General features: G+C 39.2%; 2 protein-coding genes and 1 non-coding gene across 8 annotated transcripts in view; all 3 read right to left on the bottom strand.

Moving 5' to 3' along the window:
* Nucleotides 1-294500, bottom strand: part of USH2A (usherin) — a 635462-nt gene extending 340962 nt beyond the window's left edge. Inside the window, 32 exon segments of the mRNA XM_037497740.2 lie at nt 2686-2847; nt 5397-5510; nt 24933-25127; nt 27685-27771; nt 27888-28085; nt 32574-32847; nt 34538-34668; nt 35658-35837; nt 38201-38332; nt 40631-40757; nt 50445-50575; nt 107915-108145; nt 121666-121810; nt 130341-130510; nt 132054-132323; nt 133327-133830; nt 138937-139095; nt 150228-150391; nt 160919-161106; nt 173876-174516; nt 184317-184512; nt 202116-202243; nt 204967-205162; nt 224668-224761; nt 226271-226313; nt 226316-226486; nt 226968-227153; nt 228688-228980; nt 230882-230945; nt 251368-251500; nt 290450-290615; nt 293956-294500. Of these exon segments, the coding sequence (XP_037353637.1) occupies nt 2686-2847; nt 5397-5510; nt 24933-25127; nt 27685-27771; nt 27888-28085; nt 32574-32847; nt 34538-34668; nt 35658-35837; nt 38201-38332; nt 40631-40757; nt 50445-50575; nt 107915-108145; nt 121666-121810; nt 130341-130510; nt 132054-132323; nt 133327-133830; nt 138937-139095; nt 150228-150391; nt 160919-161106; nt 173876-174516; nt 184317-184512; nt 202116-202243; nt 204967-205162; nt 224668-224761; nt 226271-226313; nt 226316-226486; nt 226968-227153; nt 228688-228980; nt 230882-230945; nt 251368-251500; nt 290450-290615; nt 293956-294452 (6370 nt within the window). The 5' untranslated portion in view covers nt 294453-294500.
* Nucleotides 294501-348097: 53597 nt separating this feature from the next.
* Nucleotides 348098-898855, bottom strand: ESRRG (estrogen related receptor gamma). Of its 6 annotated transcripts, none has more exons than XM_054690589.1 (8): nt 898764-898855; nt 765257-765348; nt 523642-524057; nt 499946-500062; nt 416826-416936; nt 413024-413206; nt 364550-364819; nt 348098-351996 (listed from the first exon to the last, which is right to left on the bottom strand). In XM_054690589.1, the coding sequence occupies exons 3-8, from the start codon at nt 524042-524044 to the stop codon at nt 351752-351754; spliced, it is 1329 nt and encodes a 442-aa protein (XP_054546564.1). In that variant the 5' UTR covers nt 524045-524057; nt 765257-765348; nt 898764-898855; the 3' UTR covers nt 348098-351751. The 6 variants fall into 6 exon arrangements, with proteins under 6 accessions (XP_054546564.1, XP_054546565.1, XP_054546566.1 ...); XM_054690590.1 differs by lacking the exon at nt 898764-898855 and adding an exon at nt 888281-888523; XM_054690591.1 differs by lacking the exon at nt 898764-898855 and adding an exon at nt 635219-635296 and having other exon boundaries at nt 765257-765278.
* Nucleotides 761056-761217, bottom strand: LOC119235013 (U1 spliceosomal RNA). Its single transcript, XR_005122769.1, has one exon. It is a non-coding gene; the product is annotated as a U1 spliceosomal RNA (small nuclear RNA).
* Nucleotides 898856-1153433: the final 254578 nt, after the last annotated feature.

Genomic DNA, 1153433 nt, shown 5'->3' with positions numbered 1-1153433 from the left:
TGTAAAAACATCTCACTTTCTGTGCATTGTATTGGGGGTACCTACTGCACTAATGAGTGCTAATAGTGCTGTTAGTATTCACAGTACTTTTAATTAGTATCAGTACTAAGAATATTAATCCACTGTGGTAACATCAGCCACGTTCACTGTTGATATGACAGTCACATGATCAGACAGAGAACTGGCATCCTCTGTCTGTGGTGTTAGCGATCACGTGAACTGTGCCTCCTCTCCTCTCCACATTGCACTTTTTCTAGCTCTGCACCTTGTCACCTCATCTGGCCTTGTGCACATCTTGGAACTGTTCCAGCCCCACAGCCTGAGAACTGCCATCTGCCACACCCCCACCCTGTGGACCACTCAGCATCGCTGTGTACACAGAAGGAACCTGACTGACTTTCTCTCTGATGGCTCCCTTTCCCTTCTCTTCTCGTGCTTTTCATTCCCAGCCTGCTCCTGCCATCCACCGGCCCCCTCTGCTCTCTCCTTTCCTTGCTCCCAGGAGAGGTCTGCTTCTTTCCTCCGTTTATTACTCATACGCCCGGCCTGTCCCATGTCCTGGAGATGCAGTAATGAACGAGGCAGATACTGTTCTGTCCAGTTTAGCAGAGAAAACCAAGAAGCAAACAGTCAGCCTGATTCAAGACAAGGCAGACAGAAAACGGGGCCAAAGTCTTCATAAGCAGGGCCTCCCTGATGGCACAGGGGTTAAAGACAGTGCTATCAAGCTATTGCCAGCCACTGCAGCAGGAGTTCAATCCTGGCCAGCCAGGGAGCAACCCACATGGCACAGCAGACCTCTCCTGACTCATCCGCTGCTCCCCTCAGCAGTGTATTTCAGTAGATCTGCCTGTTCTGCTCCCCACTCTCTCTGGTGAATCCTCTCACCCCATGCACTCCAGCTTCCCTAGTTCTTATATTCATAAATAAATAAATCTCTAAAAAAAAGCATCCACGAGCATACAAGGCATACCTCACACATGTGAGGACTCAGGACGGCTTCTCCCAGGAAATGACCACACTGGATCTAAACAGTGTGATTTCTCATGAAGCATATGGTACACTCTGGGTTTCCCAAAGTGATTTTTGTATTTTTATTATCATTATAATAAACTTATTATCATTATAATAAACTTTACTAGTGTAAAGTTCATACCATGATGTGTTTTCATTTTTCTTTCACAAAGAATATCTGTGGTGTCTAATTTGTAAAAATAATGCCTTATTTTTAAGATGAATTAATTTTTTAAAAATACAGTCTCTATCCTGCCTTCTACATAAAAGAATGATTATTATTCTCTTTATTAAGTGCTGTGAACATGCTAGGTGTTTATAGAGAGCTCTATTTCTCTTTAAAACCTTGAAAACTGTAGGCATTTCCAACTTACAGATTCAGAAGCTAAATCTCAGGGAATTTAATTATTTGTTTTAAAAACTGCATTCTTAACATCATAGCCAGAATGCTGGAGTTGGGACATCTACCACTCACAGGCTGGTTGGTCTGGAGGAGGCTACTTAACCTTTCTATGCCTCAGTTTCCCTTTTTGTACAATGGGGATCATAATAACATCTACTTCATAGAATAAATTTTATAGAATCCTGCTCAACTGTGATTAGTAAAATGTAAAAGTAGTCATTCTCATCCTTGGAAATTTCCCGGACTAGCTAGGACACAGAATGAGGAGAATGCAATGGGTTGAATCCTGTCTCCTGAGCCCAGGCCCCACACCCCTGTTTCTCTGTGTCCCATAAATTCACAAAGCCAGGAGAGGAAGGGCGGCCGGGCTGAGTCCCTGTTACACCCTCAGTACCTGGCATTAATGGGAAGGAGTGAATGCATAAATAATTAATCCAGCCTCTGACTCTGACTTGGTGACCTTTCAGAAGAATTTAATATTTCCAGGCCTCAGTTTTCTCATCAATCAATATTTGATTAATGTCTTACCTGATAGTCAAATCTAGTATATAACATACAATAGCATAACCACTATAACCGCTATACAAATGCAAACGTGATTCAGACACCAGACCTCATAAATAAGGCAGACCTCTATTTCCATAAGGCTTGCATTAATTCATCTTATCTAAGGGTCATTATGCTTTCTAATAGGACCTGGACATATAGACATTTTCTTCTCAAATAGTCTAAAATTCAGACCACACTCATTTACACGGCTGAGCCTCAAGATTATTCCACATTCATAAGGATTTTCATGGTTATCCCATATGACCATGGAATTTGTTAGAAATTACCAGGAAGTGAACCAAGTACTGTGAGCTCAGCTGGGGATCCCATGTGGCCAGCTTCAGCCCTGTGACCAGTTGGAGGGAGAGGAGTCACAAGCCAGGCTCTTTGTGTTGACAAATTTCCAAACATCCCACTGCATCTGAGCAAGGTGTATTAGCTGAAGGGTTTGGGAAAGAATTGGGGAGGTCTACAGTAGGAACCACATGGTAGGACAGCTGTGGGGGATGGGACAGAGGGGGCAACATGAGCTCTTTCCCTTTGTTTTCAACTTTGGCTTCAAAATAATTGTTGGGATTTAACAGGAGACAATAAGGAAGCCAACTTAACCAAAAACACATTTTCTGATAATCCTATAGTTATCTGATATACACACACATACACATATATATAATCTAATACAGATTACAACTCTTTGCTGATACATATAGAGCACTTACCTGTGACTGTCTGGTTCATTCCACTGCCTGAATAGATTAGCCTCCCATCCATATATAAAGAGTACCAAGTTATAATACCATTTGCTTTATTGGGTGGATTCCAGGTGAGTAACAACAAATTGGGCAGGGATTTGGCTACTGGTGGCAGAAGCTCTTGTGGAGCTGTAGAAAAGAACAAGATTTATAGAGTCTAATTTTAGTTTACTTTTCTAATTCAAACTTTTCAAACCCAAACCCATAAATCATGGAATCAACCTGAAATCCCATGCATGGAAGTGTTCTTGATTCGTGGGCAGCTTGTCAGTAATTGCTTTCGGAACAGTACTAAATAACTGTCCTGAATTTATGAGAATTTGCATGAATGATGGATGGGAAGTACTTATACCTGGTTCAGTTGACTGATGCTTGTGTTACTTCATCAAAAGTATTATTAATCCATAATCTCTATTTGGGGATGTATCTTGAAAAGGAAATAAAATAGAGAATCCCTGTCCTCGAGGAGCATCTTATCGAAGATGGGCAATGCAGGTGAGGGTGGTTCATTATTTATGTACATACACACACATATATACACATATGCATATATCTATGTATTCATGTATATATACATATATGTACATATATACACATATATATTATTTAAAATAATATACACACATAAATATGCACACATGTGTATATATACACATATATGTACATATATAACCCCCTATGACATGATAGTATATACAAATATATAAAAATGCAACAAATCAACATTGGGTACACCTTAAGCATACATAATATTACACATCAATTTTATCTGTTTAAAAAAATTACTAGACTCAGGTGAGCATAAAATATTATTTTTAAAGAATAAAATAGCAAACATATCTGCAACCATAGAAATTCCCAGAAAATGTGTAATCAATTAAATTAGTTATATATGAAAATCACATTATGTTCAAGCTATCTTAAGGCTGTTCATTTTCTGTAGTGGTCACTGAATTAGAATCATAGAAACTAAAAGTTTTAAAAAATTGACTCTAAACACATCTATTGTTCAGTAAGTTGGCAACAGCTTTCAGGAAAACCTAGAAGTTGAGGATTCCTCAAATAATGAGGAGGAAATGGTGACTTGGAAGAGTGAAAATTCCTTAGAATTTTCTAGAGGTACAGCTGTGAAATAGGGTTGAAGGCTATCAGGAAAAATCCAAACAGAGGATACAGGAAGGTAGAGAAAATAAGGAGACATAATGACAACTGCTCAAATCAAGGCTGGTGGAAGACTCCGTAAAAGGGCATGATGGTCTCATGTCTCTAGTCATGATGCTAAAGAGAAAGTGTCACCTTCATGGGACAGGATGGAGAGAACACTGAGAAAACCTGGCCATGGGCCTTCAGGGCTTTAGCCCAGGTGAAGGGGGTCTGGAGGGGTCAGGTGCAAAACACAAAGAGTAAAGGGTCACCATAAAGATTTCACAAAATCCATTTTCCTGTTGTGGCTATATCACATGGGCCTCTGTCTTGTTCTCCCATATCCTCTGCTAACGATTTCTTTTGTTTTGTTTTGTTTTTTTTAAAGATTTATTTATTTTTATATAAGAACCAGGGTACAGGCCAGATGTGCTGGAGGGTGAAAGGATTCACCAGGACAGAGCGGGGAACAGAACAGGCAGACTGACGAAATACACTGCTGAGGGGAGCACTGGCGAGACAGGAGAGGTCTGCTGAGCCATGTGGGATTCTCATTGTACAGCCAGGATCGAACCTGCACTGCAGAGGCTGCAGACAGCTTCACAGTGCGGCACTCAACTGCCTGTGCCACCAGGGAGGCCCTGCTAACGATTTAAAAGAGGGAGGGAAAGAGGTAGGATCAAGAAAGGCCAACAGATGGACAGAGAGAGAAAGGGAGAGACTGGCTGTCTCTTTTCCCCTAAAGATCAAGCTTTTACATTTCCTAAGCAACTTGACCACCCGACAGTGCAATAAACCTGTAACTCTTTCACACAGGTGAGAGAAATAGGAAGCAACAAAGCTTCAGATGTTTTGAAAGCTGTGATGTCCTGAAGCTGTGTAGTCTGATGCTGACCAGACCTTACACTGAGGAGTGCTGAACAGCTTCTCCTCCTCACTGGCTTCCTCTCGAATGCTTTCTGAGACAGTCATTTATGCCGATAGTTTGTAAGTTCCAGCTTCAACAAAAGTGAGTCTAAGACAGAAGGCATGGAGCAGGGATGAATAAGGCCTATATTGGCATTTGGAGGGGCCATCATACTGGAATAATTGTTGCCTGTGCTGGTGTTTAGCAGTTAAAAGAGACCATGGAAATCAACCGTTTGATTCTCAATTTCATACTGTGCCATACAATCAATTCTTTTTAGTCAGACTGTCTCTAGATTTACTTCTGAGCCATAGTAAAATGAGGAAGCTTTCATTAATCTTTCAGATGCTTCATATTAATGACAAGGCTCTTGCATGAACAATGTAACAGCAATTAAAAAGCCCATTAATCTGCATTACAGCTATTAAAGATGCATGTCATTAAAGGGTATGGAGTTTGATTCATTTTCGCACCCCCCCAAAAAATGGAGCAATTATGGCCTGGCAATGCACTTTGTCATCAAATTAGGCCGGGTTTTCCAGCAAATGGCCTTGCAGCATTTAGCTCTTCTCCTATTTTATTATTCATGACTGAAATGTGGAAGTCAAGACCTTTGAAATTACTTTACCTTCTTGTGGAGTAGAGATGCTCAGTGCCTGTGTGCTCCCAGTGCAGCCAGCCAGAGTGCAAGCAGTTAGGGTTATGGCATAGCTTCTGAAGGGCAGCCAGCCTGTCAATATTCCTGAGATAAAAGGGGGAAAAGAGGTTTGCATGTTTACCATAAGCAACTACAAAGAGTAGTGTGGGGAGTGAGAGAGAGACAGAGACACACACAGAGAAGATGCCTCCTTAATTCGTTTTCTTGCCTCTTTGCTGACTGCAGATTGGAGTGACCAGTGAGGAGACATTGTGAGGCCAACTTATAAACACCTCTGAACTGCATTTCCCTAAATATGTCCTCAGCACACTTGTGCCCAGAGCTGTATCCCTGTAAAAATGCTCCTCTGCATGTAGCTACTGAAGCTCAGCATAATGGACATGAGAGCCGGGATGAAGGGTCCTGGAACAACGGCAGAAACAAAACTCAATTGTCTTCAGGGGTCATCTTTCAACCTTACTTAACCAGAGTCCTTTCCATGGAGCACCTATGAACACCCTTCAGGAAATGCTACACCCAAGAGTGGCTTCGTTATTTTAACAGTAGGATGCACACATACAAACTATTTGTTCATGTTGCTGCTGACAAACATGCAAATCAACAGAGTGGAACAATTAGCAAATTAGATCATTATGCTTTTGTACTTCTACTTGCAAAATTATTCGTTTATTTAATTAAGACACCTGTCTTAAACAAAAGTGTTGCTCATAGAATGGTTGGATTAACCTGGCTTGGTGGTGGAGATATATGAAGAGTTCCGCGATTCAAAGTACCTGTAGAAATGAAAATACGCTTTGTTCACTGGCATTCATAATCAAGGAAAAAGCTCTTATTTAGCTAATCCTGTGAATTAAAGAAGGATCAATAATGGAACTTATGAATTTGCTTGCCACTGTTTTTCAGTGCACAAGTTTTTCAGAGCTGCCTTTAATCCTAACCACATAGCCTCTCATCATTCTCATGGAAAGACAGCCCCACTCATGGCATCCCCTATGTTGAATAAACACCACCCCTAATCTAGGAGGATATCATTGTGCCTATATTGGTGATGACTTGCATAATTCAGACACAAATTTTAATAAACATGTTTCCCTATTCCCCCCATCCCAATAGAAATTTTTTAATTGCCTTTTTTTTATTGAGGTAATAATGGTTTACAACACTATAGGATTTGGGGGTACAGGTTCACACCTCTTCAGATGTATGTCACCACACTACACCCACCACCAAGGCACCCAGAGTCCTCAACACAGTCCAATGGGCTATCACCCCCTTTGCTCCTTACTCTCTACCACCTAATCTGGTAAACTCAATTCTATAGTCATATTTCTAGGGTTTGTTTTGGTTTAGTTTTGCCTGTTCCTTTTGTTTTGCTTTTTTATATTCCACAAGAGTGAAATCATCCAGTATTTGTCTTTCCTCTTCTGAATTATTTGCTTAACATAATCCCCTTCAATTCTATTCAAAATGTTGCATATGGCAAACTTTTAAGCCTTTTTATAGCTGAGTAGTATTCCCTTGTGATAAATTCCACAATTTCTTAATCCAGTCCTTGGTCATTGGGTGCTTAGGTTGTTTTATAACTTGGCTTGTGTAAACCCTAACTACTTTTTGTGTTGGCACCTCCTGATCCCTAGTACTACCTCAAGTCTTCTTTCCAGCAGGTCCCAAAACATCGTTCTCTGTTGTACTTGGCATCATCATCTTGGCTCATGGCCAAAGAGGGCGGAAAGCCAATGAGCTAATATGCATACCCATGTGACCACCTCATTGCAAATTCTGCTCTAACTTCAAGTCCCCCTCACATCTCAACCTTCTGCTTTTCCTCAATCCTGGCACTTATCACCATTTCCTCTACAGTCTCCCAGCCGTTAGCCACATTGAGTTCACTTTCTTTTAGGAAGTGACTCCTTCATCCACTAGATGTCATAAAAGTAAGTGTCCACCTTCACATATGCCATCATATGGCACTGCAGTGGTGAAGAGCACAGATGCTGGGGCCAAATGCCACTTTTGCTGCTGATATGGTGCTGGGATTGGGCAATTGGTTAACTACCTGTGTTGAAGGTACCTCATAGACCTCACCTGTGAGATGGAGATAAGATGGTATTTACATCCAGTGTTACTATCAAGATTATATGAGTTTAGGAACATAAAGTGTTCCACACAGAGCCATCTGGATGGAAACTTCTTGTGCAGAGCTCAACCGAACTTATGCTGCTACTACAACCCATTGTCTTCCCACACAACCTTGCTATGCACTGATTTTGATCTTCTGAAAATCACTAGGCATCCCTGAAATACCACTGTGAGTAACTCTCCATCCTTATTCTCTGTATTTATTAGACTTTCTCCACCCTTGCTTCCTTCAGTGCCAATGAATTTTCTGATATGTTCTGAACTACTGAGAGCGCTTTTCTTAACCCCTCTAACTCACAGTCCTTTCACCATTCCTTACTTAGCTCTTGTTGCACAAACCTGGGCCCTCAGGCTTCCTTTATTTTCCTTAACATTTGCCTTTGTTAGCTCGTCAACCTCATCTCTCAGTGATAATGATGGTATCTACAGACGACTTCTCTTCCCTAAGTACTGGCACTATGTCTACAGGCAGATCATGTAGCCACCTGAGGCTCCACTAGCATTTCACTTTCAACATGCCCCAACCAAACTCAATACCCTGAACTATGTCGTAAGCTTCATTTTCCTATTTCTTCAGGCTTCTCGCATAATCTCACAATTGCAGGCCCAATGTACAATATATTCTAACCATCCCATCCTTTGAAAATCTTTGGCACTTGTCACATCTTTCCTACTGACAAGTTTGAGTTGACTGCAAGAGTCTAAATAAGACAACTTGCTTGTCTGCATTAGTACAGGGCCATATCAGCAAGAAATGAATCAGGCCCAGAGAATGAAATTTTTAATCCTATAACAAGACAGAAAAACATGTTGGGTTAGGGGATTAGTTTCCATTGTTTATCACGTGTGTGGCACATATGAAAAGTATTACTGGTCACAGGTGGGCATGACTTAGCTGGGGCCCAGAAACATCAGGTTCAAAAAAGGAGGTCAGAGTTATAAAATCTGTCATGGGTCACCCATTCAGATAATATGTTAACTCTGTAAACAATTATAAAAGCAACTACATTACTCTGCAACTTTGATGACTGACCTGTCTTTTTCCAAATCAGAGCTGAAGTGCAATGCTAGAATTGTGATGATTGTATCAACTCAGCCAGAAAAGTATTAATGCACACTTAAAGAAACATCATGTCAACTCAGAGACTGAGTTCATGTTCCCTAAAAGTATCCTTTCTTGCCTTCCCTAAAGGGGGAGCTCTCTGTGTGTATAAGTGCATCATGAAAAATTCCCTTGCTAATTTTCAAGACTTAAGGAACTTAAGCCTTAAGGGCTTTAAAAACCAGGAAATATTGTTCTCAATTTTGCACCTTCTACTTTGAGCTTTGGTTGAGAAGTTTACTGAATTGCATTATATAGAAAAATCCTGAGGTTCTTAAAGGAAGATGCTGGAGAGAAACTAGATCATCCTTCAGGCCATTATTTATCAAAGGGTTCACACTTCCCATTTCAAGGCAGGTGAAACAATAATAACCACTGAGAAAGGAGAGCTGCAAAATAGAAAACAGAAAAAAAGAAGATGAAAGCTGATGTTTTGGTTCTTGCCAACTTTAAATCCCAGGAGGAATGTTTTGGATGGTTTGTAAATCACACCTTCAAAAATGTGCTATATAGTTTGAAGCTGAGGTGGCATTTCATTCCCATTCTAATGGGGATTTTGCTCATAATGTTGTGTCTTGGAGACAGTTTGTCAAATCATTGAAATAACTTCCCCTAAATGTGGTGAGTACCATCTACTTCAGCAAGAAGATTAGTGTCATGATTTAGCATTTTCTCCCCAATTGTCAGTGGCTAACTGTTGGGGTTGGGGAAGTTACTGGTCCACTAAGTGGCTGTCAGTAAATCAGTATCATGAAGTCATTGCATCCATGGCCTGGGACAGGGGGTTTGCCTCTCTTGACCCTCCATCTAGACGGTTTACCAGAATGGATGAAAGTTGATGCTTACTGCAAGTTTTGCTGCTACTGCTGAAGAAAGAGAAGACAGATACCCTCTCCAAGGCCAAGGAAAGTAAAACATCTTGACTATATTCCTAGAGACCACTAAGTGATGGGTCTTGCTTTAAGTGTCAAGGTCATAGATTATATAGTCTCCAGGGCAGCACTACTGAGATACTACACCATCATCACAACACATCCAATTTTCTCCTTTGCGACTCTGGGACGGGCACAAAAGAACACCATTTATCTTTACCTATTTTCTAATTTGAGTAAATACTAGGCTATAACAACCCCAAGGGAGAAGTAACACACAGAGTAATACAGTGAGTAGAAAATCTGCATAAGGCCCAGTGGACAAGGGCATTTAGAAAATCAGGCCTTCCCGGTCCCAGATGATAGGAGATCGACATTTAATTAAAGACAAAGAAAAACAGATCATTGTTAAACATGTATTTCAGTATCATATTAAAAAGAACACTCAAAAATATACACGCATTTTAAAATAATCTAAAACAGAGAAATATGGCCTCTATTCTGAGTCTACAGAAATCTTGATAAGGGGAAATTGGGGTAACTCCTATGATGACCCTTGGGGTTTTCAAAATAGCCACTGACAATTGGGGAGAAAATGCTAAATCATGACACTAATCTTCTTGCTGAAGTAGATGGTACTCACCACATTTAGGGGAAGTTATTTCAATGATTTGACAAACTGTCTCCAAAATAAAGGCTATACCCTGACATGAGGACCCTAAAACTGGCTCGGACATGAATCTCTTTCTTTGGGAGATATCACAGAGAAGTGCTTTTCCCTCTGAATTTGAGAAAGCACTGGCCCCCAGGCCAAATGACCCTCAAATTCCCTTTCAGCCACGAAACTCCGAAATCAAAAATGGTCCCAACCATGTCAGGAAATGTGCCAGTCCTCTTTGATAATGGAAAAGGGTGAGCTGAAAAAACTCCATAAACATAAAGTGAGCATTATCGATGTTTTAAAAGTGTTAGTAGCCAGGAAGCCCAGGCCCGCTGGTGTCCGGATTAAAATCATTGTCACCAGCAGGACCAGAAGTCTCACTGCTAAGCGATAATGCACTTGGCATGAATGCTTAACATTGAGAAATCCTGACGTGCCACACGAGGGAGTTTGAAGTAAAGGAAGTTTATTCCCTTTGAACAGCCCTGGGGCCCTCTGTGGGTACAGGAAGCCCCAGCTGAGAGAGGAAGGCAGGGTTTTCAGTAAGGGTGGGTGACAGCTCAGAGGAGGAAGCTGAGAGCCCCATGGATATGGCTCCAACCTGGTGCTCTGAGGACCCCTCACATGGCAGAGGAGAGAGCCTGGCCTTGGAAAAGCCCCTCGAGATGACTCGGGAAACCCCTTGAACGTAGAAGCGGTGTCCTTTCACTTCACTCTGCCTGCTTTCCAGCAGTTGTGGGGATAGTTTCCTAAAAGTGGGCACTTTATGTCTCGCCAGCAAACAAGCATCTGTCTCTCCACCCCAGCCCAGCCCTTCCAGGGCACTAACCCAGGAACAGATATGGCTGTTTTTCCTGACAGATAATTTCCAACTTTCTCTTTCCTCTTCTCTCACCTGGAGTTTAAAAAGTGAAATTTTAATAATTGGAGGGTATCTGACTATCTATAGGAAAATGCTATAAAGCAGACACCATCTGTGCCAGCTTTTGTGTGCCTGAGGGAAGTCTGTGTGCCTAGGAACCAGCAGCAGAGGGGTTGGCTTTGACATTGAAATCTTAAGATGAATCCCTCTTTGGAAACCCAGCGAAGTATACATGTTCTGTCCGCGCACCCAGCCTGGGACGCAAAGCAAAATGGCATCCTTTTACAAGCCAGACCATTTAGGAGAAGGGAAAAAGGATTCTTTTTCTATTTACATCCTTGAGCAGATTCCTCCTCCCTCCCCCACCCACCCCCAGCTGCCAACCTAGGTGTTTGGCCGGCATCCACTGTAATCTGTTCTCCTTCATTATGTTAATCTGTGGGCGGAAAGATTTCTGTCATCTTCGAATGCCTCGTACAGCAATGGTAAACACCTTGGCCCGTCTATAATTGGACAGGTGTCTGCATTGATGTCACCCAGCTTTTAATTCAATTAAAGAACTGGCTGCTCTACTCTCATTACGCACTCATTTCAGTTGCACTTTTGTCTGGTGGTGAAATCTATACACGGTCATCGGCTACCCCTGGTGCAAAGTCTACAAGTGCCCTCACAGAGATCAAGCACAATATTTCACAAGGACGCTGACAATCCAGGACTAATTTTATGTTAGCAGAGGCATCTGGAATAATATGGAGGAATCTGAGCAAAGGTTTTAGGAATGATGCAGAGAATTTGCTTCTTTTTCTCTTTCCCTGTGTGTGTGTGTGTGTGTGTGTGTGTGTTCCTTTAAATTCTATATTATCTAAACAGGCTATCTCTCTTCTTTTAAAATCTATATTATCTAAACAGTATTTCTCTTCCTTTAAATTCTGTATCACCTAAACAGTGTCTCTTCTTTTAAATTCTATATTATTTAAACACTGTCTTCCACGGACTGGCCAGTAATTAGGAGCAGTCACAGCAAAGAGAAAAGCTGTTTCTTGCTTCTCTCCCCAGGGTTTTCCTCCATCTCCAGAGGACTCATCAGAGTACAATGCTCTTATTTATTTGCTGGCATTTCACATTTGGATCAAGAAAGTGAGGGTGGGCAAGAGCAAGGCATTTATTAAGAGAGCCATCTGGTAAGGGATACCACACAGGCAGAGCTGCCACTGCTACCTGGAGACATAATGGAAGAAGCCACCTTTTCAAAGAAAACCAACCAGGGAAGGAAAGCAGACAAGAAGACTTCTCTGGCTCAGGGCTTTGCTGCTGATATATTCTAACTTTGAAGTATCTATCCTACAACCACTTTTGAGCTGCAGACACAGCATATGTACTAAAGAGAGCAACTCAAGCTAACATTTTATATGCCTTCTGCCCACTTAAAGGAATCTCTGAAAAGAAATTAAAGTTCTAACACAGACAATTTGACACAGTGACTCCATGAAACTGAACAATGACATTTGTTAAATATGGACGCACATTTAACGGTCTAGCAGAGATCTGGAAACACATCCAGGATGCCTCCCCTCAGCTGCTCAGTTGCCCTGGAAGGAGGAATATGTTTTTGCTGTGTTTTGGGTAATACTTTAAATGTAAATAAGGAACTCTTGTATTTATAAAATGAAAGTCAGTCTTCATTTTAAGCAAAAGGTAGTACAGCAAACAAGCTTATACCAAACCTAAGGCAATTCTTTGGAAACTCTGTGTACACTGAATTTCCTTTACATGGACTTTATGACCTTGCTGAAAACTTCCAGCTTTAAGCTTCTAGAAAATCATAGACCTGGAATCAAAGATTAAACAGATTTTGATGCTTAAATGTAGGAAAAAATCACTTTTATTCTATAAAATATAGGGTCTGATCCCAGTCTTATAGAGAATGGAATGGTTTAAACAGTGATTTTAATTGACCTCAAAACATTACCCAGTTAAGATACTCCCAGCAGGCTTACATGTAAACTCAAATTTTTAATCCATGCCTTCCTGGTAAGGACTACAGAGTCTATGTCATTTTCTTTCTTTCTTTTTAATCATTCTACTTTGGTTTTACTGTGAATTTTCTTTTTTTAATTTATATATATATATTCAATCATTGTTGATTTTTGTACAATGCATGCTTTGTCTTTTCAGGCGTATTCCCCCTAAAATTTCTACCACCAAGTCACCTGTGAACATCACTATGGTCTCTTGTGCTCTTTCCTGCCCTGTTTTGATTCCTCTGCCACCCTCTCCCTTATAAAATGTCTCTGATTTACAGTTGCCTGCTGATTTTTTTATTTATTATTATTGTTATTTTTTTCCTGATCCCTTACTTCATTTCCCTATATTGGTTTCATTCTAATTCTGCAACTGGTTTGTAGTTACCCAACTGTGTTAACTTTTTACCTAATATAAAGGACTGTAAGCAAAACCATTAAGAATTATCCAAGACCTAAACTGGGAGCCAGGCAAGGAGACAGAAAGAAAAAAAAGAGAAATAAGTCACTCCCTTATTGAAATGAAAATTAAAACCACAATGAGATACAATCTCACACTTCTGAGAATGGTCCATATTAAAACAAAACAAAACAACAAAGTTGTTGTTGGCCTCTCTGGTGGCGCAAGGGGTTAAGAACCACACCATGAAGCAATCTGCAGCCTCTGCAGCATGAGTTCAATCCCTGGCCGACCAGGGAGCAACCCACATGGTACGGCAGACCTCTCCTGTCTCGCCCACTGCTCCCCTCAGCAGTGTACTTCAGTCAATCTGCCTATTCTGCTCCCCTCACTGTCTTTGGTGAGTCCTCTCACCGCCCACATCTCTGACCTGTACCCCAGCTCTTGTATGCATAAATAAATAAATCTTTTAAAAAAAACAACAAAAACAAGAAGTGCTGGTGAAGATGTGGAGAAAAAAGAACACTATTACACTGTGGTGGGAATGTAGACTGGTCTAGGCCCTATGAAAAAAAGTATGAAGTTTCCTCAAAAGGCTAAAAATTGAATTACCACATTACCCACCAATTTCACTCCTATGTATCTATCCAACGAATACAAAAGCACAAATTCAAAAGGAAATCTGCACTTCTATCTTCATAGTAGCACTATGTACAATAGCCAAGATATGGAAACAACCTAAATGCCCTGAAACTGATAAATGGATCCAGAAGGCATGGTACATATGCACAGTGGACTACTACTCACTGATCAAAAACCACAAACTCATGCCATTTGCACCAACGTGGATGGAACTGGAAGGGATTATTCTAAGCGAAGTGAGTCAGAGGAGAAAGATAAATACCAGATGGTTTCACTTATCTGTAGAATCTAGAGAAACCAAACAATGGATCAAAAACTGTCAGACTGATCCTTGAAAGTTGACAGTAGATCTAAGACTTTCAGGAGGGAAGGGGAGCAGGAGGTGGGGGGGACATCAGAGAAGGTGGGGAGAAGAGATGCAGTGAACGGTGGTCGAGGACTACGTGCACTTTGGTGGTGGGCAAACTACATGACCACATCTCACATAGAAAAACTGTGGAAAAATAAATAATAACTTTTAAAATATATAATTTATTAAAAAAAAAAACCAGCCCCTTAATGAATGGCATCCAAAATTCCTGCTAATGTCTCCAAGGTAGCATCACCCCAGAGGACAGAGGGCTGCTGCTGGGCAGAGGGTGTGTGTTAGACTCAAGTCCAGCAGGTAACCCTAGATTAGAATCTGTCTCCTGGCTCCAAGATCCTGCTCTTTCCCTTCCCCCTAAGCCTCTGTTCTACCACACAAAAAAACATGCTATTAAATGTCACTAAACACTATGGAACGCTTTATATAGCAAAAACCCTTTGCTTAACATGCACCTGCAAATGTGTCAAAAGGTTCAAATTTATTACTAAAACCCTGTTGTGTGCAAACAGAAAGCAGCATGCTGGGCTTCTGAAATGAGCAAGTATGTATGCCTATAAAACAACTGATTCAAAGGAACTCCTATCAGTATCTATGTATGTCTGTATGTGTTTTGAGTAGATCACTGAACTTTATATATTTTATACCATCTATGTTAAGCCCAATACTGGACTATATATTTTTTATAATATGTGTGTGAGTGTTTTGATGAGCTCCAAATGCAATCAAATAGAAACTGGTCATAAAAGTTAGAAACGGAAAATTTAGGTGAATGTTTCTTTTTTAAAAATCAAATCTAATTGGTAACCTTGAAGAATATGTACTGAATCTTACATTGAATACTGTTGCAATGTAGATATGCCTAGTAGATTACAAAAGCAAAATTTATATATTATAATTTTTAACCAAAAAAAATCCAAATCCTGTGCTGCAAATTCCTATTGCCTAAAATAAAAAGGAATGATTTTTTTTAAGGTCTACGTAAAGATTTGACAATGTACAAGTAGTTCAGGCACATTATGTATTCAGGAGAGTTAGACAAAGCTATTAACTCATCAACACTGCATTACCTAATGAAATTCTTCTATATTAGCTAAGCAGGAAAATTACATCATTTCTATTTTTACTATTTATGTCATAGGCCATATTTTTGCCCTGTGAATTTTTGAGATCAATTTCTTTCAAGATTTACATTTAAAGAAATAGTTTGCAATAAACTACAAACATGGAATATCAATTTGTGAAATACTATAAAAATAGCAAAGACTTCCTCAAAATTCATCTTTTATTAATAGCATCAAAATGAATTTTTTAAATTTACTTCTGATGTTTGCTTATTGTGGCAGAGACCACTAAGTGTACTCTGATTATATATTCTCCTCTCTTCCCACAGTAAAATAAAAAGAATTTTTAGCTAAGAAAATAGCCAATTCGAATAAGGACATTTCCCAGGATTCCCTGCAGCTTGTGACTTAGTTCTGCCCATAGAATGTAACTAGTGGTGGAATAAGAGATTCTGAAATATGTCTTTAAAGTGAATGTGAATATCCTTTTTCATTCATTCTTCCTTCCTCCAATGGAAGCCTGACTTGATGCCTGATGCTCGAGCAGCCTTTTTGAACTATGAGGAAGAGGACTTGTCCTTAAGTATAGTATAGCAATAATGGTTCCCTGACCTTGTGAACATCCAGCCCCTATAGTGAATAACTGTGACTAGCCATTATCAGAGACAGAAAAATTTAAGGTTGTTTAAATTGCTATTATTTTGGGTTCTCTCTCAAGTGAAATTAATTAGAAACAAATAACATCTCTATTGTTTCCATCCATAAAACTTTCATTCTAAAAATATATTACACTTCATTGAGAGTACTTGGATCATATTTTGGTAGGAAAAAAAGCAGATTTCTTCGTATGTTTATTTTGTCACAAAATAAATTAGAAATACAACAAAAACCAAAAACACAATGCAAAGGTAGGATCTAGCTTAGGAGATAATGTTTTTGGTTGTGTTTATAACAACTGGTTATTTTTCTGTTCTCTGAAACTCCCAGTTTACAAAATTAATGGCCATTATTTTAAATTGCAAATATATAGCACTTGTGTTTTACTGTGAGGTATAAACTTTGATATCAATCTCTAGTCTATTCACTCAACCAACATTTTTTTCATTTGGAATATATCTATATCTATCTATCTATCTATCTATCTATCTATCTATCTATCTATCTATCTATCTATCTATAAAGTTTCAAATATAAGTTTAAAGTGTGCTAGTATTACATATTATGTCATAAAATTGAAAACTATATAGCACCGCTGAGATTCTAGTGAGAACCAGTATCCTAATCTTCAACTCAGCAGGATAAAACCATATGAACATCTCATTAACTACAGGGCTTGTAGTAGAAAGTTGTATTCATTCATTTACCTATTTCTTCAGTCCTTGAAGAAAATGCATTGATCACCTGCCTTGAGCAAGGATGTAAAGAAGACTCAAGTAACTACAATCAGGATACACCTCTTCCAGTAGCTCACTGACCAGTAAAGAAACAGAATAGTATACACATAGTCCCCATAGACATTTTTAACAATGGGGAATAAGGAATCTCAGTTGAACAACAACTAAAAAGTAAAACTGTATGCACTAAAGATTTTATTTCAGTTATTCTTAAATAAGCATGATAGGAGCACATATTATATAGAACACACATGACATGTATAGGTACATGTGCTCATATACATCCGCATTAAGAGCAGCACCTCACTATGGATGGACTGATGACTGGGGTTAAGTTTTAAGTTCCAAAGTCAGATATAAGACAAAATCATTTATGATTTAAAGTCCCCTTGACAACTCCTTATATGCCCCATAAAGTACAGTACATTTAGTTTGGTGTATGCCTTTCACTCTTCATTAATCAGTGATTCTCTAGGGCTCTTGGTTCTTCATTCTTTCAGTAGGCACCCCAATTGATTTTCATTTTGTTCTCAATAGCTGGGACACCCTAATATTCTTTTTTTAACAATTTACTTATTTATGCATACAAGAACTGGGGTACAGGCCAGAGGTGCAGGCGGGGGATGAGAGGATTCTCCAGAGACAGAGAGGGGAACAGAAGCAGACTGACCGAAATACACTGCTGAGGGGAGCAGTGGGCAAGACAGGAGAGGTCTGCTGCACCATGTGGGTTGCTCCCTGGCTGGCCGGGGATCGAACTTGTGCTACGAGGCTGTGATAGCTTCTTAGTGCTGTGCTTTACCCTTTGCGCCACCAGGGAGGCCCTACCCTAATATTCTTCACACATTTTTTTCCAATTAACAATTATTGACAGTTTCAAAATTGGATAAATTCCTTTGTCTGTGACATTATTTTGAAAGTGTCTTTGCTCTCCACACCTTCCCTACTTCTCTGGTATGTGGTTATTTGTACCCCAATAAGACAATTCTATGTCATACCAGTCGCATTGGTCGCTTTCCTTCTTTGAATCTAGTGGGCATTTTGCATTTCCTGTAAAATGATAAGTTCCCTGCCCTAGGGGATGGAAGGATTGACCTTGTTAGAAATTGTTAGAAATGTGACTCTCACACTACATCTTCAGACCCACTGAATCAGAATCTGCATTTTATTAAGATCCCAAGTAATTCTCCCATGCAAGTACTAACCATGCCTGACCTTGCTTAGCCTCTGGAATCAGACAAAATTGGGGGTGGTCAGAGTGGTATGGCCATACATGCGATTCTAAGTAATCCTTCCTTCTTGCTGGCGACTTTCAGAAGCATAGCTCTGAAGAGTCACAGTCCCTATTTAAAATGCCTCTAGATTTTTCCCTGCTCTAGAATTGTGTTGCCCCTAGTTTTAAGGCAGTTGGAAGAAAGAGCAGGAACAACAAAAAAGGGATAAATTCAATCCCTGCAGGTGAAAAGGATCCTTCTCACCTAGCCATATCCTTCCTCCCAGTGTTTCTTCACATGTGGTCCAAGGATCTTGTGCAAAAGAACCAACCGGAAGACTTGGTAACAGGCAGATTCCTAAGTCTTAGCCTAAATATACAGAATCTTGTGCATAGAGCCTAATAATTTGCATTTTATGAGCAATCACCTTATCACCAATAGAGTTGAAAATCACTAATTACTACTACTAGTAACAGAAGAGAGAGAGAAAAAGGGATAGATTTCAGTCTGTAAGCCACTTTCCCCAGGTAGAACATAAACACTACTGCATATGAGGAGTGAAACAGTATTTGTTGCAAATGCTATATTATCAATTGCATTATAAACTTAAACTGTTTTTCATTTCTTTATCTACATAAGCTTATATTTATTTGGGCCACCTGAAATATCATTATGATTATTGCTTCACTTCTAAACTATAGTGAATAATAAATATTTTTAATTATTATTTATTATTCCGAGGAAGGAACATAACTCCTAGACTTTAGCTCAATGCAATGCAACAATAAAATTGAGAAAATATCTTCCCTACACAAATTACATCCCTAGCACTCTGCCAGGTGCTATACTTATGCTGATAGTTACATTTACGTGTTTAAACATCATAAGGAAAAAAGAAAAAAAAGAACTGTCTATGTGTAAATTCTTGAATCCACTCATTCTTGACATCATTTTCAATCAGAAAGCGAAGTCACTTTCTGAGGAGCCCTTGGTTTGAAGGGAAATGCCAGGCTGTCTCTCTGGGCAGCAGCCTTGCATGTTAACATGGCTGGAGGGAAAATCAGCAAAAGCTTCGCAGAGTTAATTGGCGCCCTTTGCAAGAAGTGTACAGATACACTGAAGAGCTAACTGCAGGCTTTCTACCCTGAGGCTCCAGCTGAGGAAATGAACTTTCAAGAACTCCCTGCTCTGAACCTTGGCCGTGCTGGGGCAATGAATCCAGACCCTTCAGTCCAGTGGGGTCCATTTGATCCTGAGTGGGGCTGTTAACCCTTGGACTCTCCTCTGCTACTGGGATTTATCTCATTTAGTCCTCTGGTAGCCAAACTCATGAATGGCAAATATTCTGTCTCACTGTCCCATTCTTCTAGTTCTCTTGCTTCATATTCCTATTTTTCCAATTGCCTTCTGCATTTTATAAGTCTGACCATCAGTTCCCACTTGGTCCTAATCATTAAATCACTTAATTTTTGTCACCCTATCATTTCCTTTGCTAATTTTATCTACTTTCTTTTAGTATTTTATAATTTTTATATGGACATACTTTTTTTTTTGACATGTACAGCTTTAAGTTTCAGCTGGGAGTGAAAATTGTCTTAAGAATTTCTGGGTAGGGCCTCCCCGGTGGCACAGGTGGTTGAGTGCCGCACTGTGAAGCTGTCCACAGCCTCTGCAGCGCGAGTTCGATCCTGGCCGGCTGGGGAGAATCCCACATGGCACGGCAGACCTCTCCTGTCTAGCCTGCTGCTCCCCTCAGCAGTGTATTTCTTCAGTCTGCTGTTCTATTCCCCACTCTGTCTCCAGTGAATCCTGTCATCCTCCCGCACATCTGGCCTGTACCCCATTCTTGTATTAATAAATAAATCTTAAAAAAAAAAAATTTCTGTGTAAAACCGAAACTTGATCACTGGTGTCAAACTGGTGCCTCTAACAGTGTTTTCTGAGGTTGGTTGAACAGAATTACCTGAAGACACTTTAAAAACATCAATACTACTTTCTAAACCAAAAAGTCAGACTCTTGGCAGTTGGCATAAGTTTTTTTAGAGCTCTTCAGTGGCTCAGTGTGCAAATGGGGTTGAGAGCTATTACCTTGTGAGAATACCAACGAACTGACCAAAGGTTTGGAAAGGACTGGAAGGACACCAGACAAAGACAAATGGACTCCTTGAAGGGGAGCCCAGAACAAATCTAATCCTGAGCTGAGTAAAGTAGGTCACAAATCTCAACACTCCTCCAATACTGGGGAGGATGGGGTGGAGGCTACAGATTGCTGTGAGGCTGATGCAAATTCACCTCAATTGACTCCCTATAATCCCAGTGAAGGTTTGCATTAGCAGCAACTAAGTGCCCAGTAAAATGATTAGAAGATGACTTAATTTTCCTGAAGAAACACCATTCTGGAGATGAAATTACGAACAGGGCAAGTGAACCCTGGAAGTGAGTATGGGAGTGCATCTAACCAGTGGGAAAGCATCTGTAATTTAAAAGAAAGAAGAGAACTCAGCCCTCAAATGAGATCAAACAATAATGTCCTGGGAAGGAATTAATTCAGGAAATCTGGAAAATTTTAAAATCATCAGTTTTATGCTATTAATAAGATCTAAAAGAACTTGGAATCGCTGAAACAAGAGACAGAATACAAGTGGTAAACAACAGCGATGAAAACTGAATATTGAAAGGTAGGCAAAAATCAAAGTGAGCTGTATGAGATGAGGAACAAATCCAAATCATCTAAAAGAAAACTGAAAAAAAAGAAAAATCATCACAGAATGTTCAAAGAGCAGATCCAACAGTGCAAACATCAGAAAGAGAAACAATTTTGAAGCAATAACCCAGAATTCAGCCTCTAAATAGCATACAGATAACAATTAATTGACATTGACTGTGCCTATTTATTCTGTGTAGGTAATTGATTTATTTTTATCTTCACAATGATTCCATAACATACAGATGGTTTTACCACTCATTTATATATGAGGAAACTCCAATATGGAATTTTATTTTTAAATTTTCCTGAGATCATACAACCAGCAAGTGGCATAACTGGTTTTTGAACCTCGGTTGATTTGACTTTACAAGCTGTGTCCTGGAACTTTAAAATGGACAACTTTTTTGGCAAGTGTTGTAATACTTTGTTGAAGAAATAATCATATATTAAATATTGTGTTACAAATGTTGATACTCTATAGCTAACATTGTACAATGCATTCCACGTCCTTCTCTTGTGCACGGATTCACTTAACCCCCACAGTTATCATAGGAGGTAGGTGTTTATATCATTCGCATTTTACCTAGAGGGTTCAGAAGACCACAAATATCAATTGCTTTGTCTAAGCTTACCAGCTAAGAGGTGTTAGAGTATCTATCACATAATATTTTTCTAAGGTAAATACTATTCTCCCATTTCACAGGCTAAGACATTAAAGAACAATCCAGTAAGATAACTATCTTCCCCCAAACACTCAAGAGTGGGTCACAGAGATTTGTATCAATAGCTTTTTTTTTTTTAAGATTTATTATTTATTCATACAAGCACTGGGTACAGTCAGAAGCGCGGGAGGGTGAGAGAATTCACCAGAGCCAGAGCGGGGAGCAGAGCAGGCAGAAGGACCGAAGCACACTGCTGAGGGGAGAAGCGGGCTGCAGGAGAGGTCTGCGTGCCATGTGGGACCCTCCTCCAGTGGCCGAGGAGCAGCCGGGGATCGAACCGGTGCTACAGAGGCCGCGGGCAGCTTCTCAACCCAGCGCTCAACCGCTGCGCCACCGGGGAGGCCCTGTATCAAAAGCTCTTGACTTCAAAGCCCAAAACTGAAAAGGTCTTAAGAGCCTTTGATCAAATTGTTGCATTTTGAGGAATTTTTTCTTACTCTCTTTCAGAAATCCTCCAAAAATGCCCTCACAGACTTTTTAAAAATCAGGAATTTTAACAGCAAAAGTTGGAAACTGAGAAAACAAGGGAGACTGAAGGAAAACAAGGCTGGAAGAGAGTCAGTGGAAAGCAATTGAAGGATTCTGAGGAGAGGAAGGTGGTGCCTGGTTTTTTTGTGGGGTAGACTCATGGAAAAGAACAGTGAGAACAAAAGTATCCCGGTTACCCAGCAAAGACATTGCAGTGGCTTGGCTAGGACAGAAGACTAATGGATTTAACACAATGTGGAAAATAGATCAACAAACAGGGATGTGAGGTATGAAGAGACTGAAGAGCAGAAATTATTTCCCAGACTGATTAACTGGGTAGCTGGGCTGTTCCTACTTAGTATAATTTTGTAGGTTATTTTTTGGCCTGGGAAAGTTCAAAAAATATTTCATAAAAATGACTAGTTACAGACTTCTTAGAACCAAAAAATAACTTACCAAATAGGAATGTTCTATTCTGGATATAAGGAGAAACCTACATTGATCCTGGGACTTCAGGGCGAACAGGAGTTCAGATTTGGATCGGCTTAGAAAATCTACTGGAAATGTCAAATTTTCAAGTCCTATTGCTTACACACATGTGGAAGTCTGGGAGTGGGAAGTTACCTGATGCTCTGGGAATCAATGAAGTTCCCTGGAGTGGGATGGTGGCAGAGGGCAGGGTTGGGGAGAGGACCCCATGCCTGAACCCTGAGTTTCTTGGAAATGCAGAATGAAGTTTCAGAAGAAGTGACAAGAACACTAAGAAAAAGGGGACTGAGAACTAGGAGGCCAACAGTCACAAAAGTGGAGAAATGTTTTAAAAATGGTGAAAAATCTATGGAGTAAATGAAGAGGAGTAAGAAGAGGAGTAGAAAGTACTCCTTAGTGGTGTAGACATGGAAATTGTTGGTCTCTTTAGCAAAGCAGGCGAGCAGAAGTCAGATAAAGCAGAGAAATGGCACCGCATCCATAGATGTGTTCTAGTAGAAACAAGTATGGAAAGGACACTTGGAAGGGAATTTAAAGAAGGAAGATTTGGGGGACTGACTTGGGTCGGTTGGTTTGGGGATCCACAGAGTTTGAACAATCTTGGGAAGAATCTGGCTAGGCAGTGGTTCTCAAACCTTGGTACACACCAGAATCAGGGAAGGAAGGCTTGTTTAAACAGGAGGGCTGAGGCTGCCCCCAGAGGGTCTGATTCAGCAGGGGAAGGCGAGTTCAAGGATTCACCTTAGTAACAAGTTCCCAGGAGATGCTGTTGAGGCTGCTGCTGGAGCCACATTTTGTGAAGCACTGCAGGGGAGAGAGCTTAAAAATTTAAGTGTGAGGGTGAATTGGTGATGGAAATTTATGGGAGTTACACCTAAGAGAAAACATACACTGTACAAAAATAAAGATGATGTAAAATATATATATATATATATATATAAATTACAAAATGAAGAAGTAAAGAAATAATTTAAAAACTGTGAGAGGAAAAAGGCAAGGAGAGCTGGGGTCCAGAGGATATTTGAAGATTTTACTTGTGACAGGATAAGGGGAAGGAAAAAAAGAGACAAAACAGAAAAAATAATGATGGCCAACATCTGTATAAGCCAAAAGCAATTTCCAATTTCTAGTGTTTTAACATATATTAACTCATTTAACCCCAAATCACTGTCAGAAAAATACAATTAATGTATATATTGGCAAGTAAGAAAGTGACAAAAACCCTGTATGATAGACTCTGTTTCTTCTCTACTATCAAAGATGATCTAATCTATGAATTATCATTAATCTATAATCTATAAACTGAAGTAGATGGGGAGGGAGGTTAGCTTTTTGATAAGTTGGGTAAAAGAAAAAATTTAGTGAGGAGAATGGGAGATACTTATTACAGAAATTCTGTGTGGTTGGCATCACCATGGAGTGCCCCTCTGAACATGGGGACTGGGAATTTTTAGATAAGTTGTTCTTTCCCAGTATGCTCTGCAACATTACACAGCCTAGAACATCAGGTTGCATCTTTACCCAGCAGGTAAAATAGGGAAGAAGGAAGTGGCAGATGTGAGGTTTTTTTAATTGGTCATGTATTTGGGCAAGAGATGGTAAGTAACCTATAAAGAAAAGAAGAATTTAGGTTGATCAATAAGAATGTTGGAAAGATCACAAGAGCAGCTCTACAATCTGTACATTTCACGTTTTACAATTCTCTGATAGAGGAAAAAATGTTATTTTTTATCAAGTCGGTTGATGCATTTTACTTTGGAGGGGCAAAGGCTGCAATGTGACTTTCCATTAAATGTGCTTTAACATTTCATGAAGCTGAAAATGGCTATCTCACCACATGTGCGTGAACTTGAGTCTGGGCGCGTGTGGCATGAAGGAAACAAACTCCTAGCCAGTGTCTGCACGGCAGGCCGCATTGTGGAAAATTGGTTCACGGATGTGCCAGCAAACTGCTGGTGTCTCTATCCCCTCTAACTTGACATAATTGGGCTTAATCAACAATTTTACAATAAATAATGGTGCTGTGAACTTGGGCTAGTTCCTAAGAGTACATTTTTGCTTAGTGTAGTAGGTAAGCTGGTCTTGGATATATCCACAAGATCCCTGAAGGATGCCTGTGGAATGTTCTAGGGACTAGCCATGTGGACCCTACACTTTTTGGAGAGAATATCAACCTTGTGGGAAGCAATCCACAAGAGCCCATGAACATACTAGAATCACCCTGCTCATCACAGGGAGAAACAGGCTTTCATCTCAGGATATGGTTACTGGGGTTTTTAGTGAGGCAAACTATAGGGTTGTTTACTATAATTGGGAAAAAATTAATTTAAAGTTAAAACAAAAGGAAAATTAATAAGGTCAACTGTCTTAAGGCCTCGCCTTTACCTGTATGGGTGCTGGCGTCGACAAATTCAGAGGTGGTGACTGGCACATGGGGCAGCCAGGGGTGGTCTTGAATGTAAGCTCTCAGGATGTGCTTCTTAACCACACCTCTGACCATGGCAGATTCATCCCAGGTCACCTCCATGCTATATCCATTCAAGCTGTGGACTTCTGAGGGAGTTGGTACACTTTGAGCAGCTGCAAAAAGAATGAAAGAGAAAATAGAGAAAGTGGCAGTTCTGAGAGGACTATTGCCTCTATTCTTCACTTTTAATGGCCGCAGTAAATCAGACTCGACCATTAGCATAAATACAATTTATTAGAGTTGTAACTTTTCAGCATTGATTTAATATGACTGCACATCTTGAGCCGTTCAGTTTAAGCGATATTTCAAAACCATCAAAACTCCATTGACCTAACGGGCTTTCAAGTCTAGTCCAGGTTTTCCAAAAACATTTAATGTATCAGACATGTTTTAAACATCACTCATAAAGGAGGAGGTGGATGGTAGTCAGATAACAAGTTCAAACAATATAATGACAGACCCCCTTGCAGCAAGATAATTAGGCTGTTATTATACGTAGTGCTTTGACACTTTTACATCTTCACCGTATTAGCCAAAAAATATCACAAATGGGATTGTATTGTAATTGAATGTCTGAGCTCATTTTTCCAAATTCAATTGTTTTTCAGGTTAATTTTAAGAACACACTCTTCGACCCCATAGGATGTACTAGATACATTCTCAATGCATATTGCAGGGTAGAGGATTGGTGCTCTTGAGATTATACAAAATAATTTCCAGAGACATCTTCTTCAGAGGATCATAGATCAGTAACACACAGTGAAGGAGCTCAAAGGAGCCACACAATCTTCCCTATAAACTGAGTGTCTTCATTAAAAAACCCAGAACCTTTAACTCTTTATTAGATACGTCCACGGTGGTTCTGATCAGCAACAACTTCATTACAGCTGCCTGTGCTGGTGACATGGAGAAAAAGGCCAAGAAACTTCATGGCAGGCAATGGGTGGGGGCCTGTTTTAACTCCTCCTAGATGCCCAGGCCCTGTAGGTGGAGGCTCACTCTTAGTTTTCCCACATCAATATCCCTCTTCTTGGACTTGACAATTCAAACCAATAAGAAAGGACAGCTTCCAGGAAGGAAAAGAGGACGTAAAGGCTGAGGGGAAGCACACAGGTGGAGAAGTGGCATCTGGGTGGTGGAGAGACCATGGGCCCCTCTGGCAAACACACAGCCCACACAATCAAGTTTCTGGTATAGGGACAATGGCAACAAGGTTGATTTTATTAGTCCTGAAATGTGGTACAGGGCAAAGTAGAGTACTGTCTAACAGATGGTCTTTTCATAAGGGACAGAACAAAACTGACTGAAAAATAATTAAATAGTGCAATTATTCTCCAACCCTTGGGAGCTTGTAGCTGCTCAGTGTTGTGGTCAGATTGTAAATATGAATTTATGGCATAAGACTTTGTGGTCAGATCATTGCTATCAATTCAGAGCTTTATTTGCATCCTTTCTTGGGTGCACTCAGAAAGGGCACTATTCAGCTAGGCAAGCCAGCACCTTCTAGAAGCCTATTGACATTACTGAATCAGACAGAAAAGCAGGCTTCACAGTGTATATTTGTTAATAAAGCACAGGGGTGTGAAATGGGGGTAGAGGGCATGGCAGTCACAAATTATATTTTCTATCAGCTTTCTCTAAGCTCTGAAGTTGAAATGGATTTGCAGAGATCATTCAGCTCACTGGCTTGCCTACAAACAGATGATAATTTAAATTATCCAGGAAAAGTGTCAAGTTGTCCTCTTCTGGAAAATCTGTATGCAGAGAGCTTTGAAGATTCCTCTTGCAGCCCATCTCAGTATTTAATTATTTTTTAGATTAAGAAGATTCTGCAAAGGATGCCTTGGGTGAGTGCCCCATTTTTGATAGAAGAGAATATTTTGATGAAAACTCAACTTTAGACCAATGGCAACTTGCTAGGGATAAATATTCTTTAAGAGACATATGTGGCCATCATATAGAAATGCATTTGCTTTTCTGACAAATATTTGATTCAAAATGGTAGGAACCAACTGATTCATAAACTTGTCTTGATGAACACCTTCCCACCATGCAAAAAGGCTTTTTCACATACTCTGTTAAGTACAAACCTACTTATAAATCAGTTGTCTGAGATGAGATCTAATGCTTCTACTTGTTTCTCCTCCAATGCAACAAAAATTAGACCATTCAGCAATTACTATCCTGGGAGAGTCATTCCAAGATCCTAAGAGTCAACACCGTGGCAAACATCCGCCACAATGTGATGAAAGACACATCTGCTTCTAACTAGGTGCAGGTTTCAAATGCACTTTCTGTCAGAGAAAGGGGATGAGGGTGTCCTGACTGTAGCTTCTTGGGGTCTGGGCACTCTGTAAAGGCTTCCTATACTAAATTCTGTAGACACAGGCCTATTAAATCCCTCAGACAACCTGAACTTCCTTCCTTTCATATCTGAAGAGGAAAGAATCAAGCCAGAACAAATACTTCTCAAATACTTGAAAAATCAAAAGCCCTGCTCAGCGAAGCCACTGACGGATGTGCTTAACAACCAAGACAAGCTCTGGCAGAAGACCGCAAACACACTGGCTGCAGGGCAGTCACCTTTCCCTTTCTTTACAAACATAAACATGTATGTACAAATACCCATGCATGTGTGTGCACATTGATGTTAAGGTGAACAATATTTACAGGTTCCTGGTGTGCACACTTGGTTCCAATCACTGTGGGCTGACCCTCCTTGGTGGGAGGCTATCACTCAATGCAGGGATTCTTAAATGGAAAGAAGTTGAAAGGTGAAAACATCAGTCATGTAGACAAGTGGAGGGCTGCTGGGGAGATGGGTTGATGAGTAGGAGACACCGAGTATTCAATTTAGAGCCCCTCCTTCTGGTAGGGATGGAGCCTACTCTCATAAGCATGCTCTTCTGTCCCCAGGTAAACCAGGATGGAGTCATTTCCTCTGCAGTTAACCATGCTGTCAGTTGACAGGCATCCATCCAGATTGACTCTGACAGCACTGCTGGACACAGATGCCAAGTGGATGGCAGCACCCTGTGCAAATTTCACATCCTTTATGCAATCGCTGAAACCTACCAAATAGTCCAGGATTAGTACCACATGAAAGATTGGAGTCATTGATGACCAGTCACTCTTGTCTTCTACTGTATGATATTTTGATAAGGTGTGGGGGGTACTTTAAATCCAAGTTTTAAACTTTCCAATCTTATTTGAGAAATCCTTCATGCCCCATCCTGCTTCTTATTAGGCAAGTTGCCACTAGGAAGTATTTATATTTGTTGTGACAAAAATAGATAAGGCCATCATTATAATTCAACTGATAATGGTTATAGTCAACTGAGAGTATTTTATCTCTTCAGGCCTACACTACAACATTCGGTTTATCCCATGAAGTATATTACAGGCAATCATGCATTATGGTGGTGGGGTACCCACCTGCCCCCCAGTTCTGAATATTAAGGAGCTCTTGCAAGTCAGTGTAAAAGTACCAAAGAGTAATACTGCATTGACATGGCTAGTCATCAGCTCAGTGGAAAAATCCCTCTTGGAGGACATGATGCTGGAGAGCAGGAACGAGAAGACAGCTTCTATGTGCACGAGCATCACCAGGAACACACAAAAATCACACAGCATGCAGGGAATATACTCGCGCAACACCCATTTCAGGGAGAGCCATCATGTTGAATATGCAAAATGGTTTTATGTTCCTGAGAGAATAAGGACCAAATTCAGCTTGGGTCACAGGGACCCAAAGGTGTCTCAGAACGTGTGCTCTACCTAGCTGGCTTTAGAATAACCCCAGGCAGCAAAGTTCAGCAAAATTAGGCAGAGAAGGTGGAAGGACATGCATTTGGGGAATGCAATGCTGTTTTTGCTGGAAATCCCCAGGGCATCTAGCCATCTAGGAGAGAGCAGTGGCTTCGAATCCAGCTCTTCTGTGCAGAGTCCTGTTCAGGTGGCTTGGTGGCACTCTGTCCCCCAAACTGTGCAAAATTGTAAATGAAGGGACAAACGGACTGTTTGAGATTGCTGCAGCACACACACTAGACTAAACGAGTTTGAATGGTCCAGACACATGCTTAGTTCTTTGCAAGACTACAGCACCTCAGCAGGAAAGGAAATAAAACATAATGCAATGTTTACCAGTAACATAAGTTAATAGTAACAATGACCATACAGTTCTCTTCAGCATTTATATGATGTCTTATGATATCTTCAAACACATTAAGTTGCAACCTATTTCCTTTTAAATGTCTTTGCTATTATTCACATTCCTTTAGGCCTGACTGATCAATACTGCCAGTGTATCTGGAACACACAGTAGACAATAAGTCGGGTGAATTGAATTGAAAGCAATGAAGCTCAATATAAAAGCATCTGCCTGAACATTCAGAAACTAAGAATTCTAATTTCTTTACCAGCAGTAATTTTCTTTTGGCACATGGCCGAGTTCCCTAACTTCTCTATGCCCTAGAGTCCCTACCAAGGGAAGAATTCTGGAGATGAATAGAGGCGAATGGTGGCACCAGAATGTGAATGTACTGAATGCCACTGATCCCCATGCTTAAAAATGGTTAAGATGATAAATTTATGTCCACTTCACAGTTTAAAAAATAATTTTTTTAAAGATTTATTTATTTATTTATACAAGCACTGGGTACAGTCAGAAGCGTGGGAGGGTGAGAGAATTCAGCAGAGCCAGAGCGGAGAGAAGAACAGGCAGACTGATGAAATACACTGCTGAGGGGAGCAGCGGGCAGCAGGAGAGGTCTGTGCACCATGTGGGTGGGACCCTCCGCTGGTGGCCGGGGACAGCTGGGGATCGAACCGGCGCTGCAGAGGCTGCGGGCAGGCTCATGACCCAGCGCTCAACCGTTGCGCCACCAGGGAGGCCCTAAAAAATAATTGTTAAAAATAAATATCTTTAAAATTAATTCACATGATGAACTTTTAAACTGGAGAAAGCCCACAGAGATAGTCTTCCTTCATCCACTAGATAAAGAGAAAGGTGCAGAGTTACAGGGTTCATAGATACTAATGCTTCTTAGGAAGTACTATCCTGACCCCAAGTCTCAACTCTTGAGGTCCTGGAGAGTAGGGTCCTCACTGGGTTTTCCTTGAGCATGATCAGAGAGTTCCTTCCAGTAAAGTTTGTATCATTCCTCAAGCACTGGCCCACCAGAAGTACTCTTACTGGGAACCCTCTCAACTACCTCCAAAATGTGAATGGGGGATGAGAAGAGGGGACAGGGTATGTTCGTGGACACTCCTCCTTTTCTTAGCTCCTCACATTCTATGAGAATCAAAAAACATTCCTCATTCACCTTTACCCCAGGTCTCCAAACAACTGGAAGATGTTGCAGAGTTCTGCGCTGACAAATAAGAAAAGCAATAGCCCTCCTTGGGGAGGGATTTTGACACTGGCAGGTGTGCTGGTAGGAAGGCTGGCTTTCATGCTCCTGTCCACTTGGGGCCTCAGGCAGAGCACCACCTGTGCAACCACACAGCCACACCCCACTGAGGGCAGTGGATGTCCCCAGGGGTAGTTCCAAGATAAATGCCTATGATCTGCATTGGTTCATCTTCAGTAAATCATGTTGCCCAAGGTTTCCAAAACAAAGAGGAAAACTCATTTGCATTTGATTTCAAGGAAGATTACATTCATGGATAAGGGGGGAAAAAAAGCACTAACCTGATCACAAAATAGAGCCTCTGAAAAAAAGTTGCTAATTGAGAATCACAGAAAAGAAAGGACAAAGATTTTTAAGACTGTTGATAGTAGATTGAAAAACACAGTGAGGGAATAGGCTTCATTCTCATTCCTTGTAATTTAGTACACGCACACAGCCCCTCTGTGTGCTGGGTGTTCTCCCTGGTTGCTGTCTAACACATGCAGTTACTTAGAGCAGCATCTCTCAAAGTGTCCTAGTCAGAATCTTAGAAGAAAGGGTCATAAATCTGCATTTTCAATAACCTTCCCAGGTGACTCTGATGTATGCTGAGCAACAATAAAAAGAACGAATTTTATCAAATACTAAGTTGCAGCTACTACACTTCAGTGTTTTAGCAATGGTTTGAGAACTACTGATATGGATATTACTGCAATGATAAAAACTTAGCATTACCTAATAAAAAAATATCTTTCAGTATCACTGCCTTAGTCACAGAGTAGATTAAATTATCCCTTTGGGTCTATGTTGATATTTTAAACTTCAATCCTTATCATCTCAAAATTCCAAAGTTGGCCCAGTCTCAGCACCTTCATAGGAATGGGTTTCAGTGTACTTGAAATGCAGAGCATTTTCCTAGATGTAAACAGGATCAAGTAATCTTGCTCAGATAACAGGTTTTCAAACTCCTTCTAACTCAGAAACTTGAAAACCAGGAGAAGCCCTTATATGAATGTAATATTTTTAGCTGCTGTTACATCTTAAGTGCCTTGAAAATGTCATTACTGTCTTACACCCCAGATATTCATTAACTCCTTACTAGTACCCTTCTAAAAGTCTCCTTAGAGCTTGCTATATATTTTCTATTCAAAGGCATTTAAATCTTTATGTACTTACCAAATAGGCAAAGACTGCTTCATGGAAATGTTAACCATTCACAGTGCAAGCTTTTGAAATACACAGAGAATGTTCTTTACATGCAAGCAGCGGGAAGTTACTGGGTTTTCCTCATGTTATAGAGAAGAATCATTGATTAAAGTCCATAAAAGAGAGCACTGGTTGTAATAAGGAGAGTGGACTTTGACAGGCAGGCTTGCTATCTGCCCAAGCCCTGTGACCTTGGGGGTCACTCTCCCCTGTGCTCTTCAGTTTCCTCATCTGGAAAACAGGTATATGAATAATGATCCCTAACTCATTGGTTTGTAATAAAAAACTGACTGTTCTCATGTTGAACTCTCAGAAGGATGCTCTCAGTTAACTGGGCCCTTTTTAAAATTACTAATTTCTCTGATTATGTTTGAACTTAGATGAGTTAACGCGTGGTTTCTTTACTTTCCCTTTCCTTGATGGCTATTAATAATCAATAATAGATTTTTCATAAGTATGTTTGAAATTCAACTAAGCCTACCCTTTCATGTACTTTGCCAAATGAAAGCTCTACTGAAATGCAGGAAGACAATCTGTATTTACATCAGAAAAACAGTGAATTCAATGCCATTTTTCCTAGCTTGCACACCTATTTTATCTTTAAATCCATAAATACAGATTTTGAGCAGTGTTCAAAAGAACTGAACCACATGTGTTTTTTTCAAGGCAAACATGAGAAAACTTATATTTTATTATCTGTTACATATAATTTTTTTGCTGAAGATATTTTTCAATAAACATACTGATTATAGAGAGATATGACAGCACACTTTTTACAGCACCACACAAAATTATTGGCAGAAATGTTCTGTGAATTTTTTTAGAATCTAGAATTCTCCCATAAGGGGGTAGGTGGTGTTGCTTTCACCCTGATTCTACTGTTATATCTTGAAACACAGACTCACCCAAGCCCTCAACCATGAGAGCTGTATCAACCTGGGGATTCTTTCCTGTGGAGTTTACCTTGTTCCAAATGTAGGAGTCTACAGGTATCCTGCAGGTGCGTTGGGGCCTCACCCAGGTAGACAAGGGTGCTCATGTTCAGTGGTTGTGCCCGGAATTGGGATGCACCTTCTATCAGGTCATTCATGCACACAGACAGGACGGAGACTTCCTTTTGAATGATGACTGTGTTCCCCTCTCCAGCACAATAGCATGGCCTCAGGCATAGAGCTGCTTGTATGAAGGTAAGACTGTCGCTTAACCAGAAGCTCAGTCTTTCACTCTTCAGTTCTATCTGTATTTCACATTAGAAAATAAAACAGGTAGATAAAAAGAGAGTAGAGTGGCAATTGAGGAGAAAACAGAGGTCAATTTCTTGCAGAAAGGCAAGACATTTCCATGAAAACACTAAAAATCTTCCTTTATTCCAAGCAGAATTGGAATTAACCTGTTATGAGGTTCTTTGAAAGCTTATAATTGACATAAAGACTATTGTTTCTAGTCAAATTCATACCCAGTAATGATTACACAATGTCATACAATATTAGGTGAGTGAACCTTTTGTTTGGGGTGCAACATGGTGAAAAGATTAAATCCCAGCCTATGGATGGAAGAACTGCCAAGAACAGAGCTGTTTGAACTACAACTATATTTTTATTTGGGTTTTTAGAAAATGAGAAAATACTACTTCATACATCAATTTAATTTGGGGGAAAAATATGACAAGACAATAAGAAAATGAAATGTCAAGCCTGATTAAGCTTATCTTAACTGGTTGGTGAACTCAATTTCAAATTTGTAAGATTTATTTTGATTCAATACTTCAGCTTTATTATTCTAAATCTCTAACTAACATAATTTCTTCCATGTGTATTCTTTTCAATTAAGGTACCATTTTCTCACGCAAGTGTATTTTACCCAAATTTTCATGGTAAAGGAAATGCCTCCATATATTTTCCTTCAAAATGTTACATGACAATTATTTTACCTACTATGCTTTTATTGTGTTAGAAATCAAGTCAGCAACCATAGGACACTTGAAAATCTGAGATGAATCACATCAGACGGAACAAATTAAGCAACGCCACATAAAATAGGTTTACTTTTTCTAGGTAAATGTCATCTTTGTGAAGTGCATCAGGTGAGCAGTCATTCAGTTCTCTGTGCATTTATTCTTTAGATACTGTGTCCCCTATCATGGTCCACAAACTTGCTGCTCTATGATAAGCTTCTTCCCAAGGAGCACAATGTCTAATAGAATTGGCAAACATGGGGTGACATAGAACCTGGGTGGATCTGGGTACAATGTGAGCATAGAAAGGATGTGCATTTTGGATATATGTAGATTTGTGCAAGGTCCTGCAAGCAGGGTGATTAACATGTTCAATGTCATGAGACTAAGAAACCAGTTCATTAAGTTCAGTATAAGATACCAAGTCAGAGAAGACAGAAAGCACATAGGAGGGAAGGGGTGAGTTAGAAAGAGTCCAGCCAGTTATGTGCACACAAAATTTGGGGGGATTTGAATGATATGGAAAAAAGTTAATCTATTTCTTCCTGATACAAAGCCGATAAGCTTTCCATGATTATCTCCTGCTATTCTCCCTCACCAACCTAAGAAGTGCGTACAGGAAATAAAAGCTGGACTGGATTGGAGAAATCTATTAGGAAATCAGTACAATTTTGGTGAGGGCCATCACAACAAGGAGAACAACTCCAATGACAGTGAAAATTTTATCTAAGAGGTGTTTTTAAAAGTAACTCAGCAAGACATGGCAAACATTGAATGTGTTAGATGGATGAAAAGGAAATTGAGGACATCCCCTCTCTTTCTTGTTTGGGGGTGTTTCCCCACTATCACCATGTAGTAACATTTGTAAGAAAAGCTGGGTATATGAACTTGGGGGAAAAAATGAAAATTTGGAAAGAAACCCTGATTCAGCATTAACAGCTGTTTTACTTATAAGTAATTTTAATTAACATACGGCAAGAAAGCCTGGTCCATCTTTATTGTAGACAAAAAGCAGCAATCCATTCAATTGGTCAGTTCTGAAATTAAAGGAAATCTCAAAGTTCATTCCTCCATGAAACAAGTTTGGAGGAAGTTCCAGGATCCCTGGAAACAAAAATATTGTGCAAATTAGCATGTGCAAAGCAGTATTTTCAGCAGTGCTGTAAATTTCTAGGACATACTGCTGCAGAGTAAACCACTCACAAAACAAGATGCAAAGCAATGTTAGGGAGAACCCACCCCCTTATAATTGCATCAAGTGCTAGAATGAATTTCATATAATTTTTAAAGAGGAAGTAATTTACTCTGTAAATAAGAGCATATGACTAAGACTAGTATTGTTTTACTTAAGAGTTGATAATAAAGAGTTGCATTGACTAAGATAAGTTCAAATAATGACAAAGATGAGATAAGCAAAGAAAAAATTGTATAGATTATAATATTATTTAGCTTTTTGTTCTGAAGGTAATTTAAGCAAGTTAATAACTAAGCAACCTAACTGTAAATATAGGAGGAGCCATATCCAGCAATGCACCATATTTCCTTCCCCTCTTAGGCTGCCACAGAGAGCTATGGGTGGAGGGACCAGGGAACTGTGTCCACTCCTCATTTTTGCTGCAGTGATGGTGGTTCATGATTTCCCAGCATAAAGGAAGACCTTTATGACCTACTTACTCCATGCCACAGCTGCACTATTACTCTTAAGAATATAGTTCACCCACATCATGGGACAAGCAGTTATTTGCATGTTATCCTAGTAAACAAAACTCCTTTGGAATCTCTTTTGAGTAAAACTGTATACTGATTTCCAAACAATGGACTTACAAATGAACGTGTGTGACACTAAGCTATGTGAGTTGAGAACTACCTTGGGACACTAGCAAGGTCCATTATGCACAAAGAGATTTATGAGTCTTACCACTCATATTACATATTCAGACTCCGAGAGCATATTATGTGCATCATGGCATAACTATGTATTTCTTTAATACTAGGTTCATAGGAGGTCAAAATAATCAGACAGGGAGATAAAATTATGCCATAGCTAGGACACAGATGCTAAACAATCATTGATGTCTAGTTTAGATCCTTACCTGTTCCAAGGAACTGGACTCCCTCATATAATGAGGAGGGATATCCCTCCCTGTTGTTATATATGTTGGTTTGCTTTTCAGAATTCTGCCAAACCAGAGGCTCCCACAAAGCAGAGGGATTGTAATTCTTCAGAAAAGACACATCCTTGAGACAGTCCACAAAAGCCTTTTGGATGATTTCTGCAGTAGTTGATAGATATCAAGAAAAATGTGTTTTGAAAAACTTCTTTTCCAGCAATTAATTTTATGTGGCATTAAAATCAAAGGCACAGGCAATAGCTCTCACCATCTATTTACTGCCAACCTCGCAACAATTCATGTAAACATCACACCATCAGCCATGGTAAGTGCTTCACCCTGGTTCAGACCTACCAGATCTGAAGAAACAATTATGCAAAATCCTGGGTTTTATAGGTCTAGTAAAAACATTGCCTTTTGAACCAACAATAAAATTCATGCTATGTGTCCAAAAGAAGAATGCTATAACAACTTTTAAAGTAAGATTTGAAGGAAGTTTATAATTTACAGTTTAGTTACCTTGACATTATGAATCAATAATTGATTTCATTTTTAGGAATTAATGTCACATTAAGGTTAAATTTGGAACCACAAATCAGGTTGACACGGGGTTTATGGGTATAGCAAATAGTGATAACAGAGGGGTGGGGGGAAAGAAAGTGAGCAAATGAGAGAATTGGAGAGAGATCAAGGAAGTGAGGAGGGAGAGGGGGCATATGAATTGCATTTCATATGGCAATGTGCTTACTCATCAGTGCAAAGCTTTGTTCTCAGCTTCTAGGGAAGGCATTCACCGGCAGTCAAAATTTTACATGACCAAAGTATTTATCACTGGACATGTGTTTTTCATAGGATGGGTGCTTAGCATAGGGTATTCTTTCCTCCTGTTGCCTGATACCCTAGTCGCTTAGCCTAGAAGTGTGCTTGAGGGTCAAAACCTGTAACAGGGCCTCCCGGATGGCCTAGGGGTTAAGCCTCAATGCTATCATTGCTATGGCCAGAGTCCTATGCCCAGCCAGGGAGCTGGCACACATGGCACAGCTGATCTCTCCTGTTTCACCCACTGCCTTCTCAGCAGTGTATTTCAATCAGTCTGGCTGTTCTGTTCCCCAACCACTCTCTGGTGAATCCTCTCACCCCCCACACCTCTGGCCTATAACCCATTTCTTCTACACACACACACACACACACACACACACACACACACACACACACAAAGATATCCAGTGAAAATGTTCTTTAAGAATAAACATAAAATATACACTAAAAAAAAACCAAACCTGTAACAAAGGTGTTCTCTCTTTCACTCTTTTCACCCCCACAAAGCCCCCTTTACTTTCACTCTCTCCTATTTCAATTAAATTCTCTACCAGTTTAAAAAGCAAAAAGTAGTTAAATAAAACCTCCTCTACTTAGCATATTTTTGAGGAAGTATAATTAGTCTTGGGGATTCAAATCCCTCTCCACAATTCACTGGAAACTATTTATTAGATTTTTTAAAATTGTTTTTTTTTAATAATTTTTATCGTACAAACTTTGGTTCAATACTTGTTGTTTTTTCCCCAAAATAAAGGGTTTTCCAACTCAGGTCTGGTCACCACAGTTCCTCCATCACCAAATCACCTACAGTCCCCACCATAGTCTGTCATGCTTGTCACCATTTTTTTCCTCCCCACTCCCACTTCCTCCCTCCTAGATTAATTCATATTTAGATCAGATTTATTTATTTTGATCTTCACGATTTCCTGAGGCCACCACCCATGAACTGGACACTTATCCGGGTTCTTGCTTATCTGTAATACTCACATGGTGGCATCTTAACTTCTGGGATGGACTTGGAAGACACCCTGAGCTCTTCAAGAAAGCCTAGGGAGCCAACTCTCGAAGCAGGGGCTACGTGTTGGAAGGGTGATTTCTTTTCTGTCTAAGGTTAATTTCACTCATGCTAGTTTTTATTGATCTCATTTTAAAATGAGATTTTGTTTGATTGTACTAAAAATTTGGGGATGTGTGTGTATATCTCAATTTTAGCACTAATGGCATGAGAGTGGAAATAACCGTTAATATAGCTGCATCCTCTGTTTAGCACAGTCCACATGCTATTTATCTGTGGATATATTCGGGGACTGGTTCAGTGACTATGATGTAGTCCAGTGCTCAGAATGTTCTTTATCCTATTTAGAGAGAATCAAGCTTTTCATCTTCTATTTCTGCATTGTACTATATCCAACTTAAAATCTAGAAGCACTGACACCTTACCCTAAAATAGAGAATTTTGGCTGAAATTAGGATAATTCACTTCAGCAAAAGCTTAATGAACTCTTTCCATATATCAAGAACCAGCACTAAGAAATAAAATGAAAGAAATCCATGGTTCCTTGAGCAAAGAAGAGAATGTTGACATAGGAAATGCAGCCTGAGATTAAAAAAAAAAAATACTACTGTTCATACTTTAAAAAAGTATAAATTATTTCTATCTTAAATTTTGGTGATAGCACATCAATCATATGCATTCACAAACTCACTGGGCTCCTTCCTTCCTGAGGACAGCATAGCCCTGGGAAGCCTTCCCACAAACACCTCTGAGTTCTCTCCAATCATCATGCTGCCATTCAGGGCGACCAAGGAACCCACAGAGAAAGAGGTGAGAATTTTCACTCCAGCAGGATAAATAATTTCTACCAATTTGAACAATGAGCAAACCTTTCAGTGGGCTTTTGGGATATCACCCTCTCTTGGTTCTCTTATTTCTATACCTATTTCTAATTACTTCACCCCCACAGTATGATGTCAGATGACCCAGACATCCTTCCTTCTATCATCTTTTCCTATTTTCACCAGCACAGATGCCTTGAATCCTCCAGAGGCATGAATGGAGGACAGAGGACAAACTACCAGCATCAAAAACTCTCATCTTGAAGCTCTTGTAGGCCTCCTGAGAGGAGGGGGCATATTTTGTTTCAGAATCCAAATCACTGTCATCAGTCCTCTTTGTATCTGGTCTCTTGGCTTTAAATATCGTCCTTAGCTGACAATTCCCAATTCGTATCCTAGTCATCTTAGTCTGTGACTTTTCTCTGAGCTCAGACCAGTAAGAGTATCTAGCACTTAACACGTTCCAACTGAACTCTGAACCTCTCTCTCCAAATCTGCTTCTCATACTCACTTGTCCCCCTTAGTTACAGCAGCTACTTTCTTCCAGTTGCCAAGGACCCAGAGCTAGCCGTCATGTTCTATGGCCGGGGATAGCAAACTCTTTCTGCAGAGGGCCAGCTGGTATGTATTTTAGGCTTCCTAGACCATCCATGCAGTCTCAAGCAGCCATGACAAGATAGAATAAGTGGGTACCTTTGTGTTCTAATAAAAGTTCATAAAAACAGGCAAGAGTCGGTTTCAACCTGCCTATCCCTGTTCTAGCTCAATCATCTGTTTACCTTCACCTTCACAATATATCCAGATTTTTCATGATATCCACAACTCCTTCCCTGGCTTAAACAATCTTCATTTCCTGCCAGAATTAGTGTACATTTATATAGAGGTTTATAAACTGCCCTCCATCTTTCTACCTTTGTTCCCTTAAAATATATTCTCAAAAGAGCAGCCAGAGTATTTCTTAAAGAAGGAAATTATATCATGCCTCTTTCAAAACTCTGCCATTGATTCCCTCTTTCCAAGTAAATGCCCCCATATTCCTATAGAATACACCCAGTAGTCTCTCGGATGCCATTGCCTGCACAGACCCCTCCACCCTTCTTTCCCACACTGCCCTCTTAGTTGGTTCTGAACATGGTACATGCAGTATTCTCCCTTCTCAGGGCCCTGGAATCTGCTGCTCCCTTGGCTTGAAACCCTCTCCTGATATTTGCAGGGTTTACTCTGGCACTCCCTTTCGGTCTCTGCTCAAATATTTCCTATTAGAGGCCTTCCTAAACAGTCTTTTATAAAATCAAGTAGCCTCTTCCCAATAAACACACACACACACACACACACAACACCCTTTTCCTCTTATCATGGTTTATTCTCAGAAATCATTACTATTTGATACTCATTCAGCATTGTCTCCTGCTCCACCCCCACTTACAATGTAAACTTTGCTCTTTGTCCCTAGCATTCCAAGAGCAATACTGGGCATATAGTAGGTGCTCACTAAACATCCACATTTTCTGAATGCATTAACAAAAGTGTGCATCACCATACAAGTACTACAGCTGTACTAAAATTAAATGGGGGTGGTAGATAGGGTAGGATGGAAAAAATGCTGAACTTAGAAGTGCACATATAGGATTAATAACTCAAGAATTCTGCCTACCAACTGTGTAATTTGGGAGGAATTATTTTCCTTTTTTGATCCTGTTTCCTCATCTTTATTTTTTTTAAAGATTATTTATTTATTTTACACAAGAACAGGGGTACAGGCCAGATGCATGGGAAGGTGACAGGATTCACCAGAGACAGTGGGGAACAGAACAGGCAGACTGATGAAATACACTGCTGAGAGAAGCAGCGGGTGAGATAGGAGAGGTCTGCTGCGCCATGTGGGACCCTCGCCGGCCGGCAGGGATCGAACTGGCACTGCAGAAGCTGCGGACAGCTTCACAGCACAGTGCTCACCCACCTGCACTGCCAGGGAAGGCCCATGTTTCCTCATCTTTAAGATGCATCTATTAACACCTTATTTGTGTACTGGAAGTCAAAAGAAACTTGAGAACACTTGCAAATTATAGAGAACCGACAAGATACAAAAACGCTTCTGATGACTTTGTTCTTATTTTAGCTCTATCCCTGAAACCTGGCACAAAGAGAAAATGATTGCCAGACTTTGTCATTTTACAAGCACCCCAAATGCAAATATAACAGCAGTTTAGATGAAATTGAGTGAAGATAAAGAAATATAAACCACAGAAAAGCAATGCAATATCCGCTCATCAACAGAGCCATTGCTAGAAAGTTCTTACCTGTATGCATCCCATCAAGGGTGATTTGGCCAAAAGCTTGATGCCTAATAGCAATTATTTCATGCCTTTTGCCATCATCAAATTTTTCACCATCATCATTGGTTGTGGTAACTTCTACTGACGACACCTTAAGGGAATGAAGCAATGATTGAATGAATGAATGTGTTTAAACACACGAACAAACCAATTAACAAATTTCAATGTGATCCTATTGCAAGCATGCATACACTTCAGGTGGAACTCAACATTAATGTTGAACATCAGTCTGGCTTTCCTGTGATGTATTTTTGTGAACACCACAATGCTCAAATCTAAAAAGAACTCCTCTGTGAAATAAGACTATAAGCAAGGACAGTTGCATTTTGAGTACTTATATTCATCAAAAAGGTAATGAGTTTTCTATTCTAAAATTTCTGAATTATAGAACTAATAAATTATCATTCAAAATGGTAGGCAAGTTAATTTCTGTTATATTTCTTACAAGAAATGAGCTTTACATTAAAAATAGCCAGTTATTAATACATTGGACATAAATGCTTGGGTTAACCTTGGTATTCAATGTTTTGTAGTCCATTTATAGGTTTCCCTAAGGTAGTGTTGGTCATGATGGTCAATTGCTATCTCCATATACAAGAATAACTGGTGGGCTTGCAACCAGGGGGCAAAATTATCTCTACTCATTTTAAAGGGGAAAAAACCAGCAATCTTTCATAAGCAGAAAAGTTGTGTTTCAGAGTGCAAAACCAGAAGAGTGTTCTCTGCCTTCAAGATGGCATATCATTGCCTCAACCAAAAATAGCCTAGGGAGATGGAACTGAGAGGCCTGACTCATGGTTCAATGGACAACATTCAGAAGCAAGGGGTGCTCAGTCTGTTACAGTTCTGGATCCAAATTCAATTTACACCCACCATAATTTAGCAACCAACCCAACTTGCATTTTCTATATTTGTTCTTCAACTCCATAAACACAATCAAAATCCCATCCTCAGGAAGACTGATCTGAGAACTTTGCCTCTAGTCTCCTGACAGGTGACCTCAAATTAAACTGGTTCTTTTCTCAAAAGCTGGTGGCGTAGTTTTGGGTTTTTGTGCCATGGGGCAGTGGGCCCACTCTGGGCAACAATCACAGTAATATTGTTAAAAATGAGTTTCCAAGTGGCTAAGACTAGGAAATGTCACATATCAAGAAGAGAGACCAGCAAAAAGGAGTGAAGGTAAGGGCACAGGAAAAGAAGTAGAAGAGAAACCATCTAAGTTAACATTTTACAGCCAAGTGAACACCAGTACATAAGGTTAATACTATGACAACTCTCTTAGTGTTGGTAGGCAAATAAGAATAAGTAGAAAATATTTCAACTTTGTAGCTATCATCGACTACAACTACTATTAAGTCAAGCAGGGACACTCAAACGCTTTATGTTTTCATGCACTGCTGTATATACAGAAACCAAATAATCAAATGAACTAAATAAAAATAAAATAAACATTTAAAATTTAAGACAAAATTCTTGGGTGGTGGTGAATAAATTAGGTAAAGGATATAGCTGAATTTTTAGTGGTGAACTTAATACAATATATACAGATGTTAATTTAAAATAATGTGTTCACAAAACTTATATAATGTTAGAAATGCAATATTACTGCCAGGAAAAATGTATTTTAAAATGTTTTGCATGGGCCTCCCCAGTGGCACAGCGGTTGAGCGCTGGGTTGCGAAGCTGCCCGCAGCCTCTGCAGCGTAGGTTCGATCCCCAGCTGCTCCCGGGCCACCGGAGGAGTGTCCCACATGGCACGCAGACCTCTCCTGCTGCCCGCTGCTCCCCTCAGCAGTGTACTTCAGTCCTTCTGCCTGCTCTGCTCCCTGCTCTGGCTCTGGTGAATTCTCTCACCCTCCCGCGCTTCTGACTGTACCCAGTGCTTGTATAAATAAATAAATAAATAAATAAATAAATAAATAAATAAATAAATAAATAAATATTTTAAAAAAATGAAATTAAAAAAATAAAAAAATAAAATGTTTTCCTTCATACAAAAAAAAAGATGACTCTAAATTTTCTCAGTGAAAATAAATTCATTTCCTAATAAAGTCGATCTCCTTAACAATAATCAACTTAAATAATCAACTTAAAGCCAACATTATGTTGGGTAGAATATTTGTTAAAATTAGTTGGAAGTTTCATCAAATTCAGATTAATTTTTATATAATGATATTTTTAAAAATAGAAAACTGATAATTACCTGGAGTAATGTGGTTGAAAATTTATATCAAAAGAAGTACAATGTTAATCATACCATCTAGAGTAAAGCAATTCTGTTTATAGTTCCTTAAAGTAGCAGTAATGTAACATGTCCATTGTACACATTTAATTGACTCTTGTCAGCCCTCATATAGAGCATGACAGCAAGTATGACATACACAATTCTATGTTACAAAAAAACAGCATTAATTTCCCATGAGTATGAGTGGGTTCTTCCCGTGTGGACAATATCCCAACTTTTACAGACAACTCCATTAGCTAGAAAGAGGACCATTTGGTAAATCCACTTGCTAGTTCTTTCATTTTGTAGGCTGACTTTCCTTATATCTTCTTCTACATACTCTTTTATTTTCTTCAACCCTATTTCAACATTTTAATATTTTACAAACACACATTTCATTATCATAGTTTAATAATTAAAACCAGAACTGGTGTCGTGCCCAATTAATGTGCCCTGGTAGCATGCCCATTAGTTTTTCCATTAGTGAATTCAACAATACTAATGGGATTACTAGCATGGGATGCTAATTGGGCGTGACATAAGAAACTGGCTTACTTCTTAGCATACCCTTGCTAATGATGAAATTAATGAGCATTTTATTAAATGCTGTCTCATCAAAGTGTACTTAGTTAGCGTTAAAATTGTTACAAACGATGCTGCATTCTAAAGATCAGGTGTCTGAGTGAGTGGTTCTTCATATTATGTTTGGCAACAATCTGAAGCATTAATAGTTCTCTACATCAAAAACTGCACTCATTAGAGACAAATTCAGGTAAAACATAGTATGCCAAACTTGCTCTGTACTTAGAGAAACTCAAAATATTCTTTGAGGATAATTTTAAGACTATTTTACATCACTGGTATTAAGAAAATAATTCTGTGGCCAATCCAGGTATCATACAATGCAATTTGTACTTTCCATTTGGAAAATACTAGATACATTAAGCAGGTGCTATTCAGGATTGTTTGAAAGCTTTTCCTTTCATAGCTTCATTTTTCATCAAATTAAAATGTTACATAAATTTCCTGTTTATGTCACTGAATTTAAAACATTGAAATGATAAGCACAAGTCATTTTTGATGAACAAATTATCATATGATCAAGTATAGTCTAATTAAAATTAACCAAACAACAGTGGAAATATTATAGCTAATTGTTAGAGATTGAGCAAAAAAATATAGCAATTAAAATTAAAGTAACTTTTTTTACTGTATCTCTTCACAAACATTCCATGTATCTAGTCCAATATAAGAAAACACATTTCTAATACTCAATATTATAAATAACTTTTCCCTTCCTTTAAATATTTATTCACAAAATGCACTGTATAGTTGGAAGCTGTATAAGTTTTTATACTTCATAGAATATGTAGGATTACATTCTTTTGTCAGGAGTTCATGACTTTAATTATTTAAGATATTTTTTTAAAAAGTTCACAATAACTTCAAGTTTAAAATAACTTCGAGTTATTTTAAAACCATGTGCAACACAGTAGCTTTAAATTTTCACAAAATACTCTTGTCACAATTCAAAATTAAAGTATTTTAAATGGACTAAAAATAATAATTTCATAATAATCACTGATAAATGCCAAAACATCTAAAAAACAGAAAAAACACAAACTGACTTGTTAAGTATCATTAAAGAGCTGGAAATTTTATTCCAGAAAATAGGTCATTTTCTTCTATCACAGTTTGAGTAGTATCTTACCAATAGTAACCGAGGAAGTCAGCCAGTCAATCTGTCAACAAACATGTATTTATTGAGCATGTACTATCTTTCAAGGATTGTGTAAAGCTTGAGGATATATTTGTGGACAAAACAGGCTGACTTTGCTCTCAGTGGACCAACACAGTTTGATAAGAAGGTGTAGTGAACAAAGAAAGGTGACCACTTAAATAATCTCATCTCATTTAAAGACTAAAGAAGGGTGACAGGGCTAAAGGGGGTGCCTACTCATTTGAATGTCTGTGAGAGGCATATATACAAACTTCCAAATGTCTTTCAATCTGGGGTAGCTCTAACTTCCTGCGAGAACTGATATTCATATTCCTACCTAACAGGAGAGTAAACAATAGGAGAATATTTCCCATATGTTTGGGATAGGTGTGTATGCAGACACTTACTAAATATGAAAAATTTGTTAGGGTCAATATATGAGTAGTATTCTATTACACATGCATCTCTAGGATTGGGAAGGTCATCTAGATTCATGTTCTTATACCATGGGATGCACATTGACAATGGCATGACTGAAGCCAGAGCCCAAAGCTGAAACTCACCCTGAAACTGCATTCTTTCCACCTGCATTCTTTCTATCTTTAGCTTAGCTATAATCATGTCTAGTTGCTTTTTGTTTTCCAGCCTGCAGAGTTAAGTTAGATAACATGTGACCCCTTTGTTAAAATAATAGGGCTAACTTACTTATCCCAATTCTATTTTTCCAAATAAACCCAGCAACTCATGGCCAGCCCTTAGCCACAAGGCATCCACACTTCAGATGGACCTGACTCACAGTCTATATATTGACAAGAGCCCCCTGTATCAGAGCTCTTCAGCCAACCCTGCATTCCTCTGACTTCTGCCATCTTTGCTCTCCTACCAAACTTGTATTCCTGAGCCTCCAGTCAATCCCCAAGTCAATGAAATTCAATCCTTACGTTCTACCAAATGTGATATAAATTTCCCAAAGTGTGATATAAGCCCATGGCCCTGGTCATTCAAGAAGGCAAATATGAGCCTGGGAACACCTGCCTCCTGTTGAGCCAGGTTTGCATGAAAGTACAAATACTGGTGACATAAATTTTGGCACTTATGTGCATTGAATAGACATGCCCTTGTTTTCTCAACATGACCGACTGTACATATGAGGCTGTGTGAAGCTACCATGCCACACTGCTCTGGGCCCTGTAGCTTCCTTGTCCAACAAAGACAGGGATCTCTACTCCTACTGTGGAATGCAGAGGTCCAGATGAGTGGATGGCATCAGAAGTACTTTGTTCATTTCTCATTTCTGTGTCTTCCTTGTAAAATGCATAGCACAGGATGGTACATACATACTTTAAACAAAGTTCCACTGAACAAAAAAAATAAACTCAGTACCATTTCTTTCTAAATCCTGCACCATCCTAGCCACTTCATTTGAAAATAGGCATGGCAACAGTACCCATTTCAAGTGGCTGCTTCAAGAATGAACTTGAATTAATTAATGTGAAACTACCATTTATACTGTAAAGGCTCCATGAATAAATGTTTATAAGATTCTAGTTTTTCTCTATCTGACTTCTTAAACATCCCAAGATATTAATGGATTGAGGGGGCAAAAGTAAAGCCAGATTTTTCTTTCTCACTGATATTTTTCCTTTTCACTTTTTCTTTTCTTTTTTAAAGGTTTTTTTTTTTTTAAAGATTTATTCATTTATTTATACAAGCACTGGGTACAGTCAGAAGCGCGGGAGGGTGAGAGAATTTACCAGAGCCAGAGGGGAGAGCAGAGCAGGAGACTGATGAAGTACACTGCTGAGGGGAGCAGCGGGTGGCAGGAGAGGTCTGTGCGCCATGTGGGACCCTCACCAGGCGGCTGGGGATTGAACCAGCACTGAAGAGGCTGCTGGCAGCTTCGCAACCCAGCGCTCAACAGCTGCGCCAACAGGGGAGGCCCTTTTTTTTTAAAGGTGTTTTATAGAGAGAGACATTGTAATGACCCTAACTGTTGGAGAGGTGGGGGCAACTGAGATAGAGAAACTTAAGTTTCCAATTCAAAAGCAACCACTTGTTTATGAAGACACTGATAAATAGATATGTGAAAGGGAAGGACAGATAAAACCTGGTTGTTGAAAGACAAAATCAAAATAAACAGGGAGTCCTGGTCCTATGTCTCTGAAAATCATATCAATATAGGTACCAAATGTGAAGTAATCTGAGATGTTTGTGGATATCATACACATAGTCCTGAAGCCTCCTCCAACATTTGGTGAGAGCCCAGGGGCACATGGCGGCCACCAGGTGCTCTCTGGCCCAGTTCCCTCCCCCTCTGTATTGCCAGCCTCCTGAACTCTGCCAAGAGATTTGTTACCTTCCCCCCTTTCTGCTGCCAACTGAATTATATGCTTATATTAATGTGAGGTGGATTCCCCCCAAAAAACCCATAGCCTGGTTCTATGCATTTGGCTTGAACTTTAAGTGAAACCTTCCTTCTCTGTGAAAGTTAGCACCTAGAATTCCAAAACCCAATAAAATAATAATTTTGGTTCATTTTTATACAATTTAGCATTTACTCTCTTTTTGACCTTGTTAATTTGGATATTGTTTGAAACATTTTTTGTCCCATTAGTAATTAATCACTTATTTCACAACATTTAAAGTAAAATATTTTTGCCTTTTTATTCACGAAATGTAGACACTGATATGTTCTATTTCCTCACTGTCCCCTACACTATCTTTACAAAAATTTACTTCATTCATCTTTCTCTCTTTCAAGTCTTAGAATTTTTAGCACCAACAGAAGCTCGTTGCCTTAGCTATATGACTGTTTCAAAGATTCTTATTTAATATTGTAAAACAAATTTTGAGTCACTCTGAAATGTAGGTTGAACTTAATGTAGGTTGAACTTAATATTGCTAGGTCTGTTATTCACCACTACTTCTATTTCCCTCCTTTTGTCTAGCAGTCTTGCTAAAATATTTCCTTAAAACTAGTGCATTGATGATATTTTATCTAAGTCTCTAGATAATGACAAACATTTTTAGATCTTGAATTGGTCACATATTAGCAGTAAGACTCTGGGAGAATCAATTTAATGATGTCTTTGAGTTTTCACCTGTTAAATGGGAATCATAATACATAGAAATTATGTAGGGCATAAATGAATATGTGTGTGTGTGTGTTGGGGGGGTGGTTTATGTGTGTATATACGTATTTATGTATAGAAAGACCACTGAGAATAATGACTGGTACAAAGAGTCCTGTAAAAGCATTAGTTTTGTTTCATCTTGACCAAAAATTGATGAAACTTTTCAATAAATGTACAATCAATTATTTTAAATCAGGTATCCTCTCCTATTTTATTTCATTCTTTTGTCTCATTCTTCTTTTTCTCATATATTTTTTGCCCTCCTTTGAGGGTTTTCTTAAAAATATTAGTAATATGGGCCTCCCTGGTGGCCTAGGGGTTAAGTTTCACCATGAAGGCTGACCACCAGGACTTGAGATCAATCCCTGGCCAGGGAACTAAGTCACATGGAGCAACAGACCACTCCTGTCTCCCCTGCTGCTCCCCTCAGCAGTGTATTTCTGTAAAGCTGCCTGTTCTGCTCCCCACTCTGTCTCTGGTGAATCCTCTCACCCCCCACACCTCTTGCCCGTACCCCAATTCTATGCAAAAATAAAATCTTAAAAAAATATTGGTAATATCCTTCCTTTTTTTACCATTTCACATTTTTATTATATATTTAGACTACCTTTTGACCTACTAATCTGAGGTTCAACAGTGTTGAACTTCTAATTAATCTACTTAAAGTTTTCAGATGAAAACTATTTTCAGTTCTGTCACTGAATCAACATCAGAGTACTGATTTTTATTTTCCAAGTGCCATCTGCCTTGCCTTCTGAGACAGATGCTTTTTCTTCCTTTCTCTCTGGCTGCTGGATCTGCTTAGGAGTGACACTCTTTCTTTTTTGCTTACTCACTGCCTATCTGTCGGCATCCCTGCAATTTCAGGGGACACCCAGAAGTCCTTGTACCAGCAACTAGTTTCCAGACCTCCATTAAAGCACCTTTCCTCCCCTGGTCTTTCCAGTTGTTAACACATGGCTTCCTCAGCTTTCTGACACAGGAAGGACTCAGGGGGCCTGGTGTGATGCTCAGACATGCCTGTCCCAGCAGGCTCCTTCCTCTCCAAGGGGAGGGGGCCTGTTGCATGTATGAAGCTGGGCTCTTCACCCAGAGCTCTTGACTCATGATCCCTTACAGTCCTTAGAAAAGTTGTACCAGCCGTACCAACCAAACATAAGACATTTATCTGACAAGCATAATTTATGACTTGGAGTAGCAGTTTTAAGTTGAATCTTAAGAATTTGGAAAGCACAAGATCTTTCACTTATTTTTATCTATTTCTCAATTATGCACAGACCCAACATAGCGCCCAAGGTCAAATGTTCACTCATACTTATTTGACTAAAATGAAGACAAGTGTTCAATGGCTCCCCATTATCATTTGGACAAATTTAAGTCTTTGCATTGTTGCGTGTATTGTGTTATAATGACCAACTGGCCAGGAAATGGGTATAACTGAAATAGAGTGACTTATGTTAACAATTGAACATGAAAGCAACTGCTTGTTTACCAGGACACTGGTAAATGGCAGTGGGAGGCAAGGACAGATGGAAGACCAAGTCCAAGAAACTAAGGTAGTCCTGACACTCTACCTCTGAAACAGGAGAAATAGGTGAAGTAAGCAATCTGACATGCCTTGGAATCCATGCCCAGGGGGTCTTGAAAGCCTTCTCCAGATTGGCCAACTGCCTCTGGAGGTTGAGAAAAGCAGCCCTTCTTGCCACCCCCAAGAACTGATGCTTCAAGGAAGTTCCAGACCCCAAATGTTACAGCTTTTTCACACACCTCGGAATCTTATCTTTGTGCTTTGTACCACCCCCCTTTTACTGCCAGTTGAATTATGTGCTTATATTATTGTAATGTGGAATTCCCCCAATAAAATCAGACCATAATTTATGTGATTGCCTCAGTGGTCAGTGAAATCTGTCCACCCAGGTGGAAGTTAGCACATTGAGAGCCTAACTGCTTGATACACAATGCACTTCCAAGGCCCTAACTGATGACATAGTCTCTACCCAGTTTTTCAACCTACAACTTTTCTCTTTGTTGTCTAGTCTCCACCATAATTAAACATCTCATGTTCCTGTCTACCTCAGGCACTTACCGGTACTAACTGTTCTGCATGGACACTGGATGCCCAGTGCATTTCCTCCTCTCTGATCAGCATGCCTTCTATCCTGCCCCACCTCAAGCAGAGGACCTCATAGGCGGACTCATGCTCTTGTCCTGACCCACTTGTTATTATTTTACGTCCAGTAAAATAGTACATTTTTAAGAAAACTGACATCTAGGAAGAGAGAAGGCAGGAAGGCAAGCAGACAGGAAGGTAGGAAGGGAACTAAAGAAAACATAGAAAGAAAGAACAAAGGAGAGACACAAGGAAGGAAGTGGGGAGGGTGATAGAGACATAATTTCACTCTCAAAAAAAAAAGATGCGTTCAAATTTATGTAAAACTTTTAATTTTCATTATAAAGTAGCATATTGGTTGATAAGTACATAGACACTCAAACTGCATGGTTTGAGAGTTAGTTCTATCATTTCAGCTGTGGCCAAGTTATGTACCTTTTGTAAGTTTCAATTTGTTCATTGGTAAAGTGAGGATAAGAAACTCAGGTAAGTTCTTGGTGAGAATTCAGTGTGAAAACATAAGCACTTATAGCAGTACCTGGGACCATAATAAACTCTTGAAATACCATCTCTTATGATTACTTACTTACCTGAGGATCAAAGAGAAAATAAGGATGTTCATTCTTCAACTGAAGTTCAAAATCATCTTTCTGATGGTCAGGTGATGCCACAAAGATAAGCAAACCTTCAGGCAGCTTTGCCCGAAAGTTGGCCTTGATGCCTGGGAGACAAGTGCAAATAGCAAATCAGTGCCAGGGCTTTGTTGATTCGGATAAACAAACATTTACTTGCATTATTATATGTGATGCTGTGAGTACAGTCAGGAAATGACAGAGAGCAACGTACTGGGACAGTCCCAACAATGATTTTAAGTAGATCCCACGATGAGTGTCAACCTGTACTGGCAAACTCAAGCCTGCATTCCCACTAATCAATACATAATGAAATATGAAATCCATGCAAAATTCATCAACATAACAAGATATGCAATTAATCCAAAATTGGGTACTCAGAGTATCAATGCGAAAGTGTCATCAGTCATAAAAATAAATGGATTCTTGATATTGGAGCAAGAAACTTAGAGGATCTGGTTTAAAATACATTTGAAGAATCATTAGAGTGACAGAAATTAAATTATTTCTATAGAATTTAAAAACTGGAAGCAGCCCAAAGAACAAATTCTGGAAAACATCATCCTATAACCAAATGACCCACAATCTTCAAAATGTTAGGGTCTCCTCTCCCCTTTAAAACATCTACCAGTACTGCCCTAGACACACCATGCTCTCATCTTGCAGAAATTTCAGGAAGCAGGACAGCTTGAAATGGTCTATAGACCTTCCCACTTCTGTTATGTGGGTCACCTCACCTGTCCTGCATCCCAATCACTCAATGCCCATGGAGCTCTTCCTATGTGTAAAGCCTTTCATTCAGTGTGTTGAAACTGACAAACAAATTTAAGTTTGTTTCTGTTTCCAAGAAGTGCCAGTTGAGTTGGAAATACAAGATGAATATGTCTTAATAGAACATGTGGTGAGAATCAAATAAGAGCGCAAGAGCACAATACTGAATTATTAAGGAACACTGACTGTAGTGTAAGTTAGCCAAGCAGAATTACGAAAATTTGAAGGAGAGCGAATTCCCTTCAAGCTGGGGTTATAGCCAAAGATCCTATATGACTGGGGAAAGGGACCCTCTCTTCAGCAACTCTATTCCATGACCTTAGAAGCCATGTCTGATTTCTCTTTCCACCCCTCATGATACCATGGTGTTTAACTGTACTTTCTAAATAACTTTTGAGTCTGGATGAGAAGAAAGGAGGTAAGAGGTATGTTAGATGTAGGGGAAAATTTTAGCATAATTTTGGAGGCAGGGAAGCACAGGTCATTTTGTGAGCTTTGGGCCAATGATTTTTCCATAAGCATCTCCAAAATATTCACAAGTGTGTAGTCTCCTCTACAATAAAGAGCACTAATGCAGGATATAACATCAAGTTCCAGTTGAGGAAAAAGACAAAGAAAACTGTAATGATGTGTGAGAAGTGATAGAGAGGTATTTCCCAAATATTATTTGATTCAAGGGATCAAGAAAAGTTTTCACAGAGAATATGGGCCATGGACTTGTTTTCACAGACTTGAAGGACTTGGAGGGAAACGACAAAGTCACAGCAGTTTGGAGAAGCAGGAGGAAAAGGAGGGGGTTCAGAGATGCATCTGGAGAAACAAGCATGACTACATCTTAGCCTGCACACCCTAGGCTATAGGGCTTGAGAAGTCTGTGTAGAGGACAACAATGGAGAGGATGGTTGTGTTCTACTAAGTATCATTAGAGTCAATTTTTTTAATAGCAGTAAAAGCTAGCCCGGGACACAGGCTGCAGATGTTCCACGGAGCAACTCCAATTTCCCCTCTCCTTCTTATTCTTAGCTTCTGGATCTTCACACTCTAGGCTTTATGTTTTTGGCTCTATTTAAGGTACCTATTCTTATTTGGATAGGTCTTTGATACTCAGGATCTGCCTCAGTATCTTTGATACTCAGGATCCTGCCTGCTAATATATTACTGTTTGACTCATCTCCTCGTCACCCTGTCACCTTTCTCCTCCACAGAAGATGGCTGCTGGTCCCAACAAATTTCTTGTCAGTATTCACACTTACTTGAACCCCTGCTACTAGCTTTATTGCTTTCTATGAAGTGGACTGAGAAGGTTAAGCTGCCAGATGCGAATTTAACCTACAGGTAAAAGGAAGGCATTAAAAGAGGATGCTTGCAGTGAAGATGAGGGCAACCAAACTTATGGTGAAATGTTTGGAGGATACAGATAATTTAGCCAAAGAAACAGCCAGAATATTATTGTGTTTTTTAGGAATAAGATGATAAATATTTTAGTTAAACACGCAAATAACTAGATGCAGGGAAATAATAGATTCTATATATTTCAGCAGAGAATTGTTAAGAGATGTTGATAGGAGATGAAGCTGTGAGGCAAGAGGATCAATTCTTTATACCAATTACTGAGGGAACAGAGGCATTAACAGAAATAGAAATATCAGGAAAGGAAGAAAATATGGGGGTGGGGATATAAGTTCATTTGGGGCACACTGAAATTATGTTAATCATGTAAAAATATCCATCATTTGGAAACAAGAGATTAAATGCCAGAAGAGAAGAGAGGACCCCAAATATCAATTAGCCATCACCTGCCAAGAATTCATGCCTTTGCAGACAGAGTGTAGAGAGAGAAAAATAAACTATGGAGGAAATGTCTCATATTTAAGAAGAGGAAAGAAGGGACAATATCAAAGTTAAACAATTAAGATAATACTGTACATTGGAAGCCTGAATAGCAGAGATTTTTAAGAAGGCAAAGTTAGTTCATGGTGTAAACACTTCTGATAAGCCCAGATTTAGAACTGAAGAAAAACTCATGGTATTGGTCATTACTAGTCATAAGATATAATATTTTTCAATTGAGTAGAATGGCCAAAGTCCAAAGTGCTGGAATAAGGATTGAGGGGATGGATGAGTAGAAAGGAGGTATAGATTGATTGCTCACTAAAAAAATATTAAAGGAGATAGAAATGGAAAACAGATAAATTATTTGCATGGATAAGTCAAGTGAAAACAGGAGGTATCTTCCAGCAAACCGTGGACATAGCCCAAGTCGGATCTACATTCTGTCCAGAGAACAATCACATTTCTTCCAACTCTTCTCTTAGATTCCCTCCTTTTGGTTCATGGTATCTCTCTCCTGCAGATGTCTTACTTTACTGTCACCATTTAAAATTTTTCTATGTGGTATCAAATGCTATAATTAAGACTATTGCTTTAAATTAAAGAGTTAAAGGTTATTTCATAACAAAAGCTACAGTTCAGCATATAAGAAAATTCTAGCAGTGTGGTGGAGGCATCTATGTGGTAACAAGCAGAGCAAAACATGGATTTGAATGAAAGAAGAAGTTAAAAATTGTTCAATCTGGGAATATAAGTACTTTCCCTATTTATTTATTATTTTTTACATCATTGTTCATTTTTTAAACAATATTTGCTTTCCCCCCAACACCCTCAGGTGCAGTCCCCATAGAATTTCCTTCCCCAATGCACCAGTGCACCATCACCACACTCCCCCGTGCTGCTCCCTCCCACCCTCTGATCCTTCTCCCTCTTCCTCCCCTGCAGGATGTCTATATTTTGTTTTGTTTTGTATTGTTATTACTATTTACACTGATGTCTTATTTGGTTTCCCTATATTCCTGCTATAATGAAACCTTCTGATATTTTTCTTTTTCCTTCTGAATTATTTCACTGAGCATAATTCCTTCTAGCTCCATCCACATTGCTGCAAATGGCATGCATTTATCTTTTTGATTGCTGAATAATATTCCATTGTGTGTGTGTGTGTGTGTGTGTGTGTGTGTATACACACCACATCTTCTTGATCCCCATTTAAAGGAAAATTTGGTAAGCAAAATTGATTCAGATTAAGAAATACAGGAATATTTAGACAAGTTATATTTGGGGATGAATCAACTAATATATGCTTTTCAAGGAATATGCCAGCACATGTATTTTACAGACACAGTATTTAATTTCCAAGTTTTGCACTTAAATATCAAAGAAACACACTCTTAGCCAAACTAAAACAGAATACACAGATCAATGAAAATTTCAGTGAGAAGGGAGGATTTCATAAAGGGCAATTTATTTTGATGTCAAATTTTCCCAAGTTTTTTTTTCAAATAATTCAATCTTGTCATTTTCCTCTTTACATTACCAAGATAAATGATTTTATTTTGCATGTACTCTATGAAGAAATCAAAAATGCATACTCATTGAAACATCATGTTCAAGATAATTAGTTAATTATTGCTATAGACAGAGAAATCCTGTCTTTTGAGCCAAATGCATTGAATTATGTAATCAATTATTTAAATGAACAAAATTCACAAATAAATGTATTTACATATAAACATGGCAATTTTTTTGATGAAGATATATTTTAGAGAAAATATTATTGAAGCTTACAGTTATTCACACCCCTATAAGATTATATTTTCCTAAAAAAAATTATATATTTATAAATACCTATCCATTTATTATAGGCTCAGCCATGACTTGTGTTGGGAAAAGGAACAGAAGCAGACCTGTGGAAGCATTTGAGAGTAGAAGCTTCTATGCTATGTGTGATGGTGTTTCCTGCTTGTCTTGTTCTGTGTCTGATGAATTTGATTTCATTTTAGGCTTAAGATGAACTATGACACATGCAACAATATGAAAGTTAGCATAATTTGGGACAAAAGGAGCCAGATACAAGAGTATTTGGGGCCTGCCTGGTGGGAGAAAGGGTTAAGTCTCAGCACTATGAAGCTATCAGCAGCTTTTGCAGCATGAGTTCAATCCCCTGCCAGGGAGCTAACCCACATGGCACAGCAGACCTCTCCTGTCTCGCCTGCTGCTCCCTTAAACAGTGTATTTCAGTAGATCTGCCTGTTCTGTTCCCCACTCTGTCTCTGGTGAATCATCTCACACACCCCCCCCCCGCCATGCTTCTGACTTACACCCCAGTTCTTATATGCATAAACAAATCTTTTTTTTTTAAAGTTAAAAAAAAAAGAATAAGACATGTGGACAGAGCTTAGCAGTAGTAAAACAATGCTTACTTTAGAAATTGATGTGAAGGAGAAATGTTGGCCAAAACAGGCAGAAAAATAAAACATATTTTTTCACTCATTAAAATTTAGAATTTATTCTAAATTTTAAATTTAGAATAAATTCTAAATTTATTTCTAATTTTTTTTTTATTCATTTATTCATTTATACAAGCAGTGGGTACAGTCAGAAGCGCAGGAGGGTGAGAGAATTCACCAGAGCCAGAGCGGGGAGTAGAGCAGGCAGAAGGACCGAAGTACACTGCTGAGGGGAGCAGCGGGCGGCAGGAGAGGTCTGCACGTCATGTGGGACCCTCCTCCAGTGGCCGGGGAGCAGCCGGGGATCAAACCGGCGCTGCAGAGGCTGCGGGAAGCTTCGTAACCCAGCGCTCAACCGCTGCGCCACCGGGGAGGCCCTATTTCTAAATTTTATTCTAAAATTTAGAAAATATTTGATAGTCCAATTTTCATTGCAAGTATTTGGAGAAATAATAGAGCACTCTCTATCACAATATATATTCATTCAAGAAATATTTAGCGAATACACATTTTGCAGAGAATCACTCTTCAAGGCTCTTGGTATACATAGATGTATAAAATGAACATACATCCATGGGCTGAAAATATTTAACCTGGATAGAAATAATCAATATTTATGTAAATATGTTCAGTAAATTAAAATTTTCAAACATTAGAATAATACAATTATAAGGTCATGGGAATGGCATAGTTATTTAACAATACAGGTAAACCTATAATAGAAAAGGAAAAGGTTATTAACTAAACTGTATTAGAATTAAGAACTTGTCTAACAAAAGGCACACATAAGAGAATGAAAAGGTAAATTACCTAGAAGACATTTGCAATAAATATTTCTAGTAACAGATATATATCCAGAGAGAGAGAGAGACAGAGACAGAGAAACAGAGAATATGGTGCAGGGGCCGGGGGCGAAGCGGGTTGAGTGCAGCATTGTGAAGCTGTCCACAGCCTCTGCAGTGTGGGTTCGATCCTGGCCAGCCAGGGAGATTCCCACATGGTGGGGCAGACCTCTCCTATCTTGCCCGCTACTCCCCTCAGCAGTATATTTCGGTCAGTCTGCCTCTTCTTCTCCCTGCTCTGTCTCTGGTGAATTCTCTCACCCTCCCGTGCATCTGGACTGTACCCCAGTGCTTTTATGAATAAATAATCTTTAAAAAAAAGAATATGGGCGCAAGTAGCCATTCAAAAAAGATGATGTTCAACTGCCAATAAATATATAACAAAGATGCTCAATATTATTGATCATCAAAAAAATGCAAAATAAAATGCAACGCCATTAAACATCCACTGGAATGGCTGAAATGAGCAAGCGAAAACAAAGTGCAGTCAACCCAGTAGGGCAACTGGTAGGCTCACAAACTACTGGTGGAAGTATTAAGTGGTATAATCACTTGCAAAACTATCTAGCAGTACAGTTTTCCCTCCTATACGAAAATAGAGGATTCCTAGGAAATCTTTCTTAAGCTGAAATGACATAAAAAAAAGAAGCAAGTACCATTAATTTATGTATGTTGGGGAAAACTGAGCATTCCCAGACCTCCCACATAAACGCTAAAAGCAGGAATATTATCACACACACACAATCTGCCTGAAGTAGTTTCCAGAGAAGGACCTTGACCATGGGAAGAACTTGACCAGGTCACTCTTGCAGTCCAGGGTGCCTTGCCTCAAGATGGCTGCTGCAAGACCAAGTCTGTCTAGACTTTTCACTTTGTTAATTTTTAAGTGCATTGTTTTGTATGCTCTCGGATGTTGAAATGCTATTTTTACATTTTTTTCAATTGTTCATTAGTCATATATTTTAACTTTATTTATTTTGCTTTTGTATATTGTGACCTTTCTGAATTCATCTTACTGGTTCTAGCACTTTTTTAATTATTGAAATAATTATACAATCATGGCAACTATAAAGACGCCTTTCCTTTCCATTGCTTTTTCTTTTCATATTGTCTTATCGTTTTATTGCAATTAGTAGGATCAATAGTAAAATTTGAATGTTGACATGGTCTCTTCCTTAGAAGCAAAGCATACAATATTTCACTATTAAGTTTATGGTGGAGGATATTTGTAGGGGTACTTTATGTAATCAAGGAAGTTCCCCCACCACTATTCCTAGTTTGCTAAAAGTTTTCATTATCGGTAGGTGGTAAATCTTGTTAGATGCATTCCAAATCTATGGAGAGAATGATATTTTGCTTTAACCCCTCCATTAATGTGGCAAGTCCTATTGATTGGTTTACAAAAGTAATTCAAAATCTCATTCTGCCTCAATCTGCCTCAATCTGCCTCAAATCTCATTCTGCCTCTTTTGCCTCAATCCTGTATCAAACTTGCAAGCCAACTTTGGACTTTAAGCTCTGTCTCTATTTTATTGATATCTGATCTTATTTTAAATATTTTCTTAATTTCTAGTACTTTGGATATAATGTAACCTTTTCTTAGCTCTTTTAATACACAAAAGAAAATCTTGGGTCTTTTTCTTCCAAAATAATCATTTAACATTTTCTTCTCTGAAAGACTATTCTAACTACATACCCCAAACCTCATATGTTGGATTTTCATTGGTTAACATTTTAAGTTTCAAGTACTGAAGTTTCCCTTGCAATTTCTTCTTTTGATTCAAGGATTAGGGATGAGTTGCTCAATTTTAAGTATTTAGAAATTTTCTAGATATTATTCTCATATTGATTTCATCTCCCTTTCCACTTCTGACTTCATTGAAAGAGACTTCTCAAGTTGCTTAAATTCCTTCCGTATGTTACAAGGACTCTTGCATGCAATGCCAGACAAAATATTTTTAGTACTAGATAATTTGGCCTAGCCTATCTGGGAGATACCCCCTCATATTACAAAGATTAGAAATGGAATCTTATTTGAGTTTTAAGTTGTATTTCAAGGAAGAGTACTGAAATTGAACTTTTACCGTAGTCCTTGAGAATTTTCAGATTTCTTTGCCATTTTTTAAAGTTGCTACTTATAAATCAATAATTTCCATACTAAGGGAATCTCTCAAAAGTTACATTTATTTTTTTAACAGACTATCCTTTAAATGCAATTGTAATATAAAATGGTATAAATTGTTATGTTTTAAAATTTAATTTTTTAATTTCAATAATTGTATCTCTCTCCTCAAGCTTTTTATAATTTTATAATCCCAATTAAGAACTTGATATGTATTTATATTTTCCTTGTTCATTTCTTATATTTGTACATTTAAAAATATATTCTATTTGTAATTTATTTTGACAGAGTATGAGACAGAAATATATCCTAGATTTTCAAAAGTGTAATAATGGATTATAAAAATAACTTTGTTGTTTACTTCTGCATTTCCAACACCTCTAACAATGACTGGCACACAATAGATGCTCAAAAATATTTGCAGAATGAATATTTAATCATTGCATATAAAGCACAATCCCTTGAGTCAGTCTATTCTCCATTTTGTAGCTCTAAAACATTTTTTTGTAGAATGCCATATTATTTTATTTCACATTATATCTAATATCTTTAGTTCAACACTTTCTTTTGTGTTTTAATTGCCCCTCACATCATTCACTTTTTGCGTTACATTAAAACCATTGTAAGTTTCTGATTTCTCTTTTCGTTAAAAAGAACATGCACATTTTTTTTAAAGTTTATACAAAATGTATATAATTTTTTACCTTTGTGAATAAGACTATTTTGAAAGTTTTTATTGCTGAGTCATGGAAAAGATTTTATGTTGTGCATTTATTTGTAATTAAATGTTTTATTTTAATTAAACAGACTTTGATATTCTTTCTTTTTTTAGGTTTACTTATATTTTCTGTAAAAGAAACAATAGTTTTGATTCTCCTTTCCAGTAATCACATGTCTTATTTCAGTCTTGGCACATAGAAAATATTTTCCAGAATTTTAAGTAAGAGTACAGATGATTAACATTATTAATTGCTATTTTATGGAACCCAGATACAGCTAAACATCACTACTGTGTATTTCAAATATCTACAACAGAGCAGTCAAAGAATGTTTTTCCAAAAGAATCACCATTTTAGGTAAGTAGCAAACTATTACAAAATGGAACTCCCAGTGGAGGGTACTAGCATTGCAAACACTATTAACAAAAGCAATTGACAAGTCAAATGCTGTAAAATGAAACCAGTAGGTGGTTTCCTGTTATGGATTGCTTTAAATTTAATTAAAATATTAGCTAGAGGCCTACAATGCATGAAGGTCTAGGTAAAAATGTAGCTGCATATAAATATCTAATTATAAATCTGTCTATCCATCCATCCCCAATTTACATCCATCCATCCCCAATTTACTCCACCAATTGCTCTTGCACACCAAAATACATATATAATCATCAACACAAAATCAACATTTCATGAGCATGTCAAGAATTTTATCAAAAGGTATTGTTTTTAATAAAAATACTTCCAACAGTCAGTAATTGTCATCCTCCTAAATACACACACACACACACCTGTATAATAGATAGACAAGTCCCATATAATATATACAAATTAAAATAATTTTAGAAAACTTATTGTGTGTTGGATTCAAGTTGTGAGAGTCTAAAATATGAAATAATGCCACTAATGGCAACTGAATTAAGAGTTATAATCTACACAAAATAATTATAGAATGATAGAAAACTCGGCACATATTTGATTTCCTGAAATAAATATTTAACCTTGATAGCCTGTAAAACAGAATTTTTTTTTCTTTTTTTTTTTTATGGTACTTGATTGGTTTTTATCCCATACAACCCCAGAAAAAAAGTATGTATTATAGAAATATGTAAATTTGGGAAAGTTCAATAACAAAATGTTGGCTACTACATAAATACAGAACACACAGGTAGATGATCTTCCCATATTGCTTCTTGCTATTCCTACATCTTAATCAAATTAATATGGAAATTGCAATAACATTTATATATCATATATCTTTCAGAAATTGTGAAGTTACAAAAGATCACCAAACATTATTTTAAATGTATACATTTTCTTTTTTTTTGACTATTATAATTTTATTTTTATATTCCCCATACAATTGCAACCCCCTTATTTTGACCCCAATCCCTCCCCTCCCCACCCCCACCCCCCTAAAACAGAATTTTAACACATGGCTCTAGCAAAGAATTGTTTAAGCTTATGCTAAAGAAAAACGTTAGCTACAAAATACCAAATAAAATGAATTTATATCACTATTTTCTTTTTCTTCATATAAAATAGAAAAAAATAAACTTTTTGGACATATAGTCATAAAGCATAGCAATTCTATTTTCACCTACTTTACAGAAGATCTATACATATATATGTATATGCATACACACCTCAGAGAAATGTTTGCCTGTGTGTTCATAAATATTTCTGTGTTCATAAATAAGAATATGTCTTTTTAATATATATATATATATACACACACACACATATTTAACTGAAATGTATGTCACTCACATACACATAGTTCATGGGACCTTAATTTTTATTGATTTGTGTTGAATACCAGGCATTTCACAACTTTACTTTAAAATATGCTAATTACATTAAATGCACTAAAATATGCTGTGTTTTATTTTGCGAAATAAGCAGTATGGAAAAACAATCAAATTCCACTCACTTATAGCATTAGTACAATTGGTGAGTGACCTTGACATTGAAATGATTTCAGTGTCTTTCATGTCAGTCCAGTGGTTTAAAGTGTTCGGCGACCCCAAGAAGCATTAAAGGAATCATTTTTTTGGGTTCTATACCAAAGAATGGAGCAAAATTAACATTTACTTCTGACCCCTTTCATACAAACTTGGAAACCAGAAATGGAATAAAATAAAAGCAATTCTTTCTTCTTGTACTTTCATTAATATATTGTTAGTTCAAATGAACTCAAAAAGTCTACTTCTAATTAGATAATGTTATAATCATGCCACATTCCCATACAAAGAATTCTGCCTTTAAAGAAAAAGGACATCTAAGACGAAGGAGTTAAAAGTAAGTTCCAACATTGGGACAAATGTATATGCAAAAGCAAAGAAGCAAACAAAAGACATCCCAAGAGCTTAAAAGGTCCTTCTGCAGTTCTGACCACTTGATCACACCTCAAATTTTGAGTGTGTGCAGGATTAATTAGATCTGCTTGCCTCTCACACAAATAAAAAATGGAGAACATGGTCATGTTTCTGAAGGTTCATAGAAGCTAATTTAGCATAGCCATGAAAATGACTAAACCAGCTCCCAGTCCATCTCTACCTTTTCCACTTCATCTTGCTTTTCAGAAGTTGGGTAAGGGCTGCCTAGAATCCCATGTCATGTTTAGTCATCTTCTAATGATTGGGCAACCAAACTTACTTAAAGATCAAGTGTTCCACTACCATGACATTTGGGGGGAAACTGCAGGGAAAAAGCACATTTTACTACAAGGGACCAGTCTCCTTTCAGTCTAAGGATTATCTGAGCTATAAATGTGATCAGAAGCAATATTTATTATTTCCAAAAAAGTGTTCTGAAAATATGAGGATTCCAATGAATGCATGTTGAATGACTGAAATAAGTAAAATCCCATTATCCTTCCAGCAGCTTATGCCACTGTATATCACTCTTGCCGTCACCAAGTGAATCCTTATACGTAGTAGTGCAACTCAGTTCCATTTTCTTTATTTCAAAGTCTTAATGGGAATAGAGAAAAATAGATCTGCATGGTAACAATGCACTTATTTGGCTTTGGTTATAAATTCATTCCTAAGACTTTACCATCATATTAAAACATTACATAAATTTAATTCAGTAAAAACTAGTCAAATGTTTAAAAAAATCAATCAGAAAATGTTTGCCTGTGTGCAAACTTCTTATTTATGAACTAACTTTTTAATCAGTTATTATAATTGCTTCTCTCAATCAAGCCACTTTAAATATACTAACGACTTTCAGAGAAAGAATCAAGAAGGAAAAAGATTAGAATGCAAAAAATAATTGATAGCATCTACATGTGCTTCACTTCAAGCTCAGGAAATACATCTATCCCTGTAGGTGGCTGAACAGGAGTCAGCTTTGGGGCCCTCATCTCCATGCTACAGCATTGAGAGAGTTGGGACAATCTTTTTTTGTTTTGTTTTGTTTTTCCCAAAAGCTAAGACATTTTTCTGATGAAATTCCCCAGGAGAGGGAATTTTGTGTTGGGTTTAGTGGCTAAAAAATAGATACCAGAATCAGGCTACCTGAATTCAAATACCAGCTCTAGGATTTATGTATGACCTTAGACAAATCATTTAACTTTTCTGTACCAAATTTCCTAATGTACTAGTGAAAACTATGATAGTTTGTTTGCTCACATGATTTTTGGGAGGATAAAATGAGTTAATGTGTGAAAAGTATTTAGAACCATTTGGCCCTAAATAATTATAGTATCAGGATCAGTAGCAGCAATAGCAGTAAAGTTCATTGATTTTGCTTGCTTTCGGAGATATAACAACAGAGCTTTATTTTTACTATCTGCAAAACACAAAGCTTGAAAGTAGATACACCTTGAATAGTTGCACAACTCCTGGAACAGAGGGTACCTGCAACCTGAACAAACTTCTTGAAAACATCCACCTCAGCACCCTCACCCGCAGAACCTTTTAACAGTTCCAGCTCTCACAATCACACAGTCTTTCCTCTACAGAATTGGGACTTTGTGTAAACTGACAATAAGTTCTTATTCTATTTAAGAAATATAGAGTGAATATCTCTTAAGGACAGTCATATTGTTGGGGTTAGTAACATGGAAAAGATGTGATAACTGACTTCCAAGGGCTGAGAATCTAAAGATGCTTCTGTGTTTTCCTTGCTTACCTATCATCCAGACCAGAAACCATTTCCGAACCCCCAAATTCTGCTGGGATATCCCTTTTTGCTTAGCAGAACACCATCCTTTTGGAATGTTGTCGCATGATCCTCTTAGCCACCCTTCATAGACCTCAACAGGCTGCCTGGGTTATATTCACAGACAGAAAGGCAAGTTTATTAAAGTGTATTAAATACACTTTATTTAATGTATTTAAGTGTAATAAAGTCTTGACTAAGTGTATTAAAGTCTTGTCTTACTGTTCAATTCCAGACAAAACAAAAATGTCTCATTTCTTCAGTTTTCTGGACCAGTGGTTAGAAGCACTGCTAATGGTGGCATGAGGACTGGAGGTACAAGTCAGCATAGATTTTTAGAAAAAGGACTTGTTATATTCTAGAAAGACTGGTCGTTTCATTACTACAAGAAATAAAGAAAAGACTGAGATTTTGTGCAGCAAATAGATTCTGTTCCATTTCATTTATTAGTACGGTCTTACATGAACTATTCAAAGAAAGCTTATTTATAAAAAGAAGCTCTCCAAAACTCCATCACTAAATAGTCCAGCAATCACTAAGTAGCCATTTATTCAATTTGGTAATGGTCTGATTAAATAGTTCTCTAGTACACTAAAAACCATAGAGGTGAAATAAAACATTAGAGCCAAATGATTTTACCCAGTGGTGCATTTTCTCTCTGTTTCTATGTTCTTCCTTTTAAAAATAAGTCAAAAGCTGTTCTATTTTAGCAGGATTCAGTTGCTTCACTTTTGTAAGAATCAGTTGTGTTGTCTGATGTAATACTATATAGATGATATATATAGACCAGTTTTCTTCTAAATATGTTCCTTTAAATTTCTACATCTTAATTTCACATATGTGAATTTAAAAGAAAATAGTATAACTTAAGTGAAATTGTATATATAGAGAGACTTTTAAAGAAATTTTACAGAAATGATACAAGACTTCTAGTTAAAGGAAATCGAACCTGGGTGCCTCTTTATTGCATATGCAGTAATTATTTTCCTTACAGACTATCTTCTGAAAGTGTTAGCAAATCCACTTGTCCCAGTTATGTTCACGCTCCTAATAGCGCCATCTGTTGGTGGCAGGTAATGCTAATTTGCTCTGGTTTCTAATGGTGCAGTGTGTTCCTATACGTAGCAATCCATAAGTTTTAAGGAGCTTCTCCCCTATAAAATAGTTATTTCCAAGTGCAGATTTCAGATGAATGATTAACTTTGCATTGTCAATGGCAAGTAAAAAGCAAGTGACTGATAATAGAGCTGCTTGATTTTTTAACTGAAAAAAAATCAAAAACATTTTCCTAAAATAGATTTGTTGCACAAAAGCTGATACATACATTTTTCTTTACTCTTTCCAGGATTGCTTGACCTAAAAATGTAAGTTTTGTTTGAGATGTTAAAATGACTCAACATTTGACTCCAAGATTGAGAAATAATTAAGTTATTTAAAGTTTGAGACAGCAAATAAGGCAGATATATTAAGTAGGAAAAATGGACTTCAAAAAGACTGTCTGAGAGGAAAAGAATATGAAAAACATTCAAAGTGTTAACTCCCTAAACATTACTGAATATTTCATTATATAACAGGTAATATATGATAAGCTTTTGTTGAGATATGTGGATTTAAAATAGCAGTCTGATAAAGCATACTGAACATTTACTTAAGATGACAATACATTATAAAGGGGCACAGTATACAGATTTTCTATAATTAGGGTTAGATCCTTAAACTATTTGTCATAGCCAAAAATGTGTAGCAGTTTCAAGCAAATGTATAATGTACTGGTCAAAGATTGGTACAGCAAATATTTTTTCAATGTGAGACTAATAATATTATGTTAAAGCTGCTGAAAAGATTGACTAGGTTAAACTGTAAGGTTGAATGAACTTACTTTTCATAATGATACATTTATGAATAAATGAGTTAATAGAAAGGTAAAGGATACAATATTTTATGCCTTAAACTTTCAAGCTAAGTGAAAAAAGAAATCACCTTGATTTAATTTTTTTGGAATGTCCCCCCTATTTTAAAACAACTAATTTGATACCTGTTTTTATTTTATTTTTTTGCCACCCTATTATACTCACCACTGGTAAAACAAACAGGACATTTTAGCTTTAATCTTCTTACTACATAACCCAAATAACTTCAGTCATGTTTGCATTAATGCTGCATTAATCATGTTGTTGCGTATTAATGAGTTTTCAGGCTATGCTAATTACTGTCATAGATTCTGCAGCAGCCCATTAAATATACAAATTACAGAATTAAAGAGCCAGAGCTCTTCATGATTAATCTCTAAATGGAGAAAAACTAATGATGTCTGTACAAAGTTTCTTTCTACTTTTGGCTGAGTGAGTCCAATGAACAATCAATTAGATTACTTGAGGAATAGGAAACTCACATATTATAGAAGTTTATGTAGGTGCTGCATGATAACAGTGCGGATGCTGTTCTATGTTTCATAAAAATTCTGCAACCACTACCTACCTACTGTCCTACATATTGGTGATAATGCTGTTCAAATATTGAGCATACTTTTGAAAAGGGGCAACTAATATTGAATTGATGTCCAATGAGGATCTAATATGCCAAAAGAACTTCATGAAAAGGTATTTTTATCTAAATGAAATTGTCAAAAGAAAATGTTATAGGACCCTGGGATGTATCCTTGCTTGTGTAACCTTTTTGTTACACAGAAAGTTTAGGAATTCAGTCAATCACCAGTGAGAAAAGACCCTCCACCTGCAGGAAATCCCTGCCACTAGGCAATGCTTCCAGAACCAGCTGAAACCTGATGGACTCACAGATGCAGATGGCAGAAGTCCTAAAAATGACCTACGTATCATCAGCCTGCTAAAACTCATGCTCCTGGGGTGGAGACTCAAGATGCTAATGAGCCATGTGACTTATGAAGAGGGGCCTTTGGAAGATGCACTTGGCTCTTCTGCACATGCCCAGCATAATGTGGCCTAAAACATGCTCCCAGCCACTCTACCCAGATAATCAGCCCCATAAGCCAGCAATCCATTACTCTCAAGTCCAGAGCATGGTTCAGGATACTCCCCGCTCCCTCCATTGTGTAATCCACAATGAACATTCCTTGCTTGAAACCTCAAAATGTGGAGGATTAGTTAATGAGAGAAAAAAAAAAAAAACAACAACAACCTCAAGATCTATAACAATTGGACTACAAATACAAAAGTCCTTTAAAAAACAATGTAGGGTTATCATAAGAATAAAACCATATGCTTTGTAAACCAACACAAAGTCTATGTGATACAATGAGGTACAGTTGTCTGGCAGAGCGGATCAGATCAGGACTGAAAGGCCAAACTTGACGCGGCCATTTTCACACAATGGGCAGTACAGAGCTGGGTCTGAGTATTCAGCTGCTGCAAGTTCAGGGAAGATGGATGCAATAGGCTGATACTCAAAAGAAGCCAAGAGAGGGAACTGGCTGAAGAAAGAGGGGGGAATGATAGGGCTCAAAAAAGAGGGATATGGACATACAAGCCCAACCTCGGCCATATGGAGGGCGAAGGTCAGAGAAGCAAGCACTGTCTGCCATGGGGAATGGGTGAGAGTAGGAATCTGGAGTGTAAGATGAGTGTGGAGGGAGACAGTACCAGGTGCAGCCTGGAGGCAGCCACGCAACTCTGTAGGTTCAAGGGTTCTGCACAGATTTCCAAGAACATACAGGAAGTCCGTTGCCGGCACCCAGAAAGACTGAAAATGGTGAGTGTGGATTTTGGGAAGAAGCATGGACATCATCAAGGTCAAATTCTTTAGCAGAATTGACTTCCTCAGAGCCACAAGGCACATGAGTCTGAATCTTCCAGGTGAATTCAGCACTGGCCCCAGAGAATCGGTCTGATTAACCTCAAGGTAAAGGTTAAGTGACTGGTCCTGGGACGAGGGAGACGTGAGTTACAGGAATCAGAATTCGTCAGCCTTTGTTCCACATGTAAACTATGAAAAATTGCTTTCTATCAAGGTCAAATGTGCTGGTGGTGTAAGTCTTAATCTTGGATGTGTAAAGGCTAGAAATTTAATTTTATTTGATAGACTGAAATGACTGACACTGACATGAGGAAGGCAAAAGGAGCTTCTCAGAGATGCACACTGAACTGAGTGCCTTACAAATGCCATTTTATTTCCTTCTCATGTTTCATTTATCCCCAACATACAGGCAAGACAACTGAGACCCAGAGAAATCACCCAGCACTAGAGAAGGAACACCTAACAAAGAAGAACTACTTAAAAAAATCTTTCTTCTCCTTGGTCAACACCATATTTTTGTTGAGCACAGTGGCTCAGCTGTTTGTTGAAAGGCCTACTGAGTGACAGAAACAGAACACGTAAACAGAAGGTCTCGTTTATAAGCTTTAAGTCCTGTAAAGCGGAACAAAACAATTGAGGGGGTGATGCATTTGCTGATCAGGTTCATTACCAATAGATGTTCTGAGACTGTTCCTTAGCATTTTCCAGAACTATTGCAATTGTTATGCCTGAGGAGGTGAGGAGGTGTGCAGTTTAAACACAAGAAATAAACAGTTGTGTGTTTACTGAGGTTTCTTAATGTTTTTGTTTTCAAAGATGCTTTTCTTCTATTCTTCCTGCCCCCTCCTCTTTTATGGGAAGTCTGATATGGAAAGAGTTACCAGGCTTTCCCAATCATTCATGTTGGACTTGTTGCTACAGTTCCAAGCACATTATACATGACAAGTCAACCAGTACTGTCGAGTCACAAATCTAAATGCAAATTCATTGGAGAGAAGACCAAAATTCAAATCCAGGATCTTTTCTATTATACACACACAGAAAGATAAGACTGGAGCTTGGGTAGTCAAGCTAAATATAAGTTAAACACCCAAGAAATATATTTGTCCTGCTCTGAGGACATGACTGGTACAAAATCGAAATTGGACATATATTCTTCTGTTACAGAAAGCACTACAGTGACCCCCTAGCTCTAGACTCATCTCCTATATTAATGACTCTAGGTCTATAAACCAGGCTTGACTATTAAGAAGACCTTCTCAGAAGTCTAGATTTCCTTACCTACGCAGAGGGAAGGCATTGATCAGCGCTCTGCATCTCTTTGAGAGTGAATTGCTGATGTTCTGGGTGGTAATTTAAATAGAAACCTTTTGTCCCTTTAGCAGCAATTGTATGAACACAATGTTATCCAGGCAGAAAGTAATTAAATTGATAGAGGAAAGAAACATGACTTGAACTGGATAAAATACAAATATATCAAAATTAAAGTCAGCGTAATGAGCTGAAACACTGCAAATTTAGACAACAGCACATTAGCCAAAGCATAGAAACCCCTCTCAGGCAGTAGAAAGCTGACAGGAAACAAAATAACTTGGAAATTCCGTAGCCAGAGTATTGATTGGGTACTGCATATACTGAACTGGAGAATAACTTCCAAAAAAAAAAAAAAAAGAAAGAAACCTAATGAACAGACCAGAGAAATACAATAGGTGGAATCAGAAATACAGCAAGAAGAAGAAGGGGGGAAACACCTCTAGATAGAAATACAACAAGATAAAGCAAAAGCTCAGCAAAAAAAAAAAAAAAAAGCAATTCAAGTGAGAAACTCAGCAAGAAATGCAAGTCACGGCAGAAATATAAGATCAAGATAAGAACATATTCAACCTAACTCCAAGTTTGAAGTCAGAACAACAAACTCAGCAACAAATCTGCCAAATGCTAATGATTCAAACAAGGAGGCAATAATTGAAAGTAAGAAATATACCACATCGCACCAGTAATGTGTGCTGTGCCATCTCCCCTCATTATTGTTGACATGGTGACCTTCTCTTGAAGAGCACACCAAAACCTTGGTTTAATTAAGGGTTACCGGTGTAGAAAGGGTTTTTCTTGTCCCCACTGAGGGACTATAACTAGCAACACTTCATTTAACTGGCATCATCCGGGAATAAGCATTCTGTATGCTGAGGTTTCTGTATGCTGAGGTCTACTGTCAGCAGAAATTCAGTCTTTGAAAAATAAGTTTAACACATGAAACAAATTTCATAAAACATCACATTTCTTTGTTTTCTAGGGTATGACAAATATGCTTTAATCTGCAGTTTGATGTGATCACCGATGGTAACTATTTTTATATTGTTTTGGACAAGAATGGTACATTTCAGAGGTCTTGAGCTTTAATATCAAAACAATTCTAGACATGTAAGAATTAAATAGGATATTTATGTTTGGGGGTGTAAACATATTTATGTTTGGTGTTCACCCCCAAACATAATTCCTCTGATTATCATAATTCCTCTGATTATCATTGAATCATTTTTTTTATGTAAACCAGACCAACCAAATCAAACCAACAACAAAAAATCAAACTGCAGAGATTCTGTTAACCAAGCAGATCATTACATAATCTAGCTCTCAAACAATTTGGGGGCTCCTATTCCTATTAGCAAAGTTGATCTGTTTCTGACTTAAAATTTCACTTTTTTGTTTTGTTTTGTTTTGGTTGTATCCCCATCTGGAGGTCACCTCCCCACTTCTTCCTGCTCTTGGCTCTCTTCTCCCTATCCTATCCTTGGTGCTATAAACTTTCAATATGCCTTGTTCTGGAAACAAAATGTTAGCATTTTCTCTAAAGTAAGGGGGAACAGGGTATGCACATACAGAGAAAGTCAGGGAAACTGAAGAGCAAAATGAATGAGGAGCATGACTCTGAAGGTATAGGTTGCAGTGGTTGTGACTTATTATCTATTTCAATTATGCAATGGCCTTTTTTGCCCAATACCACATTTTTCTTTCTTTTTATTTTGCAGATAATTTATTTTCTTTCATTGTTGTTCATTTTTGTACAATACTTGATTTCTCCCCTCAGGTGTCATCCTAATAGTTCTCCCACTACCACAGCAGCCATGATCCATCACCATAGTTCCTTGTGCTCTTCTGTCCCGTTTTGACTCCTACATCCATCTCTCCCCTGCTGTGCCTCAGATCTATGGGCAGTTTGCAAGTTTTGTCTTTTTATGACCTTCTGTCCGGTTTCTCTATGTCCCAGGTATAAGTGAAACCATCTGATAGTGCTTGATTTTCCTTCTGGCTTATTTCACTTAGCACAATCCCTTCCAGCTCCATCCATGCTGCCACAAATAGCATGAGTTTATCTTTTTTGCCGCAGATTTTTTAACCATACTCTAAATGGTTTAAGTTGCAGTAAAAGTAGTCTCTGGACAAATGTATTGTTAACCAATTGGTTACTTTGAGTAAGGGTTTCACCTCTTCAATCCTGTAGCCACTGAGAAATCAAATCTCAAGACACAACAATGTGATGGAAAAATCACTGAGTTGAAGTTCTATCACCAGAGACCCCACCTCTGATGTAAAGAAATCACCCCACACTTCTTGGCCCCCCTCTCCCTCTTCTGGGGAATGAGAGGTGGGGCTGCTGGATCTCTGCCAGAGGGCTGGATTCAATCAGCTGTTTGGCATCAGGCAGGTGTCATTGGAGAATGGTATAGGTTTCTCAGCCCTCTAGGACAATTAAACTGATGCAAAAAGCAAATGAATTATATAAAATATTAAATAAAAAAAAGCAAATGATATTTTGGGTGGATTTCTGGCAACTTTGGAAATTTACCTTTAAAATCTATTTTGATGTCCTCTCCCATTATCAATTGAGAAGTGCAATGTAAAGGTGAACAACATAGATCTAAATTTTAGAAAAGCTTCCATCACACTCTTTCTGATGACGTGCAGACCCAGCTAGAGTGTCTGCATATGGGTGAAACAGTTGTACTAGGTCTACTTCCCCCCATGAATGGTGGTGGAGCCCATGCTATGTGTCAAATTATTCTATGCATGTGCATTCAATCATTAATCCCCATAATAACTATTTCTTCCCCATTTAACATAGAGGGAAATCAAGGTCAAGAGAGATTATGTCTAACTGAAATAGAAGTTATTGCTTTTAATAAGGCCCTACACAAAAACAGGGCTCTCTATTTTTGTAAAGAAAATGATGCCAGCGAACTTTAATATGTTTCCTCCATAATTATCTTTACCAAATTTGTTTAGCAATTTTACTGAGAGTCAAGAAACTCACTCCAGGTTGCATTTCATTTGTCTAATCTGTGGAGATAGTTAATATTTGAGGAATATCATTTCTATTGTAATGTTCCAAATGCATATAGGGAATTTAATTGATGTTAATTTTCTCACAGAAGTAAGTTCTGATTGTGTAACGAATGTTTGAGGAAGACAACTCTGTAAGTTTACAGCCCTTACGAGGTCAATGCTTGCAGACTGGCTGCAGAGAAGTGTTATGCACTATTACCATCTCAGCCATGGGGATGTTTCACCAGAGAGGCAGCTGCATTAAGAAATGTTGAAATGCTTGGGTCTCTTAAAATCCAAATGCTTACAACCAACTTCCTTTGGACAAACTCTGGAGCTCATAGCATTGTACAAACAATATACATCAAAGCAATGGATGAATGGGAGCAGAAGGAGAGAGAGAGATAGACTCTGGTTGAGTTATTCTTAATACATTAAAATTAAAATTCTCCTTTCCTAACATTGGCCAGATGATTTTCACACTCTATTTATTGGATGGCCTAGATGCAGAAAACAGTATTTCCTTTCAAGGAGGACAGCAAGGAAGAGAGAATAGTCTCCTTGCACTGGTTAGAATGCATTTTCTGTGAGTGAGTTTGAAAGGAAAGGTCATACAATATTGAATCATCTACACGTATCCATTGAGATGTCTGTTATTGGATCCACTTCATCTGTCGTGGCCAGCCTTGGCAATGCTTTCTCTTCTTTATCTGATTTGTTTCATGAGAAAGTGCTCAGGACGATGTAAACCACCTCTATTGTTGGCATTTATACAGAGACCTTGCTAATATCCATCTGTGCTGCATGCCACTGATGAAATAATAGAGGTGATTCTGGAAAATTACCCAAATGATATATTATTTCACAATCAAAAACTAACAAATATTCAAACCAAGAATCAGTGAACCTAAAAATCAACGAGTGAAGAGAAAGTATCAAAGAATTGAAATGAAATGCCATTGTAGCAATACTGTCAATTACCCTCTGTTCTCTTTATTTATTTTTGCTTTTATTTATAGGATGGGCCTGTTCCTTTCCTTGGAACCAATATAGAGGATCAGCGTGGCAGAAGAACAATTGGAAAATAACAGCCAACCAGATTTGCTATCTATATTCCAAGAAAAGATGCTGATTCAGAATTCAGTGTATTTTTAAACTTCCTGAAGTTGTCAACCCAGAAGATGCAACTCAGGATGAATAACCTCAGGGACTCTGGAAACTTTTGAGAAACTCACTGTAACCTAAAAATGAGATTGAATGTATAATGTTGACATCTTTGGGGGCAAGAATTTGAATAGCACTCTGAACAGAGACTGATGAATTGACTAGCATGTGAAGAAGGTTGACAGATTTTATTAGGATGGAGACCCTGTATTAAAAGATTATTTTTCCAATTTTATTCTTCACTTGTTTTGATGAGACAATATTATATAGTTAAAGAATTGATTGAATAGCTAGCTATGTCCAGTACTGCATTAGGTCTTTTTTCATCTGATTTATTGAATCCTAAAAAATAACTGTGATTTAGATGTTGCTTTCCCTACTTTAAAGGCAAAGGTGTTGAAGTTTAATTCTAAAACTGTAAATGATACATTTAAATATATCTTCTCTTGACTCAAGTTAAAGGACTTCTTTTTTTGTACTGTAAAATGACTGTCTTAAAAAATTAATGCATAGGGCTATTTTGAAATTATATTTTAAAAAGGACATTGCCTTTTTAAAAAATCATCCTGCTAAGCAAACATTAACTAGGTCCCATTTGAAACTAAGTGGATGAAAACCCCTCCATGCATCTTTCAAAACTAACTTTCCCAGGATCATTTCCTACTGTTTTTCCACAAAATGGTCACAATTGCTAGTAAAGGACATGTACTTTATCTGAAACTAATCTGTTTGCTATTTTTCAAAAGTGCCCTTTGATTTCTCATCTTGATGCTTAGATGCCCTCTCCCTATTACACCTTGTTTAGCCAATTTGCATCTTAAATAATACCTGCTCTTTAGTGATCATCTTGTTCTTTTTAAACCCCTTTGATCATCTTAATTGGCTATCATTTGTTGTTAATAATAAACTCATATTTGTTTTTCTGTGCCAGATATTCTTGCAGATACATTATTTTTTTATCATCATAGCTCTATCAAACAGGCAAGCTGATGGCCATCATCACCATGATTGGAACTGAAATGGAGAGGTTTCAGAGGGTTACAAGAGCTGAGATCTAGTAAGTAGTTGGAGAAGGGATTTGAACCTGGGACCCCAAGGCAGGAATTTGGAGCAGGCTCTCAAAATCTAGGTCTGTGACTACTCTCCATGCTTCCTCCCATTTCTTTGACAATGATATAACTTATTCTGCATTCACATATTACTTTCATTCTTTCTCATAAACTTTGAGAGAAGGCGGTGTGTCTTACTTTTCTTTCCAGACTCTTGACCTGGGAAGATGGCCTTTGAAGAAAACAAAGAAATTATTCTTTTCACTCTCAAAATATCAATACTGAGGATATATTGCTTTTCTCACAAAAATTTATCCTTTTTTTTTTTTTACATAATGCAAACTCCTTTTTTGGAGTCAGAGAAAAAGGACAGAAATGTTATATATTTTGTATCTGCATTACAAATAAGTGGTCTTTATAGCACTGGATGTATAAAGAATTCTCCAAAACTTTTTTTGCAAAATTGGGTTGCTTTGGGAGTTGAGGGTCATGATATTCAGCAAAGTCAGCTTTAAGTATCACTGATGCAACACTCATTTCCAACCTTGCTTTGTTTGGCCTTCACTTTCTTATTCTATCAGTGTCCCCCACTGTTTTTTAAGCTAACTGTATTCACTGAATTGTTAGAGCTAAAAAGTTAAGATAGCCACTATCGAGTAAACTTCCGTTTTGGCTGAAGAAAGAACAGCTAACATAATTTCCTATATGCAAGTAGTGTAAGCAGTCTTGCTACAACCTACACTATTCTGTGCATTGCTCTGCTAGCTCTGGAACATTCTTGATGCCATTCCTCTTGGAAATGCCCTCGGGACACATGGCATTTCAAACCAAGCCTTCCTCGCCCTTCAGTGAAAACCTGCTCTCAACTGCTTATAATCTGGAAAGAGTAGAAAGTCTAATCCATGTTAAAATGTTAAAGACTGATAAAAGCTTAATGTGTTTTCCCTCCCAGTGGGCTAAGAATTCAATTTTAATAGAAAAACCTATCTTTATCTTCAAATTCCCAAAATATTGATACGTAGAACCCTGCTAAGTGCAATGTCAAAATAAGTGCAATAATGGGATGGGAGTGGGCAGAGAAAAAGAATTCCAAGGTTAACAAAGTTTAGGAAATACCCATTCTTTGAAATTCACAATGTATATGTGCTTTCATATAAAATAACCTAAGGGATCATACAATATCTACGAAAGTAATAACAAAATCAGACTAACTCAATTTGACATCATGTTTTCTAAATTTACTTGAACACAGTAAATATATTTTTAATTCACACCACTGTTCTGTGGAAGGGCAGTTTGGGACAGACCAAATACTTAATATATTCATTTGTGTCAAGAGAATCAGCCTGCAAATTATACCCGAGCCGAATTCTCAAAGTCTGTATCAAGCCTGAACTCAGTGAATTTACTAGTGATGGGGTCTGTGGCAAGACTCAAAAACAGACAATCTGTATTGAACATAAGTGTTTCAAGGCTTGGAGTATAAGGTCACGTCTCCTTCATTATCATAGTTGACTGCTGATGACTTGTAAGGAGTAAGAAGGAATAAGAGGCCAAGGGAGGAGAAAGCAATGGGCTGAGGCATGGAGATATATGGAAATACTAAACATGAGTCATTTTCCTCTGTCTCAGACATGGACCTCTCAGGTACTATTTATTCCTATTTAATGCTTCAGAAACCCATCATGTCATTAACTTCCAAGGGAATTAAATTAGCACATAGACCTATTTATTTCACATTTTAGAGAAAATAAAATCTGCTCCTTGTAGGGCTTTATGTTGATTTTCATATTATTGCTTAAAATATGAATGATTACCATGTATATGTCTGACTAATTCTGAATGATGATAATCAGGAAATCTCTTTTCTTTTTTTAGTAAACTCACTGATAGCTTAATTTCTTTTTTCTTATCCCTTTCACAGAATTGTGGATTTATGGAACACTGAATATTATGATTGATTACAATATTTGTATTATAATAAATCAGATGATTGGCTCTATCATGTTGCTTATAGGCTGTCTGCTCTGAACTGTGTTCTTCTCTCTTATCGGTGAACACATGTTCTGAGCTATTTTGATGCAGATATTTTGAAAGCTGGAAATAATTAAAAACAAAAACTGTTTTCTTGTACTTCTGAAAACAACTCTTTTGGGTCTCGGATTAGAATACTTAAAATCTAGAGTGATTAATTCCCAAGCCAAAATAAGGAATGTAGAACATAAGTTTTAAATATGTCTCCCTAATTCTTTTCTCCTTCATAAGAAATGAAGGGAAATTGTACACATAGTTTTATGCAAGTGATTTCAAAAACATAAACATTTAAACACTATTCCAGTAGACAAAGCCAAAAGAAATGAGTTGAGGATGAATTTAGGAAATGATACGTTTAATTTGAAGAGTTTAGCAAAGTCTTAGGTAGAAGAATAGGACGAGGATTATTCATTTAAAAATATTATACAGAAAACCCTGCAATTCCAATTAAGTCAATGTATTAGCCAGTTTGACAGAGTGAGCTCTTGACAACTAATATTGAAATAATACATAGTGTATTTGACCTCATATGAGGCCAATTTTGCCAAATCAACAAAGTCTATCTTTGAAGGAAAAAGCTGTTCACTTGGTAGACAGCTTCTCTTACTTCTTTTGTCATAGAAGGGAATTCAGAGTCAATATTTGTAGTCAAACAAAGATACATTGGGTGTCAACTACATTCCATTACTTTCACAAGTAGCCAAGCAGGCCACCAATGACCACTTCACATTATTATAACTAAATGGGCACATTTCTATAGGAATTCAAGAATGGGATGGCAAGAAAAATGGCAAGTGCTATGCCAAGATGAACATCAGATGGAGAACACAGCTCAGTGGCACACAGGCACACGATGCTACGTGACTTAGTGTAAGTGTGTCTCTGACCAGCCACGGTAGTATTCTTAACCTGGTGGCCCACCTCCAGTCATTAGGATAGCTGCAGCTGATTCAAAAGCAGAGCTAAAGGGCCTCCCCGGTGGCACAGCGGTTGAGCGCTGGGTTGCAAAGCTGCCCGCAGCCTCTGCAGCACTGGTTCAATCCCCGGCTGCTCCCTGGCCACTGGAGGAGGGTCCCACATGGTGCGCAGACCTCTCCTGCCGCCCACTGCTCCCCTCAGCAGTATGCTTCGGTCCTGCTGCCTGCTCTGCTCCCTGCTCTGGCTCTGGTGATTTCTTTCACCCTCCCGCGCTTCTGACTGTACCCCGTGCTTGTATAAATAAAGAAATTAATTAAATAAAATAAAATAAATCTTAAAAAGAAAAAAAGCAGAGCTAAAGTACAAGAAGATGAAAATTGTGCCTGTACATCACTGTAGTGTCTCTGTAACAAAGGCAGTTTATCAAGAGTATGTGACGTGGAATCTCAGGTCTATAGATTTAAATATCACCTCTAAAATATATTCCCCCCCATGACTTCAGGCAAATGACTTGTCTTCTGTTACTCTATCTCAGATGTTTGAAGAGAGAATTAAATTAAAAAGTGTGCATGGACAACTTAGCACATTGTCAAGAGGGAGAATAAACTATTACACGCAGCATAAGATTGCAATGATCAAGAAACCATGGCTTGGGTCTGGTGACCAGCTGCCATATTACAACACCACTCTTTTCCCTGCACATCATTCAATTTCACTCTTATTGGGATTTCCAATCTCAATTACAATCAACTCCTACTAACTTGTCACCTATTATTATCATCATTGACATAAACTCATAGATGGTAGAGATAAAGGGGGGTTCTTAATGGTTATTTTCTATAACTCATTATGCAGTTAGGAAAATGCAGCAGGTTGGAAAATAATTATTGACAGTGAGTTATTCTTCTGGTGGATTTGCATACATACAAAACAATTGCACATAATCGGCACGCAATCAATGAGATGTTCCATGACCTTCTAGGAAGATTAAACCATAAAACAGGTATCTCAATATGTGAAGCCTTACCAATACAAGCACAATGAAAGCAGAAAACTAAAATAAATGATAAGAATTTTGCTAGTTGGGATTCTGCATTTATAGTCCAAAATTGTTCTTCTTGGGTATTGAACAATGAGTTTCTATTGAAGTTAGCTTTAATGGTTAGCTTTAATATATTCAAGAAAGAAACAGACACAAAGTCATCAGCCTAGGTATTTTATGGTATTATCACATTATATATGAAGACAATTGTTTATGTCTGATTAGTATCAAACAATACTCTTATATATTATCACAATCATAAAGCCACAAAAAAGGCTACAATATAGCTTAAGCTGGAGAATTTTGCTTGTTGCTATAAATGTACTAAAATCAGCAGGAGATGATAAAGAAACCATTATCTCATGCCATTAATGTTTGAACCTAAGCGTTCTGAGGGGAAATTAAAAGAGAGATTGCTATGCTATCTTTACAAATACAAAAAAAAAAGCTTATGCTAAAATAAATTGTCTAATTAAGTATATTGCATTTTATAGAATGAATTTCAAATAAAAACACATATCATCTCTGATTAAATACTAATTATCAGAACTTTTGACATGCCATCCAATTGCTTTAGTTACCATACTATGCCATGCTGTGTTTGCAAATTCATAATTTTTTATTAAATAAATTAAATGTAAGGAATTACTTGGGGTTGTTTTATTCCTCTTCTTGATTGCGTTATCTCTTTCAGCACTAAATCAATTCATTTTCTCATCACTTCTGTGGGGTGATTGCTAAGGGTTGAATTACATGTCCTCCAAATTCCTATGTTGAAGTTACAACAACTCAGGACCTCAGAATATACCTTGTTTTGGAAATAGGGTTTTTAGCGATAGAAGAAACTGAAATAAATATATTGGAGTAGGGTAGGCCACTACTTCCATATGACTGGTGCTTTTGTAAAAAGAAATGCCTGGTGAAGAGACAAGCAAACACACAGGGAGAACATTGTATAGGGATAAGGACAGAGATTAGCATAGCACACAGAAGCCAAGGAACAGCAAACTGCCAGCAGGAAAATCCTGGAGCAGATTCTCCCCTATATCTGAGGAGAAACCAAACTCAAAAATCTTAATCATGGACATCAAGCCTCCAGAACTATGAGAGGATACATTTCTTTTGTTCAATGGTGCTTTGTTATGGCTGTCCTAGCAACTAATACATTAAAAATGAAAAGAATAGATACTAAACTGTATCAAGTATTCCGAAGTGTCATAAAAGAGCAATATACTTTGTACAATAAATTATCTTTAAATTTAGAATGCTAAAACATATATAATATATATTTACATATAACATATACAGTTTGAACAAAAATTTATTAATCAGTGTGTAGAGTCATGCCAGAGAGAAATTGTCCTATTTTATTTTGACGGGAACTCAAACACCTATAGATGGAATCATCCCATTGGGAAGCAAAATGAAAATAGATTTGAAAATTCTAATATGTAAAGACCTCAGAACCCACAACCTTGACTTCTTAAAAGTACTGACCCAATTCTTTCAAAACCCTCTGTTGCCATGTAAACTGTTTCTTTCACCTGGGAGAGAAATGACCATTTTGAGATATGAGAGGGTCAGACTACTAATCCAAATTTAGAGACTATGTGGCTCTTTTACTCTATTTCTATTCCTTACAGCACTTTGTTCAAGATAAGAAATTACATGTTGATAGATGCAAATAGCAATTAACTCAGAGCAATCTTTATTGATCTTTTTGGGGAGATACTGCATTCCCTCCCCCTACCCGCACTCAGCCACCTTGGACTAGCTACTGGGGGCTATGGGAGCTGAGTGGCCGATGAAGCTCAATAACAGGGAAGGCAGTTGGTCAAAAGGAGGGAGTTCATGTTCCTGTGGCCTGATTTGCCCCCCGGGAGTGCTGGGAAGAGGACACGGAGGAGACATATGGAGAGACATGTAAAAACACTTGGAAGAGAAACATGGTTGAGACACACATGGGGAGGCTGACAAGGGTAGCCATTATCTTGATGTGGTAGCCCTTTGTCCCAGTTTTTTGGTACACCTTTCCTATAGCTCCCCACCAGGAGGTGCTTTAGACTTGTGACAAACTTCTGGGGCTCAGCTGCCCCACTTGCGCTGACCCTGTTTGGCTGCTCATCTACCCAGGAGGGGATGAGTACCTTTGAGTTTTTTATTGGGAAATAGATCTTCCTTTCTCTACCCTCTCCTGGTGCACTAATTCTGTTAAAGTTTGTTGACACTAAGAGTCTGTTTTGCCTTTATGCGGCTGATGGCAAGACCCCATTTTAGAGAGTACACCCTGCAAGTCTGGCGTCCCTGGGTGTCTCTTGGGGATGTGCTAACAGATCAAGCGAGGTTTCACATGTTGACAAATTTTGCTAATGTGGGTGGTTTATATCAATCAATGATAACATATTTTGGATTTAAAAAGGGAAAAATTGAATAATAAAATGGGAACCTGAAATCCACTGATAACATGTACTTGAAATCTTTACAGGTTTATTGTCGTTTTTTGTTTGTTTGTTTGTTTATTTGCAATGTTTACTTTCTTTTCTCAGGTGTAGTCCCGTAGAATTCCCACCACCAATCTACCCATGCACCATCACCATACTCCCTTGTGCTCTTCCCGCTCTCGTAATTTAAGAAACTTCCAAAGAACTTCCTGTGAGATACAGAGAAAATTTGATTGTATCAAAATCAGATTGTTATCTCCAAATCTTATGTAAATATGAGTCTTAGGTTGTGACCAGATTGTGTTTTGAAAGCAGATAGGAAACATTACTACTCTTTGTATCCTAGCATGTAGGTGGTAGTACATCTAGACCTCATAACAACAGATAGTGGTTTGAGTGAGCCATCAACACTCTGTGTTGCTCAGAAATTCAGTTTGATTGAATAAAGGCAAACAATGAGTTTCTTTGGGAAAGTAAGCCATAATCTGTTATCTTTGCCTGAACCTGAAGAATCACTAATATGCAGTCAGTGCAGCTACTGCCCCAACTGGAGTCTTTTTTCATGGGTGATGAGCTTCAATTAATTTTATCATGCTCTTCCCTGAGGCCACAGAGCGAGATCTCACCACGGTGTTTTTTTCTGCTTTTATTTTTCTTGACATTTTCCAGCATAACAAATTCTGTCTTTTGGGTTCATCTTTGCCTTTAATTGACCTTTTTATTGACTTCTACCTCATCACTTGATAGGTTTTTAATTTTTATTCGACTGTTCTACCAATAATATGTAGATATTATATAACCGACTTGCCCCCCTGCTTCTGACTTAGAGCAAAATACCCTTCTCTGATGAAAGGTTGGGCATGTCAGCATAATCATCAGCACAGAAAGATTTAAAAAAGACAACATGCAGCTGGAACAGGAAAAAGATAAAACAGAGAGGACACCAAAATAGCTGAGGTTTCTTCTAGCAAGAAGAAACTATACACACACACACATTCTATATCATTTTATACATAATCTATACATAATCTATATTTATATATAATCTATATCACCTATATATGATCATATATAAATTATATATACCACACATATACGACACACACACACACATATACACATATATAATATATACATGGTTTCTTCTTGCTAAACCAAACCTACAGTTTCCATGTCCCACCCCCACCTTATCCAAAGTGCAGGTGCCGGGTCAAAGCATCAATGACATTTGCCCCACCTTATTATCTATCTGAATTCTTTCAGTTCTCATGATCTCACCTCCTGTATTCCTTCTTCACCCTCTCAACTGCAGTATTTCCTTTACCAGCCGCTAAGGAAGATCAGCCAAGGTCAGGAAGCCAGACTGGGAAACGCATTGTCTGTGTCCCAACCATTTTGGCTCAAAAGACTCTCAATTTGCCTGAAATTGCTCCCAGGGGCTTACATATGCCCATGTCACCACTTTGGAACAAAATTCATATCCCATACCATAAGCATAAGCTGCTAAAAAATCTTGAAGTTATAATGGACCCTTGAGTCACAGCTAATGCAATGTGTTGAAAGTTTTTCCCCTCTAAAGAGGAAAAAAAAGATAAAAATTCATTTTCTTTCTTTCTCATCCTAGTACTGCATGCCTCTGTATTGCTATTAACTTCCAGATTGACTGTTCAATAAGTTTGATGATAACACTAATAACAGTCAGTGTTTTATCACCTGGAAAATAGACAAAGCAAGATCCTGACTTAGAATAGACCATCGTGTTGATGTTTATTTAGTCTTCCTAAAATGTACTTCTAAATAGATTCAGTTGAGTGAGTTCAAAACCTATCAGCCAGATTTTTGATGATATGATCCTGCTGTTCAGTGCTTTTCTGGAGTTCTAATTTACATGAGCATTGATCTTTTGATCTCATGCTTGCCTAAAAGAGTTCTACAGAGTCATGCCCTCTCTCTTTACTTGTCCCAACTTTGGGGAACACAAACAATTAATTAGAAGGTTATTAACTCATTTTATGAGAAATTCAAAATAAGCTTCCTTCAGATAAGGGGTGTGCTAAATAGATTTAAATTAAAACAGCAAAGCTATTTTAATCCCTATCAAATAGGATCAAAGACAATTTGACTTTCTTACTATGAAGTTGAAGAATAATAACTTTATGATAAGCTGTAGGAAAATAAAATGTATATGATGTTGAGTAAACGATAAGCACAGGTTCCTGCTCACATGCTAAACCACATTAAAATGCATTCTCCATGAAGGCAGGGGTTCGGTCTACTTTTCTCCTCAGTGCCATGCACAGAGGCTGGCAAACAGTAGGTGTTCATTAAATATTCTGATAGTGGGGGACTTATACCAAGCGTTTATATAGAGAACTGTACCTCCTTGAATTTTTACGGTCATAGAACCTGTTTATTTAGGTACCTTCCTTTTTGTTTTATCACATTTCTTGGGTGCTTTGCTGTTGTTGAAAAATTATTTAAAAAAAGGAACTTTTGATGTGTGAAGGGCCTATGAATAGAGATGTGACAGGGTCCACTAGTGTGGGATGAGCTTTGGAGGTCTTTCTCAGAGCGCTAATTTGAACTTATGCTGTGAATTCTGAAATGATCTCTAGAAGGCCATGGAATCAGTCAACATGCAGCCCTGGCTCAGGAACCCGTTGCTACCACTGACATGCAATCAAAGTGACATCTGTCAAATTAGCCTACTGTCCAGATGGGGACTTGAAGGGACAGGGCCCAAGACAGGTACCTGTGAGGATGACAGAGGCAGGCAGCTGCCCTAGGTGAGCAGACAGCAGAGCAGACCTTCGAAAAAGCCTCCAGAGGAGTCCCGGAAGCCTTGGGTGGACGGCAAGGCTCCAGGCCCTCGGGACAGAGGCACAGAGTGGGGATCTAGGGCAGCCAGGGCCTGGTGCCAGCTTTTCCTGGGGTGTGCTGTGCTTCCACAGCAGAGGTTTCATCAGTAACAACATATGTCTTTCCTCCACAGATGAAACAGAATTGCTCCCCTAGGAGATATGCTCTTTACACTGTATACTGGGTGACTTTTTTTTTTTTTAATGGTAGCAGGGCAAAGATCCCACTTACTCAAATCACACCTTTCATTGTCCATCAAACCTTCATAATTTGGCAAATAGATTCTGTTATCTGGTGTACTGGGAAAAAAGGAAGACATGGAGTATATTATGCAACTTCCTGCCACTCTAATTAAGATTCTTCCCATTTTGAACCTGCAATATACACGTTAATCTGAGAAGAAAACAAAAATTAGAGCCACTTTCAACATTAGGCGCAGGGGGTACTTAAGCTTTTCTGCCTTCTCCTGGTAAGCATCCTGCTGCAGCAGCCTTCAGGAAAGCTGCTGGGGGGTCCTCTGGGCTCTGTGGGGGAGGAGGTACCCTACTGTGCACTGTAGAGTCTATAGAGGCTAAAAATTTCCCAAAACTCCTCCACTCATTTCTTCAAAAGTTCAGCATACATACTAGGAGTGTTCCTATACATCTGTCTCCTGGATTTCTTCTCTGTGCAATCTGTGTCCATGGTTCAGAGAACCCAAAAAGTCTTCTCAGATATCAAGAGGTTCTGGCAGCCTATCAAGGCACCTCCCCCTTGATAATGTGTTGGAATCAGCTAATTCTACATGCCTTTCTTAGGAAAACAAGTCCCCTGTTACAAAGTATTATAACAGCCAGCATGTCTGTCTTCTCCTTTGGATTTTAATTTCCTTGTATTCTAAAGTTTGGGGACTCTCACAATGTTATAAACGTGTAAGTATATACATACATGCCTATTATATATGAATGATAACTACATTAAGGAGCACATCTAGATATATTTATTAATTTTAATCTGTTTTTCACATCTAGACACAATATCCAATTGAAAATATTAATTTATCTATTCACTCAACGAACAATTACTGAATACCTACTTTAGATTAGAATTTAAATGCTAGACCAATGACTTTGACCTTAAATTTAGGGATTGAAATTTCAAGAAAAAATTTAAAGGATCAAAAGGGAAAGTGGGGTTGGAAGTGAATTATCAAATTAAAATTGTGTAATTATCAAATTAAAATTACCACAACACACTAATACCACCACCCGCATTTTGCCACTCAAAGCTATAGCTAAGTTACAGTTTATAATTTATTTCTTTGAAAGAGTTAAGATATTTTGCAGCCCTATTTATAATAGCCAAGTTATAGAAGCAAGCTTAGCACCCAAGAAAGATGAGTAGATCAGGAAGATGTGATATTTATATAACGGAATACTACTCAACTGTGGAAAAGATGAACTCTTGCTATTTGCAACAACATGGATGGAACTAGAGGGAATTATTACACTAATTGAAATAATCCAGAGGGAGACAGAAAAATATTGGGTGGTTTCATTAAGATGAGGAAAATAGAGAAGCAAGATAGTCAGACAATGCCAAATTAAAAACAAATCCTTGACATCTGACTTTAAAACTGAGATTATAGAGAGGATATGGAGGGAGCAGAAGAAAGGGTGGGGGACTATGGATGCCTTGGGGGGGGTGGTCAGCAACACCTGAACAGGTAGGATCCTATATTTCTGAATATATACAGTGTTCTAAACCAATGATAACTTAAAAACTTATGTAAAAAAAGATATTTGGCACCTATATCTTCATTTGATCCTCACTATAAATCTGGAAATAAAGCAAACTACAGTTTTTATTCTACAGATGAGGAGTGTGAAATTCATAAAGGGTGAAATGGAAATGCCTGCACTACTAGGTAATGGTAGAAGCCATCCCACCACATCACCTTACCTCCAGAGACTACATCTGCTTTGACAATGATTTGTCAAATCAAAATACCAAAGTGTTGAATTGATCCCATAATTGCAGAAGACAAATAATAGAGATAAATAAAATACATGTAAGTTCAATCATGTTTCTTGTTCCTTTATGAAAACAAAATTGCTATTTGGTTTATAGTTTATGCATTACCAATTCTTATCTTAGGTAATTCATATGAAAAAGAAAATATCTGGAACATATTTGGTATCTTAAAAGTCAAAACAAAACTCCAAAAACATAAATCCTGCAACTGATTCAACAATAATTCCCCACAACAAAAAAAATCTTCTCACAAATGCAAAGGTAGTAAAATCCAGTGAAAACATATTGACAGGGCCTCCCTGGTGGTGCTGGGAGTTGAGCACAGCGCTGTGAAGCTGTCTGCAGCCTCTGCAGCACGGGTTCGATTCCCGGCCAGCAAGGGAGATACCCACATGGTGCAGCAGACCTCTCCTGTCTCGCCTGCTGCTCCCCTCAACAGTGTTTTCTGTCTATCTGCCTGTTCTGCTCCCCACTCTGTCTCTGGTGAATCCTCGCACCCTCCCACACCTCTGGCCTGTACCCCAGTTCTTGTTTAAATATTTTAAAAAATATTGACAAAGAATATGAAGACCCTGTTTTCAGTCTTTCTCATCTGGTTCTAGAACTTTCTATAGCTAATGTGGGGGGCAAGGATAGGGAGCAACAACATATAAATTCTCTGAAATTCCATTTCTTCAGATATGAAACTATTAATGATACTCCCTCAGACTATTTCCTAAGATTGTCAACAGATCTGTGAAATAATACATGTAAAAAAAAGTACCTTTGAAAAATGCTAAAAACATTTTATGCAAATGTAAGCTCTTTTAATTATTAACCCCCTGCTTTCAGACCTGATTCGTTTGCACTCTTACAATCTGATGCCAATTCTAACTTGATTTAGTCTCCACAGCTTAATTACACTTGGAATCATAAAATTTTAAATATTTCAATTTTGCCTAATTTAATCTAATATTTAACCTGAATTTTCCCCCATGTGTTTTAAAACCATTACTTCTTGGAATGTCTTTGTTGACTAACAAGAAAAATAGGTCCCTCTTGTTCCCATAACACCTCTTTATGCATCTGTAAACAGTTATCCTGTGCCCACTCTGTCTTCGGTCCTTAAGATTGAACATTCTCAGGTCTCTCAGCCTTTTCTTAGAGGTCCCATTTTCAAGGCTCTTCATCATTTTTTGTTGCTCTCATTTGAAACCTCTGGCAAATGTGTCTTGGTTTTAAAAAGTGTGTCCTCTCAAATGAAACATGCTCCTCCCATCAAGGGTAAGGATTGCCACATGGAGTCCCATCATAGCCTTATTTATTGGTGCCTTGAAAGTTCTGCTAGTACAACACAAGGCACAGTTGCCCTTTATCTCTCTCTCTCTCTCTCTCTCTCTCTCTCTCTCAATAGCATCACACTATGATTTTTTTCCTAAGATGCTCAGCAGCCAACATTAGAGCTGCTGAGGACAAGAATTAATAAAATTAACTTATTCTTGGGGCCTCCTTGGTGGCACAAGGGGTTAAACACCACACAATGAAGCAATCCACAGCCTCTGCAGCACTAGTCAATCCCCAGCCGGCCAGGGAGCTACCCACATGGGGAGGCAGACCTCTCCTCTCTCACCGCTGCTTCCCTCAGCAGTGTATTTCAGTCAGTCTGCCTGTTCTGTTCCCCACTCTGGTGGATCCTCTTACCCCCTGCATCTCTGGTCTGTACCCCTGCTCTTGTATGCATAAATAAATCTTTTAAAAAATTAACTTATTCTCTCTTTTAGTCACATTTCCTAGGGAGGCATTTAATAAATATCTGGAGCTTAATAAATATGAAATAGGTCAAAAACATTTCTTCTATCTACACTCAGTAGTGTTTAAATATTTTTTTATTGGATGAAAAATCTGATCCTGGGCCTCCCCGGTGGCGCAGCGGTTGAGCGCTGGGTTGCGAAGCTGCCCGCGGCCTCTGCGGCGCCGGTTCGATCCCCGGCTGCTCCCTGGCCACCGGAGGAGGGTCCCACATGGCGCGCAGACCTCTCCTGCCGCCCGCTGCTCCCCTCAGCAGTGTACTTCGGTCCTTCTGCCTGCTCTGCTCTCCGCTCTGGCTCTGGTGAATTCTCTCACCCTCCCGCGCTTCTGACTGTACCCAGTGCTTGTATAAAACAAAACAAAACAAAACAAAACAAAAAAAAAAAAAAAAGAAAAATCTGATCCTTCCATTTATGACTGAACTATATTGGAGTAGAAAAATCCATGGCTGATTCTTAGGGGATTACTTAAAAAACATAGTAACATTAGCTTTTTCAAAAGCAACTCATTAGGATGAGATGGATAAATGAAGGTTTTATTGAACTTTATTTACATAATATAGCTCTTCATTTACATGAAAGTTTCTGGAAACTCTATCAGAAAACTAGAAACACAAACCATGAAACTAATTACCAATTAACTTAAATCAATTACCGTATGTAATGTGATAGATGAGCTTACAGAATTTAGCTGGACTGTCAAACTTGCTTAATGTTTGATTTTCCAGGACCAAATCTAGAGAAAATATGCAATGATTTTGCAAGGTCAGTGATTACATGGCAGGAAGTCTTGATCTTTTATTGTATCTGCTGAGCAGAAAAAAAAAAAAAATCCAACTGCTGTTTTGACTGTCAAAATATAATCCAGGAACCCCTAACTATGTAGGGACACTCTTTGGGGGAACATAATAAATGAGAGCAAAAAAATGCGATCTCATGTAGATTAGGAGATTTGATTTAAAGACATTTGTGGTAGTGATGATACCCTTTTATCCTCTAAGTATTATACGCATTTTATCTTATCTGACTGGCTAAGAATCTGTTACCACAGTGTTACACAGTGAGAAATATCAAGTTCATCAGTAACAATGTAGCTAATCTTCTAGCTATTCAGATGAGAAATGACCCATAGTTTAAATATAGTACTTTTGGAGAAGAACAAACAAAGTGCAAGGAAAGAGCAAGGGAGTCTCTTAGAATTTTAACCATCCCAGAAAGAGTGATGTATTCTAGACTGCAGATTTGTTATAGTACTTGAGAAATATATCGTTCTTATGAATTTTCATTGAAAAATATACAAAATCAAACTAACCAAAATTACCTTTCATCAGTTTTAAGAATGTCATTGAATAAAATAAATACATCTCTTGAAAATAAGTCCTAAGAAATTGTTCAGTTACCAAACATATATTGGAAATTTGTATTGTTTTAGAAATTTCAAGAAGGGAAAATATGCAATACTTTATAAAAAAAATACCTTATTTAGGTTACAGAATACAGAGCTATCTAACCATCAATTTTGCTTGTAGCCAGCCTACCTGACCACCAGGTAGGCTACATTTTATAGTGGCCACTGTAACGGATGTCATGTAATCTACACTTGGCTCTAAGTAAGTTCTTTGTCCCCCAAACTGTTTATTCCCTCTTGTTTTATTTTACCATCTCTCTCTGAATGCCTTCTGTTCCCCAAGGTTTATTCTGGAACATGAGTCTTTTCCTCATTCCCACAACTCTGACTTGCATTCATATGCTGGTGGCTTCTTAAGTCAACAATCTCTGCTTGTATATTCAACTGAAGTACCTTGAGCAAAAGATGGTACTATTCAGAGAAAATTGTATGTTGTAGAATTCAGGTCCAGAAACATATCCACCTCAATCTAGGGAAGGTCCTTACCTAGGGAGAAGGGGTGTGGGAAAGTTTTCAGGAATATTCTCCTTCAGCTTTTCAACTCTCTATTGCTCTGCAGCACCTTTTAGTCTCTCTCTCTCTCTGTCTCTCTCACTATCGCTCTCTCTTTCCACAGCATTAATTTCTTTTGCTTCTCATTTCCATTAATTTTTATATTTTATTCAGGAGTATTCAAAAGATAGAGAGACTTACTAGTGTGAAGTGGGTCAGGCATTCACACTTGCCCTAACTATGATTAGCAGATCAAGAATCCATGGCAAAAAGGAGGTGGCCATGTTCCCCTCTTGGGGAAGTCAGGAGCAATGTGTAAGATGGCATGTCTGGAACAACATTCAAATATATGTTTTCTTAAATGTTAAGTCCTAACATTATTTGTTTTGGGGATATTTATTTGGGATGTTTATTGTTGTTGATTGCTCGGTTTGGATTACAGCACACCACAGGGTAGAAAAACAGCAGTGTATTACAATAGTTAAGAGCAGTCAAATTTCCATGGGTTCTATTCTCATAAGAATGTTATTGCAGGAAACAACTCTACTGTATTCCAGCTCATAGTCAATCAAATACATTGTATAGTGCATAAAAGAAACACAAGAACAAGTTAATCATTTTGGAAAGCAACTGACAAACACAACTAGTATCTTCTCCTGAGATAAAAGGTTTAAAATGCTTTTATTTCATGTAAGCAGTTTAGATTACTATCCCTAAATGTGCTGCCTTACACGTGCCCACAAAATAGAGGTAATATTGCACATTAGATGTAAGGGGTGGGGGGGGGGACTCATCACAGGATACTTGCTGAAAGTTTTTAATGAGGCATTAACAGCTCTGTAAATTAAAGTTCTAATTTGCACAGTTTTATGAAGTAAACAAGGAGAGAACAGCATCAGATGTAGGCTTCTGCTTCTGCTTCCACTCAACACATTTTAAGTGAGTGTCAAATTGATTTTGCAATCCTTAATTATATTTCTCTGATTTTTTCTGACTACTGAATTTATAAGTATGCAGAAGAAATCAGTTTTCAGCAAACTATTTTTCTCAGTTAAACTTAATAACATAGCATATTAACACCAATTACATGAGCTATGATAAAACATCAGTGAAGTGCAGTGGCATCAAAGCAAAAACTGGCCAACTGCATATCAAATGACTGTTTCATATTTTTTCCTGATTAAATTCTTTTCTATGTAAAAATAGCTGAAAATAGTCAAACAGCAGTTTTTTCAGTTCATAAAAATTTCCATCTGAATGTGAACAAGATCAAAAAGAACACAATTCTGTAGAGAAAAAAAAAACAACTCTGACATTGCACAGACTTTTGCTGTCAGCATAGTTTCATAGAACTTATTTTTCCTATGTTTTATAACATATACTGAATACTAATTTGGATTGGTTGATATTTGGAGTGTTGAACCTTAAGTATATGTATTGCTTGAGTCTCTATCTGAAGGAGTTCAGGATCAGCAAATAAAATGCAAAAACTCATTTTTTTTCCCAAAACAAAGTTCATTTGTCCATGACAATGTTGTTCAATGGTTCTCAAATGTGAATGCTGCAGCAGTCAGCTAGCAAACCTTTAATTTCTCCATCTTATTGGAGTATAATTTATATGCAATACACTGCATCCATTTAAAGGATCCAGTTCACTAAGTTTTGAGAGATGTTCACCTACAGAACCACCACTAAGGTAGTTAGAGAACATTTCCATCACTTCATCACCACCTCTGCCTCTTCCTAGTCCAGGGCAATCACTGATCTCCTCTTTCATACAGATTAGTTTACCTTTCAAAAGAATTTTATATAATGAGATTATCAGAACATGCTCTTCTGCTTTTCTTAGTCAGCATACACATACTGTGTGTATCAGTAGTTCATTCCTCTGTGTTATTCAGTAACATCCTGGTGTCTTGCTAGACCACATTTTGATTTTCCAGTCACCTGTTGATGGACATTTGGGTCGCTGGCAGTTGGGGGCTCTGGTCAATATGGGTAAATATACGCATGCCTACTTTGAAGACAGATAATTTTATTCTTTGACAAATACCTCTGTAAACAATAGTGAGTCCTATAGTAGGTAATGTTCAACGGAATAGCTATAGAAAGCTCATCGAGATGCAAATTTCTGGGCCTCCCCGGTGGCGCAGCGGTTGAGCGCTGGGTTGCGAAACTGCCCGCGCCCGAGGCGCCGGTTCGATCCCCGGCTGCTCCCCGGCCACCAGAGGAGGGTCCCACATGGCGCGCAGACCTCTCCTGCCGCCCGCTGCTCCCCTCAGCAGTGTACTTCAGTCCTTCTGCCTGCTCTGCTCCCTGCTCTGGCTCTGGTGAATTCTCTCACCCTCCCGCGCTTCTGACTATACCCAGTGCATGTATAAACATAACAAACAAACAAAACAAATAAATAAATAAAAAAAAGCATGCCTCTATACAAAAAAAAAAAAAAATGCAAATTTCTAGCTATTCACCCCTATGCAAAGAATAGGATGCAACTGATTTCAGAGACTTAGGATTTGCCTTTCCCCCTGCATTATATTATTATTGGTTTACAACATTGCATATGATTCAGACCAGCTGAGATTCATGTTACTACCCCAACCCACCCCCAAGGCACCTAGCATCTCCAGCGCAGTGCATAGGACCCTTCCACCCTTTGCCCCTCACTCCTATTTCTCCCCTATTGGCACCCTGGAGGATTTGTTCTTTTTTAAAAAAAAAGCACTTATCCAGGCTAATTCTTCTTTAAAATTTCTCCTAACATTTTGTGAAACATCAGAAACAAAGCTAATAGGTGATTGTATGGAATTGTCAATGAGCCCATCTCAGCAAAAGTCATGCCTCCTTGCTCACACAAAGAACATTCTGACACTCTCAGGAAAGACCTGAAACTGCAAGTCCTAGAGGGAGCATTTTTCTATACACACATCTATGGTAAAGTTGAATTAATGCATTAGGTGCAGTAAGAGATTAAACAAAATGACTAATAATTAAATAGAGCAATTACAGCCATATACTATGAAGAAGTTATGTGTATTAGGGTTTCTTGCTCTCTCTTTCACAAAATATGGTATTGTACAGAATGCCTTTGGACTATAATTGACTGTCAGTACCAAAACTGCAGATGAGCTGGGGCTACTCTAAAATAGAAAATGCTCTGAAGACATACTTGGCATCACACCCCAACATGCACTGTGGGATTATGAAGATGATAAAATTAAGTTTGAAGTCCTTAATGGGAGGATGAACGTCCTTAGTTATCTGGCCACTTCTGAACATCACCCAGCACAGTTCTCTGTGCTGTCTGGGCTCAGGCTGTAATACTGGATTCTCCCCACTGCTCACTCATTCGTTTATATAAACAACACGTCATCTTACTCATCAGAGTTCTGGCACATCTTACTTTCTCTACCTGTATCGTGCTGCCTCCCCTTCTTGTTGAGCTAAATCAAACTACATTTATAAAACTCTCCCTCTGGGAAAGGTCATCCTGAGTCCTAGAAACTGGGTTGAATGTTCCTGTACCTGTTGCAACAGTTTTCTAAATCTTACTTTTAGACTTTGCAAATTTGAAACTTTGGGGGCATAGCTTTTTGAAACAAAGTGTAATGCAAAAATAAAGTATACCCATCGTCAGTATCTATTTTAATGGATAAAAACAAAGTAAACTCACCCTTTTAAACATCTCTGGGCTAATTAATATACAGAGAAATTCCAGAATCTCAGAGGGCACGTTCCTGCTTCCTTTCTGTCATTACCGTGTTTTCTGACTTTTACCACTACTGATACATTTTCTATTTTTCAAAATAATAGAAATGGAATACTAGACCCTTTTGCTATTTGTATGGCTATTATAATGATCCCAACTCAGTAAAAACAAGTGTTAACTGAAACACAGCAATTCATGCTATCATTAATGCAGTCACTTATGTACAAGGACATTCATTAATAAACAGAACCACGAGAAGAAAGAATTGATAAAAGCCTAGCTGTGTGGAGAGGAAAACCAAACACAGCTATATATTAACCCTGATATTACACCTCTGAAGGCAATTTTAATACAGTGGTGAATTAAGTCAATCTGTCAGCTGATGTGCTGGATGTCCAGTCCCAGAAATGTCACCTGGCCTCATACCTATCTCCCCAACCTCACCTTAGTGGTGTGTATCCTCCCCTCTTTATCTGGCAATTAGCATTATACTTATACCATTTTGATGTGGCACTTCTGCCAATAAAATCATATTTTAATCACATGTGATTGATTTGAGTCATAAGTGAAACCTCTCACCCCAGGTGAAAGTTAGTACATGGAGATCTGAACTGCTTATTACACTTGTTTCCAGTTTTTTTCTTTTGTGAATCTATCATGAGAATTACCCATTACTGTGTAAAGCAACAGTTGGTTCATTTTTATTGCTCAACACAACCCACTGAATTAATACATTATAATCTATTGTCCCTTCTGTTATGGATGGAAATTTGGGTTAACTAATTTACTAGGATAAATTTTCCATGAACAATACTGCACCTGCTTTTTGGTGCACAACTGTGTACATTTACTTTGGATGCATACACGGCAATGCCTCACTGGTCTGTCTATCCTTATGCTGACACTACACTCCCTTCCCTCCTGCGGCCATAAGTATAGGTAGCTCTGGTACATGCAGGGCAAACCCTCCAGCTTTATCCTTCTTCAGGAAATCCTTGGCTCTTCTGAGCCCTCACTTCTTCCATGTAAATGTTAGTTTATTGGTTTCTGAAAGAATCCTGGGATTCTGACTGAGACATGAATTCTGCAGATAAAATTAGAAATGCTTGTTTTTAAGAATATTGTCTTCAGGTCCATGAACATGGCCTACATCTCCATTTGTTTCGGCTTTATTTCTCCAGTAAAATTTTACAGTTTTCTGTGTACAGGTATTTTATTGTGTTTTACTAGACTTGTTTTTAAGCTTTATGTATTTTGGTGCTAAAATAGGCAGTGCATTAAAAAATTACATTTTCTACTTATTTTGCTGTTCAATAGAAATATTTGATTTCAGTAATATCAATCTTTATCCAATTTTTTTACTAAATTTACTTATTAAAATGGAGTTTATATTATTTAGATTGTTCTAAATAATAATATCTGCAAATGTAGTACATCCTTGATGTTCTTTATATATTTTTTCTATATTGCTCTAGTCTATATTTCCAGAACTATGTTGAATGGAAGTGGTGTTAGCAAACATTCTTGTTCCATTCCTGAACTCTACATTTCACTAATAGCTGTCTTTTATATAAATACATTTATTAGGATATTTCATTATTTGTTGAGAATTTTATCATGACTAGCTTTTATCAAGTGGATGTATAAATGTGTATGTGGGGAGTCACAGATTTTTTTTGTCATTATTTTCTTCATTATATATATTTTTGGTTTATATCCCATTTGCCCTTATATTTGCCCTTATATTTACTACTTATCCCATTTGCCCTTATATTTGCCCTTATATTTACTACTTCCTCCCTTTATTGGGGGGTATTTCTGTTTTTCTCTAGTGTTGGAAACTCAAATGATTGATTTTCAGCTATTTAATTTATTATGGGATAAGTCTAATCCTATTCACACCTTCAGGGATGAAACTGAAATTCTATCTACTGAGATCATAGTTCAGTCATTACTTCAGTTGTAGAACTCCTATTCTATTGCATTCTAGTTCTCTGTTTAAATTCCGTTTGATTATTTTCTTGACAGTGTAATTCATTTTTAAAGATTTATTTATTTATACAAGAACCAGGTTACAGGCCAGATTCGCGTGAGGATGAGAAGATTCACCAGAGACAGAGTGGGGAACAGAACAGGCAGACTGACTGAAATACACTGCTGAGAGGAGCAGTGGGTGCAACAGGAGAGGTCTGCTGCACCATATGAGACCCTCGCCTGCCAGCCAGAATCGAACAGGCACTGCAGAGGCTGCGGACAGCTTCACAGAGCTGCACTCAACCGTCTGCGCCACCAGAGAAGGCCCTCTTTCTGGTTTTATTTGATTCTGTCTTATCATTCTTGGTAACTTATTATATACCAGCGACTCTTTTGTTGATGTGATATTCTTTCAACAAATATTAAAACTTTTTGGCAAAAAGATAACTATCAAGTTGAAGTGGGTTGATGCCTTACTTGAAGTTTTGGGAAGACTGGTTTATTTCTGGTCTTCTCTTACTGCTAATATCTCTACTAAAGGCCTGGATTACTTACAAAGATCCTTCCTTTTTTGGTAGGCCCTGAACTTTTTGCATCTTAAGCCATTCCTTTTCCCTCTAACACCCCTGTTTTCAATATAGGAAGCAGCAAACAAAACAGAAGGGAAAAGCACAGATAAATAAAAGTTTCCTCTAAATGTTTTTTTTTTTTTTTTTTATTTCTGGGATCTCAATCCTACAAACCCTGGCAGTGATAGCTATTCACTAATGTCCTCAAACAATGATATCATAAGGAATTTTTACCCTGATTCCTTTTCATTTTTCAGCAGGAAGATTTTTTTGATATGCCTCCTAGCTCTAGACAGAAGTCACTTACAATAATTTAATTAGGTCTATAATGCATGATTTCACTGTAAGACTTTAAGCTCCCTAAGGTTAGGGGCTCTGTTTTTGCTTAATATACTTTCTAAAATACCAGAGTATTTTGGTATTTGGTATGCCAAGTAGGGTGAAATTGAGAAAGATCTAGCACCTGACTTAATGACTGAGTTCTTTTTTTGAAAGCAGATGTAGAAAGCAGAGTCAAAATCCCTAAACAGTTTGCAGAAAACACAAGGAGGAAGCTGGTGGGAAATGTTTACTTTCTTCATGTTATTTAAATGGTTAAGGGTTCGGGTCTTTCTAGTGGCTTAGGGGTTAAGTTTCACCACTACCACTGGTATGGCCTGAGTTCAATCCCCAGCCAGGAAACTAACCCACATGACACAGCAGACCTCTCCTGTCTCACCCACTCCTCGCCTTAGCAGTGTATTTCAGTCAACCCACCTGTTCTGCTCCCCACTCTATCTCTGGTGAATCCTCTCACCACCTGCACCTCTGGCCTATACCCCAGTTCTTCTACAGAAAGATAAATAAAGTGTTAAGGACTGCATTATATTTTAGGAGAACCAGGATAGAGCTTAACAAAAGCCTCTTGTTTTGAAAATTACTGGTAATCTTGAAGAAAGCACTTACAATAAAGAAATGGGAGGGCAAACCTGGGCAACAGGTTGCTGAGTGATTGATAGGTGAGAAAATGGACATACCGTAAGTCTTAGTTTTTAAGACTGATGAAGAAAAAAGAAAAAGATTTACAAGTGAAGTTAAAATTTAAAGATAACCATTAGAGATGCAGAAATGAGATGTAGACCATCTAAGTCTCCAGAGAAAGAAGAAAGGCAACGAAAAAAACAAAGGTCAGGAGTTCACAGATTGAATGACATGAATAAGGTTAGGGAGATAAGTAGTAGAGAGAAGTTATAAAAGAGTATCATCAAGATTTATGTAGTTTAGATACATAAAATACATGTATGAATGGAAAGGCACATAATTCAAAATCATGTATTTAAATATGTCAGCCATAAATGTGTATCTAATAAAGACCACAAAGAATGAAAGTGCTAATGTTTTATGGTGAGTCCTATGTTGAAATCTCACAGTAATCCACTTTACAGATGCAGGCACTGAGCTCCAGAGAAGTGGCCCAAACCAAGTTTTACAAAGCATCTTGGGGGAACCAGATTTTAAAGTTGGGAAATCTGACTCCAACACCTACACTCTTTTCTCCCACTATCTCAGGCTTCCTTCTGAACAAGGATGTTGACATCAATACCTCCATTGCTCTTGAAATAGAATTCAATCAGTTTGATGCTGTTAATCCATCCATAGCATTGATCATGGTTGTTTATAAAGCACTTTCAAGATTAAAAGTGCTTTTTATTGTACTCTATATGTTTATTATGACTGTCACCTTAAACCTATTGCAATAAGCCATAATGATATGTATAGGGAAAAGTGTCAAAATACTCATTAACCTCAAAATTTAATAAGCCTAAAGAGATCCTGTATCTATGAGATGCACACCACCTAGTTCCCAGTACTGCTAGAGCACATGTCAGAAAAAAACTGAGCTAGCATGGTGAGTGTAACGACCGATGGAAAAGGGACTTCATGAGCCATTCAGGGCCATTAATAAGAATTTCTTTTTGTCTCTAGCACAATATATCTTAAAATATACTTTAAAAAATAAATTCTAAGGCAACAGAGAGACTAAACAAATTGGGCTCTCTCTCTTTCACTTACCCATACTTCCAAAGTGGTAGCTCTCAAAATTATGTAGTATACTTGCATGCATAGAAAATCTCACTATAAGTAATTCTAAGCTATCCTCCTATGGTTTTCCCTTTTGCTATCCAATTCATTTAGTAAATTATTTGACAAACATTTATGGGATAGCTGATATGTGTATTATGCTGTGCAACACATAAGTATTATAGATGAAGATGACAGTCATAATTTCAGTCTACTGGGGACACAGATAAGTGAATAAGCAATTTCAGTAGAGTTTGGTGAGAATTAATGTACAGAACTTCTGGGTTTCTGGTGTAGAGAAGAGGGAGGTCCCTAACATAGATTTGGTGGGGCAGGCTGTTGGTAAAACAGTTTAACAAACATTGTAAGGCTGTGTTGGGAGCAGACAGGTGAAAGGAAAGGGAAGTGCTTGCAATGGAGGGAGAACATCCCAGACAAAAGCACCGCATGTTGATTTGGGCATCTGAGACAAGATGGGACATTAAAGTAGATGTGACTTAAAGATGGTCAAAGGCCTAAAGAACAAACCAGAAAGTAGATGAGTAGAAAGATAAGGTTGAAAGAGAAGCAGGTAAGCTGAAATGTTCAAGCAGCACTTCTCAAGGGAAAACTACTGAAAAGTTTAAGAAAGCGAATGGTAAGATTATTGGTTTGAAACAGCCTGGGAGGGAATGAAACTGATAGTAGAGAAACCCACAACACAGACCTGCACTAGGGAGTAGACCCAGGACCAGTTCCAAGGGCTGGATCATAGGAGGAATGGTCAGAGTGAAAACAGGTGATAGAATGTGAGGAAGAGAGCAAGAAGTCATAGTCAAGGAGATGTGCCAGCTTTCTGTCTCAGGAGATCAGTAATAGTCTCTTTGGTAATCACATTGTTAGACAGAGGAGGAGGAACAGATCTCAGAGGCATAAACTAAAGAGGAGGAAAGCTGAGAAGGATACAACTACATTCTGTTTCAATTTTCTGCCTGTCGGGGAGGGAGGATCATTAAACCATCTATGATAGTAAGTTCCTCATATGTCCTTATCCTTCCTTCATGAACTTCTACTGTATGTGGGAATTATCAGAGATGACTCACATGAGCTCCAAGTCTTAACAGGTGTTTTCTCAAGTCTTTTTTATTAAATCTTGTCAGTCACTTGCATGTCTATATAACTTTGGGGATATATTTTCACTCCTCTATATGTGCATATATTTCACTCACCCTTCACCAGACCTACCCTTTTCCTTCCCTTATCCCCTCCCACCCTCCTGATCCTTCGGGCAGTCAGTATATTTTTCACTGAGACTAAGATTTGTTTTTGTTGTGCTTTGCAGAACATATTTTTTGTTATTTATATTCTCCAGGTAAGTGAAATCATTCAGATTCTGTCTTTCACTTCTTGACGTACCTCAGTTTTTAACATAATGGCATCAAAGTCCATCCATTTTATACCAAGAGGCACCATCTTATCTTTTTAATAGCTGTGTAGTCCATCGTGTATGTATATATATATATATATATATATATACACACACACACACCATGATTTCTTTATCCATTTGTCTGTCAATGTGTACTTAAAATGGTTCCATGAGTTGGCAATTGTGGACACTGCTACTATTACAAAGGAGTGCATAAGACTTTTCATATTAGGGTTTTTGTGTTCATTGGATATATATATCTAGCACAGGTATTTGGGAAGAGGGGTTTCTGTTTTTTTGTTTTTTTTTTAAAGCAATCCCCACACTGTTTTTCATACAGGTTGCACCAAGGGCCTTTCTTTTCGAAGTTGCACTTAAGGTCAAAAACTTAACTGAGCTGGTTCCTGAGACAATCCCCTATTTAAGCAAATTAAAACAACTGAATTTCCCTTTGAGAATCTGCAAAGAAAATATCTAATTACTATATTCTTGAGCCCCTTTCAGTGTATACACCTTGCAGGTGGTCTGCATCATATTATGTGACATTTCCCCATTTGAACAGAATATTTAATACATGCATTTATAAAACATTTCTTCAGATCTCTTAGAAGGCAGTTTTGAATATGGAATTTGATGACATATTATTAGAACCTTTCCATCACAATAGAAATAAAATTAATCTTTATGTTTTTCTATGGTCATTGTTATTCTAACTAGTAGAAAATATAATAGATCTTTAAATATTTTAATTTTTTTGAAGAAAAAAATAGACATAAAGTTAACTCTCTTTAGTAGATCAAAGACCAAGTCTCATTGTAGGTGCTAGCTTCACTATCACTGCTGACCATTATGAGTCCTTCTCTACTCAAAGTTCTTTTTACCCACTTAAGTTGAATGAAAATGAAACTAAATGTGTTGATATTTCATTAAGACATTTTTTAAAAAATAAGCAATTTAATCAGTGAAGTCTATAGAAGATTCTAAAATAGCCAACATATTGTCAAAAGGAGACACTGGACAGTTTCAGTAGGTAAGTCAGAAACCACATAGAAACCTAGGAAGATGGCAGGAAGTCTGTGATTATGGCTCTGATTGCATGAAAACACATGTACAGAATGAGTACAAGGCAACAATGCATCTTGATTTTTATGAGAGAGATGGGAAAAGTAGATAAAAGCTGATGAAGAGTTAGCAGTTAACAAAAACAATTTGTGCCAGTGAAGGTATCATTCTGTCATGTTTGTGTTGTCAATGCCAACTGCATTGTATTAGCCACCTAGATCCCCGCTGGACAAACAGACAGCTTCTTCAAGATATTTTCATTCATGAAGCATTATTATCTACCATGTTATGTTTGTTTTTCTCCTACTCCTAATTCTGAAGTGGAACTGCATTTACTCAATATCAACCCTATTGTTAATGTTTCACACATAAGGCAATATGATAGAAATGGGATTAAAAATTATTCACTTTTTAAAAAGCAAGGGTTAAAACAAGTGCACCCATCATAAATTGGTCTTTATGATGAATTTGGTGACTGCGGGAAATACATGGCCCAGTCCCCACCCACTAATGTCATGGGAAAGCTTTTCCTAAGAATTTACTTGTAACTTTTTACTAAAGGAAGTAAAAACTAAACAATCTGGATGTTTACTCTTTAATATCCTTAGTTATTATGGGTTAGCCTGACTTCTTTTATTCTAAGAAGATACAGACTTGGGTCCTTGTCCATCTCAAATCCACACATATGAGCTCAAATAAATATCCTTCCCTCTCCTGATTTGGTCACATCAGAAATAACAGCAGCTTCATCATTGTCCAGAGGCACGCCCAAGTTCCCTGTGGGTGCTCATCTCCATTTTTTTACATCATTATGTCTGTCTGCTAAACTACTAGGCCACAAAGTAGATCCTTCTATTTGTTTTTCAATAACTATACTCAAAATTGAACCTCAGAGGTTGAATAAAAATTATGGCTTAAATCTGCCGTGAAAGCACGGGAGTTGTATTTATTTAGGTTTTTCTAAAGCACTTTCTGGCAAAATTGCTTGCTCCCAGTCAGAGAAAAACAAATACTGGGACACCAAGGGTGGTGAAGGTCAGAATTAATATGATTTTACTAATTAGTCTATCTTTACAAGCTTGCCCTGCTTGCACCTTCACTCTCACTGCTTATAATCAGCTTTCCTTTAATGAAGTGCTTAGATGTCCCAGCTCACTAAAATACCAAATAATAATAAAGTATACATATCATACTATAAAAATATAAAATATGTGCTTTAAAGAATATTGATTTGGGGACTGCTCTTCTCTCTCTATAGGTCAGTAATTAATCATATTTCTTAATCATAAAGTATTTTTGTTCAGCCATTCTGGGGAAGACAAATACTTAGAGACAATAATGTATGACAATCATTTAGTGTCCTTGAACAGCATTATTATGAAGAAAGTGTAGAGAGTTCTCATCTGCAAGATATTCAACATCAGTAATCACATTTCTCGTGAAGACAAATAAAAGGGAATTGCATCCAGGTGTACATGTATGCTCAGCTCCCCAGTGGTTTGCTACAAAGATCTCCCCAAAGGCTGTTCCTGATTTCCGGGCAGGGTCAGCAGCAAGGCAGTTTAAAAGGCTGGTGTGATTGGCATCCGATTCTACAATAGTCAAACCTTCCCCCAAATGATCATGGACCTGTTTTCGCTAATAGGAAAAGGAAGTGACAAGGAGAGAGAGGGTCACCTTTGGAATGCCAATCTGAGCTGTGTTTCAGTTTGCTGTTTTCACCAGGTTCTGTTTGGATTACTAGCTTTACAGGGAAGGACCAAATTCTTTGTGTAAGTCAAGTGATTTACTCTGCATTCCTAAAAAAAAACCATGAGCATGTTTTTTTTTTTTTTCTCTCTGAAGACATATCTCTTTCCAGAAGCAAAGAGGAGGGAATGCTCTCATTGTTATCCCTATTTGGGGAGGAGAAAGTCCTGTTAACCCCCTGTGACCTGGAAATTTTCCACCATGAGTAGTTTCATCTTTTTCTGGTAACAAGATCATGAGGTTATATTGAATTGGCCATGCATTGACACCTTCTGATATAACCCAGGATTGAATATTCATTTTATATTGAGTAATTCTCCCCTCTATCACTAAGTTCTTCAAATTAGTAGAGAAAAAGTAAATTTATGCTCATTTTAAATTGTGAACATATTATAATTGAACATATTATAATTGAACTAATGATTTGAAAGTCTAGGTATTCTTTAAATTCACAGATGACGTGGTAATAAACTTTATTTTGTATTTCTGTGATTCTATTTTCACTAACATGAAATTTTAGAAGTCAGAGGCCTTGAACAGCCACTACAAACCCCCTGTTTAATAGATAATCATGATTAGACCCACAGAAAAGTAGTTTGTTCACTCTCTCCACATTAGGTAGATTAACTGAACTATTTTCAATAGAAAAATGAGTATCACATTTTAATATAGAAGATTGCATGCTACTCAATATAACATCTAGGTAAACAAATTTTGTATGGGTAGCAGCAAATGAATGCATGTATTTGATTTCATAAATTATGGAAGACTCTTATAGGAGCTCATAGTAGGCACTTAACAATATCTGTTCAGTTCATCATCGCTAATCCTGAACATCAATGACTGCTATCTGTGTGCCAGACACAAGGCAAAGTCCATTAGGTGGACTATCTCCTTTAATCCCCCCCTACCTGTTGGGTATCAATACTGTAAGTAGCAAATTGTCAATTTCAAAGAAAAGCAAACAGGCACCAGAATGATTAAGTGGTCTAATAACATTTAGCTAGTAAACAATAGGGTCTCATTTAGAAATATATAATCAGTTAGCTTGTTCCACATACTTTCACTCTCAAACATATAAAAGTAGGGAGTTAGCACATGATCCTAAATTTAGACTAGTTTGTAAAGGACTTATAACCTAAGCTCCTTCCTGGAGCTTAGAATTTTTGAAAGTATACTTGTATCAGAAAGGAAAGGGATCCCAAAACAGATCCTAAAAAAGATTCACTTGGTTAATTTTTCTGTCCCAAGGCAGATTTTGACAGAGTTCATTTACAATACTAAGCCTGATAATTTACAATATAGGTATATTAGAACATATGTTTCAGTGATTTCCATGGTATCATAAGAGGTAAAGATATGAAAAGCAAGTGTGGAGGAGCATATAGAATACACTCAGTCTTCACCTGCAACAGTTATTTCTGCTGAGGCTTTCAACTTGTGGCTGGTGACCAGAGGACATGTGGTGTGTATCTTTACAAATCCTGTCACTGATGGGTGGAATATGACAATCTTCCCTGTATAAAATATCTGTAATAATATATTATTCCCATATATTTGCTTCTGAATGTCATTTGATACATCCACTTATATTTCAGAAATCATTTTAGAGCTTGAGCTTTTGAATTGGATAATTCAAAATAATAGACATCTTAATTCTGATAATTATTTATTTTTAAAATATAGTCAGCATTTCAGAGATTTCTACAATTTTCTCATTAAATTTGCCTCAGAATATAAAAACAGCATGAGATATAAAGGAAGTTATTTGAAATCTCTATCTGACATGTACTTCTTCAGTCCATTTAAAATAATTTCATTCAGATATTAGATGTCTAACTTCTAGTAACACTCTGGAATTAATTGCTATGGGGAAAAAAAAACTGCTCCCCATATGTCTTTGGGGATACAGGAAATAAATAATGACAACACTGCTTACTTCTTGTTACCTAAGAGCTAACACCTGGAAGCAACTCCAAAAAACTTAGCAGTGTTGGGTAAGAAATATCTGGGTGATAATCACTTCCCCTGCCCATTGATTAATGTCAGACATTTTTATTCCACACCTTCCAAATAACTGCTCCCAGGGACGCCTTCCCCCTCCATGGCAAAGTGCCAGCTTTGAATGGGAGTCTCCAATTCACATTTCAACCCTGAACTCCTTAGAAGCCAGGGTTTCAGTTTCATTTCCTCATGTTCAATGAGGGTAACAATTCCCATTCTCCAGGGCTGCAGAGGGAGTGAATGGGAGAACAGCTAAAACAAATGGGAGCTGCCAAATCATACACTTTTATCTTCACTTAGGAAAGATCAAGTTTAAGGGGAGCAACTGGGTTGGTTTTAGAACCATTCCCTAGTTCATCAAATGGGTAAATTTACTTAATTCACTCCCCACACAATACACAAATTCAACTAAATCTGCCAGGTTAGCCAAAGGCTGAAACCAATGGCTTGACATGGACCTGTTACTTTAAACATTAAAGGGAGTCTGAAAAGGCAGGCAGAGCCAGGGACAGAAAAGAGCCATTGAGTCCCTACAACGTGCCTGGAGGCAGAAGATCTTCTTATTCTCCAGGAATCACCAAAGCTCCAGGGAGTCATTCCAGCCAAATCTGTAACCTCCCTGCCTTGTCCTTCGAAGGAACATGTTTTCTGTGCAGCTGGAGGCTGAGCTAGAGACAGAAGGGTCCTGCTCCGTGGGGCCGGTGTTTACAGCCTAACTTTTTTAAAGAGGAATTTGGAAAGCTTCCCAGACACTACATCTGCCCCAAGCTCCAGCACCTCAGAGCCTGAGGCCGGCTGGAGGGACAGCACAGAGGACTAAATTTATTAAGGGCGGATGGGCCACTCTATCTTTCACTGCTGCGACAGGAGGTGAGCCCCTCAAAAGTCTGTCTGCACGCGAGCCAGCAAATCCAGGCTGACACACTCGCCCAGGCGACACCCAGCTGCTTCCTCCAAGAAGCAACTCATCGCCAGCCCATGGGAGGGCCAGCAAAGAGCGTCTTCTCCTTCTGTTTGAGAAAAAGTCTTTTAACTTTTCATTCTCGGGTTCTTTCTCACATACACTTTATTCTTCTTTTGTCTTTCCTTTCTTTTGACATTTATGAATATGAAGCAGAACTCGGGCCTTGGAGGGGAGCTCAGTGGTTGACTTTCTAATTCTCTGAGATGAATTTGAGCTACCAGTCCAGTAGTTAAGCATGCATTAATCTCAATCTGTGTCGCTAGAACATAATCGTGGTTCATTACAAACGTACATCAGCACCAGCCACACTTAAAAGCAAACTATTTACTGTTTTAGGTAAAAATAAACCAATGATATTTGAATTACATTATATGCTTTAATTCCATTCTATTTCATCTACACATTATTTTAAAGACTTGCAATTTGGCTTTTAAAAGAGGAGATTAATATCATTATGAGCTTGTAGAATAATATATATCTTACACTTTTTTTTTTCAAAGATTTATTTATTTATACAAGCACTGGGTACAGTCAGAAGCACAGGAGGGTGAGAAAATTCACCAGAGCCAGAGCAGGGAACAGAACAGGCAGAATGACGAAATACACTGCTGAGGGGAGCAGCGAGCGGGGCAGGAGAGGTCTGTGCACCATGTGGGACCCTCGCCAGCAGCCAGGGATTGAACCGGCACTGCAGAGGCTGCGGGCAGCTTTGCAGCCCAGCACTCAACCACTGTGCCACCAGGGGAGGCCCCCTATATCTTACACTTTATATATATATATATATATATATATATTTTTTTTTTTTTTAAATTGGGACAAGTGAAGCATGTACCGGAAATAGTTTTCCATATACGAAAAAAGTATTTTTCTTTTTTTTTTTTTTTTTTTTTTTTTTTTTTTTTAAATATTAAATTTTATTTTTATATTCCCCCATACAATTGCAAACGCCCCATTCTGACCCCAATCCTTCCCCTCCCGCCCCCCACCCCCCAAAAAGTGTCTCTGGTTTGTAGTTTTTTGTTGATTTTGATTTTCACTTTCTTATATTCATTTTCCTGGTCCCTTATTTAAGTTTTCTAGATTCCTGCTATGAGTGAGACCATCCGGTATTTTTCTTTTTCTTTTTGGCTTATTTCGCTGAGCATGATCCCTTCCAGTGCCATCCATGTTGCTGCAAATTGCATGTGTTTATCTTTTTTGAATGCTGAGTAATATTCCATGGTATATATGTACCACATCTTCTTGATCCAGTCATCTATTTTTGGGCATTTGGGTTGTTTCCAAAGCTTAGCTATTGTAAACAGTGCTGCTATAAACATAGGAGTGCAGGTGCTCTTTGGAATTGATGTTTCTGTGTCCTTTGGGTAAATACCTAGGAGTGGAATTGCTGGATCATATGGAAGCTCTATGTTTAGTAGGTCCAGAAATCTCCACACAGCTCTCCATAGTGGTTGGACCAGTTTGCACTCCCACCAACAGTGCAAGAGAGTTCCTTTTTCTCCACATCCTCGCCAACATTTGTTGTTGCTAGTTTTTTTAATATGTGCCAATCTCACTGGTGTGAGATGGTATCTCATGGTAGTTTTGATTTGCATTTCCCTGATTACAAGTGATGTTGAACATTTTTTCATATGTCTGTTGGCCATTTGCATTTCCTCTTCAGAGAAGTTTCTTTTTAGCTCTTCTGCCCATTTTTTGACTGGATTATTTTCTTTGTTGTTGCTGAGTCTCATCAGCTCTTTGCAGATTTTTGTGATCAGTCCTTTATCATTAGTGTTGGGTGCAAAAATGTTCTCCCAGTTGGTGGGGTTTCTCTTTGTTTTTGTTATTGTCTCTTTTGCTGTGCAGAAGCTCTTTAATTTGATGTAGTCCCAGCTGTTTATCTTTCTCTTCACTATCACTGCTTTGGGTGATGTGTCTGTAAAGATGTCTTTGATGTGCAAATCCCGTAGTGTTTCGCCTATATTTCCTTCTATGTATTTTATGGTTTCAGGTCTTATGTCTAGTTCTTTAATCCATTTTGAGTTGATTTTTGTGTATGGTGTGAGGTAGTGGTCAAGCTTCATTCTTTTGCATGTAGCGACCCAGTTTTCCCAGCACCATTTATTGAACAAACTTTCTTTGCTCCAATGCATAGTCTTCGCTCCTTTGTCAAAGATTAATTGACCATAAATCTGTGGGTTTATTTCTGGATTTTCTATTCGATTCCATTGGTCTGTATGTCTGTTCTTGTTCCAATACCATGCAGTTTTGATGATTATGGCTTTGTAGTATAGTTTGAAGTCTGGGAGTGTGATGCCTCCATTTCCTTCTTTTTTTTTCAGTAGAGCTTTGGCTATTCGGGGTTTTTGGTGATTCCATATGAATTTCATCAATAATTGTTCTATTTCTTTGAAGAATGCCATTGAGATTTTGATTGGAATAGCATTGAATCTGTATATTGCTTTTGGTAGGATGGCCATTTTAATAATGTTTATTCTTCCAATCCATGAGCAGGGGATGTCTTTCCATTTCTTTGTGTCTTCTTCTATTTCTTTTAACAGTGTTTTATAGTTTTCTTTGTATAGGTCCTTTACCTCTTGAAAAAAGTATTTTTAAACTTACAATTCATCGTGGTGACAAGATTTCCAGAAGGTAATAGTACCAATAATACCAGGAGTTGAATGAGGCCAATGTGACAGGGTCACACAGCAATGATCCAATCCTGTCTTTATTTAAATTTTTGATATTTCTTGGGGATATTTGACACTTACTTTCATTTTTTAATATTTCATTAAATATTATTTATGTTGATTCTGAATTTTTATGCTGCCTTTAGAGCTTGTACAGGAAGCCACTTACCTAATTCCAATCCAAGCCCATAAAAGGTATGTTTCTCTTGACATTAATATTTCCCATAATGTTCCCCATAGAACATGGGGTATTGATAGTTGTTACATTCTCTCTCTCTCTCTTTCTCTCTCTTTCACACACACACACACCCCTCTATATCAAATACATGATGTTAGGAAAACTAAGCTAAGTGAGGTTAAGTAATTTCTTTGCAATTCTAGAGCTTTTTTTTTTTTAAGTATTTATTTATGCATGCAGGAGCTGGGATATAGGCCAGAGGTGCAAGGGTGAGAGGATTCACCAGAGACAGATTGAGGAGCAGAACAGGCAGATCTACTGAAATACACTGCTGAAGAGAGCAGCGGGGAGACAGGAGAGGTCTGCTGTACCATGTGGGTTTGCTCCCTGGCCGGGAATTGAACTCAGGCCACAGTGGCTGGTGATAGCTTCATAGTGCTGAGACTTAACCCCCTTGCGCTACCAGGAAGGCCCCAATTCTAAAGCTTTTGATAGCCTGATATGTATTGAAAGTCTTCAAGAGCACATGGTCCATTTCTCAGACTCACTTGCCCACATGGCACTTGTTCACAGAGCACATGAGACACTCTGAGGAATATGTGGTCTGCTCAATATGTGTGTCTGAGCACTGTTTCCAGCACCTACTTTGAACTGAAAGGCTGCCTTTCCACATCATTTTCTCTTTTCTTTCCTCCACTTACCCACTTTTTTTCTCCCATGAACACGTTGGCACGATGAAGCTAAAGTTATCAAAGGGATGAATTAGTCTTTCTGTAACAGGCACAGTACATTCTTTGTAAAGGGATATCAAAACAATAGAGAACACCTACAAGCTCAATGCCTCTTAAATAAAATGATGTCAAGCACACTTACCAGTAAAGAGTGTGTTGATGGGGTGGGTAGTGCTGGGAAATTCATAATATCCTTTTCCTACGAAACAGGCTTGTTTCATCATGGTGGCCCTGGGAGCTGTTAGAGATCTCTCTCTCCTTTCCAGCAGACACAGAGGAGAGGGTCTATTCAATTCTTTGGGGGCAAGCCATCTGATCTTGATGGTCATGCTGCTGAAGCCATCAACCAGAGTGGGCCTCAGGTGGGCATGTGCTAAATAGTAGAAAACACTTGTTATATTCAGGAATTTGATTTCCACCTCAAGACACAGACATTCACACACATGCACACGTGTGTGCATCACACTCAAAATCCATTCAGTCATGGTCCTCAAGTATTTATATGGTCATAGGAAATGAAAACAGGATAGAGTTTATCTTCAATGGGACTTAACACAACTTAAATGACTAATCAGTACTTAAAAAAAGTTGATGATTAAGTAACAATTCTCTTTGCAAATAATTTCTCTGTTCTTTCTTGCTAAATAACAGGCATTATTTTAGTCTGCTGATTACCAATCCAGACTCCCTGTACAAAGCATGCTGCAGTTTCTGTGCCTGTTAGCCTTAATAACCCACGGCTGCCCCATATGCTAGAGAATTCCCTTGCCTGGGTGGAGGCTGTCTCACCCAAGAGTTATAGATAACCCCACCCACAGATGACATCTGCCAACAATGAATGACCAGCACTGATCATAAGGGTTTACCTCTTGTCTCAACATGGTTTCAAGTCATGTTTTAATTCACCAGATCAAGAAGAGGACTGAAAAGAACAAAAGGACATTGGAGTCTGACAAGAACTTGTTCTGGTCAATGTGACTAATCTGTGTCAGCCAGTGGGTGATGCAGGAATAGTAACCTACATTTGCCAAACCTTTTATTGTTCAAAATCTACCCAAAAAAGTCATATATTTTTTTTCATTTTTAAAGGCAACAACTGGTTTAAATGACAACAAATAAACAAAGACCATTCTGGAGATCTAAGAAATTATTCACATGAAGGAGTCTGTGAGTTCCAGGGATTATACACTCTGGTCCAGACACAGGGAAGTTCCTGGGCCCTGAGGCGATCCCCCACCACCAGATACTTCTGAGCGTAAGGTACCTGGTGCCCACATGTACTCTGGGGCTGTGGAAAGTCTTTGGAGGCTTCTAGGAAATCCCAGGAGGGACAGAGATCAAGAATTTCCTTACAACCTACTGGAAAGGGAATCAGTATAGTAACTGAGTTACTGAAGAGGGGTATAGTTTTGCCTTTTCCTCTTTAGCAGGTGAGACTGTAGGATGAGACTCAAATTCATTCCACATGTGTCAGCTGAATTTGAGAGTAAAAGTGAAGAAACAAATGCCATAATCACTAAATTTATTAGGACCCAAGCTAAGCACTTTTAATTTACACCTGTGTTAACACAGCAGTATGTCAATGGTCTTTCAATGGATGCAGATTAATATGATGCAAGTATAAGAACTGATATCATTAAACATGAAAGGAAATTCACCTTAAAATAGCTTAGAAAAATTATACTTTGGTACTTTCTAGAAAGGCCTGCCAACTTTCCAAAGAGAAACAGTAAGTTGTGTTTCTATTTTAACTTTTAGTAAGGAAGAGAGGGCACTGAGCAAAAAGTTCAACAACTTAGAAAGATAATTAACAATTCTGTTAGTCTTCTACCAGTACAAACCATGTGACTTTTAAAATTTTTATGTATATATGAATCTGTTAACTTTATGCATGACTTCTCTTAGTATTCCTTGCCAAAAATTAGCTAAATGTTGGGTTATCAAAGATTTTATCCTGAAACCTACAATGCCTCTTCAAAATAACCTAAAACAAAATAAAAAGTTAAGTCATCCAGAAATTTCTTCTCTGACTAAGTTTCTCTTCAGAGTTTGGAGTTCCATCTTTGTAGTCACATATACATTACTGATGATGAATTTTACTGGGGAAGAAGCATTGTCAAAGATTTTGAAGTCCTGGAAGCAAATGAGGAACAAATATATAATTTTTAATTGTCCAAAAATTTTAGTTCTTTGATTATATTGTCTGTGTTAAACTGAAGGCTTCCTAGTTTTTTTTTTTTAAACAGATGGGAATGAAATTTTTAGTAAAAATGCCACCTATTCCAGCAATATCCAATGGAAATTTCTCTAATTATGGATATGTTCTAATTCCACACTTACATGGTAGCCACTACAACCATTGAACAATTAATATGTGGTGACACTGAGGAATGAAATTCCAAATTTAATTTGAATTTAATTTTTTTTCATTAGTCATATTTGGTTACCATAGCTACTATATTGGATAACTAAGACCTAGAAAAATCACTATATATATATTATTATTATATATATTAGATACGTTGACAATAAATTTCCATTTTAGCTAAATATTTGGATAAATTAAGAATAAGTCTCCTATACTTAATAACTGAAGAGTTTCATTCTCATAGCTTATTTCCCAAGGCTCCATTCGGCATTTGGTACTCCTTTATTCCAACCAATCAGCAGGATGGGGATAATGATGAAGCTTTGTATCCAGAATCCTTTCCCCACTGATATAAGTCAAAATCACTTCTTAGTTGGAAATATAAATTCAGAGGAATGGAATTTTAACAATTTGGTAGGTTTTTGTTGTTCATTGTTTGTTTTTGCTTTTAAATATCTCCTCAAAGTGAGAGCACACTTTTTTTTTTTTAAATTTGGCAATGTGATTATAATCAATAAGGGCACTCTTGCATTGAGGACCCACTAAAATTAATGTTGAGGATTTAAATTCTAACAGTGGAGTACTTCTAGATATGCAAGGAAATTATTCCACAAAACAATTAGACCATTCTTATGAAGTCAATTTCAGAGAATGAGTTGTACTAGACTATAGAATTTTCTGTTCTTTTGCTTAAAAAAGCCAAACAACCTCCCAGCTGGTATGGTGTCATTTTCTTGGAGGAGTTAAACTGGAGTCTTTGAAAGGGTGAGCACCCTACTGAGTCATTATCTTTACAGTTCCCCTAAGAACAGAGGGGGAATTTTCTATCAAATGAAATTGGTCACACACACATAAACAGTATGATGAACAGAAAAACAGATACTCCTGAACTATTAAACATATGGACACAAATAGAATCAGCAAGAGATAGGGGAATAAAAGATTGTCATATTATCAAAATTAAAGGCTTAAAGGTACAAATTTGTTAACAACAGAGCAAATTGAGAAACATAGACTAATGGAAAAATCTCCACAGATTTCTAGAGATTGTATTTCATTTTAAATTCCCAATTCTACACAAGTTTCGAAAAACACTTAAGACATATATCTGCCTCAGTTTTCCCATTTACAAAGTAGGATATATTTTCAGTGAAATATAACTACTTTTAAAAATTAATACACATAATTGCTTTAGGCTTTAAAAAGCAAATTTTTATGCAAATGCAAGACACTATTATTATTAGCCAATAACTCATCTTTCAAATAACATTATAAAAGGATGTAATTTATCAACATTGAAAACTTATTTGTATTTACTTAGAATATCCTCTTATAAATGTAAAATATAAGCTGGATGTCCATCACTCAATAAAATACTTACAAGTCTACCTCCACTTGGAATGAAATTACAATGTTCTTTAGTTTTTGCAATAGCTCTGTAATCCAATGTCTAATCTAGCCCTTCTAGTTGTAATATTCTTTATAAATTGCTCTGATAATATACATTTTTCTTTATGCAGCATTTATTACTTTATAATCTGATTAATAGCATATCATAATGCAAAAATTTACACTTGCAAAATTTATGTAGTGTGGAGTTTGAGCATTATAGGAAAAGAACTGAAGCTTCAATGAACAGGCGCTTCTGCTGATGACAGGTCTGTAAAATCTAATCTGTTTTCAAGGAAGAGATTGTGACTATGAAGATGGCTACGTAAATACCTTAAAACATCATCAGTATTCAATTTTGAAGACAGGAATCCAGAAATAAACAGGTTTTATACATTTCACAGGTGTGTGGGTAGAAGACTAACAGAAGACATCATCAGATACCTTATTGATATAAAATGATCCTGACTTTTTGTCAGAGATGCAAAAATGACCCAGGACACACAATTAGCCAAACACTGCTAAACCCTTAAGAAAGGGCTCTGGAACCAGAACATGAAAAGAATTCTAGATCATGAATCCATTGTTTTGCAGTTAGGAATTATCCTACAGCAACTATACTTCCTTTAGTATCCAGAAAAGGAAAGGGTTCCCTAGGATTCTGAGTCTTGGAGCTAACTCAATGTTGTCTTCTAACTATCTTGACTTGGGGAAATAAGAACAAAATCTACTTTACCATGTCTCTCTTTGTTTACTAGTCTCCTTCAAGAGAGAATAAGTATAGTGGAACTTAACTGCAAAGGAGAAAACCTAAGTTCTAGACTGACTCTTAGTTATACATTACTGTAACCATGGTGATCATGATACCTGTACTTTCCTGTTTTCCCATGTCTTATAGGATTTGTGAAAGTGAAACAACAGGGACAGAAATACATAAACACAGCTTAAAAGAGGAATAAACCAATTTTTTTTTTAGAAGTTCAAAGCTGTGTTTCAAAAAACAGACCCAGAAGAGCACTTGCTGTCCTTAAGATGATTTCTCAGCTACCTGGTATGCAAATACCATGGGAAGTGGAATTAAAGTGCCTCCTTATAGTTAAGTGGATATTTCAAACTTTGTAGTGCTCGGACTTGCTGCAATTCTGGACCTGAATTCAAGTTCTACCATAATTCAGCAGAAAGAAGCCATGAGACACTACCAACTTGCATTTTTAATAGTTTCTTTATTTCCCAACCCCTAAGTGTTGCTCAAAGCCCCATCCAAAGAGAGGTACACCTGAGGTTTTCTCTTTTCTCCTTGGCAGTCAATTTGCAATAAAGTTTTTTGTTTTCTCAAGACATGACATCATAGTAATTGACTTTTACTCACATTGGGCAGCAAGTCTGCCCACACTTGGTAACATAATTTGCTGCCGTGGTTCTTCAGTGCCTCTTTTTTAAAAGAACATGATACATTCACGTATGTCTGTGATCTCTTTCCATTTCAAAAGTCTATGATCGGGCATTTTCCAGCAGTGCTTCTCAATTAGTACACCATGAAGAGATGCTGGGTCCCTCGGGAATCCAGCTAATTCATCACCTTCAGATCAGATCCACCTTTTACTTTACAGTAGTCTGGCACATCAATACTATGATTTTTCCTTGTTCTGTAATGTAAGACCACAGCACTGCATTGGGAGAATTGCAGGAGAATCACCTCCTTGGTGAAAAAACATAATATGGTCCTACCTGTGGTCATCAATAACTTGTAGATAACTAGCATTCTACATGTGAACAAAGAAGAAGACCCATTATTTCTGGGCTGTGGGTACAGCAGCACTGATGACAGCAACGACTAACTCTTAAGGTCTGCCATTAATAAAAGGTACTTGCTTGGACTGTAATTATGGCATTCTTGCTACCCAAACTTGAAGCTTTTATGGGGCCTATGCAATTAACTACTTAAATGCATCGTAACACTTGCTTCTCTGACAGTAAAGTATTGATTTTTTAATCATTTTCAAGTCTCCTTCAGCACAAATAAATGTACTACAGTTACAGTTAATGCACTGTGTACATGCATTAAACATTGGTGTGGCGCAATTTATTATTTTGTGATATGTAAAACTGAATTTTGGCTTCTCAGAAAGTAGCAGTATTACTGACCCAACATCAGTATGGAAACTACCATTGTTCTCAATACTCCAAATTCTCTAACCTCAAAAAGACAGTGGTTTCTAAGTTGTAAAAAAGAAAAGTAGGGGCATATAAATCTTTCATAGATCAGTGTAGGAGAAAATTGACAACAGTCCAAACACAAAAAGTAGAGTTTATATTTTCCTAAAGGTGTCACTGTGGGACTTATGGCAACTTATGTTCAAATGAATTTTTATCGAATTCCTTTCCTTGAACTTACTTAGGACAACATCTATCAAAATATTGTGCAAGCAACAGTCTCCTTGATTCAGTTTTTGTGTATTTTCATTGTGTTGTTTTTATTCCTGAGAACAGTTAGCACACTATAAAGCTAGCATAATGCATCAAAATTTGTGATCCAAGCCAAAAAGTCCAAGAACACCCCGCTAAAGTCACACACCTAACAACAGAGGTCATTACATTTTTCATCGACAAGCTTTTTTCTTGGGCACATCCGAACATTCAAGTTGGTTAGTAAAAAGCAGTTAATTTTGTTTTGTTAGAAATAATATCATTTTAGTTTTAGCAGCTAAGACAGATGCCAGCATTTCATCTGAACAGATGGCATTTCCATCTAATAGTGCATCTCTGTATTAGTAAGGTCTGTTGTGTATACAAACAGTAATAAACAGTAGGTAAGGATCAAAATAAATTTTAATTGTTGACATTAAATTCTGGCAGTCACAGTTCTAAGGCAGCAAAATTCCTTTTTCAAGTCTGTCGGATATACTAATGCTGCAAAAGCTCTTCCAAAAGCTGCCAGATCCCAGTTTCAATAAAAAGATGTTTTCATGCTACCAGTTACTGGTGTTCATCAAGATACCTGTTTTCATACACTGAAAAGTATCTTCAAGAGTGAGTGACATGGAACTGGTGCAGCCATCTCTGTGACTGCCTGCCATGATGTTCTCTAGAATGTTCCTATAGGACAGCACATTTAATTAAGAGGTTACATACAACCTTATACCTAATTGTTGCATTAGGGGTTATCACAGTCACTTTCTATCCTGCTAAGGGTCCCACAAATTAATTCATTTTGTTCTATTTGCAAACCTGGGATTTCCTAAACTTCTCTGCAAGTTACATCATTCTTTTTCTTTTTTCTTTTTTTGCTGTTGCCTGAGTCTGAAGGATTTCCCTAACAATCACAGCTAATCATCAGCTGCTCTCTTCTTTCCTTTTAGTGTGGATCAAGTGTGCCAACAAGCACCAATCTGGTTCTCATAAAGCCTCCAGCGATCTGGTATTACAAAGTAGTAGCCTCTATTTATTTTGGGAAGTTGCCATGCTAACAAAAAAAATCATAAAAAACACACACACAATTTGGCTTTTGGGTAACTGTTCAATAACAAACATGCATGGCAATCATATTTCTTTAAAAAAATGGATGTATTTTTTCTAATCATGAAAAATATATTGCTTCCACCATATGGGACAACCAAGGACTCACCAACCGATTTAAGATGCAGCATATTGAGTTGACCATATGTTACAGTGCTGTTGAATAGCTGAGTGATTCATGCCCGTCACATTCTAGTATATCAATTAAAGCTCCTTGAAGTCTGCATGATTTGTGTCTCTGTTATTAAACCCTGCTAATTCATCCCACTTACACATCTGTTATAAATCTCTAGGAGTGCTGCATGATTCATGGCAATCTGTGAGCATACTACAGCAAATTCTTCTCCTTGTAATTAACAGGAAATTGTTTTACTGCCATGCAACGAATTTTTCAGTTATATTGCAAATGAACTCCTAAATGTGCGGTTCTTTCCTAAGAACTGACTTCTATCATTAGGCAATTAAAAAGTATTGCTTTGAACCAAAAGCTTTTAATCAAGAGAAATACAACTTAAACATTGCTTCAGAGCCAGGGAAATTTGACATGTTGGTTAAAAGTGTAAAATCATCTCTGTTGTGGAGAGAGCAAAATAAACAAATAAACAAAAACTCTCCATGTGCTCAGGATTTCACTGCTGCTGAGACACAAGAATTGCTGCCTGGAAATACTTGCTGAGACAAGTTTGCAGAGATACTGTTTATCTTAGAAGTTACTTAAGTCATCTGTCATTACCAAATTTCTCAGATTGCTTTACACTTCTCTAATTGTGAAACCATGCCTTTATTCATGAAATAAATAATTGGATAATTAGCCCAGTTGAATCATCAGAGGATCCCAGGGCTGTTCAAGTGTTCTTGTCAAAGGTGAAGCAAATTCATCTCAGCTCGCCTCTGCAGCTCTTCCAAGAGGCTTTGATTCTGCCCCCACTTCCTTGGCAGCAGCCTCGGATTCATGAGTCCATACATCAAGTCGGGAGTTTAACAACAAATGGAATTAAATTCAAAGAAGGGAAACTAATTGAAGGACAGCCACAAAAGTGTTTGGTAATGTGCTTTTTAATATGGCATGCCACATTTGCATGATAATTTTTCCTTTTTAGCATGGAGCAGAAAGTGACTAGCTTAATGAGGGATTATTCAACACAGGAAGGAACAAAATGCATTCATAACTAAGAACAAAGATTGTATTATGAAACAAAAACAGGCAACCTCAGAGAAGTAACGGGATGATTGGTTTATGCATTATGAATAAAAAGATAGAAAAATATTTATATTAGTATTCACTAATGACTATATATACAAGATTGTTGTAATTAAAATTATAAATTAACATATTAAGAGTGCTTGTTTAATCACTCTGGGTCCTATTCACAAAGAAGACTTATGTACCTGCATGCAAAACAATGTGTTTTCAACCTAGCAGCAAACAGCCTATACATCGTACTTTGGATTCTGGAAGAAAAGTAATGCATCACTAATTGCTCTCTTAATGGGAGGTAGGCACTTTCTAGCTCGTAGGGCAGAGGTCAATGTACGAGAGGCAAAGGAAATATCACATTGTTTCTCCAAGAACTCCAAAAGGAATCTCTCTCAAGAAAAGGTTGAAATGGCACTTGGTTCTCAAAGAGTAGAAAGACAAAATTTTATTAAATTAAAAGGATAATCAAAAAGAGCAATAGAACAAGACTCTAAAAGAACCCAGTCTATCAGCTCTTGACCCTCATACATGCAGAAGCAACTCTAAAGCCATCCATGGCCCTGCTGGAAGACTTTGCAATAGAAAATGATATAGTCACTTGTGGAGAAAAGTCACCACGTCAGTTCTCAGGCTTTGTCACAGGCACCAGAATGAAAGGAGTAGCAATGAAAGACTCCAGGAGAAACACACTGATGCTCATTATGTATCTAATTGAGAAAATATATTTAAGACAAAAGAGAGCAAATTATAATTCTCAAGATTTTTAAATCTTGACAAGTATATTTTGATTTCTGCAACTGAGACTTAAGGAACAAACATGTATTCATGATTCAATGCTTTGAAAAGACTGTGCACTACTAATTTCTGCTGCTCTTTTTTCTGTTTTTGAATGGTCGCTGGCATCTTTTAGTATCTGATAATGAACATATATAAAATACATCTAGATTTAAGAGTTACATTTCCTACAAATGCATCAGAATTTGTTAGAGTTGTATATACCCTCCAAATTCCACTTTTGTCACTTAGAAGAAATAAAACTAGAAGAGCCATAAAGTTGCAAGTTCACCTCTTGCCCCTTAAAAATGCCAAACCTGTGGACCATGCAAAGGTATTGCCTTCTCATTCTTTGTAGCTGTGACTTAACATCTATGAGGTACATATAGATGTTTGATTTTCGAAAAATTTTAGAAAAAAACCTCCTGAAAATAAAGGAGACAAGAGGGATATTGGATTTGTACTTTCTGGCTTGTTCCTTCTATTCCAAATAGAATAAAGAAGTTCACTCTCACTGATCTGAAAATCCTTGAAAGTGCTTCTTTTATAATAAATCAAATGGCAATCAAAACAATGTTTTCCATTTGTATTTGCCATGTGACTTTGTTCTCTAACACATGAAGAACAGAGTTCTGACAAAATAAACTCAGGAATTAAGAATGAACCATTTTCACAGAAAAACTCTAAATTGGTTTTTCCTTCAGAAAAAAAAAACAAGATTTAACAAGGGAAAAAGTTAATGTAATTTTTAAAATTAAAATTGAATTGAAGGGAAATTCTGGCAAAGAACCAAACCTATTGAATTTTTACCATTAGGAAATTCCCACTTCCGCTCCAAACATGCTAATTGCAGTGCTGCCTGGAGTGTCTCCAGTGACCCCACATTGCTTATAGGTCACCTTTCTCTTGCCATCCTGATAGCATAGGAATGTACAGACAATGTCCTTTTAGAATTCTCTCCCCTTGAGTTTTCTGATCCTACTGCTTTGGGTTCTTCTGCTAACTCTGACCATTTCTCAGCTTCTTCCCAAAATGTAAACATTCACTGAGATGTAAACTTTTATTTGGAACTTTTTCTGCTTTCACTAAATCATTATCATCCATGGTTTTAGTTCCCATCCATATGCAGATGATTAAAAAGTCTGCATCATTCTTAAGATTTGCATATTCTGTTGCTGGCTGGATATAAATGCCATGAATGTATTTCTATCAAGTGGTCGGACTTAAACTCTTAGACTTTTTCGCCCATGAGTTCATTTTTCTTTCCATTATGTTTAATGGCATCACCATGGTCTACAATATTCACCACCATCAAGTCTTCCATCTCCTTAACTTTGATTTATTTTCCTTGATCCTACTCCATTCCCTTCTTTAAATCTTGACTTCTGTTTATCTTATTTACTCTTTGACGACCTTTTAGAAAAGTCTACCAGACTCTATTTACACACTCTCTCCTAATCTTGTCTGTATCTCCCTGCCAAGAAATCTTCATAAACCCCAGATTTTAACATGCCAGTGCCTGCAACAGTGCCACTCTCTCAAAGAGGGACAAGCACATGATTTATGTTCAGTATATACTTGCAAAAATATTCGCTAATTCTTTGTATTCCACCTCCACTGCCACTTATTATTCTGAGATAACTTCCCAATCTCTGAAATCAAAGTTATCGATCCCATGTTCTGTTCCCATAGCTTTCTTGTACCCTTTCTCACATATTCCCATGTGGTAGTCCCATCTGTCAAATGCCAACACCTTCACACAGACACTATTAAAGTGTCTTGAATAGATAACCATTGAAACTCCCACAGGACTTTAAATAATAATCCCTTAATAGATGTTTAGTGAATGAAGCATTCACAATAAAATACAGTAATGATAAATAATTCTATTTTTAAAAAATGTGTAGTTTTCAAGCAAAGTTTTGAAATGACTATCAAAATTTTGAATGTCATGTTGCTCCCAGAATGAAAAATAATGTTTTTGCATTTCAGTTTTCATACAGTTTTGCTATTCAATATTTTCTTTTAGGACATGCCACCATTAGATTTATGCTCCAATAGCATTAGACTTTCTCATAACTTTGACAATATTAGAAACTCTATAATATTTATACTTGATAAAAGTATTACTTATTATGCCAATAATGATAAAAATAAAATTTATTGAGGATTTACTCTCTGCTAAGCACTGTTTTAAATACTTATTACACAATAACTCTTTTTCTCCTCAGAAGTACCCTACAAAAATAGGTTATCCTTATTTATAAACTGGAAAACTAAGGCACAAAGGTTACATGATTTACTCAAGCTCACACAGTTAGGAAATGGCAGAGACCAAGTTCAAGTCATGGCATTATGGTCTACTATTTTTCCCCTAAATATGCAAATTTGTATAGCAAAAAGTCAATTAATTTGCACATGTCACAGCTTGCAGAGAATATGAGATGTTTCCAAGTTCTATTTTTCAAGGATGAAGTGGCAGAGAGCAGATTCAGAGGGCTTAGGTTGGCTTAAACTTCGTTTATCTTCCAGTGGACAGGAGTGGACTTAAGGTTCCTCTCCAGTAACTAAATGATGCTGCCTGGAGCCCAGGTACCTCCTTGTCCTCCAAGACACAGGACCTTTGTTGCCACTAGTGAGCTGATATTAGCACAGATGTCATCACTGGGATACTGAGCAGTGAGGATTCTGTCTTGCAGACATTTTTTCTCCTTTTCTCTTTCCATCTCTAGGATCATTCAGTTTCCAGGGACCGGCATATGTGTCTTCCATAGCTGATGTTTGTTGGTGTCTGTAAAAAGGCCGACTAGCTTCCATATAGGGGAGGGGACCTAGCTAACAGTGCTTGAAGTAATGGCACATGAGGTACTCAGGGAATGCACGACATGAGATGCAGCCTGGAGGAAGACTCAGGAGGAGATACTGGGGTTGAAAATGTCACTGGAAGGGTTGTTAGGGGAAGATGAAAGGACGGCTCCTATGCCATTAGGATATGAATGTAAGTCAAAGCTACAAGGATATTTGGAAACCATATACTACAGAGGTGTCTAGCCATGGGATAGATCTGCAGAGAGGCCCTTCTGCTCAGCTCAATTGCATGTGAAGGTCCTCTAACCTCCAACACCCTCAAGCCAACTTCATCTTGTGCTCCTGTTTCCTATTTCTCCAGCCCACAAGACTGATGTCTCAACTTTTACTCTCTAGACCAAACTTGTATCATTTTTTTTTTCCCTGTAGGAGACAGGGGGTGTTCTTTCTTTTTCTCCATTTTAGTAACTCTCTGGTGGTACAGTATACAGAAATACATAATAAGCATACAGTCTGACAGGAGATTGTTGTTCTTTATACTAGGGACACCTGAAATGCACACACACATCTAAAACATCTAAAGTACATGTATATTAAGTACATATAAATACAAGCAGATCAGTTATAGAAATCGTAAAACATAACTTCTTGGTATTTGGGACTCATTCTCACTGATGGAAAATTCGAACAAACAAAATTCCATGGATGGGCCTCCCTGGCACAAGGGGTTAAGATGCAACCTAGAAGCTATCCGCAGCCACTGCAGCACATGTTCGATCCCCAGCCAGGGAGCTATTCACATGGAATAGCAGACCTCTCCTGACTTGCCCTCTGCTCCCCTCAGTACTGCACTTCAGTCAGTCTGCCTGTTCTGTTCCCCGCTCTATCTCTGGTGAATCCTCTCACCCCCACACCTCTGGTCTGTATCCCAGCTCTTGTACACATAAATAAATCTTTAAAAAAAATACAGAAGAAATAATTTGAAACAAATATATTTTTCCAGAACTGAAACAAAAGAAAAAAAAAAAAAGCTAGAATTGGACCCAAAGATAACTAGGAAGAAGGACTAGGAAATGTTTTATTTATACAGCATTTGCAGTTCATCTAGAAGTCCCTTATCTTTCTCTTTTCTGGATATTTCCTTAAAAAGCACCAGGTTATTAAGCCTGGTTGGACTGATGACAGAAAAATCAATTTGAAAATATACTAAATGCTAATTGGGTTATACAGGTGCTAGTAATATCTGTAATCAGTTTTGTATGATCCTGCTTTATTCTAAGTGAAACAAACAAAATTTTATATAAACCATTTCCTACTAAGTTATAACAGGTCTTTCTTCAAATTTCATAAACTTAGAAGCATCTTATTAATAAAAAAATGGATAAGGATGCTACTGCCTTTCGGATAAACACAAAATGGGACATCAGGGCAGCTTCAGAATTCTTGGATATCTGTCATTAGCTCCTGAGATACAAGTGGAGGACGCCCCCTCCCCCACAAAAAAAAAGACGAACCTGAGAGGGATATAATGAATCATCCAAAGAAGGCATGTAAACACTGATAGCAATTGTCAGGATGCTGTGGGGACTTAGACTGGGGGGCAGAGGACTCTATGTCTAATCACTTTTCTTATTATGATCGAGCTGACATAGGAAACTCTTGATCTTGACTTTTTTTTTCTTGTTTGTTTAATAATGTCAAGCTAGATAACAATCAGGGTTCATGAGATATCAGGAAAAAGTAGGAAAGACAAGTCCCAAGTCCCAACGTAGGGAATGAGTTTTTAGGTGTTTGTTTATAAATACACAATGTATATTCATGTCCATTAAAACTCACTTACCTGCTTCCAATGTCTTTCCTGCTCCAGAAGAACTGGTTATACATCCAACTGAGTTACAGAGAGAAACGGTGAAGCTGTAGGCCCTATAAGGTTTCAGTCCTTCCACAATATAAGATCGTTCTTGGGATTTAGCCTGGTACGGTATCTTCAATACAAAAATAATAATACTAATTATAAGTGTGAGAAATGTACTCTTTCTTGGCAGTCAAAGTTCCATGGATATAGAGGGGATTTTTGCCAACCACTATTAAGAAAAGCGATTTTTTTGAAGAGTCTCCACAAGCTAGGACTTAATTGATAATTGTATAATCACACTGTTTTATGAGGTAATAATCAGGTTCCTGAGTGGATAAATGAGGAAACCAAGTTATTGCCTCATAAAGCAGCATGGTGGTATGGTTATTGTCACCAATGGTAGAAATAAAGGCTGGTGACAATTTCATTGTTATCCTTGAAAAGTCCAAATGAAACTGTGGGGCTGGCCCGAAGTAGCCAGGGCAGCGATTGCTCACATGCTATTTGATGGAGCCGGTACAGAAAAATGACACCACGTTAAATAAATGCCATCATTTTGTTTAAAAGGAAAAGACAGGAAAGTAGACATATTATTGAGCATCCACATGAGGTCAATTCTCACTTACCTTTCTTATAAAAATAAACATGTAGATTAGATAAGTCACATTTTTGAAATATCATCTTTAGTACTTAATTTCAAATGAAAGTAAAAAGTTTGAGCAGAGGATGCTGAGAGGCACTCCATAGTCTAAACAAATAATTAAACAGTCAAGACTGAGAGGGAGTCCCATCATTGTAACCAGAGCTGATCAAAAGCAATCATATAAATTTTCTCAGTCTATAATACAAACACCATTGAAAATTATTTTCAGAAAAAGAAGTTACTGAATAAATTATATGAACTAAGCATGAGTACCAAATTATTTTTCTAAGGCATATTGATATATATGTCGTATAAAACAATTTTCCATAGCTATAAGTGCTGATAACTGTAAAGGTTAGTGATATTCCATTTTAGGAATACAATAAAACTCATTTGGATCATTTGCCTGGGCACTGACTTCAAAACTGCATAACTCAAGTGAGAAGTTCTAGAAAGCAATGTGATTAGAAGATGAATTATATTGTTTATATGACATTTTTGAAAAACAAAGGTGATTACAAAAGAACCTAAAAATCTAGGACTAATTTAAATCTTTGATACCATTTTCTTGCGATTACATTTAGAAATCAGAAAAACATCAGGCTGAATTTTTAATCTTTTAAGTCTAAATTGGCTACTAAGGTATTAAGAATATGAAAACTCTCAACTGCAAAGTGATATAAAATTTTCTAGGACAAATAAAACTTTGAAATGAATATATTTTACTAAATAGTGCTATAAAATTCATCTCATTTAACAACCCTGTGGTATTTAATGTGGATTTTTTAGAAAAGGAAGAATTTTTAAGGACAAAATACATTAAGGTATTGCCAATACAGGAAGGTGAATCAGTTTTTAATCCAATTATTCTTTTAAAAATACATAATGAATTAGAATAAGAAACAGAAAATGTGTATAAATACAATTTCTGATAGACTTTTACTTTTCTCCAGATCATTGTTATAAATGACATGACTTTTAAAAGACCTTAGAGACAACACAAAAAAAGAAAAATACAGGCCAGTCTCCCTAATGAACACGGATGCAAAAGTCCTCAATAAAATTTTAGCTATCAGAATCCAACAATGTATCCATAAGATAATTCACCACGACCAAGTAGGATTCATTCCAGGGACACAAGGATGGTTCAACATCCGAAAATCAATCAATATTATCCAACACATCAACAAAAAGAAATATAAAAACCATATAATAATATCAATAGATGCTGAGAAAGCTTTTGACAAAGTGCAACACCCATTCATGATAAAAGCCCTTGAAATTCTTGGGATACAAGGAACATACCTCAACATCATAAAGGCCATATAGGACAAGCCAATAGCCAGTATCATTCTCAATGGTGAAAAGCTGAAAGCATTTCCATTAAGATCTGGAACAAGACAAGGATGTCCACTCTCACCACTGCTTTTCAATATAATACTGGAAGTACTAGCCAGAGCAATAAGACAAGAGAAAGACATACAAGGAATCCAAATAGGAAAAGAAGAAGTCAAACTATCACTATTTGCAGATGATATGAAAATATACACAGAGAACCACAAAAACTCCACAGAAAAACTAATTCAACTCATCAATCAGTTCAGTAAAGTGGCAGGATACAAAATCAACATGCAAAAGTCAATAGCCTTCCTATACACAAACAATAAATCTGAAGAAGAAGAAATCAAAAAAACCATCTGTTTTATTATTGAAACAAAAAAAATCAAATATTTGGGAATAAATCTAACAAAAGAGGTAAAGGACCTATACAAAGAAAACTATAAAACACTGTTAAAAGAAATAGAAGAAGACACAAAGAAATGGAAAGACATCCCCTGCTCATGGATTGGAAGAATAACCATTATTAAAATGGCCATCTTACCAAAAGCAATATACAGATTCAATGCTATTCCAATTAAAATTTCAATGTCATTCTTCAAAGAAATAGAACAATTATTGATGAAATTCATATGGAATCACCAAAAACCTCAAATAGCCAAAGCTCTTCCGGAAAAAAAAAAGAAGGGAATGGAGGCATCACACTCCCAGACTTCAAACTATACTACAAATCCATAATCATCAAAACTGCATGGTATTGGAACAAGAACAGACACACAGACCAATGGAATTTAATAGAAAATCCAGAAATAAACCCACAGATTTATGGTCAACTAATCTTCGACAAAGGAGCAAAGAATATGCATTGGAGCAAAGAAAGTTTGTTCAATAAATGGTGCTGGGAAAACTGGGTCGCTACATGCAAAAGAATGAAGCCTGACTACTACCTCACACCATACACAAAAACCAACTCAAAATGGATTAAAAAACTAGACATTGGACCTAGTCCAATGTCATAGAAGGAAATATAGGCAAAGGAAATACATAGAAGGAAATATAGGTGAAACACTATGTGATTTGCACATCAAAGACATCTTTACAGACACATCACCCAAAGCAGTGATAGTGAAGGCAAAGATAAACAGCTGGGACTACATCAAATTAAAGAGCTTCTGCACAGCAAAAGAGACAATAACCAAAACAAAGAGAAACCCCACCAACTGGGACAACATTTTTGCACACAACACTAATGATAAAGGACTGATCACAAAAATCTGCAAAGAGCTGATGAGACTCAACAACAACAAAGAAAATAATCCAGTCAAAAAATGGGCAGAAGAGCTAAAAAGAAACTTCTCTGAAGAGGAAATGCAAATGGCCAACAGGCATATAAAAAAATGTTCAACATCACTTGTAATCAGGGAAATGCAAATCAAAACTACAATGAGATACCATTTTACAGCAGTGAGAATGGCACATATTAAAAAAACTAGCAACAACAAATGTTGGCGAGGATGTGGAGAAAAAGGAACTCTCCTGCACTGCTGGTGGGAGTGCAAACTGGCCCAACCACTATGGAGAGCTGTGTGGAGATTTCTTGACCTACTAAACACAGAGCTTCCATATGATCCAGCAATTCCACTCCTAGGTATTTACCCAAGGGACACAGAAACATCAATTCCAAAGAGCACCTGTACCCCTATGTTTATAGCAGCACTATTTACAATAGCTAAGCTTTGGAAACAACCCAAATGCCCAAAAATAGATGACTGGATCAAGAAGATGTGGTCCATATACACCATGGAATATTACTCAGCATTCAAAAACGATAAACACATGCAATTTGCAGCAACATGGATGGCGCTGGAAGGGATCATGCTCAACGAAATAAGCCAGAAAGAAAAAGAAAAAAAAAAAACCGGATGGTCTCACTCATAGCAGGAATCTAGAAAACTTAAATAAGAGACCAGGAAAAAGAATAACTATAAGAAAGTAAAAATCAAAATCAACAAAGAACTATGAATCAGAGACACTCTATGGGGGGTGGGGGGTGGGGAAAGGAGGGAGTGGGGTCAAAATAAGGGGGTTGTAATTGTATGGGGAATATAAAAATAAAATTTAAATTAAAAAAAAAAGGCCTTAGAGCTTCTGGCACATAAAACTACCACTCTGATAAACTTTGTCTTTCTAATTTCATATAGTCATTTTACATGTCTTGAAGGAATTACCTATTTGGAAGTTATCTGTGGGAGAAATCTTTAGAGAAGTGGGAAGAACTCTGCATAAATTGTAATCCTACACTGATAATTTCACCACTGCTGTCTGTATTTCCTCTCCTACATTCTTAGGCAAAGATTCGTTAACAGTTATTTATACAATGGACTCACCCCATAAATCTTGGCTACTTATTTACCAAAATTTAATTTAATTACAAATTTAACTATTGAGCTGAAATTGTGATTTTGCTGCTGTTGATTAGACTTTCCTAAATACATGAATAAGTAGATAGATGTTCATGAAATATAATAAATTGTTCCAGTTCTATTATAAGGAGAAGCCTTTTAAACAACAGATTTCCATATGCCTTTTTTTTTGATACATAAATATTCTTTCATGGGAAAGGATTCCCTTGAAATGATAGTCACTTTACAAAGCATATGGAATACAAAGCTATTCTGTTTGCAATAACAACAATATCTAATGTTTATCAAGCTCTTTAAGTTCCACAATACCATTCAGGTAAGCAGATACTGTTTTTCCAGTTTATGGGTGAATAAAACCCGAAACACATTCGTATAATATGTTGGCAGTGGGTAGATGTGGGATACAAACGACTGAAAAAGTTGACCTCTAAGGCTGTATTTTTATAAACAGATTGTTTTCCTATTTTTGTTTCTTAGAATGGAATACTATAGAGCAAATAACAGTTGATTACATAACTGTGTTTTATAAGGAAAGTTTACCAAATGAAAGAATAGCAAAAGCTATACACACAGTATAAGATCAAACATCAAAAAACTCTGAGACACGGTAAATCCCATAATACACTAGACCATAATACAATGGACTTGTATACAAGATTACAGATGCATATTCTAAGAGCTGTGTTTTTATTTCATGAGGTAGTTACCAGCTGGTCGGCACTTAGAGCCAAATGGAAAGTAACACAGAAAGTCTACATTGTCCACTGGCTCTTCTGGCTTCACCTTGTACGTGTGCTTTGAGCACGATCAGAGGGTGGCAAACCACTCAGCTGTGGGCGGGACAGTGTGTATCCCACAACCTCTTGTCCACCCAGAACATCAGAAAGTGACTTTATTTAGAAATATGCTCTTTGTAGACATAATTACTTAATTCATCCTGGACAGTTCAACATCTGGCATCTTTACAGAAAAAATGAGAGGATTCCATGGACATGAGGAGACAGAAACAGAAAAAGTCACGTGGAGGCAGACTGAATTTCTGCTGTCACAAACCAAGGGAGAGCTCAGCAAGGCATCTCCCCTGGAAACTTGGCTGTCTTTGGACTTTTTTGTTATTATTAATGAATAACATTGTTTACACCACTATACATGTCTCTGAGATTTAGATCACACCTCTTCAGATGTATATCACCACACCAGACCCAGCACTGAGAGAGTCATAGTCCTCCACCACAGTCCACTGGGCACTGTGCCCTCTTTGCTCTCCATCCTCCCTCTCCCCCCTCAGGTGGCCTCAATAATGCAGTCAGAATTCTAGGGTTTATTATTGGTTGGGTTTTCTCTGACCTGTAGCTCTTTTTTCTATATTCCACATTTAAGTGAAATCATCTAGTAGTAGTCTTTTTTCTTCTGACTCCTTTTGCTTAGTATTCTATCTTCCAAGTCTATCCACATTATCACAAATGACAAGGTTCATCTTTTTTATAGCTGAGTAATACTCCATTGTGTATATGCAACACATCATCTTAATCTACTCATCAGCCTTTGGGCACATAGGTGGTTTTCATAACCTGGCTACTGTAAACAGTGCTCCAGTGAATATAGGAACATATACATCCCTTCAAAATAGTGTTTGGGCCTGCCAGCACTTTGATTTCTAACTTCTGGCTTCCCCCCAGAACTATAAGAGAATAAATTTCTGTGGTTTTACATCACTCATATGTTGGTGATTCATTACAACAGTCCCAGGAAACTAATACAATGGGGTACAATGATCTGACTGCTAACGAATTGGGACAGTCTTAAAGGACCACTTCAGCTCAAAATGCCACAGAGGATGTGCTTCGGTCCTGTCATTTTGCATCATAGTTTAACTTCATTTGCATCATAGTTTAACTTCATATTATGTTCAATCCTGCATATTTTACATGTTTTTTTTTTCTGAAAGTGTTCCCCAATAAAGCTCTGGTCTTCAATCTACTGCAGCATCTTTTCCTGGGGAAGCTGATCTAAGATAGTGGTAGCCCCAGATAGTGGGTGTAGTTGTGAGAGCTGCTCGCATGCTCCAGTGGTGCAATTCTTAAATTTTCATTAGTGGTGAACTGGGGTGAATTACCAGTGGAAGGAAGTTCACTGGTTTGGTGGAACTTGTAATTATACAGACTATTTTGGGGGAAGTAGTAATTATAAGGACTGTGGAATCAGATGACTCTTGCTGGGTTCTATCAATGCATGTAAGAAATACAGAGAAGATCTGAAAGTTATAAATCAATTTAAGGCAAACTGAAAAAGCCTCCTGGGAAGTATTAATACTCAGTGTCAATAAAAATCTATTAAATGGACTAGGCAAACAAGAAATGGCACAGATGTAGAGGTGTTGGTAAGATTTGGAGTTCCAGAGAATAGGTGGTAGACTTACTGAATACTAGTGGGGCTGCTCCAATAGTGTAAAATGTAGGGGGTCCCTGAACTTGAGACATGCTAGGATACCACCTCCAAAACCAAGGTCAAATTATTGCATCTTGCATCTACCACCACTAGGTGAGAAGAAGAATGAGTGCCAGATCTCAGGGCCTGACTACAGCATATTCCATACTTTGGGAATACTGTTCTGACCAAGTTACTGTGAAGTACAGACGTTACCAGCTTCGCATGCACCCCGGAGGAGAGGGCTCTACAGCATATCAAGCCTGTGTTGCAAGCAGACACAGTTGCTTGCAAGTTGGGACAGACAGCTGAGCAGACCCTATGGTGTAAGAGGTGAGTGGAGTGTAGGAGGAAAAGAAGAGGGCAAGCATCCTCCAAGAGGACCATGGGGTTGACCTGTAAGGACTGGTACAGGGGAATATCACACAATGGAAATGAAATACCATTTCCTGGCATGTTAGTGGTCCTTGGTAAAGTGACAGCATCTGACTAAGGAACATGGAGTGGCAATATAGCCAGAGTCATGAGCTGGGTTCTTTCAGTTGTGTCAAGTTTTAATGTCATATGGGCTTAACAGAAATTCATCATAAAATGGAAACAGGTATCTGGGAAAGCACACAAGCTTAGTTAGGAGACAGTAAGTTATACAAGTTTGGAACCCCACATCAACCACTGTTCTTAGACTAGTGGTTCAAACTCAGCTATACTTACAGCTTCCAGGAGGCCCTTCAAGAGGTGAGAGTGTAGGTTTGTCCATAAATGCATTGTCTTTATGGTTATGAGTCAAATAGCTGCTCTGTAGTCCTATTCGGGGTGTTCCTAAAAACCCTCCAATGGGCAGAACTTCACCCATTTGTTCAGATCAGGGTGAGTCCCCAGGTAAAACACCACAGAGCAGTGGCTTGGTTATAATGATCATAGATATAAAAGCAAAAAGACTTGATGATCAAGAACCAGGAAGTCCAGGGAAGGAAAATGTAGAAAAAGCCATGGGCATGGAAACTGCAGATCTTTTTAAATCACTCAAATGTCCACCAAACAGCATCTCCCTCAGAAAAGGTACTAGACAGTCACATACACAGAATGACACAACCTACTGACATAAGCCAGTCTCTGTCACTCTCCACCCTCATTCTGATCAAGTAGGATAACTGAATACACTGGCCACAAATAGAGGCTGAAAGGTAGCAAAAACATTCATCCTCCAAGACCATTATCTTTGTCAAATAATTTAGTCTATGAATACAGCAAAGCATTATAACTTTAAGCCCTGATTATTATCTCAATACTGCTTGCTGGAATACAAGTTACAGGAAGGCAGTATGTCACCATATAGCCACAACTTGACTCTATTATAATCTTTGTCGTAGGCTGTGATAAATTCTATGGCTCAAAATTTTTTCTAAGCAAATACAATACGCAAATGGACATACATGGTCTTTGTATCAATTTATATCTCCAACTCAATTAATACAACATAAATAACACTAATTACAGATTCATTAAATATAATATTTTAAATCCAAATAATATGATAGTACACAGCGAATGAGTCAACTTCTTGCAAGGTATCTAAGAATATAAGTGGGAAAAGCAGATTTTTAGAAATTAAACTATGCCAACTTTGTTTTAATAGATGCTTACATTAGAAAAAAAATGTTATAAACTATGTAGGGCCTGGTACACCTGCTATTATATGAAGGAATAAAATGCCCCATATAAGGATCACATAAGGGAGAAATTCTATCGCGGAATTCTGCAAACTCAGAAAATAAATGAGGATAAGCCATAATTTCATTTTGAAAGACAGTTATTGAAAAAAATAGTACCTGTGAAGACAACACCAGGCTTGACTTTTGCAGTGACTCTTCAGACATCATGCTGATGTCATACCCCATGGCTTTTCCTCTTGTGACATTATCCTCTGGCTTCTCCCAGGATATGTTGAGGGAGTGTGCGGAGAGAGGGAAGACTGAAGAAGGGGTCATGAGCACAGGTGCTACCAAAGTAACCCCAACAGCAAAGTGATGAATGCCTACTTAGAGATTTTCAAATGGAACTGCACTCATTCTAGTGCATATTTTGTAAATTATAATGCAATATGCTTTCCATTCCTTACCTATTTTTAAAAATAAAACATATGCTGGTGTATAGAAAAACAATTCACTTTTTATGTCATTTGCAGGGATGTTCTCAATGGTTACAGTATGAGCAAATACATTTTCCATTAACAAAATAAAAATAGAAATATTCTTGTGTTCATAAAGATAACTAGCAAATAATTGGGTAGGAAACTATAGCTCTTATGAATTATTTAAAGGGAGAAGTTGCAAAAACCAAATATGTCTCAGTCCACAAAGTTCATAACATATTGGATTTCTTATGTAGAGAGGTATTTCACTGAGCCAAACCAATAGAGCTGGGAGAATATGACTCTTCAGAAAGATGTAAATCTACAATGTTCTAAATAACCCCAAAGAAATGTTAAAAGTTTTCAATAAATCTTGATTGAAGTGTTCAGGGGACATACACAGACACATTCTCCCCCTGCCATCCTTGAGATCTTAATATGGATTTTAAATGTGCTAACCAAAGGTGTATTATCAAAGGACCTCATCCCACTTTCATTAGCCAGTGACCCATAAGATTATGAGGGTCCAGTATTGCAGCTTCACCCATCACTTTTCATTTCTGACCTTGATTTTCCCCTTCCAGAATGCCATGGCTCATCACTTGTGCTATCACGGCACCATTATTTGTCCAAGATGGCTGGGAGTCATTAAGAGATGCTCCAGCACAATGCACATTTTATTCATGAAATGATTCCCTTGGACATCAACCTACAGTTTCGCTTACCCTCCATAGCCCTAACAGAGCCAATTAAAGCAGGACTTGATTTCTTTGGATATCCAGATTTCAAAGCATAACAAAAGTGTAGTATTTTGGTCAAAGGCTCATGAAATTTGAAGTGGCTTTAAATGTAAAGCATAAGATGGAAGCCTGAAAAATGTCTCATTTGACTTAATGAAACTATCTTAAGAATTTAAAAATTTCACCCTCTGTCCTTAACATATTGCCAATTGATTATAGGCACACTCCCAGGTGGGAGTCTGTCATTAGGTACAATTGAGCACCTAAACTATTTTGCAAAGGGAAATGAAAACAAAATCAGACTTGCGAAACTGCTAAGAGTTTTCTCTTTCATTGAACATAAACTGTGTTGAATTTGGAGTAAGAAAGGACATATGGCCAACCCTCTTCCGGACTGGAAACCAATTGCTATTTTTGGCAAATATTCCCCAAAGATGATAACTACAGTTAAGTCATCTTTTCCCCTTTCAGCAGTTTTTCCCCTAAAACTTAATGCAAATACTTTATGACCTTGAGTTATTTATGTAACCAACTGCTAGGTTAAACTTAATTTGGTCTATGTGCATTTATAATTCTTGCTTTTCAAAATGTTTTTTATTGCTGTTGATGTTATTTGAGGTAGTATTTTCATTCACAAGTTTTCCAAAAGGGTTCAAAACACTGATTCTCACCTGATTCTCCTGTTCTTTCTGCAGTCCAGGTAGAAGCCACACTGCCAGCAATGTTGATAGCCAGTACTCTAAGCTGGTAGTGGGTGTAGGGTGTCACTCCAGGGATGGTCGTGGAGGTCAGCAGAAACTTTAATGCATTTTCACTGGCTGATTCTGCAGCTGGATGAGCACTGACCCAGCTGCTGCTCTGAAAAAGTCGACATTCTGCTGAGGTGTCTTCTCCATTTGCTCTCAATCTTTTCATGTTTACTTCGTATCTAAGAATTTCTCCTAGAAGAATGAAACCATACCATCAGACAAACACTGTTTTGGCCTGGATGAGTTCAATTAAAGCGTGCAGGCTTTTCGTTATTCTTCTGACCAGATTTCCAGTTCAATTCCTTAGTAATCCAGAAGACAGGTGTGTATGAAAAACAACAAACAGGTAGACTGAATATCGTAGCAACCATTACTAAATAGTGTATTCATGTGAAAAATGTAAAGGGAAAGACTATAAACACAAAGTAACTATAACTCATGATAGATATACTTAATCTTTTTCAGGATAAGTGGTTATAAATTTACTAAGGGTTATTTCCTCTTGGGGGATGAAGTCACTGTATTTCTAATTTGTTTATTTTCAAAAACTGAGTTCTTAGTTTGGTTTTGTGTTTAACATAAACTGTTTATATAAACATTAGAATATCATTGCTAATTTCTATCCAGTTTTATCCAGTAATTTAAAAAGTCAAAGAAGAAAGGCTTTGCCATAATACGTACGTGATATTAAATTACTAAAAATCTATGAATGTGTGTCTGGCCTATATAACCAAGAGTTCAATTGTATGAACACAAAAATTAACTTAATGGAGTCAGCTAGCCTATATACATATTTTTTGTATTATTTAATATCCTTTTCTTGCTCAAAAGAGAAAATTTACTGCTTATGGGTGCCCTAACTTGTGACACAGTCAAATATAATGCATTTCATAAGTGAGTTTCAAATTAGAAACGTCATTTGTATTGTGGCAGATGTCATTAGGAGCAAAAATAATATTAGCCTTTTAAGGGGCAATTTAAATGAATGGAATTTATTATTAGATTAAAGAAATGCACTTGTTCTACTAACCAGGACAAATAGTATCTTCTTTTTTTCAGTATCATTTCTCAATTATTTTATCTCATGCTATAAAAATGAATACAATTGCCAAACTCACATCATTATCATCCCAAAGGCCTAGATTCTCATTCATATTTTGCCCAGGAAGGGGATATCAAGTGCTTGAATACCTACCATTTTGTTCCCTTGGTGGAGACCATTCCAAGTCAAGCTCCTTGGAACTGATCTTGTGCACCTCGTGGGGATTCAGTCCTTGGGGAGATGCCTGAGTGGTGGCTACAGTGAGGAGCAAACTGAGTAGACAGTCCCCACTTGGACAGGTCGGGAGAGAAAAATGGTACTTTGTGAATGGAACCAGATTCCAGATGGTGGCCAAAGTTTCATGAGCTTCATGGGGAGCACATGGGTGGGCACTAACTACAGGAGCACAGGACAAAACATCTCTCTCCATAGATCCAGAAAGATTGGAGGGTGAGGTCCCGATAAGCGTGACAGAGTCTGAACCAACAGGAATAAGAGAACTGAGGTTTGAGCATTCCTCTGGAATTCTCGGACTTATCATGTAGGAGACAATTGCACTCCTTGTTGAACCATGCACACTGGTGGTCTCGATGTCATTGGAGTAGGATGTATATGGCCGTATTTGAGACAGGGCCGTATTTGAGAAGCGCTGAACATCTGAAAAGAAAAAAATGGAGAGAACAGTCATGCCTCTTAAATTAGTGAAGGAGCATTTCCACTTGTTTCCCTGCTCTGTTATTAATGACATAAACCAATCCACTCTGTTGAATAAGAGGTTTTTTTTAATTAAAATAAAACAAGTACTGTTTACATCTCTAATAAGTGGTATATAAAAAGTCTTTTATAATGAAGAATATTTTGAAGCTTGTTGAAGCTCTTGATTTGTTCTTTATATAGGATGATGTCCTTTTCATAGGAGGTATAGAGAAAGTTCTCTGAAACAGAAATAACTGTGTGTCATTAATGGAACTGGGTGCCTGGTTAAACACTAACAATCTAGAGTAAGGGCTGGGATAATGGCTGCTGCTACACTATCACCTGGCCGACCAGGGACCCATTTCTGACCCATGGAAAGTGTGAAATTATGAATGTTTGTTGTTGTTTAAGCTGAAAGATTTTGGACATTTGTCATCATCAATGGAGAGTTTATACAAGACAAGTTCTGGCAACTAGCACTTCTTAATGGAAAGGATAGTGAGAGAGAGAGAGGAAAAGGTAGGAAAAAGAGGTTAAAAAGATTAATGGCAGTGAGTGTACCTGATCAGCCTGCATCTGGATTTTTCCATTCTCTGTGGGACAGTAATCACACCACATCATAGTGAAACAGAAAAATGGTGAGGGGCAGCTGCCACCCATTTAAGTACTTGCAGAAGGAACCATAGGCATCTGGGGTCTGCTTTTCATCTATAGGGCTTCTTGGTTTCCTGACTGAAGAAGATGCTATGCTGCTCAGGGACCTTCAGCTTTGGGTGGTCCAAGGATTTGTCCAAAGATTACCTTCTCTTTCCCTGTGCAAATACTTGCCGAGATTCACATTTTTGTGGACTCTGTCTACACTCTTAAAATTGCAAGTGAGGCATGATGGAGCTGATAGTGATTTGCAGGGGGAGGGGCAAAGCATGCCCAGATGTGCCCACTGATAGCTTCTCCTTCCAATCTGTCTTTGGAAGACAGGGTACATTCTCCAGTCTGCTTTTTTTAAACATTTATTTATACATACAAGAACTGGGGTACAGGCCAGAGGTGCGGGGGGTGAGAAGATTCACCAGAGAGTGGGAAACAGAACAGGCAGACTGACTGAAATACTCTGCTGAGGGGAGCAGCGGGTGCGACAGGAGAGGTCTGCTGCCCCATGTGGGAAGCTCCCTGGGATCAAACTCCTGTTGCAGTGGCTACGGATAGCTTCATAGGTTGCATCTTAACCCTTTGCGCCACCAGGGAGGCTCTCGAGTCTGATTTTTAATCAACAGTAAAGTTGACTTTCATTTTTAATTTCCATCTGTTTGACTCCATTGTCTAGTTCTCCTTTAGTTCCAAACTCAGGTAGGAAAGATAACATGATTTTCTAACTAGTACATTAAAATTCACTGCTATGGAAAGAGTGCTGTTTCCTTAACTAGTTGCTCTCTTAACCACCTATGATGCAAAAAATACCTATCTGCCACATGTCTAGGGTTCAAAGGGAGGTAACATTAGGGATTGGGGCCAAAATAAGGGGGTTGCAATTGTATGGGGAATATAAAAATAAATAAAACAAAAATAACTGATTATGGACAATCCCAATGTGCTTACTTGACTTCCATACCTTTCTCTAGAACTTCTGACAGCTAAGGAGGATGTAAATTATCAAAAATTTATTTACAGAAACCATTAGATGTAACTTTTTTTGTGTGTGTGGGAACCTCACTGGTGGCTGGGGATTGAACTGGTGCTGCAGAGGCTGCGGGCAGCCTCGCAACCCAGCACTCAATTACTGCGCCACCAGTAACTTATTTTTTTTTAAAGACAGGATTAGGCTTGTAGTGGTGAATATAATGTACCATACACAGATGTCAATTTACAATAACACATACCTGAAACCTATGTAATGATATAATCCAATGTTACTGCAATAAAAATATTTAAAAATATGAAATTACCCCTTCTTAGGGAAAAAGTATATGATTCAGAAACTTTAAAATTATCCTACCATTATTAGCAAGCTCTCACTAATAACTTGCATGCATCAAAGATAATTCACAATTGTATCATGATCATAGGTTGGAAACTACTGTGCAAGAGAGTCCCACAGTGCATCAGGCCAGCCAGGAAAAGGTATTATTTTAACAAGGAATTCTATAATGTTCTCAACCAAATGCTCAAACTTGCTTGGAAGACAACACTATTAATTTTCTTTGAAAAGTTCAATGATTCTCCACCTATAATTCCAAATGCCTTTATTTAACCCAAAGATTTGTGTTCATCCAACTGAATATAAGTACTGTTTCCTTTTCATATTACACATGCTATCCACACACTGGAAATAAAGTAATAAACATGAGGGTATTATTAGAATGATACAAAGTTCTGACAGCACTAGCCAATTGTACTTACTGTTCAAATGCCATCATGCAGATAATTTTCACATCATTAATTATAGTGATTGTCAAGAAATGCCAGAAGTGGCATTTTTTAATGAAAAGTAAGGTTTTAGGAACTAATACTTTGTTTAATAGGATTATATAAATGTCTTATTAGTGAATGAATACACATTTATTATGTAAGAAGCTGTTTTTTGGATTCTGTATTAGTGCAATCATGAAAAAGAGCCAGAGATTGTATTCACATGTAATGTTCTATAAAAAAGAGCACAATATGTTACCAGGAAAAACATGGACTGAATGATTAAAAATTAAGTGATGGCTAATTTTATCATTGAACTAAGCTGTAGGCTGTTTGTAGAGTGACCCGAATTCACAACCTCAGAAATAATTCAACCCGTGGAACTGTCATCTCTGAAATCACTTTTAATATTTTTTAGAACTCTCTTCCCCAATCACAAAAGTTTAAGTTTCAGGACACCTGGATCATGCTGCTATTTGGATGAAAATAAACATTCTAGTAGCAGGTTTTTAGGATGCTGTGCCAACATGGCAGATGTAGACAGATGTTCATTTTCCTTTGCAATCTGCATCATGAAGTTCAGAGTTTCCATTAACTTCCAAGAAGACTTGCAGAACTGAAGAGACATTCAGGGTTAACAGAAAGTGGTGGACATAAGGAAGGTATAAGTCGTGGAGAAGTAGGGGCAAAATGCAAACCACCACCATATGGACAAAATGAAACTGTGCACTATATATGAGTTTCACAGCCATTCAGTATGTTCAAACAAAGCAGTGCCTGAGTCATTTTAAGAAAGGTTATGGAATTCACTGTTTCTACATAGTTCTTCACACACTCTGCTAACTGATCAAGTATGCTCCAGAAAGTGGAAAGGTGGGTGTTAAAGAGATAACAAAATGGAAACTTGAAATCATTGTTGCAAATTTTCTTAAACGAGTTTCTAAAACCAGCTTCCAAATATAACGGAGGTAGAAGAATACAAAATTATCTACTTCTTCACTGTCTTGAATAAATATTTTTTAAAACAATGGGTCTCAATAGTTTGAGTTCTACAAGTTCCTTTGAAATCTTGTGGAAGTTACACATGCAAAGCTAGACTTCATGGATGGTTCACATCCTTCCTCTTCCAACTGAACTTTATGCTTTTGGGTTTAATTTTGGTGGCAATGGCAAAATATCCATACTTACGTTAATTGCTTGAATGTTAGTATTCTGGCTCCACTGTTTTAAAAAGTCCACATTTAAATGAAAATTTGAAAAGCTGAACCCATAATAGAAATATCTGATAAATTTTCTGTTATCTTTAAAACCCAGAGATATTAATTAAAAAAAAAAAAAAGAAAAGAATAAGGACCAACTAGTAATCCAAAACCAAGGGAGGGAAACAAAGTTATGGATCACAGCACAAAATAATATAAAATTTGTACTATGATTTATAATTTTGGTTTTGTATCACAAGCATAAACACTTACAAATACTATGTAATAGTTTAAAAGATTTTATCAAATTGAGTATGCTTTTTGCTGCCTACTTTATATTTAGAATGGTAGACTCTCCATGAAAGGATTTCAAGAGCTAATGAGGAAGAAATCTCGCGTATGTCAGTATATGTGATGTAGCTCATTAAACCAGACTAGCAGCATAAAAAAAAATAAATAAATAAAACCCAGAGAAAGCCAAAGATGTTTCTGATAAGTCCTCTAACTATATTTTTACCTATTTTTTAATTAAAATATTGTTAATAGGTTATTTTAACACCTTTGATTACACTGGACAATATGTCATGAACAATTAATCACTCTCTACTCATTGACATGCAAACTAAGATATTATTTCACACATTAGCATATCCTACCTTACTAAAATACCAAAATTGTGCTATGGCCATAAGTTATTGAAAGATTTTTGAGCGTCTAAACTTTCCTTAAATTTTACTATTACAAAGAATGTAGGTTTAAATTTTTTCACAATTTTGTGTCCATTTCTGATTATTCATTTGAGATAAGCTTCCTAAATTAGGCTCGGTATGCAAAAGGGTAATGTTCATCTCTACATTTTAACAATTTATCTCACACAAACCCACACAGAGGGACTCCTTGGTGGCTCAGGGGGTTAAAGACATAGTACAATGAAGCTATTCCCAGCCACTGCAGCGCAAGTTCAATCCCCAGCCAGGGAGATACCCACGTGGCGTAGCAGACCTCTCCTGACTCGCCCGCTGCTCCCCTCAGCAGTGTATTTCAGTTGATCTGCCTGTTCTGTTCCCCACTCTGTCTCTGGTGAATCCTCTCACACCTCTGGCCTATACCCCAGTTCTTGTATGCATAAATAAAAATAAATCTTTAAAAGACAAAAAACCCACACAGATATCCCAGCAGCTTATGTAAGTTCTAGCCTCTCTACACCCTCATCAGTGCTGGATAGAATTGACCCTTTATAATCTTGAGGATCTGATAAGCATTAAGCACCTACCAAAAAATAAACTCATTTTTATTGCATTTCTTTGATTACTAGTGAGATTGGTGATTCTTTCTCTGCTTGAAATACTTCATGCTAGAGAGAGGAAACCACAACAACATTTATCCTCAGTGTCAAAAAACTTAACTAATGTGTCAATTCTCAGAATATTACATCTTTCCATCACCAAACCTCTAAACTCACCGTATGGGTATTGATCCCCAGTTGTGTAGCTTTCAAAACCATCCCTGAATAAGCTGTATGTAAGCCAGTGGGCATTTGGAGAACCAGGTGGGCTCCAAGAGAGATTGATAGCCGAAGAACTTTGAAATTGTCCTCTGGGTGGAGGTTGCTGGGATGGAGCTAAATTACAATGGAAAGAGCATTTATTAGCAAAGGCAATCAATAAGCACACAAGTAAACTGAAGTAAGAGATCCAGCAAAGAGGACTTTCTGATTCAAGATTACTTTAACAAGAAGACATGTGGTTTACCAAGACATTAATAAACCAGAGGTATACATCATAAGTTCTCTAAAACAAAAGCTTTTTATCTATAAGCATAAAACAAATTTGTAGGTCAACACAGCTGACATAAATATATTGGGGAAATAAACCACAATAGTTTATATGAAGAAATTCTTTGTGTGTGTGTGTGTATTTTTTTTTTTTGAGAAACAATCCCATGTTGCGTAACAATATTTTCCATTTAATTAATGTAAAGTTGACATACCTAAGTTCTGCTGAATCTTGAAATTTAAGAAGTACAATATTTTTGGTTTTAAAAAGAGGTTTTCCAATCCATTAAACACAATACCTCATTTTGTTTCGCAGAACACAGAGTAAAAGAAAAAATAACAGTTGGTGATACACATAGCTCTAGATGTTTTAGGAGCTAAATAGTCTAAATATTAGCAAGAAATAATCTGAGTGTACTATGTAAATTCATTAGCAACTGTAAAAGGTGCAAAAATTGTTACAGTTGGTTGTTTCCATCAGGATGATAGAGCACACACCTTGCTATATCAGTGGAACTTTGTATAATATAAACACAAGCCATGTAAACACTGTCTCTTATCACTGGGTATTTTTCTTAGGCTCCCTATTTTTGAGGGTAGGCCTTCATATCCTTCCCTCTCTCCAGAAGATTTAAAGGTAAAGGAAAAAAACAGCATTTTAACTATTCTTAAAGGTCAATCAACCACCAGTTTATTTGCCTTTTCTGGTTAAACAAGATGCAAAAATCATCCCTTTAGAGAAGCATGATCTACTCAGATGTTCTCATTAAATAAGATGTCAAAGGTACTGTTTGCTGTGTTAACTGACTTTAAAAATTATTCATCTATTTGTTAAAAATTTTTCTTAAATCATGACTCAATCAAATAATTATCAATATTTTATATGAATTGTCTGCAGTCACTGAGGACAGACAGGGTTTCAGGAAAAAAGTGGGAGCACACTTATATTAAGTAAATAAATAAAGAGCTTAAAAGCAGACTATTTTCAAAGGGATGGGCAAAGTGCAAGTAAACCAGACAGATGAAGCAGCACTCTGGAGCCTGGTCACAGCATTCCTTTACCATCATGACAGAGGTCCTGAAGCCCAGCCCTAGTTTTAGGTGGGCTAGTTCTAATGTGGACAAGATTAATTACAGCAAAGGATACAGCATATGATCAACAATGGTAGGAAAAGACAGTGTAGTCCCAGAGACCAGGCACAACCTTCCCATCACATAGCACATACTTTAATATCCCCACCAGTGGCTGTGAAAACCTGTGACATGTTTGTCAACCAGGAAAGTCCATCAGATGTTTGGACTTTTTTGTTTGTATTAGGGGGCCTTCTTGTAAACAGATACTAAAATTTCAGAAGAAGGTGGTAAGCATAAACTACATCATTTGTGTAAAATGAAAGGGATGGTGAGGCACTCTTTACAGTTCTGGGATGTTAGGCACCTTCACAATCCAAATTCCCACACAGTCTCTAGCCCTAGGATGAAGGGCCACAGCATGCGGAGTCAGAAAGGACTGTATGAAGAGCATCACTTGGTAGAAGCTGTAACCATTCATAGAGGGATGTAGCCAGCTCCAGAGCAACCCTCCACTGAGACACAGAACTGGGGAGTAAGTATTCCAACTTCCCTTTCCACCAGCCCTCCAGATGACTGGCAGCTTCCTTGTCAGAGGGCAAGGCGGTCTGCTGATGCAGACCGTGCTCTCTAGGGGAAGAAAATGGAGGTGAGTAGTAAAGTTACCTGCACAAAAGGCAAAGACCTTCAACTAAGAGCTGTTGCTAATTCATCAATGTTCATGAGTGGTAGACTCAATTTTAATGACATGATAGAATCTAATAATATTTTCTGAACATATATTTTCTTTCAATCTATGACCATGGAATATCTTTCTGTTTCCTCTTGTCTTCTACTTCTTTTAACAATGTCTTGTAGTTTGCACTGTGGAAGCCCTTTTTTGACCTCTTTTGTTAGGCTTAACCTAGATTTTTTTTTTCTATTTATTTTCTTCTTTTTTTCTTTTTTTCTTTTTAATTCTTTTTAATTCTTTTCTTTTAATTCTTTTTTCTTTTTAATTCTTTTTTTCTTTTTATTTTCTTTTTCTTTTTTTCTTTAAGAGGCATGTTTTATTTATTTATTTGTTTGTTTGTTTGTTTGTTTGTTTTGTTTATACAAGCACTGGGTACAGTCAGAAGCACGGGAGGGTGAGAGAATTCACCAGAGCCAGAGCGGGGAGCAGAGCAGGCAGAAGGACCGAAGTACACTGCTGAGGAGAGCAGCGGGTGGCAGGAGAGGTCTGCGCGCCATGTGGGACCCTCCTCTGGTGGCTGGGTAGCAGCTGGGGATCGAACCGGTGCTGCAGAGGCTGGAGGCAGCTTCACAAGCCAGAGCTAAACCGCTGAGCCACCGGGGAGGCCCTTAACCTAGATATTGAAATCTCTTTGATGTGATTGCAAATGGGATTGTTTTCTTCTTTTTTCTGTTTGTTGATTGCATATAGGCATGTAACCATTATATCTTGATTTTGTAGTCTCACTATACTGTACTTATTTATTATTTCTAGTCCATTTTTAGTGGAGTCTTTAGGATTTTTTAATGTATATTACCATGTTATCTACAAATAGTGATAGTTTTGCATCTTCTTTTCCACTTTGAATTCTTTTTATAGCTTTCTCTTGCCTCATTGCTCCAGCAAGGACACTAATACTGTGCTCAATGGTAGTGGTGAAAGTGGACATCACTGTCTCACATTGAGTATGATGCTGATTATGGGTTTGGCATAAATGAATTTCACTATGTTGATTATGCTTCTTTTTTAAATTTTATTATATATATATATTTCATCATTTTCTAACCCAATTGTTGAAAGATTTTATAACAAATGAAAGTTTTTAAAAATAGGTCTGCCATATGGTACAGTAAATTCTCTCCTAGCAAATTCATTCTACTCAAAGAATGCAGAGTGCACTAATTTTAAGAACTATATGCACAACTATGTTAATTCCAGCACTATTTACAGTAGCCAAATTATGGAAACAACCTAAGTGCCCAACAACAGATGAATGGATCAAGATGCCATACTTTAATTATACTGTGGAATGCTACTTAGTTATAAAAAAGATGAAATATTGCCATTTGTGTCAACATGGGTGAAACTAGAGGGAATTATGCTAAGACAAATAAAAAAGATATAGTCAAAGGGCCTCCCTGGTGGCACAATGGGTTAAGATGCAACCTATGAAGCTACCACAGCCACTGCAGCACAGGTTCAATCCCTGGCCAGGGAACAACCCATATGACACAGCAGACCTCTCCTATCTCGCCCGCTGCTCCCCTCAGCAGTGTATTTCAGTCAATCTGCTGTTCTGCTTCCCACTCGGTCTCTGGTGAATCCTCTCACCTCACCCCTCCCCCACAACTCTGGTCTGTATCCCAGCTCTTGTATGCATAAATAAATAAATCTTTAAAAAAAAATACAGTCAAATACCAGATGAGTTTACTCATGTGGAATATAAAGAAACAAAATAATGGAATAGAAAAAAATTAAATAAAAACAAACCTTAAAGAAATGTGACTATAGAACTGAGGCTACCAGGAGGAAGATGGGGGTAAGTAGGTAAGGGGGAGGGGGTATCCAATGGACTATGTTTAAGGGTTATTTATGCCTTGGTGGTGGGTGAGGTGTGGTAATATACATCTGAAGAGTTGTGAATCTATAACTCTAAATCATATATAGTGTTGTAAACCAATGTTAGTTCAACTAAAAAAAAATGCAATTAAAAAAAAATAAAAGTGCTGATCTGAGTGGGGAAACCTCCAGCATTGAGTATGATGGAGTAAAAGGATTCTTTGTATAGTTCTTTGGGAAATTTAATAGGGAAAAAATAGTCATTTCAACAAATGTTACAGGAATACTTGGATATCTTTGTGCCAAAATATAAAAATAAAAGAATTTAGATGTTTACCTCACACAATTAAAAAATTAATTTAAAGTATTTCTAGTTTTCATGCCTTCCTGGTGGCCTAGAGGTTAAGTCTCAGAGCTACCACCATGATGCCTGGAAGCTAACCAGGCTAACCATCTCCAGCCAGGAAGCTAACCCACATATGGCATGGCGGACCTCTCCTGTCTTGCCACTGCTTCCCTCAGCAGTATATTTCAGTCAATCTGTCTGTTTTGCTCCCCACTCTGTCTCTGGTAAATCCTCTCATCCCTTGTACTTCTGGCTTGAACCCCAGTTAGTCTATGCAAAAATAAACAAAACCTTAAAAAATACTTCTAGATATAAAAGTAAAAGTAAATACAAAATCTGACAAAAACATGGGATAAGATCTTTGTTACATTCAGTGAAGCAAAGATTTCTTAGAATGGGCACAGAAATGTGATCTTAAGAGAAAACCTTGGTAAGTTAAATTTCATCAAAATTTAAAGTTTTCACCTTTTAAATATCTTATTAAGAAAATGGAAAAAAACAACACATGGATTGGAAGAACATATTTGCAAATTGCAACTCAAATATATAAAGACTTCTTTAGCTCAATAAGAAGGTTAAGTATCTCAACAAAAACAAGGGCAAAGACTTGAAGGACAATTTGCCAAGGAAAATCCAGAAACGGTAAATAACCACATAGAAAGATGCTCAATAGCATTAATCATTACAGAAATGCAAATTGAAACCACAATGACATCCCACCACACAATCATTAAAGAGCTATCATGAAAGAGAATCAATGCCAAAGGTTGCTGATGCCACAGAAAAACTAAATCACTTTTCAAAAATTACTGGAGGAAATATAAAATGGCATAGCCATGATAGAAAATAATTTGTCAGTTTCTGAAAAATAATTCAAAGTGTATTCACCATGCAGATATGCTTTTTTACTGCTAGCTATTTCTAAGAGAGATAATACTAGCATTTTTCCCTTATAAATAATAATAGCATATTTATAGCAAATATATACAACACACAAAAATAATTATAAAAAATACAAAATTAGAATGAAATTTAAACATTTTACTACAAAAACTCAACTGAACACAAAAGGTTTCAGTAATAGAGGAAATGAGGAACATACAAAAATATCAGGTATACATATGTGTACACACTACATATGTGTACACACATATGTATACACACATTTATGTGTATATATAACATGATTGAAGTCAGTCCCTTCTTACTTGTAATTAGCTTAAATGTAAAGGATTGATCCCTTCAATCAAATTAACAGAACATAGAACTCAGAACTAAACCTTTTACATGATCAAATGACTTTTAGTAAGCGTGCCAAGTCTAATTAACAGGGAAGTACTATCTTTCCAAGAAACAGTGATGGGAAAACTAGGTATTAAATGCATAAACAAACAAACAAACAAACAAACAAACAAATAAATAAATAAATGCAGTTGGATCCTTACCTCACACCATGTAAAAAATTAACTCAAAATGAATCAAAGACTTCAATGTAAGTTCTACAACCAAACTAAAAAATTCTTAGAGGAAAACATAGGGCTAAAACTTCTGATACTGGAGTTGGTAATGATTTATTGGATCTAACATCAAAAGTGCAGAGAGAAAAAATAGACAAACTGGTTTGCGTTAACTTTTTTAAAACAGCTCTTTGTAGATTTTTGTGGTCAGTCCTTTATCATTAGTGTTGTGTGCAAAAATGTTCTCCCAGTCGGTGGGGTTTCTCTTTGTTTTTGTTATTGTCTCTTTTGCTGTGCAGAAGCTCTTTAATTTGATGTAGTCCCAGCTTTTTATCCTTGCCTGCACTATCACTGCTTTGGGTGATGTGTCTGTAAATATGTCTTTGATGTGCATATCATGTAGTGTTTTGCCTATATTTCCTTCTATGTATTTTATGGTTTCAGGTCTAATGTCTAGTTCTTTAATCCATTTTGAGTTGGTTATTGTGCATGGTGTTAGGTAGTAGTCAAGCTTCATTCTTTTGCATGTAGTGACCCAGTTTTCCCAGCACCATTTATTGAACAAACTTTCTTTGTTCCAATGCATATTCTTAGCTCCTTTGTCAAAGATTAGTTGACCATAAATCTGTGGGTTAATTTCTGGATTTTCTATTTGATTCTATTGGTCTGTGTGTCTGTTCTTGTTCCAATACCATGCAGTTTTGATGATTATGGCTTTGTAGTATAGTTTGAAGTCTGGGAGTGTGATGCCTCCATTCCCTTCTATTTTTTTTTTTTTCAGGAGAGCTTTGGCTATTTGTGGTTTTTGGTGATTCCATATGAATTTCATCAATAATTGCTCTATTTCTTTGAAGAATGACATTGAAATTTTTCCAGTCAAAAAATGGGCAGAAGAGCTAAAAAGAAACTTCTCTAAAGAGAAAATGCAAATGGCCAACAGGCATATGAAAAAATGTTCAACATCTCTTGTAATCAGGGAAATGCAAATCAAAACTACAATGAGATACCATCTTACACCAGTGAGAATAGCACATATTAAAAAACTAGCAACAACAAATGTTGGTGAGGTTGTGGAGAAAAAGGAACTCTCCTGCACTGCTGGTGGGAGTGCAAACTAGCCTAACCATTATGGATAGCTGTGTGGAGATTTCTTGACCTACTAAACATAGAGCTTCCCATATGATCCACCAGGACACAGAAACATCAATTCCAAAGAGCACCTGCACCCCTATGTTTATAGCAGCACTATTTACAATAGCTAAGCTTTGGAAACAACCCAAATGCCCAAAAATAGATAACTGAATCAAGAAGATGTGGTACATATACACCATGGAATATTACTCAGCATTCAAAAAAGATAAACACATGCAATTTGCAGCAACATGGATGGTGCTGGAAGGGATCATGCTCAGTGAATTAAGCCAGAAAGAAGAAAAATACCAGATGGTCTCACTCATAGCAGGAATCTAGAAAACTTAAATAAGGGACCAGGAAAAAGAATAACTATAAGAAAGTAAAAATCAAAATCAACAAACAACTATGAACCAGAGACACTCTATGGGGGTGGGGGGCGGGGAAAGGAGTGGTTGGAGTCAAAATAAGGGGGTTGTAATTGTATGGGGAATATAAAAATAAAATTTAAATAAAAAAAAACTTTTTAAAAACATGTTTACTAAAAGACATTGGCAACAAGGCAGAAAGATAACCCATGGAACAGGGGTAAATATTCGTATATTTTACCTCTGACAAGAAACTATAACTCAGAATGTATGGACAAGTCCTAAAATTTAACCACCAAAATAAATAAATAAATAAATAAAAGTGGACAAAGGACTTGAAGAGACATTTTTCCAAAGATGATAAATGAATGACCAATAAGCACATGATTCCATACTTGATAACACTAATCATTAGGGAAACACAGATCAAAATTATAGTAAATCATTCTCATATATATTTAGAATGGTTACTATCCAAAAACTAGAAACTAAAAAATGTAGAATTACCATTATAGTATTTTTATGTTTTTGAGAAATTGTACAGTTTCCACAGTAGCTTTACCATCTTACCTTTTCTTTTTTTTTTTTAAAGATTTATTTATTTATTTATACAAGCACTGGGTACAGTCAGAGAAGCGCGGGAGGGTGTGAGAATTCACCAGAGCCAGGGCAGGGAGCAGAGCAGGCAGAAGGACCCAAGTACACTGCTGAGGGGAGCAGTGGACGGCAGGAGAGATCTGCCCGCCATGTGGGACCCTCCTCTGGTGGCCGGGGAGCAGCCGGGGATCGAACTGGCACTGCAGAGGCTGCGGGCAGCTTCGCAACCCAGTGCTCAACTGCTGAGCCACTGGGGAGGCCCTCATCTTACATTTTCAATGACAGAGGACAGAAGCTGCAATTTCTCCCTGTCCTGCCAAAACTGTAAGAGTCTTGAAGAAACACTGGTACACTGTGTGGAGTGCGGCACTGCTCACATAAGCTAAAACATGGAAGCAACACAAGCATCTACTGGCAGAGAGATAAGCAAAATGTGGATAATTCTGAGCAGAATTATCCAACTTGAAAAGGAAAATCTGACACAGGCTACAACAGAGATGAGCCTTAAGGACATTATGCTAAATGAAACAAGTCAGTCGCAAACAGACAAGTACTTTATGATTCTACATGTATGAGAGATTTAGATTATTCAAAACCAGAAACAAAAAATAAAATTGTGGTGGCCAGGGCCTGGGGTATTCTGGAGGTTAGTGTTGAATGGACAGACTTTCAGTTGCACAGGATCAAAAGACTTCTAAACAATGGTAATGGTGGTGCAGCATGTGAACTACTTGATGTTCAATATACCACTGACTCAGCTTTTAAAAATAGTTCAGATGGTAAATTTTATATGTATTCTGCCACAATAAAAAAAAAACATTAAAAAAATGTGAAAGCTGTATGGTCTCTGATAAGTAAAGGCAAAGAAAAGAATATAGAAATGATTACTAAGATGAATAAATAAGCATTAACACAAAAATGAAGTGTCAAGAAGACAAACATAAATGAGCTATAAAAGTTAAAAGTATAGTGCCTGTTTTTATATATGTGTGTGTGTGCGTGTGTCTGTATGCATGTGTGTATGTCGGTTAAATTCAGAGCTAGCAGTTTAGGGCAAATTGGAAAGTCATTCACTAGGAGAGCATACAGAAAAGGGACTTATTTAATACCTGCTTTGCTTCTGTCTCCCTTATCAAAGGGAATGACTATCATTTTGAAAGCATGAAACAAATATTAATAGGAAAGAGCTACATCACATAAAAAAGCATATTAGGAGAGAGTCTAATTACTTTATTTGAATTCAATCCTCCTGCACTCTGGAAATTATATCCAAGGATTAAAACACCAACTCCCAGTCTTAAAAAAAAGAATCCCGGTAACATCGCTTAACAGCTACACTAGCCTGTGGGGCAGTGAAAAAGCCAGAGTTATAATCCCATGGTTCCCAAACTATGTAAAAGGACACTATGAAAAATTCTGATTTTTAAGGAAAAGGCATTCTTGACATCTGTTGGACACAATGAAAAATACTAGCCTGAGGTAGTATACAGTTTCAACAATAGATAGCACTCCATTCCTTTCAACAGCATCATATCTGGGGGAAGCTGGCTACTCTGGCCATTGTTAGCAGAAAAGGCAAGGGCCATGTGAACAGCACGTGGAGTGGAGAAGCAAGCTGGCTCATTCCAGTCAGCACTTCCTGGAACGCCTGCACGCCCTCCAGTAGTCAGAGTACCCATCACTCATGTGGACTATGCTTAAGCTCCCCTGAAGGCAGGCATCTTGTCTAATTTCTTTTCATGAATTAACTGCTGATTCTAACTTTTCACTGTTCTATAAATGTGATTAGCAAAAACCTAAAAGTAGCAGCAGCAGCAACAACCACAAACAATATTTGAGGGAAGGTGTTCGGTAGTAAGGCCTACAATTGCAGGAGGCAGCGAATGAGAAGGAATATACTCAGGGATGATCATTAGGAATATGAAAGGTTTATTTTTTTAATTATTGAGAATCAAAAACATTTGGAAAGACCAAGACTGTGAGCCCAGAGGAGGAAAGACAACATAGAAGTGTCTATCATGATGAAGAAATGAACACAAGGCTTCTCAGTGACCAGACTGCCTCACTTTGCCTGAGGTCTAATTCCTAGACTGTACCTCACGTGCAAGGAAAGGTAGCAAAAATAGTAGAACAGATGCCAATATTTTCACACAAAATCAGTGTTAGTTCCTAAAAAAAAAAAATCACTCAGATTCAGTATGCTGTATATGAGCCTATGACAATTCTATCATAAATAATGAACTGTAACTGACAGGTAAAGGAAGATGCTGGAATTCACAAGATAGAGAATCAATTCTGTAGTTAACCAATGATAATAGCTATAAGTTAAATTCTCAAAGATTTGTGCTTAAGCTGTATTTATACAGGAGGCAATTATGATAGTCCTTTCCCAAAAGAAGCATAAATACTTATAGCTTTACTTACACTAAAAATCCAGAGGGACTGATGGAAACACCATACTGAAAGTGAATTACACAGGCAAAGAATCTGAATTTATCTTGTTACTCAGTAGCCACACCTCCAAGTCTTGGACAGTTGCTATGAAAGCCAATAGTCCACTCTCTCTCTCCTTTTACTCTAAACAGCACAATTGTAGGTATGCTGGTGTAGGTTGATTTATTCTGATTCATGACATTTCCTATCACTGTCTCTCTCGATAGTCTTAGAACACACTAAGGAGGTCATGAACCTCACAATGTGTTGTAGAGAACTCCTTACCATGTTTTCAGCTGGTATTTCTTAGGATTTCTACAGTCATTGATGCTATATGATATTGGAGTAAATATAAAGAAATCACCAATGGAATCTGAAATTTCAAGGACTACAGGTGACTTAAAGAAGTCAATTTAAGGCACTAAAGAGAATGGTGAAAAGATGCCAAAAGATACTCTCTCGTTTCCAGGAAAGAAACAGAGATGTAAGAAGATGTTTGAATAACTAATTCAACTTAAAGAAAAAAAAAAGGAATTATCAAATATAGGAGTAAGTAATATGCTTTGTTAAAATAATAATAATATCAATATACAATGAATAGTAGCATGGTAACCCATAAAACTGGGGTTGAAAGGACATAAAGCTCATTGTAAGTAAGAATCTGTCATTTATTACAGAGAGTTGTCAGGGAATGTTCTTATGTGGCAGGGCAACCAATCATTTATGCTGAAATTTCAAGGAAAGCCCCCTGTCCTGAGGAAAACTGCACCATGCTCACCTTTCTAGTTGTTCTATTCCACCCAGCTTTTGCAAATTTCCTACTACCAGCATTATCACAATATTTTCCTTTATCTAATCAAGGGAAAAGAACACAAGCTTTATTTAGCATACATATTTTTCATCTTACACCTGTATTTTCCACACTGTACCTAAGTCTGATGGGTCCTTAATGGAGCTGGGAGATAAGGAAACCCCTCTCCATGCTGATGTCACTCATACCCCAGCATAGGGACAGGGTCACTTACTTTTGCTGCAGCCCCTTAGATGGTTGGCATCCAAATGGCTTGCACTGGAAACACAAGTATTGCATTTTGTGCCAGTGACAAATCGTTTACAGAAACACTGGTCCATGACCACGTGACAGGTTTCATTCAAGGCTCCTGAGAGATGACATGTACAAGACTGACATCTGAAAACAAGACAAATAAACCATCAGAGAGAATAGTGTATTGATTAATAATTCATAGTATATTTACCTCTACCATCAGCATTGTGGAATGAGAGGGTCTGCTTTAGCCAATATATTGATAATGATTTTTGAGCTAAATAAACACCTGGGGGAAAAAAAACTATAATCATCGGTCACTAAAAAAGACAAATTTTAAAAAACACACATGAAATAGAACAAAACATAAAAAAAAAATCCTTCTCAAAGCCTCTTTTCTGCTCAGCATTTTGGCAGACAGAATACTGAATTTGCATCTGTCTGAGTGATAACTTCCAAAAGTCAGAGGAAGTAAATGTGAACTGGATATCAAGTGATGAAAGAGATAATTTGGAGCAAAAGGGGTAAACATTGAATAACAATGAGGAGAGAAAGCTCACAAAACCCATCCTAAGTAAACTGAACTCAAAGCAAGTTTTGCAAATTTCTCACCAAAAAAAAAAAAATAATAAACAAATCTAAAAAAAAAAGAAAAAATCCTTCTCAAAATGCTGCTCACAATTATACCTACATGAAATATTCTCTTTGTAAACTAAAGAATGGCCAAAACAGGGTTACATTTTTTTTTAAATAGAATACAACACATTTTATGGATTATTTTGAATACCAGGGGTTCACTTAAGAGTACTACAAACTTTGCATCCTCACAGAAACCAGTTCTCCTGACAGCAAGAAATTTATAGTAGGTACCCATAAAAATATCTTTTCAAATATCTATGAAGTTGAGAAAGAGAAGTCTGGATGAGATAATCATTGCTCTCCAAAATCCTAGATTTAGTTTCATAAAGGCTAAATTTCACAAAGAAAACAGTTTGAAAAAGACATGTTCAAATACTGCCAATGTTTTAACATTCTATTTTATGTACTAACCTAATTCATACAGAGTGTTTCCAAAATAGAACATTATTCTGACTTCAATTAGAGATACTAATAATTTAAATTTAAAAAGATAACTTCACTACAACTCAAATTTTGTATACCCAACATTGTTTTTAAAGTCAGTCTTGGCATTTTACTAATAGAAACCCTTGCCTATTTTCTCAGAGTGAATTATTCAAACACTTAGCTCATGCCAGTGTCAGAGCTTAAGATAAATTATTTTAGCACTAAAAAGAATCAAGGAAGTAAAAACCAGCACCTGTAGGAAGACCGCTCACCTTTCAACAGGCCCTTTCCATGTGGCACATTTCAAACAACATTCAATGTGTCCACCCATATTTTCTAATACAGATGCTGATGGAGAGAGTGACTCCACGACTCCTGCTACTTCTGCAGTGCGATCTCTGGGGTAATCACTCCACACCCTTAAAAGGCTTGATAAAAGCAAAAACTGCTAAATAAGCTGCAAATTTGTTTTATGGGCTAATATCACCTCGGGAATAAAATACAGTTTTTCTGGAAAACCACTATACTGTAGTTTGCCCTTTTTATGTCAGGATAAAAGGACATTTTCTCCCTACAGGCAACTATATCAGGTTCTTTATGGACAGACATTGCATCAGAACGCCATTCCACATAGATGTTTTGTTTAGTCAACTTAAGTATGAGAACTGAAGACAATTCTGCACTGAAATTAAAAGAGAATTACAGAAGCAAGAAAATATTTGATTTGCTCTTAATTTCATTATATGCTACTAGAGTATATTGTTTGTAGGCTGTTAATGTCATATTAGTAAACATAAACAATAAGAGACAAATTTCTCCCACTGTGTATCTATATCTCACCACATCACTCAAGAAAAAGCATCTCTTGAGTATTTTAGTTTTCATTACCACTCACTCATGAGACTATCGCACTTATTTTACATGCAGTACATTTAGAATAATCGTTTCCAGTGTATGACATAATTTCTTCCCTTAATGTAGCTCTATTTTCTTCCAGCTAACTGCTACATGCTTAACTCCAAGTCAGTTCTGTCAATATCCACGGGATATTAAGTTACGAATCTAAATGGAATAAATAAATTGCTTCTTAGGAAAGCATACAACGTTTTGAGTAATTAAATGTGACTACTTATGATCTTATTGTCTCTATCCCAGCCTCTGTTACATCCAACTTATCTGACTTGTTATAATTGCTGGGATTCAGTGAGAGAGAATTTTACCCGAATGAAGTATATATAGGAGACTTTTTGAATATTCCAGTTTGTTTATAACTCAAGGGACTCTGGGGATAATTTTGCAATTAAGGTTTAAGTAAAATGATTCCTGTAAATTTCTCAGCCACTCAAATATAATTTTAAACATTTCCAAGACTCTTTAGCAAATAAGCTACAAGTCTGATGTCGTTTTATAAGTGATCCCTGCTCAAGAGCACCTCCCAAATGAAATATATCTCACGTTTATTAAAACAAAATTATACATAATAAAGAAAAAGACATTTTAAGTTTTGAAAGAGAAACACCAAACTAAGATGAATTGTGATATTGATTTTGTCAGGATAAATGGTTTTTGTAATATTAATATAAAGAAACCTTTATTACACTGACTCTCCTGGTACAGCCAGAGCTGCTCCCGCAATCTGTTTAAAATCTTCATTTTTCATCCTTATGGGAAAACCTCACTTTCTAAATGGATTTCATAAAGAGTAATCTGTCAAGATTTATACAGATAAACAATTTGTGATGTTTATTGACCAGTTCATTATAGTAAACAAAACAGGAGGAAGGCGCCGCTCCTCTCTGCCACTATAGTTCCGTTTGGATGTTTCTGTAACTTAGTGTTTACTGGATACAATGAGAAAGGAGTTAATTGGCCTCTGTCTCTTAAATCACAAATCTCATACATTTTCCTTCCTAGGGAGTTTCTTCTGCTCGTGCAAACAGTAAGAGAAAGCATTTTCCTACTTATTAGTATTGCAGAAATATCGCTATTAATGAAAAGCACGTATTTCAAGAATCCATTTCATTGTCAGAAACTTCACCATGTGTGGGTGAACTATGATAGGTGGGCTGGGGTGAGCCCCAGGATACAGGCAACCACAGAGGCATTTCTATTTGGTCATCTCTTTTTTGTCTTCGACTTCAATTCATGGGTGCTATCAAACTTATTTAATTAACTGACATATATTACACTCCTTGAAGGCAAATTATATTCTAATTCTGGAATAAACAATGAACATAAAGGTGAATAAGGTAGAGTTGCCCCTGTCCTCAAGCTACTCACAGTCTGGTGCAAAATAAGAAATGGAAAGAACATTAATAGAGACAGATGCAGACCCTTTGCGGAAACAGATTAGGAGGACATTAGAGAGAAAAGTCACAACAGGATAGGGTGTGAAATTATAAGCAATTTAGATTTTTAGATATAATTGGAAATGGGTGATAAAGCTAGAAAGACAAACAGATGGGAAAATTGGAAAGTCACATGCAGAAAAAATGAATCTAGACCACTCTTTCAGGCCATACACAAACATTAACTCAAAATGGATGCAAGACTTACATGTAAAACCAGAGACCATAAAATACATAGAAAAAAAAAAAACACAGGCAAAGCGCTCCATGACATTGGTTTCAGGGATGTCTTGAGGGATACCTTTTATAAATAAAATAAATAGGAGGGGTAGACAAATTAAAGGCAAGAAGGACATGAGTCACTTCCAGTTTTCAAATTTGCTGACAGATGGGTAATGAAGACACCATTCAAGTTTAAAGTCAAAGGAGGAAGGGACCTTAAATTGATTTTAGACAAAGAATATTTATGACTATTAATGAACAGAAGGAAAAGAGATTTCAAATCAAATTAGAGAAATTGAAAAACAAGTTCTCTTACATGGGTTGCTAAAGAAAAAAAACAGCACACAGAAAACATTCAAAAAATTGTTGAATAAATGAATGCATGACTTAGAACACCACAGATAAATATCACCTTTATCTCCTATGACCATTGTGCTCTTTTGAGAACTTTGTATTTGGCCAAGCCATCTCCCTGGCTACACTCCTTCCCCCATGGACAGTATCCTGTTCTTCATGGCTGGTCATCTATTCTGACTCCCTCCAGACTGAAGAGTTCTCAGTTGATCCATTGGTGCAAGTTTCCAGGAGCCCTTGAGTCCCTTTCAGAGGAGCTGTTCTTTCCTGGCGAAGATCACACTTCATCTCTGCAGTGGAAGTGTGGTCTCCTCGAGGGTCTTAGTTTTCTTCACAGCCTACTAACAGCACTGATTTCCATGCAAGTGGAATTAGAATGATAGGAGAGAGATTTGGGCCTTGGAGATACTCTTTGCATGAGCTGAAGGCCAGTCTCACAGGGCTTCTTAGAGAGGAAGGGAGGGTGGCGTTGTCTCATCTTGAAGGGAGGGATTAACGATGTCCAGGGCATATTCTCTGGTGAAGCTTCCCAGCATGAATCAAGGATTTATAAGAACTGGACCGGGCAGTCACTCCAGAACATTTAGGCTATGGTAGCCTCCAAGTTCAGGCAAGTGACATCCCTATCATCTAGAAGAGAGTTTGCTTTGCAAGCTTCCGAGACACTTACCACTCTTACCTAATGACAGAGAGCACAGACTATACCCTACATGTCGTCACTGAGACCAAATATTTAAATAAGTAAGAATCTAGGATATTCCCTATGCAAACGATACCACCCACGTTCAGATCCAGAGGAAGAAGCCCTGTATCACTTTCCTAATTTCCTCTTTAGAGTAATACAATAAATTTGATGTATGAGAACAGATTCATATTCTTAAAGACATTCAGGTAGAAGAGAAATGACATTCAGTCTCTCTGGCTCCAGAAGGTAGAAATGAAACAAGGCAAGAACATCACAGGAACGACAGTTCTGCTCAATGTGAAGAACAGGTCTCAGTTTTTCTCAGAGTTAATGTGTAAAACAAGCACAAGTTACATCTCGAGACAGTAAGTCCTTTTTTAGTTGATGTTTTAAAGCAGGGACTGAATCGCCGATTATTTTGAAAAAGGTGATTTCTACAGAGAAATGTATAGCATTTATCCAAAGTTGTAAGGTGCTTTCCAAGTCTAAAAACCTATAATTTTTAGTGGGTTTATGTAACCTGCCCAGAGTAACAGTGAATCTATTTACAGGATGAAAACTCTGTATCTATAAAGGACCAGAAAATAAATATTTTAGGCTCGTGGGCATCACAGGGCTCAGCTGTAATTCCACTCTATTGTAGCAGCATGAAAGCAACAATTGATAGCACATGAGGAATACCACCATGCTCCAATAAAACTGACCATAAACAGAGGGCAGGTCAGATGTGGCCTGTGGGCCATTGTTTCCTGGTCCCCCAACATTGTCAAAGTTCTAATCCCAACTTGTGAATATGTCACCTTACTTAGTAAAAGGAACTTTGCAGGTGTGATTCAGTTAAAGATGTTGAGATGGAGAGATGATTCTAGATAATACAAGTGTCTGATGTAATCAAAACATTATAGGAAGAAGGCAGGAAGAGAATAAGAGATACAAGATATAAGGAAAAAAGCAGAGTTCAGAGAAGAGACAAAACACTACAACTAGTATGAAAACAGGCAAATGATTTTCCAGGTTGTTACTGTTGTTTGGGCTGCACTTTTGTTGTTGCTACTATAATAGGGTCTATTATAGTTCATTTTGCCCTTGCAAGGAGAAAAAAAAAGTGTAGGAAATTGTTCAAGAGAAAAATATAGCAAATGTATCTGTGAACAGTAAAGAGATTGTGGATGAAGTTAAGACATGTGGACTTCATGAGGGATTAAGTAAGTTTCATGAATATATAAACGAAAAGCAGATGGGATTAGTTTATTTTTCAGTTTGGTGAAGATATACAATGCTATTTGTAGCTTCTCCTTAACTAGTTAAAAATACTTAAAATCTGTTGTATCATTTTAAAAAGAATGGAATAAATTTTTACTTGTAAGCAGCAGCTAAAGTATCTGACACAAAAATACATTCTATTGGTTATAGCTGATTTTTTTTTCTTTTAAGAAATTTTAAGTAACAACAGGGCACAAATAGTCATTTTCCCATGCTCCTTATCTATATATGTATTTGCTATGAATGACTTTTTTCCTCCAAGAAACAAAATTTCCTGATATGGGAATAGAATCCCATATATTTTGGCCATCTCTGGACACATTTTCAAAATAGTCAATGTTAGTATCTACCCAGCAATACCAGAAGTCAACTAAAAGATTTTAATATCATTTAGGAAAGAAATGGAAAACATAAAAAGGATAGAACCCACTTTTATCTCTTCTCAATGATGAGCAGAGAAGTATAAACTCAAGCAATTCTCATCATCACATTTTGAAATATCTTTCTCTATGACCTTCTGTGCTGGAGGATTTCTTCTCTAATGATTGTCAATGTTAACGTGAAAAGCGACAGCAGAATTCATCAGTGGAATAGAAGGGTCAACACAAAGCACAGGACTCCACATGACTGATTTCAGAAGGGAAAATTCCCTCTCACTTCCTTGAGCCTCATGTGGTCATGGGAAGCTTTATTTTTTCTGTTTGTTTCAGACACTGCATTTTATATGTTGGCTCTTACTTTCAATTGCTCTTTCCAGTGGCAATTCTCAATATAGTCAATTTTGCCCAATCTAAGAAGGTCCTGAGTTCCAATCACGCATGGGTGGTGTGGACTTGAATGGTTATTTTCATGATCCCTTTCATCAACAGATTGATGGCATGACATGACATAAAACTTTTACTTTTTATTTTGGGAGAAGGAAAGAATAGTAATATTTAGGAGAATTAATTGTGTGGGCTATGAATGAGACATCTGAGGGACATTCAGATCATAACTCACAGAGACAGCTAGGAATCAGCCTAGAGCCCATGAAGGGAACTGAGTAGGTAATTATAAATTTGAGATTGGTTAAATTGGTTAACCTGTATGTAGTGGCTGAAATCATATTCATAGATACATGGATTGAAGAGGCTGATTAAAGAGGAATAACAACCGAAAAAAAAGAGAAAACAAATCAGGGAGGTAGGACCTTGTGCCAAAGGAAGATTTTTTTTTTTTCAAAAAATAAGGAGCACAGCAAGATAATTGGCACACTGAAAAGTCATGAGTCATAAGAAGCTGTCACAAATTAACTTTACTTTCATCTTTCACTGAACCTTTAAACATTTTGATGGTACCGATTCCAAATCACCCTAGAGCAGGAGAGAAGATAATATGGAGATAATTTTGTCTTGTTTTATCTATTTGTCTATGAGGCAGAGGGTTAGATTAATGGGGCAAGAGTGGAGAAATGAAGAGACTTACAATAGTTAAAGGGGAAGAGAAAGAAAAGGGCTGGGCAGTAAATGAGCACAAGTATATGGTCTTCAATCCTCAAAGGCCACAGGCAGAAGCAGGAAGTCATCCCTAGAATTGAACAAGGTATGGCAGAAGGGAGAAATCTTGACAGCAAGAGGTTACTCAAGAGTCAGAATTAGGTAGTTTTGCCCCAAACTAGAACTGAAATGCAGGGAATTTAGTGATGGGGCTCATCAAAAGATGCCTGGGTAGTGGAAACAGATAGATTTTTTTTTTAAGGTTTGTTATTTATTGATGCATAGACTAACTGGGGTTTAGGCTAGAGGTATGGGGGGGGCAGGTGAGTGGATTCACCAGAGAAAGAGTGGGGAGCATAACAGACAGATGGACTGAAATACACTGCTATAGGAGCAGCAGAAGAGACAGGTAATATCTGTTGTGTCATAAGGGGGTTAGCTCCCTGGCTGGGGCTCAAACTCATGCTGTAGTGGTGATACTGTTATAGCACCAAGACTTAATCCCTTAGTCACCAGACAGGGCTCCACAGCTATAGATTTGATGGAAGTTACGAGCACAATATGTGACGGTTGGACATAAAACGATAAAAGGTATGAGGTATTCCTAAGAGTGGCATTTCTGGGATTAGGCAGATTTCAGAAGTAGGAAAGTTTCCAAGTGACCCCATAATCCAAGCTGTGGTCACTGGAAATGAGGTGTTGGAACAGGAATTAAATCAATGAGGAAAAGGCATAAAAGTGCCATCCCTCTGATAAGGGTCGCAGTGGAAGCTGAAGTGGAAAATGAAAATAAGAAGAATGAAGATAGAGGGGAAAAGCTATCATTTTCAAAGGCAAATATGTAATTATTAAAAGGCTGCTCCTTACCTGACTTAATAGAAATATGGGTCAATTAATAGCTATAGATGATTGTATTTATATAAAACATTAACATTTTTACTTTTAACTCACACTTATTCTGGATCTCTCACTCTTCAGAATCTACCCAGTTTCTCATGTTTTGGCTTTATCTCCTACACTCCAACTTCACTGATCCCAGTCACTTGACTAAATTTTGTTTCTTGAGTTTAACCTCCGCACCTTCTAATGATATAGTTTCTACCTATTTCTTTGGCTCTTTCTATTCTTCATCAATTTACACTAATACTTCAAACCAGCTGAGAATCCAGGGAATGTACTTCCAGTGCTAACCAGCCCTCCTGAAGAATGATAGGTGATATAAAACGTTTTATAAACACTCCTTGGTGCTGGGTTACACTGAGGTAGGGAGTGGGTTGAGCAGATAAATGAAAGCGCAACTGAACTTAAAGTATTTAAGAAAAAGATCAGCCTGAACTTAAGAAAACTGCAGTGAGAGGAAGTAGTTCCTCAATGAAATCAGGTCCATTTGGAGATAGTTAAGTGAAACAGCGAGTCACTGAGACAGATCTTGGTCATTAAACAGAGAGTTTGGGGATTACAGTGTGAAAAATAACACAGGAGAGGAGGTAAATGGGTAGGAGATTGGTGCAAATGTCATAGATGGGCATAAGCATTTCTAGATGGGATGTGGATTGGGGAAGGTGGTTTCACTTGTTATTTATTGTCAGAACTGTGGAAAGGACAGGGCATCTATAGACAAAGTGGCCAAGAATGGAAAAACCCAACAACTCCAGAGCTCTGAGGAATCTGTGGGATGGTCTTTCCATAATGAGTATGTAGAGAAGGTAGCATGTGCAAAAACTGGCTCTGATTTTACTATCAATGTCCTGATAGTATTTTTACTTAGCATGTACTGTACCATGTTCTTTCTGTACTTATACTGTGGAATACTCTCAGAATATCAGGACAATAAAATGCTAACAGAAGTGGAATAGAATAGATAAAATATGTAATAAAAACAAAAAATATTTTATAAATATCTTAGATGTCACTTTAAAGTTTTGAAAATCAGCTTGAATTTTATAGGAAAGTCAAATGAACTAATTGGCATTATGTTTTGATAGCTACACTGTCACAATGTGGACACTATAGTCAATGTCTGGTGTAATGGACAAAAGTTATGCAGCAGAGAAGCAATGAGTTGAAAAGAGCCCAAAAAATCTCAAGCCCTTTAAAAAATCAGTAGTTATAGGGCCTCCCCTGGTGGCTCAGTGGTTGAGGGCTGGGCTGGGAAGCTGCCCGCAGCCTCTGCAGTACCAGCTCGATCCCCGGCCACTGGCCACCGGGTGAGGGTCCCACATGGCGTGCAGACCTCTCCTGCCGTGCCCTCTGCTCCCCTCATCAGTGTACTTCATCTGTCTGCCTGCTCTGTTCCCCACTATGGCTCTAGTGAATTCTCTCACCCTCCCATGCTTCTGACTGTACCCAGTGCTTGTATAAATAAATAGATAAATCTTTAAAAAAATCAGTAGTTATATTTATAATGCACACGCATTTTCAGAAGCCAATTTTATTGTTGTGTACAATACACAAAACTAGTTGCTTGAGGTTAGGAAAGAATTCATAGATTTAGTCCTAAAGGTAGACAGACTTCATAATCTCACCAGACTAAAGACACACTTAGAATTGGCATTCCTTCACACCTTCAAAAAATACAGCAATGAACAGAAATGCATGAAGGCAAATACCTACAAATGCACAGAAAATCAGAAGCACAACAGTAAATATAGTGTACCACTTAAAAGTGGTTGATTTACTTTTAGAGTGTACTATACCTGCTGGAGAAAAACCACGTCACTGAACATATAGGTATATTTCTCATCTGTTAGTCTTTAACACTAAGTTAGAAATATAAGGTAAACAAACAGATCTAGTACATTAATATCTGAGCAATAAATTCAAAGGCCATGTAGAAACAGGTATATGTAAACATTCACTAGCTAGCCTAGTCCTTATTGTGTGTGTGTATGTGTGTGTGTGTGTTTTATTCTATAGAGTCTCTTGACCTCACTCCTCCATATTAATATTGTTAAGCTCTTATAGGGAAAGGAATTTTAATCTAGTTCTATATTCCCAGGACCTGATACTGGGTATGCATGTACAGAAACATATACTTCACAATTCTAGGAAATAGTCAAAGTGCCGTCATAGCCATATTTAACAAATGGACAATCAAAGAGTCAAAAATACACCAACAAAATAAGGAGAGAAGACATTTTTACAGACAATACTACACTGCCCCCCCCCAAAAAAAATAACAATCACTGATAGAAACAATAAACAATTGCAAATATAATTAAATAAAAATATCTAATGATTAATTCTTATAAGCATTTACCTTCCAGTCTGAGGATCACATCCAAAGTAAAGGGCTTTACAATGGTCCCAACTCTGCTCTGCGACAGAAGCATCTTGGTAAAGGCGCTGGCTGGTCAGACTATTGCAGATGGGACGCGCTGTCCCAGTGCTCTGGCATGAACATGTCAGGCAGCCGGTGGCATTGCCGGGAGAAATATAAAAACCTGGAAGACAAGAAATGAAACATTTTCATCCAACTTTCTATGCAGTCTTTTCTGAGAGAGATAATGTTCTGATTACAATGGAAACCAGAAATCTATCACACCATCCCACTCCCAGTACAAATAGGTCAGGACTGTTCTAACTGTGTCAATTGTGACCAAAGAAAGGCTGAGTAAATAATTTACAGTGCACCTGGGTATTTACCCAGTGCCTAAAATTCTGCTTATTTAAGGCCCACATTATGACCTTTTCATGGGTTATTTCCATTTAGCAAATAGCATCATAATCTCTTCAGCTGCCCACAGCCCAGAATGCAGAGACCTCTTTGGCTGGGGATCCAGGAAAAACACACAGGCCACCCAGTTAAATTTGAATTTCTGATCATGACTTTTTTTGGGGGGGAAAGCATGCGTCCACATGATATCTGCTTATATTATGAAAGTGGTGTTACAGAACCCTATATTTTGCCAAAACTGACACCCCTTTATCCCTTCATCCAGCTGCTTACTAAATCCTATGGAAATTCATTTCCAGGACTCTGAAACCTACTCTCCCTCCACATCACCTTCTTTCTAGAGTTAAAGTGTCTTTACCACATTTTTCATAAGCTCACACAATGTACCATTTATTGTCTCATTTCCTTCTTACAGTAATGCTAAAAATGCAGTCATATTATTGTGCTCCCTATTGAGATGAGCAAAGTGAAGATTAAGAAAGTTAATGAACGTTGTGAAAATGTAGAGTTAACATACCACAGAGCTCAGATTCAAACCGAGGCAACTGAACTCCAGAGCTGAGCACATCAGTGGTATCCTCTCACCTCTCCAATCTATTCTTGAATTTGCAGGTGTGACCAAGAGGCTTACAAACAAATTTGCATCATCAGGGAAGACCCTGGGTGCTATTTTAGAGCTGTTGGGTAAGATTCAGACCTGACTCCAGTCAAACTCATTAAAAGCAACATGTGCAGAGAGGACCCGATGAGCTAGCATCACCTTAGGTTCAAAAACATTGGCTTACATAATAAAATTCCTGGCAAGAGGGTACTGGGCACCTGTTTTCTGAACATATGACCCATGAAGAGGCATGATCTAGTCATGAAATGATTCTTTCCAGAGGGAAATTTGAACAACTCATTCTTCTACTTAATATTATTTGATCACTTTTCATTCCCTTTGTGAAAGAATTCTGAGTCCCTAAGGTGGCCTCCAATTCTCCACTCAGGTGGCACTGCTGTCTCTAGCTTCATTCCACTGCTTGCCTCAACTCAGTTCATTCCAGTCACACTTCCTTCTGTTCTGGAGGTCTGTCCATGGGTAGTCAGTCTGCTTGAATGGTTTGACCCAATTCCCAGCTTAATTCACCTACACATATTAGGATTTGTAACTTCCTAGACTAACCTGCCCTGAGCCAGTTTAGACACAACTGTTATAAAACCAACTGCCCTATTTCCTTGGGAGTCCTCGTGAAATTATAATTAATTTCATTCCCAGCAGATTACAAGCTCCATGCAGACAGGAAATTCATTTGATTAAATCAATTGTCTCCCCAGCATCCAGTATAGCGCAGAGCACACAATAGGTAGTCCAGAAGCATTTGACGAATTAAGAAAAATGTGCCAACTTATTAAAAAGGCATTGATCTCCACAAGCACTATATTTTTTAAAAAACTGAGTTTCAATTAATTATAAGCACATTTTCCCAGCAAAATAAAAAGCATAACTGATTGAAAACATTTTCAAATTACTTAAAATATCTTGACCCCATTAGGTAAAAGTCAACAGGCATGAAATTAGAAAGGCACTGGGCACTTGAATGATGAAGGAGGCAAGTTGGGAGAGGTGGTTCTTGGTGTAGTGTGCCATGCGTGTTCCTGCCCATATAAGCACTTACACACAGACACATGTACTGCATCACAAGGCTCTCATGGAAGCAACGGGGAAGGGGGGGTTACTAAAAGATTCTAATGCATCAAGTTCCACAAACAAAAATGAATTGCACTAATTTCAGGTTACAAAATATCAGTGACAAGGAATGAGAGAGAGCATGAGTACAAAGTGCAGCTATGCTATATTATCTAGTCTATTGGGGCTCTTGTTGAACACAAGTAATTCTTTCTTAGCCATCTAACAATTCATTTGTTTTCCTTGTCCTTGGCCTTTGTATTCTCTCTTAGAAATCCTCAAAAGAAGCAAAACATGAAGATTATGCTCCATGAGTAGAGAAAGCAGCAGCTCAAAAACTGTGCCATTCAGTTCAAAGGAACTAACAGTTATATTTCACTGTAGCTTACAACTAGATGTTGTCCTTTGCTGCTTTGCACTCACTTCCAGCAATTTACCTGATAGGTGTTTCTAGAAATAGGATATGGGCATGCCTATTTGTATTTATTCTCATATCTAATCCATCATGCAATCAGTCACAAATTTAAGCTTCCTTTTTGCATCCAAGACCACTGCAGCTGTGATTCCATGTCTTTTTGTTCCTCCGAGGTCCTCACATTCATGATGATGGCATCATGAAGTTACTAACAGCTCACCAATTGGGATAAATTGCCCATTAGCACAATTACTTAGAAGCAGAATTAATTTGGACTTAGTGTAGTAGCTTTGAGCCGCAGAGAATTCTGGAACAATTAGGGATGATTTTTACAAGAAATGATTTATTAAATAGGGGGACCTTTTCTGGAAGAAGAATGGGTGGTCCCAGTTTTGGAGAATAAGGAATGCTATAGAAAAATCAACCACATAGACAGAGAGGAACAAAATGTTGTTGATGCTTGTAAGGGGGCCATGACCTGCACGAGGGCTTCAAAGAAGATCCTGCACTGAAATTCATCTTGGGGTTAATTCCCCTCCTCCTCTCAGGAGCGTGATTATAAAGGTTAATCCCGCCAGTATTTTAGTTGTCCTATTTTTAAGCAGTTCTAATTAGGATGACTCAGGTGCCTTCCTGCTCAACAATTACCTCTTGCCTTACCTGAATGTGTCTAATTCTAGACCATTACCTCTCCTTTTATGGCTTCCAACTATAGAAAACACCATTTCCCCTTCCCTCCTACTTAAACTTCAACTCTTGAGTGTAGCTTAAAGATAACTGACCTTAATTTCTTGTCTTTAACTCAACACATTTCTGATCTCTCACCATTAGCTCCACTTCATGTTCCACATGTTTGTACCTGTATCATTTGAACAGATCTTTTTGAGATTTCATTCCATGAACGACTTTGTACCACACTCTTAACATCGTCGTTAGGACAATGCCATTACCTGAGATGAGGTACTTTTGAGAGTTTACACGTATCTAGCACAGATCAGCACACTAAAGTTTATTATTTTCCTCCCGTTTTATTTCAGCTAATCCCTGGTCCCCAACAAGACAAGTCTCTTGTGGAAAACAATGTATTATGCAACTAAAGCAAAAAGTTATGCATATCATAAAATAGCATCACTTTATCCAGGAGAAGCCTTACAGAGTCCTTAGAATTCAACGTCATTAACAAGGTAGCTGGTGCAATCTCCTGTCGTGGCTATTTATTTGCACAGCACAGTTCCTGTCCCGAGCATAAAGGAAGAGCCCATTCACTAGCAATGTCCCTCCTGAGGACCATGAACAACTAGGCTTTGCCAAGGTCTTAAAATGGGAGAAAGAAAACAAGTTTAACCTCTAGGCCTTATTCAGAAAAGGAGGGCAGAACTGAGGCTAAGCTCTAATTAGAGGCCATTTAGAAGAAATGACTCTCACCTTAAACCAGAGAATGGACATGATATTAAGAGTCTAAGGTAGAATCTGTAGCTCATTTACATTGAGAGCCAAGACTATATTACCAATGATTTACAAATCAATATTTTCAGAAGGAAATATTATGGACAGAGCGAAATCTCAAATAGTAACAATGTTTCTTCTGTTGATGGTTTTTTTTTTATAAAAACCATGCTCAAATTATTATTCATAGAGCTCAGTTCCTATCTACTTTTAAGACCCAGCTCAGGAATTACTTTCTCAATTAAGTTCTCCATTTTCCCCATTCTTCAAGAATCAATCCTTCACTTTACTGCTGTTCTATTTTGTACATTTCTAATACTGCACTTATCACACTGTACTATATTTATGTCTGAGTCAGTTTCCCTTACTGAACCATAATGCCGTCATATATATATATATATATGACTGTATATCTCATACTCCATAGTCTCCGCTGCCTGACAATGTACGCTAATAAGCCAAAAAGAAAAAGAAAAATACCGGATGGTCTCACTCATAACAGGAATCTAGAAAACTTAAATAAGGGACCAGGAAAATGAATAACTTTAAGAAAGTGAAAATCAAAATCAACAAAAAACTATGAACCAGAGACACTTTCAGGGGGGCGGGGGTGGGAGGGGAGGGATTGGGGTCAGAATGGGGGGGATGCAATTGTATGGGGAATATAACAATAAAAAAATAAATTAAAAAAAAAATTAAGGGCTTAAAAAAAAAGAAAAGAAATGGATATATAAATGAGTGTGGGGCTGAATGGGTGGATGGGAAGAGTGATGGATGCATATCTATTTCCCTTAAAATAGGAGAGGATCTCAACTCTGAAAAGGAAAATGGTAAACAGAAATTGAGAGTCAGGAGAGACTGGTCAGACTGAGCAGCAAGTCATATCTAGGACTCAGGTGCCATCAGTGTAAAATGTGAACCTTGCCATATAAACAGGTGGAAAACTTCCAGAAAGATAATGTTACCCCAAAACCAGGGCTCCTGTGTTGTGATAACAAAGGCTATCACCACAGGCTTGCTTAAAAGAGATATTTTACAGTACTTCTCTGCTTTAAAGAAAATCTAATTTTCCAAGTTTGGTGAATATCCTGAAAGATCTCCACAAAAATGTTCTCCAAGAATAAACTCCAGTAACCACATCAGCAGATATAACCATATCAACAGCTCTGATCATATCTTGAGAATTAAAATGCATAAAGACATGCATTTGTAAGATCCAGCAAAACATTTCTTAATCATCTGTTCTCATTTTTCTGTTTCAATAATTATGAGATGTATACTCTAAACTCTCTCTTCCGTGCATTTGTGATCATCTCAAAAATATCTCCTACTTGGAGGAGATAACCCCATTTCTAAATCATTCTAACTCTTTTTTGGTCACACTTAATTTTCATTAACATGGGATTTCATGAGTTGAGATGACTTTCTGGATGGTGGGAAAGTTGTAGCACTTGTATGAGTACCTATGTTCACCCACCTTCACTTGTTGAGTGACTGTTCATGACAAATAGTGAGTTATTAATTATTTATTAAAAGTTTTACTCTGTCAAGTTGCAGTTTCTAGAAAGAGAAAAATCTTAATTTGTAATGGCTCTTCATTAATCAGATTACATTTCCCCTACTATGAGATGTCAATAACATCTGTCCTCCTATCATAGGAGTATTATTCTTACTAATTGGAATTTTTCAGATAAGACCCTATTATAAGTACTAGCAAAGAGTAGACATTCAGAAATGCTATAATCAGCATTTATTGTTAGGCAGTTGACTATGAAAGTGTGATTCTCCTAATGTCTAAACAATGGCTGGTCAATATCCTTTCCCTTCAGAAGTGCTTAGGATTACTGTCCATATTTCCCATAATGATTTCCTAGTGGTTTATTAGGGAAAAAGCTCTTATTCTGGGATTCAGTTCTCTCAAACACACATCGATGTGAAGAGCAGTTTGACTTCACACTAGTACATGTGGCAGAATCAGGCCTCAACTTTAAGGCACTGATTTTTAATGGGGACTATCGGCCGTCTCATTCCAATTCCATTGGCAAGGTCTTGCATGCAATTCTGGTTTATGAGCTCATTACTTAACAAATATGATATGCTTCTTAATGAAACAAGATAGTTTGTTTTACTTTCTAATAGTCTGGATGAATTATAAAACAAAATCCAAAGTAAATACCAGAGGGAAGCATGAGGAATGGACCTATTAGCACAAAACATGTCACATGAAGCTGTTTTCATTATAAATTAGCCGTTATTTTATTCTGAAGCTGCAGAGTCCTCGATAAACCCTCTCTGCCTCTAGTTCTCAAGGACAAGGGTGGGTCACTGGCTGGGGACGCCTTGACATCCTTCCTGCCTTTCTCGGCCTGGCCTCTGATTAAGTGCCTGCTGCTGAGCGTTACGAGGTCATCCAGCACTGGAAACACAGACTGGGGAAACATATTTAGTGCTATATTTATTAGTGTGGGTATGTGTACATTCATATATGTACACACACTCCAAATAATTTTAAATTAAAGCATTTTTAAAATACTTAATGGAGGTTAAGCAGCATTTTTAACCTCTGTTCAAGTTATTGAATGGCATATTAAAACCAATGTGGCTCTAATGTACCTTCTAATGGGCACTGCTGCTTTAACAAATTGCCTATAAATTTTAGTTGAATTAAGCCTATTCCTTGTACATTCATAGGAAGGTTAGGTTAATAATACATGAGGTTTCATTATATGCACCTTCTTAATAATGTTTTTTAAGAAAGTGGGACAAGAATGTATGAGAGTTGTCTCCTATAGACCAGTGATATTTACAGTCGCAGATGGAAAGGGAGCAAAGTGCTCAGGGCAGTAGGTGCACCCCTCCTACCCCAAGCTTCTCTGACCATGCCCTGCTGCTCAAACACAGAGGTGTGGGGCTTCCCCCTGTACAGCAGGCTGCAGGTCTCCCAGCTGTATTAAAGGAAGGAGAATGAGAGCTGTAGGTGCAGAACACATTTTTTGTGAGTTCATGCCCAGCTGGCTACTGGGAGACATCTGCCGATGATAAAGATGCTTCGAGACAAGGGTTGCTTTTCTTAAATAAATTTCATGGTAACAGACAATAAAACCAGAAAATAAAATTCAAGATTGCTTTTGAAATTTGAAGAAGGCAGGAGCTCCCTGACCCATGCCCGTAGCAAAAGAGGTTCACAAATGCACTGACTTCTCCATATGCTACACATAAGTGAACAGATACTTGCTTTGGCAAATAAGTACATTGGGGACTTAGGCTACTATTTCCTTTCTTCCCTTATAGGACAAAATTCCACAACTTCTACACGTATGGTGAAAAGAGCTGCTCTGCCCTCGCATCATGCCTGTGTCTTAAAATAGGAGAAAGCCAGTGTAGTATTTTTAAATTGTAACCCTTCATTAATTACAGAAATACATGGAACATCCACTTCAGAGACACAGGTCTCCCTGGCTCTCTAAAGGGAAAGCATTCCTATGGAACCTTTCTTAAGCTGAAACAGCATTAATACAAAGGACCAATTATCATTCATTTATACAGAAACATTTTTAAGGGATTCCAAATCCAAAAAATTACCTCCCAAATATAGTAAAAATTATACACAAACCTAAAATATTTCAGTCATCTAACCAAAGTCAGGATACTATGATGCACAGCCTGTAGTTCTGAGGAAGAAGCTTGGCGGGACTGGTCTCGCTGCTGGGGGCAACTCTGTTTCTAGAATGGCTGCTGTAAAACCAACACAGATGCTCTTTTTCTTGTCACCTTTTGCTGTGAATGCAAAAATCCTCCTTGGTGTCAGAGGCAGAGTTAGGTGCCAGTGCAGGTCTTTCACAAAAGCAAAGCTGAATGAATAATGGGGACTTTTGAAAAGTGAGGGATGCCTGCACTGCTCTACATGCCTGGGATAGGGCCCAGGGCAATCTGAGCAACAGTGATGAGACTTGATAGCTGGAGAGGAACAGGTGATCTGAAACTCATGGAAATGATATCCGAGAGCTCCTGGACTTGCCATGGGTCACTGCAGTCCTGTCCTTACTATGTCCTGTGCTAACTGTGATGAAACGCAGTTGGGGAGCAGAGTGGATGATCCCAATGATGTTTGAACAGCAGAATTTTAACTGTGTGCTGAAAGTGACCAGAGAAGGATAAAGGAGTGAGCAGAAATGGATGTCAAGATGCCAGTCACATGGTCCAGGAAAAGGTAAAAGTGGCTTGGGACAGGAAGCTAAGGTGTCGAGAAGTGGTCAAATTTTAGACAACTTAAAGGAAAAACAGAGAAGATCGATTTTGATAGAAGAGATCAGAGTTGTGTAAAAAGGAGTCAAGCACAACTGGAAGGGCCTGGCCTGAAGAAGATTATAACGCAGGGTGATCAGGATAACATTTTCAATTAAGCATGGTCGATTGAACAATTGTTCCTTCCTGAAATCCCCAAAATGAAATAAAAAGAAAAAAAAATAGATGAGATGGTATCCAAAAACAGAGGACAACAAGCAAGGCATTTGCCATGGAGAGGCCCACAGCAAGCTCATTGATTGTTTACCTAACTCTGGAAAGAAAGGTTTAGAACTGAAGGTTCCAGAAGTTTCTGAAGTCTGGTTGTTGGCGAAGCAGCCTACAAGATGATGTCCTCGCCCTGGCTGTCCTACTCTGGGACTTCTGGTCCCTTCACAGCTGCCAAGCCCTTGCATTGCATGGGGCTGACTTCAGTCTGCTGCCCGTCACCTGCATGGGCATCTGTGAGGCAGACAAGACTGACCTGGGTGTGCCATTGCTACACCCCCCCCTGAGCATGCATGGCTTTCTGTGGGTGCTCTACATCCTATTTATCAGCCATCAGTTGCATGGACAAGCTGAGGGGGAAAATAGCCAACAACAGCTGCTGGCTCCCTCTTCAGAGCAGTGTTTTGAGCCATCCTGGCTGGTGTGGCAGCCAAACTCTATGAGACTTGGCATGCTGAGCTCATGGCCATGTTATCAAGTCCAGCAGCTCCTGTGCCCTCATGCCACATGTGGTGAGTTTATGAATGGTAGATGCAGTGGGTAGGCCCACTGCCTTCCTGAATATCCTGGCCCTGTCCTGCAATCAGGAATGTGGCTGGGACTAACAGCTAGAAGATAGACAGTGGAGCTTTCTGGACTCAAAAGCCCACAGCTACAAGAACAGGGGCTATCGGGAGCAATGGGAGGAGCAGAATGGCCAGAAGATTTTAAAGGGCCAGAACACAGGGGGGTGGTCTCTTGGTGGCCATCATCAGCTTGTCCTGTGGTGCTGGCCCTCCACTTCTGATCTCTGGAATGGTCCCTTCTTCCATGTAGTTGGTCCCAGCTTGCCATGCTGAACAAGCCAGCTGCCATTGGGCACAACAGCCTCCTGTTTGTATTCTGGATTTTGTACCACAGTCACTACCTAGGATAGGACAGACAGCATTCAAACGTGTTGGCCCACAAATTCATTCATTCATTCATTCATTCATTCATTCATTCATTCTCCCCTCTCTCCTCCCTTTCCTCACTCCCTGTACAAATCCTATTACTGTTATTTCTCCCCATGTGCCTACTTTTGAATCATGTTTTCCACTAATCAGCACATGGTGAGGACACAACAGACAGGTCATCTGCTTATTCCCATTTATTCTGTTTCAAAGGGAGACATGTGGTTAGTCCTTTCCCAACCAGAAGTTTCTCCCATTTGCATTTTGAGGGAAGACTGTGTTTCTCTTTAGGGGTTAAATCAGAGAGAGCTTGGGCTGGACATAAAGGGATGACGTGTTGCAGTGTCCACAGGGCTCACAGCACCTGTGATGGTTGGGTATATGTGGCAACCCAACAAGGCCCAGTGCCCAGGTGTTTGGTCAAACCCTAGTCAAGACCATGAAGGTGTTTATGGGTCGAAGCCTCTAGATGTAAAAGACAACAAAAAATCAGATTGGCAATGCTGGAAGGTAACAGTGAAATAACTTAAAATGCTTGAAAGTGATTCTAAATAGTGATAAAATTCCACACAGCTATCAGAGTGTAATAGAGATCATTTTAGACATATAGCATTCTAAAAAGAAAATCAACTTATCACCACTGTAACTCCTTTTAAGATGTTATTGGAGGATGTGTTCTCCCCATTACAAAACTAAAAATATACAAGAAGGAAAAAACAACACAAAGATTGTGAAAATAGAATATAGGGTATCCAACACAGAGACATGTGTAGGAATGCCTCGGCACACATGCGAAAGTAAGACTAAGGCTCAAACTGTGCAATGTACTAGAAGATCAAGGAATTTGGAGACTCCTTGTAGACTGATATATTCAGTGGAAAAAATCCCAAATATGAGAACACACACACACACACACACACCCTCCTATTGGTTCTGTCTCTTTGAAAAACCCTATTTAGTACAGATGCCCTTCTTAAAACTGATTATTTCTCACCATCTTCAATTAAACACATTGCTGACTGAGTGTGTATAGAGTACAAGGATTTATATTAGAATCATGGATATGCAACTTAAATAAAATAATCCTTACTCTAAAGATACTGAGACTAACAAGGGCAATTAAACAAGTGCTCCTGTAAACAAATGCAAGTATACTTTAAATATGATCATTATTTTCATGAATGATGATTTCCATTCTGTAGCATCCTTAAAAGAGAGGACAATTTGCCACAAGCGTTTTCAGAGGAGTTTTGTGACAGATGTGCCTAGGCAAACAGCCTAAGAAGGAGGCTAAGTTGCTGAAATCAAGAAAGAGGACAAAATAAGAGAGAGGAAAACATGAAGTGGAGGAACACTGAGAATGATTTCCAATATTTTAATTTCAAACTTAACTTGTACTTTCCTCAAAATTTACAGGCAGGCACTTTCAAGATTCAAAAAGAATTTAAAGGCCCAATGATCTAAAATATCAATAGCAGTCCAAGGAGCCATTCTTCTTCCAGGAATCTCCCTGCCCAGAGAAACCACCTTCAATTCCTATAGATATTTTATCTGGCTTTTATTTCTATTGTTCTACTTCAACTTGTAAAACATAGACGATTAAAATATGAGTGTTTAGCTCCTGAAGTCCTTTTCTCAACAAACCCTCCACTTAGCTAAGCCAATATGCAAAGCTTATCTTATTATGACTACATAAACCTATTTCACAGCTCTGCCATAGAATATGCCCTGGTTGTATTTCCTTTCTTGAAAATGTGCTTCTGCTTAGTTTTCTAGGAATCTCTTATCTATTTCTAGGCACAAAAACTTTCGAAAAGAAAGCTACCGGCTCATTTTATCCCCCACTGAATAAATCATCCCACAGAAGAATCCAGGGGCTCTCTAGCTCTGTTGTGTGACTGTTTCCTAGGTCAGACACAAACCACACAATGAAATTTAGCAATAGACCATCAGTCAATGTCTATAACATTTGGTCAATCAGCTTGTGCTGGTTTACTTAGAAGGGGGTTAAATAAATCCCGGTTATTTTTGAAGGAGACCAAGTACATTATTTACAAAATTGAAGATATTAACAAATAGGAAAAAAGCATCATCTGAGAATATAAAAGAATTGATTGCAAATTTGGAAGGATGAATCCAAAGCTAAAAGATGTGTTGTGGCTGCCATGCTGGCCATGGGCCCAGTTCTGGGTTACCTTCCTGTTTTCTGGGCTACTTACTACCTGGTTCTGCCCCAAGGAGTCGGCTCTGGAGACTAAATTCATGTGACCTGACACCCCTGACCACTGTGAACAAGCTCAGAAGTAGACATCCCGACAAAACCAAGTCACTCAGAACTTCCCTGTTGGAAATTTAACCAACAGACTGTTAATAAGATTTTGTAGAATTGGAAATACAACTATAAGCAAACTCTCTCCTCACCCAGAGGAGAAAGAAGCAGGGAGTCTCTCTGCACAGAGGGAGTGAGGGTAATGAATTAATGAATAGATGAATGAATGAATGAATGTATACCAGTGGGAGCTCCCTAACTTCTGAGTCCTCAATGCATCACTCCCAGTCAGTGTTTGTGGGGGAGCTCAGTGATAATGTAGACTCCATTTAGGTTTAAGCTACTTCAAATTATTTTCTGATACTGTACCTTAAAAAAGAATGAACAGTACATCGATTTCTCTCTGTTTCTCTGGGTCTACTTGTCACACTGACCAATGTCAAAAGAAAGGGACTTGTTTATTCTCCTCAGCTGGATTCCTTATCATGTAAGACATGACGTTGGTTCCACCCTTCCCTGACAGGTCCCTCACTTCTGAATTTGCATTACCCGCCACTTCACAGGTTCAGGTGACTCAAGCTGACCTTGGTGAACAGGATAACAATTAGTGCAGTGGCTGAACAGTGATAAATGCCTATATTTATGATGATATTGTGATGAATTTATAAGGAAAATCATTGCTTTAGTTAAAATCCTATATTGGAGGGGAAAAGCCATAGATGGACTCCATCTCTCCTCCAGTTGGGAAACAGACAGAATGGTGGCTACAGCAGAACTAAACAGGTGTTTACTTTATTAGTTTGATGCCATGGTCATTTTTGCTCAGTATTATTAGTTCATTGACTAAATATTTGCAATTGTATAGATAATCTATTCAAGTTTTTTGTCCTCTAGAAAAATGAAATTTATTCTTGCATGGCTTGGCTTTTTTTTAGTTGCTTAAAGATTTATTTCAAGTTGAGAAATTAAATATGTGTCAATTATGAACTGTCTGATTGATTGACATTAACCTAAAGGGTCACCTCCCAAATTGAAACACAAACATGTATCATGATTTTGAGCACATTAAACATTTCTATCTGTGTTGGACAAGGATGAAAGCCTAGCACCAATGTTGGAGATCAAATTTCTAGAAGTTCCAACCCAGGAACAAAGAGCAGTTACCTGATATCACCTGATACAGGAGAGTGACAAGAAAGCCTCCGCAACCATCATCATTAAAACTTCGGAGAAATTTAAATCCAAAATTGCAGAGCTCATATCTAAGTCCTAAAGCTCGCATTCCTCACTTATCTGGTTGACACTGATCATCACACCTTCTTCCTTGACAATTAGGCAGACATGGACACTGGCCACTGACTGGGTCACAGATGGCCCCAGGATATGTCCCCAAGGAGTCACACTCACACACCTGGAAGTCTTGGAAAATGCCAGTGGTCAAACTGTACCTGTGAGGCTCAAACTGATCACAGAGAGGACCTGGGACTCCTAATTTGCAAGAACACTGTCTCATTGATGTGTCATACAGCAAAGAGTTGCTGATGGTCCCAGCCTTAGCACAGTTACAAAGCAAAGAGAAGAAAGACTTGCTTTGTTGCAGGTAAAAGTATTCTTCCAAATATGCATTGCACTATCTTCCTCCTACATCGGGCTGGCAGGTGAACTGCCCAGTCCTGCCATCACAGATACTCCCAGGGAGGGATCCTGCTGCATCACTGTCATAGGCCTTACACCTGGTGACATCTGGGCCATACAAGTGTTCTCTGTAAGTGTCACAGTGAAGTCCTCTGGCTTCCTTTTTGCACTTGCACTGGCTAGAAAGAACATTGCAGAGTTTGTCCACCGAGCCATGGAGGTTACAATGGCAGGGTCCACGATGTTCATCATTAAAACTTTGGAGAAATTTAAATCCAAAATTGCAAAGATCACATCTAAGTCCTAATGACAAAATGTGTTTAAAAAGGTAAGGAAAGGAAAATTATTCCATTCAAACTTTCAGGTTAGCTGAATCACAAACAATACTACTGCCCACATTTAATGCATAAACAAAATGTTGAGTGTTTTTTTTAAAAATGCCAAAAATGCAAAAACAAAAAAATCAATGACAAGATCTAATGCATTTATGTACAAGCCCATTTTTGCAATGTGCTTTATAACATTTTATATATTTGTTGCTTACTCCAAAAAATTCTTACTGCAAATGCTGCCTCTTCCTCCCTCTTTAAAAAATATTAAAAGAAGGGGGCGGAGCAACATGGCGGCGAGGAGACGCTGCGAGTAAGATCTCCCATTAAAAAAAAGTGAATAGGGAGGAAAAGCGGCAGGTCCCAGTGAGAACTGGGACACGGAAGATAAACGGGTGACGCCAGCGAACTGCCCGAAGAAGAAAGTGGCCATAAAAGAGGACCAGAAGGGAGGGAAGCGCAGAACCCTGCTCCCCCCCCCCCGCCCACAGAGGCAGCACTCTCCGACCAGCAGAGAGGAGGAAACAACAAACCAAAACGACCCACAAGAACAAACGACGCAGCAAGCGGGACCCTGAGTGGAAAGGAACTATTGCAGCCACCACACCCCGTGAACGGGAGCTGAGGCGAACCCTGCAGGATCCGCCGCGGTGGTGAGCGAACGGCTCCGGGCGCCATTAGAGAAGAACAAAGACCCCGGGAGACGCACACACAGCCCGGGCTGCCGGTAAGCTTGCGCGGAAACGCGGCACGCTCAGGGAGCTTGAAAAGCAAGTGCAGACCTGGATCGCGGCTGCCCAGGTCCCCGCGCCTGCGACCTAGGCTTGCGGGGAGACGCGCGGAGGTCCTCACTGAGGTGAAGGTCCCTCCCTGAGTGAGCAGGAACCAGGCGCCCAGGCACGGGAGCGGTGCAAAAGGCGCCATTCCCGCGCCACTGAACTGGGCTACAGCCCGCATCCTGGAACTGAGGGCTTTGAACTGAGACCCGGGGCACGAAAATTCGGGGCGTGGTTTCTCCACGACGGTGGGGCACAAGGCAGACACAGCACCCCAAAGCTGTTGAGGTGTACCCTACCATTCCCGCTCTGTTCTCTGTCCCACGGGGTGGGGGGAGGCGAAAAACAGCCCCCCAAGGACAATAGGAGAGATCTCTGGCGCCACCTAGCGACCAGGAAAAAAAAAAGTCACTAACACCCTATAAAACAGGACATTTCTTAAGACTGCTTGAAAAGGGCAGAAGGTTTCTGGAGGACCCAGTGGCCAGCCGGGAAGTTATTCCACGCCAGGCCCCTTCCGACCAGCAGTCTGAGCCCACAGAGGGAGCAGGCACCCACGTCCGGGGCAGACCGGGTGCGCAGAAGAGTGTGCCTGAAACCGGAGGCGCAGGGACTGCATCCCGCTTCGCCATTTGAGAACAGGGACATTTCTTCAGTAAAAACTGCCTAAAACCAGCAGAAAGCTCCCCCAGAAGACAGAGATGGCTCCTGGAAGAGCCAGAGGGGAGCGGAGAAGTTCACCCAAGATGTCAGTCAGTCCGAGCAACACAGTGTCCCAACGCATACGACAAATTAGAAAACAGACAGTAGGGAGTAGAAGAACCACATGCAACCTAAAAACTCCTCAGGAAAGAAGCACACCACAAAAAGAAAACCACTCCCCAGATTGCAACGACAGCAACTTGGAAGAACTTCTGAGCCTTCCAGAAAGAGAATTTAAAATTGCCATGATTAAAAAAGTGATAGATCAGAAGAAGGAAATTGAGTCCCTAAAGAGGGAAGTAAGAGAAATGCAGGAGATCAAAGAATTAATGGAGGAACTAAAGAACTCTGGGAAAAGCAATGAAAGCAGAATAGATGAAATGGAAGAACGAATAAGTAATCTTGAAGACATAGAAATAAAAAGAACCAAAACAGAAAAGGAAAGAGAAGTACGAAGGAAAAAGAATGAAGAAAGACTTCGGGAACTATCTGACTCCATGAGGAAAGGAAATATAAGAGTTATAGGAATTCCAGAAGGAGAGGAGAGAGATGTAGGAACAGAGAAAATATTCATGGATATAATTGAAGAGAACTTCCCAAATGAGAAGAAGGAGCTGAAAATTGATATACAAGAAGCAAGAAGAACACCAAACTTCCACGACGAAAGGAAAAACACAGCAAGACACATAATAGTAAAGCTCCCAAGAATCCAGGACAAGGAAAAATAATGAAGCTGACAAGAGGGAAGAAACAGATAACATTCAAAGGAAAACCAATCAGGCTGACATCAGACTTCTCTGAAGAAACACTACGGGCAAGGAGAGAGTGGAGGGACATAGTCAACAGACTCCAAGAAAACAGATGCCAACCAAGAATACTCTATCCCGCAAAGCTCTCTTTCCTCCATGAAGAAAGAATATGGACCTTCCCAGACAAAGAGAAACTCCGGAATTTCATTGCGACTAAACCCCCACTCCAAAAAATACTACAAGGAATCCTAAAGCCAGAACCTCAGAGGGACGAATAACAACGAAAGAAGACCAAAAAAAAAAAAAAAGTTATTAAAAGAATAAATAAATAAAATCAAAGGAAAGACAAACATAATGGCAAATACAGATGCTAACATATCAATATTAACTCTAAATGTAAATGGACTAAACTCTTCAATAAAAAGACACAGAGTTGCAGCCTGGATTAAGAAACAAAACCCAACCTTTTGCTGTCTCCAGGAAACACATTTAGCTACAAAAGATAAAAATAGGCTCAAAGTCAAAGGATGGAAAACAATCCTACAAGCAAATGGGCCAAAAAAGAAAGCAGGAACAGCTATACTTATATCAGATAAAACAGACTTCAAACTCAAAAAAATAAAAAGAGACCCCAATGGTCACTACATTATGATTAAGGGGACAATACTTCAAGAAGAAATAACACTCATTAACATATACTCACCAAACGAAAGAGCACCAAAATATATCAGACAACTGTTGTCCTCTCTGAAAACAGACATCAGAGAAAACACATATGTAGTGGGAGACTTCAACACACCACTATCAACAATGGATAGATCAACAAGACAAAAAATAAGTAAAGAAACTAAAGCTCTAAATAGGGACCTAGAGCATTTGGGCTTAACAGACATCTATAGAACACTAAACCCAAAAAAAACGGAGTACACATTTTTCTCAAGCGCACACGGATCATTCTCCAGGATCGATCACATACTGGGGCACAAGACAAACATCAACAGATACACCAAGATTGAAATCATACCAACCATCTTTTCTGACCACGAAGGCATCAAACTAGAAATAAATCATAAAAAGAAGACAAGGAACTATCCTACCTCATGGAGATTAAAAGCCACATTACTGGAAGACCACTGGACTAACGAGGAGATCAAAGAAGAAATTAAAAAATTCTTTGAATTGAATGACAAGGAGGACACCAATATCCTAAATGTATGGGATGCAGCAAAAGCAGTAATAAGAGGAAAATATATAGCAATAGAAGCTCACATCAAAAAACAAGAAAGAACTCAAAGAAACAACCTAATCTCGAAGCTCAAAGATCTAGAAAAAGAACAACAAAAAAACCCCAGAACCAGTAGAAGAAAAGAAATAATAAAAACCAAAGCAGAAATAAATGAAATTGAAACTAAAAAAACAATCCAAAAGATCAATGAAACCAAGAGCTGGTTCTTTGAAAAAATAAATAAAATAGACAAACCCCTAGCCAGGCTCACAAAGGAAAAAAGGGAGAAAGCACAAATACACAGAATCATAAATGAAAGAGGAGAAATCACAACGGACACAGCAGAAATAAAAAGAATAATCAGCAACTACTATGAACAGTTATATGGAAACAAGTTCAACAATCTAGAGGAGATGGACAAATTCCTACAACTCTACAATCACCCAAAGCTAGATAAAGAAGAAATAGAACACCTAAACAGACCAATTACAAGCAGCGAAATTGAAATGGTAATTAAAAACCTCCCCAAAAACAAAAGCCCAGGACCTGATGGATTTACAAATGAATTCTACCAAACATTCAGAGACGAATTAGTGCCTATTCTTCACAAACTCTTCCAAAAAATTGAGAAGGAAGGGACAATACCAAACACGTTCTATGAAGCCAATATTACACTAATACCAAAACCGAATAAGGACAACACAAAAAAGGAAAACTATAGGCCAATCTCCCTAATGAACACTGATGCAAAAATCCTCAATAAAATTTTAGCTATCAGAATCCAACAATGTATCCATAAGATAATTCACCACGACCAAGTTGGATTCATTCCAGGGGCACAAGGATGGTTTAACATCCGAAAATCAATCAACGTTATCCAACACATCAACAAAAAGAAATATAAAAACCATATGATAATATCAATAGATGCTGAGAAAGCTTTCGACAAAGTGCAACACCCATTCATGATAAAAGCCCTTGAAATTCTTGGGATACAAGGAACATACCTCAACATCATAAAGGCCATCTATGACAAGCCAACAGCCAGTATCATTCTCAATGGTGAAAAGCTGAAAGCAATTCCATTAAGATCTGGAACAAGACAAGGATGTCCACTCTCACCACTGCTTTTCAATATAATACTGGAAGTCCTAGCCAGAGCAATAAGACAAGAGAAAGACATCCAAGGAATCCAAATAGGAAAAGAAGAAGTCAAACTATCACTATTTGCAGATGATATGATAATATACATAGAGAACCCCAAAATCTCCACAGAAAAACTAATTCAACTCATCAATCAATTCAGTAAAGTGGCAGGATACAAAATCAACACGCAAAAGTCAGTAGCCTTCCTATACACAAACAATAAATCTGAAGAAGAAGAAATCAAAAAAACCACCCCTTTTATTATCGAAACAAAAAAAATCAAATATTTGGGAATAAATCTAACAAAAGAGGTAAAGGACCTATACAAAGAAAACTATAAAACACTGTTAAAAGAAATAGAAGAAGACACAAAGAAATGGAAAGACATCCCCTGCTCATGGATTGGAAGAATAAACATTATTAAAATGGCCATCCTACCAAAAGCAATATACAGATTCAATGCTATTCCAATCAAAATCTCAATGGCATTCTTCAAAGAAATAGAACAATTATTGATGAAATTCATATGGAATCACCAAAAACCCCGAATAGCCAAAGCTCTACTGAAAAAAAAAGAAGGAAATGGAGGCATCACACTCCCAGACTTCAAACTCTACTACAAAGCCATAATCATCAAAACTGCATGGTATTGGAACAAGAACAGACATACAGACCAATGGAATCGAATAGAAAATCCAGAAATAAACCCACAGATTTATGGTCAACTAATCTTTGACAAAGGAGCAAAGACTATGCATTGGAGCAAAGAAAGTTTGTTCAATAAATGGTGCTGGGAAAACTGGGTCGCTACATGCAAAAGAATGAAGCTTGACCACTACCTCACACCATACACAAAAATCAACTCAAAATGGATTAAAGAACTAGACATAAGACCTGAAACCATAAAATACATAGAAGGAAATATAGGCGAAACACTACGGGATTTGCACATCAAAGACATCTTTACAGACACATCACCCAAAGCAGTGATAGTGAAGAGAAAGATAAACAGCTGGGACTACATCAAATTAAAGAGCTTCTGCACAGCAAAAGAGACAATAACAAAAACAAAGAGAAACCCCACCAACTGGGAGAACATTTTTGCACCCAACACTAATGATAAAGGACTGATCACAAAAATCTGCAAAGAGCTGATGAGACTCAGCAAAAACAAAGAAAATAATCCAGTCAAAAAATGGGCAGAAGAGCTAAAAAGAAACTTCTCTGAAGAGGAAATGCAAATGGCCAACAGACATATGAAAAAATGTTCAACATCACTCGTAATCAGGGAAATGCAAATCAAAACTACCATGAGATACCATCTCACACCAGTGAGAATGGCACATATTAAAAAAACTAGCAACAACAAATGTTGGCGAGGATGTGGAGAAAAAGGAACTCTCCTGCACTGTTGGTGGGAGTGCAAACTGGTCCAACCACTATGGAGAGCTGTGTGGAGATTTCTGGACCTACTAAACATAGAGCTTCCATATGATCCAGCAATTCCACTCCTAGGTATTTACCCAAAGGACACAGAAACATCAATTCCAAAGAGCACCTGCACTCCTATGTTTATAGCAGCACTGTTTACAATAGCTAAGCTTTGGAAACAGCCCAAATGCCCAAAAATAGATGACTGGATCAAGAAGATGTGGTACATATATACCATGGAATATTACTCAGCATTCAAAAAAGATAAACACATGCAATTTGCAGCAACATGGATGGCACTGGAAGGGATCATGCTCAGCGAAATAAGCCAAAAAGAAAAAGAAAAATACCGGATGGTCTCACTCATAGCAGGAATCTAGAAAACTTAAATAAGGGACCAGGAAAATGAATATAAGAAAGTGAAAATCAAAATCAACAAAAAACTATGAACCAGAGACACTTTTTGGGGGGTGGGGGGCGGGAGGGGAAGGATTGGGGTCAGAATGGGGCGTTTGCAATTGTATGGGGGAATATAAAAATAAAATTTAATATTTAAAAAAAAAAAATATTAAAAGATGGATGTGGTGGGATGTGGATGTGGGTAATTACTGGGGCTCTGATGGTGGGTGTGTATGAAATAACACACAATTTAAATGTGTACACCTATAACCCTCATACATATACTGTGATGTAGATCAGCATTACCTTAATAAATCTAACTTTATAAAATGTTAAAAGTGTTATTTTAAAACTAATATTTAATTGTATTAAAACTATTATCTTATATTAAGAGAATGCCCATTTTAAAGCCATACAGAAGAATCGCAAATTCCCACATTATTTTCCTTGAAATTAGAATGCCCTAAAAATGTTTAATAAAATGTTACACAGGTAACCGTTTTTGTGATAAGAGTATATATACTTACTTTTGAATGTCACATATTTAAATAGTTAATGTAAATAAAACTCATGCAGAACAACTATTATTTGAATGCTTATACGTGCTCCTATGTTTTGTCATTTTCAATTAATATAAATTATACTCTCCTTGGCTCATAAAGCAATCACATTACTTGTCATATTGCGTGATTCAGAACATGCTTCTTTAAACACTAAGTAAATTCTGCTGTATGTATTATTACTATTTAAAGGAGAACAGATACACATTTCATATAGAAAAGTGTTTTATCACCTAAACTTAAAGCTCTGACAACTTAGGTTAATTTCAAAAAGCGTATAGCAAGGCAAAGGACTAAAGAAATTCTTTAGAACAATAACACTGAGATGCAAAATACTTCTGGTAGATATGCTTCCCTTATCCCTGAATTTAAATAACTGGTGATGTGGGATTGAATCCATTGAAACATTTATTTCAAGCTATAATAGCAATAAAAAAACATTAGTCCTAAAACGTCAAAAATACACCCAGGAACTCACAATTAGAAAAGCATTTCCTAAACTGGAAGAAAATGCATACTCTATATGTACATATGGGTAAAGATTCAAGAACTCCAGAGGAAGGCAAGTCTTTAACAGTGATGAATGGCTCACCCAAGGCATATCATTTAATTTCAATAAGGAAAATAAAAAAGGACTACTATTGCTGCAAATTTTAAAAATAACTGTATTGTTAACAAGAATTATGACTCATTTTGAACTATTAAAATTGGTCTACATGGATTCATATCATATCAGTTTTAAAAATATGCGCAGTGCTTATTTGAATATGCCATACATATTCCTGACAGGTAATCTATTCCTGACGATACTCGGGAAAGCCTACAGGGCATCACATTCGGTGTTAACAAGTACAGGCGAGTTAGCACACTTGGCATTTAATTCACATTCTTCCCCCTTTTTATTCTAGATGAATGACCTACTTTAATAAAATTATTGGTGCTAATGTATTTTACTGGTGATAGAATCATTAGTAAGATTTAGCAGTTTTGTTAACTCTACCAGTCTGCTTTCTGAAGCATATACAACATACACTTATATTTTCTGGTTTTTCTTTTAATCATATTAAAGCAAAATTGAATAAGGTTACTTGCTAATCCCATTAAGAAAAGAAATATATATAAAATACCTATTTTTATTAAAAACATTGGATGTATGGAAATAACTATAGAAATAATATCATAATGATGATTTCATCATCAAATGTAAAGATCTTTGTATTTTCCAGCAGAATGCTAGCTGGCTCAACCAATAAAAGAAATATATGGCAAAGAGGTCATAACAAATTCTAAGTAAAGAGTAAATTTGGATTTTTTTTTCCTTCCCTAAGCTCCGGATAGAGAAGATTCCCTTGATATAGATAAGTAGCATTTCATTTTCCATGAAGTTCTTTCTTTAAACATGTTTGCACATTTTGAATTTAAAATATATCTCACATGAAAGAACAATGGATGCCATATGGATGGAATGCAAAGGTCTTAGGATTCTTTCAGCATCTCAGGTAATGCTTGGCCATATTTTGTCTGAGAAGTTACTTTTTACATGCTTGAATTGTGTAAGGGCTAGAGATGTTCAAGATTTTGATGTGCTCTTTTTCTAACCAGAGAAATCATATGTAATACCATCAAACACATTGACATAATTTTTATTAAATTAAAATGAATCTCTTGTCTGGCAGAAATGTATAAAATGATGTAGGTGGATCTACACAGACAAAAGATAAAAATTAACTTTGGCATTGTATCGCAGAAATAAAGGGTGATGCGGACTGAGGTAGCAGTAGCACACCATCCCTGCCGGCATGTTTTTATTACAAGGTTGAGGTCAGTGTTAGAAAAACCTTGGAAGTCTAGGAGGCTCGAATGACAATAGAAAGGCAAAGGTCTTTTTTAAACTTCCTACACAAACCAAGACACGCTCAGCTACAATATGAGACTCACTTCATCAGCAAACTTTCCTCTCATAATATTCTCATATATCAAAATTTCAAGTGCATTATGTACATAGTGCATTTGGGCACTTGATAAATTTTGTCCTTATGTGGCTGTGGTTCCCCTCAAAAATGTTGGATGTAATAAATTGCTATAATCAAATCTAATTTCTGAAAAATACCTGTGGGAGTAACAAACAAAAAAGCACGTCTTATATAAAAAAATGATAAATAACACCGAAGGTAGCTGTTTATTATAATCAGCTTGGTATTGAATTACAAAATTAAAATTATGTGGCCTTTTATAACTAACCTAGCAATATACATGATCTGTGGAATTATGTTGACTTATTTTGCATTTCATAGGAACAGTTCAAAGAAATATAATAGAAAAAAAATTGGAAAGATTTATCACAAAGGACCCTGTAGCACAGAATATTTTGAAAAAATCCATTTATTTTGGTCTATTAAGAAAACTAGCATGGAAATGATTTGCTTAGAACTCATTAAGTATAAGCCATTTTGAAAAAGTGCTAATTTTCTAAAAGAAACATCTATGTAGTAAGCAAATTATATTTTTCTATGACTTATTAGTAAGGGACCAAGTAAACTAAGGCATCTACAGAATATAAAAAAAAAAAAACTTCTAAAGGGTTGATTAAACTAAGCTTCAAGCTGCAGTTTGATAGAATTATTAATCTAATCATTTTTAGACAGTTAATTTCATCCAAATTTTTTCTTTTGGCTGTCTGCCTTGAGAAAGGAATTTTGCTTTATTCTTCAGTTAAGAAATCAAACAGAGAATTTTATTCTAGATGGTAATAGAGATATGACTGTAAACTTTTGCATTACACATACCAATGACGTTGGCTTTGCACTTGTGCTGGCCTGAATTTGGGTGACAGGTAATAGCTCCATCCACCATCCCAGAGGTATTACAATCGCAGGACCGCCAGCCATCAGGATCCAGCCCTTGCAGATTGTAGAATCCATCCTGGCACTGATTGCACTGTCTGCCAGACACATGTCTCTTACAATTACACTGGCCTCCAATCTAGAGAAGATACAACATTTTGTAGAATGATGAACATATCTATTTTTAGATAATTTGCTCATTAGATACATGACAGGGAGGGAGAGAGAAAAAAGTTTAAATGTTAAACAGACAAGAAGCTAGTGGGGTATTTTCCCTTTTGACACAAAAACACAGGAGGTTACAGCAGGATGAATATACAGAACTGAATGAAAATAAGCCCTGTAGAAGTCAGGAGTGGATGCCTGAAAGGGAAAAGTGGAATTAGGCATTAAGCACCATATAAAGAAATCAAAATATAGTGATGGGGAGACTGAAAATAGAAAAGTAAGTAGTTAAGTTAGTCTTCACAACTTCACTGTTCTGCTTCATCCCTCTCATGGACTGTCTCATTGATCCAAACTTATTTTATAGATGCTAGATGCTTATATTAAAAATCTTTCACTAATATCATCATCCTATCATGGTTTTAACAATATTTACAATAAAGTTTTTTGCCTAAAGCACTTTTCTTTCCATACTATTCTCCTCGAGGACTATTTCAGCATATCAATGATTCATTGATTGCATTATTTCACTACATCCAGCATATTTAGCTGATTTGTACTGTATAGGAAAAATGCCCCCCCTAAAAAAAGTTACTTGTTTTAAGTCTTAGCAAGCAAAAGAGTTGAAAAGTCTGTATTTTTCCTCTTCATGCTATTTGAGAATGAAAATACATAAAATATAGAATATTCATTAACTCTGTAAGTAGAAAACACTATATTGGTTAAATAAAGCTAATTAAGAGTTAACGCCGTTCATAATATAACATACGCACATAAAATATGAAATGTGCATATGAGAAATTTAATAAAGGAGTAGATTCAGACATCAAATCTCTTATGAGGTCACTGACATTTCTCCTCGAAATCCTTTCACTGGGGGCTGAAGTCAGCTCTCCACCCAATGAAGCAGGGTTTTCACACAGGCAAGGGACCTACACATGAAAGATATAGTTGACTTACCTTTGACCTTAGGGATATTCAAAATATCACATAAGTTTGAGATTCAGTGACAAAGATGGAGAGAAGCATTTTTAAAGAACTTTTTAAAATCTAACACAGCCTCATTTTTCCTCATCTGAGAAAGGGACTCACTGGAATCACTGTGTAAGGATAAAACAATTGATATGAAAATTTCCAATACTGGGAAAAGTAAAGGTGTATATAGGCACCAGATGTTGCTGTAGTTACTAAGGAATGCAAGTATCAAAGACACAGGTGCAGAAAGACATTGAAGGACCATGAATTGCCCGTGGCCCCTGGCTGTTTCCCACCACACTCACATCAGACCTGGAAACCATTCCTGAAAATAGGGACTTGGTCTGACCTGCAAAAATAAAAGGCATCCACTGACGCACGTGTGCTATGCATACTCATGAAAATCTAACAGGTCCCTGCACTTATGACACTTCAAGTCTGTTACTCTATAATGATCCTCTTTTCTTTACTGTTGCTTCACATGTATTTGTCTTGTTCTCCAAAGCACTCCAAGGCACTCTCCAGATAGCGAGTGCCTTGAGGGACTGGACATACATTTCTGTCAAACAGTAACCTTGCACACTGCCTACAGGTAAGAACACTCCTTCAAAGATCAAGAAGAATGAAGAGTAAAAATGGTAAAGAGAAATGAAAGTATATTCTGTGCCAAAAGTTTATCTCCAATACAGTTTGTTATATTCTTATTTAAATCTGATGCATCAGTTGGAGCTTCCCTGACTCCTGAAGACTGCAAAAGCCTGCCTGTTAGCCAAATTCTCTTTCCTTGAAAGATCAAGTACTTTTAAATTCCCTACAAGTCTATGGATATTGGTATTCTCACAGTCACCCTGACCCTAAATTTCTGCTTCTTTCATTCTGGACTCTTCTTGCCACCTGAGAACTCTGCCCTCTGATTCTTGAGGTGAAACTCAGCCACAACTCAATTTTAAGAAAAGGAGACCTTTTTTGAAAACAATAAAATGTATTACGCTTTCTAAAGACAGGGTGAAAGAAGCATGAGCTTTGCAGTTTCTAACTCCTTAGTTTCCTAGAGATTTGCAAAGGCTTCTTCTTCCCAATTAGCACCCGTGGGCCTTGATTTATGACCCAGAACTTAATCTATTTTGGTGTTTTGTGTAGACAAGGAAAACATGTACATCCTGCTGTTTTTTGACTATAAATGTCAATCAGGTCAAGTCAGTTGATAGTGTTGTTCTAATTTTAATATTTAGTGGTTTTCTGTCAGGTTTCTATTGATTATTGAGAGAGGTATTGGGATTTTTGCCTATCATTGTGGATTTGTGTATTTCTCCTGTCAGTTCTCTCAGTTACTGACTTGTGTATTTTAAACCTCTGTTGTTTGGTATATAAATGTTAAAAATTGTTATATTCTGTTGACAATTACACTCTTTTGCAATACAACCTTCTTTATTCTGGGTAATATTTTCGCTCTAAGATATACAGTATTATTTAATATGAATAAATAATTCACACAGCCTTCTCCTAAGAAGCAGTGCCTGCATGGATTATCTATGTGGCCTCTTCTCCTCCTGGAACATGATAGAGGGGCTCCCACCTCAGGGTATTGCCCAGGTCTCCTCTCTCTGCCTTGGTCCCTTTCTATAAATTTCCACACAACTCCTAATAAATTAGGTGAGCACAGTTAATATTTATCAGAGGCTTTCCATGTAACAGACACTATATTTTTAAAGCAATTTAAAGCAATGCCTTTTAAACAGCAGAAATATGTCTTCCTAAGCACTCCTTTGGCTGAAAGTAGAGTAAACCTAATGTTCTATAGATTACATCTTCTCACAGAACTCACTAAAAGCCAGTGAGGTAATGTTGATGATGCCAAACAAAGAATTTAAAAAGCAAATTCAAAAGTTTAAGAACAGGAAGTCTGCCCTGAAAATTAAATTGGATTTAGAGTGTTTCATTTGATCAGAAAAGAAATACAAGTGAGGACAAAAAGAAATCTTTAAATCAATGAATACATTCTTTAGAATAGGCTTTCTTTTTATAGACTAAAGGTTTTTCATTTTTTCATTTATAGAAATTCTTTATTTCCATTCTTCCCTGTTGAGGAACATATTCATTCACAATGTCACTCAACCAATGTTTGATCACCTACAAGATGCCCTGTGGGTTGTAGAAGGTCATATTACATGACCAATGCCTTTCAGCATTGCTATCATTACTGAGCAATTGTACCTGGAATAATATCTATGAGTCTCTTCTCTTCCCTAATCCATTCAATAAACTATCAAATTAACATTCATCCTCTCTAGTTCTGACAATGATTCTCTTAGGACATTTTGAAGGGGAGGTGAAGAGACTGGACCTCTGTGTATGCAGAAAATACGAGCATGTACTTTAGTTAAAAAAAAAAAAACTCTATTTTTGAAGATTTATTTATTTGTTTGTTTTTTTTTTTACTATTAAAATCAAGTTTTTGGTCTTTATATTATGCTACAGTTTTTTAAGGATGTTACTAGGGGAATAAATAGGCAAACTATACAAAGTAATTATTTATTTATACAAGCACTGGGTACAGTCAGAAGCGCAGGAGGGTGAGAGAATTCACCAGAGCCAGAGCAGGGAGCAAAGCAGGCAGAAGGACAGAAGTACACTGCTGAGGGGAGCAGTGGGTGGCAGGAGAGGTCTGCGCAGCATGTGGGACCCTCCTCCTGTGGCCAGAGAGCAGCCGGGGATCGAACCAGCGCTGCAGAAGCTGCGGGCAGCTTCGCAACCCAGCGCTCAACTGCTGCGCCACCAAGGAGGCCTTATTTTTTGTTTTTTCTTGTCAACCAAGTACAAGCAATTGCTAGCCAAAAAAGAGCAACTCCTTGGAAGTGGCTTCAACATACCTCTTTATTGCTACCCAATCTCATTGATCACTCCAGAGTTTGAAGGGTTAAATTACAATAACCTGACTGCAGATATTCCTCAGGGATTTTTTTTAATAGAGGCATGCTTTTTATTTATTTATTTATTTATTTATTTATTTATTTATTTATTTATTTATTTATTTATTTGTTTCATTTATACATGCACTGGGTACAGTCAGAAGCGCGGGAGGGTGAGAGAATTCACCAGAGCCAGAGCGGGGAGCAGAGCAGGCAGAAGGACCGAGGTACACTGCTGAGGGGAGCAGCGGGCGGCAGGAGAGGTCTGCGCGCCATGTGGGACCCTCCTCCGGTGGCCGGGGAGCAGCCGGGGATCGAACCGGCGCTGCAGAGGCTGCAGGCAGCTTCGCAACCCAGCGCTCAACCGCTGCGCCACTGGGGAGGCCCAGGGATTTCTTTTGTAGGCATGTCTGCACAGGAAGCACACAATGCACATAATTATATTTAGTTTATAAATCACCTCAGAATGACTTTGTGGAGGACAACGATGGGAAGAAGATAGTGACCAGATGGGGATGAGGGACTTGATTTGAGGAACAGTTTAGTTTCCACTGCTCATTTGGCATCTACCATATTTTCTGTAAATAACAAATTTGCTTTTTTTCTTATTACTTATGTTGTTTTTCCTATTTTACACTATATTTAACCTGCAAATTTCTGTGAAGTTATAAGAGCAAACTTGTTTTGTTCAGGTTATAAGGACGAAATATTTAGTATGTACTGTTATTACATTAGTTGAAGGTTCTCTGCAGATGTTATTTTCTGGTTGAAGAAATTCTCTTCTATTTTTAGTTAAAAAGACTATATACTATGAAATAATTTTGATTGTTTTCAGAAGTTTTCAATGTCTATTCAGATTATTTTATGGGAGCTATGAAGCTTGTTGCATTAGCATAAAGGATAACATAAACCAACCTTGCATTCTTGGAAAAACTGCTGGTCATGATGCAATACTTTAATAAACACTAAGAATTCAATGTGCTGGTATGTTAAGATAGTTTATACCCAAATTTATATGGAACATTCAAAGAAACTTGTTTTAAAATGTTTTGTCAAATGAGGGTTCAGCAGGCCTCAGAAAACAACCTGAGAAACACATATTTCTCTTTGCTTTCCTAAATGAGTTCATGCAGAATTGATAGGTTTTATTCCTTTATGTTATTGGGGAATCACCAGTGCACTCATCTCAGCCTGAAGTTTTCCTTGTTGAAAAGAAATCTGAATGGTGGAAAATATGAATTTGATTTCAATGGGAGAATAGATGGTTAAAATAGGATGTACTGAAAAACAGAAATTCTGAAGTTGGGTTTCTTATTGTCATTGATAAAACTTAGATCTAAAAAAGTTTAAATAAAAATCAAAATAATAATAATACATTTCAAGAAGGTTAAGTTTAATTTACCAGAAATTTTAGTGTCTATACTATTTTAGTATTTACATTATTAAGCATCTGAATGCAAATTCTGGAAATAGACTTATTTTATCTATTTTTAAAATAGTATTTATGAAATATCTAATCATTTCCAGTACTACTGATGCTTCTAAGGAAAAATTCATCTATCTACCTAATACCTATCCATCCATATATCTATCCATCCATCCATCTATTCATCATCTCTCTCTCTCTCATCTATCTATAATCTACCTATTTTTAAAGTATGTTCTTCCTGTTAGGAGTCTGCCTAGTCCTAAGACAAAGACCCTGAGAATTACTACATTTTTTCCTAGTATAGAAACAATGACTTCTCTCCTTAAACTTCTGCCTCTCTAGAGAAGCAATGTCCACATTAAAGTAACAGGATACCTTTGCAAGGAACTCATTCCACTTCTAAAATAAATGAATCTGCTGTGGTTTCTGCCACATATAAATGTCATGAATTGGAGAATGCCAGGTGAATAATGTACATCATAATGCTTGTTTCGATTTAAGTGTTTTGTGATACTTCTGTTTATCATCTTGCTCAGCTGTCGAAAATATTCATTTGAGAAGAAAGGCTTCCACATTGGTGTAAAACCAAGATGTCTTTTCTTTTCCATTCTATAATGCCTGTCATTTGTCAAGCTGGTATGTTTTTATAGCTCCCATGCTCTCCAAAAGGCATTTCCCAGAAGCTGCCTTCCAAATTTCCCCACCATAATCTCTAAGGAGTATGTAAAATGGTAAAATTCTGAAGCATGCTCAAACAAAGCAAGAGCAGGAATGGAATACATTTTTCTCAGTCTTTTGAGTGTTCAAGTCAGAAAGAGTGTAAAGAGGTTCCCCACACACTGCTGTTCCCAGCAACGGTTACATTCTTGAATGGTTTTAAGAGGAAGCACTATAATTACAGTTCTTCTGGTTCTCAAAGGAGTATAATTTCATTTTGCATCATGCTTTTTTTTCCTTGTGGCTTAGGTCTATTTCGCTCAAAGATCATAAGCTATAACTTATGAAATTCCGATGCATGTAATATATGTCACCATGTTAATTTAGAACATTTCATAAATGTCATCTGAATGGCACAACTACACAGTGTGGTCTTATTGTAATTTGCTGCAAAATTAGTATTGAGGTTATTAACAAGGTAGTGTCTGACTTCATCAAAATAAAAGATTGCACAGTAGCATTTAAGAAATATTTCCTACATGAATGTGTGTTCCATGTTTATTTTTGCCATTGTCTAGAAATATACTTTATGACAGTTTATTTGGTTTAGCAACCATTTTTGTGGTTTTTTTTTTTTTAAATGCTATCAAAGTACTAAGAACCCCCACAGGGGGGTATCTGCCAACTTACTGAACAAGCAAAAATGTAAATTCCAACTATATCAAGAGAGGAAGCGGCCTATCTGACATGACAAACTAAATGCTTTGGGATTTTAAAAAGTGCCTTTACAAGCATCCTTAACAAATAGTACCAGGAAATTGGACAGCCGCATGCCAAAAAAAAAAAAAGAAACTAGATTGTTACTTAACTTCACATACAAAAATTCACTCAAAATGTATTAAAGTCTTGGGTTTAAGACGTGAAACCATTAAACACTTAAAAGAAAACATAGGTGATAAAATCCTGGACATCAATAGCATGGGTATATTTGGAGACACAATTCAAAGGCCAGAGAAGCAAAAGCAAAAGTAAACAAATGGAACTACATCAAACTAAACTACTGTTGTACAGTGGGATAAAACCACCACAAAAACAAAAAGGTAGCCTATGAAACAGGAGAAGATATCTGTGTATCACACAAGGGGTCATTTCCAAAAATATATAAAGAACTCATACAACACTACAAAAATAAAAACCCAATCAAAAAATGGGCAAAAGATCTCCAGTCTTCTTTAAAGAAGACATCTACATGGCCTACATGCAGATGAAAAAAAATGTTCAGCTTCACATATTATAAGGGAAATGTAAATCAAAACCACAATGAGATACCATGTCACCCCTGAGAGAATGCCCCATGTCAAAAAGGATGAAAACAAATAGTACAGAGATACTTAGACAAAATGGAAACACCAGATGATCAAGCAATACCACTGCTAGATATTTACCCAAAAAATATGAAAACTCTAATGTGAAAAGTTGTATGTAGCACTTTCCACACTTGCCAATGGCCAACCTAAGGCTTCAACAATAGATAACTGGATAAAGAGATGATGAAACACACACTCAATGTTATACTGTCAGCTACTAAAAAAAAGGTGAAATAGTACCTTCTGAATCCAAATGGATGGATCTTGAGGTGATGCTCAGGGAAATAAGTCAGAAAGTGAATGACAGACATCAGATGGCTTTATTTATTTGTTGACTGTAAATTACCCAAGAAAACAAACTGGCAATGAACAGCAAAAATGATTGTAAGATTCTGTGAAAAATAAACTGGTTAGCAGGGGGAAAGGAGGTGGAGAGAAGAGGGGATAATGGAAGGGAGGGGGTAGACATGAGTCTTGGAGGAGAGTGAACACATAAGATGGTGTGAAAATGTATCCCAAAACAATAGACTTATGGAAATGTCTGACAGATTAATACAATTTGAGGAGAAAATCACTAATAAAATAAAAAATTACAAGTGCCTTGACAAGATATTCAAGTCATTGTATGTGTATCCACATAGCCTTTGTATCCATAAGCATTAAGGGAGCTACATCAACGCCTTAAATTACCCAAATCTCCATTTGGGGATTGGAATTGTGTTGGTTCCAAGAACTAATAATATGCCACTGAATTCTATGCATTTTTTTTTTTATATCCTAAATACCTAGGCATTTTTAATAGGATTAATGGGAGTTGTAATAATCCTCAGATAAATGGACATGTTTCCTTCCCATTTTGGGATAGTGTTCATAAATTTCCAGCTTAGCAACCTGCTGTGGAACACATGTTTAAGAAAAACCTGAGGTCTCTAACCTCAAGCCTGGGCTTGCGAAACCCGTTTTGAATTTCTGCTTTACTCTATTTTTATTTGTGTGATCTTGCAGGAGCTACTTAATTTTTCTGAGACTCCAAATTCTTAACTAATCAATGGACAAAGTAATACCTTGACTAACTTGGTAAGAACTGAATTGACTGAAAGCAGCTAGCAAAGTAAATTGTACATGGCAAGCACAAAAGAATGGAATCTGTGAGAATATTACAGACAAATTTGATACATTTCTATGAATATTGTCCACCTGTAGATTTGTCAGATGCAATGTGTGCTACTACAACAGACAGTACCAAAATGGCAGCATGGGTAGATCAATGTGGAATTCAATCCTTTAGTCCAACAGGAGCCAAAACATTCCCCATCCTGAAGAATACTGGGGAACAGAGCACCACAGCTAACAGCCTTTGCCTTGGGAGAGACTATTCATTGGTCTGGTAGGTCAGGGGAAGGTGGAGACTAGTTGTATTCTATTTCTGAATAAATCAGTATCATCCACAAGCATGCACCAAGGGTCATTAAGTTGTAGTCTTAATCTTCGAAGAAAACTTGCTAAATTTATATACTTAAGTTAATGAAAAAATGATTTCATCCTGTAATCACAGCCCCAAGAAGCAAGCTATACCTATAAATCCATCTATCCATCCATTCATCCATCTATTCATCCATCCATTCATCCACCCTTCTCCCTCACTGTATATCCTTGCTAAAAAATCTTAAAATACTCATATTTGGAAATTACCTTCAAAATCTAAGATCTCTATGAATACTTAATGCACTTTTGCTCTTTTAATTTGATCTTCACCTGGGAGCACTTAGAGGCAGTGACTACTTTCTCACTTGCTTGTCCTTGGGGCCTCTCTCTCACTAGTGCTCATGAACACACTTTGTCACATCTCTCTAGTTTATCCTAACTAGTATTGGTAGAAGTGCAATAGACCCTATTATCATATTACCTTGCTCTAAGTTGAACCAATTCTTCCAATATCCACTTACTGCCTCACACTCTGCCAGTGCTATTATCACTCCAGAATCTAGCCTTGAATGCTGAGGTATTATTTGATCAAGTTTGTACACCCTGACCCTGGGGAGCAGCGTCTTCCCAAGGAGATGCCAGATGTGTTCATATATGTTAAAATCAATCCAGGCTGAAGCTAGAACCTCACCTCAGTGACAGATCCATCCATCTGACCTCCATGCACCCTGAAACAGCCTTGATTGTGGATGACTCCTTCAGGCCAGACTTTCTATCAAGCTGGGACCCATTTGCCTTTCTTTTCCCATTTCACCCCAGTAATTTGTTCCTATCTTTGTGCATCTGGCCTACTACTTTATCAGGTTAATCAGTTATAATTCAGCTTATCAGTTACAAGAAAAATGCTACTACTCATCTCTCCTTAAGTCTCTGAAAGACCACATAGCTTATGCCAAAAGCTTCATGCCTCTCAGAGCTCTAAGAAAACCCCCTGATTGTGTATCCTTCATCATCTCAGTGCTTACAGATACTATCCGTATGCCATACTATTCAGAGTCAAGTTTCTCACAGGCTGAAGAAATTCTTGAATTACTTCCCTTTGTATGCTTTAATATTTAGGTAATATAAAAAACAAGGCAATAGGTATCTGGAAATCTACATCCTGACTTTTGGGCATGTTGTGGTAATTAATGACAAATACAAAGTTCTGGGTGGAGGTGAAAGCATCTATGTACTGCAGGAAATAGTACATTATGCAGGGAAAATATATTCTGCTCCATTTTTTAAAGTATTTCCTTGAAAATTATCACTCTGGCAGAACAATCAATTTTCATGAGTAGGATCCTTATTCCTTATGATTCCATCTTCCATGGGTCAGACCTAGAAATACTTCCTTCATTGATGCCTTTCTATTTCATCTAATTCATTTCAACCCCTAGTCACCTGCCTTATTAATCTATTTTTAATGTCTCTTACTTATTTCTCTCTGTTCTGGCTCTACCACAGCTGTATATTGATGCCTTATTGAGCATTACAATCAGCCATTCTTCTCTCTTTTTATATAATTACAACTATATTTTCAGCTAACTTTCAGATTCCCTTATTATTTTTTATTCCCATTTTTTAATGGTTTAAAATTTTGAGGACACAGCTCAGGGTCCAATTCAACCATAATTTAACAGAGACTCAGTGATGTAGAAATCTTAGGAAACAGTTTAATTTTCAGATGGGATTCAGAGGGAGCTAATCTTAGAAGTTTGCAGAGCCCTGCCCTGATCGATCTCCTCCATCTCCATGGTGGTGGCTAACCTGACATGGTTTCTTCAGCCAGATCCCAAAACACAGCAAATTAAAAAGAGAGAGAAGGTAGGAATGATGGAGAAAATCCCAAGAAGAAAAACACTCCGACATTTATTGAATGGCTTTTATAGAAGTCTTGCTATACACTAGGGACTTTCTCTTAAGTTCCCCTCACATCATCAGCATCACCTGTGCAGGTGGGGACAGAAGGTATCCCAGGGAGATCAGCAGACATATGAAGGAAGCATAATGGAGGCTCAAGTTGGAAGTAGACAGTTCTCAGTCACCTTGGGTTAAGAGCTAGCTCCTGGGATCTCTACCTATAAATATGGGCTCATGCACCTTTCTCCATATACCTTAGAATAACTCTTTTAAAGCATCATCCAGGTCTACAATTCTATCTGGTTCTTCTGAACTTAAAGTGACTTGAGAGAGAGAAAAAAAAGTCAACAACCAATTTAGGACAGATGTTGAACAAGTCATGCACAGTTCAAAAGAAATAAGAAGAAAGTGAAGTGACATCCTGGGGAATCCACATTATGTTTCTGTATTAACAGCCAAGTCTGCTCTCAAACAAATGTACTATTGCACAAAGCAGTGACATTCTCATCTTTGGGACTCATAGATACCTTTCATATGGCAACAAAATGTCCCCTCAAAAATACATCAATAAAACTATGCAGAAAGCTAATTTAAAGTTGCATATGGATGCCCTGAAATTTATCCATGGTAGCCCTTGGGATTCAGTATATTGAATATTAAGGATCCCTTGATAATGATAATGATTTTTCCATTTTCATCACTCTTGCTAATATTAATATTATTAAGCTTTACATGTTCTATGTGCCTTGACTTTGGCATTGGGACTTTTAGAGTTGAGTGACTCAGAACATTACTTCATGCCATTCTCGTGATTTTGGCATTCACATGACAAAGAATTACAACATTTCTTATGGAAGAATACAGCACACATGCTATATCTTATGAGATTGGATGGAGTTTCAAATGACAACTGCCAAAGGGAAACTTCCCTTCCAGAACACAGAGCGCTCAACGCAGCCACTCAGTCCATTTGGGGCTGGCTTGATTCCTAAGTTATTATAACAAAATGAGACTTGAACTACTGCCTAATTTCCTTGTATGCTCCCTAATATTATTAAGGATTGCAATTGCATGAATTTAAAAAATGTCCTTGAATTTCATTTTACAGTTTATAATTCTGACACTGTTGACAACTTTTTTAGCATGTATTTGGTTATCCTATTGAAAATGCCAGTAAACATTTTTAGGCAAAGTACACCTGCTGATATAATCCACAGATAGTAACAATTCCTGTACTTTGGGTCTATACTTGGAGCATAGAAAAAAACAAGAAGAAATTTAAGGCAATATATGAATGTGATTTAGACATAGACTATAGGGAGTTTTAAACTCACAAAAAAGTCCTATCATTGTACCGACATACATAGCTCTCACTGGCTACACACCATATTTAACGAAGACTATCTTTTTCTGATTATAAAAATGATCAACAAAGCAAATTGGGGAAGCGTTTTGAAAGCACAGAAAAAATGTTGCTTCTTATTTAAACTAGATTTTTACCTGTGGAAAATACTGATATACAGAAGCATCTAAAACAGTTCTCTCTCTCTCTTCCTGTCCCTCTCCTTCCCTTTCCCCTAGTACTGAGATGAAAATACAGTTTGTAATATGTGTCAGTACTTTCTTCCTTGCTTAATAATATTCCACCAAGCAGATAAACCACATTTTATTTATCCATTCATCAGAAAAGAAATCCTATACTGTCAAAATATTAACAAGGATGTAAAACAATGGTACTTCATTAAAATGTTAACTTTGAAGAAAAAAATTAAAAAGAAACTAGGTAGCAAATAGTTACTTAAGGAAAATATCTTTCAATACCATAAAGAAAAAAGATCCCTTTAAAATATATGATTTATATTTACTTTTTTAGATCATAATTTTCTGTCATTTCTTATGTTTATTGTTGTCCTCTGTCTTGTATTTTCTTTAATTTTCTATTAATTATTTTATGGGTTTGACAAGTGGTAACATTCTATCATCCATCAATACTAAAAGAAGTTGTAAAATCATACAGCTTAGAAATGGGTATGGAAATTTTGTTGAAAAGGTCTTCTTTTGAAATTTTAAGGGAATGCTTCATTTACTGGTATTCTGTAGTTTTAGCATAGAAATCTGTACATTATGAACAACACTGCATTTTTATTTCTATGTCTAGACCTTCATTTCTAACACATTACTACTACTATTTTTTTGTATGTTAAGCTTACATATCACTACTTTTTTGTATTCACAATAGTTCTAGTAGTGGCATTTTGGGGGATTTTACTTTTTGGTAAATCATCATACTATTGTAAAAAGAACAGCTCTGGGTTTTCCTTTCTGGTCAGTATGCCCTTGTTTTCCTTTTCTTGCTTTATTACACTGGCTAGACCTTACAGTTCTATGGAGAATACACATAATGGCATCCTTATCTTGTCTGGCTCCTGACCTTAGGGAAAAGCATTCAGTAGTTAGATGTCATCTGTAATAGGTATTGTTTTGTTGATGTTTGTTTTCAAGTTGAGAAACTCTGCTCTAGTACTGGTTTTCTGAATGCTTACCATAAATGGGAGTGAGATTGGTCTTTGCATCCATGACATCTTGTTGTGATTTTTTTTTCTTTAGCTTATTAGTAAGATGGATTACATTGTTTGATTTCAAATACTGAACCAGCATTATATTCCCGGAATATAAGCACCTTGGTCTTTGTGTTTGTCTTTTTGCATATTGCTGCAAAAAGAATTCTATTTGTCCAAATATTATCAAGAATACTGGCATCCAGGGCCTCACCGATGGTGCAGTGGTTGAGCGCTGGGTTGCGAAGCTGCCTGCAGGCTCTGCAGCGCCGGTTCGATCCCTGGCCACCGGGCAAGGGTCCCACATGGCGCGCAGACCTTTCCTGCTGCCCACTGCTCCCCTCAGCAGTGTACTTTTGTCAGTCTGCCTACTCTGCTCTGCTCTCCGCTCTGGCTCTGGCGAATTCTCTCATCCTCCAGCGCTTCTGACTGTATCCAGTGCTTGTATAAGTAAATAAATAAATCCTTAAAAAAAAACAATATTGGCTTCCACAGTCACGAGGGCCATTGGTCTGCCCTTGTCTTCTTATGTACTGAGTTATTATTTGGTTTTGATAGTAGGATATACTGTCATAAAATGAGTTAGGATATCTTTTTTCCTCTTTTATTTTCTGTAAGAGATGCAGAACTGGTGCTAATTACTCTTTAAATGTCTGGCAGAATTCTGTAATGAAACCATCTGGCCTTAGAGATTTCTTTTTCAGTATGCTTTAAATTATGAATTAAAAATTCTTAATAATTGTAGGACTATTCACATTATGCTTCATATCGGGTGAGTTGTGACAATTTGCACTCTTTGAGGAAGCACTCCATTTCCTCCCTGTTGTAAATCCCTTGTGTGTAGAGGTATTGATGGTTTTCTCTTGTTAGTCTTTTGATGTCTGCAAGATATGTACTGATACTTCTTATTTCATTCCTATTATTAGTGATTTGTTTATTAATTTAATTTGTTAATCTTGGTAAATGTCAATTTTATTGCTCTTTCCAAAGATCCTTTTTTCATTGATTTTCTCTATTGTTCTTCTGTTTTTAATTTTCTGTGCATATATATATATATATATATATATGCATACATACACACACACAACACACACACACATCAGTGTCAGCTAGCTTTTGCTTTTCCAAATCTACGTAAGTGGAGAACAACTATCTCCCTTTACCTCCTTATTTTTTAAAAAAAGTTCACTTAAATACCTCCTCTAATATACTGAGAACTACATTAGCTAGTGAAGGAGTTTTTGCTTTAACAATCAAAAGTCATTTAGAAGTAGAAGTAGGAATTCATATTTACCCCATTTTTGTTCTTTTAGTTCTATTTTGTTCTGATGCTTTTTACTCCTTCCTGGTGTTTGAAGATTCCTTCAGTTATCATTTTTCTTTGTGTTAGAAGTTTCTATAGCCAATCTGTTGGGTAGCTGTGCCAGGAACAAATTCTAAGTTTTCCATTTGAGAATATTGTGATTTCCTCCTCATCACTGAAGGATATTTTCACTGAATATAAACTGTGTTAGATTCTTTTCTTTCAGCATTTGACAGATATTGGGCGATTTCCTTCTGTGTTAAATATGGTGAGAAATCTGCAGTCATTACAATAGCTTCTCCCCTATAGGTGATGTGTCACTTGTCTCTAGTTGATGTCAAGATGTTTTCCTTTTCCTTTAGGTCCAGAAGTTCAGGCATACTGTGCTTGGATTTCTCTAGATTTATACCTTAAAGATGCATAAAGCTTCTTTAATGCATGGGTTTAGGGTTTTTGCTAAAAGCCATCTCCTTACTTTTCTCTTTTTAGAATTCTAATGACATCAAAATTAGGTCTTTTGTTATGATCCCACAATCTTACCTATTCATTTTTTTCTAGTGTATTTATTTTTCTGTTGCTCAGATTGGGGTAATTTCTATTGTTCTACCTTCAAGCTCACTGATCCTTTCCTTTTTCGCATCCAATCTGTCCATCAATGAAACACATCTATTGAGGTATTTTTTTTTAAGCAATTGCTTTTTTTCATTCTAAAATTACCACCTAGGTTTCCCTTTTATCTTCTATTTCTTTGCTGATACTTTGTATTTTTTTGTTTCAAGTGTGTTCTGCGTTTCTTTACAGAATAATTATGACAGATGCTTTTAAACCCTAATGTCTGTATCATCTTGATACTAACCTAATACTCTCATCTTTTTTTTTATTCCATTAGAGGTCATACTAATTCTTGTCATAAATGATTTTATCAGAATCTGGGCATTTTGTTGTTGTAACAGTCTGAAAGTAACTTTGCTATACTATTTTTGACGGATTCAGATGAGTGTTGTTTTAACAGTCTGAATATTGAAATAATTGTTTTAATAGGCCTCCTCTGGATATCTGCTGAGAAGTGAAGGAGGGATACTGCCAGGTGGGGACAGAATCCATGTTGTTTACTCTACCACCAACACCCTGGGGGTCTTCTTGTTACTACTGGGAGGTCATGGGCTCCCCATTCCTCACTAGGCCTCTGAGAATACCACCTTAGCTGGAGGAAAGAGCCTCTGCTTCCAGATCTCTTCAACAATGCCTAGATACACTGATTACATCACAGGCCAAAGAGGTCTCAAAGAGGTTCAAGCATCTATCACTCTACTCCCAATTAGGTTCACCCTATGAGAAGTAGGGGAGAGACCCAGAGAGCTGTATGTTGGTGCAGTCTACATTGATTCATAAGACCAGAGGATGTCCATTTCTTGCCAAATCTCATTGGTAACTTGAAATTGACAGAATGGGATTTTGGTTTTATATCAGATAACCCAAGTTAAGAGACAAATCTGCTATATTTTAATTCCTGTGGATTATATGAATTAAATGTAAATATGACTGGGGAGGTAGAACTCAAGATCATTTTATACAAATATTACTTGACCTTAGATCTTCAAGAAGGAAAATTATTTAAGAACAAATTTTCATATTATAATAATAACCAATCTGAATGACCATCTGGCTAACATTAATGCTCAAAAAAATCTCTCTTGGTGCACTTAACTTTTTTTTGAATAACTATTTACTGGGCATTAATTACATGACTGAAATGTTTATGTGAAGAAAGAGAAGACAAAGAAACAAATTAATTGCATGAAGGCTTTAAAGAAAATAACATGGACTCATATATGACTAAGTGGTCAGTGACAGTTATCTCAAAAGGTATCTCAGTCTTTAAATTGAGTTTAATATCAAGCAAAAGAAAACCATGCTGGAAATTCAGGGGGAATACGTAATGATGAGATATGTAAAGACACAATCAGATTTTACTAATCAAAACACATACAATTGCAGTGTGACTTTTCAAGAAAATAGCTCCTTAATAGTATAAAATAAAAACAGCGGGAATTGTCCTTGTTAATTATTTTTGTAGACTTCAGCTTTCCAATGAAGGATATAATGTTCTTTTCTTTACATACTATGGTAGCTATGAAGTACAGCAAATCCATATTTTGTGTATTTGACCATGTTTACCTATATTTGACTTTTCTTTGTTAAAGTGGTTTTTAAAACACACTGGAAGTTTTGTAAGTATATTCTACTTTGAACTTAGTATCTTCACATTGTAACTTAAAAATTATTTTTGCTTTAACCACATTGCGACTTTCCTAACAGCTGTTTACAACTGTTTACAAGAGAATATCTAACTACTAAAAATTAATCATTGAATTGATTCTGCAAAGTATATTTGCCCTTTATCTATTTTCAAATATTACTATTATCAGGACAGGTATAAAGCTCCCATCAAAGACACTGCATTTAATATGAACCTGCTTTCTCTGATATAGAACAGGAGCGACCAAGGTTAGGAGACCAAGGTTAGCTAGTCTAACTAATCATGGAGGTCAGACATTGAATTTGTGATGTTGGTAATAAAAATGCATAGAATTATGAAAATCCATTGTACTGTTAAGATGAAGTTGAAATAAAAAAATTAGAAATAGGGATAACACAATTTCCATTTGGATCTAAGTGCAAGTAAACTTTGCTATACTATCTTTGATGCATTTTTTTTTTTTTGGAAAGTCCTTGTTTGCTATCACTTCTTAATATTAATCTACCCATAACTCCATGGCATATACTCAATGTAGTTATCAGTTTACTTGGAAGCCTGCCCCTCCCCATTTTTTTTGACAATTGTAAAATTAAAAGGAGCCTCTCTTATATGCAAACAGCCACCTAAGTTGACTTAAATTTCATGTTCTTATTAAATCTTGCACAGGAACACGCTTAAAGTGTCCATCTCTTTGAAATGCAAACACACAGATCTTCCTATTCAATACAGCCTTTAATTTCACATTGTTTTCTGAAAGGAAAACAATTCTTTATCTTCAATATGAGAACTCACCTGATCACAAAAGAAACTGTTTCTAGTGCCAACTTTATCACAATCACAGGATTTGCAAACATCCATGGCTGAAGGATCTGCACCAACTTGTTGGAAAAAGTATTTCTCACACAGCTCAAATTTCCATCCTGCATGAGGAAAAGGTTATGCATTATGACTCCCAATTCATTAAAATCAGCTGCATAATTCAAAATTAAAGACTGTATTCCTTTGAGGGAATTCTATAATTTTCGGGACGTCCATTTTAATGCACCTTTCATCTCTACCTGCCAATTTAGTGATCCAGAGCATATGAAACAATGAACCTGCTACAAACTGTGCTTTACTTCATTAAACTCCCATCTGTTACATAACACTGCACTTCTAAAAAGCTGCACTTTGCAGAGACCCATACATTTTGAAAGAGTGTATTTCTATACTTAAAAGTTGCCATTATTTCTAAGGACCAGGTACTTAACAAAAATCAAATGTGAGAAATTCCAGATGTGTGGTAGAAACAGTTATACAGTTAGAAGCAAGAAGGTATGTAATCTTAAGAATATTTTCCTAGAACCGCATGTTATAAAATAGGAGACTGCTCTTAGTAACTGCTATCATTCTATAGTAAACAAGATTAAAAGTAAATGCTTCTGTGAGTGTTTATGGCCATTATTTTTCATTTCAAATATCAAATAGAAATTCATTATAGTAGATATACCAAATGAATTTCATGTTAAATATTAGCTTGACATAATAAAAGTCATAGGTAATTTTATAGGTTATAATGTTTTTTTATTCCACAATATTGCCTTTTCATATTATATATATAAGAAAAAATTCTAAACTGAACGAAGTTTCTAAAGTTAATGTGAGTAGCAAATAAGATCTCTGCAATGAAAATTAAAGCTATCAATCTGCCCTTTGGATATTATGTACTCCGCTCAAATATTGTTGACATTGGCCCAGTATTGGAAGACTATGGAAATAACTTAATCAAGTAAAAACTCACATTCTGATGGATATTGGCTATGGGCTAATTAAAAATTAAATAGATTATAATATTTCTAGAATATTTTCATTTACATATGCTGATGACTCCCAAATTTATATCTCCAATCTAGAAATCTCTCCTTATTTATAATTCAATGAATATTTATTGCATGATTACCATGTTGCCAATGCTGCGCTGAGCGCTAAGGAATACAGTAGTGAGAAAAGCCCACATCCTTCCTCTCACAAACCTTTCTAATGTCTAGAAGGTTGGGTGAATCATCATTAAATAACTACAAGTAACTGATAAACTAAGGTGCCACTAAGTAGACACATAATGCTGGTCTTTTCTGAGGCATGAAAGACTTCCTAAGAAAGGTATTTTAGAATTGTATTTCCAACTGCCTACAAGAGAATTTCCGGTAAGTCTCTTGGAAACACAGAGTGATCACATCCAAAACAGAATTTGTCATCTTCCCCCATCTCCATAACTGGCACTGAAGTTGAGCCTGTTGCTTACATTGGAATATAAGTGTGAATTTTTACTCTTCTTCCTCCCGTTACTTATGACGCATGCCTTGCTCAGAGAACCTGGGCACTTTCCATCCCCAACATGTCCTGGATCCACTTTTCTTTATCCACATTTTCTTAAAAGCACAGCTGCATTAGTTCTCATCTGGACTATTGTAGTGCCCTTCTACCAAGTTATTTCACATTGTTTCAACCCTCTCCAGTGCATTCTCTACCTTATAGCAGATGGCTCTTTTGGAAACACAAAGCTTAGTATGTCACATTCCTGTATTAAACCCTTAAGCGTCATCTCATTAACACTAGGATAAAAATCAGACTTTTAATCATGATTTAAAGTCTTCCAATTTGGCCTCTGCTTTCCGTCTCAACACCTTTTCTTATGATCTGTCATTGCTCCCAGATTTGTTCTCAACAAGGCCCAGTTTCTCTTCCCAGTAGACAACTATACAACTGTTTCTCTTACTGCAAACCTTTATTTACCTCCATCACTCTTAATTCCTCACCTAGTTAATTCCTACTGTACTTGTCCTATATTAACACTATTCAGACAACTCTGCAATTGTTCCTTTAACAATATGCTATTCCCACTATATAATTATCCATACAAAGACAGGGAAAATCATCATCTTGTTCATCTTTATGTTCCCAGCATCTAGCCAAGTTCTTGTGACATTTTAGGTCATCAATAATTATCTAATAAATTCATTTCTGCTTCAAAGTAGCACAATTTCACAGTCAGGACATGGGCCATCGTATTTCATAAACTCAGATATTACCTACTTCTGTTTTTAACATACCAGCCCTTGAAAATTTAAATTTTCAATGACTATTCAAAATTCTGGATAGACCCAGAATAAGACTTTGATAATCATCTTCTGCATTGAAATGGCAGTTAGAAAAAAATATTCTCAGCACATGAGTCCATTCTGAATCTGAATGAATGCAAACATCTCCATGTGAGAACTGACATACTGAAAGGTCAAGGTCACACACACACAGGAAAACTGATTTTAAGAACATATAAACTCAAGCTAGATTCCTGGCTATCTATCTACCTGTGTTCACAGTTCAATCAAAGGCTCTAAACTTCAATAAAAAACCCTTTCCTAAAAAGATATAGTTTGAGATCAGAGCATGGCCCTGATGAAGGAGATTTGGTTTACAAACCTAAGAGGATAGAGCACTTCCTTTAACTTATTGATTGACTGATGTCATACCACATTTGGACATTATATAAGCTTCAGGTGTTCATCAGAATCTCAGCCACATAATTTAAAGTAATATGCATTGGAGAGAGAAGCACATGGGCCTGGAAGGCCTTTGTTATTCATTTGCGCGACTTGCTAGTGACCTGTCATACTGTGCTCACAGTCGTCACAGACACTGCTGCCCGCTCCGTGGTGCTCAGCGGAAAAAGGGTCCAGGTAGATATCATCATGGCAGCGTCTGGTGTGGCTATGGCATTGACAAGGTTTACAGCTGAAAGTGTGGACTTGATCACCCGGGCCAAAAGTTTTGTCTCGACAAAGAGGCAAACAGCGATCACACTAGGGAAATAAAGTAAAACAGTAAAATGAAATCATTATCAGCACAACACAGTGCTATAAAACTGATTTTTTCCTTTTAATTTACATATGAGGTACATTCATCAGAGGCAAAGTAATATCAAAGAGATAAAAATAGCAACCATTGTATTTTGAAAAATATTTTATAAATCAGAAATCAACATTTACACATGCTATAGCACTGTGGAATTGCAAAGATGACCCTGTGTGCTGAAATCATGCAAAGTAATCTTAATAACCCATATGAAAAGTTATTATGTAGTGACTTTTAAAATTTTTTTGCCCAAATGTGAACAACTTGATTTTCAATTTCTAGGAAAGAGCTTGCAAGCTGCCACCCCATCCTAACATAAAGGAAAAGCTGAGCAAGTTAAAAAATCAACAGGTCTTCTAGGATCCCTGAGTAGGGCACAGCTCAATGAACTGTCCCCAAATTGTTAAAGAGATAGACAAGAGCAGAGTCTCAATTCTAGGGGCAGAATCACCAGTAGGAGCCTCTATAGGATGAGGGCTGAGGCAGAAAAGCCTCAACTGCAGTTGATGAATCTCTGCAGCTAGCGGCCCAGCTACAGGTTTCCACCACAACCTGAAAAAGTAGAATTTTCCTTTTTGGCATGACTTGATAGCTTACTATTTTGGGGTCTGGAAATGCTTTTTTTCTTTTCACATAAACTTATAATCCTCCCCCCCACACACACATCCAAACAAACAAACAAAAAAAGACATACCAAATAGGAACATTTCACTTTGGGATAGTGGGAAAACTTATAGGGGAGACTCCTAACTTCTTTTTGGGAGATTTACTTCTAGGACCTTGATTCTCAGGGAAAAAGACCCCACTGCTTCCAGAAGGAGAATTGAACCATTCTGAAATTCATCAGAGCAATGTTCTTCTTAGCAACATCTGCCCTCTGGAGAAATTAGGTAACCAGAACCTGATCTACTGAGCATTACCTGAGCCCAGCTAAACTGAGGAAGGAAAATCTCCAACTTGAGCCCATTTTAACCACCCTGCCCCACTTAGGGGAGACTGAGAAACACTTGAGCCAGAAGTTATTGGTCCAGAGGTAAAGGCAAAAATTGAGATCTGATCACAAACTATAAAAGGCTTCTCCTTACCCCACATTGCATTAATTAAGGTCTATCTATAGTAGCTTACTAGTACATAATATCTGGCTATTTATATATCTGGAAAAATGATAAGACACCAAAGGGAAAACATACACACACACATACATACACATACACAAATTAACAAGGGCGAACAAGCTTCAGAATATCCAGAATGAAAGGGAGGCTGGAATTATCAGACAAGCAAGTTTACTACAACCATTACTAACATTCTAAGGGCTGTAATGGATAAAGCAGACATCACACAAGAACAGATGGGCAACATGAGCAGAGAGAGATGAAAATCCTAAGAATGAACAAAAAAGAGGCAATAGAGATTAAAAACACTGTAACAGAAATGAAGTATGCTCCTGATGAGATAATTAGAAGGTTGGACATGGCTGAGCAAAAAAAAAATTGAGCTAGATTATCTATCAATACAACCCTCTAAAACTGAAAACTGAAAGTCATTTCATAAAAGAAAAATACATAGTAATCATTAGAAAATATTGCCATTTATAGGTCTTTCACACACAACAAAAGTGTTTGAGGAAAATTGATATCTTTATGTTATCCTGTACCAGCAATAACCATTTGTAAATCACTTTTATAGAATTAAAAGTTAAAGATGAGGCATAGGTTTGAAGTCAGATTTCTTAGTTCAATTATTGATACTACCACTGATTGTGAAAAGACAGCTGGAATATAAATGAAATACATTCTATGTGCTGAGCACTGTATTTAGGATTAAAATGGATTAATTCATGGAAACTGCTATGATTTCTGTTCCTTGATTTGCTAGCCTGTGCTTTTGCATAATGAGTTTTACCTTATTAAGTCATATTTTTCTTTTCTATACTATGGAGGTAATAATACCTGCCCTCTAGGGTTGTTGTAAAGAGTAAGTACTTAGGGTGCCCACCACACAGTAAACCTGCATAAACATTTTTTTCTACTTTATTATTAGATTAGCAACTGAGGATTAACAAGGCTAAGTAATAAGAACAGTATCATTGGGCAGTAAATCCTTGAGGTCACCTTGTCTCTCTGAGTCTCAGTTTCTGCATCTAGAAAAGGAAGATAACTTAACTCAATATCTTTATTATTCTGAATAATCTGAGGATAAATGGTAATATTTAAGTTCTATCCAGCATAAGTTCTGGCATATATTAAGCATTCAAAATCTGGAAGTTACAAGATGGAGAAGAAAAAGGAAGAGAGGGTCAAAAATCAAACAGGAACATTGATGTTAAGTTCAAGTGAGGACCGGCAATATGTATGACTGCAATATAGATACTCTGACCATTAGTGGGCAATTCTGTGATCACCAATGTATTGGTCAATGACCCAAATTAGAGCAATCTATGGCCAAAATTTGCTTCTAATGTTATAATCTGTAACTCCAACTACAGATGATGCCTTATCTACTTCTTATTTTTCAGGGTCCTTCAATACAATTAGGTTGTAGCTATAACTCCTTCTGGTAGCCCTAAGTGTGAAGAGATACAATCTAATAGGGTAAATACAAGAATAGATGGAAGACTCACTTTCCTCCCAACTTTAGAGGAGAGAAATAAGCTCATTAAATTATCATTCCTAGGTCTATTAGTCCTGCAATTAATTTCATTGCAATTAAACAAAAACCCATCCATTGGAAAACTTTGGGCAAATGCAAAATGCTACAAAACAATGCCTAAAACCTACTTTGAACTTTATTTCAAAGTATTCTTACTGATGATCTTGCTGACCTGATGATGCTGTTTTTATTACTCAAGTGGTTTTCTTGAATCAAAGCTGGTGGAAGTGATGATATGGAAGTGTGGTCCTGTCACACAAATTACAGATGCAGTTTGTCTTCTACAAAGCAACGGCTGTTTGAGTTTGGGATGCTGCCTACATTAGTTAATGGAGTAAATCCAGCAAGAGCATCCCTTTGCTGTTTCTATGAAGACAACATTTTGCTTTGGACTCTGATCTTAAAAATCCTGTTGTTAACCTAAAAGCCATTATCATAGATATTACTGTAAATAACACTGGATTAAATAATGTGTTGATGATGCAAAGACACAATCCTAGCTTCTTTCATGTTTAAAATCAAAGAGAAATTTGCCTTTGACCCAGTGGAGTAGTTTGGGTCCTACCAAGAAGTTATTAAAACTGTCTAACCTTCCTTATGTGAACAATAAAAAATCTATGTAAATATTGGTGACATTTTGTCTCACCTGAAACAATCAGTTACTATTTTTCAACCTAAATGGATTTTTTTAAATTATAATACTAGAGTTTATAGGAATACTCAGAGGAGACACTGGTTCTAGGGGGACAGTTAATGTGAACCTGTCAGGATACAGTGTATATTTCAATGGATGCAACAATCCACTGGGAATTCAGGAAAATACATTCTTAAAACTACTTGAAAAAGATCTGTTATAATTTGATTTTTACAACAGTGAAAATAAGGATATAAGTTTAATGACCAAAACTAAAGAAACAGTTTGGAAATGTCATATCTTCAAATTGTATAAATATATACATAGAAAAAGATCCATGATATATTTAGAATTTAAAAAGCAACTTAAAATAGGTAGAGTAAAATCCTAGTTCTAGTTAAAGGTAGATTCATCCACATACATGGACATAGAAATATAATTTTAAGTAGACAGAAATGGATAATGGATTTACAACAATAAAAGATCTGAAAGGACATAAACAGAGTATTTGTTGAGGTTATCTATGGGTGGCTGGGTTTCAGATGACTTTTACTTTTTATAACTTTATCTTTTTCCACCATGTGCATTTATTACTAATGTATTAAAAAATTGAGGGCAAACAAATGTAACCGCATGAGCAGTTACAAGAAAATTATACATCATTTGCATGTAACGTTTCACTAAGAAAAGCTAAGAAAATTAAAATGTTCCAGTTTTAAATTACACACAGATCAGTAGATACTATAGAGAAAATGATTTTCTTTTGAGTACAATATAGAGTTTATGAATTCTCAGTAACTAGGATATGATTTTTAAGAAATATAAAATTTCCAAAACAATGAGATTAATACACTGAAGTAAGGATTTGAGAGATCTGACGGTCTAAATATCTGTTTAAAATCGGATTTAAAACATGTAAGCGAGTGACAAACTAGCAGGCACTTGTCCTTTGATCTTAGGGATGGTTCTGTGTTATCATTTTGTGTTGTTTACAAAGACAGATAAAAGAGATGGAATACCATGGCAGTACTCTTTGATTATAAAATTCCAGGAAACTTGTTTTGGGTCTCATGACTGTGTTTCTTTAAAACTTCTTTCAGATGAAACAAGGAAAATCATGTCAAAATGGAAAAAATATTTGAAGTACATTATGAGTGAATTTTGGAATTCTCATATTTTTTCTATCTTTCTTATCAAGGACTTTGAAAGTTTCATTAAAATCTAGAAATATTTGTGTATCTGTATCTTCTGCAGCTCCTGAACCAGAGGGTTTTCTACCTAATGCTTTTCCAATCTCCAGTTGATCATTTGTCACTTTCAATTATGTTTCAATATCTTCTATAACAACTGGATTCTCCCTGATAAGTCCCCGGATGCCCAAATTCTAAGATTAGACAATGGCTATTTCAGGGATAAGGACTTTCATCACTGATTCACTTTAACTGTTTTCATTTTGATAGCTTCTTAAAGGTTAGGTTGCGGCCAAATGCTTTGACATATTCAGGTAGAAAAATCATAGAATAATTGTTGAATCTAGAAGACAATGATGAAATTTACTTTTTTATATTATAATAATACAAACAACATTTCTCTCTTCTGGATCATTAAACTGGAATACAGTGTTCTTCTGTTACTATTACAGGTGAGCAAAAACAATATTTCACAGATAAGGCACAAGTCCAGAAGGTTTTTTTTTTTTTTTTCAACTCTGCTCCTACCAGTCTCAATTTTGATCCATTATTTCGTCCATAGTGCATTTAGTTTTAGAGAGAATACCTTTCAAATGTATAAATACCTTACTATCTTCAAATTTATATAGTGCAAACTTACATGTGTGAGAAACAGCAGAAATTTAACTATAACAGCAACACATTATCCAGTCATTTATCCAATCACCTTAAATGTTCACTGAGAATCTCTGATGGAAGGAAGAACATGTCCTCTTACCCAAAGATAAATGAAGTCCATGGGATGGCTGAAGTTGGGGTAGAATTTTCCTGCAAGTTATGAAAGAGCTCAGCCAGACTCAGCAGATCAACTGACTCAATGCCTTTTGAAAGTTCAAGTTCATAAAGTGCCAGCCATGAGTCATTCAAAATTAACTTGCTTTCAACATTCCCAGGTTAAGGAAACAGAAAACTGAGCAAACTTATTCACAATGATGAATAAGCCAATGAATGGACAGTATGGCAAGGATTCATTTCTGCCTGTGAATTCATTCCCTTCCCGACACTCCTAGCTGAAGCAGCAGAACAAAGTGAGAGAACATATTTTTCCTTTCTACCCTCTATAGTAAAATACCCACATCTTTGTCTAGGCAATGTGTTCCATGTATCAGAATAGCTAAGAGTTAGGGCACCAGGTCTAAGCACTTTGCACATATCAGCTGATTAAATCTTTCCAACAACCTCTGAAGTTTGAGTTGCTATTACCTACAGTTTGCATATCAAAAAGCTGAAGAACAGGAAATAAATTTAACAATATTCTAAAGTCACTCATTAGAATGTCAACTAGTATAAACTGGAATGTAAACATGTCACATCTTTATTCATTAATGAATTCCCAGTATCTTGAGGAAGTCAGACCAGTACGTTGGGAAATTTGAGAGACTAAGTCTCAAATAATTATCTTCAGGCTCTACTCATAGCCTCCTCTTTCTTTGGATGTAGCAGTTCAATTGTAACTCAAGTAATGCAGTCTGTCATTTCTTCTGTCCACTAGAGAAAGGATTTACTTTAAAAGAAAAAAAAATCATTGTATGCATGAAACTATTTTTCCTGAAAGAAGCTTCTATATGTATTTCTGTTCACCAACACATTGTTAAAACTCTTAATTACAAAAAATAGATTGGGGAGGAGGTGGACATACAAATAAAACTTCCAGTTGCAAAGACAACATAGACAGCAAATGACTCAGTGCTTTGCACATGCACACGGTAGGTGATAAATATATGTCTGTTGACTGCTTAGTGAATGAATTAATGACTGAGTGGACTGTTTACATCATGACATGTTAAATACTGTACCTTAATTTGTCTATTATTTAATAATAAATATAAAGGTAAATGCAATATGTTTCCTGTAGTGCCACCTGACTTACTATATATCTCAATTAGTGAATCCAAAATAATTGCCAGGCTTCTCCATTGAGAAGACAGAAATGCTCATGTAATTACCCTTCAGTGAAATACTCCTTTCTCAGTAATTACTGTTTCCCTTTTAGAAATTCTCATATGAATGTCCACAAGGTAGAAAATTTGCTTACCTGCTAAGTGCTGAAATGGCATAAATTAAATAACTACTAATACTCTTGGACAATACTAATCAGACATTGGCGGCAATATATTATTCAAGAACACTTAACATATAGAGCATGTCTCACACTTCAACTGTAAATACCAGGTGTTACTTCTAGAAGTTTTCATGCAATGCTTGTCTGTACCGCTATAGACAAAAGTCAACAGCAGATTGGAACATCAGCCAGTAAAACAGATTTTAATAGTATGTGAAACAAAATCTACATTTGCAAAAATAGAGACTGCAGTCTGCACTGCTTCATTGGAGCAAGTGGCCTCTATATAACTGACGGTCTTGCCACTTTTAAGCACCGGGAGTTCTGAGACTTACTACAGCTACTGGATACAGACTTTCTAATTGCTGAATGAGACAAAAGCACCACCATGAAGGATCCTGGAGTCACCCAGTGATTGTAAATAACCTATGTTATTTGATATTGGATTTCTCCTTTGTGCTGCCTGCCTTTCTTTACTCCCTCTTTCTCTTTAGGTGTAGGACTTTTATAGAGCACTAAATAAAAAAAAAGAAAAATGCATGTGAGATATGCCAGATTCCCACAAGACTGCAAAAGGGAAAAAATGAGGTATGTTCACACTTATGGGAAATGGCTACACCAGAACAATGTAACCCTACTGACAGGCCAGAAAATGCAGCCTGGGATAGAACACATTTGTAGACCATAAGCTGAACTGTTTGATAATGGAAACCAAAGAAGAAAAAATGGCTCATTTATTAAAATATGCAAGTCTTCAAAATAATGTTTAATATTAATATGGATTCATACATTAAGGAACATAATCCATTATCTGTTTCTTTAGTTTTAGAGTTCCTTTAAACTTAATGGGTAGATGTGAAAATGCATTTGCGTTGCTGCGTAGATAGAAAGTCATTTTCATTCTCGAAATTTTATCTTGTGTTAGACTTGAGCACTAGATAAATTTAATAAACACTTTCATTAGTATAGCTGCATTTAATTTTTTCTTTTAAGATTTAAAATGTCACTGATACTTACATTATTCACTAATTACAAATTGTCAGTCTGGATAATTTGTTTGCACTAAAGTCATCTCCATTTATTACAGTAATTATTGTTTACCAGGGAATCTTTCTGAATTTCACAAATGAAAGTCCTTCAATATTTTCAAACACTTGCATCTGTAATCAAGATGTTATGGTTGTGCTGGAGACATTGAAGGCGTTTCATATTTGTTGAAATAAGGTAGCAAATGATCAGTCTTCACAATGAACTAGAGCTCAGGGACCATGAATGAAGCAATGGTAATTTCATGTTAAAAACTGTCACCTGTACACTATCCTCAGTAGCAGCATCCACACTTAACATAGATGATAGGTTCCTGTTATTTCAAAAATCATATTTTAGGTAAATTATAATGAAACATATAATAAAAGGTACAAAATTTTAACTACGAAAGCAAACAACTGTGCTTTTTCATTCACCATTTCACTTAAATAAAACACTGCCAATTTATATTTAACACCACCCATGACACCTGACTATGGTAATATTCATGCCCAATTTATCCTTTATGGGTATGTATTACTTGGTAACACTTTTTGATTTTTACTTTTTATGAGCACATATTACTTAGTAACAAAGTATTTTGCATGCCTTAAAATTCTGTATAAATGGTATACTGTATGTATCATTCCACGGCAAGACTTTACACTCAAGTGTCTGAATATCGATGGATTATTTCATCCATTTATGTATGTGCGTGTATATAAAATAGAGGATGGGTCATTTATATTCATTTAAATTATATATAAATATTCCATTTAAATATTGAAAATTGCTGATTTGCAGTACAGGCCCCTTTCCATAAATGCTGTATGAGTCCTCAGTAACCTGTATCTTCATCAGCAACTAGAATTCTAGCCATCTCGGCTGTATCTAGCTACTTTGCTGATCTCTATTTAATAACTTAACTTTTTTGCATTTTCTGACTCAATCATCTTGTCCTCAGATATTGATAGTAAAGTTCTTTGTTTTTATTTCTTTTTTATCATACTGAACAAGCCTGTTATTTCCTGATTTTAAAGAGAATACTTTAATGGATTCACCATCTTGTATATGCTCTTTCCAGGAACACAGATATTCATCTTAATATTTATCTGGATGGGTGTTATCAACTGTGTTTATTCCAAATCTATTGAAATAATCTTAACAATTTCCCTTTCCTCATGAATTACATGAATTACATTAACACATTTATTAATATTAAATTTCCACTTGCATTCCTGGGAAAACTCCAATTTGACTATCACAGTTATAATATATTACTGTTTATATAAATAGGTAGATTTGGTTTCTTATATAAAGATATTTTAGGATTGTGTTTACAAGTAAGACTGAGCAATACATTTTATTTCTGGCGGTATCCTGATTTGATTTTCTTTTTGTGGCTTCCACATGTTAACTGACAAATTAAAGGACTGTTCCCTAAAACAAACCATTAACATACTATTACATATGTGCATTATATCTTCAGCTCATTTACTTAATCTTACCACCCCCCCCCCACTGCCTTCATCATCACTCCTAAGAAAGTGTAAACTCTTCAAGCACAGGAATAGTTGTGTTTTGATTACAGATGTAAACCTACTACTTGGCAAATGAATACTCAGTAACATTTTGGTGGATTAATAAAAGGGTCATGATTTTAGTTGTTTTTTTCTCTTTATTCATTTTTTATTAGTTTTCATAGTGTTTAAGTTTGATTGCATTCATTCACTTAGAACAGTTTACTTAATGTGTGTACTGTGTTGTGATTACAACTTTTATATAATTTGTTAAAACTACCTTTATCTTTTAGTGCATGATCAATGTTCATTAATTTTTCCATGTGATCTTGACAATAATGTGTATTTTCTCATTGTTGGATGCAGGAATCTATCAATTCAAGCTTCAAATTAGTTCAATCTTTAGTAATGATTTTCTTTTGTTTTTTGACTGCCTGTTTGATCAATGACTAAATGAGATGTATTAAAGTCTTCAACACTGACAGTAGATTTGTTAATTTCTCCTTCCTGTTCTATCAGATTTTGCCCTCTACTTCTGATTTACACAGTGAGGTTCTTAAAAGTTTAGACTTATATCTTTCATCCTTGTGTAATTAATCCCTATATTATATCCTCAATTAAACTTTTCACAAAAGTTTCATTTACCTAATATTAATGTACCTTAAAGGAGCTTTTTTAAATTTAGAACTTTGCATGCTTGCGTTTTAGGTACATCTCTCCCGGTCTCAGCACTATTGCCAAGCTAAGACATGCTAAAGACTGGGATGAAAGGAGAACAATGTACCTTTTTGTCCCATCTGTTTCCAAACCATAGTCAACCCTCACATGAGATGAAGAAAAGAAAGCCTTACAAAACCACTAGGCAAAGAACCATTACTGATACGAACCTAATTTCCTTTTGCGAAAATAACATAGGGTCATAAGACAAGGACTTGTCTTAAATTTTTAATGTTTTTTCATCATAGATTTTTGTACCAATTTGAACTCTTTAAAGTGCTACATTGAAATATTTCTTATCTTGATTACTAAGTCTTTTGATGCCTCCTAAAGTTCGTGCTGGGGCTCTCGCCTCTCAACACTTGAAATATTTCACTCATCTCATGCATGGTTTCTGAGAAGCCAGATGCAATTTTTATATTATGCTTCTATCTCTCAGTGCTTTTTCTTCTTTCTGTTTTTTTTTAAAGATCTATTTATTTATGCATATAAGAGCTGGGGTACAGGCCAGAGTGCAGGGGGTGAGAGGATTCACCAGAGACAGAGTGGGGAACAGAACAGGCAGACTGACTGAAATACACTGCTGAGGGGAGCAGCAGGCGAGACTGGAGAGGTCTGCTTTGCTATGTGGGTTGCTCCCTGGCCAACTGGGGATCAAACTCATGCTGCAGAGGCTGCAGATTGCTTCATAGTGCGGTGCTTAGCCCCTTGTGCCACCAGGGAGGACATCTTTCTGGTTTAAGAAGTTTTTCTTGATCTTTGATTTTTCTTGTTTGAGTAAGTTTATGTCTGGGTGTAGATTTTTGGATTGTTGTAGCTTGATCTGTGGTACCTGAGTTTCCTGGATTAGTGGCTTGGTGTCTGATGTGAATCTGAAAAATTCTCAGTAATTATTGCTTCAATTTTTTTTTTCTCTTTCTGGTATTCTCACTACATGTATGGTACATATTCTGCTATTGTCCTACTGTTGACTGTCCTGCTCCTTCTGCTCATTCAAGTGCTTTTCTCTCTGCTTTTCAGGTTGGGAAGTTGGTTTTGGTTCAGCACATCCTCAAGCTCTGAGAGTCTATCCTTAGTTATAGTTAGTACACCGACCAATCTATCAAAGGCTTTCTTCATTTCTGTTACAATGTCTTTGATATCCAGCATTTTTTATTTCTCTAGCAATTTTGTCTCCTGTCTACATCGGCCATCTGTTCTTCCATGCCATCTACTCTTCCCATTAGAAACCTTAACATATTAATCATTGTGGCTTTAAGTTCCCAATGTGGTGATTCAAAAACCCTTGCCATATCTCAGTTTAGCTCTGTCTATTCAAACTACATTTGTCTTTAAGCATGCAATTTAATGTTTTTTGAAAGTTGGACATGATGTACTGGGTAAAACTCCTCCAAATAGGCCTTTAGTGATGTGGTGGTGGAGTGTGGGTGGAGGGGAGGAGTAGTATATTTCTATGATTAGGTCCTGGTCTTAAGAAGTTGTGCACCTGTCACCTGAGCTCCTTCACCTGTAGGTGTGACAGGACAGTGAGAAGAGGCTAGAGTTTGGTATTTCCCTTGCCCTTAATTCTATTTCTAATGTCTATTTTAGTGTCATTTGCTATTTTTACATTCTGCCATATATAACACTATTAATGCAGTTTATAATATTAAATGTATTACCTTTTAAAGTATTATTTAACACAGATTACATATATATATGTACATACATACATACATATGCTAGTTTATTTACTCCCAACTCCACATATCAGGCCTTTTATCAGTGATAATTATATTTCTTCATGAAATACATTTCTTCATAAAATACATCCTTAAAAATCATTTTAGCAAGTCTCTACTGGTGGTAAAATTAATAAATTTTTGTTACAGATAATGCATTTTTCCCCCCCTTAAGTCTAGGTTTGTTGGTAGCTTTCTTTCCACTTCAAGGAAACTATTCCTTTTTTCCAGGCTGCCACTGTGACTTGATAAAGTCAATGTTATCACTTGTAATATTTCTTACAGATGTATATGAATTTGCAATTATATTCCCTGTCTGTAGTCTTTTCCACTTTGTCTACTTTCAGTTTCAACTCTTGGCCTTTGGTGATCATCAGATTTATTATAGTTTATCTACAGATGACTATTTTCTTAACCTGCTTAGAATTCAATAGAATGTCATCCCTCAACTTTGGAAAATTATTTATTCTTTTCTTTTAAAATATCACATTTTGTCATTTCGATATTTTTATTATATCTATCTGTTTCCCTATAAAGTTGACACTTCTAATCCCCAGTCTCTTAACCACTTTTTCATGGTTTTAACTTAAATTTTAAATGCAATTATGCACATATGTCGACCAAGGGAATAATTTGTGCAAGTGTTTGTCAAAGATTAATGATGTCAGATAGGAAATAGCATTCTTGACCTGTTTGACTCAATGAACATACATTTATTGTAGATGGAATAATATGAACTACCTAAATGATAGTTACATGAAAATAAATCAATTCATTAGTATTGCAAATATTAGATACTTAAGAAATCCATTCAGAGTAAAATCTCTCTGTGAGCAAACAAAGTATAAGTAGTGGCAAAGCTTGATGTGTAATAAAAATATGACATAAGTCAGTCATGATGACTCATACTTTGGACCTTAGTGCTCAAAGGAACACACTTTAAAATAACTGGAAATATTCATTTACAGCACAAGCATTATAGAGTGTGATGTTGGTACAATTCAAGCTATTGAATGCTAGGAAGACTTATAAAATGTTTTATATTGGCTCAGCTATTTAGAATACTAACAAAAATGCCTACTGATAGTTTGATTGTAGTTAATTCATAAAAAACATGATTAATGTTATAAAAAGCTCACAAATCAGAGACAAGGAATAAGAGAAGTATTCACAGTTACTAATAAATTGCTCTGTGAATGCTTGGCCACCCTTGCAGGTAATGATGTCACAAAATGATGAAAGAATAGTTAAGTAGCCAACAAAGTGCCAGTGCTTGGCAGAGGAAACAATCATTGCATCACTCTTGGCCGAGAGCCCCCCAAAAGTGAGTGTAGCTATTAAAAGAAAATGAAAACGCACAAGGATTCAACTCTAAACTGTGAGTTCCCCAAATTTTAACTCTCAGAACAACTAAGAAAAGTGCAAGATATAAAAGAGGAAAAGAATAGTAGTATTTATACTGTATCTATGTTGTCATGTTAGTTGACATACAGAAAATACACCCAATCTCCCAATTTCAAGGTTGTATTCTGAACTTATAGACAGAACACATTCTTCTTTTTTTTTTAACTTTTTATCTTTTTTATTTTATTTTATATATTTTTACATTATTTTTCATTTTTGCACAATGTATGCATTTTCATCATGGTTATAGTCCCCATACAATTCCCATCCCCCACCCCCCTTGTTTTGATCCTACTCCCTTCTTCCCTCCCTCCCATAGTGTGTCTCTGGTTTATAGCTGCTTGTTGATTTTGATTTTTACATGGAATATTACTCAGCAATCAAGAAAGATAAACTCACGCAATTTGCAGCAACATGGATGGAGCTGGAAGGGATCGTGCTCAGTGAAATAAGCCAGAAAAAAAAGAGAAAAATACTGGATGGTCCCACTCATAGCAGGAATTTAGAAAACCTAAATAAGGGACCAGGAAAAAGACTAATTTTAAACACATTCTTCTTGATAGTTATAATGGACTTCCTGAGCAGGTCAGCCAGAGGTATTTTACTTGCAATAAAGTTAATAGCATAGGAGTTAGTAAACGGTCTAAAAGAAAGCACTGGTGTATGTGTGTGTTGGGGGTAGGGGGGTGTTGAGATTCAGAAACCTATGTACCAAAAGAATTCATAATGAATAATTCTATGATATGAAATTTTAGAACAGGCAAAACTAATCTATATTGACACCAGTTACCTGGGCTTGAGATTTGAATGGAGGGATTGAGTGCAAAGGAACACAAGAAAATGTTTGGGGAGTGGGAGACATTCTATCTCTTAATTAGGCTGGTGACTACACAGGACATACACTTGCTAAAACTCATCAAACTATACATTTTTAAATGGATGTATTTTATTATATGCAAATAGTACTCCTGGAAGGATGCTAACATGTCAAATTGGGTGAAAGGTATGAGAAATAATATATAAGAAATACAGTCAGAGTAATATCTCTGTGAGCAATGCAAAAAAAAAAAATAGTTTTGTAATACAAAACACTAAATTGATGGGAAATTTGCACACCCATGTTCATTGCAGTTCTATTTACAATAGCCAGAAGTGGGAACATACTAAATGCCCCGAAACCGATGAGTGGATCAAGAAGACGTGTTGCCCACTACTCAACTATATTAAAAAAATATATATAGGGCCTCCCCTGGTGGTGCAGGCGGTAGAGCACCACGCTGTGAAGCTGTCTGCAGCCTCTGCAGTGCAGATTCAATCCTGGCCGGCCAGAGAGGGTCCCACATGGTGCGGCAGACCTCTCCTGCCTCGCCCACTGCTCCCCTTGGCAGTGTTATTTCATCAGTCTGCCTGTTCTGTTCCTTGCTCTGTCTCTGGTGAATCCTTTCATCCTCCCACGCATCTGGCTTATACCCTGGTTCTTGTATAAATAAATAAATCTTTAAAAAAATAAAAATAAAAAGTATATATAAGCTCTTGACTTTTGGAGCAACAGGGATAGAGATGGAGGGATTTATGCTAAGGAAAATAAGTCAGAAGGAGAAAGATAAACACCAGATGCTTTCTCTTAAAGTGGAATATAAAGAAATAAAAAAAAAGTCAGATAAAGCCAAATTTTAAAAGTAACCCTTGAAAACTTTAGAAAATAGTCAACCAGAAAGGGGGGAGATCAATGGACTATGGAGGCAGAATATGGGTGTTTTGGTGGTGGGTGCACTATGGCAATACTTCTGAAACAATCAGGGATGTAAACTAGCATTGCTCCAATAAATTTTTTTGAAAAGATAATTGTGTTATTTCTTACAGCTGTATATGAATTTACAATTATCACCAGATAAATTCATTTCAAAAAATCAAAAATACATGTCTAAGTGACCGATTATATATTATCCAAATAAAACTGAATTTATCAAATGACTCCTCCAACCTTTTGCTATGAAAGACTACCTGAAAGTTACTGAACAGTATGTACTCTTTGAGGATTTGTTTTGCCCTAGATGAATATGAAAATGAACCCACTGCTTCATTCATTAATGATTCACTGCTTCATTCAGTTCTGGGATAGAAATGTAACACATTTTCTGTAATCATTCTGTTAATGACATAAGGCCATTAGGATTGAGGCTACACATCATACATTAAAATCAAAGCTTTAACTTCACCAATATAATACCTAAATGAGCAGAGTTCTTCATGCAATAACACTGAAGAGAATCAGGAACCTCCCCGGGGTGATGTTTTAGATCTTTCAAGATGTAAGGGAATATTTAAGAAACCTAACTGTGGGTTTAAGTTCATCTCAGTGTCAGTTCAGTCTTTGGCAATAGACTTTCTTAAATTGTTTTGATTTATTGATTTTAAAATATAAATGAAGCTATGAAATAGACCATTGCAACTGCTATGCCTAGTCATGGATTAGTGCTCCTAGTGCAAGTTTCAAAATACTATATTTCTTGCTTTTTAGGGTTCATAGACTCTGAGTCTCTGAAAACCAGGTAGTTGCCCAGGTGAGGTCACCCAATATAAGGCAGGTTCATGATGATAATGGTGCTGTTAGGTGCTGCTCTGGAGGACCTGCTTCCCCAGTCAGCAGTTACTGTCATGGAAGACACCGTGTCGGGCTACTTTCTAACTCAGAGAAGTCAAATTTTTATTTTTTTAAGAGAAAAACCTTGTTGGAAATTAAATAAAAACTGTTCAAGCACCGTTCGCACCTGTGGACCACCTGTTTGTAACATCCAGTGTTTCCTCCAGAAATTCCCTAGAATGGCTACACATAGGAGAAGGCTTCTGACTTCACCACTCTACTTTGTTCCAATTTCATTCATTTTTCATTTCTGTTAAAAACACTTCCTCATAGGATTGACAATTGCCAAGAACTGGCATATTCTCAAGGATTACGTTTTCATCTGTTTGCCAAATGGCTGTAATATAATTCACAAAAGTCCTGTTTATTGAGCAATGTTATTAATGGTTAGCATAATACTGTGAAATTGAAGACATTCTTTTTGGATCATGTCCAGATCTTTAAAAAGATCGTTGGTTCCAACAGAAAATGAAAGGCTTATTTTAAAACGTATTATTTTAAAAAGTGGAACAACATTAAAAATATTTGGCTAAGTATACTTTCAAATTACTGAAAGACAACTTTTTCAGTTATTTTATATCTTAAAATGCATTCAATGATAACAAGAAGACAATGTCACGTTTACTTATGCATTCAGAGCATTTTTGGTATACTGTTAAAAATATCACAGGACTGAGAAATCATATACTTAAATATCTATTGACTTTTCTTCCTTTAGCAGCATTTGCCAAACTTTGCTAAGGGAATGTTATTTGATGATTTATTTGTGGCTAAATGCATTATTTGTTATTATTATTATTATGGCTAAATTATTACTTATGGCTAAATGAATTATCAAAATACATCAAGGAAGAAAATAATGAAAAAGTCAACTTCTAAAATTTTGTTTTCAAGAGGCACTTAATGTCTGAATTAGCAGCATTAAAATATATTCTCAATCTAAATTATAGTTAATTATTTCACTAGTTCATAATGCAACAGTCACCATCTGAGACCAAATCTGAAAATCCCAATTTGATTTCTGAAACCAATCATGAGACTTGATTCATTTAATGGCGCTATTTTTAAAGAGAAGCATGAAATCATCCCAGAATCAAAAAATATCAATCACTACATTGTGAGCAATTAGGGGAAGAGGAAGTAAAATGGGATGGGGCATCAGAGCAAGAGGGAGGTGGGGTGGGGGTGGAATGAGGGTAGAGGTGGGAACCCACTAGTGAAAATGAAGCAAGAGATGCCCAGGTGACAACACATCACACAGTAGTCTTAGCCACCCCTCATTTGCACACACCATACTGGCTACATCAAGGAGGCCTACTAAATTCATACCAAAGCAGTATTTCAATTGGGTGATTAGTGAGCTTGGGGAGAAGGGATGAGTTTAATGAAAGATATCACCAATTACCGGAAAAAAGTATTCATCTTAAAGGATCAAAAGGAGAGAACACTAAAATAATAGAATAAATGTCACTTTAACTTTCAAATCAAGAATATATCAAATTGCTAAAATTTTAAGCACACAGTTATGGTTGAATAAAGAGTGAATCAAGCAAGTTACTCCAATTAATTTCCTTTCTGTGACAACATGATAAGCCATACAATCAAACGTGTTAAAATCAATGCTTTTTAAAAAGATTTTCCTCATGATGTACTAATCAAATCAAATTCAAAGCCTCCAGATGTTAGAAATCAAAAATATATACATATAAAAGAGTCCTTCTTTCAAAGCAATTACCAACTAGTGATGAAGACTAAACTTATAAATACAAAGACCAGCAATTTAAAGCAATGACTTGGAGAACAAGTTCAAAGGCACATCTGAATTAGAACATGAAAGTTTCAGTTTGAGAAAGAAGGAAAGGAAAGGGGGCTGAAATCCAATCAAAGACTCAGTTGAAACTGAGGAGCAGAACTACATCTTAAATGTGCTACAGGAAACTGCCTTTCAGATAATGTTCTTGCCATTGAACTATATACACACTCATGCTGTAGTCAAAAATAAACTAAATCAGATTAAGAGCCTCAGAAGACAGAAAAGGGGTTGGCCAAAACCTTGACAGATGGTTTTTAAAAACAAGATATCCTATGAAACAAACCACAGACAGGCATGAAATGACTGATTAAATATGAGTACTGGGCAAAGTCTAGGAGGCAGAGGCGTTCACAAGTCACACAAGGGTGTATGAAAGGGGGCTGCTATTTCAAATATGGAGAAATATTAACATGTGATCCCATATTTATGTAAAAAGATGCAAAGGTAACCTTTCTGTTCACTGATACTGGATAATTGCTTTTTTTAGGATGATGACAATTATATAAGGTAATTCAATATACTTGCAACTCCAATTTTAGCAAATATGGTCAAAGTATTCTCTAAAACTATTATACAAATTGGCAGTCCCATCAATGATGTATAAAAGTTCATATTTTCACAAATCATGTTATCAGACTTTATAAAATTTTTACTAATTTGATAGATTAAAAACATTTTTACACTTTTCACTTTCCTGATTAAAACTGAGGCCAGGTAATCTTTCATGAGTTTATTGAATATTATCAAATCTTCCTTTGTAAATGACATGCTCATATAATCACTCCTTTTTATTAGCTTGCACTTTTCCTATTATGAGTATTTGTGTATTAAGCATTGTGACATAATAAGTAATACATACTTGGTTGCTGGTACACAGCTCCTAAAAACTGGCCATGTCCATGATCAGAGCTACAGTGGGCATCTTTTCTTATAATATTTGGTTCCTACCCCTGGCTCCTGAAATAGCTCCAGAGCAATAAAGGTAAATGGAACATCTTCTATCATTCAAAATAAATCAATTTTAACTATACACACATTTATGTTAATGGGGTGGTTTTTGGACAGACCCTAGGGATGGTGGGCTGCTTGCTGGGCCACCAACCACGTGATCAAAGGTTAGAACTTTCAGCCTCTCTCCTGGACCCCTTGGGAGGGGAAGAAGTGCCAGAACTGGCCAATGATTTAACCAGTTGTGCCTGTGTAATGAAGCTTCCACAAAATCTCTAGCCAAAGGGGATCAAGAGGGCTTCCATAAAGAAAGTGGAGATGCCAGGAGAGTGGCATGCCCAAGGAGGACACTGTAGCTTGATGATCCTTGCTCCTACCTTGCCCATTGCATCCCTTTCATCTGACTATTCTCGAGTTTACCTCTTTATAATGCATAGTAATCAAGTAAGCAAACCACTTCTTAAGTTCTGGAAGTCATTCTAGCAAATTATCAAATAGTATGGAGAGATCTTGAAAATGTTTGACTTGTAGTCAAACCTTACAAAAGTTGGGGATCACCTCGGGATCTACCGCTTGCAATTGGTATCTGATGTAGGTGCATTCTTGGGGGACTGAACCCTCAATCTGTGGGTTTTGCTAACTCTGGTTGGTGTCAATGTTGAATTGAATTGTAGGACCTCAAGTTTGTGTCCACAGAGAATTAGAGAAGTACTTGGTATGGAAAAACCTACATCTAGTCTACTCTCAGAAATGAGAGTCAGAGTAGCAGAGAAACTGTTTGCTTTCCAGAGAAATGTTAATTCGTCCTTGGTTGATAGGACACAAATACCTTTCAACAGCCCATCACAGATCATCACATGTTGGTTGTTCTTTCCTTCAGAGTTAATTTCTTCATTAAATTCCCAATGCAATTGATCATTTTTCTTTCTCTACAATTTTTTTTTCTGAACTAATGTATAAGGTTCATATTAATTTATTCCTATTTATAATCTGATGTTAGACCAAAATTAAGTTTACGGAATTTAGTCACCAACACTCGTCCTGTTTTTCTCAAGTTTTCCATACACAAAATAGAGAACTCACATGCAGGGCTCCTGTGAAGGCCTGCTGAGCACAGAGGCATCGATACAGCTGGCTGGTGGTGTCACAGATCTCGGCATGACTGTGGCACTGACATCTGTGAACATAAGCATCAGAAAACTGTTAAGGAACATCAACGCACCTGTGGATACACTTACAGCCTCTTGAGAAATTCACCGTGTAAACCCTTCAAGGATGATGAGTATGTTAATCAACACAAAAATCAGTTTCTCTTTAATTGTGTCGACACTCATGACAATTTTTAATTCATCCTTGAATACTGGAATGAGTGTCATCAACGTCTCAGTCAAATGGGATTGTGAAGGTGAGGTCATTTTCAAGCTGCCCTGAAGAGGGATAGGGGACTGCTTTCACCTCTATCTACCACGTGGCATATATGCCTGGGGAGGCATTTACTGAAACTAATCAAAAGACAGTGAAGATTACAAAGTTTGGGTTCAAATGCACAGTGAAGTTAACAAACTTCCATTTTGTTTCTTTTTATTATTAATAGAGGGTGAAGACCTTTTAAATTCTGTTATTTGTTAGTGTGGTAATGCTGGCTTAGGATATAGTTTCATACCTCTTCAGATGTGTTTGCACACCATGCCCATATATGTGAGTATTTAATAGAACTAGTCCTTCTTTATTATCTTATTTAACATATGGCACTAAGACAGTGGTATTCTGCTCTTTTTTAAAGGTGTACATTACTTACAAGGCAGATAATTCCAGCATGACCTGATTCTTAATAAGAGTCTAGATATGGGGGCCTCCTTGATGGCACAAGGGTTAAGATGCAACCTGTGAAGATATCCGCAACCACTGCAACACGAGTTCAATTCCCAGCCAGCCAGGGAACAACTCATATGGCACAGCAGACCTCTCCTGACTCACCCACTGCTCCCCTCAGCAGTATACTTTGGTCAATCTGCCTGTTCTGTTCCCCACTCTGTCTCTGGTGGATCCTCTCACCTCCCTTGCCTCTGGCCTGTACCCCACCTCTCATATGCATAAATAAATAACTCTTAAAAAAAAAGAGGCTAGATATGTACCATTCCCATAGTAGTGATCATGCTTACTTATAGTTCTCCAGCTACTCACATCTTAAAATATTGTGAACTGTGTTCTCGATTATGGTCAGATATTTATGAATTGTGTAGGGCAGATGAGATTTTCACTATAAAGGAAAGCAAGCATTCCCCATAAATTGTTGAATGTGAAGTCAGGAAGATCAATTCCTTTTTAGGCTACAGTTGTTAACTCCTAATCTTGCTCCTTCTCTTTATTTTGAGTATACTCAGTTATATTCCAGAGCAAACCAAACAAAACACTTAGTGAATTAATTATAAGTCAAATGCAGGGTATGATAATGCCTTGACCCCACAGCTTCTAGAAATTGATTCTCTAACAATGTGATATGACAGACAGGAAAAATTACAAATCTCTCCCTAAATACTCAGCATAGGAAACCATTTCCCTATTTGCAGTTTGGAATCTGTCATGCTCTATGTATTTTTAAATAAGTAACAATAACCTAAACCTTCTTAAAAATGAAATTTATAGTGAAAAGCACACAGAATCAAAACCTTGTAATGACCACTACCTCTCTGTGAAGGTGATTTTATCGAACGCATAGTACCTGTGCGACTGACAGGACTGTCAGTGGTACAGTATTGACCATGGAAATAAAGTCTTATTTGTGTGGCTTTCACAAACTTTTGAGGAGACAGGGTATTACAGAAGTCACTGTACCCAGGATGATGGCTCGGTCTGGGTGTTAGGATGCTGAATGTGATGTTACCATGGGAATAGGTAGTAACATTGTTGATGAAAGAAATTTCAAATCATGAAAAGTTTTTGATGGCTTTGATGAAATAGACATTACAAAGTCTGAGACATTGCTCCATGGTATTAATAATAGCTTGAATTCTTCATTCTAGGAAAACAAATGTATCCCATATATTTCATAGACAAAGAAGACAGGAGCATTACGGGGGGAAACGCACAAACATTTTCCTGAGGACATAAAAATTTAATTAATATCAGTAAAGTTTACAGCAATCTGAAAATCAGATCATAAAGCACGTATGAGAAAGTCAACGAGATATTCTTTATCTCCTCTGAGAATTTTAAACATAGTTCAAAACTCAGTTGAGAGAGGAGTCCTTAAAGGATCTACCTCAAGAAACGTGCTGGTGGAGGGGAGTTTCTACCAGCCAAGTGAGTGAGGTTATTACTAACTCATTAGTTTATTAAAATTAGCTCCTAAATTCCTTCCTCCAAAATGTGAAAATGTTCCTACTTGGAAAGCTGAAGACAGTTGACAGAATCAGGATTTTCCGAGTCTCCACTGTTTTTCATTCCCAAAGCACTGCAGTTCCTAGCAAAATACTGCCAAAGCTCCCAATCCAGGTTGTTCTCCTTCTTCCTCTGAATCCTTATTGCTGTTGGTTGTGGAGTAAAAAGCTGAATGATAATATAAAACATGTGAAAATGTATAAGTTAATTACTGTTATCAAAGTTTTAACTTTGATTCACCTGTAAAAGTCAAACCATGGATTCAAATGGAATGGTGTGGTTCCTCAAAATGATAATTATTATTTATTTTGGATGAGATTATTTACTAAACATCCAAAAATTGTATAAACATCCAAAAATTGTAAAGCAACACATTTGATAATTATTAATCTGTCCTTCTCACGGATTTTATAAATTTAACTGCAACTGATTGTTTGATGTTAACACATAAAAATGGACATTACTTCTATGAAATAACTGGGGATTTTTGATTTTTTCTAATAAAGGCAACATTGGTTTACAATGCTGTGTATGACGCAGAGGTATAGGATCACACTTCCACAGTATGTCACCACACCACCCTCAACCCCAAGGCAAACCATAATCCATTGGGCCCACTCCTTCCCTCTCTGGTCCTCTCAACTCTACAGTCAGACTTCTAGGGTTTGTTAGCAGTTTGGTTTTTGTCTGATCCTTTGTTTTGTTTCTCTATATTCTGTAAGTGAAACCATTAGATGTCTGTCTTTCTCCTTCTAACTTGTTTTGCTCACTATTACCCCCTCCATTGCATCCATTTTGACACAAATGGCAAAAACAAAGCCTATGTTTTAAGAGGTGAGCAGCACTCCCTTGTGCATATATATCACATCTTCCTAATTCATCCTCTGCCCTTGGCTTTTATGTTGTTTCCATAACTTTACTATTGTGCTGCAGTAACATAGGAGTGCACAGATCCCTTCATAGTGTTTTTGCCTTCTTACCAAGAAGTGGAACTGCTGGATCTTATGGTAGATCTCTTTTTAATATTTTCAGAAATCTCCTTGTTTCATAGGTTCTTAATATTTAATTAGAATAAGCACCTCAGTTTTCACTATTTTGGGTTATTTAATATATTTATATATATATTATATATCAGATTTTTATATATCATCATTTTGATACAAATATCTAAAAAATTAAGGCCTGAATATTTCCAATTATTTTTTTTTCAATATCGTACATCATATTGCACTATTTTAGTGAGGTAATATTCAATCACCTAGCTCAGTTTTCACCTTGTAAAAAGGTTGAATTGTTTCCCAAATAGATACATATATATGCAAGTATTAACTCTGGAATGTGTGAATGTGACCTTATTTGGACATAGTGTCTTTGCAGATGCAATAAAGTGAAGGATCACAGGATGGAGGTCATCCTGGATATAGAGGAGAATTGACACACACAGAAACAAAGAGGGCAGCCATGTAGAAACAGAGGGAGAGACTGGAGTGACGCTGCCCTCAACCAAGCAACACTAGAAGCCACCAGAACTTGGATGGAGGCAAAGAAGGATTCTCTCCCAGAGTCTTTGGAGGGAGAAGAGCCCTGGCAGTCTCTAAATTTCATAGATGTCATACTTCTGACATTCAGAACTCTAAGAGAATAAATTTCTGTTGCTTAAGCCATTAAATTTGTGTTGATTTGTTGCAGCAACCATAGAACACACCCCAATGTCTCAACTTACCTGATATTGTCCACTTTCCATATCTATTGAAATGGTCACTCCTGGATTAAGCTGGGTATTATTTCTGAACACACGTGAAACCCACGAAGTAGCAACATCGTTATTTACAAAAGAAAGAAGATAGGCTTCAAGATTCAGCCATGACACCCTGTCCCAAGCCATGTCTTCGGCATCATTAGGGCTGCAGAGCCACTGAGCCTGGGGATGGATCTGAGGGTGGCTGCCTGGGCTGCAGCAGTGTAGTTGGACATACAGCCTAGTCAGATCTCCAGAGAGCACTTCCAGAATCTCCCTGTGGGCATAAAGGGGAACACTGTCAGGCAAGGAGCTCAACAGTGACAGAATTTATAAGAGCTGTTACCAATGAACATCACTATTGTGCTCTTTTGACTTGTATCCATTTAGATTCGTGGATTAAGCACCGCTTAAGATCAAACTCTTTCCAGGCCAAATATACTCATGTCATGAAATGGCTATCAAAACCAGTTAATTCTCAAGTGCTTACTCTTTACATTAAAAGCACTCACAAGCCCTGGTCTGATAATTAAGCCATTTGTTCAAATATCAAAATTATCACAATAGTTTATGTGTGATTTGTAATTAGAGGAAAGGTAGCAATCTTGTAGGAGTCTAGGCTGATGGACCATTGAGAGGGAACAGGAATATATTGAAAAGAGTGAGCATTACATGTAGGCTCTCCAGTTCATCCATGGGAAAGAAATAAGAAAACAAGTATCATTTTATCTGCTGCTATTTTAGGCAAAGGGACCATAGCCAAGATCATGTGCCCATGATTCCCTGTGAGTCATCAGTATGGAGTCTGGCACCCTAAAATGTTTCAATGGCTTCAGAGCAGATGGCAGCTGCCAACAATCAAAGAAGATGCCAGTTCCAGACAGATATATTTAATTTCTTCTATTAAGGGCTAAATAACTGTTCTAGATCAGAACTGGGCATTCCTTTGTAGACATCCTTCCTCATAACACATTTCCAGACATTTCAGGATCCTAAACCTATAACCCAAGTCAAACGAGACAGACAAGACATCTCCTCTCCTACCCCAAAAGCAGCGGCTTCCCATTCTCTAAGGCAAGAGAACTCATGCCTTCTTAAATCTTGTCAACTTGCAGCTGATAGCAGGTTTTGATTGGGATGAGCCAATGACTTCAAAGTGACTGTCCAGTAAAGTTTTACTCCCCCCAATTTATGCAACATTCCTTTTTAGAATTTTTTTTTAAATGTGATTTAAAAGATAGTGAAAATAGTGGCGAAAAAGAACCCCTTCAAGGTTCCTTTCTTTAGGCATTGCTTGAGAATACAGACAATAGAAAATATGTTGCTATTGCCAATAGACACACCATGACAGCACCTCAAGGCCAGTGCTTCTCAAACATACAAGAGTTACTCTTGTTATATGGAAATGCACCACGGTCACCTACATCTCTCTTGAAGAAATAGGAATTTATTTTTCTTCTTTAATAGGAAAAAGTAAGATCAACTCATCCATTTGACAGTACACTATTATATCACATCAAAGTTTGGTAAAGCAACTTCAGAAGACATGTAAGGCAGAAATTTTCAGCATCTCTGAACAGAATGGAGGTCAACATGCTTTTAAGTACCCCTAGAAAGGATTTATCACCTATTCCTAAAATGACGACACAATTCATTAAAACTAATCCAAGTCTATGTGATTATTTGTTGATTAGAAACATCAAGACATAGAACAATACTTTAAATTACTCATTTCTCTTATCTTCCATTCTTCTTTGACATCCAAATAATCAATCATTTTAACTGTTCTACATTCACTAGTACTGGCCAGTTTTGGCAAATTCAACAAAGCAATTTTAAAAGGTAGGATTAACATTCTTCATATAGAATGTTAAACAAATCTATCTCAATTTTTATAGCACAGATTGAAAAACTTAACTTTCTTAACAAAAATCTTTTGTCAGAAAACTAATCAATTCCATATTATGTGGGGCTGCCTGGCAGAGTAAGTAGCACCAGCAAATACCAACCAGAGACTAAGCCAAAACAAATACTGTAAACATTAATTAGGTGACATTTGCCAAATCCTGAAAATTATTGTAATTTTCATGCTACTCTTATTTAAATGAATTCCTCATTTATGGTTAAGTGAATTCCTCATTTATACTTTGCGAGCTTTACAATACCACACCTGCTTACCTGTTTGTAAGTGCTACTTGGTAAAATCGAAAGTCTTGCATCCTTCCAACAAACTGCTCTAACCCTGCAAAATAACACAGATGTATACAAAATGAGAAATCTCAGCTTACAACACCAGGACTGAGAAATGGTCAAGTGAAATTCCTTTAATAGGAATTTGGCAATACCAATCAGAATTATCTCCATAGACACAGTAGAACTTAAACTGAATACTTTGACTACTTACTGATCTGATCTGATCTATATTTTGGTAATTCTACCTGAGTAACAATCATAATACTTATCTCCATAGACAGAGCAGCACTTAAAGTAAATACTTTGACTATTTACTGACTCAACTTGGTTGCTGGCTCCAGACATTCCCTCCCCAGCCCAATTTCTCCCCTGTATAACTATCATCCCATTGGCTCTGAACGTGAGTGTAATCTGCAATTGCATTTGCTGAGCATTCATGTGGCCAACAGGAGGATTTCCCACCCTCTCACCTACCGGTCTCCAAGCTTCGGAGTGTCAGTTTGGGTCCTCTCTAAACTCAGGTTAACAGTCCAGAAAACCTCCAATAAATGAAGATGAATTGAAAACTCCCTGCTTGTGAATTCTGAGTTATTCACAGTGTTAATGGCATCCTGGCTCAGTCTCAAAATGCCATCATTTTGTGAGATTCTTCTCAGACAAGCGAGGTGCAGAGCCCCACAGAGTGAGCTGACCTTCCAAGGAGTAGTACATGTCAACTGTAAACCAACCACACATTTAGTTGCTATGTTTAGCACATTTTTACCAGGGTTTACTAATGGATAAGCCCAAGAGAGTGGAGACAAAAAAAAAAAAAGCAAGAAAACATCCATTTCTCCATTTTTGTTATGTTCCCAATAATGAGAAAAACTTGATAAGATGGCAAAATTCTAGCTAGAATTTTTATGGTGGAGACACAAGAGGGGATGTGATCTAACATAGATCAACCCAATAATTCATCTTTAAAAAAATAAATTTAGAGCAATGTCCAATTCACCAAATGACCATTTCCCCAAATGTATTTTTCAACCATTCCATTTTAATTTCATCTTGATAATCGAGTTTTAAAGAATGTTTGATCTATCTTTGCTACAGTTCCTTGGTGGCACCTTGGAGGATATTAGGGCAGAGTGAGGATATGTCTGATGAATAAAAGATGCAGGGTAGAGTCAACACACCAAAAGCTTGACATGTTGATCTTAGAATCCAGAGGTGACTACTGAGCAAAGAAGGGTAAGATTTAGGGGCATAAAAAGAGTGCCTAGGTGTGTACACATGGGTATATGTATACTTATATTATCCTTATTTTTAAATTGACATTAAATATTATATTTAACTGGATAATGAAGAATATTTTACATGAGACTTGTTTTCAGATGATGTATGCAGGGTGCTCCTTCTCTGCACCCGAATCTCAGTCTCTCATGTGAAGACACCCTGACATCCCGAGTCCATGGGCGGCAGCCTCTGTGCCCCACCTGTTTTGATGTTCCAGGAGGAACATGGGTCTCTGCACTGCACTGCAAAGAGCTGGGCCTCCAGGCAGGCGCAAGCCAACTGACTTGATGTGGTGCTAGGAAGAAAATTCACATGCTAAAAAGCACTCTCTGATAACATTGTGGAAAGGTTTAGAAATTTTCAACCTCTTTTACACTTAAACTTTATAATTTGAAAATTATTGAAAGATGTATGAGATTGTGCTGCTTTGTTTGGTGAATTGGCCATCAAGGCGATTTGGTAAATCGACTCAGATCCATAATCTAGAGCTCAGCAAGGCAGGGAAGGGATAGAGAAGCCCATGCCTTCCTTGGAGGTTGGAGGCAAGGTGGGAAGAAGATGTGAATAGTTAAGTTGGTGTGAGCTGTGTGCTTTTGTTTGGGGAGTGGAGAACACAAACTAGCAAAATCACTCTCCATGATATGACTTTTCTTTCTGAAGTAAGAGGTCATGCTATTTGGCAGGGATGAAGGAAGCTGATCCACTTGCTGTTTATTTCTTCACCTTCATCCAGCCCATCCTCAGCCTTGCCCTTCTCCCTCATGCCCCTGCTCTATAGACTAAGTAACTATGGCCCCTCAATGCCAAGTTCTCTGAGCCCTGAGACTTTAAACGTGATTTGGGTCTACCTTGAATGCCCCTTCCCTATTCCAGTCCTTCATGTCTCAGCTTTGGTGTTTTTTTTTTTTTTTTATTTATAAAAATTCTTTAATATCTCTAAATATCCAGTGAGTATTCACAATTTCAACTGTTTCAGACATTTAATAGTTCTTTTTTTAAAATAATTTACATATATTTTACATCATTGTTCATTTTTAAACAATGTTTGTTTTCAAGGCCCATAGAATTTCCACCTTTGAAATACTTTCTGTGGGAAACTTTCTAGGGTCCAACAGGAGCCTATGAGCTCTGGCTGCACATGCACTTCTCATTCTGCACTAAAAATAAAATTTATTTTTGTATTTTTCTTATTAAACATAGGTGTCTAAAAATTAGACATCCCTGGTAAGACATAAAAATAGTATTAATTGGCTTTACTTATTGTTCTACACTTAACTTGTAGCTGGGTTCCTAGTATATGGTAAATTGTTTGAAAATATTTAATAATGAAGGAGGGAATGGAGGGGAGCAGGGAGGGAAAGAGATATTTTATCTTTAGTGAAGAGTTTTATATATTGATTTCATAGTTTGCCACTTTACTGTACTGATTTATTGCTTCTAATAGATGAAAAATGTTCCCTATAAGAAATGGAAAACATCACGTGAAGGTATTCATACAGCACACAAGTCATGTGACAACTGGGGCACAGACTGTAATGATACAGCTGCAAATTAACCAAGGGTTGACAACAACCCCTGGAAATGAATTAGAGGGAAGGAGAGGTTTTCCACTACCGTTTTCAAAGAGAACATTGCCCTGCTGACACTTTGATTTTGCAATTCTCACCTCCAAAAATGTGAGTCATTACATTCCTGTTATTATAAGCCACCATTTTTTGAGTACTTTTATCATGAAGACCCAGGAAACAAACGTGGTCATCTTGTCATATTTTTGTTAAGATGAGTTATCAAAGAGAAAAAAATATTTTACAATCTGTAATTCATGCTATCAAATTTGTGGTCTCAGTATAAAAAGCTGTCTAAAATAGCTTAGCTAGAAACTCAAGGGACATGTTTTATCTCAAAGAACCCACAAAATACAGATCACAGCAAACATGGGGAATAAGTTCCCCCATTACTGAAAAGTAAGACAATCCTATTTGGTACAATTAGGGAGATTAGTTTATTTTATTTAGTCTGGAAATTCTATTAGTGCTACTAATTTATATAGAAAAAAGGACTTTGCTCATTCCTAGTTTCAAAAAGTAATTACCAAATAATCCAAAGAGGAACATTCTATTTTCAAATAGTGAGGGAAACCTGTTACCACTTATAATTTTGAAAGACCTATCATAGCTGATAGTAAAAATGATTAGCACTGTGATTTTACATAAAGAATGATCCATGACCTTGAACTGTCAGGGGATCTTCATTCTTTTCTATATTCACTTATCCAACAAATATTTATGAGTAGTCTGTTACATGCTAGGCACCTTTATGGTTTCCAGGGATCTATCAGTTAACAAAAGAGGCACAAAAAAGAACACCAACAAACAACAATAACAGCACAAGTTGCTTCTGTGGATCTTGCAATTAAGTCATTAGAGGACCATAATAAATGAGTAGTCTATATAGTATATTAGAACATGATGGATGCTGTGAAAAATGGAAAATTATAGCAGGGTGGAGTGTGGACCTGGACTTTAATTTGTATGGCATGCTCAAGAGAGGTCTCACTGAGAATATGGCATTGGCAGAGGAAAGAATGAATCATGCATCTGTCTAGGGACAAAATATCCCAGACAGGAGTCAATGAATGCACAGAACCCTGGGAAGCATGCTCGGCATATTAGAGAAAATGCGAGAAGAGAACATCCAGAAGCACAATAAGAGGGAGAGGTGTTTTGCGAAGATTAGGTCAAATAAGATCTCACTGGAGTAGAGGGTTAAAATATTAAGTCTTGGTAGCCTGTTGTAAAGACCTTAGTTTTTATTCTGAGTGATATAGGAAGTCATTGGAGGGTTTTGTATAGAGGAGAGACATGACCTCAGGTTTATTCACAAGTACTGAGAATAGAATTGGCAGACAAGGGCAGAAGGAGTGAGGCCAGCTAAGAGGCTACTATGGTCATCCAGGTAAAAGGTGGTGGTGGTGGTGGTGGTCAGGCCGGGATGAAGATGCAGTGGTGTGCATTTCTTTGCTGATAAATTTGAATTCACTTCTATATTTTAATAATAAAGGGAAGCTCTCCTTCAGAGAGATAATGAAATCTATCTTATCACCTATAAAATAAAGGGGATGGGTTTTATAACCTTTAAAAACCATTTTAGCTTTAAATTGTAGAGTCTGAACATGGAACGATCACATCCTCTACTACAGAATTCACACTTGAAAGAATTTTTCTTAAGTTAGCAAAAGTTCTCCAAAGACCTAGAGTTAATGTCCATTCTAAATAATAGAACTGTAATTTTGATTTGGGGGGAGAATATCATAAAAAAATTTAAAGGACACAGTCATCAGGATGCATTTTGCTCAAGTCTTTGCTAGTTTCTAATATTTAACAACAGATATTCATTAGAATATACACTTCATAAAGAGATTCTGCTCTGAAAAAATATTCATATGGCAAAGATAAATCTAAATTATATAGGCTGATCAAGGACATAGACATGACTCATATTAAAGAGACCTCATGGTTGTCTACTCAGAAAACAGGCAATGACTGGAAGGAAGCAATATAGCCACATTACAACTGGTAGCACAAAAGATTTAATTAAGTGAACAAACTGTGAGTAAATAATATATGTCAGAATAAAACACATTTTCCCCTATTAATGGATTAAAAAGTTTGTCTACTTGGAAAATCTACACAAAAACTATTCAAAGTAATAAGTGAATTTAGCAACTTTATATGACACATATTCAACACATAAAAATCAATTCAATATCCATATACTAGCAATGAAAAATTGGAAATGAAATTTTTTAAAGTACCATTTGATGAAAACCATTAATCTACACACCCAAGATCAATAAACTACAAGAAGAAGAAATCAGCAATCAATACCCAAGCATATGATAATCTAACTATTGAAAAACAAAGAGAAAATCATAAAAACAGCAACAGAGAAATGACCCGTCTCATATGTGGAATCTTCAATAAGTTCAACAACAGATTTCTTATCAGAAACCATGGAGGACAGAAGACAGTGGGATGACATATCTAAAGTATAGAAAGAAAAACAGACTGTCAACAAAAACTCTCCCCAGCAAAATTATCATTCAAATATGAAAGACAAATTAAGGCAATCCAAGATAAACAAAAACTGAGATAATTTATGTGAACTGGACCAGCTTTATAAGAAATATGAAAGCAAGCAGTTAGGCTGAAATAAAAAGACACTAGACAAAAATTCTAATCCATATGAAGAACAGTTTTAAAAGCAGCTACATATGTAAAAATAAAAGATAATACAAAAATGTTATTTTCAATTCTTTTTTTCTCTTGATTTTAAAAACAACTTCATAAAGCAAGAAATTATATATCCAGGTTGATGGGCATCTGATATATAACACCATATTCTGTATGGCAATAAAAGGGGGAGGGAAATAGTTATATGAAGACACAAAGTTTTTATGATTTTGATTTTCACAATGAAATTAGAGATTGAGTGTCAGGATAAGGAGTAAAGAAAGTGTAGTGTGTGTTCTAATTCAGGGACACTGAACGGGTAAGAGAAACATGGAATGATTATAGTCATCCTAGGGGCACATGTGAGGTTTGTGGTTATAAGTGCAAGGTAAGACCAGTCATCCTAATGGGGCTTATTTAACCAGCACTGTGGCTTAGTCAAGATGATACTAGCAAGTGAGAAAAAATGCATGGAGTCAAGACACATTCACAAAATGTAATTTTAATATTTGCCCATGAAATTTAACACGAATAAGAACAGAGGAGCCAAAAGACATCAAGGGAATAAGGAAGAATGAAAAGTAGTTTAGATCAATTAACTGAAGATCCCAGAGGGACTGAAAGATTAGTGGATTCGGGGTATCAGCTGATACAAGCTGATGATACAAGCACATATCTGACAGAAAAAAGGAATACAAGAAATTTATATACTATGCAAAGCAATGCAAAAACTGGTTCTGGACAGACAGAACTATTAGGAGACTGAGATAAAGAGTTAAGGTGTGGCTCAGCATAATTCACGTAATTACTACTGAGGCAGAATCTGACCACTAGATTTGTAACCAGAAGAGTGAAGAATCCTTAGCATGTTTCAGTTTTAAACATTGTCAGTGAATAGATTCTAGACAAACCGAACAAAAAGGGTAAAAGTTAAAAAGAGGTAAAGGTAGGGCTCACAATAGTCAAAATTCTCTAGGAGAAAATTACAAGAGGTTAACTTATAGTTATAAATAAGTATAAATAAGATGTGAGATCACATTCAGTGTACTAACATCAATGCCATTAAAGTCCTAGATGAAAAGAAGAAAACGGAACAGAAAAAGAAGATAATCACTAAGAGATATATATCAAGAACTTCTAAATACTCAATACTCAAATTCTGCCAAATAGTCCTTTAGACCAAGTAATAGTTACCTTCTTTGCCCAGAGAACAAGAGACCAGCCACAGCTGAAAAACCCTAGAGGCTGCAGAATTCAAATACATGACAGGTCAAAGAAAGAAAGGGGCACATACCAGACATTACATAATAATTGAATTCTCACTTCTGAACAAGATGCAGAAAGTTTCAAGAGACCATCAGTTTGCTATTGACTCAACCAAAATAAGACAAATAAAATCAAAAATCATTTTAACCACTAGAAAATAGAGAATACAGGAATCTAAATGAGTTTAGTTCTGGAAAGTGACAAGCCTTTCATAGAAGAGATGAGACCTAGGGCTGCTCTCCTCCCTGACAGAGGTGAGAGGTGGAAGAAACAGTATAAGGGGTGTGAAGAGGAAGCAGGCACATGAGGGCTGCAAGGACAGATTAGAATTCTAGACAGTCCCAACGACATGGTGAATCTGCACCCATTTGGATTCTGTCCATAAACATCTGAAACTAGTAGTGTAATATATGATATTAACTGTAATATAGCCTACATCCTGGTCAAATTCAATGTGATATTGTTCTTCACCAACTATTCTCCCTCCCCCTTCATGCCTCCCTCTCACTGCCTGATAGAACCAATAGAGCATTTTTTCTCTAGAGGTAAATATGACTATTGTCTCTTCCATTCATATAAAAATCTCACAATGGAAACATTTAAGACACAGAAAGCATAAAAATGAAGCTCATCAGAAAGAGAGGAAACAATACACAGCATTACAGACATGGCCCAGATGTCAGAATTGCCCAATAGGGATTTGAAAACATTATGGAAAATATCTTAAAAGATCTTAGAAGTTCTAGTATAAATGGTGACAATATGGGAAAGAATTTGAGCAGAACAATAGAATTTACAATAGAATCTACAAAAAAGTAGCCAAGTGGAAATGCTGGAAATGACCAGTACCATACATAAAACGTGGAAATTTCAACACTCAATTTACGGCAGCCTAGATACAAAAAATAAAATGGTCATGAGTTTCAAGACAAGTCAACAGAAAATATCCAAAGAAAAACACAAAGGAAAAAAGTGTAAGGAATACAAAAACAAACACAAAATAATAAGTATAGGGCCTCCCCGGTGGCGCAGCGGTTGAGCGCTGGGTTGCAAAGCTGCCTGCAGCCTCTGCAGCACCGGTTCGATCCCCGGCTGCTCCCCGGCCACCGGAGGAGGGTCCCACATGGCGCGCAGACCTCTCCTGCCGCCCGCTGCTCCCCTCAGCAGTGTACTTCGGTCCTTCTGCCTGTTCTGCTCCCCGCTCTGGCTCTGGTGAATTCTCTCGCCCTCCCGTGCTTCTGACTGTACCCAGTGCTTGTATAAATAAATAAACAAATCTTAAAAAAAAAAAAAAAAATTAAAAAAAAAATAATAAGTATAAATAAGATGTGAGATCACATTCAGTGTACTAACATCAATGCCATTAAAGTCCTAGATGAAAAGAAGAAAACGGAACAGAAAAAGAAGATAATCAATAAGAGATATATATCAAGAACTTCTAAAGATGGAGCTTCCATATGATCCAGCAAGTCCACTCCTAGGTATTTACCCAAAGACACAAAAATATTAATTCAAAAGGGCACCTGCACCCCTATGTTTATAGCAGCACTATCTACAATAGCTAAGCTATGGAAACAACCCAAATGCCCAAAAACAGATGACTGTATCCAGAAGATGTGATATAGGGCCTACCATGGTGGCGCAGTGGTTGAGCGGTGGGTTGCGAGGCTGCCCACAGCCTCTGCAGCGCCAGTTCGATCCCCCGGCACTGGCGAAGGTCCCACAAAAAAAAAGATGTGGTATACATACACAATGGAATATTACTCAGCATCAGCATTCAAAAAATATAAACACATGCAATTTGAAGCAACATGGAGCTGGAAGGGATCATGCTCAGCGAAATAAGCCAAAAAGAAAAGAAAAATACCAGAAAGTCTCGCTCACAGCAGGAATTTAGAAAACCTAACTAAGGGCCCAGGAAAAAGACTAATTACAATAAAGTAAAAATAAAAATTAAAAAAAAATAAAGTTAAACCAGAGCAGCCTTTAAAATTTCAGAAAAAATCAAAGTCAACAAACAATTATAAACCAGAGACACACTGGGAGGGGAATGGGGAAGGGATTAGTGTCAAAATAAGGGGGTTGGGGATTGTATGGGGAATATAACCAAGATAAAAATGCATACATTGGGCCTTCTGGATGGCGCAGTGGTTGAGCGCTGCGTTGCGAAGCTGCGCACAGCCTCTGCAGCGCCGGTTCGATCCCCGGCTGCTCCCCGGCCACCGGAGGAGTGTCCCACATGGCACGCAGACCTCTCCTGCCGCCCGCTGCTCCCCTCAGCAGTGTACTTCGGTCCTTCTGCCTGCTCTGCTCCCTGCTCTGGCTCTGGTGAATTCTCTCACCCTCCCGCGCTTCTGACTGTACCCAGTGCTCGTATAAATAAATAAATAAATAAATAAATCTTAAAAAAGAAAAAAAGAAAATGCATACATTGTGCAAAAATGAAAAATGATATAAAATATATAAAATAAAATAAATTTTAAAAAAAGTAATGGCAACAGCAGCTTACATATCCAGGGTTTTGAGCAAACCTCAGCCAAGACAAACAATGAAAATTGCCTAAAAATAATAACAATACAAAACACAACAAAACAAAACAAAAACAAATGGGCATTTATAAACCAGAGACATACTGGAGGGGAGGAGAAGGGAGAGGGATCAGAGGGAGGGAGGGAGAAGCACAGGGGACTGAGGTGATGGTGCACGAGTGCACTGGTGAAGGAAACTCTATGGAGACTACAAAAAAGCAAACATTGTTTAAAAATGAACAATCATGTAAAATAAATATAAATTTAAAAAAAGAAAATTAAGAAACCTGCCTAATCCAGGTAGCCAAATACTTCACATCAAAATTTATGGTTGACTTCTCACCAGAGACAATGAAGCCAAGTAGATGACAAAACAAAAATCTTTAAAACGCTGGGGTGGGTGAGGGAGGGGATTATCAATGTAGAGTGTACATCCAGTGGAATTTATCCTTCAAATGCAAAGATGCAGATATTTTTACAAATACTGAGATTTTTGTTTCCCCCCAACTGAACTATGAGCAACGAAAAAGGAATTTCTTCAGACTGAGAAACATCAGCAGGTAGGATGCACAATTTGTGGGAAACAGTGAAGAGTTAATCTATAAATAGAGTGAGAAATCATTTCCTGCAATGTAACTACACAAAATGTGGCATTTTAAAACATCTAGTATGTTACTGTTCCAAACTGAAATTTTTCTCCTTGCCATAGGAAACATTTGATTTTCACCCAAAATTTAAATAGTCCATGACCACTATTTCAAAATACTTAAGTTTCACAAATTTAATAAACTTAATATCTAAATTAATAAGACAGCAACACTATGAACATGAATTAAATATGCATCATTTATAAATTTTACAATTGCCTTGAAAAATATTTATTCTAAAACAAATTAGGACATTAGATTGAAAACTTGCATTATTTATTAAATTCTCTTGGCCCTTAAAAAGGACAGTTGGGATTCAACCCAAATCTCTCTGATCAGTGCCTTGCTTCTATGCCCTAATGATTACATAGTAACAATTGGTATGTAAAATGAGCTAAATGTTCAGTGCAGATTTGCATTTTCTCAATATAGATTAAGCTTATATTACATTGTCAGGAAAGTCATGATATATTTTTTCTTTGAATAACATAGAAAAAAAGTCATGACTTTTCCAAGAACCCAATAGAATATACTATAATCTTGCTTCTTTCATTTAATAACATATTATAAACCTGTTGCATGTCTATACAAATAGACACCCCCCCACACCTCTGGCCTGTGCCCCAGTTCTTGCATGCATAAATGAATAAATCTTTTAAAAAAAACAAATAGACACATTTCATTTCTTTTAATGGCATAACTATTCCATTACAGGTATGGATTATAATTTACTTAATCAGTTCCCTTTTGGAGTTTTTACTGGTTCTAATTATTTGCTACTTTAAGTAATTCCACAATGAGCAGTTTCGAGTACATATTTAAGGTCTTGACTAATTATATTCTTCAGATAATGTCCTATAAATAGAATTCTTAGATTAAATAGCTTTCACATTTTTACTTTTCATAGTTTTCCAGGTTATCCCAAGCTCCTTACAATGTTACTGTCTCTTTTATAATTCTTGACAAACAAAGCACAAAATGATAAGCAGTGTATGAATTTTAAATTTTTCAGTTTATTAGTCAGATGTTTGTTTTCTTTTAGTATTTCTGGTTGTGCTGTCATCCTAAAAAATCTTCAGTGTGCCAGATTGGAGAAACATTTGCCTTCATTTCCCTCCATAACCTCATGATTACATGTTTTATAATTAAATTTGAATTTATCTGAAGTTTTTCTTTAGTATGCTTGTAAGGTATACATGTATCTTATATTTTTTATAACATAGTTGGACAGTTGTGTTGATAGAATTGCTAGATATCCCTTGTGCAATAATCTAAAATACCAACTTTATCTTTAATTAAATTCTATATCTATCTAAGTCCTATACTCTTCATTCCACTTACCTGTCTTAATTCATAATTTCTTTTTTCAATTCCATATTTATGCTGTTGATTCCCAAACTTACATCTCCAGCCCAGATTTCACTCTAGACAGATTTGCAACTGCCTAATTAACACCTTTCTTGCACATATAATAGATAGTTCACAATTAGCATGCCCCATATAAATGGGATTCCTGGACTTTCCCCACTCTATCAGAGTCAATTCCCAAAATCTTTGACTCTTCTTGCTCACTCATGGGCCACATTTAATCACCTTTCTAACAGCTTGTGAGTCAGAACACTTCTTCATTGCTCTAAATCTCATTCATACCATCAACTCTCATCTAGATTATTGCAAAAGTATGACCTCTTCATTATCATTTCAACAGGGACACTTTGAAGAGCAAGGTTTGGAGGGGGCATGCAATCATGGCTATATTGAGAAACAGTGCCCAAAATTATTCTGGGAAAACAGGAGGAGTGGACACTATTTTTTCTTTCTCCCACCATCCCTTGTACCTCTTTGACCCTTCCTCCCTCCCTCTCCCACTTAACCTCAGAAATCTTACATCTTACTACTAAGTAGTACTAGTACTAACTACTTAGTACTATCTACTTCTACTTAGTAGTACTACTTAGTACTACTAGTGTTTTATAAGTATTTTGCTTTGTAAAATCCTCCACTCTATGTCTAGTATTTGTCTATGTTGTTCTCACTTGCTTTACTACACATAATTCCCTCGAGCTCCTTCTCTTTTGCTATAAATAGCATCGTTTTGTCCTTCTTTATGGCTGACTAATACTCCATTGTGGGTATAGAACTCATTCTCCTGATCCAGTCTTCCATCAGTGGACACTTAGGTCATTTCCATGCCCTAAGTATTGTAAACATTATAATGACCACTGTAGAGCATATCAATTTTTGAGTTGATGGCTTCATATTCCTTGGGTAGATGCCCAAGGGTAGGTTTGCTGAGCCAAATAGTATTTCAATTTGTGGTTTTTTAAGGTAAATCCACATTGTTTTCCAAAATGTTTGTATCAGTATGTACTCCCACCACCAACATAATAGGATTCATTTTTCTCTGCATCCTCTCCAGTACTTGTTCTTGGGCATTTTTTAATATCTGCCATTCTCATGGGTGTGAGATAATATCTTACTGTGGTTTTAACTTCCATCTCTTATTAAAAGTGATGAACATTTTTCCATGGATCTATTGACCTTCTGTATATACTTTGGTGAATTTTCTGTTCAGCTCTACTGGACCACCCATTAATTCAGTTTTTTTTAATTGTTAAATTATATGTCATTTTTATATATCTTGGAAATCAATCACCTGTCAGTTGTGTAATGTATAAAAATTTTCTCCTATTCAATGGAATGTCTTTCTGTGTTTTAACTTATTATCTGTACTCACTTGTTTTCTTTCACTGATTAACATATTTTTAATCTGAGATAATTCCAATTGTTTATTAATTCAATTTCTATACTTTTCTATTTCTTTGTACCTAATTTCCCAAAAAATTATCTCAGAAAAATGTTAGGATAATCTCATTTGAACTAAAAGGAAAATGAGCTTTCTTTATCTAAGAGCAGAAATGTTAGCCCACGGGGCAGAAATAAAAATTAAGATTAGCATTTCACCTCCAGAATAAGCACTTGAATTTAAAAAGGAAAATTGAATATTTACATGATTATTACTTTCTTCCCATGAACTCATCTTTATGAACACAAAACAAATGTTTATTGACCCTTAATTACCATTCACCTCTTAAATTACTAGGCATTTTTTTTTGCATAAACTATAAATTCCCACCTTTAAAGGGAAAGTAGAACCCTACTGATGAAAGACTTGAGAAGCAGCTCTGGTAAGTTTGATTCACATGATTCCGGCTTTGCAGTTTTAGATTTGGAGGACTGTCCTTTTTATTACCCCATGACATGAGATGCTCTTCTTACCTACCTGTCTCGATCACATCCCCTCTACCTTTTATGCCAGCTGGAAGCATTAAACAAACTGACACCTAGGAGAAGATGCTCTAAAAATAGCTGATACACATTGGTTGGGATGGATGGTCTAGGTGTTTCTATTTGTACTTTTAAAGATCTATTTATTTATACAAGAACTGGGGTATAGGTCAGAGGCGCATGGGAGGGTGAGAGAATTCACCAGAGACAGAGCAGGGAGCAGAACAGGCAGAACGACCCAAAACACCACTAAGGGGAGCAGCAGGTGAGACAGGAGAGGTCTCACCTGCCATGTGGGTTTCTCCCTGGCCAGTCGGGAATCGGACCCACACTGCAGAGGCTGAGGCTACAGCTTCACAGCACAGCACTCAACCCACTGCGCCACCAGGGAGGCCCTATTTGTACATTTTAAAATCAGTCTAATTGAATCAGATCACCTCAGTAATGTATATGGTTTACATGCATACATGTCCCCTTAATATGTAGACAGGGCTCAGTGAAATGCATTGATTTGGCCCATTAATTTCCTAGGGGAGGCAACAATAGGGCCTACACAAAACAAAGTGCCAGGGGCAATATATTTTTTCTGGAAACTTCTGCCAGTTAGAGGAGAAGACTCAAAGAAAAAACTCTATAACAGCCAACACTCATGTGAAAAGTTGTTGCTTCCTGATAGAGAAACAAGGAGCCAACTTAAGCCTAACCAAAGAAAGAAAAGATGTCTCGCTCTCCTGTAGGCCTTCCACTGGTCGCTCATGTTTGAGGCAGTGTCTGTTCCAAAGCAGAGACAGCCGGCAGGGCACTGCATGAGGGCACCTTTAATTCCCCCACAGTAATCTCTGCACAATTACCTCTCCTGAATGAAACCATCTTGGATGTGGACAAAAGTATGGAGGACAGTGACTTAATTTTTTGATTAAAAAAGGAGCAATCGAGAGAAAGAAAATGATTTATAATAAGTCCATGGGAACATTCTGTACCTATCTCTTTTCTGATTAGAGAGGTGGCATGGATCCTGGCTCATTAGGCAGAAGTAATGAGCCAGTCTATATGCCATCTCTAATTAGAGAAAAGATACAGTAGGTACAACTGTACCTATAAATTAATAATATAAAGATAAAAAAGTATTTAAAAAATATGCTTTTTCTTCCGAGCTCAATGTCCAGAATATAAGAAAAAAAATTTACTAATAACTAAGTAACATTTGAAATACTCTTTTCCAATGATATGTTTTTTAATCAGTAGTTAATTATATTTTTTAGTTTTAAAATGAGTATCATCTTCAGTCCATGTTGTCTTTTTGAAGCATTAATTCAACATTGACTGTGCTGAAGTAGTGTAGAAGCAAGTCATTCAATCCCACAGTGCATTGTGGACAAATTTATGGCACTATTGAATACTTTGAGCAACATTTGGGGCAATAAAACACTTCTAGAAGTACTAATGGGTATTAAATATTGAAATAAGTCTTGCAAGATTTAATGTGTTATTAAAAAATTCTGCATGCATAGTGCTTTATAAAATTCTTCAATATACTAATTACTTAAACCAAGTTTCTAAGTATATAAGATCCTTAAAAATATTACTTCTTCAGAAAAGCTAGTTTGATCTAAGAGCATTTACAATTTAAAGCAATAGTCTTTATAGACATTTTATCTTTTGATATTTGAACAATTTCATTGAAAGATAGTTATCCCTGCTTCTCAATAAAAAAGTAAATACTCAGTATCTGTCACTTATTAAGCAATTACCATAGGACAAGCAATATATTCTACATACATATTATTTCAATAGCTCTTATAATATTCCTGTGAATTATTTACTAATACAACATTTGATGGAATAGAAACCTGAAACATAAAGAGGACATTTATTTTGAGCAAAGATGAACAACTGGATTGTAATCAATCTTAACATTCATTTTTAACATTCATTTGACACCAGAATTTGAAAACTTGACTATAGTGTTCTAGAATTTTTTTAATCAAGGTAATGTTAGTTAATAACCTGCATGTTTTAGAAGTACAGATTTATACTTTTTCAGGTACATATTACCACAACATGCCCACCATCCCAGTACCAATAACCTTCCACCACAGTGTACTGCCACCTCCTCCCACCTTTGCTGCCACACGTTTTGATAATATCAGTTACACAGTCAGAACCTGAATGTTTCTTTTGACGTGGTTTTGAATGTTCTATACTTTTTCCTTTACATGAGTGAAATCTTCATGAGTGAAATCCAGTATTTGTCTTTCTCCTTCTTATTCTGATTATCATAATCCCCTCCAGTTCCATCTATGTTCTCGCAAATGGCAAAATATTATCTTTGCTATGACTGAATAGTATTCCATTACATACAATCAACTTTCCTTGGGCACATAGTTTCCAAACCTTGGCTATTATAAAGAGTGCAGGATTGAACATAGGAGTGCATGTGATCTTTCCAAATTATCATTTTTATTTTCTTCAGAGAGATACCTGGGGTGGAATTACTGAATTATATGATAGATCTATTTTTAATTTTTTTGAGGAACATCCATGCTGTTTTTCCATAGAGGCAGCACCAGTTTATTCCCACCAACAGTGTATGAGGGTCCCCTTTTTTCCACATCCTATACTCATTTCTGGTCTTCTTGATATAGGCCATTCTCAAGGTGAGAGGTGATACCTCCTTTTGATTTGTGTTTTCCGAGTAAGGCAAGATGAACATTTTTTCATGTTCCTGTTGGTCATTTGAATGCCTTTTATGGAGAAGTGTTTATTTGGATCTTCTGCCCATTTGATAATGGGCTATTGGTTTTGTTGTTGTTGAGTTGTATGAGCTTTTTTCTAATTTTTAATTTTTTTAAGACTTTTTTTTTAAAGATTTATCTATCCATCTATACAAGCACTGGGAACAGTCAGAAGCGCAGGAGGGTGAGAGAATTCACCAGAGCCAGAGCGGGGAACAGAACAGGCAGACTGATGAAATACACCGCTGAGGGGAGCAGCGGGCAGCATGGGAGATCTGCGCGCCATCTGGGATCGTCGCCCTGGTGGCCAGGGACCGAACTGGAGCTGTGGAGGCTGCAGGCAGCTTCACAACCCAGCGCTCAACCACTACGCCACCAGGGAGACCCTAATTTTTAATTTTTTAGATATATTTTACAACATTGTTCATTTTTAAACAATGTTTGCTTCTTCCCCACCTCAGGTGTAGTCCACACAGGATTTCCTTCACCAATGCACCCGTGCACCATCACCACAGTACCCTGTGCTCCTCCCTCCCTCCCTCTGAGCTCTTCATAAATCTTGGATACTAACTCTTGTCAGATGCATGATGTGTCAATTGTTTTCTCCCATTCAGAAGGACATGTTTTCATTTTCACAGTGGTTTCTTCTGCTGTGCAGATGCTTCTTAGTTTGATAGAGTCCTGTTTGTTTACTTGCCTTTTGCCATTTTTTTTTCCTTTTGTTTCCTTTGCCATTAGAATTGAGTGCCCAAAGACAGCACTGAGGTCAATGACATGGAGTATGTTGTTTATGTTTTTGTCTATGTACTTTATGGTTTTAAGTCTTATATCCAAGTCTTTAATCCACTTTGAATTAATTTTTGCCTCCAGTCTGAGACTATGGTCTAATTTCATTCTTTTGAAAGTTTTCCCAACACCATTTGTTGAAGAGACATTCCTTTCTCTAGTGTATGCTCTTGGGTCTTTGTTTTTCTTTTTTTAAATATTTATTATTTATTATTTATTTATTCATACAAGCACTGGGTATAGTCAGAAGCAGAGGGTGAGAGAATTCACCAGAGCCAGAGCAGGGAGCAGAACAGGCAGAAGGACCGAAGTACGCTGCTGAGGGGAGCAGCGGGTGGCAGGAGAGGTCTGTGCACCATGTGGGACCCTCAACCTGGTGGCCAGGGATCAAACTGGCGCTGCAGAGGCTGCGGGCAGCTTCGCAACCCAGCACTCAACCGCTGCGCCACCAGGGAGGCCCCGGGTCCTTGTTTTAATTACCAGTCCGTATATGTGTGTTTTTATTTGTGGGCTTTCAGTTCTCGTCCACTGGTCAGTGTGTCTATTTTAATTTTTATACCATAATGTTTGGTCAAAGTTTAGGATAATATCCTCATGATATCAGAATTTGCAGGTGTCCTTAAAAGGACATAAAAATTACCAAAGCACAAAAGAAAACTAGTAAGTTCAACTTAATTAAGAACATCTGTTGATCAAAACATACCATTAAGAGGATGAAAATATAAGCCACAGACTAGAAGGTGATATATGAAATTTGCCTGTCAAAAAAGTCATTCAATATTTTGAAGAGTTCCATAAATAAGAAAAAGACAGGGCCTCCCTGGTGGCGCAAGGAGTTAAGCACCGCACTATGAAGCAATCCGCAGCCTCTGCAGCATGAGTTCAATCCCCAGCCAGCCAGGGAGCAACCCACATGGTGCAGCAGACCTCTTCTGTCTCGCCTGCTGCTCCCCTCAGCAGTGTATTTCAGTCAGTCTGCCTGTTTTATTCTCCACTCTGTCTTTGGTAAATCCTCTTACTGCCCCCCCCCTTCATCTCTGGCCTGTACCCCAGCTCTTGTATGCATAAATAAATCTTTAAAAAAAAAAGACAAACTATTCAATTTATAAATTGGCAAAAAATCTTACATAGGCACTTCACAAAGGCACATATCCACATGACCAATAAGTACATTAAAAGATTCTCAGTAATACCAATCTCAAGGAAATGCAACACATATTCACTAAAATGACAAAATAACACACGGCAATACTGAATGTTAGTACTTCACAAATATCACTGGTTGAAAGACCCACTTTGAAAAACCATTGAAAAGTATTTTCTAAAGTTAAAGATATAGCCACATACACTATATCTAAATCTCACAGGCAGAGATTAGCAAAAGGATCAGATCCAAGAGCACCTCCTGCATGTTTTAATTTTCAAGTGAAAGTTCAAAGGCAACATTAATCTATAGTTTCAGAAGTACTTATTGACACCCTCTGTGTTTCCCATTAGAGTTGGTATCCACTAGTGACGTATGAGATATTGGAAATATTCTATAGCTTTTCCTGGATGATAGTTACCTAGGTATATACATAGATTAAAAACTCATCAGCTGTACTCAATACTTATGCATTATGTTGCGTGCATGTTTTGTCTTCAATAAAAATTTTAAATCAAAATTTTAAGTTCATATAGAGCAAAGTCATCAAGCCATCTTAAATCTGTACAATATAACAGTAACATTAATCCTTTTTACAAATAAATAAGATTCTAGAGCATAAATACAGATGCAACATGAGCAAGGCATTCACAAATGAAATGCAAGTGATCGAGACATATGGAAAGCTACTCTAACTCACTAACAGCCAAATAATTCTAAGGCAGCAGCAACCATATTTTTAAATAAGAGGAATGGCAAAAATAAAAATAATTAGATAATTTGTAAGGTCAGTATTTAAGGAAGCAAGGACTTGCCTATGTTTTTAAATAAGGTTGTAAATTTTCAGAACCCTTCTGTAGATAGTCTATTATTATGCATTTGGATAATCTTTCTAATATATATTAATATACAAAATGATCATATACTTCAACTGAGCTATTCAACTTCTGTGGATTTATGGTAAGGAAATTATTATAACAATATATAGTATTACATATCAGTATGGTTTATTATTATAAGACATAATTATTCATTCTCTCAGCAAATATTGAGCAACTACTATGGGCCAGAGGCTAGAACAGCAGTGATGCTTCTCATGACATTACTTCATTTGATCATCACTATGGAACTTTGATATAATCATCATCTTAAATTTAGGCTAATTACAATGTAGAAGAAAAAGTTGTTGTAGGTTACATAGCAAGTGAGGAAACAGGATTTGAATTCAGGCAGGTTGACACCAAAGTATAAATTCTTGAGGAACTGTGCAACCAGTTGTATATTTCATATATGTGTGTATGTATATATGTGTGTGTGTGTGTATACATACACACACATATATATGTATATATATGCATACCAGATAGGGAAATAGATAATACATACAGGAATATAGACATTAGTAAATGACTGCTAACAATATTGAAACATTTCTAATGTTTCAATCCATTGCAAAGACCTTGATTAAAAGTTCATGTTACAACTACACAATTGCTCACAAGGCAGCTATTTTAAATGAGAGGGTATGTTAACATGAAATGCTGTCTATAACATTTGGAGGAGAAGTATTCATTTTTAGAGGACTCAGAGGAAGGATAAGTATTACTTCACTTTTTGAATATAACTATATAACCATTTCTTTAGCTATATATACTAAAATTCTAGAATGGTATAAAAATATTAACTGTGTCTCTGAAGGTAAAAAACAGAAATTCTATTTAGAGAGTTTTGTATTGTTTAGCTCTTATGATGAACATTCACTGATATTTGAAAATAAATATCTATTTTACAATGTGGGAAATTGTGCTAGTTATTTCAGGATGAACTTACATTATCTTCTTAAACTATACGGGCCATTTTCATTGTTAGAGTTACAACATAGGATCACCATAAAATCAGTTCATCCCAAGTTGAATATTATTTCTCAGCTTCTGCCTGATACTTTATCCTCCTTTAACAATAGCCTTGACATTAACCTCCAAACCAGACAAAGAGAAAGAAAACATAGCTTGCCACATATTGTTCTGACTTGACAAATCAACCATAACACAGACGTTCTAGTTTTCAAGTTTCCCTGGTACAATGGGCTGAGTAGTGGCTAACAAAGGGTTACTTCTAATTGGAACCTGTGAGCTCTAATCTTATTTGATAAAAGGGACTTCGCTCATGTCAAAATCACAGCAGGACAGTTTGCTGGATTAGTGTGGGTTCCCCACCTAACCACAGTATTCTATAAGGGAAAAGGGGAGAAGACACAGAGGATAAGGCAACATGGGGAGGGAGGCAAAGTGTGGAGTTTAAGCAGTTAGAAGCCCCCAGAGAGGAATGGTACTGAGTCTTAGAGCCTCCTGAAGAAACCAAAAATGAGAGCCTATGAGGTAGACTTCTGGCACCAGAACACAGGAGGATAAACTTCCAATGGTATTAAGCTACCATCCCAGTTAATGCCAATTTTTTTCCAGCAAAACTAGTAAACAAATGCACCTAAATGTTTTAACATGTTAATTTTTTATGCACTTCTAGGAACAATGAAATTGGACAATAAACAATTCTATGAATTCGAATCTTACCATTTAAATTCTGTCCTATTTGCAAAGGACCAGAGGTCAAATCTGTAATTGGACCACTTAGAATTCTGGTATAAAAATCTGTGTTATCCTCTTCCAAACCATTGATGAAGAAACTGGTTTTTGTCTGATGCACCTGTAAGAAATTACCACCATTATTATTTTAACTGCATAGCCTTTTGTTTTATAACTACATTTGTTTTATAACTAACTACTCAGGTAGTCTCTACCTGAGTCTCCTCTTTCTCCAGTTGGCAAGGCTGAACACACTTTAATGGTTCGATGATATATCTATGTGTTTATATATCTAGATATATAACTAACCACTGTCATTTTATGCTGTGATAATATCTACCAGGGTATTCACAGGTATACATAACTCTGTGCCATACATTTATCATCTCTAACTGCCATGTCTTCAAATAAATTTTTTTAAGGATAGGTTGTTTCTTTAAATACTAGTGAAATTTGCTTAACCATATCTGCAAATAGATAGAAATTAATACAAAAATGAGAAATAGAAATTCTGAAATACTTCTTGCAAACTTTCACTTTCTTAGGTGTTAGTATTCAGTATTCAGTTGGCAATTGGCATCTGTATTTCCCCCAAACAGAATTACATAAAAATTTGCCAGTCACATTTCAGATGCATTAATTAGGCCACCTAGCAACTATATGCTGGAGGTTAGTAAACTTGCTGTAAACAGCCAGAGAATTTTTTTGTTTGAATTTACAAGCCCAATGATTTGATTTTGTAGTCCAAAAGAGGACATGTCACAGCTACTCAACATTGCTGCTGTTAACAGAACAGAACAGCAGCCAAAGCACCCACAGAAGATACTTATGTGAATGAGAATAGATGTGATCCAATAAAACTATTTATAAAAACAGGTGGCTAGATTAATTCCAAGGCTTGTAGTCAGAATGCTGGGTTGAACCCTAGAAAGTTACAGACTTTTTGTTTGTATGACATCATCTCTGAAGAGCTAATTCAAACTTTTATGTTGACTATTTCATCGGTGGAATTCAATCTTCACTGATTGTATTTCTGAATAAACTCATCAGCTGTTTTGATATCAACTTTGGTTTCTACAAATAGTTTCATTCAAGGGCTATTTAACTTAAGCATAAAAAGAATCATTTGTATCCTAATTAATAAAGGGGTTAAAATGGCAAACAAATGGCTCGGGTGAGGACAGGAGAAAGAGAATGAGAGAAAAAGTAAGTGTCGGGCCTCCCCGGTGGTGCAGCGGTTGAGCGCTGGGTTGCGAAGCTGCCCACGGCCGGTTCGATCCCTGGCTGCTCCCCGGCCACCGGAGGAGGGTCCCACATGGCGTGCAGACCTCTCCTGCCGCCCGCTGCTCCCCTCAGCAGTGTACTTCGGTCCTTCTGCCTGCTCTGCTCCCCGCTCTGGCTCTGGTGAATTCTCTCACCCTCCCGCACTTCTGACTGTACCCAGTGCATGTATAAACAAAACAAACAAACAAACCAGCAAACAAATAAATAAAGCATGCCTCTATAAAAAAAAAAAAAAAAAAGAAAAAGAAAAAGTAAGTGTCTTGCAGCTGAACAGATATTAACATTTGAGTATAATTATACATCAAACCATAGCACTCAACATGCTATTCTATCAAGAGGCCTCAAAAATTGATGAAAGTAACTATTTGTGAGTAACTGCCTTAAAAATCCCTTTCAGAAATCCCCTACTATCAAAAACAAAAAATTAAGTAAACCCTGGGATTTAACATAAAGACTAGGGAATAACAATTCTGCAAAAAAGTGACACATATGGCTTTTCTCCCTTCTAACCAAACTGCTTTCATTTAAACCTTGTTCTTTCTTGAATCCACTGAACTAGTGTTATAATTTATTTATTTATAAAACAAAGCTTTAACATAAAGACCTAAAAATCACCCCAATTCCTTATGGGTCAGGCGATACCTCTCTGCTGGGTAGTGGGCCTGCATGGTTGGGTTGGTTTTTTTTTTTTTTTTGCATTCCATTTTTTACAGCCTGTTACTGTCATTTGGTGTTTGACTGTTATCATTATAAAAGATACAGGCTTTTCTACTTTGTTATTTGTAGCATTATCTCATGTTTTACAACATCTTTGCGCAACATGCAGGCACATGAAATATAACTCGTGAAAAGTTCTCGATGGTATTAATGCATAAAAAAGAATGTGGTTCCATCTCTACTGTCTTTACCCAGCCAAAAGCTGATGAACAGCCAATTTTCCTTTATCACATTAGCACAGCCATGAGGGAAACACATTTGTTCTAGTCAGCTACACTAAAGATACTATTACCAATCTAACATATACATGTTTTATATCAGCAGTATTCTCAGAGCATGAGAGAGCCAACAATATATTAACACTAGCATGACAGTTTATTTAAGAAAAGAAAATTGTCTCTGTAGAGGGACAGAAGTTAGAAATGTATGGCGAAAGCTCAGTGTCACTGTTCTAATAAAGGTAATAATTCTTAGGCTTTCTTTATAGCAGGTAACACTCCTGTGACAGTTCTGTCATATCATTCAAATAAAAATGTTGTCTTTTACAAGTTTAAGTGCACCTTTATTTTGAGTCAGATAGAAAGCATGCTTTTGATTTTCTGTATTCACTGTATTATATCTGTAGTCAAGAGTTCAGGACCTTTTTTTCTTTTTTTATCAACTCATCACATATTTGCTTAGTAGGAGGATTTGGTGTCCCTGTAGTGAATTCCAGAAGGATGGTCTCACTTTGGTGGTACTTACAAAATGAATAATGATGACCCCCAGCCACTCTTTCCCTGGCCCCCTCCCCTATCAACCACCTTTCTATAAATAAGATGAAATCTTCTTCCATGTTCTGTGTCATGCTTTATATTCCAAGATTCTCTAAAACTACTTTGCAATTCTGGTCTGGGGCTCTATCACAATGAAACTGTGAAGATGAAGGGGGCTTTTTGCAATAGCTCATTCTGACGATCCCCTTGCCAGTTGTTTGGGGGAATAGGAATATATAGGATGGAATTTCTGATTTGTGAAAAGAAAGCCTTCTGCTAAAGTCAAGTGCCCACATAGCTCATCCTGCATCCCTGTGAGGGTTAGAAGCATTTGTACATGTTTATTGGTGTGTCTTAAAGGAAGGAATTGACAAAGACCAGAAGTTGTAGAAAAATTTAAATCCCCTCATTAGAGATCCAAAAACACTCAGGCAAGGGCAGAAAGGGAGCACATCACTTTCAAGCCTTCATTCTCTTGGGGTTTCATATTTTATTGTCACCATTTTTCAGGTCAAAGTTGTGTCCCCATAAGTCCAAGAGCAGAATGGATTTAAGAGGTATGGTAACATATAGGAAGAGGTATGAATCTGTGCCATTGTAGCACCTGATTAGAGTGGCATATGATTCAAAATTCCAGAAAGTTGCACAATAGTTGAGGCGCATACAAGGGGAAAACATAATGAAATCCACCTGCATTATACTATTTGGCCACAATCACCTGTTCCACCCCGATGCCAATCTTTCTTGCTATCCCTCTCCTGTTGGTCACCAACAACCAAGAGAAACTTCTGACTCAAACTGGAAAATAAACAGAGTAGCCTGCTGCTTTCCTCGAAGGAGAAATAGCTTTGCTATTACCTACAGTCTTCTAATTTAAATATACGTCAATAAAACATTAACCCTGTCCCCACCATGGCACATGTGAATGACAAAAATACAGCTAGGGTCCTTTGTCTCAAGGAAGTTGTGTGTGTGAAACAACAGAATAATTGCAATATACTAGAAAGTATTTGAATCACTGTAACTGATGCTGGTGGTTTTTGACTGCAGTCCTGACTTCTTATGCCATTAGTGAAGGATACTCTCTCTCAATGAATTGCTCTCAGAGGTTATGCCTTGGTTCCTTAATGGGGGTGTGAATATGTTTTTATAGATTTATTTTTGTTTATTTATGCATACAAGAGCTGGGATGTAGGCCAGAGGTGTGAGGGGCGAGAGGATCTACCAGAGACAGAGTGGGGAGCAAAACAGGTCTGTCTATGAAATACACTACTGAGGGCAGCAGTGGGCAAGACAGGAGAGGTCTGCTGTGCCATGAGGGTTAGCTCCCTGACCAGGGATCAAACTCATGCCACAGTGGCTGGCAATAGCTTGATAGCACTATGACTCTAACCCCTGCGCCATCAGCGAGGCTCTGAATGTGTTTTTAGACCAGCTCGGTAGCACTTGCCTTCCCAGAACCAACCTACAATTCCTCCGAAGAATATCAGTTACATTATCTTGATGGACCTCATCTTCAGGCAAAATATTTTATGCATTTTGAATACCACCTTCTTCATAGATTTAATACAAAGTGATTTGGCAACCTATGTTGAGTTCAAAATCACTCTCAAAAGATGCTAATGGGTGATACAAGTATAAAGAACATCATTTTGAAAGCTAAGAGATTAAGTAAGAAAATCTCTTCACATGAAACCAAAGGGAAAATTTTATGGAGGAAAAAAAAAAAGGAGTCTTGGACTTTCTGAAAGAGATATTGTCCTGAAATACAATTTCTATTTCTAGGTTACAGAAGGATTTGCATAAAAAATTCCACTATTCCAATTTGTGGTTTTTAAGCATAAGGAAGGAAATTTCTTCTGAAAATTCCATAAGGTTATTTACAATATCACAAATATTTGTAGACACGCACCTCAGGGCAGGCAGTGTGGCCCCCTGAGGCCACACTGGCCTAAACCTATGGTTCTGAGGGCTTTTCTCACTCATTCTATCCATCCTTATTTCTAACCAGTTACTAACAGCCACCTGGGGTCAACTGGTGGTGTCTCCTCACCATCTGATGATCACTCAATGCTGACTTTCATCTCCATATATTATTCAAGCTGTTTCACTGCTTTTAGTTTGCCTAAATTTGGGGGTATTTTCAAAGCCCACAGCAGAATTGTTATTATCACCCTTTAAAAACAATGAGACAGAATCAAGAAGAATCAAAAATGAAAACATTGCATCAGTCAAGGTCATGTAGAAGAAAGTTGACTGGTCCCAGAGCCTGTTTTAAGCAATTTTAATTGGCCAGTGACATACAGTTTCCATTGGGAAGTGACAACCATCTAGTTTATCAAACCCACTGAGTGTCCCTGCTGTGACTCTACCCAGGGATGATGAGTCACGTTGTGTGTGACTATCTCCCACAATAAGAAGGGTAAGAACTTTGCTAGCTGCCCGGCTCTAGGCTTGCCGACTTCTCAGACTGACCCTTTGCAGCATTATTATCCCAAAGTGAGGATCATGAGGCCTACTCCCTTATTCTGCTTCTGTAGACTCTGGAAACACTTTCCTCAAATGATTTTTACTATGATAAAGGACTGAACTGAAAACATCTCCTTATACCTTCATTTCCTAAATTCCTGCTCTAATCCCATTTCCACATGGGAGCTGACACAGAGGTAAAGAGATGCCATCCTTCTCCTGCGCCTTCTTCAGGACAAAGGCACTTCATTTCTGCAGTGTTCTGAATACGACATGGTTTAGGGTCCCTCTTCTTAAAATGTGACTCCAAAAATACTACAATCTCTACATGTGGGCTGACTTGCCAAACTGAAAAAAGGTTATCACTTTAAACATAATCCAAAAGTCCAGGCTTGATATCTGACAATGATGTCATGCAGGTAAAACTGATATATTAAGTGGAGCTGAGTAGTCACTAAAACACTAAGTTTTCTGCTATCACAGTGAAAGCACATCCCCCATCCTCTACTTTGGCAGTTTTGTGGGCCCAGGGACAGAGATTTATATTTATCCACGTTATATTTCATCTTGTTAGATTCAGTCCATTGCTCCAGGCTGTCAAAATCTTTTTGGACGCCGTGTCTGTCACCCAATGTATTTACCATCCTCCAAGATTTGTGTCATTTGCAAATTGGATGAGCATGCCCTACATGCTGGGCAGAAGCTCAATAAATACTAACTGATTGATTGACTAATTGATACTCCAAAAATAAAACCACCAGCAGTATCTACACTACGTTAAATCCTAATCAAGAAAGAAAAGGCACCATTTCCTAACAGACAAAATGTGTCATGCAGGGATTCTTCACCGCTGCAGAGTGACCTTGTCTACAAAGATGACTTTTTGTATTGTTATGTAACTATAGATACTCCAGTCTATTAAATGAGGCTATATTTATATAAACAACATGAAAAAAGACTGTAGGCAATTATTTAGGAAAAGTTACTTCGGCAGAGAATCACACGGCTGCCCACAGATATCTGGAATGTACCTGTGTTCTCGTGACCGGCTGGGTTTACAGAGTACCAGCCATGGCTTCAGTCTCTGTGACCACTCAAGGGATGGTCTGGGGAAATGATTTCATACACAGCTACGTCCCTCCAACATTTTCTCGCTTCTATTTTTCACTTCCCACAAGTTCAGATGTATTATTTCAATCCCTATTCCTCTCTCTGGCCCCTATTCCCAGAGGCCAGACACTCCACTCCACACACACTCACTTTTGTTTTCTCTGAATAACTCAGGCAAGCCTGGCTCTTGAGCCATCTGTGCCTACATGCATGACATTCCCACCCTGGGCAGGGTGCTCTGGATTCACTTGGGTTCCCTTGGTATCTATTAAAGCTGTCCCTATAGAGCAACCTACAAATAAGCCATCAATTTAATCAATCTAAAAATTTAACACAGGACTGTAAGCTGGTCCATTCTTGATTGGAAGTGAAACTCTCATGACCCCTTCTTCCCAAACTATTAAATTACTCTTTGCTTCAAAAAGCTATTAATTTACACATTTATAAGATGGAAAAATCTGCCAATGGTCTGATTTGTTTCTGATTTCCTGGAGAATGGGGACAGAGTCAGCCTAGTTTCTAGAGATGCTGTCCACAAACATATCAGGTGCAATTCCAGATTTAAGAACATTTTTCAGTGCACAGATAATATTCTACACTCTTGATTATCTCAAATATCATTGGTGTATTTTTCCATTTTATCAATACAGAACATGTGATTTCCAAGCACTTTTTAGAATCAAAAATAAAACTCCTTAGTGACCATTTCACTACTTTATACTGAAGTTGTTCATTTGTCACAACTACAATTTCTTCTCCTTAAAAGCCAACTTCTTAGTTTGTCTATGTATAAAGTCATTCATCATACGCTTCATTAATGTGCAAAGTATACTATGCTGAGCACCATGCTACACATCAGATACATAAGCACAGCTTTTTCTCATGATAGCAGCCCTAAGATTCATGCTGAATCTAAAGAAGCTCAAGTCCCTCCTCTGCAAAGAGACCTCCAATGAGTCCTTCCTGTGAGTCAAAGCTAAATCCCACAAAGCCCTTCTCTACCACATCTGGCTCTTGTCACCTTTGGCTCAGTACCTACCATATGCCTCCCTGCTCTTTCTGTGGAATATCACCGCCCCCAAACACTTTAGCACTTATCTTCCTTGGGTCTTGGTATTTTCTATTCCCTCTCCTTGACATTCTTCCTCCAGACACCTGCTGATCTCATTCCTGTTAGATATTTCCTCAAATGCCCAATTAGCTACCCTATTTAATAGGGTCACTCAATGCTTGCTAACCTTCCTTTGATTCTTCTTTTTATCCACATGTAACATATTGCCTATTTTATTGATTTGGCAGTACCAGGCATCCACTCTATTTTGAGATCTCTTTTATTTTTTTTAACTTTATAAAATGTCCACGGAGGGAACAATGGTTCATCATAAATAAACTCCCTGAGACAGGTTTCCCTTTGCTTCCTTTCTCTGTCATCTTCATTGCTGGCCCTTCATTCCCCTGCATAGGAACTCACAACTACTTGGAACTTTCTGGGTCATCACTGCATGGGTAAAGACTAACTCTTGAAGTATTAGTAGGAACTGGTCAAGTGTAGAAGTGGCAGAAGACAGGGAATAAGAGGACTGTAGGAGAAGAGAAAAACAAGAAATTGAGGAAAGGCTTGAAAGATACCCCAGGACCCCCTTAATATTGCTCTATCCCCATTTTTTAAATTTATCTTCCTTTGAATGTGTTGACTTAAATTTACCTTTCTCACTTTCCACCATATTTGTCAGTGTTTTTTTTTTTTTTTTAATTAATTTATTTATTTATACAAGCACTGGGTACAGTCAGAAGGGCGGAGGGTGAGAGAATTCACCAGAGCCAGAGCGGGGAGCAGAGCAGGCAGAAGGACCGAAGTACACTGCTGAGGGGAGCAGCGGGCAGCAGGAGAGGTCTGCGCGCCATGTGGGACCCTCCTCTGGTGGCCGGGGAGCAGCCGGGGATCGAACTGGAGCTGCAGAGGCTGCGGGCAGCTTCGCAACCCAGCGCTCAACCGCTGCGCCACCGGGGAGGCCCATTGTTTTAATCTCTTTAAATTGTAGTGACAAAGACGCATATCACAAGGCCAAATTGTCTGAAGGACGATCCTAAAAATGTGACCACTGGTTTTCTGTTTACACTCCAGGGAGTGGCCCACAGCCCTGCTGAGGAGAGATGTGAACTCACTCCTGACCCAAAGTTAGAAGGGCCATCAATCAAACCTGCCTGTGTAGACAGATATATAGGAAATCATTTCTGTGTGCCTCCAAAAACCAGAACTGGTGCCAGTACTCAATTGACATCTTAAAGATCCTGGGCAGTAATTTCTAAGTTGAAAGGGAGCCCTGCCATGTAAACAGAACAGGGACAAAAATGCCCACCTAGGCACTGCTTGAGTTACTTCTACTAAAATTGTCAACCAGGGTGGAAAATTCCATTGTTATTAATAAATGACTGAACTCATTTTACAGTTTTAAGAGAAATACGTGCTTTTCCAGAATCACCTGTCTTCTAGTCATTCTGCGTCCTCTTAGCTCTTTTCAGCTCCAAGACTGCTGAGCAAAATTTACTAAAAACGTGTCTCATAAACTGAATGAACAAGAGTCAAAGGAAAAATGTGATTCTTTCACCTCCTTTAGAAAACTGTATCATGGAATCAGATGTGAATTGCTTTATCTTTAAGACATTCTAAAATTGAGAATAAGGTTTTCATGATGACCTTGTTTAAAGGTGATGCTCTCTGCCCGAGAGCTGGGAGATAGTAATTGTCTAAGCAGTTTTTTTCCTCAATCAGTAATGGAGAAGCACACACATTTAATTTGGTTTAGACAACAGGAATGACAGTATCAAGTATATATTCTTTATGGTACGGATCATTTCAGCCCTAAAAACAAAAATATCTATTTATAGGTCAAACACGAAATATTTAGGAAAAATTTCCTTTTTCTTACCCTTCTACAACAACATAAAACTAAGTTGATGCTGTCAATTTGGCCAAAATGAATGAATGATTTTGTTGTCATCTGAAAAACTTCATACTACCAATAGGATTGCCATATTTAAGTGGCTATTTTGAAAATATTAATTTTATCATTTTTATAATCCATTTTTATTTAGAAATTAGTAAGTTCCTGTTTCTTCCTATGCCATTTACCCCAGTATAAACAGCAGCTGTTAAAAATCTCTGAATGGGTGGGTCTGTGTATTTGGAATAGTTTGTTTCTTTTTGCAAAGCCTGGACCAACCTTCTCCAACAGTTGACAGGCCTCAGAAATGTGAGATGAGGAAAAAATTTTGGGTGAGAGAAACATTTGCATGTTCATTTTACTTATAAAATAGAAAGGTAATGAGTTTATAACTGCTTTCAGCATATTTTAGAAAAAGCAGATAAAGAACAAAAGTGGATATTAAGAGGTGAAACAATTTTAAAATGGTGGGAATTACTAGGATTATCACAGCTAATATAAAAGCAACATTCTCGCCTCTGTGTCTCACATAATATTTAATGACCTGGGCATCTCACCAGTATCTGCTCTCTCCTAATAGGTATAGCCATGGACATTTGTAAATTACATCAACTTCCCATCTGTGTTAATGTCATTTGGTAGCCGCTCACTTCCATCTTCTACAAAGTCACCTTTGAGTCATATAAAATTCCTCCATTTAAGTTGAGATTTTAGGATTTAGAGTTTTTCCTAGCATGGATCTTAGGGGTAAAAAGTAGTAGGATTAGCCTGAATCTTTGTTACTCAGATCTTAGCTTGTTTAGTGATACCTTGGAGATGCCCACATAGTCACAAATAATCAGCTGCTAACTTTCTAGCGTGTCATCCTATTCCAACTCTTTCACTACTATTACGTTTCTCTTGGTATATTTCTATTTAGTTTTTGCTCTCCTGCCATCCATTCCTGCACATGTGTGCATACACTCACACAATAGCCTCAACTCTGAGCGGTTTACTGCCTCAGTCCCAGCATCAAGTACTTATGATTCAAAGGCTTATCTTCCATGCCAGTATAGCTTCTTCCACGACCTCTGATGTTCCCCACTGCCCGCCCATTAACTTTGTTTTCATTCTCTGACACACCTATCATCGGGGATGTTGGATCTGCTGGACATTTCTCTATTCACTCCAGACTGAATCCAATAATAGTGGGCCAGGGGCAAGTCTGAAGTACAGCTCTCATTTTGTGGGGGCACCGACCCCTTTTTTCCCTAGTTGTATCGGCTTATTTTCTTCCAGTCCTGAGCCTACCCACACCAGTGTCCCCAACTAGGTCAAATGTCTCTGCTGCCTGCTGTCTAACGATGGGGATGAGTAGGAGAAGCTAACCTAGGCCACAACTCCCAGTGCAGCTTACCGAGTCAGGACCCTGGCAGTGGCCTCCTACTCTGGGAAGCTGTCAGCTCTGTGCTTCTAGTTGCGACTCAGCTCTCATTCTGTCTCAGCTTTTCTCTCCTGTGTGTGCCCTGAGCTGTGGTTTCCTTTGCCACTTCATCTGGTTTCTACTTTCCTAGATTCCTAAAATCATGTCACCATATTCTATTTTTTCTATACTTCACAGTAGTAGCATTTTTGGTCAGTGGCTAGTGGTCTGAGCAGGTTGAAACTGCAAATCCCTTTGCTTAGCACAAAATGTCACAGGCCTGATAAACTAACTGTAGGGTATGACTGTGGGTGTTGCCTAAGTACCTCAATCCTAGTGCACTCAAGTTCTCCCCAAACCTTCACGTTACCATCAGGCTTTCACACTCCTCAGAGTCAGTGTCTAAGTCTTTTACGCCATCAGACCAGCCAGATGACAGCTTTCTCAAGGATTTCTCTGAGGAACTAGAGACTTACAAGGGGAGAAAAGTGTCATTCCAGCTGAATCCAACCATTACACCAATTGACCTGAAAGCTAGAAAGGCTCTATTTCTCTAAGGAAAATAAAACAATTGAAAAGCTTGAGTATCCAATCAAACAAATTACATTTACCTCCCTAGAGGACTAACCACTTGTACTCTAGCCCGAGTCTAGAAGGAATATATATTTTAATGGACAAGCCTAGCTGAGGATGCTGCAATGAAACAGAAACCCAAACAAATAGAACTAAGATATAATTGAACTGAGGAGCCACCTACAGGTAAAAACTCAGTCTTATTTGAAATAACATTTTATATGAACTTGAATTCAGGCACTGTCTTTTAAACTAGGTATTTATGGAATTCAGAGGAAAATGGGTAAGGAATTCTAGTCTGCTTTATTTCACGTTTGCATTAATAATATGAGAGGAAACAGATCATTAGTCTATTAAGGAAAGCTGTGGATGGCACTAAATTGATAGACATTGCAAAAGTCTGCAAGAAACAAGATAAAAGAAAATATAAGAGGTTAGACTGGAAAGGAACTGAGTTTGAGATTCACTCTATTTAAATAGAAGGTCATTCTGAGCACACATTTTAAATAACATCATCTCTTTCCAAGTAGCCCAAAATATTTATGAGTATTACCATCACTACCTTGTATTTACTGGGGAGTAACACTGTCCCAGAAACCAGATAGAAGACACAGCCAGATTCATGAAGAACAACAAAGATCAAAAATGTCAAATGCAGAAGAAAAAAACACTTCCAGAGAATGTGCAAAAAGACCTGTATTTGTGTGTTTTCATTAGATATCAAAAGTTTAAAAAGATGACTATTTTGAAGGAAATTTCAGTTATCCTCTGAGCTATAGGAGAATTCAGGAAAGGCTGCATTTGAGTACATCTATGGGGAGAAAAGAGTAACAAGTGAATTCAGCATGAGACAAAATGAAGAAAAAATTAGAATTGCTGGGTTAGTCCCAGTTTTTAAAAAATGATTGTAGGAGAGTGTGCTAAGTAATACATCCATCACCACTAGAAGAGATGGTAAATGGATCAGAAGCCAGGGGAAGAATTGTGCTCAGGGTAAAGAAAAAGGATTTATGTAGAATTTAACAAAGTTGTAAATGTTCGCTCATCATTAAAAAAAATGTCATTTTCATTCCATCACATTTTATATTCCAGAAACATCACTTTTTGGTGACAATGTAGAAGAAAAGGAACCCTCTTACACTGTTGGTTGGGATGAAAGTTGATCCAGCTCCTAAGGAAAACAGTGTGGAGGATTCCCAAAATATTTAAAGTAGATCTACTATGTGATCCAATAGTTTCATTCCTAGAGATCTACCCAAAGAACGAAAAACACTAATTAAAAGGGATGTATGCATTCCTGTGCTCACTGCAGCACCACTCAAAATAGCCAAATTAACCTAACTTAGGAAATAACCTAAGTGCCCAAAGACAGAGGAGTAGATTAAGAATATGTGATATATATACACACTGGAATACTACTCCGCTATACTAAGAAACAAAAAAAAAAAAAGGACAAAGTCGTGCCCTTTGTAACAACATGGATGGAACTGGCAGGGATTATGCTAAGTGAATTAAGTCAGAAGTAGAGAGACAAATACCACATATGGTATCACTTATATGTGGAATACAAAGAAAAGAAACAAAGGGTCAAACAAAACAAAACCAAAAACAAATCTTAAGAGATCTGACTGTAGAACTAAGGCTGCCAGAGAGGGTGAGCAGAGCTGGGAGAGCACATAATGGACTGCGGTAGGAAGATTTTCAGTGCATTGCTGGTGGGTGTGCTGTGGTAACAAACACCTGGAAGTTGTGAGCCTCTACCTCTGAACCACACATAATGTTGTAAATCAATAATTGTTTATCCAACTCAATTTTATTTGCTTATCTACCAATATTTGTAGGAAACATCTACCCTGTAACAGATATTTTCTGTATTCTTGGCACACATAAATGAATAAAGTATCTGTCAATAAATTCAAAATTGACTTAACGCAAAATCCATCAATAAATATCATTTAAATCTACCTATATAACCCATGTGAAAAAATTGCTCTAGGTACAGAAAAGAGAAAAAGGGAGAGGCGGACAGTGTGTGTTTTACAAAGGAAGTTGAAATGTGTATACAAAATGAAGGAGGGTTGAGAGAGAGACACAAGCAGAAGACATGAGGGAGAACAAGCAGGAAGAGCTTGGATGAAGAGACAGAAAAAACAGAGCGGTTAAAGACCAAGATGTACAGAAGGACAACAAATTCCAAGACAGAGTCTAACACATTTTGAGAGGAAGGAAAATTCACTCTCTGCAGCGTGAGCCATGATGAACAAAGAATTAAACAGAGGAGGTATGCGACCACATATTTATTTTAGGACAAAAACCGTTTTCGTTGTGGCAACTGTTTTGGAGACTGAAGTAACTGAACACAGAGGGCTGAGGAAGTGGAAGGGGGACAACTGGAGACAGACTGGAACACACAAAGCTAAAGTTAACGAAGGTTCCTCTTTTTACCTCCTACTGGCAAAGCATGTTGTAAAGAACTTTGTTCTTTACTGAGCCTCTCATCTTCAAATCAGTAATAAAATTTCCTATTTCCCATTATTTTTCCTTATAAATGTGTTTTTTCCTTTATTTCCTCCTTCTAGACATGCACTCCATTGATATCTCTCAAGTGTACTCTCACAGAAGCTTTCAAGCTGATTGTCTTATTTCTGGCACTTGTTATCCACACATAGGATGATGCCATCATTCAATCACTTGTTCATCTATTTGAAAGGCATTTTTTGAGAACCACATCCAGGCATGATTTCAGCCCTGAATGGCGAGCAGTAAATATGGTATAAAGTTCTATAGACCAGTGAGTAAATCGTGATGTGGAACTGAGCATGTCACATTCAGATTTGGATAAGAGAAGCCTTTCTGAAGAATTTGATACCAAATGAGTTGACGGAGAAGTAGGAATAAGTTGAATAAATAGATGTGGTTGGTCAACAAATCTCAGTAAAACAAGACAGGCAGAATTCGGGTCAAATATAGAAAGTAATACAAGAATGCACTAATAATATTTTGCCCATCAGACTGTGGGGGGGTGGGGGGAGAGATAATTTCCTGCTTTGAAAAGAATTTGAGGAAGAGGCAGTAAGATTCACTTTTAGTTAAGAGCCTACCTCAGTCCAGCATTTTCTAGTGACACCTTGTCAGTATGTACCCAAACTGAAATTCTCCATACCCTTTGAAAGACTCCTGCTGTTCTTCAGTATCATGCCACAGTATCATCATGCCGTCTATATGTGGGAATCAACATACAGCAAGGTGAATGACTTGAGAATGGGTGTTTGGAGGTAAGGACAAGGGGAAATGAAATAAAGGAAATGGTAAGAATATTGGAGCATGTTTTTGTGACGAGGCTCAAAACAATGAAAGCAAACCTCAAGAGAGCCATGAGATTCAAAGACAAACACACATTGTTTTTCACATGAACAGGGAGGGCACGAGAAGAGAGAGACACAAGCAGAAGACATGAGGGAGGACAAGCAGGAAGAGCTTGGATGAAGAGACGAAAAAACAGAGCGGTTAAAGACCAAGGTGTACAGAAGGACAACAAACTTCCAAGGCAGAGTCTAACACATTTTGAGAGGAAGGAAAATTCACTCTCTGCAGCGTGAGCCATGATGAACAAAGAATTAAACAGAATCCTTCACCCTTCCCTAACCGAAGAAGAAATACATAGACGAATGTCATTTTAGGACCTTCTGCTAGTGAAGGTTTATTAGTCTAGGAACATGTCTATCTAACAATTTCAACTTTACCATCAGAGTAACCGTAAGCCCCCGCCCCTCCTCTGTCATGTAAGGCAGGAAATTCAAAAGGTGCCTCCAATTTCAGAAGTCAACAGAACCCACACTTGGCAAGGAGTCCTACTTTGTCTATAGATGGGATTGTCTTAATGTGCTCCTTTCTTGGCACTCACTTGAGAGGAAGACTGCGAGATCGCCACAAGGAGTTCCTCTTCTGCTGGAGCTTTTGCTTTTTTGGGTTGTGTTGCTCTTTGGTTGTTGCTGCCAATGAGTCACCAACGCATTTTATAGTTTGTGTAGTTTACCAGTTTGTAAAAATTGTTTCCACTCCTTGCATTTTCATATTTTGTCTTAAAATAGAAACTGCAAACACACAAAGGAATTCCAAATGATTTAAGACTCAAAAAATGAATCTTTATTGTGAACACAGGGAACAAGAAAACAGATCACTTTTAACATAAAAGCAGCTCTCTCCACATGTCACGAGGCATTTGCACAGGGCCTTGTTCTCAGTCAGACCGAAATGCAAATGCCATGTTAACAGAGAGAGAAATCAAAGAACGACATTGGAGGACAAGCCAGAGCTACAATTTATCTGCATAACACCCGACAGGCCAATGGCAACTTTTAAGCTGTTGACACCACTTGTTATAGCCCCTGCCAAGGAAACTCCTGCTGCTTTTTCTGTGAGGAAATTCCTGCCTTTTGTGACTTATTATGCAGGTCTTTCCTTGCCTCCAAAAGGTACTCTTCAAACCATCAAAAGGATATTGAAACAACTCTATGTAACGGCAAATCAATTTTAATCTTATATGACAAATTTTTGCAAAGCTATATATAACTGCAGTAAAAGGATAATAGCATAAAAAGAAGTGACAGGGGTAGAGTAAGACAATGGAAAGAAATGAAAGGCCTATTTCTTGAGTATTCAGTGTAAATGAAAGGAAAAATAAGCTCTGGAGTGAAAATGCCTAGTTGATAATTGCATGCTTTAATATAAAAATCTATAAATCCCAAGTCTTCCCACTCAACCAAGTTCTCACATACATAAGAATAATGTTGAGACCAAAATAAAAAGGATGAAACAAAACCTCACCTAAGTAATAAATAAGTGTGCAAAGCATTCATTTATTTCATTGTGTTCTGAAGCTCAGCTGTTATTTACAATATAAAGAAATGGTAAAGCACTTTTTAAAGGAAGGGATAAGTCCTTCTATGATGGAGGTATTGGCCCAATTTGTCCCAACATACCTCTACCAGATAGTTGTAATTCTTCACATCCAAACACATATGGCATTTTTTCAATGGATAAATTCACTCAGCATGAATTTTTCTAATTATAACACAATTTTTAATCTTGAATCTTATATTTAAGCAGGGGCAAATTCTTAACTTGATATTTATTAACTTCTTAACCTGTTTTCTCTTTTCCACTTACATATTCTCCACTAATTTCTAAAACATATTTATATGCTGAAAAGATATTTATGACTCATGGACCAGAAAGTAAGTGCAAATCTTAAATAAAATCTCTATTTTCCTCAATAGAAAGTCCAGTCACATCTTTAATGAAGAAAGTAAGATATTGCTAAATGCACTACAATCTTGCCTCAAACACATTTTTATTTATAGAATACAGTTTTCTATACATCTTCCCTTCAAAACCATTGGAAATGATTTAGTTTTTATTTTAAAATATAGCCAAACATTTCCACTAATGCTCGGGTATCAGGTGGACAAAATAACAGTGACTTACATTTACATCTTGCTTCTAACTGTCAGTACATTTACTAGCTGTCAGTAAAAGAGAAATATAAAAAATTGACTGTCAGTGTTTAAAAAAAAAGAGTAAAGAGAAGGTATGCCAGTAAGTGTAGAGAAAATAATTCTGAAAAAAACATTTTACCTATTTCAGCATGATTTTTTCTCCTGTGTGAAATGTACAACTACATAATTTGAATTGTTTGATGTCTTAAAAATCTCAGATTCTAGAAGAGATGGAAATGCATGAGTAAAACACATTTGCTTTGAAATTGCTATTTCTAAGCTAGGTTGAAGCTGATGCAAACACACCTGCCATTCACCTAGTCAAATAAAGGGATTCCAGAGCTTTGCAGTATTATTTGTATAGAACAGGAGACTTAGGATCCGATTATTAGATCTATATGTCTCTTAAATTTCTCAACCAGAATGTTAATGAGCTTAACATAACTGAAAACCAGAGAACATACCATAATGAAGAATAAAAGTTCTACCATAATTGCACCTCTTTCCAAACACAAAAAACCCATGTCCATGATTTTCCTAGTCTAAATATTCAAAAATGTAAGTTTTAAATTACATAATGGATTGAGTTATATGTATGCTACTATTCAATGACAGCAGTTTCAAATATGTTAATCATATTTTGGAATTTTATAATTCTATATCTAAGCTTGGACGAAAACTGCTAGGCCTACGCAGCTAACAGAAAATAAAGGAATAATGATAAAGCAAATAAGTGTGGATATATTTTCTTAGTATTCACAATCATACACCAAAAGTTTGAAGCTTTTAAGTTTACCATTCTCCATCACTTGGGCATTTTCCTGTGATCATGTTCCGATTGCTCATCAAGGAGACCCTTTAAAATTAATGATTACTCCCCTGCTTTAATGAAATTAAAACTGGATAAGTGCAAGTTATCATTATTAAAATAATGAAATGGAATCATTGCAACATTCTGTCCAGAGATAACAAGTGGACTGATGAGAACATCAGCTGTGAGTGAATATATTTAAATACAGACTTACACATGCAGTTTTAGGGAAGGTAAAAGCAGGATATGAAATAAACATCAGGCATCAACTGTAAGCTCACTGTCAAGAGTACGCCCAAGCTTCTAACCACAGAGTTCAGCTGAAGGTAACTATCTGTCAAATGTAATCTGTGCAAGTGAATATGCTTAAGCTGGTGCTATGAATCAACCAAAATTGCTTTGGTCTTATTGACATTCAATTGCAAGAAGTTGCAGCTCATCCAGTCCAATAGACAGTCTGACAACACCAAGAGTACTTACAGTGACAGAAAGCTTTAAATATAGATGCAACTATCATCAAAATACACATGGAACTAAACTTTATGATCCTTCATAGCACCTTTTGAAATTGGTTGGTCAGTCATGGACTGGTCATAGATGCCCCAAGATCTCAGCTCATGGTTCTAACATCTGCCAGCTTGCTCAGTTAATAAACTATTATTAATCTTTACAAACATATAATGAGCATTGACTTGATTGACAAGTTGAGTCCCCCTGGATTAATATAAGCGTTTCTGTGACATTGTGCCTACCCCCAATTCTTCCCTTCGTATATCAGCCTTTTATCTTCTCTACTATTTGAGACTTGCCCCCAATACATCTTAATAAGTAATAACCAGGCATGCATGACGAAATCCAGAGGGTCAATTTTAGACATTGCCTTGCAGACATTTTTCAACAAGTATGAAGCTTGCATAAGCATCGCATTATACCAACAAGAGAACTAAGGTGAGGGAGGTTAAATGTTTTGCTTCGAGCTGTTTCCCTTGGGCATTGTGACCTCTCCAGGAGATTCTGCCGGTGCCCATATGTTTTTTCCCAGGTTTTAATTCTTTATCAAACAAACTTTCTACCCATTCCTTTTCTGTCTGTGTCTATTTTCAACCAAAGAAAAGACATGCTGAGTTTCAGTGTGTTTGTGAAACTCTGCTCAACTGCACTAAGTATCCGCAATGCCCCCCTTGACTCAGTAGTGTCAGCTATACTTTCTTCTTCTGGGCCAGGTCATGAAATGATGCATGTGAAAACCCTGACTCAGCAAAGCCAATAGCTGTAGACAGACTGATATTTTAAAGTCTTCATTTTTTTTTTTTTTTTTTTTAAGGCATGTTTTATTTATTTATTTATTGGTTTGTTTGTTTGTTTTCTTTATACATGCACTGGGTATAGTCAGAATCACGGGAGGGTGAGAGAATTCACCAGAGCCAGAGCAGGGAGCAGAGCAGGCAGAAGGACCAAAGTACACTGCTGAGGGGAGCAGTGGGCGGCAGGAGAGGTCTGCACGCCATGTGGGACCCTCCTCCGGTGGCCGGGGAGCAGCCGGGGATCGAACCGGCGCCGCAGAGGCCGCGGGCAGCTTCGCAAGCCAGCGCTCAACCGCTGTGCCACTGGGGAGGCCCTGATATTTTAAAGTCTTAAATGTTGGACCTCCCCTGGTGGCGCAGCGGTTGAGCACTGGGCTGCGAAGCTGCCCACAGTCTCTGCAGCACTGGTTCGATCACCAGCCACCGGCAAGGGTCTCACATGGTGCATAGACCTCTCCTGCCATGCCCGCTGCTCCCCTCAGCAGTGTATTTCATCAATGTATTTCTGCGTGTACTGCTCCCCGCTCTGGCTCTGACTATATCCAGTGCTTGTATAAATAAAAAATAAATCTTTTAAAAAAATGTCTTAAATGTTATGTAAATATTATTGTCCTTGTAGTCTGAAGGAAATTACACCATTAAGGACAAACCTTTACAGGACATAGGGGTATAACTTTCTACATTTAAAACAAAATTAATCTAGAGTATAACAGTTTCCTAAATCCTGATGTTGGCCCCTTCAGCAAAATCCTTTATGTTCTCTTCATCTTCCCTCAAGACCTAACTTGAACTATGAAGCCAACTGGAAATAAATCAGGATATAATGTTTAAAGAAAAAGAGGCAGTAGGCAAAAATATATATGCACTAATGATGTGCTATGATTAGAACAATATGAAATACACCTTTTAAGAGGGCAGAGGAATTTTTTTTTTTTTACATTCTGAGTTTTATTTTATTTTTCTTTTAAATAATAAATTTTATTTTTGTATTCCCCCATACAATTACAAATCCCCCATTCTGACCCCAATCCCTCCCCTCCCACCCCCCAAAAAGTGTCTCTGGTTCATAGTTTTTTGTTGATTTTGATTTTCACTTTCTTATAGTTATTCATTTTCCTGGTCCCTTATTTAAGTTTTCTAGATTCCTGCTATGAGTGAGACCATCCGGTATTTTTCTTTTTCTTTTTGGCTTATTTCGCTGAGCATGATCCCTTCCAGCGCCATCCATGTTGCTGCAAATTGCATGTGTTTATCTTTTTTGAATGCTGAGTAATATTCCATGGTATATATGTACCACATCTTCTTGATCCAGTCATCTATTTTTGGGCATTTGGGCTGTTTCCAAAGCTTAGCTATTGTAAATAGTGCTGCTATAAACAGAGGAATTGTTTTAAAACTAGCAGAAGATGGGATTGAGGGTTTGTTTTTTTTATTATTTCCTAAGTATTCTAAAATATTTATTTTACAACTTTTGTGATTTAAGTCTCATTTTACTCCAAAATTTTTTTCCAAAATTCTCCCTCGCAATTTTGTTTCTTTTCTCCTGTGTACAACATCTTAAAGATAGTGGCCATGGATTTGCTCCTCCATAACCTCCAGGCCTCAAAAGTATCATGTGCATAATGGACATCTATGGTCTTTTACATTTATTAAGATAAAATTCTTTAAGCAAGAGGATTTAATTGGCTTCCAGGGACCTGGAGGTTCTATCCACCATATCACATATGATACAAAAGACACATTTGTCAATCCTGGCCCAACACGTGATTGGTCATTATACATACTGTGAACTGGCTCAAGTCTGCTACAATGTCACCATAGGATATTGGACAAAAAGATCCTCCTGCACATGATAAAAAAAGTTCCTTGACAGCCTTATTTACATAGTCTTAAAAATCTGTTCTCTCTTGGCAAATATTTAATTGAAGAAGTTCCAAAAATACTAAAAATACACAGGAAAAAAGCCAGAATTCAATAAGGTGCTAAGTAAAACAAGTTGCCTTCCAGGGTCTTGTAATCAGAATACAGTAAGTAGGATTTACCATCAACCTTTCCACCAAGTTTTAGTTGCTCCAGATATTTTAGACCACTGGTTGTTTCCCATGTGATGTGTTTTATTTTTTTCCCTAAAGTTAAAAATTCTGTCTTTTGATGCTTTCATTTTTCCATCTGAAAATGGCAATCATAAATATTATTTATGAATTCAAAATATTTAATATTGAAAATTAAAAAGCATCCTCTAAATACTCTGATAGTGACCAAGATAGATTAAGTCAACTTCAACCTCTCTCTCCCTACCAATTCACAACAAGAAATTCTAGACAAAACCCAAAAATCTACTATCTGATGATTCTGCAAAATGATCCAAAGCAAACATTGTCAAGGGCAGTCAAAACCTGAAGAACTGAAAACGCATGATGTGTAAAAGGCAGCATAGAAAGTAGACAAGAAGTCACTAACTGGGAGATATTTGGAAACAAGGGAGACATGGGCCTGTAGGAAAAACACAGAAAAAGCCATTGAAACTCCCTAAGAAAGCAAATAACACAACTTTATATTTCAAATGGGAAGAAATATAGTTCACCAAAGAAAATACACAGAGGACAAATAAATGCAGGAGAAGAATGTCCTCAGTGTCATTAGTCACCAAGAAATGCAAATCAAAACCACATTATGACAACTATAAAGATCTATCAGAATGATGGTGGAAGGAGAGGGGAGTAAGAGAGGCAGAGAGACAGAGACCAAACATAGCAAATAAATAAGTACTGGCAAAGATACAAAGCAACTATATTCTCACGAATGCAAAAAAAAAAAAAAAAAATAACCTTGGAGGAAAATATGTCTCTGGTACAGAAATGTTAATTCCGACCTGAACACTGTCACACCAACACACTTTGAGACATCTACAAAATAGCCCTCCTTTCCAATCAACTATTTACTGAAATCCAGTCCTTTCCTTATAACTCAGACTCTGAAGTACAATATTTCTGATGTTAACAATGCTATACACTTCAATCAACTTTATTTTCTTTAAATTGTATAACTTTCAGTCAAACTCTGACATGTCACCAGTTCAGAATTCTTATTAGTCAACCTTAGAAATTGCAAATCGCGGGGCTCCCCTGGGGGCGCAGCGGTTGAGTGCCATACTGTGAAGCTGTCCACAGCCTCTGCAGCGCCAGTTTGATCCCAGCTGGCCGGGAGGGGCCCACATGGCGAAGCAGACCTCTCCTGTCTCACCTGCTGCTCCCCTCAGCAGTGTATTTCATCAGTCTGCCTGTTCTGTTCCCCACTCTGTCTCTGGTGAATCCTCTCACCCTCCCACGAACCTGGCCTATACCCCAGTTCTTGTATAAATAAATAATTAATTAAATCTTAAAAAAATTGCAAATAGCTTTTCAGAATTTTTTGTCCTGATGTTCACACTTGAACTTTGATAACATTTTGATTAAAAATGATTAACTTTAACATCAAGCCTTTTCTATATAGGTGTGCTTACAACTCATGCCTATCAAAAAAAAAAGTGCACTATATAGGGAAATAAAATAGCTAAAGTTGAAACTCTGAAGCAGTTGTTCTCAATGAAGGGTGGTTTTGCCCTTCTTGCATCATTTGGCAACATCTGAAGGCATTTTTGCTAGTCACTAGGATAGAGGAGGAGATGTGAGGTTTGCTACTGTTATCTAGTGGGTAGAGCCAGACATGCAGCTAAACATTCTGCAATGCACAGGCCAGCCCCCAGAACAAAGAATTATCCTGTACAAAAAGTCAATAGTGCAGAGGTCAAGAAATCTGGCCTAAAAGCAATTAACCTATTTAAGAAGGTGACAAAATGGGGGGGTTGAAATTGTATGGGGAATATAAAAATAAAATTTATTATTAAAAAAAAAGAAGGTGACATCTACTAATAAAAACATGAAAGAAACAAAATTATAATTTAGGGAAATTTCTTAATATTTCACTTATGCCACTTCAGCTACCCCACAGCTACAAACATCTATACTAATGCATCTTCACAGTAACAGCACACTCCCGATCAGTTAGCATACAAGTCTGTAGGGTAAGGTAAAAAGTATCAGGCTTTTCTGCCCTCCTGCCATGAGGATTGATGATGGATCCTTGCGGTCCTGAATGCATGCCTGATGACAGATACCTGGAATAGAGTGTGGGCCTATGTAGATGGGATTCACCTGGGCTAAGAGACTGGGCTTATACGGGCGGTGCCATGGGGACGCTGTCAGGACGAATAGAAAGAAGGGCAGAGAGCAGAAACATCGGAAGAACCACGAGAGAAGGAGAGCAGAGAAGCAGAACCGCGAGAGAAGCAGAGAGAAGGAGAGAGAATGCTGGAGAGCACAGACAGAGTGAAGACTTGCTGGTGGCTGGGAGACCGCCAGGCCTCCCAGCATCCCTGCTTGGTGTGTAGCAGGTAAATCCCAATAAAAGCCTGCAAAAAAGCCACTGAGGGCTCCAGGACTCCTCCTTCACCCCATCTGCTCAGGTCATAGAGAACATGCACTGTGCCCAATTCTGCCCCCTACAAAGTCATAAGACAGGACCAATTTAAGAATGATATCAAAGGTTATAATCAAAAGGAAATACAATATGACTTAAGGAAACAGAAAGCCATACAAAAAATGAATCTGCATGCAAGGGAATCTTGCATCAAAGACTACATGCACATGGACACATTTCCTATTCTTAATGCCTGACTCAGTAAACAATAGTTTTGATTATGCTAAATCTAAAATTTCACATGAACTTTTTATGGTAGATTGTTTGAAATGCTATCTAAAATGTATAGTTACTAGTATGTTTTCCATGGAAACTTCTGCTATACATTTTAAAAGTAAGTCACCTACTCTCAATGCTCAATTACACAAGTGTTAATGATTTAGGACAGGATATCTAATAGGTTGCAACAAAAATTAACAACAGCTCATAATTATAGATGCTAATTTGGATACACTCTCACTAATTAATAGAAGAATTTATCCTCGGTATTTATTTTAACCATGATCAAGCATTGCTTATTATTTTAATCACTACATGAACCAGTTACACATGGTACAAATGAACATCAAACTACATATATTAACACAAGAAATTCCTAGTCATGAGATCTGTAAATAATGATGACAATTGCTTTTGCATCATCGACCTCATCCACAGATGAGGTGTAAACCAAGGTGATGGGAACTGAATATGCAAAGAGACAAGTCTTAGGGTTCACAAGTAACTTTCCAACCTCTAAAGTGGTTTCCAAAAGACATGCCTGCCAACATTGACACAAAATATTGTAAAGTATAAATTACACTACCTACCCTTGTTTCATTCCTGTTTGATATGAAACATTAGCAATTTATCTTTTCCCTGAAGTATTCCTGGTCACATTAATTAGTTAAAATGTTGACAAGTTGATACCAAGTTAAATGTTGCCCAAGTATCAAGCCTACATTTTTAATTAAGGCTAACTCTTCAATTGGTCCACAGGAAAGGGATGTACGTCCGGGAGCAGCAGTAGTTGCAATAACCACAGACAGTAAAGAACATACTTTGTTTCCTGTATAGTGATTATATTTATAGCCAGTGATATTTGTTTCAGAAACTATTTTGACTTTTCTTTGAACTTCACTCTTGACAAAATGTTTGCTGAAAAAATGTTAAAGAGAACCTGCAAATGTTTACACATTGCTTCCTCATAAGCATGTTACAATTAGCTAGTATACCTGAACACTGTCAAAATAGACACCAGTTTTTACTTGTCAGAGCAGGTCCAGTCTGTCAAGACTCACTTTGCAGCATTTGAACACATATCCATGTCCTCTTTTTCTATCAAACTTCTTCTACAAAGGATTCTTATACCCTACCATTGTAGCCAATGCATTCAGATATCACAGTTTATAATAAAAGTGCATGAAAATATGGTAGCTTGGATCCTTTTAAAAACACTATGAACATCTACAAAAAACTGTATAACTAAACATAAAACTTCATTGTGAAAGACTGAAATATTTCTCCCTAAGATTTAGAACAAGGGAAGGATATTTGCTCTCATCAACCATATTCAACATATCATTAAAAAGTCTAGCTGCTGCGCCTCCCTGGTGGCGCAAGGGGTTAAGCACAGCACTATGAAGCAATCCACAGCCTCTGCAGCATGAGTTCGATCCCCAGCCAGCCAGGGAGCAACCCACATGGCGAGGCAGACCTCAGTCTCACCCACTGCTCCCCTCAGCAGTGGATTTCAGTCAGTCTGCCTGTTCTGTTCCCCACTCTGTCTCTGGTGAATCTTCTCACCCCTCATATATCTGGCCTGTGCCCCAGCTCTTGTATGCATAAATAAATAAATCTATTAAAAAAAAGAAAATCTAGCTGCTATGAGAGAAAGAAAAAGATACAAAAATTATACAGATTGGAAGGGAAATTGCTTCTATTTGTAGATGTCCACAGAAAAAATCCTAACAACTTAAAAAAGAATATTCAGAACTAATAAATTCAACAGCGCTTCAAAATATAGGCTCAATCCCACAAAAATCAACATTTCTATATCCTAACAAAAAACATGGAAACTCAACTTTAAACCACAGATCAATTTCAATCACTCCAAAAATTAAACATGTATGAATAAATTTAGCAAAACATGTACAGGAATTGTATGCTGAAAACTACCAGATGCCAGTAAAGAAATTAAAGACTACTAAATAAATGGAAATACTATGTTCATGGGTTGGAATTCAACATAGTATAAGATATTAATTCTCCCTAAGCTGGCATACATATTTAATGCAATTCCTATCAAAATTCCAATAAGATATTGTGTAGACACAGGCAAAGCTATTTTAAACTTATAGAAGACACAAGCCCTAAAATACATTATTTAAAAGCAGCAGCAGATGAAGAAATGAAAACAGGAGGGTCACTGTACCAGGTAGTTAAGACTCACAGTAGTCGGGAGTTGACTGGATCACTGAAACAGAACACAAATTCCAGAAATAAACTCATACAAATATGTTCAATCAATACTTGACAAATAAGCAAAAGCAATTCACTAGAGCAAAGGGACCCTTCCCAACTAATGTTTCTAGGCATTTATCACAGAGAAAGGAAAACTTATGTTAACAAAAACCTACACACAAGAGTTTCCATTAGCATTGTTTGTAATAGAAAAAACTGGAAACAATGAGATGTATTTCCATTGCTGAATGGTTAAAGAAACTGTGGTACTTCAATAGCATGGACTACAATGCAACAATAAAAAAGAACTACTGATACACTCAAAACCTTAGATAAATTGCCATGGAATGAGCAGAGTGAAAAACCCTATCTTAGAAAAGTTACATATTGTGTGATGTCATTTATGTAATATTTTAAAAAGACAGAATTTTACAGATTAGTGGCTGCCAGAAGTTAGGCACCTGGAGCTGACATAAAGGAAAGAACAAGATGATGTGGTTAAAAAAGGATCCCTGAAACAAGAAAGAACTCAAAGAAACAACCTAATCTCGAAGCTCAAAGATCTAGAAAAAGAACAAAAAAAAACCCCAAAACCAGTAGAAGAAAAGAAATAATAAAAACCAAAGCAGAAATAAATGAAATTGAAACTAAAAAAACAATCCAAAAGATTAATGAAACCAAGAGCTGGTTCTTCGAAAAATTCAATAAAATAGACAAACCCCTAGCCAGGCTCACAAAGGAAAAAAGGGAGAAAGCACAAATAAACAGGATCAGAAATGAAAGAGGAGAAATCACAACGGACACAGCAGAAATAAAAAGAATAATCAGTAACTACTATGAAGAGTTGTATGGAAACAAGTTCAACAATCTAGAGGAGATGGACAAATTCCTACAACTCTACAATCACCCAAAGCTAGATAAAGAAGAAATAGAACACCTAAACAGACCAATTACAAGCAGCGAAATTGAAATGGTAATCAAAAACCTCCCCAAAAACAAAAGCCCAGGACCTGATGGATTTACAAACAAATTCTACCAAACATTCAGAGATGAATTGGTGCCTATCCTTCACAAACTCTTCCAAAAAATTGAGAAGGAAGAGACAATACCAAACACGTTCTATGAAGCCAACATTACACTAATATCAAAACCTAATAAGGACAACACAAAAAAGGAAAACTACAGGCCAATCTCCCTAATGAACACTGATGCAAAAATCCTCAACAAAATTTTAGCTATCAGAATCCAACAATGTATCCATAAGATAATTCACCATGACCAAGTAGGATTCATTCCAGGGACACAAGGATGGTTTAACATCCGAAAATCAATCAATGTTATCCAACACATCAACAAAAAGAAATATAAAAACCATATGATAATATCAATAGATGCTGAGAAAGCTTTCGACAAAGTGCAACACCCATTCATGATAAAAGCCCTTGAAATTCTTGGGATACAAGGAACATACCTCAACATCATAAAGGCCATCTATGAGAAGCCAACAGCCAGTATCATTCTCAATGGTGAAAAGCTGAAAGCAATTCCATTAAGATCTGGAACAAGACAAGGATGCCCACTCCCACCACTGCTTTTCAATATAATACTGGAAGTCCTAGCCAGAGCAATAAGACAAGAGAAAGACATCCAAGGAATCCAAATAGGAAAAGAAGAAGTCAAACTATCACTATTTGCAGATGATATGATAATATACATAGAGAACCCCAAAAAGTCCACAGAAAAACTAATTCAACTCATCAATCAGTTCAGTAAAGTGGCAGGATACAAAATCAACACGCAAAAGTCAGTAGCCTTCCTATACACAAACAATAAATCTGAAGAAGAAGAAATCAAAAAAACCATCCCTTTTATTATTGAAACAAAAAAAATCAAATATTTGGGAATAAATCTAACAAAAGAGGTAAAGGACCTATACAAAGAAAACTATAAAACACTGTTAAAAGAAATAGAAGAAGACACAAAGAAATGAAAAGACATCCCCTGCTCATGGATTGGAAGAATAACCATTATTAAAATGGCCATCCTTCCAAAAGCAATATACAGATTCAATGCTATTCCAATCAAAATTTCAATGTCATTCTTCAAAGAAATAGAACAATTATTGATGAAATTCATATGGAATCACAAAAAACCCCGAACTGCCAAAGCTCTCCTGAAAAAGAAAGAAGGGAATGGAGGCATCACACTCCCAGACTTCAAACTATACTACAAAGCCATAATCATCAAAACTGCATGGTATTGGAACAAGAACAGACATACAGACCAATGGAATCAAATAGAAAATCCAGAAATAAACCCACAGATTTATGGTCAACTAATCTTTGACAAAGGAGCAAAGACTATGCATTGGAGCAAAGAAAGTTTGTTCAATAAATGGTGCTGGGAAAACTGGGTTGCTACATGCAAAAGAATGAAGCTTGACCACTACCTCACACCATACACAAAAATCAACTCAAAATGGATTAAAGAACTAGACATAAGACTTGAAACCATAAAATATATAGAAGGAAATATAGGCAAAACACTACGTGATTTGCACATCAAAGACATCTTTACAGACACATCACCCAAAGCAGTGATAGTGAAGGCACAGATAAACAGCTGGGACTACATCAAATTAAAGAGCTTCTGCACAGCAAAGAGACGATAACAAAAACAAAGAGAAACACCACGGACTGGGAGAACATTTTTGCACCCAACACTAATGATAAAGGACTGATCACAAAAATCTGCAAAGAGCTGATGAGACTCAACAACAACAAAGAAAATAACCCAGTCAAAAAATGGGCAGAAGAGCTAAAAAGAAACTTCTCTGAAGAGGAAATGCAAATGGCCAACAGGCATATGAAAAAATGTTCAACATCACTTGTAATCAGGGAAATGCAAATCAAAACTACCATGAGATACCATCTTACACCAGTGAGAATGGCACATATTAAAAAAACTAGCAACAACAAATGTTGGCGAGGGTGTGGAGAAAAAGGAACTCTCCTGCACTGTTGGTGGGAGTGCAAACTGGTCCAACCACTATGGAGAGCTGTGTGGAGATTTCTGGACCTACTAAACATAGCTTTCATATGATCCAGCAATTCCACTCCTAGGTATTTACCCAAAGGACACAGAAACATCAATTCCAAAGAGCACCTGCACACCTATGTTTATAGCAGCACTGTTTACAATAGCTAAGCTTTGGAAACAGCCCAAATGCCCAAAAATAGATGACTGGATCAAGAAGATGTGGTACATATATACCATGGAATATTACTCAGCATTCAAAAAGATAAACACATGCAATTTGCAGCAACATGGATGGCGCTGGAAGGGATCATGCTCAGCGAAATAAGCCAAAAAGAAAAAGAAAAATACCGGATGGTCTCACTCATAGCAGGAATCTAGAAAACTTAAATAAGGGACCAGGAAAATGAATAACTATAAGAAAGTGAAAATCAAAATCAACAAAAACTATGAACCAGAGACACTTTTTGGGGGTGGGGGGTGGGAGGGGAGGGATTGGGGTCAGAATGGGGGGGTTGCAATTGTATGGGGAATATAAAAATAAAATTTATTATTAAAAAAATAAAATAAAAAAGGATCCCTGGGGTTGGCCTTACAGAGGGAGAACTGTGTTGTATCTAGACTATCCTGGAAATACAAGTCTATCCTTGTATAAAATTGTATAAAAACAGACACACACAAACAAGAAAAATGGGAAATATAACTAAAATGGGTAGATTGTATCAACAAGAGTATCTTAGCTCAGTACCCCACTATAGTTTTCAAAGCTGTTATCACTGGGGAGAATGGGTGAAGAGTGATCTCAGAGGATTATTTTCCACAAGTGTCTCTGAATCTATAATTATGATTTTTAAAAAAAGAATGTTTAAAGATAAACAAGGAAATAGATCCTATCCATACTGGACCTCTCCAAGATTGGGTTCCCCAGTTTTCAATATTTCTGGGTTTTTACTTCACTTTTGTATTTACAAAGTACTTCGCTTGTACTTTGCGATGCTTGACCTGAGATTGCTGCAGGTATTTTAGGGGCTTAAATTATAAAGGCCACCATTTGTCCCAGTGTTCCCACAGAATTCACCTCATTGGCATCTCACTATTTAGGCTTTTTTTCTCTCTCCATCATTTTCAACCCAAACTGGATCCACCTCCTCTCTACAAATTCCCTGAAGTGCCAACACCCCCAATATGTAACATGTAAATTCTGGGTAAAATAATTTGAACAGGTACAGGAATCTGCATTCTAGAAAACAAATCACATTGCACTGTATGTTCTAATCTGCACTTTCTTAGCCAACCGCCCACCCCTCCACTGAAACTGGCACAAAGGGACTGATTCTCTCAGCTCCCTGAGCTTTGCCTCTTCCTCCCCTCCCAAAACTCACATGCACGTATTCTGCACACTCATCACCCCACACACATACCCCACCTCTGCCCTGGAATTCCCACTTTCAGTCCTCCCTCTTCAAATTGAAAATCATGAACTTAAGTATAAACAAAAATGATTCTATTTTTTCTACTTTTAGAATATACAATTCAATTTGAGAATGGATGGTTTCATGGCATTTTCCTCCCTCATTTTTATTAATTTCTCAGTCATTTACATAACCATATACTTTTGGGAGTGTAGCTTCACACATCATTACATGCAAATACTTCACTCATCCTCCAATAAGCCCCCAGTTCAAATGCCCTAGATGAAATCCCTTTGGGACAAAATGGATGGATCTTGAGGTGATGCTCAGTGAAATAAGTCAAAACGTGAAAGACAGATACTGGCTGATCTCACTCACTTGTGAACTTTAAATAATCAAAGACAACAAACTGTCAAAGAGCAGCAAAATTCATTCATAAAGTCTGTGAAAAATATTTCATGCAATCTATAGCAAGCAGAATATTACTTTTCCTGACATGTATTTTACATATATATGTGCACATAGTTATATCAAGTATATAAAATATTATAGTTTTAACTTTAAATATAAATTTTTTCACTGCTATAATTACAAGATTAGCAAACCTATAAAAGCCTGTAATTTTTGAAAAACTTAATATTTTTATTTTAACTAATCTTTCTTTGGTTTACAGATGTGTTCTGAACATCTGGTATCTTGAACATATGCTCTTATTATGTATCCAAAACAATAGAGCTGCTTAGTGTACTTTTGAATGTTGCATTATAGAGAGAGAAATATCAAGGGATACAGTATGGGAAAATAAAACTATTCAAGCCCATGTTCAAATAAAGTCATATTCTCTATTCCATTACCGAGTGAAACATACCATAGGCCAAATTCCGCCCCAGGTTATGTGCATGCAGTTCTCTCTGTCTTAAGTGGGAATTGTTCATGTATAACTGGAAGTATCAGTTAGCCCTTTGGGCACAAAACTGCCTCCCCTCAAAAACAGCAAAAATTATTTGTCTCATATTTGGCTTTTAGATGAAAGTGATTGAATATGAATGACAATCCCATTAGATAATACTGGTTTATAAAGCACTACCATCAAATTTTAACCATGGCAAATTTGACAGAATTACCATGTTGGCATTTCCAAGACTAGAGATTGTTAAAACAAATAAGTAGACACTGGAAAATACTCTTTACAGCACTTTTCAGTTTTAGTAGCATATGTAATAAATTTCACTATAGCATTTGTATATAGCTTTTTTTATATGTTGTACCTTTTATAGCTATTGGCCGAGAGTCTATTTCCTAAAAAGAAAAATTGCTAAATCTTCACATATCAGTTTCCAAGTTTAAATGTTAATTTATTCACAACTTGCTTTAGATCATGATAGGAGGTTTTTCTATAGGAACATTCTTATTGACCTTAAATTTTTGCTATGAAATAAGAGACTAACATTCTAATCTAAAAATAAAAAACATAGTAATGTGAAATAAGAAAGCACCTATCAGATAAGCGAAACTTTTTGTAGTATATACACTAATGGCTTAAATCAGTTGCAGAAAGATTGGATTAGGAGTGGGTGAAAAATCATGGGAAAAAAGGAAAACTTCACAGCTCTCTGTAATACTCTTTTCCAGCCTTTTTTTATTTATGCATGATACATTTCTAAGAAATTCAGACCCCCCACTCTTACAGGTGTCATTTACACGTTCATCTGTTCCTGCTGTATAGAATTTCTTCTTTTCCACCTATTAAAAATCCTTTTGTCTTTCAGAATTAACTCACATCTTGCCTTCTTCATACAGCTTTCCTGAAATGCCTGAATTGGCATTTCCCATCTTGAATTCTGATTATTTTATTACACACTTTTTAATCCACCACGGAAGGCTTATAGAGAGGGAAGTATTTTAAGGGTAGTAGAAATTTCCCAACAATGCTGAGTTCTATCGTTGAACATTATTGTCCTGAGACAGTCCAGCTCATATGTACTGAGTATCAAATATCCAATTCACTTTCAGAGTTTCCACTGGGGCAAAGGAAACCGTTCTCTGTACAAATAGCCAAGCCAGGAATCTGGATTCATCAACAACTCCCTTGCCTTACCCTCCACATTCCTTCCATCACAAAGCCCTTTGTTTTAAATTCCTAAATGCTCTCAGTGCTGACCAGGCCTCTACATATTTACTGGTGCCATGTTAGTTGAAGGGATATGGAACAACTCACTTGGGCAATGAAAATCACCTGATAAGTTTTTCTTTTTTGATCTCACACAAAACTGCTTTTTTGTGCAAATAGAATAATCTCAGGAAAAGAAAATCAGCTCATGTCATCTACTTTCCTAACTTCCCCTCTCTCCCCATCCCCTACCCCCCACATAAAATATTTCAACAGAGTCCACTGGAAAATGTGAAAGCTCTCCAGCAGTGCTCTTTAATGTCTCACATTTCCTGGCCTCATTGTAGGTGATAGTCCCCTTCACCTGCAGCACCTCCCCACACCGGTCTCTTATCTTCTCATAGGCAACATATAACCTTTTAGAAAAGGGCATTTGCACTTGGTTGCTATGTTGTACAGAAATTTCTTCCTGACTTTTTTTGTCTAGTTGAATTTTAGTCACATGTTGTTAAACAGCTAACTTGGGACACCCCCACGGTACCCCTAAGAAGAGATTGAAGTTTTAGCCCCCAGTGCCTATATATGTGAACTTATTTGGAAAGTATCTTTGCTTCTGAAAATGCAATAATGTTAAGATAAACTTACTGAATTAACGCATACACAAAGGGAGAAGGGGGCTACTTAATAATAGACACAGAGATCAGCATGTTATGGCTAAAAGCGAAGAATTGCTGGCAGACAGAAGAGGCTAGAAGCAGCAGAGAAGGAAACTTGCCTGCAGGATTCAGAGAGAGCAAGCCTTGTGGTGACTGTGACTTCAGCTTCCTACCCTCCAGAATTGAGACAATAATCTTCTGTTTTTATGCCACCCAGCTTATAATTTTATTCCAGGCAGGCCTAGAAAACTAAAACACACATTATTTCTTCAAGTAAGACTTCCTTGGGTTCAGATATTTGCTCAAGACACAGCACACATCAGTTATAATTTTGCTTTCACTGGTGTGATTATCCGATTGTCTTTTCCTCCCAGTCGACTCGAAGCTCCATCAGAGCTGGGGCTTACAGAATTTAAAGTGTTATCAGACATCATTTCCTTCACATGTCACATTCATAGTATAAACTAAAAAGGTCAGATTTATCTTTGTCCCCAAGTTACAACAGGCATCTAACATTTCGAGACATAACATAATTTTCCCAGGGTTACACAATTCTTAGTGAAATGTCAAGAATTAAAGTCCTGCTGTCTGACTAAATGTTTTCTTTTCTACTGTATGGTGAGGGAAAGAATTGGACTTTTGATGGTGAACTTAATGTGGTATGTACAAAAGTTGATTAATAATGATGCAATGCTGAAACATAATAAGGCAATGCTATTTCAACAATAAAATGCAAAATACAGAGACTAATGTTTACTCAGATGGTTTTACCTCTTCCCACAGTCAATGAAGATGATTCTCCCCTTCTTGCTTCTATTGCATCCTAACAAAGTTTAGTTCTGTAGGGTATAGATCAGATGCTCAAGATGTGTTAAGTGGAATATTCCCTTTTTAAAACACTGTAGTCTCTCCTGACTGATATCAGTCATATTGATCCAAAGTAGAATTTTCTATAAAACTGCATTCTATTTTGCATTTACACCACTGTATCAATGAGGGTTAGGGTTGTGAAATCAACTGATTTAAGTTATGTATAGAAATCATGTAAATATGTGAAGCATTATAAATATTTATAACATAAATATGTCCAAACATGTCTAAAAATTAATTTGTATTTACATTACAAATATGTATTTTCAGCTCTTACATTTTTGACAAGGGTCTTCACAGTGACCTAGGTTTATGGTAATTTATTATCATTTAATTAAAGGTCAGACAAACTTGAGATTATAAATTTAGAGTAATTTAACCTTCCTGGAGCTCATTTTTCTCATCTCTATAATGGAGATAATACAAGCCAATGTCAGAGAGCTATTATTAACATTTGAAAATTAAGCATGTACAAAGTTAATACAGTGCACATAATCAGGGCTCAATAATGGCAGCTATTATTATCATCATTTTTAACTGATTATTCTGAAAAGCTTCATTAAATTCTATTGATCCCTACTTAGTTTTGAAAAATCTTAAACTATTGAACCAACTTGGGGGATACTCAGCTGGCTGCAAACTGGCTTTGCACAAATAAATACACACATACACATATAAATAGAGTTACAAGAAACGAACTTGATAAAGGAAAGAAATGTATAGCTTCAGATCCACTGAATGGGGATTGAGGCAGTTTTCTCCTGAGAACCCAGGTATAAGTTTACTGACCAGAACGAGGAATCTCCCATAAGGCTTCAAGGGAAGTTTATGTTCCTTCAAATCAATGGGGATATGAAAATGCCTTTATAAAGTGTGCACATGGGCATACACTACAGAGATTAATTGAGAGACGTGGTGTAACTATTCTAACAAATGTTGGCTAAATCGCATTTTCCTTTTCTCCAGACTATCAATAGTTTTCCTTTTCCAGATTGAATACATACATCAAAGGAACATATTTCATGAACAAACGATGATCATGAAAATCCTATTCTTCATCTATCGATTCCTGAAACTTTATTTACCCATGTGATTTTCCCTCCAGTGTGTCAGATTACAACTGCTCTTTCCACACAATTGTACTTCAAACTATCTTTGGCTCTTGAATTGTCAGTGTATTAAGGAGACTTAAGAATACTGAAAAAACCTGAATGACCCCATTGCTAAGCCATTTCTTGGCTCCATAGTTGCTGTAATTCATCAGCTTCAATTATAGTAATTGTTTTACTGCATTTCAGTATAATTCCTGAATAATAACTACATAATGCTTTTTTGATACTACTTGTCCTATAAAATATGTGGAATTGCTGAAGGGAAAAAGTATTTCCATTGGAAGCTCTGAGATTTTCCTTTTAAATTATACGCAACTAAATGCAAATACATGGGGCCTCCCTGGTGGCCCAGGGGTGAAATCTCAGGGCTACAACTGTGAAGGCCCACTGCAATGGCCTGAGCTGGATTCCTGGCCAGAGAGCTAAAGCACATGGTACAGCAGACCTGTCCTGTCTCACCCTCTGCTGCCCTCAGCAGTGTAATTCAGCAAATTTGCCTATTCTGCTCCCCATTCTGTCTCTGGTGAATCCTCTCACTCCTCTCAGCCCCCCACCTCTAGCCTGTATCCCAGTTCTTCTATGCAAAAATAAATAAAACCTTCAAGCCCAATTTAAAAAAAAAGTGAATACACTTCCAAGCTGTTTTACCTACCAATCCATAGCAAACTGACATAAAATCCCCTCATGTATTTCAAAACTTCTTTAAAAGGAAACTTCTTTAAAAGAAAATCAAGTGATTTCTTATATCAACCACAGTGTGTGCTGATTCAGTATGAAAACTGAGCTTAAAAAAAATGCTAATGTTATCAGTGTTCCCCATTTGATAATAAAAAGTCAGAATTGATTTTTTCCAGTTTTAGTACAAAAATATGACATAACGAATTTCAGCTTGATATAATTTGAAATAGCCAATATAATAAACCCCAAAGTGAAATTTAAATTGCCAATCGTGTCAGATTCCAGTCCCTGAATGAATATTAATTTAAAAACTAATCATTTTCCAACAGGTTGAAGCTTCAAAATGCTAGTTCTTGAATAAAAACTATTAGATCCATCACTATAATATTGGGCTTTTTTTTTGTTTAAGAAATTAGACTTCCAATATTCAGAATGTCTGCTTCTTCACAGCATCTTTTTTGCCCAGGGATTTAATTATTTAAAACTCATTTCTTTTTTTCTGAATTTAGAATTTTGAAATTAGAATTCTGATTTTACCGATGGGAAGCTGATACTGAGTCAGCTGTCTGAGGTAAGTTGAACCAATTCCATGAGTAAAGTCATGTGTTTTACATATGTACATATACACACATATAGTATGTACACACACACCCATACAAATTCACTGACTTGTGACCACGTTGAACTGAATAAACACACACATTAATTACAAACTTGCAATTTGAAAACTGACTAAGCAGATTATTAATTATATGTTCCATCTTATGCAGAGCATAGTAGAAATTCCTAATCCTAAAATCCAACAGAATCCAGGATGCACTACCTAATAATACAACAGTATGTAAATTACATTTCATAATTAAATATTTTCTTTGCAGTTATACAGTAAAAGAGATGCAAGTTGCACTGGTGCAAAGCTTGCCCATAAAATCTACCCAAATAAAATGTGCCTGTTTAATACCAGGCAAGTGGAGGAAGCAGGAAAAAAGTAGAAGCCTCATCTTGAGCTACAGGAGCTCTGTCACTACCTACACATCCCAATACAGCTTGACAGGGCACCATACTTTAGTGGTGCCTCACTCTATACTCATGTTTTTATGCAGAAGTCAAGGACACATGATTTTGTCCCTCAGCTAAATTGTAAAATTATATACACTATAATAAGGAAAGCAAGGAAGTGAATTTGTTGGCTTACAGAGTAGAATTCCCTGAAACAGATTTCCCTTCGTGGAATCTCTTGTCCTCACTACTTTGTAACAACTTTCAGGAATGAACACATTCCCTATTGAACCTCTATAACAGGAAGCATTATCAATTTCAGAATAAATCTTAGATATAGTCAAGCTGGTGTCCAATGTAAAGGAACCCTTAGCAGATTTTTAAATTGAAAGCCAAAAATAGCTTGAGAATTTTCATTTGCATAAACCCAGCATCTCCTAATGCCAGCTACCTGAAACCATTCAGACAAATGCTATGTGAAGAAAAGACCAATCTGAAAGATTTTCTGAAAGTTGTGTCACTGTTCAGTCCTGCGGTTTTAATGGAAAATGTGGACTACGCCCCCCCCAAAAAAAACTTATGTAAAAATAAAGTAGATAAATTGGAAAGGACAAGTTTTCTCTTTATAGTCAACAGATATGAAATAAAGCAGTCTCATTAAATCATAACTACAGTAACCTTTTCTTGAAAGAAGGGTAAGATTTAAAGATGTATAAAGAATTTTTGCCTAAACCCGGAAATGACTCATATTTGACAAGTATTGAAATGATAATGTTGATTCAATAGGCACACTAAGAGCATTTTATCCCCAGGAGAGTAATTCAGTCATGGTTAAGTTCTTCACATTTAGATTTTAAACTTTCTTTGTAAAAGCATTTAACTTACTACTGTCTGCTAAAACATGGCACAGTTTCACAGATGAGGCAAAAGAAAGGCCAGTGAAAAGAATATTTTTATCACTGTTGATACAAAAAATATACAACACACACATCTGGTTAGCACTTTCTGCAGACTCCCTGTCTTTAGCAGTTGCTGTTTCTCCATTTGTCACATTATAACCCAATTCTCCTGTACTCATCAGTGGTAGTGTGTAGAATGGGCTGCTTGAAGACCACTTGTTTGCTAACCACCAAACAAAGGACAAGTGAGCACTGGTGCACTGAAGCCATCAGCACCAAACAAGACCACCCTCTTGGAGGATTTTCTATCCCAGCAGCATGGACATGCTGCTCCCTGCCAACCACATTTTCTGTACTCACATCCCAACAAAATCTGAGTAGACAAGGCACAGCACGCTGATTCAGTATTACTAAGTATACTGAATATATCCTCCTATAGAAATCAGTCATTGCTACCTCTCTGTGTTTATAATTGTCTTCCTGTGACTTTTAAGACACTGCTATGCAAATTACATGGCAAAATTTTAGTTATAATCTGGGAAAATGAAGGTATGTACAAAGTGTATTGATAGCCTCAAGAACAATATCTATGCTAAAACAAACTTTAAAGCCAAATAGCAATTCCCAAGACCTTCTAAGGAAGTCACCTCGCTCCCTGCTTCAGGGTGGAAACATGTGGGAACTCAAAAATGACTGTCAATACGAATGAGGATGCAGTGGAAACAGGGTCCATGTCAACCCCTGTCTAGACGACCTTGTGGGAACATATACTGGAACTGAGCACTCTGGAGGCCTGCTATGAATGGCAAGGGAGCTCTTGGCTGCAGTGGGCTATTCTAGATCCCTGCGGAAACAAAAGAGTAAGCTGCATCTCTATTCTAAGGAGAGTAAAGTAGCAGACATCTCACAGTTATCTCAGCCTTTAGCAGCTTCTAAGGTTAATACAAACTGCAGTGGACAACTCAAGTAATAATATAACACCTTCTGAGTGTCTCAAGTGTCAAGTTCAGTAGCTCTAAGGTCAACATCTTAATGCAACCGCCAAATTTTATTCTCATCTTCAGATGCTATTTGAGAAAGACAGCTGTAAAAACCAGGCAGGAGTTTTAATGCTGCTGTGATGAGTAAAATTACTACTAGATACCAGAAGAGCCCCAACATATTTTTGAACAAAATAAAATACACTAATCAAATAAAACAAAACTTTCCTGAGGATTTTAGTCCAAAAAAGCATTGTCCTAAGCTTTCGTGAGTGCTTTTAAAAACAACTTTGGGGAAGGGAGGAGAATGCTGCTTTACCAGGATATACATCATGAGATAATTATTTTTTTTTTAATTGTCATCATTTACACGTCCTAGAAATCTCGACGATACTGCTTTCGGTTTTCTTGGGAGACACCATGTGAAGGAAAGAAAGGGAGAGAGATCCCTGTGTTTAACCAAATGTTAAATACTTTTTATTTTACTCACCTGCACACTGAGATGAATCCATCTCTTCACAAGAATTCTCCCCAGTGTCATTATTTTTATTGGAGGCTGCAAACCATCTACCGTGCGATAATGAAACATGGTCTCTTTCTCGGATAATGTGAGTTTGAACACCGTCTGCCCATCCACTGTCTTTTCTATGACATACCTTAAGAAGCAACCAGAAAAGAGAAAGGTCAGCATCCAACCAAAAAACCAGCTAAGGCACTGTGCAGTGACAGTGGTGTGAAAACGACCCCAAACTCCACTCAAAAGAGGGCACTATGAAAAAGCACACAAATGTCATTCCACTGAGAGCCAGCTTTTGTCCAATTAAGAAGCCCATTGATTTCAATAAAACAGAGTTATTTACAAAATACTCCCCAGCACCTCCACATCTTTATTAGAGATTCATGATAGGAACTAAAGTAGTTGAGTCGTCCTACAAAGCTAACACTTAGTCCACTCTCTAAGTGATTTTTTTTTTTTTTCTAGGACATGGCATGAAGCACTAGATCCTGCTTGGGTGGAGAGTCACTGGCCAAACCTTCATCACTGTCTTTTTGTTTTGTTTTTTTTTTTTTTAATGTAAAGAGAATTTAGTGTACTTAGAAGGCTCCAAACTGTCAGCCCTGGAGTCAGAATCACTCTATCTAATTCCCCTGATGAAATGGAATGTCGGTACTGCACACTAAGTGGCCAAAAACCAGTCGGTGTCTGTGTGATGAGTAGAGACTCCCCATGGCCACACAACCCAGCTGAAGCTCTGAGACAGCACTGATGCTCTGGCATGAGAGGTAATCCTGCCTTCTAAGAATGCAGTGCAATAACAGTCACAGTGTCAAGGAATTTTCAGAAAATATCTAGGTCTTGTGTCAGGCCAGTGCTGCCTCAGTCATGACACCAATGACTTCCCATAGGATTGTGAAGACAGAAAGGAGTTTGGTCAACAGCAAACCCTCAAAAAGTCATGAGTCAGGGATCAAATTGAGTAGGAAGCATCAGAGAGCAAAGGATAGCCTGGGACAATCAAGAAATCACTGCTCATTATATTTTAAAACTTCCCTTAAAGGCACATTTTCCACAAATTACTCCCACTCATTTGCATTTACTCTTTCCCAGAGTTAAGAGATATAAATAAGATTGCAGAACAACCCTTAACAATCACTATTTTACTGTCACTGCCTTACTGTATTTTGTATGTATTTTTGGTTATAAACTTCTGAGGGCAAGGATAATTTTAATTTAGACAAATAGGTATAATTGATATAAAGGTTCTGTGAGTAGTAGAAATAAAGGTTGACCGAATTTCTACAGTGATTTATTTAACCCTTTAGTAGGTGAGCATTTCCAAGCCACTGGAAGGAGAGATTGTCTTTATCCCTTGCCCCTGGGTCTCAAACAATCTAAGAATAGTTTGCCACTATTAGTTTCTCTTGAGTTTAAATCTACAAGTTAGAATTTGACCATTACTCAAGAATGTATTTACTAAATGCAAGCTTATTTCCCCAAGCTTACTGAAAATGCATTTCTTAATATGTTATTGATTATCTTCCTTGCTATTTTGTTTGCTTGTAAACATACTAGCTTTGGTAGATAATGAATGTGAGAGGCAGGCAGGTAGCAAAATATTTAGGAACTGGATTTATTCTGCTCCTGGATAAACAATAATTGGATAATCCATGTTTTGTTTGTTTTACTTATCTAGTGCAAACACCCGAAATTCCCCCCAATTCCCATAGGCATCTTAGTTTTTGAGAATGGAAATGACCTTGATGCATGGAACACTCAAGACCACACACCATGTGCTACTGTCTCTATTAATAATACTTCTCTAACTTATTTATACCAAATGATATCAACAGAAAACAAATCTGGTAGAGACATATTCCTTGGGAAAAGTTTAGGAAAAAATATTTTATCTGAGCTATTTATCAACAGAATTTTTTATGACTTTTGGGACACTAGTTACATAAATTGAGTAGACTGAATTTACTAACATTTCCAACAGTAAGAAAAGAGGGTTTTCTTTTATAGGAGATACAGAAATAGGGACAATGGTTTGTGATTTCTTTCAAAAAAAAAAAAGTATGCCAACTTTCATTTGGAAAATTAAAGCTAAACAGCAAAAATGTTTAAGTCATATTTGCTTACCAGAAAAGACTTTTCTGGTTTGTTTCACACATTTTTAGGTATTTGATTAACACTCTAACACAGAAAATATCACAAGAGGCAAGAGCTACAAAGAAGAAAATAAGTAAAATGCATCAAAATTGTCCTATAGTTTCCAGATTGAGTCTCAACACTGAGAGGAAACACATAGGTTACCAGCTGAAGAAACTATTACAGAATGAGAAACAGGTGACTATGTTAACTAAATAAAGGATGTTCAGGAAGCTCCACTCCATACTGGCCAAAGAAGTGCCACAGGGGTCAAGTGACAGAAAAATTCCTGAGAACGTCATACTTACTGTACATTTCCTAACCAGCTGGAAAAGGAAAACATCACAAGATTAAAAAAACTAAAAGTTTCCTTTTCCAATAAGGAGTTTCATTCAACTATTTGACTCACATTATTGAACATCTTCCATATATCAAGTAAACACGTCTTCCCTGGAAGATAAGGATACATAAGGCACAGTCCTAAGCCCTCAGAAAGCAGTCTGCCTAGTGAAATTTTTACACTTTTGCAAGGGCTGCTTGTTTACAATGAACCTAGACCAAGAACAAAAGTATCAGTGATTTGTATTCTAGGCTTCCCCCAGATGCAAAAGTAGAATGTTCCTCTGAAATGTTTCCCGGTCAAAATGGCATAAAGTTACATGCAAAAATTTTGAGTGAGTGTGCTTAGAAATCCCCTAAAATAACCTACCAAATCATATCAAATAACCCATAAAACCTAAACCAACACTACCATCTAGTTAAAAGCAGGAACGCTGTGACAAAGACACAGCCTGTATAAAGTAGTTCTGGGAAAAAAGCTTGGCGGGGCCAGTCTCGCTGCTGGGGGCACTGCTGTCCCTACAACAGCTGCTGCAAAACTCACACTGATGCTCTTGTCACTTTCACCTGCTATAAAAGTAAAACACCCCGGCCCAATCTTTTTGAATTTCTTTGGTTAGCAAAAACCAGTTCTAATGCAGGTCTTTTGTAAAAGCTATGTGGTGGGATGTACAGGGGAAACCTGTATTCATCTCCCTGCCTCAAAACTCTGAAGGACCAGACCAGAGATTCAGCTACACTATTAGGAAATAAATGTATCCACATAAACGTACATTTTTTTTGAATACTTACTGCCTCTGTGGAAAAGAGAAAAAATTTTAACTTAGGAAAAAAAATGTTTGGAACATAAACTTGAGTAGGGAAGAGCAACATAGGGGTCAGCTCTCTGTGGTGAGACTTCCACAGGGTTAGCCTTTACAATTGGTCTGGAATTCAAGTTGCCATCAGCTTCAGTACTACTGATTTCTCAGGACCCTAGGAAAACTTATACTGGCACCACTACTTACGTTACACCTCCTTGCTCAGGTTTCAGCCGCACGGCCATAGTAAATGATGCCGCCAGCCTTGCAGAAGGAGAAGAAAAGCAATTCTTGTGATTTCCAAAAATAAAACTGCTAGAACGGCTATGACAGCTGGGAGGCAGATCATTCTCATGTACGGAGAGGCAGCTCCCAAGGTCCAGGAAGAAGAGGACAGTGTAGGCTGGGGGTGAGGACCTGACTGGACAATGCTGAACACAAATGCTCTGGGTGCAGAACCGGTTACTTCCCACAGCAGCAGAGCCATGACAGAACATGCTTCTATTCAGGATCCCATAGGTTGCCTGGCTTGGTACAATGGACACATTCTTGAAGGCTCCCACATTCTCTAGCCTTGGAAAAAGGCCCTGCGAGTCAGCTGACCATATGGAAGCAAAATAGGCGAAGAGCAATGCTTCAGTTAGGCGAAACCAGAAGCCCAAGCCAGTGCAAGAGGCAGGTGATTCATGTTTACAGAAAAGCATTCTCCTCCTGATCAAGTGGCCCTAAATAAGTAATAAGGCCCACGCCACTCGCCAGCAACACTTGAAAGCAGGCTGCTTTAAGGGACACGGAGATGCTCCATTTTCGGGAAACTGCAGGCACGTTTTCACAACTAGGTGAGACCAAAGGTGTTCGCAGTGGTGACAAAGACATGAGCAGCCCTGGTGTCTAGGAAGCAAAAACAGTGTCAAGGAAAAGCTTGAGTTCACCCTAAACAAAGAGGCCTCTGAACCCTGGAGCCGAAACAACTCAAAAACATTTTGAAGGGGCCCCCCTGGTGGTGCAAGGGGTTAAGAACCACACTATGAAGCAATCTGCAGCCTCTGCAACATGAGTTTAATCCCAGGCCAGCCAGGGAGTAACCCACATGGCACAGCAGACCTCTCCTGTCTCGCCCGCTGCTCCCCTCAGCAGTTATTTCAGTCATTCTGCCTGTTCAGTTACCCACTCTGTCTCTGGTGAATCCTCTCACACACAACCTCCCTACCCCCGCACATCTCTGGCCTGTAGCCCACCTCTTGTATGCATAAATAAATAAACCCTTAAAAAATTTTTTCAAGTACATGTCCAGAAGGAATGACTCATCCTCTTGGTAAATACTCATCCTTCATTTTAGTGGTCTAATCAAGCTCTTTAAGAGTCCATGGGGCACCAGGGTGGATACATGCATCTCCTACACATTTTTATTGCTGTCTTTCTCTGATGGGTCCCCCACCCCAGGGAAGAAGCTCCCCAGCTCTGCTTCACAAGGTGGAGAAGGGAATGGGGTTCCTCGCCATGTGCACTGCATGTGGCAGCTCGGAGCTAACCTGCAGATGTCTCAGGAAAGCTGGCAGAGCACTTGGGGCCTCCCCCACCACTGGGTGGGCAGCAACTTTAAGCTAATAGAAAAGCTGATTAGCAACCCAACACCATCTGTCCTGCCTGCGCCTTAGCATTACAGTATTGAGCAAATGTTTGTGTCAGTGCACCTCTTAAGGCCAAGTCTTTGGAGGGTCAATATGGGCCCCTAATACTGTGTAAGTAATTGTATTGCGAAATAAGGGGAGTTACCATTTCTTTATTGCATTGCAGCCAGTCCCCTCAGTGTGACAAATGGCTCTTCCTGGACTGCTGTCCCTTGTTGCCTGGCAACACTGTAGTAACCCCCGTGACTCTCAGCAAACAGGCCACAGCAGCAAGAAGGTGGCAAGGGAGACTTGGCTACCAAGGTAAGGGATTCTGCACAGCAAACTCTTGGTTACCTGAAACTCACAGCGCAGTCAGCTTGGGGGCCAGCCTGGAACTGAGCTCCTGAGCTCCCAGCAGGTGCTCCCAGCAGCAAGAGAACGGGGGCGGGGCCAGGCCTAAGGAATTTTAAAGTAGCAGCACACCTGCTCCAATAACCCTGGCTGGCTCCTCCCCTAACCGTCCCCCTCATTCATGCACCTCAGTCCACTAAATCTTATCATCAGAACAATTGCCATCATGCAGCAGAAACATAGTGATTTCCAAGGCTCTCTCTTTTTTCTGAGGTACAAATAGACTGATACCATGGATGGAAGTTTCATTGACTACCCAATTTTTAGTGCATTCTTTATTACAGGATACCCTCTGCTAAATGCACATGCCTCTCTAGATGATGAGCAGGATCTGATGGGATTTTAGAGTAGCCTTGGGAAGACCAGGGATTATTACAGAAGCAATGGGACTGCTGATTTTTCAGCTGCCCAGCTGGAAAAATGTGTTTTATGGAGGCCTGTTTGGTATCAATTCTATGTAGTTTTATGACATTCTAAATTCCCTTTTTTCTACCATCCGGGATGTCTAATCCTAGATGAGAAAGAGTCTAAAATGGCTACTACCTCTATCCTCCCATTTTTATCTTAAAAATGAAAAACTTGTTTGGGGAACAACCAGGCCAGTGTGATTTTTTTTTCTATATGTTATCAGATTTCGAGAAAGGTTTAGAAATGAAAGCCATGTTTGTATAGTTTTTCTTGGTAGCAAGACAGCCAGACAAACCCAAAATGTCTTCTCTCGCATTTCATTTCTCTCACAAGAGAGACCTGGAACCCAAAACCCTTTCATGTGTCAACTTTATCAACTCGGACTGGGTGCTGCCAGGGGAGAGTTTCTTTACCTTTTGTCAAAGAAATGCACTTCTCTACTTCTTGATTATTTCAATCTTACCAGGAAAATTTTGTATTAAAAACACATTTGGGGCCTCCCTGGTGGCATAAGGAGTTAAGATGCAACCTATGAAGCTATTCACAGCCACTGCAGCATGAGTTCGATCCCCAGCCAGGGAGCAACCCACATGGCACAGCAGACCGCTCCTGACTCACCCACTGCTCCCCTCAGCAGTGTATTTTGGTCAATCTGCCTGTTCTGTTCCCCACTCTGTCTGTGGTGAATCCTCTCAACCCCCATACCTCTGGCCTGTACCCCGACTCTTGTATGCTTAAAGAAATAAATCTTTAAAAAATAATAGAAATAAAAAATAAAAATACACTTTAATGTAATAGCTAATATTTGGGAACGTATACTTAGGAAGACAGATCCAGTTCACTGTTAGTTAGGCAACTGGGTTATTTTGCCTTGTTAGCAAACATGCAAGGGAATCTGTTCTTCAACAGCTGGCTTCTCCTCACTCCTTGTGGATACAAGGACTAACTTTAATTTTGAATTGTGGTGTTTCCATACATCTTTTGGGCCAGCCACAATTTTGGAAAAAAGAATTCTTCCCCCATGAGTACTCCTGTTTGATAGTTGGGAGACATGACTCAGAATAGACAATCTAATATTAATGACTCTGTTCCACATTCGGAAACTCTGTGATTTGCAAAAGCAGGCATTGGGTTGACAGAGGCCCACCACTACCCATCCTCCTACACATCTGGTAAATGAATCAGGCGCCACCCCTTTTACCACCCCTACATGGTGGAGAAGTAAATATGGGGAAAGAAGTCAAGGCGCTCAGGAGGAAAGTTTGAGTATACAACTGTGCAGTCAGGTGCTCCAATATTTTCATATATTACATCTATTTCTGGTTGGGACCAGCTTAGCTGGGGTGAGAAGGTCAAAATGAACCTCACTCTGATCTCGCAGCTGGCTTGACAGTCACACGTATTCACTAAGAACCTGGCTACTAGCAGCAGAACTGAGGGAGGCCCTACTGCATGCTGATGTTAAGAGTTTTCTTTTTTTTTTAATAAATTTTATTTTTATATTCCCCATACAATTGTAATCCCCTTATTTTGACCCCAATCCCTCCCCTCCCTGGAACCATAGAGTGTCTCTGGTTCATAGTTTTTGTTGATTTTGATTTTCACTTTCTTATAGTTATTCATTTTCCTGGTCCCTTATTTAAGTTTTCTAGATTCCTGCTATGAGTGAGACCATCCGGTATTTTTCTTTTTCTTTCTGGCTTATTTCGCTGAGCATGATCCCTTCCAGCGCCATCCATGTTGCTGCAAATTGCATGTGTTTATCTTTTTTGAATGCTGAGTAATATTCCATGGTATATATGTACCACATCTTCTTGATCCAGTCATCTATTTTTGGGCATTTGGGCTGTTTCCAAAGCTTAGCTATTGTAAATAGTGCTGCTATAAACATAGGGGTGTAGGTGCTCTTTGGAATTAATATTTCTGTGTCCTTTGGGTAAATACCTAGGAGTGGAATTGCTGGATCATATGGAAGCTCTATGTTTAGTAGGTCCAGAAATCTCCACACAGCTCTCCATAGTGGTTGGACCAATTTGCACTCCCACCAACAGTGCAGGAGAGTTCCTTTTTCTCCACACCCTCGCCAACATTTGTTGTTGCTAGTTTTTTTAATATGTGCCATTCTCACTGGTGTGAGATGGTATCTCATGGTAGTTTTGATTTGCATTTCCCTGATTACAAGTGATGTTGAACATTTTTTCATATGCCTGTTGGCCATTTGCATTTCCTCTTCAGAGAAGTTTCTTTTTAGCTCTTCTGCCCATTTTTTGACTGGATTACATTTGTTTTCTTGATTGGTTATGCTGGAGGTCACTCAAACTGAATGGTAATTTCATGGATGCTAAAGCCCCAAGATTAAGGGACATTCTTTGATTTTGTCCATCAACAGGAGCTAAGCTTCAAGTACTTGAAAAACTAAGCTTATTATAGTAAATGTTTCCAGAATGAGTAGGGATGGGCTTACATCCCTGTAATTATCTAACTAAAACACAATTTCTTTGACTTTTTCAAGCCAAGAAAATTCTGATTCAATGGGACATGATATTTCTATAGCAAGAACAATAAATTGCCAATCTGGCAGCTGGCTCAGTGGCAAGCCCTTCTTTGTGGGTGTGGCCCTTTGCATGCCTTCATTCAACGGGGAATTCTGTTTCACAGACCTTGAAGCAGGGCTTGGTCACTTGACATTCTCTGGCCAGTGGCAGTTGAGCAAACATGACTCAAGCAGAAAACTCTTAACATGGACCAACTAAACATAGAGCTTCCATATGATCCAGCAATTCCACTCCTATGTATTTACCCAAAGGACACAGAAACATCAATTCCAAAGAGCACCTACACCCCTATGTTTATAGCAGCACTGTTTACAATAGCTAAGCTTTGGAAACAGCCCAAATGCCCAAAAATAGATGACTGGATCAAGAAGATGTGGTACATATATACCATGGAATATTACTCAGCATTCAAAAAAGATAAACACATGCAATTTGCAGCAACATGGATGGCGCTGGAAGGGATCATGCTCAGCAAAATAAGCCAAAAAGAAAAAGAAAAATACCGGATGGTCTCACTCATAGCAGGAATCTAGAAAACTTAAATAAGGGACCAGGAAAATGAATAACTATAAGAAAGTGAAAATCAAAATCAACAAAAATCTATGAACCAGAGACACTTTTTGGGGGGGGTGGAGGGAGGGGAGGGATTGGGGTCAAAATGGGGGGGTTGAAATTGTATGGGGAATATAAAAATAAAATTTATTATAAATAAATAAATAAAAATTAAAAAAAAAACAAAATGATAATAAACTCTTGGAAATTTAAAAAAAAGAAAACAAATGGTCATATAATATTAGATTGAAAAGACAAACTCTAGATATAGTGTGATTACACATATATGAAAATATCAGATAGTTTTTATATGAGAACTAAACTGGTATTTGTAGGCCAATGGGAAAAATTCCTAAAATTATTTCCAACCCAAACTGATGCTGGAACAAGAGTTGGAAACAACCCAATGTCAATCAACTGGAGACTATAAAAAAAAATTGTAGTATACTCATACAATGGAATGAGATGACACTGTGAAAGAAAAATGAACCACTTTTATAAGCAACAACACAGATAAATCTCTGGAAGTGAGTGAAAGAAGCCAGACAACAATAACAAACTGCACAGTTACATTTTTATCAAGTTCAAACACAGGCAAACCTAATGTATGGTAATAGAGTCAGAACAGCGCTCCTTGTACAACAGATCAGCTGGGGATGGGTACTCAGCAGTGAGAAGGAGTCCTGGAAATATCTGTATCTTGCTATCAGTGCTGGCTACACAGGGGGATACCCTGGGAAAAAGAAACAGGAAGCAGTACTCTGAAGATCTGTGTTATCTATGCAAAGGATGTCCCAATAAAAATAAGCTTTTTATAAAACTTAAGAGAAATATTAAAACATGAATTATTTTATTTATTAAGTTGTCAGCACTTAAATTTGCCCATGGAAACAGTGTGCCCACCAAGGTGTGTAAATTAGTTACACCAGATATCTGAGAAAACTGTGATCCCAATTTTTGCAAACACTCTCAAAAATGGAAGAGAATATTAATATTCCCCAACTTATTTTATGGAGCTAACAGAACACAGATGGGTGGACAGACAGATATAAATATAGACATATACTCACATAAAGGCAGGAGGATATGAAAGAGAAATATTATAGAGCCGCTACACAAATGCAAAAAATCTAAATAGAACATAAGTGAATCCAGAAATAACTACATATATAAAAATTCTCCTGACCAAGCTGGGTTTATTCCGAAATGCAAAATTGATTTGAATTTAAAAAATAATGCAATAACTCCTAAAATAGACTTAAAGGAATCTTTAAGTGATTTATTTATAAGCAAGATTCTAATAATGGATTATATATTTAGGTCCAAGCTTCTTAATAAATTAAAAACAGAAAGAAACTTCTAAAACTTGGCAGAGGTCTTTTTCAAAAAATACCAACATCTTGAATAATAATAAAATAATAAAAATCTTCATGCTAATTTAGCACTTGTGTTAAATCAGGAATATAACAACGACACCTACTATCACTCTTCTATTCAACATTTTACTAACCCGTGCATTAAAATGAGGAAAATATCAAGGAATATGTACTAAAAATGCTCATCACATGAGATATCTGTCTGGCTAAAAAAATATAAAGACAAACAATAGCCCTATATTCTGGAGAGGAGGTGTATGATGAATTCTATTCCTCAGTTTGGGGAGTCACTTGTCAAGGCACATACTTCTTGACCCATTATTAAGTTAGAGGTGGCCACGTAACTTGCTTTAGCTAATGCAACATGAGCAGAGCCATGTGCCACTACAAGGGTGAAGCCACAAGTGCCAGCGTGAGATTCACTACAGCGACTCTCCCTCACTCTGTCATGTCCAGATGGTGCCGCTCTGTCGGCCTCCGACCCTGGCTGGGAAGACATAGATCAGAGTCCTCCCTGCCGACCCTGTTGGACATGTAGCATGTGTGAGAAATAAACTTTTATTATTTAAAAGAACTCTTGAAACTTTGGAAGTCTTTATTACTGCAGAATAATTTAGCCTATTCTGAGTGATACAAAGATCAATAGACAAAAATCAATTGTCCTTTGCTATGCCAGTAAGAAATTAACAAATTAGAATATTTAAGGAACTGCAATACTATTTATGAGCTAAATGCATGACCACTATGAAAAAGTTAAGCTTTATTTAATAACATTTAAGTTTTAAAACCAGTGGAGAGAGATATCATATTCTTATATTAAATGCCAAGCTTAAGACTTGTTTTCCTATAGTAGTCTATTAATCAAATGCAACTCCCATAAAAATCACAACAGAGTTATTTATGGAACTTGACCAACTTACTCTAAAGCAATAAGGAAGAACAGGAAACAGAAGAATATCTAAAGCACTGCAGAAACAGAAGAACAAGGCAAGGACTTTGCTAAGATATAAAGACATCTAGTAAAGTCATATAAATTAAGAGACTGTGATATTACTATTGGGTAAAAAAAAATCCAGGGTACCTTTTTAAAACTCATTCAAGATTTGTTTCTTGTATATCATTAGCAAAAGGATGGACTAGTCAGTGAATGTTGCAAGGAAAACTACTCTTATTGGAAAGTAAGTCCAATCTCTATCTCCATGTATAAAAATTATAGATAGAATGAGCCTTAAATGTAAGAGGCAAAACTTTTAAATCTTTTGAAATTAAAGAAGATATTTTAATAACCATGAGAAACGGATATTATTTTGCAAACTAGGTGAAAAGATTACATTGATAGAAATGATAAACCAATGCCACTACATTCAAATTAAGATCTTCTGTTCATCAAATGTCGCCATTCAGTGAAAATATAAGCCACATGAGGACCACGTCACACACGTAATGGAGAAAGAATCAATACAAAGAGTGCTTTAAGAATTCATATAAGTTGGAAGGCAAATTTCCCTATTTTTTAAAAAACATGATATAAACAAGCATTTCACAGAAGAGTTAACACAAAGGGCCAATAAACTTATGAAAGAGTTCAACCTTACAGTAATCAGGGAAAGGCAAATTAAAACCACAATGGGATTTATTTTACAAATGCTAGATAGCACAAATTTTAAATTAGGTCAATACCAGCTGTTATGATGAGTATGTAGCAACAGGAACTGTAAATATTTTTGGTGCAGGGGAAAAGTGATGTGCATGCTTGCAAGGACAATTTGGCATATTCAGAAAAGCTGAAGCTATAGCTATATTCTAAGGCACTGACAGTATATGCAGGTGCCCAGGTGACCGCTGCTGCAGGGCATATGAAGACTTAGCATGCAACAGTGAGCACACCTGAAAGGAGGAATCCTATATTGCTTAAAAACAACAAGGATGTAAAACAATGGTACTTCACTGGAAAATAATGCAGAAAAAGAAAAGTAAGCCTTAACAAGTTCACAGCAGCTGTTTTTGCAAATGCCGAAACACTGGAAATTGTTCCCTGTCTGTGACAAATATCTATAAAAAAATCATTGACAATTTGTGCTATTTGTGGGTCTTTTTTTTTTTTTCATATTGTTTTTCTGCTGGTCATTTCTCCTTGGTGGTCTGCAATACAAGTGGCTGTTGAAATAATGACAGGTTAAAATGGGCAACGATGACATGTTGGCATAATATTCTGGTTTGGACTTTTTCTTTTTTAATCTTTTCAACAATTCCTAGAAGCATAATTCGACTATGAGTCCTTGTTATTTCCAACCACATCCTAACTCACTCTTTCACATACCTGAAAATTCTGCTGAGTGGTTGTTGGATAACTAAAGATTGACAGTCTCATAATAGTTATTACACCGGACACCGCTATTGACATGTGATAGGCAGCAGCACTGTGTGCATCTCGTGTATGTGTGTGTGTGTGTGTGTGTGTGTGTAGCCAGTGTTTCTTCACTGTAACTTTGAGATCTGGAATGGCTTCATTCTATTCATCTTTGCAACCTATGAGTTTAGTACAGCTAACACTGGGAGGTGAGAAAACACCCATTGCACCCCTATGTCCAATGTCAGGTATAAATTTAACACCCATGCCCCAGAGCCTAGGAGACAGTTGTCAAGCTCACAGGGTAATTCTATTAACCTGAACACCTGAACCAGGATTATAAATAAAATAGGGGTGGTGGGTCAACCTATGGCATGGTGGGTAAATTTAAAATTCAGAAAATGACTATCTGGCAAGGAAGGTGTTGGGGAGAAGACAGATGGAGAGACAGAGAAACAGATTAAAGGCAAAGGACTGGGCTGGTCCAGGAAAAGGCCAGGAAGGATGATGGCTGTTGGCATTAGCAGACAGTTCCGAAAGCAGAGGAGTAACAAGGCAGTGCTCAGGCAGGAACAGGAGATAACCAGGCCAAGGAGAACCAGTTAGGCTGAAGTGCCAGACATACTTAAAGCACATTGAGTGAAGTAAGGAAAGAAAAAAAAAAACAGCTTCTTCCCTCCTCCACCTCATCCATTCTTTTTCTTTTTTAAAATCACCCAGCAACACTGACCACTTGGTAGAAAGTTCTCCTAAGCAATATGGGGAAATAAAATAGAAGACATCAGCCACATCCACCATCCTATACTCATTATGCCTCTGCCACTAGAATTTTGATCTTTTTGATAAACATGAAATACATATTTTCTACACAAAACAGATTCAACATTCAGGAAAATTTTAGCAAAATTTTTCCTGTTTTGTAAAGTTCTCTCCCATTTTCCTGTGCTGTTTTCTGAACTAATGTAAACCTTGGCAAAGTTTAAGATTCAGAGAGTAAATTAAATCCTTTTTTTCTTGGTGAATAGCAATAATTCACACAGTTCAGTTTCCAATTCTTGCTAAAGCCGCTAATACTACATGCTACCTAAGAATTTAAGAAAATGTGTGTTAGTAAAAGTGACATGTATGACATGCAAGTCACAGTTTAAATGGCCAGTACTGGAGTAACCCTCTCCCTGACTACTGGTCATATTGGTCTCCAAATGACTTCAATCCTCAGAAGCCCCAGATGCCTGGCCAGGAGCACAGAGCACAAGGGATAGAATACCTGTGCAAGAATTAAACCTAGGTGAACAGAGAGGGAGCAATCAACTCTCAACCCATCTCTGTGATGCTGAGAAAAACCAATCTACCATATTCACTAGACAGTCAAAATTCTTCTCTAAGATGACACTCTGCACATGAGATGCTGTGGGTCCACGGGTGGGTAGCCTGGGACACTCTCCAGATGGATCCACTACTACTTGCCAAGAAGATATCCGCCCCCCCCACCGTGGGTCAGTCTGTACTAGGCCTGCTGAAGCTCTAGCCCCCAGCCTGAAATTGGCAGTCAATGCCAAGGACAGGAATTCTTCTACCCTCCAGGGATGAAGGTCCAGCAATGTGAGTTAGGACCCACCCATGCTTGGAGAAGGGGGAAGGGAGTCTCTTAAATCACCCTGTTTCTCCAAAATAGGGATAGTGGAGGACTGCATAAGAAGAGAAGAGGAAAAGAGGGAGGGACAGGAGAGAGAGAGAAAGGACCCCATGTGATTTTAAACTGCACCATGTGGAGTTAGGCCACTAAGATTTGGAGCTTGCTTGCTACCCTAGAGGATTCCAGGACCTGCTGCATATCTTTATATGCTAACACCCACAGTGGGGAATTGCTGGCAATTCTTTCACGCTGACTGGGGTCTAAGTCCGGTGCAGTCAGTGGGCTGAGGATGGTAAGACTGGTGTCCATGAAGAAATGTTACCTGTAGGCAGCAGCAGGGCCACCCCAGCTGAGTGGAAGCAGCCACACGCCATGCCCGAGAGATGAAAGTGTCTGCAACTTTCCATGTCTATCTGAAGCAGCAGCAGCCACTTGGCCACATCGGGCTGATCTCCATTTAGTACATCTGGATGTAGTTGGTTGGCAAATGGATATGCAAACAAAATAATAATGACCAACTGGCCACAATCTCCTCAGAGGGGTCTTGGAAAAGAAGAGAAGTCATTCTTGCAAGCAAATTTCCAAGAGAGGAAGCTCCACACAGATGGCTGTGGGAAGAAGATGACAGGGAAGGGCAAGGCTGGAACAAAAGAATCAAAGTCCTGCAGGGCAGCACCAAATACAAAGGAACTGCCAGAAACACCGGCAGAGGAATTGCTGTGAGGCTGACTCACTGCTGTTCATGTGCCCAGTCTAGCAGGGCAACTTGGAAAGTTTGCCAGTTATATCTCAGGAGGAAGCTATTTTTAATTCTAGGAAACCTCCAGTAGAAAGGAGGCCTCTTAAACTTGTACTCCCATGTTTATTGCAGTTGTATTTACTATAGCCAAACTATGGAAATCACCTAAATACCCCAGAATAGATGAGTGGACTGAGAAGATGTGGTATATAGAGTAGAATACTACTCTATGATCAAAAAAGATAAATTCACTCCATTTGTGGCAACCTGGATGGAGCTTGAAAAGACAGTACTAGGGTCATCCTGGTGCCCTAGGGGTAAATTCTCAGCACTATCACCCCTATAGTCTTAATTCAATTCCCGGCCAGGGAGCTGACCCACATGGCACATCAGACCTCTTCTGTCTCACTCACTGCTCCCCTTAGCAGTTCTGCCTACCTGATCTGCCTGTTCTACTCCCCACTGTCTCTGGTGAATCTTCTTACTGCCCGCCCCCACAGAAAAAAAAGGAAAAAAAAAAAGAAAGGAAGCCTCTTCTGGGAGTGGGTTAGAGAGTCACTCAGGGCCTCAACAGCTGACTTCTCAGAATTGTTTGATCCTGAAGGTCAGCTTCATTTTCACTTCAGATCCTCTCACATTCAAGAAGAAAACAAACCATGGAGAAAGAAGCCACAGAACAGCAACAACCTGCCCTCAGGAATGGGACCCCAGAAGCCATAAGAGGGTGATGGTAGGGCCCCAGCAAAGGGGTATTTGACAATGTGAAGAAGCAGTCACTGAAAAGAAAAGCAAGCATTGCCTCTGGGTGTCAATTTGAAGCCTCATCCCCTGTAAGACTAAGAGAACCTGGTGAGAGAGGTGCTATGTTTAGGGAGCCTAAATTTTTTTCATTTCGCCAAAGCTTTATGAGAAGTAGGGTCACGTAGTTGTTAAGAATATAAGCTCCATGGAGGGATGATGCTACATGAAATAAGAGAAAAACAAATTTAGGATGTGGTCACTTATATGTGGAATATAGAGAAATCAGACAAAGGGGCAGATAAAGCCTAACTAAGAATGAACCCCAGAAAACTGACTACAAAACTGAGGAACCCAGAGGGGAAGGGATCATAGTGGACCATAGGGGTGGACGATGGTGATTTTGGTGGTGGGTGCAGCTGGTTATAACACCTGAGGGGGGGGATCCTATATTTCTAAATACGAAACAATGATGTAAGCCAATGTAATTGCAATAATAACAGAAAAAAAAAGCAGCTTCAGAGGTGCCTGGCCCCACCATCTATCAGCTGTGTGTCCTTGGACAGTTTCCTTAACCTCCTTTTGATTTGGCGCTCTCATCTTTAAAATGGGTATATTATCTGCATGTCTATATACCTCCTTGAGTGTTGGGGAATTAAATGCAGAGGTCTGGGTTTTGATAGTTAACTCTCATGATTTTTTTTTTCCAATTTATCCTCTGGGCTTTCCAGTAACTACACATGATCCATGAGTCAGAGAGAATATATATCTGGAGAAAAGCATGTCATACATGTCTTGTCCATTACCGTTCATCAAACACTCAGAGACGGCCACATTTGATCTTTGTAAACACCCTTAAAGTTGGACAGAAAACATCATTCCCAAGATCCACAGGAAGAAAAGGACAAGCAGAGCTTCAGTGGCTCATTCAAGACATCTGCCGGGTAAGTGGTAAAATCTGGACAAAAGCCACATTTTCTCTACTGAACCAGTTCTCCTGCTCCATTCAGGCTTAACTCTCAGAGGTCCCATGGGAGAGATGGGTGTTGAATTGTACCTTGGGAGTTGACGGGTTTTAGAGACAGAGGAGAGAACCAGGAGCATCTCAAGCAACAAAAACAATGGAAGTGAAGACACAGAGTCTGGAATAAGATTTTCCTCTATTTATGGGACACACATTTCTTTTTTTTTTTTTTAAAGATTTATTTATTTATTTATACAAGCACTGGTAACAGTCTAAGGCATAGGAGGGTGAGAGAATTCACCAGAGCCAGAGGGGAGAGCAGAGCAGGCAAACTGACGAAATACACTGCTGAGGGGAGCAGCGGGCGCAGCAGGAGAGGTCTGCGCCATGTGGGACCCTCGCTGGCGGCCGGGGATTGAACCAGCACTGCAGAGGCTGTGGGCAGCTTTGCAGCCCAGAGCTCAACCACTGCGCCACCAGGGGAGGCCCATAGGACACACATTTCTTGTAGAAATGGTAAGGAATGCATTTAGCACTCTGGTGTCAAGTTTTGCAGATTTCTTTGCAAGTCTTCCAAAAATTGACAAAGGTATTATAGCAACATTGGTGAGTCTCCAGTATTTAACTACCTTGGTCCCAACAATTCTTCTATTGCTTTGGCCAAAATTGTGGCACACAGGTTCTTACACTTCTTAAATTGTGCCATCTTTCAGATGAACCAAGAATCATATGTGTTGGAGACATAAAAGCTTTATGTTGGTATTTCAGGTTACACAGGAAACCTGACACCCTTGACAGCATGTGGCAGCCCATGCACCTCCTGTCCCTTCCTCTCCTCCACCTGGACTGGGGCCCAGACCGAGCCTGACAGGTGAATCCAAGAGCAACTTTCTAGATGGGAGCCTGGCAGGGAAATAACAGCTGTGAAGCTGTATGTATGGACAGATATCACCAGGCATGTTAATGGATGGGGAACAGGACAAATAGGTGAGTATGGGTCTGAAAATGAAGATGGCACAAGGTGGCGAAGGACAGCAGGCAAGCAGAGGGCAGAACTGGGCTCGAGCCAAGAAGGCAATCGGTGATAATTAAGGGTCAAGTTTCTACAAAAAGCCCTGTTCCTCAGAATGACACCACTCCTGCCCCAAACAAAGAGGGAAAGCCCTAGACAGCCTTAAACCCAGGGAGGTGTGGTTTCAAAATACTTTTGAGAAAGTGCTATTAGAAGGAGAGGCAACATTCGCCATGAGAGGCAAGTTAGACTTGGAAACTCAATCCAGTTGAATAACACCTAAAATAATCCCACACAGTCAAAAACTTGAATAGTACTACGATTATAGGAACATGGAAATATCGAAGTCACAATGGGAAGAACAAAGTTGTTTTGCTAAGGAGAGAAAGCAGACATGTGTTAAAGGCCTTTTGTTTGTTTTAATTGAGGAACAATCCTATGTAGCCTGCTCAGTAAGTTCTTTTAAGATGTCTCTAATTCTCCAAATAATTTACTTCTCATGTGCTATATTAGTATGATTCCTGGATTCAGAAGTCAATGGTCAAGAGAATATAAGAGCAAGAATGAGAAAAATTACTAGGATAATATAAAATTGAGCAAAGTATATCCACAGGACAGTTTTCAAAATATATACAAATCCCACCATTATCTGTAGAACTAAAACACACAGTTTGGAAGATGTTTTACCAAAAGCACACTGCATAAAAATGATTCAAACTTGATGGGACTAATTATTGTAATACTTGAACCAAAACCTGGATCTCCTGATGACCAGACCCTTGGTATTTTGCCTCTTTCCACACCCATGAGCATTTTTGCTAACTGAAAACTCTAATGTTCATGGAAACAGTAAATAAAGGACTATGCAAGCAAGCCCTCTGAACTAGTAATGATGCTAATAATGTTGAGTACACAGTCCTTTCAACCTGAGCCTGATAAATACCATCTCCTCCAATCTATGCAAAAAATCCAAGCACTATCTTAGGTATCAAGATGCTGAGACCTGGCTATCGAATCATTTACTGAAATCTGACAACATTTAGAAAGAAAAATAAGATTCAAATTAAACACCAAGTCTCCAACATGAATGCCAAGTTGCCCTTCAAAGCCACCATCTCAGAATATTCTAGCAGTAAGCATTTTCCTGTGCTGCAAGTGTATCCCTTCAGGTAACTTAGGTGACAGCGAGCACCTGCAGTCTACCACTCACTGTCACGCTAACTGATGAGGGAGCACCAATGAAGAGAAAACTCTTAAATTTAAAGATTGGTGGGCCTCCCCTGGTGGTGCAGGTGGTTGAGCACAGCGCCCTGAAGTTGTCTATAGCCTCTGCAGCACCAGTTCAATCCTGGCCAGCTGGCGAGGGTCCCACATGACGTGGCAGACCTCTCCTGTCTCGCCTGCTGCTCCCATTAGCAGTGTATTTTGTCAGTCTGCCTGTTCTGTTCCCTGCTCTGTCTCTGGTGAATCCTCTCACCCTCCCGCACATCTGGCCTATACCCTGGTTCTTGTATAAATAAAAATTATTTTAAAAAAAAGATTGGTCTTTTATGTAAAAAAAAGATTGAGGAATTTATTGTAGGTAGGATAGAAAGCCCTTAGTTTATTTGTGATTCACATAAGCAACCCCTTTTGGCTGCAGGATGTTCAAATGCCTCCATTTGGTTGTTCTAGAACATTACTAGAACAATGTGGAGAAGGAACATCTGAGAAAAAAAGCCATGAAGATGGAAATAACGAGTAAAGCAGAGTTTTGAATGAGTGCTTGATAAGAATGAAGTTATGGGCAATAAGGGAATCACTTTATGTAGGGGCAAATGAATCGACTATAATTTCAACCTAAAGTGCCACTATAGGGGCTGTAAAATTCTTTCTACTTGGATAAATACTTTCTATGTGAATTGCAGCTTGCAGTGAGAATGTAATAAAGAATAACGTAATTTGACAAGACTCTGTGACCACAAAAAAGGAGTTCTTGGTTAGACAGTTTTAGGACAGTCCATCAGAATTGAAAAAGACTAGAATACAATCTGCAAAGGATCCATCCAAAGCAGGGTGGAGTTCAAAGGAAATGAGGGGTATGGACAAAAACCAAGTAAGATTTATAATAGGGAGGAGAGTGGTAAGCAGGGAAGAATCACATCCAGATTGACTGTGCAGCTTATATTCCCTCTGTAGCTGATGTGAATGTTTGTGTCATGTCCAGTTGAATGTAGCTGGTACCCAACAATACAGTAAATGGAAGACAAGAAAAATTACCAAATCTCTAACGCAACCCATAGTTGAGGGTCAACCTACAGGCTGGACAGCCCATATGCTCTGTCCCAGTTTTGGCTTCAGGGTGACATACAAAACCCAAAACTAGAATTATAACCCAGAATTTCTAAAAACACAAACACAAGGAAATGAAAGATGCAAAGACATGGGGGGGGGCAGAGAAAAACTAAAGAAGACAGAAGGGAAAGATGAAATAAAGAAACTAACAGATCTGGAGTTCAATACGGACTTTCTCAAAAGTCAAATTCTTCTCCACCTTTGTGAAAATGTAAGGCCAGTTTGTTCTTGTCAGGACCAAATCTTGAAAAATGCAGGGTATTAGGTTTGCCTCTGAGAGTAGAGAGAATACCCAGGTAGCAAATGCTCTGCAACTGATCCCCCCCTCACTTCAGCAGGTGGGTAACACTCCTGTCTTATGAAACTCAATTTCTTCATTCTCCTATCTATCCACTTTAATGATAAACACAGTAGTATCGCAATACTACTATCTACCAGAAGATAGAGGACCTAAAATAAAGGAATATATTATGTATTTAAACTAATAGTCAGTCTACAGCATTTCTAATATTAGAAATGGCAAGAAAAATTACCCATAGTCCTACCACCAAGATTACGACAAATAAAACCCTGCTACATTTTATTCCAGTGATTTTGTCTCTATATTTTTAATAAAATTGAGATAAATGAAAATTACATAAAATTCCTTTACACTGTTTATATTTATTATGATAATGTCATTAAGGAAAATTTTGTCTCAATTTCTGCTAATTGTCCTAGGTTAAATTCCTGCAGATGAATGACTTGATCAAAAAAGACCGAACATAAAATGATCAACTGCTTTCCAGAAAAGCTAAGCAAAAAGTGGGCAAAGGAGACCCTTCTCCAAAGAAGGCATCTGGATGATGAACAGGGACATGAAAAAAAGCTCATCATCTCTTATCAGAGAAATGCAAATCAAAAACCACAATGAGATAGCACGTCTCAGCTAATAAGTATATCACCTACATTTTTATCCTAGAAATTAGTATACACTGGATGATAATTACTGTGATCTTTATTTTGTTTAAATAAGTTAAACTGACCAACATTACCCAGAAGGTAAGTGGTAAAGCTAGGATTTCAACCAAAGACAGTTGTCTGCTGAGGTTACAAGCTTGGGCTACCCATAGACCTCGTCAATAACATCACTCTTGAGCTACAATCCCCAAAAAACTACCCAAGGTCATGAAGAAGCCAGCCATCTGGGTTCTCTTTATCACACTCCTTCTTATGCCATTTTACCATTATTCTGCTGCAGTCAGTAACTCACTCAGCGACAGGGAGGGCAGAACAGCACCCCCCCCCTTCAGCCTTTGAAAGTCTTAAATTCCCCATTTTATTCAAAATCTTCATACCTCCCTCCCTTTTCTCAGTCCTGCACTTCTATTAAGCCTACACCTGCCCCCAGTTCTTGTATGCATAAATAAGTAAATCTTTAAAAAAAAAAAAAGCCTACACCTGGAGCTCATGACGACTATTACTAATTCTCGCATCAGCCTACTTTATTATTCCAAGCTCGATTCTCCAACACACACCCCTGCCCACACCAGAAACACACTGCAGCCACTTTAAACTTATTGTTACCAAAGCACCATTACTTTACATTCTTGCTAGTGAAGTATTTAACAGCAGAGGATTTCCCTGCAAGGTGCATCACCCTAGCCCTCCCCTCCAGCAAAGTACCCTCAGTCTCCACTGCAGTCCATTGTGCTCTCCCTCCCCCACCCTATTTTCTTCCTTCCCTCCCGCAAAGCCAAAGATGCATAGTCGGTTTTCAAGGGTAGGTTTAAAGTTTCTCTTTTACCCTTGTTTGGTTTCTCTGTGTTCCACCTATAAGTGACACCACCCAGTATTTCTCTTTCTCCTCCTGACTTATTTGACTTGATCATCCCGTCCAGCTAATGCTTATAGTCACAGACCTTTAGCAATTCCTCACTCTATAATACCTCCGTTCTTTCACCCACACACCCCAAGGCAGCCTCTGCCCACTATGTGTGAAACGCTAAGAGCCGCCAGAGGAAACCTGGCTGCAGGTGGCTGGGACCCCACCTCAGGCCCTCACACCTCAGTTGGACTAGGAGGGCTGCTGAGCCGCGTTCACCCTGACATCAGTTGTTCTTCTTGCAGTCCCTGCACAAACAACTCACCACCCCCTCTTTCACAACAGAAGATAACCGCCAATCTGCTCCGTGCTCTCAGGTCACCCTTCCTTCGTCCTTACCTTAGCCTCTGGGAGAGAACCATGTCCTTCCTCTTTGCAGCTAATGCTCTGGGTTTCTTCTCCTTTCCCAGACTTTGCTCCTTAAAATGTTTTCAAAACTTACATCTTCAACATCTTCTCCTTGCGTAGTTTGTCACCTACAGTCCTGTTTTTCTGTACTTTCGTATAAATGTGCATCCCCGCCGTCTTGCTCTTGCTGTAAGCCATGTTTCAGCTTTTCAAACTCTGTGAACCAGATTCTTTTGCTGTTTGCTCACAAAACCAAAGACTCAACTATCAGAAATGTCTGCAAAAGAAATTTTAGGTGCATGGTGTGACCACGGAGTGCGGAGAGCCAGGCGCTCTTCCTTAGCTGTCTCTCCAGCCATCACTTGAGAGGGAATGTGGACCAGCAGGCACAGAGGCTCCTCCTCCCGCAGGCTGGAGGGTCCTGGGTCTGGCCCAGGTGAGGCTCCTCCTGTGAGCTGGGAGGGTCCTCGTGCAGTCACGAGCTGGTCTACTTAACTGACAGCAGTCGATGTGGTCACTCTGGAAACTTCTTTGTTCTTGAACTGGGGCAGAACTGCTGCTAGATGGGTTCTAGGAGGCTCAGGTGTTGCTGATGATGACATGTTGCCAAGGCCGATGCTGGAGTAGGAATGGAGGGACCATCAGCCCAGACCAGTCTATTAAAAAGTTCATCAAAAACATTCTTTGTTTCATTTACAATGCTTTATCTCTAGTATTTCTTTCTGATAGCTTCTTAGGATTTCCATTTCTGCATGCATAGCCCATCTACACTTTCTCCACTAGAGCGCTTGCATATTAGTCACAGTTGTTTCAAAGGACAGGTCTGAGGTCTAGTAATTCCCAGATTTCTCTCATATCTATTTTTGATGCTTGTTCTGTCTTGTTTTTTTTTTTTGTTGTTTTTTTTTTTTGGTTTTTTTGTCTTCTGGAATATTTATAATTTTTTTAAATACATACGGATGTTACATCTCAACCATGCAATGAGACACCACTATGAATCTATAATAATGACTAAACTTTAAAAGATAGCGTAGGGTAAATGGAAGCGATCACTCTCCTGCCACTAGCATCAATGATCGACACCTGTGTTCTAACATGCGTGCCTGATGGTGGTACCTGGGGTATGGTGTGGGCCTGCATAACTGGCCACACCTGAGCCTGGAGGCTTAGCACATCACAGAGGCGCAGAGAGCACGGCAGCAGAGGACATGTGGGCAGAGGACTATGCATCAGAGTGCTGTGGAGACCAGAGAAGACACCAGGAGAGATTGCGAATACCGGAGAGCCCACAAAGAGTGGAAATTCGCTGGGGGCTAGGAGGCCAGCCAGCCTCTCAGGCCCTAGGCCTCCCTGCCTGCCCGGTGCCTGATTGCCACACTACAAATGTTATAGAAAGATCATTAAAGCCTGAAAAATCCATGGAGGGCTCCAGGACTCCTCCTTTTCCTGTCTGCCCAAATCACAGAAAACCTGTTCTGTGCCTTGCTGGCGCTACAGATAGACAAGACCAAATACTGGTAATGATGTGAAGCAGCTGGAACTCTTATACAAAACAGTACATTTGCTTTTCAAAAAATAGTTTGGCAGCTTCTAAGAAAGTTAATTCCACACCACACAAGTTATCAATCTTTCTCCTAGGCAATTATGTAAAGTGGATGAAACATGCATAAGAAGACCTGTTCACACATGTTAACAGCAGTTTTTTCCATAGAAACCCAAAACTTGGATCTATCCAAATATCCATCAAGTGCTGAATGGATTAATTAATTGTGGCACCTCCATATAATGGAATATGACTCACCAATGGAAAGGTACAAGCTCTAAATCAACATGGTCAGTCTAAAAATCATTATCCACGTGAAGAATCCAGAAACAAAAGACAAAACCATGTTATTCCATGCTATTATGGAATGGTATTATGGGAAAGGCAAAATTATTGAAGCAGGGGCCTCCCAGGTGGCGCAGCGGTTGGGCGCTGGGTTGCGAAGCTGCCCGCGGCCTCTGCGGCGCCGGTTCGATCCCCGGCTGCTCGCCGGCCACGGGAGGAGGGTCCCACATGGCGCGCAGACCTCTCCTGCCGCCCGCTGCTCCCCTCAGCAGTGTACTTCGGTCCTTCTGCCTGCTCTGCTCCCCACTCTGGCTCTGGTGAATTCTCTCACCCTCCCGCACTTCTGACTGTACCCAGTGCATGTATAAACAAAACAAACTAACTAACTAACTAATAAATAAATAAAGCATGCCTCTATAAAAAAAAAAGATTATAAAAAAAAATTATTGAAGCAGAAATCAATTTGATGAACATTCTATGTGTGGGATTGAAGGGGGTTGATGTCAAGGAGCTTGAGATTATAGAAATTTGAGATTATAGAATTTGAGATTATAGAAACTTGAGATTATAGAATTTGAGATTATAGAATTTGAGATTATAGACATATTCTGATCTTCCTCTTGACTGAAGTGAAGTTTGCATGCTTGTGTGCAAACAAACACAGGCAACTATAAAGTTTACAAGGGGGAATTTTACTATATGTAAGTTGTAACTCAATACACCTGATTCAAAACAATAAACATGTAAACAAGCTATCTCAATGGCTGAGCACTGGAGTCAATTTTTACTATAAAACCACTTGTAGTCAGTGCCTGTTGTCACTTGAGAAAAGTCACTAAGCCTTGTTTCTTCACATATAAAACTGCAATAATAATAATAGCAATATCTAGCTGACTGAGTTGCTGAGATCAAATGAGATATTGCATGCAAAAGTATGTACTACTCTGCCTGGCACTACAAATGTTCATTAAAATTAGCTATTTTTGCTACTTAGAGCCAAGGATAATAAATGGAGTATAAAATCATGGGAAAATTGATGGAAATGAGGAAGATTCAAAAGAAAAAGCTAGAACTTTGAGCCTGAGCTACACTGATGCTCAGTGGTCTAGCACAGTAGGTCCTACTTCTCTTCACTCTTTCTCATTCCATGATAAAGCAAAACTCTTCTCAGCAACTCACTAACTAACTGTAAGAAATTGATCTTCCACAATTCTGTGACATAAACATTGCTTGCTCTGGGCTTTTTCTTGACCTTGTAGCCATCTTGACTGGCCATCTCATCTCTTCTAGCGGACACTCCTGCTGTTATTCAATTAAGTCTGGACACCAGACCAGCACCTCCCGGATGGGGAGTCCCCAGCCCAGATCTCCTGTGGGCACAGCACACAGCTCACACAGGCAGAGCAGAGTGACAAACAGTTGGATTTAGAGCTTTCTGGTTCACCCTGCACCGCAGGCAAAAGACAGTGTTCCTTTGGGTTTGCACAGTGTCTGGATGGAGTGAGTCATTTAGTCCCATAGGTAAATATACCATCACATTTTAAATGGGTCCCATTAAATGCATTCATAAAAGCAATTAAGATATTTCAGTAACTCCAGCAGGTATTTATGCTATACATTAAAAAAAATACCATTTTACTGATTACCAGTCTTCAAACAAACTCCGAAATAGCACATTTATCAGTGGCCTCTTTACTCAGGAAACAGGACAGGTTACAACCAAGTTTTGGCATATTTCTAAGTATTTTGTAAGCAGCTTAGATTATTTTTTAATAAATGATCTGTGTTTCAATCTCAATAAACAATATTAAATCTTCTAGAATTGTTGAAAGATTTAGAGAGAGGGAAAAAACGATACACATGATGGTGTAGTTGCATGTCTAGAAGAAAACCACCAGCAAGGAATCTAAGTGAAACTGTTTTCTAATAACACACAAATCGGTTAAACATCCGTATATGCCAGTGTTCCCATAAATCCATTGTCCCTTCTCACATACACAGGTAGAAATACCTTTCTTGATGTTTCTGTGCCACTTTGGAAACTCCTCTAAGATATCACCTCCAGTGATTCCAAGGCCCTGGTTCCGCCATGGATTATAAAACAATAGCCAACAGGGCCAAGGGCTGCTCCATAGGTGACGTGGGACCAGGCTGATGCCAATACTGTCTGCTCTCAGTTCTGTAATTCATTAGATGTGGGTCCGAAAGCAAGCTACCAACATTCCTGCCCTTCTATTTATTAAGAGTTGTTGGGAGAATCAAGGCAGAAATATAAATGTCTAACAGATGGTGACTACTAGGGATGTCACTGAGGCAGTGATTTTATCTTTGGGGCATTCAATCTTGTAAATGACTCTGTTTTCCCTTTTGCTTTGGCCTCTAGGAAGTTTTTAAAACAATTTTTTCTCACCACATCTAGCAACCTCATGGACCTGTGTTTATCCCTGGTTTTATGTTATTAGTTTACTGCCTTCATTTTTTATTTATTTTCAATTATCTCAGTTATTTACTTCCATATTTGTAAAAGTGCGTGTTTCATTGTGCGTCTGTGAGTGTGTGTGTATTACATGAAAATTTCTCTGGTATAAATAAGTATGGAAATGAGTAAATATACAAATTTTTAAAAATTCTACCTGAGATAAAAAAATTATGGCTATCTAATAATAGGCTAATAATATTTAATAATAACAATACCTGATAATATGGATAGCTAAGAATATCCTAGTCCCAAACTCCCCTGGAGAGAGGTATTCTCCATTGTTGATTTCCTTATACCTGTCACAATTCCAAAAACACAGAAAGGCAGCCTCCCCTGGTGGCGCAGCAGTTGAGTGCTGGGCTGCAAAGCTGCCCACAGCCTCTGCAGCACCAATTCCATCCCTGGCCATGGGGCGAGAGTCCCAAATGGCACGCAGACCTCTCCTACCGCGCCTGCTGCTCCCCTCAGCAGTGTATTTCTTCAATCTGCCCGTTCTGTTCCCCGCTCTGGCTCTAGTGAATTCACTCACCCTCCCATGCTTCTGACTGTACCCAGGGCTTGTATAAATAAATAAATAAATCTTAAAAAAAATACAGAAAGGACTCAATGATTTTTAAATTAAAAGTAAAATTCACATTATTATCATGTATCCCTTTGCCTTAATCAGTAAGGAACCTGCTCAAATTTTAGAAAAAGAGAAGAAAAATCTCATGAGATTTGCCTAAAACAATAAATGTATGTAGTCTTCATATTAAGGTTAATTCAAGTTTAAGTTGCATTTTTTCAGAATCTCCTCATAAAGGAAGCTGGGGTTATGACTCTCTATCCTGACCATTCAACATTCTCTCCCTTCATATGTCAGTATGTTAGCTCCAAAGCTTAAGAAGGAGAGAGTAAATTTTCATTTTAAAGACAGCACTAATATCTTCTTGATCAGTCTCAGAAAGTAAACAATGAATAAAAATAAACAGGGGGCAGTTATCCTAGAGGGACTTGGACATTTAGTCCTCATTTCATAAACAAGCTCAAAATTCAACTAATGCTTTTAATAGAATCTAAATAGCTATCATTTGTCTCGGGAAGGGATAATAAATTCATGGTGTTAGCAGCAACCAGATTTATATATACATTAATGTCCTAATTTATAAAAACCAATTTGTGCAGTAAGGGGAAAAATTGTGCAGTGCATTTCTTAATTCGTTCCTATGATCTCATTTACCTTATTAGTATTTGCTATTATTTGTAAAATTAATTGATTTCCCTTTTGCTCCACACTTTCCCTGATTTCCTAGACAGAACAGCAGCTGCCTCTGGGTACTAGATGACTGGATGGACTGGTATGGAATGAAATGCTAACTAATGGCTCAGCACTAAGGATTGTGATTTACCCTCAAATCTCTGATCAGCAAAGCCAGAGTTGCAGCAAAACAGGGCCTGTTCTCCTCAGCACAGAGTGACCATTTGGATACAGTGTGGAGATCTGGACAAATGGTCCCAGAGGACCAAGTTTGACTCACCTGGCTTCTCTGAGTTGCAGATAAATCCCAAGAAAGAAAACAGCTTTCCAAAACACAAAACTTGAAATTTTTGAATATCTCAGAATTTGGGGGGCACGTCTATTCTTCCTCCTTCTTTTGGAAAAACAATTTTCTGCTCTAACATAAGTTTGCTCATCACTTTTTCTAGGTTTTAGCAGAATTCCTGTCATAAAGATGATTTTGAAAGTTTAGAATTTGGAGCCAAGTACTGACCTGCTATTACTTAGTAAAAATAAAGATAATCTTAACATAAGAGACTACTGAAGCAGTTTTGGGAAATGTATCACAAAGCCCCATCGTATCCTAGATATTCATTAAGCCCAGTGAAAAGGCACAATCACATTAAATGAGCTGACAATGGGGAGGGCTTAGGCATAGGAATAAGTAAAATTCCAAACTGACTGAAATAAAAAAATACATTCAAATCACTCCAAATACTGTCCCAACGAGCAAACAGCCAGCATGCTTCCTCTTGGTCCTCGCTTATTAAATGGTTAGTATCGTCATCGCCCTCCCAACGTAAGAGATAGCCCCTCTTCAAACCTTGCTGTGTATTTGATGAACGGCAAAATTCCACACTCACCTTTTTCTTCCCAAACATCCCCTCGAGCCTACACACTGCTGGGACTCCTACACCCCCGTTTCTAACTGGGCCTGGTTGACTCACCAGCAATGCTCCACTGCAAGGATTTCTGATGCCAAACTCATTGACAATAGGGCAATTTTGCCCTAAAAGTTAAAACATCTGTTAACAGTTTGGTTTCAAATGACATATTTCTTCATATTATTTGGTTTCAGATGATACCATATCAGCTTGCACATGCTTCAGTGAGTACTGTCATCCCTCCTCCCTATAAAAATCCAAAGTTTACAAAGTTATGGCAAATAGATAAGAGGTGACTACAACAGTAATTCACAGAGGTCTTCAAGAGCATGAATCATTGATTCTTTGGCTAATTTAAATGCAACAGCTTGTCCTCTGATGCCACCTTTACCAAAGTCATCACCCAGTATTAAGAGTTAGTATCAAGCTCCTTCTATTTCCCCAAAACAAATGGCTACATGGTTTCTGGCAAGTGTAAGTTTCTTGAAATAGTGAAAATGTTTTCCTACTTGATAGCAGAGAATATGAGGTAGACAGAATTTTGGCATACAGCACAGCCTCTGGCATAGACAATTTGGTGACATATCAGGGCTGGGTGTGAGGTAGAAGATGTAAATGTAATCCACATATATATGTAACCGGTCATATACAATAGATATAGAAAAAAAGAAATAGTAAAATCCCTTGTCTCTTATCTATTTGCCATAACTTTGTAAACTTTGGATTTTTATAGGGAGGAGGGATGACAATACTCACTGAAGCATGTGCAAGCTGATATGGTATCATCTGAAACCAAATAATATGAAGAAATAGGTCACTTGTCTGTCTATTTTTATACTCAGGGAATACTGAAAAGACAGCAGGTTTTTTTTTTTAAAAGATTTATTTTTTATTTATACAAGAACCAGGGTACAGGCCAGATGTGTGGGAGGGTGAGAGGATTCAACGGAGACAGAGCGGGGAACAGAACAGGCAGACTGATGAAATACACTGCTGAGGGGAGTAGCGGGCAAGACAGGAGAGGTCTGCTTGCCATGTGGGTTGCTCCGAAGCTGGCGGGGATCAAACTGGCACTGCAGAGGCTGCAGACAACTTCATAGCACTGCGCTTAACCGCCTGCACCACCAGGGAGGCCCAGATTTTTTTTTTTTTAAGATTTATTTATTTATGCCTAAAAGAGCTGGGGTACAGGCCAGAGATGCGGGGTGGGGGGCAGGAGAGGATTCACCAGAGACAGAGTGGGGAGCAGAACAGACAGACTGACTGAAATACACTGCTGAGGGGAGCAGGAGGCGAGACAGAAGAGGTCTGCTGCGCCATGTGGGTTTCTTTCTAGCTGGCCAGGGATCGAACTCGTGCTGCAGAGGCTGCGGACTGCTTCATGGTGCAGTGCTTAACCACTTGCGCCACCAGATACACCCAGATTTTTTAATATCATAAAAAATGTGCATCAGACTTAAATCCTGAAATCTTAATGATGAACTTTTTCACTTCTCATGATTTGATAATTTATAGTAAAAGTTCCTTAAGGCCAATTAGTTAACTAATTAAAATGAGTGCAGCTAAAATGCTTGTAGAAGAAAACTTACAACAAATTACCTACAACTTGTCTATCAACCTTGAGGACCTCACTAATGAACACCTATGCCACTTCTTCCAGACCCACTAGTCTGACTGAATGGCTCAACAGGTCACTCCACATTCCACCAACAGCCAATGGGTCAACAACATCTACTAATTCTGTCTTACATTAGCTCTTTCATTTTTCTCTCAGTTTTACCTTAGACAAAATTCCCTAAGAAATTATCAACAGACAATTTCTTTGCTTCTTCAGTGACCTCCTTGACCATCATCTTGCCATCATCAAATCCCTAAATTCTTCCATGAGAGGTGAGTCTGAGGTCATTATCCAATGGTCTCCCCTTGGCTATGAGAGAGGACTGATGGCCTCACATAATATTCATTCCATTGATCTGTCTAATTCATCCATCCATCCATCCATCCATCCATCCATTCATTTATTCAATAAATAGGCATTTGATCCCTACTAAACCCCGGGCACTGTTTGCACTGAACATGCAATATAGTGGAAAATGCAAGTCCTGCCTTCTCAGAGGCCAGACCCCCAGTCACCTTCCAGCTTCATCTCTTCCTCTCTCCCTACTTTGCTTGTATCCTACACCCCATTCACACCATTTTTTTTTTTAGTTTCCTAAATATGCTCTGCATTTTGTAATTTCATGTCCTTTTACATATCCTAGGCTCTTTATTTTATAATGACCTCTTTTTTTAAAATCTCTGAATTGTGGGCCTCCCTGGTGGTGCAGCGGTTGAGCGCTGTGTTGCGAAGCTGCCCGCAGCCTCTGCAGCGCCAGTTTGATCCCCGGCCTCTCCCCGGCCACTGGAGGCGGGTCCCACATGGCGTGCAGACCTCTCCTGCCGCCTGCTGCTCCCCTCAGCAGTGTACTTCGGTCCTTCTGCCTGCTCTGCTCCCCGCTCTGGCTCTGGTGAATTCTCTCACCCTCCCATGTTTCTGACTGTCCCCAGTGCATGTATAAACAAATAAACAAACAAACAAATAAATAAATAAAAACAGGGCCTCCCAGGTGGCGCAGCGGTTGAGCGCTGGGTTGCGAAGCTGCCCGCGGCGCCGGTTCGATCCCCGGCTGCTCCCCGGCCACCGAAGGAGGGTCCCACATGGCGCGCAGACCTCTCCTGCCGCCCGCTGCTCCCCTCAGCAGTGTACTTCGGTCCTTCTGCCTGCTCTGCTCCCCGCTCTGGCTCTGGTGAATTCTCTCGCCCTCCCGGCTTCTGACTGTACCCAGTGCATGTATAAACCAAAACAAAACAAACAAATAGATAAATAAGACATGCCTCTAGAAAATTTAAAAAAAAAAAAAATAAAATAAATAAATAAATAAATAAATAAAAACAAAATAATAAATAAATAAATAAATCTTTGAAAAAAAAGAAATCTCTGAATTGTGAATTTCTCATCATGCTTAAAGACCAAATTCAATGTCACCTCCACTGAGAAACATTCCTGAGCTGTATGGGAGAAGAGGGGCTGTATGGACTTAGAGCTACTGATAGGGTCATATTCCTATGTTGACATCCTTCAATTAATAAACTTTTATTCAACATCTACAACTTACCCAGGAGCAAAGTGTTAGATGACTAACTATCATTTTCATTATATGTACTTTTTTTAATTCCCAGCATCTCCATAATGTCCACCAAACACTACATGTATCTCATCTCACTTCATAAACATAAAACCTCCCATGATGGCGGCCAGACAAATGAATTAAAAATAAATACAAAATCCATCTTTGCTAGACCAAGAAAAAGGAAATTTTCCATTTTGGGCCATTTCAATTCAAAAATAATACTTCTATTATTGTTATGAGACCAATTAGAAGGTAAATAAATGACTTACATGGAAAACTTGATGTAGACAAATGGGTTGACTGATGTCATAACTTTAGAAGGTCGGAGGGGAGGGGGTGTTGTCACTGCTACAGCTCTGACATCCTAGGAAAAGAAGAATCCACCTAATTCAATCCAGAAGTTTCAGATTTTGTGAGCATCTCCCTAATGATGCTTTAAGATGTAAATATGGAAAAATGACATCTTCTGACCATATCAGCAGTATCTGTCTTATTCTCAACCTGTCACTTCTTGAAAGAATGCTAAATTTTACCAATGGCTGCTATTCACTAAGTTCAGAGTGATGGTGTCCATGGTTCCTCTGCATAATCAAAAAACCTACATGCCTCAGCATCTTCTCCCAACCAGTTTCTCCTTTGCTCCCCACCCCCTACCCCCAATACCTTTCCAACACACCAATGTAAAAGCAGACTGATAACATTCTGTGTTCTTCAGCAGCTGCTGGTCTATTATGATCTGAAACTGGGCTTCTTCTCACTGCAGTGTGGAAATCCCATGAGGTCTTATAGCTACATCCCTCAAACACCAGCAGCCAGGGATTCAGGAACAGAGGAGTGGGGGCAGGAGGAGGCTCTCAGGGGGCATTTGCTTCTTGCAGAGCCATGAAGCCAAAGTCTTCCTGGCTGCTTTTCACACTCAGGTTCATTCTTTGTTGAAAAGATATGGCATAAGGCTTAGGAGGTAAACAAGAACTCCAGCTGTTGGACTGTATAGAAAGGGGGAAGGTATTTTGTTAGCTTTTGAGATTTCATTATAAAATGTGACCAAACATTCATATACTCACACAGACTTTCGTTTGCATCAGCAACATGCAAATTGCACATTCATCTGGTTAGACGCAGGGCAGGTGCTGTTCACAGAGATAGGAGCCGCACGCTGCACACACAGTCCCAGTGAAAGGAAATATTTGTTTAAGAAACAAGTACTGGAGGCGGAAAGAAACAAGTGTTATAAAAGCAAAGACAATATGGGACAAAGATTCCTGAGATGTGGAACTTATTTCTGGCTGCTTAGTATAAAGCAAACTAATTTTCTCAATGTTTTAAAAAATATCAGTACCATTTCCTCTTTAACATGCTCTCGAACTCCAATTCCTAAATGCTTCTGCTTACTGCCATTGAGATTGTTATGAGTGAGTCAGATTTCATAGTGGTTTATTTTTAACAATGAATTCAAATGTACTCAGGGCTATTTTTATGGATTGAGTATGTTGAATGTCATCCCCAAATCTTTATGCCAAACTCATTATTATCAAGCTATATACTCACAATGTTTAATGTTGAAACAATACAGTATATTCATAGGTATAAATTTTATTTTTTTATATACTGAAAGATACATATTTTCCTTATTTGCCTATCTTTCGTCAGTGATTATCTCTTTTAACAGACTAGTAACAATAGAACTTATATTTACTCCATTGTAATTCTTTATAAGTAAAGAATGTTCCCACCTCCACACCTAACTCTGAGCCACAGAGAATAGGCATGGACTACTTCAACTTCAGTTTAATCCCAAGGGCAGTTCATGTAAATAGGACAGGAGACAATATTCCCCAACTCTCCCCCTCCACTCCCACAAATTTCTAAAAGCCCACAGGGTATAATAAATCATCCCCAAATTTCCCATAGCCCCCAAAGCATCATGTAGAGATCAAGATTGGTCAATGTAAAGAAAGGGGACCTTTAGTTCTGTATGAGGAAGTTGAAGAATAAAGACCACAGACCAGAGACCAGGTTGAACGTGGCCATCTCAGCCAATGGCATCATGGTAAGACAGTTCAGGAGACAACGATGCTCTCTAAGCTACTTGTAGGGGTAAATAAAGATGGGGAACCTTTGCTTTAGCTGCATTTAAATCTAGAATAACTGAGAAAACACAGAACTGACTAAAATCCATTCAGCCAAGTCATCAGGATTAATGGAGACTCAACACCAAGATCTGAGGTGCTGTGGGCAAAGTTTGACCATCCAGCCAGAAAGCAGTACTGTTTATTAGTATGGACTGTACCTCCACTTGGCAAGCTGTGAGGTGAGGATGACAAGCATAATGTAATTAAACAATTTTTAAAGTATCATGAATATTGAGAAAAGATAAGACAAGTTCAACGTCTTTTATCAGCTAAAATAAAGGAAATGGCAGGATGCATTGTCTGCAGAGGTGTAACCACTAATTTCCTAGAAACTATAGTTTAAAATCATGATGAATATTTTATATCAAATGAAAGTATTATATTATTTATTTTATTTTATTTTTATATTCCCCATACAATTGCAACCCCCTTATTATATTATTATTTAAATTCAGCTGTTCCTAACAAATATCTCTAAGAGGGAAAATGAGATGCTGACCCACTGTAGTAAGATATGTATTTTAAATGCCAGTAGCCTTAGTTATCCCTTTACGAAAAATATTTATTCTGGAGCTGGATCAATGACTAAGAAATGCAAGAGGATCAGGAAAAAAAGTCAAACTCATTGATCAATAAAGAAAAATGATACATTATTTTGAAGTAATTCCTATTGATTGCCAGTATCTTCATCACTATTGTTACTCACCTAGCAGCATGTGATAGTGATTATATAACCTAGATTTTGGGGTCAAGTTCCAGCTCATTTATTTATTACCCACGTGCCTCTGCAGCAAGTACTTAGCCTCTGTTTACTCATCTGTAAAAAATGAGATACTGGACCACCTACCTCGTTGGGATGTCAGAGGATACATGAGGTGCCACTTAAAGGACCTGAAACAGAGTGTGTCAAACACTAACTGCTCTTAAAGTGTTTTTTATTGTGACTGGTGGTAAGCTTGGTGATATCTAAATGTAGATGGTCTTTCATAGTTTAAAAAAAACGTATCTATGTACAAGTACCTATTTTAATCTCCCTGAGAATCTGGAGAAGTAGGTGACATAGATCTACATTTTTTAAGAAAGAATACAAGTCTGGAGAGATTAAGAAATCACTCTAATAAACAGGGATTTGAATTCCCAGCTCCTAGATCCAAGTTCAGAGCTGATGCCATCACATGCACATTCTCACTGACATGAATCATTCACCTTTTAGGGAAAGAGAAAGATAAGGGGAACTCATACTACTTTTTGCAGAGACATGTACAGAGTCTGTATCACTGGTGACATCAGCGTGAGAACTGGGGAAGGGTAGGGTGCACAGGAAAATAGTTGGAGGCCCCAGGTCAATGATAGAAGAGACCACTTGGGCAACTTAGATCCAGCCAACGCAGAAGAGCCACCTACAGAGGGCACTCCTGGGGTTCATGACTGGTATACAAGGCCATCCCACTTCTGCAGCTTGACAGGCTGAAGAGATGCTATGATAATCTTGGCTTTGAAAGTTTTCTCCAATAACAGTAGTGATATTGGATAAAATTTATAATAATCTCTTATTTTAGCTAGTAATAGGGCCTTAATATATATCTCACCAAAGAAGACATACAGATGGCAAATAAGCACATGAAAAAGTGTTCCCCATCATAGATCTATAGGAAAATACAAACAATGGTGAAATTCCACTGTTCATCTGTAAGATGACCAAGATCCAGGACAATGGAATCACCAAGTGCTGACAAGGCTGCACAACAGACTCCCGAGCATTGCTGGTGAGAATGCAAGGTGGTACAGACTTTGGAAACAATTTGGCTGTCTCTTTTAAAACTAAACATAGTCTCACCATATGATTCTGTAATTGCTCTCTTTGGTATTTACCCAAAGGAATTAAAAACTTATGTCCACACAAAAACCTGCTCACAGATGTTTATTGCAGTTTTGAATAAAACTGCAAAACTTGGAGGAAACCGAGATGTCTTTCAGTAGGAGAATGGATAAAAAAACTATGGTACATTTAGATAATAGACTATTTCAGTGTTAAAAAATGAGCTACCAAGTTATGAAAAGTCTTCAAGGAACCTTAAAAGCACATTACTAAGTGAAGGAAGCCAACCCAAAAGGACTACAGACTGTCATTCCAACTATACATTAAATTAAGGAAACAATGCAAAGATGAGTGGTTGCCCCGGTTGGCGGGTGGGTGGGCAAAGCATGAATAAGCAGGGCTGAGGGGATTTTAGGCAGTGAAAATACTGCTTACTCTATGATAATGTTAGCCACATGCCCTTATAGATTCGCCTATACCCAGAGGTTGCACACCTCCAAGAATGAACAATAATGGGGCCTCCCCTGGTGGCGCAGGTGGTTGAGCGCAGCACTGTGAAGCTGTCCGCAGCCTCTACAGCGCCAGTTTGATCCTTGCCAGCTGGCAAGGGTCCCACATGGCATGGCAGACCTCTCCTGTCTCTCCCACTGCTCCCCTCAGCAGTGTATTTCGTCAGTATGCCTGTTCTGTTCCCTGTACTGGCTCTGGTGAATCCTCTCACCCTCCCACCTATCTGGTCTGTACCCCGGTTCTTGTATAAATAAATAAATAAATCTTAAAAACAAAGAATGAACAATATCATCAACTTACGGACTTTGGGTGATTACGATGTGTTAATGGGGGTTTATCCTTCATTTAAAAAAAAAGTTCCTGTCTGATGAATGACATTGATAATGAGGGAGTCTGTGCACCTATTGGGCACAGGGCACATAGGGATCTTCGTAACTCCCCCTCAAATTTGTTGTAAACTTAGAATGAGTCTAAATATTTTTAACTAGTCAAATAAGGATTAATAACAATGACATCCTGAGAAAAAATCCCAAGGTTAAACATCTGTCCATTCAAAGAAATATAGACGCCACAATTTGCAGAGATTATGCTGAAAGGTAATGGAAATAATCCTCACAATTAGATAATAGAGCCTTTCCATATTAACATAAATGATATTTAAAAATTGAAACATTAAGCCATAGTAAGCATAAGCTCCAATATTAATGGGGCATATAAACAGGAAAAAAAAATGGTTTTGTGCTATTTAATCTCAAAAATGGTTTAATGACCCTTATCTGATTATGAAAACAGCACAAGCAACTGTATTAGATAAATAGGACATTAAAAATACTGTTAACTGGTAAGCAGCTTGAAAATATCTAAATGAATGTATTTTTAAATCAAATTTAATAGTCACTGAAGGAATATTAAAGATATGTCCTGGACATTGTTGTGACATTGGCAAACATGAACACATATAAAGAAAGTTAAGGGAACACACAGAGGGACGGCCTGGAAAACAAATCACCAAGTAAAAGTTAAGAATTTGGTTAATTTCATTAAGTCTTGGATTCTGCTGCTCCAGAGGCATCAATCCTCAGACCAATAAAGCTGCTGAATAATACAGTATGTTATTAATGCATAATCACACCATCCTAATGTTACAAACATGGCCAGATGCTTGTCTCTGGAATTCGGTTAGTTTTAAGTTGGAGTCAGCTTTTCCCCTGGTCTGAGAAAGCTAAGAAACCTTCTGTACCACATCATGCTTGAAGCTACCACCCCTTCCCCCACCAATCACCTTGCCAGTAAATGCCATGATCGTTAATCATTGGCCATCTTTGGTTGTTCAATATCTGAGTGTGGGTGGGCATGTTTCCACTGTCTTTCTCCATCAGAGTCATCCTGCCCTGATGAGCTCTTGCTGGACCTCAATCCCCAAGTTTATAAAACTGAGCCAATAGCATTAGCCGGGTGCTGCATGGTAGGAGAGATAATGATGCTCCAACCAGGCCACAGCTCGATATGTGGCACTGGCTCCATGCCTTTCACACTCCACATTGAGGTCCTCAGCTTTGATATCTGCTCCCAACCCCAAGGTTCAAGCCCCTACTCTTAGCTTCTGGGAACCATCTCATTTCAGCTATGGCTCATCCAGTTGCTCTCCTGCTAGTGCATCTGAAAAATGTATGTTAGATGAATTGTGGTTGGCAACACAAAAGAGGAAGATGTCAGAGAGAGTCCCAAAGAGCCAAGTAAGTATCCTAAACGATCGGTCTTCATTACAAAGCAAAAAAATAAAATTGCCAGTCATATGGCAATGACAGGGAAGTGCCCTAACACTGATACCCTTGAACCAGAAGGAGGTCTGATTGAGGTGGGTTGAAAGTGCACTGCCCTGGCCCTTAGTGTTTGGTTTATCCCACTTGATCAGGTCTGAAGGCAGACCTCACTGACCAACATCTGTTGTGGCTGCAAAGGGATCTGGAGTGAGAAAGGGTCAAGAATCTCCTTTCATTCCATGGCACAAACACAACGTGTGTCCACCAAGACACACATCTCTTCTCTCCCCATTTGTCACAGTCTAACCTTTGCACTGTGGTTCAAAAAGAGACCAACAATAATATCTGTTCAAACAGCCACGTTGTTTTGTTTTGTTTTCTTCTGTACTCAAAAGTTTTCTTATATTGGGCCTCCCCAGTGGCACAGCAGGCTGAGTGCAGCGCTGTGAAGCTGTCCGCAGTCTCTGCAGTGCCGGTTCAATTCCTGGCCGGCCAGGGAGCTACGCACATGGCGCAGCAGACCTCTCCTGTCACGCCTGCTGCTCCCCTCAGCAGTGTTTTCTGTCAGTCTGCCTGTTTTGTTCCCCACTCTATCTCTGGTAAATCCTCTTACCCTCCCACACATCTGGCCTATACCCCAGTTCTTGTATAAATAAATAAAACTTTTTTTTAAAAGATTTATTTATTTATTTATTTATTTATTTATTTATTTATACATGCACTGGGTACAGTCAGAAGCGCAGGAGGGTGAGAGAATTCACCAGAGCCCGAGCAGGGAGCAGAGCAGGCAGAAGGACCTAAATACGCTGCTGAGGGGAGCAGCGGGTGGCAGGAGAGGTCTGCACGCCATGTGGGACCCTCCTCTGGTGGCCGGGGAGCAGCCGGGGATCGAACCAGTGCTGCAGAGGCTGTGGGCAGCTTCGCAACCCAGCGGTCAACCGCTGCGCCACCGGGGAGGCCCAGTAAATAAATCTTTTAAAAAAAGTTTTCTTATATGATCTCCCACGAGATCTGAATCTATTTGCCAACTAGGAGGAGGAGAAGAGCGAGATGCAGCCATAACCGCTGCCACTTTGCCATCGCTCCCCGGTGACAAGCACATTGTCTTTCCAGTAAGAACCCCAGCGGCACCGACAGCCCCATGGCAGAAGCGACCTGGAACATTAATCAGAGACAGCATTGCTTTCTGGCTCTAATTACTCTTCCTTTTCCTTAGGAACCCCTTAACATCCTCCAAGTGTGTGTCAGCAGATACAGTGTCACTGAACTCCTATTGTCCTGAAGGACCAAACAAAGCATCCAGGGAGGCCAGTCAGGAAGTTCTATCATCGACTGTCCCTGGCACTACATGGGATCCAGGTACCATAAAAGCAGCAATGTATGATTTCCAGCTGATTTCCAGTCACTTTAGTGAACTCAGTTTTAATTTTTAAATCTGTCTCTTAGAACTCCTGTACACTGTGAACATCTTTTCTTCACTCTTGTTCCAATCCTTTTCATAACAGAGAAGTTTATGAAAAAAAAATTATTTTTCAGATCCACACAAATCCCTACACCACCCTTGGTGAAAGAGGGAAGGCATCAGATCATTCAGCAGACAATGATTGACTAAGACATTCCAAAATACAGGAATGGCTGTTCTTATACAGAGACGGGGTAGTTGGAAGCTTCCTTTCTTAATTGACAATTATAGATACAGTGCATCAGGAGGATGTGAGATAAATTATCAGGGCTCATTTGTCCTACAAAATATATTTGTTTGGAAAAATATAAATGACAAATTGACCTTCAGATTAATAGCTGCCTTATTGGTAAAGTACAAATCACTTTTAACAGCCCTATTCCTTCAGCAGAGAGAAGCTTGCTAACTGCTCTTTAATTAAGTACACTTAATGACCTTAAGGGGATTAGTAGTCTTGTCTGATAATCAATAAGCATGGCAAGATTGCTGCCTCATAAACTGGGGTGGGAGAACCAAAGTAATCTGCAAAGATTAGTTCCCCATAGTTTTCTCCTTGTAGTGTGATTCCAGCCAGCGCTCGTCCAAACTCATAATCCCAGGCTGGAAGAAACTACCAGTAATCCGTTTGTTCTGATGATGTATATTTATTTTAGCAAACATGGCTTAACAAATAGTGCCAAGAACCTAAGTGATAAATAGTACTTGTTTTCCTGCAGATCATTGCTTGAATAATATTCAAATATAATTCTCTGCTGCCTGATTTGATGAGTGATTGGCTAATGGATTAAAACTAGCTGGGCCACTGCAAGGTTGCTTCCTTCATTTGTAAAATGCAGGAGACCCTTCCAGTAGCCATATATTTTGAATAGATAAGAACTATAGATGCACTTTGTCAGTTGTCCATTCTTTAGGAGCAGGTCACCACAAGCAGTCAGACATCACACTTTCGTACTACACTCATCTTCATTGCTCTTACATACATGGCAAAAGGTAGTCTAGTGAGCCCAGAAAGAATATCTACAATACACTGTCAAGGCAAAACAAATAAAACTAAAGCAAAGTGTGAGCTGCGCCTGATGCCGTGTGGCATGATGGAGCCAGGAGAGGGTCAGGAGGAGGGATTTGGGAATGATAGCTTTGGAGCTACAAATGTTTTGTTGGATACGTGATTCTTCTATTAACAAGACACATGATCTAGAGAAATTTTTCTTCTCTTTCTCACCCACACACACGTACAGTGGATACTGGATTGTAGATCATCTGAATTATGGAGCAGCTGGCTTACCTGGGTGTGACAATGCTTTCCCGATGGCCTGCTGCTTCCATCCCATCTGCTGATTTTGTTCCTGGGTGACTGGTAGACAGATCTCACACTCACACATATATGTAACATTGTGTGCCGTCTATCTGCAATGTAACCATGTAACAAATAAATTCTGACTAGTATCTGAATACCCATCAAATCCTCTGAAAGTAGGACTGTGTCTTTTTGTCCTGGGTTTTCAGCTCTGAGCATAGTATATCCGTATTGATCACACTAAGTCAGTACACTTTATAGTCATTTATTAAACATACTCAATTTTAAACTTTCAATATCTAGTTCCTCAATGTCGGCAAGTACCATATGTCTGAAGTCATTCCAGAACCCACTCTAGAAAAACTGCTGCAAAAGCCACAAGGCTGATGCTTTCAGTTTTCTCCTGTTGTCATGAAAGCAGAAAACCTCTTCCATTTCTTTCTTTCATGTAGTATTTTTTCCATCATTCTGCTCTGGAGCATGGACAAGGATATTGACTCAAAGAACAATTAAAGAGCGAGCAACTTTGCAACTGTCAAGTTCTCTGTCTTCCTAGAAGGAAACACTGTCCTCAGCATTTTCTCAAATTGGCCAGTTTCTTTTTTAACCTTGTAATGATGTCAGAGGTTCTGGTGCTGGAAGAATCACCCCAGGGCATGAGGGGAGAGCTGGTGGTGCTGGTCTCTGGGTTTCTGCTGGATCTATTGATAAGCTGTCCCCTGGAATCTGCCCCCAATTATGAGCTGGGGGCCAGGCTTGTGAAACTCTCTGCACAGAACATTCTTTTTATGTTTTTATTGCCTACAAAATGCCAGGAGAGTTTCCAAGTTAAGAGCAATCACTGTTAAAGAAAATAGGACATAAAATAAACTGTTATTACCTGCAAAACAGCTGTATTTCCTTTTCTTCCCAGAGCAGCACGTAAACCCTCTGTAGACTCTGGCACGAGGAAATGGAACACAACTTTTATTTCTGAAAACACTAGATTAAATATTTCTGCTTTGATAGGTAACATCTGAAAAAATCAGAGTTATACTCAAAATTTTATGAGCTGTTCCATGGTCACAAAATCAGAGCAAGGACCTTCCAGGGGTCCCACCCATTCCTGGTGTAAGACTGGAAGTGATAAGGTTGAGAGCAAAGTCCAAGCCCAGACCAGCCTCTTGGTTCCTATTATGTTGTCTGGGGAGAGTTATGAATCTCTGCAAGCTTCAGTGTTTTCATTGTCAAAGTGGGGAAAATAATAACAAGTAGCTCATCGCTCTTGAGTACAAATGAAACAAAATATGTAAAGGGTTGAATATAGCACTGGCCCCATCAGAAACACCAAATATATGGTAGCTATTAAGCCAAAACTGTCCCTAGTAAATGGTTGTATGTCATAATTTTATATTAGCCAAGGAGGTCTATGAGTAATCTAAGGAAATGAGAATATTTTTAATTTCATGCTTCTTTTTCCCATCACGCAAATCCACTGCTCTTCTGGATGTTTTCTCTCAATATGAGGAATGGTTTCTCAGCCTGTCCTTCTTGTACCTAAAATCAGGACATTGTGGTGGGGGAGAGACTTCCCCTATAACTAACTCTGTTTGCTGAATGATGGGACGATGTGCTGAGAGAATGGCAGCTCTTGTGAAAAGTTGTAGGTACAATCTGCAGCCAGAGTCCATACGTCCTGGACTCTGTCCATTGTTCCTTCCAGGTAAAATTCACTGAACTTGAGTAAAACTCTTATCCTCTCCATCCCTTGCTCACTTCCTACGCTTCCTTAGGAGTTGAGTTCTTCCAGCTTCCCCTTGCCACTTTTTCCTTTTCCTGATGCTTGGTTGTGCTTTCCAGGTTGTCCAACCTTTCTTGCAATTTTTTTTTTTTTTTTTAGAGGCATGTTTTATTTTTATTTTATTTATTTATTTGTTTGTTTTTGTTTATACATGCACTGGGTACAGTCAGAAGCGCGGGAGGGTGAGAGAATTCACCAGAGCCAGAGCGGGGAGCAGAGCAGGCAGAAGGACCGAAGTACACTGCTGAGGGGAGCAGCGGGCGGCAGGAGAGGTCTGCGCGCCATGTGGGACCCTCCTCCGGTGGCCGGGGAGCAGCCGGGGATCGAACCGGCGGCGCAGAGGTCGCCGGCAGCTTCGCAACCCAGCGCTCAACCACTGCGCCACCGGGGAAGCCCCCTTTCTTGCAATTTGAAGGACTAGATGTGACCCCATTTAGAGTCTACTTTCAGATAAAGGTTACCAAGGGATTCTTCCCTGATCCCCAATTTTCTCTGCTGCCATGACATCTTAAAGGACCATCTCTGGCATCTTCCCCGAGTGTTCTGGCAAAGGTTTGTTCTCATTTGACCTCCCATTTCTGCAAATGCTTGTGTGTATTTGATCCTCCTTCCTAGATTCTGAGTCCCTGGACAGGCAGATTCTAGTTCCTGCACAGAGTTAGGTAACCACTCCTCCCCCAGAAGATATCTTCTTTGTAGAAGAGTAACTCTATAGCCAAGTCAAGACCCCCACTCCCGACTTTGCCCAACTTTTGGGAAGTGAAGACAATGTCCATGGCATTTATGTTTTAGTTCTTGCTCCCATCTACCCATCTAACCTCTCACTAATGAGATGGACCTCTGGGTTTTCTTATTTATCTGTCTCATCCTGTAAAGATTAATTGAAATTGCTGTTACTACATTTACCCCTTTTTTGAATTTTTATTTTACAGGTCCTAGCCTCCTCTTTTGTGATTAAACTTTACTTTACCTTCTTTTGAGGAAACTCAAAGAAGTACAGATTTGGCGTGAAAAATAGTGGCATTAGTTACGTTGATTTGAAAACAAAGATTTTTAAATTCTGAAAACTGCTTCCTACATAACATTATTAAAGCCAACGTAAAGTAATAACTTGTTCCCTCTCCCAGGTGGGTTTGTAGGGTGGACGCAAGTTAGATAATGACAGAATTACTTTCAGGAGAAACTCTTCTACTTTTAAACCTGAATTAGAGGAATATAAACCTTCCACTGGTGTGAGGGGGGTAGGAGAAGCGCTGTGAGTGAGTCTCCCTCCATCGGAGCATCTGGCACAAGGAAACAGATGGTGCCCAGCTCTGATGCAGGTGGACAATGCTCACTGGATACAAGTGCCACAGAGATTTTATGTACAGAAGTACAATCTAGAATCTTAAAATATTAAAAATCAGATTATTTTGTGGCTGGGTAGAGGGCGCAAACTAGAATTTAGCCAGTAGTCTAATAATGAGGACTGCTTTGTAAGACTTTTCACTTATGACTTTACATCTATAGGCCTCTTTGAAAAAACATGGTAGGGCCTCCCCAATGGTGTAGCGGTTGAGCGCTGGGTTGCGAAACTGCCCACAGCCTCTGAAGAGCCAGTTTGATCCCCAGCCGCCAGGCGAGGGTCCCACATGGTGCTCAGACCTCTCCTGCCACCCGCTGCTCCCCTCAGCAGTGTACTTCGTCAGTCTGCCTGTTCTGCTCTCCGCCTTGGCTCTGGTGAATTCTCTCACCCTCCTGTGCTTCTGACTGTACCCAGTGCTTGTATGAATGAATGAATGAATGAATGCATGAATGCATGAATGAATAAATAAATATTTTTTAAAAAAGAAAGAAAAGAAAGAAAGAAAAAAACATGGTAAGGCAATGGGCATCAGACAGTTTTAGGCTGGGAGAGGTATGGAGGCTGAGTCCATATTGCTGGGTGTTGGAAGAGCCGATCAGAAAGGCAAGCACCCATGGCACCCAACCAGATTTGCATTTGACCAAATGTTGCAGCAGCTACAACTGGGAGCCCACAACTGGCCTCTGCTGGCTCATGCAGAGGCACTGAGTGAGGGCCCTCCCTCCCAGTCTCTGCTCAGGGAAGCTACCGACCAGCTATTCTCAGCTCAAATATTTCCTGTTAGAGACCTTCCTCGGCCTAGAGGTTGGATTGGGCTCCTGCAAGCAGCTCTGGCTTCCTGTTTGTGAGGACTCACCAGGTTCTTAGCATTTCCTTCAAGCCTGTTCTCTTGCCTGGAGCTCTAAGAATGTAGGGACAGCACCTGTTTCTTGCATCCTCCTCAGGGGCTCCAGGCCCAGGCCAGGAGGGTTCTCAGCACACCCATTCAGTCTGTGTGGCAGTGACTCTCCTGGGCACCTGCCACAGAGGGATGACTTCACGGAGCTCGCCTTCCATGGGGAGAGAGGGGCAACCCCTCATCCAGGGGCTTCACTAGAAGACACCTCACACATACGGCATTTTTTACGAATCGAATGTTAGTGGCCACCCTGTGCATTTAACAAAGGTAGGACTATGCTTCTGTGGGCTCGATACTACTGCACACTTACTAGGCTGCAGTGCAGCACAAACACAACTTTTAGAAGCATTGGGAACCCAAAACATTGCAGGAGGGAGGGGAGTAACATTCCACTGACGCCTTGATATGGACTAGTGAAACATATGTCAGACTTCTGTCCTGAAATAAATGTTTGCCTTTAAGTCAGCAGGTTTGTGGTCATTTGTCCCAGAAATGAGTACAATGTTCTACAATAGAATTCACTAAAAATGAAAGAGAAAAACTATGAATAATGTTATGCCAGCAAATCTGAAAACACAGATAAAATATAAAATTTCCCATGAAAATTCAACTACAGAACAAAATGCAAAGAGATTTAAAAGTATGAACAGTGTAGGGTCTCCCCGGTAGCGCAGCAGTTGAACACTGGGTTGTGAAGCTGCCCGCAGCCTCTGCAGTGCCGGTTTGATCCCCGGCCGCCTGGCGAGAGTCCCAAATGGCGCACAGACCTCTTCTGCCACCCATTGCTCCCCTCAGCAGTGTACTTCGTCAGTCTGCCTGTTCTGCTCTCCGCCCTGGCTCTGATGAATTCTCTCACCCTCCTGGGCTTCTGACTGTACCCAGTGCTTGTATAAATAAATAAATCTTTTTTTAAAAAAGTATGAACAGTGTTATAATTGTTACAAAATCTAATCCTAAGTAAATAACTTTTCCTTAGAGAAAATATCAAACCCACATGTTTCCTACCACACACTTATCAAGGAGATAACACAAACATGTAAGTTCTCCCAGAGAACAAAAGACAAAGTATCATCTTCCAACTTGCTTTATAACCTTTATATTATAACATGACAATTATGACAAAAACAAAATTATAGTGCTTTCATGTTTGTAAAGAGAGATGGAAATATCTCACAGAAAATATAAACAAACCGAACTCAGAAGTATATGAAGAGATTTCTATGCCACCACCAACCTAATTTCATTTCAGGATGCAAAATTAGTTTTACATTAAAATAGTCATCAACTTAATGTGCCTTCTGAACAAGAAAAAGGGGAGAAAATCACAGAATATCTTAATAGATGCAAGAAAAGGCATTTAATGAATTCACTCATAAAAATTCTTAGCAATTAATGGAAAAATAGGAGACTAACTTAAGCTACTATAGGGTATCTGCAAGGAACCTACATCTAAATTAATGGTAAAAGACAAAAATCTTTTTCCTTGAGGAAGGAAATGAAGCAAGGGTTGTTGCTCTTAGTATTGCCCAACATGGAAGGGAGTTCTTTGCCAGGGCCATAAAGCAAAGGCAAGGAGTAAAAGATAGGAGGGTTGAGAGGGAAGAAACAAAGTAGTACTTTTGTATATAATATATATTTGTATATACAAAATTCAAAAGAATCCACAGATAAATTATTAGAATTAAGTTTATCCAAGTTTGTGGATACAAAGTATACTTGATCTTACCCAAAGGCTGAGAAGCAATGGTGGATACATAGTGAATAGACAAACTTTAACTCTACTTATTGGGTGAAAAAAAAAGCACAAGAAATTAAGAAAAACTAAGAGATATTGTAAGATATATATTTTAATAGCGGCAAAATAGTCCAAATATTTATGTTATGGCATAAGAATGCAAGGTTTTTGTGAAGATACTATTTTATAAGAGCACCCCAAAATGAAAGGAGAGAAATTTGAGGGTTATAACATGCTCATGAATCAGAAGCTACAACATAACATATAAATGTGCTATACACTGATCTATACAATTAATGACATAGCAAGTACAACAATAACAAGTGTGAATGTGTGTTTGTATAAATTAATAAGATGATTCCATACCATATATAGAAATGCTAAAAGTCAAGATATTTGGGGAAAAGAGAACAGCACAGGAGAATTGCTGCCTTGGCCATCAAGTTTTATTACAAGTATTTTAGGAGGTAATTTATAGTATGGCAGATTGGTGCAAAGATTGACAACTGAATGAATAGATCAAAGGAGGGGACCCAGAAATAGCCTTTATATATGAGAAAGGACACTGTGCAGCTGTGGGAGGGGGACACCTTTACAATACAGGCTACTTAACCACTTGTAAGTCCATACAGAATAAAAAGACAGAAAAGTCATACACAAAGTTCAATTTCAGGAAATTTGAAGAAATAAAAGGAAAAAATAAAGCGATACATTTATGGAAGATAACAGTTCAAAGTAATTCATAAACTTAAAGGTAGAGGACTTTTAAATAGGACACCGAAAGCAAAACTATAGGAAAAGATGGATAATTTGAATTATATAAACATTAAGAACTTGTTTATCCTAAGGTAGCATTAAAGAGTAAAAATGCAAGCCAAAGTTAGAGAAGTCACTCACTCCATTTAGAACCCACACAGGGTTTGTATCCTAACCATGTTAAAACACATATGGATCAGTAAGTTCAGACCATCAGAAATGTGGATGGGGCAACTGACTTGAACAGAAACTTCACTAAACAGATATCCAGACAGCTAATGTGAAAACATGCTCAACATCATCATTCATCTGGGAAGTGAAATGAAAACCATTATTAAAAAAAACATTGTCATGATCAGAGTGACTGCAATTTAAAAGTATGCAATAACACTCAGACTTTTAGAACTTCCTCCCACATTGTTAATGGGAAATTATACTGGCACAACTACTTTGGAAAATAGTTTGGGTTTTCTGTTAAGGTCAAAATTCTGCAGGTTCTGTAACTTAGGGAGCGACACTGCCCTTGAGAACGGAGGGACAGATGAATGTCCCCAAGGACCACGGTGTGATTAACACTGCACGCCATCCAGCCCAATGTTCCTCATTTGGAAAAATAACCAGTAGTACATGACAAACTGCTGTTAATTACACATGGACACATTTTTCAAAAGGAATGCAAACTGAAAGAAGCCACTCACAAAATATGATGAACTGTGTGATTCAATTAATATAATTGACATAGACAAAGGGGGTGGTGATTACCTCTGTTTTGGGCTGTTACAATTTTCTAATTTTGAATTATTTGATACTTTGATAAGTGTTCACTTATGACAATTTATTAAGGAATATCTATGCTTTACTTTTCTATGGTTCAAATTTTTTTAAAGGGTCATTGTTGATCATCAAGATTCATCAAGATGTCAAGAAGATAACAACATATGTGTAATTGTACTTAAATATCTAAGGCATTTCCTGACAAACAGATAAATTGTGACTGCAGAGATCTAAACACATTCCTTTAAAAATATCTAATATTAAGCAGGCAAAAATAAGCAGTGATGAGATCATTATATAACATTAGTATAATATGGAAAATAGAAATTAAACAGTGTGTTCATGTTCTATCTGAACAGTTGTGAAGCTTTCTCTACAACTGGACCCAAACTTAACCACAATGAGAATTTTATTATATTCTACAAGTCTACCTCATTTACACCTTGTTCTCTGACAGTAGCAAAGTACAGTTAGAAACCCGTAATACCATTAAAGTAAATAAGTAAAACTTATACCCGCAGATATATACATAAACACACCATGTTGCTTAGGAAAAAAGTTTTTGATTATAAGAAAAATTGTGGACTACTTAGAACTCACAACCAACCTAAGCACTATAAGTCAAATTTTGTAGAATACTGCCAGAGCAATATTTAGGGGGAAATTTGTGGCTTGGAATTCAGTCGTTAAAAAATTAAAAATTTGCTAGAACTCACTAAAGTGTTATGGGGCAACCCCGATATAAAACGGGTTGCCTGGCTGTGGGTCCTCACGTGCGTGCTTAAAAGGGACTTATGAATAGTCCACTACAGGCACACACAAAAGGTTAATAAAAGGTTTATTTACAAGGGAAAAGGAAAGAAGGAAAATGTACAACTCAGGGAGAAAATAGGGAAATAAAGTCTTTAATGCTTCCTACCCGATCCGCCGACCTGGAAATCCAAAGGCACTCTCAGAGCTGGCGGGATGCTGTGAGCTGGTGGAGAGCCAAAATGGGGGATCCCTCCAAAGCCCACAAGTCTGGCTTTATACCAACCTGGCTGCTTAACCCCACCCTCAGGGCCCAGCCACCTTCCCTTTGGTGGTGATGGGAGTGGGAGATCCCAGTGTCTTTTGGCTTTGGTCTGGAGTGGGGGTGGAGTCCACAAAGCCTGTATGGAATTAGCTTTAGGACATCCTTTTCCCCCTAACAAAAGCATTCATGGTATACTTATGATCTCTGTTTCTTTATTCCTTGCTGTATGGATCTCACCTACCAAATTTGAAGATCGATCTCACCTACCAAATTTGAAGTTTCTCTCACAAAACTGCAGAATATATTGCAAACACTGAGTGAAAGAAAACTCAGTATGTAGAGAACAAATTGTAGTCATTATAATAACCAAAAGCAGATGGAAGTGGCTTTTGGAAACTTTTATAGAAAATTGAAAAAATGCTACTGTTGACAGGGAAAAAGTGTCAGTTCATCTATATACTGGCAACCCATTTGTAAAAGTTTTGCCTTCAGTAACTTGGAGGATGGTTTGTAGTCAGAATGCTGAAAGCATGAGACGATTGTCTTAATTGCCTGGGGTAAGTATGACAACATAAAGATGGACTCAGAAGTAGACTGGCCAGTTTGCAATAGAAATTTAGAGAGGATGCAGAGCATATGCAGAGAAAGTCCATATATATGAAGAGGTGTGAGCCCATATCCCTAACACATACTCAGTATTGTAAACCACATTACCACAATAAAAATAATGTTAAGGGCCTCCCTGGTGGCACAGGGGATAAACAACACACTATGAAGCAATCTGGAGCCTCTGCAGCATGAGTTCAATACCTGGCCAGCCAGACAGCAACCCACATGGCGAGGCAGACCTTTCCTGACTTGCCCGCTGCGCCCCTCAGCAGTGTACTTCAGTCAATCTGACTGTTCTATTCCCCACTCTGTCTCTGGTGAATCTTCTCACCCCCTGCTTCTCTGGCCTGTACCCAAGCTCTTGTATGCATAAATAAATAAATAAATCTTTAAATAATAATAATAATAATAATAATAATTTTAAAACAAATAAAAGAAAAATAAAAAATCTTTTTAAGCAACAACAAAAAAGAAAAGCATGAGTTTATTATATGCAATTAAATAAGACTGCCTGGGGCCTCCCCTGGTGGTGCAGTGGTTGAGCGCTGGGTTGCGAGGCTGCCTGCAGCCTCTGCAGCACCAGCTTGATCCCTGGTCACCAGGTGAGGGTCCCACATGGCGTGCAGACCTCTCCTGCCACCCGCTGCTCCCCTCAGCAGTGTACTTCTTCGTCAGTCTGTCTGTTCTGCTCCCTGCTCTGGCTCTGGTGAATTCTCTCACCCTCCTGCGCTTCTGACTGTACCCAATTACTGTCTGATAAACTTAAAAAAAGAAAGAGAGAATCCAGGACTGTAAACAAATGATGACACTCACATAAGAGGGAGGTTAGCCAATTCCTAAGTATAAGATTGATATGCAAATGAAATCATACCCCTTTATGCAAAAGCAAAATAAAAAAAATCACAAATGTAATAGAATAAAAGTTGTAATTTGCAACAGATACAAATTTATTACTAGGTAGGAATTGACCAAAGAAAACATGAAAGTTTAGAGAGGTAACTTTAAGAATTAAAGTCAATTAAAGAAAGAAAAGAAGCTATGAATAAATGGGGAGACATAACATGTTCATTTAATTTGATTTGAAAATGTATTCATTTCCCCAAACTGATTTGCACATCAAATATTCTAATAAAATTTACAGACGTATCACTTTGAGAACTTGAAAAAACATTTTGAAATTTATGAGAAAGAATAAAATGTCCCTAAAACTATAAATTTGAAAAATCAGACAAAATGCAGGAGTGTCCCTGGTGGTGCAAGGGGTTAAGTGTCAGTAAAGTGAAGCAATCCATAGCTACTATAGCACAAGTTCGATCCCTGGCCATGGAGGAGACCCGCATGTTACAGCAGACCTCTCCTGTCTCACCTACTGCTCCCCTCGGTGGTGCATTTCAGTCAATCCACCTGTTTTACTCCCCACTCTGTCTCTGGTGAATTCTCTCACTCCCACCCCCGCACTTCTGCCTTGTACCCCAGTTCTTGTATACATAAATCTTTTTAAAAAATGAAAAATAAGACAAAATGCATGGAGTTAGTGGAAGATACATTCTATCAGCTACTAAGACAAATCACAAAACTGAAGTAATAATGTGATATTATGCCAGTAGCATAAACAGTCCAAATAGTAGATTAAAAGAAATTAAGAAAAGGAATTCTTTATATATGGTTATTTGTTATTACATATATGTGACATCATACATTGAAACTAAGAAGTTGAGAAATAAAATTAAAACTCATACCAAATTGGCCCCGAGGGAGTATACCTTAAACATATACAGCACTGCATGTCAGAGACAGTAAAATGGGACAATATCCACGTGACAGTAAAATGGGACAATATCTGAACTTGACTTTTAAAAGATGCAAATGTGAAATTGAAAATATAAAATAATTTCAAAAATATACATTTTAATTCTGAAAGCCTAAGAGTGAAATTGGTAAATTTGACTTTATCAAAATCAATAATTTCTAGCGCACAAATTCATAGTTCCTAGATGCATAACAGACCAGGAAACAACATTTCCAAAAACAGAATATGGATCATTGTCTAGAATATACAAAGTAAATGAAGACAATGCTAGAAAACCCCATAGAAAAAAGAAGAGCAAAGTTTATGGCAATTCTCAGAAATGACAGCCTGAGCAGGTATAAGAATAAGAAAAGCTGTGCAATGACATGGATTGAAAAACAATAATTTAGGATTTTAGATAGTCACCTTAATAAAAGCAATAAAAATGTATATGCTGCCATGATAAAATACCCAAACATGCAACTAATGGGCATTTAAATGATCTAATTCTGTAGAATCATATCCATAATGAAAATAAACACACAAATGGTCGAAAATCCAGTAACCCATCCCTGGCATATAACTCAGAAAATGATCATCTGGTCCATAGGAAAAGTACCCGAAGAGGTCCATTGCTTTACTGCCTGTATCAAGGAATTGAAAGCAGCATTATCATCCCTCACAGGAGGGGTAGGTAAGATGTGATTTGTATTCCAATGGTTTGCTGCACATATTTCCTCCCCAAACATACAAAAGTCTTAAAAATCTACTGTAGAGAAAAATAAGAAACAGAATAAGGTAGAGGCCACAGCCTCAATACTGTGTGTTAAAATCCGTAAACACACAAACCAGCATTTTATATTTGCCAAGGATTCACCAGGGAGCCTTCTATAAAGGAAAGGGTCGGGGCATCAGGAATGAAGATGGTGTTCCTTGAGCTATGCACCCATGAAACCATGTGCCAAATACGCAAATAGTAACAAAGCTACTCCTACTCAGTGCTGAGAAACTGCTAGGGGTAAAGCTTTTTTTTTTTTTTTTTAAGATTTATTTATTTATAAGGGGTGCAGCGGGCGAGACAGGAGAGGTCTGCTGCACCATGTGGGTTTCTCCCTGGCTGGCCGGGAATTGAACCCGTGCTGCAGAGGCTGCGGACAGCTTCAAAGCGCAGCATGAAACCCGCTGCGCCACAGGGGAGGCACAACTACGGGGAAAGCTTTAAGATGGTCTCCGAAACCTCTCCTGAGTCCAGAGGACACAAAGCAAAGGCGCCAAGACCATTTGTTCCTATGGGAAACGTTTTGCTTGCCCCAGACCTAAAAAGTAACTTAACAAATCATACCAGATAACACATCAGATCGTGGAAACGGAGGACGCCATCAAAGCAAGAGGAGGGCACTGGCACAACCTGCAGAAAGCAGTCCTGGGCTGGGCAGGAGCTCCGAGGCAGCCACTTGCAGTCCTGGGTTTGGGTGGCAGATGCTTCTAGAACACCGATGTGCAACCCCCAGCGAGGCTGCTGTGCTTTCCACCTTTTGGAGTTTCTTCCTGTTAGTGAAAAAACAGCACTAAGGTGGGGCTTTGTTACAAGCCTATTGGGTTCATTTGAAATTTCAAAAAGCAGAGATACCCTCAGGAGCCAAATCTGCATTGTGGTGGGATGGCCCCAGGGAGTTCCTTAAGTTCTTGGGAGCCTCCTTTTATGCACCTATTAATGGAGATAGTATTAGCCAAAAGCCCCTGGGGCTTGTGAACTTTATGATGCCTGCCAAGGTCTAGCAAGTGCCCAACACTCAGCTAGGGCATGACTGGCTTCTGGTCAAAGCTGCAGTCAAATCAAGCTGACTCTGATTGTCCACTCACCTTCCCCAGAGCAGCTTCTCCTCCTGGACGCCCCAAACTTTGGCATTTGCTCGATGCCCTAAGGGCATTGACACCCAGTTTCGGTTCAATTGTTTACTACTCTTCTCTAGTTTCAACTGGGAAAGTTAAAAAAAAAAAAAAATAGCTTCACCACTTGGTCTTCTTTATTAGGTGCAAGGTGTTTCCTTTGATGATATAATTTAATTCTAATGACAACTCTGATAGTATGTGTGTCCCCATTTATTTACTTAGCGATGCTGGATAGACTTCAGTAGCAGCCTTACTGGAATGCCTAGTGGCAGAGCTGGGATCTGTCCCTCCCAGGAACTGACTGGGCACCTGATCTGTCACTCCTGTGGCGTGCTCTGTCTTTATGATCTTCTCCCCCAGCCTGTTTTGACACCACCAGCTGTCATTCAACCAAAAAAAGGCCATAATGTGCCACAGAAATTTCCAATTGTAAAAACATCCTCAAACCCATAACCATCCTTTTACTTAACATCCATCCCAAAAATGTGTTTCAACCTCACATTTAAAGTATAGGTTATATGTCTGCTTTGATTGATAAGTCCAAATAGAGTTGATACTTTAGGACAGGTCAATTGATTATATTCACAAAAGGAAGACCAAGGCAAAATAAAAGGCTGGAGAAGAATCTCAGAGAGATTAACATGAAAGTATCTTCAGGATATCATTTTTAACATGGACATTTAGTATTTTTCATTTGTCATCATATGAAAGCTCATATGTAAAGGGAAAATTAGCCATCACTTGTCCAGCTCTGGAATTCCTTTTAGTAATCGCTCTTATGACTTTAGTTTTCTGTGCTTGAAAAAAAAAATACAAAACAGCAGTTCTTCACTTCCCAAAGAAACTGTGAAATTCACCTGAGCATAGCAGATTGAATTGGAGTATGAATAGTGCATTCAATGCTCTTGATAGTCTGGTATGTTTTCCTGTTAGGGCCTCTTTGTGATCCCTCCCTAGCTTGCACTTCCTGAAACCAGCTATCCTCCAAAGTTCAGTAGGCTGTGAAAAGCACAAGCACTGTGGTGTTCACAAATGTCCCAGCACTTCAAGTAGAATAAGGTCCAGTTCTAATTTAACTGTATGTAACAAAATTGGTATTGACTAGGGCTTTGCTGTTTCAGAATCCCTTGTCAAAGCTGCATTAGAAGGCCTCTGGCAAAATGATCCAACTAATTCCATCTAGTCCAGAACATTCTTTTCAATCCTTTCAAAGAATAATTCTAAGAAAAGTATATGAGGTCTGGACTTTGGTGCTGTCTATATGATGCTGCTGTTTAAAAAATATTTTTATGCACCCAGACGTGGTTCATGACCCTGAGTTTCAAAGCACTTCTTACTTGTAGCAAATTGTCTCATGGCTGGATTCTGTGGCACATTGTGGCAATGCATTAGCTACTGAGACTTTTTTTTTAAGGTTGCACCATTGATAAAAGAGTTAATTATTAATCTGGCTGGCATCTGTAATGAAAAAAAGAGTTTTCCTGCTCTTAGCCATGGACTCAGTACGTAAATCTCCTGTGTGGCTGCAATAATAATATTCCTGCAGCTACGGTGTCACCTATTGTAATTTTTCTGCTAATAAACAAATTCGAACTAGCCAGGAATCCTAAATTTTGAGACCAGTTGTTTATCTCAAATATACTCCAGAGAAATAGTAATGCAGTTCTGCTTTGAATTTAATTTAAACAGGAACAGGCAAAACAAATCTCTATGGAGGACATTTGACAATAATAAAATATTTCTCCCAGCGGGGGAGCTGGTAGCAATTGTATTGTTGCAAGCCAAGCTCTCCTTTCAGGAGGTCATTACCATCATAACAAGCCCTTGGACCAACTGGCATGGACATGCAACATTGAGCCCCTGATGGGCACATTATTTCAGACCTTTAACTTCATGGAGAACAAGACAAATACTCCTGGGAAAGGGGGATTATATTTTGAAATTCCTTTCTTTTCTATTTTGTTTCATAATAAGATGCAGTAGGCCATCCATCTACCATCACTTGTTTAATTTGTTTTCTCCACACTTCCAAGAGGCAGGAAGAAGCTAGACTTGGATTTGAAAGGACCAGAAACACTGAGTTAAACACTTATTTCTGTATCTGTTAAACTATGGAAATATCCATTCAGGGTATAAACCACCATGGAGGACACAAAAGCCTTAAGCATCTCTCCTTTTTTCTCTTGCCATTTAATCACAAATTCAATTTCATAGTCAGCAAAGTGTACCTCAAGTTTTTGCATACGCCCAAAATGAATTATTCTATCTGTTCTAATTCATTTCTACCTTTTCTCTAAATTACATTTTGGAAAATAGAGGTAAGAGAAGTCACTCCACAAAATCAGTTTTGTTGCCCTTTGGTCTTTGGGTAGGCAAAAAAACAGGCATTTCGACTCATATCTATATTAATTCTGTGGTACATGAATAAGCAGAATAAGCAAGCTTAAAGGGAACAAAAAATATGGTGAGATTTTCTGCAGGCCTTCTTGAGCAGGTCTCTCCTTATGCAGAATACAGCTGGAGGATCTGGAGGGAAGGGCAGAAGTGGCATGGAAAGTGGAGGCCAAGACAAGGGAAGTATATTTCATTAACTTTGTGAATTAAAAACACAGGTTACCTTCTTTTGTCTTGATAGTAAAATACAAAAAAGCAACAACAAAAACAAATTTAACACCCCCACCACCACATGCACACACGAAATTCAGAGCCAGTGATTTTTTTTTTTTTTTAAGGACACAACCTGGTTTAAAGTATAAAATTGCAAAGCAGCGGTTTTCTCATCTTGTCTTCATAGTAGAGTCACCTGGAGATTTAAAAAACAAACAAACGAATAAAAATCTATTCCAAAGCCCAGGTCAAAACTCAGACCAATCAAACCCCAATAATTTGGGGTGAGATATGAGCATCAGGAACTTTAAAATCACTTCAGGAGATAATAATGCACAGACAAATTTGGGAATGACTAGTTTAAGGGGAGGGAATCATTTTTAAGCAACAGGTGAAAATAAAAGTGGTTCCTGGACACAAGTACACAAACCATTTGAGCTTGTTTGTATTATTGATAAAATGCCAAATGCTAAAATGTCAACCTCCTCCTTGGTTATCTTCTTATACACCTAAGGCGTCCATGATAAATATGTCAGAAACAGAGCTCTGAAACAACTCTAGATCATAAAAACCAGCAAGAGTGGATTTTGACGTTAAGGGCTTAAAAGCACCCATGTGTGTAACAAATATTTTTAAACAAAAACGCCATTGCAAGATTATAGACATATCTTTTTGAGACATGTATCTGTCATTATCTTCATGCAAGTACTTTGAAAATACTCAAATTGAAACAACAGATTGTCTGTAGAACTGCCTGGCAAAGGCCACTAAAGCAGGAGACAACTCTGAGTTCACTGTGCATTTTAGTGACTTGGATAATCTCCTGCCCCTGAGTCGGTTTCAGTTTCATGGCCTTTGAGTCATCTGCTTGCTTCTCTAGAGAACCAGCCATCTCTGAAAGGTGAGAAATACGGTGGACAAACACAGTGACAGAACACTCTCAAGATAGGCAGAGAAGCCAAGCAGGCGCATATTAGCACTTCTGTGATGGCTCCAGAAGGGTCCAGTGGAAGTTCAACTTGACCCTGAACAGCAACGGCCATAACCTCTTCCAGTGAAAAAGGCAAGGGGAGGCCATTGCTGTCAGCAGGGCGATGGAACCCACATGAATTCAACGACAGTTCCCCCTCCTCATGCACACCCACCCATAAGCTCTGCTGGTCAGTGCCCCTTCAGGAAATGTGGACAGCAACTCCCCTGCTGCTCCCCAAAGCCTGCAGCTCTCAGAGGAGCTCTGTGCAAGCACAGGATTTAATTGTGGATGGAGGGAAATAATAGGTATCTCTACCAGGTTTTAATATGATCTTAAAATAGGGGGAAAGTTTTCTGTTATGACATTGACACAGAGGCGATGATTTTGAGTAATGCAGGATGATGTGGAGATGCTTTAAGATTAAATAAGAGCTATATAAAGGCTTGTCAGAATGAATTCTAATGTGCCATCAGACACTTTGCATACTCTTAAATATGCAAAATGTCTCTTGGCACCCTAGAATTCATCCTGACAAGCCTTTATATAGCTCTTATTTAAACTCCGACTTTATTTTTAGGGAACAGGTTCTCAGAGATACTCTTTGAATGGAAGCAACAAAGGACAGTGTTTATTGATTGGGTTCTTTGGTGGGAGAAGAAAAAAAGAAACGCAATACAAAAGAGCAATCAAAAGTGGAAGCTTGTTTAATATTGCTCTACCGTCATCCTGAAAGGCATAATAATTTGAGTTACACATCTGAACTGATTGGAGTTACAGAATCATATCTCCTTTTTGCATTTAACAATATATACAATATAAAATAAATACATTTACACAAATGGACATTTGCTGGAGCACACAGTATGGTACACATCACAAAAATATACAATTGATTGCTTTACAGATGTGAAGCCCATCTACAGCTATAGACATGGTTTTTTTTATTATTATTATTATTCTTTTTACTACTGGCTATAATGCAACTCCTGGATTATTATAAGCAGTTTAAATTTTTTGTCCTTTTATGATCTTTGCACATAAGACTGCCATAAAATGTTTTCCTAGGCAGGTAAACAGAGACGCTTAAATAATTAAAATACAATCACCGACACCCATTTTCTCTTCTATAAGAAAAATAGCAGTTTTAAATTTTTTATATCTTTTATGTTATCATTTAAATGCAAAATAGTGGAATAAATACAACAATCTGATCTGATTGAAACACAAGTGTAACTATAGGTAGTCACACAATCATATTGCTTTAAATAAGAACAAACCTAAAAGAAGCAAAATAAGAAAATTCAAATCATATGGCTAAAACATACACCTTTATAACTTTCCAAAACTTCACATTAAGTAAATGGTCTTGCTTGAAACTTGAAAAAACTTACCTCCAGTGAGGTTTAAGTTGAGCATTTACCCTAAAGCCCGTGCAGTTCTTTTATCTACGTTTTTAGTTGTGTCCTAGTTGTGAGATACTTGATTTTTTTTTTTTTTTTTGTAATGCCAAGAGCACTTAAACTGAAAACTAAAAATCGCACTTGGTTCTTTTTCCACATCTCCACCTCCTGTTTTCAGTTGATTGGCTCTTATTTCTGAAGCCCAGGTACTTTAATGCGATACAGTGAAAGCAATGCCTACATTGTATTATTATATTTTTATATAGAGAGTGTGGTTGAATGGTAGCAACTTAAACCCTGCACAAACTTTCTGGAAAATAATCTTTTTTAAACACTTACATATATAAAGAATCTTATAGAATCAGCACCTTTTTTTTCCCAGGAGTTGTATTTTTTCTGTTGTTATTTTTAAAGGGATGTGCCAATTTCTGAACCCCTATCACAGCTATAAATTTCAAGTTATTGACCATCTGAATGAATTGCTAATGATGATTTATCTAGAATCACACTACAGTCACTTCTCTACTGAGAAACCACAATCTACGATATAGCCCCATATAGCTAATGATAGATACACAGTATTCCTAGCACTAGGCTGATAACATCAACCCAAGGTATTCTGTTTAAAGCACACAAAGTAGCAAGTTTTGGAAACGTGTCCGCACCAAAAAGTTTTGCAACAACACAGAGCGAGTAAATAACAACATCTGAGAAATGATTGAGTGAAAGCCATATATACAGCATTTAAAAATTAGACTTATCTATATTCTTGAAATATTCAAAGTTTTATTTCTAAGCTATACATTGGTATTCTATAATAAACCATTAGAGAAATTATTCCTTGTTTTGAAAATATTATTATGATTTCGATGTGTATCTGTTCATGATGAATACTTGTTGGGAGCTTCGATCTCTTAATTAGTATTAGAAGAACCTTATTACTGGTAAGGAAGAGAATATACTACTGGAGTCTCCTGAGGAATTGTACATCCAATATGGTCTCTAATTCTACCCTGTGTCTAAAAGCACACACCACAAGAATCCAAACACCACAAGAACAAGAACAACAGTCTTTGAATGCAACAGAAAATCCGAAAAGCACAGCAAACATGAAACGTTGAAAAGCTGAACTACATTTTCTTTCGTTTGTTAGGATTACAATTTTAATTACATCTGTGTACATAGAATAAGACTGTTCACATAGTACAGGGAGCAGCTACTAACACTGGTCCATTGGTATAGCATTTGATGGAGGTTACTGTTTATTGGTTATTCAGTGACTGCAGATTTCGGGGGCATCTAATCAATTTCTTCATTAGATTACACCTCTTAACAGTCTGGAACCTGACTGACTTTCTCACTGTGACAATACTGGTTGAAAAGCACATATATTGGCTTAGCTCTTGGTAAAAAACTGCAGATTAATTTAAACAAACATTCCTAAATGCATAAACTCATAGAGATTAGGATTTAGAATTTGGTCAGGCGTCTGCGGTCTTTGATGATATATATATATATTTTTTTTCCCAAATTCTGGCATTTGCCTTATTGCCTCTTAAATGAATACTGGCTCACAGCTCCTTCTGGGACAAGGTCAGTAACTTTGCAAGCAGGCAGGCAGTATCTCCTTCCTAACCACCTTGGCAGCTAGAAATCACATGGCAACTGTACCTCCACGCAGAGAGGGGCACTCCTGATAATTCTACAGATCTGCATTCCAAGGGCGGTGCTTACACAGGTGACTTCTCAGAGCCCCTGCAGGTGCAATCTAACCCTTCGTGTCAGTGCACGTTTAGGTAAACTGGAGCTCAAGTTAAGAAACTGATGTTTGGGACCAGACCAGCACACAACATAAATTGCATCCGTGATAATATGCACCTTCCCTTCAACTATTGCTTGAGTAAGTTAAATTCCCATATTAATAAATGGCTGAAAAGTGGTAAAGCTGGTACAAAAAAATCTCCATTTGTAAGAAGAAACAAAACATTTTTTTTAAAAATCTTCCTTCAGGATTCATTTGTCCTTCATTATTGTTCATAATTGTTCAAAGCCAGCACAAAATTGCAGTATTCTTATTTCTCTTTAGTATTGCATGAATGAATAAAGCTTAAACTATTCCCTGAAAAAGTTACATAGTAGCTAAACTAACAAATACCTGGAAGACTTGAAAAAACAATTAAGGAATCAAATGGCTGTAACTGATCTACACGGAAAAGCAATGATAAGAAGCAGCCGATGCCACGTTGCTCAAGTTGTCGAATTAGAGGCTGCTCCCGTGAAATCTAATACTGCACTCAGTCAATTCCTTTATGTCACACTGTACTTTTAGGTACGGTGGTTCTCTCTCTTTGATTCCTTAGTCATTGGGATCGTATGGTTCACAATAAGTTCACTGGTATCCATATTATGGATCTCCATCCTTTGGCAGGGCTGGCTTCCAATTCTCTTCAATTAGAGACTTCTTTTAAAAGTTCAGCAGCAGAAGGAAGGAGGGAGAGAAGGAAAGGCAAAAAAAAAAACCTTACAACTGAGCTATTTAAAATTCAGAAGGGGGATAAGAGAGGAAGCGAGGAAGGGAGGGAAGGAAGAAGGAAGCAAGGCAGGAAGAAGGGAAATAAATGGGAAGAGAAGGAGCCAGTAATGAAGGAAGCTAACAAATGAGGGAGAAGAGGAATAAGGGAGAGAGAAGCAAATAAGAAGGAAGAAAAATGAGCAAAGAATGGGGAGAAAAGCAGATGAGGTAAGATAGAAACTCAGCAGGAAGATACAGAGGAATCTAAAAGCTGCTTCATAGTCTTGCTGCTAAATTTTCAGTGCAGTCTTTGTGAATTTTTGATGTTGTTGACTAAACTCTAAGTTTCTTCGACATCTGGGGTTTATTTTCCCTTTTTCTGCGTGCAGGAGAGGAGGGCCCAGGAAGCTCTTAGTCAGACCTTGGCCTCCAGCATTTCCAAAAAAAGTTTGTGCATGGGGACTTTGCCTTCCAGTTTGATGTTGTAGAAGTGCTGCACCGCCTTGGTGGAGGTCTGCCTCAGAAGGGGCAGTGTCATCAGCATCTTGCCAGCCCTGCGAGGGTCTTCCATATGCTGGCCAGCCTCGTAATCCTGCAGGGCCTCATGTAAGACATCCTGAAGCTTCTGGACTGCCTCCACGTCTTCTATGTGCATGGAATCTGCACAGCAAAGCAAAACATTGAAAAACCGTATTAATTAGAGTAAACACGTGTAGGGCTAAGGCATAAAAGCCAACTAGGATTCTTGAACTTCTCTAAGCTGTGATTTGTTTAGAGATGCTCACATTTCCAAAATCTTTTTTCCTAAGTTTCAGCTTAGTAGATCATTTCCAGTACTGATTTAGAACACAGAGTTACCACACATGATCCATTACTTAAAACGTGTGGACTCAGTAAGACTTTATTTGTTAAAAGTTTACAATCTTGGCTATTTTATTCATTGTCTTATTCATGTATTTATCCATTTATTCAACAATTATAGAAGGTCATCTATTCAAAGTATTCATCTAAGTGTTGTGGAGGAACAGTTGTCTAAAATCTGATCTTGACCATAAGAAAACTCATATATCCTAAAACGAAAACACTAATGACCAAGATAATTTTTGGCCAGTAAAACATTTTTATTGAGATTTGAATTTCATATGATATGATATTCACTTTTCATGAAATATTACTCTGTTGATTTCTCCATCATGCCACACAAAAATGGATGAGGTTCATGGGCCGGAGTTTGCAGACCCCTGCCTTAACCATAACAAGGAGACTGATGATCAGCAGACTGACTGTGGAGGTCATTTTGCAATATATAAAAATATTGAATCATTGTGATGTACCCTGCAACTAACACAACGTCAATTAAAGATGACCAATATTGTCAGAACTCCATGTACATACTAGTGACTCTAATACTATATTCAGTTTAGGACTATACAGAAGTCACAATAAATTGCTTATTATTTTAGGGATTTCAGTGTGCTATTACCAGTTCATGAAAGCATATTTACATAATCTGCTTCTCTACTGAAAAAACAAATGAAGTCTTTATATTAATGAGTTCTGAAATATTTTTCACATTGGTGAAGGTGAACTTTTGCCCCTAAGTGACTCATTTAAAAATCAAATTCAATCAAGCAAGGAAAGGGTTAACAGGGTTGCCACAATTATTCTTGCGAGAAATGTGAGATGTGGAGGAAAAAAAATAAAAGTTACAGCTCTAGCTCTAAAACAGACACTTAATTATATACAAGTTTGAATCATTTAGCACGTTTTATTGATTCTGATGACAGTTTATCTGTTAATTACACATAATGGAGTCTTTGGGGGATTCTTCATGTTTAATAATTCTAGTTCTCTGAGAATGCAGAGCTCTAAGATATATGTAGTTAGCCTAATCTTTCATATAATTCAAATATCAGATCACATGCACAAAAGGAGGAAATACTATTTAAAACCAAGCAGCTAAATATGATAAAAAATACAACAAATTATTTAAACATCTATAGTAATCATTAACATTTTCCAAAAACTGCTTTGTATTTTGTTTGTTTTTTTCTTTGACATTGTCATTTTGAATCATTTTACCCCATGAGGGGTGAGTTAACCACTATTTACATTAGGTGGTTAATGACACATTTCTTCAAAGGGTTTTGAGTGATACGGAGTATGGTTGCTTAGAGTGTTTAATGCTCTCTATTCCTTGAAGGAGGAATTCTTTCAGGATGGAATATTGACAGTGATATCCTGAAGCAGAGTCCAGGCTGCTCCCCAACACAGAGCCTGCCCCTGCCCTATTACTTGTTTCTCCTGAAGCTTTTCTCTAATCCCATTCCTTCTGGTGAGGTGATCTTGTCAACTTCGTAAGCATCTTCTCTTAGAAACCAACACACTTAACAAACTTAACTTCTAAAGATTGCTGATGTAAGTGATAGAGAAATAGCCGTAGAGATGTCAACATTTCTTTCTAGTTTTACACTTACATGCTGTCTGAAGCGGGTGAGGCAGGTGTGGACACATGCTGCTGGGAGTGTCCAAGTGGATAGGAGATTCACCTCCTACATCACAGGCCAGGAAGGCTCCCCTGACCTAACCTGGGTCTAATGTTTAGCACACTAAGTAAAAAAGAGGGCAACAAATAGGTGGGGAAAATAGGAATGGCATTTTAAAGACAAAGGTAAAACAACTATTTTCTAACCAGACCAAAAATTAAAGAGTAGAATAAATATGCTAAATGTACCATTTATCAAGTACCAGTTTGGGGGGAGTCCTCTGATAAGCTCTTTAAGAACATGGCCTCAGTTCATCTCCCTGCAGCCTTGCAAATCAGGGGCTCCTAAGTGTCAGAGCAGGCTTCAACTTAAAGTGTTTTCTTTAATCAAATTACAGAATTTATAACACTGGACATAAGCAGCAATTTTCTTTTTAAAAATGCTGAAATTCGGGCCTCCCCTGGTGGCGCAGCGGTTGAGTGCTGGGCTGCAAAGCTGCCCATAGCCTCTGAAGGGCCGGTTCGATCCCCAGCCACTGGCGAGGGTCCCACATGGTGTGACAGACCTCTCCTGCCTCCTGCTGTACCAGCTGCTCCCCTCAGCAGTGTATTTTGTCGGTCTGCCTGTTCTGTTCCCTGCTCTGGCTCTAGTGAATTCTCTTACCCTCCTGCGCTTCTGACTTTACCCAGTACTTGTACAGATAAATAAATAGATAGATAAATAAATAAATAAATAAATAAATAAATAAATAAATCTTTATAAAAAAATGCTGAAATTCTCCTCTGAGCTCATCTCCTCCAACCTTCCTTGTTCATCAGGAATCTTCTCTCTGGCACTTTTATGAAGACATGTCCAGAGGTGTACAGGGCACCCTGCTTTACCTGGGACAGTACTAATGATTAGAAACATCTTCTTCATATTTTCCCAAATCTATCTCCAACTTCCATCCTGTGTCTTGGTTCTAACTACTGGAATAATACAGGATAAATGTCCTTCTTCTATGTGGCAGATCTTTAAACATTTGAAGTCAGCTGTGTGGTCACCTCAGTCCCCATTTCTTCCCTTCCCAAGTCTTGCCTTCCCCATTACTCTGGCCTGGCAGGAGATATATTATAGGGTGTCACAGGAAATGAGGCGAGAACAAATAGCAGAGAGATATGCTCACAAACAGCAATTAAGACTTCAAACTATTCTTTAAAGACTGTGATTTAGCTTGAGAGATTTAAAAATGATTTAATCAAATTACTATGATAATTTAACTTCCCATTTACAGAAAAGATTCTAACTCATTTTAGCTTTACCCATTCTCCGATCTGCTAATACTTTAAATGCAAACTCACTAAATCTGAACTATTTAATTAGACCATGATTCAGCTGGCAGACTGCTGAAGAAAATATTAATCTCCATTAGGAGCCTAGTTCAAGTTCTGGCTCTGTGGCTTTAATCTCTGGTTTTTTTTTTTTTTTTTTTGGCTAAATTTATACATTTGTGTCAAGTTTGATAAAACTGGCATTAATTTATGTAATTATTTAGCTTTGATTATTGGTGTGTTTTTTTTTAACTTTATGCTTTAAAGGAAGTAGTCCCAGTATTTGTGCTGAGATGGAGAGGCTGTACATTAAAAACACTGGTGGAAGAAAAAAAAAAAAAAACTAAATGCCTGAGCTCACATACAGATTGATTAAATCAGAAAATTAGAGCTAGATCCTAGGACACCAGTATTTTTATAAAATCTAGGTAATTTTACAGTCACAACATTTATGAGAACTGAACTTGTCGATAAGACAAATATTATTATAAAAAGTGATGATTTCAAGAGATAACCAGAGTTCAAATAATGTGTGCGTATACATGCATATAGTCACTCATCTATTAAGTTACAGTACCTAATAATACAATAGAACCCTTTTGTTAAATTACAGTAGTTTACTCTGTGATGTGGGATTCCAAATGAGTGAACAAGTCTCATTCAGATCATTCACATTTATTCTTATACCTGCAGCTACACAGAATCAAAGATTAGATGAATTTTGTTTCTTACCTGGAGTAAAACACTGCCCTTTTCTATGGTGAAAACACTAATCACCATGGGCTAGGCCACTGCTACTCCAGATGTTCAAGTTCTACTTAGGGACTGTCTTTAGGGTTTGTAGCTCATTCTTGACAATATTTTCCCAACAGTGCCAAATCTCACTTTGAGGGTGAAATTGGATATTAGAAACATACAAAGTATATTCAAAGTCATGTCCAGAACATCATATGAACCAACACTCAAAGCAACCTTCCCTTACCACAGAGGGTAGTAAAGGCAGAGCAATTTGACTTTCTGTATTCACCAAAGATATGAAACTCAACATGTTGGAAAAGACAGAGAGGATAAGCAAAAGTCCATTTCCTTAAAGAGAATTTGTCTCAACATTTCATATGCAAAATATAAGGAGTCTAAGAGTGACCTTGGACTTGCATTCAGCTGAGGTATGGGAAACACTGGCTGACCTCCATGGCAAATTGACCCTTGATTAACATATACTGTTGGCCATAATTTTTTTCCAAGGTGCCAATCACATTTTTTTATAGATTTATTTATTTATTTATACAAACACTGGGTACAGTCAGAAGCGTGGAAGGGTAATCACCAGAGCCAGAGCAGGGAATAGAACAGGCAGACCGACGAAATACACTGCTGAGGGGAGCAGCAGGCAGCAGGAGAGGTCTGCGCGACATGTGGGACCCTTGCCAGTGGCTGGGGATGGAACTATTGCTGCAGAGGCTGTGGGCAGTTTCACAACCCTGCACTCAACCGCTGCACCACCAGGGGAGGCCCCCAATCATAAATTTTTGACTGAAGACTGGAAGACTGATTTCTGAGAAGAGGGTGTTGATGGCAGCAAAAAAAAATTTAATCTTTCCAAATCTGTACATAAAAGAACAGAGACTAGATGATGGCAAAGCTAAAGCCCATGGACAATACCACAAAAATAGATGATAGGTATTCTCAAGAAACACACACACAGACACACACACACACATACCCACACAGTATCACAGTTGTTGTGTGGGGTTTGTGGCTCTACTTCTCTCCACTAAAGGGAAGAACAGCCAATCTCAGAGGCAGTAATGAGTACCTCTACCTCCTGGTTGTAATTGGCTCCCAGGTCTGAGACAGATAATACTTAAGAGGAGTATTGAACATCTCATCATGCTAAACCAGAAGGACAACATCTACAAATACAAAGTCATCCCATCTCTAGCTTCTTCAATAGCTGCATTGTAAGAAAAAGAAAATGTAAGAGAATCTTTTAAAGGAGATTTAAAATCTATCCCAAAAGACACCAGAAGCGAACCTGAAAAGGTTCCCACTGACCTAAAATGAGACAATGTGAATTTCAAAAAGATTATAATTGATTGAAATCTATTGAATATGCTCAAATATATACATTTATGATTTTTTTTTTTCTTGGTGGGACCCTCGCTGGCGTCCAGGGAATGAACCGGCGCTGAAGAGCAGCCTCGCAGCCCAGCGCTCAACGGCTGCGCCACCAGGGGAGGCCCTCATTTATTACATTTTAAAAAGATAAGGCAACCTATTCTTTACTTGAAAACTGGTACATAAAGAGGAAGACTTAGCTTGCCTTTCCCGTAGAAATGGTGTTACAGGTAACCAAATGAAAGAGAAGAGAAAGCATCCCTTCATATAAGTATCCAAATTACTGAATGAAAAAATAAGTGATAAATGTACAAATCACCATTGTGCAACCTCCACTGATGAATGGATTTAGGCAACAAGTGTAAATGATGGCTAGCATCACAGAAAGACAAGCAGAGATTATGTATCTCCTCAAAAAAGACAAACTACCCACAAATGCCATAGGGATTGAGCCTGAGTCTGATTAAGTCTCGGGCTTCAGTTGCCAATTTGCGCAAAATGCAAAGGATTGAGAGACCTGATGAAATGCAGTGAGAGGATGCTCTCTGCAAAGTCCAGATTTGGGATCCTCTGCACGTGAAATGCCCTAGCTTCTTCAATAGCTACATTGAAAGAAAAAGAAAACGAAAGAGAATCTTTTAAAGGAGAATTTAAAATCCATGAGAAGAAAAAAACAAAATAAAACATCTAATGGGCAAGATGAGACTATCATGTCTTGGGACAGACATTTCATAATAAGACCACAATGAAACACAAGGAAATGAGAACTAAAAGTCAGGAAGGAGAAGTGGTTACTTTTGTGGGAGAGCATACGAAGTGTTATTTCTTGACCTTGCTTAAATATTCATTGTAAAAGGCTGCAAAACAGACTCAAAGAAGTCTGGAAATTCCATCCCTGAGACCTGAATATTACCTTATATAGAAAAACAAGCTTTGTAGATATGATTAAAGGTCTTGATTGGGGAGATTATTCTAGTTTATCCAGGTAGGCCTTGGATGGAATCAAAAGTATATTTACTAAAGGGAAGCAATGGAAAAAGGCAGGAATGTCACCAATGAAGCAAAAACAAAACAAAACAAAACAAAACCAACAACAACCAAAAACCACCCTGCTGGTTTAAAAGGTGTAGGAGGGGCCAAGGGATGCCAAAGACCCAATAAGCTGGCCCTGTACACAGCTTATCTTCAACCATTGAAACTGCTCTTGGAAATCTGACCTCCAGAAAAGTAAGGGAATAAAAGTATTGTTTAGAGTCACAAAGTCCAGCCCCATGGAAAACAGTATGAAAGTTTCTCAAAAGATAAAAATGGATCTGCCATTCAATCCAGCAGTTCCACTCCTAATCTACCCCAAGAATATCAAAACAGTAATTTGAAGGGAAACTTACACTCCTATGTTCATTGCAGCACTATTTACAATAGCCAAGATGTGGAAACATCCTAACTGCCTAAAAATGGATAAGTGGACCAAGAAGATGTGAAATATATACACAATGGATCTACTCAGTGATCAAAAGAGATGGTGGAGCTAGAAGGGATTATGCTAAGCGAATTAAGTCAAAAGACAAATACTGGGTGGTATTACTTATAAATGGAATATAGAAAACTTAGAAACTAACTCTTGAAAACTGACTGGGAAGAGGAATCCAGAGGAGGAGAGGGGAGCATAAAGTGGAGAGGGAGCACAATGGACTAAGATGGTGGACTGTGGGTGCCTGGGCAGTGGGTGCTCTATGCTAATAACACCCAAAGAGGGAGACCTTATACTTCCAAACTATAAAAAAAGTATGTAAACCAACATTTCCTTAATTTAAAAAAAAAAAAAAACAAAGCCACCAAGTTGTGGTAATTTGTTAAAGTAGTCATAGAAAACTAACACAAATTTTTATACATTTTTGAATTTTTTTAAATGTGTTTTATTTACTTTACATTAAAATAGTTAAGATGGAGAGAGGGAAACTTTTAAGGTAATAGTACTTCTAGAAAGTAGTGGAGCAGAATTCCTATAAAGAGGGTAGAAAAATTTGGCAGAAATACTAAGGAAGCTTTTTACGTATCAGGTAGGGAGGGTTTTGGATCAAAGAACCCAGGGAAGTTTTTATGCTCATGTTGGAAATAGTAACAACAATTCTGACTGCTCCACAGAGAGAATAGCTTCCCATGGGGACACATTTTTTTCTGGAGAGCTGTTTTCTGGAGAGCTCATTTCTTGCTCTAGAGTTTGCTCCTTCATCTATACTTGCCACATGAATCACTCATATATATTTACATGAAATGTAAAGCACAGAATCCCCCTCCTCCAGGCTTCCCTCATGAATCCCAAGTTATTACTACTCCTTGTGCATGGGATCTCCCTGCTAATCTTTTCTATTTCCCATCAATGTGTTCAAGGCTGTCTCTCTCACTCAGGCATCTTACACTTTTCCAGGAACTTTCTTTCTTCTTTTACTAGAAGTGCTAAAGATCAGCATACTCTGTAAGTGAACACTGACTTGAGTGGTAACTATTTCAAATTTCCACGGCATCACAAGTGATCTGTACCATGTTAACAAGCTTTTGTAACAGATTGCTCATTATCTTAAGACCTGAAGTAATGAAAATGAAGCCTTCCTTTAAAATAAAGCAACTGTGAAGTATTTTATGTGCTTATTATCCAGATCCACTTGCAGCAAATAATCACTATACCATGTCAAGGCTGAGTGATGATTCAGTATGATGAGAAATGTTTACCCTTTTCTTTTTTATTTAAAGCATTTGAGATACCCATACTATGTAAGAAATTTAAGCTTTGCATTAAATGAACAACAACAACAAAATACTTCTGAAATAGATCATTTCAGATAAAATTAAAATAATCCATAGTGAAGGTAGATTGAAGCAAAAGCCAAAGTAGACTAAGAAATGGAAAGACATACTTTTGAGTTCTGATTTACCTAATATAAGTTATAGTTTGGTTTGGGTAAGATAAGAAAAAACATCTACCTACCATACAACACCTACCCATGAGTCTGGTAAACATTTTGTCTCTTTTTGTCACTTTCCTGGGTAGTTTCATACTACCCAAACTACAAGCAGGCAGTAAGACTGCGGATACCAAATTCCAAACAAGATTTAAAATATCAATTTAGGTTGGCAGATGTGAAATTGCAATGATGAAAGTCTTCCTCATTGACCATTTTTAAAGACAGAGTACATATTTATTTGTGAATAGAAATAAAACCCTCTTCCCACAGTAGTCACATATCTGTATGAACCTACTTCAGATACACACATCATATGCAAAATATATGACCGAACACACCACCCACAATCAAAATTAATTGACAATAGCTTCAGGCCACTTAGGGATTCCAGCCATTACTTAATTCACCTGCCTCATTTTGCAAAGAAAACAGTCAAGCAGTTAAGCCATGCAGTCTCAAAGGAGTTGAAATTTAGAATTGGAAAGTAGGAAAAAAGTTCTTCAGTGAAATATATATATATATATATATATATATATATATATATAGAGAGAGAGAGAGAGAGAGAGAGAGAGAGATAGATAGATAGATAGATATGTGCAGCACAAAATTATATAGAGAGTATTTGTGGTGTTAATATTTCCTTGGGGACTTATTAGGAAAAACATATTTAAAAGTCTACCATAAAGGAATGATAATGATAGTAAGATTAAAAGCACTAAACCAAACTCATATGGTATCCAATTATGTCCTCCATTCCAGTATCCTACCACAAACCTAAACTTTCTATTCCTTGAAATTACACCCCAATTTTATATACATAACATTTGGCCTCAAGAACAACCAGGAATATTATCATACAGCGGTTATTATTATGTTTTAAAGTTTGATGACCAAAATGTGGCTTGCAGCTTTATATCAAGAGGTGCTATGATTCCAGAAATATTGTGAAGAAGTAAAATGAAAACTCAATTTTAAGTGTGTGGATTCTGTTTATTCTTGAATGGGCTCAAGTGCCTAAAGTTATATCCCACTGGGTGACAGTAGTCAGGGTGTAAGCAGTAGCTATGGAACTTGAGAGTCTAGTGAGTTGAGCAAAAAACAATGATCAGACTAAGGAAAACTTTTAGTCATAAACTGCTTTTAATCTTCTACTATATATAGATGTGTATATTATTGTGAGGCCAATGATAATAGTTTCAAACAAATCCCTTGACATAAGAATCAATAGAACCAATCCAGAAAATAGAATAGCATGAAATAATCTTATTCAAAAGTGCTTGTAGTAATATTTCATGATATTTTCCAGTAAAGGCTTAAAATTAATTAGAGAATCATAGAATTCCCCAAACGGAAAGAATTCTAAAGAGCAGACTAATCTCTTGATCATGTGTGAGTGAACTGCTTAAAATTATGACCTAAGTTTTCCTTTTGGAATTTGACTCCACAGAGTTACATCAGGGATGGCACCATATAAGAAACCTGTGAGCTTCTTACCTTCAAAAATAAAATTGGAACAAGTATTTAGGATTTTCAAACATCTGAATATGAGAACGCCAGCACTGGTTCATGATATATTGGCTTTTTGGTCCTAGATCTACAGAGAGGGAATATACTTCCAATGATGTTCTGTTAAATCTATTCCTAAATTCACATATAACAGAATCATAGCTACAAAAATTATAACATCATGATCAGGAAGCCAATTCCCCTTTTCTAGGCACAACATTTATAATTATTGAATAAAGACACATGTTTAAAATAAGGGAAGATTTAGATGAATGAGACAATGGTTGTTAACCCCTATAGCCAGACAGAGATAGTAAGATGCCTATGTAAATAACACTAAACTAGATTTTTTTTTCACATAAAAATTCACTTACGTTAATCGGAAATTTCTAAAGCTTAAAACAAAATTTGTGAGGATTTTTGGGTGTCTATGAAAAATATTAGCAGATTGCCACATTCTTTCCATATACTAAACCATTATTATGTTTATTAGTTTATAAGCAAATTTAAGATAGCTACACTAGATCAAAGTAAGAATGAATCTATAAATTTATTGTTGTCCTCCAAATAATGGTCAAAAAAAGAATAAAATAACATCATATTGATAATATCAAAGGAAATAACTTTTTAATAGGCTATTTTAAGCTAAAATTATAGGGCTTCTAAGATGATAGGTAAAAGGACAAATTTATACAATAAAAGATAGGTACCACGATTTAGATGTTAAAATAGTCCTTACATATAGTATGTAGTTTTTTTTTTTTAAATTATGACTCTGATTCAATTAATTTTTCTTGGTACTGAGAAGTTTAAAAATGTTAGACTCATTTGCAGGAAAATTTTGTGACACCAAGACAGTTTTTTTGAGAGAAAGTAATACTACCCAATACTTTGGTAAGAAAAGAGAGGGATTAACTATTTCTTGCCATACAGAAGAAAGAGTGAACTAGTTCTTTAAAGACTTTCTAATCACCAGTCACTGCCCTAGAGTAGGTCACCTCCTCTAACAGCAAAGAATGTGGGATTCAAATATTCATATATCAAAATATTAATGAGTATACATCTAAACAACAGACAGAAATGTTACTATGAATTCATTCAGGTAGACTAAACTATAATCCATAGCCGCCAAGTATACATCTAACATACACAATTTTAAATTTCAGTTTTAGTAATCCTCAGCAATCCTGATTAGTTAATAACCTTAGAAAGCCATTTGAAGCAACATAAAACATGCTGACTATATTTTAGAAATAATTAACCAAGTAAATGTTTTAAATAGAATTGCTTTATGATTACCAAATAAAAATTCTTCCCTAGACCATTGCTGCAAAATCCTTTATTTAATTAGGAGAGATGCTATAATGTAAAGTCCATGCCAAGTAATCCTTCTCAGAAAATGTCTCTCCTATCTCTCACTTCCGTCTTTGAAGAGCAGGCAAGGGGCTGTTGAGGGTTTGTAACAATGATGCCATTTGTGATAAAGAGTCATAATTTATTGTTTCACAGGGGAGAAGGAGCAGACCTGGGAATGCTGTGGTGAGGAAGACGACTATATTCACATTTATAAGTGTGAAATGCTAAACTCCATTATGAAGACAAATAGCAAAATACAACTTCATTGTTGAAAACAATCTCCCTCCTATCTGTCCGCGGATTCATGCATCAATATTGCAGATGAACTGTTAATTACAAAATCAATTAAAAATTATTTCTAAAAACAGTCACGCGTCCCTAGCTCTCATGGGGGCAATTTGGGCAGAAGGTCTCATCTCCCTAGGACCGCGCCAAATCACAAAGTCGTCATCCACAAGTAAGCAAAAGCAATCTGGTTTTTCATTTTTCAGCGCGGCTGAGCCCAGCCTGAGATTGATCGTCACATATGGCCCCAGAAAACAAACTGTCAATACCTTGAATGCTGCAGAATTTGAACAAATAGCCGTCCGCCCATTCAAGCCACTCATTGCATCCCATTTAACAGATTTTATTGACAGTTTCCTTCTTGTAATTAAAGGGAAAACTACTGGCCAGCAACCAAGATAAAGTTCAAAGATAGGGTCAAAACAAAAGCAGATGGAGGGGCACGGTGTGACTGTCAATGGTACATAGCGGCAGAGCATGTTATTGACGTGCAGGTATCTAATGGATCGGCATGTCATTAAGAAGGGATCTAGCCTGAACTTTATGCAAATTCTAAGAGAGACTTAAGACCACGATAAAGCATTAGGAGAGGCACACAGGGAAAACAACAAAGCACCAACGATTTTTACTTATCAGAGGTTGCTTCCTATTTTAGTATATTTCCGTTCAAATGCAAAGACCATTTATTCCCATAATTCTTCACCCTTCCTGCATAACTAGTACCTTTGAGGGAAATACTCCCTCAGCTGAATTTGACTTCTAGACAAAGTAAGAAAAATACTAATTATATTTTTCCAGAGGACAATTATGCAACTTTTGTGGGGAAAAAAACAGATTGTATGTATCCATAGGTCACTTATTTTCACTGGTTCACACAAGACAATGGATTCAACTTGGTACCGAGAGTGTCCACTTAGTTTACTTCTGCATGAGTGTTGCTTTGTCATGGTCCAAATTAGTAAATGCATTAGGTGGTATAAGTTTTCAATAGGTAAATAAAAGAAAAACAATTCCCTTTAAGCAGATTTTTCATATTTCTAACTTTTCACTAGAAAGCTGTAATGATTATAATTTTGCTGACACCCATCAGAACTTACAACTGGGTCTCGAAAATCTCTGACAAAGTTAAGGGAAGAGGTAAAACGGACATTAAAGAGTGTGATAAACACACCCATGTCAATATGCCAACCTGAATTAGCAAGAGCTATTGCTTTGAGGGTGACAAATTCTTCTTTCTCCAGCTTCATGCTCTTGTACTTCTTTACCAGCTGCAGGATAGCATTATTTAGGTCAAGAAGACCTGCTAATTTGGACTGGTCTTCATCCATTATATAATCATCTGCATAGACAAGTTCATCTTCAAATGAAAGAGATCGGTATACGACACCGAGGATCAAAATTTCCATCCAAGCACTTTGCAGGAGGCTCATCTGGTCGGCCAGGGACAGCGTGGAGAAGCCTGCGAGGGAAGATGGGCAGATCAAGTTACTTTGCAGCCATAATTTCATAATGCAACATTAGTTTCATATGGTCCTCCGCTTCTGCATCAGTGCTCAAAATTATGCTGAGCTTTCATTAGATGCTCTTAAACAATTCCCTGACCATTTTGCAAATGGCAAAGGAAAAGTCACCCATCAGCTTCAACTTGTTGGTATTTTCTCTGGGTTTTATAGACACACTTATGGGAATATGGTAGAGAAGTAGTTTTGTTTCTTTCACCTGGAATAAAGAACCATGTCGTTTTTAAATCGACTTGATTTCTGGCTGAAGCCTTTAATGTATTATAGGAAGGCCAGTGTTCAACTACCTCACCTCTAAAATCTACCATTGATAAACAACCTAAAGGTGTAAAAGAGAAAGTTAAAAAATAAAGGGACGCAATCAATTTAGGCCACAGAGTTGAGTGTAGTTTGGGCTTATTTCTCTATGATAATCACAAGCACTGTGTGATGGGCATGCTTACCCCCAAAGAACCTTTCTAATTGGACATTCTGTCCCCATTGATATTTGACATGAACACATTTTTTAAATGATGATTGTTGTTATAAAAGAGAAAAGACAGCAGAATGATCTCTTTAGCCAACAGAAAAACCACCGTATATGTTTGATATTATGATACAGTTATTTGAAAAGTTAAATACAGAGGCTGTGGGGTTTGGTGGATATATAAAGAGTCAGATTCTGGATTTAAATACTGGCTCCACTAAGCTACTGACCATTTCACCTTGAACAAGACAATGTATTTGTAGCCTAATTTTTTTTTTTTAAGTGAGATGGTGTGTAGCCTAATTTTTGTTTGGGGGAATATAACACCCAACAAGAAACAAATTGATAATAGGCATTCAGTAAGTGCAGCTATTTTCTGAATTATTTTTATCTGAAATATCTGAATGACTGCTTCAATTCATTACTAAAAATCTTGTCTGGTTTTACACTTGCATTTTTTAAAAAGATTTATTTATTTATACAAGAACTGGGGTACGTCAGAGGCATGAGAGGGTGAGAGAATTCACGAGAGAGAGTGGGTTGCAGAACAGGAAGACAGACTGAAGACACTGCTGAGGGGAGCAGCGGCTGAGGCAGGAGAGGTCTGCCACGCCATGTGGGTTTCTCCTGGGCTGGCTGGGGATCGAACTAGTGCTGCAGAGGATGCGGACAGCTTCACAGTGCAGCACTCCACCCGCTGTGCCACCAAGGAGGCCCCTAAACACATGCATTTTTAAACTCCCTTCTGAACTTAAGAAATCTTATGCAAAATGAAATAAAAAAGAGAATGGTATAATAGAAAAAATAGTTAAAAATTAAAAATACAGTACAAGTAAAACCTAGTTAGAAATGAAGATATAGAGAGAGACTAGATCGAGAGAGACTAGATCCAGATTTTGAAAGAAAAGTTTAGTTATGATATCTGATGCTGAGTCATATGTTTCCTGAGGTTCCTAATAAAAGTAATGTTTCTTAAATGTTCACTTTCATTTCCAAGTTTATACCCAGGGATTCCAAAGGTGACCAAACACCCCTTGAGTTTTTGTGGACAATGGTACCATGATGGAAGTTTCTGCCACCAGGATCTTAAAAGAGGGGACAACATTTTCATAATGCAACTTACAAAATCTATTTTCACTCCCCATCCAGACCCCATTTTCCAAATCATAAATATCTCTGATGCCCAACCTTCCTAGGCTCCCAATCAGGCTCATTCTTGTTGTCATTTTTATTCATATCAAATTGGTCATATCCCATGTGATATTAGAAATAACAGCACAAAAAGGGAAAAAAAGAAATGATTTCCTGGCCTGTTGGTGAAGCAGGGTTTTGCCATAGGGCATCATCAAGTCTAAGTGTTTAATAAAATCATCAAGAGGGATTAGTCATGCTTTTCTTAAGGGGGTCTGAAGATAAATGTAAAACATATTTCTCTCATTGTTTATCAAGCTGCTTACATATTACCTAATGGATAGTCTTTTAAACTGGCTGTGTAGGTCTATTTCTCTTTTTATCATTCTATTATTATTATTTTTTTTTTGACATTGCTGTGTGGGGTTGAATGCACCAGATATCCTCTTAGAATTAGAACTACAACAACATTTTTAAACAGGGATTCCAAAGAGAAAAAAAACAAAACAAACAATGGTCAATCTGAGGAGGCATGGGTCCATTGCTTTTGCTTCTAAGAATAACAAACTCACACCACACCACACACACACACACACACACACACACACACACACACACATACACACACACAGAAGAAAAAGAGCAGCCAAGCAAACTAAATAATGTAACACAAGAAAGGGGGCTAAGTAGGCATTTCTTTTGTAAATGAAGCCACTCAAAAATAAATGACTGTCTGGAAAGTTCTGAGCAGAAAGGGTATTTTCAATTTGCCTTAGTTTTCTTGTGCCTTTGCAGGCTCCCAGGAAGCAGCCTCCGCTGCAGCAGATGGACAGAGCTGGTCGCTGCAGCACACTCTGTGACAGCACCATTCTCCCTCCCAGACACTGCCGTTAGTAAATAGATTTACACATTCTCCAATCTCCAAACATCTTTCTGCCGAATAATTAAAAGCAGGATGATTAGTTTATTGAGTGGAAGGAGGAACTTTTTTATTGAGGTCCATCCACGATTTTATCAGGGCCAGCACTTTTACGGTTGTCAGGAGGGTGCAGGCATCCAATTTTTCTTATCTGCCTGATTAATACAAACGCTGTTTCAGGACGCATTAATTAACAGATACAAATCTACGTTCTCATGGAAGGATCAATACGGAGAAGAAAAGAGGCATCAATGTGAATTTAGTGCTGATGATGGAGAAGGCATGCTATCGACATTTACGTGCACGGAAACTTTAAAGTTGCAGCGGGCCCCCTTTGTCCCTGTGATTTACAAATTAACAATTTTTCAGCCACAACAATGTTTCACCCATTTCTTTGAGGTTTAATTAAGCCAAAGCAATAAAATTTCATTTTTTGAGGTTGACCCTGCCATTTGTTTCTTCGATGTCAACCATTCTGTGAGTGTGTGGGGATGTTTATCTTTCCTAGAAACCTAACTTTTTCCTTTTAGTTCTTAAGGAAATGAAAAGAAGGCAAAAGGTAAAGAAAGAATCTCCTATGGGGGTGGGGGAGGAGGGAGAGTCTGGGCAGCTGGGGAGTTGGCTATAGCACAAAAGGTTTGACAAATTTGTTTGCTTGATATGTTAGAGTCTATTTCAACTGATTAAAGGTGGTATCGTTTTTGTAAAACCTTTGAAAAGGGGGTAATTTCTGCATTGGAAAATGTAAATCAAAGTCTGGGTTCTATTTCTTCTTGGCCTAGAAAGAGCTAAATCTCAACATGTTAACCCTTTCCTCCTACACCTTTGCAATCTGGAAGCTCCACAAAGACTCCTCCTGCCTGAAGGCCTGGGGAGACAGCCTTGTTCAGGAGCTGGGGGTCCTCACCTGGTCACTCAGGAGCCTGAATACATAATGGAGATTATATTTTCACTTCACAGAATTCTTCTATCTGCCCTTCAGGAGGACCGGCCTTAGTTTATATACATCAAGACACAGGGGAAAAAAATACTTTTATCGATAGACCTGAGCAAAGTACAAAAACCTGTGTGATAAGAAATAAATGAAAAGGCATGTCTAGGTCTACAGAATTTTCTAGGACTATTGCTGTGTTGGTGCATCCATATTAGCGCCCAAATGATAAGTGCTTGTCTGTGCATTCATCTAGCCTTGAGTGATGTTTTATAGTGCTAGGCTGTAAGTTCGAGGTCCTCACCATCTGTAACATTTAGTTATCTTTGGAGAGAAACTTCTTTCCCAAGTAAAATAAAATATGCTTGGCAGTTGTGCTGTTGTGGACTGTATGTTTTGTACATCCTGGGATCTTAATCTCTGGTGTGTGACTGGTTATAGTTTTCAATGTTCTGCCGTATTACTGCTTTTTTCTTCCCCAGCTATGGCCCATGCCGTGCACATGGCTGATGACTCTGATCTCTCTACATCTCTGTCCTGAAGTCAGTACCATTTAATGTATCTCAGGCACTTTGCTAGCAGAACGGCTCTCTACCTTGACCCACAGTCTAACAGCATGTTTATCTGCGAGACAGCATGCTCCAAATAAACCAGCTGGGAATAGCATGACTGGGAAGGACTAGAGAGGGAGGTGCCCCTGAAGTAACAGGCTTGAAGATAGTCTGCTTCATGCTACCCTCTTGCCTCTTCCTGGAAACTTTGGAGGCTGACAGTGGGGCTATGGGTTCTTGTCAAGCTTTTTTTTTAAGCCTGGGAAACTGATGCACTTTGCAGTCAACCTACAAAAAAGGCTAAGCATTTGAAAGTGTGAAGGGCAAAAAATATCTGATGGCTAGTCTTCAAAAATACACATTCATTTCAGAAAGCATAAATGTTTATTTCCTGAATCAAGTGTTGACAGAAATAGGCTGCCAAGCAGCCATTTGGATTTAACCCCTGCCAGGCATTTTCTTCTCTGCTGCTTCCCTGAACCAGAGAGTACACAGTTTAAATCTTCAGGGTGTCTGCTAATATCAGTTCATCATGGCATCGATTTGCCACTCACAGGTTTGGAACTGGAGTTTCTCTGTTCCACAAAAAACTGACACTTTACAACAACTAGCATCACATGCTAGGTTTGTAATTATACTGTAACGACTCACTGAGATCGCAAAAGAAGTTCGTGGAGAGACACTGATGGAGCAGCATAGTATAAGCTAGATTCTTCTCCTCTGACACAAATAAACCTAATGTTCACAATCGAGGGCAAAAAAAGAATCACACTGGCACTAAGATGTGGTCTTAATGATCAACAGCTGTCCAGATGCGTAAACCTTGTTAGAGACAAAATACATTCTGTATTTTTAAGGCGGTTGCTCTTTTCACATGTGAGTAATAAATCACTTACTCTGAATCACAAAGTACAGCTTTGGGGCTTGCCACACACACATATTATTTATTAATATATATTTCAGGTAATATATACTAACATGTTTATTAATATATAGTTATCCATATTTCAGTTTATATACACACACACACACACACATATTTCAGACATTCCATTAATATGTATAATGACCTTTTTTCTGTCTCTTTTTCCACAGTTTCATGGGCTGAAACTCAATAGGGTCTGAGGTAACTCAGGTGGTTAAAGTCCCAAAATGGACGTGGTGATATCTACCTGGTGTTACCTGATTCAGCCAATCAGCTGACATAGACTTGAAGAAAAACATTTTCTTTGCATGGCCTGATGATTATTATCTCTGAACTATGTTAGTATTTAAGCCTTAGCTATAATGCCTCCAATGCTACCCTTTGACTCTTGATTCGTTTAGACTGATCATAGTCCAGAGCTCAGTCATTTAGATTCAAACATAGTCAGTTTGGGTAAAATGGAGAATGACTGGCAACAAATGGGATAATTCCATTTCTTGCTAATTTGATCATTTCTGTAAGAAATCTGTTTCTTTAGTTCTGTTTTTAGGCTTCAAGTGGGATGTATAGATATTTTATAGAACCATTGTCTTAACAGGACAAGTGCATATTTGTCTGGAAGACAGACTCAGGTTCAAAAATTGTTTTAAAAAAACTAGCAACAACAAATGTTGGTGAGGTTGTGGAGAAAAAGGAACTCTCCTGCACTGTTGGTGGGAATGCAAACTGGTCCAACCACTATGGAGAGCTGTGTGGAGATTTCTGGACCTACTAAACATAGAGCTTCCATATGATCCAGCAATTCCACTCCTAGGTATTTACCCAAAGGACACAGAAACATCAATTCCAAAGAACACCTGCACCCCTATGTTTATAGCAGCACTATTTACAATAGCTAAGCTTTGGAAACAGCCCAAATGCCCAAAAATAGATGACTGGATCAAGAAGATGTGGTACATATATACCATGGAATATTACTCAGCATTCAAAAAAGATAAACACATGCAATTTGCAGCAACATGGATGGCGCTGGAAGGGATCATGCTCAGCGAAATAAGCCAAAAAGAAAAAGAAAAATACCGGATGGTCTCACTCATAGCAGGAATCTAGAAAACTTAAATAAGGGATCAGGAAAATGAATAACTATAAGAAAGTGAAAATCAAAATCAACAAAAAACTATGAACCAGAGACACTTTTTGGGGGGCGGGGGCCAGGAGGGGAGGGATTGGGGTCAGAATGGGGCATGTGCAGTTGTATGGGGGAATATAAAAATAAAATTTATTATTAAAAAAAAAATTGTTTTATATCGATGTGGCAGAATTGACCACCATCTATAAAATTAAGCAAATGATCTGGATGGTTGTGATAAATCAAAGGAAGGGAGAAAGAATTGTAAAGGAAATAGTCACCAGTTCAAGACAGAATCATCACTGTTAACTGAGTTGGCAGGTGCCACTACTCAGGCTGCTTATGATGAGCTCACTCATGGGCAGAGACATGGACAATCTGCCCCCCATCCCTGGCACTGGGGATATACTTTCTTTAGCAATGAGACCTTGTTTCCCAGGCCAGTTTGCTAGAAAGATTAAACATGTAACAGCAGTTAAGGAAGAATATTCCCATGTGGCAACATAGGAAAACCTCAAAATGATGATGAGTGAGCTTGTGTGTGTGAGTGGGTGGTTTTTAACCATTCCTGACTTATTCTGAGAAAAATAACTAGATAGAAGGCAGATAGATGTAAATCAGAATACAGAATCATTCTACCTGGAGAGGCAAATCCCACTTCCCTACCATGTCTGAATTTCCTACTGTGTCAATCCTACCACAGAAGGTTGAAATAATTCCCTTAGCTTATTTCAACCTCCCTCTTACTTGACCTCAACTCTCCTTCTTCCATTTTAGCTATGGAATTAGAGATGGTTAGAGAAGAACATGGGAGCAAATATGGGCTGAACTGCTTTACAGGAGGGAAAGCTAAGAACTTTCTTTTCCTAAAACCTTTATGCTGTACTAGTTGAAACCTAGAAACTTGTCTGTAACGCTCCCCTTTTTGATGGGACTAGATTTGGTGGGCCAGGAAAAAAAAAATAAAGAAAACGGAAAGCAGCACTAGATAATAAAGGACTCCAAAGACAATCCTATAGAAGGACATTTATGTCTTATTTTGGGACTAGGTGGACACTGAGTAGGGGAAAGGCATTGCTTTGAAGTCATAACCTGCACTTGAATGGATTGGCTCTCCCAATCATGGGGTGGACTGAAGTATCATAGGGTTTTCCGAGGACCTGAGTCATAGCCTAAGGAAAACCAACCAGCCTGGGTATGACACAGGAGGGTACTAGCCTTTTTAGGGCATTCTCAGGGAGGCTACATCAAATTTGGCCTAATATTTATTTTAAAAGTAAGGCTTTTAAATAAGCTTTTATTTATTTTTCATTTTTTTAAATTTTTATAAATTTTATTTTTATATTCCCCAAAACAATTGTAACCCCCTTATTTTGACCCCAGTCCCTCCCCTCCCTAAATAAGCTTTTAAATAAGCCTCCTGTCCTCCCAATTATCGCTGGGACTTTGAGGATCTGAAAGGCTGGCACACATTTCCCAAGATGATTTCAGTTTGTGGAAAACATTTAGTGCCAGATACCCAACATGAAGGGCTTATGGCCAATGAGGGATGTATGAGGGAAGACTCTGGTATGGGGCGCAGTCACCTTGATGTCTGGGTTCTAGTTCCACCTGCATGGGGTTAAGTTGGCCCATGTTTTTTATTCAAGTGTGTCCCTCTGAGAGATGTTGGTGTCCTCACTCCAAATACTTGTCAGTGTGACTTTATTTGGAAATAGAGTCCTATGGAAGATCTAGTTCAAATGATATAATTTGGGCTGGCCCTAATCTAATATGATTGCATCTTTATAATGAGAGGGAAATTTGGGAGACACAGAGATATGTACACACAGAAAGAAAACAAAGAGAAGATGACACAGAGAGTGTCATCTATAAACAAAGGATACTTGAGGTGACCAGAAGCTAGGAGTACATCATGGAACAGGTTCTTTCTGATGGCCCCAGAAGGAACCAACCCTATTGACACAACTTGATCTCAGACTCCCAGCCTCCAGCACTGTGAAACAATACATTTCAGTTTTTTAAACCATCCACTTTTGTGGAACTCTGTTACAGAAGCTATGAGGTGTCAACTATTGGATACAATGTTATCTCTCTCAGTGAGCTGCCATGTTTTCTGGGCTCTTAGTGGTGAGAACGCCTCTGTCTTGGTCCTTGCTGTGTCCCCAGCATTTCTAACAGTGCTTGTCACTTAGCATGTGCTCAATAAAAACCTACCAAATGAATGAATGGTTGGACAATTCTGTTAACAAGTGCTTGGCTAGCTTTCAAAAATTGGAATTTAGGAAGGAGGACAGCATTCCAGATATCAGCTCCTCTCAAATGAAAAAAATGTCTGAAATACATAACAAAAACATTGCCTGATATTTTTTCACAATTCGACAAATGTTTACTAAGTTCCTGATTATGTGTAAAGCTCTTTGCTTGCAGGGCATGTGTGACCCATAGGATTTTCTTTGGAACTACTATAAGTCCTGCCTAAACTTGTCAGACTCATCTAGATCCTTTTTAATTTGTAATTAAACTTAACATTTTAATCATATGGCCTAACTGCTTCCTCTTATATTTACAAATAACTGTTCACAACAGATTCAGTGATAATGTCACAGTGCCTTTTTATTATTTACAAGTATCTGTAATTAATGTCTCTATTTTGTTCTAGTTGTATAATTATTTTGACAATGTATAAATTTATTTTTTGTAGCTAGGATATTAAATTTCTGAAATCCTAACCTAGCAAAGTCAGGAATAAAAAAATAAAATGTTTATTTCTTCCTTCCTTGCAGGAACACACATTTGTAAGTCTTCTACTTTTAAAAAATAAATTCTTAGGTTATTCCAGATCTACTTTTTGTAAGGCTCAAGTAAAAACTGCTGATGAAGTTACAGTCCACACTTAAAAAAAAAAAGAAAGAAAGAAAAGGCAAGCATATTGAGAAATCCCAGGTTTTTATCAGTAAAGGTTTTCTCTCCCTGAATCCAAACCAGCACAGAGAAGGCAAGATAATACAAATGCATTGGTAAGGCCTCTCCCTCTCAGTCCATTTTAGGACAGTGCATTCTCACTAAGTAAACACTCACATGTCAAAATTATTCACAACACACAGCAGCGGAGCAGCACTGAGGGACTGAGGGCCTTCACATTTTAAGGCAGCAAATTAGACACTCACAGACAAGTCCTTGTACAGTATGACCTTTCACTACATATGTACAAGAGGTACTGTCATTTCAATGGCACTTAGACAGGTCTCAGGTTTATAAAACGGGTTTGTAAATCCATCTTATATAATAATTTTGAAGAGTTACCAATGCCATTTACTGTAGAACAAGCATGATGAGGTGAGCCTTCTGCTAACATTCTGGGTGAGCTAAGGAGGCTCTACGTAAAATTAAAGTCAGGTAGGAGTAAGGGGTCACCAAACCAGAGAGCAAAGTAGTACTAGTTCACATTATTTTAGAATGAACTCTATCTTCCATTTATTGCACATACTTAGCTGATAGTTTGGACATAAGGACAGATTATATCTGTTGGACAGCATAATTTTTCACCTAAAATAGAACTACAGAGACACACAAGAAGATAGATCTTGCCAACATGCAAAGTTTTAATAAACTAACCAGTAAGCTACCAATAAAGCAAGTTATTTGTCAGAGTTTAGCAAGAGCTAGATGGATTGCTAATTCTGTTTAGGACTATGGAAGAAACAGCTCCAACTGTAATTCTGGGTAACTTTAAAAAAAAAAAACAAACGACCAATTATTGGCATTTTTTATTTTCCTTTAAAACTTGCAATATTTAATGCTCTGTGTTTCTCATCCAAAAATATATTTTTAATTAAAAATGAATTTTTGTAAAAAAATAAAATATGAAGATTGTTTTCTCTTTTCCTGAAAAAAAAAAAAAGAATTTTTGTATATTTTCTTTTGCACACACAAGAAGCTTTATATCTTTTGTTTTCTTTTCAAATGAAATGCTTCTCTTGGGAACAGTCTGGCCTTAAAGGAAATCTATCAATAGTCAAGCCATATCTGCTTTGGTTCTTTTATATGTCACCCAACATACTATTTTGATACTGAAGAGTCTAAAAGCACATTTGATGCAGTGGATAAATTAAGCATGAACTATAGTGGGGGTAATAAATAAAAAAATTAAAGAAAAAAGAAGGTAAAGAGAAATGCTTGATTTTCCCCAATTCGGTTTGGGATCACACAGCATAATCAAGAACAGAGGAATGCAAAGTTTCTCCACACGCATCTGCTTGCATCAGAGGCAGCTGACTTGCTACAGGATGGCATCAACATCCTGAAAACCTGGGTCATCTCATCTGAGCTCATTTACAATTTTGAAAATTTTCTTTCAGCTAGCTACCAATGGCAAAAGACTTGTGACCATCCTGTCATTTCACCGAGATGAGCGAGAATTGGTTCTACCTGGGATCTCTAAGAAAAAAGCACTTATCATTTCTATGCCCATTTTAAATAACAAGTCTTCAAATCTTTTCAAATTTATCTAATTGGTGCCTTGATAGAAAAATACAAACTCCAACAGAAGCACTAATTATCAGAGAGGTGGTGCAGTTGGAGTTAACATTCCTATCTCCCTTCCTCTCATTTTCACTGGGTATAAGTAAAGCAAAAGCAAATGAAAATCTCTCAGGAGCATCTTCCTCTAGTTCCCTAAAAGAGAAAGACACTATTACTCAGTGTCTCCAACATATGCCCTCGAAGGAGGAGAGGTGGAGAGAAAAACCAGGAGGTCTTCTACATAAACGCAAGTTAAAGAAAGGATTTACAGCCCAGGCCATTAAAAAAAGTGTCATATGTATTCATGAAAGAACTCAGAAGAAATATGTTATCCATGAGACAGATGCCTCAGATATGAAATTATAGCATGCTGACCCTGAAACTATACCGTCCAACAATATTACAAACCCTCACTGTTTATGCTTAAAGACCCGGGCATAATTTCTGCTCTGGCCAGCACAGAAAAACAGCTTCTTTGAATTTTTCACTCAGAGAGTTCAGTTTCAAGTCAGGCCACCGCACTATTTTTCTCTATGGCTAATGAAGATCTGTTGACGAATATTTACTCCCAAGTTCACGGCTGGGGTTTGCTGGCTCAAGCAGAGCTAAGCCATTACAGCTTGGCTTCCGTTCCACTGGGGAGGCTACCAGCTATCTTCTCCTTGACAATAGAGGCAACCCCGCCGATTCCACTGCACCTCCCCTTCTTCTTCCCTAGACTGCCCCAATTTGGAGAACTGGCCAAGTTAAAATGAAACAACAAAGACAACGCAAGCTTTGGAATCACTCAACCTTATGAATGCAGAATTGTTTTTGGGAGCAAAAGTCTTCCTGTCTATTCTCCACAGATACAGAGCATATAAACCAAACCCCTGCCACCCACAATGACTCTGAGCTACTGTTCCATTCAAGAGTAGAATGGGGGCATGGGGTGGGGGTGGAGGGTGTAGCTGCCATGAGAAGCTCTCATGCTGTAATTCCCCTCCCCCCCAAATGAACGGGGCGCCCACAGCATAGCTGTGCAGTCTCCTGCTTTGATCTATTGGAAAGTGTATCTTTGCAGCTCACCCCTCCCTCTATGCTGTGATGTGTTCCTTTCATGTCACTGAGATCCTCAAATAGATCCAGGAAAGCCTAGAAATCCCCATATTGGGTCGATTCAGGAAATGAGCAAAGAGAAATCCCAGGGTTACTGTTCATGGATGAATCTATTTGAAAGTTGTGCTGTTTCCTAACTGGGTTGGATTTGGAAACTATCTCTGCAGGCAGAGACTCTTAGTCTGCAATAGTCCAAAATGAAAGGAGGGGAGAAAAAGGGAAAAAAAAAAAAGCTGCCTGATTCTAATACACCTAATTAGCCATCGGCAGACTCTTAATTGCATACATTAGGATGATTCCATAGTGGAGATTAATTCTAAATATACCCAAGCAGCTGGTTAAGATGCCATGGATTACAGTGTGGACTGTACTTTTCCACTTAATTAGATATCAAAATTAAGCAGCAACAAGCATTTTGACATAACGGGGATCAAGCCGCTGCTTGGTATCCCAGAGCTGCACTAAAGTGACCGCTAAACAGAGCCGCACAGATGGAGAGATATTAAATGCCGCACTGGAAAGTAATTTCAAATAATAAAATATCAATATTTACATTTTAATTACCCCTACTGAGAGCCGCTCTGTCATTTTCACTATTGCCGACGCAGCAAGGGGTAGAGCAATGACATTGCGGCTCCGGCTGCAATGTCTATTTTGTTTCCATTAAAGAATGACAAGTGTTTTAGAGGCAGTGACACTCGGTGTGTGAACAAGAATGACAGCAGATCAGAAAATTCCTATTAAGGGACTAAATGCCTCAACAAGAGAATTTACTCCAAGCAGCAGCTCCTCCTTGAAGCACATAATCCTTTCCAAATTTTCAGTGGAAAGTTTATTATTGGGGATGCCCAAGGGAAGTTCAAGTCTCCCATGAAATATTTAGATCCGTAAAACGTTATATGGTGATTGTCAATTTAAAAACAATAATACTGCACGCGAACAAATATCCAGGAGTTAGGCACAAATCCCAGTGATGTCAGGGGTTTCTCTTTTTAGTTTCTTTCATTGAAATGGACAAAGTAATTGATAATGCTCCTTTGAAATATTTCCTATTCTTATTTCCTATTGAACACACGGGTGAAAAGCTTGGAATGTGACTAAGGCTCTTCATAATAGAAACACTGGACTTGTTTTTCACTCTCTTTTCATTCGTATTTTTAGTGTATGTAACCATTTCAATCATTTTCTTGACACAGACAGTCCTAACGCTATGTAAAATCCTATGCATGCGTATGTGTGTATATATTCACATGTATATTCACATATATAGTGCTATGTATGTGTGCTTTTTGAGCTTCTGTTATTATTAAAAAATAACAAATTCCTGGTGGCTCTCATGGGCCCTCACCAAATTTAATTACTCTTTATGGGGTGTGAAGATGAGATTATGGGGGGGGGGAATAAAAGGTAGATATTCGATGTGACATGCTGCATTTACAGGATAATAAATGAAAACAGTCAAGTTTTCCTTTGGGGATGACTGTCAAAACTATAGACATCTGGAGAGAATTTTAATGCCTCAAGATATGAGAGTGTGCATAAGAGAAACTCCTTGGTCAGTCTACTAAGGCAGGCAGGTAACTGACCCCCTATCTCTGAACCTGCATTTATTTAATGTGCAGAGATGAGAGCCATAAATGTGATAAATGGCTCCAGCAAAAGGCTGAATAGAACATTTCAAAGAAGACAGAAGGGAAGTTGGGGAGTTACACCAAGCCTCAGCCCTCTTTTACTGCCACTGCTTTTGAAATAGCAGTTTGGGAGTTGGCACAAAAACTTGATCAGAGGCTGGGTAGACTACTACTTGTTTTTTAACTAGGCGACGTCCCTCTTGACAAAAAAAAAAAAAAAAAAAAGCAAAAAGCAAGTGCCTGGGAAAGGATTACTTCAGCATCCCTAATGCTTTTAGGACAAGACAGATCCCCATTTCTCAGCTACTAGCACCTTTTAATTTCTGAAAGAGCCACGGTTGAAAATCTTAATTAATTGTTCCATACTGCTTCAGGATCATTATGCAATGTAATAAAGGCCGTGTAATTATGAAATTTTACAGCCATTACCAAGGCTGATGGCTCGTATTTCATCCTCAGCTGGACCCGATGGCTTTTAGGCACTCGGCTCCCCTTTGATGAACTACAGGCAGATCTATCAGGCCCAAACAATATCCAGGCGAGGCAGCTATAATAGCTACCTACAGATGAAGCCATAGATAAAGATAAACTATAAATCTACACACACAAATGCAGGCACATGCCTAGAGATGACAGAGAGAGGATGAGGCACTTGGGAAAGGCAGGGGCGCCCATGGAGGCGGCATCCCTTGTCACCCCCTCATTCACTCCAGAAGGGGTTGGATTTCATAAAAGACAGTGAAACCCAAGTGAACATCTCATTTATTCTTTGTATCTTGAAATCAAATGAGAGAAGGAAGGGGTGTGAGTGTGTCCATGAGCATTGTATTTAGTGCATTATTTAAAGGGCAGAAACCACTCGGATATCCTAACATCTGTTTCAGTGGTGAGAAGAAAGGGCTCACGAGTGGGGGCTTTATCCCCTGCGCATAGCATCAATCCAGCAATCCAAGAGAAGCACCCGAAAATAGAACAGATTATGGCTCAGAAGTATCTTTCTTTTAGATATAAGCATTAAAAAAAAAATAATTGCAGAAACACAGAAACTCAGGTTGAAACATAGCCCTGAAAGATAAATTCACATTGATATGGAACTGAAAGATTTGGAGCTCAAAAGCACCTGGGTTTTGGAAGATTAAGAATTTGAGGAACCTAAGAACTGAGAGAAGCACGTTTCTCCCTTCTTTCCCACACATCTCCTGTTGTGAATTAAGCATGTATGCAGCTCCTTGTAGATATCAAGTTAAATGCAAGGGGCCATCTGGGAGGTTCGCTGGGTGATCTCAGGGTACCCCTCCTCTGGGATATGGCAGCAGCTCCCCCCAGCTAATGGCTTTGGTCCTTAGGGATGGCCTCGCGCTGGCTGGTGTCAGGAATAGTACCTGATCTCCAGGCTGCCGTGTAGCTTATCTGGGAACAAAAGCCTATTTCAGGATCAGTACAATTCAGGCAGCAGCTGGAATGGTGACCCAAGCAGACAGGGAAAAGTAGAGGATTGCCCTGAAGACGGGTAGGGTAGGGGACCTGAGAGTGAGCAAGGGGCTGGTGCTTTTCAAAAGGGACAGTCAGGTGAGTTTAAGTAGTACCTGGTCTCAGGGAAGCATAGTGGGTGACAGCCCACTGGAAGTGTACACCAAGAGTGAGAAAGTCTAGTTTCGGGACTATCTTAACTAGCAGTGAGATGTGGAGTTGTTTGATTTCCTAATCCACCTACCCAGGCACTGCCCACCTGGACATTTCATCACAGCTCCCGTTCTTTGTTACCCACAGGACAAAGCCAGGATCTGGAACCTACCTCCCCTCAAGGAATGGGTGAATACCTTTCAGGGTTTGACTGCATTTTATTATTTTTATGTGTTCTCACCTGCCAGTCTTTAGAGAAACAGAGAACACTGGGTATAAACACTCCTGGCCTACTTCCCCTGCCCATCTGTCCCAGGGCTAATTCCTAGCACCTGTTTGCTTGTTTCTAGGAAAAGGGATCTCTCCTGCTTCCTAGGAAGGTTTCTTTACTTTGTTCTCAACCCCACCTGGCCTGGCCACCCAGATTTGGTTCCATTAATTTTCTGCTCAGCTATGTCCTATTTTTGTGTCTAGTGAGCTCTCCTTTTTTTTTAATTTAAGATTTATTTATTTATGCATACAAGAACTGGGGTATAGGCCAGAGGTGAAGGAGTAAGAGGATTCACCAGAGACTGAGTGGAGAATAGAACTGGTGGATTGGCTGAAATACACTGCTGAGGGGAACAGCAGGTGAGAAAGGAGAGGTCTGCTGCACCACGTGGGTCACCTTCCTGGCCAGGGATCGAACTCATGCTGCAGTAGCTGCAGATAGCTTCATAAGTGCTGACACTTAACCCCTTGCACCACCAGGGAGGCCTCTAGTGATCTCTCCTTCTCCTGGGGTTCTATGCCTTCATCCTTCTATGCTCATAAATTCTTCCTTCCACACTGGCTTCTGCTCAATAACTAGCTTTGTCTGACTGTCTTTCTGTCTGTGTCTCCCTCTCCACTGCCCCCTACTTGCTCACCATCCAAATTTCTGACAGGGTGGTGTCTCACTCTTCTCTGCCACCATTCAGCAGCAATGCACTGAAGGCTGGATCCTACCTCCACACCTCCTCTTCCGTCATACTGTGGTCGGCACCAACTCCCAAATTGCCAGTCCCTTCACTTGTCCTGTTCAGATCCCATTTGATCTTCCTGAGATATTTAGCCCATTCTGCTCCACTTTTCCCTGCCAGAAACACCTGCTTTCCCATTGGCACTCATAACACATCTTTCTCCTGGTTCTTCTGTGCCAATTATTTCCATGTGATGCTTTCTGCTTCTACATGCTCTCCATTTCCGGGCCCACCACAAACCTGTATTACCAACACATGCTTCTCCCCAAACGGCTAGACTTTATATTTTATCTTCCTGCAGGTCATTCTCATTGAAATGTCCCACAGGCAACTCAACTCAAAATGTCTATCATCAAACTCATTTCCTCCACCCCAAAATGCATTCTGATGTCTTCCCTACAGTGTCACCAAATGCTCAACAAGACAGAAATGAACTTTTGGCATTGACTTTCACTTTTCTTCATGTCCACTTTCTCCTAAAAAAACCAGCCCCCAGTTCCACCTCTTATTTCCTCTTCCACTTCCCAAGGCAGGTCCTTCCTGTCTTGTGCCTTAACCTAACTCACACTACCCTCAAATCTCACCCTTCCAGAACTATCTTAAGCAAGGATCATCTCTCCCCTGCACTTAAAGTTTCTCCCTGTGAGAGAAATGAATCCTTTATGATCAGGACTCACATTACCTGTCTTTCTCTCTATTTTTTTTAAAGATTTATTTATTTGTTTGTTTATTTATACAAGCACTGGGTACAGTCAGAAACGCGGGAGGGTGAGAGAATTCACCAGAGTTAGAGCGGTGAGCAGAGCAGGCAGAAGGACCGAAGTACACTGCTGAGGGGAGCAGGGGGCTGCAGGAGAGGTCTGCACGCCATGAAGGATCCTTACCCAGTGGCCAGGGATGGAACTGGCGCTGCAGAGGCTGCGGGCAGCTTTGCAACCCAGCGCTCAACCACTGCGCCACTGGGGAGGCCCTGTATTTATTTTTTAAAAGGATGGCAATGATAAACATCTATAAAACCCATCGAGGGTTCCATGTGCCCGGCTTCATGCTAAGCACGGCTGGATATTAATCCAGTACTATCATGAGCCAGGCATTTGAGATATAACAGAAAACAAAGTACCAGCTCCCTTGAGGTGTACACTGGGTAGGGGAGACAGAAGAGGCCAAGTCAGTGGGGAGAAAATAAACAAATGCAACACAACATATAACAGGTAGTTGTTTAGTCGTACCCAAAATATCCACAAAACTAAGGGAGAAAATGGGCACTGGGCAGGGGCTTGGACAAGGAGGAGTTGTTTTAAGCAGGGCTATAAAGGAAAGAGCCCTCCATCCAGGAACTTTGAGGGGAGATCTGAAGGAGGTGGGCACACCCCCTGTATCTATCCAGGGAAGTACACTCCAGGCAGGGGGAATGGCAAAGACACGTATGCCAAAGAGGAACCTTCTCATGAATAGTAATGAGTGGGGCTCTCCAGTGGGGCTGGAGAGGGAGAAGGTGTCATGCCTGTGGGGTTGGGGACATACAGAGAGGCTTTGTGACTTTCTGCAAACTTGTGCAGCTTTTACTCTGAGTGAAATGGGAAGCCACTAGGGCCTTTGCACAAAGAGGAGATGGTCTCTGACTTGCATCTTAAAAAGATGCAGGGAGTCAGGGAGAGGAGTGAGGCGCTACAAGCACTTAACGCTCAGTCAGAACTTACGGAGCATGAACTATTTCTTCTTGCTTTGCACAGGAGGAAAGTGAGGGGCAAGCCCCTTGAGATCACCTGAAAAGAGCATTTGAGTCATGATTTGCACCCATGCCATTTGGGTGCAGACGCTTTAACCGACCTGCCAAGCACAGTTGTGCAGCTGTTGCCCTGTGCTCCCTCCATCCTTTGCCTTCCTCCAAATAAGCCATCCTGTCTTGTAATTCTGTGCTTGCCACACTCCCTTTCCCTTTCATGGAAAGCCTTTCCCCTTCTTCTCTGTCGAGCAAATGCCTATAAGGCATCCGCGCATGTCTGAGCTATCTTTCAGTAAGCATTTCCTTCCTGGCCTCCAGCGATGCTTCCTTCTCTACTGCTTTGTCCAGTTTCCAAGATCACGTAGCCATGATCTCTTCTAGGACATCAAGCCAGTTATTCATCTTGGTACCCACAGTGCCAGGTAAATATCAACTTGTTATTTCTCTTCTATTGAAATAATCTGTGTGTGTATCCAGAGCTTGCATAGTGTCAAGGACTTAAATGGTGCCATTCCATGTTTTCTTTTATTGGGGGTATGTGTGAGGAGAGTGGTCACAGCTGGGGTGAGGACAAGAGCAGTGAGCCTGTGAGAAGGGCTGAGAGCGAAGCAGCCAGCGAGCTTCTGAGCATCAATCCCCACCTCACTCTCAGTCCCGCTTTCTGCTCCAAAGGCTGGAAATCAGAACAAGGGAAGAGTTTCTGTGGCTGCTGCCCAGCTAGAGGTGACTCAGGCAGCTGACATTCCTCCAGGGAAATGCAGGATAACCTGAGAAGCTGAAAGAGTTTGAGAGAGGAAAAAAAGCAGCAAATGTATCTCATAATGCAAAACCAACATGCTGAAAACTCTTACAAGGGTCCTACCATCAATATCTTGCCCAGCTCAGCATGCAGCTGTTGCTCCACATTCCTGGGGTTAGGGCTCCAATATGCCAGGCACCCAATTAACAGCAAAAACGGTTTCAATTAGCTCTGAGAAGCTAAATGTTGCCATATGATGAAGTTACCATGTGTTTTTTAAGTGAAGTCCCTAAGAGTAGAGGATGTAAGTCTAGGAAATGGTTTTAAAAGTTATCTCATTCAAAATGCTGATTAAAAAGATGAGGAAGCTGACAGCCTTTAGGAAAAGAAATTCCACTCTTATACGTGATACTTCGTGTCAATTAACAATTATTCTACTTAACAACAGTTGGCCTTGTGACAGGAAAGGTGATTTGGTTGTTGTGCAAATGTTACAGAGTATACTACAACTGGATGGACGAGCCTGTGACACATCTGGGCTGGATGGGATAGCACTGGCGTGGGTCCACTGTTGACTGGAAGGTCATTGAGCTATGAATGACTGTACTTTTATCCCAAAAGACAAGCCTCATGATCTAAATACAGTGTAGGAGATGAGGTAACCACTGTAACTGCACACATGATACCAAGTCTGACTTCAAATCCTTGTTGCGATTGCTCCTCAGACATAAGGAAAGAAAGTCAACAAGGATACATTTTTGAAACTGATAGATGTTAAATAGACAAAACGTATTTGCTGATGATATCTTTACCTAATGAATTTGAGAAATTTCTAAATATGGGATAAGTCATTCATAAGGAGGGCACATCTTTAGCATCACTTGAAAGTGTAAGATTTATATTTAATTGATTATGGAGGCTATTGACTGACTCTGGTGATTAAAGAAGATAGTGGACTTGAAAGGCCTTGAGAATCATCTTTCCTCCATGCTCCCACCTCATTTCCTACCATCCTCCCCAATCCCCAGCTCACTCTGCTCAAAATGACTTATTTCTGGAATACTCAAACACATTCCTGCCTCAGGACCTTTGCACATACAGGCCTTCCTGTCCATTTTCTGTCTCCTTTACTGGAGTTTAAACTCCACAAGGTGGTGATATTTTGTTACTTTTTGTACGCTGCTACATCACCAGTACTCAGCAGAGTCTCACACAGAATATGTGCCTTATAAAATGTTTGAATAAATGAATAAAGAGATAAAAAACAATAGGTAGCTCTGGCGCAGCATTGTCCATTGATTTAATGGATAGCACTAAAAATAAGTCAGTCTTATTTCACCTTCAATACAAAGGTCAATGAGCTTAATATGAGATTTAAGAAATACATACAACAACTTCTGCTTTCAAAATACTTCATCAATCCATCCTCTAAAGGGCAGTTTAAAAAATGTTAATTTTTCATTTTAACTAAATTAAAAGAATATATAAAGTTAGAAACAGGAAAAAATACTATACTTTAACAAAGAAATTTGAAACTCATCCCTATCCCCTTTGCTATTCTTTCTAGGAGATACTATCTGACCACATTACATATAAAATTTATGCACTTTAATGTGCCCATTATCACGTTCCTAAGATCAAAGTAGTTTGTGGGACTTCTCCCTTATTACCATTTCCCATAAAATCCAGATTTTCATATTCAGAAGAATCTCAGCAAAGTCAATGGACTCAATTCATTTTCAATGAAATGGGTACAAACTTGCATATTCTAAACACACAAAAAATATATAGACGATTTGTTATGCATCCTCTTCATTTAGTTCCTTTATATTTTGAATTGGAACAATAATCTCAGACTCAGAATTTAAACCTCTAATGAAAGATTGTACAGGTCATGGACAAAAGACCTTACTTAATTTGTTGACTGGTCCACCTTTTACACCAAAAGCAGGTGTTACATATTCATAAGATGTGTAAACTCACAGAAGCAAGTAGTCTGTGTAAGTCAATATCTTGCTTTAGATAATGATATATTTTCAAAGTTTTCATTTCTAAATTACATTTTAATATAAGCAACAATAATTACAAGTAACTTGACATTTAAAAATCAACAGAGAAGGTAGAGATGTAATGGTGCTACAGGCTAAACTGTCAGCTTCTCTAGGATCAAAGTACTTGAGTAACTGAATTCTCGGAGAAATGATAGCTAAGAAAAAAGGCTCATTCAAAGCCAATGATAATCCAATATGAATGTTTCTTTATTCTGGTGCTTTTACTAAGGTTTGTTCTTTAGACAGAATCATTCCTATTGTACTTGATTAGGATTTTTTGCTCCTTAAAATTCAATGGTTGAGTTATTTCTTAAAAAAAAAAAAGCCAGCATCAAAGATTTTGCTTTTTTATTCTTATTGAAAACCAGCAGTTTTACAAGAGGCTTCTTTACAGCCCAGGAAGATGACATTCCCTAATGTGGTGAGGAGACAGGGATTCTCTTTTGAGGCAGGCAGCATTAATAGGAAAGCTATGGTTCAATGTCCTAGCTATTCCTCCAAGTTTTATTAATTAGTTGGAAAGCCTCTCCCACTGGAATAGTGCAAGGTATTTATTAACACTTCAGCCCACAAATAGAACAAATGTACGGCAAAGGAGGTAATTATTAAATACACCGATCCCTTTATCAACTTGGCAGGGACAACCCAAAAGACGTTGGGTGATTATGATCTTTTTCATGATATTTTAATTGTGCTTCTTAACCTGCTAAATTAAAAACTACAGGGCAATCTCGCTTAGATCACAGACAAAGGAGATCATATCAATTTGCAACAAAATGTATGAATGCTCCTATCTGCTTTAATTAAACCAAGAATTTAACAGGCAAATTCAATAGGATCACAGAAGGATTGAGAGCTAAATGTTATCTCTTAGCCAATGGCATTATCATCCGCCTTCTGTTGTTTCACATTATGGAGTGTGAACCTCTGTTTAATAATAAGTTGGAAATAATGATATTTAAGTAAGGGAGGCTTATTCAGATATTTCTGGTCTCTTGGCTGCTTTTTTCACCAGCTATGCTCTATACCCGGGCCATGAGTACAGGATGAGGGGCTTGAAGAGAAGGACAAAGTCTTCCTGGCTCTTACACAAAGTCAGGAGATGGATTCCAAATAGATTTTAACTTTTATTTTATTCTATGCCCGTAATTATTTTCAGATAAATATTCTGCTGGAATTCCTTTCATCCAAGTCTTTAGTTTTTTCTCAACTAGTCCATTTACCTTTATCCTAAAACCATCACACCAAACCTTCTTGTGATCCCCGAGTATCAAGGTAGGTCACTGGGGGCTTCAACAACCAAGGCATTAGGAATTTTTTTCCTTCCTGTTCACATTTTGGAATCTAACTCAGGCCAACTCCAAGATAATAAATTAGCCTAAAATGCCCTTTTTAGGATATCACTGCTACTACAGGAGATGCAGGTTAAAACTACAATGAGAGGGCCTTCCCAGTGGGGCAGCGGTTGAGCGCTGGGTTGCGAAGCTGCCCGCAGCCTCTGCAGTGCCGGCTCGATCCCCGGCTGCTCCCCGGCCACCGGAGGAGGGTCCCACATGGCGTGCAGACCTCTCCTGCCGCCCCTGCTCCCCTCAGCAGTGTACTTCAGTCCTTCAGCCTGTTCTGCTCCCCGCTCTGGCTCTGGTGAATTCTCGCACCTTCCTGCGCTGCTGACTGCACTCAGTGAGTGTATAAATAAATAAATAAATAAATCTTAAAAAAAAACAAACAAACAAAAAACTACAATGAGATACTGTCTCACACCCAGGAGAATGGTACATATTAAAAAGACCACCAACAACAAGTGCTAGAGACTTGCAGAGAATATAAACTGGTGCAGTCATTATGGAAAGAAATCTGAACTTACCTAAAAAAATTGAAAATGAAAATATCATGTGACCCAGAAATCCCATTCTTGGGTCTATCCAAATCACATGACAATGACAAATACTGGATATTTACCTAGCAGACAATTTGATAAAATGAAAATCTTACAAAAACTAGTAGCTATTAGGGCCTCCCTGGTGGTGCAAGGGGTTAAGACACAATCTATGAAGCAATCTGCAGCCACGGCATCACGAGTTCAATCCCTGGCCAGGGAGCTGCCCACATGGCACAGCAGACTTCTCCTGTCTCGCCCCCTGCTCCCCTCAGCAGTGTATTTCAGTCAGTCTGCCTGTTCTGCTTCCCACTCTGTCTCTGGTGAATCCTTTCACCTCCCACACCTCTGGCCTGTACCCCAGCTCTTGCATGCACAAATAAATAAATCTTAAAAAAAAAAAAAAAACAACACCTAGTAGCCATTAATAAATACTATGAGGGCCTCCCAGGTGGCTCAAGGGGTTAAGATGCAACCTATGAAGCTATCCTCAGCCACTGAGGCAGTGAGTTCAATCCTCTGCTGGGGAGCTGCCCATGTGGTGCAGCTGACTTCTCCTGACTTGCCCACTGCTCCCCTCAGCAGTGTATTTCAATACATCTGCCTGTTCTGTTTCCCACTCTGTCTCTGGTGAATCCTCTCACCCCCCATACCTCTGACCGGTACCCCAGTTCTTGTATGCATAAATAATAAATCTTTAAAAAAAAATAAATACCACGAGGGTTTTGGAGGGGTTGGAGAGAGGGAGAAAGGGACATAGGGTTAGTGATGGGGCAAATAATAAAGTATCCTCTTTCTTGAATCTTTAGAAACTAATTGTACTACATCTGTGGGTATTATGTACATGGCTTTTTTGGGTGGGGGTAAAAAGAGTTGATTCTACCACCAATCCTGCTGATCAATTACTTTTCTTACTATGATGCTTGCAAGTAAATTCCCTTATAATACTAGCATCCTGCTGAACTTCCACACTTTCCTCTCTCTTGAATAATTTTTCAATCTCCTTCAGAGGTAGGACATCTTATTTAATCACATCAGTGAGATTTAAACGTTTTGCTTTCCAGAGAGAGTGTGTGTGTGTGTGTGAGAGAGATAGAGAGAGAGAGATCTCTTTTTGATTCTGTATGTAGAAATCCTTAAAAATTAGCAAAAGCAAAAAATAAATAAATAAATAAATAAATTAGCTAAAGCTCTTAATTACACACATGGATGAGACAAGAACAGAGAGCCACACCAGGCAAAGATGGCTAATTCATCATCTATATCCCTAGAGTTCTCTATCAGCAACCACTTAACAGGAGACAAGAGAGGGAATGCCACTTGGAAGCTCACAATTTACAATATTAAGAAAGCTACTGTTTCCCATCTTGAGCTAAGTTACATTGTAAATTTATTCCACATATACCTTTTGTTTGTTTCATCATGTTTTACTGCATTATCTAGATCCTTCAATGTTCTGGGGATTTGGAAGGATAATAGCAGTTATTTTATTTCTGATTTAATTAAGTTGAATTAATATTTTATTGAAGTAACATCACATCATAAGTTTCAGGAGTGCATCACTGAAAATCAAGATGCCCACTTGTATCTAAAATTGCCCTGGAAATCTTTGCCTTTTTCAAAATTACAATTTTTATACTGTTTTTTCATCTAGATTTAAATGTCTGGCACCGTGTTTTAAAAACAGTATATCCATCCCCAAATTCTTAATAATGTAAAATTGAAATTTTTTAGCTACTTGCTAACTGATTGGTTTATTTACTAATGTGGCTTGTGGTCCATGCTTTTGTATGGGTCACACTGTTAGCATGTGCCATGTGTGAAATAGGTTATTTTTATTTGTACTGTCTGAATTTAGTGTTTATTCTGTTCAAGTTACTCCCTGCCACACATAGTTCTAATTCTGTTCTCCTCCTTATTCCCACCTTGCAAACATTTGGAAATAAATGCAGGTATTTTTTTTTTTAAACTGAGACTTCTAGTGGGTGAACTGAAGGATGTTAAAAATCCTGTAACACAATTTCCCACTGAAAATGGTAGTAGCACCCCACTGAACACTGTTGTGAGTTATGTGCACTGGGCAAATAAAACTGGGAATTTATTACACAGTGCCATGTACAACCACCTCACAGGACCACCTTGAAGTTATTGACAAATCACTGTGCTTTCTGAGGTTTCTCCTGGCATGGTGACAGTCACCCCAAATCCATATAAACATACCCAGTGTTACTTGCAGCAATGCTTACCAATCTGCTTTCAAGAATATCATTATTGTTTTATGTGGAATTTTTGAAAGTTCTCTATCACCATTAAAAAAAACATTAGGTTTTATATAGAATCAGTTGGGATGATGCTAAGAGAAATAGGCCCAAAGGAGAAAGCCAAATACAGGATGCTTTCACTTGTGTGTGGAATACAGAGAAGCAAAACAGAGGAACAGACAACACCAAAGCAAAATGAACCCTAAAAATCTGACAGCAGAAATGAGGCTACCAGAGGGATAGAGGAAAGTGGAAAGCAGGGACAATGGCCTAAAAAGCACTATGGATGCCTGTGGTGGGTGTGGTGTGCCGACATACATCTAAAGCGGTATGAACATGTACCCCTAAATCATATAGTGTTATAAACCAAATTTACCTGAATTAATAAAAGAAGATAAAGAAATTCTGGATTTGCAAGGACCTCATTATATAGTGCTGTATGGGAAAAGGAAGAAGAAAAGAAACAAAGCAAATGAATAGAAAACAAAACTAAACCAGAACAAACTCTAGGAATCTGTTTGTAGAATTGACTCTGACTGTAGAAGTGAGGCTAATGGAGGGCAGGATGCAAAGAGGGGAGCAGGCCCAGTGGTAGGGTGGAGGATTATGGGTGCCTTGGTGGTGGGTGAGCTAGGCTGATACACATCAGAAGAGATGTCATCCTATACCTTTGAATCATATACTGTGTTGTAAATTAATGTTAACTCAATGAAAAAAGTTACCAAAAAAGTTTAACTTTGTAAACTTAATTAAATTAACTATGTATATGTGTGTATACGTATATACATACATGTATACACACACACACACACACACACACACATACATAGTTTTTTCTTTATTTCTTTCACACAAAGATCCAGGAAATGTCCTCTCTGTTTCCACTAATCCCTGGTGGCACCCAAAGAGTAAAGAACTAACTTGAACTTATAGGTTGGAAAAGCATCTGGACAGCCCAGGTTTGTATGAAACCAGGATTTCAGTAAGCTCCTACTTTTGTTTTATTATCTCATATGAATGTCTAATTGTCTCTCAGAGGCTTACAACTAGAATTTGGCTTAGTAATGCATTTATTTCAACACGTATTATTACCATCACTTCACTGATTTTCACTGATTCACTATCAAAACTAGGATGATATTTGCAGTGCATTTTCTTAATCTATTGAACAGAAATAGTGTGTGTGTCCTCAGTTGAACAATGCTTTCAACACTGTTCTAAACTCTGCAGGGTTCTATCTCAGTGCACTCTTGAACAACCCAGGGGTTAGGGTCACCTACCACTGTGTGGTCAAAAATCCTCATGTAACTTTTGACTCCCCCAAACTTAATTCCCTTGGAATCTGAGATTAAGGATTTGTCTCAGGAGCCCCTGGGGATAGCATAATCCTCAGACGCTCTAGTCCCTTATCTCTAGCCTTCCCATTTGTGGGTTTGTGGATTCAAAGACATTTGTGTTGGTTGAATCTATGAACACAGAAGTGCAGATAGAAAAATATTCCCATGTAAGTGAACCCTTGCAGTTCTAACCTGTGTTGGTCAGGGTTTAGCTAGGTATTTTACCATGACAGGGTCAAATAAAGTTACTTACACACCATGTTAAGAGTTTACACCCATTTTTATAAAAACAGGAAGATTATAAATCTCATTGCTTTTGTGTTTATCCTCAATTCATGTTAAAATGAAAAATAAACTTAGAACATCATTTCAAATGTCAGAATAGCTGAAATTTTTTATAACCCGGATTCATATATCCTATGAAATGCAAATAGCAATTATCTGAATGATATTATTCAGGAGATAGATTTGCATACAAAGTCAACTATGTCAATTTGGAGAAAATATCTTCTTGGGTCTTAGATTATTTATTTGAACAGGTAACAGAGTGAACATAACAATCTCACAGCCATATCGTAGGTATCATATTCAAGTAAACATCAGATTTACTTGGAATTATCTTGTAACCTGAACATCACAGTACATAGGCTCATCACTGCTATTATTGTTTCATTAATAATTATAATAACAATTCAGAATTGCAAAGGAGGGAGGCATCTCACCGCATTTTAAAAAGATGTTAGCTATGTTGGGAAGATTCCTTTAAAATGGTGACATTTTTTTAGTCTTCTCACACTGTCTATTAAAAACATATTTCATTTTGTTGATGACTCAGAATCAGCATGCCAGGTACACTGGGAGACCTGACCTGCTCCCAGCTGTGCTGAGGGGTAACTAGGAATGTGGGGCTGCCCAAATCCACATCACAGAGCCTGCAGAGCCAGGTTGCTTAGTGCTTGATCTGGGTCTTGGGTTTTTGCACACAGATCCTTCTTCTCACAGCTGTCCCTGGGATTCCCTTTGGGGTCTATGTCTCCTCAAATGTGCGGTGTAGGGCCTTCCTGGTGGCACAAGGGGTTAAACACTGCACTATGAAGCAATCCGCAGCTTCTGCAGCACAAGATCGATCCCCGTCCGGCCAGGGAGCAACCCACACGGTGAAGCAGAGCTCTCCTGTCTCGCCTGCTGCCCCCCTCAGCAGTGTATTTCAGTCAGTCTGCCTGTTCTGTTTCCTACTCTGTCTCTGGTGGGTCCTCACCCCTCCGTATCTCTGGCCTATACCCCAACTCTTGTATGCATAAATAAATATTTTTAAAAATGTGCTGTTAGGTAAGCTAGTTCATAGAAAGAGTCCAGTGAGTCACAAGGTGGGGCTGAGGGGCCCGTCACAGTAAGGGTACTTTTGGAGATTACCCGGACTTTTTTTTTATTCTGTTCTTTGCCATCCATGCCATACGGAATTGAGTTTTCAAAATGTGGTATGTTATGCCCAGGTGGAGAAAAACTGAGTTGAATAATGACATCAAATCTACTTGAGTGGAAATTTCTGTATAAAAATATGACTATTACAGTTTATTATTTTCCTCTTAAATGATTAGAAAAATAATTTAAGAATGAGCAAATTCTACTAAGTATGGAATTATATCGTCTCATACATGTTTACAACTAATTGGCAAGTATTTATGCAATGAAGCAATATATTTACCTATAATGGTCTTATATAAACCTTATGCATTTCATTGACAAGTTGGTGACAAATTCATCACAACTCACAAATTCTAACAATGTCCAGATTAATATTAACACCTTTAGAGTTACTTGGCTGTTGTTTGTATAAAAGATTTCTCTGCCAAAAATTTAAATGTATTTAAATAGACACAGCATTTATCTGAGTGCTTAGAACATTTATCACTTCATGTTTATAAATTTTTATAAACATTATTTACATCCAAATAAAATGAAAATGTTTCTGTTTGATGAATAAATACATATTTATATATTTGCTAAAATGCATATTGCTTACTTGATGTGCTACAAGGCTTCACTCTCACCACTTTACATGGATATGCAATTAGCCACACAATAAATATTGCTTGTGAATTCTCCAAGAAAGTTCTTAATTTCAGTGGGCCCCATGGTCACTTTTCAGAGTTCACTAACCTTCCTGTTCTCCTTCTAAATATTGAAGATAAAACTTACAACTTGGTTACCACATGTGGGTGCAAGTAGTCAGGAGCTGTCCTATAAATATTGCCTACTCTTGTTGATATAGATGATTTCTTGTGAAGTGAGACCTCTTTTGCAATAATGCCTCCATATTTATTTATCTGTTAAATTATAAGATTTGTAAAACTGAATTAAACTCAAAAACCTCATGAGTATGATGTTTTATGACAGATTTCTCAACTTCAACCTTGCTAACATTTTAAGCCAAATTAATCTTTGTTGGGGAGCCAACAAAGTCTGAGGGCATTGAGGGGCTGTCCTGCGAACTATAGAATATTTGGCAGCATTTCCCTGGCTTCTACTCACTAGAGGCTCTTCCTTCCCTGATGCCTCCTGACTGTGACAATAAAAATGTCTCTAGATATTGCCCCTAGGTAGGAATTTACTGGTTAGGGATATTGAAAAAAAACATCATTTTCTTCTGAAACCAATTATACTGGTTGTTAAGAATGGAGGTATTGTTGGTCTGTGTAGCATTTGCCTAGATCTAACAATACACAGACTTGAACAAGAGGGACCCCTCTTTTTGCTAAACTTGTCCCAAAGCAAAATTTCTATTTCTCCTAGGCAGGGCTTAATGCTCTGTCATCACCATTTTGAAATTCTTAATTTTTTAAAATGGGTTCAGAATTTTCATCTTGCACTGAGCCCCACTAATTATGTGGCCATTCTGCTATAGCTACAAAATCAATGTTATTGCAATGCACCAATGACAATGGCAGTTTTGTCAGCAGAAAATTTTGAGATCCCAATGTGCTTTAAAAAATAAAAAGCAGGTTGGAACTTAAAAATTGAACCAATGAGTTGGGTTAGCACAATAGATAAAAGTTAAGGTATAGAATCCAATAGACCTGAATTTAAATCAAATCTCTAACACCATACAGGCTTTGGGATCTCAGACTAGTCCTATCACTTACTGAAGCTTCAATTTTCTCAACTATGAAGGGGTTTCAGAGGCAATCCTCAACAATAGTGTTGGCTTGAAGGATAATTGGGAGAATGTACATAAAATAATCAGGTCCTGATTACTGGACCTGACTCCTAGTGAGTACTCAGTGAATATAACTGCAAGATGGTGACATCATTGCAAAAATCCATTCTAGATTGGGCTAAGAAAATCCAACCTCAAAGCCTTGTCATACAAATTTTTGGAGGCAGATTTCCAGAGTTCAAAGTGTTAGTCCATAAGTGGGGTCATATGTGCCAAACATATTTCAATCACTACTAACACAAAAAAGTTTCAAACCTATATATTTTGAATATTATCAAGTGCTTCGAATCTGGGCCTGAGTTTACATACCAGGTCCAGATGTCCAGAGGAACACATGCAGATGGGGCTGCGTGTGTTCAATGGCTGACATCACCCTAGTCGATGGTGCAAGCGTGGGTGTTAATACATTTCATACATTAAAGATGTAAATTTTATTCTTCAAGCTGAAAGCCAGGTGATTAATTCTCATAGCATAGTGATCAATTGGTGCAGATGCTCCACCTGTATTAATGTTTGTTTTTGTACACATTACTCGCAGGAGCACCAATAACACAGGTGTCTGACACGGAGCTGTGCGACATTGCCTTTAGCCGGCAAACATTGAGATCAGTAGTTAGGTTGCACGTAGCACTGCCAATTTTTTCAATTAGACCCATTATTGATTTGATGAAAAAGCAAATTAAACATACCATGGTGGTATGTAAATCGGTTAGAGAGAGCAGAAGGTTCTGGTACAAAGCTTCAAAGGCATGAGCTGCATGGCTTTTCATCAGCTGTAACTTATAGGGGTTCCTGGCAATGGCTGCTGTGTATAGGGTACCTTGAGCTATGTGGGCTGGCAAAACAATTACCTGAAAAGATGAGAACTGTATTTTAAAAGTTCAGAATAGTTTTTCAGAGAGGAAAATAATTCTGGAAGTCAACTAACTTAGTATGGAAAGGAAAGATAGGCAGATGCAGCATAAAAGTTTCCATAAAGGGATAGTGCATTTTGCCTACCCAGATGTAAGGCATAGATGCAAGATATTTAAGAAGCTGATTACCCTAATTGAACAAGTTGTCTCGTTCACTACCTAGAGCTACTACACATTTTCACTGTTTAAATTGAAAACTTCTTAGTCTGTGTATAACCAGAGTCTAATCCAGGTTCTATAATGATTTCTTAAAACACATGTTCTTCATTCTTCAGTGAATGATGGCTTTTGGTCCTGCCAACACATAGGACACTGAAAATGGGCCTACTGAGCCTAAGCTCTCGGTTTTATTAGCAGAGGAGGCTAACACTTGACTAAAACATCTTGATACTCCCTATAAATTTATCTTCAATGGATGCCTACAGAAAAAACTTTCAAAGTTTCAAGAAGTCTTTGCTGATCCCCAAAGTTGGAATCCCTACCTGGTACACAGTTTAACCTGTATACCCCTGCATGTGACCCTTCTGTGTCAACACACTTGGAACACCATGTGACATTTCCTCTCTGCTCAATTTTACTTCCCAAAGACTGAAAGCTCTATGATGGTGTCACTCCATCCACCCTCCTTACTCTTGTGTCCCACTGCCTACCAGAGAGATTAGGATCAAGACACTAATTCACTTAAAATAAGCTATTCAGTCAAAAAGGTAATTTTCTTAACTGTACGTGAGAGATATTATTAAATAATAGTCCAGGGGGTTGCTTTTCTCACAGCAGGTAATGAATACAGGAACCCCAAGAACTGGCATTGACAATTGTTAAACTCTAAGTTTCAACTACAAAGATGACGATATATCTGTCAAGACAAACTGGAATCAGTCAATGTCAACGGGCAGTGCCTCCAGAGCAGGTGCACCAAGGTCATATAAATATGTCTTTCACATCCTAGGTAGTGGGAGAAGGTCACGTCCACAGCAGAAGGCAAATAACTTTTGCAGAGAGGAAAATGAAAGAACCAAAATCATGGCAGTAACTAAATGAGGCAAAGATGAAAAAAAATTTAAGAAATTAATGTTCAAATTTTAAGTATTGGCAGATCAATGGTTTATAAGAGCCTTGCATTTGGGAACCAGAAAAGAGAAACAGACAAGAGAAAAATATTGGAAAGGATGGGTAAGCATGAATACTGATTGCATTGAGGTCATCAAATAGAGTCAAGAGGTCTGGAGAGGATCCTCCATTTGTGAGAAGACAAGTTCTGCAAATGAATGAATGGATGGAGGGATGAAAGAATGGGCAAAGTCACAGTTCATCAGAAGATACTGAGTTCCCAAAGAAGCACAGTAAGAGAAAAGACATGCATGTCATATATTCCATTCAAAGAGTTTAATTTCTAATCCTTTGAATAACAACATCTAAATATAAATATATGGGTATATGTATACACACACTAAGATATAATACTAAATACACACACACATTCCACTACGCCCAAAATCAACATCTTCCCTCCCAGGTGGTACCAAGGCACCACATCCATGCCCGTCTTCAGAGAACAGCTTCAGTGAAAAGAATATATGCCCAGAGATACCCAAAAACTGTGAAACTTAGACAAATCAAGTTTTTGTTCACTTTTTGCTCCTGCGGGAAAGTATTCTGTCAAAATAGAGGAAGGTGGTATAAATCATCTGCAGAGTTGTGGACTGTTTTTGTTGCTCTTTATTTTTACATTTGTAGGTTCATTGTCTTGTTAATAGAGAATGTGGAAGGCAGGAGCTGGCACTGGCAGCAGCCTCTGACGGGAGACAGCATACGATTCCCGTCATGTTGGCATCTGACAGCCACAGCTGAGGGGAAGTCAGTTCAAGTCCTTACATCAAAGTTGGTTTGCCATGGCAGGGACGTGGTTAGAAGTTGGAAAAAAGCAATGTCCATTTGAAGCTCGTCTGTGAACTTTGCATGAACCGCTAGGAATAATGTACTGTGATGACAGGCCAGTTATACCTTCCACTAAATTTGCTGTCTGGAATGAACTGAAATAGTGTTTGGTTTGTGTAATTACGTCCATCTATCTTTATATTCCAGCGGCATATCGCAAATTGAAAATACTAAAAATTGACTGTTGGTTCTGATATTTAATGATTGCCAAAGACAAGACGATGATTTATTGGTTACTTACCGATGTGACACATTTGCATCTTATTAGACGGAGATTACTATTCCTTAAAATGCGGACGAGGCCTGATCATGTCTGATGGATTGATTTGATTTGCAAATGTAATCAAACTAATAAGAGGGAAAAAATGAGCAATAATGCCTTGTTTTTCAACTGGCAATCACTCCCCTGCCAACAAGGCTGATATCCCTGACTAAGCAGCCTTTACACAGTCTTCCTGTCGGCTCAAATAAACAAAGGGATGCTAAGAGCTTGATAAGAGGATAACAAGCCAAGTAGGGATGCAACATGGAGTCTACACCTCTGAGTCGTGTGGGGCCGGAGAGAAGAAAGTTAACACAGGAAGTGTTACATGACCTTAACAATCTCCAGGAGAGCTGTGGCTGTCATCAACTCCATATTCCCATATTAAGGCAAAGAATGTGAGGACCCTTAGGAAAAAAAAAAAATACTGCCACTTCCCTGATGCAGTAAGCAGGCCTCTTCACACAGAGACTCCTCTTCTGGGAGTCAAATCATTTAATAACCAAATGGGTTCGGAATAACCACATCTATGTGGTTTAAAAACAGCAGGAAGATTCTGTCTGGGCGTTGCTGGTCCTAAAGTTTGTCCACAGAATCTCACTGAGATACAGAACACAGGGATGGAGAGCTGTAGGTTGTAAATGCTGAAATACTGGGCCAGGAGGCACAGCTGACATCCTACCCAGATCACGCTTAGAACGACTCAAGATATTTGAGTATATGCAACAGAAAAATGGAAGCCATGAGCCTAGATGAACTGCAAAGCAACATGCTTAAAATAAAAATGCAAAACTTACTCTGATAATAGACTCACTCTGCCTCATAGTCACATAGTATTGACAAAAACGGGCTCCCCCCAATCAGCCACCTCTGTATCAGGTCCCTCATAGAATATGTTTGCAACTTATTTTTTTTTTTTTCAGTGAATAAATGAATAGGTATTAATTTGTTGCAAAAATATATTCCAGGGCCTCCCTGGTGGCACAAGTGGTTAAACACAGTTCTGTGAAGCTGTCCATAGCCTCTGCAGTGCGAGTTCGATCCTCCACCCAGGGAGATACCCACGTGGGCACAGCAGACCTCTCCTGACTTGCCCACTGCTCCCCTCAGCAGTGTACTTCAGTCAATCTGCCTGTTCTGTTCCTTGCTCTGTATCTGGTGAATCCTCTCACCTCCCACACCCCTGGCCTATACCCCAGTTCTTGTATGCATAAATTAATATATATATATATAAACACATGGTAGTTTTATTGGGGAACTAAATATTACAAAGTGTTTAGGAAAATGTCAAGCTGAATTTATAGAACTTATTACCATATTCAGATTTCTCAAATATTATCATAGTTGATGTTTGGAAGATAACCACATTATTCATACTATATGGTATGTATTCAACCATACCATATAGTATGGTCAAATGCAAATTAAATAATAAATAATTATATTCTAACCATATAAAATGCCATGGAAGTTTGAATTATAACATTGACGTTTCATGCAAACGGAGAGAGTTAAAATCTAACACCCTCACTGAGTATAATGGGTTGGAGAACTGATTGGGTTAATTAAAATCCATGGATTATTCACAAGCTTATTTTACCTAAATGTCCTACACTGATCTGTCAGAGACTGGTTTTCAAAGATGGCATTAATGTTTACAGAACAGGACATTTAGAGATGCTTTATAAATCAAGCACATCTCATCCATTTATGCTCTTCTATTCTTATGTTACTGGACATTTAGTTCTGCATGAAGACCCTCCACAGAGGAAAGTCTTGGAACTTTGGGCTGCTGGCCCTGTGTCCCAACCTCAAACCTCAGCCAGGAGTTTCTCTCTTGTCTATCCATCTCCCTGCACAAAACAGAATTTGGAGCCACCTTTCTAGATTATTAATCCTTCAAAAAGGGGCTGTGTCCTATATATTCAGATATTGTATTCAAGTTACATCAAAGAATAACAAAAAACAGGTTTGTGGCTTACAGTTCGTGTTATACATTAAAGAAAAAACATCACAATAACTTTTCTATAACTTCTTTACCACTAGTTGATCTTCAAGAATATACTGTCCATATAAATATATGTAAATTCTTACATACAATGTAATGTAAGCTGGCACAGTATAAAGTTAATATGATAACTTGTTAATATTTAATAATTATGCCTGTGGATGCATAGTCTTCTGAAAAATCATGAATAACAATGATAAATATAAATAGTACATAACAGGATTCAAAGACCTGAGTGTTAGTCTCAACTCTGTCACTGCCTAGTTTGTGACACTGGTTAATTCATTCAACTACTTTGGTCTTGAGCATCTTTATCAATAGCAATTGTATAAGTAAAGGCATTTAACTTTTTTTTTTAAAGATTTATTTTTTATTTATACAATAGCTGGGGTACAGGCCAGAGGCATGGGAGGGTGAAAGGATTCACCAGAGACAGAGTGGGGGGGGGTAGAACAGGTAGATGGACTGAAAGCACTGCTGAGGGGAGCAGTGGGCACAACAGGAAATGTCTGCCGCTCCATGTGGGAATCTCCCTGGCTGGCCAGGAATCCAACCCACCCACTCTGCAGAGGCTGCAGACAGCTTCACAGCGCTGTGCTCACCCACTGCGCCACCGAGGAGGCCCAAGGCATTTAACTTTTATGAACACTTGCAATTATACAGAAAGGATTGGAATCAGACACTTCACATACATGTGTTAGCTCATTGAACTGATCTAGCGACCTAGAAAATTGGTATTATTGTCCTATCTTACAAATAAGCAAGTTGAGTTCATGGCAATATCAGAACTAGAACCAGGGTCACTTCCTCCAAAGGTAGTCCACTGTCCTCCACTGTACAGTTCCTCCCTTTATTTTTTAAAGATTTATTTATTTATTTATACAAGAACTGGGGTACTGGCCAGATGCGCGGAAGGGTGAGAGGATTAACCAGAGACAGAGCGGAGAACAGAACAGAACAAGCAGATGACGAAATACACCCTGAGGGGAGCAGCGGGTGCAACAGGAGAGGTCTGCAGTGCCATGTGGGACCCTTGCCGGCCGGCCGGCAGGGATCGAACCGGTGCTGCAGAGGCTGCGGACAGCTTCACAGCATGGCGCTCAACTGCTTGTGCCACCAGGGGAGGCCCAGTTCCTCCTTTTATTTATTTATTATTATTATTATTTTTTTTATAGAGGCATGATTTATTTATTTGTTTGCTGGTTTGTTTGTTTGTTTTGTTTATACAAGCACTGGGTACAGTCAGAAGTGCAGGAGGGTGAGAGAATTCACCAGAGCCAGAGTGGGGAGCAGAGCAGGCAGAAGGACCGAAGTACACTGCTGAGGGGAGCAGCGGGCGGCAGGAGAGGTCTGCGCGCCATGTGGGACCCTCCTCCGGTGGCCGGGGAGCAGCCGGGGATCGAACCGGCGCCGCAGAGGCCGCGGGCAGCTTCGCAACCCAGCGCTCAACCGCTGCGCCACCGGGGAGGCCCCAGTTCCTCCTTTTAAAAGGCAAAGTTTGAACAAATCATCTCTAAGGTCCAATTTGGCTCTGTCTTCCCAGAATTGATATTTTGGGGAAAGAGATCATACGTCAATATTATTCCATTTAATTAAAAAGAGTGTCAAAAGTGTCCTCTAAGCATGTTTCTGAATAAACAAGCCTATTTTCAAAAGTCTGGGGAAAATCTATCAAAAAACACTTTAATGCAGAAAAACAGCATTCCCCAGAATAAATCTGGGATGCCTTAAATAATGATTCCATGTTTATCTGCGAGACACAAAGAGTTGAAACAACAGTTAGGTGTGCTTTCTTCTTCTGGGTGTACAAATCTGTTTAGGACACTGATTTGGGCTCTGCCATGACACCGAGAATCACCAGAGTAAGGGCAGCTGGACCTTTTTCCCTAAACTGCTGACTACATCAGGAGAAGTTAGTCTTTCCATGAACCCCCAGCTGTTCCTTCTCCCTCTCTCCCTCTGCAGTCTAGGCCACCATGTGCCTGGCCACAAACGTGCTGACTGGCTGAGGGGCCAGCACTTCAGGTAATTAATCCTTTCCTAATGTAGGTTAAGCAGGTGTGAAGCATCCTTTTCTCGGAAGGGAGGGAGCTGCTCTTCAGAGACACCCCTGGAGTTACTGTATTTAATTGGGTTCTGATGACTCCCTGAAACCCATCCGCTGTGCTGCTGACCTGGACACCTAGTGAGCCACTGGCTGAACCTGGGCCCAGCGGAAGAAATGGGTCCTTTCCCCTCTTGATTTTATAATATAAGCTATTGGCAGTTAGGACTTAACACCCATTCTAGCAATGAAAATTTCCTTACAAGAAGCCAAGTTGTGTAATTGATGCAGGTTGGCAGAATTTCTGGATTAGTTAAGTTGAATTGACTAAAGCTCTCAGAATGACCAAGGGGTGATATTTAATCATTCCATTTTTTTCTCTAAAATTATAAAGCAGGGCCTCCCCGGTGGCGCAGCGGTTGAGCACTGGGTTGCGAAGCTGCCCGCAGCCTCTGTGGCGCCGGTTCGATCCCCGGCTGCTCCCCGGCCACCGGAGGAGGGTCCCACATGGCGCGCAGACCTCTCCTGCCGCCCGCTGCTCCCCTCAGCAGTGTACTTCGGCCCTTCTGCCTGCTCTGCTCCCCGCTCTGGCTCTGGTGAATTCTCTCACCCTCCCGCGCTTCTGACTGTACCCAGTGCATGTATAAACAAAACAAACAAACAAATAAATAAATAAATAAAGCATGCCTCTATTAAAAAAAAAATTAAAAAAAAAAAAAAAAAAAAAAAATAAAATTATAAAGCACTAATGCTTTTTAGTTCACCTAGGAATCATACAGAAGTGTACCATAAGAGACCCAAGTACAGAAGGAAAGTTGAGTATCTCTTTTAAATGCAGTTTATATACTTTTTATATCATCTCTTGTAGGAAAAAAGTATGTAACATGGCAAAAAAAAAAAATTAAAGATGCTGACTGCTTTAAAAAAATCAGTTTTTTTTCTTCCCAGGGGGAAAAAAAGTGAAAAAAAAATTCTTTTTAAAAGCAATATTATGAAAAAAAAAAAAGAGCAATATTATGATATTTATAAACCTTAGAGGTTTAGTGAGAGGTGTGTTTATCTATCATGTAGAATAAAGTGATCTGGGCAGGTTAAATGAATTCTTCTAATTAAGAGTCATGTATGTTTGTTAAAAATCAACCTGCATTGGGAAGGAAGCAGCATGATTTTAGGGAAATTGGATGCCTATGGACGGACATATATAGAATAGGGCTAAGATATTATCTGATTTGTAAAATACACTGAAGGAGGTCATGTTGGATGTCAGTTAGTACAGCCTCTCTCTATATTTCTTGAAAATAAAAGGAAACTGAATAATAAAAATATATGGTGAAAGGCAGGGCATGCTTTGAGTCTGTGGATCCCAGCTTTGATTCATAGGGAAAATTTATTCAGAAGAGGAAAGAGATAAATGAACAATGATTCCAGCTACATCTTTCCCTTTCTCTTCTCCTTTCACTGCTTCAATCACTCAGCACCAGTCTGTGAGATCTCAAAAACATTCCCTGATACTCATCACACCTTAAATTCCCTCCCAAAAGCCAGAATGATTCTTTTCTGCTTCTGCCACATCAACATCATTTCTTTAACACATCAAAGCTACACTTTGTGTTTGAACCTGATGGCTACTTATTCACTGAAGTAGTTAATTAGGCTAACTTAGGAAGAAGGTTGACACCCACAGAGAAGAACCTGGTCCAGGAGGACATTCTTGGGGAAAAGGCAACACAGCAGAGTACAGTTGCAGGCTTTTCTATACTGATGTTTGTGATCCAAAAATCATTTCAAATGCCTACTTTTGGTGATGAAAAAGCTCCATCCGTTGCAACACACACACACTTGAATGCACCCACACATGACTACAAAGCCTACTAGGGTGGCTCACGTTAACCATTCCATTATGTTCAGATGAACTGGAATATCTTTTTTCCAAAGTTAATTGGGTTACCGAATAGTTCTCATAAGCTAATGTTGATATGTAGAATCCCAAATTATGCAGCTATTTTTTATCTAGAAAATGTAATGCACTGTTACCAGAAATTCTGAGTTCAGCTGAGTCATATTTACACCCTCTTTTAAAAAGAAAGCTCAGCAGTTAATTTTTTTTAAAGAAATCATTTCACTGTATATTTAAAAAGTGCTGTTAAATTACTCTGTATTCTATAGAAAACGGTTTCTCTGATGCTTGAAGTCTCCAGCTGCCACACAATTTATATCTCTTTCCTCTGCTCTTTGTTTTTCAGCCATTTTCCCTGAATGTCAAAGTCAATTTAGTGCATTTCACTTTGCTGAATAAATCAGAGGCGAAATCCTTGCTAAAAGTGAAAATTTGATTTGCTAAAAGGAGCTTAGGGCAACTATTAATCAATATATCCAGAGTGTCAAAGCCAAGGCCAGGATAGACATACATTCATTTGGAGATTGGCTGAGGCAGATAAAGGGGAGCTGGGGGGAGGGGAGGGGAAAGTGAAGTGACCCAACCCACAGAAGGGAGGTGGGCTTGGGCTGGAGAGAGTCAAAATGGAGTGAAAGGAGAAATAAAACATGCTGGTATCATACTCTGCTCTTTTCCTTCAAATTCCTCTTTAAGTTGGGAAAATCATTTTCATCAAGCATTTATAACAAATATGGATTGTACTAATAACAGTGTCATATAACAATTTTCTAACAAGATAGCAAAGCCTTCTTTCTCTTTAAACTCATTATAAAAAAATTTTAAAAATGGGCAAAAGAGTTAAATAGGCACTTCTCCAAAGAAGACAAAGAGATGACCAAAAGAAACATAAAAAAAAATGTTCATCATCATTTATAGTCAGGGAAAAGCAAATCAAGATCACAATGAAATATCATCTCACAACTGTGAGAATGGCCCCTATCAAAAAGACCACAAACAACTAGTACTGGTGAGTATGTGGAGAAAAAGGAAACCTTTTACTGGTGGTGGGCCTCATAGACTGATCCTGCCCCTATGGAAACAATATAGAGGTTTAATTTTAATATTCTCAAAATATTAAAATTGGATCTGCCACATGACCCAGCAATTCCACTCCTAGGTATCCACCAGAGCAACACAAACTAATCCAAACGGAAATATGTACTCCCATGGTCATTGCAGCACTATTTAAAATAGTCAAGTTATGGAAACAACCAAAAACAAATGAATGGATTGAGAAGATGTGGCACATCAACACAATGGACTACTCCTCAGATATTAAAAAAAGATTAAGTCCTGCCACTATCAATAAAGTGGATGGAGCTGGAGGGGACTATAAGAGCAAAGTAAGTCAGAAGGAGAAAGACAAATACCTGATGGTGTCACTTAAATGTGGTACATAGACAAATAAAACAAAGGGCTAGATAAAGCCAAACTAATAACAAACTCTAGAAATCTGACTCTTGAAATGAGGCTACTGGAAGGAGCAGAGTGCGAGAGATGAGAATGAAGTGGGGAGGGAGCACATGGGACTGTGGGAATGGACTATGAGTGCCTTGGTGGTGGGCGTGGTACAGTAAAAATATCTTAAAAGGAGATTCTATACCTCTGACACACAAAAATCATTCTAAACCAAAGTTACCTCAGTTGAAAAAAATAAACCAGCCAGCTTGTGACGATGCAGGTATTTCTTTTCACAAAACTTTTCCCTTTGAAAAGCAGCAGCAGTTGCTCTCAGCCCACCTGTGACTATGCAGGCGCCTCTCTTTTTTCCTTTCTACTTTTCCTAATAAATATGTTCTTTTAAAGTATAAAAAATAAAAAAAAAGTAAATGATGCAGTAAACAATAATAATAAAACTCATCAAGTAGCCTTGAGAAGAATTTAGAAGTCAGAGGTTCCAGCTCCTTTTTCAGATTTCCAACAGGAAGATCTGTGTTGGACCATGTCTATAGCATGCCAATGTTCTGACAATCCTCAGGTAGATTTTGTACTATTTCAGGCTTATGAAAGATCTTGATATGAAGTAAACTGTGTAACTGGACTCATCCTCTACTTTATCATTCAACTGGGCTTATTAATTACCAAGAACTTGCCTGGAAATGATATATTTAAGAAATATTAATCTTATATAATTCTATGATGCAATGTTAATTCAATTAAAAAAATGATGTAAAATAAAAGATTTGTTTATAATTAAAAAAAAAATACCTAGTACTTTACTCTAACTTTGGTCAACACTCAGGAATATAAAGTTACTCATTTCTAAAGTATTGGGCTTTCTTTTTTCTATGTAAGTTGACTGGAAAGCTCTGATTTTAATCTTTTCAAGGTGCAGTCCAACCATGTCACTCAGTCAAACATTCCAATGGATTCTTATTGCCTTGAGTATAAAAAGGTATTTACATGGTATAAAATTAGGGATTTTTCATGGTGGGACCATGTCTATGCTTCCAGCCCCAGCCATTCCTTCTCCCCATGCTGTTTCCTCCTGGCTTCTCTGTGGCTCTGAGAACACTATCATGCTCCTCACCACCCACTTAGAGTAGTTGATGGTGCTTTCACAATCACCTGCTACACTGTGCAAGGCTCAAAAGCTGAACCGGAGCTGGATCCATACATGTACCTTTCTGCACAATACCTGACACAGAGCTAACTAAATTTCATGCAAGGAAGAAAAGGAGGGAGGAAAGAGAATAGACAAGTAGGGGGGAGGAAACTGATTCTATGCTCCATGAGAGAGCTAACATTTGTGAGTGATAGTGGTATGGCTGGAAGTTACTTGACTCCTGGCTGTTCAGTTTACCTATAACTCTTAATCCAATTCAAATGTCCAGAGAATTTCAACACAATCCAGGAGAGGGAACATCTAATTTTAGCATCAATCATTTAAGTTTTTTCTAACTATTCAGATTAGCTCCACAGTGATTGCCTTGTTTCATTATAATTTGTATTCAGAAACAGGGGACACTATTCACTATTTCTCAAATACCTTGATGTTCTTTGATTTAAAGAGGTACCATATACCTCTTTAAGTGGTACCTCTTTAATGAGGTACCATATACCATACACATTTCCTCATTTATTTATTCTCCTTTAACTCTTTATTTTGCAATGTATAGGCAAAACTTAAGACAGAGCCAATGTGTTATATTTGCCTAAACTTGTTATGAAAGACAGGTAGGTAATCTGAGGAAAGACTGACAAAAGAGTATGGGGGAAGAAAGACATAATGAAGTTACCAGTTAAAAGAATTAAGTGAAAAATTGTATGGGTCCAAGTACCATTAATAGTGTGAGTTAAACTACCTACCATTCCTATACTCATCTATTAAGTCTTGATTATCTCTTGGATTATCTCTGTCTAGGAAAACCTGCAACTTCTTTGTCAGCTGACTTTTTCATTTGTAGCAAGGGTAGCTGCAGAAAATGAAGAACTCATAACTGACCTTCCTATTTTTTTTTTCACAACGTATTTCTTAACTTATTGGTTTTTATCTATACCACAATTGTGACTTCAGGAACTGAAAGCTATTCAGTTATTTTAGGTTTGGTGGAGGAGCACAGAGGAGATTACTCAGATGCTAATGATCTTGTACGAACTGATGACAATATTCATACAACGATCATTAAGTAAGCTTTCCCCCTCTTTTCTATTACAACTGATATTTGCTCTGAATGTTTTTGGAAATGATTTTTATGACTATTAACTTTTTGGATCACTTGGTTTTAATTGTAATAAAATAACAATCTCTGGGCAGTATCTTAGAAACTAAGATGAACACTGAATATTTTACATTTAGATAATGCTTCATAATTTGCAAATTTATTATACATGTGGGTATAAATTGCATGTGTATTTTTTTTTGCTCATTTGATACTCACAATACAATGAATGGCTAGAGTAAACTATGTAACTCATAAAAAAATTACTCAACTACAACTCAGGTTTTTTGATTTTATGTTCAGGATCATTCCACCCTTATCATTCCACCACTACAGGTAAACACAGGTATACAACTATCAGGTTTATTAAATACAACATACAGATATTTGGTAATTGAGCAAACTCATAATTTATATATAGTATTATTAGGTGCCAGGGCTTTGGATCCTACATTTACATTTTCCCCATTTAACTAAAAGACTCAACTGCTTCATAGATCTGAAATCATTAAATTATATGCACAAAAGAAAAATGAAGCCAGAGAGGCTGCAATCACTTTAATTCACTCATAGCAAAGTAGAAATTACAAGTACATGTAAACTCCTTTATGGGTTGGGTAAAGGGAGGAGCTTCGGAGCCAATGAACAGTTCTCATTATGCATATTTTAATAAACTAATCAATACATCATTTACCAAGTGCCAATGATTCAGTTCCAGAATGGAATATTAGGAACTATTTATATCTGACACAACTAGCCCTGAGCCAACCATGATGTTTCCTGCACATCAGACCATAACCACATATACACATACATGGGAACATGCTTTGTGTGACAAATCCACACAGTCTTACAATAATTAGTCCCAGCATTTTGTGTGTGTGTGTGCTTTTGTACAGATAATTATCACTTAATGGTGCCACCAGCTAAAAATACATCATGGGCATCAGAAATTGAAATCTCTACCTCTTTGGTTGAGAAATAATATAATCTTCAAAACTGGTCTCTATATAAAATGCATTAAAACAGTAAATGTGTCTCTCAACAGTATCATTAGCAATTCTTGTTCAAAATATTCTTGGGTATTTTCTCACAAAATTTATTCCCTAATACAAAAAGGTTTCCCACGTTGCTTACAGACTTCCGTCATTTCTAAAAAAACTCTAAGTACATTTGTAGTGAATACTACAAAAAGCCAACTAAATGAGCAATTTTTGTATACTCTCCTGACTCAAGTTTTTACAAAAACAGTTTTAGTGCTAAGTAGAAAATATTAGCTCCTCTACTTTAGATTTCTGTTTCTTACATAAAAGCTACACATAAAGACTGTTTTGTCACAGTATCTGTTCAGTGTGCTTTTCTTTTAGAGTTTAATATTTCCTGCCTTCACTTAAATGAAGAAAAAATGTAGAATTTTTTCTGTTTGATGCACTATAATAGATATTTTTTTTAATAGATATCATTTTAAAATGTGACTAAGAAGCTCCAAACTTAAGCAGAGTCTTCCTTATTTAGCAGGAAATATTTAATTCGTCTTGTTAAAAATAAACTCAAAAAAAAAAAAGAAAGAAAGAAAGAAAGTAAGAAAAGGAAAGGAAAAAAGCCCACCTGGAAATTTTCCTTATTTCACTGAGGAAAAAAAAAAAAAATTCTAAACTATAGTCATTCTTCTAACTGTTCAAATACCTTTGTATTTTTTCAAAATAAATTGCCTGGCAAAATCCATAAATATATTTAAGCAGTTTATATAGGTCAGCTAATATGGGTTATGCTTTTTTAAGTACCCTCTGACTAAGCACTCTCTGCATTTTGCTAACAAAGTAACAGTACATAATAATATTTTAATCAACCACAAAGGACAATAATAGATCTGACTGCTGGACTGATAATCGTCTTATCACACCTTGTGAAACCAAGCTCTAATATTTGACGGCGCCTCCATTACTTGGCAGCCCATTCTAAAAAAGGCCAACAATGGAGAGAGAATGAAGTGGAGTGTGCAGTACCTCCGTATCTACATAAAAGAGATTAGAGGCGACAGCGTTCCATTTTACAGCTCAATCATATTGTGTTAGCATGCGCTTATCCGAGCGCGGACGAAATTGAAAGAGAAATAAAAAAGAGGCAGGCAGATAGGAACCAGAAAAGCGAGGCATGAGCAATTTCCAAGGATATAAAAGGATGCTAATGGTGGGGCCCTGTCATTCTTAAAAAGGGCTATTAGGGCACCATCATCTGTTCTGGTGCCCTTATGGTCCCCCAACTAAAGTCAAGCACTTTCTAAAGCCCTTGCGATCTTTTCTCTTGAACAGATAAAGTATGGTCACATTTCATCACAACACACTTTTCCATTTATATGATTTGTTCAAATAAGTCAGCTAATTCTATTCATTGGGGGAAAATCCCACTCCATATGTATTTTTCTTCCCAATTGTCCTTGGTGGAATTTTTTACTATTTTAGGTAATATAAGCAAATATTTATTTAAAAGTACCTTCTCAGCAGGACAGAAAGACTGCTATTATCTTAGATAATAAATTAATTTTCAAAAAGTACCACCTATGTATATGTATTTGCATTATTACACAGACTGAGAGCAGCATAAAGAGAGCGAAGTCTTGAATTTTAGTATATACGTGATGTATACATGTATGTATGTATATGTATACATATATGCATATATATAAACTATTTCACTTTTTAATTTTTCCATAGCATTACAAAAAGTGAGTTTTGAAGTTAAGACTCAGCCAAGTGAAATCTCAAGTTTGATTTGGCTTTAATTCTGGTTCTGCCCCCAGCTATCAGGACTGGGCCATGTTATCAAGAACACCATTTTACTTTTATCAAGGCAGAAATGTGACTTTTATCTTTCTATTGTCTTTGTGCTTGCCCAACATTCATCCTCCCAACTGCTCCTGTGTTCGGCCCTATGAGCCCTACCAGCATCTCCTATCAGAGAATCTCTCCTACCTCAAGACACTGTAAGGCATCCATTGCTAAAAAAATTAAAAGAATTTCAGTCAATTCTTGTTTTGCTAATCCCTCTCTGAAAAGCCAAGATACCACTTGCAATTATTTAAAGCACCCTCGGGGTACAGGAAAACCTGCACTGTGAATCATCACTCCACGATGACCTCCTGTGGCATTTGCTATGGAGAGAGAATAACGTCAGTTCCCACCAATTCTAAGCCTCAGCTTAAGACTGAACACATAATCGTAGAGTAATTGTTTCCACCACTGGAAATGCTGTTACTCATAGTTATTTAAAGTTACTGTCTACACAAAAGTCACTAGAGCCCCTTTACTGTGACAAGTTCCTTGGTAAGCTGACATTTCTACTTAGGCACAATTGGACCCACAAATTCATCACTGACTTTTCTTACAAGAGAATGTGGGAAGGAGTTGTTGACTTTTATTGATCTTTATTATGGAAGGTCTGTACAATATCAAAATGTTGGCTTAACAGGTCCTTTAATTCAGAGGGAGCACGGGCAGAATCCTCTGAACTAATGGGTGGCTCATAGTTGTGATGACATAGTCTTTCATGCTACTGTTATTAATAATAACATGGTCATCATTAGCTCTTGAAATATAGTTCTACCAAACACAGTCAACTGGGAGACTAAACTATCCTCATTCTACTCTAATGAGGAAGTTAGAAGCAAGGCTGGAATTTTTTTTTTAAGATTTTATTTATTTATACAAGAGCTGGGGTACAGGCCAGAGGTGTGGGAGGATGAGAGGATTCACCAGAGACAGAGTGGGGAGCAGAACAGGCAGACAGACCAAAAGGACTGCTGAGGGGAGCAGTAGGCGAGAAAGGAGAGGTCTGGTGCGTCATGTGGGTATCTCCCTGGCCATGCCGTGCCAGGAGTTGAACCGGCTCTACAAAGGCTGCAGACAGCTTCACTGTGCTGCACTCAACCCACTGTGCCACAGGGGAGGCCCTGGAATATATTCTTTGATGGCGCCAAATGAGATGGTGAACTTATGTGTTTTCACCTTTCTCTGCCTCAAATCTCCCTTTTTTTTTTTAAGATTTATTTATTTATTTATACAAGCACTGGGTACAGTCAGAAGCGCAGGAGGGTGAGAGAATTCAGCAGAGCCAGAGCGGGGAACGGAACAGGCAGACTGACAAAGTACACTGCTGAGGGGAGCAGCGGGCGGCAGGAGAGGTCTGCGCGCCATGTGGGACCCTCACCAGGCAGCCGGGGATCAAACCAGCGCTGCAGAGGCTGCGGGCAGCCTCGCAACCCAGCGCTCAACTGCTGCGCAACCGGGGAGGCCCAAATCTCCCCCTCTTTTAATGAAGGATAATGAGATTTTATTTCCAAGTTAAAACAATGGTTATCAACTGGGGAAAGTTAAGGGTTTGCCCCTGACTCCACCCCCCTCTCCCAAGAACATGTGCCAAGATCTAAAAACATTTTTGTGCATTACAATTCAAAGCTGCTAGTGGATGGAAGTCAAGGATGCTGCTAAGCAGGAAAAGTTCCCACAACAAAGGATTATCTGCTTCCAATTATCAACAACGTCAAGGCTTAGAGACCCTGGGCTGGAATAAGGATGTTTTGAATATGTGAATGTATTTGTGCATGTATGTGTATATATGTAACACATAGTGATAGAAAATATATGATGTGTAAATACAAATGATATACATTGATTGTCTAAAAAAAGTGTGTATGGACACTTGAGCCAATGTAGGTTTTTTTTTCTTTCTGCACTATAGCCCCTTTATATCATTTTCTTTCCAAACAAGTTTTCAAATATCCTTTAAAGCAATTATTGCCATAATTCTCAAATGTCTTTCCATCTTTTAACATAACCTCTTTTTGGTATTCTTGCTTTCCCTAAAAGTCATAAAGATGTGATCATATTTCAAACACAATGTCAACTATCCACATGATCGAATTCTCAACCTTCCTTTAGAAGTAGTGACTTCAGCAAAGGTATCTTCTAAAGAACACACTCAAGTTCACCTATTTAACTAGTTTTGACTTAATTTAGAGTGCTTTATTAGCAAACAGTGTAAGACAAAGTAGCTGGTATAATACAGAGTGATGTTTAAATTAGTTTACAATTTGCTTGGCCTCATCGAGAACTGCACTGAACAAAGCCATTCAGAAATGTCAGCTGTGTTCCTAACCACTGTAACAAATTGTCGCCCAAACGCTGCACACCTAATGACTTCAAATTAGCTTCACTGCGATAGCGCCTGACAGTTCGTTACGACTGTTAGCAACATAGCTGGCGTATCATGACCAATAAATTGGTTTCAGTGTGGGCTGGGAAAGGGACTTCCATCAATTTGATTAAAGAAATTACTGTAGCATTCAAAGCATAAAGACAAACTAGTTTAAGGAGACAGGAGTAAGTTAACTGTACCAGAAAAACACTGCTCATCATTCAAAAACTTGTTTAGAAACTATTTGAAGATCAAAGTTCAAACAAACAATCCAAAAATAATTCAAGGAGAGTACTAAAATTTGCAAAACTTAGGATGGGGTATATGTTTATGGATATTATAAGATGAGTTAAGAAAAACATAGGACCTTTAAAAATATAACTTTCAAGGTACTACATGAATAAATTTACAATTTCATCAATTTAACACTACATCATTTATGTATAAATTTCTAGTAAATATTTAATTGTAAACCAGAGCTAAGCTTGTGAATATGAACAGCAATTCAGTATAAATAGTTGCCATGACCAAAAAATTAAATAATAAAATGATTCTATAAAAAAAAGGTACATTAAACTATTGCTAAAAAGAAAAAAGCAGAAGCATCTCCTTAGGAGAAAGCTCAAAATCGAAACAGCAATAAAGAAACATTTGAAAAGCTATATCCTCTTTACCTTATGTTGGCAACAGTACCTTCATACATGAAAAGATAATTAGCAAGAGTTCAAGGTGAATATATATACAAAAATTTATGGTTCTTTTAGGATCAAGAAAGCTTCACATTAAGTATGATGGAAACAAAAGGAAAGGTTGAGGGCCTCCCCTGGTGGTGCAGTGGCCGAGTGCTGGGTTGTGAGTCTGCCCACAGCCTCTGCAGAGCCAGTTCAATCCCCGGCCACCAGTGAGGGTCCCCCACAAAAAAAAAAAAAAAAAAGGAAAGGTTGAATAATATCCTAAGAGGGACATTTGAATCTTCCTAAATCTACATGTATGACCTAGAGAATTTTCATTGCAACCTTTTCATTTTTTTATCCTGTTGAGAAAATGTACCTGGAATATGCTTTGCCCATCCGATGATGACCACCAACTCTCGGTCGGCCAAGTCGCACAGAGTAGTGAGGGCTTTGATGTCGCTGTCAGGGACGGTGGGGTCAGGCATGGCATAGATCTTCTCCGGTTCAGCCACCAACAAATGTGAGACAATCTTGTTATCTGCAGGGTCAGACCAGAGCACTACAAGATCACTAGTAGTATTATCTCTCTTTCACAAATCCTAAAGTATGTTGTGTTTTCAAAAGTAATTTGAATCGCTTACAATAAGCACCAAATACTCCATATGTGGTTCAATATGTATATATTAAACAGTGTTCAGGAAAACTCATAGTGAAAACTTAGCCACACCAGTCATAATAGAAAGTATTCCTTTCTTCCTCTTTGCTCTACCTGCCTTGACCTGAATAAAGCATCGGTCCTGCAATGAAATTTTTTTATAGCAAACAGATAGGACAAGTTAGTTGCTTTCTGGGTGTGCGCTTTGATTTTTAAGTGGGACGTGGGGAGGCAGATTAAATAGTATACCACAACTTGAAAATAAAATCCACAATGAAGCATTGAAATATAGACTATAACATGGGAGGCAAAGAACTACTAATGCCCATAGTCATAATAATGGGCAAGAAAGTCATTAATTATCTTAATTCCTTTAAGGAAGACCAAAGGGCAGAACCCTTCTGCCTGGGTGAATTACTGACTATATAACTCTATCTCTGTGGGATGCATTAAATAGGAATTTCTTTCCTTTCTCTCCCTCCCCACACACCCAACCAATCTTCCAAATATAACCAATAGTAGTTTCCAGAAAAATACTCCTACTTAATGGCTATAGCATTTTCTCTCTGGAGTGTCTAATTCTTTTATTCTCTATTCTCATCTGTTGTCTTTAGTTCATTCTCTGGTTCAGATTTATCTGTCTGAAATTTGTGATATATGTTTTGAAAATCCTTCATAAAATAAGCACTAGAGACAAATGGAAAGCATCACATCAAATGTGTTTTATTGCTTAGGGGCATGTGAGAGTTTATGGAAGGGGTTTTAAAGTCTTGTGAACGGAATGATGTGTTTTGTTGGCCCTATTTCCAATTTCCACATGTAGCTCTGCATTTTATGCTTTCTTCTAAGTGAGGAGCTACAAATGGATAAGAACAAACCCAAAATATTTCCAGGTTCTATGTAATATTACTTTAGAAAATTAGCATATTAAAGTGGGTTCTTTAAGAGCAAAGTCCAAGATTTCTCTGTTTTCTAGACACATTCTTTTCATAGTAAGTTTGTAACTTTTTAATTCAAAATAAAAAGACTGCATATACCTCAGAATTAAATAAAATAGCATTAATTTTATCCCCTTTAATTAAAAAAACAAAACAAAACATGGGGACTTACCCAAGCTATAATCAGCAATTTTTCTGACATCTTTTAGAAATGTATCACTATGGCTGCCAAATGAAGTATATATATTACAAATAATAGATTTATTGGCAGAAATAATAAATTCTCATCAAACTGAAAATATAGACTTTGGAAGAAATATTCACTAATTTTGTAATTTCTTAACAAAAAAGTTCAAATAAAACAGATTTTTTTTTTAATCTGCAAAGATCTGCAAGGAATGGCATTGGTTTCTTAGAAGCGCAATAAGAAACAGCACCCTGTGTTTTCAGTTACGCTTGGGGAAGTTTTAACTTTCATTGCTCTGACAATGCAACAAAACCTGTCAGCAACACCTAGATTCTCAGGATTAGAAAAAAAAAAAAAAAAAAAAGCAATCATAAAAGGCACAAAAAATATAACCCAAGGAAATCTTAATTCTAGTTCTTTTAGTACTGGAAAATGGTATCTGTTTCAGCCAAGTCCATGGAGACTTGTCTGGAGGGCTCAGAGAAATTCAGTTGAAGCTTAGAAATCTTTCCCATCATTCAGAAAATGGAAGGCCGGCAGCACTGTTTCTAGGTAAGTCTTATTTAATGTTTTACTAATTAGAATCAATAGGACCCAATTTTCATTCTTGGGCTTTTGTAACACGCCATCAGTCAGGGCCCAGAAATCTCCCCCAGCCAGTTCCTCAGCAAAGCCCATGCATGGTCTCTTGACACTTATCTGACAGGATCTGAAAATTAAGTTTTATAAATGTTTGTTACGAAAACACACTAATTGGATGGACTAAGGAAAATTAACACAGAGGCCTTGAGATAATGAGTAATGATTTATTAGGAGTCCTCTTTATCTCAGACAAATGGAGCTCACTGAAATTGCAGTAATCTTCTTAAAGGTACTTGACAAGCCACTTCCCAATTTCCCAGGTTTACGCAAAAAACCCTAGATATTTCTCTAGCATGTGAACTTACAAATTGGCTCGTGTTCATTTTTCTCTCAGAGGGAATTATCAATGGTTTCAGTCCATGTTTGTATGAAGTGAGTGAGGAATGGGCAGTCTGTATATTATTGAATGCAGGAAAATGAAACCTCTAATGAAATTAAGCATTAGTGTTTATTGCATTTTATTCTATTATCAGAAAGTTTTTTATTATAATGTGCAAAATCTGCTTAATGCTGTCCTAGAGTATATTTGCAGAATCCCAAACAGCTTATGCAGCAGAGGAGAAGATGCCAGATTGGACAATTGAAGGTATAATCAACATAATGTTATTTGGAAAGGCAAAAGGAAACTATGCCATATGTTCACTTAAGCTTTAATTTTATGTAAAACTGGTTGTTTTTCCTTTGACATAGCTAAAATGTCCTTTCGTTTACAGTTCAGAGTCTGTTTTATTTATTTAACGGATCCCCATATGCTCACACGTATGATGCACGGCAGTGACCCCTCCTGGAGAATGGAAATTAGAAGAGGACACTTTTTCTCTTCCCTTGAAAGCAGATCAGAAATCACCCATGTCTTTTCTAGAACTGCTATAGATGCAGTGTCTTCTGGGGAGTGCAGCTGTGTCTTTGAGACCAAGACAGCTGCATATGAGAAGTTTTCAGCAAAGCACTTCTCAGGGCCTGGCCTGCACCCTATGCAAAAAACATCCTACCAAGCTAACTCTGGCATTATTATAGCTCTGAACTGATTTTCTCAATAAATGCACTATGTCCATGGTTGCCTCAGTCTACACTCTAGCTCCTTTTAGCTAATGACAAAGAGAATGGGGCTTGCACAGCATCAATATTCCCGTGATTCTTTCAAATTGTGCCTTGGCATTATAGAACCCAGGGCTCCTTTGAAACAATTCATCATGCCCATCAGGGCATCTGAGATGGAACCACCAACCTATGCTTGTTATTAGTAGGCCTATTCTCATTTTAATCTATTGCTAGCTAGTGTGTTAACCTTCTATAGTTCCAAATTAATGAGGCTCCTAATGTATTTTCATTGGGAGGTTGAGCAGTCATTTAGTTAGTGAAAACCACAAAAATCACTTTCTTGTGAAATCTGAAATGAACAGCTTCAATGAACTAATGATCACAGTATGATCCATTTTATGTACCTCTGAAAAGAAAGATAATCGGTAAATGTAAAATTCACACTATGTAAGCTATGTCTCAATATGCTTACGCTTTCACGAAAATAGGTGAAAAGAGGTAAAGGCAGGGGGAGGAAAGCCACAGGGGGTAAAAAAGATAATTAGCTGAGGCTGCTGTAGCTTCTCACAGGCAATCTTGGGAGCAGAGCCACAGCCCCCCAACAAAGAGAAGTTTCCTTGGAGTCAACAGGGATGGCCATGCCAAAGAGGATGTACCTGGAGCCAACTGGGAGGAGTTCATGTGCTGGAGAGCCAGACCCATCTGCTGTACTTACATGGCTTTTTGGCTGGCTGAACCAGCTGAGGGTTCAGGTATGGGCTGTTCTCTGCATCTATTCTGCGCTTGTACTTCTGCCGACCGCCACGTACTCTGTCCAGACGCACCCCTGTGGGGAAAGAAACACACCGGCTTACTGCCGAGGTAGTTAACACTGAGACCATCCATTACAAAGTCAGCATCGCCAAGGATCATGATGGAGACAGACAGCAGATTACAGAATGGTCTGGGGGTCCTAGAGCAGTATAAATAAGTGTCCTGGTTAAACCAAGATTGCCAGTAGTTGGCTACCAAATCTGGCAGAGCATACCAAACCTGAAAGATCATGAAAAATCACATTTACCCATCAAAGAAAAGACACAAAAGTCACATTTCCAGGTGCTTTAATGCAAAAACAACAAAAACAAAAACAAAACCCCTGTTATTTGGTGCTAGGAAAGTTATATATATATATATATATATATATATATATATATATAAAGATTTATATATATATAAAGATTTATTTATTTATTTATTTGTTTGTTTGTTTGTTTATTTATACAAGAACCAGAGTACAGGCCAGATATGCAGGAGGGTGAGAGGATTCACCAGAGACAGAGCAGGGAACAGAACAGGCAGAAAGACTGAAATACACTGCTGAGGGGGAGCAGCGGGCGAGACAGGAGAGGTCTGCCACACCATGTGGGATTCTCGCCGGCTGGCTGGGATCGAACCAGCCCTGCACAGGCTGTGGACACAGCACTGCGCTCAACAGCCTGCACCACCAGGGGAGGCCTCAACTGGAGAGTTTCTGATTAAAGACATTGATTTATGTCCATTTATCAATCACCCCTGAAAGTTCAAAGCCATAGGTCTGTGTATCCCAGTAGTCTAAGCTAACCAATCCTCCCTGTCTACCAGAGGACTGTGTGCTGTGGAATGAACCAGGGCAGAGCTGATTTACACCACACAAGATGAGAAGCCACTGTTGTGCCCTATGATAGTGCCAACATAAGGAAAAAGTTTTTGGCCCATATTCTTTCACATGAAAGGAATGGAGAGCAGATTTGAACTGAACGCAGGATAGAAAGAGGATCTTCCTAAAGGAATTCAGAATGCTAGGATGCTGAGGTAGGGACATGCTGGGGCATGAATTGGAGGGTGTAGGTAGGAATCTGGGACAAGTAGACTGGTACTTAGCAATATTTTATTCTGAAGAATGATGCTTGGGTCATGATCCAGGGAGTTTTTGCTAGCAGTGGATTTCAGAAATTAAGGGGAGGGGGGGAAAGGCCAAAGGGAAAGAAAGGGATTAAAAATAAAGAAGCAGTTCACTTTTATAGGGGAATAGTGGGGGATAGCTTGTTAATAAATTGGTTTTCAACTTGTAATTATTAAGTTTTGGAAAGAGCATAAACTTCTTTATCAAGTAAAGGTGAGGTTACTTGGGAATAAGCAAGCAGAGAGAACCTTCATAGAGTGCGAAGTTGTATCTTAACTGATAAAACAGTGGAATGTTATTCATTGGCATTCATTATCCATTTTAACCAAATCATTTATTGTGCAAATTTTTGCAATTCACAAACTGTTTAGCAAATAGATTTAGTGTAACAGCATCATTGGAATGATCATTGTCCTAAAGAGGCTGGGCTCTCAGAGTCTGTAATAATATGCACACAGATTCTCTTAAACTCTAAGAGGGAGATACAGCCCATAGAATGTGTGCAAACCAGTTTAAGATTTATTTTATTTATTCCTACAAGTACTGGGTACAGTCAGAAGCACAGGAGGGTGAGAGAATTCACCAGAGCCAGTGAGGGGAACAGAACAGGCAGACAGCAAAGAACACTGCTGAGGGGAGCAGCGGGAGGCAGAAGAGGTCTGTGGGACACTTGCCCGGCAGCCAGGGATTGAACCGGCGCTACAGAGGCTGCGGGCAGCTTCACAACCCAGCACTCAACCGCTGCACCACAGGGGAGGCCCATACCAGTTTAACCAAGAATCCTGCTTAGGGGAATACTTATTAATATCACATGGGAAGTATGAGCTGTGGGCCATCTGAGATATCTGAAACAGTTTAGGGAAGGATGACGTATTTCCAAGTGAATCCTAGGAGAACACACACAAAGATTACTAATGATCTACCAGATAAAGAAAAACATATTATTTTATATTTTCTTAATTATACTATTTTAAAAATGTATTATATTTTAATGAAACACACAAATACAAACTTAGCTCAAGATAAAGCCTGAAACATCTACTGAAACAGCAGAGAGCAGTTTAAATGAAATGAGACGATTTCAGAGAGCTAGAAATATCAGGACCCAAAAAAGTTAGGTACAGTGTTTCAGTATTTATGAAAACAGCAGTATGTGTGAGTCACAAAGAAGCTACATTTCTTTCCCGCTGTTTTTAAAACATATTGTGTCCACAGAGAGCCTTACTCCTTTGTTCATCTAATTTCTAACGACTTGTGTTCCTTGTATCTATATTCACTTTACTAAAGCTTCACACTTTCCCCATGTTCCTATGTATTATGCTTTATCTTTGTCATTTCTCCTTTTTGCAGAATTTCCTCCAAGATATATTTCCAGATTTTATAAGGTGGTCACATTCTATCTGGTCAGCTAAGACACACTCAAATTTGTTTCATTATTAAGAGCTGAAAAAAGCAAAAATCACATTAGAAAGTTAGAAGCATAAACCACTCATTGAATCCTTACTCTATCGAACTCCAGTCTAGTGGGAACACTGATCTGTACATGATGAGAGGCGTGGGGAGAAGGCAGGCAGAAAGAAAGATGATAGAAGATGATAAATGGGAAAAAAAGCGGGGGGAAACACATTTTGGACATTTCTGAAATTGTTAGAATCAGGAGAACTTAGAGAATAAATCCTGATTATGTTTGTGGACTCCTAAATTTACTTTTGCTGTTTCCAGGGAATGCATTAGCCAGTGGCAACATATCCTCCAAGCCCCAAACATGGAGCCATCCAGTATAAACCGTCCAACACAGAAGTCAGAGCTAGTGGGGTTCAGATGATGGGTTTTGTTCATCATGAAGGCCTCAGGACCAAAATCAGGGCTGGAAGAGTTGATTTCAGGTCCTTCATAGAAATAAATCTGACCCCCCAGACCTGGCACACTATAGACACCAATCAGCTTACCCACACAGCAGGAAGGGCACGTCTAGGGAAGCGACAACTAAATACTCACAGCATGAAGAAAATAGACACACTCTTCAAACAGCAAAACTTATGTATGATGATGAGTTATTGCTTTGTATTTGTAGGGAGAGAGAATCTTTAAGTATTATCAAATAACTTTAGTCCTGTGCATTTCTTTTCTGTTTTGAACACTAACTTACAGAAACATTCATACTTTCTCCATGCATCCCCCAAATCTCAGGGACTGTTCTGATGCTTATGCTCATTCTCCTCCCACCCCCGCTATCTTCTTCCCTGTGTGTGGTTATATTAGAATAGCAAAAGAAATCCAAATTTGATCACAAAGAAGTCTGCTTTCCCTGAGTCCAGCCATAAGCACATAATTTAAAGGTAAGTAGAGAATTCACAATTACCCAATTAACCAAATACATTTAAACGTCTCAAACTATTTTAGAAAGGAATGAAAAACAATATTTATCATCAGGACCTGGGAAATCGAGATTTGCCATAAACCAACATTAATCTAATCCAAATATTTTCACTGTAGGTGACAAAGCCTGCCCCTTAACATCTCTGCAATCTTCAATACAAATAGTTTTTGTTTTGACTTTACCTGTAAAGCAGTTTTGAAAAAGTTAAAAAAAAGATTTCTCTTAGGAAATAAGATATCCACAATGTTCAGCGTTTGACAGGATTTTAAGTTAATTAAGGCAACTGGATTTTCTATTCATGTGGAGACTGCCATTATCTTTTTTTTAAACACAGAATTTTAATAGTTGGCACTACCTACCAAGTAGAATGCTTCATATTGCTGCTTCTTTCAAGTGCTGTCTTTGCCTACACTGTCACAAGGGAATTACAAATCTTATACATTGTCAGAATTTACAAAATTGAGAAAGCAAGAATAGGGAAGGAGGAGGGGGAAATGCTGTGAAGCAAATAAACACCAAAAGAAGTAAAAAGAGTTCAGCGGAAGGTCTTCCTAGGTCAGCTAATTTTAAGTCTACATTTTATACCCAAATGCAAATTTTATAATATTATAGAGACCAAAGTCAAAGTATTTTTCACTTTTGTAACAGCACAAAGTCAGAGGCATTCACTGGATAATAAAAGCCCCCCTTCCAATGCTCATCACTACTTTTTCTAAACTAAAGATCAGCCCTATATAATGTTATTTCCAAACAAAGGTTCGTTAAAAAAAACATTAATTTCATAGACCTCCCCCCCGTAGACTTAGGAAAGATACAAACTATCACATTAAAATAATGATGATTTGCAAAAAGATAGTGAATTAAGACAAACACCATATTATTTCACTCATAAGTAATATGCAGAGAAAAAAAACAGATGGAGAAAATATCAAAAATAAACTTTTGGACTTTAAGCCCAATTAGTGGTTCCCAGGAAGGAAGGGATAGGGGGCAGGTGAGTGGGGAGAAGTGGACATAATGAAGGGTGGAACTGGAATTTTGAGGAGGTCCTTGATAGAGTATGTGCATATGGTGATTCTCACGGAGGCACATCTGGAATTTCCATAATATTCTAACGCAAGGTGACCTCAATAAAAAGGAAAGGAGCACTTTTGGCCTCAAACTGGCCCACAGTCCCCAGAGTATGACTTTTTAGCTCTCAGGGGTCATTATCACTCTATTTTAAGGGTTTCTAAAAATGAAAATGACAAAAAAATTAGTGAATTTAATGAGTACCAAACGAACAGTTGTATTAAAATAATGTTATCAGACCTGGCTTGTAATTGAGCATTGGGAGCAGAGGGCGGGGACTCTGCAGCTGTGCTTTCTTGATATTGCAGATTCCTCTGCTTCAGGAAACCTGATTCCTTCTCTTTAGGAAAAGAAGTACCTGGCAGTGCCCTGAACTTTCTCCTGAGATTTCTGAGGCCACTGTCATGAAAAGAAGGTGGAGAAATCCCTTTGAGGAACCAGGGGACAAAAAAGCAGAGGCAGACCAGCAGGATCAGACACTGCTGGGGAAATTTTAGTGGCAGCCTCTGATGGGGTTCTCCAGGGGTCAGTGTCCTGACAGAGTGTACCAAGGTACCCTAAAGTAGTTGTGCATATTTATAGGCTACTCAGTAAGGAAGTGAGTGGAAGTGATCTTTACACTCACTTCTATACTCCAGGGAGATTCTCACTGTATTAAACTCTGGAAGATCACATGAGACAATAAAACACAGCAGTACTTAGGTATCTCTTTAGACTACAACTGCCTTTTCTCAATGTCAACAGTGATTTTTGTTAAAGACTAAGTCCCTTTCTTCCCCTTTCTGCAGGCTTGAACTCTTCATAGCTATATTTGTCCATCAAATAGTGTCTTCACTGCTAACTGCATTGATCAATCTTTCCATTAACTATTTTGGAATAAACCAACTCTCAGCTAGTTACTAACAGTCATGGATTATCAAGTGCTTATAATTTTCTAGGCCACGAGTTAATCGTTGTACATATATAAATGCATTTAATCCTTAGAGCAACTCTGGGAGGTAGGTGCTCTTACTATACCATTTTACAAATGAGAAAATGGAAGACAGGAAGCTGCAGGGCCAGGACTGGGAGCTGGAGAGAATCCTGGATGTAGAATTTGCATTTTTAAGCACTATGTTTATATGGCTTCTGTGTCATTTGACTCTATTTTTGGAAAAGAGCATTTGGTATATTTTACAAAAACAGAAGTCATGGCAGATAAAACCTGATTATTGTAAACAATGCTGGCGTCACCACATGGGGGATGTAAAGAGGTAGCAGAATGATGAACTAGCAGGCACAGTGAACACTTTGACTCCAGCATTGCATGTATCACCCCATGATGCATCTTCACTTAGAGACACCTATAAGTACGAGACTGGGCAAACCAAGAGTGATAATAAGATTTCGCTACTCTGCTTTTCCACTGGCGCACAGACCCAGAGACATTCATTTTCTTGCTCCTGTTTCTCCTTAAAATGTTATTGCATGTGAGACCAGGCCTGTTTGGTCAGAGCCATTGAGGCAGAGACAGGCTGCCTGAATTTTATGGTTCAGAAGGGAGACCCCTGGGTGGCTTTCCCATGAGACACTGCTTGCCAATGGTTCCACTGGCTTCAGCTGGAATAATCAGACAGTTGGGAATCTTTGGAAATTACCATTGTGCATGTAGAATTGCTTGAAGTTCTGCTGAAGTAAAGAGGAAAAATCACACAGGGAGAGAAAATGCATATCCATTAGGTGGGCTATTTTTTTTTTTTTTAACTGAGTCCTCAGTCACTAAAAGAGATAAAAGCCGTGACTCACATTGAAGCTTCCTTGCTCGACAGATGAATTAACAATTAGCAAGGGGCAGGCTTTAGTTTTGGTCTCCTGATAGCTATCTGGACTATTAAACATGTGAGGCTTGCATAAGGAAATTGCAAAGGCTTCCCTGTGTTTCCCATTCCACTTGCATCCAAATATGTTTATAGACTTCTGTGCATAAGACATAACCTCTCCCAAGAAGTTCCTCCTTCATTTCTTCAAGTTGTGATTCATTCTTTGCTCCTAGCAGGTTCAGAGGCCTGGATGCTAAATTTATCCTCTGGAAATGAATCAACATCAAAATGATAGAAATTTAAAAAAAATCACAGACAACATGCTTGGCAGAGGCCATGCTTTTCCACCAGGGGAAAAGTTGCTTCATCTGAAGCATGGAGCCCTCATCTATGACACATCCAAGTACAAATTAGGTCATCTGCAACAGGTGACAAGTTTTAATTGAATGTCTTCTGTCTGCAAATTCTGACAAAAGGTGAATGGAAATAAATGAGTCTAGCAAGACGGCCCTGAGCCTTACAATACCCAATATCTCATTATTTTTAAACAGCTATCTATAAACTGATGCTGACAAGCCTTGAACCTTTTATTTCTGCTCAAGACGAGGTGGCTGTAGAAAGGGGGAAAAAAAAGAAAAAGAAAAGGGGCATCCAGAACATTGCATTAAACATGCAATACCTACCATTATCACTTCCCCAATGTAATTAAAGGAAATCTCCTAGTCAAAGGCACTATTTCTTTGCTTGATGTCAGCGAGAAAGAGAAAGAGAGAGAGAGAGAGAACATGCTTGGCCTGCATTTGTTAAACATAGAGGCTGCTTTTAAAGAAAAAGATACTCCTCCTTTTCCTTCCTTTTGCCTTGTTAAAGATTTCATAAATGAATGAAAGAGATATTGCTATGATGCCTGCCTGTCTACACTGCATTCTATCCTGTAACTGCTTGCTATTGATGACTCTGCCTGTATCCTTTTGGAAAATACCTTCTCTTGGGAAAAGTTATGAATTGGTGGGAGGAGACACGAAAGGTGGTCACACAGTTACACAGAGACCCCACTAATTCACGATGACATGGGACAGAGGCAGCAAGACCTGGAACGTCATGACAGTGTAGAGCACCCTGTGAGGATGTCCTCTGTAAACAGAAGCAAAAATATCATTTATGCAGTGTTCGATGTGCTGTAAAAATCAATTAAAATGCTATCAACAGAGTTGGTTCCCAGTTACTGGGTTGAGTATCACCAGCCCTTTGTCTCACCATGGAAAGGACTGTGGAGGGTACTGGTCAAAAAAGCCTGGATCTAAAGAGGATAAAAATTTGAAAATAGGGCCTCCCCGGTGGTGCAGCGGCTGAGTGCTCGGTTGCAAAGCTGCCCACAGCCTCTGGAGTGCCAGTTTGATCCCCGGCTGTCCCCCGGCCACCAGAGGAGGGTCCCACATGGCGCGCAGACCTCTCCTGTTGCCCACTGCTCCCATCAGTAGTGTACTTCGGTCCTTCTGCCTGCTCTGCTCCCCACTCTGGCTCGGTGAATTCTCTCACCCTCCGCGCTTCTGACTGTACCCTTGTATAAATAAATAAATAAATCTTTTTTTAAAAAATTGAAAATAGAAGAAGGAATAGGGGCAGAGAAAGATGGTGTTGAGTCTGGAGTAATTTGTTTCCAGTGTGTGGGACTCCAGGTCACATTGGCAAACGATGACAAGCTTATGAAGCTCAAAAGGGAAGCCTGTGGGCTTCCCTGGTGGCACAAGGGGTTAGGATGCAACCTATGGGGTGATCCACAGCCACTGCAACATGAGTTCGATCCCTGGCCAGTCAGGGAGATACCCACATGGTGCAGCAGACCTCTCCTGTCTTGCCTGCTGCTCCCCTCAGCAGTGTATTTCAGTCAGTCTGCCTGTTCTGCTCCCCACTCTGTCTCTGGTGAATCCTGTCATCCTCCTACACCTCTGGCCTGTACCCCAGTTCTTGTATGTATATATAAATAAATCTTTTTTAAAAAAGAAAGAAGCCTATGGGATGCTAGTAGGGAGAACTTTAAGTGCTGGCCCATTTGTTAGCAATTTACCAAAGAAAATAAAAATGTGTTACCAGACTCAAGCAGAAATTTTTAAAGCAAATTATATGATACCAAAGAGACACATGCTGCTTATTATTATATCTCTGGTGATTATGATTTGGTAAAGAGGAGATTCCAAATAAAATAATTCTAGTACAAAGAACATACTACACATCTGTGTATCATGTAAAGAGCAAATCTAACACAAAATATGTAGGGAAAAAATCAGTTCAACAGAGGTTAAATGTAATATAATATTAATGTATAGATACACCCAAATCTCATCCCAGTGTGAAGTTTTTTGCAACACTGCTTATTTCTTGTGACACGGTCTTGGACTAGCAGACTCAGGAACCATGAGAAAATACATCTGTTGTTTATAGGCCACCTAGTTTGATATCCTGTTAACAGAAGCCCAAGTAGTGTAAAGCAAGAAGTAAAGAAGGAACACAAAGAAGGAATCAGAGCTCTCACATGGGCTGATTCAGAGTGTAATAATAGGAAGTACAGAAAACACAATGGATTCCCTTTCTCAACCCACTCTATATACCTTCATTAATCCCCATGCTCTATCAACTGTGCTGATAAATATTTGTGAGGATACTTAATGGAGAAAAAGAAAAGTAAAATAGAAAGCATATGAGAAGTTATATATGGACCTCGTAGAAGCCCAGAAATGAAGAAAACAAGCACAGGTACATCAGACACACTCCCAGTGAGCTCAGCCGAGAGGTCCACATGAGTACACGGTCATAGGACACAGTGTCAAGTTATTTAAAATGCAGCTTTTCTTCCCCAAAGTGACAAATTAGACTGTTAAGAAATTTAAGACCTCATCAGAAAAACTGGGGTAGGAGAATCATGAGTGGCAGTGATAACAAGCAAGCACTTACCATAAATGATATAGTCGCTAAAATTAAATAAAGATAAATATTAAAAGACTCTCAGTAACAGGCACACTAAATAATGTTTCCTGTAGAATTAATTTCCATTCATCATCATTTGATATCTTGAGTATGTTCAGTACGTTCCTTCTATCAGGCTTTAGCAAAGTGACTATAGACTTAAGTTTGATTTGTTGTAGACAACAGACATATGAAAAAACATATATTTGTACATCTGGTTTCCAAGCCAGATAGTCGTTGTCATTTTATTTGACTACTCTTAGCATCATGTAGTTTTTAACAGTGAGATACTCCATATTTATATTTAATTGACATATAACATTAACAATTTTGGGTAGAGCTTTATATAAGTTAAAGGGAGAACTCATAACTTTCTGTCAAGGAAATAACAAGTGGAGATGTGCATTTACTTAGGACCAAAAAGAGGACTGGACATTTAAAGTTTATTCTGTAACCTGTACTTTTACATTAGGATGTCTGTGGTGTGTGAAAGAGTATAAAAAACACAATGTGTCCAGATGTGAAATATACTTTTTTGCTAAGAAAAATCCTGCTCCACTTACAATGGGATCATGTCAAAAGTATTCCAAATTGAAAATACATTTGATATACCTAAAAGACTGAACATCATAGCTTAGCTTGGCCCACCTTCCATGTGCTGAGAACACTTCCATCTGCCTGCAGTTGGGCAAAAATCTTCCAACTCAAGTCTATTTTATAATAAAGTGCTGTTATTGAAAACTGTGCTGAAAGTGAAAAACAGATTTGATGAGATTCAAAAACGTAAAATTCAAAAACACAGTTCACTGCAGCAAATGGGCTGTTTTCCTATCTTGGTTGTGAGGCTGACTGGGAGCTGTGCCCCAGCATCATGGGGAGCACTGTACCCCACATTTCTAGCCCAGGCAAAGATAAAAATCCAAAGTTCAAAGCACAGTTTTTACTGAATATGGATTGATTCTACACCATCATAAAGCAAAAAACTGTAAGTGGGGGACCATCTGTACTTATTATCCTAGGTTGTAAATTTCCCAGAAGCCATTCCTGGATGTGGTTGTTCCATGCAAGGTTAGTTACTCCAGTGATTCACATTACCAGGGAAATCTCCCCAAAGTGTGCCAAGAGAAGACAAGCACATTTTCTAGGCACCAGGAATGCTCAAGTCTAGATTCTGGGGGGAGAGTCTCAAACTATCATTATCACCTGCAGGAGGCAGAACTTTCTATGGAAATCCTTGCAGATTTCCATACCACATTTCCTTAGTCTTTTTTTTTTTCCCCCTTTATCAACAGTCTCTCTCTCTATATTTTGAAACACTGCCTTAGCTAAATTCAAACTTCAAGATATTTTATTTATTATGTATATCCAATTTAAGTCCACAAGAAGTTGAGGGTTGAGGGCAAGGTGAGAATTGGTGCTCTAATTGACACAGCTTCAAAGGATCAAAATATCACCAAATGATTAGGGTGTATGTTTAATTACATATTACTCATCACTGTACATGCAGTATATATCACATGTCTACCAATCAAAATAGGCAATCAAAAACACTGAGTAAGTGAATAAATAAATAAATTTACAGCAAAGCCATGTGTTAATCAGAGTTTCTCATTTGTTTTTCTTTTGATATTTCTGAATCTGGAGTGTATACAGAAAGACAGGAGTCTCTTCTCCATTCTCTCATTAATTCTGGTTTGTCAAGTTTTTCTTTAATGTTCAGTATAATTTTAGAAAGGTATGGAACAAAATGAAATTGCCAAAGGTTGGATATCAGATCTTCATCCTGGACAATTTTGAGAGGAAGCAGCACATGACTTGCTGGGAAAACCTCAGACAGATACTAAGAAAAACTTACACAGAAGAATTATATGTAGATAGTTAATATTGCATGAGAAAGACCATAGGTCCCTATATTTGGGGATTTGATAAATGAAGAAGAGCAGTCTCTTTCCCAGACATTTTTATTGCGCTCCTGCCTGGAAGCTGATGAATGAGACAGATCACGTGTTTAGCTCTCTTCCAGTTCTAAGATTCTATGAATGAAACAGTGTACTTAAAAAGATGGAATTGACCCACAGACTCAGAGTCGACAACTGAAACTGCTTTGGCAGTAGGAAACATCAACATACTTCATATCTTAAATCAGGGAAGCCCAGCGCCAAGCAGAAAGCATTAATGAACCAGAGGACCAGAAGGCTTTCTGGCACAGGGCTAAGCGGGCCCCTCACAGTGACCTTGGCCAAATGCATTTCCTTTTGTTCTTGATAATAAAGCAAATAAAGTGCCCATGTTTGAAAAAATGCTTCCAGCTTATTACTGCATTAGGGAAAGATCAATGCCTGTTGCTCGTCGCGGTGGAGACGATGTCCAGAAACCATAAATAGCTTCAGATTTGTGAGCATTTTACAACATATAGACTAGCTTAGGCCAAAAGGAGAATATGACCCTCATAACGGATATTTTGAAAGCAACCATTGAATAGCTAAAGGCTACTCTATTATTTAACTGAATTTCATATAGTTTAAAAAATAAAAAGTATTTGGCTAAATATGATCAGATTTCAGTAACCATAACAAAACATAATGTTTCATTGGAACATCAATTGTCACCCTTTGTTCACAAAATAGTGTGTGTGCACATACTATGTAGAAACATAGATATAGAGAAACACACATACACATACATACATACACAATTCTAAAGCCATACTATATTACTCATCTTCTTTATTTTCCTCATAATGATGTAGTTGGCCAAATGATTTTGTGAAAATTCTTGGTTTGCAAATTTTTTACCTCCAAGGAGAACCTGCTTTTACATAATTATTTATATCCGAAGGTGCAAATCCAAATAACTACAGGGACTACCTACATAAGGTGATTAAGTGAGACAGAGTATGTGTTAAAAACACAAGGGAGGTTGCAGTGCAGTGAACCAGAGGGAATTTGGCAAAATCTTGCCTTGTGGGAGTGAGTGGGGGCAGACACACCTGAATCTGAAGCCAGTGAGAGCACAGTTCCTATGTCCAAAAGAAGCCAGTGATCTGGATCTTTATAGAAAAATCACTCAATGTTTCAGGGTTCATGCAGTATTTTAGCTAATTAGTGGCCTTCACACTGCCAGCTTATAACCTTTGGTCTACATTCTCTTACACAGAAGTGACAGACATTCCTTGATAGAAGCCAAGTCTGACAAGTAGCTGGTTAAACTGATCACATTACGAGTTGGTACCTATTTAGAAATTACCCCTTGATTTTATTTAGACCCTTGTTATCTGAGCAGTAATTAAATTATCTAACTGCTTAAGTTGTTCTATAAGCTATATCACTAAATTATGAAGTATAAAATGATAGAGTATAAAATATGAGTGTTTTATTATAAGCCATTGCAAAGAAGAATCAAATGTAACCATCCACATCCACACACAGCACCTGTCAGTTAGGAATGCTGACGTGTTGTGGTCCACATAAGCCCTCCCAAAGAATCGCTTGCTAAGCACAGCTCACCAATGCTATTTATAGTCAATGGCAGCAAAGGCTTTCTTTAAATCTTTCCATTATGTTCATTATTTTTTTTTTTTTCACTTTTTCAAGGAACATCTCTCTGCCCAGTGAAATCCATTGGAACCTGCAAGTCACTGCTCACCATACAGTCAGTGTGTCTCTGGAGCCACTAACATTACACCAAACTACTCATCATCAGGAATTACTGATCACTCTTCTGGACCCCGTCTCCCCTAACTCTGTATAATATATGGAAGAGAAGGTCTCTGAAATGACAAAGAATAAGTGATGCTGAATGCTTTTTGGAAAAATCTTTAGGAGGAATTAACTTTTCACAGAGCTTCCTTGGTTAGTAGATCATAGAGTACAAAGAACTAAAGATGCTGCTAGAATTGAAAACTGGGTAGGGGTGGGGGGAGAAGGTAAGACAAACTATTGATACTATGAAAAAAGGAAGTGACATTGAAAAGATGCTTGAATTATTTTAAAAAATAAAACCTGTAAATTTGGTCAGCAAGTGATCCTGGGCCAGCACACCACTGCAGCTGGGATCAACAAAACACTAAACTTATTAGTAGCAAATGAGAGCCAAATGGACACACTCGCTGAACTGCATGGTTATCCCCTAATTCCAACTAACAGCAGACCACCCCCACAACCCGGGTGTCTGACAGAGAGGTGCTGGCTTCTCCCCTCACTCTGCACTTGCAAAACTCTCTCATCCATGCTGCCATCAAGAGAACAAGCTTAGAACCCCCTGGAACTTGTCATCACACAGCCTTAATCAGTCAAGAAGGCTGCTGTTGAGCAGCATGAGGCATCCCCTCCTTCTCTGGGGGCTCCTGGGGGCCTCTGAGCACTCAGTGTCCCTGCTGGCTAAGGAAATGAAAGACCGTGAAATTGAACCCACGTTACCACCTGGCCGCCAGGCCACCCAAGCAGCCCAGGAACACATTTGAATGTCAAAAAAACATTCCCATCACCAACTTGAGACTGGATAACAGTACAATACTTACTTAGGTTTTTTTTTAAAAAGTCTTGGATAGTCACATATCTTGGTTTCCTCATGTATTTAACCAGGTCAGAGGGAGCTGGCCAATGCAACCAGGAATTTACTTTTTGTTATGTTGGGGGGGGGGGGTATAGGAAACGCACCCCTCCACTCTTTGCCCTTTCCTCCTTCCATCTGGCCAACCAATTTAATTTTATATATTTATATAAAATATATATGTATATATACATATATATGGCAATGGGAAATACAGAACATGTGTATATATACATATATATACACATACATACATATACCCAGATATAGGTATTATGCATATATGTGTAGAACTGATCAAATTTTTTCTAAAATATAAATTTTGTAAATCCAGATATTCTGTTTTTCAAAATTTACAAGTTATAATGGGAAAAACCTAAATACATTAGTAAATATCTCAGTATCCCTTGTATGGCTACTAGTCAAATTATTTCACAGATTTCAAATAAGTTCCCAGCAAGACAGAAACTGTGCATGTCTTTTTAAAATTCTCACATTTCTTCTACATGTATTTTTCTTGCTAACTACAGGACCAAGGGAAATAAGAAAGGTACTGTTAACCCAGTTTTAAGATGGAGAAAATAGAGCTCAGTTCTACAATTCTCTATATACCCCTCCACAGTCTGATATTTTTATAATTTGAGATTTGATTCACGAATATCAACATGTAATGGAGTACTTTTAAGACCATCTTATGCTGAACACTGGAAAATATGAAAATGTTTCATATCTCAGGGTACCAAAACTATTCAGTGAAAGTTTATGTTAATAGGTGTGAAAATAAAAATAACTGGGTTTAATTACTGATTGTAATCAAGTAAGAGTTCATTCATTTATCAACATGTGCTCAGCCCAAAATTGAGATAAATTTTTTAAAATTAAATGAGATATGGCAGGGGCTTAGTATGTGTGTGTTTTGATGGTGGGTATGATGTGGTAACATATATCTGAAGAGCTGTGTACCTGTACCCCTAAATCATATACAGTGTTGTAAACCGAAGTTATCTCAATAAAAAATGATACATAAAATAAAAATAGTAACCTACTCCATAAAATCATCTACAGAAAATACTGCTCTGTATTTTTTAATATTTCCCTGGTGCTTATTGTGGATTTTCTTTATTAAGATCGAGGCACACTTAAAGGCAATGGGGAAAATCAGAACATAACCCAGTCTCTAAATCTCTAGTCACATTTAGTAAACTGATACTGTGCTCTAAATGTTTATGCAAAGTCTGCAGCAAGGGATTACAGCAAACATTGTACAATCTCTAAATCTGAATCACATATCTCTTTAAGAGAACGAGGTAACAGAATTTTACATAGCTGCAAAATTTCTCTCAAAATCAAGATGCTAAGTACAGAATAAGGGAATAAACAAAATCCAATAACATTCACTGAATAAATAAATGGGTAAGAAAAGCTGATCTAATATCTTTGAGAAAAACATACTTGAAAAAGCAGGGTTTTAGTTATTTTGAACAATGTTGAAATAGATGATTGTGAACAGTTTGCATTAAGTTTAAAATGTCACTGTAAGGCATTGTTATTGAATTACACATTGCTAGTGAATATAGACACATAGACAACATGAATGGAAATACAGGCTCCATTACATAAATTTTATCAATCCCAATCACTGAGTCCAATGAAAAATACATTAAAATAAACCTAACTTTTACATTGAGAGTGCTTTAATTTTTAAAAGAAACCCCAGTACTATGATTCCATTTTTCACATAATGAAATGTGAATATATAAAAATGCTAATTCACCACCAGAATAATGATTCCTTCCATTGAGAAATGAAATCTTTGTAACTTTCCCACATTCTTTTATGAAATACACCTTGTTTCTGAAGCCACATGCACTTTAGTTTCCTTACCAAAACACTGTTGCAAAATTTTTTCAGGACTCTGAAAAAAAATTACTTTAAATTTTTTTTTAAATTAGCACTTCTAGAGATTATTTTTACAACAGATGAAAGAACTGCATTTTGAAAACCAATAGTTAACGTTTTAAAGTAAATTAATGGCAAAGTGAAAAGTGCATTGACTTTGGTCATTAGAAGGATACATTAATTATCTTAAAAATACAATATATAATAATGATGTAACTGTTAGGTGAAATCAGAGTCTCTATGTCAACTTCTATTTGGTAAAGGTTATTGATGGTAACTTTTGTATTTCTAAAAATCATCCTCTATTTGCGCTGTTCTAATACTTGAGACATGACCTGTTTACATCTTCTACATCTGCTGTCTAACCAAATACACATATAACTGTAAGTTTAATAAACAGTATCATATTACTTATACTTCAGTGTAAGTCTGGCATTATAAATCTATTACATATGATAAACTGTCCATGGAAGTAAATTAACAGTATGTTTAATGTGAAAAATTCAGACATATGTTCCATGAAATTCTGAGCAAGAAAGTCATGTTTGAAAAATTGGAAGTTATTTCACAATTCATAATTTTGTTTCAAATCGATGCTGCGGGCCAAAATGAATTATATTCAGAAAATCTGATACATTTAGCAATCGTTAGATAATCTACACCTCAATTACAAAATGTGCCCACTCTGAAATTTAAAAGGAAAGCAGTAGCAATTTTACTGTAATCTGATAAAGAAGTACTTGGACCTTTGGGGAAGGAGTTAATGAATTATAGATCTGAAACCAAGTTTCCTGGATTTGCTGTGAACTTTCATTCTAAGAGTTAAAGTACATGTCTATCAAATTGCTTATGAAGACAAATTTATGGAAAATAACCAAGAGTAAAGCTTTGTTCTTATTAAGAGACATGAATATGTATGTAATTTTAGCCAGACTAAATTAACCCAAAAATGAATAAATAAAAAAATAAGGACAATAATTGTCACGAGAGGTTTGCCTGCCTTCCCACTCCTATCAAAGCACTTATGTTTAGCGTTTCCAAAAAGAATTTGTATTTTTGAGTACAACTATTGGGAAAGAAACAAAAGAAAGGAATCTGCAAGGAAACCATTATGGAGCAAGACACATGGATAGTGATCCCCTCCTAGTAATAAACATTTTAAAGCAGGAATAGCCTGGGGGCTCGGTAGGACCATAATACACGATAATTAGAGTTCACGCAAGCAGTGTGTTATTGCTGAGGTGTGTCCATTTTCTAAGCCTGACTCTATTAAGAAAGGTTACATTGAGCCATTAATCCTAATTTTATATTAAACATCTTTTGAAACTGCATGAACTCTGCAGTAAGATGTCATGACAGTGGCAACAGTATAAATACGAAATGGATAGGACGTGTATCACACAGAGAGTTGTGCAAATTCCTCTGTGTCTTTGTGGGGAGGATACATTGCTCTGCTCCACTGGCTAATGTTCAATCATCAATTAACAGGCCAACAGCAAGAGATAAGTGGGTTGTGCCCGTGATTTCACCTACATTTTCCACCTACTGGTTCAGTTTGGTTGGTGTCCATTGATCATGAGGGATTTTAACATATGAAGTCAATGCTATGTGAGTTTAGCAAATCTGTGAATCATACAGTGGCCAGTACACCTGTTTGTTCCCTTAGCCAGCTATTTCATCTATAACCTTCTGGTGTGTGAAGATCGGGGAGTGTGGAGCTACTACATTTGACAACAACAACGAGGCCAGGTGATCGGAGCCATTTCTATTAATAAATCTGTTATTAAGAATTAGCTCTAATACTTCTTCATTTAAAGTAAGAATAATTAACTATAATTCTAATGGTTTTTACTCCTAGACATTTCAAATCTATTAATCATTCTAGTTCAAAGACTGGAATATAGTAAGTAAAAAAATAAAATTGCATTATTACTGCTTACAACACAGTTTGTATGAGTAGAAGTAGAACATCTCATTTAACCCTTAAAAGTGCTGGAGATGCAGATACTATCTCACCCCACCTCAGGGACACAGAGGAGTTAAGCTGTGATTAAAGAAAGCCTGTGGACTTGTTTTTCTAAGCCTAAATAAATGTGCTTTATATATATATATATATGATATTTATTATATATAATTTTTATAAATGTATATATAATATATATGTGTATATCCATTTTTCAAATTCTAATTTTTCCACATAAAGAAATAGAAAAAGAATTTTAAAAAGGCAATAGAGTTCACTTACTGATCTCCACATCCCCTTGCACCCCAAATGCACTTTGAGTTTCTACTGGACCCTTCCTTGAGGACTAGCATTCAAAGTGAAAGGCAGGAATCTATAAGACACAGGATGTGTATTTTACCAACCCAATTCTCCAGCACACACTGAATTAAATAGGAGAGAAAAAAGAAGGCAGAGTCAAATGAAATGATGAAATTTAGAAACTAAAGGAAAATAAAACAACATTCTAGGCCAAAATGTGGAAACTAGAAGAAGGACTTGAGTGAAGTATGATTTTATGCTCATCAGGTTTGAGATGATTTTGGAAAATGCAACAAACTTCAGTCACAGAACTCGAAACTGAAGTTCAGGTCAGAACACAGGACTGGTATTAAAAATCTAATCATAATACAGGTATTTGAAAAATTAAGTACAGTTTTGCTTTTCAGAAAGTACATATACTAGCACCAACCTTGAAAACTACTTATAAACCCAGAGAACAATAAGGAAAACCAGAGAAGGGAACAGAACAGGAAATGAGAAAAGCAGGAGCAAGGAAATAGTAACTATTGCATGGTGCAAACTAATGGAGAAACCACCAAAATGTGGGATTCATAGAAATTCAGCCAAAAAATAGTAAAATGGAAGAAATAATATATCAACTTAAGAAACATATAATATTACTGGAAGCTATGAAAAACAAGTTTCTTTCTTTTTTTTTTTTTTAAGATTTATTTATTTATACAAGCACTGGGTATAATCAGCAGCGCGGGAGGGTGAGAGAATTCACAGAGCCAGAGCAGGGAACAGAACAGGCAGACTGACAAACTACACTGCTGAGAGGAGCAGCGGGTGCAGCAAGAGAGGTCTGTCACGCCATTTGGGACCCTCGCCGGTGGCTGGGGATCCAACCGGTGCTGCGGAGGCTGCAGGCAGCTTCCAAACCCAGCGTAGAACCGCTGCGCCACCAGGGGAGGCCCAAAGTTTAGTTTCTTAAAATGAGTGTGGATATATATTCTTACAAATATTTTTTCTAGTCAACCCTAATGATAATATATTCAATATCACAGATCCATCTAAACCAAAACCCTTCTAAAAGCAGTCATCGTTAACAACTTGACTATCATATGATATTATAAGATATAATATCAAAAAAGGAAAACTATTATGCCCTGTCTCACTTGCTCTATTTGTGTGCACATGTTTGTGTTTAAAGGTAATCATTTGTGGTCAGGTTGCACATTACCTTTGTGTTTTCTTTAGCACACTACCAAAAAAGAGTAGGTCAAAATCAAAGGTGTAGATGCAACAAAAACCATGGAACATTCAATAACCTTAGATCCTCTAGAAAAACCACAAAGCTTCATGCAACCAACAGTTCTAAGACCCATGCCATGGGACTAGATTTATTTTAGTATTTGTTATTTATTATTAAATTCCAAAAAGAACCAATGCCATCTATCACTCTAGAGTACTCTAGAGTACTCCGAATGCTATGAACTTCAAGAAATGTAAAATCAATATTAACTTAGTAAAGATGTTATATACACTATAGTTGGGCAAAGATTTATATACAGATTTTGGAAAAAAATGAAAACAGAGAGCAGAACTGGTTCTTGTGATGAAAACCCGAAGAATGAATATTATTTTGTGATTTCAAGTTTTACATATATATAGTATTGTTTGACACCTCATGAGAGTATGGAAGAGGAAACTGAGAACTACAAATCCAACCTCAATTAACACAAGTGAGTGTAAGGCACACGGCAGTCTCGACTGAACTCATATTCAGTAATTAAAGGAGGGGAGGAACATATATGTTCCTCCTATTGTCTCCCCAAATTAATGTCTTATTGAAACATGACCTTCTAAAGTGTAAGCTTTACTGAATTATGACACATTACTAATAAGGTGATGTCATTCTAGCAAAATACTGAACCTAAGGAGGGGGCAGGGCAACCAGTTGGTCAAAAGTATGGGTGAACTGGGATCTGCAATAAACATCTTAAGTGAGGGCATGATCCTTGAACTTGCAGGGGCGGATGCTAATCTGATGTAGAGTCAGAATTAAATTGAATTGTATCTGGAGAATGAGAGAATTGGTTGCTGGTGTTTGAAAACACCTCAAAACAACACAAATCCAAAAGCATTCTTTGCCACTATGCATCATTAAGAACTAAAGCTCCTTGGAGACTTGGTGGTTTCAAAGATTGTGGTGAGAAAGTCCAAAATGAACCTGGATTAACTTTTTATGCTACAAAAGCAAGACATTGAGCAAAAAATGGCAAAGGACATATCAGTAAGTCACCAGAATCCAGCTTGAAGAAGCTTCCACTGAGTAAATTGGGGACAATTTGAGGATCAAAATAAATAATGATAGCAATGGATTGTAACTCACTGAATAAAATAAGGATCTAAGAGTGCATATTGACATAAACAAGTGAATAAACTGAAGATTAGAGGGAATGGCTACATAGTCTCAAATTATCACTCCATGACACTCTTACAGCTCTCAAAGAGAAAAAGAACAACTTTACAGTGGGAAAGGCTGGCAGACACCCCCAATCAATTTCATCAGTAATGAGACAAAAGGAAGTCCTGAGCCACAGGATAAGGCTCAATGAGATCCCATGTTACTTTTGTGTATTCCTACCAAAGATATATCATCTGAACATGATCATGTAGAAACATCATCATAACACAAATTGAAGAACATTCTACAAAATAATGGACCTGCAATCTTCAAAATTACCAGTCAGAAACATCAAGGAAAGATTTAAATTTAAATACAAATTTATATTTTATGTAAATAGGAACCTATTGGTCTTAATGTTTTCAGTAATCCTTGATATGCTTTTATTTTTACTTTCTTCCTTCAGTATGACTCTTCTTTCTCTGCCTTTTACTCTCTCCTTTTCCCTGCTTCTCTCCTTTTCCCTTAGCTTCTTGAAGGTTAGAGATCTGGAAGCAGTAACACCAAAATGTTCCCTTATCCTCCAATGAATTTTGACTTTCTTTTACTACATCCTGAACCTGTATTTTCACTTGATTTCTTTTTTAAAAGATTTATTTATTTTTTTATACAAGCACCGGGTACAGTGAGAAGTGTGGGAGGGTGAGAGAATTCACCAGAGCCAGAGCGGGGAGCAGAACAGGCAGACTGATGAAATACACTGCTGAGGGGAGCAGCGGGCAGAAGAGGACTCCGCGCAATGTGGAACCCTCGCCAGCGGCCAGGGATCGAATTGGTGCTGCAGAGGCCGCGAGCAGCTTCGCAGCCCAGTGCTCAGCTGCTGAGCCACGAGGGGATGCCCAATTTTCCCTTGATTTTTAATGACACTTGAGTGAGAGCAAATTCTGGATGGTACTACCAATTTGGTGAAATCTGTTAGACGTGAAGAACATACTTGTACTGCTTTTTGGCTTATGAAGTGCTTCATTGAGCTTGCTTCATCTGATTCTCACAACCACTCTTAGAGTGAGGTATTGCTTTTTCCCATTGTGCTATGAGGAAACGGAGACAAATTCCATCTTTAACAAGGTGCATGGATTTCAGGGGACACTCTAGCGTCAGAACCACATGACTGCCTTCCTCATGTATAGGGACTGTCTACATTTCAGCATTATAAAGAGAAGAAATCAATTAGACAAAGAACTGCCACTGAAATCAGAGGGTATTGTTCAGGTGGTAAGTGAATGAGAAGCAGTCACTATGTCATCTCAATGAATGTGTGGAAGCTGCAGTCAGCTGTCTTCTTTTCCGTTGTTACTTTGCTTTTTAACTAAAATGGACAGTCCTTTATTGTTAATTGTGATCTTTTTTAAAGACATCAAGAAAAAAAAAAGAAATTGAATAAAATCAATTAAAGTTGTTGGTGAATTCCATATATTTGAAGCACAATTTTACTGTTCTAATTAAATGGAAATATAGACCTATTGTCTTCAAGACATTAAAAAGACAATTCCACCCTTGATGCCAGCCCTCCCCCACATCCTAATCTCATTTGTCTAATCTGGAGCATCTATTGCAACCAAGCCAATCACCAGCTAGAAAACTTGACTCTGAGAATAGTCAATCATATATAACTGAACTCTCATGATTCCCCTAAAATTCCAACCAATTACAAATCTACCAACCAATTGTAAATCTTCGTATATACATTTGTAAAGTTTGAATAGCTCTTTATTTTAGCTTAATTTGATAGGGTTCATAGATTTGAAATCAAAAGGAAGTGAATATGTTTGAACACATTTCCAGTGAGTAATTCCAGGATGTATTCCACTTGCACTGACTGAATTCTACTAGCAGTAGGAACCCAGAGTCACAAAGGGAAAAAACTATTATAAGTGGGGTGAAGAAGCACTCAATGGGGCATTATGACTGTAACTATGAGACAGGTCAGATCCCATCACCACAGATATGTGACCTTTGTCTCTTCTGCCCTAAACTTGCTCCTCTGTAAAATAATGGAGATAATACAATGTGGATCTCCAAGACTAAATGAGATGATGTATCTTGGTGCAAAATGTTAGTTATCATCAGTACTTCCATTTGCCTTACAAATACATTTCACTATCCTTCAGGCTTTGTTTTGGTTTTTCCGATTCCTTTCTAGAAATTATGCATTGGAGGGACATTAATAAATCTCACTTACTATTATCATTCTGAATGCTATTCCAAGTTGGAATACTGGAGGGTAGCTAAATGTCTGTGAATGTCTACTTGCTCAGTGGGTCTACAGTGTGGCCTACTTGCTACAGAATGTCTACTTGCTCAGTGGGTCCTACAGTGTGGCCAACCATCCTGTCTGGACAGAAGCTTCTCAGCACATGGGCCTCCCCCTCCACCCTCCCAGTGCTGAGCAGAGTGCTTGACTCCTGAAATCAGCTACCGAACTCTGATCACTCCATTCAAGCAAAGTGGGGAAAATGAGTAGTATGAGTTGGGATCACAATTCTGTCACCTTGGGTGGGGGGAGCATTGCACAATTTGCTGACCCCTTTGAGTATCATTTTCCTCCTCTCCTGTAAAGCCAGAGTGGGGAATTAGAAAAATCACATTTCTAAAAGTCCTGGCACCTAGTGGAATATTCACTAAATATCTATTTCCTATAGCCTTTCTCCTTCCTAGGAAGGATAAGTATGAAAAGGCAGCAAGCGCAGTGCAAAGAAACTAGTCCCTGTTTGGGGGATTTCAGGACTCAGTACTGTCTTGGTAGAGATGATATTTTGAGACTTGGGACATTTTTAGCATCTGTCACATCACGATAGGCAACCACTTAATCTAGTCAGCAGAGAGTAGCCTATATGGTAGAGGTAAAGCTGTCATCAACTCCTCTAGAAAAATCCTGCAAGTACTTGGGTGAGGGTGGACATCTACCCCCCCCACCCTTCTAAGAAAGATGGGAGGATGCTATTTTCTAGGAAAATATTTTAAATACATGTTTGAAAAGGGAAGGTAGCATGAATAAATGAAAAATTTTGTATAACATTAAAAATATTTAATGATAGAAAATCTGCTCTTTTTTACACAATTGCTATTAATAATTGGGAGGGCTGACTTGATGTCCAAAATTCTCTACTCACAGCACTAAACTCTCATTACTCTAGGAACACAGGTTAGCTCAAAAACAGCAAGGCCATGATCCACATAAAAATAAACAACTCTGACTTGGCACAAATGCCATACGGCCTAACATAATCAATGATCATTGAATCTCTTTATTTTTCCACATTATAAAATATTTTCTGGAAATTCATTGAGAAGCTTATATAATAAGAACCTGTTTCAATTATTTCAGAGAATTAAATTTAAACAATATTAAAAATAAACACTGGTATCAAATGTCAAATGTCAAATGCATAAAATGTCAATTTCTTGGGAAGGGTACAGCACAAAATTCATTTCTTTCAGCACTTTTCCTCTATTTCTAGAGACAAATAAATTTTGAGGGAGTCTAATTAGCTGTCTATTCAAGCACAAGTTAGAAAAAAAGCTAAGGGTATTTCTGCCTGTTTTTCCCCCAACTGCTGATTTTTTTTTTGGATGTTGAATTTCTGCTTAAAGTGGCTCAAAGCCCTTGGGATCAAGTGACAATTTTATTCTCTGCAATGCTAAATTATGAAAACACATAAAGCATCAATGATATTGCTTCTTCCACAATTTTGGTAGAAAAAATGGCAGAACATCAAAAATCAAAACCTGCAACAAGTGGGGTGTTTCTGTAGTGTAAGGAAAAAGAGCAGGGTGTGCATTAGTTTGAAGCCTACTGCCCCAAAGCCAATTGAAAGACCAGTCAGGGATTACCCGCTTGCTCCCTTTTCTCTGGAGAACATGCATTTCTATGTCGCTTCCAACCTGTACAAACCCCATCCCTGAGGTCAACTGGCTCACTGAGAAAGTCAGATGAGGAACAACATAAAACATGATCACTGCTGTAGTTTTCCCTAAATGCTCTAGGTAGCTGTCGCTTTAGCCTGTGTACAGCGCGTTCCATTACTGCCCAAAGTAATAAAGACTTCTGTCACTGCGAGAGCTTTTCATCTCCAGAGTCCCTTTCTCCTCTCCTGATAAGACTGCCAACTCCACGCTCAGTAAATGAGCTCATGTGAACACTTTATTTTCAGCGTGTGAAAACAAAAAGGGCCACTGCCCAGCTTCAGAGATGGAGGGGGCGGGCTGGGTCTTCAAAGTCAGAGGAGAGTGTTTGAAAGGGATTGAAACTGACCTAGGGAGCCTCCCTGGTAATAAGAAAGTGAAAGCTGAGCCCTTTTACTCCTCCACTAGCCTCACTTTTATTTTTCAGACCCCGAAGAGTTAGGAGGGGAAGGAGCCAACAGGTTAGGAGGGAAACAGATCTGCTATATAGCTAAACTGATTTCTGTTTGTGAACACTAAACATTTGCATTCGCTCTGGCCAACACCCCTGCCCAATATCCACACCACTAGTTTACGTGAGCTGCACGTTCCATGTGGGACAGATGGCTGAGCCATCACAATGCAGTCAATTCCGAAATAAGTGAATCGCAGCTTACGCTTTCTGGTCCAAACAGTAACTAAATTTGATTTTTTTGCAATCAGTGGCATATGTTTGCATCTGTCTACAATATGACTTGGGCCAAATATGATCTGGCTATGGCATCCTGATACTAGGCTATACAATTCCTAGTGTTAAATGTATTGCAAATACCAGAGGGGGACAGAATAACTAAGTTAAGTATATACATTGTTTTTTGGGCTCCTTGGATATCTGCCATGTCTGTGACAAATGTAAGTGCTGCTAAAGGGCAAAAGGATTTTCTTTACTATATTCCTAAAATCTCTACACCTGCTCCATATAACGATGATGACAGTGATGATAATAATAGTAGTGGCAATAAGTGACACACACTTAATTTTTTATTACATCTAAAAGAGATTGGTTTTATCAATTGGCCTCACATTTATCTAATTCAAATTTGTATGAAGGCCTTATTATGTGCCAAGCTCTGGTTGAGAGGTATAAAGAACAATAATTACAGCCACATGATGCTTGTTTTCTAATGAAAACATGGGTCAGGCCCTAGAAGGGTCATAAGGAGGAAAATTTGACTTTTCTGGAGGTCAGGGAAGGTACGGGGCACCACTGAGTTGAGACATGAAGGTGCACACGTAGGTGTGATAGATGGAAGGACATTTTAATCATGGGGGAACAGCAGTGGCAGTGAAGAGAGTGAAACAGGACCTGGACGGTGCTATCCACACAAGACTAGGAAAATTACATGAATTAAAATACAATGTAAAATTTGGCTTCTCAGTTATATCAGGTCTTTGTCAAATGTTCTACATGGTCAGCTGTGGTTAGTGGCTACCATATTGACCAGTACAGTTACAGAACATGTCCATCATTGCAGAGTTCTATGAGATAGTACTGATTCAAGAATGAAGAGTTTTGAGGAGCTTTGAAATGTAGGGATGGACCTGGCCCTGTGGTCACTAAGAAACTACTCAAAGAAATGGAGGCTTGAGCCACCATATCTGAAAGCTATAGATGACTTTAAGTGGTAAAATCATGGGTATAAGAGGGAGAGAGATGGTGGATGACCCAATCATATTTGTGTTTTAGCAAGAACTCCATTCAAGCTACAGGGCAAAAAGTGACACACTCACATTTGCACTCAGATTCCACCCATATGCAGACCAACTCTGGGTATTTTCCCCTTGTATTTTTCAGTGAGTGATAACAATAATAATGATAGCTGACATTTATTGCCTACTTATTATGAACAGGCATGGTCTGAAATATTTCACATGTATTACTTTATTAACATCAAAGGTAAAAGGTCACCTTAGAATAATACATTGGCTTCTAGACCAATATGTCTATTTAATCTTTCAGATTATTGTTTTATAGGCTAGAAATAAGGAATCATATTGGAAATAACTACAGAAAACCATATGGACAGGTTGAATTGATAATATATTTCGTCCCACCAAACAAACTAGCACACTGTCATGGCACTTGGGGGGTTGCATGGACTGTTTACTATATGCCTCTGCAAATAGGGAATATGGACTTGGTGGAAGTGCCAATAAAAATGCCTTAAGGAGCATTAATGGGTATTTCAGTATATACAGCATTCCATTAAAAGCCCTGGAGGAAACTATTCCCAGGGAAAACCCATAGTGTAAAACCTTAAGAAATGAAGACAATAATTATAAACAATTGAAGATCAGTTAACTCTCCAGGAATGCATACCACTCAGCAGGTGAATTGAGGGAGCTGATGTCTTGCCAAGTCTCAAATCTTTCTCCATTTTCTTGGGCTGGGTATTTAGCTCACTATCCTCATCACTTAAAGCCATGCAATGGCTCACATGAGACGGTGGAATATGCTTACTTCTTTAATGGTCAAATATAATCCAGGTTTCCATGGGAAAAGAAGCTCCTTCCAAGCTATACCCTGTAGCTTTCCTATAATCTACAAAGTTGATCAGTCAACAAAGAACTCATTGAACACCTACTGTGTGCAGGAAAGAGTTCATGGCATAGTGAGAATGTCCTAATTCTGTCACTCAGGGTTTTTAAAGCCTCGTAAAAGAGACATGAATATAGAAAATAATAAGGCAGCAATTAAAAAGCAGCAATCATCAACTTATAGGGGCCCCACTGAATTCTTTCTGAATATTTTATAAGACCACAATCAAAGTTTTAAAATCTGAAAACAGACAAGTAAGTATATAAAAGCTAGGGCTAGCTCATACATCATTTCTAAAGAGAGTAAAACGCATATTAGAAATCAAATGTCTTCACATCTCTTAACAAGAAAGAACTTCACGAGGCGTCCTTTCCTGACAATTTCTTAAAACTTTGCTATTTACAATTTCTAATATAATTAATGGGGTGTTTAGAATGCTTATTGTTGAAAATCCTCGGATCTAACTCATTTTTAAAATGAATTATTCCACTTAACAAGGAAAAAAATCTTTTCGATTTTTTACACACATGCTCCAGTTCTCCAAGCATTCCCTGTTCCCAGCTACTATCCCTTTCTTACAAAGAGCCCACTTAATAACGTTCACTCTAACAACCTCATTTATTTTCCAGAAAATTAACTCAGTTTCAACCCTGATTAATGATTTCATCTAAATGAATCAAATTAAAAATTGAAAATTATATTTCAAAAGCCAAAGGAAAAAAAAATTGACCATTTCCAGTTAACAAATGATCCTTTCAAATATTAAAAGATGACCATGAAGAGTGTGTGATAGTAATGAAATCTGGCTCAGGCCTGCTGCTTATCTGAAGTTCACGGAAGAGGAGAATTAAAGTGCCAAAAAAAAAAAAAAAAAAAGAAAGAAAGGAAGGAAGAAAGAAAAAGGAAAATAAAGAAAAGGAAAAAGGAAGATGAGGTATCCTATGCATTTTTTGACACTGAAATCCCTTGGGGGACCAAACTGACATCTTCTTAGGTTTCATCTATAATCAGTGTCTAAAAATAACATGGACATTTTTCTGTTAATTAAACTGGTCTGGCTGGAGGTGCCCCTCAGCACAAGGGAGACTGGGAAGTCACACAAACAGGAATAGCCCATTAGCCAAAGCCAAACCAAAGCCTTCTTAGGCTTTTCTACAATAATATTCTCTCCGTGAGCCAACAGTCATCCACAAGGGAAACAAGCAGCTCATTAGACATAAACTTCTGGTGAGATGTATTATTTTTGAAAGTCCACTTTTGGTCAGGGGTCAGGAGGAAGCGAGAGGACTGACTAGGAGGGCTAACTAGGTGGAACATGGAGGATTTCGGGACAGAGAAGTTATTCTGTGGGATACTGTAATGACGGAGACACGCCATCATACCTTGGTTCAAACCCACAGAATGTACCACACCAAGGGTGAACCCCAATATTAACTATGGACTCTGGGATATAATGGTGTGTCCACATAGGTTCATCCATTGTAATAACAACAAATGCACACATCTGGAGTAGGACGTTGAAAGTGTGTCTGGTGGGGGAGTGGAAAGGGGTGCATGTGGGAAGTGTATGGGAAATCTCTGAACTTTCACTCAGTTTTGCTGTGAACATAAAACTGCTTTTAAAAGTAATGTGTATTTGAGGAAAAAAAAAAAAGGAAAAAAAAAGGAATCCTCCTGCAAAAACCCACGGGGGCAGAGGAGACCTATAGGATTATTATATGGCTCCCAAGTGTTGTGAAAACCTTTAAAGGATTATGGCCTTTTTGGCTAGGTGTCCTTATTTAATTCAGTTTTTAAATGTATGGACAGGAGAGTAACCTATGTAGGCCTCCGAGAGCATAATGGAAACCATCTGCTTGTACAAGTCTGGACAGATATATTCAGCCCAAGTCATCCCATTGAATACAGATTGTTAAAATAAAATAGTATCTCAAATTATGAGCTAGAAAAAAGCCACTTCTTCATTCTTCCCAAATTTTCTACTGGGATTTGGCTCACAGAGGCTGTTAAGGCCTGGCAGGAGCCTCCCAACCCCCAGCAGAGGCAGCAGCAGCAGCTGCAGGGTAGGGTGTATGTGTAGGAGGGGAGTGCTCTGTGCTCAAACTGCCAGCTCCAGCCCCCCTGCCACCCCATGGGCACCCGGCCAGGGGTGCTGCCCACAAGATGGGCAGCTGGGTAGAGAAGCTGCCTGCTCAGGAGATCTGGCAAGCAGCCAGAGTGCACCCAGTGCCTCCTGGGGGCTCCCCTCCCGCCCCCTGTGCAGACCTGCAGGAATCTCTGGGAGCGTCCCGCTGTATGCATCCTCCACCAAAGTCAGAGACCAATAGAAAACCACATAAGGTTTGCAAACAGTGAAGGTGGACTCCCCCTGGAAACTAGAAAGAGGCAGAAATTATAAGGAGCACATCCTGAGTGTTATGGGGAAACAAGTGGGCCTATTACTGAAAACAGTGCCCAAACAGTGCTCCTTCTCATGAGTTGTCTGGGTGCTGAGCGGAAAAGCACAAGTTGAAAGAAGGAAGAATGGACCTTTATTTAGGGCAGCAATGCAGTGGGGTGCAACGTGTGTGTGTGTCCTGCCAGTTAGTATCTTCAAGTGCTTCTCTTGCATGGCTTGTTCCCCCTCATCCCTTGTCACAGCTCTTGTGCCCACACACCCCTTGACCACAGGGCAGATGCCTATTTCATTAATTACCGCAACAGGAGGCAGGTAGTATTACCTACAACTTATAAGAGAAAATAAAGACACAGGAAGAAGTGACTTGCATCAGACGAACAAAAAGAGAATCATGTTATGTGCTCTCTAACTATAACCAAGCTGACAGGCTTTGTGTGGTATAAAAATCCATCAAGTTCTAGAATTTTTTTAAAACTATGTAACATATCTTTGAAAACTGGAATCTGTTCAAAGTCCTTGGCAGTTCAATGGTCCTCTGGCAGAATTATGAAAATGCTTGCATTTAACAAATGCATCAATAAAAGCTCAAAATGGTAAAATGACTTGGCTAAGGCCAGTAAATAAGTGTAGGATAAATACAAAAAGTGCATGAAAATGTCTGAATAAATCCTTGTCTTTCTGTTCTTAAATTCTTATCTTCCCAATCTTCATTGTTTAGTACACAATTAAGGCAATTACCCACATTAGCATAGAAAGGGCGGGCCTGGCAGAGCCACCGGACATCTGCAGGGATGTTGTAAATGATTAGTGGAGTGACAGAGGGGGACCAGACTGTGTCTGTGCATAGGATTCCTTTTCCATCACACTTGCCCAAGCAGTGAAGCACACATACCCGAGCCTGGCATGAGCCGGACTTTGTGACTACGGCAGGTCTGCACAAGCTTCTGAGATGAAACATAACACAAAAACTTAAATTTGGCTTATGAAAGCAAATGTTTCCAAATGTAATCTGTTTCTTTGTACCTTTTTTTTTTTTAAAGATTTATTTCATTTATACAAGAGCCCGGGTACAGGACAGATGCGTGGGAGGGTGAGAGAGTTCACCAGAGACAGAACGGGGAACAGAACAGGCAGACTGACTGAAATACACTGCTGAGGGGAGCAGTGGGTGAGACAGGACAGGTCTGCTTGCCATGTGGGTTGCTCTGAGGCTGGCGGGGATCAAACCAGCCCTGCACAGGCTGTGGACAGCTTCACAGCACTGTCCTCAGCCTTCTGCACAACCAGGGAGGCCCTCTTTGCACTTTTCAAACAATGACCCTAAAATAAGAAAGTCAGAATGAGGGCCAGCAATAGCAGATACTAATAAAAGTTTTTTTCAAGATCCTGGTATTGGTATAAACCATACTCTGACCCAGAATCCTTTGGCTGTTTTAATGCCAGGCCTCCCTGAATCATCCATTATTCTAGGTTAAATGTTCCCAAGTGGACAGGTGCTTCAGTGCAATGGAGGAAGGGATGGCCTTCAGGAATTATTCTAAAACTGCACAAAAACTTTTCTGACACACAGTCTAGATGAAGAGAGTTTTCACAAGGATATTTCACTGACTTGCCTAAGCAAGCAGCATCTTTCCAGCATGAAAGAACACTGAAATGCTTTTGCTCCTGGAAACAGTTAGGAAAATAAATGTAAACTCACTGTCAATTAAATGAGTCTTGAAATTAATACCTGATCAATAATCTGACATTGTTTTCTTTGCCTACCTGAAGAAAATTAAGAGGAAGCAGTTTTTCAGCTGCACCATAACTTAGTGTTAAACTACATCTATTCAGCAAGAAGGAAAATCATCGGTGGAGATTTTAATTTGATTGCTATAGATAACAAAATCTGATAGCAGAAACTTTAAAGCATTAACTTTTTACTTGAATTATTGAATTTTTTTATCTATAGAGATCAGAATAACCACATTCATTTTCTTACTTTAATATTTGATATTACTTAAAATCCCATTTTAATCATGAAATGTACTGAATGCCATTTTTAAAGGAAATTAATCAATGTCATCCTTCTATCATGCAATTTTTGTTAAGAAGTTTTTTAAACTCTTGGTCATTTTTAACACTAGACTCCTTTGCTTATTGCAAACTGTAATTCAAAACCCACTTTCTAGGCAAAGTTTTCAAAATGTGTTTTATTCATTCTTTCCCTAAGACTGACACAAGCCATGAATCAGTTTTAATTTTCACTGAAGTAGTATGCAAATATTTGCTGTGACCTTATTTACCTATCTGCTTTATCTGCTTTGACTATGAACTGTATAAAAATAGATTTCTCTTTAATCCTCACCATAAAAAGACAATATTGAGTACTCAGAAGCTTGTGAATATTCCATAAAAGATAATTCTGCAAATCAGGTTAAGTTATAAACATACAAGAAATGAGAAACACAATGATTCTTTGACTTCACCAATGTTCTCACTATTCTAGAAAACTGAGATTTCTGGCAAAGGATAGAGGAAAAATGTCTCTGCGTTAACATCGGAGTAACACATTCTAGCACGCAATGAGCACAATGAGGAAATGAGGATGTGACATCATAAAAGCATTGTGCACACAATTAGGTGGTGTTTCTACTTTTGTCAGAGTCCAGAAAGGAAGACAGAAACCATGCTAGGCATTTCAACAGATAGAATTTAATAGGGAAATTAGTGTTGGAAATACAAACCAAAAAAGGGAACAGGGATAATAATTCCAGGAAGCAACTAGGGTTCCTAGGAATTGTGGGACTAAGAGAAAGTTGGGTCCTGTCAGAATATTGAAGCCCAGGAAGAGGAAGCAGGTGCTTGATGGGACTTGATGGAGAGTGCCAGAAAGAGCTAGAAACTGCACCAACTGTCAATGTCAGGGCAAAGTGTCTTTGCAGGGGTGGCATGGTGAGGAACAAGTCAACAGGAAGCAAACACAAAGATCAAATTTCTTATTCCTCCTCCTGCATGGACACCAGCCCCCATATCATTCACAAAAGGTAGGTTTAGAGTTGAGAAACAATAGCTGGTTAAAGGGCACTTAGGCTTAAGAAGGCTTTCATAACAGGATCATCGGCCTCCTCTCTAAGAAACAGTAGCCATTCTATAAAAGAGCACCCCATGGCCTTAGAGAAGGATTGGGTCATTTTCAGGAACCAACAATCTGTTGCAAACACTTAGTGTTCACCCGCCCCCATCTCTTATATGTACATTCTCCTCCTAAGTCCTAGATCCCCTAAAATATTGATCTGTTGCTCCTTGATCTAAATGCTTATTCTTGACCTTTTAACCTTGGAAAGACCAGTTATGTCATGGTTTGTCACCAAATACTCAGTGGCGGTCTGTGCAGGATGAATAATCTTTGGAATAGAGTGAAACTCTAGCCCTGTGGCCTTAGGGCTGCTTTGGCGAGCTACCAGGTAGACAGGTGGGGAAGGAGGTGGGTTGCCAGTGTGCAGGCGAAGGCGTATGTGTGTATGTGTGTACAATGAAGCTGCGATTGTAAAGAGAAGCACAGCACATAAGTAGGCCAAAATATGTTACCAAGATATAGCTCAAACCAGAACTTGATAAAGGAGTTATGCAGGTTTTTTTTTTTTTTTCGCTTTTCACATTCATGTTTTTGGTCAGACCCTTAATGTTATATGAAAACAGAGCTATGGCCTGTGAACCAATTTACTAAACAAATAGCAGCTGTAGTAAAACATCTGTTTGGGAAAGAGGAAATATAAACTCATAAAATCAAATGAAAGCAAAGCGATCTGTACTTTCACAAATATGTGAATGCCAGACATATGGAGCAGTTTGCTAAAGATTATCAATCATTCGATTAAAAAACAAAGTGTGAAATAGGTAACAGTGTGATCACCACACATCATAGCCAATATCTGAAACAGATTCTAGAAAAGCATATGCAAATATTGTTATTAACATCACCCTTTCAAAAAGATACTTTAAAATATAAAATAGCATTATAGCTAAAAATAACTTCACCAGCTTTTCTGTTCTCAGGTAGTAGAATGACTGGTGTATTGTAATTATGCAAGAAGAACAAAGTAAAGGAAGGAAAGGAAGGGAAAAGCGCAGGTAGAATTTAGGAAAGACATTTGCTCTGTTATGCACTGACGTGTCCTATAGTTCATTAGAGCTGAACCACAGTGATTTTCTTTCTGAAATCAATGATTAAAGGGGACTTTGGATACAAATTTCAGTGAAGCTATGAAAGAAAAAAGTAAAGGAAAAACTGGGTTTCATCCTGATACATCCAGTCTGGAAGAAAAGCAACAATCAATCAAGAGAGTATAAATGACAAAAACAAAGCAAACAAAAAGAACACCTTCTGAAGGAGCTGTTGCTAGTTTCATAATAACAGGAAAGCTTGTCTGAGGGTTTTGTTTGCAATACTTTTGCTGCCCTGCTCTCCTTCTTTCTCTTTGATTCAGAGAGTTTAAGTTAAAACCAAAGAAAGACATAATACATCCCAAACCAAAATAACATCCCGAGTATAAAGTAAATCTGAACGTGGTAATAAATGTTGAGCTATAAAAGCAAAGGCAGCAGCAATGCTCCTTTTTCCTGCTTCTTCTTTCCATACTTAAAAGTAAAATACCTAGCTGTTATCTCGGAGCCTGCAGAGCCTCCCCATTGTAGATTCAATAATACCAGAGGCTTCTTATCAGCAGCTGGGGTGACTGATTGGAGCTGTGATATGTTTAGACAATGCACTGTATTTAACTGAATTTACAGATGCCCCAACTCAGACGTGGTAGTAAACGCCAAAGACTAATAGGAAATTAAACATGTACAATGGACTAACTCCATTTACTCCCACACAGTGTAATGTGTTTAGTTAACTTACTCATAGTCACACTTTATCTTTTTCTCTACGGATTCCCTCGGATATGTTTCAAATTGGCCAGAGATTAAATCTTCTTTTCAATTTTTGGCTACCATTTTATTGCCGCTTTCCCTTATTATTGGCCACTCTTTCTCTTGCCGAGATAAGCTAAACAAGATGACCCCCGTCTGCACCCGCCCCACACACACACATCCAATTACCCGACAGTCAGCAAGGAAGGCAAGGGTACAGGATTCTATAATATTAATATTAATGTAACATGAGAGGAACAAAAATCAGTCACTTATTTGAAAGCAATGGTGTATTTAACTCATTTGAAATTTAAATGTGAATTTTAATGTACCTGGTATGTAACACATACATACAGAAAGAGACAGTATGGGAGCAGCATCCATAGGTCAGTTGGAGGATTATATTAACTCTTCATCGTGTCATATACTTGCTTGCAAAAACAGCTGCATGTAGACATGTCTACATAAATGTGTGACACAACTGTTAAGGTGTGGGGAAGAAAAGGTGCCACAGCATTCTGGGCTTTCTCATGTGGTTAACAGACAAAGGTAAAGTATCATTAAGATAAACCCACAGACTGATCTGCAGAGCTTCTCTGAAACAGGCTGTTCACAGAGAACTACCTCATTTTACAACAGCAACAGAATCCTATAACTGTTTGTTAGGAAACCATAAAGAATTTCTTTACCCATGAAGCCATGTTACCTAGGAAGTAGAAAGGAAAGCCCTGGTTTCCTCAGATCCCATGCAGACTCCTGGGCTAACCACACCCCCATGACCCTGGCCTTGAGAAAAGTGGATGGAGTGAGATATGGGGGGAAAAGGCAACTGAGGCTACATTAGGACTGACTGGACCATGGTGACCCCTGATTCACTTGTTTACACTGGCTGTGGAGGCAAGCCAAAACACCTCTGCAGCAAGTATTACTAAGAAAATCCAGAGCAAGCACAGTGGTCTGGAAAGGTGGACAGAGAGGGCAAGTAGGATGGCAATTTACACACCTCTGAAATGACTGAATGAAACTGGACAGGAAGATCTTGCAATGTAAACCCTCTATGTACACAGTCACTACTTCTTCTGAAATATCAGCCCCTGGCCTCAACCACAGACCAGCCCTAGCCTGCCACTCCAGGGATGCAGGTCAGTGACAGTGGTCAAGTTGAGAATGGTCTTCTCCAATCTCTATTTTTTTCCATTGTGATTTTTACTGAGTATCAAAATATTTGATCAAAATTGTGCATTGAATGACACATTAAAATATGAAAAAAGGAAAAAGAAACATGGTCCTATGTTGATCACATGTCAAGTGCCTGAATATGTAGAGCTTTCAAATTAATTTTTAGTTTTTTTACAAAGCAAGGAGTGCACCAACTAAAGACATGGACAACAGAACCATATAAACCACTAATAAACACAGTTTATATAATTAACAATCCCAAAGCATAATGGAAATCTTACACTGGAAAGAACAGAGTGGTCTCATATCAAAGCATGCCAGTGTTGTTTGAATATCAAGTTATAATCAAATAACCATTACTCAGTCAAATGGACTTCACAGTCATCATTTCTTTCTATAACTGAGCAGTCCCATAAATGTTACTTCTCTTAATCAGTTCTGATTGGTATTTGCTATATGAGACACAGACAAATCTTTGACCAATCTTTAATTAGTATCGCTGATGAAATATTTATTCTTTTAATTTGAATTTAGAAACCCAATAAAGCTGTGTTTGCATCTTTTATCAACTTAAATATTACCCTCCTTTATTGCTTTTGTCATGACTGCAGATTCTAAAATGTTCTCCTGAATCAAGGCGTTATTTCATATCTGCTTAGTTGCCCTGGACTCATTGCTCTTAGGGCAAATATTTAATATAATCATTCAGATCAAAATTCATTTCAGCCTGCTTTCTGTGAGGATCACAAAGTATATTTCCTCTAAGTGTCAAGAGTGAAAAGAAAGATATTTTTAGACATCTTAAGACCTTCTTAGGGAATCATAGATTCACCAAATCACAAATAATCCTCCCTGGAGCTCCCAGGCCCAATTCACAAAAATGAGGGGGTTGGACAACATTACGAGGCCCTGGCACATGCAACTGTGGGACAGACTAGTGCCCAGACACTAAACTCAGAAGCCAGTGTTCTATTTTTGGCTCTACAACTGATGAGCTTCAGCCTTCAGCTTAACCCGTCTCCCCACCCAGAGGCAGAGTGATACAGTCCCCAGGTCTGATGGTTCTCGGGTACTGGATATCATTTAAAATAGGCAGAAATCACCCAGCATGTTATTAAAAAATCTAATGAAACAATTAGATTTCATCTTGTTTTAAAAACACCGTTACCAGTTTCTTCTACTCCACAAAACACCTTTAAAATTAGTAATTAGTAACTCTGAAAGATACACAAATTATGGACATAGATCTCTCCTGGGTCATTTGGAATGTCCGGTACACCAACATTCACCCATCTTTCCTAATTACTGCATTTGAATTCACTTTCTCCTTTGTATCCTACAGTATGCAGTGAAAGCTACCTCTTTATGACAAATCTGTCCCTAATGGGTATGTCTCCAATGGGCAGCACATCAGAACCTCTTTTATGTACTTCATGGACCCTGCCACATCCCATGTTCATCCTCACATTAAGTTGATAACTATGCATGCCATTACTGTTTTCTAGAACATGAATCCTATTGACTTTTCTTTACTATTGTCATCTTAAAGGCTAGCACACAAACATCAAATGAAGGGAACACAGACCTTTTCTCAAAGAAGCAAACACTAACCTCATACTTGTCTGGAGAGACTTTTTGATGGGGTCTCGCCTTTACCTACCCTGAGAGCTCACTTCCTCCCTGCCACAGCTCCGGTCAGGGAGTCCCAGACTCCAGGGAAGCCCAGTCTCCACACGGCGCCATGCCTCCTTTCATCCAGAAATAATAAAAGCAATAACCAAGGTTTCCTGTTTTGGCAATACTGCTTTATGAAAATCCATAAAGTAGGATCACTAACTATTCTAGTAATTTTCTATAAAGTGGGATATGCTGGGATGGATTAAGTCATTTTAAAAACAAAACATAATTTAAAAGTAACAAGTCCAACTCCTCCTTAAAATAATCTGCCATGAGAAAGAAGGTGTAGATAGAAAAATACACTACCTAACAAGTATGTGTGTATTCTGGCATTTCCTGTCCAAATCTTCATTAGGGGTTAATTCTATTAAACAGGATCTGGCCTAAGCTCTATCTGGTGGCAACAGTCAGCTTATAGTTTACATGTTTCAGTATTGCTTAAAGGACTTTTCCATATTTAATATATAATGGCCTACTGGACATTTCCACCAGCATTTATCACCTCAGGAGTGATAGGTGTCTATAAAAATGAAGTTCACTCTCACAGAAGATCAGAGCCCATATTTCTGTACCTATAGAGTATATGGAATGGAGCAGAGTGTGTAATCAGAAATCTAATTTATTTGAAATAGCTTTGCAATCTTGAAAAACACAACCTATGAGCCTCCCTGGTGGTGCACGGGTTAAGTCTCAGCACTATCACTGTTATGGCCTGACTGATTCCCAACCAGGGAGCTAACCCACATATGGCACGCAAACCTCTCCTGTCTTGCTTGCTGCTCCCCTTAACAGTGTATTTCAGTAAATCAGCCTGTTCTGCTCCCCACTCTGTGTTTAGTGAATCCTCTCACCTCTGTACCTCTGGCCTACACCCCAGTTCTTCTACACACACACACACAAAAAAAAATTAAAAAACAGAAAATCACAACCTGCCTTAGAGCAAAGCCTAGCTAATGGTATAAAATTCAATGTTTATATTTGCTTTGGGTTCAGGTTCCAAAAAGATCCTAAAGGTGCTGCCATTTCCTAAACCAAAACTCCTATTGTTGCCAGGACCTAACATCAAGTTCAGCAAAGTCTAGGCTTACAATATGCCCATCAACTAGTGTCATCCTTACTTAATCAACACAGCTTATTCGGCTTGAAGGCATCTAAAGAATATTTAGAAGAGCATTTTTCCTCCACATGACTTAGCTACAGTGTGATAAGACCATCTTAATTTTTTCCTTGTACATCTTCTACCAATGATTAGGACAGGCTCTGGCAGGAATGCCGGAGAGAGAGGCACTCTGCAGTGAAGAGGAAACATAAAACCAGCAGCACTGAATTGGATCTTCCCCCAAGCTCCAGCTCTACCATATATTAGCTATATGACTTTGGGCCAGAAACCTGAATGTTCTCTAAGCCTCAATTTCCTTATCTATAAGGACAGCGGACAGTAAGTGCTACTGAAACTTTATATGTGCTCTCTCCCTCTCTCATACACACACACACACACACACACACACATATTTATACATACACACATATATAAATATGTATATATTGATACACTTACGATTGGTTGATAATACTGAGTACTTATCATGCAAAGCACTGTTCTAAGTGCTTTACATGTATTAGCACATTTATCCCTCCCAACAACCCTATGAGGAAAGATGCAAAGGAACCAGAAGCACATAGTCACCAAGTCATGGCCCACATTTCTTCCACCACAAATGGCAAAACTTGAACTGAGCTAATGTACTACCTCTAAAAAGTATAATGAAGATTATGCAAAGCATCTATTTGGCATCCAGTGGGTCTTCAATACATATAATATAAATGGTAAGTTCTGCATTCTCTGTCTCTCTGTCTCTTTGTTCCCCTTGTTTCCTTTTCACATAAATCAACAGCCAGATTCTCTTAGAGTAGCCTGGAAATCCAATTTGATTGGTAATATAGGAAGTCACTCAATACAAAATGTATAAAATGGCATAAAAATTAAGCCCACTAACAAATACAATGCATACTTTAATACTTTAACTCACACACATAAGTTATACACTTTCAAAAAAAAGTCCCTGCAATATTCACCTCCAATGGTTTCTAATCAATATTGATGGAACAAAGTCTCAAGTCACAGCCGCTTTCCTGGGTTTAGGCGCAGGAGGGTGGAGGTCAGACAAGAAAGAAACTTACTGTTTGCCCCCAAGGGCCTAGAATCCATGGAAGGACTCTTTAATAAACCCCTGTATGCTGTGCTATGCTAAATATATGTTAAAAAAAAAATCCTATGGGAATGTAGAGCTAGAAACAATGCTGACTGAGGATTCATAAAGTCTTCATAAAGTATAATGGATTTCTTTTGGGCATGTTGAACATCTCTAGGCAAAGATGGGTTGAGAAAGACATTCCAAGTGGAGAAAATGAATACACAGAGGCACAGGTCCAGGGAAAACGTGCCACAAGCAGACGATCATGAGAAGGACATGTGGCTAAAACACACGGTGCCTGAGGAGGATCAGGGAGATAAAATGAGACTTTTCCATCAATGAGACTTTGTTCCATCAGTGTGAATGGCTAGTGAGCACTGCTGGTACAGTGGTGAGCACAGCTGCCTCTACCTGTGAATGGCTGCCTGTCAGACTAACTCAAAGGACTTTGGACTTTATCCTCTGCAGTGCAAAAAATGGTGGGGACAGAAGGCAGTGAAGACATATAGATCAGTGGGGTCATTTCTGTTCACTGGGGTTATTGCATTAGATCAGATAATAAAGGACTATAGTATAGGCTAAAGCACTGGCAAAAGGGATGATAGGAAAGAGATTGATTCAAAGACTCCTCTTTATGTAGAATCCACTAGGCTTACTAACGGAAGAGATGCAGGGGGTTAGGAAAAGAATGAATTCTAGGATGAGTCTGTTAGTACAAAGGAGAGAAGCGAGGGAGGGAGGGAGCAAGGATGGCTTCATCTTTGAAGAAAAGGCAGGGGAAGAACTGTTTCAAACTCAGGTACAATAAAATTGAGCAAGAAAAGAAATACTGGGTTACACTGCAGGATATCTAAAGGAGCTTGATGGGGATCATTCACCATTTCCCAAAATATGTACATAATGTAGCTCTCTTTATACCTCCTTTTGCCACTCCTCCATCTTCTACCTGCCTCTCCTTTCTTGTTCCCTTCCCTCTTCTGTGAGTTATGTTCTAGTCAGAGGCACATCAGTAGATTCTAGCCCTCCAGGACAGAAGGAATCCATCTCATCTGCTGTCCCATTTCACTCACACAAACATAAGGATGACCACAATTGACTTTATGCTCCTTGGAATCCCAATGTAAAAATTCAGGTTCTTCCAAAACTGCTTTGTGGGACCTATTTAAACCTAAAAGGGCGGCCATGTTTAACTCTGAGCCTGCAGTTTCGCGGTTAATACATGGACGCAGCCAAGACACCTTTATGTTTCTTATGCAAACACTGCTTAGAAAAGCCATTAGTGAGAATTATGGAAGGAAAAGCCAAAGAAACACATGGGCCAGAATAAGCAGGTCGGTTCAACTGGTCTTCGGGGGCCTACCCCTCGGCTGGTGATTTTATTAGCACCATTACCAGGGAAGACATTTTTAGTTTTTCAAATGGAATTATAAATTGTTTCTGCTTTCCATGGAATCCTAAAGGAATTTCAGGGGGAATTTCAGTTTGATTTGTGGAGCAATCCCAGTGGATTGGGGGAAGTCTTTTGGAAATTTCTGGGTTACTCTTGGGGAATTTTTCCCAAACTTGGAATCTTATTCAGGAATATTTTGGTTATTCATGAAATGTATACATAGTGGAAGCTTTATGTGTGAAAAATTGTAGCATGACTCTAAATTTCCATTTATAAGATTCATAAAAATACTCTCTTACTGGCAGTACCTTATAGTGGAGGCATCGTTAGGGAAGCCCTGCACTACTGCTTTACTCGTGGCGGTAAGAAGTTCATTAAGACCCTACGAAAACACAGAATGTGCTTTTGACAATTCTTCATTCCCCAACTTGTTTTTGGCAGAAGTGTCTGTCATTTAAATATTTCTTTTTTATTTATAAAAAGACAATGTTTGTGATTCTGGGAAAAGGACTATGACAAGATGTGGAAAGCACCTTAAAATATTTATCAATGAGATCACTTAAAGCTTATAATAGCTATTTTGATGTAACATTATGTTTAAGCATCAAGTCATTTGTTTTATTTCAAAGCATGTGCCGCTCTACACATCCCAAATTTAACTACATCATCTTTCACTGTTGCCATCCTTCTAAAAAACTTGAACAGCACTGGTGGTTCACAGTGGGGACATCAACACACCTTTAATATCTTCCTCTCATGTTCCTCTCGCAGCCCCAGTTCAAAGGCTAACAACCAAAAATGCACTGGAAAGATGATGGACATGAATGAAACAACTATTTCTAGTTCTCTGAGAACAGTATCTTATTAAGCATGTGAGCTTTTATTTCATTGTTAACCTTTTAAGACAAATAGCTCTCCTTCCCCTCTTGTTCCTGCTTTGTCTAAAGTCTCCTGAGAGTCTTTTTGGGATGCGTAACCCCTGTAGAGTCAAACATCACTTCTCGTGTCCCCAGAGGGCCACACTGTCCAGACTATAGAAATTGTGTAGTCCCTTCACCCTGATTCCACACCCTGCTTTACAAAAACACGCCATTTGCAGATCAAAGAGCGACGATTTATGCTTTCATCCAGCTGACGGACGATTAAATTAAAACAGATCAGCAGTGCGGTGCCTGGGCAGGTGGCTCCCACACCACGGTGGGCCTCAGAGCGATTAAATTGTGGTTGAGATGGAGGGCCTTCCGCTCCTATTCCCGCACTCACAGATCAAACGGTGACAAATGAGATGTTACTTCTCTTGTAAAGCAAGGCTACAATCTGTCAAAATCCAACATAATTTGTGACCCTCTGTGACATCCTCTCTCTCTCTCTTTTTTCCCCCTGACATTTGAATACAGTGATTGTACTAGAGTCAAGTCCATTTAAGTGAATATAGTCAATTCTATCTAAAGGAATACAGCCTGTTAGCTCCAACATGGTAGCTGAATGTATGTCTGCTGAGTACTCCAGCGACCCTTTGTGTTAAGTGCATACCATTAACAATGAATTCTGATTTTTCCAAGTTATATAATTTGATATCTTGACAGCCCAGACACTTAAAGCACTACTATTTGTTTTAAATGGCTTTATTTTATTGTTTAAATGTCAGTATCAAAATAAAGTAATGCATACAGTCTTGTCAGTTCTAGTGCAGGGGGAAGTGTTCCTGTTGAGAAGAGTCTTGAAAGAGTTTGTTCTAAAAATGGACTCAAAAGTCAATTGTAATGTCTCTTGGCTGAATCCTTAAATGACTCATGAAACATATTTATACCACATTTTCTGTTTAGCTGGTGCATTTAATAAGGCACTGAGGCATAAACAGCAAAGGGAGCATAGCATCTTAACTTACTGAAGTTGACATTGTTGCCAGGTTAAAAAAACATACCAAGTGTGGGAAATAATGGAGGCATGCTCAACGGCAGAACCCACTGCCCAGATCAATGGAGAGACCTGCTTTCATTGTAAAATCTGCTGGATTATTATAGGCGGCTTTGTCTTGCAGGAAGAAAATAAAAGATGCAAGAGACTGATGAGGATAGTTTCAACTATTTGTAAGGACTGGAATGGCAGGAGGAATTGATTCTCTCACGCCTGCTCTCCATTCAGACCTGGTTGGGGTTTACGAGCCTGTCACATTTCAGAACTGGCATTGACTTTCTACTTCAAAGTGGCTAAAGATCTTTCCCAAAAGACTTTTGTTGACCACAAACCTTCAGGCAGGGCAACGCCAACCTTTAGGGAAATCGCTCTGAAATAACTTTGTTTACGAAGAATGAAAGTATGCCTAGACTCTTTGAGCACTTCTTTTCTTTTTCTTTTTTAAAGAAATAGGGTTATGCTTTAAGGTTCTTGGGCATAAAGCACTTTTTGACTGTGTGCCTCTTTCTGTGATCTATGAAGGGGGTCTGGGGGCCATTCTGCTTGACTTGGTTTATTTCCTTAACTTGAGGAGGGTTTGTCCATACTTGAAAGTAACTATTCCACTTGATATATGATCTCTGTTAATGACTTTGCCTCAGAAACCCACTGGTCACAAAACAGACCCCAGTTTATGGCATCTCAGAGTAATCAGCTGAGACAGTCACCTCCCTTTCTGGTACGTGGATCGTGATGTACACTAATCCACCCTCACAGTGAGGGCCCTTCTGTCCTCTCCAGGCTCAGGATCTGTCATCACTCTATTGTTGCCATGTGTGGGGAGAGAGAAGATGACCCTTAAAAAACACCATCCTGGCCTATTAAAGGCAGGTCTCATGAACTCACAAGTTCCTTCACTTTCATTTTCTTCCCAGCTTCCTGAATAAGCTGAATTTGAGGTCTTTTCATTAAGAAAAATTAATTTAAAAATTAACAAAATAAAGGCAGGGTCTAAACCTCAGCCTGAACACTTCAAAGGGGTCATGCATTCACTTCCCCTGGCTCTGGGGCCTGGGGCCAGCAGCTGTTCTGCAGGACCTACTGAGAGAGAGGGAGGGCTGCAGTGGGTGGTCACAGGTCTACTGGGCTTTGGCTTCATTCCTCTGTGTCCACAGTGCTCTAGATGGTACCTACCATGGAGTTGCCCTAAGCTCAGCAGTGAATGGGTTTGGTATCGCTGAGAGCCTTCCAGGAGGCTGGGTGTGAATTCATAGTATATACTCTGCTCTCAGTCAGTTGGGGAATGGACATACAAACCCAGAAAACTCAGACTGATAAATCTCCCCAGGTGAAGGTGCCACATGAAAAATTTTAGCAAAGGTATTTTTTTTTCTTTTCATCTTGCTATTTCCCCCCACATTGTTTTCAAATGCAAAGGCATTACCATTGCTTGCTGCTGGGTATAGCATCCACTGTGGTAACAAACAGTGGCCATTCAGGGTCACCAGCCCACCCCTCCTATCCCCACGTCCGCCATTGCTAATGGAGATTCCTCCATGGAGTAAGCTCTGCCAGCTATGCCTGTAAAGGACTTGGTGGTTTTTATAGGCTGCCACAAACCACTGCGCTGATCTCTCTTCCTCGTTTTCCTCCTTTTGCTGACTTTCCTGCTTTTGATGTGGCTTCTCTATTAGACACAGAGGGCAGAGGGCAGGATTTCACCTTTGCCTGTAAGCACAAGAGGAGGAAGGAGCGAGGTGGCAGACATATGATTAACTTTAAAATCTTCCTTCTATCTCCAAGATGATCCTCCAAAGATTCCCTGAACTACGCGCACACAGCTTTCCCCATGCCAGGAATCTCCTGTCACCTCAGGTTTCTTTCTTCTTTAAATGGAACCTAAGAGTTTCAATGTATATAGAAATTTTTTTCAAATAAAACTACTGCTATGCATCTGGCAAGTGACATTTTCATAATATAAATCTCATCTTTTCTGTTTCTTTGCCATCTTTTCCGTGCTTGTTATGTGATGTCAATTATATCTCAACTTCCCTACCTGGGACAATTTCCCAGACTTTCATTAGATTGGCTAACTGAAACATACACATTTAACTTTTCAGGCAACAGAAGTGCCTATGAGTGGCTGATGTTAACCAAACCAAAGGCCACTTGAGAATGCCACTGAAAGAATAGTGGCTGAAGGTTATTAATAGGTGACACTATTTATAAAGCATAAACAAAATGCTCCATGATGTGTAACATAAAGCCCAAGCAGTCATACTGTCAAAAACCTGTCCCTGTGTCTACTGTCTACATAAATAGCAGCAAGAACACAGTATCCCTGGTGGCTTTATTTGGCCTCAAGCTAATCACAGACGTGGGAGATGAAGACTTTCCTACTAATTGCTGCTTTGCCTTAGGAAAAAAAAAAAAAGGTTGGTGGAGGTGAGGGTTTACAATGTGAAGAAACACAAGTCTCACATAGCAGGGTTCAAAAGAATCCAAATTATTTGCACATTCAGCAATGATCATATATGGTGGTACTTAAGTCCAACAATAGCATTTTGATAACAGGAATTCTAAATTGTTGGCCTTAACCTCACCCAGCACTTGTTGCTACTGAAAGATTAGTGTTATCTCTCTATTTAAGTAACCCACATATATTTCCAAATTTAGATTGTAAAGCAAGACCTTTCTTGGCTAGAATCAAATGTTTTTTTTTTAACATCAATTCATAAATACTCTGAAAATGCAAGTCACTTTCTCTCAGCTGAATGACGAATGCATTAGTAAATTTTGTGATGCCGAAACCATTGAATGTCAGAAAGATTTAAGTTTAAATCAACATGCATTTATTCTAGGATATACTAATATGGAAGGGTGATGGCATGAATATTTTACGGTAATGTGTACATATTAAAATCCCCCAGATTGAGATTCTGGAGTAATGTACAAAATTATATTTAACCATCAAAAAAAATCATTGAAGTACTTGAGTATCAGTAATAATAATCATTAAAATTTTATGATCACTTAAACAAACACTAAATAAAGACAGTTTAGCAAATGCCCTATTTACATATTTTACCAAGACTTACATGATACCATCAGAATCACATTGAATTTGAGAGTAAAATTAAACTGGCCCTTAAAAGAACAGATACACTACGGATCTACCCTGACAGACTGACTGGTTTTCCTAATAGTGATTTGACCACCCTGAATATTTGCTTTGTCATATTTGAACCAGCTGTAATATTATCCCAACATGACCAAGTGTTAGGAGTTCAACATGCAGCCTAAGATCACAGTTAGCTAAACAGGCTGTAGAAGAACTACAACTTCAGCCTCACTTACTACCATGTCCTACCTTGCTCAACTCAACATCTAAACATGTAAACTACCAAATTTTATACACACAAATCTATAAATACGTATAAGTCTTCAACATATTTATCTATATACATGGGGCTTACTTTCCTTCCAAAATTTTAAAAATACCCATGCAAGTATAAGTCCTTAAGCATCTTGACTCTGCAGACTATTTGGTTGATTTTGACAGCATTTTATTTAGGAAATAATTTTCTAAATTTTGGGCCCCATGGTGTGCACACAAATCCACTGTAGAATATAAACCTAAAAAGACTGGTGGTTCTTTTTCCTTTACCTAATATGTTTAAGAGTGACCCCTGCAAATTCAATGGACCTGAGTGAACAGCAGACCACTAGAAATATTCAAAGAGAGATATATGTAGGCACTCAGGGAAGATGGGTGGCCTGGGGGCAACAACTAAGCCTCCCAGAACTGCCAGGCCATTGACACAGGTCGCTTTGGTTTCCTTGGCACATGATACAGTGACAAACATATCAAGTAGAACCTTGCCAGAATTTGAGGTTCATGGATGGCAAATCCATCTGACCAGGTATGAGTCCTTTGCTATTTTTCTGTTTAGCACACTTACAAACATTTAACACCATAAAATCAAAAACATGAAAGACCTTCTAAAATCATATAATCTTGATTTTTTTTCCCTAACTCTGTGTGTGTATGTGTTTCTGTGTGTGTGTGTACACAGGCTCATGAGTATGAGGAAGGAAGACGGTTATAGAAATTATAGAGAATCCTGTAATCAGGAATTTATAGAAAATATTAACTATGTCAAAGATGTCCTCAAAAATATCTAAATAAACAAAGAGACACCATCATAACTACTTGGAGCCATCTGCCATCTATTCTGAATAACAAACTCAGCAAAAAGTCTATGATTATCACCTTCTTGCTTCCCTTCTTCAAAAAATGGAAATCAAGTTCTTTCACTTTCAGTGGCTGCCAAATAAGTAGGTTTAAGTAACAATTTACGTGGCAGTTATTAGAGCTTCACAATTAGGTGTCAACTTTTCTTCTGCAAAACTAGCTTATCCTAAGATAGACATTGTGCCATATTATGAGAGAAGACGAAACACCACAAACAACTTACAATTGTGGGCCTTCTCCTAAAGCAGGTCTACCTTCCTAAATATATTTCTTGAGGTCAACATCAAAATTCAATATCAGGGCCTCCCCTGGTGGCACAGGCGGTTGAGCGCAGCACTGTGAAGCTGTCCGCAGCCTCTATAGCGCCAGTTCGATCCAGGCCAGCCCGCAAGGGTCCCACATGGCACGGCAGACCTCTCCTGTCTCGCCCACTGCTCCCCTCAGCAGTGTATTTCGTCACTCTCCCTGTTCTGTTCCCCACTCTGTCTCTGGTGAACCCTCCCATGAATCTGGCCTATACCCCAGTTCTTGTGTAAATAAATAAAAAATCTTTAAAAAAAATTCAATATCATTTTCCACAATATAGAAGTGGTTTGTTTAGTGAGTTAGCTGATACTTAGAAAAATGATTTGATAACTCAAACACATCAACAAGTGGAACTTGTTGGAACACATCCAACAAGTGTGACTTGCAGGCACTTCTGTTGTATGAAAAGTTAATACACATTAAAAATAACCAATCTGCAAAATATCTTAAAATGTTTTCACACTGATTCTCAAAATACTATATGATCTTAAAAACTTACATGATCCAGCAATCCTACTCCTAGGAATCTACCTGAAAACTGCAAAAACACTAATTTGAAGGGATATCTGCACTTCTATGTTCACTGCAGCACTATATATAATAGCTAAGTTACGGAAACAACCTAAGTGTCCAGTGATCTGTAGATGAGTGTGTGTATACATACACAATGGAATACTACTTAGCTATGGAACAGGAGGGGATCATGCTAAGAAAAATCAATCAGCAGGAGAAAGAAAAATGCCAGATGATGTCACTCATGTAGAATACAGAGAAACAAAGGAACAGACAAAACAAAAGTAAAACAAAACCTAAAAATATAACTGTAGATTCGAAGCTACCAGAAGGGGGTGGAAGTGAAGCGTGGAGGGGGCTCAATGGACTGTGATGGGTGCTTTTGGTGTTGGGTGCGGTGTGGTGACATACATTTGAAGAGGTGTGAACCTGTACTTCTAAATCATATACAGTGTTCTTATATGCCAACATTACCTCAATAAAAAGTAACATACTACAAATTTTAAGGTTTTCATACTGAAATGCTCATTCCAGGTGAAATAACTTTCAATACATGTAGCAAAGACATTTTCATATATTTTAGATGCCTTTCAATCTATAACAGACAGAAGTATAGTCTAGCTTTTCAGAAGTCAATTTTTGGGTTTTCATTTGAGCAAATTTATTATTATGCAAGTTATGTAATTTATTAGCTATGTGATTCTGAGCACATCATTTAATACCTATGTCTCCCAATTTTCTCATTTACAATGTGTGTTGCAATAGGACCTAATCCATAGTATTGTTTTGAGGATAAAAATGACTTAATACACAGAAAAGCATTCAGAACACATGGTAAGTTCTAATTGTAAACCATCATTATTATCTAATATGTTTTAGATCAGCCCATCATGAAGCCAATTTGCTGGTTCGTATGCTAGGCTGCCCCCACAGAATCCTATTTACCTATGAAGTTTCTTATTCATGGATTCCTTTGACTGTTCATATTGTTCCAAAGGTTTTGGAGAAGCACATGCCACAAGAGAATGGTAAAACAATAAAAAGCATTAATAAGACCTACTCTTGACAATAGGCATGCATTTTGGTGAGTTGAGGTGATTATTCGAATAGTATAAGCCAATCCTTTACTAATTCAAATTAATCACATTACACTGAGCACAAATGAATAAGGGATTTAATCACTTACATGTGATCCAGAAAAATGCTTCAGATGTATTTTATTTGACTTAGAGAAAAGGTATATATATAAATATTTACAGTAATGTACATTTCCATAAGGTGGTAATCAACTTTACTCATGGTCCTTTGATTTCTGTCCACAGTTACCAGGTTTTTATTAGCAGCATCCACCTACTTAAATAGTCACCATTTTCAGAAAATAGTTCAAGGCAGAGCAGTATCTTGAATGATGTACAAAAGGACTTGATCACTATGTATGTTTGGCTGACCAATCTGAAATCTGCTTTCCCTTGAGATAATATCAATATCGACATCAAGTTTGGACACTGAATGTCAAGATGCAGGGTGTTTTCCAATGAACACTCCCATCCCATTTTGCTTTTACATCAGTCAATGAATATGGATAAGATTCTGAAAGCAGTCCTCGATATGTATCCACAGCAGAAACTTAATGTAAGTGGCATATAAGTGATATTTATGTATAAATTTTTGCTTACTTATTCTTGACTAAAGCACTCAAAGCACTAACCTTGACCTACCCTTTCAAGATGGGCAAAAATCCAATTTGTTATCCAATATAAAGAATTTTCTTCTTTATGTTTTATTGGAAAATTATGCCTCTCTATCTCAAGATGCTATTGAAAGAAACATCCTATGAGGTGCACTTAAAAGACATCACCAAAGAGGTACAATATGGAGGATACAGGTGGTGATTACTTTTGTCTAGTCTGTATATCTCACCAAATACCAAATAATAACCATTGGCTACAGCCTTGAGTTTTGTTGCTAGTTAGGAGAGAGAGATCTCACCCCACATCTTCAGGACATGTGATGATAAGGCCACAATATGTAGAAGAAAGGATACTACATGTTCTTAGATTCCCTAAGATAGTTCTCATCTCTTAGTCAACATTTGAAATTCTCCACAATGTCAGTCCCACCGTTATCTTGAGGAAGCAGTATATCCCATAATTAAGTCATTTGGGAATAGGTCTTCAATGACACGAGACAAAATTCTACTTTCCAAAGTCATCTTAGCTTTGCTATTCAGAACTTCAGGTTAATGGCATGCAAGAATTAAATTACTGCATCACATGGCTCCAATGATGCAAGTGATTGGATGAACTGCTTATTGCTTCTTTCAACAATATTCCCAAATCCAGTCAGGCACTTGGTCAGATTAGTTCTGCTTCAAAATATTTCTCAAATGCATCTCTTTCGAACCCCACGGCCATCATTCTCATGTGGATCCTCATTTTTTGACACTTGAAATAAACAGTGAGATGCTCCATGCCCCAGATGCCCAAATCTCACCTTTGACAAAAATGTGACTCTAGCCAAAATAATTTGTGTTATACCATGGAAACAGCATTTAAATTATAGCTGTGACTTAAGTTCTACTTCTGCGACACTGCTGAACATCATTACCCCATGAGGAAAATCCTCCCTCTTCACCTCTGCAGAACTAACATTTTTTTTAAAAGATTTATTTATTTATTTATACAAGCACTGGGTACAGTCAGAAGCGCCGGAGGGTGAGAGAAGTCACCACAGCTAGAGCGGGGAACAGAACAGGCAGACAGATGAAATACACTGCTGAGGGGAGCAGCAGGTGCGGCAGGAGAGGTCTGTGCGCCATGTGGGACCCTCGCCGGTGGCCGGGGATTGAACCAGCACTGCAGAAGCTGCAGGCAGCTTTGCAGCCCAGTGCTCAACCGCTGCGCCACCAGGGGAGGCCCAGAACTAACATTTTTTAAAGAACAGTAGAAAGGTCACTTTTAAAGGACTCACTAAAACATTCTGGTCACCTTTAGTCAATTCAGAAACTGCTCTAGGACAACCAGAGTCCACCATATTTATATAGGACCTTGACTAAGCTGTCATGAATGGTTAATTTTTCTGTCAGGTATTCTTTGATCTTTTTCAACTAGGTCATCAGTCCTTTAGGAGCACAAACTCTATACCTGAAATTCCCTATATATAGAACAGTAACCTATATAAAACAGACTGTCTACTCACTTGATTAAGAGAAATGTGTTTCTCTCATTTATTATATGACTAATGAAAAACCATGAAAAATTATACATATAATTTTATAATATTTGATATGTAATTATATATATATAAACACACACACATATCTCCATAAGAGAGTGGAAATAATCATTTCATTAGGAGGCCATGCTTTTAATCAGTGTTTTATAAATTTATAAAATCAAAAATTTCATGAAAGAAATTCAGATGCAAATGATTCATTCATGTTACAGGTTTGTTCCCCCCCAAATGTTTTACACTGAATTTAACTTTCTAATGTATCAAAATAAATTAATTACTAGTTATTTGAAAGGAATTTTCCTATCATTGTTTTAACAATATTCTTTTATTCCAGAAGTTCGAAATATTGACTTCTCTAGTTATAATTCAGTGCAACTTGCAGCTAAACTTGCCCACAGTCAAAATGATTCAATTCTAACTTCCAAGAATAAATGTGATACAAGGAATAGAAAAGATCTCCTTGGCAGCACTGTTTAAATTTGAATAACCTACACAGGTAATATCATTATTATTCACTGTATCCTCAAAACAATACACCCAGAGGTGGAGACCAGAAAGTACTAATGTGGAATATTCCCACCCCTGCTCTGGGAAAGCAACAAATGCACTAAGGGGAAGGGTCTACTGCTGGGTGGCAAGGGCAACTAGAAGAGTTTAATCAACTTTTGAGGGTGCAGAGAAGTACAAAAGATTTTTTAGACTTAGTCAGGTGCTCACAAATAGTGACATTAAAAAATGACCCTTTCTGGGAGATAGTACCCTCTGAATAATATTAATTTTAATGGTAACTAAAGATGAAAATCATACTGTGTCTTTGCTAGTGTTGTGTACAGGCTGGAATGAGCATAAACAGCTTGTGTGTGCATGTACAGCAAAATGTCCAGACACACAAATACATAACACAGATCTACACAGAGAGCTATTTATTATGCTCAAGGGTGGCTGTCCACATGGCTCAAAAGTAGCACCATTAGGATCATCATTTATAACTTGAACCCTACTAGCAATGACCCTGTTCTCAGACCAATATTAATTGAAAAAGATCAGAAGCATTCTCCTTTTCACCATAATAGTCTAGGCCAATATCATTTCCACTAAGACCTGGAAAAAAAGCCTTAGGGAGGCACAAAAAATCCCATGTATGATTGCCAAATGCTAAATTTGATCTCTTTCTCCCATAAATCATAGGGGGTATGGTTGAACGCTAAAAACCTGAAGAGAAAAAAATTCCTAGATCCATGAGTAGAAACTTGCCTTTGCTTATTTCTAGCAATACTGTGAGTTTCCATTACTGTGTTCACTTATCAGTGCAAAGATGAAAAAGCGTTCAGATACTTAACAGTGTCTAATAATAGGAGACAGTTTAGAACAGAAACAATTCCAGACCTCTGAGAAACCTGTCAAAATTTCTCAGAGGTAAGAAACAATGACCTACAGTAGACGGTGCTCATGACCCTGAGGTCCAAGTGCTAAGACTAAAAAAGTGCCATGAGATATTTGATGACAGGTGATCAAGACATCATCTTTATGCCCTATCTGGAACAGATAATATCCTCTGAAATGAATATTCAGCATACTTGCCTTCAATACCACATGGAAATTCACACAAAGATACAAGAAAAAAAAAGACATTCTTTTTGGCTAAGGCAATCTTTGAATGGCTTCACAAACCAACTCTCTCTGTGTTGCTGCTCTCAAATTATCATCTCCAGCCTTGAAATTTTACCCAGATTCCATCCTCAGGGTTGTAACTGTCATGAGTCATTTTGACTTGGAAACTCCAATATGACCTGAAGTCCAGCATCCCTGATGAACTCAAGATGAGTCAATACTGGGTACTTATCGGAGATCTCGGCTCCAAGGACAGAGAAAGCTCTGGGTGTATGTGTGTTCAGTAAACTGCATTTCCCATTCCAGACTCCACCCTCTCATTCCCCAATTCTGTGTCCTGGCCACTGGTTTCCTACTTTGCTTCTTTGAGAAAATTAAGTCTTGCTGTTGCCCCTGGATTCTCATTCAAATATTCACCAAATCTCTCAATTCCATGTACACAAAATCTGTTGGTGTTACCTCTGTGACGGCTTCCACCCTCAATCTGGTGCTGACTGCCTGCTACCTGGACCAATAAAAATCTCTGAGCTTAGCAAAATTACCATCTCCTTCCCCCTTCATCTAAACTGACTACTCCATCAGATTAGGATTCATAAAATAATAGCTTTGCCACTTCCGTAGGAACTCAGTGTTTCCCAACCATTTGTTACATTAACTCGAAACTACCCCAGGTGTTTCTAAGGCCTCTCTAATTTGAGTCCACCAAACCTATCAGTCCTTATCACATAGGAAGAGTCCCCACAACACCTTCTGATCACTTGCTACCTGACTACACTCAAGCACACTCTTTTTTTTTTTTGAAGATTTATTTATTTATGCATACAAGAACTGGGGTACAGGCCAGAGGTGTGGGGGGTGAGAGGAAACACCAGAGAGAGTGCGGAGCAGAACAGGCAGATCTACAGAGATACACTGCTGAGAGGAGCAGGGGGAGAGGTAGGAGAGGTCTGCTGTGCTATGTGGGTTGCTCCCTGGCTAACCTGTGATCAAGCTGGTGCTGCAGTGGCTGGTGATAGTTTGATCACACTGTCTTTAACCCCTGCGCCACCAGGGAGGCCCTAGGCATACTCTTTACTGCTGTTATCAGAGGAGATAATCTATATTCACATTTGTTTTCTATATGTGGTTGATCCTATCTTGCTTTTAATTTTTTTTCATCTGAGAACATCCTACTTCCCTAAACAAAGACTAAAGTCCAGGTGACTAGAGATGGTAATTTAAGAGGTATTATACTAGGGCGTAAATAGTGCAGGTTCAAATCCCCACTTCCGCACTTTAAAGTTCTATGACCTCAGGCAAGTCTTTCAACTTCTGCCTTTCAGTACTGTGTGTAAAAGGAGAAGAGCAATACTTCATAAGGTTGTAAGAATCAAATGAGCACAGATGTACATAATAAAGTGCCTAAAGAGTACGTGGCAGGGTTAATAACTCAATCCCTATTACTCTGTATTTTTTCTAGCCACTGTTTCCATTCATTCTCATTCTCTCTGTCTCTCTCTCCTTCTCTCCCTCCTTCCCATTTCCCTCTCTTCCTCCTCCTCTCCTTCTTTCTTCCTTTTCCTTTTCTTGCCCCTTCTCCTTCCCTTCCTCTCTCCTCTCCACTCCCCCTTGCTCCGCCCCTCTCTCTCCTACTCTGTCTCCACCCATCTGTCTCTCATTCTCCCTGCTCTGAATATAGAGACTGAATATAGAGACTGGGGAACATCAGTCGTGCTTATGAACTCTACTCCATCTATCTCGTGTAACCTTCTACTCCACCTGTCTCTACTCCATCTATCTCGAGTAACCTTCTACTCCACCTGTCTCTATCTCGCCCGCTGCTCCTTTCAAGGCACTTGATTACTGGCAGCATCATTCTAATGGGACACTTCTTGCCAAAGTCAACTTTGACCAGCTGAAGGTACTTTTCAGTTCTTAAATTATATATACATTAGTTTAGGTTAATACCAATGCAGAAAATTCACATATTTTCCTTTGTGAAATATAATATTTATTATTTGTTTATGCAGATTGAGAAAATAGTAGTGAACTTAAGTGAATGTAAAATCAGTCCAGACATTCATCAGGCAGTAATGATAGACACACAAAGTCAACGGCAATCTTTATAGGAAATACTTCTCCCAGGGAGTCTATACTTGGAGATTTTGTATCATCTGTACTTTTTCTCTCTTCCCATTTTTGTCTTTGAGTAAATATTACTTTATAATTTACTACAAAATTCTGTTCTCTAAAATCATAGAATATCATAAAATATTGATTTTTTGAATTCAAAACATATGAATGAGACATCCCACTCTTGAACAGAGGACCAAACAAAGTCACTTTGAAAATAAGTTGTGCTCGGGGTATCCCCTGGTGGCGCAGGCGGTTGAGCGCAGCGCTGTGAAACTGTCCACAGCCTCTGCAGCGCCGGTTCAATCCCCGCCGGCCATGGAGATACACATGGCAGGCAGACCTCTCCTGTCTCGCCCGCTGCTCCCCTCAGTAGTGTATTTCTTCAGTCTGCCTGTTCCGTACCCCACTCTGTCTTTGGTGAATCCTCTCACCCTCCCACGCATCTGGACTATACCCCGGTTCTTGTATAAATAAATAAATCTTTAAAAAAAAATTGTCTACTCTATGGCTTCTCACACTTCTCATTCATCCTTCCCTTTTCCCTGGCCTCGGTGTCACCGCATTGTCTTGGCTTTTTCCTCAAACTACTTTCTGATCATCTAAAACTCCTGTAGATTCTGCTTCCCCTACTCATTACTTAATAGTAGCCGCCCCAGGATTTGGCCCTGAACTTGGCTCTTTTCTTATGCTTTAAATCAGTTTCTTCTTTTTTTTTTTTTTAATTTTTGAATAGAAGAACTGGGATGTAGGCCAAAGGTGTATGGGGTGAGAGCACTGACCACAGCGGGGAGCAGAACAGGCTGATTTACTGAAATACACTGCTGAGGGAGCAGTGGGCAAGACAGTCAAGGTCTGCTGAGCCATATGTGAACAGGGTCAGGAGTAATGAGGACCATGGCATGGACAAAAGGTGGTCAGTAGGATGTGGCACAGGGACACACATCAGCATGTCTAACTTAGGCCACTGAGTCAGTGTTGTTATATTTCCTGTCCTGGAGAATCGAAGATGAGGTGCATCATTTGTGGGTGAAGAGGCAGTAGGGAGACATAAGGCATTTGACTTGCTAATTTCAGAAGGCCTGGAAGCTGTATCCAGTGGGATACAGGCCAGGGATCAAACTTAAGTTGCAGTGGTGATAGCGCTGATAATTAATCCCTAGGCCACAAGGGAGGCTCTCTTCTAACTCTTCATTTTGCCCACTGGATACAGCTTCCATCCTTCTGAAATTAGCAGGTCAAATGCCTTATGTCTCCCTACTCCCTCTTCACGCGCAAATGATGTGCCTCATCTTCGATTCTCCAGGACTGGAAATATAACACCACTGACTCAGTGGCCTAAGTTAGACATGCTGGTGTGTGTCCCTGTGCCACATCCTACTGACCACCTTCTGTCATGCCATGGACCTCACTACTCCTGACCCTGTTCACATCTCTCAGGGCAAGACTGACAGCTGACTTCAGTCTGCCACTGTTTCTCCTGGGATTCATGCCACAAGTTCCTTCCTAACTGGAAACTTGGTAACAGGCTTTGCAGAATACCCTGTCCCCAGGTATGCCACAGTGTCTCTTTCTAGAAACAGGGATCTTATCATATCAGCCCCCAGCTTGAACCCTTCAGTCTGTCTTCCACTATCATCTGGATAAAATATATCCAGTGCCCAGTGGGAGCAGCTTTTCTGGATTGTCCTCTGGAGGGTGTTCTTGGGAATGAGCCAGCTTAGGTGGTCCAGCCACTCAACTTCATGCCCACTTTCTGAGCCTGTTTCTGGTTGCCCCATTGATTATTGAACTACCAATATCCCTGCCATTGTATACTCTTTAATCTTTAAGTTAACTCAGTCAACTTCTGTTGATTTGTACTAAGAAGAACAGAAGACTGGAGAGATGGGAAACTATTTTGCTGCTGTATTTTTCCTTCCTGTTTCCTCCACCAAACTAGAGAAGGATATAATTGAATAAGTCACAAAATAAAATAATAAGAGAGCCTCTACATAGTTTATTAAAAGTCATATATCTTGATATCTTGGCCCAAGAAGATCACACCTGGATGACTAGGATAATGTTCTTATGGAATTAAAAAGCACTTCTTCAGTCTTTAAAAACAATGGCAAAAAAATAACTCCACCTACACATGTAGACATGTCTAGAGTCTCCAGAAAAGGGAGAATGAGACTTGTAAACTACAGATCATGATTGGTAGCCCTCACCAAATTTAAGACTTAATTAGTCCCAACACCCTCACTTAAGCACATGATATAAATAGTAGTCACCTTTTGATGAATTTTTTGTCCTTCTTCTACTCTGCATTTCCACATTCATTTTCTACCATGAATAGTTAATCCTTTTAGAGTAGAAGCAAGCAAATGTAAAGGTTTAGACCTTATCATAACATAAAAACCTCATATCCTTTTTTGATGGGGTTATTTTTCTAGTAGATGAGTGGAATACCACAGATATCTTGATAGCGCTTTCAACAAAGTACTTAACAAAATCTCTATTAAAATCCTGTGGACAAGACTGAAACATGTGGAGTGGGTGACAGTGAATGTAGAAGAATCTGAGATTGAATGACATCAGCACCAGGAGAACTCACAGCTGGAGAGGTTATCATACTCAAATTGTGTGTTTTAATGAAGCCATGTCAATTTGCAGGAAGGAGAACTGCAGAGACAGATTAGAAATATTTATACTCAGTCCTGTTCAACATTACCTGCCATGACATGAAGACAAAGATTGTGAATTTATCATAATATTTACAGGTGGCCTAAAGAAAAAGTGTATAGCTTATATCAGATAACCAAGTGTTCCTGTGGAACTAATTCAAGATTAATTTTTAAAAAAAACCAAACTAATAAGGTTCAATGTAGAATTCAAGATTAGGCTGAAAAATCAGTAAGTAAAAGAATCAAAACCAGGACCTGCCTGGGACAAACGGTGTAACATCAAGAGATCTGGTGGGTGAGGCTTAGTCATAAAACTGTAACACTATTTGTACAGGTCTGAGAACTATATGTCATGAGGGATATTAATTAAGTTAAACATAGGGAAGGAAGACAACCAGAATGACAAGAAACCTGAAAGTCTCTTTGGAGAAGAATTAAAGATACTTACCCTGGAAAAGCATGGAGGAAAGAAAAGCAATTTCTGAATTTTAGAGTGTTTTCATATGCACAGAAGTATAAATTTCCAAGTGACCCCACAAGGTGAAAGAAGGGACAGTCAGCTAATGCTCAATAGGGGCAATAATAGAGCTGTTTATTTTGAGAGAGTCAGGAAAGAACGGACCTGTAGGCTGGAGGCAGAGGTACGAAGCTGTTTCATGGGTTTACTCCAGAGAGCTGAGATTTCTTTCTCTGTGGCTTTGTACTCAATGGTTCTGCCAGAGCCTAAAAGACTTAAAGCAGGAGGAAGATAGTAGTTCTGGGTTTGGAAGACACTAGTGTATACTGAAGGGCAAGGAAAATCTCAAAAACTGATTTTCAAACAGATTTCAAGGCAATGGTCTCCAGAACTGGAGAAATATTACCTATAGTGATATAGAGATGGTGGTAAAATTTGCAATAGAAAGCCTCACTCCTTTAGATGCAAATACTAACTAAAATGTCTCTAGTCTGTTAAAAAAAATCTAGTTTGTGACTATTAATTTAAAATGTCATCTGCAAAGGTGGACATGCCTGCAAGGCAATTCTTTATTCACAAGTGTCCTGGTAGGTCTGGTCTCAATCTCTCCTTTACCATCACTTCCCTTTAGCTGTGGCTCCCAGAGCAGGAGGGGGCAGCCCGCCTGAGATTTCCATTCTTTTTCTTTTTGGTGACATCGTATCTGGCTCTTACTCTCTCAAATGCCAACTCAGCATGTCAACACTTGCCACTCCTGTTCAGCTGACCTTCCACTCTGCTCCATCTAGTGGAACACCTTTTTCACAGGACAGTGCTAGCTTTTTTAGAAAAGGAAAACTCTGCTTTGCGGTGTTAAGAAAAAAAAGTAGAAAATGACATCTCTATAAATTGTATGTGTGAATACAAATAACTCTGTGAGGCCTGACATGATCCAATCAAAATGATTCCAGTTAAAACTTGGGAAACTTTTACTTTGGTTAGATAAATTATGTTCCATTTCCCTGAAACTAGAAAACTCATGCTTATTTGAAGAAAGTGGAAGTGTGTTTGATACAGTAACAGAATAAGCATTATGCTCAACAAGGACTATTCTGTCAAGAAATAAATGATAGGCAAATGACAATTTTCTCTCTTAAAGGAAGCTTCATTAACTTGGTCCTGCAAAATATACATTATTACTTGGTAACTGTGAAATAAGTTCTAGAAATCATTATGAAGTGTTTTTTTTTTCTTTCTTTTTCTTATATTGGGTGATAAAGTTAAGAAAAATAGGAAAATGAAAATATCACTATGCTTTGTGCTTTATACTTATAGAATCGAGGTGTTTGGAAACATGTGAAAATTAATTTCACTACAAAGGTGTGGCTACACTTCTCTAGAAAACACATTATCTATTCTTCTAGGAGGGGAGTTCATTTACAGTCTTCATGGAATGTGAATTGATGATAATCCTAGAGCCGGATGGTGTACTTTCTTCAGTGGGACTTTCATTAATCCACATCCCATATTCTTGGGATTAGAATAATGGGTTTTTAGAGTCAGGAAGGATCTTAGAGTCAAGAGTCACAAATGCTAATTTGGGCCCTTTCCACACACAGAGTGAATACTCTATTTGTGAGTACAAGTAACTCTGAGAGCCAATAGGGAAAATTCCAGCTAAAATCTAGCTGGGAGTAGACACCCTGGTGGTCATAACTTCTGAAGTTGAGGTGCACATGCAGGAGTATGGGCCTGATCATTGCCATTATTGGAATAAAAGCCCCTATTTTTTAATTTGATGGGGAGAGGAAGATCACAGAAGTAAATTGGAAGTAAAATGAACACGATTCTCTATGAATTTAAGGACAGCACGTCGAGGCATATGCCATGTGGGCATATGCCACCTCATGTCAAGACCACTGCCTGATCACTCATCCCTTCCCCAAGCTGTAGCCACAGGGCTCTTCCTAAGACAGAAATCTAGTCCTGTGCAAAATAGCAAAGGCCAAAGCCTTCAAAAATTCCTCATTCACCTGGGATTGTTCAGTTACTTAACAACTCTCCCTTGTTTAAGGGAGCAAAACTATCTCAGGGTCCGGAGTTGTGGCATCCAGTGACCTCCCTACCAGGCACAACTAATCTCCAGCTCCTGACCTTTCATGAGGTGCTTATTCTTTGGAATCACTTCACACAGCACTTTCTTCAAAAATGAGACTGGGTCGATGTTCCTGCCCTGTTCCTTGACACCAGCCTTTTCTCAATCACCAACTAGACAGTGAGTGCCTTATCTTCTTGCTGACTGTTCATCCCATCACCTAGAATATACTGCTTAGAAAAAGGAGGACATGAAGACATCTTGGTGGAATGAGTCAATGAGTAAATGAAGGAATGAAATGAAAACACCAGGGTAGCGTCAGACACATAAACCAATGAGCTGAGAATGGGTATTTTTAAGATTCCTTTTATTAAACATAAAAATAAGAAGGAAAGATATATTTTTTTCCAAACATGGTAACATGATGCCAAATAATTTTGTTCCTAATGGATTCGGATATGATAAGGTAGAGCTGTGAGAAGCACATTTAAGACACAGTGAGTTAAGTTAGAATGGCATACCTCTGGAAAGGAAGTAAAATTTCCCTCTTGGACTTATTTGCTCCACTTCCTGGGGACAATTTGGCTCTTTTCTAAGAATGCTAACTTTTTTTTTTTTTTAACCAGAGTCTAATCGAGTGTGTAAATGCCATAGCACACCAAGGGGTGGGGGAGCATGAAAGTTTGCCCCACCACCCCGCCATGTAGGTTCCTGGACCATCTTACCACTGTGCAGTGACTTGGGAGCAGGCCAGAATGCACTACATTAGAAGCACCTTTACAAAACTTATAAAGAGAAATACCCTTACTGCAGGTGATGGTTAGAATCTGATGATCATTTTTAGGCACCCTGGGAGCAGAAACTTAGGGAAAATATCAAGTCTTCTTCACAGTTGCAGGGTTCAAAGTAAGGGAAAAAAAATCAGGTGATAATTTCTGCCCATTTGGGCTTCCAAGATTACTTGAATAATGTCATCCTAAGCATTCTAGTTAGTTACGTCTCTCTTGAGGACCAAAAAAGAAAATCAGACTCCTGGTCCAGAAAAACAGAAACTCAGATGCCATTATTATAAAAAAAATCCTGGCATGGACACTGGAAATAGTGGAGAAATCATTTGACTTTTAAGTATGACAAACACCTAAGAGGAGCACTATGGAAAACAGTCACTCCAGTGTTCTGAATTGAAAATTGTTCAGTTCTTCATTGGAAAGTGAGTCTTTACCTTCTAAATCATAACCATGGATTAGCAGCTTGAATTGTTCTTCCCTTTGAACACAGAATATTACTGAATGACAGCAAGACTTTGGAAGTCCAGTCTACCTGCTTACTCAACTTCATTTATGAATTTTTTTTTAACAGTTAATAAAACTAACACAAACACACACTGACACAACTTCCATCTTAGAGGAAAAGTCTTTTACCTCTGCCAAATTTCAGCTGGGAACAAATTTTTATGGCCAGCTAATAGACCGGCTGCAAACAGGGGTTGATAATAGAAACCCTCCCGAGCCCTTAACTACAGTGTTCATGGCTATAATAAAAAGAATTAATGCAGTCAATTTGTACTACTGTTCTCAGAACAAAAAACCCTATTTCAACCACCGTCTTTTCAAGAGCTGATTGGCAGCCCTGTCCATTTCCCCTCTGCTGTGCTGTCAGGCGTCTTCAACATGATAATGAGCCTGTCACCATATTCAAATAGCCCAGTGACAGCAAGTTTTGTGAGTGTGACGTCCACTGCAAAGGGTCTGTCAAAAAGCACCTTTCAGAAAATGAAAAGAGAATGCTTTCCTGATGATAAACCTAATTTCTCCATAGATAAAAGAGTGAGATTTTTCATCAGATTTTGTCAGTGTTGTGTTGCATTTATCTCTTCAAATGCTCCTGTTTTCTTTCTTTCTTTCTTTTTTTAAGTATACATAAATTTAGATGTGTCAGTGATGGGGGAAAGTGATGATGAAATGAAACACAGTTTCTGTCCTAGGAAGCCCAGTCCCTCAGGTTACTCACAAGGAAAAGGGAAACAACAGGGGGAAACTTACATGAAAGGGGAAACTGCCTAATAAAGTTCCAAATATGAAACTCCAATTTGAGGTGCTTCATTCACAGAGGCCTACTGCCACCCCAAAAACCCATAGGAAGTTGCTCTTGTGGAACTGTGTCTCCATACAGTTACTTCCTCTTTCCCAAGAGAATCAGAACCAGTTAACAGCAGAGGGAAGCTCCTGTTTCAAGATCCGAGGGCTACTGATGACCTTGGTTAACCGTGTTGGTTTACTGAATACCAAGAAAATGTGTTTTCATCCCTTTTCCTCATGTTAAAGATTTCTGTGAGTAATGATGTTAAAAAGTATAATTGTCGAGGAGACAAAGTTAGTTTTCTTTACTTATGAAGAATGATTTTCTAAAAGATCCCAGTTCTCCAGAGCACTGTTTAGCTCTTTGATCCTCCACTCCAACAATGTAGACAAAATTTCAGGTTATCTTTTCAGAAGGGATAGATGGACATGTGTGTATATGCATCTAAAGTAAGTAAACATGCATATGACATAGGCATATAAAATACATATCCAGTAGATATTTATTATATTTGCATTTATATATACACATGTCCCTATGTATTGCACATCTATACACAGTGCCTATGTACATAGCAGTCCATTATATGCTCATCTTTTGGACATGTGCCATGTTTTTTATGAATTTTATCCTGTGAAGGCATTTGAACAGATATAAAATACATATGGGCACGCATTGCATATGCATATATAAAACACATGCACAGTGGAGAGAATGTCAAAGTGTTACTCTTCCTATACTGTAAGGAAGCACCCTGGCCTTGGTGGCAGAAGAGGTGCAAAGAGGGTTAGGGTGGGAAGCAGGTGCAGGAAGCCAGAAGAGACCAGCTATTCCCTCCCCCCTAAGTGCCCTGAACATCACCTTCAGCAATGGATATGCCAGGGACTTCCTGAAGACTTTTGAGAAGGCAAACCGATGTGTAAGTTTAAATCCAACGCCTCCCCTGTCTCAATTTCCAAAACAATTAAAGAATATATTTTAGAAAACACACATACTCTGTTCAGTATGCTCCCAAATGCTTTAGTTCATGATCAGCTCTATATTTAGTTATACCCGAGCATTTTTAAACAGATATTACAAAACCTGTTTAACTCGTATCTCAGTACACTGATTTAGCTGATGGCCTACTAACACAGTCCTGTTTTTAAAGCAGTGCTGCCATTCTTTTCTCTGATCTTATGGCAATTTATGTATCAATAGGTGGTGCAATTCTTAGGAAATCCTTCCTTTTACTCCTCAAAAGCAGGGTGATCCCTGGAATCTCACTCTCTCAGTTTCAAGTAAATAGAGTCCATATTATGTCCCATTCAGCTATGGTCTGAATATACCAAAAAGGCCTATAAAAGAAAGTGATAATTTCATGCATTTTGTATACATAATATACCTGAAGCTTACAGGAACAGAGAGAGTTTTCCTAAATAAAAATTAGTATCATTTGGTGCTGAGGGAGGGGAATCTCAAACTTTGAAATAGAAGTTATCCTAAATTTATCAGGTTTAAAATCAAAAATACATAAAAAAGGTGCTTTTTTCTTTTTTAAGGATGATTCATCTGCACTAGTTAACAAGTAATGAAGCTGAAATTATTAAGGAGTTCCTTGCTTTTTATTTCCAGGGTGAGAAAAGCAAGTAAAGGGGAAAGAGGAGTAGCTAATGGAGGTAAATGGGGACCTCCCCAATATGTGTACATGCAGCCCCCCAAAAAGATAAAAGTAACTAATTAAGGATCAGCAATAAATTTGACTGATTTTAAGTTTGTCAGATTGAGGAAATTATTATAAGCCCAATAAACAGAGCTGTAGACAGCTGGCTTTTCAGCAATATCCTGTTCCTTTGCCTAAATGTTTAAACCTTTGATTTATTTGGGATTTAAAAAAATGAAATGATCACAAATGAAACTATCCCCAACATACAAAGCCAATTCCAGAATCCTGAAGACTTTCATTGTCTCTGAAAGTCATTGTCACCACCCTAATCCCCTCATTAAAGCTAAGGAAATGCTGGGATGGCATTAAAATGAATGCAAACCATTTGCAGCAATCTCCTGCTCACACCACCTCCAAATGAAGGCAGGCACATTGCATAATCCAGGCAGCAAGAGCTCCTGACAGGTGGATGATTTATGCTCATAGTCAGAAGAATCCGAGAGCCTGCAGAGGAGACAGCAGGAGCAAGGCGGTGGCGAGACAGATGCTCTCAGTGGGCTTGCAGGGGCTGGCAGGCTCCAGCTAGTTCAGGTGCAACCTGGACACTTGAAGTGCTGAACTCCTAGTGCCTGGATTCCAACACTGGGATGTGCCACTTGCAATATTATACGCCACATACACAGTGAATACACTGTCAATGCCAGGCAAGCACTGTCTACACGGAGCACACATCCCTTACCCACCTAGATGTCATGAACGCCTGCCCTGGTGCCCAGGTGCAAGGGACCCTATTTCTGTTCCCTGAGTATGAGGACATAAATGCAAATATTATGTAGAGTGAGGATCTTTGGTGCTGCAAATATTTAGCCCAGGTAGGGTAAGTGGAGAGTGACAAGGTTTCCTAACAATTGGATCGATGTTAAAGATTGCACCGTGGGATTAGGAGAAACACACCTCAGCAGAAAACCGACATGCCTGTCAATTATATTAATTATTTTTCAGATACATGACATGCTCTCATGACATTTTATGTGGAGAAGGCGTTTGAATCTTTGAGAGGAAAATGAGTAAGAGAGATAGATGAAAGGAAGGATCCCTAAAGGAATGAAACTGCTTTGAAATCAATCTTTAAAAGAGTTTTTCAGAATTTCTCTCAATAGCTCCAAACAATAACAATCTGGTCAAGATTATGGTATTGGAGGAAAGGGGAGATAAACCTAATTACAGCTATTGATGACAAATTACTGCTACTGGGATCTCTAGCAGAACCTATCAGCCAGCCATCTGACTGGTCAGCAGTGAACCACCACTGGGCAGAGAAATTCACTCCAGGGATACACTGAGACCTGTATAGATCACTGTTATCCTGCTCAGCCCGGTATCTGAAACACAAAGCTTCAAGCATCCGTGAAAGGGATGAGCATCCAAATGCACAAGTTTCAGGTTATCTTGGAAAAATGTGAATTTACTTTCAACTCCAGATACTGCAGGGTCAAAGGTAGACCTGCCAATAAGAATTAAAGACACAGGCATCCCTTTAATTAGATAACAGGATTCAAAGGCTTGTAAATTCCCAAGAAGCCAGTTGCAAGGCAAGAGTTACAGTGTTCTCCTGGGGGGAGGAAAGAGGTGGGCAGTGGGCTCCTCTCAGCTCTGCAGCCCTAAAAGAGAAATTTTTAAAAGAACAAAATGGAATACATTGTAAATCATTCAAAATGCCTCCAGACTTGACCGTTCCTCCCAGGAGAAAAAACTCAAACAATTTGAAGTCTTCACAAACTGCATCTAAATCCTTTTTCGAACGTCATTAAGCTCCACTGCTTAAAAATCCTTCATAGCAAGTACTTTAATTAGAGATGAGTCAGTGCAGCTTTCGTTCTACTAACAGATGTCCACTAAGTAGCCAGAAGGCCAGGAGTAGGGGACAGTGCCTTACCACCTAGTAAAGGGACAAAAGCAGGGGGCTGACACCTCTCTCCTTTCCCTAAAGGGAAATTTGTTGGGTTGGTGGGGTACAGAGACAGATTCACACAGCATTCCATCTGTATATCATTAGATATACAGAAAAAGAACAAAAAATGTGAAGAAAAGCAAGTTTTAAGAGAACTGAGTCATTGGTATGCTGTCAGCCTGTTTTTCCTTTTGTGTTTCTCCTCACTCTCTCCTCCCTAATTTTCTCTTTCCTCTTTCAGGCCAAGCGTTCCAAGTCCTAAACTTTGGGGTTAAGCCTTTTCATGAGACCTGCAGACACAAAACCAGCACTGAAAGGCAGAGCTACCCAACACTTAATGCTCTGAAGTTGCTCCTTGGGTGCTGTAGAGGTAGGGAGAGGGGAAGGAGGGCAGAAGGGAGCACTACCGCCCTGCAGAGGGAACAAGGTGTGTATCTCTACCTCCTTGGCTGGCAAAATGGCTTTGAGGCACAACTGGAGAAGATGAGGAAAGAAAGAGCAGGTTCCAGCAACTTTAAATCAAAATTGTTCAGAGACTTAAAAAAAAACAACAACGCAAAGGTAATGGTTTTTAAGGAACAGTAGAGGTGCAGAGTGTCCTAGGGGAGCTAAAAGCCCTTTCTTCATTATTGACGCAGATGTTTTATCCTGGAAAGCTGGAGAGGAAGGATCACGGAAGCATGGGCACAGTTACAGTGGATGGCACAGTTTGTACCATGGACAAAGTCAGCCACGATCCAGATGAGAAGCGAGAGCATGGCTTCAAGGTTATGTGTTTCTGGTCCATGACAGACTTTCCTGCTGTCCCCCCACAACCCACGGAGGGGTGTCTATGATTCTGGCAGGTTCTGCTGACCCCGCCTGTCACCTTCGGATCTTGTGCGCACAGGAAAGGGTCCGGGGCTGGAGTCACACAGAGCATTACTGGGGACCTCTGACCCCAATGAGTCGGGGAGCGCAGCAGTGTGAAGCCAGCCCAGACCTGCTGTGAACACAGCACTCCGTCATTCTGGGGAGGAAAAAAACTCCAGAAAGATGACATTTTGAGACTAAGCGGAACTCATCAGTTTTTGGTTTAGCTAGACAGCGTCCTAAACACTCGACAATAGAATAATCGTGAAGATAATAAATAGACAACATTTTCCAAGAACTTGTGCTTGTCGCACATGGTGCTAAATATTTCAAATACATCATTTTCTTTTGTCCTCCCTGCAAACTCTGTAGGATGGGAATTATTATTACACCACTGTTTTAGTGCTGAAGCAACTGAGGTTGGAGACATTTAGAGCTTGCTAGTAACTGGCAACTGAACAGCCACTTGGGCTGTATAACTACAAATTCTATGATCTTATAATATGTTCTGTAGCATGATGCATCAATGATACAATCCCAAAGGCATTATCTTCATTTTGCAAAGACAGCAAGTCCACACCTTTGTTAAGATACTGGAATATCTGCTTGCAAATAAACTAAGGATTTGAGATTTCTCCTCTACTTTCCTTGGTTCTGAAATTCTTTAACATACCTAGCCATGAGGAAAAATGAAAGTAAAAATAAAGAATAAGAATAAGGTGTAGGTGCCTGAGCACATCACTTTAGAAGACTTTTTATCAGTAATCTTGCTCACAGTGATGGAGAGGAGACAGTCGTGATGGCCCTGCCACTAACCTTTGCTTCCCTGGCCCATTAGCTGTTTTCCGATGTGCAAATGATTCTGGTCTCCCAGGACTGTTTAAGAGTTCAGCTGACTACAGCATTGTCTCCTTCTGCCTTCCCAGTTAAAATCAATGCATTAACTGAGGCTGCTAGTTAGATTCTGTAACTGCAAGTTAAGTAAGAAAGGTGAGGAAGAGAAGAATTCCTAGCTTTATAAGCTTGGGAACTTTCAAAGAGGACAATTCCCAAGTGACATTAAAATAGAAGTAGAATTACTTGTAAAAGCTGGAGGATTTTTGTGCATTACTACCTTAACAAAACTTCTGCTAGATTTTCTCTGCCCGAGCGCATAGCCAAATAGTTAAAGATCTGCAATATAACCAGGGGATTTTCTAACATTTCTTAGGCACACAGGGTTTGAATTGAATTTCTGTTTCGTTTACTTTGTCACCATTAGCCAAGGTCTATTCTTCTGTACTGTCCCCTCCAGATCCTAATTAATGACTTCTGGGGAGACTCAAAGACATATATGGAATCGCTGAGAAATACATTTGTTCACAGACCACAAATTTGGACCTGTTGACTGCCAAGCATGTAAGTGATGCTACAAGGGGAAAATGAGATCATCACACAATGATTCTCGGGGTCACACTGCACTGGCATTCCCCTTCGCTGAACAAAAGCCAGGCTGCTCTGCATGGAAGGGGGTGCAGTTCTGTAAACAGAGTCACTCCAACATGACGCAAACCACTTCTAAGAAAAGGCAGAAATATTCTACAAAGAAATTTTAGGAAATGATACAGTGGTCCTACGGAGAGCAATATTCATAGACATCAGAAAATGTTCTTGTTACTGGATAGCCCTCTTGTTTTAGAGTGTATGCAACAAGGAATAATTCTGAAATTCTAACAGCTCTGGCTCTAAAATTATTCCCTGAAATACAGGTCTCCCTGCTCACAAAAGGAAGTAATAACAGAGCCCAGAAGTTTCAATGTAACAGAAATAATATTTCACCTCTTGACACTCAGGTCAGATTAACTAATTAAGAAGAAAACCAAAGAACTCATTTTGAGTGTCAGCAGGGCATACAGACTCAAAGTCAGGAAATCAGACTGAATTCTGAATTGACCACTTACTGTCTTATCTCAGGCAAGTAGGTCTACAAGTTATTAAAATAAATCTTAGGTTTTTTTTTTTTCATATTTATATTCACTAACTTATCAAACGTCCATGGAGAAGACAGGAAAAATCATGTCATTTCTCATCTTATTTTTTTCTCTTGACTCAGGATACTTATTGTTATATGGTCAGGATATTCATGTAAGTGCAGTTCAGCATGACTTCTGAAATACAGTTCTGTAACACTCCCCCACACAGAAAGGGAAATGCAGAAATAATTGACACATGAGGATAGTCTGTGAATTTTTTCTAAAATTATTATTTATGACAACATTACTGCTGCACTCAAATTTGAGAAATGTAACTAGGATCTTATAAAGGAAGCTAAAAAATAAAGAAAAAAATCATTTTTTTTAATTGGGCACCTATGTGAGGGCCATTATGTTGGGTGTCATGGAGGAAGATAATGGAAACAGAGAACTTATTCTCAAGTTGTTTATAGCTTGCTCCATGAAACATACTAAGTGACTGAGGGAATGGGGAAACTAACCATTACACAATAGGATCTGAGCTCTGGTAGTTGACCAAGTACTGTGTCAGAATATTACATGCATTGTACTATTTAAGCTCCAAAACAATCCTCTGATGCAGATAAAACTACAATCTCCATTTTACAGATAAGGCTAAAGGGGAAAGTACTTGCTAGAGATAACACAGCTAGGAAGTAGTCCATTTTGCTTTGAGCCCAGATTCTATTTGTGCACTGTCCAATATGGCAGCCACTAGCCCGGAAGGGTGATTTAATTTAATTAAAATTAATGAAAAATTCAATTTTTTAGTTGTATTAGACACATTTCATGGATCCAATCAATAGCCACAGACCCCATGTGTTCCCAGAGACTGACCATCTTGTCGTTACACTATACTTTCTTCTGTGGAGAACATGAAGTTAAAATGTTAAACTATATGTATAAATGCTGGTGAAATTCAGTAAGAGCCAGGGAGTAAGTCATCAGGCTTATGAAGGATCATAAACTCCATGAGGGCAGAAGCCTATCTTTCATATCTACTTTAATAATGATTCTTGATAAAGTGAGTGCTAAGGACCTATGCCTCAAAAAAGATTCATTCAGTGAGTGGACAAAGAATGGGTGAATGAAAGTTTGGTGATGGATTTGACCAATACGTATTATTTGGACCCATGAGTAGTTAGGAAGCAGCTCCAAGAGTAATAACCTGATTCCAATGCTAGATATTATAAAGAGCAGGATATATTTCTAGGACAGCAGATGGAAATATTTACACAGATTAGAACATAAGGCAAAATTTAGTTTCCGTCCAAATATTTCCAAATTATGCATGAATTGATAATAACCTAAGACTGACTAAGGTCAGTGTAATTGCTATTTAATTGGCTTCAAATATACTAATGATTATGATAATGTTGATACTGAAGAGACTTAATAGGCGTGTAGATAAATGCCTAAGAGAGCAGAGAGGTGAATCTCTGGGAGGTGGGGGGAGGGATGGGTGATTATAGAGGTCACAAGCTTGGTAATCACCAAATGGTAACTCAGTAGTGTTAAGAAGAAATTTTGGGCTTAGAGGAAGCTATTGGAATAAAAGAAAGGAAAAAAGAGGGAGGGAAAATGCAGAAGAGGAAGAAGTCATGTCCCCCCAAGAATTATGTGTGAGGGAGAATTTTAGTTGGGACAGTTAATTGGACAGTTCTGGAAGAAACCACTAAATAAAGGCACAGGTGGCCTCAGGGAAAACATGTGTAGCTGAGACCTGAGAGGCAGCCTAAGAAATGGACTTGACCTCCTGGAACTGGGAAGCAGAACTGGAAGTTGGTGCACATCTAAGTATAAACATATGCTACGTTAGAGTAGTCAATGGAAAGTATCTAACTTTTACAAAGTCTACACCTGAACCTCCCCTTATTCCTAAAACACCTAAAAACTTTAGTCAAATAGTTTAGGCATCTTAAGACAATGACCATAAAGCCTGTAGAAAAGACTTAATAGATGAAAATGTCATTTTTGAGAAAATAGGAAGAAGATTAGGACCCTAGAGACTCACAAGCTTTAGCGAGGCAGGGTAACCAAAGGTCGGTTGTCAAGATACCCTCCCTTGGGTTTTCCCACTGGTCATATCTGAACACAGCCACCCATCTAGAAAAGCAGAGGTCCTCCATTTGGGACTTTCAAAACAGTAGAAATCCGAAAACTCCCGGCAAAGGTCTCCATGCTGCTTGCTGCTTCCCAAACCATTTCCCCATTACTCTCTGTCCATGGCATGATTCAGATTCATGTCAATTTTACAGAGCCTGGGAGCTGAAGTCAGGAAAAGGAAAGTGTGTGATGTAGATAATCCATCAGCTGCAGCCCATCCCACCTGAGGGTCAGTCACTCAGTGCCTGGCCTGAGCAGTCTGCCTGGGTCTGGCTGAGGGGGAGTGGTAAGGCCCTGATTTTTGTTCTAGTGGCCACAAAGCTACCCTGGCTCTCACACAGCACAATCTGCCATTCACTGAAGTCTGGTTTGCCAGGAAGCCCAAGGATGGACTCCCCACCAGTACCATCAGGCTCAGGGAATTTGGCTAGCACTGGGTACCTCAGACTTCTGCCAGCTAATTGGCTTTGGGGAAGCCGCTGACCTACTCTCCACTGAGTGGCTTTTGTGAACCTGGAACCCAGCCTGCCTCTCATCATTGATCAACCTTGGCCAAGCCAGCTGGCTGGTTCCTTTGCAGACAGCTTGCCTTAGGGAAGCTGGTTGGTGGCTCTACAACCTACTAAGAGAGAAAGAGAGAGAGAGAGAGAGAGAGAGAGAGAGAGAAGGCAAAACTGTAGAGCAATCTCAATAAATGGCCAGTGCTCACTTTCATCTGAGGGAGACTTAGGAATGAACAAAAGCCTGAGGAAAACTTGGCATAGAACTAATAAGAAAGGTAACAAACAAGGTAGGAATGGTGTACAAATGAAATAAAACCAGGAAATATTTCATTGAAGGGGTCTTCTGTGAAGGTATACTGGAAGTCCTTCACACCATATTAAAGCATAAACATCCATATCCACACGGTATATGTGTGCATGGGAGAAAAGGAATAAAATCTGCAGTCTGGAGACCAGATCACAGAGTTCTCGAAATCTGGGCTGTCCCACCCTCCTGTCTCACCATTTCCGGTGCAGGCTCTGGTCATGCAGTGTGAGAGCAAATATGGAAGCAGGTTTGTCCCCCTTGGGGTGAAATCCATTAAGGCTTTTTTTTTTTTTTTGTAATCCAAAAAGAATAAAAAAAATTTGCATAGCACATAGATGCTGGTTTCCTATTTCAAGTTCATAAATGGAATGATGAACAGGGATAATCAGATAAAGGTCAGTTTTAATAGTATTCCAATTAAAGCACGAGGAAAGAAGCTAAAAGAACTGTTTCTTCTAACTGCAATCCTCTCTATCCTTTCTAACCAAATGCAGGGAAAGTAGATTTATTTTGTTCAAATCATTCTTGGTGCTGCATTTGGTAAATTCACACAAGAGATGCTATCTGCTTCATTTCTAATGTAATTGTTAGTTCTGAATAATACAGAAGTATAAAACAATTTCAGAGACCTTACATGAACAGGGAATTGTGACAGTCTAGGGCCCACATGCATTATATGTAGAATCATGGGCAATTCTAGAAAACAATTAGTACTTGGGCTTTTCCACATTTTTAAAAAGGATAACATGGCAATACCCCAGTGATACAGTAAGGCCATTTCTTTGAAACAACTGAGGCACATGAATCAAATTCACTTCTCTCAACAAAGGCAAAATGCATAAGGAATTTGGCTATGAAGTTCATTTTCTCAAAAATCTGAAGCCAGAGAGTAAACTATGTCATAAGGCAAATGGTCTTCTATGTCCCAATTTGGATTTAAATAATATGTCACACACTGTGTGACCCAAATCCAGACCCCTGAAACAGGGTTCCCAGGAATCGAACAATTTGAGTGTTGCTGATGATTATTCATGCAGCGTATAACTGTCAAGTTATTTCAGTTTACTTTGGGACCTCAAGGATCTCAGAGTAGCATATCACCATAAAAGATAGTCTGACCTAAGCCCCACTTGAGACTTGAACTTGTTCCCTACATCCCTCACCAGTGATGGGAAACTTGCTTTGACACAGTTCTTTCTATTTCTGGACATTAAGTGATGAACTCAAAGTAATGAAGTGAACCCTGTTTTTTGTTTTTTTTTTAATGATTTACTTAAGTAATCTTGTTAGAGCTGGGTATCTCACAATACCCACAACTTCAGAAGTTGTGGGTATTGTGAGATACCCAGCTCTAACAAGATTATTGTGGGTATCTCACAATACCCACAACTTCTGAAGAATCCCAAGCTAAACATATACTTGAATATGCTTACAGTTCATAAAGAAAACCCATATTCAGCCAACAGAAAACACCGGCAGTGGACAGAATCTCTGCTACACAATCCAGACCCTGACATGCATTGTGAGAACTTTTGCCAGCGATGAATCTTTCTAAGCTTCCACTTCCTCGGTGAAATGGGGAAATACCCACCTCTGGAGAGACACTGCGAAGAATTACAGAAAAATAAAAATCTCACTAAAGCACACAGCACACAGCCTAATGTGTACTAACCTCTCAAGAAGATGTGTTATTGCTCTTACCTTCAAAATCTTTGCTACTCGTTTTGAGACAGATTATTTGAGTTTTATAACAGCAAAGCCTGACCAAAAAAAAAAAAAAAATCACCATCTGGTAAAGCAGTATCTATACATGAAATAACTTTTTGTGGCACCTTAAATATATTCCCCAGTGGCTTCATGTCAAGACAAAGCTCACAAAGAAGGTGCTCTTGGCTACTGCTTATATTATAACTTGGGAGTTTTGTTTAATACTCTGCATTAATGAGGGAGCTTCTTAGGATAACATTACAACAGAGAGTGCAAGAAATACCAGGGAGGTCAATGCAGCTCTATTAACTGTCATCTAACACAGAAATATTTTCCCTGAATACCATTAAAGCTTTCTCCTTTTCTTTGTTCTGCTTTTTGAAGGCAGTAGGAACCCAAATTTTCCTACCAATAATTCCTGTTTTCCACTTGGCGGCATAATGATATTAGACTTGAGGAAAAAAAAAATTCACCTTGGCCATGTCTTCTCTGGAGGTTTTTACAAAAGATATTTTGTGAGGATAAATTGCACTAAGCAGGTTCTTTAAGTAAGCAAAAAGAAAACTGCTAGTTACGAACTGACCTGAGTAGCTTTGGACTTTTTTTAAAGAGAGCCTACTTACAAAATGCTATCCCCATTAAATGAACATTTTATTAAAATAGAAGATAGGAAACAGAAGGGTAATTAGACAAGTAAGTTGCTCTTTGCTACTCCTGCTGATAGGGTAAACCCAGAAGACTCCCTGAGTTCCCACTGCCATCTATAAATCAAGACACAAGCTGTGGTTGCAGAAAAAACAGTTCTGAGATAATTTTTCTTTGTATCCTGGGGGCTCAAGACAACTGATTGGGGAGAGGTGCTGGCAGCTAAAATGAATAAATATATAATCTACGCTGTGTGCCCCATCTCTGGGTACACGTACACATGCATGGGCACATGCCCACATGCCTTCTCTAAATTGGAACACAGAAGCAGGGAAGTATACCCTACAAACTGTAGTGACGAAATTCAGAATAAATAGGGTCTCTGGACAAAAAATTTGTTACTGTGGAAGAAGACGAGTTATCACTATCTCTAAAATCTCATTCTCTCCACACAAAGATTTCCTGAACATTAGGTCAGTCCTGCTAATCCATGAGTAAGAGCAAAAGATGAGGGGCTTGTGTCCTACAGAGACTGACCATGCTTGAAGGACTTAAGCAGGGCATGGATGACAGGACATGTTCATGGCACTAAAGATCTGCCAAGGAATGAAAATAAAAGATCATTCTAGAATCTCATACTTTGTAAGGGTGACTTCTTGTCCAGGGGCCTCTCCACAGACAGACATTACTGAGATTGAACAAAACAAGTGAACCTAAATGTACTGTTCTGCGCGGTGGCTTAAACCCTGACAGGGAATGTCTTCTCCATCTCACTGAGCTTAGCGCCCGCTCAGTTACTCTGTAAATACTTTCCTGGACGGATGCTCACCATCATCTCTATCTTTCCTGGCCTCATCAAACTCCAGGTTTCCTGAGACCCAGAATCCTTAGAGGAGTCCCCTTCTTAGGTTGTCAGTTAAATATGAACCCCTAATGAATCCCTTAAATGTGACTGCTCCCTATAAGCATCAGGACTCTTCCCCATGCCCTCCAGCTCTGCATGAGTACTTTCTGCCACTTCAGGCCTGCTGTGCTGAGCTGGTGCGCAACTGAGCCAAGGCTGGCAGGAAAGCTCTGTCAGGCTGGAGCACAGCTCAAGAGAAACACAGGATATGCAATCCCATCCCCACTTCACGTGCAATGGGAACTTGGGTAAGTCACTAAAACTCCCAGAATCTTGGGTACCTCGCCAAATTAATGAGAATTTGACACCCAGGGCCTTATTTTTCTCGATGGGATGATGTTTTAAGGTGATAATGAAACCTTAATGTCCTGTGCCCTTTCCATACTCATGGGGACTAATTCTCAGCTCTGCTCTGGCTTTATCCTGAACAGCAGGACTCAATTCCATCATATCCTATGAATTGCCTACCTGGAGTCACCGTGCTTGCATTTTTTAGACTTTTAGTAACAGGAGGAAAATACTGAGCTTCTCTGTAATAGAAATTTACTTGAAAGATGTCAAATCAAATATGGAAAGCAAATGTAGTTATTAATAAAACCACATTTTTGTGGTTATTAACTATGCTATTTGTTTTGTTTTAGTGACTCATTTTTCTCCCAGAGGGAATATTTAGAAGACATTTAAAATTATATAAACTCTCTCTTCTCTATTTATGTCAATATTTTTATTTTAAAAACATAATAACAATGCTTCAGATAAATCTGACTGGTAGCAATACAATAATCCGTGATGAGATTTCAGATGCCCACATAAATAAAACTTCACTGACTATACTTCAAATCAACATTCTAACAAGAGATAGCAGGGAGTGTGAGGAGGCGAAAATACTTAAGACTTAACTTCTTTAGGAAACCCAAACCAAAACAAACTCTGGGAATCTGATTGCAGAACTGAGGTTATCAGATGGGATAAGGGAGGGGGTGCAAGGGGAGGGGGGGGTCTGGTGCCAATGGATTGTGCCCGAGGGCAGACTATGGGTGCCTGGATGGGCATGGTGTGCTCACATACATTTGAAGGAGGTAAACCTGTACCCCTAAAACATACACAGTGCTGTAAACCAATGTTGACTCAATTAAAAAAAAAAACAAAAAGATCAATTTTTAAAGATGTTACTTCCTAAGGATTTATTATTTATATAATGTAAATATATAAAATTAATATAATAAATTCCTCATTCAAATTAATATAATGAATTTATTGCTTCACTTCTGTTTTTTCATCTATTGCTTCTGTTAACGTTGACAAAAATAGCATAATCCCACTCTTCTAGAAAGATGGAAATCACCCAAAGAGTTAATCAGTTAATACAAAAGTTACAGGGCCTCCCTGGTGGCACAAGGGGTTAAGACTCAACCTATGAAACTACTGTCAGCCACTGCAGCATGAGTTCAATCCCCGGCCAGGGAGATACCCACATAGAGCAGCAGACTTCTCCTGACTCTCCCGCTGCTCCCCTCTCCCCTCAGCAGTGTGTTTCAGTCCATCTGCCTGTTTTGTTCCCCACTCGGTCTCTGAAGAATCCACTCATCCCCTACACCTCTGGCCTGTACCCCAGTTCTTGTATGCATAAATAAATATTTTAAAAAGACAGAAGTTACAATATAGCCCTGTGCCTATCAAATCACAGTTCTAATTGTATCTGATTATAAGGACATAGTGATCTTTGTCATCATCACTGCAAGTTTTTTTTTTAAAGATTTATTTATACAAGAACTGGGGTACAGGCCAGATGCACGGGAGGGTGAGAGGATTCAACAGAGTGGGGAACAGCACAGGTAGACTGAAGAAATACACTGTTAAGGGGAGTAGCGGGCGAGACAGGAGAGGTTTGCTGCGCCATGTGGGTTTATCCTCGGCTGGCTGGGATCGAACCCACACTGTAGAGGCTGTGGACAGCTTCACAGTGCAGTGCTCTACCATCTGCGCCACCAGGGAGGCCCATCACTGCAAGTATTTCTGTCTCCATATTGGTATAGTGCTCCTGTAGATGTTATATCATTGTCAATAAAACATTTAGAATTTTAGAATATAAAGGATGAGAGGGAATAGCATCTGCTTTGTTTCACTTAAGGAAATGGAGACAGAGTCGAATGCACTTGCCCCAAATCACAATGCTATGTTGTGGAAAAACACACTTAGAGAATACCGCACACTATCTTGCCAGGAGAAGCTCAGACAAGGTTTATTGCAGTGTGCTCAATTTTATTTCCATCCTCTGAATATTTTCCTCATTATGTACTGATATTAAAATTTCCTCAGTTAAACTTGATGTACCTATGAGTTAGTAGAATTTTTAGATTTCTTCTTAAACATGAATGTGATTAGTCTGTTTTTGTTAGTAGACAAAGGAGTAGATTCTCTTTTCTGAATCCAAACTAACAATTAAAAGCATCCTTGATCTTAATGCTGTTGGTAAAACTTTCAGTTAGTTTCAAATTCCTTTTGTTCCCATTTTTAATACAGTTGGCATTCATTGATTGCCTAAGGTCAGATATTAAGTACTAAATTTCAAAATTTGTAAAATTTCTAAGCAAACTGTCACCTACTGATGTGTTTCTATAGAATGTTTGGAAAGTTGGGCCTCCCTGGTGGCACAAGGGGTTAAGCACAGCATTGTGAGGCTCTCCGCAGCCTCTGCAGCACAAGTTCGATGCCCGGCTGGCCAGGGAGCTACCCACGTGGTGCAGCAGACCTCTCCTGTCTCGCCTGCTCCCTTCAGCAGTGTATTTCAGTCAGTCTGCCTGTTCTGTTCTCCACTCTGTCTCTGGTGAATCCTCTCACCCCTGCATCTCTGGCCTTGTACCCAGTTCTTGTATGCATAAATAAATATATCTTTTAAAAAAAAAGTGTGGAAAGGACCTCTGAAGCCATTGACACTGGCAAAGGATAAGCAATTTTACATGTAGGTGGGTTAGTTCAGCAAGTCCCCAGGGCATATGATATCCAGATTCTATAATCCCATATTTACAAATAAGTAGGTTGAAGTCTTGGGGAGTTATAAGCTCAGCTCAGGTCGAGGAGGTAGAATTAGACTTGAATCTGTGTACATCAGAACTGAAAGCTTTACCCTCCTGTCTCTAGCCACTGTAGCTACTATTAAACTGGTCCTTACTCTTGGCCACATGGTAGATTGAGACCCCAACCTATAGAATCTCATTGGATGTTCACAATAACCCTAGATTTGAAAATAATATTATTGCTAACACCATTTTAAAGGTGATGAAAATACATTTTTTTTAAAAGGCACAATCAAATGCACCCTTTCTAGGCACGAAATGGACTAAACCGTCTTCCATGTTGCCTTGCTTCACTCATGTCTGGATTCACACACATGTTGGGATGCAGGCTGGCTAGGTTGGAGAATAGAATGTTCTGCATCACTGTAGACTCTTGTTCTAGCTTCAAGAGTCAAGGAAAAATACTTGAGTTGCCAAGCTGAAGCCCATCATGCCCATAAACAGCCAGAAGCTCCTCAGTTCTTTGATGGGTAAATTCCATGTGTAAATAAAATAATCATTGCTTTCATAAAATGTCTGTTTGCCATTGACAGAGAGAAAACAGAATCATTGTGTCCTGCAATAGCCTTTAAATAACCAAGGCGAGAGATCAAAATAAAAATAAATTTTGACCAGATTTATAGGTTCACCTTGATTAGTTCTTGTTTTTGCCTTCAAATAAGCAATACCTGAAAAAAAATGGAAAGGGGATGTCGGGAGCATATATCTTGTAATAGATAGGTCTCCTCTGTCATACAGTGCAGTATAATGTCCAGAAAGGAAAGCCAACCCATCCTTCCTTGGCTCAGCAGCCAAGCCGAGCCCCGAAAAGGAGCAGGGAATTTCGCAATGCAAAATAGCACCACCCCTTGGCTTTGCACAAATTATAATTTTTTAAACTGTACTTCCTGAAGTTTCTGTTATATTGCATTATTTTGTTGTTTGCTCCACACAATTGCTTCTTTGCTTCAACCAGTAATTTTTTTTTGTTCCAAAATTCTTATGGTAAAATCAAACCTAGTCCATCCAGATATAATTCTGGTGCCACTGAAAAGTTGTATCTGAAAAGCATTCAATTATGTACAATGTCATGCATCTTTGTTTACCCACTAAGTGATCCCTTCCCTCATAGACCCCACATGATTAGTAGACATGCCAATCAATAAAATCAAGGATTACCATTAATAAAAGCATAAAAGTCCCATTTTTCTATAAACCATGCTTTTAATGAAAAATTCTTCATTTCCCTCAGGCAGCACTTCATCTAAGATGCATTTGGCTAGTTGAATAAAAATACCTGTTAAAGGGAAGAGGCTCCCATCAAAGCTGTTGAAATCTGATTTCATTTCAGATTCCAGAACTAATGTTGTTTTTTGTTTAAATAGATTTTGTCTGTCAATTTCCAGACCTGCTGTGCCATCAGCCTGTATGGACTGCTGTGGTCAACCCGGGGGTTGTAGCGGCAAATTTTATTACGGACTGGTAATTGAATTGAACAGGTTTACATTTGAATAGATTTACTACATCATGATCTCTGACACAGTGCACGGGACTGAACTCCCTCTCCATCCATAAAGATACATTTTAGATGGTATCATTCTCTCCAGGCTAAGAAGGCAAGACTTGAGCCAAGGAGATGGCAAAACATAATGATGCATTTATATGCAGGATGTAATGCAATATTTCACTGCAGTTTTTACACACAAAAGAAAGAGAATATTCCGTATTTACTCACAACTATCCCATCCTTTCTATTTGGAGGGGAGGAACTTAGAGGACTGGTATTTTTCCATCCAAGGGGTATAAGGAAGCAAAGGAAAATAAATTATTATTTTAGTATATCAGCCATAACAGCAATTCCCTTGAAAACAGACCCTCCAAAGGCTTGATAAGGGCAACTGAAGAGGTGTGAATTATAGATAAGCACCGTCCCATTTACTTCCACCAACAATGTTTAATTAAACAGTTCACACCTCTTCAGTCACCCTAACCACCCTTTCAGATTGGTCTTGCTTGAAAACCATAGTGGGGAACATTTTTCAGGGGAAATATTTTGTCTACTTTCTCCTTAAACCTGGAAGGGCAAATAGCTGAGTAAAGAATAGCAGTAAAAGCAAACTAATCAAAAATTGTATCTACCTGGAAACTGATGCATATTTCCATAAACATTAGTTTTTGAAAATAAAATCCAAACCCAGGATACATATATGTAAACTGTTAATTGACAGGCTATTCTATAACATAAAAAAAATTGATTTACCATTTAAAAATCATGATTACTCAGCTCTTAACTTTTTTTTTTCTCAGACAGCAGCTTTTTATTTATGATTATTTTTTCATACTTGACCTAATTCTATTTTATTTGGTTATTGAGACAACATTGGTATATAACAATGTGTATGATCCAAAGGCCCAGGACCACACCTCTTCAGAAGGGTGTCAGCACACCACACCCACCACCAAAGTACCCTCAGACTTGCACTATAATCCCTTATGCCCACTCCCTACTGTGTTTTCTCTCAATGCTCCTCTCCACTTCAGAGCCTCAATCCCATCGTTAAATTTCTAGGGTTTGTTAGATTTGGTTTTGTCTGATCTTTGTTTCGTTTCACTCTGTTCTGCATATAAATGAAACCTGGTATTTGTCTTTCTCTTCCTGACTTATTTCACTTAACATTACCCCCTCTAGTTCCATCCAAGCTGTCAGAAATGGCAAGAGTTCATTTTTTATAGCCAAGTAATATTCCATCATGTATATATACCACACTTTTCCATTCCACTCTTCTGTCCTTAGACGCTTAGCTTGCTTCCATAAGTTGGCTATCATAAATAGTGCTGGAGTGAACACAGGAGTGCCTATGTCCCTTCAAACTAGTGTTTTTGCATTCTTTGGATAGATAATTAGGCTTGGGAGTTTTGGAGCATAAGACAGATCTATTTTTAATATTTTGAGAACATACTGCTTTCCATAGGGGCTGAACCAATCTTTCTACCAACAGTATAGGACAGTTCCTTTTTCTCCATAACCCTGAGGTGGTATCTCATTATGGTTTTAATTTGCATTTCCCAATTCTTAATTAAGCTTTTCTGAATACACATAAGTTTCAGTTAGTACGCTTCAACTAAGGAACAACATAAATATAATTAAGAGCTGGATTTAATTTATGTTTTCTTTTGCCAAAACTGTCCTTTTGGGGTTCTCCCTGGTGGTACAGGGGCTAAAGTCTCAGCACTATCAAGCTATCACCAGCCACTGCGGCATGAGTTTGATCTCGGGCCAGGCAACTAATGCACATGGCGCAGACCAATCCTGTCTCCTCACTGCTCCCCTCAGCAGTGTATTTCAGTAAATCCGCCTGCTCTGCTCCCCACTCTGTCTCTGGTAAATCCTCTCAACTCCCCCCCACAACTCTGGCCTACACCCCAGTTCTTGTATGCATAAATAAATAAAAATAAATCTTAAAAATTGTCCCTTTGGCATTTTTTTATTGCTCTTCTAGCAAGAGCAATCATGTGTTCCTTGAAACTTTTGAATCAGTGGAGTCTAGAATAGTGTCTGCTGTCTGAAGGAACTTTATAAATATTTAGGAAACTAATGATAAATGTAAAACTGCTAACTGTGAAAATTCCAAACAGTGCCAAAATCTGTACAGTTAAAATAGAAAGTATTCCCCATTTCCAATTTTCTTTACCAATATAACATTGTCACCAGTCTTATCCTCTCCTCTGCTTCTCTGTACAGTGTTTATCTACTTTCTTCCATTCTTTCTACTTCCTCTCTACATTTTTAATATAAATTATTTTAAATGTTTTTATAAATATTTAATAGAAACTTAATATGAGCATGTTTTATATATATTTATATATTATACTAGACAATTTGCTTTTTAATCCATTATTTTTACTTGGAAATATATTGTGGTCTTTTTTCCATAAGGCATTAGTTAGAATATTAAAGGCTATTTTCAAGTTGAAGATGAGAAGGAGAATTTGAGAGTATTCTTTGTTTGCTTCTATTCAAGGAAGAAGTTACTTTTTAATGGACATGAGAGTCAGAGAAATAATGCATGAATCCCAAACATTTGAATATAATTGCATCCACTTATCTTCCTAACATTGTTTGAAGTAAAAAATCTTGGAATAAGAATACACCAAGAAAAGCTACGATATCTAGTAATGCCACACATAATTCCCGGGGAACCAATGCTTGGATCTTTTTGGATTTAAAAGTTAAAAAATATGACCTCTCTAATACCAACAAAATATACAAACTCATAGGGCTGATGCCAGGATCACAGCATTCTGTGACTCAACCAAAGCTCTGCAATTAAATGTTTCATTCACCTAATTTTCTTTCAAACTTTGTTGACCATGTTTTCATTTTATTACTTTATGAAAATTTCATATCTATTATAAACCTTGGCAGATTTTTCAAAGAAAACAGTAAAATCTAAAGACAGTATGTAAAAGGACACATGTGGAGTTACATATAGAAAATAATAACTCAGTCTAGGTCTCCCAAGAAAAGAACAATTCCTCACTATTTCCAAACTAAAATGTTAGTTTCACAAGACAGACAGAATTATTCAAATAATTGAAGAACTTTGATACAGTAGAGGAGTTGATAGGGTGAAAAAGTTGTTGTGGTGGAAGATCTGATATGGATAAAAGGTTGATATGGTAGAGGAGAAGAGTGAATTCTAAAATATGACTTTGTGATTTGTTCCTGTCTCTATCTCATTTAGCTACATGAGCTCAGGCACTTGGTTGAACACAGAACCATGTTCATTATTATTATTTTATGTTTGTGGTTGTTATTTCCAACTGAAAGCAAATGGGGAAAAAACTGAGTATCATTATTAAAAACTTTCAGAATAGAAAATGAGTCCAAAAGATAAGATTATCAAAGAATAAAGAGTGCTTTAAACTTAAAATTAATTAAACAAAAAAAAAAGGCAACTACATGAAGTGATATAAATAATAATTAGCTTGGTTATGATTATTGTTTTACAACATATACATATATCAAAACATCAAGTCATATACCTTAAATACAGATATGATTTTTATCTGTCAAGTGAAGATGGGGGAACAAACTCTCTCTGTAACATGCTCAGTGAGAAGAAACTCTAACATACAATGACAGCAGCCTCTTTGTTGTCCTTCATCCTTTGCTTTTACAACTTTGAAAGATGGAAAATCAGACTTGCCAAGAATACTGTGTGGGTTTAGCTACACATCTGGTGTGCCCTACCTTGTCCCTTCCTGTTGATGTCAAGCAGATAACCAGGAGGTCTCAGAAGTAAAGGAGGCAAATTCTGTGGTCAGATTCAGGACATTCACTTGTACCCCAACCTTTCCTGATTTTGGAAAAATGATGTTAATCGTTGCACACACACACACACAGAGAGAGAGAGAGAGAGAGAGAGAGAGAGAGAGAGACTTGCGGCCCAGATTCTCGCCTTACCTTCTTTCAGCATGCCTACTTTTAAGCACTTCATGAAGCGGCAAGCCTGGCAGGATTTACGTCTGCGCTTTGTGATTTCACATTCATTCGTGGCTGGGCAGCTGTATTCTATATTACCTAAAACACAAGAGTTGGGAGAAAAGAAGCTGTTAGACTTGCAGAGCCGAGGACATATTAGCATCCCAAACACAACACCAACTCTGTTACTTCTGCCTCTGCTCTTAAAAAAAAAATGTCACAGGGGGTCATGACTTGTCTGCCTGTGACAGAGCCGGATGCTGGCCACACCCACCAAAGACACAGTGAACAATGAGAAGACAGGTGGTAAAGATTTTCAAAAGATTAAGTTTGAAATTAGCCTTTGAAACCCTTGCCAAGTACAGTCTTCCAGAAGCTCAGGACCCAAAAGAAAAGCAGATTATTTCCAGAAAAGCTCAAGTGTCAACATTGTATTCTTTTATCGACCATCCAGTCTGGGTTTTTTGTTGTTGTTGTTGTTGTTACAATGCTCAAATATATCGTATTGTCTTTTTTGACACTGAACTGCATACACCTCACTGTGAAAAACAATCAGCAGGTGGATTTGGGATCTTGTAGGAAGTCTCTGGCGGGTAGGACCTGAATCACACGGTTCTCCCCTATACAGTCCCCAGTCTTCACTGGTTTATGTCTAGCACTTGTTTGTTGATGAAGATGGTGATGATGAGGATGGCTATCATCATGTAAGGGCAAGAATGGACACTGAGCAGGTTTTCTAGGATCCAGCAGACCGGGTAAAGGAGGAGTCAGAGTCCTCAGTGGTTTTTTGCAGGTCTTTTTATTGGGATTTACCCGGTACACGGCAGGCGGGTGCTGGGGGGCCAGAAGGCTGGCAGGCCTCCCAGCCCCCAGCAAGTCTTCACTCTCTCTGGGCTCTCCCGCCTTTTCTGCTTCTCTCAGCTTCTCTCTCGGCTTCTGCTGCTCTTCTCGGCTTCTCCTGGCATCCCCATGACGCCGCCCTTAAAAGACCAGTCTTAGCCCAGGTGAATCCCATCTACCTAGGCCCACGCCCTACTCCAGGTGCCCGCCATCAGGCATGCATTCAGGACAGCAAGGATCCATCATCTATCCTGATGACGCGAGGGCAGAAAAGCCTGACATTTTTCCTTACCCTACACATCATCACCATCCTCACCATCACATTGTGTTCATTATACTAGTATAATGGAAGTTCATTAAAAAAAAGCCACTATAAAATTAACTTTTTTCATATTAAAGTTTACATCATTTATGTCAGTACCTACACATTTGAAATAAGTGTATCATCAGGAGAAGATCCAAACTTCAGCTTGACTTTTTTCAATTAGTACCAATGACACTGTGTGGGCTATGCTCTGGGGCTGCCTACAGCTTTGTACAGAAGCTGCCTTTAAAATAAAACCTCTCTCCCCTATCAGCTGTGTCACATCCTGCTTGAAAGTCTTTCGTTACTTTCTAACCCTTCCCCCTGGTGATTAAGTGCATTAGTATCGTAATGAAAATGCATTCTGTTTATTGCCCTCTTGGGAAGGGGGAGGTCATCACACCAAATGCATAAATTGTCATCAGAGACGGTCCGGGCTTAATTGCAATTTTGCTGCTCCATGTTTGCAATACTTGGGGTCCATCCAAGTCCCCTGAAACATGCGCAGATTCTAGTAATTAGCATGGAGTCTGCCTGGGACCGCAACATTGATGAAATATTTCAGAGTTAATCACACTTTGTAAACACTGATTTATATTGACTACCTTTCTCTAGGCTGATGTCTCCTCATTAAATATCACATTAGTGGATTGCAGGATTGTACAAAGACTCAACTATTCAGCAACTGCTAATTCAACAGGAAGTGATACCTGACCACTTATAACTACTGAAAACTGGTTAAGTATGCTTGGCTGAGAATATAGGGGGCTGTGCATTATAACTTCAGATAAGCCTATCAAAACTGTTTGACTATATTAACATTCTAATTCAGGGTTTTTGTAATAAATAAAGCAGCTACTTTTAACATAAAAGGTTAATAGTAATACTAATAACATCAGTAGAAGCATACACTATCACTTTCCTCAGAGATATCACTGATGCTATGCTGCTGGAAGAACAAGAAGAACTCAAAAGAACCAGACTAGCTGGGTCATGGTTGAGAAGGAAAAAAAGGCCTAGAACCTGAACTTCAGATGAACCATTTTTCACTGTGGAATTTCTCTAACCATCACTGAAAATTTATTTTGCTTCAAGAGAGTGTTGCTAGTAATTTTCCAGGAGTTAATTAGTATTCTACTACCAGAATTTTCTCATTTTTTGAAGATTTATTTATTTATGCATACAAGAGCTGGGGTGCAGGTCAGAGGTGCAGGAGATAAGAAGGATTCACCAGAGACAGAGCAAGGAACAGAACAGGCAGACTGACTGAAATACAATGCTGAGGGGAGCAGCGGGCGAGCCAGGAAATGTCTGCTGTGCCATGTGGGTAGCTTCCTATCCAGGGTTTGAATTCGTGCTGCAGTGGCTGAAGACAGCCTCACAGGTTGGGTCTTAACCCCTTGAGCCAACAGGGAGGCCCCTACTACCAGAATTTTCCATTTTGCATGGCTCTCGCTACACTCATTGGAAAAGACACAGCTTTTGCTTTCTAAGAGTTGAAGGATGACTGGTTAGAAAGAAAAACATAATGGTTTTCTTCCCTTTTTGTGACTGGAGTCAGTGTGAAGTCATGCTTAGTTTGCTTCCCATGATCCAAGCATGGGCATTAGTTTCCACCTATTCAGTGCTAGAAACTTCTATGCAGATGACCCACCCTTCCAGACCCCTCACACCCTTCCAGACCCCTCACAGTCATCACCTTTCCTTTCAAACTAATTTCTCCCCCTCTTGGAAAACTATATCTGCATTCTCCAATAACACACTCGACAGGAACCTGATTCAGTCCTGAGTGAGTTCACACCCACAGGCACTCTGGTTCATTCTGTTCCCTTTCATCCCAGCTGATTCCTCTACCATGTTCCTCTTCCTACAACCTCTTTGATCATGTGATCATGTCACCAGCCCAATTAAAAAAGAAAATCAACAGATTCCTATGGCCTTGTGAATTAAATACAAATTAATAGGCTAGAAAAGTCATCCCCCCATTTAATTCTCCTTTACTTTTCCAGCAATGTTACAATTACTACCTTCTATGAACTTTCTGATGCAGTCAATTTGATTTATTCATTTTTTCTGTGTCCTTCAGACTTCCTTCTGGGAATGATCTATCTTAGGCCCTCTTTTCTACATCAAATTACTTCCAAGGCTCAAATTCCATTCAAATCTTTCCTGAAAATTTCTCAGATCATCCTAGCAGAAAATGGTTTCTTGGTTCTCCTATCTTTCTAGGGACTCTCATTGTATACAGATGTGCAATATTTTGTTATACCTCTTTGCAGTTATATTATCCAAGAGATGGCAAGATCCTGGCAGCAATGGCCATTTTTAATGTGCTATAGAAATCTTCCACAGAAAGGTAGCTTATAAGTAAAACAACAGACTTAAAATAACAATATTTTTCTTATCTCAAGGTCATTTCTGTGAACATCAATTGTAGTGCAGCAATGCAGGAATACCCACAGAGTCAAGTGAACTGAAAGTAAAATTCAAAACACAAGGAAAACCATTCCACAAGTCATCCAGAAAAGTAGAAGAAAATATTTTTTTCAAAACATTGAAAAATAGCTCTGACAAAAATAGAAAAGCATGGCAAAACAGAGAGATCATCAAAGGTAAAACCAAAATTACACAGTCTTTGGGGAGTAGAAGTGTAAGAAAAAAACACTGTGATTTTAAAGAAAATAAAAATGCATCTTGGGATGAATAGGTAAGAATAAAATGAAAATAAAGATAGATAGCACACAAAGGTATTCAACTTTCACCCCATTGTAACATGTATTATTATTTACAAACTAGGTTCCCTCAGAATTGGAGCCACGCACTGGAGAAAACAGGAGAGCGATTCAGTAATAGTCGCTAAATCTATGAATGACTTTCTTGTGAACAAATGTGTAAAGATTTTTAAATTTCTTCCAAAACTAGAAGGGAAACTGTTAAGTGGACACACGAGAGTTTCAGATCCCCTATAAAGAAGTACTATAACTTCCTTTCTAACCATTACACTGTGCAATTCTTCAATGACAGAGAAAGGTAAAGTCAGAGAAATTGTTCAGAGTGTCTTAGCATGAATTCTTGAGGGAAGTGCTTGGTCTTATTCAAGGCTGCTCCTCAGTGCTCATCATAAGCCTGCAATTTTGTATCATGTACAAGTTCCTCAGCTTTACAGCAAAGATGAGACATGCAAACAAATACCAATACAACTTGGGGTACCGTACAATCGTTTGGGTTCAGATTGGCACGCACAGCACACAATTGCATGCAAAGATACTGCTTAGCAAGTCAATAAATTCTTGACAGAGGAGCGAATGATTGAATTATACTGTGACCAACATAGAAATGACTACATTGGGGTAAAGAAATCTTCCCAAAGCTCTAAAAAACACAGCACTTTTACTTAAAAAAAATCACTGCAAAAGGAAAGAAAAGAGAGTGGTCCTTCATGTTTTTCTAAATGATATATTTATAACCTAGGTGTATAGAAAATGTTTATGATGAATCAAGCTTCCTTCAGCCAAATGCCATGTTTCAGTCAACTTGTCCTGGCATATAAAAATGATAACCTTGATTTCCCCAAGTAATACTGGTTTATATCTTGAAAAACAAATCAACAGCAATCTAAAGAACTTATTTGCTGGAGGAAAGTCTCTCTAATTTCCAAGCCCTCCCATTGAGTTACTTAGTTCATTGCTGTTTGCTATGATTGCCCACCCAACAAAGCCTTTGATCCATGTGAGAGTCTACAGAGATTCTGCCCTTGAAAGACCTTCCCTGGTGCTTTTTCTATTCGATAAAGAAAGCATTTTATCCTAAAAATGAGCTGCCCCAAGCACCTGGGTAACACTGTCCCATCTATTTTGGTAATGGCTCAGAGATATTACTCCCAGTAGACAGTATCATCTCTATGGGGCACTTGTTTTCCTTCCATTCACGAAAAGTGAAAACTAGACAAAAATATTTCCACTAGCAACTGTGGGCACCTGGAATGTTAACACTGGACAGTCGCTTAGGAAGATGCAGAAGTTATTGTTCACAGTCTAGGATTCTCATTTCAGACACGGAGTTTTCTTGGATTATAGCTTGCTATTTTCTGGGACACATTTGTTAGATGGCACCAGGGACTGAATTGGGCAGCTACTGATGATTCGGCTGGAATTTTCCCAGTTTTGTCAATAGCTGTGAAGGCAAACCTCTGTGGCTGCAGGAACCAAATCAACATGGAAGCTTTGGGTTTTTAAACCAGGCTGACAAGAATGATAGAGCAATTTATAATATCTCCTGGCGGCTTTTCAGAAAGTCCTGGGCTCTGATGACTTATTTCAGAGTCTTTTGTACAATTAGTTTGCAGGCAATATAATTTTCTCACTTACCGCTTAATAGAATCTTGCAGCTAGCTGGCGGATAGAATAACAGGTTGTATGTAAAGCTCCAGCCTGGAGTGCCAGTGGATAATTTGTATATTCCTTTCAGTCACTTAATGGACTTTTACAGTTTGGCAGTGAAAGGGCTGAATGATGTAAATTAGCCTGGCATCTCAAAATAAAAATATATGTCAAATCTTTACTCTCAACTCATATCCCTCGCACCCTGTAATGATGCATTTGGCTTTATTTGCTTCCTGGGCGGTTCCCTCTTTTTCCTCATACAGACATCATAATTGGAAAACCAATTGGAAAGCATCTGTATATTTCCCTCAATTGTTTTAATTTTATTAACAGAACCAAATGGCTTGAGATGACCCAAGGGGCACTCCAAACAGGGTTTATCCAATTGTTTCCCAACATTAAGTGATTTCAAAATAATGGGATTTGCCTCGACACACAATTACAGAGCATTGAGAACATGCAGGCAATAATCTGTAGTATTTTTGTTTTAAATGCCCTAAACCATAAAAAAAGAATGAAATAAAAAAAAAATACCCTGTTTCCTGTATAGTAGTAAAGGTTTCTCCCCTGGGTGAGAGAGGACCCTTTTCTTTTGTGTCTTGTATGTAATGCTCCTTTGTTTCTAGCTACTTTCTGAAATTAAACTGCATTTCATCTGAAATGAAGTACCACCATCTATATAACTGGGATTTTAAAATGTGGAATAATAACTTATGACTTATCTGTATAAAAAATGTCATAATTCCATCAATGCAAATATTAAGTTAAGGGTGCTATATTTTTTCCCCCAATGAGCACACCCACAGTTAGGTTTCCAAGTAAGTTACCTAGGGATATTACATCTGTTCCCATGGCATTGCTCAAATACTTTCTGCAGTTTCCTTTCAGACTGCCACTGGGTCACTTTCCAGCTAAAAGGGGAGAGTAGAAAGGATTTAAATTTGACCTAATTTGTATTCCCCAATATTTCATTGCCCTCTTTATCACAAGACATGATGCCAATGATTTCTGGCCACAACTACAATTAAAATTTTCCTCAGAGATCACAGAACTGCCATCACTGGAGATATCTGGGGAACCTGACTCAGGCTCTAAGAGAGGACTCCCCCAAAACATTCTCAAAATGGCAGATCTGAAGGGACACTAAGCCAGCTGCTTCGTGGAGGTTGTGGTGATTGACGTGGGGGGAGAAGAGGGCCACGGCAGGGTGACAGGCACCACTAACTCCTCTCAGAGCAATTTCATACATGGGCTTGGGCAGAGAGGAACATTCTTTGCTTTTCTGCTGCCCCTGTAGGTTCTAAAAAATAAGGTGAGGTGATTATCGGGGCCTTCCTGGTGGCGCAAGGGGTTAAGATGCAACCTATGAAGCTATCCGCAGCTACTGCAGCACGAGTTCGATCCCCAGCCAGGGAGCTACCCATATGGCGCAGCAGACCTCTCCTGACTCGCCCGCTGCTCCCCTCAGCAGTGTGTTTCAGTCAATCTGCCTGTTTTGTTCCCCACTCTGAACTCTGAAGAATCCTCTCACCTTTCACATCTCTGGCCTGTACCCCAGTTCTTGTATACACAAATAAATCTTAAAAAAAATAATTATAAGGTGATCATCAGGCGGGCATAGAGAAGGTCCTTGAGATATGATTCCTTAACACGCCATAGATTAAATTCTGATGCTCACAACTGTCATCTAGGAGTCATAGTGTGGTGTATTTCCAGTTCAGGGTTGGCTCCCAAATAAGAAAGAGCTGGGGAAGAAAGCTACCAGCGCCCAGGCTTGTAAGCCCTGTGCCAAGTCTCGGGACTGGAGACCAAGACCAGTGCTGGGTTTCACCCTCAAGGCCACCCACCTTGTATTGAATGAAAAACAATTTAACAGGACAGCAGTATTGTAAAGACAGGGAGAATGATTTTACTTCCAGTTTAAACAGACATATCTGACCTCAGATGCCCCTGAATTTATAAACATTCTTTTATCGCTTTAATACTCCAACTATTAACTGAACACAGGGCACTGTACAAGTTCATCTTAAAGATGGTTTCACTTACAAGTGGAATACAGAGAAACCAAACAAAGGGTCGGGGAAAAAGACAAAATGTGCTAGCTGGGGGCCTCCCAGGTGGCGCAAGGGGTTAAGTACCGCACTATGAAGCAATCTGTAGCCTCTGCAGCACGAGTTCGATCCCCGGTCGGCCAGGGAGCAACCCACACGGTGCAGCAGACCTCTCCTGTCTCACCTGCTACTCCCCTCCACAGTGCATTTCGGTCAGTCTGCCTGTTCTGTTCCCTGTTCTGTCTCTGGTGAATCCTCTCACCCCCCACCCCGCATCTCTGTCCTGTACCCCAACTCTTGTATGCATAAATAAATCTTAAAAAAAAAACTTGCTAGCTGGAAATAAATCCAAGACATCCAAAAGAGAAGGGGCCAGGGGAGGGGGTAAAACAGGGAAGGAAGAGCACAGGGGACTGTGGTGATGGAGCAAGGGTGCGTGGCAGGGGGAGAACTACTATGGGACTACACCTGAGGGGGGATTCCAATACCATACAAAAATTAACAATAACATAAGAAAATAAATACGATAAAGAAATAAATAAGGAGCTCATCTTAAAGAGAAGGTGGGAGAGACTCTTGCACACCCACGGTATGCCCACCCTCAGCATACTGCCTGACATGTGGTTCAGAGAAAACATCTGAGGAAATAGTGAGCGAGGGGGGAAAGAGAGGAAAGGAAATGGCAGACCTGAGTTCAAACCCCAGCCCTGCCATTTGTCAGCTGTATGGATTTGAACTAGTTACTAAAGTACAAAAGAGGAATAATCCTACCTGCTTGATGACATTGTAAGAATGACATAAAACATAGGTGTTCAAATCATATAAAATCCTGTTCTGCCTACTGAGAGGAGAGCAGAGGAACATGCAAGATTCCATCAATTATTAAGTACTTTGATTCTGAGACCTGAAGTTTGAGCATATTATTAAAAAAAACCTTCCTCCAATTTATGCAAGGATATCAAAATGAACACACTGTTCCCTCAGAGAAGCCAAAAAGGGGTTTTGTCTTCCAAACATCCCCAGCGTGAGTGATGTATTTTATAGGAGAGAATGAAGTTCACGGCACGGCATTTCTTAATTTGTCTAAGAAATGAATTTTCAGGTATCAACCATCTGTGTCGATGCTTTTTGTTATGTACACAGCTCATCCACTACCCATCACTAGGTGTGAATGTAAGTGGAGGTAAAGATTCTACAAAGCTCCTCAAGATCTCGGGTCACAGTCCTGGGTCAACTTGCCCACCTAGCCCAAGCCCACCCTCCTACCTGACACCCACACCAATGACTCCGTGTGCCTAGAAATCAGGGTTGTCTTTCCTGCTGATCCTCTTCCTGTGCTGCTCTATCATTTCTTCTCCCAGGACCTCCCAGACTGAGGGAGAGGTCCTTAGGGGAACAACTATTTCATCTCACACTCATCTTCAGGTGAGTCCTTCTCTTAGCAATTAACCTACTTTACTACATGTTTCAACGAAACAGCCACCTCCTGTCCCAACTGCATATTCCTTGAGAGCAGGGACATAGCCGCCTGGGAGGCCCCCGTCGCTTGACAGAGTGTCTGCTCAAACCTATGACCCACAGAAACACTGCGTATCTACAATCTTGATTTTTTTGTGATTCTACGCCTCATGCCCTCATTTTAATGTTTAGTCCCAAATTATTCATTTAAAAAAATCCTAAGGTTAATAAGTTAGACTGATAAGCAATCTACCTGTAATACATCATTTGGCACAAAGCACCACAGATTTATAGGCTCTTAGATGGGATTCAGTTTAGACTAGACGCAGCATGAGTATGTGCTGACTTCCCTGTGATCACCGACCCTCTTTATGTGAACACATGCTACTTAATTGCAGAAAAAAGGCAGTGCCTCACATATCCTTATATCCAAACACTCCTTAAATGCACCCAACACAACTCACATTTCAGCATCTACAGTGAACACTTGTGTGGTAGACGTACTATATTTGTCTATACAAACCCCCATCTTGCAGATGAGAGAATCAAGGCACAGAGAAGAGGTTACAAAGCGCCCAAGTGCCCAAGTGCCAGGGCTAGGATTTAAACGTAGGTGGTCTAGATTCAGTGTCTGTTTGTAATGATGACGCAACTCTCTCTGACTCTAACCTCTTAGAAGTAATTAATAAGTGTCATTTAGAGCAGAAACAAAAAATGAAATTCTTGTCCACTGAGCGGGTGCTCTGTGTAGCTACCCTTGTTGCTATTGCTGTTGGTTGGAGAGGAAATGCTGACGCCTGGGAGTGGCAGGTGAAGGGTGGCTCTTGGCATTGTCTTTGACTGTTGTCAGACTTATGGCGCAAGGGCAGCTGTGAGAGAGGCTAGGGTTGCCTTCAGAGAATGGAATCTCTCAACACCTCTTAAAGAAATCCCTCGGCTTGTTTCTGTCCCCCTGTGGTGTGTGGCCAGTTTAGTTCCACAGAAACCAAACAGACCATGTCACCAAAGCAACAGGTGTCAGGTTGTCCACAATGCATTTTGAAGGTCCCAAAATAATGCCATTGTTCTTGACAGAGAGAAAGGAGGGTGTGTTGTGAAATGCATGTATAAGGGAATAAATGTATAATAAACATACACTCATTGATGAAAATGGAAAAGATATGTATCCCTCATCCCAGGTAGGTTGATATACTGTTTTTAGCTTTGATGTGATGACATCTTCTTGGAGAAGCTCACACCCTATTTAGCTACTCTGCTTAATTTATAAATCCCCACAGTGCAGGGGATATTACCCACAAGTCTTAAGAGACCCCAAGGATACACTGCCATAAGAAAGGTGTGTTATCTGAGTTAACCCTAACCCCCAAATTCACTGCACTTGGTACCAACACCAACTTCCATGTGTTCTTTCTCTACCTACAAATTTTAAACCACTTGGCTGTGAGTCTGTGAGAAACCATTTGCTTTCTCTCAAGGCATGAATCAAAAAAATCGTTATTAAATAATCTTAGTGAAAAAATGGTAATTAAGTCTAAAGCATCTACTGTCTTTACCTCTTTTATTGTGACAGCTAAAAAAACTCCAGTAAGTACATTTGACAAGTGTGGAGGCATCTGAATCATGGGCTATGTGACCAGAGCAATGTACTCTAAAATAGAAATTTGATTTCATGCCAATCTTGAGGTTTTCCTTGTGCCTTGAAGAGTAAGAGCAAGTACATCCTTTCCTATACTGTTTTTAAGGGCTTTGCTTTTAGATGCTATCAAAGTGTTCAGAATCTAATATTAATATTAGATTCTAACTTCAAGATCAAGTTCATGGTGTAGTGGTGGATGGAGGCTGGACTTTTGGTGGGGATCATAAGGTAGTACATACGGATGTTGATGTAATATTTTTAATATTGCACACCTGAAATCTATACAATGTTATAAGCCAATGTCACTTCAATAACATTTTTTAAAAAAAAAGATCAACTCTACATATACAATATGTATCTATCTGTGTCCTCCAAAGTTGGCACAGATTTGGGGAAACCCTGCCCTATATAAGAGGTAGAAATAGCTCCATATTTGAACTGTTGGAAGCAGGAGAACAGCGATTACAAGATAAGATGCTGGAGTCAATGTGAGTTCAAGTCCTGATTCTACCATTTTCTGTGATACTTGGAGACAACTGTTAAAGATGAGGTTGCTTTCTTTGTGGATGAAATGGAATCGGGTCAATGGGCCATTGGACTATGGTGGAGGGTTTGGTGAGAAGGGGCAAGGAATGGAGGGCTACATTTGTAGGGGTGTGGATCTGTGCTTTTAAAACATGGTGCTGTGATCAATGTACTTAAAAAAAAAACTTCCAAAATAAAAAAAAGCAGAAACTTAATTGTTAAAAATAAAAGAATTGAGAATGAATCCTCACTGAGAACCAAGCACCTATAGAAATGGGGTGATGGGCAGAGCCCCTGACACAGAGCACCACTGATAATGGACAATAACTACAGCATTTTAATAATGGACAATAACTACAGCAATAACTCAGGAAGGAGTAGGGCCAGGAGAGTGAAGATGACTCCAGAGGAGTCCAGGTCATCTGCAGCAAAGGAAGTTGCTGGGCAGAGGACTCTCCTGGCCTTTGTGGGAGAGCAGAAAGTCCAGCAACACTGGGGGCCTGTAAAACCAGCAGGCACATTATGAGATGGGAGGCAACAAACATTCACCAAAGAGTAATAACTAATTACCCCCAAGGGTCAGAAAAGTCAGACAGAGCTGTTAGCAGGATTTAGAGAAAGCCCAGAGAATAAGCTGCACCCTAATGTAGTGTTGATGCATGAAGGCTTCCGAAATCAGATCTCTGTCCCTCAGTTATCTGCCCTGATAGTGTCTCAGACAAGCACCTGTATGTCCTCAGGTGGGAAAAGTATAACAAGAACATAGAGAGGAAAACCTAGGGCAGAGGAGGTCTGGGGAGGGAGCTACCGTCTAATGATGATCTAGGGAGGCAGCGGAGGGTGCCTCCTCCAGCAGGAATGCTTGATGGACTCAGTGCCATGGAATTCAGGGTTCACAGCTTTTTCTCCAAGGCCCAGAGAGGAAATATTTCCACTTTGCAGGTCACCTAGCCTGTGGGATGATTTCTCAGCAGACAGTGGAAACACAAAGGGACCCACAGACAATACACACACCTGGGGCAGGGTGTTCAATAAAACTTTCATTAGCAACACGGGCTTTCAAAAACCAGCTTCCCATCTCCCACTCGCCTTTGAGTTTGCTGGTCTCTGGTCTAAATGATACTCATGGTCTCAGCTACTGAGATAAATACAAATATCCTACCATCTATTACCTATTACTCCCTTTCTGGTTCAAAACCCTGGAAAGAAGATACCTTCAAGTTAAGAACAAATATTAAAAATAAGAAATCTTAGTGAAACAGTGACATCAGAGAAAAATGAGTAGGGAGAGCCTTTGCTTTAACTGTCTACACCATTGGAAGTTGGTATCCATAGTAAACACAAACTGGAGACCCAGTGGCATAGTAAGATGCTCCAGAAGCAAAGGAGTAACTGGAAAAGAGAGACCATGCTTAGGAGGCCTAATATTTTCTTTTAAAAATCAGTGCAATCAAGGACATGATCTGGCCAAGAAGCTGCCTTTGAAGGCTCTTGGACATGTCCCTCTGATCTTCCTCCAGTGAAACTAAACACTGAAACAATAGCTATCTGAGGGTAGACTTGGGGTATGCTTTCAGAATCACTCAACGTTTCATTCAGATTTCAAGCTCTAAATTCAACATCAAGATTTCAAGATTTCCTGGTAGGAAATTCCCTTCTTTTCTTTCTAGGATTATTCAGTCATGCCTTACTTAAAAAAAAAAAAAAAGCATATAAAAACATGGTTTTTCTTTGAGCTGGAGCTGGTTTCAACCAAAATAAAACAACGTTAAATCTCAATGACTAGAAATTTTATTTTCCCTTAAAAATACAGATCAATTCATACAGGCACATTCTTGTTTTTCTCCTTCTGTCTAGAAAGCCTCAAAAAAAAAAAAAAAATCAATTCTGAGCTGCCCTCTGCCGTGGTCACAGAGTTTATGAAAGTGGACAGTCTTCCTCCAAAACAGGAGGAAAAATAAGCCCCTTTCTTCCTGAAATCAAGAAGAGTTAGGGAAGTGTTATCAGTGGTGGGTGTGGAGGTACATTTTTAGGATCAATCTAAGACTAACAAGTGAAAATCTTGGCTGGTGAAATGAGGATCAGCAGATAAGAATGCAGGCAACTGAGACAGAAAACCGATACGGTGGAATTCAAGTGTGGAACTCTCAGCCTTCATATTTAGGGGATTTCTGAAAAAAAGAATTTTCAAAAAAATAGATCTTTTTAAGACTTACTTCTGATTGTCTCCTTTTTCAAAACCTTTAATATCATCTAATCATAACTTTGGGAATATTCTGAATTCCCCATTTTTCTGCATTTTAACAACTTGATGGAAAATTTTGCCTATGGAGTAAAACCTCCCAAGAAAATTTCAGTCTAGAATTATTCAAGTCTGAAATCTTTTATAATGTATATGTAAGGAAGGTTTATAAGGGGGTAAAGAACACAGGTTCTGGGGTCAGACAGCCTGAGACCTAGTTGTGTTTAGGCAATTACTTCTCTGTACCTCAGGTTCTCCATCTAGAAATAAGATAGTGTAATATTACTAATGGAAGAAATAAATAGGATAATTAATATAAAGCATTTAGAACAATGTGCAGCATACTGTAAAAACTAATGTCATTATTATTATTGTTATGGCAAATCGAAAAATTCTTCACTATACCTGATATATGGACACCAAATTAAATACAAGATGGGAAAACAACTACTTGCATTATCCACATATGTAATTACTTATGGATACGTCTTAGGAAAAAGATTAGAATTTTCAATTTGGGGAATATCTGAAATTCCTCAAAAATATTTAAAGATCATCTCACACTCACAAGGGAAAAAAACTAGCACGTGCTGGAGAGGACGTAGTGAGGTTGGGACCATTGTGCAGTGTCGAAGGCAATGTAAAATGGGGCTGCATTATGGAAACAGGGTGGAAGGCCCTCAAAAAATTAAAAAGAGAATCGTCATATGCTCTAACATTCCACACCTGGGTATATATCCCCCAAAATTGAAAACAGAATCTCAAAGAGATGTTTATACACCAGTATTCATTGCAATTGTTATTATTATTCACAATTGCTAAGTGGCAGAAACTACCCAATGTCAACCCAATGGATGAACGGACAAAGAAAGTACAGTTTATACCTACAATGTAATATTAATCAAGCCTAAAAAAGAAGAAAATCCCAACAGATGCAACACCATGCATAACATAATGACGTCATGCTAAGTGAAATGAGCCAGTCACAAAAAGAAAAACACTGAATGATTACACTTATGGAAGGTGTTAAAGTTGTTAGAGAAAATGAAAGACCCTGATAGGTACTAGGGCCTGGGGAGAGAGAGAAATGGGGTGCTCTTATTTAATTGGTATAGAGTCTCAGTTTTACAGGATGGAAAGTTCTTGAGAACTATTTCACAACAGCACTCATATAGATTACACTAACATACTGTGTGCTTGAAAAGGGCTAGGGTGGAAGATTTTGCTATGTGTTCTTTGCCACAATAAAAAAAGTAAAATAAATGTTAAAATAGTAAATAAATAATAAACTTCTCTTCAGTAGAAGCTGATATTTACTTTTAGCATAAACTCTAAAACTTTATCGGCACCCTTTACCTAATTTTGCTTACAGATGTATTTAATAATTATGTGACAGACACCAGAGGTCCTGGTGTCACAAATTTGAGTTCCTAACATCTGAAGGACAAAAATATAGTGAGGATATTTAAATTGTTTATTTTCTTTTCCTTGATCAAAGATCAATCATGGAATTTCATCTCTGAAAGGAATCACTGCTCTTTTATACAATCCAAGATGCAAATTTTTGTCAACCATTCTGAATATTTTACTTTTAATTTACATGATTCTGTTTTCTTTAGCAGCAGTTGTTTCTTTCTCTTTGTCTCTGTCTCTCTCTCCCTCCTTCCCTGCCTTCCTTCCTCCTTTTTTCTTTCTTAGTGATCCTAACAAGTGTGAGGTGAGTGTTTAAACATTATGAGGGGTTTCAGATACCCCACAAATTGAAAGTTAACCAGCTGATATGCACATTCACACACACACACGTGTGTCACAGTGAACAGTAAAGAGACTAGAAAATCTATCCCCCCCAAAAGTGAAAAGATTCTGAAACTGAGGTAACCTGAAAAAGTGTCATGAGAGAACTTCTTTTTAGCCTAAACAAATGGTATGTATGCAAAGTAGCCTCAGAAGTCCTCTGATATGAAGATCCTTGGGAGTTAAGGTTGCTTACAAGAAAGATAAAGTATATGGGGAATATAACCAAAATGAAAATGCATACATTGCACAAAAATGAAAAATGATGTAAGAATTATATAAAATAATTTAATAAAAAAAAGAAAGATAAAGTGAGAGTTTTCTTCTCAAGCAGTTAGCCAAACTACGGTCAACAATAAATCAAGCCCCAGCCACATGTTTACATGTCCCCAAGCTCAGATGGGTTTTGATATTCTTCAAAGGGGAAGAGAGTCAGAGCATGGGACCCACAGAAAGCAAGTGACCCACCGATCCTCATATAGAGTCTATGTGATTCACTGTCTGATTCCTTACAGAAAAGTCTGCTGACCAGGAGCTCTCCAACAACCTCAGAAGTAATGATAATTCAGGTCAATTTTGAAAAGTCAGAACCAACCATGAGGAAGGATCAGGACTCACTTATCACAGGAGTGGTTCCAGGGAAGTCAAAACTGAAAAATGAAACTGCAAGTGATGCTTTTTCCTAAAACATCCATTCACATCTTCTCTACCAACACAGAAACTCTGCAATACTAAGTTTCACTATTAAAATAACAGTGATGCTAATGATTAAAATAGTAAGAGTAATATTTCTCATGTATAATTTGGCAACATGAATGCATTTTTCTAAAAAAAAAAGACAAAATTGACATCAAATGCAAGAAAAAGTGGAAAAGTCAATTCACTTTATAACAAAAGTAAGCTTTGCATTAACAAATGAATTCTAGAGAATATTTCTTTTGAAAATATTACCTTAATATTTAATACTGCATCCCAACTGATAATCACTGTGATCCTTCAAGTCAATTTAAATGTTTGCATATTGTTTTGGATTTTAATTTTAGAAGATATTAGAGTTTCAGTGTTGCCATTTATAAGTTGGGCTAATTATTTTCTCCAAACACAATTTAAGTCAAATAGAAAATACCTTATTATCTCCTTTGGAAAGTTTATATGACATATAGGCACTCCATTTTGAAGTTCTTATTTCCTCCATTGTTGCTAATGCTCTATTCTAAGACTAAAAGAGCAGAGGCTGGCAAAGAAAATACAGCATACAGGGAAGATCCAGAGCTACACCATTTGCTTCAGGAGGGAGTCGGCCATCTGATCCACAGTCTGAGCCATAGCCTTTGGCACATTGTTTGCAGGAAATGCCTCAACTTTAATTCCCTAAGTTTAAAGTGAGATTTAGCCTCTTGTCTATGCTACCTATTGACCCAGATGACAAGAGCCACTGGATTTGGAAGGCATCTGTGGTGCAAGGAGCCCATCCGCAGGCGGGGGGGACAGGCCCCTGCTATAACTGACCCCTTTGGGCTCCACTGTCCCCTGAACCTATTACCTATAAACTCTCTGGTGAAATCACCAGGGTGTGCATGTGCTTCTCCTCTGGTCCATTCTCTGGAAGGTGGCCAGGGCTGGACCATGTGGAAGACCATTCATGGTTAAGGGCTGCTTTGGGACGGATTGATGGGCCCTGGGTATGTGGGCAGTGGTGTCTGCACTGTGCACAGAAAATGATGGAATGTAGCGGGAAGAACAGAAATGGACTAGGCTGCAGGCTAAGGACTGTCAAATCTTCCACTCCTTTTGTTTGTTTTTTAAAATTTTTCTTTAAAGATTTATTTTATTCACGCATAGGAGAATCAGGGTACAGGCCAGATGCATGGGAGGGTGAGAAGATTCATGAGAGACAGAGTGGGGAGCAGAACAGGCAGATATACTGAAATACACTGCTGAGGGGAGCAGCAAGCGAGACAGGAGAGGTCTAGCCACACCATTTGGGCAACTTCCTGGCCGGCTGGGGATCGAACTGGTGCTTCAGAGGCTGCGGACAGCTTCACAGTGCTGCAGTCAACTGCCCACACCACCAGGTGAGGTCCTTCTTCCACTCTTTTTCTGAAACCAACCCACCTACAAGTCTGAGAATTTAAAATGCAATGTTGGCCTTCAAGGTCATAAAGGAGGCATATTTGCCCAATAAGAGCATAGAACATATTTTACCTCACAGCTTATTATCTTGATTCATATACTTTTAAATATTGACATATAGAGTATGTGGGTGTCCACTGTTCTCCTGCCCAGGTGCCACAAATGGACTCAGCGTGGACTTTTCTCATAGTGGTTACTCCTACACCTCCCTCTGCAAAGATATTCTGCTTCATCATTTCCTAAATCCCACACATGAAGCTTAAATGAGCATCAAGTTCCAAGATTCAGGCTCCTTTTTGAGTCACCCAGTTTCCTATCTAGTGATGAAGGTTAATTGAACACCAGAAATTGAAACAAAACTAATTGAATTCTCAGTCAGCCAACCAAATGCCTCCTTAGTATAAAATGGCACCAGTGAGTAAGGAATGCACACAGAGTTTACTGGTACAGAACAGGCCCACAGCTGTGTGCAGAAGAAGTCAGGGCTCCTTCCCACTTTGCATCAAGGACACCTCCTTGTTTTAGAATATTTGAATTGCCTGTGTTGAGTACTTCAACCATATCACCAATATCAACCGAAGTCAATAATTCAGTAGCACCTATGCTGGGCAGGAACCTTGAAGTCCATTCTCTCAGCTAATCTGTCCTACTGGGACACAGAGGCACAGAGAAGTTAAAGTCTCAAAGCTGGTAAGTGATTGAGACTTAGGCCAGGTTTACATGAATCTAAACACCATGCTGTTATGAATACTGTTTTTCTTAATCCCATATATTAAGAACAGGTGCAGTTATGCATCACATATCTAAGTTCTGGTGAATGATGGGGTACACTTACAATAGGCTACACTATCCAACCCAGGCACGCAGGCAGCTACACCATCCAGGTTTGTGTGATTATGCTCCTTGACGTTTGCACAACATACACCTAATGCTGAGCAAAGCATGACTAATTTTCTCCTTTCAAAAGAAGGGAAATAATGCCTTATCTGTAGCATGAGAATGAAGAGTTGAAATGATTATATTAGCCACACAAATGTGTGTGTGTGTCTGTGTGTATAACACTCATTTTGTAACAGTATAATAAGAAAGGGAGGCTCCATGTCCCCTGTCCTACCTAATAAATAGTGAACCTGATTGGGGAGGAGAAGCTGAAGAAGACTTGGAAGAGGACTCAGAGGAAGCACATGGAGCAGAGAGACATGTGAATAAGAAGTCCCACTTGCTGGGCACCTCCCTGGTGGCACAAGGGTAGTTAAGGTACAACCTATGAAGCAATCCACAGCCACTGCAGCATGAGTTCATTCCCTGGCCAGGGAGCTACCCACATGGCACAGCAGACCTTGCCTAACTCGCCTGCTGCTCCCCTCAGCAGTGTATTTCGGTCAGTCTGCCTGTTCTGTTCCCCGCTCTGTCTCTGGTGAATCCTCTCACTGCCTGTCTCCCCGACCCCCCATGCCACCCCACATGTCTGGCCTGTACCCAGCTGTTGTATGCATAAATAAACAAATCTTAAAAAAAAAAAGTCCCACTTGCTTTTCAGCCTTGTACTTGCACCAGGGACTTGGGGGACATACAGAGACTCTTAGAACAGAAGTGAGAAAGAGACCCAGGGGAAGGCTGACAATGGCAGCCTTTATCTTGACTTGTACTTTGATTTTGTCCATTGAGTCTTAGACTTGCTGGAACCCTTTAGCCTCCTTCTTGTGGCTCCCCACCAGAATGTGCCTTAGATTTGTGGTAAGCTTTTGGGCTTCAGCGACCCTACTTTGGGCCAACCCTTTTTAGCTGGGCATTTACACATAAGGGAGTGGGTAACTTTGGGTGTTTTATTGGAAACTACTATCCTTTCTTTTCTTTCTATGCACTCTATGCTATTAAAGTTCTTTCACACTAAGAGAATGCTTTGTCTTTATGCAGCGGATGGCAGAACCCATTTAGAGTATGCAGGCTTGGGGAATCCCGGGGTGCTCCTCAGTCTGCCTGCGTACAGTTTTCCATATTCTTATATAGAAATAAAAACATTAGTTAGGGTTAGTATTTTGTATGTTAAATAATGAAGTATGTATAATATAAAATTATTTTCCTTCTCTTGCCTCCTGAACAGAGTTGGAGAAAATTCTTAGTGAAAGGGTTAAAAAAACGAAAATCCCATACTCCTATTCATTTATGATTTGAGGCAAAAACTAGAATTAAAGAAAAATCAGAATAACGATATCACCAACTCAAGATTTAATAAGCCTAGAGAATGAAAATGAAATCTGCTGTCCCAGTACCCCTCTCAGATGATAAGGCAGAACTGCCAAAATCCTAAAAAAGTGTTTGGACAGTGGGGAAAACAAACAAGCAGTCCCCTCCCCCTTCACTTTTACCTAACTAAACATTGACCTAATTCAATAGTTTTCCAATGATAACTTGGAAACAGTCAATAAATAATATATGCCTTCCTGGTTGACTTTCACTGAAATCTATGATTAATTGCCCTTCACTGCAGGAATACCACATTCAGCTTTGAAAAGAACAATTCTCATTACCTTTTCAAGATAAACTCATGGATACATGTTCTTTAGGCTCTACATTTAAGAAGTATTTTGTTCAACTTTTAAACTTTATATTTAGGACACATGCTATAACCAATCATAAAAATAAATGATTATAACAGGAGAGATTCTAAAGAGGCCTATCCCCTGGGACTACGCCTTCAGATGCCTGTGCCTTGACCAATTCGGTAAAGCCAGAAACACACCCTGGTGGGGCAGAGCCACACTTACATAATGTCCTGGCAGAAGGGTTGTGAGACAGTAGAAAGACTTTTGTAATCCCTTCTCATTCCTTGGAGAGCTTTCAGGCAGGGAAGGGTGAGATTACTATGTGTCAAGGGGAATTTGGCTCCAATGCCTCCTCCAGGCACAAGAATGGGTTGTATGCATCAGAATAAGGGTCAGTGATGGTACCAAAGATTATGGCCACTTTTCAACATCTTTGGAGTTCAATGGTGAACACTACTTGGCCACAGAAAGGAGGGGCTGTTCCAATCTTTCTCACAATTACCACCCTAATTATTATATTATACTTTCACAGTTTAATCCCTTTACTTGCCTCACTGCCTTTTGGGGACTAAGCAAGCAGTATGGTGTGATGCCTGCTGATGGAGCTAGCGGGGAAGCCTTACTGAGCGCCGCCCAGCTGCCAGCTACAAGTGCAGCCAGGTGGGCAAGTCCAGAGTACTAATCTGGACAGTGACATCTCTGTCTCATTTCAAAATCCCTGAAAGTTGCTCTCTCCAATATGGGGTAAAATGGAGCTCCATACATCAATGCCAAGAATCACCCTGCGCTCTGCTCTGCTAAGCTCTTGGTAGCATTTCAGCAGCCTAAGGAATAATCAGGCCTAGAATTCCAATTATTCTATCCCAGTATTGTTCAGTAAATAAAATTGACATCGCTATTAATATCTAAGCTATCGTGATTTTTTAAAACAATTGTCAGATCATTTTCTCACATAGCTGTTCCACCCTTAGAAATATATTAAGGATGAGAGAATTCAATCCACATCCCCCCGCCAGCCACATCCCCAATATTAGGAACCCCTTGAAGGCAAGAGACATTTGTAGGAGGAATTCAACTCAATCCACAAGACTTTGGGAGAAGAGCGTTAAGAAAATTTTAAGAATAGGAAACTCCAAGTCAGTGTGCTCTGTGGCTCACAGTAGGTTCTCAGTAAGTATCTGTTGGGCAAGTGAAAGAGTGGCTTTCATAATGGAAACCTCTTAATTATATCAGCATACACAGTACTTATTAATTTATTCCAAAATATCTGCTTATCTTTGTGTAATGAGATTCAGAGAGGTGTAAACTTGAGTTCACAAAATCAAATTGCTCACAGTTTCGATTTCTGGTCAATCAGAGCTGTTCTAACACTGTTGGACAACTGGCTTGGTAAGAACCTAAAGATTTGAAGTGTGTTTTTGTTCTCCTATTTTGCAATATTGGTAAGGAGATGGAAGATAATTTTGAAATGCCCAAATGTAAAAGGAAGTTTTGCATATTAAACACCATTGTTTCTACTTCCCCTTGTTACATGTGATTTTCCATTCATTTCACCCTTAGATATCCCATGAACTAGATAGGAAAACCTCCAAAATAAATGAGAATGAAAAACAGAAAGATCCAATGGATGAAGTACTTTTGTAAGAGAATACTAATAAAATCTGCCAATGATGGGCCATAATAAGGAAGATTTAACTATTGAGATATTTAGATATAGTTGTACATACCCCACACTGAACTGGCCCATGTTCCTTGTAAACCTACAAAAGGCTATAAACAAAATTGAGGCTGAACTCTCCATTCCATGATATGAGTCTTTAAAAACTTTGCACTTTGAATAAACTCTTAAACTGTTTGTTCCTCAGCTATGAACCAAGGAAACTCCACAACAGGTAATAGAAAGGCAAGTAGGCAAAGGTGCAACCCATCAGTGTGGCCTAAGACTCCACAGAATCGTCAGCGCCACTGGTTGAAAAGAGTCATGCTCCCAGACACTCTTAAAAAGGGAGGATGGGAGATGAATCTGTGTGCCTAGTCAGGATTTCAGAATCAGCTTTGGAAGGGTTAGAGTTTAACCAATATAATCTATTTCACTCTTTGAAAACCAGTTCATGTCTATGTTTTTGAACTGACTTCAGTATGTCTAGCAAGAGCTGTGACAATGTTCAGGTGAAAATCAGCACTAGCAGGTTTACTCAGTGGTTCCCCAAGGGAGGTGAGCATCAGAATCACTGGAGGGTCTAGTACATCACCAAAGGCTGGATCACCCTAGGGATTCTGATGGAGGTAATCTGGGATAAAGTTAGGAATCTGCATTTTCAACAAATCCCCAAGTGGTGCAGATCCTGCTCATCCAAGCATAGTTGAGAGGCCTGGATATAGAGTTGGGCATAGCATACTGGTATTCAACCATGGCTTTAATGAAGCCTTAGCTAGGAAGTTTTCAAATATCCTTCTTTGCTCTCCGTGCAAAGGTCAATTAATTCAGAATTTGGGGGCATGACCTCTGGCATTGGTATTTTCTAAAAGTTTCCAGGAGATTCCATTGAGCTGCCAAGGTTGAGAACCATCATATGCTAGAAGACCCCACTAGAAGACACCCTCTGCAAACCACTGAGCAGGGCGGCATAACAGGTACCCAGTGGATCCTCAGGAAACAATGTTCTCTTCAAAAGTGTGTCTAAGAAGGTGAAATAGAACTTTCTGTGGGAATATATCTCCATAGCTTTTTAAATGAGTTGAGTTCTGGCTCTGTGGGTAACTAGTTTAAAAGAACATTTGTAAATGTCGATGGTAGTTTTCTACATTTTGTGTGGGAAATGTTATTTATAAATCTGGAGATCTACAAAGGTTTGGGTATGTCTTATATGTATTGGAGGCATGTATTATTGTTTGATATGATTTGGGAGACTTTTATGCTAATTCATTCCAATCCCAGGGAAGAAGCAGTTGATTAAATGTGGAGGGAACAGACTTTCTCCCTGGACTGCAGCAGCAGCCTCACTGCAAATTTCCTGGAAATATGAATTCTCAAGCTTCTAGCCCAGATCTACTGAATCAGAAACTCTGGAGGTAGGGCCAGGTGATATATGCATTTTAACAAGCTCTCTGAGTATGTCTGATGCGTGCCCAAGTTCAGGAAGCACATGTCTGCCACATTTATTATTTCCAAGAATCTTGAGAAGAACTGAAGAGGCAAAAGTGTTCATTTGTTCACTTGCTACACAGGACTACACTGCTCTGCTCTTTTAAACTCCACCCAAAGCTAATTATTATTCCATCCTTCAAGCTTACCAGTGAAAGTGGGATTCATAGAGGGCCTATCTGGGGGAGGAGTTTATTTTACAAACGTCCACTATCCATTTTAATCTATCTCTACTTTCTACTCAAGATAGAACCAAGACTGTGATTCCTGACTAACAAGTGTGAATATAAGCTTTTAGACTAAGACCAATGAGTGGGACCTGTAGGAAAGGGGGGGAACATGAGGGTCAATCAGGACAAGGGGGGCAATGGGATGGAGAAGGAGCAATTTTGACTATTAGTGGTGACCTTCATGTGCAGGTACACAAGTTGATTCTCAGTCCTGCACATCTGAAACTTAGATGATGTTGCCATGGGAGAGGATGTCCGTAAAAATAATAAAGGTGAAATAACAACAACAACAATATTAAAGGAGACAATCAGCAAGGATAAGAACTAGGAGTAGCAAAAAAAGTCAAGGGAGGTAGAGGAAGAGGGTAGGGGACCACTAGGCCACGACTTACCTTGAATGGTCCTCTTGAAGAAGGCCTTACAGGCCTCACAGGACGCGACCCCGTAGTGGTACCCAGAAGCGATGTCCCCACACACTAAACACAGTCTCTTGGGCATGGAGTTGAGCATGTATTCACACTTGGTCTGGGGGTCTTCCACCAGGGTGCTGGAGCAGTCGTCATACAGTTTCCTGACAGGCCCACTCCCTCCAAGGATAGGAGCAGAAGGGTAGAGAGGTGGCGAGTCAAGTCCGTTCTGATGGCCATTCATGGTGGAACTGTAGCTCCCGCTGGCGTCCGAGGAGCCGCCTGGGCTGTGGTGGTTGACGCTGTCCGTCAGGGAGGCCGGGCTGGAGGGTTCCGTCTTGATGAAGGACGAACAGCTGGAATCAATGTGTCGATCTTTGTTTGACATTCTGCAGAGAAGCCTGAGATAGAGGGAGAGACACAACACAAGGGGAGAAAGAGAAGGAGAAAGCGTCAAACCAAGGAGGTAGAGACCCAGGAAAAAAAACAGGTGGCAGTGAATGGGAAGGATGGAGAGAAAATGAATTCCTATGTTAAAGGATTGTGCTGTGAGAGAGCTGCTTCTGAAGAGCCAGGGACAGCACATCACTCATTCTCTGGCCTATCCCTCTTGTTCTACAAAACGGTAATCAGCATATGGCCATGACAGGGTTACATCAAAGTGCTCAGAAGGGCCATAAACAAGCTCTAACGGGTTCAATTCCTCTATTTCCCCCTTTTCTTGGGGAGCCTCTGTCAATATCTAAGTCAACTCTCCAGATTCTGAATTTATCAGTGGAAGGGGAGTGATTTGCCAAGTCCGTATCATTTCTCAAAAGGCATTTATCCTGCCTCCTCTGATTCTTCCACTTTCTCTCTGCTACCACCACTATTTTATTATAAGCAGAACCAAACTTTTACTTTCAATGCTGCACAGAGGATTCCTCAGCTCTGTAATTACTGTTTGTCAGCACGCTTCCATAAGCATAACTGTGTCCTTTATTGATCTGACTGAGACACATAGGGAAAATATCCTCAATCACTTTGCTTCTTTATTTAAATTGCTCTATTTCATAGCCATTTAGCAATATAGAAGATATCAAGTATGAAGTGCTGGACAATATTTTAGGATTATTTCCTAGAGCCTACGAAACTGAGTGAAATAATTACCAGCACTGATGAATAAATATGTGCAGGTAACATGTGTGTTTGTGAATGCATGACTGTGTATATGTGTTTGTGCATGTCTGTGTATGCTGTGTTTGTGTGTGTAGGTTTATGTATGTGTGCCTATCTGTGTGTGATTTGCTACTGTTTACGAGATGCATCAATAAAACCCAAGAGCCTCAAGTATACCCTGGGTCCATGCATCTGACACTTTATATTCAGTGAGGGAGAAATGTATCAAATTTTGTCCTGAGAAATAATGAGATTTTTGGTGATCCTTTTCTTCTCTTCTTTTAGTCTTTTAACATCACAATTCCGGAAAGGAAACATGATGAAGCATATCTAATCTGGCAAACCATCTTTCTTATCTAGAAGAAACATTTTGACCCTCTTTCTTTGTTGGACTCACAAGTGATTAAATTTCTGAAAAGGTAATTAGATGAGAAGATATAATGGGTCTGATTTTCATTCCCCTTCACCATAGTGCAAAACCCCTTTTAGCAAACTCTCTCAGCACCTTCTGAGAGCCCACTCTAGAAAGAAGAGGTGACAGTTGAGGAAAAGACCCTGATAATTGCTTCCCAGTGGATAGGTGATTTATGGGAACCCCACAGGGAAATGGTCATTTACTAGAGTTTGGGGGAGTAGTCACAGAATAATTTCCAAAGGCAGGCAAAGATCTCTTGCACTTATAAATCACATGACGTTTTATCACTGCACACATTCCATGCACCCCCTCCATGTCCCATTCCCCCACTTGTTCTGTTACCTTAAAGTCAAGAAAAGTATGCAATTTCCTTTCAGAGAATATCCATTTGAGAGCAAAGCATTACTTTGTAAGCATAAATTGTCCGACATTAAAAAGCAAAGCAAGAATCTGCCTCTTAGCACGTCTATTAAACATCGGCCCTTGTGTTCAGCTTTCTAAAGTGAAGACACATCAAGATGGGAAGAAAGCAAATAGGCGGGAGAGAGCCACAAAAATATCTCCTGGCTTTCGCCCACCCACGTGTGTTGTCCTTTCCTCAAGAACTAGTGAAGGAACAGCGCTTTCCTCCCAGCCGGGAACCTGGGCGCGCTCCCTCCCGCATCTGCTGCTGCTGTGCAGTCACTGTTAATGAGCATGGTAATTAATAGATCGCTCTCCTTGTCTCCCTGCTTGCACCCTGGGCTAAGCACTTTTCCTCAAGTCAACGTTTGAAAGAAAGCGGGTCGGCGCTGACTTATAGCAGCCCTGCGAATTCCTTTTAATTTAGAGCACTTACACCACCACTTCACTTATTACCTTATAATTACTGGACTGCTCGCACATACATTATGATCTCAGGCGAGAGTGAGAAGTTATTAGGGTACTAAAACATGGTGGCTCCCCTCTCCTCGCTTTGGCACTGAATTTCTCACAGTGATGACAATTAACTCTTTCGCCATCTGCCCTGCCAGGCAACACTTCTTTTTTGTTCTTTCCAGAAGAGCAATGCTGCGGACTGCATGATCACGACCCAGAACTGTTTCTCTAGATCCTCTTTTCTCCTCTCTCTCTCCATCTTTTTTCTTGTATCATCTACAGTCAGTTTCTTCCCAATTTTCTTCTTGGGTTTTTCCCCACCTACATCTAAAGTTTGCAGAGCTCCTAACTAAGAAACAAGGTCAGAGATTGTCTTCTCATGTAAGGAATAGTTATATGCTAAGGCAACAAAAGTTTATGTCTCAAATGCATGTCCTTAGAGTCCCTGAAAAACCGGGTGTATTGTGTGCCAACTGCTGACCTTAACACTTGACAGAGAGAACTTCACCTTATCTCCAGGGTCCCCTTGGATGGGAGCTGTGTCTTCAGGCAAAAGCATCTCAGCTGCCACTCAATTTTCTGAAAGTCACAATTAAGAAGGGGGAAGAGCAGGTTTTGAACTCAGGTGTGTCTCTGCAGCCCAGTGTAGAAATATCTTGCAGTTAACAGAGTTTTTAAGGGTGTTCACTGAATTAAGAAAGGAATAACCAAGCAGGTGGGGGCAGGGATGGTTCAGGATAGATTGCAGATACACAGCTCAGCCATGTGTGCCAAATGGCTGGAACCACCACACTGGCCACAGGCCTGCCCGGTGGAGTTTCCCTTCCTGGGGTAGGAGTGACACCGAAACAGAACCTCTGAAAGAGCACAGTTGTCTCCTAATTACTACTTAGCTCATACACTGAATACTTCCTAGACACCAATTCATTATACCCTAAAACTACAGCGGTCTTAATTCTCTCCCTCTCTGTCTCTGAAATTCTACAGCTCTATTATTCAAGCCTGAAATATTCACAACTATCTATAAATTCAATTGTCAGCTGGTGGGTTTTATTCTAGACTTCACTTCAATCTAAAATTAGAGGCACTAAAATTCACATTAACTCTAAGAGGAATGTAGTGAATAAGACTTTATTTCCAAAGAACACCTTTTTGTCAGAAAGAGCCATTTTCAAGATGATGGCTTTATCTGTAACCAAAGAGAATAAGCCCAATTCCACATTGTGCTGTTAATGCAGAAATTTTAGGTCACATTGGATTAATAAAAATCTAAATTCAGTTAAGAATTATGAATAGAAATAACATGTGTTGAAGGCTGTAAGAAATATTTATTTGAAAGCCTAGGAGCAATTGTCTTTATTTTATTATTTTAAGAGACATGATCAGAAGCACAGGGAAAACTGGTAACTTTCTAAAAACCCTTCTCTGAGCAAACACCCTGAGAATAAACTGGAGCAAAAAGGAGCGATATCAAGAATTGCATTTTGTTTTTATATGTGAAACTAAATCTGTGGATTTAATAGTCCTCCCGAGGTCAGGGAAATTTCAGTGCTATAAAAAGCATTTTTGACATAGTTTGAGATCTAGTCTCAGCTAATTCTGATTATTCCGCTTCAACATGGGAACTTGTTACCCAATCTTGCCTGAGAGTCAGCAAGGGTAAAAATGGACTTTGGTGTCAGACACTAACAATCAGGCAAAGAAAACTCTGAAGTTGCTGAAATACATAAAATGCAATTTCTGAAAGTGAATTAATTGTGTGTATGGATATGCATTGTAGAGTGAGCATGAGACAAAGAATCAACTCCAGTTGCTATTGTACAGGAATTAAGATCATCCAAAACCAAGAGATTATCCATAAATTAATATCAAATGTAAACTAAAATTATCAAGCTAGAGATTTTACCTAGATCCAGGTAAATGTGCCACCTCGAGTTTGAATTTTTATGCACAAGAGTCAATGTCCAGGGTGGCCTACATTTCACAGGAGGGACTTGGTTTAACCAATCCTTTTATTTGTCAACCAATGATATTACAGTCATGTGGAATCAGCTCATATACTATTAACACTTCGGTGAAACTGTAGGTTCTTTTTAAACTCCCTATTTTATCCTTGGAATTTTATAGAGTGCTCTAATTTATTTGCTACTTTAATGTTCCTGATTGTTATACTAAGGCCAGATTATCTTAGAGACTTCGATTACACCTATATCAGTAACAGACAAATGGGCAAAATGTACAACTCAGTAAGTCATTATTTTATATTACTTATCTTTAGGAGTCAAAAAGGTACCAACAGTCATTATAAATTCCTTGAACGATGTATATTCCATGATTTTATTTAAGGAGACTGAAGCCACAAACTTGCAGCTTACAAAAGGGAGAGAGAGAGAAAGAAAAGAATGAACCCTTGACTCGCTCTCACTGAAACAGAATTCAGGGTTGGAAGACAAGAAGATTGCCAAGTTTTGATACTTAATCGCTACTTATTCAAAATAAGAATGAATCTATGAGGATTTGGGAAGGTTCCTGACTTCTGAAATCATCGGATTAAACAGTTAGGTATCTTTTATTAAAAAACAAAAAGCTTTTATTACCATATAGGTTTTGTTTTAATGCTTTTAGAAGAAAACCTCCCTGACGAACACAGCTCCCTGAGACCCCAGCTTCGAGCCGGCAAGCCCAGCAGCTCCTTTAGCTGCCTGAGTTCCAACTTTAAGCATGCTCTTCACAATGGGCTTTTTTCCCCTGCTTCAACTAATTGCACTCTCGTAAAGTGGCAAAATGTGAATCACTTAGTAAGGAAATGGGCACCAGCTGCTATTGTCAGAGAATGGTGATGCTGAAGAAAGGGAAAGCAACCGAATGAAGTGTCATGTCAGAAATCATCGGTGCAACGTGTGATTTGAGAAAACATGACTACTTTACAGAGACAGGGTGTCATTACGGCATCACCGTAATACGATGCTTTGACAACCACAGGGCCTAACATATCATCATTGCATTAAGGTACACTGGCTTAGTTGGGGAAGGAAGAGAAAGGATTTTTTCTTTTAATAAGAAATATCTTAAGGTCTGCCTGGTTAACCCAATGGAAGGAGATCATTCATTGTAAAGAAAGCATTGTAAATGCTGACCCACATGTGCAGAAAGACTAAAGCACACCTTTCTGTATCATTTTAGGCCTTCTTTAATAAAGGCAGAGGCCCATCTCAGAGAACAGACTTCTCTGCATAACAGGACCACAGTGATTCAGTAATGCTGCTTCTCAAATCTTTGAACAAATACTTTGTGCATTTAGTATAAAAGATTCTCTCCAACTTACTCCACCAAGAACACGAGTAAGCAAACAGCTTCCTGTAAAGCTGACGTTTGAGTGGCTGACAAAAGCTAAGAAGGGTGGGGACAGAGGGCCAGCTTCCAGAAAAAACAGATTGGAGCCCTAGCTAAGCTGAAAGTTCCCCAATTCTGTAAAAGGCTGTGCACTGCACCCAAAAAAAAGGGAACTCCAGGCCAGTGAATTAAAGACTCCCAATGCATTTCTGGCCAGTCAATAAAGGGAAGTGCCTGGTGAGTGTAATTCACACCTAATGACTAAACAGTAACGAGGAAGGACCTCGCCAAAATTCTACCTACTCCTAGGGTCATAGAGTTCAGTGATGCTGTCCCATCCAATTTTGTTCAGACATTAGGTTGGTGGACTACTGTGGTGTAAGCACTGAAATCTCCCGTTATGGGAATCCTTTAATACCAAGAAAACCATGACCATTGCTCATCCAATCTGACTTATAGAGAGGCCTATAAACTCTCTACCTTCACCCTCAAACAAAGGAAGGGAAATGGAGAATTACTCATTTTAGGGAACAAAGGCCCAGAGAGATGGGAAGAGAAACACACAATTAAGAGGGTGCAAGCAAACAAGACTGGGAATGTCGTCAGTATCTCTGTGTTAGAAGGTGTCTATAAATGTACCATCTCCCGTTTTACTCCACCATGCAAGTTCAAGGCCACTGCTGATGGTCTTATGAAGTTATCCAGACTATTTTAGATGTAGAAAACTGCAGGTGCTTCCATTTGTATTGTCAGGTGATTTTTTTTTTTTAAAGATTTATTCATTTATTTATACGAGCACTGGGTATAGTCAGAAGCACGGGAGGGTGAGAGAATTCACCAGAGCCAGAGCAGGGAACAGAACTGGCAGACTGACGAACTAGACTGCTGAAGGGAGCAGCGGGCGTGGCAGGAGAGGTCCGAGTGCCTTGTGGGACCCTCACCGGCGGCCGGGGATCGAACCGGTGCTGCAGAGGCTGCGGGCAGCTTTGCAGCCCAGCGCTCAACTGCTGCGCAACCAGGGGAGGTCCTGCCAGGTGATTTCTTGTGCTTCCTGGTTGATAAACTTTACTAACAGGAAAAGATTTGGTCCCGTGAGATCACAGTATGTCGCACATTATGATTGTTGACAGTTTCAGTATTTAAAAATTCGATCTGATGCAGAGGCGCCTAGTAGAGTCATTTATCCTTAGCTTGTTTTCTTGGACCTATTTCAATCTGGGGGTGAGCATCCTTGTTTATTACTCTAAATACACTAAGTGAGCGACTGGCAAATCAATAAAACTGTTAAATGAATAATAATGCTGGGTAATTGCATACATGATGCTTTGCATAATTAACTGTCTGAGCTTTTCTTTCATATAATGGGCACTCACGTAATACAGAGCAGCTATAAGTCTATAAAATACACACCGCTTATAGGAACCGCAATTCTGCTTAAAACTCTGAATGTTCATCTACATCGACTTTGAAGGGAGAGGTCTCCTCCACTGCCAAGGCCAAATCAATTCTTATGACATTACTTTATAACTAACATGATACTTAACTGATGATGGCTATTAGATATTATACAGATTGCATTCAAGTACGGTACCAGTAGGGGGGGAATGCCATTTTGTTTAAACAAACTTCTGCCATGTAATCAATATTATTGAGGCAAATTAAGTGTTTTAACAAGTGTGTATATTTGCCCTAATGTAGTTTAATTAACTACATCCTCAAAATTGCTCTTACTCCAACGACACCTATGGATGATAAAAAGGAATCTCAAGAAATGTCTGGTGAGAAGCTCAGAGGGACAGCAGAGGCCAAACAGGCATTTTATCTCCAAACCCTAAGAATATTTCTTAGAAGGCAGAGGTAACTCTGCAAGGACCAAAAGCCTAAAAACCAGAAGGATTTTAGAAAAATCCACTTGGACAGTAAATGGCCACATGTTGATCAGGTCACGATTCCCAGGGTGGAGTGAACCAGCCTGGTGCAGGTGAGAAGGGAAGAAAGGAAGGTAAAAATGGGAATAAAAAAATGACATAAGACAAATCATCCAAATGAAGCTTAAGATGCATGCTAAACGTAACATTTCTTCGGTCTTAGAGATTTACTATGCCCTGAACAGACCATCTCTGTAGTCAGCTTTCTGGGGAAAAGAAATAGGCTCTTACTTCTACAAATCTCTGGTCTTTCAAACAGAAATATGGATCAATAGAGTGCGCTTCTGCTCAGACAATTCTGCTTTCAAGCAGCCAGGGAAGAAACAAATCCAACACCACAGGAGGGGACTAGCAACTAAATGAAGACCTTCTCACAGTGTCTCGCTAGAGGAGAAAAAAACAGACACCCAACTCTCAGAAAGTCTATGTGCTGATCTTTATAAATTACAATCGAATATAGATGCTTTGCACACATGCTCTGGTGATGCAGTTCACAAATCAAATCTGGGTCAATGGAAGCTCAGGCTTCCTGAATTTCCACTTCCTCTTCTCTTTGCTATGCTCAAAGAGGAAACAAGAATGCTTTCAGGATGTGGCAGAGGGACACTGAGATCATAAAATTGATACCTTAGACTCATGAAGAAAATGTTGGCAAAAGCAATGACAATAAACAATAAACCAGCTGCCACCCTCAAGGAGGGACAGTCCACTTGGGGTAGATCTCTAAACTGGATCCTGAAACTCTGTCTTAGTGGTGAGAAAAGCTAAATTCTGAGAATAAGCCATTGTTGGATAAAGGTCGCTTCCAGAACATTCTGCATTCGTGGGAGAGTCACAGTCCAGACAGGGTTCACAAAGCACATCTTTCCCTGTTGGATGGTGGCTAAACTATAATTAGACTTTTACCTTAATCATTTAGTCTGCAGTAGCTAACATCTGGAGGCAAACACACCTGGCCTTGATGCTCTAGGAGAGCAGAGGTTACGATTATGGGTCTAAGGGTATCAGGTGTTGTTCAGTTGAACAGCGAAGTAGAGGGAAGGCATGGAGCAAAGGGGACCAGCTAATAGTGAGACATCATAGACATCTTCCCCTTAAAAAAAAAAAAAAAAAACACTGCAAAGAAGTAGATGGTTAAAGAGAAGCTAAAGCCAAGTCACATGAGTCATATTTGCAGGCCAGAGAAAATAACATATAGACACATATTTCACTCAAACCATGAAAATGAAGAAGGTTTTGTTTTGGGGCAGAACAGATTTTGTGAAAAGGGATTATTTAGCCAGGACCTAGTAAAGCCAATGGAAGCCACCAACTAGCTGGGACTTCTGATCAGAAGGGCTGCCTGGGATTTGCCACATTCAAAAACCCCCAAGCAAACACGTAGGGAAAAATGTCTACATCTAGTGACAATTCTGGAAAAAGAAAATCTGATCAAAGAAACAACAAGGACTATACCAGCATTCCCACCTCTGGCCTTTCCCAGAAACCCAGGCTTCTGACAACAAGGGACCCAGCTCTGGATGGGGCCAGTCACTCTGACCCTCAATTTCCTAACTTGTAAAGGAGAAGGTATGCCTACCTGATTTCTCAAGGAAGTCCTGCCATTTGGAAAAAAAAAAACAAAACTTTTTTCCCAAATAAAAACCGCACTAGCCTGTAACTCAGATGAAACGTGAGAGCAAGACCTATGTCCTGAAGTACAAGCCCCGGGATGACCATTTCTTTCGCTGCTATTGCACTCAGTCACTACCCAGGACCCTGGCCATGTGCATGTGTGCATAAGTGTGCCTGTGTGTGTGTGCACGCACATGTGTGTGCTCACACATGTGTGTGCTCACTGCAAGAGAAGTTGCATACACAACTTGCAACATGACAATAAAACTGCAGCGACATTCAACAGAGGACTTTTTCCCAGTGGGCTACAAAAGAGCGACGAGATCATTGGCAGGGAGCTGGGGAGCAGGACTCTTGGTTTTTCCTAGAAATGGTTCTCCTTTTGCTCATTCTGTCTTTGGTGGGAGGCGTTGGCGGGAAGGGCAATTCCCTGCAATCAGTGTTTAAGTGAATGTTTGTGCCAGTGCGGGACTCCACGCTGTCAGCGAGCAGCAGGGAGCCGTTGAGTTGTTACTACATTTGATTTGACTGCCAGTAGGAAGCTTCATTTCTACCAACTGTTAGTTGCACACTCAAAGAATCTTCTCCTCATTTCTGGAGTGATTTTCCCCCTTGCCTCTCTTTCCTTTGCTTTGCCATGTTGTAAGCCCAAACACCACGTGGATATTTGTGAGAGGCAACTTGATTCATGTCTCCTGAGCTCATCCGGCCTGCAGGCCTGGATGTCACGAGGCACAGGCCTGACTACAAGGTCTGGTCTCCCCTTTTCATTATGATTTCCTAGAGCACTGCAAGGTCAACACAAACACAAACTGGATTGGTCACAACTTTTTACTTGGTGGGGTTTATTTTAGTCCATGGAGCAGATATTTCTGCAGCGCTGATGAATCAAAAAATAAAGTGTCGTCACTCACCATTTGTGTGCAATTTTGTTGAAAGAATTGCTATTTGGGAGGACAGCTTCTGACACCTTGTTCATTTCTTTTTTTCCGATTTGGTAACTTTAGTACAGCACCTGAAAGCCCTTCTCCTTTAAAATAATGATTTGGGTAATTAGTATTCTCAGTGGCTTCAGAGACAACTTCTGGTAATAAAATGCATCTTTAGAAACAACAGAAGCAGAGACGAGAGCAAAATGGGGGGGGGGGTCATAGAACAAAATCCTCAGAGATATTAGGAAAATTCAGGCTAAATGGAAAAGTAATTAACACTAAAGAGCTAAAACTGTAATTAAGAAAAATTTCATTAAGGGAAGGCAGGTGAGTCTGCTTTTCTAAATATGACAAGGTGCTGTGTAAAAATAAAATAGAAGCAGGTTTCGGTGAGTGGAGCAGGAAAGCCATGTCTTTAACCAGATCAAATTCTCGAAATTAGCTGTCAAGACAGGATTGTTGTGATTTATACCCGTCTATCAAGTACAGGGACGGGGGGACACGGGAGCAGAGGCGGGCTGCTGTCGCTTCCATTCGCAAAGAACCTTTAATTTCCACTGCACCATCTGTTACCAAATCTAATTCACATTCCCTCTTAATCTGGTTTAGTTCCATAATACTAATTCTTCCCCAACCCCTATGAACACAAACCATGAAAAAAAAAAAAGCCTTTGGTTCTTGGTGAGTGAGAAATTGAATATTACAGAGTTAAGGTGTTAAGGCTCTGGTGACTTAAGTGAAGCATGTGCCTCTCCATTAAAATGTATTCCTGCTAAAGTGGTTTGTTTTCAGCCAATATAGAGATATGAAATTGTTCATATTTGGAGTAAAAAAAAAAAAAAAAAGCTGATATAAGAGTAGGCCAGGGACATGAAAGCAGAGGTTGTCATAAAATACAATTGTTGTCAAGTTTAGTCACTTTTCAGAGCTGGCTCTAAAATCACTTTGTCATGGTTTTCACATAGAGAAAGCCTGAAATTGTATTTTTGTTAAGGAAAGAAAGAGTGATGTATACATTCCGAAAGACTAGTGAAGGGAGGGGGGATACCTAGGAGAAATGGAAATGGAAAAAAAAAATCATGTATAATTTACAATAAAGAGACGTGTAGGAGTAAACACACATTCATCTCACCCAGTCTAAGATTCTATTAGCACATACTTTTGATACACCATCATTTCTACTCTTAGCCAATATAATAACTGGCATTCACAATAATGAGGCTGTGAGGGCTATAAAATTATAAAGTGCTCTCTGCATCAGAGAGAGATTAAACTACGCTCAGTCAAGATTTAGTGTTAAATGTGTTTTACTGCTTCCTAACACTGTGAAAATTTGTTATCTCTAAAGGCAATAGTACATAAAGATCCACAGGCACACATTATAAAATGAGGAAAAGATATTGTTTGAATATTACAGTGAGAAGTTTTGATTACAAGTTCAATCAACTGGCTCACCAACTAATTTTCTTACAAATATCAAAAGAACTATCCTTTTGTTCTCTAAACCAGTTGTATGGAACACCAGCTGGAATACACGGTATCAATCCCTCAGCTTCAGGAAATAATAATTGGAGAGGCTATGATCAAAGCATTGATTTTCAAGATAGGCATGATTATCACCCATCAATTGTTTTTGTAGAGAAGACTTTACCTCATAAATTTCATCACTCAACTGGGAGTATCTTAATGTCCAATTTATAAAAACCTTATATCTGTTATATAAAGATAACTATTTCTCACAGAAAAGAAAACTTTCATTTTACTGATGGAAAATCTTCTGATTAACTAGATGTATAGATATTTTCAGTGATTAGCAACAATAAAAGATTGCTTCCTAAGAGATAAGTTATTAGTAAAATGACAAAATTTATAATTTTGTAACAAGAAAAACTTGAAACTACAAAATGCTGACACAAAAAATACACAAATATATATTTATATACACATCACCTGTAAAAACATCCATAGGTGTCAGTAAGAAATATAAGTGATTAAGGATTATGAAGATGATAAAATATAAGACTTAAAATTTTAAATATTAGTGCATTAAGGAATACACTAATTCTGACATACCTAAGTTATACAGGGTAATTTGAATTGTATAATTTTTAGACTTTCAGATGTAAATTAAATTCATAGTTACACTACTATTATGTATTATAAATTATTTTCTTCACGCTCATAAGAATGACTGAGATTCATAAGACTGACAACTCTAACTGCTGGTGAGGATGTGGAGCAACTGGAACTCACGTACTTTGTTAGTGGGGTAAAAAGAAGGTACATCTTTTTTTGGAATAAAAGTAGATTAGAAGTTTCTTATAAGCACCTAGCTTTATAACTTTTAAACTGTTGAGACACAACGTCATAACAATTCTTTCCTAGTTATTTGCTAAGAATGAAAACATGTTTACAAAACAACTGTATGCATAGTTATCTCAGCTTCATTCATAACAACTCTATCCTGAAAAGAAATTGACCCCCCATTATTGATAAAGGATAAACAATTGTGATATATAAGTAATAGAGTCCTATTGAACAATAAAGAAGTGACCTGTGATCAATGTAACATGGCTGAAGAGCCAATGCATTCTGGCAAGCAAAAAACAGGGTAGATACAGAAGAGTAGATACTCCAAAATTTTGTTTATGTGAAGTCCTAGAACAGGCAAAGCTAATCTTTGGGGACAGAAGTTACTTTTAGCTGTCTGGAGCAAGGTATGTGGATTATGTTATCCAGATCACATTTATTAAAACTCATCTGTGCCCTGAAAACATGTGTTCTATCGTATGTAAATTTCACCTCAATAAAATTCATCTATAAAGAGAAATTCAATCAGTAAGTAAACATTCTCACTTTGGATTACCAGAAGTTTCCTCTGCTTCCTAAAGATTTTGTCAGATCTTAAATAAAAATAATCAGATATAGAATATTCATCAACAGCTAGTTCTACTTCTCACTTAAGACCCAGGACACAGTGGGCCAGGGAAGTGAGTTGGATGACTTATTCAAGGACACCCAGACTTAGAAGTGGAACTGAGTTCAAATGGCAGGTTTCCATTTTTTAGTTCAGATCTTCTTCTAACTTAATAGTGAGGCAAATGAAATCAAAAGTAAACTCACAGTGAATAATATTCTACTGTTCTAACAAAATAGCTTTAACAAATATGCAGTATGTGAAAGAAAATGTGTGGCTGTAAATGACTGAAGAAGGACTTCTAAAAATCTTTATTTGTTCTATGTTTCCAACAAGGAAATAGATGTTTTAGGGATAGGATAAAGAACAATTTGGGATTTAATAAGTAAAAATAAGCAAAAGAGAAGAGTCAACTGATTTAAACAAAAACATAGTAAAAAAGTATTGAGGGGCTATATATATATACACACACACATATATGTATGTATGCATGTATATGTCATATATAAATGAAACATGAATATATATAACATATATAATATATATATATATTATATATATATATAAAACCTGAGTAGAGATAGAAAAATGTCATTAGAATGGTATAATGTGTACCAAGTTACCAGGAAAGAAAGCTTCCAGAGTGACTTAAGCAAATTTAAAAATTAACTCATCACCAACTGATCAGATGTTTCTCAAGTGGGAATATTAACATGACTTCCCTGTCAGGGAAAGAGATAAATCACAGAGCATGTATTTTCCCTTCCTTAACTTTCATACCCAGAAAGGTGGCGAAAGTTAGCACTAGGTAAGGAGAAACAGTATCTCCCATAGTGACTTTATCTTTTCCTAAAGAGAGGATCCTGCAGGGTAAAAAAACTGCATATTCCTGAGAATGATGCTGACCAAATTTACAGTCCATTTCTTTCAATGGTTCCACATACTATGGCTTGAAACCATGCTTTTGAGCCAAGAGGTTTGTGACTCATGTCCCATGAGCAGATCCCACATCCCCCTTCTCTCTGCCTTGGACTTAACCATGTGTACTGCTTAACCATGTGTAAAGCTTCCCTCTGCCAGTCAAGTTTCCCTTTCCTCTGGACTGTGTCTCCCTATCTCTTTGCCCCATGACCTGGCTAGTTCCTATTCTTTAGCCAAACTACTGAGTTAGCCTAACTCAGCAAGTCTTCCCAGACATTGCTGCCCTTTAAGAGTTTCATAAATTCAGAAGCCTATTTCTACAATGGCACTGATCTCGTTATTTTAAATATATCTACTTATTTTTGTCCCTTCACCTAAGGAGGACTATACATTATTCTCTATTCCTAAAATTTACCCTGGGCCTGAGTGATGGTATGAATGAATGAACCCTGAATTCATACAGACACAACTTTAAATATTGGAGCACAAAGTTCTTTAATGCATTGTTCATACAATCTTAAGAATCTGTGAGACAAACCACTCAGCATAGACAAGCTATTTTTTTATCTCCTTAGGTCATAGTAAAGATGCTAAGTGATTTGATTTAAATATCACAAAACAAAAGAGAACAATGCTCTACAGGTAACTAGCAAATGGTTATATAAGATTTTTTCATTAGAAGACCTCACTTTGAGTTCACCAACAATGGATATCCCAACAGTGGGCTCTGGTTTATTACACGCAAACCTCAGTTGCTGAATGTGTTAGTGGGAAGTATATATCATAGAGAGTTGTGGGGAGACTAAATAAACATTATTTGCAGAATTATTTGCATTGAATTCAGAAGGATGTCAGTGGCCAAGAAGAAAAAAAATAATTTTAGGATGAAGTAGGATGACCCAGAAGTGGGCTAGTTCAGAGGGAACTTTGAGAATGAAGGATGGGGTAGTTCTAAAGAATACTATATATGTGGGATAAGCTCTAGGTCCAGAACATTCTGTGTATGGAAGGTTCAAAATACCACACTTATGCAGAGATGTAATTTTGGGGGCAATGGGAAGCTACTGAAGACTTCTAAGGAGAAAAGAGGCATTATCCAATTTGTGTTTTTTATTAAACACTGTTTGGGCTGCGGCACTGTCCATTAATTCACACATACATCCACATTAAGCTTTAGGAATAAAACCTGACAAAACAAATAGACCAGATCTCTGAATTCACAGTTTAAAACTCAACCAGGAGTGACTTATAACTATCCAGATAAATGATGAAGAAGACCTGTACTAAGATGTTGGTAAAGAATGAAAAAAGGGAGATAAAATTGATAAGTACCTTCAGAAAATATTGTTGTACCCGTTGCAGTCCATAAAGAATATATAATACTTACAAAGGCATACTTTATAATAAAATATACTAACAAACCCAATTAACACATTGTAAGGGGCTGCTCTTTATATAGACCATGGTCCATGGGGGTGGTCACAGAAATCTACATATACACTAAAATTACATAGATCTACACACACACACATACACACACTTAAGGGCATGTAAAACTGTGAGAGCTGAATAAGGTGTGTGGATTGTAGCAACATGAAATTCCTGGTGTGATATCTTATTATAATTATGCAAAATGTCACCAATGAAAGAAACTGGGGGAAGGAGACTGGATGTCTCTGTATTATTTGAAACAAGTGCATATGAGTCTCAAAATAAAAAGCTTTTAAAATAAAGACATGATTTGCAGCCTACCTGTCACTGAATCCTCAGAACTTTGTACTATGCTGAACTCTTATTAGCTACTTAGTAATTTTGACTTAGTAAATTTGCCAGAGTGTACTAGATGTTTGCTGAATGAGGAATAAACTGTATACAAGGTATCATGTCAACATCATCATTTTTTACGAATGTTGTTACAAGCCTGATCTCATTGGGTTTCTATGTCTGGACTCAGTCTATGACAGGACTTCAAATACCCAAACTCTGACTCTAGATACAGATAGTCAGGGTCATGAAGCTGATGGCAATGAGTCTGCCACTTCTCAGAGTAGGGTGAATTCTCAAGATAATGTTCCTAAGAAACAGGGATATGATTTTATATGTTTCAACAAAATATTTGGATTTTTTTCTTCTTAATGGTGGGAAAAGAAATTACAGTCACATACTTGTGTGCTAGACAATCTTGTGAGACAATTCTTATCTCCATACCACAGATGAAGAAGCAGGGCTGGGAAAAAGCTAAGATCTGAACTTAAACTTTCCATGTCTAAATTCTGTATCCTGAACTACACAATACTGCACCACATGACTGAATGACAATACTTTATAACAGCCAGCTAAACATGTCACCTGTAGTTACACGTGGAGCTAACAAGTTATTCTTTCAGCGATTTTATTTTTCAATGCTTTCCTTTTCTTAAGCACGTGTACACTTAGTAAGTGCTATGATATATTTGTGATGACTGTTTGAACCCACAATAACAAAAAATGTGGCCAGAATAAAATAGAAAGAACAAAATAGCTTAGTCCTTAAATGACCGAGAGTAGAAAATGATGGTGTGGAAAAGTCAAAATTACTGAACATGTACTTTAGAAAGTACTAAATTATTTAGATCATTAGAAGGAAAGGCTAGTGTGTGAACATTACATAATGTGGTGTGGCATGAAAGCCTCCCAATAAGGAGACAGTGACTTACTTCACAGCGTGGGAAACTGGAGCTAGATATTAGGTTGAACTGCCCGGCCAATTAGTTGACTGTATTAATATGCATAATTAATATTTGCTAATGAACTCAGTTATCTATTAACTAAATAGGTGACACTAAATAATGTCTGTCTTGCATAAAGTCTAGGGATGTAGAGACTCAGTGGAAAAAATGAGATGAAAACCTTTGAAAAACTTGGAGCATGAGGCAAGTCTAAAGCATTACTATTAAGTCTGCAGGACACACTATTGGTTTTAATCTTTGGAATAATCAAATATGAAAGTAAACCTACACCTAGTTTTGAAATATTAACCCACACCTACCTGGAATATTGACTTTTTCATTGTTTGTGATTTGTTGTGATTTATGTTTGTTTCAAGACTTTGGTAACACTTTTTGATTTGGGCTAATTTTTCACCAACAGGAGCTCATAATGTCACACAATCTTATCACCTTCACTTCTGCGTCCCTAAGATCAAGAGGTTATGCTAGCTATCGATGGCAGAGCTTTAAATCAGTCAATTCAGAAATCTTTAGTGAGTAACAATTACACATAAGGAATGAAGCTGGCAGTGGAGACTAATGGTCATTCTCCGAAGGAAAATGTGGTGAGTTTGAGAGAGTGTCACAATATCCACACAAAGAATTCAGGGTTTCTGGAAGTTATGCAAGAAATTTACATAAAAGATGCTTAGAGTCCCCCATCTTATTCTATATGGATAACAGTTAATTTAACCTGGGGGGTTGGAGAGAAGGTAACACGGGGATGTAGTTAGAGGTAACATCTGAAGCTGCTTACTGAGAAAAAAATGAGAAAGTGTGACCAACCTCCCAGGTTGGAAAAAAGTGACTCTACAACTAGAGATACAGCCTTCGTGAGCAGATGCTGGAAAATTCTCTGTGGGCTTACCTCGCCCATGCACAGGCCCATATACCACAGTTTCAGCCTCCACAGCCCCTAAGTGACAACCGAAGACCTCTGTCCATGCCTCCTATATTTTCCCTTAAGGTGAGGCTTTTCTTCGACAGTGACTCAAGACCATTTCCCAAAAGGCAAACAGGCAGGACAGGAATAGGTCTTGTGTGTGTGTATGTGTGTATGGTTTGTCATAATACCAGATTAAATCCATTTTTACTTTTTTAAATAATATTTTATATTGCGTTAATGTTGGTTTATGTCATTTCCTTTTAGATGTGAGTTCCCCCCTTCTGTCGTGTTGGCCATAGTTGTAACCCTTATCCAAGGCCCAGTAGGGAGTATGCTGAAGGTAAACAAACAAAGGGGGAAACTATTGCGATCTGTCTCAAGGAACACTAGGCCAATGTCACAGTGGCCAACCAGCTGATTCAGAAGGTTTAGAGACCGTCCCGGACCTTCTCTATGCTCATGCACATTCCGTGCTCACAACTAAGCCTGTCTGTTTCCTGAAAATCCATAAAACAGCAAGGGGTGGTCAGTGTACAAGCATGAACTTTAAAGATAAGGAATCTTAGGTCCATAGTGAGAAATAAGTTGAGATCAGAGAAAGAAATGTGAAATGTGGTCTAGTTTCATCACTTCAGAAACCTCTGTATGAGCGATGGTGATGCCTCTCTCCCAGGCCTACGGAAGGAGCCAATGATTCTGGGAATCAGGGAAAGGAGGCTTAAAAAAATGCACCTCTTGAGAAATGGCCACTTCTCTCCTAGGCAACCCTCCCAATGTGCATTTTCTCTCCGCTCTCCAAAATCCAGCTGACAGATTAGAAAGCTCAGATAATAACACTGACTGCTGTTGGGAACTTTATTCATTCATCCATCTTTCTACCCAGGGAACCTCACACTACATGCCGAGGTCATCGCCAGCACATAAATAAGGTCATCTGCTTATTTACCTGCAATGCTGTATCAAAAGCGCTGTCAAATCTGAACTCGACAATCTACTAAAATATCTCACCAGAAAACAAATAATGATAGTCAAATGATGGTGTGTGATTGGTTGACTCTACCGAGTACAGGGGTTTTATTAAATATGAAAGCCAGAGATTTATGTTATGGGTGATAAGGGCAAGAATGCTGTAAAAGTGAGAAAATATGGCAACAGTGTGCTGTACATCACCAATGGGATAATTATTTATCTAAAAAGTTGGCATTCTTAGACTTCTAACATGCAGTGTATGAAATTCATATATTCAAAGGAGACATCATAATAACCTGCCGGCTGGTGGTGATGGATATGGTTTTAATCCAAATGACCACAATCTTCAGACTGCCTGTCATGGAGGGCCAGGAAAAAATGGAATTTTCCTTTCATAACTCTTGATGTTGAAGGAGGAAAAACCTGGAAGCATGATAAGTGGCTCATTCCAATGGACAAATGGACATGGAGCTGGGAGAATGAGTGTGAAGAAAAGTCATTGTTCCTTAACTAATGCCATTTTCACTTGTTACATTAAAAAAAAATATGGAGCAAGGGATGATTTCTGCCTCCTTCATGTCTGGAAAGCACAAGTTCCAACTGCAACAAAAGCCAGAAAATCATCTACACCGTGTGAGTTAATTTACAAATTACCTCTTGCTGAAAAAGTCAGGGAAAGGCTGGTATAATATTTGTCTATTCACTAAAACTTATTGTACAAACACAGCAAGAAGACTTGATGCCGAAGTGCCTTATTGACCAGAGAGCCTTGCCTATGGATTTCCTCCTTTGAGGTTTAAAGGAATTCCTATTTCTCATTTACAGTCTATCAGAAAAGGTATATGACCTGTATTTTTTAATTTATATAAATCCACTCAGTCAATCAGCCCAGGCTGAAATTTAATGGATGTATCAGTCATCGTTGGTCCGGGGAGAGAGAAGGAGGCACCAACAGCCAGTTACAGCCCTTCTCTGCCTCTTCTATTATACAACCTGCCTTCCTTTTTGCTTTTTTTTTTTTAACTTTGCCAGATCAGGTGCCATGCTTCACTGCAAACTACGAGACTTGCGAGGCTGTTATTTTTAAAGGACGAAATCCAAGCAAAAATAAGCTGATGGAAATAGAGAAAGACTCTGGGTATTTCAGGTTTTTTTTAAATCTTCATTTTCCCATCTGTGTTATGGCAATTTTATTACATATTCAGCAAATTTACAGTAACAAGATGTTCCCCTGACAAATTAATCACTTCCCAAGCATTTTATCATATAAATAAAATATCACCACAGGAGAGTAAAAGCAAGCAGCTAAACCAGTTGATTTAACCCTTTCTTCCTTTAGGAAATGCCTGAAAGAGACTGAGGTTCATCTCCTAGACACAGACACACGGGCGCGCGCGCACACACACACACACACACACACACGCTCACAGGTTCACACGCTCGCTCTCTCACTAACATTCAGCCACATAAGGTGGCCTCTCATATGTCTGATAACAAGGTTTATTGGGGACCACTACCTTCAGCCAGCAGATTTATATAAAAAGAGGCACACTATGCTTTTTCAAAGTAGGAGAAATAGGACACAAGAGAACCTCTTCAAAAATCATGAAACTCAGAGTCATCTGCTAGAATCTAGATTTGCTTCTCCTAGTTTTATTTCTACTTTTTGTTTAACAAGAATAATTAAACATCGCATTTTTATAGCCCTATTCTCTCCCTAACCTTTCAGGCCAGGAAGCAAGCTGCAAGTGGCAAGGTTTCTGTCTTTACTTTGCTTTTCCCCTTTGCTAATTTCAGAAAGTGAATCCGGCAATTATAAGTAGTAGGAGACTGATAAGTCGCACACGCAGGAGAAATAGGTTCAATTCAAGCTTCCCTGACTAATCCTTATTATGACTCATTTCGACTTCAAAATTTGTCGGTTGAGGTAAGAAGCTAATTTGGCTTTGAGAAGTGAAATCTCAGTTTTGTGCTCTCCTTCGAGTGCTACTAACAACCCCATTATTAAGAGCAAAGTAGGAGGGGTCAGGAAGTATTTATTGAGTGCCCCTCTCCTCAAGTAATTTTTGTATGCTGTTTTCTTAGATCATTAAATTTAACGTACTTTTAGTAACAGCCTAAATTCCACTGGCTTCCAAACCCATAGTCTGTACACTACTATCTTCCCAAAATAAAGTGCATTATTTTTAAAACCTGCAGCCAGTATGACCCTCAAACTGTGGCCCTGAGATGGACAGTCCAGTCAGACATGTGGCCAGATCCAGACCAGAAATGCTAGCAAAGGCCCTGCTAGATGACTTTTTTTTTTTTTAAAGATTTATTTATTTATTTATACAAGCACTGGGTATGGTCAGAAGCGTGGGTGGGTGAGAGAATTCACCAGAGCCAGAGCAGGGAGCAGAACAGGCAGAAGGACTGAAGTACACTGCTGAGGGGAGCAGTGGGCACCAGGAGAGGTTTGCACGCCATATGGGACACTTGCCCATCGGCCTGGGATCGAACCAGCGCTGCAGAGGCTGTGGGCAGCTTCGCAACACAGTGCTCAACCGCTGTGCCACCGGGGAAGCCCCCTGCTAGGTGACTCTTAATGGCTCCAACCTCTGGCTTGCACAGATGCTGCTCCTTCTGTTTACACTCAGCAATGGACCTGTTTCCTCTCTTGCCATGGGTTCTCTCCCACCAAATACAAGGACATTTAATCTAAGAAAACAAGGAAATCTGGCATCATGCCCAGGCCAGTTGTGACACCCCAAAACAAAACACAGCCAGGCCATGCTGTCTTGTCTGCTTAGGTAGATACCATGTTTTTATTAGCCTCGCTTTGGGGAAACCCCAAATGGTCACCTCACCTCTCCACTTAGGAGCGCATAAAAACACCCGAGATTTATTATTACATTCTTCTTCTCCCCTATGAATGGGGTAATGAAGTTCTTTATGGGAGGCTATTAAGAGGCAACATGGATGCTACTATTTGCTATATATCCCATATAATTAATAACACCTTAACTGCTATTAGAGAGCAGTGTTTAAAGCAGCTAGCCTTCCATAAATATAGCTGATTTGACTAAACTGTCAATGGCAAATTTCATGAAGAACCACTCAAAGGAGATTTACTTTTGAAATATAGAATGTGTTACACAAAGGCTTTATTAACATTTTTTCCTGTTCTAATGATGTTATTAAACTTATCAAGTGAATACCTAATTATAAAGTCAGCATTCTTAAAAAGCAAGTAGTAACAGTAATTAATTTCCTTCTGGGTATTCCCTTGACAGAGGATGAAATTTCTCTTTTAAAATTCCTAACAAATATTTGGGCACATTGCTTTTTTTTAAAGTTGATGCTCATGACTTGAAATAACACCTTCAATGAAACCATTATAAAATAAAAATAAAATCAACATCCAGATGGTGGATTTTCTTATCGCGTGAAAGTGAAGGAAAAAATCTACAAAATGGATATAAAAGATATGCACAATGAGCTTATTCATGCCCACTAAGTTTCCATTGTTATTTGATGGAAATAAGCAGACTCTATACTCTTCTTGTCAAGACAAATATATTTTTATCATGATCTGAGGATAAAGTAAGTTATCATATACTCTAGGCAAATGTGACTCAAGAGCATGAGTTGATGAAATTATGTGTGTGTGAATTATTCAAAGATAATATACAGCTAGCCCTGTCCAGGTTACAACAGCCACTGTCTAAAACCCTGCCCTCAGAATACAAAAGGAGTTTAAACAATGCTCAGGACTCTTGCCTGTAAGTCTACATGAAAAACAATTTTTTTTAAATGAACACATTTGTGGTGAATAAAAGCAAGTAAGGCAAAACGTAAAAGGCTTAAGGGATATTGTATAGATATATTTTTTAAATTTTCTAAGCTACTTCATTACTTTTACATTTCATAATATGTATCAGTGCTCCCCAAAGTTGCCAAACACTAAGTCAACTCCTATCCTTGCAGTTAACCACTTCCACTACCAACTATAAGTTACTTCTGATTAATTCGCTACTCCATCAACTTTGTCCTTCTTTGCCTGCTAAGAAAAGGCCTTTGACCAGGGATACGATTTCCTGACTCCAGGAGCAATAGCCATTTGCCTGGGAAAGAAAACTGAAGAAGAGTAAGTAAAGGCCCATGTTGCTAATTCTGATTGCAATAGTTTCAGATTGCAATATTTTCAGATTGCAATATTTTCAAGGCTGGAGGTAGAGTTCACGTTGTTGAATATGGAGGGCTGAGAAGAGAGGCTACTGGATGTCAGGGAGGAAGTTCAGGGCTCACAAGAAATGTGGGTGAGCAGGTGAACTGGGAGTTGCCCAGAACCTGAAACTTACTGAATGCCCTTAGATTTTATGGAGTTATTTGGCTTATAACAAGTATCTCATTTTATTTGGTGCTGGAAATTGGTTTCAAATATAGATAAAAATGAATCATCTTAAAGGTTTATTGGAAAGAGACCGGCTATAAACAAATTTCCTTGAAATAAAGAAGTATTTTATTTGAACAACTATGAAGTGGGTGGCTGGTTATATTTTGAATTAGCAATGTGATTCATTCTCATGCATATTCTGCACCAGATACAGATATAGTTTATTTAAAGAAAGGCTAGAACTTTCTACTGGCTCAAAAAAGCATGTCCATTAAATTAACTTTACAAATGAATTAAGTGGGATGGAGTAAAGGAACCCCAAGAATCTAATCTATTTTAGAAAGCAAAACACCACACACCTACCTTTCCGTACATATAGAACCAGAGCAACTTCACAGACACATTCCCTTTTTCATGGTTCTATCATAGGTTTGTCAGTTAAAAAATAAGCAGGCTAGAAATAATATATAATATTATCCACATATCTGTATTAATCTATCAAGTGAAAAACAAGGAATAGGTAAAGAATCACAATTACATGAAATCCCTACCCCTCCTCCTAATTATATTATACTCTAAATGAGTCTCAGAAAGAAAACAGGAATAGTCTGTTCTGGGTATGGATACTTCCAATCCCATTAATAGTTGTAAGCCCTCATTTAAAATTTAGAATCATTTCTATACCAGTTAGACCTTCCTGGATGTCAATGAAATCACAGGCTGTATACCTATCTTGGTAGAGACAAAATGATACCAGTCTTATAAAACCATTTTTGTTTAAAATGCCCTTATTTCAATTAAGAGTTTACTTCAGTACAAGTGACGTTTTGACTCCAGTTTACAAATTCTCTAAGTGCTCTGTCTGCATTAATCAGGCAATTCTTAGAACATTTAGGCCTGTGGTTTTATCCAGACCCAAAACACACACAGTCATACAGATTTCCGTGACTGAGGGTCTCCTTTCACATTTGGTGTGTTAATGTGTATGATGAACTCAGTAACAATGTTTTGTGCTCAGTAGCTAACTGAAGTATTTTTGCCTGGCTGCATAAACAAAATTAACATAGACAGTAGTCCTAATATTTTTCTCATAGAAAAAATAAAAAAACACAGGGACACAATATGCATAAATCACCCTTTACCAGAAAGCCAAAGGTGTTTTTACACACAGAGAGACACACACACAAACACAATAATCTGTTTCAGAAAGGCCACACAATTGTTTCTGCTAAATCAATGCCCCAAAATAGGGCATTTCATCAGTTTCACTTATGCTGAAGTTCCTCTAAGGTTCTTTACCTAAACCTGGCCATATTTTCAGTGCAAAGCAGACTGAACGCTATCTAAATCTAGATAAAACTCATTGGTTTGTAATCTGCACAATGATCTATACATCTAAATCTATATGCAAATCAAATGCTTTGGTGCATTCGAGCATTCCAAAGCACCCAGGGCTAAGAGAGCTGGAGAAGGTTCTTGCAGCTCCTTCCCGTTACTCTTCTCCTTTGCCTCTATTTATTTATACTAGCTACCTAAATAATTCACACCGCCTGCTTTTCAGCCCGAATGTTCCTCAGAAGAGGCCCACAATGAGCTATTGCAGTCACCAGATGGACTCATGAATGCAGCAGGTGGGGCAGATGGCAAGGCGCCCTGTCTGATGCTGCTTGCTTCGGCATGGCCTGCCTTTTCCTTCCAGGTACATTAGCATCATCCTAACACTGAACGGTGCATAGTTTGGGGGTGGGGTGGAAATGGGGCACTGGCAAATCCTTTCCATGCAATACCAGAGGCATCATAAATTACCAGCTGCCCTCTTCCCCCCGCCCCCTACTCCTCAGTAACCCCCCGACGTTTATGCTGTTGCTTTGTCAGTGGGTTTTGTTAAGACTATGGTGAGGGTTTCAAAATGCATTTTGGCACTGGGAATAAAGAAGGACTCATGCATTTTAAAATTCCATCTCAGCTTAATAAAAGTGAAAGAAAAAGGATTCCAGGGGAGTGGTATGATAAAGGGCATAGTGGGGACAAGGTGTCTTCACCAATTTTTGCAAAAAACACAAAACAAACAAATGAACAAAACACAATAACCACAAATGAAGGGAAAATGTGGGCTGGTGACTCAGCTCACCTCTGCAGAGCTCTTACATGAAGAAGATAAGCTGCCCTTCACAGATATCCAGTGGGGGTGGTGAAAATCACATCATATAGCTTTCTGGTTTTGCAGACAGTACTAGTTGTGCCCAAGTAGAGACTGCTCTTCATCTCATCTTCCTAGCACAGTTTCCAAAAGTGTGGCATTTCCCTTTCCAAGTCTGTCAACTTAGAGCAATGAACACACACACACACAATGACAAGGCATCTCACTTGCTATGGACACTTGCAACATCTTGAGGTCAAATTATCACAGGATGGCCACTCAGGTACATGTAGTCTAAATTTTAATTGAGCATAGACACTTGACAAAAATTCTCTTGAGATCTTTCTGGCATATTCCAACTGGCAATGGTACCGTGATACCATTCAATTTAATCTTTCTATAAACGTGGCTGATGCCAATATAAATCTTATTACCTAACTTCACTAATTATCTCATTATAAACACCTAAAAATGCAAAAGACAATAATTTTAATGACCTGAAGCAAACCAATCTGTATCTTCAAAATAAATAGATAAATGAAGCACTTAAATCAAATGCATCCACCAAAGAGATGCTGCAAAGAGAGAGTGAATTCCTTTGAATTCCATCTTTGATTCCTTGGGCAAATTGAAATCCCAGGCTTTTGGGAACTGTACCTACTGGGCAGTTTTGCTGGACAAAGACAGTAGCTGTGAGATTATCTCAAGATAAAAAAAAAAAAATAAAACTAGCTTTCAATAGTCACTTGCTTTGATTAGGTGAGTGGACTAATTCAGACCGGTCCCCTCAAAGTCAAACCACATCTACCTTCTAAAGTTCAAATAAATCTTCCCTTGCCTTTCCAACAATTGGGGATTTTTTTTTTTCTTGCAAGGTCTTTTAAAGCATTTTTCCCCTTTAATTTCCAGTCTAACAAATAGACCACAGACAAGTAATTTAGAGTATTTTAAGATGTAAAGGCAACTTGTGCAATTGTCAAAGACTTCACCAGGAAGCAGACCGGTCTGCCTTTAAGCAGAGGGAGTTTGGTCTGAACAGAATTGACAGTCCCCAGGTCCCCAAGCCAAATACTACAACCTTCGGACCTGAAAGTCTCGTTCCTAATTGTGCTCACCATGCAAGCTTCCTGTCTTCCAAAAAAGCCAAAACAAAACCAAACAAAACAAAAAACAGACTGGAAGCCCCCATGTGCTCAAGTTTTACTGTTAAACAGCCACTAGCTACATACCTAAAATTGTGCTCTGAAAACTGACACAAGTCAGCTTCAATGAAAAACTTAGTTATAAAAAGTCCCATTTCTAAATGCTTTTGATGCACCCAAAATCACTTTATATTTTTATCAAGTATGTCAAGATCTCAGTGTCTATTCAGTTGAATATTTGTGAATGAACGATCAGAAAATGCAGCTTAGTACACTCAATTATTACTTTAATGATTGAAAAAAATTGTAAAGGAATGTATGTAATCTATTTGGATGCAACATGAGAAGTTACTATAAGTAATCATTTTGACACCACAGAGTTGGCTATAAAAAATACACTTCAAAATTCAATTTTAAGATATTTTCTAAACTTGTTTGCATTCACTATCATTATGTTATTTCCCACAGACTAATGACGGTGCATAACTGGGGGTACTTAATAATACTAAACAGAGGGAATGGACATTTTCTAGCGGGAAACACATTAGAAGGTAAATGGAAATAAATTAACATTTAAAAATAGTAACTGGCATTAAAATATAAGTTTCAGAATTTGTATATTTCATAATAATTTGGATAATCTTACTGTGCTTGAGTGTTTTACACTGCCACAATTAAACTGGTACACACTATTACTTCTATGTAAAAGTAGTAGGAAAGACTCAGGTAAAAAAACTGTCATTAAAAAAATAAATAAATAAAATAAAAACACAAAATCCATGAGTATAAGAAAGGGTGAAGGGATAAGTAGGTAATTACAATTTAAGTCTTATATATAAAAGAGGTAAGGACAATGGAGAAGGTGCTGCTGAGAGTGAATGATCACTAAATTCTTGAGTTTTGACATTTCAAAATTATCCTTTAGTAAAGACTAAAGGGGATTACAGTATAAGGGGATTACACAACATACAAAACAAATCCAAGACCCTACATTTGCTTTGCATGCATTGAAAGGTTAGTTTGTGTGCATGCTTGTGTGTGTGATACAATTTCTGACTGATTGAATTGTTATTTCCTTATTTCTGACCCCACTTTGATATGACCGAATCTTGAAGTTTCAAAATACAAGTTAGTCCAACCCTAATAAAGAATTATATAAACTCAAATTTTAATCTAATTATCTAATAGCTACCAGAATGGGTGTGATTTAAAATGGAAACACTAATTTTTAAAATGTTACCTTTCTCTATCAAAAACAAGACACCAATAAAGCAACTCAATGCCATAAATTCAATGCAATGCCCAATATGTTAAACTCAGCAGCCCCCTATATTAGCCATGATTTTGGGGGTCAGTTTCTTGTTCTTAGGTAGATGACTGATAGGGAGAAAGAAGAATTTGGAGGGAGGGTATATCATCTCTAGCAAATTACTTATTTTACTTATTTGTGGTTTACCTACCGAGGTAAAATTATAAATTAAAACACATGATCAAACATAAAAATTAACCTGCATCAACCAGACAAGAGTATTTGAGTATTTTTTTAGAGGTGGGAAGCAGGACTCTCAACTTTTAATTTGCAAGGGGACCAGTATTTTTGCCATATTAACCTGTGATCCTGGCTCAACATTTACCCAGACTGTATCAGTCTTGTTTTGCTTTTCTCCTCTCAAAGTCTGAGAAGAATTTTCTGTGCAAGTTTTGAGTTTATGTTTTAAAACAAGCGAGGGGGAGAGAATGAATTCATGATCCTCGGCACCAAAACAGAACCATTTACATAGGCCATTGCACACTGTTTAGGAAACAAGGGGCGAGCAGGACCAGAAGGGCGTCTCTCCTCCAGGCCTGCAGTCCTTTTCAAAGCCAGGCAGGGGTTCTGTTTTTAGTACACACTTTGGTTCAGTGTTAATCCTGTTTTATGTTGTTCACACCTGCTGCTGACTAGCAGCCTGCTGATGGGCTGGGGCGCATGCTGCTCAGAAAAATCCCACTAACTGAGAAGCGGGACAAAAGCTACTGGACAGAGCCAGAAACAAAGGCAGCTCGGGCGGGGTCCAGAAAACAGGAGAAATCAACCCCACACAATCTTTTCTTACTCTGGCAAATAAGAGGAAAGTTTGCCGCCGAACCATAAATGCGACCAATTGCTCTTTTTTGAAAGAAAGACTGAACCCCACTGGCTTGTTTATAATCCTCCATTTTTTGTGTCTTTTGGTAAAACAAATGCCTGTGCAGTGAAAGAAAACAGTTGTTTTAATCAGATGCTCTGCTTCCTGACCAAAAGAATCTGTACTAGAAACACACCGAATTATTCATTTAAAATACCCTAGAGCTAACCCTCTCTATTCATAGAATTTCAGATCCAAATGGACAGAGATACAAAATATCTCTTCTGCCATCAGTGGCCACCGTGGGACCAGGCCAGTGCCTTGTATGCTAAGACAGCTCTCTCCTACCCCCTACCCCCTGCACTGCGTGTGCCTAATAGCAAACATCAAAAGGAATGACTTCTTTTGTGAACTTAGTACCAGCGATAAATCAAATTCAGTGCCACAGACAGGGGGGAAATGCACTAGACTGACAGTGGGCCCGTCGGAGGCATCCTCTCAATCAAGTCCTAGTAAGCGATGCCCACCTTCCTTCTCTTCCAAACAAGATGTAAGCTGTCGTGCGCTTACCCAGAATGAGAAAAACTTACTCAGTCCTGACGTGACCCTAAGTCAAGATGCATTTTGTGCTGACATTTCCAGCAGTGGCGCCGGCACCCCCTCCTTCCCCCCTACAGACAAAGCCAATTTCCTTTCTATCTGAGCCAGATTCTGCCCGCAGGTGGGCACAGAAAGCACCTATTGGCCAGAACAGCACAGCCCCAACATAAGCTTCACATCTGGGCTGGAGGGGGTTCCAGTGGGGGTTCTGGGATCATTTTATTGTATCTTCCCAATCATCTTTCCTATCTGCAGGACATAATAAAACATCCTGGGCCTCACGACCAGTTTGGGGATTCTGTATCTACCCGATTCAAATTGGTGCACAGATCTAAGGGGGCACAGTTTTAATTCTTCCGGGGATGAGGGAACACACAGGGCACTAAGCAGTAGACAAAGGGTCTGTTAAGGAGGGACTATCAAGGAGGCAACCTCTGAGGTGTAGCATCTTTTCCCAAGTTGCTCTCCATCATTACTCAAAGGCAATGGTCACTGTTCAGATGTCAGGGCTTGCCTGCTGATAGGTTGGGGCTACTCCCTTTGGCCATATACTCTTCAACAGCAGATTAAAAAATATAGATTTTCAGGAGCCGTTTTCCCACAACAGGTGAGGAGTCAGAGACACACACACTTTTTCAGGGTGTTTAAATCAATATCCTTGGGGACTCCCTACCGATGTTAAATAAAAAAGGTCATTAAGAAATAATTCTCTAGGGGCCTCCCTGGTGGCGCAAGGGGTTAAGCACTGCACTACAAAGCAATCTGCAGCCTCTGCAGCATGAGTTTGATCCCCAGCCAGCCAGGGAGCAATCCACATGGTGCAGCAGACCTCTCCTGTCTCGCCTGCTGTTCTCCTCAGCAGTGTATTTCAGTCAGTCTGCCTGTTCTGTTCCCCACTTTGTCTCTGGTGAATCCTCTCATCCTCCCGCACATCTGGCCTGCACCCCAGTTCTTGTATAAATAAATAAATCTTTTTAAAAAATACTGTAATATGATTGCCTTCATTCTAGTTAGAATGACTGGACACAGCTCATCACAAAATAAAAAAAAAGTGTCACTTTCAATTTGTTTATGGAGCATGGACAGCATGAAAATAAATTCAGTGAGTATGCTAAGTCACATAATGTGGCTGAGATTTATTTTTTTGACCTATGAAAATAGCAATTACGGGGTCCAACCTAATAGCATTAGAACGCTGCTTTCATGTACAAAAGCCCAAAATATTTTAGGAAATCTTGTTTTTATTTCTTTTTTTGTATTTTTTTCTTTTATTGTTAGGAAATCATATGATTCCAAGGTTGACTTTCCTAGTGATTTTCCCTCAGAGGGCCACCTTAAGGTTTGTTTTGTGTGGTTTTTTTTTTTTTTTTTTAAATTTCTATCCCCATTAGAGAAGGCATTGAAGTCTTTCTCAAGAGGACTCTGCAAATATTTGGGGGCCACAGGTCCTCGTCATCAAAATGTCATCAGAAATCAAATTTTGCACATCAGCTGGTTCACACTGTCAGTGCAGTGGGTCCCACCAGGCTCACCTCTCTGAGAAGCACCTTAGCGGTTCCACATAATGTCAGAGCAGAGCTTCACCCCCGGTGTCCAGTCTGCACGGGGAGGGGAGGTGACAGGAAATCTCATGCTGAAGGTTCCTTCACAAAAGGACTTCGGCACAGGGCGATTTTTGGTTTCCCAGACACTTTGGAAGTTGGCTTGGGACAGATTTCAATGGCTCAGTAGCAGAGGTGGCTTTCAGACCAAAGGAGAAGTACTGCTCAGGATAGACACCTACTGCTAAGAAGGCAAGAATGCAACAGGGCAGCGGCTGGGGGCTCCATCAAGGTGTCATGTCTGCTGCCACCTTCCAGCGCTGCGCCTGAGCATGCCCTCCGCTGAAGAAAGTTAAGACCACCTTATTTTGATTCGAGTGCTTTCCTCCAGCAGGGATTTTTTATTTCAGTTGGAATCTTAAACCATTACCTTTCCAGTGATGCATTTTTATGTTTACAATTGACATCTTCATAAAAGGATGAAACCTTTGAGCAACAGCTCAAAAGCATGAAGGTGCCTGCAGTAAGTACTTAAATTATTTTACACCTAAATGGAGCCTGGTTGTTTTTAGTTAAAATTTAATAAACCTTAAACTGATGACCTTTCTTCCACAGAAAGGCCCAGAGTTACAAAAAACGAACTTTCCAATGAAATATATTTTAAGGAACTAGTGCTGAACAAAGGGCTATTTAAAGCTGAACGCTTTGTCAATTTATCAGCTTGTGAGCATTCTGTTCCTGAATTCCCCTCTGCTGCTGAATGTATAGAACAGCGGTGCCTTGCTTAATCGAATACTATTGATTCGAGTGTGTCACAGTGATCTCATTGAGAGTAATCAATAGTAATCCAAAATCAATCAATCTGCTCTTGCACTATCATTTATCAAATCTGAATACGCCACATTATTTGTAGGCGTCAAATTACAAAGAAGAGAAAATGGTTGAGCTGGGAAAGTGAATGGTTTATAGTGAAGAGCAGAACCAATCTCTCTTTATTTTTCTTAAGGGGGAGGTGATTTAAAATGGACTATTATTACTAGACAAATACATTTCTCTTCTCATTAAAGTGGCCTAAACTTATCATTTGTCTCCTTCCTTTCCTGAGCTGGGGTGGGGAGGGAATACATAAGATTTCTCGTGCAAGCATTTGCTGGTCTGGCTCAAGTGATCTAAACTTACAGATGCTCTAACTTATTTAACCACAGTAAACCAGCATTTTACAAGCCTGATAAGCTCTGTCTCAAATGCCTGTCACCCATCTGCTAGAAAACAGGGAGACTCGACTGACATAGGACATAACTGCATCTTCTAACATCAGAAATGAAGTTTAATAGAATTGGAGCAGCAAAAGGAATAGTTAATTTCTCCAGAGAACGTACAGCTTAGTTGCACCTGCTTATCAAAGAAGCGGCTGTTGATGCGAAGTTGCTTTATCAACATATTCACCTGTAATTTAGTCCAGGTAATAAATCCTTCTATTCATTACAGCACTCAAAAGCACCCCTACTATTTAGCTTGAATGAAAAAAGGCATAGAGTGTCTAAAACATTTACTTTTGCTAATGTAAAAGTGTTGGCATTTTACTTCATTCCTGATAAGCTGGTGCCAGGAGAAGTGATTATTCTTTTCTTATTCAAAGCCTATCAGCATTTCGAAAAGCTCTCTCAATCTTATCAGGTGTATGAACAGCAGTTACTGAAAACAGTTTGTTCTGCTTCTCTCTCTTTCTGCCAAGCTATCTGATAAACCCGCCCCCCCCCAACTAACTAACTGTATTTACACACAATCAAACAGAAGTTGTATCTTCCACGCACTGTAGCCAGATGCTAGTTTGCCATAGGTTTTTCTGCTGTGACATTAACTTCACAAAAATGTCAGCAGCGAGGACCCTAAACTGACAACAATCAAGAAAACACCATAAAAGCACTCAACTAGAATGGACAACAAACAGAAACAAAAGAGAAACAAATAGGAGAAGTTGAAGGCAATCTTTCTGGAATTCAGGGGGAAAATAAAATGTACCTTGTATGCAAATAGGGATGAATGTCATGCACTTACCTTACACCACAGTACATGATCCTTTAGAAAAACAGATGCACAGAAACAGAAAATTAGAAGAAAATACTACTGGGGTTCAGGGGGTCCAGGGAAGTTTTTTAGAACTAAGCAGACATTTCCCCCACATTTCAGGTCATCTCAATATGGAGGCAGAGAGGGTCTATAACACAAGCACATTAAGACAGCAGGCAATATCACCAAACTTACCCCAGAAACTGAAGACAAGATAGAAAGCAAGGCTGTCACACATGGTGACCACATTCTCAGGATAGATTTTCCAATCATTAAAACCCTCACCAATGCTCTAGATATTAAAGTTTTGTTCACTACAAGGAAATAAAAAAATAGAAATAAATACAATTTGAGTTTTTAACCTCTTATTATTTTTCTCATTCTTCAGACTTAGTCAACTGAACAGTTCCATATAAAGACATGAAAAAAAATCATCATCATCCAGACTGAAGTAAGTAGAGGGTCTGCTCTCCATTGCTCTCTATTAAAAAAGGCTTAAACCAGTTCATGGTTCACCCCTAATCATTTATGGGTAGTTCTCTGGAGCATGAAAGACAACAATGACATTTCTAGAACATAAGAGCAATCTGAAATTTATTTCAACAACTGAGTAGCAGATTCCTGACCCTAGAAAAGCAGCTCAGCATGGGCTTCTGTGCATAAATTGTCCATTTGTTCCTCACCTCCCTTTGCTGCATAGCTAGGAGAGAACAGAAAAAGGCAGCCACATGCTCCCACCTGAGCCCAGCTCCTGATTCTGTCTAGACTCCAAGAACAGAATGCGCTTTCCTGAGATGTGCAGAGCCGTAAGATGAATTAGCCAAGTGTGTAGTTTAGTACAATTCAGCTGATGGTTGCTTTTCCATCTGTGACACTATGATCCCATGACTGATGAGGCAGGTCTCATTTAAGACTATGGATAAAAGGAATGCTTCTGTCATTTCCTAGGACCCAGCACCAACTGTATACAGTTGCTTTCTCCTAAGAAATTGATACAATTCTTATCTACATATATACACACACACATGTGTATACACACACGCACACATCCCTTCCTTTGATAATGATCAATGGGTAATGAGTATTAGATTTCTAATACTGATGCCTTTTAGTAGATAATAATATCTAATATATCTACTATCTTACGACTTTTAGTAAATTAGTAACTGTGCAGAGAGAATTGTATTCTTTCATTGATGGAAAAATGAATACAATTTGACATGACTAATATTTTGGGAGAAGTTAAAGGACTATGGTGACTGGTAAATATGGAGGGCAAAGAGCAATGGAATGAACAACCTTGCATTGGATCTTTTTCTTTTTAAATAAGTACCACAGTCTTCATAATTTTTCATGTTACCCAATATTTTGGCTATCTCTGGATATAATTTTAGAATTCTTTTCAAAGCAAATGAAATGCTGATGAATATAAAAAGTAGCAACATATTAACTGCCTTGAAAAGTACAGCTTTTCAAACATTTTAACTCACATTGTGAGTTTTAAAAGGAAAGTAAAATATTAATTTAATGTGCCCTTTGTTTAAATTCGCAAAAGCCATTAGAAACGAGTAGACTCTTCTTAGAGTAGATGAGAAAGAAATTATCTTGCACAAAGATACCATTATGATCATGGCAAAGAAAAAATAATTCAGCATACTCCTGTCTATTTTCTGTTCATAAGTTGTTCATGTCCCTTTTTCAATTTCTTTTTTTTTTGCATATTGAATAAACCCTACAAAGAGAAAAAGCACAAGGCTTTTTTTCTGTCTCTAAAAATATATACAAAGTGGACAGAGAAAGAGGGAGAGAGAGAGCGAGCTGTCCCCTGTTACAAGTGGATCTCCATGCTCCTGATTCTCTGCTTCTTAAAGTCATTATTTACTTCACACACGAGAGCCACTAAGGATCACCACTTCAGAGACTTTAAAATATAAATCCCATTGTTACTTTCAAGGTAGCAGAAAGATTTCAACAAGCTTAAGTTATATTCGCTCTCTCTTTTTTTTTTTTTTTTGACAAAAGTCATTACTACCTATTCTATCAGTGTGTCCCCTGTTAGAGTTTTAAACAGATGGGAACAAGCATGTCTGTTTTCATGACACTTTCACCAGCCATCAATCTCTGATATAACAGGAGACTTTATTGGTAGCTTCCCTTTTATTTAGTATCATCTTAAGAAACTGTTTAGAAAGAAGGTGTATGATGAAGCAAAGTTAAATGGACATGTCTGTGATATGCCTGACAGCCCTCAGTATGCCTGATATTAATTTGTTTTCTTTGGCTAGGTAAGTGCTGCCAAAGCATATTACACATAATGTTTACTTCCAATCACAATGATGAAAAGTATATAAATGTAATTTTGTTTCACTCCAAGCAATACAGAAGACACAGAGGAATGTATAGGACAAAGTGTGCCCTTTATAATTAAAATAAAAATTTATTTTTAAGTTCTTATTTTTGCAATGTAATATAATTTTAGGTGGGTGCTCCTGAGTTAAACACTTTAAATAAGCATTTAATAGATTGTAAATGTCAAAACACAATGTTTCCATTTGCTATAGTGTGTGAAAGAATCCCATAGCCATAAGTTGCCTTTCTGACAGCTAATGTTGCACGTTAGGTGTTTATATGCAAATACACAAGTAGACCTATGCCGATATATTGAAATGAACTTTGATTGACTAGTGAGAAGCCAATTTATTGAAAACGGAACCTTTTCTTTTATGGCTTTACCTTAGTGAGTTATCTTGCAAATATATACATTGTCATAAATTAAAATGCCATAACATCTGAAGACATCAAAACATCGAAAGCAAGTGTCTGCCAAACCTTTAAAATTAATTTTTAAAAATTAAAAGGGGATAGGTATGTATGTATCTACACACATGTACAATGCCCACAAATTGTAAATCCCCTCAATTTAATGGTTTTGTATAGCAGATCAGAACACAGTTTTGGAAAATGCTGAGAAATCAGAGAAAAAGAAACATCTGACACTTCTGAAATAAGAAGGCAGAGGAAAGCTGTGTCTGCTAAAATTCTGAATGGAAATTATTTTTATTAGCTGAGGTTTCCTAGACCTCAAAAAGCCAGGTCTAAAATGAACTTGAAATAAGAATCAAATGCCAGGTAAATCCTTCAAAAGGCAGAGAGCTGTCACTTACCACCCTCAGATAAGAGAGGTGCTAACTTTGATCTGATGGATTGACATAAAGAAACAGCAGGATTATTTTTTTTTTAACACAGAAACATCAAATTGGTTAAAGTGCTATACAAACAAATAAAGGTAGAAATTGAATCCAGGAACTTAAACAAGAATGTGAATTAGGACAAAAACTAGAATTGAAAGATCATTTGGATAAGTGTTTTCTTTTAACACTCATTCAGATTTTCTAAGCACAAAATCACTAAACTTACCTCTAAGAATGAAATTCAATAAATCTGAAACCTATACTTTATAGAACTATAACTTACTAATTTTCTATGTGTGCTTCTAGCAAAAAATGAGCAAATTACATATTTATGTAGTACAGATAACTAAAATTCATTTTTTGCATTTATTTAAAAGCTATCATGTTTGTATTAAGATATATTTATCAGGCCCAATTGTGTAGAAAAGAATGCAGCAAGGAGCTAATTCAACACTATTTCTTGGATATGAGCCCAAAGCATTCAATTATGCATTTAATATTACTAGCTTATTTCCTGTTTTGCAAATTATTTATGAATATTAGATATTGAATTTAGGGATGATAACGATTAAACATAAAATTAAAAACAAATTTACTTACTAGGTTACCTGTTACCTATCTTTTATATGATAATGAAACCAATGTAGTTTATAATCAGGTTTGGTAAATACCTGAAATACTAATTCCAGGTTAAAATCATGCCTGGCAAATTTAACCGGCAACTAGCTGATTAAAAAATATTCTTGTGTTGCACTTTATTACATGAACATACATGAGTATTCTAAGCAACATACCCAGCTCTACATATAAGCCGCTTCCCCATATATACATATTTCACATGTACACTACACACACACACATATACACACACGTGTGTATGCATTCTATCTACTGCTTTGAATTTTAATGCACCATATATGTTTTTATTTATAATGGTACAGACCATATATATCCGCAGATACATGGTTATAAACATGATAATTAACAGCAAAACATACAAAAGGCAGTAAGAGGAATGTCAAACAGAGGAAATGCTTGATGTCAACCCTGCACTATCAAATATACACGTAAGTATGATTGGAGAAAGAGAACCTAAATATTTCACTGTCAGAGTATGTAGGGGACCGCAATTCATTTCTATCTCATGTGTTTTAAGACAATGACAATTTAATACAAGGCTAGTGGATGTAAAAGAGATAAAAACTGAACAAACTGGAACAGTGTAATCAAAGATTTTCTCCAGAGAGCTGGCTAGGGCCGAAGCTCATATGCACTTAGAACAGATCAACACTGTATTGTCTTTCTCTTCCATGAATTTGCTATGAAGCAGAATTCAGAGCCAGGCTTATCTGCTGCAATGTTTAAAGTTCTATGGAGAGAACTCAAATGCTCTTCTCTCATTTGTAAATGCTTGAGAGGTGATTCTAAAAGTTTAGTTGATATGAATTGGTTTCATAGAAATCACTGCTGTGTATTGCCACTTGTAAGTATCAACTGTAAACACAGATTTTAATTTATTTTATAAAATAATGTCAGCAAAATCTTCAATGTTCAAGAGCACTTTTGAAGTAAAGCAGTGAAATATTTTGTTTAGTCACTTGGCTAAAACAAATGTGGAAGATATTTTCACAAGGAAGAGGGACTTGAGATGAGGCACTGATGCCTACCTTCCAAAAGAACGGTCTGTTCTTTGTCTGTACTTCTTGCAGGAGTGAGATATTGTGAAAGTCTTGTTAAATAGACTTACAGAGAAGTTACCTGCCCCTTTTGATGAATAGCACCGTGTATCTGAAATTAATTGCAAAAGTATGGCCGCCTAATGAGATGGTCCTTATCTTTTCCTAGCACAGGAAGCACAAGTATTTTTCTGCTGGCTCGATATTTTACAAAAATGCCGAAAGTGTTATTAGCTAAGTAAAAATCTGATGAAGAGGCCTCAAAGACACAAATTATCATACATTCTAAGATCTGGAAAATTTGGAGTGAAAACTGATTTCCTGCATTATTCTCTTTCTAAACCCTAATCTTTTCTTTTTTCACTTTGAAAGCACAAAAAAAAATCTTTTTTTTCTGGTTTCCACTAGCATTTTAAACGCTGATTTACAATACCTATCTTTATAAGATGACCAATGTATATTTCAGATCAGATTAAATCAAAGAAACATCTCAAAGGCTGTGAATTTAGAATTAAAAAAAAAATGAACAATGATATCTTCTTGGGGGAAAAACACTGGAAAAATGATCATCCATGCAAGAGAATTAATGGATATCCACAAGGGCTTTGCTAATAACATGGGTTAATTACCGCTGCAATACACTAGACTCAGTAAATAAAGCAGCAGTGCCATAAACACATTAAGATGAGAAACCATCGCTGTAAGACCCAATACCACCACCCTTGCCTCTACCCAGAAAATGAAAAGCTGTTTTCCAGTTCTTTCTGTAAAAGGAGGATTTCTAAACTTACCACCAAATGTGTAAGGGGTAATCCATAAACACCCTGACACAAAGAACTGGGGAAATGTGGGTTCCCATCGCTCTCACCACTCCTGTTCACATTTATTCCTTTAACTCAGGAATACTTTTTCTTTTTGCTTACTTCAAGGAGAAAATCATATGTTACATAATGCATATTTCTGGCTATTTCAACCACCTATAGTTTGGGATATGCACAGTGGTTATTTAATTTTTAGAAAAACAGGATGAATCTCTTTGCTTTAGTGATATGATGGGCAAGATGACGAGACTCTACAGCTCAAGAATACTTACTCCTAAGTGCAGTTGGTTGTCACTTCCAGCAATTGACAAAGAAATTATCTGAAAACCCCTTCTACAGCACCTACCTTTAAGGCTGCAGGTGTTTTCAGCAGATTTATAGAGAGGAAACCAAAAGACAAGTAATACGAACCCTAAGTCTGGAGTTTAAGTAATTTTTCTTAGAAAAATAAACTTAAAGTATCTGCACATAGTTTTCAAACAATATCACAGCTACTGTGACTGAAGCAAGAACCTATCTGTTAAAAAAAAAATAGCATCAGCTCTGATTTAGTCTTTTTGTTGTTATTACTGTATAAAATTTTCCTTCCTGCCTATTTTTTAAATGTATTTTTAATAATTTTGACATTATAATCTTACTTTGGGATAGTTTTGTTTCAATTCAGTTTAGCTTTTCAATTTAGTTTATTTTTTTTTATAATTTTGACATTATAATCTTACTTTGGGATAGTCGTATTTCAATTTAGTTTAGCTTTTAATAAGGAGAACTGAGCCAGAGGGAGGGAAAAAAATCAAAACCCTGAAACAGAAAGTGTGGACATACAAAATAAAACTTGCATAGTTCCAAAACAGGAATCTTAAAACACAACTCTGTTTCATTATCAATCTCTGCATTTCAATGACCAAGCTGAAATGCACTAAACTGTTCCCTCCTCGCCTCGCCTGTTTTGGAGTGTTTCGATTGCCTTTCCTTCTCCCAACAGCTGTGACAACTGTTAAAACAGTCAGTAAAATTAAGTCCGCTCTATAATCCTGTAGTCAATGTTACATTTTAATCAGAGGTTGAAAGGGATTCATGTGATGAGCACACTCATTTAGAATGATTAGGCTGACACATATGTCAAAATGAGCAGATATATTATTTTCATCTATTTATGCTATCAGTTATTACTGCTATTAAATGTGAAACAAGCTTTCAAGTATTACATTCTCTAATGTGCTGGCAAATTTCCTAAAATAAAAAAAATACATAGTTAAAGGTTAACATTTTAGGCCCTCCTAATGGTGGTCAATAAATTGTCGGAATCTTCTTAACAGCCTCCAGAGGAGAAACGGTCCAATATTTTCCTCTGTTACTGCATAACTCCAGTTTCATTTCCATGTATACACACACGTGATGGGGTTTAACCCAGTACAATTACTATGAATATTAATAGCATGTATAAATTCTGTGGTTTATTAATTGAGACAGAGAGGCAGATGCGTTGCTCAGCATTAGATCTTTCTGTCTGTCCAGTGAACCACGTAACCATCAGAACTGCATCCAGACAATAAATCTGTATTTTTTAAAGATGACTTTTAATTGAGCCAAAAAGAAAGCTAGTTTGAATCTTGCGCCAAAGCCAAAAAGACATGTGCCCTGATTTCATTTAAATGCATCTGCTTTAAGAGGCTTATCTGAACTAATTATTCAAATTAGCAATAAGAAGTTAAATTTGAGGCAACTACTTTAAAAAGAAGACGTGGGGGAGGGATTTTTAAAGTTTGTTTTGTTTATTTATTTTATAAGAGAAAGCTCAGAATCTGGGTGAAGTGGGCCAGTGACTTCTCCCTGACATGAAGACATTTTAAACTCTCCCATTCTAGAGCCCCAGGTGTGCTAACCTTGCAACTGCACTTGAGCGGGCTGTCCTACCTTTGTTGACTTCTTATTTGTATTTTCACACAGTTTAAGCTTGCATCTTCTTTTGCGTGTATCAGACTGATGCAGACATAGCCTTTCACTCTTTCTGTCCCTTCTAAGTCCATCTCTTGGCTAATATTCCCTGTGTGAGTTTATGTGCGTGTGAGCCTGCATACACACACTCACTCACTCACTCTCACACACACACACACACACTCACACTCATACACACAGAAGCAGCCACTAAGGCTGCAAGTCACTTTTCATCCCTTACTTAATTACAAAGCAAGGCAATATGCAGTCACGAAGGACAGCTAGTGGACATCTACCTATAATGCACTGCCTCATCTTCTAGAGTTTTATATTTTCTTCACCATCTAGAGAGAGAATGTTTGCCAAGAGCACTCTTTTCAGAATTATAACAGTTGGTATTACTGTAATGTGAAAGCAAAGCTATATAACTGACTCAACAGAAAGATGAAGCAGTGACAGCTCCGAGACATACTAATATTTTATCTTAACAGTAGGTTGAAATTAAGTTTATGACCTACTCATTTACACAAGAATGCCTAATTTACTTGTCCTACCCCCTACCCTCTTCTCCCCCACCTTTAATAACCCAAGTATATATACATGCATATCTCCATGTGTATAAAGATAACCATACATACAAATGAAACTGTATGGTAGAACAAAAGTACTTTTATGTATTTTCTGGACATGATACATGAAACATATCCACAATCTCAGCGTTATCTATTTAAGGGAAATTTTTAAGTCAGTACTGTTTCTTCTTTAGTTTTTTTTTTTCTCCCCTTAAATATTTATAATGTGTGAAAATCTCATGTTACTTAATGGACTGATTTGTCAGTTAAGTGCTGACTTAACGCTAACCATGCAAATAACATTATTCTAGCCCTGAATTGCATAGGGTGAGTTTTAAATTGTTCTCTGAAGGAGAATTAGTAAATGTGCAATTTTGCCTCTAACTCTGCGCGGTGAGAAATGACAGGGAGCTGAAAATATCTGTCAAACTGCAAATACATAAGAGGCACTCAATAGTATAAATCATTTTGAATATTGTATTTTAAAACATCTTTCCTTGGGAAAATGGGTCCTAGTAAAAGATGCATTTTAACAGTTCACTAAGCATTTGTGCCAAGTGCCTATTCTTAGCACCTGAATAAGAAGTGACTGTCACACAGCTGTTTTACTGACAGTCACTGAGCTTTGCCTCAAAGGTAATATTGTAGTCAGAGAACCATTCTCGACTTGCTGAATTAGGAGATCACCCTCCACACAAAAGGCACAAGACAGACACAAACAAGCACTCACAAAATACCCAGGGCATGACCTGGATCGGTGTGCAAAGATACATTCTGTCTACACCCCCTCCCCACACACACCACACACTCACACACGCACCCCAACGCCGAGTTTAAAAAGGAAAGAAAAAAAAGGTACCTACTCTTCCTCGTAGTGCAGGGAAAAAGATTCAGGAAGGCAAAGTTCTACCGAATCCATGTGCGACCGGCAACCATTATTTGTGTACCCCAGCTATAAATCAAAGTTTCCTTGACAGAGCACAGGGCAATTAACACAAATGTTCTCCTAGTGACAAGCCTATAGGCACAGCCAGTTGGGACCAAAGCTCTCACACTCTCCTAATCAAGGACTTAAAGCCCCGATTGGAGCTTATTAATATGAAGTAGGGCTTTACATATGCAGTCCCACCGGCCCAGGCGCGCAGCCGATTGGGGGGCCTCTGCCCAATCAGGAGGGAGGTGATGGGAGGCTGCACCCAGCCAGCCGAGCCAGGCAGGTAGCAAGGGTGCGCAGAGCCAGCGCGGGGGCTGCCCACTGAGAGTGGGAGAGAGCGAGCAGCCGGACCAGCGAGCTCCGAGGGCTCCCAGTAGATACGGTGTTTTCTTTTCTTTTCTTTCTTTCTCTCTCTCTCTCTCCTTTTTTTTTCCCCCTTCTGGGAAGCTGCGAAAGAAACATAACTAATTTAACTCTCTAAGCACTGGAGGGATCTGTGTTTTGTGTTACCTAAGATCTATTTTGCCTTGCAAAGAAGAACTCTTGCAGACTCTCAGTTAATTTGAGAAAGGATTCTGCGGAAGGTAGAGAATTAAGTTTGTCCTGCTGTGGTCTGTGTTTTCTCGACACTGGGGGCTGCTGCTGTACTTTCTTATTGATTTGTAATGGTGTCTTTTCCTGTTTTCCTGATCTATCCTGGCATTTGAAAAATATATATCAAAGATGTGCTTCTAAATTGTTGGGGCGTGGGAATTGGGATCATCATCTTTGAGGTGGACTGCAGCTTTACACAAGTGTAGAAGAGGAAATAGTGCTTTCAGACTATTTGAGGAAATGCCTATGTAAATCACATGTGTAAACATTTCTTTACCTGCCTCTCCTTACTTATAGATATACATGCATCTTTTTTCAAAGCTAAGATAAACAGCTGCAGGGCAAATTGGTTTACTCAGTTTTGGGGTGGGAGACTGAAGGCTATAAATAGTACTATAAATCCATCTCAGTGCATTTTGACAAAATAAAGACTGCATTTTTTTGTAGGGAGAACATTATTAAACAGTACACCAAAAATGTTCTTAATCATATACTTATCTCAGTACAAGCTTCCAAACTGGGAGACAAATACAACTACACATAATTTTACCTAAAACATCAGCTTTGGCATAAAATACAGTATACAGATATTTTCCTACACATAACATACCCTGAATGCCTTAAAAATAATCAACCCAGAAACATTTCACAAATCATCACGCAGTCTGGTCATTATAAGAACTAGTTTCAAACAAATAATAATATTTAATTCTCAAAAACTATTATTTTAAGAAGAGCAAATCTAAAAAGGGCATTGTTTCCTCCAACAGTGCATGGTGTGATTTTAGTTTCTATATAATGAAGACTTTCCTTAGGTCCTATTTTAAACTACAGGATTTGTGATATTAGCAAATGTATATAGGAATAGATACCAGCTATTTATGGCAAAGAGATAACTACACCCTTATGGAGAGTGGAAGACTCACATTTTGATATAACTCAGCTCTGCTGCTTACCAACCTTTTGCATCTTAAGTCTTATATGTTATAAACAGTGTAACCTCGAGATCATAATAAATGAATTCAGATATTCAGTGTGTATTAAATTTACCATATCAAAAATCAACTCTTCCTTTCAACCTTTTCAAATTTTCTAGGTCTTAAAAAAAAAAAAAAAAACACTAAAATAGAACACCCACATTAAAATTCAAAAAATAAAAATGACAAACATGATTTGGTTCCCCCACAGAAGAAAGCAATTTCCCTGCCATGTATTTAGCCATATCTAAGATACGGGCCCGATTTCTTTTATTTGTGGTCTAAATGCATACAAGTTTGTAGATGAGAACTCACATAGCAAAAACTGTGCCTGAGAATACTGTATAAAAGCAGGTAGTAAAAGCTTAATTACCAGTAGCATTATGCTGTCTATATTGTTAAATGTGAACTCTGCAATTAAGATGTAAATTTGGTTGTGAGCAGTGAATTAAAAGAGCTTTGAGATGTAGAAGAAAATCCAAAGCATTCTGCAGACACTCAGGAAAAAAAAAAAGATTTGTCTATTCAATCTAAAATGAGACATGTAATCATTTTATAATTAAAAAATAAATAAAAAGGCATCTTGAAAAAGAAACATGATTTTTCTAAAATACAACAGAAGAAATCTGGAAACCAATACTGCATTCGAAAGAAAAACATCTTTGGCTCAAATGATTACTACCTTGATTTCTGAATAAGCTAACATGGCCAGAGAAATTAGTAGATTTTGATTATACATATTATAAAAGATATACTAAAAAAAGTTCCTTTCTGAATTTGTCTAGGGTCATTTCTTTTAAAAAAATACAAATTATTGAAGGTACTCATGGCATCTTTTAATGCACTCAACATATTCAGATTTTGCACCTGTGCAGAATACTGTGCTGCGTTCAGTTTCTTTGCATTATCATGCTGTGACAGAGCCTGTTTATTACACCATTGAAATGGCTTTTTAAAGACCAGATTTGTAGTCAATTATTTACTGATGGACTTTAAGTCACCATATTTCATAAGACTTATCTTTTATTTTCCAGAATTGTCTTATTTCCTTTTGGGTACCTATTTGCCCCATCATGAAATATTTGAATTCTTGATGTATATTTTTAATCATAGTTCATATTCTTGTGAAAGTCTTTCTTGTATGCTCACAGAGATGCATGCACAAACATCCCCAGTGCAGCAGCCTGCACTGATCTTTCATGAACATATTTCATCGATGCAAGGTGCAGCGTCCACTGAGCCAGCTGCCTCTGAATGACCGGCGTGTGCTAGATTTGTGGAGCTCTATGCTTCCCCAGGGGATCAAAGTGTCACCTCCACAAGCCAAGGACCCGAGATTACACCGACTGTCTTAAATCCAGTTTAACCAACTTAAAATGTAAAATAATAGCTACTGCTCTAAACTTGAGAGAGAGCTTCAGAATATTTTACTGAATACATAGCTTAGTCATCTCAAGAACCTTCCTAGTCACAGAATTTACTTACCTCGAAGAGGAAAGAGTACACAGACCACATGAGAAATAAACACACCAGAGTAAAATTTGAGCACAAACCTTTCAGAATCTAACTACAAAGGATTGGGGGGGGGGAAATAAAATTAAAAAAATAGACAGCGTAGCATAAGCACCTACTGCTAATCAGTCTACATACTTCACAATCTTACCACAAGGAGTCCACCCAAAGCAGGATAAATGGAACCAAACAAAAGGCCCTCTGATGACTGCTTCACAAAGCATGTTAATAAATTACTTAATATCAATGTATTAGGCATCAGACCCCTGGTCTATACCCAGTTTCCGTATCTTCTTCTTAAACAAAGCAGTCATAAATATCCAAACAGTATTCGCAGACCCCAAATAACTGCTGGGACACCAAGCAGAAAATATACTTCATTTCCATTTGAAATAACAAAATGGAATAGTAAGAAGCGAAATGCAAGTGCAAACAAAAGGTAGATTCCTATGTGTTGTCTGTAGCAGAAATCATACTTTAGTCTAGTGAGAATCATTTCCTAAAACACTCTAGCACTGACTTCTCAAAGCTGGTGAGAAATGCATCATCTCATTATTGCATTCTAATAGCTATTTTCAGCCCTCAGCTTCCTTGTCTGAAAATTAATAGAACTTATCTGCATTAAAATGTTTAGAGTTGCCACACAGTGTTTGAAGCAAAGTTTGATCTTACATACTGCATGTTTGTCAATTGTTAAATATTTAAAACGGAACAAGATATAACACATTCAGATTTTCAAATCACCTGGTCATCTACCTTTGCAGATCTCTCCTCAAGATCACAAAACCTGTGAAAAGCTGTTTACCTCTTGAACCACTTTCCTGGTGGTCGTTGATATATCTACTGTATATTGGTAGCGTATGCCAAATTACAAAAGCAAACCAAACTACTCAAAACTACCCTCTGTAACTCCAAAAGAAAACCTAAAATGAGCATCCCTGGGAAAAGAATCTCGGAGGACAGCAGGAGGCCTAAACCCCAGGCTCTTGCCTGTCCCCTCAAGAGCTGTGTGGCCCTGAGAAGGTCACCTCACTCATCTGCCCCTCGCTTCTGAGTCTTTGCACCCTGTGCTTCTGAGTCTTTGCTCTGGGGTTTCTTTTATGCTATAAACCTGCTTGAAAACACGCCTCTCCCACTGAGAACATGAAGACTTCTTTGGAATCTGTATGACTACTTTACTCTCTATTGCCACCACATCTCTATCAATTCATCATACCTCATTTTCTGTTGCTGTTCGTTTCTAGGCCACAAGCTTTGATATTTAAATTATTGTCTCTATTGGCAAGAAGCAATCATTTGCACTGAAAGTGATCGTTTCCACAGAGATACGAATAAAAACCTCTCCTTTGGACAAGCCTCTTGTCCTATCAATCCATCCCGTTTCCAAATTACCTAGTCCATACTTAAAAAAAAAAAAAAAAAGAGCCTGTTCTCTGGGGAGTAATTACCTCACCTCCATAACACACTAAACTTCTTGCCCAGTGTGTTTGTGAAATTGGAAAATAAAACGGATCAAAAAAAGACAGAGAAACCAGTAGAGGCCATGGCCATTCTGTTTCAGTCTAATTAATTCAGGATTGTTTCACTTTCATTTTGTCAAAGTAATAATATACGTGGCAAAATGTCAGTAAAAATTAAATGATAAACTACAGTAACTCTGATGAGAAAAGGGACTGTAGTTATGTTGTCTTTCCAACATGCTTACTCTGTTAAAATATGAAATGCATTTTCAAGTGTCCTACAAGCTTTCTATAATCTGCATGGCATGTATTTACAAAGCAATAGTTAACATTTTGAGATTATATATTAATAAATGAGCTGCAGTTATATTCTTCCCTGAATGTTAAGCACCACAAGCTCAATGCAGAAAACATTCAAGGTCAATGTCCCGTTTTAGACCTTTTCAGGCAGCTGTAATATTATGATAATCAAGCTTAAAATATTCCTATAGAAAGAGTAAATTAGCCTTTTCACTTGAAAGATGATTATGATAAACAATAAACCTAAGAGAGGACAAAATCCCTCTTTTTAAAAGCCATAAATTGTTGACTCAATCATGTGTGTGATAGTGTCCAAAATAAAGGGCAGCTTAAGTCTGAGAGGAGGGGGTGGGGAGAGGGGAGATGGAAGGGGAAGTGGAACAAACAGGACAGGTTTCAGAGTGAGCTAGACTTGTTCTGACACCAGTCAAATGATCAATTACATTTTTTTTTTTAAAAGAACTGAGATTTTTTTTTAAGATTTATTTATGTATTTATACAAGCACTGGGTACAGTCAGAAGCGCGGGAGGGTAAGAGAATTCACCAGAGCCAGAGTGGGGAACAGAACAGGCAGACTGACGAAATACAATGCTGAGGGAGCAGCGAGTGCAGCAGGAGAGGTCTGCATGCCATGTCGGACCCTCGCTGGCGGCCAGGGATCAAACCGGTGCTGCAGAGGCTGGGGGCGGCTTCGCAGCCCAGCACTCAACCGCTGAGCCACGGGGAGGCCCCAATTACACATCTTAACAGCCCCATTTAGCTTCAAATATATACATTGAAGCTATAAGTGTCCATAGCCATGAAAAAAGTACAAATTATTTTTTTCCTGACATATATGAATGTTCAATATGGTTTGCAAGATCTCCCTCCAGGTAGCTTCCATCCACACTTTTGTCCAAACTTTCAAAAGATCAGTGACAAGAAAAAGTGAGATATTTAGCATTTGTGTCCATATTAGCAAACTTAAAGGGGTTATTAGTGTTGTTATTATTGTGATTTTAGAATTTTCTGATATACTTCAAAGTTCCTTTTTATAAATGACCACATTTAATAAAAATCTGTTTCCCCCAACCAAGGCAAATGAATCTGGGGTGTGTGTGCTTGTTATGTGTGGCAGAAGTCAGGAGATAGCAGAGGAGCATGGGGGTGATAGATTGTTCTGGACACAAGCCTGAGGCTGGGATTCCAATGACAAGTGAGGCTATGGACTTCGCCCATTTATGTCTCAGTTTCCTTAGCTATTATGTAAAGTTGTTGTGGGGACTGAGCTAAGTCAATTTAGCAGGAGCAGGTCCAAGTAGGGGGGCATGTGATCCAGGGCCTAAGGCATTCTGGCTCATGCAGTTGTCCTAACCTGTTACCTATAGTGCTCCTCCCTCACACACTCACAAATGCCTCAGTTTGGATAATAAACTTTACTGCCATCCTACACAGAGCAAGTCTCCCATATGTTAGTCCTGTTACCTTTAAATCTCACCAGATGAAAGAAGAGATATAAGGGTATGGCATCTCATTTCATTTGGCCTATATGTTCAACTAGGAGTTCAAGGTACTTAATAATCAGAAGAAAATGAAGTACAAGCATCATCCCCCGACATGAAAATTGCAATAACTTTTAGAATAAGATGATATAAACTTTACCATAAGATGTTATAGAATATAGAGTATCTAAAACAATTGTACATTGGCTCTAATTCATAAGAGGGGAAAATGAACATATCCCCTCTTCAAATTACCATCAATTTATATGTGTGTGATCAGGAGGAAGAAAGATTTGGGAGAGTGAAGCAGTTTAGCTGACTTCCCAGAGCATTCAATTGGACATTGTTTACAGGAGGAAGGAGCAGAGAAATCGCTCCTCCTCCTTTTCAGTCCCTTTTAGACAGTTTTTCCCCACCCCTCTAGCCCAGCAGTTCAGTCGATAATACCGTTGATTTTATTACTATCCAAGCACAAGCTCATTCGCTCAGGAGCCCCTTTGATCTGATACCCCAAGAACTCAATTTCTTCACAAGGCTTTGCTCTTGTTACACTGAATGGCCACTAATCTACAGCAGAACGGCCAGTGGGAATTACAAAGGGCAGGAAAAGACCACAGGGATTAGAAATCTAACTTGGTTACCTTACCAGTGAGGAAAATAAGGCTCGGTGTGGTTAAGAGCCTTAACCCAGGTGACACACCCAGGTAGCAGAAAAGGCCATATTAGGAAAGATTACACTTCTCCCCTTTCCACTGCTTACTTGGTAACAAGCTTCTGGTGTTAATCCACCAATTGTTGACAATCTTCCAGCACACAGAACTCCAGCTGAGACCTAGGCCCTCTGAAGACAAAGGTCCCAAATAAGATCCAGGGGTACCTGACTCAAAAAGATAAATACCCAACTTACAGCAAAGGGTCTTATGTTTTTTCTGAAAGCTTAGAAAAAAATTTTTAATGCCACATTTTTTTTTTTTTTTTACAAAAGTGGGTATGAATAGTAGAGATAAAGTCTCTTTCTTCTCTCTAGCTTATCAATTGTCCTTTTAGAAACACGTTTGATACCATTTCTTTTAGGGTTCTAGTGTTTATGAAATGGCTATTCCTTTTCCATTCTCACACCTACCCATATGTAATCTGTGGACCTGGGCCAGGTCCTCTGGTGTCCCCAGGTCAGGCAGTGGAACTGGGTACATATTCCTGTCAATGACGTAGGAACACAATGAATTGTCTTGGACGAATGAGTGGATGAAAAAACTAATGGCCAAAGAAAGCGATTGCTCAGTTTATTATTATTCAGTTTAAATTAGGTTGCCAAATTTAAAGCAAGATGATCTGATTGGATTATTGGAATAATATAGGGAACTTACAAAAGATAAGGTGATTTCAGAAAATAATAAAAGAGGAGGGGGCTGGTGGGAGAAGATAGCAAAGAAAAGGGAAGGTAAAAAGCCTCTATGTTAGAATGTTCCAGGATGGCCTCGTCATTTATTCTTCTGAAAGCTAGGAGGGGATATGAGGAATCATGGCTTGCTTCCTCTTCTACTTTTCTGTTTTCTAAATATATATATTGAGCAATTATTAGATTACAAAAATACATTATTAAAATAAAATCAAATAAAGTTGCTGCATCAGCACCTAAAACTCTTGTAAGATGGCAACATTTTCTCATTCACCTGACAGTGATGCTTTAAAAATCATAGTCCCAGACACATCCCCCAAGCAACTACTTTTAATAAAATGTTCAACACGACTCTTATATACAACCTAAAATTTCTGTAGGAAGGAGTCTAGGTTCTTTTCAAAAGGTAAATGTTTCCTTGGTGAAATGTTGATGAGAATTCCATGAAGATGACCAACTGGAACCTGTTTCTGTGAAGCATTCAGCAGCACTGGACACTAAAGACATTCAGAAAGGAGGTGGGTTTCTCTTCATATGAGAGAGGAAGAAGGGAATTAATGAGTGGTCAGAAGACAAAGACAAAGGTTTTGCCTGCAGATCAGATTCTCCCCCTTTTTACTCCTAACTCCTGTATACTCTGTTTGGTGGTTTTAGTCCAAGGACAAGACATTCCGAGAACAGTCAAAGGTTATTTCTAGCAAACAAAACTTTGGATGCAGGAGAGAGAAAGAGAGGCAAAGAATACTTATCTCATTTCCCTGTTAGATTTTAAAAAATTGGGATGGGGGGCTCTGAAGACAATTCTGGACATTCATGCAGGGGTCTCTTTTGCCTCCTGCAGGTTGTGAAGTGCACAGCTCTTTGCATCCCAAGCTTGATTCAATCAAACTTCAAGTTGCAGAAACAGCAAATAGCATAATTAAAGGCCCCATTTCTTCCTCCTAGAATTTAGTTACCACTTGAATTAGGAAACTAAATAAATCAAAGACAATTTTCATTAGTGAGAAAAGAAACAGATTAATTCACACATTTCAATAAGCTGGAAATCGAGGGGCCTCCCTGGTGGTGCAAGGGGTAGTCTCAGCACTACGAAGCTATTTAAGCCACTGAAGCACGAGTCCAATACCCATACAGGGAGGTGACCCATGTGGCACAGCAGACCTCTCCTCTCTCGCCCGCTGCTCCCCTCAGCAATGTATTTCAGTAGATCTGCCTGTTCTGCTCCCCACTTTGTCTGGTGATCCTCTCACCCACCCTGCACCTCTGGCCTGTACCCTAGCTCTTGTATGCAAAAATAAATCTTTTTTAAAAATAAACTGGAAATTGAAGCAAGGAAGTAAAATTTAACAAAGGAAGAAAATTTTTCTAATCTTATATTTTAAATATACATCCAGGTAGAAAAGTTTAGTTGTTTGGAAAATTAAATAAGTTGCACTTCTAACATTTTTGCTGTAATTTAAAATTAGTGAAGCAGTAAATTAAGCAAAACAAAACTTTGTTTCTCACAACAACTCCATGGAGTAGCTATATTATTATTAACCCATTTTAAAGTTGACAAAACTGAGGCCCAACAAACTTACCCGATTGTCCAAAGAACATTGAGTTGTTATGTTGCAAAATCAGGACCTGAATTCCTTGCTTTTCAAAATTCTACTTTTTTTTTTTTACTCCCAATCGCTAGCCATTTCCCACTCAAAAAGACACAGAAGGAGTACAGGAGCATATTTATCACCTTTACCACAAGTGCCTTTTACCCACCACAAACAGTTTTGTTTTAGGAAAGTGGGTTAAAACTGCTCCTAACAAGTATACACCCCATTCTGCCTTTCTTTCATGGAAACACTAACTCTTGGTGCCTGATCTCTATCAAGTCTTGTGGAATTTTCCTGGGAAAATCAACACTAATGAGAACTTAACATACAAATGGAAACCTGAGGTCTCAATTCCTGTCTATCACTGGTTTCACTCAGAAAGATTTGGGATAACTCCTTGATGGCTTTATTCTCCAGGTCTCACAGGATGCAACAGGAAGTTAATTCTACAATAGCTAAGCCAAGGAACAAAGATGGAAGAAGCAACAATTTAAATCTAAAAAATCACCATTTTTAGCTGTAGCTTCCCGGAGATGCCCTCATTAATAAAAAAATAAGTATGATCAACTCATATCATTGTAACAGCTTTATAAACATTAGCATTCTCTCCAGGATCATTCTATTTCATCTCTTATCTTTCCAGAATGCTGTAGAAGGGGACTGACTGCACTGCTGAGTGCCAGGCGTTCTCAGGTCTGGGTATATTACTACTAAGAAGATCTTGGAAGGAACACAGCCATGTTCTGTCTCCTCTATTAGCAAAGATGATTAAACCAGACAATGTTAGCTGTAAAGGACTTCTTGTATGGTGAGAGCTTTCCAATTTGGCCCCAAGATTGGCCTCATTCCCATTCAGGGACCAGTTAGCCCTACTCGATTCTTCAGTGGCCATCAATATTTTGAGATGTGAATGTAAAGACTGAATTCATGGGCTCTTTCTGGAGAAGAAGTTACACATTTATAAATACAGCATAGGGCCTCCCTGGTGGTGCAGCGGTTGAGTGCTGGACTACGAAGCTGCCCACAGCCTCTGCAGTGCCAGTGCTATCCCCAGCTGCAGGGCGAGGGTCCCACATGGCACGCAGACCTCTCCTGCCACGCCTGCTGCTCCCCTCAGCAGTGTATTTCATCAGCCTGCCTGTTCTGCTCCCTGCTCTGGCTCTGGTGAATTCTCTCACCCTCCCGCGCTTCTGACTGTACCCAGTGCTTGTATAAATAAATTGAAATAATATTGCAAATTAAAATAATATTGCAAAGGAAATGTTCCTTCTCTGGTAATTCTGGGTCTCACAGAGTCAGCTACAATGCTGAGCAACACAATCTACCAGCCCACAAAACAGCCTTCTAGTCCTTCAAGGGGAACTGAAATGTGTCCCAATGGATGAGCTTCCTCCTGAGGTCCTCAGGCCAAATCCATGGGGAGTCCCTATATGCCACAAACCTTTATACTAACTGGCCTTCCATTGTACCTAACACTGTAATGTGGACATTTTTGGCTCTCAATAATTATTTGCCCACAAAATTGCTGACTGGGACAAAAATTATCAATTTGGTGCCATTTAAATTTTTGGTGAGTATCAATGTTTCTCTGAAGAAATCCTGTCAGTATTTTAATGGAGCTAATATATTTACTCTTTCATAATTAACTACTCACTCAAAGGAACCGTATTTTGACTTAGAAGGAAAAGAGTGCTGTCATTGCTGAATTTCCTGCCAGTTGATAAGAAGAAAACATTGATGACACATTTCAGTCTTCATTTTTTTTCTTAAAAGATGGTTGCAAAGGGATGGCAAACCCCCTACGCTTGCCATCCATGAAATAATCTTCAGAACAATTGCTTGATAGTTTTGAATCCTTAAAATCATGCTCATAAATAAATTGTCATCCTTAGGTGACCGTGAGTGGCCTCAGTTAACCTGATGATTTACTTAGGAGCTTGATTTTCTGGGCCACTACATTCACCTCCTCTTGAGAAAGACAGCAAGAAGGAAAATCCCCAGGGGCAGTAACTAGGGTATTAACAAGCAGCCTTTCTAGACAGCACAATTCATCCAAAATCTGATGCTTTTACAGAGTTAAGACTACTTGAATGCCAATATTAATCCCCTCAAGTTAAAGCAAGCCAAATTTTAGGATAAGGATGAACAGAAAATCTTTGCCTTTCCTGCCTCCCCTGTCTTGCCCCTGGAAGAGAGCTATAGTAGAAAGAACCCTCAGAGGTAAAGGTGTTCTGGTGACCTGAGGAGAGGCATTGTGTCGCACTGGTCTTTGGCAAAGAGCTGACTGGACTATGCAAGGGTTCTCAAAGTGTGGGACCCACACAAGAGCATTTGCATCAACTGGAAGCTCTCTGGCCCCACCCCACTACTGAGTCAGAAACCGTGGGGGGCTGGAGCCCAGCCATCAGGGTTTCAACACACCCTCAAGGTGATTCTGATGTGCCACCAACAGGTGAGAACACTGGGCTACAGGATCACTCTCGCCCTTTTCTGCCCTAAAATCCTACAGTTTCATCACTGGGAACATGAACAACTGCTGTTATAACCCATGGTTTGGATTATTCACATCTTGCCCCCCAAACTGAAAAAAATCTGTTTCAGGTAGTTGAGTTGAGATGTATGAAGAAAGTCACACAAAAGCTAGAAAAAAACCTGCTACTGACTAGCCAATTTCACTGAGGGGAAGGTGGCTTTCTAGACACCCTTGAATTTTGTTTACTTTCCTGTGAGTATATATTCACTTGCTTCCCTCATTTGTCCCTACTTCAAGATTTGAAGTTAAACGTTAACACTGAGAGAGACAGCAACGGAGAGAAGAACTGCAGACCACAGTTCTTCCTCGCCTGGAGTCTACCTCCTGCCATTCTGGGAGTGGTGAGCCGGTAGATTAAACTCTTCTGCATCCCAACCCTCCCTTTTAAAATGGTGAAGACTCTAACTTCATATTATCGTTAAGAGAATTAAATAAGATGGTCTATGTTTCAGCAGCTTCAAACTTTAAGAAATCCTGATTCCCCAGGCTGCATCTCAGTTAATTTCTAATCTCTGACATGGGGCATTTCAAAATCTCTCCAAGGGAGGCCGATATTACTGCTGGCACAGCTGAGACTGGAGCACATTTGGTAAACTGCTTGCCTTGGCCCTGCAACCAGGATCTCACCAGTGTTGAACCACATGTAAGGAGTTAAGTAAAACATAGACTTGGATACTGGATGGTCTAGCATCAATCCTGGCTCTATTGCCTGCTGGCTCTGTGATCTTGGGCAAATACCTGACTTGTTTTGTCTTGGTGTTATCATCTGTTAAGAACAACAATTAACAAGAGGGAAGAGACTAAAAAAAAAAATTACCTGCCCTGCTGACTTCATTAGATTGTCGTGAAAACAAATGAGATCATGTAACCCCAAGCCCAATGGGAACTATGCAAATGTAAGGAGAGATTATTTCTACCCTTGCCTATACAAACTATTTCTGCCCTGAAGAAATGTCAGCAATTCATATCAGATGTCAAGTCATAAAGACCAGTGGCTTCTGGGCCTTCTCTAGACCCAATGAAGATGGCTGTTTTCATGGCTGAATACCCCAAAGCCAACAGTAGTCCTTCAAGAAGATAATCCACTTCCACACTGTTATCACCTAGGGACTTTGAAAAACTATGGAAACCTGGGTCTCACCCAAAGTCCCTGAGTCAGAATCTTCAGGGTAGGGTCCATATAGTGGTCTTTTTGGGGAAGCAGTTCACTGGCAGTTTCAAACTTCAGCCAATGTTGAAAGAGAAAGAAGTGAAAGATCAGCTTTTGGAATGTGGCCCAGGTCAGCTGAAGAGCATTTGTGGGCCCAACTTCTCTGTGATACCATCCCATGGACCTAACATTACACAATCTAACCAAAATAAGTACACTATGGCTAGTGTGTAAGAGGAAATAAGTGAGCAACAAGGTGTGTGTAATCGAGGTGCTGAGTATAATTTAAAGGGATGGTCAGCACTAGGTTTCAGAATAAAAACAGATGTGAAATGATGAAACAAATACTAATATGGCATCATAAACAGTTGAGGTGCTTTTCACTTTCTGCTACTCGTATGCACTATTTAGATGGTTTTACAATGGAATGTGCAGTATTTTCTAACGGATATTAATAATCAAATAGAATTTAGTGTAGGGGGGAGGGTTGGCAGGAGTAAGTACAATGATGGAGGAAAAATACGCAAGACCTGAGAGAGGCAAACACAGCTCACTTAGTAAAACATTCTAGAGCTTTCAAATTCCTAGCAGATAGCTCTGTATTTCACTTCTCTCTGCTTTTCCCTGTTCCCTCTACTCAGCAAAATCCTACTTATCCTTAATACTTAGTTCATCCTGGGGGGTCAGGGGAGGCTTCCCAGAGGCCAAAGACCCCAGGCCCCCTCCATTGTCTGCACTAACCAAATGCTATTGACATTTTCCTCCTATTTGTCTATTCTCCCCTGACTATAAGCTTCTTGAGAATAAAACTGTGTCCTGTTCCTCTTTATAAATAATCCCAGCTCTTAGGACAAGTGCACAAAAGGTGATCTCCAAAGACTCATTAAGCTGGGCTAAACAACTGGCTGGTGTGGGAAATGGGCTGGAATTCCTAAAGAGGCAAGAATAAGATATCATGTCAGGGGAGCCTTGCGTTTTTAATAACATGGAGCAAAGAAGATTCATATACATAAACTGTCTTCAGTGATCTTTCAGGCTTTTTACCAGAAGTTAAGTGTCAGGGCTGCCAAGGTCTTTGCCCAGTTGATTTAACTGGTAGGTGCTTTGAAATGCAAATGTTTGATCCTCTAGGGATTGGCCTAGAGAGTCTAGAGCTGCAGTTCTCCAAGTGAAGCCCAGTATGTTACAGAGTTTAAATAACCTCCATAATAAGGGAAAGTTCCATGCCCCCTGCCCCACCTCATGAAGGGTAGAGCCGAACGTGGAGGAGAACCTGAGGAAAACTGGGAGAAGAGACTTGGAGAGGGCATGTGGATCAGAGATATGTGAAGAAGTCACATTGCTTCTCAGCTTTGGACATGCAGCAGGGACTTGGGGGACATGGAAGGTGACACATGGTGTTGAGACAAGTAGAGTCACTTAGAAGAGACGTGAACGAGAGACACTTGGAGAGGCTGACAATGGCAGCCTTTTTTTTGACATGCACTTTGCTTTTGCTCCTTTTCTTCCAGACTAGCTTGGACCCTTCTGCTCCTTTCCTATGGGTTCCCACCAGAAGGTGCCTTAGACTTGTGGCAAGCTTTGGGGGCTCAGCAACCCTGCTTTGGGCTAATCCTGTTTGTCAGAACATATACTGATGAGGAGATGGGTAACTTTGGGTTTTTTATTGGAAAACTATAAGCCTTTTTTCTCTTTCCATGCACACACATCCTATTAAAGTTCTTTCACATTAAGAGAACATTTTGGGGGCTCCCTGGTGGCACAAGGGTTAAGACACAACTTATGAAGCAATCTGCAGCCTCTGCAGCACAAGTTCAATTCCCGGCCAGCCAGGGGAGCTACCCACATGGCGCAGCAGACCTCTCCTGACTTGCCCGCTGCTCCCCTCAGCAGTGTATTTCAGTAGATCACCTGTTCTGCTCCTGACTCTGTCTCTTGTGAATCCTCTTACCCCCTGCGCCTCTGGCCTGTACCCCAGCTCTTGCATGATTAAATGAATCTTTAAAAAAAAAAGGAGAACATTTTATTTTTTATTTTTATGCAGTGGATGGCATGAACCCATTTATAGCATGCAAGTTTGGGGGTCCTGCAGAACCCCTCAGTCTGCCTGCTAGCAAGTTTTATCTGGAGACTACTCCTGTCAATTCTTAGGCCAACCTGGAGACACTGAGGGTGAGGTCCAGCAATCTGTCATAATCATCCTCCAGGTCGGTCTTGAACACACTTAAGTTTAAGACCCATCTGGTCCAGGTGAAAGGATTCAGAATAACCAAAAAGCAGCCTTCCTGTTCAATCTCTCTTTTAAGTCCAGTACCCTAAAACAGCTCTTCTTTAGGGGACATGGACCCCAAACTCTGATGAACAAGTGTTTCAGAACAGACCAAGAACTCTGCTGAATATAAAAACTTAAAATTCCCACCTCTGCCCCTCAGGGCACTATGAGGTTGAAGAAGCAAAGCACAAACCTGTTTCTTTTCAAGAGTTTATCCCTCAGACTACTTCCTCCTTTAGGCTTTCCTTACAGATGGTCTTGTAGATGTAGCCTCAGCCACATCCCAGGTCCTGCATCTGACTCCTGACCTGGGAAATATTACCCCTTCTGCACACAAGACCTGGGATCACTGACGTGCTATTATTTTATGCTTAATAGGCCTGACCTGTGCAATATTATTTTAGCTGGCTACAGTCCTATCTCTAAATTCTCTATTTTGAATGAATACCGATTTTGTGACATGAAGTCTGCTATATAATGAAATGCAAACAATGAAAAGGCTAAATCAGTTTACAAAAAATCTATTTGTCAAACAGTGTGGAGATGTTCCCAATTTAGTCTGGGCAGTTCATGCGGCTTTTGATAAGGGAGTTAAAAATGTAGCTGTTGGCTGAATGGAAATAAAGGCATCTGTACCACAGATATATTTTCCTTTCAAAAGTCTTTGTTGTAACTTGTAGCTAATTAAATGCCCTTACACAAGAGACATACACACACAGCAAAATCGGAGAATTTTCTTACAAGGGAGCCCTGGGATAAGGGAAGAAGCAACACAAGATTCCCACATACTATTCCTTACATTACATTTACATTTCTATACAGCCTCATCAGCCTGACAAAAAAAGCACTAGGGGAGGCCTTTTTCCTTTACTTTTGTATTTGAGACATTTCTAAACCCAGCAAAGGAATGTGTTTAACATTAAAAAAAAAAAAAAATTAAGAAAAAAAAAAAACAAAACCCAGCAACTTATGCTTGTGAATAAAAAATGATTTTTTTATACCTTTCTATATAACCAAGAGAGCTGCAAAGTAACTAAAAAAAGGATCAAGAATTTAAAGGACTCAAGTTTTTGTTTGTACCATTTTCCTCACTCCCACAGATTATTTCCAGGCAGAGGTGTTCTTTATTGAACCTGATATTTATGGGTCTCCCTGGTAGCCTAGGAGTTAAGTCTCACTGCTATCGCTGCTACAGGCTGAGTTCAATCCCAGGCCAGGGAGCTGACCCACATGGCACAACAGACCTCTCCTATCTCGCCCGCTGCTCCCCTTGGCAATGTATTTCAATGTATCTGCCTGTTCTGAGCCTCACTCTGTCTCTGGGAATCCTCTCATCCCCCTGTACCTCTGGACTACACCCCAGTTCTTCCACACAAAAAAATAAACTTGACACTTATAGGAGTGCTTCTGAATTTAACCATGTCACATTTATCCATATATGATCAAATATTTATACAGTCCAGTTTTTCTAGCCCTCTGAATTTAACTATTTTATTGGAAGAAATTAAAGTGTTAATTTTCAATTATTTTTCATCCTATAAGAAAATGATTCTCAAATATAACTGCCTCTGGTTTATCACAGTCCCTAACCTGTGTCTTCCCTCTTTCACATCCATGTGGGCAGCCTGTCTGACCTAATGGAACTCTACCAGGTGTAAACACAAAGTGTTATAGGACAGGGAGAAGGGCACCCCCTTTCCTGGGGACCACCCTGTTACAAAAGGACTATCTAAACAGAAAAGCCACTCCTGCTACAACACTGAAAGTGTTTTTTAGCATAATTTCTGTTATACTTTCTTCCCTATATTTGTTCATAATCCTAGGTCCTTGTACAATTGGATCCCTCAGGTTAAAATTCTGTCCCTACAAACCTCTCCCTTTGTACCCACACACACCCAAATATCTCTTTTCTCCTCAAAACTCAAGAGAGATCACCTCCTCCCTGGAGGCATCATTTATCATGCTATCATTTTGTGTCCTCATTCCAACTTATACATAATTTATTTCTCCTATTAAATTATAAGCTCTTTGCTGTGTGGAGATTTCTGGACCTACTAAACATAGAGCTTCCATATGATCCAGCAATTCCACTCCTAGGTATTTACCCAAAGGACACAGAAACATCAATTCCAAAGAACACCTGCACCCCTATGTTTATAGCAGCACTGTTTACAATAGCTAAGCTTTGGAAACAACCCAAATGCCCAAAAATAGATGACTGGATCAAGAAGATGTGGTCCATATATACCATGGAATATTACTCAGCATTCAAAAAAGATAAACACATGCAATTTGCAGCAACATGGATGGCACTGGAAGGGATCATGCTCAGCGAAATAAGCCAAAAAGAAAAAGAAAAATACCGGATGGTCTCACTCATAGCAGGAATCTAGAAAACTTAAATAAGGGACCAGGAAAACGAATAACTATAAGAAAGTGAAAATCAAAATCAACAAAAAACTACGAACCAGAGACACTTTTAAGGGGGCGGGGGTGGGAGGGGAGAGATTGGGATCAGAATGGGGGGGCTGCAATTGTATGGGGAATATAAAAATAAAATTTATTATTAAAATAATAATAAAAAAAAGAAACAACCATTCTCATACAATGCAAAAAAAAAAAAAATTATAAGCTCTTTGAAGGCAGGAACCCTGTTATACTCATCTCCAAATACTTAGAACACAGTTCAGGGTCTGACACAGGGTGGATGGTCCCAGAGTTGTTTACCTAATAAACACATAATCTTAGCATAAACATAAGAATACACATATTATTGACTAAACAGAAGCCTGAGCATAAACAATAAGCACAGCAGAGAGCTTTGAATTGTGACTGTTATGTGAAAGGGTAATTTAAACATTCTTGGTCATTCAAAAATAAGTGTGGGGATTAAATTTGTAAATTTCTAAGACCTATTGATTCAAACCTTAATTCAAACCTCTATTCTCATTTCACCTGCATTAATCTCCTCATGAGTGGTTGAACTGGTCTCCCTTCCCCCATTTTCTTTCTAATCCAATTCATATGCTGGTTTCAGGCAGTTTCCCCCTTGTTTCCCATTGTGACAAAACAAATATCAAGATTTCTGTAACCTGAAATTCAAGTCAGCTCACAATCTGACCTAAATCCTCTATCCTAGCAGATTTTTCACCATTCTACTTCTAAGAAATCAGGTAGAGCAATCCCCACTTAGCCTGACTTACTAAACGTATTCCTAATTCCAGGCTTTTGCTCCAGCCATTCCTCCCATCTTATGCTGAGAGTTCACCCCTCTGGAATGGTCTTCATAGATGTGTTTTTTTCAGGGCAGATTAAAAGCCTGAAAAATGAACTTTCCCATTTCCACTCAGGAGAGGGGAAAAAGGGGAAAAGCATAGAAAGATGTTAGTGGGAGAAGGTTTCAAGGTAAATGAAACAGTCTTTAATGATGGGAAAGATGCACCAAATCACAGTTCTTCAATGGACTGTAAGTTTCTTGAGGGCAGGAGCTGCCTGGCTCATTTTAATAGTCTCAGCTATACCATCAGAACACTTTTCATGCAGTGATTAACCAACAAATACGTCCTTAAGAAGTCTTTATCTATTCTTGCATTTTTATCCTCCAAACCTTTAACAATATCTTATATAGAGTAGCTCATGAATAAAATACCAGCTAGATGAATGATTTTTAAATCTTTCAGTCCCTTGAAAAATGCAAAAGGAAAGAGAGAGGATGAAATTTCAGTTACTAGGGGGAAAAAAAAATCCTTAAGAAGAAAAACTAATGGTCAGGATCACAAATATTGCTTATTTTGTTTACACAACAAAAACTAAACTGTATTTAAAAATTAGTTAAAATGTTGTATTCACATCGCCCTCTGGTGACAGACTCTTCCAGGCAACTAAAGAACCTCAAACAAAATTTAGGAGAGTTTACCTCCAAAAACGAGGGTCCTACCTTTGTTGTTAAATGTGCAAGGAGTAAGGCACTGGATGAGAAGTGCATTGGCTTTCAATTTTGCTTCAGTTTTTAAAGATACAATTTTGAGGGCCTCCCTCGTGGCGCAAGGGGTTAAGCACAGCATTATGAAGCAATCCCCAGCCGGCCAGGGAGCTACCCACATGGCACAGCAGACCTCTTCTGACTCGCCCCTGCTCCCCTCAGCAGTGTACCTCCTCGGTCAATCTGCCTGGTCTGTTCCCCACTCTGTCTCTGGTAAATCCTCTCACCCCCCACATATCTGGCCTGTACCCCAGCTCTTGTATGCATAAATAAATCTTTAAAAAAATGAAAATGTAATTTTGAATTCCAACAAGGTATAGACCTTCTAGTATATTTGCTCAATGGAATAAAGTCATCCTTGTCCATCACGGCCCTACCATGACCAGTGGGATGAGGCTGCTAGTTCTCCCACAGGTCTCTTGTGAAAGGTATGCCTCAAATCCAAGAATATATGACTTTATGCAAGTAACATACCATGAAAATATATCCCTTTGCTAAATTTTCTAAGTGTGAGAAAAGTCATCTCTATTTATCTGCTATTATCGAAGGGAGAGTGTGCCAAGGAGGCTGATAAAATAACACACCTTCCTCAAAGTGACTCTTACTACCATCAAGAGAACCCTGGAATAAATATCCCAGAAATAAAAACATTTTCTAGTTATGGCATGAAGCAAATGATCTTCAGGGTTATTTAATTTAGAGAGCTATTTTCAGTTTTCCTAACACTAAGAGAATATTTGAAAGAAGTCCTAGGCCCAGAAACACAAAACAGAAACAGTTCTTGGCAGGATTCCCTTTAAAAGAGTTTTCCTAGCATGCTGTTAACCACTAAGTGCTTTCACTATTGTCATTGTCTTCACTATTCTCATCATCAACACTGTCACCATCATCACCAGTGCCATCATCAGCATCATCATCACTACAATCATGATTGTCATCACCATTATCATCATCACTACCACCATCAAACCCATCATCATCAACCTCATCATCATCAATGCCGTCACCATTGTCACCACCACCTCCACCTCAAAATTGTCATCACAGTCAATGTTTTGGTGTATCTCCAGTTTACCATGGGCTAGGGCAGTGCTCAACATTGTACATGATTCATTTCATCTGAACGTCACAATACTTTTAATAATATTCCAATTTAATTGATTAGCAAACTGAGGCTTTATAACTTACTACAACTTCCATAGTGAGTAACTGGCAGAAATAATTATATTTCCCCCACATGGACACCGACCCATGCTCTTAACCATTCATCTTACTGCCATGCAGTATCGGACCTCCCTTTACTTACAGTTGCTGTGAAAAAGGCACCACATGGCATGCAATTCTGTTCATTGATTTGCTGCATCCATTTTTAAATCTAAGTTACTGATAGGAAGGTTTGTAAGGGTTAAGTGTTTTAAGAGAACAAAGGTAAAGAGATCAATCTGGGTTGGAAAAGGAACAGTGAGGGAGTAAGAAATGTCTTGTCTGTTAGAGTCTCTTTTACTTTGTGTCTCGACAAATGGCAATAAACAAAGAATACCAAACTTCAGGGCCTCAAATCAATTTGTTTATTTATACTATATTTGGCAAGCATTTATCAAGATGTTGTTAGCACTGCACTAGGCGCTAAACAAAATATTTACACACAAGAGAAAGGCAAGCCCACATCTTTTTCTTAGAAAGTAAACATCAACCGTACATATTCATAGAGTAACTCATGAGATGTTTGAATCAAATATTTTATCTCATCTGAGACTAGTCTTGCACACTTGGATACACACACACTCTGAATACACTCTTGAAAGCAAAGTTTCAACGATGCCAAGAATCCACAGATTTTAGTCAAAGATTTTCAAAATGCTCACAACAATAAAAAACTGAGTTTAAGAGATGAACATACATAGGACTTATAGAGGTTATTTCCACATCTTACCATCTTTATTCCTGGCAATGCATGCTGTGTTACCTATGAGAAGTCTCTTTTTGGCTACAAATGTGTCCCCTCTTCCATCTGTTCTTCTAGCAATATTGCTGGCCTCCTGCCACAGGCGCTAGCTACATCAGCCTTCATGATGTCATCTGACTAGGTTTTCTCCAGTACCCATTTGCTTTGCTCTCCAGGTGACACCAGACAAAGGTATTTTTCTGTAGTTCTCCGAGCAGGTTTTAGTTTTGGTTCCACATTAGCAAATGTCTGTTTCTGCTCTATTTATCGAAGCAGGCAGCCTATTTTGCTAGGGTCAGAAAGAGAGCCTAAAGTTCCAAAAGATATTGCTGGCCGAGGCATCCCAGGACTCAGTACTGGGCCTTCCATTTCCTTTCATAACTAGATGACATTCAGAGCTATGCTATTAGAGAGAATACTCCCTGAGTCCCCCATCTTCTTTTGAATTTTGCTTTTTCTTCCCTCATTCATTTAAGAAATATTTATTCAGTACCTGACACCATGGTGGGCCCAGGTACCTTTACCCTCCAGAGTTGAAGACCGAGGTTTCCCCAGATTTCCTGTGGTCAAGTGTGTTCCTGCCCGTGGTCACAAGGGTGGATGCCTGTGGGTTAGGGGGTTGCTTGCAGCTAGTTCTATCCCTTAGTAGCAATTTGTTTGGGGGAAAGTTACTTAACGTGTACTTAGATTCCTCATCTGTAAAAGACAGAGAGTGATTTATATTAAAGTCTTCTTTATAAGAAAATTACCTGTGTATTAAACTCACTCTGTAACTTGTAAAGCATATCAATTTAAGGAGGTGTTGATATTTAACATAGGGTGTCTTATAGGATGTAATGTAGTTTGATAAAGAAAAACAAAAAGCATTTGTTGAGCACTACTTGTTACGTGAACTTTACATATATTAATTTGTTTAACCTTCTTTTACCAGGCAATTATTCAATTTTTCATTAATATATATGCATTAATATATACGTTGTCAGTATAATGACCGCATTATAAAGAAATGAAAAGAAGGGCATAAAGCTCAAACATTAGAGTATCCAGTATCCAAGAAAATCTAGCAAGTGACAGAACCGTGTAGAACCTCAGCCATAACCTTTGTCCCTGAGGCCATGTTATTTCTTGTAAGAGACCTACATTTCCTGCATGCAAGGTATTGACAGGTGGGCTCAGATTAGGGATGATTAAAAGAAAAATAATACCAAAATGATAAAACACCAATACTTACAGGCAGAATGCTCTAACCGTCAAACAAGTAATTATCTATGTGTTATGTCTAACATCCATTTGTTACCCACATACCTGTAATTTGCAGAAATATCAAAGCCAACTTTTAAAGGAATTCTTTACCTAAAGTTTTCAATTTTCAGTGTTTCAACTTGCCTGATAATGAAACATAAATTGTATCAAACTTGGAAATGTAGACAGATTTATTCACTTTTTAAGGTATCCCTCAGAGCATTATACCATTTATTTCTGTTTTATAGCAGACAATTGGCTTTTGTAAAAAGACTTCTGACAAAAGATAAAAATACTTGCTAGGGGCTTAGAGAACCTTCACATGCCAGGTAAACAAAAAATCAGTCCCTAATTTTAAAAGTTGTCTCCTTAACAAATAAATAAAGTGTATGTGCAAATTTGCATGTACCCTCTCCCCATGCACCATTTTCCTTAGTTTTGTTTTATATTCATTTGCATAAAATTCTAAACATTTTCCTTAAAACACCCTAATTTCTCTTAAATTTTTTTCTTCAACATATTCAGAATTATTACCAGTAATTATCAGTACGATTTAGCAAAGGAAATCTCATCTCAGAACCCATAAAGTAGGCATAATGGAATTGATACATTTTATAGCCCTCCTTGTTTTATTTTATCCATTCTAGCACAAACATGTCACTGTAAAGCTTCCCAAATCCTCACACACATATAATCTCATTTAGTTCTTTTACATATTTGTGAGATTAAATAATGTTCGTTTTCCAGTTTGATAGATTCTGAAGCAAACCCTCTGCAAGGTTACTGAAATTGCCTTGGTGCTTATCAACCCATAAGTGGCAGAAACAAACCTCAAAGTGATGACCCCAGTCCTACCAGCGTTCCTCCACTTCGCTCTGGAAATGCCATGGGTAAAAGCAACAACATCGGTGTTAATTTAACTCTTCGTCCCAGAGCCAGCTCTTTTCACAGGATCAGGGCTACAGCACTGCTCTTCTGTCCTTTTTATCATCCCAAAGATATAATGAAAGGCTGAATCTCGTTCCCCTCCCAAACCCCACCCCACCTCCACCAACATTGCTTCTGTCCAATTTCTCTGGGTATCTGATACAGGAATGTGGAAGAACCTGAAGTATGGACACAAAGATTGCATTTCCTTCTAAAGGTGATGGGAAGATTTTGTCGATTTATAGATACTTAATTCCAAAACATCTCTGGGTGGATTCACTGCAATCCTGGTTGTACTGTGGACAATTTGTGTGATTTTGGGCAAATCATTCTATCTTTTTAAGCCTCAGTTTACTGATGTAACAGTGAGAGAAATGCATCGATTTAGACAGCCTATTCAACCCCTAATATTACTAATTTATGAAAATGGCATTTGGTGTTACTCAAGGAATACCACTGCTCAGGAGGCCCCTCTCCCTCCCCACAAAAACACGATTAATGAGTAGAATCCAGTAACTGCTCACCTTTGTTTTGTATATAATGTTGCTGTTTTTCTATCAACCCCATTTTGTTTGTTTCCTGCAACTGAACTGAGATTTTATAAATATTAATTCTATGATGTTGGAGCATGCACTTTGACTAATAAATACTATTGGAAAAAGGTGAATTACACTTAAAATAAAAAAAGTTAAGTGTGTTTGTTCTGATAGCACTGTACTGGGGTATAAATATTAATTTCCAAATGTAGCTTAGGAAAGAAGAGGCTTTCTGTAACAGAAGGTAAACATGGAATCAATCATAAAGAATGGGTTCGCTGTAAACGTACAGCCTGATCAAGGCTTGCCCGGAACAGGTGGAAAATATGGCATTTTTAAATCCACATTACACAGACAGGAAGGAAACCCAAGTTCCATGATACCTGGAAGCTGAACTACTCCAACTTAACTGGGAGTTGTTGTTTTTTTTTTTTTTAAAAAAAAAACAAAACTAGAATTAGCAGAATAAGGAAAACATACAACACAGTCACATGTTTTCCCAACTATAGAGCAAATGTTTCCCTAGTAATTTCAAAGAACTTAAAATGTGGCCTTGCTTCTTGCTCATTCGCTTTCATTATCAGTACTAGACCAAGGGCCTAAACATTAATAGAGCTCTTTATAGACTGTTTTCCCCCTTCATGCAGAAATTTTCTAATTTCTTCTGCAATTTGCTCTATTTAAACCTACAGGGGCTTCTCCAGTTTTCTCTAGTTCTTGCTCAAGGTAAAAGAATGAGCTCATGAACTTGTTGCCAATTTACAATCTCCTGTTCCTGATGGGAAATAAAAACCTTTCCATGTGATATGATATGGAAAGATGTAGTAGGGGCAGCCAACTTTTTCAAACTTACTTCCACTGTATATTTGTACTGCAGTGGGTGGTAGGAGTATGGTGGGTAGATGGTGGAAATGTGGCCCTGGAGCCCATCCCTGACTGCCCATCCCTGACTAAAAGCCCAAGAGGGCTTTTAAATCAGCAATCATCTTGGGCCATCGCACAGCAGCATGGCCTACCCACATGCTCTCCCCGACCAGGACAGGACAACCACCACCTACACAACCCCATCCACACATGGTGGCTTCTGCACTTGCTTATTTGCAAAACAGGCAGGCATCTGCTTCAATCCATCTCTCCTCCAACTCATTTCATTCCGAACAGGTACATGGACCTGTTCTGGCTCATTCTGTACCTGGCAAGACGAGAGCAGAGGAAGCAGACAAGCAACATCCCCCAGCACTGTGTGTGTAGGGGTCTCGCAGCGTGAAGGTATCTGAATATTTTGCACAGTCCCCAAAAGATCCATTTGCCAGCCTGAGTGGCAAGACCAGTATGGCCCTGTGCGCAGGAGTAAGTTGCTGACTTCGTCCGTCCCACTGTTTATCCCGTCTCTCGGGTATCCTAAGACCTGACCAGTGGCTCCTGTTAAACCCGCTTCTGCTAAGCTGTTCTGCATTTGTCTGGCTGGATTTGCATTTTCTGGATCTCTGACTGAATACAAAGTGATTAGAAAGCTGGGTATTAAGCAACAGGCCCAACAGGGAGCAGGCTGTGTTGGGAGCTAAGGGATAGCACTGTGATCTCTACTACCCCTTGAGGAGCACCTCGAGCTCCCCACATTTTAGATCCACATTAAAATGGTCAGCTGTGAAAAGGCAGCTGTTTAATGTGGTACCATGAGATCTGCTCGAATGAAGTTGTCATTCTTGCCATACACTTTAATTTACTAAACGCAGAGCTGAGCCATGTTTTTCTTAACTTTAAAAAAAGTTTTCTAAGTTTATCTTTTTCATACCCACAATGGATAAGAATCATGTCTGAGAACAGGAAAACTGTGCAAAGGTGATCACCAGCTACTCGGATCCTTGGGCTGCTACCAAAGTCATTCAGTGCTGCTGGGTGGAGAGGTTTACCCAAACAAAACCAGGAAGCATGTTGGAGTTAATAGAAGATCTTTTCGCTATGATTCTTGTCTTCCCCACTAGTCAATTTAAATTGTACCTCTCTCCTCAGCAGCACTTCAGATCTTAATAAACTCAAGTAAAGACCAGAAAAAACACACTGAAGACATTTCATGGTTTGAACACTTTGGATAATAGCTGCTGCTCAAATAATACAAATATCACCACAAAATAATCCATCTCTCCTCCCTTTCTTGTCTCCTATAACTCTCTCCTTTCTTTCCCAACTTCCTCAGGCTCCTGCTCTGTCAGTCAGTTTTGCAGAGGACCCGCTGCAGTTCTCTTGCCAACAATAGAGGGCGCTGATGCCTCTGCTCTGGCTCCTCTAGCCTGGAGAGAACAGCCTCGCTCCTCTCCCTGTGACTTGTCTTGCAGCAGCCTGCCTCTCAGAACTGCGTTCCATTTGCCGGAGACATTCTCCCTCCCAAAGCAGCTGCCTGTATTCTTTCTCTATTAGTCTGCAGTCTACTTCCAGGTTTCAAAGCACTGCTTTAAAAAGCTGTTATTTGGCAATAGCTTGTGACCCTTTTTAATATCTCTTGGCGTTTCTGATTATGAAGAGTTGTCCACAAAGCCTTTCTCCTTCCCTTATTGCTCTTCTTCCCAACCCTATTTAAATGCAATCCATTCAGAGATTATGCCACTGCTCGCATCTTGGCATAAAGAAATGAGAGTTCTACGAGTTCTGACCCTTTAATACATGTCCCAACAGCCTGCTACTGCCCAGTGACAGAGTGGTTACCAAATGGGTACATGGAGAGCATCGGGTCACCACACATAGTCTAAGCACACATAGTCCTGAGTAAAGAGAACTATTTTCTTTTTTGTTTTTAACTTATAGTCATAAACATTTAAACTGTTTGACTCCAATACAATGAGATGCATCATCCATTTCTCTGATGTGCTTTCCGCAAGGAAGAAAAGCATTCATAGGAACTATCTTAGGAGCATGCTCTGTGTTTAACCACTTTCTCACCATAAAAGCTAAAATCACCTAATCAGAAAACACTCGATCATTTCACACGGAATGGTTCATAGGAACATAAAATTCCATTCAGCACTGCTACCAGCTCTCCACATCTCTCCTTTTAAACTGCTGACCCATCTTTCTCATTGCATTTCAAAGAAACAGATTTTTTTCTCACCCTGGAGTTGGAATTGTGGTGTGCCAGATTGAGTGTACCCAACAACACCAAGTAGTGGGTGGGTTATTCTTATTCTTTTTCACTTGTTTAAGAGAAAATGGGACAGTGAATGTCTCTCCATCAAGCAAAGTTCTCTGGGAATGAAGACAGCGCTAGGGCAAGGTTAGCCAGATGAGCTGTCATATTAGAAAAAAGAACCAGGAACCTGAAAGGCAGGGGTTTTAGCTCCAGCAGAAAAGATGAAGGGGCAGCACTGGAGGGGTCAAGAGAGGAGGTGAGAAGATGAGCACCATATTTCCTGTACCTCTAATGTGTAAAAATGTTTTGGTCATGGAAACTGGAGTAATTCCTCCATCAAAAGGTGATGTCTGTGATTTACAGTGGAAAAGGGAGCAAAGGACCTTGAGCAGGTTATTCTGTCTTAGATCAGCTTCACAGACCCCTTTCATAGCTTCTCCCCCAGTCCTTTCATCCAGCTTCAATCCTCCCTACCTTTTCTCCTCCCTACCTAGGTAGGCAGCAGGCCTTAGAATGAGCAGTGGGCCTTACAAGTTACAGAGGTGGCTAAAATACCTTTCCTTCCTTTAGAAAGTCCAGGGAAAAGTCTTCTCCAGACAATCAATCCCCAATCTATCTTTCCCCAATGAGGATTTTATTTATTAAATAAAAATAAGAATCTGTCTATGTTAATCTTGTGTTTTAGACTGTTTGCCATATTAAGTGGAGGAGTATCAGCTGATTTTTTTCTTGTTGGAAGAAGCTGTTCCCATGCTGGGGCAGAGCTCCCTTGCAGCCAGCAGTGCCTCTGTTGAGAAGGCTACTTCATAAATTACAAACCACCAGAGTGAGTGTCATTACATAGAATGGCTCTGCCATCTGCTCGTCCACTCTCTACATGACAAAGGCCATCGTCTGTGCTCTGTGGCTTGGACACTTCAAGGAGGTCTCAGCCACAGCAAAAGAAAATGCATATGCTTTTATTCCAAACTCAGGCACTTTAACCCTAGAATATCCTGGTCCTCAGAAAGGCCCTTATTCCCATTTAACAGCTGGGGAAAGTGGGAAATAACAGTATAAAGTATTTTACTGACAAATAGCTTTTAAAAGCCAAATAAAAAAAGAAAGCAAGATTTGCTCTTTGTTTCAATAGCAAGAGAGCAAATGGTCCTCTGTTTTTTTCCTGTTTTCTCTGTCTAAGAAATTTCACACACATTTCATTTCCATTTTCTGAAAGGTTCTTTCAATGGGAGTTACAGGTGCAAGTGACAGGAGAGAATGGATTTCTCATTGAACAGGTAGGCACTTTGCAACAATTCATCCCAGCTGCCTCTAGGGAAAAATATAAAAGTTTTTTGTGAACTTGATAAAATGCCAGACAGGAAATATTCTTTACTTTTATGTATGTTTCTTTCCCAAAGCAAACAGGAGAAACACACCTCTCTTTACCTCTGGCAAGCAGTTCAGAATGCATTGCCAGAGGTCCAACTGCTGCAGAAAGAACTGAATGCTGGTGTTAAAATGAAAACTTGCCAAATCCAAGAACTGGGTGACCCAGCATGGATTCAGCATGATGGGAACTTAGTAATTCCTCTAGTCATTCACATTCTTTCTTTGGAGGCAACTTTCTCGTGTCATAGGGGCATTGCCACATAATGATCAAGAGCACAAATTCTGGAACCAGCCTCTGGGTCCTACCCATGCCTCTTATTAGCTGCCCAGCCTTGGGCCAGTTATTTCACAAGGCTGTCCCTGTTTCTTCTGTAAAATGGGTTTATAACAGTATCAACTTTACTGCATTGCTGGGAGAATTAAGAGTGAAATTTGCTACAGGGCCCAGAATTAAACTGTTTCCATGAGAACCCAAATTCCAATAGGAATTTGCTGTCTTTTCACTAAACTGCTTTTCTCTAAAGATCAAAAGTAAAAGAAAAGCCAGCTTAAGAACCAGAGGTAAATCTATTTATTTATTTTTTCAAAGATTTATTTATTTATGCATACAAGAGCTGGGGTACAGGCCAGATGCGGGCGTGAGAGGATCCACCGGAGACAGAGTGGGGAACAGAACAGGCGGACTGACTGAAATACACTGCTGAAGGGAGCAGTGGGCCAGACAGGAGAGGTCTGCCGCGCCATGTGGGTAGCTCCCTGGCCGGCCGGGGATTGAACTCGTGCTGCAGAGTCCGTGGATTGCTTCATAGTGCAGTGCCTAACCCCTTGTGCCACGAGTCGCTGTCCTCAGCAACTAAGGCCTTAGCATTGGCAAGTGACAAATGAAGGCAAAAGTATATATATATATATATATATATATATATATATATATACACACATGCACACACCATGGTATCATTAGAAGTTTCTGTGCAAACATGAACGTGTTTCTTACAGTAAGAGTAAAAACTGCACATTTGTGCTTCTAGATAGGCTCACTTTTTTGCAAAGACATGGTAAACCAGAGGAGCTGCCCATTAGTGCTCTAAGACTTTGGCTGGTCTGTAATCAATACCAGACTCTTTTCATGATCAAAGAAAGATGGTGTTGATGAGACATGGTGAAAGAAAAATGGCAAAGGACATGTGAAAACTCCGCATTAGCTATTAACATACTTTCCTTCAAAAACAACAAAAGTGAAAGGAAATATGACTGAAAGATTTCAACAAACACTATGACTGCTGACAAGTTTCCCTTTGTCTTCATTCTAGGTGCCATTTTTTAAAAAAAAAATATTTTTGGAGATACATGACAGCTCTCTGCTCCAATATCTCTGAGATGGTCCATATTTTTAAATAGGTATGAAAATATACACAACCTTACATTCATTATGTTGTATTTCTCCAACAAAATCTGCAGATATTCTCTAAATAAACCCAAAGCACACAGGATTCCCTAGCTCAAACACAAAGGCTACCTGGAGATAGTCAAAGACTTTGCATTAGGAATTCACAATCCGATGTCAGAAACACTGATTTCAAATACCCTAGGAGGGTTGGGTAGGTAATGAGGAAAAAGAAGACTCAGTGTATATAACTTTTTGACATTTTGTGGGGAATAACATCAGTCACCAGTGGTCCTGCACATCACATAAAGCTGGGCTTCCTGCTCAGCCGTGACCCCGCCTGGTGTCATCAGCTCTGTGAAGCATTGGGAGATCCTCCCATTATTGCTTGAAGGCCTTTGGTGAGCAACCATGCTGATTTTACTGCCATTTTTTTCCTTCCCAAATCATAAGAGCTTTTAAAAGTAACTTCATGGAAAGCAGCTAAACATTTTAAGAGATGGAGAGAAAAAAAAAAAAAATCCCTTCCTTCTGAATACTCTGAAACACAAGACTAAAAATGGATGTGACCTTGATACAGCTGATTCATTTCTCCCAGGGGTCTGGGCCAGAGGGAACCCCAGAGCACCCCTCCAGAGCAGACAAGCACAGATGGAGTGCTCATGCATGCGTATGCACATGTGCGTGCACACACATACACACACACACACAGAGTCCTGTTTTAGTATTCATGCTTACCAAGGGACAGAAATATCTTTCACTTTTCCTCTGGAGTCGAGAACCTGGATGTGCTCCCTAGAACATTCAGAGTATCTCCCACCTCTTTAAGAGCTTGCAAAGGTGAAAATTCCTTATCTTTCATTTCAGGGGCATCTTGCCTTCTGCTTCCTTAGTTCAAGTTTACCAACAATCCACCTGGAACACTAAGGATTTAGGCTTAACGTCCTGCTGTGATTCTTCATCGAAAACCACTGGGTCTCTGGGCTCCATCTAGATGCTTGTTTCAATACTCCACTTAAAATTGTATCCCGTCCTTAGTGTCTAAATCAGTAAAATCAGGAAAAAGGAAAGCACATTTTAATCAAGTTGGGTAAAAGATTTGGTAGGAAACTTTGAAAGTAATGACTCACTTGAACTTTCTCAATGATTTGTGGATTTCACTGGTAGGTGTTCCTTTCCTATTTCGACTCCATTATAATAGATAATTGAGAACTGACTCCACTGATGGGGAATGCATCCATCCATTCATTTGACAAATAATTCAAGATGATGACAGGGACATGGAATTTGCTGGCATGTAACAAGGCCTCCTTAAAAAAGGCAAATTATGATGGACGATGGAAGAATGGTGGTAAAGCATTTGTTTTGCTTATTTATGTATTTCAGGTATTCCCTGAGCACGTGTGCAAAGAACAATAATAAAAGTGGGGCCAAATAAAGGACATGTTATAGGTTTCAAAGCAGTAAAGATCTCTTTTACTAATTTTTAATGAGATAAGATAGTCTTACTAAATTTGACTTTTTTAAAGCAGCAAGTTGGGGATATTTTGATGCTTTCTGACTTTCTATAGTTTTATATTAAATCTTGCTGAAAGAGGTAGCAAGTCACATGACTTATCTTCAAGCAAGAAATGAATTTGGGGATTTCAAGTCATAGTTTGTCTTTATTCTATCTAGACTAGAACTCATAGTGTCCCCAAAACTTGGGCACTGCATATTATTTTATGAAAAGGGAGCATGTGGTTAAATAAATGACTGAATGAATTGTCAAAGTAAATCTTTTATACATAATACCTTATCCTGAATTGTTGATTATATACATGTTATATATAATAGCTTTATCATATAGAACAAATTATACAACAGTTGGTGAAAATGAAATTCATTTTCAGTCAAACTTGCTTAGATTTACTTCATATAGTCCCCAAATATCACAGAAGAATGACCTTTAATGCAGCAAAACTCAACCCCCTCCCCATCCCCTGCCCTAGTCTCCCAATTCTGTGGATTCCTAGATGGCTTCATCATAGCACACACTCAACAGACGGAATCCTTTCTCTTTCATATAAATGATCAATGGTCTGAGACACCAGGCAGCAGAACACAATTTTATGCTAAGGATTTATTTTGCAACATATAATGTTAAAAAGCTTTTCAAGTGTTTATGTGCCAGAGGCTATTTACATCTCCTAACTTCAAGGATTCTAGTTAAACAGTGAGTAAGCCTTTTCCCCCTGGATGATGGGTCCCTATGAGGAGATCCTGAAGGTGCTGCTGAGACTGGCCTGCTGCAGATTACAGGGAATCTAAGAAGATTAACTTGCCCCTGAAACCCAAAATGGTTTGTATTCCAGAATAAGGTGATTTCCCAACTCTGACAGACCCAGATAAATCTAGCTTCTTGCAACCAGGTCTTAAGGAATCCTTTTGCTTTAATTCTCTCACTTGAAAAAATAGAGATAGCAGCTGCTCTAACAGGCCTGTGTGGGAATAGATGCAAAAAGATAGAAAGCTCTGGCCTTCCATAAAACCTCTCCTTCTGGGCCTCCCCGGTGGCGCAGCGGTTGAGCGCTGGGTTGCGAAGCTGCCCGCAGCTTCTGCAGAGCTGGTTCGATCCCCGGCTGCTCCCCGGCCACCGGAGGAGGGTCCCACATGGTGCGCAGACCTCTCCTGCCGCCCGCTGCTCCCCTTAGCAGCGGGGAGGTACTTCGGTCCTTCTGCCTGCTCTGCTCCCCACTCTGGCTCTGGTGAATTCTCTCACCCTCCCGTGCTTCTGACTGTATCCAGTGCTTGTATAAATAAATAAATAAATCTTTAAAAAAAACCCAAAAAACCTCTCCTTCCTCTCATCATCACATAACCTTCCTCTCATCATCACATAAATAAAGTATCTATAAATATAGATTTTCCCTCTTTTTCTCTATATTCCAAATATCAGACTGGTGTGTTATGGCAGGCAGGTTCAACGACACTGGAAAATAGGTCCTTTCTTGACTCTGGAATGAGAATGATTTGGAGTGGGGGAAATGAGACTTGTTTACAGTGACATTTCTCTGCATATTGCCACGACTGGGGTGCAACAGGAGCATCTGCAAGGTGACTTTCTTACTTTGCAGCATCAAGAAAAATCAAGTTCCTCCTCTCTCTTTGACAGCTCTAGCTGTCAGTCTTGATAACCCCTCTCCTTCCACCTTGGGAATTGGAGATACCTCCTTTTTAGGTACTTTAAAAGAGGATAAAACCAGAGAGAGGAAGCAGGGGGAAGATTTCCAAAGCTAGGAAACATGCCAATATTTAAAGGAACCAGTGTTTCAAGAAATTAAAGAGTAAAACAATGACAACTGAAATAACATAATATTATAAAATAATATGCATTGTATTCTACCATCTCTGTAACTGTGCAACAATGGTCTAGACAAAAAAATGGTCCTCATCATTCATTTTGAAAATATCTGTGGAGTCCCAGAGAAAGAGCATAGATTAGAGGAAAAATTGGAAACATTATCAAAAACCCATATTAACTAACTGGTAGCTTTCTTGGAGAATCCACCTCCAGCTTCCCAAGAGCAAAGAGAAAGATTTGGCTGTACAAGAGTCTTCCTCCTCTTCACAGAGGCATTTCCACTGCTTCCTGTGCTACTGGCTAAAGGTTGTCATTGTAACCTGGGGCAATGCTTTGCTTCCAACAATTCATTCATTCAAACTCTAAATCTTTATAATAAAGATTTCCTTCTCCTAAACAGTAATTCTCTCTGCTCTGGTGGGGAGAGGAATGATTTGTTTTTTCGTTACTGGTTATTTATAAGATATCTACTCTAGATTAGTCCTGCTTGAGTGACACCCTAAATGGCCCCATTCCCCAGCGGTACTCACTTCTGATGGGAGACTGACAACCCCCACTTAGGATGTCTTTCATGTACACAATGAAGTGTAAAACCACTGTGAAAAAGCCTGTGTTTCAAAACAAACCATCTCTATAATAAGCACTTAAAACACTTTTCATTAATATATTTCTTTGTGTATAAAACAAAAGCTTAATGTTGCAACATGGCCTTTGACAATTTTAAAAAAATAAACACTTTCAATTTTTAGCTGGACCAGAAGATTGAACATGCAAGTAAGGCTGCTTTGTGATGTTACCCACATACATTTTATCTTAATACCTGGGCAAATTGTGTTGCTTGCCAACAAAATATTGAAAGTTCAATAAAAATCCAAAGGAAAAATGTCTGCATTAGAAAGCAGAGAAGCCAACCACCTTCCTATCTTAGGCATTAACAAATGTGCTGGTATAGAGAGATCCAGTCCTGTCTACCCCTTATCTGCATTTGCAATTAAAGCTTCAGAGCTGTAGACAGCTGTACATAGTCCTATACCCAGTTGTGCTCTCTAAATTTTAAATAGCCAGACTTAAATCAGGCTTTGACTATATTGAAAAGTAAATGCCTGTTGTCTAAATTGAGCTAATAGCTAGCACTATTCTTAATACAGTTAATCTTAGTACCTGCTTTAGGCAGCCAGGAGCTATGTGAGCAGGAGAAGTAAACACATGAATAACATTTTTGAAAAAAGAAAGACAATCCAATTCTTCCTGGAAAACCTGTCATGAATTATGATTACTCAATTTCTCATTATCAATATATGAGCCAGAAAATTCACATTGATTCTCACTGCCCCCCACCATGTAAAAATCCCCTGGATTAGATCCCTATTCACTTCCATTAATTGTCACCTGCAATAGAGGAGCACAGAGCCTCGCAATGAAGCTCTTACGAGTTTTCTTTTTCAATCTCTTGTGGGCTTCTCTCAGTTTATCGCAAATGAACAATCACGCTGGAAGGGGCGCCTTCTGTTTAATGTCATTAGCGATTGTTTCATAAAACAAACAGCCGTGCTACTATTCGGCTGCTGTTAATCTGAAATCTAACTGGGGAGGCACTCAGAGAGTGGAGGCCTCAGCGGAGGTTTGTTCTGGCCATTGCTGGTCTCTTAATCTATGGTCAGCCAAGGCACTTATCTCTCTGCTCAGTTCAGGGATTTCTTTGTCCAAATAGTGAACAAAACCCAGTTAACATTGTGCATCCAGAATTTTTTTTGCCCCTGGGCATTTTTTTTTTTTCCAGCGACTAAAAGTCTACAGTATATTTATTTATCGACTGCATGATTTTTACAAATATTTTCTGAATACTGACAAAGTCAAATTCTTTTTCAGGTTGGCGCCTAAGAGCTAATCAGTGAGTTTGGGAATCCTGATAAAAGATTATACTGGGAACAAAAACACATTTACAGACTTGGGAATGATGGATACTTGGAAAATCAAAAACTTCATGAAGTTACAGATCCCTGGAAAGGCCTGATTATCCCCATACCTAGGGTTATTATTATGATTATCATTATTCTCTGAAACAACAATATTTGGTACATGTGTTGTAGCCTTATTAATTTTTTCACTGATTCAGTCAAACAGGCCCCTAAGTAGCTACTGTTATTCCATTTTCAGACAAAGTAACTGAGGCTTAGAGAGGTGAAATTTACCAAAGATCAGGCACCAGGTCCCAGGTACATAGTCCTAGTCAGACCTATCATTTAAAATAAGATACCCGTCTTTAAAGCATGTTTCCAGCCATCAGGCCCTATTAAAACTCTCCACCATGTCGATTTGAAAATTCATGTCTATATGACCACATATTCTGGAGTTCCTGGGAGGGTTTGTAGTTACACGCTCTTAACCCTCTGCTGCAATTTTCTTTCTCTGCCCCAGATTTTCAGTACAAACTATCGTCTTAGTTCCAGGCTGGAGTTTCAGAAACAGAAGGCTGTGCATCACTGCTTTGGGCCCAGGAAGTCAAGGTCACCTCAGTATCAATAATAAGTAATGTCTCAATGTCCTCACCAGAGCTTAGCAGAGGGGCTCTGGTCAAGTGGGCTCAGGCTTCAGGGGTGGAGACATTCAGGTGCCAGCTGCTGCTCTAGATGCCCCCCAGGCCTCCCAGCACCTCCCAACACACTTGGCTGCCCACCTTTCACTAAGCATTTAAACCTTGCCTGTTCTTTTGTCAACTTCTTGTCAATTTTTATTTTTTTAATTTTATTTTTATATTCCCCATACAATTGCAACCCCCTTATTTTGACCTCAATCCTTCCTATCCCTGCCTCCCCACCCCCCATAGTGTGTCTCTGGTTCATAGTTGTTTGTTGATTTTGATTTTTTCTCTCTTATAGCTATTCTTTTTCCTGGTCCCTTATTTAGGTTTTCTAAAGCCCGTCTGTTGCTTTTAATTTTCACCTGCTCCATAATAAAATAAAAAGATGCTAAAAGGCAGAACGCAAAGTATGAAGCTTATTAATTTTTTTAAAGATTTATTTATTTATGCATACAAGAGCTGGGGTACAGGCCAGAGATGCGGGGGGTGAAAGGATTCACCAGAGACAAAGTGGAGAACAGAACAGGCGGATTGACTGAAATACACTGCTGAGGGGAGCAGCGGGCAAGTCAGGAGAGGTCTGCTGCACCATGTGGGTTGCTCCCTGGCCAGTCAGGGATCGAACTCATGCTGCAGAGGCTGCAGATTGCTTCATAGTACAATGTTTAACCCCTTGCACCACCAGGGAGGCCCCTCATTACATAATGTTGACCCTACCAGCCAGAACATATCAAGAAATTATCTTTTATGTTCCAAATGTGAGGTGAGGCACCAGGTGCCTCAATATTTGCTCCTTAATCTACTTACTCTACTAATAGAAAGAGGTATTTTATTTTGCTCTAATAATTTGGTGAAGAGAATCTGAAAGTCACAACTCCTTCACATCCCTCTGTGCTGGTCTTCTGACAAGACTCCAGCTCCTCTGATGGCACAAGCACTTTTGCCTCCGAACAACTCCTCTGATGGCCTGGATGTGATCATTACTCTCCTCAGTCAGCTAATCCCTGCTCACCTTCAGACCTGAGATCAGAGGCAACTTCTTCACGGGTATGTCCCCATTCTTTGCTTCTCTGAATAAGGTGAGAGTCCATACAATAGGGTTCCATAGCATCCAATGCTTCCCCATACCACAGTGCTGACAGCCCCCACGGCGATGGCACTCAACAGGCTCGCTCACTGCTGCCTCCCCAACAAGATGGTCAATGCCTGGCATATGATCCATTGTCCCCCTAGGAAGAGACTGCAAGGTCCAGGTGATAAACAAATAGGCCTACATGGGAGAATGAAAGGGTGTTCTACCCAGATTAAATTATTTTATTCTCATAACCAATCAAAATTATCTCAAATCAGGCCTGCCCTGGTGGCGCAGCATTTGAGCGCTGGGCTGTGAAGCTGCCATAGCCTCTGCAGCACCGGTTCGATCCCCGGCCACCGGCAAGGGTCCCACATGGCGCGCAGACCTCTCCTGCCGCCCACTGCTCCCCTCAGTAGCGTATTTCATCGGTCTGCCTGTTCTGTTCCCTGCTCTGGCTCTGATGAATTACATCACCCTCCCTCGCTTCTGACTGTACCTAGTGCTTGTATAAATAAATACATAATTCTTTAAAAAAAAATCTCAAATCTTTTAAAAGTAAAAATAGGATATATATCTTAAAATTTATATATACCATATAAATACATATATTGTAGTTGACGCTTGAACAATGTGGGGTTTAGGGATGGCAACCTCCACATAGTTGAAAATCCACATATAACTTGTGAAGCACCCAAAACTTAACTATGATTGTCCCTTGGCATTCATGGGGAATGGTTTTAGGATCCCCCTCAAATAAAATCTGTGGAGGCTCAAGCCCCTTATAGTTGACCTTACATATCTGCAGGTTCTGCATCCACAAAGGATTCAAACAACCAATATCCATGGTTGAATCTGTGAATATGGAACCCTTGGATGTGGAAGGCTAACTGTATTTAATGAAAAAAAAATCTACATGTAAGTATAAATGGACTCTTGCAATTCAAACCCATGTTTTCAATGTTCCACTGAGTGTAAAGATATAGACTAGACATTTAGATCTGTCCATATATCTGCATATCTATCTTTTGCTTATCTGATATCCAATGTCTGGGATTTTGTTTTAAAATTAGAATTATCAGTACAATTATAGTAAAATTAGAATTATCATAATTATCAGTATTATGCTGGAGAGAGTTTAAAACTTCTTAGAGAGGGTAAGGACTGACTTCAGTAGTCAGGGATCAGAAGACAAAGGCACATATACTTTTTGCCTAGACATTTTGACCAAGGAAGTTGATATTTTGTCAAGATGTGTCCACTTAATAATTACAAAACATCCTTGGACCTCAGCTGACAGGACAGGCACATCATAAGATATTACGATGGGACCAATGAAGATTAAAACATTACAATTCTAAGAATGTATGAGTGGAGGATTAGAGACCAAGGTAAAGCCAGTAAAGGCACATGGAAGTCCCTTTGAGGGGCCACTAGTATCTCATTGATTCACTCTCCTTTGTTCACACAGGCTCAAATCTATTGATAGCAGCAAATCTAACCCACTGTTTCACCTTCCAAAATCCACTTTAACTCCCTTCTGGGAAGAGACTGTGAGGTACAGAACAGAAATAAAGAAGATTTAGAAAGTGAGTCCACTACTTCACATATTTTTTCTATTAATACATGGCATTTCCCTTTTGCAAACTCTAGATCTTTCAGATCAGCTGAGTAAAAAGATGATTAATTCATACAATTACTGCAGAGTACATTGGCCTTCAGATCAAACAAGATTTCAAAGTAGCAAGCGTCTTGAAACCAGGTAAATGTTTGTTAAGTGAATGAATGATGCATAATTTTATACTCATTACAACTATGTATACCAGAGAATCTTTCAGACAGAGTAGACACAAATAATCAAAATGGCTGCCTTGGATTTACTGTATTCTCTCTGCCCCTGCCAGTGCAATCTAATGAAAACCATGTAAAGAAAACAACATTTTAAACAACAGCAATAGTAACATCAAAATACTTTGGAAAATAAGCAAAGTTCACCACTTTTTACCTGTATTTTCAAGCCTGATGACCCCTGCTCTCAGTAGAAGGAATAAACAGGACCATGGAATACCTTAATACTTGTCAAATAAAGGGAAAAAAATCAGACAAGCTCATTTATAAATCCTTTCTGCCTTGGAACTGGACTGCAAACTGGTCCTGGACTTGTGGTCTATACTTCAGAATTGTGCAGATTTTCAATGCACTGCCCAATCTTCAGGGACGCCAGCTCCATGTTTTTAAAGCCCAAGGCTGAATATCTAGTTTTGCAAATGTCTGACTCAAATACTGTGACAGGGACATTTATAGTGGTTGTTAACAAAGCAATAATCATACCAACTCTGTCTTATAAATTTTCACAATAATATTCTAGGATGGTGTTATCAAATTCAAGGCCCCTTTTTCCCTATAGATAATAGGACTGAATCTTAGAGGGCTATGCAATTGCCCAAGACCAGGAGTTAGTAAAAACTAGTGCCCTGTAGGAATTATTCAAGCTGGGAAACACTTTTCCTACAATTCTTAGACCTACAAAGTTTATGTAATTCTCAAATTCAAGATGCTTTTCCAAAGGTAGACACTGGACGACCATATAGAATATAGAAGTAACTTATAGAAATAAATTGTTGGATTATTATTTAAGTGCAATTCTCAAGTTAGTAAATTGTTGACAGCATACACAGTAGGCATTTAATAAATGCTTTTGAGTATAAGACTCACAGTTTACCTAAGAGCATTAGCTCTTGCAAAAAAATTTTTCTGATCTGTTATCATCACCTATAGACTAAATAGGAAAAGGAATTAGTGGAAGCAAGAAGGGGAGAACAATTGGGGACTATTTACACCTGGAAATGGCATTTATGTGAGAAAATCAGTTGAGCTCATTTCCCTCACATCTTCATATTGCTTTTTTCCTAAATGTATTGAATGGACTGTCATATAATACTTAATAAAAAATGACTTGGGTGTGAATATTTTCAGGCCATAACATGTTCATGTTGGGTATGAGGCCTTGTCAAGAAGTACTACAATTTTTAATAAATCGTTAAGCAAAACAGAATCTTTATTATTGGGGAAAAAAACATCTTGCTCTATGTAGCAAAGGTTATGCCAATTTTGAACACTTTCTCTTTATAGATCACATTTTAGTTCACACTATAGACCAATAGTGTATAGTGAAGGGAAAGATTGAAAGGGTAGAGGGTAAGAAATAAAAGAACCTGAGAATACATCATCAAAGAGAAAACTGGTTACAAAACTAATTCATGCAGAGTAGTTTTGACTAGTGAGAATAATCATCCAATTCCCTGCATCATAAAGCTAAGTTCAACTCTAGTTTTTGACATGCAGTTGTGCTTAACTTCTCTCTATTGTTAGGCTGTAAAAGTTTTTATCATGTGTGGGTAAGTTACACAGGAAGAGAAAAGCAAAGGTTTTGGATCTCAACAGACATAGAGGTGATTGATTTCAGACAATCACCAGCTGAGTAGGCTACTCAAGTAGCCTTGGTTTTGGCATCTACAGAGTAAGAATGGACATAGGTCTGTCATTAACTATCACACATGTAAAAACTTATGTGAGTATTTGGCATATGGAAGGTTTTCTATGTGCTATAAGAAGATAAATCTATGAAAAATTACATAAATTCAGAATAGACTGATACAAAGGCCAGGCTGGTTAAAAGCATTGTCTTATATGCCATAGTACTTCCAGAGCTATCAGAACCCCCCACGACTCTTTTCAATGGTATCAGCTTATGGGTGCACGGTCTTTCGGGTGTGAATTCAGAAATCTGCAAATTTTCATCTTCAACAAACTCACTAGTTGATTCTTATATGTGATTCTTACCAGGAAGGGAAAGGAAATTTGAGCAAGGGACCCAAAGGGAATAGCTGGAATGCTCCAATTTGGAAAATTTTGGGAAGGGTTGCTTGTAGAGAGATAAATATAAGGGGATTTTAACCAGGGGAACCATGGAGATAACCCTGGAATCCAGGTCAGGGTCATGGAACTGTTGCCACAGCCTGTAGGATGGATGCAGAAACTGCACAAGGGAGAGGGCTCTAAAGGAGACTTGTTTTGGAATAGTCTATCTTTTCCTGGTTGAGGAAGACAGACAGAACAAGGCTTGGGATTTGGAGAACAGATACTCTGTTCTCGCTTTTCTTCCTCTCCCCAATCTCCTACTGAGCCTCTGCATTGGCCAGCATGAGCTGGAAGCCAAAGACCCTCAAAGTCCCACTGACATGGTCTGAGAGGTCACCTCCTGGTGAGGAAGCCATGGAGACTTTACATGTATTAAATTGTTTCATCCCCACTCAGGCAATGTTATCAGTCTGGTCACAGAAGACAAACCTGAGGCATGGAAAAGTGGACTATTGCAGGTTAGGGCGAATTAATAGGCAGCCCAGTATTCCATGCAAGGAAAGTGGGGTCCCAGCTGAGGGAAGAACACATGAAGAGGAGTGAGGAAAACATGAGGAGATGTAGGGTGTGAGAGAGAGGAGAAAGCCTGGAACACCACGCTTGGAGTGGCTTGTTTTCCCATTGGCAGTGGGGAGTCCCACTGCCTTGCCAAGTTTTTGAACATGCTGTCCCTATGAGCAGGGCCCTGAGCTAATCCCTGGGCTTTAGCTGAACTCCCTGTGCTGAGGTGGGAGACAGCTTTATTGCTACTCACAAATGGGGTATTACGGATCCCTGGTTCTTTTTCACCTTTCATTTCTTGCTACTGATATAAAAAAGTTATATCAGTAGCAATAGAAACACAAACTCAAAATATCTCAAGGCAGTGGAGGTAAAAATAGAATGTCATAGTAAAGCCAAGCCAGCCTCGTAGCAGATCTTGTAACACGAACCTGTCGGGTTTTGATCTCTTCATTCAGCATCCTTGTTCTCACAGAGGTGCACTCACATGTAAAACTGTGACAAAAGAACCCAGCCGTATTGTTCTGTTAGTATTATGTCTCTCGCTGTAGCTCAATCAATTTTCGGCCCACCGCAAGGATGAAGATAACAACTCCTCCCATAGGATATCTGCGTTTACAGCTGCTCCCTCTCAGGGCGCTATGGAGGTACAGTGATGCAAAGATGTATGTGCGTGGAATTATGTGAAGTGGAAAATGTTATGAAAACAAATGAAAAACAATCCCAACTTTTTCTTCTTAGCTACCTGATTTTTCATGGATGTTCCCCACTCATTACATCTTTGTCCTTCTCACAATCCCTTCTAATTGGGAGATTACTAAGACATAACAATGAGCAAAAATGTTCATGTGCTGGAACTTTGCCGACACACTATGAACTGCTTTGGGACAACGGTACATTTGATGGGCTTTTGAGCAGAACGACTTCAATGTCTCTACCTGACTTAGTAGTAGAAACATGAGAGGTGATGAGATGACAATGTATACTTATTTCAGGAACTATCAAGAAGAAACTTGACATTTACATCAGACATTGACCTGTTGTTAGCATTCATAAGGAAGAGCAGAATTTCCTTAAAAGTCTCAACTTTATCTACCCCGGTGTCAAGAATTTCGCTTTCTCAGGTCAGATGTGGCTCAGACCAAATGCCTCTTACTGTCCAGTCCTTGCTCTCTATCCATTATTCAGTTAGTGTTGATATGATATATTTGCTTGTCTCTTTTCTGCTCTAAAGTAACTTCCTTGTCCCTCCAAATAAAACCTGATTGAGCTCAAGTGACTTATAATCACCAAACTAAAGAATGAGAAGGGACTTCAAACCAAACATTCCAACCCCTTTGTTTTAGCAGATATAACTGAGGCACCCGCCAAGGAAAAGTAACTTGCCCAAGGTCATAAGCAGTTGTGAATCTGACTCAAATTGTGTTTGATTGGGTTCCTCGTTCTGACTCAGCAAACTCTCCAGAGTTAACAAGGTTTCCCTTTTTTTCCTTGTTCCTTATATATTTTTTTAAAGTCAAACTGGCTTCTAAAACAATGAAAAGGGAAGAACAAAAAGAAAAGAAGAAACACAGAAAGGCATAGATGCAGAATAAAATTTCAAAGACGCGATTCCTGAAATATAAGGGCATAAGGAAAGAAGGGGGAAATGCCCAATGCCTAAAATGCCATTGAGATAGCAAATCATAATCTAATCACCTGCAATGTTTATCATGGGTTATAGTAAGCATGAGTTTAAAACTACTTGAATAACAAGATACTGGGTTTTTGTCAGCTATAGCTCCATAATGTCTGTCATTTTCAATATATCTCATGGTAGAAAAACATAAGCAATCATTAAGTCTTTGATTGCTACTAGTACCATTTACTTAAATAGATACATAATTTATACAACCCTGAACAAATAGTTGAGCAACTAGAAAGCAGTCACATGCCTATGATTGTGTGGGTGTTTAAATGGCATGGAAAAGTCTTTTGCATTCTTTTTTCTTCAGACAAATTTTCTCAGTATGAAGCTTACATTTACTCTAGGCTTCAGAAGTATGCATTTCCACTCTGGGCCCAGATAGGCAGGGAAAGTGCGGTGATTTTAAAAAAGAACTGATTAGAGTAACTTGACTTAGTTTTTAAAAGAGTTCTTGCATCGCTTCTCGGCCTTTTGGCTAAGATCAAGTGTAAAAGAGTTCTTGCATGAGACCCTCAGAGGACTCTAAACCATCAGAAAGTATACCTGAGATTATTGGTTAAGATACAAATGCTTAATTCAAGAAAAAGTCAGCAAAGCTTTTGAATCTATTCAAATCTTCCTATAATTGTCTTGGTGTGCTATTACTGAAGATGTGCTTGCATTTAACAGAGATTGCTATAAGAAAGGTATTATAAGCCCACTTTCAAGTTGAGAAAACCAATAACCAAAGACAGGACTAGTTTATAAGCAGAGTAAGGCACATAACTAAAAATTGCAAAATCTACACTCAAATTCAGGGATGTATTGCACCAAGGCCTAGCCTGTGTCCTTGAAACAAGCTGCCATGTTACAGTCTATAAAATGCTCACCCATCATTGAGAAGGGGTTGCTTTAAAATGACTTTAGTGAACAAACTCTGCTATCACAGTCTAACAATATTCTTCTTTAAAAATATTTTTTTTTAAAAAAGGAGGTATCTCTTTTATTTATTGACTGCCATGAAGTAAATATCATATAAATAATTCAATGCACAAGGAAGTTCAGTCTCTGAAAAGTGACTATCTTGTCTAGGATCACACGCTACAAAGAATAGAAAACAGGATTTAAAACTCACCATGTCTGGTTTAGATGATGATGGTGTAACTACTGCATTTTAAGTCTCAAAATGCTATTATCAGAATAGAACCTACTTATTTTTAACAACATTTTATTATGAAATTCTCCAACAAATATCTAATATAATTGTTGACATCAGTAGTATAAAAGAGATGTTTTGGGAATAGGAGCCCCCCAAATGATTAAAATTTTGTCTCCTGACCTCAGAGGGCTTAGACTGCAGAAGGAGAATTGGAGGAAATGTTGAAACCATGGCAGGTAGGATTTGACTTGTGTCCCAAAGTTATGATGACAAGATTGCAGTGCCATTTCAAAGGGAATACCATGTCTCCAAGTGCATGATCAGAACAGTTTCCCATGGGTGTCCTATCAAGTTGTCCAGGAAAGATGGATTTTGACATGACATTCCAAGCAGATGGAACAGCATGCCATTGTGGGGCAGAGAGAGTGACTAGGCTGAATTAGCATTAGGATATCATGTAGGCTGGAGAACAGAGTGAGATGATATTGCAAAGAGCATTAAGGGCCATTGAACATTTTGGGTTAAAAAATGTGGGCATTGTTGCAGACATCAATTATGAGGCTATTGCAATAGAGTTAGTATCAATGCGAATTACAATTCTATGGAGGTTTACAGACTAGTGTTGGAGCTGGACAGATGACACAATCAGGAAGCAAGGACAAAGACAAATTGCTAGGAATTTCTGACTAGTAATGAAGGTACAGATTTAGTATTTTTAAATCTGAAGTGCTGAAGGAACATCTGAATTGTTTCTGGGAGACATTTAAAAATAAGGAAACTGAGTTTAGATAAGAGTTGGCTTAGAAATGAAGATTTTAGAATTCTGCTGCATAGAAATGGTGGACAGATAATATCACTAAGAAAGAGACTAGAGAAATAATAAGCCTAGAAGCTAAGAAAGAGCTCACTTTTGGGAAGCAGCAAAAAAAGAAAGTTTCCATCCAAGGAAAACAGAGAGGTAAATTAGGATGATGCAAAAAGAACAAGAAGGTGAAAGGGTATTCATGAAATAAATGCCAGAGAGTGAGAGGATGAGGCATAAGAAACAAGAAAGTGAAGGTCAGCCAAATTGACAATAGGAAGACTCTGGTGACTCTTGATAGCTAGAGGTCAAAAGTGCAAATCACTTAGAAGAAATCTGTGGTTAGAGAAAGGAGGAAGATAGAAGTGACTCATGAGCATAGTGGGGTCTAGAAAACTTTAATTCCTTATTAAGCACATAGGAGCCTTGAGCATGTAAGAAGAGAAAGCAACCAAAAGCCAGTTTCATTGCCCGGGATTCTTCTGCACAAATTAGCATTTATTTATATTTTACTCTATCATTATTTGCATCTTTCCACCAATACATGTTACAAGCATGTGCTGAGGTCATTTAGCATTGAAAATGGATCAGATGTTGCTTTTTAGCAGCATACAATCTCCTAAAACCATAGGAGATGATCAGCATTTTTGTCTCATTGCTCACATTTCTATATATAAAAATATATATTTCTCAGGGACTTCCTTTTTTTAAGTTAACAGAAAAAGTGGAGAAAATAATGACAAGTAATAATAGATAAAAAATGTTAAGCAATAACTGCACAGTACTTTACATGAATTATTTTATTAAATCTCTAAAAACCACAAATACTTGCTTTATTTTTGGATTACATTTTGTACATCACTAGCCAACAATTTCTGCCCTTTCTTAAAAGGCTGATAATAGAGCCACCATCAAGGCCCTGCTGTAACAATGTATTCTCAACCACCTACCCACCCATCCACCCATCCATCTGTCCTCTAAATTCATTTATTCATTCACCAATATGACTGCCTTATGCTAGATACTGGATAGGTAAAACATAGGCCTTGATTTATCATTCTCATTTTATGACAAATAAGTCAAAGATATCTTTGTCAAATATGCCAAACGTCATATTTCAATTAATGGGAATTTTTAAAAGTGCATATAAATAAGGAGGGGGGAAAGACACTTGCTTTTTATATTAATTTTGCCCATCCACTAAAATGCTTGGTAGTTCTTTAACATAAATACACATATGCTTATAGCTGTATGAAAAAATTCAATTGGAAAATTTAAATTAGGCACATTTCTAATTTAATGCCTTATTATCTTTGCCATAGCACGTGCATACAGTTATCTAATAAGTAAAATATGTAGAACAAGGAAAAAGAGCCCTGCCCTAAGGGAATTGATAATATATTCTAATGTATTCTAATGGTGTGTGAAAAATACATCTAAAGTCAGAATTTGTCAAAATTTTGTAACTGGGAGACGCTGATAACTATGTCCAAGTATGCGTCTAAAATATTCCTGCCATAGGAAGAAATATGTCTTTATTCATTGATGCTCATATACTGTATTTAAAAGCTTCCTCGTGTATAGCTAGAAAAACAATTAATTGGCTGCTACCTCGAAATATTTTAAGAAAATACTGTGGGGCATTCCTGCTGATTTTATTTTTTGTATTGTGGTATTTTTCCTGTGATATTATTGATGCAGTGGTAAATTTATTTATAGGATTGTTTTTAAAACTGTGTTTTCTTTTTCTTTTTTTTTTTTTAAAGATGTGGCTAATGGGAATAATTTAAATTTTAGACCCTAAATTGCATGGTGAAGATGACACTGCCCTAGCAATCAGGTGACCTGAGTTTTGTACATTTGGCTCTATATGACCTTGGTGAACACGGGGTCTCTGAGTTTCCAAGACCATCCCTTTATAAAAGGGAGATGGAGCAGAAGAAACTGATGACGGGTCTATAAAGGTGGCAGTTTTATAAACTCAAAGGCACACAAGGGCCAAGCAGGTGACAGGCAGTTTTAAGGAATACAAAGTAGTGGGATCTTTACTAAAATGGAAAAAAAGAGGCCCCATTCAAATGGATTCAAATTCTAATAACATTTCTCACACTGACAAAGAATCAAATCAAATCTGCAGCCCAAGTACAGCCAGTTCACAAAATCTGCATGAGATGATTGCAAAGGAATTTCCAATTCTAGAAGGGTGGGCCTATGATGATCAACCCAAAGAACCCTGTTCTGTTTAAGTTTTTACTTCTCCCCTAATATCCCAGAGAAACTCAGCAGCTGGGGTAGAAGCTACCACTGACTAGTTAGAGAACATTCTTCAACTCCATAGCCTTTGAAAACATCTAGATAAATACAGCTCTACCTTTACGCAATAGTTAGAACACAACATGAGAGAAAAAAGAATTCTGACACCAAGATACCAACACTAAAGTACCTAAGCTTTCTCTCTCCAGCATAGTTTTTTAAACTGTCAAAACATATTCTATGGCCACGCCTACATATTTAAAGATAAAATCTTCAGCTTGAAAGGCAATGACCTCAGAGAAAGTTAGTTTTATAAAACAGGATGACATACTGAGTTATTTTTCGCTTACCAACATCTTCTGGCTTTGGACCTACATTCCCAAATAGCTTTGAGGATCTGACTCAGTGTCAGGTTACCCAAAGAGCAGCTCAGAAATGTGCTTGGGCAGCAACAGAGCAGGGACACGAACACATTTTTTGGAAAGAAGCTGATATTTGATGTTTGCAAATTAGGGGGGGGGGGAAAGAGCATGCTGGTAAAAAAAAAACCAGAACTTTGTTGATTTTTTAGAGTATCTTATAATTTCAAATTTTTATTTTAAATTAACTGTAGGTCAGAAATGAAGAGGTGGGCATCCCTTTTAAAAATACTCAAAGCAGTTTCTAAAGGTGTAAGTTGCCCTTGATCTGACCATCTGGGTAGATGGAGAAGTCAAACGTATAAATCAGGGCATGAAAAAGCTCAATCAAGGAATCTGAAATTTTAAATAAAGAAAATTTGGACTTAAACTACATATGCCTGTCTATAATGTTCACTATTAAAAAGTATGAACTGTTTTTTGCTTCAAGAAATAGGAATAAGGGGCTCTGGTGGCCTAGGGTTAAATCTCAGCATTATTATCACAACAGCATGAGTTTGATCCCCAGCCAGGGAACTAACTCACATATGGTGCAGCAGACTTCTCCTGTCTCGCCTGAGCTCCCCTCAGCAGTGTATTTCAGTAAATCCTCCTGTTCTGTTCTCCACTCTCTCTCTGGTGAATCTTCTCATGCCCCACACCTCTGGCCTACACCCCAGTTCTTCTATGCAAAAAAAAAAAAAAAAAAAAAGAGGAATTAGAAACTCAGTTTACTAAACAGATAAGAGACTCATCATGGAAAGTATGCATATTCCACACAAACATAGCCTGTTTTGGGTTGAAAACTGCCACCAGAACTACAATGATCTAATTTAAGCAAAAGGAAAAAAAAGTTTTATTTACTCTGAACTGCCTTAAGATGGATACAGTCTCTTGCATAGGGAATTTATTTCAGCACTTCCTGCACTGCTACTCCCACCCATGAATTAATTTTGGTTATAATTAAAAGATAGACTGGAATAAAAGATAGACTAGGATCTTTTGAGAAAGCAGCTGCAGATCAGCTTGTTTTGAGGCTAGAAGAGATATGATGAACAAAGGGGGTGAGGGGTCTCAGTAGGATTGGATGCTTTCAGAAGTGAGAAGGCCTTTTTAATTCAAGTAGCACAAGACCCTGATAGGTGCCTCTGAACTGACAATGGCCAGTCATAACAAGCCCAAGTGCTAAAGGGATTTTACACATAAATACTAAGTGATGGATGATAATAGTAATAATAATGAAGCAATAACTAATATTGAAGTATGACATGTCTTTTATATATTATGGCACTTAGTCTTTCTAACAATTCTATAAAGGGGATATTTAGCAGCCATTTAAAGGTGAACATATTCACAGTCATAAAGACTATATAGCTAAGGAGCAACAGAGCCAAGATTTGAATCTGCATGCAGGGTTGGTGACGTCAGGACCAGCGCGCTTGGCCCCTCTGCTTCATTAAAGAGCTTGGTCAGAATTTGCCCTCAGAAGCATCAGATTGGTGTTTGCAGCTCTGTCTCCCTGGCTCTCATCCCTTTGTCCTTTGGAGCCAGCTGTGGAGGAACGCAGGAGGAAACATTTATCATCCTTGCAATTTGATGATGTACCCCAGGTCACATGGCTGTGGCAGGGGCCACAGCTAAGCATGCATGAGTGCCTTACTCAAGTCCCAGATGTGAAAGCACATGTTGTTCCATTGCACAGTGTGGTCAGAGATTATGAATTGCAAAAGCAACATGAAATTCTAAACGTAAGCCTCCACTGTACATCAGTTGGGCTGGGCCATCATCATATTACTCTCACTTTATGAATGAAAATCTTTACTGCTAGACTCTCCAAATCTGTCTCTTTTTTTTATTTCTCCTTCAAATAGAGGATGGCACACTTACGTAAAGGTGTTGTCATGTTTCAAAGCTCTTGTGCAGAAAGGAAGATGCTGAAGTAATACATGAGGACACAGGTCAGGGATGCCACACAAAATCCACACGCTGGTTAAAGTATGAAAACTGGATGCCTAAAATGGGACCTAACCAGGAATGTGGAGACAATGAAGGCAGGGAGACAGTGAATGATTGCTCATTTTAGTTTTTAGTGGTGGCTGAAAATGTTACTTGTACTGTAGTAAAAATGTGAGCAAGGAAATATTGTCTTAGCTCAGTTTGCTTCTGCCATCTGTTGTTCAACTGTTTCTTGGGTATCAAGTGCATTTTCTGGGTTCTAAGATCAGTCACCTATCGGTTTCCCTATTCCTCCTGTGTGAATTCATCCAGCCCATTCTTTAATTACTTTGCAACAATGGGAGCGGTCTTTATGTCTAGTTCTTGAGATCTGCAGCCATGGCACTAGGAGTTCCATGGAGAGCATGACCAGACTGTATCATAAAAATGTCAAATTCAAAGTCATATTCCTTCCTGCATTGCTCCGTTTCCTGTATTCCTGATGCAGGTGATCCCACATTCTCCTCTCAATTGCTTCAACCCAGTGCCATGGAGTCTTGTCTTTATCAATAAAATGTCATGTCTTTTTTTTAGTACTACCCCAAAATTATCACCCATCTCTTTTCCCATTGCTTCCCAATGTGAAGCTCCTCTCACCTATCACCAAAGCCATTGTAAAAGGCCAAATCTCACCTTAATTCTCAATGGAGTTCCAGTGATCATTTTAAAACAGAGAGTGCCTCTGGCCTGCCACTCTTCTCTGTAAATCCCTAGAATAACTCCCCAGTATTCTTTAGGATTAAGACCAAAATGCTTAATATGCTTTATAAGGACCCTGTTGGCCAGGTTTAAGCTGACATTTAGACTCTTTCCACTCCTACTTTCTCTTCTCCACCAAGCTTACAAATAACTCTATAAAAACACAATAAACATAATTTGTGCTATATTCTTCCCCCTCAAATGCTCTGCCCTTTGTACAATATGGCAGTACCTCCCTACTGTACCCCCAACACAAATTTCCCCTAACTTATTCTAGGTCTGTCCTTGAGGACATTCCTAGGTCTGTCCTGGTTGACTTGGATGCACCTCAGGGAATCCCAGGACACTGACCTCTTCCCACACCTGCCTCTCTGTCATCATTGTCTAGTTTGGGGTCAGTGTTCCTGCACTAGACCGCAGACTCACTCATCATCGTGTATCCCCAGCATATTCCCTCCACATTTATCACAGCATAAATAAATGCTGAATGCCTATTTCTAAAGGTCAAATTCTATTCAAATACCCAATGCATTAGCATGAACAATATTTTGATATATTTATATTGCATGTACTTAATATATAATAGAGAATTCCCTTCAAATATATCAGAACTAGTGGATCGTCTAGCATTCAGAAGGCAAATATCCAAATAGATATTGAAAGGGAGAAATCTGAAGGTCCCTCCACTTCCCCCCCAAGCCCTGGTGAAGTTAAAAGGAGAAGGTGGTCATGGCCACAATAGCTACTACTAGGCATGTGCCAAGTGGACGTGGAAGACGAGAAGCCACAAACATTGGCAACAGCTGGGCAGAGCATGTGCTGAGGAGATGGACATGGAGCTCAGAAGTAAGAAGATAAAAGAGGAACCTCTAGGCATTCTGAACTGTGGATCTGTCTCCACACCCGTGCATCTCTTAACCTTTTGAAGTGCATCTATCATTGTTTTGGATTTATTCTCCTCTCTTCCCAGCCAGGTACTCTGGCATGATAGATGGTAAGGGGCATAATTCACCCGTGTAGCTTGCCCATACAGACTGTAATCAGCAGTGACGTATTTTGTGACAGTTCTGTATAAAAAATGATGAACATAAATAAAATGCATTGTATATTATGGGGTAATAGAATATAAAGCACCACAGATAGACCCCTCTAGCAGAGAGGATTCAGGATTTAAGTCTGTGAGAGTTGGCATTCCGAGGGAAAGCTAACATCCTGCCTGGCAGCTCATCCTATTACCCAACAGGAGCCCAGCAGTCCAGTTATCTGCCAGCTCAACACCAGCCCTTTCCAGAAAGAGCTAGTGAGAAGTTTCCACAAGTATTCATGACCTCAAATCGAAGTCCAAAGTGGTATTTTTGCTTTCATTCTGCCCATTTTGTCACAGAGTCTTGTCTTTTGAATATGTTGCAGAACCCTGAAAACAGTAAGAGTCAGCAAGGTGTTACATAAGGACGATATTGGAAGAAAATCTAAATCTGAGTTCTGAATCCATCATTTAGCAATTATATTACTATTGGATAGTCATGGAGAGTCCCTTTAAAATGGGAATCTTGTCTTATTCCTCTTCAAATTCTCAATGTTTAACACAACGTAGGAGTACTAGTGCAAATGATTGTTCCTCTCTCTCTCTCTCTCTATCTCTCTCTCACACACACACACACACACACACACACTTTGGTAGCTGATACTCTAAATGCGTACAGAGGAAAGATTTTCCCAGAGCTCACTGCCTGTGGAACAATGCGCCCACTCCTATTTCCTACCACTTTGACTTACTGACTCCTGAGTATGACCAGAGTTGCCATCGAGAGTTTCTGGCTACCCTAAATTCAAACACTAGTTGCCTTCACTGTCCTGGCATCTGTCACTGCAAAGCAATTACCAGAAGGGCAGCATGCTGAGACCAGTGTTATTGAGTAAATAACTAGGGGCCATTTGGGTACATGCACTTGGGTCTGTGGAAATTATAACACTGATCAAACAGAGAAACTTGTCCTCAAACAGAGAAACAGAGGCCCCAGAAATAGAATCTGTGGTCTGTTGGGAAGTGTATGGTGAGGGGAACAGAAATGGCAAGAGGAGCCAGGCCTTCATGTCTCTGTGAACAGTGATGGCCCCTAGGAGAGGCCATCTGTTTGCAGGGCTAGTTCCCGGCAAGGAACTCAACTGTGAGACAGTTTCTCACAGTTGTGGGCATGAATTTCTGGGTCCAGGAAGACCATCTGGGCAAATGTCACAACGTCCCCTCCAGGGGTATGGGTTAGGTCCTGTGGATTCCCAGTCACCTGGCAGCAGCACCCCAGTCACTAATCACCATTCAGAACTTCCTTGCCCTCCCCAGAGTCAGAAGCTGGCCTCCCATTGATCAGAACACAGCTCCTAACCACAGTGTGCTTCCCAGGCCCCCGCCAGCTGTGGATATGCAGAAGACCTTAACTCAAGCTGAAATGTCTAGCACCCCCCATTGCAAAAGTTTACTACATGGATCAAAAATAATGAATCTTCCTGTTTGGAGGGATACTTGATTGGGACTAAACATAGAGAGGAAAAACCCAACTTCACTGTTTTGAGAAGAGGCAATAGCAAGGACAGAGTTCATTCCTCAGTCCTGATAAATACACTGGCAGTGAGAAAAAACCCAAACTTCTGAGTGGAAACCTGTCTGCAGCAACAGGTCCTCAGAGGGATGTGGTGAGGAGGCAATGTCAGCCTGGGAGCACATGAGTCTACTCCTCCAGGTCACTCCACTAGAACAGGACACCATCAAACGACTCCAGAACACAAACCTGAATGCTGAAGAAAATCTCTTTTTTAGTGGTAATGCAAGTATTATTCATATCTGTTATTATGAGGACCCTTAAACACTGGACTATAAACAGTGCAGGCAAAATGTTTATCTAGTCCACTTGGAGAGACTTCCCATAGCCATATATGACTATGGGTTACTGTCTTGCTCTTTTGAATCAGAGTGAATGAATTTACAATGATTTTAACACATCTTCCATACAATCTAGTTGCAGGCACTAGGAAAGATTCATCCAGGGAGATACTAAACATTGGGAAAGATTCGAATTCAGTATTTTGCTAAAGATCTTGACCAACAGGCTGGTTCTCTGAGACTCAGCATCTTCACCTCTATGAAGGTAACAATAATAATAACATACTGTGGGGTAATGAGGAGCATCAAATGATGCTCCATGATGTGTGCCCTGCACAGAACCACATTCAGATTTTTGCCTTGTCATCTGCTACATAAACTCTTTGAGTTGTTTTTTTTTTTTTTAAGAGCAGGCGTCTTAATAAAAAAAAGGCTTATATGTTTTCATAACTCAGATCTATAGCAAAGTGCATTGAGAGGGCAAGTGAAGGAAACAGTGGCTCACGTGCCACCGCCGGTGATTACACCTTAATACAACTTGACAGTTTTAATTTTTATATAAATACCACCAGGGCCTATCATTCACATTATGGATTTCAAGCTTAACAAATGTAATTTAAAAACAACAAAGCTGCCTTTAAAGGAGTGCTGTCAAAGCACTGACATTTTCAAAATTGAAAACGCGCTGTGTATAAGATTTGAAATGGAAAAACCCAGCAATTCTTCTCTTTACCTGACAGATGTTATCAGGATGGACCCTGGGAATGCCTGGACATTTTTTAAGTTGAGTTATTGATAGGTTAGGACAATTTCTCACAGAATCATATATTTAGATATTGGATAAGAGCTAGTGATGGTGAAAATTTGCTACACACTTACTGAATCAGGCATGGGGTATAAATTACCTGTTCAGTTGTCCCAGAAGGTCTGTGGGTTGGTTACTATCTTATGTTCATTTTACCAATGAGGAAGCTAGGGTGGAGGGAGGTCTGGAGCGCCTCTGGTTTCAGATGGGTCTCCTCTAATCTGTATTCTCTCTAAAATGTAGCAAATGATGTAGTGGGAGTAGTTTACAGAAGAGCAAATGGGTCCAGAGAAGAGCAGGGACTGGCAAAGACCTGCAGCTAGCTAGTCAGTGACAAGCAATACCCATAACCCACTGCCCAGACCTGGTCTTTGTCATTTCCCTTCTGTCCTTCTGGATTGTGACTCTAGTGCAAAGATTAGAAGGTTCTCAGCAAAACAAAACTGAATATGTTCATCACACAGAACTAAGTATTGTGACTCATCAGCCCATAAGTATCACACCTAGCCCAGATAACCTCTCTATTTCATCACTAAATTCAACTAGTAAATTTCAAAATAAAATTTGAACCATATGAACTTATTTTTCAAACAAAATTCAAATGAATAAGCAATATCACTTTTATGCAAAGTGAATAAGAAATATACCTGACTTGTGAGTAATAAGTCTACAGAAGAGAACAGCAGATTACTTACTTAACTTCTCCACCATTTGCGTAACACATACTCTCATTCAGCCACTATTTATTCTCATTTCAGCCAGTATTTATTGAGCATTTACCCAGTGACAGACACTGTGCTCACCGCTAGGGGTATGTGTCTGGATAGCAAGAAAAAAAAGCTCTTTCCTCGACCTTTACTGAGACTAAGATCACAGAGAAACCCTAGTAAATTATTTAATTGTTTCAGAGCATGGTGTAAATAGCAGATAACAAATACTCCATTCCCATCTTCTTTATTTGGTCTTAAAATTTTCTTTTTTCAAAGTCCAACAGTGGATTTAACACAGATGTAGAAATGTCTGTCATGAAGTCAATCAACATGTATTTAATGCCTCTGCCTTCCGAACTCTTAAACAAGCATGCTGTCCTCATTCAAAAGAGCTTTTATCTTAGGATACTACTCAGTGCCAGCAAAAATAAGTCAGTCAATGCTCATCACACTCCTGGAGCCCTGATATTGGAGAGATGTTCACAAGTGCAAAATCCCCCCTTCTCTTCAATCTCTTAGTGGTTACCTTGTAAAGTCAGGCATGTAACCACATAAGACAGAATCACAGTGAGTGTCAAACCTAGCTCTCTAGTTAGTTTCCAGACAATTCCAAGCAATCATTAATGGGCAAAATAGGAGACAGATTGGCCAAAGTTCTAGTTAAGTCCTGCACAGTGGGCTACAGACATGCCTTATGCAAATGCTTACAATTTCAAGGTAACAAATCTCTGACTGAAAAGTCTGGAGGTCAGTAAGTCTCATTTGTGGTCATGAGGTCTGGCTGTCACCTCATCAGACAAAGAGGAAATTTTTAGAAAATAAAACCTACTAATTTTAATCCATTAGGGCTTCATTTCAAAAATAATTAGGATACACAAAGTCTAGTAGTTTCTCTCTGTCTCTGTCTTTCCCTGTATATGTTAATATCTAATTTCCATTGCTTATTATCAAAATGCAGAAAAACACTTTCTGCAATAGCAGGAGGAAGAGAGAGAGACTCCAGAGGAATTCAAGCCTCAATCATGTTCTAGCTTCGATCTATGGGAATCAACAGGCATTGCTGCGAACTCCTTGCTGTTTGTTGTTTTTTTTTTTTTTTTTAAAGTTAGCACTTACCAGTAGAATTGGCTCATTTTCATTAGAAAGAGCTTCTAATGGGCTAGTTCTTTCTTTAAAAGAATACAAGTTCTACTGTAAGAGGCTATCACATTTTGTCAATAGTCCAGAACAGGACTGATGATCATCATTAATGAAAACCCAGTGAGTTTGCAATCTTCCTTTCTATTTCTTTGTATCAGATTATGAGATCCTAGACACAAATAGCTTTACAGTCATCATTTTCTACCTTACAAAATAAATAAAACAAGCAGGCGAGAGAAGGTAACAGGAAATGTGTGGTTGAAAATAAAAAATAGCCCTTGTCAGTTTTAACAGATAGTCAATCTTTTGAACCAATAAGACATTTATAAAAATAATTTCTCCTTCTGTTTCTCCTTGCCCCCACCAAAAAAAAAAAAAAAAAACCTGACTTGAAATTTCCGCTTTCATTATAAATAAGCCCATGTACAGATATCAAATACGTATGTACTTAATAGTAGAGTCAGCTGTATAAAATGAAGTCCTTCAGAAAGTGTCTTTTACAGGTCAAATTTTTTTCATCATTCATCTTTAATTAAAATTCAAAATAAATTTAGATGATTTTACCCCTTAGAAATCACATTTCCTGATTCTACCTTTAGTTTTGATTGTGCATCTCTAAAGGAATGAAATAATTCCAATCTCACATTTTTCCCCTAAGAATAATTAGAAGCAGAAGTTTGAGGACCTTGAGGAGGAGATGGTCTGCACAGTTTGAATATGCTTTTTAAGAGATTTTGATAGATCTTCTGGTTGAGAACTTAGAATTGATCTCCTTGGTTTGCTTGAAAATATGTCTCAATTATATCATGAATGGTTCCAATCCTTTTCCCTTAGAAGAATGTATTTACCAAGAAAGACTTTCTAACAGAATGGCTGCATCTGAGGAATAAGGCCAATTATAGCTACCCTTTTCATATGCATGTGTGTGTGTGTACATATGCACATTAAATACCAAATGCACATTTGAAACACATGTACACACACATATGGGGGGAAATTTGCAAGAGTGGTCCCATTTTATTAGCTGTGTAATTACTGATACTTATGTACTTAATAGCAGAGTCAGCTGTATAAAGTGAAGTGCTTCAGAAAGTGTCTTTTACAGGTTAAATTTTTTTCATCATTGATATTTAATTAAAATTCAAAATAAATTTAGATGATTTTACCCCTTAGAAATCACATTTCCTGATTCTACTGTTAGTTTTGATTGTGCATCTCTAAAGGAATAGTTGTTTATGTAGTAATAGTTTCCCACATCAATTAATCTACTTTCTCTTCAGTTGATCACAAATCCTTAATGGAATTCAAATCTTCCTACCTCTTCCCAGTATCTGGAAAACACTATGGTGATATCGCTCTTGTTACAGAACAGGGAAGTCAGGCAACATATTTCACATTGGGGTTGCCCTGTGACACTGTGTCAAGACTGCTTTCTAAAGGAGTTCCCCAGGATAAAGGTTCCCTAGAACTCCTGCCTAACTAAGTCTGGACCTGATGTTCCTGACACTATCTAGTCTATATTCAGTCCAAAAGTATTTTCCACTCTTGGTATATAAAATTTCTTTAATCTCCTATTGAAGTATTAGAATGAAAAAGAAAATATTTTGTATGCAAAATCATATTATATATTATCTGCCATTCTTCTGCAATATTGGATTATCCCACTGAATTTTGGATACCATCTACTTGTTTTGTACCAACCTCTTGCTTTTGTTTCTTGATCTCTTAGCTAATACAGTTCTTCCTGAGTTCATTACAATTTCATTAGATTAAGCAAGGCTATTAACAGCAGTGTCCATAGATTCAGCACACTAGCCAGAAGTTCCAGTGACCCCATCAGACTCCTTGGAGAGCTGCTTTTCCATAATTTACAGCTTCTTTTTCTCTCCATACAATGTGCATTGTTTCCTCAACAATTTAACACCTTTTGCTCATTTTTCATTGCTCTCTTAACCTGTTTAAAATATCCATGACATAGTTAAGTGTCATCAAGAGTCTTCTCTTTTAAACTAACAATAACTTTTTCAGGGTAAAATAACTCCCTGACAGAGGTTTTCATTCTGCGCCATAGTTACAGCTCATGGTTCATAAAAACTCAAACGTTGACATACCTTATTTCCATGAACATAGAAACACACACACTTACAGTAGAACTTATGTTTAAAAAAAATACATAAACCACTAGATTAAAATGCTGAGGTCCAACAAAAAAGGAAGTTGATTAACATAACAATTATTCCAGAAAATCTAAAAACAAAGATCAAAGCATGAATTCCTCTGTGGTTCAGTTTCCTTTTCTCCAATATATCAATAGTTGTGGAATTACAGAACAGATGATTATATGATATTTTACTGAGTGCATTCAATTTCTAAAAGAGGACTATTTGGCCCACATTCCTGTCTCACTACCTCCTCCTCCCTGTCGCCCCACACCCCCAACAAAAAGCTTACCAGTTGGTTAGTCTCTGTGTTATTAGTTCGTGGATATGCTAGTATTCTTTAACAATAAAAATAAAAATCGCACTCAAGCGAGCACTGAATTATTCATGCAGTCTGATTTTACATAATTTGGCCATCCCTCTTTTTATTGCTATTTCAGTTTCTATCACTAAACAATCCTCCACTATGTCCACCTTGGATTCCTGTGAACAAGGAGATAACACTTGCAAAATGTTTCCTCGGAGACAATGTCCTGAGCTGATGTCCTAACAGCCTCAACTACGAAAACAGCAAGGAACACTCTCAGTGCCCAGAATGAAAAATAGAGTATTAACAAGACTTTTTTTTATCAAATTTCTTTAGAATTTAAAAATCTGTAGTGACACGAAAGCTAGCAAAATTGAACCATCCCAGGAACAGACTTTTAAGACTTACATTGTCATTCTATATTTTTATTATAAGGGCATACACACCGACCAGAGACATCATTTAAAACAGAATTATAGCACCTTATGTGGCTTTGACATTAAAAGTTACTAACGGGCAATGTCAGCTTCTGTTCCCTAAGTAGGAAGAGGAGAGGACGGAGCACTTCAAAGCAGGCCTTGGCGAGAAGGGAGAGAACAGGAATGGCAGTACCACTGCACTCTGAGCAAAATGTCAAGAGCTGGCGAGGTGAGCCTTTACGATGGGGAATGTTCTAGACATCCTTACAGTAGGAGGACAGTGTGTGCAGGCCAGGATCTCCTGAAGTGGGCCCTCTATACCCCAGGGCACTTTTGTTTCAAGTTGGAGGGAAAAGCTGCTGTCAGTGGCCATATACACACTGAGCTGAAAAAAGCAAGAGCAAGAAAGGAAGATGACTAGGTGGTGAAAACCAAACAAGTAAACATGGTTGTGAGCACTGCCTCCTTGAGCGAGAGAAGGGGGCTTTAAAAAAAAAAAAAAAATCACTGGTGATTGTTTTGCTCTTTTCCAAAATATAATCACTGGAAAGTCATGAGTGCGAAGGACTGGAAGTACAAATGAAACCTTGGTGGCGGGCGACATTCTTCAAATGTTTTGTGTTACGTGTGAGAAAGGGAAAAGCCACACAGATGGAAAATACTGTAATGAACTGACATGTTCTATTTAAGAACTGTTTGTCAGCCGTAGTTAAGTTGACACTGTCAGCATGGCAACAAATCATAACATTTTGCATGTTTTGCTGCATGCTGGCAGCAGGGCAGCACAGAGCATGCCTGGCTGATGGTGATGGGAGTTTACGAAGAGCACAATCGGAGCCGGTCCGCTCTGCTGCACCTAAAGGTCCCCACCGGGGAAGTAGACAAGGTCTGCTGTGCTATTTCTGTGTCTATTAAAGAAAACTGCTGTTCAGAGGTTTTTAAAATGGGATGTGAGTGGTCCAGGACTTAAGGGGATTCCCTCCTTTGGGGGCTTAATTATTGCAATTCACACAGGATCTCATCCTCCCAGAGACTTCCCACATTTTTGGCTTTATCACAAGGGAGAAAAGGGCCAGTGACATACTTGAACTAGACTTTTAGGCCTAGGCATATATTCCCTGTCTGGGACAGACAGTACTACTTGTCTTTGCGAAGTACTTGTCTGCATTTCCCTGGGTCCTGGACCCAACACTACACTGCATTCCAGCAGCTGGTGGGGCACAGGACTAAGCTCTTACCATGAATTTGTAGCAGAGTGCAACTTCCTCCTCATTAAAAAATATCTAAACCTGGGCTTTGCTTGCTCACCCTTCAACTGGAATGACCAAGATCAGTGTAATATTGGAGACTGTTCTTAAAGAGGACAGCAAATCCACTGTCAGCCTAGGTCTCCCAACCTACAGCACTCACTTTGATCTTTCACATGGGTCAAAAATAAACATTTATATTATTTATTCCACACAACTTTGGAGAATGTTTGCTACAGAAAATTTCTAGTTACAACTCAACAGGTATTGAATCTAACATTGACTGGTATCATGCTGTGACAATGTCACTCAATCCCTCCTAATCCTGTCCTCCATCTGTAAAATGGCTCTTTTTTACTAAGAATATTGATGGAAATCCTTCTGCAAAAGGCAGTTATGTATGTGTGTGTGTGTGTGTGTGTATATATATATATAGATATAGATAGATAGATAGATAGATAGATAGATAGATAGATAGATAGATAGATAGATAGATACAAAGGAAGGGGACCGTTCCTTCTGAGTGATGAGAAAAGATTAAAGGGAAGAACTTGCGATGATGCTTCATAATGTTTGGATAGAATTTGAACTTGCAAGATGATGGGCAAGGATGAAGAAAAGATGACTATAGTAGAAGAATCTAGTGCATTTTCAGAGACAGTTAAAATACAGCTTGACTAGAGTAGAAGAATCTAGTGCATTTTCAGAGAAAGTTAAAAAACAGCTTGACTAGAGTAGAAGAATCTAGTATGAGGGAAAAGAGAAATAAGAGTGGCAGATATATTTGAGGACCAGACTGGAGACATGAGCACTAAAGCAATGCATTATAATGGGCCTTAATTGATGGAAGTAATTTTGTCCTCTTTACCCATGCTTGGTTGAGAGGATAGTTAAGATTTGCTTAAGACCCTGTTCTCCACAGCAGCCTTGCTTGGAGCTGGGGCAGTCATCTTGTGACATAACAGAAAGGCTATGCTGCCAACTAAGAATCTCAGCACTGTGGAGCAGCTGAATAAACCTGGAAGTACTTATCTCTAAGTTTTCTGTGATGTGGGATAATTAAATGCCCATTTTCAAGACAACATTAAATGGCATTTCTGTTACTTGCAGCTGCATTCTTAAGGAATACAAAGTGTAAACTGTTACTTAGTATCACAGAGAACATCAGGTCTGAGGAAAGACTTGGTCTCTGAGAAGATTACTTGCAAAACTATTACTTGAATTTCTCAGACATGTGCCCTTCATGATCAATACAGTGGAGCCACAGCCCCCCCCTCCCCCGCAAAAGCATTCTAAGATATAAAAGCAATCTAGAAATTCACTTAACAAGAAAAGAACTTTTGTTGGTTATTGATCATCTGTACTTCTTTTACAAGCATTGTCCTTTTTACCATACTACTGGCACATACAAATTATATGTACTCTATTCAAAGAAAGTCATCCATACTTGTTTTTTGATAAAACTTTACAACGAGGAAAACCCTGGTAACCAACTAGATTTTCTCCAGTTTTACAGAAGGGGAAATCAGCCTGAGGCATGGTATTAAATGCCTTTCACTAAAAGCCTTGTCCAAGATCTCAGCCTCCCACTAGCCCCATTTTGGGACCTCCCCAGTGGCACAGCAGGTTGAGCACAGCACTGTGAAGCTGTCTGCAGCCTCTGCAGCATGGGTTGAGCACAGCACTGTGAAGCTGTCTGCAGCCTCTGCAGCATGGGTTGAGCACAGCACTGTGAAGCTGTCTGCAGCCTCTGCATCATGGGTTGAGCACAGCACTGTGAAGCTGTCTGCAGCCTCTGCAGTGCAGGTTCAATTCCTGGCCGGCTAGGGAGATTCCCACATGGTGTGGCAGACCTCTCCTGTCGCATCCGCTGCTCCCCTCAGCAGTGCTTTTGATCTGTCTGCCTGTTCTGCTCCCCACTCTGTCTCTGGTGAATCCTCTCACCCTCCTGTGCCTCTGGCCTATACCCCAGCTATTGTATAAATAAAAAATAAATCTTTAAAAAAAATCTCAACTCATCCCTCTGCTGTCAACTAGATTTTCTTTGTATTCCCTGTGTAAGAAATACATAAAATATATTTTAAATCTCAAAGAAGGTCAAGATTTTCTGGAATCAGCTATAATTAATGCATATTACCAAAGGCATCTGTCTCTAAATATCAAATCTGAAATGGAATCGTTTAATAACATGTAGACCAAAAGAACCTATTAAAGCCCATATACAAGGACATCTTGTCAGGGTTATGTATTATCTCCTGACACCCTGGCCCAATTTGCTAAATATCTCATTTCATGCCATGTCCTAGATCTGGTCTGTTTCCCTAGATCCAGTCCTAAATGAAGGCAGAATTGGAAGTCAGTCTGAGCTTAAGTGCAGTACTAGAAAGTAATACCAATGTAATTTAGTCTTGCTCTTTCTCTAGCTTTTACTTTTATTTACGTGGTTTTTTGGTCAGGTTAAAGCAGACAAAGGCCAGAAGAAAAGGCTTCTTTAGCTATTTCTACCCCTCAATGCCCCTTCAGGAGAAAAGGGGCTTTAAAATAGGATCTTTGAAGCAAAGATAGGGTGGGGGCAACAGGGGTAAAAAGGGAGTACCTGAATGTGCATTTTCTTAGATTGAATAAATGCTATTTAATGTAAAATAATTCAGGCATTAAACAGATAACTATGTGGTAGAATATGACATTTCAGTGGAAAATAATTCTGTAAATGCACCAACAAGTTTTCTTAGATACTCTTACAAGTAACCTGCATCCATTCGTTACAGCGTATGAAGGAAGTTGCTCAGCTGCAGTTGAGGCCGATGTCATACCAGATGAGCCACACAGGGGACTCACTCAAAGACAGCCTCTCATCTGTCCCCCATTTCAATTTTCATAAGGTGTCATGATGTCTTAGCGAAAAGGACTTTCTGCTGCTCATAGAAACATGATCAGTGACCTTGGATTCCTTTCCTTGCAAAGCCAGAATCACGTCAGACAACTCGAATTCAGAGTTTCCATAGAACAAGCTTCCTAGACAGATATCCGAGGCAGGTGTCCCTGTTGGCTGGTCCATAGTCCCCCTCCAGGCCCACCACTCCCCTCTAAACTTAACTACTCTTCTCTTCTCCTGTGTTGGCTAAAATCCTGGTAACTGTGATCATGCTTTTTCAATGCTACTCCTGGGAACTGAGCAGGCCAGTATTAGGACAGAGACTGGGACTAAGCTTCTACAAGGTCGTCCACAACTCCCTCTTCCAGGGTCAGGTCTTCACTTAGTCCCTCCCACAGCACATCAGGATCAAGTCTGTGAACAATCCAATACAGCATAAGTGCCACTCCTTAGCGCAGGTTATAAGAATCACTACTTCTATTTGGCCCTCCTCTCTCTATGGGTCACAGGCTGTGAGGGGAGCCAGTTACCACAGTGAGCTGTATGGAGAGGTCCAGGTGGTAAGATACTGGACCTTCCAGCTGACAGCCACGTGAATGAACTTGGAAGGATAGCCCTGTTGCTCTTCCATGCCTTCTAATGACTGCTGTCTGGCCAACCTTGAGTGCAACCTCATGGAGACCTAAAGCCAGAAATGGCCAACTGTTCTTCGGTTCCTGGCTCAGAAACTATGTGAGATAACAGATATATATTGTTCTAAGCCATCAAGCATTCAGGTAATTCGTTATGCAGCAAAATACATCCTAACAGGTATTATAGGGTTTTGATTTTTATTGTGTTTTGTTGTTCTCATCTTTAAGGACTAGAAGATGGGGACCATCATCTTTAAGGCTAACAGCATGCCGAAGGGCACAGCAATTCAATGGCCATTTTCTGAATGAATGATTACATCCTTCCTATTTTTATCATTAAAGTAAATTCAATGACAATTACACTTTCAGACTTTTGGCTTAACTAAGGATTTTTTTTTTTTTTTTAATAATGTGGTTTAACCCAGGACTGTAGAAGAGAAAAAATAATACTGAGATGAGATCACCTTTCAGAAGCTCCAATTTTTTTAATGCTTCCACCATTAAGAGTTCAATATAAATTTACAATGAGGCATAGTGAGCAATTTAGGAAGCCTTGGCCTCTTGCCTTCCAAGCATTCATGATTACAAACTAAAACTTGGCCTCACCAGCTAAGACACGACAGCATGAGGGGAAAGACCAAAGACTGACGTAAGTGTAAAAGAAATAAACTCCTGTAGGTCCGAGGTTTTAGGGGACAATTTGTCCTCAGGAAAAATATTCCTAAAGGTAAGTACCCCTCGGTAACTTGATAGCTTGCAGAATGAGAGACCAAGCTATCAGTCGGTGGGATTTTTTGGCTTCTGTAGGTGGGATCTACATTCTGCTGTAAGCAGCAGTCTGTTCTGATCGATATCTCATGGTCAGCAGGCCCTCCCAATACTCCATCCTCCATCCCTACAGGAAAACAGAGGTTACAAGAAGGGGTAAAATAATGCCATTACCATATGGAAAAATCAAGATGTATCCATGTGGAATCCTCTGAGCAAATAGATTTGGTTGAAGCTGATATTTACTATCAGGGGCACATTCTCTTTTTGTCCCATGGACTAATTCCCTTTTTAGGACAGTGATCTCTGGAACAGTTATGGGAGCCATCATTCCAGAGTGTTGTAAAGGGTTCTTGGAGTAGAAAGGAGAAAAGCAAAGGTTTCTTGAACACAGTGGGTCTTCACCAAAGGCAAATTCAAGTTGTATGAATGAAAAGGGCAGTATTTCACTGAGAAATGATTTCCCTGGATTGCATGAGCTGTATCTTTAGGGACCATGAACCTGGGAAGCCTCTAGTCTTCTCCTTTTGCAGACCCAGAGAAAATGCTCTTCCTCCCCTCCACCCTCAACTAGCTGACAAGAGACTGTAATCAAGAATTCAAGAACAAGAATCATTTTTGGGGGGATTAAAAATAATCATTAAAATATTAAAAAGAGAAAAAACTTGAATGGGGTGGTACAAGGAAGGGCCTCAGGTTCAGTTAATTTCTATTCCAGAAAATAAGCTTTGATTCTTGCATCACTTGACAAAAACTGCTTACTTCTCAAAAATGTGAGGACTGCCCCAAAGATATAAAGTAATAAACCATGAACTAAACCTTAAACCAATACACTCTCTGGAAAATAAACTGACAATTCTGTGCCTTAATTATAGCTGCCTTTTCATTAAAATAAACAAATTAATAAGCAGACTATATGATACATATAAGAAAACAAAGGTGATTTTCTATGTTGAACCTTGGAATTTCACTTTTGAAAGACTTTGCCCTACCCTTAGCCTCAGAAATTATCAGTGAAACTACAAGAAGAAATTTATTGAAAAGGGGACACACACTTGACCCTGAGTGCTGACATATGAAGTTGAAAAAAAGAGGGTACATAGTAACTGCTGCAAACACCCAGGAAGTACCCCCAAACATAGGCAAAGTAGGATATTACCAAGAAGCAGGACTCTTTACACTTAAGGTTCAGGAATGTGGGTATTGGGTATTGGTGGAAGGCAGGGGTGAGGCATAAGGCTAAGAACATGTGAAGTAGACTGTAAATCTGTACCCCACATCCTTCACTAACACCCTACAAAGCATAGCAGCCACTTTTCGTCCTTACTTTGCTCTGGGAGAGTTGAGCTGGAGAAATTCTAATGACCAGAATACCAGAAGACATGAAGTGAAGGGGGGAAGTTGAAGGGTTCCTCCAACATGGAATGGAAACACAGGCATTACAGGAATACCTACAGACCCTCAGCCCTCTTCCCTACTGAGCACCCAGAAGTCACTCAGGCAACTGCGTATCCCCAAGGCAGGGCAATGGAGGACTCTATTCAGGAGAAATAGGAGGTCTAGATAAGGGACCTACCAACACTAATATTTGGGAATTTTCTCAACAACAACCAAACAACAAAACAGGCTCATTTCAAGGTCACCCTTAAATCAACCCATTCACATCCATAACCATGCACTATACCATCACCTTTCTAGAGCCTTGTTCTTACATGTGAATGGTATAAACATTTGAATATTTTTTTTTTCCTGATGTTATGAGTAAATAGACATCTTTTCAAATCTTCAAAAAAATCCTTCACTGACTTCCATGGTCTCTTCTATCTCTAATCCAATCCCCTTCCTTCTTTTTTCTGCCAAACTTTCAGCGAAACCCCGTCTTGAGTTCCTGGCTGTTCCAAACTCTAAAGTCTGATTTCAAGACCTGTCTCTTGTGCATTTCCTAATGCACACCTCTTGATCAATTCCCCAGCTGTTTTGGCACTACTGGCTCTTTTCCACTCACCCAAACTCAAAACCTAAGCATCATTTGAAAAAAACAAAAACAAAAACAAAAACACACACCTTTCTTTTTTGGATCATTTTAAATTTGCAAAAAAAAGTTGTAAAGACAGTGGAAGAAAGTTCCCATCTCTGTATCTCATACTGTTTCTCCAATGTTAACGTCTTAGCTGAGTAGGGTACATTTGTTGCAACAAATAACCAATACTCACTCATTATTATGTACTCAACCCCATACTTTAACCAGATTTCCTTAATTTTTACCTATTGTTCTTTTCTTTTCCAGGATCCCATCCAGGACATAGCAGGACACTTAGTCATCATGTCTCCTTAAGTTCCTCTTGACTGTAACAGCTCCTCAGATCTACCTTGTCTTCAGTGACCTTAAACGTTTGGAGGAGTTCTGGGCAAGTATTTGGTGGAATTCCTCGGCTGAGATTTGTTAGATGTTTTTCTCATGATTAGACTGGGACTATGGGCTTGGGGGCTGAAGACAACAGAGGAAAAGTGCTGTTTCATCCTCTCATATCAAAGGCACATACCATCAACAGGACTTATCATTGTTGATGCTAACCTTGATCACCTGATTGGGTTGAATTTGTCAAGGTTCTTCACCTTAAAGTTGCTCCTTCCAGTTCCTTTCTATACTTTGGGGGAGAAAGCCACTATGCAGAGGCCAAGTTAAGCAGTGGGTGTTTATGTTCCTCCTCCTTCAGGGTGGGGAATAGAGACCTTTGGATTCTTTCCAGCATCACTTAGACTCATCCTTTTCCTTTGCTCCCCATTTAAAACATTTTCCTTATAAGTACACAGTAAGGTGGGATGCAAATCAGATACTCTAAGACAAGCCCTGACTCCACTTTAGGTTGAAAGAAGAGAGAATGAACCAGTACTGATACCTGAGGGCTTTTTTCCTTCTTTTCTTAAACAAACACTGACTGTATGCTATCACAGGGTGGGGTATGAATCAGCTTTAGGAATTCAATGGTAAATCAAATAGCTCTAGTCCCTGAGGATTCAAAGGCTTGTGATGGTAGTATCCAAGAAAGGTCAGAGAAGGCTTCCCTGAGGCAATGTCTTTCCATCAAGGTCTGAGTGGATGGGTAGAAGCAGGTCTATGAAAAGGGATGTAGGAAATAAGACAGTTCTACATAGAGGGACAATATGGCAAAGGACCTGCTAGGGGAGGGAATTTGGGATACAAAGAAGGGAGAGAGGATAAAAGACACCTCTGGAAAGCTAGGGAATCCTGCAAGCAACATGGCAGCACTAGTGGGGACAGTGTCACAAACACCTTGGAGGTTTAAATACATCATTAAATCTGTTGTAGAGCAACCCCGATACAAAACGGGGTGCCTGACTGTGGGTCCTCACCCGCGCGCTTAAAAGGACTTATCAATGCTCTACTGCAGGCACACGTGAAAGGTTAATAAAAGGTTTATTTACAACGGAAAGGGAAATGAGGAAATGTACAGCTCTGGGAGAAAAGTGGGAGACAAAGTTTTAAATGCGTCCTACCCGATCCGCCAATCAGGAATCCCAAAATGGCGCTCTCAGAGTTGGCCGCCAGCCAGGAGCGGTGAAGCCAGGAGGCGAGCCATCGCGAGCCAGAGAGCCAGCAAGGCCCACGTGTTTGGTTTTTATATCCAACCTGGCTGCCCAACTCCACCCTCAGGTCCCAGCCACCCTCCCCTTGGTGATGGGATTTGTCTTTCCCAATGTCCTGATGGCTTTAGTCTGGAGTGGGGGTGGAGTCCACAAAGCCTGTATGAGATTATCTCAGGACATCCTTTCCCCCTAACAATTCCCCCCTTTCACTTTTTGAGACAAATATTATACTGCTAGTCCTGCGGAACTAGTGCGCTTATGGTGACCAACGCAAGGAATGTTACTTTGGGCTGGTCAACCGCGGGTGTAACTTGGAAACCACGCTGGGCGCCAAACTGTTGTAGAGCAACCCCGATACAAAACGGGGTGCCTGACTGTGGGTCCTCACCCGCGCGCTTAAAAGGACTTATCAATGCTCTACTGCAGGCACACGTAAAAGGTTAATAAAAGGTTTATTTACAACGGAAAGGGAAATGAGGAAATGTACAGCTCTGGGAGAAAAGTGGGAGACAAAGTTTTAAATGCGTCCTACCCGATCCGCCAATCAAAAATCCCAAAATGGCGCTCTCAGAGTTGGCCGCCAGCCAGGAGCGGTGAAGCCAGGAGGCGAGCCATCGCGAGCCAGAGAGCCAGCAAGGCCCACGTGTTTGGTTTTTATATCCAACCTGGCTGCCCAACTCCACCCTCAGGTCCCAGCCACCCTCCCCTTGGTGGTGATGGGATTTGTCTTTCCCAATGTCCTAATGGCTTTAGTCTGGAGTGGGGGTGGAGTCCACAAAGCCTGTATAAGATTATCTCAGGACATCCTTTCCCCCTAACAAATCCACTAAAGGAGAATCTATCTAGACAACAGAGTGGATGTAGGGCCACCAGGTAAAAGGCCTTTGCAGAAGTCCAAGTGGGAAGCTTGGTGTAAAGTCAGGTCAATGGAGATGGAAGCAGAAGGACAGATTCAAGCTAGGAGTATGTGATCCTGGGTGATCTAACTTCCCTGTGCCTCAGTTTCTTCATCTGTAAAAGCAGATAATCAAATATCTATATCATGGAGCTACTGGAAGGTAATGAGTTAATACATGCATCCCCATGATACCACTTACTTATATGAGATAATATGTGCAAAATATCCCCACTATACAGCCTACTATTATTTAAAGAAATCTCTGTTGCTACATGAAAAACTATTATTAATATCAGTTATATGGGGACCTCTCTGGTGGCACAAGGGGTTAAGCACCACACTATGAAGCAATCTGCAGCCTCTGCAGCAGGAATTCGATCCCCTGGCCAGCCAGGGTGCAACCCACATGGTGCAGCAGACCTCTCCTGACTCGCCCGCTGCTCCCCTCAGCAGTGTATTTCAGTCTCTCTGCCTGTTCTGTTCCCCACTCTGTCCCTGGTGAATCCTCTCACCCCCTATATCTCTGGGTCTGTACCCCAGCTTTTGTATGCATAAATAAATAAATCTTTAAAAAAAATCAGTTATATGACATATAACTTGAATAGGCACCTAAATCAGCAGAGCTCTAAATCCCCTAAAAAACAAAATGAGGAAGCGTGGATTTATCATTTCCAAGGCCTTTCCCAGTCCTAAGTGGTTAATATTCTTAACTATAATTCCTTGCTAGTCTAAGAAGACTCTAAGCGCTTATGTTTGCTATCCCCAAGAGCTTAGGCAGTAAATATTACCTTATCTTATTTAACCTATAGCATTGTAATAATACCCACCAGGCACTTCAAAAAAACTGTCAGTAGATAAAAAGTATTCTTCCTTTTCGTTCCTAAACCTTTTACATTCAGGACCAGGAGAATTTGGTTCAGCGTTTCTACCCATTACATAGTAACTCTTGCTATTTCTGCCGTGTTTAGAAGGCATTTCAGAGAAGGGTCTATGCCAGTAGGCTTTAAACATCCAAAGACATTACTGAAACCCACAAACCCACAGTTTACTCAAATGGTGGATTTGATTCCTCAGGACCCTCTGAATCCAAGAGGACAAATAAACATTGAGTCTGGTTGTGCTAGGAAAGGAGGGCATTTAAAATGGAGATAACTTACACGGGAGGCAAGGTCAGTCCGTGCACAGGAAGCTCGAATAGAAGACTGCAGAAGTTATGAAGAGTCTCTCCATTCAGACTGTACACAGACAGGAAAGAATTTAGAGGAGAGGGGATGAGAGTTATGTGATAACAAAAAGAGCCAATAGCACTGGGATGTACAGTAGCAGGTCCTAGATAATGTCATTTCTTTTGATGTCATTTCATTTTAAAGTTGATGAGAAAAAAAACATGGGCCTCCCTGATGGTGCAAGGGGTTAAGCTCAGGACTGTGAAGCTGTCTGCAGCCCAAGTTCAATCCCTGGCCAGTCAGGGAGCTACCCACATGGTACAGCAGACCTCTCCTGACTCGCCTGCTGCTCCCCTCAGCAATTTCAGTAGATTCACCTGTTCTGTTTCCCACTCTGTTTCTGGTGAATCTTCTCACCCCCGGTACCTTGGGCCTGTACCCCAGTTCTTATATGCATAAATAAACAAATAAACAAATAAACAAATAAATAAATAAATCTTTACAAAAATCAATTGATTCCTAGTCAGGTTCACTGCCTGTGTGGAGGTGGCAGTTCTCCCCAAGTTCTTGTGGGTTTTCTCTGGGGACTCAGGTTTCTGTCTACATCCCAAAGATATGCAGTGAGGTCTAAGGGTTGTCTCAGTGGCCCCAGTAGGAGTGAACATGGGCATGTGTTCAGCCTGTAATGGAAGAGTGTCCTGCCCAGGTGGGTTCTGCCTTGACCCCGAACTGCCAGGATGGGCTCTAGTCCTTTAGATCCAGAGCCAGAATAATTTGAGTGGAAAATGAATTAATACAAAGCGAGTAATATCAGAAGTGCTTTCGGTCTTTATTTATAAGTTTGATGACTTTTGTGTGACCAGACATATGCCGAAGGAATAACTCTTGTTGATATCAGTGTATGGTCATTATACTTCATTTCACGCAAAGTTTCTGTTTCCAAGAACCTACACCATAAGGGTTTTTTATATTGATAAAAAGTTTTCAAAGTCTTAACTAAAAGGACAATATTTTGCTTCTCTCCCTGTAAGAACATCCTCAATACAAACACAAACTCGGAGCAAAACAGAGATATTCCAGGCCCTTCTACTAAGCTGGATGAATTTATCTGTGATGATAACAGCAATGTTTCATTTGTTGGTAATTTGAGATGATCATTTACAGAGCTCTAGAACATGGCATGTTCTTCAGGGAGGGGTTGCCTCCTGAACCCACATTTATCTGTAAGTAAAAATGTCCTAAATTACTGGGGTAAGAGTAGGAGGTCTTTGAGGACCTTTCAGATGAAATGACACTAAAACAAAGAAAGGACACAGAAGTTGCTAAAGGTGAAAAAACAGACCAAAAACACAATTCTACATGAGCTAACAGTGCAGGTAAATCTGAACTAATAAAACAGATGATTTTACTGAAAACTTAACACCTCTCAACACAGCTGTCTTCCCAGTCAGGAAACCATTAACATCTTGTCACCAATGCCCCAAGCACATCAATGATATGAATCCTAAAAACAACCCAGAACAACAAAAGGAATGCACCACCAAGCAGCCAATGGCACGCCTGCTTCAGCTGTCCCTTCGTGGAGCATAGCTTTGGCTGAAGCAGGAAGGACAGGCTCCAGAGAAGAGAAGGGAAGTTATACAGATAACTTTGAAATAAAGCAAGCACAAATCTGGCAGGCAACTTGAGATCATTTAAGAAGCACCTTCTTGAAATTACAGCTGATTAGTTTATGCATGGGGTGTTGTTAAAAGTCAGGAACCGGTTCCTTTAATGATGATAAGTCATTACAGACAGTATTCTCTTCTAATAAGAAAGAAACATCATTTTCTCAAATTGAAATACCAAAGACGAGGTCTTTAATTACTTTTGGGCCAGAGGTTCCTTTGAGGATCTGGTGAAAACCAGAGACTTTCTCTACTGAAAACTGCATAAGCTCACAACATTTAGCATTCCGTGTTACAGAATTTACTGACTCACTTCTCTGCCCACCAACTCATTCCTCTGTAGGCTCCCTATTGTCGTTAGAACGGGGAATGACCTGTGTTAAAGGTATATAACCCTTTGTGCTAAACACACATACACACACACACACACACACACACACACACACAAAACAAAAACAAAAACAGCACATGCTTTAAGACCTTGAAACAAGAGTTTAAATGACTTAATATAGTATCACCTATAATAGAAATCACAGAGAGCATCTCATTTTTGATGTATGGCATACAATGATATCTACTTAATTTCCCACCAAGTTTTCATAATTTAGGAGCTGATTTCTACCTCAGCCTAGCATTTTTCCTGCTTATTTGTTTAGTTCTTATCATACACATTTGAGGCTTTCTGATACTCAAAAACACTTTGCAGAAGGAAAGGAGAGAAAAAGACATTTTAAAGGTGAGATGAGAATGAGTCAGTTGTGCTCTTGGCAGCTTTGGTAATTATTGGTTTGTTTATTTACTTATTCAGTCAACAAAGTCCAAACACTGAACTATGTATCAGAATGGGGGGAGGCAGTAGGTTTGAAGAAGAACGGTAAGTGCTATCCCTTCCAGGCAGAGCAGGAAGGGTATTCTAAACACAGGAACACAAGGAGCATCTTCTCACAGGGCTAGGGCTTTGGGCAAGAGAAGAGTTAGATGCGCAGTGTGTTGAGGCAAGCCCAGACTCACTGGAAGGAAGGCAGCAGTAAGAAAGTCCAAAAGAGGGAGAATTAATTGAGTGGTTACTTTGTGCTTGATAATACCAAAAGCTAGTGTAAAATATTCAATAAAAATTGTACTAGGAAGGAAATAGAAATTGTGGACAAAAAGCAAATAACTACATTTAAGGCCAGTTACATGTCTTTTGGGGCCCCCTGAAAATAAAAATACATTGTTTAACAATCATGAAGAATTTTAAGATGGCAGCAGCAGAGCATGAAACCAAGCTCAGGGCCCTCCAAGCACTGGGCTTTGTGTGATGACACCGGTTACATATCCATGAATCCTCTGACAGCCTGATTCCATCAGAAGAAAATTTCAAATGCCTGTGTCTATTCTTTACTACCAGAGATCAATGACCCCCATTTCTCAACATGGAGACCTGAAGTTCTTTATCTGTGCTAGCTCCCAGGCCGGTAGCTTCACTTAATTTTCTCAGCAACTCTATGAGGAAGATATTGCTCCCTCCACTTACAGATTATGAAACCAAAGTTAAGAGGTAATCTACTAAAGGGAAATACGATCTTTCATATCATGAAAGTGTTTCCTCCATGCCTTGTGTCATGCTGTTTGACAGGGATGGCTCAAGGCTGACTTGTAAATTGGTGTTTTTATTCCTTTACTATGGGTTCCTCTTTGGGCCATGAAAATCCCAGTTCTGTGAAGTTCGCATGGGAGTGGAAGCTGAAGTGGAGAGAGTGGCTTCCCCATGCAGGTCCACCACCACATTCCCCTTTAGTTGGAAAGTGAGGTGGCTGTGGAGGGAGCAGAATACCAGCATTCTCAGAAATGTCTTTTATGAAGAGAGACACAACGATGAGGAGGAGCACATACTTGCCATGACAAATGACACATTAAAATGACACCTGCACAATTACAAAACCAAATCTATTTTAAAAGAAGTTGTTCAACTGTCAGAACCTACAGCAATTTCTGGTTTCTCCCAGCAAACCTCCAATAAATAGTTGCTGGAAACCAAGGCTGCCCAAGGTGTTGGTGTTCATCCTCCATCCCTTCACATCAGACACTGATGAATGAACTGAAAGTGAATTGCATCACCACTAAGTAGATTCACTTTCCCTCTTAGGCTGAGAAGCAAGGACTGCCACCATCACACGAGGACATCAATTCGACAGTAACAACCACTTGATCTTAGCCAAAAGGCTGAGAAGCAATCGATAGTAACAACCAAAGAAGGAAAATATTTACTAAAATTCCTTAAGAGGGTCTCCCCCTACAGCTTGGGGGGCACTTTGGGTGGAGCATTTAGGGCTTTCCTTCTTTTGGACTTAGCTGCACTCTTGCTAACCCTGTAGCTCAGAGTGCTTTGTGTGATAAATAGCTCTTCCAGCCATTCCTATTTAAAAGCTATTCCTACTCTATTTCTTTTTTCCACCCAGTCCCTGATGTTCTCTGATCCTTATTTTTCTACTCAGCAGAAATTACCTACTGTCAGAGTTTCCTCCTTGCTCCAAAGCCTTGTAACCTCATTCTACAGTGTTTTGTTTGGGGCAGCTTTTGTGAAGTAGATAATAGGCCTATTCCTTTTAAGCAAGTAACTGGCCAAAAGGTTCTACACAGAATAATCTGCCAGCACCTCTCCTCCCCACCTACCTGCCATTCCAAATTCACAATTGTGAGGCACAGAGAAAAAAAAATTCCCAACCATCCAAATCATACACCACTTCCCACCAAGGAAGCAAATCTTCTTGGTCCTCTTGTTCATGGCTAGCATGAGTTACATTTTCAAAATTATCATGGCAGCCCCTGACAATTGAATTCATTTATTTTCTCTCTGGTTGCTGAACTCGGTTTGGGTAGTCATGGCTGGTCAATACCTCATTCAAGAGTAGACGGTTGAGTCTCACACTCCTGGGCCTGCCGCCAGGTTTAGTAGAGAGTGACTCTGGTTTGGCAGAGCCTGGAGTGGGCCCAACTCAACAGAACCAGAGTGACGGGGTGGGGTGGGGGGGTGTGCAGGATGGCAACCCAACAAAACTGCTCCAGCTTGTCCTCAAGTGGAATCAGAGCTTAAGCTAAATGTTAAAGGGCTTCCATCTTGGTATTTCTTCTCCCCAACCCCCATTATTTACCCTGAATAACCCCGGGATTTCAGAGGGAAAACAGCACATTAGCACACTTAAATCACAAATCCTTGTACCTTTTAAAAAAGGTTGTTGAAGATTTATTAACTTGTAGAAGCAATCATTTAATTGCTTGCCTCTTTTGCACCATACGCTATTTTTTTTTTTTAAATGACCAAATTAAACCTGCTGCACACATCTGTGCTTTGAAGTGCCTGTAAAAGGATCATGCCTTGGAGGGAGGGATAAAAAGGAGAACTGAAATGCTCTCCTTTGGTACTGAGGGTCCTGTGATGCCCCTCTCCCTGCCCTGTAACAGTACCAGTGTCCACACCCACACCCACCCACCCCCACCTTCCCCGCCCCCGATGCCTTCATAGACAGAAGCAAATTGTTCTCATTTAAATGTTGCTAATTCATTTTCCAAGCCAGGTCCGGACTTCACTGTCATATTTCCCTCTGTCATTTCAATGAAAGCCCATAAGCATTTATAAATTGAGGAACATGGTACTTACAATTCTGGGATGTGGGGTGCAGCTGTGTATCTTATGAGAAAACTATTATGTTTACATATAGCTGTCCTTCCTGTTCATAGAACACACCACTCTTGGCAAAGCTGAAGAAACTAGTGAGAAACAAAGTCCTTTCCACATCAGGAACATGGGAAAACTATCCTTTCAATCGAGCTGCCACTGGCCAGCGAGCAGAGTCTGTTGTCTGAGACTGTGGCTCTTAGAAATTTAGCCCAAAGCCAACCAGAGGACGAACCCCTCTCTACTACCCTCACTGAATTTGGTTGCAGGCGACTGCAGCATCAGTAAGCCACATTCCCACTTCACATCTAAAAATCAGCAGAGACGTGAGTAGGCACACACCACAGGCCCCGATTTGCATGCTTGTTCAGTGAGTTAGCAATGTCCCCAAGTGGCGTGTGGATAACTAGACGGCGTGGGAGTGACAGGGGCGGCGCGTCAGCCGTTTTAAGGGCTGGAAGCCTGTTCCTTGGAAAGGACTCGTGTTCCATTGCATCAGACACCCAGTAACACGATCTCATCAACCTATGGGAGCTTCAGAAGGCCGGACAGGTCACAAGCCAGACTCTCGTGGCTGCCAATTGAGATTAACATGTGCTGTGGTCAGAAAGATCACACTGTCCAATTTGGCCAGATTGGTGGTCTCCAACTTCTAGAAAGGTACAGTCTGTCAAACTGAAAGGCAATGCAAGGGGGAAGTGTTAAGTTCCCACAATGGCAGTTTCTGATTCCCTGTGGGTTAAAGCACTCTTTTTTTTCTACTGGGGGGAGGAATCTTGTTTTGTTTTGTTTTTCCTCTCCTGGTATTATGTTCTGTTTTGGCTTTGTGGGTTTGGGTTCAGTCTCCGTTCAGTCTCAGACTTCTATGTCCAGGATACTACAGTTATGGATTTTGGAGGCGGGAGTGATATTGTCTATTATAACCCCCTCAAACCCAAGCCTGCCCTGTCCTTTCTTTCTTCAGTGGGACCCTGGGAACCTGGATGTTCTCATTGAAAGCCAGTGCATTAAGCATAACACATCAAACTACTGTTAACACCCAGCCTCCCGCAAGGCTGTCTCCTAACAGCTCTGTTTTCTGCCTACAGTCTGTGCAAGCAAGTGGAACCATCACACGCACTGAATGCTAAAGGCCACAGCCTTTGTCTTCTCCAAGTTCTGTCTCTTTCAGAGGCTAACATGCAGCAATTAGTCTAATTAATGCGAAACAATGAGCTGTGTTACCACTTATCAAATTGATTGTTCCCCTATCAAAACAAAACAGGCTGGCTTTTTGATGTAATTTCAAGAGATGATTTGAAATGTCATGTTACTGCAAGCCAATTACCTTATGACTACAGTCCCGGCCAACAGAATACATAATTAGCATGAGTTTGGGAAGCTGCTTACTGCTAGTATGTTAATTAACTGTCTTTTGTCATAAAACAAAAAGGTTGTATGGAAGGTTTTGAAATAGGTCTTTTTTATTTACATTTCTTTGTGCTTATCAACGTGAGGCATGACAATGCAAAAGAAGAGAAAATTTTAATTCCACCACTTCAAATTAATACACAGCGGCAAGGTCAGGCATGATGTGCAGGCGGCGATACCATTCCCCTCGCTCCAGCCCTAGCCCGGGGTATTACATTACTCGTGGAGTTAAATTAAGTATCGGGTAAAACTCAAATGTAAGAAATACTGAGCCCCACGAAACATATACCCTAATAGACTTCTTTGGAGCTCACTGGCTTGTGTGCATTTGGTGAGGGTTGCACAGCCCTTGGCTGCCTTGGGAATAGCATTCAGGTGTCACCTTTCTATTTCAATGCTGAAATTTGGAGAGAATAAACCCATCATCAAATGATGGTACTGTCTTTACCTCACTTTGGTGGGGAGGGAATGTATAATGGGAACTTGTGTGCCTGTCAAGGCATCCTCTGAGTTCAGGCACTCATGATTCATCTACAGCTTCTGCTCCTCTAGGATATCCTGGCAACCCCAAATTCTGGGTGAAAGACTCAATTCTGTACCTCTTGAGTTTTCATGCATCCTGGAGGCAGTCTCAATCATTGAGCAATCAAGTTCATGGCAGCCTGGACGATGCATGGCTTGGCATGCATCTAATGTAACTCCTTTGGAGAACACACTGGAAGTTCCTAAAATTCAAATGTTATTGTTCTGCTGTCCAGTGGCATTGTTTGGCATGCCGAGGCAGGGAGGCCTCTTCTGGACATCTACAATTTTTTTAAATTTTATTTTTATATTCCCCATACGATTGCAACCCCCTTATTTTGACCCCAATCTCTCCTTTCCCCAGCCCCCACCCCCCATAGAGTGTCTCTGGTTCATAGTTGTTTGTTGATTTTGCTATTTTCTTTCTTATAGTTATTCTTTTTCCTGGTCCCTTATTTAAGTTTTCTAAATTCCTGCTATGAGTGAGACCATCCGGTATTTTTCTTTTTCTTTCTGGCTATTTCGCTGAGCATGATCCCCTCCAGCTCCATCCATGTTGCTGCAAATTGCATGTGTTTATCTTTTTTGAATGCTGAGTAATATTCCATGGTGTATATGTACCACATCTTCTTGATCCAGTCATCTATTTTGGACATTTGGACATCTACAATTTTCTATGAGAAACATGTTGTTATTTTGTGAGGATTCAAAATCCATTCTTTTTTCTTGGTTTAGGGTTTACTAAGTAGTCTTATCAGAATAGTCTCAGGACTCATGGGAATCACATCACCTTGTTTTTAGAAATATCAGTCTTAGTTTGCAAACTGGATTTTCTATCCCAATAGGTCTTCATTTTTCAACATAGGTTTTCTGTGGTGTTTTTTTCTGTTTCTCGTGTCATCATAGGTACTGAAAGTCTAATACAGAAAAGATGAAATGGATCAACGCAATGCTTTTTCTTTTGGAGTATGGGGTTTCTCATTTGATGATGTAGGTGAAGGAAGAAAGTTGGGGATACAGATGACAGAAAAAAGGAAGGGCTTGGTTGTATTTGGTGGGCAAAGACAGTGAATTTCTGATAAATACTTCAGCCCTCCTCAGCTGCGTCACTTTTTTCTGCCAATATAAACATTTATCATAAACTGTGATTACACTTTCAAAAGGGGTGAAGTGGGGAGAGAGAACCAACAGGTAACCACCTAAGAAAACACTCATTGGTGATGAGAAGGAGTCTTGGAGGAGCATCGTCCAGGTGCCAGGGCAGCACCAAGCACCAACCCCACACAGTCATGGTCTCAGTGTGTGTGTGTGTGGAGGCGGGGGAAGGCAACACACAGACTGTACTGATCTCAGAGCTGGCATGGGGATTCCGAAGTATCTGGCACATTCCTGCTTTGGAATTCAAAGGTCACGGAGCCCTAGAGTTGAGTAAAATCTTAAGAATGTCTTCACCCCACATCTCTCTGTTGTACACTGGCCCCAACCGACTCAAATGTGCACTGGCCCCAATCGACTCTCATCCTTCTGGGATGAGACTGTGGGGGAATTTAGAGAAACACCCAAATAGGTTCCAGAGATTCTTGGATCCTTGCTGATAAGGAAACTGACAATTCCTGATGTCTGGATGCTGCTGTTAGCCTGAAGCCCGGGCGGGGCACACAGATAACATGTCTTGTCATAATATCTTGCTTTGGTCCCTGAAGAGGACAGGACAAGTTCATGTAAAATGCCTTGGTAAAAAAAAAAAAAAGTCCCATATGAACTAGAAATGTGGATGAGGAAGAACTGGGGTGTAACCCAGAGGTACGGAGTGGGGGTATGTGAGAGGATTCACCAGAGACATAGTGGGGAGCAAAACAGATGGATTGATTGAAATACACTGCTTAGGGGAGCAGCGGGTAAGACAGGAGAGGTCTGCTGTGCCTTGCGGGTTAGCTCCCTGGCTGGGGATCGAAGTCAGGCTATAGCAATGACAGTGCTGAGAGTTAACCCCTTGTGCCACCAGGGAGACCCCCTGGATGAGTCTTGGTGAGATATTATCAATGATTCTAAAAGTTGGAGACTGAACACCAGCTGTGGCAATAATCAAGCCCTGCAGTTTCCTGGTAATATGATTTATTCCTAGCTTCAGTGCCAATCTAACCATTCCTCAGGATACGGTGTCTTTGTGCATAGCATCAACTTTCATTCTGAATAATTTTGTCAAAGGAATTTTTTTACAAGTTTTTCTCAATGGGAAGGAAAGAAGAATGGGAGGAAGAAACAAAGTGACATAAGAAGCTTGAAATTTCAGGTGCTGTCTATATGTACACACACCAGACCCCGTCCTAAATTTATGTACGACCTTATTTTATTCTCACATCCACCCTGTGAGCTGGCTACCATTTCCAACTACATCTCTCTCTATGTCCTTGATAAGTTAAGAAAATTTAGAAAAGGACCATCAACGAAACCCAGGCCCTTGAACTAATTTTGACTCCAGCGTTGTACTCCTCACTACACCAGCGCATCTGGTGCTTGTGGTTTTTAAATTTTAGTGGAATATCTGAACTGAACAAGGACCTGACTGCTTTGGTAGAACCAAAGGGAAGAAAGACTTCCAGTCATTACCATTAAAACAGAATAAGATGGGGCTTCTCCTGGTGGCGCAGTGGTTGAGCACTGTGCTGCGAAGCTGCCCATAGCCTTTGCAGCACCAGTTCGATCCCAGGCCGCAGGCGAGTGTCCCACATGGCGCTCATTCCTCTCCTGCCGCCCCCTACTCCCCTCAGCAGTGTATTTCGTCAGTCTGCCTGCTCTGCTCTCTGTTCTGGTGAATTCTCTCACCCTCCCACACTTCTGACTGTACTCAGTGCTTGTGTAAATAAATCTTTAAAAAAAAAAAAAACAGGATAAAATGAATCAGTGATGATAACCATCTCCAAGTAGGAGGTAGTATGGGGAGTTACATGTCTACCACGTGAAATCTTGCAGATTAGGGATTTAAGGAAAGCTGGGCAATAGCAACCTTTTTGGCACTGAATCCAAAATGTTTTCTTTAAATTTACCAATATTTTAAAGCAAAGCAGTATGTTCAGAAAATAGGGCAATTTTTTCTCCTATAAAGCTAAAATTCCTTCAAAATGTTTTCTTTAGGCTTTCAGCCAACCTGAACACGTCTTGCAGAAAACAAGTACTAAACTGAAAACAATGTCATCCTCAGCAGATCTAACAGGCTGTGGAACATCAAAGCCCTAGGCACGGTCACCCCACTCCTGGAGAGAGATGCCTAGGAGCCAGGAGGAACCTAGGAAAGGGTGGGGAGTGAGCAGTCCCTGCAGACATACCACTGAAATGTCAGGCCCCCACCACTCTCTGCAAAGTCACATATCTCTTTATAGCAGAATAAACTGGGCAAGACTCAAATCTTTTATCTTTTGTCTAAGTTCAATAAGATGAGCATGGGGTGAGGAAGACAGAGATGTAGAAACGAGAGGGACAGTTCCATTCACGTGAAAGGAATAGGATACAGCTACATGCCTGGAAACTGTCCCTCAAATTTGGAGAATCTTTTATGAGTGAAAACACAGTGGCAAGGTGAGGGCACACACTTTCCACAGTCAGATCCTCAGGGCTCACGCCCCGTCCCTAACTCACACCCACGACTCCAAAATACATGCAGTGATGCCCTGATGCCCAGGGCACAAGCACCCTTTCACCAAGCCGTTTTTACATGTTTTCACTCCTGGTTACAACCTGGGTATCTGTGTTCCAAACATGAGTATTTTAAAACAGTTCTTATGCAACTTTATGGGACACATATGTCTACGTTAACATATGTATCGGCGTATGTTAAATCACAAAGAAAATATAAAAATCTAGAAAGGGTTCAGCTGGGAAGAAGATTAGAAAATGCATGAGAAAAGAAAAATAACTAGAGAGGCCCTGGGGCCAGTCTCAGAATGCAGTTGAAGAGAAGGCAGAGACCCAACAGAATGGACCAGCAAAAGAGAGCATCTATCAGAGAGATGTATCATATAGATACATTTGCATTATCTACATACATATGCGTCACATATAAGCCCTTTTGCTTAAGAATTAGCCTGCTTTCCCAAAGTCACTACTTATGTACACACCAATAGGAAATGCATACAGAAATTAAAACACACAAGGGGTTGAGTGCAGTGCTGTGAAGCTGTCTGCAGCCTCTGCAGTGCGAGTTCAATCCCCAGCCAGGGAGCTACCCACATGGCACAGCAGACCTATCCTGACTCACCCGCTGCTCCCCTCAGCAGTGTACTTCAGTCTATCTGCCTGTTCTGTTCCCAGCTTTGTCTCTGGTGAATCCTCTCGCATCCCACACATCTGGCCTGTACCCCAGTTCTTGTAATCGTAAATAAATAAATCTTTTAAAAAAAGAAAGAAATTAAAATGTAACCTGCCTTTATGGACAGTTCTGATCTAGAACACTGGGTTCTGTTCTGATAGGAAGAACAAATTTCAGAAACTAATGAGAGTAAAAATGAGTCAAATATGAAGTTACTGGACTTATTAACACATGTAGGGAGAACTGGATTTTACAGAGCTTTCTTTTTTAAACAGGAGGCTACAGTTGCTCTAGAGGAAGTGTTTGGTGTGGGGGAAGATGGAACCTATCAAATAAAATGAGATAATATAAATATTTCATTTAGTCGTTATCATCTCTCTTTATGAAGATGAGAAGACATTATTATCATATTTTTTATTCTAACTCATAAAAAATGGTCAATCTTCCACATTTGTAATGGACGACAGCACACTAATCTTAGTTTGGCATAAAGCTCATACAAACCACTCAATATTTTCAATATAAATGTAATGACTTCTGATTTTAGGAAAAAAATATCAATGCTCAAAGAAACATCACGAGTTAACTCTAACCTCCCCTATTGGTCATTTATGTAAGCGTGTGCACTTGCAAAAAATAAAGTAACTTTCTGCATATTCATTATGAAGTAGAAGAACAATAATGAGAAGGAGAGACAGCAAATTTCTTCTTGAGGATTAGGCTCCAATTGGCTGAATTTCCACATCAACCTGGCAATTTTACCATTAAGTCAGCAGAAGTGAGTTCTTATACACTCTGCCACTTACTGCCGAGAACATGAGGCAAAGGGAAAAGAACATGCTAGAATAAATTGTGCATTATTTCTGGCATTAGTTAAAGGAACTGAGCATTATAAGAAAAAAAATACAGTACCATTGATTTTTACAGGTGTTTAATACAGATAAGCTGAAAAAAGGGTTTCCATTTTAAGCCCAGTGATGGCTAAAGATGCATTCAAATATGTTCAAAAGCAATCTAAAGTCTTCTAAAATGGTGTTTAAGCTATTCAAGCAAAACGTAAATAGTTTTTGTGGTAGTACTGAGGAATGTAGAACAAAAACAAGGAGCTGACTCTGGCACACTGCTGGCCACTGTAACGTTAGGGGTCATTAAAACAGAGGTAATACTGTTTATCCAGGACATGATCACAGGTTATTTAGAGAAAACAGTAACAGACTGTCTTTATAAAGGTAGCAGGCATAATGACCCTGGAAATCTCCAAGTCTCACACTCAAAAGAAGATACCAAAGAAACAATCATGATGAAGACTCAATAGGCTTGAGAGTTCTCATATAAAGAAACTAAATTCATGATTTTTTCTTACTTTGTCTGTTTTAAACACATTTCTTTAAAGTTCATTTAGAAAGAATAGGACATTTTCCCTCTTGTCTAACAGCAAAGTAGCACCCATTTCAGTCCTTTGCAAAAACCAAATTCTAAAACAAGTTATGTTTGCATATCCACTGAATGGAGTGCTTTTCTATTGGACTTAAATTGGGCGCTATTGACGTCCAATTTCTGCAGAGCTATTTCTTCCTACAGTAGATTGCATAATGAAGAAGGCAAAAGAGGGCACAGACATTTTGACCACATACACACAGCATTCATAGGTGCTATAAATCACTGAGGGAAATATGTTTGCTTTTGGCATTCTTCATGCTATACTTTGTCTTTCTCTCCTTGGCTATCCATCTTTCTTTCCTAGAAATATATTTTGGTAACTGGTTCAAATATAAGTCTAATACCTATAGTTTCCATCTTTTGGGCATCTTTAATATATTATTTCCATGGCCCTTAGCAGATCAGATCTTCTCTTTCCCAGTATCACTGTGATCATATGCTAATTGACCAAGGATAGATGCTCACATGCGAACCTGTAGTTAGTCAAAGTCCCTTTAACTTATCAGCATAAAGTTAGTGTCCCTCAGTGAAATAAGCCAGAAAGAAAAAGAAAAATACTGGATGGCCTTACTCATAACAGGAGTTTAGAAAACTTAAATAAGAGACCAGGAAAAAGAATAACTAGAATAAAGAAAAAATCGAAATCAACAAGCAACTATAAACCAGAGACATACTACGGGGGGCGGAGAGGAGGGACTGGGGTCAAAATAAGGGGGGTGCAATTGTATGGGGAATATAACCAAGTTGAAAATGCATACATTGTGCAAAAATGAAAAATGATGTAAGAAATATATGAAAAATAAAAAATAAATTAAGAAAGTTAGTTTCCCTTTTCTATGCCCTAAAGCAAGCATTGTGGACTGCATTGACATAAATGAGCATAGAAAGGGCTCAAGTGCATAGGTAACAAATATCAGAATAATGACCAAGCAGCATGTTCACTAGGACAAAAGAACGCTGCATAGTTGATGAGTTAAGTAGAAGCACTGTGGAGTGCAAACAGGAGAAGCCAAAGTTAACTCGATAGGCTGACAGTAAAGACATGCAGTCAATAACAGATCCCGTGAGCTGACTCATGTTCTGGAACAGCTACAGTGGAAAACTCACAACTCAGATGTTGCTGTTTGTTAAACACATGATATGATCAGCTGAAAGTTGGAACACTTAGTAACCTTGACAAGACTTGTGAGTGATGCTTCTGGAAGCTAACTGGCTCTGTGATGACCCTCATGTATCTCAGAGTTTTCTCATATGTAAAATGGCACAGGAGTCCTATATGTCAGCAATGCTAAGGGGGCCTGTGAAAGGCAGTCACTGTAATACTAGAAACCAGGACAATTTGGGAATTTATTTATACTTGTAATATGAGGGAACTTAGTAAACATGGATCAGACTGAGGATATTAGAAGTTATATAGAGTTACATTAATATTAGTTTTGATTCCACATAGGTAGGGGGACAGGGTAGCAAGAGACAAAGTTTTAAAGCCAGAAAATGAAGGTACAAATCGTTGTTTGCCAACATTGTGCAACATTTTGTCATTTAGCTCTTGGGTGTCTTTCCTGCAAATGAGGAAACACAAAAAGTTGGCTCTCATGTGACTGGCCCAGAGGAGAGTATCCAGAAAAGGTTAAGCCCTTCCTATACACAAATAATTATTATTTACCAGGTCCTGCTTATGTAGGGGGGAATCCATTTGGAAAACATCTCTTTCCCGGGGGCCTCCCCGGTGGCGCAGCGGTTGAGCGCTGGGTTGCGAAGCTGCCCACAGCCTCTGCAGCGCCGGTTCGATCCCCAGCTGCTCCACGGCCACCGGAGGAGGGTCCCGCATGGCGCGCAGACCTCTCCTGCCGCCCGCTGCTCCCCTCAGCAGTGTACTTCGGTCCTTCTGCCTGCTCTGCTCCCCGCTCTGCCTCTGGTGAATTCTCTCACCCTCCCGCGCTTCTGACTGTACCCAGTGCATGTATAAACAAAACAAATAAATAAATTAAAAAAAAAAAAAAAACATGCCTCTATATATATAAAAAAAAAAAAAACAAAAAAAAAAACATCTCTTTCCCTGGGGAAGGAATCCCCACCACTCTTGTGGATTTGAGGAATAGTGTCTCAGTTGCAATAACTGGTGTTTATTAATGTATTATGAACCTCTGCTGTGGCATTTGCTTCACAATAAAGAGATTAAGCAGTCTAATTTGTCATTTATTTCCAATGCCCGCTTTCCTGCCCGCTGCACCACTGATATCCCAGAAGCGCCTTGACCCAATTATTTCCCTTTTTGCATTACTTGCTGAAAGTAGTGCTGATGTGCCCAAAAGGCTTTGCTCCTTGGTGATGAAAAAAAAAAAAAAAGCATAGAAAGCTTCTCTTCTATACCTCCTTCACTCCCTACTGTTGTCAACTGGTGAGAAGGCACCCCCCAACCCCCCGGACCCTTGAGCCATATGTAGTAATCAAACCAAATCAGCAGCTTGGCAGCATTGTGGACATGGGCAGCAGAACTGTGCTTATTTAGTATGTATTTTGGGGTGGATTGGAGTCCAGCTGTACCATGATGCTCACAAGCTAGAGGGAGTTGGATTTTACTCTGCCTGTTTACACAAACAGTTTGGTTGGCTTGCTTGGGGAGCTGTTTGTCAAAATTACTCAAACAACCAGTGAATTCCAGTTTCTTTCTTCTCAAAAAAAAAAAAAAAAACAAACCAACCAGTTGTTTAGCCAACTCTAAATATTAATTTGCAAACTAATTTGTGAATGCAGACACAAGTCATTATTAATAACACAAGCATACAGTTTCCTCGCTGTCTAGGCTTTTTAATCCAGCTTTCTAAATGGTTTTTAACCTTAGCATGTAATATTTCTACTTTCTTCACTCTGTTTCACTTTGAAAATGTGCTTTTTGCTTATCCCAGGAGTTTCTGTATTGCTGAAGGCAAGAGTCTCCAGCATACGTTCACAACTGTGAACTGTAAACATTTTTCTACCTTATTCTGCCCAAGGCTCACAGTCGTTTCAATGTCTGTAGATAGTTTCTGAAACACACAAGACTCCACAGAGTCACAGACAATAATCATTTTAAAAAACTTGCCAATCTCCTAACAATGTAAAACTTTAAAAAAATCCAGTAATTTTAGCTGTGGGGAGATACAGACTGAAAACATATTGTTTTTAATTTCAAATACGATCAGCTTCAAGGATGAGATGCAGCAGATTAACTTAATCTCTATGAGGTTATTTCTGACCATTATTTTCTTAAATCCTCCCCTCGCTTTAATCAAGAATAGGAATGTCGAGGGCTTGATGCAGGGAGGAAGCATAGATTAGTGGTTACCATAATAGCACACAAGACAGGAGACATGAATTCTATTTTTGGCCAAGTGGTTTTAGGTGAGCTCACAGTTTACAGCCTCAGTTTCTCCATTTTATCAAAGGGAAGTGTCACCTATAATAGAAAGGAGAGATTCACGAGAGTGATACTGTTGAGAGCTAGGTGCCAGGCACTGAGCTAAGACATTTGAAAGGATTATCTTATTGGATCCTTTCAGGTAGATAATATTATCTATCCCAATTTTGCAAATAAGGTAACTGAGGTTCAGAGATGTTAAATAAGTGGCCTAAGGTTGCACAGTTAGGCGCTAACTTGGAAGGCTGAGCTCTAAGCCGTGCCCCTGACAACTTCACTGGCTCCAATGCTACCTGGAAAGACTTCCCAGGAAGGGACCCAGATTTTCCCTCTGCACTCTCAACACAAGCATTACCTCTGCCAACTGAACCCAAGCCTGTGGGCACAGCTGAGTATAGTTGGCAGCAGAGGCTCAGATATCCCAGGAAGGGAGACAAAGAAGCACCCCTGCCATACAGCCCTGCTTATTTTTTAACGTGTATGTGGACCAAGTGGCTATTAGTGATGACCTTCAGGAAGAAAATACACATGTTGAGTCTCAATGATGCACACCTAAAACTTAGAGGCTGTTAAATGCAATGTGGCTTTAATAATAACCCCCCCCCCCAAACAAAACTCATTAGTATCTCCAATGAAACACATACATACATACATGCATAAATTCCTCCTTCTCCACCCTCCCAAACCCCCTAGCTCTTAAATGCCTGCCTAGGGGTAAAGTTCAACTAGGGAACTACTGGCCATCTTACTGGGAATCACAGTGGTCTTTGACAAACGAGGAGAAAACACACAAAAACCAACTTCCAGAGCAAACTTTTCACCACTGCTGATAGCATGCATACCAAATGGCACACTTGCAGGGTGTAAAGGAGATACCACAACTCATACATGGTGCTGGCAGGAAAAGACAGCATGAACTTGACTTACACAGATGCTAAAGATTGCCTGTTGTTTTTTTTTTTTTCAGATTGACTTCTTTTTTTTTTTTAAGATTTATTTATTTATTTATACAAGCACTGGGTACAGTCAGAAGCGCGGGAGGGTGAGAGAATCCACCAGAGCCAGAGCGGGGAACAGAACAGGCAGAAGGACCGAAGCACAATGCTGAGGGGAGCAGCAGGCATGGCAAGAGAGGTCTGTGTGCCATGTGGGACTCTCGCCGGTGGCCGGGGATCAAACTGGAGCTGCAGAGGCTGGGGGCAGCTTCGCAGCCCAGCCCTCAACCGCTGTGCCACCAGGGAGGCCCAAGATTGCCTCTTTCACTGCTCAGTTCCATCTTAGGTTTCAGAGATGATTTGACAAAATACAAGCAAATACTGCAAAGGTCTGGTGGCTACCTATCTTTGGGGTGCTGTATGAAACATGGATTTCAGATGAACCCCATCGGCATGTGTATATAGCCACTGTGGTCACGTCCCGCCTTTCATAGTCGTGAACTTCATAAGAGCTATTAATCTTCACATTCCATGACTTTGGTTAAGCAGTGAAGAGTAAAATAGTGCCTTTTGTGCTTAGGCCAAAAGTAAATAAGTAATAAATGTGAACTGCTACAGTGAAGGAACCAAACTTTTAGAAATGCCCTAGGCTTTAAAGAGTTTGGAGTGAGGAGTTGATGGGTCCACACTTAATTTTCCTTAAATGCAAGTTTTTACATGGAACTGCTAGGTCAATACTTGCATATTTCAAAGAACTGAGCTTGTTTAAAAGAAGTATTCACTATTTAAAAGTATTCGCTATTTAAAAGTATTCACTAAAGTCTGATAGTAGAGAAGAAGAAAAATGAATCATACTTGTTATTTAAAATGCTCTGAAAAACTTCCTCCCAGGGCAAGCTCTGAAGGTTTGCTAAGAAAGAAAAAAATACTTTGCTAAAGAAGAAGCTGAAACTATGTGGGACCTAGAATAAGGCTTCCATCTCTTACTCAAAGCTTAGAGAAAATATTTTTTGGTCTTTTGTGTTCAGATATTCTCATTCCAAGATACTGCTTCCTTTGGTTCAAAACTCACAAACCAATTTCAACATTTTTTTAGCAAAATACCAAATAGTGCAATTGTTATTAAAGAAAAAACAAATGAACAAACAAAAAATATCAAGGAGCTTAGTAGGTCAATACAGAATAGGCTTCCTTAAAAGAAGAAGTACTTTAGGAAAACTCCCCCTCTCTCCACCAACTAAGAGCTGGAGTGGCGAAACTGGGAAATGAACTCTTCTTCTTCCTATCAATATTGAAAAAACAGCGACAAGATGCAAATGAACTGCAATCCCTGGTCTTTAAAATGTATTTCAATAGAATAGCCAGTGTATCATCTAAGTATGAAAAAGATGTACAGAGATGACATTCTGAAAAATGAATTAGAACACATTGTCATCAACTCAAGCAAAAATAATAAAGGTAGGAAGGATTAAGAGGCAAGCATATCTTTCGGAATTGTAAAATGGGTTTATAGGTCTTCTAATAACAACTTTTACTCAAACCTTACATAAATAGGCTTAGATGATACAAATATTATGTGGGCCTTGTGGACACTCCCAGGTTCCTAATCATGTTTAGGGATTACTTGATAGAACAGAGACATTTCATTCCTATTGGGCTGAGGGATTACAGCAAAGAAACATCTAATATTCCATTTTTTAATTTCATGCATTTTTTATTTACCTTTAATGATGCTGTATATATTCATCATCCTGAAATATTAAAACAGTATGAAAAAAGTAATAAATTGGTGGAAAATTTAGGGAATAGGAATGCAACAGCACGCAAATCATACACTATCAAGTGCTTGATACACATTTAAAATGACTGCCGACTACCGCAAAGCCAAATTCCTAGCAGATTTCTGAGGCACAAAGTCACAATAAGAAGATCAGCAGAACAGACTGAAATAATAGAATATTCATCCCTCTAATCCATATGCAATTCTTTAGGGCTTTTTTTTTTAAACAATGCATATGAGGTCTGACTGTATTCAGGATTTTAAATAAGTTGTCTCTCTCCTTCCTGCTCTTCTCTGTTTTTATTTAAAAAAAAAAGTATATACAGTGATCATTTCTGCACTGCTGCACCACGGAAGACAAGGTTAGCACACTGCCTCACACTTCAAATGAAACAATGGCATTTTTAAGCAACAAAAGTGTTAAAGAAAATACAGTGTATTTGTCCCAGTGAAAACTCTTGCAACAGCTTTTTTGGCAAGAGCTGAAGTTGGTGTCATTCATATGGGGAATGAAGCTATGGTTTTGTCATTTAAGTACCAATTAATGGATTGATAGAATAAGACATTCGGATACTGACAAGAAGAGCTGAAGACAGTCATTCCATCTTTGCTTCATTCATCTCCCCTTGCAAAGAGGTGAGACTGTCTATGGGATATTAACAGATACTGTTAATGGGATAGGAGTTACAGAGGAATGAGCCACCATCACCTAACTTGGCATGAGCCAGGGATTTCTGGGACAGGGAAAGGACATTGGTGGTAGCTGCCCCCTCATTCTCTCATGCTCCACCTGGCCCATGTACTATTCTCTCGCATTCTAATCGCCCCATGTGCTAATTGTCCCCTCGATCTAATAGTGTCCATATTCTAGTTGGCCTCATATTCTAATGGCCCCCAGGCTTGAATTACTCCATGTTATAATTGCCCCCATGTTCAAATTATACCATGTTCTACCTGCACAATGTTCTAATTATCTCAGGCTTTGATTATCTAATTGTCCCCATGTTCTAATTGTCCCCATATCCTAAATATCCCATGTTCTAAGTATCCCATGTTCTGTCACGTGTTCTAATTGCATCATGTTAACAGCAATTGTCTTCAACAGGTCTGATGTTATTCTTTTTTTGGTTGCTTTGTATATCTTGATTTTTTTTTCCTTTAGGGGCACTTATTGCCTTGCAACGAAGAGGAAAATCAACAAAGCAAAACCTACTTAAAATGCCACGTATCCTTTAAAACGGTATACATAACTCCTTAAGAGGCTTTTTTTCCATTCACCCAGGAGAATCGGTCCCTCCTTTGTGCTAATGTTGCTGGCAAATTTCTTATGGCCCAAATCACATTCTGCCTTGTGGTATGGCCCTTTGTGTTTGAAGCATGTCTTTTATAGGATTAAGTCTCTTCAGGGGCTTGCAAGTTTGGGTCTTCTTTTCCATTATTTTCTCTCCTATAGGACCAATCACAGTTCTTCCCACCTAATGGGGATTTAGGAATTTGTTGTTGTTGCTGAATTGATTGAAACTAGTTTTTTAAGTGTTTTTTTTTTCTCATTAAAAAAAAATTCTGTTATACTCCTGCTTTCAGCTCACTTCTAATTAGCTAATCCTCCCAGTTGTGGATGTGTTTAGGATACATGATCTTAAACACAGGTTTACAATACCTTTCAGAAAATAAGTTGGGGTGGACTCATATGCCAGACCACCTCAAACAGAGACCCTAACAGAAAGAGAGCATGTCACTCTGTACAAGATGGAAACACAGGTAATGGCATGGAAACAAAGACTGAAATATTAGAAACTAAAGTCCTATTATCACCAAGCAGTTGTTGACAGATATGTAAAAGACGAAGAGGGAAAAGAAAAGAGTTCTTTAACCACTTAGGGGAAGAGATTTTGCTAAATTTAATAATAAATTAATCTAAATTTAATAATAAAAGCATAGCCTGATAAAATTTGAAACAAGAAGGAAACTTTAAGGCAGTCGTCACATTCCAGGCTATGGCTCTGGATATCCTTCACCAACCCCTCCTTGCCAAGTGCCTGGAGGTTCTGTGTCACTATTTCCCTCTCCTTCACAGTGTATCCCAAAGCCGAGATAAACTGAGAATCCACCCAATTTTAATCCATTTATTCTTGACAATTTTAGGCTTATACCTTTATTTCCCTTTACAGACATTGAGAAACTTGAAGGAAAAAAAAATTCCAAACACGGAGTGATGGATGAAAGACAAAAAAAGGGGAAGACTTAAAAGCTGATGTAAATTATAGGAAAAGCCAAACCTAAAGTCTTATTACAACCTCTTCTGTCTTTTGTCTTATGTCACAACAAACTGCCTTAGCTCTGATAGTGACACAGAGATCCTATCTGACATGATATCATCTTTCGTTACAGCTCAAATTCCCATGCCAGTAAGCCTCTCCACTCCAGGCATTCATTCAAGAATTCAGGAGTGTTCTCAAGTTCTCATGCGAACAGAGATGTGTCAACCCCAAGCAGGTGGCTCAGTAGCCCTAAGATTCTTTGCTGAGTACACCCAGCATTTAGCTAAAGCCTCTTATAAACAGTAGTACAATGCTCTGCAATTAGCCTCCCAGGCTTGTTAGGGTTAATAAATCAGCTGATATTTATAAATGGTGACAACAGGTTAAGGTGTCACTTATGATGTAGCAGATAAAGTAGTAAGACTTTGCTAATTTTAAATTCTATACCAAGTGCCAACTCCATTCTTGAAAGCGTGTCCTTTCTTTTCCATTGATATATCCCCTCTCTTTCTGACTCTTTCTATGGTTTCATGAACTCTGCTTTCCCTACCTTCATGGGCTGCTAATGTTTCATCAAAAGTTTTTCAGAAAATATTCCAAAAACACAAACTCCATTATGAATATTTTAAGTCCAATGGGTTTATCGATTCAGCTATATGTATCTGCAGTCATTTAAAAGTCAAAGTTAATAAAAACATATCAAGGTTAAAGCCAGTTATCATAGAGGGTTGAAAAGAGGGTTGGTGGCTATGGGCACCATCCCTCCTGCCAGCTCCCTCCTCCTAGGACAGGCTTTACCTTCATTAGGAGATTTCCCTTCTTTAGCCAAGGGTCTGCTTTTGTGAAGTTGCTACTTAGTGGGATTTTTCGATTTGCTTGGAAATTCAGCTGAGCTATTTGAAATCATTGGGTTTTAGTGGGGTCGACAATGGTCAAATATTGAAAATTCCATATGTTGCAACTAAGTACACTGTTTCATGTGAGCTGTAGGCTGATACCTTTGGCAGATACTATTATACCATTCTTCTGTTAAGTGTAGTATCACAACCACTTGTGGACAGAAGTCTGACTTTAAAAAAGGGTTTTCAGGAGTTCAATGTTCAACTTTTATCTCCAGGGGCCAATGTCATTCAGGGCCCTCCATCACCTGGCCCAGTAGGATGGGAGACAGAACTTGCACAAACATGTTCACCATTCAAGTATTTAGAAACCCTGGCAAGATAAATCGTGGGACCCCAAAGCAGTCTCATCTTATTCTTTCTAAAATGATGGAGATTTTAGAGTTGTTTTTAGATGACATTGGATATGATTTTCAACCTATGTGTAGACATATACCACCCCCAAGTAGCTAAAGACTCACTCTTCTAAAATGAAGCTTCATTAAGAAATATATTCTTTTAAAAAATCTGAAAGGATGAGAAATATAATATGAGCAGAAAACCAATTTTTTTACTCAACTAAAATTATTTCAAGCATAAAGGGATGACTGGCAACAAAACAAAATTTCTCTCTTGAAAACAAATTGTGGTGCCAAAGGTGTCATTGTACTTCTTAGCAAAATGTTCACAAGTGAATACTTTTAAAGAAAAAGAGCCTAACAGCAGTAAATGTGTTTCTCCTGTCCTTCCCACTTATGCCATTCAAACCCACTGGCACACACCTGTTGTTGTTTAATGACCTGAATTAGGCAGGTGTAGGGAGGGCTTATCTTTAAGTCATCGAGGATTTCTGATTCTCCCTAGACTTGGGCTGTTTCCAGGTATCCTGGATTATCAGTGTGTTCCTTCATTTGTTTATATAAATGGACCAATGGCTGTTAAAACACTTCAGAGCACTTAACTAAAGCAAACAAAGCTCTTGACTTTAAATATCTAACAAGAGGAGCAATTGACAAGTAGGACTTTCCTTAGCCTATCTCAGTATCATTTGGAACCTTAATACAATCTTCCAGATTTACAAGGAAGGCACTTATCTTAACTTAGGTTCTGTGTAAAAGGTACCAGCATCCTGATTTGAGGCAAGGTTCAAAGGGTAATGCTACACCTAGTCATTATGCTTTTTTCTTTTACTGTTGAGATTGAAGATGAATCTACCCAATGAGAAAAAAGAAGGAAGGTCTTTGACTTGCTTCTTAGCTTTCTAACATCTTGATTCCCTCCTGTTTCCCACTCCCCAAACTCAAAGGTACTTCAGAGAGAAATCCTGTGACTAGAACATTTGATTAACACCAGGGTTCCCGGATCTCAGTCCCAGCATTTCCTTTATCTGAAAGACGGTGCATGAATCACAAACCCTCCCTAACAACCATGTCTCTGTAAAAGGAGGGAGTGAGACTGGATGTAGAGACCCCTTTCAACTCAAATAGCCAATGACACTACTATTCAATGCATTTAAAATGATGAATCAATTCATTGGTTTTTATTTGTAGCTAGGGCATGAGAACAACAGTAATGCTGAGTACAATATAAGGACATAAAAAATACTCCCAGTGGTGACAGTGGATTCCTTGTGTTAACAAAGAAACTGCCTAGTATCCCAATGGCTTCAGGCATTAGTATTGTATTTGTGATGGCACAGGGGAAGCTAGGGTAACCTCCTTCATATTTCCTTTGGAATTCCATAATCTTACTTATGGAATCTTATGTACTGTTTGGACCAAAAGAAAATGTATCCTTTAAAAAAATTTAAATCACTTAGGATTATTTCCATTTCCCTTTTTAGGTACCAGTGAGTTATATTCCAGCTCTTTCCAACATTTAGGTTTTCTAATTCAATCTAAATTATTGAAACACCAGGTTATAGGTGTGAAATAAGCTTTCTTTGTAGAATTCAAGCATTAGACTACAGTGATTCCTCAGGGAAATCTGAAACACCTACTGGCTACTGGTTTATGATTTTATAAATCATAGTGCCAAAAACATTAAAAGAATATTCATATACTTTACTACTGATGAACTTCCCTCTGTTACAATGTAAGGCAGGTTTATTTTGTGTACATCCTTTACAAAAAGCAACTGGCTGGAGTGTTGCAGGACTTGGGGACAGCTTTCTGACTGCAAGATATTTCTCTTAATTACCCCTTTTCTGATATAACCATATGCACATCTAGCAATGGAGTGAAGTCCAGAGAGCTGGAAAATGGCATTCCTTTCCCCAGATTCTTCAAGAACTGTCACATTAGGGAGCAATGTTCAATGTCTCGTCAAATGCCTCTTTGTGTTTTTAGCTTCTTTTTATTTTTTTAAGCCAGTATTAGAGGGAGTGTGAACTACTGAATGATAAAATGTAGTCTTAGACAGATCCTGCAGGGAATAGCTTTTGAAATTCTCCAACATACTAAGTTATAATTGGGTTTAAATGCATAAAATGGCTGAGTAATTTAAATGTTTAGAAAAGAAAACAGTCTTTCCTAGAGTTTATGAAGTGGTAAGCCTATTTCTTATAATGATTAACTGCAAGTCATCCTTTCCAACATGAGCATCCACTAGCATATGCTCCAGACAAGGAATGCTGAAGGCACATACCCATTTGCCAAACGAGTATCGTCTCGCATCTTATATGGTCATGTGGATGACAGCAAATTTTTTGCATGTGAAATGAAGATGATAAGCAACCAACCATGAACCATGTTGAATTTGCTGTCTACACGCCCCCACTTACTAAATGAAGAATACTATTCTAAAAACATATTAAGTATCTGTCTGTACATAGTCCCACTTGAAGACAGGGACTGCACAGGATCAGCAGGTCAGCAGTCTACAGTGTTTGTCATAGAGGCACAGAAGCCGGTCCTTGATTTCCTGATCCATCTGCCTACTTCTTAGGAGAGCTTCTCTGTCATTAGGTTCTGGCCCACGCCATAAAAATCGCAATGGCAGGCTGCCTCCCCCACTTCATGACAGGTATGCAAGAGATACAGCTACTGTTATGCTACAAGTCAGTTCTGAAAGTTTCTGGGCCTGAATACAAGTCCTTTGTCTCATAGCTCCTGCCCCCTAATGGAAGGTTTCAATGGAGAAACCCATGACCTGAACCTCAGAAGAACTGAATATGGGACTTAGCTCTACCATTCACTGACTGTCTGTGTATCCGAATATAGCTTCCATGTTCTTCTGAAAAGAAGAGGAAACAGTGAAATGTAGATAATAATACTCACACCAGGTTGTTGTAACAACCAATAAAACAATGTGTGCAAAGACATAAGGACCTTTGCAGATGCAAAGTGTTATCACAGGGGAACTCAGACCTTGGAATTGGCTAGCAATGTTTCAGAGACAGAAAGAACCAAGGACAGACAGCATATCTGAGATGGGGGATTCTCAGTTATATTTAATGTGAGAGAAACCAGTTAATAAATGTATGACACAAATCAGTTTGGTTCCTGATGCTGGAAGGATACATAGGGTTTGAGTGAAGCAGTCTTGGGTTCAAATCCAGTTTCTATCACAAAATAGCTGTGTGGTTTACACCCGATAGGACTTTATAGACCGAGAGGAATTCAAGGTCACAAGACTCTGTGGGATCTAACAAGGGATCTCTGGAAACATAAAGGTAGGGCCAGAGCAGAAAGGTACAGCACACATGAGTCTCTCATCATTACTAATTCTCCAAATTTAAACTGAATTCATTAGCTCTTGTAACAACACTGTACCCCAATGATCTCAACCTATTGTCTGCTGAAGGGTCAATCAATGTCAAGTTTGTAGCTTTTAGCTGGGAATATAAACTCCCACTCAAGTTTCTTATATTTCCCTTGTTAATAATACCAGGGGCGCAGCAAGGTTTACCTAAGAATTCCCACATGCTGAGATGTACAGGGTGGGCAGGTAGAGTTACTGTAAATGTAAGCTAAGTTCTTATGATAAAGTTCTCAAGTCACCATGAACCAGGCAAATTGTTTAAAGAAAGCACACACATGCCGAGAGACACACAGACGTGTATAATCAGTAAGTCAACACACACTGGCTGAAGGTACAATTCTAATACGATACATTTATCTGGCCTTGTAAACAAACCATATGCAGAAATAGAGTATCAGAATCAAAGGCACAGTGTGGAATAAAGCGTTCTGGCACAGCTACTGACCTTGAATTTCAAGTGTGATCTGGGCTGGCTAGTCATATCAAGCAGTTTACAACTTGGCTTGCAAGTTAAGATAGGGGCTAGGCAGATAATATTGCTATTTTATTATTAGAATATAATATTGTGTGAGAATTGTTGTATAAACATTTCCCAATTTAATTTCCTCCTTATACACCTTTGAAGTGGCTATTATTTATCCCAATTTATAGATAAGGAAACTGAGGGAAAGGGAACTAATATTCCTGAATCCAAATGTTCTTGCTCTTAATTTTAGGTCATGCTATGTCAAATGTCATACTGGATTCCAGATTCCCTCTCATTGCATCTAGTCCTCAGTTCAGAAAATAATCGACATGATTCCTCTATACTTTTCCATAATTTGTTCTGGAAGGGCTTGGAAAGCCCTGCAGTGAACAACTGACTGAGGGATCACTGATCTGTGATCTTCAGTAGTTATGATTTAAAACATCATTTTCCTTTTTTTTTTGTTTTAAAGATTTGTTTATTTATGCATACAAGAGCGGGGGCACAGGCTAGAGATGCTGGGGGGAGGGGTAAGAGGATTCACCAGAGACAGAGCAGGGAACAGAACAGGCAGACTGACGAAATAAACTGCTGAAGAGAGCAGTGGGCACAACAGGAGAGGTCTGCCACACCATGTGGGTTGCTCCCTGGCTGGCCGGGGATCGAACTCGTGCTGCAGAGGCTGCAGACAGCCTCACAATACTGTGCTTATCCCCTTGAGCCACCAGGGAGGTCCCATAAAACATCACTGTGAGTTCTTCTTTCCTCTCCAGCAATGTTAGAAGGAGGGTCATCCTTCTGTTTGTCACAGACATTAACATGAAAGCACTGATTGTGTCAAAACGGAAACAAACAAAAGCACACTGCTGAGACCTAGAAGTTAGGACCACAGAAAAACACGGGAAGAATTTTTTACACTAAGTGATTATAGCAGTTTTCTGAGTATAATGGAAGGACAGTGATCTTCATTGTCTTCTTCAGATTTGTCTGTATTCTGAAAATAGTACACAATAGATATTTATTGATTTGTTGTAGCAAGAGTCGTGTTTAAAATAACCTGGTCTGATGATTTTATTTAAAGATACATCTCTAAAATATTCTCTCTTATTTGGACTAAGGCACTCCCCATGTTCTTTTTGAAAGAACCAGAGCTTGAAATGGTGGGGGGACTATTTCCAAGAGGGAGGAGAGAGAGCCTGGAGGCTTAGAACAAGATAGTCCTTTTAGCTATGAATGAGATGGGGTCCTGTAAGTCCTGTCTTGTTATAAAGCCACATATTAATACATTTTCTGCAAATGTAAGGATTGAAAGCAAGTTGTGTTTTGTTTGGTTTGGTCTTAAAATTCTGAAAATATCTTAATATAAGGGAAACCTGGTTTTTGTTTGTTTGATTGATTAGTTGGGTTTGTTTGTCTATTTGTTTTTTTGCAAAGGGCATTCTTTATAGAAGGGAAGTAAATGGGAAATTTAATGAAATTAAAGATGAAATTAATGACATACAGACATATGTTGATTCTCAGCAATAAATGCCTGAAACTTATATAGTGTTATAAAGCAAAGTTTTTTTAATATAAATATATGCATACAAACAGAAGGCATTATTATTAATGTTTTAAACAAAGGAAAATAAAAGTCAAGTTATTAAAATCCATACTCCCTCTAACAAAATTACTTAATTACTCTTGGTGTGTGCATATACACACACCAGCTTTTTTTCTTAATAGTTGAGAGAATTGTTTTTGTCTCTTCAGGTATTGGTGATTGTATTTTCTACAGGTAGAAAATCCAGATACAGTGTATAATTACCAAGAGGACAATGGATCATAAAAAGTTACATTTTATGTTTTTTTCATATATAACAGATGAAACCAAAAGTTGAACTGCAATTCATGAAAACAATGTCACCCACCTCTCAGTGACACTGGAAACTGCATGTGCCCCTCCCCCCACAGCACATCTCTAACCCTTTCTCTTTTCAGCCCACCATCCTCGGCTATGCTGTACTCACAGCAGTTGACTGTGGTACCCATGTGCCATTTCTCCCCCTGCTGGAAACTCAGGGATCTCTGGGTAGGGAGATGCATGCCACAACTGAGAAAGGCCTCAAAATCCTTGCTAAATTTAGGAAAACCAAAGGGCTATCGGTAGGGATAAATATGCTTAAATAACATTTTTTCACTCTTTCAATCTAAAAATTTAAGCTGTCTCAGTAGATCTGAATCACACTGTCAAAATGACTATGGAATTCAATGCATGACCAACAGCCCCTTAGTAGTGTTAACCTGTGAAGTTCATTCTTCAATTCTGTAATCATTGCGTGTGGAACCCAGAGTCCCTGCCATGTAGAGTATGTCTCTGAACATATGTGCCACACAGGAGACATCTCTGATGGTAGGAGGAGTCACTATAATCACCATCCTTATCACCGTCACTCTCTCACCATCATTACCATAAACATCATCATCACCATCACCGTCATCATCACTCAAATCATTACCATCATCACCACCATCATCATAATCATCATCATGTCATCATCATCATCATCATCATCATCATCATCACCATCATGCCATCATTATCATCATGATCATTGCAGGACCACTCACTGGCCATTGACTAGACACTGCTAAATTATTTGCGAAGATTTTATTTACTACCTAACAATTATACTCTCCCCATTTCACTGATGAGGAAAAAGAGGCATGAGGCCATACACACTGTGTTTAAGCAGCTCCCAGCTAATAAGCAAGGGGGATAGCATTGGAACCCAGACCTTCTCCACTGCCAGAGGCCTTGCTCTCTACTTCACTGCCTGCTCACCTTTTTGAGGATTTATGGGATTAAGACGTGGCTAAAATAGCAGCAAACTCAAAAATGCACAAATGGTGGTATCAGCAAAGGCCTAAAAAAGGGCTGTGCTCTGAAATAAAAACATCGATGCACGACAGAAAATGCACACATGCATGCGCTCACACTCACACACACACACACACACACACTCTCTCTCTCTCTCTCTCTCTCTCTCTCTCTCTCTCTCTCTCTCTCAGGAATTTTGTTAACGTTTTCTCCCTGCTGAACTTTTAATGCAGCTTCTACAATGTATTCATTGCAAGGTGCCATTAGGGCTGGGCTCACTTCAAGTGTTACCAATTCATGGGCACATTAATAACATAGTTAATATGAAGTGTTTAGAGCCTCCACATCAGTGACAAATTCAACTCAGCCAAATTTCCTGACCAAGGAGGCCATGGAGGAACAATTTGGTAGATTTCATCAACAGTTCTAATTATGTTCCTGTCAAGTTGAGAACGAAGTAATCCATAACTGGGGGTGCTGGAAGACAGTGGCACGGAGAGTAATTTATGCCCCCGACACGGGGTCCTTTTTGTAGTTAGTGAGTACTATGCTTGACTAACAAGTGGGTTCACAAAGGAATTTATTAGCGAAAACACAGCCCTCTGGGTTTGAGAGGCTTGTCAGGTGCAGGCTTATGAGGAGTTATGGGGCAATGACTTCGAGGAAGTCCTGTTTATACAAGCATCGGAGTTCAGGGCTCTTGCCGCGGGAACTGCAGGGAGAGGACATGGAAGATGGGTCCCCAGCCTCCCTGGGACTATATCAACTGCTAGATTTGAGCCTGGTCTCTTGAGAGGATTTGCGGGCAGACTTTTAAGTGTGACAGGAGGGCTGCTGAGCAGAGTGAGCCAATGACGAATCAACTTATGGAATAGATTTTTTAAAAATAACAGTTCAATCCTCAGATAGCATTATCATCAGAGATACAAGGATATTGTTAGAAGGTGGGGGATAGGACCCTTTTATGAAGCTATAAATAATGTGCTAATGGAATGTGCAAAGGAAGGGCTAGAAACAGTAAACTGAAATGTCACCATACCCCTGTTCGTGCACCCACCCCCTAAGCCCTGAACCAGGAGACAATTAGAAAAGAGGGGGTGGAGAGGAAGGAGCTGGTGGGAGGGCAGATGGGGGAGGGAAGGCGGCCTGCAGTTTTCAGTGATTTTCCACTGTGATCTATATTGGGAAGCAGCTCCAGTTCTCTCCAACAGGGTAATTTTATACATGGCATTCTTATGAAATATTTCACAGGGGGGAGGGGAGCGACGAGGGGCTATATGTCTGGAGACTTTTTTTTCTTTTTTTGTTTTAAGAGTTAAAGCTGGGAATGTTAGCAGCCGCCTGGTTATTATTACTGATCAGTTGTTAATTAAAATAAAATGAAGCTTCTTAAACTTCAACACCATATTGCAAATTATGCAAAAGACACAACTAATTGCATTATTAGCAAAAATTACACTTAAAAATAGCTCCACACAAAGAACTAAAATTATCTAATCTAAACTCGCTTTTACCAAAGGAAGCCTGAGGAACGGAGCTCTGGGGGAAAACAAGGGTTTTTCTGCCTCTCATTCAACAGAGACAGAAAAATAGAGGGACAGAGTGAAAAGGCCTTGAAATTCACTGATTTTAATAAATTTGGCATCAGCTAAGGTCAACGATTAGGTAACCAATTATGGATCATTCTCACCCAGTACAATATGATGCACCTTGGGATAGAGTCAAATGTTGGTCATCTACAAATAATTTTCAGGCAAGAAATTAAAGAGAAACAGGACTCATTATTATCACCTGGGCCATCTTGGGTCTTTAAATATAGGGTCTGGTCAGAGATGGGGTAGAAGTAAGCCCTCCAAAATAAGAAAGACATTCACCATTCACTGGTCACTCACCGGCAACATACATATGTATGGCTGCACACATATATTTCATACATTTTATAAACACACTTGTTTTTTCAAGTTAGAAGATTACCATCCACGGTTCCTTTTCCCTAAGTTGCTTCTACACTTCACCTGGGTGGCCATCTGAACACTTCCAGTTTGTAAGTGAGGCCACCCACTAGTTTTGCTACAGAAGACTTAGAGGGTCCCACCAGGCCCTTTTGACCCATGCTGAACAAGAAGCAGCAGACTCAGGGCAACACAGCAAAATCATTCATTGGCTGTCGTTCAGCACTTAACATCATTTTGGTTAATTTTCTTCCTTCACCCCCCTATTTTTAATTTTTTTTAAAGATTTATGTATTTATACAAGAACTGGGGTACAGGCCAGATGCACAGGAGGGTGAGAACATTCACCAGAGACAGAGCGGGGAACAAACAGGGAGACTGAGTGAAATACACTGCTGAGGGGAGCAGCGGGTGAGACAGGAGAGGTCTGCTGCACCATGTGGGACCCTTGCAGGCCAGCCAGGATGGAACCTGCACTGCAGAGGCTGCCGACAGCTTCACAGTGCGGTGCTCAACCACTTGCGCCACCAGGGGAGGCCCTTAAATATTTTTATTAAAAGAAAATGTAAAGTTACTGGCATCTCTATTTAGCAATAGGAGCTACTTTAACAAAAAGAGCAAAATATTATGTGGACAAAGGACAATTATAATATACATTTCAGAGGACTCCTTGCTCAACAGTGAAGCTCCTAAGCTGAGCAGAAAGTTCCTTTTGACTGTCAGTTTTGGCCCGTTTCCTCCCGCCAGTGGAGAACAACAGTATTGTGCTCCTAATCCAGGAGAGAGAGACAAGTTACTGACTGAAATGTCATCCTGCTTCAGGGTCATGCATATGACCCTTTCTCTTTAAACAGCCAGGACCTGGGAAGCATCTTTCTTTACATCTGACAAATCTGGAAATAAAAGTCACAGTTTACCTAATTTGGTAAAATGTTCCTATTAGCTGATTGAGGAAGCTGGCCCTTCTGAGAGCATACCCCAGCCCACCAGTCAGGGTTATCTCATTTCCTTCCCCACCATCTTCACTTTTTGACTCATCTTCAGTTTTTTTCCCTGTAGGTTGTCCCCAAGATGGAGGTGGGTAGCAGTAAACAGAGGGGTCTGGCTGCTCTAAGGACACATTTCTCATAGGGTCCACATGTCCACAATTCCAGGCCACTTCGCTCTGAGCCCCAGACTGATTAGCCCAAACCACTTCTCTCATCTCAGGTGATGATGCCTTGCACATAGTAAGAAAATTCATATTGCATCAAAAGAACAAATGTTTCATTTCAAATTTCATAAAAGTGTGATCTGACTACGGGGGATTTGAAAATGCGTAATTCAGAAATAACACACCAGGTGAGGAAATCTGTAAGAATTCCATCCAGGGATCCATAGCATCTGTGTGCCTCATCGCCGGCCTAGGCTGCCTATCTGTTCTAATAATAACTGCAGGATAGCTGTAGACCTGCCGACTTGATGGTGTCTTGACATAACATTTTCTAGATAGCCTGGTTAAAATCTAGACTTGTACTTCCCGTGAAAAATTTGACACACACAACTGACCAATTAGTACCTTCATTTGATGTTCTTTTTTTACCCCTCTTTTAAAGACACTGCTAGAACACTTAAGTACTTAAGTAGACACTGCTTAAGGCTAAATTTAGGGGAGAGAAAGACCATCTGTCTAAATCAAGGTGGTAATCAAGGTGATTAATCCAGTTACCAAATTTCTCTCAGGATAGTTACCCTTAGGCTGCTGTATATCACTGCTCATGTAAAAAGTGCTCTTCAGTCTGCCTCATGGGATGGATGGCGAGCTGAATGTCAATGTGAGATGAGGTCAGGAGTCTCTCCTTTGTAGAGTAAACACGGGGCAGCTCTGCTCAACTAACAGCACCGCGATGAGGATGAAAGAGCATTGGGCTGTGAACACCCCTGCAAGCAGTGAAACTAGATGAGAAAAGGGGACGATTCAAAGACGACCTGTGAGGTCTTTTAGTGTGGATGTTGGCCACGAGCAAAAGCAGAGTCAGGAAGCGAACTTGCAAAGGAAGAGAAGAAAACCATTAGAAAAATGGGTCTGTTGAGCTTCAGGCAGCACGTGGAAGTGGCCGTGAGCAGCATCTTGAAGTGTACTTGGGAATCTGAAGGGAGTTTGGACTGGAATGTGCCCTTGGGCCTGAAACATAGAGACATACATTTTGAGGCCCTATTCATGGAAGAATGATAAAGACAAAAGCCAGGATGTGGGTGGCAATGAAACCAAATGTTTTCTAAGAAACTAGGCGAAATTCAGGAAGTCCAGGGAGGGTCAAGGGTCAGGCAGGTCCTGGGGAACAAGAAGATGTCAGCAAGGAAGGGGTCATTAGACAGAAAAGTTCCAGGAGGTAAGGACTGAAAGGTCACTGGTGACCCCAGAGACCGTAATGGTAGGTGACACAGCACAGGTGACAAGGGGCTAAGGAGCTGGCTGGGATAATTCGATGAAGGCCAGGTCCATGAAGCATTTATATGAGAAATTAATGGTAAAGGAGAAGAGAAGAGCAAGACAGCAATTTGGGCAGTTTCTGAGATGTGTGTGTAGGTTGGTTTGTTAGCTTTTTGTGTGTCCCTAGTGGAGGGAAGGAATTGGGGTGCTTAGAGGGAATGACTGATTGAGTTGGATCTTAGCGAACTTGGGCAGGAATGGGATTGGATTGCAGCTTCCTTCCCCATAGGTAGGAGAGAAGAGACTCTAGGGCCAATGTCACCTGACAATGGAGAGGAGTGGCAAGATGAAGCTGACAACTTCCAGAGGTTTATTTGTTTTCTTTTTTGTTTTTATGAGCTACTAATCAAAGGAGTCTCGTGAAATGGAAAAGTAAGGCTCAGAAAAATTTCAGGCTGTGAAATTTATATCACAACATTCAATGTGGTAACTTAGCTACAGAGAGTTTTTAGGGATGTTTTGTAGACAAAACCACTGTTTGATTTATTGAAGTTCCTACTTTTTTATCCCATTGTTCTGGCATCATGTGAATCTAGCTCAATAGAGTCATGGTCTCAAAGATCAGAGCTAAAAAGAAAGACTAAGTACATGCTCAATTATGTATTCACCTCTGAAACAAGTACAATCTTTTGGGAATTCTAGGGCCTGGACATACAAGGGTGAGGAACAGGGGCATATTACTAGTTTAACAAAAACCCAGAATGGTACATTAGACATTCGAAATATCTTTTTTTTTTTTTTAATCACAAGACCGATTTTCAAATGCCATGCAAATAATCAAGAGAACTTGGTAGGATACCCCGAGGAGCCAACTCAGGTATCTAGAACCTTTCTTGTCCTCTGGCTTCCATTCTTACAATGATGCCTGCAAGTTTCCCACAGTGAGAAGCAGCCCTTCATCTGTCTCCAATAAACAAACTCCAGGGAAAATAGAATAATGCAAAAAAAGAAAATCAGCTTGTTCTCTCGCCAGTGACTTGAGACCTATCAGCAGTAAGTCATTGAATGTAACTACACCTCGATTATTATTTTATTTCACTTTTTTCACTGTTTTTATTTCTACAATCACAGGCCTAGCAAGGCCGTAATCTCCCAGTGGGAACATGCCTGGCATGGGCACAACAGGACGACCAGCCAGATCTGTCCTCTTCCCTCTTTATTGTATAAAAAGGGCTTGGCACCGATGAGCTTTACAACAGCCACCAACAGTTTCTCATTTTTTTCCCTGAGCAATCATCAGTATCAGCATCAAGGACCGTGGAGGCTCCGCAACTCGTCGTGGTAGCAGAGCAAGCCCAGCATGCAAACATTTGGGCTGATTTAAAATCCTTGTGCAGCCGAATCAAACATGACAAGACGATGGTAAAAAGAGAGGCTATTATCCCAAATGAGAGCTGGTAGATGGCTGAAATTGGTTTGAGTGGCAGAGACAAAAGAGAGGGAGAGCAGAGAAATAACAGAGAATGATAATTTCAGATAAAACAGGCTGCTGGATATGCAGGTAGAGATGCGAGCACGTGTGCACAGATACGCACACACACACAACCCCCCCGCCCCCAGAGAAAAAAAGGCAAGTGCTTCCAACCTTTAGTACTAGGCAGATTACACTCAACATCACCTTATTTTAAGGTGATGTTAGAAGGAATTCCAGACTAAGTGCATATGATAAAGCTGGCCCATGCCCACGTAAAGATATATTTAACTTAAAAAAAAAAGTAACCCTTTCAATAGACATCTCCAATTTTCACAATTAAAACTGTCATTTTATATATGTATTCCTCTGGTGATGTCTAATTGTCATTACTAGGGGAGATTATTGCTGATTGAGGATTGGTGAACTCTGGGATAAGCCTATATGCGTTTGTGCAAAGGGCCTGAAAGGTTTCCTCCAGTCAGTCATCTGGCCATCAGGCACCTAGTACAGGCGGGTGGAGGAGATGAGACAGCAGGCAGCGGAAAGCCACCTAATGGATCCCGAATAGGAACCTCGACCACAGATTCCAGCACACTGGCTTCTGGCCTGTGGGGATTTGCCCAGTAGCATATCACCTGATGTGGGATCACCTGGATTACCATCCTTTGTAAGATTAAAAGTGCAGAATAATAGTTATGGGAGCAGACTTTTTATACCAAAGGCTATAAGGTCAGTCAGCTTTAAGACACTCATCTTATGCCACAGGGTTTTTGTTATGGGGACAGTGGATTGAGGACAGCCCACAGGGAAAGCCCTACTATGCTCAGCTTTCTTTTTGCAGTTCCCCTAAATGATCTCTCCCCTTACACACCTGTACATAAGAAGTCATGATACAGAGGACACGTGACTTATCCAGCTAGTTCTTGTGTCCAACGTGTACCCAAGAGGAGAAACACCTTTCTCTTGTCCAAGACTTCCTTCTAGCTATGCACCTGAGACGAGGTCCAGTGAAGAACAAATAAGGCCATAATTTCTCATCATAATTTCTCACTATCATCAAGTGAAAAATTGGTTCTGATACTGTAACGGATGGAAGAAGCTGTGATATGGCAACAAACAAAATGGGTTAGTTTTCCATCTACAAAAGTGTTGCCTTAAGCATATGAAGATGGTACCACCAACAGACCATCAGATATTTATGTTCGTTGTCTTCCCTCCCAGTTTTGATAATGATTTTGAAACCTTGACACTATTTTTGGATAATGCGGTGACTAGAGGCCCATGGTGCTAACACATTTGATGAATTTTAGAATTCTGTGTTTTTATGAAAAGAATGAAACAGGCATAGACAGGGATCAGATATAAGTCCCTGGTCTAAATTCATGATGCATGAACTGACACTTTCAGCACATGCATAAGGGTGAAATAACTGTGAAGAAGTGACAGTGATCAGCAACTAACCCCAAATTGAATTTGTAGCCTCTCTGTAAAGGGTACTATGGATCTTTGAAGTAGATGAGGATTTGTTTTGCTAGTTTTGAGAAAGGGAAACTGTAGGGAGGAAGGGAAGGGGAAGGAGACAGAAAGGACTCTAAGCAATGTTCTCCCAACAGCCCTTTTTGCTTTTGAGGAAATCTTAGAGCAGAGTGCACTCCTGTTTTGAGGGTACACATATTACTTTTCACATCACAGGCTAGCAATTGATCAGCACTGGTATGCAAATTCTTGTCCTTGGGGATAACTGAAGAATATAGTCTGGAAGGATCCAGTAGAAGTGCACACATGCTGCACAGAAAAAGCTGCCAGATTCATTTAGGATGGCAGGGTAACACGAGGTAGCCTGGTCTAGGAGGATTTTGCTGCCCATGTTGGAGAGTAGTAAGAATAAAGTCTCCTCGGGACAGTGGCGGGCCAGGCAAACACCTAAAACAATATGACAAGTAGCTTATGGCAGGCTTACTTTATCATCTAGTGTCTTTTAACCTGCTCTCTACCCTGAGGGGGCAGAGGTAACTTGCAGTTGGGAAGAAAGACAAAAAGCCAAGTGTCTGTTCTAACATAAAACCTTTGGGAAATGTACATGTGAGTTCACCCAGGTTCAGCAGAGAAAACATCCCTTTAAAAAAATTAATCTTTACATTAAAACAAAGAGAAGAAAAAAATATCTGGGCTTAGAATGGCACAGATGATTTTAAAAAAAAGAGGAACATATTTTTCATAACGAGGACAGTTTTCAATTTTCAAATTTGCAGTAAGTAACCCTCTAAGAGAAAAGTGATTTTGGATCATGAAAGTGAATTTTTCTAGAAGCATGTTGCCAGATTGGACAAAGGAAGGCCAGAGATAATTTTCTCCACTCTCCATACTGATAAGAATGACTGAAACAAATGACCCAACAACCAAAGATGATCTCCAATGAAGGACAATCTCACTTAAGGAATCTGTGGTTTAACTCTGTACACAGGGCCTGGTTCTACGTAAGATTCTCAACCTCCCTTGCCTTTCCTGCCTCTGAGATGAATTTTTATCTTCATCCTGCAGTTCACAAGAGCCCTGTGCAGAGGTCAGTGAAGACCCTTTTTACAGGTCCAAAGGGCACCTCATCCATCCTGTACTTGAGGGGCACTCACCATCCACAGACCCTATTAGCAAAGAAGAGCACACTTAGGTCTTCCCTGAAAACTGCTTGAAAGGAAACTGCAGGTTGCAGCAGCTCTGGATGAGATTCAGAGTTCAGACAGTCAGGAGCCAGCACAGTCCTAAGTCACAAACTGCTTCTCTCTCCAGCCTGTTGTCTCCCCAAGGCAGGAGGTAGATGGACTTTCTACCTGGAGAAGCAGCAGCAACCTGACTGTCACCCAGCACTCCAATTAGGTGGCATATGACAAGATCACCTGGTTAGGGCCTGATGGGCCCTTTTGGGGAGCAGTTTTCACAGGAAGACACCCAACTTTCCCGACCACTGCTAGGCACCATCACTGGCCTAAGAAGCAGAGGTACTATGGATTTGATAGTGGATTTAAACCACAATCTTTGAAGCAAAAAATTGCTGAAGACTGCCTTCTTGCCTCCTGTGGCAGATTCCCACTGACCGCATAGACGCAGGGACCTTGTTCTCCCTGGAGCTGGTAGAACTTCGTAAAAGCCCCTGGAGTCTAGACCTCATCCTTGTGAAATACACATCATCAAAAATCAATGCCTGTAAACAGTCACCAGCGTGGATTGTTTCTTCTTCTTCTTCTTCTTCTTCTTGCCTTAAAAAGAATAAATTGGGGCCTCCCTGGTGGTGCAGAGGTTGAGCGCTTGGCTGCGAAGCTGCCTGCAGCCTCTGCAGCACCAGTTCAATCCCCGCTGCCAGCTGCCAGTGAGGGTCCCACATGGCATGCAGACCTCTTCTGGCACACCCACTGCTCCCCTCAGCAGTGTACTTCATCGGTCTACCTGTTCTGTTCCCCGCTCTGGTGAATTCTCTCACCCTTCCATGCTTCTGACTGTACCCAGTGCTTGTATGAATAAATAAATCTTAAAAAAAAAAAAAAAGAATAAAATGGCCCCTCTACCTTCTCCTAAAGGAAGGCACTCAAACCAACCTGCCAGTTGCTCCATGACTCAAACAGATGAGCAGGAGACAGATGAGATGGATTCTTTTGTTGTTGTTAAATTTTATTTTGAGGTATCTTTTCCACTCTACCCCAACCAAACAATTGTTAAGAAACTGAAATTGAGTTTTGTTAGGTTTCATTTTGCAAAGTGGTTTTGGGGTTTTTTTTGGCAACAATGGAAAAAGCAGGGAATCCTAAAACTGTGATCTTATTAATGACCATAAGGCAACTATTTTTCAACCAGCCATTAAAAAATATTCTATCAGCAGAAGTGGGAGGGAGATCGGAGAGAGTATCTTTTCCAAGGTATTAAATTAAAAGATGTTGAATTAAGTTAAATGTCCCCCCATCCCCATTGAATGGACATTTCCCATTTTTTAATGCAAGATAAGATTGATGAAAAATACCACTTATCTACATTAAGGGTCAAAATCTCTAGCAAAAGGAGCTTTTGGTTCAGCATGTGAGAGCTGAGTCCATCGTCCATAATCCGGGGCCCAGGACTCAGATCACGTTCTGATGATCCAATTAATGGTGGGCTACTTGCAATCACCCAGCAAGCAAGGCCCCTAACAGATTGTGGGGCTGTAACATCAATTTCTTAAGTGCATTTAAAGGATTACAAATGTTAGTCCTGGCTTGAGATGGGAACACCTATGGAGGTGCTCAGAACCACATTACTATAATTGGGTGTCGGAATGAATGCCATTTTTTCTGATGGGTGAGTAGAACACATTGGAATTAAGAGTTTCTTTTAGCTGTATTTCACTTCCCCATTTTTCCTTTTTTGTTTCCTTGGAACATAAATCTGAATGGAAGTAACTTTAAAAAAAAAATCCAGATAGCTTTAATTACAGCCCTCCTGAATCAGGGTTTGTCCTCATGCACTGTTTGGGTGCATTGCCTCTGCGCTTGTTACTATGCAGCACTTAGGGACTGGAAATAAAATTCTCTTCTTAATAAAGGTAAGGGAATGAGGAGAGGGTGGACAGCAAGGAAGAATCCTTGGACTTCTCCTTCCCTCTAGCCAAATGAACCTCTTTAAGAATACAGAAGATAGCACTTGAAATTCATCACCAGGCTGGGGAATTAAGACAGATCCCCCCTAAATCTTTCATTCTTTCTGAGGTCAGATCAAGTAAAAGTTCTCATTAGGGGAGATCTGAATGGGTGGGCACTGTCTGGATATTTTAAACTCTAAAAGAAGTATTTATACCTTCTTTCCCACCTTTACCTCTATTAAATCTCTGGACTTAAGGGAAATCACATGGCTTGAAACCTCCCAAAGCTTGCTCATGGTAAAGTGAATAAGATCTAAACTCAGCACCTTATCTAAAAGACCTGACACACAGCTATGCTCAGCTCTGCTGCCAGAATCACGGCTCTCCAAACTTGGCGATACATACCAAGCAAGCCCTCCCATCAGACCCTGTGCGTGGACACCAGCTCTGCAACTCTGCCCTAACGCCTTTCTTCTCCCTACTCAGATACAAACTAAAAGACTGTGCTGATAGTCTGACTCCACTGTAAAATGACACCATGTGCCCACCTACCCAAGTCAAGTATGTGCTCTCATCCTGCCTATCTTTGTTCACAGCACTAGTGTGTGTGTGTGTGTGTGTGTGTGTGTGTGTGTACATGGACACACGTGCACAAAATAGTATGATCACAGGTGGAATATGCATGTGGGCATATGTGGGCCCATACAAGCACTAGCAGTACACCCACCCACCAGCACCCCCCAACTCCCCCCTCCAACACACACACACACACACACACACACACACACACACACACGGGTGACAACTGCATGCAAGCAGAGTAAGGATGATTTGCTATCATAATGCAACTAGCCAGAACAGTACCTGGCACAATTCAAATATTTATTTAGTTGAATGGAACTGAAGTTTTGCATGGCTGACCCTGCTTCATTACTCCAGTTGCAGATCAAATGTTTTCTCCAAAGACGACACCTAGCACTTACCCATTCTCCTCCCGCAATGTCTCTAGCTTATTACCTTGTTTTATGATCACTTCCAATCACTTAACAGTATCTGAAATAATGTATGTATATGTTTATTGCCTATTTCCTCACTCTTGCTCAATTTCCATGAGGGCAAACATCTCACTGTCTTGTTCCCCTTGGGGTCTTCAGTGCTAAGATTGGCACTTGATATGCGGAAGGGGTGTCATAAGTGCGTGAGAAATGTGAGTGGTTTGAATTCAACCAGGGGTAGTCAAACATGCAAGAGACCTTATCAGAATAGGGTTCCAGATGATGCAAACTTTCCTCACCTAATTTTACCAGCAATACAATAACGGACCTAAATAATGTAAAGCTAGCACTCATAAGTTGTAATTTATTCCACCTCCTGTCGAAAGATGACACTGGTCATGGCAGTTATCTTTGGTGTGGAGACACAGAGGAGTTGAAAAAAAAAGGGGGGTAGAGCAGACAAAGCTGGCTCTGGGCAAAATTGGGAAATTGGAGACACCTGTCAGGGATGCTTCTCTTTTCTCTCACTCCCATTTCTACCCCACAGTGCCCAGGGGCCTCTTCCCAGTATTCGACTCTGCTATTCCCTCCCAAAACACTCCAGCTCTGAAACTTTCTGACTCATCCTATATCTTCCAAAATAAGTCTAGGCATCACGTTCTTTCAAGTCTCTACTCTTACATGTAAATTAATCTGGTAAAGCTCTAGATTGAAGGAGCAGCAGCCCACTTGAGCTAGTGAATGTGACTCCACTCTCTGGAAAATGACATGCCCTCAGACAGGGTGTCCACCTCTTTCCAAGAGGATGGTGGAGTGGGGGCGGGGAGATGACATTTCCATTGTTCCAAGGAGTAAGCCACATAACCAAAGGATTCCTTTTGGCACCTCTTCTTTCTTTTATTTTTTCTGTGCATTTTTACCATAGCTCTCTAACCTTTTGTCTTCCTTCTGGTAAAAGTCATTTTTTAGGAACATGGTAGAAAATTTAGATCATGTATAGAGTAGAACATTAAAATTACCCACAATCTTACTATCATGAAAGAACCGGTCTGTGGTTTGTTGCAACTAATTCCATTCTCTTTGGACATTTTTAGATAGTATCTTACCCTGCTTTTAAATCCACTTTTTCCCACTTGCTATCTTGTGAAAATGTTTCCAGGACTTTAAAACAAACAGAAAATAGATTTCCTTAAAGGAATTTATGGACATGTTTTAGCAATGCTCTGTCATAAAATTCCATTTCTACTTATAAACAAGGAAACAGTGTTGAGAGGGGCTGGAAAACTTTTTCTATAAAGGATGAAAAAGTCGACATTTTAGGATTTTAGAGCCCAAGCACATATTCTCTGTCTCAGCTACCCAATTTTTCCCCAGCCAGAGACAATACGTAGACAATGGCTGACACCGTGTCCCCATGCAAACTGATTCACAAAAATAGGCATTGGGTGAGACTTGGTCACAGGAGAGTAGTTCAGCTTTCCACCCTGGTTTAGGTCTCTGATTACTTTCTAACATCTACCCCTATAAGAAGAGTCTCCTAGTCAAAGGATATGAACATGTGTAGCAGATTTTTTTTATGCCCAATAGCAATGCCAAACATAGTCGTATGCTTGATTTTTCACAATAACAAAATCATTTATGTAATAATTTAAAATTCTGACCCAGTGAACACTCACCACTAAAGGAAGGAAAGTGAGCCTGGGTATTCAGTTTCCTGTGACACTCCCCGTACACAATCCTCTTCAAAGGTGACTTTTTTTTAAAGATTTATTTTATTTATGCATACAATAGCTGGGGTACAGGTCACAGTTGTAGGGGTGGGTGAGAGGGTTTACCAGAAAGAGTGGGAGCAGAACAGGCAGATCTACTGAGATACACTGCTGAGGGAAGCAGTGGGTGAGACAGGAGAGGTCTGCTGCATCATGTGGGTTGCTTCCTGGCCAGCCAGGGATCAGACTCGTGCTGCAATGGCTGCCAATTGCTTGATAGTGCTGTCTTTAACCCCTGAGCTACCAGGGAGACCAATTCAAAGGTGGACTTTAAGAATACATTCAGCTGCTGAAGTCAAGTTTCTGGGGTCCTATAAAGGGGCAGTCCCCAAACAAGAGAAGGCATAGTTGCCTGATTGTCAGGGCTTTGATGACTTGGTGTTCCTTCCAAGTTGGTAAATCTGTGACTGTCAAGCACACAACAGCAGGCTCTACCACTTTTTTATTTTAAGAGGAGCAAGGCAAGAGGGTTGTTCATCTTGTACTGTGAAGACTGCTTAGGCCACAAAGCTGAATTGACAATATCAGTTACAGGACATCAAAGTCTTCTGAGCACAATACCTGCTACTAGGAAGTTGTATTATTAAAGTCTGAAAATGGCAAGGGTAGAAATACCTTCTATTTCAAGTTTTCAAGGAATGTTTCATATTTCCACTATAAATTTGCTCTCACGTGGCATGATGTTCCGATTTTACTTGTACTTAACAAACTGTAAGTACAAACTGTGTGGGGATGGAGAGCCTATTTGCTATTTATCTTTATTTTCAACAGAGAAGCATCTCAATCAATGTCTCAAGAGAGTTCAAAAGGCAACAATATTTAACTGATGAAGAAAGGAAAAGGGAGAGAGGATCCATTTTAATTCTGATGGTGACTTTCTTCAGGGTTCTTTAAGCAGCTTTCTTTTGTTTTGCTTTGCTTCACATTCTGTCACGATGTCTTCCTAACTTTACCGAAGCATCCCTTTCCCCACAACCAGCCATGGAGGATGGGGCTGGGCTGGAATGAGTCACATGAGTCATTTCTGCAGATCCTGTGTGGGCAGAGCAGTCTTCCTAATATTGCAGTATTATTCTTGCTCTCTGGCTGGGCATGTCCAGGTTTGGGTTTTATGATATTACAAAGTGGTACTAAGCTCTGGGTGAACCTGGTCTTCTTTCAAGGCCTTCAATCAAATCATCCAATAGTGCAATGGAAGGGTCTATAGATAGACACTGGGCATCTGGTTGGCAAGAGACCTGGGGTGGTGACTCTACTTCTGAAGCTCTAAAACACAGCATTTTGTTTAGGGAGAAGAAGGTGAGAACACCATTCTTACCTCCTTTTGTAGCTCCTTAATATATATATATATATGTATGTATGTATGTATGTATGTATGTATGTATGTATGTATCATAAATATTTGCTGTTCCAAAGAGTTGGAATAGGTCAGCATTTGGCAACCTCAGCACTACTGACATGTCGGAGCACAATTCTTTGTCATCTTGGGCTGTCCTGTGCGTTCTAGCAGCTTCCCTGGCCTGCACTCCCTGGACACCAGTCTCAGCTACGCTGTTGGGAAAACCAGAACTGTCTCTAGACATTGTCAAAGTTCCCACTCACCCCAGTTGAGAACCAGAGGATTACATGGACCTAAGAAGACAACTAAAAGGCAGAAAGTGTCCACACTTGGCTATCTCCTCTATCAGTCATGGCTCTGGGGTGGGAATAGCAACAGAGCATATAGCCTTGACCACAACTTCCAGGAGGATTAGCTCTCCTTGGATAGTTGGACTGTTTCTTTCCCTGCAGGGTGGAGTAGCTGGCTTGTTGTGTTCAGCCGTCTTCACAAAGCTAGATTGGAGTTTCTTGGGGTTTTTTTTTTTTTTCTTACTCATTAGATGGCCCTGCTCAAAATGATTTACACACAGATAATTAAACTTAAGCCCTATGGACTAGTTAACTGTTTAGCAGTGTATACATTTCATATAACCATTTCCATACATCTAGTTTTAAATTCATTAACAAAAATGAATAGCTACCCCATGCTCTCCACCGCACAGCATGTTGCTATGGTATGCTCGCTAAATTACCCCTTTCTATCACTCCGCCAGCCATCTCCTAGACAGTTAAACTTTGCTGGGCTGGAAATGTTGCCTACCAATTTGCAGCAAAGCTCATATTTACTATATTTAGTGTGAATCATTGACTGAACTTCAGAAAATATTTGTCTCCATTTGTTGTGCCTCTGGAACATTCTACGAGCTTTACAGAACAGTATGTGGACTTTTTTCACTCTTTGGAAAATTAGTGTGAAGCATTTAATAGGCAATATTAGCTTTGAATATGCATTAGAAAGACATTTTTTACTAATAAATCTTGCATCATAAAGTTCCCTAAATGCCCTTATATATGTTGTATTTTTTTCCCTCTTGGAATATCCTATAAGGATCGAATGCATTTCTGATATGAACAAACTATAACCCATTAATTATCTTCAGTTCTGAGTATCACAATAGTAAGAAAAATTAGACAGCGGATCTCTTTCTATAAACTTATTGCCACAATGTATACATATTTAGGATTTGGTATGATTTAAAAAATATTTTCTATTAAATATAATCTTCAGCTTCATTGCAATCATATTTTGCCACTATTTACAGTGTTAACCTCAGGGTTGAAAGAGAGTGAGGGTGAACTAATCCATTGTTTACACTCAAAATCCTAGGTGGCTGGATCCCATAAAGGTAGTACAAAGCACTGTATCTTTCCTTCTCGGTACTTATCTTAATCTTAATAACTAGCCAGACAAGTGACTCCAGAGTCTAGGGCTTATCAAGTGGAATTCGTCACATGAACCCAACAGAAGACAAGAGGTGCCTTATATAACAATGCTATACAAATTGTTATCGTTCGATATTTAAAGGTATGCATTCAAAAGCCTATAGGAGACTTTGGTTTATTTATTTATCTATCTTTGGCTGAACTCAGACTCTACTTGTTCGTATTACACTGGATAGCAAATGAACAGAAATGCTCTTGTTGTGTGTTATCTGCCAGCACAGTTTACTCCCAAGAGATCAAAAGGATTCTTCCCAGTTCTACCTCAGTCCTGGCGATCAAGCAATCTGCTTTAAAAACTTGCTTTGATACTGATTATTTGGGAAACAGATTAATAAGAAAATAGAAAGACCTATATTCTACAAACATTCTGCAATGTCATCTGCTTCCAGGATCTTTTCCAGAAGAAGGCTGTCTGGGTTTTTCCAAAGTAGCTTACATAAACAACCACCATTCACACTACAATTTCCCCAGATCACATCTTACGTTAAAAATAAGACTGTTCTCTTTTAACTGTACACTGAAGGCATCTTCTTTTGCAGCACGATGTTTGTGAAGATTCTTTATGGAATTATGATTTGTTACAAAGAATATTTCTAATTCTACCTTCAAATCTTCATTCTATATAAATAGAGACACTGAGCAGCACATTGCATATTTCTATAAGGCTTATCAGTTTTATAGAATAATTTATTATTTCTACAAGGAGCTGAGTCTATTTCTTGAGATTTCAAAGAGAAAGAGATATACAATTAAAAAATGTGGGTGACCAAATTATTGGGATTTTCCAGATGAATATTTTCTCTAAAATCCTTCTTTGCAAAAGTAAACTGTGAAAATGTTTGTTAAATGGCAGTTGGGTTTTAACTTCATATCTATGTTGTCAACCCAAGTAGACCCCCTAAATACTACCTTACTATCTTTCCTCCTTTCTTAAGAACATATCAATTAATAACAGGAATTCTTAATGTTAAGAACATACTACATTTGGTGGGGGTGGCATTTGGTTTATTAACGTGTATATCCTTAGTAGGATGTACTTGCTACACAACTCATTATAGGTAGCAGCAAAACAAAGACCTTGCCTAGAAATTATACCACTTTTACCACGTCTGGAAACAGGCTAAAAAATGAGATCTAATAATCAAACACACACATGTGTCTCTTTGGTCTTATAATTAATTTCCTGGGTTCCTATCTCTTTTGCACCAATAATCAAAGTGTATTTCTTGATGACATTTGAACATATGCAAAATTAAAGGTAGCAGAGTTTAATGTGAAAACAGTACAGTATATACCACTTTCCCTAGAAATTTAATTCTTTCTTATGCTGTAATGTTTTCCAAAATGGCAATGAGAAAGACTGATAATATTGATTATAGGTTTTATTCTTCTCATTCAATCTACTCATGAACAGTTTACCAAGAAAGAGTCAAATAGATCTACAGAAATATCACCTAGTTACTTTAAGTGCTTGGATAATATTACTCCTTATCAAACTGTAATCTTACATGCTAAAGAATGTTTTATCTTATCTTGAAGAAATGGCTTTCTAGAAATGTGCCTAAACATAGACATAAAACATAAAAGGAATTTATGTGTGTTTTACTTAACCGATATTAAATTCACAAAACTCCACCAACAAGATATTTTGTTTTCTTAAATTTATCTTGCATTTTATCAGATATTATGAGGTAATCATATTTTTTTCTAGATTCTTCTTGGAATTATTGGAAAGACTAACAATAAAGGTTAAAGACATACATAATTAGAATTTTTTTTTAAAGAAGGAATAAAAACACTTTTCAGAGTGCCACTCATTACCAAAAACCATCTGCTCTGAGTCAGTTTGACCCCCATAAGCCAACAAGATGCATTTTCTGTTCTTTTTCTGTTTTGGCATCAAGGAGGGTTTTGAAATACAGCAATTTAGCAAAGAACTACAGTAGCTTGCCACTGGGCAGATGTGTGCAACTCCCACTGCCTATACTAAGGGTCCTTCTATATTTTCTTGAATATGATAGAAAAAAGCAAGATCTATCAAACATATGTCAGCACATGGGTATTTGGGGTGTTTAAAAAATGAGTTCACGCTGATTTCAAGTTTACATCATAAAGATATACAATGAATCACAGAATGGCTTGATCCAGAGAGGACGCAAAACCTTGACAACTGCCCTCAGAATGGACAGTAAGAAAGAACAATGATCAAGAAAGAACTAGACAAATCTATTGCTTCTGTGTAGTTTATCAGCTAAACTCATAAAGAGCTAAAGAAGGGCCTCCCCGGTGGTGCAAGGGATTAAGCGCAGTAGTGTGAAACTATCCACAGCCTCTGCAGCACTAGTTGGATCCCTGGCCAGCCAGGGAGCTGCCCACATGGCACAGCAGACCTCTCCTGTCTCACCCGCTGCTCCCCTCAACAGTGTATTTCAGTCAGTCTGCCTGTTCTGTTCCCCACTCTGTGTCTGGTGAATCCTCTCACCCCCATGCCTCTGGCTTGTACCCTAGTTCTTATATGCATAAATAAATACATCTTTTAAAAAAGGAGTTAAAACAAAAAGAAAAAGCAAGTGTCTCACAAGCGTTGCTTAAATTTGGTTTACTTGAAACTTGGTTTGCTTAAGAAAACACCTTTAAAATTATGTCTAGTCTGAGACCTTCACCCCTGAAATTAATTTGTCATTCACTTTAAAGAGGGTTAGTGGTAGATATTATCTTCTTCTTAGGTACACCTGCTATCTTCTTGGTTCTTAGATTCTTACAAGCATGCTCATGAAGAACCAATACTAGTTAATCAAGATAAGTAACACAAAGGTAAGCAGGGCATCGGATAGGAAATTCCTTGGAGTGAAAAAGCCTTAGTACACAAATGAGCAATAAAGACAAATAAGAGCAGAGAGTTCTGCATAATTGTGAAAAAGAACTAATTTACCTCCTAAACATTTTATTTATTACACAAACTTGGCAATCTAATGTAGCTTGTGGTTTATTTCTACAATGAGATTGTAAACTGTTGGAAGGCAGGAAAATATTTGTTGCTATCTTAATAGGAACATAATTAACTATAGGTAAGTAGGCAATTATGTGTTCTAATTATATTAATCTTTGAATAAAATTCAGTTTATGGGACCCTTGAATAATCATAAAATTGTTGAGAAAACATTCAGTTGAATCATCTGATTTTTCAAATTAAGAAATTGGGGCCCCAGGGCCTCTCCAGTGGCACAGTGGTTGAACGCTGGGTTGCAAAGCTGCCCGCAGCCTCTGCAGCGCCGGTTCGATCCCTGGCTGCCAGGCAAGGGTCCCACATGGCACACAGACCCCCTTGCCATGCCCGCTGCTCCCCTCAGCAGTGTACTTCATCAGTCTGCCTGCTCTGCTCTCCCCTCTGGGTCTGGTGAATTCTCTCACCCTCCCATGCTTCTGACTGTACCCAGTTCTTGTATAAATAAATAAATAAATCTTTAGGAAAAAAAAAAGAAATCAGGCCCCCAAATGTCTGAGAATCTAATCCAAGTTCAGGAAGCTTAGTTCTTTCCACGGGTGGGATTCATTCACCTTTAATTCTAACTTCCCACAAGTTCTTTCCAGATCAAGATTTCTTTGCTCTACTCCCTGGAAAAACAGTTATGCTCTTCAGACCATGGCCTCACACACTCTTAGGTCACAGAGGATAGTATGTGAGAGGCAATGCCTTCCTATTCCCCTTTATTTTCTGTAAATGAGATTTTATAGACATGCCTTTATGTTGCAATAGCTAAACCGATTAGAACCTCTGCTCATTTCCAGTTCCAAGCCATGCAGACTCTCTACATGTTTGCCAAGGACACAAATACACATCAATCATATGTTTGTCCCCTTCAATAGGTATATATTTTGCTAAATAATTGAGTCAAGCTATAAGTGCAAAACAATCACATTTCCTTTGTGGAGCAGTGGGTAGCTGGTAGGAAGAGAGAGGGAAAGTCATCCAACTCTAGGCTTAACTTGAGTAGACCTGCTGCTTTCATCAACCAGCCTCCCACATGCTGCTAGTTAGTATCCAAAGAATCAGTGTATATCATGTCATATCCAGTCTTGTAAAGGCTCAAAGGTATAGGTTTTTACATATAAATAATAAAGTCCTAACTTAATTTAGTGTTTTCTTTAGCAATCCATCAACTCCTACACACACGTCTACTTGAATTCCACTATTTTTCTTTTTCCTACATTTCTTCTTTATTCATGTAGATTTGGAACTCTAAATACCCCCCCCACCCCATATACATGCACATTCGCTTTTCTCCCCATGTATTCCCTTACAAACATATGCATGTATTACATTTGACTTTCCTTTCACAGTCCAGCCGCTCCGGCTGGTTCTTCAAGATCCCTGTCCTGATTCCCAGTCCCACATTCCTATAAAATTCTCAATGCATTGCTTTGATCTAGCTTTTATCTTTCCTGCTTTCCAACCTCTTCATGATCATTTTGTAATAAAACAATTCAACAGTATATTCTATCTTCATCAATACTTTTTTTTCAAATAATGATAGTTTTTAGAAGTCTGTTTTTGCCTTTTAGAACATGGAGGCCTTCTATTAAATCTGAAATGCTGCAAGGATTATGATGCAAGGGATAGTCAGACACGTTGTTATGGGGTTAGGCTTCTGCAGCTGTCTCGTCTTTGTTAGATGGCACTATCTTTGAGGATCAGACAGTGGCCATATCCATCTGTGTGGGAGGGCATCTAACAAACACCTTTTAGGTATATGTATACACAAGCCTAAACACTCAGTCGATTCCGCTGACATGCATTTTAATGAATGCCCGGTGTGGAAGGCCTCACACCGTCCACTTTCCTGCCTTAAGACAAGAGAAATGGAAATGGGAATGTTCAGAGGAGTGGAGCCATGCTTGGTGTCTGATGAACACCAGGAATGGCAAGCCACTTGGCTCTGGACTCCAGAAATGACTCTGAAAGTAAATGTGGACCAATATAAAGGTCCAGGTTGAAGAGTGTGTCAGGTTGGTGTCAGGGTCTGTCAGCGTCAATGTCAGCCTCCATTTTGGGAGAATGTATCTGTAGGGTAAATAAGTTAATCAGGCTTTTTAATGCCACTAGCATCTGAGGCTATCGCCTGCAGCCTTGATTGTGTTAATGCAGAAGGCAGTTGGGTGTGCAGCATACATGCCTGATTATGGACACCAGGAGCATGGTTTGTGCATGTAGAGGTCAGGGATAAAAAGGTGGTGTCGCCTTGGGGGAGGGGGCTCAACTTGCTGTCTCCCTGATAGTTTGTCTCCCCTGCATACTATTAAAACCTGTGAAGATGATGCCAAGTGCTCCAAAGTTCTCTTTTAAACTGTTAGAGCTGATGGCGAACCTACCTGGCCTGGGATGGTTGTAAGACAGTGTCCTACGCTCATTTTCATTTGCAGGAAAACAGGCTACAGGCTCTTTTCAAAATTTCTTGGAATGCATGGATAACTGATAGGGTACTTGGATTCACTATTCTGAGTCAACAACAAAAATCAAAACAAAATAAAACAAAAAAACCCTCCTGTTAAAGTTGGCTTGAACAATACAAAGGCTTAGGGACAAAGTCGGGTTCCTGGCAACAGCACTTAAGAAACAACAAACAGTGGCGCTGTCTTTACTCTCCAGCAGCCGTGGCTGTTATTCCAGCTGACTTGAATCCTTATGTGGTGCCAGACACTGGGGTAAGTGCTTTCTGTGAGTGATCTTGTTTAGTTCTTAGAAAAATCTCCGGGGATGTTCTTAGTTCTCCATCATTCAGAGCAGAGGAGGCAAACACTGAACAAGGAAGACAACTAAGCAACCACAACATAAAAGTTAGGACCTGGGTCCAGCTGAAGTAGAAAGCAAAATGCTTGTTTAACTCAAGCAAGTTTAACTCAAAGATAGTCATCCAAGGTAGCAGCAAGTCTGAATGCATCATGGGTGGAGGGAAGGGCCCTCTGGCAACATATTGCACCTTATCCCCCCAACAGATGTCCCTGCCTGCCAGTTCTCTGCTCCCACATAAGCCCAAACACCAGTGAACCAGCCCAATTAGCCGGGTTGCTAAGAGGACCCTGAGATGCACCTGCAGAACAGGCTTGGAGACAGCTGTCAACCTAAAGTAGAGCTGTCAAGGACAGGAGTCCTTGAACTCCTGTTTGTGCATTTTCTCTCATTCAAGTCAAGATGGCTGCAAAATGATGAGGAGCTGCCTGCCACCCTGCACAGTGACCACCAGATAGTTTCAGCCAGCTTGGAATTCTTCACATAGCTTTCTTTTCTTATTATCAAATGGAGTAACCCAGAACCTGCCGCATGGTGTTGGCACCTATGGACACCAAAGAAAGCAAAGTATTTCTAATTTCTTCCTTTGCCTCCCCCACCACATCCCCCTGGAAGTATAGATGATAACTCAGTGGCTGTATGTTTTATAAGATAAAAAAAAAAATTTGAGTAAAAAGAAAATATAGTGTGGATACACAGTGTGCTGAGCAAAAGGAGAAATGGATGAGTGGATCTCATACTGATGCAAAGGGACATTATTTGGGAAGCCTGCTATTCACTTTTATCATATAGTTAATACCAGTTACTTAATCAATCTCTCTCTCCCTCTCCCTTCTTCTCCACAGATACACTTTGAAAACTACATAAACCATCTGAGAGTGAAGAAATGAATCAATCTTGATCCTGACCTGAAACTGCTTTGGACCCAGTCCATCTGACATTACAACAGTTTCTGTCAAATAGGGCCTGGGTTCAAACAACCCACAAAGATAGCAGCTTATTTAAAAAGGCAAATTCACTCTTTATTGGAAGTGGAGCTATTTGAAGCGCACACAAGTAAAACTAATTTAACCTTTGGAAAGTTTTCTCTGGAGAGAAGAGTCAAAATCCCTTTATAAGATTTTTAAGCACTGCAATTATTGACGAGGAGTATATTGCTTCAGTTTTCTCTGATCAGGAAGAGAAAAAAAGAGAAAAACCCACATGAGACATCAGCAGCTGTCAGGCCGTTTTCCAACTGCAAAGAGGTAGTTTACAGTGGGCTTGTGCCAGTCTCTCAAGACCCAGTTAAGAAGCCTTTTTAAAATGCCTTAAAAAGCCAACTCATACATTAATCAAGTTGAGCCCTCATCCATACTTACTGCAATACATCAATTACTATGTCTTTTTTTTTTTTAAATAAATTCTGGTTGACAGCAGACACCTTATTAAGGCCCACTAAAATGATACAATAAGTAGAAGGCTATTAATATTGCTCTTTTTTTCTCCCTGCTATTGTCTTGCTGCACTGGTCTGCAAACAAATTCAGGCTGCATTACAATTAATGCCAGAGGAACTCCTTCTAACGACTTCCAGCTTGCTAATTTTTTACGCTAATAATAAAAAAAAGGCATTGCTATGCAAGAACGACCCCCTTTTATCATGCTAGCATAGCACACCAGAGAGTGTCTGCTATTGTTCACATGAAAGACAATTAAACCCTGGAACATCAAACCTAAAAATGACAATCTGCTAACCAGCACCGGTCATTGCTCAATGCTTTCCTCTATTTTCTGAACTGATAGAAAACAATTCTCTAAAGACACTTCTTTCCTGTTCTCTTTTAACCACCCTTTGGGGGAAAAAAGTTAAAAAAAATACCCTTTGCTGATTTATGCATCTCTGCTTAGAATTTATTAACTGTCTAGACCAATTTCACTACCACAGTCCTATTGCCTGCAGGTTTAAATTCTGGACACATAAAAAGAAAGGCACCAATATCACCCACATAGTATCCCATTTAAAAATAAACATTAAAGGTATTCTTCAAAAGTGCACACAATATAAAAGTCTAGAAGGAGAAAGAAAAATCTCATTCTGAAAGTCTGCAGATTTCATCATCTTTGGGGAAGATGCTAGCATCATACAGGCATAGGTCAGAAGGCTAAGGCTAGTCCACATGTTAATTTTCAACAAAGGCTGAGTTGAAAAAGTCCTCCCTGCTTTCTTAGCCACATAAGGAATCTGTCACCAAAATACACATCCATTTATTGAAAAATTCCTTTTATTTAGGTTTTAGCTATAACATAGAGAACACAAATACACTTGAAAGTTCATTGACTTTTTCAAAGCATTTTTCAAATTATGATGCATATTTTATCTCCATGATAATGAAAACTGGATACAATCTGAATTCTGAGAGGAAGCCTGGGGTCTGCCACCTGCTCATTTTGAAGTCCTGACTAGATCTAACTTCTCCAAGACTCAGTTTTTCCCTTTGTAACACAAGGAGAAGAAAGAGCTCTCTTATTAGTCACAACTGCAAAGATGAAATGCAAGGGTCATGAAATATTTCTCAAAATGAAACCTGTAACTATACTGAAAATAAAAATAAATAATTAAGTCAATTTTTTTGGCATGTCTTCACCAGAGTTGCACTAAAATTTTTATTATCCAATCACAAGTGGCTCTCAAAGTCTGGGAATGGCCACATCCTGTATTTTTTTTTAAAGATTTATTTATTTATGCATATAAGAGCAGCTGGGGTGTAGGCCCAGAGGTGCAGGAGGTGAGAGGATTCACCAGAGACAGAGTGGGGAGCAGAGCAGGTGGACTAACTGAACTACATGCTGAGGGGAGCAGTGGGTGAGATAGGAGAGGTCTGCTGCACCATGAGGGTTAGCTCCCTAGGCGAGATTGAACTCGTGCTGCAGTGGCTGTGGATAGCTTCATGGGGCTGACACTTAACCCCATGCACCACTAGGGAGGCCCCACACACCCTGTATTTCATCAACAGTGCTTTTAGCAAAGGGGCCAGGCACTGTGTTAGGTTCTTTCCATTTGGTGTTTCATTTCATCGTCACAAGAGCACTCTGCCATAGGTATGATCAGTCCCTATTTACGAATGAGAAAATGTTGACCCATTCCCAAGGCACCTTCCCATGGGGAGCTTTCCTATGGGATAGCAGTCTGGAAAGCCAAGCTAAGAGACAAGTTCAGGAAATTTCTGCTGATATAGAAGCTCTGACATTTACTGGCTCTGGAACCTAAGGGCCAGTCATCCGTTGCTGTTTTTTTGCATGTGTAAAACACAGATAGCATTCATCTCCTGGGGTGGTTGTAAGGATCCAATAAACTAATATAATGTTTAGAAAAACACCTGGCTAATAGTAAGCACTCAATAAATGTGAACAAATGTTATTAACCTTATCCTCCAGCACTGTGTGATAAGCTCTAATGGACAAAATGAGAATAAAATGGGATCAGTAACTTCGACATTTAACCAAGCTGGAGTAACAGGGAACAGATTTACCCTCCTATTCAAAAGGAACAATTGCAACACACTAGAATGTGGTAAGGAGAGACTGTGATCTCTGGGAGATGAGAAACAAATGAGGTAAGACCTGCAATCATCCCAGTTTGCTGCCTTGAGAGAGGTTCCAGGCCACATGTGAGAAGGTGAAGGCAGGCAGAGTCCAGCAGACTCTCCACTTAAGGAGACACAGCTGAGGGTATGGGGGAGATCAAGATAGCTAGAGTGTGTAGGACACAGTGCTAGAGGGGAGAGTGCTGCACAGATGGAAAACTCTGCAGATCGAACCTTAACCTGAATATGAATCAGCTCATGCATAGCAAGTATGCAAGGCTGAGAAAGAGTCATTCAAAAAGATTGCAGGTAACAGTGCCTGGTGCCCACACAAGGTCAGGGATTGTTCCTAATCCACACGGTCAGGCTGGAAAAACCTCATGGGGTATTGGGTAGCATATACAGGGGGGATAATGAACTTCTCAATGAGCACTGCTCCAGTACCCCAAAACAAATCTTAAAAGTGAGAGCCTAAAAAATCAGGCTGTTTCCAAGTAAATTAAAGGCACCTCAAAAGAAGGCTGAAGAATATTAATAGAAGTACAAAATATCCAGCACACAAGATAAAATTTTCACTGTCTGGCATCGAATCAAAAGTTGTTGATGACTATATTTTATATTTCCAAAAGTTGAGGCAAGGGAGATTTATAAGCCTACAGATTCATGAATCTCCTCAAACCCCAATATAAGGAACATAAAGAAATCTATACCAGGGCACATCATGACCATGTTGCTCAAAATCACTGATAATGAGAAAATCTGCAAAATCATCAGAGAGAAAACAGACTAAACAGTACAGAGAAAAGGCAAGTATGACAACAGATTTCTCACTGGAAACAACGTAAGTAAGAAGACAGTGAATCAGTACATTTGAAGTACTGAAACAAAAATATCTTTCAAAAACAAAGTAAACAAAGAAAACATTTATAGACATACAAAGGTTGAATAATTTATTGCCAGTGGACCTGCGCTATAAAAATGGTAAAGGAAGTCCTTCCAACAGGAAAAATAATGGTACCGATGGAAATTAGATTTATACTAGGGAATGAAGAACACTGGAAATGGTAAACTACATGGATAAGTATATTTTGGTTTTAATTTACATCTCTTTAAAAGATAATTTACTTTTTAAACAAAAAGATTAGTAATAGTACAACATAGGTTTTATAATATTTGTAAAAACAAAATGTGTGACAACAATAGCAGATAAATTAAGAGGTGAACCATGGAAGTAAATTATTATAAGTCTCAAGCTATAAATAAAATGGTATAATATCTTGAAAGTAATTTGTAGTAAGAGATGTATATTATAAATCTTTAAGCAATCACTGCAACAAAGTGAAGAGTTATAGCTAATAAGCTGAAAGAGAAGATAAAATGAAATTCTAAGAAATAATAAAAAAAGAGTAAAAAATATAGAAAAGAAAAGGAAACAAAGAACAGATGGAATAAATAGAAAAGTAAAGATGCCAGATTATTTTTTTTAATTGAGATAAAATTGGCTTACAAGGTTGTTTGTGCTTTAGAGGTATAGGATCTTATCTTTCAGGTTATGTTACTATGTCACACCCACCACCAAACCACCCGTAGTTCACCACTAAGATGCCAGATTTAAATCTAACCACATCTATAGGCACATTAAATGTAAGTGGTCTAAATATCTAATTTAAAAGTTAAAGATTTTCAGATTACAGTAAAAATAAAGATTCAAATACCTATTACTCGAAAGAAATATATCTGTGACGCGAATTAGTTGAATGGTTTCTTTTAGATACAAAAATCAAAAGCGTAACCCAAAAAAGATAAATTAAACTTCATCAAATTTAAAAACATGTGACACTGTTGAGAGCATGAAAACCAACTCTGGCAGAAAGTATGGCAAGTCATATAACCTGATAGAGGACTTACATCTATAATATATAAAGAATTACCAAAAGTCAATAAGAAAACAAAAAACCTAATATGCAAGTGGACAGATCTGAATACTTCGACAAAAAGATAAACAAATAAATATTATTAGAGAAATACAGATTAAAGCCACAATGAGATACTACTATACATCTGTTAGAATAAAACTTAAAAACCTGAATACATGTGGAATATAGAGAAACCAAACAAAAGGTCAAGAAAAAATGCAAAACAGGGAGGAATTAACACAAGTGAATATGGTTCACGGTTGATACGGTGGTGGGAGAACTATGGGAATTACAACAACATAAGAAAAAAAATAATGAATTAATAAAAATGAGCAAAAGAAAGAGCAAATGGAGCTCTCTGATATTGTTGAGAACGTAAAATTGTTCAACTACTTTGAAAACTACAGTTTGGCAGTTTATTAAAAAGCTCAACATACACCTAACATATGATCTATTCCTAGTTTTTTATAGAAGAGAAATGAAGACTGTATCCATAAAAAACTTGTACACACATGTTCATAGTATCTTAATTTGCCAACTGGAAACAACACAAAGTCCATTAACATGTTACTGAAAAAGAAACTGTGGTAATACATACAACCAAATAGCATTCAGTAATAAAATGGAATGGACTGTTAATGCAATAACATAGGTAAATCTTAAAATAATATGCTGAGTGACAAGAACCAGACCAAAAAGGAATACATACTGTATGATTCCATTTATACGAAACTCCAGAAAATGCAAACTTTTCTACAAAGTCAGCAGAAAATAGGTTTCCCTGGGATAAGAGGGGTCAATGGAGGTCAGAAGGAAGGATGACAAAAAGGTATGAGAAAACTGTTGGGGTGATATATCAGTGCACTCTCTTGATGACAGTGACGGTTTCATGAATATATACTTTCATGTATATGTATACCAAAACTGATCAAAGTGTAAGCTCTCAATGTACGGTTTCTTATATGTCAGTTACATATCAATAGAGCCATTAAAACAAAAATAGGATCATTGTCTCAAGAAATTTAATATTTAGTTATTGAAAAGAAACATGCACAAAGTTAATTTACTATGGAGACAACTTTACAGAACTTCCTACAGAAAACATGGATAACATGCACCAATGGATCCCAAACTTTCACTTGTAGAGGGTGAGGGAATAGTAACACATGGATTGCTAGATCCAAGACCCAGAATTTCTAATTTCATAGGTCTGGAATAAGGCTTCAGGACTTGCCTTTCTCATTAATTCTCAGTTGGTGGGGGCAAGGAGTGTAGGACTGTGCTGATATCTAGGTCATTGTGGAATAAAGGGCAAATTTAGAAAAGGAAGAAATCAGAGCATTTTTGAAAAGCTTCTATTTTCCCTGATGTTCACAATGAAATAAAACACAATTTATACAACAAAATCTTACTTGATTTTGGGAAGTTTTCCCTAAAATTTTACTATATACTTATAGAAAATTCCAGGCCTTTATTATCTCAAACATGATGCACTGTCTTGGAGACAATCACTGCCCTTTTGGAGAACTGACTATCAGAGATCCAATTATCAGACAAGGGTAGAATCCGACTGGTCAACACCTTAGTCCCACTTTCTGTCTTCCTTGCAGCTATTCTACATATTCTTGAGAAATAATTACTACTGTAGGTTAAAAATAAATATTTAATATCTCTTTCCCAGTCTTGGGCTTTGATCTATGCTTTCACCTTTGAGTGCATCACCTTTTACCCCACCTACCTATATTCTACCTGGTAATTCCGCCTCCATCTAGAAACCTCAAAGGTCTCCTCTTGAATTTTTCTCTAAATCACCTTACCCTGCTCATCCCTTTTCTTTCAACTTTTTAGAGAAATAACTTATTTTTCTTTCATGAAGTAGCATTTGGGACATCCTAGCTTCCCTGACTCTGAGTGACAGAGGTTGTTAGGGATGGAGAAGGAGGGACACAGGGGTCACACAATCTGTAACCATAAAATTGGAGAGCAGGAACGGGGTGCAATGGTCAATACAGAACATACCATGTGCACATACAAACTATTTTGGGGGTGTTAACAACTTATCTCAATACAGTCATTTTAAGTGGCACCGATCATGAACTCAGATTGGACTGCAGGCCAAATCAAGCCTCCCAATTCCTACTCATGCCTTTGACAAATTTATGGTCTGCTTTTACAGCTTTTGATCACAATTTCCTAGAAGGCAGGTGGTCCCTAAATCAACCAGTCAGTAAAAAGCCCTGGTCAGTGCTGCTTGGGAACACATTTAAAACATTGACGCTGCCATTTAAAAATGTCCTCTCATCAAGGGTCCCCTTTTTAGGACCCTCACTGCACAGCCCATGAGTCTAGAATTTTTGGGATTATACTTTTTCAGCATGATGGCCTTCTGTTACAGAAGCCCAAAATAAAGATTTGAAGGAACAAAAGAATAAAAATGATACTGAATTGTTGTTGTTGGAAATGCTCTTTTCAACAAAAGGGAAGATGCAAAGTAAAGTAGGGGACAGCTAACATTTTTCCCAAGGGTGACCATGATCTTTTCACACTGTTAGAGGGTAACTGGAGTAATATCAGCATGAAGTGTCAGAGGCTGTCCACCCAAGGAGATGCTATGCAGCAGGCCAGCACCCTGGGAGAACATGGCTAACTGGCCTGAGATGGGCTGCTGACTTGTGGATTCCACTACGCCTCAAAGGCGCATAGTTGGGGGTCAACCCCTCTAAAGTATAATGTATCTTAGCTCTCTGCACATCAGGAATTGGTGTGTATAGACCTGTTTTCTTCCGATTTCCCATGGAAACAGTCCTTGAAATTCCCCCTCTTTCTGATGGACCTGCATTTTCACAAATGAGGAAAAGATAAAAGGTAAAATGTCCATGTAAGAAGATTTCCAGTAGGCTTGAAATTTTTTAAGGCTATGCAGAAAAAGAATTATCACCCAAAAGGGATAAAGAACACTATCCCAAGAAATTTCACTCTGGTTTGGCCGCACCTCCGAACTTCCTTGAAAGGGAAGGACAAAGCAGCCGTTTGATCAGCTTAGATCATTTTGATTGAGACTCATATGTTATTTTAAATGAACATTGCTCTGGTAGTTAAGCCTTAAAAATCAACCATCCTTGACAATCATCCAATTTTTTTTTTTTTAGTCTTACCTTAAGGGTTTCAGAAACACATTTACCGGGCAGGCTGTAGTGGCCAAGTGGCACATCTCCTACCTGGCTTCACAGCTCCTGAGGGAGACTACTGGCCTTTGTTCTTTATTATCTTCAAAAAATGTATGTTACAATTTTAAAATGGAAAAAAAAAATCAGAGTAAACTTAAAAAACAAATGGCTCAGTGGTTTCAGCAGCTGGAACAATACAAAATTCCAATGCATATTAGACATGCAATCCAACAGAACACTTAATTTTCAAAATGACTAATAATGCTAAAAAGGAAAGGAAAGCACTGCCTTTCTCTGGTGACACTAAAATGATACTTATATTGACATTCTTTTTGCAATATCACAAGAGCAAAGGAAGTGGATAGAAGAAGAGTTAGGCTTTGCATTTTCTCTCTGACAGATCCCTATATGATACAGTGTTAGCAGCTTTTACATCCATACCTAATTTCACACACATTTTTTTTCCACTTTGTCAAAGTTCTAGAGTCTTACAACTTATTGTAATGCCAACAAAAACGTTGATGGAAAGATCACAGAAAAGAAGACATGACATTTTGCAGCGCCTTCGGTTTATCTTTAGCAAGCACGGTTATAAACTATGCTTGAAATAAGCTGCCCAGATATTTGTGTTAACACAGAAATTCTGTTACTGTTAGTTCTTGCTCAGTAAATGCAAATATTGTGAACATGCTATTTAACAGCAGTGAATGCTATCTCTAAGAGTTTTATGAACACTAATATTGTAAAACATGGTCTCAAATAATAAACACATTTATTAAATGGTCTCCTTACAAGCTATGTACATACTTACACACGTTTTATCAAGTAGACTACTAAGTAGCCATAGTTTAAGTGTTCATTTGCAGTGTGATAGGTATGCACATTCTCTTTATATATGCAATATATTTTCTCTTTTGATTTTTATTTCTATTTATTTATATAATCTTTCTATCAGAGAAACCTATCTCTATGGCAGGACAAACATAATGACAGAGCATCTGGTCTTTGTCATATGTGTACCCATATTCTCTCCCTTGGTCCTTATTCCATTCCTTAGTTCAGGATATATACCTCCATTCTGCCTTACTGTCCTTAGAAACCACATGTCTTTGTAGATTTCCTATATGTACATACAGTAAGTCCTTACATTGTTGATAATTTCTTGGAAACAACATATTTTAAAGAATGCTCGTATTATTTCAATGTATATGTTCTTATCAAAATTTAAAAAATATATAGGGCCTCTCTGGCGGCACAAGGGGTTAAGCACCACACTATGAAGCAATCCACAGCCATTGCAGCATGAGTTCGATCCCCAGCCGGCAGGGGAGCAACCCACATGTTGAGGCAGACCTCTCCTGTCTTGCCTGCTGCTCCCCTCAGAAGTGTATTTCAGTCAGTCTGCCTGTTCTGTTCCCCGCTCTATCTCTGATGAATCCTCTCACCCCCCTGAATCTCTGGCCTGTACCCCAGGTCTTGTATGCAAAAATAAGTAAATCTTTAAAAAAAATTAAAAATATATATATATATTTTAGGGGAAAGCAACAAGCATGCATTTTATTAGTCTCTAATAAAATTTTGCTTTTAGCTTTCCTAGGACAACCAGATTAAAATTACATATGTAGCTGCCCAATATAGCAGAACTATCTATATTCTATGATCACTTTATCTTCTAAAAGGATTTAAGGTATGCCCATATTTCTTTTTTCACAAGTCTTTTCCTAGAGCTTTCAAACTCTGGCATCTGTGATTAAACTTCCTTTCATTCTTTGATGTGGGTTTTCAAACTTAAAAAGAGAGTATAATGTAAACTCTCATCCTTATTTTCTTCTACATATACCTGTTCTTAATTTTAAATGTCTTTACATTTCCCTATTGACAAGTTTCTATCATTTTCTTCATCAGTGTTCAAACTGTGAGATGAGGAAAAATCATATTTGGTTATAAGAAATAAAATAATGAAACTATAAATATTAATGCTCTCTTTTTCAAAGACCTTTTAGTTTTGTGCTTAAATGTGTCTGCCATATGTAAACTGATAGTTTCAAAAAGTATACTGCTGCCAGAAAATCTATTCTCACACTATGTTTATGGGGAAACTGAGGCATTGAACAAAATCACATGTCCAAAAAGTTGTAAAGAATGTATCTGCAAACTGATTGAGAGAAACACAAAAACCTAAAATAGTTTTTCAAAAATTTTGCTCCTTCTGCTTCAGTAGTATTTCCTACTTTTCATTTTTATATATAAACTCTCTGACAGAGTTGGAACATCTAATCAAATATCATTAACTTTTTTTTCCCAATAACATCAGGGTTTATTTACAAAGGGGATAGAGAGAGAGAGTGGTTGGGAGAAAGAGAAGAGTTAGAAGGTCTTGAAGGTCTTGAAGTTCACAATTGTCTAAACAATAGTGATCCAAGTCAGCAACAGTAGTCCGAAAGCCAAGCAGGCAGCATTGTACACCAGACCTATCAGCACCAAAGGCAATAGCACCAGGGATTGGTGCCATACCTGTCAGATGCAGGGACCAAATAGGTCTCAGAAATGCTGAGCATAAAACCAACAGTAACCTACTCTTTCAGGGACACCTTGCAAAGGGCCAATGGTGTAATTCAGCAGGCAATGATGGAGGCAGTGATTGAGGTCAGGTGTTCAAAGGTATGGTGCCAGAGGACAGGGTTCAGTGTTACAGCTCAGTGAAGTTCTTCTGGATGAATCTGTCTGCCTTTCCAACTACCTCTTTAAGATCTCTCTCTCTCTTTTTTAAGGATTTTCTTTTTATTTTTAAAATTTTATGTATTTTTTACATCATTTTTCATTTTTGCACAATGTATGCATTTCCATCTTGGTCATGATACCCATACAATTCCCAGGCCCCATTGTTTTGATCCTACTCCCTCCTTACCCCCCTGTAGTGTGTCTCTGGTTTATAGCTGCTTGTTGATTTTGATTTTTACTTTACTATAATTAGTCTTTTTCCTGGTCCCTTATTTAGGTTTTCTAAATTCCTGCTATGGGTGAGACCATCTGGTATTTTTCTTTTTCTTTCTGGCTTATCTTGCTGAGCATGATCCCTTCCAGCTCCATCCATGTTGCTGAAAATTGCATGAGTTTATCTTTTTTTGACTGCTGAGTGATATTCCATTGCATATATGTACCACATCTTCTTGATCCAGTCATCTATTTTGGGGCATTTGGGTTGTTACCACAGCTTAGCTATTGTAAATAGCACTGCTATAAACATAGGGGTTCAGGTGCCCTTTTGAATTAATGTTTCTTTGTGTCCTTTGGGTAAATACCTAGGAGTGGAATTGCTGGATTATATGGAAGGTCCATCTTTAGTAGGTTGAGGAATCACCACACAGCTTTCCATAGTGGTTGGACCAGTTTGCACTCCCACCAACAGTGCAGGAGAGTTCCTTTTTCTCTACATCCTCGCCAACATTTGTTGTTGCTAGCTTTTTTAAGAAATATCATTAACTTTAAACTTACAATAATTTTTATATCTTATGCATATTCTTGCCTTCATATATCTATGAAGAAAAATGTACCTAAGTAATTTGACAGCTAAATAAATTTGTATAGTGGATGTTTACATAAGATAAAATAGCTTCATGGACCTCTGCTAATTTAGAAGCAACCATTTAACTACAAAATCTGATAAGCAAATCATTCTTAAGTTTATAAAAAAAAGACTCTAAACACCTCTATTAGCATAATTTATAACCCAATCTTAATTCTGTTTGAGTTACTTACTTTATTGAATGTCTGTCTCCCTACTTTCCCCCTACTATACTGTAGTTACCAGAGGGTCAATTATTTTTTTCTTTTCAGTATAAAAATTTGTTTAGCATAAGAAATTTTGGGCCTCCCTGGTAGCGCAGGTGGTTGAGCGGAGCGCTGCGAAGCTTTCTGCAGCCTCTGCAGTGCCGGTTCAATTCTGGCTGGCCGGCAAGCATCCCACATGGTGTGCAGACTTCTCCTGTCTTGCCCGCTGCTCCCCTCAGCAGTGTATTTCGTCAATCTGCTTGTTCTCTTTCCTTCTCTGTCTCTGGTGAATCCTCTCACCCTCCCACACATCCGGCCTGTACCTCGGTTCTTGTATAAATAAATCTTTTTTTTTAAAAAAAGAAATTTTCAGTATAAAAAATTGTTTAAATTTGGGGGCCTCCCTGGTGGCATAGGGGTTAAAGTCTCAGTGCTATCAAGTTATTGCCAGCCACTGCATCATGAGTTCCACCCCTTGCCAGGTTGCTAACTCACATGGCACAGCAGACCTCTCCTCTCTCACCCACTGTTCCCCTCTGCAATATATTTCAGTAGATATGCCTGTTCTGCTCCCCACTCTGTTCTCTGGTGAATCCTCTCACTCCCCACACCTCTGGTCTACACCTCAGTTCTTCTGTGCATACTTTTAAAAAAGTTTATTTTTAAAATTATAATATAAAAATATTTTTTTGGTGTACAGTCCTATGAATTTTAACCCATGGGTAGATTCATGTAATTACCACAAGAATCAGAATAAAGAGCAATTCCATTACCCAAATTTTCCTTTGGAGTTTTATTTCCTATATGGTCAAACTGCTCCTCACCCCTACCTCCTGTCAACCACTGATAAGTCTCCAACTCTACAATTTTATCTTTTTGAGAATGTCATATATATAGCCTCATGTAGTATGTAAATTTTTTCTTTTTTTATTTTTATATTCCCCATACAATTGCAACCCCGATTTTGACCCCAATCGCTCCTTCCCCCGCCCCCCCAGGAGTGTCTCTGGTTCATAGTTGCTTGTTGATATTGATTTTTTCCTTTCTTATAGTTATTCTTTTTCCTGGTCCATATTTAGGTTTTCTAGATTCCTGTTATGAGTGAGACCATCTGGTATTTTTCTTTTTCTTTCTGGCTTATTTCGCTGAGCATGATCCCTTCCAGCGCCATCCATGTTGCTGCAAATTGCATGTATTTATCTTTTTTGAATGCTGAGTAATATTCCATGGTATATATGTACCACATCTTCTTGATCCAGTCATCTATTTTTGGGCATTTGGGTTGTTTCCAAAGCTTAGCTATTGTAAATAGTGCTGCTATAAACATAGGGGTGCAGGTGCTCTTTGGAATTAATGTTTCTGTGTCCTTTGGGTAAATACCTAGGAGTGGAATTGCTGGATCATATGGAAGCTCTATCTTTAGTAGGTTGAGGAATCTCCACACAGCTCTCCATAGTGGTTGGACCAGTTTGCACTCCCACCAACAGTGCAGGAGAGTTCCTTTTTCTCCACACCCTCGCCAACATTTGTTGTTGCTAGTTTTTTTAATATGTGCCATTTTCACTGGTGTGAGATGGTATCTCATTGTAGCTTAGATCTGCATTTCTCTTATTGCAAGTGACATTGAACATTTTTTCATATGCCTGCTGGCCATTTGTATTTCCTCTCTGGAGAAGTTTCTTTTTAGCTCTTCTGCCCATTTTTTTGACTGGATTATTTTCTTTGTTTTTGTTGAGTCTCATCAGCTCTTTGTAGATTTTTGTGATCAGGCCCTTATCATTAGTGTTGGGTGCAAAAATTTTCTCCCAGTCAGTGGGGTTTCTCTTTGTTTTGGTTATTGTCTCTTTTGCTGTGCAGAAGCTCTTTAATTTAATATAGTGCCAGCGTTGATCTTTGCCTTCACTATCACTGCTTTGGGTGATGCGTCTGTAAAGATGTCTTTGAGGTGCATGTCATATAGTGTTTTGCCTATATTTCCTTCTATAGGAGTAAAGAAAGTTTGTTCAATAAATGGTGCTGGGAAAACTGGGTCGCTACATGCAAAAGAATGAAGCTTGACTACTACCATGCACAAAAACCAACTCAAAATGGATTAAAGAACTAGACATAAGACCTGAAAACAGTACGTAAACTTTTCATGGCTCTTTTCATTCAGCATGCAGATCCATCCAAACTGCTGTATGTACCAACGGTCTGTTCTTTTTTTAAATTTTATTTATTTTTGCAGAGAGGAATTGGGATGCAGGCCAGAGCTGTTGGGGGGTGGGGTGGGTGGGTGAGATGATTCATCAGAGACAGAATGGGAGCAGAACAGGTGGATTTACTGAAGTACATTGCTAAGGGGAACAGCTGCAAGACAGGATAGGTCTTCTGTGCCATGTGTGGGTTAGTCCCTGGCTGGGGATCAAACTCAGGCCATAGTGGTGACAGCACTGAGACTTAATCCCTAGGCCACCTTTTTAATGCTGAGTAGTGTTCCATTGTATGGATGTACCACAGTTTATTAATCCATTCACTCTTGAAAGAGATTTGGGTTGTTTCCAATTTGGTATAATTATGAACAGACCTGCCATAAATATTCATGTATAGGCTTCTGTGTGAACAGAAATTTACATTTCTTTAAATTAAATATTCAGGAGTGGGATTTCTGCATCATATGGTAGGTGTTTGCTTAACTTGATAAAAAAAAAATTCCAAATTTTTTGGCAGAGTCTCTACATTATTTTGCATTTCTACCAGCAAGATTTTCTTTCTTTCTTTTTATGTATTTAAAAGAACAGGTTTGTTAAAAAGGGAGAGAAGAATAAAGGATGCTTGCACAGACACAGGCAGACAGAAAGAATTGCTCCTGAAAGGAATGGTTGTGTTAAAAGAGGGATCTGCATAATCACAGGACAGCCTTGGCGGGGAGAGCTGCCTCTGCTGCTTTGCAAAGGGAGAAGATTGGTGAAGAGAAACTCCTGCATGGTTACAGGTGGGCATAAGAGCTGCTGCCACAACAATGTTTAATTTTGGTATGATGGCTAAGAACGTTTTGCCTAACTCCAGATCATGAAAAATTTCTCTTATATTCTCTTTTAAAGTTCTAACAGTCTAACATTTTACTTTTTTCACTCATTGGTCAATTTTGAGCTAATTTTTGTGTAAGGTACGAGGGCTTAGTCAAAGATAATTTCTTTGCAGATTGATGTCCAATCACTCTATGACCATTTTCTGGGAAGACCAGACTGCCTTTGTACCTTTACCTAAGACTATTGGCCACATTTGTGTCAGTTTAGCTCTGAGTTCTCTGTCATTGGTAATTGCCTCTTCCTTTGATGATACCACATTGTCTTGATTAGTGTAATTATATAGTAAGTCGAAAATCAAGGAGTATCATTCCTATAAGTTTATTATTCTTTTTAAAAATTGTTTTAGCTATGCTCATTATTTTGCCTTTCCACAAAATCTTGAGAAACAGCTGGTCTATATCTCCAAAAAATATCCTTCCAGAAATTTGATTGACATTTTCTTAAATGTATTGATCAAATTGAGGAGAATTAACATCTGTACTCATTTGAGTCTTCTGACTCATGGACTCTATAATGCTCCATTTTTTTAAGGTTTTCTTTGATTTCTTTCATCAGTATTTTTAGTTTTTAGTATACAGATACTGTAAAAATTTTGTAAGATTCATACCTTTAGGGCCTACCTGGTGGCTCAGGGGTTAAAGACAGCACTATCAAGCTATTGTCAGCCAGTGCAGCAGGAGTTCCATCCCCCACCAGCCAGGAGCAACCCAAATGGCACAGACTTTTCTTATCTCGCCCACTGCTCCCTTCAGCAGTGTATTTCATCAGCCTGCCTGTTCTGTTCCCCACTCTGTCTCTGGTGAATCCTCTCACCCCCTGCACCCTAGTTTTTGTATGCATAAATAAATAAATTAAAAAAAATGATTCATACATATATATTTTATTTTTGGAGCTATTCTAAACTTTAAAAAAATCAAAGTTCAGATTTCAATTATACCTTGCGATTTATAAAAATGTTATGATTTTTGTATGTTGATCCTTTATCCCTTAAACTTGTTAAATTCACTTATTATCTCTAGGAGATTCTTTTTTTTAAGTTTAGTGGTGTTTTTCTATGTAGACTGCCGTGTTATCTACATAAAGAGATAATCATATTTCTTCCCAATTTATATGACATTTTAGTTTCATTGTATTTTCAATACAAATTTGAATAGGAATTTATAAATGGATATGAATCAATACAAAATTCTGGCAAGTGCTTTTCATATCAGTTAGTATGAACCTGTGGTTTTTTTTTTTCAATTGGACTATTTATGTGATAGATTACACTGATTGATTGTCTAATATCAAACCAGCTTGGCAATCCCACAATATATTCCACTTTGTAACTGTGTGTTATTATTTTTGTATTTTGAAAGATTTGACTTGTTAAGAATTTATTGAGAATTTTTGCATCTACAGTCATGAGAAATATTGTTTGTAGTTCTTTAATTTTTTTTTTTTTTTACTATCTTGGTCTGGTTTCAGTATCAGTTACTCTCCTGACTTCATAAAATAAAAAAGGATGCTATTCATCTTCTATTTTCTGAAGGAGATTTTTTATAATTGGCATTACTTCTTATTTAATTGTTTCAGCCTGGAAATAGCTTTGAGAAGTATTTTAACAGGAATTTGCTTTCTATAACAGGTTTAGAAGTAATTAATAACATGAATTATTTTGGTTGAGTTTTAATACTTCATGGCTTTCAAGAAATTTGTCCATTTCATCTCACTGTCAAATGTCTGCACACTGAATTATTTGTAGTATTCTCTTATTAACGCTTGAGTGATTGTACAGCAGAGAGATCGGTCAAATTTTCTTTTACTGCTTTCTGAGATTAACTGTTGTATTTGGAGTGTTTACATCTAATGTATATATTTATACATTCAGATTTATACCTACCATTTTATTATGTTTTCTGTCCTCATTATTAGTCAGTTCTCAGTCTTCCTTTCTTGCCGTCTTTATAGTCACTTGGGCATTTTTTAGCATTCCATTTAAATTTATCTATTGTGGCTTTTATTATCTCTTATGTAGTTTTATAGTGATTGTTCTAGAGAGCAACCTCTAGGGAATATAATATATATATTTCACTTTTCACAGTCTACTTAGAATTGATTTTACCACTTCAAGTATAAAGTGGAATCCTTACAATCTTATACTTCCCTTTATTCTTTCCCTTTCATATCACTTTTGTCTTATACATTACATCTATATTCATTAAAGAGATCATTCAAAGTTAAATATTTGCTTTCACCTGATCACAAATATTTTATCAACTCAAGAAGAGAAGAATAGTCTTTGATTTATTCCCAAATATTTACTACATCTTTTGTTCTTCTTTCATTTCATATTCCAAGTTTCATTCTAGTACTATTTTCTGAAGAATTTCCTCTAGAAATCTTCTTAAGGTTTGTTGGCAACAAATTCTCCTAATTCTCCATCTGAGGCTGTCTTTATTCACCTTCTATTCTGAGCAATCATTTTGCTGGATATAAAATTTGAGATTGCAGGTTTTTGTTTCAGTAACTTTAATATGGCGTATCACTTCCTTCTGCCCTCTGTGGTTTTTAGTGAGAAATCCACAGTCATTCAAATTATTGTTCCCCGGGCCTCCCCGGTGGCACAGCGGTTGAGCGCTGGGTTGCGAAGCTGCCCGCGGCTTCTGCAGCGCCGGTTCGATCCCCGCCTGCTCCCCGGCCACCGGCGGAGGATCCCACATGGCGCGCAGACCTCTCCTGCCGCCCACTGCTCCCCTCAGCAGTGTACTTCAGTCCTTCTGCCTGCTCTGCTCCCCACTCTGGCTCTGGTGAATTCTCTCACCCTCCCGCGCTTCTGACTATACCCAGTGCTTGCATAAACAAAACAAACAAATAAAATAAATAAATTAAAAAAAAAACATGCCTCTATTAAAAAAAAAAAATTATTGTTCCCCTCTAGGAAGTGCTTATTTTATCTCTGAACACTTTCAATATTTTTGTGCATTTATTTTCATAGCCTTTTGATTATGATGCATCTGAACATGGATTTATTTATCGTGTTTGATTTCCACAAACTTCTTAAAGTTATAGAATATTTTCTTTCCCCCAATGTGGAGAGATTTGGCACTATTTCTTCAATAATTTTTTAACTGACTAGTCTCCTTCTAGGACTTCAATGACAAGTGTTATACTTTTGTGTATGTGTCCCCTGGGTCATTTGCTCTCCCACGTTTTTTTCCTCTTTGCTTAGCAGCTTAGTTAATTTACTATTTAATGTTTTATTTCCATTCTGCTATTAATATAATTCAGTAAGACTTTTATTGAGGTTATGTATTAGCTGTAAAATGTCCTATTCTTCCTTATTTCTTTGCCAACACTTTTGATTTTGTCATTTGTTTCAAGAGTGTTGGTGATTGCTTGCTGGAGTGTTTTTGTTTTTTAAATAACAGTTTCTATAAAACTCTTTGTCAGATAATTCTAACATTTGTATCATCTCATCATTGGCACCTGCTGATTGCCTTTTCAATGTTGGTCGAATTTTTTCTGTTTTTTTTTTTTTTTTTTAAATGTATATACCAAGTAATTTTGGGTGGTACCTTGGGCACTTTTAATGTTAAGCTGTAAGACTTTATATCATGTTAAAATACTATTGAAAATGTGACTTTTTTATTTGGTTGGCAATCAAATTAGTGAGATTTGGTTCACCAGTTCCAATTCACCTTCTATAGGTTATGGTTCCAATGTTAGGTCAGTTTTCAAAGTCATGCAGAGCTATTCAGATTTTTCCTGTGTGTGTGCCACCCAGTGGCCAGTGTGGATGTAGGCAGTAGACTAACTCTTTAATTCTCAAAGTTTTGATAAAACAAATTAGAATCAGATTGTGCATTTCAACTTAGGCAAATATAAACCTCTTTATGGTGTCTCTTTCCCAAGCTCTTAACCTGTCATGTTATCCCTGGTATTTCCACTTTCTTGGGCTCCCCTATGCAGCTGTCCACCTTGACATTTGGGACTTTAGTTATCCTATTCCATCAACAAATAGTGCAAAAACAGAGAGAGGGAAAGGAAAAGCGATTTGTTTGTACTCCACTCTGTGGGAGCATAGCTACAATGACGAGAAGGGGGCCCCCCTCTCAGAGGTCTGGCTCCTGTTAATATCATTTTCGATGTTGAGATGTAGCTGCATGGGGCCTGGATGGAAGGACATAGAGAAAAGAAAGTAAAGGAAAAATCTCTCTACCTAGTTCTAGTTCAAGCTGAACTGAAAGCCTTTTCCTTGAGCACCCTCTGTCTGAGTTCAAGCACCCATTCTGGGTTTGACACCAAAGAGATCAAGCCAGGAGACACCAGAAGAGGAAAAAATGGTATAGTCACCACCAATTTAGGGGTATTTCCAATTCTGGTTTCCCCAATCCACCTGCTGTTTACTTTTCAGTATACTCATATAGTGGCTCCATGAATTTTGTATAGGCTTTATAATTGAATTCATTGGGAAATAAAGGGCAGATGGCACTCATTCCATTTTATCCAGAACCAAAAGTCAGGTTTTCTTTTCTTAATTACAATACATAAAAATATAAAACATGTGCAAATACATAAAAATATAAAATGTGCAAATTAAAAAAAAATATACCACCAACATCAGTAACTGTAAATACAGTATCTAGCCCAATAGAATGCTATTGTTCATCCCATACTTATATTCCTTCCTCATAAAGGTGATCAGTTTTGTGACCTCAGAGGCCATCAGTCTCTCATACTAGAGAATGCTATGCTTTATATATCATATAAAGGTATGATATACTTAAAAGTTCTCTCACTGAAGTATATGACCCTTAACAACATACTGTTTAGCTGTTTTTACATTTCAGTATTATTTTTTTTTTACAAAAGTACAGCGTATATACAGCACAAGGATCATAAGACCTGATTAATCATCCAAAGTGAACACAATTTTTAGCCACCATCTGATCTACATATAAAAGACTGTCTGTACCCCCACGAGCCCCCTTAGATCTCTCCATGTCATTCTATGTTCTTCTTCAAAGGCAACCATTAACCTGACTTCTAATAGCACAGGTTAGTTTTATGTTTAAATTTTTTTTAACTTTATGTAACTAGAACCAAACAGAATGCATGTTTTAGATGTAGCTTTTTCTCCTGGGTACTATATTTATGCAATTCATCCATATTGCATGTAACAATAGTTTATTTTCATTGCTGTGCAATATTATTTTATATGAGGGCTATATTAATAGTTTGAAGGTTTCCTGATAGTTCTTTTTAATTCGTATTAATAATTCTGAAAAGTTTCATTTAATAAATACAAACAAAGTTTTGTATAACCCCTATTCTGCAGGAAATACATGGGGTTGCCTGGGGAATGGTTTCAAAGTTTCAGAAGGCCCAACCAGCCAAAACAAAAGTATCCCACAAGCCTTCTGTAATGTCAGAAATTTCCACTATTATCCCCATTCTTACTACAGACAAGTTGCTCCTTATATAGAGAGGTATAGATTTCCAAAGTAATAGAAGCAACAAAGGAAATCTACTTAAAAAAAAAATGTTTAAACCATGGTATCATCTCCATTGCCTTTCATTTTTTTCAGGGTTGACTGGCCACTGATGAAGCACTTGCATATTTTTGGTAACCAGTCACTGGAAATTGTGAGATGGTAGATCATGGACAGTATTATTATGGAAGCTAGAGAACCAGTTGTTAAGTCACAAGATAACTGATTTGCAGCAAATCAAATGCTGTAGTCCACCAAGGCCCCAGAGCACATTACAGGCTCAACACAGAACAATACACCCTGGGTTAAAGCCTCTGTATGTTTTACAAACTTAACTCTGAACAGAAACTAATCCTTAGTGTCAATGACGAAGAAAGACATTTTTCAAACTTTTGCTGGTGATATTAATAGGTTATCAGATTTGAGGGCCACTCTTTTTGATTACCTAGATATAGAGTCATCATATGAGAAACCACAGATAATTATTTTGCTCTGTTATCTGAGTATTAATTTCATTTATGGATTTTTTTGGTTGAACATAAGTCCCTACATTTTATACCAATAAATTGATCGATGTTTGTGCTTAATTTATCCTTTTGAGGTTTCAAAAACTACTGGTCCCTCTCTAGGTCACAAAGCTATTATTTTGCATTTTTTTGTATTATTTTTATAGTTTTGCCTTCCACATTTATCTCCATAATGCATATAGAGATGATCTTTGTCAGGAAGAAATGAAGTTTTATATTTCTCCAGTACATATTTTCAAAAAGCACATAAAATGCAATCTGCCCCTACTCCATTAATTATTTATGTCAACTTTAGTAAACATTAACTTTATAATTTAAGATTCTCTGTCCTTTTATTCTGTACCATTGGTCTGAATTTTTTGAAATATTCAAAATAAATTGTTGAATGAACAAATGATTAAATTACAATTTACAAAAATACAGACAAAAATGTCAGGAGATCTTTCTTCCATATAAGTTTTAGATTTGCTTCTTATTTACGCTGATAGGTCCTATCATATAGCCTAGTACCTATGGCAAAATAGTCCAAAGAGTACATATTTTAATAAAACAACTAGTAAATTTCAACCAAATACATAGAAAAAGTGCCAGGTGAGCATAGAGGACAAATACTAGATATGAGATGAGAGAAACGAGATTTTAACTAACAATGTTGGCGTTAGCATATATACTTTAGTTCTAAAGGTGAGTCCATATCCACTAGAATGGAGTACATTTATAGAATTCTTTAGCAAATCTGCTTTGCCATCTGTCTTTGTCTCTAAATAACTTGGAGTTCAAGAGTTTACAGGGGGTTGTACTCAAGCTCAACTTTTTGGCAAATGGTTATAAAGCACTGAACTCTCTCTCCAAAAGAACAAATAAACAAAGCCGGGTTGACTTTCTGCCTGCTGCAATTCATGTCTCGCAGCAATTGCCATGACCGTCTCTGATTACTGATATTATTATCCCCAGAAGATGCTTCATGGAAATGCTCGTCCCCTGCTAGGCTGTCCCAGTTTTATAAAGTGAAAATCTGCTTGGCTTACTGTACAGGAGAAAAAAGGCCACCAGGAATAAAAAGGGCTGTTTAAAAAAGAGCAGCTGTGACGATGCCACATTAATGCAGACACAGCAGAGTGAAGATGGGATGTCTATTTGGCTGTTTCGTTTCTCTTCAGCTGTTTTTTTCCTACCCCTTTGGTGACAATATCACTAGAGAGTTCATGGAAGCACTGTCATGGAATTTTTTGAACAACAAAATGGTTACCCAGCTCAATGCCTTAATCCCAATGCAGTTCTCCTTCCAAAGAATTTAACAACAATCTTTCTATCCTTAAATTCATCTCCATCTCCCTATGCTTTTTTCCAGATAAAGCACACATCTTATATTTAAACTGGCAAAATGTTTCCATGGCCCAAATGAAATCAAGTAAAACATCACTATTCAGGATTTTGTGAATTTTAAATATGTGACCTATACAGTTATTCATCTGAAATTACTCTGCATTAATGATGTATGTATTTAAAAATTACTGCAAATAATATGAAACTCCTTAAGGAAGGACAAACTCTTTCAATGCACCTTACATACTATGGGAGCACTCAATATTTAGGAGGTTGATCCATTAAAAAGAAACTAGAAGCAATCACAAAGATTATTTTATCTAACATTTTTCTTCTAGGTGAGGAACATAAAACTCAGAAAGGGAAGCAGCCACCTGAGTTTTCTAAGTGAGTTCCCATTAGCTTCATCCAAATGTAGCTCCAAAACTGTATTCACAATTTTCTAATCATCTTAGCAACATTTTACTTGATGTGACTCAGGCAAATGCTTCTAATGTTGGCATTACATTTGTGACTCCAACATCATTTACTATCTCCTTTTCTTTAGTTGGGAAATATTTAACACAGTGATTTAGAATCACATGGCAGTTAAAAAGAAAATATAGATGTTTGTCCCAATAAAACTAATCAAATGGAAAGAGCAAAGTACAAGTTAATATGGTGGTAAAGTATATTATTAAGGAATGTGAATTAGAAATCCACAATCAAGAGAAAATAAATAATTTCAAAATATATAGTCTCTTTTCTCTTAAATGTATTCAATATAGAGACTATTTTGCAAAGATAAAAAAGTATTGTGAATCCATTATTATTAAACACACACTAGGATAATTATTGCCTTTTAATATGCTTCCTTTCTACCTTAAAACAATTGAACCTACAGATAAAAAAAATAAAAATAAATAAATCTGAATTGAAGCTCAGGTCATTCTGTAGTGAGCCACAGGGAAAATCCCTAAAATACAACATGAAAGGAAAAAATGCATAACTTAAACTAGCAAAGTCCAAATGCTTCTACTTTTATGCCTATTAAATGCTTATTATGATGAATGAATAAATGTTACCAAAGAAAAACTTGGTAAAAATTATTTGGAGTGGATCATTTCCTAAATATAGTGTAACTTTTTTCAACATTCCATAATATTCTCCAGATATCTAGAGACTTAAAAAAGTAAAGGCAGATAATCCTCAAATCTATGGCAGAACTTGGAGGCTTGTCAAATACAGTCTTCTTAACTGAAGACAGGAACGTACATAAGTATCACCAGCTCTGGGAAGTCATTTCTTAAAGAGATTGACAAATGTAAACCTCACTTCCTTTGCCCTAATTTCTACAATTCTTTCAGATCCTCTTCTAATATAGCACAGAAGGTAAGGGGAGTAACAAGTGACAGTAGAGCCAGGGGTTAGAGAGGAGAGAGAACAGCAAGGACCACATCAAAGGAGGTGTAGAAAAAGCAAGACTGGGAAAAATTTCCCCATTTATTTAGGGTTCCCATCATCAGTGCAATCCCTCTGTGGTGACCTTCCCTCTACAAAAATAAGTAGGGATTAATTTTGCCATATAATAGGTCAAGGAAAGAATATCTAACCCTAATTACAATCAGATGCTAAGAAAGCCAGATGTGTACTACACAAACATATGAAAGGAAGATAAAAAGTTACAGACACATTCAAACAAATGTTTCAAGGGGAATGAAGATTTATTGCATAAATCTAATAGGAAAGATGTGCTGTGAACCATCTGGTAAGTGACTTATATAGCCCCATACATTAGCATCTGTTGTCATGTTTTCAAAGTACAGAATTCCAAAACTCTGCTGATGAGCCTTCTGAATGCAATGAGTTTGCAGCCCTGGGTTAAAAAAAAAACAACAAAACAAAACACACACAACAAAAACTTGAAGATAAGGCTTGAACTTGCCCTCTATATAGAGGTTAACATCAGCACTCTCCAACTCAGACCCTCCTACAGCCTTCACAACCATTATTATTATTTTTTTTTTACTGACTCAGATTATTTTTTGTTCCAGTAAAGGGCTGCTTATGAAAATCTGCCTATCCCTTAATTGTATCCTGCTGCCTCAATATACCATTCTCTGTTGGCAAAACTGAACCAAACAATTACTCTGCAGTAATGAAAGTGTTCTCTGCCACTGCTCAGAACGTGAACCCAGTTTCCACCTGCGAATTTGAGCCATCAGAATCTTCATTTTATTTATTTCTGCCCTACCTCTTTCCCTTACAACCATCTTACAGGTAGGTGGGCATTAAGATTCTAATCATCATTTAATGGACCAGGTAAATAAGAGTCAGAACTTTTTAGTACTTTTCCAAGAATACCTGGAGTAGAATGAGTAGTCCAGAACTTGTACTATAAATTCTTTCATCTCCTCACTTCCTTACAATGCTTACCACTTCAAATCAGAACCAAGCCTTGTGGGCTATCAAAGCATGGACCCTCTTTTGGTCTAAAGACTGCCGGCAAACTACCTGTCAGTTCCCTGAGGGCAGGGACTAAGATTCTCAGCGCCATGGGCATAGTGCTTTCCCAGTAGAAAGAAAGCTAAAGCTTGTTGGATGAATTAATGAAGGCACACCAAACAATTCCTAGTATTTAGCATGTATTTAGCAACATGATAGATGATGGAGTAAATAAAGAAAATACAGATTTTTGTCCCAATAAGACTAATCAAATGGAAAGAGCAAAGTACAAGTTAATATCAGAATGGCTCATGTTGTGGGTAGGATTTCAGTTGTGCCTGTAAATTATTAACTTATTAACGGTAGAGAAGATGGGAAGAGGTAGAAAATGACCTTCACATACACAAAAATAAAGGAGAATCAAAACAATAGAGCTTCTAAAAGTAATTTAAAAAGTGACTCTGGTAAAATCAAGAATCTATTTGTTAGACCTTTAATTTCTAAGATTATATCATAAGAAATGTAATCATTTTTATACTCTGCCAGCTGTTAAAGTGTCTAAGAGGCAAAATATGTTGTAATATTTTTACTATTTTTTCACAAAGTGCCAATTTTGAAATAATTGTCTAAATAAAAATAATGCTATCCAAAGGCATGTCTATATTTATAAGACCTACTACCATCCTTATACTCCAACTTGAGCATCAACAAGTTGATAAGACAACTGCAGACTGGAGGTATGTTCTACCTGAGAGGCACTACTCAATGTGATCATCATCATGCCCTTCCGTGAAATAAAAGTTCAAATACACAAGAGTCTGTAGTGACTAGAGAGAGATTCTACAGCTTCAGCATGACCACAAAGCTTCTGCTTAACCCAGTGTCCTGGACGAAATAGTTAAACTCATGGCTATTTTATTTGGATTTTTTAAAAAGATTTACTTATTTATGAATACAAGAACTGGGGTACAGGCCAGAGATGTGGTGGATGAGAGGATTCACCAGAGACAGAGTGGGGAACAGACAGGCAGATAGACTGAAATATACTGCTGAGGGGAGCAGCAGGTGAGTCAGGAGAGGACTGCTGTGCCATATGGGTCAGCTCCTTGCCCAGGGATTAAACTCGTGCTGCAGTGGCTGCAGATAGCTTCATAGGTTGTGCTTAGCCCCTTGCGCCACCAGGGAGGCCCTGTTTTATTTGGATATTTAAAATTAAGCATGGCCTTGTGATTCAACAGAGCTTTTCTATAATAAACATCAGTATCAAAGATAGGTAGAACTACTAGTGATTTGCTTCTCTCTGAGTAATCCACACCCCCAAAGATAGCACCACACATATTCAGGGGCCTGCCTGTCAGAACAGTCAGTTCCAGGTAGTTACCATGAAGAATATCACTGCAAATGAAGATCAAGGTCCCATACTACCTTGGAATAGTAATTTCTTAATTCTTATTCAAATCTGGCAGGCAAGATAATATAACTTGATCTGAATTGGCCATGTGATCCTGATGGCGTCCTGCTAATGGGCTGTTCATTTAATTTATGTAATTTTAAAAAATTAAATAGTCATATTTTAAATCCCCACTGCAGTCCTTCAGATTGGAAGTACACATTTAAAAGTTACAGGGTCTTTATAAGTCAGCGTTACCAAACTTCTTCCCTTGTTGTCTGTGCTTCCCAAAAGCATTACCTTGATATGGGTCCCCTGGTGGCTGGTGAGGACTATTCCAGAATCACATCAGCAAGTCACTTAATGCTCTGTGGTGGGAAACTAGGTTTGTCAATTTGGTTTTAGACTGAAACATAAATCAGATGCTTTATGAATATAGAATAAGACTCCAGCATGCTGAGTTACATAGACATTTGCAAAGAGGACTTGCACAACAGGGCAAATGCCATGTTGAAAGTGATCAAACTCAAATTCACTCTTTGTTACACAAAACAAGGAGATGCCAACAAACAAACAAACAAAAAAGCCAAATACATCTCAATTCCCGAGAGCCAACAAAACCCCAGACACTATGCCAGCTACTGGTAACTTCATCTTCGTTTTACAATGGATTCTCTGCTGTAGTGGTTGGCTGAATCTTCCCCCAGCTTTCCTGGGTTTCAGGGTTTAGAAAAACTAACTAGCCAAGGGAAGGCTTCTTAATTTCTCAAAACGCATTGACTGCTAAAATCTTAGTTTTGGGGCTTCTTCAATCTCTGAAACTGTATTCTCAGCTTTCTCTAGTCCAAGACTCAACACCACTCTCTGGAATCTTCTGTCAAGGATTCAGAGAGAGGAAAGTGTCACAGAACATTCACTGCTTCTATATTGGGCTCTGATCTCATGGCTGTGAGGTTTACAGCTGCTTTATTCTGGCTTATGAAGAATTTCCTAACAAGTCCACTAACCCTTTGGTGATAGCCACATGTTGCAGTAGTAACTGAAGATGCTGGCTCTATTCCACACATACTTATACCTTATTCTTTTTGCTGTTGCTTTTGTGATGTAGGGATGAGGATAAGGCCAAAAGCCTTTATTTTCAGCTAATTCCCTCCCCTCAGTTCTAAATGGGTCCCTTATAGGAGAGAGAGGAAAGTCAATTACATATTCAGAAGTCCAATTATTCCAAGTAACAGGATAAAAATAGTTAGATCATTAGGGATTTGGAGGGAATTTCAGGAGGATAGCAGGATACATGACAGAAAGACAGCGTTTGAGTCATTTCAATCTAAAATGGATATGTGTTAATATATGTTCATATTATGATATATATATATATATAATATATATAACACCCATATGAACTATTATTACCTGAGAATAGAATACAAATACTGGATATAAAATGACTCTTTAGGTCTGTAGATATGCATGTGCATAGAACTGGTCTGTTTCCACAGCCAGTGTGGCTGTGTGGAGGCTGAGGAAGGAAAGGCTGTGTGGTGGAGCCATTGACCCCAGAGGTTCCATTTCTTCCTTTTCATAAATTTGGGTTCCAAATTTCCAAGTCAAATTTTGTTTGGGAAGATATCCCTCTCCCTACTTTTCCAGTCGGATCTTTCAGTGAATTCCCAAAAGTTTCTTCACCTTTTCTTCATAAAAGTTGACCTTCACGTGATAAAACAAGTTCTTGCTCTGATAAACAAACCCTGTTTATTCCCATTTCTGCTTCATTCCACCCATCCCAATGACTACTCATTCTTTAAGGTCAAACTCAGGCCCTTCTCCTCCACAAATCCTTTCTTGGAAACTAGCCTTCATCCCTTTTCCTAACTGCTTTTGCTCGACTTGAGCTGTTAAATAACATCATTGGTTTTGGAAGAAATTTCCCATGCTTTCTAATTTGTTGTTATTGTTGAATCGCCAGATGAAATCTGGTATTGGCAATCTCTGAGAATGACAGTCCCATAGGTCTGAACAGTTAGTTACCCCAGTAGGCTCCTTTCCCTACTCCCATTTCATTCAGTGTGAGCTTCCTCCACTCCATTTTAATGCTCACTAGGGACAGTACACTGTCTGGTGCCTATGGGTTCACTGGAACCCGAACAGGGAATTGTTGCTCTCCCCGTGTCCTTTCTGAGTGAAGACATCTCCATGTTCCTAATGTGTATAGCTGGTTACCATAAGAATATTTTGGTGGCCAAGGCTGAAAGACATTCACTGAAACTGACAGTCAGTGTAAAATGTATTCATTGAGGAAGCATAGCTGATAGTAAAACCTGTAAGAAATAAAAGTCAGGCTGTGTTTGAGTGTAAAAAAATTAAAGAATTGGTAACACCAACATACTCCATGAATATGCTGTTGAGTGGGACTTTATAAGCTTCCTCATTCTCCTATGAACCCACAGTCCCTCAAAAATGCACATAAGAGCAAAAAACTATTATTCAATTTAAAAATCAGTGTTCTATTGTCCTAGTTTCTTAATTACTAGTTGCCCAGATCTACACATATCATCACAACTGCTTTCAATATTTGGGCTTTTGCCTACAATCTTCTAAGAAGGTATCATTTTTGTCGCTTTTCAGATTAGAAAACAGAGGGTCCATGTGATAACATACCTTGCCCAGTGTCTGAAGTGGTGGAGGGATTTGAACTCACTTTGGCTGACTCCACAGCCTGGACTCAAGGGCTCACAGGTACAGTATTCCACCACTCTGTTAAGCTTTTCTGAAATAGTCCCATCGCCTTAGATTACATTCTCACTGTGGAAAAACACCTTCTACATTTCAAGAAAACAACTTGAAATCTGAGCTATCAGAACACAATCATTTTTAATTCTAAGACTTCCTATCTCAAAACATGTCTGATACAGGTCAGGAAAAATGGGGAGATTTACTCTTGGTCCTTAAATAGGTTGTCAGTTTTATTAAAAGATGATATTCCCTGTACATTCTGGCATGTACTTAGAATTGCTTTTAAAGTGATCATGCTTTTTAAATTTTATATATTATTTATGTCTGTATATAAGATGGTTCTGTTTATAGAACCCTGCATATTTCTAGCTACAAACACAAGTGATCTACTCAGAATAGTTTTTCAATTTTCTATCACACACAGAAACACCTATTCCTTCCTTTGAATAGCTAATGTTTTCTCTGAATACACTCGCTATAAGATACTCATCTTCATTGAACTGTATTAAAGCATAAACCTAAACATGTTCTGTTCCTATCTCTCCAAAGACCTTTCATTTGAAAAGAATAGGAAACACTCTCTCAATGCCACCAGAAGAAATATCTTCCCCATTCCAACATGCTAGTTTTCAGTTTCCTGTTTGAACCTGTAGTTCCATCTAAGTGGTTGTGAGGATCTATTCACTTTGAGTATGCATTATTATCGTGGTTTCTCTGCCTGATTGGCTAAAGAAGACAACACAATTTGTAATTGATTTTTTTAACCACTAAACAACTAATTTTGTCTTCCAAAAAAAGCTCTAGGGTTTATTAACTGTGCAATCACAATTTACGGAGGCCCTTTCATCAAATTAGCCCTGCAACAATGCAATTTTTTTCCTTATTTTCCTTCTATTTCAAGATGGGCTTTCCACTATGGTTCTTATTAAGACACACAGCCACTCTCCTCTAATCTAGGTGTATTTCTCATGGCAACAATTCATTATTACAGCTGAAGATTTTTTCAACCCAATTCTAGGTTTCCCTTTACTCATTTCCTATAACATCATATTGTGTTATCCCAAAATTGTAGCAACCACTGCCTCTTCAAAGGAATATGCTCTGTTCTTCAGAAACAGAAATACCAATCTAGGTATAATCTGCTAAATTCCTTTGACTTTTTGCTTATGTCATTATTTAATATATTCATTTATTTAACACATAAGCGCTGCAAAACTAGCTTCAATGAAATGACCACATTATTGAAATTGTTTTTTTTTTTTTCCTTAAGTGCTCATTTCCTGCAACTTACCCAGCAAGAAAAATGTACTGTCTTTTTACCTTTTTCCACTTTACTCACAGGAGTATAGGATTCCTGGACTCTCATGGATACTTATTTAAACACTTGCCCCTACCAAATCAGAGAAATATTCTTTAGTCCCTAGCACCCAACTTAACATTTGTCCTTAAGGTAACAGCCAGTATCTCAAATGCCAAATGTGTGTGTGTGAATGGAAATCCAGAAAGAGCCCTGAAGTGAGACTCTTTGAGTGAGAGAGCATTTACATTTTTTTTTTTAAGATTTATTTATTTATTTATGCAAGCACTGGGTACAGTCAGAAGTGCAGGAGGATGAGAGAATTCACCAGAGTCAGAGTGGGGAACAGAACAGGCAGACTGAAGAAATACACTGCTGAGGGGAGCAGCGGGCGGCAGGAGAGGTCTGCACACCATGTGGGACCCTCGCCTGAGACCGGGGATCGAACCGGCGCTGCAGAGGCTGTGGGCTGCTTCGCAGCCCAGCACTCAACTGCTGCGCCACCAGGGAGCCCCAGCATTTGCGTTTTTGAGGGGGTGAGGGAGCTCCCTGTTTCTAGGCAGAGCCCAGATCCCATCCCAGACCCCTGTGAATGGGAAGGAGGTGCAAGTACCAATGTGCTGAGGAAATGTAGCAAAGGATAGAGGAGTGAAGGCACAAGATTCTGCCCCAAGGAGTCTTAGACTCTGCTCATTTTGCACCGCAGTCCTCAGAAGAATCAGTGAAGGCAAAAGACAGAGGCTTGGAGTTTGAAGCCCTGAGTGCAGAGAGGAGTGAACTTTTGCTTCCTATCAACTTAAGCTACAGCTCAAGTAGTTACATAGTGATCTCAGCATGTTTCCCTAGAACAAAATAAGTGAAAGATTGCTGACATCTCTCTAGTTTGGCCAAAATGCTGATTCTCCAACTGAGAGATCCAGCAGAGGTGGCCCTGACACATGCTCTGACTGGACATTTCTTAGAAGGCTGCTGAAGCACAGCATAAGCCAAAATGCCTGGGAAATGGTCAACGTAGAGGGTTTTTGCACATGCTAGGCACACTGCAGCAGCCTGTTTTATAAAGAGCAATTCAGCTTGTCTGTCAATCAAAAGTTGTGAGGGGAACAGACCAGGACACCCGCTTCTGACCTTGCTGGGCCACCAGGAGGAGGAAGAGAGAAAGTAGCCGACAGCAGAAATCCCTCCAGACAAACAAAATGAAATAAAAGTATTGCTAAAAGGAATTTCTCAATTCTGGTTTCCTTACAACTTCATTGTGCACCATCTTCTGTTTTCATCTAAAATTCCCAGAAAACAAAATAGAGAAAAGACACTCTCCTTTTAGAAGGTTTCACAGAAGCAGGGGCTCACACTTTGTGGTTGTGAGTGTGCTTGCTTCCCAACAGGCTTTGCTCTCTTGGTGAATCAATTCTTAATAAATCAAGAGTTAATTCTAGGTGAATTTATGTGAGGCCACGTAAATCTAATGATTATTTCACTGTATAAAGAAAGTGGAGGAAAATATGGGAAGACCCTTTTCATTTATCTTAAGCTACAGCTGAAAATACTATATGGAATCTGATGAGGAAATAGTCCAGCATCAAGTTGATGCTGATTTTCCCCCCAAAATCAAATTGTTATAAAATGGTTTATTTGTTGAGGACTTGTCTCATAAAAGCCTATATCATCTTTCCCCTGTGAATGAGCTTTAATACAGTTCAGATCTTAAATTCTTTATTGAAATCCAACTATAAGTTATGAGTTGGGGGAAGGAAAAATGAATATGATGTGACCTCAGCATCATTCTCTAGGAGTTCATGGTCTAGAGAGGAAGCCTTATATGATGAGACATGTGAGATGCAGGGAGTTAGGTACCCTTTTAACTGCACCCGTTGGACTGGAAATAACAAAATCAGGGTTTCACAGTGAAAATTTACCGAGCAATTTCAATATAAAGTATCAGCCCAATGCATCCTTCCACCCCATTCTGAAAGTGTCTTTTATTCCCCACTTGGACACATGGGTGCATCTACCTGAGAGAGATGGCCTGTGATAAAAACCCACCCTATGGCAGTTTTGCTGTGCCCACATAAGCATGAACCTCATATTTAAAAGTGGATGCATACTCACTCAGAAATACACACACACACACAAACACACACACGTACACGCGCCGCGGAGGTGTCCATAGAACTAAAGCACTACTTCTCCGTGACTATTCCTATTTGTAAACTATTCCATTTGCTTTCCTACCCACCCCCAACCTTAGAGTAATAACTTCTAGGAAAGAAGAAATAATAAAGAATGATTACACAATCTTATTTGGGCAAAAAGCTAACATATGGGTATCAAGGCCAAAAATATGGATTTCAAGATAAAACATATGGATGCCCATATGGAAAAAAAAAAAAGGTTTCCTGGCCGGAAACTCTGCTGTTGCATTTTTTATGCCTATATGTGTGGTGCAGTTTTTCCCTTCTGCCGAACAACACTGTATGCCGACAGATTTTCATGTTATAAATTCACATGCAAATTTCACAAAATGCTCTACTGTTAGCATCTTTATTAGTTTTTTTTTTAATTCTCCTAATTCTTTTCATAATTTATTAACTCATCAAGTAATGGATTTCTTAGCAAAATGGGTAAGGCTTATTACAATTCATCCCATTGTTGAATCTTTCCTTGATGCTCAGCTAATGAAACTTATTTTTCTTCAGAACCTCAATAAGAAAACACTTTCCTTTACAGACAAGTGTGCTCATGAGTATCCATGTGCGTGCACACACACACAGACATACACAATAGGTAGTTCCCCTGGAGGATGAACCCATCTCTCTCTTGAGTGTCATGCCCCCTCCACCATTGCAACAGACACTTGCACCAACCTCATCAGTTCTGGAGGGTCACACATCTGGGAAAAAGCAACATGTGGGTCAACTAAGAAGTAGGTTCTCTGTCTTCATCTCTCACATTTTATTCACAACTGCCATTCTTCCAGGGGCAGAGGGAATGGTGGTATCCAGAAAACAGAAGACTTTGGAAGAAATGTGTCCTTGGTGTTTTGCCTGTTTTTAAGTCAGTAGATTCTTGTTGAGCAGATATTATATCTGAAGTTATCATAATTTACAAAAGAAAACATTCTTTAATGAAATTTTAGTGTGCCTCTCATGGTCTTCAGATAACTAGGACAAAAATTTAAACTCTGGCCTTACAATACTTCAGGGACAAATGCCATATGGGTGACCACTAAGGAGACCCTCTTACCAGTGATCTGTTTGTTTTGCAGTTTTTCAAAGGAGAAGGGGCATACTTTTTGATTTTCAGCCCCTGGAACTCTTGATGTCATACAAGAATATGGTCTCCTGTCCTGCAGGTTCTGTTTGATCTTTATCAGATAACTCCAACAGGGGAGAGAAAATGAGACCCTATTTAACAGAAATAATATTACAGGGAGTCTGTGTGATTGCAAACAATGAGATCCCATTTTAGTTCCCTCTGTCCTCTTTAAGAAAGTAAAAGTGAATACCCATATGTTAGTATTGTCCTCTTTAAGAAAGTAAAAGTGAATACCAGTTTCTAGCAGAAACTGGTTCTGCTAGATACTTTTTGAGCCAAAAAGAATTCCAGTGGTAGGGGAGGCAAAGGAAATAAGGAGAAACTAAATGCAGTAAAGGGCAAAGCAGTGGCAAGCTGATCTATAGTGACAGACACAGCACTGTCCTCACATACTTCAGCAGCATTCAGCTATTACAGCAATTACAGCCACACATCTGAATTATTAAACTGTCCTCTCTACCCCCTGCCCTGCTTGGGCTCACCAGGACCAGAATAAAAGCCAACTCTTTGTATTATTACATGATGGCCAAACTTACCATGTTTTAAGGTAATTTTCTTTGAATAAAGGTCAAGGTTATCAGTCATTAACCATATTCCATTTCTGCTTATAAGAAAAAAAGCCCAAATTCCTTAGCTGGACATTTAAGACTATGCACAGAATAGTCCTTAGTTATTCTTCCAAACTCATTTTCTATGATTTCTTTGGAGATATACCACAAGCAACAAAATATTTGCTGTATCTTGTAAAAACAAATATACACCCAACCTGCAAGCTACGTGTTCATGCAGTTCTGCCTCAAATGCTCCCTCCCATCCATTTCTCTCCTCTAACAGCATGTATTGAGCAAACAACTGGTCAGGCAAATACCATTATTCCACAGATAATGGAAATATACGGTGAACAAGTAGGCTAGTTCCTGAGTTCAGGGAGCTTATAATTGACTCAAAATATATACCATCTTTCTGAGGTTCAGGAATAATTTCCTCATGTCTTTCAATGATTCAGCAAGTATCACTCCCATTTGTTTATCAGGTCAGAAGAAAATCCCATGGTGCCTGATGTAGTGACAGAGACCCATCAGGTACACAGACATACATAGGAACTTAAAAGATGTAAATAAAATAAATTTCAAAGATGAATAGCAAAGGCATGATGTTACAAGAGATGAAACATTCAGCTCTTTCCCTTCACTCATCTGAGTGCATCACTCTTCTAAGCACAGAAAGTGGCAAGTAAAAAGCCACAATATATCTATTTAATTCTAAGTGTGAATAGGATGTAATTCATTCCCTCTAGGAGCTTACAATCTTATAGCAATGATAAGGTGTATAGACACAGGAGAGAAATACATCCTAAAATTCCTATTGGAAAAGCATAATGACAGGGAGATGACTATGTTGCAAAGCAGAAGAAATGAAAAGGTTGTCTCTCTAGTATTTGCTCCTTAAACACTTCCTGGATTTGAAGGAAGCCCAGCTTGGCGATTACTTAGGGAACAAAATGCATCCAACAGCAAGAATCAAAACTAATGTGAAATTATTTTCTAAATGCAATGTAATGTTTGATTCGATTAAAAGATGTTATGATTTGAAATTGAGTCAAAACAGCACATTACTCAATGATTCTGAAAAGGTTTTTCAAAATGCATGTTGGCTTGAGTTTATGGAAACGTTGACCTCTTGACCTGAAGGAGAAGCAAGTGATCTTCGTTATGTTTACACTGTGGATCTTTCCCACCCCTAATCCTGGGTTACCAAATCGAGCATTCTTCTCTGATTATAACCTATAGTCTGCCTGACTGTGGATCATCCTGCAAAAGCCTTAACTATGGGTCAGATCGGAAACTATGACCTAGCAGAGAATTTCATTTCACAGACTCAGGAACCAAATGGTACACAGTCTTAAAAAACAGATGCCTGAGAGCCAATGGTCAATTTCTCTCTTAAAGGTCTTTGGTCATAACTCCCTGAGCCTAGTTATTTGTCCTGTAAACAACCCAAAAAAGCCTGAATCAACAAGACAAATGCAAAATGAACCCAGCCAGCCAGTTCACAATGGCAGTCTGAACTACTCATCTATATTTACACAGTGCCTCCATCAAATGCTTGGCTAGAGTGGCTATGTTTATTTCTCTTGCTTGCATATAATCTCTTTATTAAGTCTGATGTCTTTACAGAGGAATGAACAGCAGGCTATAGAACTTAAATGCTCTCTTCCTTCCCTCCTACTTTAACATTTTGTTTTTAGAAGGAAGGGGAGATGAGTGAACTGGAGGAGGGGAGGAGGGGAAGAAAGCTATTACTTGCCAAACCAGCACTTGCTCACCAGAGAACACGGTCAAGTGGTCAGAAGCAGTGCTGATGTTAATTAGCAATGAAATGAGGAATGAACCAGCATTAGCCCTGAGACTAATCAATGGGAAAATCACTCCAAGCAGCAGCTTAATGAAGTAGTATACAGCTGTTTATTTTTAGTCATTTTATCCAAACCCCTCCTAAAAATCCTTCCATAAGTTAATAGGAATACACACACACACACTTTAATATCTAGATAGATAGATATTAAAGTCAGTGTTCAGCTTTGGTTTAAATAAATAACTCCCTATACTTAATTCTTTTAATAGATAGAACAAATTGTCGGTGAGCATAAGCACCCACATCAGAAATAAGCTTTCTCTCTTCTTTAGATAGCTGTTCATATTGGTTTTGATTTTAAAAAGTATGTCATTTTCCCTTAGAAGTGAAAGTGCTCTATTTCTTTTGGTAGGTGACTATGAAAAAATAATGCTATTGATAAGAAATAAGACTTTCATTTCCTTCAAGTGTGAGGAAAATTTCTTCTAAAATATTTTTGCTGTTACTCAACTTTTTAAAACTGTGACCATCCTCTTTAAGAGGAAAAATATATAGCCTATTAATTAAGGCCTATTGATCTCTGTTTTTTTGGATAGAAAGCACAACATGACATATATGGGGAATCAAAAATTAGGGGCCGATTAGGGGAAGATATCTTTGTCCTGTTATCAGGATTGTGAGAAAACAGGGTAGTCAGTTGAAACAGAGTCAATTTCTCTTTGAAAATTGCTTCCTCAGTTCTAATTGGAAGATCAAATTTTCCTCTGAAGGATACAAATGTTCTTCTAGCTTTGCAAGTTCCAAATAAAACTAATGGAACCTCTCAAATGAGGAAATCATATTCACAAGTCTGGAAAGAAGCTGAGAATCAACTTTCCTCTTGATGACAGAGATATTATTGAAGGTGTATACAAGTCAGACAGACTTGGGTTCAAATATAATTGGGGGAAGTTAAGAAAAGGAAAGGGGGAGCCAAAAAGAACCCCCACTTCATCTCTATTTTTACTCCAGCTTAACTTTTTTCTGTTTAGTAATTTGTCAAGAGACAGTGCTCCCCGACCATGATACAGAAAAATTAGTGCTTGCAAAGTGTGTCCAAGTGGAAATCAGACCTAATTACAAAGGACACAAACAATAGGTTACCTTGCATTCCCTTTTAACTAAGTTCAAGACGAAGCTACTCGTTGAACTCTTGTTCTACCAAGTCCACGTGTCCACACTGACATCCCTGACCCTGCTTGTCTCCAAGGGGTGAGAGTATCCAAATGATTTCTTTAACACCTGTCAAGATTCATGAAATAAATACACATTTTCTTCCAAAGAAAACTATGCAAATCTTGACTCAGACCTGAAAAAAATCAAGCTACGAGGACAGCAGATGCATGCTTAGGTTGGTTGCTATTAACTGGGCAGAAAGAGGAGCTCATGTTACCACAAGTATCTTCTGACACTTGGTCTGAGTTCGGTGATTCAGGGACACTGCAGTTTTCCAGTGAGTTTTCATCTAGAGAATGAAGCATCTTGAGAAAATAACAAAATAAAAAACAAACAAAAGACACACCTACTGCTAAATGCAAACCTGGGGAACAACAGCACGCAGGTAATCCCCTTTATAGGGTGATTTGATAGCTCAAAGAAATGGAAACAAAACATCCAGCACGAGGACACCAACAGCTGGTGGGGAAATTGCTGCAGATTGTTTGGGGGAGCTGCAGACTCGAGATAGGCAATGAAAAGGTTAGAAATGATAGTTAAAAAAAGACAAATGACTCCAAAGACCATATTCTTTAAATCGCTGAAGCAAAACATGTTTATTCGATTTGTTTGTACGCCTATTACAAAAATGCTACTTTGGGATTCTAGGAACCCAGTCTGTCAATTTTTCAGTTTCTGCACTTTCATGGTTGCTTAGAGCTGTTTAATGCAAATACACTTCCAATAAGAGATTTCATGCCCCTAAATTACACCCAGTTAAAAGGGAATGAAAATGTAAGGTAAATAACTATAATCAGCCATATTATCTTTCTCTTGGCACCTCTCACTTTACAGGCATATTTAAAGGCATCTCTGGGGTCCTATCCTTTTTAACAAGCAGCAGTGTATTTCCTGGAATATTACTTAAGATGCTGTGCAGTGAACATTACACAGGTTAAAATGTTACCTAGAGACCTAGAAAGAATTGCATCTGTTGCAGAGCCATCTTTTTTTTTTTTTCCCCCTCCCCACATTTTGGAATGTCTAAGAAGATGAAAGGGCATTTGTGTGGAAGGGATGAAAAGAGATGAGAAGAGTTTAAGTTTGTCTTTCATGTGTAAGTTCATTGATCAGTCCGTTGTGAAGAGCACCAAAGTTTGAAAAAGTAACTGGGAAGAAATGGAGGTGTATAGGAGTGGGAGGGAGGGATGTACAAATGACAAGGACCAGTTGGATTTGCCATACAAAGGAAGTACTTAGGAGTGAAACCACGGAGTTATTGGGGAGAGGGTGGGGGTAGGGGGGGTAGAAAGGGAGTACTTAGACACTCTTGATCATTCCTGCCTTAGGTCACTTTTTTTTTTTTTTTTTGCACCTGTGCTTCTCCAACATCAGTGTACCTGAGGACGACCTTGCATAAGTGCTTAAAATGTAGAGCTCTGGGCCAGCCTGAAGTATCTGGATGAAATAGATCAGTGGAGGCACACAAGAATCTGCACCTTTAACACTGCTAGTGAGATTATGGAGTACATTGGAAAAATGTCTCTATCACATTAAGAACACACATTTTTTTAAAAAATGGAATTGCAGTTTCAAAGGATGTTCAACCCATTCATTGAGGCTTTCCCTGGAAAACAACCAATTATTACTTATAATCAAGCCTCCAGGAGTATGATTAGCTAGGCAGCAAAGAAACCAGGGTATTAGAAGAATCAATAAATGGCTCAAACATGTGAAATTACCTCATTCATTCAAAATATAGGATGGCGTTGTTCTGACTGCCGTCCTGGGGTTCAACTGCCTCAGTTCAATTTTAGGAAAATTGGTAATCATTTCCTTTTGAGAGGGGCACAATTTCTGAAGCCAGTCATTTTAAAAAGTGAGATATCCCTCCTCGGTTGACAGAACCCTCAAGACTGTACAACCCACTGCTGTACCCACATGGGCAGCATGGCAGATGGGGAGAGGGGGCTGGGCTGGGGTACCATCCCATACAGATGCTTCCCAGCAGTACTGCCCTGGGCCCATTCCTTATGCACAGTGGAGAACATTCCTGGCAAAAAAACACTATGGACTTCTGCATAATAAACATAAAACCATGCTTTCGCAAATTGTTAGGGTGTAATAAGATAATAAAGCTAAGGCCTGAGCATACAGCCAGGAACCAGAGAATACAAACTAAAAAAGAGAGAGAGAAATCTTAGTGAAACAAGCAGCAGGACTTAAATTTCATTGACTCAGTTTAAGGTATTATTTTCCTGCCCTCATCTATGTGTAAGAGTTACTCTTTCGTTAAAGTGACTTAACAAATTATAAAGATTCAGTGGTGGAAGGCAAAGCTCACTTTGCATCCTCAAATAAAGTGGTATCATAGAAGTTGGTGCACTGCCACCCCAAGAGGAACTCATCACCTGTACACTTGAAACTGATGAATTTGGAATGATTTTTTTTCACATAGAAACCCAGTCCTAAACGGAGCTTAGGCTTACAGTCATTCCACAAAAGTAAATGAACTATTGCATTTAGAAAAAACTTGTCTCTGGAACATTAGGTCACATCTTTCTCTACTGCCACCCAAGGGAAGGCAATCTTCCTAGCTCAGCCCTGAGAAAGGCTATCCCAAACCCCACTCTCAACCTCATCTTCAATGAAATACACCCCCATGATGCCAGTGCCTTCAAAGTGAAGAGCACAGCTTCTCTCTCTTGGGGACCCTGGGCACAGGTGGAACAAGAATTTTCAAGGGTCCCAGAAAGTCACAGGACACAGCAGATGAGTCATCTGGTCACTTGTACATATGTTGTTAACTTCCTTTTAAAAAAATCAGGGCCACTTTTAGAAGGTGAATGGCTATGAAACTTTATAGACAATTAAAAAGAAGTTCTAGGACTAAAAACCCAAGACACAATAAATCATAAGCTAGGTTTTGATTCCACAGTCACACTTAACCACTCTTATGAACAGTATTTGCTGAGATATTTGGAATTGATTCATTGTACAAATATTCTCATTAGTGTTAAACTTCATAGACAGCATCCCCAGTGTTTATGTTCTTCAATATTATTGGGTGGTGATTTGAGTGGACAGAGTTCATGCCATTACTCCTACTCCTTCAGTCACTAATTTTATTCTTAAAAACACAAAGGTTTTGAGAAAAGCTCAAAGGCAATGGTCTGACCAAGACTACTGAAAATGAAGGAAAGAGATGCTTAGCTTATGCTCACAGTTCTAGAGATCTAGGAGATCTTTTCAGAATTTCCACAGACACACCTTATGACAAATCTTTCTGACTTTACATGTGGAAGCTGAGGGAGCTACTACCAAGAGGAAAACCTCAGAGGCTCTGCAGAAGCTTTGCTCCCCAAATGTGCTGACAATGGTGCAGGTCCAGATCTCCCGCAGCATGCAGACGTAGGGGGAAACACTCAGATGATGCTCACATGACCTTGCTGGTGGAGTAAGACAGGGAGAGGCTGGCTAGGGTTCCCCAAAAAGGTGGGTGGGTGACAAAAATAGCAGAAGCTAATCAGCCCATCCAGAAGGGGAGTCTAGCAGGTACAGGTAGCCAGAGTGGCCCAGAAGGTTGCTGAGACACCTGCCAAGTCTCTGAATGCAGAACCATAACCCACTGCATCATCAGTGAGATCTTGTGCCTACAGTTTCTGAATAGGCCTCCCTTCCAGAAGCCCAGATGGGCATTTGCCTTCATCTTTTTGTTTTTGTAAATTCGACAATGTGGTCCTCTCCCAGTGATGTTCTAAAACTGCTTAAGAGATCCAAATTAGCTTTTATATCCTTCAGAATATGGAACTTGTGTAAGATATTTAAATAAGAAGGCAGGCCTCCCCAGTGGTGCAGCGGTTAAGCGCTGGGTTGCGAAGCTGCCTGCAGCCTCTGCAGTGCCAGTTCAATCCCAGGCAGCCGGGCGAGGGTCCCACATGGTGCGCAGACCTCTCCTGCCGCCCGCTGCTCCCCTCAGCAGTGTACTTCATCAGTCTGCCTGCTCTGCTCTCCGCTCTGGCTCTGGTGAATTCTCTCACCCTCCCGTGCTTCTGACTGTACCCCAGTGCTTGCATAAATAAATAGTTAAAAAATTAATAATAATAAATAAATAAATAAGAAGGCATACCCTATACATAAACATTTGTTTTGCTTAAGGCAGACCTCCACAGTCAGGAGATATGGGAGAGTCAAAGAGGATGAATAAAGTTATCTCTGACAAGATCCTGACATATCCAGGCTGACAATTCACAAATCTGGAATTTTTAGAGCTCTGTCAAAACAAAGAAATGGTCAGTTTGAATATATCAGGCTTACTGTTTCTCCAAGAGTGGGGGAGAAAGTTGGTGTTCACAGTGTGGACACTGGAAAGCTCCCAGGTCAGAGCTGGCTATTGTCCTTATGGCTATGGGGACAATGCTTCCAGAAGCAGTTCAAGAACAGAACCAAATTACATTGGGGGTGTGTATGGTCATGAACTGGGTGAAGGTGGAGGGAGGGTTGGATGTTGTCACAATACGTGGCCTGAAAGGTTTACTCTGATTTGAGGGGAAAGAATTTTGACCTAGTGTATACATTTTATCCAGATATATATGCCACAAGATCTCAAACCTTTCTCTGGAGAGTCTGTTTGGCATTTTATCTCTTGGTCCTGAATCATAAGGACCTTGACACTTTAAGGAGTGGACCAAGGGTAAGTTATGTAATACAATTTTAAACCCTGGCAGCTTGATCCCCTTTAGCTACTCTAAGGACTCACAGGTAATCATAATACATTTACTCTACCTGTATCTTTAAATTGCAAAGTGTACACGAGAGAGAACTCTAGGATGTGTAACCATAGCCTTCTCTCTCGTGAATCTCAGATAATGACTATGAAGAGAAATAGCAGAAGTTAGAAATGCGCTAAGGGTGTCAAGTAAAATAAGCTTCTAGAATATTTATGCAGGGAGCCCAACTTTCTTGCTCCCTCACTCCTGTCTAGCCAGACAGAACTAAGGCTAGACTCTAAGATAAACAATTGCATGTTTAGTGCTACTGTGATTTGCTTCTCTTAATCCAGAGATGAGTTATCTGTGCTAGGAAAACATGCCTGGAATTGACAGAGCCCAGGGAAGTGGACTGGGTCAGCCAAGAACCCCATCCTCCCTGTGCAGATTTAGAAAGTCCAGAGGGCCTCCCTGGTGGTGCAGGCAGTTGAGCGCAGTGCTATGAAGATGTCCGCAGCCTCTGCAGCTTGAGTTCAATCCTGGCCAGCAGTGGAGATACCCACATGGTGCAGCGGACCTCTCCTGTCTCGCCCACTGCTCCCCTCAGCAGGATATTTCAGTCTGTCTGCTTGTTCTGTTCCCCGCTCTATCTCTGGTGGATCTTCTCAAACCCCCCCCCCACATCTGGCCTGTACCCAGTTCTTGTACGCATGAATAAAATAAATCTTTAAACAAACAAACAAAAAAAGATTTAGAGAGTCCAGAGCAACAAAGGCTCTGGGGAATTTATGTGATGCTCCACACAAAGCTATAGTCAATTCACCCACAGAGAATTACTAACCCCACTTTGCCTATTTCCTGACATAGAGGATACTATCACTGGTTCCAAGAGATTGTGCTCAGTATTTAACTCAAGTCATCCCTCTTCTTTCTAAAATTTCAATGCATACCCTTTAGCTGTGTAACTACAGTCTAAAATCAGTCCTGACAAGCTGTCTTACCATACTCTGTCAGTGCCGGAAGTCCTCCAGCATGATCTCCACAGGGTTGATCTCCCTACTATTCTTCCTAAACTTCTTTATACTTTAAGGATGATCTCCTCCTCCCCTCTGCAGTGCTGTAGTCTGGTCCAGACTGGCTGTGACCTTGAAAACAACAGTACTCATTTTTGTCTCTATGAAAAAAGAGAGGAGAAACCCAAGTCTTCTCTGATCACCCGCTAGTGTATCCATCTACACACATCTCAACGCTGGATCTATTCCCAAGTGAATTTCTTCTGAGGTTTCCACATGCTAAGAAAACGTGAGCAGTAATGGTTTTGTGGCTCCATGTTGAAAGCAACACTAGGGGCTGAGACAATACTCACTACAGAGGGCACGCTATCTCACAGAAGGTACTAGTATGTCACAGGTCTACAAGGGTAGCCTTGGTCCTTCTAGCAGTTGTGGTATAGTTCTCTACCACTGACATGTTTGGCCTGAGGTCCACAGTGATGGCAGCCAACTGAACTTCCTTCTGTGTTCATGTTCCCACTTGTCCACATGGTACAAAGCAGCCATTGTTTCATGGAGCCTTTGTGAACAGTCTCTGTACAGAGTGTGGTGCCGGGAAGGGACTCACCTGTAGAGAAGCATGAGCATTGTGTGTTTGCAAGTTTGTGTGTGTGGGGGGTATATGTGCATATGTATACAAATTTATCTGAGTTTTGCAAAAACCTATGATTGTGTTGCTCATTCTTAGTTTATTTTGCATGTAAGATGTGTGTCATCAAGCCCTCCTACCATCACTACAAAGGGTGCTTTGGGTCCCTTGCTGTCGGTAGATGTGGCCACAGAGATATTACCCAGAATTCAATTCTTCACAGAGAACTTTTTTTAAAAACCATGATTTAACAAATATCAGAATTGTTTCTTTTTTAAGATAAGAGGCACCTAAGCAAAGGATGAGTGTGTGCATGTGTGTGTGACTGTATGTGCTTGTATATGTGTGGCTTTGTGTGTGTGGATGGGAGTATCATGGAGGAAAGAACAGAAATAACAAGATTATAGGTTTGGAGCAATCTGCTGAGGCTCTGACTCCCCAGCTGTAAGGAATGGAGGGTGTGAAAGTGATTCACAGAGGAAACTGCAGGCAACAGAACCCTGCACAGCTGGTCCCCACCGGCCTATATCCTCAGGGGAAAGACTGAGCCTCATTTGGAGAAATACCCAGAGAAAAATCCATTGGAGAAAGCAAGAGGTGCCTCGGGGAACCAAGGATGGAGACAGTGGAGGTCCAGGCTGAATTTTATTTTTCAAATTAAATGCCACTTACATGGCATCCGCCATCCTGTGCAGCAGTGATGGCATGCTACCTGGTACTAGTCATTATTTCATTTTTTTTAAAGATTATTTATTTATTTATACAAGCACAGGGTACAGTCAGAAGCGTGACAGAAGGGTGACAGAATCCACCAGAGCCAGAGTGGGGAGCAGAACAGGCAGAAGGACCGAAGTACACTGCTGAGGGGAGCAGCGGGCACGGCAGGAGAGGTTTGTGCGCCATGTGGGACCCTCGCCGGTGGTCGGGGATTGAACAGGTGCTGCAGAGGCTGCAGGCAGCTTCGCAGCCCAGCGCTCAACCGCTGCGCCACCAGGGGAGGCCCTAGTCATTATTTCATTAACAAGAAAAATGGTAACCACATGCAGTTCAACTCCATTCTTGCTTGGACACCCGTACATCTGCCTCCAGGAGGGCAGCACGAAGTCCAGAGCACAAGGTGGGGGATGAGGGCTGGTGCAAGCCTGGCTCAAACTCTTATGATGGGCACATTTGGCTCAAAATGTGGCTCAAACTCTTATGATGGGCACATTTGGCTCAAACTCTTATGATGGGCACATTTGGCTCAAACTCTTATGATGGGCACTCTTATGATGGGCACATTGTGAACCTCTTGATGGTTCATTTCCTCATCTGCAAAACAAGTTCAGATTCATAGTTGCCTTGAGCTTGCTCTGAGTATGGAAGATAATTCTAGCTTTGGTGGAGAAGAAAGGGGAGGGGGACACATGGACTGTGGCAGAGACTATAGGTGCCTTGGTAGTGGGTGTGGTTACATAGATCTGAAGAGGTGTGAACCTGTACCCTTCAGTCATGAGCAGTGTTGTCAATCAATGTTTCCTCAATGAAAATAATAATAATAAAGATGATTCTGGGCCTCCCCTGGTGGTGCAGCAGTTGAGCACTGGGCTGCGAAGCTGCCTGCAGCCTCTGCAGCACCGGTTCGATCCCTGGCTGCCGGCGAGGGTTCCACATGGTGCGCAGACCTCTTCTGCTGTGCCCACTGCTCCCCTCAGTAGTGTATTTCGTCAGTCTGCCTGCTCTGTTCCCCACTCTGTCTCTGGTGAATTCTCTCACACTCCTGCGCTTCTGACTGTACCCAGTGCTTGTACGAATAAATAAATCTTTTAAAAAAAAAAAGAAAAAAAAAAAAAAAAAAAAAAAAGAAAAAAAAAAAAAGAAAGATGATTCTACCAAAGCTCCCGGCACAAAATAGGTAGGACTTATTCAGTAGTAATTCTCATGAAAACTCAAGAGAGGACTACAAGATAAAGTTTTTACTGCAAAGTCCCCAGCTGATAATTAATTTCCCTCCTTAATTTAGAGTAAGGATTAGATTTCATTTCTTAATTTGCTAAATCAGATAAACAAGTCTCCTCATGGATGACATAGGGCCACTTTTGTTCCCAAAATAACTCAGCAGATTCTACCTGCCGATGAATTGGTTCTGCCCGAGACAAGGAGCTTAATCAAACCCTCTGCCAAACTGCAAAGTTTATGGGACATTCCGAATATTCTGGTAAATGTAGTGTGAGATTGCTAAAATCGAATCAAGTCATTAAAATGGCATACTTAGTGCCTGTTATAAACAGAAACAGCTTCTTTTCTCCTAAAGATACTTATGTTTTTCCCTCTTCCTTATCTCTTTACTGCTGGGAACTGCTGAGCTTAACAAAGTAAACTTGGCTTTACTTATCACAGTGAGCTCAGGAAGCCCTAAGAGAAGTAACCCAAACACCAGAGACAGCTCCTCCACAAGATGGGTTAACACAACAACCCCCCAGCGGCTGCCTCACTGTCAGGCAGGCTTAGGTTTTAAAAACATAAATGGGTCATCTGCATTTTATGCGGCTGCAAACCCCAACAACTGCCTGGAAGTTTATGACAAGGCAGGCATTCTGGGCGCTAAGCGATTTCTGGGATCTTAGCAGTGAGCAGAGATATAAAGAGAATACACACAACAGAAGGCGCCCCTCTTCTGAACTGCTCAGGGAAAAATTCCTCAACCCAAATGAGATTAAGGTCCCAATGCAGATAACTGCCTGTGACATCCGGGTCATGCCATCCAGCACCAAGTGCATTTTATTTCATTCAAACTGGAATCATTTCCGAATTCTTGTGAAAAACCTGTCTATGTTGAGTTTTTCTTCTTCCTCTGCATAAAGAAGGAGTATCTAAGCAAATTAAAGATGCAAGGAATACTGCAGGAGTGTGCTTAGATGAATTTGAAGGTTTTCCACATGCTGTGTATCCATTGCTCACAGAATGTAATGTCAATGGAGACTCTTCCCAGGGGCTACAGGATGAAGGTCCCAAGGTCCCAGCTTACCTGCCAACCTCAAGTCTACACTCACCTTCTAGAATTCTCCTGTACACTTATTCAATAATGGAACGGCACACTAGATTTAAAGGTCTGGGAGCATTTGGACTCTGCTTGTCTTGTGATGACCCCAGCATCTAGAGCTCCAAACAAGTATTTATTTATTAAAGGAAAATTAAACACAAAATAGCTAGTATATTGATATTTGTTAAAGAAGATTCTGAAAGACCCCAACTCAGAAAAAACTGGAAGAAAAGCAAAGCACGTACTGGAGTAACAGAACATATGCTCAGAGGTTTTACATTTTCAACTTCTTACTAATTTCCATCAGCTACCTCTTCAACGTCCTATTATATTTGTCTCCCTATTCCATTCCCTTTATTCAAAGTGAAAGAGAAAAACAGAAAACTCTAGACAAATGGAATTACCACAAGCAACAGTGCTGGTGATTGTTTTCATAATTGCATCATTGTGAAGCAGAATAATGTTCTCCTGAGTCTCAGCCTGTCAGTTGAAGGTGAAGAGAGAGGGTGCTGGCCTTCTCATGGATCCATCCAACCCATAGAAACTTCTAGTATCCATGATCCACTCAGGCTTTGTCATGGCACAGAGAGTCAGGTAGCACAGCCCTCCGTGAAGAGTAAAGCTCTCCTGTAGCCAGCAAGATGTCCTCTAGCTCCACCACTCTAACCACCAGCCATCCTTCCTCTACAACTTTATTGTCCAGCAAATCAAAGATTCACATGGTAAACATATCTTATCGTAATGGGATTATGTCACCTGTGGCTGAGTGACCCAGGTGAAGATAACTTGCTAGTACCTGTGACCCAGACCAAGAAAAGAGAAAGCACAGGGAGAATCCAGAACATTCCTGCCCTCTGTGTTCCATCACTCACTCCCAAATGACTAGCCAGGAACTCCTATACTGCTGTCAGAGAAGTAGCTATGCACAGTTTTTCCCTTTCTTTGGTTTCGTTTGGGTTTCTTTGGACTCACAGAGGGAAACACAGTCAACAGAACATGTTTTGTCAGTTTTTTACGTGACTGTCATTCTGGAGATGCACTTTCACACCTGTTTATAGGTACACATTTTACTCATCCTCCACCAAAACTCCAGTGCCAATGTCACTTCTGTCCCTCTTCCTTCCATTTCCCATCCCCCATCTCTTCTGTAACTAATATATTTTTCACAGAGTCTAAGAATTATTTTTGTTGTGCCTTGACCATCTCCTTCCTTGAATACTTCATCAGGTGAACAGTACTTTATTCGTTCCCTAAATGAATAAAGTCATCTGGTCTCTGTCTTACACTTCTGACTTAATTCACTGAGTATCATCACCTGAAGAGCTATCCATTTTGTCCCAAAAGGCACTATTTCTTTTATTTTTAATAGCTGGCTGGTATTCTATGGAGCATCTTTGCTCAGTTTCTTTGTCCAGTCATCTGTCATTGGCCACTGAGTTGGTTCCAAGACTTGTCCATTGTGAATGAAGCTGCTATGAACACAGGCATGCATAAGTCTTTTCCATTAGAGTTTTCAGTTTCTTTGGGTAAATACCTAGTGGTGGTGCTGTTTTTTTTTTTTATCATTTAGAGTTAAGGAGCATGTTTCTAAAGAAAAAGATGAGATAAAGTGTTTAGCAGGGATTCTAAAGTTAAGGTAGGACTGTCATGCTGTGAGAATCTCTGAGACCTGGAACATTCTGAGGAGGTAATACTCTGTGCTGTAAACTGCTCAGACAGCAGGACTGCGGGAAAGGTGTCGCCTGGCCACCGGCTGTTACTGACTCTGGGAAAATGAAAATACAGCATCTCTGCACCTGTTCACCTGATGGTGAAGGAAGGAAAAGCCATTACGGAGTGACGGGAGACAAAAACCCAAAATCCACTTCAGCAACTCATCCCACTGCTGGTGATTAATCTCACACTCCCATAGCCTGATGCACATTAACCAGATAATTAATAATTTCTTTAGGGATTCCGGCTCGGCAACTGTTTTATCAACCTGCACAACATTAGCAGGAAACTGCTGCCTTTGTGATCACGTCTGGAACCAGGAAAGAGCTGGGAAGACACAGGGAGGGCTTTCCAGCCATGTGTAAGCTGATTTCAGTACAGGCAAATGTGGCCTGAGCTGGCTGTTTGAATATTTATCACTGCTTTATTTCTACTGTTGGCCAACTTGAATACTTGAATCTCCAAGGAATAGCATCTTTCTCCTCTTGTATCCCTAGGAGAACACCCCTTTGCATTGTGCCACTTCATCAATGTGGATTCACACGTGGTTCATTGCTATCTCCACAAACTAGAACAAACCAGACATATAGAAACTCTGGAGATGCATCTGTTTAAAGAGTACATGGCCTGACATTCATATAATGTGATAAAGCAGTGTGATGTCAATAAAAGTCAATCAAAGCCTAAAAAATACCTTATTACTTGGTATCTGAACAAGAAAATAAATAGTACACAACCTGAAACCTTCTCAAGCCAAAAGTTTCAAATAAGTGTTTGTGGGGAACAATACCAGCTGAATTATTTCTTGTTCTTTCTGGCTCTCTGTCACATCCATGTAATAATGAAGGAACTATGAATCAAGATGAGCCTTTCTGAATCTCTGGCACCAACTTAGCCCTCTCCTGTGTTAAAACATGTTCCACAGGGAGAAGCCAACACCTCTTTTTTAAAATAAATATATAGTTTTTATTAAGATTTTAAGACTGAATAAAATCCCAAACAGAAAAAGATATAGTTATAAGGATTGATATTAAAAAGACTCAGTGTTAAAATTCCAACTTACTAATTTTCTCTCCTAATAAGAAAAACACAGCATTGAAAATATTGGTGTATTCAACATTAATGATAAAGGACTGATCACAAAAATCTACAAAGAGCTGATGAGACTCAACAAAAACAAAGAAAATAATCCAGTCAAAAAATGGGTAGAAGAGCTAAAAAGAAACTTCTCCAAAGAGGAAATGCAAATGGCCAACAGGCATATAAAAAATGTTCAACATCACTTGTAATCAGGGAAATGCAAGTCAAAACTACAATGAGATACCATCTTACACCAGTGAGAATGGCACATATTAAAAAAATTAGCAACAACAAATGTTGGCAAGATGCGGAGAGAAAGGAACTCTCCTGCACTGCTGGTGGGAGTGCAAACTGGTCCAACCACTATGGAAAGCTGCGTGGAGATTCCTCAGCCTACTAAAGATACAGCTTCCATATGATCCAGCAATTCCACTCCTAGGTATTTACCCAAAGGACACAGAAACATTAATTCCAAAGAGCACCTGCACCCCTATGTTTATAGCAACACTGTTTACAATAGCTAAGCTTTGGAAACAACCCAAATGCCCAAAAATAGATGACTGGATCAAGAAGATGTGGTACATATACACAATGGAATATTATTCAGCATTCAAAAAAGATAAACTCATGCAATTTGCAGCAACATGGATGGAGCTGGAAAGGATCATGCTCAGCAAAATAAGCCAGAAAGAAAAAGGAAAATATCGGATGGTCTCACTCATAGCAGGAATCTAGAAAACCACAATAAGGGACCAGGAAAAAGAATAACTATAAGAAAGAAAAAATCAAAATCAACAAACAATTATGAACCAGAAACACACTATGGGCGGGGGGGGGGGCGGGGGAGAAGAAAGGATAGGGGTCAAAATAAGGGGGGTATGGGGAATATAAAAATAAAAAAAATTTAAAAAAGAAAATATTGGTGATTTTCTCTTAATTGAATCCAGAATGTTATCTGGATAAAAAGGAAACAAAAGTCAAATCCACATTCTCAGACTGCACAGAGGATTTGCAGAAAGAAGCTTGAGTTGGACAAGGCCTGGCCCAGCCTTGGCCCAAAGGTGTTATATTGCTGCTTGCCTGAGGATGCTGTGCAGGCAGCCAAACCACACTGCGCCTGCATTTCACCAGGGGAGTGCTCACCACAATGGCTGACACATTAGGTGGACCTCAAGAAGACATTTTCCTCTGACTTCAGAGCTAAGACAACCTGGGGTCCTTCTCATTGTGGACTCAACACACAAGATGAAACCAGTCTGAGAACATCTGGGCTGGGAGGAAGCTTTGAGCCAAGTCAGCCATCTATTTCGAACAAATCTGCAGGACTGTATAATAAGAGTCTCCACCACCCACATACACATTGCAATTTAATCTTGCCAGGACAGTGTCATTTTTCTTGCACCCTGATTTACAGATGGTTTAATAATGTATTGTATGTTCTTATAAGAGTCTCTTCAATTTATTCTTGGAATTAGGTAGGAAATAGATAGAAACAAAGAGAGACAAAGAGAGCAAAGAATAGCAAACTGTAAGGCCTGGAACTCAATGCAGATGACTAATTCTAACATGGGAGGGTGACAAGAGAAGGGTGAGCTAATATTGTTGGGTATGCAGCAAGATATGTACCCTAGGTAAAAACATGGGGCAGCTCCCACAGCATAGGTTCAACTTTGATTTGAGTTTGAGGAACAATTTTGTTCATATTGAAACAATGATTATATGAAGCAAAATACAAATTACATATGCATACAAAAGATAAGGCAGAAACTATAAAATAAATGCTTTGGTTGCTACTGGCTATTTTGGGGCCAGGTCTTGGCTATTACAGGGTAAAGTTTGGCGTGTCCTGGAAAATCTTATGTTGAAATTTAACCCCAAAAGTGATGGTATCAGGAAGTGGGGCCTTTGGGGATGATTAGGTCATGAGGGTAGAGCTCCATAAATGGGATGAGTGCCCCCAGAGAATCCCCAAACCCCTTTCTGCCATGTATGGACATAGCAAGAAAAATGTATGAGTCAGAATTTTGGAAAGAATACCAGATCTACCAGCGCTTTGATTTTGGATTACCAGTCTTTGAAAATAAATGTTTAATTTATTTATTTTATTTAAGTAAATAAATGTGAGAAATGAGAATCTGGTCTGCTATTTGTTCTAGCAGCCTGAACTGACCAAGGCACTCACAGTGCTGGTATACATGATCCTCGACCTCTGCCTTCAGAGTAGATAAGTGGGAATTTTCAGAAACCTTCAACTAAATTATATGATAGACCAAGAAAAGGAAGCCCAGACTCTTGACCTTGCAGAGTCTCAGGTTCCTCATCTCTAAAATAATCATAAAAGTTTCACTGTGTACCATGGAGATCCAGTGATATAATATATGTGAAGAATATCACCATCTCTAAAACGCTGAGAGATCTAAAGTTTACAACCATAACACATATAATTCAGATTCACAGCATCCCAGTTTTGACACATGCACTGTTAACAAGGTAAAGAAACATAGACTCACCCAGGGTCTGAGTTCTCAAACCTCAATGCACAGATGACACCCAGCATCTGGAGCAAAGTCAGACTGTAAAGACCTGAATATTAAGCAACACTAATCACCCCTCAAGGATAAGGGTCTCACCCAGTTTACTTCTAACCTCCTAGGACACACCTCTCCTGAGTGTTCAATATAGCAGACACTCAGGGCATTTTAGTGGAACAACTATGTGCACTGAGATTGGAGGGGCAGGTACATGGGATTAAACCTAGAAGCCCAAAAAGGTACCAGTTTATTTCCAAGAGGGAGCCAAACTATCACCATCAACAGCAAACAAAACATATTAGCAAAAGCAAAGAAACCCCCAAAATGTGAATGTGTACAGTGGAAAGACCCCATTCACTCCCTGGATCCTCTTAGCTACAAAACCCAAAGGCACAGTCTCAATCACATAGTCTATTTTCCCATTCAAATAAATAGAATAATTCTCTTCCAAGTAAGTTATGAGGAATGAGTTAATATGAAGAAAAAATTTGTGAAATTATCAAGTACTAAACAACATTAGAAACCATCTTATTATAGACTGCATGGAAACGAACGAGCTTGGCTGAAACACACACACACAGAGACGCACAGTCTAGATTTTCCTTTCTCTCCCAAATGGCTGGATTCCAAAACAAACTAAACCAAAATCTTTACAAACTAGAAACAGTATTTTAAAATAACTACACACCATCTCAGCCTCTAATTATTTTTAGGATTTTACTCTATGCAGCTAATTGAAAATGTTCAGTCCTTTCCATTCATTAGTTTTATTACAAGCACTCCAAAGAATTAAAGAAAAATCTATCATGACCACCTTCCTTGAAACTTTCACTGTATTGTCACCAAGGCCTTGACCTTAAAAAAGCAATTCACATGAATTCAGCACAAGTCACAGGACTGGACAGAGGATGAAAACCTGGCAATTCTAATAAAAAGGAAACCATTGAATAAATTTGACAGAACACTATTATATTCTTCATGTCAGGAAATGGGGCAGACAGTGCTTTACTTGTTATGGCGAAGTGCATTATACATCACTGACTATACGGAACTATTTGACCTGGAACAAGGCAAACGTGTGAAGTGAGGCACTCTTTACCAGGATGGTTATTGTACTAAAAACATACCTACACACAACGATGAGAACTGAATCCTGGTATGATTAGGAAAATAAGTCAGATGGACAAAAACAAACACCATATTATGTCACTCATATGTGGAACATAAACAAAGCAAATCAACAAAACAAAAACATGTTTAGGAGCCTCCCTGGTGGCACAAGAGGTTAAGCACTGCACTACAAAGCAATTTGCAGTCTCTGCAGCATGAGTTTAATCCCCGGCCAGCCAGGGAGCTACCCACATGGCGCAGCAGACCTCTCCTGACTCGCCCGCTGCTCCCCTCAGCAGTGTATTTCAGTCAGTCTGCCTGTTCTGTTCCCCACTCTGTCTCTGGTGAATCCTCTCACACCCCTTCCCGCATGCCTACCCTGTACCCCATCTCTTGTATGTATAAATGAATAAATCTTAAAAAAAAACTAAAACAGATGTTTAGATATGGAGCACAGACAGTTGGTTACCAGAGCAGAGGGATTTGAGAGGCTGGATGGATTTGGTAAAGGGCCAGCTGTGTGGTAATGGATGGGAAACTAGACTTAAAGTAATAATCAGAGGGAATATATGCAAACACCACATTACAGTGCTGCACACCTGACACAGCATGTCATAAACCAATGGTCACCTCCATGAAAACTTTGAAAAAGCATGGAGCCCTGAAAAAGATAAACTTCAAAGATTTCTACTAAGGAGTATGTAAAATGATAGTCATGTCTACAAGAAGCACATACTCAAGCACAGACAACTATATATTTTTAGTATAAATGATAGTTCTATTCCTCTACTGCTTTTATTTACTGGTAGTATACCATGTAGTGAATGATTTTTATGTACAATGCACTTTATATGTGTTTATGCAGCATTCATTTAACTAGTATCCAGCATCTTATCTAGTAGATCTTTACATTGTCATTTTACAATAAGAAGCAAGGGCTTGGAAAATGGATTTTCATGTACTCAAGCCTTATAGTCACTTACATGTGGCAGAAACAGTATTCAAATCTAGATGTGCACAACTCAAAATCTGCTTTTCTTCATTTCTTTATATTTTGAAAACATGTGAAGGATATTACACACACACACATATCTTTTTTGAAGTCAAACCCTTTCATAACTGTTTCTCCCAAATTTATTTTTTAATTATATTCATACTGGTAAATAATACATAATAATATTTTATTAAATAAGTCCAAATTGTTCAATTCTTTTTTTTCCCCCAAAGATTCATCCATTTATGCATACAAGAGCCAGAGAACAGGCCAGAGATACGGCAGGTGAGAGGCTTCACCAGAGTTAGAGTGGGGAACAGAATAGGCAGACTGTCTGAAATACACTGCAGAAGGGAGCAGCAGGTGAGACAGGAAAGGTCTGCTGCGCCTTGTGGGTTGGTCCCTGGCTGGCCGGGGATTGAACTAGTGCTGCAGAGGCTGCAAATTCCTTCATAGTGCAGTGCTTAACACCTTGCGCCACCAGGGAGGCCCCAAATTGTTCAATTCTATAACACTGATGATGCAACAAGTGTTATTAAAAAAGGGCCTCCCTGGTGGCGCAGGCAGTTGAGCACCACACTGTGAAGCTGCCCACAGCCTCTGCAGCATGGGTTCGATCCCAGCCGGCTAGCGAGAATTCCACATGGTGCAGCAGACCTCTACTGCCTTGCCCGCTGCTCCCCTAAGCAGTGTATTTCGTCAGTCTGCCTGTTCTGTTCCCCGCTCTGTCTCTGGTGAATTCTCTCATGCTCCCACACATCTGGCCTGTACCCCAGCTCTTGTATAAATAAAAAAAAAAATCTTAAAAAAAAGTTATTAAAAAAAAATCATGAGGTGCCCATATAAAATTCATCTATGTGTACCTTTCATATATATATTTTCTAACCATACCAAAGTATACAGAATACTATATTTAAAATTTATATTTTTTTCAAAGGGACATTTCTGTTCTACATGGTCTGGGGATGATGAGTTTGGACTCTATGGACCTGGGTTCAAGACTCAGCATAGTTCAAGCTGACTCACTCTGGGGCCCTTGAAGAGCCACCTGTCAACTATTTCTCAGAGGGTGTAAAATTATCTGCCTTGTGGGCTCAGGAGCAGTTGTGAATATCAGATCATGCAGTTCATGAGGCAAGTACTTCACAATCCATAAAACTGCATCTTCCTCCCTCCACCCCCCAGACCTCCCTGGTGGCACAAGGCATTAAGCACCGCACTATGAAGCAATTCACAGACTCTGAAGCACGAGTTCGATCCCTGGCAGGCCAGGGAGATACCCACACGGCACAGCAAACCTCTCCTGTCTCGCCTGCTGCTCCCCTCAGCAGTGTATTTCAGTCGATCTGCCTGTTCTGTTCCCCACTCTGTCTCTGGTGAATCCTCTCTCCCCTTGCACCTCTGGCCTGTACCCCTGATCTTGTACACATAAATAAACAAAATTAAGAAAAAAACCTGCACCCTGCTGTGTGCATCTTTCTAGCGATTATGAAAAACCTAGAGGAGACATATCATGAAAACAAGAGTTGAAGTCTTTGCCCTGTTATTACTTTGAAAGAACCACAGTTCTATCCTGAAGAATTAGGAAGAAGAGAAAAAGTAAAGACACAATGTCTCACATTTCTCTGCTACTAATAACAAACTACAATCCTGCATCTACAAACAGAAAGTGACAACATGGAAAGCACCAGAAAAAAAAAAAAGATTATTACAGCAGTCTTGTTCAAGAAACATCTATTTCAAGTTCTTCAAAATCTCATGGATGCTGCCTGCCATTTTGTTAGTGCCATGCTCTCTTCTTATTCTGCTACCATCCGAGGATAAAGCCAAACAGTTGGCAAGCAAAAGCTTGAGTTCTAATCTCAGCTCTGACATGGGGGATTAATAAACAAATATTTGTAATGTTTCCTGAAGAGGAAAATTCTCGTTTTTTTTTATTAGTATTGGCAGCCTATCCACATGAGTACTTGGCCCCAGCATAGCATGGCATATTTAATATTGATTATTACATGAGCTTTGTTACACAAACGAAATAAAATGTTACTTATAAAAATGCTCTTGCCCCACTGTAATTTAAAGCCTCTGCCAAGAGGTCATTTTTCAAACCATTATTGGGCTTGCAATTTTCTAAAACTTTCAGCTTTTCTCAGAAGGAACATTCACGTAAAATGTCTCAGTATGAAAAAAGGACTTTGACCATGTAAACATGTCTAATTTCAGCTGAAATCATTAAAAACTGAACTGCACAATTTCCAAAAGGGCTCACTGTGTGCAAATGGCCAAGTGAGCAAATGGCTCACTCGTCCCTAGGAACCCATGATGCTGCTTCTTCTGAAGTAGCAGGCTGTTGGAGGCCAGCGTGGTTGAGGCTCAATCCCATAACCGGCAGAGGTAACCACACACAGGAGGTGGCTGTGGTCTCTTGTGCCCGGAGGCAGCCCCTGGGGCACTGGTGTGGTAATGGCTGCTTGTCTGGTGGACACCAGGAGGGATTTATTTCAAGTATACCAGGTCCTCACTTAAGTTCATTTCATTTTATGTTGTTTCTTTATGACGCTGATGAAGAAAAATAAAAGTCCCAGCAGACTTTGAATAAAACGTTATTCAGGGACCTGGGGTCCTTCTGTATCTTTATGCTTAAAGTCACCATTTTCCAGAACCTGTGAGTACTAATCACTAGTGTGTGAAAAGGTATATTTACTCAGATGTCTCCCTCCAGTTTCCATCAGTAGCTGTGGGGTGTTCCTCAGGATCTCCTTCTCTGTTGGCTTCCTATTGGAGCAGCTCCTGGAGACCCCGTTGTTCCTCCAAGAGCAACAACAGGTAGGCAGTTTCCTGATGACCTGGGAAGTTTCTGGCTCTCTTGCTTAGTGGAGCTGCTTGAAGAAGACCTGCAGAATGAAGCAGCAGTTTTCCTCCATGCTCTGCTTCTCGAATATACTCAGGACCCAGGCTGCTCCTCAGCCTCTCCTCTCATCTCTGGGTGGGCTTAAAGAGGCCAGAAGATCACCAAGTTGAGACCACATGGAGGAAAACCACCACCCAGGCTGCAGTCCTCCAGGAGGTTGCTGCTGGGTGGACAGGACAAGAGGAGAATGTGCTCTCTTAACTTGCAGACTGCAGGAGCCCAGAAGCAAACCTGTCCCCATCCATCCCAAAGCATTCAACAGAGATTTATAAAAACCTAAATATAGGTTTGACTACTAAGAGAAATCTGAAGGATGGCTACTGTACCACATACATTCATAAGATGCAGGGTAATATACTTGAAATGGTCCCCAAAGGAGGACTGGATAACGAAGACAGTCATGTCATGGGGATGCTGAGAAAAGACTCTGGACCTGGCTGTTTGGGCAAATCAGGACATTGTCACTGTCCCTCTCTCTACATTCCACCACCCCGAGCATCCAAAGGTAAGAGCAGGGACAGTCCCCTCCTTGGACTGCACTGTGACAGTTTACAATCCAACTCCAGCCCATCTTATGAAGTAGGCATCAGGGGAGGGAGACGGCAATTTTTCCTTCATGTCACACTTTTAAGAACTTTGGGTCATTTGTGATTCCCTCTTTCTACTTCTATGCATGTGTGGCGTGCATACACGCGCCCACCCACAGTTTTAGCCTTTCAGCCTCGATTCAAGCATTAACCTTTGATGTCACATTTTTGCTCTTCATCAGAATGGAAAGAGGAAGCTTCAGAGAAGCAATTGAGCTGAGAGAGTGAAAAAGATGACATCACTTCAAACGTGGACTTGCCAGAAAATGATTCTTTCAAGTGCTCCCCTGTGTTATCAGCTGGGGACCCACGACTCTCCCTGACCGCTGCGCACTGCCCCTGCTCCAGATCTTCTGATCACCATCTGTTTCATGTCACCATGCATGACATCGCCTGTGTGTGTGTGTGTGTGTGTGTGTGCGCGCATGCATATGTGTGTGTTGTGCTTGTGTATTTTTTAAAGTTCCTGCCTATGTTCGCTTTATAAACTCCCAAGTGAAAGAGAGGAATTCATTAGCATCAGCTATTAGTTTGATAATTCTAAATAAAGTCAATACAAACATTTACATGGCATTTGCCCAGTAAGAGTACCAGGAATGCCGATGTTTTGCCATCTGCTCCTCTTCTTTCTGATACCGTCTCTACAAGATCCACACAGCCTGAAGACCTTATGGAAGGGTCCTATTCCACTGGTAGGTTACTCTTTTCCTCTAAAGTACAGAATGAAAAGTCTTCCAACTTTCTCAATTTTTCACAATTCATTCATGTCTGGTGCCAAGCACCCCTTTGGAGGGATGCTCAAATATTGCTGGATTCCATTCCTCTGCCCTCTCCACCAACTGCTGAGCAAAACACAGTGAGAAAGCAGGTACTGAAGAGTCAGACTGGCCTGGATGCAAATTCTATTCAATCACTGCTCTGGTCTCTCTTGCTGTGGAATTAACTACAAATTGTGGTTACAAACAACATATAGAACAAACACGGTTCTACAGTCTGGGCAGGGGCTCAGCTGGAGAGTTTTCTGCTGATCCTGTTGGTGGTCACTCATGTGGACATGTTCGTCTGGCTGGCTGGCTAGGGAGTGGGCTGGGCTGCTGGGCTACCTGTACCTCCCCCATCTCTTACTCTCTCTCTTCCCGTCTCTGTTATTCCCTGTCTCCCTCTCATTTTCCCCCATCCCCATAGTCCACGGGTCTGTTCCTCTCCACACATCTACATGGCCTCATGCTCTAAGCACAGGACCTCTCCCCAGCAGGATAATTACACTTTTTTTTTTTTTAATCAAGTGACTCAGGGTTTCCAAGCCTACAGAGTAGAAGCTGCTAGGCCTGCTTACGGTATAGATCTGGAACTAGAACAATGCCATCTGTAATGTAAGTGATTCTTAGGGTGATCCCAGATTCAAGGGGTATCAATACCAAATGCCTGGGTATTGTGAGTCAGAAACACAATTGATTACCTGCTTAACAAATGCCTTAATACCTATATTTTGATGTACTGTCAGTTCTCATCCATGAAAAGGCAATTGCAATATCCCTAATTTTATGGAGCGCTAACAGTAAAACATGATAAAGAATCAAAGTGGTTAGCACAGTGAATGGCACATATAAAGTACTCTGTAAATAGGCTTTTTGCTGTATCTTTTGTGTACTGGGATAATCCAGATATTTGTGAACTTCTTCCTACCATCTGCATGCGAGCAGAGTCCATGACTCACAGGTTCACGGTAACTATTCTAGAATTGTTTTAGCTCCTGGTCCAGAGCCTGTTATTCAGCAAACACCCAGCAGTAAGTGTTCATTGATTTTATTATGTGACCAAATGGATCCGTATCCACAGTCTCCAACAACTCACCTCCCTAAGGCATGGACATATTGCACTATTTCACAAGACTTCCTCATATGCAAATGAAAAGTTATCAAATTCAATGTCATGAGCAATCATAGCAGTCTGGAGTTCATCTTCACCTCTTTTTAAATATAGTATATATAGAAAATTCCCCAAAAATATTTTTCCAGATTTCCACTGCCTCGATTTTAAAACTCAGGCATACTCTAAGAAATATGTAATCCATATGTCTATGAGTCATTTTTACCCAGTTCATCAAAATGCTGTTTTTGTATTAAATGTCAAAATGCCTTTTATGTCTTTATTTATGAGCCCTTTAAAGTCGTTATTTTTAAATGGTGGTAGAACATGTTTTGCCAAATTTAAGATCTACAAAGGCATTTGTAATTTTGTTCCAAACATCCGCTTCTGTTTACTCTTGGGAAAAACCCAATGTTCAGATAGAGACTTTTGAAAGTTTATTTTAAATACTCAAAATTCCGTTAGCCTTCATTTTAAGTGTACTAATGAATGCAATCACCGAGATGTAATCAGAGCATTTGGAAAGTAGTATGGGACCCACCGTTCCTTTAGAAGAAAACCTGGCAGCCTCTGTCTTTTTTCTCTCCTTCAACTGCACCCCTTCGTGAGGAGAGAACCTGCCCTTTGTTATCGTTTTAAGGGTAAATTGTCTTCTGCATAGCTCTGGATGGCACAGGACTCTCTAGACATACTACAAGCAAATCCGACTCAACATTCAAACATCACCAAACCTCGTCATCTCTTAGTTTTTGTTGCTATTCAAATTTTCACTCTAACATTTTTTAAAAAATGACAATAATCCAAGGGATCTTTCTCTAACTCAAAGTCCTCTGATAAGCTAATTGTAATCTGAATTAAATAGAATATACACCATAACACAGGGTTAGCTAAAAAGGAAAGTAAAAATTAATGTTCTATAATTTTATAAGCTCTATAATTTATATGAGAAAATCTGGGGGTGGAAATCAGAATAATAGACAAATTAAACTCTGAAGTTGAATTTATTGGTTTAGTAATGAGGATAATGAAACCTGCACAACCACCAACATGGACTTGCTATGAATATCCATGAATAATATAATGTTTCATAAGCTATAATTTTAATGATAACAAACATAGCTGTTCCATATTTTCATCCCAGTTTCAAATATACACTGGCAGGAGTTTCTATTTGTTCCATCTCAGAGTAAAAATATGACTATCTTACCATTAAGAAACTCTAAGAAATTGACTTGTAACTGAACATTCTAAATGTGAGACCTTCTTTGCTTGGCTCTTCCGGTTCAAGTCCACCCTCTTGGACCTCACCTTCTGCTGATTCCAAGTTACCTCCTGAGCAAGAAGCAGCAACCTGTCCCCTTGTCCAGAAAACACCAGCCTCAAAGCACCAATACATTTATGTTTTCAAAATAGTGATCACCACTGGAACAGCATTTTTGGGCCTGAACTAAGAAGCATTCTATTTCCAAGTCTTGGGGTGAGGAGACCAACCCAAGGCTAGAGCCTTTGGCTGGGGCTGACAAGCAGCCTGAAATCTGCATATCAACCAGTATCAATCTATTGTTAGGTCAACAATGTTTTCTGAAAAATGAAGTTTGCTTCCTTAATAACTTATAAAAAGAGAATACATTGGTTTGAATCATCTGTTAACAAATGCAAGGAAAAACAAAACAGGCAATCACCATCGCCAGGCCCCTTCTCTAGAAATCAAATAAGAGCATCTTACACAGCACATTTGAATTAGTCTTGCATGGAAGAGAAAGATGGTGTTTCCACACCACCATAGAGCTGACCTGGGTGTTAATTTGAATTTTAAGCAGAATCGAGCTTTTGCTCGGGTCCATCCCACCTGTCAGTGATGGTAGCATAACAAGATAATTACTTCCTCTTATTTCAAAATGCCAGACACCCAAGTAAGACTTCCATGGAAAATGAACACAGCACCTGTATTAAATCTGATTCTAATAAGTCTAAGGCTGAGTATCACTGGCATCTTGCTCTGTTATTCAGGAAACAGTGGCAGATGCCACATACACCCTCCAAAAAGGTAGAAATGCAGCATGTGATAACTTCTGAAATATACTTGGAGAAAACTTTTGCAGGCAGCAAGATGACGTTGTACATCACTCATTCATATAGCAGCGCTTCCCCGGTAAAACACACAAGGTCGAAACTCAAGGTTATTTAGATAAGAAACATAGCATTTCTATGCTGGGTCCACAAAACAATTCTAAAGATTTTAGACATTAGTCTCTGAAAAGGCACATCCAAAATTTGACTTTGACTCTGGAAGGCTTGACAATTCACGAAAGGAACGCAATTATTTTTATGGCATAGATCCCATCAAGGTAACTAGCCCAGGTGAGAGTGGCACAGAACACCTAGAAGACAGACTCTGGTTATGTGTGTGTGTGTGTGCATATGGTACATCTGTTTATACACACAGCTTTGTGCCTGCATTTGACCCTGTGCAAGAGCTTCCCACTCATAAAAAATTAGCTTAAAAATGCTACCTACTTACCTTTTTTTAAAAAAGATTTATTTTGGCCTCCCCGGTGGCGCAGCAGTTGAGTGCTGGGTTGCGAAGCTGCATGCAGCCTCTGCAGCACCAGTTCAATCCCTGGCCACCAGGTAAGGGTCCCACATGGCGTGTAGACCTCTACTGCTGCCCGCTGCTCCCCTCTGCAGTGTATTTTGTCAGTCTGCCTGTTCTGCTCCCCGCTCTGGTGAATTATCTCACCCTCCCGCGCTTCTGATTATACCCAGTGCTTGTATAAATAAATAAAATCTTTAAAAAAAATTTACTTATTTATACAAGAGCTGGGGTACAGGCCAGAGGTGCTGAAGGGTGAGAGAATGCACCAGAGACAGAGCTGGGAGCAGAACAGGCAGACAGACTGAAAACACTGCTGAGGGGAGAAGCGGGCGAGGCAGGAGAGGTCTGCCATGCCATGTGGGTATCTCCCTGGCCAGCAGGGAATCGAACCTGTGCTACAGAGCCTTTGGACAGCTTCACAGTGCTGTGCTCAACCTGCTGCATCACTGGGGAGACCCTGCCTATTTACCTTTCAAATCTTTATGTGAGAAATAAGACTAAGTCAACCCTTGCTGATATATAATGTGCCCAGCCTCACTTAGTGATGGTTTATAGGATTTGGGGGAAAAAACCTTAGATAAGATAAATAAAACCCAGGGGCAATCTATATCCAACTGCTTGTACATAATGCCATAAAAATTAAAAAAATAATAAAAAAAAAGATTAAGTCCTCTGCCTAAAACATCTCAAGTGCTTCTCACCTTCTGCTTGGTATAAGGTGAAGTCTTACCAGGAACTGCAAACTAGACATGGCCTCTGATTCACCCATCTCCCCTTCTAGTCCCCTTCCTTCCCAGCTGCCTGCTGCACACCAGGCAGTGATTTCTCAGGCTTCACTCCTTTAAGTCCTTCAAGTGTTGCTCACATGCCACCTGCTCAGTGGGACTACCCTCGTACTGTATTGAGAATACAATACCTATCTCTCTGAACTCCAGTTTTCTTTCGATGGTACCTACCATGTCATAAGATAATGACTGTTTTTAAATGTGTCCTTCTTATTGTCTCAACTCCTTCTACTGGAATAAAAACCCCAGGGCAGGTATTTGTATCCACTGTATCCCCTATTGTATCTCTATACCTTACAGCAGGTATCAGGTGTTTGACACATGGCAAGAACTTCATGAATAGCAGCTACTAGTTCTTGAGGGTGTAGGGCTGCAGTAAGATGGTCATCTCTGGAATGTGGGTGGGCATGTGCTGGAATCACACCAGGGCCTGGAAGCCACTGCTCTATTGTTGCTGACTCACATGTAGTCCTTGGACATGCCAGTTTCTGCATCTTTAAACAAGTACACTAACATCTCCCTTTCAGGGGAAGAAGCTCAGGAAAGGTCTGCTAGTCACCTGCTTTGCCTTCAAAGATGAAGTTCCACAGTGTGATTTAAAACATTTGGTGAGGGCCTCCCCAGTGGCACAGCAGGTTGAGCGCCGTGCTGTGAAGCGGTCCACAGCTTCTGCAGTCAGAGTTCAAGCCCAGCCAGCCAGGGAGATTCCCACATGGCCCAGCAGACCTCTCCTGCCTCATCTGCTGCTCTCCTCTGCAGTGTATTTCTGTCAGTCTGCCTGTTCTGCTCCCTGCTCTGTCTCTGGTGAATCCTCTCACCCTCCCACACCTTACGCCAGCTCTTGTATAAAAACAAATAAATCTTACAATAAATAAATAAATATATAAAACATTTGGTGAGAGTGAAAACAGGGAAAACCATGGCTTCTCACATGCAATGACTTCTCTGCACCTTTGGGGTGACTCTCTCACGACCCCTGAAGAGGGTTTCAGCCACAACTATTCGTTTTCACATGAAAGCCAAGCAGCAACAATGAAAAACCCACTCAGACTTTGCTGGAGGATCAAGCTTGCCATTTGGGGCAAATCATTCTTTTCATCAGAGCAGAAAAATAGGGGGAAGCAGACATATCTGGTCCCCCATTCATTAACTGGGTAGAACTGCTGTGACAAGAAGTTTAATAATTACACAAGTAATTAACACTTCCTTGATTTTCATACTCTAATCCTATAGTCACAGGATTTCAACTTTGGTCCCAGAGTCTGAGGGAAGATGAGAGTAGAATAGCAACGACTGGCCTTGGCTTTTTTTAGAGTGGGGGCTGGACAGCCAGGCGGGGCCGGGATGCTAACCACTCCCTCTGAGGCCCAATCACAACAGGTGAGCAGGATGCTAGGTTTTCCCTTTAAAGACAGGGCACCGAGCAGGTATTTGACACCCTGATCTACCTCAAGCCCCCCTTCCAGCCCTCACGCCTGAATGCAGCATATTTGGTGTCACTGTTTATTAAAGATAGCTAATGCCCTAAGTCTTTATTTACTTCTGTTTATTGCTATTTTACCAAGACTCACTCAAGAGTGGCAGTGCTTCTGGTCTACTCGGGTTCTTTAATCACTGTTAGTAGGTAAAATCATCTGTGACAACTAATCCAAAAAGCAGATTATATTTATTTTGGCTACAGTGGCTTGCAATTCGTTAAAATCAACAAAGTCTTTTCATTAGCCCCCTGCTGATGTCCTAAAAACAGACATTTCAAGGGTCTCAAATCACCGAGCTACACAGAGGCAGCCAAGCTAATTCTGACAGATTCTCAGTGCCATTCTTAACACAAAATCTTATTAAACTAACAAACAAGAAACAGAGCCCCTCTGCTTTCATACAAAGGCTTAATTAACATGCCTAAACTCCAAAATCAAAATCATAGCCGCAAAGATTCCTGAATGTCGAAGCAAAACAAATACAGAGACTGTGTCATTAGTTAAGCACGATTTACCAAAAACTGGGACTTGAAAAAAAAAAAAAAAAAACAACAACATAATGTGGGAAAGGATTAGAAATCAGAACCATGCCGCCTATTTCTAAACAGTTCTGCATGGGCATTCTGGCCTTCCAAAGCTGGGATTGTGATTAACGGGGCTGTTGATGGAGGCAGCAAATCTACTGACAGAGGATCAAGGTCTCATTCCCCGGTCTGCCAGGGATTAGGAACAGTGGCAGCATGGAAGGACAACGTCATCCCATCCTCATCCCACATCTCCTCCCTTTCCTACCCTCACTCCTGCATTTTCCAGGCATACTGGCTACCACCTATCTGTCCATCCAGAGAAGAAGGGCCTCTTGAACACTGAATTGGATTCTAGGGCTCAGTGTCAGAAATGGGGGCGTTCCAGGAAAGAGGCTCACAGCAGTGACTCAGCCATCACAGAGCCACCAGGCAGCAGCCATAATTAATGAACGTATCAAAAGGTCTACTCAAGGAGCAAAGAAGGTAGACAATGATTTATGTTTACTCAAGGGGGAGATTATTTAGCTTTGCAAGAGCTTTCAGAATGAGGAAGCCCGGGAATATTTAGATATGGTGCGGTAGCTCTCCAAGTCTAAAGATCAAATTCAAGGAATGGGGGGTGCAGCTCCAGATCCACAAGTTGAATGGGCACATGCAGAGGTAACTGTGCTTTCTCCCCCATTTTTGCTCCATAGATCTGACTACAAAACCACTGTGATTGGTGTATCTCCATGGCTGCTGCTGTGCTGGAATGGCTTGTTTGCCCCAAGCAGAATCCTGAATCTTGTCAAGGATGATTATCAGCTGATCCTTTATGCATGTCTCCCAGTCTGAACATGTGGACTCCCACTGGTAGAAAGGGGAAGCCCAAAGCAGCCCTTAAGAGCAATAGCTCCCCTGGTCCTTCAGTTTACCAGGGGTGAGTGCATCAGGTTGCCTCCAGACAGAAGAGTCCACCAGGGCCTCTTTAGCTTCTTCTAGTTCATTCCTAGAGCATAGTAGCTGTCTGTGAGAGCAGTGAATAAAATCTAGCCCAGAAGGAGAATCCCCCACACAAAGCTGTTCTCCAATCAGACTTTTGTCCATAGGGAAAAGGGAGCCACATCTGATATACAAGTTATCATTTGGGCTCTCTGTAATTAAAACTATTGTTGCCATGGCAACCCAAAGTGTGTTGAAATATACACAAGGCTAATGTCATGGCTGTTTCTGTTGATAGAGTTGGCGGCCCCAGCTTGGGTTTGTTTATGGCAGGGTGCAACTGTGACTAGGGCAAACAGCAGAGGAGCTCCGGGCGAGGTGAGAAAATCTAAAACTCAATTATGTACCCAAGATACTGTTTTCACTTGTTCCTCAAGTCCCCAGCCTGCCGTCTTTATTAGACAATAAAAGTGCACCTCTCGTCTATTTACACCCAGCAGCTTTCCCAGCACACCCCAAAGCTGCCTGATTTGTTCTCAATCACCTCCCAACATCTAGAGGCTTAGACTCAAGAAGATTTCCAGATCATGGCCACAGGTCACTTTTGGGGGCCACCTAATCTGGGGACAGCAACCACATATAGCTGTAACTCAGGAAAACAAAGAAGTCACTTAGAAGTATTTGTGATTTAACAGAATGGCAAAACAGCCTTTATTATTGTCAGGTGAAACATGTTGAGACAAGCAAGACAGCCACAGTGGCCTGAGGAATACTTCAGCTTTATACCCACTCAGGTTATTCTCACATAGAAGAGAACATATCCCTCACTTTTTGTTTTGGGTTTGTTTTTTGTTTTGTTTTGTTTTGTTTTTACCCTTCAAATAGGATCACTCTTTCCCAGGTTCATTCCAAGTGGACCTGCTGTGTATGTCTGTGATCTCGCTGAGACAAAATAAGCTGAGCCAAGCAAGAAGAAAAGGCTACACAAACCCCATACTCCCTCAAACACCCCACAATTGGCAATGCTTTCCTAGAACAAGGCAGGAATGAATGGACCAGTGTTTCCTAGAAGTTCCAGATCCAAAGAGGTGCTGTGGGCTCCTGTTAAAATGCAGAGTGCCGGCTTTGCTGCTGGACCCTGCCTTTGCAGGTCTGGGCACCTGGAACTGCTGGGACAGATGAACTTCACCCCATGCGAGCGACAAAGCACACAATGATAACCAAGTGAAGACTTGAATCCAGAGTCAAAGAACATGGGAGGCAAAAGGTTTATTTTCTGGTCTATTCTGCTCTACAACCAGCTGCTCCACTTGATAAAACCAGCTTCCCTCCCAGGAAAACTGAGCACATTACACGAACGCTCATGATCTTGTTCATGTTCATGAATGTGATGGTGTATAGTTTGTCCTTGTGTCCACAGTTTTGATTGTGTTCATGTTCATGATCATGTTTGTGCTGAGTTTATGGTTGTGTCCATGACCATGTTCATGTCTTTGTTCCTAATCCTATTCCTTTCATATTCCTATTGACATCTTACATACCTCGAATCCTAGTATTGAATGGTTTGGTAAAGTTTTCTTGGCAGAAGAGAGGAGCAGAGGAAGTTCTACTGGGCTTTTAATTCTATTTTTCAACTACAAAGAATAGGAGAAATCAAAATTTAGTAAAATGAACGAACTGGTTACTTTTTCTTATTTGGGCACAAGTGGGACATTATTTTTTAAAAGTACAAAGTTTCACTGAATGCAGGGAGTAGCAGCTCAAGATATTGAAAGAAACATAAAATATTTCCCTTGGGGAACTGAAGGTAAGTGTAGGTGACAACAAAGGAGGGAGGACTAAGGTAGAGAAGGGAGCTTTCATTCAGTCAAACGAGAAGCCCCATGTGGATACGAGATGTGGGAAGCAGAGAGCTGTCACCCAGCTAGCTCCCCTGCAAGGAGAGCTTGGCTCTGTCCCATGACTGTATTTCATGGACACTCTGTCTCACTGGAATACACCTTGTTGAGGGATTGGTGTTTAGAGAAATTCTCAAATAAGATTTTTTTCCTAAAAGACTAGATGCTTAGCTATGGCAACTGCTTCTTTCTAATTCCAAAAGCAAGCCAAGCCACAACCCAGTAGTTCTGCCCTCTGATAACTGAGTAAAATCTAATACGGTCCCGGAAATTTTATAGACATTCTTTTCTTTCTAAGTACATGAATAGTGTATATACACTCTTCAAAGACTCCATTTTTCTCTTTTGTAGCAAAATGGCAAGAGCCGATGGGAGAGCGGTGCCTGGGGCAATGTTCCTTTTTGCTTAGAAGCCACCTGCTAATCACCTGCAAGTAATAACACACTACAAGGGAGGCTGGCCAGAGCCGGCCCCTCTCCACCAGCAAGGGCAGGGGTTAAGTGGAAACAAAGTAAAGCAGGCTTTCTTGGCCTGAGGGGGCCTCTGCAGAATGACCAGTGAGAACCTCCCCAAGGATGCAATGCAAGGAGCTGAGGAGCAGCAGTCAGAGATCAGAGGCAACTTGAAATGGGCCAACGAGACAGACTTCTGAAGTAGAAAGAAAAAATAATACTCGCAGAAAGGTAACATAATCTCAGGGCCACCGATATCCTGGAAAATGGCTTGCTCTGCCTTTAGGCTGAGAGGCTGAGCTTGATGGGGGTGGCAGGGGTTGGGCACCCTCTCATCAGGCTGCTCTCACACACATGGCACTCACCCACACCCAGGCAGGGCCACAGCCACCCTGGCAGGGTACAGTGACATGAGGCCACCAGCTACTCTCGGTGGGCTAGTATACAACAGGATACGACGAAACCTGGCTATTTCTACCAGTGGACTTTAACTGAAGAGGACCTAGAGTAGACAATTCAAAGGGCATGAAAGGTTTAGAAAACTGTAACTAAGAAGCTGTCAAGGGAAAAGAATTTAACTCAGATTCCGCTCCTCACCTCAGAAAGAATTCAGGCATGGGAAGGATTTTGATGGAGTGGGTATTAATTAGTTTTTGCTACTCACACATCAGTAAGAAGAGGGCTCCAACCGGCCTATGAAAAGAAGACAGTTTTGAGCATGAGGGATGGGGTGCCTGGCAGTGGCTGTGAACCCCCTGTCCTCAGATTGTCACGAGCTCAACAACAGATGTGCAATGATCTTGTAGTGCTGAGTTCCTCTTACATGAAGGTTGTGGTCTGGCTTTATATTGTTTGACTCTTCCTTTGTGATGTCTTTCCCCTGTGCCTGTGGCATGCTGGTTTCCCTGTGGCCAGTCACCCCTTTAGCCTCCATTTCTCTCTTAGCCTATCCCCCCAGGTCTTCTCTCACATTATGTCTCAATCTTTGTGTGTCCCTTCTCATTTATTCTACTGCTCATGTTGATAGCAAAGGGAGGGGAAAAATGAAATTTTTCTCAAACCAACTTCTTAATATTCACCATCATGTGAAATTCATGGCACCAGCTACTGTCTTCATGTCAAGGCCACCACATCCAAAGAAAACTCTTCCTCTCCATGTTTCTGGACATTTCTGTCGACTTTGCCATGCATAGTGATGATTCCTTAGACAGCTCTTCCCTACCCTGTTTTAATTCATCAGCTAAGGAACAGCCACTGACCAGGCCCCAGATTACTAGGTTACAGAATAAATTGTGTATCTCGGGATTTAAATCACTGTTCTCCTGTGGAGACAACCCAATTACCCATTGATGAATGGATTGAAAAAGAAAATGCCACATCTACATACAATAGAATATTATTCAGCCTTAAAAAGGAGCAGAGTTCTGATTCAGGCTACAAGGTGAAATTTAAATGCATATGCTGGGTGCAGCGGTTGAGTGCTGGGCTAGTGGTGCAGCGGTTGAGTGCTGGGCTGCGAAGCTGCCCGCAGTCATTGCAGTGCCAGTTCGATGCCTGGCCACCGGCTAGGGTCCCACATGGCGCGCAGACCTCTCCTGCCGCCTGCTGCTCCCCTCAGCAGTGTACTTCATCACTCTGCCTGCTCTGCTCCCTGCTCTGGCTCTGGTGAATTCTCTCACCCTCCCACACTTCTGACTGTGCCCAGTGCTTATATAAATAAAAAAATAAATGTTAAAAAAATCATTAAAAAAAGATTTAAAAAATATTTAAAAAAATTAAAAAAATAAATTCATATGCTGAGTGAAAAGACAGACTCAAAGGGGCAGTTATGATTTCACTTACCTGAGGTACCTAATATCTATAGTTACATACGTTATCCATATATTCACACCAGCTGTTAGATGAATAGGGCCAGAAAGCAGAATGATGGATCTGGAGGCTTGGAGAGAGGTTGGAAGTTATTGTTTAATAGGCATGGGGTTTCAGTTAGCGATGATGGGTGGAGGTAGTGAAGGTTGTACAACAGTGCACAAGTATTTAACACCACTGAAATATACACTTAGAAATGGTTAAAATACTAAGGGAAAAAACTCCACTGCCTCACAAATCTGTGTATGAATGTTCAACTCATACTTGAATTAAGCCTGACTAGACCTAGAAGAAGCAAGCCAGGCTCTATCAACAATTTGTGGTGAAATTGGTCAATGAGATGTATGTTTCTTCCTTCATTCACACAAGAGATACTTTTTGAGACAACTATTCTGTGATTGGTATAGTACCCTAAGAGTATGCTGAACAGACATGACATTCTAGAAGAGAAAAGGCAGCTGGGAAGTAACTATATCCCACAAAACTTAAGAAACCAGACAAAAGCTGTTGGAAGCAGCAACGAAGACCTTACCTAGTGTGAAGACAAAAGAGTAAGGGTGGGGGTGCTCTGAGGAAATTTTTTTTTTTAAAGATTTATTTATTTATTTATTTATACAAGCACTGGGTACAGTCAGAAGCGCGGAAGGGTGAGAGAATTCACCAGAGCCAGAGCGGGGAGCAGAACAGGCAGAAGGACCGAAGCACACTGCTGAGGGGAGCAGCGGGCGGCAAGAGAGGTCTGTGCGCCATGTGGGACCCTCCTCCGGTGGCCGGGGAGCAGCCGGGGATCGAACCGGCGCTGCAGAGGCTGTGGGCAGCTTCGCAACCCAGCGCTCAACCGCTGCGCCACCGGGGAGGCCCTGAGGAAATGTTTTAAGCTGAAACCTAGAATTTGAATAGCATTTAGGCTTTACACAAAGAGTATATGGAAGAACATTAGAGCAGAGAGAACTGAAAGTACAAATGAGAAAGTTTGTAAGATGGAGGGGGTGGAGAAAAGAAGGGATAGATTGGCTTTAGCACACGGGTACTGAAGATGGCAGTCGGGGAGGATACTGGGGGTGGCAGGAGCGGGGGGTGTTGGAGATGACATGAAGCATTTAGACTTTTCCCCTAAGTACCAAATGAGAGCATTGAACCAGATCTCTCGGGCCCCATACGTTCCAAAGATGCTAAATCTGTGATTCCTTTCTGAGCACAGTCTTGTCTGAGAAAGTCTTGCCAACAAGTATCCTCACAGAAACTGTCTGATTCTCCAGAACACTCCTCCACAGCTCTTCCCACCCCCTCCTATCACCCTGACCTCACCCCAATCAGTAGGCACCAAGTGGTTTCACTGGCCATCTTTCCTGTGTCCAGAGGCTCTGCTGTCCTCACTTCACAGACACACTGCCAAGTTCATTATGTAATCTTCCTTTCTGACTCACAGGCCCTCAGAAGAGCCTTCCTCTGACTCACTTCTCCATTTCATAAGCATCCTGCGTTCTCTCCTGCATCTTTAATATCTCCTCACACCTCTTTCTTTCTGCTTCAGATACTCAGACCTCTTCTGCTCCCATATTGCTCTTTGGGTTACCCAATGCAAAGAAAGCTGGGAAACTGGCTCATTATCAACACATTCTGCCTAACTACGACTTGGCTATCCACTGTGAATACGAGGTCACCCACTAATTCATCCCCTGTGCATTCACAGGCTCTTGTCCTTCTGAGGTTTATTTAGAATTGCTCTATCCTCAACCTTCTCACCCTCTATTTTCAGGAATCCACTTTACATTCTAACTATTCTGTGAGCAGGTTCATCCCTCTCCTGCCCTCACCTTTACTATCCATGGATCTGTTTCTACAGATGGGCTTAGTCCTGCAGCCTTTTTTAGCGAGGATGGGACTTCACTATGTCAAAAGTATGAGAATTGCCAGGAAGTATATATAAGGTGTGGTTTTTTGCTCTTCCAAAAATTTCAATCTAGTCAGGAACATGCAGGGATATATCACTGTAATACTTTGTTGTCTTATGCAGTAGCAACACACACTTCAAATCCAGGTTTCTTCCAGCTGAAGAGGAAGAAGGGGAGGTTTAAGTTAAGAGCTTCAAGGACAGGGGGAATTACAGGAGATCTGAAAAATATTATGGGGGAGGGGGTCCCCAATAGAAGGAACCACAGTGTGAAGGACATTGACGGAACGTGCAGGTTCCCATAGCAGCCATGCTTTTTCACACAAAGAGCAGAATACCACCACAGCATGAGAGAAGGTGAAGTACATGAGGGGATGATGCTATGGAGAGGTTAACTGCTGAGACAGTCAGGGAAGACCTCACTCTAGATAATGGGATATTATTCTGGTGTGGCTCCTAGTGAAGCTTGCACACTAAGAGGCTGAAAACCAAATTCAGTGAGGAAGCACCTATCACCCTCTGGTGCCCAAGTCACCAGAAGAAGGCACATGGGTACTAAAGATGGCAGGCACATTCCTCCTCATCTTCAAACAAGAATCCGTGGCCCCCTTTATGTCATCCCCAAAACTCTGGGGAGGAGATGCTGCTTATTCTTAATGGCTCATTATGTAGCTTCTTAACCCCACTGTACTTCTTTTTCTTTTTATTTAGCTTAAAATTCTTTTTTTTTTTTGGCCTTAAAAATAATACTTATTTTTTGTGGAAATTTTGGAAATTAGTTCTGTCCTTCTACTAAAATGCTTTCCTTTGACACACCCTGAGAAACCAAGAAGGCTGTGCTCTCCCTGTTCTAAAAAATAGTGACTTGCCAAAGCTTTCAAGTTCCCTTGTCTTGCCATCTCCCTCAGTTGGAAAACACTCCCTACTATGCTAATCAAAATAACTATAAAATAACACTGTCTAATAATAAATTGACCAAAAAGTAGATCGTTTGCTATAACCACAGGTAACTATGGTACAATGTTAATGGAAGTGTTAATTTAAAAGATTTTTTGCCAATCCACTGACAACATATTATAAGATGGAAAATGTAGATATGTTTGGTTCAGCAACCCTGTTCTAGATATATCCTGCATATACAAGAACACAAGAATAAAACTATTGGAAATAGCAAAAAACAATTATAAGGGCGAAATGTGTGTCAATAAGAGAATACTGGAATATATTATATGTTCAGCTAAGGGAGTGTAAGTATATGCTCACCTAATTTAACAAGGAAAGACCTGTGTGTGCGTGTTGCATGGTTGCATAATTTTGTTCAAAAGGTAACTAGTTTGATAGACATCCCTATAAACACTGGGATATGTAGACAAAGCTATTAATAAACCGCAGAGTGACTTCTGGGTGTGCCTCTGGGAAAGGAAGCTTTTGTTTCATAAATGAATTTTCTGTGCCCTCCCATCCCACTCCCCTGCTCACACTAGAATTCCTCATGGCAGAGACTCAGGTACCATTGATTAAAGAGAAATCCTGTTCAGGCATTGCAGACTCTTAGAGATCTGCCAGTCTCCTTCATTTGAAAACCTAGCATGCCCTCACAACACTGTTCAATGGTTATATCTGTTTCTGGCCTAGTTATTAACAACGCCCCCTATTGAACAACACAATTACATTCAAATCATTAATTAAATGGTCACTATCATGAAATCTTATTGAAGTCCTTGCCTTGTGAGTTAGCAGCTCCTTCACCAAACTCTCCCTCCTGACTTTCAAGGAGCTGAACTTAATTAAGGCTTCTCAATCTCTAATCCATGGGTTCCATTCCTTGCTTTCCTTTCTAAAGTTTAGTTTTTCCTTATAGCTTCTTTCTGTGCTTGATCCCTGTGGCAGTCAGCCTTCCCTGCAGTGATACAAAGCAGTGGTCTCAAGCTAGGGTTTGCTCGCCTGCTACTGATTTGCCATGGGAGTCTCACCACTTAGACTCCCCACACCTTGAATCCTCATTAACTCCAGCTGAGGTCCTCGTCTTCCTTCTCAATGATGCTACCATTAGACAAGTTTTGCAGAGAAGCCCCATGGGCAGGGTTATTACTGTCTGTCATTGCCATCACTGGGCTGCAGTGTGGAGAGAACCCCATGTGAAACAGCAGTTTGCAAAAACAGCTCCTCAAAGTGGTCAAAGCACTGGACATCTCTGTACCTCAACCCCCCCCCAATCTTTAAAATGGAATAACAGCAACTACTTTACAGAGCTGAATCTAGGTTAAGAGTTTTATTATATTTAAAGCACTTAAAAAGTGAAGGGAATATAGAATATGTGACAGACATATGAGCTATTATTCTTATTTTCCAAATTTTCTGTAGCAAACATATATTGCAATAATGATTTAAAAAGTATTTAAAATGATCTCAATTACTTCTAAATCAACTGTAAGCCATTTGTCTAACCTTCTATGGAGTTGAGCTTCTCACGTGCTCACATCTCCACTTACACTTCCCCGTTCCTTAGCACAAACCCCCCTCCCCACCACTGGTGGTCTGGCACTTTTTTTTTTTTTTTGAGAGCGCAAATGCAATCCCCCACTACCACAAATTATGCAGTCGAATTTCCCACATTTGAGCAAATCGCAGGGGTCAGCACATCAGGAGTGCAATGGATAAGCCTCGCCCTGGGAAAACCACCTTCGTGATCATGGTGTCTCCCCTGCTAGAAGAGTATGGACTGGCACTTTTAAGAACTGCTCATATGAACAAACGCCCTATTGTTAGCACCCCCCAATTTCTGTGGTATAAATACTCCTACCCTGGCCGATTTCGAGCTCCATCCTGACATCATGAGCATGGAGCTGAAAAGGGCTATACCCAAGCACAGCAGACACAAGCAAACAGGTCACAGCATTAGGTGGGGAAAGTGTTAAAGAAGTGATGTGTTGAGTACACATTCAATTTAATCTTTTAATGATATGTCATAAAATCTGGCTCACAAAATTCCCAGAACTTTAACAACTGGCTCTCTTTGTATGAGGAGACTCTGGCAGGCTTTACTCTTACTCCTCGATTGCCTTCTCCGGCTTTGCCTTTTTCTTGGACTGAACCCTTACTTCCTTCCTCTAACCTCAGGTATTCCCATCACTCAATGCGGGATGACAGCATTGACCAAGGGTGTAAACATTTTTGAGGAATACTCTCCACTTAATGCCTTACAACACACATTTTGTTAACCTTTTCATTGGTTATTTTGCATATCAGTTTTTATCCAACTCCAAATCAGATCATATTTATTTTATACATGATTATCAACTAAGGAAAAGGAGGGGCGTTGTATATTTAAAAATCATTTGAACCCCTGGAAGCCTCTGCAAACTTCACCTCTCCAGCCAATTCCAGCTGACACGAATTGTTCAGGTCCAATGTCTACCTCCTTTTGGTTAGAGAACTGCTGTTTATAAATGGTAGACCCTACATCAGGGATGTAGTCCACACTCAATAATTCCTTGTAAGTTAAAGAGATCCAAGATTTGAATTAAAACAACTAAAACACTATTAACTGAGTGATTAATTTGAAAATGTGGATTCCTTATCAAGGTAGATTTTTGGTTTCTTATAGTTTTGCTGAAGAAATATCAGTAAAGTCTTTGTAACTGTACTGAAGTATACACAAGAAAAAACAGCTGAACATGTCAGGGTATTATTTCTTACAAAGAAAATGAACTTAGTATCTTCTACCAGAGCTCTATTGTACAAGTATGTTACCACTAAGAGGATAAAGCAGTCGGTGCCTTTGTTAATGTGAAATGACTAGAAATTTTTGCTGTCACATTTTGGAGATTTTGTGGACATGTGAACACACAGAGACACACACATGCACATGGCCTGCTCACACACATACTGCAAAACATACTGAGACTGCAACTATGATAGCTATGAACTAACTTCATAAGAAATGATTGTATTTAGGGATCAATTTGTCTCACTCTTATTTATTTTGCAATAACATCATAATGAACTTGTCTCTCAGAGACCTCTACAACAACAAAGTAAGGTTTCCATGCTCCCATGGAAATTTTAGCTTTTGTTAAATTCACACTCAAATATAAGCACTAGTAGTCAAGGATAAAAATCTACATTTCAGAACCAGAATTGCCACATCACATCCTCTCTGAAATCAGAAGAGACATCATTTGTCCAAATACGTTTGGATTCCCTGGGTACCTACCCAGTGGCAGAGGAGTCCTGAAAGGCATCCTCGGAGACCCTGTAGCAGCCACCCTCCAGATAAGACACACTGCAAACTCAAGGATGTATAATTGGTTTCCAAATATTCATTGGTATTATATTTGCCCCAAGAAAGAAAGATTATTTTTCAGGCAGTCTGGTTCATAAAGAACTCAAAATTTGGTAGCACTGAGGCAGCAGTGAATTTGCTGCTAGTTCCATTCCTAAATAAGTAGCACTGACAAAGACATTAAAGATGGGAACAGTAAAAATTGTCAGGAAGGGCAGACAAAAAGATTGCCATGATACTGTCTGTTTGCAAAAAAAAAAAAAAAATAAAAAAAAAGGTATTAAAATATCAATGATACAAAAATAGACTGGAACAATTTGTTTTTTAAAGGGAGGTGGACACTGCTCCCAGACATTCTAAGCTGGTGGCTCAAAGGTTTCATTGATTAGTGGATAAGTTTGCTGGTGAATGATTAGTCGATTAGTCAGAAAGGTTTGAATTAGTTACCAGAGCTCGGCCTCCCATGAATAAAATGCGGGGAGTATTCTCTCTCCCACCCTCTGTGACAGATGATATCTGTTTTCTCCTGTGAGTTTGAATTTAAGAGCCACTGAAGCTCAGCAACAGTATATTCTGGCTCAAATGAGCTGAAAATTGCATTCAATTTGAATTTCAAAAATGGAGGGGAAGAAGGAAAAAAAAAAAAACACCTCAGCACCCATCAACTCTCCACACTTCCCAGCTACTTCCTGCAGCTCGGTTCATTCGGCCAGGCTGGGACCTGAAGTCAGGATGTTCGGCCTGGGGAAAGAGCATCGCTGGATTCCTGCCCAGTCTGAGTTTAAAAATAAACTTTTGATAGTCAGGATCAAAGCAACCTCACTTTTACGCACATGCATAATGCAGAATGCGACCCACCAAAGAAATAGATTTATCTTTTCCAAACTCAAATCGGCCTCTTTTTTTCTTGTGTACTTTGGAGGTGATAAAGAAGAAGGTGTTTTCCCTGGGAAACTCAAGAAAAGCAAATTCTTTTCTAAATTAAAATGAATTTTTATTCACTTCACTTAAGACCCTCATTAGTTGTGTCTGGTTCCTCTTCTTCACCTGCCTCACATTACGAAGCAGCTATGTTCTTGAAAAGTTGAGTGGACATTGATTTTCCAAATCAAATCATATTTTAAATGCTGTAAGAGAGTTGGTTATTTAAAGGAAGCTTGTGATAAATTATTTTTTAAAGCCAAGCTATTTTTAGAGTTCAAATAATTGCCCCTCATGTGAAGGCAGAATAAGCATGGATTTGAAGCACATTTCCATTTTCTTAAAGCAGGGCACGCCCGCAGCTCACAAGCAGCACAGATTTAAGTATCAGCAATAATTAAAACTAAACCGATGTTACACAAAACAACAGACGATATCCCAGCATCATGTAACTGAATGATTTTTGGCCAGAACTCCATTTTATGATCGTTTGAGCTGAAGGAGCGGAGAGAGCGACAAACTCATTTCAATCCACTTTCACACATGGAAACATATTCTCCCATTGCCTAAATTATTCTCAATTTGCAAATTAAGCAACTTGGGTGCCATGAAAAAGGTAATTCAACTTCTGAAGTGCCATTTTCCACATGGAGGCAGGGGGCTGCTGAACAATATTCCAAAAATCTTACTCCAGAGGTTCTGGTACCAAGCTGGGTGGACAGGCATCCTGGGCAAGGAGTGTGCCCAGGTTTCCTGCAACCTGCTCTGTGCCTAGCACCGCACACCCCACAGGGGTAACAGATGAATCACTGTGCTTTGGCAGAGCTAACCATTTAGGGCAGTGGTGTGCCCCTACCCTGAATTATGAATCAGATGGAGAGTCTGCCATCCAAATGTGACAGTGATTACAATTGGACAACTGGGTTCATGGCCCCACCTGAAGGGTATTTCAGATCAACTGGGTGATTTGAAAGTAGGTATTGCCTGATTTTCCTTCAAAAGCCAAGCAAAGGAGACTAAACATCTAGACATCTCACTAAAGAACAAGGCATTCCATTGGAACTCGGAGTCTGCTAAGAACTTCTCATAAGTTCACAGAAGCTAGAATTAGGAAGGAAGACTTACTTTCTGACCACAGGATGAGACAGAAAGAACAATACCACCGTACTGGTGCATCAATGAGACAGGAATTGAGAATTGACTCTGACAATCAGGGCTGCAGGGTCAGTACTGTGAATCAGTAGTAACAAGGGCAGCACCTTTCAAAAGGGACCAGATGGTCAACAACCAGGAAAATCCAATTCCTCTGAACATCCTCTGAACATCCCCCCAATAGAACACTTCAAAAGCATGAAAAGTGATACTTTTGCAATTTAAAAATAAGAGAAAATCAAGGGAGCTGCTCCATGTGCATTGCCCATAAAATACTTGCCCGAAACCAGAAAGTATGAGGATGCAGGAGGCCACTTACCCTCCTGTACGTCACCAGGCTTCTGTGACAGAGGTTTGATGTGAACGTCAATATCTCCTAATCTCGCAGGAAACAGCTTACCTTTCAAACTGCAACGATGTGAGTGTAGGATTTTTTCCTTACATCTTCATGATTTAATATTGTTTCATTGATGAACCAGTAAATTGTCAGCTCTATTCATTTTTGTGACATGAGCAAGGATCCAACCCAAAAAAGGAAAAAAAAAAAAGAAAAAGCGAGGTCAATTTCATTGGCCACTGCATTTAATAAAATCTCCCAGGCAATAGAGTTAAGCACACATTAATAGCTATGACTTAGTACACACTGCCATTAGCAAGTCTTTGATTTTCATTTTAAATACACACACACACACGTGTGTGTGTGCTTGCACGTGCATGCACACACACACACACACACTCAGAGCCATATCAACACTCTAACTAGCTAAGATATAGTCCTCATTTCTTCTTTTAAGTTTTCTTCCTTCTCAGCTTATCAGATTTATTAATCTTTTGTTCCTCTCTTACAGTGAGTGCTCTGGTTAAAGTTTCAAAGCATTTCCCATTAAACCCATTTATAACTTTCAGGGAAAAAAATTCCTCACTAATTAACATTAGCCGCAAACAATACAAATATCTCCAAATATGAAGGGCTTATTTCTGATTTCTCAGAAACTCAAAAAAAGATAGAAGGAAGCAGGTAGAGAAGCCCAGGTTTTCTTGTACTTCAGTTTTAAATAATCCCATGGTGGGTTTTTACCAAACATCCCCTGAAAAATGCTTATTTAGGTAGAACATCTATCAGAGCAAGCTATTAGGGTGAACCTCACGAAATTGTTGATATTCAGCCAAACTTGACCTACAAAAATTGCAATTTCATATGATTTAACTTAATAATCTTCAGCTCTTTTCCTTCATCTAAAAGAAATCTGTTCAGAGCAACAAAGATCACCATATATCCAGAGCAATTCTGTACTGGACTTGCAGCCCTGGGAAGGGAGACAGAAGAAGGAAAGGTTGAAAGGCCAAGGAACACGGGACAGGCTCCCCACCATCTGCTTGGTGCACACTGGGTGCAGTTTCCTAAGTAGAAGATGTGGGGAAACTCATTAATCAGGTGGTACCAAGTAATTTTTCGTCACAGCCCTTGAGGCAGAAAAGTGGTAACTAGATTTTGGTGAGTGAACACTTCAAAGGGACGTCTGGATGGTGATTACAAGATCCTCAGAGTAACTCTAAATTGAATTCACTATAGACTTCCTTCGAACCCACATCTTGTCCCTTTTCTTTAAAGAATGAAGTTAAAACTAAAATGTTTGACAATTCAACAAGATTGAGGGTTCCTCTCCAATGCCCCCTTGAGATCTCAAGACTACAAAAAGTCACTGGAATCATACTTAGACCATCTGCTTTAAAGCTGAATAGAAACCATTTAAGTGAAGGGTGAAAAAACAAAGGGATAATTTCAAAATAAATTCTTGCATGGTGCATTAAAAGTCTACTAAATGCAGAGACCAAGGAGACTTCCCGTGTAGACTGGGATTTGACTGGGTCTAGAATCAAGAAAGGAAGAGGCTTTGCAAATGAAAATGGGAGGATGTTTCCAGTGTACTCATGAGTGAGAAAAAAGGCAAGATAACTTGAAATAAGAACACAAGCTTGCTCATTTCCTAGGTCTGTTAAAAAGTTGTAATTTGTATCACAAAATGTCAAGTATTAATATATTAAGTACTAAGAATATTAATAAGTATTGAGATACATCAAGCGAAAACCCACTCAAATCACACTACAGAGTGAGAAACCTAAGAGGAATGAATTTAGGTTGCTGTTTTTGTCTTTTTTTTTTTTTTAAGAAACCTATGAATTCAAAAAGTACAAAAAAAAGGAGTGGAAGAAACAAAAATTTCAACAGGTTACTATCCATGTAATATTGCCCATGGTCATGACTGAGGTGGGTGTGAATTCAAGTATACATGTAAAACACATCACTTCTTAAAGCAAATCTCTGAAATCAATGGTCACTCAGAACAGCATTCAGATTGTGATGATGATCTTTTGGAAGATTGCTCCTTATGATTCTACACCTACAACTAGTTTCTAAGCAGAGGCAGTCAACTCAGGGGCAACTTACTTGTGATCTCCCATTCCTGCGGGGACAACAGGGCCAGAATGCTGTAGGATTCTGCTCCTAGAGTCTTGGGGAAGAAGAATTACTTAGTCCATATAACTCCCTTCTGGTCATACACAAGACCTTTAGAAGGTGTTGGGAAAGGAGATGGATGACTAGAGTATCTATAATTCCTTACAGCAGAATTTCAAATGTCCTAAGCCCCAAGATACATGAGCTGGGTGTTATCTGGGGTTCTTTGAGGCAGGATTGGAGAATGAGCTAGAAATAGCTTTTCAAAAAAAAAAAATGCACAATTTCTTCTTGCAGTAATGTGGACTTATAGCACTGCATAATTTAGCTTTTTGATGCTAGATTATGGGCACAAAAAATCTAGCTTTTTGATGCTCATCCTCTTAATCCAGTTTTTGCCTATTTTTGCCACCCACGTCTCTTGCTTCCTCATTACGCTCTGATCCCTGCAGGGTTTGTGGGTGAAAGGGGTTAGTTAAGGTTGGAAGACATGTAGAATGGATTTCTGTTATCTCAATGATTGTGTTTTGCTACAAAATGCTGTAAATATTTCTCCAGATTAATTCTGTTCTAAATGGCTGACACTTAAATTTAATCTTAAATGTAAATGTAATATCTTCAAGGTTAATGTTTACTTAATATTGCACACCATTTACAGAAGAACAGAATGTAAGCTTGTCATAAACCTTTAGAAACTGAGATACATTATAATTGAAACTTTTGGTTGGTAATCTAAAAACTCACTTTTTTCTTCACCTTTTCAATCTGTAAAGATCCTCATTCACAAACAATCAGATTTCACATGTAGACTAAGAGACTACTGTTTTATAAACAACCAATTGCCTAAGTAATTAGTTGCTGAAATTGGACATATGAACTGACACCAAAGAAACTGATCACAGGATTAAAAACTAACAGATCTATTTCCAGGTATTTTGCTTTGCACAACACCAGGGTGCATCCTTCATGTAGATTATAATATAAATTGTATGGTCATACCCTGCAGGGTTGGAAAGCAAGCATCTGAATCTCCCTCCTTATTCCAGAGAATATTTTTATAGCAAATGCAGAGAACAAAGTAACCAGTGTCCTTTACCCATGAAACATTGACTTCAATGCAGTAGGTTTGTATCACCTCCATCCCCAACAGCAGGAGCATCTGTGGGTTTGCAGTCACCTCCTTAGAAAATGAGGAATGAATGCTGTACCTTCCGAGGGAGAGAGCTGTTCTTTAGGTCCCAAATTGGTACTAAGAATGGATATTACAATAGAAAGAGAAGCCACTTAGCACATAATGTTCCTGAAACACAGTAGCACTCCAGTGGAACACAGCTATCCTTGGGGAAAAGCACTTCTTGAGTTCTAAAACCTCAGGAGTACATCTTGCTGGAAAGAGCTACCAATAGTCCACTTACCTACAGACAGATGCAAAAGCCCATGCATCACATACTCTCAAAGAGCAAATAAGTAGCAGATAGTTTTAAAAGGGAAACACATATAGTTCCTTTGATTCTTCTGAATATAGCTTTAGTATATAGTCAGACTGTAAAAAAAAAAAAAAACAGACAAAAGAATTTCCTCAGCTTTTTAGATTCCCTGCCATATGTTCTTCATGTGAGTTGAAAAAGGTTTGATTATTTGAAGATATTTTTCAGAGTTTCAATAAGGTAATGAGAAAAGATGATCCCGGGCAAGCATGGAACATACAAAGCAACTCTGGTTACTGGGAAGATGACTTCAGTCTTCCCCTTTCCTCACTTCCACCAAGCCTGCTCTAATAAGGGAGAAAATGAAACAACAGAATCAACTCAGTGTTTTAAAAAGCTCTCTGAAATGAAGAACAGATCAGAGATTGTGATTCAGTTTTACAGTTTTGAGAGGGGACCATAATCTGTCAATTTAGGTACAGTTTTTTCAGTAATGAAGACAATGTAAAGCTTTTTCCCAGATAAACAGACGTCAAATTTAGAATTCCAGATTTAGATCTCCCAATGCTTGCCTCTCTCTAGTCTCCCAAATTCAATAATATTGGCTAGCTCCTGATGCAATAGCTGAAGGAGAAAGCTTTTCTATAAATGAGGACAGAATATTTTAAAAAATAAGTGAAATCTTCCTTAAATCAGCCAAGATTCTTCATCTGAATATGTTGTCAATCAGTTTCCTTCCACTTGAGCCATGGGGATATAAAACATTAGAAAGGAAAGGGAAGAGGATAAGTAACAGGAAAACTACTTAAGCAAAAACAAAACAAGTAAAGAGTAAAAGAAAGAATAATAATGGAAAGAAAGAGAAGTCTAAACCACAGGTGAGCAGAGTCCATTGGTTCAAACTTGGACCCCACCAACACACTCAAATGCAAAGGGGGTGCAACTTCTCCTTGGCTCATTAAGTCAGGTTCCTGTGGACAGCCTACCAATCGCCATCGTCTGAAAGCAGCAATGTCTTCTCTAAGTCGTATACAATTGCTAATGGATGTCAGCAGAGGTAAGCTAGAGAACCTTCTCTCTCTGGAGGGAAGACAGATCAGCTCATCGTATCTGAACCTACTGGGAAAGCTGAAGGGGGCGAGGCCACAGCTGGCACAGTTGCCAGTGTGATTTGACCCTCAGAGATGGCTCACTCGAAAGCCTAATATGTTACAGTCCCTACACACTACCTCTAGTGGTGATGAGAACATAACATTTCTCAAGGTTAATTAAGAGCTCTTCATTACATCAGTCGGCTTGTAATTAACAGCTCCCTCTGTCTTTAATAAAACATATAGAATGATAGGAAATAAATAAGGGATACCAAGTGGTAGGCACATGCTAAATTCAAATGATACCCTCCTTCACTGCCCAGAAGGAGTCAAACAAGCCAAGGGGGAGGGAAATGCAGGTTTTGTTAAACAAAAATGATCCAAGAATGCGAGAGAAGGGGCTGGGGAGAGGAAGGAGGCATTTGCTCAATCAGTACCTATTTTCAGAATTTCCTTCAAGCTGGCTTGGACTGAGAGCCATCAATTATTTAAAAGATGTAACATGAAGCTTCCTTTGTTGAGGCAAATCTGCAAGCAGACTCCAGGAGAAAATAAAAAATGAATTAGGGTCCGCTTGAAGAAAACAAGGATTTCACTATGGGGAGACTGCCTCTGTTATAGAAATAGTTCAATTTTGTCTCTTAAACCCCACAAACCTTTTTTTTCCCCTCCCCTTACCTATTTATTATTTTCTACAGTAGATCACACAAAAGGAGGAATGAATCATCTCCTAAACTTCTCCTTTCTTTTCAGATTCAGCTTGATGTATTGTCTTCATTTAAATTACAAATACACTAATCTGAAACACTGTTTACCAAGTAGCATTTTAAATGAAAGATACAAGAAATTGCATCACTCAGATTTTAAAAATGACTTGAGACTCTGGACCTCATAAAAAATAGTCGACAGTGTGCTCTTGGCTGCTATATATTCATTCCAGCAAATGAAATTCAATTAGTGAGCTTTGTACTTAGGACATTATGATTTGGATGGTCTGATAAAAACTGGTGTGCCAGCCCCAGTTCTGATTTTTGGCAGCCCACCATTAAAAAAAATTCAATAGGATAGGCTGGCAGGAGGAAAGTTAGTTTTAGAGGAGCTTACTTTTCACCATTTTTTAAAAATATGGACAGGAAGCCTCATTACTTACTAAGCAAATGGATTAATTTATTGGAGAAACTTCAATACCTGAGTTGGTCATGATCAGTTTTCATAAAATCCAAAATAGCAATTGGCTCAAAATAAACCAGTAACAGACTAGAATCAATAAATCATAGAGTTAAATCATTCTTAGGTTTTGATCTGCCTTAGCTGTGTCCCCAACAAGAAGACTAGAATCCTTGTGAGGTCTCTGCAGCCCTCCCAAGGAAACAGAGCAATAAGCACATAACAGGAGACCTCAAGTGTTTACAGTGAAGACATGAACCACAGTGTCAGCTCAAGAGGTTCTACATCTTTAATGCCTGGAAACAAATCACATGATTATCAAAAACCATGAGGCTGAAGCCCTAGAAAGTCAATGTCTTGATCCGCCATCTGGACTGTTTCGCACTTCGATTCAACAGACCTCATCTGCATGGATTAAGTGGAATGGTAAGAGCAAATCGAAGAGATCATGACATGACCTGATTCCTTGGACAGTAAGAGCAAACACAGAAGACTCAAAATTTCAAAAGGATACACAGCTACTGGTTCATTAAAGACAATCTCAATTAATTAGCCAACTGAGATCTGAATGTGTATCTGAACTTCAGAGTTGTCTTCTTAAATCACAAAGTGGCTCATATCACTTCTTTGCTTCTCTTGCAGGGAATGATAGTACCAACCAGCTCATTTCATGGACTGAACCAAGCAATCATCCTTGGCACCTCTTTTTCCTCCTCACCATTGTCCATCCCATCTCCAAATCTTTCCCCCTTTTGGAAAGCAATTAAAGGAACAATCATCTGGACCTTCAGAAGAGGTATCTGAGTTGTTTGCTGTCCCTCTCCCCCTCCTGGAAATTTGTTCTAGAAGCTTTACATTTTGCCTGAGAGTGTGACCCAGGGTTCAGTACAGATGGGCAGCTTGGCTGTTATTTTTCTGACTTGAAAATGATGCTCTATGCCTTTCTTCCTACAAATGGGCAACTTTTGAAGTATTTTTCTCAGAATTTGAGAGTAACTGCAGTGCTGCTGTGCCCTTGTTCCAGCTTGTTAGAGCATTTTCTCAAATCTTCCTGAAATCACTGCATGTTGGTAGCTTGAAATCAGCTATCATGGGACCATTTACACCCAAGAAATCAGCAATCATTACAAACCAGTTTTTATTTTGTTTTGTTTTTACTTTTGGAGAAAAACAGTTTACACATAATCACTGAAAAAGACTATCATGTTTATCATTTCCTTTTTAGCAAATTAAAATTACTGCAAATGTTCTGATAGCAATACACATCCTCTTTCCCTTCACTTCATGGTGGAGAGAGCCATGGATCCCCAGCTCATCTCCTGTCAGTCAGCACACCCCTAGGCCATACTCGGTCTCCTTACAGTTAGGAATGGTGATGTGATGGAATCTTCCTCTGCAGAAGTGATGGAAACTTTTTCATACTTGGCCTAGAAGACCCCGCTGTTTCCCTTTGCATTGACTTTTACAGATGATATGGATGACACTGGATTCCATCCACTGAAGTCAGAGAGCAGAGGGCAGAAGAAGCTCAACTTTCAAACTATCCCTTAAAAGAGACGCATAACAACCAGAAATATCCATTATGGATTTTATGTGAGAGAAAAAGTTAATTTTTATTATTCAACTATTAATATTTAGAGATTGGCTTGTTCACCCTCACTGGAACTAACTTTTCTCCTTTTCTCTCAACTACTGTCTTTCTTCCCTTCAGCTGATATGATAAATCTAAGGATGATAAATTTTGGCATGGTCAAGGCTGAGAAGACAAACCCTATTAGGAAAGCTGATATGATATTAATTTTTCACTAAGAGTTTTTTATTTCACTGGAAACTTTTAGTTCTAGTGTGCTCATTTCAACATTCATCAGTGGGGAGGCTGTATTATTTCCATGGGCTTGCAGTCCAGTGGCATGTTACCTTTTTCCTTTAGTGATGTCCCCTCAATGAAATGTTCCAATTTAGAATCATTTCCATATTAGTAATACACGAAGAATCCAAACCATATGCCCTATGACTTGTCATGGAAATTAACTATAAAGACAGTATTGATATTTTACAATTAAAATGAGAGCTCTTAACATATTTAATTTCCCTCTGACCTGACTTTCTTCAGTCATTATGGACAAAAAGTATGAATTCATTATTTGCAAATAGCCTAGATTGTTTAATATATTCTAGAAGGAACTGAGATACCACCTTCTGTGTACATGCACACACATATATTCAAGCAAGCATGTTTCTCTATCAAGGGCAAAAATAAAAATGAAGGCAAAGATAAGAAAGCATTTTTAGTTGTTAGCCATGGATACCTTGTATAGGGGAATAATAAATGTATTTTTAGTTCATCTGTTTGCATCTTAAGATTTTCTCTTACTATAAGACTTAGATGAAGAATGAAAGGAAGAAGAAGGGAGACAAGAAAAGCCTTCTCATCTCTTCATATTATTTACTATATGAAGTTATCACATGTTTTCCTCCCCATAAACTTGTATAAGGAGTCTATTTGGGAGTGTTTGGGTTGTTGTCTTTTTTAAAATTTTAACAATCATAGCTCTGAAGCTTAATCACTTGTATGTGTTACAAGACCAGATGGTTCAAGTGGGTGTTTGTTTACAAGCTCTTTGCATAAGGTTTTTAGCTGTTTTTTAAACCAAAGCTGAATATTTCAGCCAACAAAGGAGGCAAGGAGGAATTAATGAAAAACCACTGGATGTCCTAGATCCCTGGGCTGCTAGCCTTCTCTCTGCCATCATTCTGTGCACTTTCCTGAGGGGGTATGTAGGGTCCACGAACAAGAACATATGTTTAATGTGCTTGAGTTCTGTTGTTAGTACTTCAACCAGAAAAGAACAGCATACCCTGCCTTCCCAAAACCCTCACCATCCTAAACTCTGGAATTTAATATAGTTCTGTTTCTGCTGGCTTCTTGCACTGAGTTCCCATGACCAGCCACATCCATCTCCAGCTCCCTTCTTTGTATGTGGATGAAAGGAGAGGACAAAAAAATTCTCTTAGTGACTCACTCATTCTTTGTTTCCTGTGCATTAACCACATAGCCTCTATCTACAAACATACAAAGACCGTATGTTCATCTATTGCAGAAAAAGTCAGGATCTCCCTGGTGGCCTAGGGGTTAAGTCTCAGCACTATCACCACCAAGACCTGAATTGGATCCCTAGCCAGGGACTAATCCACACATGGCACAGCAGACCTCTCCCATTTCACCTGCTGCTCCCCTCAGCAATGTATTTCAGTAAATCTGCCATTTCTGCTCCCCACTCTGCCTCTGGTGAATCCTCTCATCCTGCCCCCACACCTCTGGCTTACACCCCAGTTCTTCTATGCAAAAGTTAAAAAAACACATATATTGCAGAATAAGTAAAATAATGTAATAGGTTCATTATGGGAAAAGGAAAGTTATCATCAAGATTTCAATTTTTATGGCTTTAGAAAAAGATGCATCTGTTTCGTATTTTCTGAATGAAAAAAAAAAATCACTCTTGGCTGAACTGCCTCCTCTGGTACTTAGCTTCTTTCTACCACAAGAATATAGTCAATGCTTGCTTACCTTTATTTATTTTTTTTTTGTGGGACCCTCTCCGGCGGCCAGGGAACAAACCGGCGCTGCAGAGGCTGCGGGCAGCCTCGCAGTCCAACGCCCAACCACTGCACCACCAGGGGAGACCCTGCTTATCTTCATTTTTAATAAGAAAGATAACCTTCAGCCTAGTTAGCAGACCTACGGTTGATATCTTACACCATAAGGTGTCCATCTTTTGTGGGTTATTCAAACTGGTATCTTTCTTGTTGCCACCTAATCAGTTCCAAGAAATAAGATATGAGGTGGAAAAATTGAAACTCTGGAATTTAATATAGTTCCTGTTTCTACTGGCTTCTTGCACTGAGTTCCTATGACCAGCCACATCCATCTCCAGCTCCCTTCTTTGTCCCTATCTTACCATTTACTAAGGGTAAGTGGGCTTACCCTGATCATATTTTAGAATAAACTATCTAGAAGTTACAAATTAACAATGTTTTTGATCCTTCTCATTCATGCATTGGATTCCTCTCTTTTATTAGTCTTTGGATGACCTCAGCAAAATGTGGTATTATTTGACTGTGTCTTAAGGACAAGGAATGTGCTGTTTATTGTCAATTCTCTAGAGAGCAACACAATTTATGGTACATAGCAGGTGTTTTGTAAGTGTTGAACGAGTGAAGGAATGAATTACTACATGTTATTGTTCTCTTCCAGTACTAGTGAACTCAAAATTTTGATTAGTCATTACAAAATAAAGCAGAAACACCTAAATAAATGAGCGGATTCATGATTTATGTGGCTGTTTTGCCTCCTGAAAGCAACTTTGCTTTTTCATTGTTTATTGCCTTTTAATAAAGGAGAGTATGCCAAATGAAATTCAAATAGATGTGAAATACGTCTTGATTTTCAACAAAAAGAAATCAGATTCTGAATCCAGACTTACTCGTGGTGACAGTGTCCACCATACAGTAGTTGCTACAGATTGAATGCTCTTGATCCCCCCGAATGTGTATGTTGCATCCTAACACCCATGTGACGGCATTTGAAGATGGGATTTTGGGGGGTAATTAGCTTAAGAGGGTCGACTCCTCATGATGGGGTGATGGGGTTGGATCCCATACAAAGGAGGCCAACAGAGACGGTGCCTCTTCGGTAACGTCAGGCTATGCAAAAAAAAACCAATCATTTATGAACCAGGAAGCCTCAGCAGACACAGCATCTGCTGGTGCCATGATCTTAGACTTCAACATTGCAAAAAACAAATTTGTGTTCTTTAGAAGTTACTCAGTTTATGGTATTTGTTATGGGAGGACAAATGGACTAAGATAGTAGTCAATCCCCAACTAAAACTTGTTTAAATAAAGGAACAAATAACAACCATCTTCCTGTCAAGGTAAAGCATCACCACCCAGTGCACAAGGGCAAATCCAAATGCCCAGACGTGTTTTCTGACTTGCTGACTACCCTTTTATTACTGTGGACAAAGGTTATTCTTACTTACAACATCAAATCCGTGCTCACATGAAAAAAGAATGTTTAAAATCAAGACATGGCTTCTTCTAGTTATATTCCTCTATTAATCACTGGGAAGATCTTGAGAGGCCACTGCACACACAGAGCTCCTTCTGCACAGACCACAGAAAAGTAAAAACACCAGCAGTAGCTGTGAAATATCACTGGTGGTCACTACGGATGTTTTATATACTGCCAGCAACAGCATGGTCATTCAGCATCAAGCACAGTGACACAGTTATTCGGGCATCTAGATGATGCAGCAAGTGCCAATACTGATGTTACTACTTATAACCCAATAAACTACTCTTTGAATAGTATTAGTAATGGCAAGCTTAGGCAGCACTCCTAGTATTAATGCCCAAGTACAGATATACTGCTGTAAGTGTAGTTTACAGCACGGAACATAAACACAAATCCAGTGATCCTAATAAATCACTTTCTTGACTGCTTAAAAACGTACTGCCAAAATAGGCTTTATGTATCACACAATGGAGCAGAAGGCAGCGATATATATTTAAATTTTCCATTTTTAAGCTGTCACTCAAAAACTTTTCATACTTTTTTTAGCTTATTGATCTTCCCGGCTTGTGATAAGACTTCACTGCTTGCTTGGGCTGTTTTTAGCTCCTGCTTCTTATTAAAAGAGCTAAATCAGGAATCTTAAAATGCTACTAATTTAGCATTTTTCAATAGAAATGAAGCTAAAAACAGCACCAAAATAGTGTAAATCTCATGTTTTATTGCCCTAGAATCCCAGATTTAATTACCATGTGGCACAGCATGATAGGTGTAGAGAGCCATGGATCACTATATATATATATATATATATATATATATATATATATATATATATATATATATATACCTGAAAATAAAAGCTTGTCTTAAATACACTACAGTAATTATTAAAGTTTTTTCAATCCTTTCTATTAGCTATTTTTGCATAGGGATATTATATATATATATTCTTATATGCACGTATATTCCTGTATGTGTGTGAATGTATACATATTATATGTAAATGCTCCTGTACAATACAGACTTACACATGGTATATTCATGCATATACATGTATGCATGCATATATACATATTTATATTCTTATATACATGCACACATATACACATATTGGTTGTGCATTTTTATTTTTCCTTTTTCTTTCATTTACAAAAAAAATCCACCCATAAAGTTTTGACTATTCCTTACCTTGCAATATACATTCTGCCTCAAAATGACCAAAGTATCACCAGTAGAATAGCTGGGGTGATTGGTTAATTAGCTGAGCAACCAACTTGCGTAAACCCTCACACACAGACACGCACGCACACACACACACACACACACACTTCACACACACTTTGGACTTTGAGTGGCAAATTATATATCACAGTCAGAAAACTTTCAAACACTGACTTGGACTCAGAACCTCATTCCATCCAACCTGTGTCTGCTCATTAGACTGTCTATGAGCTCTTCTGCAAAGTGTGATTTGATTCTCTCAGCACTGGCCCAAATATCAAGGCTCAGTGTTGCAGGGACAGTGGCCCTCATAGCTAACTGCCCATATTCTTCTATAAAGCACGCAAGTAAGAGGAAGCCACAGCCTCCCAATTCTAAGATTCATAGTAAATATTCCCATGCTACCTGTGCTACCTGGTTATGGTTGGAACCTCAGTGCTGTCCTGACACTTTTTCCTCCTGAAGAACAAAGCACTGAGTTTCTTCTTAGTCTCCAAGGACTCATTTTTTTAATATTTTATTTTATATAATTCTTACATCATTTTTCATTGTTGCACAATGTATGCATTTTCATTTTGGTTATATCCTCCAAACAATTGCCAAGGACTAGTGGTGGCAACCATAAAACAGCCATGAAATAGATTATCAGCAGCAAGAGCAGTGGCATGTTAGTTATTATTATTATATCCACCTTCTGAAAGGAGCCTGAGGGAGTGCAAGGCAACAAAATTGATTAAAAAAATATTCATCGGGAGTGATTTTTTTTCTTTTAGTGTACCTAAAACCATTGGTCCTCCACAAACATTTGCTTGACAGGTCTGACTGTCAATAATTTCAAACTTCCTGCAACATTTCAAAGGGAGCCCCCAAATCTTTCCTGGCCCTGCATGTGGACACCAGCCATCAAATTCCTATACAGCTCTGTTTCCTATCTGTGCCCCTCATTTCCATGAATGCAGTGACCTCTCTGAACACTGCCTCCCAATCACTCACATTGAGCTACTCCAGTTTGCCCACAATCTGCATATGTATATGTGGGTGGGAGTGTGCACACCAACCACACAGACACATTTCCATTTCTCCTCCACATAAATATGGTGATGAATTGGTCACATAGAGCTTTTCTGACAGCCAAGCGACATGGTAGCTCCAGTGACCAGGGATGTCCTGGTTCCTCCTTGCAGAAAGGTATTCAGCGCACGTAATAATTATCCATCCATCTCGTTCACACTAAAGGCATGGCAATGCAATTTTAGCCTTATAATCAAGACCATATGACAAAAACCAAGGCCATTAGGGACCAATTTCGAGTATTCTCTGCAAGACAATGATTTTCCAACTGCACTTACATATGCTGAATGGTTACCTCTGCACGACCGCACCTGCTCTCATTTACGTAACCCCTCTGTTTTCCAAGCCTTTCCTAGTAAACGCAATAGAGCTAAGTTTTAAAAGATTGCTGGCTTGTTTTACCCTTCATTAATTTGCTTTTCATTTCCCAAAGCATAGTGTGAAAATGCTGAGGGTAAAATTTCTGCTCATGCCCATGACCATATTTCAGGCTTTGCTTTCCTCTCTCTCTTCTTTTCTTTCCCATCTGCCCTGACTCCCCCCACATTCTCCTTTGAACTGAAGCATGGACTTCCAGGCTTTTAATTACTTCATGTGTACTTTTGACCTCACCACTCCAGATTCAGTGACATAATAATGTTGTCTCTGAAAGGACATGATGTCATCATCAATCACAGTGCTGTGTGAGCAGCGGCATCATGTGCAAAGCAGAAAGAACGTCAAAATTCTTTTAAAATAATGTAAAATGCATCCCAAATAGTCTTTCCTATCTTATTTTTAAATGCTTAAGAAACAAATAGATCCATGTCCTCTTTACACTTATAGTTGTGAAATACTAAACACAATATGATCCATCCTTAATGATTTATAATATGGGAAGGCAGTGGAAAAAAATCATAAGACAGGTAAAAATGAAAATGTTTATAAGCCTACACAAAATGAAAAATGGCCCAGATGCTATATTTAACTACTTCTTTGACTTCTCCACAGACCCCTTGCTCAATCCTTTATTTTTATTATTAAAGGGAAGAGAAATCATCTCTAAACATCAGTGAAGTATCATCTTTGTTCTTTAGCTAAAGAGTAAGTTGGCATCATAGTATCTCCTGTCTGGAATTTTTCTACAATTATGAGATAATGGACTTGTTCATACAAGTTTCATCATTATTTTGTTTAATACCAATTGGATAAAAATATGCCTTAAGCAACATCTCAGTATAATGGCAATTTTTAAAAGTCCAGCACATTTCCTCTCCATTGAAGAAGTCATACACATTACAGGTAGCCATTTTCAAGGAAGTTCCATGAAGACACTCAACAAGAAATACCTCTGCCTCCAGCAAGGCCACCAAAATCAAGCTTATTGTACTTCACTCTTTGCTTTGCAAACACCATCATTATCCTACTTCTTGCTGCTTAATTTGACATGGTTACTCTTAGCCTGTTGTAGGGAAAAAATGCAGAATGTATTACCCATTTTCAATGGGATGATTTCAGAAGATCCTAAGAATTTGATTGAGGCACATGTGCATAAGGAGACCTTACATGAAATACATCAAATATTGTGACTTGAGTACTTGACCAGTTAAACGATATTCTCACTACCTACTTGGGTTCTAAACATACTTTTTAATGATGTCCTCAGAATGCCAAGGGTGCCAGTCACAAATGGGTCTGGTTCTCATATATTTGAGTACACAAGTATTTCCTCAATTAAGGCCAGCTGACAGTTGGAGGGGTGGGTATGATATCTTGGTAGAGTTTCTGTATGAGACTGAGAACCTAACTGCTCAACTAATTGTCACTTCATTGGAACAATTTGCATCACTCAACAAGTATATGGAGTTGGTTTCAACTTACACTTTAATATCTTAAAATACCTTAAAATTTTTTGTCCTGTAGAGCCCCTATTGCTAATAAGGCCATGGTATGCCCAGGTGCTAGCCTGTCACCTGCATGATAGTGCAGTCACAGACAATCAAAATGGTCTTTTAAAAGAAGTCATAAAATTCTGGGAGTTAATTGAGGTGGTTGTGACCAGTTCTCATGTCACACAAGTGCCAATCATGGAACTATCAAAAACTGTCCATCAAAGACTAAACAAAACCCAAAGTTTAACTAAATTAAAAAAAAATCAAAGTAAAACAAAGGACATAGATGGAACTCTAATATTCTACAACAATCTTAGAATTACACTTTTACCCCTAAAGGTGATAAACAGTAAAGATTATGAAGACAGATTATTCATCAATATTGACACGCCTGGCTGTGGCTCACTGGTTTCCTGGCTCTAAATCCCATTTTATGAACAACCAGTTTTCTTTGTCCATTCTTCTGCTGACTTCTACAGATACCAGGATATATTATAATGCTACTATAAGACAGTATACATATACAAGGATAGACAAATTGACCAACAGCACCAAAGGGAGAGCTTATACACAGGATGACAACAGATGCTCACCTAGTATCTGTCAAAAGTCAATTGTAGATCTGTGGGGGAAGGATGAACTGTTCAGTAAATGGTGCTGAGATCACTGGTTGCTTTTAAGGGAATTTCTACTTCATATATACACAACAGCTAGATTAAAAATTGCAAAAAGCAAATCTCTAAAACTTCAGGAAGATAATGTAAGAGGATATCTCATAACCTCCTGTTAGGAAAAAGAAAATCATTCTCAACAATGAGAAAAAGGAAAAGATTAATGAATTTATTTCTGACTAAAAACAAGAGAATCTTTTCATTAAAGGGTAGCAGAAAGAAAATAGAGAAATCATAACTCTTAGAATGTATTTGTAATACATATTATCTATTTCTTATTAAGGATTTCTTTTTTAAATATGGACCTTTCTTTCCTGATTAGTCACTCCTTCAAGACCTCATTGTTGCTTTCTCTGCCTGTTTCTACCTAGTGCTTTAAAGGACAGGTACTCTATAAACACTGATAATTAACAAACTTTTTAAAGGCTGTTCTCTCTTGTTCTCTCTTGCAGCATTATGTAAAATTTTACCTTATTTCACACAAAGGCAACTAACTATAGGTGGCATTGTTGTAGCATATATCAGTTACCTGCATGACAGCAAAGACTGATACTAGTAAAACTTCATTTAAGTTTTTTTTTAATTCAATTGCACCAGAAGGTCATTGACACTTCAGTAATTGCTATTGAAGCCATTTGACTAAGAGAAACATACACACACATTTATATATGCACATAAAAATAAATCATGACATAATCTTCACTACAGATTTTTTTATTTTAAAAGAATTGCCTAGTATGTTTCTTTTTACAAGATCATTATTGCAGTTATTTTACTTGAGAAAATGTTTAGTGATCCTGCAATAAATATGACATGTCATTAAACATGACCTAATTTATACAACCCAGAGAAAGGGAAATTGTCAGTGCTTTCTTTTCCTATCCACCCAACAGACAGAAAATCTAATTTTCAAGCTTTGTTCTGATTCTTGGAAGAATCCAGGGGAGTAGCCCCTTTGGTACTGATGGGGGATGTAGTCATGTGGGGGTCAGGTGTATTCCAAGAACCACTGAGAAATGGTAACTGAATGACTTCCTCTTGACTGGGGACCTCCGGGAAAATCTGTGACTTTTCTAATTTCCTCTGGTTTTCATGCCAAGAAGACTATGGGCTTTAGTGTAACTGAGTGTCTAAAAATACCTTGGGTGTGAGTGTTTGACAACATGATCCCATACGAAAGCATGGCAGAGAGGGGTGTGAATCAATACTTCAAACCAAAAATTTAATCTGTAAAGTCTGGTATCCATTAGATTGTGGATTCCCACAGGTCAGACATCCTTTTTTTTAAATTGGTAAATATGAAAGTTGTTATTATACTGTTTTTAAAAAAACAAGCCAGCCCAACGCTAGAATGGGTGAATAAATGTGTACTCCATAAGGGAACACTGAGATCTAATCATTTTTAAATTTCTTAACATACACGTATTTCGCGGCTGTATCACCAATATTTTACATGGAAAATTTAGAGCTCAGAAAAGAACAGCAAATATGAGCATAGGTGTGGAACCTCAGAACTGAGAAAACATACACATGAATATATAAGATGGTGTTAAGTCAAAAGAAGAACAAGGTAGAATATCACTCTTCCCACATACAGATGGCAGCTCCTAAAATTGTGAAAACTTGGGGTTTTGACACATAGCCCTCTGGGTATAAGATCCAGCTGTCCATCTGAGTCATGAAGAAACTCTGTGATCTTAAACGAGTTCTAGAATCTCTCTGGGCTGTTCTATGAAAAGAGAGGAGATGTCACTCAGCTGACTGAATTGGAAGATCCGAGGAGATGACATACTTAAAACACTTGGTAAACGGCAAGGCACTATATGTGATTCATCTATTAAAAGAATAATTATTGAAACAGTTTCTCCCTGAGGAAAGAACAAAGGAAACAGGCTTATTAAGTTACAGTGAAAGGAATTTCTATGAGGCCGCAGGAAAAGCATTCTGACTGTAATACACAAGAAAGAGTGTCGCTTTCTGAGGTTGTAAACCACCATCACTTGAGAGAATGAAAACAAGCTTGCCTAGAGCTAGAGGGATAGACTATGTGACACTATCCACCCAGGATAAAAATGGGACTCTGAGTTAATAAAATTCCTTAGCCAGTTCAGTCTACTAAAGACAGCCTTACACCATGTTTGCTGGGGCCCTGAGGAATCCAACAGTATCAAATCATGTCATTTCAAAGCATTTGCTGGCCAACTCTTGTAAAAGTAGAATAAAGACCAGTCTCTCCTCCTGTGTTATCTCCAAATGAAGTGTGTTTAAAGGAGCCACCAACCTATCAAAGTAATATGATGGCAATATGTCAAATATTAAGGTCTGCTCATCGGGAAAGGATTCACACCGATAAATGCACAGGAGCCATCCAGAGCCCCATTGTGCAGGGCACTAGGGAAAGTGCCAGGGAGACAGGGAGAGCTCAAGAAGACAGTCTCTGCCCATGGGGACTTGGAGTCTAGTGGGTGATGCTGTTACTTAAAGCCACGTCATTGAAAATAAGTGTCTTTCAAGTGAACAGGGAGGGAATTTGACCCACACAGAGAAGCTAAGTGAGGGTTATCTGGTAATGAAAAGATGCAAAGATACTGAAGGGCACAGTAGGCCTTACTGTAGGTAAAAACAGTAGGTAAAGACAGGACTGGAAGATTCCTAAGCAGAGACAATGGCAGCAGGTGGGAGGGTGCAAAAGGGAGCAGAGCTGAGCCTAAGGATCTATAAAGGGCACTAGGCAGATGCACAAGGCTCAGAGCATGGGGGTGGGGTGAGGTGAGAGAAGGGGGCAGGGTCAGATCAGACAGATATTAGGTTATGTTTAGGATTTGGGTATTTATCCTTAGAGCAATGCAAAGTCACTAGTAGGTTAAGAGAAGGTAAACAACAGAACAAATCCTAGAATTGCATGTGGAACAGATAAGGAATGGCCTTAACTGCCCTGTGATGAAATGGAGGGAAGATGAACCAAAATTCACTGGATGGGTCCTTAAGTCACAGATGTGCTGACAGCAACCTTATCTCCCAAAGGCTGATTATTCCAATTTCTGTACTCCATGGACAGCACTACTACTGTACCTCATAATAAAAGAAGGCTGGAAAGCTCAGCTATGTTACAGAATATGCATTTCCTATAATGGAATGAGTGTTTGCAGGGTTGAGAATGACCTTGGCACTGAATATGAGTCAGAACGTTTCCACCTGAGCCTAGAGATAGACCAGAGGAGAAACCATAATCCAAACCTACTCTTTCCTTCAGCTCTAGATAATGGTTCTATAAATTAAAAATGTTTCACCTACTACTAGTTCTGTATTTATAAAAGGAGAAGAGAAGACGAAAACTCTGGCAGGGAAATAATAACAAAATGTATGATGCACAGAGGTGGTGGGAAGATATAATGTTATTTTACATATTTGATATAAAGCCGAAATTAAGCCATAGAAAAGAGGCCATGAATCTTCAAAGTCTCATTATCAAGCCTCCCTAAACCTCAAATACAGAAAAATACATTTCATAAACAAAGACCCAATAGGATTTTAATAGTACAATAAATTTCACAGACATTTGCACTAATCACATTTCATTATTTTTTTAAAAAAGAAATTCCACTTGATAGAGAATCTGATTTTGAAAGATGGTACAACAAACCTTTCTGAGAGCTAGTTTTGAGTAGTCATGGAAATGCAAGTCAGATATTTTATGGACACTGAGATGTGCACATATGCTTCCTCTTGCCCCCTCCCCCCCAATTCTCACTGTCAAGGATTCATCTCCCAAGTCACTTAGGACACATTTTTTTTTTTCTCCAAACCACCCTGAATGGAGGGAACTCAGATTTTAATTAGAGTTGTCAACCCTGAAGTGCTCTATGAACTTGGGTGCCTTTCAATAGCTCCATTTTTTTCAATATGTGGTTGAGTTTTCCAGTGCAAATTCCCATCCATTCATCCCCTGTTTGTGTGGAAGATACTCTACTTGAGTGCCATTCTCACAATAATCTCACACCCAGAGAAGAGAAGCATCCCTGCAGCACTACCCCTAGAGCAGAGCAGAGGAGCTCACACCTATACTCTGTACCTCAGCAGACCCTTCTCTGACAGTGTCCTTCTCCATGGTATAAGAAGTCTCTAGGGTCAAGGGAATGTGCCCATCTAGAGCCATGTTCCCTTGCAGATCTCCAACACCTACCCCTGAAATTCCCTATCTAATGGCCCTGAGCATACTTCTGGCCTACATCCACAATTCCAGTGGCTGACTGTGCTTCTAGGACCCACTCCTGGTCTGAGGGAAGGCCAAGGAGCAGCTCTTTTCAAGAGATATGAATGTGTAGACAAGGGCATCCATTCAAGTGTGTGCTAGATACTTGGAGATGCTAGAAGAGAAGGAGGTCAGGACAGGCATTGGGAGCTTAAAGACAATTCTTATCATCTGACCATGTTCCAGGGCAGTATTCAAGAAGTCTGAGAATTCTGCATTAGGCCTTTCCGGTCATTCTGAACAGGGTTTCTCAAAGTCTAATGTGCTAACAAAGTACTTTGGAGGTCTTGTTAAAATTCAGTAAATCTGAAAATCCAGTAAATCTAGATGTAGGACCCGAAAATCCTCATTGCTAATGAGCTCTGAGATGATGCTGCTGGTGCATGGACTCTGCTTTCAGTAGAAAGAATCTTGAAGGTAGATCATATTTATCATCATATTAAGAGTGGTATGGGCTTTATTTAGCAATTTACTAGCTCGTTTTGTAACTTTGAACAATTGTGGTGCATGGCCCTCCACCTGTATCCTTGCCCAGGCCCAGCAAATGTTAGGGACACCTCTGTCCTATTCTCTCATCAACGATCAACACCTTTTCATAGAAATCTCATCGTAAGGGTAGAGTTGGGGTGGGATGCAAAGTCTAGACTAAGCATTAATTGCTGCCATGAATTTTGGTTCAGGCAGTATACCAGATAGCTAGCTAGGCTGCCCATGGATTTTAATTCTGATACCATGAACAGAGTGAGGACTCATCCTCCAGTCATTTGATAAGCAGAAAACAGGGGGACCAGATCAGTGAGTGGAAACTTGCCACTCACTCCAACTTAGGAAGCTGTTTGCCTCCAGGGAGAGGGAGGTCCACCTGTGACTGAAGTCTAAGGCATCTTGAGGGACTCCCCTGCCTTGTCCTTTCTCCCTTACCAGGCGTTCAACTCTCTGGCTGTAGTTTTCTCATTCCAGCATTTTCCATAGGACCCAAGAAGCTTTATGAGTGGTCTCTCCATTTATTTATTATTTTTCTTGATTTCTTTTTATCAGAGTCATTTATTTAGATCTTGTACTCTACATCTCTTACTAGATTTATACCTAAGTATTTATTTTGGGGGAGGGCTAAATGGTATTGCTATCTGCTTAATCCTTTGCAATCAATTTTCTCTTTCTACTTTTACTCTTCCCTCTTTTCTTAGATTAACTCCTATGAAACTTCAGGTGGCAGAGTACCTGTCACTTTGAGAAATCTCTCTTAAATGCATATTTAATCATTCATTCACTCGCTCATGTATTCATTTAACAAATATATATGGAATTTCAATTGTGTGCTAGTTATTATTCTAAGCTCTGGGTAAAAGGTAGAGACATAAAGTTCTCTATCCTCATAGAACCCGATACTCTAAATAGGGAAGGGGAGTAGATAAACAAATGTAAACATAAGAAAATCTTTATGATAGTAGTAACCCCTTTCTGGAGATACTCATTAAATATTAAATGAAGAAAAGAATGAATTTTGAAGTCCCTTATGGAGCTCAAGAAGCATTATTTTTGGTTAGTCTTTGCCTCCATCAAGTTGAAAAAAAATTGAAAGAGGATCTTTTATATCTTTGTAGATTGCAGCCCCTATGTTCACTTTCAGTGCTTAAGACATACTTTGAAGGTTGACTAACTGATGTTAAAGGAATCAAACTTGGTGGCCTTTATGTAGAGATTTACCGTATTTTGTTAAAATATAAGGAATAGTAAATCTGAGATGGAGTTATTTTGAAAACCCTTTCAAAACGGGTATGTGTGGATTCCTGTGAACCTGAGGGGATAGGGCAGGAGTACGTAAAAGAATCACCACCTTCTTTGTATCAAATTAAAATGCATTCCTTTCTCTACACCATATTCTAATTCAATTAGTTACAATCCTATTTCCCTGTCACCAAACTCAGGTCCAGATTTTTAAAATTTCACCCTTCAGGAGTTGCATCAAGCAGAAAAATGCTGAGATCCACTAGTGGAAACACTATTGAAACTACCAAAAGTTTCACTATCAACTGGAAAATCTGCAAATAAAAACAAAGATGAGCAAATGCACCACTAAAAATCTAATGTGCAGTTGGCTAAATGATAAACCAATTTGAATTAGTGAATACTAATTGAAAAACTGCATGACAAAGTATTTTCCCATTAAAACAGGAATTTGCTAAAGGCATTTTCAATTATTTATCATGCTTCAGTAAAAAGCTTCACACATCCTAACAACACGATGTCTTCTTCATCTTTGCCTACTGATCGAATTTTCAGCACAACAGCACCTAGCCCAAATGATTTAAAAAATTATATGCCAATGACCTTGACGATGTTCTTCAATTTTTATGAGGTTCTTTTTTTCCTCTCTCTTACAGTCCTCACACCTAACTGAACAGATGTTTTGAACTTGTTAACCTGGTTAAAACCTAGGATTGTTAATATTTTTAACCTTATCAGGTATCTGCATCCCAGAAACACACAGTTCACTGGATTTTACTAGACAAGTAGAATATTTAGAAATTTTGACCATCTAAAAGGACATGGCAGATGAAGGACTATCTCCCTTTGAATTTCACAAATAGTTGAATGTCCTTTCAAGATAACTTACTCTTCTCAAAATCAGGGCAGAGGTGACCGCTGGGAGCCAAATTTGTAGATTCCAAGCCTATGGGGGAGGGAATATATCTGAAACATAATACCCTGTTGGTGCTCAATAAATGTTTATTAATGAGCCCCAGTTTTTGACCCAGGCATGGAGAATAAATCCAAGTAAGGAAGATTATGCAAATAGACAGAGAGGTCATCCAGCCCTACATGGGGGTGTGGTCCAGGGTGGGGGCAAGACCAAGTCATTCAGTCGACGGGACATTCTCCTGGGTGTATAGCAGTGACCTGGGCAACCTCCATCCCGATAGTGAGCTAATCTATTATAAAAGAATGTAGAAGGAACATGTTAGACAGTGGCTGCAGAAACTGCTATTAGAAAAACAACAACAAGCAAAACAATCACTCCTCAAAACAGTGTAAACAGATGCTTAGACCAGAAGATTCCTAATGGAGAGTAGAAAGTGAAGAGAACTGAAGCGCGACCGATAGGAATCATTAGTAATTGGTAGGTTCACGCTGTGCAATTAATTGCAGAATACAGGACAACTCTCATAAAGCCAGGCTTAGAAACATCTTTCCAGTGAACAGATTTATCATGAAAGATGTGTAAGGAACAATTACAAGTATTGGGATCCATTCCATCCAAATTGATGACTCTGAACAAAGGCCTCTCCAAAAGCAAAACTTAACAAACAAGAGTCCCCCTCTTTGAAAATAGCACAGAAGTGGCAGGAAACAGTTACCAAAAATGCCTCCCAGAGTCCTGTCCTTTTTCTCCAATAATGCACAGAGGAATGACTCTAGAATGCTGCACTAGTCATTAGCTATTTAAAATTATTGTTTTTAATCTAGTAAGTAAAATCGAAATTTGCAATGGTTTATTTTAATAAAATATTTATAGCATTTCAGGAAAATAGCTAAATAGCTCTGGTCTGAAAGTAAACAATGGAACTGAATTAAATTGTTATCTTCCCGGGAGGACATCCAACTATATAGACACAGCCATAAAAATGGTCACGTCTAACATTTAACTGTATTTCCTAGACATTCTGTTCTAATTGAAATTTTCTCAGACATGGAGATTTAGCTCTTTTCCTTCAGTTACACTCACCTTTTCTAGCCTAAAAGCTCATAACTTGTGAATTATTAAATAATCATATTTTGTAGCAGCAAATTGATTTTTGAGAGAATCCATATTGATTGAGATATTTGAGACTAATGATTTTGAGGTTAAGGTGTTTAGACACTATTATTAACTCTGATGAACTAAATTGGTAGAACTTTTTTTCTATTTACATTATTTTACATTAGTAGATAGTTCAATTTGCTCTTTAGCCTTGAATCTACCCATTAGACCAAGAAGAGTAGCCAGTTGGCTTTCTCAACTGCCAAAGCCCTCAATGGATGACTTAAAACAATGCCAGTTGCTGCCCGCATCCATAGAAAGATAGTGACTCTTGTCATCTGGTTACCATCCTAACTATATTTTTAATTTTTCATTAAGCTAGTCAGTTTTGCTCTCCAGTAATTCAGAAGGCATCCCTAAACCACAATAACTGCCAGTGGATTATACAAGAATCAGTGGATTATACTGCAGTGGCCATCATGGAGAAATGGATTGACAGTTACGAAGAAAAAAGAGCACCATGCACTTGGGTGAATGCCTCCATCTTCGCATACTAGAGTCAATCCATGTTCACCCACTACAACAAATAACTCCTGAGCACACTTATTTGAAATGTCTTGTGTTGCTTCCATTCTTCAGGACTTTTTAGGTAACTGAAATGCTGGAGTCCCACAAGCTATGGACCTAGTACCTAATGGGGAAGATGATCTTTATAATACCATTTCTGCAGGAATTCTGACTTGAAGTGTCTGCCCTGCCATTGAGAAGCTACATAAGCTTGGTTACAGTATTTCACATCAGCAGGCCTCCATTTCTCATTCTGTGAGAGGAAATAAGGTCTACTGTACAATTCCAACTAAAATAATATTCATGAAAGTTTTTTTTCAAATGTAAAGTGCACTACAAGTGTGTACACACACACTTATATGTATATATGTCTTGTCATTGCAAATGATATTAGAGCAAAAAACCATCTGAATGTAAGATTGTGAGATGGGAATATGCGATTCAAAGGTTTTCTTTCTCTATTTTACCATATCCAAACCATTACCAATTTCTGTTGCCACTATCTTCAAAGTATATGCTGAGACTCCAAGTGCTGCTCCCCACCTCCCTGTCTACCATTAGGGGCAGAGCCCCTGATACTTTCCAGCAGCCATTGTATTGTGTCCTAGCAGGTTTCCCTGCTTCTGCTTTTGCCTCGTCTCAATCTATTCTTTAAACAGCTGCTGGGATAGTCCTTTAAAATGGCATCCTTCCTCTCCTCGACGCCATAGAGATGAGTCTATGTCATTCCTATTATAAGCCATCACAGAAAGAGACCTAAATGGTTCCATACATGTAGCCCTGTCACCATTCCTTTTCCAACATCACTCCTAACTATACTCTCCTTAGTGTACTCTCCTGCTGCTGCACATGCCTGACACCTTCCCTCCTCACCATGTTTGTATCTGCTGCTCCTGCTACTTGAAATCACCCCTCTAGCCATCCACACCACTGTTCCCTGAGCTCCTTAAGGTCCTTTTGCAAATGACATCTTCTTAATGGAGTCTTTCCTGACCACCCTATTTAAAATTGCAACTCAGCTCCCCTTCCCTTACTCTATTTTTTTATTATTTGACCCATTTTCTAGTCTTCATTTATTTACTTTCTTTCTTGATAGATGTGGGGCAGGGCATCTGTTTCCTTTGCTCACTGCTATATGTCAAGTGTGTAGAAGAGTGCTCCATCCAGAAGTGCAGGTTAAAGAAGGGTAAGGAAGGGAAGGGGAGGGAGAGGGAGGGGGCAAGGAAAGGGAAAGAGAAGGAAAGGAGAGGGGAGGGGAGGTAAAGGGGAGTAGGGAGGAGAAGGGAGTGGAGGGGAGGAGAGAGGCAGACATACTGGAATAGAGAAAGGAGGGGCCTCCCCGGTGGCGCAGCGGTTGAGCACTGGGTTGCGAAGCTGCCCACAGCCTCTGCAGCACCGGTTGCTCCCCGGCCACTGCAGGAGGGTCCTACATGGCGCGGCAGACCTCTCCTGCCGCCCGCTGCTCCCCTCAGCAGTGTACTTTGGTCCTTCCGCCTGCTCTGCTCCCGGCTCTGGTGAATTCTCTCACCCTCCCACGCTTCTGACTGTACCCAGTGCTTGTATAAATAAATAAATAAATAAATAAATAAATAAATAAATAAATAAATAAATAAATAATAAATACATAAATACATAAATAAATAAATCTTTTAAAAAAATAAAGAAAAAAAAAAAAAGAGAAAGGAGGGAGGATGGGCGGAGAAAGGGATTGTGTGGGGAGGGATGGAGGAAGAGAAATAATCCAAATCTAGCCCTACGTTCTAAAAATATTCTTGTTCCTCATGAATCAGTAAGTACATGCCTACTTTTTAATGCACTGTATGAGCAGGCATTTTCCCAAACAATGTTGTCATAATTGTCCCCATCCCACTGGTGTAACACTGCAAATCATCACAAACCCTGCTGTAACGCTCCAGCTTAGAGTTAAAGTGCAAAGGGATTCTTATCATAATCGAGATCATCAGCATTTCTGTTTATTCAAACAAAAATGTAGGTAACTTTCAATGATGTTCATCTTTCTAAAGGCTGCTAATTCACTGGAGCCACTGAAATTCCTCATCTGACAATGACCTGGCCTAGACTCCTGCAGATAACTCATTTTCAAAAAGGGAAAAGATAGCATTAAAAAGATCTCAATATTTCTAAAGCTGAGATTCATAATATTTCTATTCCTAAACCACATATACATTAGTCTCCAAAGTACTCAAAGTAAAGAATAAAAGGGTTGGTTTATAATTTTTTAAACAGAAAAAACGGGCAGCAGCACTTTAAAACTTCTCAGTTGGAAAGGGATATTTTTGGTCAATGATCTATTTTTATTTCTGCTCTGCTGTTTCTCGAGGAGTCCAATGACAAGGACCTGTCCTTCAAAGTTTTCATCTGTGGGCACAGAATTAGCATTTTCAATTACTTTCCCTGGATGGTACACAGGTCTCCTTCCCTCCCACCCCCCACCACTCGATCTTTTTTCCCTCCCCTCAGAAGTCAGGGAGAGCAGTTTCTGAGTTACCCTTCCTTTTTATTTTTTCAGAATTTTCTCAGCAGACTACAACATACTTTAAAAAGTAATTGGTGCATTTTCCCCTAAAACAAAAAAGAACCACATAGGATTTAAACATTGTCTGACGTGTACTTTAATTGTCCAGGCTGTTTTAGTTAACAAATTTGCCTTATGTCATTGTTAATCTGCAGAGGTATATTTTTGTTACTCTGATTGATTCTGCAGCAAAGCTACTTAATGTTATTATCTTGGAGAATATACTCAGAACTCTTACCCTTACAGACATTTTTAATAAAAACAAACATCAATTGGGTTCTCAGAAATGAGATCAGATTGTTTATGAACATAGAACAAGAAAGAACCAACCTCATTTTATTTCCCATTCTTTTTTCAAAGTCCTAATATTTATCCATCTTTTTAATACAACGATCTGGTCAGATCAAGGACAGATACAGAGGAGGGAAGAAAAAAAAAAAGAAGATGCATCCATATAGTATTTGGTAAAACTACTTGTCCACAAGGAAGAAACACAAGAAGTACACAAGAAACACAAGAACCCAATGCAAGGGTTGTGCCCAGGTGATGGGAGTGTCTGGTATTTCCATGGGGATGTGATAATCCTGCTCATTCAGTGGAGGATCCTGGAGGGTCCTTCCTCCATTTTTGCTCTGGCCTTTATTTAGTCAGAGAAACAAAAGATTTCTCAAGCAGTTTGGAAATATACAGTGCTTGCTAAAAAGGCACACAGAGAATCCTGAAAGTATTCAGCTCTCAACCTTTAGGTATTCCACTGTTCTGTTTTTATACCTGAAGGGCGGTGCTATAGACACATAGGTCTCTGATGTGTTTGATTGCAAAGAGCTATCTGTAATCAAGAAGTTTAAAAAATAACCCCTATGTTTATAGCAGCACTATTTACAATAGCTAAGCTTTGGAAACAACCCAAATGCCCAAAAATAGATGACTGGATCAAGAAGATGCAGTACATATGCACAATGGAATATTACTCAGCAATCAAAAAGATAAACAGCTGCAATTTGCAGCAACATGGATGGAGCTGGAAGGGATCATGCTCAGTGAAATAAGCCAGAAAGAAAAAGAAAAATACCAGATGGTCTCACTCATAGCAGGAATTTAGAAAACCTAAATAAGGGACCAGTAAAAAGAATAACTATAAGGGAAAAAAATCAAAATCAACAAACAACTATGAATCAGAGACACACTATGGGGAGGGGCAGAGAAAGGTGGGATTGGGGTCAAAATAAGGGGGTTGCAATTGTATGGGGAATATAAAAATAAAATTAAAAAAAAAGTTTAAAAAATAGACAACTGATGGAATAGCGAGGACATCTCTTATTCCAATGGCAAAGGGCTACATTTGCTGAGCACTGGTTGCCAGTCCTCTGTGGAGCAGATGTCAAGGAGCAGATGCCTGGGACAGACATTTTAATCTCATACCCCCAAGAACTCAGCATAGAATTGTCCTACCCAATGACCAGATAGCAAAAAGTATGGCTTTCCATGATTATTCCAAGCATCTTCTGGACATTCATTAGCTCTGCATTCCCCTCAGGGCTGAAGTCTTCCTCAGAGCACATTTTGCAATTGTTGTAACACCAACAAATAGAAACTCCGAATCCAAGTTTCCTGGAAAGGCGTATCTAACAAAATTGCTAACACAGCATTGTAAAATGCTTTGCTAACACAAAAAATATGGGAAAAATTGTTAGGTATTGAAGATGTACAAATGTTCAAGATACAAAGCACTTTAAGAATTCTAAATTAAGATGCACTCTGAGCTATGTATAACATAGTATGCCAAACGGGAAACTTCGTAATGTGTGTATATGTGCATACAGCATTTGCTTTACTTACCATCCCCATCTACTCCAGTCCTCTTGTTGAAATTAAAAAGAAGTCAGAAAGAATGAACACTGCTCTATGTGTGTGCAAACATTTCAGTTATTAGTTGAACTATGGTAAACTGTTAGTGTCAAACAAAGTACTACAGTCAGATCTTTATAACTCTTTTCATACAGAGAATAAAGTATCATCGATTCAAATGTGCTACTCTATTGAATCTGTATATTGCTTTGGGTAAGATGGCCATTCTAACAACGTTAATTCTTCCAATCTATGCGAAGAGAATATCTTTCCATTTTTTTTTGGTGTCTTCTTCTATTTCTTGTAATAATTGTATAGATTCTTTACTTTACCTTCTTTGTTACGTTTTCCTAGGTTATTTGTTTTTGATGCAATTGTGAAAGAGATTGCTTTTTTTATTTCTTCTTCTTCTAGTTCATTGCTTGCATATAGAAAGGCAACTGAGTTTTGTAAATTGATTTTGTACCCTGCTACTTTATTGTATTGAATTATTATTTCAATTAGGTTTTTAGTGGAGTCTTTAGGGTTTTCTGTGTATATCATCATGTCATACACAATTAGTGATAGCTTTACTTCTTATTTTCCAATTTGAGTCCTTTTTTATCTTTCTCTTGCTTAATTCCCTTATTACATTGAATAGCAGTGGTGAGAGTGGACATCCCTATCTTGTACCATATCCTAAAGTTTTCAGTTAATCACCAATGTGTATCATGTTGGCTGTGGGTTTGTCATACATGACCTTAAGTTATGTTGGGTATGTATGTCCTAAGCTTAATTTTTTGAGGGTTTTATCATAGGTGGATGTGCCTATGTACAGAGCAGCACTTGCACAGCCAGGTGCCCAAAGAAAGAGAAGTATATTAGAATAGCGTGATATATATACAGAATGAAATACTAATCATAATACTAATAGGATGAACTCTTACCATTTATGACAATATGGATGAAGCCAGAGAGGATAATACTAAGCATTATAAATCAGAAGGAGAAAGACAAGTACTGGATGGGTCCACTTATTTGTGAACTATAAGGAAACAAAACAAAGGGTCAACAAAACCAGATCAATAATAAACTCCAAAAATCTGACTTTGGAGTTGAGGCTACATGACAGGGATTGGGAAAAACAAAATGGGAAGGGGACACAAGGGCTGTGGTGGAGGACTGTAGGTGCACCTTGGAGCTCAGTGCAGCCACATGCGTTTGAGGAGGTGAGATCCTATGCATCTGAATAACCTATTTGTAAACCAATCCAACCTCAATTAAAAAAAAAATGTGCTTTTCTACTCCTACAAGAAACAAAGATGATCTTCTGCACAGTTTGGCGGCCTCAACTCTGCAAAGGAGCACCCATGCCTCTCTTCCAGTATTTATCCATATTTCTTGCCCAGGGCCAACGCCATGACTCAGGCTGCAATACTGTGTGCAGCGCTTCTGGATAGCAAGTTCTTCCATGACAGCCAGGGCAGAATTAGCTCCATGCACATACACTATCTTATTCCTCTGATGTACAGGTATCTTATAGTGACAACTGATTTTTTTTAATGTATCCAGTGATGAAATGAGTGGTGAGTCATTCTGGTTTCTTGAGGAAAGAGTGCAAGGTCTCAATCCTATATCTGAAATAGACATCTCCCAAGGGAAACTTCTAAAGCATTGCATTGCTGAACCTGAAGGGCTTTTCCATACAAAGCTATTGTTTCTCATTTCCACTCAATTTAAAGCCTAACTTTCCTGTTTCAAATCTCCTTTCTCAACATGTTTACTGGTGAGGTTTGTGCATACACAGCACTGTAGCTTAAGTTTGAGTCATGTTGTCTGACAGTCTTCTAGACATCTCCAGCTATATTCCAAAGGCACCACAAATCTGACACAATTAAACTCACAAATTTGACCCATCTTTTTTAATACTCCTAATTAAGTTAATAGCACCATTACTTACTAAATTTTTCAAAGCAGAAAGCTGTCCTCAGAAAGCTATCCTCCATTCCTCTATTCTCTTCGTTCCTCATATTTAGTGAATGACCATTTACTAGATGTCTATGCCATCTATTGAATGTTACTTCAGTCTATCCCGCCTCTCCAATTTCACAGGTGCTGTACCAGCTCACACCCACAAAGCCTCCTCCAGGATCACTGCAGTACACCACTCCCCAACTCCTTCAATTCATCAGCCAAGGCACTGTTTCCCTAACCTTGACAGGGCAACTCCCCCACAGTCTCACACGATTTCAATGATTTCATTCCTCCAGTTAAAATCACATCCCATCGCCTGGTGTATAATGTCCATGATCATTCTGATTGTTAGCTGAACAATCTTACTCCTTCTCTTTCCTTCATTCACTCATCTTTCATGTTATGCTCCAACAATATAGAATCAGCTTGTTTGCAAAACATTCCAGATGGTTTCTTGCCTTTACACATGCTCTCCTCTCGTTCCAAAATGTTTTTCTACCTTGTCCATGGGGAAACTACTATTTGTCCATAAGTCTTACCTCAAATGTTACTTTCTTGCATCCTTTTCTGATTAGACTATCTATTGAGTACCTACTAAGACAACCAGACACCATGCTAGCCATCAGTTACAAAGCAGTGCACAGGAAAACAGCCCCCAGAGACACGGATGCCTTTTCCTCTATGCCTCTCGGGGCCTTATGCATCTTCCCATGACAGCAAGAATGGTATTAAGTTGGAGTTACACGCATGCCTGCCTTTCCACTCCAGCATAAGCACAAAACTCAGTAAAATATACATTCAAAGAATGAAAAAAAGACCACCTAATTTGTGGTTTCATTGACTCTTTCAAAGAACATAATCTCATTCAAGGCCTGGTGGTCAACAAAACAGGATTTGTAGTCAGACAATCTTGGCTCCACACTTGGTTCCAGTATTCATTAGTGAAGTGATCTTGGGCAGGCTACTTTACTTATACGAAATGCAGACAGTAACAGTGCCCATTTAAGAGGACAGTCTCCAGGAACCAATGATGTCATATGTGTAAATAACTCAAAACAGCTCCTGACACTAAGCAACTCCTCAATAAATATTAACTTTGATGATTTCATATTTAATACTGCAATACACAGCTATAAGAGACAACAAATTATAGGAAAAAATAAAATAAGCTCTTGGTTTAAACAGTCACTTACTCATTAATTTTTTCTCCCATATGATTTCTAGCTGTGTTGAATCTAAAGAGTTAAACACACACACACACACACACACACACACACACAAGCATTTTTCCATCCCAGGCTTGTTGTCTGAGGATGAGGGTCGGGGAAGGCAGTGCTACTGGTTATGGATGTTAAATCAACAATTTCTTCTTACAACAAACCCCTGGCACCCTGTTCTCACCATGTCATGGCCTGTGATGACTTAGTGTCTTCCAAGCATGACCAAGCGATTAGCGGGGCTGTGTCTGTGCATCTCGGCAGTAATGGGGCTCTCTTTCCATTTGCCATGTATTGAAGCCTGAGCGCTTCGCTGCCTCGTGCATTTTCAGCTTGATGAATTCATTATTCTCCATATTTTTCTCCTCCCTCCTTCAGGGAAAACCCTGCCCTAAAATGCCAGGATTGTTTCCCATTCTTAGGGAAAAAACAGTTTTGTTTTTTTTAAAAACATGAAGCTTTGACATTGAGTCTGCAACAGCTTATCTGTACCCAAAGTCACTTGAGAAGAAGAAAATAATAAAATATTATATTCTCTAATACAAACACCATAGCATTGTCTTTCAATGGGTAGAAACCATGCAAGTGCAAGTTGGTTATTTTTTAAGGGGAAAAAAAATGTTTTCCTTAAGGAACAAGACAACAGTTATTAGTCCTCCATGGGCAACGATATGCCAATCTAAACAGATCCTTGATTTATCTCCCCAAGTTGATTTTCTCCTTATACACTAAGTCCCACTATATATAGAGGGTCCCCTTCCAGGTCCTCCTAGGCAGACAGTATCTGCCCATCTCAATGCTAGTCTTATAGACTGAGTTACAACTGGAAGGTGAGAAGGGTAATTTCTGCTGAGCTCGTGGTTTTCCAAAACACTTTCAAAAGAAAAGACAAAGAAAGGAAATTATGGTCATGGAGAGAACTCATAGAAAAGAACACCTTACTTAAAACCAATCTGCAGCTTCCAAACTTAGATTTTCCAGGAGTCTGACTGGCTTGAAGTTCAAGAGAACTGCACTGCACAGTGTGCAACAGCAAAGATGCTCTTTCTGGTATTTCCAAATCAAGACCTAGAAGTTAAGAAGCAATATAGACTCTGTCCATAACAAAAGGTGACACCAGGTAACTTCTCAGTCATTGGGAGATCCTAGGTCACGTTCTTCGAAATTATATTTTCGCACATACATAAAAGGTTACATGAGTGACAGAGAACTGCATCTAGGGGAAATAAGAATATTAGTCTCCAGCTGGGACTGAAACTTGATCATCTTAGTGACCTTGAATAAGTTATTGAATTCTGTTAGTCTCAGCTTCCTTATCTGCAGAGTGGGGCTACTGCTACATGCTTGGTATGTCACAGGAAATGTGCCTAGCATGCATTTAGCTATTATCAAAATTAGTATATCAAAAATTATGACATTGATTTTTTTTCATTTTTGGTAATGTCTGATAATATCTTCAAATACGTATTTTCTTTTTCAAAAGTGGGTATTATGGATCTTTCTGGTGAAAAATTCAGCTGATGTGAACTAAAGTTTTTGTTTTTTTCCAAATATGAATAAGATGATTATATTTATATGATATATATCATGCACATATCCACTAGAAAACTGTATTTATTTATTTATAAGGAATCGATTGCAGAAAGTTAGTAATACCCAATGACAGTGTTTTTTGCAATACCTACCAGATTACTGCAAAAATGTTTATATCCATAAAATGCGATCAGAGCCCCTGCCTACTAATTGGGCTTCTTAAACAGAATGAAGCCTTATTTCCCATAAGGTGAAAATGTCCCAAATGTACATGGCCCCCATTAGGCAATGGAACGATGAACCCGCCACACTTAGAAGCACGATGTGGCTGTGGTCACAAAGATGACGCTTCAGATCTAAATATAGGGTCACAGTGCGGGGGGAAGGGGCTGAGAGATAAGAAGGAAGGGAAGGGGGCCCTTGAGCTATAAATAACCCAAGAGCATGACTACATTTAGAGCTTTCCCTGTGTGGGATTCAAGCAAATCTCACACTTTGTTTCCTGAAACAAAAGAAACAAGTGCTGTGTCCAGGTTTCTCTGAGCCTCTGGCAGGAATATACTCATCTGTACATTTTTCTTCAGAAAAAATATACAGAGCTCAACATAAATCTTTCCGATCAGTTTAAGTCCTTCTAATCCCAAGCTGCATCCAGACTCCGGTTAGGAAAGGGCCTACTCCCCTAGTTAGCACTTTAGCACTAGCATCATGCAAAATAGCTCCCTACACTTGAAAGTTTTCTTTAGCAAGGACTTAACTAGTGAAGTACACATATCAGTGCTAAGCATTTGTTTATCATCTTCGGTATGGATGCTTTTTACAATGTTTTGGCAGAACCAAACAGCTGTTTTGGGGATGATACCTGATCATTTTAACCATTCCTATAAAGGGAAAGTGCTGACTAGAAGAAACATTGACAAAGTACAGTCCAGGTGTCTGTAAAAATGTCTGTGCAGCAAAGGCACAACTGAACAACATAGCTGAGAATCCCTGGGCTTTCTCCCTTCCAAACTGCTCTAGGCTATAGGCCATAAGAAAATCACTCACTGAGCCCACTGGTGAGTTATTTGCATAAATCTGGGCTATGCATGGATGGTATTTGGTGACTAATCTGCATTCCTGTCAAATTGAGAGGGGTCTACATGCACGCAGATTTGCAGCGTCCTGGGAGAAGTTTGGGTCCATAAACCAGTGAATGAATCCCATTAATATATATATGTAGCCTTTTCATCTGTGACATAAATGACATTTTTTACTTGCCTATTTCTGAATATTCTTTATTAAATAATAAACTCAAGAATAATTTCATACAAATCACTAGTATATGTACCTATTATTCCTTATTATTCCAATGGTTTCCTTGCAGGCAAGATTTCAGAATCATAGCAGAGTTCACCAGTGTGGAACCCTTTTATGGGTCCAGATCCCAAAGCTACTTTCACAAAACCAAATCTGTGAAAGGTCACTTGAAAAGAGTCTGTGAATATCTCTCAACTTCAAACTGTATTTATAAGTACCAGAACAAGTTGGCAGGGTGGAGCCAGAGTCCTCTGGAACAGCTTTGTAAATCACCTTCTATTCTTTCCCAAGCCCACTGGATAGAGATTGTGACTATCAGATGCACCTCCCCCAAAGAAGCGCCACATACCAGAATACAACTCAGAGTAACATTCTGGAAACTTCACTTTCAGACCCAGACTGGAGAATGAAGGGGTGGTGTGAGTTTCTTCAAGTATTTCAAAGGTCAATTTGCTTTCCTGCTGACTAAATTCGAGTGGCTTTCTATTTCTCTGTGACAGAACAATCCTTCCCATTGCTAAGCTTTTCATGAAAAAAATTGCTTTTCCATAAATGTAAATGGGAATAACATTCACATCCTTTATACCATGGAAGGCAAGAGTGATCAAGGCTTGCTTGAAAGTCACTGGTCTGATGTCATTCATAGTACTAACTATGAATCATGGGGAGCACAGTACTAAGAGGGTAAATTACAACCTTGACCTTAGACTTGATCCAGATGAATCAGGTTGAGTAGAAAGGGCTGCCACACATAGACAGGCAAGGTATGAAGAACATGAAAAAATGTTTCTAAAATCCATGATGTGGACAAAGGTGGATTGACATTGAGTCTAAAAGAATCTAAGCTTTAAGTCTCTCCCCACTAAGGCCACTCCCAAGTCTCTGTCAACACTGGGTTGTATATTCTGGTGACATTTCTTACAGCAAGATGATTTAATGATAATCAGTCTCTGACTTTCCCTCCATACTTCTCCTTGGTTGAGTAGCCTAGGAGTAGCCACAGGAGTCCTTGGATTTGGCTATGGGACAGTTCATTTGTCAATACATTTAGCTTGATTTCATAGTTATATTGTTCACAATCACTTCCATATATATGTAGTTAAATTATTGTGAGTCCTTTGGGTAAATACCTAGGAGTGGAATTGCTGGATCATATGGAAGCTCTATCTTTAGTAGGTTGAGGAATCTCCACACAGCTCTCCATAATGGTCGGACCAGTTTGCACTTCCACCAGCAATGCAGGAGAGTTCCTTTTTCTCCACATCCTCGCCAACATTTGTTGTTGTTAGTTTTTTTTTACCCAAAGGACACAGAAACAGCAATTCCAAAGAGCACCTGCACCTCTATGTTTATAGCAGCACTATTTACAATAGCTAAGCTTTTGAAACAACCCAAATGCCCAAAAATAGATGACTGGATCAAGAAGATGTGGTACATATATACCATGGAATATTACTCAGCATTCAAAAAAGATAAACACATGCAATTTGCAACAACATGGATGGAGCTGGAAGGGATCATGCTCAGTGAAACAAGCCAGAAAGAAAAAGAAAAATACCGGATGGTCTCACTCCTAGCAGGAATCTAGAAAACCTAAATAAGGGACCAGGAAAAAGAATAACTAGAAGAAAGAAAAAGTCAAAATCAAGAAACAACTATGAACCAGAGACACACTATGGGGAGGGGGGGTGAGGAAAGGAGGGATTGGGGTCAAATTAAGGGGGTTGCAATTATATGGGGAATATAATAAAATTTAAAAAAATATTGTGAGTCATACCAATTTGGGAATAACTTATGGAAGTTCTCCTACCAGTTCATTTTCAGAGCACTATGCCTGAAAATGCAGGTCCAGGAATGTAGATATGTAAACTTGCCCTTTCACGGCCTGGCACTTTGTATATATGGTCAAGGAGGAGGAACAGGATTAAAAGATTTGAAACAAAACACTAGTGTAGAAAATTCTTGTAAAGCTCATAGTTCACATATAAAAGAAGCTGGATAGGTTTTCCAAAAATTTGACAACAATCCTAAGAATTTACATAACACTTCCAATAACAAGTAGTGTAACTGAAAGAAGCTTTTCTAAACCATCAACAAAAAAAAAAAAAAACAATTTTCAATCAACATGCCAGAGGAAAGGCTAAATTATCTTTCTATTCTCTCACAGAAAATGGTATCACAAAATCTTTGTTGTCACATGAAGAGACAATCAAAAAGCATGTAGCCCATAAAAATGGAGGTAAAAATGTTTTATAGAAGAGTGTGTCAGAGAGCTAATAAAATTTTATGTTTCTGTTTTTTTAAAAGTTGTAATATGTGTAAGCTTTGTTAAATTTAAAATTTGTTGGGATTTCCTTTCTCATCTAAACAAATATTCAATTGCATCACTAGTTTTGCATTTTTAAATGTTATGTCCTTTTTCTAACCCAGCTATGCTAGGGAAAGGGAACATGTATCCAAGCTTGGACCCAAAAGATAAAGAACAAACAGCAACCAGTGGAGAAGCAAATGATAATGGTGACTCTCAAAGGAGAGAATAGTCACTACTGCTACCTGGGTCAGCTTCCCCTTCCTCCTTGGAAATATCAAGTCCAAGAAATTTGGAGCATCTGAGTGTGTGCACTTAAAGGTATGTGACTCCAGTGCAACCCTACATCCTCCTGGAAGGGGTCTAATTTCAAGGGGGAAAGACATGTGAAGGGACATTGAAGGATTCATCTAAGTTTTGCATCACAGCCCTGAGGGAGTCCAGGTCAATATTTTGATGAGGGTATTCATTTCTTGTCTATCATTTTCTGTCATACGTGTTTAAGACCAAGACCACTAGCCAATGACTCCTGGAGATACTAGACGCTCCCAATGCCCTGCCCAACTCAGGGCAGGTGCGCTCAGTTGCCATGGCCTGCATACTTTTGCTGGAAGGCAATCTCTGGTCTGCCCACTGGCCTGCATGCTAATGAGAAACACAAAGAAATCAAACCCCTACTGTGGCCCTAACCAGTGAGTGACAGGAGAGTAAGAGTACACATATGCCCTCTCCTTTGCCCCGTGGTGGGATCACACTGAACCTCCCCAGTGTCCTAGCAGGACTGATCCCTATATATATGCAGAGATAACTTCCTGAATGCCATCACTTTTTATTGGCTTCCTTCCCTTTTCCTTCTTATGTCCTCACTTATCTACTGAGATTACTTCCCCAATAAACTCTTTGTCTTAGAATCCCTGTCTTGGGGTCTATTTCTATGAGACATCAAACTAAATAAGGGGGGTATTTGGGCCTCTACAGAGAAAACACATTTGAAAGAAATGAAGACACGCCCAGAGCTGCTTAACTACTATCACATGACACAATGTATTATCACTCACTCCAGGAACCACAGGTGGTCATCAGCAACATTGCTTTCTAATCATCTTGAATAACAGCCTGAAGGGGAAAAATTATTTACCATCAAGATTAGCTTTTCCATGATCACTGTATTGATTTTGGGGACTGTCTGTTAAAGACATTTTTATTTCACCCTGACTTCTGTCCATGATCTCGCTTCTTCCTTTGTTTTCTTTACTGTAACTGTCTACATTGAGAATAGGCCTTGGCTTTGGAGACAGGAACTAGGAAACAAGCCCACTGCTTCCCACCTCCTGCTTGCTGCATGGGGTCCTTCCTCAGCTTTCCTGTCTGTCCAGCCCTTGACTCTGAGCTCATTCTTCTAATGTCTTTTTGTTTGAGAACCCCTAACCAGTGGGTGCTAAGACCATGGCTTGACTTTTCCATTCACACTCAGCTCCTGCTTCCTTTTTTTGGGTAACTCTTTGTGTTTGGTAATCTCATAATTGTGTATTCTCTGGGCAGAATCCCTAAGATACTGTCCCTGTGAGCACTACTCTTGACGTCCCAGCACACCCTGACCTCTAGGGGGCAGGATTGGACACATCTAGGTGACCTTCCCCTTGTTCTTAGTAATCTACGACAGGCTCAAGGAGAATGACTATAATAATTATGTGAATAGTTAGGCAGAAGAATCTGATTGAGAAAACAAATGTGCATAAAGAACAAGAAAAAACCTCATACTCATTTTTGGAGTGCACCAAGTTTTCTATTCCATGAGAGGGAAGGTTAACTGTAGGGCCTCCTTGGTGGCACAAGGGGTTAAAGCACAGCATTGTGAAGCTATCTGCAAACTCTGCAGCACAGAGTTCAATGAGGGAGCTACCCACATGGCCCAGCAGACCTCTCCTGGCTCACCCACTGCTCCCCTCAGCAGTGTATTTCAGGCAGTCTACCTGTTCTGCTCCCCACTCTGTCTCTGGTGAATCCTCTCACCCTACCACACATCTGGCCTGTACTCCTGTTCTTATATGCATAAATAAATCTTTAAAAAAATAAAAGGTACACACCATACCCTTAAATATTGTACCACATTTCCTTCACAGAACTCCCCCTTCTAATGTGGACTCACTGTTCACTTATACCCAGCAATCCCATGACGCCTCATATTCACTTTCCTTCATATTCACAGAAAAGGAGAGTCCCTGTAGCTTTCTGTTCCTGGCAGTGTGTTTTGATTTCCATGGGCTTCCCATGCCTTACCATGGGTGCTTGTAAGACATTCCCCACTGCAAATGTTGGTGGAAAGAAAGTTCTTCTGTACTGAATACTATTGGGATCTTTGAAGAATTTCCTGAAATTTACTTGCTGAGAAGAGCAGTTTGACCTTAGCTCGATGGGTGGTGGCAGGCCGTGCAGCCAGGATGAGGATGATTTACAAGTTACATAATCCACAGCAACATCAAGAAAATCTCTGTCATATCCAGCAATTCCCTTAAAACTATTTAAACACACAAAGGAATGTCAGAGATTTTTCCAAACCAGGTTTACTCTTGGGTCAAACCATCCTGGTTTTGCCAGTGGTATCAGCAAAGGGTATAACCTGAATAGACAGCAGGAAGGGCAAAGAATGTTTCTAGAGAGGTGGCTGTTAATCAATGTGTACCGCACCCCACCCCACCCCCAGCACATGGAGGTTTTGCAATCACAAGTTTAAGAGTCAAAAGAGGCCACTCCAAGTAGGTGTCATGTTTGGTTGCAAAGTAAACCACAGATTTTTGCAAAGAGCAGGAAGAGACTTATGGGGTGACTAAATACACCCCATAGATGTCTCTTGGATCAATCATGTTTCTCCAAGTATCACTTCATTGCAGTGTTCAAAAAGACCCAGGCTGATTTCCAACCCTACCTTTCCCAGACAGGGTGTGATGGCCCGCTTAGATAGGCCACAGGGTGACAGAGGTTTGCCAGGTGGATTTTGGATTCCCATGTAACCTGGATTTTGCAGACCAAATGAATCCTTTGGACCTGCCTGACCTTACTGAAGATGGGAATGGGGGCTTCATTTTGGCCACACATGCTAAACCACATACAGTGCTTAAGTTTCTAAGCTGCCAGTCTTGGCGACTCCCCTTTAGCAATATTTAACTACTTGTGACATGAGATTCTGAAAGCTTTTTGAAAGTCATATTCACTAATGGAAAAACCTCTTACATATTTTATAAAACTAAACAAACATCAAAGTTAACACTCAATGTAACTTGTTTTTCTAAACTCTACACAGCCTTGTCAGCAAATAAATCCCTCCTACAGGTTCTATTCAAACAAATAGTGCAAGAGGCCTGAATTAGTGGGGGTGGGTGGGTGAGTGTGGAACAAGATTATACACTTCCCGAGGGCAAACACTCTACATATATGTCTCTCTTGGTGTCCAGCACAGTGTCTGACACAAAGTAGGTGAGTTACAAATGCTTAATTGCACTAAGGGGTGGAGAGTGGGGAATTGCAAGGCATTTAACCACACAAAACAATCAGCTTTTGCTGATATTCTTTCAACCTTAGCTATCTCCAAAGCTAAACTGTAATGAAAAATTTAAAAAAAACATATATACAGATATGAAACCCCATTACAAAGCAAGCTTATAATACTTTATAAACTCCCCAAATTTCAGAAGCTCATGCAGACTTAAATCATTGCCATTTTCATCAAGGATAATGTTAGTCATTATAACAATCGCGAATACTGATCTAAGTGCTAACCACATGCTGAGCCCTGGGCTCCACCCTTCTCTCTGCACTTTATTCAGGAAGTCACTACACAATGGCACCTGCTGCACTGAACGCACTACCCCTAACCACTATCCCTAAACAGCACCACCATTTGGTCCTCTCACTCCTCACCAGCGACATTCTCTAGTCTCATTTGGCTGACTGTTCATCTAGCGCTCCCCCTAGAATGCAAGCTCCATGTGAACAGGGACATTATCTTACTTACTCTGGGTTCTTTAGCCATTAGTTAAAGACTGAATAAATAGTTGATGAATGAATGAATGAATGAATGATTTCATTCACCCTTTGAAACAACTGGAAGACATCTCACATCCATCTTTCTCTGCGCCCCATGCTCTTCTTGATGCCCCACACTGGCATGTTGACCCAAAAACAAGGCAAGAAAGCATCCTGCTATGCTCCCTCACCCTCTCCCTCCTTCTCCTACCTTTCTTGGACAGAACCAAAGTTTCCAGCTCTCTCTTCACTTGCACCTTCTCAGAGGAAGGCAGTGTGCAAAGTCCACACAGATGAACTGCTTCCCGTGGTTTTTTTAAAAAATGCATAATGCTTACGTGCAACCCAAGAAGAGAAGGTTCTATCACTTGGAGTATAGGAGTCAAGACAGGGGGATTTCCCCAGCTATTTCAGTGTCTCCCGAAACATCCCTGCAGGGTGAACGTGGCCTAGAGCTCAGACTCGAATCAGAGAAGTTGATTTCCATAAACTCACCGGAAGATGCTGATGGAACATTCAAGGTTAAGGTGACGGATTTTCCTGTACTGCAGTCATGCCCATTAATATCCAAGACCCTCCACCTCAGAGGTACCCTGTTGAATGACTCACTCCTGGCTACATTTGTGCCTCAAAAAATATCGGGTAGTGATTGCGCTCACTTTGGCTTCTGTTCCACAGTGATCTCACTCTGGCTCCTGGTCCATAATGATGAGGTTCTGCCTGAATTATAACCTACAGCAGATTTTTAGTTACTTCTTTCAGAAAAATGAACTGTCACCTTCCTTATATTTAAAATTTTAACGGCAGGTAAATACCACTTTTTCGCCAACATATTTTCATTTCATGAGTATGAAAAATGACAACAGGAGCCAATGCTTTAATTGCTCTATTAAAATGAATCATCTCTTTCATGTTCATTTTACTCCTTGGAAGGATTTTTTTTCCCTTAAATCTAAGTGCATTTCTGAAAGTTCTTAAATGTATGTGTAACTCTGAGCCTGCTAACTACATTTCCCATAGTAGGCTATTTAAAATATATCTTTAAAGTGGATTACAGGTCTCAGGGGACTAGAAATGGGTGGTGGACTCATTCACTTTGAAGTCCCCCATTCAAGTTGAGGCAGTGGGGAAAAAATATCATTACAATGGACAATGGTGCTTACTCGTGTGGAAATGGGCTAGTGGCTTCTGTCCAGTTCTGAGTCACTAGACAGCACATCACAAGAACCATTATCTCAGAAGCATTAAACAAGATCCTCCCAGTGATGAGGAAACTAGAAGAGATATACACACACATGTGTGGCACACATGTATGAACCCATGTGCATACATACCACACAAGCACAGATACACACATCTGGACAACTATTTTGTACAACTAGCTTGACTTCATCCATAAGGAACAGTAAGAATTATATCTTAACCATTTGTTGGAAAACACTCAATTCATGCAAATAGTTCAACAACTTAAGACTGAGCTGCAACCTTCTGCAAGCTGGACAGGATTTCTGCAGATAACAGTACCTTCCCCAGCAGCCCTGCCCTTCACTGTGATGAGACAGAAGATGGCATTTGTCTTCAGGGATGTCAATCTGGAAGCTTTTAGGAACACTGGCCTGCACTTAAAGATCAAAGACAACTTAGAGACTCCTCAGAATTAAGACCTTTTCTCAGAACACAAGAGGCTGAATGTCATTCTTGACCCCTTGCTCCTCTTTCATCTCCTGCACCCAACAAATCAGTGTGTCCTGTCCATCTGTCCTCTCCTTCATGTATCCTCCCTGAATTCATCGCCCACTTCCATCACCACTATCACCACCTCTCCTCCCCTTTATTACTACAAGCACCTCACTGTGTTCCTGTCTGAGATCTTCCTGCATATTTTCAGAGCATCTCTCCCCAATAGCCCTTTAAGCCCTGCTGAAAGTTCTGCAGTGGCTCCTCATTGCCCCCAGGGTGACATCCATGCTCCTTAGCATGGAAAATAGGACACTGACACCCGTGGTCTCCTGCTCTGTGTTCACATCACAATGACCAGGGGCCCCAGCCATGTTATTTCCATAATGCTGCCGACTACCAAGCCTTCCTTCACTTTTCATTGTTACTACTAAATTCTGCTTTTTCACTCAGGGTAACTATTTTTTTAGAGAAGGGTCTCCTGCTCCTTCCAAGGTCAAGGTTGGGTTCCTTTGCTAGCTCTGTCATGTCACTCATCACACTGCCTGGAGTATTATCACCTTTAAGCAGGAGCTGAGTCTTGTTCACTATTAAATCCCTGGTTACTAAGATAGTACCTAGAGTTTATTTTAATGAATAAATGAATGAGGTCAGAATTTTAAGAATGGCTTACTGAGTTTGTCATCTGGTTATATTTGTCCTATATGTCTCACTCTACTATGTTAACATTGTATCCTGAGCCCCCCCCCCACTTTTTTTTGTTAAGGACCTCAGTGCATATAGACAACAGAAATGGAGAGGGGAGTAGATTCTCCACTCAAAGGTAGGATCAGAAGGTGGGTTACAAGGAAAAACAGAGAGCCATTTACAGAAGGCTTTTATTTACATTTAAAAAGAAGAAGAGAGCGGGCCTCTCCCCCCCCCTCCCCCCCCCCCCCGTGGCTCAGCAGTTTAGCGATGGTTTGCGAAGCTGCCCAAGGCCTCTGCAGTGCAGTGCCGGTTCGATCCCCGGCTGCTCCCCGGCCACCGGAGGAGGGTCCCACATGGTGCTAAAGACCTCTCCTGCCGTACCCACTGCTCCCCTCAGCAGTGTACTTCGGTCCTTCTGCCAGCTCTGCTCCCCGCTCTGGCTCTGGTGAATTCTCTCACCCTCCCGCACTTCTGACTGTACCCAGTGCTTGTATAAATAAATAAATAAATAAATCTTTAAAAATAAAAAAAAATACTAGGCTCTCCCCCAGACCAGTCAACAAAGAGCAAAACTCCATTTTATATTAAGAATATAACACTATTAAGTCTCAATGCTGATAACATTCATTCACTCATTCATTTATTCAACCCACATTTACTAAGCATCTTCCCTGGACAGATGCTGAATTAGGTGTTAAGACACATCACCTGTGCTCCCAAGGAGACTGTGAAAGAAGCATTAAATTTCATTTTCAAATTGCAAAATATCTTCTACTTTATGTTGCACAGCTGACATAATCAGTGAGGAAAAAATATCAGAATCAAAGGTAATAGTCTGGCTTGGCCAAAAGCCACAGGAAACAGGGGTGTTGTGCTCAACAGAATGATATGACACGATGACATGTGCCCATTTAGAATGGAACTGCAAATCATAAAAATGCCAAAAACGTGGTGAAGAAAAACATTACAGGGGCTAACAGTAGAATATTAAAGACAGACACAATTAAAGAGAGAAAGGCATAATAAATACTGGGCACTTTAAATTCTCTTTGTCATAGGGCTAGTTTGCAGTTTGCTCCCAATTCCATTATAGTCATTCTAAATTGATTCCCTCAGTTTAATAAGCCCCTTCTCGATAACACCAAAACATGTGGCCTCTCAAGAGCTCCCCAGAGACGGCCCTGCAAAGCCCACCACCAGTGGGGGTGCTCTTGCTGGAAGCCTGCAGCCACTTCACTGGGCAACCCTACAGACAGAAACAGTCCCATGTTCATGACCAGTCTTTCTATCCCGGATGTTCAACAGAAGAGTGAGCAGCTTCCCTGTGCTGTTCAAGAGGGTGCAGGAGGGAGATGTACAGGTGCATATTTCAACCATGTGGTCCCAGATACTCCCCAACATTTGAGAGTTTCTGGTTATGATGCCTGTGATGCTCAGAATTGAGATCTTACTTTTCTGGTTTCCTGCAACAAATACCCTCTGGTATTTTCTATTTGGGCTACAAATTGATGCTTCCCATTTAATTTGAATAGAGGGGAGAATTTATACAATGTCCCTACGGAGGCCATCTTTCCTCATACTTGGTATGATTCCAAATGGAAGGGAGTCTAGAATAGGACAGAGGGATTCCAAATGCATTTTATAATCGACTCTGCCCTCCTCCATTCTACAAAATGCTAGCAGATTTGGGGACATGCAATATCAGTCCGAGGGATAGCCAAGAAACCAAAACTATTACATTACCATGTTCCTAGACCCCATTAACCTTGAAGGAATTACAAAGGTCATCTGTTTGCATGGCTAAATAGCTTTCAGCAATTTCTCTAAAAATGTAGAACCAATAGCTCTTTCACCTATGCTCAATTTTCCCCCTTTTTTAATCACTGAAGGTATTTGCATGAAAACAGATTTTCGTTTCCTGAGGATTGACCCTCTTGCTACTTATTGCTGCTGCCTCTCCACCTCCATGACATCCTAGGTCCTGCTAAGGAGCTCATTTCAATATCACAAAGGATTGTGATTTCAAGTGGAAGCAGCTACTCTCTTAGGAAACAAAGACTTTGTTTTCAAGCAATTGTTTCAAATAATAAAATGCAAGAAAAGCTAAATACTTAACATGTAAAATAGATGATTTATCTGGAGAACAGAATGATTTACTTAAAGCTACAGGGAAAAGTTAGGATAAAAGAAAACAGGAGTCTAAAAATGAACTTCCAAAGGGTAACAACATGCTTTTCTTATACCTTTGCCAGTGATGTTGGGCTACCAACATGGGACAATTATATTTTTATTATTTTACTATCCTCATTTCACTAAATGATATCAATCTGAAAATAGGTCTTAAAATGGCATATTTTATCTAGATGCTACTTCATTTTTGCAAATATAAAGCCACTTATAGTATTTTCTATTGTTCCATCATTCTACATAATTTAGCTTTTTGCTCACATTTTATTATTTATATTATCACAATTATGACTCAGTTTTCAGTGATTTTAGTCCCAGCAGTGTGCATATATTGAGTATACCCCTAATCACTCTATTTATAAGAGATGAGTAGAATATTCCTTCATACAGGATGAAATAAACTCCTAGACTGCATAAGTCCCAAGGTATTGGAAAGGTTGGAAAAATATGAATGGATTAGAATGCACTTCAATGAAGGTATATAATTTATGAAAAATAAATGACAAAATTATAAATGACCATTAAGAGAATCTGGGTGATACCCAACTTTTAAAGTGGATTTCAGAAAAGATAAAGCTGCACAGTCACTGGAATTATATGGTTCATGCAGTCCATGAACCATGGGTGGGAGCTGGTGTGCCAACTCCTCTTTTGCCTGTTGCTGCATAATTGTTAATGGCATAGTCTACTACCTCCTCCCCTTGGTGGAAGACAGTAATGTGTTAGGAAAGAGAAGGCTATGTGAAATTCTAAGCTATGTACTCGTTTGATCACAAGGTCCTAAAGAGCTTTTTTTTTTTCCTTCAGGGATTTATTTAACAAACCAGGGTAAAACAAAGAGTTACTGAGCCCAATAATGGCCTTTACCTCATCCAAAGCAGTGTCCAGTGTTTTTCAGTCCTATACAAAGGCAGCTAAAATGGCATCTTCCCACCACTGATGTGGAGATCCTTTCCCAAACAATAGGCCACATGTCCAAGATGGCATCTTCCTGCCTCTGCCAACCTGGAGCTTTTAAAATTGTCCAGCTCTTGGATCAAAACAAGATTTGGAGAAGACAAGAGCTGGAGCTGGATTCACATCTCATTGTTATTCAAAGAAAACTGGTTCAAAGGACTTTGCCCTATGGATGACTTTGTTTAGGTGTATGTAGATATATTACTATGTGTTCTATCTTTAAAGATGATTAAATGGAAAGACCCACTGTGGAGCACTTAAACGCTAAAAGCTGTGCACTGCACGAGTTTTACAAACATTACCTCATATATAAAATAACTTTGCAAAGCATCCCTGTCTCTGTCATGAGGATTGTGTGCTTAATGCGTGGAGTGGGTTGACTTACCCAGTTTCCCACAGCAAGGTGTGGGCACACCAAGATTCAACACCAGTCTGGGTCCTGGGTCTGCTTTTCTTCCTATCCTAAGATCTTAAAATTCCTATCTACTTAAACTAATGAGCCAGTATTTACCTAAACTTTAATGTCTATCTTATATTCAATTATTCATTCAGCAAACAGGTTGAGGAATTATTCTGTGGGTGGTTCATACATTATAGGAGAGGGAATTTGGATTCAAAAAGAAGAGTGGTTGGGAGTCTTGGATCAAGTCTTATTTCTAGCCTTTGTGGTCCTTCCTACTGAGGTAAACTACTCAACCTTAGTTGCTTCTATAATATAAAAAGACAATATATAATAACTTCCATGTTTGCTCCTAAGAGGGTAATATCTCTTTGTATGTCTGTTGTGATATCCAAGTAATATCTATGGTCATTTTCGAGCAGGTATATCAATATCAAATTGTTTTAATTAACAAATAACATTCCATGGAAACATGGGTTAAACAATTCCTTCATTACATAAGCATACTCTATTCTATACATCCTTGCTTGTACCCAAGTTTTTTCACATGTAAAATGTGTAAGTGGATTGTTATGTCATCTGAATACTGTGTAATGCATGTCTTAAAATTCAAAAGAAAACAGTCATTGTATTAGTTTGCTAGGGCTGCTGTAACAAAGTATCATAGACTGGGTGGCTTAAATAAGAATAATTCATCATCTCACAGTTCCTGAGGCTAGACATGTGAGAGATACTCCTCCATGAAAGGGGTGGCTCCATTTTTTCCAACCTCACTTAGGTGCAGTTGCTTTGAATTATAAGTTGCAACATGCCATGAACTGCACTTTCTGAGTAGAGGGCAGCTGGGAAGGAACAGGTGAATAGATAGAGGGAGGAGCAGTGAAGAGTGAAGGGACTTGGGGGGGGAAATGTGGAGAAGAGACATACAGACACTTGGAAGAAGTTCCCGGAAGAGACATATGGGTGAGAGACATGGGAAGGCTGCCCCCCTGCTTCTTGGCAGACAGTGGCAGCCATAGTGTGACTTCACATTGTATTATATGACACATTTTGAACTTTGGGTCTCTTCTTTTGTCCCAGCTCTCTGGGATCTGCCTAACCCCTTTCTTTTTCTTTTTTTAAGATTTATTTATTTATACATACAAGAGCTGGGGTACAGGCCAGAGATGTGGGGGGTGAGAGGATTCACCAGAGACAGAGTGGGGAACAAAACAGGCAGACTGACTGAAATACACTGCTGAGGGAGGGAAGCAGCAGGTGAGACAGGAGAGCTCTGCTGCGCCAGGTAGTTGCTCCCTGGCCCGGGGATCGAACTCATGCTGCAGAGGCTGCAGATTGCTTCACAGTGTGGTGCTTAGCCCCTTGCACCACCAGGGAGCCCCCTAACCCCTTTCTGTGGTTCCCTGATAGAAGATACATCAGACTTGTAGAAAGTTTTGTGTTTCAGCAGCCCCACTTGAGTCTGTTTGGCTGAGCATTTGCCCATAACGGGATGGCTAATTTTTAAAGTAATTAGGATATCCTTCCCTCTCCTCCCGTCCTCTTCTCTCTCTATACACCCTTGTTCTATTAAAAATATTTTACACTAAGAGCATGTTTCATTGTCTTTGTGTATATGGACATTTGACCCCTTTTAGCATATGCACCCCTTAATAATTTGGGATGCTGGGTACCCCTCAGTCATGCAGTAGCAGTAGTCAAAAACAAGTTATCAGGGCCTCCCCGGTGGCGCAGCGGTTGAGCACTGGGTTGCGAAGCTGCCCACAGCTTCTGCAGTGCCAGTTTGATCCCCGGCTGCTCCCCGGCCACCAGAGGAGGGTCCCACATGGCGCGCAGACCTCTCCTGCCGCCCGCTGCTCCCCTCAGGAGTGTACCTCGGTCTTTCTGCCTGCTCTGCTCCCCGCTCTAGCTCTGGTGAATTCTCTCACCCTCCCGCGCTTCTGACTGTACCCAGTGCTTGTATAAATAAATGAATAAATAAATATTAAAAAAAAAGTTATCAGTGGGATTGTAGCTTCAATTAACTGTGTGTGTTGCTGTTCCATTCTTCGTCCTAGCTTCTGTTCATTTGTTCGCATGTTTTAAAACAGAGTATTGGTTTATGACAGCATAAACCAATCTTTATGTGGCATTCTCTCTGTGTCTCTCTGTACTGAAGTTCCGCCCTTTTTAATAAGGACATCAGTCATATTGGATAAAGACAACCACCCTCCCTAGCACCCGCCAACCCCATCTCATCTTAACTTGATCATCTGCAAAGACCCTATGTCCAATTAAGGTCATATTTTCAGGTACTTGGGGTTAGAAGTTCAGCATCTTTTGGGGGAACACAATGCAACCCTTAACAATTACCATCAACAAAATGTTGATTTAAATACTTTATAAATTTTAAAAGCTCAATTGTCTCCTGCTATGTTAACTTTACATGAAGGAGACATTTAAAGAGACATTTCAGGGCAAAGTCAGAGAGAACAAATCAACACATAGCTTTGAAGTTAGGGAAGGTAGAAGTTCATCAAAGCACATGGCAAGGGCCCAGGCACTCAGATCTCATGCCATGGAGATCCAGACAGATGGAAACTACTCCAGTCTAGAAACTGTTAACAAAGTACACACGTGAAAGACAGCACCCTTTCCATTTAATGAGATGATTCCTTTCACACATACCAGAATGAACCATGCTGTGTGATGTAGAGTGGAAATCTCAGAGATACATCTTGATTTAATAGAGAAATAAAAGTAATATAAGGTCATAAGCTAAGACCATCATAAAGAGCATGCAGGCACCCTACTCTTTAATACTCCCAAGCTGCTTTTTAACTCTGAGTGAAACAATTTGCCTAATGTCTACAGAAATGGCTCAATTAATTTCCTCCCTTAGATAATATCAACCTGTCCCCTATAATGCACCTTAATAAAAGTGGTTTTCTTTTCTTCTGTTCTTTTTTTATGTTGAAACTCTAAAGATGTGAGGATGGAAACAGTGTTAATTTCTGAATGACAGGAAATCTCCACAGAAATAAAGCACATTCACATATGATTACTGTCTTTAGAGACTCTTTACAAAGACCCAGCACCAGTGTCTGAAAAAGAGCCAAGTGGATGATACCAAACTGCTTTGGGCAGTAAAAAGCAGCATCAGCACCTCCCTGTACCTCATTAATTATTCCTTCGTTCAATTTTTTAAAAAAAAGTGAGCACCTACCATGTCTCAGGTTCATTGTTCTAGGCAGAGGACAGCAATTTTAAATAGGATGGTCGGTGTAGGTCTCACTGAAAAGAAGCATTTAAGGAAAGACTTGAATTACAGAAGCCGTTAATCATGAGACTATATAAAGGAGTGTTTCACGCAGAGGAAACAGCTAATGTCAGGGCCCTATGGCAGGAACAAGCTTAAGGAAGAGCCAGGAAGCAGGCTGGTTGCAATAGAGTTATGTGAGAAGAGTCAGAGACCAGGTGAGGTGGGAGGAACTAGCCCACCCCCATCAGGCCTCCTTAGACATTATAAATACCTAGACTTTTACTGAGGTAAAGGAGCACCATAACAGAGTTGAACAGAGTGAATAAACACACTTACACTTTAAAATCTTTTAAAAATCTTTTACCTCAGAAAAGTCACCTGCTCATCAAAAGTAAATAGCTGGTGGGCCTCCCTGGTGGCATAAGGGGTTAAATCTCAGCACTATGAAGCTATCCGCAACCACTACAGCATGAATTCAATCTCCAGCCCTGGAGCTGAACCACATGGCGCAGCAAACCAATCCTGTCTCCCTGCTGCAACCCTCAGCAGTGTATTTCAGTAGATCCGCCTCTTCTGCTCCCCACCCTGTCTCTGGTGAATCCTCTCACCCCCCCACATTTCTGGCCTACACCCCAGCTCTTGTACCCATAAATAAAATAAATCTAAACAAAAAGTAAATAGCTCTAAATTAGTGCAATCTCTGTGGGAAATGGTATGGAGATTCTGTAAAAAAACTAAAAATGTAAATACCATATTTCCCAGCAACACCTCTTCTAATTATTTAACCAAAGAGTATGAAAACACTAACATGAAGAGATATGTGCACTCCTATGCTCATAGTAGCATTATCTATAATAGCCAGGCCATGGAGTCACTCTAAATGCCCATCGAGAGATGACTAGATAAAGAAATAGTGGTATATACATGCTCATTGGTATACCACTCAGCTATGAAAAAGATGAAATAATGCCCATTAGGATAAAACACACAGATCTTGAAGTGATTATGCTCAGTTAAATAAGTTAGCAATTGAAAGACAATTATTGGATGACATCACTCATTTGTGAATATGAATAACAACAAAAAAATCCAACCAAACAATGTGAATAACTCTTAGACTCTGAAAAATATGGTGGTTTCCATAGACAAGTGAGTGGGGGGAAAATGCATAGAGGGGTAAGGTGATAGGGTATTGGCACTGAAGCTTTAGTGGTGGGTAAGTGAATCACATGTACATGTTAAGGTGTGAAATTGTATTCCCAAATATATAATTATATAAATTATTAAATTGTATTATTAAAAAAGCAAATGGATTGATCAAAAAGGACTGATTACTTAAACCAATTGAGCACATGTAAATGACTCTTCACAATGAGAACAACTAGACAACTAGAAAAGAGCCACGTTCAAATCCCCAAAAGTTATGGTTTTAGCACATAAACATATGTATATATATATATATATATATGACTGAGATCACATATATTGTGTAATATTCATTTTAGGGTTATTCTTTCCTAAAGTTTTATGAACTTGTATATGTATTGGATGCTGTTTCTTACCCTTTAAACCTAAGAAGATAATGCTGATACAGAATTATCTTCAATATTACACATGTACGGTACCTGTAAGTGTGGCAGTTAGCCTCCATGATGGCCTGTGTCGACCCTGTCTCCTGAGAGTCACATCTTTGTGTGAGTAGTGAATAAACAGTGGTTCAGGATTAGCCAAAGGGATCACTTTAATATGGCTGTCATGACAGAGTGATGGTGTGTGTCTTCCAAGACCAGACGATGAAAGACATGCAGCTTTACTCAAGAATCACTTGTTCCAGAAGTCAGTCACCAATCCACAAGTAGAAGCCCACATGGAAAGGAGCCAACTTGCCAACAATCTCTGGATGTGGATCCTCCAGCCCCATTCAAGCCTTTCTTGACTACAGCTATTACCAATATCTGACTGAGCTTACTGGAGACATGAGTAACCTTGAGCCATAATTTCCCAACAAAACTGCCCCTCAATTTCCAATCCACAGAAACAATGAAAGATCATAATTTTTTATTATTGTTTGAAGTCACTATGTTGTAGGGAAGGGGAGTTAGTTTTTAGTCCGTAATAGATAACTGTTATATTTTTAACATCCAAATAGTGCCATGATCATCATAAGCTACTGTTTAAAACATTTATAGTTATCAAACATGTTTCTTTTTAATTTTAGCACTGTACCTCAGATCAGTAATAAAATGATAAGCAGTTAAAAAGTTTACTGGGAAGTTATCAGAAACTTTCATTTGACTAAAGGTTCTGATTGGGAGTTAAGTGGAATGTTGGAAGTTTAATGGGAGTCAGGAAAAAAAAAAGGGCATGTAAAATGGGCTGCCACTTACAGGTTTGAGCAAATTATTTAAACTGATATTCTCAGTTTTTCAATCTGAAGAACTAGGGAAATAATACTTAGCTTAACTGTTGAGAAAATTAAGGTAATTTGTACAAGTAATTTTATTCAACAAACATCTGTTTCTCTTTTATTAAAATGAATCTGGGCCATGCTTGATTTTTGGAAAGTCAAACATTCTAAAAGCAATAAATTAACAAGTGTAAGTTTTACTTTCTTATCTCATGATTAATATTAATACTAATATTAGGTTTGAAACAATCCAAACTCACGAGTATTTAGCCTCAGCACTTCATTGGTTGTTGGCATTGCAATGTCATTTACATTTTGGAAAGATTAAATGTCTAAATAAATAGTTGAAGAATCAGAGGAACCACTGTACTGGGTTGGATTTGAGACTCACTTTAATCTGCTGATTTTCATCATAAAAGTAACATGACATCCAAGTAGTTGCACAGTTGGACTAAAAATCTGGAAATTACTATTAATTCCAATAATACAATTAACTGAGTTGTAACCTCTAATTTGGAAATATGGCTTAATTTGCAATGAATACTATAATTACCTTATTAGTCATAATCTCATGAATGAAGAGAGAAAGTATTATCTATAGGGTTAAAAGAAACAAAAATTAATGGTAGAATCTTGACCCTGATAGCCATGATATTTACCACCATCCTATGTAATTAAAGTGTAGTTCCAGGCAGAACCTGTGCCCCCTCCCAAAGACTTTCTTCAGATATGTTTTCAAAGTAGATGGAAGGATGGTGACACATATTTTATGCATCTTACTTATCCTGCCTGTTTGTACAAATTTTAGAGAGAATTTGAAAAATAAAGCAGGATGGAATATCAACCAAATTTATAATGCGGTAAACTGTACCCCATCCAGTATGTCCCCAGTTACAGTAAACCATGGACATACAATCGCATGATCTGAAAGAAAACAGTTTGTGCTGGTTAAGAAATTAATCTGCATATTAACCAGCTGATTTATTCCAAGAATATTTGTTTATTCTCATGAACGATGCTGCCTGACAATCTCACAATAGTGCCCAGGAAGCGAGAATAACAATATTTTGGTATCTAGCTACCATCATGAACAGCACATCACTGAAATTACTCAATTAAAAATAGTAAAAGGGATTTTTGACTTTTTACTACCAAGATACCATTTAAAGTCACCCCAACAAGAGTCCTACTGCTTGTGTTTGACACTGAAACTGCATTTAGTTAATAATAATGGCCCTGCTTTTATTAATAAAAGCTCTATTATTACCAAGAAAAATTTGAAATTATAAAAACAGGAGGCAGAAAGATGGGGGTTCTATCATCCCAATCAAAAGCAAACATAAAGAGATGTTCTAGTTTGTGCCCATTGTGCTTTTGTATCTTATTTTCATCAGACTTTTTTAAGATCCTGAAAATGAATCATTCCCCCATGACTTCCTCCATGGAGCCTAAATTGACAACTATCAGACCCAATTGTCTCTTTTTAAAGACTATCAAGACCAGAAAGGTTCTATGTGCCCAAGGGCACCTGGTTTGAGTGACAAGCAGAACTGGAAATAAAGTTCTAACCCCAAAACTGGAGCCTGTTTCCATCTGAGCTAAGATCCTGGTGGATTTGCAAATAACTACGACCAGCATGGACAGTCAAGTTAATCAGACTTTTCATCACAATTGTTTGGTGTTCACATATAACCTCAAAGTAGCAGGAAGTTCTCAGGATTAAGCAAAGCTAAATCCTGGGAGAACACCCAGAAAGACTTGTTCTGTAATGTGCTCAAAGTATCAGCATCAACCAAGGAAGTTAGTACATTTCATTTCAAAAGAATATATGATGTCAGCATTATCATAAATTCTCATTTACTGTATTGTATGGTAACATCAGAGCTGGTTCATAAATGCCTCTTCTAACCATTAGAATTTTTTTTTTAATTTTTTTTTATAGAGGCATGTTTTATTTATTTGTTTGTTTGTTTGTTTGTTTTGTTTATACATGTACTGGGTGCAGTCAGAGCGCGGGAGGGTGAGAGAATTCACCAGAGCCACAGCAGGGAGCAGAGCAGGCAGAAGGACCAAAGTACACTGCTGAGGGGAGCAGCGGGCGGCAGGAGAGGTCTGAGTGCCATGTGGGACCCTCCACCAGTGGCCGGGGAGCAGCCAGGGATCGAACCGGCGCCGCAGAGGCCACGGGCAGCTTCGCAACCCAGAGCTCAACCGCTGCACCACCGGGGAGGCCCCATTAGAAATTTTTAATACAAGTTCCAAAACCACATTTTTTCCATATAAAAATTCTCCTTTCTATGCATTTCTAAGTCAAGTACCCTATGCAAAGTGTACAGAAGCATACTTTCACTGATGTTTAATTGTTTAACTTCAAGAGCTGGGAAATTCATTGCCATGTAAATCATGGTGGTCTTTATTGATGCCTATTTTAGCTACAACTGGGTTATAAATTTTTTCCAGTACAGCAGCAACTACTAATTATGGATAGAATTGGTTCACTCTTAAAACCCATAGACAATTGTTAAACCTACATAGCTGAGTCCAGTTTGAATTGGAATGGCTTTGAAACCAACTGAAGCATTCAACTGAGTTATTTTGGCTTATTATCAGACTCTTTTTCTTATAAACTACAATATAATAGAGAAAATAAACATATGCCCAATATTCAACATAATTAAATCTAATACTATCTAGTGGCCAAAATGTTAGTTTTTAATATAACTGGATAATAACAATAATTAATTTGATAGTGTACAGATCCATAGTTTTCATTTAGCTCTATTGGTGATACACACACACACAATTTAAATTTAGTCTACTAGTAACATCACTGATATTTTAGATTATTAATATTAAGTATACAATATACATAAAACAACAATAAGCCTCCCAGGATGTGTGGAACCAATTTTGTACTATAGTTACCTTAGAAATAGTTTAAGAATCAGAATGAATTTTAACTGTTTAGTAAACTGAACTGTTCCTATAGTAAATTTTTGGTGATGTTCATTTGTTTTCATGAGCGTAAAAGGCTAGCTTCCCCACAAGCTAGATTTCATCACCAGTTTAAGACTTCTTGCAATCGTTGTAATTCTATGTGATTTAATATTTTATATAACTCATCAAGATTTTTCTTTAGACATTTAAACTGTAATGAGTTCAAAAACGACAGAGATAAATATTACAGAATACTTAAACACACACACACACACACACACACACACACACACGGCTATCGGCTATTTAATCAGCCTTTATACACGTACATATAATTTTCTAATATAGAGTAATATACAACCTTCCCAAACCCTTAAGATGTAAATGTGATTTCTCTCAATTCCCCTGGAAATTATGGGGGAAATTTGAGGGGAAGGAAGGAGTGAGACAGAGAAAGAGCACAAAAGAACAAGAAAATCAGTCCCATTTGGTTTCAGTCTAAAATTTTTAAGATACTTTCCCATGTTAATTGCTAACTCAGTAATTTTAATCTATCCTTCCAAAGAGGGAAGACGGGAAAGGAAAGCAACGTTAAGCCAATGGCATTTTCATCACAAACTCTGGAACACTGTTATTGAGCTACTGGAAAATTCAAGGACATTGTCCTTACCTTCAGCTGAGTGCCTGAAAATAACAGCACTTGGAAGGATTATTGTCAAAAACCATTTACAACTTCCTTTTCAAAGATGACGGGGCAACAATTTTCAGTCTTGTAAATATCTTTATCAAGACAGTCTCCATAAAACTCTTCCCCTTGCTTGCTGTTTTATTCTCAGGCTATTTTCTTTGATGAAACTGAGTTTTCTAACCTTTCTAAACCAGAAGATTTTACTTGGACTGACTTCCTTCCCTCCTTCCCTCCCTCCTTGGCTCCTTTCTTCTTTTTTCCTTCCTTCTGTTAGGGGGAAAAGGATGTCCTAAAGCTAATTCCATACAGGATTTGTGGACTCCACCCCCACCCCAGGCCAAAGCCAAAGACACTGGGAACTCCCAATCCCATCACCACCAAAGGGAAGGTGGCTGGGACCTGAGGGTGGGGTTAAGCAGCCAGGTTGGTATAAAGGCAGACACGTGGGCTTTGGGGGGGGGGTCCCCCCATTTTGGCTCTCCACCAGCTAGCAGCACCCGGCCAGCTCTGAGAGTGCCTTTGGGTTTCCAGGTCGGCGGATCGGGTAGGACGCATTAAAGACTTTATTTCCCTATTTTCTCCTGAGTTGTACATTTTCCTTATTTCCTTTTCCCTTGTAAATAAACCTTTCATTAACCTTTTGTGTGTGCCTGTAGTGGAGTATTAGTAAGTCCCTTTTAAGCGCGCGGGTGAGGACCCACAGCCAGGCAACCCGTTCAATATCGGGGCTGTCCTATAACACTTCCTCTTTCCTTCCTTATTTGCTTCTTTCTTTCAGGCAGTCATTCAATTCATATATGCTAAACACTGTTCGAGGTTCTAAGGAGTCAGAGGTATAAACAAGAACAAAGAAAGTCCCAGAACGATCATGGGATTGAGAAGGGAGCTGATGCAGAGGAAGAGAAGGATGTTAAGTGATCCTCTGCATCTCCAAGAGAGAGAAACCATGATGTAAACAAGAATCATCAACTAGGGGAGTTCAAAACCTCAGGTCTTCTGTGCCCTGAGCCTGAGGTATTCCCAGAGGTCTATAACCCTCTGTGCTCACACAGAGCATCAAGAACTGGGTTCTGAGACAAAGAGCAACCACACCAAAACCCCAAACCTAGGGCAGCAGCAATGACTATCTTCACCACCCCAAATCACTCATACCTTTTAACTTTTGAGTCTGACAGTGTGCTAGAGACAAGGTGAATATGATTATCTACATGTCAAAGTGTTACAGGGCAAACCCCGATATAAAATGGGGTTGCCTGACTATGGGTCCTCACCCGTACACTTAAAGGGGACTTATTAATGCTAAACTGCAGACATACACAAAAAGTTGATAAAAGGTTTATTTACAAGGGCAGGGGAAGTGGGAAATTAATAACTCAGGGAGAAAAAGGGGGAGATAAGTTCGTAAATGCGTCCTACCCGTTTTCCGCTGACCTGGAATCCCAATAACCCACCAAGCTGGCAAAAAACTAGCAAGCCTAGTGGCCAAGAGGGCGTCCCCCACCTCCCCTTCCCCCACCCCGCCCCCCACATGGCCAGTTAAATACCCAAACTGAGAGCCTAGTTGCTTAACTCAGCCCTCAGGTCCTTGCAACTTGCCCTTTGGTGATCATGGGATTTGTAGTTCCCAGGGTCGTGGGGGCGGAGTCCACAAAGCCTGTTTGGAGTTTGCTCAGGATATCCTTTCCCCCTAACAATAGGACTTAGAAACTCAAGAAATGCCTTTCTAAGCCTCTGACCAGCTGCTTAGATGGAGGACAAGAATAGGGGGGGGGGGGGGAAGGAGGCTGCAAAAGACCAGAAACCTGGCTCATACAAGGAGGTGGGGGCAGAAGAGATTATCATAACCATCCACACAGTTGCAGAAACTAGTATCCCAAGGAGAGGATGACACTAGTATCCTCAGGTGTGGACTCCTAGATTACAAAGCATAAAATCCATGCAGGTATCAGACTGCTATCTAGAGCACAGGCCTGAGGGTAAAGATATGGACATTGAGCCAAACAGACCCCAAAGGTAAAGATGTGGAGATTGAGCCCATTGTAGAATCTCTGGTCCCTTTCAAACTCTACATAGTTATTCAAAATTAGCAAGCAACTGACAACTCACCAGGAGTGAGCCCCTCCCAAATGGAAGACTATATCAGTGCAGTCTCTGCATTGGCTGGGGCAGCACTCCCACTGCCCGCCTGTGACTACACAGGTGCCTCTTTTCACCCACTCTCTCCCTCTGCAGGGCAGCAGCTTCCTGCCTGCCTGTGACCTGTCAAGGACGCCCGCCTGCAACCATGCAGGCCTCTCTTAGCAAACCTGTCCCTTCTGGGGTGGCTCTTCCTGCCCACTTGTGTCTATGCAAGTGTCTTTAACTATTATATCCGTTCCCTAACACACCTGCCCTTTAAATATAACTAATGTCTCTGTCTCATGGAGAAACTCGCCTGGGAAACTCACCACGTGTCCCTGAAACGGGAGCTCTGGTGACACCTTTCCCAGAGTAAACCCAAAGACCCCCACACTCCAAACCCACAGACTCCAAAAACCACAACAGAGTCATTGGTCAAGTTTCTGTGGTAACTGACACGAACCTATTGGGGATGATTATTGGGCTTGTATGTGTCCCAAGTTTCTTTTGAAAGCAGTTTAAACATCCTCATTCTTCCTGGTAAGAGAAATCTTTTATGTCTCAGTGGGTGACATTCACTTCCAATCGCTGTAATTTCACCCTGCTTCCCTGTGACTAAAAAGCTTCCTGATAGAGTCCATTGGATCCATCTAAATTCTACACATTTAAGGCTAGACATGTCTGCCTTACCTCCCACAGAGCCCAGTGAGGGCCCACAAGAGAATGGAGACAATGCATTATCAGATGCACTGCTTTAAGATCCAAGTGGAGGATGGTAGAAGATGCACCTCTTTGCTGAAATTTGGTCTCAAGTAGATGCAACTTGCAGACTCCTTTGTATCAACCAGCTGCTGGCCTTGAGGACTTTCAACACTCTGAAGTCCAAAATAGCCAAAGACACAGCTGCACACAATTCATTATATTATTTGATTTTAAAAGTAAGCAAGTCAAAATGGCTGTTTAAGAAACACGCGTGAAACGTCCTTTCCATGAAGGATGCTCTGCTCATCTGCTGCTTTGTGGCCCACTGTTAGTGTTTGGCGCAGATACTGCAGGTCTGAAAGTTGCTTAAGGAATGTTCAGAGTGCCAGACCTCGGCTTCCACGGAGCTCGTGAACACATCCCATGGAGCCCAGTGTTCAAATTTTAAATTGTTCTAACTTATACTTGGAGCATAAACATCAGACCAACCACGGGGAATTTTTTTATTTATGGGGGACAAAATGCAGAGCTCACTGTAGGGGGAAATATCAGCAAATCAGAAGAACAGAGATGATCCCGGCCAGCCCAAAATGAGCGGGACAGATGCAGTCATTAACACAGTTTCTGATGAATAAACATCCCCTTTTGTCTTATTTCGATGTTGGCCTGTTCTTGCATGCTGTGTTTCTGGCGAAGGAGAGCCAATATCTTATATTTGAAAATGACTGTTAATCACATTTTTGAAAAACATATTTTAGCGAAGAACAAAAACACTCACAAATGCATCTGGAAAGCGAAAAGAGAGAAAAAAAACACTGCCACCCCTGAGGCCAAAACAACTCAGTGTGGGGAGAGTGTTGTGTGGACGCATCTCTGCAGTCTGACTGGTTTGTAAAAGCACCCGAAATGAGGCAGCTAACTCTGATTACCACTGTGATTTGGGGGTGTATTTATCCTTCGATGGAAATCTGTTCAAATGAAGTCTCCCACACATGCGCCCCCCACCCTGCCTGGCAATGTGCTCACAGAGAGCTTCATAAAGCATAGTGGGTTGTCAAAGGTTATCTTTGCATTCAGAGGTACAGAATGAAAGGTGGAGCTAGAACATCACACCAAATTTAGCCTTGTGAAAAGAAGTCATTGAGTGACTGTCTGAAAAAGCTAAGAGAATTTGAATACAATCACCAAAGATGAGGGAAACAATGACCTTGACTGGACAATTATAGGAAGTAAGGTTAAGCAAGAGATATAGAAGAAACTGGAAATGGGCTAGAAAAGATGGAAGAGAGGTAAATTTGATCCTCTTCTCTAGGATGTCAGCCCCTCTCCTCCTTACCCACCCCTCATGACAGATCAGACCTGAAAATGCCTTTCATCTCTGATAGACAGGCTGCAGCACAATAGGCTAAAATATTCATGGGCCACTGCTTGCAAACTGCAACAGGCCACATTAAATAATTGGATATACTGATGATTCCAAGGTTACCCACCATCAACTCCATCTGACCTGCTTACTATGCAAAAATCTACATACGTGCAAAGTCTTATTATTAAAAATAACTCATTTTCCAGCTGCATATACACTCAACAGAAAAAATGACACATGGTTTGACTATCACAGAAAGGAGGCAAGTGAAAGTGATGTAAAGCATTGGCCTCCAAACTGGTTTCTCCCAATGTGGCGTTTTATTTGGAACATGAAAGGAAGACCCAAATGGAAGGAAAATTCTCTGGCATTCAGTAATCAGGTTCATGGGTGGGCACAACAAGGGTAGGAATTAAAGGCTGGACTTCTCAGAGACTAGCTGAGTGCCAACTTCTCACTGGGTCTGGGGGGAACAGAGGCTTTAAGAGAAGAAACTTGCATGCTACCCTGCGTCCTCCATACATTAGCTAATTGGTTGAGTGCCTACAAGCAAAAACACTTTGCGAGATACTCTCCCAGGGAGTCTAAAGCCCTTAGTCCTCGTCTTAGGTACGTTCCATGCTTATCCTCTGCTGGGCCTGTATGGGATAGAATTTTGCCCAGGATAGGGTATAAGAGGTTTCCTGCACACATACTCTACCCCTAGTCCCTCACAGTCTCACTGTGGTAGTTCATTATTCACAGCATTATCTAAATTCCCCAGGAAATTTCTCTGCCATCCCAATTGCCCAGCTTCAAATTCTTTTTTTTTTAAATAATTTTTTTTAAGTTTTTTGGTTTTTTTTTTTAATTAATTTATTTATTTATACAAGAACTGGGGTACAGGTCAGAAGTGCGGGAGGGTGAGAGATTTCACCAGAGCCAGCGCGGGGAACAGAACGGGTGGAAGGACAGAAGACACTGCTGAGGGGAGCAGTGGGCAAGGCAGGAGAGGTCTGCTGCACCATTGGGGTTCTCCCTGGCCGGAGGTTAATCAAACTGGAGCTACAGAGGCTGCGGACAGCTTTGTAGCGCAGTGCTCAACTGCTGCGCCACCAGGGAGGCCCCCAGCTTCAAATTCTTATTGCATTCTCTCTCCTGCCCAGCCTTGGCCTGTCCTCCTCACTTTCATACACAACCTTGAAAGTTCAGCCTTCATCACCTATCTCAGGGCACCTGTCTCATTTGGACTATTCCTATCTTTGGCACCGATTTTTTGTTTTTTTGTTTACATTTGACCTTATTCCAACTTCCCCTTGTTCTGACTTCCTACCCACTTTTCAGGATTTATCAATTTCTAGAAGTTCCACCATCAATGGAACCAGGGATATAACCAGTTTTTGAGGAAACTGAAACTTATGCAATTAGAGAGGGATTCTCTTTTTTTTTAATTTATTTATTTTAATTGATGTAACATTGGTTTACAACACTGTATATGATTTAGTGGAATAGGTTCACACCTCCTTGGATGTATCTTTACACAGAATGTAAAAATATAAGAGTAAAATTATAAACAAAGCTTAGGAGGGGGCTGAGGCAAATGAGATGATCTGGTACCTAAATTTCATCAGCTTGGTAAATCTGCCCTGGATGAAAGGCCATCATTTGAGCAGGTTTTAGGCCAATCTTCTTAGAAGACATCTATTTCTATAAAACTTTAGACTTTATTTTCATCAGAATTTGAGAATTTAGTAAGACTTGCACATGAGATGCCCACATAGGGAAACAATCACTATCTGCTGATATAAATACTGAAGGTGATGATAAAAGGTGGGGTGAGAGAGGCCCTGCAAGCCCAATACATGAAATCTGAGGAAACAGAAGATCCTGGACCCAATTTATTACCTCAAAACAGTTACTAATGCACACCTAAAACTCCGTAGCATTTCAAACAGCTGCTAGCCTGATAGCATTAGAAAACCCTTGTTTTGAGTTACCCATAGAAAGAAGTTGGCATTTAGAAAACACAGTTTTGGAGGCTAAATTTTGACTAAAGGAATTGTGGGGATGGGAGCATTCCTTTCCTTCTTTCCACAGTTTCTCAAGACACCTACCTTCCCCTCTCCTACCTCTGACCTCACCAATACTCTCAGTGGTCAGCACCATAGCCTCCTCCCACACCTAGCCATGAACAAGACTCCTTATCCCCTTGTTCTCTGAACGCCCCTGAATCAGACCCCAGGGCTTCTGTCTGCAAGGGCTGCAGTTGGGGAGCTTAAACAGCAGAGATATACTGGAAATGTCTCAGGTACAGAGGCCCCAAGTCTGAAAGCAAAGTGTCTGAGCGAAGGAGCTGTTTCAGGCTTCTCTCCCTGGTTTATAGACAACCGCCTTCTTCCTGAGTCTGTCCACACTGCCTTCCTTCTATGCATTTCTGCCCCTGTATCCAAATTTCCCCTTTTCATAAGGACATCACTCAAATTGGATTGGGACCCAGCCTCATTTTAACTCTGTTACCTCTATACAACCCTATCACCAAATAAGACCATGTGCTGAGGTGCTGGGAGTAGGAACAAAACCTGGCTTTTTTTTTGGGGGGGGGCATAATTCAACCCCTATCAAGTTAATCACAAGCTCTCTTGATTAAACACACTGAGAAAGAAGCTGTGCAGCTAAGGGGACCCTACATAAGTTTACTGGCATATATAACTTTGGGATGACAAAGGAGTGTCTGAAAAATGTATTTCATTAAACAGAACTTGTGGAAGTGAGATAATGAAGAACGACAATTATACTAGATTCGGCAAAGAACAATATAAAATTGTATATTCCTTGCAGATATGTTTCCAGATCCATAGATGTTTTAACAAGTTAACTCAACATGTTTCTAACTCTTTGAAGGACAAGCATTCTCTAGTCTCGAAACCTTAAAATGCCCCATTCAGTAGGTAACTTAAATTCATAGAGCTCATAGGTGAAGCCAGATGACTTATCAAAGTGTAGTGCTTTTATCATGTGTTTTTATCTCCAGATAAAAGAAGTGGGAGTTACTGGGTGCAAAATTGGGGCATCTTGTAGCAACACAAGGCATGTGAGATCACTGTGATCCCCAGGAGGTGACTTTGTGCCCCCCACATGGAAAGAATGAGCCTGGCTCCTCCACCTAGATGGCTACAACACTCTGCTTCCCCTTGTCCCAACAAAAGGAGGGGCTGAACCATTGGCACACCATAATGTTGCTGAAAATGAAAGTCAATGATCCAGTGAGAGAAAAAGGAAATGGATCAAAAACAGCTGATGCTCCTCTAGATGAGCAAGGTTTGATGGAGTAAAGCTAGGAGAGAGATGAAGGATGCTGGTCCTCCCTTCTTATCCCTCTTGCATCTGCCTGGAGAATTCCCTTGGCCTTTATTTATTTATTTTTTACTCTCTTTTTCCTCCTTCCAAAATAAAATTTACATTTGTGAATGCTGTGGGTGTTTGGGTTCTTGTTTTAATTTATTTTAAAGTTTGATTTAAATTTGGAACCTGCATAAGACTTTTGACATTTATTTCTGGGGGTGTTTTCTGAAGCTCGATGAAGTGGGTGTTGATTGACAGGCAGGTTGCTATGGAAATAGCTGTCACTGCAGAGACTAAGGCTTTATTTCCTACTCTTCCTTTGTCAGGCAAAGGTTTGTGGGATATTTTAAAAATAGTATAAGTGCCCCAGAATTAATAGGAAATCGTGGTGCCTCTTTTCTAACATACCTATCAAAACCTGCAATTGTTTTCATTCTGTACAGTTCTGTTCTGCATCTGTATTCATAACTTTTTGCTTTAAAACAAGTGCTTTCCAATATTGTTTTCTCTGATTGGTTACTTGCTCTTCACATGCCCCCTATGACATTGTCCCCTGTGAAATTGTACAGGTAAGGAAATTGAAGCAATAAAAAGCACTGAAGAGCCTTCCCAAAGAAATTCCCAACTCTTGCACTGATGGAGTTGGCCAGCCTGCAGGGTCCATCCTGGAGCGGTGGTTACTAGGCAAGCTCTTCATCCCAGGCTTATAGAAAGGAAATTCCAGAGGTGGGAAAAAGCATGTATGATGTTAGATGAAGTGCATATGTGTTATTCAGACTTAGTTGGGTTCAATTGCTCTTATTTCTAGTCAATTATTGATTTGCTACCTTTACTAACCTCTTGGAAAGTTGGGTATCTGATTAAATAAGCTTCCATACCAAATATGGATCAGACTCAAATCTCCTATTTTTCAGAACCCTCACTGTCCAGACATGCTTTAAGCTCAAAAAGCAATTGAATTCTGAATACCTTCCAAGTATCACTAAACAAAACAGGGAAAAAAAGAGGAAGAAGGAGAAAAAGAAACCCATGAAATAATATGCTCTGCAAATAATGAAGAGTGACCCTCCTCTAAACTCAGTTCCCTGGAAACCTGAATCCAATCATCTATTTTCTTTATAACAGGTACCTCTCTGTGCTACTCCACACACCAACACAGCCCATGACCCCTTCTAGGTCAGCCCCAGGATTTCTGAAAACAGTGCTGGGACTGAATGTGGGCACAGCTTTGTGTTTTTCTGGCTGCACTCGATTTCTACCATCACTTTATTGGTCTTATTTAGCTCCCTTTTATATGAATGTCAAGTTTTGCATTTGTTAAGGGCTATCATCCAGACCACTGATGGAAAAGCAAATTTGCACCCTTGATATTGCTTCAGATTTGTATGAGTTAAACCCATAGCTTGAAAGAAGTGAAATATATAAAGGCACAAAATTATTCTCTTATAACCTGGTAGAAACACACAATTTCTTTTGTCATTCCATTGGAGGGAGCTTATAGAGACTTTTTTTTTCTCTACATAGTAATTCCAAGTGATTATGTCATCATGGTATATGAATATTTCCTTAATAAACTAAAATTGTATGTTCCATCACTTCTTACTAATTAAATATACATATGTATATGATCTAAGATATCAGTGAGAATCTTAATTATGTGTGACAAGAGCACAGTTTGAAATTTCAAGGGCCTCAGATGGAGGGTTTGGGGGCAGGGTGTTGAGTTAGAGTGAAAATGGGAAGAGATTCACTGAGAAGGAGACTTGGGGAGATCTTACCTTCTCTTTTCTATGGCTTATACAACTGATTTCAGGAGTACGTTGCTCTGAATTACAGAAAAACATTCAATAATTGCAGTGAAGTACGAATCCTAGAATATAGCTAAAGATGGTGTGGAAATGAAAGCAGTAAAGAGAGAGTGATAATATAAGAATGCAAATCAATCTAACAAAATGCTAAACAGAAATACAGACTATCATAACATAGACTGATATGCCACCGCTTACTCATGGTAAGTAGAGCATTACTCATACATTTTTATAAGGATAGCTACTGTTTCTCTTTAAGTTTATATTACTAAACTTTGTCAGATGAGTGGGATTTTGGCTTTTCAAGTAATTGGATAAATGACCTCATACAAGTAACAATTTAGTCCAGATTAAATCTCATATATAAAATAATGTCTTACCTATCTTGCAACCTCTGAAAGCATTTAGTGAAAACTGTTAAATCTCTTTAAATCGAACTTCTCAATTGTCATTCTCATTCTTCTACCCCTTCTTCTCCTACCTTGCTGTCTTTTGCTCCAATTTATACTCCCCATTATCCTCCTCCTCATCATCATCAACATTATTTGGGGGGGAATATTTAGGCAGAAACACTGTTTTAGTATTTGTTCCTTCAGTCACAGATTTATAAAAGATTTACTTACAAATTCAGGAAGCGAACCTCCAAAAATAACTCCCCTTAGAACCTCCCCTTTCTTTGTCCCTACTAACATGTCAACATAGCTAGGTAGTGTAGTAAATGTTGCTATAAATGGATTCAGTTTGGCTAATATCATTAAAAACTGTCATCCAAATAAATCTAACAAAATAGGTAAAGGACCTATACAAAGAAAGCTATAAAACACTGTTAAAAGAAATAAAAGAAGACATAAAGAAATGGAAAGACATCCCCTGCTCATGGATTAGAAGAATAAACATTATTAAAATGGCCATCCTACCAAAAGCAATATACAGATTCAATGCTATTCCAATAAAAATTTCAATGTCATTCTTCAAAGAAATAGAACAATCATTGATGAAATTCATATGGAATCACCAAAAACCCCGAATAGCCAAAGCTCTCCTGAAAAAAAAAAAAAAAAGGGAATAGAGGCATCACACTCCCAGACTTCAAACTATACTACAAATCCATAATCATCAAAACTGCATGGTATTAGAAAAGAACAGACACACAGACTAATGGAAACGAATAGAAATTCCAGAAATAAACCCACAGATTTATGGTCAACTAATCTTTGACAAAGGAGCAAATAATATGCATTGGAGAAAAGAAAGTTTGTTCAATAAACAGTGCTGGGAAAACGGGGTTGCTACATGCAGAAGAATGAAGATTGACTGCTACCTCACACCATGCACAAACACCAACACAAAATGGATTAAAGAACTAGACATAAGACCGGAAACCATAAAATACATAGAAGGAAATTTAGGTGAAACACTACATGATATGCACATCAAAGACATCTTTACAGACACATCACTCAAAGCAGTGATAGTGAAGGTAAAGATAAACAGCTGGGACTACATCAAGTTAAAGAGCTTCTGCACAGCAAAAGAGACAATAACAAAAACAAAGAGAAATCCCACCAACTGGGAGAACATTTTTGCACACAACACTAATGCTAAAGGACTGATCACAAAAATCTACAAAGAGCTGATGAGACTCAACAAAAACAAAGAAAATAACCCAGTCAAAAAATGGGCAGAAGAGCTAAAAAGAAACTTCTCTGAAGAGGAATTGCAAATGGCCAACAGGCATATGAAAAAATGTTCAACATCACTTGTAATCAGGGAAATGCAAATCAAAACTATAATGAGATACCATCTTACACCAGTGAGAATGGCACATATTAAAAAAACTAGTAACAGCAAATGTTGGTGAGGTTGTGGAGAAAAAGGAACTCTCCTGCACTGTTGGTGGGAGTACAAACTGGTCCAACTATGGAGAGCCGTGTGGAGATTTCTTGACCTACTAAACATAGAGCTTCCATATGATCCAGCAATTCCACTCCTAGGTATTTACCAAAAGGACACAGAAATATTAATTCCAAAGAGCACCTGCACCCCTATGTTTATAGCAGCACTGTTTACAATAGCTAAGCTTTGGAAACAACCCAATGCCCCAAAATGGATGACTGGATCAAGAAGATGTGGTAAATATACACAATGGAATATTACTCAGCATTCAAAAAAGATAAACACATGCAATTTGCAGCTACATGGAAGGAGCTGGAAGGGATCATGCTCAGCAAAATAAGCCAGAAAGAAAAAGAAAAATACTGGATGGTCTCACTCATAGCAGGAATCTAGAAAACTTAAATAAGGGGCCAGGAAAAAGAATAACTATAAGAAAGAAAAAATCAAAATCAACAAACAACTATGAACCAGAGACACTCTATGGGGCGGTGGGGTACTGGGAAAGGAGGTATTGGGGTCAAAATAAGGGGGTTGCAATTGTATGGGGAATATAAAAATAAAATAAAATAAAAAATAAATAAAATATTTTGTGCACTGAAATAAAAAAACTGTCATCCGAGTAAAATATGATTATTTACAGAGTTGATTTACAAAGTGTAATTATCAACTTGGATACCTGATGCCTATATATCCAGGCACATGTCTATATAGTTTATCCTCATACAATACAGGAAAACTGAAAATCCAATAAGTGAACCCTTTTACTGAGAGACATAACCAAAAAAGCTTGTTGTCACTTTTTAACAGACTGCAAATCAATAAGTGATGTAGGGCTTTACTCTTTGGTAACATTAGGATGTTGACTTCAGCAATAAGCATGCTATAGATCAGAAGAGGGGACAGAATGCTCTGCAATGATATACAAGTAAAGGGAATGCTTCTTATTTTAGAACGGTGCACATCAGTTATCTCGTCCAGCGGCCAGCCCTACAGTGTGCTTCTCGTGGAGAAGTGTGTGATCTATGGCAACTGCACCAATCTTTTCACGACTGTTTCTACCCAGGGAGAAGGGGGAGAGCAATGCATTATGGTGGAAATTACCAATACACAAATGGAGAAGAGCATAATGTCATAGAAACAACTATCCCCAGCCTCGTTCACGCTGAGAATAAATGAAAGTGCTATATTATTCATGCTGCTGTCACACAGGATCACATCTGAGTTACATCAGACACAACGGAATCTATCTTGATTTTTTATTTACAAGATCCCGGGAGAAAAGAGAGTCTACAGAACTAAAAAAAAAACAAAAAACAAAAAAAAACAAAACCCAACAACAACAACAAAAAAGCCAACTATTTGCAGTGTTTACTGAGAACATTGCTGCTTTTTTTGTTTAAAATTATGGGGTGGAAATTAGAGTTAAATTTGAATTTTGAGATAGACCTTTTTCTAAATATGTTATTTAGCAAGTCACCTAATTATTTTGTGCCTCAGTTTATTTCATGTATTTAGGATGAGACAATGACAGTATCTGTTCCATAGGATTTCTGAAAAAATACTAAATGTCCTAAAATTGTGCAATGCTATATTAAATGTTAATTGATAGTAATAGTTAATAGTGGTAATAGAAGCAGCAACAATAAAAAGCATATACCTCAGAAGGGCCACAATCAAACATGTTAATATTTCTGAAGTGAAAGATATGAATCCTCATGCTTAGTGTAATAAACAAAAGAATATAATTACCCTAATGTCAGTTAAGGTCACATTTTGCTGCCAAGTAAGTTTTGAGGCCAAATTTATGGGGAAAAAAAAAAAACCAACAACTCCTCTTGGATTTCGTAATTATGAATAGATTTTGGATTTGAACTAATAAAATGATAAATATCTGCCAAAGTTTATATGGAAATATGATTAATAAATTTTCCCCTAGCCTTTCTGCATCTTGATTAAATTATTCTCATTTAACTTTCCTTCCTGATCTGACATCCCAACTTGTTCACTATCCCATTGCTCTTTTTTAATAATAATTTATTCTTTTAATGATGGTAATTTTAGGACTCTTGCCATCAGATAGCAGCACTATTTATTTACAGTAGTCAAGATATGGAAACAACCTAAGTGTCCAAAAACAGATGAGTGGATAAAGAATGTGGTACATATGCCCAGTGGAATATTATTCAGCAATCAAAAGGATAAAGCCATTGCTCTTTTAAAGCTCCTCAAAGTCCCCATATTGTTAGGTCAGTTCTCCAGAAAAATGGGAAGACAAACACTCCCACACCAAGATGTTTGGGATAGTCTATCTCAAAAGCCTCCAGAACTCATCTTCCTGATTTATCCAATCCATCCTTTACCCAATACTGAGGGACTTTTTTCAAAATGAAAATTTAGATATGTTGCCTTTCCACTGAAATCTTTCAATGCCCTTCCATAATTCTACTCAACACAGATCAAACATTTTTATACAGTGGACAAAATTTTCTGTCACCTCCTTCCCGTCTCTCTTCCCTGTCTCATCTTCCTGCTCAGCTCCTTCCTTTCCAATCCATAAAGTCCATATTCCAGTCCAGCCCAGAGACTTGCAGTTCTTTGAACATAAACAAATTTCTTGTCTCTCCTCTTCTGCTCACAAGGATCCTTTTGGTATCACAGCCCCTCTCCAGTAGGTCAGTCACTCATCTGTGGTGCATCCACACAAAGAACAACTATCATATCATCATCTTCTGTTCTCATGCACTTACCACAGAGCCACACAGCACCCTGACTTGCTGGGATTCTGTACCTACTCATCTTCCCAGAGCCTTGGATTCGGCATCCTCAGAGCCACCAGCAGTGGCTGCCAAAGTGTGTGCTGAGCATCTGCTTCATCAACAGAAGTGCTTCATGTAACTTTTCACCCAAATTACAGAAGTTAAAAGTATATGAAAAGTGGAAAAAAAGGAACTCTCCTGCACTGCTGGTGGGAGTGCAAACTGGTCCAACCACTATGGAAAGCTGTGTGGAGATTCCTCAACCTACTAAAGATAGAGCTCCCATATGATCCAGCAATTCCACTCCTAGGTATTTACCCAAAGGACACAAAAACAGCAATTCCAAAGAGCACCTGCACCCCTATGTTTATAGCAGCACTGTTTACAATAGCTAAGCTTTGGAAACAACCTAAATGTCCAAAAATAGATGACTGGATCAAGAAGATGTGGTTCATATACAGCATGGAATATTACTCAGCATTCAAAAAAGATAAACACATGCAATTTGCAGCAACATGGATGGGGCTGGAAGGGATCATGCTCAGTGAAATAAACCAGAAAGAAAAAGAAAAATACCAGATGGTCTCACTCATAGCAGGAATCTAGAAAACTTAAATAAGGGACCAGGAAAAAGAATAACTAGAAGAAAGAAAAAATCAAAATCAACAAACAACTATGAACCAGAGATACACTATGGGGGATGGGGGGTGGGGAAAGGAGGTTTTGGGGTCAAAATAAGGGGTTTGCAATTGTATGGGGAATATAAAATTTAAAAAAAAAAGTATATGAAAAGCCACCACCTACTAATGTTAAAGTTGGAGTAAAGTTCAGGTGCCATATTTATAAGTGTTAGACATGTTCTGTCTGTGGGTCTTATGGAAGAATTCACAGTGGTCCCATGCTCAGGTGGAAGGACAGCCCCTGATTCTTTACCTTGTTCTAGTAACCAAACTCGATATATACAGCATTCAAATAGGCATCGCCAGCACCAAAGACTAGAATTTAGCCTATGAGAACTTGCTAAGTTGGAAAGCGCTCTAGCAAAGGAAGATTCAGGAAGATTGGGTCCATAGAATTTTCCACAAATGCATAACTTTCCCATAACTTCAAAGGAGTTGCTTTTTTTTTTTTTTTTAAAGGTGTTGATAACATTTGTTTACATGTCAATGCTTAAACTACCCTGACAATAGCTTACAAGCATATCTGCAGTAAGGAGAAAAATGTTTCAAGCAGACAATCTTACAGGTGTGCAAACGTACTGCCGACAGGATAGCCTAACAGGATCCAAACACATGTCTGAGCTGTTCATATACCATTCAGCAAAACTACCAGTACATTTCAGTGAATTGGGACATTTAATTTAAAATATGCTTATATGTTAAAAAACATTGAGCTTGTCACATTTGTCCTCTTTTACTCATCTTTATTTTTTCTTTCTAGAAGGGAGCTTTGCCTTTATTTGAAGTGGACTAGAATAAGGGTTCCTGGGAGAATCTATCTTAGTCACCCGCAGGGCCCAGTTCAATGGCCAGCTCGTAATATTTGTTTACTGAGCACAAACAGAAACTTTCACTTAGACAATATACCTTTTAAAGATCTCTTTCTACATATTAGTTTGAATAATAAGGACTTTCTAATTCAACAATTTCTGTGGTTACTGGTAACAGGACATGGCTATAATGTGAACTACTCATCATTAGGTGTCCAGATAAAATGGACAGAACTCAGGTGTCCCTAATGGTGCTTTTCATGGATCTTCAGTTGAGGTTCACTCAAGGCCACAAAACAGCTATGTGACACCTTTCCCTCTTGTTCCTAAATCTCAGAGCTCCTGATGTCCAGACCCTCTCACTATTTGGCTAAAATTAACAAAGAGGCATGAAAAATCAGTCTTTGGGCCCAAACTGGATTGTAGGGGCTCTTTTACCCTTTATCGTGGATCTGAAGGAAAATAAGGTCAAAAGGAAAGCTAGTATCCCAGCACTACATTCAAAATAAAAAAGTGAATCAGCAAGAAAATACAACAAATTTTCCGAGTAGAATTGGTGACATTCACTTATTCATCAAACACTGTCCATCTTCTGTCTTGGCCTAGAATGCTATTGCCAAGCTGTGGCTAATATCTGCTATAACCTTTTCTGATGAGAAGCGGACCTGGAAGAGCTACTTTTATGCCAGTTCACACATCCTAATTTCCACCAGGAAATACTGCCTTTCTCTCCTTCCTGTCAAGTTTTTCCATGATACCAACCCTACCTGAAATGGATAAAGGAATTGTATCTTTCACCCTCCAAATAAGATCCTCCAAAGATACAAGCAAGGTTATCAATGTCAGTGGACCCCCAGAACACTTGTTTGGGGAGGCAAGGATAAGGAGAGCAAGAAAGGAACTGGCATAGAGCATCTCTTTCTCTTGTTTAAGCTTTCTAAGGTGCTGTTGAAAAATCGACAGATAAGCATCTTAAATCCTGGTAAATTACACAGTGCGTGCTGGTGACTCGGTCATGGAAAATTATGAAGCTACGTGATGTCTCATTTGTTGTGCTGAAAACAAATGTAAATAAATTACTGGGAGAATCTCATTTACATTTAGAAATCCATCCTGATGCATGACATGACTACCGATTTTTTTTAAGATACTTTGAAAAGAAACGCCACCTATTAAACCCCCATCATGAGGATCAGGGTAGCCATTGATCTGACACAGGCTTTCCAAAGCAAGGAAAATATATCTTTTTATAACAGAGGAAGCACGCCTACCAGCACCCTGCCCCAGCCTCGCACCCCCACACACAGGATGGGGAAGCAGCATTAAGCCCGCCTGTTTCTGTTTCTGATGCCCCATTTGCTGCTGTTTAGTAAGACCATTCCGGACCAGGTCAGAGGGATCTGCTGGTGGCCCAGAGGTGGAGACTCTTTGTGGGGAGTCATTCACACTCTTGCCCTGTCCCACCCCTGACCTATGGCAGCTTACAGGGGCTTGTGGGGTCGAGTGGAGTTAACTGGTTCCTGAAGGGTCCAACCCCCTGGTCAATCACTGAGCTGCAAAGTCATGGCTCTCATTGGCTGAGAACTGGCTATAGAGTGGCCCCAACATCCTGCCCTGAGATGCAGCTGACCTGAAATGCAGAGAGAAAATGCAGGAGATGGATGGGCTTTGTGTAAAACCCTCGGAGAGCTTCAAGTCTGGGGGTGCTGCTAGGCTTGCTGCCACATTTAATTTATCCCATCCACCTGTCCAGGACTCCACTGAAATCACCCGGGGCAACAGCAAGACTTATGAAATAGGGACACTGAATGTAGTGAGAGCAAGTCAGGCAGGCACATGACAAAAAGTTTTGAGACTAATTCCATTAGCCTAAAAAGCTATAGATTGAGTTGTCCTCGCTGTTAGTTGACCACACATAGCGTAGCATACTTCACTCAATGCTGCAATATTGCTCCTTCCACATCAGACACAACCATAATGCCCTGCTTCTCAGTGAGGGCTTGGGTCCCAACTGTCTTTCCTCTGCAGCTGCGCCTATGGGCTCACTTCCTGTCCTTTTTTATCTTTCCCTGTTCTAAACAAATATCTCAAAAAGTTGTCGAGTTTTGCTTTCCACCCCACAAGGGTGAAATACAACCATTTCCTAAATAGGGATATTATGGTCGCTTGGCCTCATCCACAGCAGAGCATTTACATAAGCCTGAAGAGGTCTGAGAGTTTATTGGTTAAGGGAAAAATAAGCAGGCCATGAAATAATTATTTTTCATTGTGCCCTGCCAAAGCCATTTAGCCAAAGGCTAAATTGAGCTGCTATTGTGATTATTTGAACTGTGGAGCCAGAAGTCTTTGCTGCAAAGCATCCCAGCTGTCCTAAATTTTGTTCTGATGGCTAGTTTTCATTCTGGCTCAGACCCTGCCAAAAAGAATGGTCCCCAAAATAGGTGGGTGGAAGGGTGGCTTTATCCAGACCGACTTCAATTACAGATTTAGGGCCATTCGGAGAACTTGATTATTAACAAATCGCTTCCTGAAACTGTTATGACAGGATTCCCATATGCAAATGATGGGCCGCTCATATGCACACAGTGAGGCGAGGAAATGAAAATGAAGACTTCCCAAATTTACAGATGGTCATTTCTTTTAACGCTGATTGTACTTTATGGCAAATGAGTCCTTCGAACGGTCCCCATGGCTGGGAGGTTGCAGCAACAGCAGTTACCCTGGTCAGCTTAATGGGGGCATCGACCCCATGCTTGCTGGCACCTTGACAGGTATGTCCAGTACTGTAAGATTTCACTACCCAGAAAAATGGCCCGTCCGGGACTCTAGCAAGCAAAATAAACTCTGTTGGTTCAGTGGGGTACCCCCGGCATCAGGAGCAATATCGGCCTGTTGCAGGCACTCAACAGATGTGTGTTGGAAGGAAGGAAGTACAGGAGGCAGGCAGACTGACAATAAGTGAGTCTAAGGAGTTAACTTTTCATATTTTCCAAATAAGTAATCCTTGTATGTGCCAGAATGAACACATTTCTGAAAACCAACCCAGGTCGGAGGCCCAGAAAATAATTAAATCAGTTATCTTGTATCAAACTACTACTTCATTCTACTCACTCACAATAGAGAAAGGAAGCAAATGCAATGTTTTAATTTAATGCATCAGCCCAACAAAAGGTACACTAGGCTTGAGCAACGAACAGCGTGCCTTGAACCAATCACCTAACATTTCCCTGCAGTCTATCTCCCAAAGCAGTTTAGGAAATGGAATCAATGGTGTTTGTAAGTCAATTCCACAAAGAGGATGAGGTGGATCTGGAGGACAGCATAATCCCCAAACCAGGTGGAAGGTAGACAGAAGCTCTGGGAATCACACACATCTTCATGCACATGGCATCCAGGGCAGGATCCAGGGTCTTGAGTGACTCACAGTTTTGCTAAGATTTGTCCTGAAGCCAGGTGCTCTATGCAGGGATGAGTTTAGAAACACTGAAATCACCAAAGTGAGTGTGAGTTTCTTCCAATTCTTGGAACTACTTGCAAGGAAGGCAAAATCCTGAAGAACCAAGTTTCTGTAACACCAATTACAATTTAAAAAATCATCTTCCACTCATATTGAAACAACTCTGAAAATTCCCTTCTTTGTGATGCTTTCCTGGAACAACTATAGGACTGGGGTTTTCTTGGTGCTTCTACTATGGTATTATAGGCTTCCCTGCCCACTCACCTCCCCATCTCTTCCCCAAACTAAAAGGTATGGGGAAGAAGGATGATTTTCCTTCCAGAAAGAAGACCAACAACGTCTGACATCAATTATCCCTGACTGCCCAGCAGAACTAACTGGCTCTAGATAGGTCTGTGACAAGTAACCATGTGTCAGTTAAGACAAGTGGGTGGACCATCTCTTAAATAAAGATGGTCATCAAGATGTAGTCATACAGAAGCTCTTTAATTTGATGTAGTCCCAGATGTTTATCTTTGCTCTCACTATCACTGCTTTGGGTGATGTGTCTGTGAAGATGTCTTTGAGGTGCATGTCATGCAGTGTTTTGCCTGTATTTCCTTCTATGTATTTTATAGTTTCAGGTCTTATGTCTAGTTCTATTATCAATTTTGAGTTGTTTTTTGTGCATGGTGTGAGGTAGTAGTCAAGCTTCATTCACTTTTCCCAGCACCATTTATTGAACAAACTTTCTTTGCTACAGTGCATATTCTTTGCTCCTTTGTCAAAGATTAGTTGACTGTAAGTCTGTGGGTTTATTGCCCAAAAATAGATGACTGGATCAAGAAAATGTGGTACATATACACAATGGAATATTACTCAGCAATCAAAAAAGATAAACTCATGCAATTTGCAGCAACATGCTGCAAATGCTGCAACATGCTGCAACATGCTCCATTCAACATGGATGGAGCTAGAAGGGATCATGCTCAACGAAATAATCCAGAAAGAAAAAGAAAAATATTGGATAATCTCAGTCATCACAGGAATTTAAAAAACCTAAATAAGGGACCAGGAAAAAGACTAATTATAATAAAGAAAAATCAAAATCAACAAAAAACTATAAACCAGAGACACACTAATGGCAGGGGAGAAGAGGAGATATCAGGGCCAAAATAAGGGTGGTGGGAATTGTACGGGGAATATGACCAAAATGAAAATGCATACACTGTGCAAAAATGAAAAATGATGTAAGAATTATATAAAATAAAATATTAAAAAAAGATGTAGTCATAATATAGCAAAAGGTGCAAAAAACAATTGTTTTCCTGAGTCTTTTTTTGTGTGTATTTATAGAGGTAATGTTGGCTTACAACATTGTCTATAATTTAAGGCTACAGGTTCACACCTCTACCAAACATGTTATCATACCACACCTACTATTAAAGCCCCAATAATTTTCCAACATAAAAATGCTACAATGTTGCCATTCTAATTCTTAATCTCTCCCCCCACCCTGCTGCATTTTTCCTTTTTTCTCTGTTTCTACCCAAGGACATCCACCTTTATCTTCTTTCACTTCTCACTGACTGCCCCCCAGGTCCTCCTTCCCAATGGCTGTAAGAATAAGAATGGTAACAAGGATTCATGCTGCACATAGTATGCTAGGAACAATTCCGAGGGCTTTAACATTCATTCCTTACTTGGTCTTCATGACAGCAGGTCCTCAAATAACATAGTTTCATTATGAGAAATCCCCGTGGATGCTAGACAAAGTGGTTTTATAGGGTTTTTTATATGTCCTTTTGCTTAAAACCTCAGCTTCTAAGAACCTATTGATGTGAAGTGAGGACTTACAGTATTACTGTCATGCCTCGCTTAGTGACAAAGAAATGTTCTGAGAAAGTCGTTAGGTGATGCTGTGGTTGTGTGAATGAAAGTCACAGAGTAATTACACATGCTAGGTGGTACAACACACCTAGGTTAGAGTATCTAGTGGATTGGGTCCACCATCCTATGTGACCCTTTGTTCTCCAAATCATTGCTAAGAGATACATGGCTATTACTATAGAGCTGCAAACAGATGCATCAAAAGATGAGGTAGCTTGCTCAAGATGACTCAGGTGATTAGCAAGAGATGTATTTTAAAACAGACAGGTAAGCTCCAGAGACCTTGCTTTTAACCTTCTGTCTCAACTCTGAAATTTTACTGTGCATTTACTATGGGCCATCTACCATGCTATACACTTTTCAGACACTATTTCGTGTATTCCCCACAAGCACGCCACTTAGGATTTAATAACACCCTTCCCACATTATGGGGAACTGAAGCAAGAGGAGTGTTAGACACATGCCCAAGGCCAGTCCTCTAGGAAGAAGTAGCCCCAGGTCTGCAGACAGGTAACCTGATGGCAGAACCTGTGTTTGCAAACATTCCTCTCCCTTCCTCATCATCCTGCTAGGAGGCAGGTGGGAGCAGGATGCTGAAGGCAAGAAGCCACGCCTGGGCTGTCCTGGAGCCTGGCATCATCAGTTCAAAAGAAATCTTTAGAAATGTAGGAAGCAGCAGAAAGGCACCCACAGAGTGCTTGTGTTTTGTGAAAACAAGGCAAGAATTATTTATCATGTGATCCTGCAGGATGATTTTGCCAGTTCCAGTGTTTAAAATTAAAAGCTCCATAAAGTGATCTATATTTTGAATAATTGTGGCCAAAGATCAATCTCTTTACAAATCCTAAATAGCATCAGTCTAGGGTTTTTGGTTCTAAATTTGGGGTAAATAAATATGCAATGTGGGAAAAGTATATGCACAAGAAAATTAACTCAACTGTGTGGTCAATGGTGGGAGGCTGCAGAGGAAGCGAAGCCAGGAGAATGGAAAACCCCTTTTTTTGTTGTGTTTAAATGTTTATTTTTGCTACCACCCTAGGCTGTCACTGGAAAGCAGTGACTGCTACAGGCCTGACCTCTTAGTCTCATTCACATGTTAGTGGAAAGGGGCAAATATTGTCCATATTTACATCACACAGAAACCCAGGATGGAGACATGAATGTGGCAACAAATAAAATGGAAATCAAATATCCTGCAAAATACTGGATGAATGTTGATGAGAGCAATAAATCATTTTTAAGAGGGAGGACCATGCCAAAGGCTCAGGAGAGCCCCGTCCTGGAAAAACCTTGAAAACCAGGTTATATATATATGGTTGCAACATCATTAGGTTAGTCATGGGGGCAATTTTCATTCTGATTTCCTAGTCTTTTTTATACATCATTCAACATGACCTAAGATGACAAAAGACATAACTGAAAAAGGAAAATTCCTGTAAAACAATAAAAAGCTTAACCTGTGATCCCCAGCAGAGAACAGCCTTCACCCTGCAGCTCCCCACTGAGGTCAGCCGTGCATCTCGATTTAGCACCCTGCCTCCAGTTTTCCCACCTCTCCTCTGGCCTGCTGAGCCCCAGAGAACGTGCAGCAGCACGTGATTTAATTCCTTCCTGAGTTGGAGGCATGAAAAGGGTGGTAACCTGTGAGACAGCAACCTCTCAACCTGCACACTAGACCCCCTCCCAGGTCCAGTTCATAGGTCCAATGGAGGGACAGTACATCTGTCCCTTTAAGACAGAGAAAGAGGTGCTGGGAAGGCTTCCATTTAATTCAACTCAGCAGAGTCAGAACCAAATCAGCCATTCATATTGGAAAACCCTGCCAGTGGCAAGAGTTTTAAAGACATCACACAGAGTTCATTAAAACGTAGGTAAAATGCATACTCATTCAAGGCTATTCACTCTTTCCTCAAGAGTTGGGGTTTCAGGGAAGGCCAGGCCATGAGCAAAGGGCTGTTAAGAAGCACCTCTGCCCTGAGGAGGGCGGGAATGGTGTAACATCTCACAGGTGATAACACGTGAGGCTTTCCACTGCAGTGTCTGATTGGGAGAGCAATAAATGTGTAGCCTTTTCTAGTGGACCCGCCTAAGGGTTTAGTGACTCCCCCAAACTTCAGTTGAATATTAACTGCATTAACTATGCACCCTGCAACATACTGTCACTTGCAAATAGCCTGAGGTGCCTGATGGGTGACTTGCTTCCCAAAGAACATTCCACCAGAGCCCACAGCTGGAAAACTGTGTTCCATCAAAAGGGACCCTCCCTACTGACCCTCACTGAGACACCCTCTCCCCCACCAAAAAAAAAAAAAAGAGGGGGGAGCCAATCTAGCATATTAATGGTTTTACACAGTTACCAGAATTTCTCTCACCAGGCAGTATCCCTTCTTTTCTAGGTTGTACTGCAGGCCAAGTCCCCCCAAGAGGGTTTGACAAGATGCATATTATAAGAATTTTAAATGTTTTGCGAAAATTTAAAAACAAAAATTTTCCAGCCACAAAGTTCACGTTCATCCTGTTCTCTAAACAAACTACCCACAAGAACAACTTCCTTCCACCACAATAATTCCAGAAAAATCCAGAGAACATTTTTTCCCTATCTCCAGTACCCAAACGAGAATAAATTTGAACCCATAGGAGAAATAGAAATGACCACCAAACTTCCTCCCAATGTCAGGAGCCTCCTTAGAGAAGATCGGCTTGCTCAACTCTTCCACAAACCCCCAAATTATCTCCCTGTCTCCTTACACTCTAGTCCTCTGTTACATGAATTCTTCAGTCCTACACACCACCCTCACAGAGGGGACTCAGTGTAATTAGAAATCAAGTTAAATCTTCAGGCCTGGAAACTTTATTTGTTCATAATGCAGCACACTTAATTACTTGTGCCAGTTAACAACACAATTTTGTTGTCTAGAAATGGAGACAAACAATAGATTTTAGTATTTAACCAGGAACTGCAAGTGCAAGCAGAGAGCCGCAAACCACACCACTGCACTGGCATGAAAGCTGCATGAGAAAACAGTTTCCCTCTCAGCCATCATCAGCCCAGCAAGCTCAAAGAAGCCAACCACACAGATCAGAAAGGAGGTGTGGCAAAACTCAGGTTCCTAGTTTAGAACAGGCTTTTGTGAAAAACCCCAGGCATAGAAGTATGAGAGTAAAACAGACAACAGTCTCCCTTTAAAGGCTGAAAAAAATGAAAAGCGCCTTCTCTATCAACAGCACCACCTGTGGTCTGCAATTTGTCCTTCCTCGAAGCACCATGGCTATCAAGGTTTCCAAAAGGAACACCTCACTCTCTGAGTGGGAAAGAGAACAGGTTAACTATCAACTGATACTCATCCCCACTTTCTTGAAATTGTAGTAAGAATCAAAACTTCCAACTATCAGCAAATTTGGCACCCATGCCTAGAATTTCTAGACAGCCTCCCTTCTTTGTCATCTCTATCCCTGCAGACACCTTCTCATAAAAACATCTCTAAAGGGACACCAGCCTTGCTGAAGAGCATCGTATCCCGGCTTTATGGGAGGAAGACCTTCCGCATCTCCATCAAACAGAGCTCAGGAAGGACTCACAAAGTCTATGGAGGAATCCAGAAGTGTTGTCCTGGAAGACTCCTCTGCAGACACTACTCACACCTGCCAAGCATTAGGGTGATAGACCCAAGTTCAACACTCCCTTTGAGGAGAGACTTCTCAAGGTTTGGTGCCAAGTTCAGAAGACAGTTTAGTTAACCTTGCAAAATTATAGAAATCCTAGTGAAAATAGTTCCTGCCAGGAGAGGGGTGAGAAAAAGTTCTGGGTTGAAATTTATGTCTTTAGGAACAGCAAATTTGAAGAATCAGTCACCACAATTTTCTCCAAAATATACAAGTAGTTTTCTGACAAATATAAAACAGGTGAAGGGGATTTTGTGCATTGAAATGAGCATAAAGTGGCAAACCCAAAAATCATATGCAGTTCATGTGTTGCCAGGTCAATGTACTCTAACATATGTGTATGGTATTGATGCTTGAGTAGGATTTGCTGATAACTATCTCTTTAGTACCTTCTGATTGAACCACAAGAGCTTCTTCACAGTAGTTTTGCAGGCCTTGCCTTGAAAAACATCAGAGGTATTAACAAACCTATACCCCTGCTCCTGAAAAGCAAGGGTACCATACAAACCACCTATAACACTGGATCCTCCAGAAAAGATTTCTCTTCCATTTCCTCCTTAATACAAAAGAAATTGCCTATCACTAGAACTCAGGGTTTAAAAACAAGTTTTCTTAAAAAAAACTCAAAAGAAGACGATGAAGAATAAATTAATTCTAACCCTTACCTTGACACCTCCTAAGACTTTTGGCCATGACTTACCTGTATAAATAGAAAGAACTAATTTACTACAGAAATGCCCATGGGCGAACATGTACTGGCTAATGAAGTGTTCAGCTTTTGCGTGATTAACCAGCTGGTGGGGGTAGTATAAAAAGCAGAGGGCATAAAAATAATAAGAAAAATTGATTAGCAATCCTCTCAAAGTAGTCCATGAAAAAATTCCTGCTTTATCCTCACTAGCTTGGAAGCTAACTTGTAAGGGACCGTGAACTTGAATGACTTAACAGGAAACTAAGCGGGGCCCATGGCAGCTTCAGAATTCACTAACCAGGGCGGCTCAAACAGGAAAAGGAAAGACACCAAACTGACCTCCTTACACAGGTCCTGCCAGTTGTCCTAAAGTTAATTTTCTAATATATTGCAAAATCTGTTACATAAAGTCAAAAACTATGACTGGGCTTCATATGTATTCAGTTTTCTCCCTGGAGCATTCTGCTAGACCACACTTGGCTTTAACTACTGCCAGACCAATTCATTAAGAAAAAAGGGTATAGTCTTGAGCCAGAATATTTCTCCACTTGACTCAGAAACAATCTATTCTAAGGGACATTTTCCCAAGCTAAATGCACTACAGGCCTTTCCTATTCATAAAATTCATTAGCCGATCTGCAACTCCCTTAAGTGAGGAGAAAAGGAGTCAAATCCAAAACAGAAAAAGGCACCCAGACCAAAAGAAAGAAAATGCCTAAGGAAAGGCAAGACTGTAGGTGACTTTAAAGGCAAGGAAACTTCTCTTTCTTCCATACTCCAATTACACAATTAATATGTACATAGCATAGTCCTTGCTTCAGCACCAGGGACAGGCATTTCCCAGGGAAAAGCGAAGTACCAATGCTCAGTGTCCTGGCCACCATGCCAGATCCCACCTCTAGCTAGGCTGCTGCCTGGGGTTTAAGGGACAATAAGATGGTCCAGGAGTGGTGTTCACAGTGATGTGCCCACACCATGCACAATGCACACACCACATACTCATGCATACACTAGGATTTACACACACATGCACACACCACGAACCAGTCACAGGCACACAACATGTGCATATTCCTCATCTACATGGCTTTAATCCAGGTGGTCCACGCTCTGGGCTTCCCTTTTTTTTGGAGTCACAGAGAGCATCCCTGTTCCCAACTAAACCTCTCTCTCATTTGCCGTACATAGTAATTCGGACTTGACATTGAACTGTGCATAGAATTAACACACTACATGACCAGAAAACCAGCCATTTCCTGATGGCCATCAGGCACAGGGTCATTAGACTGTTTCCTAACTGAGAAGGCTCCTGGTGTGGTGGGAAGCCACTGGAAGGTCCAGAAACTGAGTTCTAGTATCACGCCTGCTGCTAAATTTGCTGTGTGATTTGGAATGAACTGCTTGGCCTTCCAGATTCTCAACTTCCTTACGTACAAAATGGAGGGTTAGATTAGATGAGCTTCCAGTTTTAAGATCTTTTTTTTTCCATCTGTGCCCATGGAGTAGAGGAGAGAGGATGAACATCTGTCAAATTAGGCTTAGGAAAATGTCCCCCAGCCATGCTGTTCAGCACAGAAGCCACCAGCTTCATGCAGCTATTGGTCACTATAAGTGTGGCCAGTCTGGATTTCAAAAACAGTATCAAAAATCTGCAAAATAATGAACTTTATATCAGCTTTACATTGAAATTTTATTATTTAGGACATGTTGGGCTAAATACATGGCCTTATTTAATTTTTAAATCCTATTCCTTTTTGTTCTTTTAATTGTGCGACAAGAAATTTTTAAATTAAAAATGTGACTCGCATTATATTTCTGTCAGACAGCAATGCTCTACAGGAGAGTTTGGACAGATTTGCTGAACAGCCAAGTTTTATAGACCCTAGAAGTTAAAAAAAGAGTCTCTACATTTTCAAAGGGTCATTCAAAGAGAGTGCTATTAAAGGCATCATGTGACCTGCAAAGGTCGAAATATTTACTATCATGTTCTTACAGAGTTTGCTGAGGAACACCCTTTAACCCCCCCCCATTCCTTGCCTCCTAGATACTAGAGGAAAACCCATCTTGAATGCAGTACCAGGGAAATTTTGCTTGGAGAGAAATATCCCGCCAATCTCCATGTCCCTGCCATTGTATAAGATGTGGAAGAGAGGATAAAGGAAAATTCCAGAAGGAGAAAAGGGATTGTTCAGGGGCTCCCTGGAGGTGCAGCGGTTGAGCACTGGGCTGCGAAGCTGCCCGCCACATCTGCAGTGCAAGTTCGATCCCCAGCCACCGGTGAGGGTCCCACATGGCGCGCAGACCTCTCCTGCCGCCCGCTGCTCCCCTCAGCAGTGTATTTCGTCAGTCTGCCTGTTCTTCTCTCCACTCTGGCTCTGGTGAATTCTCTCACCCTCCCATGCTCCTGACTGTACCCAGTGCTTGTATAAATAAATAAATAAATCTTTAAAAAAAGTGGGGGTATTGTCTAAATTCCATGCTGTCTAACAGCAGCTGCAAAGCTTACATACATTTCTACCTCACAGACTGCTGTTTCTCTCTTAAGAGAAAATAGCTGAGCATGAAAAAACTTAGCCTAGGGGGGTAAGCACCGCAACTCCAACCTAAGAGTGCAGTCTTTTCCTTTTTTTGCCAAATTTAGTGTGACCAACTCCCCCTGTTTGCCCAGAATTCAGAGGTTTCCTAGAATTAAGGTCTTTCTATGATGAAGTGCAAAATCTGGACAGTCCTGGGCAAACCGAGGGGTCATTTCAGTTTGACCAGTGAAAACTATGCCGCCATATTATATAAAGAATGCAATGCTAATGGCATTTTTCCTAAAAGAAATACCTTCTTTCACAGGCTGCAAGTGGAATGTTTGCCTCTGCTACAGTCATTGCTTTCTAATTACAGAAAATTAAATTTTCAGTAAGTTCTCCATGGACCATTCAGTTCTTTCATTTTATCATCTTGGATCAAATCCCTTAGCCTCTCTGCATCTCCCTCTTCTCTTTAAAAAATATCCTGTGTAGACAGTAGATTCTTCCCAGAGACAGCTATTGGAGGATAAAAGAATAGATGTTAAGAACTGTGAGGGTAATGAGGATTCTCAATCAAGATTCATGTTCAATTCAGGACAACAGGACAACAACTGTCAATAGAATGGATTTTAAAGTGTTTTAAGCTGTTCAACACCATAATTGCTTGAGCTGGAAATAAAACAGAACCGAACAAGATCTCACTTCCAAAGAAAAGGGTAGTCAGATGATATGTCAAACTCTGGGAGCTTCTACACACCACATATAAACTTCAACATGTTATTATTTTATGTTTTGCTATGTGGCAAAGGGTGCTTGTCTTGAAAATCACAGATGAACTGATGGTACAGATCACTTTCCTAAACAACTGAAACTTCAAGATGGAACTCCTGAAAGGGAAATGTTCTCATTGTTTTGCAAAAGATGGTGTCATTTGTTGCATATTAAACACACACACACTCTGTGTGTCATCGGGGATGCTCTATTGTGCAATAATTGGTCCCCATTGTTACATGCACAATTTGGCTGCTCAGATGTAAAAGCAAAACCTCTTAAATAGCTATCTCCACTGATAGCCTTAGGCACAGACAGTCCCCTGTGACCACATGCCTGCAGCAACCCATGACTAAGGCTCATGGAAGGGAGGGTTAATGAAAAGGGGGTGCACCTATAATCTTTTATTTATACTACAAAAGCACCCCTGAAACCTCATTAGCAATGGCTGAGTGTGTGTCAAGCCCCAGCGAGGACTTTGCTCAGATTGGAGCCCACTAAGGGAGGTGAAGTGACCCATGCCCAGGACAGAGGGAAGACTGTGAAGGAAAAAAATATTCCTACTGTGTCCAAGCCCGTCTCCTCTCCTTTCTGAAATGCCAGTTCCCCTTGGCTCCCCACTCTCTACATCACCCTTCCTACACCTATACATCCCAAAGGTCATTTTTCACCTGAACGACGAGGTGTTCTCTTCAGTCTGTGAGCTCAGCTACCTCACAGCTGAGGACACCTGGACACTGAAGGTATTCCTGCTTCTCACACATTTCTGAAATTCTCCCTTTTCAATTTCAAAACCATTTCATGTCAAAGTCAGACCTTGGAATTTTTTTTTTTTGTTATTGTTTCGACACTTCTTTGTGAAATGTCTTTGTTCTCCTTGTCTGTCCTAAAGCCTGCCACTCCTGACTCTGAAGTTCAGTTAGGCCTGGAGGGACTTTTCTGCTCAACTCAGCTGAGTCCTATGAACCACTGGGGGATCTGGCCCTTTGGAGTAAGCTTCCTGCTGGCTGCAGAACAATTAAATACATTGTTCTGTCCTCCAGGGTAGTGACATTTGAGCCAACGAGACAATTGCTGCTTCCCCAACACCAAAGGCAACATTCTCCCACAAAACCTTTGTAAGACAAATCAACAAAGAGGAAGGCAAGCCCCAGGTCAGGAAGCAAGGTGAGTCAACTTCAGTCCACTCTTCCTTCTCCTCTCCTGTTGCCCCAGAGGCTGGGTGAGGGGGAGAAGGAGCCAGACTACAAGGTGCATGTACCACTGTGGGCTTAGAGGCATTTTAGGAACATGGAAGAGGTGTTAGCAAGTGATCCATACTAGGACACTGCACATAAGTGAGAGTCAAGACCTACAATTTCATGGATTGTTCAGGAAAACATCCTCTACCTATTAATTACTTTTAACATATTCCAAGTATTTTCAAAGATGTTCTAATGATATGTCAAAGCCTACTTAGAAGATAAGACAAAACAAGCTGGTCCTGAGTTCAAATCCTGCCATGTGGTGCTGGCCAGGGTTCTGAAATGTGCTCTGCAGCCTCTTTTTCATCATGGTTGAAAGGGACTAAGAATATCTATTTCAAAGTAGTGGATTGCATTACGATGCTGGGAGAATTAAATGGGTGATATAAAAAGTTTTTATTCAAGTATAGATGCAGAATCTTCATATTGATTAGCTTTTCTTATCCCTACTAGCTCTAGTAAAAGTAGAAGAAATCAAAAGCTGGGGAAGTCAGCCAAAGTTGCTCAGCAGAAGCAGGCCTTAGTCAGTCACAGTTTCAATAGGGTCAGCCCCTTCCAAACATCTCTCACCACAGAAATGAGATATAAATATAGAAAAAATATTAGTAGGCCCTTGTATTAAAATCAGTAATTAACAGAATGTGTGGGCTTAAATATGAAAGCCAAAAACTTGACTGAAGTAAAAATTCCAATGATTTGGTGGGGGGAGAAAAGGGCTACAAGGATAGTGATTCCACAGAAATGGTAAAGTATAGCAGTTCCTCAAATAGTATTTTCATTTTAATTTCAATGAGAAAAAGAATTTGAACAGACAAATTAACCAAGACCTGCTTTTGCTATATTTATTTAACTTCAAGAAACTCTCCAAGAACCTGGCAGTGATATTAGGTGAGGACCTATTGTACTTCTTGGACTTTAAAAAATCTGGACACCCACACAAGCTCCAGTCACACACCTGTGCCTCTGGCCAATGTCTGTCTCTATTAAGAGTCTCATGCATGATGAGAAACCAGCCAATCAGTCAATGTCACAGCATTTCTTTATCCACGTTGAAAAACACCACTAGAAAACACATTCTCCTCCAAGGTCCAAGGAATAACTTCCAGGCTGTTTTCCTGTGAGCCAAGACTGAGTAAGTTCTGTAGAAACTGGATAAGATACCTTCTCAAGGGGCCTGAGTCTACCACCTGACCAACAAGATTTTTCTTTCTCTTCTACTCTGGTCTCTCAGGATTTTTCTCTAATACCCAGGGAGGAGAGAAACTTAACATTCCTCCCTCTACTTTTTAAAAGACTATATTCACTACTCCAAAAGTTTCATGTTTTTTTTTTTTTCTGATTTTACTAAAACCATGATGAGTGCCCTTTCAAAGCATTTCCCTACACAGGTTTCACCCTACCCATTTATACTGGTTTTCACATACTTATAATGGGTCTTCAAACTGAACCTTCCTGCATTCTGTTCCTCCACCATTAATGGAGGCCCTATAATTTGAAGTTCTCTGCTTTTTAACCCTGTCCCAATGCCTTTTGAACAGTAGTATTCTGTAACCAACACAATCTGATCAACTCTGTCTTACTCTTTGTAGACTGGACTCAATGGGAAAAAGTAGAAAAAAGCATACACACACACACCACCCAAGAGAGAAGTGGGGAGGTCAGAGGGAAAGCAAGAAAGGTGAAGAGTGGCAACAACAACTGGCTTCTTTTTAATGCAGTAACATTTCCTACTACACATGTAATTACCCTCATATTCTCAGCCTCTGTTTCCTAAGAACTGTGACATTGTTTTCTTCCTATATTTCCAACTAGCCGTCTCAAGAAGAGTTATATCACTGAAAACTGGATTGGTTTTTGGACTGTTCATCGAAGAAAAAAGTTGATTGACTGGTCAGTCCAATTCTGTCTCTTCAGCCACTTGGGTGAGAAAGTTCTAGAGTCACAGCCTTGTTTCCAATCTCCAATCTAATGGAGGAGGAAGCTGAGGGGATGATCATGTCATCCTGTCTCCCCTTAACTACAGAGAGAGAAACAGCACCCTTTCTCTCTTTCCACATTTACCTGCCCTTGAACTGGAATTTTTTTTCATTCTTTTCAAATCATTCATCTTGTTACTTTGGGATTTAATAAGTAAAGCTATTGCTTGAGTTAAACATTTTGACAGCGAGTTAGCAATCAAAAACTTTTTCTTTTTTGCTGATGAGTTTTCATTTTGGAGTACTTCAGGATTGTTCTATCAACAATTATTTTTTTTTCTTCTACTGTGAAATATCTTTGCAAAGCTAGTATATCTTTAACCTTCCAAAAAAAAAAAATCTTGTGAGAGGGTTTGTTCTGATCACAAAGAAACTGTGTATTCAGATGGTTAGGAAGTTTGTCCAAAGTCACACATTATGAGCAGGCATTTGGGTTGAGATGCCAATTAATTTGACTTTAAGCTCTTCCTGAGAACTGACCCTGCCAGGCATACAGTGGTACTAAATACTGGCTCTACTCCACTTAATACAAATGGAGCCTCAGAAATTTGCTGGGCTTGAAGGAAATACCTACCAGATCAATGTTTTCAATACAGAGCATGCTGAGTTTTATGTGTAGCTTCTGGCAATGCATCCCATTGTTCTATCATGTATTCAGCTACTCTCTTCTCCATGGGCCCCTTGTCAGCTACAAAGTTCTCCTTTATCAGTTCATGCTCACCCCTCAGTCTTGGTTTAAAACTCTGCACACAGCAGGTGCTCAGTAAAAGCATGAGAAATAGGCTTATATCTTTTTTTGTACAAAAAAATAAAGAAGAAATTACAGAGACCCAAGGATCTCTAGAGAAGAGGCCCATAGTCAGAAACACTGAGAAAAGCTGACACCATAGTTGATTAAAATAACATCCCATCCAGGGCCTCCCTGGTGGCACAGTGGTTGAGCGCTTGGTTGCGAAGCTGCCTGCGGCCTCTGCAGTGCCAGTTCAATCCCCGGCTGCTCCCCGGCCACCGGAGGAGGGTCCCACATAGCGCGCAGACCCCTCCTGCCGCCCGCTGCTCCCCTCAGCAGTGTACTTCGGTCCTTCTGCCTGCTCTGCTCCCCGCTCTGGCTCTGGTGAATTCCTCACTCTCCTGTGCTTCTGAGTGTACCCAGTGCTTGTATAAATAAATAAATCTTAAAAAAAATAAATAAAACAAAAATAACATCCCGTCCACTGTGCCAAAGGACATTCTTTTGATGCAAGACAGCACCTGCATGACATCCTTTAACATTCACTGCAGTTGTATTGCATTGGGTAGAAATGTAATTTCAGAATTGAAAGAATGCCTAAATACAAACTCACACACATCCCTTCATATGTAACATAGCATGCAGTTTTTAAAATGTAGGCTCTGTGGAGGTTTAAAACATCACTTACTTTAGGGCCTCCCTGGTGGCACAGGGGATAAAGTCGCAGTGCCATTAAGCTATCATGCTACAGCCACTGTGGCATGAGTTCAATTCCCCGCCAGGGAGCTAACCCACATGGTGCAGCAGACCACTCCTCTCTTGCCCACTACTCTGCTCAGCAGTGTATTTCAGTAGATCCCCTGAAACTTCTCACTCTGTCTCTGGTGAATCCTCTCACCTTCCTGCATCTCTGACCTACACCCCAGTTCTTGTATGCATAAATAAATCTAAAAAAATCACTTACTCTAATTGCTCACAGGTATTAAGAGAAGAACCTCTGTCCAGATTAGGTTTGAAAAGATTTCCATTTTCACTTCTCTGAACAAATCAGTTTCCACAAGTCCTATAGAGATAGATTTTATTATTTTGCTTATTTGTTTCCTCCCTGAAAGCATTTGGTGGTCTTGGATATTAGAAAGTGAATAGGTGTCAACTGTCCCCTTAGCAGTTATTGAACTCAAGTGTCACAGCTAAAGCCCCACCTGCTTATTTCCCTATGGAATCTCCTCTTCAGTTAGAACTAGATATTGGTCTCTTTGTGTTCTGATTTTCCTTTTTGCTTTAAATCTTGCCTTGGCATGCAATATCTTTTTTTAACTTCCTTTGAGGGGGATAACTATGCCTGTCCTAAGAAATCCTTATGGTCATGTTCAAAGCAATGTTCAAAGCACCCAGTAGGTTCTCAAATGACACTTTAGGATCTGAGGTCACCAGGTACCAGGTGACAGTCCTCTCATTTGCCCACATGCTGTCATCTTTTGATGATCCCTCATAGCTTTCCATTTTAGTCAGAAAGAAACCATCACTTCCATAGGTGGACTCATTTCAACCACAGATAGGTGTTTTTGCTTTGAGAAAATGTAGACTTATTGATGTCATGGATAGTTCTCTCAGTTTTTCTTCAATCACTCGGCTATACAGGATGCTGAATGACGTATAAATATAGAAATTATGGAAATGGAAGAAAGCATTTTTTCCAATGCAGATCATGAGTTGCTAAAATTACTTGCAAGAATTTATCTCTAGAGTGTCATTTAAAATCTAACCTTGTCCCAAATAACTGACCACTGATTTCTTTGATCCCCCCAAGACAGGAAAGCTCATCAGTATAACACAGACTGAGCATTTGGTGGATGATCTTAAAGCACTCACCTGAAGGATATAATGAAAAACTTCTGCACATGGGCAAATGTGGACACACACAAACACACAAATGGACACACACATGTGCATGTGTGCACTCACATAGGCAACTGCTGGCATTGAGGTATCCAGAAGCAGTGAGAAACTATTCAGGTATCCAGCAGCAGGGAGAAATTCCACAATCCCCTAAGCTCTCTCTCTCCTGGTCACCACAGTCCCTGCTAAAATGGCAAAATTCCAGTATTGGTGCAGGTGTTTGTAAACAAGTAAGTTTGGAGATGTTTCTAATTATAAGCTGTCACAGCTAAAATTAGAAACCCGATCTGTTCATTTTTTTAAAGCTCTCCAAAAAGGTTTATTTAAATGAGAGCAGCCGGTAAGCTTTGATTTGGCAAGTGATGGGACTAGTGACACAGCCAGGGAGCTGCTGTCTTTCCTCTGTCTTATGAGGTATGTTCCCTTAAACCTGGTGCATGAAGCCAGGATCCCCAGTCATTGCCATCATGCCACACTTCCTCTTCTGGAACAGGTGTTACTTACCCCACCACTCTGTAGCCTGATAACTCCCCTTCTATCCTCAAAATACAGTCCCATAAATTCTTCTCCCTTTTGCTGCTGACACCAGCTCAAGTTTAACACCAAACCTTGAGCATTTCTTGGTTTTCACACATATATGCCCTAATAACCTAAGCATAGAATCTCAAATCCCAACATCCTTCAGGAAGCTCAGCAAGGAAGACAAATTGCACACAGTTATGGGGCTACCAGACCACACTCCAATCCTCCACAGCACAGCGAGCGCCCTCACCAACTGCAGCTAAATTGAGTATCACTGGCACTTTCCATAAATGGAAAGAGGAAGTTGGGTTCAGTTACATAGAGAAAACCTCTCTCTCCCATTTACACCAACAATCTCCAATCATCAGACTCCATCTGAAAAGTTTGTGTCATTTTCGAGACTATCAATAACAAATGAACATCGCACAAGTTGGCGCTAGTCAATCTGAGTTCTTAGCCTGACTTCCCGAAACGAAGCACATTAGTGTTGACCCTTTTCAGTCTTTCCATAGAAAAAAGAATCTTGTGGCAATAAGGTCCCTCCCTACTTTTATTAAAGAGTCATTACCTTAATCCAGAGTTTACAATTGAGTTGTTTTTGTCCTTACTTTCATTATTCTCATGTGAAGCCATATTCTCAGGATAAAAAGCAAAAGAATATTTATTTGCACCCACCTCATGGCTCTTAAAAACACACAGAGAGAGCAATTTAAGTCATATTTCCAGAGGCAAAACACTACTGTTCTTTATATAGATTGTGCCTGCACAGGAACACGACAAAAACTAAGAACTCAAAATGGAGAGCTGAAGATCTAGGATCGCAGAAAAACAGGAATAACTACCTTTCCTGGTTACACACCCCCTGTATATTAGCAACAGTGTCAATCTCAGCCTTCACTCACACTATCCACCCAAACAATAGCAACAAGAAGCAACAACAAAAATGCCAAATTTGGGGGCCTCCCTGGTGGCACAGGAGGTTGAGCACAGCACTGTGAAGCTATCTGCAGCTTCTGCAGAGTAGGTTCAATTACAGCTGGGCACAGAGATACCCACATGGTGCAGCAGACCTCTCCTGTCTCACCCATTGCTCCCCTCAGTAGTGTATTTCAGTCAGTCTGCCTGTTCTGTTCCCTGCTTTGTCTCTGGTGAATCCTCTCACCCTCCTGCACATCTGGCCTGTGCCCCGGTTCTTGTATAAAAATAAATAAATCTTCAAAAAAATTGCCAAATTCTGAATTTGCCCCTCTCTGAGATTTTAAAAAAGTTATTAATAGTATTGAAATAGTCAAATGTAAGTAAAAGGGGGGGGGCAATTATGGATCCTTTGACAATTGTATCCTGGACTGTTTTAAAACAATCAAGACTTACTCGATTTTCTAATAAAGCAATAATCACCACTCAAGTTCACTGAACTGCGAACTAGACCTTGAAATGCAGCATTCAAGGCAGCTTGTCCTCCTCCAAAGGATGGCCAGCAGCTCCCTCTGAAATCATTCCGTCTGCTGGCCAACTTCCCCTTTGGCCAACCATGAGAAGGCCTGCCTAGATGGGCCTTTGTAATCAGCCACTAGTAAATCAGCTCTACTCCTTCCTTAGGCTCTGTCCCTTACCTAAATTTCTCAAGCAGAGGTCCCTCCCACCATCTGCCTGAACTTAAAGTGCACGTGAAGAACAGGGCTGTTCTAGAAAGATCTACCATATGACACAATTCCATTCTACTCCAAAAATATTCATTCTCTATAAATCCATGTGGCCCCCTCCTGGAATTCCTTAATCCATCTCTTATTGGTTCCTAATGTAATTCACATAGTAACTATTCCAAACCTAGTCCATAAACTTCACATTCCTATGCTGACCTCCAACTGCGGCTACAGAAGAGGCGTGAGGTACAGAAGAGGTCCAGATAACCTCTGAAGAGGCACACAATCGCTGACTATAATTGACACATAAAATCCAAGTCCATTTTCATATTTTCTGACTGGCATTTAAAAAAAAAAGCTCCACAGAAAAATGGACTTCCTGTCGAAAGCCTCTGCAGAAACAGCCACCAGAATAATTCACTGGCACTGGGTTATTAAAATCCCTGACAGGTATCACTTAAGATGTTAGAAAATTATTCAGCCACATGTGTACACATATCTACCGTCTGTGCTTGTGCATTCTCACACACACACATACACACACACACATTTTTAGTAAGTACTCATTAAGCTGAGATATTAAAACTAATCACGGCAGTTTTCCTTTAATGTTATCCTCAGCATAAAGAGAAATGAGCCCATTGTCATTTATTTCAAAATCATTCTTTATAAAAAATAGCTAATCTCCAGAAGCACACCTGGTTTATTGAAGTGAATACAAAGATGCAGCCTCGTGCCTTAATGTGCTCAGCTGGGAAAATATATTTTTTTAAATGAGCATTTGTTAGGGCTTTATTTGCAAATGCAAAACTATCCTAGGCACTCTTTGTGCATGTAGGGATTTTTCATTTCAAAAACCACACTAATATAGGAGGATTCATATCAAATACTAGAGCAGCCAAGAAAATTAACCCTTGCAGGGCTGGAAAGACAGGAAAAAAAAAAACACATAATGCCTAGTCACAGGAAGCTCAAAACCCAGGAAACGTTTCTCAGGACCCTGAAGTGCATTTGGTAGACACTTTGAACATGACCCTGTTCCAACTAAACCTCCTGACTCATATATTTAAAGTACAAGTAGCTACATGGTTGACTCAGGTATTAAAAGTGGCAGAAAAGGGAGACTCCTAGGTTAAATATTAGAAACAAAAGATGACCCATTAACTACACTTGGGAACTGCCAAAGGAGAATGCTGACAAGTCTTGAGCTTTCCCTCATCTTCTAAGATGATCGGTCTCCATGAGGATGCATGAAGTCGCCCCACTCGCCAAGGGTGGATGTTGGGAGGCTTTCCAGCAAGGCCATGTGGGAGGAGGAAGTGGTGGCTCTGGGCCATGTTAGTGGGTGTTTCCTAGATATAATGGCAGCTGTCATTTTTTCCATTTGATCAGGGAATGTAATACCTCTTCAAAACACTTTCACCCAACTGGTTGGAGATGTTAAAATTCATCCCTGAAAGAACGTCTCTGCCACTTTCCCCCAGAGCTGCCCCCTCCTATACTGTTGTAGGTCTTCTGAAGTATGGAATTCTCACACACAAGTCTTTCATCAATTTTCTGCTTTTTTGTATTTAAAAATAAAATCAAAATGTGTAGTGTATATTGAGATGGCTTTCCATTGTGAATATGAAGAAAAGGAAGACTCCTCTGCTAAGTGGCAAAATGAACAGCATGAGAGCAACTAGGAAGACCATGGATACAACCTAGGAAGTTAAAGGCACATCTTCAAAACAGGGAATTAAGTCAGGAACCATGGACAATCTATGCTGTACTACCATTTACAAATGAAACCCAAAATCACTGCTAACTTTTTCTACTGATGGCCCAAAGGAATAGTAACAGGAGACAATTTTTAACTTTTAATTTCATATCCCCATGGCATCCAGCGCAGTATCTTATACAAAGGAGATGATAGATAAATTGGTATTGAATGAACTGAATGAATCAACTTGCTGGCATTAGGTGGAGCAGATCATCATGCACCCAATTTATCTTATGCACTCCTTGGCTTAAAACCCTTCAGTGACCCACCTTAGGAAAGAGTACAAACATCTAGTTATTTAGCTATTATTGACATGTCTAGCTTCATCACTCATCAACAGTTTTGCAAGTATTGGGGGAATACAGTATAATTAGAAATAAAATTGACTTTTGAAAGTAAAACTTCATGAGCAACATAGAATGGGGTCAGAATAGAGATAATCACTGGAAAGAGACAAAGTTATTCTCTCATCAGTAAGATTTGCTGTAAACTGACTGAATGTGTTAATAAGGAAAAGGAAGGCAGTGTCCTTCAGTAGAGGGGGCAGAGGAGTCAACCCTGTAGGTGCCGTGAGACAGCGAGTATTAACCAACAGACACATTGACCCTCTGTCTCAAAGATGAGCCTTTGCCTATAGTGAGATGGATGCATGAAATGATTTATCATTGGATTAATCTACTTGTCACTGTCCTAATTTCATATTCCTAATAATCTACTTTATGATTGCAATGGGAATTCATATAGAAATTGTTAAGCTATAAGCCAATACATCCTACTGATGACTAGGTATGTCCATTTGAGTATCTCAAAGGTACTTCAAATTAGGCATGTCTCAAAGTGGGCAAGTGTCCCAACCAATTCTTTTTCCAGTGTCCTGTTTTAATAAGTGGCATCATCATCTATCCATGCAAACCAGGAACCTGAGCTCCTCACATTCCATCTAGTCACCTCATTTAATCCTACCATCTGGATATTTTTCTTATTTATTTTTCCTCACGCTCATTGTGTCAAGTTATGAAAAGCTCTCTTAGCAGACCTCATTCATACTTTCTACATGGAGAATATTTTGGAAATATTAAGTCAATGGATTAATTTATAATCCTTTGTGTCTACCCATTTCTACAGCTGAGCCATGAGGACTAGTGTCCTAAAGGGGGAGTAGATGGAAAGGACACTCAGCTTTGAGTCTCACCACTCACTTGATTCACCTCTATAGCTAAACCCACATGTCAAAAGTAAATTTGTGGAAAGCAAAAGAAGGAATTCTCGGTTCCACAGTAACATCTTCAATTTTACATTTTAGTGTTCTGATTATAGGCTGAAAGTACAACTAGAGAAAAGCAGCAGCCCACTTTTCCAGTTGGGGTGTCAAGGGAGAAGAAAAGAAGAAGAGACTGAAGTCACAGACCAGGAAATGTGTGTGTTGGATCACTTCTCTGGGTTGAAATGTGGAACAGGTAGGTGTGTGAAGAGTGTCTCTCAACTTCCCGTTTGGAAACATTTTACCAGATGCTCCAAATCCCAGTCTGGAGTGACTAGGTAGAGACAAGGTGGGGAAACACGGCTAACAGAGAGTAAGCCCATGTCTAGCTCCCTGGCTGCTGTCTTGGCTTCGGTATGGTAGAGAGGACACAGAGGGTCCATGCATGCTATACAGAAACTCAGCAGGCCCTGCTGCTGCTGCAGGTTTGGCACCCTCCCCAGGACCAGGGCTGTAACGGGTGAGTGTCATACAGAGGCTAGTTGGGACACAGAGCTGGACTTCCAAGGCCATGATGCCAACAAGCCCACACACAGAAAAAGTGCAAGTGACACAGTGAAGGGAACTCTCAGGCCTGGAGACAGAAATAAAACAGTGAGTTCATCAGACTTAGAACTCAGCAGCAAATGGAGGCAGGGCAGAAGTAGCCAGAAGGAAAATAAGGAACCATTCTTGCAGAGGGCAGTAGTGAGAACCCAGAGGCACCCAAAGACCCAAATGCAGGTCCCATCCCCCCAACTCCTCACTGTCTCCACCAAGGCCTGAAGCACTGACTCTCTCCCTTTCTGCCTGAGCCACCTCTCTCACCTGAGCAGCCACCTGAAAGGGACAATTTTAAAGGAAAGAAAATGATTCAAAACTGGAAGAGACTAGGAGAGAATGTATTTCTTTGCCAGCCACTGGAGAAGGAACTGATAATGTGAGTATATTTTCATTTTTACTCGGCAACATAACCAAGCCCTCCCCCTCTTGGCTCTCAACTTGCAATCAGAGAGGTTTTATGATGATGCACAGTTAATTGCATCATACTGACTATGAAAACCCTTTGCCCATTGCTAGTGATCAAAATTCTTAAGGTGGCTGATAAGCCCTTTAGAAGCAGGCACTCCTGTGCTCTTCGCCACCTCCTCCTGAATCTCTGCATCTTCTGCTCCTCTCTAGCTTCAGTGCATCATATTCTCACATCACAGTGACCTTCAGAGCTTCTGGAACCTGCATTCCTTCAGCCCAGGATGTTACCTGCCAAATTTCTCCCTCATTCCAAATTCTAGTCATCATTTAAGTCAGAACTTAACTGTTTCTTCCTCAAACAAGCTTTGTCTGATTAGAGCTTTTATCCCTGTGAAATTCTAAATTACACAAAAAATGAATTTCCTGGGGAGAGGGTTCTCTATGCCTTTAGTACTCTACAGTGCTTCTCCAAGGAGCAGGTATCTACCTGCAGATACTTCTCTCCACTCACAGGATTAGTCCCTGCCAGATACCACAGAGTGCTGACTCATGAAATTCACAGGACCAAATATCACTAAAGTAAGTAAGGCTTCTGGGAGAAGAGAAGGAATTCTGTTGCTATGGTGAGAAGAAGTTGCTGAATTTCTTCTGAGGAGGTGACAGGGTGGAATATGGCTGAGAAAAGAAAAGGAAATGGGGTGCCCATCACACTGGTCAAGGTCAGAAGTGAGGAAGGAGTAAGCCTGGTCAGGATGTGACGAAGGAGTTGGCCTCATGATTTCCCTGCCAGCCAGGCCTAGGCTGATGGCTTTAGCCTGAGCCCCAAGCACCCTCTTCTCCTGCCACAGGCTAAGGCAGAGTTGATTCAGTCCAGGAAGGACAGATATCAACAGCAGCTACTCCAGAGCCAGAAGAAAAAGGCACTAAGAAAATAAAGTGAGAAGGAGGCAGAGAGGAAAACAAAAACCCCCATCTTCTCTGCTTCCAGGTTTGAAGACTAATAAGCTGAGGAAAAAAGTGGCACCCAACAGACAAAGAAGAAAAAATGAAGAAACTTCCCATTGGAAGATGGATAGCGTTCTCCACATGGAGCAAATGTCGCTGTAAGTCAGTTGTGCTCCAGCCCTAATCAAGGGAATTTAGTAAGTGGCATGTCAAAGAACCTTATTAGAAAGCAATCTTACCTAGGCAATCCTTTGACCTGGACCCTGAGCCTTGTCTACAGTGATGTGCCAAGATAGCTGAGCCAGGGGGCAGAGAAAGAACTCTGGCAACACAGCTTAATAAATGGATTCTCTGACCCAAGAAAGTTGCTGAAGTAGTAAAACTAGAGGCGTTCCAACAAAAATTGGGTTACACATGAGCGAGATCTTGATAAAGTAGAGTACTTCTCCCAGAAAAACTACATTGCATTACCTGTGCAACTTTATCAGAGGTGGTAGGAGGTCATGTGGGGACCCCTCAAGTTTACAGAACATGGGGGACCAGTCAGTCCACTTGTAAGTGATCCTCTGGGTAGAGACAGCAGGGAAACCAAGCAGCACTTCCTGTACCATAGAAACTCCACAGAGAGGTAGGTGATTGGCAATCAGTTGAGAAAATGCCAACCTCCAAAAACCAAAACTCTCCTAATGACCTCTCGGTTGACAGACCAGGACACGCAGAACAGAAGGAGGCGGTCCGGGCTGTGCACTGCCCAAACCTAGACCAGGATCAATGAGTCACATTGCCTCCCCAATTCTATCAGCAATGCCCTTTCCCCAACTGGTTTGTTTATAAGCGGGCCCAGCAGATGGGACTCCCACCAAAATAAACCAGTCACTAAACCAATAATCAGGAAATCTGGGGAACAGCCATGACTCACTCAGTGTGTCACTAGGACTTGAATGTCTGTGTCCACTATTAGAAGACCTTTGGAGGGCTCCAAATGATAAAAATAGTGCTGTTTATGATGACTGCTCTGGACAAGGAACACTGCATTGGCTATTAAGTTAGAAATAGTGTCAGGGGTGGGAAAGAATCAGTGAACAGAACATTCCAGTTACCTTTTTAAATGTAGGCATACAGGCTGACAAAGAGAACAATGAAATTATGGAAGAAAGGTTTTAGGAAACACTTTTTTCCTCCTTATTTCACATCCAGGATCTAAGACTTAGGCATTGTCCAAGAAGCTGAAGTCAGCATTCCCCTGTCCTCAGGTGGTTCTGAGACAACTGAGGAAAGAGAAGATAATAGGGGCGGGAGGAGGAAAGACTGGGTCATTTGATAATTCTTGGCTTGAACCTACCAGGGTTTCCCTTCGGGTATTATCCTGAAGAATGCTCCAGGCAACCTTAGGCTGATTCTGTGCTTGTCACTTCTAAAAGGTGAATCCGTTCATGCTTACAATGGCTGACTCCGAGCTGCTGTTCAAGTTCACATGCACCTTCTAATTATAAGAAACAGGCTCCGTGGGCTTCTCCAGGCAAAAGCTGAGTTGAAGCCAACAGTATTTTTGCTGTTGCTGCAACATCTAAATAATTTTCCATCTGCTAGAGCCTCAAATTAAAAGGGCAATGGTTCTGAGTCAATGCAGGCCACTGGCCTGGACCATCTTTTACTTATGCTTCTGAAACAGTTTCTGTATTGAGGGGGAAGAGCCAAGCGACCCGCATGAATAGAAGCTAGGCTGAGAGACCACAGGCCTCGGTTCTTTCTGTATGTAGTGTGTTTGTCAACAGCTGAGCGGGAGTATGCAAAAGCAGTTCAGCTCATCAGGAGTCTTATTTCTCATTTATAACAAACTTAAAATTCTGCAAGAACATAACAAGAGGAGGGGAAGCATTTTGAATATAGAACCCCCTCAGGATCCTTCCCAGGTGTACAGAAAGATAGACTATGAAATGGAGAGATACCTTAGGTTTTGAGACTGAATTTTAAAACAATGAAGAAAGTGTTTATGCACTTTTGAAGAAGTGCCCCAGAATGATTTGGGATGATTCAAAACAGATCAACTAAGATCTTGTACAGAAGATGATCGGAAATGATCCAAAGGCACATTGGGTGACCCTGAAGCAGATGTTGGGGCAAGTTTCAGAGTGACTGAGAGCACCACATCAAAGGAATCACCATCTGTATATTATTCCAAATGAATTCCTTGTTACAATGTGAGTAATAGCCATATATTACCTTCAAGTCAGCACGCTACTCTGGCTCACACCCCATCTTTCAAAAAGGGTGTGAGATCTATGTGTCCAAACCAGGTGATTAATGCTTAATATCTCTGACAAAATAGCCAAGAGTCCTTAAGTAAGCTGGGCACTCCCCTGGACTTCACTGATTTTTTTTTTTTTTTTTTGACAGAGGAAGAGGCATTGCTAGTTAATAACTGAAAAGCACTTTGAGAAGAGGGTAGTTTTTGCCTTCTTATTGGAGCAGAGGTAATGAATATGGCAATCTGGCAGCTCATTCCTTAAATGGTTTTACAGAGGCAATCTGGGCAGCTAGCTAAGGAATCTGGGGTCTTCTAGCAGAGCCCATAGACTAACCACACTCCTCACCACAGGGTGCTTGTCTACGATGGGAGTTCTGATGAAAATTAATAGGCTATCTGGGTGTGAACATGGAAATTGAAGGCTAATTTTTTCATCTTCCTTAACTCACTATTCCTTAATTATAGCAAAATGACATATCTCAAACAAGCTGTTAAAAATAACTTCAAATGGTGTGATTCTTGTTCAAGTTCTTAGACCTCTATTGAATTATTCAAGAAAAAGCATAAAAACATGACCTTTATGTCCCCCCCAGATTGTTTCTCTTGCTCTACACCTTTGAGTGAAGTGACAACTGAAGTAACTGTCTCATTCCCAAACTATGGTGGTGGTGTTGGTTTGATTTATTCTAAGAGCACAGAAGAGTGCCTGTGTGTTATTTCAAGAGCTACTAAAGGGCTGGTGATCATTGCAGAAGCACCAGACACTGGGGCAGCAGCATGGCAAGCGAGGGGCTGGCACATTTTCCTAGGAGTAAGGGCATTTGGAAACTCCATGGTGGGTCCCGATAGCACAAAGGCTCTCGCACATGGCTCTGCTAGACATGGAAGGCTCAGCCGGTTCCTTGGCAGCTGGGAGGCTGTCGGCCGTGGCATTCTTTACAAAGCTGGGTGACTGCTCACTGCTGACATGTTCAGTTCTGAGCTCTGAAAAAAAAAATACCTCACTGGAATGTTGAGCTCGGCAAAGATAGCAGATGCCCAAAAGGAAAAGGTCCATCATAAGTCAGGTGCCTAGGAACCTTCTGGAAACTACTGAAAAAATATTAGTCTTTTTGACTAGGTTTGCACTTAGCCATCTCAGGTGCTTTGCACTAAAATCCTTCAAATTTCCCCTCCTGTATCTTGATGGCCAGACAAAAAACTATCCAATAGGCTCATGGATCGTATTTTCTTCCAAAGGTCACCTTGTGGGGAATATCAATGCCAGGAAAACCACACATTTTTCTAAGGGAGGTGCACATTTCACTTCCCTTCCCATTTAACCTCATAGGGACTTTTAACAAGACACAGAGAAGTCCTGGAAATGCCCGCAAAAGGTTTGACACCATGCTGGAGATCATTTTCTCAATCCAGTATCTTACTCCAATCTTCCTAGATTCTTGTCTAAGCAAAGAAGACAACTCATCAGTCATCTTTGTATCTTATAATGGAAGGAAAACAGTCTCTCTCTGAGCTGGAGGGAGCCTTGCAACACTGGTTCCTAAGACTCGATCTTGCCACAAAAGCGTTTACCAAACAAAGCTAATGAGTGAGCAAAGCTAAATGCATGGCTACTGTGGTTATTATACAGGTATCTGGCAATAAAACACCATGCATTAGCCAATAAAGAGACAGGAGGTGAAGAAAGGTCAGAGAAAAAAAAAAAACAGATGAGAAATCAAAGTCAAAGAGGTGACTTTATGAGCTTCAAAGGGAGTTGCAGTCATTGCCTATAATATGTCTGGAACAACACAGAGCCCAGGAGATCTGAAATTACCCTTCCAGTCTGAGTTTACAGAAATCACTGCAGACTCAGATGTTGATTGTAGCACATCCATGAGTGTCTACCAAGAAAACATGATTTACATAGGCATGAGGGGAGGGGAATTGTCTTCCTTGGGTATCTATAACCATGTGCATGATTGAGAAAGGTCTTGAATGGGAAGATTCCTCAATTTCAGTGGCATTGCTGGAGACCAAAATCATCTTCCAAAAACACAAATTAGATCATGGCAGTACCCTGCTGACCATCTACCGAGAATCCTGTCTCTCAGGTAGGAGACATGGGTGAGAATCCCTAAACTACATAGGCCAGCTCCTTTTTATAAGGCCACCAAAGCTTCCTCCCAACTTCATCTGATGTGCCAACCGTACCAAAGTTCTTCTGGTTTTTCATAGACTACATACTCTTTCCTACGTGCAGATTCTTTTTATTTTTAAACAAGTGATTTATTGGTAATTAAGGTTATTTAATTTTCACAATTCCCTAAGGCCAGTGGTATTCCCCACCCCTTTTAAAATCTTTTCAAATTTTATTTTATATATTTTTTACATAATTTTTCATTTTTGTACAATGTATGCATTTTCATACATGCAGATTCTTTGTACAAACCTCTGGCTGAAATACCCTCTCTATCCTGGTATTTTCTTCCTTTAACATTTATTGGCCATGGTAGATTATGAGCACACAGTTACATGACCTTTCTCAGCCTTCCTGGATGCCAGATAGTTCTACATGACCCAGCTCTTGCCAGTTGTAGGTGGGTAAAATGATGTACGAGTCAGTCAACCCTAAATTCCTCCCTTGAGATAGCTTTTGCTTTGTCTCTTTCAGTGCTTCAGAATCTGAGATGGTAACAAGTCCTTGAGTAACTGTGGAGCAGAGCACCCACCTCACCCATTCTTCAATCCATGTTAGACTGTGGCTTAAGTGGTGTCATAATCCTTCATGACACTCCAATATGTTTAGTGTTCATTTCATCATTTAGTCTATTTGGACTAATGCATTCAGACAGATATCATTAATTATATTTTATCTCTTGTTAGAGTGGTGATTTTTATAGGTCACCCTGTTTATTTTGGAAAGAAGTCTAAGTATAAATAGAAACTTATGTTCTTTGAAGGAAAGAAAAGCTGAACTTCTACCAAAACTATGCGAGACTTTTCCAATTCTGAACTGACCTGCTGAGTTGGCTAGATGATGATGCATGAAATTACATTTATGGTTTCCATCCTACTGAGGCTAGGTGTTCGTACAGAAGAAAGCCTTTATAGAGATACAATTGTATCCCTCTTTCTGGGTTATTTTTTCTCAGATGCATGCCACTAAACTTATAGGGCACTGCTTAGAGGACTATGGTGGGAGAGAATTCCAGAAAGATGCTGGCAGCAATGGCAGCATCATATTTTAATCCTTTGAACACTACAAAAATTTAGCAACAAGACCCAAAACCCATGTACACATTTAAAATGTGAGACAAAATTCCCTTATGAACCCCAAAATACAAGTTGATGAACCACCAACAGCCAGAAATGCTACCTGGAATCAACATCTGGATGGAAAGAAAAAGGAAATCATGGGAGTGGCATCCAAAGAACCCTAGAAGAAGAGATCCCTAAAGTAGCCCGCAATACTTTCTGGAAAGTTCTGTGGCCCAATTGGAAACTACAGTTCTAAAAGGACAAAGGAGATTAACACTCAGTGCAAGTAGGACTAAAGGGAGCAACCCCATGAATTGACAAGTCACAAGGGCACCTATCCAGCATATGCCCCCAACAATAGAAACCTCTTTGAGTAAAATCAATTTGAGCATATGTAATAAGAGATCTGAAAGAACAAGAAGGTATAGACCAAAGTGTGAAGGGAAAGTAGGCAAGGGATCTCAGGAAGTAATCAACATTTTTTTTTTTAAATTTCAAAACATTTAAAAAAAGTTTAAGAACTTTCAAATGGTTCAGTAGTTTCTTTTTTTGTATTGAGATAACACTGGTTTACAACACTGTATAGGCCATCCCTCCTCATACCTGTTACCATGTCATACCTGTACCAAAGCACCCCATAGTCCATCATACTTTTTCTTTTTTTTAAAGATTTCTTTATTTATTTATACAAGCACTGAGTACAGTCAGAAGTGCGGGAGGGTGAGAGAATTCACCAGAGCCAGAGAGGGGAACAGAACAGACAGACTGACGAAGTACACTGCTGAGGGGAGCAGCGGGGCATGGCAGGAGAGGTCTGCGTGCTATGTGGGACCCTTGCCCGGCGGCCGGGGATCGAACAAGGGCTGCAGAGGCTGCAGGCAGCTTCACAACCCAGCGCTCAACAGCGCCACTAGGGAGGCCCCCATCATACTTTTTCAATGAGAGACAGAAAAAAGGGAGGGAAAGGAGGGGAACAGAGGGCAGGGAAGGGGAGAGGAAGTTCTGTAAAATTAGTGAGATTTCCTCTTTCCTAATCTTATTTTTCTAAAAGTTCAGGAAAATTAATTTCACATAAATATGAACAATGGAAAAGTATCAAGGTCAAATCCCATACAAAGTTATTATAATTTAAAAAAAGAATAAGCAGCAGCATAACCTCCCCAGAGACAACAAACACATGTTGGAAAGATTTTCTTATGAAACAGATCAAAACTGTAACCTCTCATTTCAAAAGAAATTTAAAGATATTAAGAAATGATGCAAAATATATATAAAAAAAAAACACCATAATGAGATTAGAAAAAATCATAAATATGGTGACAGGACTCACAAAAGAATTAGAAATAAAAGTCATTTCATAAATGCCAATTAAACTAAAAAGAAGCACAACACATAATATTATTATGCGTAATACAATATTTTTATTATATAATATTTATATCATTTTATACTATGATATTATGTGCAATATGTTATTATATTACATGATATAAAATATATATTATACAGCTTCCCTGGTGGCACAGGCACTTGAGCACCGCACTGTGAAGCTGTCCACAGCCTCTGCAGCGCAGGTTTGGTCCCGGCCAGCCAGCAGGCAAAAATCCCACATGGCATGGCAGATCTCTCCTGTCTCCCCACTGCTCCCCTCAGCAGTGTGTTTCGTCAGTCTGCTGTTCTGTTGCCCTCTCTGTCTCTGGTGAATCCTCTCATCCTCCCATGCATCTGGCCTGTACCCCAGCACTTGTATAAATAAAAAATAAATCTTTAAATATATATATATATTATAGAACATAAAGAAATAGATAAGAGGAGGAAAACTGAGGAAAATTGAGACAAAAAATAAATGAGAGAGGTAGGAAGGTTTGAAGAAGAAGAAACAAATAATGAGGACAGGCAAACAAAATTGAGCATATGGGTAAACAAAAACCAGTTACTATACAATAAAAAAAAAGTTCCTTAACTTAAAAAAAACCTTGAAGTGACATTAAAAAATTGTTACTGACAATGCTGATGCAAAAAGACCAGCACTAAGACCTGTTCTATAAAATTGTTTGAGTTTCCAAACCAAAAAAATGAATATGCTCTGTAGTAAAAAGAAAATCAAATTATCATCCAATTTTTCTAAAGCAATGCTTTAGAAGAAAATAGAGTTGCCTACTTAACAGTTTAAAGGAAAGAAAATAATTTTATATCCAGCAAAACTGACTTATAAAGGGCTCATAAAAACGAGCATGGACGCAGACAAGAACCTGTAGAATATCGTTCCCATGAGTCCCATATGAAGGACCTGCTGGGAGATAAGCTTCAGGCTACTGAAATAGGAGAGACCATCAACATGAGGACTGGGGGTGGATATTAAAATATATAGTTGGAGGACCTCCCTGGTGGCGCAGGTGGTTGAGCGCCATGCTCTGACGCTGTCCACAGCCTCTGCAGCGCTGGTTCTATCCCGGCCAGCCCGAGAGGGTCCCACGTGGCTCAGCAGACCTCTCCTGTCATGCCCACTGCTCCCCTGAGCTGTGTATTGCATTGGTCTGCCTGTTCTGTTCCCCATTCTGTCTCTGGTGAATCCTCTCATCCTCCTGCACATCTGGCCTGTACCCCGGTTCTTGTGTAAATAAATAAATCTTTAAAATATATATATATATTATACACACATAGTTGGAGTAAAAATTAAAAGAAGGCTAAGAAGGTGAGAGCAAAGTGCCTAATGACTAGATGCTGCAACAATGTCAGGATAGCACAAAGATGTAATACGAGGGGAGGATGGCAGGGAGTGACCAAATGCAAAGAGTTTCAATGTTTTCAATAACTGGCACTGGTATGAGTATGAGTATTGTTCTCCTGAGATTACTGCACATGTGATATGGGATAAAACAAAAAAGTGATTATGGAATAGTGTAATTCTATTATTTCCTTGAGAATCCAGATTCATGGGGATGGCAGGATACATAAATGTAATACAGAAACAAACAAGCAAAAAACTCCACAAATTCAAATTTGAATCACAGTAAGTGAATGAATTATGCAGTAAATCATATATATGAAATATAAAATATCTATATGGACAGATATATGTGTGTATGTATTATGTGTACATATATATTTATATATACACACACATATGTGCACACACATATCTCCGCTATCCTGTCCTCTACAAAGGGTTTAGAATCAATGACCAATCCAGTAGCAAGGAAACCTCCATCACTGAGCCTCTAATCTTGAAATAACAGTTCTCACCTAAAAAAACTAGGGCTTTTTGGAGAAATGGCTGAATTCAGATCTAGGGCAGGAAATGTTATGAGATGAACCTGGAACATCTTGTAATACTACCAGAAAAAAGGGAAATTATCCAAGGCTTTGAAGTAGATGACAAACAGACTCAAGAACCAACTTGAAGAGCTCCCTACTGGATAAAGTGGGACAATTCTTTTTATCAATGTATAATTAGCATATATTAATTTCAGATATACAATATCCTGATTCCATACATATATATATTGAGAAATAATCATAAAGGGGGACACTATGAGCTTCCATAACAATGGTAGCTTTGCCCACCACTGCCTATGTTCTCGCCAAAGGGGTCAAACCTGAATGGAATCGAGCCCCTGGATCCAGCTGCCATTGTCAGAAACTGTTGGGGAAAAGCATGATAAACTGTACCCTGAATGTGTAACATACACTCAGCAAAACTCAGGCTCAGGGAACCACTACAGGCCAATGTCCCAGTGTTCTCAAGAGACACACTGTAGGAAAACAGAAGAAATTAAGGAGGAATTTCCAGAAGAAAAAACAGTAACACTCATACCAATGTGGTTACTGAAAACCTCAAAACATTTTGTTTGTTTTGCATCTAAAACTTTTAGAACTTCTTTATAAAAGAAACTGAAAAGGCTTATCAATTTTTTAATGTCAACACTAAACTAAGATTTTAGGTATACACAAGCAGGCGACAAATGTATTTCTAAAAATATAACAGTGATTCTTATAAATGGATAATAGCTACTTATGTGGTAAAAAAGGGTTGTTATTGGGTGGGTACATGGAGGGATTCTGTGGGTCATAAAATTTTCTTTCTTATCCTAGCTAGCAAATAATACACATACAATAAATATACAAACATATGTGCCCATATTTTGCACAGTATACAAATATACATCCAGCCATTTGATTCGTGTAGTTTTTCTCTATTTCTGTTTTGTTTACAATCAAAAAATTATGAGACAATGAGTTTCCCGCTGCTACTCAATCTCCTACGAGAAGGCAAGGCACAGCACACAGAGGAAATGGAAAAAGGGTGCTAGACGATGATGACTGAGGTCAGATTGTGAAGGTCAGTAAAAGTCTCTGCACGGTTCTATTTAACTTGGAAGATGACACAGATGCACTGAAAGGAGTCCAGGATTTCCCCTCTCCTCTGAAATTCTTAATGTCTCCACCACTATTTACTTGATTCTCATCTGTGTATAATTAAGCTGAGAGTTAAAGCAAGATGATGCAAAATCAACCCTGGCCATAAAACTGTCATCTTGCGTGGGTGAAGAGGGACGGACGGGTGCCACTATCCTGGCTAAGGTCACCCTGCTCCTGTTGACTTGGATTTAATAGGAACCTATTCACTGTACCATATATATTAAATAAGGTTTATCCAGGGCTTTTTGCCTTTTTGAGCATCTAAATTACTCCATTTCTCAGGGAATATGCTAGCACTCAGAAGAAAAAAGTCAACTTTGAGTTATAAAATTAAAACAACAATGAACACTAGATAGACAGGCATGAGGGAATAAACGCCTCTGAGTACACAGGATAATCAAAACAAATTTTCAGGTATCTTCTAGAGAGTGCAGTGATACCATAGAAATGATTATCTTAGACCCATTATTCTATTTTAAAATACATCAAACTTTCATGGACAGGCTATTTAATATGCTAAATAGTTTTAGTGACCATAAAGAATAATCAGAAGAGATTTGGTGGATTTGTTCTTTTTTTTCCCCAAAAGGTCTTAAAGTTCTCCCATTCCAAATTATCCATCCAGAGGGATTTGCAGGAGTTAATAACGTGTAAAATGCTCCTCGTTCAAGACAAAGACAAAAATGAAGCTCTTAAAATTGCCAGTGTCACAGTTAGGATGAAATGGCCTGCCAATCACCAGAGCATAATTCAACCCCAGATTTTACAAAAGCACTACTTTCCGGTTCTTTACAACCAGGTGGGGTAATAAACCACAAATAAGTAAAAAATTCTAACAACAGCAAAAAAAAAAAAAAAAAAGAACTGATAGAAGTCAGAGTCGCTAAATGTATGTGAATATGTACCAAAGTGAATGGGCATGAGGAATACAAACCTCGTGAGTCATCTTTCCCAGTACTGCATTCATACCCCCAGCCCAGACACAATCAGTGGGTTCGCCCCACCCGTAAATGTGGAATAAAAAGATAGTTGCACTGGACTGCAGAAGAACCAAGCCCAAATTCACAGAGGTTTTATTAAAAACAGGGAAAGGTCAGTTCTTTCCCCTCAAAGGACTGTCCAGGGCTTGTAGGAATTATTACTCTAAGATAGTTTCTTTATTAAATTCACGGTGCAGAAATAGAAAGACAAGGCCAGGAGAGAACTAGAAAGACACCAAAACTTGCCTTTAGTCTAGCCACCAATGAAATATAATGCAAGATACAAGGAATCAGCACCCTCTTCCCTGAATCTACTTTAAAACCTAGAGTCAATCCTTAATGAGGGAAGAAATGATGTCATTAAAAAATCCACTAATGAGAAATAGATCATCTCTGTTTTTTCCCCAAAACCAATGAGGAGTGACAGACCAGCTACACCATTTGTAGCAACCTCACAGCTAACCAAGGACAAGAAACAGCTCCCCACTCTCTTTAACCTCTATGTGTGACTAGTTAAAACCCAGTGTTCCTTAATGAATCTGTTGGAGTGGATTTGGAGATGGAGGGCAGCCCAGCCCTGCCCTGAGTTGCAAGCATGTTTCAACATGGCCAGTCACAGGGAAATCGCAAACCCAAGTTAAGTGCCAACTTAAAATGGATTCCTGAGACACCCCTGGCGTGTGAATTAATTCTATTTGTATTAATATTTGGAATGTCATGCAGGCTGCCACAGCTGTTTTTGCGTGACGCTCAGCACTCTCTCCACGGCATTTTTATCATTAAAATGACCATGTTTGGGGGAAGCTGTGGCAGACGGTGTGAGAGTCTTGACAAGAGTGAAAAGGATGAAAAGCAGAAAATTTCTTCCCTGGTCTCTGCCTATTAAACACCTTAGCTTTTCAACAGCAGGCCCCATTTGGGTGTCAAGGTACAGGGCACAGTATTCAATTTCAGGGCAGCCCAGAGGTTGGGTCATCCTGTCTCTTCACACCCCTGATCACACCACACACAGAAAAGCCAGCAGATGAGCTCCTCCAAAGCATGCCCACGGCTCAGGCCTGGAAGGTAAAGGAAAAAAGTAAAAGCAACACCTGGCATAGAAAGATCCCTTCTGAAGAGTGACAGGCAAGGGAGTATGTGGGAGACCGAAATCTTCTTTGGAAAACTCCTCAACCCAGTACCACGGCACCTGTGGGAGAGGGATGGGGCCGGTTTGTATCAGCAAAATCCAGGTAGCAGCCAACGTCACCTGCTATGTACAGTTTCACACGTGCCTGAACATCAAATGTTTTGTTGGGCTCAGAAAGAAGAACATCGCCTGGTTTGGGTTGTATTTGATTCCCTTCCAGGCTTCTGGTGGAAGAGCCTTCCAACTAATGTGGCGACAGAGAGAAGGAAGAAGGATGAGAACAAGCATCAGTGCGTGCAACCTAACCAACCCGTAACCAACGGGGGCCCAAGGTGACCAGCTCTGTTGAGACCCACCAGTAGGACCCGTTCTGGAAGAATATGTGATGTGGGGGGTTACATATCGTTAGCCTTCCTCTCCTCTCCTCCTCCTTCTTTAATGGGTTCTAGAAAAAGCAAAGGAGATTGCAGTTTCAGCAGACAGGGAAAGCGGGTTGATATGCTTTACATAGTTATTTTTATATTTAATCCAGAGCGAGAGAGGACTAAGCAACCCAGCTGACGCTAAAAAGCATTTTAGGAAGTTGGCAACTGAACAAGCCTCCTCCTGCTATCTCCTACTGTGAAGTAACTGTATCCGGGGTCTAGATATGTTCAGTCAAAGATATCAATAGCACAGATAATTAAGTTAGCGCAGCAAACTAGCTCTAGGCTTTGAAGTGGGGATACAGTTGGTGTGCTAACCTTTCCCTCACCTGATAGGCTAAGCCTCCAGTCTCCTCACACATGTTAACAATCTGGTGACCTTTGGCCCACCCTCATTATCACATCATTTTGGTTCACCATGTGAGCCTACCATAAAAGGCACTGCGTGGAAACTGCGGGAGGCGTTTTTAGGTTGAAAGATCCACTCCGCTTGGTGAGAGGTAAGCGGAATCTTTGAGAAAGGAGAGAGTCACAGAGCGAAAAGGTTGTCATCTAACCTGTGCACCCAAACTCTGAAGAGCAGCAGCCTAAGCAGGTGGCTCCCCAAAGACAAGGGATGGGATCCTGATTCAAAACACCAGACTCAGGAAATGGAAACCACATTTTCATGAGTACAGAGGGGACTCTGAGTCCATGGTTCTTGAGCTACATTTTTCAAAAACATAAGTATACGTTTCTAGGTCTCTTCCAGACCCCTAAACATAGTATCTTTCTCGAGATGCCAGGATGTCTATGTGACTGCATAACAGTGGTGTTGCCTCAGGAAGCCAAAAGCCCTGTGCCCATTACATTTTGGACTTTGCACATTTTGTATCATTTAATCTTCACTAAAAATACATGTTTTGATGTATAATACATATCTATACATAATATAATATAAATAACATATTTATAGCTATAATTTGGTTCATTTTACAATCAAGGACAATGAACCATGTTAAATCATTTTACCCAAGGTCACAATGCAAAACCAGGCAGAGTGCCCAGATCTGCCCCTACCAAATGGAACAAACCACAGACCGCCACAGGGAAAAGTCTCAAAGGAGCTGTGCAGTTCCTCCCAATATGGGCACAGTTCACCTGCTCTTCAGACCTTTCTTCCTCACAAGGCAGGTGCGAGTGAGGTCAGGAGCTCAGGGAATGGCTGAAACTAACATACATAAACTATCAGAAGTTCTTCAAGGCAAGGCATTCTTCATAGATGGTATTGGGACGTGGTAATGTCTTGGACTTTATGAATGACATAAAGCACGTAAGCACAGAGAAGCCTGTTCTGAGTTAAGGCATGAAAACTAGACCTTGAAACCGAATGGGATACAGAACATGTGAGTTGAGTCTCTTTCTATCCCCTTGTCTATCTCCCATCTTACCCCCTGTTAACCCAGTCTCTGACCAGACCCCCAAACTTGAATAAATCCTTACTGAACTCTATTTTGGGTTTTTTTAAGGAAGGGAGAGAAACAAAAAGAAGACAGCAAAAAGTTACAGAAAATAGGGCTAGAAGGCTGCCTCACCAACTCCAGCGCCAGGCTTGCAGGCTCTATAGTCTGACGGGAAGGCCTTTTATAGTAAGAAAAAGGCAGAGGTGTTTCAACTGCTACCAGAAAGATATATAGCCTAGGATATCCATTAGTGCCCCATAAATTCTGCTGCTCGGAATGCTGATATATTTGTAGTGATTTGTGATGTTTTTCTTTCCGGTTTTTGATGGCAACTGAGGTTTAATGCAATAGGCCAGTTTGTCGAAGGTAAGCTATGTAGCCAAGACAATCTTAATTCCCTGGACTCGAAACCCTCAAAAGGTGTGAAAGCAGCAAGTCTAGCTCACTTCCCAATTCCCACAGAGGTTCCCTTTGGGAATATGCCTTTCGATATGGCATTTCCAGGGAAAATTCCATTGTTAAATGTGTTCTTAGAGATTCTCCCATGAGGCTCGCTTGGAGAAATTTTACCTATTTTTCATTCAAATATGAGGTTTTAGTGGATCAAATCTACCCTGATGATGAAAGGTTAAAGGAAGACCCTCACACCCCTCTGTAAGTCAGGAGAGGAGACAAAACACTGGCAGGCAGCTAGAAGGGGATAGCCCTAAAAGGGGGTGTGGGGGTGGGCGGGGAGTGACCTCTTTGTCTTTTCAAGGCTAAGCTGCAGTGGGTACTTAACCTGTTACTGACATAACCTCAAGGCCAGTTCAGTCCACTATGGCTACTGGGAAGAAAAAAGCAGATGGACATAGGACCAGACACAAAACTGTCAAACCAAGAGTTATAAAGCCTTGTTCTTTTGTCTCTAGAACCAAAGAGGAACCTACTTTATGATGGCAATCCTGGCCTCCCAGAAAAGTGCTCTGCCAGTTAGGCACCACAGGAGGAAAGCTTCAGCCACAAGGAGCATGCAGAAGAATAAAGCCTTCCTCTTTCCAAATACATTGTTGGCAATGCCGCCATTGTATACATTCTTGCCAGGAGCACACCTTATTCCTACAGGCTCAAGTTTGAAGTATTTGAGTTTTGAAGGTCAAGTTCATGGATGTTCCTTCTCACCCCAGAGTTGCTTTGAGGATTAAGGGAATTAGTAAATGGGCAGATACTCTGGACAGTGTCTGGCAGACAGTAAGCTCAACTTAAGTCATGTTTATATCAACATGGTTGGGAAGGCATTTACCCTATGATGCTCCATTATCCACAACACACACGACTTTCCAAATATATGTTTAAAGCAACAATGTGCCTTGTTTGTATTTTTCATGTTAAATCTACATCCATTGGGACAAGGCTAATCACATAATGGGCCTTTAAAAAAAAAAAATCTGAACTTATTGAAGCTATCTGCCCCCTCTTCCTCATCTTTTAATCTTTGGGAGTGTTTCGAGCAAGGCTTACCAATCTCAACACTGTCAACATTTTGGGTGAGGTAATTTATGGTGGTGTGGGGGCCACCCGGTGTAATCCAGGATACTTAGATGTTCCCTCCTAGATGCACATGGCACACCTGTTCCAGTCTTAATAATCAAAAATGTCTTCAAACACTGCCAGGGGTCCTTTAGGAGGTAAACAGCCCCTCACTGAGAACTAGTGTGTCTAGAATCATTTTGAAACAGACAGGTAGATCACAGACACAAGTTCTCAAACGTAAGCTGGTGTGTCCCTGCTGAGGGTTCCACTTATGTCACAAATAGCATTTAACTAGCAGTGAGGTGAGACTCAGGAGCTTACAGGGGCAGTGAGAGGCTTAGCACTAACAAGCTATGGTGAGCAAAACGGTCCAAACTTCTTCACATACTCAAACTCAACATTTAATTTTCTGCAAGATTACCCACAATAATTACAAAGTTTCCATAATACACCCTTAAAAGCTTGGAACTATGAGATCCATAAGAATTGATCTTTTATCTTTTTACCTTTGCTGTATATTGTGTCCTGCAACATAGTAAAGGAATGTAAACAATATTTTCTTTTAAAGTAAAACTTTACTAAAATTAAATTATTAAGTAACCCAGTGGTGAAAAATGCAGACAACACGGAGACAGACCAAAAACTCATCTTGCTTTTTCAATCATGAATCCTTGAATATAGTTGATGTCCATGTGATGACTAATAGTTTGACATTCTCAAAGTAATGTGGAAATATTAGCTGGTAGCTGCCACTGGTTAATGATGGTTTGAGGGCAAAGAGCTGACATCTACATGACACTGGTTTGCTCTCTCCGCCCATCACACACAGTCCTTCTGAAGCATTAGCTATAGCCTGAACGGACAGCCTACCCGGAATCTCTGGTCAAATGCTGACTAATGCTAGATCAACTAGAAGATTTCAAAGCCATTATCAAATACATTATTTTTCTGCCATAGTCTTATGTCTTAGAGTTAAGACAAGCCAAGAAATGCACCCTATAACCCAGAGCTGTATTAGGATCTAATATCAGTTACCTGATGTTAATAAAAGAGTTCATATATGAGAGAACACACATTCATATCACCTTCTAAAATCCACATGACTTATAAAATATTCCAAAGGGGAAAAAATGACTCCTATTTTAACTAAGCATCTGGCCAACAAGGTTAATTCCTAAAAGTATACAGTGCTGTGATGAAGGAATGTTGCCCTGGTGACTCGGGCCCTGGGCCTCAGTTACTTGTCCCTTCGCTGTTTTTTTGGGTTTTTTTAAAAGATTTATTTATTTATTCATACAAGCACTGGGTACAGTCAGAAGCACAGGAGGGTGAGAAAATTCACCAGAGCCAGAGCAGGGAACAGAACAGGGACACTGATTAAATACACTGCTGAGGGAAGCAACAGGCATGACACGAAAGGTCTGTTGTGCCATGTGGGACCCTCACCCGGAATCGAACCGGCGCTTGCAGCCCAGCGCTTAACCACTGCGCCACCAGGGGAGGCCCTATCTCACGCCCTGGGCCTCAGTTACTTGTCCCTTCACTGTTAAGATGTCACTGACAGGAATGATTATTCTACTACATGGTAAAGTGGGTGGGGCTACAGATAAACCACAGAACTAAGTTTGCACATTCAAGGTCATTTCTCTTTTGCTTAGAGGTGCCTCAATTCCATCTTCTGAGAAACAGGTTGTTTCCATGCTATTGCCTGACCTCAGGGAGAGAGGGGAGGCTGAGGACTAGATGAGAGAGGTGACCTGAACCCTCTGGAGCCTCTGGGGAGCACTTCCCTCTCCTTGTTCCCCTTTCCTTCACTTTTTAGTTGAGGACAAAATCAGAATCTTTGCACTACCCAGTAACTATAGATAACATAACACATTCAACACAAAAAAGATGGCGTTGCAAGCCATTCCTCTAACATTCTCAGACCTGTTTCTTCCCTTCCTTTCTTCACACTTGGTCTTTAATCCCATCCTGCACTGACCCTCATCCCAGAATCTCTAAGAGCAGAATCAATGCAGATGGAGAAGTTAAAAGACCCAATTTCTAGTCCTTTGCCCCTTTTCTGAAAAAGTTGTGTGATTCTGAACAAGCCACTTCATCTTACTTAGCTCACTCAGTTGTAGAAGAGAGAGGATCATTTGTGACCTCATAAACTTTCACGACACACACATCTTATATTATTAGAATAAATGCTTACAGTTAGAGAAACAGAGCAAGGGAGTCACTTCATGTCATTTCAGTAAGAAAACAATTCTTCATCAACAAGCATTGTGATCCTCAGGCAGCTCTATTCAAAGCTGGTCCCACCATTCCATGGAAAAGGTAAGGTAGAGGCATCACTTACCCCCCTTTCAGTCCCTCCTCTCGGTAAAGGCAGGAATGGGCACAGGACAGGTTCCTTTATGATCGAGCACATGGGTATAGGAGAAGTCCTGGGGCCCTCGGTGGCTTTTGTGGCTTTTATTGGGATTTACCAGGTACACGGCAGGCAGAGGTGCCGGGGGGCCGGGAGGCTGGCAGGCCTCCCAGCCCCTGGCAAGTCTTCACTCTTTCTGGGCTCTCTGACCTTCTCTCACGTTCTCTCTGCTTCTCTGCTCTCCTTTTACTGTTTACTCTGTTCTCTGCTCTCGTGGTTCTTTCTGGCGTCCCCGTGACGCCACCCTTATAAGCCCAGTCTCTCAGCCCAGGTGTACCCACTTACGCGTGTCCACACCCTACTCCAGGTGCCCGCCATCAGGCATGCATTCAGGACTGCAGGGATCCATCATCAACCCTAATGGCAGGAGGGCGGAAAAGCTTGATACTTTTTCATTTACCCTACACTCTCCTTCGCCATCTTTTAAACACTGAAAAGGGAAAAGTGGGCAGCTATCATTTTCTCCCCCAAGAAGGTCCTGCCTAGTTGCTAACATCGGATACATGACTTAAACTGATTTAAGGTGGCTGACCTTGGGATCAACTATGGAAAAGAAAAAGACTTCCATTTTCCTCTCCTCTCTGTCATGGACCATATCTTGACCCTCACATGATACTTTGGTCTCTCCCTCTTTTCCTGGTTTATTCTTTTCTTTTTAAAGATTTATTTATTTATGCATAGAAGAGCTGGGGTACAGGCCAGAGATGTGGGAGGGGGAGGGGTGAGATGATTCACCAGAGACAGAGTGGGGACCAGAACAGGCAGACTGACTGAAATACACTGCTGAGGGGAGCAGCGGGGGAGACAGAAGAGGTCTGCTTCACCATGTGGGTTGCTCCCTGGCCAATTGAGGATCAAACTCCTGCTGCAGAGGCTGCGGATTGCTTCATATGCGGTGCTTAACCCCTTGCACCACCAGGGAGGCCCCTTTTCCTGTTTTTTTCATGCTTTCCAAAACCCACATCTTCAGAACAAACACAAAGGCAGGAAATACCTCTCAAAAGGAAACCCCATCTGCTCTCCAAACAGTGTTAGTCAACCTCTCTGGGGAGCAACAGGAAACTATCTGGGGATTCCAGGAGACTAAAATACAAGAAGGCACAGGATTCTCTCCAGGATCCTATCTATATTCAAGGGTGAAAGAATGCTGTAAGTCATAGTCCTTTTATCATCCATAAAAGACCAGGTGTTATAGACTTGAAGGCAGTAGCAGGACTTGCCTCTTCTGTTTCCATTCCCCTGGAAGGCGCTCATCAGGCACACAGTTGCACACGTGTCCCCACTACACACTGATGTTGATTAAGTGATAGCCACACCAACCAGAAGAAAACATCTCAGCAAAGAGAAAAGTCTTTTTCTGGAGGGTCAAAAAAGCTATGATTTTCATAGCTGTGACCTTAGGGAGATAAATTAATCTCTGCAAAACTCAGTTTTTTCATCTCTAAAATTAGGAAGAAAACATGACTTATTTAGTTCACGAGATGTTTTTCTGAAAAATTAATTCAATCAGAGAAGCAAAAACTACTGATAAATAGAAAGCATTAAAAAAAAAAAAACCACTTAGTCTCCCACATGTAAGGTTAGTCTAACTTATGCCTACAGTTGCAAAAGCCCAACAGGATTTTTAAAAATCTCTATCATTAATACCTGCAAAAATAAAAAGATGGTTCTAACATGACTTGTCCCATGTTAACACATCTGCCTTTTTTCTTCACAGCCTGTATCTTTGCATGAATCTATGTCTCAAAAAGGTGGTATGACGCAGTAGTGAATACTGTATTCAAAGGTAAATTGCCATAGTGTAATCACAAATTCATTATTCCTAGTTGCGTTGCCTTGGATAAAACATTGTCAATCATGAGGATGACGATTCTTCACCATATACCTCCAGGTATTTCGTGTTAAATGAGAGGCATCTAATCATATTTTTCTTACTTACTCTCTATCTCCCTTTGCTCTCATGCTCCACTTTCTCATGTTCTCCTTCCTACTCCTTCACTTTATTATCCACTATCCTCTTCCACCCCGTCTCATCATTTCCTGTTCATTAGCTAGAATTAAGTTATATTTCTAGATTTTCTGATTATCAGGGAACTAAATGAAGCTGCCCTTTACTGTAATCATCTACCCTGTGTCTAGCTTGAGTCTGTTGAATGCCTGAGAATCAATCCATTTCAAGATTCTTTCACGAGTTCCCTTTCATTCTGGAAAATGCACCATTCCCACCACCTTTGCAATTGTCTCCTAGTTGACAAGACACTGTAGACTACATGTATCGGAAAGATTATAAATGTGAGGCTTGCTTCTGTCATTCACTAGCTGGGAAAGTTCTATCACCTCTTGGAGACTCCAATTTCTAATTTATAAGATGGAAGTAAGATACGTATCTCCTAAGGTAATGGGAGAATTAAGTCAATGAAGATAACACATAAAGCACCTGGCATAAAGCCTGCTTATGTTAGTAAGTACATACAAAAGAACAGCATTTATTATGTTAAAGTTAAAAATCAGTTTTAAGTCTCCATGACTCCATGGCTCACCTTAATAATTGCAACTTGGGGAGCAGAATTTCAAGACAGAACATTGTTTCATGAAGTACCTTGGAGACAGAAACCTGTACAAATTGCTAACAATTACTAAGCACGTATTGTGTGCCAGACACTTTTCTTAGTTCTTTATATGTGTTCACTCACTCAATCCTCAACCATTGTAGTCAAGTGGGTACCGTTATTCTTCTCATTAAATATGAGGAAACAGCCTTCTAAGAGTGCTTCCGTTATTTCCCTGGGTTATCACAACCAGGGAGTGGTTGATCCAAATTTCAGACCTATGCCATCTAGCTCCACTGCTGGGACGTAAAGTATCTTTCAAACTCATATTCCTCCAGAAAGAGGACAACTTCTAGACCAACTGGCATGTTGCCAGCAGTTTGTTACAGTAATAAAGTAACTGAAATCTGCTGTTTACTTTTCCTTTAATTTAAATAAGTGTAGTTGTAATGAAAATGGCTCTTGCTCCCCAACATTCTGGTTTTCTCTCTAATGGAGAGAAATGAAGTTTCCAACTCTAACTTCTATACTCTATGATCTCCCCAGAAACAGAGTAGATAGCCATTGTCCCTCAATATCATCACAGGCACCCACTAAGTGTGTGTACAGACCAGACCATGAGACAAGGAGGGGGGCTAAAGAGGTTGGCTGGGAAGTGTGAGAAAGTCATCCACCTTGCAGCTGTCCCTGCCTGAACAGGACCATGGATAAACCAGAGTCCCTCTCCGGAGATCTCTGCTGGCACCTTGTCTACATTCTTTTCTGGAAAAAAAAAATCATATTCCTGTGAAGAATGCATTGTCTTCTATAGGCAACTGCCAAAACCCCAACTGTAGGCAAATCCATCTGACAAAATCCCTTAACTGCTTTGATTCAGTTCTTAAAGGAGATTAGTTGTTGGGAGGTCACGGAGAAGCCATCCATGGCACAGTGCAGTTGGGCTTTCAAAGCTTTCCCTACTAAGGGGATCTCCAGGCTCCAGGCCCCTTCCATCCATGCCATTTAATCAATGAATCAACAAATAGTTACTGAGCAAGGCTTCCCTGGGGTCTGCAGGTCACTTCAGATGTGCCTCTCCAGTTCAATAGCAGCAGAAAGGAAAACAGATTTTTTTGACTTCTCTTAAAGTTTCCATTTATAAAACCAGGGCTAATATAAAAAGACCACAGGTCTCCTGTCCATCTTTTTTCTCTTCCCTGAACCCCTCTGGTTCACAAAATATAAGAATATGCCGTGTGGCTGAGACAATATATAAGTTAGAAGAGGGCCTCCCCGGTGGCGCAGCGGGTTGAGCACAGAGCTGTGAAGCTGTCCACAGCTTCTGCAGCGTGGGTTCCATTCCCAGCCGGCCAGGGAGATTCCCACATGGTGCAGCAGACCTCTCCTTTCTCACCCCCTGCTCCCCTCAGCAGTGATTTTGGTCCATCTGCCTGTTCTTCTGCCCACTCTGTCTCTGGTGAATCCTCTCACCCTCCCGCACCTCTGGCCTGTACCCCAGCTCTTGTATGCATAAATAAATACATCTTTAAAAAAAAAGAAGAAAGAAGAGAGGGAGGGAGGGAGGAGAGTGAATAGGTAGGGAGGGAGAAAAAAGGAAATGAAAGAAGGAGGGGGTTAAGGAAAGTGGATGAGAATAAGAGCTTGAAAAAAGGAAAGCGGAAGGAATATACGAAGGAAAGCTCAGACATGTAGATTTCAGCAAGGTCAAAGGACACAGTATACATGTAAACAGTCCCTTCAGGAAATGCCTCTGGTGCCACATAACCTCCATGTTTACAGCTTGGTGATTATTACTACTCTTTAGTGCATGTGATTAGCTTGGAGAACAGCTAGTGACCACTACTTACAAGTTTCTAGGACTAATGTAAGTATGAACGTCTTGTACTTTTACGTGTCCTTCTGCTCTCAATTATAGTGATCGCTTCATTGATAAATCACATGTTGCCTCAATACCCACAACACCAGAAATCCTAAATACCATCACTATTAATCACTATTCTTAATTTGCAGGAAAATAAAAAATAAGTAGTAGTGAGATACTACTTTTGGCTACAAACTGAATCTCACCGGTGATGACCAGTCCCTGCGTGTACAACTGTCCCTAGAACATGACCAGCCTGTGATGTGAACTGTGCTTTCCTGACACAACACTGAGAGCAGGACTCCTCTTACCCATATGCTTCCTCAATCAGAAATTATAGTGAAACTAACGTGTGTTGAGCACTTACTATGTGCAATCCAAGGGTAATATACTGTCTATGAATTATTTCATATAACCCTTTCACCTGCCTTTTGGGGTGCATTTTTAGCCTCAATCTTCAGACAAAGTTATGGAAACTCAGAAAGGTAGAGTCCCTATGGCCCAAATTTAAACACAGTGAAGACTCAAACCAGTGACAGAATCTAAAAATTATGTTCCTGACCGCCCAGGGACTGTCACTTTGTTCCTGCTCTTAAATCTGAAGCATCAAAGGCAAGAAAAGAAAAACAATGTGTTTTTATGTATTATTTATTTATTTATTTATTTTTTGTGGGACCCTCGCTGGTGGCCAGGGTTGTAACTGGCGCTGCAGAGGCTGCGGGCAGCCTCGCAACCCAGCGCTCAACCGCTGCGCCACCAGGAGAGGCCCACAATGTGTTTTTATTTATAATGTACCCAAAACCTTGCTTGGTCTTTGTGTTCTTATATCTGCTTTCAAGCATTCCTCTTCTCCCCAACCTGAATACACTAGAGCTGCTTCTTTCATTATATTTTGATAAGTTAGTATGAGAACAGCAAGCCAACCAAGAGACCACAGCAGTCCATGATATGTTGAAGAATTCTTCAGTGTTCATGCAATAAGGTACGCCAGCACCTTAAAATTTTAATAACAGTAAGTAATCTGAAATAGAAGTACTGCATGAACACTGAATAAAGAGATTGCTAGATAAAATTCATGAGTAGTTATCAAGGTGCTGATGTTCCCATAGGGAGCTTCCATTGAGCTTCTATATTATAATCTCACTGCTGATTGGCTCCACATGAGGGGAGGTAGTACTAACAAAAACACCTGAAATTCTACTGTTCACTGACATCTCCATATGGGCAACTATGCACTCAGAAGTATTTGTATGTTAAACGGAGGTAAGAGATACATACATCACTACCCACCTTTCAGAGATAGGCAATTAATTATACCATCCACGTCTAAGCGGAGACTCAAGAGACCAGCTCAGGTCTGCTTGACCTTGAGACAAAACACACCTAGAGACCGCCCTGTGCTTACATCTCCTGTGGCTGTCTGAGATGGTGGGTGGCCCTGAGCCTCTTTTGTCCCTGCACACACTGGGTACCCACTAGGCCCGCCCTCCAAATCTGACTCCTAATTGCCCTCCTACTTCCCAGTGTTGAAGACCAGAGTTTGTTATTTCATTACCTTTTACTAAACCTAGCTGGTGTCTGTCCACCAAATAAACGCTGAAGCAAAGCACCTCACATGGGTACGATTGGCTAGTGTCTTCTGGTTGAGAGCAGACGTATGAATACCATCAGTTTCACACACAGAAACCATTTCAACCAGAGAAAGGTGAACTGTCTTGTCATGCAAGGCCCTGTGGCCCTCAGCAAAGATGTGTGAGGACATAGGCCTTGAGATGGGTCAAGGCAACCAATATTTGGATGTGTTCAAGACGTACTACAAAAGTTACTTCTAAAGCAAGTAACAATTTGCAGAAAAACCCAAGTGATGAAATTATCCAGAGATTTAGGGTGAGCGGAAACAACTGTACCACGTAAAAGCCAAGGAACAAAAAGACCCTTCCTCTTTCATCAAAGCTTGAGGACTTCCAGCCCACAGTTAGCCTGGTCTTCCATGCAGGAAAGCCCAGGAGACACACATTTCCTTTTGGTTTTGAAAATAAAGGTACTTACCAGAGACAATCCACACGTCACCACACTTTGCCCAGAATAACATCGGTCACCCTTGTCCATGCAAGCAGAGAGTGGGGCCTGCCAAATTCATGGGGGAACCCACTGGGGTTGTTTGGAAATAGGTGAGGAAGGGGTGGGGTAGAAAACAATGACTTTCCCTTTAAAACTGAACTGAAGCTGATATCACATCACATGACCTTTTACCGTAATTTCTATTAAAATCATTTCATGTCTGGTTGCCTCTGCTCTCCTGGCTCATTTGTATTGTTTACAACAAGTCATTGCACTGGCAGTTAGTGGTGGCTGAATCCATGGTTACCCGTTTTTACATTCACTAGTTAAAAGGAATGCAGCTCTGCTGTGGGTTTCAGGGAGCAAGCTCTTAAGAAACCACAATCCAGCTATCAATCAGACTAATCTGAGAGAAATTAATCTGATAAACATATGTATTGGTGCATATTAAAAATTGATAGGAAGGGGGCACGGGCTTTTTATAGGGAGTTATAGAAGTGGGCAAACTGAGGTTTGACTTAGAGACTAAAAGTCTTCAGTCTGTGGTCTCCATCTGAGAACACTTCATGTTGTGCATCTAAAAAGCTTTCAAGGGTAAGACACGCGACCACCCTTTAAAACAAATCCACCCCCCCCACCAACGTTTTGTAAGCATTTATTCTCCAAACATTTGTAGGTTCCAAAGAGCGGCTACATACAGGTTTAACCAGACTGCAATCCCAGAAAAGTAACTTAAACAGATACATACAAGGCGGTAAAACACCAGCTAGCACTAGGTAGGATTCAATTAAGACAAAACCTCAGTGGAATGCTCTTTAAGAGTCAATTAAAACTGCAAACTAATATGCTTTATTAAGAGCAAGAATGGTACGCATTCACTCCATTGTCCGTGAATTTAAGTGCTTCATTCTTTAAAAACATTCCCCCAAAGCAAACTTGTTTCTCAAGATGGACAATGACCAACAATTATAATTCCTAATACAAATTCAGAAGTTTTCTAGCTTAATGCCCACAATGAATGGTCCCAGGAGTCACATCTAAATGCTAAATGAGAACAGCAAATAGTTAAAGCTAACATATTACAACCCCATCTACTGCAAAGTCACTGTATCAGAAGCTAGAATTGATTTGTTTCCTCAGAACGAATTGAAAATGAATGTAACACAACGTCGGAAAAATCCCTCCTGCCCTGCTAATCGGATATCGTATATGGTTGATTGCAGCTTTGCCCTGGACGAGTGCTGCCTAAATCATACATACTTACACGTTCTGGGTTCTTCCAAGAGTTTGGTGCAGTTTCAAGGACAAACGTCTTAAGGAAGCCTCTACACTGTGCGGCAGGGAGCTAGCTTGCTCCAGTCTGATGATAAGAGCACAGTGCTAAGTCTTACAAGAGAGAAGGGAACTTCCTGCGTGCAGAGATCTTGGAAAGTCTCGGGGTGAGAAAGGCTGCTCTCAATGTGCTGCTTGATTTGCTCCCTGGTTGTGTGTACACAGTAGCAGCTGATCTGTGTTTGCAGCCCTGCAGAAAGGAACCTTTACTGAAAACCAATGGTATCACATTTCAGCGGAGCTGGTGCCAAGTGCTGGAGAGCAGAGCAACCTTTGACAACTTCACACAATCCAACCCGGCAGACTTACCACAGGTCAGGGAGGAGTGTGGAAAGCCTCTTCCCACCAGGTCTGTGTCCCAACTGGCGGGTGTTAACTCAGTGCCTGGGAAACCAAACACCCCTATGGCTGGACTCTGACAACAACACGAGCTTTTCCCTAGACTCAGCCTAATAGTCTCTATCTCTGCTGCCCTGGCCTGCCATGTACTGTATTTTCACCAAATTTTAAAAAGTGAATCCTGGTTTTTATTATGCATTTCCCTCTGTTGCTGCGGTGAACCTTCAACTTCACAGGGTGTTACTAATCCTGTGCTGAGTGGTTAAGATGCCACTCCTCCCTTCGTGTTCCTCACAAATCAATAAACACGGGAGAATTACTAATATAGGATGGGGGAGTAGGGTAATTCATTCGGGATTCTGCTTCTCCACTCAGAGGCTGGAGTTTTTAAATGACTGTTTTGTTGGGAGCCATTTTATTTTTGTTCATTTTAAGTGGGGGTGCACTCAACACCCCACTCAGGAAAACAGACCCACAATAATGAGGTTCTTTGGATGATGAGAGCAGGTGAGCAATAGGAACATGGGGTACGCTGCTCCATAGTGGAAACCCCTTCTTCACCACACTGAATATGGAAGGGAATGGAAATTCTAGACCTTGTCCAGGCTAAGAGAGGGGGTGCTGGTCGTTACACATTGTGACAAACGATCCGTTAACCGCTTCATTATCTGTGTGTCCCTCACTGGCCTCCCTCTCCCTTCTGCCCTGATGACAAGTCTAGGTTATGGTATATTATATGGTATTTTCTCACTATTGTTCGTTTTACTTCAAAGGGCAGGAATCAGAAGTGACAGTTTAACAAAAGGCCATGCGAAACGTGTCAGGCAGCACAGGGGAGGTTCGCCTCCTTATCTGAAAGCCTCCTAGGAGCTGCCTGAGCAACTGGTGAATTATCCAAGGCCTTTGCTTTTTTCATTTTGGTCACAAAATAATACTAATTGCCTACATTTGAGAGCCCATATAGTGTAATGTAAAGAGTCTGGGCTCGGGTGCTTGAGGGATTGAGCTTCCTGTCCTAATCCCCCTACCTTCTACTTCCATGACGCTGGGAGCTGCTTAAAATCTCTGAACTTCTGTGTCCTCATCTGTGAAATGGAGACGATATATGCTACCACAGGAGATGATTGTGAAGATAATGAATATAATTAGCATTAATTAATATTGTGAAGATAATAACATTAGGAAGATTTAAAGGATCACTTCTATCAAGGGTTTACCAGAAGAGAGCCTGGAATGCATGCATTATACATATACCAGACCTCATGGGGCCAGGACAGGGGTACAAGGTCACCTGAGCCAGGACCCCCACTCTCAAGTACAGTGCTGCAATGCTACCTCTCTCCTTCCTCCTGTAATTTTTAGGATCTCTATCCTAAATCACACACACTTTTAAACACTTAATCTTATCAGAGCATCCTAAAAATCCCAGGAGGTACATGGCGCTAAGGCCCAGTTTGCAAATGGGAAAAACAACACATGCAGAGATAAGGGTGACACAGCCAGGAAGCAAATGACAACCAAAACATCAACCCAAGGTCCGATTTCATCATGACTTTTTAAAGTGGGCATACAAATTCTCCATGTAGCATTCATTGTTAGTAGGGTTCTGGATTGTGCATGTGAGACTGTTAAGATCACAGTACTCTATAAATATACATATATACAATACCTCCCTAAAGAAAGTATAAGTCCCTCAATGAGAGAGATTGTATCTCAAAATTATTTTATATAATCTAGCAGAGCTAATGTCGTGATAAACATATTACCTGTATAATGAATTTTCCCAAATTTTAAAGCAACTCAAGCTGGGTAAATTTTATGACCTATACTCAACCTCATAGGAAGCAAGAACTCCTCAAGAAGTAACAGTTTGGAGGTTATCTGTTGTCTTGTTATAAATATACATATACACATATATAGTGTCATGTTACCTATATCCTCAATTACTTCAAAATAATTAAATACATGTCAAAGTTTTTTTAACATTAATTCATAACCACCCCAAATTTCCTTCATTTGTTTAGCATAGATGCTGTATTTGAGGCCCTCATAAATTTTAGTAAGAGTGATTAAGTGTTGACTTTTGAATTCACACTTGATTCCAAGACATTTGGATATCTAAGTTCAGTTGAGTTTTAGTTTCACAGATCAGAGACTGTAGAACGCCACTGATCATTATCAGAGTGGAGCAAATGGGCCAGTCTTTGCTAGAATCCAACAGATTTTTTGATACTTAAAAATATAATTGTCTAGGGCCTCCCCTGGTGGCGCAGCGGTTGAGCGCTGGGCTGCGAGGCTGCCCACAGCCTCTGCAGCGCCGGTTCGTTCCCTGGCCACCGGACGAGGGACCAAAAAAAAAAAAATTAAAAAAAAAAATAATTGTCTATACAAACAACCCACATTTCTTAAATAATTGTTGACCCATGACTTCACTTTATACTTTGAAACACAGTCCATTTCTGATAGAAAAATTGGTCATTTATTAGCGAATCACACAAAACAAAATTAAATATTCTTGAAAGATATCTGCATAGTATCTAGAACTTGGAGATGCATTGCATTAATTCATTCTCTTAGACACTGGAACTCTTTTTTAAATGGAATTTACATCATAATTTTATAACTATTTACTGCCAAACAGTGATTTTTTTCAGCCTTAACAAAGATCCAGGGAAATTTAGATCAATATCAATGTTATGGCAAAAGTGCTGAATGACAGGCAAGGTTTGAGACAAAGAAGACAATTATTGAATACATTGTTTTTGTTTCCAAAGTCATGCACTTGTTTATTTAGACAGGCTGTGGCCATCTGTAGGGGAGAGTAAATATGCTCCTCACGTACTGGCAGCGCATAAGTTAGAACGATCAGGCTGGCTGGCATCTTCCACGTTCCACTGGCCAGCTGCATACTATTTCCTGCTTCCTCCTATATAAAGTAATATGTAAAGTACCTGCCACACTTCTTGGACCACAGTGGACAAGAAACATGACTCCCAAAAACACTTACTCTACCAAAGAGCTACACAAATTGACCTGGGACATGTGAAACCTGGCTAGCCCAGAGAACGGGTTAACAATATTCCCCACAACTAACACTGACTAGTCTCATTCAATCTCACAACCAAGTTGGAAGCAGATGCTTTATGATTCACCTTTTTACAAATAAGAAAAAATGAGAGAATGTAATCTTTTCTTGAACAACTACAAGCTTAATAAGTGGCCCAGTAAAAATTCAAAGTGGACACTCTAATTCCAAAATTCTTCCACATAACATACTGAACTTTCCTTTCAGGAACAACGTACACACATTAGTTTCCCTCTTTTTTCCTTTTGGTTTCATATTCTACAGCTCCATTATACAAAGATCACACACATGTACACAGGCAACCATGCCTCCCCGTTTTACCTTCAACTACCTTTCATCTTTTCTTCTCTCACATCTTGATCAATTATTTCAGAGAATAATTTTCTCTCCATTTTTCCTCATTCTCCAGCTTATCAGTGAATTTGGCTGCCAAAAGTCTTATCACAGATGATAAACTCGGTAGTGTTGCTAATGTTTCATTATTACAAGGAGAAAAAAATCCAGAGACTTTGCAACCAGTCTTTAAAATTCCTGAAAGACCCGAAAAATTCCTTTTAGTTACCCTGCGATTGTTTCTGTCTTTTCAACTTCCAGGGATACATGTGCATTCTCTTAAACATCAGCCCTCCAGAGTCTAGATAAATGACAAACTATCCCTCAGTTTTATTGCTTTTATGTTAAGTTTATCACTTGTATCATAATAGAACTGCTTTTCACATTTTTTTCACCACTGATATAGAATATTTCACTCCAGTAAGTAGCATAGACTTTTATGGCCTAGCCTAGGAAAGTAATTAGCATTTAAGATTGTTTTGTGTGAAAAAAATATTTTGAATATCAAATAATTTCTGTATAAGTAAAAAGAAAATTAATACAAACTTAAGTGACTAAATTTCATGAGGCTTTCATTTCAAACCACTGAACACAACTCATTGGCTACATACTAACAGTTCTAGTCATAACATAAGGCCATACTTAGGTAAATGCTTAGTTTATAGACTAGACATAAACAGAAGTATAGTTAACTCTTTATTAATTCCTTATTCATCAACCACTTAATTTAGAAGCACAGGGTGAAAGTAAGTTGGAGACCATTTAGTCAAATTCTTTCATTTTAGGAATGAAGAAACAAAGCTTTGCTGTTCTCTGATGAAACAGGTAGCCATAAACTTAGTTTAGGACTACTTTGATCCTTAGCTGAAGATTAATGTCAGTAGTACATACATTATTTAAAAAAGATCAAATTTCTAACTCTGAAGATGACTGACAGAAAACATCACCAAATATTATGTCCCATTTCTGCAGCCTTTGGAAAATAAATGTTTGTAGTAAATAGAAAATGAATTTCTAATAACTGAATTAAACTGTTCATCTAAATAGCCAACTTCAGTTTTCTCTCTATACATAATAACTTGTGTTTACTATAGCTCTACTGCCACAGTTTCTAAGAAGAGTTATAACTTACTAACAATTCCCCTGATTTATATTTGAAAACATACAGGGCATGAAGTGATTTCTGCAACCTTACATTTTCTGCAAGAACACTGGGAGACAGAAGATATAGTCTAAAAATCACGTTGAATTGCTTGTTACAGCTCCCTTTTTAATAGAAATGTATGATAAGCAATTATACATGCTCCACAAAAAAAAAAAAAAAAAAAAAGGTCATTAGATCTTTTTCCCCATTAAGAGAGGAAGAAGAAAAACAGAAGGAAGAGGAGAGAGGTGATGAGGCAGGGGAGGAAACTATGATAAGAGAATCTATTTTCTTTTTTTTTTTTAAGATTTATTTATTTATTTATACAAGCACTGGGTACAGTCAGAAGCACGGGAGGGTGAGAGAATTCACCAGAGCCAGAGTGGGGAGCAGAGCAGGCAGAAGGACCGAAGTACACTGCTGAGGGGAGCAGCGGGCGGCAGGAGAGGTCTGAGTGCCATGTGGGACCCTCCTCTGGTGGCCGGGGAGCAGCCGGGGATCGAACTGGCTCTGCAGAGGCTGCGGGCAGCTTCGCAACCCAGCACTCAACCGCTGTGCCACCGGGGAGGCCCAAGAGAATCTATTTTCATATAATTTTTACATTGTAAAAAAATTGCCTTCTGGAGTAATCAAATGCAATAATGATTCTTCCCAAAAACAATGTATGGATAATGAATGGTTATAGATTGTAACACACCATACAAACGTTAGTTATCCTTGTTAGTATTTAACATATATGGAAATTTGCTACACAATCTATAATTGTGCTAATAAAAACAGGTATTCATGAATATAAATAATATTGGTCAAAGTCACCCTTATTAAATCTAATATATCTTAGAGTAGATCAAATTTAAATGGGCCACTCTGGAAACTTAAATATCTGGAAATATTGTTTAACCTACCACATACATCTATCAGAATAGAAATACAAAAGTTTTGTTAAGCTTCATGGAACATGAACATCCTAAATTTGAGTCTTCCAGACAGCAAAAATCACTGCCAGATAGGCCTATCTGCCCAGTTTTAAAAAAAATGCATAAAGGAAGTAAAATAAGCACATTCATTAATTAGCATCATCTTTTGAGTCCTATCCCGGTTATTTATTTTATCAGATGTGTCATCTGAAACAGACACAAGTGTCCAGAGGTAAATACAATATATTTCAATCTTCATTGTCATGCATTTTATCACAGAGATTCCAAACTCAATAGGCCCTCTTTTGTGGTGATGGTGGTCATTCTCTTGTTTCATTGAACAAAGTCTCCTTCATAATAAAACCATAAACAGAGGTCTGAATTAAAACGACCTGTGATTCTATTTCACACCCACAGGTATTATCAAACATAATGGTATAAATACACTATGGTATACACATCAGAGGGTGCAAGGAAGGTGGGAGGAGGTAAGTGAAGGGACCTTCCACAGTTGGAAATCGTTAAGGTTGAGTAGAGGAGTGGTGTCTAATCTCCAGGAAACAAAGGTCTCCCTACCTACAAGATCACGGCACACCCAGTCTTAACCTTGCCACAATAAGCACGCCAGGGCATTTTATTGAAAGATCTGCAAAGATTTTTCCATTTACCTGAACCTTAAGATCTAAAACCATAAGGCGGTGTGTCTACATTCTATTTTAAAAGATTGTCTTATTTTCTATAAGCATCCCTTCAAAGAAGGCCCTCCAGGCACTGATTGGCTCTCCTTTTTAGTCATCACCACCACTGACCCAATGCAAAGGACAGTTATTAGCTGAATATATTAGCTTCAAAATAATCAAAAGAAGTTGGTTCCAGAAAAAGATTCTTAAATTCTCCCATAGCACCCCACTCTATCCATCAAAATTTGAAAATGTGGGGGCACCTACAGCTTTTTCCTAAGCACCCCTCCCCCATTGCAACTCTACAGGCAATGCTCATCTCAACATTGAATCGCAAAGGCTTGTGATCACACAGCTTTAAAACACTGATGAAAAAGTGACCAGAGACATAATTTTTGTTTGCCTAGGATACCCCAGCACCTTATGCTCACTTTGTAAAGATATTTTAAATGAATAAAAGATCACAATATTACCAAACTTAGTAATCATTACTTCCTAACGACAGATGCTATTGCTCATGAAGAAATTTTCAGTTGGTTTTCTCCTACCAGTGGTTCAATTGAAAGATTCACCAACTGCTCCCTGGAGAAAACAGAATATCTGCATTTAAATGGAGATAGAGTATTTCCAAACGCACAGTACCTAGAAGGCAGATACTGTCAAGGTTTCTTAGTGAGAATAACTCAAATTGTATCAGGTACATTTCAATGCTGTAGCCATCTCCATTTCATAGGGCTCATTCTGTTTCTATAACATTCTTTTTCCTCTGTGCATTCTTTGTAATATTTGTCCTGAGAAGTTAAAATTAAACCCTGCTCCACAGCAAGTCCTCACACTAACAACAAGCAATTACTACTATACATATCATTTCTGATGTGTGCAGAAAAAAAGACCACAGAAATGTTAAATAATTGAAAAGTATAATGACTTAATAGAGTAGTAAGCTTAGTTTACAATGCAGCCAATTTAAAGCCATAAAACTACTGTGTAAAAATTTTATCTTGTGGTTGACCATTACATAGCCTATCTATTATTCAAAAGTATCTCAACAGTGTTTTTCTTCATTAATGTGGCTTTTGGCACTTCCCTTAAAATCCTTCTGTTCCTGCAGTTTTTCCACAATTTTGAAACAAATGCAAAAATCCTGTCTCACATCCTAAATTCTCCTCACTAGGCTAACAACATCTTCAATGTCTAATTTGAATCAATTTCATAGGTCAGCGTGTAAGGCACACTTTTAACTTTCTCGGATATGATGTGTTTTTGCATTAACAGAGTCAAGCACGCAGACATTAAAAAAAAAAAAGAAAAGAACGAAAGCTACTTGTATTGGCACATTTGTAAACAAAAGGCAAACCTCATAAATAACCCCCTTTCCTGTGGCACACTAATCCAGAGATTTGTCTGCATTAGAAAAATGTCATAGGGCATCAGGAAAGTTTTGCCTTGAGTGTTCAGCTAAGGTGCTAGCGTGTCTGCGAAGGAGAAAAAGAGAGACACTTAGGATCAATTTAAAACATAAGCCCATTACCTCTGGCAGGCTCTGGCTAAAATTCTAGCTGCAACCGAATGTCCCTGTAAACAAGGTTAGAGAGAATAGCGTTGGGATATTCTTTTCAGCCATTCCCTCCTCCCCTGCCCCCAGCCCTTCAGCTGTCTGCATGCTTAGTTATACCTTATCTTCCTGCCCTGTCATTCTCATGCTGATTCAAATTCAGAACTCAAAATGAAAGACGAAATATCTCAAAGATCACTTAATATTGAAATACTGTTATAGTAATAAGAGGTGCTCAGTTGGAGATGGGGACAAGGTACTCTCTTGGTAACCTTTTAATTTCTGGAAAAATTGTACAGAATAAATTGAGCAGCACACACCTAGAAAGCTAATTGATGAATCTGTTCTATTTTGTTCCAGTGTCACCCATCAGAAAGTTCCTTTCTCCCCTTAAAATTCCCATTAAAGAAGACCAGCAGTTTTCAGCCTCTACCAGGTATGGAGAGAGAAAAGCTTTTGATTCATTACAGAAAAAAATACAGGATCTTTGCTCTATATTCAGCACCCCAGTTAAGAGACAGTTTTACATGCAATAGGATTCCATTCTCGATATGCACTCTCTAGGTAACACAACCTTAAAGAATTATCAGAACTGTTTTAGAGGAAATAACAAATGTAAGCAAAACAGACATATTTGAAAGATCATCTAGGCTTGTTCTAGGATAGGCTTGGTTCTTTGCCTATTCGCAGCAAGAGAAGGCCAAACAATGTCACCTCATGTCTAGCTACGTTCCTCTGTCAGCTAGCCCATGGCTCAGATTTGAGGACTTTGAATTTCCCTCTCTTTCCCATAGTGACAGAACCATTTCTCAGCTTGGTGAACTCATGTTGATAACACCCAATCTACTGGACAGGAAAAAAGAAAAAGAACCTGACATCTCTCCTCATCTCATTCCCCTGCCTCCCCTTCAGGGCATTTCTTCCTCTTTTCTCTTGCCTGCTGCTTCTGAATTTGGGCATTTTCCAAACACACTCCCCTATTTGGTCTTTGGGCAGTGTGAGAAACAAAGGAGAGTTTCTCTTCAAAACTAGACCAAGTCATTCAGCTGCTCCGAAACACTTGAAAACATGTGCTGGTCTCTTGATCTTGCCTTAAAGTATTAAGCAGGAGTGTTTTGAAAGTAGTGGGAGGTCCTATGTGACCTAGCAGCTTCTCTTAACTCACATGCTGAGAATTTCTTTTTACTTTTTTTTTTTTTTTTAAGAAAGAGCAGCAAGAAGGTGCTATTTTCAACATTGCCCTCTGGTTTACGTTAGCAAAATCATTTGCTTTCAGGATATGCCTTATTGTACAGCCACTGGTTCTGGTACTACAACACAGAGCAAATGTGTTTCCCCAGCACACACAGACCCATGTGGCAATTCCCAACCTTACCCAAGCAAACGCAATAAATTAACACATACATAGTCACTCCGCAGCACTGGGGCAGACAGGGGAAGGTTGGGGGAGGGGGGCGGATTGGGTTTGCCGGATCCCTCAGTACTCTTCCAGAATTGTTCCTTAAGATTCTGAAGGGGTTGGGGGGTGCAGCTAGGAAAAGACTGCTGGAACAGAAGAGAAGGGGGGCAGGAGGGGTGCTTTGCCCTCTGTGTCTTTCCCTGAGAATCTCCTGTCACCAGACATGGGGTTTGGGGTGGTGGGGGGGGGACAGTCTGTCCTGCAGATGCTTCTTTCAGACTTGAGGGGTAGCAGGGGGAGGTGGTTTGGAAGACTTCAATGATGATCTGGGTGACCTCCAAGCAACTTCTCAAAGTCTCGGGGGAAGGTGAACGGGTTGGGGAGACAGGAGGGAATGAGGCATAGAGGACAGGAAGAAGGCACCCAGGAGCAGCAGCCACCAGCAGGCTCTCCCAGCCCCTGGCAGCAGTCTTCACCTCTGACACCAGCCTCTCCCCAGCCACCCCTTCCCCAGGGCCCCTCACCCCAGCAAACCCGAAGCCTGGAGCCTGCCCCCCATCCCTCCCGGTGCCAGAGCCCCGACTCTGGGCCACTTTACCAGGCACTGGAGTCTCTATCCCGCAAGGGGGAGGGGAAAGGTGTTTCAAGAACAAATCTCACTGACAATTAGCATTTCTCCGTGTGTCCAGCCGCACACACGCTGACAGTTTTGCAGTCAGGGTCAGGCAAGCCAAGAGCGGTGGACAGTCCTGAGGGTCGTGTGATGGCCAGAGGCACTGCTTTTATGATCACTATTTATTGGGGGGAGAGCTTTTTTTTTTTTCCTAAGAGTCTCTAAACAAGTGAAGGGGGAAGGGGTGGGGGGGTGAGCGCTAGAGCTTTCCCCCAGCACTGCCCATCGCGAATGCCCCAGATGCCAATGTCTGTCTCCAGATGTTGATGATAAGGATTTGGACCAGTTACCTTGGCCGGGTCAGAAGGGCAGCAGGTTAGGCAGGTGAGTCGTCGGGGATTTTAAAGAAGCCGAAGCCGCTTTCTTGGGCTAGGAAAGTCTAGCAAACCCCCAGGCAGGAACCTTGCACAGCTCACACACGCCTCCTTTCCCCGGGCTCCCGCGACCTCGGCCGGCGAGGGGTGCGGGCCGGCCGGCCGGCGGCCAGGGCCCGGCCCCCGCTCGGCCCCCGCGGGCGCCCGGCCGGCCTGGCGCGGGGTCCGCGTCCCAGCGGCGCTGCACTCACCGAGCCGGGCGGCGAGGGGCCGAGGGGCGCCCCCCGCTAGCCGGAGCGCCGCGGCGCCTCCCTTTGCTCTTGGTAGCGTCGGTCCGCACTCCCTGTGACCCAGGACGTCATGCTGCCTGTCTGTTTTCTCAATGATAACTTGGCAGCAGAAGAGCGAGGCTGCCAGCTTCTCCTCGGGTGGGTACGTGGTAGGTGCACGTTTCTGTTTGCATGCCTTCCTCGCTCGCTTGCTCTCTCGCCCGCTCTTGCTGGCTTTTTTTTTTTTTTAAATAAAGATCTATATTTTTATTTAAAAAAAATGCCCGGCACGGTCAGGATTTGATTGCATGATTGCGTGGGCATAATTGACGCCTCTGGGTGGGGATAGATGTGTGTCTGTGCGTCTGGGGTTTTTTTCCCCTTTAAATCCCTGCTCCTGCTGCCGCCGCAGCCACTGCAAACGGCAAGCAAGCATGCGTTCATCTTTTGTCTTTCATTTTACCTTCAGGGTGACATTCAGTGCCAACTGCTCCCTTTTGACCGTCGCCAATCCCCGCCTGGGCAAAAGGCATTTTTTAAGCCGAGGTGGGGGGAGGGGAAGGAAGAATCCCGCAGCCCCAAGGCTGGGGGTTTCCAAGCCTTCCACTCCAGGATCCCCAAACCGATCCGACCCACCTCCCACCCCTGCAACCCCCCTTTTCCCTTCTACCCACCGGGCCCAGGCAGAGAATCGGCACCGAGGCAGCGGCGAGCATCCACCCAGGGCCGGACAGTCATGCTCGCGGCTGGTACTTGCTGACTCGCATCTCTCAGTTGCTTTCCCAGAGTGTAGGCCTCTCACCACCCAGCCGAGCTATTTTTGTCTCCTAGAGATGTTCTTTAAAGCCTTTTAAAAATGGGGAGGGGGCAGGGAAGAAAGAGAGAGAAACAAACAAAAACCCAAGCTCCGATTAGAGGGGGGGGGCTGCATAAACACCTCTTGAAATTTGGAGGGGAGGGGGTTTCCTGCAGCTGACCCACTGGGGAGTTTGATAGAGCAGAAGGGATAACTAGGTTTTATTTGAATTCTTCTACAACAGCAGGAAAACTTTTCTTTTGAATACAAAGAGATGATTGCTGGCTATTTACTCCTTATTCCCTGTCTTTGTCATTTTTATAATTATGTTCCCTAGAAGCCCCAGGAAAGGTCTGGAGAATAACCCTTAATATTTATTTCTGCAAACATGAGAATGCATTTCAATGGTGTGGCCACATGACAGCTTAGCAGAGCACAGGTCATTTTATGATATTTAGCTTGTTCTATTTGTACATTGTTTGGTAGGTTTTATGTACCAGCAATTAATCATAATACTGTGTATATTCACCACCAAGTGTATATTATCAAAAAAGAATATCTAGCACCGCACTTGGCAAATACTTTGCCCTTCTTTATCTGTCACTCCCCATTTGGAGAAGCAGGAGGGCTTAGGAATTTTTTTTCCTCCAAAACCTCTCCTGACCTTGACCCATCATGTATTGGTACAGTCCCTATCCCTGCCGATTCACATTCCTAAAAGATGACCCCAGAAGCTGAGACTGCAAAACATAAAACATAGAGGTGAGTGTTGAGTCCAAAAAGCAAAGCCAATGGGAAGAAAAACTTTTGAACTCATCTAATATCATCTGCAGCTGCCGTCAGTTTAAAAATAGTGTACCTATTTGCGAGGTTGGATAAGTTTAATGAAAATAGCAAGTAACTGGTTAGGTCTTTTCCCTTTAGAGTCACAGACCCAGAACCACTAGCAAATTCCACAGGGGAGAAGTAATTAGGCAAAGACCAGATAATCAGATCAGAGAAGAGCGTCTCAAAAGCCAGCCTGAGAGGGGCTCAGGCCTACTGACTAGTAAACAGGGAATGGCGCCTCCCACCTTTCAGCAGCAGACAGAGCACTCTGCTTAGCAGTGTCCTTGGAATGCCTGAGGATGACTCTGCGCACTCCTGTACCTGCAAGGTGCTTAGAGGTTATCGGTGTCAAAGATGATTCTAAAGAAGGCTGGGGCCTATTCAGGACTCCAGCTAGGCATCATCTGTCCATTTTACTGTTAACTTTCAGTAACTACCCCAGCTATCCCAGAGGTATTCGTTAATATTCAATCTACCAACCTGCCCTCCCCTCCTGCTTTTTTTTTTTTTACTTATTAACCTCAAGATTGGACCCTTAAAGTTCCACTGCAAAAGGGAAGAACATTAAAAAATTGACTGCCTTTAATCCCTTGAATTCTATTTTTTTTTCCCCCAAAACAAATACCTTCCATGCTGTGTGTTAGCAGCAATCCACATGCCAGTGCAGACAGCCAAGTAGTTCCCTTCCCCGGGTCACGAGCAAAGGGTATATGCCGAGCACTCAAGTTCTCTGGAGGTTTGAATAGTTCTTTTCTGAGCCCAGATTCTCTAAATCCAACTCCCGCTAAGAATGGTTCTCCCCTCCCCCTTCCCTTCTGGGAACCACTAATTGCTCTTTTCATCTAAACATTTATTTTTGTTTTATTTAATTCATCTGTTTGTTTTCTCTATATGCCACATATGAGTGAAATCCTACTGTGTTTGTCTTCTCTGGCTGTCTTGTTTCACTTTAACCAAGTTCAAATCCTTATGACTATTTTTCAAGCTGGCTTTTCCTTAAATGAAATGGTTACTATTGTAGCAGGTTCAGTTCAATTTCCCAGCCAAACCTTGGGGCATAAAAATGCTCTAGGGGGAAGAAAGTACATAGAAGCCACTGTTCTAAACTTTACTTGTGCTTAGAACTGGTACATTTAATTCAGTTTTTTCAATAACACTACAAGAGAGGAATTATTGGCACCCCCCATTTACACAAGGAAATGAAAGCAGAGAGAAGTTAAGTAATTTGTCCAAAGTAACACAGCTGGGAGTAAAATCCAAATGCCTTGAGCTCTCACTAAAAAGCCACTATCTGCCTACCTACCTATCTACCTGCCGGTCTGCCTGCCTGCCTGCCCAGCTTCCTTTCCAGTTACTCACATCTTATACCCTTGGTCCAGTCCAACTGGACACCCACTGTGCATCTCCCATCCTCTTAACTCCTACTGCAATGTGATCCCGCACACTTTCAATACCTTCTTTTGCCTCTTTGCTATTCAAATGCTATCCATGGGTCCAGGCAAAATTCAAACCCTACTTTTGCCCACAGAGCCATTATCTGTTATTATTCCTCATTCCCTCTCTGTCCCACAATCTTCACTTGTACATATGATATCACTGTTTCTGGGGGTTATCTTTTCATCTCTCCCTCACCCCCAATCCCTTTCTGACAGCATTGTGCATTGTGTTCTGTCCCTTCCAGTTTGCCTGATACAGTGCCAAGCTCAACACTGGCTCTCATTAGAAGCTTCTCATGCAATAATTGTCACAAAATGCCTTTTGAGGAGCTAAGAAGCCACTTTTCAATTTTACGTAAATTGAAAGTTTTACACAGCAGAAGTTCTATCCCTTTCACTGGAGAAATTGCAAGCTTATTTCTCTATATATAAAACAGTCCCTAGGAAAAGACCCAGTAAGATAATTATTTAGAGAAGCATATTCCAAAGTGGTAGAACTTAGAGTGTGAGTGTGTGTGTGTGTGTGTGTGTGTGTGTGTGTGTGTGATGTGGTGGTGGAGAGTGTACACATAGAGTAGATAATTGTAGCATTTGGAAAGTTATTGTAATTTAATCATTGTGACTTTTTAGCCATTGCAAGTCTTCCTCTGGTATATTTTTAAGTTTCTGAGTGCCAAGAAATGAATTTTTCTGATAAAAAAGATGGGAAAGTAAGTGGGGCCAGGAGACTGTGATTTGATCTTATATCTGCTACAGTGTCACTCTGTGACCTCTGGCAAATTATTTAATCATTTTGGGCCTCAGTTTCCTTCATGAACTGGAGAGTTTTAATTTCAAGACCCCTCCAGCTCTAACTTCCAATAGTCTAAAATGGAGAGGAATGGGAGAGGACTTTCAGTTTGATGAAAGGGATTTTTTTGGAGGATCCAAAAAAAAATGCTGAGGAGTTCAGATTAACAAGGATCCTATTCCTAATTTCTGAGTACAGTAAAAGTTATGTAACTCAAAAAAAATCCATGCACAAAAATATGCTCAAAATTATATGTCCAAGATGATGCTTTTTACATGAGATAAAACTATTAATAATACATGTGCCAGTAGCCCACATTATCAGCCAGAATGTTATTAGTCATCAGCCATGCTTGCCTACCACTGACTCTCCAAACACAATCAGGTTGTTGTACAGACCTCATTTGATAGGAATGGATCCAACTGGTTTTGCCTGGATGGCTTAGACTCATGTGTGGCTTGAATTAAATCATGAAATGAATTGAGCATAGGTCTACGATGACCTCTTACATACTTCCTGGTTGTCACTAACTGAGCAAGCCAGTCTCCTTTCCTTATTTATCCTTCTGTATTAAGTACTGGTGACTCATTGACCTTCTCACCAGGTTCTCGTTAGGATAGAATGAAACACCAGAAGGGAAAGCACTCGACCAATACAACAAAATATTGTCATGCGAGACATGTCTCATTTACTGGAGTTGTGCTTCTAAAATTTTTCCAAAGATAATAGAGCATCTGGGGACAAGAATTCAGATTCCATGGCTGAGAATCTAAATTTCTACTAGATCTTACTCAGTATAGGATTTCATGAAAAGTCCTATACCTAGTTAAGGGTGGTATCAGGATGATGGTTTTCCTGGTCAACTGTCTTGTTCATATTCAATAGACCTGGACAAAACTGTGGGGAACCATTACAGTTAATCAGATCAACTAGGATCAAGGTCATCTGAAAATTCATTAAAAACAGAAATGCAAGGACTCCCTGCATTCATTAAAATGCAGAAATGCAGGTGGTGCAAGGGGTTAAGACACAACCTATGAAGCTATCCCTAGCCACTTCAGCATGAGTTCAATCCCAGCCAGGGAGTTACTCACATGGCGCAGCAGACCTCTCCTGACTCACCCATTGGCCCCCCAGCAGTGTATTTCAGTCAATCCGCCTGTTTTGTTCCCCACTCTCTCTCTGGTGAATCCTCTCACCCCCACCCCTCTGGCCTGTACCCCAGTTCCTGTATGTATAAATAAATAAAATATTAAAAAAAAACAGAAATGCACACCATGCTTCTGACATGAAAGAATGAGAACAATTTCACAATAGGTAGATATCTTCAACACAGAACTCATGATAGCTAGGGAGCCATGTGTAGATTATTAAGTCTTAAGTTTGTAGGCAAAGTGTGTGGTGTACATTCTTCTAAAAAGAAGACCCGTAACTTTCATCATATTCTCAAAAGGGTTATTGACTTCCAAAAAGGTTAAGAACCACTGATGGAAGAATAGTTTATTTTAAAATTGAACTTAAAGAGAGTAACATTCATTTAAGCCAAATGTCACACCAACTACACCATGGATTGGGTGTAATCATCACCAACATTCAAGAGGTTGGCCTTGAGACAGAATAAAATCTTCAATCACCAAAGAAATTTATTTTCAAGGTATTTTACTTAACTGACCTAGGGAAATGTCCCAGGCTTTTAGAAACATTTGGATATTGAATTAAATTAAGGAGAGGTTTCTGGTTTTGTTTAAGCTCTCTGGACAGTCCTCTGTGTGCTAGCAAGGTAAATTCATGTGGGAAAATTACTCATTATTTGAGGGATGCAGTTAGGGTTTGCTGCAGCTGTTGGGTGGCAAAGAATAGGGCCCTGACAGCATTTTAGCAGTGGGTGGGCAGTAGGGATGAGAAGGCCACTTGGCAAAAAGTAGAATCAGACTGAAGCGTCTGGCTTGGGCACTTGAATTCACAGTAGGCTATGAGTTACAAATAAAGACAATAATGAAGTTGATTCAGGATGTATTAGTTTTAAAGGCCTGTGGGGACAGCCATACTTCACTGGACTTGGATAAGGTTTTTTTTTTTCTTTTTTTTTGTGGGACCCTCGCCAGTGGCCAGGGAATGAACTGGCGCTGCAGAGGCTGTGGGCAGCCTCCCAGTCCAGTGCTCAACCGCTGCTCCACCAGGCAAGGCCCTGGACTTGGATAAGTTTTAGAAGAGATCTGTGTGGGAGACAAGTGTTTGGGAATCATTCATGAAGTGGCAGTGGCTTAAGCTGGTAATAATAGGAGGAAATAGGAGGGTAAATGTTTTAGTAGTATCTGAAATGAAACTGCATTTATGTAAGTAAAATCTAATTTGTAAAATATGAAATTATCTAACACCCAAACACAACAGTGTCGATGATTTTAAACATTTATAGACACCTGTATTTGTGCCATAAATTTCTGAACTGAACTATACGTCTCAGATTTTACTTTACACCTCGGGTCTACTGGATTTCCTTCATATCAAGGCTCTATTTTCCATGGAGATAGTGCATCCCTGCCTGGGTTCAGAAGGGAGAAAGAGTTTTCCTTGGCAACCAGGTTCAACTGGAAAATATTATCAAGGTGTCACCTGATGCCACAAATTACTGACTGTGTTCTTAGCCACTTGGGCCTGCCAGCTGCTGAACTAGCAGAGGAATATGTCATGGAAAGAACACTAAATTGGGAGTCAGAACACGGGGGTGTGAATCCAGTTTCTACCTCTTCCTGTTTTTGTGACCCTGAGCAAGTCGTTCAACTTCTTAGGACCTGGATGTCTTCCTTGTGAACTGCCCTCCCAATCTCAGAGAATGGTCCATGGAACATGGGTGTTTCAGTGATCCTGTGGGTGACAGGTGACCAAGAGGCATCAGTGAAGAATTCCTGGGACAATGTGTTCCCCCTCCCCTCCGGAGACCACTTAGTAGGGCCTGTCACTCTTTTCCCTCTACCTTCATCCACACATGCTTGATCCCACTTTAATTATAGTGCAACTGTCTGTCCTTGCTGTTCAGTGGGAAATGCCTACAGTATAACAGATGTTTTGTTCTCTTTTTAGTCCTGAGGCCTCGCACATAGTAGGTGCTCCATAAATGTTAAATGAATAAGGGCCTCCCCTGGTGGTGCAGCGGTTGAGCGCTGGCCTGCGAGGCTGCCTGCAGCCTCTGAAGCACCAGTTCGATCCCCAGCCACCGGCGAGGGTCCCATTAAAAAAAAAAAAAAAAGTTAAATGAATAAACTATTATCAAGAGTGAGCATTCATCTGCATCTGTTCCCAGTCCATGAATTTCCTTAGCTGTCTGAGAAGTGGAAAAAACATAGTCAGCCTCATTGATGGGCCATGGACTTCGTGATGTGGGTACTTTGCTCAGAAGGGGCCTCTGTCTTGTCAAACTCCTATGTCTACTGTTTATTATGCTACTTGAGGTAACATAGAAAGAGAGAAATTATGTCATTTCCCAACCATATTTAAGCTTACACTGTAAAACTGCCCCTTCAACTAAAAAATGTTATCACTGACATCATTTGGCACTGATAAATCCATGCTGGATTCAGGGTTTTCCCAGAAAGGAGAGGAAAATGAAGAAGGTGGGAGAGTGGGCTATGAACCCACTATCTGATGGAAAGGACCCAGAAACAGAACCAAATCTCCTGTTTGACATTCCTGAGGAATTATCTTAAGCCCTCCATGATCTGTTATTGCACCTCTAAAATGGAAATTATAATATTTAAGTATCAGGGTTACTGGGGGGATTAAATGAGATCAGGCACATGAAAGCACACTGCCTTGTCAAACTAGGCAGCTGATGAAAGCACATTCTTCTCCCTTTCTCCCTTTCTTCCTTCTTGCCTGTTTACCTTTCCAGAACAAAAAGAATCACATTCATCCATTTGTAACCATGACTGACTTGTAAACTTTTCTCTTGGCCAGGCTGTTCAAAGGGGGCCAGAGGAATCTGCTTGTGTCAGTGGCCTGCAATCTTTGCCACACACTAGAATCACTTGGAAAACTTTAAGAGAAATCCTAATGTTCAAGTCACATGCCAGAGCAGTGAGGTGGGAATTTTGGAGGGCTGCAGCCAGGGGACAGGACGTTTAACGGCCCCTGGCTAAGGTACAGAAATGGCCTGTGCAGGTCAAGTAAGCTGACAGAAGCCTGATGCTACTAAAGCCCATGTAGGGAATTCTGGTCCAGAATAGTGCAGCTCGTTACTTGTTCACCCAAGATGCTTTTCCCTTCTCCTTCAAGCCTCCTGGGGCAAGCTCTTTATAAATCAACAGTAGCCGGTAAGAACACTGGACTGACTCATCCCGAGTACCAAAAAAGCAGAAGCAAAAAAAAATAAAATAAAATAAAAATAAAGATAGAAAGAAAAAGCACAAAAGACAATTGTATTTGTAGTGTTTACAATTTAGGAAGTGCGTCAACACTTGATTTAATCTTCATCTACCTGGTGTAGTTGGCATTATCATGAGGGCCACATTACAGATGATAAGGCCTCAACTAAGAAAAGTTCAGCCTGCTTGGGCCCCGTGACAGATCCAGGTATTACACTTAGGGTGCCACAGCTTTCCTGGAAGGCTGTGCCTTTCCTGGGCCATTCTGTCCCAGAAGCTCTAGGGATTACCACTTGCAGGGCCACATCCACACTCGAAGGTTGGTTCAGAGCTTTCATCTGGCTGCTCTGGTGAGTTAGGAAGGGAGGAAGGGAGAGGGCATTGGAGAAGGAGAGGCTTGGAGAAGAGGGAAGGAAAGGGGGGAATGAGCTGAGGGAGAAAGGGAAGAGAAGGGAGGACAGGGAAGGGAGGAGGCCAAAGTGCCCTGAATAATCCAAATATAAGCAAGGATGATGATGGTCCATGGAGCTCAGAAAATGACACAACTGACCTCTTCCTCTACAAGAGCAAGAGAAGGGAGGCCAGGGAAGGGAGCAGGGGGAAGGAGAGTGGGGAAGAGTAGGAGGGAAATACTAAATTTATTTGAGTAGAGCAGGTTTCTTTACCACAGGCCTCTCCATATTAGTGAATAGGCTAACAAATATTACAGATCTCTGAAAATTATTTCCAAGTGTAGTGAACACTGAATGCCTTTCTAAGCTCTGCATTTCTCAGGATTGTGGGCCCTGGGAATCCACAAAATAACTGTGGCCAGGGCTTCACACATGCTTCAAAACTTGGTTCTGAGGTGATGGTGCACGGGTGCATTGGTGAAGGAAACTATGGGGACTATACCTGAAGGGGTGGAGGGAAGCAAATATTGTTTAAAAATGAACAATGATGTAAAAAATTTAAAAAAATAATATAAAAATAACTAACTAAATAAATAAATCATTAAAAAAAAGGGGAAAAAAACAAACTTGGTTCAACTCAACCTGTCGGACAGGACCTCACATCTGTTTTAAAAGTGGAACACACTCTGATTTCCAGCCTCATCTCTCTTTCTGCTTATACTCCCCCTTTGCAGTCCCCAGGGTGCTTTATAACTTACTCACTGGCACTTTCCCACTGATTATTTTCCCACAGTGACATCTCCAGGGCCCAGAAGACAACCTGGCACAACCTGGCACAACCTGGAAATGGGTTTCCATGAACATATGGTCAAGGAATGAGTGGTTGGCCCAAGAAAAATGTGCCATAGATGAAATGCAAACAACAGTATCTCCTCCAGAGTTAGGTTCTCTTTAAGGACATCTTTTCTCATTCAGTTACCCTACAACCATCATAATGAAGTGGCTATGAGAAAATAAGATCAGAACGAAAGCAAGTAAACTTATAAGCAGAGCAAAAAAATTGGCTAGGCAAAAATATTGTTAAACTGGAATTGATTCTTTTCAATTTTCCAGGTAACTATAGTGGGATGAGGTATATATACAGCAGATGTTTCCAACAGCACCTGCGAAAACTAATATAAAGGTGAATTAATTGTGTGAGGCCTCATGTGTCGGGCAGGCAACTATTGTCCATCCATCAAAACTAGACCAAGTTGAGAGGGAAAATTTCAGCAGATCCCTGAAGTAACCATGGCAATCACTATCTGGATTCAGGTTCTCCATTGGTCCCATTAGATTCTGAGGAAGTCTTCCATGGAATATTAATGGCAGTCAGCCTGTACACTGGTGTTGGTTGGGCAAGAGAACATGGAGGTGTTCTCTGTAAAGGCCGAAGTGCCCTGAATAATCCAAATATAAGCAAGGATGATGACGGTCCATGGAGCTCAGAAAAAGACACAACTGACCTCTTCCTCTACAAGTATAGAGTCACTATGAGGTTGAAAACCCCCATCCTCTGTCACATGAGTACAGTGTTCCTCTAGGTTTTCCTTTTTATCCAGAAAAACTACACTTATGAAATGAAGCTCTTTGAGTAATGAAAGTGGTATTTATTAAACACACCAGAAACTACAAATCCAAATGAGCCTTTCCCTGCAAAATAGTCACTTGGGGAGGCAATGTAATTACCTCAGCAATCCTGTGATTGCTCTAAACATTTGGGGAATTCCTCTTTTAAAATCACCTCCATAGCTGGTTTAGGACTGACACAAGAAAACCCTTAGCATTCTGTATGGTATGGCTGAACTTCATGTGACCAAAAAAAAAAAAAAAAATCATTTCATTACCAGGCAACCAGGCTGGTCAGGGTCGTGGGCAGCAGTGCATCAAAGTGACCTGGATATTTATTAAGGACACAGCCTGCCAGGCTGACCCCCACTTGCTGTGCAGTAGGTCAGGGCTGGGAATTGGGTCTGTTTTGAGCAACCACCTCAGGGAACTGGGGTATATGGGGTTTCTTTGTGAACTGTGGATCTGAGTGCCTGGCTGCTAGGACAGGGTATGGAGTCCCAGCCCCAGCCTAAGCCAGGTAACCTTCCACTGCTTATGGCCACAAATCCTGAAACTGCAATATCCAGTCACTCATTCACTCACCCTATGTCCTGGGAGCCCTCACTATTTTGTTTCATAAAACAGAAACTATTGGTCATGAGAAGGCACTGTGAAATGGTTTCGATGATTAGCTCAAAAACATGCCTCATGAATACCCTCTGTTTCTGAGCCTGCTTCTTGGCCAAGCTCACAGCTTCAACCTTTGCATTAGAGACTGTTCAAAAAACAAGGGTATAGACTCCAGAATAAAAGAGTCTGGACTCAAACCCTTGTGAACCACGTCACAAGTAACCTGGGCAAATTTTTTATTTGTTCTGTGTCTCAACTATTCCGCCTGTGACATGTAGCTAAGCATAGTCCCTATTCCCAAGAACACTGAGAGGTTTACGTGAGATAATGTAGATATGAGGGTCAGCAGAGTATTCATCATTTTATGAAAATACTAATTACCATTACTAATTAGTACTTACATGCTAATAATACTTAAATCATAAATTCTAAACCTGAAATCTAGAGCTAAACTTCTAAAGCTCTATGCTTACCACTAATACACAGATGGCCATTACCACTGCAAACTGACCAGATAGAAACTTGAATTAAAGATTGGTCCAGTTATACTTTATTCCAGTTATTCTAGCTTCTTGTTTCCTACCTTGGTTCAAGGTATTAATTAGATACAAAATTTCTCTCAGGTTCTTTCTCCTACTTTACTTTTCCTCCCATGCCAACAAACACACACACACACACACACACACTTAATTATAAAGTCATGTTATTTCTACTTCAGAAATTTTTTCTGTGAGTGGTGTGTGTGTTGTAAATCATTGTTTATTTAGACACTAGTACAGGCCAGGTATAAATACTACACATGCATTAATTCACATAAATCTTACTGCAACCTTATGAACTAAGTACCATTATTATTTCCATTTTAAAGATGTAAAAACAGAGATACAAAGAGGTCAGTAAACTTGAGGGATTCAACCAGTAGCAACTGTAGGGGCTGGAAGCCACTCCTGGCAGCACTTCCCAATATTGTGCATGTCACACTGCACAGGATGGATGTAATATTTTAGAATAATAATAATGCAGGTTGCATGAGGATGCTGTTACACTCCTCTCTCGAAGAGAAGAAACAGAGTATGGGTACCTCTTCTCAAGTTGGGGGTCTCCACTGAATTTTCTGGACTAAAAATTTACCTCTCAGTCATTCTCTGTACCTCCCAGTTAAAATTTTCCAGATACTTCACACACAGATTTCTGAGTAATTTTTCCAAATCTCAATTTTTGTCATTTATTCTTTGGAAAGCCGTTTTTTTTTTTTAAATCTATTCTCAGCAATGTTTCTCTAATCCATTTTTCACATGCCCAAGGTAAATCTGACAAAGCCTTCTCTACAAGACACTTTTAGTCCTTGGGGAAATGCTACTACAAAGTGTGATATGTTCCTGTAGAAGTGCAAAGAATAGAGCACTATAGATCATGGTATGGGATGGTTGGAGAATGGGTCAAAGAGAGGAGAACACTAGCGCAAAGAATTAACAGAGTCTACCAGGCAGCAGATGAGATAGAGGAGGAGAAAAAAAAAAAGTGGACATTGATGAAAGAAATTGCAGAACCCAAAATAAATGTAAAGCTATCCCATGTTCATGTATTAGCAGAAATATATTATTAAAATGTCCATACTATTCAAAATAATCTACAGATTCAATGTAATCACTATTAAGATTCCAATGACATTTTTATGAAAATTAAAAAAAAAATTCATATGGCCACCAAAGATCCAGAATAGCCAAAACAACCCTGAGAAAGAACAACTTTGGAGACATCACACTCCTTATTTCAAAGTATATTAAAAACTATAGTAATCAAAAATAGTATGCTATTGGTATAAAATGACCAGTGAAATAGAGAAGAATGTACAGAAATAAACTCCTTCCTAAACAGTCAATTAGTATTTGACAAGAGCACCAGGAATATTCAGTGCAGAAAAGATAGACTCTTCAATAAATGGTATTGGGAAATCTGGATATTCACAGGCAAAAGAATAAAACAGAATCCCAATTTTTTACCACCCACAAACTTTAACTTTAAATGGATTAAAGCCTTAAATGTACAATCTGAAACCATAAAACTCCTAGAAGTAAACATTGGGAAAAGTATCCCTTGACATGTTTCATGGTAACATTTTATATATGATACCCACAGCACAAGCAATAAAAGCAAAAATCAACAAGTGGTATGGCATCAAACTAAAAAGCTTCCACACAGAACTATCAACAAAATGATAAAAGCAACCTACACAATGGGAGAGAATATTTGCTTCCCATATATCTGATAAAAGGTTAATATTCAAAACAAAAATGAGATATCACCTCCCTGTTAGAATGGCTGTTATCAAAAAGGAGAGAGAAAAAATGCTGGCAAGAATGTTGAGAAAAATGAGCCCTCCTACACTAGAAGACAGATTGTGAATTGGGGCAGACACTATGGAAAACAGTATGAAGATTCCTCAAAAAAATTAAAAATAGAATCATCATAAGATCCAGCAACTCCACTTCTAGATATATAGCAAAAGGAAACAAGATCACTATCTTGAAGAGATGTCTGCAGCCTATGTTCATTGCAGCATTGCTTACAATAGTGAAGACATGGAAACAACATAAGTGTCCATGGATGGATGAAGGGTCTAGGCAATAGACTATAATTCAGCCATAAAAGAAAAAAACCTGCCTTTTGTGAAAACATGAATGGAACTTAAGGATCTAAAGCTAAGGGAAATAAGTCAGACAAGAGAGACAAGTATTGTATCATCTCACTTTAAGATGGAATCTGAAAACACTGAACTCACAGAAGAGGGAACAGATTGGTGGTTGCTGGGGCTGAGTTGGGGATGAGAGATGCAGGATAGGAGAAGGTGGTTAAAGGGCACAAACCCTTCCAATTTGAGTATGTCTGGGGATCTAATGCACAGCATGGCAACTGTAGTTAACAGAACTGTATTGTATATTTGAAAGCTACTAACTTCCAAGGGTCTAAAAGGTGTAACTATGAAAATGATGGCTGTGTTAGCAAAACTTCTTGTAATCATTTTACCATATATGCACATATCAAATATTACATTAGACATCTTAAACTTACAAAATGTTACCTGTGAATTATATCTCAATAAAGCTGGAAAAATTAAATAAGAAGAGAAGGTCATCTTGGCAAAGGGAAATATGCCATGAGAAAGAGACTCCCAATAATTCTGTTGTGGCATAGCTTCTGACCATTTTATGTTCAAAGGGATTAGGGACATAAGATGGAAGCCATGGGTTGGATACTTGTCTTGAACCTTGGTTTATACACAAGCACACAGTTTCAATAAGTTTACTATATGTTCCTATGGGCTTGCTGGAGCAGTTGGGGAAGCTGATGCAGTGCACAAGGATTAAAAGAGGATTTTCCCTCCTTCCACATTCTGCCATCTTCCCTCTGCAGATGTTGCTAGAATAGGAGTAAAATGGGAGTGGGAGATGAAGGCCTTCTTGGTCAGTTTATGGAAACTAGAGGTGATATCGCAGAGGAAAGAGGAAGCGACATGCTTGTATTTAGGTAAAATAATGGATTAGGCAGGTGACTAATGCTATTCCCAATTCCCAATCCTCAATTGGCTTCCAAAGAAGGAGGTTTAACATTTTCATATTCTAGGAAGAAACATCAGGTATAATGGTTGCAAAGCACCAGAACATTTGCTCTGTTCATGAAGTTGCAAGTAGACCCAAGTGACAGAGACTGTGCTGGGGTCGGGGGGGGGGGGGCTTGCTGGAAAATGACAGGGGGTGAGGTGAAAGCACTGGCAGCCATTTGGTGGGTCCCGAGTGGAGGAACAGGAGCCTCTGATTTAGTTTGCAAGGATGGCTCCAATAGCTCTGACCCTGGGTTCCAGCACATCATAACACACAATTGTTCTCAGAACAGAGCTCTGCACCAAACACCCACTGACACCAGGCTTCCCTCAGTACCTAATCCTTTTTAAGTTTAAAATTCTAATATCTGTCACATACTGACCTTTGACTCAAGACTGGGTCATTTGTAGCCCCCATGAACAGGGTGGATGCGGACAGCATATTTTACAGCCAGGAGTGTAGGTACCGAGGGAGCCTATAGTCAGCTGGAGAAAGCTCCAGAAGTCACTGATTAAAATACAAATAATAGGGCCTCCTCAGTGGTGCAGTGGTTGAGCACTGGGCTGTGAAGCTGCCTGCAGCCTCTGCAGCGCCAGTTTGATCCCCAGCCACCAGTGAGGGTCCCACATGGAGCACAGAACTCTCCTGCCATGCCCGCTGCTCCCCTCAGCAGTGTACTTCGGTCCTTCTGCCTGTTCTGCTCCCTGCTCTGTCTCTGGTGAATCTTCTCACCCTCCCGCACCTCTGGCCTGTACCCCAGCTCTTGTGTAAAAATAATAAATCTTTTTTAAAAAAATACAAATAATATGGAAGGGGGACAAATAGAATGCCCTCTTCAGTCTGCAGTCAAGAAAGTAAAGTAGGAAAAGTCAAACAGCTTGTATTCGGAAACCCAGATCCTAGAAGGGTTTGTATCATCTACCAGCTGAATGACCTTGGACAATCCAACTACCTGAGTCTCCTTTCCCCTCAGTGATGTCTGCCCCACCATGTTGAGGAAGGAGATATAAATGAGATCAAAGGGGCAAAACATTCTGTAAATGATAAGGGGCCATTTGTAAATGAGATATTATCTTCTTACCAGACTAGTCCCCATGCAAGGTCTTGAAGCCACAGAACTGCAGGGACTTAATATGGAGACAGACCCCAATGACAGGGATGGCTCTCTGCTAAGGGGAATTGGAGGAAAACAGTGTCATCATCATCATGTGACAAAAAGCACAGTTTTCCCATTTATAATGTACTTCCTACTGATATATTGAAATTTTGCAATAAAAAAATTTAAACTAATTTGAGATGCATCAAAAAATTATTCCTATAGATGAGGCTTCTATGGTAGCTAACATGTTGAGGAAATTGACATGATGAATTAGTGTCTAGGAAAAAGCTTTAGCTAGTGGGTTAAACAGAGTTCTGTGTGAAATCAGTTAGATAATTAAGTTACATTATCCCATCTAGTCCTTACCCACTGTGATATTGTCATTCCCAAAGAGACCCCGTCAGGCCCAGAAGCAAATTCAGCTCCATTTCAAGCATTCTGTCCATCCTGCACCCTCCTCTGGGCCAATCCATGAAGGTTAAATATCTCCTCAGAATCATTCTTCTGATCCCGTGCTGACCGGGTATTCTAACTCCTGTAACTGAATCCTGGTCCCCGTAATCAAAATCCTGCTTGCTCTAGACATAATCCCAATCACCAGTTTTATAAAGCTATCCTATGTTGCACTTTCAGTATGGCTCAGGCACATGCCAAATACTTCGATTTTTAACATAATAACCCTATTAGGTAGTAGGCTCCATTTCATTTTTATAGACTTCCCAGAAGTTGGAGTTTAGAGAGATGAAATAACTTAGTCAAGGTCATGAGCTAGTAAGTGTGGGGTGGGTGGGGTGGGGGTAGAGGGGGCAGGAGGATCCAGGATTTAGGCTGAGTTGTTCATCTCCTGAGCCTTAAGCAGAATGGTCTGGGCACTGGAACCTGATTCCTCAGGGCTGGCCCTACACGTGGGTCCTCTTGAGAGCCCAGGTCGATGGAAGACTGATGACTGATCTTCCTGAGACTTCCTGGCTGACTGTAGTAGCCTCTACCTACCACTTGCTGGACTCCCTGGAGCACAGGAACCTACCTATCTCCATGGTAACAGAATCTGTATACTACTCTGCTTAGACTCCTCTCACTACATGAAGATGACCATCCCAGAACCTGCTGTATCCCAGTAGCCACCTCTAGTCTCAAGTCTCAGTTATTCTGGCCCCTGATTTCCAAGCATGGAAGCTGTTGGGCTGTGTGACCATGGCGTCTCCTAGGGGGAAATGTTAGAGGTCATGAAGTCACCAATGAAAATCCTCCCCTTCACCGTATTTCACTTTCCAGATAATAAAATAACCCTTGAAGCACTATAATTATCCCTTTAAGAACTAAATCAGAATTATTGAATCCGACTGTGGTGAATTCATTTGTCTGTATGAAAACTGAACACATACACGCACATTAAACATTAATGTAACACCCCCAAATTGGCAACCAAAAGGGTAGCTCTAAGTCGTCCAGTTAAAGAGAGTCACTTATCAAGAGAGGGGTTTTGAAACAGAAATTCCCCTAGTAGTCTTGGTAATGTCCACTATCCTGTTAGAAGCTGCTGGGCTAGCCTGGAGTTGGCTGACATAGGACTCAGCTTTGAATGCTGCCCCCACAATTCTCCCAACCACAGTCCACTCTCCAGCCTCATTGCCCATACCCTTACCACCTCTGGGAAAGGATGGCTGGGATGGTGCCAACCTCTCTCCCACCATCCATAAGTACACAAAGCTGTGAAAATTCTCCTTGGGAAACAATAGATTTTGCCTCATTTTATGCTTTTACCATATGCTATGCCTTTATCATGGCTTAAAAATTGGTTTTCTCTCCACTCCCTCAACTTATCATGTCCTAGAACCAAAAAATTTTGAAAATTGGAAAAAATGAAAACAGCTCTGAAAGATGTGGATGCATTGGTCAGACTGATCATTTCAAATATATTAATTTGTTTTGCAAGCTCAGCAGAGATATTACAATGGAATTCAAATTTTGATTAGTCTTCATATCCTCTGGCCCATGTTAATAGTTGGTTTAATCTAAGCACATGGAAGAAATAAACCAGAGGACATTTGTCATATTCTTAAGTTACATCGGAACAATTAAAGACAAATAACATACTTCAAATTCCCTGTTAAGAACACTTGATAAGGGGGCCTCCCTGATGGCACAAAGGGTTAAGATGCAACCTATGAAGCTATTCACATCCACTGCAGCATGAGTTCGATCCCAGGCCTGGGACCTACCCACATGGTGCAGCAGACCTCTTCCTGACTTGCCTACTGTTCCCCTCAGTATAAATAAATAAATCATTAAAAAAGAAAAAAAAAAGAACACTTGATAAGATTCCCATGTAATGATCAAGAGATTCTATATGACTTAAGTTTTTCTGCCTTCTGCTAACTAGATTAATAGCCTGTATTCATTTTTATTAGTAGTGACATTACCCAGCCTTCACACCTATAACGGATTCAGGACTTAATCAAATACCTTACTCTTTGATCGAGTCCTATGTGATCTCTAGTCATCTTCTTTCATGTGGACCCTGAAACTTAGGCTTAGACATTGCATTTTCCAACTCTTGGTTTAGCTTGAAGTTTGTTTTATTGGACAACAGAAGTGGGAAAAGGTTCAGGTTCTTCTTAATAGTTGCATTTAAATGCATATATGGACATTTCATTGTAGATAGTGTGACTGAAAGTTCACAGAGAAGTTGCCTATTAGATATATGATCTGTTTCTATGCCGAAACTTAAAGCTAAAATGTAGTTTTTAAAACTCTCCTAAAATTCAGTGTGAGCTACTTATGCACAAGGGCCACAGGACTAGCCTCCATACAATTATTTAAGATGTTATAAAGAGTGTTTTCCATCTTTCTTATGCTTGGAAATTGTTAGATTTTATGACTGCTGAGTCAGAGCCAAAAAAACATATAATTTTATGCCATAAAATACAACCTTTTCCTTTGGCTCTGGAAATTTATATGTACATATTTATGCACTTATATAGATAAAAATTTTCATAAACAGAGTGGACCATTTGAGATGAGCTCTATTTAAAGCAAGTCATTTCCTACTCTGACAACATTACTGCTATGCTTCAAAAACTTTCTGTACCTCCTCTTAACTTAACAAATTTAAAACAAATACTAAAAACTGGTACTTAAACCTCTCCCCAATTTTTTAAAACTCTTTCCTGACTGTTTTCCTGACTCTTTACTATACAAACAGTAGTCTTTTGAAAAAGATCATTATAACAATTTAAGTATACTATAGGTTAATTGGTACAGATGTTCAAATTGTGATATCTGATAGCACACCCCAAAAAAATACAATGGGATAGGCTAAAAGAGCAGAGCTTTAGTCATCAGGCAGGTTTTGGACAACGGCAAATACAAATAGTAAGCCTCAGCCTGATTTTTCCCACCAAGATTTCCAGGGATGAATTTGTATAACCAGTGAAGAGAATATTCCAAGAGAACTTCATGCATGTTATGGGGATGAATTTTACACAGACTTTGAGCAAAGTATGAAGAAACTTGCTACAAACTCTATACTCTGTTCCCTATACTGCTTTCTTTTCTTTTTTTTTTTAAAGATTTATTTATTTATTTATACAAGAACCAGGGTACAGGCCAGATGTGCAGGAGAGCGAGAGGATTCACCAGAGACAGAGTGGGGAACAAAACAGGCAGACCGACTGAAATACACTGCTGAAGGGAGCAGTAGGCATGACAGGAGAAGTCTGCTGTGCCATTTGGGACCCTCGCCGGCTGGCCGGGATCGAACCAGTGCTGCAGAGGCTGCAGACAGCTTCACAGAGTGGCGCTCAAGTGCCTGCGCCATCAGGAGGCCCAGCCCTAGACTGTTTTCAACACCTACTACTCCAGATCCAGAGACCATCTGAAACCCAGACAAAGAAATATGAGGTCAAGGTTCAGTTCCTTAGAATCAAGTGCATTTAGATGTGTGTGCTTGCTCATATTCTGGATTGAACTAGATGAAACATCTGATAGTTCTGTTTTTATTATCGAAGGAGCCTGGGAAATAGCAAACATTGGGTGGGGGGGTACTCTTGCCAGGTGCCATATTAAAATTTACCCAAGTAGTAGATTTCTTATACTACACATGTCACCTTATCACCAGATATACCTCTGCCTTGGGGGTTGGGAAAGATTGCCTGACTTCACCCCACCTACCAAGTACTCTACACGGAAGGAAGTCTGAAATCATCTAGTGTCCAAGAGAAAAAAGGGGGAACTAAAACAGTGAAGTTGGCAAAGTTCGCCAAAAAAGCCAAGTGGCAAAAGGCCATAGTTCCTGGACAGCTCTGGGGTTAGTGGGCACTGGAAAACTTTAATTTCTGGCTTTCGAAACACACCATACCCTAAAAGGTCTTTAAACTAAGGTAGGTAAACCTGGCCTCTTCCCTGTTTACATAGTTTCTAATTCCAAGCCACATAATCTAGCCTATTTTGAAAATACGATGACTATCTCCTATTTTATTCTCATTTGTAGAACCTCATCCTGCTCACAACCATAGCAAACAATCACCAGTTGCATTCATTGTTATTTCATCCTCCAAGCCTTGTATTGCTGATGCCATGTGGGACCCTCGCCGGCCATGTGGGACCCTCGCCGGCCGCCCTGGATTGAACCAGTGCTGCAGAGGCTGCGGACAGCTTCACAGCTCGGCACTCAACTCCCTGCGCCACCAGGGGAGGCCCAGCCCTATACTGTTTTCAACACCTACTGCTCCAGATCACTGACTGATTTTTCTGTGATTTCTCAGCTTCCGTGCTAGTTAGTGCATCAGCTCTTGAGTTCTACCCTTGGACTTTGGGTTTCAGTTTCCTTTCTGTCAGTCAGCTGTTTCCACTTCCACCTTCTTATGAATGCCTCTCAGGATTAGAGGTCAACTGCCCAAGATATTCCAGAAGAGTCTTAGTTTTTCTAATTGTTAGCTTTTTTATATGTAGTCATGTAAGAAAGTACTGTAGGGCTAGATGCCCATTTAAGAAGTTAAGATAGAAAGTCCCTGTTTCCAGTGATCTTGTGCCAAAGAGGGCACAAAGTCTGATAAACAAGCTCACTGAAATTGTCCCAGGCACCTCCCTGTGCACCAGCTTGGATCCCTCCAACACATGTCTTGAGAGCCATTACATTTTTTCTTGTCTGGAATAAGCTCAAGACCCAGTCATATCCTCTTACATGGGATGTAACCACACTGTTTTACCAACCCAGCCTCTCTTAGCACCCAGCTCTCCAAAATGAAAGGTCAAAATTCTCATACAACACTATTAAATGGGCACTAAGTCCTGCTGAAGACTATAAAAGAGGGTGGACGGACTCTCCAGGTTGAAATGGACCATTCTGACAGGGATCCGTACAATTCAAAATTCATTTATAAGTAAGTCCACGACATTCAAAACTCTGAGGACAATATGATGAGCTAAATAAGAAAGGCATCTTCTAAGGATTGCAATATTTCATAAACGTTATAACTTTTTCAGGGAAAAATATTTCTAGCAAATCTTTGCTGGATTGGAATACCTTGTATATCTCTCCCTAGACCATAGATCCCTTTGAATAACCCAGCTGCTGGCTCTCAGTAAGTACAAAAGGCACCAATATCTCCCCATGAGAGGAATCATTTGGGAGGACTCTGATAGTCACCATGAAAAATTAAAGATGGCCACAAATTATTTGACTTCTCACTGAGAAGACAATAGAGCCACACATTGAAAATGAGCTATTAGAATTCAATAAAGGTGTCATTCTGGGACTTCCAAGATGAGTCGTAAAAATCTTTGCAGCTTCTATTCAAGTCTTCTGAAACTTTCATTCTCAAGACATTTCCTAATTGCATCTAGTCAACAGGTTGTGAGAAGACCATTTCTCCAGGGGAAGTCACATATAGGTACTCAGTACAACCTGTGCCACAGACAACAGCTAGTACCAAATGGCAGCCACAAAATGGGTACCCATTTGGATAACCAGTCTACGAAAATCTTCAAGTGACCATGATCCTAGCCAACATATATAGAACTGTAATTACAGAAGAGGCTTCAAGCACCAGCTGACCAAATAAACTCCCCAAATTCCCAATCCACAAAATCATTATCAAAATAGGTGGCTGGGATGAGTTTCACATAGTCATATATAATTAAAACATCATTTGAAAACCAGGCACTAATTGTTAAGGTCCTGAGGAGATGTTTAGTGAAAACTAGAGCAGCCTCAAGGAGGTGAGAACTTAGAGAACAGATAGAAAAATATGTGGGCAGCTGGAGAAAAGGACATCTGAATGAAATATGCATAGACAAGTTAGCAAACTCTGGCCAATGGGGTGTAAAAAAAGGAAATACTGGGGAAGAGTAGAACCTCTAATACTAATTAAAACTCAGAGTCATCATCCAAATCTAGAACCTTTCTTTGTACTATACCACTAAAAAGCAAAGTTGTTAAAATTTAAACTTCCCTGGTACTTAGGTATACAAAAGTAAAAATAACTATTAGGTAGAAGGAAATAGCAAAAATAAAAAATGTTTCTGTAAGTGAAGAGTGAACTTTGTTCTGGTCTTTGAAGACATTAAGGAACCTGTGCATCTTCTGAGTTATAGCCTTCTCATAGACCTGACCTGGATGCAGAGGGTAGGCTGAGTCCATCTCCTAGCAAGATCTTATACACTTGCTGTACATTAATTTGGTCTAGACTGAAATAATTTATCTTTTCACATCAAGATGTCTAATTACCACTAGACCCTTATTGTAGGCCAAAAGAAGGCAGGAAAGTTTAGACTGGTTGAATAAATATGAGGGTTTTTTCCTTCATTTCATTTCATGACAAGATGATAAGCAATAGATTTATTTGTAAGTCACTGGACCCAAAATCAACATATGAACAACTTTTCAAGAACATCATGATTCCATAAATGGGGTGGACTGTCACTTGTGTCTGGAGATCTAAAGAGATTTTATAGCTAACTGCAAATGTTCTTCTCTGGTATGTGTACTTCTCTCCAAATGTGTTCCATATGGGAAGTTGACACTCCTTCTATGCTGCTGGATTAGAGGGGTCCTGTTTGTCACTGCTCTTAGGGAAAATGTGATGGGCACATATTTAGACCTAGGTAGAACTTTCCTCTTGGGAGAAAGGAATACACATTTTCTATTTGCTCTACCAGGTCGAAAATTGGTGGTTAATTATCTTTCTTCTTTGGATCTCCGGAGCCCTGCATTATTCATTCTATTTTGCTGGTATTTAGCAAATGTCTCAACCATGTATGTTCTAGAACAGCCCCTCCATGATTTGACAGGAAGTCAAATTCTACAAACTGACTTACAGATACCCCACAATCTGTCAACTCCCCACACCATAACCTCTTTTGCATTGTCCTCCTATTCTCTGTGCTTCTGCCTCACTGTCCCCCTTGTATGAACCTCTGTACTTGCTTTATTCTCTGCATGAAAGGCTCTTCCCCTAACAGACTGTAAGGCTGGTTTTCTCATTTCCCTTGGGGCTACCCTCCACATATCCTCATGGATGTCTTCCCCATCCACCTTATCTAAATTTCACCCTCTCAAACATTTCATATCCCTTCCCCTTCTTTTTTCTTTTCTTCGTAGCACTTACCACTATCTAATATTCTATATATTGTTCACTGATTCTCCATTAGAATGTCAGCTCCATGAGGTCAGAGATTTTTATCTATTTCATTCACCACCGAGGCCCCAGAGCAATGTCTGATACTTGGTAGCTGCTCATTATAAATGTGATGGATAGATGAATGCATGAATGAGTGACTTCTTATCAGACTGACTGATTTCTAACCTGTGGACTATTTCTCAGTGGTAACTTATGGATGAAGTGGATGCAGATGGAAGGGAAAACTGAAGGAAAGATTTATTAATATTCTAATCTGTGGACTGTTTCTCAGTGGTATCTTTTGGATCAAGTAGATGCAGATGGGAGGGAAAACTGAATCAAAGATTTATTAATATGTTTTTTTTCTCAAGATCCTGATCTCATACTCAGCTAGTAAAAATGTCTGGATTCTATATAGGTATTATAGATAAAACAGATTAAGATAGGCACTTTTCCATTTTATGGATATAAATATCTTGATTATCTTGAGAGCAATGTATAAAGCCATCACTGTGGATAACAGGGATTGTTGGCAGGTCCTAACTCTGGTTGTCATCTCATTGGCAAGTTTCCAAATAGAACATAATGATCTGCTACTAATTCAAACCAAACTAATAACAACTCATGATTTTTCTGATATGTTTTAAAATGTGAGTTAGCTCCTGTAGTATCTATTGGACTTATTGGCAATATTTTATCCAAAAGCTGGATTTTTTGACCCTACTTAAACATACTTGAAATATAACATGATAGAGCAGATATCATGGTTTACAAACCTACAGGGAAAGCAATTCCCCATAATTGCCACCCATCCTGTGAGAATATTCTTACAATATTCTCACTTAGATATTTTCTGTTATAATTTTGACGTGATTAATGACATCATCAGTAAAGAAATTAAAGTCAGTCCCAGGTTACTGAGAAGGTGCCAACCAAGTTAGATGTTTTTCCACTTGCAGAAACAGTTTCTCTCCCCACATCCTTGTCACTTGGCCTCCTTTTTGCACCGCTTTCCCACTCATGCTTCTGTGATGCTCTCGCCCAACCTGAGCCTCTTGGAAGAGTGGTGACAATGGATTTGGCAAGAATGTTTAATATTTCATAGTTGTGGATAAGTTAGAAAAGCGGGTCTCTATGAGTGAAATATGCAGTAAATGAATAATCCTAAGTAAATCAACCAACTTCATGAAGCTTTGATTTCCTTGTTGTTTTTTTTTTCTTAATCTTTAATTTTCTTATCTGTAAATTGGGATTTAAGGAATGTTTCATTTATAGGGCTTTTTTTAAAAGATTTATTTATTTATTTATACAAGCACTGGGTACAGTCAGAAGTGTGGGAGGGTGAGAGAACTCACTGGAGCCAGAGCCAGAACAGGTAAACCAACGAAATACACTGCTGAGGGGAGCAGTGGGTGGAGCAGGAGAGGTCTGTCGCTCCATGTGGGACCCTCGCCATTGGCCGGGAATCGAACTGGCGCTGCAGAGGCTGTGGGCAGCTTCGCAGCCCAACGTTCAACCGCCGCGCCACCAGGGGAGGCCCCATTTATAGGGCTTTTAAAGTGCTTTGAAGGCTAAAAAAATTGCCATCTTAATGATAGCTATTAACATAAACAATGGCACATATAGAGAAAAGAGTCATAGAGGCTAAAAATACCAACTTTGTGGTTTGTTATCACTGGGTTCAAATCCTTATTCTGTCCCTAAAGCACGCTCGGACTTTGAAAGCCATACCTCTATGAGTCCGTTGTGGTTAATGTCACATGGAGATTATACTACTTCATAGGATTAAGTGAAGTTCAATAATTAAGTGAAATTAAAGTATGAAATTAAATTATTATACTTTCATAATCATTAATAGATCCATTTCCAAGTCCAGTTAGTAAATTTTCCTTGAATTTCTCTTCATCAAGCTAAATCACATGAGGTCTTTAATCTTTTTTTTTTTTGAGGCATGTATTTATTTATTTATTTGTTTATTTATTTGTTTGTTTGTTTTTATACATGCACTGGGTACAGTCAGAAGCGCGGGAGGGTGAGAGAATTCACCAGAGCCAGAGCGGGGAGCAGAGCAGGCAGAAGGACTGAAGTACACTGCTGAGGGGAGCAGCGGGCGGCAGGAGAGGTCTGTGCGCCATGTGCGACCCTCCTCCGGTGGCCGGGGAGCAGCTGGGGATCGAACTGGCGCCGCAGAGGCTGCGGGGAGCTTCACAACCCAGCGCACAACCGCTGCTCCACCAGGGAGGCCTGAGGTCTTTAATCTTCACTAAAAGGACACCTATATTTTCAACTTCCCTGGAAAAATTTTTGATACTTACTGTGCTTCTAGAGAATCTACATTTTAAGCATCTTCTCAGCATAATGATAGCAGCTAGAAATTATTTAGCACATACCATGTGCAAAACACATTACTAATATTAATACTTTAAATTCTCCTAGCAACCCCATGTATTAGGTGTATTACTAACCTAATCATCCATGTGAGGGAATTGAGAAACAAAGAGTTACATGACTGGATAGTTGGTGGCTGCAAAAAGAAATAAACCCAGGAAGTCTGATGCTGGATCCTGTGCTCTTATCCACTCTACTAAACTTAATGCAAATACCAGCATTCTAAGACCAGCATTCAACTTGGTCACCTTTGTGGGCCTGAAGTTACTGGATAATTGCCAGATCTACACTTTGCCTCAGAAAGTCTGTAGCCACATTTAATCAGGTCTGCCAGGGCCAGTCATTAAAATCAATAGGAGTGGCCCATTAGTCACATGATACTCAATTCTGATTCTCATCATTAAGATCTACAAGAAGAAATCCTGTGTTCATTCAAACCAAACACTATCCCCTCTGCTCACTTGCTCACTGTGGACAGGAATTATAAAACGTTCCTAAGGAAGAGAGCAAAGCTCTCGCGCTCTCTCTCTCTCTCTCTCTCTCTCTCTCTTCCCCTATCTCTCAGTGCATGTGCATACACACACACACACACACACACACACTACACACACACACACACACACACACGTAGGCAAAATAAATACAATTTGCCCTCAATTATCTGCATATATCCTAGAAAGGGGGTAAGCTAGGTGTGGAGTCTTAAAAATACAGATATCTGATAAAACAATAAAGAATGATTTATCCAATTTCAGGATTAAAGTAGAAGAAATTCTCCTCCTAGTCTGGGTAACTAAAACTGGAATAGCACCACTCATTATTGTGTAGAAATGGAGGTCAAACAAGGTCTTACACAAGCCGATTTTAAGAGGCCCACATCTCAAACACTTCACAAGGCATTTATAGACTTAAGCTTTGTTTCACCATAGATAAAGGCTGTTTGGTCAGTTATGACTAAATTCAAGAGATTCAAAATATTGCTCTAGCGTTCTGAATCCAAGAAACAGTGGTAACCCTTCAATATTAATCCCTTCAGATCCACACCGTGAAAATAACCCAGCAAGGAATCATGGAAATGTTTGAATCCCTCTGGAGATCTGCCCTAACAACCGATTGTTAACCTCCAATATAAAATGAAAAAGGGAGTGTATCTGCCAACATTTTACTATAGATTCATTCTAATTTCATTTAGTCTTGCAACATAAAGACATAGCTCATTTTTAAAGTATGATCTCTGTGTTTTTCTTGTAGCTTGGCTGGTTTCGATTTACTTAGGAGAGAATATCCCTTGAGTAAACATCATATGGTTTTTAAAATAAAAGAGGCATTATTTGAAACAAAGGCTGGATTGGAAAGTAAATGTAAACTTAAGATTTAATTACATTTTGTATCACAATGTAACTTCTTAGCCAGGGATTTAAAACCCTGTACAACCCTGCTCCAACTTGCCTCTCCAGTGTTTTCTTGTACCTAGTATTGGTTTAGGAGGAATCGTGTGGGGCTTGGGGTCAGTTAAGTCACTTACCCACACACACTAACAGGGCAAATATGATGTGCAAATTACAGTAATAAGTACTGGGGATTCAAAAATGTATAAGGAGAAAAAAGAAGACAGGAGGAAGTAAAGGGCCAGAGAAGAATGAAAAAGAATGTGGTTTCATTCCTTTTTTTAGCTCACAGTCTCATAAAATAAGGACAACCACCCACAAAAGTCTTTATAGTGCAGTCTATATGAGGTGGTAGAAGTATGCTTAAGAACACAGTAAAATGGCTCTTCTTGGGTGTCCCCCAGGCACCTCACATTCAAACTCTCTCCTAACTAGTTTTCAAGTATTTCTTATTTTCATGACTAGCTTTGTCATCCATCCAGGAACATAAGACCCATCCTTGAGTCTACCTTCTCCCTCATCTATCTTATCTAATCCTAAATATGGATTATTTCATTTATCACTATCCGAATTCCATATGTCAGCATCTTTTGCGTGAATTTACAAGTCTAGCATTTTCTATTCAACCAACCTTCATATTCAGCCTTCACACAGTAGCCAGGATAAATTCTTTAAAATATCTTTTTTATCTCATTTAAAATGGTTTCCCATTCCTCATAGAGCAGAGAAACTTCAGCATGGTTTAAAAGGTTCTTCACAGACTAACTTCTATTTACTTCTGTTTTGTTTCTGCACCTCATTGCCCCACCCACACCCCACTAATTCTGGTCTTTATTAAATAATTTCCTATATCTTGATGGGATTCACATATACTACTCCATAACAGGACACCCTGGCATATAGTAAATATTTCAAGCTAAAGGAGCTTGAGAAAATGACAAAAACAGAGAGGAATCTCTGACTTTCCCTACCCTTCAATCCTGAAGCACACACTCAGGTGAGAGGTGCCCTCCTTGAACTCTGAGGAATGGAGCAGCTTTATGTCTAAAATGGAGGAGACCAGAGGAAAAAAAAATGGAATGACGGGAACTTGCTAAGTATCCCCCAGCACTACATTCAGCACAGACACTTGGCCTGATTTTATCTTTCTATGCTCTGTTCTACATCAAAACTAGCAAAGACATTTCTTTCAGTTTTCATGTACTTCTGAAGGCCCCAGGATCACATAAAACTTAAATGCATATGCTTTCTTATGTTAATCTGTCTTTGTCAATTATTTTTCAGGCTGACCAAGTACCCTAAGGTGGTCTAGTCAAGGGAATTTTTTTTCTCCCCTGCAATCCCAAATTCTCTCCCAACAAAAAGTTTCTGTCCATGCTGCTGCCTGTCTACACCTCATTTTTTTCACCTGGTTAATTCATCTTTCAGCTTCCCATAGGACTTCCTTGGTGAATGCCTACACTGCATACCTTATTCTGTCAAATTTTCATATTATGTGGTAATCATGGTACTTCTTCATTGTATTTATCACAGTTGTAATTTTACATTAGTTTGTGGGAATATTTGATTAATGTCCAGTAGACCGGAAGTCCCACAAGGTCGGGGACCACATCTATTTCTGTTCATATATCCAATGCTTAACACACAATGCCTTGAAAGTACAACTATTCAATAAAATGTATGGAAGACATGAAATAGAACAAGGAAACAGTGATGACTGGGCTTTGAGAAGAGTTTGGATGATGTTAAAGAAAAGACATAGACATTGTAGGTCTTGAGAAATATAATTCAATCACTAGGTAGAAGAAACACATGAGCAGAGACACAGAGAAATTAAAGAATCAGATTCAGCTCAGTGTAACTGAAGCTGTGGGTGTGATCTGCTTGGGGGAGGGGTATAGTAAAGTGTCAGAAATGAGGCTGGAGAGATTCAGGGATGAGACCACAGAGGGCCTTTTGTGCTCTGCAAAGCAATTTGGACTTTTGCCATGGGAAATCACTGAGGGGTTATAAAAAGGGAGTAAGATGATCATCAGATTTGCATTTTAGAAATATCACTCTCTTGGTAGTATGAAGGATGTCCTTGATAGTTGGCAGTGGAGACAGGGTAACCAGTCAGGAGGCCAACCCCTAAGTCTATGTGAAGGAAGGAAGGTGACAGGGTGGCCAGTCAGGAGGCCATCCCTAAAGTCTATGTAAGAGAGGAGGGAGACACAGCAAAGGATAGGACAGAGTCAGGTGGGACAGGCAGTTTCAAAAGGTATTTAAGAAGTGAGAACAACTGGCAGTGGAGAGTAGGGTAAAAGAAAAAGTCAGACTATATCATCCTGGTCTCTGAGTGCCTGGGAGGGTGGTATGGCGATTAACAGAGTTAGGGAGTACAAGGTAAGAAGTCAAATTGGGTAGATGACTGTTTTACTAAACCAACTGAGGTTTAATATCTCAAAGACTGTGCCAGAATGATGACTGCTGGTGATAGTCCTTCACCTCTTATATCCGACACTTTTCCTAGTAACACCTGCTGGTGTCCACATTGTCTAGCCTCCCTAGCCCACAGCACTCATGCAGCTCTTCGATAAAATGTATGGAAGACATGAAACTTAACAAGGAATGTGATGTACTTGGCTTGGAGAATAGTTTGGATGATGTTAGGAAAAAGACATTGGCTGTGTGGGTCAGAAGAAATATAATCCAATCACCAGGCAGAAAGAACACCTGAGAGAGACACAAAGACATGAAAGAGCCCAGGTGTGCAACCTCAGTGTCATCTGCTTAAAAGGAAATGGCTGGTCCTGGATTTCTGCTCAGATAACCTGGAGATAGGTCAGCTTCAACCACACAGATACAATTCCTTAGCAAGAATGGGCAGGAAAATAATGGAAAACGCCAAAGGGTCTATAAAGCAGACAGACCAGACAAACCATTCTTTTGGGACCACTTACTGGCGGTGGGGGGGGGGTCTTTTTCACTTATTTAATCCATTGTATACTGGAGTCTTATTTAAAATAATTTGTTCTATGCTCTAAATAATACTGAGTTTAAGTAGGGAATTTGAGAGGCAAATCTGGACCTGCAATGAATGAATGAATGAATGATAGGTCTGGACTGAAATGCAGGACTAGTAGCTATTAGCTATCATTAAAGTAGCTTCCAGCCATTGTAAAAGATACACCTCCACATCTCAGTAGCTCGACACAAAGAAATTAATTTCTCATTCACATTGTCTAGTTTCATATTCAGCAGGACTTAGGCTGCTTTATCCAGTGGCTCTTTCTCCCCCAGGATCTGGAAGTCCTTTGTTCATAGTCATTTTCCTCCCAGAGTCCATGTGGGAAGAGCAAGCATGCCTCTTAACCACTTTTGCCTGGAAGTCGCATGCACATGTCATTGGGTGAGAATAGTTATATGCATCCAATGAGAGGCAAAGAAACCCATAGCAGCTACTACCCAACAGAAACACTATCCAATAGAAATGGTGCATAGGGCCTCCCTGGTGGCGCAGCGGTTGAGTGCTGGCTTGCGAAGCTGCCCGCGGCCTCTGCGGCGCTGGTTCGATCCCTGGCTGCTCCCCGTCCACCAGAGGAGGGTCCCACATGGCGCGCAGACCTCTCCTGCCGCCCGCTGCTCCCCTCAGCAGTGTACTTCAGTCCTTCTGCCTGCTCTGCTCCCCGCTCTGGCTCTGGTGAATTCTCTCACCCTCCCGCGCTTCTGACTGTATCCAGTGCTTGTATAAATAAACAAACAAACAAATAAATAAATAAATAAACAAACAAATAAATAAATAAATAAATAAATCTTTAAAAAAAAAAAAAAAGAAATGGTGCATAAATCTCGGTCAATAGCAGCAGCCCCAAAAGCAATTTTCCCTGCCAGTTGTGAGGATGAAGAATGAAAAGTGGTGGGTAGTGCCTCCAGCCATATATATCACATCTAAGGGGCTTCAATAAATAATGTTGACTCTTACCTCTGTCCTGTCCCTCCACTCTAAACACACTTCTGCTATGTCCCAAGTAGGTCTTACATTTTCTCATTTCTGTTTCCTTATCCACAATCTTGCCTTTGTATTCAAAATCCTGAATACATTTCTTCTTTTTTCTGCTACACCCATTCTACCTGTTTTCAAAGACCAGTCTCAACGCAATCTCCTAGAGGCAGCTGCTGCTAATCCTTCATGGCCAGATCAAACTCCTTAGAACCCCCAACAACATTTTCATTTAGACTTTCTCAGATTATTTGTTTGGTATTGTAATGAGAGGTGTTCTTATCCTTCTACCCTACCTCCAAGTCTAAGAGGTAAGCTCCCTGAAGACAGTGTTAGTTTGGTTTGTTTCAAGTCTCTGTACGCTTAGGCATGACTACCTGAATTCTTGACGTACAGCTTGACGTACAAAGTACATTTCTTCATTGTACTTTGTAAATTTGTCAGGAAGCCTTGTGGCAAAGCCTGCTTCTCCAGCATGCACTTAGTGAATAATAAAGCAACATATCTTCCAATATTATGATAACTAAGAAAAGCAAATAATTTTGAAGAGGCTTCTTTCAGAACTCTCCACTTGCATGAATCAAGTGGTGAGGTGGCAGTTCTCTGGGTAATTTGATAAATGTCAACAATCAAACTATTTTAATCCATCCATCAGGTGAACACACCGGTTAGCTAAGCAGTTGCCCACTCACTTTGTTTAGACAGAAACTACTGGCTGAGGAAAAGAAGAAGAAAATTTCTCAAAGTAAATGGATGTGGGTGTCCCACTGAAAATGCCAGTTTTCCCCAACAACTATCCTGATAAAAGTAGGCAAATGGGCAATTGTTTGTTTTATCAAAGAGTTGGATAATATGCACCTAGTCAAAGACTGGGTGTCCCTCGAATAAGATGCGACCTTCCAAGTGGGGTAACCGTATATGATACCCACTAATCCCACCTCAAATACTCCAAGATGGTTTCAGACTATCTGGGAGACATAGAAATCATTCCTCTGCCTTAAACCACTCCAACTTAAGCCATGCAAGAATCCACTCCATGTTCCAATTCACACCCCATTCAACCTCCAAAGACAACCAGAAGTAGACCTCTATTCCTAAACACTAGTTCTTTTCAGTTTTCTTTTATTTATCTTTTAATTGAGGTCACATTTCATCATAACACTATCTAAGCTTCAGGTGTGTGGCACTGAGAACCCACATTTATATGTACTACAATAAGATCTATACTAAAGGTCTCATTCTACCCTTTGCCTTAAAATTGACTCCTTTTACCTCATTTACAGCCCGCCCCTCCCCAAACCATCAATCTTGCCTTCTCATAACAACTAATTGATCTTACACTGACAGGACACTAGTTCTTTGACTAAAGGCTGCCCACTGCATACCCCAGTGCCTATCAGAACTCAGAGCAAAACCACCCTGGGGGTGGGGAGAGCAGTGGGATTCCTGGCTTATAGTCTACTGTATATCTAGACCAGTGTCACAAAGTTGGGCCTTCTAGGGGGCACAGGAGTTTACTAAAGATGTAAGCAGAATATGAAGTGTACTCTGGGCAAAGGCTGCTGTGCTAAGTGTGGAAACTATCACATCCCCTAATTCTCTCATATATTCACAGCAGATATTATCAAATAGAACACGCCATGCAAAAGAAAAATGTTAAATATTTCACTTCACCAATTTATTTGTCTATAAGAAAGCTTTGAGGGTACAACACCTATGAACATATTGCTCAAATAGACTGTGGGTTTCATTAAGTCAGGGCCCATGGTGCTTTGCTCAGTGCTGTTTCCCCCAGTGTCCAACACAGCACTTGATACTTTAATAAATATTTGATGAATTAATGATGATCCTCTGGAAGTAAGGCCTCACAGGAGTTTTGTTTTGTTTTTATTAAACTATGTGATTAAAAGGAAAAAAATCACACCTCCAGGATACACTTTCTAGGGAGAAGCTCCCCAAAGGGGAACAGCATTTTGAGTCTCTTGTTTAAATCATAATTTTTGCAGTAACCAAATAAAAGTTCATTGGTATTTATTATTTGTGCTCTGAAAATTTCTCCTTTTCCTGAAACTATCTTTTCTTCATGTCACATTAGCCTAATAAACTATTTCAAGATTTTTAGCAATTAGACTGTGACACTTAAAATTTGTTAAGTTTAAAAATCTCTCAGGATAATTAAACATGTTGAATCCTGGGGATTCCATGTTTATAGAGCAGGGCCCAAGACTCTCAAGTTTCCAGAAGTGTTCAGGTGGAAATGACTTGTAGAAATGCTGAACTAGAGATGTGGGAGAGGAGCTTTGGACCTGGTATCAGACGCCTTGGCTTGAGCTCCAGAGCTGCTCACCCTCACTTGGGTGGTCATTGGCAACCATCTCTGAGTTCACTTTCCTCACTGTGTGATAAATAGGTATCACAATACATTTCTTATCCTACCTACTTAGCTCCCTCCCCACCCACATCACAGCAGTGTTTTAGGATAAAGCATTTATAAAACTGCCAGACACCTAGCAGGTACTCAACCCACCTTGCTCAATGAGTGAATAAGTTCACTGCTATTTTCACATCCTCTAATACCGAGCAAGTTCTACCACAGCAAGTGCTCAACACAGAAAGAGTATCTGGTTATTTAAAGACAGATAAAGCCCTCCCTGGTGGTGCAAGGGGTTAAGTCTCAGCATTATGAAGCTATCTGCAGCCACTGCAGCACAAGTTCAATCCCCACCCAGGGAGCTGACCCACATGGCAAAGCAGATCTCTCCTGCCTACCCCACTGCTCCCCTCAGCAGTGTATTTCAGTCAATCCGCCTGTTCTGCTCCCCACTTTGCTCTCGTGAATCCTCTAACCACCAGCCCCTGTACTCTGACCTATACCCCTGCTCTTGTATGCATAAATAAATAAAATAAATCTTTAAAAAAAATAAAGACAGATAAAATAGGGCTGGACTCATCATACTGGTTCAAGACTTCTGATGGATAGAATCAGAGATGGCGAAATAGATGTTTATCATAAACTTTCTGATTCAACAGCTACATAATTAAATAAAGATGTGCTATTGAGCTATAAAGAAAGACAAAATGCTGCCATTTACAGCAAAATGGGTGGAGTTTGAGGAAATTAAGTACAGTAAAGCAAATCAAAATGACAGAAAAACACTGGAAATTTAAAATACAAAGTAAAGTACTTTAAAAAAAACTTGTAAATGGTAATAAATGGCAGTGAGGTCTCTGAGATTAAGAGGAAGGTGAGGAGGGGAAATCAAAGGGATATAAGCCATGGTGGGGAAGATTCAAAATAAAATAAAGATGTGATTCAAATCACTGTATGGTTATTTAATCAATGTGCCAATTATCCCAAAGCAGTCAATTCAATACGCAAAATCTTTACATTCCTAGTGCCTACTTACGCTCTTACTCATCTTGGATGTTAAAATGTTCTGCAATGGCTTTAGCTTCTCTTCTTGCTGACTCCAATACCTTTCCTTCAGGTAATTTACAGGCATATAGCTGACCCCTGATATCTGCCTGTGGCTGTGTATTAGAAACTTCTAGTTAGGAACACCCTGTCCACCTCTTTTTTTTATTTTCCTGGTTATTGTTGGTCTAAGGCAGATCCTTAATGTTATTTAAACAGAGGCGACTATTTGGAATTTCTTGGTAGATTAATATGACAGCGATATTTAAAAAATACAAAAACAGCTACTGTCATCTTGAGATGAAAGATCTCATTCACTAAGGTAGACACTTTATCTGGTGTATACACACCCAAATTAAAAAAAAAAAAAAGGCAGAGACCTTGAATAAACATTTTTCCAAAGAAGAGATTCACATAACTCAAGGCTTCTTCAAAGCAAAGGTCAGTGGAGCCAACACTGTCCTTTCCTTGAACAGCAGTAACTTTACATATTCCTTGATTGTCTGCATTTAGTAATATTTGGATACCACAGAAAAACATCTTTCCTTAGAATTTGGAGTTGTAAATTTTAGTTTTGTGTTGTGTTTAGTCTGAGTGTCCTTAAGGATAAGGAAGGTAACTCTTGTTAAAACAACTTTTGTTGAGAATAACTACTGCTAAGTTGAACTTTATCAAAATAAAACTTTTGTGAATGGCAGGGCATGATGAAGAACGTCAAACATTCAGAGAATGGTAGAAACACATATTTGCAAATCAAATCTGATTAAGGGTCTAATATTCAAAGTATATAAAAAACAACAACAACAAAAAAAACCAACAACAAAAAGACAAACAACCCAATTAAAAAAAAAAAACAGGGGTAAAGACCTTATATATTTTTCCAGAGAAGATATCAAATGGTCAATAAGTATATCAGTAGATGCCCACCATAACTGCTCATTAGAGAAACACACATCAAAACCACATGAAATAGTATGTATACCCCATATATACATATGCATATATATGTACATAATGCAAATAAAATAGATATTGACAAAGATGTGGAGAAAGATGTTTGGGATAGGAATACAAATTCTGCAGCCACCATGAAAAGCAGCATGGTGAATCCACAAAAAGTTAAACATAGAGTTACCACATGATCCAGCAACTCCATCCCAAGTATATACCCAAAAGAATGCATGAAAACATATGTTCAAAGAAAACCTTGTATACCGATGTTCATAGAAACAATATTCGTAATAGCCAAAATGTGGAAGCAGTCCAAATGTTCATCAACTGTGGAGTGCATATCCATACAATGTGTGGAGTATCCATACAATGGAATATTATTCAGCCATAAAGAGGAATAAAGTCCTGACAAGTGCTAAATGCTACAACATGGGTGAGCTTTAAATAACATTACATAAGTGAAAAAAGTCAGACACAAAGGCCAAATGCTAAGTGATTTCAGTTGTAAAATGTCCAAAATGGGCAAACCCATAGAGATAGATGATTATCAGTTTTGGGGGCTGAGAGAGGAGGGAACTGGAGAGACTGATCACTGAATATAGGTTTTGTTTTTTTTTTTTTTTGGCTAGATAGAAATATTCTGGACTTAATAAATGTTGATGGTTACACTTCATTGTGAATGTAGTAAAAAAACATTACATTGTATGCTTCCAAATGGTTATAATGTTAAAGTTTATGGTATGTGAAATTTTTCCTCATTAAGAAACAATATTGAACGCCCAGTAGGAAGAGCAAGAATTTCTTCTTTCCGTATAAACTAAGTTCACACAACGTATCATCAAAATGGCATTAAGGATGGAAATGCAGCATTGGAAGCACAGTGGCTGACAAATTGTGTTTTTCCTTTGATTCCATCCTTTGCTCTTGAATGGTATTTGTGGTATATCAGTTTGTCAGTAGAAACTCTAACTTTTCTGATGTTACATCTCCACTTCCAAACATTTCTGTCCAATATTCAATCTGGCCATCACCAATCAATGTATATATGTGGTAATCCTCTCTTTTCTAAAGTTACACTAAATTTGAAATAATAGAATATTTGTGTTTCTAATAAGAGAAAATATATGATTTATCATAAATAAGTCATTTAACATTTCTTTAATTTACTTGAGATAAATGAATAGAAGATAATATTTCTGATAGAGAAAAAAAGTAACACTGGAGGAATCTATTCAACAAGCTTCCCCTAAACAGAGGACATATGTGTTAATCTAAAATGAAATGTCTTTTGTACTATTAAAATGTTGACAGTCAAGTACAGATTATATAAATGGACCCAGAATAAACCAAATGTTCCAAAGTTAATTTTTCTGAGCAGCAAAGTTTCTTTCTGAAAGCTGGAAAATAACCTTATTTAAATTAGTTTTAGTGTTAATGACAGATTTGTTTGTGTCAGAGTGATATATATAGTTCTTAAGGAGTATGATGAAGTTACATGTGAAATTCTGGAAATCAATGGATTTCAAAGATACAATGTCCTGCAGTTTTGTTAAATACCTGAGCTGTGATTTTAATATATCTCCAAGAAAATGTCTACATAAAAAGTAATGTTTGTCTTTTTTGACACGTCTACTTAAATGTCAGCATGACCAGTTTTATTCTAAAAAGGGAGAAGGAGAAAAAGAGCGAGTATTTGAATGTTCAAGTTTTAAAAAAGACCCTTACTTTCATCTAAAGCATGTGCCTCATTCAAATGAAAACAAAGGCAGCTTTAACCAGAATTACCTGGAGAATTGTAGTGGGAGCAATCCTGTGTCAGGGAAGAGAAACATATCAGGTTCACGCAATGTTATTACAAGGAAATTTGAGAAATAGAGAAACTGAAACCAACCTGTTGAGGTGAACAGGAACTTGATGAAAATAAATACCTTTATTTTGTATCAAAGTTGAGATAGAAAAGTGTCCAGAAAACTTTGAAAGTGGCATATGCACTCCATGGTCAAATTAAAAAAAAAAAAAAAAGCTTACTCATATTAACTGAGAATTCTATTTCACTTAAGGAGGGGAAGTCAAAGTTAAATGGGTGAGACAAAGAGGAATCCATCAAGTTTGTGGAAATTCCTCATCAAACAGTCAGTTCTCACTAGGTTCTCCCCAATCCTTCCCTCTACCCAGGTTTAGATTTTGGGTCTTTGCCTGGATATGCGTACACTTAAGCATCAGATAAAATCATGGAAGGAGAGTGTATTCAGCTCCTCTGAGCTCCACCTCTTACTGAGAAAAGTCTCTAAAAGGGAGAATAGATAGGTGAGGACAGACCCATGGTAGGAGCTGGGTTACTGACCCAAAAGAGATTGTGTGGGGGGGATAGGGTAAGGAATTATTCCAGCTATCAGGATAAGTCTGAATATTGTGTTCATCCAGCCACACATACCCAGTAGAGTCATCTTGTTTCCATTCAAATGTCTAGCTAGAAGAAGGGAGGAGGGTGACTGGAGCTGGTTGTAACATCATTTCACTTCCCAGATGGTAAAGAGGACAGGGCAGTGGCCAAAGGTTTGAAGGTAGGTATGAAGAAGGTAGGGACTGACCTAGGGCAACTGGAAGCTGAGGCATCACAAAAGTCTTATTAGTCTGACGCCTTTGAGCTCATGCTATCCGAGACAGAAAAGCTGTAAGCACTAAAAAGCACAATTCAGGCAGGAGTTACTTGTCAAGTCTTTATGGCTCTGATTATTCAGAAAAGGACACCCATCATCTAAGGGCATCCAAGAAGAACAAGGCCTACTGGTAGGCGGGTGAGACAACCACCCTGTGCAATCAGCCAGCACCATTTCCCCCTCAAGTCCCCTCGGGGCATATGGGTCATAAACCTGAAGAACTGAGGACAATTCTTTGCCTTGCCATTTTCCAGAGGTTCTTGAAAACCTGAATTATTTTGGAGAGAGAGGAATTCTTTAATGGTTCCCCATTTCATTTGGAAGCAAACAGGCCTCCCTTTGTCAATCCTAACCTCCTTCCAGACATTTCTTTCTCTAATGTTTTCCTGTATGGTAGACATGTCAGCTAAACTCACACTGAGCTACAGAACTTCCCACATAGAGCCCGCTGCACCAGCACATAAAATCCCAGACCTAACGAAGGGCAGGGTTAGCAGAGACTCTGCAAGCAGAGGTGAGAACTAAAAGGATCTGGGCATCATAGCAGCCTCCAGAGCTAAGTTTATTTTCCTTGGCTGCATCCAGGAGGCTACCAACCTCTAAGATCCTGCTGGAGTAGCGGAAAAGCCCCACTGGTTCTTCAAGTTCCATAACGCTGAATGGTTTAGGCATACACCCTGTCACTGAGCCAGGCCAGTGGCACCCACCTTCAGGTCCCACATTCCCTGCCAACGCTGACTCCCTGGGGTTGCAGAGAGGAGGTGCGCTGGTCTTCTGTTCTGTGACTAGCTCCTAAGCCATGCCTGGCGACAACACTGGGGGCAGGATGTTTGGATCTGGCTAAGGGTCTGAGCAGGCCAGGCTGCAAGGCACCAGTTCTTCACTGTGTGGGATGATGCAAGTCCAGTAGCCACCTGGGCCAAGACACTTGGGGTAGGAACTGGTGTTTGGGGGCTAACCCCGTTGTTCTGAAAACAGTGTGTTCTTTTCAAAGGGGATATGTTTTGAACTATATTTTTCCTCTCTCCCAATTCTTAACTTCCACCTTGCTTACTGTGATCTCCTTCTCCCTTGCTTTTCTTCCCCCTTGGGTGTATGAAAGGAGCAGCGATTCAGACACACTGACAGGAGAGCTCAGCGATCTCTGCTGTCTGGAAAGGGTGAGGAAAGAGCAATTAAGACGAGGCCCCACCCCACCTCCACGCCCTCAGTGCGGGATTTCCGACCTTTAGGTATCCACCTGGGCTGGCTTCTGCCTACAAAGCTGTACCAAGTTTGACATCGACCCACAATCCTGTTTGGTTCCAGGGAGAGTAGCATAATTTGGTTTCTGCTTTCCGCTTGGAGTTGAGTTTGAAAGCTGTTTGGGGTCGGGGTGAGAATCTTGGCAGCTCGGCCCCAAGTCTGGGCAGCCTCTGACCTGTCTAAACCAGACTGCCTGGCCTGTGAGCTCTGGCGGAAAGCAGGGAAGCAGACTGGGGACAGACCCCTCCCTCGCTTCTGTGACGGGAACTGCGGCTGCACACACCTGGAGAGCAGGGCCCCTTTTGGGGGGCAATCCCTCAGACTGGTTCTGGGTCTTCGCTCCCTCCAGTCTACCCACTGCGGCAACCTGCAAGCTTTGGGGAAGGGCACAGCCCTAAGGGGATTCTAACGGTCCCTCCACCGAGAGGGTATAAACTAGTGGCGGGTAAGAAGTTAACCCGGCGAGGGAGGGAAAAGGGCCCGGCGCGCAAGCCAGAAAGGCGAGGCCAGAGTTCGCCCCTCAAAGGTGCCTGACCCCTGTCCACGCCCGCGCTGCAGCGCCGATCATCAGCCAAACGGTTCGAAGCCCAGGACTGTTTTCAATCAGAACCTTGAGTGCACGCCCCACCCCCACCCCAGGAGTGCTGGGGCTCTGGAAGGGAGGGGTAGTTTGACCCCCCGTGCCAAGAGTCTCGCGCCTGCCACCGCCCGCCAGCGAGAAAGCCCGCCCGGCCGCGGCCGGCGCTCGCAGCCCTTCCCAGCGCAGCAGACGCGCGCCATTGAGCTCCGCCCGCCCTGGGCTCGAGGAACGTCCCCAGTCTGTCTCGCCCCCTTGACCTTTGCGTTCCAAAATTCAGACGCATCGTCTAAGGCTCTGATATTTAGAAACAGAGGACAGGACCAAGGCCCACGGATTGCGGCGGTCCGTCTGCGCCTCTGCTCTCCGCGAATCCTGTCCACAGCCGCTGGAGAAAAAAAAGCGTCGCAGCCCCCAGTTCTACCTAAAATTTAGGGTCCCGACCCTAACCCCATCTCCTGCTCAGCTCCAGCCACTGCCCACGTCCTTCCTTCCTTTCCGCCCGAGGTGATGTGGAGATTTTGATTGAGACTGTCCCTGCATAACAAATGTTCCAAATGGTGAGGTTTCGTAAGCACTGCGCTCCCATCCCGCGGGCACAGCCAAGGAGGAAGGAAAGGTCTCTCTCCGGATGTGCCTTGCTCCCCTTCCCCCAGCGCGTAGGGCCGTGCTCCCTGCGGGCTGGATCACGTACCTTCCCCACCCACAGTGGGCTCCCAGTTTTCTCCTTCTGAAACACACACCCAGCCCAGCCCGCCTCCCGCGTAAAGAGCGGTCTCGTCTCCTTCTGCGCCCAAATGCAAACTCAGCTGGAAGTTGAAAGCAAGGAAAAGTCAAAGGCCGGGAAATCGAGAATGAGAAAGAAGAAAAAGCAAAGGGGACGAGTGTGAAGAGGGGAGCTGGAGGTCGCAGGGGCAGAGGCAGAGGGGGGCTTGGCACCGCTGCTGGGCGGTGGTGCCTCCCCCGCGCCAGCCCGCGGGCGCGCGCCCGGCGGGGTCAGATGCGGACTCACACGGTCGGACTGCAGCGCCGCGGCCTCAACTTCTGCCCGTGGGTGGTTTCGGGACTCCCTGCGAGCGTCTCCCCCGGCTGCCTGCGGTGGGAGGGCAGAAACAAAACAAAACAAATCAGGGGACACACCGGGACAGGCCGCTCGGCGCCGCGGGGGACCTTTGTCGCTTCTCACTGGGAAGCAGGCGCGGGGATTCCCGCGCGGGGTTGTAGCCTATAAATAGCCAACTTCTGGACAGAATCAGCTAACAAATGAGAGGAGCGGGCATCTGTGCGCGGGATTGCGCCTCATCCCGACGACCCGACCTCCCCGACCCCCACCTCCATCACTCCCCAGACAGGATTCGGAAGGGGGCAGGTGTTATTAGAATTTACAAGAGTTTTGTTGTTATTGGAGGGGGAGGGAATCCTCTCTCTCAACCCTTATTATCGGCTTACCTTTGCTAACCCCCCCCCCCACACACACACCCCACACACACACTCTCTCACACTGCAGGCACCTGTTTGGGCCCGCAAAGGCCCAAAAACGCTTGAGTAAAAGCTGGAAGGGGCAGGGAGGACACAGAGCAGGACTCCCCGGGGTGGGGGGGTAAGTCAGCGACCGAGAGAAAGCAGGAAACTCCCTGGATTGGAGATTTTCTTGAGATGCCAGGACCGGAGGGAAGCAGGAAAGCGACAGTACAGAAAGCACAGAGAGGTCCCTAGAGTTTAGGATTTTTTCCCCCACAGGGCAAAAGTGCCCCCCTCTCCATATGCTAGCGACAGCCCCCCCCCCCTTCCCAGCAACTTTACTTGAACCCTCGGCCATGACAGGGACGGGAGAGCGAAGTCGCGCACTCGGGTTACTCCTCCGGGCGCTGGGGCGGCGAGCGCAGCGCCGCGCCGGGAAGCACAACCTACTGCAGGCGCCCTTGGGGCTTTCCCCGACAGCTCCCCGGGGCCGGTCGCCTTCAGGCCAAGCCCGCTCACGCCTGCCGAGCGGAAGACATCTGCTTGGCCAGGAGTCTTGCACACCACTCGCCGACCACCCTCCCCCTGGCCTTGAGCCAGGATCGGATTGCGAATGGTGATTGGGTTACTTCGATTTTCATTTTCATTCTAGGTGTGTCCTCAAAAAGACACCCCCTCCCCGGGCTCCCCAGTCAGGACAGGCACTTGCTCTGCATTCCAAACTACCCAGTCCTGGAGGTTGCTTCACTAAGTCCCCCGCGAACCGATCAATAGGAGGGTCAGCAGGGGTGAGTGCGAGGGGTGGAGAAATTGAGGACGCAGGTGAAGCCAGAGGTACGGGGACACGAGGGTCGACAGGTGGAAAAAGGGTTGCACTCTAGCTTTTAGAGTCTCCATGCTCCACGCAAGGCCTACGAAATGGGGGGCCAAGGCGGCCTCTAGCTGGGACGTGGGAGAAGAGGGATCCAGAGAACAGAGGTGATTTTTCTTTCTATATCCTACCCTAATCCCAAACCCCCATCCCGCCCTCTGCCCACTAAACACGGAGATGCCAAGTGATTACCTCTGCCCCCAACCCCACCAGAAAATGAAAGAGGATCCCTCAGGCAGTTGGACAGGGGGTGACGGTGGGGGGCGAACTGCTGCCCGATTTGCGCTTCTTTTAACACCGCTTCATCCAGTTACCTCCGCTCACACAGAAAAAGTGTTTTACCCGGCGTCCAGACGAGTTCCGAGGCAAAGGACAAAGGCACTGGTGCCAAAGGGGTCACAGCAGCCGCTCTCCCCGCAGAGCAAACTCCTGGCCCCGGGACTCTACGCTAGTGGGTGCACAATTCATTTCCAGGCCCCGCGACGCCCACGCTCCGGGGCGCCCCCGCACCTCGCAGCGCCGGCCTCGTTTTCCCCAAGCTTCTTGAAGTCACCAGGGGGGTTCTTAAGCGAGCTTAGGGGTGCGCTCAGGACTTGGATGGAGCCCAGGCGTCCCGGGGCATTCCTGCCTAGTTTTTGCGCCCTTTGCAACGTACCTGTCGGCCTTCCCGCTCCAAATTGCCGACCCGGCTAGGGAGCACGGCCTGTAGCCAGGCGCCCCCCGCGGAGCCCGCCCCCCCCCCCCCCCGCGCCCCGCGCCCGGCTCTCCCGCGCACCGCCAGATGCCGGGCGGTCTCTCGCGGGCTGTTGGCTTGGGTCACTGTTTCGAGGTGACTTCGAGGATTTTCCCAGGTTTTGCAGTCCCTTTGTGGACTGGGAATAGAGGGCCCACCTTTCGCCGGCGCCTCACCTTTCACCCCCTCATCCTCTTACCCCTCCATGCCGCCCCAAACCAAGCTTTGAAACTGTAGCAATTCGCAAAAGAAAGAGGGTAGGAAAAACCTCCGTTTGGGCCGAGCGTGGAGGTCAGAGGAGCGCTTGCGGCATTTCTCGAAGGTTCGGGGTGTCTGTACTAGTGAAACTGGCCCTAAGGGGACAGAAATGAAAGACGCACAAGTCGCGTCCCGGGGGTTGTCTGCAGCGCCAAGTTCACGTCCATTGTTTTCTGCCTCGGGGAAAGCTGCCCAGGGTGATAGATCTTTTTAGATCCCATCACTGGAAGAAAAATCCTGGTGATAACGATTATCTCCCGCTCGCGCTATCTCGCCACCGCCCCAATTCATCTCCCTCTCGCTCCAGCCCTTCGGCGAGATGAGGAGGGCGCGGGACCGCGGGAGGACGGAGCGAGCCGCTGCCCTCGGATGGAGCGGAGAGGCGGGAGGCGATCTCATCCGCCCCATTCCGCTCCGGGCTGGGGAGAAGGGACACGGCGGGCTTCGCTCTCTCCAAGCCTCACGCTTCTTTCAAATGATTTTAGTCTGGTGCTCCGGTCTATCCATATACATTTCCAATCTCATGGCTCATAAACTATTAGCAAAATGGTTTCATTATTCACCTTCTGTATCCTACAAAAGGAAGAAAAGAAGGGAGAGGCTAGGAAGGCAGAGTGGGGGTGGGGACCATCGTTGGACACTAGTTAACAATGATCCTGCGCGCGTTTAAATCACGGCTCCGACTGCCTTCTTCAAGCTGACACTCGACAAAGCTGATCCGTTTCCGAGGCTCTGGAGCTGACCCCATCCCTCCCTCTTCCTCCCCCTGTCTTTCTCTCCATTCATTACGATCCATCTTTCTTTAACATCCAGATTTCTAGAAGGACCAGATGAACAGCCAAGATACTGCAAATCCATTATTTGCTTCATTAGGTGTCATCAATAAGGCACGCCCTTTAGATAGGACACATACAATTAATTGGTTAGAAAGGCTACCCCGGGCCCCTTTGGGGTGGTGGTGGTGGTGGAATCACATGTCATCCCTAAAACCAAGTAAGGCACAAGGCTGGGATAGTAGCCAAGAAATTGACGCAAGGCTCGGTGGGGGCGTTAAGGTGCCCACTTGGGTACCAAGTCCTTGTCTGGCGTCTGCAACCCCGGGAGGTGAGGGAGGCGGACGTGCCGGTGTGAAGGCTGCAGAGAGCAGAATGGGGGTAGGAGGGAATAGGATGGGGGAGTCTTTGTTTGAATTTTGGAGGAGGCAGGATTAAATGAGTCTACCCGAATGAAAAGACAAATGGAAGTAAACTGACTTGAGGCCTGAGAACCAAGTACAAGACACTAAAGTAGGAACAGCCGGCAGGCGCCAACTGGAAGTCGCCTTACCCTGGGGCGAGGAGCATCAGCCTGCTGCTCTCTGCTGGGGGCGATGATGATATTAAGTGTGTCCCCCAATACTTTGACTTTTCCTCTAAGTATATTTCATCTAGAATGACTTATCACAACACACACGGTGGAGCGCGCGCATACACGCGCACACACACACGCACGCACACACACACACACACACACACACACACACACACTCTTCCTCTGCGCTTTTTGCATATATAAAGGACGCTTGGCAAGTGAGCGCGCGATAATTATCCCAGGACGCAGAAACCCATCTGGCTGTGAGAGGCCGCTCTGCAATAGCCGGCGGCGGGGCGCGCGGACCGGGGACTCCCGGCGCCCGCTAGGTCACCGCGCCGCGCGGCCGCGCCTCGCCCGCTGTTTAATATACATGGGGTGGGAACGGAGAGAAACTGATCTCGGGTCCGCCGTCCTACAGTTAAAAAAAAAAATCAATTTGCTATTTATTTTTGAAAGCTATAGATTTGGGGCACTTTTTTTTTCCAGCACGGCCCCCTTCCAGAGCGGCGCCCCACATTTAATTATGTATTTTAATGACTTTCCCCTTATTTGCCACGGCTATTTCGCGTTCAAGGCAGGGGCGGGGTGGAGATTCTAGGGGAGGGGGTGTTCAAGTCTGGTAGCTTCAAAAAGATTTGCCTTATGTGTTAATTGCATGCTGTTAAGCACATCTGGGACGGCGTGCTGACCAGCTCGGACCAACTTTTAATTAACACATTGACCCGGCGAAGAAGCGGCCGCCCTGCCTCCCCCTGGAAATATGTATATTAGCCGCGCAGAAGCCGCTCGGCCCGGGCCGCCAGATGCGTGCGAGGAATTGCCTGCGTCAGGGGCGCTGAAGGGGGTGTCAAAGGCAGCCGTTTGCTCTCTTTCGGTGACTGTTTTGCTCACTTCATCTTTAGGAAAATAACAAAGAAAGTAGTAAACGTTACATGGCTGCGAAGCAGGCTTCTTACAGTCTTGCAGGGGACCTGAACCCAGACCGGGGAGTTGGGAGGGAAGACCCCCCTCTCCAAACCCCCCTTCCAAAGCTGTCGCCAACCCGCCTGACTCAGGCCTGAACTGAGATCTCAAGCCTGGGCTTGCTGATTGACCCGAGTTTATTAATGAGCAGGAGGAATGATGGCCAAGAATCCTGGTGGAAGTAGAGCGCCAACCACCCGCCGCGTTTTGCCCAGCGGGTCTTCCTCCTGGTACTGAGCCCCGGGTCCCCGCCGCGAAGCCACCAACTCCAGGCCCCGCGTCCGAGAAAGAGGAACGGGGACTCCCAAGCCCATCCCCTGCTTGGAACGCTCTGATGTCATACGAGTACAAAGGGAATTGTGGCTATTTTTAAGGCGCAAGGCCCTTTCCCGAGACTCCAGATAATTCGTGATCTTCTAGCCAGACCAGTCAAACCCCTGCCGGAGGGAGGGAGAACCCCGGAGCGCAGCACAAGGGAAGCCTCCAGCAGATAGGCGATTTCCCTCGAAGTAATTTCATTCAGAATTGATGGCCTTTCACTGGAGTGATGCCTTCAAAGAGAGAGCCTAACCGGCTTCCCTGTAGGGCATAAATGCGGGTTAATCCCCAGATACGTACCCATTTTCTCTTTCCGCATCTAATCTCAACTGCCTGGCTAACTGCTTAGCTTCAGCACACATCCCTATAAAAAAATGTCAAAGCGGTATTCCTTCTCCCAGCCATAAAAAAGTTGGAGTGAATCACTCCCAGGCTACCTTTTAACGTCCCCTCCAGGTAACCGTTGAAGTTTCTTGTTTGACATTTTTCATTCCTCAGTACAGAACTTTTCAATAAATACGCAGTACCAGTGCGAGGACAAGTATATGTCGCAATAAATTCAGGGCTATATGCTCTAACTCTGTCGAGGCTCTGGAAAATTTAATGTGACAAGATTGCTCCCCAAATTCCTTCCACCTCTTTTTTTCTTATTCTTCTCCTTTCTTTGTCCTTTCCTTGAATCTCCTTTACCTATCAATTTATGAGAGAACATACACATTGAAAAACTCAAAGAACAGAAAAGATAAAGAGAACAAAGTTTTGTTGCTCAGTATTCCTCGGAGTTCTTCCAGATCTTTTTATATTCAGATAAAGGTATAATTAAGGCACATCTTTGGTCCAGAAAAAACCAATCAGTTGGTAAATGATGTCCCTTTGCAAAGATAAGTCCTTTAGAAAGTTTGTACAAGCATTGCCCAAAAGGCTTTCTTTGGAGTTTTAGTGGACCACAGTTAAATACTTCAGCTCACAAATTGATCTGCAAAATTGCAGCACACACACCTGATATCCAGGGAAAAACAAGATGTGGTGACTCCAGCTGGTTCTTTTGATTTACTCTGCCTGGTGAGATGTATGCTGGGTGTTTTGATAAGAGGGAAAAAAAAGGAGTCAGCAGTTTGATTTGGAAACTCTTTTATTGCTGCATATAGTTGCAGGTTTAAACTAAAGACTGTGTTTCTGCTGGGGCCGTTTGCATGACACATCCATATGCATTAGCAGCTGCATGGTGTTATATCATCAGTTCCTGAGAGCATTTATCTCCGCCCCCCCCCCCATTCTGTCTTTCTCAAAGGAAGTAGGTAAGTGGCTTTACAGGAGGACTACATAGACTTTAAAGACGCATGGATCTTACTGTGTCCTTCAGGTCCACAGAACTTATATGGCCTATAACAACCCATTTCTTTGGAGGATTTTGGAATATTTGAAGTAGCTACCTCCCTAGATGCCTATTTTAAATTTTAATTGTGGATTAATGGTGTATAAAATATAATGAAAGAATTATCCAGAGGAAAGGGCCTTGATGATTCAACTCTACTCAGGAAAAAGGTGTTGTCATCCATGTCCTCCTGCTAATTGGCTTAGTGACTTAGAAACTTTTCATCAGATCTGTTCTTTATGTCATCAGTCTTCACCTTTTGGTACTTGACAGAAATGAGATTTTTAAATCAAGATAGTGAAACCTTGCCACATTGTCCTGTCATGATCGGTGTCAGAAATGGCAAGTGTACTTCTAGAAGATTTGCCTCTCCAAATGTTAGGGGAGGGACCAATGAGTGGTGCAAGTTAAGCGCCTGGTGAAGCTGTATAACATGGAAGGCAGGCAGGCTCTAGAGAGATAGGTAGTGAAGAAGGGCCCCACTTGGTATTGTACCAGGGAGATGGCAGACTTGGAGGAGACACATGGAGGGCAGATGTGTAGAGGCTCATGAGTGAGAGATGTGGCAAGGCTGACAATGGCACCTGTTATTTTGATTTGTACTTTGATTTTGCTCCTTTTGGCATAGCTTTCTGGGACTTGCTTCAGAACCTCTTTCCTGGGTTCCCCACCAGAAGGTGCTGCCTTACACTGTGGCAGTCTTACAGAGCTCAGCATCCCCACTTTGGTTCAACACTGTTTGCCTGGGCATATGCCCATAAGAGAATGGGTAACTGGGTATTTTATTGGAAAACTATTATCTTTTCTTTTCTTTTCTCTCTCTATACACTAGTTATAATAAAGTTCTTTTACATGTAGAGTTTGCTGTGGTCTTGTGCACATGGATGGCTACCCCTTTAGAGTGTGCAAGTTCAGGAATCCCAGATGCCCCTTGGTCATGCACTCACATAGACACAGTAGGACCTGTGCCAAGGCCAGTGTCTCTGTTTAACACCCATAGTGATAGTCTGCGTCAAGTCCTGAGTAGACTCTACTGCATATGTCTGATTCTCCCTGAATCCCAGTGGTCTGGAAAGAGCAAGAACACCATGTCAAACTGAAAATGGGACAAAGCTGGGTTGTTCCTTGGTGTGATTCCTTTCAGTCATTCAGACTACTTTTTTTTTTTTTCAAAAAGAAAACTGTACCTTTTAATTTTCCTTATCAAGTTGGGGTATCTAGGTAACTTATGAACCCCAAACCAAGAGACTGGCATTAAGTACATTTTTAAAAAATGACCTTTCATTTCAGGTCACATACTTATTTCTGGTCACATATTTATGAAATTATTGGAGAGTAATGCTCAGACTTTCAAAGTACAGGTATATGACAAAGTGAAACAAAAATCTCACATGCCCACATAAACAAGCAAACAAATAAAATGACAGTAATCCTTATCAGAAATCTGATAACCAAGGAAGATATGTTTTTTTCTTCCATTACTTGTAGCTTTTTTTGCTCACAAGAGAAGGTATTTATTTAGTGGAAAAAGATGAAATGACAACAATAAATAAAATGGGGCCATCTGTTTTTTTTTCTTAAAAAATACTCAGAACTAATATGCATTACTGCAAAAATATAGATATGCAATAACACATAATATGCATGAGATTAAACAACATCTATTTTTAAGTGTCTTTTCCATATGCTTGCTAATACCATCAGTGCAGTGGTTTGACCTGATCATTAGGTAGCAAATTCAACTGAATCCTAGGTGTTCAGGCATCACAGGAAACATTTCTCCTGCCCTCCATTATACAAAAGTTTTTGAGTGTTTTTAACTCTTCAGCTTACAACAGTAATTTAATAAAATGTGGATAAATGTTTTTTTTTTTAAAGTTGCTTGGTAGCATATAATGGAAAACTTAGTCAGTTGCATTATTTTCCTCAATTCATTATTTTGGGGGGAATTAGCACAGCTAATTGTTAGATCTGGTTAGCTTAGTTGTTTAGTTTAGAACATGGGCCAGAAATGATCTCATGGTTGACTATGTCCATGTTTAAGAACTGCATATTCCATGTCCCAACCCTGACCAGATCTGGGCAGTGATGTGCCAGAAATAACAAGAAGACCAAATAAGAACGTGGCTGAATCTGCACAAACCAAAGAAAAAGATTTAATTTTTACAATCGTGCATTTTACTTGCAGCATTAAAAACAGAAGCTTAGATGTATATGCCTGACTCCAAATAAAATTTCCCTGCCAAGATTTAACAGGGAGCAGATATAGGGAACAAAATGCCTAATTGAAGCTACAGGGAGAGTTTAGGCAGGATGAAGAAAACTCTTGTACCTATCTGTGTAACAATGTATCACTTAAAACATTTACAAATTATATGCTATAGTTTTGATATATAGTCTCTTTTTCTCTAAGACAAATAATTCGCTTGTTTTGAGATAGGATTTTGATATTAAGCATTTTGCACGTATTCATTGTGTCAGTAGACATTGAGAATGGGGAATTTGAAAGAATTACTTACTAGCATATCCATATACCTCAGTTATATTTACAGGATAATTCTATAATCCTCTTAAAGACCATGTTGAAACTAGTTCACAATATCATAAATTCTTTGAATATGATGGTAGACAAATATAAATTAGAAAACATAGGCCATGACAATGTTTTGGTTCAGCAGATCCAATAAAAAGACAAATTTGGTTACATCAATACTTAACTTTTGTGTCCAATCACATTTCTAAGAAGAACGAGCTATGTAATATAGATATACAAAACTTAGCATGTAAGGAGCCTAGAAGTTGCCGCTTTGTTCTAACAAGTAAATAGCACAACAAACTATTAAGTCAACAACTCTTCTTAGATTCACCAGAGAAGTCAGGCCATAGAGCAAACTGCTGCCCCAAACTTAAAGAGGCAACAGATTAATACAGTCAATCACAACTTATGGGAGTAGAAAACCAAGAGCTGCAACCTCCTCAGAAACCAGTAATGTGATAGGAAACCCTCAACTGCAATCAACAAATTGCTAGAGGCACAAGTCTGAGAGTTGAAACCTCCAAAAGAAGCTAATCATAGAAGGGATCCTATGCTTTGTGGGTTTTATTTCCAGGAGCTTTATCAAGTCTTAACAGTGAATATTGGAAATAATTCCCCTCACAGTTCTGACACAGGGAGGGGGAAGGGAACCATTTAAAAATATGCCAAAGCACTCTATTTCCCTTAACAAGGTCACTCTCATGAGAAAGTATTTGCCAGAAACTTAGGGAGGGGAATTACCCAATTCTAGCCCCATTATTCACTCTGCCCCATGAAAGGGGTATAAACTGAGAATCACTGGCAAACTTCACAGTCCAAGGGCACCAGTTCATCAAGACAGTGAGACCAAATCATGGTTAGATTAGAGGCACATTTTTATTGCAAACTCTAAGGCAAACAATAAAATAAGTAAAGCAATAAGTATAATTAATATACTAAGAAGAGTAGAGGAAATGGAATCCCATAAAAGTCTCAGTTAAAACTATAGAACAGGGAAAATCATGGAAGACAAAAATTGAAAAAAAGAAGAAGGACAAAAAATACAAAATTACGAAGAAATATAGAATATAGTAATCCAATTGTCTACCATCACTTTAAACATCAATGACCTAAATGTATCAATTAAAAGACAATGATCATCGAGGGGGCAGAGCAACATGGCGGCGAGGAGACGCTGCGAGTAAGATCTCCCATTAAAAAAAGTGAATAGGGAGGAAAAGCGGCAGGTCCCAGTGAGAACTGGGACACGGAAGATAAACGGGTGACGCCAGCAAACTACCCGAAGAAGAAACTGGCCATAAAAGAGGACTAGAAGGGAGGGAAGCGCAGAACCCTGCTCCCCTCCCCCGCCCACAGAGGCGGCACTCTCCGAACCGCAGAGAGGAGGAAACAACACACCAAAACGGCCCACAAGAACAAAGGACGCAGCAAGCGGGACTGTGAGTGGAAAGGAACTATTGCAGCCACCACACCCCGTGAACGGGAGCTGAGGCGAACCCTGCAGGATCCGCCGCGGCGGTGAGCAAACGGCTCCGGGCGCCATTGGAGAAGAACAAAGACCCCGGGAGACTCGCACACAGCCCGGGCTGCCGGTAAGCCTGCACGGAAACGCGGCGCGCTCGGGGAGCTTGAAAAGCAAGTGCAGACCTGGATCGCGGCTGCCCAGGTCCCCGCGCCTGCGACCTAGGCTTGCGGGGAGACGACCTAGGCTTGCGGGGAGACGCGCGGAGGTCCTCACTGAGGTGAAGGTCCCTCCCTGAGTAAGCAGGATCCAGGCGCCCAGGCACGGGAGCGGTGCAAAAGGCGCCCTTCCCGCGCCACTGAACTGGGCTACAGCCCGCGTCCTGGAACTGAGGGCTTTGAACTGAGACCCGGGGCACGAAAATTCGGGGCGTGGTTTCTCCACGACGGTGGGGCACAAGGCAGACACAGCACCCCAAAGCTGTTGAGGTGTACCCTACCATTCCCGCTCTGTTCTCTGTCCCACGGGGTGGGGGGAGGCGAAAAACAGCCCCCCAAGGACAATAGGAGAGATCTCTGGCGCCACCTAGCGACCAGGAAAAAAAAAAGTCACTAACACCCTATAAAACAGGACATTTCTTAAGACTGCTTGAAAAGGGCAGAAGGTTTCTGGAGGACCCAGTGGCCAGCCGGGAAGTTATTCCACGCCAGGCCCCTTCCGACCAGCAGTCTGAGCCCACAGAGGGAGCAGGCATCCACGTCCGGGGCAGACCGGGTGCGCAGAAGAGTGTGCCTGAAACCGGAGGCGCAGGGACTGCATCCCGCTTCGCCATTTGAGAACAGGGACATTTCTTCAGTAAAAACTGCCTAAAACCAGCAGAAAGCTCCCCAGAAGACAGAGATGGCTCCTGGAAGAGCCAGAGGGGAGCGGAGAAGTTCACCCAAGATGTCAGTCAGTCCGAGCAACACAGTGTCCCAACGCATACGACAAATTAGAAAACAGACAGTAGGGAGTAGAAGAACCACACGCAACCTAAAAACTCCTCAGGAAAGAAGCACACCACAAAAAGAAAACCACTCCCCAGATTGCAACGACAGCAACTTGGAAGAAATTCTGAGCCTTCCAGAAAGAGAATTTAAAATTGCCATGATTAAAAAAGTGATAGATCAGAAGAAGGAAATTGAGTCCCTAAAGAGGGAAGTAAGAGAAATGCAGGAGATCAAAGAATTAATGGAGGAACTAAAGAACTCTGGGAAAAGCAATGAAAGCAGAATAGATGAAATGGAAGAACGAATAAGTAATCTTGAAGACACAGAAATAAAAAGAACCAAAACAGAAAAGGAAAGAGAAGTACGAAGGAAAAAGAATGAAGAAAGACTTCGGGAACTATCTGACTCCATGAGGAAAGGAAATATAAGAGTTATAGGAATTCCAGAAGGAGAGGAGAGAGATGTAGGAACAGAGAAAATATTCATGGATATAATTGAAGAGAACTTCCCAAATGAGAAGAAGGAGCTGAAAATTGATATACAAGAAGCAAGAAGAACACCAAACTTCCACGACGAAAGGAAAAACACAGCAAGACACATAATAGTAAAGCTCCCAAGAATCCAGGACAAGGAAAAAATAATGAAGCTGACAAGAGGGAAGAAACAGATAACATTCAAAGGAAAACCAATCAGGCTGACATCAGACTTCTCTGAAGAAACACTACGGGCAAGGAGAGAGTGGAGGGACATAGTCAACAGACTCCAAGAAAACAGATGCCAACCAAGAATACTCTATCCCGCAAAGCTCTCTTTCCTCCATGAAGAAAGAATATGGACCTTCCCAGACAAAGAGAAACTCCGGAATTTCATTGCGACTAAACCCCCACTCCAAAAAATACTACAAGGAATCCTAAAGCCAGAACCTCAGAGGGACGAATAACAACGAAAGAAGACCAAAAAAAAAAAAAGTTATTAAAAGAATAAATAAATAAAATCAAAGGAAAGACAAACATAATGGCAAATACAGATGCTAACATATCAATATTAACTCTAAATGTAAATGGACTAAACTCTTCAATAAAAAGACACAGAGTTGCAGCCTGGATTAAGAAACAAAACCCAACCTTTTGCTGTCTCCAGGAAACACATTTAGCTACAAAAGATAAAATAGGCTCAAAGTCAAAGGATGGAAAACATCCTACAAGCAAATGGGCCAAAAAGAAAGCAGGAACAGCTATACTTATATCAGATAAAACAGACTTCAAACTCAAAAAAATAAAAAGAGACCCCAATGGTCACTACATTATGATTAAGGGACAATACTTCAAGAAGAAATAACACTCATTAACATATACTCACCAAACGAAAGAGCACCAAAATATATCAGACAACTGTTGTCCTCTCTGAAAACAGACATCAGAGAAAACACATATGTAGTGGGAGACTTCAACACACCACTATCAACAATGGATAGATCAACAAGACAAAAAATAAGTAAAGAAACTAAAGCTCTAAATAAGGACCTAGAGCATTTGGGCTTAACAGACATCTATAGAACACTAAACCCAAAAAAAACGGAGTACACATTTTTCTCAAGCGCACACGGATCATTCTCCAGGATCGATCACATACTGGGGCACAAGACAAACATCAACAGATACACCAAGATTGAAATCATACCAACCATCTTTTCTGACCACGAAGGCATCAAACTAGAAATAAATCATAAAAAGAAGGCAAGGAACTATCCTACCTACCTCATGGAGATTAAAAGCCACACTACTGGAAGACCACTGGACTAACGAGGAGATCAAAGAAGAAATTAAAAATTCTTTGAATTGAATGACAAGGAGGACACCAATATCCTAAATGTATGGGATCAGCAAAAGCAGTAATAAGAGGAAAATATAATAGCAATAGAAGCTCACATCAAAAAACAAGAAAGAACTCAAAGAAACAACCTAATCTCGAAGCTCAAAGATCTAGAAAAAGAACAACAAAAAAACCCCAGAACCAGTAGAAGAAAAGAAATAATAAAAACCAAAGCAGAAATAAATGAAATTGAAACTAAAAAACAATCCAAAAGATCAATGAAACCAAGAGCTGGTTCTTGAAAAAATAAATAAAATAGACAAACCCCTAGCCAGGCTCACAAAGGAAAAAAGGAGAAAGCACAAATACACAGAATCATAAATGAAAGAGGAGAAATCACAACGGACACAGCAGAAATCAAAAGAATAATCAGTAACTACTATGAACAGTTATATGGAAACAAGTTCAACAATCTAGAGGAGATGGACAAATTCCTACAACTCTACAATCACCCAAAGCTAGATAAAGAAGAAATAGAACACCTAAACAGACCAATTACAAGCAGCGAAATTGAAATGGTAATTAAAAACCTCCCCAAAAACAAAAGCCCAGGACCTGATGGATTTACAAATGAATTCTACCAAACATTCAGAGACGAATTAGTGCCTATCCTTCACAAACTCTTCCAAAAAATTGAGAAGGAAGGGACAATACCAAACACGTTCTATGAAGCCAATATTACACTAATACCAAAACCGAATAAGGACAACACAAAAAAGGAAAACTATAGGCCAATCTCCCTAATGAACACTGATGCAAAAATCCTCAATAAAATTTTAGCTATCAGAATCCAACAATGTATCCATAAGATAATTCACCACGACCAAGTTGGATTCATTCCAGGGGCACAAGGATGGTTTAACATCCGAAAATCAATCAACGTTATCCAACACATCAACAAAAAGAAATATAAAAACCATATGATAATATCAATAGATGCTGAGAAAGCTTTCGACAAAGTGCAACACCCATTCATGATAAAAGCCCTTGAAATTCTTGGGATACAAGGAACATACCTCAACATCATAAAGGCCATCTATGACAAGCCAACAGCCAGTATCATTCTCAATGGTGAAAAGCTGAAAGCAATTCCATTAAGATCTGGAACAAGACAAGGATGTCCACTCTCACCACTGCTTTTCAATATAATACTGGAAGTCCTAGCCAGAGCAATAAGACAAGAGAAAGACATCCAAGGAATCCAAATAGGAAAAGAAGAAGTCAAACTATCACTATTTGCAGATGATATGATAATATACATAGAGAACCCCAAAATCTCCACAGAAAAACTAATTCAACTCATCAATCAATTCAGTAAAGTGGCAGGATACAAAATCAACACGCAAAAGTCAGTGGCCTTCCTATACACAAACAATAAATCTGAAGAAGAAGAAATCAAAAAAACCACCCCTTTTATTATCGAAACAAAAAAATCAAATATTTGGGAATAAATCTAACAAAAGAGGTAAAGGACCTATACAAAGAAAACTATAAAACACTGTTAAAAGAAATAGAAGAAGACACAAAGAAATGGAAAGACATCCCCTGCTCATGGATTGGAAGAATAAACATTATTAAAATGGCCATCCTACCAAAAGCAATATACAGATTCAATGCTATTCCAATCAAAATCTCAATGGCATTCTTCAAAGAAATAGAACAATTATTGATGAAATTCATATGGAATCACAAAAACCCCGAATAGCCAAAGCTCTACTGAAAAAAAAAGAAGGAAATGGAGGCATCACACTCCCAGACTTCAAACTATACTACAAAGCCATAATCATCAAAACTGCATGGTATTGGAACAAGAACAGACATACAGACCAATGGAATCGAATAGAAAATCCAGAAATAAACCCACAGATTTATGGTCAACTAATCTTTGACAAAGGAGCAAAGACTATGCATTGGAGCAAAGAAAGTTTGTTCAATAAATGGTGCTGGGAAAACTGGGTCGCTACATGCAAAAGAATGAAGCTTGACCACTACCTCACACCATACACAAAAATCAACTCAAAATGGATTAAAGAACTAGACATAAGACCTGAAACCATAAAATACATAGAAGGAAATATAGGCGAAACACTACGGGATTTGCACATCAAAGACATCTTTACAGACACATCACCCAAAGCAGTGATAGTGAAGAGAAAGATAAACAGCTGGGACTACATCAAATTAAAGAGCTTCTGCACAGCAAAAGAGACAATAACAAAAACAAAGAGAAACCCCACCAACTGGGAGAACATTTTTGCACCCAACACTAATGATAAAGGACTGATCACAAAAATCTGCAAAGAGCTGATGAGACTCAGCAACAACAAAGAAAATAATCCAGTCAAAAAATGGGCAGAAGAGCTAAAAAGAAACTTCTCTGAAGAGGAAATGCAAATGGCCAACAGACATATGAAAAAATGTTCAACATCACTTGCAATCAGGGAAATGCAAATCAAAACTACCATGAGATACCATCTCACACCAGTGAGAATGGCACATATTAAAAAAACTAGCAACAACAAATGTTGGCGAGGATGTGGAGAAAAAGGAACTCTTGTGCACTGTTGGTGGGAGTGCAAACTGGTCCAACCACTATGGAGAGCTGTGTGGAGATTTCTGGACCTACTAAACATAGAGCTTCCATATGATCCAGCAATTCCACTCCTAGGTATTTACCCAAAGGACACAGAAACATCAATTCCAAAGAGCACCTGCACTCCTATGTTTATAGCAGCACTGTTTACAATAGCTAAGCTTTGGAACAACCAAATGCCCAAAAATAGATGACTGGATCAAGAAGATGTGGTACATATATACCATGGAATATTACTCAGCATTCAAAAAAGATAAACACATGCAATTTGCAGCAACATGGATGGCACTGGAAGGGATCATGCTCAGCGAAATAAGCCAAAAAGAAAAAGAAAAATACCGGATGGTCTCACTCATAGCAGGAATCTAGAAAACTTAAATAAGGGACCAGGAAAATGAATATAAGAAAGTGAAAAATCAAAATCAACAAAAAACTATGAACCAGAGACACTTTTTGGGGGGTGGGGGGGCGGGAGGGGAAGGATTGGGGTCAGAATGGGGCGTTTGCAATTGTATGGGGGAATATAAAAATAAAATTTAATATTTAAAAAAAAAAAAAAAGAGGTAGATATGTAAGATGGTATTAAAATCCCAGAATATTTAAAAAAAAAAAAAAAAAAAAAAAAAAGAATGATCATCAGAGTGGATCAAAAATAACATCTAACTATAGTGTAGATATTCAAAGTAATGCACCTGGAATATAAAGACACACAAGGATTAAAACTAAAGGGATGGAAAAAAATATATCAAGTTAACACTAATTAAAATGGAATAGTTATACTAATTTCAGACAAAGCAGGTTTCAGAGCAAGGGAAGTTCTTAAGTATAGACAAGGGGTGCTATATGATGATAAATGGGCAAATACCTTAAGAAAACATAACAATCCTCAATGTGTATGCATTTACCATCAGACAATAAAAATATGTGAGACAAAAACTGAACTATAAGGATAAATAGATGAAACTATTATTATAATTGGAGAATTTAAAACTCACATCTCAGAAATGGATATCCAGCAGGCAGAAAATTGGTAAGGATTTCAAAACACCATCAATCAACTTGCTATAATTTACAGGGATAAACTACTTCATTCACAACAGCAGATCATATATTCTTCTAAATTGTACATGGAACATAAATGAAGGTGGGCTACATTCTGGGTCATAAAGCACACCTTGGGAAATTTAGTAGACTAGAAATCATGCAATTTCTGGTTTCAGATCTTAATGGAATTAAACTGGAAATCAATAACAAAAAGCTGAAAAATCCTCAGATACTATTAGATTGAACAACATATTTTAAAATAAAATGGGTGAAGGAAAAATCTAGGGATAAGCTGATATTTTGAATGAAATAAAAATGAAAACACAGCTTAGCAAAATTTGTGAGATGTACAAAAGCATAGAAGGGGATTTGTAACTGAATACATATATCAGGAAAGAAGATAGATCTGAAATCAGAAATCTAAGTTTCCACCTTACAAAACTAGAGAAAGAAGAGCAAATTTAAAGCAAACACAAGGAGAGAAATAATAGAAATTAGAGTAGGAATCAATGGAATTGAAAACAGGAAATCAATAGAGAAAGTCAACAAAGTCAAAAGTTGGTTCTTTAAGAAGATCAATAAAATTGATAAGCTTTTAGTCATGCTACAGGAGTGGGGGGGGTTGAAAGAGAGAAGTGAATAATATTTGATATTAAGGAGGAAACATCCTTACATATTCCATTATTCCAGAGGATAATAAAGTATTATTATTAACAACTCTATGCCTACAAATTTGATAATTAGATGAAATGAAAAAATTCTTTGAAAGACACAACCCACTAAAACTCACATAAGAAAAAACAGACAATTTTTATAAGCCTATTTATTTTAAATATATTGAATCAATAATTTATATATAACCTTCCCAAACAGAATACACCAGGTTCAGATAAATTCATTGGTTAGTTCCATGCAACATTTAAGGAAGAAATCAAACCAATTATCTACAGAAAGCAGAAACAGAGGAAGTACTTCATAACTCATTCTATGAAGTGAACATTAATTTAAAAACCAAACAAGACATTAAGAAAACTACAGACCAGTATCCTCATTAACAGAGATGTAAAAATCCTCAACAAAATATTAGCTAATCTAATGTAACAGTGTATAAAAGAATTTATATATGATAGCCATGGGAGATTTATCCCAGAAATGTAGGGGTGGTTAACATTCAAAAAAATCAATTAATATAATCCATTACACCAGAAGTCTAAAGGAGAAAAATCCTATGATCATATTGATCAATTCTGAAAAAGTATTTGACAAAATCCAACACCAATTCACTCTAAAACTTTCCAGCAAACTAGAAAAAGAAAACTTCCTCAACATCAAGAAGAACATTTACAGAAATCCTAGAGCTAACACAAGTTGGTGGTGAGAAACTAAAAGCTGCTCCCTGCTAGCATCAGGAACAAGGCAAGGCTGTTCCCTCTCATCACTGCTTTCCAATATCATTTGGAAATTCTAGCTCATACAATAAAACAGGTAAAATAAATAAAAGGTATACTGTTTGGGAAGGATGAAATAAAACTGCCCTTGTAGATGATGACTGTTATATAGAAAATGTAAAGAATCAACAATAAAAACTTTTGGAATAAGCAATAATAGCAAGGTTGCAAGATATAAGATTACTATACAAAAGTCAATTATTTTCTTATATAACAAAAATGAACAAGAGAAATTGGAAATAAAAAACACATTACCATTTATGTTATGCCAAAAAAAGGGAAAGTGCTTTGGTATAAGTCCAATAAATATGTATAAGACTTTAATGAAATAAGCTACAAAACTCTAATAAAAATAAATCAAGGAAGAATTGAATAAATGGAGAGATATTCCATGTTTGTGAACAGAAAGGCAATATTGTTAAGAACTCTGTTCTTCCCATTTGATCTATAGGCTCAGTGCAATCCCAAATAGATCAATAGAATGGAACAGAGAGCCTATAAATAGACCCACATAAATACTGATCTTTGTCAATTGGTCTTTGACAAAGGAGTAGAGGCAATATAACACAGCAAGATAGTTTTGTCAACCAGTGATGCTGGGACAGGTAGACATCCACATACAAAAAAAAATGAATCTAATCACATAATTTATACTTTTCACAAAAATTAGCTCAAGTTGGATCATAGACCTAAATATAACACAGTAAACTATAAACTCTTAAATCATTGGGAAAAAAACCTAAATGACTTTGGAATGATGATGACTTAAATATAACAGTGAAAACACTTCATGAAAGAAACAGTTGATAAAGGTGGACCTCATTAAAATTTAAAATTCTTCCATGTTTTCAAGAGAAGGAAAAGATAAACCACACATCTGACAAAGGACTGTGATTCAAAATGTACCAGAACTTTAAAACCTAAAACTCAACAACAACAAAAAGCCTGATTTAAAAAATGGGTAGAAGACCTGACCAGAATCTTCATCAAAGAAGATAAACAAGTGCCAAGTAAGGTCATAAAAGATGCACCATTTCATGTTATTAGGAAACTGCAAATTGAAATGGAGATACTACTGCATACTCACTATAATGGCTGAAATCCAGAACACTGACAATAATAAATGTCAGTGAGGATGTGGAGCAGCAAGAACACTCACTCGGGGCTGGTGGGAACAAAATGTGGCATAGTTATTTTGATAGACAGTCTGGCATTTTCTCACAAAACTAGGCATACTATCATCATACGATCCAGCAATGATACACCTTGATGATTGACTCAAATGAATAAAAACTGTATGTCAACACAAATGCCTGCATGCGAATGTTTATAGTAACTTCAGTCATAATCCTTCAAATTTGGAAGCAACTAAGTAGTCATTAAGCAGGTTAATGGAGAAAAATAAACTTGTATATTCAGATGATGGAACATTACTCACAAAAAGAAATGAGCTATTAAGCCATGAAAAAGCATGGAGGAAACTTAAATCCATATTACTGGGTGAAAGAAGTCAATCTGTAAAGGCTCTATACTGTCTGATTCCAATAATATGACAGTCTGGAAAAGGTAAAACCATGGAGACAGTAAAAGGATTAGTGGTTGCCAATGGCTGGGGATGAGGGAGAGATGAATGGGCTAAGCACAGAGGATTTTTAGGGCAGTGAAAGTACTTGATATGATTCTATAATGATTCATTCTGTCATTACACATTTGTTAAAACCCACAGAATGTGCCATACCAAGAGTGAACCCTTATGTTCACTCTGAACTTTTGGTGATAAGATATGTCAACGTAGGTTTATTCACTGCAACAAATGTTCTTTCTGGGTTGGGATCTAGCCAGTAGAGGGGAACATGGAGAGAAAGGGGAAGGAGGAATCTCTCCATACTTTCTGCTCAATTGTGCTATGAACCTAAATCTGCTCTATAAAATTTATTAATAATAAAATTCAATATTTGCCAGGATATTAATATTTACTCTTAGCATACCCCAGACGATAGGCTCTATGTCTTATGTTTTGCAAAAATCTTTTTATTTTTCCATAAATATTTTAATTGTTTTCCATTGACAATGAGAGAATGTACACACTAGATATTAAAATAGTCTATGAATAGTATGAATTAGTACAAGAAAATCAAGCCCAAGAAATGTCTCCAAGATATATTTTGGAGTATTTTAGTGATTATGTTAAGTGGAACAACAATATACTTTACAGTGGAAACATAAATTACTTTACTCGGGAAGAGGTATAAATATGCTTGATTTTCCTCCATCCTCTTGGTCTCTGCTTCTGCCATCACCCCTACAATATACTGCGTGCTCACACAGAGGGGTCTATGTAGGCTGCCCATTAATACTCACACAGCCCTCAGAGGTGTCCTCCGTGAGCTGTTTCACTGGTGAGAAGACAAATCTAAAGAGGTGCCCTACTACCCGACTCATGCCAGGTTGCATTGAGAATTTGGGTACAGTTTAGTTTGATATGTTTGAACAGATTTTTGTAGAGGTGTTTGAGTGGGAACATAATTCCTATCATTTCTAAAAATGTATCAGCTAGGGAAAGCCTTAATATGACAGCCATCTGGTCTATTTATCTACTCTGTCCACTCTATCACCACAGATATCTACCTGCAAGCACACCTAGACAAAGTCTAGTAGGGACTATCAACAGACCTGGGGTAGGAGTAAAATTATTTTAAATAATCTGGAACTAGAGCAAATAAGGTTGGCTGTTAATATGCAATGAGGTGGTCAATCACTGTGACCACTTATGAAGGGGTTGCCTGAGAATATACCAAGTGAGGGAACTCCAAGATTCCAAATTAGGTGGCACAAGCATCATCTCAGAAGCATAAGACTGGAATGTTATAATTTAGTATGTATGAGACTAACCAATCATTTTGTATCTTTACTAAAATAATACCTTCTGAAAAAAATGGCACAGTTAGGTAAGAAGACCTGTGGCCCAGAAATTGGACCTCTGTGCCCAAGAGCTATAAACTATAGCTGCCTTCCAGATCTGTTTGCCATCAGCATTTAAGAGGATTGCTTTCCTTCAGTGGCTTCTACAAAGTCACTATCACAGCTGTATATTCCTAGGGAATGGTTTTACAGGTCTGTCTCATCTCTCTATCTCTGTGCCTCTTACCTTCGCTCTCCAGTGTGTGGGGTAGAAGCTGGACAGTGGGAAGGAACAGTTTATAATCTGCTGGCAAGAATATTTTCCAGTTTGGGATTAAAAAAATAAAGACTTTCTTTTCCTTCCTTTCACCTTAGTGAAACACAGATTCCTCCTTTATTCTGATATAAAACCATCCCTTTTGGGGCCTCCCTGGTGGCGCAAGGGGTTAAGCACCACACTGTGAAGCAATCCGAAGCCTCTGCAGCACGAGTTCGATCCCCGGCCCATTTCGATGCCCGGACCACCAGGGAGCAACACACATGGCGAAGCAGACCTCTCCTGTCTTGCTCACTGCTCCGCTCAGCAGTGTATTTCCATTAGTCTGCCTGTTCTGTTCCCCACTCTGTCTCTGGTGGGTCCTCTCACCCCCCACATCTCTGGCCTCTGCCCCAGCTCTTGTATGCATAAATAAATAAATCTTTAAAAAAAATTTTAAAAAACCGAACATCATTTTTGGCTGAAGTCACTTGGAAGCTCTCACTTCACTATTTCACTCATTGGAATGTAAGTTACACAAACATGCACATGCACATTTATTTGTATAAAAGGAGAGTTGGATTCCCTAGGATACTTGGTGTAGTTTAGTTGGTTAGTGGGGCCAAGGGTACAGCTGGTGGTCAGTCCTTTGGATCCCTAGTCCCAGAGGGAAACCCCAGCCTCCACAAGTTCTGGAAAATGTGTTTCTCAGAGGATATAAAAGTAGGGAGTACACAACTGACCACCTCCCTTGCTAAAACAACCCAAGGTTCATGTTTACTGAGGCATGACCTTCAAATAAGGACTGCAAAATATTGATACAGGTAGTCTCATACACTCAGTTTTACTTTACAAATTTGCCTATCTTCCGCTCAGCATGACCCCTTGTGGGCATCTTTTGTTTCTGTATCCTCAGAACCTAATATGGGGTCAGAACCAGGGGGTGTGCAATAAATGTGTTTTTTTCGTGTGTGTGTGTGTGTGTGTGTGTGTGTTTTCTTTGGTGAATTAAGTTATGAAAGTAAACCCAGATCTGTAAAATAAAACCTAAGAAGGTCCATCGCTGGACTTTCATTTTAAAAAAAGGAGAAAAGACAAGGCTGCTTGGTGACTTTTAAACAGACTACTTATTGACTTTTGCTGGGGTCCACAGCTCAGCAAGTGATTAGGAGTCCCAGCCACAATTGTTCTTGTCATCCTCACACTTGGCTACAGTCAATATCATTTTATCATATACATTTTTAATCATGTATTAATAAACAAGAAGTTTGTATCTTATTGACGATTGGATTATATTATTGACTAACTCCACAATCTTACATGGTTCTGAAAATATAAGCAAGGTCAAAATGTAAAGATCAGGTAAAGTGCCTCAAAGACATAACTGAGACTTTTCTACAATTCTTTGGGTAACATACTCATTGAGGATGACTCTGAGAAGAGCAGAGGAATTTTCAAATTATCAATGAAATAATTGTCTAGACTAAAGAGAATAATATAAATAAAAATTTAACTTAGTTTAATGTATTAGCATATTGAAAGGGTTTTTGCTTTTTATACATTCGGGTTGTGAATGCTTGGTGGGAAGAGAATTTGATCTGGATATTTTTAAGAATTCTTACTGAAATTTTAAGGAAACATGACCCCTGGCTATTGGCAAACAGAAAATGGTCCTAGTGGGGAAATGGACTTTGCCTCATTGCCTGCCAAAAGGATTAGGACTTTCTCCTCCCAAGAGTGGACCCTTCTATGCCTGATTCTTCCCTATTCTCCATACACTTTCTCTATTCATGGCATTTATTTCAAGTGTGGGATGCTCAGACACTTCATTTGGTTGGCTAGACACCAGTGGGGATACCAACTTTGTGAAAATTAGGTGAATTATCAGTAGAAAATCTCAATATGATTCAGTTCAATCTGACAAACTCTCAAACTTGAGAGTTTGGTTAAAATATACATTTTAACCATTCTTCATTCATTATTAAAATATCTAGTATAAACCTAATATGGTTCTTATATCATCTTCATTCACTGGGATACTGAAGGATCAAGTTTGTTTGGTCCCTATCTCAAATATCTTTTTTTCCTTTCTTGTTATTTATGTTTTCTTGGGTGGGGGGTGTCTGATATATACTTTTAAGTTTTTTCGTTTGCCACTAGTTTATAGTCTGTAACCTAAGGAGTCCAACTTCATTCCTCCATATGTGGACATCCTGACTCACCCTCCACCAAAGCTCTGGTGCCTCACCTGCAGTATCCCTCCTGGTAACCCATATATTTTTTATAGAGTCAAAGAATTGTTAATGTTCTTTTGCTGGTTTGTTTTCTTTGGTTATTTATATTCTACAACTGAGACCATCTGGTAAATGTTTTTTGTTTGTTTGTTTGTTTGTTTTCTGACTTACTTCACTTAGCATCATCAACTCAAGATCATCCATTTTCTCCCCAGAGGCATTAGTTCATCTTTTTTTTTTTAGTAGCTCAGTTTCCAAATACATTCTTTACTCACTTGGCTCTGTGGTTTCTCTATTTTCTAACAAACCATAGGCCAGCTCCTTCCACTTGATCAGGGCACTTTGAGAAGCACCGACTCTTGGTTTTAATTCCCTTCCACTCCTAATATACGTGTCTGTAGCTTTCTTGCTGTAGTCTGGGTAGTTGGTAAGTTGTCCAGTGCTACCCTCGGGTGGACACTAGTTGATATATGGAGACCTTTCTGTATAGCTTTGCAACTCCTTTTCAGCCTATGATTATTTCTAAATAAGAAAACTTTTATGGGCCTCCCTGGTGGCACAGCGGGTTGAGCGCTGTAATGTGAAGCTGTCTGCAGCCTCTGCAGAGCTGGGTTCATCCCCGCAGGCCAGGGAGATAACCACATGGCGCGGCAGACCTCTCCTGTCTCGCCTGCTGCTCCCCTCAGCAGTGTGTTTCTGTTGTCTGACTATTCTGCTCCCTGCTCTGTCTCTGATGAATCCTCTCACCCTCCCGTACCTCTGGCCTGTACCCCAGCTCTTGTATAAAAATAAATATAAATCTTTAAAAAAAATTAAAAAAAGAAAACATTTTATTATTCCTAAGCTTTAATTAATTAATTTTAATTGAAGTAACAATGGTTTATAAGAGGTTTCAGGTGTAGAGCCTTGTAAATAAGCATTTCTGTACACTGCATGATGCTCCCCTCCAGAATTGTAGTCTCTATCCATCTCAGCAAATACAAATAGCCCTGCCCTCTCTGGACATCATCCTGTCACAACAGAGGTATTGGGCAGGAGAGATTATAATTTTTATTGTAGAGGTTGACTCCTATTTTTTGAGTTTTAACTCCTCTTGCAGAGGAGCTTTTGAGGGCAGGAGGAGAAACAGACTTTAAGCAAAAGAATGAGAAAATGATTGCTTTGGGGCTAGACTTTTGGGAAGGAAATAATCAAAAGCACAAATACCTGAAATGTTCGCATCAAATCAGTTCCTCTTTCCAAAAGGAAATGTATTCGGATAGAATTAATACTCATCTGGAGTTCTCCATTTGCTTCAGTAAGTATGATAGTACTATCTTCTGTTACAGGATTTACATTTTTCGTTGATCTTCATAAAAATTTTGTGACACAGGGAAAACAGTGCTTTTTATTTAAATATGACTGCAAATTGGAGCAGATAAACACACTTTCCTAGGAGAAGCTACAACTGGTGCTGTGTTTTCCAATTCCTCCTAGCTACTCTTCCTGATTCGTTATATGTTATTTGACTCCCCAGTTTTGAACTTCATTTTTATCTACCTAGGGAATAAGAACCATGCAAATTGTTTGCTTTAATCTCTGCTGGGAAGAAAGAAAGAATGCTTTAAATTAGAGCACTATTCCTCAGAAGTTGTAAGCTGTAAATGTTACTTAATTAACTTTTCTTTGACTTTCTGTGAGAATCTTTCTGGGTTTGTCTCTGGAGCCTCTGCCTTTCCGGAAACACCTCTACCTTTCCCCGCACTCACATATTCTGTACATTAATGTAATCTAAAAATCAAAAATATTTTTGTATTTTATTTGACTTATTCAATAGAATTTTCTAGTCGCAGAGAGAATTTAGAGACAGAATCTGGAGAATATTTTTCAATTTCTCGTCTTTGTAACTGAATGACTGATCCTTTTGAAGTGGCCTTAGCTTCCTCTGTTACTTCATTGTTTCCATCCATGATCATTCAACAGTTTTCTTCATTAAGTTGTCATTGCCCCAAAAAGCTAATTTGGAGTTTAAAATTAATATTAAACCTATTAAAATTACAAATTTAAAACTTCAGTGTTTCCTTGGGCATTTAAGATCACCTTACACATATTAGGTTATTTTTGAATCTGCAGATTTGATTAGCCACTTAACAAGAAAGAAGCTTTTCAAAACTGTTTATTCCCTTTTACAGACTTAATTGTATACCTTTAGGCATTTAAACAGATTATAAATGCATTTATACCATCTTATTTTTAAATAATTTGCTTATTTGTATCTAATTAACAAACAAAACTTTCACAAGGAATTAAATATCTTCTACATATCTAAGAGATGTGTATATATGGTGAACCAAAATTTTCTTAGATATTCCAAAAACAATACATAAATATATTGAGCTATCACCTTATAGTCACACATCTAAATCAATTATTCAAGCTCACATAATAAAGAAGAATTAGAAGAGATTAGGTTATTAGGGTTGTCTCAAAAATACATTCAATATCAAATATGCACAAACTCCTTTTAACATGAAATTTCAGTACTATGCATTTTTATTTTGTTACTGAATTTTCTAATGAAGAGATTACTTTATCTTCTAAAAAAACTAGACTAACACAACTTGTTGTTGTTAAGATGAGACACCTCCTGAGTCACAGAATACAGTCAGAATGTATTTATACCCCTTTCAATCAAAGCAACTTTGGGGGGAACAACCCTTGAGATGCCCAGACCTCAAACCAGCATTCCTTAGGAAGTACAGAGAAAATATACTTGCTACTTTAATAGACAACTAGGGTGACTTCAGAGATCAGATTCTATCCTCCTACCTGTTACACAGTGAAAAGCATGAAAAGTAAAGGTGGGTTACTGGAATAGGAACCTAGGTGGGGTGAAATAACTTGGACCATCAGTTCAGCATTGTAGTGCCAGCAATCAAAATGGCCCATGTGGCAATACTGAATTTCAAGATTCGGGGCAAAGCTCTGGCTCCTGACCCCCATACAGTGAAATAGGACTTGTGGTGGGTTGGGGAAGTGACCGCCAAGCCCAGGATGTGGCTCTCACAGATTTGAACAGCATAAAAATATAAGTAACATTTTAGTCATATCTTCAGTTTTCACTTGCCCCCTGATAGTACACAGGAGTCCTTTCCTTGCTAATTTAAAATTGATTTTTGAATTGAGATGTTTATTTCTGAAATAAAGTTTTATGAGTTTCAAATCCATAGATTTATAGTATGAGCTCTACTGATCAAATAGGGCAAAGATGTGACGACTGAGTAGCTTCTAAATGGTTGCTTCCAAAGTGTCTCTCCAATATCAACATTTTTACAAATATCTTTTTTTTTTGAGGTGGAAAAATGTTTAATCAGTCAGTAGGTATTTTAGAAACTTACAGAGCGTTACCATTGATAAAAGATCAGGTGTTACTTTTATTTTATTATTAGCTGCATCACTTTGGACAGATTCTTGGACAATCTCCCCAGAAAGAGTTCTCCAATCATGAAAAATTACTTAATTTATTTCTCTCATATATCACTTCATATTAGGTCATGACTCACTCTTAATTATATTCTCATTTTAGGAGAGATGTAGACCTGCCAGGGTAGAAAGAGAGTGATCAAGTGGACTGAACAGATAATCCATCCATTCTGCTCAGATTTTCTTTACTGTATCACTCACCTCATGGTGTGGTATGGAGACACCTGTTCATTTTTTTTTTTAAATTTCAGATTAGCTCTTTATAGCTTTCCAAAATACCTACAGGGTGATCCAACATTTTCCTTGCTCAAGAAAAAAAAAAAAAACTCTTTGTAGAAAGGCTAAAAAGACATCAAAATCCCTTTCAGAATTCAAGTCATTCACATAGCGGCTTAGCTCTTACAGCCTCCTAAAGGTCACCCACATGGTTATTTGCATTCACTGTGCCATCAACAAATATAAATTAAGCCACCTGCAAGAAAAGGAACTTTAAATTTAGGCAATGGGTATAGCCGGACCCAAAGGATCCATTTCCACTAAATGAGGCTATAAAAACGAAACATGACCTAAGCATTCTTCTGCCCTCCAAAACAAGGCTCCAGATGACAGTAAAGCCAAGAAAACATACTACCAAGAAGAAAGCAGAGGACAGGACAGACACTAGGACAGACATTCATCCCATCATTTCGTGGTGCAACAAAGCACAGAGAAAATATAGGTTCAGAATGAACCACGGGTCTGATGCTTTAGCTTTTCTTATATTTCTCAGGTGGTATTATTCTCTCTCTCTCTGTCTCTTTCTCTCTCTCTCACACACACACACACTCCTTTTCATAGTAAAATATAATCTCTAAGATGCATTGGCAGTAAATAAAACCCCAAAAGGGGGGAGCATCAGAAGGGTCATTACTTAAATATAAACAGCATGCATTTTTCTGCTGTGCAGAATCTTATTGTGTAAATGTACACACACTACAGAACCTCTCCACTACAATTACTCAAGTAAATTCATAGGAAATCAGCTGTGGTGATCCCACTGGATCAGCTGGTATTGCACAGGGTTTGAATCAGCCACAAAAACCCAACTTGATGCCAGGGGGTTAAAAAAGGCAGTATTGCAAAAAACACTAGCTTGAAGATACGTGTGTATATATGTATACCAGTTCATCGCAGCGTTATCTATAATAACTAAGAGATGTACTCCTCACTCCAATTTGGAGTGTTTGCAAATTTACAAATCTTCCATCATCTTTCAGCAGAGAGAGACAGGTGGGACTGAGATTTCCACCGGATTCCAAGTTGTGTTTCATAAAGCCTCGAAACAATGATCACATCTGGGAGGGGAGCCTGGAGACATAGGTGGGAGGGTGTGTAATTGTTTTCTGAATAACCCTTTATCTGTTGGCATTTTTAATTATATGCACACATTACCTATTAAGAAAAAACAAAGGGTAAAATAAAAAAGGTGATAGTAGGTATCTAGCATTGTGTCATTTATTGCCTGCATTCTTTTGAGCAAAAATATGAGCTCTATGTCATGACTTTCTTTTGGAATTTTGAAGAGCTTTGTGGTTTCCCTTATATTAATTAGCCATGAAAAGAAAAAGTGCCCTGGCTATTTTTCTATCCTTGAAAAGTAAGATCGGTTTGCTTTTGCTTAAGACTGAATCAAGATTCCATACATTTACCAAAGGAATGTTATGAGAAAAAAAAAAATTCAATGCTTACCTATATTTAGGAAATATTCTTTTAAGCCAAGCTAAATAGGCTGCTTTACTCTGGAGCTTTGCAGGGCCTGTAACAGGCTAAGGTACATAAAGAATCTCCTGGAGGGAGACACTAGTCATCAGCTTCCCACTTACTTGACCACAGAATCTTTTCCTGGTGGAGCCTCTCAGCAGGTAGCACACACTTGACCCAGACCCTGCTTCAAACAGTCTCTACAGGTACTTCATTCAGCCACATTTTTCCCTTGCCCCAGGGATGGGTGGCAAGCACTACTTTATTCCTCTTTTCCCCTACACAATTATAGGACCTGGTATACCAGTATACCAGTTGTTCTGTTTGCTTTAATTTTACAGAGTGGTGGTACCCATACCTTGACCAAATCAACACAGCTTTGGGAGGGACACAACTATGGTGCTTCAACATAATCAGTCATTGCTTGGTTGAATGTAAAAAATAAAATGCAGATCATGTAACGCATTGATGTGGGAAAGTCTTGACATTTGTACTCTACTATCATCTATTTTGATTTGTTTTATTTAATCTCAGTGGATTCCCATATGTGATTTTGCTCTGTGTGTATGTGTCTATTTGAGTAAATCCTTGGTAATAATACTGCCTAATATTGACCGATAATAGATGTTAGTCTGCACTGAAAAATTTCTGCTATGTCACTAGGCCAGTATGTCTCATTATTGATAAAATGAATATGAATATAATATTCTGAAGTGAAAACATTTTTTTTACTCATTAATAAAGAGTTTGACTCATTTTTTTCCCCTACTTAATTGATGAGTTGTTTGGTACTGTCTAGCTTCAGTCTTAGTCTTTCGATTTTGAGGAAGTACAAACAAATAAATTAAGAATCCCCAAAAAGGACACATATAATTACTGCAAATTAATGGTGCTGGTAAGATGCTGAAGAGAAACATATTTGGGGAAAGGAGGCATCGTAGGGTAGTTACCAGCTCCCTCCTTGTCTCCTTCCCTCTTATAAAGTATCCCTTGATTCAACTTTAGAAGAAAACTGAGAAGTCTCTGTGAAAAGTTAGGGGAACGCCTATTTTCATCATTCACAGAAGTTGAAAGCCTTCTAAGTCAAAAGCAAATGAAGACAAATGGGAAGTTAGTAAGTTTGGCTGGGGCTAGAGGTTAAGTTCCAGAAAAAGACCACAGTTGGATAATTTTGTGATGGGAAGTCTTAAAGTTTACATGGATAACTTTTATAATTTATTTGGTGAATCATGGAAGAAGTAACTTGTAGCTTCAGTATATCAGTACATAGTACATAGCTGTCTACAGTTAATCTATGGTTCTATAGACAAAGGTATATACTATATATAGATGTATAAAGATGCATTGCATATATGTATATACAGGTGGTATATAACTATGTTTATAGGTGGATATACACTTCTATGTATGCATCTCTACATCTATAGATATACTGTATAAAAGTATAAACAAGATAAATGGATATATATATTATATATCTATATTTAAAATCTACTAACAAAATGAATATAGAGGATTGGCTAGATTGCCATAGATGGGAGAAGAGAACAAATTACATTTATTGAGGATGCTTTTTGTTATAAGAAGTGTTTTTGTTTACATGAAATTCTTTTGATTAATATCAATAAATTAAGTATTATATTTAGTGTATATATATTTAATCTATAAATTAAGTATAAATAATAACCATATAGGCCTGAATTGTGTACCCACAAAGTTCATATGCTGAAGCCGTAATCTCCAAAGTGGCTATATATGAAAATAATATCTTTAGGGGTAAGGGAGGTTAAATAAGGTCATAAGGCTGGGACTTTATGCCAATATAATAAATGTCCTTATAAGAAGAGGAAGCATCACCAGAAACCCTTCTCTTTCTCTTCATGCACACCCAGAGGGGAATCCACACGAGGACATGGAGCTGAAAAGGTGATTATGCACAAGCCAGGAAAAGGAGCCTCACCAGAAACAAATGCCAACAGCACCTTGATCTTGGACTTCCAGCCTACAGACTGTGAGAACATAAATCCCCAGTCTGCAGTATTCTGTTACACAGCCCAAGCAGAATGACACAATAACCACTGCTAGGTCATGCTTTCCTTCCCTTTGTATATTGTATTTTTATTTTACAGACCCTTCTCATTTGAAGTTTGAATACAAGAACAGTAATTTTAATCTCCACTAAGGGTAGTAGAGTTTCATGAAATGTATATTTGACATAAGTGGGGCTGAGCAATGATCTGACAATAAGAACATTTAACATCTTAAATGGTTAGGAGAAAATGTCTTTGGGGTCACTTGAAACTGTTCTTTTATTAAAGAAAGTTATTAAGCATCGACACTCAGCTCAAGGACACTACAGGCTAAGTGGGACTTTTAAAAGGCACATTTGTTAAAAACAGTGTTCTCTCTATTCCCTTTGAAGAAGTTTTTTAAGGGAAATTTGACTCATTTTGTTATAGGACAGGGAGAGGGGCAGCCCAAAACCCCGCAAACCTGCCTATTCTAAATGGGTTCTGCCATCCGCCGCATCAACACAAAACATATGAGACTTTAATGGGAAGGAACTTTAATTAAACTAGGAAACAACACAGGTAAGGCAAAGAGTCTAGTTTCTAAATGAAGCACCCAAAGTTACCCATCCCCTCGTGGGTAAAAGTCCATCCATATGGGATTGGCCCAGAACAAGGCCCCAAAGCCTGCCACAAGTCTAAAGCATCTTCCAGTGGGGACCCACAGAAAAGGGTCACAACCAACCAGACAAGCCCGGAAGGAAAAGAGCAAAATCAACATCAAGATAAAAGCTGCCATTGTCACCTCCCCACGGGTCTCACCCACATCTGTGTCACCCAGTCCACGACCAAAAGACAAGCGCAGTTTCTTCACATGTCTCTAGGCTCCATGCGCCTCCTCCAGGTCTCCTTGCTCCATCCTGCTTCCTTCCTCCATCTCTTCCTGCAGCTTCTTCTCTTCCTGCTCAGCTCCACCCTCCCTTGGGTGGGGCAGGGAACCTCCCCCTTTCCTGGGGACCACCCTGTTACAATTTGAGGATATTCTACGATATATTTTTGCTTCTGAAATGCAAGTTAGAAGTGAAACCAAACAAATCTAAGCCAGCCAATGGCTAATATTGTTGCTTCCCTCTGTAGACAGAGGTGTTTGTGGCTGCTGATGATCGGGCAGGCTCTAATCACATGTCACTTGGGTGCCTCTCATGTGAAGGAAGCCAGACAGGCACCATATTATTGAATGTAATCTGCTCTTTCTTGGCATTGAACGTTTTGTTCCACCTTCAATAATTTCAATACTTATGTCCTGAAGGACATATGGAGGACAGACTCAACACCATACTAACAGAATGGAATCATCACAGAGGAAAAATATACATGAATTCACGTACAGAGACAACATCAGCTACAAACTCCTTGTAGTTAAGACATTGTAAATACTGAGTATCAACTACAGGACAAAGACCAAAATTAATTTCACCTCAGCAAGGCCAACAGAACTTGACTTTCTACTAAAGGCAAACTTTCTCTTTAAAAAAAAAAAAAATATAGCCCAGACACCAGCATGACAGAGCTTACAAGCAGTAAATACTTAATTTTATTCGATGCTGATTTCCTATGAAAATTCCTTAGCTTCTGGTATCATTGGTTCCCCACTTACCACCCTGCATGTATGCATGTAGCACACACATGCGCACATCCTACAGAGTGTGCCTCTCAGAGCTCGGAATGCGTAAACATCATTCTTATTTGGAAAACTGCACAGCCGACCAGGCAAATTTCTCCACCACATAACCAATACTCATTCATACAAATCCACATCCAGAGCAAGCCAGGCTTCCCTCAAGGCACAAAAATGTAAGACATCCGTACATCCCAACGTAGAGGAGCCAGGAAGATGCAGGAGGAGGCTGGGGTCTGAGTTTCTGAGCTTCTCAAAATGTCATGAACTACCTACACCAGAATCCAGTGAACTTGTTAAAGGTCAGGTTCCAAAGTCGACCACCCCTGTTAATTACCAGTTAATTACCGCATACCCTGAGGCTCAAAAGCACCACAGAAAACATGGACAGCCATAGCCCTCGGCCTGGATGGGAGTCAGAAGAGAGGTGAGTGTTGCAGTTCAAAAAACGCTGCCTGAACGGAACTGGTGACCTCCCAGGGTCTATGAAATGGACCATCTTTGAGAAATGTCCACCTTGGCCTACTGTGCAAAATCACAGCCCCGCGTCAAGCATAACTCCAGCTTCTCCCGATAGGCCTAGCTATACCCATGTTCAACCTTGCAAGGGCGTCGAAATGGCTCGTCTTAAAGAGAAAAGCCCCTCCACCTGGTGGGCAGCCTCTCCTCCTCCTCCTCGAGTGTCCTCCGGTCCCACCCGGAATACGCACAGCATGCACCCCAGGCGAAGAGCAGCTTCATACAGGCTGGGCTGATCGAGCTGTTCGAGCCCGCCTTCCCAATCCGTCGATTGGGGCACGGTTGAGGGGGGTTGCGGGGGTAGACTGCTGACTTACACTTACAGGGCTCCCTCGCTTTCCAACAGTTGGAGTTACGCCGCTTTGCTGCTGTCATCGTGGCCCCGGGACCTCCTGTTACTGCCGTTGCAAAGAGGCCAGGGCGCTGGGTGTTCATGATTTTGTGGGAAGTGGAATTGACAGGGGGAAAGGATGTCCCGAGCAAACTCCATGCAGGCTTTGTGGACTCCACCCCCACGACACTCGGAACTACAAATCCCATGATCACCAAAGGGAAGGTTGCAAGGACCTGAGGATGGAGTTAAGCAACTAAGCTCTCCATTTGGGTATTTAACTGGCCATGTGGCCGGGGGTCGCCCTCTTGCCACGAGGCGTGCTAAGTTTTTGCCAGCTCTGCCGGGTCCTTGGGATTCCAGGTCAGCGGAACAGGTAGGATGCATTTTGGAACTTATCTCCCTCTTTTTCTCCCTGAGTTATTGATTTTCCCACTTACCCTTCCCTTGTAAATAAACCTTTTATCAACCTTTTGTGTATGTCTGCAGTTTAGCATTAATAAGTCCCCCTTAAGCGCGCGGGTGAGGACCCACTGTCAGGCAACCCCATTTTATATTGGGGTTTGCCCTGTCATAGCACTGGGGTGGCATGGGTTTGCAGCAGTGCCGTGTGTCTAGGGTTTCACTTAAGGAATGAATGCGGGACCAAGCTCCTTCCTGCACTGCTGCTTGCTGCTCGCTGGGCATTCACAGGAACTTTCCTGCCTTCATTAGAGGTTAGTGTGACTTCAGGGCTTACGTGTCACTTGACAGATATGGTGGATTGTTTGGGGGGTTTGGGGGATGCTGACTTTTTTTTCTTCTTTATAAATGAATGATAATGGATTTTTTGCTTTATGCCATTTCAGCTTAAGGAAACGTCCCAGGAACCCTGGCTTTTGGATACAGGGATAAAACGTGTTGCTGAGTCCCACCTGTTTTTTACCTGCAGACACAAGGCACCACTCACAGCATGAAATCAGCCTCCCACCTCTGCTGAGTTCCTCTTGTCTGCAGAGGCCTTCTGCTTCTCTGTCACCTTGTCAGCGCAAGCAATCACAGTGTACTGGTGAATTTATTGTTATTATTTATGTGAACAATGATTTAAAATATATATAAAGAAATAATATATACATATACATACATACATATATATATACACACACAAAGTGTACAGGTGAGGCCAATGCCCCCAGGGCCAGCTCTGAGCCAAAGAGCAGCATGGCCCTGGGTGGATAACCATGCCAGTGCTGATTCTGAAATATGCCCTGCTAGGTTTCTCAGGAAAGTTGATCCCAGTAGTCCTCTGAGGTAACTTGTCCTTTCATGCATGCACTGTTGATACCTCTCCCTTCTCCTGTTGGCACATGATCCTCAGATTCCCCTTCCAAAGGATCCCCCTGCCCACCCCATTCCAGGTTCTGTTTTGGGGTCCCCAAAGTACAACAAATCCAGGCTCATTAATCAAAACCCATCTTGCTTTTAAAGGGATCAACTGGTTACTCATGGAATGATTTCTTTTCACAATATTTTAAACAGAATGTAAACACTTTTTGAAGCCACATGATCCCACATCTCTAGATATCTTGCTTCTTTTAAAATGTTGCTGTCTCCTTAGACTAATCACTCCCCCCAAGACTGAGCACTCACTCCAGGGATGCAGATGTCCCTCAATCCACTCTGCTTCTCTTCATACACACACCTGGCCAGGTCCCATAAGCGCTGGGTCTCCAATGGACACTGGGCTAATGGATTTTGTCACTGACAAGTATGAGGTCTGAATATGCTGGGCATTCCTTCTTCAGTGGTGTTGGCTATGGTGAATAGTTGCAGACATTTCTTGCCCCCCTCATTCCTGGAGCCAGGGCTCCATGGCCAGGGAGATCCCCAATCTCAAGAAACCTCTGGACAGAAACAGGAAAGGGCCAGTGGGTGGGAGACCCCTGGCTTGACAGCAGGCACAAGCAATTGGCCAGTTCATTTCTGATTGAATTCAGGCCGGACGTGGCTCCTGAACTTGGAGAAGTGGACACCCTTCAGACCTAGAAAACTCTCTTTATTGTTCTCTTGTCTAGCATTGCCTCTGTTTTTTGTTTTTGTTTTTTTTTTTTTCTTTTTTTTTTAGTACAGCTGGCATTTAGAGTGGTGTGAGAAGCAGGCTGAGTCTTAGAATTCATTCCATTGACAAGCTTCAACCATAAGTGTGTGTAGAGAGTGGGGAACTCAGTTAACCTCTCTGTTCCTTTATAGTTTAATTTGCCCAAAAGTGATAATCATCATATTTAGTGACCTTGCAGGTGCCCTGAGCACTAATGAGACAACGTGAGAAAATGATCAAGTGCTATGGCAATACTAGTGCTGGTTCTACTTATTTAAGCTTCTCATTTCCCTTTAAGGAAAAACTTGTCAAATGCAAAGACCTAGTACTACAAGGGATGGATGGAAAAAGAACAATTATGGAAACGACTTTAGCAAAGGGCACGGCAAGTTGACACAGCCACCGAGGAGACCCTAGGATGCTCACTTCTGAGGTGTTATCTCCTCTTTATCATTTCACCTAGTTTCTTATTTTGGAGCGTGAATATAGCTTAATTGTGGAATAGGATATTCATTCCAGATTCCCTGCTCCTAAATGACTAGAGTTAATGAAACAGATCTAAAATGTCTATGGCTATTTACATAGCATGGGCACTAAAAGATAAGTGCGAAGGAAGAAAAATGAAGAATTTTTTTTATTTGGGCTTTACAATGTAAACTAAGTGAGGTCAGAAACAATGGAAGAACATGATGAATGTGCCTTTCCAGACTTTGAACCGAGATCATTTTTGTCCATCTACCAACCAACAAATGCTTAGCCCCCACTGTGCCTGACCTGGAGAACCAGCGACAGTTGAGGCACAGCCCCTTCCAGGAAGCCCTTGAATAGTTAGAGAATCACAGCCAACAGACAGACACACCTACCCATGAAATATTATGAAATAATAATAATCACTAAGGATGAGGTCTAAACTCTAGGCTGTGATGGTCCCCAACAGACGTTCATGGAAGGGGGGAGGGCATTAGGGTCAGCTCCCATCTGAAGGAGATGGTTCTGGAATTGGGTTCTGACTTGAACTTGCTCTCTTCTCTGCTATTCCTCACATTAACCCTGTGAGGTTAATCTCTTTTCAAAAATGAGGAAACAGCTCAGGCAGATTAAGTCACTTACCAAGGTCACAGGATGGAGGCCTAGGTAACAGCAGAGCTCACCTCTCCACACAGCCCTGTCTTTTCTGCCTGGTCTGGGTCATTGCAAGGACAAATGAAAGCTGAAGCTGACCCATTCTGGTCTAGCCCTGACCCTCTGCAAGCCCCATTGCTCACATTCTTCCACAGCTCTCTGCTTCACGGCACCATGTGTCTTAGCCAGGGTTCTAGAAGCAAATGCCTTGCATATGTTAAATAATTGAACTAAAAATAATTTCAGGAGGAATTATTTTCAGAAAAGGGTAATTAGTGAAGTTGTTGAAGACAGGGGAGGAGTTCAGGGACTAGCCTGAGCAGGAAGCCTTTGCTGCTACAAGATTGAAGAGGCAAGAGGACTTTGTGAGGACACTGGATGCCAGTGGTCATGGAGGTCATGGAACTCTGTGGTCATGGAGGGGGGTCGGTTGATAGGAATAGTGGCCTCACATGGTCAGCCAAAACACAGTGAGAATACACACCCACCTGTCTTTCTACCGATGCTTGCATCTCCCGTGGTTTCCAATTGGCCAGACTTCTAGAGTTCAGAGGACAGGGCCATTCAAGCCATGCCTTACATAGAGGTCAACCTCCCAGACATAGAGAAGCGAAGGACAGAGAACAGATCTTAGGGGCAAGAAGAGAGACAAGGTCCTCCTGCCTTTGTGACCAGGAGTGTTACCCAGCAGGCCCTCCATTGTCTAGCTAACTCCTCATTATCCTTTATGACTCAGTTCAAGGATCACCAACCCTGGAAAGCCATTTATTACCCACAGTCCAAGTTAGGAGCTCCTCCTCTGGCTTACACTGTCTGTGTGCATCTGCTTTCATGATTGCCCCCCAGCGTGAAGTTGGAATGGACTTCAAGCCAGCCAAGAGTATTAGGGGCTGAGGGTAACCTGCCTCATTCAACCTGGGGTACAAGAGAGCTGATCAAGGGGAACTCACATTGATAATTTAAAATTTTGATTTATTTCTAAACTTAGAGAAAAATTGCCAGAATAGTACAAGAAATGCTTATGGCCCATTTGCATTGCATTCTCATTCTCTCTCCACCGCACCCCACATTTTCTTTCTTTTTTTTTTACATCATTGTTCATTTTTATTTTTTTAAATAATAAATTTTATTTTTATATTCCCCCATACAATTGCAACCCCCCCCATTCTGACCCCAATCCCTCCCCTCCCGCCCCCCACCCCCCAAAAAGTGTCTCTGGTTCATAGTTTTTGGTTGATTTTGATTTTCACTTTCTTATAGTTACTCATTTTCCTGGTCCCTTATTTAAGTTTTCTAGATTCCTGCTATGAGTGAGACCATCCGGTATTTTTCTTTTTCTTTCTGGCTTATTTCGCTGAGCATGATCCCTTCCAGAGCCATCCATGTTGCTGCAAATTGCATGTGTTTATCTTTTTTGAATGCTGAGTAATATTCCATGGTGTATATGTACCACATCTTCTTGATCCAGTCATCTGTTTTTGGGCATTTGGGTTGTTTCCAAAGCTTAGCTATTGTCGCACCCCACATTTTCCCTTCATTGTTTGAAACTTGAAATATTTGTGTCCCTTTGCCCCCAAGTACTTCAATGTTTAGAAATACTCTAGAATATCTAAGGAAATTCTCCTATGTACTTAGAATACAGTAATCAAAATCAGGAACTTTGAATTTTGTCAGTTGTTCCAATCTATAGCCAGCCTGTCCTAGTCCAGATTGTAATTCATGTTGCAATTAGTTGTCATATCTTTAGTCTCCTTAATCTGAAACATTTTCTCTGCCTGTCTGTGCCTTGACCTTGGCATTTTTGAAGAGTAGGGGACACTTTGTAGAATGCCCTGCAATATGGCTTTGTCTGATGTTTCCATCTGATTAGATTTACTGTGTTCATTTTTGGCAAGAGCAGCAAGAAGTGATGTAGTGTCGTTCCCAATTCCTCATTGAGTGATATCAGTCTGTCCTGACATTTTTGGTGTTGACTCTGGTCACTGGTGAAGACATCTCTACTATTAAAAGTTACCATTTTCAATTGATAAGTAATTTGTGGAAGATTCTTTGGGACTACGGAAGTAACCTTTTCCTCCTCGAACACCAGCCACTTTTTTAAAAAAAGAGAGCACAGGGCCTCCCTGGTGGCGCAGTGGTTGAGCGCTGGGTTGCGAAGCTGCCCACAGCCTCTGCAGCGCTGGTTCAATCCCCGATGCTCCCCGGCCACCAGAGGAGGGTCCCACATGGCGCGCAGACCCCTCCTGCCGCCCGCTGCTCCCCTCAGCAGTGTACTTCGGTCGTTCTGCCTGTTCTGCTCCCCGCTCTGGCTCTGGTGAATTCTCTCACCCTCCTGTGCTTCTGACTGTACCCAGTGCTTGTATAAATAAATAAATAAATCTTAAAAAAAAAAAAAGGAGCACAATTCACTAGGTAGAGAGGAAGTGACACTTATCATCCCTGGCATCCAACCTCTGGCACGAGCATGGTCTTTCTTACTGTCTAGGGGTCTTCTTCCTTGCGAATCACAGCTTGTCTTTGCTGGGTCCTTGCGAAGACTTCCATTAGGAGAAAATTGAACACACTGATTTGCGTCTCAATTAAAAGTACAGACTGACCCCAAGCAGTACCTCCTTGGTATCAGGACTCATTCCCTTTATAATTCTCCCAAGTTCCTCCTGTCATCACCAGCAGCGATCCCTTCCTGCCTACTCCAACTTAACTAAGTGTACATCAGCATTGGCCAGGCTTTCCACTGGAATATTTACTTCTAAGGTCTGAGCAGTAGAAGCCCAGCCTAATTATTATTGACCAAAGTCATTTTTCTTGCTTAGGAAACGATTTAATAGTATTAGGAGCTGAAGTCTGGCAAAATTGGAAACCAAAATAATCTTGTCCTCAGACCTTGAAGTCTAATACAAGGTTAATGTCTCCGCCTTTTAGAAAAAACAGGCTCTTACAGGGATTTAAACTGGTGCTCACTTCCCTTTCCTTGTCTCTCGTAATAAGACAATCACAAGGAGAACTTGAAAGCACCTTAAAACATTGCTTGGCAGGTATTAGTTTGGTTGCCTGTCCTGCACTAGAATGAGATCCCCCTGAGGCCAGGACTGTGCACATTGATTTACTTGTGTGTGTCTCTCTGTCTGGCATCATGCATGGCTCAGTATAATTGAATAAATGAGCAGATTCAGTACCCCCCCCAGCTTATAAATTATTCTTCACTGCAGTCTGTTTCTTTTATTAAAATATTTCACTCTAGGGCCTCCCCAGTGGCAGAGTGGTTTGAGCGCCGCCCTATGAAGCTGTCTGCAGTCTCCACAGCGCGGGTTCGATCCCGCGGGTTCCCTCCCGCCGACGAGAATCCCACATGGCCAGGCAGACCTCTCCTGTCGCGCCCGCTGCTCCCCTCAGCAGTGCCTTTTCTCACTCTGAATCCTCTCACCCGCCCACGACTCTGGCCTGTACCCCAGCTCTTGTATAAATAAAAATAAATCTTTAAAAAAAAATTTCACTCTAGGAAGAAAAGGAATTTAGTTAGACTCTATTGTCATTTGAAATGATAGAATTTTATTGAAAAACATGTAAGGAATTCTATAGAAGTATAGAGACATCATTTTTTCAGAAAAGAATGTGTTCACGTTTTTAGTTTTTTATTTTGAAAGTGTTTAAGACTCACCAGAATTTGCCAAAATGGCACAGAGAATTTGTGTCCCCTCCACCCAGTAACCCCATTGCTAACATCTCACATCATGGAGCACATTGTCCAAACCTGGAAATTGACTTTGCTAGCATAGTTACCCTTAGCTACAGACTGGGGTCTTATTCAGATTCACCAGTTTTTACAAGCATCCCGTTTGCTTATGATTCTAAGAAATTTTATCCCTTATATAGTGCAATCATCTACAGTAAGAATACAGAGCTGCCAGCACCACACAAAAACTCTCCCAGTTACCACTCTGCAGTCACACCTACCACCTACCTTGAAAAACAAACAAACAAACAAACACCTAATCTCTGGCAACCTTTGACATGTTTTCTATCATATTGTCACTTCAAAACTATACATAACTGGGATTAAACAGTATGTCACATTTGGTGCTTTTTTTTTGCCCAGCAAAGGACTGGGGCCTTTTCAGGACTGGGACCTGAGCCTCCTTTAACTCCAAAGCTTCTCTAGGCAATGCCCTCTGTTCTCGTAGCTTAAATATCAACTCTATATTTCCAGGTTCCCAGAATACCAGTCCTGGAAATTCAGATGCCTGTTTTGTGGCTTTGTGGATGTTTTCAGTGCATTTCTCAAAACTAACATTATTGAAACTATTACCCCCTAAAGCCTACAGAAGATCGGGGAACGCTCCAATCTTTTTCACTTTAATGCCCACTATTTGCCAAATTGCTCAGGACAAATATTAAGGAGCTCTCTCTAGTTTTTCTGCTTGTTTGATTGTTGTTGGTTTTTAGTAGGTTTTTTTTTCACTTTTCTCAGTAAATTCATGAGTAATTCTTCTGATTCCATCTATAGCTATATCCTAAGTGATTTTTTTCTTTCCGTGAGAGAATGTGGTACAGAGGTTAAGAGCCTGGATCCTGGGTTTGAACTCCCACCTGCTTCTTGCTAGATTGAGGTCTCTATTTTGTGGCTTCTGTTAAAAAGGGACAAAAAAGAGGCTACTTCATAGAGTTGTAATGAGAATTGAGTTAAATTCTGAGCACTTTTTAACAATCTCCGGTACATAGTGAATATTCAGGTTGTTTATCTGTTGTTAGCCATTTGTTCACAAATGCATGTTGTGGTCAGGGGATATAGTGCCAACCAGCAGGGATCCTGTCTTCAGGAGTAGGGAAGAAGGTGATAGAAACAAGAGAACAAATACTGCATAATTTCACTCATACGTGGAATATAAAGAAACAAAGTAAAGCAACAGACAAAATTGCTCAAAACAAACCCTAGAAATTTGACTGTGAAACTGAGCCTAACTGAGAGAGAGTGTGGAGGGGGTGGCAAGGGAGGTTGCAGCAAAAATGGGAAGGAGACCCACTGGACTGTGGTAGACAGTTTCTGGGGCTTTGGTGGTGGAAGTGATGTGGTGACATATATGTAAAATTGTAACCCTGTATTCCAAAACATGTACAGTTCTATAAACCAAAGTTGCCTCAGTAAACATAAAATAAATAAGAAATGAGTACATACACCTAACAGCTGTGTTACTATAGAAGTGAGTCTCTCTGATCTTCCCTTGGAGAGCCTGCTGCAGGAGCACTGGCAGCTGATGGCATCTGTTTGCCATCCCGTTGGAGCCCTCCTGTGTTCACACTGAGGCCTCCTCCCACAGGCTGATCCAACACAGTGACTAAGTCAGGTCATTTCTGCTCAAATCAGGACATCTCTTGACTAACTTTCACAAATTTTCTCATCCCCTGTGCCTTTTCAACATCCACCCTGCTTCTGGAGTGATTACACACACACACACACACACACACGTACACACACATACAAGCACATGTGCGCACACACACATACACATACATGCACAGCAGATCAGGTCACTTCTCTGTTTAATCCCCTTGGGGGATTCCCGTTCACACTGAATTAGTCAACTTTTTATTAGAAACCATCCCAAACTTGAGTGGTTTAAACCACTGCACTTTATTTTTGTTCTTGATTCTCTGGATCTGCTGATTGGTGTTTGTGGTCTACAGTGTTCAGCTAGGGTTGGATGATCTAGGGGGCCTCCCTTGTAGTCTTGAGGTTGGATACTTGGCCAAGCACTAGAGATGGGATTGAGCCTCTGAGTTTCAAGGAGCAGGGAGGAGAGTGAGTTGCCACATACCAACTCTTGGTTTATGTCATGTCTGCTAACATCCCACTGACCACAGGACCTGCTGAGAATCTGGAGGGAAGGAAACAGAAACAGACTACCCCTTGATGAGAACCACCACAGGGGTGCATAATAAAGAGCAGTGTGTAAAGAGAAGATTGGAGGAGTTGTAATAACATCTTGAGGACAATTCTAAATCCCCCTCTATCTCTCCAACATTATTTCATTCTTTTCTCATTAAAAAAATAAACTTTTTAAAAAAGCAGATTTAATTTCACAAGATTGAGCAGAAGGTGTAGAGACTTCTCTTATATCCTCTGCCCCCAAATGTATAGGCTCCCCATTATCAATACCCCCACCTTCTGTTTCCACCATGCTAGGGCATTATACACCTGCCTCAGGTATAAGGTACCATCTCCAAAGATAGCACACAAATGCTCCCAGTTCATCTTCACAAGACCTTTGACCACCCCGAGAAAGAGAGCATGAGGATGATGCCTTTAAGTCTTATTGAATTGATGCTTCTTGTTTGAGAGACAAAAATAAACTATTGCTTCAAATAAAATTATCTGAGATTTTTACAAAGATAGACCAAAGGTCATTTGCTTTAAAGAAATATTAAAACACGACCCAGGGATTGAGAAATTTCTCCCTCCACTTTCCTGAAAGTCCTTCATGTGACATCCATCTTCAAACTGCACCTGACTTTAGAACTAGCCCATGTATGACATATAATACAACATTTATAAATTAAGGAAGCCCACCTCTTTTAAGTAATATTCTTTAAATCTCCATCTCTGACAGTCCTACTATTTGCACTTTAACTGTAATAGGCATATTTTTTGGAAAATAGTGAATAAAAACTGACAAGCTATCTGAGGAATCTGAATGTATAATTGATAGGGGCATAAATTAATATGATTAGGCCTTTATTGGGTGCAGTGCCTGCCAAACCTACAAAAGGGGCCTCGGATGAAACAAGCTGTGGTCTTGGTGCTGATAGACATCAATATATAATGTGGATTATCTCAAGCTTTCTCATGTGGTCTGCTGATGACAGCACCGAGCCTAATTGAAATTTTTATCTTTTTGTTGCATACAGACAGTTTTGGCTGGTCACTTCCTTTGGAGAGAGGAGCAAACCAGGTGATTAAAAAAAACCTCTAGGTTTTCAGTGAAGGTCTTAATAAATTCATTTTAAAAAAACTTTAGAGATCAGGGCTTTGTAAAGCCAACTTTGGACAACCTGACTTCTGGAAATTCCTTTGCTCTGCGAATTTTCCAAGATGAAGCAGCCACGTCCAAACCAAAGCAACAAAGACACAGAATATTCAGTTGCTTCTGTGGAAATTGATGATTCTTCATAAAATCATGGTTACTGGTTTTGCTTTTTGGAACAGCATATAAAACTATATTTGTAATGACAGTGATATAATGCATCTTTGCAGGTTAGTATCTATGATTCCACAGAAACAGCATTAAAATAGTTTTCCCTTCCATTGAAAACAAAAACTCACACGTTTCAGATACAGTTATCAACCATGCTTACAGTGTTTTTGCTTATATAATGTTTCCCATTGGATGCTTTAGGTTGTAATTCTATATAAAAAACACAAGGTCAGCTTTGTGATATTTACAAAATGACATGTTAAGTTTCAGAAATAGAAGTACTTGCATCTGTAATTTTCTAGAACTTCATTATTTTAGAGCATATAAAATACGAGTCACATTTTATATCAGCCCTTGGCCATAATAAGTTTAACATATGAAACACATCGAATGTGATTTTGGGGAACATTTGTGTGCTGTAGCCAAAATGGTCACATGTTTTATGTACTTTATGATAACGGTGAGTGTTGATATCTAGGCAGTTGACAATGAAAACTAATGGAGCATTGGAACTTTCGTGGTGACCTCATGAAGCAATTTACGATCCTTTTATCACCCCTAATATGATGTTGTCATAAAAATGATCTTTTAATTAAATGTAACAGGAAAACTCTGCACCCTCATTGGGGTATTTCTGGTTCTAGTGAGTTAACATTTTTAATGGCATACCTTCAGCAGTCAGCAATGTTGGATTTATAAAATACTGTTCCTCTCGAGTCCTTTCAAAGCTGTGAAAGTACTCAAAGCTCAAGTACTTTCCAGTTCTATTGCTGGGTCTACCAAGAGACTGAAGAACAAAAAAGGGAAGCAACCAGAAGAGTTTCTACAGAAAGACAGTGGCTTTTGTGGAAAGGCAATGGGGCTAAGAAGAGAAATGAACAATCACTTCTAAGCGCCTACTGTGTGCTAGGCATTCTGCAGCCTTGTTCTCTGGAGAACTGGCTTCTCTTTTTGGCTCTGTCATTACTTGGCCATAACTCTGACCTCTATTTTTCTCCTCTAAACAGGGTAGGAGAGAAAGAATTGAACCAATGGCCTCTTATTCCAGCTTTAATTTTCTGTAGAAGAAATAAAAGAGTGAGGGAGATTCTGAGCACAGGATATTGATACTGGTTGATGGGCCACCAAGATGGTGGGCAGAAAGGAGCAAGCCAGCCCTCCTAGCCCCAGTCCATACCATCACTCCTTGTATAGCTTGCCTCCTCTGAGACAGAGGGATATGGAGCAATCCTGTTCAATTAGTAGTAATTGTTAATAGCATTGAGAATTTTAAAAAATATTTAAATTATTCTTCCGATAAAATAAATGTATAATCCATAGTTTTCCTCAGGAAAAAAATATCCTTATTATTTAAAATTTGTTTAATTTCCTAAATATTTGCCTGAATCGTGATGAGTAATAGCAACTATTTACTATTTTAAAATGGGCACATTTAAAATATCAACAATATTCTATAGAGATGCTCCAGTGTTCATTGCAGCACTATTTATAATGGCCAAGTTATGGAAATAACCTAAGTGCCCAAGGACAAATGAGTGGATTGGGAAGATATGGCATGTATACATAATGGAATACTACTCAACTGTAAAAAATATAAGCAATTGCCATTTGTGACAACATGGGTGGAAATAAAGGGGATTATGCTAAGTGAAATAAGTTGGAAGAACAAAGATGAATATCAAATTATTTCACTTTTGTAAAATATAGAAAAACAAAACAGGAACAGACAAAACTGAGCCATGATAGATCCTAGAAATGTGATTATAGAATTGAGGTTAGTGGAGAGGGAGAGTGGAAAGCAAAGATGGGAGGGACCCCAATGGTCTATGATGGAGGATTTGGGTGCTTAGGCTGTAGTTATGATGTGGTAATGTATATGTGAAGGTGTGGGAACCTCTACCTCTGAATCATATATGGTGTCATCTACCAAGCTACCTTAATTTAAAAAGAATAATTAAAAAAATCAGTACCCTTTAACTTGAAAGAGTGGCCCAAAGTAATGCACACTGGCACTCATTTACACAAGATGTGCTCCATTTACTAGAGAGTTCTTGACAGTGTGACTGACTTGATTTTCTATGGTGACTGGATAATTGGAAAAAGCAAATAATCCCAAATCACACTCTAACTAATATTTTCGATCTCCTCATCTGTCATCCTTTTCCCCAAGGCTGCAGACAAGCAGCAACTTAACCTGCTTGAGTTTTATCTTTTTCCTACTTTAAGATCCTCTGAGAGTTTTGCCCAGGGACACTGGAGAATGTAAAACAGAAAGGCCTTGCACAGTAGCAAACAAGATGATATTTAACAACAACCATTCATTCATTCATTGCATTTTCAAGTCTCTGATGAATCTGTTAATTCTGTGCATTCTCTTAGCTCTAAAATAAAGGGATTGCTTAGAGGCTGTGCTCAGTGACTCCTGAGTTACAATCAGGTAGGAAACAGCAATTGGCTGTGACAACATGCTGGATTGTGATTACTAATAAGATAGTGCCTTGATAGGTAAGTTTTATTTAGCAAATTTTATTACTTTTCTCCCAGAATGGAGAGGCCAAACTCCTCATGCGGGGCCTCTCTACTTTTCCTGGAACCAGTTACTTTTAGGTTTTGATCAGGTGCTTATCTATTTCTCGAATAACTTTAAAATACTTTGTTCTCTGTGCAGCCAGAATGATAATCCTTGAGTTGTATTTGATTTCCACCATCTCCGTGTTGTGGATGTGAGAAAGTCCCAATTCCTTTATTGGCACAGAATCCCTTTATGTTTCAGTTTATTCCTGTGTGTCTAAGCTTCGATTCTGTCACTTTCTTCCACCATCCCTGGGGTCATCCAAGTCATACCGCCTGTTGGTTTGCAAAAAATACTACCATCTCCTCTGCCTCCCCCAAGTGATGTAGTATTCAAACACCAATCCAAAAATCAGCTAATGGCTCACTCTGAGTGTATGACATTGTATAGCTCCTGAAAACTTTAAGAGCAGTGGACTAGAGACGTGAGCGGGAGTGCAGGCACCGCTGCTGATGTGCTATCTGACCTTGAAGGAAGTACTTGTCTCTGACCTGAATCCTCACCAGAAAAACAGGACAACAATGGTATCTATATCTCAGGGATTTGAAAGAATGGAAGAGTGAATGTATGCAAAGCTGATAGCACAATGCCTTACAGAGTAAGGCCTCAGAAGTATTAGATGTGACAATATTATTTGTCATTTCTTTTTCTCTACGGGTACATGTGCTGGATTGTCTAGCACTGCCCTGGGGCTATTTTCCAGAAAGTTGGTTTTGTGATTATCCATAGAAGGGAGGAATGAAGTGTGATTGTTGCAAACTGAGGACATTGGTGAGATCAGACTTGGGGGAGGCTCCTTGAGTTCCACGGCTGTTGAAGAGTTATTTTCATCAAAGAAACTTGGCATTCAAGTTCTGATTCAATTATTAGTAATTTGTAGTCACCCTTCCAAGCTTCCCTGAGATCCAACTGAGTAGGCTCAGTCATATTCCAAGACACTGCTTGTTCAACAGCCAGTCTCCTTTACCTCACTCTGGGGCATTTGTGTAGCTCATGTGGAAGGACCCAGGACTGTCTTTGAATGAATTCATAAGGAACTGGAAACCTTCACTCTACTGCTCCTGTAAATGCAGCATAAGGTACATTTTTTTCACACCCATTTCAACCCAGGAAGGAATCTATGTGACAGTTTATAGCACATTATCAATCTCAGTTTTATTGGAAAATGGGCTTTAATTTTTTCTTTCAGGAGTATGTGAAGGACAGATAATGAACCCATGTTTCACTGATTTGTACCCTATAAAATAATTGTTTTTATGGCACATTTTAGCAAATTACCTGGTACTTAGGTAGTAGAAATGAAGGTGTTATTGTGTTTTTATTTAGTCTTCGCTAATCTTTTCCCCTATAATTCATTATTACATTCTACTCACCACCACTATTTACTTAAGCTGCTCTTGTTTCTTTCTATCTTGTGTTCCAATCAAATGGGGCCAGGACTGATAGAAGATGAAAATGAGCCTTAGAAGACCTTAGAAGTAGCCACTGTTTGAAAGTGCCTGACCCACCATTTTGAGACAAGCACTGAAAAATATTAGTGTCCAAATTTAATTAATCTATAATTTCAAAGATAATACATAACTCTGATTGTCTAAAAGCAACCACACAGAAACTGAAGCTCCCTAGACCTCCCAGATCCTTTCCTGGCCTGTTTGAGTGTTATGTAGGAATGTATGTGTACATATGTTTTTAATAATGTTTTTATACTGATTTATATCTTTTATACTGATTTATATTATAACACACTTTTTGAGTGTTGAGCTTTTAATAACCAACATTATACCTTGGAGATGTTTCCATTTCAGAATATTTATCTTAGTGTTTAAAATTTTGCATCATCATCCATCATATGGTTGTACTATGATTAACCATTCTACTCTTGGAAACATTTTGTGAGTTGCACTGCCTTGCAGCTACAACCAGACCTTCAGTAACAACCTTCTCGTACCTCCTTGCATACAAGGAGCTATTTCTTTGGGAGTAGATACTTAGAAGTGAAATTGTGGTACCATACTGTTCAGACTTGGGAAATGTAATTTTATTCAATGATCATTTGAGTAAGAGTACACGCAAAGTATAAAATTCAGAATCTAAAATGAGGTATTTACCTTCTGATGCCTGTTATCTAGTCACAAGTTGTCTGTCTAGAAGTAATGAGTGTTACCATATGTCCCTCAAGAGATGTTTTCTCCATCTTCAAGCAAATAATTAAATAAAAAATATATACATGCATATTATATAAACAAGGGTATGTGTGTTTAGGCAAATTTACAATTACCTATCTGGCTTTCTGAAAAATCTTTTATTTATAGTTTTAAATTATCACATTTGACATGATTTTCAAATATTTTACCACCAAAATATAAATTTGTTTCATTAAAGGTAATACATTTTTAAAATACTCTGAATTCTAAGACCATCTGATCTTGAGGATTTCAGATAAACAATTATAGACTTGGATGTAATCTTTTTAACCCTTGATTCTGAGAATTGCAATAAATTTAACAACATGTTCTTTGTGTTTTTCACTTAATGTATTTTTGGATATATTTTCATATTTCACAAAATGCATTGCTTTATACTTAATAAATCTTAGATATGGTTTCAATTAATTTATAAGGTATGTTCTCTTTTTAACAAAATCTATTTTTATTTAAAAATTCAGTGAAGTACAGAAACAGCAACAACACAATCATTCCTATTCCCATTCCCTGCAACTAATATAGATTGGCATATTTGCTTAAAGGATGTTTTCCTTAATTTTAGGGGTCACATTTTTGACCTTCCTTATGGGAACATGTTCCACTCACCCTCTACCAAACTGCCCATGCCAATACTTCATCTGCCTACCCCTCCCATCTGAGTGTTTTTAATAAAATGTGTATTACTTCATTACATGACTTACATTATTTGCTTAATGGGTCATTCATGGATGGTCATTTAACTTTCTCCCAATATTTCACTCTTCTTAGCAACAAAAAAAAAATACTACAGTGAGTAAATTTCTGAGTCAAAGTATATTTACATTTATATTCTTATAGATGTTGTAAAATTTCCTTCTAGACAAGTCATGTTGGAGAGAAGATGGCTGCAAATTCTTTCCATTCCTACCATCAAGAGGCAATTTCTAGATCCCCTACCTTTTAATTTGGGTTGGCATTCTTAGTTTTTCTTTATTTTTATTTAATTTATTTATTCATATATATTTCACATCATTGTTCATTTTTGTACAATGTTTGCTTTCTTCTCTCAGTTGTAGTCCCCATAGAATTCCTACCACCAATTTACCTACGCATGATTGCCATAGTCCCTTGTGCTCTTCCCTCTCCTGTTTTGATCCCTCTCCCTCCCTCTCCCCTCTAGAATATCTCTGATTTATAGTTGCCTGTTAATTTTATTTACTTTTTATTATTATTATTTTTCCCTGATCCCTTATTTGGTTCCTCTATATTCCACCTATAAGTGAAACCATCTGATACTTTTCTTTTTCCTTCTGACTTAATTCACTGGGTATAATCCCTTCTAGCTCCATCCATGTTGCTGTGAATGGCATGAGTTTATCTTTTTGATTGCTGAATAGCATTCCAGTGTGTCTATATATCACATCTTCTTGATCCATTCATCCACATTTTTGGGCATTTGTGTTGTTTCCATATCTTCCCTATTATAAATAGTGCTGTAATAAACATAGGGATGCATGTATCCTTTAGAATTAATGTTTTTGTGTCTTTTGGATAGATTCCTAAAAGTAGAATTGCTGGGTCATCTAGTAGCTCCATTTTTAGTAGTTTGAGGAACCTTCACACAGCTTTCTATAGTGATTGAAGCAATTTGCATTCCTACCAGCAGTGTAGGAGAGTTCCTTTTTCTCCACATCCTTGCCAATATTTGTTACTAGTTTTTATTTTTTTTTAATATATGCCATTCTCACTGGAGTAAGGTGGTGTCTCACTCATTGTGGTTTTAATTTGCATTTCCCTGATTGTAAGTGATGTTGAACACTTTTCATATACCTGTTGGCCATTTACATTTCCTCTTTGGAAAAGTGTCTTTTTAGCTCTTCTGCCCATTTTTTTTTTTACTGGATTAATGTTTACTTTGTTGTGTTAAGTCGTGTGAGTTCTTTGTAGATCTTTGTGATCAGTCATTTATCAGTTATATGGAGCGCAAAAATTTTCTCCCTAGAATCCTGTGGAAGTAACACTGTATCTTCTGAAGTTGGGTCTTAAAAGATCCATAGAATCTACTTTCTCAAACTTGAAATGCTCATTCTCGTAGAAACCAGACAACAAGAACAAAAGCCATATGGAGGAGAAGCAAGGTCAGAAGCCCCAGATGAGCTGCCAGACCATCAGAACCAGCGTGGGATGCAACTTCACAGATTTTCCAGCCTAGTCAGACCTCCAGATGAACCGCCCTCCTGAACTCAGCCAACCCACATAACCATGAGAGGTAAAAAGTGGTTGTGATTATGGAAAGACATCCCCTGCTCATGGATTGGAAGAATAAACATTATTAAAATGGCCATCCTACCAAAAGCAATATACAGATTCAATGCTATTCCAATCAAAATCTCAATGGCATTCTTCAAAGAAATAGAACAATTATTGATGAAATTCATATGGAATCACCAAAAACCCCGAATAGCCAAAGCTCTACTGAAAAAAAAAGAAGGAAATGGAGGCATCACACTCCCAGACTTCAAACTATACTACAAAGCCATAATCATCAAAACTGCATGGTATTGGAACAAGAACAGACATACAGACCAATGGAATCGAATAGAAAATCCAGAAATAAACCCACAGATTTATGGTCAACTAATCTTTGACAAAGGAGCAAAGACTATGCATTGGAGCAAAGAAAGTTTGTTCAATAAATGGTGCTGGGAAAACTGGGTCGCTACATGCAAAAGAATGAAGCTTGACCACTACCTCACACCATACACAAAAATCAACTCAAAATGGATTAAAGAACTAGACATAAGACCTGAAACCATAAAATACATAGAAGGAAATATAGGCGAAACACTACGGGATTTGCACATCAAAGACATCTTTACAGACACATCACCCAAAGCAGTGATAGTGAAGACAAAGATAAACAGCTGGGACTACATCAAATTAAAGAGCTTCTGCACAGCAAAAGAGACAATAACAAAAACAAAGAGAAATCCCACCAACTGGGAGAACATTTTTGCACCCAACACTAATGATAAAGGACTGATCACAAAAATCTGCAAAGAGCTGATGAGACTCAGCAACAACAAAGAAAATAATCCAGTCAAAAAATGGGCAGAAGAGCTAAAAAGAAACTTCTCTGAAGAGGAAATGCAAATGGCCAACAGACATATGAAAAAATGTTCAACATCACTTGCAATCAGGGAAATGCAAATCAAAACTACCATGAGATACCATCTCACACCAGTGAGAATGGCACATATTAAAAAAACTAGCAACAACAAATGTTGGCGAGGATGTGGAGAAAAAGGAACTCTTGTGCACTGTTGGTGGGAGTGCAAACTGGTCCAACCACTATGGAGAGCTGTGTGGAGATTTCTGGACCTACTAAACATAGAGCTTCCATATGATCCAGCAATTCCACTCCTAGGTATTTACCCAAAGGACACAGAAACATCAATTCCAAAGAGCACCTGCACCCCTATGTTTATAGCAGCACTGTTTACAATAGCTAAGCTTTGGAAACAACCCAAATGCCCAAAAGTAGATGACTGGATCAAGAAGATGTGGTACATATATACCATGGAATATTACTCAGCATTCAAAAAAGATAAACACATGCAATTTGCAGCAACATGGATGGCGCTGGAAGGGATCATGCTCAGCGAAATAAGCCAAAAAGAAAAAGAAAAATACCGGATGGTCTCACTCATAGCAGGAATCTAGAAAACTTAAATAAGGGACCAGGAAAATGAATATAAGAAAGTGAAAATCAAAATCAACAAAAAACTATGAACCAGAGACACTTTTTGGGGGGTGGGGGCGGGAGGGGAAGGATTGGGGTCAGAATGGGGCGTTTGCAATTGTATGGGGGAATATAAAAATAAAATTTAAGATTAAAAAAAAAAAAAGTGGTTGTGATTTTAAGCCATTATGTTTTAGAGTGATTTTAAGTGCAATAATGAAGTGGCAAAAACTCAGCATGATTTAACTCATTATTATCGCAAGTAGAGTTGAGTTGATTTTCAAACTTCTCTGTTCGTTATGATCATGTATCAAAATCTTGAGCCACTACTGGCCTGACTGTTACAAATATCCTCTTGTCTCACTCCCCATCAGTGATACCAGAGTTATTTCAGAGTTTCTGAAAGACTGCCTCCCACACAAGTCTGCTCTGTAGCCAACATGTCCCCTTGTTCATTATGTCCTATTTCCCATATTTCCTCCCAAAGTGTCCATGAAATTCGTGAAGTCTTAGTGCCATGGTGCCAGATCTTCTCAACCAGTTTTAAAATAAGATCACCTTGCTTATCATTAGCTGATCACATGTACTAGACAGTCTTGGAGCAGGTTGTTTGCACTAACAATTTCAGGGCTCTAATTCTGTCAGTCTTGAAGTCCAGCAACATTTCAAATTTGCACATTTAGATATTGGGAAAACACTCCTAGAGAGTTTAAAATATCGATTCAATGTTACAAAGTGAATCAGCAGTCATTTTAGGGTTAGGGTGAAGATATGATTTCCAAATAAATATTCAACATATCAGTTATCTATCATTTTGAGTAAACATTCATATATTTTAGTTTTCTTCTGTCATATAAAGTCCCCTATATTCTATGTCTTCTATTAGTTAGGACTCTTGTACTTTTATGAGGTAGAAATTCAACTCAGACTAGCTTAAACATAGGGACATTTATTGGCTCCAGTGACAGGGAAGTGCGTGTCTAGTCAGATCCCAGTGCCCACAAAGATTGTTTGGGCTCTGTTTGTTTTTATCTCTCAGTTTGCTTTTAGTTTTTGGCTATATTCCCAGGCAAGCTCTGTCTATGAAGCACTTTTTTTAAAAAAAGTGAGCAAGAATTTTAGTTTTACATGGTGTTTTTACCTTAGAGTCCTGATGTCTTGATTGGATCATATGAATCAAATACCATGAATTAGATACTAAAGATAGGAGGAAGAAATGCCCTTTTTTGACCTGAGCTGAGTCCACCTGAGAACTTGTGGCAGGGGTAGGGCAATATTGCCCCCATGTAATTTGTATTGAGTCACCTGGATAATCATAACATAGGGGAAGCTTGTGTCCACTATGTGTAGTAGTGTTTATACAGTCCCTGTTCTACTAAATGTGGTAAAGTCTGGCACTTAGTTGAGGTATTTTAAACTTGTATGGATAAAATTTCCTAACTTAAGCTTTAGAAGGCAATTTAACTACCAGTTCCAATTTAGGATGGTATTTGCTTTTGTTTGGGTGAAACAAGGGCAAAAAAATGATGCACATGAGCTAGACAGCAGGATCCCTGGAGGTCTCCAGTGGACTTTGCATTCAGGTGTGCAGGTTCCATTGCACAACTTGTACAACCTCTCATAGCATCCCTCTTGCTTTCCAGCATCCTGAGAAGGTCAATATTCTTAAGACTATAACTGCAACGTTTATGCGAAATGAAACTCATTTTAAGTGTCAATGTAATGAGATTTGACAAACACATATAAGAAGTGCATATAGCAGTCATCCTAATCAAGAGACTTTTTCCATGCCCCCCAAAGTTTCCTCATTCACCCTTTCAGTGAACTTTTTTTTCCCACCTCTGACCTGCTTCTGTGGATTTACCTATTTGAGAATTTTTTGTAAGTGGAAACATGGTCTTTTATACATTACTTTTTTGACGTAGCACATTACTTTGAGATTCAAGTGTATTGTTGTATGTGTCTGTGATTTGTTTCTTCTTACTGCTGACTGGTGTTGTGTATGATGAGTCCATCACAATTTATTCACCAGTTGATGTTACTTGGATGATTTTCAGACCTTGGCTATCATAAGTGAAACCACTATGAACATTCATGTACAAATGTTTGGAAAGACATATGTTTTCATTGCTTTTGGGTATTTGGGTATAGTTCAATTTTTTTTTTTAAAGAGGCATGTATTTTTATTTATTTGTTTGTTTGTTTGTTTGTTTGTTTGTACATGCACTGGGTACAGTCAGAAGCGCGGGAGGGTGAGAGAATTCACCAGAGCCAGAGCGGGGAGCAGAGCAGGCAGAAGGACCGAAGTACACTGCTGAGGGGAGCAGCGGGCGGCAGGAGAGGTCTGAGCGCCATGTGGGACCCTCCTCTGGTGGCCGGGGAGCAGCCGGGGATCGAACCAGTGCCGCAAAGGCCGCGGGCAGCTTCGCAACCCAGCGCTCAACCGCTGCGCCACCGGGGAGGCCCGGTATAGTTCAATTTTAATGTAAATATACATTTGATTTCATAAGTACTGTCAAATTTGTTTGGAAAGTGACCACGCATTTTGTACCCTCTCTGGTAACATATAAGAGTATTACTTATTCCAAATCTTTGTCAGCACTTGGTAGTATCAAACTTCTAAATTTTATCCATTCTAGTGGGTGTGTTTTGGCATTTCACTGTGGTTTTAATCTTCATTTTCTTAATTATTCCTAGGAAAATTAATAATTATGACTTATTAAGTGAGCATATTTTAGTGGGTCATTGCCCATATATCTTTTTTGGTGAAATGTCTTGTTCAAATCTTTTGTCCTTTTAAAATCAGGTCATTTGTCCTATTATTATTGAGTAGAAAGTATTCTTTATATATATTTCCACCTCAGCCTTTCCACTAACAGAGGAAGGGCATATTTAAGTCATCTAGACTCAAGATAGAGTAACAGAAAGCTAATTATGTATCAGTTCTCTATTTGAGGGGAGACTCATTTCCCTCTGCCTCCATGTTCCATTTGAAGGCAGCTTTTTAGAATTACCTTTCTGCCTGTTGTTCCATCCCCTCACCAGGATTGTGGGAGAAGGTTATGCTCAGTTAAGCCTATGTTCTAAGAGCTCTTTTGTTCCTTTTTTGCTCCTCCCAATAGTAATAGTGTCATAGCCTGTGATTTTTAAACAATGTCTATGACTGGGATGCTTCATTTAGTTCAGAAGTTTCTAAGAAGTCTATTCAGACCTCATCTAAGCTTTACCAAAAACAGCTCTTCCAATAAAATAATCATGGAATGATTTTGTGATACCCAATCAGGTAAGTGGCTAGCCTATTATATTCACAGGCCCCAACTGTCCTTAAGGGAAGGAGGTGATACAGGCCAGGTAGACCAGGGAAAGGGAATACTGGGGGCCATCTTAGAATCTACTATAGTATCTTGTAACCTGAAGCCACAAAACTCTCCTCAACCAGGGCAAGAAAGCACAATTAAATGGTCTGTTCTTTAGGGGATTTAGGTGCAAAAGAGCCAATTATAGCCGACAAATGCCTTTAAAGATCATGAGGTAAATTAGACCCCACTTCAAATACTGATTTTGGAAATAACCAAACTTGAATAACAAAACAGTTACATAATTTTAGCAAATAATTTTCAAATATAATTAATACATCAGTGAGAAATATAAAGCTATTAGCTACCTTTAAAATATTTTGTTGTTTCTTAAAATTTCTCACATTCACTTTGCCCCTCACACATCCTTGTATATGAACTTCTAGTCTTCATTTCTCCTAGAATCTGTAATATGTTCCCTGGGACTTCTGAAATCTATTTTTGTCCCAAACAATTCAAGATGGATGATTTTGAAAGTCCATGTGTTCAACCCAGAACTTGGCTGATATTGAGGAAACAGATTAGAAAACACTGCTGAAGTCCAAACTTGAAAACTCAATTTCTCCCAGAAAGATGGCTTGCAATCTGGCTGAGTGTGGGCACCAGAGTTTCTCAGGTGCCTGCTCTCCTGGGGTTCCCTTCAAGTGTGTCATTTGTTAAAATGAGTCACTCCCGGTCTCTTCTTTGGAAGTGACCATTCACCCCATTGTTTTCAGAACAGTCTGTTTCTTCCTGTTATTCTGGTATCATTGTGTTACACTTTAAAAGTCAGTTTGGACAATAAATTATGTGAGCACTCTAGAAGGTGCTGTGAATATATCCTAAATGAAAGTAGAGCTTATGCACATGCTTGCACACACACAGAGACTCATAAATAGCAACTTTTGGTGTTGATTAGTAAATTTAAACACAGTGTATGTGCAAAACTTTAAACTACTTAACAACAGTTAAGTAATCATTTCATGCTTGCTGTTTTCCATTATGCATTCTGTGGCTATTATGCTCATAGTTAGACATAATTTGTTTTTAAACTAAAAAAAAATACAAACCTACCAATAAGTGTTTTGGGGTATCCAAATTAAGATGTATTAATAATATATATTAATGGAGCCTTATTTACCAAACATATTTATAAGACCAGAAATGAGCTATCATGGTCTGGGATTCTAAAGATAATTAGGGATCAAAATAAGAATAGATGAGAGAAAAGTGATGATGTAAGTCCATGTGCCCATCTGGTTCCATGGACATGAGCAAATGCAAGTAAAGAAAACTGTAGGTCTAAGATTGGGACAGAGATAAGTAAGAGGTGATAACCTTTAAAACTACTTGCATGGAAAGGTCAACCAAGCAGTTGAAGTCAAATATCAGATAAAGAACCCGGGACCAAGAATGGAGAAATATCATGGAAATCAAGCAAAATCTAATAGCTAAAATATTTTCTTCAGATGTTTAATTGGTATTTCCCTTTTCACTCCAGTGGAAGCTAATTCCTGGTTGTTATAGAACTAAAGACTTGGTAGGGGAGATAACAGGACTTGAAGATTTGGGTCAGGGGCTGGAAATAATATTATTTATTGATTATGGCTTTAATGAATATCTGACTAGCTATTATTTTGTAGGCTTTGTGCTAAATATTGGTTATAAAATGAGGAATAAGATTAAAAATATTACAATAGCAGCCAACATAGGTAAAATTGCAGCTCTTAAGAGCTCATAGCTTCAAGCTCTTTCACTTAAGGTTTCACTCTCTCTTTGTCTATTTCAAATATTATGATGTCAAATAAAGAGACATTATTCTCTTCTAATGATCATGTTCATTTAATTAGCAATTTTTCTTGAACAACAGATATGTTTCAGTCACTGTCTTTGATGTTTAGGCCAATGTTTGGCATCTCTTGTTATAAGCTACAAATCTAAAATATTCTATTAAGCATACTCTAAATATAAGCACAGTGTTGTGTTATTTGGTGAAAATGTGCATTTTTAAGAGTTTTTTTTTCCTCCCAAAAGCTCCAGACAATTACACATTCATTGCCTTCCTTAAGAGCTATCAGTTACATAGCCTCCACATAGCATTTCAACATGAGGTTAATTGCAGCTAAAGAAAAGTTTATGATTAGTCCAGACAGGTATTTTTCTTCATTGTCTGATACCATAAATCCATTAAATTCCTATCCATCTTGTCATCCTCTCCTTGAAGATGTGGTTATATGACCTGCAATACTAGTTCAGTTTCGTGATTATAATTGTGACTGGCAGAGAGCTTTCAGACTTGCAATAAATTTTGCCACAGGCTGAGAGGGATTTTGTACCAACTCAATTCCATTGTGAAATCTGAATTTTTAACTATCAAATTACTGCTGAGGAGTATCATTTGGAAAAAAGAACCCTAGTGGTCTTCTGGCCTTAAAAATTGCAGTGATTTGCTTGGGAGGATAAAGCTTGAAGTAGCTTACGGATATGTGGCTTTCCTTTTTAAAATTCTTCAGTGAAGCATTACCACTATCTCAGTTCCAGATTCTGGAATTATCCTGTACCTTAGATGGGTTTTCAGATTATTTGCATAGCCCACAGGTAAGACTGGGATAGGCATAGGCACTTGTTAATGGGACAGACAACCCATTTTCTTCTACTTTATTTTTCTTTCTGAAGAAATGCAAATTTCAGGGACTCTCTAGTGTATGTGCATATGTGTATGTACACACGTGTGTGTGTGTGTGTGTGTGTGTGCAAGCGCGCGCAAACAACAAGCCCATGTGCCTGTGATACATGCATTCCTCCTTGAAATTTCAGTTGTTGACATGCTGGAAAAATTGGGTACGTAAATTATTTCTGCCCCCAGGCACTTTAACTTGACCAGCCAGCACTTACTCAGCTGGCCACCATAGGTCTCCCTGTCCTTGGCAGTATTACAGGGGTAATATTTTTTAACATGGTTGAACAGCTCTTGAGAATTTCTCCCATGTATTAAGTGTGAACAAGCCTTTCTTCAACATCAGGCTTGCATGTCTTCCCTCCACATTTATTTCTCTACAACAAACATATTTATTGGGGCCATTATGAGAAAAATCTCCCTCTCCATAAATGTTTGTCTTCCCCTTTGTCCCTTTTATAGGATCGTGAAGAAATGATGGAAGGCCTTGTTGGCTGGTTATGAGCATGTACGTAGGCTGTTGAAGGGGAACTCCCTTTCAAAGAACTCTCTCCACCAAGTTTTCTTTGAAGTCAAACATGAGGTTTGCGTAGTTTGCTTTGGAGTGAAAAATGGGCTAAGTGACAAGCTAGGTGATAAGGAGGCCTCACAATGTAAATAAAAGATGGAATATTCTTTACCAGAATTTGCAAATGATTTCTTCATTTTCCATCACCGTGGTTGTCACCAAAGTATATCTAAGACCCTGTGTTTTGATTGATCACCTTTTGGCCAAATAACAGAGAGCAGAACAATTTAAATTGTGTAAGTGTCCAAATGCTAATTTTTCAAAATGTTTACATTTGTAGACACTCAGCCAAGAGAAAAGTAATCCCATTTTCTGACAATCATCAAGAGCAGTTATCTTGGTGCTACAGGATAATATGACCAAGATGGCCTGATGTGTCAACTTCTACAGCTTCTTGTTTCATAATGAAAATAAAATTAGGGTACATTTGAATCCTCTTTGTGCAAATGGCTATCATGTAAGATTCTGTGCATCTAAGGAGACAAATGCAAATATGAAGCTGTGTTTTCTACTGTGCTCTTGCAGAGGGAATGGAGAGAGCTGTGGCTCCCGTCCACTGTGGCTGATCCCCACACCCCATCATCACCAGCCTGAGTCTGTGCCTCTTCCACAGTACTTTACTGCTTACTGGGGACTGGGGGCAAGAGGGGCAGCAACAGGTATCCCCATATTAAATTCTATATCAAGCCCTTAAACAATTCTCAACTCACCTGTTGAGGGGTGAGCAGAAAGTGGGCTCAGAGAATAAAAATACATCACTATGGTTATGAATTTCCCGGTGAATTTGGGGCATACTTCCCCTCACCCCAACTACTTGTATTTTCAGTCATATTCTATCAGGTTCAGTTTCGGGACAATCTGAGTGAGCTTCCTAAGGGATGTTTCTTAGAAAGCCAGTGACCTGACTAACTATGGTATTGGCAGCTACTGTGACAGCCATTGAGACCAAATGACCTATTTCTGTCTTTAGAGCAAAACTGGGGACTGAGCTCAGTCCCGGGTTCTGGCTGCTGCTGCTGCTCCTGCCTCTGCTGTTGGACAGCCGGCCAGTCTATATCTAGGGAGATTTAGAAGATTCTATTTTAAATCTTCTCACCTTTAATGTGTAACTACCCTGTTGCATTGGAAGACTTGAGATCAGATTATGAACCCTAAAGAGAATAACTATTAAATTTTAAAAAACATTGAATTCAGGAACATACACTGGCATGTTCTCTGTCTTCCAGAATGAACAGTCACCACAAGAGTTTTGGGTGTGAGATTTGTTTATGAAGGTACCTTGTTTATCTTTCAAAAACTTTAACTTTTTAATAATGGGCCCAAAATTTTATATGTGATGTGCATTGGTCTTAATGTGAAGTTCAATAACTTATGGCAAATGTATGTACTTGTGTAACCAACAGCCTAATCAAGATATAGAATATTTCCATCTATCCAGACAGCCCCCTTGTACTCCCATCTCTGCTCTGCTATCAGCAGCAACCTCTACTTTAATTTCTGTAACTACAGGTTACTTTTGCCTGCTCTTTAACTTCATACAAATGTAATCATATAGTCTTACTTTTGACATATAGTCTTACATTTGCCGTTTTTGATTTAAGACTGTGTTTTAGAGATCTATATTGTTGAGTGTATTGGTAGTTCACACTTTCTTATGACTAAGAAGTTTTCCATTATATTACCATAATTACATTTTTTCACTATCCTTTTGATGGACATTTGGTTTGATTACCTTGTTTATCTATTATAAAGAAAATTACTAAATGTATTCTTGTAGGAGTCTTTATGGTTGCATTTATCTTTAGTATATATCTCGGAATGGAAATTCTGGGAGAGGGGTGGGTAAACCTTTATGTTTATACAAAACAATCCAATAGTTTTCTGAAATAGTTGTACTGCTGCCTCTAGTTTATTCCACATCTTTTGCCAACACATAGTGTTTTCAGGCTTTATAATTCAATCTCTCTATCCTAGCTATAGGTATATAGTCTATATGTATTTGATTTATAGGATTTTTGTCTTCTACATGTCTTTTTTCATGATTGTATAATGAAAAATATTTCCTTTCAAGCTGTGGTTTTCTTTTTCATTTCCTCAGTATGTCTTTTGATTAACAGAAACTTTAATTTTGATGAAAAACATTACAGCATTTTTTTGTACTTAGTATTTTTTGTGTTCTCAGTAACAACCATTTGCTCTTCCAAGGTTACACTCTTATTCCATTTTCCTCCAGAAATTTATGATTATAGCTTCAAGCTTGAGGCCAAAGTGAGGTCACGTTTCTTTTCATAGTTAAATTGTATAGTTCAATGAGTTTCCCCCCCATCAGTAGTGAGGGGGAAGAGAGACAGAGGTGGAGGGAGAGAGAGAGAGAAAGAGAGAGAGAGAGAGAGAGAATGTGAAAGAGTGAATGAATGAGGAGAGCTATTGATTGGGAAGGAGCATGAAATAGCCTGAGATACAGCAAATGTTCTCTCTTTATTTGAATGGTGAGGGAATATTATATACTTTAGTAAAATTTCAGTGACAAACTTTTTTTAATATTTATTCATGCATACAAGAGCTGGAGTACAGGCCAGAGATATGGGGTGAGGTGGGGGGATGAGAGGACCCACTAGAGACAGAGTGGGGAACAGAACAGGCAGTCTGACTGAAATACACTGCTGAGGGGATCAGTGGGCAAGTCAGAAGTATACTGTGCCATGTGGGTTGCTCCCTGGACAGCCAGGGATCGAACTCGTGTTGCAGAGGCTGCGAACTGCTTCATAGTGTGGTGCTTAATCCCTTGCGCCACCAGAGAGGCCCAGTGACAAATTTAAGATTAGTGTACATTACACACTTTACTGTATATACTTTACTAGTGAAACATTCAAACATTGATGGCTTTAGCTACAATCTTATCATCAAAGAATATCTTCTAATTCTCCTTGGTCAGGGAGTTGGGATAATCCCATTCTGCAGAGTATTTCCATACAACTCATTCCCAATAGTTTGCCTCTGGAGTGATAACTCAATATCCACCTTGAACTTGGAGAGAAGCCATTCCATCACCAGAAACTAATTGTTTTGGTATAGGATACTGGATTGCAGTAATACCATGGACTAAATACCCACTGAAGATAAATCTGGAGAGACTTTTGAGTCACCACTTTTCTTGCTAAAACCACTTCTAAAAGTATTCAAAATCATGCTTAGTTCTTGGGATTGAAAATTCAACCCCACATTATGATTATTAAACCTTATAAATCTAGTGGCTAGATCTGCTGGATTAAGAAATTTTACTGACCATATTGGTGTACTGTGTCCAGAAGTGGTCCTTCCCCAAGAATACTAAAGTCTTAGAATTATACCGGGGTGCTGCCTTATGCTAGATATTTTGGTCCTCTTTTCTACCTGATGGTTTCAACAAGGAGTGTGTCAACAATCCACCCTGTTATTTTATTCCCCAGTGTATGACATAGAAATGCTTACATAAGAATGTGTCATCATTGTAGAGTGGCACCCCAGGTAAAAGGTAATACATTTCCTTTACTAAGAGACTAGGTACAAAATAAAGAATTGGAGGCAGATGAAGAAGGAAAATTTTCAGATTATCACTTGTTAGCCAGTCTATAATGAGAAAATTTTCCCATATTTTCCTGAAGTGAGGACAAAGGGTCAAATTAATGAAGCTCTGAATAAAATGACAGCCTTTCCAGACATGTCTTTACATTCCACCAGTGAAGTGAGGAGATTCTGAAGTGAATCCTGCTGCTTTCCTAAGTGTGGCTGACAGTGCTTTAGTGTTAAAAAGCTAAAAAAAAAAAAAGATAGGATTGTTTTCAGGTATGCCAGCCAGGAGGAACTGGTGACTTATTTGGAATGCTCGTTGAATTATTTGCAGTGATTCTATTTCTGTAGCTTCCACTCTTTATGGTATATAGTCAAGGCTGAATTACTAGACCAATTATAGTTTTCTATTTTTATTTATTCTCTTTTTTTATTGCCACCCAGATCAGGAAAAAAAAAATGAGATTGGTGACAGTCATCTGGTTTATGGAAAGCTTTCAACATTACTGATTAGAATGCTCTTCAGCAAGTTTACATGCCAATGACATACTATAAAAAAGATTTTGCAGATTAGAATCTTCATGGCAGTGGAGATCTTTCTTACAAATGGAAAAATACAAATGTGAGCTTACTGTCTTAGTGAGGAGAAGAGGTTGCTTCAGGAATGAATCTTAGATCCATTGTTACTTTTTACAAATTTTCATTATTGACTTGGAGAGTGTACCATCCTCCTGGATGTTAAAGCAACTGAAATTCAAAGTAACTGACTCATGTTCTTAGTTTACTACTAAAAATAACAGTTCAAAAAATCAGGGTTTTTATACTCTTAGTGTTTGAACTAGATTGCAGTATCATTGATCATATTGAAGGTGTTCTAAAAGAGACATGAAATGATAAAAAAAAAAAGATATGGCTAACCTAAACAGTTCAGTGATCATGTAGAGGTACAGCATGAGTAAACAGAGAGCTCAGAAGCTTGGAATTGAGGACAAGGGCAGTAGTAGCACAAAGACAGGGAAATCTCCATACAGATCTGAAAATAGAATAATCACAGTCACTACCAAGTGAATATTGAGGCTAAGATTCTTTATGTTGTGATAAAAAATAATAAACTCATGTTTGGAAGTCTGTCCAAAATATTATATTCTTAATGCTAGAGACTGTTTGTTGTTTGAAAAGTCTTATATATATATCATTGGCTTTTTTTTTAAAAAAAAGATTTATTTATTTATTTATACATACAAGCACTGGGTACAGTCAGAAGCGCGGGAGGGTGAGAGAATTCACCAGAGCCAGAGTGGGGAGCAGAGCAGGCAGAAGGACCGAAGTACACTGCTGAGGGGAGCAGCGGGCGGCAGGAGGGGTCTGCGCGCCATGTGGGACCCTCCTCCGGTGGCCGGGGAGCAGCAGGGGATCAAACTGGTGCTGCAGAGGCTGTGGGCAGCTTCGCAACCCAGCGCTCAACCCCTGCACCACCAGGGAGGCCCTGTTTGAGAAGTCTTTTGTATTTAAAGATGTGTCCAGTAGTTGCCATGTTGTTTGTATCCTTTACCTAAAGCACAAAATGTTTAATTCCTTTATTGGTTGGGTTAGATCTTTTTCAGGCTCTCAGGATGATCCTTTTGTCTCGATGTCCTATCCCTAAATATAGGAAAGGCTAGATAATGTTCCACATCTTGGAAGGGGATTGGCTTATGATGGATTGGTCATGGACAGACTTTCCAAGGTAGCAAAGAATAAGAAGAGCCAATGAAGGAGTACTAGCCTTTGATAAGGGATGGAAAGGCAGAAGTGGAGAAGCAAGATCATAAAGTATGGATACAAGAGATAGGCTCTAGAGGGCTGCAATGTCAAGGTGAGTTGAGGAAGTCTTTGATTGTCTCTTCACTCTTAAGTGTTCATAGTGAATTGGTATGTTTGACTAGCTTAGAGGTCAAGAAGATTCTGAAGATTCTGAGATTCACCATCTTCACCCTTGCTACCAAGTTTGACACTGATCCTTGATCATCATTATCAGATAATTGGGCATCTGATTCTTTCTGACTTCAATACTATACTTAGTTTGAGTTTGGGATCTGAGAGCTTGCTTCCTGAGACTTCTCTGCTACCATCTTTTATTCTATCTTCCTGAGTTCTGCCTGGTCTTTCTGTTGCTATCCTTTCTGTTGCTATCCTTTATCTTGGTTAGACAGATTAGTCAGACCAGGCAGATTAGGTTGGCCTGGACCAGAATTTGTCAGCTATATCCACAACCCTTGGACATAGTAGTCATTCTTCCTAAAGAAGACACCTTAAGTGCTTTCTCAAAGCATCAGTATTGGGGCCTGTAGGTGTCTACCTACTGATATGGATTCTGGGGAATAGGAAGCTACCAGTGCTTCCCTGAAACATTCCTTACCAAATTGACAATTGATGCTCCTAAAATCAGTAGTCAGGCATTCATCCTGCAATATTCTTATGGGAATAGTCATTATTGTCAAGTATTGGTCCCTTAATGATAATGAGGGATCCAAGAGAGAAATTTTCACAGTCATACTGGTAATGTTAAAAATATGGTGGGAGTGAAAAAAAAAGTCCAGAAGATGATGATGACATTCTTTTGCCTAAGACTGACTCTGAATGTTCTGGTTGATATGATTATAGCAGTGGACCAGGCAATTTTTTTTTTTTTTTTTTTTTTTTGGCAATCAGGCAAAAAAAAAAAAAAAATCAAGGCCTATATTCTATGTGCATCATCTTATCCAATGCTCTGGATAATAAAATAAATCTCTTATTTCTCCATCAATAGCTTGTCCTGAAATCATTATTCCCAGATCTTTTTCAGTCTACCATTGACTGCTGTTATCCCCCAACCCTGTCTTAGCCAACTCATGGATTTTGTTACTGTATATCCAGCAGAACTGGATAACTAAAACAGAATAGATTTTAATGCAATAGACTAGAAACTCAAGACCAATTATGATAGGGAATGTAAGCATTAAGGTACATTTGACAGATAAATATTTTGAAAGCTTCATAGAGAGAAATTACAGATGAGTTTTATGAATTCTAGGTATTTTGAATTGTTTTTAAGGTCTACCTCTAGGTTTTGCTTAACCTATTTTTTCAGTCTGTATTTTTTATTAATTATTGGGGTAACTTATTTACAATGTTATTTGTGTTTTAGAAGTATGGAATTTCTCCCTTCAGGTGCTGTTACCATACTATACCAAAAATCAACTCCAAATGGATAAAAGATTTAGATTTAAGACTCGAAACCATAAGATACCTAGAACAAAACAGGCAGAACACTCCATCACATAGGATGCAGAGATAACTTTGTGAATTTTCCTCTAACAGCAAGGGAAACAAAAGAGAATATAGACAGTTGTGACTACATCAAACTAAAAAAAATTCTGCACAGTGAAAAAGAAACTGTCACTAAGACATAACAACCTATTTTTAATGATTGTCAGACTAGGAGAGTGAAATACTTTTGGTGCTCCAAATACGACACATCCTGTCTCATCTCTGTTCTTCTGCAAATATAGTTTTCTGTAGTTTCCTTTCCCCAAACACTTTAAACTCTTTATTTCTTCTACCTTGCCCAACAATTGTCTTAATATCAAAGTGTAGTTATCATTTGCATAAGGAGCCTTCCTTCATTGCATAACACTGGTTTAGGTATCCTGCCTATGTCTCCATAACAGCATTTAAGAATGAGAACCCCCAAGTCAGAATGGACACATTGTCGTGTCATTACCTTTTACTTGCTGGATTCTCTACTACCCTGTAAGCATTTCTTGTAACTGCTTCTCTATCTGGTTTATAATAAAACTCCTCCTGTCTGGTACCATGCTTGCAACATGGCAGAACTCTGAACTTTCATGTCACAGATATCTCTAGCCAAATTTATTCCCAACCCTTATTTTCTGTGGCAACCTTAAAGGTGAGTAAGATTTTGCTGCAATTTCAGTATAGATATTTATCATAATGTCCATGGACTTAGCTAAAGAATATTTAGGACCTTCAAGTATGTCAACACAAAGAGTGTATTCTTGTGGTAATAGTCAACTTGGGGTTGGGGAGTCTAATGCTGAGGTGGCTGCTGTCTATGTTGTCACCTCCAAAGGAGTACAGCAAACACAGACCTTTCTGAGGGTCAACATCCAAACGGTCCTATCTGGAGGAAGGGTTAGCATCCGGAGTCTCTGGAGACTGTGATGCCATAATCATCATTCCAGGGAGTTTCACTAAATTAGAACAGCTCTCAATAAAGTAGTAAGGTCTAATTTCTATGGGAGAAGAATGGAGCAAAATCTGGCGAGGGGACCAGGTCACCAGAAAATTATTTTGGCAAGTGTTAACAAACTGGAACAAAACCCCAAAACTGATGTAGAAATTCCGTCAAGTGATCTGGGCCCAGGGTGAGAGCTGAGGCTGGAAGTTGTAGTTCTGTTGGTGTGTGGACCACCAGGAAATCACCAAGACTTCAGACATCATTCGAAAGCAGTAGTCAAATTCTAGTCTCCATAATACACCCAAGAAAGGACCAACAGGTGTTTACTTTGTAAAAACTATTGTATCAGTCCCTTTAGAAGGAACTTTGTTTTCTCATAAGCCCTAAGACTGTGTCCAAATGGAATTCAAATTCAAATTACTTTGTAGCAAGTGATTCTGTTCTCAGCCTAAGGCTGTAGAGAGTTTCTGAAGAGCACAAGATAGTGTATTGAAGTCATTTTCTTAGCCCTTTGAAAATCAGACCTGTTTGAAAATATCAACTAACACTTGAGTTATCCAGGATCTAACATGTTCCATCAATATGAAACTACACTAAAATTGCCATTAAACAACCTTGACCAAGATGATTCAGCACGTCCATAAAATTGTTGAATCTGTTTGTTTTACAGATTACTTTTTGATATCACAATTGAAAAGAGACAAGTGCTTTTTACACTGAATTGCAAGAGAGGATCCAATGCAATATAGATTATCAAAGCACGTCAATACAAATGCATCTTTATATTGTTTTATAGTGATCTGTGCTTGAGTCTGTCTTCCTAATAGATTGTGAATTCCTGCAGTAACTAACTTTGTATTTTCATGTTACAGTGGCCCATGCCCAGCTGGTGTGATACAGACCAATAACTCTACCCTCCACACTATTTTCCTTTCTTTGGTAGCATAGCTAGATTTTAGCTCTTTGTAAGTAATTTGTAGCTCTTTAATACAAGTAGTATGACAGTTTGCTCTAACTCAGGGCTTAAGTCTCAAGAGAAAAAAGAAATGTCATCAGTTGTGTTACAAATAAATGACAGACACAATCTAACAAGTTGCCAGTGACTTGGGTCAGTATGGTGTCACTATAGAACCAGGCCAGTCACCATCACTTTACAATTTTGAAAAAAGTTCAAAGACTTTTTTTTCCCCCCCACAGCTTACAAGAATAAATGTTGATACAGATTCTTGCTTGCTTTTCTCAGCTGATTTTCCTGATAGGAAATGATATCTTTAAAAGGGTTATAAAGTAAAATATGGGGATCTTAACAGTAGACTCTTATGAGTAAAAATGTGCTTTTCTCTCTCATCTCTCACATGTGAAAAACTCTATTAGGGTGTCTTACCTCCAGGCTAACATATTTTCCTAGTCTTTTCCTCCTTCCTGGCTTCTGCCCCTGGTTCCTTATGCACATTATTTCTCCATCCAGAAATGCTTTCTCTTAAAAATTCTACTCAATATTCATTTCTTTTTTTTTTAACTGTAGGATTTTTTAAATTTTATTTTTATATCCCCCATACAATTGCAACCCCCTTATTTTGATCCCAATCCCTCCCCCCGCCCACCCCATAGTGTGTCTCTGGTTCATAGTTGTTTGTTGATTTTGATTTTTTCTTTCTTATAGTTATTCTTTTTCCTGGTCCCTCATTTAGGTTTTCTAGATTCCTGCTATGAGTGAGACAGAAACATTAATTCCAAAGAGCACCTGCACCCCTATGTTTATAGCAGCACTATTTACAATAGCTAAGGTTTGGAAACAACCCAAATGCCCCAAAATAGATGACTGGATCAAGAAGATGTGATACATATGCACAATGGAATATTACTCAGCAAGCAAAAGATAAACTCATGCCATTGGCAGCAACATGGCTGGAGCTGGAAAGGATCATGCTCAGCAAAATAAGCCAGAAAGAAAAAGGAAAATACCAGATAGTCTCACTCAATATTCATTTCTGACAGTAAAGATATTCTAGTCTAGGAAGTACGTGTTTGTTAGCATAAATCACACTTGATCTTCCCATTTGTCCTCAGGGTCTTCTAGACCTTAAATATATACAGCAGCCCTTATAGTAAAATCAGTTTATTTGAAACACGGACAAATTTCAAGTAGCACTGCTTTACAAACCAGCAGAAAACTTTCCAAGAATGGGGAAAAAATCAGATTCGTGGGTTGAAATAAATGATGAAATTAATGTAAAAGTCTATTTTCTTCAGTCAAAATAATTAACTCAGTTAAACAGTTACTGAGTTGACATAGTGAGTTCAGAAATAATGATAATAATAAAAAGGCTTTTATTTAGCTTCAAATCAATGGTATTGATTTAATTGGTTCTAAACCCATTATTTCTAAACTCAATACTTTAACAAGTCAACTTCAAAATTTTTAACTCATAAATAAGTGTGTTTTTAAGCAATAAATAAAGCTTTTGTACTTTGATAGGTCATGTCTTAATTCACAAATAAGCCATTTTCTACCATTTGATTATACCTTTTATCCAGTTTAAATCCTATTGCAACAAATTACAGTGCCATGAAATCTCACTTTAGAGGAAGAGACTTCTCTTGTTTTCCACTAATTCAATAATACTTACTGCAACAAAATCCTAATGTAAGGAAAGTTGGGAATTTTGGAAAATTGGCTTACCTGCATCTATTTATAGTTTTTCTGAAAACTGTAATATGACTGGTCTATTGAACTAACTGCCTACTGCATGCATGGAAAGGAGTAAAAACCAACTATCTTGGGGCTTCCCAGGTGGTGCAGCGGTTGAGCGCTGGGTTGCGAAGCTGCCCGCAGCCTCTGCAGTACCAGTTCAAACCCCGGCCACCGGGTGAGCTCTGGCTCTGGTGACTTCTCTCACCCCCCATGCTTCTGACTGTACCCAGTGCTTGTATAAATAAATAAATAAATAAATAAATCTTTAAAAAAACACACACAACTATCTTGAAGCTATAAAATGACTGGGTTTATGAAGTACATAAATTAAAAGCGGATAAAAGAATCAAACACATTTAATATCTTTTTATTTGGACTTTCTTTTGCAAATAAGTAGGCATGCCAGCAATATTTAGATAGATTACTATTTGCAAGATCTATGCTTACCTGTGTTATTTATCTCTATTAACCAGGCAGCATTTATCCAACCCTAACCCTAACGGCGAGTTTCCTATTTTAGTGTGAAGAGTTTGGAGTGATTAAAAATGCCTCTTACTGGTTAAGAGTTACTTACCCAATAACAGGTGCTAATTTTCCACACCTGAGAATCAGCCAAGTTTTTCTGTAATGGGTCACATAACCAGATATTCACATATGTGGACTATGTGAATATAATAATGGGGAAACCATAGCTTGTTGATAATTAAAAGATGCCTTAAGAAGACAAATATTAAGAACAGTGCAAAAGAATTTTCTCAGTCTATCTAGTTATGTTACCTGTGGTTATTTGAAAGTAGCAAGTCAAAGTCCTAGTGCTGGTCTGCAATCTAGTCAATGAAACTACTGGTATTTAGCACCATGAGTTTTCCTCATAAATATGAAATGAATTAACCATTTCATTTCTTTTTTGCCCTTGTAAAACTTTATTATTTAGGCTTCATAATTATTTTCAAAATTTGGGGAGTCACCATTTCTTGCATAGATGCAGAGCTGCTAGTCTATCATGCTGAGGGGGCCGGAGGAGCTCTCACTCTTTAGTCTCACTTTACTCAAGTGGATGGAGGTGTCAGCTGGAAATGTGCTAAAAAAAAAAAAACTTGAGGAGACTAAGAGTGGTGTGGAGTCTCTGTTGAAAATAAAAGAGAAACTTGCTCATATTCTAGAAAGAAATTCAGTATGTCTAGAGCCCACCTAATATTGGAAAACCATAAATGTAGTTGCAACATTAAATTTGTCTAAATATTCGAATACCTAATAGACGCTTGTTTCAGGCAAACTCTCCTGAAGTTTGCCTCTAGAAGGATAATGGTGATGTACCACAGAGGGCTGTTCTGAGGACTGCTTGCTTACTTGCTTTGGATTGGGGTATTCAAGGAGCAAGTATGAATGAAGAGCAGAGAGCTATGCATTTATTGCCAGAGATACTTATTAAGTACTTAAAATATTCAGCAACTTTGACAGGTATTGGAGAATAAAGGATTAAAAAAAACAACAGTCACTCTTCTAGGAGAGCTTGCTCTAGTTTTCTGGGAAAGAGAAATGTTAGCAGATCTTGTCGCTAGTTTGTGGTTGGAAATGTGATGGCCAGGAATGTGCCAGGGCAGAGGTCCTTAGCTCAGTCTTGGAAAAGCCCAGGGAAACTGTCCAAGGATGTATTCCATTTTATATATATATATATATATATATATATTATATCATTGTTCATTTTTAAACAATATTTGATTTCCTACCCCCTTTCGGGTATAGTCACCATAGAATTTTCTTCACCAATACACCCGTGCACCATCACCACAGTCCCCTATACTCCTCCCTCCCTCCCTCTGATCCCTCTCCATTCTAAGAGGATGCCTCAGCCAAATCTTGAAGCAGCATGGTGAGTCCCAAAGACATAAAGCACTCTGTGTGATGTTGCAGAGAACTGTGAATTGATGCCTTTCTTGCACCAAGGATGAGGCAGCAGAGCCTTAAGACCAGGCTGAAGCAGCAGAGAGGAGGCCATAGAGAGCCTGGGTGGTAGGCACACATGAGGAAATAGAGCAGAAGACCACTTATGGGGGCCAACGTGGGTGGCAAAGAACATGAGATCAGGAGGGTTCTGATATCTTGGAAAGCAATTAGGGAACCAAAGTCTGATCTCTCTTTGAGATAGGAGAGAAGAGAAGTGAGATTATTGCAAGGGAGGTATGCGATGGTCTCAGAATGAGATATTTGAGTTTCAGATGTTAGACGGGTTACCTGTGCTGAAGAATATGTCCAGACTGTGACTCTGAGGACAAGAGGCTGGGAGGAACTGGAAATGAGGGTCATTAAAGTTCAGGGCATCTGAGACTGATGTACTGATGGGCCCATCACATTGTAATGGCTAAGAGTGATATCAGCAGGTGGACTAAAGAGAAAAGTTGTATGCTGGGTTCTGAACTGGACGACGGATATGGAAATCAGTCGATAGAGTAAGGTGAGGGACATCTTTTGGCTTAGCTTGATCCCACAGAGCAAAGACTGAGATTCTGTGGATTCTAAAGCACCCACACCCATGGAACTTTGCTGGTATCTTCTCCCCAGCAGAAAAAAGTACACTCCTGGAACTCCAGCACACACCTGGTTAGGATTCATCCTCCTCAGTCTTACTGGATATTGGCTGTGTCTGTGCCAAAACTAGAAGCACAAATGACTCTGCTTGCCCAGTAAACCTGGGCTTAATCTAGGACAGCATGAGAAGATTTTGCCTGGGTTTTGCTACACTGGACATGTCTGTGCTTTTTTAAAAATTAGATTACTTGTTCAAACAATGCTTTTCAATAATAAATTATTTCTTTAGTACAAAAGTACTGGTGAAAATTATTTTCTTAGAATTATAATTGTGCAACTTAATGAAGCCTCACTGAGAGATGGAAATGCGCTCTCAGCCCTGGCATATCCCCTAGCTTCTCAAATGAATATCACTGTGAGGAGACACTTCTCAGCCCTCAATGTTACTCCTCATCTAACCAGCCCATCCTAAATATGTTGGAGATACAACCTGGTTTTTCCCCTTTCATTTAATAAAGGTTGTTTTCTTAACTTGATTAGGTAAAACTTTTGCTCAGTTTAGAATGAACTGACCTCCATGTCCAGAACAAACTCTTTGGTGCTGAACATCTGGAGCAAAATTGTCAAAAGATACAGTCTTTGCAGTTTCTAGATAGTGATTGCTTATCTTTCCAAGCAGCAATAGCTCATAGATCATTTTAACTTGAATACTTTGAGATCCCATAATTATACATTCTCTTCTCTCAGTCTTCCTAAATTGAGTCTATTTCCAGAATATGGGAAGTTTCTGGCAACATGTTGAGTTCCCTCTCACAGGGAGTCTTCCCAGAACTCCCTTGGCTTGCCGGCGTGTCTGGAAAGGACTGTGCTATTTGCTTCTCCATTTTCCCTAATATCCTATTTTTTAAATAAATATTATAGAGGTATCATTAATTTATAACACTGGGTGGGTTTCTGGTATACAGCATGATAATTGGATCTCTCTGTACATTTCACCATCACCACCAAATGCTTAGTTGACAAGTGCCTTATAGAAGGCACTGATTGATTTCCACATCTCATCTCACAGTTCTTGGTAGATGATCTATCAGCCCTGAGCCCTGACTCTTCCAACAATGTGGGTTTGCCTTATGTCACCTCTGTATGACATCAGCGTCACTCCAACTAGTAAATTTCATAGTTCTATATGCTGGCATTTTTATAAAATAGTATTTTGACATTATCATATTTCATTCCCTGCTTTCATCCCTGGATTACAGATGAGGAAACTATTGTATAGAGAGAAAGTTATTTTCTCCAAGCTCACAGACAGCATTGATAGAACTCAGGCTGAATGAGTCAGTCTCTGGGAAGAACCAAGGAAATTAATTCCTCCCCTATCTCACAACATAGGTAGAAATGTAGTCCACACAGCTTCCTTATACCAAATTTGGTTGATTTTAAAACTAATTTTGGTCTGTTATCTTGACAAGTCTTTCAGGATCAATTAAAAAAAAACAACAAAAGTTTAGATGTTTTTCAAAAACTCTTTAGCCTCCCCAAGCTGCCTTTCCACTTAGTAAAGTTAAACATGCTTAATTTCATTTGTAAAATGAAATGAAGACAATACAAAAAGATTTTATAGCATCTATTTATCATGGTATGACATTTTTGAAGAGTAAACATCCACCAAAGGGCCTTGAAAACCCAACAGTCCTCAGATTCATTTATAAAGGTTAATTTTTAAATTTTGCTTTAAGACTCCTAAAATATTCACATGTGTAATTTTTCATAAACAGGTGTCTCCTTCTTTCAAAGATGCCTGGGAGGGTGTTCATGGAGATATGTGTTGCCATTAACAAATGGAAAACCCACACCCTTGTCTTCATGAAACATTCCATACATTCTCCCAATGGTTACTCAATGGAGTTACCATATAGATAAATGATCACACTGAAGGAAGAGGTGATTTTTCAATTTCTCTCTCTCTCGCTCCCTAGCCATAGGCAAAATGCTATCAAAATGCATGTTCTCCTACTCTTATTAGGTTTCACTTTTTTTTTTAATTTTCCTCAATACTGTCATTTATTGCCAGCTGTGGCAAGTGCATTATTCCTCATTAAGAATCAACTTTATTGAACTGGAAATCTCATGCTCTTACTATTTATTAATACAGTTTTAGAAGAATCCTCCCATATGGGTTGATGGCTGCTCAGTTGGGTTTAAATGTGATGCACTTGTTGGCTGTGTAGTCCCCTGGGGACCATGCTGAGACAGACTTTCCCAGGCTTCCTTTGAACACAGAAATGAAAATCAATAAACAATTTGAACTTCTTCGAGGAGAATTTTTCTTCTCTAATGAATATACAAGCTTGGTTACAGCTTAATTCAAAGATTGAATTTAGTGAGTGTTTTTGAATGCACCACAAGCATGACAAACAGAGGTCTCAAAGAACACGCCCCAAAGGGAGACTTCATGTTCTTAAAAAAAAAAAATAGCCATCATAAGTTCTGATTCTAAACCCACATTAAAATCAGACAACTCAAATGAAATAATATTTATTTGAACCAGAGTCTTGCAAAATAGCCCAATAAGTGCCCAGGGATATAATTTGTGCTGTCTATAGAGAGAGAATTTTGAAAGCAAACAGATAGACAGACAAAAGAGTGTTCAATTAAATCAAACAAGTAAATGGATTATCAGTTTTGATTTGTTCTTTCACGTGACAGAATACACAGTTTTGGCTTTGGGTAAGTCTTGATCTAAAGGCCATTTTTCAGTAGCAGTTGAAAACTCTACAAGTGAGATAATTCAGCTGATTAATGAGGGAGGATGGTCAGGGATTTTTGTGTGGAAACAAACCACATGTCTTCCTGAGTCTGGAGAAACAAATGTCAATTCTTTATTCTAGTCCCAGACTCTTGCTTTGATACTAACCTACAGTTAGTATCTGTGTTGTTTTCAATACACAAACTCTTCAGTGCTCTGCCCAATAAATGCTGGAGCCTAATTCTCATCTGCTTTCATATGGGATGACCTTACTGACTCACTTCTAACAAATAAAATATGACAAAGTAATGCCATAGCCACCTCAAATCATAAAAGACTTTGCAGTTTTCTTCTTTCTCTCTCTCTCTTTTGGGTCACCCACTGTGCAGGAAGCCAGTGGCAATATAAGAAGGCTTCAGCAACCCTTGAGATCCATGAGTTAAGGGGCCAAGGCCCCTTATCTACAACCAGCAATAGACTGAGTCACCCATCCCGTAGCTATGTGAGTGCGCCATCTTGGAAGTGAATACCCCAGTCCAGGTCAAATTTTCATTTGTCGGCAACTTCAGCTTAAATCTTGACTTCAACCTTATGAGAGACCATGAACCAGAATCACTTGACCTAGCTTCTTCCCAGATTTATGACCCTCAGGAAGTGTGTGAAATAATAGATATTTGTTGTTTTATGTTACCAAGTTTGGGGGAATTGGTTCTGCAGCTATAGATAACTAATTCAGTACCTAGTCTCATTTCCCATTGCTCATCAAGATGCAAACTTTCCTGGCATGTATCAACCAATAAATTAGTCAGTCAAGCAGTCAACCAATTGCGTATGTATTTACTCACTCCTTTCATGCATAATCGCATATTTAACCTCAGCACCTTCCTTATCTCATCTTGCCTTCTTTCCTTTTCTGGTGATTTTCTATTCAGGAGCAAAAATTTAGCATATAATTTTACTTTAATTGACTTATATATGTTATACTTGGCCAAATTCCCAAACAACAGAGAGGTCTTCGTATTTTAAAATATTTCTGAATGCATTCCGGGACTAAATAAGTTTTGATTAATTGAAGTAGCAAATTAATTCCTTCCAATTGCTTGAAATTAAAGGGCATATTATTTTGCAGCAAGTACTGTGTTGCAGTTTTTAACAGAGTGTATTCTGTTTAGTTCCCATCAACCACTTTCCACATAATCCCTCCTTGCATAGGGTTCAGTAAACTTTCTGGAAAGAGCCAGAGAGTAAATATTTCCAGCTTTGTGAAACACAAGCAACTATTCAACTTTGCAGTTGAAACGTGAAAGGCCTGATGGACACAGTAAAAAAATGAATGGCCATCACTGTGTTCCAATAAAACTTTATTTAAAAAAAAACAGGTGGCAGAATAGCTTCAGTCCATGGGCTGTAGTTTGTGAATCCACACCTTAGAGTGATATTTCCCAACATTGCCACTACATAATAATCACATGGAGAGCTTGTTGAAACATAGACACACCCACCTTCAAACATATTTTAAATAAGTACCTCTGACATTCCTTATAATCCAACAAATTTGGAAAACGTGGGAGAAAGTCTCAACCTTACTCTTTCCTTAGTAAATGGATGCCTTCCTGGGTGATGAGAGATGAAAGGCAGGAGTTAAAAATTACGTTTCTTGATAATAATTACTCTAATTACTCTTCTACACAATGGTAATTTTCTTTACAAGGTAGGTTTTTTTTGGTAAGATTAAAATTTTGAAGATATAGAATTTAGGATCATAACATGAAACTAGACATAGGGCAGAAACATTTAAGTTGAAAGAAAATTGGACAACGAGGTAACTCTTATTTGTAATGTCATGCTAGGATTCTGAATGTATGGTTTATCTGTTAAAAACCATATTATAATTGCAATTTTGAATGAGTTGCCTATATGCTTTATTAGGTTCCTATCCTAATCTAGTTTAATCAGTAAGTCCTAAGTAAGATTGGTTTTCTTTCCTTTTTACATGAGTAATTTTACTTTATAATTTTAATAATTATGATCAAAGAGGAAAATCAACCCAATTAATTGTCTCCATTTCTTCTCCTCTAATCTTTAGGTGCAACATATCATTTATTAGATACATTTGCAGAGAGCCTGATTTGGTTTGTCAGCTTCAGGCTATGGACATTTTGGACTGGGATATTTTTGTTGGGGGGGAGGGAAGGGCTGACCTGTGCATTGTATATTGGTTGTCATTCCTTGTGTCCCTTTGCAAGATTCCAGTAGCAGCCTGCAGTTATGACCATGTGGTGTGTCTCCAGATACCAACAAATGTCCAGTGGGAGGCAATATCATGCCTGGAGGAGAGTCACTGATATCATGAGATGTATATACTCTCATGAAAGTGGAATAAGATGGTGTTTTGCAACCATCCCAGGCTGAGTAGTTTCACCATTGGTTCAGGCAGCTTAAAAGAGAAACTTGGAGCCCTTGACATCATCTCCACAGGTTTTTTTTTTTTTAATAGTATGTAGGGAAACAAGCTAGCAGGGAGACAGCAACTTGGGGCCCCCTGCAAATCTCTATATGCTCTTTCCACTGGGCTTCCTCTCGCAGCCTTCAATCATCCTTTCATAACCTTCCTCCACCACTCTCTGCTGCACCATCTCTGAGTAATGCTTCCCTTATATCCTTGACCTCCTAGGCACAGATGTGCCCAGTTATGCAGGCCTACACCATAACCCGATGCCCACCATCAGGCATGTGTGCCGTGAGCCCACACTCTCAAGAGCCTCTGCATTCAGGGCCGCAAGTGATAGCCACAGAGGCTAGCAGCATAAAATCTTGAGCATCTTCTCGGGCCTCCCTCCTGGCCCAAGGAGTTGAGTCTCAGCGCTATCAAGCTATTGCAGCCACTGCATCATGGATTCAATCACTGGCCCAGGAGCTAACCCACATGGAGCCGCAGACCTCTCCTGTCTCACCTGCTGCTCCATTCAGCAGTAAATTTCAGTAGATCTGTCTATTCTGCTCCCTACTTTGTCTCTGGTGAATCCTCTCCAACCCCCCACCTCTGGACTGCACCCCTGTTCTTGTATGCAAACAAACAAACAAACAAACAAAAAAAAACTTGGGCATCTTCATTTACTCTACAGATAGGGACGGTTTTTCAGTCATCTGCCTGCCCTCAATTATTTTACTGGAATAGTTAAATAAGGAAAAGACAGGCTTATTCGAACTATAATTATTTAGGTAATTGAGTTGGTTCTCCTTTTTACTTTGCATGTGTGAATGCCAACGGCAATACTTAGCTCTCCTAGGAAAACTGCACTGGGGAATCTGTTCTTCATGAGCACCTGGGGACCACCATTGGTGGGCTTCCTCAATAATGATTTTTGGGCACCCAGATGTCAGGAAATCCATTTGCACGCACTGACCCAGGCTCACTGCAATTTAACAAGTGTGTACCCAGAGAATGCCGGGGAGTACAAGTAAGAACTAGGCAGCTATACCATCTGGTGTGTTTAAAAATATATACAAAAGCCCACTGAAGATTCATTTTTAGGCTATTTATGAATGGGCTTATTTTGAATGAAACAAGAACTACCTAAGCCAAAAATAAATAAACTTGCTCAAAATTTCTGAAAGTTGAATTCTCCAACGTATTTCACAATAATAAGATTTTAGAAGGCAATCTCAAACATTATTGGGGTTGAATTATGCTCCCCAAAATTTATTTGTTGATTGTATAACCCTCGGTGTTTCAGAATGTTATCATATTTTGAGGTAGGGCCATGAAGAGCTATTTAAGGTGAATGAATGCTTTAGGGTAGAAGCTAATTCCATATGTCTTATGTCCTTTTAAGAAGAGATTGGGACACACACATGCATGCGCACAGAGGAAACCATATGAGGACCCAGCCAGGAAAGTGACCACCTGCAAGCCAAGGAGAATGGCCTCAGAAGAAAGCAAACATACTAACACCGTGGATTTGTAGGTCTAGCCTCCAGAGTACACAACAATACATTTCTATTGTTCTAGCCAATTTGATACTTTGTTATGGCAGCCCTAGCACAAGAATACAGTGATGAATTGCATTTGTTTCCTGACATGATAATAAGTGTCATTACTAGGAAAAATAACCAAGAAATGACCAAGAAACCTGACTTTTTCCCTTAATGTCTGCATGTCCACTAGTTTTCATAAGTATTTTCTTAAATCATTCACTATATCAGCTTCCAATAGTTATCTTTCCCATTTTGATTTGCTTTGCTACACACAATTCCCTCGGCTCCTTTAGTTTTTGCTTTAAATGTTTAACATGTCATCCTGGTGACTGAGCAGTCTTCCGCAGTATGGATAGACCATGTGTTCTTGATTTGATTCTCTATCAGTGGGCACTGAGGTTATTTCCCTGTTCTGGCTCTTGTAAATAGTGCTGCACTAAAAGGATGGTTTTTGTTACAATGATGTGATTGTGGGCTTGTGACCACGGAATTCACTGGTTTTACCAAGTACTCCATTATCCCAAAGCCACCAGCTATTGAAGGCTTATCTAAGGTGCAGCTAAGGGGCATCTTTTGGTTTTAGGTGCTGTCTCTCAGCATTCAAGTTATTCTTTGAACTGAAGGAATTGTGCCTCCATATGACTCTTGATGACCCGTGAGAGCCAACTCCATGACCCCTCTGGCTAGGGTACATGTATCCCTTAGTAGCTATTGCTACTAAGAAACCAAAACCATCCCTACCATGAGTTTGGGAAAAGAATGAACGTTGGAATGACTTTGGAACATGTGTTTAGGAACCAAACTTGTGAGTTTAAGAAGTCAAGAATGAAAGTTGGAATGACCCAACTCACAATCACATTCAGTCACTTTGGCTCACTCGAGGAATTTGTACTTCATACGACTGAAGACATGTTAGTCTTTGTTGTCAGAGGTTGAACACTTCTTCCAGAGGAAGCAGTAGGTTTCCCTTTACCTGGAAGCTTTAAATGACATTTGGCTGTTTTGGGTTTCTCATGCTAGCATGCCAGCAGGAGTTACTCAAATAATTGTAGTTGATTATCATGAAGAGCAATTGACCCTGATTACCATGAGAAGTTTGGCTTCTACTACACAACATAATGAGACTGGGAGGAGTATGTCCGATTCCAGGGGAATCATGTTATAGATTTCCAGAACCAGTAATATTGTTACTGTGCAATTACAGCAATTGCCATGCAATAAAGAGGAGCAGTTCATGTCTCAGAGTCCATGGAAATAAAGGTCCAGGTGACTACATCAGGCCTGAGATCTTTTAGGAGTTTGTGATGTATTATCACCTTGAGGAAGAAGAAGACTAAGAAACTGAGCTTATGACTGTCAGGAGGAAATAATGGCATCTTATTCACACATACTCACACATACATACACATTCTGAAGGCTCCGTACTGTGGTATGGGGAACAGATGTAAATTGGGAGAACGTGAGTCCAAGTGGTGGAAATTATAACTAGTGTTTTCTTCTTCATATTATATTATTTCAGCCTCACTTGCCTTCTAGAACTTTACCTGTTTGTTCTGCCTGAGCTACCACTTAGCTAGCTGCCCCCTGGTGCTTCCCTCAAGTCTCGTCAACCACACACCCAGAGTTTCTGACTTCTCTTTCCAGACTGGATGAAATACTACATCACAGAGTGATCTGGATTCTCAAGTAGTTGCCAAAGGGGCCAATTATATGCTCAGAAGTGGAACATAGGCATCTCCTGATAGGATGAAATTGACCAATGAAAGAAGGAGATAAGAGAGAACCAAGTGGATAAAACCCTGCTCTTCAAAAATTGTATTATAGGCCTCATTTTTCAATATCCTTTGAAAATATGTACAGTACAGCCCAGTTAATGATAGAATGGAATTGACTCTTAGGGTATTTCAAGAGTATTTCGTATATATCTCTTCCCAAGTCCACACTCAGCAGTGTAGCATTGGTTGCTTGAAATCAACCGTGGTGGAACATTTATACCATGGAAACTAGCAAACACCACAAAGGACTTTTCTTCCCTGGAGAGCTCATTGTTAAATATTTACTCTGCACACCATGAGCCTATTGAACACACCTGCTGAATCACTGGCTGTGTTTCTTTGTGGCTGTTTGGGAAGCAGTGACCATATCGTAACGCACCACCTTACTTTCCTACCCATATTCCTCTGCTTCATTTCATTTTATGTTACTCTTATTACCACTGTGTTCACTTCCCAGGTAAATCATCAGCATCTAATCTCAAACAGGCTCTGTTTTTAGGAAACTCAGGGTAAGAGAAATTAAAAACAGTTGAGTGGAAGGGTTCAGGTCTTTATGGAGAACAGGGAACACAGAATGTCATAGAAACTATGTACACTTTATGGAAATTTACTCTAGCAACTGGTTGCCAACTTGGAGCGAGAGTGAAATAGACAATTGCTGGGACTTATTCAGGTTTGAACAAATGAAAGATGGTGCAGTATGGCAGATTTTCTAGGCCTCCAGTATTTCTCTAGGTCAGATAATTGGCCTGGATTTAAGGCTACCTACAGAGGTACATGTAGGGGAAAGCTAATAAGGCCTGAGAGGTCAGAACCAAACCAAACCAGAGGTATGGAAGAGAACAAAAAGGTGTTTAATAAATAATGCAGTAAGAAACTTCTTAGAAAAATAATATTTTATGATGTTTTTTCTCCAAAACATGTATAATTGCATATGCGCTTAATTCCATATATATTAACCTGGCATTTTCTGTTGTACTTACTCTGCTCTAGCCACTGGGGTCTTCTATTGTTGCTTAAGTAGGCCAGTCGCATTCTGCCTCATGTATCTAGTCGGCTCCATGCCCAGATGTTCATCTGGGCTTTTCCCCTCAATTAATCTGCCTGCAGCTTAAATATCACCTCCTCTAAGAGATGGTCTGAGATTGCCCTATCAAAAATAGTCCAGCTCTCTCTACTCACTTACCCAGCTTTATTTTTCTTCAGCGTCCTATCACAATGGGGCATTATTTATTTACTTGTTTCATTGTTTGTTCATTGCCCATCTTCTTGACTATGATCCACACTCCATGAGAACAGAGATATTATCACTTTCAAATCTCTAGTACTCACAATGGTGCACACCACTTAATAAATCCTTTGTGAATATTTATAATGTAAATCTTATTATTAGCTGTTAATTAAATTTTTTGTAATTAAATAATTAAATATATGCAGAAATGAATAGTAATTTGCTAATAGAAGTCCTTGTGTATGACTAGCTGTCTGTGAGGTAGGGAGAACAGGACATTTCAGACTTAATTCCAACTTTTGAGCAGCTTGTAATTTCATTGAGGTCATTCTTGATGATGAATGTTACATTTGACAAGTGTCATAAGAAGTCAGAGAGGGGCCTCCCCGGTGGCGCAGAGGTTGAGTGCTGGGTTTTGAAGCTGCCCGAAGCCTCTGCAGCATTGGTTCGATCCCCGGCCACCGGCGAGGGTCCCACATGGCACGTAGACCTCTCCTGCTGCCCCTGCTGCTCCCCTCAGCAGTGTGTTTTGTCGCTCTGCCTGTTCTGCTCCCCGCTCTGGCTCTGGTGAATTCTCTTACCCTCCCGTGCTTCTGACTGTACCCAGTGCTTGTATAAATAAAATAAATAAATCTTTTTAAACAACCAGAGATTTTTTTGAAGAGTAGGGTTTAGTTGCAACCATGAGCATTGGTTTGACAGTGGTTAAAGAATAGAAAACATTTTGTTTGTGTACCCCTCCTATGATTGTGCCAGTGCTGAGTTATTGGTATTCAAGCCAGTGGTCCATTAAAAGCCCCAAACAGCCATTTGTCAATTACTTTGTTTACCTGCCATGGGGACCTAGAAAAAGAGATAAGATATGAGTTTAAGTTAATACTTAAGTAGCTCTCTGTTGTATTTTGAATTCTGTTGCATTTAGATGAATAAATATTGATTGGTTTAAGTGAAATAAGGAACACTCAATTCAAGTGCTGAACTATGTCTATATACCACTTTAGGAAGGGGAAAACAAGATGGTATCTATTTGTCAGAGACTGACTGATGTCCAGTACAGTGTCCTCATTTGGTGTCAGCCTCGATAAAAATGAAGCCAGTTGATTTATTCAAGTGTTTTTTCACTGTGACTATTTGACAAAAGCCCATTTAAATTGCCCTCATCCATTGTGCTCTTTTTATCCTGGTTTCAGCTCTCATTTTTACTGTCTTATCCTCTCAATGCTCATATAAATTTTCCTTGATGTAGCTTTAATTTTTTTGAATCCAAGAATTTCATGAACTCTAAGATTGTTTATCTACGTTGGTTTTGTGAACTAATAGCTAAAAAGAAAAAGTCTAAACTTTGTACTTCCAAAACTTTGAATGCTTGCTCCTGAGGGCTTAAGTAGGAGTACATTTCAAAGATGATATCCTGTCCACAATCCTTTTTTCCTTGAGATGATTCACTGATTTATGTAAGACCAGGAGAATTTCTCCTTCTTGCAGGATCAGTTCTCACCAGAAGTTCCTCATCAAATACTGGTGTTTGCCATATTGTCATAGTTAAGAAAAAAATATATTTGGTTTCTCAGATAACCAAAATGTGTTTCTCACATATATTTGATCTTCATCCATATTTCCTATCTCACAGATAGGAAAACCAAAAACCTTGCAATTTTCAAAGTATTGTGAGTGATAAAGATGTGTTGTGTTATGTTAATGAGGTGACTTTTAGGGAAGCATTTAAAGATGGGGTCTGTTTGCCAGTGGAGGCGCAGGTGATGTTACATAGTTTATGTTACCAGCCTCATCCTAGATGTCTGGGAAGGAGAGAGGTGCTAGAGATCGAGTTCAATTGCAAATGTCTAGTGACTTAATCAATCCTGCCTGTGCAATGAAGCCTCCATAATACTTCAAGAGAATGAGGATCTGGAATGGGAAATATATGGAAGTTTGGGAACAATGACATACCTTGAGCGGGCATGGAAGCTGTGTGCCCTTTCCCCATATCTTGTTCTATGCATCATCTCCTCCATTTGGTTATTCCTGAATAATATAAGATAAAATATAAAATAATAAACAAATTAGTGGTCTAGTGAATAAAAAGGTTCTGTGACCTGCTTTAGCAAATTAATTGAAACTGAGGAGGGAATCATGGGAACCTGCAAGTTATAGCCAGTTGGTCAGAAGCACAGATAATAACCTGGGCTTGTAACTGGCAACTGAAATCTAAAGAAAGGTGTTCCTAGAGACCTCTAAGCTGTAGCAAGTTGGACACAAGCACAGGTAATAGTGTGAGTTTGACTGGCAGCTGAAGTGGAGGCTGGTCTTGGGAGACTGAGTCCTGAATCTGTGGAATATGATGCTGTGTACATGTAGGTTGGATCAGAATTGAGCTGAGTTAAGTTGAATTCTTAGATACTTTGCTGATATTTAAGAATTGCTTGTTGACTTCAAGTCTCTACCCACAACCATGTTACATGGAGTTCAGAATCTTTTTTGTTCTTTATGCTTTTAGAATAAAAGAAGCTAGAAACATCCTTATTTCTAAAAATTATTTTTTTCTTAGGCCATGAATGTCTAACATATCAGCAACTTTTCACATGTTAGCAACTTTGATCAACATCAACTCAGACATTAAGGGGTTTATGTTTATTGGTTTTCTTCTCTTATAAAAAAGGAAGATAAATTCAGTTACTACTAATATTTACCAGTGCCACTGAAGAAATTATTCAGAAGTGAGCCAGTCTGGGAGAAAAATGCAATTTTCTATTTGTGGCTTTGGGTAAATATTTTAAAGGTGTTCAAGAAGTGCTTTTAAGAAGTTTAATGATGACCTGAGTAGTTACAAGAAAAATAAAGTCAAGCAAGACTAGGCAGGCAAATCATGTTAAATATAATTTACTCATGAAAAGAGAATTCAGTCAGGTTGTTACTATTAAAGATTTCAAGAAATTTGCATTCATATCTTAAATAAGAAGAACAGATTCTCAGAAGAAAAGAGATGCTGAAAGTTGAAAAAATAAACAAATGAATGAATTAGCAAATCTTTCAAACTTTTGTAATTCATTAGTTACAACATAAAATTTTGTGAAAACCTAGATTTATGGAAGAAAGATGTGTAGTTCTCTATCCCTGGATGATATAATCCCACAGCTAGATGCACTAAAAAAAATCCCTACTTGAGGTCTTAAGGATTAATGGCATTTTCTTGGGAATACACCAAGAAGCAGTTGGATGTCTTTTAAAACAAAGCAATATAACACTCTAAATATACAAGCAACATTGCTCCAGGAAACACACTTGTCTGTAACAGCCAAATAGTGGTTCTAATTTAATAAGCATCCCTAGATTGTTGAGCCCTTCAGGGAATGGAAGAGACTTTAGGCAGAGCCTAAAGATGAAATGTGCCAATGATTAAGCTGTTTTTTAATTAGGGTGCATTTAAGTGCTTGGGAGACTTGACCAAAAGATTCAAGCATTCTCTTAAAATTGATTCTATTATCCAAGATTATCCTTTAACTGTTGAGGAAGAAGAAGTAGTCATCTCTAAATTAGATACTTGCCCTCCTTTCAGACAAGTTCCTGGGCTCTTATGTTAAGACCATCTCCTATCTCAACATTTGCTGTAAGGAACAGAATGCCTGTGCATAATCACAAAGGAACATTCTTAGATTCAGTCATCTGTTCTTTCACATTTCCATTTATTCATTCATTCATGTTTTCATCCACTCATTCATTCATGTTTTTATTCATCCATATGTGTGTTCATTCCTGAGTTACTGGAAATGCTTGACAGATAGTCCTTTCAATGGACCCTTTTGTAGAGAGCTGTATTCTACAAGGCAAAACCAAGATTATTGAAAATATCCAGTTTTTCCTGTAATACCTTAATTTTCATGTAACTGCAACTATGGGGGTCTCTGAGCAGGCCTTGGTTAGGAGCAGTGTCCAGATATGTGCTGTTATTCAGCCAATTCTCCCAACCTCTCGTGTCTCAGCATCTCTGCATTCTCTTTCTGAAGCTGGTCACTGACAGTCATCCGGTATGATCAAGGAAGGGAATGTACTTTTTCAAAATGGCTAAGCTGAACTTTCCCACTCTAGGGAGACAAGAGTTTCAGAAAGCCAACTTTGGAATATTCTGTGCTTCTCCCAGATAGCCCTGTTACTGTTCTGAGATTTGATGTCTCATTTTTCTGTACAACTCTCTGGTGGTATTTCCCATTTCCCTTTGTCTTTGGACACTTCTGTAGTAGGAAAAATGGTTTCTTGGCCTTTTATTTGGCATGTATGATGTGTGTACTTGTAGCTTTGTCCTATCTAGTGATAAGGTTGAGCCCTGGGAAGGACACAGGGTGAGAGTGCCACTTTGTCCTGGCAAGTTTTCCAGTGTTTAGGAGATAGTCCACTTTTCACATGGTGTCAAGAGATAAATAGTAGTAGCAAAGAATGGGATCTTGACACATAATCCTATCTGAATGGGAAGCTAAAGTCACAACTGCAGGTTAATTTCTTCCAGAACTCCTAGTAAACCTTCTGATCATGTTGTGGGATGTGGATTGTTATGGTAATCAGGAAGAGGGATGAACTGGGGAAAATTATATAACATGAGCAGCAACAGAAACTATAGAAATTATTATAAAATTTTCTTCCTCGAGACTGAATTTGTGATATTTTAGTGCCTGCTCTCAAGAAGCCAGTGGGCATCATGAGATCAATAAAATTTCCTAAGAGTCAATGAGCCGAAGTTCTCTCTCTCTCTTCACTAGATTACCCTGGATCCCAGAGAGGCCAGAGTACCCTCAGGGGTCCTGGTAACTCTGTCATTTACTTAAAATAGTAAGTGATTGGTGAATATCCTGAGACAAAGGAAATAAATGGGCAACAGAATTAAGGGAAATTTACTTCTTTAATACCTACCATATTTGTTTCTTGTGATTGTCATAATAGACATCCATAAATTAAGAGATTCAAAGCATTGGAAATTTATTCTCCACTGGTTGTGGAGCTAGGAAGTCCAGAATGAAGGTTAAATGAGGCCCCCCTCCTTCTTGAGGTCCTAGGAGGGAGTCTTGTCTTCAGCCCTTCCAGCTTCGGGTGTCTGTTGGCGTTTCTGTGACTGCATCACTCCCATCTCCACCTCCCTGGCCAGCAGCCTCCTCTGCTTCTGCAATTCTATTTCTTATAAGAACCCTTGTCACTGAATTCAGAGCCTACCCAGAAAAAAACAAGAGGCAGAGCCAAAGCTTGTTGACTTCATTGCTAAATCATGAGAAAGTGGATGCCAGTTGCACTGCCACTGAAACCCCAGAGGGTACAAGTGCTCGTGACCATCAGGGGATTAATGGTGCATTTAAATTGTTCTCACCAGAGGTTATATATGCATTGAGCCGGCATGGAGGCCAGGACGCATGGCACCTAATGGTAAACTCCAAAATGCCCCCGCGGTGTTCTGAAAGGAGGATTGATAGCACTCAAGATGTTGTGGCAAAAAGTCAGCTCAGACTTTGAACTCCAAAAGGCCTCAGGTCCCATGAGACCAACCCCTGGCTTCTAGAAATGTTTCCAGAGGAAAGCTATCCCCTGGCCAGATGTAGGCCATGAGCATGTACTTTGGTTCAGCGAACTCTACCCTGCCAGGAAGGAATTAATCATCACACTAACTAAAACAGGGGGCTGGGATCCTGTGCTCAGTGCACTGAGCAGCTCCACTAAATGTCAGGGTGAGCCATGAACTTGGCAGGCTCACACTCAGCCCCAGCTAACATTTTTCTCAAATTTCCCAGCAGTTTGGCCAGGTTGGCAGCTTGCTCATAAGAGACCCAGAAATACATAATCACTTCAGCCAAGCAAGCCATAGGAAAGAGAATCACAATAGAAACAAAGCCCAGGTTCAGCCTTAAGTAGACTGATGATGGCATCCCATCAGAAAATGGAAGGAACGAGGTCATCTAGGAGCCAGCGGCATGCAGGAAGCCAGTGAGGCTCACGTCCATTGGCAGTGACCACAATTCATCTGGTCATTGTGAGAAGTCGGCTGTCCCAGGCAAGGTCCAGTGTGGAGAGAAGCTCTCACAGCTGCTCAGGTACATGGCAAGTCAGAGAGCTCTAGGTGTATAATGCAAGAAAGTCACTGTCCTGCTGGGCACCAATCCCAGAAAGTGCCAGCAAGTGTCAAGGTGCTATAAAGCCTAAATATTTGGAAATGGCTTTTGTGTGACACAGGAAATGTTCAGGGACTGGACTATCACACATTTCCTTTCACCTAACACATTGTTTTTCTCCAATTAAGTTCTATGGGTTGGGATATAATAATAATAAAAACAAATAATTGTTTTAATCAACTTGGGATGTCAAAACAAAATACTATAGACTGTATGGCTTAAACTAAATTTATTTCTCGGTAGTTCTGGAGGCTAAAAAGTCCAGGTTTAAGGTGTGACCCATTTGACCTGGTGAGGGCGCTCTTCTAGGTTGCAGATGCCTTCTTGACATACCCTGGTTTCTCATCTTCCAATAGAGACACTATTGCCATCATTCCAATCTTGTAGACTCCACCCTCATGACCTCATCTAAACCTGATCACCTCCCAAAGACTTCACTTCCAAATATCATCACATTGGGGATGAAGGCTTTAGCATAGAAATTTGGTTGGGTGGGGGCTTGAACATTCTGTCTATAGTAAAATAATAATAAATAGATAACTATTGCTGTTCTAATGAAGCTCACAGTCTAGTAGAGTTACAGATATTAATCAAATTGTCATACACAAATGGGTGCAATTACAATTGTGTGAAGTCTTATAGAGAAGAGGTGCATGGGACCATGAGAGCACATAGTAGGGGAATTTGACTCAGATGAGGTCAAAGGTACTCCTGCGAGAGGGTGACAGCTGAGCTGACACTGAAGAATGCATAGGTGCTGAGTCACAGTATCGGAGAGAGGATAGAAGCAAGTAGCAAGGCAAGAGAGAGATAGACAAGTAGCCAGAGGGAACTGTGGGATCCAGGGAGTGTGTGTGTGTGTGTGCACTTGTGCACATGCATTTGTGCTTTTAAGAGAATTTAATGCAACAATGTGGCTGGAACTCATAGAGTCACATGATGAGTTTAATTTTTATGGACATTCTAATTCTACACATATTAAATTGAACATTTCTTCCTCTTTGTTGAAGAAATTACATTCTTCCTCTATTTCAGTGAGGTCAGTCTTGCCACTATCTTCATGCAGTGCCCACCTGGTTCCCCTCCTCTGTAGCCCATCCCACATCCTACCTGTCCCCTCCCATTTTTCCATTTCACTTTCCCATAGTGCTTGGAACACAAGGCCCTGCAAGCTGACTTCTCATTCCTGTGGTAGAATCAGTACTTGTGTCTCTACTTCTGAGTCCCTGTTATCTGAAATCATAGATATTTCAGGGCCATTCTCATAAAAATGTTTGGTAACACTCGAAGAAATACTATTAAAAAATTGAACAAATGTTCTGTTAAAAGACAAATTATCTCACTGGAAAAGAAATACTTTATAAATAACATCAATATGTTGACTATTCTTTTTATTTTGCTTTTTTTTTTTGTGGGACCCTCGCTGGCGGCCGGGGAACAAACCGGCGCTGCAGAGGCTGTGGGCAGCCTCTCAGCCCAGCGCTCAACTGCTGCGCCACCAGGGGAGGCCCTTATTTTGCTTTTTGAGAAACATCTCAGAGAAGATTATTGCTCAGTGTTCTTAAGCCCCAAATATGCAATTAATTCTGTAAACTACACATACTTTAAAAAAAAAAAAAAGACTCCTAAATTGAATACAAGGAGTCCTATCAATTGATCTCATGTTCCATATTTGTTTCACTTCAGGACTGCTCAGCCTTTTCTCAGCAAAACTCTTGGCCAACTGTTCAAAAGAATAGGGAGCTGTCCCCTACCCAAAAAAAAAAAAATTTTTTCTTTAGACTGTTTGTCATATGTATCCAACATTCTGGACATTGAGTGAGGTAAAGTATATCAGTATCAAAAAAAGCCTAATACTGGACCTGATATATCTAGGGGCCTATAGCTTAGGAAAAGAAAGAAAACCAAGACTTAGTTATTCATATATATTTCTGAGTACCTACAATGTCTCAGTGATAACCAAAAAAAATTCTGCATTTGTAGAGATTCGAGTTTAGCCAAAATAGCAGAGGCATGCAAAGGAAAAGACAAAAGCTTTCAATCATGACTTTTGGCCAACTTGAATATTTTTTATTGTTAGCAGAGAATCAGAAATAATAGTTGTAACTTTGCTACATGTAAACATTACCCACTTAAAATCAATTTAAAATCAAATTCCTTACAGTGTACTGATATGAAACATTTAGATACTGTTATATAACCAAGGCATGATTTTGAAAATATCCAGCACAAATGACTCAAGATGTGTTATCAGTGTTTAAGAAAATCATGTGATCTAGAACCAGGAATTTCCCTATTTATTATTATGTCTCTCTTTTTTTTTTTAAGATTTTTATTTTTTATTTATACAAGAACTGGGGTACAGGCCAGATGTGTGGGAGGGTGAGAGGATTCATCAGAGACAGAGCAGGGAGCAGAACAGGCAGAATGACTGAAATACACTGCTGAGGGGAGCAGTGGGTGAGACAAGAGTGGTCCTCTGCGCCATGTGGGATTCTCACTGGCCGGCCGGGATCAAACCCGCGCTGCAGAGGCTGTGAACAGCTTCACAGTGAGGCACTCAACCGCCTGCGCCACCAAGGAGGCTCTATTATGTCTCTTCTTTACAGTAATTATTTATGAAAACAGTGAGTGGAGTTGTTATAGACTGAATTGTGTTGTGTCCCTCCAATATTCAGATGTTGAGGTCCTAATCCCCACTGTGACTGTAATTGGCTATAGGGCCTTGCTGGAGATGACTGAGGATAAGTGAGGTTGTAAGGGTGGGGCCCTAATCCTTTAGGATTGGTGTCTTTATAAGAAGAGGAAGAGACACCAGTGCTTGTGTGCACAGAACAAAGGCTGTGTGAGGACACATTGTCTGTCTGCAAATCAGGAAGAAAGTGCTCCCATGGCCCAGATTTATTGACACCTTGATCTTGGATTTCTAGCCCTTGAAACTGTGAGAAAATACATTTCTGCTATTTAAAACTAGTCTATTCTGTTCTCGACCCAGGTAGACTAATATAAAAACAAGCTAATATTCTTTGAGTACCATCTGTGTGCCACAATCTGTGCAACATGATAATAGTATTAATTGAACACTTACAAACTTTACCTTCTTTTGCATAGCTCGAGATGGCTTATCACCATTTCCACATTTCAATTACAAGAAGATGAAAAGGGCAAGGGATGGTGCTTCCCAGAGTACCACCCAGAAATTGCATCCAAAAAAGATGTTTGCAGCCTGTTGTGTAATACTTAATCACACAGCTACCCTTTACTGCAAGGGAAGCTGAGTATTATAGTGTATTTTTGTTGTCTGCATCAGAAGCTCTGTTGCTATGGAAGAAGCAAAGAATGTCAATTGAGGGACATCACTCAGACTCTCCTAGACATAAACCCTTAAATGTACTTAGATATTCCTGAATAAAATATTTAATGTTATAACCCTGCTGCTGTGCTTCACCCTAGATCCCCTGAATAAACCATTGAATAATGTTACCAGCATAGTCAGGGCTAATATTTTCTATACATCTTGATTACTAACTCCTACTGCAATGGCACCAGAAAATCCTCATGTTGATTAACCCCAGTTGTTTATTGCCCTCATAATGTGAGAAACAAATTGTTCTCTTAGCCAGGGAAGTAAAGTGATTTGCTTAAGGCTTCAAGCAGGTAGTAAGTAGAATAGTTGGGATATGAATACAGATTTTGTCATTTCAAGTACAGTTTTGTTCATACTGCACTCCCAGATGATTTAGAAGTCCCTTCTAAATCACTGGAAGATTTATGAATGAGTAAGTTTCTACATAAGAGAAGATATTAGGTAGCCAAGTTGGAAAGTGAAGACAAGCCTGACAAATGGGAAGAACTTTTGTGTTTGGTCTATTTCTTATTTCTTAAATAATTTCACTTTCAATCACTGACTAATACCCTATGATGTGACTTTATCATGGCTTACTAAATCTCCTATTATTGAATATTTAGATTGTTTTCATTCTATTTCACTGCTGTTATAAACCTGACTGTATTAAACTTAACTGTGCATAAATATTTATATGGGGTGGATAGTTCAAAAGTTACACACATTTAAAAAGTCAGTTGGCAGTCTTTTTGCAATACTGCCAAACTGTAGTCTGAAAAAGACTTACTAATATTTACTTCCTTCTACAATATATAAGATGAGGAGTTGGGTACGTAGATTGGGTTCTTCAGAAGCAAACCCTGATATGAAAATCCTTATGTAAGTGATTTATTCAAGAGTGCTTCCAGGATAGATGAGAAAAAGGAAGGAGCCAGGCAAAGGTGTGCTCTCAACAAGTGCTACAGAGCTTAGGAGTCAACCCTAGGAGAACTCTAGAGAATAAATTAAACCTCAGAATTGTCCAAAGCAAAGGCAAGAAAATTGAACCTTTATATTTTGGGGCCTGATAGTCATTTGTCAAGGGCTAGCCTGGGGAAGAGTAAGCTCCAGGCTTGCGCAGTTTCTCTCCAGGTGTATATACAGTTAAGCAGCTCCAGTAACCTGAGGGCATTCCTTCAAAGAACTTCAGGTTCAAGAGTTAAAAAGACACAGTGAGATAGGGTCCTTGTGCACAGAAGATATCACAAGGAATCTAGGAGGACCTGGGCACAGCCCCAGTGTTTTCTGTTATAGGTCATTCCTCTCCCTTCTCAAATCTGCTCACATTTCATGTTAAGTTCACACCTTTTTCTTAAAAATTCTTGTAGGTGGTGGTTATTCAAAATTTCTGGGCAAAGATCGTAAGTTTGAGAGTTAGTTGAACAAGCTACAGCCTCTTCTGCTGCAGTTGGTTTTGAAGTGATAGAATTTTCTCATTTCTCTCTTCTCTCTTCTCTTCTAAATTCTTCTTAACCACTGCTGAATCAAACGATGGTGCTATACTTGACAGCCCAGTGCATTCTTCACTGCCCAAGTGGGGAACTTTCCTCTAAGTCTTCTAGAGGAACATAGTTATATTTGTACTCTTTAATCTTTTGGTCCTTACCAATACTCTACCATGTCATCTCTCATTCCAAGCTCCCAGAAGCTATTCTAGCAGCAAATGAGGACCAGATCCAGGCATCCTGGCCAGAGTGCTATAAGTACTGAGTCACTGGAGAGTAGCCCTATATTAAGCAACTTTCCCTTATCTACCATTTTGGTCTAATATGCTCAACATTTACTTCCAGACTTGCTCTCCTAGGAAACAAGAGTACATATTACCCAAGTCCTCTAGATCTTTGGCAGATAATTTCTTCCTCCCATAATAAAACCAATATATCCCCCCAGTGAAGTCATGCTGAAGTCATGAACTGCAGTCACTGCCCAGCAGTCGGGAAAAAACGTGAGGCAGATGGTGAGGCTGCCAGTATTATCTTCCTATGCATTTGCTTAGGTGAGGCTCCTGATTAGTCTGCAGGCATGACAGATAGAGTTATCCTCTAGAAAAGGAGTTTGCAATTCTGTAGGCTAAGAAGATTCAGTGGACTCAAGGGATTTATTGTTCCATGTTATAGCCACTCAGGTGACCTACCTTGAGTCTCATTGTCCCTTTTTCTTCTTCAATGGGGACCTGATTTTGGTGCTGAGTGTTTGCCAGGGTTAAGTTCAGTCTTTTCTGAAGTTGTGTTATACTTACAATCGAGTCCTGTACCTGGTCTTCAGCATGGTCTTTCCTCTGTCTAGAGGAAATGAGTGTCTGTTTAAATGATCTTAAAGTCCTGCTGTTTTCCCTACTGTGCTTTAGGTTGGCAATTAACTGATCTCAGTCTGTATTTTTCTCTCTTTGATGCATTAATAGCTCTCCACAACCAATCACTTTCACAGTTCTCATAACTGTGATCTCCCGCCATATCTGTCTAAGGCATGTGATGTTGTATGAGTCAGAACATCCTCTCCATCTGTTTGCCAGGCCAGTTTAACATTGGTGAAAATCTTAGTCACTAATGTGAATGCCAGGGAGAGTCGCAACTCCATTTAGTGCCAATAAATGTTCTTTGCTTCCATTGATTATCAGCCAATTTCAGAACCCGGTCCCCAGATTCTGCTTCCTAGAATCGGGCAGGTGCCAGCTATCTTCGGGCAGTCCTGCAGAAGTGGTTCCTGAGATGGAGGTTCATATGCAAATGATTGTAGAAAAGCTCCCAAAGAGTAAGGAAGGCAGGAATGGGGAGAGGAGTAAAATCCAGCCTAGGTGTGATCTCACCCAAAAGCCCCTTGGAAGGTGCATCCCTGAGGGGAGCTCTGAGGTATAGACACCTCAGAACTGTCCAGGAAACCATGAAGTTAGCTAGCCTTTGGGATGTCAGTATCCATCTGTTTTTGGACAAGTACCACGCAATAGGAATGTAAGCTCGCAGGTACTTCCAGCTCTCTATAGAGAGAGACCCTACTCTCCAGATAGAGCCCAGGACCCTACTCTCCAGATAGAGCCCCAGATCCTGGTGCACCAAAGGGCAGGCATGGAGAAGCTGGTTTGTGGCTGGATGGTACAGTAGGATAAAAAGGGAGCCTGGGCACCTGGCAGACCACTGACATTGTCTGCTACAGCTGTTTTCCTCTTTTTGCTCATTTGCTCGCTTGTTTGTATGAAATTCTATTTTTACTTTTTTCTTTTTAATATTCAAATATAATTTACTTTCAGAACAGTTAATGGTTTACATATCACACGAAATCCAAAAAGGTTTACATGGACTATCGCCCCTTCCTCCCCCACCCCATATCCTTTCAGAACAGATTTTCATGGTATAAAAATCACTGAACCTCTTTTGTCTAATGGATATGTAATTCCTCTTTAAAATTTCTCTCTTCTCATTTAAAAGGATCATTTCTTTTCTGCATGACAGTTCATAACAAGGAAGGCATCCCATCAGCAAAAGAGAAACAAACTAGAATTGAGTTACTGAGTGCCACTTAATAGGCAGAGGAAGGTGACTTAATAATGAGACCTAATTCCCCCATAATAGTTGACAAATCATTATTGTTCTAGGAAGCAGTTGTGACAATTACAAGTTTAGGGAAACTATTCTTCAACAAAAATGTTTGTCTCAAAAGTTTATGTATTTGCTATACTGTGAGTAAAAGAGCCATGTGGTGGGCTGGCATTACACTGGGTTATAAGGAAAGACAGTGGATAGATTTTAGGAACTTCCATCTGTCTGCACCTTTAAAGGACAAGGAGCACTTTATTTGGGGAAAAATCATTGTTGAAGTGAAAAGTACAGTGGGTAGGAATGAGAAAATTAGTGTACTTTGTCAGGAACTTGCTGTACTAGAATGGCCAATTCACTTAACCTCTCTGTGCTTCTATGGTGACCTTCTGTAATCTACATGCAGGAGCATTGTGAACATAGAATGAAACATATCTCCCAAACAAAGCACTCAGATAGTTAGATATGCAATAATATATGCAATAATGTTGTTAATAATTAAACTAGCATGAGGGATGTCTGATAAAAGTTAATTTTGTCTTTGGACTTTCTTTCAGATTGTCACATTGTTTTGTTACCTGAAATAGGAGTTTACTGCCTTAATTTATTCTCTGAGGCCAAGTCAACTCACCCTATAGATAGAAATGTACAGTTTCGCTATTAACAGCGCTGTCATGGAAAGACAGGATATTAAGTGAAGACATAGAGGCAGCTCTTGGTTCTCATTTTCTGTAGACCAATAGAGTTTATATTCCTGACTCAGTGGGTATGGTTGAAAACAGAGAAGGTGGAAGTATTGACAATTATACTGTGAATTTAAATTTTGTGCATGGTCTAACTAGGGATACTGAACCTGCAACTCTCCAGGCTGTTAGCATCTGTAAAATGTATGGTATGGTTACATACACATGAAGAAGTATGAATCTGTATCTCTGAATCATCTGTGATAGTGTATGCTAATGTTACCTTGATAAAAATAAAACAATTAAATGTAATAAAAATAAAGAAAAGTTAATGATTTAAAGAATACCGCATCCTTACCAAGGGTCTTTGCTAGTCAACATGTTGCTTTTGTACAAATTATAAAAAGGTATTCTCCCTTATGCCTGGACACAGTCCTTACCTGGGCCCCTGGTTTGTAAAAAGAGCAGGAGAGGATTTTAGCATTATTTATCCCTCAATCACACATGCTTTTTTAAAAAAAGATTTATTTATTTATGCATACAAGAGCTGGGGTACAGGCCAGAAATGCAGGAGGTGAGAGGATTCACCAGAGACAGAGTGGGGAATAGAACAGGCAGACTGACTGAAATACACTGCTGAGGGGAGCAGCGGGTGAGACAGGAGAGGTCTGCTGTGCCATGTGGTTACTCTCTGGCTGGCTGGGGATCGAACTCATGCTGCGGTGGCTGTGGATAGCTTCATAGTGTGGTGCTTAACCCCTTGCGCCACCCAATCACACACTCTTATTGAGAAAGAATACATGTGATCACCCTGGCTCCAGAGCAAGAACTCATTACTTTTTTATTTGAGATTTAAGAAAAAGAATACCGTATCTTTATTTCTATTCCATGGGTACATAGGCATACTATTGAGTAATTATTGGAGTAGAAATAATGGATTAAAGATATCTTAATGTAACTCACAAGGAAAATAATAATTGGCAGATCATTTAGGTTTAATCACCTAGTGAAAAGAGTTGCATTTTATTTACCTATCTTAATTTGCTTTCTGAATTGAATTAATTGATTAGCTAATTTAGTGCTTAACACCACTTGGTACCTTTGAACAACATCACTAAACTTTAAATTAGTTAAGTTTGTAAACAATGAATTGGAAGATGAACCTTTAATGTCTGAGATTTGTAATAAATAAATGCTGTAACTTATGATGCCAATACATGTCTACATAATGTAAAATGAAAAAATAAGTCAATTATCTGCAACTTTGTTCCATATCATGCTTAGATGTGGTTCAAATTGGTAAAAACCAACTTTTCAGTAACATAACAGACATCACCCAATGCAGACTTCATGGTGGAAGGGCAGTCTTTCCACCCTATCCTCTGTTGTGGGCCACAGAATCATCTCAATGGAGTTGACAGAAAATAGAAGTGGAGAATCCCCTTAAATGTTGCAGAGAGGAAGCGACAATTATCAGTTCTGTCATTCTATAGATAAGAGCCTGTCTTCTGGCCACATTTAAATACAAAAGCTACTGGAAATGTCTGTGGCTCCATAGCTGCCAACCAGAATCAGTCATGTACCATGAAAGGGGGAACATGGATTTGAGATGAGCAGCCATTGTATGGAAACTTGCAGGGCACCATCTGACTGCATGGTTACACAGAATTTAGAAGCCTGGCATTTTATTAATCTAGACTGAGTCAATATGTAGAATGACAGATCTGATATAAATAGAATAATAGAATATAAATAGAATACTTGATTCCTGAAAAAATGCCTATTTGTGTAGTCTACTTCTCATTGATTTTTCAACCTACTCCTACCCAAAGATTGTTTTCCAAATTTCACCAATCTTAACCAAAAATATATTGAGTTTTTCTGTGCACTGTACCCGTTTATTTCAATCTTTATACCCCTGAACTTTAATTGTAGCTAATAGTGGTGATCATGTCCTCAGTCACAGTGTTCTCTCTCTTGTCTACACTGGCTTCTTCTTCTAACATCATCTCTGAACAGTTTTCTCAGACATCTTCCCAGGAGTCTTCTCTAAAGCACCTTGGATATTATTAGTATTCCTGAAAGATAAATCTGGACTCAACTCTTTCCAAACCTTCATTGGATGATCTTAGCCTTTCAATGACCAAAGGCAACAGCAGTAGGAGGGTAGTGCTCAAATTTGGATCTCTAGACATAACTTTGCCCTGAGTTTCAGACCATACTATGTTGCTAAAAGTTTCTTCTGGACATCTCACAAAAACTTGAAATATTTAACTTGTTAAGTCCAAGCATACCTCTTTCCAAACTTGCTCTTTCTCCGATTTCTTGTTTTAACAATAAGATACTCTCTGCCTATTACGTAAGCTGAAAACCCAGAGTTCATGCTTCACCATATTTATTTAAAAGTCAATAAGTGCCTCTAAGTATATATGTGTTATTTTACTTACTAACGATATTTCAAACCCATCCCTTCCTATTATCCCCTTTTATTCCTCCTTAATTTGTCCCATATCATGCTCTATTCTCCTCTGGATTAATGAAATCACCTCATTTCGGGTCCCTACTAGATCCCTTCTCTCCTTAGATTTCACGCATTTGCCAACTCAAATTCCATCCCAGACCTAGTGTCTCAGAACATACTGAAATATTGGTTCAGGATGCCCAGTATGAGTTTGCGAAGTAGATCCCAGATGATTTTGATTACCAGCCAAGCTTGGAGATCCCTACCCTAGGATTATGCCTATGAACAAGTCCCAACTTTCAGGTTATAAAGCAACCAAGCCCTGTGAACTTTTCAGGTCTTTGTAGATCATCTCTTGGTTTTCTAAGTCCTGAAACCAACGAATGAGTGACACTGAGTCTCTGAGCTGATAAATGTAGTTACTTCAGCAGGTTCAAGTCCAATTATCATCACCTCAGTGTGATTGTAAATCAAGAAACCCTTGGATCATATTATGAATTTTGTGTAACACTGTGTTTAGTTCATTAGGCCACAGACATTTTTCACCAGGCTATATGAGGCAAATGTTAGAGAATGGATTGAGGTATTGGTTAATGCCATCACTTAGTGAAAATACAGCAGAGTAGGAAATAGATGAGTATGTGTCAGTGTTTCTTAGTCTTCAATTGACTGTCTTGTGCTGAAGAAAATACGCTGGAAGGCTTTTGGGGCAGTTCACCAAATTGGACAGAGGTTGAAGAAACCCAAGAAGCTTGGGGGTCTAGGAAGCAGGAGTAATCATCTCATTAGCTGGAAACAGGCTGTTCAGGACACTGCTACCATGCCTGCTGGTTGGAAGACCTCCAAGAAACTCATTCTGACCTTGTCTACCTTGTTTAACATTGAGAGTTCTCAGAGACAGTATCTAATTGGTCAAACTTAGGTCATTGCTGGTCACTTTCTCCCAGTACCATGGAGAGAGTAGATATGGGCCTCCCAATCTTCTTAATGGGGGTAGAGCTGATCACCATAAAGAAGAGCTCATTTTCCAAAAGGAGTCAGGGTGCAATTAAAATTAGAAAATAAATCCTAAGCAGCCAAAAAAGACAATTATCCATTGTTCTGCACCTAAGCATAAATGAGGGGAGAAAGAAAATGATGGGGAAACACAAGATTTCAGAAATAAGGAAAATGTTTGCTTCAACTTCACACAAACCACCACAGAAGAATTTTATTTTGTTTTTATTACTTTTTAAATTAATTGAAAGAAAATCCCTTCTAGACTTGAAAATGATACATTTGAAAATAATAATGATACATCTAAAAATAATAATCCTGAAAATCTCTATTTATAGACATTGACCATGGTGTTTAAATCAAACATAATGCATGGACAAAAAAATATTGTTCAGGTTTGCCTTTTCAATAAAGTATACCACAAAGGGAATAAAGAAATTCTTTCCTCAAATTAATAGTGGATTTTTTTTGTCATGAGAATAGGAGTTTATATTCATTTCAGGGAAAGCACATAAATTGTTCTAGACAAGAAAAACAAAACTAGCCCTAGGCAGTATTTTCATTATAGAAAAAGGCACATGTCCATGAATATCTAGTTTAATATTAACAAAAGTCATTCAATTAGCTATGCATGTGGCATTGTTATGAATATTTATTCACGTCTCAGCTAAGTAATGCAGATATCTTTTATTCACTGGTTCAGAGATTCAGATGTTATAAACATTACCCTTCTTGGCCTGGTGTGACATAAGGGGATTTAAGTCCCAGAAAAGACCTGACACTTCCTGCACTGGAAATGCAAATTTCTTTAGAATTTTCAACTTTTTGTTAAGGAAATTGCCTTTGTTGTTTGCTGATTTCATTTCTTCTCTAAAGTCATTAAAAGAAAAAAATTCTGATGAGCTAATAGTGCTTCTGTAATAACAAATTTAAAGATCTAAAAAATGAATTCCTTTTCCTGTTGTAATAGCACTAGGTGATGGAAGGGAAAAACACAGAAAATGTCCTCTTTTGAGCAGGGATGATAAAAATACCATGTTGCTCTTCCCTGGTGTGATAGGCTTGGCTCCCCAGGTAGCAAGCCCAGATGTGGTTTCTGTGGCCTCAACTCAACTCTTATATGTGTGCTTTCCTTCATAGAACTTGATATGTAAGAGGAAACATACTTGCTATACATAATTTAGACCAATTCTTTTGGAAAGTATCAACCTCTTTGCATGCTACCTTTTTCAGAAGATGTTTAGTATCACCAAAGACTTGCAAATCTCAGATTCCACCATGTAGAAAGTCTCACGCTGTCCAACTGTTGGAGACTAGAGTTTCATTGTTTTCATTCTCCTTTCACCTTGACTTCTTCTCCTGCCACATTAAAATGGGTTATGTGTGGGCCTCCCCTGGTGGTGCAGCGGTTGAGTGCTGGGCTGCGAAGCTGCCCACAGCCTCTGCAGCTCCGGCTCAATCCCCGGCCACAGGTAAGGGTCCCACATGGCTCGCAGACCTCTCCTACCGCCGCTGCTCCCCTCAGCAGTGTATTTCGCCAGTCTGCCTGTTCTGTTCCCCGCTCCGGTTCTGGTGAATTCTCTCATCCTCCCGCGCTTCTGACTGTACCCAGTGCTTATATAAATAAATCTTTTAAAAAAATTAAATGGGTTATGTGAACTCTTGTGTCCTCTCTCTTCTGGGCTTTTATCCTCTCTCTTATCCTTCCCTCTAATGTCCATTTCTTATTTTAGCATCCTCTGTTCTTGAAACATTACACACACACACACACACCCATTTCTGTATACATTATACTTTCTGTAAGATTATTTTAGAAAAAACTGTTTTCTAAAACATATATATTATGTGCAGATTTCAATTGTCTGAGCTTTACCCCCTTAAATCTACCCCCTTAAATCAGTTCTTTCCACTTCTTATAATTCAATTATTAAGTTTTATAAATATACAAACTTTGATTTCACAAATATAGCAGAAATAGTCTCTCTGGCAAAGATCTTTTCCTGTTCCAGCAAAGGTAGCATCCTCTTCCACATGTCAGTAAGAAATCCTGTCAAACAAAACTGTCTTTAAGAGGAAGAAATCTAGTGAGACTCCAATTGCTTTCCTTCTTTATCTTATCCATTCCCATGGCCTTTCTTTTAGCTTCATATTAGTTCAAGGGTCAGTTCCTCAAAGAAGCTGTCCTTCCTTAACCTCCCAGTTCAGTTGTAAGTCCTTTGCTACCAGTTGGCAGGTGCATCTGCTGAGGCTCTGCTCTTTTATTTCCCTCAGATGATGATCATGCCTGTGTTGTTGTATTTCCCCATTAACATATTTTCCTCCTAGACTGTCAACTGCATGAGATCAGGAGTTGAATCTGCTTTTGTTTCATTTTACCTCCCCTGTTCCTCCGTGGGTATGTGACCTCGACTTGTAGCTCCATAAATAATGGTTGAATGAATTATAAAGTGTTTAACTTGAAGGTATGAGTGGTTAATGAGAGCTTACTATGTTGTCTCTACTAAGTTCATTTGCAGGCAGGAGGAGAAAAATACCTTAACCCACAAGTATCTCCCATGCAAAGTGTCAGCCACCTCGACAGCCAAAGCAAGCTTCTCCTGGGAAGGGGTGAATCTCCCACATCTTGGTCTCTAACTGGTGCCACCTCCTTTTCTCAGTAGGGTACCTAGGGTAACTACTGGCTTTCCCAGACAGCTGTGGATTCCAGCTCCATTGCCACAAGTGCGAGCCCTCCTCCTCCTTCCCCTTCACCTCCTCCAAATGGCCCCTCAAGGGCCTCTGCAGGTTGAGGGGCATGGATCAGGCAGCTAGGTTAGAGTTAGGTGCTAACTGAGGAAATGGATGGTAGTGCTCTGCTAGCCTAGGGCTTGCAATGACCTGCATCATGTAGATCTTTAGTAGTGTCAGGCTTTTTCCCTTTTTTGCACCTTTGGGTCAAACATTGTACAAGTGATTAAAATTGCTGTCCTCAGTTGGTATGGAATTAAGGAGAGACTTTGGTCCTTATAACCATCAAAGACTTAATTAAGTCAAAAATGGGAACTCATTACCTCCTGGGCAGCTTGTGCTGCCACTTTCAAATTATATCATGGCTGTCGACCTGGGCCTGCAGCCTCTTTCCATCCAGAGCAGTCAACTTAGGGTCTTGCCTCTTCATAAAGGTGCTGGCTGTGCCTGTTGGGACAGGGCTTTCCTTCTGATGGTTTAGATGCACACAACATTCAATATCTCAGAAAATGCTAAAACTCAAAAAACAAAGAAAAATCCTGATGTGCCATGGAAGGCAAATTATAATTTTTTTTTGAAAGCAGATGGCCTTGCCCATGTTTGTGACCTGCTCAGTCCCAAGCAATTGTTGGTTCTCAGTAAAAATTGTCACTGGTTCACTGGTTGCTTTATGCGTGGATCGAATTAACAGTGGTGGTCAGGGTGCCCACATTGTGATAAATAAGACTCGAAATTAGTGAATACTTGTGATGCTGGCTCAGGGACTTCATCAGAATCATGGAGAGAGCATTTGATGATAGCACATCACCAAGTTGTGCCACCCTGATGGCAAGGCTCATTGTGTATGGGGCAGAGTGCTGAGTACTGTGTTTTGTAAAGCTTCTCTCATAATTTACCACAGTTTGTCAAACCTGAAATGCTATCCATTATACATGGGGGTATCATTTTGCTTTTATCTAAGAAAGAACATGAATGTCAGTTAGACTGTGCCATAGTGTTTGGGAGACCCTTGGTCTGGAGTTGCATGCTGATTGTTGAGCTGCGAAGACTTTGAACTGGAGCCTATGGACTGAAGCTGAGTTTATAGGGAAGGGGGTACCACAGGAGCCACAGAGAGCAGGAGTACAGCAGGCAGGCCAGCACATAATTCAGTAGAGAAAACCTGACATAGCTTCTACCTATCCGCGGATAGGGTTACAAATGGAAGAGCTGAGTATGCATGTCATACCCCAAAACTCAGAGCACCACGTCAAACAAAGCTTGGGTTTGGTTTATAAATTCATTTTTGTAAGAAATCATAATGAAAATGAAATACTTAACTACCCTCTATTATTCATTTAGATGTATTTTTTAAGGAACAAAAAACCAAAAATGTGAATCTTACCATTATAGCCTATATAAACAGGAAATGGTGTTTATAGAGTCACGTGGATCTGATGTAATGACTTGGTTCTCACAACCTGCATTAAATTGGATTGAAACTTTTTGTCAGCCTGTCCATAGAAATATAATGTGAACAACCAATGAAGCTTTAAATGTGCCGATAGTCATATTCCCAAAAGTTAAAAGAAACAAGTGAGGGCCTCCCTGGTGGCGCAAGGGGTTAAGCACCACACTATGAGGCGGTCCATAGCCTCTGCAGCACAAGTTCGATCCCCAGCCGGCCAGGGAGAAACCCACATGGCGAGGCAGACCTCTCCTATCTTGCCCACTGCTCCCCTCAGCAGTGTATTTTAGTCAGTCTGCCTATTCTGTTCCCCACTCTGTCTCTGGTGGATCCTCTCACCCCCCACATCTCTGGCCTGTACCCCAGCTCTTGTATGCATAGGTGGATAATCTTTAAAAAAAAAAAGAAACAAGTAAGATTAATTTTTACAATATATCTTATGTCCACAATATTGTCATTTGAACATCAAAACAATAAGATAATAACGTGAGATATTACACATTATGTTTTTCACACTGTCCTCAAACTCTGGTTACATTTTATACTTAAATATATACATGTATGTGTGTGTGTGTGTGTGTGTATATTTGACTAGCCACGTTTGAGTGCTCAGTTACCACATGTGCCCACCACATTCTACAGTGTAGATAGACACATGTCCATAAATTAGAAAATTATCTGTTCTTCCATAATTACTCAGTGGCAGTGTGGTAGAGAAATGGGGGTTGGACTCTCTTAGAGGAAAACTTCAATCCCATTTCCTATTATCATAGTTATTAAAAACATAAATACAAAATAAACGTGGTAACATGCTAATGAAAACGAAGCTGGCATATATAGCTTTATCTAATTAGAAAACAAATTATTCTCCTTTGACAGGAGGTGTAGCTTTTAGGCATCTTGTATGCATAATCTACATCTAAACATAGAAGATAAATTGCTATATGTATGTCCATCTCAAATCCAGATGCTCATGTTCTCATCTAAGACTGAAGTGGTAGCTTCAGAAGATACTGTGGGTGGCGGGGGTTTGGGGGAAGGAAAGGGTTAAAGAAATCATCCTCTACACTTCTAGGTTCTTCTAGGCTGGCAAATAAACAACCATCATCCAAAAAGAAGTTTAATAATAACTTGCACACCTCCTGTCAATGTGAGAGAGACCCAGCAGGACTGAGCGACTCACCCATGTGACTTCAGAGACCATCTCAAATAGCTTAGTGAAGACAAGGGAAGGTGACCAAGAAAGGGGGAAATAAAGGCAAGTCTGAGTTCTCCTTTCTCCACTGAAAAGAAATAGAGTAGGTCTTCCTGGGAGATGCCCTTACATATATCAAAAGCAACCCAGCCTTGAGATCCTTCCCCTGAATAAAACTCCTGCCAAAAAGACATATCTTGGGGTGGCAGATATTTGCTCCTTTGCAATACAAAAAATGCAAGCGCCTCCCTGGTGGCACAGGGGTTAAGTCTCAGCACTCTGAAGCTATCTTAGCCACTACAGCACCAGTGAGTTCAATCCCCTGCTTGCCAGGAAGCTGACCCACTTGGTACAGCAGACCTCTCCTGACTCGCCCGCTGCTCCCCTCAGCAGTGTATTTCAGTAGATCTGCCTGTTCTGCTTCCCACTCTGTCTCTGGTGAATCGTCTTACCTCCCCCCACATCTCTGGCCTACACCCCAGTTCTTGTATGCATAAATAAATAAATCTTTAAAAAAAAAGAATTTCCAAGTCAGTGTAGCAGACAGTATGCACGAAATCGTGTTCTCAGTCACTTGGACCATGCCACCTCGTCTCTGCTAGATTTGTGGTTTCATGGTCTTTTGTGGGTTCTACAAAATTCCCTGCATGAGAAAAGCAAAGGAAAATCCCCCGTTCACCTCCTTGTTTCAATTTAATACTGGATTAAGAAATCCTGCTTAAAAGTGAATCCTGATTTCTAAGCTGCCCGTTCAAGTAAACTCGAGCCTGAGAAGCCAAATGGAGAAAAGTAGTGATAAAATATCAAAGATTAAAAGCCCGTTTTATTTTAGCCCATTGAATCTACTTTTACTCATTAGGTTTTTATTTTAAATCCTTCACCAAGATTGCCTGATGTCCGATGGTTCTGAGGAGAGCACAGAAGAGATGTTTGCATCTTAGCAGAAGTCAAATTATTGAGTAGATCTACATCGCACCCTCATGTTGGCTTAGAGATATGTATGTCTCCCACCAAGCTCATATAGCCTTCCCTCTGACTTAAACTACAGCTAATCAATTCCATGGCAATAGAAAGAGACTTACCCATTTCTTGGGAAGGAAGAGAACAAACAAATGTTTGGACAACCGCAGCTGTATTAATATACATGAGAGAGCAACAGCTAGTGTTATTCTGCAGAAATGAATGAATGAATAAATAAATAGACTCTCAGCACTTTATTCTTCTCACATAATTTCTTCTCAGTGACATTATTGAACAGGCTGTTGAAAACAAACATCGTTAAATGAGAAAAGAAGAGCAGCAGCCTCTCCTATTCCCGACTGCGACATTTTCCAATGACGAATGCTCCCTAAATGGATGGGGTTTTTTGAAAAGAAGTCAGAGAGAAATTTGATGTGGCCCCCTGACCCCTGGTAAGCACATGTATCTTCACCTGTCACATAACACACTGGCACTGGCTTACTTTTCAGCGAAGACTATTGATTTTGCTCATTGGCTGCAGGCGAGTCCATAAAGAACAAATTACAAAGTCAGAGGTCCTCAGTTAGCAATTGCTCGCATGATAACAGGGGCCTCTCTCCACCCCCACAGACCACCATTTACATTCTCACAACCCCAGCCAAAGGAGAAAGCTGGATAAGAAGATTGGGATGTGTTTGCAACTGATGGACTGTCAGTGTTACATGCAAAAGCTGCTGTAAAGGAAATGGGTTACAGCCACACAGAGTCGTGCATGGGGAGGGGGACCAGTGGGCAGGGCACACCTGTGCCTTGCGGGTTCTGGATGGAAGCAAATGCCTTAAAGTAGAGAAGACCTACCATTGGGGAAGTAGAAAAGGGAAGATGCAATAGACATTGGGTGTGGCTATGAACTTTTCCTTCCTTAATAAATAAATAAAAGCATATAAACTGACAGAGGCATGCTTCTGCCTGAAGGGAGTTTATGGTCTGGGCAATTTCTTAAGATAACTCGCAGGCCAAAGAATCTATGACATTTTAGAAGAGATTTAAGGGTAGCAGAAATGTTTCTCCCAAATTACATAAAGCCTATGAATTGAACTTTTAAATAAGCCAAAAAAGACGGAAAGCCAGGAGACTCAGATCAACCGGAAACCAATCCAGTGACTGTCCCTCTATTTATACTAGCACCTTAAATAACTGAGTCAGCTGGATCAAGCCTGCAGTGAGCTGTGTCATTTAAACTCCTGAAACTCATCAGGGAGATAGTCCAAGATCTGATGGTCACTATCGACAATGGTTGAAATGCCTTGGAGGAATTAGTAGATGCTATGTACAATAATTAGATCATCTGACATTTTTTTGGCCAAAAATGATAGTCTAATTCCAAAGGTCTGAACATCAAGATCCTACTAATTAAAGATTTAATTAGAATTTAAAAAGAAATCCATGTCATCCATTTTATCACATAAAGGGATCACCTAGAATTTTTCTTTCTTTTTTCTTTTTTTTTTAATGTAGAAGAAATGGGGTATAGTCCCAGAGATGCAGTGGTGGGGGGATGGGAGGAGAGGATTCACCAGAGACAGAGCAGGGGGCAGATCAGACAGATTTTACTGAAATACACTGCTAAGGGGAGCAGCAGGTGAGACAGGAGAGATCTGCTGCACCATATATGGGTTAGGTCCCTCACCAGAGATCACACTAAGGCAGTAGTGGTGATAGTGCTGAGACTTAACCCCGAGCCCACCAGGGAGACCCGATCTCCTAGCATTTCTGATTCTTCAGACAAGTCACATCTTGGAGATATAAAATTATTGATGGACATAGAGATGGAAAGAGCTCCACCCCACACCCCAGTGTTTTCATAGAGCTTGATCAGGAAAAATAAACACTTGAGAAATATATCTGAAATTTATCACCAGGCCATGTTGGACATCCAGATAACCAATCCAAAAGACCTGCCAGGGTCCTGAAGTTCAGGGCATGCTATATTCCCACCTTATTGCATAAAAATGAAGATTTAGTTTGACTTTGTCATTTATTTGCTGACAGTCATTTACTATATTTGAGGGGATGCCACCCTAAGGAGACAGATCCTACATGCCTTAAATAGCTGCACAGAAAGTAAACCTTCTAAATATACCTTCCCACAAGGCATGGGCTCATATGAATATTATTGTGCATTAACATCACTTTGACGGAACTGCTGAGCTAGACCGCAGTTTTAAATGAAAACGAAAATCCTGGTCACTTTATTTCAGATGACACCGTAGAGATCCCAGGTAAGCCCACCCCAGAGAGAGAGTTTTCAAGTAATGTTTGGCTGTGTAAATTACCTGCTAAAATGGATTTGGATGCAAAGGCTTATGGGAGGACTATGTGAGTTTGGAATGGAAATGACAAGTCCAGCTTGGGACGTACTGTACAAAGCATGGTTGAGGGTTATTGGCTGCTCTCATAGGCCCTATAAAACAAGCAGAATGTCGAGCAAGGAGAAGTCTCAGATCAAAGTCAAACTTTTGATGTTCCCATGATGTTCCCCCTAACCTCCCTCCCACCCCCTTTGGAACACCACAGCTCTCAAGCACATGGCCTTTTTGCACTGTCAGGTGTATGGGAAAAGTTTGTCATCATCTTCAGCTAGTGGTAGCTGTGAACCGATTGGGGGATTGAGAGAGGAGTTGGGACATTTATGGTCTTCCACAATGATTGCTGTTGCTAATTCTGCTGTGAAATATGTAGAGCATCTGGAGAGGGAATTCAATAAAGTGTGGCCAAAATAGCACTCACTTTATGCCCCAGCTTCTGGCACCATTTAAAACAGCACTGAGACAGATCATATGACCTCAGTCCTTGCAAGACCTCATCACTTTTCATGGGAGAACTGAAAAGTGCTGATCCCGGAGCGTTTATGCTGATGAAACACAGATAAAAATCTGCAGGTGTAACTTTTTAAAAATTTAGTACATGAAGCATAAAAAATATATCAGTACCACTATATATCATTCCCGACCTAACTTCAACACCATGTTGTAGATATAAAAACACACATCGTACTCTTTCAACATGAAAGGATTCATATATGGAGCTATCCCATAACGAAGGAAAGGTGAAAAATGCTCCTTTTATTTTTAAAGGTCACCAAGTATGGTAGCCACTTATTGTAACCCTAAGAGGACAAGTCATTTCAATGCAGAGATATCAGATACTATAGACACGTGTTGCCATTATCCAAATTCCCATTTGGTGAGACCTTGATCTTTAGACTACTTGAGGATAGGTTGAAAGAGAGGGAATGGAAAAGACTAAAAATATGGATAATTTGTAAGAACTAGAAGTGGAATTAACTAAGCTGTAGATGAGTGAAGAAAGAGAAATGCAGAGTTGTAGCTGGAAGATGACCTTCTGCAGAGTCACTGAAGCCAGGTTCTAGTTTCTTCCCCTATGAAGTAAGTTGAACTAAAACTCCTCCCTAAGAACTCAATCAAGAAAAAGAAGGCATGCTGAGATAGTATTGTGTGCTTGAAAGCTAAGCACATCCTCTTTCCTAACTTGGGGAGGCCTCCAGTGAATGACAGATATGTAGTGAAACTGTTTGGGAAGATAATGGGCATATTTACCTGGCAGTGGTGGTCTGAAGAAAAAGTTCAAAACACCTTACCAAGTGTATTCCTTGTAAACTCCTTCCAACCGCCTCCTTAAACTTTATGTGTGTGTGTATATATATATATGTGTGTATGTGTGTGTGTGTGTGTTAGACCACAATACCCCATTTTTATTCACTTATTTTGTTATTTTTTTTAATTTTGCGATTACATTTTTGCTCTTTCATATGTGCACACGTTCTACTCACCCTCCACCAAAGTACCCATGCCAATAATCCCTCTGCCCCCCCATTTCTTTCCCCCTCCCCCTCTAGTAACCATTAAACTCTTATGAAATAGTGGCTTTGGGGACAAAATAGATGGACCTACTTAAACTTTAGATGTCTAAGATGTGCTATGTACACATAATGGAATATTACTCAGCAATCAAAAAAGATAAACTCATGCCATTTACAGCAACATGGATGGAGCTGGGAGGGATTATACTAAGTGAAATAAGCCAGAAGGAGAAAGATAAATATGGGAATGTGTCACTTACATGTGGAGTATAAGGAAATAAAATGAAAGTGTCAAAGACAAACTTTAATACCAATCCTTGAAAGCTGACTGTAGATCTTTAGCTTTCAGAGGGCAAGGAGGAGGGAGAGAGTTGAAAATGGGGCTGGGGGAGAATACAATGGACTCTGGTGGAGGGCTATGGGTGCCTCAGTGGTAGGAGAGCTATGGTGACTACACCTGAGGAGGGAAATCTGACACTGTCAAAGCACTGACAAGGATGTAAATAATGGTTAAATAAATAAAAATAAAATAAAATGCATACCTTATTCAACCAACTCCCATCCTGTCAACTTAGTTTCTGCCCCCAGTCCCATTGTTCCATGAAGGAGCAAGCAATATCTGAGTGGGATATTGCAATTACTGCAGTTACTCTGTGAAGCTCCTTTTCCTTCCTTTTCTTACATCCTCTGTCACAGAGTTCCACATGTTATGCCTAAATAATCGGTTTCATCAGTTTCCTCCTCCAGTTCCATTGCCTTAATTCTCTGGATTATTGCACTTCCTAATGCCATAACTCAAATAACACCCACCTCTCTTAATAAATTAGCCTCACTGCTGCCAGGGAGATTTGCTAAAAGAAAATCTGCTCCTATTACTCACTAGCATTAAATCTTTCAATGGATCCCTATTACCTTTCAGAATCAAATCTAAATTCCTTAAGATGGCACCAGGGACACTTCATCATTTGACCCCTGTCTCTGTATTTAGCTTCACCTTCTTCCAATGCTCTACATTCACCCCTATTCATTGCTTCAAGCTAAAGGAAACCAGAGAACATTCCTCTGCCTCCTTCCATGCTTCCCTTGGCCATTCACACAACTGGGTTCTAAGAATAGGTATGGAAAAAACACAGACTTTACAGACCAAAGACACCTTGCCTTTTTTTTTTCTCTTTTTTAAAGATTTATTTATTTATTTATTTATACAAGCACTGGGTACAGTCAGAAGCGAGGGAGGGTGAGAGAATTCACCAGAGCCAGAGCAGGGAACAGAACAGGCAGAAGGACCGAGGTACACAGCTGAGGGGAGCAGCGGGTGAGACGGGAGAGGTCTATCACGCCATGTGGGACCCTCGCCGGTGGTCTGGGATCAAACTGGCGCTGCAGAGGCTGCGGGCAGCTTCGCAGCCCAGCGTTCAACCACTGCGCCACCAGGGGAGGCCCCCACCTTGCCTTTTAAGATAAACCCAGGTAAACCTGTGATAAACCCAATCCAAACATGTGTTTGGATTGCCCCAGACATGTCTCTCTCTTCAGTTTGACTCTTGCAAACCAAAGCTCCTTTGGACTTCAGACCCTTATCTCTATTATAGGCTCTGAAAACTTATTTTGAAGTTCACAGATGAGTTTCTTTGTGAAAGGCTGATTTTGCCTTCCCTTTGAAGCTGTGAATGATATTAATTCTTTGAATGGAAAGCTATGTATGGACCAAATGGGAAACACCAAGAACTCCCAGAAATGAGGAAAAACACCAAGTAGCATTTTAGGATTAATTTTTTTGCTAGAGGATCTTATCAGGAAAAAAACAGGCTGTCGTTAGGGTAGCTGATTCCCTAAGAAAGTAGTGAGTCAGTTCAAAGCACTGAAAAACCATCCTGAAAATCCCAGTCATTGAGTCCGTGAAGAAACTCTAGTAAATTCCATCTTATACTGCACAAATATATACTATTTGTGATGGATTTAGAATTTATAAAAGATAACACCTCAGCCTAGCCTGGAAGTTTATAGCACTCATCCATTTGTCTGTTAACACTTGAGAGGTTAAAAGTGTGTCTGGCAAAGAGGCATGTGGTGGAGACAGGCTTTGGGGGGTTGCTAAAGGGAAGGGGAAGCACTACTGAGTATACAAAAGATAGAACAGGACTTCTCCCTGCAAGAGCAGTGGTGAGGACTTATGTGCATCTGTGACTCAGGGAGAATTTTATTATGTTCAGAGGAGCCAGAGGGGGATGATCAGGATGATGGTCTTGAACCTATCAAATCCAAGTAAGACCAAAGAAATTATTTGTGGTAACTATACTCATCCCTTGTGGACACCAAGTTCAACTCTGAAGAAAAATGAGAATAATCAGAATTTTACAAGTAACAAAATAAGCACCTAAGGGAACCATGTAATTTGTATTTTAAAAAGTCACTTCAAGAAACAACTCTCTTCAAATTCATTTTGTGTTGATTCACATTTAGTTATTTCTTCAAGCACAACCAGATATGTATCTACTCAACTGAAATTTTTTTTAATACTTTGGTCCTCTTTGATCCCTGCTACAAACTACGAATAATGGTTTTATCCCTATCATTACCAAAAGATTTTAAGTTTTATGTAGCTGTTTAAGAAGCCAGCACCCTAAAAGTACATCTTTCCAACTTCTAGGGCAGATGTAAAATAACTCTTTTTGTTTTGCAGTTTAAAAATTTCCTAACAGATTAGTTTTACGTAATATTTTTTTTTCATAAGCTACCATTGCATTGCTTTCTGCCATAATCAATGGCATTGTTTTAACTTGGAAGGATATCCATTTCTTTATTAGGGTTGGTTTTCCCTTTTTTAGGTAATTCTTTCATTGTGGTTTAGACTCCTCTGTGCTCTTAACTTCATCAAGCAAGTCGAGAGCCAATTATGTTCTTTTTTGCCTTATACTTAATACAGGGATATTAAGAGATTCTCTCTGTGTTATTTATTTCTCTAAAAGTTCCAAGTACTACAATATCTTTACTCCACCCCCATCCAATCTATGAGCTCTCAAAAAGAAATTGTCAGACCTTATATTTATTAAGAATATTCTTCATTCTAGAGAAAACACAGAATCCCTCGAAGAAGGATATTGCTCAAGATCCCTAGTTTAACACCTACCCTGAAACACTAGTGTGGTTGACCATTTACAAATATCGCATTTAGAACCCTGGATGTGAGATATTTTGGAAACTTTGATTTTAGAGCAATTCCAAGTACTCCTTGTTAATATGCTATCATTACTGCTAATAGCTTATAGTTATTGAGCCCTTATTATGTGCAAAGCTATATCTCGGTTAATACTTTTAGCAATCCTATGAATTAGAGACTCTTACTATTCCTTATTTTACAGATAAAATCTATGCTTCCAAATGCTGCTAAGGATATTGTTACCAAGACTGTAAGTGCCCATTAACAAGTCACCATGTCTTCAGAATGCTAAACCTGAAATAGGTCCTCCAGAGTTTCAGAGTCTTCCACCCACACAGCTTCTAAATAGCACATTTCTCCTCATGGCTCCAAATCTTGTGTACATCTAATGTTTCAGAAAATGTTCTCCTCTTAAAGATAAAATCCTTACCTACTGGATATCAATGTCTGTTTTCTCTGAAATACTTTGCCTTGAAGAATAAAGAGTGTTTGGTGTATACTGTGATGTTTACCAACTATCTGTGATCATTGTTGATCACAATGACAAAAGAATAGAGTCCTATTATTGGCTTAAATTGTAGTAGCATGTGGTATTTATATCAAGCTTTTATTAAAAAATCAGTTAGTCTTCATTATAAATTACTTCAATTTGTCTACAAAGGAACTTGTCTTCAACATGCCACTGGGATTGTCCAGACTGACAAGTCACAGTCAGATGTCTAAGAATCTTCTCTTTCTTGACCATTCACACCCTTCCTGTGAACCCAGCCTATGTGTCATAAGTCTTCTCTGACTACAGAAATCTTTCATCAAAGAGGCTTATTTCATAAATTGAACATTAACCACAAAGAGGCTTATTTCATAAATTGAACATTAACCAGCTTTTATAGTATTTCAAGGAGTAACCAGGGGTCCAACATTTCCATGATCTGGTTTTACCTCTCTTATAAGTTCAAATCATAAAATTATAGCAAGGCAGACCTGGAAGGAACTTTTCCAGGTAATCTCCAATGCCACCTACTATAGAGAAAATGGAATTCCAGAGAGATCAAATGACTCACTTGTGTATACACATGATTAGCAGTTCTGATTCGTAGTTTCTGCCCTGTGCCATGTTTTCACATCATTTCATGACTGATGATTGAGAAAAGGAAAACAAATTGTTGACCGAATTAAGTAGACACAATGCATAGAGAGAAATACTCTGCTTATAGATCTGTAAAAGGCAGTTTAACAAGAATGCAGTATAAAAGCAGTTTTCACTTTCTCCTAGGTTCCCCAGATGCTGTGCTGGCATTATCTTCTTGCTGACTCCTTCAAAACACACAGTAGGGCTGTAGTGTTTTACATTTCAGGATTTATAAGCTGGGAGAACTTAGCTATCTTGGCTGAAGTCAGGACTCGTAAATGGCCTGGGTTTTTTAACTCAATTTTTTTTCACTCCAAGTTGGGATCTTTTCAGTATAATGTGCTGTTTGACATTTGGGACAAGGGGGGGTGATTTACTGTTTTAAAACAGAATGATGTGTTGGAAGAGAGTGTCAGAAACTGAACTTGCCGCTTCCTGCCAGTGCTTGGGTAGACTGCGAATGGGTTGTATACTGGGTGAGGTCGTATGCTTGCTCTTGTGTGAGCATTCTGTCCTTTTCACCATTGCTGCTGGATATTTTAGGCCTATTGATCAGATGATCTTTCTGACGAGGTACTTTATTTTATGCATTGTGTCAATGCCTGGCTGCAACTCATTTCAGCAAAATGACATGCCTCTTCCCTTCTAAAGAGTGCACGCAATGTAACATGACTCATCAGAAAAGTAACATGACACATCAAAAAATAAATGCTCATGACCAGGGATTTAGGGAGCTAATAAAGGCAAGAACATTGTATTATTCATGTCTAGATGATATTCATGGATAATTCAGTATGCCCAATCCCCTAGAGATGAAGCTTCTAAGGCAAATACACCATTTCTGTGGACTTTGCTAAATCAAACCAGATTGCTGGAAAATACATTTTCATCAAAAAGCTTGACTTTATAAATAGGCCCGCCCGCCAGACTCATATCCTGGGCTTTAAGCAGAACTCTGAGTGCATCGTGTCCCGTCTTGGGTATTATAGGAAAAGATGTGTTTCAGAGAACTGAAATTTACTATCAGACTTCTCACTCTAAACAAACTTTTTTTGAGTCCTCATTTTCAAACCAATAGTGGGAAGACACTGCTAAAAAAGTAGAGAAACTGCCAGTCTAGTGCTGGTTTCATAGGGCTGGAGAGTGATGTACATCTCAATGAAACAACCATCAGACACCACAAAAATGCATATTAATGGAGACCACTTACGTGTATTTCTACAATTTAAATAACTTCCAACTTACAAAATGACCAACAGAATCAGTGTACTTTGTTCCACTTACTCTATTGTGTTTCTATAGTCAGATTTCTAGGTTGGTTTTGTTTTGTCTGTTCCTTTTTCTACATTCTGCATATGAATGAAACCCTCTGATATTTGTCTTTCCCCTTCTGACTTATTTCACTGAGAATAATTCCCTCCAGTTCTATCCATATCATTGCAAATGGCAAGATTTCATCTTTTTTTTTTTTTAAATAGCCAAGTATCCCATTGTGTGTACCACATCTCCCTCTCCCCTCTCCACTCCTCTTTCAGACACGTTGTTTCCAGAACTTGGCTAGTGCAAATAGTGCTCCAATGAACAGAGTGCATGTATGCTTTTGAATTAGTGTTTTGGCTTTCTTGGAGTGGAATGGCTGGATTGTATGGTAGATCTATTTTAAAAAAATTAAGAACTCAGGCCTCCCCGGTGGCGCAGCAGTTGAGCTCTGGGCTGCGAAGCTGCTCACAGCCTCTGCAGCTCCAATCTGATCCCCGGCAGCCAGCGAGGGTCCCACATGGCGCACAGACCCCTCCTGCCGCACCCGCTGCTCCCCTCAGCAGTGTATATCAACAGTCTGCCTGTTCTGTTCCCCACTCTGGCTCTAGTAAATTCTCTCACCCTCCAGCGCTTCTGACTGTACCCAGTGTTTGAATAAATAAATCTTAAAAAAAAAAAAAGAATTTAAGAACCCTCCCTGCTGTTTTCCACAGGGGCTGGACCGGTTTACATTCCACCAACAGGGATGAGAGTTCCTTTCTCTCCACATCATCCTGAGCACTTATCATTTCTGATCTTTCTGATATGGGCTATTTTTATGGGTATAAGGTGGTATCTCATGGTGTTTTGATTGACGTTCCCTTGATTAGTGATGATGAACATGTTTTATGTGCTTTCATTTCTCAGAAATACAGAAAGTGGATGGAAAATTCTACATAAAATGGAAGACAATAAATTTAGTAGTTAAGAACAGAGTTTAGACAAAGGCAGACCTTGGTTCAAACACTTGCTTCACACTGACTATTTTAAGGATGCATCGGGAACTTAAGAGAAATAATTTCCCTACTGAGAAGATTCTGTGGTATGCTAGAATTAAGAAAGTTCATAATAACTACATTCTCCTGATTGGTTTTTTTATTCATCATTTTTTATCATTTTAAGGCAAAAATATAATTTACTAAAAATTAAACTGCCATCAATGGCCATATTTATAGCACAAAATATAAAATCGTTTTTGTGAATTTAGTTATCTGTCTTTCCAAACAGAACATTAGCCCCCAAGGCTAAAATCCTGATTTCATTTTCTGTTTGTAGCACTTCCATGCTACTTGGAATTGGCATGTAGTACATATTAAATAAATAAACATTGAAAATAAATGAATGGATAAATTATTTTCCCCTTATCTAGAAAGAGTTAAAAAATGACTATGCTTGTTACATTATGAATAATATGGTTTGAATTTATAACTGAAAAATTATGTTTGAACAGAGACATCAGTTGATTTTCTAAAATCAAGGTATTCTAAAAATATTTTCATCCCCCTTTTTTAGAATAACAAATTAAGGTGATTTAAAAGTCACCAGTTACTTGACTGACCCTAAGGGGAACGGCATAGGTGTTTGGCCCAGCACTGTGCCTGCTACATAGCAAGAACCCAGTGCATGTATATTGAAATAAAATGTTGAACTGAGCCAGCGTTAGTTAGGATTGGCAATGGGGGTGACTTGCCAAAGAGGGTTAAATGTACAGTGATCCCATCCAGAACATGATGTTGAAAACTCACCTCATTAAATCAATAACTTGTATAAAACACCCACTAGAACCCATTTGTGATCATTAAAAACCAGAGGAAATTTTTCTACCACAGTCAACAGAAGCACTATATCATGCCCAAACAACCCGGGGAAGGAACTGGAGAGCAAAACAAAGCATAAGATCAACATCTGTAGATAGGAATAGACTTATAATTCTGATTTAAGGAGTATCCACACAAGCTCTCAGAATAACTTAATAAATTTTAGCCACTGGAAGAAATATTTCCATCACTGCCAAGTGGTTCTTTGCTGTCACAAAGTGAGACAAAGTGTCCTGAACTGTGAATTAATGCTCTTGTAGCCTGATTACCTACCGGTCTGCTCCTACATTTATTACTCTAGGATTTAATTCTTTGCTCTGCTTCTCTCTAAAACAAGTCTTAAGGGATGAATCAATTCAGCAAACTATCTCAAATGACGACACCAGAGAGGATAAAAGCAGCTTCTCTTTAGACAGCCTCACTAGCAGTCACCATATTTAGAAATGAAACAAGAAAAGCTCTTGTTGCAAAATGAACCTGGAAGACAAACTTAAAATCATTCCTACAGGTTCAGTGCATCAAATATGATACATTGAAGCAACACATGGCTACTGGTGGAGAGACCCATGGAAGAGGCAGAGTCCAGAGGGACTTGCAGGTTGTCACTGTCACTCCGTGTGTCCACTCCTGGCTCTGGGCTCTGTTGATGTTGTGACTCCACAACACATTTCTTTCATAGTACATTTCTTGAAGTATTTTACACATGGCATTTTGGTTTCTGATCCTACAAGAGAGGGACAACAAATAAAACAGAACAAAAAGAATGCTAAGTGACTCTGTTACTGATGACAAGAGAAAATAAAACTACCCCTCTTGCCCTCATGAATTCTGAGCCAATAAGTCAGAGAAGCAGACCCTTCTTAAAGGTTTAAATCAGTACAAAGTTATTGATAACTTCTTGGCAACCCAATTCAACTTGGAATTCTAATGGCTGAATTATGATCTTATTCCCAAGATAAATGCTTTCTACTGTATTTTCCCCAAAATGTGCATTCTGTTGACCTAGGCTGAGATGACTACCTTATTCTGGAGTGTACTGATATTTTTGTTCTGCTCTCTGTAATTCTTTCTCTTAGTTCCTAGGTTCTGGCTCATTTGGTCAACCGCATGCCAGTATCAGTCTGCAGTGGGCTGCAGTGTTTATCTGCAACTGGATGACCTACAGGTCCTCAATTCAGCTCCTCCCACTCACCTTCCTTCCCCAGTAGCTGCCATTTCTAATTGAATACTAATAATTATAACCATATATTAAACATTTGAAAGAATAGCTTTGAGGCTCTGAGAAGTAAAGTGGGGTGTAGCTAGAACAAATCAACAAGCGTTTTTCACTTTCAGAAGTTTGTCACCCCAAATAGGCTAGGGGACTGTCCTGCTGTAGAACATACCTGCTGTTGTGTGATAGGCTTAGGGGGAAAATCCCAAGACTCCTTTTACCACCCCACTTGAAAACAGAAAAGACAGCATGAAGCAAACCAGGAAGACACACTGCTGGGAACAGTGAGGATGCCCACTATGCTGGTATCAGTGCCAAAGGCAGCCCAACATCCTACAGCTAGATGTAATATTTTGAGCCAGTAGGTAAGAGTAGAAGCAGAACTGCACACCTCCTTGTGAAGGCAGAACCCTGCAGTGGAGCTTGAGGGGTTGTAGATTGATAGTATCTTTTCTCATCGCAGAGGCAAACATATATCTCGAGAAAAGCATCTTCAATCTAACCCTGCATGACCTCCACAGATGAACATTGTAAAATTTGTAATTTTCAAAGATCATTAAGCAAAGAGAGCAAACTTCCATTAAGGAGAGTAAAAAAAAAGAAATTTGAGACAACAGATCTCGATTTCTGTGAACTTCCTACATTTGACTCATCCTAAATGGAACATAAATCTGTGATACATGAAAAGCATAAAGAAGTTAAGGAAAAATCATAACAAATAGGCAATCTACATGATATCACCAAGGACAACCACAAAAACTGAAAAAAAAAAAAATACAGAAAAGGAGACCCGGGAGTGAAAATATAATTTGCTGAGCAAAACCTTCACTGAATGGATAGACAGAAGATTGGACACAATGAAAAATGAATAAATACTTCCCTAAAAGAGATAGCTGAAAAAAAAATAAGAATTAAGCACAGACTAAGATGCTAAGACAAAATGTGAAAAAGAAATGAAGCGAGAAAAGGGCTAATCTATCAGGAGTCAGGGTCCCAAAAGGAGATCATAAAAATGATTTGAAGTCATAATTACCGAGAATTTTCCATAACTGATGGCAAACATAAACCCACTTTCAGGGAATTTAACATTTTTCAAGCCAGATAAATAAAAAGTAATCCACACCTAGGCACAGCACAGTGACTCTGCAGAACTCCAAAGACAACAACTGCTTCTAAAAGGATACACAGAGAAAAGAATGACAATTGCACTGACAATAAATTTCTCAACAGCAACTGAAGAAGCCAAAAGATAGGAAAATAATAATTTTGAAGTACTGATAGGAAATGATATAAACTTAGATTTGAGTATCCAGAAAAGCCATCCTTCAAGAATGAGTGCAAAGATGTTTTATTTTGTAATTGAAGCATTTTGTTTTGTAATTTTATAATGAAAGTATTTGCTATCACATAGGCTGCATCAATGGAACTCTGAAAGAATGTATTTCAAGAAGAAGGAAAATATTTTACCAAAGTGCCAAAGTCATCATCTGTTTTTAAACTCAATGCAAAAAATACTATTTGGGAGTCCTGAGAGAGGGAAAAAAATTAACCCCAAATATTCCATTTCTACAAATCACTTGACAGGATGAGAACTAGGCTCACAGTAATTTTGTTGACTCATAATGCAGAATCTAATTCCATTCATTTGCACCACAATTTAAATGAGTTCTCACTGCAAAGAAAAAAAAAGAAGATGTAGGGCTTCTGTTTACATATCCTCAAATGACTCTGTGTGTGTGAGTATGTGTGTGTATGTGTTTCTATGGTGCGACCACTTCCTATTCAGTGGGTGTGCAAAATAACAAAATGATTGTAGTAGTAGACCTGAGGAAGAGCTGTTCATGGAGAGAAAGAGAAATATAATCACACTAAAGAAGGCAGTACTACAAAATCAAACTTAAATCATCCAATTGATGGGGTAGAAATCCCTGGGATCCAGGTCTCCTTTCTCTGAGAGCAAACATCCCCTTTCTTTCTGGGGCAGATCACACCATCACAGTAGATCATAACTCCATGGAGAGAAAAGGGGAGCTGATTTTCAGGAACCTTCTATTTCCCGAATGACAGACACTGTCCTTATCACATGCCCAACTTCATGCCTCCATTCACCCTGCTTCTTCTCACCTACAATGTTCTTCTAGAAAAAGCATTTCCTGTGCCATCAACAGACATGGATTTAAATCTGTCTACACTGTCTACAAATTGTTTGACCTTGGGTGTGTCCACTAATTTCTCAGAGTTCTAACTTCCTTCTATGTAAACTGGTTAATATTACCTCTTTTACGTATCACTATGACATTTAAAGAAGATCATGCATGTGACTTGTGTGTAATAATCAGTGATGTGTTTCGTGTATAGTAGAGGCCCAATACGTGATAGCTATTCCATAAAATTAACTGCCTCCATCTTATCAAATCATACCTAGTCTGAAATGACTGGCTCAAGTCCCACTCTCTCTAGGATTTGCTCTCCCCACAAACTTAACCCACAATAATCTCACTTTTCTCCCATTCTGTAATGTTTGTTTTCTGCTCATTAACTATGGCACTTACTTGTATGAAATTTGATTTGTTGTACAATTTGCTTTACCTGGATGCATATTTACATATATTATCTCCCCTGTCTACCTTGTGAGGCCCTGGAGGACAAGGGTGTCTGTGACATCTTTTTTTTTTTCTATCTCAATGAATCTATTTAAGTTTTTTTTTTTTTTAAGACATGCTGGTTTCCAAAGAACTGTTGACAAGAAAGCTATCACATTTTTAAAAAATAATAGCTGCAAGTGGAGAACTGTTTGCTAATGAAAAATAGGAGCATTAAGTGATAATATTGGTACATTACCAGTGAATGATTAAAAGTTGGAAAAAATGGGAATTCCCACTGCAGCAGCTGGGTAATTTGATTCACCTTTCTCCCTCCATAATGTGAATTTCACACGTCATGAGTGTTCTAGTCAATGATTTTTGGTGAATCTACAAAACATCTTAACTTTTTAAAAGTTAAAAATATTTTTATTAATGTGTAATTGATATGTATCATTATATTTGTTTCAGGAGTACAACATAATGAATTGATACTTGTATGCACTGCAAAATAAGTCTCCACAGGAAGTCCAGATCACATCTGTCACCATGCATTTTTCTTGTGATGAAAACTTTTGACATACACTCTCCTAGCAACTCCCAAATATGCAACAGAGTATTATTAACTCTATAGTCACCATGCTTTACATCACATCCCCTTTATTTATTTATTTTTGACAAGAAGTTCTTCCCCTCTAACTTCCTTCACCCATTTCACCTCCCTTACCCCGACTTACATCTCTTTTGATTCCCCCATTTCTCCATTAAACATACCTTAATGTAGTAAAATGAGGTGTAGGATTTGTAAGCTATGAATTTATCCTTTATCCAATACTCTGATTGTTCTATTGGATTTTTAGATGACTATAAATGTCACCACAAACAGAACAATTAATAAAAATTAAAATAACTAATATTTATGAATGCCATTTGTTAATAGTATTTAAGAAACATAAAAGTCACTTTTAAAAAGAAAATCCTCAGTAGTTTTCATTGAGTAAATATCTGCCAATGTTGTCTCTTGCTCTTGGTGCCAGTGAGCGATCTTGTCCCCGAAGTAAATGACTGAACATCTTTGCCCAGGATATTTGGGCATTACTAGGCAGCCAATAAACCCTTAGAAAGAATGAATAAATTATAGATATTTAAGTACCTTGCTAGACTTCTGACTGTAGTTGATTTACTTGAAGTATTATTCAAAAACCAGATCCATCATGACATGACACTTACCTAGGTTACCTGAGTATTAGCATCTCCTGTTTTGGGCTGTGCAGAGGGTGGAAGGTGTGTTATTTTGGCACATTTGCTCTGAGAAGCACTGGAGAGTCAGCAGCTTCAGCAGTTCAGACCCAGCCCAGACGGTTCTATTCTTGAATAACCAAGCACTCTTAATTTCCCAGGCAAAAGCTTGATTTGTTCAATAAGCAAATCCACTCATGTGGGATACCTGTGTGTCAGACACAAGCTTTAATAATGTATGGTAAAGTCTTTTACAAACTCCACAGCAGTATACAAATGAAAGGACTTCTGCATGGCGATTTATACTTGCTTATTTCTCCTGGACAAGTATGTTTAGTCAGTTACTTAGACAAGAATCGCTCATTGGCACCAATAGCAAGAGACAACATTTGCAGCCATTTACTGGATGAAAATTACTGAGCATTTTCTTTTTAAAAGTGACTTCTATGTTTCTTAAATGCTATTAACAAATGGTATTCATAAATACTAGCTATTTTAGAATTGGATAAAAGAATAGCTTTAGAGCTATTCTCATACTTCATTTTACTACATTAAGGCATCTTTAAGAAAAGACAATTTTTTGCCATGTGACTAGAGTATTTTATTGTGCTTTAATGTGACAATAGTTTCCTGATGTCAAGAATATAGTAAAGTCTCTTTTTGCTATTGGGTTGCCATTTTATTACTATAGGTAAAGGTATTTTTACTTTTTTAAAGTTATTTCAATAGTACAGGAATGACATTAATGGGTTAAATATGCTAAAGTTTCCCCGAACCACCAATACCATCAACACACACACACACACACACACACACACACACACACACACACGAGATATTTTAAAATTCATCAGCCAATCCTACCTACCCCAAATCCATGGTCCTCTACTTAATGCCTAAGACTTTCATGTCTTGCCTTGTCTACCTCTAGAGATAATCTCCTGCTCACCAAACTCACTTCATGTCCTGAATTGTAAACTATTCACAGTTCCCAGGACAGTATGTGTTATTCCTGTCTCCTGCTTTTCACATCTAATTTCCTTTCTCAACATTGCTGCTTCTTCCCTCCCTCCACCTTCCCCATGGTGACCTGTCTGGAAACCTCCCCATTCACCCTTTGAAGCTGTTCAGACATAGCCACTTGGAAACATTCCCTGTTTTGCACATAAATAGACTCAGTACATTCCTTTTTTGTTGTTTTGGTTTTTTTTGGGGGGGGAGGGGGCTTTGCTGTTTTTTTTTTTTTTTTTAAGTACTATTTCTGAACCAGAGCAGAATTCTATTATTTAATATTTACCCCTGTGTCATGATTATTTATTTACAGGGCCCATCTCCCCTATGCAACTTGAGCTTCTTGATGTCAGAAGCAATTCCTTATTAATCCCTGCCTGAAGCCAGGCCTTACTTGTAAATGTTTGCAAATCTCTTAAATTTGGAAGGCATGGACAATTAATTTGATATTTTTCAAAATATATCCTGAAGCACTTACATTTCTACCAGTAGGTGATGCTGCCATTCGGCAATAGCTTTTTCTCATGGTTACACATGGATGGGGGACGAGTGGCAAGGCAAGAACCAGGAGCATAGGGAGCATGGGATATGCTGGCAAATATAAATGTATACTAGGAACATGAAAATCCTTACCTTGTATTTCTTAGGTAGTAGTTTGGGGACAGAGAACTGGGGTTACATAATAAATGGAGTGCCTGAGTGCTTCTGGCTGGGTCTCCTTGTGAGTGAGAAGACCTGTGTCATAGAGCAGATTCTCAAGACACACTTGCAAGGTGAGCACTTAGCTGTGCTAATGCTTGTTTTTGGCCAAATGTGAGCTTTTCTTCCCTTCACTATTCACAACTGCTTACATGACTGTGCGTTCAAAAATTGTACACTTCTTTTTCAGGTTCATGCTTATAGTTGAATCAGTGTTATGTTTATAAGTTCACATCTTGTTTGAAAGCAAGGCACATAAAATAAAGGCATCATGTATCATTTTTGTGTACTAAGTCTCTTGAAAAGCTAAATAATTCTCCAGAGTGTATCTATTTTCTAAAGATATTCTCTGTTTCACCAATAAGAATAATCACAGGGGACTTTTCCCCCCTGAGGTGTTATTTTGATTTCAGGAATTAAGCTCTAATTGAGCAGCTGAGAAAGATCTTGCTATAAATGTTAACGATGGAGCTGGCTTTTCTAATGAAGTACAGCTGATGAGGGGGCAGGAGGCAGGAAAAGAAACAGCAAGAAGTAGTATGGTGATAGTGACCCCATAGTCTACACGGACCTCCAAATCTGGCATTGGAAGATGAGGTGGGGACACAGAAGACAGCCAGTGATGAGGGTGACAAAGTTCAGCAGCCACTAGCCAGGAATTCCTGGCTTCACCAGAGCCCAGAATAGGGAAGATATTTTCTGAGAGCCATTGGAGGGAGGAAGCATGTTCCTGTGGGCACCTTGATGTTGGACTTAGGGCCTCTAGAACAGTGACAGAACAAATTTCTATTGTTTTGTTTGCAGCTTAATTTCTTGCACTTGACTGTGGCAGCCACAAGACTGATTCAGGCTAATGCAGAATCTCTCATTTCCCAGGTAACACAGTAGGCCTAGGTCCACAGCAATAACATTCAGAGAGTACTCATCCTGCCGTGAGGGTGTAAACAAGAGATAGTTGGAGGGCCTGGGGAAGACGTTGCCCCTAAGAAGATAAACAATGTTATAATCATCCAGGTAAACAGGGAAGATGATGGCCACAGTCACAGTAGAGGAAGCTGGCAAATCCCCAGTGCTCCGACTTGTGAAGGAGCTCAACTGGGAGAGTGTGACTGGACCGTGATTGGGAAAAACCTCTGCCCGGGATTTTCATTTTATGTGATTTAACTGCTTCCCAAATTCTCTTATAGAACTTCAGGTTTGCTTTTCTCAGCTACTCATCTATTTGAGGTTCAAGGAGAGAGAAAGAGAAAGAGAGAGAGAGAGAGAGAGTTTCAAGTGGTTCTAATATTCCACTAGGGGAGGGAAGAGTCTGAGCTACCTGACCTCCAGTGCCCCTTTAACCCTACTTCTTTACAATTCAAAGAGGATAGAGGGCCGATGTTAATGGCAAAATCTGCACTGGTAGTTGATAGAAGCTAATTCCAGCTCATGTCTGTTCATCAGATCTCACGTCCCAAGGGTAGTTCAGGTTTTTGGTTTCACATCCAAGTAAAATTCAGACCGTCTAAAGGGTGCTGTTGAGACTTGAATCCATATCTTTTATTTTTTTACTAATCATTCTTTTTTTTTTTTTTTTTTTTTTTAATTTTCTAGAGGCATGTCTTATTTATCTGTTTGTTTGTTTGGTTTATACATGCACTGGGTACAGTCAGAAGCCGGGAGGGCGAGAGAATTCACCAGAGCCAGAGCGGGGAGCAGAGCAGGCAGAAGGACCGAAGTACACTGCTGAGGGGAGCAGCGGGCGGCAGGAGAGGTCTGCGCGCCATGTGGGACCCTCCTTCGGTGGCCGGGGAGCAGCCGGGGATCGAACCGGCGCCGCAGAGGCCGCGGGCAGCTTCGCAACCCAGCGCTCAACCGCTGCGCCACCTGGGAGGCCCTTACTAATCATTCTTAAAATGCCAGGAAATATTAGTTGCTTCCAAGCACTAATGTCATTCAATGCCTCTATCTCAATAGTCCTATAGAATAATTTTAAGAGTCAACATTCAGAAAACTGATGTTGGTTCTCTTTACCATTATGAAAGAGTTATGTTTGTTCTCCCTTTGATTAAAGGGAAAATACAGAGAAAGTCTAATTCAAATGTTGCCTATAGAATTTTCAAGTCATATAGTTTTCTTAAATGAAGGTAAAAATAATACCTAACAAAGAGTTGTAAAGTTTTCATGAGGCCATGCGTATATAATGCTTAATATAATGCCTGAAACATAGTATATACTTAATAAAATTCATCATATTATTTTTACTATGTATTCTCTGCCATGTGAGATACATTTTGAAGGTTAAAAATTTAAATTATAAATTTACTGGCAGTAATATAGATTTTGTCTATCTGAACATTTGAATACACAATTTTAAGCCATGTTAAGCTTCTCTTAACTTGAAGTAATTTACAGTATAAGAAATAACTGTCAATGTTTCTCTTATATAATTTTGTTATTTAGGGACATATATTCTTACTAGAAACTCACTTTTCTTTTTTTACAGACATACTTAATTACATAGTTTATAATTATCCACCAAGATCGCTCTACTAAAATTATTATTGAAGACAGGTCACATAACGCAACATTATACTTTAGACATCTAAGCATTATATATTTATTTGCTTTTTTAATGATAGCAGCCAGGGTTAGCCTCCTAGTCACATGCCCCAGCTTTCCAAATTGAGAACTTTGTGGTGGGACATCCATGTGGTGGGGGTCCCTGTGAGGTCTGTCTGCCAGCTTACTGCCACCTCTGAAGTATCAGGTTGGTGAGTCTGGCAGGAGAAAGTGAACTGGATAGCCTAACTCCCGGTAACCATTCTTTTACACCTCTGTTCCTTGTGCCATGGTTTTACCTCACAGGCACCATACCTGTGGAGGGCATGTGGATCTCTGTTTCCTGGGCATTGGTGAGGATGTTAGGAAGTCCTTTGTTGCTACACAACCCAGCCTTATTCTTCCAGAGCTCCTGCCTAGCTCCTTGTTTATCTCTTATTTGGTTCTGAATCCCACTGGGGGTGAGGGGAGTCATAGAAAAGCCCATTAAATTTCCAACAACATAGAGACACCCCACTGATTGGGAAAAAAATCTTTGCACTCCATTCAACTGATAAGGGACTGATCATAAAGATATACAAAGAACTCACACAACTCAACAAAAACAAAATAAACAACCCAGTCAAGAAATAGGCAGAAGAACTTAAAAGACATTTTTCCAAAGAGGAAATGCAAATGGCCAACAGGCATATGAAAAAATGTTCAACATCCCTTATAATCAGGGAAATGCAAATCAAAACCACATTGAGATACCACCTTACACCAGTAAGAATGGCACATATCAAAAAAAAAAATCAACAACAAATGTTGGTGAGGATGTGGTGAAAAAGGAACTCTCCTACATTGCTGGTGGGAGTGCAAACTGGTCCAACCACTATGGAAAACTGTCTGGAGGTTCCTCAGTCTACTAAAAATGGAGCTACCCTGTGACCCAGCAATTCGACTCCTAGGGATCTACCCAAATACACAAAAACATTGATTCAAAAGAACACCTGTACCCCTATGTTTATTGTAGCACTATTTACAATAGGTGAAACCTGAAAACAACTCAAATGCCCAAAAAATAGATGACTGGATCAAGACGATGTGGCATCAATACACAGTAGAGTATTATTCAGCAATCATAAAAGAAAAAACTCATGCCATTCACAGCTACGTGGATGGAAATAAAAGGAATTATGCTCAGTGAAATAAGCCAGAAGGAAAAAGAGAAATATAAGATGGTTTCACTTACAACAGGAATATAGGGAAACCAAATAAGATATTAGTGTAAAAAAATAACAAGTAAAAACCACAACAAAGCAAAAACAGACAATTATAAATCAGAGACATACTGCAGGGGAGGAGGAGGGAGAGGGATCTGAGGGAGGGAGGGAGGAGCACAGGGGACTGAGGTGATGGTGCACGGGTGCATTGGTGAAGGAAACTATGGGGACTATACCTGAGAGAGTGGGGAAGCAGATATTGTTCAAAAATGAACTGATGTAAAAAATAAAAAAATATAAAAAAGTAAATGTCCAACAAATATATCCTTATTATTTAATGCCTCTGGGGGGAAATAGTACAGAAAATAATTACTCATGGTGTCACCTGAATATCTGAATCTGTATAGAAAACTCAAGAAATAAAAATGTATTCCTATAACATAGAGAAAAATCAATAAAAAGATATCTTTATCCTTGAGAAGTTTATAAATTTTGTTCATTTTTTATCTTTTGATAGTTTTTATATTTTGACAGTTTTGTGGCACCCAATCCAATGTTAGTACCTCATGAAATCAAAAAGATATAGGTACATTGTGTGTTTTGATCAAATGCAGACAAACCTTGAGATTAATATATAATTTGATTCACAGTATAAAAGCAGATTTTTAGCCATCCAATTGCCAAAGCACATATCCATGTGTTAGTAATACAGTTATATCACGTATGTAAAATTGTTTTATTTATTTCAAAGCAGCATGCACATATAAATTGCAAGCTATTGCCTTGGCTTTTGTTATTCCAAACTTAACACCTGTTCTTTATTCTCACTTGAGCATTAATTATATCCAGCATACACTGTTATTTAGGTTATGGGGATAGCCACTTCCTTTTCTGATTCTAGAATAATTCTTATCAAGTAAATTTTGTGAAGTGGAAGTTAACATATTATTCTTGCATTGCAACTAGCAGTCTTTAACAGACAGAAAAATCAATGCCATTTTCTCAACAGCAAATTATATTCCCCTTCTGTACATTATAGCACTTTTCTTGGGGTTGATAAATAAGGAAAAAATACTGATGGTCATTTAACTTAGTAGGATTTACTTAAATGAACTGCCAGAAAGAACTTAACTCTTAAAATAATTGATTTTTCTCTACATCAGATGAAAAATGTACAAGAGAGTAAATGAAAGTCTTTTAAACAAAAGTAATTTTCTGTTCATTAAAGGAAACATAAAATACACTTTAAGATTGAATTATCCAAATCTTTGGGAAAAAAATTACTTGCAGGTTATTAACCTATTTTTAAAGCAAGAAGCCTTAAACATCTTTCAGAGCATTTCCCAACCTGCTATGTATTGCGATAAAGACATTTTAAGACAAGTAATTATAACCACCCCAGTGTTTTGCTACATACTGATGCAGTAAAATCACTGAGTGTATGTAAGTGACTTGAAAATGACAACTCTGATCACAGGCAATGGCAGCAGGGAGACCTGGGGGGGGGAAAAAATCCATACTGACCTCACCACTGTTCAACTCCTATCGACAGTTGTCACTCAAAAGGCACTATCACATAAAAGCTTTCCGATCTGTAGCTTAAGTTTCCATAGTAGGGTAAAATCCTATTACCTTCTAACTCACCTCTCAGACATCTATTCTCTTCTCTTCATGTTTGCAAACCACTGACAGTTTCTTCTAGGTAAAATGTATTTTACTCAGGTTGCTTCTTTTTATCATCCCAAGCCCAGATCATCTTAAAAGTAATCAATGGTATGGAATTATTTGCAAGTTAATTATGTTCTTCTTAAAGATAAATTATATAACACACAATTCTGTCTAATCACCATCTTCTACCTTTTATGCTTTGACTGACTTTTTCATTCTGAGACCTTACTGGTATTCAAATTGTGGTTTTTGAATTTAGTATATTTGAACATTTAACTATTTAAATGTTCTTGAAATTTCGAATAGAAGACATTACTGTGGATACTATAAACATTACTCAGTATTTAGACAAAGCATGGAATTTATAGACATGAGTTTATTGTTCTCTATACCGAATGAGTTGGTTGAAAAGTTAAAAAAGAAAATATTCAACTTAATTTTGCCTGTTTAAATGATGAGAAATGATTAGCATTTGATTAATATTTTACCAGACTTATTATATATGTGTTTGTAGACACAGCTTAAGGATAAAAGGAACAGAAATTATCTCTTCTAAGAGCTCAGAAGAGATCAATTCAATCAGCGAAATGGAGACGCAATATATGTAAGTCTTCCATTAAAGGAAACTAACAAGATCATGGCTTTGCCAATCTGCCAAAGGACAGTGGTTCCCAATCCAGTTTGGTCATATTACTTTGCTATATCCTCAAATATTTAGACACCTGAAGAGGGGGCTCTCATGAAATTTACAGTGCAAGTATTTCTACAAAATCACTAATTCAAAAATAATTTTTTTAGTATCAACTTTCATCTTTCCTCTCACCCCAGATGTTCATTTTCTGCTTATGTCATCAACTTTAATCTTGCTTGTCCTTGAATATTTAGGGCAGATATTAGTACCTTCATATGACCTTTTTAAAAATTGTATTATTTTAAAAATTTTATTTTTTATTTTATTATTTTTTATTGAGATAATGTTGGCTTACAACACTGTATATGATTTAGAGGTACAGGCTCACACTTCTTCTGTTGGATATTACCTCACCACATCTACCACCAAAGTACCCATAATCCTCCTCCACAGGCCACTGCCCCCCACCCCTTTACTCCTCAGCCCCTAACTTCCCTTTTGCTAGCTTCAATACTATACCCAGGTTTTTAGGGTTTATTTTTGTTTGGTTTTGTCCGTTCCTTTGCTTTGTTTCCTTATATTCCACATATAAGTGAAATCATCCAGTATTTGTCTTGTTATGTCTTTTTTCTCTAAGCACAAACCCCCACAGTACCATCCATGTTGCAGCAAATGGCAAGATTTCATCTTTTATTTTTTTAATAGCTGAGTAGTATTCCTCTGTGTATGTGTGTATGCGTGTACCACATCTTCTTTAATCCTTTCATCTGTTATTGATCACTTAGGCTATTTCCATAGCTCACCCATTGTAAACAGTACTACAGTGAACATAGGAATGAATGTATTCCTTCAAATTAGTGTTTCTGCATTCTTCAGGAGTGGAATTGCTGGGTCATATAATAGATCTATTTGTAATATTTTCAGGAACCTCTTTGCTGTTTTCCATAGGGGCTGGAATGTCTCCATTCCTACCCACAGTGCACAGGGATTCCTTTTTCTCTACATCTTCTCTAACACTTGTTGTTACTTGTCTTCTTGATATAGATCATTCTCATGTGTGAGGTGATATCTCATCATAGTTTTGGTTTGATTTTCCCAAATGAGTGATGATGAGCAGTTTTTCCTGTTCCTTTGGCCATCTGTATGTCTTCAATGAAGACGTCTGTTTAGCTCTTCTACCCATTTTTTCATTAGGTTGCTTGTTTTCTTTTCTATTGAGTGGCGTGAACTCTTTGTAGATATTGGTATTAGCCCTTTCTCAGATGTATGATGTGCAAATATTTTTCCCATTAAGTAGAATGTCTTTATTTAAGCCACAAATGAGTGAGATAAGCATAATTAGCATAATCCATCCATGTTTTCAAAAATGGCAAACTTTTGTCTTTTTAATGACTGAGTAGTATTTCATCATATAGTGCCAAACTGTTGGCCAAAGTGGTTGCACCATATACAATCACCAGTAATGCATGGATCTTCTAATACTCTTTTTTGTCCTTCTTTTTTATTATAATCATCTTAGTGAGTATGAAGTGCTCTCAGTTGGTTCTGATTTGATTTCCCAGTGCTGATAAATTCCTCAGCATATGCCATGACCTTGAGCATTTTCTCACCTGACTTGGGAGATGCTTAAGTTTAAGATCAAAGTCTAAGATTATTATTATTATTATTTGCTATCTCTGGTTTACTATACTTTATATCATTTATCTAACTATATTCAGTACCAGGTATAAACTGGCACATAATAGGAACTCAATGGTGTTTATAAAAAGAATGAATGCATATTTTATTTTAACATATGATGCTTAGGATTACTCATAAGTAACAAGTAGGTGATAAATACCTATTATCAATTTTAAATTTTCCACTCAAGTAGTCCAAACACATTGACAGTTACACCTATGAATGTGATATATGGATTCTTCAAACCTACTTTTTAAAAAACAACAGAAATAATGTTTTGTTTTGTTTTTAACATGATGGCTCACTTACTTACATGTTTTCTCCTAGCAATCAATTTTAAGACCAGCAATGTGTCAGGGCTCTCTGAGAACAAAGTTTAACTCAGATTGGGTAGTGTCTGTGTTTCAGCCAAGTTGATTACAAGGCCAAGATACTGTGATGGTGTTTGTGGAAGGCAGAGGCAGATATGGATCTTGCAGGAGAGTCTGTCCCCTGAAATTAGAGATGGATGAGAGATATGGATTTATTTTTCAGGATATGTTTCTTCCTGGATGTCAGATGCCATTTGTCACACCACAGATTTTGCTGTCTATCAGGATCTGGGTAAAAAGGTATTTCAGAGCTTAAGAAGTTTCTCTCCAAACAGCATTTTATCCAAAGGAGCAGTCTCAATTCCTCTGAGCAGTTTAGAAAGTTGGAGAAAAGCACAGTCACGTGTAAATCGTGATATTCAGCATCTGTATCTCAGCTACTTCCTAACTTTAGAACTTACTTTAATTCAGCTATTTTTCCAGAATGATTTGGATTAACCCTTGTGACCATGCTCTAAACATGAGCCATTGCCTGGAGAAGTTTCCATAAGTCACAAATTATTACCAATGAATATGTGAGCAATGGGAAGAATTGATTCCTTAATAGTTGCAGGTGAGAGCATAGTTTGACAAAATGTTTCAAAAGTCTAAAAATTGGGCATGCCTGGTGATATGTAAAGTTTATTTTGGGATTGTAACTTTAGGAAATAATTAGATGATTGTGTCAAAAATGATGAACATTGGTTTCATGTTAGGATGGTATAACAGAAAAACCTATAAGGAGCCTAATCTAGCAATCACCGGTTCACTTATTAAATTATATATTATGGTGGGCCTCCCCGGTGGCGCAGCGGTTGAGCACTGGGTTGCGAGGCTGCCCGCAGTCTCTGCTGTACCAGCTCGATCCCCGGTTGCTCCCCGGCCACGGAGGAGGGTCCCACATGGCGTGCAGACCTCTCCTGCCGCCCGCTGCTCCCCTCAGCAGTGTCCTTCGGTCCTTCTGCCTGCTCTGCTCCCCGCTCTGGCTCTGGTGAATTCTCTCACCTTCCCGCGCTTCTGACTGTACCCAGTGCTTGTATGTATGTATGTATGTATAAATCAACCAATCAATCAATAAAAATAAAATCTTAAAAAAAAAAAAACACCTGGTTCTTTCTAAAAAATAATAATAATAAATAAATAAATAAATTATATATTATGGTATGCTCATATCCATTTAACAGAATGTTGCCCAGACATTATTGTCACCTCGTAAAAGACTAGTTAGTGATATAGAAATTTTCAAAATGTATGCAGTTAAAAAGCAAATTGTAAAGTCATAAGTATGTCACAATTCTCTTAAAATATAAAAAAAATATGTGAGTGCATATGAATAAATATGAAAATATTGATCTTATAGTTGTGACATAACAAATAGCTTTTATATTCTTAGTGTGTTTTGTGGTCCATATTTTGTAATTACAATGTATTATTAAATGGCACATTACGAGAGAGAATGAGTGAGTGCAGAGTTTCTGATGACGACCTATGTATATAAGAGGCCGTAACCTTAAGAGACAGTATTTTAAAAGGACCAATTTCATGGAGGTTTACTGTACATGGTATTAGGAATGTACAATTATTCACACATACAACCACAAACACACAGTAAATTAGCTTTTGAGGCCACTTTTAGCTCTGGCTTTCTGTCTTGATTTTTTTCAAATCTTTTCAAGGTTGAGGGGCTAGAGCAGAATTTTGAAGGGAATTTGTGTTTGTTTACCTGAAAGGCAGTTCCTGCCTGAATTGTGCTCCTTGCATCTCTCAGAGTCTTGTCTGGCTCCTAACCCTCAGACAGGGACTGACTAGTCTGATGATAAGGCAGGCTCTGCCCCTCCTGGGCTCTCGTCTCTTTCTTTTTTGGGGTCCTGTGCTCAGGCCACATGCCCACCTCCTCCCTGTGGTGACTCCCTGAAGAAGGTTGGCCATCACATTTTGTCTAAGTGGGTAGACAACCTATATAATACACAACATTAGAGAGGAACAATTGTATCCATATCCTTAAGTCCAGCCTTTGCAATAAATACACTCTTTTAAATCTTTATTTGATGTGCAGAAGTAATTGCTTTCTTAGATGCCATCAACTGGAATTTGAAATCAAAAACACAATGCCCTTTGCATTATGCCAAAAGCAAAAAGAAATACTGAGACACAAATTTAAAACTATATATAAGATCTATATAAGGAATATCATAAAATTCTGATAAAAAGAAACCAAAGAGGATCTAAATAAATGGAGAGATATTCCATGTATGTGCATAAGACTCAATATTTTCAAGATGTCAGTTCTTCCCACCTTGATCTATAGATTCACCACAATCCCCATCAACATCTCAGCAAATTATTTTGTGGATATTGACAAACTGATTTTAAAGTTTACATGGAAAGGCAAAAGACCCAAAATAGCCAACACAATATTGAAGAAGAACAAAGTCAGAGAGCTGACATTACCCAACTTCAAGACTTACTATAAAGCTACAGTAATCAAGACACTGTGGTATTGGAGAAAGAATAGACAAATAGATCAATGGAAAAGAATAGAGAGCCCAGAAATAGACCTACATAAATATAGTCAACTGATCTTTGACAAAAGAGCAAAGGCAGTAATACAATGGAGCAAGGATGATCTTTTCAACAGAGGGTGCTGGAACAACTGGACACTATGCAAAAAAAAAAAAATCTAAAAACATATTTTATGCCTTTCACAAAAATTGACTAAAAGTGGATCACAGACCCAAATGTAAAATGTGAAACCATAAAACTCCTAGTAATTAACATAGGAGAAAATTTAGGTGACGTTGGGTTTAACAATGTCTTTTTAGATAGAAGATCAAAAGCATGATTCATGAAGGAGAAACAAATTTACAAAGTGGACTTTCTAAAATTAAAAACTGCCCTGAGAAAGGCATTGTTAAGAAAATGAGAATATTACACACAGACTGAGAAAATGTTTGCAGAGTACAAGTCAATGAATGACCAGTATGCAAATTATTAAGCTCTCTTACAACTCAAAAACAAAAAGCAAACAAACCAATTAAAATCTTTGTCTATCTCCTGTACCCATGTGACAATGAGTTTTTAACTTGGAAAAGTAAGAAACTTGCATTGTGTGTGCAACCCTGCCCCAGTTGATGGTTCCATGAAGTTGGAGGAAAGTAGAATTCTCCGGCAATTCACGAGTAACTTAAGAGTGATTGAACCTCACAACGATGCTTCCTGGAGAGAGGTGAGGCAGCTTTGCAAACTAAATTGGTCCTATAGGGTACATTCAGGAAAGAGAGACAGACTCTCAAGTGAGAAAACAACACAAAAGGAGCTGAAGTGAATTTTTGGGAGATTTAAGAAGGAGGTAAGACAGTTCCAAGTTTATAAGCTCTAGCTCAAGAGGCAGTGGCAACACACAGGCCAGCTCAAGTGCCCTGTGTGAATCTCGCTTCTGTTCCTTTCGACCCTGCAAGCTTGGACAAGTCGTTCATCCTCTTGGGGCCTATGTCTCGTCCTCTGCAAAATGGGAATAGTAATATTAGTGAGCATTCCGTAAGCATCAGTTAGTAAAACAAAGAGAATATCCTGGAAAACAGATGATTCTCTCACTCCCCACTTTATTTTTGTAGCTCCAGACTAGAACTGTATGGCCAGTTCTTGGAGTTAGGGCAGATTATCATAAAGGACCTCAAGCAGAGGAGCAAATGCAATAACCAATCAGATTTAAGCAAAGTACAGTGAAAATAAAAAAGAAAGCCTTTCTAGAGATACTCCTAATCACAGCTTGAAAATTTAGAGGTGAAATGCCCCCCTTTTTAAAATCACCTGCCAAAGGTACTTCTTGAAAGGTGATAATAAGGACATTCTTACATAAAGCAAAAGAACTCTTCCCTGGAATCACCAGAATCACACTGATCTTTCCTTGAGCTCACCGGGCTTAGTATCTAGTCCTCTTGAGGTGGGCGAAACTCCAGTTGCACTGTGATATGATGTGGTTTTGATTAGAGCTAAGGCATATGGGCAGAGTCACCTGACTCATTACTTGGGTGAACTTTTCTATCCATAAGAAATGATTGATGGATGTCCCCTGAAAGTTACTGACACATATCCGTTACTCAAATATAGTTATCATTTTTGGTATTATGATCTTTCGTATTTTTAAAGAGATTGAATGCTTGTTCTAAAAGTCAAACAGCCAGGAAGCAACAAAGTCAATATTAGCATGAGGTCTGTCTGTCTGCCACTCAGACGGAGATGCTCTGAACTGTATATACAACAGAGTGAGGTTATTGTAAGGTTAGAGTCAAAAGCACTATTTAGGTGAACAACTAATTTGAAATATAGAATCAGCACTGAAAATATTTTTTTTAATCAGGCTTATGTTCCTATTACTCAAAGCAAGCCAACACAGTATTTCCAAGTGAAGTCTGCCAGTTGTGTTTTTGAGTGGTTTAGAATCATTTTCAATGAGCACATTAGGAGTTGTAATGTGGATAGACTCCCCTAACATATTAAAATGCAAATTGTTTCCATTGATAGACCAATCAGTCCCATGATGACATTGAGTTATAATATTTGCTGCTGACAAATTTTGCTTATAAGAAGGTGCAGATTTTAAAGGTGACTGCTCTATGTTTTTCAGTCTACATTTTAAGATAATTCAAAAGAAATATAAATACAGGACATCAGCTGAGTAACTTTTAAAGTTTCTGTGGATAAACTTTTGATCCCTGATGGGCAAGATATAAAAGCCTCAATGTCTACCACCCATTCCTTCTGCCAGAGTGTCACAACACCATGGGCCACAAGATGCTTTTATTTGGAGAAGGTGAAGTTGTTGTGTTTTTTTTTTTTTTATTTTAAGTAGAAGGCAGACCACTGTGAATATGAATTACTAAGGGAGACATTAAATCTTACAAAGAGATATATATGTCTTTACAGGGGCTCAAGAGACTAACAGTAAATGTTAAATATTAATAAGATTTTGGAAATCCTCCTGGATGCTTTCATAAGGTAGCACCAGAGAAGGGAAGGAGACTGAAAAGAAGAGGTGGGTCTCTCTAGTGGTCATTACTGCAGAGGAGTGTACGCTTTATATTGGGGAAAGGGGAAGCAGAAAGGGAAGCAAAGTGTTTTATTGCACAGAGGAAACACAGGCTTGGGAGTGTATAAAATATATAAGACAGATCAGAAGGCACATGCCTTCTGAGGGGGACTGGCTCAGGGAGTCCTGAGAGGGAGTCTGTTTGCTTGTGAGTTCATGGTTTTCTTCTCTGGCTCTCTGGGGTCTCTGGGGATGACAGGGCAATAGTGCTGACAGTGGACGCGAGTGTCAACCCATCACTCACTGAGGATGGCGGCCAGGACAGTTTTACCTCATGGCTCCTCTTCAAAGCCCAGGGCCTTCCAACTTTCTGAGCAGACCTGCAGACCAATTATGAGGAAAGGGTTTCTGTCGATAACACTGGCTTACACTGCACTTAATTCTGAAAGGAGCCCTACTTTTAGACTCCCTTTCTTCTACCCTGATTACACTGGGCCTGATGGATGGGGGTGCATGGGCTGGTGGTCCCTGGCTGTTTCTCACAGAGGGAAAAGGGATAGAGAGCAATCAAATCAAACCAGGAAGAGGCAGGAAATCACTAGGCTCACTCCTTCTGAGGCTTTAGTTCCTGCCCAGTTTGAATGGCTACATTAAAATAATAATTATTATAATCTGGATATCCTGGAGATATGAGCAGAACCACAAAGGAAAGCAGCAAAAAGAATCAGCCATCCCCAGGAGGAGGCTCAGTAGAGTGTTTTGGGAGTCTCAGAGAGACATATTCTCTCTCCATTCAGACGCAGGGGCCTGGGGGATGCCAAGGAACATGGAAGATGTGTATCTGTGTTGTGCTTGGGGCATGGAAGGATGAGAGTTGCCCATCGGAAGAGGAGAGCGTGGAAAAGTGCTGGGGCGTGAGCAGAATGTGGCTGGAGTGCCGGCGTGGCCTACACATCCCCATTGCACAGTATCACCTGAAACCAACTTGGAAAGATATAAACAGAAGATATAAACTTGGAAAGATATAATAAACAGAAGACTGCAATAAGATTATTATTTGGGCTTTGTTCAATGTTGGAAAAGGAAGAAAGACTGATAAGTTAGTAATTATTTGCAAATAAAATACTACTTTGAGAATAAGTCATATTTGGAAAGAGGTTGTTTTCTTTTCCCCTTTTTACATTTTTAATGGAAGACGTCAAAAGAAAAACCACTCATCACAAATTTCCACCAAAGATGACTGTGATATCTGTCTCCTTCAAGACATTCTTTTAGAAAGATAGTCTGAGTTTGTTTTGGTTTTTTACTATCAAAGGTTGAACCAAATACCTCCCAAGGCAGTTAGCAAATCCATACTTTATAATTTTAAGAAATAAAATATCCCTTTTAATGAATTTCAGACACTGAAAAGGAGGAGATTTCTTTTTTTTTTTTTTTTTCCTTGTAGGGAGCTAAAACCTTTGCGTGAGGCTAGGGAAGGACACTGGATTTCCTGGCATCTCTGGCGCTCAGGAAGGCAGAGCCAGACAAACTTAAAACAGAAGGGAAGTGCACACCTCTCCTTCTGCAAGTAGGAAAGAGGAAGGAGCGCTGTACACTTGAGACAAGCACCTTTGATGTCTCTGGATGCATCCAATTTCTTCTTCCAAAGCAGTGGAATTTACTTGGTTGCCGTGAAGCACATTTTTTCTGGAATTAAAGAGAAAACAAAGATATAATGGCCAACTGGATGCATGGTATTTCTTTACGTTTTGCAGAAAGAAAAACTGTGCTTCCTTCAGATAAACCAGGAAGAGGGAGGAAATCACTAGACTTACATCCTTCTGAAGCCTTTTTTGTAAAAATGAACTTCCACTGAAGTAACATTGATTTATAACATCATATAAGTTTCAAACACATTACACTAAAATTCGACATCCAGCTCTATCTGTATCCATATTGAATAACTATCTGTATCCATACTACATCATGTTCAACATCAAAAGCCTATTTTCCATCCATTGCCATACAGTTGACTCCCTATACTTGATCGCTCCATCCCCTGCCCCCTTCCTTCTGTAGCTAAGTGTTTGTTTCTTAAACTGCTATTTCTGTATGGAGCCAGATTTGGAGGCAAAGTGACAAGGTCTGTACTTCCTCACCATCTGTGAGCCATAGTACCCTCCATAACCAATAACTCCCCCTTTATGATAGAAGCCAAAGGATCATTTGTAATCACAGTTCATAGGACACATGTCTGTGAACCAGGAGGACAGACCCAAGGTAGACTTGACTTAGTAAGTGAAACTGTCTTTGGCTGCAAGCAAGGAAACCTTGAGACCCTGACTGATAGTATGATCAGGGCTTCTTTCTGACATAAAAATTAAGTGAAAGACAAATGCTGTGTGATAGCATTTATATGTGGAATCTTAAAAAGCCAAAGTAATGAAAACAGAGTGGAATAGAGGTGGTAAGGAGCTCAGGGTGGGGGAATAGAAGAGATGTTAAGGGTACAAACTTGTAAGTAGTAGATAAATTCAGGCTGGAAATGGAATGAGATTGAATGCACAGCACAGTAATTATCAAAACACCACTTTATTATAAACTTCAAAGTTGCTAAGAGACTAGATCTTAATTCCCTTCCCCCCACCCCGGCCCTGACAATTTTGTTGCCTATGATCTACACTGTCCCATGCCCATGGACTATGGCTAGTGGACAAAGCTATCTATATCTGGAGGTTTGATTATTATAGCATGACTTCCCTTCATTTCACTGAAATGCACTTTCACCTTCATTTCTAATTGAAACCAGTGTCTGATTAAAAATAAAGTCAAACATAAATAATAGTCAATCATATACTTATTGATGAAAACAGCAACATAAAATTAACATGCTCACTCCCTACATACACAGCAGGCTTGTAAGAAGTGAGCTGTCAGGATCCACTCTTACCCATTAATCCCACTTGGCAAATTAGTCTGACCTACCATCCCTTCGAACCTGCAAGCCTTCACCCAGGTTACCCTGAAATCAGAACCCTAGAGAAAGTAAGTAGAGAAGAAGAAGCAGAGAATCTCCTGCTCTGTTAAGTGCTAAGATGAGAGGCTGACATTTTTGAAAGACAGAGAGGGGAAAAGGTGAGAAGCCAGCTTCCCAGGAAGATAGCAGCAGAGTTGAGCCTATGATTTCAACTCAGATATGCAGTTCAGTGCCAAGAGAGCTGTGTCTGAGATATCTTGAGAAGAAATGGCATCCTGGATTGATGGGCTAGACGTGGGGGAGTGTGTGCATTTAAAAGCAGTCCATCCAGCCTGTCTGCCCAAGAACCTGGAAAAAGTCTGTCTTGAAGTGTGCCTCTTAGACTGGAGTTAAAAGTGGTCCTCGCTAGAGCAAAACATGTCCAATTTGGAAGCAAGAGTCTGCCTGAACTCTTACTCAGCACGTCTGCCCCTTGCCCACACCAAACTTTGTACCCAGTTTTGATTTCTTTTTATACCTTTTGTTATTTGTAAATCACTTGGAAGACAAAACCAGGACTGACCCAGGATTAAACTCCCCGCCGCAGCTAGCCGAGTTTGCAACACAGGTCCTGCCCATTAGAAGTTTCTTAAAATGAGTAGAAATCCTTAAGGGATGGAGGAAACCAAGGCATGTGACTTTAGGTATGATGGAATTATTCCAAATTATGCATATCGGAAACCATATAGACTTTCAGCTAAGGAATGCCCTGCTGAGTCAGGCTAACCTGGGTGGCATCCAGTCTCTCTTTGCCACTATACCTTGGTGAGTGCCTTTTGCCACATATGTTCATTTCTAAGTATGTCCCGAGATGCCTGTCTCCAAGCTTAGATTCCTCATCTTTGAAATGAGGACAGTAATCATACCTCCTGCTAGAATGTTAACAGTAGCTACTTCTACGAACCTTCCTCAAAGAAGGTTCCCTCCTAGCAAGTCCCTCCTAATCTTCAAGAGGGTTAAATGGCAACCTTGGTTATATAACTCTTAGCATAGTTTCTGGTGTATATTAGATACTCATTAATAAGAGCTTTTAATAATAATAACAACACCATTGTTGTTTTCAATTTCCACTTCAACTTTGGGTTCCCTGTTTTCAATTGTCATTTTTTATCAAGGTAGCATAGGTTTACAACACAATATATGCTTTAGGGGTACAGGTTCACACATCTTCAGATGTGTGTTACCACACCACACCCACCACCAAAGGCCCAATCATCCTCCACTCTAGTTCACGAGTAACAACTTTCATTGTCATATTGAAAAAAGAGTAACACATCCTCATCAGTGGATGTGTCACCTTGCTTTCCTTGAACACAGTGTCACTGTACCCAACAAGTGCAGGTGGGATTATATTTTGATCATTCAATCAAGGTCCTTCTAATATTTTTTATTAAAAATAGAGAGAACCCGTTTAGCAAACGTTATGAAATCTCTGTGATTATGCAGAACATTACGAAGGTGCTTATGGAATAATAATAGCTAGAATTTGTTCATTCTGCCTCACCCTGTGTTGGGTGCTGGGTGTTTGATAGTCATCACCTCACCAAATCATCAGACTCCAATTGTGGCTCCAATTTATGGATGAAGGAGCGAAAGCTCAAGAGTTTGAGCAACTTGCTCTTGTCCCATCATCAGAAAGCAACAGAAGCTTGATTTCAGTGGGACTTTGACTTCAAAGTTCATGCTCTTGCTGGCATACCTGATATCCAGCAAATTTGCAGCCTGGGTGGGGACCAAGTGACTTGTCCAAAGATTGCTGTCCCCCACCCAGTTTCAGGGGCCTGGGTGCAATGCTTCAGCCAATTTTCTCGCATTGCCCTGCTGCATTTTAACCCCTTTCAGAACACCATTATAAATTATTCATTTTGAAATTTGGATACTATGCCCGATACACCCAATCTTCAAACAAGCAACATATGGAAAGTAGGTGCTCCTTGCCAGGAGAGAGTCTCATTTATCTTTATCCATACTTCTCTGCATGTGTGTCTCCTAGTTCTCCTATACTGTCATGCTCTGTTCCTCACTGAATACTCATGATGGGTGCTTAGGGCACCAAGGCACAAAATTTGCACATCTTCCCCACAATTTTAATTACACTTAACTTTTCTCTGGTGTCTGTTAAGTTTGAAAGGCTAGAGTATGAAAAAAAAAAATCTACCCAATGCAACAAGTCTGAGGGACTGTGTTCAGGGAATGGGGACCATTGCCTTGAGTTCTCCAGCAATACATGTGAGGGAGCATCTACAACCAGGGTGCAGAACCTGTGTGGGCTGACAGTGCTATTCAGAAAAAAGATCCCCTTCCTTAAGGAGCTGGCCAGCCAACAGGCAGTCAGAAGGAGTTTCCTTCTAACATGGGAAGTGCTGCAGTCAAAACCTGTTTGGTGGGCAACACCAGGTAGAGACAAATTCCAGATGTCATTTGGGTTGAGTATATGATGTCTCAGTCATGTACAAGAAGCTTGGCATTATCAGACAAGTGGGTCTCAAACTGCTCCACAAAACTATGTCCTGACCCCTACCATGCACCAGGAACTCTTTGAGTGTTGGAGACACGGAGGCAACAAAATAGAATTGTTATGAATGAACTCCCAGTAGCAGGCCCCTCTGCTGCTAATTAAATATAACCTAAATTAAATGACTTTACTTTTTTAGTCTGACTTTCTTGATCTGAGAAAAGAGGGATGTTACAAAAGATAGTCACTGAAGTCTCATTTCAATGCCCTAAGATTCAAAAAAATAAAGATTTCTGAAGAGTTTGAAATTTTCCACCAAATGTCACATAAGTACAATGCTGAGCTGGATCCACTCCTCAGAGTCCCATGAACACAAACTCCATGGTCTCAGCTCTCATGGGCTTGCCAGTTAGGTGGAAAGCCATTTTAAATAAACAAACAAATGCATAACTGTGTCTTTTCCATGGTAAGTGCTGGGAAGGTAAAGTGTAGGAAACATTTCATTTCCATATGTAGCTTGAACTTAACTGGCTACTCTCTTGATTACTTGTTGTTGGGTAACAAAACTATCACTTCAATGGAGCACATTCCTAATGACATTTGTCTGGTCTCACGCAGGGCTGCAGGCTGGACAGGAAGGTGCTACTAAGACTTTGTTCCATCATGCTGCTTCTTACACCTTCTTCAGAGCAGCTGAGAGTTCAAGACAACTGCCCGAGCAGGAAGGAGCAGCAGAGAGAGATGCAGTACTCACATGCAGGCTGGAGCAGGCTAGGAACCAGGTTCTGCAGCAGCAGCAGATCTGGTTTGATATTCACACCAGAAGAACCCTGGGAACTAATGAGTATTTGCTGCTCAGGCTGCTGGCAGATAGCAGTGAGGGGAGCAAGTCTCCCTGAGCAGCAGACCATGGCTGTCCCCAAGTGCTGTCCTCTAAGTACTTCATCCTGGCCAATGGGCTATGGCAATGGAGGGTTCTCCAGGGAGAGCTGGTCTCATCTTGAACAGTAGTTTAAATCCAGGAGTAAAGTGAAGCGCTTCATCTCATTCATATGACACTTTAATGAGATGGCTATAGGCTGAAAGAGAGAAGGGAAAGTATATTCATGATTTCAGTGTCCAGAGAGCAATCCTTGTGAATCCCCGAAGTTCCAAGTTACTGATGGAGTTCATCAAAGAATATTGCCATTCAGGCCTTGTAGTGTTCATTTTCCCCCAAAAATTGTCTAGAATGCTTATCATGGTTTTTGTACTTTGATCCTAAAACTATCCATAAAGGTTATTTGTTTAAAAAAAAAACAAACACACATTTAGTTGGAAGGAGAAAGACATATGCTGATTGACCAGTCATGTGTGGAATATAAAGAAATAAAACAAAAGGATAGACAAAACCCAACCAAACCAAACTCAACCCCAGGAATCTACCTGAAGAACTGAGGCTACCAGAAAAATAAGGGGGATGTGACCACAGGGGTAAGGAGTCCAGGGGGCTGTTGTGGAGAAAGACTGTTACTGTGGGTGCTTGGTGGTGGGTGTGGTGTGGTAACACACATCTGAAAAGGTGTGAACCTCTACTTCTGAATCACATACAGTGTTGTTAACTAACTTCCCCTCATAAAAATAATTTTAAAAACACATTTAAAAGACTTCATCTATTCCAGTCACCCATTCAAGGTCATCCAGGATTTCCAAGGCCACATAAAACACCCAGCCAGACCAATACTTTAACCCTTTGTAATGGACCTAGTTAAGTTCCTTATTTTATTTTTGCATTCTCAGGGACTGTCCTATAGCAGACTTCTCTCTTGGGGAATAATATAATTGGTCAACTCATAAATTGGAGAATTCACAGCAAAAAAAAAAAAAAATCCCTATAAAAACAGAAAACCTGAATTCAGTCCCAAGTCCCTATCTAGCCATTTGTCCTCCATGCCTGGCTCAGTGCCAAGGACAGCAGGTACTTGCTCTCTCTCTCCCTGTGTTTTCTTTAGGATAAAGAACTTGGAAATGAAACAGGGTGAGGGGTTTGGTTCCTGGAGTAAGGACGGGGGTGCAGACAAGTGGTTGTCTCTCCTCAGAGGAACTCCCAGCTCTCCCCAAGATGTGGTATAGCTGTGTTTTCCCAAAGGTTATTAAGGTAAGAGCCCCAAGACCAAAGGCCTTTGACACACAGTCCTGTTGGGCAGTGAGAGTGACATCAAGTGGCTGTAGAAGTGAAATAGCCCAGTTCCTTGGTGCTGTGGTGGAGGATGTTTTGTGACACTTGCTTTTGGCTGTAGGTCTCATTTCTGGTTTGTGCTCAGTTCTGCTCTGTGCCCTTGTTGCTCACCTACTTATTTCTCCAGGGACTGCTAGCAGCAGAATTTGATTTCTTCATGCATAAGACCTGCCATCTCCTACGCTTAGTCATCTGGTGTCTGTGGGGATTGAGGACCAGGCTTGTTCAGGGATGTGTATTACATCCAGTTGAGTTCAACATTCAGGAGAACTTACTACATGCCGGATACTGTATTATGACTGAAGCTGTAAACACTGTCCTTATACTCTAGAAGTTCACTAACTTAGTGATAAAGGTAATCAACACAGGTGAGTGGAGAAGAGGTATTTAATCCTCCCCAACAAGAGAGGGTGATACCTGAGCTGAGTCTTGAAGCCACAGGATCACTAAGAGAAGAAGACCTGCCTTTCAGCCTGAGGAAAGTATGGAGATTAGAATGTGGTTCCAGTGTCCTCCTCTGCAAGGTGAGAGGATAGACTCCAGTCTTGGCATCTTCTGAGCATATTTCTCATGGAAAGGATGAGTTTGGAGGGTGATTTATCTGAGCTTACCCAGGTCTACATGCCTCCAACGCCATCTGTTTGTTTGCTTTCAAGAGTGACTTCATAGCTTTATTCAAAGATGCCAACATTATAATACACCAGAAATTTAAATCACTGGAACTACCCAAATCTATGATGAAAGTTTTTTTTAAATTAGACATAATATCAAATTGACTATTTTAACCATTTGTACAATAGTGGCATTAAGTAAATCTACACTGCTCTGCAACCATCTCCAGCAGAAATTTTTCATCTCCCTCACTGAAACTCCCACCGCATCCCCCCACGGCCCCCAACCCCCAAAGCTCCAGTAAATGGTGCCTTGTTTTTAATCACTGAACTGTTGGTCCTTTAAAGTAGGAAGTCCAAGTTTGCTTTGCCAGTATCAGGTAGGTGGAGCATCGCTGAGTAGAAAATGGCAATACAAGAGTTCTATTATCACTAATTGGCTATTTTCACCTCAGACAGTGTGCTCAACTCGACCTGCCTGTTCTTCACCTATAAAATGAGACCTGGAACTCCCCAAGTCTGGACAGATCCTGGCAGAGGCACTTCTGATGGAGGTGGGAGTGGGGAACAGCCTTCAGCTTTTTGACTCTTGCCTCAAGTCTCCTTTATTGGGCATTTTGAAGCAGCATTAAAATCTGCTGCACAACCTGGAGGCCACGAGGTAAGCATGAGCTCCCCCTAGAGCTTAGTGTCCTCATTGCAAGAATCCAGGCAAAAATACCAGGCCCAAAGCTGGACCTGCTGGGGGATGTGGGAAGAGAAGGAGGAGCAAGATTTGAGAGCCGCTAGGGAGTTCTAAGTACAACCTGTCCATGCTTCTGAAATAGCACTTTCTCCCTTCCCCTCTTCCGCTCACACACCAGACTGCCTTTCATAATCCTGCCAACACTTAAATCCCTTTAGCTCCTAGACTGTCCAGAGTAATTGATAATGCTGACGCTTTAGTAAGCAATGCTGTTCTTCAAATCCGTTAGAACTAATGTTTCAGCAAGGGGCCACTGTGTTCCCAGGGATGGCAGAAATCAAGTGGAACAGAAAACTCGGGCCCTGACCACCTCTGTCCTGAGGGCTCATTTGGAACTTCTTAGAAGATGGAAGCCTTCCTGTTTCTGAGACATTAATCCTTGTTTGCTGGCCAAATTCCAGCTCAGGTAATTACATTCTCCCTTACCCAAATCCTCCTGGCAGACTGAGTTCTTTCATATGTCTCCTTGCTATTTTTGGTTTTTGTGGTGTGTTGCTCGACACACCATTTTTCTGAAGTGATTTTGCCTTTCATTGAGAGAGCAGGGATGGGCCAGCCCATTATGTTATCTACATATTGTAGGACGATGTGAGGGTGGTTTGCACAGTCCTGGTCAGAGCAGATCCCTAGAGAATGGAGACCCGAGAAGGTCCCCTGATCCAGCCCCTCCCTCAGGTAGGTGCATAATGAAAGCACAGATGCCACTTGACTACTTGCCAGCTAGTTGTATTCTTTTGACAAATGGCTCTAACTTACCCTCACATGAAAACCCTTCTCCTTGGGTATTACTAATCCACCCAGTATTTCTTGTGTTTGATTGATGATTGCTTTGTTGTTTGGTCTCCCAAAGTAAGATGTAGATTTTATTTGGGGATAAAGGGGTTGTAGACCTGTTTGGTTATTCAGATTCTGAAACTGCTAAACCATGCCAGTGATTCCTCCGTAATCATGATTTAATATCACTTACTCCTTAAGATGTGATCAATTATGTGACACACTTGTGCTCATGAAGCATTTATTGAATGTTTATGCCACCTGGTGACCTTGAGGGAGTTAGCAGAGAATTTTGATCTTGGTTTCCTCATTTGTGAATTGAGGATGATAGGAATAAGTCTTTGATGAGATTGTTGTGGTGATTAAGTGTGAGAACCTGGACAGCTGTTACTTTCATTATTATTAGAAAGCATTATATCTAAACAAACATATTGTGGAATTAATATAAAAGTAATGAAATTCTAAAAAAAAAATCCTTTCAGTGAGAATAACAGGATGGCAAGGCAATGATCCTTGTCCTCAGTATGCTTATGTTTTCCTGGAGTCACACATTCTTCTTCACTGCAGTAAATCTAACACCTAGATCCATGCCTGGCATTTATAGTGGAAGAGCAGTAAGTATTTATTGATGGGATGAATATATAAAGGATTTAAACATGAATGTACAGAAGGAAAATAACCAATGAGGAGAATTGAGGACAGCATCATATATAAGATAGCATTAAATCTGTATCTTGAAGAATGGTGACTTTGACAGTGAAGAAAGTGAGTTGAAGTAAAAGCATTTGAGTCATTCATTGGAACAGAGTTTTCCAATTATGTTTGGAGCATAGCACATAAAGAAAATGGTGATATTTATACAGAACACTGGCCAAAGCCTCCATCCTTGAAAATTATCCTCAAGAGAAAAGGGGCCTTGTCCATCTTGGTCAACTTTGTATCCCCAGCACCTGGCATAGCACTTGGCACATGTTAGGGGAGTTGGGAGTAAAGGGGAAGCATGAGCAAGCAGTGGAGGTGGTTTGTAAAGTATATTTAGGGCCATTGGAACACAGGATTCGTAAGTAAATGTCAAAAGAGTCTAGAAAGACAGGTGTTCTGCAACCATCCCAGACTGGGTAGCTTCACCTTTGGTTCAGGCAGCTTAAAAGAGAATCTTGGAGGGCCTCCCCGGTGGCGCAGCGGTTGAGCGCTGGGTTGCGAAGCTGCCCGCGGCCTCTGCGGCGCCGGTTCAATCCCCGGCTACTCCCCGGCTGCTCCCCGGCCACCGGAGGAGGATCCCACATGGTGCGCAGACCTCTCCTGCCACCCGCTGCTCCCCTCAGCAGTGTACTTCAGTCCTTCTGCCTGCTCTGCTCTCCACTCTGGCTCTGGTGAATTCTCTCACCCTCCCGCGCTTCTGACTGTACCCAGTGCATGTATAAACAAAAAAACAAACAAACAAATAAAATAAATAAATAAATTAAAAACATGCCTCTATAAAAAATAAATAAATAAATAAATAAATAAATAAAAAAAAGAGAATCTTGGAGCCCTTCACATCATCCCCACAGTTTTTTTTTTTTTTTTTTTAAATAATAAGCAGGGGAACAAGTTAGCAGGGAGACAGCAACTTAGGCACCACCCACAAATCTCTATACTCTCGTAGCCGCTCTCCTACACTCCCTACCACACCGCACTGTGCCGTCCTCTACTGCATCATCCTCTGTGTAGCTGCTCTTATATGCTCAGTCTCTCAACTCAGGGTGTTATATACACCCACACCATCCTCCATGTACTCACCATCAGGCATGCGTATGTGAGCCCATGCTCCCAAGCGCCTCTTGTTTTCAAGGCAGCAGGTGATACCTACAGAGGCCAATGTTATACTAGCCAGAGCAATCTTCATTTACCCTACACGGTCACAGGCAAATCTTGGAAACTTGGATGCTGTGCCATATTGGCCTTTATTTGGCAGGGTAAGGGGATCCATGAAAGATTTTGGAAGAGGAAGCACTTTCTATAGTAGACAATTCTTTTTTTTTTTAAGATTTACTTATTAATTTATTTATTTATACAAGCACTGGGTACAGTCAGAAGCGTGGGAGGGTGAGAGAATTCACCAGAGCCAGAGTGGGGAGCAGAACAGGCAGAAGGACCGAAGTACACTGCTGAGGGGAGCAGCGGGAGGCAGGGGAGGTCTGCGTGCCATGTGGGACCCTCCTCCGGTGGCCGGGGAGCAGCCGGGGATCGAACCAGTGCTGCAGAGGCTGCGGGCAGCTTCGCAACCCAGCTCTCAACCGCTGAGCCACGGGGGAGGCCCTATAGTAGACAATTCTTAACAGCTGCCACCTAAAGGATGGAGTAAACAATACAGGGAGAATAAACTCAGGAAGATGACCATCTATATTGTCAGGACTATATGAAGTAGGCAGAGGGAACAAGAAGGAGGGAGATGAATCTGATGATTGCACTCAGAAATGCTCAGTAATACATCACTGCGTTGAGTGGGGAAAAGCAGGTCAAGAGCCTATTAACACAAGTTATGCTTTTTCACCTGGGGCAGTATATTCAGCCTCTTTACAGAACGAGACCTGAGCTATTCCCTCAGTCCTATTAATTTCTAGTATTTTAAGGTTTTCTAATCTTAAACTCCCAATGAACTGGCAAGTTCTCCTTTCCTTACTCCCACCCTCTGCTGCTCAGTTGGTGGTGGCATCTCAGCTTCATATTTTGGCCTCCGCTGGTCCTTTGGAAACTTTCAGTTTAACATTTCATGAAGGTCTAGCATATGAGCCCTGGGGCATAGGGTTTCCCTACTCCATCTGAAGAATATTCAACTGGTAACCTACAACTCCCATATCTCTTACTCATTTACTTTTGAGGGAGAAATATGACATAGATTTTTTTTCTCACGAATAGGAATTGTGTCTTATTCCCCTTTGTGACTCCAAGTCTGGCATATAACAACTGCTGACAGTCAGGAGGAATGAATGAATGAATGAATGTAAGCATGAGTGAGTGGTGAGTAAAGAGGTGATGATGGGACATAGGTTGGGACACATCTTACTGACCACTGGGAAGTTCTGGTCAAATGTGTGGTAACAGGGGACAGGTAACATATTTTTCTTTTCTATCAAGAATCTAAGTGATTTTCTTGACATTTGTTCTCCTATAGCTATTGCTGTTATTTGCTACTCAACCTTTCCCATCCATAAGAGGTTACCTGACTCAGAGGACTTTGTAGTCAATAGTGTCAACCTTTCTTCTTACGACTCAGGATACCTACATTATATGCACAGAAATTCCATCACTAGTATCAATGCAGATCTTCTCGGATAAAGACCTAGAATGAGTTAACAATAACCAACACATTTGCTAAGCTTAAAAGAGTACTCTATTATTATGTGGCAATTGGTAAAGAACTTATTAATTAAGGATATAAGATAGAGAGAAATCTCCCTGGAGGCAAAAAGCCATTACAAACACATTGTGGAGCCAACCTAGCAGTTAATGGAATACTCAGAGGCTCTTAAAAAAAAAAAAGATGGGATCACTTTTCAAAAAGTTTTCACCAAATTTGTGAAATTTCAGATTGGGGGGTAATTTTCCAAAAGACAAAACAAAACAAAAAATCTCCAAAGCATTTGTCTTAATGCAATCCTGTTTTTCTGTTCTGACATCTCCAGACCACATACCCACAGCACCACACAGCAGAAAAGTAAATTGAGATGGAAATTGAAAAATCCAACTAGTGTTGCAAATGAGAATTAATAGTACATTTGCTTTTGCTCTGAGACGGGGCATCAGAGGCAAAATAAATACCGCATTTCAAATGCCTGTGAGTTGTTTGTTTAAGAAATAACTATCAAATTAACAAGAAATGCCAGGCTCCAATTTCCCTCCTTCACTTGTAAGAACTCCTCTTACAAATCATCTTGTGGCATTAGAACTGTGCTGTGTTTTAGAGGTATTTGGTGAGATGAGTCAAACACTGAGCATTACCCAGGAATTGGTTTCTCTAGAGTGATAATGGAGCTCTTACTACCTATTCTATTAAGATGTTTATCTTCAGGAGGTCCTGAGAGCACCAGCCTATGAGCAGGCCCTCTCGGGACTAGCTGAAGTGACTTCCCAATCACAGAGCACAAAGCTCATGGTGACAGAGCTCTTGTAACTCACAGTGTTGAGCCCCACTGCACCTTTCATCCCTGAGGTCAAGGCAGACCCAAGGCAGGTCTTCATCAGAGGAACAGCATGTATGTTATAAGCAAGGGAATGAAAAAATCAGGGACATTATCATCTTTCTGGGATTAGCATGTTGGAGTTGTAATCTAATCCAGACAAATCCTCTAGAAATATGATATGTTATCAAATCAAAACTTGTGAATTATTTATTCCACATAAATAATGTGGTTGGGGAGAATGCATTTAAGTTAGTAAGCAGAGTTCAATAATTCAAGGTGATAAAGTATAAAGAGTGCTGAATTTGGGGTGACAAGATTTGGTTTCGGTTATATTTGCGTGTCTCCCTAGCTCTGCTATCATGACTTATGACTCACACTTTTGAGCCTATTTCTAATCTGCAAAGGGGGATAGAACTATACCATCTCTGCCTGCCTCACAGACATTTGTAAATATCATGTAAGAGAGAGTGTGCCAGAATATGATACAATCTATATAGTTGTTGTTGAAGCTGAGGATGACGATGATGAGGATGAATTATTAGCTTAAGGCTGTCCTTGAAGAAAATGACTGACCTTTTGATAAATGACGGTAGAAATGAAAAGATAGTTTTTGACAAAGATGTTCCATAAGAATGTAAACTTCTGTCATAATGGAAATGATTCCATAGTGTCACTACATACTGTGCTAAAGAACTTATATTTATTTGTCCTTGATTTTTAAACAAAAGCCACCACACAGGTGGTGTGTTCCGATACAGGCTCATGACACAGATAAGGATGTTTAGTAACAAATAGCTGTCTCCTGGGAGGTCAAATCTGCCCACATATATCCCAACACTTCAGCTTATTCTTTTCTCAAGCCTCCTCCATCTCCACCAAGAGCTCCATGACTGTTGCTTATCTTGAAGTTTAAAGTCTGGTTCAATGTTCTGTTCTACATGCTTCATTTTTTAAGAATCATTCTATTGGATAAAAAAGATAGAGGACAAATGAGAGTTGAATAACTAGGATTTCCTTCTGTAACCTACCTGCTAAATGTTACAGCAAACATCCCAAAACATGCATCTTCTTTGTCTTTGAAGAAATATAGATTTTTTTCCAAAAACAGATTTTTCTTTCATTGTTTTTCCCAGTTTCATGAGCTTTGCCCAATGTCGGGCTCTGTCTTCCTAGGCTCATATTTTGAAGTTTTAGATTTGAGCTCATCCACAAGTTCTTTATGCAACAACCTTGGTTTCTATGCACTTACTGTACAGTCCTTTTTTGAGTGTGACATTGGCATTGCTTGTGCCTGTGAAGGTAGAATTTAATTTCTTAGTGCCTCCAATTGTTCTGAGTGTCTTTTAGGATTTTGTTTATAGTCTTTGTTCATAGAATTATTTGGTGCTTAAGAACTTGGCTTGTGGAGAATCCCTGTCTGTTCTCCAGGTTCTCTTCTTTGATATCACAAAATTTCATAGCATTGTCCTATACTCCCCCCTCCAATTCCCTACTTCTACATTTTATTTCCTCTGCCTGAACAGTCTCCTGTGTCTGTTCTTTACATGTTGGGCTTCTTCTTATATTTAGGTCTTAGTTAAAATGTTAATACTCAGAGAGGAACTCTATGATTATAATAATTAGTATCCCCTTGATATACACATGCACACACACACACACACACACACATATACCCATATTTAGTCTAGCTCATCACCCCATACATTGCTCTCATGATGTTTAATATGATTGGTAATTGCCTAGATAACTGATTTGCTTCCTTGTCTGTTCCTTCTCCTACTCCCACCCCACCCATCACTTACGACATAGACCATGTCCGTCTTGTTTGCTGGTATTTCCTATTCCTGGCACAAGGTCCACCACACACTAAATGTGTGTCAGAGGAATAAACAGGCTACTTCTACATTATTCTATAAGCTCTAAGCAGACAGATGATAAATGCATTCACTTAAAAATAAAATCTATTTTTAATGTGCAAATTGAATGAAAAGGTTTTATTCCTGAGTTTCCATTTTGTGAGTAAGTGTTCAAGGATGTGAAATAATTTGTACAAGATTTTACTATTTAGTGTGTAGTGAAGTCAGGAATAGAATCTATGCTTTTTAGCATCCAGAGAAGTAGGTATTAATTAAAGATCCTCTTCTTGCTGGCACTGATCAACTGGTTGTCCAACTTCCCTATAATCACACACCTTAAATTCTCCACTCCAGTGAACCAAACAACACATAGCTTCTTTCTTAATAACAGCAATAGCAACCCCCCTTTATAGTATGGTTCTACCATACTAAGCAAACTCCCTCCCCCTTCCAGCCCTAATCACAGAAGTTCTACTCAAAATAATCTAATCTTTATGAAATTTTACTGAGTAATTTCAATCAATACTAGTCTCACCAGGTGCTCTCTAAATTTGTACCTTATTTTTTTCTGCCTAGATGGTAGAACTGAAACTCCTATTTCATATACATTTCCTCAATGTTGTAGATTAGAGAAAAAATTGGGCAACATATTTTCAGACCTCTTCCATAGAGAGGTGGAGCCTATCTTTCTACCATACTCTATTTATTGAATATGGGCTTAGCCCAGGAACATTAACAAACATTAACAAGCTCAGAAAATGCTTGTGGTATTAGGCTTGGCCTTCTCTTGCTATATTTGGAATCCTGAGGCCACATAGAGAAAACCTAGCTAAGCCAGCTATGGGCCTACTATCAGGTGGGCCCATCCTAAACCACCCAGTCCTCAGTCTGCCAGCCGGTAGACTATAAACTTATGAGTGAGCCCAGGCAAGAACATCAAAAGAATTACTCAAATAAACCCAGCATAAAATGCCAACTCATGGAATGGTGAGTTAACAAATGACTGTCATTTTAAGTCGTTAAATTCTGGGTTGGCTTGTTATACAGCAAAAGCTACCTAATGCACTCACTACCTTCCTACCTTGTTTTCTACTTCATTTCATTTGCTGTTTGTCATGTATCTTTCACCAGTGGATGATCCATTTATCCCCATTTCACAGAGATGAAAAATCAGTGTCAAGAGGCATTTCTAGTATTGATGCCCTGACATGCTTAATTCTCTAGATCCCCTACATTAGCAATAAATCTTCCTTATGTACTTTTCTTGGAAGAGTCACTGAAAATATTTAGAAAGGAATGAGGAAGTTAAGGATGTGCGGACAGTTCTGGAAAGCTGGACTTCAAAACTGTAAGCATGAGCTTAAATTAGTAAAGCCTGAATCCAATTTTGTTTGTTTAGCTCTTATTTTCTGACCAGCAGCTATCAACAGCAAAACAGGCAGGCTGCTCTAGGACAACAACCACCTCACAATAATCACCACGATTGTCAGTAACACTTAGTGGTCACCGCCTGTGTGTCAGATGTTCTCCTCACCCATCATCTCTGAGGCCATGATAGCCCTGTTCATCCATATAATTTCCCTTTTACAAAAGAGGAAGCCAAGTCTGGAGAAGTTAAGACACTGACCCCAAAAGCTAGAAAGGCAGAGAAGGGAAATTCAAGTGTTCTCCTACACACTTTCTCTGCTGCTTTTCTCTGCTCTGACAACCGTGCAATGCCTGTCTCCTTCACATTAAGGATGCAGGTCATGAGCCCACAACCAAGGATACCTGCAGGGACTGTTTCTCAGCAAGAAAGCACCGTCTCTGTCATGTCTCAAAATGTAAGTGATTCCACTTTCAAACAGCTTAAGTCTGTTATCCTTGGTACACCCCCGAAAAGCCTCCTATTTATCTATAGCATTTACTTTTCAACCCAAGTTTTGAGAAGGCAAGAGGGAATATGTTGAAGCATGAACTAGACACTTTTGCTCCGAACGTAGCACCAAATAGACCACAGCAGTCCCTTCCCAAACTTCTGAATTAAATACCTCAAAATCCCTCAAAGGAGACCTCCATACTTAGAAATTTAAGAGACGTCAGCCTGGAGGCCACAAACAGCCTTTATAAACATATGTATGTTCCCCAACAATAAAACAATGCCCAGCCCCTGGTCTCCATGACTGGCATTCTGCACATTCTAAAGGGGAAAAACTGGCACTCTGTTTTCCTTCCCTTTTCCCTCCATTGCAGGCGTATAAAATCATTGCCCTGTGGCTTCTGTTAGGTGTGTGTTTTCTGTCTGTTCCATACCTGGCACCCTTGTAACTCTGTGACTTCAGACTTGAATTCCTGGGTCCCGCCTCCCAGGTCCACATCTTCATACTTTCATTTAGACATGTCTGCGTGCCCTTCCTGTGTCCTGATGCCTTGACTTTAGTCCTTCCTGTGTCTTGATGCCTAGGACACTTCCTGACCTGGCGAGTGTGCATCGCATTGATCTGTTCTGGTTCATCCCCACTGCGCACTTCCCTTCTTTGCATGTAGAGGGAATGCTCTAAACATTTGTGAATTTATTTAATGGGGACAATCAGAACGATCAAACTAAGGGAAGTTAATTGTGACTGTAGGCAAATATTAGGGACAGGAAGTCACTGAGTTTCTTCCCTCTTTTTATTTATCTTTTCAGAGACTGGAAAGTCCTTTCCTTCATCAGTTCTTTTCCTCCCTGGTGCTCCAACTCGATAGCCAACCCTGCTAAAAGGAACCAGTTTCTTTATGCTGCAATGTTAATTTCCTGTATATAATGCTGTTAACTTTTACCAGCCACTTTAAGAATCACAACCACCTGACTATCTCAAACTTTGTGAGAATTAAGTGACCAGAGACACTTAAAAAGCAAAGCTTAGCATTCTTTCAGTTTCCTTGAAAACGGCAGAGTTCTAAAGAAACCAAATTGCAGGATCCAATTCCGGATGTAAATTACCACAAAGAAAAGGAAATAGCAGCAGGCATGTTCCCTTAGCAGGTTATACCTACTAAGCTAAAATTCATACATCTGGAAAATAATATAGTTTGTTTTTTTTTTTAAAGGCGATTTCCCTTGAATTAGGGCCACTTCTAATTCAGTTCCTTTTGCATCTGCTCTGACCAAACTCTTGTGGAGATGAAGTGTAAATGTCTGTGCTGGGTGATCGGGCATCGCAGAAGACGAGAAAAGAGCAAGAAGGAGGGACTATGTCACATTCTGACTACAGGGGAACAGTGAAAACCGTCTAATCGCAGCAGGGCCAGAGCACTTGTGTCTGTCCGCAAAGATCCTGAAGGCTCCGTGTTAATTGCCATTGATGGCGGCTGGTCAGTCAGGCGTGACCATGTCTGCATGTCTCGCTGCTCCCTGCCTGGGCTCATTGCTGTCAGCATTCACTCCAGGTGATGACACAGTCCTTGGACCATGTGCGGAGGGGTCAGGGCCAGAGATGGGGGTGGGTTGGGCGGGAGAGACCCCTCCTGAACAGAAAGCTGCTCCTTCTCTGAAGCCTTTAGAAATGGAAATATGAGAACCAGTTTCGATCCTTACTTCCTGTCCCCAAGTTGTGGCTGATTTGTTTTCCTTGAGAGGAAAACAGAACTAGGCCACATCATGCAAATGGCTAGGACATCTGTGACCTGAGGTTTGTCAGTGGGCAGCCTGCAGTCTCTTGTTGGGTGAATTATATTTGAACACATGCTGGAGGCTGGAGAGAGAAATTTGAATTAAACTTGAATAGCAAAGAAAGTGATTTTTTATTTTGTTGACTCAAAACTTTTGAACCTCCTCTTTCTGTCTGCAAAAGAGGCAGAAAGGTGTTTTGTTAATACTAGTGACAAGAATTCCCCCTACCCCCATTGCCCCCTCCCTTGCTTTTTTTCTTGGGAGAAAAGCTAGTTTGTTAAACCTAATACTATTTATATTGGAATGAACTCATCAATCTTTTTTGCAGTCAGATTGTTCAGTTTTTGGTCTTTGAGAAGCCTGGAACTTTTCTGGAGTTTCAGACCCCCAGATAGGCTGATTCAGTGAGAAAACTCAAAGCCAAAAAGTTTCAGATAAAACAAAATGATGAGGTAGAGTTTAGAATGGCTTCTGCAGCAGCCTGTCACTTGCCTGCACCCTGTGAAGAGCTTAACTTCGCTCTGGGCTTTAATTGTCTTATCTCTAAAAATAGACCTTTCTCCTCCTGGGGATGTTATGAGGATTAAATGAGCTGATGTCTACTTATGAGCTTCCTCTGCTGATAAACAGACAAACTGCAGGCATGTAAGGACAAGGATGCACAGTTTGTTTGTTTTTGTAATCTTAGAGATAGGGCATAATGGGGAATGGTCCAAGGTCTGAAGTCAGTGTGGGCTACATTTGAATACCACTCTATTACCAACAAACTATTTAGATTTGTGTGAATTTTCTCATCTTAAAAACAACAATAACTATTTTCACCTAAGAAACAGTTGAAATAATGGGCTTAAGAGACATAACATACAGAAAATATTGTGTTGATGGTAAGTAGTCTTAAGTTCCTAGCATGGAATACAGAACAAATATTTAGAACAAATATTTAGAAATAAGTTATGAGGTTTTTTTTTTTTTAATTACAGTATATTACTGGAAGTCTTAGCTAGTGTAATTGGGCAAAAGAAAAAAAAGAAAAGAAAGTAAAAGAAAAAATATATACAAATTGGAAAGAAAACAACAATCATTTCTGTTTGCAAATATTTGATCATATATAACTCCAAAGATTCCACACAAAAACTGTTAGAACTAATCGGTGAATTTGATAAAATTGCAGGATACAAAATCAACATACAAAAATAGTAGGTTGAACTCCTATAGTCACCAAAAATATGTGAAAAAAGAAATGAACACAATTCCATTCACAGTAGTATCAAAAATAAAATACTTGGGAATAAATTTAATCAAGAAGGCTCAAGGTCTATATCACTGAAACTATAAAATTTTGATGGAAGACATTGAAGCAGAAAGATGTTCTATATTCATTGGTTGGAAAATTAATATTGTTAAAATATCCAAAGCCATCTGTAGCTTGAATGTAATCTATATCAAAATTCCAAAGCATTTTGCACAGAGGTGGAAAAAAATTCTGAAGTTCATATGGAACTATAAATGACCCTGATTAGTCAAAGAGATCTTGAGAAAGAGGAAAAAAACTGGAGGAATTACAGTTTTGGGTTCAAACTATATTGCAAAGCTATAATAATCAAAACAGTAAGGTAATTACATAACACAATAGATGCATAGACCAATGCAACAAAATAAGAAGAAAAAGTATACATCTTTGCATATGTAGTCAACTAATATTTAACAAGGGAGCCAAGATTATGCACTAGAGAAATTGAAAGTCTCTTTAATATGTGATGTTGGGAAAACTGCATAATCCACATGCAAAAGAATGAATCTGGATCACTATCTTATTCCATCCACAAAAATCAACATAGGACCAAAAAGCATAAGATTCACAGAGGATTGATGAGTCAAGTTACCATTTGTCTGCCTTGCAAATTCTAGTTCATGCTCTGGGTATTCTCTTTATTTTTTACCTCATTCAGGTTACTAATTCCCTTAAATGAGCTCTATCTCTTTTTGCCTTGTCATGGTTGAATTCATCCTTGAGGCTCAGCTCTTGCTGCTGAGATAGCTTAAGCGTTAGTAATTCTATAAAAATTGCAGAAATAGCAACCACTGTCCTGTGAATCAATAGCACAGCATCTGCAGGAGGCCGATTCCTCATTGAGAAGTGATTCCTCATTTTTCTTTGTGCTCTCTCAGGTTGGGGGGTAGTTAGGATTAACACTCAGTGTCTCTTACAAGAACACTTGTACCCTTCAACATTGCTTTTCTCTGGTCCCTGTTCTATAGAACAAGTCTTGCCCAGGAAAAAAATCTAGCAATAGCTCTCACCTGTCTGAGAACACCTAAGCTCTGGGCTCAGGACTGATATTACTTTTGAAGATGTTGGAGGAAGGTGGCATGTTGAAGATAGTCCCTATTCTCAGAATTACCTACATAAAATCTTTATTAAATCAAATGAGATCTTCCTGCTATTGCTTGACCTATAGTAGTGAGAAGTAATCTTTTCTGCAGTGTTTTAAATGTTAGAAGCCCTGATCTGACCTGTATTTATTTGGAAATTCACTTTCATTTACCTTTTTGTCACTTATGTATATCTTTTGTTATTTATTATTTTAAGCATATTGGGTTGCCAGACAACCCAAAATATGGTCTTATTTAGAGCATAGATTAATTTTAAAAATTATTTACTACTATTCTTTCATGGAGTTAGTCTCTGTAAGTCTTCAAAGATAACTCCTTATCACTTTTACCAATCTAGCTACCTCATTGTATTTTAAAAATACAGACTCAGACTTGGATGCTTGCATGTCATACATTAAGGCATTAAACAATCACATAGTCTGACCTCCAACTCCCTTTATTATCTCTGTGGACACTTGGATACCCTCTATGGGGTAATTTTGTGAGGAGTCTGATGGGCTGTGAATGAAGAGTTATCCTCCTTTGGCATTGTTGGTACAGAGCCACTTACTTGAACTATTTCTGAGACTTGATTTAAAGCAATGTACCCCAGGGTTGGAAGGAGGAATATCAGTTTGTGTGCTTATTTGGTTTGGGGACAAAAATCAGAAAGCTCTGTCAAAGGTATGAATGTTGTGGTAGCAAGTAACAAATTTTGACAAGTTAGACTTGATCATCCTCTTTAGCCTTGGGTGAAAGTGAAGCCTGTGGTGAAAATGAAGATGAGTCAAAATTAGACATGGAACTTTCTGGAAGGCGGAGGAGTATGAGCATAACCACAGCATATATAGAAGCATACACACACACATAAACACACAAGCATGCCTCTCAAACTATGGTTCTCTCATGAAGAAATTATCAAAGGAATTCCAATGTCAGCATAACCAGACTGATGTACTTAATCGTATGTGAAATCAACAACCATGCATTTCTGAGGAGATATGCTATGTGCCATCCAGGTCAAAACACTGGAAAATGCCAAGAAATGTAATATCTCATCTGTTCTCAGACGCTGACATTGTTAGACAACATTTCAAAGGAGGAGTTGATTAAGTCACAAATGGAGGAATTGGAATGTAAATATTATAAGAGTCAGGCTGGAGAGATTCACAAATTCTGGAGTTACCCAGAAAAATCCCATGTGGAAAATACAGTTTAAGTTGAACCTTGAGAGTTTGGTAAGACTTGGATTTGTGAGAAGGAAGGAAAACAGTTTACAAACCCACAGAAGTGAAGACAAACATGGTAGATGGCAAAGAAATAATGCCGGTTCTAAGTTGACAGCAAAGTCCTATAAAAAGTCTTCTTCTGCCTTGAATCAAAGGTTTTATGAGGTTAAAAGCTTATAAATTCTGTATACTCATTTTATGAAGGGAACAGATCGTAGGGATCTTGATGACTCAGAAGGCAAATGGAGAAACTAACGCTGGATACTGGCTTGAAAGAGGTGCTCGGGAGGGAAACGTGGCTGTGATGCAAGGATGAGCTGGATGCAAGGCTGGATGCAAGGCTGGGGCAGGTGCTGCTATGGGACACCACCAGTTTTCTGTATGACTTTGCATTGTTTTCTCTCTTGAAAATCCAGTTTCATGTTGTGTTACCATTCACATTATGTTTCAGCTAATTTTTACTGTCCGTGACCTTGAATTGATAGATCGCAACTTCCAAGTATACTGTTGTGGAGGGAAGTAAAGGTTGGGTGTGAGGCAACATAGGCTTAGAAACAACTCTTAGAAATCAGATTCCAGCCACTGTGTTGCTGTCATCTGCTGGCTTACAGGTATTTACTTGTGTTCATTCAATAGTTAACAGATATTTAAGTATGTACACTATCCAAGCACCAGGAAGAAACGAAACTAGGTATCATTTCTGCCTTTATGATTTGCAGTATTCCAAGTGTCTGGTGGCCTCTGGAGTTGGCAAATACAACCTGATTTTAAAGGACAAATCCTTTCAACATTTAGCCATTGCTTGGAAACTTACAGTTATAAAGGGGCTGACTTCTCTCACAAAGCAGTTGAATTTCTATTTCTGTTTTAGAATAGTAATAAATGTTAGGAATATATTTTTTTAAAGATTTATTTATGCATACAAGAACCGGGGTACAGGCGAGAGGTGTGGAGGGTGAGAGGATTCGCCAGAGACAGAGTGGGAAACAGAACAGGCAGATTGACTAAAATATACTGCTGAGGGGAGCAGAGGGCGAGTTAGGAGAGATCTGCTGCACCACGTAGGTTGCTCCTTGGCAGGTATCGAACTCATGCTGCAGTGACTGTAGACAGTTTCATAGATTCCATCTTAATCCCTTGTGCCACCAGGGAGGTCCAGGAATGCATTCTTATAATAAACTAACATTGACTTCCTTAAAGTTGTTCTCAAAACAATCTGAGCACCATCCTCCACAATTTTGTGGAGGATTTTCAAAACTTTAATTATCCAAGCTGAACAAAGAGCTATGGAATCAGAATCAATAGGGATGAGGAATCTTAATCTGAAAACTCCATAGATGATTCTGAGAGGCAGCTAGGGTTAAGAGCCACTGTCACAGATCCTCTTGCTGTTTTTAGTTGTGTCCACTACAATTACATGAGATGAACCTAACCCATCTTTTACTCATAGTCCTTCCAATATCCAAGGACAGGTCTTCCCAATATCTCAACCTCCCCCACTCCTATTACTTCTTCCACAGGCTAAACGAAGACACTCACTTGCTTTGTCAATGCCTAAGATTATGTGAGTCTTCTGAACTTGCCACTGCCATCATTATCTTATTAAATTATCCTATTTTTTTTCAATATTTGGTGGTGCCACTATGCATATAAAATCCAGATACGGTTTGGCCAGAGATAATTACTGCCCTCCATTTAGACACTGTGCTTTGATTAATGAAGCTTGTTCCTTGGTGCTATCTAGCCACTGTCTATGCTAGCAGCCCACTTATATCTTGGGCCAGGCAGGCTCCCCCACCACATACTTTCAAAGTTATCAGCCAACATCCTACTCATTTGCTACATTCATGCAATTAATGTGTGATTCTCAGTGTAATACTTTATACTTTACCTTTCTATACATGCATTTTAATTTCAGTGAGTATTTTTTTCAATCATCTTTCTATCATCAACATGTTATGAAAACAGTCTAGGCATGAACCAGAATTATAAATAGTTGTCAGTTTCTGTTTCTTAAGCTTCCTTTTTATAAATAAGACATATAGTGACAATATACCTAATGCATAGAGGGAGAAAGTTGTAGGGAGAGAAAGAGCAGGGAGGGGAGAGAGAGAGAAGTATATACATTGTTCTTGAACATTTTGAAAAACAGATAAATTTAGATTTGCAGGCCTTACCTTAAAAACTATTGTCAGGACTATGGTGGAGGACTTTGTCTTAGTGATAGAGAGGGAATGATAAAACACACCTAACGGGGTGTGATCTTATACCTCTGAATCACATGCAATGTTGTAAACCAGTGTTACCTCAATAAAAAAAAAAGTCTGTCAAATTTCTATTTCTCATCATACCATTCTTGCGTATGCACTCAAACGCAGAAGATGTAAGAGAGCAAATCTAATGAGAGTTTCATGGGCAGACAGTTACATGAATGATAAAAAACTTCTTAAGGTATCTGGACACAAATTAGAACAGTGCATACTTTATAATAAGGGCAATGGTAATCAGGATGATTTAGAGCCACTTTAATCAAAGGCTATATTCAAACGTGCATCCCAGAGGTGAGAAGACCGTTATCAGTTCATTGAACCACTCCGATCCCTGGGCATTCATAGCTCAACTCACACAGAAGGATTTTAGTGTCTTTGTAAAAGAAAATCCCCTTCAGAAATGACTGGGTTTGTAAGGAGTGGGGATGGTCTAGTAAAGATAAGAGGAGATGAGGAAAAGAATTTGAAGCTGAAATGGAAAAAAATGGGTTGGAATTTGAAAGGGAACTAAGTACCCTTATGTCAAATTTGGGATAAGACAGGGAACAGCTAGATGCCTGCAAAACTTAGTAGTTCGGGTTGCATTTAAGCTTGATTAAAGCACCTAGAAATGTACGTGCACCAAGTATTTCAGGAGTAAATATATTTTTAAACATATGATTTAGGAGGCTTATAAAGCATTCAAAAACCACCTGTTTGCATGCTGATGAATTTCAGATTTATATTCCCACACCTGACTTCTTTCATGAGCTCCAGATTTGATGGTTAAACTCTCCATCTGACAGTCCCGCTTGGAAGGAAACCAAACTTACTATGTCTTAAAAAGAAGCTCTTGATATCTATTCCCACTTAATAATTATCCTACTCTTCAGTCCTCTTTTTTCAGCCTCTATAATAGTATTGTCCATTATTCTAGGCATAATACCTAGGAGTCACTCTGTCTCCTCATTTTCCCTCTTCCCCCATGTTTCATCCATCAACAAGCCCCATATCCCTTCTCCTTCCTCTACTTGCCATGCAAGAGTCACACTCAGTTGACTCTTTCTCCTGTATGACTACATGCACCTCCTAACTAGTCCCTATCTTCTGTATTTGGACCTTCCAGTTTGTTTTCTACACATGCTCACAGCCATCCTTCTCAAGTATAAGTAAGATAATTCCACTCTTCTGTTCAGTAAACTCCAGCAGCTCTTCCGTACACTGGGCATCAAATCCAGACTCTCGCCATGTTCTGTGAGACCTCATATTGTCTGGCAACTGGCTTCCTCTACAAATTCATCCCCTACCCATCTCTGCCTCACCCAACTAGTCTCTAGCCTTCCTGAACTTCTTGCTGTCCTTCAAAGTAAGCATGGGTTAGCCCATCTCAGTGTCTTTGCAATTGCCATTTCTTCTTCTGGAAGCATCTTTCCAGATATTAACAAGACTTGGTTTTGCTCAAACATCACCTCAGAAGTGATGCCATCTTTTAAAGAACACTCTTTCTCCAACAACCCTCATTCTTGTTACTGTTTTAATTTTTCTTCATAGAATTATCATTGACTGATATTATATCATGATAGGTGATGATGATGATGGATAGCTAGATGACAGATCAATAGATAGATGAGGCTAGATAGAGCTAGAGATGATGAGAGAGACAGAGCAAAAGAGAGAAACAGAGTGAGAGAGAGTGAAAGAGAGAGAGAGAGAGAGAGAGAGAGAGAGAGAGAGAGTCCTTCAAAGCTCCCCCAAGTGCTTCTACTGTGCTGTCAAGGTTGAGAATCGCAGGACTAGAGAGCCAGAGCTAAATACACAGAGAAGGACTTCAGCTGCTAAATGAAATTAGAACATTTAATGCTCATCAACTTGTTTTTATAATCCTGAAGAGAGATCTCAGAACTCCCCTTATCTCCAATAAATTTGAATCGGTTTTCAAAAACAAAGAAGGCAAAGTTCAAAAGCCATTGCTCTCCTTCATCAAGTCTCTTTTCCAGAGGGAGAGACCATGGAAGTAAAAAGTCAGACACCCTGGCTTTGAATCTTGGCTCCACCACCAGGGCAAGGGACATGTCTCTGTGACTCAGTTTCCTCATCTGTAAAATGAGGACAACAGTTATTTCTCTCTGGAGTTTCTGAGAAATTAACCGAATCCTAGAGAAAGGGAGCAAGAAGTACCAGACACAAAGTAAGTGCTCTGAGAGGGTTTGCCATTATCTTTGAGGGAATGGCTCTCAAGCAGAAAATGCACATGGAAAATTCCTTTAACCAATGATTTCGAAAGTAGCTAGGGGGATTGAGACAGACCATTTTCTCTAATACCCTAACTCCACTCAAGAACAGAGTTGGTTAATGATTAGACCCTATAAAATTTTCCATGTCATGCGCCTTTTCCCCACCAGGCAATAGAAAGTAATTAAGAATTATGGGAAGCAGATTCCGTGAGAGGGAAGCGTGCCTTTCTAGGGACAAGCTCCAAACCCTAACGAGGTTATTGGCACAGGTGTCTCCTGCAAATAAATTAATGGGGAGGCAGATCCAATCATTAATCTGTCATCCAAACTTGGTGTTTAGAGTCATTTGGGGAGATGGGGCTTCCTTTGGCCAACCTTGGTAGTGTCTGGAGCAAAGATTAGGAAGCAGAGTGATTTCATTAGGATAACAAGGCTGTTAAAGAACAATCTGGCTCTTTAGATGATATTTATAAAGCATTTCAAAGAAACTGTGTTCTGACAGCTGCTGTCAGTCTCTCACATAGGGGCTCTGGTGATTTATTGATACAGCAGGGGAGCTGTTATTATCCTTATTTGTAAAAGTTTTGCACATACTAACAGTCTATCTTGACTAGTTGCAAACTTTCCAAAGACAAATGCATCTATCTGTATAAGTTGCCATGGCATAAGATTTTGATTGAAGGGAATATGATAAATTCTCATTTACATGGTGTCACATGTGCTTTTATAAACTGCTCCAAGACATTTTCAATAAAAAATGGTAGATAAACTTACTTTCTCAATTATCTACACGTGGATCACCTCCCATTATCTCCTGGCTGGCTTCCTCCGTGTGGGCTCCTTTCTGGATGCGATATGAATCAACTGCATATGCAAATGTGTCATTTTTTCGGCATAAGAATACGTAATTATGAAGAAGTCAGTGTGCCACAAAAAAATGCAACAGTGCCAAAGCTCAGTATGAGTGATTGTTGATTAACTGTAATCTGTATTTATCCGTGCCATCACCCTTCCCTGGTTTGGCTAATTGAGAATGAGCTATGTGTAAGTCAAATCTTGTAGCAATTCCTCCTCACTCTTTAGAAAGTGTGGAGAATGTAGTGCCTTTCAGATTGCAAGGTGACTACACAATTGTGTGGCCGTTAGCAGTGAGCAGAGGGATGCAAGGGCCTGTGTGCCATTTTTAGGAATGGGCTATCTCTTTACCATTGTGTGGTTAGAAGAATGGGCTTTTCTGAAACAAGGGTGGTCAGGAAAGAACCATTGATAAAGAAGCCAAGAAGGAGAGTTCCTTTTTCACCGCATCCTCGCCAACATTGCTGTTGCTTGTTTTTTTTTTTGATATGTGCCATTCTTACTGGTGTAAGGTGGTATCTCAATGTGGTTTTGATTTTCATTTCCCTGATTATAAGGGATGTTGAACATTTTTTCATATGCCTGTTGGCCATTTGCATTTCCTCTTTGGAGAAATGTCTTTTAAGTTCTTCTGCCCATTTCTTGACTGGATTGTTTATTTTGTTTTTGTTGAGTTGTGTGAGTTCTTTGTATATCTTTGTGATCAGTCCTTTATCAGTTGAATGGAGTGCAAAGATTTTTTTCCCCATCAGTGGGGCATCTCTTTGTTTTGGTTAATGTCTCTTTTGCTGTGTAGAAGCTTTTCAGTTTGATGTAATCCCAGGTGTTTATCTTTTCCTTGACTATCTTTGCTTTTGGGTGATGAGTCTTTAAAGATGTTATTGCGATGTATGTCTTGTAGTGTTTTACCTTTATTTTCTTCTATATATTTTATGGTTTCAGGTCATATGTCCAGTTCTCTTATCCATTTTGAGTTGATTTTTGTGCATGGTGAGAGGTAGTGGTCTAGTTTAATTTTTTTGCATGTGATCGTCAGTTTTCCCAGTACCATTTATTGAACAAATTGTCCATGTTCCATTGCATGTTATTTGCTACTTTGTAAAAGATCAGTTGTCCATATAATTGTGGTTTTATTTCTGGCTCTCTATTAAGTTCCATTGGTCTGTGTGTCTGTTTTTGTTCCAATGCCAAACTGTTTTAATTATTATGGCTTTGTAGTATAGCTTGAAGTTTGGGAGTGTGATACCTTCTTTCTCCTTTGTTTTCATCAGTAGGGCTTTGTCTGTTCGTGGTTTTTTTTTTGTGGTTCCATGTGAATTTCATCAATATTTGTTCTATTTCTTTGAAGAATTTCATTGAGATTTTTATTGCAATAGTGTTGAATCTGTATATTGCTTTGGGTAGAATGGACATTTTAATAATGTTAATTTTCCCCATCCATAGAAGGGATGTCTTTCCATTTCTTTGTGTCTTCTGTTTCTTTTAACAGTGTTTTATAATTTTCTTGGTATAGGTCTTTCACCTCTTTTCTTAGGTTTATTCCCAAGTATTTGATTTTTTTTGTTTCAATTATAAAAGGAATGGTTTTCTTGATTTCTTCTTCAGATTGATTATGTATAGGAAGGCTACTGATTTTTGTTAATTTTGTATCCTGCTACTTTACTGAACTGGTTGATTATTTCAAGTAGTATTTCTGTGGAGTTTTTAGGGTTCTCTATGTATATTATCATATCATCTGCAAATAGTGATAGTTTTACTTCTTCCCCTATTTGGATTCCTTGTATGTCTTTCTCTTGCTGGTGGGAGTGCAAACTGGTCCAACCACTATGGAAAGCTGTCTTGAGGTTCCTCAGTCTACTAAAAATGGAGCTACCATATGACCTGGCAATTCCACTCCTACGGATCTACCCAAAGGACACAGAAACATTGATTCAAAAGAACACCTGTACACCTATGTTTACTGCAGCACTATTTACAATAGGTAAAACCTGGAAACAACCCAATGCCCAAAAATAGACAAATGGGTCAAGAAGATGTGGTATATATACACAGTGGAATATTACTCAGCAATCAAAAAGATAAACTCATGCCATTTGCAGCAACATGGATGGAGCTAGAAGGAATTATGCTCAGCGAAATAAGCCAGAAGGAAAAAGAAAAATATTGGATGGTTTCACTTATAGCAGGAATATAAAGGAACCAAATAAGACATCAGTGTAAAAAATTAATGACAGTACAAAATACAACAAAGCAAAAACAGACAATTATAAATCAGAGACATGCTGTAGTAGAGGAGGTGTGAGAAGGATCAGAGGGCGGGAGGGAGGAGCACAGGGGACTGAGGTGATGGTGCATGGGTGCATCAATGAAGGAAACTCTATGGGGACTACACCTGAGGGGTTGGGGGGAAGCAAATATTGTTTAAAAATTAGCAATGATGTAACAAAAATTTTCAAAATTAATTAAAAAAAAAAAGAAGCCAAGAATGGTCAGTGTGGGAGAGTGAGGGCATGAAAGAAATTTAACACAAACTGATTTTCTTTTCTTTTCTTATTCAAATGAACACAGCTTTCATTTTCATTCAGTTGTATTGGCACCTTCACATAAAACTACATTTCCCAGCTCCCCATGGGGTTAAAGCTGCTCGCTAAGTCCTGTGTCAAAGACTTCTGGGAAGTCTCTTTAAAAGGAGGAGGAAAAGTTTGTTTCTTCTTTTATTCCATCCAGCTGCCTGGAATGTGTCTGTGATGGCTGCTACCCCCAGTCCTACTGGACAGGAGCACTAAGGCCACACCCTTGGTATGCTACAGTGCAGCTTCTAACACCTGCCAGCCCTGATGGCTTCCCCCTGGGCTGGTCATCTCCAGATTGTTGGTAGATGATAGAGAAATTAGCCATTCAGTTTACCATTTGGGGAGTATTTTTCACCATGGCTGAATTGAATTCTGATACAACATTTAATTTTGCTTCTGCTTAGTAGAACCCCCCTAAAAAAAATTTGATTTTTTTTTTTTTTGAGAAAAAGCTTGGAACTATTGTCTAAATTTTTTTTTTAAAAAATCAGGATTCATTACAAACCTCAGTAGCACACAAAATTCCTGTCCCCTATTATCTTAGTCAAGAGTTGGCTCTGTGTTCTCGTTCCCAGCCATGACTAGTTTCAAGCCTAGAGAACAGCTTGTCCTTGAATGCTAATCTGGTGGTTCTAATGGCAGGCAATTTGGGTAGGGAAATTGGCAGAGTATTTAAAATTTAAAATAGAAGTTCCTATTGCTCTCCTTCAAAACAATAAGACCCTTGAAATTACTTCCTTAGAATATGAATGAAGAACCAATGCCATCAGAGATATTTATCCATGTAATTAATGACAAACTAATTTTAAAATGTGGCCACACTTCCCCACCAGTGTTTGACATAGAAAGTTTTTGTGCTTGAAGTCAGAAGAACTAAATGCTAATCTTGACTCTGTGATTACGATCTATGTAATCTTGGGAAAATCATTTAAAGCCCTGAAATTTATCTACTGAATTCGAAAAAATATGATGATAATAGTAATGTATAGGGCTGATATGAGTATTATAAAATAGAGGAAAATAGTTAGTGCTTTCCCAAAGTAGTTGCTTGATAAAGGTCAGATAATCTAATTAACTAGTGCTGCATTCATGACAGTTTGAAGAAAAGATGAGTAAGTACTAAAGTCCCAGGGTGTCTCTTGTCCTTATATCTATGGGGGCAATGAGGCTGACCACCATTCCTCTTGAAAAACCAGCTTACGAAAACCATCAATGATTATAAGCTGCTCAGGGGTACAGTACAGCTAATCTCTTAACACTTCAGTGTGTGAAACCACCCAACACCAGCAACATGCTTATTTTTAGATAAGCCACAGAATGAAGAACATTTTATCAAAAGTTTGGTGGAAATTTTTCTGTAACAAAATATCTCCAAGAAACGTCTGTGCTTACAAAAAAAAAGTATATATGGAGAGGAAATAGAAACTGCCTCCTACATCCATGCACTTCTATTCCTTTTGATGTTTTGTGAATCAGGCCTTTGTAATGAGTTATGATATTGGGGATCAAAAATTTCACCACAAAAAACTGGATATTACAGGTATAATTGAATTCAAGATAATAGAAGTCTAGGATAGACAAGGGAAGAGTATAGGGTGGGAAAGGACGTGTTTCTGTTTTTTATTTTTTTTTAAAGATATATTTATTTATTTTACATTAGAACCAGGGTACAGGCCAGATGCGTGGGAGGGTGAGAGAATTCACCAGAGGCAGAGCGGGGAACAGAACAGGCAGACTGACGAAATACACTGCTGAGGGGAGCAGCAGGCGAGATAGGAGAGGTCTGCCGTGCCATGTGGGACCCTCGCCAGCTGGCCAGGATTGAACCAGCACTGCAGAGGCTATGAACAGCTTCACAGGGCGGCACTCAACCTCCTGTGCCACCAGGGGAGGCCCAGGACGTGTTTCTGTTTTACCTGCACTAAATTTTCAATACCTGGTATTCAATTCAGGAAAAAAAAAATGGGGGAGAGGTAGACAAAAGTAAAACTAAGACTAATTGCCCATCCAGATGTTTCATCTCCATATACACCAATCCTTATGTGGTTTGACATAGCTGATCCAGGCACAGTGTCTGACTCTTTCCTGACCTATTGTCATAGCATATGTCTTTGAATATGAGTGAAGGTTTGAGGTAAAGAAGTTTACAATTCTCACCAGTGAAGAATGGAATATCTTTAGGGATTTGACTATCAACTTAAGCAGGTATGGCCAACAAAGTGACTTTTGTAATTCAAGAAAATCTCCTTTGCTTAAAAAAAATACTTTTCTGTCTGCTAAATTTCCACAATTGGCTGGAGTATGGGAGTAAGGGAAACCAACTTAGTACCAATTATACATGAAGTATATATTCATGAATTGATGTATTATATTACATAGAGTTAGGTATCTTGGCAAATATTCTTTAATCTTAAAAGTGTCCGAAGAAATAGGTGAATTTATTCCAGTTTGACAAAGAAGATCAGAGACATTAAAAATCATGAATAAAATGAAAAAATAGATATTATTTTTATTTTTAGAAAAACCAGGGTTAATTAGTGGAAAAGCCAGTAGTTGAGCAAAGCCAGCTATGTCTGGCCCTAAAGGATTTATTTAAAAACTTTAGTGTTTTGTCCCTGAAGGTACACTCAGCAACCAGAATGTGTCTAATTTTCCTGTCCCTGAGACAGCAGAACTTTTTCTTTTTCCTTGTTTTCTGGCACTCCTGAGGGCACGTGCGCACCCCTAGTCTAGAGAGACAACACTATGTAGTGATTAAAGACTTGGAGAAGAGCAGAATGATCTGACTCAAAACTCTGTTATAGAATATTAGCTGTGTGTTCTTACACAAAAGGAAGATGATACCTTCCTACATTTGCCCCAGTGTCATAGGCAGCCTTTAAGGTTGCTCTAAAGGACCCTTACTAATAAACTTTTGTGTAACTCCTCCCCTGGAGTGTGGCTGCACCTAGTGGTTCACTGCTAATAAAGTCACATTATGCCACTTCTGAGGTCAAGTCACAAAGATTGGCTTCCATCTCAGCAATGACTCTGTTGCTAGTTCACTGTTTCTGAGGTAACTGCTGCTTGGATAACAGCTTCGCTAAAGTGGTGCATAGGCAGGGAACTGATGTCCCCAGTCAACACCAGTAAGGATCGGCCAACAGCCATGTGCACCCAGCCTTGACTACAGTCTTGTGGAGATTCAGGGTCAACATCTTGAATGCAGCCTTCTAAGAAGAAGAATCCTGTGCAGAGCTATTCAGTAAACTGCACCGGGATTCCCAACCACAGAAACTGGTGTTTGCTGTTCAGACCACTAAGTCAGGGGTAATTTGTTATACAGCAATAAACAATGAATACAACTGAAAATAAAAGAAATAAAATATATAAAGCATCTTGTACAGTGTGACCCTCCTTCCCCACAATAGAAAGTGTAAACATCTGAAAAATTATTTTATGGAGGAAATAGTGGAAGAGGAAGCAGATCTAGGTACTGAAAGAACCCTTTTCCACATCAAAATATTCCCTGTAGCTTGATCGTGACATTAGGCAGCCATATCTTTATTTTTGACAGCTCACTACCCAACGCCCCCATAATTGGGGAAGGGAAAATTGACTCAACAGTAATTATAATAATAAATGGCAAAATTCACTTGAGCTTTTGCCTATCAGCCAGATGTCACGTTGTCACTAGGCTCCTAGACATTGACGCGACCAGTGTCTTAGATCAATGGACAGATGACGAGAATATGAATGATCATAACCACAAATGTCAACTTTATCCCTTTCAATGCACTCAGTGTCCTGTAGATAACCTGAAAGGTCACATCGATAGTTGCCACCTGCTATGTCTCTCATTCCAAACACCATCAGACAACATGGCGTTTCCAGAGCCGGGGAAGAAGTTGAATGCAGTAACAGCCTGACATTTGACAATGGATCAGGGTACATCGCTATCCCATTAAGTAATAGGAATCCTTCTCTGTCTTTGAAAGATAGAAGCAAGGCAGCCTCCTTCTTTGCTCAGAGAGGCAGCACTGTTCTTCCCAGCCAGGTGATTGTCAGTTACAGGTACGAACTCACCAAATCTATTTTCCCCAAAGTCAAACTGCTTGTGAAACTTCATGTTAGTGATTCCCAGAAATGCAATCTCCTATCCCAACCCAGCAACCAAAAGCCTAAGTTCATTATGCATGCTCTGGAATGCAGAAATGTATGAATTAGTGAAAAGCCTAAATGTATAGTACATGCTAAAAGAAATTCAGTTTAGTGCTTTTTAATACATATAGTAACTTCAACTAATTGCCAAAATAAAGTTTGCTCCCTCTGGCTTTAATGAACAGATTAACAGCACTTGCATTAGAAACCCCATTTGCATAAAATTAATTTGCTAAAGCCCTTAAAAATAGTGTTCAAAGTGGCTTAAGCATGCCCACTGCCTATTTACACTATTAATTTGCTAAGTAAACCTTTCTTTTTAAGTAGGGCAAAAGTGAACCATGAGTCCAGCGAAAGTTGCATTATTGCAAAATTCTAAAATAAGTGAGGTCTAGATTAGTAGTTGGTCTAGGGTAGCAAGACATGTCTATGAGTAAGATGTAGTAAACTGATCAGATATTCTTTTAAGTATTGGGGTAATAAGGAGGCATAGATCAGTTTTGTACCTGTTTTGGCCCTCCCTTAGTTAAAAATGCCTGCTTTCCCGAACCCATTTCAAATTGAATTTAAAATTTCATTATTCCTACTCCATGGATGTTATGGTGAGAAACTTGGAGACCTGTGTTTTAAATGTTTATTGAAAGATAGTGTATAAAATGGAAACACACAAATACTATACTGAAAATGTGTTTTCTTGAACTACCATGGAAATTCTTTACCCATACTCTTAAAAAGTCTGATTATGTAGAATAATTTCCTGTTTAAATGCTGACAATATTCTCCAACCCATTGCTTAATTTCAAGGTAACCCCAATTCATAAATCAGTAGGGTTTGTAAAATGATATTTGATAAGTTAACACCATAAAGACAGAAAATACACAGAAAATCAAGGATTTTTTTTAAGGCAGAATCCTTTGGGAGTAAGAGCAACAGACTCTCCTACCTAATCTCAGAATATATTTCAAAAGCTTAGTAATTAAAACACCATGGTCTTAGTTGAGGGAAAAAAATAGATTGATGAAACTGCAGAACAAATTCAGAAATAGACTTCTGTATGCATGGAAATGTCTGACACAATCGTGGCAGAATTTTAGACTGATTGTGGAGAAAGCATACCAGTGAATTGTGTTGGAAGATTAACTACCCGATTTAAAAATAAAAAGTTAGAATGCTACCTCACACAATCACAAAAATAAAAGAAAAAAATGAATTAAAGAGCTAAAGGTTAAAAATAAATGCGATAGAAGTAAATATAGTCAGGGAATTACACAATACATTCTTCAGCAAGGCATAAAATGTTAAAGCTGTAAAGGAAGAAAGAATAAATTTGACTAAATCAAATTTTAAAACCTCTATGTAAAGACATCATAGCAAAACCTCAAGTTGGGAAAAGATGTTTACAAAGTCTATAAAATAAGGAGTAATAATATCCAAACTATGTAAAGAATTTTATGAAGCAATAAAAAACAAACAATGCTATAAAACTGAGTGTAAGAAACAGGCAACTTACAGAAAATGACAAATAACTCAACCTCATGAAAATATGCTAAACCTCACCAGAAGGCAAGGAAATTAAAATGAAAGCAATCATTAAATACCATTTTTCCACTCATCTAATTTTCAAAAACATTATGGCGATGGTAAGTTTGGGGCAGAAATTGTTCATTTCCAGTAGGTGGGAAAAAGAGAGCTTTCTTGGGGACAAATGGAGAGTATCTGTTAAAATTTAATTTTAATAATCCTTCAACAGTTCCTTCCCTGATGGGTTCCCTAGAGAAATAACCTTACCTGTATGCTACGAACTATGTAGAAGGATGTTCATGTGTCACTTTTATAAAAATCAGATATTGAATTGTCCATAAGAATTGGAACAGAAATGTGCCCCTGTAGCAATTTTTATTCAAATATGCAACATTATAATTTTTAAAAATATAATTGAAATGTTCCTTGTTATTGAAGAAGATGGGAAACACTATATAGGTCCATTCACAGATGGAATACATTTTGATGTATCCATATGAAAATATTATGCAGTTGTATAAAAGACTGAGAAGTATCCATATGCTAATATGTAACAAGTGACAAAATGTATTATCAATGAAAGAAACAAAATTCTGTATATTTATTCCAGTTTTCAAAAAGATTGTTTTTAGATAGCAAGCTCTATTGCCAATGATAGATACATGCCAAAAATGACACACATACATACCTGCACAATTTTTAACACAAAAGGAAGTATATCACAAATACAAAACTGTAAACCATATCACCTGCATATAGGGAAAAGTTATATAGGGAATTGTGTGGAAAACTATGATGTAGTCATGACTCCAGTGTAAGTTGCTTTTTCTTACACTTTTGTTCTGCCAAATTTTAAAAATCATATAAAATATGTTAGTTTTTCAAATAAAACTGTTCACATACAAATGAAAACTATAGGACTACCTGTACTCTGAAAAACTCCGTAAGTTTAATATCATTGATAGGAGAAATAAAACAGACTTGCATAATGTTGTGTATCTTTGTATAGATATATGTGTTTATATAAAAAGAAATAAAAACTTCATATTAAATAATATAAATATAAAAATGTTAAATATTCACATATAGCAATGCAAACATATATTTGAAAACACATAGGATGATCCATAATGATAATTTGGCACTGCTAACAGAGGTAGTCTCTGCAAATACTACTGAGTTGTTTGGGTGAGATGATCCATGTATCTGGATTTTTTTTTTTACAGTGGGAATATTTTCAGGGTTACTTTAGTAATTACATTTTTTAATTAAAACACAAGATACCAGTACTAATTACAATACTTGTCTAGTATGTCTGAAGCGAAAGAGCCCAGAAATACAAAACCTTAGTTATACAAAACCTACTCTCCAAAAAGCTGGACCTATTAATTTTCTCCTAAATGAAGAAACTAAAACTGTATCAGACATAGTTTCTTGGCTGAAAAATAACTGAGTCACTCAGGTTATCAAATCAATATCCTTCCGTCTTCCCTTGAGGTTCAGTTAGGACTCTACAAGGAATGTAGCTTGTAGTCTCATAGTATCATTTTATTGATAGATGAAGTTGAAGCAGAAAAAAATCTGTGATTAATAGGATAGCAATTCAGATCCCTTCCTTCCTTCCCCCCACCTCTTTATACTATTGAAGCCCCAGATAACTCGATCTTCTACTGCTATAGTTCGTCTCTTGCAGAATATCATATAAACTGACTCTTACTGTATTTAGCTTTGAGTCTGGTTTCCTTCACTTAGTATAGTTCATTTGAAATATATGCATCAGTGATTTTCTCCTTTTTATAATTGTGTTCTTTTGTATGTATATGCCATGGTTTGTCAACTCACCCAATGATGATATATGAAAAAAGACAACCAGGGCCTCCCCGGTGGCGCAGCGGTTGAGCGCTGGGTTGCGAAGCTGCCCGCGGCCTCTGCGGCGCCGGTTCGATCCCCGGCTGCTCCCCGGCCACCGGAGGAGGGTCCCACATGGCGAGCAGACCTCTCCTGCCGCCCGCTGCTCCCCTCAGCAGTGTGCTTCGGTCCTTCTGCCTGCTCTGCTCCCCGCTCTGGCTCTGGTGAATTCTCTCACCCTCCCGTGCTTCTGACTGTACCCAGTGCATGTATAAACAAAAACAAACAAACAAATAAATAATAAATAAATAAAAACATGCCTCTATAAAAAAAAAAGTTTTAAAAAAAAAAAGAAAAAAGACAACCAGGGATAATATTTTAATTGTTGTCTTCTTGTAACATATAATTGTGATTATGGTGTGTATATAAATAGTAGCTTGTAACCAGTTTTAAAGTTTAACTTCAAATTGTAAGCATTTTCCATATCTGACACTATCTTTACTATAAGCATAGTAATATTTTTTATGAACATGTTGTTAACATAAACACTGTCTTATCAACTTGGCATTTAAGAGAAATTTTTCATTTTTTTAATTATAAATAACAGTGAAATGAACATCTCTATCAATATTGCATTACATTCTTATGTTAGCTCCATAGAGTAAAATAACCCCTGAAAAGCTGTTAGTAGTTTTATGTATGTTGCCACATTTTATCCCAGCAAGGAGGGATTAATATGCTCTCTCCAACAGCCCATGTGTGATCCCATGTCTGTAGAATGCAAATGGTAACCAGCGTAATTATGTGCAGAACAAGTCACACCTGAAACTCTTATGCAAATGGCCCAGTACCTTGGGGAGCCACCTTGGTGTATGCGTTTACAACTGGAATCTCTTAGGACAATGTTCTTTAATATTTAAAAAAAGTCAGTTTATATTGCTACTGTGTAAAAGGTGGTTTGGGGGAAAATGCAAACAATACAAGTTTCTACCACAGCGGCATTTATCATTTCAGTCCATCTATTGTTATGGACTTCTTGGCCAGCCCTTTTAGCTGAGGTTTAGAGGCCTCCGGGGGTCACTATCATACCTGTAGGATTATCTGACTTCTTGAATATTGATTTATCCATTTTGAAATTCCTTCCCATTGATTTATTAAGCCTATATGTCTTCTGGTGGCCAGCTTCTGTCTATAAAAGGTGGCTGGAAGAACTATTTCACTACCCTGTATTTTATAGCTCACTGACATTCATTTACTGACTCTCTTATTTGTCCAAGGTTACTAGTCATGTTAATGAGTGTTACAGGTCTGGTCTTGGTCTATGTGCATTTTGGACACTGCTAAGTACAATGTACTTAGTACTGCTAAGTACAATGATAAAACAAAATTATTAAACTTGCACCAGAAAGGAAAACATTGTCAACAATGTTTAAGTCCTCTGTCAATTAAAATAAAGGAAGAATGGGAATAGAAATGGGTTCATACAAGAGAGAAACTAAATATGTTCCCCAAATACACTTTCCATAAAAATAATTTCAAATTATGATAATTTGAAATTGAGGGTAGGAGGTAGAGGCAGAGGAGAATGCCAGAAAGATCACATTTACAGAGCTGACAGAGGTTTACAGAAAAATCTAAGCTGGGACAAGATTCGAATCTTACTAACTCAGGTCCAGAAATCAGAGCATCGTCTTGAAAAGCATGTAGGAACTCTAAAGGGTCTTTTTTTGTACTTACTGCTCTCCAATCTATGCAGCAAAGTCTTGAATATGGGGGGACTCTCTAAGCTGATTACCAGCATGCAGTAGAGTTATCCATCCAACCAGAAATTTTTTTTCACTTTTTTTTTAACTGGAGTAACATTGTATTACAATATTATTTAAGTTTCAGGTGCTCATTTTTGGAAATTAAATTTTTATTTAAAAGTAGACTTGGTGTAGCACAGTAATTGATTGACAAAACTAGGGTTAGTGTCTCCCCCAAGGTCAGAGAATGTTACATTTAACATTGTCCTATCAAATTTTTATGAAGAGATGTCTGTAACAGTAAGACAATAGAATTTACTATTTTTCTTGATTTTCAGGTCGATTTAAGATACTATTGACTGATTTTTAAATGTTTAGATATGGCATATGAGCTTGCACTTGTGCCCTTGTTCCTGGGCCAACACATGTGTATGTGGTCCCATGGGTGAGGGGGTAAGTACTACAAATCACATACAGAGTTAAAGCAGTGGTTCTTGGCCTTTACTATGGATAAAAATCACCCAAACCTCCAGAGATTCAGGTTCTGTTGGGCTGATATGGAAGGCATATTTGTTCATTTCCCAAGTAGATTTAATGGAAATGGTACAGGAAACATCCTTGGAAAAGCACAGAGCTCCAGAGTGGAGTCAACAATTTCATTGTCAAATGCATTCAAAAGAAACAACTGAAAAGCACTTTGGAAGCATTATCTGAGCAAAGTAAAAAATCAACTTTCCTGAAAAACCAGGATGAAAATACCTAACGGGCATTAACCCTTACAAAGGAGTCCCCTTAGAGATTAAACACTCATCCTAAGCAGGCAACTATTGCTCAAAACATTTTGACACTGATTTTTTGAAATTGCCTTTGGAGGTAGATTATGAGCCACATCAGAAAGCCAATCTCATCATTTCACATCACAGTTTGCATTTGATAAAAAACAGCATTACTCAGAGGATGATGCATATTTCTTAGCAGATTAGTTGCTATGTTTTCTAAGTCAAATGTCATAAAAGAAGATCTATTATACAAACACACCTGTTTATTTTAGCAGCCACCTGAAACTATACCAAAGTGACAATGAAGAAAGAAAAAAGACATAAACCAACAAAGACAAACAAAGCAAGAGAGAAGGTTCAGGAAGAAACAGAAAAGTGGGTGGAGACGTCACCACTGACTTGGCAGACCGGGAAAGTTGGAATTTGAGTCTGTCATCAGGAAATCTAATGGTATGTGGATGTTTGGGGGAGAGAACTAAGGGGTAAATGGGAGATAAGAGAGAGAAATTTTCTCTATCCATAGTGGAATATCAATACCTACAACTGAAAAATCAAGAAACCTTATTATTGAGAACTATGTAAAAACAAAAAATCATAAGCACATAAAAAAAATAAGGAGTGAAAGTTGGGGTAAGACCAGCCTGCCTGCAGCTCAGGGATGGCAAAGGTAAAAAGGAGCAGGTCCCAGGACAAAACAGGGCTGCCCACAGTGAGCCTAGCCTAGCTCACTGCCAGGCCAGAATACACATGGCAGAATGGAGTCACGAAACCCACATTATCTGCTCCTTGATGTGAGGCTAACCCTATGCGCTGGAATTCAACAATTCATTTAGCTTGATGTTGGGTTTGGAGGTACTTTTAGAATAAACAGTGCATTTTCATGGAATTTAAAAGATCCATCATTACATAATTCCAACTCAAACCGTTCGTAAACCATCACTTGTCAGTCTGCATAACTCATTTTCTTTTTCTTTTTTCTGCCACTATCCTTGCCTGCTAAAGCTTTTCAAAAAATCACATGTAGCACAGGGGCTCACCCTTTCTGGCTCCTATTTTGTCCACTACCATTCCACCAAAGCCAGTGATTTGTAGGCACTGGGACGGCATTGACAATGGGTCAGGAGTAATTAAAAATGTCAGTGGTCAAGGAGGTAGAAATCAGTTCAAATCCAACTGAAGCATTTAGCTGTTTTACTGCGGCATCCTTTTAGGCCTCTTTTAGCTTATAAATATTAATTTAAAGACTACCAACAAGGACAGTAAACGGATTTAGGCATAAAACTTCCTGTCAGGGGTGATTTATATCCAATAAAAGGAGAGCAGGATAGAGAAAAACCTGCTTCGCTAAGTTTATGATAGACATTGAAATAGTACCATCAAAATAAAAAGGCTTTCAGTCTGTCACCGGCCATGTGGGTGTCTCCCTCCATAATAAGAAGCATGCTAGAATTGTATTGTTTGCTTTTATCAGCACCTTGCACTGTTGAGGGAAAGTTCTACTGCATTGCTAATTGAACTTGTACAGATTTATAGGCTCAAGGCCTGTGCCTGAGAGAGATTATTAGGACTTAAAAGATAATAGCACCAACAAGAAAATTAAAACTGCTTTCACCACTTATATTTCAATAGTGCATAACTTCTACCCTTTATACATCCTACGATGGACTAAGAATTTGTTTGAAAGAAGATCTGTCTTAGAGACCATGTGAGAGGAATGAAATAGCACAGAACTCGGCTGCCATCACTTGCAAACCTCCTGGCCCTACGGGGGCCTCCCCCTGTGAATAGAAAGCGACATATCAATAAAGCTGCTTTCTAGGTAAAAGGTTAACAACTTCATCACTACTGGGAAACCCTCTCCATGGACCTATCACATGTCTACACTTCCTGTTAGCAGTGCCACTCTCTGCCTCTTCTCCAGACTGTCTTTTCACATCATTTCTGCAGCAAACAGCCTTGGAAGAGACAGATGGGGTCTCTCTTGGGAGCAAGGGGTGGGTTTGGAGCTCAGAAAATCTCATGTAATGTTACCCACTTTGTGGACTGCTGCCACCTGACACTCTTCTTATGGCCTTCTAGGAACTGGCAGTCAGAGAACATGTCTATACTGGTACTCTGGCCACTGCTTTTGTTGTAAGTGACACCACCCTTTGTCTCTTATGCAGGAGTGCTAGCATCTATGGGCAGACTAAGTTCCTGGCTTCCAAATTTAGACAATATCTCATCTTCTTCAGAGTTTGCAAAAGTCACCAGTAACATGGTCTTAGAAAAACAATTTTTTAATTCTTCAACTAAAAAGAAGAGGACCTACCTTAAATCATAAGAAGTCACCATTCCCCCAAATGCCCACATCTAAGACAGTAAGTTTTCCTTTGGCCAGAACCAACATGAAGCTAGTATAATAAGGGTTGTTGAAAAGAGTTATGGAAGAAACTTTTTTTCTTAAATCTCTGGGGTCAGGAGTAGGATCAGAATCCTCAATTATCTGACAAAAAACAGGATGAACTAAATGATTATGTGACTGATTAATGTCCCTTCCAGCTCTTCAGTTTACTAGTATACTTAACATTAAGAAATATTTATGATAAAAGGAAACACCAAGGGCTGATGTTGTTTATCCCTGATGGTAGAATCCCAATATTACCCCAGTTAAGAATAAATTAATTAACTGTGTTAATAAAATGTTAGCAATGCAGGCTTACATGGAACTTTTGACACTTTCTGAAATTTATATAATTTTTAGCAAGTTGGGGCTAAGGTCTTTGTGTCTTCTTTTTTCAATTTCTATTTTTTAAAACTATTATTTCTTTGCTTACTGTTGCAAAGCACTGTTAGTGTGCTAGTAGCTGAAGAGCAAGAGAAAGAACAATCCATTCTCTCGATCTAGCTGATTAGTAACAAGAAAGATATGTACACAGGGGTCAAATGACTGAAGGAGAAAAAAGAGGCAGAGGTGCCAGGTGAGGACTCTGTATGGGCATGGCTGCCTGCCTTTAAATGGGAATATCCATTTGCGATATATTAGTTGCAAATTCTAGTGCAGTGTCTGATCTAGTCCAGAGTTGTTTCTTTTTTTAAAAAAGATTTATTTATGCATACAAGAGCTGGGGTACAGACCAGAGATGCAGAGGGTGAGAGGATTCACCAGAGACAGAGTGAGGGACAGAATAGGCAGAGCGATTAAAATACACTGCTGAGGGGAGCAGCGGGTGAGACAGGAGAGGTCTGCTTGGCAATGTGGGTTGCTCCCTGGCTGGCCGGGATCGAACTCGTGCTGCAGAGGCTGCAGATTGCTTCATAGTGTGGTGCTTAACCCCTTGCGCCACCAGGGAGGCCCCTAGTCCAGTGTTGTTTCTTTGTATCTAGAGAACTAGAAAAAAAAGGTGGATTTGTACATCACTAATTTTATTTCTATCGGAAATCGCTAAACATTATTAGTTTAACTGTTAGAGCTTACAACATTAATACAGCCTAAATTTTGTATAAACGTGGTTGTACTATGATAGTCGAACTTTGCTTTTGCTTCTCACAGCCTCCTCTTCTAACTTCGGCTTCATGCTGAGATCCAGTGGTGTTTAGGGTCCAATATGGTCTGGCCATCAAGAACTCTTTATTGTCCGGTGTTTGGTCACCAATCCCTTTCAAAGTGCTGGAGGTCACCAGGAACATGGAACCACAGTGCCCAATTGTCATTTCCCCTCTTCACTGTCCTGACCCCCAAATTATGAATAGGGAAAAACATGCCCTCCACCAACCTTTCACCCACTCACACCTCCAGAGATCATGGCATTGTTCCTTTTGGGAAGAAATTAACTGAACGATGTCTCCTTTGAATGAACAAAGATGGAATTTGTAGAGGGAGCAGCAGGCTGACAGGGTGTGTGATGAAAACACTCGTGAGGCTACCTGGTGCCACATGGCAATCACACCAAGATGTAAATATAGTAGGGTGGATGTGCAGCAGCAAAGCCCAATGAGGATAAGCATCCCCCAAAGAGAACAGTATGGTGGAACAAAACTTTGATGGTAGAATTAACATGAAGCACAGGTCCTCGGAGGAAGATCAGTCTGAAAAGAAATGAAGAATACATAAAACTTTGTTTAATTTATGGAATTTATATGCTGCTGACCAGTAAGTATAAAGTTCCATTCCCCAGGTCCTCACTATCACTCATGTATTACTTGTCAGTAAATGCAATGCACTCAGAACATAACAGCTACGGTAATATTTCTGTTCCCACTGCAGCTTTACAACACCCCTGAAACTCTGTAATCTTTAAATTCCCTCACTGTTAACATCTGCTGAAACATTATGGGTCCCAGCATAGCCAAGCTGCTCTGAAATTACATTTAGCAGAGTAGTTAATGCTAACAGTCTAATTCTGGACGCAGCCGTGTTTGAAAAGAGCTTTCAAACTGGCACGATCGTGCTGCCTTTCGGTTTTCTTTCTTTCATATCTGTTTTGTATCTCAGTCTCATTGGCTTGGAGCATGCCATTTGAAAACAGAAGATATTTTATGTGTATTCTTCAGGAAATAACCCTGTACATTCTGGTGTTTGGTTTTTTTTTTTTTTCATTCTATAGACTAAACTCCCATTTTTCCTAGCACATTTTTAATGAACTAATTCCATTGCTGGGTAGGATTATAAGAATTTAGCAGCTTAAGGTAAGAAACTGATCAGGTTTCTATAAAATGAACATATTTTATCACCCTGATGAGATGCTTTGAGTGTGTTAAAATTGAGTGTTCTGTACATGAGCAAAATAAACAGGTTGTTTACTGCTTTTATTAATGAGGGGGCTTTGTTCTATGATCATAAAGTATTTAGCATTAAAAAAACTTCACTCTGTAAAACTGTGTTTATTATAAATCCAATACTATAAACATTGCCTTGGCATTATTTTAAAAGAAATGTATCAGTGTAGCTTATATCTGCATATTTTATATTAATATAATTTTTATATATGGTATTACAGAACATGATGCTAAAATATTTCTAAATGTGGGTGTTGAACTGATCTAGTAAGTGCTATAGTAAATGGCTTGATAAATAGGAAATATTTCACCAGAGAATATTCTCCAAATTAAAATACTAGTTTTTTATTGAATCTCATCCTCAAGTAAAATATATATTAATAATTTAATGTGAAGGACAATCAGATGGATGTATTAAGTTCAAATCTTTTTGAGGGCAGGAAATATATCTTAGTAAGAGTGTAGTGAGTGGTGTTTTTAAACAAATTGCCCAAAAGTCTGAGTATATGAAGGCAGAAAATCTTCACTCAAGTATCTTCACAGCATTAACTTTAACATGCTCTTACATAACTCTCCACAAACAAACAAGATGTTTACCAAAGCTGGTGCCATAAAATACATTACAGCCAAAGATGTTAATTATATAAAATGTAGTATTCTCTACATAGGTTGTCTCTTGAATGTTCCTATTTGTGTCCAGTGTAATAGTCTGTTGAAATCAGTGAGTAGATTATATCGAGCCCTGTCTTCAGGATCTAGTCCAGGATAGAAGCAAAGGAAGTCCTTCCTAACAAAAAGATACTGTAGTTATCTCCCCCACTGACCCTCTATTCAGGAATCCTTATCCTCCCTGGACTTTCACTCCCTAAGCCAAGAGCAGCGACAGTCCCTACACAGAAATGCTCCTGCTGCAAAGTCTTTGCTTTGCACTAGTGCCCTCTACTTGCTGGCCAGACCCTTTGCGTGAGTCTCGTAACTCTGGTTTATTCAGTGTCTGGCTACATTTCTGGGTGTCTGCTACGTAGCTACATGCAGTCCCAACTTTTGTCTTCATCTGAGACAGCGTCTCTTCTTCTAGCTATAGATGCCTGCCAGGTACTGACCCTCAGCAAGTCATGCACCCCGTATTGGTATCCTGGCCTCCAGTTCTGCTGGGATCATGGGCTTCCTTCCCTGAGCTCCAAACATGTCCATGCTAGCTTTGAATACCACTGTTCCTTACTTTTGTCTTCACAAACCCAAATCTCTTTTCCTATATTAACTCTCCCCAAAGTTGATGAGCTCAAAATATTATGTCTTTTGCTGTCTTTCACAGTATACACACACAATTATAATAAAGCTCTACACAGAGAAACAAAGCAAAAAAAAAGTCTTAGTTTTTCAAACAGATTCACAAACTAATTGACCAGGCAATGCAAAAAGTTATATTATCGTTGACTGTTTACCTTTATTATGCTCATCTCCTAACCTTGTACAAGAATATGCATATAGGAAATCTCCCATTTGAGATCTAAGCAGCACCTGATGAGTGAACAGCAGTAAATTATAACTTGCCAGCTGGTTTCCCAACACTCAATTCTAATGATCATCTGACTTCCCATGTCTCTCCTTTTTTTTCTCCTTCCCTTTCCTCATCATTACCATAAAACTAGAAGCATATGGAATGATATTTATCAAGGCAAGGTGAAATCTATGGAAAATAGTTAGAAAAAGGAGAAGGGAGGCAGAAGTTTATTTAATCCATTATCCGGGGTGTGTGTGTGTGTGTGAGAGTATGTGTGTGTGTGTGTGTGTGTGTGTGTGTGTGTGTGTGTGATAAAGACAGACAGAGAGAGAGAGAGAAAGAATTTCTCATTTCAGGACTCCTCATCCACATTGCATGAAGAATAAATTCCATCATGTTCCCTAAAGAGACACAGCAATAAGGTCATCATCATAGCCTTTGGCTGTTAATTCCTTTTGAAAATCTTCCCAGCCTATATCCCTGATTGGTGATGGGCTTGGCAGCTGTTTGTGCCTCCCGCTAGCTCCATCTGAAGGGGTAAGACATAGGTACAGACCCCAAGGAGACTGATATCTAACTACGACTGAGTCAGTAGAATGTTGCTGTTTGTTTTCTTACTCTCTTGTGGTTCCTTCTCTCCAATTAAGATAACACAGAAACTAGGCCTAAAATGTCATTTAGAATTGAGGACACAATTGAATCCATAACAAACTTGAACATAGCAGGTTAAGTAAACAGAAACCAAAGCCTTGCAGGAGAAATCAGTCAGTAGAGAAAGTAATAGAACAATAAAAAAGAAAACAGCAGAAATAATAAACCAGGTCACTCTAGAGAAAAAGATGGGCAGAAGTAGTTCTGGAGCAACGTTCCACTCCCATGAAGTCTGCATGTTCCCACTCCCCAGCAATACATGCTTCCACGGGGTTCTCCATCCTTAAAATAACCCCCTCTCTTATACTGGAGCTTCCTTACCTGCATCATTGTTCCTTGCAACCAAATGAACTAATAAAGTGGCGGCAGGGCAACAGCCTTCCTTCGAGAAACCCGTAACAGACATCAGTGCGCTCAAAGGGTGAATCACAGCTGTCAGGTCTGAATGAACACTTAAGTGATCAGTGATTCTCTGAATCATAGAATTCTTCCATCATCACTATACCTCTGATGAGTAATTAAACTTTTTTGTGACTTCCTTGAAGTTACAGAAAAAAAAGTTCATTTGGAAAACACATCAGTTTCCTGTATGAGAATGGTAGAAAGAACAGTAATATATCAATATTTACTTCACATACATTTATTTGTGCTAAGTGAGATCAGCCTCAATAACCTTCACGAAATGTCAACACAGACTAAACAAAATCCCCTGTGGATGGATATGATATCTTAAGCAACAAAATGAAACCTAGAATTTCATTTTACATGATCTTTAAAACTATTGTGACATTCTGCACTCTAGAAGGTTTGACTATTTTTGAGGACACTGTTTTTTAATAATCTATTAATAATATTTGCCTATTTGCATATTTTTCCACCTTTTTCCATATTTACTAGGGGACAAAAGTGTTTGCTAATTCCCTGGGATATTAATTTATGTTTAAGTTTAGATCCTTGGAAAAATAATACAAATTGTTAGGCCACATAATACATTTTATATAGGATAATAGAATACAATATATAAATGTGTACCATTGAAAAATCAGTACTAAACTAAGAATTCTGAGCCCATGGTTTTAATCCCACCAGAGCCCATGGTTTTAATCCCACCAACCCCTTTCACTTAATTGTTGACTTCACCCTGGGCCTATCCCTATCTTTCTGAGCTTTTTTTTCTCATCCATATTAAAGCTCAAGGATAACTATTCCAAGGGCAATCTGAGAACAAAACCATAAATTTTAATGTTAAAGAGCTTTATAAATCACATGTCTTGGCTTATTCCACCACTTGCAGTGACAACAGGTGTGTGGTTGATCTTTTGGACAAATGTGACATCTCCTTCAGGTTAGAGCCTGAACCCACTTCTGCATCCCATTGCCTTTATCCCCAGTGATGATCCTCATTAAGCAGAAGAGAGTGTAAGTGCAGCTGGCAAGGCTGGATTCTTCCTTTGAGGCAGAATTAACAGGGTTTATAAAAGATCACATATGGGGTTTGAGAAAAAGAAAGGAATCGAAGACTCCTAAGAGTTGACTGTCATTCCTTCAACAACATCTTGACTCAATCTTTAATAAAATGCTGCCGTCATCTCTATGTGTTCATTTAACAAACACTTACAGAATACCAACTTTGTGTCCAGATCTCTGCTAACCTTTGGCTATAAATCAGAAAGTAAACCAGAGTCCCAGACCTCAAGATCTATTAAGTGTATTAGAAAAGAAAAACCATCCTCTACATCACAGTGAGGGAAAATTGTGTTGCATGGAGAAGCCTCTAACCCAACTGTTTTCTGAGGGAAGGCGAAGCTTTAAGGACAGGTGTGGGGAAGCTAGAGAAAGGGACATGAAAGAGCATTCCAAAGAGAAAGAAGGAATTGTGTGTTTTCTTAGGAACTGCAATTTGCCCTGCTTTTCAATGGAATTAATATATAACAGTTGGAATGTAAGGTAAGCAGATAAAATGTATAATGGCTTTCTCTTTACATGCTTAAGGAGTTCTCAATATAGAAATTATCTTGAGGATTATGCTAGTGTGGGAAAGAATGATGAAGCATGGGCAGGAATTGGACTTGGTGGAATTGGTGGAACTGGTGGAATTGGTGGAGAGCAGGGACCGAAGGGCACATTTCGCCCCGTAATCTTTCCACTGTTAGATCTGTATGTATAGTGTTATTTTTTTCTCAAGTATATGGTAGGTTGTTGGCAAGAAATCATATGATTTTTCTTATGCAGCCCTCATAACAGCCAGTGATTTTCTGGGCCCCAAAATATTCCAAAATTTTTTTCCTCAATGGTTGATTTTTTGCTGAGTCTAAGAGTTAAGAATCAGAAATGCTTGATTCCATTTTCTATATAGCAATGGTCAGAAAACTCCAAAGGCACAACATCTGATGCTTCCTCACTAGCCCCCAAAGCAGGTTGCCACAACAGCTTTCAGAAGAGTGTTGACAGGCTGAATGTATTCAGCTATTTTTACTTATTTGCTTCGTGGATAAATTCATTTGATGTATCTCTTCTGTAAATCCTCGGAGTCAGTCTGCTTACTCCCTGATGCAGTTTTGACGTGAAGTATAGCAGGTCCTCAAATAGCATCATTTCATCAAAGTCATATCGTTATAATGTTGATGAAAAAAAAAATAAGCCATCCCCCACTGGGGCCAATGTCTGTGTGAAGTCAGCACATTTCCCCACACCTACATGGGTTTTCTTTGGCCATTTGGGTTTCCTCCTACATCCCAAAGGTGTGCGTGGGAGTGGGAGGTCCATTGGCATGCCTCAGTTGTGCTGGTCAGGGTGATTGTGTGTGTGTTTGTGATGCCTCCTGAGCTGAAAGGGTGGCTGAAAGGGTGGTGTGTGCAGGGTGCATCCCAGCTGGTGCCCTGAGCTGCCACAATGGACTCCACCCTTTGCTGGAATAAGGAGGTTGATAAATGAATGCATGCATGCATGCATGCATGCAAACGATTGTTTCATATTAGAATTGTTTTGGGCCTTTATTTAGAAGTCGGTGATGTTTTTTGTGACCAGAAATATGCGTAGGAATTTAACATTTGTTGATACGAATTTCAGTGATTTGTATGCATTCATTATGACTGAATTAGTTCCATTATACCTTGATGTGTTTAAAGTCACAGTTTCCAAGAATCTATGGATGATGTTCAGTGAGGACTTACTGTACTGAATTGTAAGCCACTCTCCCAAAGTGTTTCTACTGGTAACCTAGTCCTACTTTATGATGACTTCAGACAAGTAATAAGGATGGGGTTAGTGACCAAAGTGTAAAACGATGTGATCTTGCTAACACATTAAAACTTAGAGCTCATAAAATAATTTAAATAAGGCAGAAATTTATCAAATCATCCAGGAATTTAATATAGAATTATTACTTACATCAATACTTGAATATATACTGTGAACATTTTTCAACTTCAAAATATTTTACAGAAACTTTTAGACTTATAAATTCCATATGAGTTTCATTCATTTATTCCTATTGATACAGCATATTAACTTAGAATTTACTTGACAAGCAGCAAAGGATTACTTCACTTCATAAATCATCGTGAATATGTAGGCAAACATACTATAAAATCTTGAACTAATGCCTATGCTTTATCAATAGTTACTGATTGATAGAGACACTAATTCAATATAGTAGTAATAGTGAATACTATTTTGATTTATAGGTTTCTTAACTTGAATGGAGGACATAAAATATTCCCTAATAGCCAATACACTATCTTAAATAATTTCATAATTCACATTCCAACTATTTTTTATTCAACAATTGTGGCACATTTAAGTCATGTGGAAATCATAAAAATTTAAATTCTGAGCCTTACTATGGCATCTGTAAATGAGAGTAATAAAAACTACAATGTGAAACTATAAGATTAAATAAAATACGTGTTACAAAATTCTTATTAGGGTGTAATAATTATTAATAAAATATTAATTTATTATTGCTAAAATGTTGATAAATAATGTGTTCACAAAACAATGGTAACATTAAAAAGATCAGTGGGTGCCAAGGTTTGACTGAAGGAAGGGGTCAATAGTCAGAGGAAGTTTGAGGCAGGGAAACTATTCTATAGGGTTCTGCGGTGGTCGATACATACATACATTTGTCAAAACCCACAGAATGTGCAACAGCAAGAAGAACTCCATGGTTCATGAGCTTTGGGTAACAGTGGACTTTGGGTGATAATAATGGGCCCATGTGGATCCATCCCTTGTTTTAAGTAAGTCATACTGATACAGGACATTGATGGTGGGGGAGACTGTTGCAGGTGGGGGTTGTGGTCGGAAGTAGTAGAGGGGTGAGGGGTGGTGTGTCGAAAATGTATTTCCCACTCAATTTTACTGTAACCCTACAACTACATTAAAAAATGAAATATATTATTTTTTTCAATTATCTCCCACCAAGAATCTAATATAAACACGTTTATATTGCTACATACTTAATTCTAAGTGCTTTAGAGATATAGTGATTTATTTTATCAACCTTATGAGAAAACTAAAGCACAGTGTTGTTGTGTAACCTCACGAGCTAATAAGAGATAAGTGATGGGACTTGTGAAGTAAAAAACATTCAGTGAATAATTCATAAAAATATTAAATGACAGAAGAATGGTGATATTGGGAATGACTGATTAATATCCAGAATTTATCCAAAGGTCCAGAAATCTGATTCCCCATAGTCTAGTCTAATTCAAAGCCAAATACTAGAATTTTTCTAAATAATATACCTATAAATATTTCACCAATAAAATAATGATCGCTGTTTAGTCTTCTTTTTGGGAGATCATGATGAACAAGGTAATAGATTTTGAAGACCACCTCTCAAAATAATACTTGGTCTGGGTCCTCACTGGTCCTCATTTTACCAGTGAGGCAATTGACACTCTGAGAGATGTCATTCATCTTGGTCATACTCTTCTGTGAATGGATACAGGATATAAATAAAATGTAGTAGGTAAGTAATTCTCTGAGGGTTTCCCAGTTAGTATCTTCAGTGCTGCAATTTATGTCCAGAGATCTTCTAATTCTTTCTCAGGCTGATCACCCCTGGCTCCAAACACAGCTAAGCATATTCAGTGGTATCATGTGGGCTGACCTTCCCTCAGATCACATCAACTCCAGAGTGCAATGAAGAAATTAGAGAAATTGCCCTCCATTCAAAACCAGTTACAGGAGACAACTGTGCAAGTGTCAGAGTTCATGTGGATGGAAGATTTCTAGTGCAGCAAAACAAACATCCAAAACTCAAATATGCAGATCCTAATTATTGTCTTTGGCATATTTCTTGCAGAGTTGGGTCTTCACTCACATCTCAATTTTTTCATCCTTTCTCCATTTTTAAAATCGCCATATTTCTTATAGCTTCTTTTTCTTTAATTTTTTAAAAATTGCTTTGTCAGTCATTTACATAATTCGTTTTTGATGTATGACTTCACACCTCCTTATATGCACATGCTCAGTCACCCTCCACCAAACCGCCCATGCTCTTACCCAATCCCTTCTTCACTCACCCCCAGTTCTCTCTGGTAGTCCTCAGTTCTCTCTGGTAACCAGTATATTTTTCAGAGCCTAAGAATCATTTTTGTTATGTTTTACCAATTTGTTTTCTTTGGTTATTTATAGTCCACAAATGCTGATGCCATTGGTAACTGTCTCTCACTTTCTAGCTTATTTTACTTAGTGTGATCACATTAAGAGCCATCCATTTTGTACCAAAAACCACTATTTGTTGTCTTTTTAATAGCTGAGTAATATTCCATTGAGTATATATACTACAATTCCTTTATCTAGTCATCTGTTATTGGGCATTTAGGTTGCTTCCATTTCTTATGTCAAGTAATTTAACTCTTTTAAGCTCCTACTCTCTAAATGATTGAAGCTTTGAAAACATGTTTGTAACTAACCTCTCCTAACTCAGGTCTAAGCAAATATTTCCTCCTCAGCATGTATCCTGTGATGGTTTTTATTTCTCCACTTACATATTCATTTAAATGTTTTACAAACAGTAGAGAAAAACAGTCTAATAAATTTATTCTAATTGTCTTTTATACTGCAGTTGTGAATTTTTAAGTGTGTTTTAGGCTGAGAAAAGCACTTTTTTGAAAATATTTAGAGAAGAAGGATTATAAGTAAGTGAAAAGTTAAAGAGCCATCTTGTGTGTGTACTAAAAATCACTCTGGGGCATGTTTAAAGGGCCCATTAATACTTGCAGTGAGTGGTTGAATGCATCAAGTTTTAATTCCAGGGCAAATGCTAATGGAGCTCCAAAATACGCCCAGTTGGGTCCTACTGCTGAATATCTGTGTGATGATAACCGCAACAACACTGAAATTAGGTTAGAGGCTGAAGTTTGGAAAACATTGCAACTGTCTATTATATATATCAAATTCATTGTTAAAATCTTTTTTAATGAACAGTAATAAAAATTGGCTCAAGCTTAAAATAACCTGAAAGTTACCCATCATTTAATGCCTCCCTACTAAATAACCAAAGTAAACAAAAAAAATGCATGAAGGGAAACTTTCTCTCTCATTTTTAAAGAGATTGCTCAACTACTAATTTGATTCTCTCACCCATGAGGGTGAAAACCATACAAGACTAAAAGTAACCATACACGCCAACAGTGAAAAGAAATAATTTTAAAAGAAGGCATACGATTGATTTCATTAAAAAGTGACACACTTTATACAGTGTTATAAACCAAATTACCTCAGGGCCTCCCCGGTGGCACAGCGGTTGAGCGCTGGGTTGTGAAGCTGCCCACAGCCTCTGCAGCGCCGGTTCGATCCCCGGCTGCTCCAGGCCACCGGAGGAGGGTCCCACATGGCACGCAGACCTCTCCTGCCACCCGCTGCTCCCCTCAGCAGTGTACTTTGGTCCTTCTGCCTGCTCTGCTCCCCGCTATGACTCTGGTGAATTCTCTCACCCTCCCGTGCTTCTGACTGTACCCAGTGCTTGTATAAATAAATAAATAAATCTTTAAAAAATAATAATAATAAATTTTCATTAACAAAAATCAAACTACCTGTTTTAGAAAATTGATTCTTATAGCTAATTCAGTATTTATCTTTGCTTTATTAATAAACAGAATTTAAAATGTGAACTTAAATATAATATATAATGTAATATATAAAATATATAAGATATATTAGGGTACAATAATTACTATATACCTTACACAGCTATATATAATATTGAAAATAATATATAAATTTAAATAAGAAAAATCTAAGATTTTTTTACACTTTAACCTGCATCCATAGATTGTGGCAGTATACAGTGGGCACTCAGTGAATATTTATTAACTGAATAAATTATCAGCTGAATAAATATGAAATTAAATGCTTTATTAGTTATTATTTTCCTATCTTAGAATTATTTTCCTATCTTTTTAAAAAATGATTTATTTTTGCATACAAGAGATGGGGTATAGGCCAGAGGTACAGGGGGTGAGAGGATTCACCAGACACAGAGCAGGGAGCAGAACAGGAGGATTTACTGAAATACACTGCTGGGGGAGCAGAGAGTGAGACAGGAGAGGTCTGCTGTGCCATATGGTTTAGCTCCCAGGCCAGGGATTGAACTCATGCTGTGGTGGCTGGTGATAGCTTGAAAGTGCTGTCTTTAACCCCTGCTCCACCAGAGAGGCCCTAAATTCCTTCTTAAGAGGAGAGGTGGCACCATTAAATGCTGACATTGGAATCTTCTGCAGATCTCATGTCTCATGTTTCTTTATATTCCCAGGGTCTACTTCTGTACCTGACTAATGGCAGTGATAATGATAATACTGTCCAAACAGTAATAATGGGCAATCTACAATTCTTTGTTGAACAAATGAATTTTAAAATCCACATTAAATTTGCTCTCTTTCCTTCATCCTTCACACGTAATCAATCACCAAACCCTATAGACACTGTCTGTGGAAACCCTGCCTTTTCCTCTCCTTATCAGTATTATTGCCTTAATTCTGCATCTTGTCCTCTTCCTCCCTGGATTTCTATATTAGTCTTTCCTCTGTACTTTTCTCCAAGTTTGCAATATTACAAACTTAAAAAATAATTTTTTAAAGACTCCCAGTTGGTTTCCCTTACCTTGAACCCCCTTCTGTTCTAATTCCATCTCCACTGCTGCCCAAGGGATCTGAGATTCAAATTAAGTTGCGTTTGTTTCCCACTTAAAATGTTCAGTGATAATCCATGGTCTGCCAAAAGCTAGACTGAAACTCACCTTGCCAACCTGGCTTCGAGCTTGACCCTCACCCATCTTAAAATTCTGGGGTTTTTTTGTTTTGTTTTTTTGTTTTTTGCTGGTGCCTTTTTCCCTCAGGCGGTGTTGACAGATATCTCCATATCTCCCACTCCGTCCAGTGCACACGTTGGTGATGGGATCCTGAAGACTCTGTTATACTCATTTATCTAAAATCTATCTCCATGGCTGCCCTTAGAAACCCTTGAGGACCAAGCTCAGGATTACCATGGACTCTGCAGGCTGCTGGCGTGTGCTGTGGGAGAATTTCACCTCAGAACTCTTGGAGATGCCACTCTCATTCCACTAGCACAGCAATTTCCTTAAGGCAAGAAAAATATTCTATTCATTTTTCCCTTTTTCCCTTCCTCCCTCCCTCCCTCTTGGATCATATCCTGCAAGGGTGTAGCCTACATAATGTGCTACAGATAAGCCTTGAATACACACTTGGCAAATGACCAGTGCTGATTACTTTCATTCTTCTTCCCCTCCAAGGCTTCCTCTTCAGTATTTTACTATAATCCTTCCCTTGAGAAGGAACTATATGGTGGGGAGAAGAGCAGCATCCAGATTCTAAGAGTGTAATCTCTACAGAAAAGGGAGGTCCCAGATTCTCTTGCCGCACCGAAGGAAGGGTGGCCGCTAACATCAATGGCTTTCCCCGTCTGGTTAGACTGATGGAGTTTGGGGAGGCAGTCATTTTAACCCCCCTAAAAAATAACTCATTGTGGATTTGAGTTATTCATGTTATCTTTAAGTGGGAATTATCATTAGCCATTTGAAGTTTCCTACATTTGTTTATAGCTTTTTTATTTTTGACTCTTAAAATGAGTTATTTAGTGACATCCTCTTGGGACAAAGTGCACAACCCAAACATCAATTAATAATCAAACATAAATGCAGTTATGACAAAAATAGCATAAAAATAGAATAAAATACTATTGAATAGCAAATTCTGTGAGTTAAGATGATATTTAATAAAGAGAGAGAGTTTCTGATATTCAGAGCTAGGATGAAGTTTGTGAGCAATAATAGAGCTTCCGTGGATGGGCACTAGATGCGAGCTTCTCAGAGTAGTTTCCAAATCAGCATTTTGAATGGGATAAATATTCAATTTAAGGCTGTTGATTCTTTGCTAATTCCCTGATTAAATATAAGTTCCCCAGGAGAAAGAAAGTTGGAGAAGGAAAACACTTTCCATGCCATTATTCCATTAGCAAGTCATTCCCATTGCTGACAGAATCCTCGATTGTATATTCTTTTTTTCAAGAGATACATATTTTGAGCACCTACTATGTGCCAGAAAATGCCTGGCTATAGGAATGAAGGGAGGGAGGAGCGGAGGAAGGAACAAGGGGAAAATGAATGGAATAATTTCCTTGCCTTTACGAATCCCAGTCTCATTGGTAAATGAGACTTAGCCTTCCTTAGCCTTCCTCCAGTAGTTAACATCTGCATGACTCCTTGTCCCTGGATTCCTGTGCCCTTCAAAGCTGGAGAACATAACTGGCCTTTTCGAGAATTTTGGACTATTTCTACCTTAAGTCGGGGAAAATTTAAAAAGACCAATCAGTTGCTTGAGGGTAACATAGTCAATTGGGATCACTGCTGGTTTTGCTCAGACCTTACCTTTCACTGGATCCAGAATCTGGGTCCTAGTTTTCTTCCCCATACATTACTGCTCTGTCCTGGGCTATGGTTCTGATTTTCCCCTTGCTCACTAGCTGGCTCGGAGTATCTGGGCATTGCAGGAATCTAGTCCTGACCGAGGCTCAGATCTCAGAAGTGCTGAGATCTAAAACCTAAATGGGGGGTTTCAACTCACAACTCAAGTCAAATGCATATAAGAAAAAATGACTTTATTGGCAGCGGGGAGATCCACACTACAATATAAGCATTCAGTTCAGTTGGCAGCAAAAAGGGGGTGGGGGTTGGCACCCCTAAGATAAGGTTCAGGAAACCAGCCAGCAAGTGGTAGTATCTAGGACTGAACTTTGTGATGTCAGCTCATTGGGAAGGGGCAGGTTATTTCTGGGACAGAGTCTCCACCTGCCAAGACCTAATCTGGAGAAGGCTTCTTAGTGGGGTCCAGAGGGTTTCGGGTGACTTAATTGGACTCATCTATTTATACTGCTTTCAGAGGTGCATTGTCACAGCCTGTTATTTCAATTTTGGTCTTGGCCTCTCGGTACAGCTTGGCTTTTTGTACTTCCTGTCTCTTGTTTGTCTGTTTATTAGCATTTTCATAAATAAGTGGTTGCTTTTTAATTGAAAACTGAAGTCACTCTGTTTCAATTGCCCCCACCTCTCCATCAGTCACGATCATTACCATATCTGTACAAGGAACATCTGCTTTTCCTGGTCCAGGCTTCAGTGTAGCCAAGCCCCCTTCCTAATGAAGGCCCCTTACCCTCACTGCCTGTCTCTGGAATGTTCCAGATCAGCACTCAAGCCTGACTCACTCTGGTCTGCCAGGATAAAAGGCCAGGCCTTCCTGTAGTGGGAGAGAATGCAAACAGTCCTACAAACCACCGCAGGGAAACATCGAGTGCTGCTGGCTGGGATCCAGCTAAGATGGACTGTGTCACGGAGAGATGGCTGCTTCCCTCCAAGAGCAGGAGTTCAGTGTCCCATTTAGTTCTTCGTTTCCCTGCGATGCCTGCCCGCCCAAACTCTGCAGTTCAGATCCTGGTGCCTTGATGCCACCATATGTACGTGGAAGGGTGATCCAGAGGACAATGGACAGCACGCAGAAACCATCTGACAAAGCTGACGGCCACTTGCTTCTCCAAAGCAGCTTGAGTCTCCCTGCCCGGCTGCCAAATGAAGGATGTGATTAATGAAGAGATATCAGAGAGATCGTTCTTCCCAGCCAGGAAGAATGTGAAGATTTTATTATTATTATTTTTTAGAATTATGAGAGGTTGAGTGGAAAGAATGCTAGAAAAGGAGCTTGTGGTGGCCATAAAGGTGTCAAAACAGGATTCTTATGCCACCTCCAGCCCCATCCCTACCCCACCCCACCTGCCTCTTTCAGCTCCTACCCCTTCCGGCTCTTCCTGGAGCTAGGAGCTACCTCCCCTGTTATAAATAGCAGCACAGATGTTGACAGAAAAATGCTCCCTTAATTACCATACAAACTGCTTTACTTGAGTGAACCGTTTAAAGCAGCCTCCAAAGGAAGTTCACTCAAGCAATTCCGCAGATTACAGCTAATGAACAATATTTCCTCGCCCCTATTTAGTGCTCATTAAAATGTAAAAGCCTTTCATTTTAAACAGACGCACAATAAATAATTCCTCTCTCCCTCTCCGTCTCTCAGCAGCTTGGATAAAGGCAGGAAGCAGAGGGGGCTGGAGGAGTAGGGCAAGGCTGGGGGTGGGGGCCGAAAGCCAGCCCAGGAGGCAGAGAAGGGGGTTGGGGATAGGGAGACCCTGTAAATAGCTGGGGGCTCATTAGTATCCCTGGAAGCCACAGCGTGTCTGCTGGGAGGGATGTCTGTGTTTGGAGTTCAGCAGACAGATCCCCGTGCGCCCACTCACCCAGCACAGGCAGCCAGCCATGAACCAGCAGGGCAGACAAAAGCTCCTACAGGCAAGTGGGGGGCCAACCCAGATAGAGCTCAAGGTGGAGAGAGCCCCCACAAACTAATAATTAAATTACCAGTGCTGTGTTTCTTTCCACTGTCCAATGTTATTTTTTGTTGTTGTTGTTTTTCTCATTTCTTTTCAGATCAGAGGTTAGGAGAATATCAGCTAAACCTGGGGAGGCTACTCATTGTGAGGGGGACACATCTATAAAATGTTTTCTGTTCTGCCAGGCCTTATGCCACTGCCTAGAGGACTTTGATCAGACAACATATAGAGCACAAAAGATGGAGGCGCTCTTTGTGTGTTTAAGTGAGCTGCAAGTGGAGGGTGGTGGCAAAGAAGGTAGTTTCTAGAAGGCTGTGTCTGTTCCTTTTGAGATAAACAGCAAAGGAAAGTGGACCATGGGCTTGGTGATAGACACGCCTTTCTGCTTTTAAGAAACCTCTGCTTCCTACTGAAAAATCTTTCCCCTTTTCACAAAGCTGTTCACCCCAGAGACTGGTGGGACTACAGGGATGACATGTATTAGTGGAGAGCCCAGGAGGATCCTTCACCACCACATGGGCAGATACCAATGAATTAACAAGCTAGTGTGTAATGGGCTGTCTGAAACTCAGTCCACTTGCAGGAATGTCTGCATAAGAACATTTAATTGGCCTAATGATCAGGATGGATGAAGACCTTTCTTTTCTTTCCTTTTTCTTTTTTTTTTTTGAAACTCTATGTTAGGGGAGGTGCTGTGCTCCCTGCCCCTACTCCCATGACTTGCTACCAGGAACTGGGGGAGAAGGGATGGGGGCAGCCAAGCTGAGGGGCCAGATAAAGCTCTATAACACGGGACACGGGTGGGCCCTGGGGAGAGAGTGTTAGGGGGAAAAGTATGTCCTAAAGCTAATCCCATACAGGCTTTGTGGACTCCACCCCCACCCCAGGCCCAAGCCAAAGACACTGGGAACTCCAAATTCCATCACCACCCAAGGGAAGGTGGCCGGGACCTGAGGGTGGGGTTAAGAAGCCAGGTTGGTATAAAGCCAGACACGTGGGCTTTGGAGGGGATCCCCCATTTTGGTTCTCCGCCAGCTCGCAGCATCTGGCCAGCTCGGAGAGTGCTTTTTGGGTTTCCAGGTCGGCGGATTGGGTAGGACGCATTAAAGACTTTATTTCCCTATTTTCTCCTGAGTTGTACATTTTCCTTATTTCCTTTTCCCTTCTAAATAAACCTTTTATTAACCTTTTGTGTGTGCCTGTAGTGGAGTATTAATAAGTCCCTTTTAAGCCCGCGGGTGAGGACCCACAGCCAGGCAACTCGTTCAATATTGGGGCTGCCCTATAACAAAAGGAGAGTTCTTGCTTCTGTGGCCTGACTTGAACCCTGGAACTACTGGAGAGAGACGTGGAAGGAGAGGCACAGAAGAAAGATACATGGGGAGGCTGATTAGGCAGCCGTCGCCTTGATGTGGTATCTCCATTTGTCCCAGCTTTCTGGGATGTGCTTCAGGACCCCTTTCCTTAGCTTCCATCCAGGAGGGTCCTTAGACTTGTGACATGCCTCTGAGCCTTAGTGGTCCCATTTCAGGCTGAGCCTGTTTAGCTGGGCATTTGCCAAGGAGGAGATGGATAATTTGGGGTGTTTCATTGGGAAATTATTATCCTTTCTTCTCTCTATGCACACTAACTCTCTTTTTTTCCTTTTCATTTTTTTATTTTAACACATCATTTTTTACATTTTTTAGAGAATATTTGCTTCCCCCCACCCCCTCAGATTGAGTCCCCATAGAATCTCCCTTGCCAAGGCACCCGTGTACCATCACCACAGTCCCCCGTGCTCCTCCCTCCCTCCCTCTCACCCCTCACCCTCCTCCTCCCCTGCAGGATATCTCTGGTTTGTAATTGTCTGTTTTTGCTTTGTTTTGTTTTGTACTGTTATTGTTTTTTTTTTTACACTGATGTCTTATTTGGTTCCCCTATATTCGTGAAACCATCCGATATTTTTCTTTCTGGCTTATTTCACTGAGCATAATTCCTTCTAGCTCCATCCATGCTGCTGAGAATGGCATGCATTTATCTTTTTTGTTTGCTGAATAATATTCCATTGTGTATATGTACCACATCTTCTTGATCCAGTCATCTATTTTTGGACATTTGTGTTGTTTCCAGGTTTTGTACACCTCTGTTTATTGCAGCACTATTTACAATAGGTGAAACCTGGAAACAATCTCTTAAATTTCTTTCACACTGAGTCTGTCTTTGTCTCTATGCAGTGGATGCCAGATCCCTTTAGAGTGTGCAAGTTTGAGGTTCTCTGAGTACCCCTCAGTCTCATGATAACAATGGGCGAGAGATTGCGATTCTACAAAGGAACATAATCTTTCTGGCCAAAACAGACAGAATACCTTTGACTTTACTGAATCGGCATGCAAATGCAGAGAAATGATCCTTTCATGTACAAAGGGAGATGAAAAGCTTCCATCTTTGGTTCTCGGTGGCATGCACTTCATTCACAAGGACTGAGTGCCAGGATGGTGCCACGTGTGGAGGAGACAGACATGGACAAAAGATGGTCCCATAAGAAACCCACAGACACACAGAAAGGCATTATGCTATTCTAGTAATATGGAGAGACAGTGTAGAGGCAGAGAGGTGGGAGTGAAAGATACCACAAAAACTTGACATTTGACACTTCTGTCATTCTTATTCCAGAGCTGATCAAACACTTGTTGATCCTTGGAAATGGTTCCTTCACAAAAGTTAGTTATCTGTTATGGAGTGGCCAGTAATCCTGCGGGGAGTGAGATGACAGTGTACCCTTGAACCAGTTCCTGGGACAAGAAGCCAGTGGGAAAGAATTAAGTCTGTACTTGTCTTTTTAACTAAGGTCATTTGAAAATGGTCTCCAACACCCATCTCATTTGCTTTTTTTATGCCTGCCAATTTAGTGTTGTATTCAAAATGATTAATTAGTTTGTAGTGCAGGTTTATTAGGTAATCTTTCTGTCAATCAAAAATCACTGTGTTTCAGTGCAGAATAAAGAACACCCAGAAATTTTATAAGAATGGGGAATTTATGTCACTGTATTCAAAAATAGGAATACTCTTAAAATTTGAGAATATATAGAGGAGTTAATGTATACATCTTATTAAAGTTGACACAAGGTATTTGGCTCTTCTGAATATTTATGTTTTATTTTCTATTAAAACAAATTAATTTCCAAAGTATCACTCAATCCTTCCTAATTTTTCTTCACTATTGATTTAAACTGAGTGTTTTCACTTCTTTTCTCATTCAGCCCTGCACATTGCAGGAAACATTGTAACAGGGTAAAATACTTGGTGAAATTTGTGTCATATCTTCAACCAAGGCGAATAGCGGGGATCATACTTGTTCTGGAAATCAAAGATATTCCCCAGGTAAAAAGAACATTCACACTTTGCTAGTCTAGAAAGAGGCTCAGAAGTTCCCATTTCTAAGTGACAGACCATTGCTTAATATATATTTTCCCCTGTCTATATAATTAATTTTAACTATCTTTAAGGTAGAAGTTTACTATAAATATATTGCTTCCTTTGCATGCCTTGAAAGTTTGCATTATTTAAAGAAGGAAAAATGGTAGTAAATAATCACTACTCAGTTTCTATGCTTATATAAGAATTACATTGATGTACTGTGCACTGTACCTTATTGAAGAGAAGATGAAAACCACTCTTTGGGCCTTTTCACTTGTGTTGTTAGCCATTTTTCTCTCTTTACTGCTGTACCAATTACAAAATTAAAGAATTTCTTTTTCCTAAAAAAAAAAAAAAAAAAAAACAGCAAAGAAAGTTCTAATATGTAGTGAAATCTTAATAAAGATTAAATTCTAATATTATTGTCTTTTTTTTTTTTTTACTAACAAAAGCTGTCTTTAATCTAAAAGACTTTTCTAAATTAAATGACAGATTGCTGTGATGTATATCCAGTAACTCCGGTAATATGAAATTTTTTAATACATTTGTGCCTTTAACTTAAAAATGTTGTTTTTCCTCTCCAGCACATATTTATGTGCGTCTCCTAGAATTTATTACCTGGAATAGTTACAAAATATTTCCTTCAATGAAACAGGTCTTAGACTAGGCCAAGATAACAGGGAAAAAATATAAATGAGAATTAAAACAGAAGACAGTTCACTAGACACTCAATATGCAATTCTCATTCTGATGGGTTTAGTCTCTTTTTTTTCAGAGAAATAAAGTGAACTATGGCTAGAAAGGAAAAACACAACAGGTTTGTTTCATCGATGCGAGTCACTAATCCATAGCCAGAAATTTGTTTTAAGATTTTCCAGGTAAGCACCAATAAATGGTAAACAGTGTTATAATCAGAAACTCTGGGATATACTCCCAGTCACCAGGGAGTTCCCCCAAATGCCCACATTTAAAAAAGAAAATATGTTTCATTGATTTACAGAGGGCCATATAAATATAGATACGGTTTGGCTGGGGAATTATAAATTGAGTATCAGGTGGGCTTCACATACAGCCTGAAATAAATCTGCAGAGAGAGGAGGGTATGAGTGTGACAAATTCAGTGGCTCTGGGGGACACTTGCTAGCGAGCATTCTGAAGATCAGCTCTGCCTGAAAAATAAAAGCAAAAAAATAAATAAATAAAAAATAAAAAAACTACCCCAAATTGTGTTCAAATGATCTTCTTTCCCCCTCAAACAGCACTTTCATTTGGTGCTTCCTGGATTTGCCTTTCTTTCTGCCAGGCAGATTTGCTGAAAAGCAGTTTGGAGCCATTTAGAGTTATGATTTTATGTATGTGACATGAAATGGCAATACAGCTTGTCTCGGTGTGTGTGTGGAAGGAAGAAAGAGAAACAAAAATTGAGCAGGGCCATCTTCCCTGTCTCATTTGCCAGGCCCCATCATAAAAAAGCAAATGAGTAGTTTAGCGGAGATCCTTCGGGGAGATGTAATAACAGCGTTTGGTCCGGAGGCACGTGGGAGAGGCTCCTCCAAGCCCTGCTGCATGGATGGTGCTGAGGGGAGCGCAGCGTCCTGCCTGCATATGAACAATAGATTTGTCAGTGGGTGACAAGCTGACAGCCTGCTCCCAGCTGCTTGTCCACTGCTGTTATATCAGTACCTTGTCTGAGTGTTCAGCAAAGAGGCAATCTGCTTCCTCCATTCGTCGGAGGCAGGTTGCCAGTTAAAAACAAGTATTGGCTGCAGGCTGCGGTGCCAGAACGCATTGCAAAGATGCAATTGAAAGCCTGTGTGCTCCTGCGGCCACAGAGCTGCGAAGTTCAGGCCTCCAGATTAGGCTTGTAAAACAAAGAAGATGACTCAAAATGAGATCGATGCTGGCAAAACATTGTAATTTAGCCTCCATAAGTGTCTGGAGGAACTTGGGTATGAAAGACAAAATCTGCTTCACTGGAGAGCTGGGGGTGAAATTTGGCTCTGTGTTCCTGTTGTGAAGTTATTTGGGGGTAGTTGAGAATGTGACCCTGAAAATAGACCATAGCTCCCACCGCTGCCAAAGTGAATGAGGATTACCTGTTCATTTTTATTTATTTATTTTTTTTACTCTTGTGGTTATAGTTGACAATCCATAGTGAGATATTTAGCCATGTGAAAATGGCAGAAATAGGTGTTTTCAAACTTCTCGTCGTTGTAAACAAGTATGCAAACGTGTATGGCAGTTCTAAAATCTGTACCAATGGATAGAAAAATTAGAGGAAATTTGCTTAGAAACTATGTGAGCTAATTTGACATGTCTATGAGAAGTGAATACATTTTGGTATAGAAAGAAAAGTGGGGGAAGCAATGAATTTCAGGAGGAATTGCCAGTTTGCTCTGGAAACTGAATATGTGGCTCAGAAGGTAGTGTCCTCTACTACTCTGAGCCATGGGGGTGACATACCTGCACCGTCTCAACTGGTTGGGCCTAAGAAATAAAAACTCGGAAGGATTTACACCGCGGTCTTTAATGTCTCCCTTAGAGACCTTAGGCCTGTCAAGCCATTAATAAGCACTATTTAAGAGTCCCTAAGTATGCATTTGCACAACAGTCCCCAAGGACTTAGGGAAAGCTATAATAGTCTGTCAGATCAATAATTATCATCATTTCATTCAAGTCCTCTTCAAAATGAAGAACTGGTTGTGGGTCTTCCAGCATCCTGGCCTGGGACCTGATGTGGCGGGTAGGTCTTGGTAAGTGTCCAATGACTTTGCCCTCTGTGGTCTCTGGAAGGCTAGACTCCACAGGCAGCCTGTACCCCTCTGTTTTGCCTTGTGTAAGACTCAAGAGATGCCAGCATCTTTTAAATGGGATGCACCCTTACCCAACATAATCAATAATTGACTGGGAAACAAATTAAAAAAAAATAAAAAACTATGTCAGAAAGCATTCATCAACATTCAGGTAGAAGGATTGTACATACATTTTTTTCCTGCTAAAACTTAGCCAAATAACTAGCCATAGATGTCAAATTGAATAAGCTTTTATACATCTTTGCAAAAGAATGCTTTAAAAGTGGTACTAGAGATGCAAGAAATGTTTGATATGCTCAAGTGAAAAAAGTAGTTCACAACTTTTTACATATTTAATAATCTTTAAAATGCTATGTGTAATTAGATGATAGTTGGATGGATGATAGATAAATAGGTAGATAGATAGATAGACAGACAGCTGGATAGATTGATTGATAGATGATGTCTGGAAGGGTAGGAACCATGCTGTTCAAAATATGGACGTAGAAGGTAAGATGCAAGAAATTTTTAAATTCTTCTTTGTGCTTTTCTGTATTTCTGAGATTTTATCAATGACAATGTGGTGTCTTTTCCTTTAGGGGGAAGATACCATTAAAATAAAAGTTGTAAACAATAGGACTATGTACTGAATTTTCCCACTTAGCTAATCCTACAAACAAAACAGAAACATTTTTATTTTCTGTTAGAAATTTGTGATAGGCATAACATTTAATGTTATTAAACATTATAATATGGAACACCACAAATTACAACCTTAAAATTTCCTTTTACTTTTGTTATTTATTATATATGTCATTAGTCTCATAAGGATGCTATAATATATACTCATGGTCATTTTTACTAATTATGTTAGGACAGGGGCTTTTTTAATCCTTTTTCAGCCCTCCAAGTTTGTTTACTTTTTTAAAGATTTATTTATTTTTATACAAGAGCTGGGGTACAGGCCAGAGGCATGGAAGGGTGAGAGGATTCATCAGAGACAGAACGGAGAGCAGGACAGGCAGACTGACGAAATACACTGCAGAGGGGAGCAGCAGGCAAGACAGGAGAGGTCTGCCGTGCCATGTGGGAATCTCCCTGGCTGGACGGGAATCAAACCCACGCTAGAGAGGCTGCAGACAGCCTCAAAGGGCTGCGCTCAGCCTGCCGTGCCACCAGGGAGGCCCCCTCCAAGTTATTTTTTTAAACTATCAAACTAATTGTAATTTTACAACTCAGATAAATCTTCTTTATTTCTTTTTTAAAAATGTGCTTAGGTTACAAACTTAAAAAGTCTTTTTTGAAAAGATGAACCCATTATATTCTCTCAGGCTCCTTGAGACGAGAGTGGCCCCTTGATAACAGGAGTTAAGCAAACTTCTTCCACATTTTCCCCATGTTTTCACAAATGTTTACATAGATATTAGATCTCTCTTCATTAACACAGGATGTGTTTCTAATGTGAATTTTATTCTGCTAAATCCAGTGTAAGTGTAAGTTCATTTTTTCAATATACAGTAATTTCTCACTTGACAGCATCAATCAGCTCATGAAAACTGGGACCTTAGTGAATATATATCGAAATCGGGTCTGCAAATAACACTTTTCAGTTTTACGTTGTCTGGGATATTTATGTTTTTTCCTCATTAACCTTATAACAAAAAGATGTTAAACAAAACAACTGCTATAAGGTGATAGCTTTCAAAACAAAACATATATCCTAATATTACCTTTAAGAGATACTTAGTATTAAATGACAAATCTGGATGATTGTCTTTCAGTTGCTGGGTATTCAAGATATTATCTCTGTTCTTTATTAGTTACCATTGTTTTTATATCTCTGATGCAAACTTTGTTGTGTCAGTAGATACGCTCATTTCAAATTTTAAAAGATATTGTCATATTACCTTCCAAGTATTTTTTAGCCATTCTCCTGCAACGTATGAGAAAGTCTGTTTCCCCATAAACTTGCCAGCTTTGAACACTTCTAATTCTATTTCCATCAAACTGATGAATAAGTAATGGTAACTGGCCTTTTTGCTTTGCATTTCTATAGCTAATAGCTGTGTTGGTCTTAGATCTTCTGTTTCCGCTTTGTTTTATATTGCAAAAGAATGCTCTATGGCTACTAAAAATGGTTCTGGAGATGCAAGAAATGTTTCATATTCTCAAAGGAAAAAAAGCAGCTCATAACTCTCTAAATATTTAATATTCTTTAAGAAGTTATATACAATTAGATGATAGTTGCATGATAGACAGACAGGTAGGTAGATAGATAGATGGATATATGGATAGATAGATAGATAGATAGATAGATAGATAGATAGATAGATAGATAGATAGACTTTTCACTTTGAGAAAATAAATTTCCTGACTTGTAGAGGAGAGACAGGTGTTGAACAGCTGTTAGTGAAACTGATTCTGGAAGGAGATTCTGGTTCTCTTTTGCCTCTGACTACTCTGCCAGTTTATTCTAAAAACAGAGTTTAACGATGCATTGTGACATTGTGGTTATGAGTGTGGCCACTAGATACCATGTATGAATCTCAGGTCTACAACTTAGTGAGTTTTGACAGTTTATTTCCATTTTTTTGTGCCTCAGGAGGAGTGCCACTAAGGAATGAATGGTCTTACAATACACAGGACATGTGGACTAACACTCTAAGGTAGAGTTCCCACTTCATGAGTGTTTGTCATTCCCACAGTCATAGTCTTTGTGGTCATGAGCCCGTTATCTCTCTGCTCAGAAAGTTTCATTGACTTCTGCTCTTAGAGGCGGACCCTGATCTTGGGATGGAAGGCAGGGCTCTTCTCTGTCAAGTCTCACTTCACTTCCCACATCGTCTTTTGCCTCTGCTCATCACATCCCTTACATTTCACTTTTACTAAACAATTTGTCTTTCGTAAAAACAGAACATGCTCTCATGCTCTGTGCTATGATGTGACCTGTCCGCCCAACAATTCTTTATTCTATTCTGTGTTTGCCATGTCCCCGGCCATTCTTTATGATACAATTAAAATGTTACCTCTTGGGCCTCCCTGGTGGCCTAGAGTTGAAGTCTCAGTGCTATCAAGCTATTGCCTTGATGGTTTGAGTTTGATCCCCAGCCAGGGAGCTAACTCACATATGGCGCAGCAGACCTAGCCTGTCTCGCCCACTGCTCCCCTTTGCAGTGTCTTTCAGTAAAATCTGCCTGTTTTGCTCCCCACTCTGTCTCTGGTAAATCCTCTCACCCCCGCACCTCTGGCCTATACCCCATTTCTTCTATGCATAAAATAAAAAAAATAATAAATAGTTACCTCTTATGAAGTCAGAGAAGGCTGTTCCCTCCTGTGTACTTAAGCAATTATTTGTATAAACCTATGTTACAGTTTGCATATCACTCTATTATAGTTATTTGGTTCTTCTATTATTATTTGAGATTATCCAAGTCAAGGAATTTGGCATAATTTGTTTTAGATTTCTGCCTCTCCTACACAGAAACTGGTATTGTAGTTTGACTATATGTCAGTAGTCTAAGAAAGCTTATTGAATGGATGAAGCAACATCTTAGCCTTACAGAACAGATACTATCACAAGGGTGACAAAAAGCAATGAATGTAACATTTGAATTGTTTATTGTCTGTCATATTATCTTTTCTAAAGATAAAATAGAATGTTTTTGTTTATATCATTTTCTTTTGTGATATCATTTAAATTTAGGATTTTCTTATTTGCTATATAACCTCAATGTTAGCAAGACCTGACCAACGGTTAGGAATTCACCCCATAATATACACATTAAAAATACAATTGGAATTTTCACATCGTATCTCTAATGGAACTACTTCCATTTTGGGAAAGCTTAAGAAACTTAAAAGTTTATTTTAAATAGCAACTTCACTCTTTCCTGCTTATATTTTCATGGACAAGAAGAAATAAATATTCTCTGAAAGGAAGAACGGTGGATAAATGATAAAGCTCTTTAAATGTAACAAAAATAATATGAAAAGGAAGAGAAATAATTTAATTGAATACTTTTAGCTGGGATTTGGCAAAAAGATTGTCTCACATTTAAATTTTATCTTGGTCCATATTTGCATATTTTACTTTAACCAAGAAAACTAAGCATTAGAAACTTTCCTGTTTTTAACATCCTCGCTTTTAAAAATATCTTCTGTAAGCTGATATGAAGCCTATTGAAGTATATTTAAGATCTCTCATTTAGAGTTAAGTGGAAGAAGAAAAGGCAAAATTGTCTTTGCAGATGTTGGGAAGGAATTCATTGCAGGCAATCATCATTTAATATCCAGGGCGGACTTTTTGAACAAGTGCTTTCTCTAAATGATAAATCAAATGAGTTGGCACTAACAATAATCTCTTCGAATATGAATGAGAAAAGCAAGAATATTACAACAATAGAAACAGTAACATGAAAATCAGTCATTATAGCAAATAACAGTTAAAGAAATTGGGAAACTATTTTGAATTTTTTATGATTGATGCTAACATGATCTACAACAGGGACCATTGTGCAAAAAACCTAAAATACAGATGGGGCTGTAAATATTTACCCATTGGTGGTATTGCTGTAACATTTGAAATGAAAGGATGGGGAATTTAACCATTTGAAACACAGACACCCCAAACAACGATGTTCTTAATATTTTATGACCCACACTCGGGAGAGATGCGTCTACTCTAGATTTTGATCAAATCATTCATACATCATCGCATGTCCATGGAGACTCTACTTCCTCCACCAGTGCCCATCTGTCTCTGGTTGTGGAAGGCACAATGCTTTTAAGTTTCAACTGAAAAACTACCTGCCTTCATCACCTCCGTAAGCAGATCTTTCATTTTTGAACTCTTGGCGGGGAGGGGTATGTGTCATAAACTCTTCTGTACAGCTAGATAGCATGTCAAATAAATTCTAAATGGGGTTATTTCATTTCATCTTCATTAAAATCCTTGGGGGAAATGAAAGCAGAAAGTGGAGAAAACCAAGTCTTCAGAAGGTCTGTGCTGCTGAAGACCAGCCACTATGCCTTCATAGACCTTGAGGCTCCTCAAAATCTTATTCTCCTCTTTCCTCCTCATTAGGGTGACCATCATGTGAGGGAAGAAAGAAGATGTGAACTGGCTTCTCTCAAACTTTCCAAATAGTGGCAGGTTTTGTATAGATAGACAGGCCCTGGTGTTGGCTACACAGCTTTTAAGCATTCCAGATTTTATCAACTATGGTTCCCTTCACACATGTATTCAAATCCCACCACAGTTAATCAATATTCCATAAAAGTAACACCAGCCTCTCTTAATGGGTGGCTAAATTATAGAGGACTTGCACATAGTTAATACAAAATATTTTCATTGACAAAATGTTGGGAGGGCTCAGCTGCTAAGCCAACCCAGAGTGCATGGTACATAGTGTTTGTAAAAATTGTGCCTTATACAAAGAGGGCTATTCCATCATATTTTTGTTATAAAAAGATTCTTCTTCTGGGGGGGTGGTTAATATAACTGTGCCAATCCTGGCAGTGACCCTCAACACTGGGATCTTAACATTGCATTGTGTGCTCTTATCTGTGGAAACAAGTGGGTCAGTGACAGAAGGTTTCTGACTTGGAAATTTCTTTCTTTCTCTTGTTTTCCTCTGCCACAGGGCTGCACGATCCAGGAGTAGCTTGGAGGTCCCTTCTTTACATTAACTTTTTATTTTATTTTTTTAACAGTTATCAGCCTTTTTGTTCCCAGCTTTCGTTTTACTTTTACTCCTATTATTAAAGTGATCTTTTAGCTACTGGCTGCTTCTTTGCAGCATTTATGAGGATTTGACTGTTATTCCTTTTTTTTTTTTCTATTTAGTGGTGGGGAGTCCAGCATCCAGCCATAGCAAGGGGTCCATCAGACGGTATTTTGTGGGCTGATTATGCATGAGAAGACTGACACCGTAGCTCTGATTTTAGCTTTATGTGCCTCCTCTCGTCTTGAAGCCTGTGGAAAGTTCCATTCCCAGCACCTCCCAGAGTGGGTATGTGTGGAGCAAGAGAAAAGAAGTCTCGAGGCTAAATTGCCAAATCCTGTATTTGTACACCAGCAGGCTATAAGTGAAGAAGCCTAAGCAGTGCATTCCTACTGTCTGAGGCGTGCAGACCCTGTAATCAAACACGGAGACCATATTCCAGAACAATTGTATCCGATGATAGCTTATTATGGAAAGAGCCCGTTTTGCGAAGGAGGCTTGCCAAGGAAACAAAGTGAAAAACAAGAAGTTCTCTTCATGAATTCTGCTTGATCAATCCCAGTTTGGGGGATGATGGCTGAGCCCTTACTCAGATTTCAAAAACCACTCTGTGGGCTTGGGGACTGTTCATTCACACCGGGCCTGACACGGGAGCATTGTTTGCAGGCAGCGCCAAGCAGAGCTCATCGTCCTGCCTTGGCTAAACCCATCGGAGCTGCCCCTCCACCTCCAACCCCAGTCATACTGGCCACCTGAGACTGATTTAAGCACCAGATCCAAACAGCAGCCAGCACTAAAGCTTGACTTCGTATTTTGGGGTTAAAGTTGGGATTTATTGTCCACCAGAATCATTTTGTCAACACCTCTGATTCAATCCTTTATTTCTAATCTCAGCAACAGCTACCAGCAGGGTTGACACCTGGTAGGCTTTTGTAAGATGCTGGCTGGTGTCAGTAGGAAATGACCCTCCAGGGAAAGAGTGAGAGATCATGTTTTCTCCTTACTTCTGTAGATGTTTGGTTTACATTTTGTTTACAGATTTCCAGGAACTTTTCCTCTTAGTTAAGAAATTCAGCCAGAGGCAGTCCTGTGTGAAATATTTACACTCCTTTCCACTACATTTGCTTGAAAAACTATTCTCCTACCAACAAAATTGTGCAAACAGCTATTCTCATTTTGGCATTCTCAAATGTGAGACAATTTTAAATACACCGAATGTTTGCAGGCTGCCTTTGAGCCGGTTTAGTCTCTTATTTTTCATTCATTCACTCAGTCCTAGATTTCAATTATGGATCAGTTGTCATTGTTACAGTATAACTATGCTTTGATTCTACTAAATGGTGGATCTATACTTTTTGTGCCAAGCAGCTTAAAATAAAAATAGGGGTGTAAGATAGATATACCAAGTAAATAATGGGAGAGTGATTTAAAAAGTAATTCCTATTTCAAAGAGAATTAAAACTATTATCTTTAGTCTGTTATCGGTGCTTAGAAAAGATGGCTAGGCAAAAAAAAAAAAAGAAGGGTAAGATTGGTAGAAAGTGGTGAAATTTAAACTGATTTTAAAGGGACAGATAAGTGAGTAGACTTTTTAGCTGAAAGTGGGAAGAAGCAGTATGTTCATGCTTCAAAGCAGGGAGGATTCCTTGATTCAGGGATTAATGAGGAGCAATTCCTAAAAAAGTATCAAGAAAGTATCCTTGGAGAGATTTGTATAGCTGGGCATCTTACTATTATCACTTGACTATGACCAACACTTATGGTGTCTACAGGGATTAATTTCATTAGGAGTTAACTCTGGTTGCCTTTGGTTGCCAAGAACTCTGCCCCAGGTTCTTTAGGAAAGAGCATCACTGTTGATGGATTCTGCCTACCATGGACACCTGGGCAGGGAAGGACAACATTTATGTCCCGTCATATAAGTTGGTATTTGATTATATGCAATATAACATTTACAGTTTTTCTTTAATTTAAAAATATCAGATGTAAGTGGGGTTGATCTTTGTCACCATGCACTGTTACAGTTATTTATCGTTGCCATCCATTCACACAAATGGGCATCTACACTCATTGACCGGTGTCAGTGCTGGTCTCATTACAAAATATTTGGGTTATTAATCCTGAATATATGTTGGGGGTCCCCAAAAAGATTCTTTATTCCCTTATGGGCAGTGTGTACACTACAACATTCTTATGAGTCCTCACAGTGACCAGCTCAGTGATAGGCATATGGTAGATGCTCCATAAATACATAGCAAATGGCATTTAATTAGATGCCAGGAAGTAGAGGCATTCTGTGTTGGCAGAATATGACACTCCTTGGCCTCGTTTTGCTCTGTTATGAGCAGTTTACCTAGCCTAATGACCTGTGAGGTGCTTTGGTAATTTTCACACCTGCAAAAGTCAGACTGAAGAATAGAAAGGCTCACAGCAAAAACGTAGGCGACTCGTCAACAGCAGAATGACAGAAGCAAGGGTGCACGAAACCTCTCCTGGCCCAAGCCACTGCCCATGTGGTTTGGAAATGGAGAGGGGGAGACTTTTGGGTGTGTTAAGACATTTCTCCTGGTTCCAATTGTTGCTTTCAGTGGATTCACAAAAGGCTTCAGTGAATTCAGACAGGAATTTCATAACAGTTCCACTTTTGATGAATGTTTCCTATTGAAGTGAATGCCTTTCTGTTTCCTTTTGCTCCAAACCATTTTCCTTTAGAAATAAGGTTTTTATTGAGGTAACATAAAATAAGTTTTAGGTGTGCATCACTGAAATCAGCAAGTGTATATACTGCATTAAGCTTACTACTAAATGTCCAGTTCCATTGCCCCTGTTGTCCTAAATACTTTGTTTTAAACCAACCAATCCATACTTTTCCTGTTCCAGAACTAAAGAATCATTCTTCATTAATGCTATTCCTTCTGGATGTTTGTGTCTATACAATATTCTTAGGATTATTAAACCCTTTCTGTGGTCATTACTTAGCAACTCAACATTATTCATTCACTGTATTTTTCTTAAGTCAGTCCCTTTAGCCTTTCATCATCTGTCTTTTTTTCTGAATCCAATCCAATTCTTCAAACTACATAGAGTTAAGGGCACCATCCCAGGCCCTATTCTTCAAATAATAATAAAAAAAAAGCCATATCTTTCTTCTTCATTGTTCTGGGAAATCATGCATGAGCTCCTGCCCCAGGCCACATTGTCAAGTGAGTGCTATTCTGTGTCGCTGGGCAGGAGACGACCCTATAATGAGACATACACTGTCAAATGTTCATTGGATGAATCCAGTGATTTTGAATTTGTGGTAACTGAGATTTGGGCTGGGGCTAGTAAGTCTAAGTCTGCTATCACTACAGTGATAGTTTCATCAATTAAATTAATAGCAGAAGCAAGTAATAAGACTACAAGTTACAAGTATTTGGGGGAATAATAATTTCAAAACTCGTGATACTTTATAGACATTCTTTGTGTTCAAGTGCTGATTTGAATATTGATTAAAAAATTTTTATTTAAAGTTAAATTTAAATTGTAAAAAATAACTTCACCTGTCCTTACATATCCATAATGTGGGCATTCTGCTAATTTAGAAACAGATTTTTTCCAAGTAGTCTGCTTTATTGTTATGTCATCAAATCTTTATAACTGAACAGAATAAAAGAGAGGAAATAGTAATACCTTTCTGTAAAGTTCAACAGGAGGCATGTATGATCCCCAGCAGAGTAGGCTCAGAAACATCAATTCTTTTCTGTTCCAACCTTTCATTTTGTAAATCTCGATTGAGAAACCACAACAGTCAGGTGAGTTTCCAGAACCAGCAAGGAATGGACCCAGTTTGAATCTGGGTCTTCCAATGTCTATGCCAGTTCTCCTTCTGCTGTGGCTCATTGCTTCTGCATCCCCAGGACCAAAGGCTTGCTGCCTTTTCCTTTTCTGATAATCTTGATTCCTTCCTATAAAGGGCACTCTGGAACCCCACTGATAGACTGAACAAGATGATGAGCTAGATGGGTGACCAGTGAGCCAAATTTCAAGGGAAATCATCCTGCCATGGTGGCCATTTCTACTCAGAAAACCAACAGCAGATCTCAGTAGCCTGAGAGCGTGACAAGCACGGAGCTATAAGAACAGGTAGCAAGACTGAAGGAAGTGGACGCTGTCATTTCCAGCTCTGCCATGCGTCTTTTATGGTGACAACAAGCATTTAAAATAGCCGAGCAAAATATACAATGTATGGCTCCACTAGCATGTTTAAAAAGTAAAGTAACTCACATTCAGAATTCTCCAGTTTTACGAGAGTCCTTTGAAGTACTGAGCCTCCACCATGGATGGGATTCACTGGGTAGAATTTGATAGAGTGGGGTACAGTCTCACCAAAAATAAAATGAGAAGTGAGGTCAAGTCATTGAAAACATTCCATTGCCACAGGGGAAGCTTTTATGAAAGCACTGTATGGTGTAATAGCTCTTTGAAATGATCCATTCTCAGATGTTTGCATAATCAGAGAAAATCCTGTTGAAATGTTTTGATAAATTGTACTTTTCAGTATCTCATAATACATTTAAATGTAAATATACTTCAATATTTGCCAATATCCAACAGAAAACTAGTAGTATATGGAAACAAAAGAAAGGTGAAGATAAAAAGGTACCTTAAGGGACATACACTCTCAGAATAGAACTAGAACCGTAAATGCCCAGGAAGTCATGTGATCAACCTGGACAGGCTGTTATTTTAGCTTCCTGTCTGCTAAGGTAAAATTCTCAAAACTGGACAATTATCTGCTGCTATGATTTTAGATTTTCTTGATCTGAATCTTTGATGGATATTTAATAAATACTGGCTTAAGCACTTCAGTTTTACTTTTTCCTCTGTTAAGTATTTAATGACCCGTAAACAAGCACTTGAGAAAATGCCACTGAAATGGGCCTTGTGTTTTTTCATAAGAAAACTTGCAAAATGGGATGCATTTCCCCACTGATTTATCTGTTTGGTGATCAGATGTTCAGCTCAGGTGATAAGTATCCTGTCCAAGGTCAAAGTCCTGTACAAGGAAAGAGAGGTCATAGCACCTACAGAAACATGTTGCTTTGTCTACCCTACCAGGCATGGGCCAGTGGATTCCACTGATGGGAATATTTGATGACCTCAAGACAGACTGGAAGGGGGCTGGAGGGAACCCAGAGATATTTTGCTCCATCTTCATGCTCTGCTCCTTTGAGCCAATAGGCAGTGCACACTCATGAAATTCACGGTTCACACCATGTTATCCACTCACCCATGTTAAGTGGGCCATGAAGGTTTCTGCTGGGTTCCTAGAAGACCCCATACTTCACACACCTGACATTTAAGTAGCAAGCCCACGTGCCCACCCCCTCACTCCTTTTCATCTGTTTTCATTATGTGTGTGCTCAGCTCAATGTCTATGGGCAGCATTCATTTACAATTAGGGGATCTGGAGTTGGAGGAGAAACAATCTTAGGGAAAGGAATACACCAAAAAAAAGGCATGAATTCCAGTGTCTAAAAGTTTGGGGAGATGGCATAAATGACCAAGAACATGAGCTCTAAAATCATAGGACTCTGCGTGTAGGCTAGAAGTCACTGACAGAAAGAAACCCATTTGCCTCCTGAGCA

This window comes from Talpa occidentalis, unplaced genomic scaffold (assembly GCF_014898055.3).
Source record: "Talpa occidentalis isolate TD23 unplaced genomic scaffold, MPIMG_talOcc4v2.1 talOcc4.8, whole genome shotgun sequence".
Lineage (NCBI taxonomy): Eukaryota > Metazoa > Chordata > Mammalia > Eulipotyphla > Talpidae > Talpa > Talpa occidentalis.
This window is presented reverse-complemented; position numbering and strand designations above follow the sequence as displayed.

Coding starts and splice junctions, on each gene's coding strand:
- ESRRG (XM_037495642.2), bottom strand. CDS start 565,427: ATGGATTCGGTAGAACTTTGCCTTCCTGAATCTTTTTCCCTGCACTAC. Junction 416,937..499,945: donor AGTAGGCATGCTGAAAGAAG/GTAAGGCGAGAA, acceptor CTTTCCCCACAG/GGGTGCGTCTGGACAGAGTA. Junction 364,820..413,023: donor ATGGGCAAAGCATATTCCAG/GTACATTTTCTC, acceptor CTTCCCTCGCAG/GCTTCTCCACGCTGTCCCTG.